The sequence below is a fragment of the Peromyscus californicus genome, unplaced genomic scaffold (assembly GCF_007827085.1).
Source record: "Peromyscus californicus insignis strain IS unplaced genomic scaffold, ASM782708v3 Scaffold_6__1_contigs__length_162567912, whole genome shotgun sequence".
Lineage (NCBI taxonomy): Eukaryota > Metazoa > Chordata > Mammalia > Rodentia > Cricetidae > Peromyscus > Peromyscus californicus.
The window spans coordinates 127,957,076-129,091,996 of NW_026294584.1; the positions used below are offsets into that span (position 1 = coordinate 127,957,076).

Genomic DNA, 1,134,921 nt, shown 5'->3' on the forward strand with positions numbered 1-1,134,921 from the left:
TCCGCCTGGCTCTGCCTCCCGAGTGCTGGGATTAAAGGCGTGCGCCACCACCGCCCGGCAGCTTGTTTGCTTTAATAGAAGAATGTCAGGACACATGAGCTATTCCGACATGTTAGAATTAAAAGACCAGAATGTGAGGCCAAACTCTGCCACATGTGAGCTGTGCAGCTCAGAAGACAAACTCTGCCACATGTGAGCTGTGTAGCTCAGAAGACAAACACCCCATTTTCAGGGGAGGGGATGTGTGAGAGGAGGGCTGAGACAAGTAGCCCAGGTTGGTCTTGAACTCACTCTGATCCTCCTGCCTCAGCCTCACAAATGCTAGAATTACAGGTGTGCATCCCTCCCCAGGCTTTTTGGTGGTGGTGATGGTGTTGTTTTGAGGCAGCCCTGGCAGGCCTCCAACTGTAGCAATTCTCCTGCTTCGGCTCCTCAAGTTCTGATGCTACTCTTGAGAGTCTTATTTTCTTCATTTGTAAAGTAGAGAAAAACACACTTCCTCCTCACAGATGCTGGGAGGATTAAAAGAGATAATGGATAGAAAAGAGCTTTGTAAGTGGAAAAGGGGCTATAAATATAAGTGATTATCATTAAATTTTAATAATAAATGACGTCTCCAAAGAAGAGATACAGCAGGAGCCTTGGAGATGCACTTGCTGAGCTGTGAGGAGCGGAGACAGGATGTGTCCCCATTTTAAAGGCAAGCTTGGAGTAGTTGCAGAAAGAAAATGTGAGCTCTGTTCACAGGAAGAGCATCTTGTTGAGACCAGTAAGGGGCCAGACGCGGCGTGACAGATCCTAATGGAAGCCAGAAAGCCGGACACGTGGTGCACACTTGTAACCCCAATGCTCCCAAGGCTGAGGTAGGAGGATGACAAGCTCAGGAGCAGCATGACAAAAGCCTCACTATTTATAAGGCTGGGGGTGTAGCTCAATGGCATGTTCTCCTGGTGTTCGTGAGACCCCGGGTTCCACCCCCAGTAGATAAGGGAGAGGTACATACTGTGTGTGGGGTACATGTGTTTAATCCTAGCACTTGGGAGATGAAGGCAAAGGATCAGGAGGTCAAGTTTATCCTGAACTACATAGCAAGCCCCAAGCTGGACTATGTGAGACATTAAAAAATTAAAAATAAGTTTAAAAAAAAGGAGACGATTGGAGAGATGGCTCAGCTGGTGAAGAGCTTGCCAAGCAGGTGTGAGGACCGGAGTTCAGCAGCCCTGTTTAAAAAAACAAAACCAGACAAACAGCAGCAGCCGCAACAACAAAAGCCTCAGCGGTCTTAGCAGTATATGGACAAGGGTGGGGCTGGGGAGGTAGAGGCAGGAGGATTCCTAGGGCTCACTGGCCAACCAGTCAAGCAGAATCATCGAGCTCAACAGCAAGGTCCAAAGACAGTCTACATAGATTCTGACCACCACATGCTTGTGCCTCCTCATGTCCATGCGCGCACGCAAACACACACACACACACACACACACACACACACACACACACACACACACACACACACACACGAAGAAAGGAAATGAGGAAAGAAAAAAATCAAGTCAAGTCAAGAGACCATATATAAAGCACGGACCATGCTGGGCGAACACCTAGAACAGAAGATGCAATTAGACTTGTTACCATCCTTGTGTCCCCATCCTGTGCACATACTGTACCATTTAACCTCTACAATAACCCCTTGACATAGTCTGATGAGCTGAATTGCGTCTGTTACACTGTACCTATGCTAGCATCCTAACTTCAGCATTTCGACTGCATTTGGAGACAGAGGTCTTGAAGAGACAAGGAAAAGTGAGCTGTACTGTGTGGACACCTGATGACTGATGTCCTTACAAGAAGTTAGGACACACACAGTACTTAGACCAGTGGTTCTCAACCTTCCGAATGTTGCGATCCTTTAATACAGTTCCTCATGTTGTGATCCCCAACCATAAAATTATTTTTGTTGCTTCTTCAAAACTGTAATTTTGCTACTATTATAAATCATAATGTAAATAACTGTTTTCCAATGGCCTTAGGCAACCCCTGGGAGATTTGATGTCCTTAAGGGGGTCATGACCCATAGGTTGAGAACCATTGACTTAGACTGAGACAAGCACGTGAGGACATAATAAGGAGTCAGCCATCAACAGACTAAGGAAGCAGAGAGCCTCAGGAAAAAAAAATCACCCGCAAGAAAGTTGATTTCTGCTTAAGATATACGGTACAACTGGATGTGGTGGCACATGCCTTTAATCCCAGCACTCAGCAGGCAGAGGCAGGTAGATGTTCTGTGAGGGTTTTTTGTTTGTTTGGTTGATTGGTTGGTTGATTTTTTGAGACCGGGTTTCTCTGTGTAACAGTCATGGCTGTCTTGGAACTCATTTTATAGACCAAGCTGGTCTTGAACTCACAGAGATCCGCCTGCCTCTGCCTCCTTAGTGCTGGGATTAAAGGCGTGCGCCACTGCTGCCCAGCTTAAGAGCTTCCTTTTTGCCTACCTGCTTTTCCACTGCTATGGAGTCCATCTACCCTGCTGCTGCCGCCACTGCTTCCGTCACTGCCATTCTTCAGTGACATCAGAACTCGGCTTCTTCAGCCTTCCCATGTGAACTGAAGACCAGGGGCTCTCCAGTAATCCTCCAGCATCAACACCAGATTGGGACTGCTAAAGCATTCAACCTCATGGACTGAACAACCACTATGATGTCAACCTCTCTAGTAAAGGCAGCCATTGATGAACTACCCAAACAGTAAGCCAATCTAATAAATCCTGCTTTGATATAGATCCATTCTATCAGTTCTGTTCCTCTGGAGAACCCTGACTAACACATTGTCTTAGAGTTCTATTGCTGTGAAGAGCACTCAATTGGGAGCTTGCTTACAGTTTAGAGGGTTCAATCATCATCATGGCAGAAAGCAGACAGGCATGGTGCTGTAATGGAATTTTCCCAAGGGCCTGCCCTGAGAAAATCCCTCCCAGGGTCCTGGGGAAGACGCCACATCCAGCGGGGGTTATCTGAGGGAAAAGAATCTATGTACACCATACTCTTTTGTCCATTTACTTTATTTCTCTAAGACAAAATTCTATCTTATACAGCTTCAGTTCTGTCCTGAAACCCAGTCCTTTTGTCCCTTCTTTTTCTGTCCCCTCATAGCCTAATAGTAACTAAGCTCTTATGCCTTCAATCTCATCTTGGTCCTCTGTTCCTACATCCTCTATCTTTCCTCCCTCTTCTCCTCTCCTGACCTGATACAAATCCACCTACAGTCTACAAAAAACTTTTCCTTGCATCTCACTCCTCGGCCTAAGCCATTCCCTACAAAAGATCTGCCTTACCATATGTAGAATCTCTGCCTCTCTCTTCTCTCTGGTCATGCGGCTCTGTCTCCTATCTACAGAAACTGCCTTGCTCTTTCAACTCTACTCTGGCCAGGAATCCTGCCCCACCCTTAACTCCACCTGGATATGCAAAAACATCCTTTTTTTCTGAGTCGATTGCTCTGGAATGCCATTTTCCCTGTCTGGGAAAAGGAGGTCTGAACTTCATTTGCACAAGAAACAAAGCTATGCATCTACAGACTGCCTGTCTTCTAGGCCCTGCAGGCATGTTACCTAGTGGATCAGCAGTAGGTCTGAGAAGTTAAACTGTTTGCCATATGGCCTAGTAGTATATCCTTGCACAAGAATTTCATAGCAGAAGACATCTGATATATATATCAGATGCTAAATAACACCAAATATTCCTTGATAAATAGATTCCTCCTTGGTCAGTCAAGGTATAGCTTATTATATACAGCTGAATCTCTATAATATACTCTTGTGGCCTGCTGCAGTGTTGGAGCAGTAACTGAGAGCTTTACATCCTGATATTCAGGCAGCAGAGAGAGAGAGAGAGAGAGAGAGAGAGAGAGAGAGAGACTGGTCCTGGCTTGGGCTTTGGAAACCTCAAAGCATACCTCCACTCACACACCTTCCTCAACAAGGCCACCCCTCTTCCAATAATGCCACACCTCCTAATCCTTCCCAAACAGTTCCACTAACTGGGGAACAACCATTCAAACACATAAGCCTATGGGGGCCATTATCATTTAAACCACCATATACATCTACAAATTAAAATAAACAACAGGCAGGAGAGATGACTCTGTGGTTAAGAGTATATACTACTCTAGCAGAGTGTGCTGGCTGAGTTTAGGTCAACTTGACACAAGCTAGAGTCATTAGAGGGGAGGGAGCCTCAAGAGAGAAAATGCTTCTATAAGATCTGGCTGTAGGCAAGCCTGTAAGGCATTTTCTTAATTAGTAATTGATGTGGGAGGGCCCAGCTCATTGTGGGTGTTGCCTGGGTGGTCCTGGGTTGTATAAGAAAGCAGGTTGAGAAAGCCATGGGAAGCAAAACCAGTAAGCTGATATAGAAATGTAGAATATAGATATATAGGATGAAAGGGTAGATTATTGAATCTACTTTTAAAGAGCAACAACTTGTTTAAAATGTTTTACATTGCTATGGATTTTAGTTTATTGATAGAAATATAAAGTTAATTTTGTTATACTTTATGTATATTTCTACTCTTGTTTAAGGTATTATGTTTGTGCAGCTCATTTGAAATTGTAATGTATGATTAAGAAATGCAGATTAATAATTAGTCATCTACGGTAATCAAACTTACAGTTATGTTAGTTAAGTTTTCTAGGTATACATAGATATATTTCAATTAAGTAGGTAATCTTCAAACATTTCAAAGGCTACAGAATATGGCATTTAAAATGTTTTAAGAATTTAGACTTTTCTAGACAATGAGACACATCTGCTCCTGGCCACACCAATTACTTCAAAGAGGATGATGGGCATCAAAGAAACTCCATATAGAGTTTGCTTTCTTTATGGCAAAAATAGCCATTTGGGCAAGAAACTGCTCTTGCCTGGACTGCTTGATAATATATTGTATAAACTGGACATACAGGACCCTTAGGAAAATGACCACTGAATTTTGCCAAAACTAGGCAAAATGATCCTTCATGTTCCCGCTTTGCAAAGGAGATTGTGTAGTTGTAAATTTTCTCTGGTCCCATCTGGTTCCTGCAGCAAATAAACACACAGAGGCTTATAGTATTTACAAATGATATAGCCTAATGGCTCAGGCTTCTTGCTAGCTAGCTCTTATATCTTAAATTATCCCATTTCTATAAATCTATACTTTGCCACATGGTTTGTGGTTTTCCAGTGCTTTACATCTTATACCGTCTCCTCTGTTTCCTTTCTCCTTCCTCTCTCTCTAGTTAGAATGTCCCACCTAACCTTATTCTGCCTTACCATTGGCCAAACAGTTTCATTTATCAACCAGTTATAGCAACACATATTTACAGCATACAGAATGACATCCCCATCAAGACTGCCAGACATTCTGCAGGACACAAGGAAAAGCAACTGAGACACTCTAGGCCTAAGGGCTGAAGATAGATGCCCCAACAATGCAGAGGAACTTTGGGGGACTGTCCAGGCAGCCAGCTGTCTTTGTCATTCTAGATTTTTGGAAGTTGCTTACAATGCTCTTCCTGTTTACTTATGTAATATTATATCCTTCTGGGGTCTTTGATGTAGTTGAAGACTAGATAGTTATAATTATAATTTTCCTTGGTTATGGTAAAAGAGATTAGATATGAAACTTTGGACTCACAAATATAGGATAGATGATAAACTATTTTCTTTAATTTTGCCAAATACAAATAGACTAGATATTAAAACTGTAATTCTTGCTTGGTAACTGTTCTTTTATATGTAATTTTACTATTTTAAAGTTAAAACCTTCCTTTTTGGTTAGACAGAAAAAGGAGTGCTGTGGGATGGTCTTTCTGTATGCTGTGAATATGTGTTGCTATGATTGGTTGATAAAGAAGCTGCTCTGGCCTATGGCAAGTCAGGTTATAGCCAATCAGGAAATCCAAGAGAGAGACAGGAAGAAGAAAGGAGAGGCTGAAGAGACACGAGCCTACCCAAGGAGCAACATGCAAGCAGACTGGTAATGCCACAGCCATGTGACAAAACATAGATTAATAGAAATAGGTTAATTTAAGATGATAGAGCTAGCTAGCAAGAAACTTAAGCCATTGGCCATACAGTTTGTAATTAGTATAAACCTCTGAGTGATTATTTTATAAGTGGCCGCAGGACCGTGGGGCTGGGTGGGACTGGGTGGGACTGGAGAAAGTTTTCAACTACAGTAAGCAGCAATCTTTCATGGCCTCTGCATCAGCTCCTGTCTCTAGGTTCCTGCCCCTCTTGAGTTCCTGTTCTGATTTCTTTCAATGATTGTCTTAGTCACTGTTTATCACTGTGAAGAGACACCATGACCAAGGCAACTCTTATAAAAGAAAACATTTCATTGGAGGCTTGCTTACAGTTTCAGAGGTTAGTCATGATCATCATGATAGGAAGCATGGTAGCATGTAGGTGAACACTAGAAATAGCTGAGAACTACATCCTGATCCAGAGAGAGAGAGAGAGAGAGAGAGAGAGAGAGAGAGAGAGAGAGAGAGAGGGGGGAGGGAGGGGGAGGGAGGGAGGGGGAGGGAGGGAGGGAGGGAGGGAGGGGGAGAGAGAGAGAGAGAGAGAGAGAGAGAGAGAGAGAGAGAGAGAGAGAGAGAGAGAGATTGGGGCTGTCATGGGCTTTTGAAACCTCAAAGCCCACTCCTGGTGACACACCTCCTCCAACGCAGTGGAGGCAGGAGTGATCTGTGAGCGAAACCTCCACCATGAGTCTCCTCAATAAACCCAAGAGTGAGATGACCCCAGAGGAGCTGCAGAAGCTGGAGGAGGAGGAATTCAACACAGGTCCCCTCTTGGTGCTGACCAGTCAGTCAAGAACAATACGCAGGTGCTCATTAACTGTCGCAACAACAAGAAGCTCCTGGGACGAGTGAAGGCCTTTGACAGGCACTGCAACATGGTGCTGGAGAATGTGAAAGAGATGTGGACTGAGGTCCCCAAGAGCAGCAAGGATAAGAAGAAGTTCAAGCCTGTCAACAAGGACTGCTACATCTCCAAGATGTTCCTGTGTGGGGATTCAGTCATTGTGGTGCTACGGAACCCGCTCATCGCCGGCAAGTAGAGTAGAGGCCTCTTCCCTCTATGAGAGCCTGCTCGTCGCCCTGCTGAGCCTTGCCCAATGGGATGGAAATAAAACCCTGTTGTTTTTTTGTTAACAAAAAAAAAAAAGCATTCAAATATATGAGCTTATGGGGGCCGTTCTTATTCAAACTACCACATTGATGAACAGTAGTGTGTCAGTGTAAGCCAAATAAACCCTTTCTTCCTTTCTTCCCCAAGTTGCTTTTGGTCACTGCGTTTCATCACAGCAGTAGTGACCCTAACTAAGACACAGAGGATCCAAGTACAGTTCCCAGCATATAGGGCAGCTTACCTGTAATTCCAGCTCCAGAGTATCTGATGCCTTCTATTGGACTGTGATCTCTCTCTCTCTCTCTCTCTCTCTCTCTCTCTCTCTCTCTCCCTCCCTCCCTCCCTCCCCCCCCCCCATTTCTCTCTCTCTCTCTTCCTCTCTCTCCTCCCCCCTCACACACACAAACACACACACATGCACGCACACACTAAAAATGAAAACAAAGTAAACAAAATTTCATATTACCTAGACGTTTTAGTTACTAAAGTTGAGAAAACTAAGATGGAATAAAGGAAATGATGAAGTCAAGTCTAGCAGCAGACCAGGTAGGTAGTAGCACAGTGGCAGAAGACACGCTAAGCTTATGTGAGGACCTGGGATATGTCCCCCCAAACCTCTAAAAATACCATTTCAAGGTGATTAGATAAAATAATACAGTCTAAGAAAATAAAAACGAAAATTAAATTTTTTTGTTTGTTTTTAGAGACTGGGTTTCTCTCTGCATAGCCCTGGCTGTCCTAGAACTTGCTCCGTAGACCAGGCTGGCCTCAAACTCACAGAGGTCCACTTACCTCTGTCTTCTAAGTGCTGTGATTAAAGGTGTGTGCTACCATCACCCAGTGAAAATAAATCTTATAAAATAAAAAATAAAAACAATAGCCAGGCGGTAGTGGCACACACTTTTAATCCCAGCACTCTTTTTTTTTTTTTTTTTTTTTTTTTTTTGTTTTTCGAGACAGGGTTTCTCTGTGTAGCTTTGTGCCTTTCCTGGATCTTGCTCTGTAGACCAGGCTGGCCTCGAACTCACAGAGATCCGCCTGGCTCTGCCTCCCGAGTGCTGGGATTAAAGGCGTGCGCCACCAATTCCAGCACTCGAGGCAGAGGCAGGTGGATCTCTATGAGTTAAGGTCAGCTTGGTCTACATAGTGAGTTTCAGGCCAGTCGAGGCTACATGGTGAGCCCCTGCATCAAAAGCAAACAGACACAGCATATAAAGGAATGGGGTTGAAACTTGGAGGTAGAGTGGTTAATTAGCATTTTGTTGGTTGACAGAACATTTCCTGGGGCACACATATACTCACCCCGGATAGGGAACCCCACTACAGACCAAAGTACAGATACCACAAAAGTCCAACATGGCAGACCCATGAATTTTATTGGGGTTGCTTACAGGAAGATGGGTGTTGGGTTTCTTACAGGAGCAGAGATTACTCACAGACAGCTGTATCACCAAAGTCCACCCCAGCATGGGTGACAGCTCACAAAAGCTGGAACCTGGAGCACACGGCAGGCAGCTCAGCAAGTTGGAGAGTGTCCTTTCCAGAGACCTCAGTTGGTCTAGTCCTCTTGCAGGCAGCTCGGCTGGTCTCTGCTCTTCCTGGCAGCCCCTAGGGTTTCAGAGTATTTGTTGTAGCTCAGCGTCCTCTTATCTGAGAAGGATTCTCAGCTTTTATTGCTTACTCTGGCAGAGAGGGGCCTAGTAAACCTGTTCAGTTTCAGGGACGTCCTGAAACTATTTTGTGTTGTCGACCTTCCTGCTCAAGGAGCTTCCTGCAAGATGGAATGTTTCAACCGTGGGAGGGAACCTGTTACCCAACACTTAGTAGGGCCCTGGATCCCAACTTCAAGGCCTGTATTCTTTGGTCTCTATATCCATTCTGTGCCAGTACCAAACGGTTTTGAGTTAAGGAATAGATTTACCTTTTAACTTCTTTTTTTTTTTTTTTTTTTTTTTTTTTTTTGGTTTTTTCGAGACAGGGTTTCTCTGTGTAGCTTTGCGCCTTTCCTGGAACTCGCTTTGGAGACCAGGCTGGCCTCGAACTCACAGAGATCCGCCTGGCTCTGCCTCCTGAGTGCTGGGATTAAAGGCGTGCGCCACCACCGCCCGGCCCCTTTTAACTTCTTAATGTGAATATCACTTGGGAGGTGGAGGTGAGAAGATTAGAAGTTCAAGACCATCCTTGGCTACATATAGTGAGTTTGATGCCAGCCTGGGCTATGGAAGATCTTGTCTGCAAAACACCAATTAGTCAATCAATTAGCCAATCAATTAGTCAATCAATCTTAACACCCTAAAGTGTCACGTGTATACCAGTGTCAAATTGTACTTTGTTCATGTTTTAGGAAATTGGTTTTTTATGTCAATGTGTCTCACTTTGTTAATTTTCTTTAAAAGATATGGATTAAAGCTGGCCCTCGTGGCTCAAGACAGCCTGGGCTACAAAGCAAGAGCCTGGCTCAAACAAAACAACAACAAAGATGGTGGGAACTTGCCACACATGGTCAAACACAGCTGTGATCGCTGCACTTGGGAAGATGACCAGACATTCAAGGCCAGCCTCAGCTGGATCTGAGGATCTGAGGCCAGCTTGAACCCTGTCTCAAAAACAGAGACAATGAGAACCTGGCCTCCTTCTGCTTTTGAGTTCTATAGCAGATTGGTGGTGGTAAGCAAGAGATGCCTGTATTTTATCTCTACCCTTGATTGTTTACCCTTAATTTTTAAACATGCACCGCTAAAAGAATGGCTAAAATAAACTAGGCAGTCTGTACTCTGCCCACACAGAAACAGAGTGGAGAGTGTTTCAGCTTAGAACGATACTATCCCATTTCATTGTTATGGTCGTGTGTGTATTTTTAGTCACATTTCTATCTAAAGTCCTCCAAGCATAATATTTTAAAGTCAGGTTTATTGAGAGTTAGGTACCTAAAACACACATTTTTCAGTATTGACAAAAACATGCATTTGTGCAACCACTACCATAGACACAGAACATTTCCACTGCTCCCAGAATTCCCTGCTGTCCCTTTCATACTGGGTCTTCATTCCACCTCGAGCCCTACACAGCCATTTATTTGCCCCACCCCCACCCCGCCCGCCCACTTGGTGTGTTTTGTCTTTTGCTTTTTATTATATTTACTTATTTGTAGGAGGGGAGCATGTGAGATGGTGCACATGTGGAGACCAGAGGACAACTTCCAGGAGTCAGTGCTCTCCTCTCCCCATGAGGGGACCAGAGGTTTGATTCAGGTCACCAGGCTGGGTGTCAAGTGCCTTTATCTGCTGAGCCATCTCTGTGGCCTCTAAGGTTTTGCTTTTTATTGTTTTTATTATTTTTTTAATATTTACGTGTATATGTGTGCCTGCATGTGTGCATGTGTGTGCCTGCGTGTGTGTGTGTGTGTGTGTGTGTGTGTGTGTGTGTGTGTGTGTGTGTGTGTGTGCGCCCACAGAGTCAGAAGAGGGTGCCAGATTCCCTAAGACTGCAATTGTGAGTCACCATGTGGGTGCTGGGAATTGAACCTGCCTCCTCTGGAAGAGCAGCCAATGCTCTTAACCTCTGAGCCATCCCTCCAGCCCCAATCTCCCCTTTCATACAATTTCACATACTTAGCAAATTCCAGTCTGTGCCCTTTAGAGTCACGGGGAATAGTTGTTTGCAATTCAACACTATTGATTGCATCAGTGGCGGGTCCATTTGACTGCAGATAAGTGACCTATGGTATGGATGAATAGTTTTCTCCATGTGCCATTTGGGCCATTTGGAGTGTCTCCAGTTTGACAATAAAGCTATTGTAAATATCACCGTAGGAGGATTGCCAGACTTTGAGGCCAGCCTGGGCTACTTCGTGAGTCTGAGGTAAAACTTGGCAACATAGCAAGATCCTGTCTTGATTAATCAATCTATCAATCAGTTGATATACAATTCTGTATCCTCATGGGAAACAAAATTCTAGCTGCTCCACATCTTCACTGGTTTTGCGTGTGTGTGTGTGTGTGTGTGTGTGTGTGTGTGTGTGTGTGTGTGTGTGTTTGATTGGTTGGTTGGTTGGTTGGTGGGTTGCTGAAGGGTTTTAAGACAAGGTTTCATGTAGCTCAGGCTAGTCTTGAGCGTTCTATTTAGCTGAGAATGACTTTGAATTCCTAATCCTCTAGCCTCCACTTCCCAAATGCTGGAACTATAAGATACAATGAACAGTGATTTTTTTTTTTTCTTTTTGGCTTTGAATGGTTATCCTTCTGCGGTTTTCATTTAGAAATGTTATCTCTTTTGTTTTGTTTTATTTGTTTATTTGTTTTTGAGACAAAAAATCTCACTGTTTAGCCTGGAACTTACTATGTAGAACAGACTAGCCTCAAAATCACAAAGATCCACCTGCCTCTGCCTCCAAAGTGCTGGGCTAAAACCACACCACCATATCTGGGCCAATTCTCTCTGCACCTTTCTGTGTATATGTGGAGGTAAGAAGCCAAACTTCAGTGTCATTTCTTAGGACCTATCTGCCTTGTTTATGGAGACAGAATCTTCCACTGGGACCTGAGGCTCTACAGAAGTGTAGCCTGGCCAGCCTTGGAGCCCCAAGCATCTGTCTGTCTCTACGTCCCTAGTGCTGGGTTCACAATTATGCACTACCAAGCCCGGTTTCTTAAACATGGATGCTAAGACTCAAACTCAGGCCTCTACTTTGCCAACATCCCCTTCTGTTGGGAGCTCATTGTATTTTATGTGTACATGTCCTTTACTAGATATTTTTTGTAAATCTCGATTCCTAATTTGTGACTAATCTTTTCAGTCTCCTTTTTGGTTGTTTTGTTTTAATTAACCACCACCACCACCACCATCATCATCAGGGACCGTGTGAGCCATGGTACACTCGTAGAGGTCAGAGGGTAACTTTCAGGACTTGGTTCTCCCCTTCCACTGTGGAATCTGGAGGTTGAACTCAGATCATCAATATATGTGGCAAGTGCCTTTACCCATGGAGCCATCTAGCCATCTTACTGGCCCTATTTGTCATTTGAGACTGAGTCTCACAAAATAGCCCAGGCTGGCTGGAAAGTTGTGATCCTCCTGCCTCAGTCTCCTGGGTGTGAGGATTATAGGCATTATGAAACCATGAACTGCTCTATTGCTTAACAGTGTCTTTTGAAAAACAATAGTTCTTAATTTGGATAAAGTCTCATTTGACATATTTTTCTTTTACTGATTACATTTTTAAATATATGATATCTGTCAGTCATGGCAAGGAGCTCTGTCACAAACAGCCTCAGGAGTTCTCATCCTTCTTAGGGACCTCCATTCAGGTAAACTCAGACCCTTGACAATGCTGTTGAAAAGAATTTTAGGAAGAATCAGAGTGAAGCAAACAGTGAGTTCGTTAAGATAAAGGAGAATGAAGGCTTTAGGTTTAAGCAGAGAAAGAGAGAGACAGAGACAGAGAGAGACAGAGACAGAGAGTAAGAGAGACAGAGAGCAAGACAGAGACAGATGCTTCAGAAAATTACAGTACTAATATAAGATGAGTGTGGACTTCTCAAGACAAAGTCATAGGAAGGTGTCTTTACAATAGACAACATATATATGCATACATATTTATATTTATGATTTTATGGATCTACATTGGTCAGAGGATGTACTATTCAACAAGGTTTAAATATTAAACAAATTGCTTGGGCGGTGGTGGCGCACGCCTTTAATCCCAGCACTCGGGAGGCAGAGCCAGGCGGATCTCTGTGAGTTCGAGGCCAGCCTGTTCTACAGAGTGAGATCCAGGACAGGCTCCAAAACTACACAGAGAAACCCTGTCTCAAAAAAAAAATTAACAAATTAAATTTTAAGTCAAGTTTTAAGGTTAGTAAAATCAGATGATCTAGCTCATGTATTTCTCTCTGTGAATTTCCCTCTGTGGTGAGGTTGTGAGTGGTTTTATGGGGTACACTGTTCAGAGTTAGTGATGGAGATCTAACTGTGGGCAAACAAATTGCCCTTGCCTTGATGGCTGACAGTATGCTGGATGCAAAAGAAAGTGACAGCAGAACTTTGCCAAGACAAGGTGAGACAGTCTTCAAAATTCTTGGTTCACAGGAAAGTCTGTCAGACATACTAGGCCTGTAGGCCAGAGTTGGGTGCCCCAATGTTGCAGAGGAACTTTGGGTGACTGTCCAGGTAGCTTGAGGTCCCTGTCATTAGGTAACATTTCACCCTCCTGGGATTTTTGATAGAGTTGAAGACTAAATAGTTATAATTATAGTTTTCCTTAGTTACATCAGAAAGTAGATACAAAAACTAGATACAAAACTTTAGACTCACCAAGATAAGATAGATAATTAAGTATTTTCTCTAAATTTTGCTAAATGCAAATGGATTGGATGTTGTTACTGTAATTCTTACTTAATAGCTATTTTTGTTGTACATAATCTTACAATTTTTTTGATATTTTTTTCTTTTCTTTTTTTATAAATTAATTTAATTTTACATATCAGCCATGGATTCCCCTGTCCTCCCCCCTACCACCCCCTCACCTTCCCCCTAGCCTACCCCCCATTCCCATCTCCTCCAGGGCAAAGACTCCCCTGGGGATTCAGTTTAACCTGGTAGATTCAGTCCAGGCAGGTTCAGTCCCCTCCTCCCAGGCCGAGCGAAGTGTCCCTACATAAGTCCCAGGTTCCAAACAGCCAACTCATGCACTGAGGACAGGTCCCGGTCCCACTGCCTGGGTGCCTTCCAAACAGTTCAAGCTAATCAATTGTCTCACTTATCCAGAGGGCCTGATCCATTTGGGGGCTCCTCAGCTATTGGTTCATAGTTTATGTGTTTCCATTAGTTTGGCTATTTGTCTCTGTGCTTTTTCCAATTTTGTTCTCAACAATTTTCGCTCATACAATCCCTCCTCTTTCTCGCCAATTGGACTCCCAGAGCTCCACCTGGGGCCTGGCCGTGGATCTTTGCATTTGCTTCCCTCAGTCATTGGATGAGATTTCTAGCATGACAGTTAGGGTGTTTGGCCATCCTATCACCAGAGTAGGTCAGTTCGGGCTGTCTCTCGACCATTGCCAGTAGTCTATTGTGGAGGTATCTTTGTGGATTTCTGGGGACCTCTCTAGCACTTTGCTTCTTCCTATTCCCATGTGGTTTTCATTTATCATGGTCTTTTATTCCTTGTTCTCCCTCTCTGTTCTTGATCCAGCTGGGATCTCCCGTTCCCCTAAGCTCTCTTTCCCTCGACCCTTACCCTTCATTACCCCCACTCACATCCATGTTGTTCATGTAGATCTCATCCATTTCTCTGTCATTGGGTGATCCCTGTGTCTTTCTTAGCATCTTGTTTTCTAGGTAGCCACCCTGGAGTTGTGAGTAGCAGTCTAGTCATCTTTGTTTCACATTGAGTATCCTCCTATGAGTGAGTACATACCATGTTTGTCTTTCTGAGTCTGGGTTACCTCACTCAGGATGATTTTTCTAGATCCATCCATTTGCCTGCAAACCTCATGATGTCATTGTTTTTCTCTGCTGAGTAGTACTCCATTGTGTATATGTACCACATTTTATTTATCCATTCTTCAGTTAAAGCTAAAAACCTTCCTTTTTAATTAGACAAAAAGGGGGAAATGCTGTGGAATAATCCTCTTGTACACTATAAAGATTTGTCACTCAAACTGATTTAATAAAACACTGATTGACCAGTAGCCAGAAAGGAAGTATAGACAGGGTGACCAAACTAAGAATCCTAGGAAGAGGAAGGCAGAGTCAGGAGTCACCAACCAGATACTGAGGAGGCAAGACGAGAATGCCGTACTGAGAAAAGGTACCAAGCCATGTGGCTAAACATAGATGAGAATTATGGATTAATTTAAGTGTAAGAGCTAGTTAGTAATAAGCCTGAGCTACCAGCTGAGGATTTACAAGTAATATTAAACCCCTGAGTCAATTATTTGGGAAGCAGCTGCTGGGTATTTGAGAATTCTGGCAGGACAGAAACTTCTGCTTACAGCTAACACAGGAAAGCTCAAGGTCACAGACATCATGGCCCTAAGCAAGCATAATTCAATTGTTGCTTTGAACATTCTTGTTGGAGATATCATTAGGAAAAGAGACCTTCACCTCTGTAATTTTCAGTTGTGTTTTAGTTTCTTGTTTCTCAGTCAGCAGGAGGCAAATTCCATCCCAGTGTGAGGGGCTTCTTTCCCTCTCCTGTCCCCTTACTTTTCCCTGTCTTTCTATTCTGACTCAATACTTAAGAAAATTTTCCCTGATTCATGTTACAACATTTTCTTCTATACTTTCATTCTTCTAGAAATTGTATGTTTTAGTCTGCACATTAACCTTCTTAATACACAGTGAGTTAATTTTTGCTTATGATGAAGTTTAAGAGGCTCTTGAAATCTGACCCTCCTATTTCCACCTCCCGCCTGCTAGAATTAGTGGTGCAGCACCATGCCCAGTTTATTCGGTGCTGGGGATTGAACCTAGGGCTTCAGGAATGATAGGTAAGCACACAACCAACTGAGCTTCACCCCCAGTCCCTCAATAGTCATCTTTTGCTTTTGTGTATATGATTGTCCTGGACCATTTGCTGTAAAGACAATCTTTTTTTGGATGTCCATTGTACCTTTGTCAATAATCAAAGGCCATATGTTTCAGCACACACCCATAACCCCAGAATATAACAGGTGGAGGAAGAAGAATTTCAAGTTTGAGGAAGGCTAGGATGCATCGTGAGAGCCTGTCTCAAAAATGAATAAGTGAGGTCTGAAGAGATTGATCAGCATTTAAAAGCACTTCCTGCTTCTGAAGAGAACCCAAGTTAGGTTTCCAGCACCTACATTGGGCAACTCACAGCTACCTACAACTTCAGCTTCAGGGGATCTGACACATTCTTCTGCCCTCCAAGGGACTTGCATGCATATGGTACACATAAACAGGTGCACAAATATGAAATAAATACATCTTAAATAAATAAACTTTTCTTAATTTTTGCTTATGAGGAAGGTCAAGAGGATTTTGATTTCTGTCTCTACCTCCCTGCATGCTAGAATTATAGTGGTACAGCACCATGCCCAGTTTATCTGGTTGGGCTTGAACCCAGGGCTTTAGGAATGGCAGGCAAACACTCAGCCAACTGAGTTAAAAACTGTCTGCCCCAAACTTCAAGAGTAATTTATACAGCACTATTCATAATATCTCCAAGGTGGGAAAAAGAAATAAATGCCCATCAACCGGTAATCAGATCCATAAAATATAGTGTATATAGTCACGCAAGGGAATATTATTCAAAATAAAAGGAGTAAAATGTTAATACATGCTATGATGTGGAAGGATTGAGAAAACAATGAGTTAAGTGATAGAAGCCAGTCACAAAAGACAGCACTGTATAATGCCACTCCTACGATGTGTCAAGATGAGAAAATCTACAGAGACAGAAAGTGAATGAGAGGTTCCTTAGGGATGAAGTGGGAGACAGGACTTGACTGCTGATGGCTACAAGGCTTCTTCTTGGGTGTTGGGAGTATTCTAACTTAGATTTGGGGATGGTTCCACAACTGTGTGAACATAAAACCATTATAGTAGAGAACTGACTCCCAAAAGATGTCCTCTGACTTCTCCATGAATGCTATGAGTACACACACACACACACACACACACACACACACACACACACACACATGCACGCATGCACACATACTTTTTTTTTACATAACTAAAAATTTAAAAGCCATTTTGGTCATTATAGTTCCTTTTCTTTCATAATTCTTAGAAATCAACTCATTGATTTCTCCCAAAACTCCTGGTGGAATTCTGAATAGATCATATAGATCATCATCTATAGATCAAATTCAGGGAGAGTGCACACCTTAGCCATACCGAACCTTCTAACCCATAAGCATGCTGCAGTTTGCTGTCTGTCTTACTCTGCTTTGATTGTGTGGGTCAATGTTTTGTTCTCTCAGACACCAACTGTACTGGCTGGTTTTGTGTGTCAATTTGACACAAGCTAGAGTCACCAGAGAGGAGGAGCCTCAGTTGAGGAGCCTCAGTCAAGCCTTAGTGATCAATGGGGAGGGTCCAGCTCGTGGTGGGTGGTACCATCCCTGGGCTGGTGGTCCTGAGTTCTATAAGAAAGCAGGCTGAGCAAGCCATGATGGGAAATAAACAGTAAGCAGCGCCCCTCCGTGGCCTCTGCATCTGCTCCTCCTTCCAGGTTCCTGCCTTGTTTGAGTTCCTGTCCTGACTTCCTTTGATGAGGAACAGTGATGTGGAAGTGTAAGCCAAATAAACCCTTTCCTCCCCAACTTGCTTTTTGGTCATGGTGTTCCATCACAGCAATAGAAACCCTAACTAAGACACCAACCTTGCTGGTGTTTGTTAGATTCACATCTGTTTTGTGGTTTTGTTTTGTACTATTGCAAGTGGTACTGCATTTTGCATTGTGATTTCCAGTTGTGCATTGATTGTAATGAAATAAATTGTCTTAAATTGGCTGTGTCTCCTGTGACCTTGTAAAATTACTTATTTAACCTAGTAGGAGCTTTGGTATATTATTTCAAGTTTGAGGGCTTTGTTTTCATTTGGAGAGGTTGTTGGGGTTTTTAATTATTGTTATTATTATTTGTTTTGTTTTGTTCATTTGTGGCGCGGATTTGCCAGGTAGCCCTCATACTGAATATCCATTTGTATTAGCCTCTGAAGTGCTAGGATTAAAGTGTGAGAGAGTGTGTGTGTGTGTGTGTGCGTGCGTGCATGTAGATGGGCTTGCATATCACAGCACATATGTGGAAGTCAAAGGACAACCTTGTGAAGTCTATTCTGTCCTTCCATGTTTATGTGGCTTCTGGGAATTGAGCCCAGGTCCTCAGGCTTCTACAGCAAGCTCCTTTACCCACTCAGCTATCTTGCTGGCCCTGGGGGAGATATTTAAATGTTCCATTATAATGTTGAATCAAAGAGGTAAAAGTAGGTGTCTGCATTTTCCAGGGTATTTTGTTTTTGAGACAGGATCAGGGTATGTAGCCCAGTCTTGCCTCAAACTTATTTCCTTGGCCTCCCAAATACTAGAATTACACCACATCTGGGTAAAGTTTTTCAGTATTTTGCCATTATATATGATGTCACTGGTAGAATATGTGCCTAGCATGTACATGCCTAGTACCACACACACACAAGTCACTTAGATGTAAGGTTTTTTCTTCTCTTTTCTTTTCTTTTTTGGTTTTTTGAGACAGGGTTTCTCTGTGTAGCTTTGCGCCTTTTCCTAGATCTTGCTCTGTAGACCAGGCTGGCCTCGAACTCACAAAGATCCACCTGCCTCTGCCTCCCGAGTGCTGGGATTAAAGGCGTGCGCCACCACCGCCCGGCTTTCTTTTCTTTTTTTGTTTGTTAGTTTTTTCAAGACAAGGTTTCTCTGTCACCTGGCTGTCCTGGAACTCACTTTGAGGACATGGCTGGTCTCAAACTCGATATCTGTCTGTCTCTGCCTCCCGAGCTGCTGGACGGGATTTTTGTTTGTTTTTTTTGTTTTGTTTTTTGTTTGCTTGTTTCTTTTTGTTTTGAGACAGGATTTCTCTGTGTAGCTTTGGAGGCTGTCCTAGAATTTGCTCTGTAGACCAGACTGGCCTCAAACTCACAGAGATTCACCTGCCTCTGCCTCCGAAGTGCTGAGATTAAAGGTGTGGGTGGGCGCAGCTTGTTTGTTTTTCTTTTCTTTTTTTTTTTTTTTTTTGGTTTTTCGAGACAGGGTTTCTCTGTGTAGCTTTGCGCTTTTCCTGGAACTCATTTGGTAGCCCAGGCTGGCCTCGAACTCACAGAGATCCACCTGGCTCTGCCTCCTAAGTGCTGGGATTAAAGGCGTGCGCCACTACTGCCCGGCTTGTTTGTTTTTCTTAATGAAAGTTACATTGTTGTGAATGTTCCTGTGTTCCTAATGCCCTGAGAGTTTTATCAGCAATGTTGGACTTTAACAAGTGTTTTGTTCTTGAGTGTCTTGAGGTGGTCATATAGTTTATTTTCCAAATCTCGATTTTCTTGTTTCTTCCATACCACTGACTCTTTCATCCAGATGGCTGTTTTTCTTGTCTGTTATTTCTTCTGAGGTCCTGGAGAGCAGCTCAGAGTTTCTTCATTTCTAGTCACACAATCAACTGAGTCACATGCCCAGCTCCCTGTTCTATACTTGATATTGCTGTGTTAAAAAGTTTTATTATGTTTATTTATGTGTGTGTGCAAAAGTGTGAAAGTCATGTGTGGAAGTCAGAAGCCACCTTTCAGTTCTCCCCTTTCGTCTGTACCTGGGCTCCTCAGATTGAACTCAGGTCACCAGGCTTGGTGGCAAGCACCTTTCTTTACCTGCTAAGCCATCTTGCTGGCCCTCAGCAGAGATCTTTAAATGATTGGTTCTCTTGACTTTTCCTTCTCCTGCTGTTAATTAGCTTTCCATTACTATAACAAAGCACCTGAGATGATGAAGTTAACTTTTTTAAAAAAGAGGTTTATTTTGGCTCATATCACAAGCCAAGTCATTAGCCCTGCTGCTTTGGGCCTGTGGTGGCACTGTATATTATGATGTGTGTGGACAGGGGGAGCTGATCACTTCCTGCTAACCACAAAGTGAAAGACAAGAAGAAGTGCGCTGTTCCCAAATCTCTTCAAGGGCATTCCACCTACGACCTAGCTTCCTTCTATTAGGCGTTGTGGTAGTTTGGAGGAGAAATGTCCCCCCACAGGCTCAGGTATTTGACGATGCCATCCTCAGCTGGTGGTGCTGTTTGGGGAGGTTATGAAACCTTAGGATGTGCAGCCTTATTGGAGGAAGTCACCAGGGTGGGCTTTAGCCTACTTCCTGTCCTCTGTCCCTCTGTCTCTGTCTCTGTCTCTGTCTCTCTGTCCCTCTGTGTCTCTGTCTTTGTCTCTCTGTCTCTGTCTCTCTCTCTTTTCCAGTGTGTGGATGGAACTGTGATCAACCGTCTTCCTCTTCCCACCATGCATGCCTTCCCTGCCCTGATAGAGTATATCTCTCTGGAACCTTAAGCTAAAATAAATCCTTTCGTCTAAAAGCTGCTTTGGCTCATGACCTTTTATCACAGCAACAGAAAAGTAACTAATATACAGGCCTTGTCTCCTTAAAGTTCCACTACTTTCCAATAGTACCGCAGGCTGAGGACCAATCTTTCAAAACATGGGCCCTGAGGGGCGTCCAAGATGCAACTACAGTACCCAGACCTTTGACTCCCTTTCTAGAACCCTTCCTATATGCTTGCTGAACATTCGCATTCAGTCCTTTACATCCTCTTAACCTCTCACCTACTCCACATTGCTGTGATATGTCCTAGATAACTTGATCAGATCTTGGAATTCATCAGTTCATTGTATTTTACATATGTGTGTGTTATAGCATATGTTATATATGTGTGTGTGTATGTATATATATATGTACATATACTTTCAAATTTATTTATTTATTTGTGAATGTGTGTGTATATGGTTGAGTATACCAGAGTATGAGTGTGGAGGTCAGATGACATTTTGCTGGAGTTTATTCTCTAATTCCATCATGTGGGGTCCTGTGCGCTGAATTCATATAGTCAGGCTGGATGGCTGGCAGGCACTGTAACCCACTGACCCATCCCACTGACCCATCCCACTGGCCCCTCTTGGCTATATTTAATATGTAAAATTTATTCCGTGGTATTTCATTTCACTGATTTGTTGCTGTTGTTAGAATTTTCATTTGTTTCTCTCTTCTACTTGCTTTCTTCATATATACAAATGACTTTTAGAAAACGTCAAAAAAGTTTCTTTGTGTGTGTGTTTTGTGGTGTGTCTCTACATTACAAGTGTGCTTGGTGTCAAAAAGCCAAAAGGACATTAGATTCCCTGAAACTGGAGTTATGGATGGTTGTGAGCTGCCATGTAGGTGCTTGGAATCAAACCCGGGTACTCTGCTCTGAAATGCCGAGCCACCTCTCCATCCCCCGCTTTGGCATCTTTACCGTCTTTACCATGAAGTTGTGTATCAGCCTCATGGTTCCTTTTTCCTTTAACTCGGTAACATTCTAAATAATTTGTCCTAAAGATTTTCCAATTTTAAGGTCAGGAATGGTGGTGCACACCCATAGTCCCAGCACTCAGGATCTAAAGCAAGAGGATTGGGAGTTTGAGAGCAGCTTTAGCCTATGAAGCATGAACCTGTCCCAAAAGAAAAAGAAATTATTTTCTGATCAGAAATTTTTCCTTCTTTTGATAAAAATTGGCTTATTTTTAATATGTTAGATCTGTCCAAAAGTGGTTAGTTTCCATGTGCACCCAACATTTTTGTCCGAGAACTTCAGTTGGAACTCCTTCCTGCAGGATTCATTTGCCTCAGATCACAGAAATAGTCTACAGAAATGGATACGTTTTCTCTAACAGAGGTTACACAGATATCATAAGGTCTAGATCAAATTTTGTTTCGTCTCTTATGGTGTCATGTCACCCTGGCTGATCCTTCCATAATAGGCTCTTGAGTGCTGGGATTACGGCATGCACTGTCACACCAGCTCTAGAGCAATGGTTTACATTATTTCTTTGTTGGGATGTTTATCCTTGTGAGGCGTAATGCGTTCTGACCCTCTTTACCTCTGCCTGGGCAGCAAAGGTATATGATTCTCTACTTACAGGTCTGTGACTCAACAATGACATCAAAGGTGCAGGAATTTGGCTTCTCACTCTGTAATCTAGGTTGCCCTGTAGAGACCCACAGAGGTTTCCTAGTGAGAACTTACTCAGGGTCCAAGAATCTGAGCTTGCTTTACTCAGTAGGGCTGCATACGGGGATGATTTGACCAAGGGAGTGGTTACCAGGTGTTTGGAAGGGTCTACACTTGGCTGTGCAGTGTGCTTTGATCTAGCAAGGGGGAGGTCTTTTGCCCTACCCCTTGGCATTGTTATAAAAAGCTCTTTTGAAGAGGCAGAAGAGACCATGGGTTTTGATCCAAGTCCTCCAGAACTTATCCTGTGTTTCTGTCTTTCTCCTCTTTGCTATGATTCTATCTAAAAGTTTCTTATCCCTCTCTCCTCTTCATAGGAACCCTTTAAAAAGTGGAAGCTAGCCTCCCACAGATGGTGCCAGAAGTAGGAACTTGGTTGCAGAGGAAGTAAGTGGGGGAGGGAGCACCATGGAAGCTGTTTTGGCATGTCCAGTTTTGTATTAAGTTTAAGGCGGTGGTGTTTTATTCTTCAGGAGCAAACACTGTATATAGATAAAGCAGAATAGTTTAAGTTAGGCTGCAGTGAGTATCTTTCTCTGTCTAGATTTCTCTTTCTCTCTCAATTTCTATCCATTAAATTAGGTAAAAATATAGGGCTAGGTGTATGGATATTGTGTAGGCTTAATAGAAAGAAATTTAGGTAAGAGTAGAATTTTCCTAGTGCCAACATGGCACAAAAATCAGCATCCAGGAACAAGCAGCCATGGCAGACTTAGCAGTCTGAGAAAGAAAAGCTGATATGGGGCAGGGAAAGAGTAAACAGATGTTTGTATATTCGCTTGTAGAATGTTTGAAAACTAGGGGAGTTAAGGTAGAACTGCAACAAGAACAGAGGTTTTTGGAGTTCGTAGAGGAGCTGTGTCCTTGGTTCCCTGGCTATGGGACTCTGGACGCAGACTCCTGAGGGAGAATTTGAGTCAAAATGCAACAATATTATGAAGAACATGGGCTGGAAAAGATTCCAGTGGAAGCTTTTGCCTGTGGGCACTAATTCGGGACAGTTTAGATCTAAGTCCCAAGCAGCAGGGGAGAATTTTCCCTGAGGTGAATATGGGCAGAACAAAACCCTCTGTTCCGCTAGAGCTGCCACCAGCTGAGAATGCTTTCACAACATCATTCAATCAGGGTCAGTTATCTCTTGGCCATGAAGCCGAGTTTAATGAAGAGAAGTCTTGGGATGAGACAAGGGAGGAACTGAAGAAGGGCTTGAGAGAATTAGTAATTTATCTTTCCCCAAAACTGGAGGCTCTTCAGGTCTCCCCTTCTCAGAAGGGTACTCCTCTTCTTTCTGTAGGGCTGGAATTAGACTCACTTGGAGGGTCGTCTGTCTGAATGGCAAAGTCTTCCATAATTTCCCTGATGCAAAAACCTCCCAGAACATGGCAAGCCCTTGCTGCTAGTTCTCTGTCTCCCCTTCAAGCCAGTATTAGAGAGGTAGCTAGCAGAGGGGAGGAAGTGCAAGGATTTCAAATGTTCCCCATAATTAAACAGCCAGACACCCAGGGTAATATAGTGTAAGTGAATGTAAATGGAGCCGGGGGTGCAGTGGCCACAACTGGCTGTGGCTGGGTTTCCTCCCAGACCTGGAAAGGCTACTTGAGAACCATAGGTCATAGCAGCAGGGTGGCATTCAGCCATGCAGCATGAGGCCCGGAGATGAGAGACACAGATAGACTGGGATATAAAATAGCTGAATGGAGCCAGCAGCCAAAGTCACACAGTCTCTGTTTGCTGGCTGTGCAGAAAGCTTTCCAAAAGGAGTTCTGTAGCAGCTCAGTTAGCTTGACAACCACCTTCTCCCTGAGACAAGGTTCTTCGGGAAAAACTGCTGTAACTGAGAGTGAAGCTTCAGAGCCACTTGTTTGAACTTAGTTGAATTGTTGCATTCAGGGGAGCTGTAACGAATTTAGGTAAAGGAACCACCCCCTGGCTGGTGACTGGCTTCCACTGGGTGCACTTCCACCACGGTGGTGTACTGTGACTGGCTCTGGGATAGCTGGGAGGGCCCAGTGGGGAAGGTGGCTTGGAGGGGGAAGAAGCAGCATCACCCCAAGTATTACAGCCCCCCACTGTCAGCAACGCTCGCCACATCCAGGGGCTACAGGAGTCAGATACAAAGACTCCAGAGCTGCTGATGAATTAGGCACTGATTTCAAACTTTCAGGGGATGTATAAGACTGTTGTTAGAACTGACTTTTTGGAGCTTTTGCAAACCTCAGAAATGAAACAATTTTGAGTTAACCTACAATTTTAACTGTGGTGACTCACAATTCACTTACCCTCTGTCTTGTTGGAAGAAAATGTAAATAGTTCTGTTAAGAAATCTCTTTTAGACATTTGCTAAAGTTTATAAAGTGTAAATAGTCCTATAGTTTGCTTTTGAATGTAAGTTTGTAAGAATTGTAAATATGTATAGTAATATTCATGCTAGTTGTAAATATGTATAGCGATATTCATACTAGAATTATGTTAATCTGTTGATATTGATGAACCACGGTTTGGTGAAGCTAAGGGAGTCTTTAAGTTTGATAGGGTTGCATCAGGAGTTTATTGATTTATTTGATGCATTTGCATCAAGTGTTTACTGGTTTTAAAAAGGGCTTGGCACAGCTAAGGCTGTTATAGACATCTTAGACCCATTCTAAAAGGACATTCCATCTTGGTCATCCTCTACTGGGGGGTGTGGCAGTCCTAGGGATTGCTGTGGTTTTTCCAGCTACTTGCAAGCTCTTAGTAGGGACCTGAGTCAGAGCTGAGTTAAGCTCTGTACTTTCTCCTGCCAGAGGCTGGTAGTCAGAGATGGGTAAAGTTCTTCTTGCTAGCTGCCAATGTAAGATAGAGTATGCTTGATGGAAAGTGTATCTCCATGGTGGGTAAGGTTGATTAGAGAAGAACAACCTAAGGCAGGCACAGTCTATCTGAGGGGTCTGAGGGGCCCTTTAATACATTAAGAAGGGGGATCTGTAGAGACTCACAGAGGTTTCCTAGTGAGAACTTACTCAGGTCCAAGAATCTGAGCTTGCTTTACCCAGTAGGGCTGCATAAGGGGATAATTTGTCCACAGGCATGGTTACCAGGTGTTTGGAAGGGTCTACACTTGGCTGTGCAGTGTGCTTTGATCTAGCAAGGGGGAGGTCTTTTGCCCTACCCCTTGGCATTATTATAAAAAGCCCCTTTGAAGAGGCAGAAGGGACCATTCGGTTTTGATCCAGGTCCTCCTGAAGCTATCCTGTGTTTCTGTCTTTCTCTTCTTTGCTACCTTTCTATCTAAAAGTTTCTTATCCCTCTCTCCTCCTCATAGGAGCCCCCCCTTTTTTTTAAAGATTTATTTATTTATTATGTATACAGTGTTCTGCCTGCATATATGCCTGCAGGCCAGAAGAGGGCGCCAGATCTCATTACAGATGGTTGTGAGTCACCATGTGGTTGCTGGGAATTGAACTCAGGACCTTTGGAAGGGCAGCAAGTGCTCTTAACCGCTGAGCCATCTCTCCAGCCCAAGGAGCCCTTTTAAAAGGTGGAAGATGGCCTCCCACATTGCCCTAGAACTCACATTCTGCCCCTAATCCCTGTGTATGTAATGTTTATTATAGTGGTCAAGGGATGGCTGGGGAGAGGGGGAGCTCAATCCCACAGAGCTCTGTTACCAAGGAGAAAACCTTTTCTAGAAGTCTCTTTGCAGACTTGAGAGTTGGTTATATCCTATCTCCAAGTTTCAAACCCTGGGACAAATGGCTGAGGTGCTTATTTAACATATCAAAGTGGACCTGGCTGTCAGGTTCTCTCAGTATTCTTCAGTCCCTACCTGTTACAGGGTATAACTCACATACCCTGCCCTCTACCCTGAACTCTCCAGCCCAGGGTTTGGGCTGCCCTTCTCCCAGAGACTTCTCCCTAAATAATCCAGACATTTTGGTTACCCACCCCTTTTCTTACCTTTTACCCTCTTGGCTGCTGCACCTGGTTCCCCTCTCTCCCCTCTCCCTTCCCCTCCCCCCTCTTCCCACATGGCCTGTCTCAGTCTGGTATGTCTACTCTGGACTATCTTAGATGTCCTTGCTTCTAGCTATGCTCTCCCTTTTATCTATAATAAACTTTCTCCTCTGCCATACCTAGGAGCAATCACATCCTTCCTTTTTATAATTCACAAGAGTCTTTGGGAAGGAGACTGGGCATTTCTCAGTCTCTATGGGAAGAGTTGAACTCTCTCAATGATGCAGAAAGGACAGATGAGAATTGAAACTGAGCTTTTAGAACCAAGCACATCTGTAATCCCTTCCCTCAGGAGGTGAGGCAAGAAGACTGCCTTGAGGTGGATGCCAGTCTGGGCTAAATAGTGAGTTCTAGGGAAGCCTGGACTGCAGAGAGAGAACCTGTTTCAAAAAGAAAAACAAACAAAAAAGCCCCAAAACAACAACAACAAGCTGTGTATGGTAGTGCACACCTATAATGTCAGCACTTGGAAGGTGGAGCCAGGAGGATCAGGAGTTCAAGGTCATCCTCAGCTACCTAGGGAGTTCAGGGACAGCCTGGGCTACTCAAAACCTTGTGCTTGGGGGCAGGGAGAGAAACCAATATTGGTAGACATTTTCAAACATTTCTGTGAACATGAGCCAGGAGAAAAACTGTTTAATCATGACTCATGTATTGTACTGACCAAAAGTCATAGGCTGGCCTGTAGCATGCAGCCATTTCCTGCCTCAGCCTCAGTGCTAAGTTCACAGGTGTGCCCCCCACACCCAGCTTGGCTTTTATTCTTAGAATAAAACATGGCTAATTACCCAGCCATCTTCACTACCATTCCAATCATGTCTTTAGAGAGCAGGCACAGCTATATAGAAAGCCTAACTTATTTATTTATGATTATTTTATGTCACAAGGAAAGAGCAAAGGAAATGCTTTTTCTCACTGGGCTTGCATGGGTCTTTGTGGTACTTTTATCACCATTGCTCCTTTCAAAGACCCAGCTGGGTGGGGTGTGGATACATCACTTTCCAAAGGATCGAGCTGAGGCTCAAGGCCACAGTCTGGAAAGCCCACCCACACAGCCAGGTGCGCCTGACTCTGGTCCAATCTCTTTTCTCTAGGTTATCCCGCCTCTTTTCTCCCTGTCTCAGCTTTCTCCTACTGCTGTTTGCCTGTTTGGTTTGTTGGTTGGTTTTGTTGAGACAGTTTGTCATGCAGCCCGGGCTAACCTCCAACTCACTGTGTAGTCGAGGATGACCTTGAGGATGACCTTGAGCTCCTAGGTGCTTGTGGCTCCCTCTCCCAAGTACCGGGATCTCACGGGTGTGCCACCATGACCTGGTTGTCCCTGTTATTTATAAAGGAACTAATTTCCTGGACTTTGCTTGGGCCTCAAACAGTCACCTGGAAGTCAGAAATAACCAGAGTAGGGCTTGGTGTTAAGTACTCCAGCAGAGTCCTTGATTAACATCACAAGCGAAACTGCACCATGCTGTCTCTGGGGAGGCCATTTAGCAACATTCAATTGAAGACATAAATCAGTCTGCCTAGACTCAATTCCCCTTCTGGTTGAGGCAACTGTCCTGAGAGAGATGTCCCCAGGGGAGCTCAGTCTTCTCTGTCACATTTTCTGTGAAGGAGATTCCAGAAGCACCATGAATTCCCACATAGGAGTCCCTCTTCCTCAGCATTCTGTCCTCAGACTTACAGCTCAGCCTCTAAGCCTTGAGCAGCAAAGCCGAGGATCTCACAGCCCTGGATAGTTCTTCTGGGCCCTGCAGAAAGCCTGATCCATATTAGCCCTCCATCCATGCTTTATTAATTAGCCAGTTCGTTAACAAACCATTGGCAATGCCAGCATTCAGTTGTCCCCACATTGTGTTGAATTGTGTGCTCAGAATGTTTAAAGCACCCAAAGGCAAAGTTAGAACCCATGAGAAAATGTATTAGTCTGTTTCCTGTTGCTGGCACAAAACACTTGAATCTGGGTGCTTTATAGAGAAAGTGGTAGCCACACATGGTGACCCATGCTTGTAATCCTAGCACTTGAGAGGCTGAGGCAGGAGGTTTGTTGTGAGTTTGAGGGCACCATAATCTGCATAATGAGTTTTAAGACTGCATAAGAGTTTTAAGTTTAGAGTGAGACCATGTACCAAAGATAAATAGGAGGAGAGGAGGCTAGATAGATGGCTCAACAGTTAAGAGCACTGGCTGTTCATGCAGAGGACCCAGGTTCAATTCCCAGCACCTGCACAGCAGCTTTCAACCATCTGTAATTCCAGTTCCAGGGCATCCAACACCCTCTTCTGGCCTCTGTGGGCACCGGACACACATGTAGTACACTCATAGTCATGTAGGAAAGGACTCATAAAGTAAATAACTCCTTTTAAAAAGAGGTTCTTGCTACCGTAAGAAACTACTGACCCAAGCAACCTAAGGAGAGAAGGTGGCGGTCAAGACGGTTCCTCCAGGAAAGGACTTGTCTCGCAGCCCTGGCGCCCTGCAGGTGCCAAAGACAACAAAGTTGTCCTTGACCTCTGCTTGTGCACTGTGGTACACTGTATGCACTGTACTGTACGTTGTATATACTGTGTGCATACACACATGCACATATACATACAATAAATAAATGTGATTAAAAGTGTTGTAAAAGAAAGAAGAAAGGAGGGCGGGAGGGAGAAAGGAAGAAGGGAGCTAAGAGAAGGAGGGAGGGAGGAGCAACATGAAGTCAGAGGTGACAAGGGCGCCCGCTTTCCTCTGTTACAGCCACCTTTTTCGTTTTGTTATTTTTTGAGACAGGGTCTGATGTAGACCATACTGGCTTCTGACTCTTTCGGTAGCTGAGGCTGGCCTTGAACTTCTGATCTTCATGCTTCCACTCCCTAAGTGCTGGCATTATAGGCCTCAGCCAATATACTAGATCTTTTTTTTTTTTCTGAGGCAAGGTTTCTCTATATAACAGTCCTGGCTGCCCTGGAACTCACTCTGTAGACCAGGCTGGCCTCAGACTCACAGAGATCTGCCTGCCTCTGCCTCCCAAGTGCTGGGATTAAAGGTGTTGTTGTTTGTTGTTGTTTTCTTTAACACAGATTGGCCTTGAAACTTCAACAATCCTCCTTCCTGGGATTACAAGCATGTATCAGCCATCTTTAACTGTCCACTCTTATGACTAACGCCATTTGGTCTCCAGAGAAATGCTTATTTATACCTACAAAGACAACCATGAACTGAAGATGTAACTCAGTCAGAGAGCTTGCCTGGCATGTACAAAGCCATGGATTTGATCCCTGGTATCACATCGAGCTAGGTGTGCTGGGATACGCCCATAACAGCACCTGGGAGGGAGAGAAAAGGAGATCAGAAGCTCAAAGACATCTTTGGTTTTGTGAGACCCTGTCTCAGAAAAAGAAAAGAAAATGTTTAGTGTGGGCAAACAGCTCATCAGGTAAAGGTGCTTGACACCAAGGCTGAAGACATGAGTTCCATCCCTGGGAACTGTTTGTGGAAAGACAGATCTCTTCTGACTTCTATCTACATTCTTACTATGGCTATATGCCCATGTATGTGTGTGTGTGTGTGTGTGTGTGTGTGTGTGTGTGTGTGTGTGTGTGTACACAATACATACACAAAGTAAATAAATAAAAATGTAAGAAAGAGGGGCTGCAGAGATGACTCAGCAATTAAGAGCACTGGCTGCTCTTCCAGAGGACCCAGGTTCAATCCTCAGCACCCACAAGGCAGCTCATAACTCTGTAACCCCAGGGGATCAGACATCCTTATACAGGCACATACAGTTAGTCCAAACACCAATGCACATAAAATATAAACTTTTTAATGTAATAAATATTTAAATAATAAGAACAGCCACAGTTTTTAAATTTTATTTTTTTATGTGTATGAGTATTTACCTACATGTACATATGTGCACTATGTACATGCCTGGTGCCACGGGAGATCAGAAGAGAGGGTTGGATTCCCTGGCACTGGAGTGCTACCAGGTGATGCTGGGAACCAAACCTGAATCTCTGTAAGAGAAGACTGTAATCTTCATTCACCACTGGGCCATCTCTCCTGCCCCAAGATAGGAACATTTAAGTGGTTTTCCATGGGTTGTGTCTCTGTTGACATCCAAGATCAGCATTTCTAACAAGAATTTGTCAAATCCTTCCCTTTAGATAGCAGGGATGTGATGAGTTCTTACACACTTGTCCCCAGTTGTGCCAAGTGTGAGGCACTGGTGGCTTTAGGCAGGCTCACATTTTCAGTTTGTACTTATAAGGGTGGTGGTGGTGCATGCCTTTGAATCCCGGTACTCAGGAGACAGAGGCAGGCAGATCTCTGAGTTTGAGGCCAACTTGATCTACAGAGTGAGTTCCAGGACAGCCAGGGCTACACGGAGAAACTGTGTCTCAAAAAAAAAAAAAAAAAAAAAATGGAGCTGTACCTGTAATTCTCTGCAGGAACATTTTGCAATTGTAACAGCTTTCCTGGTGGGGGAAAAGCATTACATTTATTTATTTATATTTGAGCGCATGATTAGGTGTGTAACAGCATGTGTGGAGGCCAGAGGGCAATTTAGAGGGATCAGATCTTTCCTTCCACCATGTGGGTCCCTGGGGTCAAATTCAAACCATCATGCTTGGTGGCGAGCACCTTGATCTGTCAAGCCATCTCAGCCCTTTTGTGACATCTTTATTTCTCCTAGCATTGCATATATGTTTGTCTAGGAGTGAGCTACGTTCTTTATGCTGGCAGCCACGGCTCTGGCATTGCTACTGAAGTTGCAAAGGTCTTAACTTTAGTGACTGTCAGACTTCTGTCTCTGGGACAAAACACCCAAGAAAACAGCTTAAAGTGGAAGAGTTATTTTGACTGTTTCAGAGGTTTCAGTCCATGGCCTTGTTTCAGCCCATTGTCTCCTGGAGTTGGTGTTTCACAGTGGACAGGTTCCCGAATGTCCACCGCCCTGCGCTTCCTCCTCCTGTTACCATTTTGGTCCATCTGGGTTCCAGAGCAGTCTGCAGAGCAGCCTGCATTCAGGGCAGTCTTCCTCTCGAAGAGACACACCCTGAGATGTGCTTCACCGGTCTCCTGGGAGCCTCTCAACCGGAGCAAGTTGAGAGAGAGATTAACCAGAACAGTGGAAGGATGGCATGCCAGCCATTCCTGCTGTCAGGAGGCTGTGGCAGGAAGATCACAGGTTCCAGGCTGTATAGCAAGACCCTGTCAAACAACAAGAAACAGTCGGAAAACCCAGCCTAGTAGCACACGTCTGTAACCAATCACTTCAAAGGTAGAGACAGGAGGATAACAAGTTCAAGGTCATTCTCCGCTATATAGTGTGTTGAAGTCCACTGGGATGCATGAGACACTATCTATAAATAAACTTATTTATCTATCTATCTATCTATCTATCTATCTATCTATCTATCTATCTATCTATCTATCTGTTTGTTTGTTTGTTTGTTTATTGATTGATTGATTGATTGATTGATTGGTTTTTCGAGACAGGGTTTCTCTGTGTAGCTTTGTGCCTTTCCTGGAACTCACTTGGTAGCCCAGGCTGGCCTCGAACTCACAGAGATCCACCTGACTCTGCCTCCCGAGCACTGGGATTAAAGGCGTGCGCCACCACCGCCCGGCTATTTATATAAAAAATATAAACCTTTTTTTTTTTTTAATGCCAGACGTGGTGGTACGTGCCTATGTGCTTCGCACGGGTGACCGAGGAAGGAAGATTGTGTTAAGTTAAAGGCCAGCCTGGGCTACAGTGTGAGGCCTTGTCTCAAAAAACAAACAAAAGAGGCTAAGCTGGATGCCACAGGCCATGAAATACTAGCACTTTAGGGGCAGAGGCCAGAGGATCTCTGCGAATTCAAGCCTGGTCTACATGGCAAGTTCCAGGCCAGACAGGGCTACACAGTGAGACCCTGTCAAGATCAAAAACAAATTTTAAAAAACCCTAAAGAGCTTGGGAAACAAGACAGGAACATGAATGAGAGTGGCATTGGATTGAGTGAGGAGGAGGGAAGGGGAGAAGACAGCCAGACTCTGAGCCTGCTCCTTGGGGAGCTGAATGTCCCTATTTGCTGTGGTTTGGATACATTTCTCCTAAGGGCTACCCCAAACTTGGTCTTCAGCTTGCACAAATACAAGCAGTGGAGGTTTAGAGAGGTGGGACTAGCTCCAGGTCTTACACCATTGAGGCTGGGTGTAGTCAGAAGGTTTCTCTGGTCCCACTGGATCCCACCCAGCCCTGCAGCCCCGCAGCCCCTTATAAAATGATCACTCAGAGGCTTAACATTATTTATAAACTGTATGGCCTATGGCAGACCTCTTGCTAGCTAGCTCTTATATTTTAAATTAACCCATTTCTATTAATCTATGTTTTGCCATGTATTCTGTGGCTTACCGGTTTGCTGGCATGTTGTTCCTGGGGTGGCAGGCTACTGTCTCCCTAGACTCTGCCTTTCTCCTTGGATTTCCTGCCTATCTCTAAGCTACCTTGCCATAGGCCAAAGCAGCTTATTTATTAACCAATGGGAACAATATATATATATATATATATATATATATATATATATATATATATATATATATATACATATACATACATACATATATATATTCACAGCATACAGAAAGACATCCCCCAGTGGGTGGGTCCTAAAAGGGGCCCATGGGCCACCAGTCTCTTTCTTCTCTGTGTCTGCCAGGAGGTGAGGGCTCCTACCATGTGTTCTCACCATGACATATTGCCTTACCACGGGACCAGAAGCAATGGGCCAAACAACCAAGGACGAGAGCTCTGTACTTGTAAACCCAACAAATCTTTGCTGCTTGTTTTGGTTTCTTTTATAAAGAACTATTTTATTTAATATTCACATATGCACATAACATCATATGAAATCTGTCCCCATTCCCGCCCGTCCAGTTTCTCCCCGTCCCACACTTTTCCCTCCTTTCTTTAATATCCATTGAGTTACTTAGGGGACCAGTATGTGCATGGATATGGAACCATCTACTGGATCATGGATGGCCTATCAGGCCCACCTTCCTGAAAAGAAATGACTGTCCCTCTCCCAGTAGCTATCAGATAGGGATAGGACTTCATGATGCCTTCCCCCACCTGTGCTAGGATTTTGGCTAGCTTGATCTTGTACAAGTCTTGTGTATGGAGTACCACATCTTGGGAGTTCATGTGTAGAACTACACTGTCATCTCCAGCAAATACTGTTTTGCTACAGACATCCATTTGCTCTGGCTCTTACAATCTTTCCACTCCTACGTGATCCTTGAGCCTTGGGGAGAGGGAATGTGATACAGGTGTCCCATTTAGATCTGAGTGCTCCATACTCTTTTATTCTCTGAATGTTGACTAGTTGTGTGTCTTTTAAAAAGGCTTCTATGAGGGTTGGGGATTTAGCTCAGTGGTAGAGTGCTTGCCTAGCAAGTGCAAGGCCTTGGGTTCGATCCTCAGCTAAAAAAAAAAAAGGCTTCTATGAATGGTGAGAGATACAATAACCTGTGGGTATAAAGATAAGAAATAGGGGGAAGTTTGTTACTATCTCTATTTATCAAAATAATAATGCTAGGTTCTCCCCTAGGGCCTATGATCTAGTCAGCCATGAGGTTTTAGTCCAGTTAACAGTACCATGCATGAGGCCCATCTTATAGAGTGAGCTTTAAACCCAATTAGAATGTGGTTGGTTACTCCCATAACATTCCTGCCACTATTGTACCAGTGGATATATATTGCCAGGCCAGTCATTATAGCTTGCAGGACTCACAGCTGGTAAGACTAATGATGGCTTTTCTCTTTCTGTAGCATACATAGAACTTTCCAGCACTATTGTCTTAGTTAGGGTTTCTATTGCTGTGATGAGACACTATGACCACGGCAACTCTTATAAGGGAAAACATTTAATTGTGGCTGACTTACAGGTTCAGAGGTTTAGTCCATTATCATTATGGCAAAACGCATGGCAGTGTGCAGGCAGACATGGTCCTGGAGAAGGAGCTGAGAGTTCTATGTCTGGATTGGCAGGCAGCAGAAAGAGAGAGAGTGACACTGGGCCTGGCTTGAGCAAATCCCACCCCAGTGATAACTTCCTCCAACAAGGCCACACCTCCTATCATGCCAATCCCTATCATTCAAACCACCACAACTATGAAAGCTAATAAGTAGAAATGAAGCTTCCAGGTAGGTACTAGACTTATTTCTCCAAGTCCTATGACTCAGATGTGTGGTGTCTTCAACAGTAGGGTCTTACCGTCAGATTCTGGAGAGCAACCAAGAGCCATGGCAGTAGCCTATGATGTCTGGAGGAGGATCAGTGAGATCCCATTGACCAAGAACTCAAAACCCATACTTGGCACTGGGCATTTTATCTGACAGCCAATGGTGTCTGGGGAAGGCATTATTCCCCCATTACAGGGCAACTCCATTTAAACTATGTATTTTCCTATAGTAGTAGGTTTCCATACAGCATTTTCAAAGGGTTGCCCAAGGCGGGCTAGGCCATCCCACATCAATCATCACGTCCTTCTTCCACCAGACACAGCCACAAGCCAATCGGATTGGTGAATCTGCTCAGTTGAGACATCCTCAGGTGACCCCAGGCCATGTCAAGTTTACAACTGGAACTAACTAGGACAAGACTCAAACACATACCACCCATTTGAAATCTGTCCATTTATAATCATGCTAAAAAAAAATAATAAAGGCTTAACCAGGTGTCGGGGCTCATGGCTGCAATCCCAGTACTCAGAAAGCTGAATCAGGAGGATCACTGTAGGTGTAAGGTCAGTGTAGTTTACATGGTGAGTTCCAGGGCAGCCTGGGCTACAGAGTGAGACCCTTTCTCAACAAAACAAATCGTCCTTGGTTACTGTGATGGATTGAATGAGAATGGCCCTCAAGAGCTCATCTTTTTAATGCTTGGTTCCCAGTAGGTGGACAGTTGGGAAGAATTAGGAGGTGTGATCTTGTTGGAGAAGGTGTGTCATTGGAGGTGGGCTTTGAGGTTTCAAAAGCCTGGAACCATCTCTCTCTCCCTCCCCCACCCCCTCTCTGCTTGCTGCACGCACCCTGATTCAATTCATGTGTGGAGGTAAGAGTACAATTTTGTGGAGATGGTTCTTGCCTCTCTGTCCATCTTTGCTTGGGTTCCAGGGATTAAATGCAGGAAGCCAGGCTTTCCCAGCCCTTTTTACCACTGACCCATCTCATTGCCTCCTCCCACCCCTGCCATAGAGTTGTTCTTTAAAGTTGAATCCTGTTAGTAAACATACAAACATGATATAATTAGAATATCACAATTTTGTGACCTCTCAAGAAGTCATCAATACAGAGGTAGGCTGTGTTAATGACAGTTATTGGGCTGGAGAGATGGCTCAGCAGTTAAGAGCACTTTCTGCTCTTGCAGAGGACCTAAGTTTTGTTCCTAGGACCCATGACAGGGCCTCACCACCACCTGTAACTCAGCTCCAGGGGATGCAGTCCCCTCTTCAGCCTTGAAGTGCACTGCACTCATGTGCACATAGACACACAGAGACATACACAGACACATACTTAAAAATGAAGTAACTCTTGGGAAAAAAGCTGGTAGACACATGAGACAACAGGGGTCAGATAAAAGCAAAGACAGTTTTATGCAGATGCAGAATAGACTGGCATCTTGAAAAATGCAGACCTAGTCACACAGAACCAGCAATTCCACCAAGGGAAGGTGATCTTGGAGCCTTATAACAGCTGCTTTAGCTTGCATTTTGGAGGCAGTTGGGTAAGACTGAGGCAAATCCAGTATTCTGCACATGACCCACAACCAGGTGAGTAGTATTCTGCACCTGACCCACACCAGGTATACAGTATCCTGCACATGACCCACACCAGGTGTAGAGATCCTGCACATGACCCACACCGGGTGTAGAGGGTTCTAGATCCTTGTGCTTACAGATAAGCCTGCACAGTTGTCTCTTCAAGAGATAACCTGTTTTCTGCCCAGAAGGCTGGAAATGGATGTGGCAAATAGCCTGGTAACCTCTGGGCTATCTGTCTGGCCAAGCCACTCCTGACTCCCACAGACTCTTACGTTTATCTCAGTCATTCTCCCTGGACCCTCATCTTGAGCATTATTTCTCAGTCAATAGAACCATCTTTATGGAAGAGGTCACATGTATTTTACAAAGAATTTCTATGTAGTCATGCCTTAAGCTTTATTGTACACACATGGGATTGAGTTAATTATCACCAGGAAACTTCTTCCAAAATTGTGCTGTGCTTTAATGTGCCGAAAAGAAACTGCCCAGTGTTGGGCTCTAGAAGGTTGATCCAATACCAGCTATGAGTCATGTTAACTGGACTTCCTTTTTGCCTCGTGTGGATCAATACTCTGCTGGCCTTGGTCTTTGCAGAGACCCAGATCCCCGCCCCCCCCCCCCACAACCAAGGTGGCTGTAAATTTTATAAATCTATTGGAATGATCGAGTCAAGAGGCAAACTGGGAAATCTAGTTCTTCTCAACCCTTGCAAGATAGTTTAAGATTCCAGAAAATTGTTCCCTCTGGTGAATTCATTTCCCCGGATGATGTCTGTGTAGCAGGTTACTCCTTCCAGGAAAAGTTCTAAGACTATGTTGACCAGTTTGCAACCATTTTGACTTAAAAACAACAACAACTTTTTTCTTCACACATAATAGTGCATGCCTTTAATATCAGCACTGGAAAGGTAAAGGTAAGCAGATCTCTATAGCAGATATTCGAGGCCAGCCTGGTCTACATAGCAAGTTCAAGGACAGCCAGAGATACTCTGTCTCAAAAACAAACAAACCAACAATACATTTTTCCATTAATTTAGTTGTGTGCATGTGGAGGTTAGAGGGCAACTTGTTGAAATTCATTCTCTTCTACTATGTCGGTCCCAGGGATCAAACTCAGGTCATCAGGCTTGGTGACAAGCAACTTTACACGCTGAGCCATCTCGTCAGCCCCATTTTGATTTTTGTATTATTAGTAGTGAGCTAATAATGGAGAACTTCGAAAGGGCTGAGTCAAACTAAGAACACGTGAGTCTTGTGATCAGCATCAGAAATAGAGTGTGAGACAGTGGGCAGATGCATCACACTTGGGAAATCCTGGCCCAGGTCACCATCCTATGTGTTGCCTCTCTAGAGAAAACATTTGCTTTATGGACTCTGCAAAGGCTAGAGAAACATGCAAAATGACATCACAGAATGGAAAGGTCACATACACACAGAAGTAAAGAAAGGAAGGAGGGAGGGAGGGAGGGAGACAAGAAAGGAAGGAGGGAAGGAGTGAACGAAGGAAGGAAGAGGGAAGGAAGGAAAGAAAAAGGGGTTACGGATGCGGTTTATTTAGGAAGTGATTGCCTACCATGCACAGACTCCTGGGCCTGATCCCCAGAAGCACGTAGAAACATGATGGTGCATGTCTATAATTCCAGCACTCAGGAGGTAGAAGCAGACAGGTTGGAAGTTCAAGGTCATTATTGGCTACTTTGGGAGTTGAGTCTAACCTCGGGAACATGAGACTCTGTCTCAAAACAATGAAGCAAAACAAACAAAAACCCCTCAAACTGAAAGAGAAGGAGAATGTTTGGAAATAGGGTTAGAAATTTGGGAGATGCATCAAATGCGAGTTTGAGCCTTGTTTGGATTTTTTTTTTTCCAGACAGTAGCTTGCTATGTAGCCAAGGCTGGCCTGAAACTCTCAACCTTTCTGCCTCAGCCTCATAGAAGCTGGGATTAGAGGAGCACACCATCCCACTCACCTGTGGGTTTTTATTGTTGCATTTTGTTTATTTAAGCTTTGTGCTTTTTTTCTGAAAGAGAAAAAACATTGGTGGCGCACACCTGTAATCCCAGCTCTTGGGAGCCTAAGGCAGTAGAATCAGCTCAAGGCTGAGGCCAACCTGAGCTACACAGTAAGACCATGCCTCTAAATCAATAACAGAAAACAGCGTTTTCTGGATACAGGTTTATTAAGCACAAAATAATCCTAACTCTAGTGTCCAGTCATGTCCATACCTGATGTACCTCTAAATGGCCTAGGCTTTCTTGTCAGCCCTAGGGACACAGTACCCCACCTCCACCCCCAGTAGATGTCTGGAGTTTGCTCTCTTGTGATTCTCCAAGGTCACTGGTTCTCCAAACCTTTGGGCCAGGCCTGTCAATCTTAGAATGGCTTCAGTGCAGGGTAGCAGGAGCAGTATGGAGGCAGGTGGAGGTAGGCTCAGAGATGCTGGCCATGCATTCTCATTGGGAAGGTACCAGTAGACATACCTGCAGATGTACCATTCATTCGTAAAACCTGGAGGCTTGAGAGACTACAAGGTGCTCAAGGCATGAAGGCCACAGTATCCTTGTCTGCACCCCAGGTACAGTGTCCTTCTCAGCTTTCACTCCCCCCTTAAAAGGAAGCTGTGGATGTCAATCTAGCTCTTGCTGGGCACCAATACAGTGCTGAAGCAAAGGGCAAGGCTGAAAAGGAGAGGCTTGTTTAGGAGAGTCTCATTCTGTAGCCCAAGTTGTTCTGAAACTCATTTGTAGCCCAGGCTGGAGTCAAACTCAGAGCAATCCTCCTGCCTTAGTCTCTCAGGGGTTGGAACTATAAGTGAGAGACCATGCACCGGTCCTTGTTTAAATCTTAATGAGAAGAAAGGGCCTATGCAAAGACATTTACTTCCACATGTGATCATTTTAAAAACGGGTCACCCCTGACTTACAACAAAGGGGATACTCTTTCAATAAGTTTCTTTGAATTGATTAGGTGTAGGGGACCAGCCCCCACACTTATTTACCCCAGGAACTCTTGAGGAATGAGGGATAAGAGACTTAGTTGAAAATAAAGAGGGGAGAGAAACAGAGAGAAAACACAGAATAGACTCGGGTGGGCCTGGATCCTAATCCAAACGGGCCCAGAACTTTATTCCAAAGGTCTATATATAACAATGCCAAAGGGTGGAGCAAAAGATACTCCCCCTTGCTAGTTACAGTCAAGTGTAGACCCTTACAAACACCTGGCATTCAGACCCGTGGTCCAATCAACCTCTCCATGCAGACCTGCTGGGTACAGTCACTAGGAAACCCAGTGGGCTATAACAATTAGTTGTTCTTGTAAAAAAAAAAATGTTAAAATAAAACTTCTGATATTGAAGCACCTCTAAAATCAAAGGGCTTATTGAGCTACTTGATATTAGCTACCAAAAGAACCAGCTCCTGGGACAAATTTTTACAACTCACTGTAGTCAGAATAGATAGATATTGGGAAAGGTCCATGGGGATAGGAATGGTGGAGTAACTTGTCCAAAAAAAGGGGGGGGGGGGAGAGAAATTTCCTTTACTTCTACTTTACACTAAGTACAAAACTTCAGGGGCTGTATGTAGCTCCATTGGCAGAGTGCTTGCCTAGCTTGCAGAAAGCCCTGGGTTCCATCCGCAGTATTGCAGAACAGTTATCGTGGTGGAGGCCAGAGAACCAGGCCTCCTGTAACTGTATCCTCAGTTTGATGCCAGCCTGATATACATGGGACCCCCGTTTCAAAAATATTTTATTTATTTATTTATTTATTTGTTTGTTTGTTTGTTTATTTATTTGGTTTTTCGAGACAGGGTTTCTCTGTGTAGTTTTGGTGCCTGTCCTGGATCTCACTCTATAGACCAGGCTGGCCTCGAACTCACAGAGATCCGCCTGGCTCTGCCTCCCGACTACTGGGATTAAAGGCATGCACCACTACTAGCTGTCTTTATTTTATTTTTTTTAAAGATTTATTTATTTTATGTATATGTGAGCACTCTACATGCATGTACATTTCTACACTAGAAAAGGGCATCAGATCCCATTATAGTACCCATGTGGTTGCTGGGAATTGAACTCAAGACCTCTGGAAGAACAGCCAGTGCTCTTAACCTCTGAGCTATCTCTCCAGCCCCCTCAAAAATATTTTTAAGTCAATTTTAGAAAACAGTGGCAAACTAGACACAAAGGCACCTGAACGTTAGCCTGGAACTCCCTGGGTATCCCGGCAGGCCTTATGTAACTCTCTCATCCTCTTGCCTCCGCCTCCTGAATGCCAGAGTGATAGGCATAGGCTAGCCTTGACTACAGAGTGAATTCCAGGCCAATCTGGGATTCCTAGTGAGTCTATGCCCATGATCCCCAAAGAAACAAAAGAAAATATGAAGGGGGTTGGGGAGAAAGAGGAAGAAAGAAAAATGGGCAAAAGGTATTTAGAAGCACCCAAGAGAGAATATTCAAATCAGCAATAAATATGGAAAAGGTGATCAGCTTCATTAATCAGGGATATGTAAATTAAAACCAAAATTAACTCTGCCCAAGAAGCCAGATGCAGGAGAGGACACATTGTCTGATTCCATTTATAGAAACTTCTAGTGACAGAAAGCAAATCAGTGGCCGTCTGGGGGTGGAGATGAGTGAGACTGGCAGAGGATTGGGAGCGCCTTCTGGGGTGATACAAATGCTCAATATCTTAGGGTAAGGATCTTATAATTTGTCAATAGTCCTTACCAGGTACAATGAAAGTGGGTATATTCATGGGTATGTATTCTATATTTTAATAAATAAACTTAATTTTGGGACAGATTCCGTCCTTATCTAGGGACTGAGGCAGGGAGATTCCTAGAGCCCCAAAGTCTATGGCAGTCTGGGTGCTATAGTGAGATTCTGTCACCAAAATTAGAAGAAAAGAGGAGTTGGGGTGGAGCTCAGGCGGGAGTGTCTGCTCATCATGCTCAAGCCTTAGGTTTGATCCACAAAGGTCTCCAGAACTGCAGAGTACATGCTTGTGTCTACTCAAGAGGTAGGTAGAGGCAGAGAAGTTTAAGGTAATCCTCGGCTAATAGGGAGCTTAAGACCATCCTGGGCTACATGAGACTCTGTGGAATGGAAGAAGGGAGGGAAGGGGGAAAGTTTTAAAAGCCCAATAAGATATCACTACATTTTCATCAGAATTGCTAAAAGTAGGGCTGGTGAGATGGAATATATATATTTATATATATATATATATCTCCAAAAATATACCTAACATATGTATGTTTTTACCAAAAATATCTACAAAATAACTCATAGCAACAGATTTTTTTTTGAGACAGAGTCTTACACTGTAGCTCAGCTGGCCTTGAACTTCCACTGTCCTTTTGCCTCAGCTTTCTGAAGACTGCAATCACATATGTATGCCACTGTGACCAGCAAGACGAATCTTAAAGACATTGTTCTAATTAGTTTTTCTGTTGCTACGACAACAAAAATTCTGATCAAAAGCAACTTGAGAAGGATTTTATTAGGCTTACACTTCCATGTCACAGTTCATCGCTGAGGGATATTAGGACAGGAACTCAAGCAAGAACCTGGAAGCAGGAAGTGAAGCAGAGGCCATGGAGAAACACCGCTTACCAGCTTGCTCCGCATGGCTTGCTCACTTTGCTTTCTTACACAACTCAACAATACCTGCCCAAGGTTGGCACCTCCCAACAGTAGGCTAAGCCCTTCTTCATCAATCAGCAATCAATAAAATGCCCCACAGACGTGCCCATAGGCCAATTTGATGGAGGCAATTACCCAATTGAGGGTCCCTTTCCCAAACTGGTAACCAAGAATAACCATCACAATGTAGAAGATGAGTGACTAAAAACTATACGTATTTTGATTCTATTTGACTAAGGTGCCAAAAAGTCAAATCTAATTACAGTATTAGAAGCCAGGATAGAGATTACCTAGTTGAGGGTGAGAGAGACTGACAATCAGCAGGGCTTGTGATTTGTATTTCTCTTAGATTTCTTACAAATCTAAGAAAATGAGTATTTTAATTAAGATACTATGTTAACTAAGTTACTATGTTTTGACAGCATTTCATTTTGAGCTTTTTCTTAGAGCATAAGCTATATCTTAACCAAGTGCCTAGCTGACAGTCACCTTTGACAACTCTGTAACTGATGGCCGAATGGGCAGTTCTACCTCAGACATATAATACTTGATGAGGTCTTAACCCTCTCTCTCCAAAAATTGATAACTGGAGATAGACAGTGCACACATCTCCCAAGACTAACAATTCCAGGGATTTTTGGACTGACATCTGAGATACTCAGCACTGTGAAAGTGGAGGCAGATGAGTCAGGAGTTCAAGGCCAACCTTGGCTACACCACACTTTTTAAAGATTTATTTTATTTTTAATTATACGTATATGTGTGTTCTGCAAATGAGTATGTACGTGGGCAAATGCAGGTATCATTGGAGTTCAGAAAAGTGCATTGGATCCCTTTGGAGCTAGAGTTACAGGATGTTATAAACCAAGCCACATGGATGCTGGGAACTGAACTCAGGTTCTTTGCAAGGACAGTATGCTCTCTTAACTGCTGAGCCATGACTCCAGCCTGGATACAAGCTTGAAGCCAGTCTGGGATACATAAGACCATGTCTCAAAAAACAAACAAACAAACAAAAAGTTTGTTTTACACAAGAATTACAACTGTGAGACTGAGAAAGTGATATGCAAGCTGAGCATTAGGACCATGTTTAGGTGTTAGCTGAGTGATGGTGCATGCCTGTAAACCCTGCATTCAGGAGGCTGAAGCAGGAAGACAAAGTTGAAGGCTACCATCTGGGCCATATAGTGGGTTTCAAGCTAACCTAGACTATAGAGTGAGGATAGAGAGAAAGAAATATACACACGCACAGAGAGATTGTTAGTGATATAAATAGCCTTGCGGTTATTTTCCTTAAAGAAAAAGAAAAATACTGATCTGTTAGAAACAAATAATTATGTATTCACAAATGAAATAATGGCTGATATTTGCTTTAAAATAATTCCCTAGAACAAACAAAATGAACAATAGCAGCAAAAAAGTAAAATAATTCCCCAGACAGGGGAGAATTGAGCAGGAGACCGGCATGTGTTGATTAATGATGGAAGCAGGCAATAGAAAATTGAAGGAAGATTATTCTAATTATCTACATTTTTGCAAACATTTGAAATATCTTTTTTTTTTTTTTTTAGGGTGTAGTCCAGGCTGGTCTCAAACTCGTGATCCTCCTGCCTTATCCTTTGTCGTTTGCCTACTGGCAAGAGCTGGAAAATCCTTTTAAAGAAAAAAAGAATAAGGCAGTTTTCAAACACCTTCCTCAATAAAATAGGATGATGATAGACCGCGCTATATTCGCCGGGACGTCTAGAGGCGCAGTGGAAGACAAGTGCCCTGGAAACGCTGTTTGAATACTTGCAGCTTTTGCCATTCAGGCAGCCAGCACTAAGTGGGGCCTCTGTTGGTTCTTTTCTCTCTCCCCTGCTTCTTTTCAGAGTGGTTCCCGCCGTCCCCCCTCTGGTAGCCGCAATGGTTTAGCCCGGCTTCCCCCGGGGAAACCCCTTGGGCGGAGCGCGGCCCCCGCCATGAGACCACTTGGATCCCTCCGCGTCAGGGGTGGGCCGGGGAACCTGTGGGCCGGGCACAAACCTGGGCTCTGATTGGCCGTGGCAGGAGTAAACATCCGGAGAGGTGGGGCGGGGCCGGAAGTGGAAGAAGAAGGCGGCGGCTGAGGCGGTTCAGGAGCTTTTTAGAGCCGGAGTCCGATCCTCAGGTGCCATGGGCCCGGTGAAGGAGCCCTGAGGGGACGCGAGGTTGGGCATGGCGGGCGCTCGGGCCGCCGCCGCCGCTTCGGCGGGGTCCGCCTCCTCTTCGGGCAACCCGCCGCCTCAGGAGCCGGGGCTTGGGGAGCTGCTGGAGGAATTCTCCCGGACTCAGTACCGGGCCAAGGACGGCGGCGGGACGAGCGGCTCTAAGGTGAGCCCCAGAGGTGCAGCGACCTGGAACTGGTCCCGGGCCTGAGTTACTGAGGGAAGACTGCGGTCAGGGATGGGAGGAGAGCGGGACGGGGACCTCCCTGGGGAGCTGCAGGGGAGAAACTCATCCTGGATGTGGACTCGGAGAGTAAGGGTCCGGCTTAACACCTAAGAGGAGGACCAGGGCTTTCTTTTTTTTTTGGGGGGGTGCTTTAGACAAGGGGTTTGGAGGTCAAGGGTCGGACCTGCGGGCCAGGTGCAAAGGTTAGACAGTATGAAATACTGCTACCCTTCATGAGCCTAGGAGGGGTTGCCAACAGTTTAAAAAAAAACCACTCTAAAATCAAAGGAAAAATGGGGAAGAGATTCCTCTAGACCAGAGATCAGAGTAGGAGCCTGGAGTAGTGGGGCATTATGGAGCCCGGAGAGCAGCTGAGTGCGTCGCCTCCTTATAAGGTGCCAGCATGACTTAGGCCCTTCCCTTTCCTTTCCTGTAGAGCAAGAAAACAACCCACACTCCCTTTCTGTTCCTTTTATCAGAAAGAAGTCTCTGTAGTCCCCCCATCCCCGGAATTTCCCTTTGTTCTAATTACCAGGGGTTGAAAGCTTCTGGTCTGACTGAGGCATACTCACCTCAGCACACTGGTAGACCCTACCCCTTCTCATTCCAATGTGCCAGCTTTAGCATTTCCTTTACTCATTGGGGTTTGTCTGTCCTGGACCATAAACTGGTTTGGCTCCAGAGGTTCCCTAGGGGCTGGGACATGCTGTAGGTGGCATCTTCTATTAGTCTCGGAGGTAACCTAGGAAAGACCAGTAATGATGGGGTATTATCACTCCAGATAACCAAGTACCTTTCAGATTATAATTGGCATCATTTGGGGTACGACTTAAGCACAAAGATTTCTTGGTCCTAGATTCTCTTAAATCACCACTTCTGGGGGTTAGATACTAGAATTTGTAATGTGTGTTTGTTCAGATAGGTCTTAAGTTTGTTATGTATCCAAAACCAAGTTGTACACTCCTGATCCTCCTGTCTCCACTTCCTGAGTGTTGGGTTACAGGTGTGCACCTTTTTGTTTGGTTTATGTGATGCTGGAGATTGAACACAGGTTTTTATGCATGGCAGACAAGCACTCTACCAGCTGAGATACATCACTAATCTTGTCTGTTTTGATACATGGTTTTTCTCTGTGGCCCTGGCTTGGCCTCACACCGTTATGTATCCCAGGATGGCTTGTAACTAATGATCCTCCTGCCTTGGCCTCCCAAGTACTGCTTACAGGTGTGAGCCATTACACCTGACTTCAAGGAGACGCTTTTGAGTGGTTACAAGAGGTACATAATTTTGACGGAGCCCACCTCCCTCTTAACATCTCTGAAGATTAGAGTTTTACAAGTTAAACCTTAAGTTTCACACAGCTGGTCCTAATACTGCTTTAGGCCTCATGGTGTCTTGCAAAGTTGATGTGTTACAGGTTGTAAGCTTTTCTTCTAGTGGGCTTTTCTCTGAACTGTGAACAAAAGGAGTAATTTTAGAGGGAGCCTTGCCTTCAGTTTTGTAAGTAGATGGTATGGAAGGAGGCAGCTGTCTGCAGCTTTTATTTTGCTGACTAGCACTGCTTTATTTTGTAGGAGTTGTTGAGACATGGTCTTTTATTATATATATATATATATATATATATATATATATATATATATATATATATATAAAATCATAGACTGGCTTTGAATTCAGCATCCTCCTGCCTCAGCATCCCATGTACTAGGATTGCAAGTGTGCCCCACCATGCCTGGCTGACAAGAGCTTGCAATATTAGCTTGGGGCTGTAGAACAGGAAAGCGAAAGCATCTAGTGTCAAACAGATTCTCTTAATGTTACTATAGTAACCTAAAGCAAGAGTTATTGTTGCTTTGTTTTTTGAGACGAAGTCTCACTATGTAGCCCAGCTTGGCCTTGAATTCTTAACCCTCCTGCTTCAGCCTTCCAAGTGCTGGGATAACAGGCATGTGCCACTACATCTAAAAAGAATTCTTACATCTTATGAATGGTAGACTCTCTCCAGTGTTGACTACACATTCTGTGTGTGTGTGTGTGTGTGTGTGTGTGTGTGTGTGTGTGTGCGCGCGCGCGCGCGCGTGCGCGCCTACCCGTGTATGTTTTGTTGCTATTTAAGACAGGGTTTCTTTGTGTAGCTTTGGCTGTCTTGGGACTCATTGTGTAGACCAGGCTGGCCTTGAACTCACAGAGATCCGCCTGCCTCTACAGTGCTGGGGTTTAAGGCGTGTGCCACCACCGCCAGGCTGACTACACACAGTTTTACATGCTCTGTGGATTAATGTGGATGATGCGTTTAGGTACCTTTCTGAAGCATACAACATGAGTTAATATAGAAGGGCCTATGGCCCAGCATCATGTTTCTTCCCAACTTGTCACTTCCAGTGGCCTCTTTGTATCATGGGCCATTTAATTCTCATGACCTCAGAACCCAAGAATCTTCTTTATGCTCAAGTCTCCTTCTCTGTGCAGGTTGAACGCATTGAGAAGAGATGTTTGGAGCTATTTGGCCGAGACTACTGTTTCAGCGTGATTCCAAATGTGAATGGTGATATCTGCGGCCACTACCCCCGCCACATCGTATTCCTGGAGTATGAGAGTTCTGAGAAAGAGAAAGACACGTGAGCATCCTGTGACCATAGTGTGCATGTCTGTTAGACCTTAGCTCATCTCCAGGGTCAGGAAACTGGGTAGGGCTTGCTCGCTTTCCCAGGTGGTGTTGAGTTACTAGCATCTTTATTTACTTACAAGTTTGAGTTTTATTGGCAGGGTAGTGCAGCATAGCATGAGAAGTAAAGAGTCAAAGCCTTGGATTTCTTTTACTCCTGTTTGACTTTATTGACCTGAGACAACCGACATAATACTTCTCTGAAACAACCTCAGTGCCATCTTTGTCTTTAGTAGGTATAGTTAGAAGGAATGATGACATATCAAGGTAGACTATTTTATTGATGTAGGGTATCACGTAGCCTGAATTGGCCATGAGTTTATTGTGTAGCCAAAGAAATCTTTAACTTCTGATCGTCCACCACCTAACTGCTGGCATTATAGGCTTATGCCACCATGCCCAGCTTTCAAAACGGCTTATGAGTGTTTGCCATGTGTCTCTCTTAACAACCTAAGGTCTAAAGTCACACTGCTTGAGTTAACATCCTGATTGTCCATTTTCTGACTGTGTAACTAACCCTAGGCAAGTTATTCATCCTTTGTCCTTAGTTTTTCATTGGTAATTCCCAGCTTCATCATAATTAAGGCTTGCAAGGACTAATTAAAATCCTAGAAAAGTGACTAGTGCAGTCCCTGATGATAAATGGTGCTAATACAAACCTGATGTGTTTATTGTAAGAGTTAAAAATAAAAAGGTCTTATACAGACTTGAATGCTTTACGTAGAGTAACAGTTCACAGCAGAGACTTGAAGCACCTGATACAGGACTCTCTCATTAGGTAATCAATAAAGGGTAGTGGTTCTGTGGCACAGTAGTGAGACTCCATGCTTGCTTCTAGTTTTCCACCTCAGTTCCCTGCTTGCTGTTTATCTTAAGGAAGTTCCAAGAGCTGCTATGTAATCTTGGCCCTTTGATGTGTAGGCTCCTGTTGCTCAAAGCAAAGCCATTTGTCTAAGACCTTGGGAGGAGCATGGACTGTAGGGATCCAGAGCCAGAGAGTCAAAAAAATCACAACATACCAAGATGCCTAAGTAATTTGTATGTGTGGTAAGTGTTCAGAAGTGCTACTGTAGGCAAGCTGGAGGGTGGTTAATCCTCCCTGGTGTGTGTTGGAGAGGACTTCATGATGGAGAGCCTGTGCAGCAGGGTTTGGGAAGATGAGTTGTGTTTCCCCAAAGTTCTTGAGGACAACTTCTGAATAGGCCTTTCCTTTCTTTCCCTGCATTTTCCTTCCTCTTTCCTTGCCCTTCCTTCCCTTCACCCCTTTCTCCCTTCCTTTTCTCGCCTTTCCTGTTCGCCGCCTCCTGTTTTGTTTGCTTTGAGACAGGTTTCATGTTGTAGTCCTAGCTGCTGTTTATCTCAGCCCTCTGCCTCAGCCTCCCAAGTGTTGGGATTACAGGTGTGAGCCTCCATGCTTCACTCGTTGTAGCATCTTGATCATCACCAAGGAGACATGTGAGGATGTTAGTGCTTTTCATCAATAACACCTGCACACAAATGAAGAGTACAGATTCTAGGATCCCCTCTTGGGCCTTCTAGATCAGTTTCCACATTCTGCATTCTCAGAGCTCCCTAGATGCCTTATTATTCTGTAGCCAGGATGTGGGGAGAGATGGTTTACAAGCAGAGGAGTTTTAGAATGAAACCTTTGGCTGGGCGGTGGTGGCGCTTGCCTTTAATCCCAGCAGAGGCAGGCAGATCTCTGTGAGTTCGAGGCCAGCTTGTTCTACAGAGCGAGATCCAGGACAGGCTCCAAAGCTACACAGAGAAACCTGGTCGCGGGGGGCGGGGGGGGGGGGGGGGTGGGCTTTGTTTTCCTCCCGTGGGAAGGGGTGTCTAGGAGTTCCCATCTCTTGATGCCATTGAAAAATTACTCTCGTATGAAGACCCCAGAACTGGTATCTCATTCTCCCTGGGCATCTCTAGGTCTGAAGAGCTGTGCTTTGTTACAGTGCCTTTCACAGTTCTTCCCTTCCTAACTTCTCTTCTAAGGGTCGGGAAACTTAGCCTCTTGTAGTCCTTTAATCTGGTCAGTAAGTCTGCATCTGTCTCTCACATGCCCTCTCTGTCTCTTTACTATCAACATTGTCATCTATATAACCAAGACTGGCCTTGAACTCACGAACCTCATCACCCTAGTAGTAGAGTAGAAGTACCCACCACCATGCCTTGCCCAAATTTCTGTTCTGAACAGCTCTTTCTTCTGCCCTTTCCTACTCCTGTCAGTGCTGTCTGGCACTTTACCTCTGTCCTCTCGTAGCATTCAGATGTTAAGCTTAGCTCAACACTTCAGCTTTGTGAGTGAGCCACCAAGGAATCTTTTTACTGCAGGATCTGATTCACTATCTCAGAGGTGGGACAAGATTCAGCATTCTCTAATAAGCTCTCAGGTATGGTTGGTTGGTTGTTCTGAGAGAGACATGTTCAGTGCTTATTTGTTCTAGCATTAAAGAGAAGAATCTCCAGGGGCTGATAGGGGTGAATTGTTAGTACTTGTTTTTAGCATAGATGAAGCCCCATGAGTTCAATCCCTAGCACTATATAAACTGGCCATTGTGGTGCATGCTTGTAATCCCAGGGCTTTGGAGGTGGAGGCAAGGGTATCAGAAGTTCAAGGTCAAGGGTCAGGACTGGTGAGATGGTTCACTGGGAAAAGGGTCTTGCTGCTAAGCCTGAGGACCTGAGTCTTATTCCCAGAACCTACATGGTAGCAGGAGAGAACTGACTACATCATTCTTGACTACAAGGTAAGTCTGAAAGAAGCCTTGACTATATGAGATCCTGTCTTGAGGGGGTAAGAGAGATATTTCTTGATTGCCTATTGATTGTAATGTGTTAGGATTTTACACACCGGCTTATTTAAGTCCTGGAGTCATCTATGAAAAATACAGTATCCCATTCTACAGAGGAAAAAGTTGAAGCACAGAGAGGTGATTTCCCTTTACCCAAGAGCCACTCAGTAAGCAGAATGATTCCCTCTGTCCAACTGTCTGCCCTTTCTTTACTGCCACCTTGTCAATGAGGTCTCACTTTCCAGGAAAAGAACACCTAGAAGTGTTACTGGAATTTGGTTTTGGTACCGTGTGTGTGTGTGTGTGTGTGTGTGTGTGTGTGTGTGTGAGAAGATCAAACCCAGGGCTTTGAACAATTTTTTAAATTGTGTCTGGGAATATGCACTGACGTGCAGGTGCCAGTGAAGGCCAGAGACATTCAGGCCCTGCCAGAGCTGGAGTTTCCATGTGGTTGGGAATTAGGATGGGTGTTGGGAACTGAACTTAGGTCCTCTGGAAGGGCAGTACCTGCTTAGTCATGGATCCATCTTTGCAGCCCCCTTTTTTCTTTTTGAGATGGGATCTTGGCTAAGCTGTTCAGGCTGATCTTGATCTCAGAATCCTGTTACATAGCTGGAATTACAAGCATATGTTCAAGTGCCTATTTTAGAGTTTGTCGTTACTTTTCACTTCTTGCATGGTCAATTCATTATATTGAAGTGACTTTCAGTTGACAGTGACTATTTGTTGAAGGGAAGAGTTGAAATATAATTGGATAGCAAGAAATGACTATATGCTTCTTAAGTACTAATGTGACACTAAAGAGACTGAGTTAAGCATGGTATAACTAGATTCAGGAAGTGGCTTGGTCTAGTTAATGAACCTCCCCAATTTTGCTCATCCTTTGTCCAGGAAGGCCAGAGGGTTTTCTCTGAATGTTTGCTGAGCTGCCTCTGTATGGTGGACCCCAAGAATCCAATAGGTGAAGTCCCATTTGTGAAGTCCTCATCCTCCAGCTTGGTGGGTGTTTTAAGCAATGGCAGTCTACAAAGAGCCTGAGCTCTTAGGGGAAAGTATAGGTGAGGTAGCAGGGAGCAGTGGGTAAAACTGGACTCCAGCTGGGATTACTGGTTCACTGTGGAGGCTGAGACAGGACTGCTTTGAGTTCCAGACCAGCTTGGGGCTGTGTGAGATGGCTGAGCAGATAAAAGAGCACTTCTTGTGCAGTCCTGACAACCTGAATTCAATCCTTTGAACCCATGTCCAAAAGCCGGATGTGGGGACTTAATGTCTGTAATCCTAAAGCTCCTACAGCAAGATAGGAAGTGAAGACAGTTGACCGAAACTCCGTTCTGAAGCATAGCAGCGGAGATAACAAGGCCCTTCCTTAAGAACAAGAGTTAGGAGAGAACCACCTCCTCCAAATTATCCTCTGACCTCCACACACCATGTGTGCCTGCATGTTCATACTCATTCTTCCTCTTCCTCCTCCTTTCCTCCCTCCAGCCCCCACAAATAAACAGTCCTTTACAAGGATTAAACACACACACAACAGCAATTTAAAAAAAAACAAAAACCAGAAAATACCGTTACCACATCAGTTCTGACAAGAAGTGTTCCTAACCCTGTACAGCATTCCTAAACTAGGTTGGTGTTCTCCCATAAACCCAGTCTTCCTGCCTCAGCCTCGAGTAATAACGATTATGGTCATGTATTACCACATCATGCTTTGAAAATAGTTTTGTGAACAAATGATATTCATGAAGACTAAAAACCAGTTAAATAAATACCAATTAAATAATACCAAAGGAAGGGGCTAGAGATTTAGCTCAGAGATAGGCCCTGGGTTCAGTCTCCATCAACAAATAAATAGCAAAGGATATTTCATCACGTGATTGTAGACCTAAGTATGTAAGCATACAGTTCATTCAGGTATGGTCATACGCCAGACACTTAATTCACTGGCAAGTGATAGTGAGATAGAAACAGGAACTAGTGAGAAAGCAGAAACGGAACTGGTTCTTTGGCTAGCAGCCAGGCAGCTAGCCATGATTTAGCCTAATAGGAAATAAATGTCCTTTACTTAGAACTCAGAATCCAGGCATAATCCCAGTCCTTGGGAGCCTGAGGCCAGCCTGGGGTACATAGTGAGACTCTGTCTTGCTAGCAGCAACAAAGCAGTCAATTCAGAGCCCTGAGTTCAGCGGTAAATGCTGGTGCTGTCTCTGTGGTGGTGTGTGTGTGTGGTGGAGGGGTGTTTTTATGACACTGAGTCTCAAACTATTTAGCACAGGCTGGCCTAGAACTCTTCCTTCAGCCTTCTGTGTTGGCCTCTGGGATAACTTGCTGAATGCAAGAACTTAACCTGAGAGAATCAGATGGAAGGTTTTTGTGTATTTGGATTTTGAGACAGAATGTTATATAGCCCAGGTTGGCCTTGAATTGTATATAGAGTCAAGATGACCTTGAATTCCTGACCTTCCTTCCTCTGCCTCCTAAGTACTAGGGTTACAAATGTACACTACCAAATCCAGTTCTGATTTTCTGACCAAAAAAAAAAAATGTGAGTGTAGTATATGGGTGTGGTGTAGGTACAAGTGGGGGTGATGGGGCGCATGTACCTGTGCCCAAGCATGAAGGCCAGAGAACATTGTGTGTTTTCTATCGCATTCTGCCTTATTCCTTTGAAGAAAGGTCTCACCCTGAAGGAAAGTTCTCATTTTCCAACTAGGCTGGCAGCCAGCAAGCCCTATCAATCCCCCTGCCCTGCTCCCAACAATACTGGTGTTACAGTGGCACATAAGATCATGCCCAGCTTGTTAGGGTGTGAGAATCCAAGCTTAAGCCGTCAAAGCTGTGCTATAAGTACTTTTAACCACTAGACAGTCTCTCCACCAATCTGCTTTTCTATTTGTTTTTTGAGATAGGGTCTGATAATTTATCCCAGGCTAACTGTAAACTCAGTGTGGTTAAGGCTGAACTCCTGGTTCACCTGCCTCTGTTTCCCTTATTCTGGGATTAGGTCCAGAGGGGGCTGCTGTGAACTAGCTGAGAGGTCTGTGCAGCAGTGAGTGCTAACAAGGCTGAGAGAAGGGTGTGGTGACCAGGTAGGTGGGAGGCCGGGCACTGGCAGCCGAGCTGTGTGCTCTCCTTGATAGTCCTAGAATTTAGTGATGCACTTGTCTTGGACTAAGTGCCTTTACATATCATAGAGAAACTGAGTCAGGGAGAGAAGCAGCACCCAGCTTCTCAGCTGCAGGATTTGCTGGTGAGTCAGTGCCATCCTGTCTGTGGGTACTTGGTTGAAAAAGGCACCCTAGCTGCATTAACAAAATTTGTATCCTAAATCTGACGTCCCAGAAAGATATACCATGGGGGTGTTAGTCTTCTTAAACCTCTTTGGTTCTTTCGTTTTTCCGCAGAGCAAATGTTGATTTAAATGGAAGTGAGAAGACCAGTAAGAGTGAGAGGGGCTCCATAGGTGTGCTGCACTCCACCCCGGTCTGTTCGTTTCTCATAATCATTAAACTAGCTTTTGTTGGAAGACACACTTCTCCTCCCCCACCTTTAGGTTCTGGGAATTGAAGCTAGGGCCTCACACATGGTGGGTAAATGCCATACCACAGAGCTGTGTTTTTACATTTTATTAACTGCTGTGTGTGTGTGTGTGTGTGTGTGTGTGTGTGTGTGATGTGGGAGGTGGAGCCTTCATGGACAGGTCACAGGCAAGCTTTTCGGAGCCAGTTCTCTCCTCCCTGTGTATATGGGGTCTTGGGATTGGACTCAGGTAGTCAGGCTCACTGGCAAGAACTTCGACCTGCAGAACGATCTCACTAGCCCCTGCCATTTGAAGACTGACTGCTACTAAATTTTGGAGGCTGACCTTGACCTCCCTCAAGCTCAGAACTTGGATTTGTGATCAATCCCCCAGCTTTTCCCACCCCTCTCCCCCGAAACCCCCCATGAAGTAACTGAAATCTCAAGTGTGTGCTTCTAGGCCTGGCATATGACTTTGTAAGATATATTTTAATATATTCTTAGAAATTTTCACAGATGTATACAATGTATTTTAATTGCCCTGCTTCTCCCCATCTCCACCTCTTCCAGACCATGTCCCTATCCCACCTCCCAACCTCATTGCCTTTTTAAAATTGTTTTGACTTTGGGCTGGAGAGATGGCTCAGAGGTTAAGAGCACTGGCTGCTCTTCCAGAGGTCCTGAGTTCAATTCCCAGCAACCACGTGGTGGCTCACAACCATCTATAATGACATCTGATGCCCTCTTCTGGCGTACAGGCAAACATGCAGACAGAACGCTGTAAAATAAATGTTAAGAAAAAATAAAATAAACAACTTTCCTGTAAAATAAATAAATGAATAAATAAAGGAACAGAGTTGAGTGTGTGTGTGTATATATATATATATATATAAAATTGTTTTGACTTCAATTTCCGATGCTTCCACTGGATAGTAATTACAGTCTCGAGCCATGGTTTAGGGGCAGGAGCCTTTATACATTTTCCTACAAATTGAGCAGTAGGAGAGCCAGGCATAGCGTTGCATACCTTTAACTCCAGCCCTTGGGAAGTGGAGGTGGGAGGAGGCTCAGGAGTTTGAGGCCAGCCTGGACTATGAGACCCTGTCTCCCATGGAAGTCAGCTAGGGGTTGTTTTGTTTTGGTTTTTGGTTTTTGTTTTGTTTGTGTGCATGTGTTTTGTGCTTTCTTTTTTGTTTGTTTTAAAATAGTCTCCCTACATAGGTCATGTAGGTCCCTACATTGGCCTCTTAACTTGCTGTGTGGTCCAGCCTGGCCTCAAGCTTGCAATCTTCCTGCTTCCTCCTGAGAGCTAGAAATATAGTTAAGTGCCACCATAGCCCAGTTTGTTTTCAAAACAGCTATGCTTGATTTTTTTGGTGTTGCTTTTTTTATTTTTTTATTTTTGGGGAGGAGTTGAGACAGGGTTTCTGCATCACCCTGGCTGCCCTGGAACTCCCCCTGTAAACCAAGCTAGCCTCAAACTCAGAGCTCCACCTGCCTCTGCCTCCCAAGTGCTGAGATTAAAGGCATGTGCCACCACCCAGCAGGCTTGTTTTATTTGTTTGTTTAAAAGACAGGAGCTTTGTTGACCTTGAACTCAAACTATGTAGATCAGGCTGTCTTTGAACTTCTGGCCATCTTCTTGCCCTTGCCTCCTGAATGCTGAGATGTATATGACCAGCCTCAGACTATACTTGTATTATCTGCATTCCTATTAGAGTTACTTAAAAAGGAACCACAGGACAGGAGAGATAGCTCATTGGTTAAGAGTACTGGCTGCTTGTTCAGAGGTCCTGAGTTCAATTCCTAGCAACCACATGGTTGCTTACAACCATCTGTAATGAGATCTGGTGCCCTCTTCTGGCCTGCAGGCATACATGCAGGCAGAATACTATATGCATAATAAATAAATCTAAAGAAAATCTTCAAAAAAAAAAAAAAAAAAAAGGAACCACAGATCCATGAGTGTCACTAATCTACCCTTCCTGAAACACTGTTCAAGTCCATGTGCTCTGAGGAGCTGTGTAGTAGCAGGAGGATCATCTGAAGGATCAGCACGTGGAGCGGACTGAGCTTTCTGTAAGGCTGGCCCAAAAGCCCAAAGAAGGAAGACCTTTGCCTTCCTTCCAAGTCACTCTATAGCTCTGTCCCGCCTCTTTGTTTCTCTTTGTGATGTATGTATGTGAATGTTTATGTGTGCATGGAAGTGTGTGGAGGCAGAGGTCTTTCCATTTCACATACCACCTTATATTTTGAGGCAGGGTCTCTCTCTAAGCCTGACACTTACCGGGTAGCCTAGTTGGCTAGTGAGCTCCTTCTGTGCACTCACTCAGACACCAGTGCTGTTTCTTTTTTTAGGAGCTCTTGTAGCTTGCTGGAGCTCATTTCTTTTTGTTGTGGGTTTTTTTTATTAATTTATTTTTTTATGTGTATTGGTGTTTTGCCTGCATATGTCTGTATGAGGGTGTCAAGTTCCTTGGAATTCAAGTTACAGACAGTTGTGAGCTGCCATGTGGGTGCTGGGAATTAAACCCAAGTCCTCTGGAAGAGCAACCAGTGTTTTGGTTTTTTTTTTTTTTTTTTTTTTTTTTTTTTGGTTTTTCGAGACAGGGTTTCTCTGTGTAGCTTTGCGCCTTTCCTGGTACTCGCTTTGGAGACCAGGCTGGCCTCGAACTCACAGAGATCCGCCTGCCTCTGCCTCCCGAGTGCTGGGATTAAAGGCGTGCACCACCACCGCCCGGCGCAACCAGTGTTTTTAACTGCTAGCCATCTCCGACCCCCATTTGTTTGGTTTTGATTGGAGGCTTTTTGTGTGTGCTTTTGCTGGGGAAGGAAGGGGTTTGTGTTTTGAGGCAATATCTTTTGTGGCTCAGACTGGCCTGAACTCTTTATGTAGCCCTGGCTAGCTTTGAACTTAAAGCAGTTCTCCTGCCCCAGCCCTGTGCATGACTTTATTGTTTCGTTGAAAAGACTCTCTGAAATCAGGGTGACTTGGATTTTTTTTTTTTTTTAAGATTTATTTATTACGTATACAGCATGTTTGCCTGCAGGCCAGAAGAGGGCATCATTACAGATGGTTGTGAGCTACCATGTAGTTGCTGGGAATTGAACTCAGGACCTCTGGAAGAGCAGTCAGTACTCTTAACCTCTGAGCCATCTCTCCAGCCCATGACTTGGATTTTAATATTTATAATTAACAGATTTTTTCCCTGAAAAACTCAATATATCAGCGATATGAAATTTAGAAATAATAAACATTTGCTAAATTTTCAATGACTAAAACTTGGCATGGTGAAGCATGTCTGTGATTACAGCACTTGGGAGGCTGAGCTAAGAGGCTTGCTACAAATTCAAGGCTAGCTTAGGCTACATAGTTTAAGGCTAGCCTGGGCTACAGTGAATTAAAGGTCTGCCTCAGCTATGTATTGAGAACTTGTCTCAAAAACAGAATTCCAGAGAGTCTTAGACATGTGTAGGTGTCCTTTGCATCTTAGTGAACAACACCTGTGTGAGCGCCCATCCAGAAGCCCAGCTAACCCGCCTCTTCTGCCTGTGTGTTAGGTTCCAGAGCACTGTGCAGGTGAGCAAGCTGCAAGACCTCATCCACCGCAGCAAGATGGCCAGGTGCAGAGGACGGTTTGTCTGCCCGGTGATCCTGTTCAAAGGCAAGGTAAGGCCCACCCACAGCCTCAGTTGCTGTCTCCTGTGCTTGGGGCACTGACTTCATGTAAAATTGAGAGCCTTTTTATTCTCTAACAGCCAAAGGCAGGAGAGTTGCTTGTTGGACACTTGGCACTGTGGAAAACAGGCCAGAGAAATAGACCATGTCTGACTGAAAGAGGACTTTCAGATAGGGAAGGGATGTAGCACCAGAGCCTCTCTACTCCATGCTATAGAGCTAGACTGTCAGGTCAGATCCAGGCACTTACTGCCTGCATGTGACTTCAGTATTCTACAAGCCTACATCATTGGTTTACAGAGTACATTAAATCAGATAATATTCTGCTGTTTGTTCCTTCTTTCAGTCATGTGATTAGCCATCCTGTAAAGCGGAAAAAAGTCCCGATCCTTGCAGGTGATATGCTCAGCAGGACTATTAGGGTAGTTTCATAATGTGATCTCATTTTACCTGTCTTACTGTCTTTTGGTTCAGAGTGGCTAAGTACTTGATCAGGTTTACACAGCAAGAGAAGTAGGATTTGAGGCAGGCATGGCGGTGCACACTTGTAATCCCAATACTTGGAAGGGAGAGGCAGGGGAATGAGCAAGTTCAGGGTACTCTCTAAGCTTCCATTAGAGCTCATCCCCTGCCTCCTCCCCAGGACCATTTTTAGCTTCATGACTAATGAATGTGGCAGGTTGAAATTTAACAGGTAAGACTTTTCAGACCTATCAATGGATTGTGAAACACCAACAAGTAAATTCCCTCTACTTGTCAGGTCTATGAAGCAAGGAGGAAGAAAACTAAAAGCAGTCCTCTACCTCAGCCTCCTAAGTGTTGGGACTACAGGCCTGAGCCACCAAGTTTGGCATTTATTTAATGTCTATGAATGTGTGGCCTGTGTGTGCGCACACAAGTGCTTGGAAGCTAGAGGTCACCATTCTCTCGATCCCTTTTCACCTGCTTTTTTGAGTCGATCTCTCTCATAAACTGGAGTCGCCGCGTTCATGGTGCTTCCTGGCCAGTCAGCTCTAGCCATGTGCTGTCTTCACCTCCTAGCTCTAGGATGTGCGCTGCCACACCTGGCTTTTTCTGTGAGTGCTGGGGATCCACACTCGAGTTCTCACAGTTGCACAACAAGCGCTTTCCCAGCTGATTTTACTTTGAGACAGGATCTCACGTTGTAGCCCAGACTGGCCTTAACCCCCATCCTCCAGTATCCAACTCCAAAGACGGAGATTCCCAAAGATTTCAAGCATATGCTACCATACCCAACAGTTGACAGTTAATCTGATTTTTGGATGCTCTTAGACCCAGAAAGTGTTAGGTAGCCCCCATCATAGTTCATTCTGCTTAGATCAGGAGGAAATTCAGCCCTAGCCCTTCTCCATGGGCTTCTGGGACAGAGTCTACAAGCAGGGATTGACATAAAGATGCTACCCTGAAGCAGTAGTGGTCCACTGGGAGACTGTAAGGTGTTGCTTGGAGCTCAGACACAAGGGAAAGCAGATAATGCAAACAGGCCACATCTCCAGGAACGCACCCAGCTTGTCTCCAGGTGATAACCCAGCTGCTTATGTTTTGCCTGCTCTCTCCCCCAGCAAGAGCCAGACAGTTGACCTATGGGTTCCCATCTGCACCCATTTCATGCAGCAGCCAACTATTTACTTCTGTTATCTTATAGGAAGATGAGGACCCTACAGTAGACAGTATTTTGTAATCTTTCAGAAACCCACTTTATCCTGCCAGATTGTGTCACACATTCAGAAAGTAACTTTAATTGCTCTGTCATCTTACATCTTCCCTTTTCTCTTAATGCAGTGGGGCAATTCTCCCAGCCTTCAGTCAGACTAGATTGGCTTGCTTCCATGTCACTAAACATCTCCCATCCCCACAAAAAACTAATTAAATAATGAAGGTCATAGGCCAGCAGGATGGCTCAGTGGGTAAAGGTGCCCACTGTAGAAGCCTGGCAGCAACCTGAGTTTGGTCTTCGAACTCTCACCAAGGCGGGTGGAGAGAACTAACTGAACAAAGTTGTCCTCTGATACACACTGTGCCTGAGTGCCCACAAACACACACATCCTGCAGATGTGCACATACAGTCTCGTTAAAGAAAGGCACTGTTGCTTGGGCTTTAAAATTCCAGTTCTAAAGTGATCCCTTTTGTGATGAAGAAAGTACAAGAATATTTAAGCAAGGGGGTGGGGATTTAGTTTAGTGGCAGAGCACTATCCTAGCATATACAAGGTCCTGGCTTCATCTCTCATAGCCCTTTTAATAGCTATTATATTTCCTTGATAATTTGGGGGTTTGTTTGGTTTTTTGAGACTGGGTCTCTATGTAGCCCCACCTGTCTTCGAACTTGCTATGTAGACCAGGCTGACTTTGAACTCAGATCCGCCTGCCTGTACCTCCTAAGTGTTGGGATTAAAGTCATGCACCACCTCACTGAGCATTTTTTTTTTTAATTGAGATAGTCTCATGAACCCCAGGCAGGCCTCAGACCCACTATGTGCTGGCCTTGAATTTCTGATGCCTCTGCTCTTAAGTGCTGAGATTATAGCCACATATCATCAAAACGGTTTCAATGATTTCTTCTTAAAAATTAAGATCACAGGTATTTCTCTTCTAATTTCTTCCCTCAGTATAAAAGTTGCCCTCTGATAAAAAGTTCCAAATTAATAAGTAATAGGCCCTTGGAGGTATGTGAGCTTGGGCCAATTCCTAATCTGACCCTTCCTGTGTGACTGTTCACATCCCTTAACCTCCCTGGGCCAGTTTTCTTTCTTCATCCATGAAATGTAGTGGTCATCCCTGCTGTCTGCCATGAGAGTTCAGTGAGAAGATGGTGTCACTTGTCAGTACTATGCCCAGTACCTGATATTTATGTACATCCACTAAGTCTTACTCATCATTGAAAGTAACACTGGTATCTGGAATTTAGGAGAGAGACAGACTCCTTTGGTAGAGTCTGTAGGCTAATAAGCTCTAGGCATCCTTCAGACTGACTGTGGTGATCTGAAGACCACTAGGCATTCCTTAAGCTCTGCATGCTTCAGAAACCGTCTGACCCAAAAATGCTATTTGTCTCCCAGCACATTTGCAGGTCGGCCACACTGGCTGGATGGGGAGAGCTGTATGGACGCTCTGGATACAACTATTTTTTCTCAGGTGACTATTGTAAACAGCCTTTTGTGGGTCTAAGAGTGGAAACCTAGTGGGAGGGACTAGTCCTGCTACAGCCACAGTGGTGTGAGGAGGTGTGATGAAGCAGGGTAAAGATAAGGGCACTCCACTCAGCAGAAACCAGGGATTCACTTCAGAGATAGAGCAGACTGCTACACAGATGGGCATGTGATTCTGATGGAGACATGAGGGCTGAACCTGGGGTAGGGGCAGGTTGGTGCTACCTGCACTTGGCCCTGCAAGGAAGGAAGCTGATGAGAACACCTCTGGGTAGAGCCCATGCTACCAGCCTCAGTGCTGACAGACTGGTTTCTCTGGCAGGGGGAACAGATGATACCTGGGCAGATGTGGATGATGTCACGGAGGAGGACTGTGTTCTTCGGTTAGTGCGGTCACTATGGGTAGGAGTTTGGGTCGGGATGGGTGCCTGGTTGGTGGCAGCCATGCTCTTCTGGCAGTGGGTACTCATCTCTGTTCTGGATAAGTGGATTGGCTCTTTGCCCCTGTCTTCCAATGATATATCCTCAAAATAGCACTGTTGAAGTCCACCCAGTAGCTTCAGCAAAGCACTGTTGGATACCTGAGCAGTTGACAGCCAGGATCACAACACATGATGACCTCAGGGTTCTTGTGCTGCAAGTCTAAAGTCAGCCCTACGTGTCTTTGTTTAGAGCCCTCTACAGTGGCAGTATGCAGCTGGTCTGCTAAGTATGAACCTTCCAGGTGTGCTGTGTGACAGGGTTGGGATAAAGTCCTCTTGTAGCCACTGTATCCCACAATTGCATTGAGTCACACACACCCTTCTTTTTTCTTTGGTGTGTGTGTTTGGGGGTGGGGGCAGCATTTGAGATGGTTTCATAAAATCACAATGGCTGGCTTTGTTTTTGCATTTTGAGACAAGGTCTTGTGTAGTCCAACATGGCTTTGAACGTCTATGTAGCCAAGGATGACCTTGAACTCTTGGTCCTGTCACCGTTTCCCAAGCTCTAGGATTATAGACATGCAGCGCTGAACTGAATTCCTTTAAAAGGAAAAAATGGGCTGGTTCACACTCTACCCCTTTCATACAGTTTTTAATGAACAAGCCTACAAATCTCCTTTGTGTGGTTGCTACCACATGGAAAGTCTTTAGCTGGTATCCAGCATCTCTGGAATGCACATGAGCACTCTAGTCAGATCAGCAGCTCATATTGTGGCTCAGGTACTTTGCTATGCCCAAGTCCTGCAATTGGCATGGAAAGCAGTAGCTCTGGCTTATGCTCAAGAATGTTTGGCTTCCCTTGAGTTCAGGTGACTTCTGCCTTGGCCAGGTCATCTACAGCATACAGTTCTCAGGGAGGCAACTGACTGCTGGCAGTGACCAAGAAGCAGGCATTAAAAACACATTGCAGTGACTATTTACTCTTTCTCCTGGGCCATATCTGCATGGCTGAACAGAAAGTAGCCTCAGAATTTTAAGGCTTTGTTTGTTTGTTTGTAATATTCCTCCTTGCTTTAAAGGCCTAATAAGTAGAAAGAATTTACTTTCCTAGTATTTTACAATAAGTTGGTCAAATAACCCTAAAAAATCTTTATCTGTTGAAGAATTTGTCTGTTATATTTGTAAGGCATATGGCTAAAAATGGTCCTAAATGGAAGGAAAAGAGAGGTTGAGATGAACTCTTAATGGAAGCTTAAAGAGCCTGAGCCACCAGCCCGATGCCTTTTAGAACTGAGATTATCTTGAGTCTTCTGGCTTAATGTCAAGCAGTGCAGAAAGCCCTTTCCCACTCTGGCTGCAAATTGCTCTTCTTTGAAACATGTCCCGAGATAGGGATAATCTCTTAGAAAGTCACCTTCCCTACCCCTCCCTCTGACTTCTGGAGAATCGAACACAGGTTTTCATCCATACTTCCTAAAATAGCTCCCTACTCCATATGCTCTGAGTCAACATGGATCTCAACCCCTTTCTCTGACTATTTATTTCAGAAGTGGTGACACACACCTTTTTGATAAGGTGAGAGGCTATGATATCAGGCTGCTTCGATACCTATCAGTCAAGTACATCTGTGACCTGATGGTGGAGAACAAGAAGGTGAAGTTTGGCATGAAGTGAGTACAGGACATCTGGCAGGAAGCAGGCTCAGGCTGAGTGTCCACGATGTGCAGGGCTGGCCCACAGTGCATGGCCGTTCTGGCATGGTGGGCTGGTGTGAGGGCTGTCTGTGTGCAGCCTCTCACTGCATTTTTGAAACAGTCCTGATGTGCCTTCATACACACATACACATATGTGCTAATGCTCATGGAGGCCAAAGATTTACATTAGATACGTTCCCCAGTCATTCTCCACCTGACTTTTCAAGACAGTCTTTCACTAAACCTGAGGCTGACCAGTTCAGCTGGCCTTGTTGGCTAGAAAGCCAGCGGATCCTCCTCTCTCTCCTTTCACAGCACTGTGATTACAAGTGTTTGCAGGCAGTTACAGCTTTTCCCGTAGATGCTGGGGATCTGAACTCCAGTCCTCATGCAGGCATAGCAAGTACTTTCCCAGCTAAGCATCTTCCTGGCCTCGATTATTTTTTGTATTTTTTGTGGGGGGTTTTATTTTGGTTTTATTTTGCTTTTTGTTTGTTATTTTACTTTATTTTGCTCTTTGTATTTTTGAGATAGTGTCTTGAAATATGCCCCAAGCTGGCCTTGAACTCACTATGTAGCCTACACTGGCCCTAAATTTGTGAGGATCCTCCTGGCTCTGCCTCCCAAATCCTGGGATGACAAGTGTGCAACTACTCTGCTACATGTTCCCATGTTTAGGAGTGGCCTTTGGAGGTAGAGAAGTCCTTCCTACTGTCCGACTGTCCCACCCTCAGGACCAAGAGTGGATGTGCCTCATGCCTCCATGGAGCTGATGATATGGAAGGTTATCCTCCAACCCTGGGTACTGGCTGAGGCCTGCTACTTTGTTAGAGTGAAAAAGACCTCTTATTTGAGTTGTTGAAGTGGGCACAGGGAAGAGTTCTTAATTGGTTGCTGCTGAGGGTGTCATTCCTAAGTCTGAAGGACAGCTTTTTAGCAGAAAGTTCATTGTAAGAAATTGTAACACTCATTCGGGAAACTGTCTTTGTGTGTGTGCGCGTATTGGAGTGCCGTAACACAGTGTGTCCCTGTCTTGTAGTGTAACCTCCTCTGAGAAAGTGGACAAAGCCCAGCGCTATGCAGACTTCACTCTCCTCTCTGTCCCATATCCAGGTAGGAGACCAGGGTCAAACCTCCTGTGCCTAGGTGTCCTGGGAGCTGTTTGGGAGGAGCTGTATCAGGCATCATTGGACATTGGGGCCCCAGGTCACAGCAGTCATACTTGAGGGTCAGGTAGGATCCTGCTGAGTTGTATGTTTCTCCAGGGAGTGGTGGTCAGGGGTGGGACCTGGTCTTGGTATTCATAAGCCAAAACCTCGAGAAAGTTAGTTCTTCTGTGAGCTTCAGGTTCCCTCAAGTATCAGTTAGGACTTGGAAAAGTTTGTCATAAAGGACTAAATCTTGCATATCCATATGGCCTATGCACGTAAGAGGAAATGACATGTTCATTCATGCTGCTTTGGCCCATATGGTGTGTGTCTTCTCGTGTGTGTCAAGAGCTGTTTGTGGATATCACCCTAGACAATGCCATTAGTGGGGCAGAAAAGCAAAACGTGCTCTGTCATCATTAATTGTATAGTGACCTCCCAATATTGCAGAGCACTTTGGTATCCACAGAGCCACTTTGCATCTCTGCCACACAATCATCTGTCTGTGGCCAGGCTGTATTCTCACACTGGAAACTGGAGCTGTGTAGTACTCTAGTTCCCCCACCATCCCTGCCTGGTCACTAAACATCAGTGCCAGGCTTTGTCAATCACAGCAAGGAGTGTCCTCCCTCCTTGAAACCTCTCCCACCTCTAATGACTTCTTTCAGTTTGGGCTTGGACTTTACTTCCTAGTCTAAGCCCCACATAGCCAACAGCAAGAGCAGGCTGCAATAGCCTCTCATAGAACTGCAAGTTCAGCTAGCTCCTTGTGAGAGATGTCTTCATCAGACAAGCTAATGGTCTTCAGATCCACTCTTGATGATCTGGCTTCCTCCGTGTCCTCCATGCAGTCTCATGACACTCTCTTCTGCTAGCTTTGTGTTTGGTGCCCTGGAGGACTAGGAGCCCTGGAACCAGCCCCTCAACTTTTCTGAGCATCATTTTCATCCTTCATAACATAGGAATAATGACACTTGTTTCAGAATAAAGTGAGACCCTGCCCTAATAGACTGTAAATTACAGTTCTAATGAGGAGTTGTGGGAAGAAAGGCTCTGGAAACCTTCTCTTAAAACCTTGCCTAAGAGCAACTCTGGGCTGATGTAGGTTACAAAGATGCCACTGGGCTTGACAATGCTGTATCCACACACTGTGGCAAAGGTTTCTTGTTCTGGAAGCATCCATTCCTCACTTGATGCCCTTGTGTTCTGTGCTAGAGCCATCAGTGGCTCTGCAGATGCTTCAGACCTAGTATCCTCCTCCCAGGAGAGGCCACTAGGGAGCCACAGCCTCAGCTACTCCATGTGATATGATGTGCTCTTTGAGGAGCAGGCATCCATATGCTTGTTGGTCATGCCACAAGTGTCAGTACCATTGCTTCATTCCAGTAGCAGTAGTGCAGGGTCTCTTTGCAGTTTGGCAACTTACCACAGATTCCTCAAATGTTAACATCCTTGTTAACCTGTCATTGGGCCACAGTCCATGTGGCTTAGGGCTGAAGATACTTAGTGTGATGTCTCCCTGTAATAGCAAAATCAAGGGCATAGTCTCATTAACCAGAAGAAGAATTAAGTAAATGATGGTACTTCCATCCATAGAGCAATATATTCCATAGTAGAATAGTGCTCAATACAGTGAGCAGGGGCACATGGTGCAAACAGCTATAATCCTAGCACTTGGGAGGCAGAGGCAGAGTCACTATATATTCAAGGTCAAGCCTGATCTATGTTGTCCCCTCCAGGCCAGCCAGAGTTACCTGGTAAGACCCCGTTTTAACAGAAGGTGAGGAGTAGGGTACAGAATTAATTTAGTTGACAATCCCAGTTGTGTTAAGGAAAAGGTACTTACCAAAACTGAGCAGGAAAGATGGCATAAAATGAGATTAGTCTGAAATTTTCCCCCAAATTTTTATGTACTTCATCTGATGATTTTATGAGTTGGGAGGAGGATGCAAATGACAATCTAAAATAAAGAACCAGACACAGCCATAAGGGGTAAGGGGACAGAAGCACTTTTTATTTACTTACTTATTTTTATTTTTATTTATTTTTTTGGTTTTTCGAGACAGGGTTTCTCTGTGTAGTTTTGCGCCTTTCCTGGATCTCGCTCTGTAGACCTGGCTAGCCTCGAACTCACAAAGATCCGCCTGGCTCTGCCTCCCGAGTGCTAGGATTAAAGGCATGTGCCACCACTGCCCGGCCCAGAAGCACTTTTTAACATGCTTGTATTCTTGAGTTTTTCTTCATGTGTGTATCAGTTTACAAGTTGCTGTTATTGAAAGTCATACCTTTTATGGAAAGTGAAAGAAAAAGGCAGTGTTGGATCAGTGATGACCACTGATGTGATAGATGATTCATGAATCATGACTACAGTTCTTGGAGTCTGAGGTCCACACCAAGAAAGAGAAGTCATGACCTTTAAGGACAGTCCTGTGAGGACTTCAGGGCTCATACAGGGCCTAACGATAGTATCAGTTTAACTTGTCCTGGAGATGGACAGTGCTCCCCACTCTTCTTCAGAGTGTGAGAATAGATGGGGCCGAACTCCACCCACACAAGACGACTGTTTCCTTTAGAGTGAAGTGTCACTGTGCCCTGTCTTTGTCCTTACTATGTTGCCTGCTAGTGGGTTCAGAAACCTGTTATAGTAATGACGTCAGGCACAGCCCTGGGTACCAAGTCTGTTTTAATTTTGTCAGTTCTCACAAAAACAGTATATGCATCATAGACTTCTTCATAACTCAGCCTGGGGCATTTGGAGTTGATCTAGCAAATCAGGATTTTGGAAATCAGAACACTTCATGGTGCCCTAAGAGATAATTGATGTCTCATCTTAGCCCAGTCTCATAAGCTCAAGGCCCTGCCTGATAGTTACAGCTGGTTTTTTTTTTTTGTTTTTGTTTTTTTCCTGGTGAAGCGCCCTAAAATAGGCTCAAGTATTATGGCTGAAGATTATCTCCTGACTTCTCAATCAGTGATGAGCCTGGGGGATTAATATGAAATGAAAGCCAAGGTGGGCACATGTCATGGGTCCCCACTTTCCTCTCCACAAAGACCTCTTTTGCTCTGAGGCAAGCCTAAAGGTTGTTGTAGAGTTCCCTGAGTATTCAGCCTCTGGTCTCACAGAGAATCAAGGGCCCTCATTGGACTTGGTGTACCAAAGCCACGTGCCTGCTAAAGTCTGCACGTGCATTCGCTGAGGAACTCGAAGAAGCTCTTCCCTCCCCATGTGCTTTCCCTGCCCTGTGACTTGTTGCCACAGGAGCCCACTCAGCAAAGTGGGTGTATTCACCCCACAAAGGCAGGCCATAGCCCAGGGGCAAGCCTCATCGCTGACCAAGGCAGCTGGCTGCTGCTGCAGAACAAGAGGATGACTAAGTCTGGCATGGTGGTGCACTTAGGAGGTAGAGGCAGGTATGGATCTCTGTGGATTCAAGGCCAGGATGGTCTGCATAGCCAGTTCCAGGACAGCCAGAGCTATATAGACCCTGCTCAAACAAACAAAAACAAAAAGCATGTTGACTAAGTCAAGTTCCTGTCACAAGAGCAGTATGGTGTCAGATTTGTATTGCCATTTGAATGTCACAGGTACCTGAGCAGCTATGCAACTGACCATACTGTCTCACATGTATTGCTATGTATAAGCCTAAAACAGCCATCCCACAAGTAGGAAAACCGGGGCTTAATGATGTTCACCAACTTATTCCCAATCCCAGGTGTAGGTAAAAACTGTACTTTGAGGGGTTGGGGATTTAGCTCAGTGGTAGAGCGCTTGCCTAGCAAGCACAAGACCCTGGGTTCGGTCCTCAGCTCTGGAAAAAAACAAAAAAAGCCAAAAAACTGTACTTTGAAGTTGGGCCTGCTTCCAAAGGCTCTTCTCTGCACAGTCCTCCCTCTGTTGCCGAGGCCTCATCTGCAGACTTTCTGAGGGAGTTTGAATGATGGAGAAAGTACCCTTTTCCTGCTGGGTTGGCAGTAGTGATGTCCACTGAGTACTTGTTAGCTTTTAGATGCTGTCTGTGTCTCTCTGGATAAGGATATGCAGTCCTCTCTGAAACCTGTAGTTGGGGATTACTAACCCCACTCTTAAAGAAGATGCCTCAACTTCTGTAAGAAAGTGGACTCCTGCTGTAAGCATGGCCTTGATCTGCTGGGATTGATATTAGAAACTTGTAGTGAGGGAGGTGTAACTAGTGACCAGGGAGCATAGATAGTGTGAGAACAGTTAGGGCCTTGTATAGCTGGAAAGAGAGGGATGCCAGGAGCTTGCTCTGGCTCTGGATCTCACCCTTTCAGTCGGCCTCAGCCTGCCCAGGGCCACCAATGTGGAAAGCTTGGTGAGCTCGTGGCTCCCACAGTCTCCCACACCTAGGGCCAAAGGTGGCCGGCCAGGGAGCTGGTGACCAGGACAGGAAATGCCATAACTTTGCCTTCTTTTCCAGGCTGTGAATTCTTCAAGGAATATAAGGACCGGGATTACATGGCTGAAGGGCTTATATTTAACTGGAAGCAGGTATGAGTACCAATATTCAACAATATTCAACCATGTTTCTTTGTAACAGGAGACCACAAAGAGCTAGTCATCTTTTCAGGGAAAGTACACCCTTTTTTTTGTTCTTGCCTGGATTAGTCCGCTATTTCGTTCTCTTCCTCTGCTGCTTGCATGTGTGTGTGTTAATTTCTCACTGCACACCTTTTCCTCTCCCCTTTTCATGGTGGCCTTTCCATAAAGGAAAGTCTTCAAAGCCAGTTAGGGAAGGACCTTCCTTTCTTCTACTCTGTGTGAAGCCTGGAAGCAGTGCCGTTTCCTCAAGCAGCAGATCATGCACAGGGAGCCTCCAGAGGCTGAGTTGTAGTTTTAATTTTCTTGGGTCTGTCCGTGTCGTGTCCCGTCCCCCCCCCCCCCCCCCCCTGCCTCCAGTCCAGACAAATCTCTCACCTGTGGTCCCACAGCCGCCCAGACCCAAGTAAACACACAGAGGCTTGTATTATTCATAAACTGTATGGCCTATGGCAGGCCTCTTGCTAGCTAGCTCTTATATCTTAAATTAACTCATTTCTATTAATCTATGTGTTCTCACATGTTCCATGGCTTATGGGTCTGCTAGCATGTTGCTCCTTGGGTGGCAGGCTGGCATCTCTGCAGACTCTGCCTTTCTCTTTCCTGTCTCTCTCCTTGCATTTTTCGCCTGCCTCTAAGCTGCCTTGCCATAGGCCAAAGCAGCTTATTTATTAACCAGTGGGAACAACATACATTCACAGCAAACAGAAAGATATCCCACAGCACTGAGTATTGCTTGCTCTTGCAGCTTCAAATACTTCAATGTCTGACAGATAAACTCCAGCTTTAGTGACCTGGTCACTTTGCTTTTTAAGCTATCAATTCCAGAGTACCCCAGGCATCTGGCCCAGAGAAGGCGAGTGCTGTGGAGGTCTGTCCTACCTGTGGTGGATACAGCTTCAGGGCTGGGACCTATTGTTGCCACAACTACATCTGCTGCCCAATTATGTCTCAGTGTCATTCTGTCCTCAGGACTACGTTGATGCCCCATTGAACATCCCTGACTTCCTGACTCACTCTCTGAACATTGACTGGAGCCAGTATCAGGTGAGAGCCTGATCATGCAGGCAGCATGAGGGGATGTGTGACCAAGGGACCATGTTGCCCATCCTTTGAGACCTTGGGCAAATGTTACAGTATTCTGACATCCCACAGCCCAGACAAAGAGGAACTGCTTGTCTATTGAACTCTGTCTTTTTTTTTTTTTTGTGTGTGTGTGTGTGTATGTGTGTTTAAACAAGGTCTCACTGTATAGCCCAAGTTAACCTAGAACTCATTATGTAGACTATCAGACCAACCTTGAATTCACAGAGATCCGAATGAGTGCTGGGATTAAAGGTATACACCATCATGTACGGCTTTCCTTATTTACTCTAGACTGAGAGAGTCAGTCTTCCAAATGTAACTCAATGATTTGTGTCCACCAGGGGGATCTGTTTCCAGGGGACCTCACAAAGTCTGCTCTTCCACATCTGGGCTTAGCAGCTTTTCATTTTTCTTTTTAATGGAAGTGCAGAGCCGCCTGACCTCGTTTGACTGCAGAAACCTTTGAGATAGAGCTGGCTCTCCTCCACACTGTGTAGCCCTCACAAGCTGACAGCTGCTGGGAGCCGCCCTTGCTGCTTGCCTCAGACAGGACAAGTAGCCCTTCTGCCACCTTCCCCGTTTCCTGTTCTGTTTGCCTGCCTGCCCCCTTCTCGGCTCCCTCCTGTCTGACTGACAGCTTGTCCTTCAAGATTTGGCTCTGTGTCCACTTCAGGAAGACGTTCCTAATTTGCCTCCTCTCCCCATCCCTGATGACTGGATGCCTGCATCTACCTTCCCATTAACCCCCTGGGTGTCTCTATTGTGGAATTTTCCACTGAGCTGTAGTTACTGGTTTAGAGATCTGCTTCTGTGAGCTCCATGAGGACAGAGGACCCACAGTTTGTGTATCTCCTCCACACCCCCCTGCACAGGAAGCCAGGTGTTGGGATACATGCCTGTCATCCCTTTCTCAGGAGGATCATTGCAAGTTTGAGGCCAGCCTAGGCTACTTAGCAGACCATATCTCAAAACCCACCCATCCCATACCCTGACAAAAAAGAAAAAGAGAGATGGGAACAGCTAAGCCAGTGATTATGAAAAACATCCTGCCTCCCTACCATTTTCATTTGTGCCCTGGATTGAACAACTCCCACACAGCCTTAACGTTTCCTTTTCTCAGACCAGGCCTGCCTTGTAGACAACTGGAGGCCCCACTCTCTTATGTGATACCACGGAAGTTTGTGAAGACAAGGACTGGATTTGTCTGTCAATTCTCTTCTTGCTATGTGGATTCCAGGGAACTGAACTCAGGTCATCAGGCTTGATGGCAAATGCCTCTACCCACCATGCCATCTTGCCAGCATGGGTAATAGCCTTGATCACAGCTTAGATGCTCAGGCCACTGTCTGGGTACATGCAGGAGGGAAATGTCAGGTATTCCCCTACACAGGTGTTTCTAGAAGAGGATCATTAGAGAGGGAAAGCAGGCTGGTGCTCTTCACTGTGATCTGAAGAGTAGGTTTAGGGAGTCCTGTGTTCTTGCTGTGGTTTCACAGGTTAAATAGTCAAGGGGAGCCTGCATGCTCCTCAGTTTGTGTACAGAACTCTCAGGCGGCCTTTACCCTAAGCTGCCCCCCTGTTCTCTCTAGAGCCGCTTGTTTTCCTTAGGCAGGTGGCAGTTGGATCTGATGAAGTACTCACCTAATCAGGGTGACAGGAGGGGGCTGTGGTGCTGGTCCTGCTAAGGCTGTCTCCTCTGGGGAGGAACGAAGAGCTCTGCTGAGGAGCTGAAGATGCTGCAGTTGGGCTCCTTGGCTTTGAGCAGACCTTCCCTTTCCTTGAAAGGGGTTGGCAGCCCTATCCCAGGTCTAATTAGGATCCCTGAGTTGTAAGTGTTCTTGGAGAAGACATGCTGGAGTGCCTTGATGGCAGTGAGAAGCAGACCGCTAGTTAGCTGACTTCAGAGCACGGACACTGATGTGATTCCAGGCATGCTGGTGGCAGGGTGGGTGTGTCAAAGGAATGCTTCTTCACGTCGTCTTCGGCGCCAGGGGTGCACTTGACCCTCTGTGTGTTAACTTTGGGGTCCTGGACTCCCTTATACTGTACCTCATGATCAACTGTTGTTCATTCCTTTTTGCTCTGCTCCTAGAGGCTTTTTCATGGAATGCATGGGGATGAGCATGAGGGGTGGACCTAGGTTTTTAGCACACAGCCAGGCCCGCTCACATTCAGTAGTCTAACGTTTTTGTTTCTTACTCTCCTGTAAATCCTAAGAGTCTGGCGCCAGACCCACCCCTCAGCTCAGCTGTGTGGTTTTGGGTCTTCCTAGTGCAGCCCTCTCCATGGATAACTAGGCCCAACCCTGGGGACGTGCTGTCTCTTCCTGATCAAAGTCTCCTTTAGATCTGCAGTGCTTGGCGCTCTGCAGAGCTGCTATCTTCACTAGCAAGCCTGACCTGAGGCTTCCTGTTACATGGCTCCTGTCCTCACTGCAGAATCTCGGCTCAGGAAATCTCTTGGCAATAGTGTGCCTGACACATTGTGCCAGCTGTGTCGAGAGCCCCTCATGCTCCTGCTGGTAATGGCTTTATTAGCACAATGCTGCAGCAGGTCTCTGGAGCTGCTGAAAGTGGGTCAGAACTCTCTGGGGGTATGGGAGGGTCAGGTAAATGAGTCTGCTTTAAATTCCTGGGAAAACCACTGCAATTACAGGTGCCGTGTTCCCCTCCCCCCGGGAAGTGCTCTCTCGTTGGCATGCGCCACCCTCCCTGCACAGCCCATACGCTGATAGGCAGTTGTGTCCTAAGAGAGCAGAGGCTGTCCCTAGCCAGGGAAAAAGGCTCTGCAGAACTGGGTCAGGCCCCTCCATGGAATTCAGATTGGGAGTGGGCTGCTCTAGAGTGCCTGGTCTAGTCCTCTCACCTGGCTAGAACAGATGCTAGAATAAATGGCAGCATTTATGTATTTCCTGACTCCCACCTAATGAACCTCTTATTAAAAAAAAAGTGTCTGCTAAATACACTGTATGTATATATATATTATCTATCAAAAGACAGTATGAGGCCTGGAGGTGGTGGTACATATGTATAATCCCACCGCTTGGGAGCAGAAGCAGAAAGATAGTTTCAGCCCAACTTAGGCTAATAGAAGGAGACTAACACTAAGAAGGAAAGGGGCAGCCCAGTGGCTCGGTAGGTAAAGGTGGTTGCTGCCAAGCTTGACAACTCAAGTTTGATCCCTGAATCCATGCAGACTGGCCCCCCTAAAGTTCTCCTCTGATCTTTTACACACAAGCCATGGCAGGAGTGCAACTTGTTCTTGTTTTTTAATGTGTATGGGTGTTTAGCCAGCATGCATGTTTGTGCACCACTTGGGTGCAGTACCCATGGAAGTCAGAAGATAACAGATCCCCTGGAAGCCCTTTAGGGACTGAAGTTAGATGTGGGAACAGGAAATTGAACCCTGATCCTCTGTAAGAGCAGGCAGTGCTTTTAACCACTGAGCTGTCTCTTCTACCCCAGGAATGTGTCTCTGTCTCTCTGTCTGTCTGTCTCTCTGTCTCTCTCTGTCTCTCTCTCTGTCTCTCTCTCTCTCTCTCTCTCTCTCTCTCTCTCACACACACACACACACACACACACACACACACACACACACACACTAAACAATGGCAAAAAGATAGCATGCAGTGAGGAGCAGTAAAGGTGAATGAAACGATGATTAAGAAGGTTAGTGTTTGTGTTGTTTTCCGTCATGTGTTATCAGATGAAAGAATGACTTGTAGATGGCTGTTAGGAAACAGTATCTACACTGGGCCCTGGACCTAGAAGCCAGTGGCAGGTGGCTTCTTGAGAGCACCTGCTGGAGACTTTTCTTCCTCGCTCTCCAGCACACTGAGTAAAGGAGGGTGGCTGATGGATGCAAGAGCACTTGGAGCCGAGGAATGAATGTCTCAGGTTATTTGGGGTTTGAGGCCTTTAGCTTAAGACCAAGAGCCTTGTATACTTGCTGCTCCAAAATCATGCTTTGGCTCCATTTGTTAGTTTGAGATAGGGTCTCATATACCAGGCTGGTATAGCTGAACTTGGCCTTGAATTCCTGATCCTCCTGCCTAGGCCTCCTAAGGGCTGGGATTACAAAGGGTATACTATCACACCTGGCAGCATTTTTGTTAGATTTGTGGTGCCAAGATGGAACCTGGCATTTCCTAAATGCAAAAGCATGTGCTCTACCACTGACCTACACCTCAGCTGGCATTTGTATTTGTTTTGGGATTTTTTGAGACTCAGTGTGTAGCCAAGACTGGCCTGAAACCATGTTTCTCTTGCCTCTTAAGTCCTAGTTAATATTTATTTCTCCACCTCTTTCTCTGTTTTGCCCAACAGAGTTGGGACCTGGTGCAACAAACACAAAACTACCTGAAACTGCTGCTTTTCATTGTTAATAGTGATGGTGAGTCCTAGGGTCCCAAGCCTGTGATGCCCTGGTCAGGAATGTGGAATTATTTCTCAGAGAATCCCCTGAACCAAAGAGACTTTTCAGGCTGGATTCCTTCCCAGGTGTATGCCGAGAACTTTAGTCAAGGCTAGTGAGATGTCTGTGTGGGAAAAAGCGCTTGCTGCAGGAGCTTGATAAATTGGGTATGATGCCCAGAACCGTGGTGGAAGAAGAGAACCAGTTTCCACAAGTTATCTGAAACACAATTATAAGAAATAGATTAAAAACAGAACTTCAACTAGAGATGTTAGAAACCAAGAGAGGTGCTCCCACCCAGCCATACCTAGGATGAGATTGGGAATAACCTTGGACAGGTCCCTGGGGAGGAGGATCACTAAGCTGGCCTGGAGGCTTCATCTGCACCAGGCTGAAGGCCTTTTCATCAGCCCTGTCTGGTTCTCTCATTTGGTGTTCCTGTTCTGTAACAGATGACAGCGGACTGCTGGTACACTGTATCTCAGGCTGGGATCGGACCCCTCTCTTCATCTCTCTTCTACGCCTTTCCTTATGGGCTGTGAGTATGAATGGCCTGGGTCAGGGAGTATGCAGAGACCATATTAGGTTCTGCCCTCTGGGGTCTTAATTATTGTCTCCAAGATGCAGAGAAGCTGTGGGGTGAGGACACACTCAGCAGGTGTCATGTTTAACCTTGTTCTTGGTCATCGAGAGTGGTCACCCAGTCTATGATGTGGTTTGCTCTGGGGCAAGGTGGTCTGTACTAGGAAGGCAGCTTTCTGATCTTGCCACTCTTGATATCTCCCAGGATGGGCTAATCCACACCTCCCTGAAGCCTGCAGAGATCCTCTACCTGACTGTGGCCTATGACTGGTTCCTCTTTGGGTAAGTTTTCAAGGAACACCAGCCTTTGAGGTATATGTGCATGGTGTGGCTTTTTTTTTTTTTTTTTTTTTTTTTATTATTAAATGTCTGGGAACAGAGATAAGAAAACAGTTGGCTCCCTTTGGAAAAGATCAAAGAAGTTGGCAGGCTTCACCTGCTGCATTAGAGCCAAAGACTTGGTCTGTCTCTGGTGCACAAGCCTCCCTCAGCCCTGGGTTGTTATTCCCTTTGACTCCTCGCTCTTCTTTTTCAGGCACATGTTGGTAGATCGCCTCAGCAAAGGAGAGGAGGTAGGTCCCCTCATAGACCTCTACCACACCTTAAGACAGAATGACATTCATTCTGGTTGCCATGCTGTAGAGGCAGTTTCTTCTCCACCCAGGATACTTGGATGAGGTCACCATCTTCTTCCCTCAGGCAGGGGTGGGGGTGGGGGTGGGAGAGCAAGAGCACAGAGCCCCCTGTGTGAACCTCAGGCTCCCCTTATACCACAGAAAAAGCTGTGGTCACAGCTGCTGTGATCTTTTCAGGCTAATTTTCTCCCTTTCTGCACTTGCTCTGGAACCAGTGTACAAGGTGCTTTCCATGACATTGTGTTGCTGTCTTCGATCTTGCCACACCCAGAATCCCTTCCTTTCTCCAAGGTGTTCTGTACACTCGGGGTCCTGCCCACTTCTCGTCTGTAGGCTGCCTCTGGGTCCATTTTGTTCATCTTCAGTGTAGTCAAATTCCTCTGCCATCTTTGCCTTGCTTTCTCCATTCTCCCTGCCTCTCTACATCTTTGCCTGCTTGTCATGGTTTCCCCAGCCTCAGCTCTAAAGTTGGGCTTGAGTATGTCCCTACTTGTCCTGCTTATTGCCGAGGTGACCTTGAGCAGCATGCTTAACCTTGAGTCTCATGGTGCCTCACTCAGAGATAGATGCCTATCACAACAGTGTTGGCTCTGTCTCCCCTCATCCCTAACCTCCAGAAGCATCCTTCTTCTCTCCCTCCCTCTCCTGAGCTTGCTTCCTTCTTGGGCATCTTATCTCTAGCTTTCTTTTGTTGCTCCTGCCCAGCTGCTCATCCCCCTTCCAAATCTCTTCTGAGCACTTACGAGTCTTCAGGGCTGCAGAGCTCATAAGCCCATTCCTTAGAGGCCCCGTGAACTCTGCCAGAGGCAGAGCCTTTGGCATTGAAATCTGGGTGGAAGGCCTCTTTGTAGGCTCTTGTTTAGAGATTTTGCTGGTGCTTCAGGACATTCTGTCCTCCACTCCATCTCCCCTCCTCCCTCAGAGCAGGCCAGATGCTCCCTTCAGAGAATCAGGGCAAAGATGAAGCTGAGCTGCCTGGGCTGGGTCCCACCATTCAGTTACTCAGCATATGCAAAGATCTTTGGGACTGGAGGGCTAGTTTTTACCTCCCCAGACTAGACACTTCTGTAAAACAACAAGCTAAAAACAGCTAGTACATGCCTCTTTACCCTGTCTTCTTGTCTTTGAGGTTCCCAGCATATATTAGCACATTAAAGGCTGAAGAGTCTGATGGAACACCTGTGTCATTTTATATAATGCAGCATTCATACTGACCAGATCTGAGCAACCCTCTGCCTTTTTTTGAGGGACTCTTACAGGGCCCTGTGGGAATGTGTGGGTGTTTCCCTGAGTATCTCATGGGTTGCACCTTTGGGGATCTCTGGTGTGTTGTGTAGGCTAAATAGGCCAAAGCCTCTGGACTAGGGCACTGGCTGGGATTTACTCATGGGGATGGGGCTGCTGCTAGTCAGAACCTCCTGCTTGTACCACCTCACGGCAAAGACCTGTGCCTCACGGTACCTGATGAGCACAGCCGGCTCTGAGCCAGACCGTGGCTGCCCTGCACAAGTTCTGATCCCATGTCAGATCATGTGACCCCTCTCCATGGAGTGCCTTTCCTCTTCTGTCCTGCCTTAATCACTAATCCCCTTGCCCAAGATCCTCTCCCTCCCAGCTGTCCTTCCCGTTCAGTGGCTCTCCCTGGGCTCTTAGATGAAAGTGGGGAGCTGCTGTCCCCTCATCTTTAAAGATGAAGAACATCCGTATTGAGCTGAAGATGTGAAAGCTCTACATTGGACCTCTGTGTCCTCAAGAAAGAAGCACATTCCTTCCTTCCTTACCCCAGCCCAGCCCACAGGCACCTGCCCAACCCTGCTGAGCCTCTTTCACCCACATCAGTCATACTCCGAGAAGATCCAGCAGGGTCCCCAAGGCGACCACGCTCCAAAAGAGGAATTAACCAGAGCAGCCAGCATCCCACTTGTGAATGTTCTGCTGTCTCCATCTTTCTACTGGGGAAGGCTAGCTCCTCACTGTGTTCTTTTTCTCACTCCTTTAGATTTTCTTCTTTTGCTTCAATTTTTTGAAGCATATCACCTCCGAAGAGTTCTGCCTGAAGACCCAGAGGTAAGTGGAGGCCAAAGGCACTCAAGGGGTACTCCTCCACAGTAAGGCATTTATCCCAGCCCTGTACACTAGAGCAAATGTCCATGCTGAGGCCCTAAGTGACAAGGGAATGAATGGTTTGATGAAGAAGAGCTGGGATGCTGTAGGAAGAAACAAGCCTATGGACAGGATTTCCCACTCCTCACAGCCTTGAGCTGATGCTCACCGTCCTTGGGTGCTATAGAAGTCCAAATGTGGGTGTGGCTCAGTAGTAGAGTGCCTGCCTACCATGCTCCAGACCCCACTTTCAATCTTTGGTACCATAAAAAAGAAAAACTCAGAATATGACCCCATAGAAACTGAATCATACTCTGCTGGGCATCATGGTGCACACCTTTACCCCCAGCATCTGGCAGGCAGATCCGAGTTCCAAGCTAGCCTGACCATCTGTAGAGTGAAGCAGCAATCTGCTTCCAACCTGAGAAAGTCTTGTATGTCTGGCAGTTGCCCTGGGACTCCAGTGAGAACTTGGGTCCTAAGAGTTGACTTGTCTTCCTCCCCAAACTTGGCACTTGTTGGGCCATAATTGAGTCCCAAGTGGCCACGATGGTGAGGAAAAGCAGGCTGTGTTCACCTTAGTCTAGTGCATGTGACAGGCAAAGCCAAGCTGGTAGATCCCGGAAGTAGGCCTGGTACTTGGCAGGCTCTGTAGGTGGGACCTGTTCCATGAGGCGCCAGTAGTTGGAACTGTCCTGCAGGCTAGGCAAAGTCAAGAGGAGGTGAGAGGGAACTCCAGCTACAGCTTGCTCAGGTTTCCTGCTTGGGGTTGTCATTCTAGGAGGAAGAGTCTGCCAGCTCGGGATGCAGGCTTCACTCTGGAAGACATCTGCATGTTGAGTGAGTGCTGGCCCCTAACAGGCTTTCCTGCTTCACCGTAGCTGAGTACAGACCACATGGGGACCTGTTCTAGAAGCTTATTCATCCAGCCGTGTGGTGTGGAAAAGGCGGGAACTGGTAGTGGGGAAGGTAACATGCTGACTTTGTGGCTGCTTCCAGGACGCAGAGACCGAGGCAGCACGACCAGCCTAGGCAGCGACTTCTCCCTGGTCTTGGAGAACTCACCAGGAGCCGTGGGGAGCTTCACCTATGAGGCTGTGGAACTTGTTCCGGCAGGAGCACCAACTCAGGCAGCTTGGTGAGGGGCCAGACTGAGACAGAGTAAACTCACAGCTGTGGCCCAAGGCCACCAGCCCTAGGGAGCCAGGCTGTAGCCCCAGGAACAAAGGGGGCTCTGACAGAAGGCTTGAGAGCATAGCTTCATCCCCTGCTGTCTGTACTGGGCCTCAGAGCCCAGCCATCTGGTTGGTGAGGGGCACTGCACGGTGGCCCAGGAGCACAAAGGGCTGGTGCTCCCGGTGGGACCAAGAAGCAGCAGTGAGATATGGGGGAGGGAAGAGTGCCCTGTACAGTGTGCCAGAAGGTGGGGGCCAGCTTAGAGACAGGAGACAAAAGGTGGTGGGTACATACGATGGTCAGGGACCTGCTTTGAGGGGCCTCCCATTGAGAATGTGGCAGGATCTAAGGCCTTAATGCCTTCCTCCCTAGACACTTGGCAGTTTGTAGAGCACTTGGAAGGGAGGGAATGGTGGGGCAGTTAGTACACATGAAGAACAATTTTCTAGCATCCTCTCTGAGACTAATGGGCCAGTGCATTTAGAATGCCTTAGTGTCTCTGTTAAAGTCCCAGCCCTTGTTGCCTGTGGCCTTGAACCTGGAAGAGAACCACGTGTTTGTGCCTCCTGTGTATGACATTTTCCCCATAGACAAAGTGGCTCCGAGGCCCAGCTGACAGCCTTGCTCTTCTGCCACAGGAGGAAGAGTCACTCATCCTCCCCACAGAGTATGCTCTGGAACCGGCCACAGCCCTCTGAGGACCGCCTACCTTCCCACCATGGGCTGGCTGAAGCCAAGTCTTCCAGCTCTTCATCCTCAAACCATTCTGACAACTTTTTCAGGATGGGCAGCAGTCCTCTTGAGGTCCCCAAACCCAGGTGAGGAACCTCAAGGTATAAGGAGCCTGCTGGGGAATGTGGCTGGCCTTCTTCCATTAGCAAGGTTGGAAGTGAGGGTCTAACATTTAAGCTTTCCGTATCTTTAGGCTGGGATTCCTTGGTATGTGCCTGATGGGTAGCTCCTTAGGAGCTGAAAGAAATGGATAGCTTAGCAGGCCCACTCTTTGAAGGATTGATTGCTGTTGGGGTACAGAGCCTTCACTGGTTTGTAAAAACGTTTGGAATTGTTTCCTGGAGCTCTGTGCACATGGGTACACAGATGATGTAATGGTTGTTATGTGACTGACAGAGTCAGAACTGCCTCCATGAGTCACCTTTGGAAGATCCCAGCCCTGTAGACTGCCCATTGTTATTCAAAATGGGTCTGGACACTCTGGGTTCATTATGTCTCTCACATTCCTTGTCCACATTGATGGAGAAGCTAAAACAGATAAGGAGCCAGCCTAGACGTGTGGCTGTGGAAAACCACAGCCACTATCTACACCTGAAAAAGCATCAACTCAGCTAGGACAGATGTGCCCATGATGAGGCCAGCACTCTGCCTCCTGGGTAAAGTTAAAACTGAGTGTGCACCAGGGCTGATGAATGAGGGGTGGTCTGGCAATTGGGGAAAGCACTTCCCAGCTGATGGTTCTACTTTTTCCATCTCACATTCCAAGGAAAGACTGTGTGCTTGATTGCTTTCCTGACTAAATCCTGGAGAACTTGTAGCCCTTCTGAAGACAGCAGAGCAATGTGGGGATTAGCAGAACGGGCTCTGGAGTCCCACTTAGACTTGAGCCCAGCTTTACCATGTAATGTCCTTGTTACTCTGTGACTTGGTAGCAGGCCTGTTAAGAGGCAAACTTGCTAAAACTTCTGGTACCCTCCTTCACTCTCTGGACAAGAGGAGACAGTGGAGAAAGAGGAGCCAAAGCATCTTCCTCAGGGAGGCAGAGCAAATGAGTGGTGGGCAAGCATGTGGCCAGAGCACTCCCATGTGCACTCCCTCCAGGAGAGCCCTTCACCTCAGTGTCATCTGCAAGTGTGAGGGTCTGTTTAGTCCAGAGGAGACTTGGTGGCTGTGACTAAACAGAGCCGGGACCAGGCAGGCAGCCCACATTGCCTGTGCCTCTTCACATCCTGCATGTGGGGCTGGCATGGATGTCTGTTGCTGTGACCCTCCTCTGCACTTGGCTGTCCTCAGGGCTACTCTGGTGGTGTCGTGGCACTGTGAGACTCTTGCTGTCTGGGCTGAGGTTCTTGTTCATGGCCTAACCTCCTTTTCTGTGTAGCACTGTTGGTTAACTGGGCAGGAAACCAGAACACTCTACTTACCACCTAGGCCTTGCCCCAACTGTAGACACTCCCATGCTGACTGTCACTTTTCCTCACACCCTTTTTTATTATTCCTGCTGCTTCCCCGGCCAGTTGTCATAGTTTCCTTCAATCTTATGGATGGTTTCTGTTGTTACTGTTTTGGTTTTTACCTTCTTTGAGTGACTCAGACTTCTTTAGCTGGTCCAAGATGGCCATAAAGGTCCTTTCTCTAGGAGATGAGGAGTATTGGGGTATCCAGAAAGCCCTACACCCTGAGGCCAGGCCCAGGCTAGCATGGACCTAAATGGGGATTGGGTAGACAGTGTGTGGGGTAACTGCTGTGAACAGCGTCTTCTGAGAGCACCTGCCCAGAGCCAAGCCCAGCTAGCCAGGCAACACAGTTCTGAATCAGATGTCTGCTGCCAGAGGTTTTGAAAGACTACACTATTCTGATTTGGAGCATTCTAATTATGTATTTCCATTAACATTAAAATTAATTTAGTCTCTTTTATCTTAAAGTGCCTGAGGGATCCTGTCATTAGCTGCTCTGCCTCTTAGGTAACAGTAGCCAATCAGGTCTTTGGTGCTCCAGGCAGATCTGTGTGGAAAGCAGCCCTTTAGGGAAGTTATCCATGACTGCCGAAGTCACTGCTGATGTGTTCTGGGTTTCATGTGCTCCACATTCTCTAACCCTGCCTCTCTTAAAGCAGGACCCCCGTGAGAGGAATCTCGGGCTTTGCTCTAAGTGGGGAGGAAAGCTCTGTGGAGTGTTGATTCTTAACAGGCTGTAATACCACATTTCTCATTGGGAAGACAGTGACTTTTTGGCTTTTTTCACTGCCACTGTATAATTAGCCACAGGACTCTTAAGTGTACATGTCTACTTCAGCCTTACCTAGGAAGTCACCTATTCCACCTTGGCCTGGCCTTAATCTTTGCTCTCATGTCCCCTTAGGAGTGAGGGGTGGGGTTCTGGCACAGTGTTGTCTATGACTGAGGAGGATGGTGCCACCACTGAGCCCAGCTTGATGCCAGGCTGCCTGAAGAGCAGATGAACTTGGCTGAGAGACACCCAACAGCCTGGTTGAATAGCTAAGTAGCAACACAGGAACTAACCTCTGCTGCCCAGTTAGCTGCTCCCCCGGGCACTGCCACCTGCTCACTGTAAAGCTGTGAGCTCTGTCCCGGACGGCCTTACACAGCAGAGAAGCCTGATTGCTCTCTGCAGTACCTAGATTACTGCCCTGCTCCAGAGCTGACATGAGTGCTGATGTACCTAAGGCAGTCCCAGCTTGAGACCTGAAGGAAAAAACTTGGAGACCCCAAGACTTCTCCTTGGGCTGATGTAGGAATGCAGGAGGCCTTGCTGGGCTGACATGCACACATGTAAAAAGTCAAAGGCCAGGCTGGTGAGAGCCCCCTCCCAGGTACTTGGGCAGAGGCCATGGGGCCATCCTTGAGATGCATCCCAGGTTGCCTTAATGATTGGTGTCAAGGGGATAAGTCTGGATCCAGTGACATATAGCCTCCCTCAAAGTCTAAGACTTGGCTCAGATAATCCCTTCATGTCACTCGTCACCTGATGAATGGCTTTCCTTTTTCTAATCTGTAACCAGGAACTTCAGACAGGTAACTGTACTTTCAGACATTCTATGACAGCATGATTATTGAGATGCTTTCAAAATGCAAGGTAACAGGAAGTACATCAGGTAGCCTTCAGGTATAGTCTCACAGGGTCCCAAACCTATATCCCTGTGGTTCCTTTTCCGAGCTGCCTTGCTCCCCAGGCCACCTTTCTCCATCTTGCTGAAGTAGCTCTTGGCAGCTCCTGGGACTCCCCTTTGCTCTTTCTTACACAGAAGGCTCTCATGAAGGCCTCTTCTTCCAATCACACTTCTAAGAGCTCTATGCTGTACTCTCAGGGAAGTCATGTGCCCATTCATGAGCAAGCCCTTCCCACATTGAGAAGGAAAATCAGCCAGCGGTGGTGGTACACACCTTTAATCCCAGCACTTGGGAAGCAGAGGCCGATAGAACTCTGCCTAAAATCAGCCTAGTGTATATAGTGAATTCCAGGCTAGCCAGGGCTACATGGTGATCCTCTGTCTTTTGGATTTCCCCTCTCTTCCCCCTGAGCCCCCCCTCCCCATATTATTTTCTGTGTAACAGCCCTGGAACTTACTCTGTAGACCAGGCTGGCCTCAAACTCGGAGATCCCGCCTGCCTCTGCCTCCCAAGTGCTGGGATTTAAGGTGTACACCCGCATCACCTGGCATCTTTTGGTTTGTTTTTAAGGAAAATTGGCTAGAATGGACTTGGGCCAGACCTGATTTTATTCACAGCTTTGGCCTTCCCAGCTGTGCGACTTGGAGGTGGAATGGAGGGGGAAATCACTTCCCTCTCTCCGAGCTCAGTTTTCAGCCCATTCTTAAGTAGGACTAGTGATCCTGAGTCCTGTAAATAAGGGTGAAATGGTGTACTAAAGTAAGGTATCTGTCATACCTGGCATGCCAGATATTTTTTCTTCCTACAAGTGTTCAGAAAGCGCAGCTGTTTTTTAGGAACTGTTCTTAGCAATCATTTATCTGCCAGCCATGTCAGAGCACTGGGAAGCTACTAAAGCGCCAAGCCTGGTACCCCTCTCAGACCTAGTCTTGCCTGGATTCAGCCAGCACTCCTTGTATCTGTTTTCTTGTGTCTCAGTACAGAAAGTAGTAGCTAGAAGCTCCCTGGCTATAACTGTCCTCAGCTAGGTGTCTGCCAGGAGATGGGGAGACTGGGAGCCACTGAGGAAGAGGGCCTGGGCTGGGGCTAGCTAAGGGAGTAGAGTATTACCAGAAGCCACCATCCTGTACAGAGGCTTAGGTCTTCCAGGCCCCAGGCCTAGGACAAAGCTCCACAGCTCCAGTTTGAGGGCTGCTTGGCTATGTTCTTTCCGGTACTTGAGCAGGCAAGCAGAGGAGACAAAACTCAGACTGCTTTCTTCACAGCTTTGTTGACCCTTGTGTAGGAGCTTAGCGCACTGGGCTGCAGCCTTTCTAATGCTGGTGAGGGTAACCCAAATGCTGAGCTGACTAAGGCTCTCCTTCCTTCTCATAAGCAGGAACAGGTCCCTCCAGGAGGACACTTACCTTTTGTCTCTAGCTGTCCCTCTAGCCTACTCTAATCCAAGTATTTTTGAGTGTCTCTCAATGCAAGAGCTGAATGGTCATTTTACATAACCTATTATTGGACTTAAACGTCAGGTTAGGAAGATCTCATGTTTCATTCTTGAAAAATGTCAGTGTCTCTCAGGCGTGACTGCTCAATGAAAGCTGTTTTCTGTTCCATAGGAGGGGATGCCCTCTTGCTGGCCCTGCTGCCTCATTCACCTGACAGCTACTCTGGTCTGGTGGTGCCTCTGGGAAGCAAAGGGAACTGACTACCCCAGAGGACCAGAGTGCTTAAGGGGAACTAGGCAGAAACAAGTCTACTCTCTGTGATTACCTGGGCTAGCCTATTCCAGGGAATGGGTTTGGGGCTTGAGAAACTTCATGGCATAGAATGCCTATTTCCAACTTTTCTCTGCTCAGGTGCTCTACTCCTACTCCCAAATCTTTGAGTCTTAGAAGCTGTTTCTCCATAAGCTGCTAAAAGTAGAAAAGAGTCTACTCTTCAGATGGGCTATGGAGACTGAGGAGCCAGGCTGTGCCTCTGGAGGATTTGCACTGACTGATGGCCCAGCACAGTCAGAAGAACACCCTGGGCGGGCTTCTCTTGAGAGGCTAGCTGTGATTGACAGGTCTGACGTTTATCTAGAAACCAAGATGCCTGGCCTCATGCACCCTTGGGATTCTATCAGGTAGTAGACCATGTCCTGTTCTCATCCCTGAAGACCTCACACTTTGCCTAGGGTCACCACAATGATGAATGTGGCAAGGCCCAGTGTTGGCAGGCATTCTAGTTCACAGCAGCTTTTAATGTGGAAAGCCGTCTGTTTTCCTTTCTCTCAAGGTGCTGGGCTTCTAGAAGTTCAGAACAAATCTGTAGTCAAACCTGAGTTTAAAAAACTTCTCATAGGGTTGATGAGATGGGTCACCCAGTAAAGGCACTTGGTGCCAAGCCTAATAATCTAAGTTCAGTCCCAAGGACCCACATGTCTTCTGACGTCCACAGTGGCATGCATGCATACACAAACACGCATAAATGTGATATAAAAATGAAACTCTTGTTTCTGGGTATGGGGGCTTATGACGGTCATCCTAGCACTTGGGAAGCTGAGGCAGGATTGCTATGAATTTAAAGCCAGTTTGGACTACATAGTTTGTTGCAGGCCTGTTTGAAACAGATCACCAGAGCTGTGCATAGGTCACGGGTGCTTGACAGTAAGATTGGCCAAACTACTTTGGGGGGGGGGGGGGGGGTGCTGTCACTTCAGGATCCACTGATGCCAGCAGCTAAGTGGGTAGGGTAAGGTATTTTTCACCTGCTTCCTGACCCCACCACTTGTTCCTGCATCCTTGCGAGAGCCTTTCTGCTGTTCTTGAGTTAAATAATAAAAGGTCAATCCTAGTACTTGGGAGGCTAAGGCAGAAGGACTGCTCAAGTTTAAGGGCAGCCTGGGCTATGTAGTAAGTTCCAGGCTTGATGCCAGAGACTGACTTGCAGCCTCTCAGCCGCCCACAGGTCAGCTGCTGTCCAGGACAGAGGAGAGAGCTTAGCTGTTGAAGAGGGAGGAGGTGGCAGCACAGCCTCCCTCCCCAGCTCCCAAATCTCCCTCTGTCAGAAGAGGTCTGATGAAGCTGTCAGTTTGCAGCCTGCTTTGATTCATCCCTCCCTCTGGGCATAGCCATGAGTTTGCTCTGTGGTGCTCTTGAATACAAACTCTGGCTCCTGGAAGGAGCTGCAGAGGATAGGAGACCTCAGGGCTCTATCTGTTCACTCTTCATCTAGGTCACCACCCTCCAGTTTCCAAAAGGCTTGTTCCCCCCTCCCTCCCTCCTTCCCTCCCTCCCTCTCTCCCTCCCTTCTGATAAGATCTCAGTGGCTCTGGGTTCCATGCTGCACAGATGAATGTCACAAAGAGGGTGACTGCTCTTGGGGCCGGCTTCAGCCTAATCTCCTGTCACTTAACTGCATCAGCCATGGAAAGGCACATGGGCCACAGGCTTTGGGTCTGGTTCATCTCTTGTCGCCCTGCTTTGCTCTTGGTCTTTGGCTTCAGTATCTACACAAAGCACTGTCCTCACGGCCCAGCACAGCTTATAGTCTTCTTTCTCAGTCACTCCTTACCCAGCTTTGTTTGCTCTTTTGGAGAAAGTAGTTGGCTTTCAGCTGCTCCATCAGAACCTGTGGCTGTGGCACAGGGCCATTGTGTTGCCCACCCTTCCCCAGGGCACCCCTGTCAGGCATGTGACTGACTGCATCATCTCCCCTCTCTCTCCTCTCTGCCCCAGATCAGTGGACCATTCCCTGCCCGGATCCTCTCTCTCCACAGACTTTGGCAGCTGGCAGATGGTAACGGGCTGTGGCAGTATTCAGGAACGGGCTGTCCTGCACACAGACTCCTCTCTCCCTTTCAGCTTCCCGGATGAGCTCCCTAACAGTTGTCTGTAAGTGTCTTGCTTGAGAAGGCAGGATACTCCCCTGCCCATGTCAAAAGCTGGAGAGCAATCAGGAGTGCTGGTCAGGAGTGAGGCAGAGGCTGACCAGAGGGAGCAGCTTGGGGTCTCGGCCCCTCCCCATTAGTGTGCAGCCTCTGGATCCCCAGGGTGTGAAGGATGCCTGTGGCAGCTCGGGAAGTGCAGTAGGCTTCATGTTCACTCTTCTCAGTTCCAAAAACCCATCCACAGATGTGTTGGGTGTACTCTGAGGGAAAGCTAGCTGGACTATAGAGCATTCTATTTATGTATGAGGCTTTGTCTGACACGAGAATCCTTTGAAAACAGAACAGTTGGGTAGGAAGCTAGGTGTATGTTGAAGACCAGAGCAAAATGGCACTGGGTTAGCCTGGCTCTGAAATCCAAGCAGAGTCAAGAGTTACTTTCTACCCCCACGCTTGCACTTTTGCCTCAGGACAAAAATAAGGACTGGGTGGCACTGCTCGATCACATGCCTCGTCCTCTGGGGAGGCTACATGTCCCCGTACCATCTTTGGTGGCTGGTAGATGGTCAGGCAAGAGAGAACCTCTAGTGCCCTGAGGAGTGAGGCCTGCTCCTCACATGGTAGCTACACAGCAGGCCCTTCAGTAAGTCTTCCTTCTCACCACTACTGGTGACAGTTCACAACATCCACCCAGTTCACAACATCCAACCCTTTGCTGTCTGAATGGAGGCAAGTTATTCTGGAAAGAAGGAAAGAAGAGGGTCCATCTGAAGTCAGGCAGGGGCTAGACAGACACTGGGACACCTGGATAACACTCTCAGGTCCTAGCCCTGAAACTGGGAGGTCACCAGAGGGCTTCCAAATCCATTGTTTAGTCCAGCCTCCCTGGCCGCCAGGCCCCAGTGCACAAAGCTAGATCTTAGATTATTTAATATGTTTTTGAGGCAGGATGTCTGGCCAGGTTGGCCTAGTATATTAGTAGCCAAAGGTCACCTTGAACTTCTGATCATCCAGCTTTTATTTACCTCCTGAATGTTGAGATTACAAGCATGTGCCCCCCCAAGCCTGGTTTATGTGGTGGTCCTGGGGATGGAACTCTGTTTCATCCATGCCAAGCATTCTACCAAACAAGCCACATCCTGAGCCCGTTTTTGAAGGATAAAATAAAAATCCTTAGGTGTTTCTATAAAGAAGTCATCTTCTTCCAGACTGGTGAAAGAATCCTCTGGAGACAACGTGGACCACCCCCTGCCCTGCTTGTCAGCATCCTTCACCTCAGAAACAGGCTGTCCCAGCTCCAGATCATCCTGCCCAGAACCAACTAAGTTCATGCTGTCTCTGAGCTGCTAGCCAGATCCCTGATCTGGGAAGTTCTCAAAGGACAAAAGATTCTGTGATCTCAGAGCCTCCAAAATTGAGTTGGAATCTGTGTATTCCTTGTGAAGACACCCTTGGACTTGGTTAGGAGGAAGCCGTCTAAATCCTAGCTGCTTTGTTCCCCATCTGTGTCTTGGAGTCTCGGCCTTGACGTTCCCAAGCGTAGTGCTAGCCTGCTCTTGAGAGACACTGTTCATTGCTGTACCAGCTCCATTGCCCATTTGTGTCCTGCAAACATCAGTAGCCTGTCTTAGCTGACTTTCTTGTCTCTAAACAGATTGGTCTTGTCCCTTTGCTGCCTGAAGGAGGGCTGTGTGAATACACATGTAGGCCCCCACATAATCCTTATTCCTTGTATTATATGGATACAGAGACATCCTTTTCTTCACTGAAGCCAAAAAGAAGCTGAGATATGCGCATGACCTCCCACCTGAGAAAAGCCTGATTAGAAAGGTTCAAGGACACGTCTCCCCACAGTGCCAGCAGAGACCTCAGGGTTGCTCCTGGGTTACAGGAATTGGCATCACCTCATTTTTCTTGTGCTGCTGTGGGATCGGTTTGACTTCGCTTTGCCCCCTGGTGCTTCTCTCTGCCTCTCACCGACAACTCCCACCAGCCTATTTCCCTAGGGACTTGTCTGTCCTCCCCTGTTGGCCTTAAGACTGTCCTCTGTTCCCAGACTTCAGACTCTCTAGGACCCAGGCTTACTAGGAAGGGGCACATTGCTGTCGCCTCTGACAGTCTTAGAAGGATTCTCCAAGGATGGCTTTCAGAGGGCACAAAGTGCGGATGAGTTAGTGTGGTCCCTGCTAGTCTTCATGCCATGGTGGATGGGCTGTGGAGACTCATCTAGGTCTGTGGCCCTTGAAGAGGCTCTCCAGCCAACCCTCTAGCCAAATGTCTGCATATACCTGACCTTGAGTCCAAAGGATGGGTGCCAGATGATTGCCAAGCCTCTGCTGTTACAAACCTAGGACGTCAGACAACCCCATGTGGAATCCACACATGGATAAACCTGAGTTGTATGTGCTTATTTCCCCCTTTGACCTCTAATTCCAGACAGTGGAGTGAGGTTTTTGGTCTGCCATGATCAGTGCCCTAAAAGGAAGGAGAAAAGTTGGCGCAACACCTTCCCAGCTATTTACCTGGGAGGCTGCAGGACTGAGGTGCAGCTGGAGCCCAGGCTTTGCACTGGGAGATTCTGGTCTCTTTGGGGCAGCTGGGTTTCCTAGGGCCAAAGCTCTTTACAGCCATGGGTGTGTGGTCCTAGCCACAAGAAGGCTACAGCCTGCTAGCAGCTGAGCCCCACTGCTGTATCTTGGAAGTCTCCTTATAGGCAGGCACACGGCTTGTGCCACAGCTTGTTCTTAAAGGGAAAGGGAGCCAACGGGTGTTGAAACAGATCTGCCACTGCTTAGCCCCCCCTTCCCCGTCATCACCAGGAGTGGTGTTTGCCCAGCAGAGAAGTTGTTCTGCACTGGAAGAACAGACTGAGAGCTGCAACTTAATTGCTGTGTAAGGGAGTATGGAGTCTGAGCCACCAGCTAGATGCTGACTTTGTGCAGTTGGAAGTTTGAGGCTAGGCCATGTGGAGTGAGGGTATGGGATCCTGTCCTATGGTAATAAATTCATCTCTCTCCTTCCCTGCAGACTTACAGCCCTGAGTGACCGGGAGACGCGGCTGCAGGAGGTGCGCTCTACCTTCTTGGCTGCGTACAGCAGCACAGTGGGGCTTCGGGCAGTAACCCCCAGTCCCTCTGGTGCCATCGGGGGCCTGCTAGAACAGTTCGCCCGTGGTGTTGGGCTCCGGGGCACAAGCACCAGCGCCTTGTGAAGTGGACAGCACAGCCGTTTCCTGCTCCTGTCTCAGTTGAGCCCTCAGTGGAATCAAGCCATGCCTGGCAAAGGGGCACCTGGAGAGCAGGGGGACGTCTCGCACCTCCTTCTCTAATCACGCACATGGCAGCCCCAAACCTGAGCAGGCCTGAGGATGGAATTTTCTAGCTCCCAGCCTCCTGGCTGGTGACCACTTTGTCACTGCCTCCCACCAGCCCTGGTCTTTGGATTCCTGTCCACTCCCAGAACTGTGTGGGGTTTTCCTAGGGCCTCGGGGAGGCCATAATGTTATAAAAGACCCCATTCTGCAGTTTTTGTTTCCTGGGAAGGAGAGTCACCCGCACTGAAATGAGGCAGTCTCACACCAATCACAAAATAAAATCAAGGTCTTTTTGAATGGCTCTTCTCTGGCATCTCTTCTGGTTGTGACAGTCATAGAGCTGCTCAGAACCTTATGAAGGGTTTGAGACTTTGGGGAGTTGGCAATTCAGAGAATGCTATACCTGGGTTTGCCTTTCTGTTCTTTCTGTGCTAGGGAAAGAAACCAAGGCCTTGTGTATGATAGACCAAATTCCCAGCCCCCATCGGTCAATCCAAGCCATAAAGGGTGGCATATGAATTCATAAGACTGAGGTGGGAGTAGGGGTCAACAGGCCTAAGTGGGCTTGGTGACAGCTGCTATTCATCTGTGCAGGTTCTGGGGCTCCTCACTGGCTCAGGGTGTGGATTTGCATCTTTAGCAGATTCTGAAGCAACAACATCGTGGGATGGAAGATCTGAATTAATAGTAGAGGGACAGGCTTCTGGGCTGTGGAGGCTGCAGTGGCCACACATGGGAGGGGATCTGCTTTATGAGTGTCAAGTTTCAAAGGCATCAAGGGTTTCATAGAATTCACCATTCTCTGATCCCCTCACACCTGTACTGGGACTAGAAACCAGGGCTTTGCATACAGTAGACAAGTGCTGCACAATAAACTATGTCCCCAGACTCCTGATCTGACAGGCCATCAGTGTCAATACCCAGAGGTCACTAAGCCTGTTTAAAATACCCCAGTAGCTGCTAATAGAGCCTTAACCACTAATATTGAGTAACTTGTTCAAGGTCACACAATTATTAAGGGGAAAATGTAGCTTCATATCCAGAGGCGAAGGTGGCCCAGGAAGAGGAAAGGAAGAGATGGTGAGAGCCCCTTAGAATCGGAGTCTACCAACTCCCACCCCAAGTGTTTCAGAACCATGGATAGTGCTGAGGTTTTCAGTGCCCCGGTGGTGGCTCCAGAGGAAGTGTAGGTCAGAGTTGGGGTCTGGATGAGGTTCCCAACCAGCTCCAGGCTGCTCCAATGGGGCGGGGGCCGCCCGCAGGGCCGGGCGGGGCTGTGCTGCCATCTGGAGCCGCTGCTGCCAGCGGCCACTGTCAGGGCGCGAGCAGCGGAGCGCACACAGGGCTGGAGAGCACCGCTGCCTTGGCACATGGGCCGGCCTCGCCGCCGCCCCTAGCTCAGGCGGCCGGGGTCTTGCAGCCCCCCATCGCCCACCACGGCTTTGGCCACTGGACTAGCCATGTCTCTCAGCGGAGCCTCGGAGCGCAGCGTCCCGGCCACCAAGATTGAAATTACTGTGTCGTGCCGGTGAGCGGGCCGCGCTAGGGAGGGTTTAAGTACTGGCAATGCCCCAGCCCCACGCAGCTGCGGGCTCGGGGTGGGCAGGGGGCTAGACCACAGAGGGGACTACCAGAAGCAGGGACAAGAGAACCGAGGCTGAAGGCGGGAGTCATCATTGGCAGGAATGGGAGGGGGGGTCTCCCTGGGCAGCCCCACCCTATAGAAGCGGGCTCAAGCCTACCAATTCAAAAGGTGGGCTGCAGGGATTCCTTAAGAGCTGGGCCACAAGGGGCCAAAGTTCTGGGGCGAGCCGCCTCCTTGGTCCTTGGAGACAGTGTGAGCACATATGGAGCCAATTGGCAGAGATTTCTGGTACCGTCCCGAATGCGGAGTGTGGACCCCTACACTCACTGGGAATAGTAATAGGGAGGGAGTACGATTTGAATCCCATGTCTCTTCCGGGTGCCCAGTTTAGGACTGTCAAGGTGGTGGGCTGCAGAATGAGCTAGCCCTCTGTCCATCTGGTGGTTGCTTTTCTCTAGGAATCTGCTAGACCTGGACACCTTCTCCAAGTCGGACCCCAGTAAGCGGCTCCAGGGCCTGGAGGAAGAACCCGGGGTGCAGGAGCGGGTGGGGCGGTGAGGGGTGCGGGCCGACCTGACGAGCTCCCCTCCCCTGCCCTCACCCGCAGTGGTGGTGCTTCACACGCAGAGCCGAGCCAGCCAGGAGTGGCGGGAGGTGAGTCCCAGAGCCCCAGCCCAGCTCAGGGCCGCTCCCGGGAACCTCCAGCCCGGCTGCCCGCGCTCATCCTCCGTCCCCCCGCCCAGTTCGGACGAACGGAGGTGATTGACAACACACTGAACCCAGACTTCGTGCGCAAATTCGTCCTCGACTATTTTTTTGAAGAAAAGCAAAATCTCCGCTTCGATGTGTGAGGCTCCTAGAATCCTGTCTTGGTCTACCGCCCCTCCTCCCCAACCTGGATCAGCCCGGAATTCTGCCTGGCCCCGCCCCCCCAGGCCTTACCTTCCTACCTGGCTCCTCCCCCAGGCCCAGGACCCTCTCCAAAGGGCATCCCTCTGGTCTTAACCCCACCCCCACCCTCAGGTTGGCTCCGCCTTAGGCAGGATCCGTCCAGTTCCTCCCTGAGCCTGGCCCTATGCACAACCCTGCCATCTAATTTAACTCCACCTTGGCCTCGGGCCCCCTCCCCCACCAATCCTCCACCTTGGCTTCACCCCAGGCATGACCCTCTCGACCCTGACACACGTCCCAAACTAGACTCAGGTTGAATGGGGGTCTGCTGCCCCGTTCTCCACCTATAATTTTAACTAAGACTGAACCTAACCTCTTCCAGACTTCCTCCCACCCAGCCCCACCCCACACCGGTTCCACTCTTTTCCCAGGTACAACGTCGACTCCAAAGCCAACATCTCCAAACCGGTAAGCCAGCAGAGGCTGGCAGGTTGCCTGGGCACAGAGAGAGGCTAACCTGTCAAAGGACTTGTCCCGAACACTCCCCACCTGCCCACCAGCCCTTCTTAGGTTCTGGCCCCTCTGGCCTCCCACCAACCCCCACCCTAGCTCCTCCCTTGGTGTGCTCCAGCCTTATTCACTGTGGTTCTTCCTTCTCTGCCTACCTCCTGGGACCTGCAGAAGGTGAGGATGCTGTGGGCTGCACCGGGAAGAATTGGGTTGGGAGATCATCAAGAAGCAGAGAACACGTGGGGCTGGGCTCTGGCAATGGCCCTCTGTCACCTGCACTTTGGAGTTATCTTGATCAAGAGCAGCAGCAGCAGCACCGGGTGGGTCTGGGGCTCAGTGCCGCTCCCCGTCTGGCTGACTCCCTGTCTTGGCACAGGATTTCCTGGGACAAGCGTTCCTGGCCCTAGGAGAGGTGATTGGAGGCCAGGGCAGCCGTGTGGAACGACCTCTTACGTGAGCTGAAGGGGAAAGGGTCCAGGGGAGGGAGGGTCTCTCTGAGCTCCCCCTCCCCGAAAGGCTGCTGGCAGAATATCTGTAGGGCCTGCAGAGACTGTCCCAATAGGAGCTTTGCCTAGGTCCCTTACTCCTGTAGAAAGTCTGATCTCTGCTGGACCTGTCTCCTCTTCCTTCTTTTCCCAAGTCTGATTCAATCTTTAAGGCTTTCTCCCAAGCCCTACTCCACCGGGAAGCTTCCTGGAACAAAGTCAAATCCTCAGGTCTTGTCACTATACCCACTCACTAGACGGTGCATTAGCCACTTCCCAATGTCTTGCCGGGGTTGAGGACCCCTCGATTCACCTGTTCGACCACTGTACTGGACATGCATCTGTCACCCACTGTTTAATGGGCTAAAATTACAGGTGAGCCAAGCTAGTTGGAGGGAGGAGGTGGAAATTAGTGCAAAACAGACAGTAGAAATAGTAAATGATATACGGAGGGATGCAGAAGAGCAGGTGGGAGAGAGGTTTGCAGGCATTTGGTCAACTGGAAGGCTAGTCACCCTGCAGCAGTAATGGAAGGTGAAGAGTGAGCTTTGCAAACAGACAGAACAACTCTAATCAACCCACATCACAGCAAAGCAGTGTGGGCGGAGCCAAGAGAGGGGCAGGGCAGGAGGCGGAGATTAGGAGTTCCCAGTCAGGGCCTTGTAGCTTTCAGAGATGGGAGTCCGAACGGTTCTGAGCATGAGGGGTGCCACGATCTGACTATGGTGACCACTGGGTTAAGAATAAACCCTGGCTCAAAAAAAAAAAAAAAAAGAAAAGAACAAAAAGAATAAGCCCCGTGTGGACAAAGACAGAAGCAGATGGCAATCAGAAAGCAGTCACTGTAATCCAGGGAGGAAGTATCAGTGGATGGGGAGCTGGTCACATTCTGGAAGTACTCTGAAGGGGAAGTCAACAGATCCTAACCCCATTAAACACAGATGGTAAAGGAAAGAGGCAACTGAAAAGAGGCCAGGGCCTTCATCCCGCCTGAGCAGCAGGAAAGATGAAATTGTGCTACCAACTGAAATGATATATTTCTGGGTTTTGGTTTTATAATGAGCATGCTGCCAGGCATGGTGGCCCACCCCTGTAATCCCAGCACACAGGATGCTGAGGCAGGCAGGTTGCCACAAGTTAGAGACCTGCCTAGGTAACAGAGTGAGCTGCAGGCCAGCCTGTGCTACAGAGTGAAACCTTGTCAGAAAGAGACAGAGGCCGAGAGAAAATATGAGCCGGTTTGGAGGGAGTGATTCCACATGGATTCATGTGTTCTCTTAGATTCCAAGTTTAAGATCAGATTCCCCCACCCTCACATTGCAAGGGGAAAAACCTTTTCTTTTGAAGAAAGGTACTGGAGTGTAACTCAGTGGTAGACTGTATCCTTAGTATATACATGGCCCTGGGTTTGATCCTAACACCATAAAATGAAGGAAGAGGAGGAAGGAGAGGAGAGGGGACCAGCCACCCCTAATGCAGCTGCAGCTCACCTCAAATGAAATGATAATTAGAAATTACCTTTATATCACTGCTGGCTCTGACAGGAAGAGGTGCAGGGCTAGAGAGGTTTAGGAGACGGTGGGAAAGGGACATAGGAGCCCAAGAAAGTTCAAGGAGTTTCTGCTGCAAAGGAAGGAAAGGAGACGTGTATGTGGCAGACCTGGGGTCAGGAATAGGTTTCCAAGGCTGGTGACATGGCTCAGCAGATAAAAGTGTTTGCCACCGTGCCTGATGACCTACATGACAGAAGGAGAAAACCAAATCCCACAAGTCACACACACACACACACACACACACACACACACACACACACACACAATGTAAAATGATACTTACCTAGTAATCCCAGCACTTGGGAAGCTGAGGCAGGTTTTGGAGTTCAAGGTCAGCCTGGGCTACATCATGAGAACCTTTCAAGAGAAGAGACTTATAATATTTAAAATTATGTTTTTAAATTAGCATACAGAGTAATGGGTTTCCTGGTGGCATCTTTGTATCAAATATGTAGGTTTATAATTTTCTAACATAAGAAAAATCATACCACATTTGATGTAATTTGATGTGACTGAGCCAGTAGAAACTGAGATGTTGATGGAATACACGGAAGGGGAAACCAGGCAGGTGTGGTAACTCAGGCCTACAATCCTAGCACTCAAAACAGGACTGCCGTGAGTTTGAGGCCATCCTGGGCTACATCGTGAGTTCCAAGCAATCCTTAGCTATAAAGAATCTCAAAGAAAAAGAAGGGGGAGCATTTCTGGTGTGATGTCCTTGTGCAGACAAGACCGAGAGCGGGTAGTAGCTAGCAGAGGGGTAAAGAGTCACGTGACAGCCCATTTATAGCCGCTGTAGGAAGGCTCAGCCATGTGGGTGAAGATGCTGGCGGCAGGGTAGCATGGCGGTGGGTGGACCATCTCTTCTGGTTGCTTCAGTTCTGTCAGCAAGTGGGAAACCAGGTCACTGGCTGGGAGAGGATGGGAGGAGACTCTGATGCTTTGAGGAGAGAGGAGCGACTATCTGTGTAGCAGAACAGAGAGAGAGGCCATGAGCGCTCCGTAGGGTTACTGGGCAGTGGTCAGGAAGAACCTGAGGTCTGCGGCCATGTGTTTGAAATGGAGACTGGTCAGCTAGATTGTGTGGCCGTGCTCTATGTGTGTGCAGGAAGGGTTAGGTAGAGTTGGGTTTAGGCAGGGCTGAGGGTCTGCAAATGAGCATAGTAAAGTGAGTAGTGCTGGAGAGGGCTTGGGAAAGGAGCCTGCAGTTCACCCTGGGTGAAGAGGGCACGGGGATCATGGAGAGAGTGGGATCAGCGGGTCAACAGCTGGATGCTTCACTGTGCTGGCAACAGCCCCATCCGCAGTACGCACCCTCCTGTTGGCTTACAGGGTCAGGATTTGAAGGAACTAAAAAAGGTAGCTGGGAGGTGGTGGCACACACCTTTAATTCCAGCATTCAGGAGGCAGAGGCAGGTGGATTGCTGAGTTTGAGGCTAGCCTGATCTACAGAGTGATTTCCAGGATGGCCAGGGAAACCCTGTCTCAAAAAACCAAAAAAAAGCAGGGGGGGGGGGGAGGCTGAAAAAGCATTTCTTTTACTTATTTACTATTTTTAATTTTGTTGTTGCTGTTGTTGTTGTTTGAGACAGGGTTTCTCTGTGTAACCGCCCTGCTGTCCTGCAACTCACTCTGTAGACCAGGCTGGTCTTAAACTCAGAGATCCACCTGGCTCTGCCTCCCAGTGCTGGGATTAAAGTCATATACTGCCACGCCCAGCTGAAACAGTTCATTTTATTTTATTTTGATTTGTTTGTTTGTTTCTCTAGTAATCCAGGCTGACCTTGAACTTTCTATGTACAGGAGCCTGGCCTTAATCTCTTATCTTCCTGCCTCAGCCTCCCAAATGCTAAGATTGCAGGCATGCATCACCACATTATTTTTTTTTTTTATGAGACAAGGTTTTTTTGGGGGGTTTTGTTTTTTGTTTTTTGTTTTTATTTCATGTGCAATGGTATGAGGGTGTCAGATCCCCTGGAACTGGAATCATAGACAGTTGTGAGCTGCCATGTGGGTGCTGGGAATTGAACCTGAGTCCTCTGGGACAGCAGCCAGTGCTCTTAACTGCTGAGTCATCTCTCCAGCCTTGAGATGAGGTTTTTTTTTGTTTTGTTTTTTTTTTTTTTTTTTTGGTTTTTCGAGACAGGGTTTCTCTGTGTAGCTTTGCGTCTGTCCTGGAACTCACTTGGTAGCCCAGGCTGGCCTCGAACTCCCAGAGATCCGCCTGGCTCTGCCTCCCGAGTGCTGGGATTAAAGGCGTGCGCCACCACTGCCCGGCGAGATGAGGTTTTTATGTAGCTCTGGCTGGCCTAAAACTTGCTTTGTAGACCAAGTTGGCCTCAAACCCCTAAGATCCCGCTGCTGGCTTCCTGACTACTGGTCCTATAGGTGTGGCCTACCATGCCCCGCTAGGCTCTCTCACTTTAAAGATGGGGGGAAGTCACACAGCAAGTTAGAGCCAGGACTTGAACCCAGGACTCTCCTTTTTCATTTGTAAGGGGGCAGATGCATATGTGCTACAGCACACATGTAGAGGTCAGAGGATGACTTGAGGGAGTTGTTGAGTCCCTCCTTCCACCAGGTATGTCCTTCCCATCTTCAAAAGGCAAAGCAAGGTTTTGCCTTTTGGTGTAAACAGAAATTCCTCTCTCATTCAGAACCGTCCATCACACTCCACTTGTCTATAGTGTCTGGCAGGCCACTCCCCCAGAAGCTCCCTGAGGGTCGAGCCTGGCAGATTTGCAGAGCCCGCTGGCCCCTCCCAGTCCAGCACCTTGCTTGGCCTGGCACAGGCCGTCAGGGCTGTTTGAAGAATGCACCCTTCACATGTACAAGGCTTACAAATCATGTGCCTTCCAGGCACACGCGTTCAGATCCCTTCACAGATGCTCGCCATTCCCATTTCATAGAGAGAAATAATACCCTAAAGGAGGAGTAACTTGCCAGGGTCAAGCAGCTTAAAAACAATAGAATCCACCCTGAGTCCACTGCATACTTTTGTCACACTGCGTTAATGTGACACCCCCAGGCTAGTTTGCACCTTCCTACCAGTGCACCACCCAAGTCAAAGCAGGCCTTTTCCCACCAGAAGCCACTGAGAATAGAAGTAGGGCACACTTAAGGGATTGTCAGCAAATGGAAAACTGAATCCCCTGGCCCACACAAACCCAGAGGGATCACCCAACTCTGCCATTCCCCTCCCCATCTCTCTAAGGGCCCTTTTCTGCTTCCAGGGGTGTGCCAGGCAAGAAGTGTGGGACCATACTGCTGACGGCTGAGGAGCTCAGCAACTGTCGGGTCAGTGAGGGCCACATGCTAGACCACAAACTCCTTCCTTCCCCAGACTCCCCCACTGGACCCGCTGAAGGTTCTGGGCTAGTTGGGTCCCACCAGCCCCACTCTCGATCCTTAGGACATTGCCACTATGCAGCTGTGTGCAAACAAGCTGGACAAAAAGGACTTCTTTGGGAAGTCAGACCCTTTCCTTGTGTTCTACCGGAGCAATGAGGACGGCACGTGAGTCACCCCCATACAGCACTGAGGCCAGGATGTGGTCCATGCTCAATGAGTGGGGGATCGTGGAAACCTCTGTAAGGAGTGGTCTCGGTGCCACTCCAAGGCACTTCCCAGTTTCCTGCCTCCCTCCAGGTTCACCATCTGCCACAAGACAGAGGTTGTGAAAAACACACTGAACCCAGTGTGGCAGCCCTTCAGCATCCCTGTGCGGGCACTGTGCAACGGAGACTATGACAGGTCTGGCTCAACATCAGCTGCTCTTTCAGGGGACCAGGACGTGAGTGAGGCTCCCTCTGAAAAAGATGAGGTTCCTGAGCCCCAGAATGAGGAATAGTAGATGAAAGAGCAGGCGAACAGTGAGTGAGCAGATACAAGGATAGACGGTCAGATGGGCGGGTAAACTGGGGATGGTTGAGTGAGCGTGGAGAAACTGATGTAAGCATAGAAAATGAGACTGGTAGGTATGTCAGCAGATGGAGAGAAGATGGATAATTAACAAATGGAGATGTGATAGATGAGGATGTAAGAGTTGATGAATGATGGGAGAGAGGCAGATACATGAATGAAAAATCAAGTAGACTAGAAAAGGACAGGTAGAATGACAAGTGGATTGATGGCCAGACAGATGAATCATAGATGGATGAATAGATGGTTAGTGGATGGATGAATCGGGTGATGGATGTGTGTAAAGTAGGTGGCTGACCCAAAGGAACTCCTGAGGGGGTGGGTGGAGTGGGAGGACTGAAGGGCACCTGAGTGGATGGTTGTGTAAATGAATGGACGGAAGTTAATATGGTTGGGTATTTAATTGAGTAGGTGAACAGATAGATGGGTACTTGTATGTAGTAGAGTTAGTGAATGATGGGCTGTATAGTTTGATAGGTGAATAAAAGGACTGGCTAATAGGGAATTGTATTGGCATATATGTATATATGTATATATATGTATGTATGTATGTATGTATGTATGTATGTATGAGTAAACGGATGGCTACACAGATAGTTTGATGGGATAAACTTAACAGATATATGAGATAGGGGACAAAGTATTTGGATTCAGGTGTGGTGACACATGTTTGTAATCTCAGGACTCAGGAGGTTGAGGCAAAAGGATCTTGAGTTTAAGGCCAGCCTGGGCTCTATAGCGAGACCGTTGAAGGAAAAAAGGAAGTTCCCAAAGAAGGAAGGGAGGGTAGGTCAAGGTCTTTGGAAACAGAATATCTGGCTTTAAATATCAGCTCAGTCACTTACTAGCTACAAAATCTTAGCCAAGTTGCTTAGATTTCAGGGGTGGGGAGTAGGGGGTGGTATATAGTAACTTTCTTATACAAAAGCACGAGCAATTGTACTTATAGGGAATATTTGTTACATTAAATGAGACAGTCTAAAAGTGCTAAGAACACTGTCTGGAATAAAGTGAGATTCAAATGGCAAGTGTGTGTGTGTGTGTGTGTGTGTGTGTGTGTGTGTGTGTGTGTGTTTCCTAACAGTTGTAACAGGTCAGGTAGGTGCATGAGCTGAATGAAAGGGTGGACAGTTGAAAATGAGCAATGACAGAAGAACGTATCGATGGATGGGGGAGTGGCTGGGGTGCCCTCGGGTTTGGCATGTACACACAGCCCATGTTTGGATTTATCATGTGCATTTCAGAACAGTGAAGATCGACGTGTATGACTGGGACCGGGACGGAAGGTAGATGAATGAGCTCTTTGTCCTGTGCTCACTGGAGCAGTTCCTAGACCATGTGGTACATTCACTAGAACCTCAAAGCAGCTCTGGGAGCCAGAGGGTGATGACAGACACACAGCTCATCTGCTAGATAGCTCTCTAGTCCACTGTCTTCTGCCTCCTCCTTCCCCATCGGGCCCCAGCCCTACTGCCCTGTAGCCCAAGTCAGGAAGCTTAGACAGTAAAAGCTCTAGGATTCTGCTCTGGCTCTACACCATTACCCACCCATGGCCTCATTGCAGCCATGACTTCATTGGCGAGTTCACGACCAGCTACCGGGAGCTGAGCAAGGCCCAGAATCAGTTCACAGTGTATGAGGTGAGGCCATGGCCCTGCCATTTTGCCAGGCACTCTGTCCTAGGCAGCTGGGTGTAACCATCACTGTGACCATCCTCTGCTTAGGTACTTAACCCTCGGAAGAAATGCAAGAAGAAGAAATATACCAACTCGGGGACCGTAAGTATTCTGGACTCTGGCCTCCCCAGATCCTTGTGTGTCTATCAGTGGTGACAGGCATGAGAAGTGGGGGTAGGACAAGGCAGTGGGCACAGGTTATCTAGGACAGTGACGCTGAGGAGAAGGTGACATCGTTGGACTTTTTCTTTGTTTTTGTTCTTTCTCACCCAGGAAAATTTCCTGTTGTTACACTTCTGCAGAATTAAAAAAAATACCCTAAGTTGCATTTCCAAATTTAAAATGCTTTTGGAAATCCCAGGATGCACCTGACAGCTTCTCTCCTTATTCTTACAGAGACTGAGCAGGGTGGGAGAAGCTGGGAAGGAGCGGAAACATGCATGTCCCATCATGCACTTTTCTCCAAAGCTCCACTTGGTTCTCCTCCTCTGCCACCCCAGCTGTGCTTGCAAAAGTGCCAGGGCTGCCTCTTGTGTCCCCAGGTGACGCTCCTTTCCTTTTCGGTGGACTCGGAATTCACTTTCGTTGATTACATCAAGGGAGGGTGAGTCATGGGCCAAGCCAGCAGTAAGTTTTCTCACCTGGGAATGGTCAGGGCCCAGTGAACTTCGCTTCTCTGAATTTCACTTTTCTCCTATGTAAAATAGATGGTTTAGTTATTATTTCAGGACCATAGTGTGACATTAAACTACACACAATACCCTAGTCATGAGACTAATCATTTAATTCTGCTGCCAAAGTGTGACCCATAGGCCGGCAACAGAACCAGTACTTGGTACTTTGGTTCCACCCAGACTGCCTGGATTACAATCTGCAGTTTAACATGAGCCTATGTCTGGGAAATACTGATGTCATAGGTATTGGTCCCTCACTAATCAACGCATCTATTTCTCCACTAGGACACAACTGAACTTCACAGTAGCTATTGACTTCACTGCTTCCAACGGTGAGACATGGGTGAGGTTGTGGGAATGAGCAGAGTCGAAGGGATTCTTTAAAGATTGGCCTAGATTCCTACCTGGGAGAAGACTTTAACTACCCAGGCAGTCTATGCTTAGGTAAAGCCAAGCCAGGACGGCACTTGGACAGGAGTCATGAAGGGAAAGTGCTGGCGGCAAAGGTGGACAGAGGACACAGGCATATGATGGGGGTCCACTCAGATAAGGTGGAAAGGCCAGATTGCTCAATTGGCCAGTGAGGAGGAGATGGACAAGGCAGGAGAAAATGGGGTTACCAGGAGAGGATAAACGGATTGGTGGGTGGGTACTTACAGGGATAAATTAATAGGTAGTAAATGATGACTCAATAAACAAATAATGGATAAATCATGGGGAGAAGGATGGGCGAATGAATGCACTAAGGGGCATGTAGGTATGTACGTGTATGACTGTACAGGCACACAGCTGTTTTTAGTTGAGGAAGCAACAGGTAGGTACATTAGCTAGGAGAATCAGGCAGGGGAGTAGATCCATATGAAAAGAGAATGGAATGGACAGGGATGGCTGAATAGATGGGATATTATAAAGATAACAAGGAAGAGAAATGGCAGGAAATCAGGGGGCTGGCTGCATGGATAGACAGACAGGCAGACAAGATGATACCAAAGTAGATGGATAGAACTGAATAAGTAGGGGCTGGAAAGATGGCTCAGAGGTTAAGAGCACTGACTGCTCTTCCAGAGGTCCTGAGTTCAATTCCCAGCAACCACATGGTGGCTCACAACCATCTGTAATGAGATCTGGTGCCCCCTTCTGACCTGTAGTCATACATGCTGTATACAAAATAAATAAATAAATCTTTAAGAAAAAAAAAAGAAGAAATGAATAAGTAGGTTGAAAACTGCATTTGCCACCTGGCAGATGGGTTGGAGGATATGTGGGTAGACAGGTGACCATGTAACACAATGAACAAGACATAGAGAAGCAAGGGACAGTTTCAAGAAGGTATGTGAACAGATGGGTGAGGGAGTCCAGGGTAGAGGCGGGTAAATGGACTGGGGGGTGGATGCATACAAGGAGAAGCAGGTGACTCTGAGGTCTGCGCTCCTGTGTCTCCCCAGGGAACCCCCTGCAGCCCACCTCGCTGCACTACATGAGTCCCTACCAGCTCAGCGCCTATGCCATGGCCCTCAAGGCAGTGGGAGAGATCATTCAGGACTACGACAGTGACAAGCTCTTCCCAGCCTATGGCTTTGGGGCCAAGCTGCCCCCAGAGGGGCGGATCTCTCACCAGTTCCCCCTGGTACAGTATGGGCCAGAGCCTACACTCAGTGCCCCTCAGTTGATGGATCACTTCTGCTAATGTTTTGTGAAGGGCAAGAAGAGCCAAGAAGGAGCTGTGAGACAGTGACCCACAGGGAGGCGGGCTGTTTGGAGAAGAGCATGAAAGGGTCTAGGGGTGGGAGTGAGCTGGGATCAGAGCACTCCTGGGTGTCCGCTGTGTGGGCTTAGCTTGGCTGCACCTCCTTTTTTGGCAGAACAACAATGATGAGGACCCCAACTGTGCAGGCATTGAGGGCGTGCTGGAGAGTTACTTCCAGAGTCTGCGCACGGTGCAGCTCTATGGACCCACCTACTTTGCTCCTGTCATCAACCAGGTGGCCAGGTAAGGGGACTGGGCGGCCGTGAGAGGGCAAATGACTGGACCCAGCAGACACAGGCAGACCTACTCTGAATGAACTTGGACTTTGGAGAGAAGGGGAAATGTTCAGTGTACCTGTGATAAGTGTTCAGTATACAGTACTCCAGGATCAGGTACCAAGATGGTACTCTGCCTGTGCTTAGACAGAGTGTCAAGAAGCATCAGCTGTGGCCTGGGAGCCATATCCCAGGCCACAAGGTGGCTGTGATGGCCTGGACTTTGCCTAAGAGAGAGAAGAGTCTGTGGGACAATGGTGAAGGCACCAGCTTTGCTACTAGACATGGGTGTGGGCCTGGCACTAACAAGGTGACCTTAAGTAACTAGCTTTTGTTTTTATTTTTATTTTCTTTTCTAAAAAAAAGGGTCACATGTAAGCCAGGCTGTCCTGGAACTTGCTATGTTGGCAAGGCTGCCCTTGAAATCCCGATCCTCCTGCCTCCACCTCCTAAGTGCTGGCATTACAGGTGTGACACTACCATGCCAGCTAGCTTAGCCTCTATCTTAGACACTGTTCTATGGCTGTGAAGAGACACTGTGACCAAGGAAACGCTTATAAAAGAAAGCATTTGATTGAGGGCTTGCTTACAGTTTCAGAGGTCGTCCATTATCATCATGGCAGGGAGCATGGCAGCGTGCAGGTGGACAAGGTACTGGAGAAGTAGCTGAGAACTCTACATCCTAATCCATAGACACAGAGACATGCTTGTCCTGGCGTGGGCTCTTAAAGACTCTAAGCCCATCCCCAGTGACACACTTCCTCCAACAAGGCCACACCTCCTAATCCTTCAAATCCTTCTCAAATAGTGCCTCTCCTTGATGACTAAACATTCAAATGTATAAGCCTATGGGGGCCATTCTTATTCAAACCACCACAGACTCTTTTTTGTTTGTTTTTGTTTTTTGGGGGGGTTGTTGTTGTTTTGAGACAGGGTCTCAGTATGTGGTCCTGGCTATCCTGAAACTCACTCTGTAGACCAGACTGGCCTGGAACTCACAGAGATCCTCCTGCCTCTGCCTTCTGAGTGCTAGGATTAAAAGGATGTGCCACCACTGCCTGGTTCTCTTCCTTCTTTTTGTCTGTCTGTGTTTGAGACAAGATCTCACTATGTAGCCAAGGCTGATCTCTATCCCAGTGATCCACCTGCTTCAGCCTTCCAAGTGCTGCCAGAACAGGCATGTGACACCATGCCCAGTGATATTAACTTACTTGCAGAATTATTGTGAGGCTAGGTAGCAAAAACAAAAAAACAAAAAAAACCCCAAAAAAACAAAAAAACAAAACCCTAGATAATGATTTCAGAGGTACACAGCATAGAAACTCATCCATAGAAGGTACACCAAAGGTGATAGGTTGAAAACTATGCAAAATTTCAGAATAAACATGAGAAACAAAAACCCAGCTTCACCAGCCAGTGGTGTCGCACACCTTTAATCCCAGAACTCCAGAGGCAGAGGCAGGGGAATCTGAGTTTGAAGTCAGCTTGGTCCACATAGTGAATTCCAGGCTAGCTAGGACTACATAGTGAAACCTTCTCTCAAAACAACGAACAAAGGAAAAATAAAAGATGGAACATGTTACAATCAGATCACATATAATTTTTTTTTTTTTTTGGTTTTTCGAGACAGGGTTTCTCTGTTGAGCTTTGCGCCTTTCCTGGAACTCACTTGGTAGCCCAGGCTGGCCTCGAACTCACAGAGATCCGCCTGGCTCTGCCTCCCGAGTGCTGGGATTAAAGGCGTGCGCCACCACCGCCCGGCCACATATAATATTTAACAAACAATTTTTGTCACTAATTTTGAAATCTGATCATTTTTGTTATTGTTATTAAACAGATGACTTAGAGATTATCTTGGGCAACTACACTGATTCATTCACTCATTTATTTAGTAAACATTCATTTAAGGGTAATTCTATCAAAAGTGCAGACTCTGGAGTAGAATTAATACATTAGTTCGTTCTCTCTCTCTCTCTCTCTCTCTCTCTCTCTCTCTCTCTCTCTCTCTCTCTCTCTCAGACAGAATCTCATGTATCCCAGGCTGGCCTTCAACTCACTGTAGCCAAAGATAATATAGACCTTCTGATCCCCCTGCCTCTGCTTCCCTACCTTCCCAGTGTTGGAATTACAGGTGTGGGCCACTATACTCAATTTATGTGGTGCTGGGGATCAAACCCCCAGTCGAGTGTGTCCTAGGCAAGCTACCAACTGAACTATTCGCCCCAATACATTGGCCATACAGTGTCATACGCTGGCTTTGTGGCTTTGGTCAATTCTCTTACCACTCTGTAAAATGAGAATGGGAATGCTAAGAATATTTACATTGCAGGGTTGTTATGAGGACTCGTTAGCATACGTCAAGCACTCACAAGAGGGCTTGCCCTTGGTAAGTGCTGTTAACAGTAGTTATTACTGTTCCCATTATTATCATCATCACTATTCAAAGGGCAGCTGCTGTGTGCTCAGTTCTCTGCTGGGGCACTGGGGACTCACAGATGAATCGGATTTAGTCCTTGCCCTCGGGAGCTCCCGCCTTGGTGCAGGAGACAGAAATATAAATAAATCATCACTTCTGTAGGCCAAAGCTCCCCAGAAATTTCTAGCAAGTTGCCTGGTGGCAAAAGTAAGACACTGCACTCCCTGGAGGTGTTAGGGGGAGATGGAGGGCACAGCCGAAAGCAGTCAGACTGTGAGGGACTTTGAAGTCTAGTGTTTCATCTTACGAACGCACGCAAACTTTCTATTCTTCCCCCATTGTGTCTGGCTTTGCTCTAATTATGTTTTTTAAAAAGGAGCTTTGAGTGCACTTCATCTGCACCCAGGACAATTCATCCCTGGGTCCCCCTCGGTACCCTCAGGGTATGAGGCACCTCTTGGGGAAGCAGAACACCCATCTCAATGACGGGCTGCATCCTACAGGGTAGGAGTACAGGTCACCGGGGAGGGCTGCTCAGCTGGGACTACAGGACGAGCCGGCCTTCATCAGGAGCGGCGCGAGTAGGCCTGGCAGTGCTGACAGCACATGAGAGCACAGAGGCACCGAGCGGCATGTTTGGGAGATGCTGGGTGCCTAGGTGTACCAGGGTCAGGTGAGGCACCTCGAGCAGTGTGCAGGCGCAGGCCAGGGCAGACATGGAGGGACACTGGCTTCTTTGCCCCTGGGGACTCTGCTCAGTGTTTCTGAACTTCAGTTTCCTCATTTTAAAAATAGGATAAGCTGGGTAAGGCATGTGATGGTCTGAGCCTTTAGAGGCAGGTGGATCTCTGTGAGTTCAAGGACAGTCTGCTCTACAAATTGAGTTTCAGGCCAGATGGGGCTACCTGGTGAGCCCCTATCTCACACAACAATACCAAAAAACAAACAAAAAATATATACAGCAAGCAAAATCCTTCCTGAGTGCATGCTCAGCACCAAGCTCTGTGAGCACACAAAGCAGGTTACAGTGGCTATCTGTGAAATGAGCTAGTGATAAAGGATAGACTAGGCCAGGCCTCTGATGAGGATGGGTTGAATGCAGGAGTGCACCGGGCTTCCTCACCCACCCCACTCTGGACCTCAGCACACCATGCCGAACCATCTAACTCTTCGCTGTCACCACGCTTTGCTCAATCTTCTGAGACCAGAGTAAGCTACCAGCACTCAGAAACTACCCCACAGGGATAGAAGTGGACTACAATTATGCTTGCCAATATTGTATTCACCAGAGAGGGAGCCCTTAAAGGTAACTAGAGTGACTAATGAATGCAATTTTTCATTTGGTTTAACTCAGTTGATTTAAATCTTCACATTCACATGTGGCTAGGGCCAATGTACTGGGCAGCACAGATCAGCTGTTTCCAGTCCACTTAGGATGTGAGGCTGAGGTTGGGAGGCCAGGTAAAGTAAGTGGGTAGACCGAGGGATGTCTGAAGTCCTTTTCTGAGGGAAAACTTCTGACTTCAAACATTGACGATGAGAGGAAAGGGGTGCTGATCCACTTGGTGGATCATTACTGTGATCCAGCCCCTGAGAGGTGGAAGCAGGCAGGCGGGTCAGTCAGTGTTTGCTTCAGCTACAAAGAGTGAGACCCTATCTAAAAATCATATAGAGAATGGAGAGATGGCAGGTAAGGGCAGTCAGGTCTGCCAAAGAGTGTGGGATCCAGAAGCCCATATGGTAGCTGCTACTCATATGGTGGATACAGAAGCAGGGTCTGAAATGTGGCCATGGACTCTCTGGTGGCCACTGCATACAGATCTTGGTCTTTCATGTAGGGCTGCAGCCAAGATCTCGGATGGTTCTCAGTACTACGTTCTGCTCATTATCACTGATGGCGTCATCTCCGACATGACACAGACCAAAGAGGCCATTGTCAGTGTGAGTGTGAGGAGGAAGGCCTGGCGGGGGTGGGGGAGGTGGGCCACTGTCCATACAGTGAAGGGGCTGAGATGTTTATTCCGTGTGTATCCTAACAGCTTCACCTGCCAGTTTCAGAGATGCCTACTGGCTGGGGCACAAACAACACTTGCTTTTGACTCTCTAGGTCCCTGCATGATGCCAGATGAACCCACTAAGGAAACCTGAACTTAAGGAATGCTAGTCTTTTTTTTTTTTTTTTTAAGACAGAGTTTCTCTGTGAAACAGTCCTAGCTGTCCTGGAACTTGCTTTGTAGACCAGGCTGGCCTCAAACTCACAGAGATCCACCTGCCTGGGCCTCCCAAGTGCTGGGATTAAAGGTGCGCACCACTACTGCCTGGCAAGAAATGCTAGTCTTTTATAATCAGCAGGGAGCATGCCTGCCATTTGTCCCAGGGGGAAGTCCCTTTTATTTTTTATTTCTTTTCAATTTTATTATTGTTTTGTTTTGTGACAGGGTCTTACTAAATAGACCTGGACCCCCATATAGCCTACACTGGCCTGAATCTTCCTGCCTCGGCTTCCCAAGTACTGAGGCTATAGGTGTGAGCCACCATGCCTTGCTATTTTTGTTTGTTGGTTCATCGGATTATCGGATTTAGAGGGGATTTTGTTGTTGTTGTTGTTGTTGTTTGTTTGTTTGTGAGTCAAGGTCTACGTAGCTCTAGCTGGCCTGGAACTAGTGATATAGACCAGGCTGCATTGAAATCACCTTGATCCTCCTGCCTCTGTCTCCTGAATCTTGGAGAATAGGCATGGCATACCGTGCCTAACATGGCTATTTTGCTTTCATTAGGGTTTCTTTGTTTTTTTGTTTGCTTTTGTCTTTCTTTTGAAGATGGGGTCTTACACTGTAGCTCAGACTGGCCTAGAATTCATTATTTATTCATTATTTAATCCATGCTAGTCTGGAACTTGTGGTGGTCCCCCTGCCTCATGAGTATTAAGATCATAGATGAATGTCACCATGTCTGGCAGGAAAATCTTTTTTAAATGATACTGGAAATATTCGAAGTCAGCCTGAGCTACAGAGTGAGACTTTTGTCTCAAACAAACAAACAAAAAGATAATGGATATAAATCAACTGGCTGAATGTTCCACCAGAAGGCACCTGTTATGCATTCAGAGATAGTCTGGAACAAAAGTAGCAGTATCTCTGCTCACAGGAGCATGTGACATACAATGACACCCCAGTCACTGCCCTGTTACAGCTCCTTACTCAGTCATTCCTCTCCCCACAGGCCTCCTCACTGCCCATGTCTATCATTATTGTTGGTGTCGGACCTGCCATGTTTGAGGGTGAGTAGGATGGTGTGTGCCTGTGAGTGGGACTAGGAACTGGAGAGAACAGGAGGGGTCTAGGCACTCAGGCCCTCCTCACAGACAAGACAGACTGGCACCTTGGTGAAGTCAAACATGTTTCCTCTCCATAACCATGGCTGATGAAATCAACACCTTCCTCTGCCTTCCCAGAAGGGGGTATGCAGGAAGGAAGGCGTAGTAAGGATAGTAGTAACAATTCCACACCACTGTGGAATGCAAGCATCATGTCTCCTCATGAGGACTCTGAAGGACTCTAATGGGGGAGGGACAGAATGTGTTGGAGTTGGAGAGACCCATCCAATGATGCCTGCCTGTCTATTCTGCAGCAATGGAAGAACTGGACGGTGATGATGTACGTGTGTCCTCCAGGGGACGCTATGCGGAGCGGGACATCGTTCAGGTAGCCCTGAGAGTAGTGAAAGCCAAGAGTTAGAGTAAGGGGAAGGAAAAGCTTCCTAGGAGTCACTCTCCTTACCCCTTCCTAGTCATTATCTTTCTCCCCTCACTCTTTCAAACCTTCCTCATTCACAGAGCAAGTTCCTGTTTTGTTTTTTTGTTTTTGTTGTTGTTTTACTTGTGAGACAAGATATTGTTAGGTAGCACAGGCTGGTCTGGAACTCCTGATCCTCCTTGCTCGGCCTCCAAAGTGCTGGATTTACAGTACTGCAACACCACACCAGGCTTTGAAGAGTTCTATTGGGGGGATTAAGCAGGTTGTACAGTATAGGAGGGCTGTTAGAGTCCTCGAGTCATCTGATAAAAGGCCACCATTCACGTATGCAATCAACAAGAGCATTTATTTACTATACCAGCCTATGCAGGTCATTCACCTGTACAAAATGGCAATGACCCTGAGAGAAGTATGCAAGCTCCTTTTAAACACAGCTAAGGGAAGTTTCAGGGACCGTGAGGTCATCTTAAACGTAATTGGTTAAGCAAGCATCAGTTACATTAGTATTTAATTGGCTGAGGTTTTATCTTTGGGCATATTTGTACAAGCTTGGGCAATCCAGACGTGACCCAGAAGAGGGGCTGTAGGACTTGTCCTTGAGATATTGTGGGGCTGACTGTAGGCCTTGTGTTCTCTCCCTTGGCCCTGAATGTAATTTGTTGATAAATGGTCCTTTGTTGGGAGAGACACCTGTTTTCCCCTCTCAGAGAACTGAAACCTAAATTCAGTTGTAAAAACAGGAGAGTTTAACCTCTTAAGGGCCAAGTCCCTGCCCTCTAGTGGAGATGACCAGTATTACACAGACAGCCAAACAAGCAAATGCTGCTGTTGACAGCCAACCATAGTCAGGGAAGGCTTGTGATATTGGTATCAGTTGAAACCTGAGGAAGATATCGGCTTTACAGGCAGAGAAGGAGCATGTAAGACCTGCCAGAGGCTCAGGCCAGGCTGGCAAGACTGTCTGCCATGGTGAATATCTGAGGTTTGATAGTCAGAATGCATTCTCAGTTATTTATCCATCCATGTATTTATTGTTTTCTTTGTTTTTAGACAGAACCTCACTATATAAGGAACTTCCTATGTAGCTGTGGCGAGCCTAGAGTTCATGGCAATCCTACTGCTTCAGCCTCCTAAGTGTTAAGATTATAGATGTGTACCACCATGCCCAGCTCAGACTACATTGTAAAAGGACTTCTCTGGCTGCTGCCCTGTGGTGTGCTGTGGCAGGGCCATGGAAAAGCCAGGAATCCATTAGCAAGCATCAAGGATGACTGGGGACTGGTGGAGACAGAACAGTGGTCATGATCAGAAGCAGCCAATTCAAAAGATGTTACATGGATGGGAGGCAGTTCCATGGGTAGAGGACTTGTCTAGTGTGCATGAGGCCTGGGTTTGATCTCCAGCACTGCCTAAACCCAGCATGTGCCTGCAATCCCAGCACTCTGGAGGTGGAGGCAGAAGGATAAGAAGTCCAAGGTCAGGCCAGTGAGGTGGGTTAAATGTACTTGCTGAGCAAGCCTGATGACGTGAGTTAGATTCCTGGGATCCCATGTTAGGAGAGAACCCTCTCTAAACGTTGTCCTCTGACCTCCACATGTGCACTGTGGCACACTCATGCCTGCATTCACACATGCACATTGAATACATACAGTAATAATAACAATAATAAATAATTTTTTCAAAGTTCAAGGCCATTTTGCTATACAGTGAGTTCAAGGCCAGTGTGGGGCCTATATGAGACCCTGTCTGAAAAAAAGGAAAAAATGTATTAGAGCTGTGCATGGAGGTGTGTGTGTATGTGCGCGCACGCCTGTAATTCCTGTATTCAGAGGCTAAGGTAGGAGGACCGAGAGACCCAGTCCAGCGTAGGCTATCTCAAAAGAATAACAAAACAAAATAAGATACCTAAGAACAAGCTACAAGACTTGATGACTTGTCAAGACAGTGATAGAAAATTGAGTGGCAACTTCAAGGATGAGTCTCAGTTTTCTAGTGAGAGATGTCCCACTGACTGGGTAGGGAGAAGCTAGAGGATGGGAGAGAGCAAGAGGATCTGATATTCAGTTGGTAACACTGGGCTTGGGTGATCTGTGACAACCAAATGAAGAAGTGTTGGCAACTAAACATGTGGTTCTGGGCCAGGGTTAGGCACAGTGGCCACAGCCCTGGCGAGTTAGGAGGCTCACAACACAGTGAGAAATAAATAAAACAACAAGATAAGAAGCCGAGGCTAGAGGGAAATATGGGGCTCTAGGGGGTACTTTTCTTCCTCCTTTTCACTTCTCCCTCCTTTTACCAACCTTCTTTCCCGGGCAAACTGCTCCTTCCCTTTCAATCCCAACAACTTCCCCTCTCTCCCAATTTCCCACACACTCTTTCCTAGCACTCAGGAGGCAAAGGCAGGTGGATCTCTCTGAAGGCCAGCGTAGTCTACATAATGAGTAACTAGAACTACTCTATGATAGCCAGGGCTACATAGAGACACCCTGGAGGGGAGGGAATGGGTTCAGACCACAGGATGACCCAAAGGAATGGGAGTTGAGGTGGAGTACAGCTTCCAGAAAAGGAGAAGAAAAGAGTGTGGTGTCAGGAGCAGGATCTGGGCGGCAGATGTGATTCAATGGTAGAGAGCTTGCCTTGCATACACAAGATCCTGGATTCAATCCCCAGCACCCCACACAAAGAAGTGGGATGTATTCAGAAAGATGACATTCAAGTGTAATAAGGCTAAAGAGATAGTCGGCAAGATGAAGACTGGAAATTACTACCCACTGCACTAACTCAGGACTGCTGACGACATTAGCAAGAGCAATTTCAGTGCTGTGTGAGCCAAGTTAAAGTGAGTTGAGGGTGAACAGAAAGTGGGGGCAGAGGCAGGGAGTGGGTGGGAAAAAAACATGTAGAAAACAGTTCAATATTAAGGGAGAAGAATAGTGATACTTGGAAGAGATGTTAGAGATCGAAGATGAAACCCGAGTGCCACCCACTCGCTTGGCCAGAGCCCTCAACTCCTTTCTTGTCTGTCCCAGTTTGTCCCATTCCGAGATTATGTTGACCGATCGGGGAACCAGGTGCTGAGCATGGCACGACTGGCCAAGGATGTGCTAGCTGAGATCCCCGAGCAGCTGCTGTCCTACATGCGCACCAGGGACATCCAGCCTCGGCCTCCACCCCCCGCCAACCCCAGCACAACCTCAGCCCCAGACCAGCCCTGAGGACTCCCCATATCCAATGCTTAGCAGTCTGCTTACCTGCCCACCCACTGGAAGCTAAAGGCACCTGGAGTTCTGGACCTCACCAGAAGAGCCAGCTAGGTTGATCAGTGCTGGCTGGCAAGCTCTTTGCCCCCTGACTACAGAGAGGCCTGGCATGATCACCAATTACCTGCTTCATGCCAATAATAAAGCTGATCTTATTCCATCTCTGTGTCATGGATGTTGGAAAGGGAGACTAGGGGACCCAGAGTCTGAGGACTCACCTGGAGGGGAGGGAGCAGGGACAGCTTCAGCTAGGTTAGTGTCCATCCTAACACACTGATCCAGTCACTTCTATATAAAATTTCAAATAGCTTTTAAAAACTTGTGTGTGTGTGCGTCTACATTATTTTCCTCAGGAGACCCATAGCTTTCATCAAATTCTCAAGTGGTACAAGCCTGTAATCACAAGTTCAAGGCCAGTGTAGGCAATTTATTCATCCCTTGTCTTAAAAAAAAATTAAAGAAAAAAAAAAAAGATGATGGTGCACATCTTTAGTCCTGGCACTCAGGAGGCAGAGGCAGGCAGATAATCTGAGTTTGAGGCCAGCCTGGTCTACAGAGCAAGTTCCAGGACAGCCAAAGCTACACAGAGAAACCTTGTCTCAAAAGAAAAAGGAAAAAAGCTGTCTGGGTGATAAAGCTCAGTGTAGATCCTTGGCCTTGTATGTGCAAAGTTCTCAGTTCGATGGGGGGGGGGAATCTATATAAACTCTTCTATTCATTTATTTTGGTTGTTTTGTTTAGATAGAGTCTTGTTTTGTAGCCCAGTCTGACCTGGAACTCCTAGCAGTCCAGGCAATCCTACCACAGTCCTCTTGAATGCTGAGATTACTGGCTTATTTTGAATTTTCTGGATGAGTATAGTAGCTAGTATTTTCTTTGCAAATACGAGTCTTATACATTGGACACTGTTAGGCGATTTACAGACCTCATCTGTTTTAATCCTTACCATGACCCCGGGGCAGAGCTACTATATATTATCCCCATTTAATAACGGGGAACCGAGACTCAGCTATACTAAGCCATTTCTTTCATAGAAATCCCGGTTTTACTCCAGACTCCACGATTTAAACAATAAACAAGTTTCTGGAGTGCCGGTTTTATTGACATTTGTTGAGGGAGGGGATGTGATGTATGAAAACGTGCGCTTTAGGGTGCTGAATACCAAGTCTTCATGAAGATAAAACCAAAGTTTTCAGGGACTCTATCACCTTGGAAGACTTTCACACTTTTCAACGACAAAATTGCTAACACTGCTTAACAATGATGACCCCTGACGTCCAAGTTCTCTGAAACCCCCACGAACTGACAGTAGGATTTTCGAGCTCCAGGTTTACAAACAAGGAACCCGAAGAAGAATTCAGCAACTTTCCCACGTTCACACTAAAAGTGTCAGTCATAGTCAATGGGCTGTGTGTTTTGACACCGTTTTGCTGATTGGAAAACCAGCAACCCGAAACCATGTTGTCTAACGCTGCCAATCTAAAATCCTCCGCTTCACCGTAATGCACCGGGAACCTCCCCAAACTCAGTTCCCTCGTCGGGGCCACGCCTTTCCTCGCGGGGTCGCCTTTCCGTCCTACACTACGCCTGCAGCCCCGCCCCTTGCTTCCCTAAGTCCCGCCCTTTCCCGGCAGCTTTGCGGGGGTCCTTTCCCCAGTTGCAGCTTTATCCGGGATTCAGCTCCACCTTCCAAGCTCATCCAAAGCTCCGCCCTTTCTCCCGGGACCCTCAGGCCCACTCTTCCGGCCGCCCTCGGAGCACCTAGGCGCCGCTTTCCGAGGGCTCCGCCTCCCAGCCACAAGCCCCGCCCCCGCCGGCCTATTCTTCCCGGTCGCCCCGCCCCTGCCCATAACTGCGGGCCCCTGCGGCTTCAGCGGCTTCCCTCGGGCTCCGAGCCCTGCCCCCAGCTCCGCCTCTCCCTGCACTCCCGCCCCGTCCCGCCCCGTCGCCTTCCTCAGAGACCAAGGCCAGGTCCCTACCGCAGCCAGCAGGAGGGAGGGAGCAGGAGGCGGCGGCAGAGGGGGAGGGGAGAAGGGCGGGCTCCTCACGCCCAGCCTCGCGCTGCCTGTCCGTGGTCGCAGATTCGCCACAAACGGCCCGAGGACCCCTGCTCCCTACGCTGTGACTTCAGTCTCCTGAAACTCCCCCTCGAACATGGAGGCACACCCTGGACCTATGCGGTGTCCAGATGTCTTTTCCAGGTCCGTGAGATGGTCGCTCGCGCTTCAGCGGACAGGCGGGGAATCGTGGCGAAAGTGCGTCTATGCAGCGCCACGGGGCCACGTTTACTCTGGCGGACGCCGTCGCCGTCTCTGCTGCTGCCGCCGCTGCCACAGCCTTTGCCGCCACGGTCTCTCTGCCGCTGTTCCTGTGCCGCCTCCGGGAGCCCCCTTATTGTCCGGACGGCACCGAGTTCCCAGGCCAGAAGACCCCAAAGCTCGGGAAACGCGAGGGTGCTTGCGGAATTGCGACACTGGGGCGCCGGCGGGACCGGGAGCGGCAGGGGTCAGCGCGGGAAGCCGGGCCAGAGCGTGCGGGGCAGGAGCCGGGGTGGCCAGCTCCGCGTCCCGGAGTTCGGGTTCCCCCTTCCTGGCCCGTCTTTCCCCGCCGGCTTCCCCACGCGGGGTCGGAGCCCCGGCGGGCGCCCCCGGCGATGAGCCCGGACTGGAGGTGGCCGGTGAGTACCGGCCGGGGCCGGGCGGCAGCACCCGCGGAGAAGGGGCCACCCTGGCGAGGCGCGCTGGGCGCCTCCTGGGCCCCCGGGCGGGGAGAACTGACAGGCCATTCGTTCGCGGCGACAGTGTGTGTCCTTTGGGGCTGCCTGGGCCAGCGGCAGGAGGGAAGCCTTGTCTGACTTGGTACCCTTCGATAAAAAGGAAGCGGCGCAGCATCCGGGAGACCGGGCTCCGGCAGCACGGCCCTGGTTCCACCCCCTATCCCCTACCTACTTCCTTCAGCTCCTGGAGTTCCCAGGAGTAGCTTCCTCCAGACCTCTGGGCCCCGGAGCTCTCAGAGCTAAGTTCTGGTCACACCTTTGTGCTTCTGACACCAGGTCCCTGGGGGCACTGTGCCAGTTCGGGAACCAGGCCAGCAAAGCCAGAGCGGCAGCGCTCACCAGGGACCCGGCTTGGAAAGAGTTGAGCTTGTTGTGCCTATAATTGGTTTAGTGTTTAAAGGCACCGCAGCAGGTAGGAAATAGAAGTGAGTTGGAGTTGACTTGGAAGTCAGCGGCTGTCGACAGAGGGACTAGAGCTGCCCACTCTCATGGTTAAGCCTCAGGAGAAGGAGGCTGAGAGTCAGTATTTTTCAGGGTGGTCAGGCAGGCCTTGCATTGGTGGTCCCAAGGATCCTGGTTCAACTCATTCTGAGAGAAATTGGGGCAGTAACTGACTAAGCTGGGCTCTCTGGGGTTTGGTGCCATCTGCTGTCTCTACTCACCCAGGAACAAGGGGGGGGTTAGCCCTTGAGAACCCTGGAACATAATGCTAGATTTTTGTGTTCCTGTTTGTGCCCTCAGGACCAAGCACTTGGTAGGCCCCGGGTTAATGTTGCATGACTCTGTAAATGAGGAAATCAGTGCAGCCTGTGCCTTTTTCCCTGGGTAAATGACCATTTTCACATGGTCTCTCCCTATATCTCCCCACCCAGTTCCAGGGCTAGGCTGAGGATAACCATAAAGACCTTAGCAGTGCACTGATTATGCCGTGGTTTTTGTTGGAATCTAGGACTCAATCGTTGGCCACTCACTCAGGCTTACACATAGGCAACTTATATCCTTAATCTGATCTTCCTCAACTCCCAAACTGGTGGTCTTCTCACTCAGTTATTCATTCAACAGGCTTTTCATTTATTTGCCAAGGCCTGAAAGGCCAGTGCTTGCTAATACCTGGGGATTTAGAAATAGCTAGGTCTGGTGTCTACTAGGAGAAGACAGAACTAGAAAATGCCACACTGGAGGTGAGAATAGAATGCTGTGGAAACAGTTTTTCCATAGGAGAGTCAAAGAAGCCATAATGAAAGTGTCAGTTGAACTAGGTTTTGAAGACTTGATTTGTAGGAGCCCACCAACATTCCTAATAGAGAGAGAGCCTCTGTGCCTTGAGAGGGTGTTACATTCAGGGAATGGTAGGCTGCTGTGTGTGTAGACAACTCTAACTTCTAAGGAGACTCTAGGAAGGAATCCCTTGACTGTTACCCCAAGAAGCTGGGAGCGACGGGAGGCTTTAGTCATGTCATTGGTGTGATCTCTCTTGTCACTTGATGTGAGACTCGGCTGAAAGAACTGAGACATAGGCAGGGTGACCGAGCAATAGGTCTTGAGGACCTGTGCCAAGCCTTGGTAGAGGAGCTGGCACTTGGAGATGCTCTAAAGAGAGGCTGGCCAGGACATGGCGACATGTGAGAAGGAAGACTGGGGAAAGTGGGCTATGGTGCAGGGACTGGAGGCCCTCGTCAGGCCTGTGCTAACTCATCTGTGTATTCTAGATGTGACAGCATGGGGGTGGACTTTGACGTGAAGACCTTCTGCCACAACTTGCGGGCAACTAAGCCACCATATGAATGCCCTGTGGAGACCTGCCGCAAGGTTTACAAGAGTTACAGTGGTATTGAGTACCACCTGTACCACTATGACCACGACAGCCCACCACCCCCACAGCAGACCCCACTGCGCAAGCACAAAAAAAAAGGGCGCCAGTCACGACCAGCCAATAAGCAGTCACCCAGCCCCTCTGAGGTCTCACAGTCACCAGGCCGAGAGGTGATGAGTTATGCTCAGGCCCAGCGCATGGTAGAGGTGGACCTGCATGGCCGTGTCCACCGCATCAGCATCTTTGACAACCTAGATGTGGTATCAGAGGATGAGGAGGCCCCTGAGGAGGCCCCAGAGAACAGCAGCAACAAGGAGAACTCGGAGACACCCGCGGCTACACCTAAGTCAGGCAAGCATAAGAACAAGGAGAAACGCAAGGACTCCAACCACCACCACCACAGCGCCCCCGCCAGTGCTGCTCCCAAACTGCCTGAGGTGGTGTATCGGGAGCTGGAGCAAGACACCCCTGATGCACCGCCCCGGCCCACTTCCTACTACCGGTAAGGCGGCCACCACCTCCTACCTCTAGAAAACTAGTCAAAACCAAGAGAGGTGACAGCCTGATAGGAAACAGCACTAGCCCTGCCCAGGGGGTGTGAACTGTCCCTTAGCGCTATGGCACATGCCAGGTCCTGTGTTTCGTGCTTTGAAGCCATCTCTCCCAGGCCTTTTTTTTTTTTTTTAATTGTTGTTTAATTAAGGTTTGGTTTTGGGTTTTTGTTTTTTTGCAGGGGTTGTTTGTTTGTTTTGATTTTTTGAGACAGGATTTATCTGTGTAACACTCATGGCTGTCCTGGAACTTAACTATGTAGACCAGGCTGGCCTTGAACCAACAGATCCAACTGCCTCTGCCTCCCAAGTGCTGGGATTAAAGGCCTGTGCCACCACTGCCTGGCTTGTTTTTGTTTTGTTGTGGTTTGATGGTTTTGAGACAGTCTCACTGTTTCTCTGACTGGCCTGGAACTCACTGTGTAGCCCAGGCTAACCTTGAACTGACAAGCAAGCCACCTACCTCTTGCCTTCTGAATGTTCTATGACACTGCAATCAGCTATAGCCACCTCTTTGTGAGTCATTAGTCTCATTTCAAAAAGTGCCAGGCTTGTCAAAAGTCATTTGCTAGGAATCCCTGAGCTGAGGTTAAGACCCAAGTCCCCCGAGTGTCAAAGCGACACTGTTCCCCTGCACCCAACATCCCAGCTCTGATTTCTGACCCTTTCTACCTTTTCAATGCATGGCCATGGCCTGGTGTTCTAGAAGCCTCATCTGCAGAGCAGGTGCAGTGTTCCTCCCTAGGGCAGAAGACATTGGCTCCAGAAGGCCAGTGTCTAATTGGCCTAAGACTAAATAAGTCAGTGATGTGATTTCCCTACTGTTCTGTTACTGTAACCTGTCCTTTAACAGCTTTGTAAGCAGTATTTCCATTGCTGACATAGTCCCTTTCTGGATCTTTTATTTATTTCATTTATTTTTTTTTTCTTTGTATTCCATTCCTTCTAAGAGCTAGTCGTAGTGGCTCCTATTGAAGTTGCAGACATTCTTAATTTTAAAAAAAATCTTTTTTACATTTATTTGTGTGTCTGCACATGCGCTTGCATCCTAGCACCTGCGGCAGCTGGAGGCCTCCTTGTCGGGTCAGCTCTGTCTACCGTGCAGGTCCAGGTCCCAGGGTAGGATGTAGCTCATAGGGTTGGTAGCAAGCCCCTTTACCCACTTAACTGGCTGGCTGGCCCTGAAGCCACAGACATAATAAAGCTAATTCCTTTAACATGAGAACAAAAAGATGTATGGTGGATGGGAAAGGTGGAGGTGAACTATATGTAGAGATCTCAGCCACAGGATGTTATCAAAACCAAGTGTAAAAGGGCCTTGGAGTCCTGGCCCCCAAAGCCAGGAGAGCGGTTTGTTCACCTGTCTTTACTGTACAGGCTCTGCGTGGAAAGCAGCTTTTGCCAAAGATGCCGTCCACTTGATAGTACAGCGACTCCCGGGAACACAGTGACACAGTATGGATAGTCCTTTTCTCGCCTTTCGTCTGTGGCAGCCCAGGCCCCCCTCTGGCTTTCTGCTCTTGCTTTTCTCTTAGGATTTACTACCATGCTTCTTCATCCCCAAACAGGCCCCTCTTTGAGCCTTCCTCCTCCAGTGGCTCTTGGCCTGCATCATCTGTCTCACAGGCCGTCCAGCCCAGCTTACTCAGCTCCCCCTCTTCCTCCCCCATAGTCACTGTTCTCCTGGGATCAGCTCTTTTCTCCAGAGGAGCAGTTTTCAGCTGGTGTGCTACAGTCAGTTGGGAGTTATGTTGTTGTAATTATCATAGCTAGCAAAATCCCCCATGTTTTGGGAGTGATTTACTTTTGTAAAAACTTGAGGAGGTCTGAGGTTATCACTCTAATAACACCATTTTCTCTTGCTCAAATTCCAGTTCACTTTTTGAGGGGGAGGGAGGAGGTGGTGTGTCAGCTAGTATGCCAGAAATTGTACATGACACACAGCCCACCTATCTGTGCCACAGTCTGTAATCCGGGAGCCTGTGGGAGTGTGTTATGTGCCATCACATACTGTCATATGTCATGGCAGAGGAAGAGGCAAGACCTTCTGTTTAAGAGAACTAGTGCCAGCCCTAGGACCATCCAGCTGCTGCACATCAGCTCTGATGATACCCTTATTATCGGAGCACAAGTTGAGCTCAGCTTGGGAAAGAGGGTAAGGGCTAAGGTAGAAGCTGCCTCCTACACATATTTTATCTCTCCTCCCTGCCACCCCCAAATGCCTTTCAATTGAACAACACTGAGGACCTATTTCTGTACAGTGAATCAGACATGATCTCGGCCTCTGTCTAGAGAAGGAGTTAGGCACAAACAGCCATAATTCAAGGCACAGTGGGTTAGGGCTATACAAAAGCTAAAAATAAAGTTGACATATATTGAATACTTATTCCATGCGAAACACTATTCTAAGTGTTTCCCTTTATTAACTCATTTCATGTGCACAACAGCAAAATTAGCATTGCTACTCTATTGATAAGGAAACCAAGGCCCAGAGAACTTAAGAGCCGAAGGTCATAACTGCCATGCAGAGACCAGGCAAATGACCCCAGAGCTTCTGTGCACCTAGCCTGCTTGGAGATCCATTTTCCATGTGTCGAGAGGAAGTATCATTCTGCTAGAACATGCTGTGTACCACCTGATTTAGCACCCCACTACCCTTAAATACAGGGTCTCCTGTATCCTAGGCTGGCCTCCAACTCACAGTGTAGTAGCTTTGAACTCTTGATTCTTCCACCTCTACCTCTTGAGTGCTAGGGTTTACAGTTCTGTCATCTCACCTGGTTTTATGGGGTGCCAGGGACTGAACCAGCACTTTATGCCTGCTACCAACTGAGTATATCACCAGCTCCTTAGCCATTCATTTTTGTAATGCTATTCAAAGTTATCATTTACTGAATACAGCCCTCATTGTTTTATCAGGAAAGCTTTGATACAGGGCAGAGCAGTGCTGTCCTGAACATGCAGAGTGGCAAAGTTTAAAATCAGGTGTGTTAAAAGCCAAACTCCTGTTCTTCTCTTGTTCTCTAGAGTTGACAGTGCTATAGTCTAGGTGGGCTAAGGCAGGACAAGGTGGGTGCTTGCTGTGTCACAGCCACCTGGAGCAGCCCTCTGCTCTAGGTCTGCTGGCTCAGAGAGTGCCAAAGTGGATCTGGAAAGGCTGGGGCCAGAGACTGGATGCCACCTCTGTCATTCCCTGGTGATACGACCTATCTGTGATAGGTCACTAACAATTTTTCTCAAAGCTTCACTTTCTTCATCACAAATGCAGATGATAAGAACACTGATCTGCTAGCTGTAATGAGAACAGATGTAATTTGGCCTGGTGCCTGGCCCATAGTAAATGCCCAGTCAGTCGTAGATATTATTATCTTTCAGGGCTATCCAGAGAATAAACACAGTATGTAGCATTTGAGAAACCCCTAGCACCTTCTGAAAGAACCACCATGGTTTCTTTGGTGTTTGTCAGCTTTGCTAAAGCAGGCCTGTATTCATTTGCCAATGCTGTCCTTCCTCTGGCTGTACAGTCCCCCATATTCCCATGATGGGCCCTCACTGTTCCAACATTGCCCTTTTTAGGCATCTAGCTGAGCCTCTATACTTCAAGGAAGACAGCATCATATGACAGCCACAACATGAGGACTAGAGAGATAGGCCAGTGTTTATGACCAAGCTTTAGGGCACTCTTACAAGTAAGTTAACTTCCCCCACATTTAAGCTTCCTTTTCTGCAAGACAGAAATGATTCTGTTATCTATGAATGTAGGGTTAAGGTAGGGCTAGAATGAGACATGTGTATATGGGCAGAGGCTGGGTGCTTTGTCTGGAGGGAAAAGATAACAGCCATGTGATGCCAAACTACCTGTGTACACTTCAGGTACATCGAGAAGTCTGCAGAGGAGCTGGATGAGGAAGTAGAGTATGACATGGATGAGGAGGACTACATCTGGCTAGATATCATGAATGAGCGACGGAAGACCGAGGGTGTGAGTCCCATCCCACAGGAGATCTTTGAGTACCTAATGGACCGGTTGGAGAAGGAGTCCTACTTTGAGAGTCACAATAAAGGTGACCCCAATGCACTAGTGGATGAAGATGCCGTGTGCTGTATCTGCAATGATGGCGAGTGCCAGAACAGCAATGTCATCCTCTTCTGTGACATGTGCAACTTGGCTGTGCACCAAGAGTGCTACGGTGTCCCCTATATCCCTGAGGGCCAGTGGCTGTGCCGCCGTTGCCTGCAGTCACCTTCTCGTGCAGTGGACTGTGCTCTGTGCCCCAATAAGGGTGGTGCCTTTAAGCAGACAGATGATGGCCGCTGGGCCCACGTGGTGTGTGCCTTGTGGATCCCTGAGGTCTGCTTTGCCAACACAGTCTTCCTAGAACCTATTGACAGCATTGAGCACATCCCACCAGCCCGCTGGAAGCTCACCTGCTACATTTGCAAACAGCGGGGCTCTGGAGCCTGCATCCAGTGCCACAAGGCCAACTGCTACACAGCCTTCCATGTGACATGTGCCCAGCAGGCTGGCCTTTACATGAAGATGGAACCTGTGCGGGAGACAGGTGCTAATGGCACCTCCTTTAGCGTCCGCAAGACAGCCTACTGTGACATCCACACACCCCCAGGTTCTGCTCGCCGCCTGCCTGCCCTATCCCACAGTGAGGGTGAGGAGGAGGAGGATGAAGAAGAAGATGAGGGTAAGAGCTGGAGCTCAGAGAAGGTCAAGAAGGCCAAGGCCAAGTCCCGGATTAAGATGAAGAAAGCCCGGAAGATCTTGGCAGAGAAGCGGGCAGCAGCACCTGTGGTGTCTGTGCCCTGCATTCCACCACACAGGTACATGTGCAGCCGTGGGCAGGAAGGGGAGGGGAGAAGCCCTCAGAGGGACTGTGGGGCCTAAGTAGAGTGGCCGGCTTGCCTTCCTGTCAGAGCTGTGTGGGAGTGAAAAAGTAAATTTAAAGAGGTAATCTTAGGTAAGTCACCTACCTGACTTTTGCATTAGGAGCCAGAAACTCTGAACTTTATCTGGCAGACGAAGCATGTATTTAAGCTGCCCTTCTTTTTGATGGTGTGGTTTGTTAAGATGAAAGAGCCACCGAAGAAAAATGGTCTCCCCATGAAAAAAGTCAATGAAAAGTGGGGAGGAGAAGGCTCAGGAAGTCGTGAAGGGACTGGGATGCAGCTCCGTTGTCAAATGTGCTTAGTATCCATAGGGATCTGGGTTCAGTCCCCGGCACAGGAAAGAAAAAGTGCATGACATGTTTAACTTGATCATGCACCAGGAATCAGAAATGCTAGTGTCCTCTATGTTCCTAAGGGCCACCTTCCCATACTGTAGACTGCCCTGTGGAGTGCTGCTCAGTCAGGCTGTGATTGTCAGTTGTTTTCAGCTGCCTTGTGTTGTCTGGTTGACCTCACTATAGGTTTCTCTCCTTGTAATTTATCTTCACTTGATCTTAGCAAAAAGGCCAACAAGGGATGGAATATGTTGTCTTCTCCACAGTCTTAGTCCAAGAGGTCAGAGTCTAACTGTGCCCTGGGCTGCTGTGGCTTAGCAGACTTAGAGGCAGACTAATGCTGTTCTGATTAGTGCTGAGAGCTGGGTTTCTTCTGCTGTGTTGTGCCACTCAAGGCACTGTTGATTATGCCTTAAGCCCAGAATTCCAAGCTGCTCCTTCTCCTCCTCTTCCTCTTTCTTCTTTTCTTTTTGAGATAGAATCTCTTGTAATAGGCTGGGTTTGAATTCCATATAGAGCCCAAGATTACCTCAAGCTTCTGGATCCTTTTGCCTCCACCTTTGGAGTGCTGGGATTACAGGTGTGAGCTACTACTATTCCTGGTTTTCCAGACCTTTTTGATGAGCGTAATAGCCCCCACTGTCCTCATTCAGGAACTCTTACTGGCAGTCAGGACCTAGCAGGTTTTTTCTTTGTTCCCTGGTTCCCAGACTCAGTAAGATCACCAACCGCCTGACCATCCAGAGAAAGAGCCAGTTCATGCAGAGGCTACACAGCTACTGGACTCTGAAACGACAGTCACGGAATGGGGTCCCACTACTCCGGCGTCTGCAGACACACCTTCAGTCTCAGAGGAACTGTGATCAAGTTGGGGGTACCGTGTCCAAATCCCTGTGGGCTGTGGAAACTAGGACCAAAAGGGCAAGGACCAAAATTTGTAGTGATAGCCTCCAGCATCAAAGAGCTTAAGATTTTTTCACCTTTAAATTAGCCCCCAAAGCAGGCTCAGCATGAAATCTATATATTACCAGGTTGGTGGAAAGGCATCGTTCCTGTGTGTTCATTAATTCAACAAACATACCTAGCATTATCTTGGTGCTAGACTCTGGTAACACATAGATGGAGGTGCTACTGATAAATTACTGGGCTTCCTCCTTGGACTTGCCCTACCCTTGGCCTAGGTTTCCTGCACTCCTCTTCTGGACTCTCCTCTGGCTCTCTCACCATCTGATACCCCTTTTACCTCTACAGAGAGATTCTGAAGATAAGAACTGGGCCCTCAAAGAACAGCTCAAGTCCTGGCAGCGGCTCCGGCATGACCTAGAGCGAGCTCGGCTGCTGGTGGAGTTGATACGCAAGCGAGAGAAACTCAAAAGGGAGACGGTGAGTGCTCCTGGGCCAGCCCTGGTCCTCAAAGCAGAGCACTGCTCTGGAGGAGGGAGAGTGTATAGCCCTGGATGGGAAGCACCAAGGCCCATACTGGCATTAAGTGTCCTAGCACTATGTGCTTTTAGGCCTGTGGGAAGCTGCGGATCAAAGGAGACTGCACAGAATCCTTCCCTCTGACCCAGGCAGTTCAGGCCAGGAGTTCAAGGAAGGGGAACCAAAGTAGATAGAGACAGCTTTCTTTCATGGGGTCTGGGTGAGAAAAGCATGTTCCTAAGCCAGCAGGGACCATCTCCTTTGACCTCTGCTGAGAGACTAGCCAGGGCCTGGCTGATGCAGCCTTTTTGTGTGCCAGATCAAGATCCAGCAGATTGCCATGGAAATGCAGCTGACCCCTTTTCTCATCCTCCTCCGAAAAACCTTGGAGCAGCTCCAAGAGAAGGACACAGGCAACATCTTCAGCGAGCCGGTCCCTCTGTCTGAGGTAACCGAATTGGACGAAGTAAGAATCCCTTCCCCTCGCTCCAACTTCTTTCTCTTCTTCTCCCAGTTGGACCCCTGCTGCAGGTCTGGCCCAGGGACTAGGTGGGGACCGTCAAGGGTTCGGTGGCTCTGGGGCAGGATGAACTAGAGCTACATGTATCACCTGGACCCTTGTCTTGTCCTATCACACCCCAAGAACTCAGAATGGGAAGCCATCTGCACTCCTTCCCCAGAGTCTGCCAGATGAGTAATCACAGGCAGGAAGATATTCTCAGGGTGCTCAACCCTGGAATGGAAATTTTGGAAGGCTCAGAATCTAAAGAGCCAGCTCTGAAGCCCTAGGTTCACTTTTCTCTCTGAAAGGTATAAAATGAGACATCTGAGGCAGCAGCCTTACCACAAGCCTTATGATGAGCAAAAATAACAGTAAGAATACAAGGTGGTACAATTTTTAGAGAATTCTCATGGCCTTTTTTTCCCCCTCCATTAAAGCTGCCCATGGTTCCAGGAAATAGATTTGCCTGCATTTTCATCACAATTTTTCAGGAGAGGAAAATAAGGCTCAGAGAGGTTAAGAGACTACCAAGGTCACACAGCTTGTAACTAGTAAAGTCAGGACTAGAACTTCCCTTGTACTACATGCCTGCCTCTTAACTGTGGTGGGAGGCGGTTGCTAGATGCATTTCTTGGGGGGCTGTTAAGAGTAGAGTTTGGGGGAATAAGAACAGATTTCCACTTAGACACTTACCCTGCTTTCCCAGGTACCTGACTACCTAGACCACATCAAAAAGCCTATGGACTTTTTCACCATGAAGCAGAACTTGGAGGCTTATCGCTACTTGAACTTTGATGATTTTGAGGAGGACTTCAATCTCATTGTCAGCAACTGCCTAAAGTATAATGCCAAGGACACCATCTTCTACAGGGCAGCGGTTCGACTCCGTGAGCAGGGTGGTGCTGTGCTCCGTCAGGCCCGGCGCCAGGCAGAAAAAATGGGCATTGACTTTGAGACGGGCATGCATATCCCTCACAACCTAGCCGGAGATGAGGCCCCACGCCATACTGAAGATGGTGGGTGATGAGTCATCTGCATGCGTAGAGGCCAATGCCAGAGATGGACAGCTTTCCAAAAGTCCCTCCCTGGGAACAGGCAGTACAGGCAGCTGGGCTGAGCAGCAGCAGGCTATCCCTAGGAATGTTCCCAAGAAGCCAGACTTGGTGACTGGATAGCTGGGCCACCATTCTACATACTAGGTTGCCATTTTGGAGAAGCCAATGGGAAGAGTGGGTTCCTGCTGCCTGCCCAGGTTCAAGGGGCCCAATGGGCTACCCTGAGCCTGACCTCCCCCCCCCCCCCCCCAACTCTTCCCTGGCAGCAGAGGAAGAGCGGCTGGTCCTGCTGGAGAACCAGAAACACCTGCCAGTAGAAGAGCAGCTGAAGTTGTTGTTGGAGCGGCTGGACGAAGTCAACGCCAGCAAGCAGAGTGTGGGCCGTTCCCGGCGTGCAAAAATGATCAAGAAAGAGATGACGGCACTGCGGCGGAAGCTTGCTCACCAGCGGGAGACTGGCCGGGATGGGCCTGAGCGTCATGGCCCCTCCAGCAGGGGCAGTCTGACACCCCACCCAGCAGCCTGTGACAAGGACGGACAGACAGACAGTGCTGCAGAAGAGAGCAGCAGCCAGGAGACAAGCAAAGGTCTGAACCCCATAGCAAGATGGACCCCAAAGCAAGTCAGACTTTGGCTCTGCAGTACATACACAGCCCTGCTGTTCCCTAGCCAGAGGTCCTTCCTACACAACTAGCTGCTGTACTTTCTCCTTCGTTCCCCAGTCAGGGGCCTCTTAGCTGCCTCTCTAGCTGTTGGTATGAGTCATTCTGAATCCCCAGCCCCCAAGTCCCCCAATTCCAGACAGAGTAATAATCGTATATTCCTAGGGTGTGACCCTGGACATCTACCCTTCCTCCTCACGTCAGGCCCATCACCAACTCTCCTTCTCTCTTTCTCTGCTCCAGGCCTGGGTCCCAACATGTCCTCAACCCCCGCACATGAGGTGGGCAGGAGAACCTCAGTTCTGTTCTCCAAAAAGAACCCGAAGACAGCTGGACCGCCCAAGAGGCCGGGCCGGCCCCCCAAAAACCGGGAGAGCCAGATGACCCCCAGCCACGGAGGCAGTCCTGTGGGGCCCCCCCAGCTCCCCATCATGGGGTCCCTGCGTCAGCGCAAGCGGGGTAGGAGCCCTCGGCCCAGTTCGAGCTCAGACAGCGACAGTGATAAGTCCACAGAAGACCCCCCAATGGGTGAGCCTCCTCATCACCCAGCCCCTGCCCCAAGAGAGTGAGCCGTGCTGCCATCCTTTCTAGTGCACTTGGAGCTCTCCCTTTATTTCTCTATAAAAGACAGCTAGAAGGGCCCTTAGAATCCTTTCATTCCATCCCCTCACCCTTCATTTGTGAAAACCGAGACCCAAGATACTGACCCAGCCAGGTCCCCATGCAAGCCCTCCTCCCTCGTACCACTTCCCTCTTCTCTTCTTCCCTTCCTTGGGGAACTTCCTGCCTTTTCAGTCCTTTGTGTCTTTAGGCCGGGGAAGGGGAAGGTCAGCACAGAGCTTGGCCCACTGCGGTACAACTGCTCAGAGCTATCTCTGCTGGCCAAGGCTGGAGGAACTTTTCAGCCCAGAAAGAGAACCCAGACTCACTCCACCTCACCCCGTGTTGGCTGTGCTCTCCATCTTTCTGACCAGTTGGTTCCTTCCCTCCTCCTTTCCCCTCCAAGACTTACCAGCCAATGGCTTCAGCAGTGGGAACCAGCCAGTGAAGAAGAGTTTCTTGGTGTACCGTAATGACTGCAACCTTCCCCGAAGCAGCTCAGACTCCGAGTCCAGCAGCAGCAGCAGTAGCAGTGCCGCCTCAGACCGGACCAGGTACCGACTAGTCCTGCAGATGGGGGGCAGCCATTTCAGTCCAGAGGAAGGAGTTCACATCCAAGTGTCCTATAAAATAAATGGGATGGGTCAGTCACCCTAACAGAACAGAGGACAGACACTGTCTTAGGTTAAACTAATGCTTTAGAGAAATGCAAACTGGTGCCTTATAGCTGGGGTTTGGCCTTCAGACATACTTTATTTTGGCCACAAAGATGTTTCTAATAACTGAATACAGGGACTGGAGAGATGACTCAGCAGTTAAGAGAACTGGCTGTTCTTCCAGAGGACCCTGGTCCAATTCCCAGCACCCACACAGTGTAGCTCCAGTTCCAGGGGGGTCTGATATCCTCTTCTGGCTTCCACAGGCACTGTATACACATGGTACACAGACATACATGAAGGCAAAATACCCATGCAGATAAATAGAAAGTGGGGGTGTGTGTGGGGGGGAATAGGATTAAATTTATTTAAAAGCAAAAAACTGAGTCCACATAAAATTCTCAGTCTCTGTATTCTCTTTAAAAATCAGAGGATCAAGCTGTGTGGTGGTGGTTCACACATTTAATCCCAGCACTCAGGAGCAGAGGCAGGGGGATCTCTGTGAGTTTAAGGCCAGGCTAGTCTACAGAGTGAGTTCTAGGACAACCATGGCTACACAGAGAAATCCTGTCTCAAAAAAGCAGGGGAAAAAAAAATCATATCAGCTGGGTGTAGTTGCTCACACCTATAACCTCAGCTCTTAGGATGATGAAGTAGGATTTCTGCGAGTTCCAGGCCAGCCATGGCTACATATGTAGCAAGACCCTGTCTCAAGGAATAGGGATGTAGCTCCTTGGTGAAACACTTATCTAGCTTGTGTGAGGCCTAGGATCAATCTCAAGTACTTCAGAACAATAAATTATAATAGAGGATCTGGCAGCTTTGGTTGGTGTTGCTTATAGACAGTCATGTGTTCCGCTCAGGGACTGACGGAGCGCTACATTAGTCTGATTACTAGCCTGATCCCTAAGAGTGCATAAGTTGCAAACTTCATACAGCCTCTGCTTTTCAAAAGTCTAGATTTGGGTGCTTAACAAGGAGAGGACCCCTGCCATGATATTCCCCATTTCCCCCTCTGACTTGCATTCTGATTGGCTTCCTACAGCACAACACCTTCAAAACAAGGCCGGGGCAAGCCCTCCTTTTCTCGGGGCACATTCCCAGAGGACAGCAGTGAAGACACCTCAGGCACTGAGAATGAGGCCTACTCCGTGGGCACTGGCCGCGGCGTGGGCCACAGCAGTAAGTACCCTCACCCAAAGTCAGGGGTGCTGGGAACCCAATTTCAAGGCCTTGCCAGCTCCCCAGCTGCTGACCCGCCCCCTCTCTCCCATTCCTGTGAAGTGGTAAGAAAAAGTCTGGGTCGAGGAGCTGGCTGGCTGTCAGAGGACGAGGACTCTCCATTGGATGCTCTGGACCTTGTGTGGGCCAAATGCCGAGGTTATCCATCATATCCAGCTCTGGTAAGCCTATGGTTTCTCTTGTCCGTACCCCTTGCTTTCCAGCCCTAGGACTGGGATTCCTAAGTGTAGCCTTGCTCCTTTCCTTGCCAAGCTACAGAGCATGGGGCTCCTTAGCAAGTGGACTGATAGAGAGATGTAGCTTGAGTAACCCAGAGAGATCCCAGTCAGTTTCCCACCTCTTCCTATCTCTTCTCTTGCCCCCTAGGCTCTGAAATAACACAGCAAGGTCAACACTACAGTCCCAGTAACATCTTCTTCAGTTATAGTCTTCAGATTGTTAGATGTGCTAGCTTTGGGGTGGAAGTGACCTAAACCAAACTGGGCTTATATTACACCCTCAGATCATTGATCCAAAGATGCCCCGAGAAGGTATGTTCCACCATGGGGTTCCCATCCCTGTACCACCACTGGAGGTTCTAAAACTTGGGGAACAGATGACACAGGAAGCCCGAGAGCATCTCTACCTCGTTCTCTTCTTTGACAACAAACGAACCTGGTAAGGAAAGAGGGGTGCACTTGGTGTGACTTAAAGCCACAGATATAAATACAGCCATCTGTGATGTGGGGGCAGACTGCCAAGAGACACAGTAACAGATTAGGTTATTACAAAGTGTTGGGGGGGGGGGGGGCACACTTAGAATAGCTCTAAGCAAAAGGGTGTGTTTGTCCTGAGTCTGATGGGCTGAGTGGGCATTAGCTGGAAAACAGCTGGAGCTAGAAACCAAAGGACCATCAGCGACTGGCAAATTTAGGGTGGCTCCCTGCCCACACTCAGATGGCTTCTAGACTTATTTTTCCCACTTCTTCCTCTATAGTAACAAGATGGGGGAAAAGCAAGCATAGACCATTTCGGCTTTACACTCAGGAGGCAGCACTTGGAAAGACAGAGGCAGGCGGATCTCTGAGTTTGAGGACAGCCTGGTCTGTAGAGTGAGTTTCAGGACAGCCAGGGCTACACAAGAAAACATGTCTCAAAAAAAAAAAAAATTCAGTTTTAAATCCCTCTTGTCAAATTTTTGTTAATTGCCTGCAGATGATAATCTGTATAGTCTCACTGAAACAGCTGGGACAAGATACCTATTTGAGGTTTTTTTTTTGTTTGTTTTGTTTTTTTGTTTTTTTGTTTTTTTTTTTTTTTTTTTGGTTTTTTCGAGACAGGGTTTCTCTGTGTAGCTTTGCGCCTGTCCTGGAACTCACTTGGTAGCCCAGGCGGGCCTCGAACTCACAGAGATCCGCCTGGCTCTGCCTCCCGAGTGCTGGGATTAAAGGCGTGTGCCACCACCGCCCGGCCCTATTTGAGGTTTTTGTCACCCATAAAATACCTTGTGGTTATGCTGTAGAATTAATATGTCTTCCCAGTGAAAAATCACTCCTCACACCTAAGAAATTAATAAATGAAAGTTTAATAATAGCATGCAACTGGTTCTGGCTAATGCACAAAAGAGAACCAGCCTCAAATGGAACATTTTACCAGCTTCCATAGGCCTTAGGCTTATACAGTCCACATACACTCTCATCCTTAAATCTCTTCCAGGTCATGGCCCCAGGTTACACTTTCAGAAACTTACAGAGAGACGGGACTGCAAGTCTAGCCACTTGAGCAGATGGGAGATTTATACAGCAAAGAATTTGCCATAATTATTTAAGTACACCAGTGTTATTCTTTTCTGAATAGATGTGACCCAGGGTCATCTTGCCCACTTGGCAGAATTATGCTTTTCCTGATAAGAGGTTCCCTAATGGCAGACCAGGATGCCCTTAACAATGGCTGCCTCTTGCACTGCCACCTTAAGATGCCCTTAGGGGAACGTTCTGTGCCATGGAGATGGGCCCGATGGCTACTTTTCCATCAGCGTTGCCTCCTTTTGTTCTGGGAATGGAGATTAAGTGGAGGTCAATCTTGGTGAACAAACATTAGCAGAAACATTTTCTCAACAACCTTCGACTGCCATAATGGTACAAAAGTTTCTTTCCTGCGGTTTCTAATATGCCTGATTAGTCCACTACTCACCTTCCAGACATGTTGGAGACAAAACTCCTTCATCTAACTTCTACTTTGTGTAACTTAAGAATTCCTAAGCAAGTCTTTTAGTAAATCCTTTAGAGCATCAATTTTATTACTTTAGGTTTCTCTTGTATCAGTTATTCCCCCTAGTATTAACTGAGAGTTATTCTCCTACTATAACTGTTGATTGGGCTATTCTCAGTATACTACACAGTCCCTTGAGAGCAGGGTTGCTGAGAATCAGGCATTTCTAAATTTCCACACATGGAGTGTGGAAGGGCTGGTACTTGTTCACCCTGAAATCCGTGCCTCATCTCATCTTTACCTTGTCTGACAGGCAGTGGCTGCCCAGGACTAAACTCGTTCCTCTGGGTGTGAACCAGGATCTAGACAAAGAGAAGATGCTGGAGGGCCGCAAGTCCAACATCCGCAAGTCAGTGCAGATTGCCTACCACAGGGCTCTGCAGCACCGAAGCAAGGTGCAGGGTGAGCAGAGCAGCGAGACCAGCGACAGCGACTGATGCTGTCGGAGCCCAACTACAGTGCTCTGCGACTTCTCCTCCCTTTGCTCACTGTCCTGGAGTGGTGCCGCCCTCTGCACTGATTCATTCCTGGTCTTGGGGCCAGTCTCAGGGGAAGTTGGGTAGGGGAGGTCCCTCCTGCCCTGAGTGCAGCTGGACTGTACACAACACTCCAAGGGCTCATGGCCACTCAGTGCAAGGAGAGGAGAGGTTCCACAGGTCAATAAGAGCTCTAGACCTCATGGCGTTGTAGGGCAGGGTGGTGGGCCATACCACCAACCCTACCTGCTTCTGCCAGGGGAATCCATAACTGCCTAAAGGCCTGAGGCCCTTGCAGGTGGTAAGGTAAGCCAGCATTATCCCAGCCTAGCAGTGGGATTGATGTCTGTCTAGCCTGGAAGAGGGGCACTAGGTGACCCCTCCCCTGCTGTTGTAAATACTGTAATTATTGGAGAATTTAAATTATTCTCATTTGTAACTGCGTTTCCGGGTCGCGCCAGAGTCATTTGGTACTAAAAAGAGAAAAAGAAAAAAAAAAAAGAATGGAGCTTGTCTCTACTCCTTTTCTTTTTCCCATAGAATCCCCTACCTTTCAAACTGGTTTGTATTTATTTCAAAGGAAGAAAATATATTGATTCTTAGAAAATAAAGTCTACTTAGAATTCTTTTTTTCTTGCCTTCTACCAGGGCAAAAGGATTCAGAGGGAGAGATCTGTGCCTCATGGATGACTGTGCCCAAGGGTTTGTTGACATAATGTGCATGCTAGTCATAAGACAACACATCAGCAAGCTGGGTATGGTGGCACAGTCCTGTAATCCCTGGACTTGAGGTGCTGAGGCAGGAGGATTGCCGTGAGCTCAAGGTCAGGCAGAAAGCTCCCATTTCCCATGCACTGAATGTCAGGCACTGCCCTAAGTACCTGTAAATACATAAATGGTTTCTAATCCCTGCAGTCCTATGGGGTGGGCTAACTAATATTAGGCCAGCTACCTCCACATTGACAGGCCGTAGTAAGTACCTTTAGTTAGTCCACTGTTGTATAATCCTCACAGTAACTATGGGGTGGGTTCACAGCAGGTTAGTTATCTCATGCTGAAGTTTAGAAAAATGAACTAACTTGCCAAAGTTCCTACAACTGAGAAGCTGCAGCTGGGAATTAAACTCAGGTCCATTAGTCTGGAAGGCTGGCTCTTCAGCTAGCATGCTAAAACCAGATGGAGATCCAACTGCTGATTTCCTTTGTGGATTCCAAATGCTTCAAGTCCTTTGTTAGGACCATAGCCTAAGCGTTGTTTCCAGCACTACAGGTGGGACCATAATTGGAAACAGTAGGGTTGGACAAGACTGAAACACTTGATGGAGGGAATGCCTTCTAAGTGCCAAGCACCCCTAAGGTGACATGCCTATAGATGAGGTGACCAAAGTAAAATATAGCTGCCTGAGGCCTTGCAGCTACTTGGGAATGAACTGAGACAAAAGACCCCGTTCGTTTGATGTTGATGCTTCCTGTGCTCCAGCAGGTGTGCTGTGCCTTGCTGTACATAGGCTAACACAAAGATGAATCAGCAGCTGACCTTACCCTTGAATTTGTAGTCCAAAAATTTAGATACAACCCCTAAAAATCTCTATGCTAAGTGGAAAATGTCCTAGTGTGTCAGACTAGTATCTCAAGTTCATGTCTCCTAGCCCTCAGCATTTTTTAGTATCTTCGAGAAAACTGTAAGTGATATACTCATTTTGGGGTTAAGGTGGCTGGTGCTGGTAATTAAATTGGTCCGTTAGGCTGTCTGGGGGCCACATATTGGTACTTGGACTCGGTGAACCCCAAAGAAAGCCCATACACAAGCCCTATTCCACGCGGCGTGTGGGCAGAAGATTGGGTATACCGAAGGAACATGCCCAGATGGAAGGGGGTAGCTGCGACCGCAGGATGGGGCCGAGACTGGACTCTGAAGCCTGGGAGGAAGGCCGAGATGGCGCATTCAGGGCCGCACGGCGGGAGGTGGAGGGGACAGCGCTGGCTGACAAGAGGATTCTCTGGGATTCACTCACACTGCCTCAAAAGAGGCTCGGTGGAGAAAGGATGAGGTCCTTTCGGTTTGTTTCTTGAGACAGGATCTCGCCATGTAGCCCAGCCTACTTCAGCCTCGAACGTGCGGCCATCCTCCCGCCTGTGCCTACCGGGTGCTGGGACGCTGTGAGTGTACCACCACGCCCTGCAAGGATGTGGCTCCAGAGCGGGCCGGCCCAAGAAGTCGCAGGCCCTGAGATCACACCGAATGCCCTGAGATGGCAGAGTCCGGCCGCGGGCGGCCAATCGCCAGCAGCGAGGCCGGCAAGCCAACCGCTAAGGCGCCTCAGGCAGGCCCGCCCACTCCGCCACACCCGAGTTCTCATTGGCGCCTCTCACTTTCTCCTCGGATTGGCTACCTCTAGGATCAAATAAGCAGGGGCTAGGATCTACTTCCGGTGACAGTCAGCTGGGACCCGGAAGAACCCCACTGGCGCGACTTTCCAAAAATCTTCCCCCGCTGCTCATGAGGAGGAGGCATGCGCCGGGAGCTCTGGGGGCGGGGCCACATCAGAAGGAAGAGGCGGGGCTTGTTCCAACAGCAAAGCTGAGCGGGCAGGGTAGGACTTTGGTTCCCGGCAGGAGGCTGGCCTACAAGGAGAGGGAGAATCGAATTAAACCGGGACCGGCCTTACACCAGATCTAGAGTGTCTAGGACCCAAGGTGCTACACCCCAAGGGGACGTGGTCCCTTGCGAGCGAGGCCTTTAGGGCTGAGGAAGGTCGGGTTCTGAGTGGACTGGGTCGTGATGTGCAGGAGACTGCCATCTGAATATTATTCGGCTCTTGTCCGCCTGGCAGCATGAGGCATCGCACCCTAACCTCCAGCCCGGCCCTCTGGGCCTCTATACCGTGTCCACGCTCTGAACTGCGTCTAGACCTGGTTTTAGCTTCTGGACAGTCCTTCCGGTGAGTGTCTGCGCTTGGGGGGACCCTTCCCTGGGACGCTGACCCCTCAGAGCTGCCCACCAGGAATGCAACAAAAATGATGGGAGTAAGAACGTTGGGAGTGATGGATGAGGGTGCACTCTGGAGTATGAGCACTGGCGGTGAGCCTGTTACCTCCTTTATGAAGTAGATGTAGTGAGCGTGCAGGGCTGTGAGGACCATGCAGTAAAAATCAGTGGGAAAGCTGAGGGATGTAGCTCAGTGATTAGAGCCCTTGCACAGGACTCTAGGTTCAATCCCCAGTGCCTTTTTTTTTTTAGATGAAAAACACACTACTTTTGCTTTATAACAAATAAGTCGGCTTTGGGGTGGGACATTTGTAAGATAGGAAGGACCTTACAGAGCACGAAATGGATAACTGAGTTCTGGTGCTCAGGTGGAGGGAGCAAAGCCCTGAACACTGGAGTGGCGTGCTGGCAGATCAAGTATGGACACTGACTCAGACCGAGGAGCGGCTCTATTGTACTGTGTACCGAGAAGACAAGAGCCAGGTGGGCAAGCCCACCCTAGAGGAGCTGGACGCCCTGCACAAGTACTGTCAGCTGGATGTCAGCCTGGCTCAGCTGTATAGCCAATGGGCTTCTGTAGATTCCCACTTCCAAAAAGTGGCTCAGAAATTCCAAGGTGAGTACAAGGGGCAGGGATGGTGGCTTTTGTACATTGGTTAAGTTACAGCTCTGTGACTCAGTTTACCTTCTGTAAAATGGAGATAGTAGGCCAGTGAGATGGTTCAGCAGATAAAGGCACTTGCCATGCAAGCCTGATGGCCTTATGTTTAATGCCCAGAACCCATAGTGGAAGGGGCACCAACTACCAAAAGTTGACCTCTAACCTCCACTCAGGAGCCATGGCGCTCATTATGCCCGCACTCACATATCCATGATAATAACAAATAAATAAAGTTTACTTATTAAAGTGATTGGAAACAAGGTGAGATGGTCCTTCAGGTTCCTGCTTTGCAGAGGAGACTGCCAGACATTCTACAGGACACAGGGGAAAGTGACTGAGAGACTCTAGATCTGTAGGCTGAAGATGGAAGCCCCAACAATGCAGAGGAACTTTGGGTGACTGTCCAGGCAGCCAGCTGTCTCTGTCATTCTACATTTTTGGAAGTTGCTTAAAATGTACTTCCTGTTTTCTTAGGTAATATTATATCCTTCTGGGGTCTTTAATGTAGTTAAAGACTAGATAGTTATAATTTTCCTTGGTTATGATAAAAGATAAATTAGATATGAAACTTTACACTCACAAATATAGGATAGATGACAAAATGTTTAATTTTGCCAAATACAAATAGACTAGATATTGTAACTAATTCTTGCTTGATAACTATTTGTTATATACAATTTTACTATATTAAAGCTAAAACCTTCAAAAAAAAAATAAAGTGATTGGACAAGTACTTAGTACATTGCTATTGTTATTATATTAGTTTTTTTTGTTTTGTTTTGTTTTGTTTTGTTTTGTTTTTTCGAGACAGGGTTTCTCTGTGTAGCTTTGCACCTTTCCTGGAACTCACTTGGTAGCCCAGGCTGGCCTCGAACTCACAGAGATTCGCCTGTCTGCCTCCCGAGTGCTGGGATTAAAGGTGTGCGCCACCACCGCCCGGCTGTTATTATATTAGTGATGATGATGATGATCACCACAGTTAAATAAAGATGTGGGGCCTAATCCTGGCTATGTGTCCTGGAGCAGGTGACAGCATTCATTCTGTCATTATATTCAAAAGTGCATTTGCTCTTTGGGGCTATAGGAAGGAAAAAAATGGACACAGAGCCCTGCTCTTATGGTGATTGCATTGTGGATTTTTTTCTCAGTGGAATGGGATGGCCACTCAGACCTCACAGGATGCCATGAGACAGCAGAGATCTAGCACTGATTTCGCTCCCTCATTCTCCTGGAGCCTCTAAATGTAGTATCTGATGTGGAGGGATTGGAGGAAGCCAATCCTAAAACAGGTGTGTCTGCTCCCCCTGCCCTGCTGACTTGTAGGTGTGAGACTGCTGAGACAAGACCCCACAGAATGCCTTTTCTCCTTCATCTGTTCCTCCAACAACAACATTGCTCGAATCACTAGCATGGTAGAACGGCTGTGCCAGGCCTTTGGACCTCGCCTCATTCAGCTTGATGATGTCACTTATCATGGCTTCCCCAGCCTTCAGGCCCTGGCTGGTGAGTCGGTGGGTCCCCTTCAGCATTTGGATAGGAAAACTTTTTCAGTTCTCTCCAAGCTACCAGCTCCTGTCTCAAAACTTACCACCGTCCCAAACACTGTCTCCATCCAGAACCGCCATACTTTGATCAGTCCCAGTTCCAACTCATCCTCAGATCTCATGCCTGAACTATCAGCACTAGTTGGCTATTTGCCAGTATATTCAGTAGTACCTCATTAGAGAATCATCTGTACACAGTGTTCAGTAGTTTAGGGTTAGAGGCATATGATCTGAGACATACTGTCTAGATCTGAATCCTAGCTCAGACACTTGAAAATGTTATTTAGCACGTGTGTGCTTCAGTCTTGAATCTGTGAAATGGAATATAATATTACATATTCTGTCAGAATCGTGAGGCTTGAATAAAGGGAGATACATCCTGCATCCAGCAGTGTTTGGCACACAGGAAATACGTGGAAAACTTAAGCTGCTGTCACTATGGTGAACCCAACTCACTTGTCCTGTAAGGCAAGTACATTGCTTAGCAGATGTGAAGACTTAGCTAGGTGAAGTGCTTAGGGACTAAATAGCAAGGAGCCTGCCTCTGGTACTCTCTCAAACGGGGTGGGTTTTGGTGCTAAGAAGGGTCTTAAGTCTCTGCTCTTGGCTTAACAATTGTAAGTCTTTGCCAGGAGGTGGTGGCACATGTCTTCAGTCCCAGAACTTGGGAGGCAGAGGTAGGTGGATCTCTGAGTTTGAGGCCAAACTGGTCTACAGAGTGAGTTCTAGATAACCAGGGCTACACAGAGAATTCCTGTCTCAAAAAATAATAATCGTAATCATAAGTCTTCAAGGAATGCATTCACCTCTCTAAGCTTGGCTAAACTTATTTATAGGATGGAAATATCAGTTTCTATTTAGAAGGGTTTGGGAGTGAATAAACTGGTGGTGAGGCATTGAAAAGGTATGAGTTTAAGAATGTAAGCACTGCTGTCTCCACCTGAGTGAGAGATCTTATCTCCATCGTGCCCTTTCTTTGTGTTGGAGAGATAGGGAATCAATGGGTGAGTAGGTAGGTAGTGTATGAATGCATGTGTTCCTGGAAGTCAGAGATCAATGTCGGGTATTTTCCTCAGTTGCTCTTAGTTGCTTCGTTTTGATTAAAAAAAAAGTTTATGTTGTATGTATGAGTGTTTTGCCTGCATGTATACATGTATACAGTGTGGACGTGCTGGTGCCCACAGAGGTCAGTAAAAAGTGTCAGGTCCCCTAGAACTGGAGCTACTGGTGGTTGTGAAGCGTCATGTAGATGCTAAGAACTGAAGCCGGATCCTCTGTAAGGGCACCACGTGCTCTTAACTGCTGAGCCATCTCTCCAGCCCACTTCACCCCACCTAAGCCCTTACGTCCTCTCTCTGTAAAATGTGCAGCATAGCGATGCTGTCATTAGGATCCTTAAGTAAGCACAATGTAGTTTGCCATCAGTGTGTGACACACAGCTCTTGCTGTTATTATCATTTCTTTATAAATTATTTTGTGAGTGTGTGTGAGTGCAAGTGCACGTACACACAAGAGATCAGAAAACAGCTTTGCAGAAGTCAGTTCTTTCTTTTGAGGCAAGTCTCTGGTTTCTGTCATTGAGCTGCATGCATATCCAAGCTGGCTGGCCTGTGAGCTTCCAACAGATTCTCCTGTCTCTGCCTCCCGTCTCACCTTAAGAGTGCTGGGATCAGCCGGGCGGTGGTGGCGCACGCCTTTAATCCCAGCACTCGGGAGGCAGAGGCAGGCGGATCTCTGTGAGTTCGAGGCCAGCCTGGTCTACGGCGCGAGATCCAGGAAAGGCGCAAAGCTACACAGAGAAACCCTGTCTCGAAAAACCAAAAAAAAAAAAGAGTGCTGGGATCACAGATGTGAACCTCTCCGTCTGCCTTTTTACGTGGACCCTGAGGATTGGACTCAAAGTCATCAAGCTTATGCAAAAGTGCATTTGCCTGCCGGGCCATCCACCGATCTGTGTCAGGTTTTTAGGCCATGGATGTGAGCGCTTCTTGAATAAAGCTAAAGAACTCAGGTGGGGGGTCCTCCAGAGTAGGAGGCCTCAGCCCCTGCTTCAGAGCCCAACACAGGGGGCGCACCAGGAACATTTATGGGGACAGAGCTCAGGTCTTAACTGTTTCCTTTTCACATCCTACTGTCCACTGGCTCCTAGAGACAGTAAATAAGGAAGAGGTGCCTAGAGAAGCATTGAGGTGGGGTACATTATACACTAGCCTGGGACAGGAACAAAGCAAGGATACCTGACCCCTCCTTTCCTCTCTATCCCCACAGGTCCAGAGGTGGAGGCTCACCTCAGAAAGCTGGGCCTGGGGTACCGGGCCCGCTATGTATGTGCCAGCGCCAAAGCCATCCTGGAAGAGCACGGTGGGCCGGCTTGGCTGCAGCAACTTCGAGCAGCCCCTTATGAAGACGCCCACAAAGCCCTCTACACCCTGCCCGGGGTGGGCACCAAGGTGAGACCGCAGAGAAGTAGGACATGCCCTCTTCACCACACGGCGAGTAGGAGAGGTAGAAACAAGGCAGACCCGAGTGTCCAGGGAAGCCGGACTCTTGGAGGAAGCACAGGAAGGACAAAGGAGTAGCAAATGTTTTATTAGAAACAGAAGCAGAGAGTATAAAAGAGGCTGCACCTGAGCCGGGCAGCGGTGGCACACACCTCTAATCCCAGCACTCGGGAGGCAGAACCAGGTGGATCTCTGTGAGTTCGAGGCCAGCCTGGGCTACAGAGTGAGTTCCAGGACAGGGTCCAAAGCTACACAGAGTAAAACCAAAAAAAAAAAAAAAAAAGAAAGGGCTGCACTTGGGATAAATTCTTAGAAAGGTCCTTTGTGTTGATGCTTTTATGTACATTACTGTATGTATGCAGAAATTTCTGGAGGGAAGAACAGGCAAGTTAATACTGGTTACTTTTGGGAAGACAAATGGAAAGATGTTTCTGTTTTTCATTTTTTCTTTTCTTGAAATTACATGTGCTTACAGAATGTTTTGTTGATGTCAATAGCTTTATCTAGAAGACAATTGGAATTTATAACTTGTCTTTAATCTTTATCCTCCTCTCTTGCTTAAAATGAATTTTCAGGAACTAGATGGATGGTCCAGAGGTTAAGAGCACTTGCTCTTCCAGAGGACCCAAGTTGGATTCCCAGCATCCATGTCAGGTGGCTTTCAATTACTACCTCTCACTCCAGTCCTAGGGGATCTGATACCCTCTTCTGGTCTCCATGGGCACCTGAACACACATGACATACACACACACACAAATAAAATAAAAACAAATCTGTTAAAAATAAAATAAAGCCGGGCGGTGGTGGTGCACGCCTTTAATCCCAGCACTCGGGAGGCAGAGCCAGGCGGATCTCTGTGAGTTCGAGGCCAGCCTGGTCTCCAAAGCGAGTTCCAGGAAAGGCGCAAAGCTACACAGAGAAACCCTGCCTCGAAAAACCAAAAAAAAAAAAATAAATAAATAAAATAAAATAAAATAAAATGAATTTTTGGTACTGGCCACCAAGCCTGACAACATTAGTTCAATCCCTGAGACCCACGTGGTGGAAGGAGAAACTGATTCCCATAGTTGGCCTCTGACCTCCCTTGGACTCCTGCCCCATGAATAGATAACTATGTACAATTTTTAAATTTTAAATGGATTCACTTAACTTTGAAATTAAAAAAAAAAATTCTGTGTATGTGTATTTTGCCTGTATGTATGTTTGTATACCACTTGTATGTATGGCTCGAGGAGGCCAGAAGAGGATGTCAGATCTTCTGGAGTTACAGATGGTTGTGAGCCACTATGTGGGTGTTAAGAATTGAAATCGGGTCTTCTGAAAGAGCAACCAGTGTTCTTAACTGCTGAACCATCTCTTCAACCCCACTGACTTAAAGGATTTTTAATGGAGCCAGGCAGTGATGGCGTGTGCCTTTAGTCCCAGCACTTGGGAGACAGAGGCAGACAGATCTCTGAGTTCAAGGACGGCCTGGTCTACAGAGTGAGTCCCAGGACAGCCAGGGCTACACAGAGAAACCCTGTCTCAACAACAACAACAAAAAAGAAATTAATGGGCTGGCATTAAATCTTGGCACTGCCTAATTTCTGCTGTATGATTTGGGCCAAGGCACCCTTCAAAACCCCAGTTTTCTTCTTTTTTGTTTGTTTGTTTATTTTTTTGAGACAGGGTTTCTCCATATAGCCCAGGTTGTCCTGGAACTCCCTCTGTAGACCAGGTTGGAGAGATCCACCTGCCTCTGCCTCCTGAGTGCTGGGATTAAAGGTGTGCGCCACCCCCACCACCTGGCTGAGCCCGTTTCCTTGTCTCTAAAAAGAGTATGGTCATACCTTCTCCCCAGGTTATATGAGGACATGGCCTGCACAGCTGTTCACTTAGGAACACATCTTCTTGAAGCTGTTTTTAGACGTAATGGGTAATTACTGCATACTGACTGAAAATGCAGAACAGTGCTACCTTAGTGGGAAGAGGAAGCAGATGGCTTTGGATGTGGGCCAGATCCTGCCATTCCTCCACAACAGTTCACTCTTTGTCAAAGGTGGCTGACTGCATCTGCTTAATGGCGCTTGACAAACCCCAGGCTGTGCCTGTGGACGTCCACGTGTGGCAGATCGCCCAGCGTGACTATGGCTGGCACCCTAACACATCCCAGGCCAAGGGCCCGAGCCCCCTGGCCAACAAGGAACTGGGTGAGGAGAGTGTGTGATGCTGGGGCACTGGGCTGAGGTTGGAGGATCTCTGCATCCTTGATCATCTCTCCCACAATCCCCATCTGAGGATGGAGGGCATGTGGGTCAGTTAATGGAGCCTCCTCGCTTCTAACTTAGGAAACTTCTTCCGGAATCTGTGGGGACCTTATGCTGGCTGGGCCCAAGCAGTAAGTATACCTGGCTCAGACCCTAAAGGACTTCCCCTGAGCCCTGCTTGACCCCTGGACTCTTCAACCACCTGTTTGCGTGACTCCCACTCCCACCCCCTCCCCAAGTATTCTCCATTGACCCCAGCCCTGACCTCACATCCCCTCCTCCCCATAGACACTCATTATGTGTCCCTTCCCATAGGTGCTGTTCAGTGCTGATCTGCGCCGATCGAACCAGACTGGGAAGCCACCAGCAAAGCGCAGGAAGGTCTCTAAGAGGCCAGAAGGCTAGGTAGGACCCAGGAGACCAAGGATGTCATTGGTATCTTTCCTTTGCGCTCCACTTGTCTTCTCTATCCCCACCGTGTCGTGTCAAGAAGACTCCCCACTCCTACCTCAGTCGGTTTTTACAGAAGGGGCGAGGGAGCTGTTTGAGAATACAGAGCTGTCTTGTTTTATCTTCCCTTTATTACAAGAAAGAACAATAAAATAGAAACATTTGTATGGAAAATGCAGTGAAGAGTGAGAGGGAAGGGGTGAGGAGGGATGGGGTAAGAAACTCCCCAGTTCTGGGGTGAGAGGAAGCAGGCTGCCCCCAACCCCTCCCATGAAAGAAACCCTGACTTCCTTGGTGCTCAGTCCATGGCCCTAGAGCTGGGGGGTGGTGCAGGGGGCAGTTCCGAGCCTGGCTCCACACAGCAGTCTCGGCAGCAACAGCCAGCTGCTGGCCCTGTGTGGAGAGAAGAGCAGAGGTGGCCGTGGAGCAGGCTCCGGCTCCAGCCTACGTTTCCTCACGGACACCTATCCCCCGCCACATGATCCGGGTCTTACCCCCGCCTGTCGGCGTCAGCAGCTCCCCGTGGCCAGCTGTCTGCCCCTGCCCGTCCTGGCTGGTGCCCAGCTGCAGCCTCCTCATGTGCCGAACCACAGCCGTGGCATTGAAAGCTTGCTGTCGAGAGAGGAGGGGGACTGCTGAAAAGGTGCCTCGAGGGCTAGGGGTCGGCAGCAGGAGTCTGGCAGGGACTCTGCTATCGCCATTCACACGTTACTTAGTGACTCCCTAAATCCTCCCCAGAAAACTGTAAGGCTTTACTAAGTTATATTCAGTCTTACATACAAGCACATGTATGAAATGTGTACAAAGGAATTCATATTCCTCTAACAAACACTTATGTGTCAAGCACAGCTCTGAGTACATTGTATGGTTATTCATTTAATCCTCACACAATTCTGTCATGCAGCCTCCAAAGTGCTGGGATTACAGGCGTATGTATGCTACACACCAGGCCGACGAGCCCTGTTGTTTGTTTGTGACAGGGTCTCACTATGTAGCACTGGCTGTCCTGGAACTCACAGCGATCTGCCTGCCTCAGACTCCCAAGTGCTGAGATTAAAGGTGTTTGCCACTGTACCTGGCTCTGGAAAGCAATATTAACAGCTTTAATTTCTTTCATTTTTTTTTAAAGATGGGTTCTCATGTAGCCCAGGCTATCCTCCAATTCTACCTCTATCTCCTGAGTCCTGGGATTATAGCATGTGCCACCACCATGTCCAGTTTTATATGATACCAATGATCCAACTAGGGTTTCATGCATGCTAGGCAATCACTCTGCCAACTGAGCTGTATACTCACCCACCCCTCCTTTTTGAGGCAAGGTTTCATGTTAGCCCAGGCAGGCTGACTGGGCTGACCTTGAATTCCCGATCCTCCTGCCTCACCCTCCCCAAGTGTTGGAATAGTGTTAATTTCAAAGGAGAAAACTGAAGTGCAGAAAGGTTAAGTGGTTTTCATACTTGTTTCTCTCATTTTATATTCAACTTACTCACCTAGATGTCCTCCGTGTCTCTCAAGTTGACCGTGTACAAAACTAAACCCTCAGCCAGGCGGTGGTGGCGCACGCCTTTAATCCCAGCACTCGGGAGGCAGAGCCAGGCGGATCTCTGTGAGTTCGAGGCCAGCCTGGGCTACCAAGTGAGTTCCAGGAGAGGCACAAAGCTACACAGAGAAACCCTATCTCGAAAAACCAAAAAAAAAAAAAAAAAAAAAAAAAAACTAAACCCTCTCAAGACATGTTTCTGCCGTTAGGATCATTATCGTGGTTATGGTACCACTGTCCACATTGTCCCCTACCAGAAGGTTGGGCCAGCTGTTAACATCTCACTCCCTCAGTATGCCTCCCATCTTTGTTTTCCTGTGAGTCTGCCTCCTGCCTTCAACCATCCTGTGTTCTTGTTGCTTCTGAGTCAAGCCCCGATATCTACTACATCTCTGACATAACCCTATTGGGCCTCCCAGGCTTCCCCCCTTGCCTTCTCTGCATCCTGAAAGCAGATCCTTTCTTCAGGACCAGTTCCTGCTCTCAGTCTTTCTGGGATCATCCTCTACAACAGGTGGGTGCTTGACTGTAGCATCCGGGGATCTCAGTGGCCTTTACCAGCTTCTGCAGCCTGGCTCTAACCTTTAGTTCCTCCAGCCCCTCTAGTCCAGCAGGCTAACACTTGGCCACACTCTCTTACCCTGGCCTCTTTGCACCCCTGTTTGTCTGCCTCAGGCATATCCTCTATGCCTGGTTAATTACTAGTGAACCGACAGACCTATGGCCGCCTTTCTGACCCTTCTTGGGTCCCATGGGCTGCATCATTAAATCCTGCAGAGTAGACTGTCCTTCCAGAGATGGGGCTCAGAGACCCTCTGTGGACTTTAGAGGTCAAGTGGCCTTTGTTGAGTGAACATAGGAGATTCTTTAGAAAACGTCCCTGGGCAGGTCCTGCATGCACCTGGTACTGGGTGCTGTGCAAGTTGAGTCTGGGGAGGACCAAGGATTAGGAGTGTATGCTGACCTTCCACTTGCTCTTGGCAAAGTTCTTCTTGATCTGCTCGCTCACTGACTGGTGAATATTCTTATCCAGAGCTGTATCTCCTGCAATCCTAGGATGGGGGTACATGCAGTTTGTCTGTGAGGCTGGAGGCAGACCTGGGTTCCCCAAGTCCCACCCTAACATGTCGTTTGGAGTGGGAGCTCTCACCATGGGTGCTGCAAGGCCTGCTCACAGGTGAACCTCTTCTCTGGGTCTTTTTCCATCAAGTGCCGTATGAAATCTTTGGCTGAAGCCCCAAGACAGAAGCAAAGATACAGCATGATCATGCCTGTGGACACCCCCCAAAACAGTGCTCACTCCCTCAGATCTCACCCGGCAACAAGACAGTAAGGCCTAGTCTGCTTATGCACCACCCCACACACCCCAGCCTTCTAGTTCCCTCCTTCTTGAGAACATATTTACAGAAGAATCCACTCAGTGCACTCACACTAGTGTGTAAACCACTGTGCAGCCATCATAAGCTAGTCCCTAACTGGGACGTGAAATGGGAGATGGAAATACTTAATGCTGTTTAAGCCTCAGGGAAGTCAGCCTTAGGGGAGGTATTTTTGTAAATACTGGGTTTGAAGACTGAATGCATGCCTACAGATCTGTCAGATTAGAGGCCCAGCAGAGGGAATCTAAGGTGCAGACAGTGGAGACACCTAAGCAGATGAAGGCCCCTGAGCCCAGACAAGAAGGCAAAAGACACAAATACCAGAGTCAGAGATGTCGTCCCAGTAAGGAGAGTCAAACTCGTACTCGGCCTTCAGAATCTGTTCGAAGAGTTTGGCATCATTTTCGTCGTAGAAGGGCGGGTAGCCACAGAGCCTGGGCAGAGGGAAACCACCCAGCTTTACATGTACTCGCTGGCTTGGAAATGGCGCATTGGGGCAGTGCCAAGAACCATATAGAACCTGCAGGAAGTTCTCTTCCTTGCCTTGCTCACTTCCATCTGGCAGTCTGGCCTTCTGTCTTTTGAACCTACTGTCCTAAACACCTCTGTGTTTGACATTCTACCCACACCTAAATTGTCTGGATCCTTTACATCATTCAAAAGCCAATCAGATGTTACCTCCACAGAGAGCCCTTGCCTATCTGAAATGACATCTCTCCCTACTCTGCTTGATTTTTCTTTGCTGATTTTTACCAGGTGACACTGTTTTATAGATTTGTTTGCTCATTGATTCTATGTGTCAACTCTTAAGGGCAGTCACTTGGTTTGGTTTGGTTTCTGCTAAATCCTCAGTGTTTCCCACAGTATTGGAAACATGGCATCTCTTGAATGAAGCCTGTTAGGTTGTTTTGTTTGTGTGTGTGTTTGTATATTGGTATTTGCCTGCATATAAGTCTATTCACCATGCGTATGTACCCACAGAGACAAAAGAAGGCACCAGATCCCCTGGAACTGGAGTTACAGATGGTTGTGAGCTACCGTGTGGGGAATTGAACCTGGGTCCTCTAGAAAAGTACCAAGTGCTCTTAACCACTGAGTCGTCTCTCCATCCCCCTGCCTGTTAGTATTTAGCTGGTAGATATAACTGTATAGAAAGGGAAGGCAACTCTAGTCACGGGCCACCTTGACCGTGCCCCCACTTACAGGATATAGGCAATGACCCCTATGGACCAGCAGTCCACGGCCTTGCTGTAGGGCTTCTGGGCCAGGACCTCAGGGGCTGTGGAGGGAAAGGGACATGGTGGTGACAAGTGTCTGTCCTGCAGCTCCTGGCTCCTTCCTCAACCCAAGCCCCAACCTAGGGCCCTCCGCACCCACGTATCCTGGAGTCCCACAGGCTGTGGAGAGCACACTGCCTGGGTCCTCCATCTTGGAGAGGCCAAAGTCGGAGATCATGATTTTGGAGTCTTCATCCAGGCTGTAGTACAGCAGGTTCTCTGGCTTGGAAGGTAGGAAAGAGGAGAAGGGCAGTCAGAGGTAGCCAGAGGCTAGCAGCCCTGTCTACCTCTCCAAAATCCATTGTGTCTAATCTAGCTAGCTAAATCCATCAGAAGCTAGCTAGGGGGCACAGTTTTGCACGCCTGCTGCCCCAACACCCACCCAGGAGGTGAAAGCAGAAGGATCAAGAGTTCAGTGTGCCGGGCGGTGGTGGCGCACGCCTTTAATCCCAGCACTCGGGAGGCAGAGCCAGGCGGATCTCTGTGAGTTCGAGGCCAGCCTGGGCTACCAAGTGAGTTCCAGGAAAGGCGCAAAGCTACACAGAGAAACCCTGTCTCGAAAAACCAAAAAAAAAAAAAAAAAGAGTTCAGTGTGCCCTCAGCTAATGCTGAGTGCAAAGGCAGCCTGACAGAACAAGTGGCAGACACCTGAATCCTGGCTAATCCAGGTCAGGAGAATGCAAAGTCCAAGGCTTGCCTTGACAACAGTCAGTTCAAGGTCAGCCTGGGCAGTTTAGAGCCTGCCTCCAAATCAAAAGTGAAAAGAAGAAAGGGTCATGGAATATGTGTAAGGAGAAGGCAGAAGGGAGACTCACTGAGGAAGGAAGGGGAGGAGGAGGAGGACATGGGAGAGGAAAGTCCAGTGACACCTGTGTGTGAAGATACCATGATGAAACCCACTGCTTTGTGTGCTCACCTAAAACACTGGTAACCAAGGAAAAGCAATGGGATAGACGAAAGAGGCTTTTAAGGGGGAGGGGCAGTTGGGCATGTAGGTAGACCGCTTGCCTAGCATCATACCTAAGGCCCTAGGCCAATAAGCAGTGCCACAAAAAAAACAAAGCCGAAGGAAATCCTGTAGAAGGCCACAGGTTTCAAAAAGGATTGCAGGAAGGATTCTCCTAGACCTCAGAAACCTCACAGAAATCCCCAGTACTACAAAAATTTTACTTTTTTGCCTCCTATACTGGACCTTAGTAAGTACCTAACTGATTTTAACCGTACCACGTAACCAGCCTGACCAGTCTGAACAAGCCCACTTTACAGATGAGGAAACTAATGCCTTTAGAGGCAGTGATTGACCCAACAGCCAGTTAGGGCATGGCTAGACTTCAGTCTGTTGTGTCCCAGAGCCCCTCCATTCTGGACTGGAGGGTATTTTTTTTTCTTCTCTTTTCTTTCTTTGGTTGGTTTTTTGTTTTGTTTTCTTTTTTTTCTATCTTTTTTTTTTTTTTTTTTGAGACAGGTTTTCTCTGTGTAGCTCTGGCTGTCCTGGAACTCATTCTGTAGACCAGGCTGGCTTCAAACTCAGATCTGCCTGCCTCTGCCTCTGGGATTAAAGGCATGCGCCACCCACACTTGGCTTGGACTGAAGTGTATAGTAAGCCCCTATCCATTTCTCTGAAGCTCTGCTCTCCCATGTGTTCTCTACAAAGAGCAAGTAGGATGTTCCATTATCAGAAAAGGACATGTATGTTAAAATAACAGCCCAGACTACTTATTTTGTCCTGTCTAATCTGGAATAAGAGGAGCTGGTTTAGTGGGTCACAAGAAGTTCGTTTTGCAAATGGGAAGCTGAGGCTCCAGTCCGAGGGGCTGAGAGATGCCCAAGGACAGACAAGGCAGGATTGTCAGGGTGTGTCGTCCGTCGTGGTCGTGTGTGTGTCGTCGTGTCCTTCCCCCCCCCCCCCCCCCCCCCCCGCCGCGCTCCTTTCCCCCGCCGCGCTCCTTTCCCCTGTGCACTATTTACTAGGTCCCTCAATTCTCACCTTGAGATCCCGGTGCACAATGCCCAGGTCATGAAGGTACTTGACAGCATCTAGCACCTGGAAGATGAGGCGGCTGGCATCACCGTTCTGTGTAGAATCCTTTCTCCACAATGCGGTCAAATAGCTCCCCACCTGAAACCCTGCAGCAAGGGACAGGAAAGTCTGGCCCAGAGAGTAGAGCAGCAGGGAGAGGAGTAAGGATGGACAGACAGGCCACTCACAGCTGCATGATGAGGTAGAGGTGGCCCCCACTCTCATAGATGTCATCCAGGGCTACAATGTTGGGGTGCTTAATCCTAAAAGGAAAAATGAGGTGGTTCAGAGCTTAGGATCGCTCGCCCACTCCCCGTCACCTGCATCCAGGGCAGGACACCAAGGTTCTGAAATGCACTGGGAAAAAGCTGATTCTAGAGGGTAAGAACGGAAGAGCCAGTGCTGGGCTCTGGTGTCAAACAGATCTGGGCCCAGGTGCTGCCTCTGCTTAGACACATCTGGAACTAGATCCTGATTCTGCCCAGACAGACCCACACCCAGATCCTGCCTCTGCCTCTGCTTAGACACATCTGGATCTAGATCCTGATTCTGCCCAGACAGACCCACACCCAGATCCTGCCTCTGCCACATGCTGCTTGGAAGCTAGAATTTTCACTTTGCGACTCTGATGGGAATGTGACTTCTAAGTTTCCCATGTTTACAACCTTGCCAGCCTCCCCTACCCAGAGTCACCTCCTCAAGTATAGAGAAGGTCTGATTCAGCTCTATTCTAGCACCAGGTACAGAGCAGTTGCTTGTAACAGTTGTTGAATGTCACCTCTCTGAGCCTGAGTGTCTTCATCTATAAGACAAGTAACGTCCTTGTGAAGGTCACATGACATAAGGCACCACCTGCTACAGTCACTACCCCACAAATGAACCAATGGCGATTGATCTTGGTGGGGAGGAAGACCTGGCTGTCCCACAGACTTGCTGTGTGACTTTGGGCAATTCTCTTGCCCTTGCTGACCTCACTATCCCACCCACCCCAACAAGGGAAATGAAATGACCATCTCCTCTGTCCAGATAGGAAATGGGAGGCGCTGGTAGCAAATGCTTGCTATAAGCTTTGCAGGTTTCCTGTCAGCATGAACATACCAGTTGGCTGCTAATTTAGTCAGCTTTACTGTATGGGAGAAGCTTAGGTGGGTAGAGAGCTATGTGGGTGGTTGATCTTGTGGCCCCATGAACAGATTCACCCAATAAAAACAAGCCCTAGGGGCCTGGAGAGATGGCTCAGAAGTTAAGAGCACTGGCTGCGCTTTCAGAGGTCCTGAGTTCAATTCCCAGCAACCACATGGTGGCTCACAACCATCTATAATGAGATCTGGTGCCCTCTTCTGGCCTGCAGGCATACTGTATACATAATAAATAAATAAATCTTAAAAAAAAAAAAAAAAAAAAAAAAAGCCCTAGCATCTCAGTCTCATCTGGGAGGTTAGCTCTGTGCCAGTCACTCCCTGCCAGAGGTCCCTGTGAGGAGCAGAAGTCAAAGGATTTCTAAAACAGGAACAAAAGGGATGGTCAATGCAGGGCCCACACACTTGTGCAAGACGGCGATCTCGTTCTCCATGCTGCCCTCTTTGCCCTCCAGGGCCTTCTTGGCAATGCATTTGATGGCCACCAGCTTCTGAGTCCTCTTGTCCTCTGCCAGGATTACCTCTGAGAAGGCACCCCTGTGAGATAGAGGTTTGCAAGGTGAGGAGCTAGAATCCCGGCTTCCCTTGCTCTCTCCTCTACAGGTCTGTAGCCCACATGACCACCTATGTCATTCAGCACTCAGCTACCCCGTGGCTCCAGACCTGGTCAGTTGGATGGTCTGTCCCTGCTCAATACCTGGTCAAATACATGCCAGTTTCCTGGCACTCGTGAATGAGGTACTCTCCTAGTGAGCAGGTGGGATGTAAACCTGGAGTAGATGACAGGTATCTGGCACTGTGAATGAGGTACTCTCCTAGTAAGCTGGTGGGATGTAAACCTGGAGTAGATGACAGGTATCTGTCAGTGCTTGGGGAGACCCTGCTTCACACTGAAGCCAACCAGAGGAAGCCAGGCTGGGGAAATAGACAATTTTCTGATAACATGTGAGCCAACTGGGCCTGAACTCTAACCCTGTGATATTTAATTGTGTGTGTGATTGATTGATTCTTTTTCTGTTAAAAGTCAATTTGAATTGTGGGTAATTTAATGCCCTTTAGAACCTCAGAATCAGACCATTACCTGAGAATGTTTTGAAATGCAGAATCTCAGGTCTTACCCACCCCAGACATCCTAAATCAAATGCTGAATTTTAACTAGGTCCATGGGTGATCTGTATGTTCAGTGAGTTTAAGAGGCAGTAGTTTATCCCAGACTCAGCAACAAATACATCCATTCATACTGGCACTCACTGATCAAGGAGGATTTGCTAGGGTATTATTTCTATATCTATTTGCTTTCCCTGGGAGAATAAGAAGTCCTAAGTCAAACTCATCCCTCATGGTAGCATTCTAGTCATTGAGGACAACTAGTGACCGATCACAACATTGGTCTTCATTCTTGGCTCTCCAGTTTGCCCCCACACTATGACTAGTCTTTTTTTTTTTTTTTCTCTTTCTTTTTTCAGATTTATTTACTTTGTGTATGAGGGTTTTGCCTACATGTATGTCTGTACCACATGTATATCTGGGGCCCACAAGGGTCAGAAGAGGGCATCAGAGCCCCTGGATCTGGAGTTACAGGTGCTTGTGAGCCACCATCAGCTCTGAGAACTGAACCTAGTCTTCTGCAAGAGCAGCTAGTGCTCTTAACTGCTGAGCCATCTCTCCAGCACCTGTGGCCAATCTTAAACGCCTTCCTCTGTCCTGAGAAATGACCTCTTGCCTCCTTAGCCTGTTCTCAAGGTTTTGCATTCTCTGCCCCTTTCCATCTGTGGCTGCTTCAACTCCTCCCAGCCCTAAGAGCTCCAGCAGACTCTGCCTCCTCCTAGGCAGCCTGGCCTCTGAGCCTTTGCATGCACTGTTCCCCCTGCCTTGAATTAGCTTCCTTCTTTCTGACAAGCACAAGCCTGTCCATCTTATCTGTCAGCCTCCAGATCTCATGTCTCCTTCAGGAAGTGTTCTCCAGCCAGAAGAGACTACTTGGCTTCTACAGCCTCAGTAAAGATCAAAATATACATCTACCTGTCATTTTGTGTCTGTCTGTCTCTCTGTCTCTCTAGGACCAACTTGTAAAGGGAAGAAACCTGGTTTGAGTTAAATTTGGATTTCCACTATCAAGAACAGCCATGCCCAGCCTCAGTTTCGAAACCTAAGTCAGAAGAGCTGCTCTTGGCAGCAAGGTAGATAAACGGCCCTTTCTTTCTCCTGTACTCTTCTCTTCATAAGGAATCTTGGTTGTACAAGAGAGGCCCCATCTTACCCACTGTTAGCCAAAAACAAAAAGCTGGACTAGTCTACACCATTTCCTACCGACTATAGCCCTGGTCTGTAGGAAAAGGGAAGTGCTGGTCAACTGACCAGAGGAAGCACCACCCCAGACTCAGCCTCTCCAGCCATCCGGCCCAAGAGTGAAGCCCTTCCGGGCGGTGGTGGCACACGCCTTTAATCCCAGCACTCAGGAGGCAGAGACAGACGGATCTCTGTGAGTTTGAGGCCAGCCTAGTCTACAAAGTGAGTTCCAGGAAAGGCACAAAGCTACAAAGAGAAACCTTGTCTCAAACCCCCCCCCCAAAAAAAGAGTGAAGCCCTTCCTAATTCTGTCCCCGGCTCAGACATCGCTCTCCCATTCCACCCCCACCCTGAGACTCACGTGCCCAGAACATCTCGGAAGTCATAGATATCCCTAATGTCTTCTGCCTGCTTCCACCTGGGGCCTTCCACTGCCCCTGGCATGGCCCACTGCCCTCCAGCCACAGCCAGGGCTCCTGGAAGGGAAACGGAGGGAGAGAGTCAGAGGGCTAGCCTCCCTGAGAATCCATGCCATGTCCCGTTACTATTCAGCCAGCACGAGTCCATTCATCCCTTGATCTGCTCATTGACGCAGTCGTTCAGCCTTCACTAGTCATTTGTTCATTCAACATTTGTTCCAAAATTCTTATGCCTAGAGAAACAATTATTCCCGCTGGCAGCAAACTTCTCAGTGTTCATGCATTCCTTCACTTCTTCATTCTCTGTTTTGCCCCAGTCTTTCTCTGAATCCTAACACCCAAGGAAACCCTCCCCTCGAGGGAGATAGCAGATAAAAACCACAGAGCAGCTAGAAGCAGCACCCTGGAGGAACCCTCTGCCCAGAAGCAGTGATGCCCCAGTCTCATCTGGGAAAGGCTGGGGTGTCTCCTCTCCCTCCTCCTTGCCACCCTAGCCTCTTGGAAATCAGGTTTCCGGCAGCCTGGGCTTCCAGCAATATCTCAGCCACGTTTTTAAATAGCTCTTTCTCACTGTTACCAAGGCAACATCAGCCACAGCTGGAACTCCCCAGGCCTAGCCCTCCTGACTCCTGTCTGTGTCCCAGCAGCCTGAAAACTGGTCCCACCCATGCCCTCCTGGGCTGACCTTCTGTATCTTGGACCTTTCCCTAGACTTCTCTGTCTCATCCTACAAGAGAGGGTGGGTTCTCTCCCCATGTATCTGTGGAAACTAGGAAGCTGAGGTTGGAGATGGATAGGGTGAGTCCAAAGTTGCCCAAGAGACACCCAGCCATGGTCCCAGCTAAGCTTGCTGAGGGCAAAGGCTGTCTTCTGTTGGTCCAGTAGAAAACTAGACTGGGGATTATTCAGAAAATAAACTCTCGACTTCCCAGAATCACAGAGGGTGTGGCCAAATAGAGCCCCCCATGCCTCCATAGTTCTGGGAAGATGCCCTCCTCCTGTTTCCTCTGGGAAAGACGAAGGGAAGGCACCCTGGCCAGAACTGTCCACTCCTTGAATGGGACCTCGTTCCCCAAGCATTGGCCATCCAGCTATCCCAGGACCAAAGGCTTCTAGGAAAGGAGCCAATGATGAACTCAAGAAGTAAAGTGGACTCACCTGAGGCCAACACTAATGACTCTCAGTTCCACACGCTGCAGCAGACACTGTACATCAGGACTTACATGAATCCTGAGCCCAAACACCTTCCTTCTAGACCCAGCACACTACACACCATGGCGCCCAATTATATGCATACACCCAGGCATCAACATACGTGTTCATATATATGGTCCCCAGGCACCCTTATGCTCTCACATACCTGTTCGTCCAAACGCCCCTCACCCAGACCCCTTACACTCCAATACTGATTCCATGTACACATGAACAAGGTGGCATCCATTCCCACATACCAGACTTGGCAACTTCAATCCTATCTACACCCTCCAGCCCCTCTGCCCAGTGCCCTACACAGCAAACCAAGCCTTAACTCCTTACCTAACTCTAAACATCTTTAGATCAGAACCAAACCTCCCCCAATTCTGACTTAACTACCTACTCTGCAAGCCAGACATCACATCAGTGTGTGTGTGTGTGTGTGTGTGTGTGTGTGTGTGTGTGTGTGTATCCTTGAACACCATTTATGCAACAAAAAATGAATTCCCAAACACCCTTACACAACTGAAGCACATGCCTGCTTCAGGGAACCCCTCACGTACCCTCCCCCATCACCACTTCCAAATGCCTACGCCCTTCCAGTCCGGCCTAGCACTCGGACATAAGCGCACACAGCCCCCCTCCCCACCCTGTTCTGACACCCAGGCAGTATCCCTGGAGGTCACCTAGCACCTGATGGGCCTGGGACGGAGGTGGGAGAGAAAGGCCCAACCTTATTCAGTCCAGGATCCAGGCGCCCCTCCCACCCTCGGGCTCAAGTACCCTGTGGCTGGGGCTCCCAGCGGCACAGAGCAGGACAGACCCCAGCTGTACCTGCGGCTGCCCCGCGTCGGGGCTGGCTGCGAGGGCCGAGGTGGCTGGTGCGGAGCTCCCGCCGCGTCTGTGCCTAGTCAACCGGCCTGCTCAGTCGCTGGCGCTTGGCTGGGGCTCGGCTCTCTCCGCCCGCCTGCGGCTCTGATGTCAATGGAGGAGGAGCCTGAGGCAGAGGACTGGGAGTCGAGGGGACGCGCGCTCTCGGACTGGAGAAGGGCCCCAATAGTTCTACTACGGCCCTTGCAAAATGCTTCCTTGCCCTTTGTCTTCAGCAGGACTCTTGTCAGCAGAGACAAGTGAGGGCCAGAGATGTCTTGAAATCAGCAGTTGGTCAGTGGCAGATGGTATTCGAACCGACATTTATGAGATGCCAGAGGCTGGCCAGTTTGAGCCTGGAGTTGCTTTCAGAACAGTTCTGGGACCTCCCTTAGGGTTCTTAGGCTTCTATCCCCTCTGTCCCCACCCTGTAGTGGTAAAAGGGAGCTGGACCCTTGGAAAGTTCAGAAGACTAGTAAGGGGCTGGTAAAATGAAGAGCCGCAGTATCCCATTTGATAGGCAGGTAAACTGAAGCTCCAACTCAGTGGAAACAGAGCTAAGGCTCTGATTCCGCACACTTGCAGGTACTGCTCAAAGGGACTAGGGAAGAGAGGTGGGAAGGGGGAGGTGGAGTTAAATCTGGATCCTTAAGGAAGCAGGCCAAAGAGGACCACAGTGCCATGTGACAGACCCGTGGCTGGGAGCCAGGATGGGGAGGGTGGAGCAAATCTGCTCCTGGGGCTGCAGGCTCCAGGCCAAGGGACCTGACCCGGCTTGGTTTAAGCAAGGCTCTTTGGAAATAAATTGAGGTCAAGTTAGAAGGGGAAGCAGCTGGCAGGAATTAGAGGTGGGTCTGCCCTGGAGCCAGGCAAAGGAGGCGCTGGCTCCCAACCTGACCTACCTAGCACAGCCCTCACTCCTGGGTTCAACCTTTCTTTCTCCCAGTTTGGCCGTCATCCTCTGTTCTGGAGTAGTCAGGCCTGGGAAGATTGCTCGAAGGGTTTTGGAATCTGACCACCTTACCACGCTCTACCTTTTGGAGCCTCAGTTTCTTCTCTGAGATATGGGATTATTGACAACCGACTCGGATTCTCGAAAGCTCTGAGTAATGGGTGTGCAGTACATAGGGCACTGTAGTTCAAAACAAGCTGGGTATGATGGCTCACACAATCTTAGCACTTCAGAGGCAGAGATAGGTGTGTGTCAGATGTTCTAAGCAAGCTGTCGAGATTCTCCTACAAGGCAGGAAGGGAGGGAGGGAGGGAGGGAGGGAGGGAGGAAGGAAGGAAGGACAAAACAAGAGGATGTGGAGATGGCTCAGTGGATAAGCTGCTCAGACACACGACCCAAGTTCAAATCCCCAGAACCTATGTAAAAAGCTGGAGGTGGTTGTGTGCTCCTGTAATCCCAGAACTGGGGGAAACATGCTGGAGCATGCTACCAGCCTAGCTCCAGGTTCAGGGGGCAACTGTGTCAAGGGAATGGGGCAGGGAGTGATGGATCAAGACACTTGCCATCCTCCTCTGACATTTCATGGACTTGCACACTCACATACACAAGTACACACACAAAACAATGAGAACAAGATTCAGTACAAACCAGGGCTTGAAGAAAAGACCTGATTTGACCAGGGTCAGGGACTAAGGGGTATTTTCTTCCCTTACATCTCGGTATTTCAGATTCCTAACCCACTTCTGACTCAGACCCAAACCTATATTCTCAACACCCATCCAACATACTATTGAGCTAGAGAGTAGAGTTAGTACACTTTTGTGTTTATGACAACACTACTGGTTGATGATAAGGTGTCCCACTGAGGACTGGTATAACTTGTTTTTAAGATTTATTTACTTTTTCATTCATGTCTATGTTTGTGAGCTTGCCAGTGTATATGTGTACCACACTCATGCAGGAGCCCTTGGAAGCCAGAAGAGGGCATCTGATCATCTGGAACAGGAAGTGGCAGTGAGCCACCATGTGGGTATTTACTTATTTTTATAGATTTTATTTTATGTGTTTTTATTTTATGGGTATGAGTGTTTTGCCTGTATGTAAGTGCACCATGTGTGTTCAGTGCCCTTGGAGGCCAGAAGAGGCCATCATATACCTTGAAACTGTAGTTGCAGTGGATTATTAGCCTCTGTGTGGGTGCTGGGAACTGAACCTGAGTCCTCTGCAAGAGCAGCAAGTGCTCTTAACCTCCAGCCCTGCTATTTATTTTGTTGAGACAGAGTTTCATATAGCCCAGGTTGACCTCAAATTTGCTATGCAGTCTGAGGATGACCTCAGCCTCCTGACCTTCTGCTTCTACCTCCTTAGTGCTACATTCACAGCCTTGAACCTGATGTACCATAGCTGGTACAGAACAAAGCACAGTCACCAAGTACCAGGGAATCAGAGACTGGAACTAGAGATGCTGAGCTCATGGAGTGCCTTCTCTCCTCTCCTGTCTTGATTTCTCTTCCCATGTTGACCTCATTTCCAGTACCGAATAATATGCTTACCTAACGGAGAAGGGTTCTTGAGTCCCTGAATCTCTCTGAGTAATTGAGTGAAGTAGCTACCCTTGGCCTCCAGAATGTTGTCAGGGGAATAAGGCACCATACTGGACAAATATTCTGTGGTGGGTAGCCAGCCACACACAGGAGAGAAGTACCTGACCCAAAGGAAATGGGAGTACGGGGCGGGCAGGAACAAGGAATCCACTTCAGTCTTGTTCCTGTTAGTCACAGGTAACCAGGGTAACTTTTTTTGGTACCTGTTCTTCCAGTGGTTTTTTTTGTTTTGTTTTGTTTTCTTTTCTTTTTTTTTTCTTGGTTTTTCGAGACAGGGTTTCTCTGTGTAGCTTTGCGCCTTTTCCTGGAACTCACTTGGTAGCCCAGGCTGGCCTCGAACTCACAGAGATCCGCCTGGCTCTGCCTCCCGAGTGCTGGGATTAAAGGTGTGTGCCACCACCGCCCGGCTTCTTCCAGTGTTTTGGATACACAGAATAAGCTTAACTCCTGCATCTTCCAATGAGCAGTCAAATATATGCAGAAAAAAGGGGATATGATAATATTTTCTTCCTCTTTCCAAAACCTGGGAAAAGAGATTAGTCTTTCTTTATTCTTTCTCATTCAATTATTTTCTTCCCTTTCTTCTTCCTTCTCTCCCCCTCCCCACCCACCTTGATCCTCTGCTCCTTTCCTGGAGTTGGAGTCTAAGACCTTGTACACATTAGACAAATGTTGTACTACGGAGATACAACCCCAGTTCTCCCATCAATTCTTTAACGCAATGGAGAAAAGAAAAGAAGGGCAAGGTCATTTATAAAAATAAAAAACTTCCACCTGGCTGAGGTGATGCACACCTTTAATCCCAGCAGGAGGTGGAGGCAGGTGGATTTCTGTGAGTTTGAGGCCAGCCTGGTCTACAAAATGAGTTCCAGGATGCCCAGGGCTACACAAGGAAACTCTGTCTTGAAAAATCAAAAATAAATAAACTTTTTTCACTTTTGTTGTTGAGGGGAAAGCGTAATTTACCATACTCCAAATCATGGTTAACAGTGAAAAACAAACTTCAGACTAGAGAAATATTTCCCAAGACATAGCAGTTCACACCTGTGATCCTAGCATTTGGGTACCTAAAACAGGAGAATTGCCACAAGTTGCAGAGTAGCCTGTGCTACAAAATGAGACCTAGTCTCAAAAAAAAAGACAATGGTTTAATATTTTTTTTTTTTTTTTTTTTTTGGTTTTTCGAGACAGGGTTTCTCTGTGTAGCTTTGCGCCTTTCCTGGGACTCACTTGGTAGCCCAGGCTGGCCTCGAACTCACAGAGATCCGCCTGGCTCTGCCTCCCGAGTGCTGGGATTAAAGGCGTGCGCCACCACCGCCCGGCTAATATTTTTATTATACAAACAACACATAAAATTCATACCAACAACCTAATAAATCATCAAGGATGTAGATGAGATGGAGTAAACCTAGGGCATTTTCTGCCTTACTAGTAAGAAAAAGATACAGCAAAAAGGGAGGGCCATTTAATAGCCTTTCACAGCAGAACTTTAAATATCATATTGTGTGTGTGTGTGTGTGTGTGTGTGTGTGTGTGTGTGTGTGTGTGTGTGCCTGTGGAGGCCAGAGATAAACCATGGGTGTTTTCTCTATCACTCTCTACTTTAAGTTTTGAGACAGGCTCTCTCACTGAGCCCAGAACTCACCAATTGACTAGACAGGCTTGCCAACAAGCTTCAGCAGCCATGAACTACTGAGCACAGCCTTTTACGTAGGTATTAGGGATCCAGACTCAGGGCCTCATGCTTATGCAGCAGGCACTTTGCTAAGTGAGCCATCCCTCAGCCCCAAGGAATATTTTTATGACAACAAAATTATTAGGTATAGTTGCTGGGTGGAATAGTTCACAGCTTGTAACTGGTGGCACTATGGCCTATTTATAGAAGGAATACGTTCTTTTGAGGTTAAGCAGGTATGTTGTATGGTAACTTCAAAGTAACATGCAAACCACAAATTTATTCACAGCAGAGTAGAAAAGAACACCACAAATGTTAAGGATAGTTTTTAAAAGTTCTCTCTCTTCGTTTTGTTTATATGTCTGTAATCCCCAGTCTTTTTTTTTGTTGAGTAACACTAGCTTTTTTGTTTTGTTTTGTTTTGTTTTTTTGAGACAAGGTTTCTCTATAGCTTTTGGAACCTGTCCTGCAACTCGATCTGTAGACCAGGCTGGCCTCAAACTTAGAGATTCACGGCGATTAAAGGTGTGTACAACCGCCTGGCATTATTATTATTATTATTATTATTATTATTATTATTATTATTATTATTATTATATTAATCATGGTGTGTATGTGTGGGTTTGTGTGTGGTTGAAAGGGTGCAGCCTGAGTGTGGAGGAGACTTTCCATGAGATCTGGGGATCTATATCATGCCTTCAGGCTTGTATAACAAGCACTTTTACCCACTGAGTGTAGTGGGTAGCTGTTCTAGCTATGACCTTGAAGCACTGTCCCTAGTGAGGCAGCAGGTAACTGTTACACCTGCCTATTACCTTGAAGTACATGCCCCTGGGGCGTGGCCAATGGGGGCGGGGCTTAAGACCTGGGATGCACAATAGAGGCACTCTCTTTGCTCCCTTGTGGTTTTGGATGATGGAGACAGACCAGGCAAAAGGACAGCGTGGGACTGTGCCTCAGCCTTCCAGGACCCTGCAATGATTCCTCTGTTCTGTATAGTGAGTTTTATTTCTCTAATAAATTCCCTTGTCCTTTAAGCAGACTCTGTGGATTGCTAGCAATATCAGGACCCGTTAACTGAGTCCCCTCCACCACCACCCCCCACACACATACTTTTTTCTTTTGATTTTTGAAACAGGCTTTCACTCTGTAGCCCAGTCTATTCTGGAATATCTAGAATTCACTATTGAGCCCAGGGTGGCTTTAGCTTGGGCTAATTATCCTGCCCAGCCTCCTGGATGCTGAGTTTCAGGTGTGAGATAGCACACTTAAATTGAAATTATTTTGATATTTGGTTAAAAAGTTTATAAATAGGCCGGGTGGTGGTGGTGCACGCCTTTAATCACAGCACTCGGGAGCAGAGCCAGGCAGAGCTCTGTGAGTTCTAGGCCAGACTGGTCTTCAGAGTGAGATCTAGGACAGGCACCAAAACTACACAAAGAAACCCTGTCTTGAAACCCCCCCCAAAAAAATAGTGAAAAATTTATAAATAGCTGGACATAGTAGCTCATGCCTGTAATCTCAACACTTGGAGACAGAGGCAGGAGGTCTACCACAAGTTCAAAGTCAGCCTCAGCTACATAGTGCATTCCTGGTGACCAGGACAACATAGTGAGACTCTGTCTCAAAATGCCTAACTCTCAGAAAAGAAAGAGGTAGAAGGGAGAAATTTTCTTTCCTAGACAGCAGCTTTTCTAAGAGAGCTAAGTTTCCAATTATTTTGCCTTTTCTGGAATCCAATGTTTTAGTCATGCTCTGTATTTGGGGGTCCCCCACTACCTTTTTGGTGCCTACTCTCAGTGTATCAGGAACAGCCTGTCTGAGGGAACCAAAGGTCCCTTCAGAGTTTCCGGTCTCATCAGACCTCAGCAGGCCCCTGGCCAGCACAGGCCTCCTCTGTGCCTTCCTTCTGACCCTCCAGCCTCATGCCTGATTTCATTATGTACTCATGCAAGAGGACCCAGAGACAGATGTACACAATGTGCCTTTACAGGTTGGACCCCGCTTACAAAACTGACTTGGTGCTACTATCTGATGTGGCCCTTCCCCTTTCTGAACCCCAGGTTCCTCATCGTAGACAAAGGAGAGCCTTTACTTGCTGTGGTCTTAGGGTGGCCTCCCCGACTTTGTTCTCACTCTCCCTGATGCTCTTCTCCAGGCTTAAATTTATTTATTTATGTGTATGCATGTGTGTGTGAGTGTATGTATTCCCACCACATGTTAACAGGAGCCCACAGATGTCAGAAGAGGGTGTTGGCTCCCCTGGAACTGGAGTTACAGGTAGTTGTGAGCCTCCTGATGTAAGTGCTAGGAACCAAACCTGGGTCCTCTGCGAGAACAGCAAGCATTCCTAACTGGGGAGCCATCTCTGCAGCCCCTCTACACGTTTGGAAGGAAGCTTCTCCCCCCACTTTTTTTATGACTTAGATTTCATCATTGGAAGCAAACTAAATGGGAAGCTTACAATGGAGAGGAGATGCATGGCAGGACTTTTTGTAAACTGAGATGGGACAGACTGGGGGCTGCTCCACAACCCGATCCTTTGCAAACAAAGCTGTCCATCCACAGTGTTCCTGGACCTCTGGCTCAGGAAAGGGGAGAGGGCTGGGTCTGTGCGGTCACCTTGCTCACAGCCCACTCCTAGTCAGCATCTGGAGCACTGCTTTGAGGCTGTGGTCGTCACACTTCTTCTTGTGGCCAGAGACAATGTCATCAATCCACAGAAGCAGAAGTGGAGTCTCCACTGCTATTTTGTACGTTTGTGGCTTCACAGCCAACGGCTCCCATCTACCCAGCTCTCTCGTGTCCACTAAGGTACCAATCTCACCATTCCTACCCCAGGTCTCACAACTCTCCTGTGCTTGCTTGGCCCAAAAGGAGGTAAGTAGACCAAAGGTGCTGGTCCCCTGGTTCAAGGTACAAGAATGACCTCTAAAGCCTGGGCCACAGCTCTATATGGCCATTGTTCCACACCAGTCATGGCCTTAGATTTTCCTGTCAAGGCATGGGCCACAGCCATCTCTGCCACCAGGCACCAGCTGAGGGTCCAGGAGAACATTGTGGCACACTTGTGTGGCATTCTGTAGGTTGGGTTCTACTTCCGAGAGCATCTTCTGGACGGTTCCTCTAAGAAGAATGGTGCACGCCTTTGGGTCTTTGTACTCAGGGATGAATGTGAAGTGCTTATCTCCAATCTTCTTGATTTCCAATAGGCCTGCCCCTGTCCCAACATCTTCTCTTAGTTCCTCTGGTCGGCTCACTATCCATGCCCCACAGGTTCTAGCAATGTGATTATGGTCTGTCTTCCGGACTCTGTGAATGGCTATGACATTGGCCCGCATGAGGTAGTGCTGAGCTAAATCTGAGATGCCCTTTTCTATGATGACTACATCAGGCTTCAGCAGGATAATATCCTCACACAGTTGCTGGATGTACTCTTTTTTTTTTTTTTTTTAAATTATTTATTATGTATACAGTATTCTGCCTGCATGTGTCCCCGCAGGCCAGAAGAGGGCACCAGATCTTGTTACAGATGGTTGTGAGCCACCATGTGGGTGCTGGGGATTGAACTCAGGACCTCTGGAAGAGCAGTCAGTGCTCTTAACCGCTGAGCCATCATCTCTCCAGCCCTGGATGTACTCTTCTTCCATTTGCAGGATTTGGGTGAAGTCCTCCTCCTGTGTAATCTCAATGTTCATCTGGCTTTCTCCTTCCTCATACTCCAGAGAAGAATCCAGTAGCATAATCTTAGGGTTCCTGATATAGTGGGGCATTCGTGGATGGGTCACATCCTTGTTAATCATGACTCCACGTAAGACACATGAGTCTTCAATGATGCTACCAGGGATCTTTCCAACCCTTGCATACTTCTTGACATCAATTTCCTTTTGGCCATTGTCTTCAAACTGTACAGTCTTGACAGCATCGAGGGCAATATTGCACACCAAAGAGGACCACTGACTGATGACTTTTGTCGTAGTAGAGCTATTGATGACGTTCAGCATCATATCACAGTTTGTTGACATCAACAGGGGTACTGATTTTCTTCAGAGTGCTGATCACATCATCCAGTGCCATGTGGTAAGTAAGCACTGATCGCCACTGTTGGGTACGTCGGAGTACTCTGGGAAGTGCTCAGCCACAGACAGCATTTCTCCAGCAAGAATAATTACTGATGTGGTCCCATCTCCAACCCCTTAATCCTGGGTCCTGCTAATTTCAATCATGGGCTTGACTCCTGGATGCTAGAACTGACTCTCTTGAAGAATGGCATTGCCATCATTGGTCATCATGATGCCTCCCATCAGGTCCAAGCATCTTAATCATAGATTTAGGTTCCAAACATGTCTGGATTATGTCTGCTTTTATCTTAGCAGCATTGCTATTTCTGGATTGAATTTTTCTTCTCTATTCATGCTTTGCTTTCTGACTGAGCATGAGCACTGGATGGTGGCCCATCATGGCAGAGGAACCTCTTCTTCCTTTTGAGATCAGATAAGCAGCTTTGGATGTATTTTACCACTTTCTTTCTGATGTTCTCTCTTTCCCATCTTGGGGCCTAATCATAGCCCTGAGGCTTGTCTTAGTCACGGTTCTATTGCTGAGAAGAGACACTATGACCAAGGCAATTCCGATAAAGGAAAGCATTTAATTGGGGGCCTTCTTAGATTTTCAGAGATCCATTATCATCATGGTGGGAGCATGATGGCCTGTGGGAGGGTGCTGAAGCAGTAACTGAGAGCTTCACCCTGATCCATAGGCAAAGAGAGATGCTGGGATTGGCATGGGCTCTTGAAACCTCAAAGCCTAGCCCCAGTGACACACTTCCTCCAAAAGGGCCACACCTCCTAATTCTTCTATTCATTCTCAAATAATGCCCCTCTCTGATGACTAAGCATTCAAATATATGAGCCTATGGGTGTCATTCTTATTCAAACCACCTCAAGGCTCTTTCTCTCAATAAACCTTCTTTCTTTCTTTCTTTCTTTCTTTATTTATTTTTGTTTTTGTTTTTTGGTTTTTGAGACAGGTTTTCTCTGTGTTGTTTTGGTGCCTGTCCTGGATCTGGCTCTGTAGCCCAGGCTGGCCCCAAACTCACAGAGATCCACCTGGCTCTGCCTCCTGAGTGCTGGGATTAAAGGCGTAGGCCACCACCACCTGGCATAAACCTTATTTCTGAAGGGAATTCTGAGTCAGTTGTCTTTCCAGGACCAACTGCACGTACTTTATTATTTTTTCCCTATGGTGATATTTTACAGGTTTTAGGTTGTTGGATCCTTTAATAATGCTGGCCACTTGCAGCAGGGGAAGCTGGAATATGGTGAAGTTGAAGCAGCAAAATAAAAGTTTTAATTTAAATTTATTTATCTGTGTGTGTGCATGTGCACAAGTGTGCACAAATTCCACTATTGCTGTGGGCCGCAGGAATATATTATAAGAACTCAGCTGGTTATGGCAAAGTCACTACCTGGAGGAATCAGGGAATTCCTCCAGAGGAAGCCAAATCCCAAGAAGTTTTTGGTGTTACTTGGCTTGTTATATATCAGCTATATTCTGTTATGAAAGTCATGTGTGCCTTCATGGTTTTCCCAATTGACTTTTCCCCAAGAAGGGCTAACAGTGTGGACTGATCACTCTCTGGACATACACATTCCAGGTATTTGGAGAACAGCCTCAGGAAAGGCTTTTTCTGGAATCAGATATCTCCCTTGGCCACTTTCAAGGACTAGCAGTAATAACAGTCCACATGTAAGTCTCCTGATTTAAGGTAAATTCCACAAGGAGACACCACCTAGGTCAGGTAGACGTTAAGTAATAGCTTTACACAATTCAGCTCAGACCCTCCTTTCTTACAGCCTTACTAACTTTATAGACCGCTAACTCCTTACCTAACCACTTCTAGGAATATTTAGATAACTTTCTGTGCTGACAGCTATGCTCAGCCCAAACCCCAGTTCAAGCCTCCCTGTAATTATCATCATTGGCAGCATCCGGCCAGCTCCATCCCCAGATGGAGGAAAGTACCTTATCAGAGATACCTCTGTACTTTCTAGAACAGACTTAAGCATCCAGGCTACCCATTTGAGAAGGCCTGGCGGATATGCCAATTAAGCTTTACTTCCTCCTTTCCCAAACCTTACCTCTGGTTCCAGATCTCCCTTTAACTATCACCAGAGGCATCTAGCTGTACACAGGTTGCCTAGCGACTGAGCACACTTTCCCCCACCCTGCAGAAAAACGTCAAATAGCTTGGACAGATAGGAGCCACAGGAAAAAAGAAGACAGTTTTATTTTCTCCTGTTGACCTAACAACTTATAGATTTTCTACTAATCACGTTTAAGACTATGGTTGAGCATATAAGATTCCCTCTTTTTAGATATTACCCGAATTTAGCCTTTAGTTAATTCATTTCCCCATTGGTCACTTCCCTTTGGGGTTGCAAATGATAATTAACAGTTATTGGCTCCCTATGTGATTCTTATCACCCCTCCGTTTGACCCTGGAAGCCTGGCTTTATATACCAGGACTTCCAGGGCATGGAGAGACGGAGAAGAGAAAAGAGAATGGAAGAACTAGACGGGAAAGAACTTGAGAGGAACAAACTGAGATGGGGAAGAATTAGATTGAAGGGCTAGAGGAGAGCACCAGAGAAACGAGATGGAAGATGAGGAAGAGCCAGATGGGGAAGTACTAGCTGGGTAAGAACAAGATGAAAAGGACCTAGATGAGGCAGAATTAAGATGAGAGAATTAAGATAGAACTTAGAGGAAGCAGTATATAAATATAGAGAGAAATCAGCCAAGAAAGGAGCTAGACATGAGAACAGAACTGAAGCTGGGTATAAAGGATGTTATACCAGAGGAATTAAAGCAAGTGGACTATAGAGCTCGGTGTGCTGAGATTCTGTTTCCTGAAAATAGTCCTCGCCGTTAGTAGTTCTCTCTCCTGAGCCCCTGGGATGTATAATATTAAGGCTGGTCCCTTTAATATTATACAAGACACTATAATGCATTTGTGGGGAGGTCAACTGGGAGAGTCAGTTCTCTTCTGCCACCATGTGGGTCCGAAGGATCAAACTCAGGCTGTCAGATTTGGTGGCAAGCTCCTTTACCCACTGAACTGTTTCACTGCCCCCATATAGGTTTGTGACGGGCAAATGACCTTGTTTGGGCAAAGTATGGCACTCCCAGTGGTCCTTCATGAAGCGCCTTCCCGGAGTTATGGTTTTTTTTAAAGATTTATTTATTATGTATACAGTGTTCTGTCTCCATGTATGCCTGCACACCCAAAGAGGACACCAGATCTCATTACAGATGGTTGTGAGCCACCATGTGGTAGCTGGGAATTGAACTCAGGACCTCTGGAAGAGCAACCAGTGCTCTTAACTGCTAAGCCAACTCTCCAGCCCCCGGAGTTATGTTTTAATGCTATGCTGAACTTTATCAAAGGGCACAGTGAGAGGGGCTGGGGGGTGGGGCTGGGGAGATGGCTCAGTGAGAAGAACACTTCTGCTGTTGCTGGGTTCCCAGCATTCACGTAGGGGACTCAAAACTGCTGTAACTTTAGTTCGTGGCAGGGGTGGGGTGGGGGATCAGATACTCTCTTCTGGTCGCCTCAGGCACCTGCACGCAGGCAGTCCATATAAACTCACGCAGGGTGCACATACACATACATAAATAAATCTTCTTGTTGTTGTTTTTCGAGACAGGGTTTCTCTGTGTAGCTTTGTGCCTTTCCTGGATCTCGCTCTGTAGACCAGGCTGGCCTCGAACTCACAAAGATCCGCCTGCCTCTGCCTCCCGAGTGCTGGGATTAAAGGCGTGCGCCGCCGCCGCTGCCACCACCACCACCACCCGGCTTTTTTATTATTATTATTTTATTTTATTTTTATTTTTTTCCAGAGCTGAGGACGGAACCCAAGGCCTTGCACTTGCTAGGCAGGCGCTCTACCACTGAACTAAATTCCCAAACCCATGAAATTTTTAAAAGAAATATTTTTTGTTCAAAATAAACCATTTTAAGACACATTTACAGTAAAACAAAGCCACAGGAGAAAAACAAAACTAAACAAAACAAAACAAAAGGCAAGTGACTTAGTGTTCTACTGCTGAGAAAAGACACCATAAGAAAGCATTTTTAATTGGGAGCTTGCTCACAATGTCAGAGGTTTAGTCCATTATCATCATGACAGGAGCATGCAGACCTAGTCCATGACCAGAGCACTAGGCATGCCTACTCATTTATTTTATCTTATTAATTTTTTATCCTTTGTTTATTAATTGTTGACACAGGCCTCTTCATGTTTGTTTTGTTTTGTTTTGACAGGGTTTCTCTGTGTAATAGCTCTGGCTGTCCTAGAACTTGCTCTGTAGACCAGGCTGGCCTTGAACTCACAGAGATCCTCCTGCCTCTGAAAACAAGGTGCTGAGATTAAAGGCATGAGCCACAACCACCCTGCTGAGACAGAATTTCTTTAGGCAGCCCTGGATACCATGGAACTTGCTGTGTAGACAGGGTCTCACTTGGTACCTGTGACTGGCCTGAAACTCTCTGTGTAGACTAGGCTGGCCTCACTCACAGAGATATGCCTGTCTCTGCTTTTCCAGAGGTGGGTATCAAGAATCTTTAAGAAAGGTGGGGTGAGGGGAGAAGGCTGTGGATGTGGCTCAGTTTGTACAGTGTTGCCTGTACAGCCTTGGGTTCAATTCCCAGTCCAAGAAACTGGATGTGATGATACTGCAGGATGCAACCCCAGCATTCAGTAGAGAGGGTCAGCAGGATAAACTCAGGGCCATCCTCAGCTATTGAATTTGAAGGTATGTTGTCTAAGAGAGAGAGGAAGCAGGGGTGGGGGGGGATAATCTCCCCTGAAATCCTGGTTCCATTTTATGTCAGGGGTGCAGAGAGCATTTCAAAGCTTCATTCCGGTTTCTATACAAGAAATGATCCGAGTTTTTGTAGCCAACTGGAAGCTAACTTTTCCTCTACCATCAAACATTCTGAGCCAATTTCATTTTCATCCTTGTGTTGGCCTCTAAGATGATCAGAGCAAACTTTCCTAACTAATGAGAGCAGCCCCATTAAACCTAGTGGGCTCACCTTTATCTTTCTTTATATGCTATTGTAACTCCTTCTGAGGAGATGCAAGGGAGGGAGGAAGGAAGGATGGAAGGAAGGAGGAAGGAAGGGAGGGAGGAGGGAAGGATGGAAGGGAGGAGGAAGAATGGACAGATGGAATGAAGGGAGTGAGGGTAGGAAGAAAGTGAGGAAAGAAGGAAGGATGGAAGGAAGGGAGGGAGTGAAGGGTGGAAGGGAGGAGGAAGAAAGGAGGGAGGAAGGAGAGGGAGGAGGGAGGAAGGACGGACTCCCACAGATTGCTTGGCACAGCCCTTCCCTTGCTCAGGTTTGGTTTCTTTAACAGAGTAATTGTGAGTTAAATGGAGTGTGTAACATCTGGCTGAAAGCATCCCCAGGCTGGGATGATGACTACAAGGTAAGAAAGACCCTGTCTGCCTCTTGTCCTGTGGTTCCTCTGTTGCTATGGTATTATCTTTACCGTGTTTCATCATCCCAGGGAGAAGAGGAACATAGAGAGCATAGACCTTAGAACTCATGGCTTCATTACACAGATCTCTCAACCCATAGCTCACTGGCTAAAGCTTAGTCACATGCTCACACCTAACTTCAAGAGAAGTTGCAGTCTTCAGTCCAGAGTATCAGGGCACCTGTGCATGTGGAGGGGAGTGAGGAGAGGGACGGGGAGATTAGATGACAGATTTGGGAGGTATCTATCACTCTTGTTTTTTGTTTGTGGTTTTCCTTTTTGGAGGGTGGGGTGCTGAGAATAGAACCCAGAGTAAGCGTTCTATCACCAACCTACATCCCAGCACATCAACTTCTGTTTTGTAGTTTGTGTTCCCATCAGCCTGACTTCACTCACCTTCTGTAATCAATCTAGCCCCTGCTCTGCTATGTCAGAATGGTAATATGGCACTGCCCTGCTCCCAAAACTCCCTCAGGTCCCTACTACAAGCAGAAAATACCCCTCAAACGTTACTGTGCACCAGGAATCCCCCCAGGGGTATTTATTTATTATTAATTTGCTTTGGGGTTTTGTTTTGTTTTTGAGGCAGGGCTTCATATAGCCTAGGCTGGCTTCAAACTTGCCCTGTATCCAAAGATAACTTTGAACTCCTCATCCTTTTGTCTCAGATCCCTGAGTTCCGGGGATTATAGACAATGCACCATCACACCTGGTTTTATTTGTTTATATGCATTTATTTGTGTTTATGTGGGATGTGTGCACGTGTGCCTGAACACACATGTGCCATGTGTATGTGCATGTGTGCACTTATGCATGTGGAGAGGAGAGCTGAGGTCAACATGGTTCTTTCCGGATGACTCACCTCCTTTTTTTTTTTCCCTGAGACAGGGTCTTAACTGTGTAGCCCTGGCTGTCCAGGAACTCACTAGTAGACCAGGCTGGTCTTGAATTTACAGAAATCTGCCTGCCTCTGCCTCCTGAGTGCTGGGATTAAAGGCGTGTGCCACCATGACCCATGACCAGTTTACCTGCTTTTTTTTTTTTTTTTAAGGCACAGTTTGCTGGGACCTTAGGACCTCTGTGAACTGACTGATTTTCTTTCCACATTCTTTTCTTCCTGTTTCCATGGCCTTGCAAGCTTCTTCTTCCAGTAATGGATCCTGGCCTTCTCCAGGGTGGCTGTCACTGCCTGGCACTCCAGCCAACCTCATGAGCCACATGCTCTAGGTAAGAAAACTTTCTGGTAGGCGTCAGCCACACAGTTTCGAGGCTGGCAAGGCATGATGCTCTTTTTCTTGTCCTAGGGTGGAGGGATCCTATCGAACACGTAGAGGGGCTGGCCTGGCTTGGTCTTGTGGGGAAGCATGCCACACACAGTGACCCTTCGGCAGCTCAGGCACGGAACATGCCAGGGGCTTCAGGCATGGTTGGTATTCATCTGACTTCGGAGAAACGCCAGGCTCTTTAACTTATCTCTGTAGAAATTGCCAGAAATGTTGACGCAGGCACAGTGTGTGACCACCACTTTCCAGCCCAGCAGAACCTGCTTGGCCACAAAGGCTGCCAGGCAGCCCAGAAGACAGCCTCGGGCTACCCTGCACTAGAATCCCTCTGCCTCTGGGCGCTGGGTGGTGGTGGCTGCAGAGCCAACCTTTAATCTCAGCACTGGGGGAGGGGAGGATGGATGAGAGTGGGGAAGAGGGTGAGTGGGTGATGGCGGTGGGTGTAGAGGCAGGTGGATCTCTGTGAGTTTGAGGCAAGTTCCAGGACAGCCAGGGCTATACCCAGAAACCCTATCTTGAAAAATCAAAGAACAACAACAAAAACTTTTTAAATTAAAAATCAGATTTCCTCCACCATCTTATTTTGTTTTGTGTGCATGTCTGTACGTATGTGTCCCTGTGAGTATATGCAGGCGCCCACAGGAACCAGAAGTCAGGGGATGCCTGGGAGCTGGAGTTACAGCCCTTGTGGTCCCCTGACCTAAGTGCTGAATTCTGAATTGTCCTCTCATCATTGAGCAACAAGTGCTCCTCACTCCTGAGCCACATGTCCAGCTCCGATCTTGACTTATCTGCTTGTTCAACTAGGAGCTCTCACTGATCCTGAAGCCCATCGACACAGCGAGGCTGGCTGGCCAACTTCAAGTGGCCTCTACACCCCTCTCCAAGGCTGAGGTTACAGCAGCAAGACACTTTTTATACGGGTTTTGAGGAATCTGAACTCAGAGTCCTGTGCCTGTGTGGTAGGCCCTTGACCAGTTTTTTGAGATAGGATTTCACACTGTAGCTCAAACTGACATGGAACTCATTGTGTTGCCCAGGCTGGTCCCGACCTCGTGGCATTCCTCCTGCTTTAGCCTCCCAGGAACTAGGTTTACAGATGTGAACTACCACACCCAGTCTGTCTGTCTGTCTGTCTGCCTGCCTGCTTATCTGTCTGATTTTATAGGTAAGGCTATCCTATTTTGTTCAGGCTGCTCCAAACTCCTGAGTTCAAGTGATTCTCAAGTTTCAGCCTTCTTAGTAGCTGGGACTACAGACTTCCACCGCCTAACCTGCCTTGGAGGACATCTTAAAACAGAGATAGAGTCACTATCTCAAAACTAAACAAAAGAGAAACTGAGATAATAGGGCCCCAGCCTCAGAGTTTCCAGTTCTATAAGTCTGTGGGTCTGGGCCTGAGAGTTTTTCCTTTTTCTCAAATTCCCAGGTGATGCTGAGGCACACACATCCAGGGATCACACTTCATTATTATTTTTTATTTTTATTTTATGTGTATGATTATTTGGCTTGTATATATGTCTGCATACTACATGCATGCAAGTGCCCACAGAGGCCATAAGAGGGCATCGAGTCCCCCCTGGAACTGCAGTTACAGTTGGTTGTACTAGGAATAGAACCTGGGTCCCCTGTTCAGTGCTCTTAACCACTGAGCCATCTTTGCAGTCCCTAGGGACTACTTTGAAAACATTCGCCTGGAGAATAAAGCTTGCACTGGTTTTCAGCCTCTCCCAGCCTGCTGCTAGCCTGCTTTGCAATTTCACCCACCCCTCCCCTTCCCTGCACACACCCAGGGCTCCAGTGGAGCCGGAGTTCTCACCTCTCTCAGCAGGCCAGCTGCTCACACCTCTGTGTCTTGTTGTCTGTCTGGGATGCCATCTTCTGCTGAACAACTTCCTGTCTGAGCCTCCCCGAAGCCCCTCTTGGCCCTCTGAGCTTTTGTTGAGTCAGTCTCCGCCCCAAGGTCCCTGGCAGCTTGCTCACACTCTTCTGTGCCTGTACTTATCGCCTGCGCTACCACTGCCTGTCCGTCATCTCCCTGTCACGGGGGCCTTAGTCACTTGCACCTCCATAAACAGCTGCGGAGTAAGGGAGCAAAAGTGTGCTTGAGGAGGTGGAGCAGGTAGATGGAGTCAGTGGTACCCAGACGGAGTACGTCCTACCACAGGCCATTTGGGCCTGCTGCTCTCTGTTGAGCCTGGAGCCCTAGGCCAGGAGGGGACGTCACCAGCTGACCAAAGTTCTCTGACATTCCTCCATGGCATCTTCAACGGTTCTTTCCGGAGCTGGAAGTCTGGGGACCTGCTGTTGTACAAGCTTACCCCTCTGTGCTCACAGAGGCAGCTGGAACTCTGGAAAATACTCTTGAGTGGCAGATGCACCCCTTCTAGGGCCAAGTAAGATGCAGTAGACTTTTGCCCAATTAGTCACACAGTGTTGGGGTGGCCTCAGGTAAAAATTGGTCAGTGGCTGGAATGTATTCCTCCTCTTCCTAGGGATCCCAGTTCCCTCCAAATCCCACAAAGGAGGCCTGATTTGTAAGGCTGGAAATGTAGCTCAGGCCGAGTGTGTTTAGAGGTAATGTTGGAGATGTAGCTCAGGTCAAGTGTGTTTAGAGGTAATGTTGGAGATGTAGCTCAGGCCGAGTGTGTTTAGAGTAATGTTGGAGATGTAGCTCAGGCCGAGTGCGTTTAGAGGTAAGGCTGGAGATGGAGCTCAGGCCGAGTGTGTTTAGAGTAAGGCTGGAGATGTAGCTCAGGCCGAGTGTGTTTAGAGGTAAGGTTGGAGATGTAGCTCAGGCCGAGTGTGTTTAGAGTAAGGCTGGAGATGGAGCTCAGGTCAGTGCTTGCCTATCATGCACAAGCCCTGAGCTCCATCGCTAGCAGAGCATAAACGGCCATGGTGGTGCACGTCTATCATTCCAGCACATGGTCATTCCAAGAGTGAGTTTGAGACCAGACGGGGATCCATAACACTCTGCCTTAAGAGAAAATAAAAATGGGCTGGAGAGATGGCTCGGCAGTTAGGAGCACTTGCTATTCTTCCAGAGAACATGAGTTCAGCTCCCAGCATCCATGTCAGGCCACTCTCGACCCCTGTAACTTTAGCTCCATGAGATCCAATGCCCAATTCTGGCACTAAATTCATGTGCACAGACACATATTTACATGTAATTAAAAATTTTAAATATAGAAAAACAACAAAAGAGCTGCCTGCAGGTGGTACTTCCTGGAAATAGTGACTGCCTGTACCGAGGCTGAGACTCTCTGCACGGCATCACCTCTCTGTGAGCCTCAGTGTCCTCTGCAGCCCAGCCCAGCACCACTTCCCTTAGAGGAGGCAGTGTGCAAGGAACAGTGTCTTATAGAGAGGGCCCAGCCTCTTTGATAGGAAATAATGAACTCTCACAGCTGCTCCTTGAGAGGGAAGGAACTGGGTCCTGTCAGTCCTCAAGCTGCTGCCTTCTATGTACAGCGACTACCTTCCTCCTCTCACGAGTCTACCCAATGTGGGGGCCTTGGATCTCACCTCCTCCACAAAACTCTGTCTGTTCCTGGAACTCTCTACCCATGCCACCTACCATACTTATGGACAGGCCTAATGAATATGGAATGAGTGGTTAGCATAGGGGGTTTGTAAGCAAGGCTGCCGTGTTTGGCTGCACAAAATGGGCTCTGCCCAGCCAAGGGAAGGAAATGCTATTCACACAGAGTGTACTGGGACAGGGGTCCCACTGAATTACATAACATAAGCACTGCTTCCAAGTCATTGGCCAACCACTTGGACCAAGCGAGGTGTGTAACATCCTAAGGCTCCGTTTTCTCATCTGGGAAGAATGGGATATTGTTGGTACCCTACCGTATGCCCCACAGAGGTGAAATCAGCAGCTGGTACTGAGTGCTTCATTTCATTATTATTAGAGTTACTGTCTTTGTTTCATGTGTGGGTGTTTGTTTGTTTTTCTCTCTGAGAAGATAGGAACAGTCTAGGGACAATGAGTCATTACTTGTCCCTGCACCTAGCAGCAGGCCGAGAGCCTGATGTCACTCCCTCAGGCCCTTCCTCCATCTTTCTGTTTGTCCAAATACACTCTTATTAGTCATGCCTTTCTTATTTACAGATGACAAAACTTCAAAACAACCTAGCTGAAGCTAACGGAAGCCTTTCTAGGCTGACATGACTAGTAGTCTGTGTCGGGGAGGTCATGTGGCTCCAGGTGTGGCTCGAGCCAGGACTATCGGCTTCTCCGCTTCCTGTACTGCTGCAGAGCCGGCCTCATTCTCAGGGGATTCTCCACATGGCGGGAAAACAGGTCCCCGGGTGCCTTGGTTTCCCTTTGCTCTCTCTCCTCTATTCTCTTCCTTTTCTTTCCTTTCCCTTGCAACAGACAGGGCCTCATGTGGCCAATGCTATCCTCAGACATGGTATCCAGCCAAGGATGACCCTGGAGTCCTGATTTGGCTTCCACCCCGAGTGCTGGGATTATGGCTGCACCATCATGCTCAACTCCAATTGTTTTGTTTTTGCAATAAGGTCTCAGGTAAGCCAGGCTGTCCTTGATCTCCTGACTTTCTTGCCTCTACTTCCCAAGGGCTAGGAATGTAGGCTCATACAACCATGCCAGACCCCAAAGAGCAATTTTAAGGAAGGCCTGAGTGACCCAGGTTGAGGCAAGTGGTCATTTTCTGGACCAATCATGATTGGTCAAGCTGGGGTAACACGTCCACCCTATTTTGACAGTGATATTCTCACAACAGAAAGAGAGATGATATTCTACCTTTGTTGGTTGGTTGGTTGGTTGGTTTTTTTTGAGACAGGGTTTCTCTGTGTAGTTTTGGTTCCTGTCCTGGATCTTGCTCTGTAGACCAGGCTGACCTCGAACTCACAGAGCTCCACCTGGCTCTGCCTCCCAAGTGCTGGGATTAAAGGCATGTGCCGCTGCCGCCGCCGCCGCCGCCGCCGCCCACCGCCACCACCCTCCACTCCCCGACTCCCACTCTACTTTTTTTTTTTTAGTATTTGTCCTTTTTTAAAAAAAAAATGTGAAAACATTTTATGTATAACTGCAGGAGAAATAATACACAACTTGAACATAAAAACAGGTTATAATTCAAAAGTCCAGAGTTATGTGAAACTGGAAAATATTTTCTTTGTAGAAAAGTAAAAATGATAACATTTCCCAATAAGCCCTTTTAAGCCAAGTAATAGCTGAATGATACATATAAATATTGATTAGATTCTGGGATACCGAAGAAACCTATCTTCGTCTGTTCAGAGAGCTATGTTTTATTTAAGTTGTGTAAGTGAGATACCTATTCATCTTCCCCTTCACTGTTTGATTTACAGCAGACATTTTTCTATAGGCTAATCCATAATCTAAAAAGATTTTCGCCTCCCCTCCTGAAAGTACGGCCAGCATTTTCTTTTATCAGCTTGATACGGTATATATTCTTTTTTAAAAAATATTTATTTATTATGATGTTTGTTTATTATGTTTACAGTGTTCTGTCTGCATGCATGCTTTCATACCGGAAGAGGGTGCCAGATCTCATTACAGATGGTTGTGAGCCACCATGTGGTTGCTGGGAATTGAGCTCAGGACCTCTGAAGAACAGTCAATGCTCTTAACCTCTGAGCCATCTCTCCAGCCTTTGATACGGTATATATTCTTATCCTAATAATGAAATGTTTCACTAAAGCTTGCCTAAAGATTGGGCAAAACCAAAGCTTATTATAAGCCACAGTCATCCTAGGGTCCCCCCTGCTAGGTAGCCTCCCTGGATCTGTGGGTTGCAGTCTGATTGTCCTTTGCTTTATATCTAGTATCCACTTATGAGTGAGTACATACCATGTTTGTCCTTCTGAGTCTGGGTTACCTCACTCAGGATGATATTTTCTAGTTCCATCCATTAGCCTGAAAATTTCATGCTGTCATTGTTTTTCTCTGTTGCGTAGTACTCCATTGTGTATATGTACCATATTTTCTTAATCCATTCTTCAGTTGACAGGCATCTAGGTTGTTTCCAGGTTCTGGCTATTATGAATAATGCTGCTATGAACATAGTTGAGCATGTATCTTTGTGGTATGATTGAGCATTCCTTGGGTATATGCCCAAGAGTGGTATGGCTGGGTCTCGAGGTAGATCAATTCCCAATTTTCTGAGAAACCACCATACTTATTTCCACAGTGGCTATACAAGTTTGTACTCCAACCGGTTGGTGGAGGAGTGTTCCCCTTGCTCCGCATCCTCTCCAACATTGACTGTTATCAGTGTTTTTGATCTTAGCCATTCTGACAGGTGTAAGATGATATCTCAGAGTCGTTTTGATTTGCATTTCTCTGATGACTAAGGATGTTGAGCATTTCCTTAAATGTCTTTCAGCCATTTGAGATTCTTCTTTTGAGAATTCTGTTTAGCTCTGTAACCCATTTTTTAATTGGATTGCTCAGTATTTTGATGTCTAGTTTCTTGAGTTCTTTATATACCTTGGAGGTCAGTCCTCTGTCAGATGTGGGGTTGGTGAAGATCTTTTCCCATTCTGTAGGCTGTCATTTTGTCTTATTGACCATGTCTCTTGCCCTACAAATCTACCTTTGTTTTTTTTTTTTTTTTTTTTTTTTTTGGTTTTTCGAGACAGGGTTTCTCTGGGTAGCTTTGCGCCTCTCCTGGAACTCACTTGGTAGCCCAGGCTGGCCTCGAACTCACAGAGATCCGCCTGCCTCTGCCTCCCGAGTGCTGGGATTAAAGGCGTGCGCCACCACCGCCCGGCTCTACCTTTGTTTTTTAAAGACAGAATCTCACTATATAGCCCAGGCAAGGCTTGAACCTGCAGCCCTCCTACCTCAGCCTTCTGAGTGATGGGATTACAGGCTCTTGCCACTATAAACAGTTCACCTTTCTCTGTGGCCCAGTTCATAGGTCATTTCCTCAGGAAACTGTCTCCTCTCCTTTCCCATAGCAAATTGCCAACACCCTCCGGCTCTAACCCTAGCCTGGGAGAACACACAGGGAAGAGAGCACTCTGTGTGCATTTCTTGGGGTATGGCACAATGTTGGTAGCCCACCCTGCGTTTGCTTTGTTATCTGCCCAGATCTGATGGGTTCTGCCCTCACTGTGGGTAGAACTTTGTGGGGCTGCATGGTTGGAACTCTGAGTAGGCCAGGCATCACCATGGCTCACCTGTAATCCCAGCAGATGAGGCAGAAGCAAAAGGATTGCCACAAGTTTAGAGCCAGCCAGAAGGTCTGTCTCCAAACAAAACCAAAACCAAAACCAAACAAAAACTAAAACGAGATCCCAGTAGACAGTGGTTCTCACCCTTCCTAATGCTGTGACCCTTTAATTCAGTCTCCTGTTGTCATGACCCCCAATCATAATGTAAGTATCAGTGTTTTCCAAGGGATCGCAACCCATAGGTTGAGGACCACTGCAGTAGTTAACCTAACCCTAGAGGCTGTGTCAGAAATAGGTATGATATTGAGAGCCGCTGGTAGCAAAGGAGTATGGGAGTATACAGTAGGTGACAACTAGTGTTCAGGTCAACCTATCAGAACCAAGGGTTCTGTTGGAGGGAACCATATATGCAAGGCATTATGGAATTACTGCCTTTTGAATGAATTGGCTGTCTCGTTGTAAACTTCTTGTGCGATAACAGCTGATTCTCCTCATTTACTGTGCATTTCCATACGTGTACATACTTGTCCCTGAGAGTTTACTTTATAGTTTTTACAACTAGTTGTTAATGAATGGAGATGTGTGTGTGTGTGTGTGTGTATATATATATATATATATATATATATATATATATATATATATATATATATATATATATATATAAAATCTCCGCTAAAGGGCAGAACAAAGGGGGAACAAAGGTGAGAAGGAAGATGGAAAGAACTAGATAGAATAATGAGAGAACAGCAGAAGGGACAGAGAGGAGCCAAGCATGAGAACAGAAAAGATGTGTAGATAGAATTGACTTATAAGAATAAAGTAAATGGGGGTTGGGGATTTAGCTCAGTGGTAGAACTAGCAAGCACAAGGCCCTAGGTTCAGTCCTCAGCTCCGAAAAATAAATAAATAAATAAATAAATAAATAAATAAATAAAGTGAATGGACTAAAGAGCTCGGTGTGCTTAGATTCATTCAATATCCCTAAGTTTAGATCCTCAGCTGGTTGTTAGATTCTTCCACGGACCCTGGAGAAAACAAACAGGCTGGACGACCTCTTGTTTTCATTAGTATGAGAGCCCAGTTTGGGCTTAGATAAGACACAGAGACATCTGGGACAAGGCTTGCTATTTTGGGGGGAGGCCATGGCCTGCTGGCTTTAGGTTCTCTTCAGTAACAGACACAAACGAACCATTTGGCTGCTCCTCCTGCCACCCACAGCTGAGGAGATATCTTGGTGATAGCCGGCACTCTGGAAACACCCGAAGGACCAGGTCCTTGGTAGCTGGCAGTCCTGCCCTAGGAATCCCAGGACCCACCCTCCTGCCACCAGCACCCTCAGAAAAAAGTGCTCAGAAACAAATGTCATAGGTGAGTGGCCACAAGCTGAGAGCCACCAAGCATGCTTTCCTGAACCTTTTCACCTAGCCAAGCCCTTCCCACACCACAAATAATACTCAAAAATTGTAGGTCCTTTTGTAATTTTTTTAGAAAACAAAACAAAACACAGCAGTCATTTATTCTTAAGTTTGTACTTTACAAAACCCCAAGGAAGAAGTCCTTGCGGGAAAGGTGTCGAGGAGATTGTAAGAAGGAAAGGGGACAGCCAGGAACAAGCCCGCTCAGCTGAGGCACCAGGCAGATGCTAGGTCCAGGCCAGTGCGGTAAGGCCTTGCATGCTGGCTGCACACAGCTCAGCTGAGTGGCCTGAGAGTACTTCAGCCCTGAGACTGTTGCCATTTGATGGGCAGCCCCTGGCCAAGGCTTCCAAGGAAGTGGGCCTCTGCCAGGCCAGGGAGGTGGCCAGCAGCAGGTGAGGCTAGCCATCTAGGAGCTTCAGGATGCTCTCCCGTTCCTTCAGGGTCTTCCAGGCCTGGTCCTTTTCCTTCTTCGTGGGGGTGCGCTTCTTCTGCCGGGCAGCCATGATCTTGCGAAAGGCATCCATGACCTCATTGTCTGCCATGCGGACCCGCTGCCTTAGCTCCTGCCGGCTCACCTCCTCCTTTGCCAACCTGTGGGGGCCAAGTGGCATGGTTATCCCCTCTCCAGAGTTTGTGTCCCCCTTCTTCCAGACTGAGCCTCCTCACAATCCCAGCTGAGGCTGGCACTTCTTGGCCTGTTTCATTCATGGCCAATGTGCACAGATGCAGAGCCACATTGAGCTGGAACTGTGTGTGAGGCATTATTTAAGTGCTCCAAAATGTTAACTTAATGCTGCTTATAGTAGGGGCAGCATGTGGGAGCTCAGGAACTATGCAGGAAACCTTTCTGTCAATTTTGCTGTGAACCTAAAAATACTCTAAAAATTTTTTTTTTGAGATAGTCTCACACTATAGCCCAGGCTTACCTGGAAATTACTATATAGCCTAGGCTGGTCCTGAACTTGAGGCAATCCTCTTGCCTCCACCTCTCCATTGCTAAGATAGTAGGTGTGAACCACTATCCCTAGCTTAAGAAATAAACCTAGGAGCTGGAGAGACCAGCTGCTCTTTTAGAAGACCCAGGTTTGGTTTGCAACACTCTCAAGGTAGCTAACAACTAACTCTAGTTCCAGAGGATCCAATGCCCTCTGTAGGCACCAGGCACACACATGGTGCACAGACAAACCTGTAGGCCAAACACCACACATAAAATAAAAAATACATATTTAAAAACCCATAAATAGCCGGGCGGTGGTGGCGCACGCCTTTAATCCCAGCACTCGGGAGGCAGAGCCAGGCGGATCTCTGTGAGTTCGAGGCCAGCCTGGGCTACCAAGTGAGTTCCAGGAAAGGCGCAAAGCTACACAGAGAAACCCTGTCTCGAAAAACCAAAGAAAAAAAAAAAAAAAACAAAAAAAAAAAACCCATAAATACCGGGCAGTGGTGGCGCACACCTTTAATCCCAGCACTCAGGAGGCAGAGGCAGGCTGATCTCTGAGCTGGAGACCAGCCTGGTCTACAGGGTGAGTTCTAGGATAGCCAGGGCTACACAGAGAAACCCTGTCTTAAAAAACAAAACAAAAAAATCCATAAACAACACACACACACGTGCATACAGCCAATTCTCACAATAATCTTTCAAAGTAAGAACCCTTATCCCTATGTTATAATAGTAAAGGAACCGAGGCTCAGGTTGAGCAAGGGTGACTGAAAGATCTAGAAAGACCAGCTTCAGCTGGGCCTCAAGCTCACCCTCTCCTGCCTTAGCCACGTGTGAGAATTACAGCTGTGCCCTGCCGCACCGTTCTTCAACCGTGTGTGGCTCTGACTTAGACCCACTGATGGTGGAGTGGAGGGTCTCTGGGAATCTAGTCCTTGCTGCTTGGGCCTGAAGTGCCTTGTCCACAGCCCTGCAGCTGCAGCACAGCAGGCCCAGGGCTGAGCCCCAGCCTCTGAGAGCCCAGCCATTTCCCCAGCATCCTGTACCTCTGTAACTACACAGCATTCCTTTTTTTCTCATTCACCCTGCCCTTGCCGCCCCCTGCAGTTTTCTCCTTGCCCTTGACAGGGACCGTGAACCAGAAAGAGGCTTGGATTCAGCCTTGCCTCACAGCTCAGCTCAGCTCAGCTCTCGACCGGAGGTGACTTCAACAAGGCTCCACTTGGCTCCGCTTCATTGGCTTCTATCCTTTATCTGGTAAGTGGAGAAAATGCCACCCACTCTCTGGGTTGTCCTTAGATAAAAGAAGGTGCCCAAGACCCTGGCACACAGTGGGCACTAAGCAACACTGGTTTCTTTATCCTCAGCTCCCCTTAAAGCTCAGCCGCAACTGCCTCCTTTGAATGGTGTGTCTCCTATAAACCACCTGAGAGAGCAGGAGTCCATTTCTCTGCCTTCCTCCTGGCCCCAGCGCCAGGTCAGAGATGGGAAGAGGTAATCGAGACCTGCCCTGTCAGGGCTCTGTAAGGAGCCTGGAGTCTTGATGGAGCGCTAACAGAAGGGCGGCTCCTACCAGTGCCCTCACATGTCACCTACACCCTCGTCACCAGTGCAGGGCAGTCAGTCGGGTGGGAGCTGAAATAAAATGAACCGCACTATGACTGACTTCTCTCACACACTAGGAAGTGCGGGTGACGAGCCAAACCCCAGCACAGACAGCCAAGAGAATGTTAGCAACTCTCAGGCCCAAGGAGGAAGCATACTGGTTTTCATTAGTTCCTCTATGATGTTTTTTGTGTGTTATATGTGTACATGTCCATGTTGCATGTGTGAGTATGCATGTGGAGGCCAGAGGTTGATATTGGATATCTCTATCATGCTTTACCTTATTTTTATTATAATCTATGCACTTATGTATTCATTAGGGGTTACATGCCATGGTGTGCATGTGGATGCCAGAGGACAACTTGCAGGAGGTGGTTTTCGATCTGTCATTTGGGTTCTAGGGATTAAAATCAAGTGGCCAGGCTTGGCGGTAAGTGCTTTCTCCACGCTGAGCCATCTTGCGGGTCCTTGGCCTTCTTTTTTGAAGCAGGATCTCTTAATGGGATCCTAGCAGACCTATTCGGCTAGGCTTGCCTCTGCCCATCCAAGCATTGAGGTTACAGATGTGTCCTGCTGTGGCCAGCTTTCATGTGTGTGCTGAAGACTGAACTCGAGAGGCCAGACTAGGTGGCCAGCATTTCCCCCACTGAGCTACCTGCCCAGTGCCTCTGTGGTATTCTGATTAAATAATACCATAAAGAAAAACACAGCCAGGAAGTGGTGGTGCACACCTTTAATCCCAGCACTTGGGAGGCAGAAGCAGGCAGATCTTAGCGAATTCAAGGCCAGCCTGGTCTACAAAGTGAGTTCCAGGACAGCCAGAACAAACTATTGCACAGAGAAAGCCTATCTCGAAAAAAGAAAAGAAAAAGAAAACACACATAAAAAGACAAAAGACAAACAAATGCAACACAGCACTGTAAATATTACTGAACTACACTTATCAATGGAGTCAGGCTGGAGAGATGGCTCTGGTTAAAGTGTGCACTGCTTTTGTAGGGGACTGGGGTTCACTGGGCAGCTAGCAAACACCAGTGAGTCCAGCTGCAGGGCAGCCAACACCACAGACACCTGCACTCATGTGCACAAACCCACATAATAATTCATCCACCTGAGACACAACTTGGGGGAGCAGGGCTGGTCCCTGGCACAGTGCTCACTCACCTCAGCAGGTCATGCTTCTTGGTGCGGTTGTGTGCACTGAGTGCCTTCAGCTCAGCCTGCCGTTTGCGCAGCTCAGCGAGGACCTCATCCTCTGAGTCCTCAGCAGGCCGGTCCTCAGACTCCAGGAGGCCCTGGGCAATCAGCTCCTCCTTGATGCGGCTCTCCAGGGACTTGGTATGTGGCACACTGCAGGCAAGGCCAGCACCTGAGCTCTGAGGGCCAGCTGGAGGACCCCTCAGAGTTTCCTGGGGCCTCCCTTCACCTTGTGAACCCACTATAACCACACATATATGTTTCAGGCCTCGTTATATATGAGTTGCAATCTTTTACGATACATATTTCCAAGATTTTTTTAAAGTATATGTAACACTTAAATATATTTTAAGTACAAATAGGATCACTCCTTTCCCCCCATTTGGTACTCTACTGTTTTAATTCTTCCATGTCGAGTACATTTCTGTAATGATTAACAGTCCCAGTGATTTCATATGTAGTTTTGGCACTTAGCTAGCCCCTCCCTTCAGGTGGGCCCTGGGGTTATCTCCAGGAGGAGCAAAGGTATGGTGATCAAGTCTGTACTAAGTCTGTCCAGAAACCAGGCCAGCACTTCCATCTGAGACGTCTGCGCTTGGTCAAATGGCCTCAACCTCTGTGTGTCCTTAAGAAGACAGAGAGAAGCTGACAGCGAAGCCCAGAGTGCAGGTGGGGTGTCACTCACCTGAAGGGCTTGTTCTGGTTTCGGGGAGAAGTGCTTGCTCCATCAGCCCCTGATTCTTTCCCAGACATGTCAGGAATAGGAGAGTCCTCCATAGGGGAAATAATATTTTCCTAAAGACCAGAGATAGGTTAGAAGGAGAAAGCTGTAGAATCTCCATTTTTCCGCTCCTCTCTGACACACACAGATGGTCTTCACAAGCTAGATAGCAATAGTCTGTCATCTTTTTCATCCCACTCGTGTTAAAAAGCTTCCTCCAAAGCTTTGATCATTCCAGAAATTCCTTTTTTGAGGGGAGGGGCATATCAATAGCAAAAGAAGGGGGCAAAGAGCAGCAGTGACAGGAAATACCCCAACATGCTCTTCCTCCACAGCAGCTGAGCTACACTGCACTTCCCAGGCTCCACTGCGGTCAGATGCGCTCATGGGACAAATTCTCCAGAGGAAAGTGATCCTCTCAGTCACACCCAGAGCGCTTCCTCCACATCCTCCTCCTTACTCCATTTCTGAGGGCCTGGTGCGGTAACCACACCCAGAGTGACCTTGGTCAGGATGAAAAGCCACTATAAACTGGAGTCTCTGCTGGGCTAAGGCAGACTTCGCCTTCCCGTTGCCTCAGTCTACCTGGAATGCATGCCCCAGACTGTTTCCTGAGAGAAAAACTATTGTTAGAGCCAAAAGAGGAAACTGAGGTTCAAGGACATAAAAGCGTGTTTCTAAGGTAGGCAGAGGCACAAAGATGCTCACGCGCTCACAGGTTTTGGTTTTCTCAGATGGTTACGCGCAGCCCTGGAGCTCGAGAGCCTGCTGCCTTTGTGTCCCAGTGTTGCTGGGGTTACCGGCACATGCCGCCACACCTAGCTCATGGTCCCCATCAGACCGAGCGCTGCTCACCTCCACCAGGGCCTGCAGCAAGCGTTGTGTCAAGGCGCCAAAGGGACACCCGTCTTCTGGCTGCTCGTGCTGGGCCTCGGACTTCTTCAGCAGGGCGTCTACATCTACAGTGGACAGGGAGAGGACAGCGGGAGGCCTGAAGCTCTGGGAACTCAGATCCTGGCCTGAGGTGGACAGCAAGCTTAGGGACTTACCTTTTGTGTCCAGTTCAGTCAGCGGTCCCATGAGGCCTTTCTTCTTGTCAGCCACAGCTGCTGCCCGAGCCCCATCCTTCTGCTCCTCCAGCAAATCTTCCTGGGCCCAGCGCTGGGAGTAGTGTTTCCCCAGTGGGGGAATCTGCGGCAAAGAGGCCATTCAATTCCAAGAGGTAAACACTGGCCACTGAGCCTAGAGTGTGGGAGACTCTGCTGGCATGAGACACTGTCAGTAAGCACCCCATTCACTCTGCTTCTTCATTTGTTGCCCATGTCCCTAGCCCAAGGCCACTCGTGGTGGCCATAAAAGGCAGAGAAGATAAAATCTACACTCACACTCTAGCAAGAGAAACAGGTATATTAAGAATGAAAACAGCTGGGCGTGGTGGCACACACCTGTTGTCCCAGGACTCAGGAGGCTAAAGCTGGATGATCCTGAGTCTGAGCCTGGGCTGAGCACCTATCTTGTCTCAAACAAACAAAACAAAGCAGAAATCAAAATACATCTAGAAGCTGATATGCAATAATCAAGATATAAAGTATAAGCCTAGTATCCCTTCATCCCAGCACTCAGGAGGCAGAGGCAGACAGATCTCTGAGTTCAAGGCCAGCCTGGTCTACAGAGCAAGTTCCAGGACAGCCAGAGCTGTTACACAGAAACCTTGTCTCAAAAGAACAAAACAACAACAACAAAAGATATAAAGTATAAAACACTATGTTCATGGATCTTTTTGGTCACAGGCAATTCTTCTAAAGAGCAGGGATGAGAAGGGATTTTTTTTTTTTTTTTGTTTTTTTTTTTTTTTGTGTGTGTGTGTGTGTTGCTTTTTAACTTACTACTGCTGAAATGGATTGCCTTTTCCCTGCTTCTTCTTTCTTTGAGACAGGTTCTTGATGTGTAGGACAACCTGACCTCAAACTCACAGTGAGATTACAGGTTGCTGTAGTTCTTTAGGTCATGATTGAATCTAAGGCCTTGTCCATGCCAAACACTTGCTCTACCACTGAGCTCTATCATTAACTGCATCTCTGGCCTCAGATAAATGTTTTTGTTTTTTGCTTTTTTTTTTTTTTTTTTAAATTCAAGTAAGTGTAATTAAAGCAGCCAAGGGACCACAAAGTCACCAAGTGAGACCACTTCCTTTGCTGTTCTTGGGGAAAGGGCCTCAGACTTGTAAGCCCAGGATGGCCTCAAATTTGCCTCAGCCTCCCAAGTGCAACAGGTGTGAGCCACTGGGCCCAGCTTCCTCTTTCTGCTGAGGAGTCTGGAAAGGCGTCTCTGGTGGCAGTAGCATGAGCCTCGGGCCTTCAAGAGTGAGGCAGTCTGTCAAGCTGAGAAGAGCCTGGGCACAGACCCTGGTGGGACCAGCAGGAAGGAGACATGTCTAGTCTAGCTCATAAATGCAGCAGGAAAGAGGGGTGTGGCCGGGAAACTGCAGTGCCACCTAGCCCCGGGACACTTGGACACTATCCTGTGGCCAGCAGGGGTTAGGAAGGTCCAGATGCAGCACACCTGCGGTGGCAGTTGCTGCCCTGTGGTAGTCACCTCTTCACATACGGTCCACTTTCTTTTATGGAGCATGTCTTATTTTCATCATAAATAAAACTAACTTGCTGGGGACGCATCTCTGCTGTAGAGGGCTTGCCTGGAATGCATAAAGCCCTGCTACATTGCGTCTCAGGACTGTAAAACTGGGCATGGTGGCATATACCCATGATCCCAGCACTAGGGAGTCAGAGGAAGGAGAATCACAAGTTCAGGGTCATCATTAGCTACACAAAGTTCAAGACTGGTCTGGGATATATGAAATCCAGTTTCAAAGAACCAAAGAACTTTAAACCAGCTATAGTGATGGATGTTTGTAGTCCCAGACACCTGGAGACCCGAGAGAGGGAGATGGTGAATCCCAGAGTTTAAGGTCAGCCTGGGCACCAAGTTCTAGTGTCTTAGAAATGAAACAGGAACTTAACTTTTAAATACTAAAGAAAGAAAGAAAGCGGTTGCTGAAGTCTAAAAGCAGGGAGCGTGTGCAGAGGCTCTTAGGATAAAGACAAGCAGACGGGATGACTTTGATGACAGATGCTGAGGTGGGGGTAACAGGGGGAGGCTGGGCCTCAGTGTCTGCAGGGGTAACACAGCAGCAAGGGAGGCTGGGAAGGAAGAAAGTAGATGATGCGGGCTTTGCTGCCTACGACTCAGAGGCACCTCTGAGCCCTCCTGTTCCCTGACTGTACGGCTCAGGGTTTCTACCTTATAATGCTCAGCTTCATCTTCGGGGGGCTTCAGGAGCTCCTCTAGTGTTCGGACCTCCTCACTGGTGATGTCGGCACAGTAGGGCTCCACAGAGGCCCAGAACCTGAAGGGAGAAGCAGACCCTGAGACGCCTGGGCTCCTCTAGCCTTAGCCCTGGGCCTTCCAAGACTCCACCACCAGTCCCTAGGCCCCTCTAGCTCTCTTCTACGTGCTCAGGCTCAGAACCTGTTGGGGGCATCATTCTTGGGGATCCGAGGCACGTCGATTGGGTCATCAGTGAATTCATATTCCTGGATCTTGGGCTGAACGTTTTTGGATTTGGGTCGTCCTGGGCCAGGGCCGGGCCCATGTCCTGCCTTCCCTTCCAGTTTCTGCTTCTTGGGCTTCCCATGTTTTGGGGGAGCACCAAGCTCATGGTCTCGCCCCAGCTTCAGGAACCGTCGGTCACCCTTCTTATCCTGCCAGTCAGTAAGGATCTGAAACACACGAAGACAGTCACTGAGGAGGAGGGCAGAGACAAGCACCTTTTTCCCATTATGGACAACTTGAGATCTAGAAGTTGACGCCATTAAGTAAACTACTTCCCCTTCAAAGCCCGGTTCTTTCTCTGTGACTTTCTCACATGGATTCAAACATAGGTCTACGCTCTGATTCCCCTGTCACCCAAGCTAGCCACAGACTGTTTGGCAGAAAGGTTAAAAAATAAATTAAAAAAGGTTATAGCACTCCTGGTCAAATATGCTGGTGGTGGTTTTTTTGGTGACGGTCAATAAAGACTCCCAGCTAACCATTTCAATCATCAACCCACCTGGGATCCCTGTCTACACAAACAACTGACTGTGTTACAGTGCGTCTCAGAAAGCTCCCAGGGATTCCAAGGACTACAAGTGAACAGAGTTCATCTTCTGAGGTTCAGTTGGATGGCAGCCCTGACCCTTGGGCCCTAACTCTGCTGTCAGTTCCCATTTGGGTCTCTCTTCCCATCCATCCCTTAGCCTCTACAGACAGAGCTAACCTAATGGCCCATCCCATAACTTGACACAATCTGTGTCTAGTGACATCCCCTCTGGTGGAGAATCACCTGGGTTTCAGCTTCCAGTACACGCAGTCGCCGGCTTGCAGAGGACAGCAGGGTCTCCAGCTCCAGTTGCAGGGTGTCCAGCTCCTCAATACCAATGCCATCGTCCTCCGAGCGGGCCAGCACTGCTGTGTACCGGGGACAGACCTTCAGGTGGTCCACAGACTTGAAATCATGGAATTGCAATGGGCAGTCCTTCAGCTCACTCATGGCCCAGAAGACGGGACCCTGTAAAACTAGAGAGGAGAAGTCCATTGGGTGGGAGACAAAGTAGAATGGGAGAGGCCCAACTAAGACATCAGGCTTCAGTACCCTTAGAAGTAAGGATGGTGTCAAAGCTCCCTGTCACACAGCCCCGACTGTACACCATAGGAGCGCTTGCTTCACTGAATTATGGACACAACCTTGGGGGATGGGCTTTACTTGTGTTTTTTTTTTTTTTTTTAACATAAAAGGAAACAAACTCTGAAAGGGTATGCCTAGACTCCTAACTGCAATTCATTGTCTTTTTGTTTGGGTAGCACTTAAGACTGAACCCAGAGTCTCACACACGCTGTATCTTCAGTCCTTTTTTTCTTTTCTTTTCTTTTTTTTTAGACAAAGTCTCTCTATGTAGCCTTGGCTGGCCTGGTACTCATTATACCTGCCTCTACTTCCTAGAGTGCTGGGATAAAGGCATGCACCACCACACCTGGCTTCTAGTCCTCTTTCTTTATTTATTTGCCTTTTTTTTTTTTTTTTTTTTTTGAGACAGGGTCTCATACAGCCCAGGCTGGTCTCAAACTAGCTAAGTAACCAAAGATTTGTTTCCATCTCTCAAGTGATGGAATTCCAGGCATGTAACCACACCTGGCTTATGCAGTGCCAGGGATCCTTGTGCATGCTAGACACAGTCTCCAAACTACATTCAGCCCCCTTTCATGAATTTTTATTGAGACAAGCTCTCATCAAGTTGTCCAGGCAGGCCTTGAACTTATGATATACTTGCTTCAACCTCCCAAGGAGTTAGGTTTACAAACCTGCATGATTAGTGGGCCTGGCCTCCTAGCTGCAATTCGAACCCAAGTAGTCTCAAACCTGCACCACAAGAGAGAGGTATACCAGTGTGCTCTGTCTCCCTATGTCCTGTTTTCCTCTGTTGGGCTGTTTCTAGAATTCTATCTTACAGGGTTGGTCCAGCCTCTCCTTGGCTCACCTTACTCCACCTTCGCACATTCTCTGTGTCCCTAGCAAATTTGGAACACGAGCTGGTCAAGCAGACAGAACTAAGTTCCAGCCCATCTTCTTCTCATGTGCCCTTCTAAACATGTTATTTAACTTGAATCTCAGTTTTTTTCCAGGACAAGAGATGATGCCTCAGTCCGTCTGCCCATTAAAAAGTATAAATCTGTAAAATGGGGGCATCAAGAGTACCTACCTCCCTGGAATGTTCTGAGGATTAAGAGGTGATGCTCGTCAAATGCCCAGTTCAGTGCCTGGCACAGAAGTGGGACTGCTTAATGGCTGGCTCCACCTGTGTGTCGCCCCAAGATCCCGCCTCCAGGGTCCTCGTCCTCTAGGGAGCCCCTAACACAGCCCCCGCCTCTCCTACCTCCTCTCTGCGGCCTCCTACAGGCCCCAGGCCGCAGGAGGGGGCGGGGAGTTCAGGGCTACCAGAGCAACCGCCCCGGAACTGGCTATGGGCGGGCCCCCTGCAGCTGACGCGAGGGCGGGGACACGACCAGCCTACAGTGGCCTGCGGGGGCGTGGGGGTCTAAGGCCACCTACGAACCTCCGACAGGTGGAATGCTAGGCCTGAAGCGTCCCCTAGGAAGCAGCCCGGGGCCAAGGTGGGGCTCAGAGCCGAGATCTCTAGGGACCGGCAGCCCGGCCGGGCCCCAGGGCTGCAGGTAGGAGGAGCCCGGAGAGGATAGGAGAGCACCACCGGAAGAAACGTCAGGCTCCCCCGGCCCGGCCTGTCCTAATTTGGTGCCCAACCTGAGGTCGGGCTGTACTATTGTTACGTGGGGGGAAGATACAACCAAGGCGACAAGAACCAAAGGCTCTGGCCAGAGATGTATGGAGACCCAAGGGGACTCGAGTGCCACTGGGTCCCTCTCCGCCTTCTACAAGTCCCAGAGGTCCCAGTGTGAAATCGTCCCGGAGATCCTGACGTCGTTCGGCTCTTCCTCCCCGGTCCTGCCCGAGATGGTCCCTCCCGGAAGTGCTGGTCGAGACTGCGGCTGCGCCTCTCGCGAAAGGGCAGGCGTCGCGGGGCCGGGCACTTCCGCACTTCCGCTTTCCGGCCCAGACAGCACCCGCGATGGTGAGAGACCTGGGGCTGGGGGCCTCCCTATGTCTTACCTGATGAGGCTGTGGGTCTGGGGGAGATGCTGTTTGCCGCCAGGGCTCGCGGCCGGAGGTCGCCCTGGAAGGAGGGGGCACGATGTGGATGGGGAGGCAGAGGGTGGGGCGAGGGCCGAGGCGAGGAGGAAGGGGCGAGCTGGGGGGCGAGCCTGGCAGGAGCAGGCCCAGAGGCTTCCAAGTTGGGCATCCCCGGAAGGAATGGCCTCTCCCCAATGTTCTGACGAGGCAGGAAGCAGCTTAACTTAGCCTGTGTTGGCGGCTCGCAGCCGAAGTAGGATCGCTGAGGAATGAAGCGGGGCCTCCTCCATCCACGGTAGAGATTAGCTAAGTACACCCCCTTGTCCCCGCCTGCTTTCTTGATCTCACGGTACCCCGAGGCAAGTGTCCACTTCTCCGATCCCCCCCTGGGTCCCCCCAGCCCCTTGCTTCCAGGCCTCAGTGAAGGCTGTGTGGTGTTGCCTCCATTCAGACTCCTTCCTCGGGCGGTACCGTTGTTGACCGTAATGTGTGTAAACGCTGATGACCGCTGGCCTTTCCCTTCCAGGCGGTGCTCGGGTTTGGTATCTGTGGGTGTTCCGTACTGTTGTGTCTCTCTTCCTACTGCTTTCCCCAGTCCTGCTGGCTTGGATGACCTCAGTTCTGAAGACTGGACTGCTTGCCATGCTCCTGTGACTCGACTGTCTCGGGGAGACACCTTGAAATTAGACCCTCTTGTTCAAAAGTCATCCGCTTTCCTAATCTTGGTCATTCTTCTGTGTTCCTCAGCCTGAAAGCCTTTTCCCCTTGACTGAGGAGATAGCTTTTTATTTTAAGCATTTTTTTTTTTTTATTGTACTTGGAAGCATCTATTCACTAAAGGGCAAACATCACAGGGCTAGCTACCTAAAATTCACTATTAGTTTTCTTTCTTTGAATATTGACAAAATAATTAGATAGCCACTACTCCAGTCAAGGTAGAGAACATTCTGCCCTCTTCCGATGGTACCCACTGCCCCAGACAACTACTAATCTCGCCCTTCCGGTTTTGCCTTTTCTTGGTTGCCATCAATGGACTTCTAGTATGTAGACGGAACCACTGACGGGAGTTAGTTGTGTTTTTAGCCTACCCCCTCTGTCTGTCCGTCTGTCCCCTGTGATGCTGTGCTTGCCTCCACTGCTCCAGTCTGTACTCGGGGCCTCTTCTCTGCCGTGAGTCTCACTTCCCTCTCTTCCGTTCTCCAGAGAGCCTCTGTGTAGCTGAAGTCACGTAACTTCCTCCTCAGAAAGTCCCAGTGCTTTCCGCCACGTTGAGAGAAGAGCTAACTCAGTGGACTAGCATTCTAGATTCCTTAGGCTTTTATCCAGCCAGCCATTGCAGCCTGCCCTGTGCAATTAAAAATGTTCATTTGTTCATTCACTCTACAGAAAATTTGTAAGACACTAGGTATAGGAGGTGCTGAGCTACTTGCAGCCTGCACAACTGAATAAAGTTAATTAAGTCTGTTGACCATGTGAATTACAGTCTAGTGAAGGAAAATTCATTCAATAAAATACACGAAGAACGTCTTGCTGTGAATTGTATGTAAAGTGTACATATCCTAAACTGTGGTAAATGCGTTGAGGAAGTCAAAAAGAGCGCTTTGAGGAAGGAAGAAGCCTTCTCAGTAAGCTGAGCTCTGGACTGACCCAAGCAATGAGGAGGAATGAATCCAGGGGAAGGGTCGGCGTGTGATGAGCCCTGAGGGGAGAGAGAACTTGACTGAGATCTAATGTAGCTGATCATTATAGCTGACCTTGTCCACTCTACTGAGAATGTCCACGTTCTACTTTTTCTCATTGTCAATCTTCTGATCCTGTATCTAGTCAAAACTAATTTCCTTAGTATAGATTATTTATAAACCTAGTTATTTTACATTTTGCCCTCCATTAGCCCTTGTGATCCTCACCTGGTTGGTCATGGATCAATACATTTGTCAGTGTAGGAAGCATGTGAAGGACATGGACCCCTCTAGATCAGTATTATTTAGCCTCAGCACTGGTGACTTGGAGCTGAGTAATTCTATTGTGCATCCCAGATGTTGGGACAGCATGGCTTGCCTATGTCCACTTGTCCATAGTCCCTGCCCCACCCCCAGGTCATAACAGTCACTATTTTTCTCCATATTTTGCTAAATACCAAGCAGAATTGTTTGCTGCTGGGAACCACTGCTCTAGACTCCTGACTGAGCTGCATCTTGAAGGCGGGGTGTATTCTGTTCTGTGTGATGATCGTACCTGAAGCCTTCAGTACTGCCTGTTCCATAGGAGCCAGGGGTTGGGTTGGGGGAGGTGGGGGTGTACTGGCTTTGGTGAGGCAGACTCTGGTCCTCTGGTCCCTCCTAATCTTGGGTTTATTTCTGCAGACTGCCACTCTCCGTCCCTACCTTAGTGCCGTGCGGGCCACACTGCAGGCTGCTCTCTGCCTGGAGAACTTCTCCTCCCAGGTTGTGGAACGACACAACAAGCCAGAGGTCGAAGTCAGGTAGGGAAGAAGGTCAGAGTGGAGCTGAGAAGAACAACTCACACGAATGGACGCTGTCCAGGGGGGGCATGAATTTCTGTCCTGGGACCCTCAGGGCACCTTGAGTGACATTTGTCTTGCTGCTGGAGGAATGGTGGTTCCCGATTTGGAATTAAGAAAATAGGATAGTGGGTTGTCAGGCCAAAACCCATGGGAGAGCTACCCCGAAGTGTGGCTTCGTAGAGCAGAACTGTGGAGAAGTGTTTCCAGTAGCATTACAGCCCACTGGCAGCGCCAGAAGAGGTCACAGGATTTAGTTCTCAGAGATGACATCTCTGTATTAATAGTTTATGGACCAGAACTTTTTATTTTTTATCATTAATACTGCCAGACAGCTTAGACCCTCTTACACCAAAATGACTCCATATTTTGGATGCATTTTTCTCTTGTCTGGTTTTCACTGCATAAGTAAATATTCTTCCTCTTTGAAATTTCACCGGGCAAGGAGACGACATGGGAGGCTGAGGCGATAGTAAGAGAACCGCAGGGTCCAGGCTAGCCTCAGCTACACAACAGGTCTTTTCCCAAGAAACCAAAAGAGGCAAAATGGGGAAAATCTGGGATGTACATAGTTGAAATAAGCCGTGTCACCACATAGAAAATAAAGGTGTTTTTGTTACTGGGGATTGAACCCAGGCCCTTGGGCATGCTGGGCACACACTCTACAACTGAGCCATGTCCCCATCCCCGAGGTGATTGCTGTGACTCAGACAGTTCTAATGTTAGGATAGACTGTTGTTACTTGATATGCATCGTTTTCACTCAGCATTTTCAGATGGTGACAGTTCATAGATTACAGATACCTTTACGAATACCTAGAGAGTCAGTGGCATCAGTGTGGTCCTCTGATTTTGTGTTTTTAGGAGTAGCAAAGAACTCCTATTGCAACCTGTTACCATCAGCAGGAATGAGAAGGAAAAGGTTCTGATTGAGGGTTCCATCAATTCTGTCCGGGTCAGCATTGCTGTGAAACAGGTGAGTTTCACCATGAAGGTGTGTGTGTGTGTGTGTGTGTGTGTGTGTGTGTGTGTGTGTGTGTGTGTGTGTGACAGTTAGGAGTGCTCTTCACAGCCAGGGATCCTATCCAAAAGGTTATCGAGCTAGACTCAGAGCCTGATTTCAGGAATTTACTTGGCATGATTGGCCAGAGCAAACTGGCAGAGCCAGGTATGGTGGCACAGGCCTGTAATCTTAGCACCTGAAGTCTGAGACTGAGGATGGAAAGCCCAAAGCCAGCCTGGGCTACTTGGTGAGTCCCTGTGTGAGAAAAACAGAAAGTGGGTCAGTAGGATAAACAGCAGCGACCCTGTCATAGGCCTGCTCTGGATTACAGACACGGAAATGCAGCAGGAAGGACACAGGGCTGCCTGGGTGTCGGGCCAGAGAAGGCTTCTGACAGGTGATGGCTGTGTGCACTTGGAGCAGTACCAACCAGCACTGGTTTGATAGCCATAGCCTCTGAAACCGCCACTTGATTTAAAAATGGATGGTACTTTTAAGCCTGTCACTTTTGTGACATGTAAGAATGCCTTATTTTGTAGTCTAACTTGTTGCTACAGGATCTGAATTTCTGTGGCACAGTTAAGAGAGCTTGAAAAAGGTAAACCCTTGTTGTCAAAGAGGAAAGCCGATGGTGTGTCTGTCATACAATAGGGACCATAACTGCTGTTTACCTTCAGTGGGTATGGCTTTCATGGGATATACAACTAGGTTTTGTGAATCCTTTACATGATAGCATTATCCTTTTATATTTTTTTTCTATAATAAACAAGTGCATAGTTTTCTTCTATGGGGGAATAGAGAGCTTTTTGAAATAATACTGAAACCTCAAAGATTTTGTTGATTCTTCATTTTTGCCTTTGACATGCCTTTGTCTTTATAACATGTATCTTTAAAGTAGTTAAGTTTTTGGGAATATGTAACTAGAACTGTTAGTATTGCTTGTAATGCTTTAGTTAGGGTTAGTATATATATGTACACACCTAAATATAAGCATGTAGATTTGCATTTTGTCTCATAAAATTTCAATAAATTCTTCCTGTAGTAATGGGAAACAAAATCCATAGTTCATATGTCACATGTAGTGTTTCTGTATTTGAAAGTTGCCCAAATATGAGCGTTCTAATTCTAAATTAAACCAGCAGCCTAATTAAAAAAAAAAAATTGACACCACACACATGCACATATGAAGTTCTCATTTTAAAAAAAAAAAAGAGCAGACGGTTCGATTCTAGCTTGTCTTTCAGAATCAGCTGTGCAGGCCAGCAGTGGGTGGGATGACAATCCAAAATCAGGAGAGGAAGATGCCAACCAGAACACTGGCAAAACTCTCGGAACTAAACATCTGTCTGACGGTGATTGCCCAGACAAATGCCATGGCTTTTTCTTCATGTATTTTCTCTAGTAGTTTTATAGTTGGAAGACCTACTTCTAGGTCTTTTATCCATCTTGGGTTAATTTTTGTATATAGTGTAAGATAAGGGTCTAGTTCGATTCTTCCACATGTGAATGTCCAGTTGTTAGCACAATTTGTTGAAGAAATTCTTGCCCGTGTGTGACCTTCTGCTTTGTTGGGAATCAGTTGACTATAAATACTTCAGTTTCTTTCTGAGTTTTCTGTTCTGTTCCAATTCATCTGTGTACAAAATAGAATTTTCATTTCTTACACGTTTCCTTGTCTACTGCATAGGTCTAGGCGTTGCTGTCTTAGTATCACTTGAATGACTATTTAATGGTGGGTTTAAATTTGACCTAGATTCTGCTTCCAGTTTGAAAAGAAACTTTGTATCCTAAGTGAGAAAAACAGTATCATTTGCCCCTCCCCCAGCAAACAGCTCTAAAAATAGCAATTAAAACAATGTTACAAAATTCAGATTAGCGACTTCTTGCCTTTGAAAGCTTTCAGGGTTAAAAGGAAGCACCAGGAGGCTGGTTGGCTCTGCTGGTGTCTGATTGCCCAGATGCAGAAGTAATTGGAAGAGTTGAAAAGGTAGAGACTTCAGGATTGTTGGATTTTAGTAATGTTAAGGCAGACACTCCTTGAAGAAGTCTCTGATACCCAGGTAGTGGGTGCCACCAATGCTGAGAAAGGCCACACTAGTGACTTGAGGAAGGTCAGGCCGCTTCAGACACAGGTGTGGACTCCATTAGAGCTGATGAAAGACTCTAGTTTGCCAGAGTTCCCCCTCATCCCCCCAGGAATGCCCGTTACAGTCGAGTGGCCCTGGCTGGGCCCTCCCTTCAGTTAGCAGCAGGTGCTACAATTCCAAGCTCAGCTGTCCTTGTTCCCACCAAGCCTCAGAAGACCGGGCTCAGGGTGGGGCTGGCTTCACATGGTTACTTGAGAGCCGTCTGTCTTCCTCTTGCTGTCTCCAGGCTGATGAGATTGAGAAGATTTTATGCCATAAGTTCATGCGCTTCATGATGATGCGAGCAGAGAACTTCTTTATCCTTCGAAGGAAACCTGTGGAGGTGAGACCTGTGCTTCCGGTGGTTATAATTCCCAGGACCCTGTCTCTGGGTGGCCTGGGATTGTTTGGTTTTTGCAGTATGGAGGATGGAACCCAAGGTCTTGCACTGCTGGGCAAGTTACTGGGCTATTCCCTGGGTCTGTGGGGTTGTAGGCCAAGGGCAGCTGCTTTTCCAGCTGTAAGGTGTCACTGCCTGGACTGAGTCAGCAGTATGTGGTAGCGGGAAACAGAACCCCAGGAGGAGGTAGGTATGTGCAGTGCCCTCCTTCACAGAGTCTTGGTCCTAGTCACAGACAAAACAGTGATTTCAGAATCCTTCCTGAGCTGGCTGCGGTGGGTATTGTTGTACTCTCAGTGTGGGGAGACTGACCAGAAAATCACGTGTTTGGAGTCAGCCTAGGCTAATTTTGATACGTATCTCCAAAAGAGAGATGGGGGAAGAAGAAAGATAAGAAAAACAACAAAAACCTTCCTAAGCTCTCCCAACTGAAGTCCAGCCTCTCAAAGCCCCAGTAAACAGTGAGATGCTTGCTGCCTGCCTTCGTATTTAAAGGTACTTGAGTCTACTCCATAGGTTCCCTGCCAAGTCTCTCTGGTGACCTACAGCCACCATGTTAGAGCAGCAAAGACCGTCACCCAACATAGCAAATGTATTGCTCAGTTCTTCACCTTGAGCCACCTTGTCTCTGTCCTCTAACCTCCGGGCTACAGAGTAGATGAGCTCGCTCTTCCTCACACATCCTCCTGTAGGAAATGGCTCTAGTTCCATCCTCTTCCCTGTTGGTTCCACTGTGATTTTGACTATTGGATTGGATTCTTTGAAGTAAGATTTGTGGTTCCTTCATTCCCTTAGCTCATTTCCAATACAGGGCTGTTTGTGCCACAGTCTTTCAGGGACATCTGACCTAGCACACGATTTTGAACTGGGTTCAGTTGCTTGGATCCAGCAGACAGACAAAACGCGCACTCATCCCTATGCCCCCCTCCCCAAGCAAGTGGATAGCTCTGGAGAAGATGGTAGCCAGTTGGATGCCTTTGTGTGAGTGTGAAGAAGATATGACAAGCAAGTGTCCCTGGGGGACTAATTTTGTCTTGTGTCTTCTCCTCCTTCCCTACTGGCTTCCCTCCCTAGGGGTATGACATCAGCTTTCTCATCACCAACTTCCACACGGAGCAGATGTACAAACACAAATTGGTGGACTTTGTAATCCATTTCATGGAAGAGATTGACAAGGAGATCAGTGAGATGAAGCTGTCAGTCAATGCCCGGGCCCGCATTGTGGCTGAGGAGTTCCTCAAGAATGTGAGTAGGACTTCCCCTCTCTCTCCATACCAGAGTTTGGAAGAAGCCATGGGTTCTGGGAATGTGGCATTGACAAGATAGTCCTGAGTGAGGCCAGAGGTTTCATCCTTGAGAGCCCCAAGTTGTTTTTCTCTTATTTCTGCAAGTCTGGGAGGCAAGTCTCTGGTGGAACGGTAGGCGTGAATTCTGTATTTCCCAGTTCTACATAGTCTCTACCTGTCCTAGTTCAAACCCCAGAGTGAGGAAGATAAAGTGCCTGTGATTCCTGAGACCATAGGACTCTTAGTCGTGTGTAAGCCCACTTCTCGAGCAGACATAAATATTTTTCTTCAGTGTCTTTCTCAGGCTTACCATTTTGGTTTCTTCAACATGTTTCCCATTACCCGTGGCTTGTGGCCATCAGACTGAAGGACTTCTGTGCTCTGAAGAGGAGGGGTTGTTTACAGGAGGAGCGAGCGGCATAGCTTTGTCTAGAGGTTCAGGACTTGCCTCTCTGCCTTCCAAACAATCTCTGGTTTGTTGATACATTCCACTCAGAGCTGTCTGGTCCCTCCTTGGTAGAGTTAATGTTTGTTCTTACTAGTGCATACAGACCAAGCCCAGGGGAGTTCAGAATCCTAAAAATGGAAATGATACCCACTTCCCCTGGGGTTTAATTATCCTGTGGTTGGCCAGTGCACAAGGCAGTGTTGTTTATACTCACAAATCAGACCCAAGTGTGGGCCTGACTCCTCTGCCTCCCCCAGGCACATCACTGAACTGCTCAACTAAGGCTTGCTCTCCTCAGCTGTTAATTTCCTCTGCTGTTAATGTGCACCTTTCAGGGAGGTTGAACATAGATAGGTAAGATCACATGTGCACCTTTCAGGGAGGTTGAACATAGGTAAGATCACATGTGCACCTTTCAGGGAGGTTGAACATAGGTAAGATCACGTGAGAGTGCTGGGGGGCAGGGGCGGCAGAGGAGAGAGATTGAGAGAGAGATTGATTATGCCCACAGGTTCCAGAACAGGGGATGCAAATCACCTGGGGCTGGAGCTGTAGGAGCTGACTGGTGTGGGTGCTGAGAACTGGGTCTCAGGTTCTCCAGGGGGAGCAGTATTTAATCACTAAGCCCCTAGTACTTAATGTTTATTATCTTTTGTTTTTGAGGCCTGGTCTCACTATGTGGCCTTGGCAGACCTGGAACTCACTAAGTAGATCAGTCTGGACTCAGAAATCTGCCTGTCTCTGCCTTCTGAGTGCTGGGATTAAAGGTGTGTGTCACCACACCCAGCTGCACTTAAATTATTACAGAGGCAGTAAAGTTAAACAGCATAGTGTCAGTTCTCATGACACTCAGAGTAGAGTTACACACTCCCATGCCTGGAGCTTTAGTGTTGTGTGGGTTCTTGTTTGCTTCATTGCTCCTGATGTTTCTGTGCTTCCCCTTCCTTAAATTGGGAGTTTGGTAAGCGGTCTGCCCAGTCAGACGTACAAGGACCTTCTCTGTATGTTAATTAAATATGAACTTCCCAGTTGTATTTCCAAGCTTTACAGGTAAGAAGACTAAAGGACAGGCTAGGGACTGTACTGCAACAATCTCTTCCAGCTGAATCCGAAGTGAAATGCGAGCAGTAACCAGCTCTGTACTTCTCCTGGCCAAGAGGGGCTCAGAACCTGGAATAATAAACCTAGGGGCCCATCCTGCAGGTTTAGTGGATGTTGCTTCCAGGCTGTACCATCCCCTGCCAGACCAGCTGTGAGGGTGTGGGCAAAGACAAAAATACCTGACACCATTGTAGGGGCTAAGGGTGGGGCCAGGTGCTGGACATACAGGACCTGAAGCCCAGTGTGTGTGTGTGTGTGTGTGTGTGTGTGTGTGTGTGTGTGTGTGTGAAGAAGGGAGCAGAAAGCTCTTCTAAGGCCTGTTCTAGTTTGACAGTCACTCAAAGTTTAACATAAAGTACCAGACCTTGTCCCTCTCTCTTGGCTCACTGAGTCCTCTAGCCCTTCACATGTGGGTCTCCGTATCTAAAGCTGCTTCAGTTACACCAGGCAAGCTGTGGGGAAGCCCTCATCACTGAATTGTTTCTTTTTCTGATTTTATGTTTTAGGCAAGTGTCTTCAGATCACTGCTAGTCTGGCCAGATTAAGAGCATGCTCATGGGGCTGTAGAGATGACTTGGTGATTAAGAGCACTTGTTCTCTTTCAGAGGACCTGGGTTTGGATCCCAGTACCCACATGTAGGTTCAAAAAGAAAGAGTATGCTCGTGAAGTACCAAAACCTGATCTGTACTCAGAGACCTGAACAACAGCGGCTCAGAGCCCGCTTACCTGGAATAGACTCATCAGGCAGGATACAGTAGCCCCATTCATTGCCTGTCATTCTCTTTGACAGTTTTAAACCATCTGGCTGGATCTCGCGGCCTTCCCCCTTGGCCTTCCCTGTGTCTCTGCGTGTCTGCGAAGGTGTCCTGGAGTCACTCCCCGGAGCAGCGGTGCGGCGGCAGCGGCAGCAGCAGGAAGCAGGGTTGGGTGGGCATTGGATGCGGGAGGTGGGTGTGGTGTGCTTTCTAGCTGTGCAAAAAGGCAGCAGTGGACCTACCCCAAGGCCACACGTGTCTGGTCAGACTAGCTTCTGATGTTTAGTCCCCTGGGCCGGGACAGACTTTTTTTTTAAACGTCTTGAAACCTAAACTCTGTGCTTGTGGAAGACTGTAACCTTTTTGTCTTTTTTTTTTTTTTTTTTTTTTAAACAACCTCCACCTCCAGTGGCTGTGACTGGCCCCAGTGATTGTACCTTATTGGTCGCTGTGGTCTGGGCGGGCCTGGAGCCAGAAGGCGACTATTTTTCCTGCGCCACCCCAGGTGGGGAGAGAGAAGTTTCAGACTCCAGTTTCTCTTCCTTGCTGTCTTACTCCTTGGGCCCAATAGAGGTGGTAAGGACTCTCTACTAGCCTCCTGAGTTCTGCCTGAAGATGGCCACCGCACTGGTTGGGAACAAGGGCTGAATCTATGATTGCCAGGCAGACCTAGGAGCTGGGGTCCAAAAGCCAGGCAACTTCTGGCTGCAGGGGCCACCTGGAGTCGCCCCCCCAACACCTCCCCAGCTGAGAGGCCCCAAGGCTTGCCTGTCTGGGTCCAGTGCCTGTGCTGGAGGTGCAGAGGTGAGTCCTTGAGTGCCCAGCTGGGCTTCGCCTACTCTGACTCCTCTGCTCCCACGCTCGCTGTCTCTGATTCTGATGAATCCTCCCTTCCCCTAATTAAAGTCTCTTCCTGCCCCTTTGGGGCTGCATGAGGTCTGTGCTCTGTGTATGTGTGGAAGGACAGCTGTTTTTATTCCTTGGAGCCATGTATGGCTGGCACTTGGGTCTGGAGCAGTCCACCATGCAATTTTGTCATTGGTCTCTGCCAAGGGTCCCGACTCCGAGACCTTCACTGCAATCAGGCACCATTACTCTGAAGGTGGTCTCTGCCTGAACAGAGATAATAGTGTTTTCACATCATGCTTCTAGTCTATCTTCAGGTGTCCTCAGAAACCAAGGCCCCACTTTGTAGATAAGGAAACAGGTGCCACAGTCCAAAATAGCTTGCTCCAAATCTCCCATCCTGTGAGCCAGAGGGAGAGATTTCTGCCTGTGCTAGCAGGAATCACTCTACACTATCTCAAGATCTTAGTCCCATTGGTGACTTTGCAGATGTTGGATAGCTACAGGTAACTCAGTACTGAAAGTGCTCAGGAATTCCATCAGACAGTGCCTGTGACTTTGGGTGGCTCCTGAAGTGACCCTTTCTCTTGTCTCCTAATGTAGAGACAGTGGGAGCTGTATCACTACCTGCCATGCAGATGCTGAGTGAACAGTAGTTGATCCTCTACTTGCTGTTCCTCCTGTTTAACCTGTGTGTGCTGGGCATCAGTGCTGACACCCAGTCATACTTTGATAAAAGCAGGCCCAGGACAAGTGAGGTCTGTCAGTAGTCACTTAAGAGTGGTGGTCATGGTTGGACGTGGAGGGGTGGAGGATATGCTCGCAGGAGAGGGGATCGGGGAAAGCTGCAGGAACAGCTGGCCCGGAGCCCGGCATGCTGCCTCACACTTGTAATTCTAGCACTTGGAAATTGGAAACAGGACTTCTGTGAGTTCTAGGCCATCCTTGAACTACAGAAAGATACTTTCTCAAATGAAATAAAAAGGTGTGTGTGAGAAAGAGCTGAGCTTTCTGGATGGCCAAAGGAGTATTTGCTGAGGTTTGGCAGGAATTGTTTCTCAGTGCTGGAATTGAACCCAGGGTCTTCAGCGCAATGTGCAAACCTATCACCAGGCTACATCAATAGCCCCCCCGAGGGGTCTTTTGAAAAGAACTGGTAAGTGTTAAAGGAGGGGTGGGGGCAGCTTGACTAGCTACCATCCCTTTATGACACTACCTCTGTGACCTCCTGCTTTATTGGATTAGTTGGACCCTGTGGTACATGGCACTCTCCTAGCTTTGCAGTGACTATTAAAGGTCTTGGTGAAGCTTACTCATCAGGAGGAAATGGAAGCTGGTCACTCCACCCTCAAAGAACACCCTTTTTCCGGTGAGCCAGTCAAAACTTTGCTATATTGTAGTTATCTCCCAAGGTCCAAAGTCCCTAAAACCAGATTTGCAGGCTGAGAACAGACCAGATTGCTTCCAAGTAGTCAGTCCTCCCTCTTTTCTTGGAAGCCCAGTTCCCAGCCATTTGCGGGGTCGGGGGGGGGGGGGGGGGGGATCTCTGGTTGGGTTTGGCTGGACAGGTAGCTGGGAGACCTTCCTTACAAAGGCAGACTTCCTGGTGACTGACAGCTGGATTGAGTAGACACTGCTGGAGTTGGCCTCTATGATTCCATTTGGTGCTTCTAACCCCAACAGGATGCCCAAGTGTCTGGGCAGGTAGCACAGTTGCTGGACTGCTTTGTCTAGTAGCAGCATGCTTGAAGTCTTGAATTCCATCTGGCACCAGGTGTGGCAGTCCAGATGTTGAAAGTCAGCCTGGAGTACACGAGACCCTGTCTCAAAAAAAGATGTTGGAACCAGACCTCTCTGTACTAGGATTGGCTATGCTGTGTGATTTTGAGACAAGTTATGTACTGTTTTAGACTCTGACTTATTTTCTCTAAAGACTTCTGAAGATAGTGCCTTGCTCACTTACAGATTTGGCCAGAATATGAAGTACTCTGTGTCTTTCCATTTCTTCAGTTGATAAAAATGATTTTACTTTTTCATGTTTGTAGAAGAGGCAGTGTGTGCTCTGAACCTCACGGTGTCACCCCACACGTAGCCCAAAGATCTGTCATCTCCACCCAGGCCCCACTGGATGACCCAGTCTCACCAGCTGCCTTTAATCCCCCTATAGAAATGTTCTCAGCCTCCTCTCCAGGGCAGTTGCTGAGACTTCCACTGCTAGAAGGTGATTTCATCTCTTCCTTTGGTGGTTCCTGACTCCTTTGTATGTACACCATTAGTTCAACCAGTCACCTGAGTGCACACCCCTAACTGCCTTACCATCAGGAAGCCTTCCCAGTTTCAGCTCACTGCTTTTTCCCTGCAATACCTTTTTGTTTCTTCTGCTAACTTTTGGATTTCCACACACTAAGCTCCATAAGATCGGGGACCACTTGGCAGCCCTTATCCCAGAGCCTTAGTGTGTGGGCCAAGGCACAAAAAATAAGGAACTCTAAAGGTCGCCGCAGTGTTTGGTTCTTCCATCCTCAGTACCTGGCTCAGCAAGGGCGTATGGCAAGTGAGGCCCAGAGCCAAAAACACCATGAAAAGTCCTAACTCCACTTTCCTAGGGCGGCTTTCCAGCCGTCTTGAGTCTGATTGTGCCTGGGTAACGGTCTCCTAGGAGACGGGAACAGAGGGCGGAGCCCCAGAGGGCGCCTGGGTAGAGCCGCACACTGGGGTGCCGGGAGTGATCCTGGCGAAAGGCGCATGCAGGCCCTCAGCGCGGCTCTTTTCCTGAACGCGGGGCAGCTTGGGCCTGCAGCCGCCTGTTACGACCAGGAAGGCGGCTCGGAGTGCAGCTGGCACGGGAGGCCGCAGCCACCCGAGCTCTGCACCAATTCCCCTTCCCGGTGGCCCTGGGCACGCAGCAGCTCCGAGTTCCGCCCGCCAAGGAGGCTACAATGGCCTGGGCCCGCCTCCGCCAGGCCCGAGGTGGCGCACTGCGGCGGCAGCCATGGGGATTGCAGTCCATTGCCTGTGCGCCACCTAAGCAGCGCCCACGAGTTCGTGCCGGGTGCCCAGGGCACTGCGAATCCCTACCCCGTCTGCTCCCTGCTCCCCACGACCCTGGATGAGCACCTGCCTGATGTCCCGCCCCCGCCTGATGGTGAGGCGCAGCGCGGGCAGCCAGCCCTGACATCCTGACGACTGCAGGGAGAGGTTGCGAGGGTGGAAGGAATGGGGAGTCTGGAGAGCACCGGATACAGGGTAGGGGCAAGGGATTGCGGGCACCGGGAGTCAGAGAAGTCCTGGGGCCAAACCCTCAGCTTTCTGTGTTCCTGCTCCGCATCTCTCTGCAGATTCCCTTGTCCTCTGGCGAGGATTCTCCAAGGGACCTCACTCCATGGGCCGACTCAGAAACGCCAAAATCCACGTAGAGAGAGCCGTCAAGGTCGGAGGGGATGGGGGGGGGGGGGGGCGGTGGCTACGCTTACTGGTTTCTCATATCCTTAAAAAATAAATCCATAAATGTCAAAGAAAGACTTAATACACGCACACACACACAGACACACACATGCTTGCGCATCTGTAAGTGTCCCTCACCTCTGTCCTCAGCCCCTCTTTAGGCCCAGAGTCTTGACTGAATTGTCTCTACCTAGGGATACGTTCTTCAGCTCTCTCAGCCCTGATTCCCAGCACTTTTATCCCATTCCCATTAGAAATTACTCTCATCTAGGGCTCTGGTATCCAGTAAGGAGCAACGTCCTGCAGCCCCTAACTGCCTTCCTCCTGCTGGGGCACTGTGTCTCACAAACGGGTCCCACACTCCATCCTGGGCTGAATGGCTGGCTCACACTCCTAGTTTCCCTTGCTTACTCCCTGGCCTCTGCCTCTGAAGATTCCCCAGATGTTTGTGATTCCTTGGGTCCCTCTCCACGCACCTCTTCTCTTGAGCTTGGGAGTCCAGGATCACACCGTGTTCTGCACCCCCTTTTCCTGTCTCCAGCCCCCACCCTGGAGATCCAGCCCTCTGTTGGATGTCTCCACCCAAAGAGCTCACCAGCACCTCACACTTGCATTCCAAACCTTACCCCTGTTCCATCTCTAAACCCGTCGTCCTCCCCGGTATCCAGTTTTCCCCATCACTTGTTTTAGAAACCAGAAATCCATTCTTCCAGTTCCATCCATCCATCAGCAAACTCATCCACACCTCCAAAATGAGTCTCAAGCTAGCACCTCCCTCCCAGTTTCCACATTACGACCCTCCTTCTAACTATCACAGTTGTTCAGACCATGGCACCCTCCTAAGGATCTGCCTCTGTGCCCTTCCCCCCAACCCCATTCATTCTCCATGCATTTGCATGCAAACTTATAGAGCCTCCCTTACTTCCTTCCTTACCCTCTTGACTCATTCCTCTCCTTATAAAATACAAATCTAAATGTTAGGGTCCATGGGGCCCTCCACAGTCCAGTCACACTCCGTTATTCTTTTTTTGTTTTGTTTTGTTTTGTTTTGTTTGTTTGGTTTTGGTTTTTCGAGACAGGGTTTCTCTGTGTAGCTTTGTGCCTTTCCTGGAACTCACTTGGTAGCCCAGGCTGGCCTCAAACTCACAGAGATCCGCCTGTCTCTGCCTCCCGAGTGCTGGGATTAAAGGCGTGCGCCACCACCGCCCGGCACACTCCGTTATTCTTGGGAGCTCTCGTTTGTCGTTTGTCAGACTTCTCTCCCTGGCCTCTCAGTTCCTTCTGACTTCTAGCTAGCCTCCAGGCCTTTGCATTTGCTACTCCATCCTGCTTGAACTGCCACTTGTTCAGCTCTGCATTTGTGGCTCCTTCCCAGTTTGCCCAGTTTGAGACTGGGAATATCAGTGTTAGAATGTGTACAAGGCCCTGGGCTTAATTCCCAGCACCAAACAGAAAGGAAGAAGTCTTTGCTCGGTCACTTAACTACCATGTAATTTTGGAGAAACTGTTTAGCCCCTGTGTGCCTTTAATATGTAATTAAAATGCAAATTGTTCTTAGTGGTGCATGTAAGAGCTTACCACATAATAGGTATTCAGTAACTGTTAGCTATTCATGTTTATTTTTCTTCTTGTTTATAAGCTGCCTCCTACTGGGATATAAAAATTCCCTGAAGGCAGAGATCCTGTCTGGTTCACCATTGCCTCCTATATGTCTGATGCTGAAGGAAGTCCCTGCCTCTCACCTTACAGCAGAAGAAGATCTTCATGATTCATGGCCGCTACCCAGTGATCCGGTGTCTATTGCGCCAGAGGGGATGGGTAGAAAAAAAGATGGTCCCTCCCCCAGGCACCACCCTGCCACCACCCCCGAAGGATCTAGACAGTTTGGTGATGGGTGATAGTGATGCCACAGAGGATGGTGAGTAGGTCTCTCCTTGTACACAAGCTGTCCTTCCTGAGACCTTTTCCATTGCTTCCCACTGGTCCAGGGTTGAGACCTTAAAGGGCTGTGGGGCATAGACACAGTTCCATGGAGTCATCCTTCACATCCACAGAGGACGAAGAGGAGAATGAGGAGTTTCGGGAGTCACAGCTGTTGGACTTTGATGGGTTTCTGGAACTTGATGACCTGGATGGGGTACACGCTTTGATGGTGAGGACTCTGGGGGTCAGTACATAACGGGGGCAGGGGGGGGGCTGGCAGGAGGCGTCTGTTCAGAGAAAGACCATCCAACTGGATGTCCTTCCTTCTCTGAACCCCAGCTTCCAGTCTGGAAAATCAGATTGCTTCTCTAAAGATTGACTAGGTCTGCAGAATGGTGAGGGACTCTGTAGGGCTGCTAGGGTGACCACATCCTCTACTCATGGTGGTTTTGATGGCTCTCCCTACTGCATACAGACTACTTTGCTCATCTCCTTCCTTTGCCCTTGGTAAATGAAGGCTGTAAGAAATGGCTTTAAAAGTCAAGAGACAAGCAAAGGTGATGTGTCCTTCAAGTGAGGACCTGAGTTCAAGCCCCAGAGCCCAGGTGTGTCAGCTGAACAGTGGTGGGGCATGCCTTTCATCCCAGCACTCGAGAGGCAGAGGCAGGAGGATCTCTGTGAGTTCGAGACCAGCCTGGTCTACAGAGGGTGTTCCAGGACAGTCAGGGCTACACAGAGAAACTCTGTTTCAAAAAAAATAGGCCAGGCATGGTGGTGGTGGAAAGCTGGTAATCTCCGTGCTGGGGAGGGAGGCAGAGACTGGTGGGGTCCCTAGGGCTTGCTGGCCAACTAGCATAGTGTACCGTACAAGCTCCAGTCCAGTGAGAGACACTTTGGCAAAAACAAGATGGAGGACTGCAAAATGGCTCAGCGGTTAAGAGTACTGGCTGCTCTTACATAGATTTGATTCCCAGCACCCACATGACAGCTCACAACAGTCTGTAACTCAAGTTCCAAGAAATCTGACACCACCTCCTGGCCTCCCTGGGTGCTGCATGAATTTGGTATACTTGCAGACATACTTGCAGGCAAAACACCCATATACAGGAAATAAAAAAAAAAAAAAATACATTCTTAGCCGGGCGGTGGTGGCGCACGCCTTTAATCCCAGCACTCGGGAGGCGAGACAGGCGGATCTCTGTGAGTTCGAGGCCAGCCTGGACTACCAAGTGAGTTCCAGGAAAGGCGCAAAGCTACACAGAGAGACCCTGTCTCAAAAAACAAAAAACAAAAAACAAAAAACAAAAAACAAAAAAAAAAATACATTCTTAAAAAACAAAAAAGCAAGATGGGTGGCTCCTGGTAGGACCCAAGATTGTCCTCTGGCTTACACACACACACACACACACACACACACACACACACACACACACACACACATACACATACACATATTCCTACACACAAAAATACGCACACCAAAACTTGAGAGGCTGGCGTGCTGGTATGAAGGGCATGTGTGATGAGGAGAAGGCACAAGTTCAGAGCTTGACCCCACCCAGACTAAGTGAACTATATGAAACTACCATTTCTTTTTCTCTCTGTGTGTGATTTGTATGTATGTGGATGTAGTGATATTTGCTCTGACCATGACCTTGGGCTGTAGGGCCCAAAGGAGTGGGTGCTTTCTGCCGTTGTATATGACCTCTTATAAGGAGTTGAAGAAGGGCCACATGCCTCCTTCTTCCTCTTTCTTTTTATTTTTATCCTGGTGTGTGACTGGACACCAGACAGCCTGGGGATTGAACCAGGGTCCTCTGGAACATCAGTCAGTGCTCTTAACCACTGATCCATCTCTCTCCTCTACCTCGCTGGCAGGAGCAGGGAGAAGAGGCATGTGATCCTCCTCCAACTTTATAAGAGGTGGTGTACAAAAAAAAAAAAAAGAAGCACCGCCTCCTTTGGGCCCTATAGCCCAAGGTCATGGACAGAGCAAATACCACTGCATGTGGGTGTGGGCCTGCACATGCCACAGGCACAAGTGAAGGTCATGGACAACTTTCTGAAGTTGATTCTCTCATTCCATCACGTGGTCTGGGGATCGGCTCAGGTATTAGGTCTTGGCCACAGGTACCATTATGTGTCATCTGGCTGACTTCAGTGATTTTCTGTTTCTATAATAAAATGCCCTGACAAAAAGCAACTTAGCCTAGAAAATTTAGCTTCTAGTTCCAGGTTATAGTCAGTCATAGCAGAGAAGTCCAGGGAAAGACCTTCAGACAGCGGTCACATCACATCCATAGCCAGGAGACCTTCAGACAGCGGTCACGTCACATCCATAGTCAGGAGCAGAGAACTGAATTCGTGCTTGGCTCTCTACTCAGCTCTCCTCTGCCCATATACTGCCCAGGACCCAAGCTCAAGGAACAGTCGTACCCATCTTGATCTGGGTCTTCCCACATCAATTAGTGTAATCAAGACAGTGCCCCACAGACCAGCCTGATCTAAACAATCCCTCTTTAAGAGTCTCTTCCTGGCCAGGTGGTAGAGGCCCACACCTTTAATCCCAGCACTCAGGAGTTAGAGGCAGGTGGATCTCTGTGAGTTCAAGGCCAGCCTGGTCTACAGAGTGACAAACCAGGGCTACATAGAGAAGAAAGAAAACAAAAGAGGAGAAGAAGAAGAAGAAGAAGAAGAAGAAGAAGAAGAAGAAGAAGAAGAAGAAGAAGAAGAAGAAGAAGAAGAAGAAGAAGAAGAAGAAGAAGAAGAAAACAGAGTTCCACTATAAAGCTGAGGTCTGGCTGACCTTGAACTCAAGTTCTCCTTCCTCAGCCTCCTGAGTGCTAGAGTTGCAGGCAAGCACTATATTCCAGGTGGTGGTGGCTCACTCCTTTAATCCCAGCACTGGGGAGGCAGAGGCAAGTGGATCTCCATGAGTTCAAGGCCAGCCTGGTCTACAAAGAGAGTTCCCAGACAGCCAGAGCTACACACAGAAACCCTGTCTCAGAAAAGCAAAAAACCAAACCAGCAGCAGCCAGGCAAGCACCAGCACACCCCTTTTGAACCTTGTTCTGTTTCTCCTGTGTCGGTTCATTCGTCTTCACTCAAGCCCTCTAAGGGGGGGGGGGGGGTTAAGGGTGTGGCTCGTGCATTCCACAGATGAGACTCAGAGTGACAGATCCCCACAAACAAGGCCACAGAGACAGCAGCTCACCAGAAGAACAATGTGACATTGTCAGCATGAAGCCTTTGCTCGTTCTTTCTTACTCTTTTCCTCTCCAAGACAGGGTTTCTCTGTGTAGCCCTGGATGTCCTGGAGCTCACCCTGTAGACCAGGCTGGCTTTCAACTCAGAGATCTGCCTGCCTCTGCCTTTCGAGTTCTGGGTCTGTGCCACCATGCCTGACCTGAAGCAACCTTTCCCAATACACAGAGGTGGCAGTTTCAAGCTGGGTAGGGTCGTGCACATCTGTAATCTAGCACTTGGGAGGCTGAACAGGAAGACCATGAGTTAGAAGGTAGCCTGGGCTACCTAGTGAGTTTGAGGCTTCCATGGGCTGCATAGCAGGAGCCTGTCTCTAAAAATAGAGTAGAACCTGCTACAGTGTTGTTAGCTAATAACCACCCTGTGTCCCAGAGTTGTAGGGAGAATGGAAAGGTTGGGTTCATAGAGAGCCTCTGTCCATGCTTTGTGCTCGTTGATTGGAGTCACTGTCGTTCCCCTGGGACAATCACTGATGGTCACAGAGCAAGGTGTGGCATCATGGTGTACAGCTTAGTTACTGCCTTGGGACAGGAGGTCCAAGTAGAGGCTGGAAATCTGGCCTGCTGTCTGCTCACTCAGCATACCCCTAGGGCAAATGTCTTCTCATGCCTTTATTCAGAGATGGGGGAGTCCAGACGATACCTTGAACACCTCCTCTCCTCTCTATGCAGCAGGGCAGGGAGAAGCTGTCCCCACTGGCCTCCCCGTCTCCATCACTCCTCTCCTTTACTCTAGTCCCGCATGGTTCGGAATGAGACCCCCTACCTCATCTGGACCACTCGGCGAGATGTGCTGGATTGTCGCTTCCTCTCCAAGGATCAGATGATAAACCACTATGCCCATGCAGGCTCCTTTACTACAAAGGTAGGCATCCCAGGGGATCCAACCCCACCCTTTGGGCTGGCGGCCCTGCTTCCTGCTGTATTTGCCAGTCAAGAGAAGATGCTGCAGAGAACACAAGATAAGATGTTCTTGGGTTCACATCTAGTCCCCAAACTGTACCTGACCTATGTTGATAAGACGATTGTGGGCTGAATTCCATAAAGCCTGAAAACAGAAAAACACCCAGTCAATGACTGTGAGCAAAAGGGGCCCTGGCCTGAGCAGAGCATGTCTGATCCTGGGTTTCTTAGTAAATGACTCCACCTCTCCAAGGCTCCACTTCCTCATCTTTAGATGAGAATACCGACATGTCTGTTGTCTAAGACTGTGTAAAGGATAAAGGGTTTACCAGCATCTGTTATGCCCGTGGTTCTCAACCTGTGGAGTGTGAGCCCTCTGGGGTCACATATCAGACATCCTGCATATTAGATATTTATATTTTGATTCATAACAGTAGCAAAACTACAGTTATGAAGTAGCAACAAAATAACTTTATGGTTGGGGGTCACCACAATCTGAGGAATTGTATTAAAGGGTTGCAGCATTAGGAGGGTTGAGAACCACTGTACTATGTCATCATTCACACTATAGTGTGAACCCTGAAGGCTTCCTGGGTAGAATAGGCTTTTATGGGTGGGAAAGGGTGGGGCCTTCTCAGCTGGGCAAACCTGGAGATGGAAATCAAGTTAGGCCTTGTAAGTGGGTTGGAAGTTCCAGGCAGGGTCTTCCTGGGTGTCTGAACGTATGCTGCATGTGGAGGAGCCCCTAGACACTCTCTGGGTCCTACCCAGCCCCTTCAGCAGCTATCTCCATAGGTGGGCCTGTGTCTCAACCTCCGGAATCTGCCTTGGTTTGACGAGGCTGATGCTGACTCCTTCTTCCCACGATGCTATCGCCTGGGAGCAGAGGATGACAAGAAAGCCTTCATAGGTAAGGGGACTCCAATCCCATGCCTGGCCCCTCGTGCTGCCACAGTGGAAAACAACAGGCCCTCCCCTCTTGCCCTCCTCAGTAGACTTTCTCTGTAACCCGGCCCTTTCTGCCCACTAATGCATCTTCCATCCCTGAGCCTCATGGCTTGGACAACCCTGGCACAGAGAAGCCTAGGGAGCCAGGCTTTTACTCTAGAGCAGGTTCTAGAGGTTGGTGGGTTGGTTCCATTTGGAATCCAGATAAATTGCAGGCTGGACCAGGTTCCATAAAAGGCTGTGGGTCTCTAGGGCAGAGTAGGTTCCAGCTCTGATATGGGTTCTGAATTCAGAATTTGGGTCCAGAGCAGATGGCAGCTTTTAAATTATGTTCTAAACCTGAGATAGAATGTAGGTCACACTGTGATTCAGGTTAGAGTAAGTATCAAAATGGACAAGGAGGGCCAGGGTGGGGGGGTCACACCTAAAATCCCCACACTGGGGAAGCCGAGGCAGGATTGCCACAAATTTGAGACCACCCTTGTATACATAGCGAGTTCCAAGCCAGTCAGCTTGAAACTGCAAGACCCTGTCTCAAAAAAGAAAACGAAAAGAAAGAAAGAGTGGCAACAGGCCCAGAGCGCTCTCAGGAGACAGCCTGTGCCAAGCTGGTTATACCGTGGGTATGACATTCTGTAGCTGGGGTCGAAGCCAGGTGCCAGAGGGAGACAGGCAAATGAGGTTCTGGATCCAAAATGGGGCAAGCCATGGTGAGGTTCCAGAACCAGGAGAGGCCTGGAGCCTGGGGGCTGAGCAGGGTATCCCTGCCTGGGAGCAGAGGACTTCTGGCTGACAGCTGCCCGCAACGTTCTCAAGCTGGTGGTGAAGTCGGAAGCGAAGCCATACTCCACCTCCATCCAGGCAAGAGAGGAAGAGGTCTTAGGTGAGTGCCGTGGTCACCTCCACTCTCGCTGTCATGTGCCCAGTTGTCCACTCATTTGTTCATCCACGTGTTTAAGTCATATGACCAGAGTGCAGCCTTACCACCAACCTGGCCATCTTCCTGCCTGTGAAGATAGTTCACTCCCGTTCACCCAGCCATCCACCTGTCTTCCCAGCCACCGTCCGTTCATTCTCTCCATCACCCTCCCGCCTGGCCACCTCCTGCCGATCACTGTGGTCACTACCACTACCATCCTTTCCATTTTACATCCATCTGTCTACCCCCTTCCTTCCTGTCCTTGCACAGTCCATCTTTCTGTCTTCCCATCCACCTGTCTGTCCTCTGCCTCCCAGCTGTCATCCTGCACTCTACCCTGCATCTACCCCACACCTGTCTACCTGTCAATTTGTTAATTGTCCAGCCCTTGAATAGGCTTGATTGACCACTTTAGAGAGGCAGGCTGAGACCAGATGGCCCATCCCTGCCTGTGATAAACCACTTCAAGTTCTCTGAGAAGACGCAGAGGAACACAGCTATGTACAGATGTTCCCAAGAAACCCTGTGCCTGCACATAAGGAACATCTGGGAAGGGAGGAGACATAGAAACCCTTTGCATGCTGGTCCAACATACTGCTTTCCCTTCCCCTCTGCAATACTGGGGCTCCATGGCCAAGGGACTCTGGGAAGGGGTGGGCAGCTTTACTGGAAGAAGAAAATTCCCTGGCCCTTCCAGAGGAACCCCTACATATACAACTTCAATTGCTGTCACTTGGTACCTTGACCTAGGTGGATCAGGTACCCAAAAGACTGTTGTGTGCCAGGATCTGGGCACAGGAGACCCTGTGTGGCCAGAGACCCTGCACCTAAACTTCTGTGTGCTGAGCTCAAGTATGGGTCAAAGTTGCAGGTGGGCAGTTGAGGGCTTGGTTGTATGTCAGAGTTTTTAAATAGGCAAAGGGCTGAGCCAGGGTCATGAGTGTGCATCAGGTCCTCTCGGGCAGAGGTTGGCATATCACTTCCATATGAATGCTTCCATTTGCACGAGTACATTAGGACTTTTCAGCTTAAGGGCTGTTGATGTCCGTCAGGATTCTGAGAGAAGGGATGCTTCAGGTATCCCATGGGATGTATAGGAAGCTAAGTCAGATCTGGCTTCATGTGTATCTGGGTTCACCTAGGCAAGGCTACCAGGTACACTGTAGGGCTAAGTTGTGTCAAGGGGCCCAGGGAAAGAGAGCTGCTGGTAGATGCTGGGGTAGGCATGCTCTAGAGACCTTTGGGATGTTTAGGCTGGAGCCTTAGTTGAGTAAGAGGTGCCCAGGGACAAAATGCTAGGGTTGCAAGTGAATTTAGAGCAGTTTCAGGTGAGTGAGTGGCACGTCTCAGGGTGGCTGGGGATCAAGTTCACTCTGGGCCTCAGGTGTCTTTAGGATGAGGCCTCAGGTAAGTGATAGGTTTCAGGTCAGCAAAGGACGATGGCATATGTAACATTACCTGCTTCGACATGGGCTATTTACAGGTCCCTTCCATCCCCACAGAAAACCCACTGCCCAAGAAACAGGAAAAAAAGGCAGTGATGGTGTCCCCAGAGTTTGTGGATGAGGCTCTGAGTGCCTGTGAGGAGCACCTTAGCAGCATGGCCCACAAGGACATCGACAAGGACCCGGATGCCCCACTGTACTTGAGCCCTGATGGTTGGTCCTTCTTCCTGCACCGCTACTACCAAGTAGTCCAGTAAGTGCCCTGTAGGCAGAGCTGTGGGCATAGGCACAGGGGTTACGGTCAGACCTTCTCCATCTAGCACAGCCCAAGCCCCCCACTTCCTTTTATCCTGGATGCTCCTGCTCAGGAACCCTCAGAGGCTCCCACTAGCTCCATGAGAGAGTCTAATCCACTTTTCCCACCTTAGCATAGCATGTGCCCAAGGTGGTGGCTTGGGTTGTCAGGAGACTTAAATTCCAGTTTTTTCTTCCCATCTCCTAAGCTCTGTTACCCTGGGAACATCACTGAGCTTCCTAAACAATTTTCTCTTAAATGCAAAATTGATTTAAAAAATAGCATCCACCTTGGAGAATGGTATGTGACAGGCTAATTTGTATTGTGGAGTCAGCACAGGCTTGAGGTGTTCACTCAGAACAGTAATCTAAGGCTTTTAGATTTCATCCTAGAGGCCATTTGTCGCTGTGTGACACAGGATGCCTATTCCCATGGGAAGGAAGTAGACGTCCCAGAAAGGGGCTTTGTGATCTGTCACATTTGGAACTATTGGGTTAAACATAGTGAATTTAACAGGTTTCCTTGATGTAGAACTCAGAACCTTTTAGTGTGAGCAAGAGAGTTGGGGAGGGAGAGAGCAGGGGTGGTTGTTGTTTTAGAAAATATTAGTGCGCTGTCACCTGGCAGAAAGGTCACGAGACACGACAAAAGTCCAGACTTTTTGCTTATTATAAAAAAAGTGGGTGAGCAGAAATAGGGGCGTCATTTCTCCCGGAAAAACTGCTTCCAGCTGACTTGGTGGGCGTCGGTTGACTCTTGGTGGGGGTAGGGAAGGGGGCTTCTGAGGTAGCCAGTTGTCCTGGGGTTGTCTGCTGCTTTTGGGTGCTGTCCAGGTGGATCCAAGCTGGTTCCAGAGCTCGCTGACCTGTCCAGGTGGATTCTCTGGAGCTCAGAAAAAATTTGACCATATTAAGAAACAGCCGGGGGCTGGAGAGATGGCTCAGAGGTTAAGAGCACTGGCTGTTCTTCCAGAGGTCCTGAGTTCAATTCCCAGCACCCACATGGTGGCTCCCAACCATCAATAATGAGATCTGGTGCCATTTTCTGGCCCGCAGGCAGAACATTGTATACATAATTAATAAATAAATAAATATTAAAAAAAAAGGAAGCAGCTATGAGAAAATTAAAGTCTTGGGCTAGTGACCATGACATGACGTTGTACTCTGCTGATATTGGTTAGTGTTAGTGAGAGAGAGAGAGAGAGAGAGAGAGAGAGAGAGAGAGAGAGAGATTGGAACATGGTTTTTTTGTTTTGTTTTTTTGTTTGTTTGTTTTGTTTTGTTTTTTGAGCTGAGGATCAAACCCAGGGCCTTGTGCTTGCTAGGCAAGTGCTCTACCATTGAGCTAAATCCCCAACCCCAGTTTTTTGTTGTTGTTTTGTTTTTCGAGACAGGGTTTCCCTGTGTAGCTTTGCACCTTTCCTAGAACTCACTTGGTAGCCCAGGCTGACCTCGAACTCACAGAGATCCACCTGGTTCTGCCTCCCAAATGCTGAGATTAAAGGCATGTGCCACCACTGCCCGACTGGAACATGTTTTTAATTTTTGCCTGAGATAAGACTTATCAGAGACAGATTATTTTAAGGTACCTGTTTCCTTTATTAGTTTAGCATCCAGGAGACACAGGTGATCAGTTGTTGAGAGCATTTAACAGTAATAGATGGTTATATTAAAGTCTGTTTTTGCAGAGCCCAGACACTTTTGGGTCTGGGGATGTAAATACCTTTTAACTGTTACTGTTCCTTACCACCTGAGTATATAATTGACAGTCCTTGGACTCCAGCTCTATGATGATCCTGTAACAATTAGCTGAGTAGTTAATTAGAAGAGAGAATCAGGAAGAGAAAAGCTTGTGGGGTGAGAACTCATTCTTCTGGGATTGATGACAAGGCAGTGGATCCTAATGTCCTCTGGAACTTGAGAGAGCAGGGCTCTGTCTGTGTCACTGCATGAGAAGCACTATTGACAGGTCTGGAGTGAGGCACATGGAGGGAGCAATGAAATGAAAGCTCCTACCTTAGCTGGAAAATCTTTTCCTATTAAGTAACCCTGAAAGTACAATTAAGTCCGGTGAGGTGGGTAAGGCCGCCCCCTTATATACCCCAACAATAGGGAAATGAGAAAGAGAGGTAGGACCCCCAAACTCCCTCAGGACTGAGTAAGTGGCTCAGTGTCCAACAGGAAGGAAACAGATCGCCCCATGCTGTATCCTGGGTTTCCTGTGAGCCCATGGCCAAACCTAGGAGGTCTGCTGGAGGTCTTAGTTTGATGTTCTCATGCCCCTGGGTGCCGGGGGCAGTCAGCTGACCAGTTATCTCTCTAGGTGGCACTTTGAACAAGGCTCAATTGATGGCCCAGCTGGGCATGCACTAGCCCATGTGGCCTTCTAAAACAGGGACTTGGAAGCCCTTATGCAGCATTTGGCAATTTTGTTCATGGGCTTTCTCATTTCTCCCATGGTACACCTTAAATGCCACAGCTGAAACTTCTGCCTGTGGGGTTAGGAACTTGCTCTTCAGATGCTTAAGTTTAGCCCTAATGTCAGGAGCGCTGGGAGACAAGAGATGGATTTTATTCCGTGTCTTGAATTACTTTTTTTTTTTTTTTTTTTTTGATAGTTTGCTGGTTTGAGGACAGCTTTAGGAAGACCCTCCAGAAGGCAGGTTGTAAACTGATATCTGGCTAGAGAGCCATCAGGATTATTATGATCCCAATGTGGGTCCTGATCATAAACTTATTTGCATGCATCCTAGCCTGCTTCCAGACCTGTCCATGCTTAGCTGCCCACCCAGTACCTGAGAACAGAGTGGAGAACAGATAAGATATGGTTCTTAGCTGGGGGCGGGGGGCGCAGCGGCGCAAGCCTTTAATCCCAGCACTCGGAAGGTAGAGGCAGGCAGATCTCTGTGAGTTCGAGGCCAGCCTGGTCTACAGAGAGAGATCCAGGAAAGGCGCAAAGCTACAAAGAGAAACCCTGTCTCGGAAAAAAAAAAAAAAAAAAGATACGGTTCTTTAGAGTCAGAGATTCTTAGGTTCAGGAACGCAAGTGGGCAGGAGAAAGAGGATCAGGGAGGGTTTGGAGCTTAGGTAAAAGTGTGGGGATAAGGTAACTCTTTTCATTTGCCCATTCGCTGGCAGAAGTTAGATGATTCCCATGAAATACGTGGCGAAATTTACTGGTGTCTGGGGATATTTAAGGAATTTCTCAAAGGAGGCCTGGAATCAAGAGGAGGAAGCCTCCATGTCCCATGACTACAGCCAAGAGAAAAAAAATAAAAAATTAAAATAACAAACGGGATCCCAGGCTCCCATCTCGAGCGTCCCTGAGGATAGGTAATCTGTGGACCAGCATAAATTAGCAACACAAGTTACTTGGAAAGGGGAAACTCACCAATCTGGTTAGCAAGTGTGTTGTGCAGAGCAGTCCTGGCAGCTGGGCAAATGAAAAAAGCCAGTTGTCTAGTTATTATGCCAGGCTCCACAGTGCTTACCATTTTTACAGTGATGGATGGGCTAGAACTCAGGACCTCAGGCATGCTAGGCAAGAGCTTTACTATGTGAGCTATACCCTAGCTCCAAGGCAACCTTTTCTTTTCTTTGTTTTTTGTTTGTTTGTTCTTTTGAGACAGGCTTTCTTTGTGTAACAGGCCTGGCTGTCCTGGAACTGTCTCTGTAGACCAGGCTGGCCTGAAACTCAGAGATCCGCCTGCCTCCGTCTCTGGGATTAAAGGTGTGAGCCACCACTGCCCGGCTCTTTTCTTTTAGATTGGTGTACATGAGATACACAAGTGTTGTGGAGGTCAGAGGGCAATTTTGTAGAATTAGTTTTCTCCTTTTTTTTTTTTTTTTTTTTTTGGTTTTTCGAGACAGGGTTTCTCTGTGTAGCTTTGCGCCTTTCCTGGAACTCACTTGGTAGTCCAGGCTGGCCTCGAACTCACAGAGATCCGCCTGCCTCTGCCTCCCGAGTGCTGGGATTAAAGGCGAGGGCCACCACCGCCCGGCAGTTTTCTCCTATTTTAACATGGACAAAGTGACTGTTCAGGCTCAGCTTTCTTTCCTTTTATTTTTGTTTTTTTTGTTTCTTTGTTTCAACCTCTGTCGACCAGGCTGGCCTCAAGAGGCTCGCCTGCCTCTGCTTCTCACATGCTGGGATTAAAGGAGTATACCACCACACCCAGCTTGGCTCAGCATTCTTAAACTAAGAATCCTTTTGTTTTGTTTTGTTTTTTTGAGACAGGGTTTTCACTGTGTAGCCCTCTCTGTCCTGTCCTGAACTTGCTCTGTAGACCAGGCTGGCCTTGAACTTGAGATTCACCTGCCTCTTAATCCCGAGTGCTTAGGTGAAGCAGTCGGGCTTTTGCACCCTGGCTCAGCCACTCCGCCTGGTGTGTAGCCTTGGGCAGGTCCCTTAACTCTCCCAGCTTCAATTTGCATTTCCCTAAAACTGTCCGAGTAATAATTCCCTAGAGGACTGTTGCCAGGAGTGGGGCGGGGGGTGGGGGGGGGTGGGGGGGGTGAGTCTGGCAGGGAGCCTGGCTTGGTGAGTGCCCCGTCCTTGGGATCTTAGGGAAGAAGGTGTCAGTAGGTAGAGTGTAGAATTGGGGAGGGTTGTGGTCCAGATAGGTTAGAGGTCCTTGGTGATTTGGGAATGGAGAGCAGGAAGACAAATCTAGGTGTCTCAGGGGCAGACATGACCAAAGCAGGTTGGAGCACAGTTGCGGGGCAGGAAGCTGTGTGTCCTGTTGTCCTACCCTCTCATCTGGCCTCAGGCCCCAACCTCCCCAAGTCCCACTGTCTCCACACAGTGAAGGGGCAGAACTCAGACACGTAGAGGCCCAGATCCATCGCTGTGAAGACATCCTACAGCAGCTTCAGGCCGTGGTACCCCAGATTGACATGGAGGGGGATCGAAACATCTGGATTGTGAAGCCAGGAGCCAAGTCCCGTGGCCGAGGTAGGGGAGCAACATCTTCTTCCGGTTTTAGTACCTTTATCTACCACTAGAAATGAAGGAAGTTAATAGCACAGAATGCCCCACTGCCTGGTTTGGATCTCAGCTCTGTTACTAATATGCTGTGTGACCTTGAACAAGTTGATTCACCTCTCTGAACCTGTTTTCTCCATTGTGAAATGGGGATGGTGCGAAGTCTGTCAGGTGACGGCGAAATGCAGCACACACCTGCATGGTGTGCGGTCGGTGGTCCCCCACCGATGTGGCTGCTTTGCCTCTCACTACCCATAAGACCTTTTCTGAGTCTTACCTTCACTGAATCACTTCAGTGGATCTACTGTGTACACGTGAGGGTCCAGCATCAGCCTGGCCTTTAAAGACTATAGAAGGTCTCCCGAGAAATAGACAGAAATTCTATTTTATTTTATTTTTTATTTTTTTTTTTTTTTGGTTTTTCGAGACAGGGTTTCTCTGTGTAGCTTTGCGCCTTTCCTGGAACTCACTTGGTAGCCCAGGCTGGCCTCGAACTCACAGAGATCCGCCTGGCTCTGCCTCCCGAGTGCTGGGATTAAAGACGTGCGCCACCACCGCCCGGCGACAGAAATTTTATAATGATGGTACTCTTTATTGAAAAAGAGCTACATGGCAATGTACAGGTGAGTGGTGTCACAAAGTGACCGCACTGTATCTCTGGTTCCAGGGGATCCAATCCTCTTCTGGCCTCCACAGACCCCAGGCACGCATGTGGCATATGGACATATGTAAAACATTTATACACTTAAGATAAAAGTGAACTTAAAAAAAAACAGAAAAAGGAAAGTGTATCTGTGCCCCGGGCACTAGATTATCATCCAACGTGGAAACCAAAGCAGCGTTCAAGGCAGTAAGCATGAGACCAGCCTGGACTACATGATAACCTGTCACACAATAAATAAAAGGAAGAAAGAAAAGAGAGGGAGAACGAGCTGGGCATGGTGGCACACGCCTTTAAATCCAGCACTCAGGAGGCAGAGGCAGGTGGATCTCTGTGAGTTCCAGGACAGCCTGGTCTACAGAGCTAGTTCCAATCAGAGCTACACGGTGAGACCCTGACTCAGAAAGAAAAAGAGAGAAAGAAGAAGGGAAATGAGAAAAGCAAAAAGGAAAGAAAACGCATGTGTCCTTGGACGTGAGACCTTGTAGCCAGACTTAGTTGTAACAGAGTGAGGTGGCCCAGCTTCATCCCACAGCCTCGCCAAGCTCCATGAGCCTGTGAAAGCAAAGCACAGATCAGTCATGCAACCTGGAAAGCTCTGCATAGGATCTGGGCACAGCAGCTAGCTTCACCCTGGACAAAGTGGGAGGTTTCTGTATGCCTTCAGTTTCCTAGTCTATTCATTGTTGGAGGGAAGCGGTGTATGTTCGTGGTCCACAGTATCTAAATGTGCACAAGAATGTCAGAGGACAACTTACAGGGGTCTGTTCTAAGAACTGAACTCAGGTGATCAACCTTGGTAACAAGTGCCTTTGCCCACTGCCCATCTTGCCCTTATTTAATTTTTTCTAATGTTTATTTACTATTATGTGTATGTGTTTTGCCTGCTTGTATGTATGTGCCCTGTGTGTGTTCCTGCTTCCTATGGAGGCCAGAAGAGGGTGTCTGGTCCCCTGGAACTGGAGTTCTGCCATACAAGTGCTGGGGTCCTCTGCAAGAACAGCAAATGCTCTTAATGTTAACCATCTGTCCAGCCCCCCAGCCCTCGGTTAAATTTTTACCTGTATATAGCAAAACAAAGCTTATTAAACAATTAATTAGAAAAGTACTTAAGTTCTTAGCTTTTCTACAGGAAAGATGGTTCTGACTGGGTTGGGGGCAACCTTGAGGTTCGGCTGGATTCGTGGGGATGGTGGGATACCTGTGGTCCTCTGGTACTTCTCCAAGCCTTTTGGTCCCTGACTACCTGGGTTCCCCCTCAGGTATTATGTGCATGGACCACCTGGAGGAGATGCTGAAGCTGGTGGACTGCAACCCCATGCTCATGAAGGACGGCAAGTGGATTGTGCAGAAGTACATCGAGCGGCCCCTGCTCATCTTCGGCACCAAGTTTGACCTGAGACAGTGGTTCCTGGTGACGGACTGGAACCCACTCACGGTGTGGTTCTACCGAGACAGCTACATCCGCTTCTCCACACAGCCCTTCTCCCTGAAGAACCTGGACAAGTGAGCCTTCCCTCCGCCTCCCCTGACTGCCCAGTCTAGGGGGAAGTTGGCAAGCAGAACTGTGGACTCTGCAGGCAGGGAGGCAGGCTCTTCACCACCACCCATCCTCCACCGCAGGAGCTTGCCAAGAGGGTGTCCTTGGGATACAGAAATGAGCAAAACAAGAACTCCAGCTAATCAAGGGCTTACATCCTAGCAATGAGTTTGAGTAATCACGGCTAACAGACTAGAAGGTGATATGTGTCATGAAGAAAATGTAGGTCTGGGTAATGGCAGACTAAGAGAAACTTGAGAGGGGAAAGGCAGCTTCTGTTTGCTCTTGGGATGAGAGGGAACCTTGATGAGGCCTGGGTTCAAATTCCCTCTCATCCAGGTTGTGTTCCTCTAGAGATGTGAAAAACTATTTAAGCCTCCGTTTCTGTCGGGGCACAGTGGTCCCATCTGTAATCCCAGCACTTGGGAGGCTGAGTCTGAAGGATTTTGAATTTAGAGACATCCTGGGCTATATAATAAGACCTCTCTCAAGACAAAACAAGCCAAATGTGGTAGCTTATGACTGTAATCCTAGAACTTGGGAGGCTAAGGCAGGAGCCAAAATCAAGCCAGGTACAGTAGTGGATGCCTGTGATCCCAGTGCTTGGAAGGTAGAGGCAGGACAATCAGTTCACCGTTATCCTCAGCTCCATGGCAAATTTTCATCTAGCCTGGGTGACATGAGACCATTTCAAAGAAACAGACCAGCCTCAGTCTCCACATCTGAAGACTGGAGCAGCAATACACTCTAGCTGTCTGTCATCAAGCACTCCACATATGATAAGTGCTTCTGCTGGGTGATACCACAGTCATTTCTCAAGCATAAAGAAGTGAGTTATTGCCATTTTAAAGATGAGCGGGGCAAGCAGGTTAAATGATTTGCCTGAGATCTCACAGCTAGTCATTGGTGAAGCTGGGATTTGACCACCCAGGGTCCACCCTCTCCCTGTCTTATTCCCTGCCCCACACATGAAGGGTGAACTGGTTACTGTGGCCTGTCAGCAACACCCGAGTGTTCTGAGAAAGGAATAGCCCTGGTCTTAGGTGAATGGGGGTGGGGGGTGGGGCGGCTTCTGTGCTTCTGTCCTGTTGATCTTCCAGCAGAGGCCCATCTCAGTTGAGCTCACTGGGAGGGCTGTCAGCAGGATTTCTGCCTGCAGCCCTGGACTCCAGGACTGAATTTGTCTGTCTGCTCCGCTCCAGCTCCGTGCACCTGTGTAACAATTCCATCCAGAAACACTTGGAGGCCTCCTGTCACCGGCACCCAATGCTGCCCCCGGACAACATGTGGTCCAGCCAAAGGTTTCAGGCCCACTTGCAGGAGTTGGGCGCCCCAAATGCCTGGGCTAGTGTTATTGTACCTGGCATGAAGGCTGCTGTGATCCATGCCCTGCAGACCTCCCAAGACACTGTGCAGTGCCGGAAGGCCAGCTTTGAGCTCTATGGGGCCGACTTTGTGTTTGGGGAAGACTTCCGGCCCTGGTTGATTGAGATCAATGCCAGCCCCACCATGGCACCATCCACAGCTGTCACCGCCCGCCTCTGTGCAGGTGTGCAAGCAGATACCCTGCGTGTGGTCATCGACCGGCGACTGGATCGCACCTGTGACACAGGAGCCTTTGAGCTCATCTATAAACAGGTGAGATGTTCTAGCACCTTCCACAGGCAACCCCGCAGCAAAGCCCTGGCGTCTGCTGTGAGACACAGTTCAAGGCCTGTGTTCTTGGCCTGACCCCACAGGATGTCTTAACATAGACATGTCCCTCTGGCCTGTCTCCTCATCTGTGGAGGTTACTGTCCTCTGAGAGCCATTAATGCCATGAGTTCGTATTCACGAAAATATTTTCAGAGGTTCTGGGGTCTGTTCAGTTTCCAATTGAAGCCTCTAGGTAATAGCCTCATTCCCTCGTCTGTGAAGTAAGATGGTACCTGGCTCCTCCTTTGTGTGCTGTAAGAATGAAGTAGTTTGATCTTCACACGGGGATTTGCTAGGGTGCCTAGCCGGAGGACACAGGACCGCTTTAGCTAGTACTGTCTCTGCCCAGTAAGGCTGCTGGGAGCTCCATGAGCTGCAAGGCCTATCAAGAGTCAATTAGTAGTGTCTGTTATTGTTGTTATAATAATGATTATTACTGTGTTACTCATCTTCTTCCAAAAGCAGATTGATCTTGCTTGTTTATAATAAGTATAGGATTGTCTATTATTCAGCCAAAAACAATACTTTGGGTGTTTTTTTGTTTTTGTTTTTTTGTTTTTTTTTTTAGTTTTTTGAGACAGGGCTTACTCTGTATAGCCTAGGCTAGCCTAGAACTTATGCTGTTGCCCAGGCTAGCCTGAAACTCATGGCATTCCTCCTGCTTCAAGCCTCCCAAGTGCTAAGATTATAGGTATGAGTCATCACACCCAGCTTGGAAATAAACTGTCTAACCAAGGCCCGTTTTCCCCAGTGCTGCAAACTCCAGCAGTTTATTAGAATTCTGACTGCACCACTGCCTGAAGTCACACATTAGCTCAAAGCCTCGTGGTCTAATTCTCTCTAGAAACACCCTTACGGACACACCAGGGGCATGCTTCACAGAAATCCTAGGTTTCCTCAGTCCAGTCTAGTTGACAACTTAGATTAGCCATCACAGCTGGACATGGGGCTCCCACCTCCCACCCCATAGTATTTGGAAGGCTGATCACTTTGAGTTCAAGGGAAGCTAGGGTTACATAGTGAATTCCAGGCTAGCCTGGGCTTCAGAGTGAGACCCTACTTAAAAAACAACAACCATACAAACAAACAAAACTTTAAAAGAATGTTTTTAAGGGTTTCTGAATTCTGAGAATGATTTTTAAGTAAGAGTCTTGCAGCTAAGATTCACCAAGGTCTAGGATTGCTACAGGAAGGGAAAACACTGACCACATGTTTCTTACAGCTCCTGATCATCTTAGAATAATGTGCTGGCAACAGGGTTCAGTTTTTTCTTTTTTTTTTTTTTTTTTTTTAACAAATCCACTTTTATTTATTTACTTTCATTAGTTTAAATCCGAGAAGGGCACAGCATGACACGGATTCTGTGTCCAATGGCCTTTGCAGGAAGGTTGCTTCGGAATTTGGCACGAACCATGCCACTGTTTCCATGGGCCCGGGTTACCTTTCCCCAGATCACTCTGGTTTTGTTTGGTTTGCCTCCAGGTGTCACTGTGTTGTTTTTTGCTTTATATACATAAGCACATCTCTTGCCCAAGTAGAATTCATCTCGAGCATAAACACCTTCAATTTTAAGAAGAGCTGTGTGCTCTCTCTGGCTCCGGAGATCTCGTTTATAGCCAGCAAAAATGGCCTTGCACCAAAGCCTTCCAGACATATTTGCCTTTTAGAAGTCCTGTTCCCAGCAGGCCTTCACCGGCACCAAGATGGCGGAAAGAGCAGGGTTCAGTTTTGTTAGGGCTATCATCAGTAGGTGTCAGGGATGGACTCCAGGCCTGCGTACTCAGCACGTGCAATACTACTGAGCTACACCTGCAGCTTTAAAAAAGTAAAGCAGGTGTACACATATACCTGTAATCACAGTGCTTGGGCAACAGAGGCAGGAGGATTGTCACAAGTTCACAAGCAGCCTGGTTTATATAGCAAATGTCAGTTCAGCCAGGGCTTTATAATGAGATTCTGTCACAAACAATGTAGTCTTGGGGGCTGGAGAGATGGCTCAGAGGTTAAGAGCACTGACTGCTGGTTGCTCTTCCAGAGGTCCTGAGTTCAATTCCCAGCAACCACATGGTGGCTCACAACCATCTATAATGAGATCTGGTGCCCTCTTTTGGCCTGCAGGCATGCATGCAGGCAGAACACTGTATACATAATAAATAAATACATCTTTAAAAAAAAAAAAACCAATGTAGTCTTGGAAGAGAAGAGGGGAGATGGGAAAGAGGAAGTAATTCGCAGTTTAAAAGAGAGCAAAATTTGCCGGGCGGTGGTGGCGCACGCCTTTAATCCCAGCACTTGGGAGGCAGAGCCAGGTAGATCTCTGTGAGTTCGAGGCCAGCCTGGGCTACCAAGTGAGTTCCAGGAAAGGCGCAAAGCTACACAGAGAAACCCTGTCTCAAAAAACCAAAAAAAAAAAAAAAAAAAAAGAGAGAGCAAAATTTGAACAGGCCATGACAGCACATTCCTGTAATCCCAGCATTTAGGAAGCTGAGGCAGGAGGATCAGGAGTTCAGAGTTATCCTTGGCTATATAGTGAGCTTGAGGCCAACCTGCCTGGGTTACATGAAACCTCATCTCAGAACAAACAAAACTGAATGGCTGGGCACTCTCACTTCTCAAATGTCCTTTGTCCCCGGATATCTTTTATTGCTGATCTGGTGCCTACACTGGTGGCTTGTCTCTCTGACCTCCTTTATCTAGGACAGTTCCGCTGCTTTATTCCGGGCATCCTGACCCTTGGAAGGCAGCAGGCCGGCCTGTAGTACTGTCCCACATTCTGTTTTGTCTGTCTGTCTCCTTGAGTTCTTCAGCTCAGCCTGTTCTCTGAATGTCCAGTAAACTAGAAGATAGATTAACAAGCTGATGAGGTTCAGGGATTTCTGGCACCTCATGTGACTGTCACAAGGCACAAGCAGCAGACTCTCTAATTTCTGATGCCAAATTCGACCTTGGACTGAGTGGCTGCCTCCGGAGATCTCTATTAGAAGTTCTGTTCTCCCTTTGCAGCTTGTTTCGTTTTCCTTATGTTCTTTGTTGTGTTTGAGTTTGTGTAGATGTGTAGTCACATGCCACAGCACACATGTGGAAGTCAGAGGACAATTTGTGGGAGTCACTTCTCTCCTCCTACCCCGCGGGTCCTGGAGCTTGAACTCAGCAAGGACCTGTACTCATTGGGCCATCACAACATCTCTCCCCGGGACGTGTTACTACTTTGGGTATCTGTCGGTTTTCTGTTGCTGTAACATACTACCGCAGACCGTTTGACCAAGAGAACAGGTTGGGGATGCAGAGATGGTTCAGCAGTTAAGAGCACTTGATGCTCTTGTCAAGGACACAAGTTCAGGCCCCAGCACCCACATCAGACAGCTCACAACTGCCTGTAACTTTCCCTTTCCTCAGAAAGCTACTAGGATTTAGGCTGGAGTCCACCCTGAAGCCCTTCTGTACCCTCAGAGGCCCTACCGAGGACAGCAGTTATTGTACCTCCCTCTTTTTTTCTTTTATTTTTTTATGTTCCTTGGTGTTTTGCCTGCATGTATGTCTGTGTGAGGGTGGTGGATCCCCTGGAACTGGAGTCACAGACAGTTGTGAGCTCCCATGTGGGTGCTGGGAATTGAACTTGGGTCCTCTGAAAGAACAGCCAGTGCTCTTAACTGCTGAGCCATCTCTTCAGCCCCATCCCTCTACTTGGTATTCACCCTGGGAATTACATTTCCACACAGGAAACCATGGCTCAATCTATCATCTCTGGCTGCCCATGGCACGAAACCGCTTGCATTCTAACACAGGCCAGAGGTTGCCATGGTGACCAGTGGGGTTGAGTGCTTTGTCCGCATGGCTGAGACTCTCTGCTTCCCTTGTTTCCTGATCCCTAGGGCTCTGTGACTCTAGGTCCTCTAGACCCCTGGATAATTGATGGGGCGTCCTGTTTCTCAGAGGTGCCTCCTGACCAGACACTCCAGAAACTGATTCCATCCCTCTCTGCCTTATGTCACTAGTCACTAGATGGTGTGACTGCCATCTCTAGTGTCTGAGGTGGCCTTGTTTTCTCTCCTGCCCACAGCCTGCTGTGGAGGTGCCCCAGTACGTGGGTATCCGGCTCCTGGTGGAGGGCTCTACCATCAAGAAGCCCATGGCAGTGGGTCATCGGCGGACAGGGGTCCGCTCATCACTCCCTCATCTGCCGACCCAGCAAGGCTCTGGGGAAGGCAAGGACTCAGGATCCCCTACCCACAGGTCAGCTTCTAGGAAAGATGTTGGGGCCAGGAGCCTGGGACACACTGAGAAGCCAGACTCTACTGCCACCACCTCGGTCCCCGGAAAGGGGAAGAAAGGCAAGGCAAAAAGTGCCACAGCCCTGGTCTGCCTCACCCTCCAGAAGTGGGAGCCCCCCGAAATCAGGGTGGGCCACATTTTCAACAGGTCACTGTGTCTGAAACAGCCTGAGGCCTGGGGTAATCCAATGTCCCCCCCAAACCCCAGTGCTCCCAAAGCCACTTCTGCCTCCTCTGCAAGCCCTTCCCAAGCATCTGGGCTTGCCCTCCTGCCAAAAGGCCACCAGTGATAGCGAGTATGAACACTGCTCACCAAATATCTTTAAATATACAACCAAATGATTATTCCAAAGTAGTCACCCTGCCAGGCAGTTAGACCAGAAGATGCCACGGCTTGGTCCTAGAGTGCGCGTCCCTGGACTCCAGACCTTGGCTGCTGCTCTAGCCAGCCTTTGCCCTCACACTTCTCTGGGGAAAGGTGCTACCATCGTGCCCTTCCTGATCCCTAACCAGCCCCCTTAGCCCTCACAACAGCCTAGTGAGATAGGTGCTATTGTCCCCATTTTCCAGCCGAGGTAGCAGGAAGTTTAAGGACGTTGCCCGAGGTTGCACAGCTCAGAAGGGGCAGAGCTGGGATGCAGACCCAGGTCTGTTGGTTCCCCAACCCTGTGTTCTTCCCACTGCCTCTGGAGGAGGAGCTGGGAGGGGCTCCATCTGCCCTCGCCTCCCATCCCCCACCTCTGCATATGCCCTGTGGAACAACTGGTCAGGCTGGGGCCTTCCCCAGACCCTCACGGCTTCCCTTCTCCCACAGCCCCTCCCCACTTCCCTAGTCTCCATTCCAAGGCCTGGCTGCCTTCTCCCTGCGTGCTCCGACCCCAGGGCCAGGTCCTCAGACTGCAGCATGGCCAGCTGGTGGGCTCTAAGGCTCTGTCAACCACAGGCAAGGCCTTGATGACTCTACCTACTGCCAAGGTTCTGGTGTCCTTCCCACCTCACCCTGATCTCAAGCTGGCACCCAGCATGCTGAAGCCAGGACAGGTGGGCCTCGAGCTGGGCCTCACACCCTGGCGGGTAGTGCTGAGCAGTGGGATCGGGGCTGAAGGGCACAGACAGAGGGCATCGCCCAGACAATACAGTGCCCCAGGGAAGGGCTTGTCCTGTCCAGAACCCTGTTCCAAGACAGAGGCCTGATCATCTCTCTCTCCCTCCCCTCCTTTACACCGAGGCTGCTATTCCCCGGCACCTTGGAGGCCCCCACTTTGGAAGTGCCTTGTGGCCAATGCCCTTTGGAGTTGGACCTCTTCCTAGCACCCACAGGAAAGTCAAGGCCAAAGGCAAGTTCAAGGCCAGACTCTGCGACAAACCCAGGGCTGAGGCCTACCCCGAGAAGAGGCTGAGCCTCCCCAAACCCTTGACCCTTATTTTGACATGCCGGAGACGGAGGATCATGGGGGCTAGGAGGCTAGAGAACCCCCTGCTCTGATCTCCACTGCCCCATCCTGGATCCAGCATCAAATTAAAAAAGCAAGTAAAGTTCTCTGGGTTTGGCTTGACTAATGGGAGGCAAGGCTCGTAACAAGAGCTGACCAGCAGGGCCTCCATCAGCAAGGGCCACAGTCCCCACCCAGTGACAGACATTAGCTTCCTCTGCAGGAAGACTGGGGTGCCTGGGGAAAGAGCCTTCACTATACAGATGAGGAAACTGGAAGGTCAGCCATCAGGAGTGCCCCTTCCCAAAGACAAGCTGGGCTGCCAGAAGAGCTTCTGATGGGCACAGAACATTATGACAAGAGATGGGCTTTCCCTAAACCTCAGCCCCTCTCCAGAGAGTATGTCTATTCCTTCCCTCAGCGAGGGATTGGTCAAGCCACCTAAAACTGTAAGACCTAAGACACAAGTCAAGTGTGGCATTTCCCACCTGTAGAGCCCTAGCTGCTGGGCCTCCAAAATCGGTATCTATCTGTAGCCTGTGAATGTGTGCAGGGTGGAGTGGGGAGTGTTGAAATTCAATGACCTGTGTCCTTCAAATTCAGATGAGCTCACGCTTGTACAGTGGTGCCTGCCTGTCCTCCCAGTACTTGGGAGGCAGAGGCAGGTGAATCTCTGAGCTCCAGTCCAGCCAGGGCTACATGGAGAAGCCCAGTCTCAAAAACAAACAAACCTCCTCCTGGCCAGGAGTACGGTAGACACCACCTCCAGACCTGGCCATTGTTCACTTGAGCAGAGAGCACAGTCCCTGGTAAACATTTGCTTTCTCAGAAGATCCTCAAAAGCAGGCTTGTGAGGTAGGACTTTTATTATTTTAAGTCCAGAGAGACATCACCTGCCCAGCGCCGCACAGCAAGCAAGTGGCCTAACTGAGATTTGATCTTAGGACCTTGTGCTCAGCACCAACCCCACTGTCCTTGAGCTGGGTCACAGCCCTTCCTCTTCCGTTTTCCAGTTGGGGTCAAGCACTGTCTGTTGGGAGAGCCGTAGGCACCGCAGGGACCGAGAGAAGTAGGAGGGCAGCGGTGCCAGAAGTTCCCTGGGTGGGTCCCTGGATCTGGGGCCCGGGAGGAGGAGGCGGTGCAGGTGCAGGTGCAGGGGCATCTGGGCCACCTGGGAAGGACGCAGGTGGAGGCGTCTGAGGAGAGCTTCATCCAGGACCTGGGGTGGGAAGACAGCAGCCCATCCCAGTTCCAGCCAGAGGAGCACCCAGCTCTGATGGACCTCCCTGGTGTGTTCAGTGAAGTCATGTGATTAAGCCTCTGGCCAGTGGGATGTGAGGAGAAGCCTCACTTCCAGTCTCCTCTTCCGGCCAGAAAGCCATAGCCCTTGTCTCCAAGTGGAGAGCCAGGCCCACTCCTACCGCACGCCCATTCTCTAACTTAACTCGAAGAAGAAATGATGCACAAACCCGCTCAAAAGGATAGTGGACTTCAGGGCTGTTAGGGGTCAGCTACCTCGCCCCTGCCCTCGAGCTCATGAACAGAAGGAAGCCTGAGGGAGTATGACACTTGCCCAGCCACATGGCACCACAGGGGCACAGGTGGCCCCAAAGGCCAAGCCAGCCCCTCTAACCCTCCAAACATGGAATAAGCATATGGGCCCGAGGACCTACCTGTGTCTGGGGCTTGGTGGTCTCGGCTGGCCACAGAAAGCGCTGGCCCAGGACGGTGCCCACTCGAGCAGCATAGGTATGGTCCCCGAGCACTGGGCAGAGCTGTAGGGCCATGTGCACCTGCAGCTGACTGGGGAACACTGAAAGATGGGTGGGAGGCAGTTGCTCTTCCTGACCATGAAGGACTGTTCCCATTCGTAGAGCCTGGGGATCTGCGAGGTGACCTCTGCCTCCACAGAGAGGCTCATGAGCAGATCAGGACAAGGACGGCTGACAACCCACTTAGCCTGGGGATGAGGATGTGTGCTGGGTGCTAGACCGTGGGTGGACACCTAAAATTGCTGCCTCCCGATGAGCCCACTCACACCCCCTTGGGGTCCACCAAGATGCTCTCTGGATGTTACCAAGCACCATCTTCCACACAGGCTTTATCTCCCCAGCAGGGTACTGTTCAGACCCACCTGTCAGTGGCTGCAGCTGGACCAGGGCACAGCCACAGCCTGTGGCCATCACGTGGAAATGGCTGAGGGTCCTCTTGACACCTTCTAGGATGTCCTTTCGAGATGGCGATGTCACCGGGACTGCCTAGGGTGCCGGTCAAGAATGACTTAGCACACGCCTAGGAGCCCCACCGAGCACCCCTGCTGCCAGCTGACTTAGGACAGGGCCTCAGAACAGGCAGCAGCCACTTGCCTGTTAGGGGACAGGGGAACTAGCCACCCCATGTGCACAGTACAGACTCCTCTGTAAGGCAAAACCTGAAAGGACTCTTCTCTGGTGGCCTCTGACTCACAAGATCAACGCCATCCATGCGTTCCAGCTTCAGAGCCACGTGGACAGTCCCCTCAGAAGGCTCAGGGATGCCATCAGTGATGGCACTGAGAAAGAAAGGGAAAGGAAGTCTCAGAGCCGCCGGCGGGGACTTCCCTGGGCCCTGGGGGTCACCCCGCACCTCTCACCAGTAGGTGGCTGTGGGTCTCCGGGTTCTCCTAGAGTGAACAAAGAACTTCTGCAAGTGGCCAGCAGTCTGGGGACAGCTGGAGAGGAGCACAAGTCCAGAGGCCTCCCTGGAAGAAGGGGACAAGTCACATAAAGCCTCCTGGTCATAAAAATGAGGGCCAGCGGGGCTGGAGAGATGGCTCAGAGGTTAAGAGCACTGACTGCTCTGCCAGAGGTCCTGAGTTCAATTCCCAGCAACCACATGGTGGCTCACAACCATCTGTAACAAGATCTGGTGCCCTCTTCTGGCCTGCAGTCATACATGCTGTATACCTAATAAAATAAATCTTTAAAAAAAAAAAAAATGAGGGCCAGCATTCAGCACCCACATGGTGGGTCACAACTGTAACTACAGTTCCAGGAGACCTGATGCCCCCTTCTGGCCTCTGGGGGCACCAGACATGCACCGAGGGGCACGCAAATACACTCAGGCTAAACACACATTAAAAACAAATCTTGGGCCGGGCGGTGGTGGCGTAGGCCTTTAATCCCAGCACTCGGGAGGCAGAGGCAGGTGGATCTCTGTGAGTTCAAGGCCAGCCTGGTCTACATAGTGAGATCCAGGAAAGGCGCAAAGCTACACAGAGAAACCCTGTCTCGAAAAACCAAAAAAAAAAAACAACCCCAAATCTTGGGTCTTTTTAAAGGAGACCCTCAAGGGGCCGAGAGATGGCTCAGCGGTTAAGAGCACTAGCTGCTCTTCCAGAGGACCTGGGTTCAGTTCCTAGCATCCACATGGTAGCTCACAACTGTAACTCCAGTTCCAGGGGATCTGAGACCCTCACACAGACATACATGCAGGTAAAGCACCAATGCACATAAAGTAAAAAAGTGTATATATAAAAAAAGGAGACCCCCCCCACACACACCTCCCCAAAGGATCACCAGCTTAAAGCCAAACAGCAATGCCAGGGTTACAGTCCGGATCTCCTGAGAAAAAAATCATAAGGCCTTTGGCCCCCAGAGAACTCAGAGCCAAACGCCCTAAGAGTTACTACCAATGCCCGAGTGTCTGCCACGTGCCAGGCACCTGAAAAGGACTTTGATATACAATGGGTGTAAAATGCTCACCGCACTCATCACTTACTTTCCAGGCGCTCTCACAACCTGGAGTTCCCGGTGTCCGAGCCCCAGGGCCCGGCTCAGCTGTGGCAGTACAGAAAGTAACGTCAGATCCCCAGGTCTCCCTGAGAAGTAAGGGGAGAGGGCAAGTTGCCAGAGCACCATCCAACCATTTCCTCCCTGCCAGCCTCTCCCTCCTCGTCCCTGCCCATACCTGTCACGGGCAGACCCTGTGGCTTGTTCAGTGTCACCAGAGGTCCTGAAAGATTCCATGGATGTCAGCAAAAGCAGGGCAGCCTGTGTGCACGCAGCCTCAGGGGTTGTAAGTGCCAAACTGAACTTCCTGCTCCCTGCACCCCAGGGCCTTTGCACCTGCTGTTCTGGGCTCCAACATACCTCAGTATAATGTGTGCTAAAACCGGTTGGCCTCACACTCGCTACATAGCTAAGCCTGGTCTTGAACTCCCGATCCTCCTTGCCTCTACCTCCCAAGTTCTGGAATTACAGGTGTGGTCACCACTCCCAGAAACAGCAGAGACTCATTATTTCTCACATCAGAACGCTTGATCTCTCAAAGCAGGAGCTATATTTATCCCAGTACTGTGTATGTACCCTCCTCATTGCTACATGAACTGAGAGGTTCAGATCAACTGTGATTCCTAAAGGCACACAGCATGCTGCTTACAGACAGACCCCAGTTCTAACAAATCCCAAAGCTTGTTCTGACAGGAAACTAACTTCTGCTACTGCCGTTCATTGTGAAGGTTTCCTATGCCTGTCCCCATGATGCTGAGGCGAGGAGAGGGAATGTGACCGCTGGCTGGGCTCTTGCAGCTACAGCGTCTAACTCCTGGGGTTCAGAGGCTCAGGAGCAGCAGGCTCTCCTCACCTTTCTGATCCACCACAGCTGCCCTCAGCACGTCAGCCAGCTCCTCCGGGCCGAGGTTCTCTGTCCGCAGCAGCCCCGGGAAGGGCTGGTCCTCCACTGGGTTCTTGCGCTTGTTGGAACTTTGAGGTTGAAGCCGACGTCTGAGAAAAATGACAGAAACCGGTACCTCCTCTGCCCATCCTGCCCAGTGCAGCCTTTTCTTACAAAAGCCTCAGAACTCCCGGGCTCAGCTGACAGTTGAGGCCCACATGCCCCCCAAGACTACAGAAGAGGCATCAGACGCTCAGAGCGCCAAGGATGTCGGTCGGGTCCCACAACACAGTTGGGATTAGAACCCATGTCCGGATCTGAATGCCGGACCTCCCCTTGCCCTAGCCTCCTGCCTACACCGAAGTGGAGTGTTAGAATCACCGGGCCTCGGTGCCGAAGCCTGCATCTCTCGGCCGTGCGCCAACCCCCAGCCCGGGACGCCAGGCCCCAGAGACCCAACGCCAAACACGCCAGGAACCCATCACCGGAGCAAAGCACAGACGCATGCGTGTCCACGGGACTGCCTACCACGTGCACCCTCCATGCGCCGATTGGTCAGACAGGCTGTCAATCAGAACACCGAGCAGGCGGAGCTCCGAGGAGGGAAGGAAAAGTGCCAGTTGGGGCCCAGCTTTGGGGAAAACTGAGGCACGAGGCTGGCATGTTTACTCGCGGTAGAGGATGTGTCTTGGACTAGAAAGAGGCGAGCTTGCAGATTGTCGTTTCAGTTCTCGGGACCCTTAATCTGAAAACCTCCCTTGTAAAGCAGAGGGAGGAAGGACACCTGCATAGAAATAGTCTTCAACATAAAATGTCCCAAGACTGTGGCTCAGGTGGTAGAGAGATTTTCGAGGATGCACGAGTTCCTGGGTTCGATCCCCAAGCACCACACGAAGACCAAGATCACAGATTCAGACTGGGTTGGAGACCAACAGAGGAAGGCGGGTTACTGAGGTCCAGGCCTGCCTGTTCCAGGACAGCCGGGGCTACACAGAGACAGAGAGAGGGAGGGAAGAAGGAAGGGGCAAAGACAGGGTTGCAAGATGGTGATTAACTTTTTGAAACAGACATGTTTGGCGTTTCCCGGAATAGGCTGCAAAGACCCATTTGTAGTTAGGCTTACGGGTGAGGCATAGCCCAATCCTTGAGAAACAGAGGTTGAATTATAAACAGGAACGAACCGAGTTTGTCTTTACTATAAGATGGCTTTTAAGCCTACAATCAAGACTGGCTCTTTGTGTCTCAAAACATCACTCATAGGCATAAAATAAAACAAGCTGGAGAGATGGGTCAGTGGTTAAATCGCTTGCTGTTTCCAGCACCCACATCCTTAGGCTCACAATTTCCTGTAACACCTGTCCAGTAACCCCTGTTCAAAGGGATCCAATTCACACACAAACAGACACACACACACACATATATTAAAGGCCCACAGACTGGGCCTTTAATCCCAGCACTGGTCTACACAGTGTGTTGCAGGACAACCAGAGCTACATGACCCTGAAACAACAACAAAAAAAAAAAGCCCCAAAAGAAATAAAATACAAAAAAGTAACAATATGCACATAGTAAAAATAATGAAGTAATATAATTGAAAATAATAAAACTAGTGTCTTTTTTGAAAAAACAGTGGGGCATGGTGGCACATATCTTTAATCCCATCACGTACTAAACTACATCCCCAGGCCTGAAAGGGCTTTGCTGAAAGGATTCCAGCACTAGACTGTTGCTTCTGGCAGAGGAATCAGAGGGATGCAATAATCCCTCTCTCTTCCTCTGTTTAGAGCAGTAGTTCTCAATCTGCTGGTCACGACCCCTTTGGGGGGGGAGTGTCAAATGGTCCTTTCACAGGGGTTGCCTAAGACCATCAGAAAATAGATACTTACATTAAGATTCATAGCTGGCAGGGGTGGGGGGAGCTAGAGAGATGGCTCAGAGGTTAAGAGCATTGACTGTTCTTCCAGAGGTCTTGAGTTCAATTCCCAGCACCCACATGGTGGCTCACAAACATCTGTAATGAGATCTGGCACTCTCTTCTGTATACATAATAAATAAATAAATCTTTAAAAAAAAAAAGATTCATAGCTGGGCGGTGGTGGCGCACACCTTTAATCCCAGCACTTGGGAGGCAGAGCCAGGTAGATCTCTGTGAGTTCGAGGCCAGCCTGGGCTACAAAGTGAGATCCAGGACAGCCAGGGCTGTTATACAGGTAAACCCTGTCTCCAAAAACCAAAAAAAAAAAAAAAAGATTATGAAGGGAGTGCTCCCATGATGGTATTGACAGCTTTCTAAGAAGGAGAGGAGAGCAAAGAGATGTCTCAGCATGAGACAGCTTCTCCATATTGGGGTGCACCCAAAAGTCCCCTGCATGTGCTAAGTAGGTATTGGCTCCATGCTCTTGGACTCTGTAGCCTCAAGAACCATGACCCAGATCAAACTGTGTGTGTGTGTGATTTGCTTTATTTTTGTTTATGTGTAAGTGCCTGTGTGTCTGTGTAAGTGTATACTACATGTGTTGCAGGTGCCCCGAGAGGCCAGAAAAGGGCATCAGATCCTCCAGGGCTGGAGTTTCAGGCAGTTGTGAGCTTCCATGTGGGGCTGGGAACTGAACTCAGGTCCTCTGCAAGAGCAGCAAGTGCTCTCAACCACTGAGCCATCTCTCCAGCACCATATATGTAAACACACTAATTAGCAGCTGTCCCAGTTGTGTGCGGGTTTGTTTTCAGTCCTGCAGATGGATCCCGAGCCCCACACCGGCTCGGCAAGCACTCTCTCACCGAGCTGCACCCTCATCTGGTTTCAGGTGTTTTGTAACAGCAACAGAAAGCAGACGAATGCAGAAGGAGTGAGGCGGGAACCTTGCTTGAGAGAAGGAATACCTAGCCTACCAGCACAGCACATGGCTGGGTGGGTTTATGAGGAGGCTTCCGGGAACAACTGGAACCTAAGAACTCTGACCTAATGAGTGGGTGAACCCTTCAGAATTTGGATGCGCTCTTGGGAGGTGATGGAACTGTGGAAGGTTGGGTCTGCTTGGAGAACTAGGTCATTTGTTGTGGGGGGCTCTCCTTGGAGGCTATGTCTTACATTGGCTCCTTTCTGTTTTGGGTCTATCAACTTCCAGCCTGCAATGCTGTGAGCTACTCTGCTAGAGCCTCCTCACCCAATAGATTGCAGTCTCTGTTAAGACAGGGTCTTACTGTGCAGTCCCGGCTGGCCTGGAACTCACAGAGATCTGCCTCCTCTGCCTCTTTGAGTGCTGGGATAAAAGGCATGCACCACCACCGCCTGGCCCAGAGGACAGCTTTTCAGTCTGTTCTTTCCTATAACATGGATTCTGGGGAACCAAACTCCAGTCATCAGGCTTGGCAGCAAGCACCTTTACCTGATAAGCTCTGTGACCAGACCCTGTATAATTAATCTTTTTATTTATTTTTAATTTTCTGTTCACAAGTGTTTTGTCTGCATACGTCTAGGCATATGATGTTCGAGCTTGAGGCCTAAGGCCAGAAGAGAGCATCAGATCCTCTGGAACTGGAGTTACAGGCGGTTGTGAGCCACTGTGTGGGTGCTGGGGAAGGAACCCAGCTCTCTGGAAGAACCAGTGCCTTTCATTACTGAGCTGCCTCTCCAGCCCCCTGCACGATTCATCTCAGAAGTTTTGGTTCTGTCTTTTTGTTTTTGTTTTTTGAGACAGAGTCACACTACGTAGCCCCAACTGACGTGAAACATGCTATGTAGACCAGGCTGGCCTCAAATGTGTGTTAATCCTTCAGCCTCTGCTTCCTGAGTGCTGGGATTACAGGCATATCCCTAAATCTGTTATTGTTTTCAACACTTATTTTTGAGGGGGTGTTGGTGATGCTGTTGTACATTTGTAGAGATCAAAGGGCAGCGTGTGTGATCCAGTCTCTCCTCTCACCGTGTGGGTTCTAGGGACTGAACTCAGGTTGTCAGTCTGACAGCAAGCACAGTTATCAGCTGTAACACCTCAATCCATGATTTGTTGTTGGGCCCGGAATATAACTCCGTGGTAGTAGAGTGCTTGCCTAGTATGTGTGAGATTCTTGACTCAAAAAAAAAAAAGTCATAGATTTTTTTTTTTAACCAGCTTTTTGTTTTGTTTTGTTTTGGGTTTTTTGAGACAGGGTTTCTCTCTGTAGCTTTGAAGCCTGTCCTGGAACTCACTCTGTAGACCAGGCTGGCCTCGAACTCACAGAGATCTGCCTGTCTCTGCCTCCTGAGTGCCGGGATTCAAGGCATGCATGCGCCACCACTGCCCGGCTAAAAACAACTTTTAAAGAATATATCTGGGCCTGGTGGCACAGGGCATTCATGCTAGCACTCGAGAGGTAGAGGCAGGCAGGGCTCGTGTGACTCTGAGGCCGGCCTGTTCTACGAGTTCCAAGACAGTCAGGACGACAGGACTGTGTTATACGCGCAACACAGGAGGGGCTGGGGACAAACTTGGCAAAAAAGAAAGAAAAAAAGCAAGTGGCTTTACCTTGTCTGTCTCCACCTGGAGTGTGGGACTGCTGCTGTAGACAGGCGGTATTCCTGAAGCCTTCTGGGAGGTCTCCTCGGCATCTCAGACGCAGCTTGAGCAAGGACTCAGGACAGATGAGGCAAAGTGCACGCTCAAATCCCAGCACTGGAGAGGTGGAGGCTGAAGAATCAGTTCACAGTCATCCTTGGCTACATAAAGTCTGAGGCCAGCCTGAGCTACGTGTAACTGTCTAAAATATATACGAGGGTCAGTGAGATGGCTCCGCCAGTAAGGGGGATTGATGCCAGGTCTGACAGCCTGAGTCTGATCCCCAGAATCCACATGGAGGGAGGAGAGAGCCAACTCCTCAAGCTGTCCATTACCCTTTGTGCTACGGCATGTGCATGCCAATACATGTCAAAAAAACAAAACAAAACAAAGACAAAAACAAAATATGTGTTTGGGTTTTTTGTGTATATATGTATGTATGTATGTATGTATGTATGTATTTGTGTGAAAGTAGAAAGGGGGAAAAGGAAGAAAGACAGACAGAGAGAGAGAGAGAGGAGCGAAAGGCTGGTTCATGGCCCACTCAGCTGAGCAGACGTCTCCTCCACCAACAGTGTCTAGCCCCAGGAAAGGCCGTTTCCCCATTTGGACCAGCGCCCGGCCCTCTAGAGGCTATAGTTCCTTTACTCTTGGTCCCCCTCGATGCCCCATGGCAGGCTGCCCTCTCTTGTTCCCTTCCCACAGATAACTACCTTCATTCCAGTGGGCCCCGAGCTCCTGGAAGAAGAGGAGGAGCCAAACTTTGCCCGGGCTCAGGGCTCAGTGCCAGGTGGCAGCCACAGTCAACTGCTGAACTTGTGAAACTCGACCCCAGGAGAAGAGGCCGGGGACAAACACCAGCTTGCATTAGCCCCCTCTGGCTCAGTCACAACTTTGCAGCAGGTGTGGACAGGCGGGCCCTTCAGCAATGGGAAACAGGACTGATGCAAACCAGCCCTCCAGAAGGCCAAGCCCTGGAGCCAGCCTGTACTGAGCCAGCCTCCAACCACATCTATAACTGTGTGAGGGCCCAGAACAGAAAGTGCACTTGACCTGCCCTTGGCTGCTCTTCTCACACTTGGCTCCAGGCATGGGGCAGCTGCCAGCAATGGCTTTCCAGACAAGCTTGAGGAGCTTGGCCCTTTGCTTTAGTGTTTTCTAAATCCAAATAAGCTTTATAGGGAGGGTTGTGAAATTATGTTAGCTTTGGATCTGAGAGCCAGGCTGAAGCCTGACTTCCTGCAGGCCTACTCTTTACCGCTTAGGTCGGTTACCCATCACTAAAAACTGGGGGCCCCTTTTCTGAGCAGCCGCCAAGATGGCTGAAGTGGAGCAGAAGAAAAAATGGACCGTTTGCAAGTTCACCTACTGCAGGGTGGACCTGGACCAACGGCTGGACAGTTGATAAACAGCTGATGCAGCTGTACAGCACCCCAGAGATGGCACCTTCACCATGGCCTGTGGCGGAAGCAGTACTTGATACTCAAGCGTCTGAGAAAGGCCAAGAAGGAGGCGCCACCCTTGGAGAAGGTGAAAACCCACCTGAGGGACATGATCATTCTCCCTGAGATGGTAGGGAGCATGGTGGGCATGTACAACCACAAGACCTTCAACCAGGTGGAAATCTAACCAGAAATGATCGGCCACTACCCGGGCAAGTTCTCCATAACCCACAAGTCCGTGAAGCACAGCCAGCCTGGTATTGGTGTCACCCACTCCTCCAGCTTCATCCCCCTCAAGTAGCTGTGGCCAAAAAAGACTCATGTTTAAAAAAAACTGGGGCTCACTCTGAGAAGACCTGACTACTCCTCCTCCTCCTCAGAGGTCTCTGGTTTGTTTTTGCAGTGCTGGGGTCCCTGTGCTAGAGACCCGCCTTGCCATCCTGAGGGTGGAGATGCTGAGCATAGACAGGGAACTGTGAGCAAGCTGGCACAGGCGTTGATACCGCCCTGTAGACGGACTAGGACCTTCCAACCTGAACACAAGAAAGCTTATCATAAAATACAACAGTCGGGAATCAAGAGTGGTCTGATCCACCTTACAGGCAAATTTCATTCAGAAATGAACACATACAAGGATTACATGGTCTGCCTAAATATCAAATGTGGCAATTCTCAAAAACCAACTGCAGATTTTTATTTTAACATGTATTTATTTGTTGCATCTCACAACATTAAAAAGGAACAGAGCTGGGATGTAGCTCAGTTGGTAGAGCATTTGCCTAGCATTCTGTTAGCCCTGGGTTCTGGGTTCAATCCCCAGTGCCATGTAAGTTGGACGTGGTGGTTCACAGCTGTAATGCTAGCATTTAGGAGGAGGAAGCAAGAGGATCAGAAGTTCAAGGTCCTCCTCCACTACATAACAAATTTGGAGCCAGCCTGGGCTACATGAGACTCTGTATCTAGAAGAACAAACAGGGTCACTGATACAGCTCATCACATCAAAACAATTGCTGTGTAAGGCTGACAACCTGAGCTCAGTCCCTGGAGCCCAGAGTGGAGCAAAAGTGGTCCTCTGACCTCCACACCAGCACCATGGTATTGGTATACCAGCATACACACACACACACACACACACACACACACACACACACACACACACACACACACATACATACACACACATACATACATATACACACATACATAATACACAGACACACACACACCACATACACACATACACACACACACACACACACACACACACACACACACACACCAATAATGATAAGTGTGCTTGTTGTTGGCAATTGGTTTCACACAAAGAACACAGACAAAGATGAGGTATCAGCATAAATAATTTACTTCAGACTCTGATACCATACATTAGTGGGGACTGAGAACAAGAGGAGGAATTGTGTGACTGTCCTGGGGACATAAACTCTATCCATTCACCACAGGAGGGGCACCGATGACAGGCAAAGCCACGATTCATTCCAAGTCCAGCTTGGTGAACCGGTGAGTTTACTAGTTACTTTCAGGAGGGGCCTGGGTGACTCCAAATCATTTGCATTACCCCAAAGTCCCTCCCTCACACAGGTGAGGGCCCCCCAAAATCTGCATCAATGTCACCCTGGCTTTAGTTAACCTACTACCTCTTATACGCTCTAGCATCCCCCAAGATCATGGACAGCTGGGGGGCTGGAGGGAGGAATGACTAGGATTTCAGGAGAGAGGCCCCCCGATCCCCACTCCTTTTCTTCTACTACAAAGTGTTAACTCTTTCCACACCATAACCATAGGCCTTGCTGTCACTGCGGGGTTCATCTTGTGGTCTTTGGTGACGTCAAAGTATTCTGGAGGTCACCACAGCAGTGTCTGCTGCATGGTGAGCATGGTCCAGGTCAAGGCGGGAGGGGACAGCAGAGAGGGAGTGGCACATAGGGGTAGCATGTGAAGACAGAGTGGCAGACTCTGTGCCACAGCCTGCCAGGGACAAATGCTGGTCCCCTAAAGCTACCTGCGACAGGAAGGCAGGAACTGGGCCCGGCCAGGAAGTTCTCCTGTGACAAGCCCACGCTAGGGCTCCAGCCCTTCCTGCGGTTTCCTTGGTGCTGTGAGAGAGGTGCAGGTGGGTGAGACGCTCTCCAGCTGCCAGGCTTGTGGGTGCGTCTAAGCAGAGTGCAGGGTCCCCCGTCACATCCTTGGCTGGGGAAGGCCTCGGAGGACTTAGGTCTTCACTGAAGCATCTTCAGACAGGCGGGGAGGAGGGAGGAGGTCTTGGCCTTGGAAGCCTGTTCTTCCTCAGTGGCATCCAGGAACTGCTGCATGTAACTGGAGGTGCCAAGCAGCATGTGGCCTGTGGCCTGCATGCTAAAGAGGGCCCAGCGGAGCATTTCCCTGGGAGGCAGACAGCAAGGCATGCAGGTCAGACCTAGAGAACACTCCCCACCCTCCCTCCAGCTGTTTTCTCAATTTTTCTATGCTGGACTGAAACAGCTGGCTTCAAGTTAGATTTCTTTCTCTTTCTTTTTATTTATTTATTTGTTTATCTATTTATTTTTGGTTTTTCAAGACAAGGTTTCTCTGTGTAGTTTGGGGCCTGTCCTGGAGCTGGCTCTGTAGACCAGGCTGGGATTAAAGGCGCAGCACTATTATATTCAAAGGACTGGAGACGAAGCTAATTTAGTAGAGTGCTTGCCTTTCATGAACAAAGCCCTGGGTTTGATCCCCAGCGCCGCAAACCCGGTGTGGTAATACAGGACTGTAAACTTAGGACTCCCAGCACTGCTGAGGCAGAAGCAGGTGGACCAGAAGTTCAAAGTCATCCTTGGCTACATAGCAAGTGTGAGGCCAGGCTGGGACACATGAGACCATGTCTCAAAAAAACAACAACAAACAAACAAACAAACAAAAACCCTTTAAACTGCTCTGGTTCTGAGGTTCTGAACTCCAGCTTCAAGACACGTAAAATGGGTTATGAGTTTGAAATAATGTGAAGCACTCAGCATGTGGTCTGATGTACAGAAAATGGGAAATGAAGCCAAGAGCAGCTGGCTGAATGCAAGTTCTCCCACAGCTATTTACGAGGGTTCGGGGAGGCTCACTAGGGGTTACTGGTCTAAGAAACACTGCTGCCTAAGTGTTAACCTTGTCTTCTCAGGGCCATCGAGATGGCTCAGTAAAGATACTTGTGGCTGCCAACCCCAGTAATCTGAGTTCTATCTCAGGGACTCGCATAGTGGAAGAGAACTGCCTCTCAAAATTTGACCTCTGAGGGCCACACTCAGGCCATATGGAAGCTCTGGGCCAGTGAGCTCAGATACACACGGGAACAGACAGACACACACACACACACAAATAAAATAAATGTAATCTTTTAAAGAGAGACAACCTGTCGTCTTATGCCATGGCAGGCATGTGCTCATACACATACATATGTACACATTAAATATATAAATGTTTTTAAATTAACTTCTATTAACCTTTATTCAATATGTGGATTTAAGCTCCAGGTGGGTTCAAGGGGAGTAGACATACACTTAGAACCATAAGCAGCTCACATAAGGCATATTTGAGGGCTGGAGAGGTGGCATGGTGGTTAAAAGCCTGTGCTGCTATAGTAGAGGACTCAGTGGGCTCCTGGCATCCATGACAGAGGCTCACAGCCACCTGTAACACCGGCTCCAGGGGATCAGACGCCTGTGGCCTCAGCAGGCATCTGTATTCACATGCACAAACTCTCCCACAGACAGACAGACAGACAGACACACACACACACAGAGACACATACACAGTAAAAATAAAATATTTAAAAATTGAACTAAAAACCTGGATGTGGTGCTCAACTTTAATCCCAGTGCTTGGGAGGCAGAGGCAGGGAGATCTCTGTGAGTTCAAGGCCAGCCTGGTCTACAAAGCAAATTCCAGGACAGCTCTGATTACATAGTGATACCCTGTCTCAAAAAAACATATATATGTGTGTATGTGTGTGTATGTGTGTGTGTATGTGTGTGTGTATGTGTGTGTGTATGTGTGTGTGTATGTGTGTGTGTATATGTGTGTGTGTGTGTGTGTATGTGTGTGTGTGTGTGTGTGTGTGTATGTGTGTGTGTGTGTGTGTGTGTGTGTGTGTGTGTGTGTGTGTGTGTGTATTTTAATTTAGGGGCCAGAGCTGATGACTCAGTGGGTCTAAAGGGCTCTCCATCCCGCCATGAGGACCTGGGAACCATGTAAAACTGGGTATGGTCACCTGTGTCTGTAACCCTAGCACTCGTCTTGTGATGGGACGCAGAGATAAGGGACGTCCCTGAAGCTTTCAGGCCAGCAAGCCTGGCATACACAGCAGAAAAACCACAAAGAAAGCCTGCTTCAAACAACGTGGAAGAAGAGGCCAACACCTTGGGCTGTCCTCTCATTCCAAATGCATGCTGTGGCACGTGGGTGCCCACACTCTCACACAGGTACAGACAAAGACGGACTGGGTGTGGTGGCACACACTTTAATCCCAGCACCCTGGAGACAGAGGCAGGTGGATCTCTGAGTTCAAGGCCAGCCTGGTCTACAGAGCAAGCTTCAGGACAGTCAGGGCAACACAGAGAAATAAAAAAGAGAAATAAAGATATAAAGACTGAAAAAATGTATTAGGGCCGGAAGTATAACTTAGTGGCATGTGTGCTTGTCTAGTGTGTACGAAGCCCCGGGTTTAATCCCCAGCATTGAAGCGTGCGTGTGTGTGTGTGTGTGTGTGTGTGTGTGTGTGTGTGTGTGTGTGTGTTTCTTTTTGTGGTACTAGGGAATTGGACAGAGGGCCTTAGGCAAGTGCTCTACCATTAAACTATAGCCTTGGCTTTCTTTTCTTTCTTTTTTTTTAAGTTTATTTATTTATTTTTATGTAGATGAGCACTCTATCTGCATGTATTACTTTATGCCAGGAGAGGGCATCAGATCCCATTAGAGATGGTTGTGAGCCACCATGTAGTTGCTGGGAATTGAATCCGGGACCTCTGGAAGAGCAGCCAGTGCTCTTAACCTCTGGGCCGTCTCTCCAGCCCGCTCAGCTTTCTTTTTACTTTCTTATTTTGAGACAACATCTCACTAAGTTGCCCAGGTTAGCCTTGAACTCACCCCGTAGCCCAGGCAAGCCTCTAACTTGCCATCCTCCTATCTCAACCTCCTGAGCAGCTGGGATTTTCAGGCCTGGGCCACCATGTATGGCTTTCCATAGGTGTTTTCCTGCAGTGCCTTCCTTCCGAGTTACTTCTCACATCAGAGCACTGAGGCTTTGAGTCTAGCCAACCAGTCTTCAAAAGGGGTGAAAATAGGGCATGTTCTACAAATGAGTGAACCTGGACAACAGGATTCTTACGGGGAAAGCCAGCCATGACGGGACAAACATTGTTTGATCCCATTTCTATGAGGTGTCTCGGCTACATCAACAGAGGAACAGGCCGGGCGGTGGTGGCGCACGCCTTTAATCCCAGCACTCGGGAGGCAGAGGCAGGCGGATCTTTGTGAGTTCGAGGCCAGCCTGGTCTACAGAGCGAGATCCAGGAACGGCGCAAAGCTACACAGAGAAACCCTGTCTCGAAAAACAAAAACAAAAAACAAAAACAGAGGAACAGAAAGTAGGGAAGAGGTCAGCAGGGTCTCAGGAGAGGACTGAGAACTATTACTTCCTGAGCCCAGCTTCTGCTGCCTGGTGCAAAGGTTCTGGAAACATGACGACGCTTACACAACATGGCCAGTTACTTCATGCTGCCGAGCCAGACACTTAAAGTGAGCACAACAGAAAAAGGCTGGATGTGCAGATTGTAGCACAATTTTTTGGGGGGACGAGGTCTCATTGTATAGCCCTAGCTGGCCTGGAACTTGATATGTACACTAGGCTAGTCTATAATTCAGAAAGATCTACCTACCTCTGCCTCCTGAATGCTGGCTGGGATTAAATGAGTTCGCTATCATACTTGACCGTTAGCACATCAAAAAAAAAAAAAAAAAAAATCACAGTAACAGCACTAAGTCATTCAGCTAACCACAGTTTGACATTACCTTTTATTTTTATTTTTTTGGTTTTTTGAGACAGAGTTTCCTCTGTGTAGCTTTGTGCCTTTCCTGGATCTCGCTCTGTAGACCAGGCTGGCCTCGAACTCACAAAGATCTGCCTGCCTCTGCCTCCCGAGTGCTGGGATTAAAGGCGTGTGCCACCACTGCCCGGCCGGCATCACCTTTTAATTTCTCTGTTTTTCTTTATCTCCTCCCCACCCTCCCAGACAGGGTTTCTCTATATAACAGCTCTAGCTGTCCTGGAACTTGCTCTGTAGACCAGGCTGGCCTTGAACTCACAGAGACCCACCTGCCTTTGCCTCCCAAGTGCTGGGATCAAAGATGTTAGCCACTACCTTATTTTTATTTTTATTTTTCATGTATAGGTATGTGTGGGAGGTGGGGGTTATGTACCTGAGTGCAGTGCCCAGAGAGGTCAGAAGAGGGCGACATAACCCTTGGAGCTGCAGCTACGTGTGGTCGTGAGCTGGCTGCAGTTGGTGCTGGGAACTAAACCTAGGTCCTCTGGGTGAGTGGTACGTACCCTTTCTTCATTTTTGTTTTTGAGACAAGGTCTTATCTGGCCCAGGCTATCCTTGAACTCCTAATCTTCCACCTCCAAAATACTGGGATTATAGTTACATTTTCTTTTCTTTTTTTTGGTGGGGCAGGGATGGTGGTTTTGGGACAGGGTTTCTCTGTATAGCTTTGGAGCCTGTCCTGGAACTCCTCTGTAGACCAGGCTGACCTTGAACTCACAGAGATCCGCCTGGCTCTGCCTCCCAAGTGCTGGGATTAAAGGCGTGTGCCACCACTGCCCGACTACATTTTCACTTATAAAAATACTAGCTGTGGAAATAGCTAAGGATATGAGTGTGTGCGTAGCATGTGTGTGGCCCTGGGTTCTATCTCCAGCACACAAAAGAAAGTTCACTGGGCATTAACTATGTGAAATTTACTTTTGGGGGTGAAAAAAATGTACTTTCAATCTTAAATTACCTTCTGCACACCTAATGTAAATCAAGTCACTTAGATAGGTCCCTTCCTAGATGTGGCTGTCATTCTTTGTTAGCCTAGTGCCAACCCAGCCCCTGAGAGAGTTCAGCTTTGGGCAGACTGCTAGGGCCTCTGCCTTAGCTTCTCTCCCAACGGGTCCCCAGCTGTCCCAATCCACCTACTTCACAATGCGCTTGGCCCTGTAGCAGTGCAGGTCATAGGAAAGCGAGTATGTGTCATAGAGGGTCGCCTTCACGTTCAGGCAGCCGATGAAGTCCTGAGGGTTCAGCTTGTACAGGTCGAAGGTCACCCGGGCCACGTCGATCTTCTTAGTGGGCTTCTGGGAAAGGGATTGCTGGGGTCTCTTCTTGCGCTGCAAGAGGAGCCCGTGTTAGCTCGCCTCTGGGACTCCTCCCACGCTCTCAACACTCACCCCTACCCAGGGAGACTGTCACCTGTTCTGACGGGGGCTTCCACTTCTGTCCCTTCTGCAGGACCATGAATACAGTATCTCTTGCTAGGGCTTGGAAGTATTCTTCAGTCTCAACAACCGTGCCGTCTTCCTCCAGCACCAGGGAGAAGGGCTTGTCTTTAAGCTTCAAGATATCCTGGACCTGGAAGAGAACTTTGGTGACATTTCTGCCATCCCTATGGAGCCACAGCGTTGAGGGGCGAGGACCCCCATTAAAGCACCCCAGCTACCAACCATGCATGCAACCGACTGTTACTGTGGGGGCCCCACTCAGGACCACGTCTTAGCACTTCCCAGTACCAAGAAACAGTGTAGTCTAATAACACGGAACAGGAGTCATATGTGTGGTTTTATTTAGTGAGATATAAGTTACACACCATGAGCTTCACTTTTTGAGGGGGTCGGGGGCAATACTAGGAGTCGAATCTAAGGCCTCAGGCATGCTGGGCAAACTCTGCAACCCTAATCTATATCCCTAGCCTTCTTTGTACTTTGTTTGGAGACAGGGTCTTACTAAGTTGCTTAGGTTGGCCTGGAACTCACTGTGAAGCACAGGCCAGCCTCCTGGTTAGATCTTCCTGCCTCAGTCTCCTAAGTAACTTGGGTTACAGGCCTATACCACCAGCCAGTTGGACTTTACTTTGGTGGGGATGGTGTTTTTGTTGTTGTTGTTGTTTGTTTGTTTTGTTTTGTTTTAAGACAAGGTCTCACTATGTAGCCATGGCTGTCCTGGAACCTGCTATGTAGACCAGGCTGGCCTCAAACTCACAGAGATCTACCTGCCTCTGTTTCCCAAGTGTTGGGATTAAAGGCATGCACTACCATGCCTGGCGACTATTTTTAAATTCTATTTATTTATTTATTTATTTATTTATTTATTTATTTATTTATTTATTTATTTATTCAGAGCTAAGGACCGAACCCAGGGCCTTGCGCTTGCTAGGCAATCGCTCTACCACTGAGCTAAATCCCCAACCCCTAAAATTTTATTTTTAATTATGCGTATATGCATGTATGTAGGTGGGACTGTACACCTGCCCACAGTTCTATGCTATGCCCCGGAGTTAGAGTTACAGGTGATTGTGAGCAGCCCAGTGTGGGTGCTGGGAACTGAACCTGGGTCCTTTACAGGAGCAATGCATGCTCTTAACATCTAGGTGGTGACCTGTCTAGCCCCAACCTGCACTATTTAAAAGAATACAGTTCAGTCAATTTTGATGGATGGTGTACACTGGTAATCCTAGTATTCAGAAGGCAGAGACAGGGGGATTTCAGCAAGCTCAAGGCTAGCCTGGTCTGTACATAGAGACAGAGGCCAGCCAGGACTGTACACCGAGACCCTCTCTCCAGGAAAAGTGGGGGGAGGGTGGAGAAAGAAATAAAAAAGTATCCAATTCAATGTTGAGTTGAAGCCTGTCCCCCTGACTGAGTCTGGGGTAATTTGAACAACAATAAACAATCTGTTATTATCATTTTATACCATTAAATGTCTGGTGTTCTGGGGTGGTGGCACACGACTTTAGTACCAGCACTTGGGAGATAGAGGCAGGCAGGTCTACAGAGTGAGTTCCAGGAGGACAGCTAGGGCTACACAGAGAAACTCTGTCTCAAAAACACTCCCCAAAATATAATGTCTTTTTGTATCAATAAATTAGTAAATTTAAAGCCTGAGGCAGAATTGTATGTTTGCTTGGTATAGAAAACAGTTAATATAAGGAGAATAAAAAATTAAAGTTAAAAACAGTTAACCCACTGAGAAAAATAAAAATATTACACAGGGAAGCCCAACTGTGCAAATCTATTCAGATAATCAAGTTAAATGAAACAAGAGAATAAAAGGTATATATGTTTGTAAGCATAATTCTTTATCTTCTTTCTTTCTGTGTTTATTTGTGGTGTGAGGGATTGAGCCGAGGTTTGTGCTAGGAAAAATATTCTTCTGACTAAGCTACATCCCCAGGTGTCAACTTTATATATATATATATAAAATTTGGTTTTTCAAGACAGCGTTTTTCTGTGTAGCTTTGGAGCCTGTCCTGGAACTTGCTCTGTAGACCAGGCTGGCCTCAAACTCAGAGATCCCCCTGCCTCTGCCTACCGAGTGCTGGGATTAAAGGCTTAAAAAATATTTTTTAAGCATTTATTTTATATGTATTAGTGTTTTGTCTGCATGTATGTGTGCGCACCACATGCATTCAGTGCCCTTGGAGGCCAAAGAGGGCATCAGATCCCCTGAAACCAGGCCATGTGAGAGCTGGGAACTGAACCTCTGTCCTCTGGAAGTGCTTTTAACCACTGAGCCATGTCTCTAGCCCCAACAACTTCTTTGTAATCTTGTTCCTGCCAAAGCTATATAGCATGAACGGAAGAAACGGTCTTTCAAAACTGAGGGACAGGGAATAAAATTACTGTCCTAGCTGTCGCCATCTTCAAGAGCCAGCTGGAGGGCTCAGCAGGGAAGGGTGCGTGCAGTGCACACTTTAGCATTTGAGTTCAATGCCTGGAGGCCACAGTAGGAGAAAGCTGACTCCTGAAAGTTGCCCTCTGACCTCTACGTGTACCCTGTGACATGGGCATGCCAGTACTCATGCACACATCATACACTTGCAGTAATAGTTTTAAAATATCAAGTAAAACTGTCCAGATTTGGGGGACAATCAGCAGTGCTCCAATGGGTCTCACAAGCTGAGCTTTGCTGGTGTTACATTGTTTTCTCATTTTGGTGGCTGAGGAACATTAAGAGAATATAAGTAGATAATCACCACAAAAAAACTAAAATTTAAACACCTCCAAGGCTTTCTCTTACTCTCTGAAATGAACTGTTACTTGGCAACCACATCTATATTCTCCCCTCCACACCTTTGTGCTGCCAGATGTGGAGTCAAAGTCCAGAAACCTCACCTCGAAGGCTAAGTCAGCAGACGTCCTTAAGCCCTGGCAGGAAGAGTCCCTTCTGACAGTATTGCAGAGATGGAGTCTCTCTGTTGCTCCCTGTATCCCCTGGCAACAGAACCCTGACTAGAAGTTTCTACAATTCTACAACTCAAAGGCTCTCCTGAAGCACCCACTGAAAAGGAGAGCCCCCAGCCTGAGCCATGACCCAGTCTCTGGGGATGGGGATGAGGGGCGTGAAGTGTCGGAATTGGTTATAAGAACACCCTAAAGATGGAAGTGGTCCCCAGAGCTCAGAGCAAAGAGGGGACCAGTCCTTTTGATTCAAGGCAGACTCAGCCAGAGACCTCCCAGGAGACAACAACCCAACTCCTAGGAAGAACAGAGCTCATTCACAGGAATGAGATGGAACCCCCACCAGCGAAGGTTAAGTCCGCTATGCTCTCTGCCTGCTAAATTGACTCTGACACCTGAAAACCTAATCCAAATGCTTGACTTGTGTGGGGTACCTGGACCCACAGGTGCAGGGGTTCCAGCCCCATGCAGCTGATACTAATGGGCCAGAGAGGCCTGAGCCCACAGGACAGATAGAAGCAAAATTAGAAGAGGCTGTAGAAGGGGGCGGGGGAGGAAGGATGAGAACTGGGTCCTGCTCTTAGTACTCCGCGCTTCTGTTAGTACAGGAGCTGGCTGCCCTGGGTTTCCACTCATGGGAGCGTACTAATTTTCCAAACAAAAGCTTTTCCTGGAAGTTCCAGCCTGGGAGACACATACAGGAAGACTTGAGTGGGGGCGGTTAGGAGATGCAGACCGGAAGCACTGAAATCCTGTTTCCTCAATTTCTGAAACATCTACAAGGTTGTTTTTATGTTGTTTAGTTTTATTGTGTGTATGTGTGTGTGGGGGGGCGGTGTTTAAGTCTGGGTCTTGTTATATAGCCCTAGCTGGGCAGGAACTCCGTATGTAGAGACCAGGCTGACCTCAAACTCGTGGTCCTCCGGCTTCTCCTCCGTGCACCGCCATACTCAGCCTTGGTTTTAATTTCTTTTGAGACGTATTCTTTGTATAGCTCAGAGTATCCTGGAACTCACTTATGTAGCCCAGGCTGGCCTCAAACCTGAGCTCTTCCAACTCCAGTCTCCCAAGTCCTGGACTCCCGGGAAGGAGCCTGGCTCATTTCTCCAACTATAAGAGATATTGACTGGGTAAAGGGAAGGAAGGGCCTTTCAGCAAGAAAATAACCGCCCACCCACTGTTAGTGTGTAAGATGGCAATGTCCTGCTCTCCTTCTGTCGCCTGACCATGTCACGTAACCAACCACACACACAGCTCTCCAGGCAGGCAATGCCAACCCTCCAGCTCTGACACCACAAACAACGTTTCACCGCTTAAAAACGTCTCGTGCACGCGCATGCGCACAGAATTCCAGCTCGGGGCCCTGGAAGACGGAGGCAGCTGGCAGGGTCAACTCTCAGCCAAGGCCTGGAGAGAGTCTTTGCAGGGTACAGGCAGATGCCTTACCTTGCCCAGGAGGTCCTCCAGGCTGTGAGCCATGATGCCTTTGCGAACCTTCCGATCTGCTGTGCTAACTCGACAGGGCCTCGCCCTGGGGGCTTTCCGGCTGGGCTTAGACACCAGCTGTTGGGTGACCACGGCAGTGCTCACTGCCACATGCCTGGGGACATCAGTGTGAACATCAGATGACCTGCCTGCAGCCACCAGGTCCACCCACACCTGTCTGCTGAGTTCACGGCTGACCCTTCCAACCCATCATGGCTGCTCCAGGTGGCCTTCACAACGCCCGTCAGAAGATTCATCTCCGATTTGGATGGGCAGGAAAATCAGCGGGGATCTTGCTTAAATCAGACCCACTTCCGTGCCTCTGAGTGGAGCCTAAGGGATTGCGTGTCTAACAAGTCCCCAAGCCGGGTCAGTGTGGCTTGGACCAGCCGCATTCCCCTGTGGATGGCTCTGCTTTTGTGACCTTGTTCACCTTGCCTGTCAACTGGGGTGAAATGGAGGGGTGGTGGCAGCCTACTGAGTATTTGGGGGACTCTAAAGTACACAGTGTAAAAAGAAAGGAGTGGAGGGAATCTGGGTCTGGGATTCTCTGGGCTCCAATTCAAAGTTTGTCTCTGCTACAGATTTGCTAGGTGACAGAATACCCAGCCCGTGACTCAGTTTCCTCATCTATTGACTTGGCATAATGGCCCCCACTTCCCAGAGTACTAGTGAGGCTCCTGGGAGATCAGGAATAAAAGCACCCAGTGCCAAGTCTGGCCCTTTCTACTCCAGATGTGATGGGAACTGTGGCAGTGGTGGCAGAGAGAGTAAGATGGGGCCTCGTCCAGACGGCAAGATCTTGGGTGCCACTCTAGGCCTCCTGAGTCAGATCTGTGGGGCTTATTGTAGGATTTTGTTTGTTTTGTTTTAATGGGGTCTTTGCTTATTTATTTTTGAGATAGCATCTCAATATGTAGCCCTGGAACTAACTTTTTTCCTCTCCTCTTCTCTCCTCTTCTCTTCTCTCTCCTCCTCCTCCTCCTCCTCCTCCTCCTCCTCTTCTTCTTCTTCTTTCTTCTCTCTCTCTCTCTCTCTCTCTCTCTCTCTCTCTCTCTCTCTCTCTCTCTCTCTCTCTCTTTCTCTCTCTCCCTCTCTCTCTCTCCCTCCCTCTCTCTCTGGACCTGGAACTTTCTATGCAGACCAGACTGTCCTCAAACTCACATGCCTCTGCTCCCCAAGTGCCAGGATTCAAACTGTGTGTCACCATGCCTGGCCATATCTGTGTTTCAGATAGAGACGACATGATTTTTTTTTAATCTTTTTTAGATAGGATGGCCTATGTAGCTCTGACTGACTTGGAACTTGCTGTGTCCACTACAGTCTAGCCTTGAACTCACCAGGGTCTGCCTGCCTCTGCCTCCTGAGTGCTGGGATTAAAAGCATGTACCACCACATCCAGCCCCTATATGGTTTTTATACCTAGTAAAGTTTTCAAAGTTCTAACAGATGGCTCCCCAGGTTCCCCCTTCATTTCTATCCCCGGCTGTCCTTACCTGGACAGTGACTTGGGGTACAGAAGGCTGAGAGACTTCATGGCATAGTCCATCCTTGTCAGTTGGATTGTGTTGGACCTGGATGGGAGGCAGAAACCTATCTGGTTAGAGTGTGAAGGGAGGGAGTGGTCCCTCTCTCTCTTTCTTTCTTTGGCCCGATGCACCCCACCCCCACATAACAGCCCTCTGCCCCAGTCTTTCATCCTACCCCCATTTCCCCAAATCCATACCGACTACAGCTGAGCCAGCGTCTACCACCCCCACCTATTCCGCAGCTGCTCCCAGCCCCAGCACAACTCACTCCATGTTTCTCTGCCCCAAGCTCTGGCGACACTGAGCTGAGGAGCCCAGCTCAGGGCTGAAGAGGCCCTCACTGATTTGCTTCTGTCCCTGGGGACAGAGTCCACGTTGTGTTGGCAGGAGGTGAGTCACACTACCTCATGCTGTGAGAGATCTGAAAGTCACCTATTGTCCAGAAACTCCACAGGCAGCCAGACCTTGGAGAGCCTGCTCTAACTATGGGCCCTTGAGCAATAAAGCCCTCCTGAGGCTTAGCGCCGGCCAAGAGAACTTGTTAAAGGCAGCCTAGGTTTGTGCCCGCCAATACCGTAGTTGTCACCCACCCAGAGCCCTTGGCGCCGTGACTAGTGTGACAGAGGAGCTGACGTTGCACTTCTATGGAACCTTAACTAATGTAGTTAGATAACTCCTCTGGTTCGTGACACCGAGTACCCACGATGGGCATCACAGCTCTAAAGGGTGGTACTGGGCTCATGTGCCTCTGCTTTTCCTCCTGTATGGCTTTCTCTGGTTCTTGCCTGCTGAGCTGCAAATCCCCCGCACAGACAATCCCTTCTACCTGCAATGCTTGTCTCAAACTCAGAGCTCAACATAAGCCACCTAGAAGCCCCAGCTTCCCGCTGCTAACTCAGGAAAGCCTTTTCTGGTTGCTCACAGAATGACCCATCCACCCTGCCCTTCTCTGTCCATTTGTGCTGTCATCCCTCCTGGGTCCCTGCTGTCCCTATTTTCAGCCCTTAGCACAGGGAGTGGGTCTGAACACCAGGACTGGGCAGGCATGGAGAACTACCTCCTCAGTCAGGTAAAATCATTCTTCCCTTCTGATAACTCGGGCTCTCCCCAGGTCAGCCCGACAGAGCTAGAGTCCCCCTCACCCCCACTTAATGCTACCCAAGCACTCTTGTTTCAACCCTGTTTCTTATACCCCACCCCTCACATAGCTCCACCAAATCCACCACACCTGCTCTCTAGTAGCCAAATACCCCAGTTCCTCTCCTCCCCCTCACCTCCTAGCCTCCTGGCAATACCGCGTGGCCAGGCACAGCCCAGGCCTCCCTCCATTTTATGTCCATCTCCTGTGAAGCCACTCCCCTGGCCCCCAGCCCCAGCTGGGAAAAAGAGCATAGGGAGTGAGTTTGAAACTCTTCCCTAGGGATTTCAAGCCAGACTCACTTCCAGAAAGCCCCGAAAGGGGCAAGAAGGCATGTTTCGAAAGCGCTAGAAGGAAGAGTTACTGCCCAGGACATGGTACCAGGCAAGAGGGCACAGAAAGTAACAGATGTGGGCTGTGGTCTGAGCTCCACCCCCCCACAGGCTGCTTGTGCTCACACGAGTGAGTTGCCTTCGGTCAGCCCTGGATTTTCCTCTCTGCATAAGGAATAATGCTCCTGTTGAAGCCACCCTATGGTGACTCAGAGCTGTTATCTCAGCACTCCATAGATGGAGGCATAAAGAGGGCCATGAGGACTGGAGAGATGGTTCAGTGGTTAAGAGCACTTGACTGCTCTTCCAGAGGTCCTGAGTTCCATTCCAACAAACGCACATTAGCTCACGACCATCTGTAATGGGATCAGATTCCTTCTTCTGGTGTATACATAAAATACAAGAATAAATCTTTTTTTTTTTTTTTTTTAAAGCACTGGCTGCTAAAAAAGGGGGGTGGCGCTGGGCGGTGGTGGTACACGTCTTTAATTCCAGTACTTGGGAGGCAAAGCCAGGCGGATCTCTGTGAGTTCAAGGCCAGCCTGGTCTACAGAGTGAGGACAGGCACCAAAACTACACAGAGAAACCCTGTCTCGAAAAAAAAAAACAAAAAACAAAAAACAAAAAACAAAAAGGGGGGGGGGAGGGCCATGAGTAAGGTCCTGTCTCAAAAACAAAAATATATACATAATGAAAACTTTTGCAACTTAGGCACTCAATAGAATTGATTGATATTGATAAAATATTATATGTAGTAATAGAAGCAGAGATTAGGACAAAGTGAAATATATAATATTAAAATAAAATATCTTGCCAGGAGTGGTAGGTCATGCCTATAATGCCTACAATCCCACCCAGCGCATGAGAAGCCAAGGCAGGAAGACTGCTGTGAATGAGCCCAGCCTGGGCTACAGGGAGTTTATAGACCTGCCTGGCCTACAGGAAGTTTATAGACCAGCCTGGCCTACAGGGAGCATATGGACCAGCCTGGGCTACAGGGAGCTTATGGACCAGCCTGGCCTACAGGGAGCATATGGACCAGCCTGGGCTACAGGGAGCTTATGGACCAGCCTGGGCTACAGGGAGCATATGGACCAGCCTGGGCTATAGGGAGTTTATTGACCAGTCTGGGCTATAGGGAGTTTATGGACCAGCCTGGGCTATAGGGAGTTTATAGACCAGCCTGGGCTATAGGGAGTTTATAGACCAGCCTGGGCTATAGGGAGTTTATGGACCAGCCTGGGCTATAGGGAGTTTATAGACCAGCCTGGGCTCCAGGGAGCATATGGACCAGCCTGGGCTCCAGGGAGCATATGGACCAGCCTGGGCTCCAGGGAGCATATGGACCAGCCTGGGCTCCAGGGAGCATGTTGTTAGAGTTTTTCTGCCTGGCCCACAGTCAGGACAAATCTCTCTCACCCGCCAGTCCCAAGCTGCTCAAACCCGATCAAGTAAACACAGAGACTTATATTGGTTACAAACTGTATGGCCGTGGCAGGCTTCTTGCTAACTGTTCTTACAGCTTAAATTAATCCATTTCTATTAATCTATACCTTGCCACGTGGCTTGTGGCTTACCGGTACTTTACATCTTCCTTATCCTGATGGCGGCTGGCAGTGTCTCCCTCTCTCAGCTTTCCACTTCCCAGCTCTATTCTCCTCCTTGTCCCGCCTATACTTCCTGCCTGGCCACGGGCCAATCAGTGATTTATTCATTGACCAATCAGCAACACATTTGACATACAGACCATCCCACAGCACCTCCCCTTTTCTTTTCTTAAAAAGGAAGGTTTTAACCTTTACACATCTCCAAAGTCAGCTTGGTATATTTGGGAATTTAGGCGTAGCTTCTCTTACTACTTCCTGCTGGAGGGGGGCGCTGTATCTTCTGGGGAAACAGAAAATTTTAGGATCAACGAGTAGTCCGTGAGGCTGTATCGTTTGAGCCAGTTGCCTTGAGACGGTTCTGGATGTTGGATCATCTGGGCCATGGTGTCATCGGAGACCTTTCAGGTGGTCTTGGCTGGTCAAACCTGATGTATCTTACTCTGGAACAAATCCATAGCCTCTTGCTTTCTGTGGAAACAAAAGAGACTCTTTTCCAAAGCAACATATCCTTACATCCAAATTTTGAAGTCAAAGTATCTTTAAAATATACATACTGGTTTAACTCAGCTTCCTTTACAATCAAATATCTCTCTGTAGTTAAGAATCCCAAAGACAACACAATCCAGACTCTCTGTGTAATAGTCATCTCTATGTGGCTTATTTTTTATATTAATTTTACTGTCTCTTTAAAGACTTTATTTTTTAAAACCATGTATTTGTTTCTATACTGTATATATCACCTTTTTTTTTTCTCTTTCAAGCCTACGTATATTTTACACACATTTTAAACTATTACATCTGAATCTGTCTTATTGTGAATCTATTGCTTTAAGCTGCAGCAGCTGTGGCTGCTGGCTCTGCCCACCTCAGCTTCCCAACATGGCGTGGTACTTTACCACCAGCTCTGGGAGCTATCGTGGGTCTATGCTTTTATCCAAGCAGCGTGTAGCCCAGAAACCTCTTTTTTTGTTTTGTACTAGCAAAGGCTAAATCCACAATGTAGCTTAATGTGCCACTTGCAGAGGCCTCATTCCCGCCATACTGCAGGTCGAGCGCGCACGCCAGCAACCTGCCAGTAGCTCAAACCGGCAGCTGCCGCTCATTTGAGAGAGACAATTAGGAAGCTGTTTTTAGCTCCGTTTTAGAATCTTTTTTCTCAGGTTTTAGGTGGAAACTCTTGCCACCACGTTGGACGCCATTTGTTGTTAGAGTTTTTCTGCCTGGCCCACAGTCAGGACAAATCTCTCTCACCCGCCAGTCCCAAGCTGCTCAAACCCGATCAAGTAAACACAGAGACTTATATTGGTTACAAACTGTATGGCCGTGGCAGGCTTCTTGCTAACTGTTCTTACAGCTTAAATTAATCCATTTCTATTAATCTATACCTTGCCACGTGGCTTGTGGCTTACCGGTACTTTACATCTTCCTTATCCTGATGGCGGCTGGCAGTGTCTCCCTCTCTCAGCTTTCCACTTCCCAGCTCTATTCTCCTCCTTGTCCCGCCTATACTTCCTGCCTGGCCACGGGCCAATCAGTGATTTATTCATTGACCAATCAGCAACACATTTGACATACAGACCATCCCACAGCAGGAGCATATGGACCAGCCTGGGCTACAGCGAGCTTATGGACCAGCCTGGGCTACAGGGTGGGAAATCACAAATCTTGGGTCTAGTGAAGTACAGGCCTCAAGAGACAGTGGCAGGAGGATCATCTGCAATTCAAGACAAGCCTGAGCTATAGAGTCTCAAAAAAAAAAAATTAAGAGTATAAGATCTATGATCTATTGCTATAAACACTACAACTAAACAATAAAATAAAAAGCCCAGCAAGATGACCCAGTGAGTAAGATCACTTACTGTCAACCCTGACAGCCTGAAGTTGGTCCCCAGGACCCACATGGTAGAAAGAGAGAACTGAGTCCCACTGGTTGTCCTTGCATGAACCAACACACCAACACACACACACACACACACACACACACACACACACACACACACACACACACACACAAATGTCCACATCAAAACCTCTACAAAAACCATTCACATTATGTCTAGCATTGGAGAGATGTCCCAGTGGTCAAGAGCACTGGCTTCTCTTCCAGAGGATCCAGGTTTTATTTCCAGCACCCATATGGAAATTCGCAGTGGTTTACAACTCTAGTTCCCGGGGATCTGGCGCTCTCTTCAGGCCTCCGTGAGCACTGCATGCAGGTGGTACAAAGACTTACATGCAAGCAAAACACTATGTATGTAAAAATAAATCTTCAAAAAGTCTGACATTCAGAGAGGCAGAAAGGGAAAAATTTTCAGTGTGGCCACACCAGGAAAAGTGAGAGGAGCAACCTCTTCAGCACTGTTTTTGGGGTGTGGATGGTAGCTCTAGGATTTCACAGAACAACAACAACAACAACAAAACTGGACAACGGGAGACGGTGGCACATGACTTTAATCCCAGTGCTTGGGAGGCAGAGGCAGGGGAATCTCTGTGAGTTCGATGCCAGCCAGAATGACATGGTGGATTCCAGGCTAACCAAAGCTACAAAATAAGACACTATCTCAAAAATTAAAATAAAATTGAGGGACAATAAATATGCATAGCCAAGCAGTCTTGCTCAAACAATTGTAATCGACTGCTACTTCTAGTCTGGGGTATAGGTCCTGCAGAATTGCCTCCCAGACTGTTCCTGGCTCTTTCGACAAGCTGAAAAGGAGAACTGGCTCAGAAGGAGATCAGAGAAGAGGGGCCGAATCAGAATGAGGATTGTGTCTTCAGGTTTAGGGCAACCACTGGAGACTTGTAGGCACTGCTATGGTGGTTTGGAACAGGATGCGGCAAAAGCTTATTGCTGGCAATCTGTAATGTCCCTTTAAATCCTTTTTCTATCTATTTATTTTATCTTTTAAAAGAATTTTTATTTTGTGTATAAATACGTGTGTATATGTATGTGCACCACATGCATGCAGTGCCTGTGGAGGCCAGAAGAGGGCGATAGATCCCCTGGAACCAGAACTGCTGTATGGTGCTGAGAACTGAGCTTCCTTGCTCTATAAGAGCAGCACACGGCCAGGCGGTGGTGGCGCACGCCTTTAATCCCAGCACTCGGGAGGCAGAGCCAGGCGGATCTCTGAGTTTGAGGCCAGCCTGGGCTACAAAGTGAGTTCCAGGAAAGGCACAAAGCTACACAGAGAAACCCTGTCTCGAAAAAACCAAAAAAGAAGTGCTGCTCACCACTGAGCCGTCTCTCCAGAACCCCCCCCCCCCCCGCCCCTTTTATGTGTGTATGTATGTGTGTGTGTGTGTGGGCATGTGAGCATGTGTGGAGGTCAGAGGACAGTTTCTGGAGTTGCTTCTCTCCTTCCACTCTGTGGGTCCTAGGGATAAAAGCCAGGCTGGTGGGCTGGAGAGATGGCTCAGCAGTTAAGAGCACTGACTGCTCTTCCAGAGGTCCTGAGTTCAATTCCCAGCACCCACATGGCATGGTGGCTCACAACATCTATAGTGGGATCTGATGCCCTCTTCTGGTATGCAGGTATACATGCAGAGCACTCATACATAAACTATAAATAAATTAAAAAATGTTTAAAAAACAAAACAAAACAAAACCCAGGCTGGTAGCATGTCCCTGGACGTAGATCCATAGAGCTGTCTCCTGGGCTTTATCCCAATAAACCTTGAAAATGTCTTACTTATTGCTGGTCTCTTCATCCTTAAAGGGGAAGGACAGAGCTCCAGGTACAATGAGTGAAAATTGGTCTTTTATTATCAGTCTTTGAGATGAGTACTTAAATTTTTTTTCAGATTTTTTTTTTAAGGCAGGGTTTCTTTGTGTAGCCTAGGTTGTTCTGGAACTTGATTTGTAGACCAGGCTGGCTTAGAACCCCACCTGCCTCTGCCTCCCAGAGTGCTGGGACCAAAGGCATGTGCCACCATGCCTGACTAAGACGAGTACTTTTAAAATGCCTAAGACATCTACAGGCACAGTCGGTTGGGAAGCTGATTCAGACCTTAAGATAGCCAAGGGGTAGAGATGTCCATGCAACATGAAGACAGAGATGCCCAGCTTTTCTCCATCCTTTAGTCATGTGGCCGGCCTCTGCAGGTCCAAGTGAGGAGTCACTGGCTCTCACGGTATGGCATTCTTTAGAGCTAAGCCAATCCCTGCAAGAGGCAACACTCATCACATTTGCGGTGTGTCACCCTGGGGGCTGATAACACAGCAGAAAGCAAGACAGCTTCAGGCCACCTGGAGGAGCTGGACCAGAGACCAGCTGGAGGCAGAGTGCTGATGTACACCTCTCATCCTGAGCCCCTGGAGGCTGTCAGCCTGGGCCACATAGTCAGAGATCCTGCCTCAAAAAAACTTTTTTTTTTTTTTTTTTTTGGCTGCCTGTTGGTGGTGGCACACGCACTTTAGTCCTAGTACTCAGGAGGCAGGGCCAGCCTGGTCTAAGGGTAGGTTCCAGGACAGCCAATGCTGCACAGGGAGACCCTGTCTTGAGAAAGGGTCTCACAAAAACAAAACAACAACAGAAAAGTTTTTTGTTTGTTGTTTCATTTTGTTAGTTTTCTAATAATGTACTGGGAAGAAAACAAAAAATAAAGCAATGCTGTTGGGTGTGGTGCCTTGGGCCTGGGATCCCAGCACTTGAGAGAGGCAGAGGCTGGCCGATTGCTTTGAGTTTAAGGGCCTTCTGCCCTGCACAGTGAGTTGCAGGTCAGTGTGGACTGCAGAGTAAGACCTTGACTTTCAAAAGCACAAGGGCCCTCAAAATGGCTCACTGGGTACTCGCAAACTTGATGGCCTGAATTCAATCCTTGGGACCTACATAATGAAAGAACTGACCCCGAGTCATGTTCTAACCTTCACACATACCGTGTGTGTGTGTGTGTGTGTGTGTGTGTGTGTGTGTGTGTGTGTGTCTGTATCACACACTTAATAGTATAAAAGATTTAAAAAAACCCACAAGCAAGAAGAAAACCAGTGTGGTATGATAACCAATGTCTGGAGAGCTAACAGGTCTGTGGACCTAGAGAGGTAGAGAAGATAATGCAATGTCCTAAGAGGAATCAGGGAACCCATCAGAGCATAAAGAAAGCTACATAGGCCTGTTATTCCTTCACTTGGGTGGTGGTGGAGGCAGGAGGATCAGGGTCCTGTTCAAGGTCATCTCATCTACATAGTAAGTGAGTTCAGGTCTAGCCTGGGTTAGATGAGACCCTGTCTCAAAAAAAAAAGAAAGAAAGAAAGAAAGAAAGAAAAAGAAAAGGAAACGTGGTGTAACAGGTTTGAGACTGAAACACAAAAATAACTCAACCTTCGGGCAGACAGCAGAACCAGGGGAAAAGTCCAAGGAAGCAGTTCCGCAAGGAAGTTCTAGGGGAAAGGTCAGGCCCCTTCCTTCTACAGTCACGCCCCTAACATTTAGTAAACATTCCATGTGTACTTGATGTTTCTGGATAGCTAGGCCCGTGGATGACTCATGGAGACTGACACACTAAGTTTATCACAGGAAGCAAGGGAGAAAAAGCAGGAAAAACAGGCCTAATGCAATGGAATGCCTGTCTCAGGGGGTTCTTCACAGTGCTTTGGAGAAGACCCTCTGGGTCTCACTGAAATTCATCTCTCAGGAAACACTCCTCAGATGTTTGCACACTGTCAGGCACTTTGAGCTGCAGGGACACCGAGGACTCAGTTCTGGTCCCTGCCTCTGGATTCACATTTGGAGGAAGGAAGCAACACCCGGGTAGGGCTCTCAAGTCACGCACTGTGTGAGAATCTCCCAAGATGCCTTGGAGTAGAGACACACTGTGGGGATGACTGAAAACTGCAGGGGCAAAGATGAAATAGAAGCTTGAAAAGAGTCCTTAATCCCAGCACTTGGAAGACAGAGGCAGGCAATTTCTGTGAGTTCGAGGCCAGCCTGGTCTACATAATAAGTAAATAAGTATCAGGCCACCAACCATGGTTATGTAGAGAGCTGTCTCTCTGAAAAAAAAAAGAGAAAGAAAGAAAAGAAAGAAAGAAAGAAAGAAAGAAAGAAAGAAAGAAAGAAAGAAAGAAAGAAAGAAAGAAAAAAGCTCAACAGGGGCTGGAGAGACACCTCAGCAGTTAGAACACTGTTGCTTCACAGAACACCTGGGTTTGTTTCCCAGAACCTGTATGGTGGTTCACAACCATCTGTAATTCCAGTTCCAGGGGGTCCAATGTCCTCTTAGGGCACCAGGCACCCACATGGCACACATACATTCATGCAGGCAAAACACTCATAAACAAAAAAAATTTTTTTTAAGAGACAGGGTTTTTCTCTGTAGCCCTGACTGTCCTAGAACTCACGGATCTACCTGACGCAGCCCCCTGACTGCTGGGACTAAAGGGCTGTACCACCACCACCTGGCTTAATAAATGCTTTTTTAAAAAAGCTTGATACATTCAACTATTCTTCATGGGGGTAGGAGAGATGGCTAAGCAATTGTTACTCTTCCAAAGAACTGGAGTTAGACTCTCAGCACCCACTTAAGGAGGCTCATGACCATTTGTAACTCCAGCTCAACCTCTTCTGGCTTCCACAGGTACCCACACACATGTCCCCATACACATACACTCCTCACACATGTCTGTTCTTCATTCTAACATTGTGACACTCTGAGCAAAATCAGAGACACAAGAGTCAGGCCCAGTGGCACATGCCTTAGTCCCGACTTTGAGAGGCTAAAGAGAATCAAACAGGAATTGGACATTTGGACAGCATCAAGAGAAATCGTCCTTGAACATATGAAATGATCGCATCACAGAAACAGAATTGCAATTTAAACCAGGTATGTGACCCCCCCCCAAAAAAAAAATAGAGGGCTGGAGAAATGGCTCAGTGGTTAAGAGCACCTGCTGGTTTTGCAAAGGACCTAGGTTATTTTGTTTTGTTGAGACAGGGTAGCTCTGGCTGTCCTGGAATTCATTGTGTAGACCAGGCTAGCCCGGCATGTATGTCTGTGCACCAGATGCATGCCGGGCATTAGAGGCTGCCAGAAGAGGGTGTCAAATCCTCTGGAACTGGAGTTATAGGTGGTTGTGAGCTGCCATGTGGGTGATGGGAATTGTACTTGGTCCTCTGGAAAAACAGCCAGTGCTCTTAACTGCTGGTCCATCTCTCTAGCCCCTGATACCTGCTTTTAAGGAATTTGCATTTTTGTTTTGAGTTAATACATGTCGGAGAAATTTTCCAGATCGGTAAGAAACACCAACCTTACTATTTCTTCCTGCAGCTTCTCAGCAATATTTTAACTCAAAGATCTTCCTCATCCAGCTCTCAAGCCGCTGGATTGTTTCTTGCTTCTGCTACTGACATAGCTTTCATCTTGATCTCCTTCTCCAGCCCGTTCTCCATACAGCAACTAGATATGTGTGCATAAATGACAGGCAGATAGATGAGAGATAGATGGTGGATGACCGATTGATAGGCAGATAAATAGATAGATGAGAGATAGATGGTAGATGATGACAGATTGATAGACAGATAAATAGATAGATGAGAGATAGATGGTAGATGATAGATTGATAGATAGATAAATAGATGAGAGATGATGACAGATATCTCACTTTGTTGCCTAGGCTGACCTCAAACTCACGCTTCAGCTTCCCAAATTATGTGATTACAGGCAAGTGCTATTAGGCCCAGCACAACAATTTATTTGCCTTTTAAAAATTTTAATTACTCTTTTTCTCTTTTTTTTTGGCTTTTCGAGACAGAGTTTCTATGCATAACTTTACACCTTTCCTGGAACTCACTCTGTAGCCCAGGCTGGCCTCGAACTCACAGAGATCCGCCTGCCTCTGCCTCCTGAGTGCTGGGATTAAAGGTGTGTGCCACCACTGTCCGGCTATTAATTTTTTTTTGTGTGTGGGTGTTTGGCCTGTCTGTAGGTTTGTGCACTATATATGTGCAGTACTCACCTAGGCCAGAAGAAGGTGCCAGAGACTCTGGAATTGGAGTTTCAGTTCACTGTGAGCTGCCATGTGGGTGTTAAGAGCCAAACCCCAGAGGGCTGGAGAAGGATCAGTGGTTAAGAGTGAGTCTTCTTGCAGAGGACCCAGTTTCGGTTCCCAAAACCCACATGGTAGCTCAGAATAAGAACTCCAGCTCCAGAGGATTTGACACCCTCTCCTAGCCTCCTCTGGTACCAGGCATGCATCTGGTGCAGAGACATATATACACGATCTACATGGTGACAAGTACTCTGTGAGTTCAAGGCTGGCCTACACAGGGAATTCCAAGACATAGTGAGACCCTGTCTCAACCAAACAATCAAGGTCCTTTGCAAGAACAGCAGGTGCTTTTAACCACTGAGCCATCTCTCCGGTCCTTTTTTTTTTTTTTTTTTTTTTTTTTTTTTTTTTTTTTTTTTAGCAAAGTCCCACATAGCTCAGGCTGGCCTCCTAACTCACTATGTAACCAAGGATGAACTCCTCATCCTCCTGCCTCTACCTTTTTTTTTTAATTTTGCTTATCATGATGATGTCCAGTTCCATTCATTTTCCAAAAAAAAGACAAAATTTTTGTTCTTCTTTGTAGCTGAATAAAACTCTGCTCTCTCTCTCTCTCTCTCTCTCTCTCTCTCTCTCTCTCTCTCTCTCTCTCTCTCTGTGTGTGTGTGTGTGTGTGTGTGTGTGTGTGTGTGTGTGTGTGTGTGTGTACCACACTGTCTTTACTCACACATCTGTTGATGGACATCCAGGTTGACTTTATATATTGGCTGCTGGGAACAGAGCACAGTAAACATGGACATCCCAGTGTCTCTGTGGTGTCTAACTTGTATTCTTTCAGGTATTTCCTCAAGAGGTATGGCAGGATGACACAGAGGTTCTCCATTTAGTTTCTGGTAGAACCTCCATACTTTCATCTACCCTGGCCTAGTTAACCAGCTAGCCCTGTACGTGGGTACTGTATCACTCGGGTACTCTCCTCAGCATCTGTTGCCCGTTTTTCCTTTGTTGGTAGCCAATCTGACTGGGGCGAGGTGGAATCTGAATCCTGCCTCTACCTTTCAAGTGACGAGATTACAAACGTTCGCCATCTTTGTTCCAGTTAGCCCTCAAGGTCCCAGTGTTTCAGTTTAGATCCCGCCGCTATGGATTTTGCAGTGGGGAAGAGATGCATCTTTGCTGCATCAGCCTTGGGGTGCGTCCTCTCGGTACCCGCACTTTCAGGAGCATAAAGTCTTTTTGCTCCGGACCCTAACCCTAAGGTTATGTGGAGTTGCAAGAAGTTAAGTGTGCAACCACCCACTGGGCAATTGGTCAAAGATGCCAAGTCTAGATAGGCATGGAGTTTAAGACTATATAATCATAGCCGGGCGGTGGTGGTGCACGCCTTTAATCCCAGCACTCGGGAGGCAGAGGCAGGCCGATCTTCGTGGGTTTGAGGCCAGCCTGGTCTACAGAGTGAGATCCAGGAAAGGTGCAAAGCTACACATAGAAACCCTGTCTTGAAAAACCAAAAATAAATAAATAAATAAATTGTAATCACGCCTTGGGAGACTGAAGCAAAAAGGCCGTCAAGAGTTCGAGGCCATCCTGAAATACACGAGACCCTGTCTCAGGAATAAGAATTTAGGGTCTAGTCTAGAGAGATGGCTCAGCGGTTAAGAGCCCAGAAGACCTGGGTTGGAATTAATCCTAGCACTCACATTGTAGCCAACAATAGTTTATCTTACATCCTCTCCCAGGCTCTCCTTGCATAAGAAACACACAAGGTGCACGACAAAACACCCATACACAGAGAAATAAGTAATTTAAAAAATGTTTTACAATCAAGTAAAAGTGCTAATTCTAGGGACTAAATTAACTCCTCAGAAGCCCTACTCCGGGAGAGACAAGGCTGGCTAGAAAGACGAAGAACGCATGCGCGGAGGAGAAACCACAGAGTCGGCCCTCCCGGGATAGAGAGGCCGGAAGTTCTCCCGGAGCTGCACGCCGGGTAGTGGAAGCGTACCGAGGAGGCAAGAAAGGGGTTCGCTGGGGGAATTGGCTGGGTCGGTGAGCCAGAGGGTTGGCGTGAGCGGCCTGGAGTTCGGTTCTGCACGATGGCATCTCGGGCAGGCCCGCGAGCGGCCGGCACCGACGGCAGCGACTTTCAGCACCGGGAGCGCGTCGCCATGCACTACCAGATGAGGTATGAGGTGAGCCAGGAGCACCGGGGCCTTTCCCGGGAGGAGCCTGCGGGACGCACGGCGTCGCTCCCCTAGCCAGCTGTCATGTACCACCGGGTCTCCTGCTCCGGCGACCGCCTCGGGTCTGTTTACGGGCCGGGGAAGCCTCTGGCCCGCCTTGGCCTGCCTTGTGCTTTGAGGGGATCCAGCCTGCACAGGCTCATGGATCGATGCTGGCCCCTCCGAGTGACCTTGGGAACGTCATTTTTCTTTTTCAAATCGAAGCCCCACAGTGTAGAGCGCAGACTGGCCTCGAACTCATGGCCTTCCCTCCTCACCCTCGCGAGTGTTCTGTGTGCGTGTGCGTGTGTGTGTGTGCATGTGAATTTGTGCATACGAGAGCAGGTGCTTGCAGAATCCAGTAGAGGGTGTCCACAACTCAGAAGTGATTTTGTGAGATAGCGTCTTGGTATGTGGTCCAGGCCAGCCTCCAGGAGCAGCAAGTGCATCTTTCCAGTCCCCAGGCAGGTTATTTCTAATGGAGCCTCAGTTCCTTCATCTTCAGAGGGAGAAAAAAAACCTCATACTTTTTAGGTTTTAGTGAGGAATTAGCAAATCATTTGTGTAAAGGTGTAGCATAATACCACATGGTAGCTGCTAAATTGTGGGGCTGTTTGGGTGGTTGTGGGTGGTAAAAAGTGTCCCTCTCCAACCAGAGGTTTAGGAGATGTCCCTGTAAGGAGGTCTTTCTACATCCCTTTATTGGTTTGATAAATCCTTACTGGCCATCTACCCATCCTGCATTGTTGTTGTTTTTTGTTTTTTGGAGCTGAGGATCGAATCCAGGGCCTTGCGCTTGCTAGGCGAACTCTCTACCCCTGAGTTAAATCCCCAACCCCCCATCCTGCATTGTATTAGGCACTGAGGACATAACAGTGAGCAAAAACAGACCTGGTATTTGCTTTCAGGTTATACTTTCAATAAAGGTTTTGGTTTTAGGTTTGAGTTTTATTTTATTTTTAAGGATTAGGGGACCTGGAATGTTAAACACATAGAGTTGTCTTTTCAGAGGGAGAGATGTATAACCTGTTTTCCACCCAGTAGTCTGCGAGCATGCATGGTTAATAGTCTGGTAACCTTTGGACTGTGTGGCTAAGACCATACCAGATCCTCCTCTAGACCTTTATCATGAGCTTGTCAATCTATAGACCCCATCTTTGTTTGGTTGTTTATTTCTGGTTTTTCAAGACAGGGTTTTTTTTTCCTCCCGCAGACAGGGTTTCTTTGTGTGCCCCTGGCTGTCCTGGAGCTCACTCTGTAGACCAGGCTGGCCTCAAACTCAGAGATCCATCTGCCTCTGCCTCCCAAGTGCTGGGATTAAAGGTGTGCATCACCACCGCCCTATAGACCTTGTCTTTATGGAAGATGTCACATGTACTTTACAAAGAATTTCGATGTAGTCATGTCTTAAGCTTTATTGTGAACACGAGATTAAGTTAATTATCACCAGGAAAATTTTCATCAAATTGTGCTGTGCTTAAATATGCCCTAAAGTAAACTACTCAGGGTCAGACTCCTGAAGGTATTGAGTTGTGTTGAACCCAGCTGCTTCCTTGCCTCCTGCGGAGTGTTAACTCTGCTGGCTGTGGTGGTCGAAGAGACCCCCACATTGGCTCAGCTGTTGAGAGCACTTGCGGTTCTTGCAGAGGATCTAAATTCAGTTCCCCACACCCACATCAGGAGGCTACAGCCAGCCCCTGTAACTCCAGTTCAAGGCTTCTGATGCACTCACTGGCCTCCCGACTGCACAGGTGTGCATGTGGTGCACATACACAGACATAAGGTGAATCTTTAGAAGGAAAGAAAAGCCAAACCGGATCCTGCCTTCAAGGAGCTTGAATAACAGAAGTGATTTTTTTTTTTCCTTTTCTCCCTACCTCCCACATTTCCTATAATGAATTAATTTTTTCCTGAAATCCACTGATTTCTTCAGGTGGTTCTTTGCCTCCTTCTGCACAGAAGGATGACAGCTCTTTGGACCCTCCTTTCTCAGCTTTAGGCCCCTGCCTAACGGGTGCCTCATAACCCACGCTCTTGTTTTCATGCTCTTGAAGATAGGAAAAGGATAACAATTGAGACCCCAGAGGATTAAGACTAAGACACGTGCTTCCTTCACATGGGAACTATAGCTGGAGAAATATCGGGAGCCTGAACTGTGGTCCTTGTTGCTGTACTTTCACTCCTGGCCTTGGTTTCTGTGATGAGAAGCCATCTTTCTAACCACAGCTCAGAATTCATGTCATGGCTTGGTGAGATAGTGTCTTAGTATGTAGTCCAGGCCAACCTCCAATTTGAGATCCTCCTGCCTCAGCCTCCCAGGTGCCATTACTGTTCTTCAGTCTTAAAGTCTATACATTCACAGTCTTTGTAACTATCTGTTACTACCTCTCCCGTGTGTCTTGCCCCTTGATTTCTTGAAACACAAATACTTAAATGCTTATGCCTTTGTGCCTGCATATTTTTGCCTTTGCATAGACTATATGCCCACCTCCACTCATCTCAGAACCTCAGCTTGAAATAGCTCTCTCCTCTACATAGCCTTCTCTGGCATTCCAGCTCATGCTAAATTGGTTCCTCCCTGGGATATCTTGGGCTTATATGTATTTACTTGAGCTTTATACTTCGTTTTGCCCAGCCCCTATCAGAGGCTGTGTCATTCAAGTTGTATCCATGTGTTCAGTACAGGTGCCTGGAATATAGTTGGCAGTTGTAGCAATTTGAATGAAAATTGCTTTTCCCTCTGCTCTGCCTTACAGTGTGACGCTCAAGTATGAAATCAAGAAGCTGATCTACGTCCATCTGGTCATATGGCTGCTGTTGGTTGCCAAGATGAGTGTGGGACACCTGAGGCTCTTGTCACATGATCAGGTGGCCATGCCCTATCAGTGGGAATATCCATATTTGTTGAGCATTGTGCCGTCTCTCTTGGGCCTTCTCTCCTTCCCTCGAAACAACATCAGCTACCTGGTGCTCTCCATGATCAGCATGGGGCTCTTCTCCATCGCTCCCCTCATTTATGGTAGCATGGAGATGTTCCCTGCAGCACAGCAACTCTACCGCCATGGCAAGGCCTACCGCTTCCTGTTTGGTTTTTCTGCTGTCTCCGTCATGTACCTGGTGTTGGTCCTGGCAGTCCAAGTTCATGCCTGGCAACTGTACTACAGCAAGAAACTCTTAGACTCTTGGTTCACCAGCACACAGGAGAAGAAACGGAAATGAAGCCTACCTGATGGACTTTTGAGGGGTGAAACCTGGGTCTCCCATTGAGCAGCTGAAGGGAGCTGTTCAGAATCTCCACAGACTGCAGCATCTGTGATGGTGGTACCTAGTGCACACTAGGTGCATTCTGGCCTGGAGTTCTCTGTTTCCATCCGCTGAGATGACAGAGCTGTAGTATTTAATTTATTCTTGACCAACTGCAACTGGTGACCAGTAGCTGTGGAACGCTTCAGCTGGGTGAAGTTGAGGCCTCCAGGGTTTGGTTTTTCCAGACTGAGCCTTATCCTTGCCTTCTCTGGGTCATATTCCCTACTTTCTTCATTCATCACCTCTTCACCACCAATACTAAAAGAGATCTGGAATGAATCAGTACATGAAGTTCTCCTTCAATCTGTAGGTCATGGGGCAGGCAACATTTGGGAAGTTGCTCCCCCTACAGGCTTCTCTGTTTACTGCAAACCATTTTAATTAAAAAAGAACCTCAATAAAGTTAAGACTGTCCTGTGCCTTGGGTTTGAGATTTGAGTGAGTTTCCGAGTTGTGTTGCCTTAGAGGCATTAGACATTATGAAAAGAATAGATGTTTCCTGAGGAACATGGACTGGCACTTTCCTGAGGACAGACTGGGGAGTCTAAGTCAGCTGCAGCCCTCTAGCTCTGGTGAGAACAACCCTGGGATGGGGGTCATTGGAGGAATGGCTGCTCTTACAGAGGACACAGGTTCAGTTCTCAGCACCCACATGGTGGCTTAAAACCATTTGTAACTGCTGTCCCAGGGGATTGATGCCCTCTCCTTGCCTCTGGAGCACTGGGCAGGCATGAGGTACAAAGACAAGCGTGCAGGCAAAACACTGATACACAGAAAATAGGGGTTGGGTTTGGTTTGGGTTTTTGTTTTTGTTTTTGTTTTTCGAGACAGGGTTTGTCAGTGTAGCCTTGGCTGCCCTGGAACTCCTCTAGACCAGGCTGGCCTCGAACTTACAGAGATCCACCTGCCTTTGCCAGCTGAGATTAAAGGTGTGTGCTACCACCGCTCAGCTAAGGGTTTTGTTTTTTTTGTTTTTTTTGTTTTTTTTTTTTTGGTTTTTTCGAGGCAGGGTTTCGCTGTGTAGCTTTGCTCCTTTCCTGGAACTCACTTGGTAGTCCAGGCTGGCCTCGAACTCACAGAGATCCGCCTGCCTCTGCCTCCTGAGTGCTGGGATTAAAGGTGTGTGCCACCACCACCCGGCAGGGTTTTGTTTTTAAGACATGGTCTCTCAATGTAGCCCTGGATATCCTGGAACTCACTATGTAGACCAGACTGGGCTCAAACTCAACAGAGATCCATCTTTGCCTACCAAGTACAGGGATTAAAGGTGTGTGTCGCCACACCCATATATATATCCAGATGTTTACTCTCCACCCTTAAAGCGGATCATTTGGCTTGGGTTATGAGCCCCCCCCCCTTTTTTTTTTTTTTTTTTTGCTGTTTTTCAAACAGAGTTTCTCTGTATCTCTGGCTGTCCTAGAACTCGCTTTGTAGACCAGGCTGGCATCAAACTCAGACCCACCTGCCTCTGCCTCCCAAGTGCTGGGACTAAAGGTATGCGTCACCACTGCCCAGCTGGGTTATGAACTTTCTATTTGGTTATTTATGTTTATCAGTCTTTTATGTGTCTAAAACTGCATAATAGTATCCAAAAGAAATTTTTTTTTTTTTTTTTTTGGTTTTTCGAGACAGGGTTTCTCTGTGTAGCTTTGCGCCTTTCCTGGAACTCGCTTTGGAGACCAGGCTGGCCTCGAACTCACAGAGATCCCCCTGGCTCTGCCTCCCGAGTGCTGGGATTAAAGGCGTGCGCCACCACCGCCCGGCTCCAAAAGAATTTTTAAGACTGCTTGTTTGGGACTGTAGTTTTCCACTAGCTGACAAATAACCTGAAGCAAAGTAAGAAAGGGGTTTGGGCCGGGCGGTGGTGGCGCACGCCTTTAATCCCAGCACTCGGGAGGCAGAGCCAGGTGGATCTCTGTGAGTTCGAGGCCAGCCTGGACTACCAAGTGAGTTCCAGGAAAGGCGCAAAGCTACACAGAGAAACCCTGTCTCAAAAAACCAAAAAAAAAAAAAAAAAAAAAAAGAAAGGGGTTTGGGTTCTTTTTACCTTTTAGTTTTCTGTCCATGGTTCCTTGGCCTGCTTGTTTGGGGAATGTGCAAAAGAAGCCAGAAAAAGAAGGTGACATTGCAGTATTGCCACTAGGGCCATACCACCAGTAACCTAACTTCCTTCTGATCAGGTCCTCCTAAAGCTTCCTCCACCTCCGAAAAAAATGCCAAGGACTGGTAACCAATACATGGGCCTTTGGGGAAAAATAGCAAGGATCTTCCAGTCTTGTGGGAATGTGCAGTGAACATAACATCTAATTGTGTGAGAGATCCACAGCTGAGATACAGTTAACAGTTACACCTAGAAGTCTAACAGTAAATAGGGTAGGAAAAGTGTGTGTCCCTTTACCCTGCACATTATTATGCCTAGATGATGCTCAGATCTATAACTGCAGAGATCTGGCCTCTACAGGTGTAATTCTTTTGTTCTGGACACTTGTTGCTTGTATGGCTTACAGAGCTAATTCCTCCAGATGTCCTGCTTATTTTCTGTGTTCCTTCCTTCCTTCCTTCCTTCCTTCCTTCCTTCCTTCCTTCCTTCCTTCCTCCCTCCCTCCTTCCCTTCCTTCTTTCTTTCTTGTTTGGAGGGGGTTTGTTCAAGACAGGGTTTGTGGGCTGTCCTGGAACTCAGAGATCTGCCTGCTGAGTGCTGGGACTAAAGGCATGTGCCACCATGCCTGGCTCCTCCTGATCACTTCAAAGATAACTTCTTGGTTCTGCCTCAAGCCTGTTGCTGTTCCTAGGTCCTGTGTTGACATGAGCACACTCTGGATCATCATCCACCCCTCAAGCGTGAAGCCCTCCCTGCACTCCGTGGACACGCTTCTATTCAGTGAACCTTCTTCTTAGACACTTAAAACTTTCTCTACTTAAGGGGAGGCCTCTCAGTGGTAAAGTGCTCCTTGAGCTTGGACCAAGGCCCTGGGTTTGATTCCCTAGCAACAATTTAAAACAAAACAAAACAAAAAAAACTTTTCTATTCTTACATTCCTTTATCAATCTTTAAGATGCCACTTATATGAAAATTCTGGAGTCTTCCAATTCCTCAAGTTGAAGAACAACTTTAATTTGGTTGTTTTTACTTTATTCCTTTATTATTGTTTTTTTAATGAGACATAGCCCAGCATGACCTCAAACTATATAGCTGAGGATGACTTTGAACTCCTGATACTTTTGTCTCTACTTTCTAAGTGCAGGGGATTACAGGCACGTCCCATCATGCCTGGCTTATATTGCTTGTTTCATTGACAGAATTGCTAGTTTGCGTGTCTTCGGTTCCCTTACTCGTTAGTGTTCACTCAGCTTAATGAATTACCTCGTCCTTTTGTGGACCAAAGTCTGTACTTCCCAGAGAACAGAACTGGACTGAAGCAGGAAGTGGAAGCCCACGGACAAGGGAGTTTGCCGTGAGCTCAGCTGAGGCACACATTGCTGATTTTCTAACAACTGATGCAAACATTTATTAAAAGGGGTGCAAATTATTAGTCAAAGAGCTAAAAACTATTTTTGGTCATTAGAATAGTATTTTACATACAGTCTTTGAATACCTTGAAAACTCATTATGAAACTAGTCAACAGTTTTAAAACACTGTCATGCCAACATCAGCTTATGTTAGCTTTGTGCTTGGAATTCTGCTTTCCTAGCCTTTTCCCGTCACTTTTTTCTGCCTCATGGTTGTGGTGTTCACAAATGCGTCCTCCTCTTGATTTGGTGGAAAGAATGCTGTCTGGGTTAGAAAATTCAGCTGGGTATGGTGGCGCGTGTCTGGAATCCCAACCTTCGGGAGGATGAAGAGTACTGAGTGTGCGGCCAGCCTGACATATATATATATATATCACGAAGCCCTATCTCAAAAAACAGGATTGGAGTTAAAGGACCAATCGAAGAGCTAAGATCAACCCTGCCTGTTTCACAGGTTGCTTTAAAGCTCCAATAGACAAAGTATTGTGAAGGCATTCCAAGTTTTTTCATTTTGTTTTTGTTTTGTTTTTGGAGACACAGTTTCTCTGTGTAACAGCCCTGACTGTCCTGGAACTCATTCTAGACCAGGCTGGCCTCAAACTCACAGAGATCCACCTACCTCTGCCTCCCAAGTGCTGGGATTAAAGGTGTGTGCCACCATGCCCTGTGTAAATTAATTTTTTAAATTAATTTTTCTATACATAGGTGTTTTGCCAGCATGTATGTTTGCGCACCACATGTGAACCTGGTGCCTAAAAAGGCCAGAAGAGAGCCGGGCGGTGGTGGCGCACGCCTTTAATCCCAGCACTCGGGAGGCAGAGCCAGGCGGATCTCCGTGAGTTCAAGTCCAGCCTGGGCTACCAAGTGAGTTCCAGGAAAGGCGCAAAGCTACAGAGAGAAACCCTGTCTCGAAAAACCAAAAAAAAAAAAAAAAAAAAAGGCCAGAAGAGGGCATCTGATCCCCTGGGAGTGGAGTTACAAATGGTTGTGAACTGCCATGTAGGTGCTGAGAATTAAACCCAAATCTTCTAGGAGAGCAGCCAGTGCTCTAAACCACTGCAGCGTCCCTCTGGCCCGTGCGAAGGCATTTTATGGACTCTGTAACACCATATGGATGTCAAAAGTGGTGGTGGTCCCTGGTCTTTACGGCAAGACAGAGTGAAGGCTTTGGAGAGAGCCTTGAGAGATGGTCTAGACTCCAAGAAAGGTTTGTGTGCTGTGAGCAATGATTATTAGGCTGAGATTCTAACCAGGGAATTTACTGTCTTTTGTTTGTTACATTTAATTGCCATCCTAGGAATTACGTAGGGCCTCACCCTTACTTAGGCCAGTGTTCCCTCAGCTGAGCCATCTCCTTATATCCTCCCCACTTTCTGATGCTCTCTGTAGCTCAGCTTGTCCTTGAACTCAGCAATCCTCCTGCCTCCGAAGTGCTGGGATTATGGGTGTTTCTACTCCCCAGCTGAGCCTGTTTTTTTATGTGATGCATGGGCATTGTAGGTCTCTCCCATTGCTATGAGGCTGAAATAAATATGTATGAACTCTCTAGTACATAGAGGTCTATATATCAAGATGCCTTTCCTTAGTAAACAGTGTTGTGCTTGCCTCCTAAATTGAGAATGTCTACCTGTTTTAGGAATAATTCTCTTTCCTCTTTTCCTCCTCTCTCCTCCTTCTGACAGGGTCTCTTTATAGAATCCTGCTTCTGTCTCCCAAATGCGATGTAAGTGTACATCACCATGCCTAGCTAGGAATGATGTCTCAGAATGCCAGAGGTTGGTCCCTTCTAGAAGAGCACTAGAGATACTTCACAGTCTTGGTCCACATTATTCTGACTGGTATGTTCAAGGTGCCCTGACAGGGAGTGCAGACCCAGCAGACCTTAGGAACCGAGCATTATAGGAAACTCCTGTAGCTGCTACTCATAGCCGGTCCAGAGTCCATGCCTAGAAAGGACTGTGACACGAAAAGTGGCGGCCAGGGGCCCCAGTAGTATACTCTCACTAAGCATGCATGCTTCAGGGCTTGCCAAAACTTCCTGAGCCCCTGGCTTGGCCCCCGAATAAAGGTCGTTAGAGCCTGAAGTCTTGGTCAGCTGATTCAGACACCTTGCAAGAGCACAAGGCTTTTGTGCTGATGCCTCTGTTGCCTCACCCTGTTACCTCCTATTCCAGCCTTCTAAGCTCTTACTCTCCCTGTTGACAGTTGCCAATCTCTTTCTCCTAAACTAGGCCCACCCATCACTCACTGTGCTAAGACCCTTTTCCTCTTCTTTGTTCTTTCCTGGTCTGCCTGCTTGCTCCCTCTCTCCCTCCCCTACCTCTCCCTTTCCATGTTCTCATGAAAACTTGGACCGGTCTCAGACTCACCATGAGCTCCCAATCCTCCTGCCTCCACCTCCCTAATACTGGGATTACGAGCTTATGCCACCACATTCCACTTTCTAATTTCCTTCCTTACATCTTCACTCCATCTGCTTTATCACTGCTAAATCTAAAACTTTATGTGCAAAATGGGATCCAGAAATCTTCAGACTCCACATAATATGACAAAAAAAAAAACAGAGGACATGATGTGTTGTCCTGCCTCTCCATTTCTTTGCTGTGTGTGTTTTTTGGACAGGTCAGTCTTCCTGAGTGTTCCCTTTCTAAAACTGGTCATTAGCCTGACCTCAAGGGTTGTAATGCTAATAACAAGCTAAAAAAAGCAATGGGCATGATCCGGGTAGTTTCAAATATTGATCTCATCCCTTCCCTTTTTGGAACAGGCTCCAACCACACCAAATACGGAAGCCGGCGAGACAATAAACTACATACTTCCTTTCCCACTTTCTGCTTTGTCTTTTATTTGTTAGTTGTTTATTTGTGTGTTTGACAAGGTCTCACCATGTAGCCCTGGCTGCCCTGTAACTCTCTATGTAGGCCAGGCTGGCCTCAGACTCAGATTCACAGAGATGTACCTGCCTCTGCGTCTGGAGTGCTGGGATCAAAGATGTGCGCCACCGTGATGCCTGGCCTCCCTAATCCCTTGTCTTCCAGTCTTCTCTTCTTGTCCCCTCCCACTCTCTTCCCCTCCCTTTATCTGTATGGTTTTTTTTTTTTTTTTTTTTGGTTTTTTTTTTTTTGGTTTTTCGAGACAGGGTTTCTCTGTGTAGCTTTGCGCCTTTCCTGGAACTCACTTGGTAGCCCAGGCTGGCCTCGAACTCACAGAGATCCGCCTGGCTCTGCCTCCCGAGTGCTGGGATTAAAGGCGTGCGCCACCACCGCCCAGCTTATCTGTATGTTTTTACTGTCACCATTTCTTTTCTGCTTTTCCGACCATACTTTAGCCACCATCAGGAAGCAACTGACCAAATATTCTCATCTTGAGAGTCCGGCCAGAAGAGCCAGGAGTCAAGAAAGGCAAGTGTAGAACAGAGCTCACATGCCAAGCCTCAGAAAACTCGTGGTGGCACTGAGAGATGGCTCAGGGGATAAGAACACCTGGTTCTCTTGGAGAGGACCCGGGTTTGATTCCAGCACCCCCATGGTGGCTCATAACCATCTGTACCTCCAGTTCCAGACACTCTATACCTTTCTGATCTCTAAGGGCACCCAGCACATACATGATGCACATACCTACATGCCCTAGAACATCCATATACATTAGAAAAAATAATAAGACTTAAAAAAAGGTTTAATGTGTGTCGGGCCTCCATGAGGTAGAATTGGAGGAAGACCCTTGACGCCATGCTTAGTCTGGCTAGACCACCTTTTCTGCTCTCTGGATCTCACTGACTTGAGGTTGGCTCTGCACGAGGCAGCATTGGCAGCTGACCCTGTTGGTTCAAAGAGGCAGGTGAAGGAAGCCCAGAGACTACAGGATGACAGCAGATTGGGAGGGCCCGCTCAAGTGCAGCTCAAGTGCAGCTTCCTGGGCGATAGACTTTGACCTTGACCAAACCACTTTCCCTTCTGTTTCCTTAGTTCTCTCCTGATGAAATTAAATAGTTCTCACTTATCTGCCTCACAAGGTGTTTAGAGGGATCAAATATTGCTGTTGCTTTGTGAACTGGAAGTAGATAAGCTACTTAGATGAGATGTATCATATGAGATTGATGCTCACTCAGCCGAGGAGCACCTGCTCCCTGTCACTGCAAGAACACGGGGATTGAACCCACGGCCTTACGTACACTAAGCAAGTGCTCTGCCACTGAGTCTATCCCCAGCCCTCTTTTTATTTCCTTTTAAAAATATTGTTTATTATACTGGGTGGTAGTGGCTCACATCTTTAATCCCAGCACTTGGGAGGCAGAGGCAGGTAGGTGGATCTCTGTGAGTTCGAGGCCAGCCTGGTCTGTAGCATGAGTTCCAGGATGACCAAGGCTACACAGTGAAACCCTGCCTCAAAAAACAAACAAAAACCCAAAAACAACAACAAAAAGTGTATGAATGCAAAAGCAAGAGGGTCATAGGTAGATTGGGGACTTCAGATGTGGCCCAAAAGATTTAGGAGTGGCCCAAAGAAGGCTGCAGTCATGTTTCTGAAGGGTGGTCTAGATTGAATCTCAGAAGGACAGAATGTTGGAGTTAGGATGTAGCTTTGTTGGTAGTGTGCCTGCCTAGCACGAAACCCTGGATTCAGTCTCCAGCACGGAAGAAACTGGACGTGGTGGTTCATGCCAGGAATCTCAGCACTTGGGAAGTGGAGGCAGGAGGATCAGAAGTTCAAGGACATCCTTAGGCTACATAGAGAACATGAGAGCCTGTCTTGATGATAATAATAATAACGGGACTGGACAGATGTGAAATGCTTGCTGCGTAAGCATTAGAACCTGAGTTCTGGGCTACAGCACCCACATAATGCCAGACCGTAGCAAAATATACCTGTAGCTTCAGCAATGAGTAGAAGAGACAGGTGGATCCTAGGGGCTTGCTGCCCCAGCAGCCTTAGCTGAAACAGCAAGCTCGAGGTTCAGAGAAAGATCCTGTCTCAAAACAAGGCAGAGACAAATCAGGAAGACACCCTGGTGTCAGCCTCTGGCCTCTACATAAGCCTGCATGGGCAAGTGCGCATGCCCACCTATGCATACAACACACACACACACACACACACACACACACACACACACACACACACACACACACACACAGAGCTAATTTTTTAAAATTAATTTAAAAAGGAGAGACAATAGCAATACCAAGATGCGTTGACCCAGTGGACAGGCCCCAAACCTGGGCATTGCCAAGGTGGGGGCTGAGGTAGCTCAAGTGCTCCATGAGTGGAAGGAAGCTGTGAGATGATGGGGAGGGTCCCCACAAAGCCTGGAGCCTTGTCAGCTTTTTCCTGCACCGGAAACCACAGGAAACCAGGTCAGTGCGTGGGGCTGCTCCCTCTGCTCCAGAGCTCAGCTGTCAGTTCTGGGGCTTCCTGAACAAGCTGTATTACTCAGTTGGTCCCTGAAGCTGGAGACCACTCTGACCTGGAATTGAGAAGAGTTGGAAGGGACTAATGAGCTAAAGAAAGCTGGGCCTTCCTTGAAAGCCAGCCAGGTGGGGAGCCAGAGTGCATATGGGGCACACAGAGGCTTATTTGTGTTATGTAATGTTTACTTACATTTGGCCTGACTTTAAATGATGCACCAGTCACTTCTTTATCTTCAGCATTCGGTGTAGACAAGTGCAGAATAGCTGTTAGTTCTCAAAATGAAAGATGGGTAACTGTCTAGGGCAGATCCAAGTTCTAGAGCAGACTAATAGACGCGTCAGATCTGCAGTGTTTTAGGAGCAGGAGGGGTTAAGAGTGGGTGCACCTCCACAACAGGGTGCTGGTCCCTTTCCTGTTAACTCTCCACCACACCAAGAGCCCCCTGTGACGTGAGAGCAGTAAGGGTTTCTACCAAACAGGCAGGCGAACAAGTGAACAAGCCTTCCTCAGTGCCCTGGCTCAGGAGAAGGAATGTGACCTAGCCTGCTGGTTAGGATAGAGGAGGAGCTTCGGGGCAGGGTGGATCCTGGGCAGGGCTAGGTGAGAGTGCCTGCTGGTACTGTGTGTTCCTCACAGCTCCAGGGCCAGACCCTGCTGCCCTGCTGCAGACAACAAAGCCATGGTCTCTGTGCCCTGATCCTGCAGAAGCTCATGGGGAGCTCCAGATTGGCACCCTTGCTCCTGCCTCTCCTCCTGCTCTTTAGCCGATCTGTGTCTGCTGAGGTTGGCTGTCCCTACCTGCCACACTGGACCAGCCGCTGTCTACTGGCCTCCTATGTGGTAAGGTCCTGCTGCTAGGTGGGGGGACACTTGCTTGGCACAGACTAGAACTCCCCATTCTCCTGCCTGCCCTTTCCTACCTCTGAAGTCCCTGTGCTCTACTGGTGGCCCCGCTGTGTCCACTATGTGGTCTTGAAGGGATTGATAAGGGTCTGGTATGCTGAGGTCCTTGGCAGGGTGGAACCGAAGAAAACAGCTGGAGTGGATGGACAGCTGTGGGTCCAGAACTGGATGATTGATACAGAGTTCAGGGAGAATGCTCCTTACGCAAGTCCCTTCTAATGATGCCTCTCTCCTTTCTTTTCCCTCCTGGGCCCTGTACCTTCAGGATAAGAGTTTCGCTGGTGAGTCTTATTTCTTGTTCTGCTTCTCTTCCCCATGCTCCCCCGAGCTCAGGTCCCAGTGAGCCGTCCATGGCAATTTTGGTTCCCAACCCGAGGAGTAGTCTAGTATCATCGAGAAAGTGGAGGGCAAGTCTAGATTTGCACTGTAATACAGACTCTCTGACTACTCGGGCAATGTTCTTCGCTCTCCCCTCTGACCCTGGGCTTCTGAGCACAGGAGCAGAGGAGAAATGGTTGTGATGAGGCCGGTGCTGCTCCCCCCGTGGGGAGGGTAGATTGAGCACGTGGCTAATCTCCAGGTACTCTGTACGGTTGGCGGTCTACCACTGCCCTTCACTTGATCAGGAACAGTATTCGCTCATACTTCATGGTGCATTCTACTTCACCAAGCTCTCTCCCCATGCACTGAGTTACTTGGTCCTTATGACACCCCCACTTGATGGATGAGCAGTCTGGCACCTGTCCAGTAACTTATCCAAGATTGTACTAAAGAGGTATGTCAGAGCCCAACCTTAAATCCAGTTTGAAGGAGGTAGGTGGGACCTCCTTAGACCCTACCATTTTTCTTTATTCATCTTTTGTTTTTGTTTTGAGACAGGGTCTCACTATGTAACACCAAAGCCTCCATTATTTATTTGTTTGTTTGTTTGTTTATGGTTTTTCGAGACAGGGTTTCTCTGTATATTCCTGTCTGTCCTAGAACTCACACTGTAGACCAGGCTGGCCTCGAACTCACAGAGATCCACCTGCCTCTGCCTACTGAGTGTGGGGATCAAAGGCGTGCGCCACCACTGCCCATCGCAGCCTCCCAAGGAATGGCTTACACCTGTGTGTTACTGTGCCGACTTTCTATTTGACACAGGAAGTTCTGCTCAGACTCCCTGCCCTACCCTCCTGGCCACAAAGCCCTGGCACTGGCCCTGCTGTTTGTGCCTGCGTCTGGTGTCACGTCCTTCAGGTAGGAAAAGCAGGCTTTGAGCCATTCTCACTGGAGGTCTGCTAGGGCCAGCTGAAGAATCGGTACCTCGGCTGAGTGTCAGTTGTCATACTGGAACACACTTTTGTCCTGTTAACCTCAGCAGGGACTTCGAGCATCTAGAATAGCAAGCACATCACGACAAACACTCCTGGGACATCTGCATCTTTGTGGGGGTACCACCTTTCATCTGGTACCAATCCCTAAAATCCGTGTGTCCTATGGACTTGCTATCGTTACTTTGCATCTGTAAAATGGAATTGTCACTCTGCTGTTTCATTGACTCACTTGGTATACACTGAACACACACTTGAAAACTAGCAGTTATAGGGGATGGAAAGACAGCTCAGCAGTCAAGAGGACTAAATGCTCTTGCAGAGGACCTGAGCTCTATTCCCATGTCAGGAAGCTTACATCTGTCTGCAACCCCAACTCCAAGGAATCTGATGTTTCTGATCTCTTAAGCACCTGCACTCATTTGTATGTACCTATACATATACCTATACATGCACATATAAACATAAAACATAAAGTGAAATCACAACAATTTAGTTTAAAATTTTTTACCATTAGAAATCATGCTATAGCTGGGCGGTGGTGGCACATGCCTTTAATCCCCGCATTTGGGAGGCAGAGGCAGGTGGATCTCTGAGTTCTAGGACAACCTGGTCTACAGAGTGAGTTCCAGGACAGCCAGGGCTACACAGAGAAACCCTGTCTCAAAAAAACCAAACAAAACCCCCAAAAAGCAAAGGAGAAAGACATCATGCTAGAATTAACACTTATCTTGTGGGAGGTGTGTGTGTGTGTGTGTGTGTGTGTGTGTGTGTGTGTGTGTGTGTGTGTGTGTTTCTCTATTTACGAAACTCTTATTTGTTTTATTTAGTTTTAGATATATCTTGTTAGAGGTAGAGAGATGACTCAATTAGTAAGAACACTTGCTGCTCTTCCAGAGGATCAGTATTTGATTCCCAGCACCCACACAGTGGCTCACAATTATCTGTAACTCTAGTTCCAGGAAATCCAGTACCTTCTTCTGATCTCAGCAGGCACCAGGCATGCACATGGTACACACACACACACACACACACACACACACACACACACACACACACACACACACATATCAGGCAAACACTCATACACATAAAAGAAAATAAATGAGCCTAAAGATTTTAAAAACAAATAAAACATCTTGTATTTATTATTTGACAATCTCATACATACATACAATCTATTTTTTTTTTTCGAGACAGGATTTCTCTGTGTAGTTTTGGTGCCTGTCCTGGATCTCGCTCTGTAGACCAGGCTGGCCTTGAACTCACAGAGATCTGCCTGGCTCTGCCTCCCGAGTGCATACAATCTATCTTGATCAAACCCACCCACAATTCCTCTCTCCCCACTTCCCCTTGGAGAACTCCCAATACATCATTGTCCCACATTTGTGTCTTTTTTTTTTAAGATTTATATTATGTGTCTGAGTGTTTTGCTTGCATGTATATGTGTGTATTACATCCATGTAGTACCCATGGAAGCATCAAATCCCGGTAGCACTGGAGTTATAGATGGTTGTGAGCCACCATGTGGGTGCGAGGAACCAATCCTGGTTCCTTTAAGAACAGCAAGTGCTCTGAACTGCTGACCCATCTGTCCACACACACAGAGCCCTCAGCTTTCTGAGACAGAGGCTCACTGTGTAGTCCTGGCTCACCTGAACTTGCGAAATAGACTAGGCTGGCCTCAAAATCAAGAGATCTGCCTGCCTCTGCCTCTCAATACAGGTATAAAACCATGCCTTGCTCTGTTTGTCTGTAACTCACTGAGTCCAGTTAGTGAGTCTGCCTGCTGAAATGTGGACTGCGCTCGTTGGCTTGACCTTGTGCAGATCTTGTGCAGGTAACCACCGCTGCAGTGGGATCATGAACACAACAGCCATGCCACGTCTAGAAGGGCTTCACAGCACTCCTCCACATCTTCTGGTTCTCACATTCTTTCTGCCCTCTCTTCTGTGTGCACTGAGCCATGAAGGGTCTTCATTAGTTTTTACTGAATCATAATTTTTGCCACCTAAGAAGCTCGATAGCATTGTTGTCCTTGATTTCTATTGACTTTCTACCCAACATTTGGTCACATCACAGGTAGGACAGGGGCCAAGAATGCCCAGGTAAGGAGTGTGTCTCCCTCCTACAGGCCTTCAGTGGGGCTGGTTCCCTCTCTTGGTGAAGAAATCTAAAAGGCCTCATAAGTTTGAATTCTACTGGAGACGCCGGACACCAGCATCCTCCCAGGTACCCTGTCACTTGCAGCTCTACCCTATGGCCCGCAACCCCTTTCTTTTTTGCCCCTTATTTTGTTCTCCAGCTACAAGAGGGAGTTTGAAAGTGTGGAGATTATACAGTGAGGGGAAACTGAGGCCCAAAGAACTTGAACGCTTTGCCTGTGGTCTCTCCAGTTTCAAAGGCAGAACTAGAAAGCGGGCTTCCTGGATCCTGGCTTGACCCCACTTTGTTCTCGGCTTGCAGAGGAAGCTGCTAGGCAGCCTTTCCCCATCTCTGGAAGGCCAACACATTTCCAACCCCTTCCCAGCTATCTCTCGCAAAGAGCCACGCTCCAAAAGGACCCAGCCGCCTTCAGATGCAGAAGGCGTAGCGCATCTTCCTGGAGCAGGTTCACAAAAGTGTGGAGGTAGGCGGGGTGAGTGGCAGCAGATGGTTTCAGCTTTACCTGAGCCGGGGTCACTGAATCTCCCTTCTCCCTAGGACCTGAATTCTCCTTTGATTTGCTGCCCGAGGCACAGGCTATTCGGGTGACTATTCCCCCAGGCCCAGAGGCTAGTGTGCGTCTTTGTTACCAGTGGGGGCACTGGAATGTGAAGACATGAGCAGTCCCTTTGATACCCAGGTATGGAGTTCCACGCCCTGTAGGAGACACATTACTCACATTTTCAGCGAATGGCGGTGGGATCTGGGGCCCAGACAAGGAAAGTAGTTGTCCAAAACTTCCTTATAAAATGAGGTAGGTAGCATTAAGACTAGGCAGAAAAGGTGGTGGGCTATGTTACTTGAGAGACCAGAAAGAAATGAGTATGGTAGGACCAGACTACTGGGATGGTTAGGAAACTGGTACTGGCTAGGCTAGGGAGAGGACCCTTGGTGTGATTTGGCTCGAATTAAGAGACCTTTGCGAGGGCTGGAGACAGCTCAGTTGGTAGAGTTCTTGCCCAGCATGCTTGATCTCTGGCATTGTACAAATGGGGTTGGGGGGGGGTGGAAGCAGGAGGCTCAGAAATGCAAGGTCTTCCTTGGATATATAATGAGTCTGAGGTCAGTTCGGGGTACGTGAGTCTTAAGAAAAACAACGACAAAAGCTTTGTTATTTCCTCAAGAGGCCGTTCCCTGATAATTTGACAAACTGTCACGCATGTCTTGCTGTTCTCCTTCTCACACCTTTTGTCTAATCCTCCGAAAATGGCACCCCCCATCTCACAGTCCAGGCCCTAGCAGCCCACTTCAACCTCCACTCATCACAGATGCCTCTGCACGTGGCTGGGTATCATGTGCAGAGACTGATGCTATGCTCTGGAGTCCCTCGGCTCACTTCATGTCTGTAATGACTGTACCCTCTAACGTCATGGTGATGCTAGCCTTTAGCAGAGTTGATGCTTCTGACACCTTGCATGGCATACAACTGGAGCTCAAGAAATGTATAGTCTTTTCCCTACCCCTGCTCCTTGTCGAGTACCTCAAGCAAATGGCCAGTGTAGAGATCTATACTATGAGAGGGAGAAATAAGTTTCATGGAGTAGGAAAGTAAGGTGTATTGTCCAAGGTTCCAGCTTCCTCCTGCCTTGTCCATAGTGTCCATGCTTTTTCTTAGGTGTCTCTTTTTCTCTCCCTTTGTGGTTTTATCAACAGAAAATTGTGCCTGGGGGCCACACTGCAGACCTGCCCTATGAATTCCTCCTGCCCTGCATGTGCATAGAGGTGAGCACAGGGAAACGTGGGTTAACCATGGCTCCTTGTCCAACTGAATCTCCAGTAAGTCAACTTGCAAAGGACTAGGGAAGGACAGAGATGACTGGGTGATAGAGCAAGCCATACAGCATTAAAGACAGACTCCAAAAGGACCAGACTTCTGGGATGCTTAGGAAACTGGTGCTGGCTAGACCACATGTGTTCAGAGGCAGAAGGATCCTAGGCAGTCCCACCTCAGCCAGTTCCACCTCAGCCCTGCCTGGATGCTGCCTTCCCTGGCCCAGACTTGGCTTCAGCTCACAGACACAGAATAAACAGCCATCATCACTGTGTTCTTGAGAGCCAAGGTTGCATATTCCTCCCAAAGTCACGTCCTTTCCAGCCCTCCATTGGAGTCCTCCATCTCTCCTTGTAAGTCTGAAGATAAAGATGCTTTGGACATTTTTAGGGGGAAGACAGGAACTAACAGGAGGGTGTAGACAGGGACCTGGGAAAAAAGAAACTGCCAGAGGAGACAGCCGGTGACTCTTAGGGAATCAGAATGAGGAGTCCACACAGGGTGCTGGGTACCTTGAGAAAGTCCAGAATGGAGGTCAGAAAGCCTGAAATGGGCAGATGTGACCCTCAGGACTCCTTCGCTGCTGGGATAGTTCTTTGGGGACAGGAGGCGTCAGGCCCTCGTTTGCTGCTCCCTCCTGTGCTCTGGAGCCCTAACCCTTGCCCATGCTCCACATGGCTCCCTGATTAGTGCCCTACAGCTCAAGTTGCTTCATTGCAGTAAGCTAGATCCAGAATGATGATTTCAGAAAAGCCATTTCCTTGATTTTCTCTATGCTCACCAGGCCTCCTACCTGCAAGAGGACACTGTGAGGCGCAAAAAGTGTCCCTTCCAGAGCTGGCCTGAAACCTGTGAGTGCTGTTTGTATTAATCCTGATGCACATTCATACCCCCCCCCTCTCTGTGTGTGTGTGTGTGTGTGTGTGTGTGTGTGTGTGTGTGTGTGTGTGATGGAGGAAGACCCCAGATGGCACGAGAACCTTTTTTTTCTGTAGCCAGGGGGAAAGGGCCACAGTGTCTAGCTGTTAATCTGCAGAGGAGCTCCTGAGTGCTGAACATGATGAGTGGAAGAGGGCCACCCGGGGAGTGATGTGTGAGAGGACCAACCAGAGACCTAGGCTCCCTTTTCAGCTCTGCTGTGGATTACCCCAGAGCCCCTTCCCTCATCTATAAAACCAAAACTGTTTATGAGGCTTGAATGAAATATTTTCGGGGAAAGAGGCTGGTGTTGTCTGGATGTTGTATGCACAGTGGTGACCTTGAGAAGAGAGGACACTCAGGTACAAGTAACACAAAGCTACGTACACAGGCAGGTCATCATCAAGGGCTGTCTGCAGGGCACCAACTCAGGAGAGGAGAAGCCCAGGGACACTGTTGTGAGCAGAGAGGGTCTCAGAGGAGCTGGCCCCTGAGCTCAGGAAATGGACGAGATTTAGAAAGAAGAGGCAGGGGAGCAGACATTCAGATTCTGACAGGAGCCTACACAGATTTTGAGTACGGGGGTACTGTAAGGGGTGTTCAGTGTGGAGGCCCAGGATGGAAAGGTAAAGCCAAGAATGCTGGGTAGAAAGGGAGGAAGGGAAAAAGGGAGGGAGGGGAGAGGGAAGGAAGGACGGGGCTGCGGGGGGGGGGGGGGGGGGGGGGGGGGGAGTGCTCTCCTGCTGAGCTCCTGTGAAGCCTGGAATTGTGCTGGTCCTTTGGTATTTTCTCCTGGTGCCCTGGGGTGGGGGGTAGGGAGATGGAGTTACAGCTGGGCTGTGGCCTCATCCTTGGACCTGCCACCTGCCCAGATGGCTCGGACTTCTGGAAGTCAGTCCACTTCACTGACTATAGTCGGCACGATCAGATGGTCATGGCTCTGACACTGCGCTGCCCGCTGAAACTGGAGGCTTCCCTCTGCCAGAGACAGGACCCGCTCATGCCCTGTGAAACCCTCCCCAATGCCACAGCACAGGAATCAGAAGGAGTAAGGACATCCCCTCCCTCCAGGACTGAGGTGGGCCGGGTTGGGGCCCAGAGACCTTTTCCCTGATGAGCTCCCCTCTCTTTAACAGTGGTATGTCCTGGAGAATGTGGATCTGCACCCCCAGCTCTGCTTTAAGGTACAACCAGGGGCAGGGGCTGGCAGTGGGAGGAGGAAGGAAGGGACTGAATCCCGCTGACTGGACACTCGTGTGTTTCTTTCTCAGTTTTCTTTTGAAAACAGCAGCCATATTGAATGTCCCCACCAGAGCGGTGAGTCAATAAGGAATCTCTTCTTGCACACCTCACCCTCACTCGCCTGTGACCTCCAGGCCCAGCACGACCCAGCCCTGATCACCTTCCACAAACAGGGTCTCTCCCGTCCTGGACTGTGAGCATGACTACCCAGGGCCAACAACTGACCCTGCACTTTTCCTCGGGGACGTATGCTACCTTCAGCGCTGCCTGGAGTACCCCAGGCTTGGAGCTGGATACCCTGATGCCTACTGTGTACAGCGTCAGCCAGGTACGGCCTAGCTGGGGTTTGCTTCCCACCAGGTTGGCCAATGCATATCCCTAACCTCCCTGTTACTTCAGTGAGGCAGACCCCCTGCATCCTATCACGCGCCCTGGATTATTTACTCGATCAGTCTTGGACCGCTGGTCCTCTGTCAATCCGTGGGGTCCTTCATGAGGGAGTTCCTGAGCTTTCAGTTCCTCAGTTACAAAGAGAATAGAGCCCAGGCGCTGGCACTGCCACCTTCAGCCACCCTCTAGCCCACCGAAGCTGCTGCCACATTGTATGTGTGGTGTAGCCTATGTGTGTAGATATGCACGCCTACAGGAGTCCAGAGGTCCTCTATTCATTTCCACCTTACTCCTTTGAGACAAGGTCTCTCACTGAACCTGGAGCTGACTTCAGCTATGGTGGAAGCCCAGTGAGATATTGGGATTCACCTGTCTCTGATCCCCAGTGCTGGGGTTGCATGAATATACAGCCACACCTGGCTTTTTTTTTTTTTTTTGGTTTTTCGAGACAGGGTTTCTCTGTGTAGCTTTGCGCCTTTCCTGGAACTCACTTGGCAGCCCAGGCTGGCCTTGAACTCACAGAGATCTGCCTGTCTCTGCCTCCCGAGTGCTGGGATTAAAGGCGTGCGCCACCACTGCCCGGCCACACCTGGCTTTTTTTTGCCTCCCCCAGACAGGGTTTCTACTCACACTGTAGACAGGCTGCTCTCAAAATGAGAGATCCACCTGCCTCTGCTTTCTGAGTGCTGGGGTTAAAGGCATGTGTCACCACCACCAGGCAGGCGCTCTCTCTCTCTCTCTCTCTCTCTCTCTTAAATCTGGATGGTTGGGATTTGAACTCAGATGCTTCTGCTTGCACAGACAGTACAGTTACTGAGTCATTTCCTCAGCCCTACATTGTATAGTGGTGCTACCCTCACCCCAACTGTCCTCTCCCAGCTCTCATGCTTCCACAAGGCACTAGTATAAAGGTTCATTGTCTTAGGGTTTCTATTGCTGTGAATAGACACCATGACCACAGCAATGCTTGTAAAGGAAAGCTTTTCTCGGGGAGGGGGGCAGGTGGTGTTTTGAGACAGGGTCTCTCTGTGTATCCCTGGCTGTCCTGGAACTCGCTATGTAGACCAGACTGGCCTCAAGTTCACAGAGATCCTCCTGCCTCTGTCTCCTGAGTGCTGGGATTAAAGGCATGTGCCACCACCACCCAGCAGGAAAACTTTTAATTGGGGCTGGCTTACAGTTTAGAGGTTTAGTCCATTATCGTCATGGTGGGAAGCATAGCAGCATGCGGGCAGACATGGTGCTGGAGAGGGAGCTGGGAGTTCTACATTGTGATCCAGAGGCAGCAGAGGTGAAAAAGTGCCACACACTAGACCTGGCTCGAGCATCTGAGACCTCAAAGGCTAGCCCCTAGTGACACCTCCTCCAACAAGGCCACACCTCCTAAAAGTGCCGCTCCCTATGGGCCTATGGGGGCTGTTTTTTATTTTAAAAAAAAAAATCACATTCACCAACTCTCAAGAGACCCCTAGAAGCCGAAGGGCTCACTGTACAGTACTCCTCTGGTGTAACTCCATCATGCGGACTGAGAACAGGATGACTAGCCGACTTTGTTCTGTGCTTCTGATTTTAAAACCACAGTTGCAAAACCACAGCCCTAAGCTGAGCCAGCATCCTGTGCTCTCTACAGTCCTCCCTCAAAGGCTCCCTTGCAGCTGGAGTTCCCTGGGCTCCCACACAGGGGTAGCAAATGTTTGAGACCTGAGGGTATCTAGTGCTTGACAGTGGCCTCGAGAGTGGAGCCAGGCAGGCGAGGGGTACAGAGGAGAAGGTGGTCGGTGCTACGACAGGTTACAGGTTGGCCAGGGTAGAGATGACTGGCCAACCCGTAACTAACATGTCTCTTCTGTAGACAGTTCTCCTCAAGTACTGCTCTGGGCCCACCCTGTGCTATGCACCAGGAGGCCTAAGAAGAGCACACAATACAGGCTTCGTCCCCCGTTTCTTAGCCTAATAACAGCTGCTTCTAACATCAGTTTATTAGAATCATCCATATGCATATTTCCATTTAATGCTTCCAGTAACCCACTGAAGATTATTGGCCCTCATATGCCAATAAAGAATCTGAGACCGGGGAGGGAGGAGATATCACTCAAATCCACGGAAAGGTCACAAACCCAGGATCTAGAAAGACGATAGTGAAGACTCGAGCTAGGCCACCAGCCTTTACAGCTCATTCTTCCCAGTGGACAAGACGCCTCCTCAGTTGTTCAGGGAAGTGAAGAGACACACACATGTGCAGGACCAAGACAACGGCTGTGCCCACCTTCTTCCTCATGGCAGCACTCCTGTGTGTGTGTGTGTGTGTGTGTGTGTGTGTGTGTGTGTGTGTGTGTGATGTTAGTTCAGCTGCAGTAGTTAATATCTGGGGAGAGTCAGTGGTGGCTGGGGAGGTCTTCTGGAGGTGGCACTGGGCCCTTTACCTAGGTAGGATGGGGTGGGTGAGACTATCAGATTTGCCTGTATGGGGACAACCATTCTATCCTTTGTCCCTACAGACCCAGGGCTCAGTCCCAGCGACTTTAGATCTCATCATTCCCTTCTTGAGGCCGGGGAGCTGCATCCTGGTAAGAAATCCTACCCTCACTCCTCACAGAGCCCCTGGCACAAAGCCCATAAATGTATTTGGTTTGGCCAAGTGTTTTAAATTGGAATTAGTGGTCACTCGTTACATGTTATCTTCAAAACAAAACAAACAAAACACTGATATTTTGCCTTCCCACAAAAAATGAGAAAACCCAGTGCTGTGTGTCTACAAGGCATGGTGACAAGGCCTAGCGCTCAGTGGTGGCTGACTAATTCAGCTGGTCTGTGCTCTTCAACCCAGGCCAACTGTGGGAGCCTCTGTGGTCTCACTGGCATTTGCCACCTTGACCTGGTCTGTGTCTGTCCAGGGGATTGTACCGGACACAAAACTGGAGGCCAGTGGGGACTCCTTCCCTGGGAGGAAAGGGGTGCTCTAGCTCACATGAGTGGGGCCCTGTGTCCTCAGGTGTGGAGGTCAGATGTCCAGTTTGCCTGGAAGCACCTTTTGTGTCCTGATGGTGAGTTCTTGGATGAGAGGAGAGGGAGCTTGGGCACTGAAGAGATGGCTTGGCTTCACCCTGCTTGATTCAGTCTCCCATAGGCACCTGGGACTCTTGATCCTGGCACTGCTGGGCCTCGCCACTCTCCTGGGCATAGTTCTGAGCCTCCTCTGTCGGCGCTTACTGCCTGGTAAGCTCACCTCGGGTAGCCAGAGATTCAGACATTCCTAGCACCTTTTGACCGAGCTGGGGACAAAGCACAGACCGCTAGCCTTAGGCCCCCTAGTGGGCAGGAATGGTTAAGGCAGGGCAAGCGGCTCATGGGTGCAGATTGTATCTGTACCACCAAGCTGGCAAGAGACGAGGCTAGGGGTCGGGGTAGGAGGGTGTTTACAATCCAGCCTGCTGTGCACTGGAAGCCGCACGTTTTCCTCAGTAGCCTATAAGCACCAGAGAGGCTCAGCAGTGTGCGGGGACTGACTCCCAGAACGGATCAAGGACGCAGGGTGCCCTAGAGTGTAGGCCAGAGGCCTCAAGGAGAGGGCTGGGCTGTCTTTCCCCCAGGCCCTCACCCTGACTCAGCTGTTACTCGGGTCCCCAGGCCCAGGCCAGGCGCGGCCAATTTTACTACTGCATGCAGCCGACTCAGAGGCACAGCGGCGTCTGGTGGGAGCGTTGGCCGAACTGCTGCGGACCGCGCTGGGCGGCGGGCGCGACGTCATCGTGGATCTCTGGGAGGGGACGCATGTGGCACGCATTGGACCACTGCCGTGGCTGTGGGCGGCGCGGGAGCGCGTGGCGCGGGAGCAAGGCACGGTGCTGCTGCTGTGGAACTGTGCAGGCCCCAGCCCGGCCGGCAGCAGCGGCGACCCACACACCGCGTCCCTTCGCACCCTGTTCTGCGCTGCCCCAAGCCGGCTGCTGCTTGCCTACTTCAGTCGCCTCTGCGCCAAAGGCGACATCCCCCGGCCTCTGCGCACTCTGCCACGCTACCCGCCTGCTTCGCGACCTGCCGCGCCTGCTGAGGGCTCTGGATGCTCGGCCTGCCACCCTAGCCACCAGCTGGAGTCACCTTGGGGCTAAGCGGTGCTTGAAAAACCGCCTGGAGCTGTGTCACCGGCTGGAACTCGCCGCCAAAGTTGACCACCAAGGCTCAGCCGATCATCCCTGCGGTTCCAGTTGTCTGTAGCCTCAGCCTGTGGAGCAACAGCTGGAACTCCAGAATGGGGCCTCAGGCTTGTACTGTTGGGGTGCTTCTTGCCCCCACCAAACTGTAAGACTCACCCTAGGCCCCAAACTTGGCCCACCTTTCCTCTCACACATGCTTCCTCTCAGAGTCCCTGGGAGAAAATTGGGCTTTCTTGATAGCTCCTCAGCCCTTCCTGAGGAGGAGGGGCCGCTTTTCCATTTCTTTTTGGAAACTGCAAAGACAGTCACCTGCACCATGCATTCTTGTCCAGGCTGGAGAGAGCTGGGCAACAGGCTCTGTCTGTCAAGGTCTTGAAGGTGGTTCTGCTCAGCAGAGTTGAGAGAAACCCCTTGTAAGCAAGGTTTCAGTCACCCTTTCCCAGAGGGAGGCCCTCTCCAGAGGTAGTTTCATTTTTTGTTTGATTTTGTGTTTGTTTGTTTGAGATACACACTGTGTAGCCCTGGATCGCCTGGGACAAAGAGAGAGCTCCCTGTCTCTGCCTCCTGAGTGCTGGGATTAAAGGCCTGAGCCACCACAATTGGTGAGAGAGAGGGTTTGCGCTCATCCAGAAAGGTGAATAAAAGCGAACCTAGTAGATAAATTAAGGAACACCGTGTGCTGCTCTTGTGTGCCTGGGCCTGCCCTAGGCTTGTTCTAGGACAGCTCATCAGCTCAAGTCTTCTCACTCAGAATGTCACCTGTGGCCTCATTCCCACAAGCCGTGCCTGTGGAAGGCAAGGAGGACCCAGTACCTCCTGGATCCTTTCCTCGATGTGATTCTTCTGAGAGCAAAGGAAAACCCAAAGCTCAGCTAGGCACCATGTGTCTCCCCACTCCCCGAGTCCCAACCACAGCACGGCAGACCCTCTGCTGAGTTCTGGGTCTCCCAGGCCCTGCCTGCCCCTCCATCCCCTTGAACCTAGGCCAGGCAGTGGGGAGAAGCCCACTTCAGAGCTGCTGTTTCCCGAGGGTCTAGTCACTGAGGTCCAGGGAAGTGTATGAAGATCCTGGTAAAGGGACCCAGTGGGCCAGTGGATCCCTGGGTCATACAGGAAGTGGAAACGCCCGAGATGCTACAAGCCGGGGGTCTTCTCAATCATAGTCTCTGTTTTGGGTGAGATCTGGGGTAAGAGTTACCTTACTCAGCAAGACTCCCTCTGTGCCGCCTGCCCAGGGCTCCTCCCAGCCAGGTGTCAGCCAAGGAGGAGGCGGAGAGGCCACCACCCCAGTCCAAAGCTGCAGGCTCCTAAGCCTGGAGTTGGTAGGAGGGACGGGACAGGGTGGGGCGGGAACAGCGACTGCCTGCTGGGAGTCAAAACGAAAGCACTCCAGCTGAAACTGGGCCCGGAGTCGGGGCTCCGAGTGGGAAAGCATGGCTGGAGAGGAATTCTAGCCCTTGTTCTCTCCCGGGGGACACAGGGCTGATTGGCAGCAGGGGTGGGGTGTCTGCCCCCCCTCGGGGGGGCAGGACAGGGCCTCAGGCCTGGGTGCTGTCTAGCACCTGGAAGATGCCTATGTCCTGGTTCCTGCTGTCCTTGGCACTGGGCCGGAGCCCTGCGGTGGTTTCTCTGGAGAGGCTCGTGGATCCTCATGACACTGCACGCTGCTCTCTAGTGAGTCTGGGGCCCTGGGAAGTTGGGGAAGGCTGAGGGTTCAGTCTGTGCCTCTTCAAAGCCCTAATCTGACTCCCGTCACTGCCTCTGTCAGAACCGCCCTGTCTGGTCTGTCTGGTGCTGACGGGAGAGAGCAGAGGGACAGGGGACAAGAATTAGTCTTGTCTTCAGGGGAGGGCTTAGGATGGGGAGCCCCAGAAGGAGGTAGGCAGCGGTAGGAGTTGTCAAGCAAGGGAAGGTGCTGAGATTCGGGGATGTCACTGACTTTTCCCTCCTTCCCAGGGTCTTTCCTGCCACCTCTGGGGTAAGTATCGCTACTTTGACAGAGAGAACTTCGAGGCTAGCTGAAGAGAAGGCGGCGGTTCACCCTCAGCCCCGAGAGGCCAAGCTAGCTCCCCTGCCCTCGGGAGCTATCAGAAGCCAAACCGGGCTCTGAGCAGTTTTGGCTCCCCTCCACCCTTCACACCCAGATGGTGACATGCTCTGCCTGCCTGGAAGCATCGAGCCTGCCTCAGGTCCTGTGCTGGTGCCCACCCGCCTGCAGACGGAGCTGGTGCTGAGGTGTCCACAGGAGACCGACTGCGCCCTCTGCGTCCGTGTGGTTGTGCACTTGGCTGTCCATGGTGAGTGGGGAATCCTGAGACTGTGTGTGCACATTTGAGTGTCTGGGAAGGGCACGAGGGTTGCAGACTCCGTGAGCATCTGCAATGTTTAAGACACTGCCCAAGCACCCCTAGGCCAGCCTGCTCTCCCAGGCCTCTGCTTACCAGTCGTGGCATTCCTGGAAGGGAATCGAAGCCTGGACCAGCCCAGGGCAGCTGTCTGACTTGGGCTTTACTCTCTTCTCTTCCTTTCAGGGGACTGGGAAGAGCCTGAAGAAAAGTCTGACTGGGAACTCCAGGAGCCTAGAAACGGTGAGGAGCCAGTTGGCCGAACCGCTGCTTCCCGTCAGGGTCTTGCCCATGGCCCATGGCCTGGCTGACCTGTGTGTCGCCCACAGCGTCTCTCCTGGCCCAGGTGGTGCTCTCCTTCCAGGCCTACCCCACTACCCGCTGTGCGCTGCTGGAGGTACAGGTGCCTGCCGCCCTGGTGCTGCCTGGCCAGTCTGTGGTATGTGACATGCTTCTCCTGCTGAGCCACCTCCTGAATCCGACGCTCCCCGCCACACTCTCCCGCAGTGTTTCTTTAGATCCGGGATCTGAGCTGAGCAGTGAGCCCTCTCAGCCTTTAGTGGTGGTTTTTCTGTCTATAAAATGAGGGTGAGGACACTCCTGCCCCCCGCCGTGTTTGACTTGGTGAGAAGGCACTAAGCAGTTATCTGGGACAATTTTTATTTCATACGCTCACCAGCAGCAAATAGGGCTTCCAATTGCTTCCATCTTCGCCAGCACTTGGCATCTTAAAATTTCTTTCTTTCTTTTTTTTCTTTTTTCTGGAGCTGAGGACTGAACCCAGGGCCTTGCGCTTGTTAGGCAAGCACTCTACCACTGAGCTAAATCCCCAACCCAGCATCTTAAAATTTCAATGTTAGCCATTCTGCTATGTGTGTCGTGGTTTATAACTGGGGATTTGTGTGTGCATGTGTGGTGGTAGTGTTTATATTTCTGAATTGTATTTGTTGTGTATGTATGTATGTATCCTGGGGGCTTCATATGGAAGGCAGAGGACAACTTAGAGTCTGTTTTCTTCTTTTTACCAAAAGGGTCCTGGGGATTGAACTCAGGTTGCCAAGCTTGGTAGCATCTAGACAGTCCAGGGCTTGTGTTTTTGTTGTTGAATTCTGTGTATGAATGTGGAGGAGGGGCATGCTGAGGATGAATCAAAGGCTTTGTATATGCTAAGCAACAGTCTATTGCTGAGCTACACCCTCAGCCCTTGTTTTTATTAGACAGAATCTTGCTGTATAGGCTAGACTGAAATCCTCCTGCCTCACTCTCCTAAGTGTGCTAGGACTACAGGAACATGCCACTGAGTTTGGTATTCATTACAGCTTTAATTTGTATACCCCTGATGACTGAGAAAGTTAAACACTGTTTACAAGTTTATTGGCTGTTTATAACTTCCTCCATGAAATGTCCTTTCAAGCTCTTGGTGACTTTCTAAAATAAGAATAAAAGCCACTGGGAATGTGGCTCAGTGGTAGAACTCTTGCCTAATATGCTCAAGGTCCCGGGTTTGATTCCCAGCAAAACCCACACACAGGAGAGTAAAAAACAAGTCATAGCTCCTTTGCCTGTTGAGCAAATTAAATAAGTTGGTGCCTGTAAAACACTTCAGGTTATGCCCAGCAATGAAGAGTATTAGTAAATTAATTTCCTTTTCTTTTGTCGTTTTGAAATCTCCCATAAGCTATGCATTTCTAGCTGGAGAAACTGAGGCCCAGAGAGGTGTGGTTGATGGGCTGCCTTCACTGGACTCTCAGACTAAGAAAAGAATCATGCTAGACCATGGTGTGTGCACCAGGACAGGTGTTGGGACTCCTCCCAGGGCCCACCTGGCTGAAAGTCTAACTCTCCTGGGACAGAACCACTCCCACTACTCCCGCTTCTGGTCCCCAGCTTGGAAACCATGGACTGGGAAAACTGCTTGGGGGACCAGCAAGATGGCTTAGTGCATAAAAAAGCAATTGCCACCAAGTCTGATAACCTGAGTTCAGTTCCTGGGACCCACATGGTGGAAGGAGAGAACCGACTCCAAGTTGTCCTCTAACTCCACATGTGTGCCATGGCACATGCAAACACACGCACACACACACACACACACACACACACACACACACACTTGTTTTTTTTTAATCAGCTCAGTTTACTTCACAGTGCAGCCATGAGCATCACTGAGGGGCTTGCACTAGTGTGTCTAATAAGTCTCCCTCTAGCCAAGTGGCCCACGACAGCAGGTGTAGGCAGCAACTCAGACAGCCTGGCTAATCCCAAACCTGCCAATACAGCTACAGAAGATACCTGCTTTAGAATGGGGGACCTGTTCAAAAAAGGAAACTTAGCTGGGTGGTGGTGGCACATGCCTTTAATCCCAGCACTTGGGAGGCAGAGGGAGGTGGAGCTTTGTGAGTTCAAGGCCAGCCTGGTCTACAGAGCAAATTCCCTGGACAGTTAGGGCTACACAGAGAAACTCTGTCCTGGGGGAGGGGAGAGCCAATGAGTGAACAGAGTGGTCCACCCACATGAGCCCAAGATCTTGGCCTGGGTTCTGAACCCTCCATCTCCAGCCCTCTACCACCTTCTCCTCATAGGGCTCTGCAGTGTTTGACTGTTTTGAGGCTGGTCTTGGGGCTGAGGTGCGAATCTGGTCCTACACACAGCCCAGGTACCAGAAAGAACTCAACGTCACACAGCAGCTGCCTGGTAAGTGACCCGAAGCCCTGGTCCCCTAGTCTGTGGTCCCTCTGGTCACTCCCCCTCTTCCTAGTCCCATCACTTTCAGGCAGGGATCTGAGCTGGTACCCTCCTTAGTCAGTTCCCTGTGCTTCTGGGATGGGTGCTCTTACTGTGTAAATGTGGGTGGTCTTCAGGGCACAGGCAGCCCCTCTCAGTAGCTCCCCAAGTAGCTGGGTGGTGGTGGCCTTGGTACGTGGGTTGCCTCCCTTCTTTCCCTGGTCCTCAGCCCCACTGGAGGTTTTTCTGTGATCTCTCCCCAGACTGCAGGGGTCTTGAAGTCCGGGACAGCATCCAGAGCTGCTGGGGTAGGGGCTAGGGACAGCGGGCTGGGTGGAGGGAGGAGAAAGGTCTGGAGTTCACACAATGCATACGTGGTGCTGACTTCAGCTCTGGGATGCCAGATTCCAGAGGCACAGGACACGTTCCATCATTCATTCATCCATTCCACTGTAGTAGTTACGTCATCTGTGCCAGACATTGGAAATATAAAAATGAATCTTTTTCTTGTAAAAATGTTCACTGGGAACATATAGTGGGCCAAAGCACTGTCAAGATTATGGTGCCTTCTTCATAGATCAAAATGGAAACCATATTAAACCTGAAATAGGAACCCAGAAAGTCAAGATTTTGATGTGTTTTTTTTTTTTTTTTTTGCTTTTCAAGACAGGGTTTCTCCTGGTTGTCCTCTGTAGACTAGCCCAGGCTGGCCTTGAACTCACAGAGATCTGCCTGCCTCTGTCTCCTGAGTGCTGGGACTAAAGTCGTGCGCCGCCACCACCACCCAGCTTAATGTTACTTTAGTTTTACATTTTCTTTTAAAGAAAATTTATCATGCATATATAGCATATACAAAAAAAGTTTTATGTGCAATGATTTTTTGTTTTCTTTTTGAGACAAGGTCTCACTGTGTAGCTCTTGGTAGCCTGGAACTCACTCTACAGACCAGGCAGGTCTCATGTTCCCACAGATCTACCTGCCTCTGCCTTCCAAGTGCTAGGACTGAATGTGGCCATTGTGTCCAGCCAAGTGCACTGGTTTTAATGTCTATTTCAGTGAAATGGCTGTGTAGTTAGGTTGTTTTGGTTTTGACAGGATCTTGTAGGTTGTCTACATGAGACTTGAACTTGCAATCCTGCTGCCTTAGCTTTCCAATTAGTGGAGGTTGCAGGTGTGCGTCATCACATCTGGCCAGTTGTGTTAGTGTTTACATGTGTATAGACTTCAACAACTAGCACAAGACAAGATGAAGGCATAAATTCTGTGGCAGTGTTTAAACTATGGAATCTTCTCCTCCTCTTTCTTCTTTTCAACTCCGTTTTCTTTTTGGCCTTCCTCTTTGGCACTCCATGAAGATCTGCAGGCACCAGAGTTTTGAAAACAGAACACATCAGGCATCTCATCTTGTCACTCAGTGGTGATTGCTTTCCTTATTCAACAACTATTGTCTGGATAATTACTCTGTACAAGACATAGTTATAGAGTAAATTAATAAGCAAACTTGATAAAAACCTCCATCCTTCTGGAGCTGGGAATTGGGGTTTGAGGAGGGTTGAGGAAAGATCCAATAAATCTTTGTAGATGTAAAGTATACTGTAAGGTAGATGGAGACTAGAGTTATGGAGAAAATTCAAGGGAGAGGGATGGGAAGGTTGAGAGTTGCAGTAGTGAGAGCCTCACGGTAGTGAGGGATGTGAAGGAGGAGCCCTGTATTTGAGAGACAAGAGAGATCCATAGGGAGAGCACAGCCCGTGCGAAGGCCCTGGAGCAAGAGCAAGGTCCAGTGTGCTTAAGGAATACGAAGGAGCCTCATATGTTTGCAGCCAAGTGTTCAAGACACAAGTACTAACAGATGAGGTTAGAGAGGTCAGAAACTAGGTGGGTTAAGGTCTTGCAAGCTGTTGCAAGAACTTTTTTTTTTTTTTCAAATGCCGAATGCCATTTATTGAATGAGGAAGGAGGTCTTAAATACAGGCTTACAGCACAATGGGAGAACCCCGGAGGGCAGAAGTTCGCTACCGATGTTTTATAATCTTGTTGCAAGGACTTTCACTGGCATTACTACATGGAACATAAGTGGAGTCTAGGGAAAGTATTGGCATTAAGGAGGTAGCAGAATTCTACTGGCTGCAGAGAAAGAAGAGTTGTCCAAGCTGGAGCCTCTGTGGGTTTGGCTTTGGGCTTGTGGCTGGGGACAAAGCCTGGTATGAGATGGGGATACAGTCTGTCCTCCAAGGGCCTCCTAGTCTGAGGGTTTGATGGAATTTCCAGTGGGACAGTTGGTGAGTATGGCCCAGGCTTGGCTGTGTAGAAGGGGTAAAGGGAGTCTGAACTTCTCTCCTCTCTGCTCCCGCTAGCCCTGCCCTGGCTCAATGTGTCTGCAGATGGTGACAATGTTCGCTTGGTACTGGACGTCTCTGAGGAGCAGGACTTTGGCCTCTTACTGTACTGGGATCAGGTTCAGGGTCCTCTCAAATCCTGGAAGCAAAAAAACCTGGTGAGGCTTCTCCTCCAGGTCCATGCTCACCCTGTGTTCATGCCTGTGTTAAGGATGCCTGCAAACTGTTAAAGGGACACACCCAAAGCAGAGGGCCTTGGTGGGGTGCAGGGAGGGGGGTTATCTGCCTGGTTCCCTCAGCTTCCCTGATTTCTCTTCCTTATCTTCTCATAACTCACTTCGGTCTGCTCATCCCACAGACTGGACCACAGACTATTACTTTAAACCACACAGACTTGGTTCCCTGCCTCTGCATTCAGGTAGGAGCAGAATCCACCTGCACATGGGGATAGGGAGGTTCAGACGGATGGCCTCAAATCTTCTAGGGTCACTGTTCTCCCTACTCTGAGGTAGAGACTATGGCCCCTTTGGGTGGCTGGCTGTCCCTTTACTCTTGCTGTCCTGTGCCTTCTGCTTGTTATGTGTCCAGAATGCTCCTGGGGTCCTTTATCCACAGGACTGTTCCTCTTGGTGTTCCTATGAAGGGTAAGACATACGCTATGTACTTAAAGAACTTGAATCCTTCTTGCCATTTACTGGCTGTATGACCTTGGACAAGCCACTGCCTTTCTGAGTCTGCTTCCTATCTGCAATCTGGATAAACTATACCATTATAGGGCTGTTGTAAAGAAGGGTGCCACATCTAGGTTTAAATATGTTGACTGCAGCCACTCCCTCTGATTGCACATTGAATTATTCATCAAGTCCCATTCATTCACTTGACCTCTTGCTTGTTCTTCCTCCTTCCTCTTCATCCTCAGCTCATCTGGGGCCTCTATAATCTCTCCTGTAGTCTGTCAATAGCCTCTACCCCCACCTCCCCTTCCAGTGCCTCTTTGGCATTCTGGGCTCCCTAGTTTTCCCTCAACTGAACCTTTCCCAGCAGACTTTCTTCCAAGTTCTCCTTTATGAGAAGTTTGTTATATCCAGCAGAGCTGCTGACCAAGACTCACCCAACCTGCCTTTGCTCAGGCAGTTTCCACTACTGCTTCCACGTAACTGAATCTTCCCAGCTCACATCACCTCTTTCCCAAAGCTTCTCCAGTATTCTGGCCTTTCCTAGTTCCCAATCCCCCTTGTCCTTTTGGCTTCTCGTCTCCATGTGTCACTTCCTCTAACATTTGGGCTTCTGTCTAATTTCTTTTTGTATATATAAGATGCTCAGTAAATATTTGGAAGTGGGTGAGTGACTAATATTTCCATATTTTATCCTTACTATAACTATGAGTCTGTGACTTCCTTGAAGGCAAGCAAAGCATATCTTTATTCAAATACAGTAACTTTGCCAGAGTAACTTTGGACAGGGCCTGGCATACAGTGGGTGCTAATTATTGATGGTATAGATGAATAAATAAATCCCCACTGCCAAACACAATGGTAAGATACATGGCAGGTGTTCAGGAAATGTTTGCTGTGATTTAACTGTCTGCTTTGCTATGTCCAATGCCCATCACTCAGTAGGTATTCCCAATTAAACATTTGATGAATAAATTAATGTATTTTCTCACAGCATAGTGTTAAACACATAGAAGGTACTCTTAAAAACCTAGCACAGTATTTGATACATAGTAGATATTCACACATGGTTGTGAAGTGAATCAAGGTTAATAATCTAAGGCTCTGTGTATACCATACTGCTAAGATACATAGTAGGCACTCAGTGAAAGTTGAGTGAAAAGCCAGGGATGATGGTGCATGCTTTTAATCCCAGCCCTCAGGAGGCAAAGGCAGGTGGATCTCTGTGAGCTCCAGGCCAGACAGGGATATGTAGTGAGACCCTGTCTCAAAATAGAAAAACAAAAACAACCCCCTCCAAAAGTTGAGAGAAGATGTTCTAAGTGCACATGGCAGTGTTTACTCAGAGAATCCACATTCCCATCTCTAGAGCTCTGTAAGGGGTGAGAAACCTGGTGAGTGCTTGTGAAACCTGCCTCAGTGAATGTGTCCTAGTACCCAGCAGGGTCTGACACGTGATCATGGATGGTTGGCTGGGTTGAATTGACTTAGTAGAGCCCCCATTTTCTTCCCAGGTGTGGCCCCTGGAGCCAGATTCTGTTAGGACCAGTTTCTGCCCCTTCCGGGAAGGTGAGCGAATCCCCTATGGCAGGGCAGGGGGCTGTGTGGAAGGCTGATTTGTGTTTAGTAACCCTGGCCCTCTGCTTTAGATCCCCGAGCACACTGGAACCTTTGGCACATAGCCAGTCTGCGGCTGCTGTCCTCAGGGAGATGGCAGCTAGATGCACCATGCTCTCTGCGGGCCAAGATGGCACTGTGCTGGCAGGCACCAGACCAGGGTCCCTGCCAGCCACTTGTGCCACCGATGCTCCAGGAGAATGTCACTGTGAATGTGAGGTCAAAGGCAGACCCAGGGTGGAAAGAGAAAGGGGACCCCAGGGTCTCCCTTCGTGACCTCACTCCTTCCCTGCCTTCCACAGAAGCCTCATGAGTTCCCGTTGCTGAGAAGCCACCCCAACCTCTGCGTCCAGGTCAGGATGGTGATCAAAAGCACTGGGCTGAGGGTGGGACTCTGCACCAATTCTCCTCCCAAGCTACAGCCTCCACACGCACTACTGGGAACTCATGCCCCCAAGCACATACATCATACACAGACACATTAATAATAATAAAAAAATAAAGTAAGTTTTAAATTAAAAAATAAAAGCACTCATTCAAGATTTCGCTGGGCATGGTGGCTCATGCCTATATTCCTAGCACTTGGGAGGCTGAGGCAGGAGGATGTGATGCCTGGAGTTTGAGGCCACCCTGGCCTGAGCTGTGTAGTGAATACCAGGCCAGCCTCGGCTGAAGACTGAGAATGCTTTAAAACAAAACAGATTTATTGACTATCTGTATGTGCCAGCCACTCTTGAGACAGACTTGTCCGTGAACAAAACCAACAACTGTCGCTGTCATCCCAGAACCTATTTCTAATGAAGGCAGGTGAAGAATATGTGTAACTGAACGTGTTCAAGTGACATCCGTGCTGTGGCGAAAGGCGAAGGAATGGGGAAGGGCGGAGGTTGTGATCTCCAGTGGGTGACTGGGTGAGGCTGGATGAATCTCCTCTGAGGTGTCAGATGAGGGGGAATGGGTGTTTTAAGTGCTAACTCAAGACAGAAAGAGCTGTAAGGTTGTGAGCTCCGTTAGCACAGGTGTTCTCACAAGGCCTGCTCTGAGAAAGATGGGTGACTCCTAATCCTGCCACCTGAACCCAGATGTGCCTAACCTCAGGTCCAGAGTGCAGAGCCGGCCTGATGGGCTTCCTCTTGCCTGTTCCCTTCCTTGTGGACTTCCTGGCCCTGGCTCTGGCTTTGACTAGCGCTCCTAACTCTGGCTCCTTCTAAGCAGGTGAGCAGCTGGGAGAAGGTCCAGCTCCAAGAGTGCTTGTGGGCTGGTGAGTGGGGCTCGAGGGTGGCTGGGACAGGGCCCCTTGCAATGGGGTGAACCATGGAGGAGCTGCTCCCGGGGCTGAAGGTTGGGGGTGGGAGGAAGGCAGGTGGCAACTCCCGGGTGGGTCTTACTAGAACGGCCTCTCACTCCTCCCAGACTCCTTGGGGCCCTTCAAAGATGATATGCTGTTAGTGGAGATGAGAACTGGCCCAAACAACACATCAGTCTGTGCCTTGGAAGCCAGTGGCTGTACAGCATTGCCCAGCAATGCCTCCACGGTGAGGACCAGGGAACCTTCCTCCAGACCTTTCCAGCTCCGTCTCAACCGTGGCCTCATGTTCTCATTCCATCCCACTTCCTCTACTCTGCCATTGCTCTGCCAGGCCCAGTACTCTCTCTGGGAATTGTGTGTGTGTGTGTGTGTGTGTGTGTGTGTGTGTGTGTGTGTGTGTCTGTCCGTCCCTTCTCTATGGCTTCTCAAGCCTCCCAGCTCCTCTTGACAGACACTTCTGCTCCACTGCAACACCTCGCACGCTGCCCCAGGTGACAATCCCCCTTCCCTTGACTTGGCAGAGAGCCGCTCACCTTGGAGAGCAGTTGCTGCACGACTTCCGGACACAGCAGTGTGTGCAGGTGAGCTGGTGACAGAGCTTGTGTCTACAGGCAAGGTCCTTCCACCTGGCATGGGCCTACCTGTTCTGCCTGCTTTGCGTCTAGCCCAGGGTAGGTAAAGGGTAGGAGCATATAGTTCCTGTCCCTCGGGTGCTCACTTCTGGCTAGAGATCAGCAAAGCGATACACACCCCCAGGAAGTGTTAGGTTCTGAGGAAGACTGTGTCTTCCAAGGCCCCACTTGGCACAGAGCTCAGCGCAGGCACAGCTGGAGCAAAAGCACAGTGCTTACAGGAGCCTGCGCTGGGCAGGGCAGTATGCATGGCTGGGGCTGGGAATTGGAAGCCGCCGCCGCCGAGCAGACGTTATGAGGTGTTGAACACCAAGCAGGGGACTGTGGTTGTGTCTTACAGCTGTGGAATGATGATGACCTGGGAGCGCTATGGGCCTGCCCCATGGACAAGTGTGAGTATGACAGGAACTCTTTCCGTGTACCGGGAGCTGATTCTGCTGACAGGGACTACACATCACATATGTGAGGCTTTGCCTGGCTCAAATAGATCACAGCGGCATTCCTGTATTCACTCAGAAACCACAAAGAGGCAGAAAGGTGGTTCAGCTGGTAAAGGCACTTGCCACCAAACCTGAGAACCTGAATTCCCTGGGACCCATGTGAACTGACTGCCTTGATTTGTCCTCTGACCTCCACACATGCGTTATGGCACATGGAGGGACAGAGACACATAGAGACCGAGAACACACTTTCAGGGATCCCAGCCCTCACCAGCACAAGTCTAAAAGGACATAGCCGAGCACACCCAGTAAGTCTGAGCTGTTGAATGTTTGCAAGTGTGATCTTTTTTTTTTTTTTTTTTTTTTTTTTTTTTTTTTTTGGTTTTTTGAGACAGGGTTTCTCTGTGTAGCTTTGCGCCTTTCCTGGAACTCACTTGGTAGTCCAGGCTGGCCTCGAACTCACAGAGATCCGCCTGGCTCTGCCTCCCGAGTGCTGGGATTAAAGGCGTGCGCCACCACCGCCCGGCTGCAAGTGTGATCTTAACCATCGTGCGAGGTATCGAAGCACTAAGCAGTGTAAAGGGTTCTGTGCAGTGACTGAGCACAGTGGGGACCTGGTCTAGGTGGGATGAAGGGTTCGGGAGGAAAGGTCCAATACTCAGAATGAATGGACTGAAGTCAGAAAGGTGGGGGCCTCGTCAGGAGGCTATTGCAGTCATGCAAGACAGCAAGGTTAAGGGCCTGCCACCTGCTTACAGGATATCAGCTGGCATTTAAACATTTACAAGGCCTGGCACCGTTATGTATTTTACGTGCAACCCTATATGCACTTGGTACCATTATCCCAAATTTACAGGCACGAGAATTGAGGGAGGTCACCCAGATAGATGGAGCTCTTTCAGTGCATAGGCTCTGACACTGTGATTTTGGGGCAATTCACTTCAAGTCTATAGGCCTCAGTTTCCCTCCTCCGTGAAGCAGAGTGAGAGTTGTAAGGGTTCTAACTAGCCCATTCTTCCCTGTCTATCCCAGACATCCATAAGCGCTGGGTCCTGGTGTGGCTGGTCTGCCTACTCTTGGTCGCTGCGCTTTTCTTCCTTCTCCTTCTAAAAAAGGACCGCGTGAAAGGTGAGCACTTCCCTGTCCCGGTTTCCCAGGGACAGCCTCAAAGGGTGACGCTGGGCTCCAGCGGGTGGAGGGGAGGCAGGTCCAGGCTCACCCTCACGGGCTCTGCTTTCCCGACAGCGGCCCCCAGGGCGCGCAAAGCCTTGCTCCTTCACTCCGCCGACGGAGCGGGCTACGAGCGTCTGGTGGGCGCGCTGGCGTCAGCGTTGAGCAAGCTGCCGCTGCGCGTGGCCGTGGACCTGTGGAGCCGCCGCGAGCTGAGCGCGCACGGGGCCCTGGCCTGGTTCCACGGGCAGCGGCACCGGACCCTGCAGGAGGATGGCGTAGTGGTCCTGCTCTTCTCGCCCGCGGCGGCGGCACAGTGCCAGCAGTGGCTCCAACATCAGACGGTGGAGCCAGGGCCGCACGACGCCCTCGCCTCCTGGCTCAGCTGCGTGCTGCCCGATTTCTTGCAAGGCCGTGTGGACGGCCGCTACGTCGGGGTCTACTTCGACGGGCTGCTGCACCCCGACGCCGTGCCCGCCCCGTTCCGCGCTGCGCCGCTCTTCTCCCTGCCCTCGCAGCTGCCTGGCTTCCTGGATGTCCTGCAGGGAAGCGGCGCCCCGCGCCCTGGGCGGCTCGCGGACAGGGCGGAGCAAGTGGCCCAGGCCCTGCGGGCCGCCCTGGACAGCTGCACCTCGCATTCGGGAGCCCCGGGCTGCGGCGAAGCATGGGACCCGGGACCCTACCCTGCACTCGAATAAAGACCGACGCAGTTAGCCTAACCGAGTAGCCCTGGCGTGTATGTCGTAATTTTCAGCTAGCAGAGCCTTTAACCCCGCGGCCCTTTAAAGCCGGGACAGGTGCAGCCCGGCGCCGCTTCTGGTTGGTTGGCATGGGGTGACGCAATGGCACATGGCCGTTCCTCATTGGCTGTGAGAAGGCCCCGCCCTCCTGACTGCGGCGTTGGAGAAGGTGGTACTTTACGGAGGCAGTAGCGTTTAGCAGACTCGGCCCACAACTCCCGGGGCGGGGGCGGGGACTTTTTTTTCTCCTTGTAGTCTAGCCGGGTCTGGATCCTTCCCGGCCTGTTGCAGGCCTTGTCTCCGTCTTCCAAAGAGGCTCTGAATTTGACCCCTTCTCTTCATATCCGGATCCGGGCTCCTCCCCCAGGACCGCCCATCCGGCTTTCTCTCGAAATATTTGGGATCTGACCCTTTCTAATTCTGGCTCCTAATAACTCACTGAGACCCTAAAACCATGGGCTGACGCCTAGCCTTTTGCCAACGATCCCGGCCACCTGCCCCTACGGTAACGGAGACATAATTTCTCTTCGGGAATTGTAGATTAGGCTCCATTCCCCTCCCAGCGCCTCAGCCTCCAGTACCCCAGTTCGTCCTCGTTTGTAATTACATAGGTCTGTCTGGGGCTTTCAGCCCCAAGGCACCTCAGAACCAAACCCTCCCTCTCTTTCCTCCTTACAGCCTGGCTTCTCCAGTGAACCCTCCCCTTGACCTGTATCTGCACGTCCCTGGGAAAAGATGGCCCCACAGCCCCTAAGGGGCCTGGTCCCATCTCTGCTCTGTGGCCTGAGCCTGTTTCTGAGTCTCCCGGGACCTGTCTGGCTCCAGCCCTCTCCTCCTCCCCTTTCTTCTCCCCGAGCTGAGCCCCATCCATGTCATACCTGCCGAGCACTGGTGGACAGCTTCAACAAGGTGGGTGCCTCGAGGGATGGGCCCATTAAGCAGAGAGCAGGGAGCTCTCAGTGCAAATCTGAGCGGACTCTAGTCCCAATATGGGATGCCTGCTTTAACTGTATGGCCTTTGGGAAAGGTGCTTCACAGTGCCTCAGTTTCCTGATCAATAACATAAAGTAGTGGGATGTTAGAATGTTAGCCCGGGCGGTGGTGGCACATGCTTTTAGTCCCAGCACTCGGGAGGCAGAGGCAGGTGGATCTCTGAGTTCGAGGCCAGCCTGGTCTACAGAGTAAGTGCCAGGACAGCCAGGCCTACACAGAGAAACCCTGTCTCCAAAAACAAAAAGAATGTGTGTCAGGCGCTGTACTTCAGCATTCCTAATTTCTTCCCTCTGCAGGGTCTGGAGAGAACCATCCGGGACAACTTTGGTGGTGGAAACACTGCCTGGGAGGAGGAGAAGCTGTCCAAATACAAAGACAGGTAAGAAGGTGGTGGGGAGGTGTCCGCCCCCAACCCCTGGTCTCTGCTGATTGGCTGGAATAGATTCTCTTGGGAAGCATTCATTCTGCAGATCCTGGACATTAGCTGAACAGCAGTAAACAAGGAAACCAAGCCCTATCTTTGTGAAACTTGCATTTTAGTAGAGTAGACAAGCAGTACATATTACCTGTCAGGGGAAGAACAGAAATTCGGGGTTGGAGGGTGGGTGGGAGGTGTTCAGGATGATGGTCCATTGGAACAGACACCTCACTGAAGTAGCAGGGCCGGCCTTAGTTTCTCTCAAAAGTGGCTGGAGTAGAGTAAGCAAAAGACGACATACAGAAAGGAGTTTAGATTTTATCCTGAATGTGAGGCCAGAAGAGGGCACTGGATTTCCTGAAACTGGGGTTACAGGCAGTTCTGAGCCACCATGTTGATGCTGGTAATTGAACCCAGGTCCTCTGCAAGAGCAGCCGATGTTCCTAACTGCTGAGCCATCTTTCCAGCCTCTGGTCTTAAATGAAGAGGTCACTCACACTTAAAGTACAGGAAGCCAGGGCAGCATGGAGGGAGTAGGGAGAGCAGCTGGGGCTGGCTGGTGGGTAAGCTTCTGCAGTCTACATATAAAGGCAGCATGAGCTAGCAAGACATCCAGTGGTGGATACAGTGAGAACTAGTGCTCACTAGTTGAAATCTGAGCATATTTTGGAGATCATCAGTTGACATGATGGATTCCTTATGGGGCACAGAGAAAGTAATATAGACATCTGGCAACGTGCAGGTATTTTCTGAGGAAGTAAGACTGCAGAGAGAGTATGGGCAGGGGTGGGGTCAGAACATGTGCTGAGATGGCCTCTGAACACCCAGGAAGCTTCCATCGCATCCCAGAGTTCAGGAGAGAGGTAAGACTAGAAGCAGGAATTTGAGAGGCCCTCCAGCTTTTCAAAGTATCATTGAAAGGAGGGGCCGGCAAAGTGTCGGAGTTCGGCCTGCTTGTTGGATCTTTCTGTTTCTACTCTTCTGGAGAGCCTCCCTGCCTGTTCTTGGTTCTGTGGTAAAGGGTTAAACCATGGTTCCCACTAGGAAGGAAAGGGTTTGTTTTTCTGTAACTCTGGCCATTTCCTCATTTAGGAAGGCGCTGATACCAAGGGCACTTCTGGCTTTATAATGGCTCTGGGTTCTTTTTCTTTAAACGGTTTTGTTTTATTCTATTATGTATTTTTTCATGTTTTAAATAATTTTTTTTTTTAATTTTATGTGCACTGGTGTTTTGCCTGCATGTATATCTGTGTGAAGTGTTGGATTTCCTGGAACTGGAGTTGCAGTCAGTTGTGAGCCACCATGTGGGTGCTGGGAATTGAACCTGGATCCTCTGGAAGAGCAGCCATTGCTCTTAACCACTGAGCCATCCCTCCAGCCCTATTTTCTTTTTCTTTCTTTTTTTCCACTTTTGATACAAGATCTCACCAATATAGTCATGGCTGGCCTTGAATTCACAGAGATCTGTCTTCCTGGGTTCTTTTTAAATTATCATTTATTTATTTATTTATTTATTTATTATTTATTTATTTAGTGTGTGTGTGTGTGTCTGTGTGTGTACATGTGCACAGCTTCAGGAGTCAGTTCTTTCCTTCCACCACTTGGCTCCTAGGGATTAGACTCAGGTCCTCTGTCTTGGTGGCAGTTGATAGCAGGTGCCGTTACCTCTTGAGCCGTCTTAGCAGCTCCCAATTTCTTCTCTTTCCTCCTCCTGTCTTACTAAATTACCCTCTCTAGTATGCCGTGTGTCAGACCCTTTCAGTACATGACATAATACATCATGTTTGTTTATTTTTAATTCCTTTTTTTGAGAAGGTAGTATAATTAATTTTTATGTTGTGTATTTGTGTGTATACATGGTTGTGTGTGTTCACATATATATGTGCACAGTATGTTGACTTCAAGTGTTCATTTTATTTATTTTATTTTACGTATATGAATGTTTTACCTGCGTGTCTGTAGACCACATGCATACAGTGCCTATGGAAGCCAGAAGGAGTCAGATCTCCTGGAACTGGAGTTACAGGTAGTTGTGAGACACCATGTGGGTGCTGGGAATTGAACTTGGGTTCTTTGGAAGAGCATCCAGTGCCCTTAACTGCTGAACTCTCTCCATCATCCCATATTATTATTATTATTATTATTATTATTATTAATCATTATTATTTTTCGAGACAGTTTTCTCTCTGTAGCCATGACTGTCCTGGAACTTGATCTATAGACCAGGCTGGTCTCGAACTCAGAGATCCAGAAATCCCTCTGTCTGAGTGCTGGGACTAAAGGCATGCGCCACCATGTCTGGTTGCCCCACATTATTTTTTGAAACAGGTTCTCTCACTGAACCTGGAGCTCACTAACTTGATTATTCTGCTATATTGGAGACAGGGATCTGCCTATCTTTGGCCCCTCTCTACCCAGTGCTGAGTTTACAGACACCATGCTACACTTGGCTTTTACCTGGGTGCTGGGAGTCTAAACTCAGGTTCTCACGCTTGGTGGGAGACACTTTACCAAGTGAGTCATCTCCCCAGGCCCCACGTCGTATTTTACATAATAAAAATTCTGTTTTTGTAATATGGGCTCATGTAGACCAGGCAGCCCTCCAGCTTACTGTATAGTTGAGGATGACCTTGAACTCCTGATCTTCCTGCCTCTTCCTCCCAAGTGGTGGGATTACAGGGGTGAGCCACCACACCTGGTTTGCATATTCATTTTTTAAATTGTAAAATAAACATAAAAGAACTTACCAGTCTGGGAATGTAGCCAAGCTGTCAGAGTGCTTGTCTCCCATGCACAGTACCCTGGGTTCCTTCCCTAGCACCTCATAGAACCAGGCGTGGTGGTGCATGCCTGTAATTCTAGCAGTGGGGAGATGGAAGCAGAAGGTTAAGGTTGGACCTAGCTACATAGCAAGTTCAGGGCCGGTCTAGGCTACATGGCAAACCAAATAAACAAACAAACAAGCAAAAAAACCACCAATAGGGACACTTAGTACATTCTCACTGCTATATAACTATCACTGTCTACTTCCAGAACTTTCTCACTTTTAATTTTTTTTGTTGTGGCACAGTTTCCCTATATAGTTCAGGCTGGCCTCTAACTCGGTGACTCCTGCTTTAGCCTCCAGAGTGCTGGTGTATGCCACCACATTTGACTTTAAAACATATTCGTCACCCAAAAAGAAATCTTGTACCCATTAAGTATCTCTTCCTCATCGCTCCTTCCCGCACGCTCCTGGGAGCTGCTAATATGCTCTCATCATGCAGAAGCCCGTGTGGATTTTCTGATTCCTTTGAAGTCTTACATCATGTGGCCTTTGGTGTCAGGCTCCTTCCACTTAGCACAATGTTTCCGTAGCTCGTCCTTATTGTACGATATGGGCAGCACATTACTTCATTCCTTTTAGGGCTGATCATATCCAACTGAGTGGACACTCTGCATTTTCTTTCATTGGTTGATGGGCAGTTGGGTTGTTGTCTACCTTTTGCCCACTGTGAACATTGTGGCTGTGCGCATATGTGCACAAGTGTGTGTTTGAACAGCTGTTCTCCATTCTTCTGGGTGTGTGCCCAGGAGAGGACTGCTGAGTCACGGTGGCTCCACTTAACTGATTGTACCATCTTGCGTCCCCACTTACAGCGCAGAAGGGCTTCTGGTTTCTCTACACCCTTGCCAGTGCTTGGTAGATCGGATATTTGCAGGAGGGGTGGGGGTCTCCCCCTTGTTAAAATTCTATCCTGACCCCTAGAAACCTGCCCCTTGGAGTCCTGCAAAGTCTCCTTTAAAAATACCATAATGTGATTTTAGTGCTGTCTCCCCAGCATGGCTGTCCCAGGTCAGATTCGGGAAGGGGGGACTCGGGATTTACCAGCAGAGGTGTTATTGTTTCTGTTTGACAGACGAAAACAAAAAGGAGTGTGCCCCAACATGGTGGTGGGACGTAGAGGCAGGAGAGTTCTAGGCCATCCTGGGTGACATAATGACAGCCTGATTAAAGCTGTGGGGGCCAGAGGTGAGAAACGAAAACAAAAATCTCACATCTAGCTTCTGACCTGGGTCTGTCTGATTCCCAGAGCCAGTAGCCCTTCTGTTAGTAATGCCCCATGGCCTCTTCCTTGATATTGTCATAGTGTGAGGGAAAGTGGAGGGAGCTGAGGGGCAGGTGGGTGGAGTGGAGTATGTTCCTAACACCCCGGTCCTGTCTGGTCAGTGAAACCCGCCTGGTGGAGGTCCTGGAGGGCGTGTGCAGCAAGTCAGACTTTGAGTGCCATCGTCTGCTGGAGCTGAGTGAGGAGCTGGTGGAGGCCTGGTGGTTTCACAAGTGAGAGGCCTGGGGGGGCTTCCCCGTGGGTGGGTTACAGACAGGCCCTGGTGACACGTTTTTTACTGCCAAGAAATGGTTGCATGCCAGCTTAGTTTGGAGCCTTCCAAACCTAGATCTAAGGACTTGGTGTGGGTACCAGGCCCCCATTCTGGGCCTATTTATCCCTCTGCCAAGTGGGAAAGGGGCCTTGGTCATGTGGTGTCTGGGACACGTGCCCACGTTGGGCTGAATTACAGATTCAGTAAGAGGTAGGAGTAGGCGGCCGCTCTGACACTCTCAGCTCCCTCTCTCCCCTTCACCTCATCTGCCCCTGCTTTAGGCAGCAAGAAGCTCCAGACCTCTTCCAGTGGCTCTGTTCCGACTCCCTGAAGCTCTGCTGCCCCTCGGGCACCTTTGGGCCCTCCTGCTTGCGTGAGTCTTTCGTGGTCCTCTTTGGGGGTAGGGGGAGACTGCTGAGGCCAGGGAGCCAGGCCGGGCTGGGTGAGAGCAGGGTTACTCGGGTAACATCTCCAGTCCTGTGCTCTGGCCTGTCTCTCAGGCCTGAAATGCACAAATTGGGTCAGGCTGGGAAGTGAAGCACAGGGCTAGCCTGGTGCAATGTGGCTGGTATCAGGCATTAAATAAATGTTACCCCACCCTGCCTCCTTCCTTCTCATGTCTGGTCAGACTGTACCTAGGGAGAGGCAGGCACCTGCCCTGAAGCCCCCATTGTTGCTGCCTGTTCCTCTACAGACCCAAGGCAAGAGCTGAACTTAGTATAGTCCTGTCTTATTATTTATTACTGGTTTTGTTTTTGTTTGAGGTGACAGGGTTTTATCTGTGTGCCCAGGCTTTGAACTTGTAATAATCCTGACTGAGCCTTCTAGGTGCTAGAATTGCAGGCACACGCTATCATGCCAGGCTCCTAGCCCTCTTTAGAACTACTCCTGTAAATAGATAAAGGGCTAGGTACTGGAATGACCAATTCAGCCGTTAGGAAAGATTTATCAGATGTGGCGGTGCGTGCCTGGAATGCTGGTATTTAAGAAGATGTTCAAAGTCTATTCAGATAAATCATCTGGACTTCCTGAGGAGTCCATCTCCAATACAGACATAAACACGTGTGTGTGTGTGTGTGTGTGTGTGTGTGTGTGTGTGTGTGTGAAGAATATTTGAGTTTGAGGCCACCCTGGCCTACATAGTGAGTTCTAGATCAACTAGGGCTACAGGAGTGAGAACTTCTCTCAAAAAAAAAAAAAAAAAAAGGTAAATAAAAATAAAAGTAAATGAAAAGTTTACCGAATTGTTTTGCAATAGGCTATTTTATATAGCTTATGACAGAATAAGTGAATATTAAAATTAATTTTCCTTTCCAAGAAATATTTAGGACCATGTAGAAAATTATGTTCTTTTGGATGACAGTGTTGCATCTAAGAGCTCACTCAATTGATGTCTGCCCACAGCATGTCCTGGGGGCACAGAGAGGCCCTGCGGTGGCTACGGGCAGTGTGAAGGGGAAGGGACTCGAGGGGGCAGCGGGCACTGTGACTGCCAAGTCGGCTATGGGGGCGAGGCCTGTGGCCAGTGTGGCCTTGGCTACTTTGAGGCGGAGCGCAACAGCAGCCATCTGGTATGTTCGGGTAGGTAGCCAAAAGGTGTGGTGTGGGGCAGGGATAGCCAGGATACCTGTCTGCCCATCCTCATACTGTCTGCTTTTTACCCAGCGTGTTTTGGTCCCTGTGCCCGCTGCACGGGACCTGAGGAATCCCACTGTCTACAGTGCAAGAAAGGCTGGGCCCTGCATCATCTCAAGTGTGTAGGTAAGTGGGGAATGCTGGCGGGGCCTGGACTTTACTCCCTGGCCTACACCGGTACCATCCCATTCACATGGAACCCTCAGCCTGGCTGGAAAGGCAGCAAGCCACGGCTTTACAGTACAGAATGACCTGTGTGCCGTGGAAGATGCATGTCCAGACCCAGCTTAGCGCAGGGCAGTGACAGATCAGGAAGGCCTTCTTGGAAGAGGTGCTACTTTGGCCAAGTCTTTTTTTTCCCCCTCCGGTTTCTTGAGACAAGGTTTCTATGTGTAGCCCTGGCTGTCCTGGAACTTGCTTTGTAGACCAGGCTGGCCTCGAACTCTGAGAACCACCTGCCTCTGCCTCCTGAGTGCTGGGATTGAAGGCGTGCACCACCCTGCCTAGCTCACCAAATCTTACAAAAACACACCAATAACAACAACAAAAATCTAGAGTGGGCTCAGCAGTGAGATGACTCAGCAGTTAAAGGTGCTTGTTGCCAAACTGAAGACCAGAGTTCAATCCCCGGAACACACTTGGTGAAAGGAGAAAGCCAAGTCCAGCAAGATGTCTTCCGATTTCCACATGTGTGCTGTGGCGGGAATGCACCCACACACATACACATACGCATATATGCAGGAAAATGAGAAATAACTGTTTTGTTTTGTTTTGTTTTTTCCTTAAAGAATGATGAGAATTTAAAGCCAGCTATGGTAATGCATGTCTTGGATTTAGCACTGGTGTGGTAAGAGGCAGGAAGATTAGGAGTTAAAAGTCATCCTTGGAGGCATAGTAGTTTCAGGCCAGCTTGGGCTACAGTTAAAATTTTTTTTCTCGTATAACAGTCCTGACGTGAGTGGTTCAGGTTAGCAGTGAAGCTCTGTCTTGTCCGTCGCTCAGGGACCCAGGTCCCCTCTATCTGTGGTCATCCCCTTGGATATAAACTGCATGGATGATGCTGAGTCATGTCTGCCTCCTGCTTCCCATCTCAGCACTCAGGAAGTGAGAAGGGGCTGATTGTTTTAAGGCTAAGGTAGAAGGGAGTATGTCACTCCCGTCTCCATCCCCATCCGAGGGCAGTGCTTAGCTGCAGGGCAGACAGACTTGAGTCTCTGGCTGGGCGTTGCTCGTCCGGCTGCATGATTACTTCAGAGCTGGTTGTCAGCTTGCAGCTGCTACCACGCGCGTGAGCAGAGGCAAGTCCACTCCTGACAGTCCTGCCCTAGTTTCTCTGCTGGTCCTGCAAAGTGACACTCCCAACCTTTGCCCTGTCCACAGACATCGATGAGTGTGGTACAGAGCAAGCCACCTGTGGAGCCGACCAGTTCTGTGTGAACACCGAAGGCTCCTATGCATGCCGAGGTCAGTGTCTGCTGCTGAAGGGAGAGGCTGGGATGGAGGAGAGGGACAGGAGATGTCGCTTCCTCCAAACTGCTGCCATCTCTGGCTCCAGAGCCCTCAGCTCCCTGAGGTCACCTTTGCCTCCCCTTCCCTCCCCTCCCCCCTTTCCTCTTCAGATTGTGCAAAAGCCTGCCTGGGCTGCATGGGAGCAGGGCCAGGCCGCTGCAAAAAATGCAGCCGTGGCTACCAGCAGGTGGGCTCCAAGTGCCTAGGTGAGTCTCGTGCCAGTGGGGGCTGGAGTGTGGGAGAAGCAAGGGAAGGAGGGGTGCCACATGAGTCCGGGTGGGAGTGAAATGCAATCTGGTGTGCTGAGTGGGGAGTCATGGCAGTCAACACTGACTCCTTCCTCTCTTCTGTCCCCTTCCCGGCCGCAGATGTGGATGAGTGTGAGACAGTGGTGTGTCCGGGAGAGAATGAGCAATGTGAGAACACGGAGGGTAGCTACCGCTGTGTCTGTGCTGAGGGCTACAGAAAGGAGGAGGGTGTCTGCATGAAGGAACAGATCCCAGGTAAGCAGGGAGGGTGGGAGGCTGGGCTGGGCTGGGCCGGTCCATAGGGAGAGCAGACAAGCACCTCCTCCAGGCTCCCCTTCACTTCCTCCCAAAGAGACCGCCCAAATAGGCTTCAATGAGCCCTGGTCCCTGTGTCTGTTCTCAAGGTTGGCTTTTGAGACTGCATTCCCTCAAATCCCAGGCAGAAAGAGAACCAGATTTGGCACCAAAGCACTCCGCCTCCCTGAGCATGTTTTCTCCTGTCCAGTGGGACCAGCCCTCTGCAAAGCCTTGGGCAGCCCCTCCACCTCTCAGCTTCCTTCAAGCTTAGGGTGGCGGGGTCTCAGCCTCCCCTGCAGAGGCTTTCTGAATAGAGAATGGTGCTGTGTGCTTGGTGATGGGTGTGTGGGGGTTGTGGGCAGCTCCGGGAACTGCCAGGAATAAGGCACTGACATGTCACACCTCCTCTGCAGAGCCGGCGGGCTTCTTCGCCGAGATGACGGAGGATGAGATGGTGGTCCTGCAGCAGATGTTCTTTGGTGTCATCATCTGCGCCCTGGCCACACTGGCTGCTAAGGGGGACTTGGTGTTCACTGCCATCTTCATTGGTGCCGTGGCAGCCATGACCGGGTACTGGTTGTCAGAGCGAAGCGACCGTGTGCTGGAGGGCTTCATCAAGGGTAGATAATCCCTGCCACCACTTATGGGATTTCCTCCCACCCAGGATGCCCCCAGAGGTCATATCCCTCTCCTGCTGGACACCTGGGGCAGTGGGGTTCCTCTTTGAGACTGGGGTAAACACCCTTTTACCTGCCTTACTGAGCAGCCAAGGACCCCATTAGCCCCGGGGGTTAAAAAGAAGCCCTGAAGCTGATGCCACGAGAACCTTGCCTAGAGGCCCGGCAGGCATTACAGTGCGTGACGTTCAAAAGACAGTTTCTCCTTAGGGAGGTTGCGGGCTTCGGCCCCCACCCAGGACAAGAGGTGTCCCCTCAGGGGTGGGGCCACCATAGCCTCTGCCAGGTGCATGCTGACAGCTCCTGTGTGTATTCACCTCCCACACCCCAGCCACTGACTTATTTATTCATCTCAGGAAATAAAGGAAGGTCTTGAAAACGGGAAAAGCTTCAGTTCTAACTACTCATCACTACCACCTCAGTAAAGTTTTCCACACCCCTGACAATTTAAGGGCTGCCATGATAGAGAAGTGGTGGGAAGGGGCTAGAGAGCTGGGTCACTTGTTAAGAGCACGTGTTGCCCTTGCGGAGGATCCAGGTTCAATTCCCAGCACCCATGTGGTGGCTCACAACCATCCATCCTGCAGTTCCAAGGGATCGGACTCACTCATTCTTCTGACCTCCTTGGGTATCAGGCACACACGTGGTACACATATATATGCAGGCAAAACATTCATACACATAAATCTACAGACTTTTTTAAAATTAAAAAACAGAAGTAGAGAGAAGAAGAAAGATTACAGAGGAACCAGCTTAGGAATTGATCTTTCTGGGTTGAATACCAGCTGTCATTGCAGGACCCAAAATAATGCAGGACACCTCCAAACTTCACTTTCTCATTTTTGAAGTGGGCAGAATGCTTTCCGGTTAGGCCTAATGTGGGGATTACAGGAGGTGGGACTCCACCACAGCAGACAGGTTTTTAGTGAGATAGTGGTGCTGTTCCTACCAAAGCCAGAGGCAGCCTTCCTCAGAAAGGCTCTTGGTTCCTGTGGGGAAGGGCTTCCTGTCTCTCCTGTAAGGGTACAGGATCCTGGCCTGACCATCGGAAGAGGCATGAGCCTAATTGGAAGGGTTTATGTCTTTGGCACAAAGAGGGCAGTCAGTCTGGACAAGTGAGGTGCATCTCTCCATTTTGGGGAATCAGGAGTACCTGGTCCCTACTCCCCATGATCAAATCATGCACGTCCACCCTGTATTCCGTATAACTCACAGCCTCTGTGCAAAATATCTGCTGAAAAAAAGGATAGAAATATTCAAAACAAAACAAAAAAACGAGTCTGATGAATTCAAGCCTGTCTGTCCCCGGGAGCTGCATCAAGTGCAGGCCCCAGAAGGCCAATTTTTCAAATGCTCAACTGTTTTGGCTCGGCAACTTCATGTGGACATTGAGGGGAGCGTCCAGGTCCTCCCTGGCAGCCGCTCAGAGCTCTATAGTGTCACTGGATGCACTGCGAGATTCGCAGGGCTTGCTGCGCTGCTGGCTCTCGCTCTGAGGCTCCCCGGCCCGGGCAGGCGCAGGGGCTGGAGTAGGCGCTGGCAACAGCTGCACCGTGCTGGGCAGCTCATCTAGGGGCAGGCTGTCCACGGACGACACCCCGTGACGCCACGGGTTCCAGCTGATCTTCAGCGAGCCCTTGGAGAAGCTGTCCAGGGAGCTGCCCGAAGTCCCCGCGGCCGCCGCGCTCACGGGCGGGTCCACCACGTGCTGCGGGAGCGGCGTGCGCAAGCACACCTCACTGAGCGAGCGGCAGCGGCCTCGGAGCAGCGAGGCGCCCGCGCCGTCGAGCTCAGCGTCCGGCTGGCTGCCGCGGCGAGGCCGCAAGGCGCCCCCTGGCGGCGACGAGGCCAGGCCACGGAGGCCACAGCGGTGGAACACACTGTCTCTAACCAGATGCTCCCGGAAGAGGGCGGCGTCGATGCTGCGGCTCAAATTGATGGGCGAGGGTGGCCGCAGATCCAACTCGCTCAGCGACGGCGCAGGCCCCACACTGCAGCGGGACATCCCCGGGCCACCTGGGCGACCGCGACCCAACGATGCAGCCGAACCCCAGGGTCCGGAACCAGGCGTGGCAGGAAGCCCACCTTCCGCAGCGTTGCGAATGAGGCTTTTGCTGATGTCCAGGCCGCCTGTGGCCAGGCCACTGGGCCCCGCATAGCAGTTATTTGGTCTCTCGGGTACCTCGCTTTTGCCGGTGGGCGCGGGACACGCCAGGCGTAGCAGCTTAGCCCAGCAAGCGTGCTCTGTGGGCGGCCTCGGACGGGTGGCAGCCAGGGCGGCCAGCGCCAGAGCCAGTGCCCAGGTCAGCTCCAGCAGGCGCAACCAGAAGTGCACACCCCACCAGGCCCAGGAAAAGCGACCCTCCCGGCCGGGTCCTGGGTACAGCCAGAGTGAGGCTGCCAACTGCAGACCACTGGCCAGCAGCCCCAGCGAGCCCGCCACAGCCAGCAGCCGTGGGCCTGGACTGGCATCCCAGCCCCGAGGACCTTCCAGCAGGCGGCGACGGCAGAGGCAGAGTGTGCCCAGAGCCACAGATGCGCCCCAGGCGCAAGACAAGCCTTGTGTCAGGAGGTTGAGCACAGGCCTGGTGGAGAACAGGTCTGTGGCCAGCAAACCCGCGGCATGCACTGGTGCCACAGCACCCAGCAGGAGTGGCTTCTGCAGAGGCTGTGGCAGCCCGGCACCCAGGCCTAGAAGGGTGAGCGCTGCCAGTGCAGTGAGCAGCAAGGGGAAGGGCAGGTTGTATAGCACCAGGCCGGCACGTACTCCCAGCCGTGCCTGAGAGCCATAAGGATCGGTGAGCATGTAGGCAGATCGCAGCCCTGAAGCTACCAACACCAGCACTGCTGCCACTAGTGCCAATCGGGGTCCCGCCAGGGCAGCTGCCAGTGTGACCAGTGCCAATAATGCTGGAAGCAGGAAAAGCACCCCCACCCCATAGACATGAAGCTCCCAGGAAAAACTCAGCACCCGCCGCAGGGGTCCCCAACGCAGGGGAGGTGCGGTGGCATTGGCTGGGGGGCTAGAAGCTGGGTCTGGAGCCATGGAGCTGGCTGAGGGCTCCGGAGCGAGTGGCTGGCCCAGGGCTCTCTGTGTGGTGACTCTAATAAGGCCACGCCGAGATGTCGAGGGGGCCTGGACAGGGGGTGCTGGAGGGTGGCTTTGTGGGCGACCCGGCCATTCCTCGGCTTCATCTGCAATAATAACAATATTAAAAGGGTTCCTTGGGAAGTGCTGTTGAGAGCGGGGTGTGGAGGCCCATGCTTGTAATAGGAGGCAGGGGCAGGAGGATCAAGACTCTAAAGCCATCTTCAGCTACATAGTGAGTTCAAGGACAGTCTAGGCTACTTGAGACCCCCATCTCAAGCAAACAAACAAACAAACAAACAAAGAAACAACAACAAAAGGACCCCAAACAGACACAAAGTGCTTTTGATTTTTCCGTATTCAAAACTGTAGTTAGTAAATTAATTATCCAAGGACATCTGTCAGATGAAGACAACAGCACCTGCCACAGTCATGACCAGGGCACAATGTCTAGTTTGGTTCCCACCGGCTGGCAAAGACAAGACAGATGTAAACTTCCTTCCTTTTTTTTTTTTTTGGTGGTGCTGGGAATTGAACCCAAGACCTTCATATGCCAGGCAATAAGTCTACCACTAAGCTGCATCTCCAAGCCCTTTGCATTTTTTGATTTTGAAACAGTCTCACTGAGCCTTGAACTCAATATGTAGTTCAGGCAGGTCTCAAACTTGAGATCCTCTTGTCTCAGCATCCAGAGTGCTGGGGTTCCAGGTGGGCTGGAGAATGGCCACACACGATACGTCCGTGTTGCACAGAAGAGCATCCTAGCTCAGAAGGGCCAGTGTCTTCTCCTGGAGTCCCCAGTGAGCACGGGTTTATTTTCCTCAGCCACTCAGAGGAGGTTCTAGCCGATTCCTTTAGGCAGGTAAATGCTTTTCTCCATTTAGCCCCTCTGCCCCATCACTAAGCACAGGTTCTAGGTTGCCCTCCCTCACCCCTGGCCATGGCCTCACCTGGCTGCAGGGCCCTCACAGGGCTTTCTGTTCCATTTGCAGCTGGAGCAGAGTTTGGGAGATCAGGGACGAAGGACTTGGGGGTTCCTGGAGCCTCCATTGCTCCTCGCACTCGCTGTGGGGAGATGGGGTCGGCCCCATTCATCGAGGCTATTGCTGAAATGGCAAGAACAGTCACCACCTCTCTGACTCTCCAGTGTTCCCCCAAACCCAGTCCCTCAGGAGGAAGGCACCACCACCCTAATTGGTCAGAAGGAGGAAACGACCCCCAGAGTTACACCTAGCTGCCTTGGACCACTGGTCCTCACAACCCCACTCAGCCCCGTCATGGTGGTACCTACCTGGTCTGAGCTGCCCATCAGAAGTGTCTGAGGCTGAGGGTGGTATAGGCTGGGGTGCTGGGGAGTCTTGTCCTCCAAGGTGGTCAGTCTGCTCAGGTTGGGGTCCCAAAGAGCTGACTTCCCAGGTATCTCCAGCTCCAGCCTTTTTGGGGGGCTCAGCTGGCAGACCCTCAGGAAGAGGAAGGCTTCTGGCCAATGCCAGGTCTAGCTGGGCTCCAGGCTCCTGAGTGGATGCCACCTCAGCTGGGGATGCTGAGCCAACCTCAGGGGCTACTGGATCCTGCTGGGTGAGTAGGGGGCCCTGGACAGCCTCCTGGAAGCCCTCTTCCTGCCCACTCTGCTTTCCCAGCACAAGCCTCCTCGCAGCACCTGTTTCAGGTACCAGCGTCGGGGGAGAGCCCTGGTAGTCCCAGGGGGAAGCCTGTGTGATGGGGGTCTTGGCTTTGGCCACGAGACCCTCATTCCTAGCTGGCTGTTGTCCTGCTGGGCCTCCAGGCTTCTGTGGGGCAGTGGCAAGTGTGGCTATCCTGAGTTGAGGGCTGGGAGTTGTAGCAATGAAAGTGAGATGGGGTGTCCCCACTGGGTGGGGGGCTGGTGCTTCTGGCTCTGGAAGCTCCTGTGAGTCATGAGGTCCTGTCCAGCCTTGGGAGGTAAGCCCTCGGGCCAGCTGGAGGTCATCAGTTACTAGGAGTCTTTCACCCTGGACCCCGGGCACTGCTTTGGGTCCACGCAGGGCTGGTCCTGGGGGAGAGTCTGCAGGCCTCTTGGGGCCATCAGCAGGGGCCTGGGGGATGCCACTGTGCCAGGAACTCTCATTTCTCAGCTTCTCCCAGAAGAGGTCAAAGGTCTGCGGCTCTGAGGGGATCAAGTGGGGTTCTGAGTCCTCAAGTGGTCTGGGAAGGCCTCTGCCCAAGGCAGGGCCAGCCCCCAGGCAGGGCAACAGCAGAAGGAGACAGCATAGAGAGCCTCGTGAGCTAGGGGCCATGGTTTCATTCGGTGCCTGAGTGTAGAGCCCTTGATGTCTAGACCTCACCGGATAAGCCTACAAAAGGGGAGAGAAAAGATAAATCAAAGAGAGATGGAGTGTGAGGGTTGAGGGGGTCCCTTGAATTACTTCTTCAAGGGGCTGATGGGAAATAAGAGAAGCATTGGCAACAGCGTCACCCCTGCTTTCAAAGTTTTAAAAAACTGGGTCTCTGCTCACATCATTTGTTTTGCTTTCAAAACTTTTTGACTCCCCATTGCTCTTGGAAGGGAAGACAAGTTCTATTCCTGGCCTTCCAAGGCTGTGGCCATGCCAAGTGGCTCAGCCACTGTCCAGCACTCAGTGGGCCATCCTGACACTCAGCTCCCTGGTTCTGCTCCCTCAGCATGGAATGCCTTCTCCTTCACGAGATGAAATTGAAGTTTTTCTTTAAGATTTCATTTTTTTAGACAGGGCCTACATAGCCCTGGCTGACCTGGAACTCACTCTGTAGACCAGGCTGGCCTTAACCTCACAGAGCTCTGCTTGCCTCTGCCTTCGGAGTGCTGGGATTAAAGGTGTGTGCCACCAGGCCCAGCCTTCTGAATATTTCTTTTTTTTTTTTAATTAATTAATTTATTTTGTATACAGAAGAGGGTGCCAGATCTCATTACAGATGGTTGTGAGCCACCATGTGGTTGCTGGGAATTGAACTCAGGACCTCTGGAAGAGCAGTCAGTGCTCTTAACCTCTGAGCCATCTCTCCAGCCCCTGAATATTTCTTAAATTATAATTACATATAATTATAAATAATAATTACATACACAATACTATATATAATATATAATAATTACATATATAATTTGATGGGGATGGTTGAAGATATTAAGTGCAGTGTCTGTGAAAGCCAGAGGAGACTGACTGGCGGATTGCCTGGAGCCGAGTTAGACACATCTGTGAGCCACCACCTCAGTGCTGGGTACTCTACAAGACCAGTACTACTTGCTCTGACCGGCTAAGCCATCTCTCCAGTCCCTGAAATCAGGTTTTATTTTTTCCATTGATGCATTTAATGAAGGGGGATATCTGCCACAGCCAGTTGTGGAGAGCAGGACTTGTGGGAGTCAGTTCTCCCCTTCCACATAGGTCCCAGGGGTCAAACTCAGGTGGCTTGGCAGCAAGCCTCTTTACCAGCTGAGCCTGCTTGCCTGCCCTGATATTAGATTTGTCAAGGCCCACCTCTGATAAAAGAGAAAGAGGAAGCCCCGGGCGGTGGTGACGCACACCTTTAATCCCAGCATTCGGAAGGCAGAGCCAGGCGGATCTCTGTGAGTTCGAGGTCAGCAGCACTGTTGTGCAAAGAAACTCGTTCTTGAAAAAACCAAAAACCAAAACCAAAACAAAACCCAAAGCCAAAAAACAAAAAGAGGAATGTGCCCCTGCCTTTGAGGAGGGACCTGAGCTGGAATCCTAGCATCGTGTCTCCTGGGTGAGTTGCTTTGCTTCTCCGGCATTGTGGCTCTCTTATCTGTAAATGAAGCTAACGAGAGTGTCTGCCTCAATGAATTCATAGGAAGCATAAATAATGAGACACACGAGAGTCAGACCCACAGTAGGAGCTCCATAGTAGGGCCCTATCTCCTTCACCTTTGTCTAGAAAGCCTCCTCCCCCATACTCCCTTCACTAGTTCAACAAATAAACTGAACAGACCCTGGGGATAAAACAGTGAACAAGATTGAATAGACGGCCTTCTCCCCAATGTGGAGAGACCATTCTAGATAAGATAACAAGAAACGATTTTAAAGTTAGGGGCCAGTGAGACGGCTCAATGGATAAGGGTGCTTGCTGCCAAGCCTGATGATCTGAGTTCGATCCTTGATCAGGACCCACATGGCAGAAAGAGAAAACGATTCCCTTGGGTGGTTTTCTGACCTCCACATATGCACACACACACACACACACACACACACACACACACACACACACACGCACACACGTGCGCGCGCGCGCGCGCACACACACACGGTAAATATAATTTTTTAAAATGTTAAAGTTCAGCTCTTGAGGCAGAGACAGGAGGATCTCTGTGAGTTCAAAGTCAGCCTGGTCTTCATAGCAAGTTGCAGGCCTGCTACATAGTGAGACTCTAAAATAAATGAAGTTCAGCTTTGAAGAAAATAGTTTGATAAAAATAAGAAGGATGAGAGTCACCACAGCGGGGGCCAGTAGAGCCCCTCTGAAGCGGCAAACTAAACGCCAAATGGTGAGATGATAGAGCCAAGCATCCGAAGATCTGAAGGAAAAGCATTTGGCAGAGGGAACAGCCTATGCTGTTCCTGGCCGTAGGGCAGGGATGAGCTTCGTGAGCTCAAGACACATTATCCTACTGGGCGGTTGGTGGTCAGCAGGCGGGGGCTGGACTGCCTGGGCCTTTGTAGATCATCACAAGGACTGGGAAGCTTGGAGGTAACGAGGTCTAAGTAGAAGTGTTTTTAAAGAGAAAGAGGTCCGCACTCATGCCCAGGGAAGACAGGAAGCTGGCTTGCATCAGCATAGACACTGCTCACTAGGGAAGCCTTCTGTTCCTGGCCCTCCCTACTCCAAGGGCAACACCCCCTCTATACCATCTCCTGTTTGCCACCAGCCTGGGGCTCCTGTCTCTTTCATTTCACACCTCCAGCCCCTGTACAGTCCTGGTCCCCGTTCCTGAGTCCATCCTTAAGTAGGCCAGGGAGGTAGGAGGGGCCAGCAGTGGCCAGCCAGCTGAGGGCCAGCTGTGTTAGGACAAGTGTGTGTTCTTTTCCTCCTGGATACAGCCACCTTTGGTGGCTCAGACACTCGGAGAAGCCAGTTGGTAACTCCAGATACCCTTCCTATGAATGCCCCAGGCTCATCGGAGGTCATGGGCAGTTTCAGGGGATTCAACGGACCTCTTGGGTCCAGCCAGCTCCAGCTTTGATTCAGACTGCCTTTAAGCCTTGGTAAGGTCTCTCTCAAACATCAACTAAGCTCAGGTTCTGCTCATGGCCCAGACGAGGGGCTGGGGACCCATAAAGTCCTCACTCAGTTCTGAGGCTGGGACTGAGGTGTGCTCGGGAAGGCCTTGGGGCCCCTGCGGTGGGCGTAGGTGGATAATAATGCTCTGTGTCGAACTGTTTGCTCACTTAGACTCCTGTTCTAAACCTAAGTACCCATACAATACTTCCCATACAAGGTGCAAGCACCCATTAGACAGGAAAGGAAAGAGGGCAACCAAGAGTCAGAGAGGTTGAGCAACTTGCCCAAGGTTGCACAGCCTGACGAGTACATGTACTAGAGATACTGAAACACAGAGGGCTCATCTTGCCCAGGAGCTCTGTAAGCTTTGCAGAGGAGGAGATGGCTGAGCTGCTGGGCCTTCAGTGAATAACATGCCATCTGCCTACCACCCCCGATGCAAGAGATGTGGGCACCTGCAGTCCAGGCAGGAGCTCGCCCAGCGTTGGGGTCCCATGGTTGGACAGGTCTGAGGGGAGGTGAAATCAATCAGCGGCAGAGACTAGGTGAGAAAGGAGGGGGAGGGGAGGCAGGGTGAGGGCCTCCGCAGGACAGTCTGCAGGAGCTGGTCCATCTCGGGTTACCTCTCTTCCTCCTCCTCCAGCTCCATTCCCCCTGGCTCCACGCCTTCCCGCAGTGTCCGGGGTCGGGGTAGGTACCGTGCAGGCCTGGCCAACCATGCCCGCGAAGGGGGCTGTAGGCCTTGCTCCTTGCCTTCTTGGGTCCCGCCATCGCCCCCTCCCTCGGCCAGCTCCTCACCTGCGCGCTGCACCCGCAGCCCCGCGTTCACCTTGCGCGCGTCCCTGCAGCCTCTCCCGCCGCCGCATCCTCGGAGATGCTCAGGCTCGGCCAGCAGAGCCCAGCGCTGCCGATCTCGTCGCCGAGCCCGCCCACAGGAGCGCGGGATAGTTAACCCTTTCCTTTGGGGATGGACTCTGCCCACTGTTCTCACCGCCCCTCTCTCACACACTGCGCGGCCCGTGTCAGAACCCCGTGGGAAACCCTGCAGCGTCCCTCCTTGCTAGAGCCGGCTTTATTTGCATAACCTCCTGGACAAGGAACTCATTTCCTCTGGATTCCTACAGGCATAGGTAGATCCTGCCTGCAGCCTGGCGCATCTTCCAGGCCTTTCCCAGGGCATATTAAATAAAAATGAGTCTACACTTTACTAACTGCTCTTATAACTTGCCTTTCCCCCTATAATTTCACAGTATAGTCTGGCACATTTTCCAAGTAATTGTCCCTGGATCCAGTTCTTCCTTCCTTCCTTCCTTCCTTCCTTCCTTCCTTCCTTCCTTTCTTTAATTTTTTTTAGTGTGTGTGTATGTGTGTGTGTGTGGGGGGGCTCCTGCATACCATATCACATCTGTGGAGTCAGTTTTCTCCTTCAGCCATATGGGTCCTGGGGATCGAACTCAGGTCTTCAGGATTGGAGGCAAGCTTCTTTACTTCCTGAGCCAGCTTGCCTGCCCTAGATCTCCTTCATTCTTGTCTTTGCTGTGGTGATTTACAGCATGTGGTCAGCTGATCACGTAAATTTCTTCTGGCCTTTGTGGTTGGATACTACACTGTCTTGGTCACTGTTCTTTTGCTGTGAAGAGACACCACGACGACGGGGGCAACTCTTATAAGAGAAAGCATTTCATTGGGTGCTTGCTTACAGTTTCAAAGATTTAGTCTGTTATCTTCGTGGCAGGGAGGATGGCAGCGTGCAGGCAGATCCGAAGGCAAAGAGAGAGAGAGACTCTGGGCTTGGCATAGGTTTTTGAAACCTCAAAGCTCACCTCAAATGACATACTTCCTCCAACAAGGCCACACTTCCTAATCCTTTCAAAGAGAGTCACACCCTATTCTTTCTTTCTTTCATTCTTTCTTTCTTTCTTTCTTTCTTTCTTTCTTTCTTTCTTTCTTTCTTTCTTTCTTTCTTTTTTAAGATTTATTTATTTATTATGTATACAGTTCTGTCTGCACGTGTCCCTGTCCAGCAGAAGAGGGCACCAGATCTCATTATAGATGGTTGTGAGTCACCATATGGTTGCTGGGAATTGAACCTCTGGAAGAGCAGTCAGTGCTCTTAACTTCTGAGCCATCTCTCCAGCCCTAGGAGCCCTTCTTATTCAAACTGTCACAGATATCTTGTTTATCTTCAGCCTCTGTCACTAGCAGAAGAAATGCAACACTTGCATCCCACATGGAACATATGTGGGAATCTAGCAGAGACATGGTTAGAGCCGGGGTTCTGCACATTTTCAGGTCTCAGAGACACTACCAAGTGCTCCAGGCCCTTCTGTGCATAATTCCTTAATTCCTAATACTCATGACTGTTGGCATTCTGGCCCGTCCCTTGGGGACCTGCCCTGCATCCTGAAGTCCCCTTTAAAAAAAGATAACTCGGGCTGGAGAGATGGCTCAGTGGTTAAGAGCACCGACCGCTCTTCCAGAGGTCTTGAGTTCAATTCTCAGCAACCACATGGTGGCTCACAACCACTTGTAATGAGATCTGGTGCCCTCTTCTGGCCTGCAGGGACACATGCAGGCATACTGTATACATAATAAATAAAAATAAATGTTTAAAAAAAAAAGCTTTAAAAAATAAATAAATAAAAATAAAAAAGATAACTCCCCCTCCCCTTCTCTCTTTCCATTCCCACGAGGTGTGCACCCTCACCCCCTCACTCACTTTCTGTCTTTCCCCCTTCCCTCTCTCTTCCCCACACCAAATGAAACTATTCACTGAGCACTGCCTTCACGTCTCTGTCTCTCACTCTCCGTGGGGCATGTTAGCTCCAAACTCGCCAAAGCGCCCCCCGCCCCCCGCCACTCTGCATGCCTATCATTACAATGACTATTTTCTCTTTTTCCTCCCTCAATGTTGGGAATTGAACTCAAGGCCTCATGAATGCTAGTCAAGCACTGTACCATCGACCTCTATCCCAGCCCTTCAAATGGCCACCATTACACTGAATTCACTCAGGGAAAGCCGCATAAAGAATGCCTGTGGTCACCAGAAATGGTGAGGAGACATTTTCTGTGGATTGTTATTCACTAAAATGTTGGCCATGTAAACTGTAAAAACAGTATGGACTGATTGTTTTTTGAGACAGGAGTTTTCTTTGTTGCCCTGGCTGTCCTGGAACTCTGTAGATCAGGCTGTCCTTGAACTCACAGAGATCCATTTGCCTCTGTGTCCCTTATATTACTATTTAAATATTTTATATTGCAAAAGAATTTTGTTCCACAAATTAGAACTACTGTTCTAGTTAGGAAAACTTTTCTGAGAATTAAGAGTGCTAGAATTGGGGCTGGAGAGATGGCTCAGAGGTTAAGAGCACCGACTGCTCTTCTAGAGGTCCTGAGTTCAATTCCCAGCACCCACATGGTGGCTCACAACCATCTGTAATGAGATCTGGAACCCTCTTCTGTATACATAATAAAAAAAAAATCTAAAAAAAAAGAGTGCTAGAATTAAAGGCGTGTGCCACCACTACCTGGCTGGACACACTGATATTTATTTAGTCATTCTCCATATTCCTGCTGACTGATAAGTAATCAACCAGGTGGCTTAACAGCCATTTTCCCTTCTGGGCACAGTACTAAAATGAACATTCCAATTCATGGAGGCTCTGAGTTGTTGACGATAGATCCTGGATGATCTGATTTGGGTCCACCCATCCATCCACCCATCTATCCATCCATCCATCCATCCATCCATCCATCCATCCACCCTCCTACCCACCCATCCACCCACTCATCCATTCATCCATCATCCACCCATCTACCCACCCACCCACCCATCTATCCATCCATTCATCCATCCACCCTCCCACCCATCCATCCACCCACCCATCCATCCATCCATCACAAAAAAGTTCAGCCCTCGGTTGTACCTGACATGTAACTTTTAAAACATTCAGGTCACCAGGTGGTGGTGGCACAGGTCTTTAATCCCAGCTCTTGGGAGGCAGAGGCAGGCAGATCTCCGAGTTTGAGGCCAGCCTGGTCTACAGAGGGAGTTCCAGGACAGCCAGGGCTACACAGAGAAACTCTGTCTTGTAAAACCAAAAATAAGTAGATAAATAATAAAAATGAGTTAGAACTGAAGTGTTCCTAAAGGCCTGTGCTAATTTTGTTCAGCAGCCTGGGGAACTTTGGGGAGACAGTCAAGCCTTTTAGAAGTGGGCCCCAGTGGAAGGCAGTTGAGTCACTGAGGTGGTGCCCTTGAAGGGGCTATTAGGGCCCCAGCTGCTTCTTCTCTTTCTCTTTGCTTCCTGGCCACTCTGAGGTGAACAGGCCTCCTCTGCCATGTGCTCCTGCCGTGATAGACTGCACCACCACAGGCCCAAAGCAACAGGCTGGGTGATCAAGTGCTGGTGGAGTGAAACTCCGAGACACAAGCCCAGTGAAAGCCGCCCCCCAGCCCCGACAGTGCAGTTTCAGTCTTAGGGTGCTTGGTTTCCACTGAAAGCTGAGTCACCCCTGGCTTCCAGCTGAAGTGCCTGGCTGCCACATCTTCCTGTCATTCGGTGTGGATCTCCTGGGTTTTCCACAGGGCTGGTGTATGTACCTACACACACACACACACACACACACACACACACACACACACACACACACACACACACACATACACACATACACACACACATACACACATACACACACACACACATACACACCATGCAACAGGGCTGGTGTATGTACCTACACACACACACACACACACACACACACACACACACACACCATGCAGCATCCAGCCTGTTTGCTGTCAGATGGAGACAGCTGTTCTAGTCTTGCTGGATGTTATCTAGATCTAGTTATTTGGATCTAGTTATCTAGATCTTGGTTCTCTATATCGCAGTTAATTGGCATTTTGGGGGCCATCTAGATCTAGTCTCTTTCCTTACCTCCTCCCCCTAGTTTCCTTTGGGGGAATCCTGTGGGCAGTCTATGTGGGTGTTAGGGTCCTCTTGCAGGGGCAGCCAATGCTTTAACTACTGAGCCATCTCTCTAGGCCCAATGTCACCCTTATTTGAGACAGAGTTTCTCAGTGGTCTGAGACCTGCTAATGAAACAAGACTGGGTGAGCAGTGAACCCGGGAGATCCACCTATCTCTGCCTCCCCAGGGTGGGCATTATAGGCAAACTGCTACCATGCCTGCATTTTTACATGGTTTCTACAACTCAGACTCAGATCCGAGTGTTTATGTGGGATGCACTTTACCGACTGAACTATCTCCCCAACTCTGGTGGGCCTTTTGAAATGTTACCGCCCCTTGAGTAGACACAGTACTCGGTGCTGGCCTGGCTCCCCTCCTCAGGCTGTGGTTTGCCCTGCCCCCCTCTACAGCACTGTCCACTGGCTGCCCTCTTTGGAGTGAGTGGGGAGCTTGATCCCATGAGGTTTCTAAGCTTGAGACTCCAGACAAAGACAGGATGTTCTGATCCCTTTGGCCTGAGGCCAAGATGAAAGCTGACCACTGGAGAGAAAGAGGAGACCTGAGGCCCAGAGGCAGGTGTCCGTGGGGAACACTGGCTGCCAGGTGCACACTGGGAGGGTCTCAGTCTAGAAACCATCCTGGAGATCTTGGGGGTGGGGGACACTGCTGATGCCATGCACGTAGTCTGTGACAAATGTGCCACACAACCTAGCTGCACCATTTTTTCAGTCTCACAGCAGTTCTTTGTATCTCTATGCTCCTCATTTGGAAGCTGGTAAGCAGATGCTCAGAGAGGTAAAGGAACTTGTTAAAGGTCACACAGCAACTACCAAGTCACAAGACTGCCTTCAGAGCCAGGCTCTCATAATATCCTGTCCTCCGGAGGAGAAAGGAACACAGCAGGCCTTCCATGTGAGCCCTGGTCCTTTCAACTGGGGTATCTGTTAAAAAGGCTGCAGACCATCACCTAGGGGAGCTTTTGGGGAGCGGTGCACTGGAAGCTTTCAAACAGGGCAGGAGAAGGCCGAGGAGGTGTGGCTGGCAGGGATGATGCCTCCCAGAGTGCACAATGCCGGGAACCATGGGCTGACATCTTCACTCTGGCTGGCTGCTCTGTCAGAGCAACACCAACAAAGGGCAGAACAGGTGGGAGCTGGGGCAGGCTGGGGAGCCTGTTCGGTGCCCTGCCAGCTGTCCTCAGCTCCGAGGGCATGCTGCTCATCCACTAACCTGGCTGCAGCCTGAGCCCATTCTCAGATTTCAGCTTCCCCCGCAGTACCAACTCAACAACTCTGATCCTTTAAGACAGTCAGTGGTTGTTGAGTCCAGCGTTTTGTTTTTTGTTTTTTAAAGATTTATTTATTTATTACGTACACAGAAGAGGGTGCCAGATTTCATTACAGATGTTTGTAAGCCACCATGTGGGTGCTGGGATTTGAACTCAGGACCTCTGGGAGAGCAGTTGGTGCTCTTAACCTCTGAGCCATCTCTCCAGCCCGAGTCCAGCATTTTAAAACCGAAGTTTCCCAGCCCCGTTCCTTCTCACCCTCGATTCCCGTTCCCTAGACCCAACTGTTTTCAACTGTCTGCTGGTTCTGTCTTTTTCTTCCGGCATCTGTAGCTGTTTCATAAGTATTAGACTTTGGCTGCTTGTGGAAGTTGTTTTAGTTTTAGATACTCTTTTCTGGGGGGAGGTGGTTTCAAGACAGGGTTTCTCTGTGTAGCGCTGGCTAGCTTGGAACTCACAGAGCTCCACCTGTCTCTGCCTCCCGAGTGCTGGGGTTAAAGGCGTGCGCCACCACACCTGGTGATACTGCTCATTTTTTTTGTTACTTTTATCTGCATTTACTTTATGCTGAATGTATTCCCGTGTCGTAAGTTTTTGTTTCTTCAGTTTCTTCTGGGATATCTTTTTCTTCTGTGCAACCTCCTCTTCCGGCTTTGGAACAATTTATTCCCTTTCAGTGAGAATCATCTCCACGAGGCAGGGGAAGCGCATGGACCGGTTAATCGGGCGCGTCTCAGGTGCTTCATTCACAGGATGTGCTCAATGACTAGAGAAGCTACATCTAACCCTCCAGTTCAGCATCACTTGCTGCCTTTTTAAACAGGTGCAGCAAAAATTCAGCACTCTTTTTTGGCCTCCGACCCTGTGTCCAGCCCCACTTTTGGCCTGGATGCACCTACCGACTCCACCATCATACCGCCGGAATGGCACACATTGCTTCTTTAAAGTGACATCTTTCAGATACTTGGTGGCTTTTCAGATTTGCATACTCTTGATGGCCTGGGCAGTTTCAGTGAACCTGAAGACTTGAACATCTTGATTTGCATGATTTTTTTTTTTTTTTTTTTTTTTTAGGATTTTCTGAGTCAAGAGAGTAGGGAACCATCTTCACAGGTCACCTCAGGTGAAGAGGCCTAACTTAACATTAGTGCAGCCATGACAGGCTGAAGACTAACAATGCTGGGACTAGGCCTCACCATTACAATAACCAGGAAATGCCATAAACTGCATCTTGCGGGAGGCCAATCAGAATTGAGACAAACAGGTACTAGATGCTCCAGAACATTAAGGATAGCTTACATCACTTGTATACAGGTTACCAATTTCCTTGCAGCAACGCCAGTACCAAGCCCTGTTTGACAAGGCTTTTGTTACTTTAATCCTGCCCAATTAGGAGTTCAACCCCCATCTGAATCAATCCCCATCCTTTACTCCTTAAAAACCCTGCCTGGGGCTGGAGAGATAGCTCAGAGGTTAAGAGCACCCACTGCTCTTTCAGAGGTTTTGAGTTCAATTCCCAGCAATCACATGGTGGCTCACAATCATCTATAATGAGATCTGGCGCCCTCTTCTGGTGTACAGGCATATATGCAGACAGAACACTGTATACATAATAAATAAATCTTTAAAATAAAATAAAATAAAAACCCTACCTCAACTGAGCTTGATGCTCTCCCTGATCCAACTGCTATGTCGGAACAGACGGGAAGCCCAAGCTCAAGCTTGCAATAAAGGCTCTTTGCTTTTGCATACAAACTCAGACTCCTCGTGGTCTCTGGGGGGCTTATGACGCAGGCACAACACAGGCTGCTAACAGGAAGAGGAAGCACAAGGGTTACGGGGCACTATTGCTCACTTTTAAACTTTGATTTATTCTTCTTTTGTTGAGAAAGGGTCTCTTACGTAGCCCAGGCTGGTTTTGACTTTCTCTACCTGCCTCTACTTCCCAAGTGCTGTGATTATAGGTGTGGATCACCATGCTCAGCTATTATTCATTCTTTATATATTTATATTATTTTTTGAGGCAGGGTCTCATATAGCATAGGCTGTCCTGAAACTTGCCATGTAGCAGAGGCTGGCCCTGAGCTCCTCATCCTCCTGCCTCTACCTGAGTGCTGGAATTACAGACATTTGCTAGATATTACCCATGGAGTGTGTCAGAGACCACGTAACATTTAGCTTTTTTTCTATTCATGGCCACCTTTTCCTGTCCTGATTTTGTGGTGGTGACAGGTCTCCAAACTGATTCAGAAGTGGCTAGTGAGCTGGGCAGCAGTGGTACATGCTTTTAATCCCAGCACTCAAGAGGCAAAGCCAGGCGGATCTCTGTGAGTTTGAGGCTAGCCTGGTCTATAGATTGAGATCCAGGACAGGCACCAAAGTTACACAGAGAAACCCTGTCTCGGAAAAACAAAACAAACAAACAAAAAAAACCAGAAGTGGCTGGTGATTACAGTCTCTCCCCTGAACACTTGGTTTTCCTGGGGAGTCATGACTTGGTGCTTTCCCTTTCCTTAGTCATCTGTGCATCTCTCATCAATTCATTCCGGTAAAAAGCAGTCTCGAGATTTATTTCCCACTGGGCTCAGTGGCTCACATCTATAACCCCATCACTCAGGAATCTGAGGCAGGATTATTGTGAGGGCCAACCTGGGCTACAGAGCAAGACTTTTGTCCCCCCAAAACAAAACACTACCCCAAAATCTAAAAAGAAGAACAGGAGGTGGGGGAGGGGGAAAGATACATGTAGTTTTGAAAGAGTCACAACGTTTTACAGAGTACAAATAACATGGTTTATTTACCAAGTGACTGACTTGAAAACAACCTTGAGAGTTCAGGGGAGGGGAGTAAGCCGTTATAAAAGGGGATCCAATGCTTTGTTCTGGCCTCTGCAGGCACCAGATACACGTGGGACTCATAGATATGTTCAGGCAAACATACACATGAAATTTTAAAAAAAATCTTAAAATAAAGATGATGAAGGAGCATCCGAACATATTTATGAATAAGCATGCTGGGCCAGGTGTGGTGACACTCCCCTGTAATCCCAGTACTTGGAAATAGAGGAAGAAATATCAAAAGTTTCAGGAAAGCCTTGGCTATATAAACCTGACTCAAAAACAAAAACAAAAATATAAATATTCTTTACCTGTTGGAGATGCTTACAAGAATGTGTGTGAAATGATCTACTCAGGATCTAATTACTGTGGTACTAGAGAGTGAATCTAGAGCCTTGCACATGCTAGGTAAATGCTCCACAGCTGAACTATCATATCTTCAGCAACACTCCTCCCCCCATTTAAAGATAGGGTTTCATGGAGCTTTGGCTGGCTTCAACCTTACGACATAGCAAAGTCTGGCTTTGAACTTCCAGCCCTCCTGCTTCTGCTTCCCAAGTGTTGGGTTACAAGTGCTGGTTCCCCCACCTCCCAGCCAGCTGGCCCCCTGCCCTTTTTGTATCTTTACTTACTTTTGAGACAGTGTCTCACTAAATTGCCCAGGCTGGCTTTGAACTTGCAATCCCACCTTACCTGCCCTTCCGATGGGATTTACTTTTAAAACAAAAGCCCTGACTCCCTAAAAAAAAAAAAAGTAGGCTTGAGAGATACACACGAGGTTGGCAAAATATTGATAATTATCAAAACACAATAGATATATGGAAATTCATTAGTCCTTCTGCTCTTGTGTGTTTCAGATTACATTAAAGATGAAAAGGATTCAAAAGAAGCAGGAGAAAAAGGAGGGGGGCGAGGCAGGGTAGGTATGGCTGGTTCAGTCATCATTTGGCTTGAGCAGGTTGAAGACACGATTGGCTGGGGATGTGGTGGGGGTGACTGAGCATGTGTAGTATGTGTGAGGTCTTAGGTTCAGTTCACAGCATGCGTGTGTGTACAGAGGTGGACACACACACATGCATGGCATGAAACCCTGAAACACTTTATTAAGGATAACTCATAGTTTTTGTCAATTTGACACAAACCTAGATATAACTGGAAAGAGGCCATGTCAGTCGAGAAACTGCCTCCATCATGCTGGCCTGTGGGATTTCCCAATCGCTAATTGGTGTGCGAGGGCCCAGCCCACTGCTGTCCCTGGGCAGGTGGGCCTGGGTTGTATAAGAAAGCAAGACACGGGGAGCAAGCTAGTAAGCAGCATTTCTCCATGGTCTCTGCTTCAGTTCCTGCCTTAGCTTTCCCCTATGATGTACCCTGTAAACCCCATAATCCCTTCCTTCCTTGTATTAGCCAGGGCTCTCTTGAGGAACATTCATTTTATATATAGAATGAACATTTATATAACACGTACATAAAGGGCTGTGTTATATATGTAAAACATATACATATAACATACATTATGCTATATACAACAGAAAGTCCAAAAATCCAGTAGTTGTTCAGTCCAGGAGGCTGGATGTTTCAGCTGGTCTTCAGTATATGCCAGAATCCTCATGAAGTGGGCTCTAATGCCAGTAAAGAAAGGGACTTGCCAGCCAGTGTGAGCATGTCTTTATATAGGCTGCCACCAGAAGGTGTGACCCAAGATTAAAGGTGGATCTTCCCTCCTCAAAAGATCTGGATTGAAGGTGTGTCTTCTCACTTCAAAGATCCAGATTAGAAGTGGGTCTTCCCAACTGAAATGATTTTTTTTTTTCTTTTCGAGACAGGATTTCTCTGTGTAACAGAGAAAACTCGCTTATAGACCAGCCTGTCCTTGAATTCAGAGATCAGCCTGCCTCCCGAGTGCTGGGATTAAAGGCGTGTGTCACTGCCGCCCAGCCTGAAATTATTTAATGAGGAAAAAAAAAACCTCTTACAGATGTACCCAACTGCTTGGGTTTTTGTTTTTCAAGACAGGGTTTCTCTGTGTAGCTTTGGAGCCTGTCCTGGAACTCACTCTGTGGACCAGGCTGGCCTTGAACTCAAAGTAACCCACCTGCCTCTGCCTCCCAAGTGCTGAGATTAAAGGCGTGCGCCACCACTGCCCGCTGCCTACAGCCTAATTTTATGGAGGCATTTTCTCAATGAGGTTCCCTCCTCTCAGAGGATTATAGCTTGTGCCAAGTTTACATAAAACTAGCCAGCACACCAGGGTTGAGAACTAATCCACACAAATCTACTCAATTTACTTAAGACAGCGCCTCATGTAGCCCAGGCTGGCTTTGAACACAGTATGTAGCTAAGGATGGCCTTGAACTTCTGATCATCCTTCCTCCTTGAATGCTAAGATTACAGGGGTGCACCATCATGCCTGATTTAGGTGGTCCTAGGATTGAACCCAGGGCCCTCCTGTATTAGACAAGCACTTTACAAACCAAGCTACATCTATAGTCCTAAATTACCCAAGTGTGTCATTGTCAACCCCATGTGCTGTAACCTGGTTTCGGGACTGTCCCTGCTGCACGGAGCCATTGTTCTTCTTGAATGGGATAAAGCCACATGCATTCTAGATAAGTCCACAGGGTGTACCTGCAGCTCCTGTCACATCCAGCTTTAGAACACTTACTTTATCACTCTGTAGTTTGGATTTGGAGTTTCTCCAAAGGTCCATGGTTGGTCCCCAGTTTGTGCCACTACTGTGAGGTGATGTAACTTTTAAGATGAAGGACTTCGCGGGAGAAAGCTAGGTTAGCGGGGCATGCCCTTCAAAACGTCAAGACCCCCCCCCCCCCTGCACTCTGTGCTTCCTGGCAGCTGTTCTCTGAGCAGCTCTTCCTCAGCCCTCCCTCCCTCCCCACGGGTCCGGAAGCCAGAGACAACCAACCAGAGTGAATCCTCTGAAAAATAACCCTTTTCTCCTTTAAGTTGATTTCCTGAGGCATTTTATCATCTAACAGATTACACTGTGTTATTTCCCATGCTCCTTTCCCCATCTCTGACAACCAGCACCCCACCTTTATCTATATGGGCTGGCTAATTCTGGATGGAGGTTGCATTAAAATATGGGAAGGGCTGCGAGTTGAGTGTGGTGGCACACATCTTTAATCTTAGCACTCAGGAGGCAGAGGCAGGTGGATCTCTGAATTCAAGGCCAGGTATATTACACAGTGAATTCCAAGCCCACCAAGGCTACACAATAAGGCCCCCAAACAAGACAAACAAAAAACCAAGACCAAAACCAAAAAAAGAAAAAAAAAATTGGCAGGGCCAGGCACACAGCTCAGTGGTGGAGCACTTGATTAGTGTACATGCGGTCCTGGGTTCTATCCTCAGCACACACAAAAAGGGAGAGGGCATTGACTGAGACCGGATTCTGTTTCAGAGATCAGCTGTGCTGGAGTGACAGTACTTTGTTCCTTTTTTTGCTTAGTATTCTACAAAGAGACCATACTTTATTCAGTTGATAGACAGCTGTGTGAAGTATTCTATTCTATGAACAGACCATACTTTATTCAGTTGACAGACAGCTGTGTGACCGCCCACATTGTGACTAACTGCTGCTGCTGCAACCATGTGTAAGTCTGCAGACATGTCATTTGCCTTTCCTAACTCTCACGGATATGCAGTCACCTGTCTGCCTTTCTGCAAAAGCGTTTAGCCGTTAGAGGACTACAGACTTTCCGCGTGGCTGCACTAGCTCATCCTCTTTGGCTAAAGGAGACAGAAGCCCAGGAAGAGGAAGTGTCTTCTGCAGAGGCAGGCACGAGGGTACAGGAACCAACTACGAACATCAACTCCACGAACATCAACTCCACGCTGCTCTTTCCACTCACCCAGCATTCACCACCGCAGTTTCTCGCCTCACTCCCGCCCCAGCAGCAGCTCCCGTCTGTCAATCCCTTGCCACCACTGTCAGGATCAAGTTTGCTTCTGAGATGGCTCACAAGGACCCCCTTTTGACCCTCAGATTCACAGAGGTTCAATGACCTCAGAAATACCTTTCTTGGGGTTGCAAGATGGCTCAGTGGTTAAGGTCACTGGCTGTTCTTGTGGAGGACCTGGGTTTGATCCCCAACACCCACATGGGGGCTCACAACTGGATACAACTCCAGTTCCAGGGGATCCATCTCCCTCTTCTGGCTTCTGCAGGCACCACACACATGTGGTACACACATGTAGATACAGGCCAAACACTCATACAGATAAAAGAAAATAAGCAGGTTTCTTTCACATGAGGTCTGTGTGTGTGTGTGTGTTGGGGATAATGTACACTAAGTGACATACTACCACTGTAGACCTTCTTTATGAGTTCTTTGAGGGCAAAGCTCACATCTCTTTCACCTTGAGCCCTCCAGCCCTGTTCTAAGACAGGCACTTCTGCTGGCAGGAAGCTCCTAGGACCCACAGAGCAACACTTCCACAGGCAAAGAGAAAACAGGGCTGTTTAATTCGTCAAGAGTCGCTTGTTCTTGGCTACAGTGCTTAACATGCAATCACATCCACCTGTTGGTACAGAAACGGCACCCTGTCACTTCCCTGGACAGAGGACTCCTGGGCACCTTCATCTACCTATCCACCAGAAGCTGCCCTCTTGCCCTGACAGTGGTAAGTTCTCTCCTGCCCAGAGGAACTGGGAAATGAGGTCACTCGTTCAACTGAGTAACCACTTACAGTGCAGCACCATTGACCGGCCAATGGAGTTGGTATTGTCTCAAGTTCCACTCAAGAACTTGCATTATGTAACCCGTCTCTGATGAGCCCAAAGGCACTTGAGAGTCTGGCTGTGCCTCAGGGTCACCTGTTTTCCCTGGACTAAAGATGGAGGGACATGGAGAGGTTGCTGAGTCGGCCCCGGCCCTGCAAACCCACTCCGGAAAGAGTTTATTTCAGTAAGGTTGGGACACCCAGCTCTCTGCGTCATTCTGTAGGCTCACAGGAACAGTGCAGGGAGCTCTATGCCGCTCAGCCATAGCCTCTAAGTTTTGGTAGAGAGAAAATGTAAATTACTTGTGTAAAGAAAGTTAAAAAATACGAACAAGAAATTAAAGGTAAAATGCAGGGTGTTTGGATCCTAAGAAAACAGGAGTTTACTGTGGCTGAAGTCAGGCTGACTGAACATAGTAACTGGCTATTATAACTGACAATTCTCCTTACAAACATGGAGTTTTTACTACGTTTTGAGATATTCTCAGTAGCTTGGGATATTCCCCTTTCTCTGACATCCTTACTAGAGTCACCTGAAGAAAGCTTACAACCTTTGAAGACAGCAGTCATCTGGAACTCCTATTCCTCTAGTTTCCAACATAAAGGGGAACCCAGCTCAGACAAGAACGAGCCTCGCTATGCACCCGCCAGCCCCTGCACCCTCCTTTTTATTCTCAGAGGCTCCAGCTCCACAGAAGTTACAAGGTTAAGCGCTACTGCAGGTCCTTGACACAGCGGCCCCTGCTCGTGGTTAGAAGATGGATGTCTGCAGTTCCTTCTTGAACATGCCTTCAAAGTGGAGGTCTCTGGCCATGAGTTCTTCTTCTACGTCCTCGAGTGCCCACTGGTGATCTGTCAGTTCCAAAGCTTCCCACTCTGTCTGCACAGGAAGAGAAGACAGGGCTGGGAGGGGAGCTTGCCACTGAGCTGACAGCTGGGGACAGCACCGCTCTTACCACAGCTGAGCAAGGCCAGCTCTGTGCATAAGCTCACTGGATCCTGTGAGGCAGGAACCCAGGTGCCTCCCAGCTGTATGAACTTCCATGAAGCAATTTTTTTCTTTTTAGACAGGGTTTCTCTGTGTAGTCCTGGCTGTCCTGGAACTCACTCTGTAGACTGGGTTGGCCTCACACTCACAGATCCTCCTGCCTCTGCCTCCCAAGTGCCTTGATTCATAAAGCAATCTTTAAAAGCTCGATGAGGCCAGGCTTGGTGGAACATGCCTGCAATCCCAACACTTGGGAAGCAGAGGCAGGAGACTGTCTCAAAAAGCCAAAAACCATGGGGAGAAGACTCATCAGTTAAGACATACATACAGACATATACGAAATACCCATATACATAAAATTAAAAAAAAAAATCCAAACTAAAACAAGATACTGCCTGATCCAAGGTTACAAAGATATATGCCCCATGTTTTAATTTTTTTTTTACATCCATGTCTATGTTTAGGATCTTGTCGTTTTATTCTGTTCTTTGAGGTAAGGTCTCATGTAGTACAGGCTGGCTTTAAACTCAGTTCTCAAGCCTCAGCCTCTTAAGGGCATGCACCACCACACTTGGCCCATCCATTTTCATTTCAAATATTTATTTCTTTGAAACAAGGTCTCACTATGTAGCTCTGGCTGGTTTGGAACCTGCTTGTACACCAGGCTGGCCTTAAGTGACAGAGGTCTGCATGCTTCTGCCTCCCGCCCGAGTGCTGGGACTGAAGGTGTGGGCTGCCAGGCCTGGATGAGTTCTAAGAGTTCTTTCTATATCCCTTTGAACTAGAATGAAGAAGCCCCTCTTATTTTACTTTGTTTGTTTGTTTGTTTTTCAAGACAGGGTTTCTCTGTGTAGCCCTGGCTGTCCTGGAACTCACTCTGTAGACCAGGCTGGTCTCGAACTCAGAGATCGGCTTGCCTCTGTTGAGATTAAAGGTGTATGCCACCACACTAGGCTTATTTTTACTTTTTGTCAAGAAAAAAAAAAATCAAGTAGGATTTTGCTGTATAAAAATTATACAGAGGGGGCAGGAGGAATGGCTCTGTGGTTAAGAGCACTGACTGACTGCTCTTGCAGAGGACCTGGGTTCAGTTCCCTGAACCCACATGGCGGCTCACAACTGCCTATAATGCAAATAAGTGCTAGGGTATGCAATGCTTCTTTTGACCTCTACAGGCTCCTGCATGCATGTGGTGCACAGACATACACCAATTCAGGCACATAAACATGCACATAAAATAAAATTTCAAAACTAGAACAAGAGTATACAGTAATAAAAGTAATGTGAAGATGGTTTCTCTTCTCAACTGTCATAAGGTGGATAACATATATGGCGTGGATACACTGGACAAAGTGATTTATGTCCTGCATAGGATGGGGCAGGACAACACATTTCATCATACTCCTCATTTTGGACTGCACTTGAATGTGGGCAACAAACCAGAGAATGTGCAACTGTGGCTAAGGGCGGACTGGTGTAAGACTGTGATATCCCTGCAGTTCTGAAGTGAGTGGCGCATACCTTGAAAGCTTTGTTGGTATCTGCAGGCATGGCCATGGCTGCTCCTGTCATCTGCTCCTGCATCATTCGTGACTGGTCAGCAGCTGCAGCACAGACAAGCCCAGTGAGTCCCAAGGCTCCCCACCACCCAGCACCCTTGGGTAAGAATGAGCATGCCAAAGCTCGTAGCTGCTTGGTGGTGGGTTTGAAAACCGGACAGCTAACTGCCCGTCACACCTGGTATGGGACTCTGGGAAAGTCCAGGAAAATGGACAAACTAAAAGGTGCTCTAAACTTTATTTTAAATGTCAACATGACAACAGACACCAATTACTGAGCAATGCTATATGTCCAGGTACTTCACTGCTTTATCCTTTGTCTGCTCTTAACCCCACAGGGCAACTATTAAGACTATACTTTATAGAAAAGCAGACACTGGTTAGAGTATCTGAGTCCTCACCACTGACCAAGAGCCACGTTTAGCACTGGAGAGGAATCTGCTCAATAAGTGAACTGATCCAGCCAGGCCTTTCCTTAGACTTCAGGTTCACAGGCTTAACGGAGTGCTGGGTCCTTACACAAGGTGTCAGACTCTGAGCAACCAAGTACTGCTTGGCAATTGCTGGGAGAAATGCCCATGTTCATGAGCTTTGGAACTAGTAAGACTATGCTCAGAAACTCACAGAAGGAAGCACTGTGTGGGGCAATGCTAACCAAGAAGAGCGAGAACCATGTGACTGCTGCGCCGTGACAGGAAGCAGCTGCTCACTAACCCACTCTGCTTCTTACCATTATCCTGGCCCAGGATTAGAGAGTAAATGCTCCGGAGCCCAAACACGTTGAGGAAGTACCAGGATGCAGAACTCACCCTAGCAAAGCAAGGGGGAGAGTGGGACGGTTACTAGGGAGATGAACAGAGCTCATACCTGCAGCACCCATAGCTGCTCATCCTAAAGAAATGATACACTAACAGGTAAGGCTGTCTTCTGTCACAGCACAGCAGGTGACACAGAGGCCACCCACCTGAACCACATCCTCTAAGGAAGTCAAACGGTGATGCGTTTGTGTGTTCCCCACTTAGCAGAGAGGACCAGGGGTGACTTTGGGAAAGCATTTGCAATGCTGAGGGTGTTGGCTACTGGGGAAGCAGTCCAAGTCTGGAACTTAATCATTTAGCTCTTGTCTCAGGTTTCTCACCCAACCTGGGACCCATAAATGTGCTTGCATAACAGAAACCAAAGGGTGAATGAAAACGCTATCCACACGGGGAAACTGACACGTCATCGGACACGTTCTGGCTATTGCAGTAGACCGTAGGTAAGTACACGATCTGCCCCGCAATGCAGATGATCTGTCTGCAACAGTAATTTAGTGCATGTGCTACTGAAGCTCCACTGTACATGTTGCCTCGCTCCCTTCTGTTCATCCAAGTATGTGGAATGCATACCTGTCCCAACACTGAGAAAAGATAGCTAAGCTTTTCTCCACCCATGACATTTCGGCTTAGCCTAAATGAGCCTGGCAGGGAAAAGTTTAATGGAGTCACACAGCTCAAGTGCGGATTTCTTCTCCCACGTAGCAGGGCAAGGCCAAGGCTCCTCTATCTGCTCTGCCCTGGGCTCACACACCAGAGGTGGATCTGCTCAAACCAGAGAAGTCAAAATTGCTAGCAGACCCTCCACCTTTTCTTGACTGCGTTTGTTTCAGGCCAGTCCTTGAGAAGTCACAGACAGAACAGTCTGGAAGGACCACACGAGTCTGTGTTACTGTACTGCAAGTACTAGACCTGTGTTCCCAAAAGGGTTTAGATTCTGGCTACTCGTTCTGCTATAAATCTATGGAGTGGACACAGGTGCTGAGTACTAGTTATGGAGAGGGTGTGTGTGGTCCTACAGTCATTTTTCACAGACCTCACAGGGTTGCTATGAGGATAATGTAACATATGGAAAACACCTAGCATGGTGACTGGAACTAAGGAAAATGATACACAAACATTTCTATAATTTGGATCTGGAATGTTCTTTTAAAAAGCCCATGTGTGGGCCGGGTGGTGGTGGCGCACGCCTTTAATCCCAGCACTCGGGAGGCAGAGCCAGGCGGATCTCTGTGAGTTCGAGGCCAGCCTGGGCTACCAAGTGAGTTCCAAGAAAGGCGCAAAGCTACACAGAGAAACCCTGTCTCGAAAAACCAAAAAAAAAAAAAAAAAAAAAAAAAAAGCCCATGTGTTAGCCGGATATGGTGGTACATGCCTTTAATCCCAGCACTAGGAAGTCATAGCAGAGGCAATCGGACTGCTGAGTTTGAGTAGCCCGGTCCACATAGTGAGTTCCAAGACAGTCAGGACTATGTAGAGAGACCCTGTCTCACAAAGCAAAACAAGCATACACATAAACAAGCTCATGGATTAAAGGTTTGGGCTCCAGTCTGTGGTACTAATGGAAGGTGGAGAGCCTTTAGGAGATGGAGACCTAGTAGGTAATTTTAGGTCACTGGGGGCTTGTTCTTGGGAGGAGACTGTGGGGTCTGGACTCATCTCCTCTTCTGTGTTCTCGTCACAAAGTGAGCGCCTAAGCTTCACTACTTGCCACCGCCATCTCTAGCCTACCACAGATCCAAAGTAATGAGGCTAGAAGGGCATGAACAAGCCTCCAAAACAGTGAGCCAAAACACGCCTCTCCTCTGTACAAGCTGGACCTCTCAGTATTTGTTATGGTAACAGAAAGGAATATAAACCTCAGGGCACTGCTAAAAAGCTTTGCTTGGCCGGACTACCTTTCCATTTTTTTGGGGGGGAGGGAGTCAATACCTTCACTCCTGGGTTCCTAAGATCTAAGAAGAAAGGCTGACAAACAGTCTCTTTTGGCAAGATGCCTGCAAAACTGTTTTAGTCCTGCATTGGCATTTTTGTTATTTTGTCTTTTTTTTTTTTTTTTCTTCCCCCTGAGCTGAGGACTGAATGCAGGGCCTTGCACTTACTAGGCAAGTATTCAATCACTGAGCTAAATCCCCAACCTCATGCATTGGCATTTTAAAATAGAGCTTTCATTAAAAATAATAATAATAATAATAATAATAATAATAAAAAATAGAGAAAGCAAAACCTCTCACACTGAAACAACCTCATTCTAGTGAAAGGACAACTGGGACTCTGTGGGGTCTTGGCTGTGGTCTACTACCAGCAGGCTTACCAGGATGCATCCAGGGTGAGCAGCTCTATTCCTTGCTGGAGCATAGGCTTGAAGCGAAGAGTCAATGGAAACGGGACCTTAGCTGCAGGCAAAAAGAAAAATACCACATTTTTGCTTCAAGAAAGTTCCTAGGCACCCAAGCCAGCCAAAGTGTGAACACACACATTCCTTCCCCGAGGAGGTGGGAACTCTGTGCCATTCAGCTTCTGGAAGAAGGAAACAGGTGGCAGCCTCTGAGGCAGAACAGCCAAAATGTCACTCTGCTCTCATTCTCCTGAGGGATTCCAGTTTCTAGACTGTGTGGGAAGCAGGTGCTCAGGATGAACCATGACCCAACATTTGGGACAAGTGTGCACTGAAGCCCGGGTGAAAAATATACACAACTAAAGCCAGTCTCTTTTAGTTACACAGTATCCACACTGGGAACTTTGGATTAGCTTGAACTAAAGATTTTGTTCAAAGAATGTTGTTTTTACAAGAAAACGCACTGCTCATACTGTGACATTAGGTTCTCAGTGGCGCTGGGGAAGGGACACATATGGAGGAAGCAGGAGGTCTCCTAGACCTGAAACTTACTTGTGACAAAGCCTGAAAACGTCATGTTGATCCATCCGCCGATAAGAATCATCGGGAGGACGTTTGTTACATTCCCTTTCATCATGTCTGTGAGCATGGTGGGATCTGAGACAGAGGCAGAAGAGAACACCAGGTCCTTTTGTTGGTAGAGACTTCCCAAATTTAAGCCAGACAGGTTTGTTGTTGTTGTTGTTGTTGTTTTAAATAGGGTCTCATTACATAGACCAGCCTGGCCTTGAACTCGCAGAGGTCTGACTATCTCTGCTTTCTGAGTGCTGGGATGAAAGGCCCGTGCCGCCACACTGCGACAGCCACAGGTTTACTGTAGAAGTTCAAATGATCTAAGAACATAGATGTAGACAGCTGTTCTCCACCCACTCTCTCTAGATCCGTAGAGCTTTCTGCTGCATACTCTGCTACCTTTCAGTCTGCCTTCCAAAATTCAATACTTTCACGAAGAAAGCCAAAGATGTGGCTCAGGGGCAGAACACTGTCCACCATGCCGGAGGATGTGGAGCAGTCTTCAACATAAAAAAATTTTTTCTTTTGATGAAATTTCTACATTGTCATGGTACCAGCATCTCAATATGTATGAATGTGTGGGTGCTTTGCCTGCATAAATATCTGTGCATCCATGGCCCCTCAAAGAGGCCAGAAGAAGGCATCAGATTCCTTGGAACTGGAGTTCTAGACAGGTGTGAGCTGCCATGTGGGAGCTGGGAACTGAACCTGGGTCCTCTGCTGAGTCATCTCTCCAGCCCCATCTCTCCAATATCAACCTCTTCTGTCAGGAAATGCTGCTGCTACCTTATAATAGGTAATAGACCAATCTGCGTATTTATGTGTTTCTGAGTAGTAGTAATTCTTGGGTAAAATGGTTTATACATTTCAAATTAAACGGTATTAGGGCTGGGGTGTAGTTTAGTGCTGGGATGATAATGTAGCATGCCCAAGGCCCTGGGCTCCATATCCAGAGATGGGGCAGACTGCGGATGGTGGTGGTGGGGAGAAAGGGGTGTGTGAGACTGTCCATCAACAAGACCCCATCATTGGGTATTCTTATCAATGGAACAGGACCTAGCTTGTTATGACATTGACAATCATGGCTTTGGACACTCTTATTTTTGTCAGTTTAACAAACTGAAAAGATATCTTGCTAGGTTATTATCTTTTCGTATGTATGCTGGCCATCTAATGCTCTTAAGTGTTAACACTACTATCTTCTGTATGGGTCAAAAGAACTGGTTATCTCACCTAGAATGAGACTAAAAAGAGGGGAATGTCAACACGGAACAGCAAACTGCTTTGGTTCACTTTACATGTTGTAGTTATCACAAAATAGGGATGGTAGGAGTCAGAAGTCAGGTCAGGAACTGTAAGTTGGTATGGGCGATCAAGAACAACTGCTCTTGGGAAGGAAGGAGCTCATCATTCAGGCAGAAGATGTAGGGTACCATCTGTCAGCAACAGATCTAGACGCTGGTAGGAACTGGTCCCGAGGAAGCACCTAACAGAGACCAGAAACAACGGCCCTGACCTCCCCCAACATCAGCTGAGACCTTTCTAAAATCCACCTCCATACTAGGATTCATGGATATATTGGGAAAAAGAGGGCTCCACTTTCAAAGACCCGTATATTAGGGGCTGGGGATGCAGCTCAGTGGGAGAGTACTCACCTAGCATGTCAGAAGCCTTGGCTTCCATCCTAGACACTGCGAGAACCTCAAAAGAGCAACACTCTCCCATACCCCACGGATAACTAGATGGTTCTGAAGTCCTTTCCATCACTATCCCCTGTGACTTAATGTTTAAATAAAACCACCTAAAACATACCTGTCATAGGAGAAGGTGGCACAACCTTCCTTTTAGTTTTTTTGAAAAATCCATCCTCTGGGTTGTTGAAGTAATATTTTCGTGTCAGGAAAGACTAGTAGAAAAAAGAAAATCTTTTTAAACGAGAATCGTGACACAGTTAATTGTCAACTTGTCCCCCAGGGGACTGACTGAAGACCCTTGGAATACACTGCTACACTCTGAGCTGGCAGCCTCCTTGGCAGCCAATCTGATAGTTTGGCTGAGTCACATTTAAAAACAATTTCCTAAGAAGGGTGAGGGCACAGTGACAGACAGCAAACACCACCAGACTGTAGCTTAATAATTGGGTCGTCACCTCCAGTTTTCTCCAGAGTCTTCTTGGGAAACATTTAGGTTTCTACTGCCCTCAGAGGTGAATGGTGGAGCTTTTTAATAAAAGATAAGCAAGTACCTGCTTGGGAATGTATTTTCCATTTTCCCTGAGGACTCTGCTTCGAATTAGGACTTGGCTGAAAAACACAAGACAAAGGGATGTTAAAATGTGAAACGCTAGAAGAGAATGAGAGAGTAAAGTAGAAGACCCGTCGAAACATAAGAGAGGACCTGTTTGGCAAGAGCTGGGTGTGGAAACTTTCCAAAACTCCTAAAAATCAATGTAACATATTCAACTTGCCACTCAGCTTTTCACAAAAGGAGTCTTCCAGAGTGACTGTGTTTTGAACAAAGAAAGGTTTCTGAGGAAGGCAATCTGGGACGTTGCACTTGGCCTTTCTGGATTCAACAAGAGCCACAAAGGAATGTTCCTTGCAAGAAAAGAATAGATGGATTTGGAGGCAGGAGGCGGGAGAAAGGTGAGGGCAAAGGAACTTCTTCATCCACCCGGAGAAATGAGGACAGGCCTTGGTTCAAGAAGGCTGTTACCTGAAATTCCACTGAGGACTCAGAACAACTTCCTTCAAACTCTTCAACAGTTACTGAATACATTATTGGTGATTTTTAGAGCAAATAATATTCAACAGAAGTAAAAATACCACCTTTTCCCCTAAATTTTCAAAAGTTGGTTGGGGCAGGGGGCTTAAGTCAATGGAAATTCTTGAAAATTGAGAAAACTAAATGTGTAGGCAGAAATGCATACAAGAAAACCACGCTCAGCTTTCTGGTTCCTGCTCAGCACAAGCCACATGCTTCAAGCAGTCAGAGCCAGCGGGGTCGGCTTGCCACCTTCCACATGCCCAGCTGCTCCGTGTGCTGGGAATGCTCTGCTGCCAGCTTCATCTGCTGCCAGTTTTGCTGTATCATGCCTCAGCTCCTTCCTTGAGCTCATCTTCCACAAAAACCTTCCCAAAGTGGCACCTGGTAGAACTCCACCTGCCTTCCCTCCTCTTGGCCTTATGATAGTCCACACTTGTCTGTCTTACACACAGGCCTACAGAAGACATGTGTGAACTGTTCTGTCCTCTTGGAGCTGGCTACAGATGCTCCAAGTATGGACTATGTGCTAATGCTATTCTGTGCAAAGCTAAGTTCAGTCAGAGAGTAAGAACTGAGACTTGGGGCTGGTTAAGAACTCTGGCTGGTCTTCTGGAGGGCCTGAGCTGAAGTCCGCAAACTGACAGGGCAGCTCCCAACTATCTCTAACTACAGTTCCACAGAATCCAATGCTCTTTTATGGACTCCTTGGACAGTGCGCGCACATGGTACATAGACACACATGTAGGCAAAACACCTATACACATAAACTAATCATAAAAATGTAAAAAAAAAAAAAAAGAATTTGGAGACTTTTATAATCTCTTGTCCTAATTCAGACCCTGACTCTTTTTTTTTCTTTTTTTCCTGAGACAGGGTTTCTCTGTGTAGTTTTGGAGCCTGTCCTGGATCTCGATCTGTAGACCAGGCTGGCCTTGAACTCAGAGATTCACCTGGCTCTGCCTCCTGAATGCTGGGATTAAAGGCGTGCGCTACCACCGCCGGCCCTGACTCTAATTTTTATACAGTCTTAATAGTAAGACTTAAAAGTAAGTGCACCACCTGGCCGGCCTCAAATTCACAGAAATTTGCCTGCTCTGCCTCCCATATACTGGGAGCAAAAGTGTGTGCCACCACCCCTGGCCTTCTGTGACTTATAAACTGTGATCTTGGGCAAGTCATGTCAATTTTCTAAACTGCCACTTACATTTTATACAAGCACAGATTCAGACTTTTACTGCACACATATTTCTTAAATTTGTAAGTGCCAGATACCAGCCAGCCGGGTCTACAGAGTAAGTTCCAGGATAGCCAGGGCTGTTTCACAGAGAAACCCTGCTGTCTCGAAAAACAAACAAAACCCCCCCAAACAAGTCAATACTCTGACTCTGAGGACAGGCCATACACAAGAAGAAATGAGCAAGAAGAGGGGGGCTAGAGAGATGGCTCAGTGCTTCAGAGCACTGTAGCAGTAACACTTTTTTTTTTAGTTTTTTGAGACAGAGTTTCTCTGTGTAGTTTTGGTACCTGTCCTGGATCTCGCTCTGTAGACCAGGCTGGCTTCGAACTCACAGAGATCTGCCTGGCTCTGCCTCCTGAGTGCTGTGATTAAAGGCGTGCACCACCACTGCCTGGCCCCCTTTGTCTACTTTAACACTTGGACTGAAACTCTATGAGAGCAGGTTTGACACTGTCCCGTTGTTTATTTCCACAGGGAGTGGGGTACAGCCCTGTCCACCTGTAACAGCTTCTTCACTGTGTGGTAAGTCAGAGCTTTCCCAGACACTCTGATGGCAGAACCCCAGCTAAGCTCTTGTACTGAAACTACTGAGGGACTCTGCAGAGTTGAGGCTGAGGATGGTGATCAAGGCAAGCGCAGAGTTGAGGCTGAGGATGGTGATCAAGGCAAGCGTGACTGAGCCTGGATATTCTCAATGCTCAAGTTCTAAAGCTGAGATCCATTGCTATATTCCCCATAGTGTAAAAATTCTTCAAAACACTAGTTTTACATTTTCATTTCCATAAATATCTAAAAATAGGTTCTTGTACTGGGTAGCATTGGTAATTTGAAATTAAAAGACATTTTCTTAGAATATACACACATATACACACACCAACCACTGTGTAGTACTGGCCTTTTTTTTTTTTTTTTTTTTTTTTGATAGTGTTTCATATAGCCTAGGCTGGCCTTAAAGTTTCAATTATCTTGCCTCATCCTCTCAAGGGCTGGAATGATAGGTGTATACCACTGTACCTGGCTATTTTGAGGGAAAGGGTTGATCTGAGACAATGTCTTACTCTATAGCCTAGGCTAGCCCCAAACACATGGTGATTCTCCTACCTCAGCTTTCCCCCTCTAAGATTCTAGGTGTGAAACTCCCTGTCTGGCATATGTAGACCTTTTTTGGTTGTCACAATAATAGTGTGGAGGAGAAATGGCACATAACTGTCATTTCTCATTGACTCAGAGATGTTATGATATCATCAATGCTGGGGACAGTTATGTAACAGAGAACTGTCCTATGTCCTACACTACTTCTGGATTCCTCATCAAACTGCTGTTCTAGTTTATCTAAGGCACAAAACCAATTCCAGTGTGGAAGAAGCTCAGGCTTTTTATTTACTAAGTTTATAGACAGGCAATCACCAAACAGGGAAAAATCAAACTTGGTTCTGTATAGACTTCTATGCCAAGTAGCATACCATTCACAGACAATCCTGCCTCTGTGACATACATCTGCTTTAGCCTACAACTGACCTGCCCCAGTTGTGATTTTACAGTTAGATAAGCATGTGCATATGACATCTGGTAGGACAGTTGTGCACAAATAAGCACTTATGAAATGCAAATCATCTTACTATTCTTTCCTTTATTTCAACTGATTATTAGGAGAGCATTATGTTACTTTAAAAAAGTTCTTGATTAATCCCAGCACTTGGGAGGCAGAGGCAGGCGGATTTCTGTGAGTTCAGGGCCAGTCTGGTCTATAGAGTAAGTTCCAGGACAGCCAGGGCTACACAGAGAAACCCTATCTCGAAGAAACAACAACAACAACAACAACAACAACAACAACAAAGTTCTCATATATACATTGAGCCAAGTGTGAATTTTATCCGGAAAACAGAAAAAGAGCTGTGGGTCTGATGTCATTCAGAACCATTGCTGTAAAATCGTAAGGTGAAGCAGGGTAGAAAAATTATGATCAATCTGGATTAGTGTACATATACAATACTCTAACCCTAATAACTGCTGTGAAATTTCTCTGGTTTTCCTTTTCTTTAATTATAAAAGGAGGTTTAGGATAACATGTTGTATTATGAGGATAAAACGAGAATTAATTTATAGGCATCAGAAAATGCTGAATGAAGGTGGAGAGATGGCTCAGTGGTTAATGCATTTGCTATTCTTTTTTTTAATTAATTTTTAAATTTTATGTGCATTGGTGTTTGGCCTGCATGTCTGTCTGTCTGTCTGAGGGTGTCAGATCCCCTGGAACTGGAGTTATAGACAGTTGTGAGCTGCCAGGTAGGTGCTGGGAATTGAACCCAGGTCCTCTGGAACAGCAGTCAGTCCTCTTAATCCCTGCACCATCTCTCCAGTCCTCACTTTGTGTTCTTTTTTTTTTTTTCCTTGAGACAGGATTTCTCTGTGCAGTTTTGGTGCCTGTCCTGGATCTTGCTCTGTAGACCAGACTGGCCTTGAACTCACAGAGATCCACCTGGCTCTGCTTCCTGAATGCTGGGATTAAAGGTGTTCGCCGCCCCGGCTCACTTCCTGTTCTTGCAGAGGTTTCTGGTTCAGTTCCTAGCTCCCACATGGGAGCTCACAACTATGTGGAACTTCAGCTCCATTGGATCCATCACCCTCTTCTGGCCTCCCACAGGCACAACACACATAAGCAAACAGTAACAGAACAAAACAAAAATAGTTTTTTTTTTTTCCTTTTTCTGTTTTTTTTTTTGAGAAAGAATCTCTCTATTATGTAGCTCCGGTTGCCTGGAACTCAATATGTAGATCAGGCTGTCCTGTAACTCCCAAAGATCTACCTGCCTCTGCCTCCTGAACGATGGGATTAAAGGCATGTGCCACCATGCCTGGCAAAAAGTACATATTTTAAAAAAATAAATAAAATTTAAATGGCTGAGCTCTCTCCATTTCCCATCTTTTATAGTTTTCATGTTGGTACTAGCCTAACTTCCTAAGATTAGCTTCAGAGGGCTGTCTCTAGATAGCTCTGAAACTAATGCCACACAAAAATAATCACAGCGGCCACTGTTGGGGAATGGAAACAGCCTAGGCTTGGGAAGCACAATATTTGTCTTAAAGTCCTGACTGTCATCATACAGCTCTATTATAGAACTTCTTTCAAGTTTCAATGTTCTCATGTAGTCCAGGCTGACCATCTAACCACAGGTAGTCTGAGCTTCTGCTCTTCCTGCTCCAGCTGAGTCCTGGAGTTATAGGCTCACACTACTACAACTGGCTCCTACCAGGGTGGGGAATCCAAGCCTGGGCTTCATGTCCGTCATGCAATTGCTCTAACAACTGAATTACATTACCATCTCACTGCTTAAGTGTTTTTTTATTTAAGGTGAATCAGCTAGCCTCGAACTCACAGAGATCCGCCTGCCTCTGCCTCCTGAGTGCTGGGATTAAAGGCGTGTGCCACCACCGCACTGCTGAAAGTAACCTTTAAATACAATAAAATAGTTTTTGTTTTTCACTGTTCTCTGCAGAAACGTCTGAACCTGACACTCTTTGTTACAGTAAGTGATTCCTAAGTGATCTGGACATGTTAAGGAAATAAGCAATGCTTTCTTCAGATAGTCTCTGAAAAAAAGTGACTGAAAACTGTTATTTATTTTAATGTGGAGTGGCATGTATCTGTACTGCCTGAAGTTATGTGTCAAAGTTCTGTCTCCATAGAAAAACACTGTAAGAAAGCATGCGAGGAAAGAGGCTGCCTCCACTTTAGGAGGTGAAACGATCATTACAACTCCTTATATCTCTCTGTGGCAGTCTTACAGCTTTCAAGGCACTTTATTTCTTAGCATCTAAGCAGACCATTACAGTTGTATGGTAGAATGTAGATTAGGAAATCCACTTGACTTGATGTTAGCAGGAGTAAAGGCAATAATGTGTCTGGTTTTCGGTAGGCACTCTTAACAAAGGAATGGAGCAGGATAGTTCAGATAACCTCAGTGACGGTTGGCCGTTAGCCTAACAATATTAACAACGTTTACTTGAACACTTAGTACGTTCCAGGCCCTGTGCTAAAGGCTTTTCAGATATCATCTAATTTAATCCACATGCCTGTTCTACCTGTTACATAGGTACTGCTATTAGTTAGCCCCATTTTACAGACAAGCGAAACACAGATAACCGCCAAGGTCAGCCTACCAGTAAGGCGCGCGAGGTAAACTCCAGTAAAGTGATAAAATCCTTGTATTTTCTTGACCAAGGTCACCTGGGAGTGAGGTCGGCAGGATAGGGGGAGGGTACTGACCTGTCAGACACTTGTTCTTGGGTGAGCTTCTTGTCGCTCTGCAGCAGGATTGATACGTAGTGGCGGATCATGCCCACGAAGAAAGTGATGATAACGATGGGCAGGACCACCCAGAGGCGGATGTTGGAGTCGAGCAGAAGCTCGGGCCCCGCCATCTTCGCTGAAGAGTTGGCTGGAGTTGGGCTCCTCTCGGATTTCGGCTCGGGGCCTTCACCCGCCCCTCAGACTGTCTGGTACGGTATCTGGGACAAGCTCGCTTTCTCGACGGACTGTTCCCAGCTGCGCCGCCGGGCCGCCAACTTCCGGCGCGGAGGAGTGACGTCACGCAGCGGCGCGGCTTCGATGGCGTCAGGACGGCGATCCGTCAAGCGGGAAAGTCGAAAGCTAAGGGAGGCTACTGGCGGGAGGTGAGTGGCGTCGCGCCCCTGCGGGCTACTGTTCAAGTCCAGGCCTTGCGCTGCCTGACCCTCGGGCCCCGCGGCTCAGCCTCGGCCTCTTCATCCGCTCTGATGCAGGATAGCCCCTCAGGTACCTTGCGTGGGTACCATGACCAAGTGAGCAAGGCTTTTACCCCAAATTCTTTGCAAGGCTTGGTGTTTGCGGGAGCAGCTTCAAGGCCTTTTAGGCTTTCCTGGAAGCTGGTCGGTGCCTTTTCGAAGTCAGACGGCCCTGACTTGGCTAGTGTTTCCACCTGAACAATGGCTGTCAGGGGTTACATGTAGTGGGTAATACAAAATAAGAAATTTTAACTTCTTTTAGGTGTTAACATTTTTTCAGTAAGATTTATTTAATGTGTATGTATGTTTTGTCCTCGTGTGTTTATGTGCACCACATGCATACAGGAACCCGAGGGGGCGCAGGATCTCCTGGAAATGGAGTTAGAGGCAGTTATGAGCAACTTAAACGGGTGGGCACTGAACCTGGGTTCTCTGAAAGAGCAGCAAGCAGCCCTGGGACGTTAACTCTTAATAGAAATCATAATTAAATCATAATATCGTCATAATTAAGAATTAAGGTCTGATGGTAGAAGCACAATGCTAATTGGGCGTGGTGGCCCATGCCTATAATCACAGCTTTCCGGAGCTGGAGGCAGGAGGACCAGTTGGTAATTGCCATTGGATATATATGAGTTCCAGACCATACAGGGCTGCTACACAGGACCCTAACAATTGAAAATGATTAAAACAAAGAGCACAGATTCTGGGTTACATGAGGACCTGTCTAAGAATTGAAAATAAATTAATGAATAAAACAAGGAGTGCAGATTCTGGAGCCAGACTACCAGAATTAGAATCCCAGCACTTCCCCTGACTAGGAGAGTAATAATGGTACCTGTCTGAAGTCAGCATGTGAGGAATAATTGGATTATAATTAAAGCACTTAAGACAGGGTTTTGTTTTGTTTGTTTAAAAGATTTATTTATTTATTATGTATACAGTATTTTGCCTGCATGTGTCCCTGCAGGCCAGAAGAGGGCACCAGATCCCATTATAAGTGGTTGTGAGCCACCATGTGGTTGCTGGGAATTGAACTCAGGACCTCTGGAAGAGCAGTCGGTGCTCTTAACCACTGAGCCATCTCTCCAGCCCAAGACAGGGTTTTTGTTTTGTTTCTGAGACAGGGTCTCACTGTATCTCTGTAGCTGGCCTGGAATGTAACTGGTCACTATGAAGACCAGCCAGTCCAACTTATTTGGTAAGACCTTGTCTTAAAAATACCGCCGGGCTTGGTGGCACACGCCTTTAATCCCAGCACTCGGGAGGCAGAGGCAGGCAGATCTCTGTGAGTTCGTGGCCAGCCTGGTCTATAAAGCGAGTTCCGGGACAGCCAGGGCTGTTACACAGAGAAACTCTGTCTCAAAAAACCTAAGAACAAACAAACAAATAGGTGCTGGGGAAATAGCTCAGTGATTAAGAGCACTTCTTGCTCTGCAGAGAACGTGGTTTGTTTCCTAGCACCCACAGAGTGGCTCACAACTATCTGTAATGTCATTTCCAGGGGATCTATTGCTCTTTTTCTGGCCTGTGTGGGCATCACGTATGCACATGGTCCACATATACAGTCAAATATTCATACACATAAAAGTCTAATATTTTGAAAGTAAAAAAAATGAAAATTACTGTCTCTGGCAGGAGAACTCTTGCCAGCATTCACAAGGCTATGACACTGAAAGGAATAAAACGTGTTCAGGGAAATCGCCCCTGCTTTTCCTCATCAGTCCGGCTATTGCTTGACTCACTGGCCTCCTAAGCCCTCAGTGTATCCTCATTTGCAGGGATACTCTTGGTGTAGCATTGCAGTTAGACAAATGTACTTAAATACATTAAGACCTTGTTATGCTGTAAACTTGCCAAGAGCAGGGATGAAGTCTGTCTTGTTTGCAAGCACTGCCATGCTTAGTCCCACCCCTGACATGGTACTGAGGTAAGCAGTTAGAGAGCAAGTGGATGAGGCTGTGTCATGGCCTTGAGTCTCAGTTGAAGAGCTATGGCTTTTCTCCTTGAGGCACCGAGAAGCAACCTGGTGAAAGAAGCAGCCACGTCAATTGTAACGAGTCTTTCTCATTCTGCCGCATGTCTCGGGGTTGTTACCTCTCCTCCTGCACATCCTGCTTGTTCTGAGTCTCCTGGCATCTCTGCCCTTCTTCTTCCCAGAGTTCCCTCTAGCCCCAGAAGTACCACCTATCCCTCCTGCCTACCTATTGACCATTCAGCTCTTTATCACACCAATCACATCAATACATCTTCACATAGCGTACAAATATCCCACAACAGTCAATATGTCTTGAAGAGATGTAAGCTGTAGAGTTGAAATGTGCTCAGCATTTAGATTTAGACAGCATTAATGTGAAAACTTAAACCCTCTGGTTATGGATAGAACAGTTTTAGAATGACTTCTAGTCTCTGGTTATTAGTTCTTTTGGTGTTTGGGGTAAGCAGTGTGCCACTGAGCTAAATGTCCAACCCCTGGATCTTTTTTTTTCCTTAAGGAAGTAATATAAGTATTGAAGACATTGGTCAATATGGTTTCCAAAAGAAGACGGTTAGACTCTGAGGATCAAGAAACCGTGACAGAAGATGACCCCAGTAAGTATCTAATCTTTCAGTGTTACATGTGTATCACAGATGTGTGAGACAGGAAAAGATGCAGAATTCTTACTTTTCGGAGTGCTGATGTCTGTCAAGGATTATTGGAGAGAACACAGAGATTCTCGGAGATTAAGGATTGAGTTTCTACCTCAATTCTTACTTTTCAGAGTGCTGATGTCTGTCAAGGATTATTGGAGAGAACACAGAGATTCTAGGAGATTAAGGATTGAGTTTCTACCTCAATTGCCACTTAAGTTTTGGATAACTGAGCCTCACTCTCTACCTTCATAAAAAGAATTATTATGTATAAGCTGGGTAGGTGACTCAGTGGTTAAGAGCACGTGCTGCTCTTGCAGGGGACTCAGGTTTGATTCCCAGCACCCACATGGCACCCCACAACCATTCAATGCCCTCTTCTGGCCTCAGAGGACACCATACATTCATGTGGTACATTTAGGTTCAGGCAGACATACAGTCATACACATAAAGTAAAAATAAATCTTTATAAGAATTGTTACAGAAACATTATCTAGATCCTAGTACACAAAGATAAGAAATCTTCACCCTTTAGAAAAGTAGCTGGTCCGGGCATGGTGAGACATGCCTTTAATCCCAGCACTTGGGAGGCAGAAGCAGGAGGATTGCTGTGAGACTGAAGCCAGCCTGGTCTATATATTGAGCTCCAAAACTTGTCTCTTTTTAACCCTAAAAATGTTGTGCTTATTGGTGATATATAAAGAAAAGTCATAGCCAAGCAGTGGTGGCGCACACCTTTAATCCAAGAACTTGGGAGGCAGAGGCAGATGGATCTCTGTGAAGTTTGAGGCCAGCCTGGTCTACAGAGTGAGTTCCAGGACAGCCAGAACTGTTACACAGAGAAATCCTGTCTCAAAAAAACTAAAAAAAGAAAAGTCATATCAAAGCAAAGCAAGCCACCAGCCAAGAAACAGTGCATCATTTGACCAAGTGACAGTTGAGTTGACAAAGATCCTAAGAGTTCTGAAAGGGAGGCTGTAGGATGGTTCGGTTAGTGAAGAGCTGGGCAAGCCCGAGGACTTGGGTGTGACCCCCAGAATCCCTGTAAAAATGCTGCGTGTGATGGTTGCATGTGTAATCCTAGTGCTGAGGTGGTGGAGTCAGGAGGCTTCCTATGGTTTGCTGGCCGGGCAGCTTCGTGTACTCAGCTAGCCCCAGTGAAAGACTATTCAGAAATCCAGGTGAGGTAAAGGCACTTGTTGTGCAGGCCTGGCAACCTGAGTTCAGGCAGGAAAGAACTTACTCCAAAGTTGTCCTCTGAGCTCACTCTCATGCCATAGCAAGTGTCTGCACATGTTTTAGAAAAATATATCTAAATGAATACGAATTTTTAGAAGTCAAATTGGAGGGCTGGAGAGATGGCTCAGAGGTTAAGAGCACTGACTGCTCTTCCAGAGGTCCTGAGTTCAATTCCCAGCACCCACATGGTGGCTCACAACCACCTATAATGAGATCTGTTGGCATCTTCTGGCCTGCAGGGACACATGCAAGCAGGATACTGTATGCATAATAAATAAATAAATCTTTAAAAAAAAAAGTCAAATTGGATACCTCCTGAGGAACACTTGATGTTGATCTCTGGTCTAGACACACACACACACACACACACACACACACACACACACACACACACACACAATGTACATGCAAAAATAGTTCTAACTTGCATTTTGCATTTGTTTGGAGGCCTTCTAGGTTGGTTTTGTTTTTCAGGTAGGGTCTCATACAGCCTATGCGGGCCTTCAACTCACTTCCTGAGTGCTGGGATTACAGGCATGCACCACTACACTTGACCACACCTGACCTATACTGTCCTGTCTGCTAGCTTCCCACTCAATATTCTGTGAAGCAATATTCCGAATTATTCAAACTCAAGGTTGAAACCCCTTTTTCTTCTTCAGCACTAGGGATTGAACTTAGGACCTCAAACATGCTAGGTAAGTGCTTTACCACTGAGCTACTATCCTAGCCTTCTTTTTGTTTTGTATTTTTGCCACTAAGTTTCTTACTCTGACCTTGAACTCAATTTTGTAGCCCAAACATACCTTGAACTTTCTATCCTTTTGTCTTGGCCTCCTGAGTAGCTGGGATTATAGACCTACACCAAGTAGGAAAAGCTTGATTTAGAAAAAGAAATTTTAAGTTTCTAGAAATCTCTTAGTAAAGGGATTGAAGAATATGAAAAATTGGTAGAAAATTTGAGACTGAAAAAAAAAAGTAATTTAGAAAATGGGTAAACAAGCCAGGCATGGTGGCATGTGCTTTTAATCCCAGCACACAGGAAGCAGAGGCAGGCCTATCTCTGTGAGTTCCAGGCCAGTTTGGTCTGTGTAGTGGGTTTCAGGTTAGCCAGGGCTGCATAGTGAAACCTTGTCTCAAAACAAAAGCAGAAGCCCCAGAAAATGGGTGACTATATAGAAATGCCAGTTTCCAAAGAGAAACCGCTTCTGATGTATGATGAGGGGCTGGAGGTTCGGCTCAGTTGGCAGAGTGCGTGCCTGGTATATCTGGTTCAATCCATGGTACTAGGAAAAGGAGAGAAAAGTTGATGCGGAGGGCCTTGGGTTTTGTGCTCTCAGTAAGTAATGGTCAAACTGAGTTTCTCCTTCTGGTTTTCACTACGTAGAAAGAGTCAGAATCACATCATAGGGGGCATAAGTAGATTTATTTTTTGGATTCAAGTCCCTGTCTTGTTGTTTATTATGTGTTGAAAGCCTTGAGATGAAACGAACCTGAGCTGTGTACTGCAAGATGTGGTTCAGAGGAGCCTGTCCTAGTCTGTCTGCTTTTGTGAACAGATCATCAGTGCTCAAATTTGGCACGAATAAAGACTGTTAGCAGAAGAGTTTGTCAAAGCGTCAGACTCCAGGGACCATTCTCAGAATTGTGGCTGTAGCTCTGGAGTGCAGTCCTACATTATAGGATTGTGCATTAGAATAAAGCTATTCAGTGACTGCAGTGGACACGTGAGAGGCAATCACTACTTTAGATTTTAGGTGGAAAATGTTTCCATGGTTATTTTTGTTACAAGTGACACATTTTGTTTTCTTTATTGACAACTCATTTGATGAATGTTATTTTATTTGGTGGTTGCTTTGTTTGTGGGGAAGCCACTGTTGCTGCCCACCATCGGAGATGGTTTATGTTCCTGTAGAATCAGTGTGATTCTTCAGGAACATAACAGAATTTCCTCTCAGAACGTTTAGTCCTCGGTTCGCGTTTTTTTTTTTTTTTTTTTTTTTTTTTTTGGTTTTTCGAGACAGGGTTTCTCTGTGTAGCTTTGCGCCTTTCCTGGATCTCACTCTGTAGACCAGGCTGACCTCGAACTCACAGTGATCCGCCTGCCTCTGCCTCCCCAGTGCTGGGATTAAAGGCGTGCGCCACCACCGCCCGGCTCGGTTCGCGTTTTAATCTTTGCATTCTTCTTATTCTTGTGGTCCTATTCTTGAAGATTTTATGTTTGTTTTCCCAGAAATCATGAAACAACCCTTTTCCAAACTGACAAAGAAATCTCATGATCCTTGTGAAGTTGAAGAAAATGGCAGTGTCTTTGTAAGGCTTCTTAAAACATCAGGACTCACTCTTAAAACTGGAGAAAATCAAAATCAACTAGGTAATATTCAAAATAGACTTTTGAATTCAGTGAAAGTACTCAGGACTAGATCATGGATTTCCAGAATAGAGAGGCTGATGGAGGATGGGAAGGTCTTCTCTCTTGAGAGAAGAAGGAGATGATTGCTTTTAGAGAATGTATGTATGATCTTTTTGTTTGTTTGTTTTTGTTTTTTTGGGGGGGATTTTTTTTGGTGTGGGTTTTTCTTTTTTTTTTTTTTTGAGACAGGGTTTCCTCTGTGTAGCCCTGATCATCCTGGGACCCAGGCTCAAACTCAGAGATTTACCTGCCTCTGTCTCCCAAGTGCTGGGCTTAAAGGTAGGTGCCACCATCATTTAGCTATGTTTAGTCTTTTTTTTTTTTTTTTTTTCTGTGCTTATGATCTTAATCTTCATGTTTTAAGGCCTGATAAATAACTGTTAGATAATTGATCCTCTTTTTTTTTTTTTAGAAAAATCATTTGTATATTACTAGTAGTCCTTTGGGCTACACACACATTTGTGTGTGTTTGTGTGTGTGTGTGTGTGTGTGTGTGTGTGTGTATGTACACACCCAGGAAGCAAGTAGATTTGTGTCAGAAGAAAATATGTTGAGCCACATAAGGCTGGAAACATGATTCTAGGGCACAGATATGCTGTCCTACGCAGTGTGTGACAGGTTATTTGTAGAACACTTGCTGTCTAACACCTACCAGGTTAAGTCTTTTACTCTAGATCTACAAGTTTGGCCGAAAGTATTCTTTGTAGAACTGGAGAGATAGCTAAGTCGTTCAGAGTATATACTGTTCTTCCAGAGGACCAGAGTGAGATTCCCAGCAACCACATCAGGTATCTGGAACTCTAGCTCGAGGCCAGAGCCTCTGAGTATTTCACATAAAAATAGTCTAAAAGAGAAAAAAAAGAAAGCGTTCTTGGTGCATCCTCAGCTGTGAAGCTGTCTTTAAGGAAGGAGGCTGTGGTAGACGGTACACGTCATGTTGAACACTTGTCCTTCCCTCCTCCCAGGTGTGGATCAGATAATCTTCCAGAGGAAGCTCTTTCAGGCCTTGAGGAAACATCCTTCTTACCCCAAAGTATGTATCCTCTCTGTGGTACTTTGCGTTTGCCGGAAGTACTGTGGAGTTAGGCTGTAAAGACTTGCCTGGCACACAGTGGGGTGGCTGGTAACAGTCAACCGCAGAGCTCACCTTCTCTCGTCTTAGTTGTCCCATCTCGTTTAGGTACTAGAAGAATTTGTTCACGGCCTGGAGTCCTACACTGAAGACTGTGAAAGTCTCAGGAACTGCCTGTTGTCTTGTGAGCGTCTGCAGGATGAGGAAGCAAGGTGTGGAGAAGAGGCTGTCTTCCAGAAGTTCAGTCTGGCAGTAACTGGACTGGGCATGGGAAATGCAATTTTCTTTGTTTTATAATTTTTTCTTTTTATTTATTTATTTATTTATTTATTTATTTATTATGTATACAGAACAGGGCGCCAGATCTCATTACAGATGGTTGTGAGCCACCATGTGGGTGCTGGGAATTGAACTCAGGACCTCTGGAAGAGCAGTCGGTGCTCCTAACCTCTAAGCCATCTCTCCAGCCCTGTTTTATAATTTTATTTTTGGTTTGTAACTCTTTTTTACTCAGAGTTCACATGTAACCTTAAGATTATTTAATTTGAGGCTAGAGGGCAAAGAACTAGAATGCTTATTTTGAAGCAGGGTCTCACTGTGCAGCCCCGTCTGTACTAGAACTCCCTATGCAGACCAGGCTAGCTCACAGAGGCTAACTTACAGTGGGATGCCTCCTCTGAATGCAGGGCCTAAGGCCACTGCTTTCAGTTCAAGCCTGACTTTGAGCCTGATCTTGACGGGCTGTGTATTTAACCAGTTTTATAGAAAAGGTAGTAAAACATTAAAACAAAGTAAACAAAATAGGAGCCAAATACCTCTCTATTTTACAGCACAGGCGCATTTTACTCCAAGAGTCTCATCAAACTGCTTCTGGGGATTGACATTTTGCAGGTGAGACTGCACCACCTTTCCTGAGAACGGGATGGATGTGATTGGGTAACTAGTAGAGTAGGGTTAGTGGTGTTTGCAGCAGCTGGTCTATCTGTAAGTCATGTCTGTGTCATGGATTGTTATCAGGCTGACTGATCTCGCAGCCATATTCATTTCCTCGGCATATGATTCTTGTTTATTTAAAAAATATTTTAAATGATGTGTATGAGTGTGCCAGTGCCAGCACACACTCCTAACAGTTGAGCCACCTTGCCAGCCCTGGTTCCCTTTTCTTATAGCTGTGTGCTCTGAGAATTGTGTGATTATTGCTGTATTTTCTCATCTGCACCATCACTTATATAACTCGACTTTGCCCTTTATTTACTCTTTTTCTATCTCACATTTTAAAAAACTGGTGTATGTCTGGCAGGAGTGAGTAGGGGTATGTGCTTGTGAGTGCAGGTGGTGAAGGTGCCTGTAGAGACCAGAGGTGTTGGAGCCCCTGGAACTGAAGTTACAGGCAGTTGTGAACTGCAGGACATGGGTTCTGGGAATCAAACTTGGGTCCTCTGGAAGAGCAGTAAGCACTCTTTTTTATTTTATTTTATGTGCATTGGAGTTTTGACTGCATGTATGTCTGTGTAAGGGTATTTATTGGATCCTCTGGAACTGGAGTTACAGACAGTTGTGAGCTGCCATGTGGGTGCTGGGAATTGAACCTGGGTCCTCTGGGTTAAGAGCAGTCAGTGCTCTTAACCACTGAGCCATCTTTCCAGCCCCCTCCTCTTTTTAATCTATTGAGTAGCCATTACCTTGACATGTTTTAATGTTTCAAATTGAAGAAAGCTGTATAATGAAACATCTTTTCCCACCTGTCCTCCCTTTTCCCCTTCCTTAGTTTCTTCTTAATATACTTTTCAATCTCTTATTTTTTCTTGGAAATTTTGAATATAATTTAGTTAGCTCATATCAAAGAGCTCCATTTTTATCTGAAGAGAAGACCTTCTTTGAAAACATCTTTTCAAGTCTGCATTTCATGGACTAACAGTATATTTAATAATGTCTGATTATTCTAATTTTCCTTAACAGTCATTCTTTAATATTTTAGAATGCAAATTACTGATGGCTTTGTTTGTATTCCAGCATTTTATATTAAAAATACAGACAGTATCTGTGTGAACATTCTTAGAAGAGGGTTCCAGTCATATCATGATGGTTCCTCAAGAGTGCTGGTGGCAGAGACTTCTGACTTATTATATATCTCCCTCAATTGATTATTATTATAGATAATAAAGTAAGCCATCTACTGATGAAATAATTCTTGGGTTTAACTAGTTCCATAAAAATGCGTTGAGAACAGGTATGTCCACAAATCTCAACTACATGATTACCTCTTTGCTAACTTTGCTCTTTTTCTCAGAGGATTCAAGGTAGAATTTGTCCTTTGTGTTTTGTCCAGTCCTCTCAGGCAAAATCTGATGCTTCGTGGTTAGGGGTAGTGCTGTCTTAATTAGAAGTAGCTATTGTTATAAACCTCTCAAGAAGCCTTCTGACTTCCTTTACATTGCCTCTGTATGATATCTTCTCCGTTAAACCCAGCTTACTGAATTCCTCAGCATTGTAGTAGCATTTTAGCGTCATCCAGCCACTGGCCTGAAGCTGCACCAGCAGGCCTGCTTGCCATTTTGACCTAATAACTAATGTAGTTCTGTTGAATATTTTGAGACCATCTCCTGACTATGCATGTCCTCTCTTTTAGCCTGCCGTTATCAAAATGTTATTTGAAAAAGTGCCACAGTTTCTTTTTGAAAAGTAAGTGGAATTATTCTGAAACATTAAGTGTACACTGATGCTTTTAGGAATCTCTGGAAAGTTTCATCTGAAATGTCCTATGGTCATGTTTAACATGCCAGGTTCCTGAGTGAGTGCTAATATTTCATCTATTCATAAATGCTAAGTTTATTGTTAAAATAAATATCACACATGCTGGTATGTATGATTTTTCTTCCTAGAAGGGTACATAGTAATCTGGTAGTAGTGGCCATTTCCTCGGAGGGAGCCAGTTGACAGAGTTTTTGCCATTTATTTATTTAGGATTTCTTTTATTTATTATGTACACAGGCCAGTTGATAAAGTCTTTGCATTTATTTATTTAGTTATTTAGGATTTATTTTATTTATTATGTACACAGCCCAGAAGAGGGTGCCAGATCTCATTACAGATGTTGTGAGCCACCATGTGGTTGCTGGGAATTGAACTCAGAACATCTGGAAGAACAGCCAGTGCTCTTAACTGCTGAGCCATCTCTCCAGCCCTTTGCCTTTTATTTTTAAAATATATGTACTGCTTATATTTTAAAATTACTGTAGTGGGGCTGGAGAGATGGCTTAGTGGTTAAGAGTACTGGCTGCTCTTGTAGAATACTGGAGTTGGATTTCCAGCACAATATAGGGCAGCTTACCATTTCTGACTCCTGCTCTAGGGGATCTGCTGCCCTCTTCTGGCCTCCGAGGGCACTGCATACACATGGTGCTCAGACACCCATGCAGGTAAAATACCCATATACATAAAATAATGAGTAAATATTTTTTTTTTTAAGAAAGTGTCAGGAGGGAAAATGACCAGCTTAATTAAAAAGGACATAAACATAAAATCTCAAGTATAGGAACATCAAAGATGTAAATGTTCAATTTCATTAGCAAAGTCAGAAATTTAAAATAAAAAATGGGGCTGGGTGTGGTTGCACCACCTTTAATCCCAGCACTAGGGAAGCAGAGGCAGGTGGATCTGTGATTTCAAGACCACAATGGTCTACAGAACAAGTTCCAGGATAGTCAAGGCTACACAGAGAAACCCTGTCTTGAAAAAACAAATAAATAAATTTAATTCACTTTAAAAAAGAATGCCATGCAAACTGGGTGTGTAGTTCAGTTGGTAGAATCCTTGCCTAGCCTGGAGACCTGAGTTTGATTCCCATGACCACAGGAATCTCAGCACTCCTTAAATGAAGGCAGGAGAATCAGAAACTCAAAGTCATCCTGTTACATAGTAAGTTTGAGTCTAGCCCAAGACACATAAGACCCTGTCTCCAAAAGGAAAGAAAGATAAAAGGATAAAATATCAAGTGCATTTCCCCTACACCCAAAGAGTCTTTGTTAAGTATAATGAACATTTACTGGCATATGTTGTAAATGAGCATAAATCAATCATTGCGAAAAGCAAGTAAGTTGTATGTCTCAAAACCTTAGATTTATGTCTGGTGGCTAGACATGGTGGCCCATGCTTAAAATCCCAGCACTTAGGAAGAGGAGGCAGGAAGATGAAGGATTCAAGGTCATCCTTAGATACATAGTTCCAGGCTAGTCTGGCCTATGCAGTGAGATCCTGTCTCACAGTAACAAAAAACAATCAGTCTTTAACTCCAGCACTTGGGAGGCAGAGGCAGAGGCAGGTGGATCTCTGAGTGCTCAAAGCTGGCCAGATCTACAAAATGAATTCACGTCTCAAAAACAACAAAAGAGCCGGGCGGTGGTGGCGCACGCCTTTAATCCCAGCACTCGGGAGGCAGAGCCAGGCGGATCTCTGTGAGTTCGAGGCCAGCCTGGGCTACCAAGTGAGTTCCAGGAAAAGGCGCAAAGCTACACAGAGAAACCCTGTCTCGAAAAAAAAAAAAAAAAAACAACAAAAGAACCGCTCTTTTCTCTCTCTCTCTCTCTCTCTCTCTCTCTCTCTCTCTCTCTCTCTCTTTTTCTCAAGACAGGGTTTCTCTGTGTAGTTTTGGAGCCTGTCCTGGATCTTGCTCTGTAGACTAGGCTGGCCTTGAACTCACAGAGATCCACCTCGCTCTGCCTCCCGAGTGCTGGGATTAAAGGCGTGTGTCCCCACTGCCCGGCTGCTCTTTTCTTATTAAAAGTTTACAAACTCAATTTATTTTGCTTTTTTGTTTGTTTGAGACAGCTGTTATGTAGTCCACACTGGCCTACGACCTGCTATCTGTTCCAGATTGACCTTGCACTCATGATCCGCTTCTGTCTCCCCAGTGTCGAGACGGCAGGGTTTGCCATTTTGTCTGAGAAATTTGTTAACTTTTTTTTCCTCAAAAATGGTTTCTCTGTGTAGCTCTTACTGTCCTGGAACTCATTCTGTAGACCAGGCTGGCCTCGAACTCAGAGATCTGTCTGCCTCTGCCTCCCGAGTGCTGGATTAAAGGGCATATGCTACCACTGCCTGGTAATTTATTATCTTTTTAAAAAGTCACTTTTACTTAGCATGATGGCATATGGCTGTAATTCCAGTGCTCAGGAGAGAGAGAGGGACAGATCTCTTGAGTTCAAGGCCAGCCTGGTCTACAGCAAGTTCTACGTTAGCCAGGGCTCTATAATGACACCCTAATCTCAAACAAACAGAAGTCACTAGTGTAGCTGGGTAAGTAACCTTGCTGTGCAAACCTGAGGACCTGAATTTGACCCCTAAAATGCATGTTAAGAAACTGGACATGACAGTGTGATCCTCTAATCCCAGCACTGGCAAGGCAGAGTAGTCTAGCTGAATTGGCGAGCTCCAGGTTCCAGGAGAGACTCTTGCTCCAAAATATGATGGAGTGATGTAAGAAGATACCTGGTGTTGACCTCCGGCTGCCATGTGTACATGTGTTCACGCATTTGTGTTTACATGTGTACACACACACACACTAAAAGTCACATTATTTTTAAGAGATAAATATTATCCCTTCTCACTAGCTTTAGCCACTATTTTAATCACTTTTTTTTTTTTTTTTTTTTTTTTTCTCGAGACAGGGTTTCTCTGTGTAGCTTTGCGCCTTTCCTGGAACTCACTTGGTAGTCCAGGCTGGCCTCGAACTCACAGAGATCCACCTGGCTCTGCCTCCCGAGTGCTGGGATTAAAGGTGTGCGCCACCACCGCCCGGCTCAATCACTTTTTTACAAAGCACTATGACCAAGGCAACTTAGAGAAGAGTTTATTTGTGCCTTACAGTTTAATGAGTTCATAACCATCATGGTGGGGAGCATGACAGCTGGTAGGCAGGCCAGGCGTTGGAGCGGGTAGCAGAGAGCTTACATCCTTATCTGAAGGTTGGAGACAGAGGAGAGCTAACTGGGAATGGCATGGACTTTTGAAATCTCAGAGCCCACTCTCAATGACAACTACTCCAACAAGGACAAACCTGATCCTTCCCAGACTGTTCCACCAACTGGGAACCAAGCATTCAAGTGTGTGAGCCCGTTAGGACCTTTGTCATTCAGACCACCACAGCCACTGTTACCAGTGTCGTCTTCTAGTCGTCTTGTTCATCAAACAGAAGCATGTCTGGGTTATTTATTCACTCATTTTATGTGTTTGGTTATTTTGCCCACATGTATGTCTGTGCACCACAGCATGCCTGGCACCTGTGGAGGCCAGAAGAGGGTGCCACATTCCCTGGGACTGGAGTTACAGATGGTTGTGAGCCACCATGTGGATTGCTGGGAATTGAACCTGGGTCATTTGGAAGAGCAGCCAGTGCTCTTAACTGCCAAGCTGTCTTTCTAGTCCCTCTTTTGTTTTGAACAATCATTTGTGTCTAGCACTGTGCCCCTTAACTAGTAACTGCGTGGTGGTGTTCAGTGACTGGCTGACGTATTTTGTACAGTAAAACAGTTTTCTGTTGCATCATTAGGAGTTGGGAATGCAGCTCAGTAGGAGAGTACCTGGTCAGCATTTGTGAGTCCCTAGAACCAAACAAAGAAGAAAAATGGGCACGGGGAGAGGGACAGAGGGAGGGGGAGAAACAAACAACTAAATCCCTTTTCGTTCTGACATTTCAGCGAGAGCAGTGATGGGATCAACATGTGCCGACTCATTATCAATCAGCTAAAGTGGCTGGATAGAATCGTGGATAGCAAGGTAGGTTTGGGCTTTATCGATTGTTGAAATACTTTTTTTTTTTTTTTGGTTTTTCGAGACAGGGTTTCTCTGTAGTTTTGCGCCTTTCCTGGAACTCACTTCGTAGACCAGGCTGGCCTCGAACTCACAGAGATCCGCCTGGCTCTGCCTCCCGAGTGCTGGGATTAAAGGCGTGCGCCACCACCGCCCGGCCTTGTTGAAATACTTTTACAGTTGGGCACAGTAGCGCATGCCTATAATGCCAGTACTCAGGAGACAGAGGCAGGCTGATATCTGTGAGTTCTAGACCACCCTGGTCTGTATAGTGAGTGCCGGGACAGCCTGAACTACATATTGAGACCCTGTCTCGACAACAAGCAAAAATTTTAGTTAGGGATGGTGGTACATGCCAGTAATCTGAGCATTTAGAGAACAGAGCTAGGAAGATGGAAGTGAACTTGAGCCAGCCTGGGCTATATAGTGATACCCAAAGAGTAAAACAAGTTTTTGTATGATTGACCAAATGTTTTTGATTTTTAGGATTTTTGTCCTTTGTAAAAATTTCATTTTCTTATCAATACATTATCTTTATTCAGCCCTCCTAATTTGAGAATCTTGAGTATTTGACTCTTTAAAGAATTTATTTCAGGGCTGGAGAGATGGCTCAAAGGTTAAGAGCACCGACTGCTCTTCCAGATGTCCTGAGTTCAATTCTCAGTACCCACATGGTGGCTCACAACCATCTGTAATGAGATCTGGCGCCCTCTTCTGTGTACATAATAAATAAATAAATCTAAAAAAAAAAAGAATTTATTTCAAAAGAAGCTTAGGCTACATGAAGTGGTGTGGGCCTGTAATCCCAGCACTTGGGGATGAGGCAGGAAGACAGAAAGTCTGAAGGCAGGAGAGGGGCCATATAGGGAGGCCCTCTTCTGATTTAGAAAGGGACTGTGAGAATCAGTGGGTAGAGTGCTTGATCTGTGAACCTGAAGACTGATTTGATCCCTGGAACCCACTTAAAAGTCTAAGCAAAGAACTGGCTCCACAAAGCTTTCCTCCGCAGGGACGTGCCCCGTATGCACAGTGTACACGCATTAGTAAATAATTTTTAAAAGACAAACTTCCTCTGTTATAAAGATAAGTATAGTTTATTATATGTTAAATACTTGGTAAGGGGCTAGAGCAGTGGTACTCAACCTGTGGGTCATGACCCCTTTGGGAGTAGAACAACCTTTTAACAGGGTCACCTAAGACCATCAGAAATATCAGATATCTACATTATGATTCATAACAGTAGCAAGATTACAGTTATGAAGTAGAAACGAAAATAATTTTATGATTGGGGGTCACCACAACATGAGGAATTGGGACACAGCATTAAAAGGTTGAGAACCACTGGGCTGGGAGCTAAAGAGATGGCTCAGTGGTTAAGAGCACTGGCTGCTATTCCAGAAGACCCGGGTTCAATTCCCAGCACCCACATGGCAGCTCACAACTGTCTGTAATTCCTGTTCCAGGGGACCTGACACAGACATACATGCAGGCAAAACACCACTGTACATAAAATACAGATAAATAAATTATTATAAAAAAAAAAGAACCACTGGGCTAGAGAGCTGACTCAGGTTAAGAGTGCTTGTTGCTCTTGCAGAAGACCCAGGTTCAATTTCCAGCACTTGTATGGTGGTTCATAACTGTCTGTAACCCCAGTTGTAGGAGATCCAGCAAGCACACACATATATATGTACATGCAGGTAAAACGTTTGTACCCCACAAAGTGTAAAATATTTTTTTGAACATTGGGAAGAGAGCTGGTCATGGTCGTGTGCACTTTTCATCCCAGCACTTGGGAGGCAGAGCCAGGCGGATCTCTGTGTTTGAGGCCACCCTCATCTACAGAATGATTTCTAGGACAACCTGGGGTACACAGAGAAACCTTGGCTCAAAAAAACAAAATAAAAATGGGAGGATGGAAGGGGGGGTATTTATTTGTGTTTCAAAAATCTCAAGATTTCTTTTCTTTCTTTCTTTTCTTTTCTTTTATTTTTTGGAGACAAGGTTTCTCTGTGTAGCCTGACTGTACTGGAACCTACTCTATAGACCAGGCTGGTCTTGAACTCAGAGATCCACCTGCCTCTGCCTCCTGAGTGTTGGGATTAAAGGTGTGGGCCACCACTGCCTGGCTCAAAGATTACTTTTTATTTCTGAAAAGTGATGAGATCCCAAGCCATCTTATTTCACTACAAATGCTTTAATTTGATTACATATCGAAGAAAACTTTAGGTAGTTTTTGCAAATATGTGATTTACATAAGTGCCTTAGTAAAGTTGGTCTTACTTCTTTCCAGATGCCTTGTTTGTTTGGGAGTTTTGGGGTTTTTGTTGTTGATAGTTTTTACAGGATCTCACTAACTGGCTGGCCTGGAATTAGCCATGTAGACCAGGCTAGCCTGGAATTTTGATTCTCCTGCCTCTGCCTCTCAAGTCCTCAGATTGTCAGTGTGCACTACCATGTCTATCATCTTTTCAATGGTTCTTAAAATTATTCTTCTAGTTTTTGACAGACACTCCAAACTAAATCTTTATTTAGAAAAACAGGGATTTTAGAGTCTCATATGGGCTGAATTTGGGGTCTGTACTCAACTTGAATGTGTTCATTCATTGGGTATGTGATCATGGACAGGGACATGTGTGTGTTTGTGAGTGTTGTGAGTGTGTGTTTGTTTGTGTGAGTGTCTGGAGGTTATTCCTCAGGCAACAGCCACTTTTTTGTTTTTTTGGGAAACAGTCCTTCAGTAGCCTGAGACTTGCCAAGTAGCCTAATATAGGCTGGCTGGCCAATGCACCCCAGGAGTCTACCTGCCTGGGATTATAAGTACATGATACTGTGCCTGGCTTATTTTACATGGATTCTGGGTATTGAATTTAGGTCCTCATTCTTGTTTTGGTTTTTTTTTTTAAAAAAGGCCAGACAGTGGTGGCGCATGCCTTTAAAGATATCTGTGAGTTCAAGGCCATCCTGGTATACAGAATGAGATCCAGGACAGGCTCAAAACTACAGAGAGACCCTGTCTCGAAAAACCAAAAAAAAAAAGGACTTTATTATTGAGTATATTCTCTCCCCAGCTCCCATTTGCCTCTTAATTTAAATTTTGAGCTTGAGTCTATCATGGTCATGTTGTATACATGATGATTTCAGGTCTGTATTTCATGAATAAGTAGTGCTTATTTTGAGTAATGTGCTGCAATGTAATCATTTCTCCCTGTAGGACCTCACAACCCAGATGATGCAGTTGATCAGTGTTGCTCCAGTGAACTTACAGCATGACTTCATCACTAGTCTTCCTGAGATCCTAGGGGATTCCCAGCATGCTAATGTGGGGAAAGAACTTAGGTGGGTAAGCACTGTGGTACTGTCTCATGGAGTCTCCACCAGGGTAACTTGTTAATTGCCGTATGAAAAGAGCTAAGTTTAAGGCTAGTGAGGTAACTCGGTGGCTAAGGGTCCTTGCCTGTCATCTCTGATGACATAAATTTGATCCTGGAACCCACATAGTAGAAGAGAACTGACTCATACAAGTTTTCCTCTGACTTCTATATATGCACCGTGGCACACATTGGTGTGTGTGTGCGTGCACACACATACACATGCTTTTGGGACATAAAGGCTGGAACACAGGTGTTTAAGTTCATCCTCAGTGTGTAGCAAGTTCAAAGCCAGTCTGGGATACTTGAGACTTAAAACCACACACAGAAAGTGGTTGGGTATATAACTCAGTTGATAGAGTGCTTGTCTGACATGTACAAAATGTGTTAATTTCCTAGCACTACACAAACTAGATATGGTGGCAGAAGGCAGAGGCAGGAGGATCAGATTCAAGGTCATCCTTGGCTACATTTACGAGTTTGAGGCCAGCCTAGGATACACGAAATCCTGCCTCAAGATGTAAAAATGACAAAGTATGGTGCATGTAACTTACATGAGTAGGGAGGGTATGGGGTTTGACTTGGTTTTCTAGTTGGTGCATATATTTGTGTGGTCCCATTTACTTTCCCCTCCCCTCACCCCCTTTTTAAGATGGGGTCTCATATAGTCCAGACTGGTTTCAAGTTCCCTCTGTAGCTAAGTATGACCTTGAACTTCTCATCCTCAAGTCTTGATCTGGGATTACAAGTATGTCCCATTACGTTCGCCTTCCACATATTTTATTTCTTTTTTGTTTATTTTGCTGTGTGACTAGGGATAGTGCACACATGCACCTCTGTGTGTGGAGGTCAGAGGACAACTTTCTGGAGTTGATTCTTTCCTTCCATATTTTACATTCCCAGAATCAAGCTCAGATCTTCAGGCTTGACAGCCAATGCCCTCATCTGTTGAGCCACCCCACTGGCCCCCATCTATGTTCATTCACATGATGAACCTGCTAGGAAAATAACTGGTTTAGGATTAGGCTTTATTTGCATACTACAGTCTCTTTGTTGCATTTCCTCTAAGGGTTTCTTAAGCTTGACTGCACATCAAAATCATTTGTGGAGCTCTTAAATATCTACATGTTTGGGTGCCGAGATGACCCATTACTGTGCATATCCATGCACAGGACCTACTGCTGAGATCCATTGCTAGCTGCCACTAATGTAAAAATAGTTCTGTAATTAGAGGGTAGTAATTAACAAGAGGGGAACCATATCCCTAGGATACAGTTTCTGTCCTTGTTTTCCTCAGGGCTGGGAAGTGAAGTCACAGCCTCATATATCCTAAGCAAGTGCACACTAGTTTTATGGGCTCTATATTTTCTTTTTTCTTTTTGGTTTTTCGAGACCAGGTTTCTCTGTGTAGTTTTGGTGCTTGTCCTGGATCTCGCCCTGTAGCCCAGGCTGGCCTCGAACTCAAAGAGATCCACCTGCCTCTGCCTCCCAAGTGCTGGGATTAAAGGCGTGCGCCACCACCACCCGACTAAGTTAATTCTTCTAAATCTACAGCTTCTTTTAGACATTTCTCTGTTGTTCTCTCTTTGTTCTATCTTAGTTCTACTTCAAGTCTCTGAAGTTTTCGGTTTTCAGACACATACAATCAGCAATTCTCTGGCCAAAGCAAGATCATAAGGCTTGAATTCTTTCAGGGTCATAAAAGCGGATGAGAGTTTACACCAGGCAGTGACTCAAGGAGGGGGTGACTTGTAGAAGCCTCAGTGAACTCTTAAAGGGAACGGGTCAAATGAGAGGGAGAGAGACCGTAAATCGATTAGGGAAAGCTAAGAAGGGAAAAGGGGGAATCTGTGTGTAACACTGCATTCCTAAGTGTGGTTAGGGAATAAGCTGATTAGTAAACCAAGGTGAAAGTACAGGAGTTAAGAATTTGTTAGTGCAAGGTTAGCTTGGGCAGCACTTTCCTATCTGCAGGCGGAGTGAGGCCAGGGCACACTTGTTCCCTGTCTATCTAAAGGCTGTGAATCAACAAATTCAGACCTGTTGTAATTCTGTGTCCTTGGATGTCCGAGAATGTCTCAAATGAGATACTTTTGCTTGGACATTTATTATTGACCAAATGCCTGCCAGTGAAGATAATTACAGGAAGGCAGACCTCTAAGATTACACTGGAGAAAGGAACAAAGACCTGGTTGTGGAAACAGGTTTTGACTGTGGGATTGTTTTCACATATAGGTGGGGGATGTTATCCAAATACCCCAAATGTGTAGGGGGAGTTGTGCCCAATAAGTGATCAGTCATACTGTTAGAAGATCTGGGGAAAAGAATCAAATGGGAAAGCTACAATAGCACACAGGAAAGTCACTGCAGGAAACAGCTAATACATTCAAAAGCCAGTACCACCAAGACTCCTTGAGTTTTGGCTTCGACCTCATCAGAGCCCCTGGCTCTGATGGGTCAGCCTTGTCAGTGCCAGCCGAGTTCCTACTACATAGGAGCTTCTGCCTCTGCCTCCTGAGTGTTGGCCTTAAAGGTGTGCACCAGAATGCAGTCATTTATTCAGAACTAATACAGTTGGTTTTCTTTTCTTGTTTTGTTTGTTTGTTTTTTGAGACAGGGTCCCTCTGTGTAGCCCTGGCTGTCCTGGAATTCACTTTGTAAAGGAGACTAGTCTTGAACTCACAGAGATCCACCTGCCTCTGCCTCCCAAGTGCTGGGATTAAAGGCAAGCATCACCACCAACTGGCTACAGCTGGTTTTCTTATCAGTGGGTTCCATTCTCAAGTTCAAGCAACTACAGATTAAAAATCTTCCAAAAAATAAAAATTACACATGCACTGACATGCTGATATAATTTATAATATATTACAGTATAGTATGGCAACTATTTGCATAGCTTTTACATTGCATCAGGTATTGTAAGTATCCTAGAAGTAATTGACAGTATGTAGGAGGATGGACAGGTTATGTTCTAATAACCACACCATTTTATAGAAGGAACTTGAGCATCCTAGAATTTTGTTGCCATGGGTAACCTAGGAACCAATCCACTGCAGGTACCAAGAGATAACTGGATATCCTGTCTTTCCCCACTCTAGTGAGTGGCTTTCTCAGGTTGTTTCTGCCCAGTTCCATTCAGACTATTACCCGGCTTTTCCTTCTTTTCTATTAACAGAGAGCTACTGATGCAGAATACTTCATTGACTGTTCCAATTTTGGATGTCTTTTCCAGTCTCCGACTTGACTCAAACTTCCTGTCTGAGGTAGGGAAGATCCTGCTTTCCAAAAATAGGGAGAAATCATGTGCAATAAAAGAAAATAGCACTTTGAAACTATGCTTACAAACAAGTATTATGTAGTGCACACACATACACACACACACACACACACACACACACACACACACACACACACACCACTGTGATGGGGATCATCACAGGTATCAAAACCAGGGCCTGCTATAACACTAAGCCAGAAAACAGCACTTTTACTTTTTTTTTAAATTTAATTCAGATGGTCTGACCAGGTAGCCCAGAATGGCCTCATACTCAAAATCTTTCTGCCTTAGCCTCCCCAGTGTTGGGATAATACATATGTGCCCCAGGCCTGGCTTAAGCAATGCAATTGAGTTGGGTTTTGTTTTGTTTTGTTACTATGCTATTAATCAAACCCAGTGTCCCACATATGCTAGGCAAACATTTCACCGGTGAATCACACCCTCATCTCTTAAGTTATAAGCTTGTGTGTGTTTGTGTGTATATGCATGCATGTGGAAGCCAGAGGAAAGTCCCAGGTGTTCTTTAGTCTGTCCACTTAAAAATTTTTTGAGACAGTGTCTCTCGCTGCATGGAGCTTACTACCAAGCTTCTGAGATCTGCTTGTCTCCAAAGCACCAATGCTGGGATTGCAAGCACTTACAGCCATGCCTGGCTATTTTTATGTGAGTTTTGAGGGTCAAACTAGGGTGTCATGTGATGGCTGGGAATACAGCTTAGTTGTAAAGTACTTGCCTAGGATGTATAAAGCTTTGATCCCCTGCACCACATACACCTGATATCGTGGCATACACATAAATAAGAAGTAGAGACTGGAGGAAGAGAAGTTCAAGACCATCGGAAGCTACATAGTGAGCTCAAGGCCAGCCTGGGATGCTAAAACCCTTAAGGAAAATAGCAGCAACACGTTTTTACTGCTTTTGTAACTTTTAAAATACAAATATTCCTGAATTTACCTGGTTTTTATTTGGTAGTTATTTCTCTGGGCCTCAGTTCCCTTCTAAATAACATAGTCTTATTCTGGAAGAGAGGTAGCTTTTCATCATTCTGTCTGAATAACAACCAAAGACAAACCCTCTGGGAACAGGTCCATAAACCCAGTGGTCATTCACGGTCCAAAGTAAGTTCACCGCAGTCAGTGGTGAGGGCGGCAGGGGAGAGGGACACTTAATTTTCCTCTTCTGTTGTCAGTTGTGACCACAGACTCTGAAATGTGAGACTAATGATGTTTGACTTTTATCACTTGTCTGGCTAGAAAAATCTTTGACATTTATAATTCTGAGTTTGCAATTTGGGGGCAAATAATGTTTTTCTTCCTAAATTACAAGTAGGAAAATCAAATGAGAAAAGAATTTTCTAATTTTATCTAATAAGTATGTATTGGGTTAGAGTGGTGAAGGGCTTTGTGCTTTTTTTATTTAGATCCGCCAGTTGGTGATGGGCAGGCTGTCATCTGTCCGACTGGAGGATTTACCTGTGATCATAAAGTTCCTTCTTCATTCTGTAACAGATTCCACTTCACTTGAGGTACGCTACTATTTCCTATCAAGCCTACATTAAGATACATGGGTCAACTATTTAAATAAGTAGTTCAAGTTGCTATTTTCTGGTCGTAGACTAATTGATACTGATTGCTCCGGATAGCTGTTGGAAGAGAACACAGCCTAGTTTGGTTGATTACTCAGCATAAGCTGCTGCAGAATGACATTTGATATCTCTGTGAAGAAGCACGTCAAATGAATGAAGGGTTTAGGGTGTAGCATTCTATATGTGCTTGAACTGTTCTCATCCAGTCTGCTGATGTGCCTTTTGTTAGAAGTCAAGTGTTTCCATCAGTATTTGGGGATGTTAAGGTTCCATTGAGAGAATGAACTGTGCCTGTCCACTAAGGGTGAGCAGATACATGGCTAAACACTGACTTTCCACAGGTGATTTCTGAGCTTCGGGAGAAGTTAAATGTGCAGCATTTTATTTTGCCGTCACGGGTTCAGGCTTCCCAAAGCAAGTTGAAAAGTAAAGGACTAGCAAGGTATGGAGTCATTTGCAATTGCCATTCTTTTTCTTGCATAATCATAGGTTTCTCACTTTTATCTTGAAGGTAGGATAGTGATTAGATCTTAATAAATACTGGCATTAAGATTACATTCACATCATAGCATGACAGCAGTTTTCAAATTGTTTGTGTGTGTGCTTTCCTAGCCATTCAGATCAATTCCACATAGTCTATAGTACAAGTTTTTCAGTACTCTACAGATGAGGTTGAGGCTTCCGAACAATCAGAAACTTAAATTTATAAGGTCTTCTCTGGGAGCTGGTGAGATAGCTGAGTGAGAGCACTGGCTGCTCCTCCAGAGGACCCGGGTTCAGTTCCCAGCACTTACGTGCCAGCTCACACCTGTCTATAACTCCAGTTCCAGGGCTTCTGACACCTTCACACAGGCATACAGACAGGAAAAACATTAACGAACACAAAATAAAAATAAATTACGTATAAAATTTTTTTTTCAAAGATCTTTGCTGATAAGTAGAAAAAAAATGTTTCTTGCTTTGCTGTTTGTAGCTCTTCAGGAAATCAAGAAAACAGTGATAAAGACTGTGTTATTCTCGTCTTTGATGTAATAAAGTCAGCCATTAGATATGAAAAAACCATTTCAGAAGCCTGGATTAAGGTGAGTAAGATCCTTGCAACTTTGAGGGTCAAGTTGGTCCATGAGTATCAGTGATAGATGTGTGACCTGAGATGAAATGAAAGTCTTAAATTTGTCAATTAAGTATAAATGATAATGATGAGCAGATGAACAGGATGTGTGGAATGAAGCATAAATAACATGCTCCACTGATATGTTTTAATATCGTGGTCCTTATTTTTCTAGGCAATTGAACGCATTGAGTCAGCGGCTGAACATAAGGTAATAAATAGACCTGTGCTTTGAACTTAAAGTAGTTTGCATTGGCCATCGTGCTGTCCTGCTTTCTTTCTGTCTTTCCTGCAGTTATCCCGTAGCTGCTCTGATAATGGTTGTGTGGAGAAGACACCTGAGAGGGATGACTTGCTAGTCTGCTCTTACCTACTGATTCTGGAAATGAATTTAGCCTACAGTATTCAACAGGGAATAGGAGGTTGTTCCACCCACATGAAGTTACAGTCAAAGAAGCAGTACTACACCGGGGTCATGAGTTCAGGTCCCCGTGCCTATGGCTGGCTTTCCTCCCACCAGGCCAAATTGTCAAGATAAGGGCGTTCTCTGTTTGATTTTACTTTGCCCATGTAGTCCTGACCTGAATAGTTAGTCTTTCCACTGTAAGGCTGGCAGTGGTCCTGTATCTATCACCCCCACCTCCACCCCGACTCTCCGTCTCTGTCTCTCTGTATTTGTCTCTGCGTCTGTGTGTGTCTCTGTGTCTGGGTCACACTCTGCAGTTCATGATGGCCTAGAACTCACTGTGTTAAACTCAGGATGGTTCTCCTGCCTCAGCTTCCATGTACTGGGAACACAAACATAAGCCACCACGCCCAACTTATCTTTTAGTCCTGGAGATCTGGATGTGAAGAAGCTGGATGTCTCTGCTTCTGTGTACTGGTTGTTCCTTCTGAAGGTTTTGCTTAGGTTGGAATCTTTTGTCTTGAGGGAGTTTTGTTAGTTGGGTGTCCAGTTAATAGATAACAGTCTTAAAAGTTTCTATGATACAGAATAAATGATGAAAATAATCAAGTTTTTTGAGACAAGGTCTCATCTAGGTGTTTTCACACTCAATGAAGTTGACCTTGAACTCCTACCTCTGCTCCAAAGTACTGGGATGACAGCATTTGCTACCATGATTAGCTTGAAAATAATTGTTGGGGGGGTGGATAATAATCACATTTTAACCCAATTGTTTGACTTTTTTGTTTTGTTTTGTTGTTTTTCAAAACAGGGTTTCTCTGTGTAACCCTGGCTGTCAGGAACTCACTCTGTAGACCAGGCTGGCCTGAACTCAGAGATCTGCCTGCCTCAGCCTCCCAAGTGCGGAATTAAAGGTGTGCGCCACCACGCCAGCCCATTTCTTTTGATAGTCTTCTGTGGGTTGGCTATAGCTTTGCATTCTGATTTGATTCTCTATACATTTCCCCTGTTGTCATAAACATTTTGCATACTTTGTTTATTTACTTATAGATAATACATGCTAATAAGTTGGAAAACATATAGAAATTACATATGTGGCTGGGTGGTTGTGCAGGCCTTTAGTCTCAGCACTTGGGAGGTAGAGGCAGGCGGATCTCTGTGAGTTCGAGACCAGCCTGGTCTACAAAGAGAAACCCTGTCTTGAGAAAACAAAACAAAACAAATAAAATTGCGTATGTGAAAAAACAAAAACATTCCTTATAGATATTTTTCATTTTTTTTTTTTTTTGGTTTTTTTTCGAGACAGGGTTTCTCTGTGTAGCTTTGAGCCTTTTCCTGGAACTCACTTGGTAGCCCAGGCTGGCCTCGAACTCACAGAGATCCGCCTGGCTCTGCCTCCCGAGTGCTGGGATTAAAGGCGTGCGCCACCACCGCCCGGCGATATTTTTCATTTTTAAAAAATGTTTTTTAAATTTTATTTGTGTGTGCGTGTGTGTGCTTACGCACATGTGTCCAGGTGTCTGGAGGCAAGAAGAGTGCATTGGGTCTCTGGAGGTGGCTCTGAGCCACCACATGGGGGTTGTGAACCGAGCCCTGTTCCCTAGAGCAGCAGAGATGCTTCTAACCACCGAGCTGGCTCTTTGTCCCCTTTGTAAATGTTTTATCTTTTTGTATAAGTTGTATGTGTATGCAAGCACAGGTATGCTCCTGTACTAACAGATATGTGCACATGCATGTGTATATAGTTTTTATATGCTGTCTTTATGACATTGGATCCTACTGTGGTTAGTGTTTTGCAGGTTGCTTGTTTTTCACTTCACTGTGTGTCACCATGTATCAGAAATGACTTCCTCTGTCAAAAAAAATGGGTTAGCTGAGCCGGTTGGTGGTGGCACAAGCCTTTAATCCCAGCACTCTAGAGGCAGAGACAAGTGTGTCTCTTAAGTTTGAGGACAGCCTGTTCTACAAAGTGAGTTCCAGGACAGCCAGGGGGACACAAAGAAACTCAGTTTTGAAAAACAAACAAAAAATGGGTTATCCTATATAGGTTTTTGTGGCTCTGTTACACTTCAAAAACAATTATCATAATTTATTTAATCTTCTTATATTGATAACATAGTCTTTGTAACTTTTCATAAAGCAATTTTCCTAATTATGAAAGTTTATAATTTAGTTGGCAAGTGATTTCATCTATTTTTTTAACAAATGTAAAGATGTTCAAAGTTCTATTTTAATATTACCTCTCTTAATGTTCTGATATTTTCTTGTGAAATACCAAAGGATAATAGTTGTGGCACTTTATTTCTCTGAAGAGAATTTCTGGGTTTTGTCACAATGTGTGAGCTATGTGGGTGTAGAATGAGGAAGCCAGAGCCACCACTGTGTTTTAGTAGAAGCCAGTTGGCTGCAGCTCTTCCTGTTGCTGCTCCCTGACAGGCTTTGGATGTGGCGATGCTGCTCATCATCTACAGCACCAGTACCCAGACAAAGAAGGGCATTGAAAAGGTGTTGAGAAACAAGATCCAGTCGGGCTGCATTCAAGAACAGCTGCTCGACAGTATGTTCTCTACACATCACTTGGTAAGTGTGAGATGAACAGGTAGAAGGTGCAGGTGGAGAGATGCTGAGAGGAGATGTTTTGGTCATTTTCTGTCCTGTGTAGAAATCCCATAACACCTTTCCCAGTATTGATCTCTGATAGGGAGCTCAGCATATGCAGAGCAGTGAAGTAATTGCTTTGTTGGATTGAGATGATGATATTAATAAGCCAACCTAACACTGACTTTCACCCTTTCAAGAAGTTAACAAAGCTGGTTTTTCTTGAGCTTCTCTGACTCAAACTCCTTATTCTTTTGGATTTTTAAAAAACGATTTATTTTAATTTTTGTCTGTGTTTGTGTCCCTGTGTGTATATGCCATGTGCGTGCAGGTGCTCTTGGAGGCCAGAAGAGGGCATTAGATCCTCTGGAACTAGAATTACAGGTGACTGTGAAATGGGTGCTGGAAACCAAACTTGTTGGAAGAATAGCAAGTACTCTTAACTGCTGAGCTACCTGTCTAGCCTCAATATAATTTTTTAATGTATTTTGATTTTTTGTTTTTTTGAGAGTGTCTCACTATGTAGTCTTGGCTGGCCTGAAACTTGATGTGTAGGTGAGGCTGACCCTGTACTCATAGAGAACCACCTGCTTCTGCCTCCACAGTACACTTCTGCACCTGTGTGTTTTGTAAAGAAGATGGAAATACTAACATTATTTACTTTTGGTCCCTTCAGATCTGTCTCTATTGCATTATTGGTAGGACCTGGTCTTTTTTCTTCCTATAACAGTTCTTCTTATTCAAAGAACTTAGTTTGGGAGCTTGGGAGGTAACTGAATTGACAGTGTTTGCCACACAATCATGAAGACCTGAATTCTATCCCTAGCACCTACAAAAAAAAAAAAAAAAAAAGCTGAGCATGGCCACCCACATTTGTAATCACAGTACTGGGGAGGTGGAAATAGGCAGGTCCCTGGGATTCACTGGTCAGCCAATATTGTATTTGTTGAGCCCCAGATCCAAGAGAGGGGCCCTGTCACAAAAAAAACAAAAAACAAGATGGATGGCTCCTGGAATCAACTCCTGAGGCTGCCCTCTGCCCTTCACACGCACTGGCATGAATGTTTACCTGCACACATTTGGACCTGCACTTACATGAACATGCACACACACATATCTACAGAACTCAATTTGGGTAGCATTGAATGTTACAGACTGAGCTTAAACCATAGAATACAGCAGGTAACAGGAGGCATATGAGTGAGTGAAGACACTGGAATCTCTTTAGTCTGGTCTGTAGTTCTAAATTGAACAAATAGAACTGGATATTAAGCTTATCATTTAATTTTTTTGAATTTTAAGGTCAGTTGTTACCCATTTATGGAATCTGGTCGTGAGAGAAAAATCAGAATGGTGAAGGATTATTTGGGGTATAATTAAGATTAAGTTTCCTTAAAATTGCTGTATGTGGGCACTCAGACTAGCGTTTAGAATGTGGAAAGCAGAAAGGTCAGAATCCAAGTCCATCTTGTAACTACAGCATTTGAGGCCATCTGCAGTACCCACCAAAGGAAAGTTTTGTTGTTATTTAAGCTAAAGTGAGAGTTGGGGTTGGAGATGGAATGCAGTGGTAGAGTGTTGTCCAGCATGTTCCAGGCGCTGGGATTGATCAGTGCTTAGCACTAAAGACGGAAGGCAGAGGATGAGAACAGGAGTTCTGTGTGTCAGGAGATGACCTGAGGGCCCAAACAAGGTCTTTGGTGACGGTAGTGGATGTTAGCACATTTGGTTCTGTGACACCATTTCCCTAGGCTTTTTTCTCTCTTCCTCTTCCAGGTTCTTAAGGATATTTGCCCATCCATTCTTTTACTGGCTCAGACTTTGTTTCACTCTCAGGACCAGAGGATAATTTTGTTTGGCAGTCTCCTATACAAATATGCTTTTAAGTTTTTCGATACTTACTGCCAACAGGTATGTTGAAACATTTATTTGGGTAAGGAAGAAGCAAGAATATGGAAAGGTATAATTTCAAATGAATTGGATGTGGTTTGAGGTATATTCTGAGTAATTAGATGACATTGAGGGGGAAGTAACTTTGACCAGCAGCTTAGAAAACTCACTTCTAAGCCAGCCACAGTGATACACACCTGTAATCAGTTCTCAGGAAACAGGAAGGAGGATAAGCAAAAGTTTGAGGCTACAGACCAGGCTATAGAGCAGAACCTTGTTTCATAAGCAAAGAAAATATTCAGTTCTAGTTTCTGTCCTGAATGATAAGATTGGCTTGGAGGATCTAAGTGTGAGAGATGAAATTTGGTGTAAAATCATTAAGGTCCTACTCATATGTAGTACTTCAAACAACTTGACTTAGATTTTATTTTGTTTTATTTTTTGAATAATTTATTATTCTAACAAAAGTTTAAAGTATGGAAAATTAGTGTATCTGAATCATTTCAGAAAGTAGAGAAAGTTTCCTCCTAGCAGACTTCGTTTTTTAGCACCTTTGAAAAGAGATAGTTAAGACAAGTGGTACTGCCAGCCTCAGGTGACCGGTGGCTGCTCATCTGTCTGACATCGTGCGGTCCCTATATGCATGTGTGTGGGTTTTTGCACCCAAGGAGGCCATATTTTCCTGAGATTATACCAGCCTGACCTGTACTCTAGTCATAAAATTTATAAGAAACTCCAGCTCCTTAAGTACAGTCTTTTGAAGAAATTTCAGCACATACTAAGTCCAGTTTAACTCATAGATAAAAATTCATGCAGCTACACCAAGGAGCAAAATCAGGGTGTTATGTTACCCACTGATATGTTACCAAAAGTAGGTCAAGACTGGTTGTTCCTCCTGTGATCTAGTACTTGAGAGACAGGAGATTTACAAGTTGGAGGCTAGCCTGGAATAGGGAGTAAGGTCCAGGGAGCCAGGATGGTAGTGTCGTCATGCTGGTGTGATTATAGATCTCCTGAAGCCAATGCTCATGGCAGTTAGATAAAAAATAGTAAGGTAGAAGTCAGAAAGGCCTCAGGTGGGGGCTGGAGAGATGGCTCAGTGGGTAAGAGTACCAGCTGCTCTTCCAGAGGACCTGGGTTCAATTCCTAGCACCCACATTGCAGCTCACAACTGTCTGTAGCTCCAGTTCTAGGGGATCCGACACCCTTATACAGATATACATGCAGGCAAAACAACAATATACATGAAATAAAAATAAATAGTGCATGAACTGACTTTTTGGAGCCCATTGCCTATGGTGGGACACCTTGCACAGCCTTGATGCAGGGGGAGGGGCTTGGACCTGCCTCAGCTAAATGTGCAGGGCTTGGCTGACTCCCCATGGGAGGCCTTACCTTTTCGGAGGGAGGGAAGGGGGGTTGGGCTGTGGGGGAAGGCTGTGGGGGAGCAAGAGGAGGCATGAGGAAGAGATCTGTGGTTGGTATGTGGAATGAATAAAAAATTTCATTAATAAAAATAAATTAAATAGTTAAAAAAAATTTTAAAGAAAGGCCTCAGGCATGACCCCTTTAGAATGGCCATGACATATTTTATTTCACACTGTCCTGTTGACCTCCCTGTATAGGAAGTGGTTGGTGCCCTAGTAACCCACATCTGCAGTGGGAATGAGGCTGAAGTTGATACTGCATTGGATGTCCTCCTTGAGCTGATTGTACTAAACCCCTCTGCTATGAGGCTGAATGCTGTTTTTATTAAGGTATTGTCTGTACTGCCAAATACTGAATCATTTTTCTGTTTCATGTATCTCAGAGTTACTGCTCCCTGTTAGTTATCGAAAACTTGTTTCGTATGCTTTAGATACTGAGCACTGTAAATGTGGGAGGGATGTGTAGAAAGGTGGATAGTAGGTAAGTTATAAATGTATGCATATAGATGTAAAGATGTATCATATTTGTGTATTAATTTATTCAGAAACACTTCTCTATACTTATGTGCCAAACCGTGTTTAAGTGCTATGGTAGGAAGGTTGGTCTTTGCCTTTGATGCTAAGAGTGTAAGAAGTACAAGCAAATCATCTGTACACACATGGTCACCACCGAGAGAAACTTGCAGTATTTGTCTGATACCAACTTAATCCATTTAATATAATGATCACTTCCATGTGTATCCATTTTCCTGCAAACAACAGAACTTCGTTCTTCCTTATGGCTGAAAAAAAATCCATTATATGTGCACCACATTTCTCACTGTTGATGAACACCTAGGTTATTTATAACACTTAGCTATTGTGTATGTGATGCAGTAAACATGTGTATATGATGGATAGCTATGTGTATGTGATGTGCAGATATCTTGGTCATGTGTTGACTTGGAATCCTGGAAAAATACCAGTAGTGGAATAGCTGGGTAATTGTTCTGTTTAAAATGGGGGTGGGAGGAGTGGGGCTGGAGAGATGGCTCAGTAGTTAAAAGTAGAGGCTCTGAGTTGGATTCCCAGCACCTACATATTGGGTCACAATGATCCATAACTCTAGTTCCAGGGAATCCGATGCCGTTCTCTAACTTCTTTGGGCACCAACAATGCATGTAGTGCATTACATACATACATACAGGCAAAACACACTTTTAAAAAGTTTAAAAAAAGGAGAGAGAATATTAGCTGATGAACTCATTTTGGGCATTTTTCCCCCTCCTAGGGAATTTTAGATTATTTGGAGAATATGTCCCCTCAGCAAATACGAAAAATCTTCTGTATTCTCAGCACACTAGCATTTAGCCAACAGCCTGGAACCAGCAACCATATCCAGGTAAGAGGCCATGTTTTGAGAAAGAATGTTTTAAACCTCTTTATTTGGAATTTGCCATACTAAGTTACTCCAGCCTGTGGAGTAGTAGAAACAGCACCTGCTCTACCTACCAAGTTCTAGGACAGCCACAGTACAAAATAGACCCTGTCTTGAAATTAAAAAATAAAAATAAAAGTATCATTAATGCCAAGCCAGTCTTGGCTACTTAGCTAGTTCCAGGTCAGTTCCTAAAGAGACCCTGCGTAATAAAAAACAAAACAAAACAAAAACAAAAACAACAGCCAGACATGGTGGTTCATGTCTTTAATCCCAGCACTCGGGCCAACAGAAGCAGGATTTCCACAAGTTTGAGTCAGCCTAGTCTGTAAAAAATAAAAGCAGTGAAGAAATCTCAGTCTGTTGGAATAGAGCTGGGTCTGAGCCTGTAATCAGCCGCTGTGAGATGTCTTTCAGGTTCTGTTTGGAGTACTGTGGAGTCACGGTGTCTAGGCTAAGCTTCACCTAGGCCTGCCTTCATTATGGTCACTGATTACTGAAGAGAGCTAACCAAGGGAGTGAAGTAGGAACAAAACTCATCGGGTGGGATCATAACTCATACCTCTTGTAGCTGTAGTGCCACCTTGTGGCACTAATTCATCCTGGGTTGTGGCCTCGGACAACCTGCACCTTGTTTTAGTTTAAAATGTGTTTAGCTAGGTGATGACACACACGTACAGAATCCATAGTGTGTAGAGAGGTGTGCAGTGAACAATAACTCCTCGCTGCTCTAGGCGTCTGGCCTGCCTCCTGAGGCCACCAGAGTCAGTAGTTATGAGCTGTCAGTAGGGCTCTCCATTCTGCTTTCCTTTCTGATGCTGTGCCCTGCTTCATCAGTAACACAAAGTCATTTCATTATTCTGTTTTTGAACTGTGGTAAAAAATAAAATTTAACATTTCCATTTTCTTTTCTTTTTTTGTGGTTTTTTTGAGACAGGGTTTCTCTGGATAGCCCTGGATGGCTATCCCAGAACTCACTCTGTAGACCAGGCTGGCCACGAACTCCAGAGACCCACCTGCCTCTGCCTCCTGAGTGCTGGGATTAAAGGTGTGTGCCACCACTGCCCGGCCATTTTCATTTTTTTTTTTTTTTTTTGGTTTTTCGAGACAGGGTTTCTCTGTGTAGCTTTGCGCCTTTCCTGGAACTCACTTGGTAGCCCAGGCTGGCCTCGAACTCACAAAGATCCGCCTGGCTCTGCCTCCCGAGTGCTGGGATTAAAGGCGTGCGCCACCACCGCCCGGCTCATTTTCATTATTTTTAAATATATCAGTGGCATTGGGAATATTCACATTGTGCAAATATAACCACTGTCCATTTTCAGAATTGCTTCATTATTCTGAGCAGAAAGGTACTCAATGAGGCAATAATCCCTTGCTTCTCCACTATCCTGGGCTGGTAATCTCCAGTCTCTTTTCCTTTTCTAGGTACTGACATATGTAGAATCATCTAGTATGTGTCTGTCTGTTTTCACTCAGTGTTACAGGATGTGTAGAAACATCCTGTTCCTTCATTCTTATTGAGCCTGAATAGTCCATTTTCTGTGTATCTCACTTTTGTTCTTTTATTTATCCAAGGATGAACACAAGTTGTTTTTACCTTCAGCTGTTTGAACAATGCTGTGATGAGCATTTGTGTGCTGGTCCTTATTTGAGCCTCAGTTTCAGCTATAGAGTGTGTACTTAGAGATAGCATTGCTGAGTTATTTGGTGATTCTATTTAACAATTTGAGGAGCCACCAAAATTTTTCAGAGCAGCTACACCATTTTACATTCTTACTTTGAAAGTCTGACATTTCCTATTCCTGCAAAAAAAAAAAAAAAAAAAAAAAAATGTTGCTACAATTTTGATAGGGATTGCATTAAATCCCTGAATAACATTGTCTTCTGTAGTCGAACTTTCTTTGGACTGCCAGCTCCCAAATAATGACATGGAGACTTCTTATTAATTATGAAAGCTTGGCCTTAGCTTAGGCTTGTTCCCAACTAGCTCTTATAACTTAAATTAGCCCGTTTATATTAATTTACGTTCTGCCATGTTGCCTGTTACCTCTCCTCCATACTGTATGTCTGACTTCCTCCATGTCTTGCTGGTGAAATCCCGCCTCTCTTTTTTACCAGAGTTCATGTCTGCCTAGAAGTCCCACCTATCCTCTCCTGCTACTGGGTGTTCAGCTCTTTATTAAACCAGTCAGAGGGCGCCTTGACAGAGACAATTTTTCATGGTGTATATCAAATTCTCTAATGCAAGAACATGGGATATCTTTTCATTATTTAGTCCATTCGTTTCTTTCAGCAATATTTTTCTGTATGTAGCCAAGGCTGGCTTCAAACTCAAGTTCTGTTTTTAGAATTATGCCCCATGCCCAGCAGTGTCTTATAGATTTTAACGTGTAAATATTTTGCTTCCCTGATTAAATTTATTTCTAAATGGTTTGTTGTGGTCCACCAAGATTGCTTAGTGGGTAATGTAACTTGCTGCCGAGTGTGACAACCTAAGTTTGATCATGTACCCACTCCTAAAAATTGTCCTTTGACTTCCATACCCCTACCCTGCACACGAGGTGTACCCCCCCCCCCCCCCCCCCCGCACACACACACAAAATCAACATATTTAAAAATAGGTTATTGTATCTTGCTGTAGCTGTGCAGCCACACCACAGTGATTCTCATGTCCTAGAGCAGCTGCCATGGCAGGACTAACAGCTGCTGCTGGATGTGTGTGCCTTGTTCTGGGAGCTTTGTATAATTGGTCTCTGAACTTTAAAACCGTTTCCCATCTTCTACCTGAGACTTAGAGAATGGAATGTAGCTCCAGTAGTGGTATGTCACTCCAGCCTCTTCTTTCTCTGTCCTGAATACATTGCAGGATGAAATGCACCTGGTGATACGAAAGCAGCTCTCTAGCACTGTGTTCAAGTACAAGCTCATCGGGATCATTGGTGCAGTCACCATGGCCGGCATCATGGCGGAAGACAGGTACTCACAGAGTCTGCTTTCTGTACCTCAGCATCAGTCAGGCAGGGTGGTGCCTTACAAGCACGTATGCAGCCATTATCCTAATTGGGACATTCTCTGTGTGAGAAGAAGTAAACGTGTCTTGCTTCTTCTCCATGTTCTCTTCTAATCTTTTTTAGGATTTATTTTTGTTATTTTTAATTATGTTTTTGTAGACTGGTATATGCACATGAGTGCAGGTACCTCTGGAGACTAAAGGTGTCAGATCATCCTGGAGCTGGAGTTACAGGCAGATGGTAGCTGACTGATGGGGGTGCTGGGAATTGAACTCAGGTCCTCTGCAGGAGCAACCCACACATTCTTAACTGCTGGCCCATTTCTGCAACCCACTCTCTTCCCCCTTTTTGTGTGGTTTTTGGGTTTTTTTGTTGGTTGGTTGGTTGATTTTTTGTGGGGGTTTTTTTTTTTGGTTTTTTGGTTTTGTTTTGTTTTTTGAGACAGGGTTTCTCTGTGTAACAGCTCTGGCTGTCCTGGAACTCACTTTGTAGGCCAGGCTGGCCTTGAACTCACAGAAATCCACCTGTCTCGGCCTCCCAAGTACTAGGGTTAAAGGTGTGGGCCACCGCTGCCTAGCCCATTCTCTTCTAATCTTGACTGTGTATATCATGTACAGTTTTTATAGAGTTACATCATAGTTATTAATTATAGTGTTTCCTAGAGGTATGGTGCTGGAAATCTTTCCACAGAGGCTAAACTTGGTCCTGAAATTCATTGTTTAGAATCTGCTTCTGACCTAGGCTCTCTATTGCTGTATTAATCCTGTCTGGAGCTTCATGTTTGGTACAAATACAATTACTTTGTGGATTCCCTCCTTACGTGCTCTTAGATGCTTCAGTTATAGCATCTAAAAAGTACCAGCTGGGGCTTCATGGTATGTCATTTTAAACTGACAGTACAGTTCAGTTCATGCTTCTTGGAAATGATTTGTCAGGAATTCCTAAGAGCTCAGGAAATGTCCTTAGAATCAGCCTAATACCTAGAAAAAGGGAAGAAGAGCAGTCTGAAGAGGCTGCTGTGGGTTGGTTAACAATATTCACTGACCATACTGCTTGTCTGGCTCCAGTCCTGGCTCCATTATTAGCTAAATGACCTTGGGCGACTTATTCTGCTTCTGCCTGTGTAGTTTCACGACTGTGAAATGCTAATTGTATTTACTTTGTAGAGTTATTAAGAGTATTCATTGGTTTGGACAATGCCCAGAGAGTTCTACATACTGAAGAAATGTTTTATTTAGCTGGGCACATGGAATGAAGCTCACTTGATGCCAGGAGTGAGCATGGCTTGGGCAACATGGTCAGGTTACCATCTCAAAAAAAAAAAAAAAATTCTCTTATCGTTACTAATTTAGTGTGCCCCTTTAAAATTCATAGAGGTTGGTCTGTCTTGTTTACAAAATCCTCAGAATTCAGGTGCTAGGGCAGAGTGATCACTTGCATACAGGAGTCTGACATAAGCCTGGCCGCCTAGTATGACCCTGTCTCAAAAAAGGGGGGTGATCATATTTCACTGTAACCTACATTTTTTTTTTTTTTTTTTTTTTTTTTTTGGTTTTTCGAGACAGGGTTTCTCTGTGTAGCATTGCGCCTTTCCTGGAACTCGCTTTGGAGACCAGGCTGGCCTCGAACTCACAGAGATCCGCCTGGCTCTGCCTCCCGAGTGCTGGGATTAAAGGCGTGCGCCACCACCGCCCGGCTTGTAACCTACATTTTATATGAAGAAAATAAATAGTTCTTCATGCCTTCATGAAATTTTGTGTCTGTTCTTTTCTTTTTAAATGAGGAATCCTTATGTATTTCAAATTTTCATTAAATATCCACATTTTAAATTAGACCTTTGATAAATTTTATCAATGCAAGAATATTACATTATGTATCTTCTAATTTTACCTACACATGGTTGGAAATCTATCATTAAAGAAGATTATTTACATGTAAATGAGTGCTACAGTCTGTGAAAGGGAAGAAAGCAAAGTCTCAGTAGTTTCGGGTGTTTAAATTTCAGTGTTTAGAGAGAAACACGAAAATAAATAAAACTTGTGCCATTGGAATATCACTTGTGTCTATTCTTGTCTGAAAGAACACAGGACTCTTAAACTTACTGCCAATTATTATAAAATATTACAAAAATGAAGTTAAAATTACTTGTTTCTAGAACTGTGCCATCTAATTCAACCCAGAGGAGAGCTGACCTGAGCACTGAAGAGTGTACACAGGTAAGTTTCTATAACATAGTCAGATTTTTTTTTTTTTGCCAGTTTTTTTTGTTTGCCAGTTCTCAGAGCTTGCTGCTTGTCACTGCGGTTTTACCAGAAGTAGTGTGGGTTTTTTTTTTTTTTTTTTTTCTCTTACAATGCTGGATGGATTACGGGGCCCTGTGTATACTAGGCAAACACTACCACTGAGCTACGTCTGTGGCTGGAGTATTTTGTATATTTCCTTTAAAAAATATCTTCAAGTAACTATTTATTTTTAAAGATAAGGTCTTGTTATGTAGCTCTAGGGCTGGAATTAACTGTGTAGACTAGGCTGGTCTTAAACTTGCTGGGTTCCTCCTGTCTCTGCCTCCTAACTGCTAGGATTATAGGCATGGGATACCATGCCCTCCTTCTCATTCTAGGACACATCCAGTGTTCTTCGTCTTACTTGTCTCTCTCCCTCCATACTTACTGTCCATACCTCAGTCTGTCACTCCAGCCTCGTTTTGGCTTTGGATATGAAGTATGCTTGGAAAGAGACAGACTGCAGAAGAGGCTCAGGAGTGCCTTGCTGAGTTTTGGCCGTGAGATTGGAGAGAACTTACTATGGAGTGCAGAGACAAATTTAGGAAGGGTGGGTAGCCCAGGAGTCACAGCCCTTCTCTCCACCGACTGCAGGTGACTTCATTGCTACAACTGGTTCATTCTTGCACTGAGCGTTCTCCTTGGGCCTCTTCTCTTTATCATGATGAATTTGCCAACCTGATCCAAGAAAGAAAGTTGGCTCCAAAAACCCTGGTAAGAACAGTGTCTTGCTTTGGGGGTGACAAGTGGGAGCTAGTTCTTGAGACAAGGTCTCACTGTGTAGCCCTGGTTAACTAGAACTTTTATAAAGACCAGGCTGCCCTTGAACCAGCTGTAGTCCTACATCTTCATCCCCAGTTTTGGAATGACTGGTGTGAGCATCCAAGTGTCTTTTCTTTTTTATTTTATATGCATTAGTGTTTTTCCATGGACTTCAGGTCCCCTGGAACTGGAGTTACAGACAGTTGTGAGCTGCCATGTGGGTCCTGGGAATTGAACCCAAGTCCTTGGAAGAGCGGTCAGTGCTCCTAACCGCTCAGCCCCCAAGTGTCTTTTCTTAAAGCAACAAAGCATCAGAGCTTCTTTGTGATACATTAAGTCTTTCTCTCTGTTGCAGTGTGAGCTCTTGCATTCTAGCTGGGAGGCTGTTCCACTCCACCCACCTCAGGGCTCTCCTGAGCCTCCTCCACATAATGATGATGTAACTGTAAAATGACAAGAAGGTTGTTGGTGATTGGCACCATTTGTTTGACAGCCCTGTTCTGTGCCAGGCACCGGGGGAAGCACTTTTTGTACATTATCTCCTTTACAGTATTGGAGGTCTGTTACTATTTCCTTTTTAGAAATGAGGAGCCTGAGGTTTAGAAAGGTTAGTGGTAGTTTATCTAGGGTTATAGTAGCAAATGTGCCCCTCACTGCACCATTCTTGTTTGCACCCGGAAGGAATGGGTTGGGCAGACCATCTTTAATGATTTCCAAGATGCCTTTGTGGTGGACTTCTGTGCTGTTCCAGAAGGGTAAGTACTGTTTACCTCCTGGGTTGGCTCTACTGGTGAAGAAGTTGTATCAGTTCAGTGGCTAATACAAACTCCACACTACTTTTGCCCTCGAGTCAAGTCTGCCCCTATAGCTTACCCGCCCCAGCCCTAACACCCTGTACCCAGCTGTAGAACTGCCGAGAAGGTCCCCACTTGTTCTCTGTTTATGGCTTCTTCCCATACTTGTCTTTGCTTGAAGTTGGTTTGTTCCAGCGATTTCCCCCATAGCCTTGTTCTCTTCCCAGTTGGGACATCAGATTTTGGGTTCTCTTCACAGTGACTTTCCATTTCCTGTGAAAGCTCTCTATGGACTGGAAGAATACAGCACTCAGGATGGTATTGTCATCAACCTCCTACCACTCTTCCTTCGGGAATTTGCAGAAGATGGAAGTCAAGTGACTTCACAAGAATCAAGCCAAAAGTTAGTGCTTTTTCATTCTGTTGGTATTTTGAATGTTCATGGGGAATCCTATTGTTTTAAAAAAAGTCTCTTAATATTAATGAATGGATGAATTTATTTATTTAAGTGTGTGCCTAAGTGCATATATCTGCACCACATGCATGTAGGAGCCCATGGAGGTTAAAAGAATATGTTGGCTCCCCCAGAGCTAGAGTGATAGGTGGCTGTGAACCACCATGTAGGTTTTGGGAACTGCGCCTGGGTTCTCTGCAAGAGCAGTAGGCACTCTTAGCCCTGAGCCATCTCAGCAGCCCCATTTCATAGTTCTTTTAATGTGTGGAGTCCTTGCATCAAAGTGTTTCTTCTGAGAAAGGTTGTATCTGGAGTTATTAGAGGGACTCAGTCAGATTCCTTTCTTCTTGGTCCCTGGGACTGAGGTTTGTATTGCCCTGACAGTCAGCACACACCACACTAGGCTGTTTGCTGTGCCTTGCCCTTTTCTTTCTTCCCATGAACATCCTTTGCTGCCTCTGCCTCCCTCCTTCCTACTTCTGCCTCATACCCACCACTCATACCCTTTGCCTTCTTGCACTTTAGGCCATTGTTTCCTGAGCATTCATTGAGTGCTTGCTGTTTATCTTTAATTATAAAAATGGCTCCTGTAGATTTGGATTAATATGACTGTGGTACTAAGTGGAGTGGATTTTTCCTTCCTAGATCAATGTCTCCTTTGTGCCTGGCTTCCCATTTTCGGCTGCTGAGACTTTGTGTGGCAAGACAACATAATGGAAACTTGGATGAGATTGATGGTCTCTTAGGTATGGGGTGCAGTTCTCAGATCCTTTCATTGTGGTCTTTTGGTAAAAGTAGGCAAGGGCCTACTTGTATATGTGAGGTGGAATTTTCTAACTTCATAGATGAGAATTGCAGTAATAATGGAATTTCAGTCAAAAGAGCTTACGTGGAACCAGTCATTCTCTTTGTAATGGTTGCTGAATGCTGTATGGTAAACTTTTTCTTTTCCCCATTCTTTTCTTCTTTACTTTTTTTTCTCTCTTTTCTTTTGGTCTCCCACTTGTATGTGTTTACTTTTCATTAGTTTAAATCTGAGAGGGGTACAGCATCATCACACAGTACAGCATCATCACACAGTTTGTGACCATTGGCCTTTACAGGAAGACTGCTTAGGAATTTGTCGTGAACCATGACACTGTTTCCACAGGCCCGAGTTTCCTTTCCCTAGATTACTCACCTCCAGGAGTCACTATGTTGGTTTTTGCTTTGTATACATAAGCACATAGTAGAATTCTGTTTCATCTCGGACATAAACACCTTAAGTCTTAAGAAGAGCTATATGCTCTCTGTTGTCTAGAGACCTAGTTATAGCCAGCAAAAATGGCCTTACCCCATAGCCTTCCAGACATATTTACCTTTCAGAAGTGCTGTTTCCAGCAGACCTCCATAGGGTAAAGGTATTCGTTTGACACTAACGTGGAAGGATTTTTGAGACAAAACAAAGCTTGGCCCTCAAATAGGAGCTTAAGGGGCAAGCAGGTAGCTGTGGGGGCAGGACCCATGTTCTTCTTCCTTGAACTAAAGGAAGGTGGGACATTTGTTCTTTCTCAGATTGTCCTCTGTTCCTCCCCGACCTGGAACCTGGAGAGAAACTGGAGTCCATGTCTGCTAAAGAGCGTTCACTTATGTGTTCACTCACGTTCCTTACTTTCAACTGGTTCAGAGAGGTGAGCAGAATTACTGCAATGTTTCACTATACTATCTGTAGTTTCTCTCTCTCTCTCTCTTTTTTTTTTTCCTGGATCTCGCTCTGTAGACCAGGCTGGCCTCAAACTCACAGAGATCTGCCTGCCTCTGCCTCCCGAGTGCTGGGATTAAAGGCGTGCGCCACCACCCCTTAAAAGAAAACTCTTTTCTTGGCTCTTACAAACTCCCTAAAAGTCCCCCTGAAGCACCACTGCCTGTGCTTCTCTGGCAGACGTATCCCACCCCTGCTGACCATCTGTACTTCCTGATGTTCCCAGTCAGAATACTTAGAACACTCACTGTGTAGCTGGCTTTCCAGGCCGCCTGCGTTCCCACTTCTCCATAGCATGGCCTCTGTGCTGGGAAGTCCTGTTCCTATTGCCCGGGCCTCTGTTCACTCTCTGGACTCAGTTTCCTTTTCAGAGGGTGTTTGTGGACGTTGGTAACGGCGGCGTTTCATTGCTGCCTCTGCCTTTTGGTTATATTGTACTTCATATCTGTGCAACAGCTCCCGCTTTATGGGCAAAGACAGAAGAGCTTAGAAAGGTTACCGACCCCACCAAAGGGACATGGGAAGTAGATAGAGTAAGACTTGATTTGCTGAAGTGCATGCTGTCTGATCGTCTACCTGATTGCATAACAAGTAGAACATAGAAGTAGGGTTAAAATCAGGTTTCTTGCATTTTGGCCCAGGGAGAACACTGCTGTATTACAGTCTATGTTAGCTTGTTTCCCGTCACTGAGTCATAATTTCCAAATGGGATTGTAGAAAGTAGGATTTTATTGTCATTTTATCCTTTGAAATTCTGTGGGACTGGAGTGAGAGCTCAGCAGCTGAGATCGCTGTGCTACTCTTCTGGAGGACCAGAGTTTGATTCCTTGTGCCTGCACTTGGAGGCTCAACTGAGGGCAGCTCCAGCTCCAGGCTCTTCTGGTCTTCAAGGTCGCCCATATGCATGTGCACATTAAAATAGACACACACACACACAAATAAAAATTTAAAAATCTTTTTAAAAATAATTTTTTCTTTATTAGTTCAGATTTTCCTCCTAAACTTTGTCTTTCTGAATTTAGATCAACTTTTAAATAGTTTCTAAACAAGTGCTTCAGGAAGAAATGCTCTCCTTTTTCTGTTAACAAAGGCACATCTTAGACTTCTTGCATACTTTGTTATTATTTCTTACAGTTTCATTTACATATGCTCATTAAAGTTTTATCCATCTGTATCTTTTCTTTTATGGAGACTGCTAGAATACAGACAGCTGTGAGTTGTCTGTTATACACTAATGCATGAAGCCCTAGCTTCTATCCCCAGCACCACATAACCGTGTGTGGTGACAGATCCCTGTCTCTAGCTCCCACACTTGGGAAGTTGTGGCAGGAGGATCAGGAGTTGAAGGTCATCCTCAGCCACATACTGAGTTTAAAACCAGTCTGGTCTGTGAGACTTTTTCATTTTCTTGCAGATTAGCACATTTTATGATACACTATTTCATACACAGATATATCTGCTTCCTTGTATGTTTTTTTGATTGAGACGGTCTTAGTGACTGGTCTGCATCTCTCTATGTAGACTAGACTGGCCTCAAATTCATGGTGATGCTCCTGCCTCAGTGTCCCAACTACTGGGATTGTAGATATAAGCCACCATACCAGGCTCATATGCTTTATACTAAAAAAAAATATTTAGTGTAGTAAAAGAACATTTCATCCCCAGCAAAGTAAAGCAAATGAGGTTGATGTCCACGTATGAACAGAATTTGTGCCTTGCAGGTTGTGAATGCCTTCTGCCAACAGACATCTCCTGAGATGAAGGGCAAAGTCCTTAGTCGGCTAAAGGACCTTGTGGAACTTCAGGAAATCCTAGAGAAGTACTTGGCAGGTAAGAAGGACTGTGCCCTAAGCCTCAGTTATCAGCGTACCTTTATGTATTTGTTTTGTTTTGTTTTTGCTTTTTGAGACAGAGTTTCTCTGTATAACATTCCTAGCTGTCCTGGAACTCAATGAGTAGACCAGGCTGACCTCGAACTCACAGAGATCTACCTGCCTCTTCCTCCCAAGTGCTGAGATTAAAGGCATGCGCCACCACTGCCTGGCCATTTATTTAGTTTTTTGAGATAGAGTGTCTCTATGTAGCCCTGGCTATCCTAGAACTTGAATTGTAGACCTGGCAGGCCTCTAGCTCATAGACATCTACCTGTTTCTGCCTCCACAGCCAGCTAACCTTTGCTTTATTAAATATAGTCACAAACCAGCAGTAAAGATGAATGTCTTCTTATTCCTTCTGACTCTTAACTGGTTGATTTAAAATGCTAGCTTCTAGCACTAGCTGAGAGATGGCTCAGCAGTTGAGAGCACTGGCTGCTCTTCTAGAAGAGTTTGATTTGAAGTACCCACAAGGCAGCTCAGAGCTGTCTATAACTCCATTTCCACAGGATTCAACATCATCTTCTGGCCCTTGTGAGTACCAGGCATGTATGTAGAGCACAGATATACACATAGGCAAAGTACTCATATACATTAATAACAAAATTTTTTTTGTGCCAGCTTAGGGCTGAGTGTAATGTCACACAATTTTAATCTCAGCACTCTGGAGGCAGATGCAGGCAGATCTCTATGAGTTCAATACCATCCAGGGCTACATAGTGAGACCCTATCTTATAGAGACAGGTAGGCAGTGGTGGCGCATGCCTTTAATCCCAGCACTCGAGAGGCAGAGGCAGGTGAATCTTTGTGAGTTTGAGTCCAGCCTGGTCTACAGAGCAAGTTCCAGGACAGCCAGAGCTACACAGAGAAACCGTCTGTCTCGGGGGAAAAAAAATAGAGACAGACAGGCACAAAAACAAAATGAAAAAATGCCAGCTTAATTCTCTAGGGAGAATAGGCCTTCTTCAGGCCCTCATCTTAAACAACGGTATGTAAAACAAAAAGTTATGTCATCAAATCTTAATATCTTTGGATTTCTAAGTGATTTATTTTTAGTTTCTTTTTGTTTGGTTGGCTATTTCATGTTCTTTTTGAAAATGGTTTTGTATTAATTGATCATAATCAGTTATTATAATATAATATTCTTCTAAGTTCCATTTCACTGTGCCCAAACCACATCAGATGACTGGCATTAGCTGCTGCAGTGGTGATTTTGGAAGCCTATTTCTAGGTGTTCAGATAATTGGATCCCTGTACTTGGTATTCATTACTCCTGCTCTGTTTCAGTCATCCCAGACTATGTTCCACCTTTCGCAAACATTGACTTGGATACTTTAGATAAGATACCTTGGAGCAGTTCTGCTATTTCAACAAAAAACAGAAACAAAGGAAAAATGGGTGAGTACATTCCTATCTTGTCCCTATCTGAGCCACATTGGCTTATATGTATCATGACATTAGTATTTAAAAAGATCAGGGGCTGGAGAGATAGCTCAGAGGTTAAGCGCATTGGCTACTCTTCCAAAGGTCCTGAGTTCAATTCCCAGCCACCACATGGTGGCTTACAACCATCTGTAATGAGAACTAGTGCCCTCTTCTGGTGTGCAGGCGTATATACAGACAGAGCATTGTATACATAATACATAAATAATCTTTAAAAAAAAAAAAAAGGAGAAAGTTAAAAAAAAAAAAATTCAGCGTGCCAGTGGCACAGTTGGTTGATGAGCGGTGCTTATACAGTAATTAGAAAAATCGTGCCATCAAACCTTTCATTGGAAGGTGTGTAATGTTGTGTAGCTTGAATCATAAAATTTCTTCCTCCCTTCTTGGGGAGTTCTATTTGGCAAAACGCACTTGCTGATTACTTAAGTCATTTTTCTCTTTTGCACTATAGGGGGGAGGAAACAAAAAGCTGATAGCAAAGCATCCTCCACTGAAACACTTCTAACAGAAGATACTTCGGAATATGACATGGTGCCATCTGGTAGAAGCCAAGTAGATAAGGTATGGGAAATGTGACAGAGGTTTGTGACTGCTCAGTGCGAATAAGGCTGGCCTTACTCTTCGTATGTTTTGTAGGGAAGAAATGGGGAGAGAGGCAAATGAATGACCTTCAACTAGAAGAGTTTGCACTGTTCTCTAAATCCTTGGTTGTTGTGTCCCACTAGAAACCATGTACAGTCCCTTGGAAGAGGCAGTCTCAGTTGACAGGTTGCTCAGATCAGATTGGCCTGTGACAGTGTCTCTGAGAGATTGTCTGGATTGATGATTGATGGGGAAGGAGCTAGTCCACTATGGGTGGCACCATCCTTAGGCAGGTAGGGCTGGGTTGTTTAAGAAAGCTAGCTGAGCATGAACAGAAGCAAGCTAGAGAGCAAGCTGGCAAGCATTGCTCCTCCATGGTTTCTGCTTTGGTTCCTGCCCTGATTTTTCTCAGTGGTGGAGTATGACTGGAAGGGTAAGCCAAATAAGCCCTTTCCCCTCCCAGTTACTTTTGATGAGAGTGTTTTCTCATAGCCACAGAAGTCAAAGTAGAACAGTCTTATTTCTGCTGCACAGATGGCTGCTTTTTCTAACTATCTTCTGCATATTTTACATCTGTGTTTTGCTCCCCTGTGGTACTTTGAATTCTGATTTATAGTAGTTGTCACATTATGTCTTATAATACACTGCCCTGTGCCTTGGGTTTTTCAGACAGGGTCTCACTACGTAGTCCAGGGTGATCTCAAACGCGTGGTCCTTCTGCCTTAGTGTCCTGTGTGTTGGGATTGCAGTCATGTACTTCCATGCCTAGCATGATATTCTTTTATACATTCTTCTTGTGGCCTTTCTCCTTTTTTCCCCAGACCATAAACTTAGTTACCTGGGTGTGGTGGTGCATGCCTATAATCTCAGCAGGGAGAGAGGGAGGGAGGCTGTGGCGGGAAAATGATCATACATTTGAGGCCATCTGAGCTACATGCAAGGCCTTGTCTCAAAAAAACAAAACGAAATATAGTTAGCAAGATGGCCAAACGGTAAAGGCACCTGCTGTCACACCTGATGACCTAAATTCAATCCCCAGAACTCACACTGTGGAAGGAGAGAACCAATTCCCACAAATTGTTCTTTGACCTCCATATGTACGTGGCATGCAAACAAACACAGAAAATAAGTAAAATGTCATAAAAGTTGTTAAGCCACAAAAGACATACACTTGAGCTAAGGTTTGAAACCAGATCATCCTAGCCTTTAAGCTCACCGCCTTCTGTACCATCTCACATTCTTTGATTTACCTAGCAGTTCATCCTTAAGTAGAAACAACCGAAGATGTTGGCTTCTATTGCTATACTCTAGCAAGTGCCTTGGCTTAGGGGGTAGTTAGAGAATTTGGGGACAGGAATGTGATGACGTAAAGAAATTATAACTTTATCAAACATGAATGTGTATTGTACTTTAGCATGTTAATTAAAATTAAATTTGGCTGGATGAGGAGATGATCACTCAATGGTTAAAAGTACTTACTGCTCTTTCAGACAGTTTCTAGCACCTACATTTGGTAACTTCCAACCACCAGTAGCTCCAGCTTCAGTGGGTTCCAGAGCCTCTGCACTCACATGTGTATATCCCACCCACCTACCCACACAATTAAAAAAAATTAGATTAAAATATTTGTAATTAGGTTGATATCTGAGACTTTAGTACTTTTGTTTGCTCCACCCTTTCCCGCAGGAGTCCACGGGGAAGGAAGGAAAGACATTTGTGTCGCTGCAGAATTACCGTGCTTTTTTCCGAGAGCTGGACATTGAGGTCTTCTCTATTCTACATTCTGGACTTGTGACCAAGTTCATCTTAGACACTGAAATGCACACTGAAGTAAGTGACAGTCTAGGATCCCAGAACTTAGCCTTTTAGGTTCATATTTCAAGAACACAGATACTTAAAGTAGTTGGCCCAAGTGTCATGGCACGTGACTTTAAACCTAGCACTGGGGAGGCAGAGGCAGGCAGATACGAGGCCAGCCTGGTGAGTTCCAGGACAGCCAGGGCTAACATAGAGACACTCTGTCTCAACAAAACAGCAAAAAATGAAGTTAAAATCTGGGAATACTGTTCAATGGCAGAGTACTCGCCCAGCAGTGTGAGGCCCTCTGTGAGAGGAGTGACAGACGAAAGGGGAAGACAGAAAAGGAAAGGTTGGTTTCTGACTTCAGAGGCCTTGATACGAGTGCAGTGGTGAGTAGTCATCCTTGTCCTCTTGCTCACAAGTCACAGGTTTTCTCAGCGTGTCAGAGGTTATAAAACACAGAACTGGTTCTGGGATCCTTACTGGCAGGTTACCAGGTAGTACTCTTAGGACTTAAAGAATCACTGTTGTTTTCCGTTTTCACAACATCTGTTCAGCATCAAGTAGATACTAATAGAGGCTGTTTTTATGTTGACTGCTGACCTAGACACACTGGCAGGACAGTAGTACACACAGTATGCTGCTTGCCTTCAGTCAGTGAGGTGGAATAGAGGATGTAGAGATGAGTGCTCCACACTGTATTCACATCTGAACTTCAGCAAGAGAGTGTTCTTCCTAGTAAAGTTGACAATAGAGATTATTTTCACAGAAGGTAACTTTTGATAAGGATTTCCATTAGAGAATGGGATTTTTCCAGACTAAAATATTTTAAATGGTGTGAATTTTTACCTTTTTAAGTTTTTCTTCATCAATCTGCTCATAGAAGATTCTCCGTAAGTAGGTATTGAATGAGCAATCTAGGTGGGACATTTCACCCATTCCGTCTCTTGCCATGTACTTACAGAATGATTCTCCACAGTGAATAGTAGTGAAAAAGTGGAAGGAGATGTAGCCTCTGAGGACTCTGGGAGATGGCTGAGTGGGCGAAGTCCTTGCCACCTGTGTAAACAGGCGCCGGGGATCTGAACTCTTGTCCTTGTGCTTGTGTGGCAGGTGCTTTGTCCACTCAGCCTGCTGTCTAGCCCCCTGTTTCCTTCTTTTAATTAAAGGTCAAATTCAGTTCTTCACAGTGGGAGGGATGAACAAGAGAACCCCAAAAGGATTGGGAATAGGGCGTGATTGAAGCTAGTCTTCGTCTTCTATGGTACAGGCCACAGAAGTTGTACAGCTTGGGCCCGCCGAGCTGCTTTTCTTGCTGGAAGATCTTTCCCAGAAGCTAGAGAATGTACTGACGCCTTCTTTTGCCAAGAGAATCTGCTTCCTCAAGGTTAGTAGAGATAGGGCTTAGAAAACTTGGAAACAAGTAGATGCTAGTGCTGAGTATCCTGGTGTTATGTTTAATTTCCTAGGTAACTTGATGGCATTTCTATTACCAGATTGAAGTTGCTTTGCCCTACACAGGCTGGGCTGTAGTGTAGTCTAATATACTTAAAGGTTGAGGCTGGATCCTTCACACTGTGTGTGTGTGTGTGTGTGTGTGTGTGTGTGTGTGTGTGTGTGTGTGTGTGTGTGTCTGTGTGTGTCTGTGTGTCTGTGTCTGTGTGTTTAAAACAGAAAATTGAAGAGACTCCCTAAACATGAAATTTATTTCTAAATGTCCTAAACATTTTGAATCGTGACCTTTCTCAGGTCTCCCCTCATTTCTCTGCAGTACTGAGGCTCAGACCCAGAACTTTATTAGACTACCATTGAGCTATACCTGTAGCCTCAGGTTTGGTAGCCTTCCAATCTAAGCATGTATAAAATTCAGTATAGAACTTGGCTGCCAGAGAGGCCAGAGCCTCAGATATGTATAGAAAGAACAAAAGCACCTAGCATTGGGGAAGCCCTTGGGTTGTACGGATGGTAAAATATGGATATGTGTGTTATTTGTTCTCTATACATGAGCTCAAACTCATTAGTTATGATGGTCTACTGAGACACTCTTCTTATAGCCCAAGGCTGTACTTGAATTTCCTATGTAGCAGAGAATTGCCTGGAAGTCCTGATCCTCCTGCCTCTAACACCGTCCAGAGATTAAAGGCATACATCACCTGATGCCTGGCAAGTCTATACTTTTTAAAAAGATTTTTTGATTTATTTTTATTTTAAGTGTATGAGTATTTTTCCTGTGTGTGTGTGTGTGTGTTCCACGTGCTTATCGTAACCACAGAGATCAGAAGTGGGTGTCACATCCCCCTGGAACCACCCTAAGGGTGCTAGGAAACAAACCAGGGTCCTCTTCAAGCGCAGCAAGTACTCTTAACTGCTGAGCTGTCTCTCCAGCCCCATGTTTATACTTTTGAATCGAACTCTGTTCTGTCTCTACAAAATCCATTCTCTCAGAGATTTAAAACGAAGTGAAGTTTCTTTTTTTCTTTTGCTATCATTTTTATCCCTTTGTTATAATATTATCTTAGGCAAGTAAATTACCTCTTCTATCTGCTTCTATCTGGAATCACAACTTTAAACACTTAAATGATGATTAATTTTAAAGAATTTATCCAGTTCCCCCTTATAACTCTGAGATTTATTGTAGAATAAAGGAAGCCGTAATATTGGATTCTCACATCTTCATCAGAGATCTGTCCAGGACATTGTTCATTGTGTTGTTCAACTGCTAACCCCAATGTGTAACCATCTGGAGAACATTCACAACTACTTCCAGGTCAGAAGACTGTCTTATTATAAGACAAGAAACCATGTAAGCACAGGCAGGCAAGCTCCCGTGTGTAGGTAGCTCTGGGAGGAGAAGCAGGAGGAAAGAGGTAAGAGGAAGAGAGAGAGTTATACCCTCTGAGTTAGAGGCCAGGGGAGCAAGCAGGCAGACTCAGCAGTAGAAGTCTATGAACAGCTGCATAGGCTGAGCGTGGTCTTCAGAGAGGGTGCAAGAATGTCCAGAGTGGCTGGACAGGCAGGCTTTGAAGCTTTTGAGGCAGGGGAGGAGAAAGGAAGAGGAGAAAAAAAAATGAAAAGTTTCCAGGTGGTGGTGGCACATGCCTTTGATCTCAGCACTCAGGCAGAGGCAGGCGAATCTCCATGAGTTTGAGGACAGCCTGGTCTACAGAGCAAGTTCCAGGACAGGCTCCAAAGCTACACAGAGAAACCCTGTCTCAAAAAACCAAAAAAAGAAAAGAACAAATGAACTTACAGGCAGGCTTAGCTTTGTGGGTCTGTAAGTAATTGCCAAGAGTCCTTTCTAACTGAGAAATACTGAAGAGGAGTGAGAACAGTCATGGGAGGGACCAGACTGAAGGCTTTACTCTTCAGTGCTCAGGTGCTGAAGATCTCCGTGTGGACGACAAGCCAAGAGTGAACGCTCAGGAGCATCACACCATGTCTTCCTGCTACCAGAGGCTGCTGCAGATCCTTCATGCTCTCTTTGCTTGGTGGGTAGGAAGTGCCCAAGGGGGAAGTGTGTGTGTGCTTGCTCCCACTTGTGATTATCCCCTGAGAGAAGAAGGGAGGGAAACGAGTCCAGCCCTCCTTACTGTGGCCCTTTGTTCTTTTCCATTTGATCTTGTACACCCACTGAGTCGTATGGAGCCAGTGTTATAGGCAGTTCGATAAATTAGGTGGTGTACTGATGACCTGATATGACAAGTCTCAACCTCTTACTCTGGTTTCTTGTAGCAAGCATTCTGTAGGAACTAGAGGAGCCAGCCTGTGGTACATGTCTGTAATCCAGCTACTGGGAAGGCTGAAGCCGAAGGATCACCTGAGCTCACGTGGGGGTTTGAGACCAGACTGAATAGCAGAGGCACACACCCCACCTAAAAATTCAAATAATTTTTATTACTTAATAAAAAGAGAAACTGTTAGCTGAATGGCGCACACCTTTAATCCCAGCACTTGGGAGGCAGAGGCAGGCGGACCTCTGAATTCCAGGCCAACCTGGGCTACAAAAATGAGTTACAGGATGACCAGGGCTACTTGGAGAATCCCTATTTCGGAGAAAAAGCGAGAGAGAGAGAGAGAGAGAGAGAGAGAGAGAGAGAGAGAGAGAGAGAGAGAGAGAGAGAGAGAGCGCGAGCGATTGTTAATTTGTTAAAGTACCTTAAGTGATTGTAAGGAAGTCTCAGATGATGTGGTGAAAGAGTGAGCACTGTGAAGCTGAAATCCTGGTTATCTGGGGAACCAGGGAGGCAGTGGCACTTGATGGGCTTTTTAAAGCAGCAGCTCACATGTTGGCCTTGAACTTGCTCTGTAGCTGAGCCTGGTCTTAACTTTTCATCATCTTTCCTCTTCTCCTGAGTGCTAGATTACAGGCCTGTGCCACCTACCTGGTTTTTATATGGTGCTGGGGATGAAACCCAGGACTTTATGCATGATAGGCAAGCACTCTACCAACTGAGTTACATCCCCACTCTTGATTGGGTCTCTAAAGAAACAATGTTTTTTTTTTATATTTTTTTTTTACATTTTTAAAATTATGTGTATATGTATTTGTGTCCTCAAAGGCCAGAAGTGGGTATTGGCTCTCCTGGAGCTGGAGTTGCATGTGGTTGTGAGCAGCCTGATGTGGGTGTGGGAACCACATCAGGCTGTCTGCAAGAGCAGCACATGCTCTTAACCACTGAGCATCTCTCCAGCCCCACCTCTGTTTCTTTTTAAAATAAGGACAGAAATACATTATAACACAATGTGTTTACATTTTATTGTTGTGTGTGCACGTGCACACACTAGCGTATTCTCCTCCCACCAAGCGGGTCCAAGGCATCAAAGTCAGGTTGTGTCAGGCTTGGCATCCCACTGGCCCCACCCCGCCCTCCAGGAGTTGGTTTTTAGGGAGGTGAAGAGTTAGAGGCATAGCATGGGTGAAAGCAGAAATAAAGGCATGCCCCTAATATTTTTGTTCCTTAAGTCATGCCTCATCCCATCTGTCCTCTTTGAACAGGTTTTCTGGAGAATTTTGCCCAAGCTTAAATTTATGCTGAATGTTATCTTCCAAGCCATTGGCAAGCTTGTATCCAACTGCCTACTCAACACCCCCTTAGATGTGTCGTTGACACCTCAGACTCATGACATCCAGATCGGAGCAGAATATCACTGTTCCTCCAGCTTTGCCTCACTTGGAAATGGCATGATTGGTTTTTTGTGCCAAAACCCAAGAGTTATTCTTTTGCCTCCTACTTTCTACTCCTTCCCACATGTAACTCTAAATTCTATTGATTGCATCATCTAGATAGACATCTCCTTCTGCTTCCAGCCTTCCGTCATATCTGACCTGTTTTCACAATCGGCCTTTCCAGCCCTCTCCAGATGTCCTGCCTCAGTCCTTTCTTAACACAAGAGTCCCCGCAGTCTTCCCTACTCAAACCTAACCCGATCCTGTCCCAGTTGTGACCTCTGGTGGCTGTTAGTCTTTCCTGACTGTAACCCTTTGGCCTGGCTTTACCTCGACCCCGTTGTCTCACATTCTGCCCACAGGTAGACTGAGTTCATTCGGCACCCTCCTTTGCTTTCACCTGACAACCTTCAAATATGCATCCTTCTACAGGATCCCTGGCTGGTTGATCTGTACCCTCTTCTTACTGAATCTCTTCAGCTTCTGAGTATTTTCTCTGACCTTACTAGGTAAACCTCTCCCCTGGCCCTCAGCTCCCTTCTGACACTTTAGCATTCTCTTCTGGTAAAACATCATACATTTTGTTAAAATTGTTTGTTTTTCTTCCCTGTTAGACTCTAATACTCTCTAAAAGGGCAGATGTCAGTCATTTTGATATCGTCAGTACTTAAAAAGCAATGCCTGATAAAAGATTTGCACTGGGGGCTGGAGAGATGGCTCAGAGGTTAAGAGCACTGCTTGCTCTTTCAAAGGTCCTGAGTTCAATTCCCAGCAACCACATGGTGACTCACAACCATCTGTAATGAGATCTGGCGCCCTCTTCTGGCCTTCAGGGATACGTACAGACAGAACACTGTATATAGAATAAATAAATAAATCTTTTAAAAAAGATTTGCATTGACAGTTCATCAAGAAGATTTTGTTTTGTTTTTGTTTTTTGTTTTGTTTTGTTTTGGTTTTTTGAGACAGGGTTTCTCTGTGTAACTTTGCGCCTCTCCTGGAACTCACTTGGTAGCCCAGGCTGGCCTCAAACTCACAGAGATCCGCCTGGCTCTGCCTCCCAAGTGCTGGGATTAAAGGTGTGCGCCACCACCGCCCGGCTTGTTTTGTTTTTTGTTTTGTTTTGAGACAGAGTTTCTCTGTGTAGTTTTGGTGCCTGTTCTGGATCTCGTTCTGTAGACCAGGCTGGCCTCGAACTCACAGAGATCTGCGTGGCTCTGCCTCTCGAGTGCTGGAATTAAAGGCGTGTGCCACCACTGCCTGGACAAGTTGTGGGGTTTTTTTTTTGGTTTTTTTTGGTTTTTTTTGTAAACACAAAAAAGAGTATTCATTACTAAGGAAATGCACGCACGCGCGCGCGCGCGCACACACACGCGCACACACACACACACACACACACACACACACACGAACACAAAAATATATGAAAGGAGAAGGAAGATGTTGCTAGAGAAGACATAGGGATCAGATTATGCAGATTCTTCAAAGTCAGGAGAAGATTTTAACTTTATAAAATTACGTTTGTCTTTGTTTTGTTTTTTTAGTTGTTAGTGTTAATTTTGTTTGCACACCTGTATATGTGTGAGTGCCCTAGTGTCTGTCTATGTAGAATGAGCATTCCGGAGCCTAGGGAGTGGGAAGAGAGCACAGAAACTGGAGTCCCGTGGCCAGAGCCACCTTGTAGTACTGGGGACTCAACCAGGTCTTGACCACTGAGCCAACTCTGCAACTTCTAACTTTTTTAGGAAAGCAGTTTTGGTATCATAGTCATGATAATAATGAAAATTTCTTTTAAGGAAAATCTTTTTGGCAGTAGTCTGCCTGATAGTTTGGGAAAGGAAATGAACAAACAAAAAAATAGTCAAAATTATTGCATGCTCTGCAGATGTAATGATAAGGGCCTGACCTGGTTAGGAAGGAATGGGCAACAATAAGATAATTCTGAGATAGATTCCTCAAGATTTGGCTTATTAATGCCAAGAGGAAATTTCCTTATTGATGAATCCTGTGAGGCTGGACACCAACTCAGTAATGTGACAAAGTTAGCCCTGCATTTTAGAAAAGACTGAGATGCACAGACTAAAGAAAGCCCAGTTGCCCTTGCAGAATAAGCCTGTGAGCATCGATAGATCCATAAGAAAGTGCAATTAGGGGTGCGAGTCGACTCGCACCCTTTGTGTTTTGTTTTGTTTTTGTGTTTTATTTTGTGTTATTTTTTGGTTTTTGTTTTGTTTTGTTTTGGTTGGTTGTTTTTTTGTTTTTGAGATAGAGTTTCTCTGTGTATCCCTGGCTGTCCTGGAACTCTCTCTGTAGACCAGGTTAGCCTCAAACTCGGAGGTTTGCCTGCCTCTACCTCCTGAGTGCTGGGACTAAAGGCGTGCACCACCACCACCACCACCACCACCACCACCACCACCACCACCACCACCTGGCTTCAGTTTCCTTTTGTTGTTTTGAGACAGAATATTACTAAATCCCTCAGCCTGGAACTCACTAGGTAGCTACATACAGTCCTCCTGCTCCCGTCTCCCAAGTGTCGGTATTACTGGCGTGTGCTACCACACCCACCTACACTTCAGTTTCTAGTCTGATGCTTAGATCTATGACTGAATTTCATACTTAAGAACTTGAAATTCCATTTTCAAACTGTTGAATCACTGGCCTAGGTAGAGGGTCAGGACCCTTAGGTACTACCCAAGTAATCTTCCTGAGACAAGCTGAACCACGTTTTCTGACTTGACTTTAGGAAAGGATTTACTCACCGTTCAAACCATCACCTGCTACACTCTGCCCTGGAGGTCCTCGCAAGCCGACTAAAGCAGACAGAACAGGAACAGCCCTTGGAGGAACTTGTCAGGTGGGTCAGACTGTGCATTCTAGTTTATCGGCAGAATTTCCTTTGGAAAACATTCACTGTTAGTTGTGAACAAAGTCTATACTTATCTGTCACTTTCCCTTAACATAGGTGTTTTTTCATGTTTTAAAGATTTTTTTTTTTTTTTTTTTTTTTTTTTTGAGATTGGGTTTCATTATATAACTCTATTGGCCTGGAACTCATGATATAGGCTGGACTGTCCTCAAACTCACAGTACTCAGGAGCCTCTGCCTACTGAGTGCTGGAATTGATGGCACGCAATATCGAACCCAGCCCTATTTACTTGTGTGTGTGTGTGTGTGTGTGTGTGTGTGTGTATGTCCGTCCTTTGGAAGAGCAGTAAGTGGTCTTAACTGCTTAGTCATCTCTCCAAACCTTTGTTTTGATTTTTTTAAAGCAGGGTTATGCTATGTATCCTAGACTGGCCTCAAATTCACCATTCTCCTGTCTTAGTCTCTTAACTGTTGGAATTACTCCCTATTCTTAGGCAACTCTGGATTATTTAAGGACCTACTCTGTCTTCTAGCAGTGTTGGGTATGTAGGGAGCAACTAGTTGACACTAATTCCCAGTCTTTCCAGTCCCATCCCATCCCATCCTGTCCTTTCGTCCCCCATTACATCACATCACATCATTTTGGTGAGTTCAAAGCCAGCCTGGTCTTCATGATATTTTCCTCACCCCTCCATAACATCCCAAAATAGCAAATAATCGATGCAGGGTTTCATGTGGTATCCTGATGCTTGGACTTCTTGGTGTAAGTGACCACCTTTAGGCCAAAATTTTGTTAGTGTAGCTTTTTTCTGTCCAACTTTTTCTGTTAAGATTCTTGAATGAATCTGAGTACTCCGCCAGCTGTGATGCCACACATCTTCACAGCATTCAAGAGGCCGAGACAGACTGAGCTCTGTAAATCTGAGGCCAGCTTGGTCTACAGTGCAAATTCCGGCCAGGCAGAGCTACATAATAAGACCCTGTCTTTAAAAAAAGAAGGTGGTGGTGCTAAAGTTCCTGAAAGTGAGGAGAATTGTTTGTGATTAGGCCGTTGACTACTTACATTTTTATGTGTGTATATGAGGACAGTTTGCAGGAGTTGGCTTTCTCCTTCTCCCATTTAATTTCCTGGGATTGAACTCAAGTTAGCAGGCTTATCAGAAGGCCTTTACGTGACGAGCCGTATTGCTGCCCCTGTAAACTACTTGGAGAAGACTCAGGTGACTTGTGTGCGTGTCAGGACATCTTTAGTGCACATGATGTAATGCCTGTATCTGTTTTTGTTTCTTGCTTCTTTACAGCCAGAGCTTCAGTTATCTGCAAAATTTCCATCACTACATTCCCAGTTTCCAGTGTGGTCTTTATCTTCTCAGACTTCTGATGGCTCTGCTGGAGAAATCTGCAGTACCTACCCAGAAGAAAGAAAAACTTGGTGATGAGCCCAGATCCCTTTTAGGGGAGGGAGGATGGGAATAGGATTAATATCTTACACGTGTAAATCTAGTGTTTCCTAGAACTTTGAGCATTTTTACATGTAAATCCCACAAAATCATGGGCATGCCCTCTTGCTTCACCATGAGACCATTTTCTCAGAAAGGACTCTGTCACTGCTTTGTGTAACTTTGGTCAGATTAATTGATTGTACACTTTTATTCCTTTTTTTAATAAGATGTATTTATTTTATGTGTATGAGTGTTTCACCTGCATGGGTGTCATATGTATGAGAGACCAAAAGTAGGCATTAGATGCCCTAGAATTGGAGTTACAGGCAGTTGTGAGCTGCCTAGTGGGTACTGGGAAACAAGCCCAGGTCCTCTGGAAGACTAGCAAGTGCTCTTAACCACTGACCCATCTCTCCAGCCCCAAATTTTCTTCTTTTTTGTACTAGAGATTAAACCCAGTACTAAACTATTAGGCTCCAGCCACCATCCTTGATAATTTACTATCTAATTTTCTGTTTATCTTTAGCCTTTTTTCCTCAGTCCTTGGTAATTTTGTTTGTCTTTAGACTTGTTTGTTTTAGAGACAGGGTTTCTCTGTGTAGTCCTGGCTGTTGTGGAACTCACTCTGTAGACCAGGCTGGTCTACTCAGAGATCCGCCTGTCTCTGCCCACCAAGTGCAGGGATTAAAGGCGTGCGCCACCAACACCTCAGCCTCCTCACCTTTTTTTTTTTTTTCTTTTTTTTCTGGTTTTTCGAGACAGGGTTTCTCTGTATAGTTTTGGTACCTGTCCTGGATCTCACTCTGTAGAGCAGGCTGGCCTGGAACTCACAGATATCCACCTGGCTCTTCTTCCAGAGTGCTGGGATTAAAGGCATGCACCACCACCACCTGGCTCCTCCTGACCTTTTTTAAAGCATGTGTTCATTGTGGCGTTTTCATACTTTTATATCATCTACTGACCTTTTTTCCCCTCTTTCGCGTTCCCTTTCTCTCTCCATCCCTCTTGCCCTCTCCCCATCTCTGAGGAGAGCTTACTATGTAGCCAGTTTGGCTTTGAACTCCAGATCCTCCTGCCTTGGCCTCCCCAGTTCTGGGAGTACAGGTGTGTGCCATTATGCCTCTCTAGGGCCTGTAACTTAGGACCTTCTCTCTAAGTATCCTTTATCATAGCTCTTGGAATGCATATCACTGATTATATTTCCCAACTATGGCACAATAGAAAGCAAGATTAAAATGTGAAAGAAATCTTTTTCCTTATATTAATAATATGAGTAGGGTTTCATCTAAAACAGGTGGCCATGTGTTTGTGCTTTAGGACAGGGTCATTAAGTAGGTTGGGCTCAGTCTTAGACAAATGGTTTTATTTATGGCAGTTGGGTTAATGGAACAGGAACAAGTTGGCTTTTTAAACAGTTGCTTGCTAGGTCAGGGCTGGTGCTATCTGCCTATAGTCCCAGTGCCCAGGAGGCTGAAGGAGAATTGTGAGTTTGAGACTAGCCTGCACTATACAATGAGACTGTCTTTTTTTTTTTTTTTTTAGAAAGGGTCTCTTGAAGCCGGGCGGTGGTGGCGCACGCCTTTAATCCCAGCACTCGGGAGGCAGAGCCAGGTGGATCTCTGTGAGTTCGAGGCCAGCCTGGTCTCCAAAGCGAGTACCAGGAAAGGCGCAAAGCTACACAGAGAAACCCTGTCTCGAAAAACCAAAAAAAAAAAAAAAAAAAGAAAGGGTCTCTTGAAGCTCGGGCTGGCTCAGACTTGCTGTGATCATGTTAAAGATGACCTTAAACTTCTGATCCTCCCAGCCCTGTTTCCTGAGTGCTGGTATTATAGGCACATGCTGCCTAGCCTGGTTTTATATGGTCCTGGGGATAGAACCTAGAGCTTTATACATACTAGACAAGCACTTAAACACTGAGTTACCCACACAAGACACCTTCCCTGAAAACAAAATTGCCTGCTAGGCCAAAAACTTAAAGTTAAAATAATAACCTGGGGCTGAGATGGCTCAGCGGTTAAGAATACTTGCTGTTGTCACCAAGGACTTGAATTCAATTCTCAGCCTCCACTTCAGGCAGCTCACAGATGCATGTCACTCCAGCTTCAGAGATCCAGTGGCCTTTTCTCGCCTCTGCAAGCACCTGCACTCAGATGCATACACCCACACACAGATACACGCACATACACAAAATTCTTTTAAAAAACCTTTTTTTTTTTTTTTTTTTTTTCTGTTTTTTTTTTTTTTTTTTTTGAGACAGGGTTTCTCTGTGTAGCTTTGCACCTTTCCTGGAACTCACTTGGTAGTCCAGGCTGGCCTTAACCTCACAGAGATCCGCCTGGCTCTGCCTCCCAAGTGCTGGGATTAAAGGCGTGCGCCACCACCGCCCGGCTTAAAAAACCTTTTTAAAATACACCTTGAAATATTTTTTTAAATGCAGCTGGGCGGTGGTGGCACACACCTTTAATCCAAGCGCTTGGGAGGCAGAGGCAGGAGAATCTCTGTTTGAGGCCTGCCTGGTCTACAGAGTGAGTTCCAGAACAAGCTCCAAAGTTATACCAGAGAAACCCTGTCTCAAAAAACCAAAAAAAAAAAAAATTTTTTTTTAAATAAAAAATCCTTTTGATCAATAATCTTCCTCTACCATCTGAAAGATAAAAGAGTACCCAATCGTTAAACACTACACATATGCTGCCATGTCATCCTATACCCTGTTCATGTAATTATGTCAGCGAATTTGGAAGAGATTATTGGCAGTGTCGTCTCTGCACCCCCAATAGTTTTCCCACCTCCGTCTCACAAGTGCTGGGATTGTAGGTGTGATCAGTTACACTCAGCTAACAATTGTGGTTTTAAAGGTAGTTTCTAAAAGAAGGAGGGTTGGCTCAGTGGTTAAGAGCACTTGTTCTGGGGGGCTGGAGAGATGGCTCAGAGGTTAAGAGCACTGGCTGCTCTTTCAGAGGTCCTGAGTTCAGTTCCCAGCAACCACATAGTGGCTCACAACCACCTGTAATGAGATCTATGCAGGCTGCATACATAATAAATAAATAAATCTTAAAAAAAAAAAGAGCACTTGTTCTTGCGAAGGACCTGGGTTCAATTCCCAGCAGCCATATGGAGTCTACCACTTCCTCAGTCATCCGACATAACATGTACATGCAGGCACACCTGCAGGCAAAGCACTCACATGGATAAAATAAATCTGAAAAAAACATTTATTTAAAAAAAAAATAAGAATGAGGTTGATTTATCATGAATGAAATGCTTTTTGTCTTCTTTTCCAACAGCCTCCCTGGCCAAACAACTCCTCTGTCGTGCATGGCCTCATGGAGAAAGAGAGAAGAACACCAATTTTAATGACCACCTGCATGATTTGCTTTGGTAAGGTGTTTGCTTTCTTCTGGGGAGCCAGATTGCATTTTTCCATTTTGCTGTTGTTGGGATCCCTCATCTAGTCAGGGACTGAGTCATGGTCTCTGTTAGGGGAACTTGAGAGCAAATGATGGTATAAATGAACATAGCTTGGAGTTTGGATCCTAAGATGCTTTCCTTCTGCCAGCTGCTGTCAGCTGATCCCTTACTGACATGACAGCCCCCTTAGAGAGCAGAGAAGTCTTCGTTGTGTCGTCAGATACACTTATTGCCCACCATGTCTAAGATACATCCATTACTTTCAGGGTGTCTAAGTGTATTTCTTTCTGCATTTATTTGTCTGTATTATTTATTTTGGCTTGTTGAAGTGAACTCACCGTGTAGCTGAGGATAGCCTTGAACTTGCGTTCCTTCGGCCTATGCAGGTGCACTATCCATCTGACTCTTTGTGTTTCCATTTTATTATTATATGGGTGTTTTGCCTGCATGTCTGTGCACCAAGTGTATGCACTGCCCTCAAAGGTCAGAAAAGGTCATCATATCCTCTGGAACTAGAACTTCAGATGTTTGTAAGCCATTAAGTGCTGGGAATTGAACCTGAGTCCTATGGAAGAGCAGCCAGTGTTCTTAACTGCTGAGCTATCTCTCCAGCCCTTAACTGTGTTTTTAATTGAAACTTTATTTACTCTTAGTTCTTGACAAGCGTTTGGAATCTTTGTTATTATTACAAGTGAATGTCATGCAGGGAGGCAGTGGCAGGCAGATCTCTGTGAGTTTGAGGCCAGCCTGACTACAGGGCAAGTTCCAGGACAGTCAGGGCTACACCAAGAAATTCTGTCTTGAAAAACAAAAACAAAGTGAATGTCAGCAGTTGTCGGCAGTACACCCAGAGCTACATGGAGAGAGAAACCCTTTCTCTAAAAAAAGTGAATGTCAGAAATTATTTGAAAACCTAATACACAGTAGCATCTCATTTAAAAAAAAATTTGGCTTTAGAAAAGTTTATTATTGGGACTGGAGGGATGGCTCAACAGTTAAGAGCACTGACTGCTCTTCCAGAGGACCCGGGTTCAATTCCCAGCACATACATGGAATTCGCAACTGTCTGTGACTCCAGTTCCAGGGGATCTGGCATTTTCACATACACTTACACATAGGCAAAACACAAATGCACATAAAATAAAAATAAACCTTTAAAGGAGAGAAAGTTTATTATTGTTGGTGATGTGTATTTACTAGCACTCGTGTTCTAATATACTAACAGTACTGTACCTGAGTTCCTGTAGCATATCTTGAATTTCTTTTTCTCTTTCTTTGTGTGTATGTGAGAGAGACAGAGACAGAGACACTGGGAGGTTGCCCAGGTTCACCTTGAACTCATTCTGTATCCCAAGCTGGCTTTGAACTTGGGATCCTCCTGTCTCCAACTGCCCAAGTGACTGAGAGTACAGGCCTGTGCCACCAGACTTGGCTCCATGTCTTGAATTTCTGCAACTTTGTCACATGTTTATTGGGAACTGACCACTCCCAATCTGACAATGGTTCTAACAACAGGCTATTGCTGGTTGTCTTTTCGTTCCTTCCTTCACGGGTTTCCGTAGAGTACTTGTAGATACTGACTGTAGTTGCACGTGGTCGCTGTGTTAGTCAGCTTTCCACCACTGACAAGATGCCTGAGAAAATGAGCTTAAAAGAGGGGAGATTTGTTTGGGTTCCTGGTCATTTGCCTCCATTGTCTATGCATCATGATGGGGAGAGGCAGGACCCAGGGATGGGGGCTAGTGTCAAAGCAAACTTTCTCACACGGTAATCAGGAAGCAGGGCAGATGGGAATTCTATATTGTGTGACCCTGCTCTTCTGACACTTTGTAAAGCATCTACCTGGAGCACACAGACAATGTCCTGAAGGCCATAGAGGAGATTGCTGGTGTTGGTGTCCCAGAACTGGTCAATGCTCCCAAAGATGCATCTTCCTCTACGTTCCCTACATTGAGCAGGTAAGAGAGTTTTTGCTCCACTGTCCTCCATCTAATTCTGACCTAGAGGGTAAACTCACCCACTCCTCTGGCAGCAGAAGTCTTGCTGTGTATTCTTTCCAAGAGCTCTCGGTCCAAGTGTATTCGTTACATTTCCTATCACTCTGATAAAATACCTGACAGAACAATCTGAAGGGAAAGGATTTATTTTAGGTCACAGTTCCAGTCTGTTGTGGCAGCTAAGTATGGTGTCAGGATCTGCTCCGTTCTCAGTGGCAAGAGCGTGAGGATGCAGCTTGTTCACGTGACTCAAAACAGGAACTAGTGAACAGGCCAGAATCAGGATCAGGTGCTACCTTCAAAAGCCTCCCCACTCCACCAGCCAGGCCAACTTCGCAGAGGCTCTACACAGCCTTCACAATAGTTCTGTGGGCTAGCTAGGGCCCTGCTCAAATCATGAACCTGTCAGGATTTGAGGATTAAAGCATTCACGGTGTGTAAAAGGATCTCACAAGGGAATGTAGTATCACTACCAGTTTCCACAGACAAGGAAGAACTGTTTGTGCTTTTTTAATCCTTTAAAGTTAAGACTCGTGGGGTTGGGGATTTAGCTCAGTGGTAGAGCACTTGCCTAGCAAGCACAAGGCCCTGGGTTCGGTCCCCACTCTGGAAAAAAATAAAAATAAAAAAAATAAAAAATAAAGTTAAGACTTGTGCTGAGGTTGTAGCCCACTGATAGCATGTGGGAGGCCTGGGTTTAGCTCCCAACACACCAAAATTGATAGAAATGAAGACTGACTCCCGACCATCCTTCTACTACACTTCTGCCTGGAGAAGCAGTTGACTTTGGACCTGATGGTTTGTCTCCTAGTGCCGACAGTTACCTTCTGCTTGTATAGTCAGTCCAGTTTATCAGACACCTTCCCCTTGTTTGATCTTAACTCCTGGGAGGTACAGGTATCATCACCACTGTTTACTCTTGAGCAAAATGGAGGTTAGAAAGAATTTCTCCCGCTTACAATCAGTGAAGGGAACACAGAACCCCAGCTTACACTTGGCTTCCCCTTCCATACCACCGCTGCTTCCTGCATCATGGGCTCACTTTTCCAAGCTCATTTCACGGTCTCATAGGCCATTTGCTTCGGCTGGTGCTTCTGTGTGTGCTCTCTCCTCTCCTTTCCTCCCCTCCCCTCCCCTCCCCTCCCCCTCCTCTCCCCTCCTCCCCTCCCCTCCCCCTCCTCTCCCCTCTCCTCTCTCATCTTGTCTAGTCTAGGCTGGCCTCCAGCTCGCTGTGTAGTTGAGGATGCCCTTGAACTTCCAGTTCTCCTGCCTTCACTTTCTCCTTAGTGCTTGGATTGCGGGCATGCACCGCCGTGTCCACCTCATGTATGCTGAACCCAGTGCATGGTAGGCAACCACTCTTACCTGCTGAACAACATCCCAGCCCCTGGGCTCATTTTTAATTCTTTCCATTTGCCTCTTTCAGTGAAAAAACATTCAGAGACAGGGGCGTAAATGACTGTTGCTCTTCTGGCTTCTTCCTACAGGGAACTTCCTAGAAGCTTCTTGTAGACAGTGCATCATGTGGGTCTTCATGCCTTTCCTCCTTATAGGCACACCTTTGTCATTTTCTTCCGTGTGATGATGGCTGAACTCGAGAAGACAGTGAGAGGTCTTCAGGCTGGCACAGCAGCGGACTCACGGCAGGTGGTTCAGGCATTCCCCTCAAAAAGAAAAGGCCTTTGGTTCCATGGGCAGTGTTGATTCTTTTATCTCTTGGGTGTAGAGTTTCTCCTAAGCTGTTTCCTTTCAGTTACCAAAAGCTAGGAGTTCTTTCAAAAGGCTTCTGGTTTGGTTTCTTTTCCCTCTGGGTGGAAGTGAGAACTGAGCTGTCTCCCTGCTTCTGCTGGGTTTGCCACTTCCCACCTGGCGTAAAGAGCGCCACGCTGTCTGAGATGCTGGGGGTCGTGGCAGCCTCCCAGTCAGAGCTGAGGTAGATGGGCATCTCAGAAGCCAGAGATGTGATGGCCAGCAGAAGCGTTTACCTCCTTAGAAGTAACTGATTCTGTGAGGCGCTCTGATGCCGTCACAGTGTATGTGAACCTGCTGATGAGTACACTGGTTGCCACATCTCCTCAGAAGGGAAAATGGACAAACTCTATTAGTGGGGGGGCAGTAAAAGTGTTTGGCTGTGACTCAGAGGCCTGTGTTTGGCTGTCCCCCAGGTTCATGAAGAGAAACTTCTCTATTGGAACATGGCTGTTCGAGACTTCAGTATCCTCATCAATCTGATGAAAGTATGGGGCCTTGACCTTCCTCTCCAGCCAACCCTGACCTGCCTCTCCAGCCAACCCTGACCTGCCTCCCTAGTTAATCCTGACCTGCCTCACTAGCTAACCCTGATCTACCTAACCAGCCAACCCTGACCTGCCTCCCTAGTTAACCCTGACCTTCCTCTCCAGCCAACCCTGACCTTCCTCACCAGCCAACCCTGACCTGCCTCTCCAGCCAACCCTGACCTTCCTCACCAGTCAACCCTGACCTTCCTCACCAGCCAACCCTGACAGGAGGGCTCTGCTTTCCAGAATTACCTACTTGCTGTTTTCACCCTTCCTTGGGTATTTCCTCCCTTCCGTGACCCTCTACTCATCCAGGGTAACTCCTTCTTCTGGCCACTATGGTTCTCCCCCGCTTTTCTTTTTGCCTGTATCACAATATTTTCTACCTGTCATTGCCCCATTTTCTCCCATCTTGCCTTGGATCCTCTGATCTGAGTCACTTCCGACGCTGATTACCTTTATTGTCCTTCAAGCACAGTGCTCTCTACTGTTGGATTATGCACAGGCTGCTCTATAGGCTGTAAATGTTATTCCCTCTTCTCTCCATCTCATACGGTCATTCTGAAGGTTGCAGATCAAAGGGCCAGCCTCTAATAATGCCCTTTGCAGCATCCTCGGTTTGAGTCAGTGTCTTGATCTTTTGCTCCTTTCTTGCTTTTCTTGGACTTAAGTTATGAGAGTTTCTTTATTCTGTAATTGCTTTTCTATTACACTGTTGACAAGCCTTCTTCATTTTAGAATTTCCTGCATCACTCAGGGCTATGCTGTACTTAATGGGAAAAGCTGGAATACTCAAAGGAGACAATCTCAGTTTCGGTCTCTTGTCTTTCTCCTGTCTAGGTATTTGACAGTTACCCTGTTCTGCATGTGTGTTTAAAGGTAAGAGATTTCATAGGCTCTGTTCAATGTATTTCCTTCCTGTGGGTCATTTCAGAGGGGCCTCAGCTGAATAGAATTGCCTTATACGTCTTTTACATGCCAGAGTCTGTGCTAACAGGTTGTAGTTCAAGGAAGACATTGGATAACATTTCCTACAGTAGTTGGAGGCAATTTTCAACTGAAGGCAACTTTCTCATGAGTTGGAGAATTGTTGGTCAAAACATTAGAACTCGGTTGAATGCCTCCCGAGCAACTGAGTTTAAGAGCAGTGTTCATGGTGGGCCTGGTGGTGTACACCTTTAATCCCAGCACTTGAGAGGCAGAGGCAGGCAGATCTCTGTGAGCCTGAGGTCAGCCTGGTCTCCACCGGGAGTTTCAGGTCAGCTAGGGCTGCATAGTGAGACCCTGCCTCAGACCAGCCACAGACCAGCCAACCAACAAAAAGAGCAGTGCTCACCCTCACCCTGCCACCAGTGCTTCTGGGTAGTGGAGGACGAGGTACGGATGGTTTCCCTTTTTAAAGTCGTACAAGGACCAGGGCTATGGGTGTTGCTTACTTGTAGACAATCTGCTTAGTATGTGCGAGGCCCCAAGTTCAGTCCTTTGCATCACAAGACAAGTGAAAAGGAGTCTTTGGGGTGGTTTGAATGTGGGAATTGATACTCTGACAATTGTATAACCCTTCTCTTCTCCTATGGGGATTTCCCTGCCTGGCCCTAGATTTGATGGTAAACCCAAAAGGAATGTTATGGAGAAAATGCTTCTTCTGTACTCTTGGTGTCTTGGTACCCCATTCTTGGTATCTTGTGGCCTTCCCTCTTTTTCACTCTCTCTACTCTGGTACAGTGTAGGAGATGAGCAGATTGGAGGAGTGATTTGATTGGAAATGGGCCAATGTTCCCTTGGTCCTCTCAGAATTTCTCATTTTGAGAATGAATTATCCTTGTGGATGGAGTTCAGCCGCTGCTCTGTGTTCTTAGAGCTGAACAAGCGTTCTGGCCATTGTCTGTGTCTGAGTCCAAGAGTCTACCTAATTCTGGAACTTCTTTATATAGCAGGCCTATGTACTTTTCAACTTCAGTTTTATCCTCCAAAGTAACTTTTTGGACCACTCCCAATTTATTTTGAATGTACACAAGTTAGTGGCCTATGCTGCCTCCTCTGAGGGCTTTTCACATAAAAATCCCAGCCAGAGTTCAGCACTGTCTCTCTCCTCAGTATGGACGTCACTTTGTGGAAGCATTTCTGAAGCAGTGCATGCCGCTCCTTGACTTCAGCTTTAGAAAACACCGGGTAAGAGCTGAGAGCAGAGCGTTGCCTGCCAGGGCTTGCTGTGGGTATTTCTGAGTTGGGCTGGGGTACAGCAGACTGTTGCCTACGCTCTGAGCAGCAATTTACGTGACACCATGCCAGTTATGGCGAAGTGCCCAGGTAAGCTGAGCCTCTCAGATCACTGTTGAGACCCACCTCCACGCTTCTCCCCAGTCTTTGCTTGTTGCCTTTAACTGTGCTTCACGGTGCTGCTGTGATCCACCAGGCTCTCCTGCGGCGGTGTCTCTGCAAACACTCTGCAAGCCACTTGGACTATAAAATAGGCTTGATAGACTCTTAGAGCCAGTTGGCACTCAGGATTCAGCATTCCTCTCTGAGGGCCAGACTCAGTTGATTATTAGCATAGGCAAGGACCTGCAGAATTTATCCTCCCTGGAGGCCTTGCTGCAAGAACATCTTGCATCTGAAGTAATATTAGAATGTTATACCAGAACATTTATAAATTTTGTTGTTGTTAGGAAGATGTCCTGAGCTTGCTGGAAACCCTTCAGCTGAACACAAGGCTACTTCATCACCTTTGCGGACATTCCAAGGTAAGAGAGGACCAGGGCTCACGACGAAGCATAACCAGCCATGTCCTGAAACTCAGTCTTCCTGCTGAGATTACAGGCATGGACCACCAAACCTAGTTTTCAACCCTGTGTCCAAACACAGTGTAGAGTCAGCAAATCCTTTGTTGCCAGATGAGCCTGGCAGTTGTCTAAAGGGAAAGTTTTGTGTTTGGACTCAAATTCTATAGCTGTTTCCTCTAGAAGTGCTCCCGAGGACCCAAGTGTAGTTGTGCACACGTATAATCCCTGCACTTAATTAGAGTCTGGCTGGCCTAGGCTACGTGGAAGACACTGTCTCAGAACAAACCAACAAACCAGAGTCCACTTCTGGGGAAGAGAGCATAGAGCGCTCCTAGATGAGTTCCTGTTATAAAGTGTCCTAGAGTTGGGGGTTCTGTTGCTGTGATGAAACACCATGACCAAAAGCAACTCAGGGAGGAAAGAGTTTATTTGGCTTACATATCCTTTGAAGCCAAGTCAGGAACTCAGTGGGCAGGTACCTGGAGTCAGGAGCTGATATAGAAGCCCTGCTTACTGACCTACTCCTTGTGGCTTTCTCAGCCTGCTTTTTAATAGAACCCAAGACCACCAGTCCAGGGGTGGCCCCACCCATAATGGGCTGAACCCTCCTACATCAATTAATAATTAATAAAATGTGCTACAGACTTCCTACAACCCAGTCTTGTGGAGGCATTTTCTCATTTGAGGATCCCTTCTCCCAGGTGACCCTAGCTATGTCAAGTTGACATAAAACTAGCCAGCACACAAAGACCTGCAGATGGGAGGACTGTTGGGTGGTAACTGCTGGAGCCTGGAAGTATTCCCAGCCAGCCATCTTAGAGCTTTTCAGCTATAGGACTTGGTTGTCTCTTGTGAGAACATTTGAGTATTAAAAGTCTTCTGTAGGCGGGGTGGTGGTGGCGCACACCTTTAACCCAGTACTTGGGAGGCAGAGACAGGTGGATCTCAGTGAGTTTGAGGCCAGCCTGGTCAAAGCAAGTTCCAGGACAGACAGCCAGGACTGTTACAGAGAGAAACCCTGCCTTGAAAAACCAAAAAAAAAAAAAAAGTCTTCTCTAAGCCAGGTGACATGGCACATGCCTTTATTCCCAGCTCTTGGGAAGCAGAAGCAGGTGAATCTTTGTAATTTCAAGGCCAGCCTGATCTACAGAGTGAGTTTCCAAGGCAGCCAGAGCTACATAGTGAGGTTGGGGGATACAACAGCAACATATCCCTCCAGTTGAAGCTCTTGAACCATTGTCACACTTGAAGGAACATAGAAACAGTGGTTGCTTTTTTTGGTCCCTGGCAGACCAAGTGATTTTTTGAGCCATTTCTTGCCACTCATTTCTTCCCTGGTTTTATGTTTAGAAGAAACTGAGCTGGAATTTCAGGGGCTTAAAGCTGACCAGAGCTAATTTTTGTGTTTCATATCATTAAACACACCTTGGGGTAATTTGCTGACGATTAGTCAACAGAGCTTATACCAGGCAGCTAGAGGTGGTGGTGGTGTGTCTTTGAATCCTGAGTTTTTAGCTGACAGTCTTTTTGGAGTGCTTATCAAACTATCACTGTTTGATGGACCATGTCCCTGGGCCGTATTCACCAGACATGTCCTCTTATTCTTCGGGTATGACACATTCAGACATTTCTGTAAAAGAAATGTGAAGCATGATGATAAAGCTGGATGCTTTCTTTCTCTTCAGATTCACCAAGACACAAGACTCACCAAACATGTGCCTTTGCTCAAAAAGTCACTGGAGCTGTTAGTTTGCAGAGTCAAAGCCATGCTTGTCCTCAATAATTGTAGAGAGGCTTTCTGGTTGGGTACTCTCAAAAACCGAGACTTACAGGTAAGCCCAAAGTTTAGACCATCAGTTATGAGCTCCTAAGCCCATTTGTGAGAGCATCAGAAGAAATATGAGACATCACCTAGGCCCTGTTCTCCTAATAAGACTGCTTTTAGCCAGGCCTGGTGGCACAGGCTTGTAACCCAACTACCTGGGAGGCTGAGGCAGAAGGATCATAAATTCAAGGTTTGCCCAGCTACAGAGTGATTTCAAGACCAGCCTGGGCAATTTAGCAAAGCTGTCAACAAAATTAAAAGTAAATAGAGGGCTTAGGGATAGAATACTTATCTGGCTTGTATATATAAGGAACTAGATGCAATCCCCATTAGTGGGAAAAGAGACTACTGTTATCATGTCTGTGGTTGTTTAAGATTATAAGACGCCGGGCGGTGGTGGCGCACGCCTTTAATCCCAGCACTCGGGAGGCAGAGTCAGGCGGATCTCTGTGAGTTCGAGGCCAGCCTGGGCTACCAAGTGAGTTCCAGGAAAGGCGCAAAGCTACACAGAGAAACCCTGTCTCGAAAAACCAAAAAAAAAAAAAAAAAAAAAAAAAAAAAAAGATTATAAGACTAGCTAGGTGGTGGTGGTGACGCACGCCTTTAATGCCAGTGCTTGGGAAGCAGAGCCAGGAGGATCTCTGTGAGTTCCAGGCCAGCCTCGTCTACAGAGAGAGATATCCAGGACAGGCACCAAAACTACACAGAGAAACCTTGTCTCAAAAAACAAACAAACAACAACAACAAAAAGATTATAAGACTAAAGAGACATGGGCTGGAGAGATGGCTTAGTGGTTAAGAGCACTGACTGCTCTTCCAGAGGACCCTGGTTCAATTCCCAGCACCCACATGGCAGCTCACAACTGTCTGTAACTCCAGTTCCTGAGACCCAACACCCATGGCAAAAACACCAATGACCGTGAAATAAAAATAAATAAATTAAAAAAAAAAAAGACTAAAGAGACAGCTCAACAGTTAAGAGCACTGGCCACTCTTTCAGAGGGCTCAGGTTCAATTCCCAGCACTTACTTGGTGGTTTACAACTATCTGTAACTCTAGTTCAGGGGTCCAACTCCCTCTACTTGCCTCCATGGGCCTGCATGCATGTGGTACACAGACACACATGCAGGTAGAACAATAATAGATGTAAAAATAAAGGTTAAAAAATTTCAAAATACTATTTAGCGTGGCAGTGGTGATGCATACCTTTAATCCCAGTACTCAGGAGGCAGAGGCAGGCAGATCTCTGTGGGTTTGAAGCCAGCCTGGTCTACAGAGTGAGTATATAAAATGAAGAATATAAATGAATAAATGAGAATATAAAAAATGAAGCTTGTATAGAATTATGTATCAGTTCCATGGGCATCTCAGAAACCTGGAATTGAACAGCGTTTCCCTAAATGATAGATCAGAAGTTGTTATGTTTTTGTTTTTATAATATTCTTATGAAAACTTTTCTTTTTTAAAAAAGTTATATGTATACAATGTTCTGCCTGTGTGTATGCCTGCATGCCAGATGAGGCCACCAGGTCTCATTATAGGTGGATGTGAGCCACCATGTGGTTGCTGGGAATTGAACTCAAGACCTCTGGAAGAGCAGCTAGTGCTCTTAACCTCTGAACCATCTCTCCAGCCCAGTTGATATATTTTGAATGGCTAGAATATTTCTTCTCTAATACTTAGAAACTTGGCCTTTCTCAAAACCATAAATGTGCTCATTACAACCCCCCATTTCTTCTTCTGCTTCTACATTTAGGGTGAAGAAATTGTTTCCCAATATCCCTCTTCCCCAGAGAGCACTTCAGAAGACAGTGAGGATGGCATAACATCCCATGTCTCCAGGAGCAGAGCAACAAAGGTATCTGCACAGGCTAGTATGGTATTAGTAGAGCATTTTATTAAGTATTCTTTGTTAGCACAAAGTAGAGAATTTTCTCTGTGTATGTCTATTGTTAAATACTTCTGTGCCCATCTCCATTCCCTACAAAAAGCTTATATGAATGCTTTGGGATCCATAAAATACAATTGCATTATCTGAGGCTCCCTCAAGTATCTCTCAAGGTGTGTTGAAAATTTGTTTACAACTTAAGGGGAATTATATCTCAGTGGTAGAGCATGTACTTAGCATGTACATATTTGTGCATTCAATCATCTGTACCAAAAACAAAGTGTAGATGTTTTTCTCCCAGTATATAGTGCCCTGTTTTCCATGATCTTGTATGTAAATGTGTTTTAGAAGGGAGAAAAGACCAGCATGTTCTGTGTTAAAAATGAATTTAAACCATTTCAACTTTTTTTGGCAGGCCTGGCTGGCCTAGAACTTACTATGTAAACCAGGCTAGCTTTGAATTTGCAGAGATATGCCTGTCTGTGCCTCCCAAGTGTTGAGATTAAAGGCATGCACCACCATGCCTGGCCATTTCAGCTTTTTTTTTATATATGTATGTGTATTTTTTTGCACGTGTTTTTCTTTGCATCATATGTGGGGTGCCTGTGGGTGCCAGAAGGGCCTGTTGAACCCACCCTCACACCCTTCCAGGAATGAAATTAGAGTTGTGAGCTACCATGTAGGTGCTGGGAGTTGAACCTGGGTCCTCTGTAAGAGCATCCAGTGCCCTTAACACTGATCCATCTCTCCAACCCCTCACCTTGTTTTTACAAAATTAAAATAAATCAGAAGCCTAGAGTCAAGCTGCCACTACAGAGGAATAAAATAATACAGGTCCTCGTTTTCTGTGGACAGATGCTTGTGTGAATTTAATATAAGCTAAATAAAAATAGGTGCATAAAGTTTTGCTCAGTTCACTTTTCTGGATACCAGGCAGTTTAGCTAAAAGCTGTGCACAGAAAGACTGTGCATTATGAAGTCTGTAGGCTCTATTTTAGTCCATAATAGATCTCTTCTTGCTCTTATAAGGAATCCAAGGTGGTCAGTATGCTATGCTTCCAGTACAAAAACATGTCCTTGTAGAGGAGCAAACCGGTTTCATGCTGGACTCCTGTTGATATATCCCAGTACTTGTAATAACCATTGCTTTACACACACAATACATATACAATTTTGCTTGTTTATTTGTTCCTTTTGTGTATGCAGAGCCTTGCTATGTAGCCCAGACTGCCTTTGAACTCACAATCCTCCTGCCTTAATCTCCTGAATCTTGGGACTACAGAGTTGTACCATACTAAGCCTTGCTCTATATTGAATTGATAGTGTGACTTTGTTTCTGTGTTTTGTGCCTGAAGAGCAGCTGGAAAGCTCTGGCTTATTTAAAGATCATGCAGATTTAGTTCATTTTTAAATAATTCAGTATCAAAATGACCTCTCAGGCTGAATGTGGTGGTTCACATCTTTTTTTTTTTTTTGAGCTGAGGATCGAACCCAGGGCCTTGTGCTTGCTAGGCAAGCGCTCTACCACTGAGCTAAATCCCCAGCCCTGGTGGTTCACATCTTTAATCATAGCACTATGGATAGAGGCAGATGGATCTCTGTTAGTTCAAGGCCAGCCTGGTCCACATAGCAAGTTTTGAGCCAGATAGGGCTGCACAGTAAGACCCTGTCTCAACGAAACAAAAACCTTTCTCTATGGCTTATAGTTCATGGCAAGAATTATAGGGGAGCCGAGCACATGCCTTTAGTCCTAGCACTTAGGAGGCAGAAGGAGGTTGGTCTCCTGAGCTTGAGTCTAGCCAAGGGCTACATAATGAGACCCCATCTCAGAAAACAAAGAAAAAAAGAGCTGAGCATGGTTGAATGTGCCTGTAATCCCAACACTTGTGAGGTGGAGGAGGCTCACAAGCTCAAGGTCCTTCTTGGCAACATAATGAGTTTGAGATGATTTTGAGCTACATGAGATCTTTTCTCAAAACAAACAAACAAAGAAAAACAAAACAGGAGGGGACTTCTGCTTTAGCTTACAAAGGTTTTTAAATTTTCATTGCTTTTAAGAACAGAAATGGCTGGGTGGTGGTGGCACACCTTTTTTTTTGTTTGTTTGTTTGTTTTTTGAGACAGGGTTTCTCTGTGTAGCTTTGGAGCCTTTCCTGGAACTCACTCTGTAGCCCAGGCTGGCCTCGAACTCACAGCGATCCGCCTGCCTCTGCTTCCCAAGTGCCAGGATCAAAGGTGTGCACCACCACACCACCACCACCACCACCACCACCACCACCACCACCACCACCCAGCAAGTGGCACTCACCTTTAATCCTGGCACTCAGAAGGTAGCGGCTAGCCTGGTCTACATAGAGAGTTTCACAACAGCCAGGGTTATTACACAGAGAAACCCTTGTCTTGAAAAAACAAACTAAAAAAAAAAAGAAAGAAAAGAAAATGGTGTTGTGTACATCTGTGAGAGCTGTGTTGCAAAAACTGGGCTCAAGTACTTTTTTTTCTCTTCATCCTTTAGGATGGGGAAGATGAAGCAAGTGATGGACAAAAGGACCAAGATAGTGATGAAAGTGAGGACAGCTCTGATTAGACCCCGGGGACACAACTGCCCCTTCCTCGTCTCTGCAGTCTCTTACCCTTTTCTTTGGGGGATGGAAGTCTGCTCTCTGCCTTTTCAACCATAGCTTCCTGTTTCTCCTTCAAGAAGGGGTTTTTGTTTAACTGAGCAGTGGACTTCACAGATTGTCCAATATCCAGGTCCTGGCTCAGGATTCCAATGTAGCATCCGCCAGTGGTTTGGATAAATATGGCCATGCTGCTTCTGCAGAGTAAATGCTCTGGCTAGCCTTCAGGGGCTAATTTTAAAACTTAGGAAATAAATTCTTTTCTGAGTTTTGCCCTGGGGCAAGACCTTCCTCCTCACTTTAGATGTGTCTCGTTACTCAAGGTTGTGCAATCATACTGGTGCAAACAGCATTAAAAAGTATTGTTTCCTTTGGGAGGAGTGACTTGAGCCTTGTGTCAGTGACCCAGAAAGTCAGAAAGAACATCGCAACTACCTTTGAATTGGGTTTTTGTTGGGTTTTTATTTTGTTTTGTGACAGGGTCTCTCTGTACCCTGGCTGGCTATTGTGGTATTTGTTCTGTTGGCCAGAAGGGTCTTGAACACCACTTTGATTTTTTTTTTTTTTTGGACAAGGTTTCTCTGTGTAACAGCCTAGCTGTCGTCCTGGAACTCACTCTGTAGACCAGGCTGGCCTCAAACTCGCAGAGGTTCGCCTGCCTTTGCCTCCCAAGTGATGGGATTAAAGGTGTGTGCCACCACTGCCCGGCTCCTTTTGAATTTTTAAACATTTTTTTGTGTGTGTAGGCACATGTGCGCTATGGTGCACATGTGGAGCACAGAGGACAACTGCTGGAAGTGGGTTCTCTCTCCAACTCGTGGCTTCCAGGAATCAGAATTCCAGACCTTTACCTGCTTAGCCCCCTGCTGTGGGATGTTCTGTATGGCAAATGTGTTGCTGTGATTGGTCAATAAATAAATCACTGATTGGCCAGTGGCCAGGCAGGAAGTATGGGCAGGACAAGGAGGAGAATAAAGCTGAGAAGTGGAAGGCTGAGAGAGACACTGCCAGCCGCCACGATGACAAACAGCATGTGAAGATGCCGGTAAGCCACGAGCCATGTGGCAAGGTATAGATTAATGGAAATGGATTAATTTAAGCGGTAAGAACAGTTAGCAAGAAGTCTGCCACGGTCATACAGTTTGTAACCAATATAAGTCTCTGTTTACTTGGTCGGGTCTGAGTGGCTGTGGGACTGGCAGGTGAGAGAGATTTGCCCTGACTGTGGGCCAGGCAGGAAAGCTCTAGCTACAGCCCCCACACCAGCTTGCTTTGAAATTTTTTGGTTATTAGTATAAAACAAAGGAAGAAAAGACATCATCAAACATCTGCTGGCATTGTGTATATATATATATAGTATTTATTTCCACATTATTCTGAATTATGCCTAGAATCTAGTTGTAAGAATCATACAAAATAATTAGAGTTTATTAGAAACAGAACATCGGGAGCTAAAACAGGGGATTCTCTTGTCTTCTGCCAGAAAACCCAGTCTCAAGGCTGCTGTCAAGCTCTTCCTTGCCGTGCTATTACGATTATTTAGTATTTGTTATTCTTTTTACCCATACTGGTATTAAAGTTATGTCTTGTTGTTGACATTTGTTTGAGGAGGGAAAGCTGTTTTTAAGTTAGTCCTTAAACCACACACAGATTTTTGACCCCTTCTTCCTCTGGTACCCAGACATCCACACTTGTCTTTTCTTGGCATCCCTTTTCTTTGCCAGTTCACGGCTGTCTTTGGCATTTGAGTGTGTTCACACTAGGCTGGCTTGTTTGTATGGTAGCTTAATCATTATCACATCTATGTGTCAGTATTAGGCTGACTGAATGGCCATTCAGCTGTACAGTGGAAATGTTCTTCCTTGCTCAGTATCATTGGTTGGTCCTGTTTCTGAAGAGAAAGGGAGGAGGAATACTTGTCCCAGCTTGACTGAGAGACGATACAGCTGGCATGATGTTACGGTGTAAGCTTTGGTCCATACCAGAGAGCATGGGGTGGAGCACAGGGGTCAGATGGAGACCCTCTACTTGGAGTGCTGCAGGGCAAAGGTGCACTTCTTGTACGTCGAGTAGAGCAGGAGGATGGAGCGGAGCATCTGTTTGCACATAGTCACTGTCATCTGGATCTGAGGCTCCTTGAGTCCAGTGGGCCACTGGTGTTCCCTGCTGATAATTTTGCAGAAGGCTGACTTGTCTGAAACTCTGAAGGTTCCAGTCCACTTGGGTGGCTGGGCTGTGATGACTCTACCGAAAACAGAATCTACTCCCTTGAGACGGACTGGCTGGGGCTTCCTCACAAGTCCTTTCTTGTTAGTCACTGCTCGGAGCTCTGAGGTGTGACGGGGTAACCTGGGGCTCTCTCCAGGTGCCACAAGTGGGCTGTCTAGGACGAGAGTGACTTCTTGAAAGCACAACTGCACCTCAAGGTCAGAAGGGGTGTGTGGGAAGCAAGGAGAGGCCCTAAAAGGGTGTTTGGAGCAAGGGGTAGGTGTTGTATGCCGCAGCCATTGGAAGCTCTCATCCAGTGGGGTCCATGGTGACCAGAGCTGGTATCCTGCCATTGACAGTCCTAAAGGAAAGGAATCAGACATGGAATTTCCCTGCTGTGCTTTGTGGGAGGGGAGAGGCGTGGCTGTTCAAATTCACATTGTCTCATTACTGACTTAAAACTTAGTGGTCCCCACTGAACAGATGCCAGTACGTGGCAGGAGGGGTCAATAGATCTGTAAAGGGCAAAAGATACTGACTGTGGCCACTGCTGCACACACTGAAACTTCCCCTGTAAGAAAGTTCATCCATGCTACAGATGACATGGATTTGTCTGAAATGCAGTATCTCAGTCAGTGCCTCTGGTGGGCACAAGCAGCTGGACTTCATGATGAGACATTATTTGATGAGAGGAAACTCAGCCCATGTCTTACACGCATTTGTCCTTGGTATAACCCTTAAACTAGCAGTTTTAACTTCATTATGGATTTGGTAGAAATGCAAGCTCTTGGGGCCCCGTCTCAGACCTACTGAATTAGAAATGTGTTTACATGTATGTAAACCCTTCAAAGGTTCTGTTGCACCTCACAGTTTGCAGACTACTTACAGTGTGGCTTTTAGGAATCTCCCGTTTTCACTCTTCCTTATGGAGTCATCCGAGAAAAACAGTACCTGGCTTGGTGGCTTATGCCTTACTATAATCTTAATGCTTGGAAGGTAGAGGTGGGGGGGGGGGTCATCACAAGTAGGTGGCCAGACTGTTTACATAGTGAGTTCCAGGCTAGCCAGAGCTACATACGTAGTGAGTGGGGGGGAAAGTACTGGAGAGATGGTTCAACAGTTCAGAGTACTTGCTACTTGCTCAGGGGACCTGAGTGTGGTTCTCAGCTCCCATGTCAGGCATCTTACAGCTCCCTGTAACTACAGCTCCAGGGGATCTAACAGGGGGATCTTCTGTTTTCTACCAGTACCTGAACGTACAGATGTAAACATATAAATCTTTGAAAAAAAAATCCCATCACTTCAGAAGGCAGAGGCAGGTGATCTGTGAACTCAAGGACAGCCTGGTCTATATAGTGATTCCAAGACAGCTGGGGCTACATAAGCAGACCCTGTCTTCAAAAAAATTGAAAAAATAAAAATAAAAAGACGACAATGGCAGAAAAACCCAACCCCAAAACAAAAATATTGCTGGGACAGTCTCCTCTTGGCCCTAAAAGCATTCTGATCAAGAGATCATTACAGAACGCTGGGTTTGATCTCATACAGCACCTTGGAAGAGGTACATCCTGTGAAGGAGAGTTTTCAAGGGCCAGCCTTTAAAATTTGTTCATTCCCCTCCCCCATACATATGGGTATATATATTTTCATGTGTAAGGTACTGGATAATACCTTGAATACCACAAGAGGAAGTGCTGGGAGGATATTAACTCAAAATTTATTCCAAGTAAAATTTTGATTTTCTGTCATTCTGCTTCCAAATTGACAGTGCCTCCTGAATTCAGGAGGAACTATCATTTTTTCAGCACCTTCCTCTTCTGTGAAAGGTCATTACAGGTCCCATTGAATCACTGGGTCCTGCAGGTGAGAAGCCCTGTCTCAAAAAACCAAAAAATTAAATAAATAAAATTAAAAAATCAAGGCGGGCGGTGGTGGCACATGCCTTTAATCCCAGCACTCAGGAGGCAGAGGCAGGAGGATCCCTGTGAGTTCCAGACCGGTCTGGTCTACAGAGAGAGTTCCAGGACAGCCAGGGCTGTTACATAGAGAAACCCTGTCTCAAAAAAAAACAAAACAACAACAACAAAATCAAAAACAAAAAACAGCTGGAAACATTCCAAAAGTGCCCTTTGGAGTGATTAGGACAAAGGGAATTTGCGGATTTCCCCCAGTTGATAGCGTTTCTCCCCTATGCAGTGCCCTTGCAAGTTGTTACGTTTCAAATATCTGGGCTGCCTTAGGATGAGAAACTGACACCAAAGGGCAGCTATCTGTTCCAAGCTGAAAGGCTTCCAGTGCTGGGTATCTTGAATTTAAGAGCACATTGCCAGTGCTGGTCATCTCAACACTTGAGAGGCTGAAGCAGGAGGATTGCTATGAGTTCATTAATGGACTAGGCTACATAAGGTAAGATCCTGTCTGGAAAAAAAAAAAAAAAAAAAAAGACAAAAAACATCCAAGAGGAGGCCTTCTGGTATACCACCATGGCAAGGTGGATGCAGGGTGTCTGAACAAGTTGCTGTACTAGCCCCACATGGGAAACACCTGATTCTCCTGTCCAAAAGACTTCCTTTTTATAGGCGCCTTCCTTCTGAGGAACCCAGATCCTCAATTTCCCCACCTGGGAAAGGGGAAGGCAGCGCCAAAGTGCCCCTGAAGTCCTTGGGGACTGTGAAAAGATCCCGAGCAGCTGGAGTGCTTGGAGAACAGGTTTGTCTCCCTGCAAGTCCCTCCCCCGAAGCGGGAGCCACACGGCCCTGCCTGAGGCCAGGACAGCGGTGGGAGCCCGGGCCCGGACCCACCATCACCATCCGGGCCGGGAGCTCACCTACTGAACTCCACACGGATTGCACGCTCCAGAGTAGTGGCCGCATCTTTTTCCCACCCGGCACCTGGCAACCGCCTTTGTGACTCAGGACCGCGGGGGCGGGGCAGGGGCTGGAGGTGCTCTTCTAGGATGCTGGACAGCTCCAGACCCACCCCTTCGGTTCCTTCCCACCCTATCACACTTGTGTGCATTTCACAAGGGCACAGAGGACAAATTCTCCATGTCAAAGGCTGTGGTCAAGTACGGAACTTCCAAGACCGGAAGTTAGTGTTAAAAGTCAACCTTTATTCGTTGTTCCCTGGCTCACACTGCGCCAGTGTCTGGAAAGGTTTTTTATTAATGTACTGGAAGGGCTCCAGTGCAAACAGAATTATGAATGTTTACCTGTTGAGAAAAAAGACATTTTTCCTTAACTTTCTGACTGAAAAACTTGTCCTCTTGAACTTCAAAATATTATTTTTAAGTTTATGTTTGTCTGTATGGGCTTATGTGCAACATGTCTGTGCAGGAGACCTTGGTGCTAGAAGAAGGCTATCTGAAACTAGGTCCTCCTTTGCAAGAACATACTCTCAACTGCTAAGCCATCTCTCCAGCCCTATACTTCTTTATGTTCTCTGTTAAACCCTAGCCGACTTCTGCCTCATGTCCAAAGCTGAGAAACAGGTGTTTCACCATTCCAAAGGTCAGTGCTGTGAGGAGCACCTCCCTTAGCTTGAATGACAGTGGGAAGCAGGAGTCCCCACTCCCCACCCAATGATTTCAGTCTTGTAAGTATACAAGTGCCTGGAGGAAGGATTGAACAGATGAATTAACAACTTGTATGCTCTTTTCTTAAACACAGAATTAGCCCTGAGTTTCCTCTACTGTAGAACTCATTGTTTAATTTAAAACAAAAAAATGGTTGGACAAGCTGGGCATTTTGGTACACACTTGTAATCTCAGCACTCATGAGACTAAGACAGAAGGCCTGGCTTGAGTGTAAGACTAGCTGGAATGCACAGCAAGACACAATGGGAAAAACACTTTCACCATAAAGATGGATCTTAAGGTAATGCTTGCTGAGACTAAGGGACCCAAGGATTGGGGTCAGGCAGAGATCTGGGTTTGAAAGACCTCCAGAATCTTGAGGCATTTGTCCAGTGCCCAGTGTCTATACGTGCACTCCCCACTACAGAAGGGGGGCTGGGACAAAAAAGAATTTGGATGGGAATCAGAAACCAGAGAGCTGAAAATAATGACCCTTGGGAAAGAGGGAAGTGCTTTTGAATTACAACTGTTTTTAGTCTATTTTATCTTCCTCCTGATTAAGAGACACCTGCTAGGGGCTGGAGAGATGGCTCTGTGGTTAAGAGCACTGACTTCTCTTCCAGAGGACCTAGGTTCAATTCCCAGCACCCACATGGCAGCTCACAACTGTCTGTAACTCCAGTTCCAGGGCTTCTGACACCCTCACACAGACATACATGCAGGCAAAACACCAATGCACATAAACATAAAAGAGACACCTACTATTTAAAAGGCAAATAAAGCTGTCATTACTTCACAGAATTTTTTTAAAATATGAAAGTCCCCAAAGTCAAGATCAGATGCTTAGACTTGTTGGATGAAGAGGGATTCATACTGTTATGACAATCTATACACAGTCCACTGTGTAGTCTGCCCAGATCTAAGGGACATGTTCTGGGAGGTACTATTTGCTATTATCTCCAACTGGTATCCGGCAAAATCAGAGTCTCCTTATATTAATCAATTGCAGTGAAATGTCTGAGCCAGCCTTCTTAGGAAGGAAACAAACACCACAAAACAAAACGCTGGCCCTGGCAAATGGCAATAACATGTGAGGAGAAATAAATCATATAGAGAATAAGAAGCAGAAAGAACTGGGCTGCTAAGTTCAGGCTTGTGTAACAACTGGCTCTGGAGAACCCACTCCAGGAACTGGCATTCTAGGAGCTAGCATTCCCACCTCAAGGTGCTGTCTCCAAGACATGCATAAGTTGAAATTTTTAAAAACTTGTATTTTGGTGCCAGGTGGTGGTGGCACATGCCCTTTATCCCAGCACTCGGGAGGCAGAGGCAGGTGGAGCTATTGAATTCGAGGACAGCCTGGTCTACACAGTGAGTTCCAGGACAGCCAGGACTACACAGAGAAACTGTGCCTCAAAAAACCAAAATAAAGAAATAAAGATTTATATTGTATTTTTCTCTCCTAGTGTAGCACGCCCTTTCATATTGCCATGTATTTAATTAGCATCTAAAGATCGCTTAATAAAGTTGCGCCATGGGTTAGCTAAACCATTGTTTGGCCTTACCTCAATTATTATCACAAACATTACCTCAAAGTCCATCCTTATGGTTAAAGTGTTTTTCCCATTGTGTCTTGCTGTGTCTTTCAGCTGGCCTTACACTCAGGCCAGCCCTCCTGTCTTAATCTCTCGGGTGCTGAGATTATAAGTGTGCACCATAATGACCAGTTCAACGATTTTTTAAAAAAAGATTTAATAATTTGTTTGTTTTTATTTATTATGTATACAGTATTTTGCCTGCATGTATGCCTGCACACCAGAAGAGGACACTGGATCTCTTTATAGATGGTTGTGAGCCACCATGTGGTTGCTGGGAATTGAACTCAGGACCTCTTTGAGATTGTTTTGCAGCTTTTTTTCTCCCTGAGACAGAGTTTTTCTGTGTAGCCTTGGCTGTCCTGGAACTCACTCTGTAGACCAGGCTGGCCTCGAACTCAGAGATCCCTCTTCCTTGGCCTCCAAAGTGCTAGGATTAAAGGTATGCATCACTACCGCCCGGCTTGTTTTGCAGCTCTTGATATAATTGCTTTAGTTTACACCGTGACTAACTATGGCCTTACCATTTTGCTTCTGCAAAATACACACACACACACACACACACACACACACACACATATATATATATATTTTTTTTTTTGCTCGTTTGGTAAACGTGAGGTAGCCTATCATACCGAGTTGTTGAAAGACAATTTAATTATGAAGGTCTCAGCGAATAAAGGCACTTGCCACCAAGCCTGATGACCTGAGTTTGACCTCACAAGGTGGAAGGTGAGGAACTCACTCCTGCAAGTTGTTCTCTGATTTCCACCCGAGTGCCGTGCCACGTTGGCGCCCACACACATACACGCACACACACAAATACGAATAAAATAATTTTAAAAAAGAAAATGAGAATGAGCAGTTGTGACCCAAGCATGAAAAGCAATTTTAAAAAACAAGGTTCGCCAGGCGTGGTGGGGCACGGCTGTAATCCCAGCACTCTGGAGGCCCAGGCAAGAGGGTTTGAGGCCAGCCTGGTCTACAAAGGGAGTTCCAGGACAACTGGGCCTGTTACACAGAGAAACCCCATCTCGAAAAACCAACAAAACGGGATTCGTGGACTGTGCTCATCTCTGCTGACACGGTGTCAAGAGAGCTCGGCAACCCAAGGCCGAGGCAGGGGCGTGTGGTCGCCCCCTAAGGACACGAACCGCTAGTGATGGGCATGGGCATGCGGCCCGGGGCTAAGTCTTGGTCTCTGCCTTGCTAGCAGAGGATTCTTGTTTTCCCCAGTGTGGGAACCGAGCGAGAGGGCGGGGCGAATCTCTGCGCATGCGCGCCACTCTGCTGGGCTTTTCTTGGGCCCGGAACACTGGGGTCCTGGATGTCGGCGCAGGCGCGCTGGCGGCCCGTGGAGGTCGCGGCGCCTGCGCAGTCATTCTTCCTCAGGTGGCAGCCATGGCTGGACAAGAGGATCCGGTGCAGCGGGAGATTCACCAGGACTGGGCGAATCGGGAGTACATTGAGATCATCACCAGCAGCATCAAGAAAATCTCGGACTTTCTCAACTCTTTCGGTCAGCGGGCGAGCAGGGGAGACTGGGAGGAGGGAGGCGTCGGAGGCGGCCGGCGGCGCCGAGGAGAGGCGCGCCGTCCCGGCTGCTGCCTTCCTCTTCCGCGCTCCGCCGGCCCCAGTCCCCTCACCCTGAGCCTCACTAGGCGGTCTCCGTGGGTCTACCCTGCCCATTGCCAGGCCCCGCTTGCGCGCGTCAGCACGCCCACTGCCCAGCCTCCTAGGCCCATCCATCACCTTCCTGATCTGCGCTGCGCTTCCACGCCAGTCTCCGCTTGGCACGCAGTGCGCAGCCGTGTCACGGTCACGTTTACAGTTAGAGACTCCTGATAGTTCTCCATCTCTTTCAGGATCGAGTCCGAAAGCCCTTAGTGCCATGCCTTCTATTGCTCCCGCTCGACCATTTCCTCCCGGTGCCGTTCATTCCTCCCCGGCTCCCTTCGGTGCTAGTGCTGAAGGTAGTAATGAAGTCAGAGGGAGGGCTCGGGCCCCCTCGGGCCTTGGAAATGCCTTTTGTAGCCCTGTCTCTGCTTCATGATAGGTGTTCTGGATGCTTCTGTCTGGTTCCTGAGATCTAACAGGGTAGATACTTTCAGCAGAGTCTACTTTTCCAAAATCATTCCTAGGTGTGGCCGGCTGGTGACAGCCTTCATTTCTTTCTGCGTTTGTTTCTAGCCTTCTGGACTGAAAACCTGTCACAGACTCCTCATGTTCCCGGAGAGGCGTCCTTCAGAGGCTTTCTTACACAAGATGTGCAGATGGCACCGAGTGATCTTTTTCAACTGGGGCACTTTGCTTCTACTAATTAGCAATTTTCAGCAGTTTAGACTAAATGGGAGAGAGTGCTATGAATAGATTATTTTCTAGCTAGGGAACTGATGAGTCCTAAGTAGTATAAAGGAAGGAGGCAGAGCAACAGCTTCGATTATGGGGTGCAGCTGAGAGGTAGGGCACTTGGGTAGCATGCCCGGGACCCATCCCCCCATCCTTAAAAAGGGAAGAGTTTTGTTTTGTTTTTTTTTTTGGTTTTTCGAGACAGGGTTTCTCTGTGTAGCTTTGCGCCTGTCCTGGAACTCACTTGGTAGCCCAGGCTGGCCTCGAACTCACAGAGATCCGCCTGGCTCTGCCTCCCGAGTGCTGGGATTAAAGGCGTGCGCCACCACCGCCCGGCTTTTTTATAATTTTTTTTTTTTTTTTTTTTTTGGTTTTTCGAGACAGGGTTTCTCTGTGTAGCTTTGCGCCTTTCCTGGAACTCACTTGGTAACCCAGGCTGGCCTCGAACTCACAGAGATCCGCCTGGCTCTGCCTCCCGAGTGCTGGGATTAAAGGCGTGCGCCACCACCGCCCGGCTGAGTTTTGTTTTTTTTTAAGGAGAACAAAAGCAAAAGTGGAAAAGCTTCATTAAGGGGCTGAGGATGCCCAGTGGGTAGCGTGTTGGCCTAGCATGCACCAGGCCTCTAGTAGCAATACTCAGGAAGCAGAGACAGGAGGACCAAAGCAAAAATCAGCAGTGTAACCTCTTCTTCCACAGGCCTGATGGCAGTGAGGAACATGATAAGAAGTCTTTCTTGCTGTCTTTGGCACTTGGGAAACGGAGGCAGGAGTGCCATGAGCTTGAGGCTAGCCAAATCAAAACAGCCACAAAAAATATGAACCATTTTCTGCATTCAAAGGAGTTCTCTCAGGCCAGTGAGATGGCTTAGTAGATAAAGGTCACCAAGTCTGGCAACCTGAGTACAATCCTCAGGACCCACAGATGAAAGGAGAAAACCAGCTTCCACAAGTTGTCCTCTGACCCAATAGTGGTGCCATGGCACATGCTCACACCCACCCACACACTCAGTGAAAGTGAGATAGATAGAGCGATCTTAATCTGTTCCCCCATTCCATGTCCCCTAACCCATTTTGTTTTGAGTCTTGGTAAATTGCTGGAACTGTTGATTGTCCTGCCTTAACACCACCACCACCACCCCCAGATAGTGTTTATCACTCTGTGCCTTCCTGGAACTCTATAGGTCAGATGGCCTCTAACTTGTGACAGCTCTCATGGGCCTTCCTCCTCAGTGCTGGGATTAGAGGTGTAGACCACCACACCTGACCAGAAACTTTTTTTAAATTGTACTTACAAAGTATAGAGGATTAGACTCTTAAATGGATTTCCTAACAGGGAATAGAGGTTAAAGATACCAGTTCATGAGAGACTAGCATAAATGGATATGTCAGTGGTATAGCTTCACACCCATAAGTAGCTGTGGAGGTTAGGAGGTTATAGTAGAGGACTGTAGTCAATAAAAGAGAGTTCATGTATCCCCCCACCCCAGAAGAGTTTATTAGAGGAATGTAAATGAAGGAAGTATGATTCTGTGGAGACCTGAAGACATTAGACTGCTTTTTAGTAGACTTAAATGTTTTTGAAGTTCTGATCATTTGCCCTGCCACCCATAGTCTAGTGTTCCTTGGGAGGTTTTGGTTTTCGCAGTGCTAAGAGTTGAACTCCGGACCTTGTGAATGCTGGGGTGGAACCTAGGGCTTTAAACATGTGATGTGGCTCTCTGCCCTTGGGCTATACCCCAGCCTATGAACTAAATTCATTTTTAACTTCAAGCGTATTGGACATTTTGTCTTCCTCAACATTGTTGATCCACATAGGCCAGTTCCAGAGTATCATTCTGTATTGATTTACCAGATTGACAGGTGGACCAGCACAGCTGTCTAGGGGTGACAGGTGGACCGGCACAGCTGTCTAGGGGTGACAGGTAGACCGGCACAGCTGTCTAGGGGTGACAGGTAGACTGGCACAGCTGTCTAGGGGTGACAGGTGGACCGGCACAGCTCTCCCTGCATCTCTCCTCCCATCATTTTTTGTGTGTGTCTTTTCTCATGGGAAATACAAGTGTCAGAGATACTATTTATTTGCTTTTGAGCTTCCAAACACCATACTAACTGGAAGTCGGCCTGTTGGATAGTCCCGACAGAAGTGGTAGTTGAGCTGGTGAAATGACTCTGTGGGTTAAGGTACTTGCTACTTGCTGTTAAGCCTGATGACCTGAGTTCAGTCTCCAGGATCTTCATAGTTGAAGGAGAGAATCACTCCCAAAAGTTGCCCTTTGATCTCTACATATGTGCACACATACACAAAAATGTAAAATAAATGTTTGTAAAGTGGCAGTGTTTCTAGGAAAAGTGAGGTTGCTAGGGTGGTCATGTGTAAGCTAGACCTGGGAACTAGAGGAGGTAGCAATAGCAGACAGTAAGATTTAAAAAGAAGAGACCAGCAGACATTGTGTTGTGCACCTGTAATCCTGGTACTCGGGAAGTGGAAGCCAGAGGATCAGAAGTTTAAGGCCACCTTCAGCTGCATAGTGAGGAGGAGGCCATCCCAGGCTACCTAAGACAAAAGGAAAAAAAAAAAAATTAAAAAGGGTGGAGAGCCAAACACAGTGGCACACTCCTACCTCCAGCACTTGGGAGGCAGAAGCAAGAGGAGTGCTCTGAGTTCCAGGTAGTGAGCGTCAGGCCAGTGAAGAAACACCCTGCCTCAGCAGAAAAATAGCACAAACGTTTGGAGACAGAGCTAAGTGATAGTGCTTTCTGTGGGGGCCCAAGACTCCTCACTACCAAAGGGAAGAGAGAGAGGAAAATGACCAGAACACACCAGTCAGTTGGCCCAGTAGTGGTTTCCAGGGATGGGGAAGCAGAATGGGGAATAAAGTACTAAGTAGAGTTTCCCTTGGAGACAGTGAGATTTCTGTAAAAAGATTATGGTAATGGGTGCCCAACTCTGCAGGTGAGCTGGTGGCCATGACACCTATACTTTATATAGGTGAATGTGTGGTGTGTGAGTGAGACTGAGTTTGAAAAAGGATTATGAATAGTAATGAGAATGCGTGAATGTGAGAAAGAATGCATGAAACCAAAAGGGAAAATGCAAAGAATTCGAGAGATTGGGTGGTGAGCAAATGCTGATGTATGAGACCAAACTATGACACCAGTAGTCAGTCCCCTGGACACCTGTGCTTTATCAAACCATCCCTCTCTCTGTGGGCCACTTGTTTATGGTATTTATACAGAAGGAACAGAAATAGACTTCCTTATTTTACACACACACCATTTTTCATGTGCATCCGTGGTTGTGGGTATGTGTATGCTTTTTTTCCTTTTTTTTTTTTTTTTTTTTTTTTGCCTGTGAGCACATGTGTGTAGGTGCTACATGTACAAGGGAATCATCATGGCTCTTCCACCTTACTCATTGAGGCAGGGTCTCAGTCAAATCCAGAGCTCACTGGTAGGATGGCTACTCTTGCTAGCTAGCTTGCTCTGAGGGGGATCCTGTCAGCCTGAGGCTGGCCTTGCAGCAGGCTGCCGTGCCCACCCGGCACTGATGTGAGCTGCTGGGTGTCTGCACTCCTGCCTCGTGTAGGTGCTTGACCCACCGAGGCGTCTCCTCAGCCTGTTCGCCTCTTGTTCGCCCCTAGTTTATTTATTTTTTTAACTATTCATCCAAAATGGGGAGCCAGAGACCCAAGTACACAAGTAACTTAAGAATGAGAAGTTCATCCTTAAGAATTTGAATACATTCAGAAGAAGGTTGTGTTTTGCTGGTAAGATCGCTCAGAGGCAAATTTTTAGCCAAGTCTCAGTGAAGAAGAATGGTTAGATAGGCAAGATGATGATGATGAAAGTTGAGGCCGGACCAGAGCGTAGAAGGATTTGTCAAAGTGAATGCTGAAATGCTTTTGCAGAGCCAGCCAAAGAAGAGATGAAAAGGAATGTTGGTACTCGCTGTTGAATCATTGCGTGGGAGACTGTTCAGAGCACTCACAGCTATTTTAGACCTAAACATAAAGGTTATGGAGATAGAAATGTGGGTTGGAGGAGGTAGTAGGAAGTAGCCGCCATGTTGGTCTCTGTTCTCCTGTGTTAAGGACAGGTGAGAAGGGATCTCATAGTTTTGGATAGAGGAGTCAGCAGGAAGAAGTATTTTAGGGGAGTCTAGGTTGTATTCTGGCTGAGGTGGAGGAAAGGGAAGAGGAAAGAGTCCAGGCTGCTTTTCACAGATGGAGTCTTGCTTCCAGTATGTGCTTGATGGTGATTGAGTTTTCTCAGTTTAAAAACACCTCTTTCTGGTATTTGGGTATTGTTGAAGCAGTGTCTTCCAGTGGTAGTAACTGAAGCTTCCAGAGCTCAGGTGATGAGATACTGTCTTAGTTACTTTTCAGTTGCTGTGATAAAATGCCATGACCAAAGCAACTTATAAAAGAGAGCATTTAATTTGGAGTTCACTTGGGGCTCAGAGTTCCGAAGGATTAGTCCATGACCATTATGGTGGGGAACCTGCCCACCATAATGCAGGCAGGTGTGGTGTGGGAGCAGTTGAGCCACAAGCATGAGGGAGAGAGGGAGGGAGGGAGGGAGGGATGGAGTGAGAGAGAGAGAAGAGAGAGCGAGCGCTAACAAAGTTCACCCCAGTGACACTTCCTAATCCTTCCCGAACAGTTCCACCAACTGGGGGCCATTCCCATTCAAACCATCACATTCCATTCCCTGACCCCCATTAGGCTTGTGACCATATCATAATGCAGAAATGCATTTAGTCTAACTTTAAAAATCTCCATAGTCTGAGCTGTAGTGGCATGTGCCTTTAATCCCAACACTTAAGAGGCAGAGGCAGGCAGATCTCTGTGTTTGGGGCCAGCCTGGTCTATGTATAGAGTTCCAGGACAGCCATGCCTACACAGGGAGACCCTGTCTCAAAGAAAAAAGAAGAAAGAAAAAGAAATGTCTCCATAGTCTTTTAACAGTTTCAGTATAGTTTAAAAGTCCAAAGTTCTGATAGGTGGTGGTAGCACATGCCTTTAATCCCAGCACTCGGGAGGCAGAGCCAGGTGGATCTCTGTGAGTTCAAGGCCAGCCTGGGCTACAGAGTGAGTTCCAGGAAAGGCTCCAAAGCTACACAGAGAAACCCTGTTTCAAAAACCAAAAAAAAAAAAAGTCCAAAGTTCCTTCTGAGATTCAAGGCAATCTCCTAATTGTAACTCCCATAAAAAAATCAAAAAGCCAATTACATACTTCCAGCATATGGTGGCACAGAATAGGCATTGCCATCCCAACTGGGAGGAATAGTGGCATAGTGAGGGAATGCTGGACCAAGCAAGACAGAAACCCAGCAGGGCAGACTCCACATCCCGTGTCTGCGTCTGACATCAAGGGTCTTGTATGGTTCTTCCCTTACAGCTTTGCTGACTGCAACATACCACCCCCACCCCCCACCCTCTCTCTCTCTCTCTCTCTCTCTCTCTCTCTCTCTCTCGCTCGCTCGCTCTCGCTCTCTCTCGCTGTTTCTACTCCTTGTCTGCAGCTTTCTCCAGCAGATACCTCACCGCTCTAGCACATCCTAGGATTGCCAGTGCAATCCAGGCTTCACCTTCACAGCTGCACACAATGGCAGCCCTGGGCTACCACAAGGACTCCCTACCACACATCTGGCCTCAGCAGCTCTCCTCAATTGTGGAGGAAGAGTTCACAACTCATTTTCTCATGTATCCTTCATGATTCTATATAGCCAGAACCACATGACCAATACTACCAAGTTCTGCTGCCTGTTGGGCATGGAGCCTGGTCCCTACATTATTATGAAATTTGATTTGTTGTTGCCTTTTTTTTGTTGTTGTTGTTTTTTTTGTTTTTTTGAGACAGGGTTTCTCTGTGTAGCTTTGAGCCTTTCCTGGAACTCACTTGGTAGTCCAGGCTGGCCTCGAACTCACAGAGATCCGCCTGGCTCTGCCTCCCGAGTGCTGGGATTAAAGGCGTGCGCCACCACCGCCCGGCTGTTGTTGCCTTTTAGGAGCAGAAAATTCCTTACACCCCTTTTCCCATAAATTGCAGGATTAATTTGGTAGGGTCTTGCCCCGAGGGTATCCGTTCCTTTTATTCCATTTCTCATCAGGCTTCTTATCTCTTTCAGCACAAGCCTTGGCTCCAACTTTAAATTTCCTAGTGATCTTTTTCTCCCCAAACTATATTTTGAATTCTTTTTGCCCTGGTTGTTCTTTTTCATTGTAGACCTGCAGAAGAGCAATTACTAATAACCACACCACCAAGTTGCTACTAGGCTGTCTTGAAATCTCCTCTGCCAAAGAAATTAGTCGAAAACTTTTCAATTTAACCTCAAGCAGATTTTTAGGACAAGGATAAAAAGCAGCCACATGCTTTACAAAAATATCACAAGAATGGTCTCTACCCCAGGCACTGTTATTACCCTCTGAAACCTCCATGGTCTAGTGGTCATCCAGGCTCTTATTAGGATGCTTCAGTGCATTGAGTGTTATGATCCCATTAAGACCTGCTTATAATGTTCAGCCACTTTTCTATCCCAAAGTCTTCCACATTTCTCCAAAGAGCAGCATGGTCAGGCCTGTCACATGATAACCCACTCCTTGAGGCCAATTTGTATCTTTTCAATTGCTGTGACAAAACCCCGTGACCAAGGCAACTTATGAAAGAATTTATTTTGGGGCTCACAGTTCCAGAGCTTGAGTGTATGACCATGATGATGGGGAGCATGGTAACAGACTGGTAGGCAGGCAGGAATGGCACTAAAGCAGTAGCTGAGAGCTTATGACCTTATGCATGAGCGTGAGGCAGAGAGGGATAGACACCAGGAAGGGCATGGGCTCTGCCCCTCACCTCCTCCCTCCCTCCTGTCCCTCATTTCCTGCTGTATCCTTTGGCCTCTCTCCCTTGCTGCTGCAGCGCTGGACATTGAACTTGGAGTAATCTAGGACAAGCCTCCTCAACTGATCTGCAACCCCAGCCTAAAACCACTCAGGATTTGAGTTTTAGTGTCTTTCCAGGCTAGTGATGTGTGGTGCCTGTGATGCCAGGGAACAGAGGCACCCAGCTCCCACTCATCCCTGTGGGCTCAAGAGACAGATGGTGCTCTTGCGTGTGGTGATTCAGTGCATAGCCCTACTTTAACTTCCCGTGGGTTTATTGCGATACACCCTGCCTTAGGTTAGAGAGCTTTGTGTTTAGTCCCTTCTCTGGAAACTCTTCAGTTTGCTTCTTGACAGACGGACGCCCTCTGTATCATCCTTTGCATGTTAGTTCTTATGCTACTGCTTTAACAGTTTTTCATAAATTTAGGTTGAGACAGGAGGATCCCTGCAAGTTCAAGACCAGCCTTGGTTATGAGGCAAGACACAGGTCTCCCTTGGTGATGGCTCTTCTCTGCCATTTGTGGAACTCAGGTGTTCCACAGACTCTGAGTAGTTGATTCTAATATGCTTCTTGCCATATCCCCAGTCCCCATGTATACTTGGAACGATAAATTTCCTCTTCGGTCCAGATGGTTTGTGTGGGTGTGGGCGTTTGGAGTGACATTAATCCTGAACATCAGTCTCCTTTTACCAGATATGTCTTGTCGTTCAAGACTCGCAACACTAAATGAGAAATTGACAGCCCTTGAACGGAGAATAGAGTACATTGAAGCGAGGGTGAGTATGGTCACAGGCTACCCCAGAGGGAATACACATTTCTACTTAGAAACGGAACAGGCGTACAGAAGTTAATGCTCTGCCTGGATATAGGTGTCTGGGACTCCGGAGCTGCCTTTGCTACCATTCCTCACTGCATAGGACCCAAAATAGGACTTTTTAAAAAACGGTTTTAGTCCCTTTGCGTTTTATCTAAATGTCAGTTTTTCATTCACAGGTGACAAAGGGTGAGACTCTCACCTAGAGCTGTGCCATGCTGCTGCTGGGAAGTCGCTGTACAGAACACTGGCCATGTGGGAAAGGCCCAGCAGCCTTCTGCGCCTCCCCCTCTCCTTACAGAGCAACTGGGCTTTTTCTTGTTTTTCTTTTTTCCAAAGTGGCCTTTGGGCTCTGCCGTGTGCCCTTGGGATGTGATGTGGCATGGGGAAGAAGTCCAGGGCACCTCTTGGAAACAGCATTAGGCATTTCCCCTTTTCAGTAACATTGTTTGGAACTACTTGTCAATGTATTTGAGGTGTTGAGGCAAAGGCCGGGACTCTGTTAAGGTCCTCCCCACCTCAGTCTCTTTCTCTCAGACTTTCCCTACAGCTCCCATGGCCTCTGCACTGATTGTGTCAACAGTCCGTCTTCTCTCCGCCTGTGACAGGAGGTGGGGGCAGTCCTGGCTGAGACTCGTGCCCTGCAGTGTGGTTGCCAGAAAATGTTGTTGCTAACCCACCAGTTTCTTGTTCTGGGAGGTCCAAGTCAGGCCCCCAGCTGGCTTAAAGGGACATTTCAGTTTTCTTTCTGTCACTTGGGGTATCTCGTGCTTCCCTAATAAACTCGACTTTACCTGACTGCTGTGATTGTGGTGGCCCAGGAGCTAGAGGCGGTTTCCTTTTCCCAGCCGTGTGCTGCGTAGGAGTGTTCTCTACAGCCCTGCAGACATAGCTGTTTGATTCAAAGCTAGGCAGCTCTCTGTCAGTGCTTATGTCTGGACACGAACTAATTCATCCCGGAATCATTCGGTCATCCAGCAGATACTACTGAGGATTTTTACTATATAGGTGTGTTAGACTCCAATAAAGATACAGTATTGAATCAGACCTGATGTTTATGATCTGTTGAAGCATCTTCCCAGTTTAACTGCACCCAGGGTAGACTACTAGTTTTTATAAGCTACAAGCTAAACACACTTCTTGTGAAAGCAAATACGGAGGTTTGTGAGGTGGCTCAACAGGTAGGCTGCTTGCCTCTACACCTGAGCCCTGAGTTCTGTCTCTAGGACCCACACGGTGGAAGGAGAGAACCTACTCTTGCCGCCTCTCTATCCTCTGATCTCTCCATACATGCTGTGGTTTTCCTGTGCCTGAGTGTGCACATGTACAAAGTGTAAAAACCATTTTCTCAAGCAAGTACCGCCATTTAAACAGAAGAATCGAAGACTTCCTATGCTTATTTCCAAAGCTTCCTATAACCTTAGGCCAACCTACTGTTTAGGTGAGGCTTTAGTCCCTTTGCGTTTTATCTAAATGCAGAAGGCTTTAGGGCTTTTCCCCCCAGAGGGCCTCCCTTGAGTAGGGGAGAATTTATCATGCTCTGTGAACACTGATTTTTCCCTCTTCAGGCCCTATTTGACATTCAAAGTCTAGCTCAGGTCAAAATTCCCCAGTTGTCCCAGATGAGCACATTCAGTACTGCCCTCTTTTTCGAGCTTCCTGGCTTGCTGCCCTCACACCAGAGTTCATCCTGGATTAACTGGATCATTTTCAGAGTATAATTTGCAACCTAAAAAGCCTGAGCCCCCTTCCCTGGACTAACCCAGCTGGATGCTTTGAGGAAGGCATGTTGCTATGGATACTGATAAAACAGACCAGAAGTGTTCAAGCTGTGTTGTATTCATATGTTTTCAGAAAACCTGCTTACACCTGAAACATTTTAAGTAGTACTGGCTGAGTATCCTTGATTAAAGTTCTTAAAATCCAAAGCTTTCTGTATGGTGACAGTACAGGTGAGCCTTTTCACACCTGACTTGTATGGTTGTTACCTGAGCTATTACGGTCAGAGCCTGGGCCCTGGCAGCCCTGACAAGCTAGGTTACCCTGTCCTAATAAGCTAGTTAAGTGATAGTGAAAAGTAGGAAAAGATTGACTCAAATGTCGCCACACTGGAAAGAGGAGCTAATGGTCAGTGGCACACCCTGCCTAGTCCCATCTTTGGGATTCTGAAATGAGGTTCAGGTTTAAATAGTCAAGAGGTATACCTTGGCTGGGTGTGGTGGTACACACCTTTAATTCCAGCACTGGGGAGGCAAATGTTGGTGGATCTCTGAGTTCCAGGCTACCTGTTCTAAATAGAGTTCCAGGACAGCCTGGGCTACACAGAAAGACTGTCTCAAAGGGGAAAAACGCCAGGCGGTGGTGGCGCACGCCTTTAATCCCAGCACTCGGGAGGCAGAGGCAGGCAGATCTCTGTGAGTTCGAGGCCAGCCTGGGCTACAGAGTGAGTTCTAGGACAGGCTCCAAAGCTACACAGAGAAACCCTGTCTCGAAAAACCAAAAAAAAAAAGGTATATGTAACAGTTCCAACAGGTTCCTGCTGGTTATTCTCTTGGGCTTTGGTCTCTTGCAAGGTGGTCTGCTACTCCCAGGAGGCAAGTTCCCCTGCTGGCTGACACACCAGGACTCCATTCTTTTCCCTTTCCCAGCTGAGACTTCTTGGAGAAACTTGAGTTCTTTGGAGTCCATTGCTCAAAGGGAAGGGACATGGTAAGTTGCAGTCAAAACAGGCAGCCTAAAAGTCTGTATAAAGGAGCTGGGAAGATGCTCTGTTGGTAAAATACATGCTGTGCAAACAAGGAGACCTGAGTTGGATCCTCAGCATCCACATAAAACCCAGGCAAGGAGCAGAGGAGGCACAGGCAGGAGGATCCCTGGGGCTTGCCTGCCTGTCAGTTGAGCTGAATCACAGCTCCAGTTCAATGACAGACCGTCACAAAGAACAAGTTAAAGAATGAGAGGAAGATAACAAAGGTCCACTCTGACCTGCACACATGCACATGCACAAATAACTGTAAATAACTTAAGGTTGTTGATAAGGTATATGAAATGTTTAAACCTGGGTCCCATCTAATCTCAGGCATTTTGCCTAAGGCATCCTGAAGCAGTGTTTTGTAGCATGAATCTTAGAGAGTCTTATTAATAAAATCAAACCCGAGGCCAGTTATTGGGGTCAATGCTGGCAGATCAGAGAGACAAAACAAGCCACAGCTATCTCACCTCTCCGGATCCTCAGCTGGTCTTGTCTCCTCAGACTGGAGGCCTCTGAGTCCTCATCCAGAATGGGTCTCAGCTGAATTGCTGCTCAAAAGCCTGAATGCTTAACCAGCCAAATGCCTCTAGTTTCTCGTCCTCATGCCTTATATATCTTTCTGCCTTCTACCACCACTCCCTGGGATTAAAGGCTCGCTTTCTGGGATTAAAGGTGTGTGTCACCATGCCTGGCCGTTTCCACCGTGGCCTTGAACTCACAGAGATCCAGAGGGATTTCTACCTCTGGAGTGCTAGGATTAAAGGTATGAGTGCCACCATTTTCTAGCCTCTGTATCTAGTGGCTGTCTGTTCTCTGACCCCAGATAAATTTATTAGGGTGCACAATATTTTGGGGAACACAATACCACCACAGTGTTTTCCTTTAAAAATAGCATCTTATTATAATGGAACCACCTGATGTCCTCGTGGATATTCTTTCTAGTATTCAATATGAGGTTATCATTGTTGAGTGCCTTTAACAGACTCTCAAGTCCATTATCTGCATTTCACTATTTGTTGTTTTTGCTCTTTTGAGGGGCCCACCACCCAGCTCCCAAATAAATTACATACTGAGGCTTATTCTTAATTGTGATTGCCTGGCCTTAGCTTGGATTAGTTTCTTCCCAGCTTTCCTTATCTTAAATTATCCTGTCTACCTTTTCCTCTGGGCTTTTCCTGTTCTTTTACTTCTATAAATCTTACTCTCTTACTCTGTGGTTTGCTGTGTAGCTGGGAGGCTGGCCCCTGGAGTCCTCCTCCTCCTCTGGCTCCTAGATCTCTCCCATCTCTTTTCTTTTATATATACTCTGCCTGCCAGCCCCGCCTATCCTTTCTCCTGCCTTGCTATTGGCCAGTTCTTTATTAGACGATCAGGTGTTTTAGACAGGCACAGTAACATAGCCTCACAGAATTAAATGCAACACAAACAAAAGTAATATTCTACATTTCCCCCTGGATGAAGGAACACTTCTAGAGCTGTGTTAGTTACCTGGTGTTCTGCAGTTGGTTTAATAGCCGGTGGTTCCTACTGTGCGCAGGGACTGTACCACAAGATGTTAAGAAGGCAAAACGATGGTCTAGGAGGGCAAGAAAAAGCTCCTGATGAGATCATATGTGAATACTCAATGTTTTATTTATCTTTTTAAACTTTGTTTTTGGAAACAGGGTTTCTGCATAGTGTAGTCAGAGGATTTCTCCTGTCCTGCCCGGCACGGATAAAATAATAATTCAGAGGCTTAATAATAATTATCAATTGAATGGCCTAATAGTTCAGGCTTCTCGCTAGCTAGCTCTTATATCTTAAATTAACCCATTTCTTTTAATCTGTGCTTTGCCACGTGTTTTGTGGCTTTACCAGTCTGCTGGCATCATGCTCCTTGGGCAGCTGGCTGGCTGGCATCTCTCCTCTGCCTTTCTTCTTCCTGTCTCTCTCTTCAATTTCCTGCCTAGCTATAACCTGACTTGCCATAAGCCAAATTTATCAACCAATGAGAGCAACACATATTCACAGCGCACAGAAAGACATCCCACAGCAGCGTATGTAGCCCTTGCTGTCCTGTAAATTGGTCTGTAGACCAGGCCTCAAACTCACAGAGATTCGCCTGCCTCTAACCCCCAAGTGCTGGAATTAAAGGTGTACACAACCACCACCTTGCTAATTGTAAGCATATTTAAACAGTATAATTTGGGGAAAAAAGCTTCCTGATGTAACAATTCCCAATGCACAAGAAGGCATAATTATATGGAAACTCAACTAAGTACATGTGACCTTTACCATGAAGATGGGTTCTCTAGCTTAAGGATCTGGGATCTGGTGTGGTCTCTGAACAAGACAGCATAGAGATCATCAGGCTATAAAGTACAGTGATGCCGGGCGGTGGTGGCGCACGCCTTTAATCCCAGCACTCGGGAGGCAGAGCCAGGCGGATCTCTGTAAGTTCGAGGCCAGCCTGATCTACAGAGCGATAATTTAAATTTAAATTTAAATTATCTAGCAAAATTTAAATTTACAGGGCTTAGGCAACCCCTGTGAAAGAGTCCTTTGACTTCTAGGTTGAGAACCACTGCTCTACAGAGCGAGTTCCAGGAAAGGCACAAAGCTACACAGAGAAACCCTGTCTCAAAAAACCTAAAAAAAAAAAAAAAAAAAGTACAGTGACATCTCCCCTAAAGATGGGTTCTATTGACTGAGAAACAATCTAAAGATAAAGGCCTAGGAAGGGAGAATCTGGGTTAAATGTTCTGGGGGGTTTGGATGAGGTCCAGCTCTACAGCAGTGGTTCTCAACCTTCCTAATGCTGCGATCCTTTAATACAATTCCTCGTGTTGTGGTGACCCCAACCATAACATTATTTTTGTTGCTACTTCATAAATGTAATTTGCTATTGTTAGGAATTGTAATGTAAATATCTGTATTTTCTGATGGGCTTAGGCAACCCCTGTGAAAGAGTCCTTTGACTTCTAGGTTGAGAACCACTGCTCTACAGATAGAGAAGGTCACTAGGTCATTAACAACATCCACTCCCAGCTTTCTGAATGGAAAACAAGTATTTATTTAGGAGACACCCAGGCATGATTAACATTCCTGTTTCTCCAGTGTTTATCTGTGAGCATGAGGACTGAGTGCCCTCTACAAAGTGTGTGTGACAGAGAGAGAGGCAGAGAGAGAAGGTGCATGCCACAGTGTGTATATAAGAGGTCAGAAGACAATCTTCAAGAATCAGTTCTCTCATTCCACCAAGTGGTTTCAGGGACTGAACACTGGTGCTCAGGTGTTTGTGAGGAGGCAAGTGCTTTTATCTACTAAGCCTCTGTGGCTCTAGCAAAATTTAAAAATAACAGCAGTTTTGGTCTTCAGGGGACTTCATTGCTTTATTAGGGTGTATATGTGGGGGTTGTGCATGTTATGGGGGTACATATATACACGAGCCAGATGTTGATATCAGATGTCTTCCTTAATTGCTCTCCACCTTTTATTTTGACATTTGTTTTTGTGTGTTTTGGTTGTGTGATGCCTTGTGAGTGCTGGGAACCAAACCAGAGTCTTCTGCAAGAGCAGCCATTGCCCTTAACTGAGGAGCCAACTCTCCAGCCCTATTTTTATTTTTAAATCATGTATGTTTGTTTGTGCCTGGGCAAGGGGGCCGTGCACATGTCTGTGGAGGCCGGACGGAAGAGGGCATTGGATCCTCTAGATCCGGAGCTGTGAGTAACTGTGAGCCACCTGATGTGGGTGCTGAGACCTGAACTAGTTCCTCAGAACAGTCTGACACACTCCTAACCACTAGCCATTTCTCCAGCCCATAATAACGCATTTTCAACACCCAAGCCCCCAGAAGTGTGAGCAATAAATTTCTACTGCTCATGGTGATTAACTAGTCAAAATTATTTTAACACAGCAGCCTAACTGGACTCCAGAGACCCTGCTTGATTTTTATGGCTCATCTGGTCACCTTTCACATTCTTTGTTATGACCAACATCACACTGCTCCATGTTGTCCTATGTGCTTCCACAGTAGCCTTTCAGCATTCTGAAGGCAGAGACTGGGTTTATAATAACAATATGGTGTTTGTTCAGTAGGTGTGTGCTGGGCCATGAACACTGCATCCGCTCTTATGTTAATACTTAAATAAAATGCTAATGTTGGTCTAGGCATTGTAGCTCAGAGATAGGTTGCTTGCCTGTCATACATAAAGCTCTGGGTAATTTCTCAATACTGAAAAGAAAGAACCTACTTCACGTCTTTATTCCCAGCTCAAGGCCAGCTTGGTTTACAAAGCAAGTTCCAGAACAGTCAGAGCTGTTACACAGAAAAACTTGTCTCAAAAAAACCGAGAGACAGAGACAGACAGACAGACAGAATTTGGAGGCTAGAGATCTGACTTGGTGGTTAAGAGCACTGGTTGCTCTTACAGAGGACCCAGGTTCTATACCCAACACCCACAACAGACTTCCTCTTCTGTTGTTCACTGGCACCTGGACAACTCCATGTGTACACACATGTACATGCTTGCCTGCGTGCACGCGCACACACTATATTTAAAAAAAATAAAAGCTCATCAAAGAATCTGACACTATACAGGTGGGATTCCAACTGTGACACTTGCCATCTGTCAACAGCACTCAGGTAATTCAGGAGAAACATTGAATTTTGGATGTTTTTGGATCAGTCAGCCTCTAATATAGACAGTGGATAAAATACAATACCTGCTGTTGTTCTTGACATTTACTTCCACCATAAATGTCTATGGAAAATGGTAATGAACATTCATTGATGATAGTTTTATGCTAATTCTTAGAACCAGGCATGGTTGCACATACCTATAATGCCATCACTTGGGAGGCAGAGGTAGGAGGATTGCCACTAATTTGAGGCTAGCATAGGTTACATGTTGAGCTCCAAGCCAATGGGAGCTATGCAATTAGTCTCTGTCTAAAAAGAAAAAGATAAAATATTTTAAAATTCTATTCACGTGCATAAGAACTTTTGAAAGGAAACAAAAACTGGTAATAGCATATTCTGAGAATTCTAAATTGATGGGAAACAAGGGGAAGTTTTGCATTTTTTTGTACTCTGCCTGACAATTTAAATTTTGTAGACTATTTTGTAGTAAATTTGTCAAAACAGACAAACTCTCCAGTGAGAAAAAACTTCAAATAATAGTAGAGGGGGAAATATGGCAAACCTGTGGAGATCTGAAATTTAAGTAAACTCAAAAAACTATGGCGAGGTCAGGCGTGGTGGCTCAAGCCTGTAATCCCACCACTCTGGAGGCAGAGGCAGGAGGATGACTCTAACTTCGAGTCAGAGGCAGGTAAGATTTTTGAGTTCGAGACCAGCCGGGTCTACATAGTGAGTTCCAGGGCTACAGAGTAAGACCCTACCTTTAAGAAAAAGAAGCAAACCGAAGGAACAAACCCCCAGAAAACCAACTCTGGGAAGCAGAATTTATTACTACAACTCGGGCCTCCTCCGTGGCCCCGCCCCTCCTCCTGGCCCCGCCCCCCCCGCCCCTGCGGCCCCGCCCCCCCTCGGCTTCAGAACTCAAGGCCGCCATTTCCGCGCTTCAAGCCCGACGGAGCGCGTCTAGAGCCCACAGGTCTGCTCCGGAGCGCGTAAGCCCACACGCACGCGCCGCCCACGTCCAGCTTGCCAATCCGGAGGCGATCAGTTCCAATAATGCCCCGGAAGGCAGCCAGTGAAGAGGAAGCGGCCGGGGAGCCGGGCCCTGAGGAGATGGAGGCTGGGCGGCCGCGGCCGGTGCTGCGCTCGGTGAACTCGCGCGAGCCCTCTCAGGTCATCTTCTGCAACCGCAGCCCACGCGTCGTGCTGCCCTTGTGGCTCAACTTCGACGGCGAGCCTCAGCCCTACCCGACGCTGCCACCGGGCACCGGGCGCCGCATCCACAGCTACCGAGGTACGAACCGCGCGCTAGGCCGCAGGTGCTGTAACAGGCCCGGCGCGTTCTTTCCAACCCCGAGCACTTTGTTCCTACCCACGACATCTACCCCGAGAAATGCCCGGTGTCCCCAGGTCCCGGGCCGGTTCTGCATCCGAAGCCTTGACTTCGTGGTGACAACCTGGAGGGGCACAGACAAATGCATGAACAGACAAGAGCCAGCCGCTGTCATAATTGCTGCGCTAGGAACCGGGTTCAGAGGGTTGTGAAAGCGTGGGCAGAGTGCGGGGTGCATCCAGGTAAGGAGCACACCTCCTAGAAGAAAGGGAGTAGAATAAAAGTCAGCCCAGGGAGTGGACAGTTGTAGTTGGGAGATGCCTATGCGGACTGGAGTCTTGGCCCAAGACTAGCGAACCTGGAATATTGGGTTGAATTCCTGATCCTGCTGCCTGTGCCACTGAATGCTGGGATTTCAGGTTTGTAGGAAGCCTGACAGTGTGAGCTTTCCACTGACAGCGCGTTCTTTCCAACCCCGAGCACTTTGTTCTACCACCATCAGTGGAGAAAAGTAATATCAAGGCCCTGCCTAGATGGTTATGAAGAGAAATCGAAGCTGCTCTCGTGTGTAAAATCCCAAGACTCAGGCGGCTGAGGCAACTTCCCCATGCCCTTATGTTTGCTTGCTGAATAGGGGGAGAAAAAGTTTAAAAGGTTACATTAGCCCTAGAGAAATAGGGCTGTTTGACATTGCCATATTTATATAGTGAAAAACATACCGAAATCTGGGTGTGGTAGCCCAAGATTCAGGAGGCCGAGACAGGAGGATTTCAGTGAGTTTGAGGCCTTTGCAGCAAGATTGCATCTGAAACAACAACAAAAAAAAACATAGCCTAGTATGGTGTGGAATTTGTAGACCAGGCTGGCCTCTCACTTAGAGAGATCCGACTTCCTCTGCCTTCTGAGTTCTGGGATTCAAGTAAAGACCTTTGTCACCAAGCCGAGCTCATCCTGCTCTTGCAGAGCTTGGTTCCCAGCATCTCCGTCAGGCAACTCAGGAGTTCCTGTAACTCCAGCTCCAGGGATCCAATGTTGTGGATGCCTGCACTCACTCAAAAAAAGAAAACATAATTCTGACCAAGCAGACTGTAGTGGTTTGAATAGAAATAGCCCCCATGGGCTCGTGTATTTGAATGCTTGGGGGGGAAGTAAGTCACTGGGGGTGGGCTTTGAGGTTTCAGAAGCCAAAGCTAGGCCCAGAATCTGTCTCTCTGCCTGCTGCCTATGGATCTGGATGTAGAACTCTCAGCAGCTACTACTCCAGCAGCATGTCTGCCTGGATGCCAGCATGCTTCCCGACAAGTTGGTAATGGACTAAACCTCTGAAACTGTAAGCCAGTCCCAATTAAACGTTTTCTTTTACAAGAGTCACTGTGGTCTTGGTATTTCTTCACAGCGGTAGGACATTGACTGAGACACAAACAAAACACTGGGGCATTCCTCTTGCCTCAGCCTCCTGAGTCCTGGGATTATACATGTGAACAGAACCATTTACTTTTCATAACTATCCAGGGATGCTCTTGAGAGAACTTTTCTCCTGATGGTGGTACATTTAATGAGCTCATACAGATAGGCATGGTGCTACAAACTTGTAACTTGGAGAACAAGGTGGAGGCAGGATGATCAGGAATTCAAGCCAGTCTGGGCAACATGATACCCTGATTTAACAAAAACAATAAGATGAAATAAACTAATGCTTCACAAATTATTTTTTTTGATATATAGAGGAGAAAAGAAATTTCTTAGATGTTTGGAGATGTAGCACATTTTTTTTTTTTTTCAGTGCTAATGATGGAACCCAGGGCTTTCACATGCTAGGCAAGCATTCTGTCAAGCTCTGTCTGGTCTGTCTTTTTTTTCCCCTATGTGTATAGGTGTTTCCCTTGAGGGTGTGTACCCTGTGTATGATGTGCCTACAGAGGCCAGACAAAGGGCTCTAATCCCCAGAAACTGTAGGTACAAAGGGTAGACACTATGTGGGTGCTGGGAACCAAAGCTGGGTCCTCTGCAAGAACAAGTGCTCTTAACCGCTGAGCATCACCTCTCCAGCCCCTCCTTTCATTTATTCATTGGCTTGAAACAGGCCTCAGCATGTAGCGGTCTGTCCTTTACACCAAACTTCTGATGTCCGATGAGGTAGAGCACAACAGGAATCAAAATGTCTGTAGTCTCCTCTTTTACATAAAAACGTGAGTTAATTCTGTATTCTCCAAGATTTATCTTTGCCTGATTTTTACTTTTTTTTTTTTTTTTTTTAAATTTTGGTTTGGTGACTGCTAGGAATTGAACCTAGGACCGCACTCATGCTAGGCAAGTACTCTACCATTGTGCAGTGTTTCTAATCCTGTGCCTCATTTTATATAAAAAGAATTAAGGCAGGCATGATGATGCATGCCTATAATGCCAGTGTTAGTGAGGCTGAGGCAGTAGGTTTGGGACCAGCCTGAGCTACATAGTGAGACCCTGTCTCAAGAAAGTTTTTATCGGTTTTGAGCTGGGTTTCTAGTTAGTACTAAGGCCCTTCCTGTCAGGTGGGAGGCCTGGGGTTCAGTGCCCAGCAAAACAAAACACTAAGTCTTCAAGGAGGTTTGTGTCCCGTGAAAGATTGCTGTATTCTGAGGGAGTCCCTCTCTGAGGTTTGCCTCCTTTCCTTTGCTGACTCTGTTTCCTCTTTCTAAAAATGAAGGTGTAATCTACACTTGAGGGTGCAGAGCTCCTGGGCTTTGAGAGTTTTTGGCAGTTTACAGCAACACCTAGGTGAACTGAGAACTTTTCCGTCACTGCATGAGGATCCTTCCTGCCCCTTCTCACTGAACCCCTTCCCTCCCAGAGTCAAGCTCTTGTCCACTTTTCACACTGTACATCAGTTTGCCTGTTCTTACCCATGAGTCCTTCTATGGCTTTTTGGTTTTTTGTTTTTTCGAGACAGGGTTTCCCTGTTCAGCTCTGGCTGTCCTGAAACTCGATCTGTAGGCCAGGCTGGCCTTGAACTCACAGAGATCTGCCTGGCTGTGCCTCCTGAGTGCTGGGATTAAAGGTGTGCGCACCCTACCCCCACCCCACCCCTTCTATGGCCTCCTAATATCAACATTCTGATTTTACACCTCCTGGGCTGGAGACCCGGTGGCGCTTCCTTGACCTAAATGTCGTCCTTTCCTGCCGTGGTTGCAGAGCCCAGGCATGCTCTTTCTGCTTTCTGTCTTTCGCTTCCAGCATGCCATCTCCCTTCAGCCCTGCTTTCTCATGAGTAGGAATCGTTGGTGAGGAGTGTTGTTGCACGCTCCTCTTCTAGAAGGGCTTGGTTAGGACATTAAGCAGAGTAACAGGCAAGTGTTTGGTGTGGCTTGGGGTAATAAACAGGTGCCTTACTCAGACCAGTTACTCAGACTCTTAACATCCTCTGCTTGTGTTGACAGGTCATCTTTGGCTCTTCAGGGATGCGGGGACCCATGATGGACTCCTGGTTAACCAAACGGAATTGTTTGTGCCGTCCCTCAATGTGGATGGACAGCCTATTTTTGCCAACATCACACTGCCAGGTTGATATTCAATCTTACATTTTTTTTTCTTTTGAAATAGAATCTAGCTTTCTAACCCAGGTTTCTCTGGAACTTTGTAGCTCATGCTGACTTTGAATTTAGAGAAATCTTCTTGCCTCAGTTTCTTAAGTGCTAGGATTTGCAGGTCTGAGTCACCTTATGGGCTCCATCTTTAAAAAAGATATTGGTGAGCATTGTAATGAGTAGAAGATAGATCACTGGAGGGTGCTGGAGGTAGGCAGGGTATCTAGCCTTTTTTTTGAGGGGGGGGGGTGTTGGTTTTTCAAGACAAAGTTTCTCTGTCTTGAAAAACCAACAGCCCTGGCTATCCTGGAACTTGCTTTGTTTTTTGTTTTTTGTTTTTTTTTTTTTTTGAGCTGAGGATCGAACCCAGGGCCTTGCGCTTGCTAGGCAAGTGCTCTACCACTGAGCTAAATCTCCAACCTGGAATTTGCTTTGTAGACCAGGTTAGCTTCAAACTCACAGAGATTAGCCTGCCTTTCCCTCCCTACTGTTGGAATATGCCACCACGCCCAACTGGTATCTAGCCTTTTAGTCTTGTCCTCTACCATAAATGAAATGGAAGTATTTTATTTTTCAGTCCTGTGTTGAACAAAGACAGTGGGTCTCAGAAGCACCCCAGGCTCCTAAGAAGTTGGCGGAGCCAAGGTATCTCTTTGTACAATTGTGATACCCATTGGTTCCTTGGTCTAGTAACAGGCTTGTGCCCTGGAACCCAGAACAAAGGGAGAGTCCTAGAGCCCTGTGATCCCAGCTACTCAGGAGGTGGGGGCAAGAGGATCACAGGTTCAAGACTAGCCTACAGAGCAAATTTAAGGCCACTCTGAACAACTTTCTGAGACCCTTTCTCTAAGTGGAAAGTAAAAAGAATGCTGGGGCTGGCTGGGCATAGTGACCATGCCCTTAATCCCAGCACTTGAGAGGCAGAGGCAGGTAGATCTCAGTTCCAGGCCAACCTGGTCTACATTAGAGAGTTCCAGGACAGCCAGGGCTACATGGTGAGATCCTTACTCAGGGCAAAAACCCAACAAAAATAAACAACAGTGTAATCAGAAAAGAGATTTGAGGAGTTCAATTTTGCCTTATATGGCAATGACTGGTGACTTTATTACTTTTCTTATTATTTTGGTCCTTTTTTTGGGGGGGGCAGGAATCTCATGTTTCCCAGGCTGACCTCAAACTCAATATGTAGCTAAGGATGCCCTTGAACCCCTAATCCTCCTGCAGGAATTACAGGCATATGCCCCCATGCCTGGTTTTATGTCGTGCTGGGGATCAAACTTAGAGGTTTGTGCACTCTTCCGGCTGGGCTAGATCTCTTGGTCCATTGTGAATGTACTTGCTTGTGCAGGTCTATCATACATTATGGGTGTAGAGGGCAGAGGTCAGCCTCAGGTGTTATTTAAAAATTGTCTACCTTAATTTTTGAGACAGGGACTTTGAGTGGCCTGGGACTCACTGACTAGGCTGGAGTGGCTGGCCAGTGAGTCCCTGGGATCCCCTTCCTGCTGCCCCAGCACTGGGGTTGTAAGCATGTGCCACCATTCCTGGCTTTGAACGTGGGTTTAAGGAATCCCACTCAGGCCCTCGAGCTTGCACAGTGAGCACTTTACCGACTGAGCTATTTCCCTCCGAGGCAGTGTCTCACTGCAGCCACAGCCGTCCTGGCACCTACAGAGATCCCCTGTGTCTGCCTCCTGAGTGCTTGCATTGCAGGTGTCTGCTTGGTCTGTTTTGGTTTATTGAGAAAGGTTTTGCTCTGTAGCACCGGCAGAACTGGAACTCTATGTATAGACCAAACTTCCACCATTTTTCCTGTCTCTGTTTCCTGAGTGCTGGGATTATAGACTTGTACCATCACGCCTGATTTATTATGTTATTTTAATTTTTGTTTGTTTGTTTGTTTATTTATTATTTATTTTTTGAGACAAGGTCTTTATTGCCCTGGCTTGCCTGGAACTTATGTTTAGAAGGTTAGCCTTGAATTTAGAGAGATTTTGCCCCAACCTCCTGAGTGCTGTGGTTACATGTATGAGCCACTCTGCCCAGTGAGTTCAAATAGCAGTGGTTGCCCTGTATCCAGGCATACACTGTTGGTTATCTGTTGCCATGCGACACTCACTCCCAAACTAACAAGACCATTATATCTGTTAAATCCTCCAGTCTGGCTGAGCTTGGCTAGGTGGTGGTTTTGCTTACTGTTAGGACCTGATGCAGCTGTCTCCTGTTGGTAGTTGCCTAAAGCTGGGTCTCCTGAATGACATCTTAAGGCCTTGTCCCTCTCGGTGTGGTCTCTCCAGCAGGGTAGCCCAGAGCTCCTAAGAATGGACAAACAGACATTGCTGGACCTGCTGAAGGCTTAGGCCCTGAGTTACCAAGGTCACTTCACATTTGGTTAGTTGAAAAAAGGTCAGGCCAAGGCCCAGCGCTGTGAGAGCTGCTGCAGTGACACTGTCACATGTGCTCCTCTTTGTAGTTTTCCCTGAAGTGAGAGTCACAAGTCCGTGTCATTGTGGTTGGTGGTGTCTGGCTCCCCACGTGTCTGAGTCTGCCTCAAAGGACTTGGTTTCCTACCTTGCAGTGTATACCCTGAAAGAGCGGTGCCTTCAGGTTGTGCGAAGCCTGGTCAAGCCCGAGAACTACAGGAGGCTGGACATCGTCAGGTCGCTCTATGAAGATTTGGAAGACCACCCAAATGTGCAGAAGGACATACAGCGGCTGACCCAAGAGCACTTTGAAAATCAGCCCCTGGGAGAGGAGCCTGAAGGAGTCCATTGAGATTAGTGGTCCTGAACTCCAGCTTTGATGGTTCTGAGTCTTAATCCACACATAGGACAGGTCACTTTCTTTCCATGTTAAAATGTTTCATTCTCGGAGTAAAATACACTCCATTGTGTAAAAGAAAGTTAACTAATGTCACTGGGCCTTGTGGTGCTTAAGGATAAGCATCACAAAATGCCACTGAATCTGCCCTTTCTAGAAGCACTCATCAGAAGGCGTTTTTTATTTTGCTTCCTGGTAAGTCGGGAAGTTCTGTGTAAGGATATTTGTGTAAGTTCTTCAGCTGGGGTTGCAGTGTGTCCTTTAATGTGGAAATGCAGCAGCATGTGAACAGAGGGCATCTGCCTCCTACTTTTGGAAGGCTGAGAAGGCCCCAAGGCAGGGATGGACATTCTTCGAGGCCCAGTGCCTAATGTGACAGGAGTCTTCAGTCTGGAATGTTGGCCGAACAAACCGTCAGGTGCTTGGTGGGAGAGTTTGGAGGGTCTGTCTCTCTGAGAAAAGCCTTAAGTGTACAAGTAAAGGAACAGCTTAGCATCTTGTGTTTAGAAAGAACTTTTTTCTGATTTCCCAGGCCTCAGCACTTTGTTTCTACCTTTTGTTTTGTTTTTTGAGACAGGGTTTCCCTGTGTAGTATTGGTGCCTGTCCTGGATCTCGCTTTGTAGATCAGGCTGGCTTCGAACTCACAGAGATGCGCCTGGCTCTGCCTCCTGAGTACTGGGATTAAAGGCGTGCTCCACTGCCGCCTGGCTATTTCTACCTTTTTTCTTGCTGTTGTTTATTTTATTTTTTTGAGACAGTGTGTCGTGTAGCCCAGACCAACCTCAGTCACTCAGTAGGTGGTGCTAGCATTGATCCTCCTGTGTCCCCTGCCCCAGTGTTGGGAGCACATGCGTGCACCATGGCCTGCTCTGTCCTTTTCTTGTTTTGAGACAGGGTCTCATACTGTAGCCCTGCCTCCTGATCCATCTGGCAGCACTCTTGGTTTTAACCAGGTGGGCTGTCCACAGTCACTGTCACGAGTGTTTTTGTAACTTGCATCCACACAGACACAGAGAAGAGCAGCCTTGTGTTTAATTCTGGTTTTGAAGAGCTGTCTGGAGTAAGCCGCTGCCAGGAGTGGAAGTTTAGGTTGCTCTGTCGATCCCTGGCATTCGAGCAGGGCTCTGCATCTTCTATTGGCAGGACCTGGTCACACTGATTGGGGGTGGGAGGGGTGGGGAGGAGGGGGGCTGTTTTTGAAGCTCCACTCAGCCACACCCTCCCAACAATGGCTCACAAAGCAATGCAAAGTACACAGTAGTTTTATGGATGGTCACATCGTTTCTTACATATTCAAATATTCATATTACTTCTGTCAGACATTTCTATAAGACATAATTTTTGTTCCTTTTTCATTCATTCCTCTAGTAGAGAAAAACTAGAGAAAGCTGGGTATGGCTGCACACACCAGAAAAGACAGTCCAACTGAAGGGAAGAAGAAAGACCATGGGTACTCAGCTTCATGTAACCACTAGAATGGGTGCTCTCTTTGGAGGGCATATTTTGATTGGTTGAAGCTGTTTGTCGTAGCTGAGGTCATAGGGTATGTACTGTTTTGTATCCTGATTTTTCATTTGACTTCATTTTTTTCTCTCCTTTTTGTTTGTTTTTCTTTTTTTCTTTTTTTTTTTTTTTTTTTTTTTTTGGTTTTTCGAGACAGGGTTTCTCTGTGTAGCTTTGCGCCTTTCCTGGTACTCGCTTTGGAGACCAGGCTGGCCTCGAACTCACAGAGATCCGCCTGGCTCTGCCTCCCGAGTGCTGGGATTAAAGGCGTGCGCCACCACCGCCCGGCTCTTTTTTTTTTTTTTTTTTTTTTGAGACAGGGTTTCTCTGTGTAGACCTGGCTGTCCTGGAACTTGATTTACCAGGCTAACCTCGAATTCAGAGACCGCCTGCCTCTACCACCCGAGTGCTGGGATTAAAGGCGTGCACTAGCATGCCTGGCCTTCATTTAATGTCCTAATTTAACTTTTCCCCTGTTCCTACAAGCACTATGTAAACACCAGTGTGCTATGCTCTTCCTTTGAGGATGACTGTGGAGTGTTTGCCAGCATCCTGGTCTCCTTGATGCTCTAAGATCAGCAAGTGACTCAAGGTTTCCCACCAGCCTTTCTGTGTCACGCCTTAGCCTACAACATTCCGTGAGCGAAGTGGCCACATGCCCGTGTAGAGGGTGCCTGTGTTTGGGAAGTCAGCAGGCACCGACTGCAGTATTGCAACATTGGTTTTATGTTTTTAAACCTCTTTGTTTCAAAAATCTTACGTTTGTCTTATTAAACTGGAAGTTTGAATACTGTTCTCTGTGTTGTCCAAAGAGTGGAGACCTGTGGCTTGAGTCACGTGCTCTTCCTTTGGTGTCCTGTAAATGTGTTCTTCAGACTTCATGTTTTCTACCTTGAGTAGAAAAGGCTGACCTTTAGTACAATAAACGGTGCTAAGTGAAGGAAGCAGGTGTGTTGTGTTACTTTTAACAGGGCTCTTCCCTGTGGGAACTGAGATGTTTGCTGAATGGTGTGGGGGTTGGGGCAAGAAGCAAGGCCTCAGTTGTTTTTTTTAATTTACCATTGTTTCTTATAGCTTCATTTTCCTTAAAAGAATGAAGTATCTCTGTAAAGCATTTAAACACTGAAGAAGATGGTGGTGAGATGCTCAGGTAGGTGTGGTGGCTCACTCTTGAGATTCTAGAGCTCTGGAAGTGGAGCATTTGGATCAGGAGCTGGAGGTCTTCCTCTGTTCCACAGTGAGAGTTCCAGGCTAAGCTGAGCTTTTAAAGACCTGCTCTAGAAGGAACAGTTGGGTTGGAGAGATGGCTCAGCAGTTAAGAGCACTCACTTTCAGGAGACCAGAGTTTGATTCTCAGCACCTAAGTCGGGTGGCTCACAGCTGTTGTAACTTAAGTTCCAGGGAGTCTAATGTCTCTTGCCTCCAGGGTCACCTGCAGTCTCATACACATACCCACATGCAGACACACACAGCTATTTAAAATAATTCATATTGAAAACATTTTCTTTCTTTCTTTTTTTTTTTTTTTTTTGTTTTTTGAGACAGGTTTCTATGTGTAGCTTTGGAGCCTGTCCTGGAATTCACTCTGTAGCCCAGGCTGGCCTCGAACTCATAGAGATCCACCACCTGCCTCAGCCTCCCGAGTGCTGAGATTTAAGGCTTGCACCACCACCACCTGACTGAGGACAGATTTTTAACCTATGAAACAACCAAAAAAAGTAAGTGATCAACATTTTCACAGGTAGTCAACACTGATAACCTGGCAGAGGGCACGGAGATGTGCACTTGCCTATCTGTCAGAGGCCTGGGTGTGATCCCCAGCACCCTCCCCCCACCCCACACACTTTTTTTAGCACTTCAGTCCAGTTTTGTGCTGGTCACTGACCTGCCTGAAACTCCAGTATTACCCCTGAGCTGCTGGCTTCAATACTTGCCTTCGTCAGCCCTCACCACACACTTGATAATTCATTGGCAGATATGCTGGCTAGTTTTATTTTTCCGTTTGTTTATGTTTTTTCAATACAGGGTTTCTCTGTTTAACAGTCCTGGCTGTCCTGGAACTTGCCTTGTAGACCAGGCTGACCTCGAACAGATACCTTGGGACTACAAGTGTGTTCACCATGCTAGACCTGAGATGTATGTCTGTCAGTCCCTTTTTTTTTTTCCCTCGAGACAGGGTTTCTCTGTATAGTTTTGGTACCTGTCCTGGATCTCGCTCTATAGACCAGACTGGCCTCAAACTCATAGAGATCCGCCTGGCTCTGCCTCCTGAGTGCTGGGGTCAAAGGTGTGGGCCACCACCGCCCAGCCAGTCCCAATTCTTACTCTTCTTTTCAGCTTTAAACAGACATTGCTCAGTGGTTTTTTTTTTTTTTTTTTGGTTTTTCGAGACAGGGTTTCTCTGTGTAGCTTTGCGCCTTTCCTGGAACTCACTTGGTAGACCAGGCTGGCCTCGAACTCACAGAGATCTGCCTGGCTCTGCCTCCCAAGTGCTGGGATTAAAGGCGTGCGCCACCACCGCCCGGCTGTTTTTTTTTTTTTTTTTAAGTTTTAGGTTAACTATCAATTTTGTGTTGTTTGTTTTTTAAATTTATATATAAATTTATATATATATATATATATATATATATATATATATATATATATATTTTACATGCATTGGTGTTTTGCCTGCATGTATGTATGTGTGAGGGTGGTGGATCCTCTGGAACTGGAGTTACAGACAGTTGTGAGCTGCCATGTGGGTCCTGGGAATTGGCCTCTGAGCCATCTCTCCAGCCCCCTTGTTTTGTTTTTTTAAACACTGGTGAACTGTGAACCCTATGATCAAAAGCCACATGTATACTGGTCCATAAATTTTTACTTGAATTGGGAAGGTGGACAAATTTTGTGCCTGAGGGAGAAGTGAAGAGGACCCACGGGCATCATGCATGGAGACTAGCGAGTATGCAGTGACAGTCTTCCTGGAGGGCAGTGGGTAGGATCCGTCACAGTGTGAGATGGGCTCTTTTTTACTACACAAAATCTAGTGTCAGGAACTTAGGAGGATAAGCTGAGCAATGGAACACTTGCCTAGCATGCCAAGCACCTGGCCTTGATCCCAGCATGGCAGAGAAATAAGGTTCAAAACAATGAACTGAAGATTGGCATGGTGGTATATGCCTTTCATCCCATCACTGGGAAGGCAGAGCCAGGTAGATCTCTGAATTCTAGGATAGCCTGGTCTACAGAGTGAGTACCAGGACAGCCAGGGCTCCAAAGAGAAACTGTCTCAAAAAGCAAATAAATTTAAATGAACTTCAAGTTTTTATATTTTATTTCATGTGTACAAGTGTTTTGACTACATGTATGTATGTGCACCATGTGCATGCCTAGTACCCAAGGACAACAAGAGGGCATCAGATCCCTTGGAACTGAAGATAGGAATGATTGTGAGCTGCCCGATAGGTACTAGGAACTGCTGCAGTAAAGGCTCTTAGCCTCTGAGCCACTTCTCCAGACAGACTTTCTCTGTAGCTTTGGAGCCTGTCCTGGATCTCGCTCTACAGACCAGGCTGACCTCGAACTCACAGAGATTCATTCACCTGTCTCTGCCTTCCAAGTGCTGGGATTAAAGGTGTACGCCACCATTGCCCAGCTTACTTTTCAATTAAAAAAAATATTTTTTGAGACATGGTCTCACTTTGTAGACCAGACTGACCTGCCCTGGAACTCAGTGTGTGTTACCTGACTGGCTTTGAACTTGTCCATCAGCCCCAGCCACCTGACAATGGCATGTGACACCGTGCCCTGTGCACTTTTAAATCGTTTAGCACATTGTGTAATTCATTCTTTCTCCCAACACTGAAGGCAAAAATCTCTGGATTTTCTTCGCTTAAACCTCACCAACACCCATTAGGTGAATGTATTCCAGGTGGCCATGGAGGTAAAGTTGGCCAGCTTCAGGGACTGACTGCCTTGGAACTTGGGACTCCCCGCCCTGGTCTAGGTCGGGCAACATGTGCTATCGAATGCAACCACTAGGGGGCGCTGGCCTGCCCGCTTTCGGCCTTGGTGGATGGCGCGTGCTGCCGCACTTGGGCACTTGGGGGCGCTCGCTCGCCGGCCCAGAGCGGCCGCGGGCAGCGCCGCCCCTCACTAGGGAAGCCGCGGCCCTCCGCCGTGGGCTCAGTCGCCGCGAAGTCTCGCCATGGCTTGCTACATCTATCAGCTACCGTCCCGAGTGCTGGACGACCTGTGCCGCAACATCGACACGCTCAGCGAATGGGACTGGATGCAGTTCGGTGAGTGTGTCGCCTACATTCGACTGGGACCGCGCCCATCCGTGTTACCCGAGGCCGGGGGGTGCCTGTTTAGGACGCTGCTGCTTCGCTTTAGTTTCCAGACCGACTTGAAGCTGCCTGTGAAGCGTGGGTGGGACTCGGACCCAGGCTCCTGCTCGACTCCCACTGTAGCCGCTTGCTGTGTTTTGCCTGTTTGTGTCTTGATCGATCGTGGAGCTGTAGTAGGTTGTCTGCGCAGTTGCGCTCTTGCCCAGGCTGTGTGCGTTCCGGTCTCAACACTTTGCAGCTTGTATCTGGGGCCACTCTCTTTACTTCCCTGAAATTTGTCCTAATCTGTAAACAGCAGGTGACAATTATAGCCTCATTATACAGGTGTGAGAATAAAAGTTATGGCAAGAAGGCTCCTTCCTACCTTAGTGTTGTTGTTAGGTGGTTGATTTTCCAATTCTTTCTGTTTTGAGACGGTCACACTGTGTAGCCCTGGCTGCCCTGGAGCTTACTGTGTAGAACAGGCTGACCTGGAACTCACAGAGATCCACCTGCCTTACAAATGCTGGGATTAAAGGTGTGCACCGCTATGCCTGGTGATTGATTGATTGATTGATTGACTGATTGATTGATTGATTGATGGCAGTGAAGGAGCTGATCCTAGGGACTTGTGCCTGCTAGGCAAGCATCCTACACTGAATCATATCCAAGGAGATTTTTTTTTTTTTTTTTGGTCTTTTGAGACATGGATGGTTTCCTTACTTAGCCCAGGTTGTCTTAAAACTTGCCATCCTCTTATCTCAGCTCCTGAATGTGGGATTACAGATTTGAGCCATTGTGCCTTGGTTTTTTTTCCTCTTCTTTATTTTTTTGGATAGGGACTCATGTAGAATATCCGGGAGCTTGCTATGTAGCCAAGGATGCCCTTGAACTTCTGATCCTCCCACTTCCACTTTGGAATTGGGATTACAGGCTTGGTGTATGTGGTGCTGGAGATGGATCCCAGCAGAGCACTATACCAACTGAGCGACAACCCCTCCCCTTATTCTTGTAGTTCAAAAAGACATGGTTAACAGTTGTCATGCTTAGTTTTAAGTCAGTGTAACTTTGTCACTTAATTTCCTAAATGACGTAATATATATGTTCCATTGTTACTGTTTGCTTATTTTTTATTTTTTATTATTATTTTTTAGATGTGGTCTTGTGTAGCCCAGGCTAGCCTAGAACTCATTATATTACTAACGATAACTTTGAATTTCTGTTCTTTCTACTGACACCTCTCAAGTGCTGGGATTATGGGGATGTGCCACCTTGCCTGAATTCAGTAATATATATATAATTTAAAATTTACTAAATATATTGTATATATATTTACATTACTGGAGGCTTGGCAAGATTGCTCAATGGGTAAAGGCTCTCAATCTCAAGCCTGTGGTCCTGAGTTCAATCCCTGGAGCCCACGTCAAGGTGGAAGGAGAGAACTAACTCCACATGAACCATGGCATGAGCACCCACACAAATCATGCATAAATACACAGCAAATTGTTTTACACTTTTGAAAGGTGGTTTTCACGCCTGTAGATGACACCCAGGAGTGACTGTTAACATGTTTTCTTTGATGTTTATTGTTGAACCGAAAAGTCTGTGAATCCTAAAATTAAAAAAAAAATGTTTTACATTTTGTTAGATGTGGTATAGTAGACATCTATAATGCCACACTGGGGACATGGAGGCAGGGGGATCAGGAGCCCAAGGTCAGGTGCAGGTACTTAGGGAATTTGAAGTAGCTGGGCAAGTGAAACCTTATCTCAAAACAGAAAGGATAAAACTATCACTCCCCAATTTTTTACATCATAAAGAATAGTGCTAATTAAAAAGAGTATATAAAATAGGTATGCTTGACACAATAATAAAATGAGTGTGTACGTGTCCCTCCAGTTTGAACATATAACATGCATGTTAGGGTTCAGGTGTACCTCAGTGGTAGAACACTCAGTTCACATGTGGGAGGCCCTGGGATCTGTCCCTAGCCCTGCAAACGAAACAGAAAATAAGAAGGAAGAAAAGAAATCATAAGTAGTTTAAGGTAGTGGTCCTCAATGTAGGATTCCCTTTTTCCATAAGTAACAATTGCCAACATCTAGAGACATGTCTACTTGACAGACCTTGGTGGATGTGGTAGGTGAACTTCAGGGCTACTGTAAGACACCCAGTAGGGCAGACCCTCAGCACAAAGCACAGCTACCCCGAGAGTCAGCAGGGATGGGGTTCAGGGACCCTTTGACCGAGGGAGACAAGAAGAGAGAGAGAGAGAGAGAGAGAGAGAGAGAGAGAGAGAGAGAGAGAGAGAGAGAGAGAGAGAAAAGGAGAGAGAGAGAGAGAAAGGGAGGGAGGGAGGGAGGGAGGGAGGGAGGGAGGGAGGAAGAAATACTGTAGGAGTTGAGAGCAGAAAGATGAGCCCAGTTCTCCACAGGGATGAGCATGCGTAGCCTCCGAGAGCCCATTGTAGCACCCATTGCTGCTCATGTTGCTAACTCCTTGACCTTGCAGCCCCACAGTGCTCAGGACTGTGCCTTCTGCTCTTCTTCTCAGATGCACTGAAGTGTAGATATGTATGTCAACCATCCTGTCATTTTTGTACACCAGTCACACATGACAGATAGCCTGCCTTTTTTTTTTTTTAATTTCATATGCATTGGTGTTTTGCCTGCATGTCTGTGTGAGGATGTGGGATCCCCTGGAACTGGAGTTACAGACAGTTGTGAGCTGCCATGTGGGTGTTGGGAACTGAACCTGGGTCCTCTGGAAGAGTAGCCAGCGCTTTTAACTGCTGGGCCATCTCTCCAGCATCCCCCCCCCCCAACCTGCCTTTTTTCTCTTAAAATACATCATAGGCATTTCACTTTGATAGACATCCTCCGCCATGGTCTATTGTGTCCTTACACTGGCCTCAGACTGGCTGTCCTCCTGCTCTAGCTTCTCTGAATACACCATACCTGGCAATGTATTCTTTGGATTTTCTCTTGAGTGTGCATTTTCATTCTGCATCACTATTGGAGAACTGGGAGGCTGGGGTTGGTAACGTCTGGGATGAAGGGAAGTGGCTGTCTTCTCTTGTGCCCTCAGCCTTAGTCTTGGGGTGCCTGTGAGGATGTCTTGTAGCTGGAGAGTTTTCTCTCCGTTTGTGGCTGGAGGTTTTTCTCCGGGTCCTGCCAAGCCCCGGCAGTCCCTTAGCCCACTTATAAAATAAACATACAGATGCTTATATTATTTAAACTGTTTGGCCATTAGCTCAGGCCTATCATTGTCTAGCTCTTACTCTTATATTTAGCCCATTTGTATTAATCTATACTTTGCCACGTGGTTCGTAGCTTGCTGGTACCTTACATCTTCCTTGTCCTGGCGTTGGCTCCAGGCACTCTCTCCCTCTGCCTTTCTGTTCCCTCAATTTTTCTCTCTGTTAGTCCCACCTATACTTCCTGGCTACTGGTCAATCAGTGTTTTATTTGTATAGAGCGATATCCACAGCAATGTCTGTTACCACCTGATTGTCCAGGGGACTCTGTGTCCCAATACTTGGATGCCCTATGGTGATTTGGAATATTTCCTGGGCAGTGACCAGCTCTGTGTGTGTGTGTGTGTGGGGGGGGGGGGTGTCTTTAATTTTTTTCCCATTTCAGCCCAGGCCTGAACTGCCCGGAGCAGGATACCTTCTGTTCTTAGAATATTAGTGTAAGAGACACACTTATGGCTTATGACTTTTTGGAAAAAAGCTTTATTAAGATATAATTTATGGGCTGGGTGGTGGTGGCATGCATCTTTAATCCTAGCACTTGGGAGGCAGAGGCAGGCAGATCTCTGTGAATTTAAGGCCAGCCTGGTCTACAGAGTGGGTTCCAGGCTACACAGAGAAACCCTGTGTCAAAAAAACCCAAAAAATAAAAAATAAAATAAAAAAGATACAATCCATGAGGTTGAGGTGTGGCTCAGTGGTCAAGTGTGTGCTTACCCTGCCTAAGGCCCTGGGTTCAACTGCTGGAATGAAATAACAGAGGATGGAGGGAAAGAGAGGAGGGGATGGGAAGGAAGAAGAGGAGGAGGAGGAGGAGGGAGAAGGGGTGGTATTGTGGTGCCACAGATGTGCAATCTGAGCACTGAGGAAGCTGAGGTAGGAGGAGCAGGTGTTCAAGGTCAGTCTCCAGTATGTAGTGAATTCCAGACCAGCCTGGGTTACCTGAGGGCCTGTCTCAAAAAGCACAAGCAGACAAGCAAGCAAATGATAAAACAAACAAAAATACAAACAAGCAGGGAAGCCATAATCAACAATCATATAATCCACATATTTAAATCAATGATCACATAGAGCACATATTTAAATCAATGATCATACAGTGCACATATTTAAATCAGCGATCATGCAGTGCACATATTTAAAGAGCACCTCGGTGGCTCTTAGCACATTCATAGGGTTGTGATTTTATTTTTATTACTCCAGATGGAAGCCTGTCCCCCTTCAGTGCCACTCCTCACCCCTTCGCCCGCACTCCCTTGGCTCCAGGTGTTTCCTGTCGTAGTGTTTCATGTGAGTGGGACCATCCAGTGTTCGCAGCCCTTCACAGTAGGCTTCACTTAGCAGCTCTTAAAGGTCCATCCCTGTGGTAGCAGATGTGAGCCCCGAATTGCTTTCCTTCTCTTCCTCTGTCCCCTTCTCAGGCCTCTCTTACACCCTGTTTCCCCATTACTCTCCTACCCCCTCGTTTCTTTCTTTCTCTCTCTCCTTTCTTTTCCAGTGTTGGAAATGGAACCCAGGGCCTCTCACATGCTGGACAAGCACACCATTAACGAGCCATACCCCTTGTCCCAGTTTCTTTTTATACTCAAATAACATTCCAGTATATGGACGTCTCACATTTTGCTTTTCTATTTTCCATTGATGGCTATGTGGGCTCTTCTCATTCCTGGGCAGGCATGATAATGCCACGGTGGACATTTGTGTTCTAGCGTCAGTGTGTCAGTGTGGATGAATGCTTTCATTCCCCTTGGGTGTACACACATAGGCATGGGGTAGAGAGTCGGGAGTGCACTCTGTACTGCTTGTTAGAGGGACACACTGCCAGTTGTTTCCCAGACGGACTGCCCTGGCTCACACCCCCACTATCCATATAGGAGGGCTACTGTTTGTCTTGCCAAAGCCTGGCCTGGTCTCTCTTTTCGACTCTTGCTTGTTGGCCATTTGCACACTCTTTTCCAAGAACTGCTCCGAATTTGCAAGTCCTAGAGATGGCAGAATTACCCACAGTCCTCTGAGGCATCACTGATAGAGGATATCAAGGGAATCACTTTGCGAGCCTGCCAGCTTCGGCCCTCTCGCCTCCAGCTCCTACACCTCACCTCACTCTCCCTGCCTCAGCCTCCCTGGCCTCCTTTGGGCTTTAGATCTTTGTATCTGCGGTTCCCTCCGCCTGAGTTACTGTTCCTCCTGCCTGGCTTTGTAGTCTGTACTAGTTTCTCTTGCTGCTGTAACAAAAAATCACAAATTGAGTGGCGATTTCAAGCAGCACAGACTTCTGACCTCACACACCTGGAAGCTGTTCCCTTGGCCGACGGCCCCTCCCTCCATCTTCAAGGCGGCAGCACAGACTCTTCCTAAGCCTGACCTGTGTTTCTCTCACCTCCCCTTTTTCATTCTCTCCTCCCCTCCCAACAGGGTCTCAAAGCTGCCATCCCCAGCTCTTTGCCCTCCTTTTAGAAGGACTCTGGAAATGATAGGGCTGATCCAGGCAGCCTGGGAAGCTCCCTTCCCTCTCCGTTCTTATCTAGTCCCATTTGCACAGTCTCTATGGCCTCCTAAGACAATGTATTCAAGGGTCTTGGGGCTTAGGGACCAGATGCTTTTGTGGGTAGATATTGGTCTGTCTGCCATAGTTCTGCCTCTTGAAGGCACCCATCTGTCCCTGCCCCAGCTTCTCAGCCCATCACAGGTTTCACCTCAGTTCTCCTGAACATGCTCACCCTTCCCTTGTTCCTGCTTTGGCTAGTCCATCTCTCCCTGTAGTACATAAGCCATGTGTGTGGGGACTGATCCTGCCTCTTTCCCAGCGTCTGTGGAGTCAAGGACAGTGCTGGGCAAGTGGGTAGGTGCTCGGCATTCACCCTGGAGAATGACTCATAGGTGGGTGCATCTTCTCACCCTGGAAGCTGCTCTGAGCCCCAGGCTGGGCCTCCCTTGAGGGTCAGGGTCACTGGGCCTGGAGCTGGCTAGGCAGCTGCCAGCTGGTCTCAGGACTTTGGTTTTCTGTGCCCCAAAGGAGGAAGAACTTGGATGATTGTCCCTCTACTTTTTATTCTCGGCTGCTGAGTTACTCTAGAAAAGGGTGATCTTGAGCTGTGGTCCTGGGAGGGAGGGTGTGGGAAGATCTAAAGTGGTTTAGAAAACCCACAGCCACAAATATGCATGCTCTTGGATCTAGCCCAGTGGGTAGCCTGTCCCTCGACTGTTTCTCTGCAGTCACAGCTGCACTCTGTCTGGACCTGTGTAGATGGGGTTCTTACCGGTTCATCCACCTGGGAGTGTGCAGAGGGCCCCTGCAGGAGCCCCTTAGCTGGACCACTCTTCTTGCTCATCAGTGCAGAGCAGCAACCTTTGTGCACTGCCTGGCTGTGTGACTTCAGGCAAGTGACTGCGTGTCTCTGAGCCTTTCATCTGCAAGAGGCTGAGGGAACACAATGGAGTTTGGCTTGTCAGGAGAGGGGCATTTGACCTTGGGGCTGGTCATTTCAGGATGCAGGGCTGCCCCTGCTCTGGAGGACTGTAAGGATGGGTAGGCTTTTCCCAGGATTCAGCAATTAACACGGAACAATGGCTCTAACCCATTTATGTCCCCATTACTGAGTGCCAAGTGTTCTCCCAAGTGTCCCAGTGTATAGAGTTCTCTGGTCCTTGTAGCCACCTCGGAGGCTCTGGGAGAGGTGGCAGACCTTCCCCAGTGTACAGCAGGGAAGTGCCCGGGAGGGTTTGAACCAGGGCTGCTGTGTTAGTCAGCTCTCACTGTGGCAAAACTCCTGAGGGAGTCGCCTTAGAAAGAGGGAAGGTTTGATTCACAGTGTGAGAGATTGCAGTCCGTGATCTTTTGATTCTGCTTTGGCCTGTGGCAAGGTCTCATGGTCAGGCAAAAGCACCTCATGGAAGGCGCTGGACTCCTATAGCCCCCTTGAGAGCACATCTCTGAAGGCTCGGAAGACTCCCCCTGGGACCTGTGCCTTAAAGCTCCTACCTCTCCCGGTACCAAGCTGGGGACCAAGCCTTTAGCCAGGGACTCTTGGTGGGACACCAGATCTGAAGGGTAGCGTTCACACATATGGGGAAAGTCTGGGAGATGAGCTGCAGGGAGGCAGCCAGTGGTTTCCTTGGGTCTCCCAGGTAGGAAGATGAGGAGGACTTTTCTCTAACAGCCATAGCCTAGCGGGGGCCCTTAGCAGTGACCAAGTTCCCGCCTGCCTCTCTGCCTGCCCTGCTCCTGGGTGCAGTATTAATGGATCAGTACCTTAAGAGACATCAATTTCACAGGACTGAACTCTCCCTTAGAGAAGGCACCCTGGGGTTCACTTCCTGTTTCTCCTGGGAGGAAATGGAAATTCACAGAGGGTCAAGGCTCTGGCAGGCCAAGCCCCACTCCACAAGCATCTTTACTAGGCTGGCTTTTCATGACATAACTCCTTCCTCTTTGCCCCCTGTGAACAGTGGGAAGGGGACTCTGGGCTGTTACATCACTTCCCGCTGGCTAGGAATCTGGTTTGGAGTTTCCAGTGACTAAAACTGCAACTCTGGAACTTTCCATTCCTACAGGGCACTTCTCCCGGAGGCTTTCTCTGTAGGAGAGTGTCGTGGTCCTTCCTCATTTATCTAGTGACAGGTCCTTTGTGTTTATCCTGGCTCTGATGTCTTCCATGGTCTGAGCTTTATCTCTGGCCTCCCCGTCCCCTGCGCGACACGCCTCCAAGCTCATATTCCAAACAGAAAAGCTCATGGAGTTTTGGTTTCGCCTGCCCTCTTTAGAGCTCATCTAGGTTTCCAGTATGCTTAATGACATTTTTCTTTGGTGGTGCTAGGGCTGAACCCGAGCCTCATGCGTGACAGACAAGTACTGTTCCAACCAAGTACACCACAGTCCCCAACACACTCGGCTTTGTGTTCACATAAATTCCCGCTCGGTGATTTTTGAACTCTTGGCACCAAAGCTTGGTTTTGTTGTTGCTGTTGTTTGTTTGTTTGTTTTTTGTTTGTTTGTTTTTCAAGACAGGGTTACTCTGTGTAACAGCCCTGGCTGTTCTGGAACTGGCTTTGGAGACCAGGCTGGCCTCGAACTCACAGAGATCCGCCTGCCTCTGCCTCCCGAGTGCTGGGATTAAAGGCGTGCACCACCACCGCCCAGCTAATTCCTCATTTTTGTTTGGTTTTGTTTTGCAGTACTGGGGTGGAGCCTGGGGTCCCCTGCATGTGCTAGCAGGTGTTTTTCCATCGTGCTACACCTCCCCAGGCTGTTGCAGTCTCAATTTTTGTTTGTTTGTTTCTTTTAAATGCTTCCCTTATGTCAATAGATTCAGTGGCAGGGCTGGGATTGGTGGCTCATGCCATTAATCCTAGCAGATCTGTGAGTTCAAAGCCAGCTGGTTCTGCATAGTGAGACCCTATCTTAAAAACAAAACAAAACAAAAAAAAAAAACAGTGGGATACTATGTCACAAATAAGGGCTGGAAGTGTGGCTCAATGGTTTAGCTGCCCTCCACTCATCTGCAACCTAGACAGCTGCCCTGAGTTTTTCCATTTGGGGATGTGTCTGTGATGGAGACAGATGACACTCCCTGCCTGCAGGGGGCTTCTGTTTTAGATGAAGTGGGTACAGTTCTTCTTCCCACTGAGGCTTTTGCTTTCTCATCCCAAGCAAAGACACTGCTGATACCCAAGGCTCCCAGGCTCCTGTCCCGTGGTCTTCCTCCTGCGGGGGGGCGGGGGGGGGGGGCGCGAGTAGCCATGGTGACACCTGGGAGGAGCAGCGGGGCAGGAAGGGCCTCTCCCTGGGAGGCCGCACCTCCAGCTCTAAGAGGAATCCTCTCCTGCCTTCCAGCCTCCTACGTGATCACGGACCTGACGCAGCTAAGGAAGATCAAATCCATGGAGCGGGTGCAGGGTGTGAGCATCACCCGGGAGCTGCTGTGGTGGTGGGCCATGCGACAGGCCACCGTCCAGCAGCTGGTGGACCTCCTGTGTCACCTGGAACTCTACCGAGCTGCCCAGATTGTCCTGAGCTGTGAGTAACCATCTGTCCCCAAGGGGGGGTCTCAGCAAGGGCTGTGTGTCTGTCTGAAGATGCTGTCCATCTTTTGTCAGTGCAGGGGGAGGAACCAACTTGGGCGAGATGAGCTCTCTGCCACTGAGCTGCACCTAGCCCTGGGACCCTTCTTCTTCCCAGGCTAAAATTCACACCCCAACTCCGTTATTTGTCAGCTGTTATCTGCAGGCCTGCTGTGAACTCTACTGGGCTGACTAGCCAGAGACCTATAGCCTTTTATTTTTGTAATTAAAACAACATTGGAGCCGGGGGGTGGGGATGGGGTGGGGTGGCGGCGCACACTTTTTTTTTTTTTTAAAGATTTATTTATTTATTATGTACACAGAAGAGGGCGCCAGATCTCATTACAGATGGTTGTGAGCCACCATGTGGGTGCTGGGAATTGAACTCAGGACCTCTGGAGGAATAGTTGGTGTTCTTAACCTCTGGGCCATCTCTCCAGCCCCGCAGCGCACACTTTTAATTCCAGTACTCTGAAGGCATAGGCAAATGGAGCTCTGTGAGTTTGAGGCCAACCTGGTCTACAGAGCGAGTTCCAAGACAGCCAGGGCTACAAGGGAGACCCTGTCTCGAAAACAAAACAAACAAACAAGCAACAACAATAACAACAACAACATGGAGGCCAGGGAGATGGGTAAGGGCACTTGTTGTCCAGGCTCATGCCTGCGTTTGATGTCTGGGACCCACATGGTGGAAAGAGGGACTCCTAAAAGTTGTCCTCCGACCTCCCCAAACATGCCGTGGCAGCTGTGCCTCTCTCCACAAACATGCACAAGTAAATACATTTTAAAAATACAAATACTGGAGAGCCTCTTACGAGGCAGTAGCAGGAAACTGTGGGCTTTGACGGGAATGGCTGCCTGCTGCGCCAGAGACCCAGACAGATCCGGCACTTGCCTGGACGATCGGAAGCCTTCTTTGAGAGAAGGGTGAAGGTTAGAGCCCTCCAGCCTCGGGGCTGCAGCACACGTGGGTTTTCAGGGCCACCCTGGGACTGCGTCCACGCTTCAGCTGCTGGGTAACTCCCTGGGATGTAGTGTGTGTGGGAATCCGAGGTTTTCACACGCGATGACTTTCCCTTTGGGGCTTAAATAGGAGGTTCCTGTTCCAGCAGGAGAGACTCCAGCCAGGCTTACTTCTGCATTCCCAGAAATTGTCCCATAAACCAAGCCCCTGCCTATTGGCTATGTTTTTTCCCAGGCTCTGTCTCTGTCCTCTTCCCTACCTGGTCTCCTTCCATGTCCACCTTCCCTCAGACTGGACAGGCTAGCCTGCTTGGCTCACAGCCCTTTAGAACCAGCTGGAACCCATCCTGTCCTGTTCTGAGCTGTGCCAGACCACTATTCCTGATCTCCATTCCCCAAGGACCAGCCAGAGAGGCCTGGGCTGAGTGAATCCTGGGAGACGCTCCTCTTCTCAGGCTCTCAGATCCCCCTGCCCTCCCCGACCCCCATTGTCCTGTGAAGGCACCAGCCTGGAGGCCAAGCAGAGCCCTCTCGGGGATTCTTGGAGCCTTGGTCCTCATGATCGCTAGAACCAAAAGGCATTTCATTTGATCATGTGATCAGCCCCTGACGATTGTGATCTCAATTCTGGCTTCTGTATATTCTTAGAAAACTGAAATGTGACAGATGCTGAGAAGTGATAATGTTTAAACTGGTGTGGTGGCAAATACCTGAAATTCATCACTTGGGAGGCAGAGATAGGAGGACCAAGAACTCAAAGCCAGGGGGCTGGAGAAAAGACTCAGCGGTTAAGAGCACTGGCTGTTCCTCTAGGGAACCGGGTTCAATTCCCAGCACCCACATGGCAGCTCACAACTGTCTGTGACTCCAGTTCCTAGGGATCTGACACCTTCACACCAGTGCACATAAAATAAAGTTTATTAATAATATAAAAAAGAATTCAACGCCAGCTTTGGTCGTATGATAAGTTCAGGGCTAGCTTGGACTACACGAGACCTTGTTTCAAAAAATTTCTCCTTGTATTTTGAAAGAATTAATTATAAGCTCCTAATGACTCCAAAGGAGGTGAGGGAGGGTCCCCAGGGGTAGGAAGAGCTGCCAGCTCATATGTGGTCACAGTGGGCTCGCTGCTGGTCCACTTGGGGAGGCAATTGGCCAGGTCAGACAAAACCCCGAGACTGACAATGGCGTCCCATCAGGATGTGTGATAGCAGAGGAGGAGCCCCAGAGGTTAAGAAACTGTGCTTCCTGCCACATTCCCTGGCCGTTGACGGTAGAGGCCATTGACTAATCTAGGAAAAATCTTTACCATTCCAGGTCAACAAAGACTGTGACACCAGATTTAAAGAAATACACTCATGCCAGGCACAGTAGTGCACACTTTTAATTCCAGCACTTGGTAGGCAGAGACAGGCAGACCTCTCTGAGTTCTGGGTCAGCTGGGGCTACATAGAGAGACCCTGTCTCAAAAGCAAACAAACAACAAACAACCAAACAGCAAAAGAATGAGTAGTGGCCTGAGGTCCCAAGGTCCGAGGTCCACCGGGTCTCACCTGGATCCACCGACTGTGGGCTCTCTGGGCCCGCAGGAAGCACCACCCCCTGGCCTTTGGCTGCTTAGAGCCCTTCTCCGACCATGCCCTCCTCTTCTGCCTCTTACTCCCCCAGCCCCCCAAACACAGCTTCCGTTTTCCTCGGTCCTGCTGGCTGAAGCCACCCAGGGTCAGTCCCCACTCCCCTGTCCCCTGGCTGTCCCTGTGAGGTTCTGGCATGGGCCCACCACTGCATCAAGTCCCCAGGCAGCACACTTCCCCTTTCTGCCTCTGGCTGTTTTTCATTCGAGAATAGAAAGTTGCCTGCCCCTTCTTCTGGAGGTGAGCCCCCAGGATGTGTGTGCAGGCACTCAAGTTCCTGTATTAGCAATGCTCAGAGCCCCCTTTCTAGCCGCGATATTTAATCTTAGTTTGCATTTACCTGCTTAATTATTAACTTGCCCAGCTGCAGTTCACTTGAAAAATTGACTTCTGCCCAAGTGAACTTAGGACCTCATAAATGCTAGACAATTGTTCTACCAGTAAACTACACCTTTACCCCCCCAAATGTGTGTGTGTGTATGTGTGTGTGTGTGTGTGTGTGTGTGTGTGTGTGTGTGTGTGTATGGTGTGACACAGGTTCTTTTTGTGTTGCCTGGCTGGCATGGAACTCACTGTATAGACAAGGCTGGCCTTGAACTCACAGAGATCTGCCTGCCTCTGCCTCCTGAATGCTGGGATTAAAGACGTGTGCTACCATGTTTGGCTCCTACACATGCCATTCTCTCATTCTTTTTTATGTGTATGAATGTTCTTCCTGAATTTATACATGTGCACTACATGTGTGCACTGTAGTTCAGTATTTCAGAAGAGGGCACCAGAACCCTGGAACTGGAATTAGGGGTAGTTGTGAGCCACTGCATGGGTGCTGAGAATCAAACCCTGATCCTCTTCAAGACCAGCCAGTGCTCTTAACTGCTGAGCCATCCCCAGACCCCTAAACTCTTCTCTTTTTTCCCCCTGAGACAGGGTTTCTCTGTGAAGCAGCCCTGCCTATCCTGGAACTCACTCTGTAGATCAGGCTGGCCTCGAACTCACAGAGATCCACCTGCCTCTGCCTCCTGAGTGCTGGGATTAAAGGTGTGCGCTGCCACTACCCGGCCCTGCCTGACACTTCTTAAAGATCTATTTGAAGGTAGCTGTATTCAACAGATATCTTGTATGAGTATAGCACTTGTCTAGGCAAGGACCTGGGCTCTCAGCACCAAAACCCCAACCATCCAGAAGCTTCCATAGAGCTGAGGGGAGTCTCAGTAAATGCACGCTGCTGTGGTGGCGCATGCCTTTAATCCCAGCACTCGGGAGGCAGAGGCAGGCGGATCTCTGTGAGTTCGAGGCCAGCCTGGTCTACAAAGCGAGATCCAGGAAAGGCGCAAAGCCACACAGAGAAACCCTGTCTCGAAAAACCAAAAAAAAAAAAAAAAAAGAAAGAAAAAAAAAAAAAAAGCACGCTGCAGTAAACAGTGGCCTTGTGACCATTATGTATGCGCCAAAGGCCAATTCAGGCACACAGGTGCTGGACTTGCATTGTCTTGAAACCAAAGCCTTTGAGGGGATGGGCCTGTGGGTTTCTGTTCCTTCACTTCTTCTCAGCTTTAATTGCCAAGGTCGTTATTTAACTGATAGACATGAACTGTGACAAGAATTAGAATAAATGAGAACAGAGGGCACATGAGAGGAAGCAGCTCCCGCCAGCACATCTTTTCCCATCCATTCTTGGTAGTCTCATGGCAGACTCCAGGCTCTGTTCACACAATGTGGGCTGCACAGGCTTAAAGAGCCCAGCTTTTTGAGGCACGGTGGAACATGTCTGTTAACCCTAGCACTGGACAAAGTGAGGCAGGAGGCTAGCCTGGGCTACATAATGAGACCGTGTCTCAAATAAACAATCAATCAAACTAAACTGGGAGGCGGCTCAGTGGGTGAGCTCTCTTACTGTGTAAACATGGAGACTGAAGTTCAGCTGTCTAGAACCCAAGTAAAATCTGGGTGTGGCCACAGGTGCCTATAAACTCAGAGCTGGCTGGGTGGAGATAAGCTGATCCCTGGGGCTTGTTGGCCTAGCCCCCAAAACAGTGAGCTTCAGGATCAGTGAGAGACTTTAAGGCAGTGGTTCTCAACCTGCAGGTCGTGACCCCTTTGGGTGTCGAACAACCCATTCACAGGAGTTGCCCAAGGCCATCGGAAAACACAGATATTTACATTACAATTTATAACAGTAGCAAAATTACAGTTATGAAGTGGCAACAAAAATAAATTTTATGGTTGGGGGGTCACCAGTGTTAGGGGGGTTGAGAACCACTGCTTTAAGAGAATAAGATAGAAAGTGGCACCTGATGTAAGGCTGTTTGGAGTGGGTAAAGCAGTTCCCTCATGTCCTGGTGTCAGGGGATGCCTGGGACACATGGCTTTGGTTTTTATGTAAGGTGACAAGAAGGAAAGGTGGGTGTGCTCGTGTCCGAAGGGCATGACCAGGAAGTTGCATGTCCAACATCCCCTCAGAAACATTGGCCAGAACTGGGTCCCATGATGGACCTGGTTGCAAGGGAGACTGGGAAATGCAGGTGGAGGGTGTACGTAGCTAAAGCATCTTGTTCCTCTGGAGGAGAAGTACCTCTTCTAGGGACAGTTAACATTTCTGACACACACACACCTTCCCACTTGGCCACTTGGATGTCTTCCCACATGTGCCCTGTCCTAAAGGGAGACAGGCCTGCTATCTACCAGTCATTTTCTTTAGATCAGTCCACCATCTGATGCAATCTGTGGCTCTCTCTTATCAGCTTCTAATGACCCAGTGGGCCTCAAACAGAAGGAGGTTATCTGTACCCCCCTTCCTGCCAGTACACCCACAGTTCATTGCTGGGATGGAACAGGAAGCCACAGGCTATGTAGCTGTTTGCTTATAGCAGTTAGTGATTCCATCAGGACCTCTCCATAGCCTGCTGGTGTGGCGGCCCTGGCCAGCCTATCTGGCAGTCCCTGGTTCCGAGTACATCTTTGATTGTCATGTACTGGGGCATCTGTTTCACTGGAACGTTGATTGAGTAGCTCAGATGGGGCTTAGTGGCAGAGGGTTTGATTGCATGCGTAAGCCTGGGTCTCATGGTGCTTTTGTATCGTGGAGTGGATAGATAGTAATGATCTGAACACAGGTACACACAGCCAGGAGCAGCACATGCACTCAGAGACTCATGCTGTGGGTGGGGAGGACGACTGGGAGAGGGAGATGGGAGAAATCAGTCTCGTCCAGGGTGTGAGTTGAACTTGACTTTCCAACTGAGGACTAGCAGGCAGCTGAAGGGAGGGCCTGCTCATTTCTAAGCAGAGGGTATAGCATGTTCACAGAAACTGTGGTGGCCAGGAGACATGTTTGAGGGCCGAGAGAGGCCTTTGAAGTCCTGATCCTCCTGCCTCAACCTCTCAGATTCTGGGATCACAGGTGTGCACCACCACACCCAGATGATGACACTCTGGGGATCAAACCCAGGCAGGGCCTAGTGCATGCTGGGCAAGCATGGTCCCTCCTTCTGACTTGAAAAGAGAAACCTGCTCTTCGGTGTTGCTGGTGTTCCTGGCTTCTTCAAGACTGTCTCTGTTGATAGAACAAACCTACGCTGTTCAGGCCTTGGAACAGGCCTGCTGTTTGTTTTTAAAGAAGAGATCTCAAATGAGATTTTATTTTAATGATTGATTTTATTTTTAATCCCGTGTGTGTGTGTGTGTGTGTGTGTGTGTTTGTGTGTGTGTGTGTGTGTGTGTGTGTGTGTGTGTGTGTGTAGTTGCCCAGGAAGGCCAGAGACATCCAATCTCTTGGAGCTGGAGTTCACAGGGGCTTGTGAGCTGCCTAACATGGGTGCTGGGAATAGAACTCAGGCAGATCCTCTGGAAGAGTAATACACACTCTTAACTGTTGAGACAGCCTTCCAGCCCCCAAAGTCTGTTTTATGCAGTGGAATATTGCTTGATTCTAATGGAAAATAAAGGCAATTAAGGGTGCTTGTTTGTTTGTTTACCAGATGTGGTGGCACATGTCTGTAATCCCAGCTCCTGGGAGGCTGGAGACAGGTTGCTGAGAGGTCAAGGCCAGCCAGGGCCCTCTTTGGAAGACTGTCTTTTTTTCCCCCACCCCCTGGAAGACTATCTTAAGAAACAAACAAACAAACAACAACAATAAAATGAGTTTGAGCCTAGCCTGGTCTACAGAGTGAATTCCAGGATAGCCAAGACTACACAGAGAAGCCCTGTCTCAAAAAACATAACAAAAAATGTTTGGTTTTTTTTTCCTTTTAAAAACAGTTTGCTTTTTTTCCCCCTAGGAAAATAGTGGAGAACTTTTACTTTGGGGAACACTCCAGTATTCTATGGAATGGGGGCGTTGAGGTTGTATGAACAGTTTTTCTCAGTGCTGTAACAAGATCCCCAGAAAAGCAGCTGATGGAAGGAAGGAAGAAAGGAAGGGAGGGAGGGAGTTAGGGAGGGAGGGGGGAGGGAGGGAGGGAGTTAGGGAGGAAGGGAGGGAGGAAGGAAGGACTTATTTGGCTCTGAGTTTGAGGGCACAGTCCATCATGGCGGGAAGGTGTGGCACCAGGACCTGGGACTGGCCACACTGCACCCACAGCCAGGAAGTGTGAGAGCTGGTGCTCAGCTCCTTTTTGTGCCGTCCAGGACCCCAGCCCCACGGGACGGTGCTGCCCGCATTCTGGATGGGTCTTTGCATCCCAGTCAGTCTAAACCAGAACCCCCCCACAGATGCACCCAGGGAAAGGTTTGCCTCCATGGTGACTCTTAGATCCTGCCAATTTGATAAGATCAACTGTCAAATGTATCTTATAAAAATGTATTGGTCCATGTGGCTGTGTGGTTCTGGGTGTCAACTGAGTAGGGGGAGACCCCTGGGGATCTGAAGGGATGTGGGAGGTGACTAAACCTTCCTCTCCCATCAGCCACTGCCATCTTCTTGTGACTTGTGGGTGCTGGGATGGGACCCTCACACTCTAGGGAAGAGCTGTGTGGCTGACTTCTAACTCCAGCTAGAATTGTCTGGCTAAGTTTTGCAGTCTTTTGGAAGCTGTGCTTGAGCAACTCCAGCCACTCAGACTTTGGCTTTGGTATGTGGTCCAGAGTCACTTCATTTCTGGATCGGGACTCTGTGGACAGGGTACTGTGGGCAGCTGTCGAGCAGAGAAGTGTGTCCCCTCCCTCTTCGTAGAGGCCAGGCTGCACACACACTGGCAACAGAGCTCCCATGTATATGCAGAGTTTCTGTGTGTGTCCTCTCTAAGGTTTTCACAACCTCAGGAGCAACAGAACGTGGGTCAGCTTCATTCCCTGGACCACTGGGGATCTGTCCTTGGAGCTGGCACTGTCTGGCGGAGACATCAGTCCCAGAGTCCCAGCCTGTAGACCCAGAATCAACCAGACTTATCACCTACCATGTCCCAGTTAGCACCTTTCCTCATGACTTTAGTTGCTCCCATTTTATAGATGTGGAAACTGAGGCTCAGAAACTTGCCCAAAGTCACTTAACTTGTAAGTAGCCAAGATGCAAATGGAGGCCAGCTTGGCCTTAATCTGAATTTGGGTAAGTTGTTAGGTCAAGTCTCAGTTTCCCCTTCAGAGAAATGGGCATCTTCAGGTATGGTGGCACTTGAGAGGTGGAGGAAGGAAAATGAGAAGTTCAAGGCTAGTCTTTGCTACATTGAGGTCATCCTGGGCTACATGAGACCCTGTCACAAACCGTCAAACAAGTGTGTAAGCACACCCCTGTTTACTTTGCTTTCAAAGCGGGAAGCTTCAAGGGAGGTCACATTTTTTTCTAAGGTGCTGAGGCCTAGTGTGGGGCAGGTGACCTGATTTCCTTCCCTGAACTGATTCTTCGGTCACTGTGGGTTTTGAGAGTGCTGGAAGAGTGAGTAGAGGGCCACGTGCTGCACAATTAAACTGGGGCGCAGCGAGGTGCGTCTGTCAAACCCTGGCTGTGAACTCTGCTGTGGTCACCGGGCTCCTCTGAGTGTGAGGTTAAACCCTCCTCAGAGGATGCGTGAGTCAGTGTCAGCTATGTCACGCTGCATAACGTAAACCCTGAGATGAGCTGTAACACGGCAAAGGAGAGCGCCTGTGTTACTGAAGCTGGGTTGGGGACACGTCGCTTCCAGGGTCACCGTGACTCGGGAGGCAATGGAAGAGACTCACTGGCTTTTTGTTCCTGATCAGCCAGCCCAGCCACTAGGGCCTTCCGTCATTTGATGAAACTTATCAAAATATTGTCTGCCTCAGGACCTTTGGTATGTTGTGCCCTGGAGCTCTGGTCTTTCCCAAACTTCCCTGTATTCTTCCAGAGGCCGGTCCTCCTCATCACTCATCCTTTGGGTCTCTGCTTCAAGGGACTCTCCCCACAGAAGCTCATGGGGTCCTTCCCTCAAGTTTCTTGTCTGCACAGGAGTCCTCCCACTTTGTAACTTGGTTGGCACCCCCACCCCCACCCCTGCCGGTGCTGGGAACTGACTCAGCCTTTGTACTGAGTTTTGTCTCAAGCAGAGACCCTGTCTCTGACATTGTAAGTGAATGCGTCACAGCGAGTCTTTGAAACCCGGGGTAGGCACGGACTCTCTGGGAATCTAGGGACGGAAGCTGTTAGGAGGTGAGTCAGGTGTGGTGGCATATACCTTTAATCCCAGCAGTTGGGAGGCAGAGACAGGCCGGGTCTGAGTTAGAGGCCAGCATGGTCTACAGAGTTCATTCCAGGACAGCCAGGGCTACATAGGGAAACCTTGTCTCAGAACATTACAACAAAAGTATTTATGTTTATTTATATGTACGAGCGTTTTGCCTGCACATGTCTGTGTGCCATGTGTGTGCAGTACCCACAGAGGTCAGAAGAGGGCACCAGATTCACTGGAGCTGGAGTTATAGACAGTTGTGAGCTTCCATGTGGGTGCTGGGAACTAAACTCAGGTCCTCTGGAAGAACAGCAAGTGCTCTTAACAGCTCACCCATCTCTCCAGCCCTGTGTTCGCGCGCGCGCGCGCGCGCGCACACACACACACACACACACACACACACACACACACCCCATACTCCCGCTGTTAAACCACAGATCACAGATGCAGAGACCAGGCCTGGGAGATTAGTAGGAAAGGTTGAAGCCAGGGCCTAAGTGAGCCATTTGCTCTTGTGGTGGGTGCCTGCCCCAGAGTCCTTTAGTTTGTGGCTAATCACTTTAGATTGTTTATCAGGAATCCATTCCAGCTACAAGCCAACTTAGAATTAAAAAACAAATACTTAAGTATTGCATTATTGTTTGCCTTGAGAGGGTAAAGGGCAGGATTTCCAGAATGTGTTCGTAGACTGAGGACCTTGCTGGCAGCTCATGAGTCCCCTCTGTCCCAATGAGCAGTGCTGAGGTTTGCCACTGTGTTATATGTCCCCAGGTGGCAGGGGAGGAGGCCCAGGCCTCCCAGGGGTCAGCCAAGGCGTCAGCACAGTAAACTGAAGGAAGTGGAGCAGAAACAAAGGACTCCAGAGAAAACAAGTGTTTCCGCTTTCATTTTCTTCAGGGTAACAGAGATTGCAGTTGGACCTGCGTGTGAGTGTGTGTGGGCTGGTGTGCTAGTGTGGGTGTGTGCATGTGTGGGTGCCCATGGGTGCTCACATGTGTGAGGGCCTGAGGTCAGTGACTTCCTCAGTCCTTCTGCGCTTGGGTCTCTCACTAAACCTGGAACTCAACTGGCTGGCCAGGGAGCTTTGGGGATCTGCCTGTCCAGCTGTCCTGCGCTTTTGTTACAGGAATGTGCCCCCCTCCCGGCCTTTCACATGGGTTCTGGGGATCTGAACTCAGGCCCTAAGGCTTGTACAGCAGACACTTTACCTTCTCCTTAGCGCCTTTGTTTCTTTTGGAAGGGTCTCACTGTGTAGCCCAGGCTGGCCTAGAACTCATTGTGTATTCCAGGTTGATCTCAAACTCCAGGTGGCCTTCCTTTAGCATTCTGGGGTTACAAATGAGTCACCATACCAGGCTATAGTTGAACCTATGTCCCAGACCTGCGTTAGATGTCCCCATAGTGGTAGTCATTGTTCAGACGGAGCCACCTGGTAACAGTGGAAGTACCAGTCAATGGCTCACATATAAGAAAAAAGATTTCAGTTTATGTATGTGTGCCCTTGGAGGCCAGAGGGGGATTATAATTCCTTTGAGTTGCGGGCATTTGGGAGCCACCTGAGGTTGGAGCTGGGATCCAAACTCAGGTCCTCCGATAGAGCAGTAAGTGTATTAACCTCTGAGCCGGCTCTTCAGCCCCAATGGCTTGCATCCCTTGATTCCCCACCCCCACCCCCCCCACCCCCCCCACCCCCCGGCTCATTTGTGAGCCAGCTTGTCAGTGAGCCTACTGTGAGCACTTAGCTGGTGGGAGGTTGGCCAGAGTGTCCGGTTGCTGGCGAGCTTGCCGTAAATGATTCTTGCTCATAGAGAGAGCTGTACACGGTGACAGTACTCAGCAAAGAGAGAAGGAAATCACACTCCCCTCATACACCGGCCTGGCAACCATGGCTTGGACAGTACTGTACCCCACCCTCTGCCATTTTGTTGTCCAAGGCTCCGTCCTGGTCCACTCTGGGTTGGGCCCAGCTTGAGGAAACTCCCAGACTCCAAGAACCCACATGCTACCAGAGCTGTAGATACAGGACACCAACATCCCTTTTCTTCCTGGGGTGGGGGGAATGCCAGGAGAGTGAACTCCAAGCTGCTCATCGTCCGTATGATGAGGCTGTCAGTGAACCCTCAGGGAGAGGAGAATGAGTCCCCGTTTCTCCCACCGTCCACCTCCAGGGCTGTTTGGTCCTGCACCCACTGAGTCACCCCTTACCCGCTCTTACTTTCTGGGAGTGTTTCAAATATGTGTATAGACGCTGTCCAATGTAGCTCGATTGGTAATGTTTGCCTAACATGCACAAAGCCTCGGTTGGTCCTCAGCACCCCATAAACTAGGTATGGTGGGCCACAACTGGAATTCCAGCTCTCAGGAGGTAGAGGCAGGAGAATCAGGAAGGTTTTGTTTGTTTGTTTGCCTGTCTGTCTATTTTTGTTTTGTTTTGAGACAGGGTCTTCTATGTAGCTCTGGCTGTCCTGGAACTCACTTTGTAGACCAGGCTGGCCTCAAACTCACAGGCATATCTGCCTGTTTCTGCCTCCTGAGTGCTGGGATTAGAAGTGTGTGCCACTGTGCCCAGCCCAGGATTAGGCATAGTGAGTTTCAGGCCAGTCAGGGCTACATGAGACCCTGCCTCAAAAACACAAAACCCGCCGGGTGGTGGTGACGCACGCCTTTAATTCCAGCGCCTGGGAGGCAGAGCCAGGCAGATCTCTGAGTTCGAGGCCAGCCTGGTCTACAGCGCGAGATCCAGGACAAGCACCAAAACTACACAGAGAAACCCTGTCTCGAAAAACAAAACAAACAAACAAACAAAAAACCCAGTTGAGAATAGCTTTATATTTCAAATGCTTTCTCACAGACCCTCACTGGAACTCAGAGGTTCTTTTGTTTTATTTAGTCAAGCTATTTATTCTTTTGAAGTAGAGTCTTGGTTTGTTGCCCAAGCTGGACTAGAACTTCTGGGTCTAATGATTGTCCAGGCTCAGCCTCTGAAGTAGGTTTTGTTTGTTTGTTTTTTGAGACAGGGTTTCTCTGTGTAACCCCGACTGTCCTAGAATTTGCTCTGTAGACCAGGCTGGCTTTGAACTCACAGAGATCCGCCTGCCTCTGCCTTCCGAGTGCTGGGATTAAAGGCGTGTGCCACCACTGCCCGGCTTCTGAAGTAGTTTGATGACAGGTTAGCTGTGCCTGGCCCAGAGGTAAAAAAAAAAAAAAAAAAAAAGTTTTATTTTGACATTCATACATGTGTATCAGTATACTTAGCATATATTTGCACATCACCCAGCCCCCCTCTGCTGGTTCCTTTACTGTCCCCAAATTGTCCCCCTTTTGCTTTCTCATGTATATGTATGTATGTGTGTGCATATGTATATGTGTGCATATGTATATGTATGCATATGTATACGTATGTGTGTGAATATATATGTATTTAAATATGGGTTCTGCACATGAGAGAGAGCAGCTGCTTTGTCTCTCCGATTCCCTCTCTTGCTCCCCATCCCCACAGCGCCCTTCCTTCCCCTTCACAGTCCTCTGTCTATTTTTCTGTCTCTCTATATTTAACTCTAGAATCTGCTTAAAGCAGAAAGCATGTGATGTTTGTCTTCCTGTGTGGCTCCTAGAGGTTTATTTTGTTTGAGACAGGGCCTGTTAGTTACTCTTCTGTTGCTGGGCTCAAACACTGTGACCAAAACAACTTAAAGAAGAAAGAGTTTATCCAGAGGGCTGAGAATCTGTCACGGTGGGGAGGCATGGCACCAGGCAGGCATGGTGCCGGGAGCAGGAAGCTGAGGGCTCCTGGGTCGAACCCCTGACAGAAGCAGAGAGAACAAACTGAAAAGGCGTGAGTCTTCAAAGTTTCAAAGCCCACCTTTGGTGACGTTACTTCCTTTAACAAGGCCGTACGTACCTCCTAAGCCTCCCCCAAAAGTACCAACAACTGGGACCAAGTGTTCAAATACCCCAGACTATGGGGGGTAATTCTCACTCAAAACTGCCACACCAGGGCTCCTGTAGCCCAGGCTGACCTCTCAAACTCACTGTGTAGCAGAGGCTGGCTGAGAACATCGGAATCTCTTGTCTTCGCCTCCTGATTGCTGGGAGTGCGAGCGTGCATTGCATGGTGTGTGGGTGCCGGCCAGCTACTGTGTGTTTCTCACCTCATCTCACCGAGCCCAGGCATGCTCTCAAAGCTCTGGGGATTACTATTATTCCGTGTAGGGTGAAGGAGCCCTAGAGGATGGAGACCCTGCCCTGGGTACCAGCTGACTGGGGAGGCTGAATCTGCTTCCCCCAGGTCTACCACCCTCTGCCTTGGATTTTGTGACTCTGACTCAGTGCGTGTGCCTGATGCCTTTGAGAATTTAACCCCCAAGGGGAAGAAGAGTAATGTCCCAAGCACTGGGAGGCTGTCCAGGGGAATTCTGTTACCAGCTTGCACTGGAGTCAGGTAGAACACTCACCCCTTGCTCTTGACCTCTGGGCCTGTGGTGTTCTATTTTCAGCTCTCCAGCATCTGTCTTCCGGGTTGGGTGGTGGAGGCGGTTTGCAGGTTGAGCCAGGTTCCTGGCTGGGAACAGAAATGGAGGCCGCATTTTCTCCCATTTGGTTTACACAGTGGGAAAAAACAAGCAACTGAGAAGCACAAATTAGGATGGTTAAAGTCTGTCTGTCTGTCTTTTTTTTTTTTTTAACATTTTATTCATTTACTTGTTTTGGTGTTGGGGTTGTGGGGGGGCCTGGGGACTCATACTTACTTGGCAAGCACTGGACCTCTGAGATGTGTCCCAGGGACTCATGCTTACTTGGCAAGCACTGGACCTCTGAGATGTGTCCCTGTCCAGACACTTGGACCTCACATGTGGTATTTATCATTTGCATGTGGAAAGCTTGATTTAACCCAAAGCTCACCCTGCCCGGGGATTTTTCAGGAAGCTGATGGGGCCTGACGTAGAGAGCCTGACCTGGGGCTGTCAGCTGACCTCTGTGGCTGGGCATGGCCCTCCAAGTGTCACTAGGTGCCCTTGTGTGGTTGAGGGGGTGTTAACCCCTCCCACCCCCACCCTGAAAGCCTCCGTGACACACTGCCAGGCACACGCTGTGGCCTGTCATTGCAGAAAGAACAGGAAAGAGAAAAGCTAGACTCTCCTGGGAGTGAAAACAGTAAATGAAGCTTTTTTTTTTCTTTTTCTCTCTTTTTTTTTTTTGTTTTTGTTTTTGTTTTTCGAGACAGGGTTTCTCTGTGAAACAGTCCTGGCTGTCCTGGAACTCACTCTGTAGACCAGGCTGGCCTAGAACTCACAAAGATCCGCATGGCTCTGCCTCTCAAGTGCTAGGATTAAAGGTGTGCGCCACCACCACTGGGCAGTAAATGAAACTTTTATAAGCCTCCTGGGTGGAGCTTGCAAAGGTCAGCCATGAACCCCGGGACCCTTGATGTCCACACCAAATATGCCTGCACAGAGAGACACAGATTTGTGCTAAACAAAAAAAAAGTCATAGGGACTGGGCTGTGACTCAGTGGCTTAGTGCCAGGCCCTGGTTTCATTCCCAGCAACAGAGGAAAGAACAAAGCCACCAGGAATAGGACCCAGAGGTTAAGTCAGGATGAAATGACCCTTGACCTCCATGTTATTAATGAAGAAACTGAGGCTCAGCCAGGCTACAGTCAAGAAAATACCTCTAGCTGGGGAGATGGTTCAGTGTATAAAAGCACTTCTTTGCAAGCCTGAGGACCTGAGTTCAAATCCCCAGAACCTGTGTAAAAGCCACTGGTACCAGTGTCTATATTTCCAGTTCTCCCAAGGGAGATGGGAGATGAAGAATTCTTCGAGGCCCTTGGGCTAGCTAGTCTGGTATACACAATAAAATAACAACAAAAAGACTCAGTCTCGAACTCTATACATGCTCATGTCCATATTCACACACACACGCACGCACGCACGCGCACATACACAAATGCTGCTATATGCACATTGTGTACATACACATTGATAAATACAAAATGTAAAAGAAAAGATGCATTGTGTGCTGGGCCCAAGAGCAATGTGGGGACCGGTGGTCTTTGGGTATCATTTCCCACTGTTGTGGGCATGGCTTCCGCCCCAAGTCACAGTTAAGGGTTCTTTACCATGGAGACACCTCTGTCCTTCTGCTTCACATGCTGCTCTTCAGGTGCTGCTGGTATGCCCTCTGAGGACAGTGGGATCTCCACTCTAGGCTGTCTGGGGAAGGAGAAACAACACAAGACATACAGTAGCAGAGAGTGGAGGCTGGGTAAGGGCCTGGGGGGCAGCCTGCCCCAGGGGATGCCTGCCTCTGGGGGATGCCTGCCTGGGGGGGGGGGGGATGGGCTCAGTATCTGATTGTGCCTGGTTAGTGGTAGGCTTGCTCATGAATTGGCAGTTACCTCAGCAAATGGGTTTTGTTGACATGTTGTTACAAAAGACTGTCTGTTCCCCTCCTGGGCTTCAAGGCTAGACTGGTCTACAGACTAGGCACAGACTAGGCTGCTGTGGGGAAGTGGCTGACTTAGGGACTGGGTTCGTTCCAGGTGGCATGACCCACAAATGCTGCTCCTTAATCCCAGCACTTGGGGTGGAGGCATAAAGATTGGGAGTTCACTCTCAGCGTGTGCTTGGTGTGAGGCCAACCAACCTGGGTTACAAGAGACCCTTTCTCAACGAACAAACAAATAAAGGGAGAAACAAAAACTCTGATCCAAATAACAACATGATAACCAAAACAAAACACATTTTCTAAATGACCAGGACAGGAAGGAACAGTGCCAGGTTCTGGACAGAGTGAAAAAAGAAACCATTCAGACTGGAATGTGGCGATTGGCAAAATGGGCAGGTTTTCAGTATAATGGCACTTTTCTCTTCTGAGCTGTGCTTGACCCAGGGTCCCAAGGTCCCACTCATCAAAGGTTGACCCGAGACAGTGGCTTGAGATGAGGATGAAAGATTATGATGTGCTCCTTCCTAGGCTGCCCACTCAGCTTGAGGGGGTCGAAACTCCCTTCTGTCCACCTCTGACTCTGACTTGGTTAATTTTTTATTTTTTTATTTTATTATTTATTTATCTATTATCTTTCTATCTATTTTTTTGTTTTGTTTTTCGAGACAGGGTTTCTCTGTGTAGCTTTGTGCCTTTCCTGGATCTCGCTCTGTAGACCAGGCTGGCCTCGAACTCACAGAGATTCACCTGCCTCTGCTCCCAGAGTGCTATCCTTAAAGGCATGTGCCACCATGTCTAGTTAATTCATGTGTCTTTTAAATAAGTTTTTACACTTATTTATTGTGTATGTGTGTGTACATGTATGTCTTTGTGCATGCATGTGTAGCACAAAACGTAACAGGTCTTATTAATAAAATCAAACCTGAAGCCAGATATTGGGGTGAATGCTGGAAGATCAGAGAAGCCGAACAAGCCACAGCTTCCTCACCTCGACAGTTCCTCAGCTGATCCTGTTTCCTCAGACTGGAAGCCTCTGAGTCCTCATAATCTGAATGGATCTCAGCTGAACTGCTGCTCCAAAGCCTAAAAGCTTAACCAGCTCTAGTTCCTGGTTTTCACACCTTATATACCTTTCTGCTTCCTGCCATCACTTCCTGGGATTAAAGGTGTGAGTCACCATGCCTGGCTGTTTCCAGTGTGGCTTTGAACTCACAGAGATCCGCATCAATCTCTGTTTCCCAAGTGATAGGATTAAAGGTGTGAGTGCCACCATTTTCTGGCCTCTATGTCTGTCTAGTGGCTGTTCTGTCCTCTGACTCCAGATAAGCTTATTAGTATGCACAATATATTGGGGGACATAATATATCACCACATGCATGTTTCATTGTTTCATGGGATGTATAGAAAGACAGAGGACAACTTGCTGGAGTCTGTCTCACCTTTTGCCATGTGGGCCCAGGGATTGAACTCAGGTTTGGTTTGACTGCAGGTGTCTTTATCCCTTGAGCCATCTTATCAGCCTCAAGTCATATATCTATTGGCCATAAAGATTAAAAAAAATGTTAAGCAGGGTGTGGTGGCACAGGCCTTTAATCCCAGCACTCTGTGGGCAGAGGCAGGTAGATCTCTGTGAGTTCCAGGACAGCCAGGGCTGTTACACAGAGAAACCCTGTCTTGAAAAACCAAACAAAAGGAAAAATTGTTAAAAAGTTTTAAAGACGATTCAGAACAGAGTTCAGTGAAAGCTAAGGGCGTCTACCCTCCTTTCCCCAACTCAGTTTGGGAGCTGAACATTCTATAGGATTTTGTTGTTGTTTAAAACAGGGTCTCACTATGTGGCCCTGGCTGTCTTGGAACTTGCTATGTAGACCAGGCTGGCAGAGATCCACCTGCCTTTGCCTCCCGAGTGCTGGCATTAAAGTGAGCCACTATGCCTGGAAGTTATTTGAGGGAAGGAATTTACACTGTCTCTGTCTCTTGCCTCCTCTTATTCATTCCCCCCGCCACCCGCCCGGTCAGTCTCATCATCATGCTGTGCTTGGGATGAACCAGGGCATCAGACACTGAGGCAAATACTTACACTGTTGCACTAGATCTCCAACCTCCCCACTCTTTTTTTTTTTTTTTTAAGGCAGGATCTCACTGTATAGCTCAGGCTAGCTTAGAACTGCTGGTTGTCCTCCTGCCTCTTGATGCTAGGCTCACAGGCCTGCTGTACCACAATACCCAGCTTCCTCCATCCTCTGGGAAGTGGTCCAGAGTGATCTCAACTGGGACAGGATGGAGCTGGTGCTTGCTTCTGCTTTCGAAAGACAAGCTTTTTATTTATTTATTTTATTTTTTGCTTTTTGAGACAGGGTCTCTCTATGTAGTCCTGGAACTTGCTATTTAGACCAGGCTGGCCTCCCAAATGCTGGAATTAAAGGCATGTGCCATCATGCCAGGCCTAAGACAAGCTTATTTAAAAGAGGAATGTGGGCCAGTGAACTGTTCATAATGTGGGTAAGGGTGCTTGTTGCCACCTAATGACTTAAGTGTGGTCCCTGGAACTCATATAGTATAAGGATTCCCAATTCCCAAAAGTTGTCCTCTGACCTCCACACATGTGCACACATGGCCAAGTAAGTAAATATAATTTAAAAAATATTAATAGAGGAATGTGTCATGTACGATACAGGAAACTCAGGGAAAAGTCACTGTGATTCCCATTCAGCCTTTGTTTTCCCAATTTCCTAGAACTTCCCAGTGACCTCATTGTACTTTTGTTCCTAATTGTGCAGGGACCTCCCTTCTCTGATGGAACTCGGACTGGAGTGGGGTCACAGACGGTGGTAGTTTTGAGTATTAGAGATTGAGTCCAGGGCCCCACACCTTCTAGGCAAGCACTCGCCCAGAGTTATCTCCCTAGATTGCCACCCTCCCCCTCTTATTTTGAAACAAGCTCACTAAATTGCTCAGGCTGGATTTGAACTCTGAATCTCTGAATTCGCCCTCCCAAGTGCTGGGGGTACAGTGGGAGCCAACACGCTTGGCTTATAGAGATGATTAAAGTTTGTGGGCTAGCACTGGGGTATAGCTCAGCGACAGAGGGCTTGCCCAGTGTATTTGAGGTCTTGGCTTCCCTCCTCAGCTCCACCAATAGATATTTTAAAAAGTAAATGCATGCATGCAGGTAATTCTGTTGACTGCCAGAGACTCTGTGGCAGTTAAGTATGTCTGCCAGCATTCATGAAAGCGTAGTACCAGATGAATTTAGATGTTATCTGTTGTGATACCAAAGCTTGGGTTTGCAAAACGACTTCCACAGCAATGCTTTGTTTGGAGAGACTCCGTTTATCACTTGGAACAAATGACGCTGGGATCCTTTTGCTTCAGCTCGGCCTGATGCTGCCGAGAGATCGAATAACTGGGCAGCTGCCGCTGGGCCATCGTGTGTGTGTGTGTGTGTGTGTGTGTGTGTGTGTGTGTGTGTGTGTGTGTGTGTTTGTCTGTTCAGGTGCCCTCAGAGGCCAGAGATGTTGGATCTCTGTAGCTTGAGTTACACACACAAAACACTAAAATAAGCCAGGCATGGTTGCATTCGTCTTTAATGCCAGCGCTGGAAAAGCAGAGGATCTCTATGAGTTCTAGGCCAGCCAGGGCTACATCATGATACCTTGTCCCAAAAGAAACAAGAAGAAATCTTGGGAGCTGGAAAGACGGCTCGGTAGAAGAGAGTGTGAGGACCAGAATTAAGGTTACCAGCACTCATATCAGGTGGCTCACAAGTGTATGCAACTCAAGCTACAGAGATCCGATATCTATGGCCTCTGAGAGCACTGCACACACACACACACACACACACACACACACACACACACGCACGCACGCACGCACACACACACACACACACACACACACACACACACGCACGCACGCGCCCAATGACAGCTGCCCAGTTATTTGATCTTGGTAGCATCAGGCCGAGCTGAAGTGCTCTACCGCCTCTGAGTTAAGTCCACAGCCCTTATGGTTTTATCTGAGGGAGTAATATTGAAGAATCCAGACTAAGGAATTTAGACGTTATCCAGGCGCTGAGAAACCGTAGTGCTTCCCTTTAAGTAGTGGGATGTGATGGGGCCGGAGTGACCTATATTTCAGTCTTGCTGCCTGGTGACAAAGGAAGGGCACCTGAGCTGGAGCGGTGCAGGCTGGAAGGGTAAGCCTGGGCACTAGTGGAGCAGAGGAGAAAGCTGTTGGACAGACTCACTTTGAGAATCTGAATGTGAGCTGGCACGTGCAAGACCTCCCAACGTCTTTGGAGTTTCCCAAACTCATGCTAAGTAGAAGTGGGGACTCATAGGAGGGCAGGTGACTTCTGCAGCCAGCCCCATAAGCCTGGGCTGTGTGAGCCTCAGCAAATCCCTGAAGCTGTATAGAGATGAGCTGTTGAGTTGTGTGTGTGCTGGGTGGGGCTAGCCCAGGGGCTCTCTCTAGATAGAGCTGCTGTGGAGGATTCGCACATAGGAAGAGGGAAGTGAGACTGCAGGACAGTCAGGACTCTGTACCTGTGGCTCCTGGAACTCAGGGTCTTGTGAGTTAGCATATGCTAGGCACGTGCTCTCCCACTGAGTCACACCCAGTTCCTAGATGGATGTCTGCGACTTGTTGACACATTCGGTAAACTGTACAGCCCTTTCCAAAGCCTTTTCGCACCCGGGCTCTCATTCTCTGTTCACAGCAGCCCTGGGAAGGAGGCAAACAGGTGTTATCTTCATGGTCTCTATTTGTTTTTGATTTATTTATTTTTAAAGATGTATTTATTTGTATTTTATATGTATGAGTGTTTTGCCTACATATATGTATGTATACCACCTGCATGCATGGTGCCTGCAGAGGCCAGAAGAGGATGTTGGAAATACAGTTACAGACATTTTTGAACCATCATGTGGGTGCTGGGAATCAAACTTGAGTCTTCTGGAAGATTCCCAGTGCTCTTAACCACTGAGCCATCTCTCCAGTCCCTATTTATTTTATATATATGAGTGTTTACCTGCATGTATGTGCACCATGTGCATGTCTGGTGCTCATGGGGGTCAGAAGAGGATGTTGGATCCCCTGGAACTGGAGTTACAGAGAGTTGTGAGCTGTTGTGGGGGGCGGTGCTGAGAACAGAACCCAGGTCCTCTGTAAGAGTAGTAAGTGCTCTCACCTGCTGAACCATCTCTCTGGTCCCATTGGTCTCCATCTTATAGGAGGCTCACAGATGGAAAGAGACTTTTCTGAAGTTACATAACTAGCCCAGTCAGAAGCTAGGGGTGTGTGTGTGTGTGTGTGTGTGTATGTGTGTGTGTGTGTGTGTGTGTGTGATTCAGAATGTCAGAGACAAACCACATGGCATTATCACAGCCCATCGTCCCAGTGGACAGATGGGCAGGCCATGGCCCAGAGAGAAAACCTCATGAGGCACAATGACATTTTGTGCTGGAGGCAGGACTAGACCCCAAGTCCCCAACTTCCAGCCCTGCCTCTCCATAGCTCCCCTGGTCATGGAAAGTAACAATGTCTTCTGTGCGTTGTTCCAGGGAAGCCTGTTCCTGAGAGCATGTCTCCTCTTCCAGCCTTCCCAGAGGCGGTGAAGCCAGGGCCTGTGGCTGCTTCTGGAAGAAACCTCAAGGATGAACAGGAAAAGGGCCAGCTTGTGAAGCCGGGCTGCTTTCTGGACTCAGGTGCTCTCTCTTCTCTTCCCCCTCCTCTTCTGAGTTTTAGATTTATTTGTTTTTGTTTTATGTGTATGGGTGTTTCACCTGAACATATGTACATGGACGACTTGTGTACAGTGCCCATGGAGGCCAGGGGAGGGGGTACAGTGAGTTAGAAAGAGGAAACATCTAGGTGTGGTGGTATATGCCTGTAATCCCAGCTATTTGAGAGTCTGGGGCAGGAGGATCGTGAGTTCAACCCTGTTCTGGGCTAGATAGCTGGATGGGTAGCACATACCTGTAATCCGGCTTTACTCAGGGGCCTGAGGGTAGGGAGCCCTGTGGTCCATGGCAGAGCATCTGCTTGCCATGCACAGGGCCTGGCTTCAATCCTCAGCACCAAAAAATCCCAATCCCTAAATATGTTAAGTAAATAAATACCATTTTTTTGGAGGGGGGAGGGGAGAGCTGAGGATGGAACCCTGGGCTTTAGGCATGCAAGCTTTACCACTGAGCTACACTCCAGCCCCTGACCCTTATCATTTTCATCAGAAGAAAAAGTAAGGATCTGTTCAAGGTGACGTGAGTCCTGGGATCTGAGCACTCCTGTCTCTCATACTGCATACACTGCTGTCCCGGAGCCTTGCAGGGCACATTATATGTGCGTCCAGCTTCTTGTGCCCATGCTAGAGCCGAGGGACAGACTGCCAGATGATAGGAGGACAGCCAGCGATGACTTCTCCAGGGCTCGCTTCTCCTCTCCTGTAGCCTGTGGCCTGCAAGCTTAAGATCCCAGACCTATGGAATGCAGTTCACTGAGGGGCCTGAAGCCAGCCAACCCTGCTTGGAGAAGCCACTCTTGGGTGCTTGGGCCTGAGGCCGACCCCCCTGTGCTTGAATTCCCACTCAGCCTCCTCTTTCCTCAGTTCCTCCATCTGTAAAATGGGAAGAACAGAGTCCATTACATCTTAGTACAGAGAATCAGGCACCTTAGCTGGGGGTGGCCATGTCTGCCTCCGTCCCAGCCCTGGGGAGGCAAAGGCTGGAGGATGAATGCAAATTCCAGGCCAACCTGGTTTCTTGTGTGTGTATGTGGAGGGGTGGGGGGGGTTGGTCTCTGCAAACACCAAAGCTGGCCGAGTAACATCTGCACTAGGTAGGAGGGAAGTCCAGTTAACACGACTCAGTAGCCAGTGTTGGTTCAAACTTCTGGAGTCCGACCCTGGACAGTTTATTTTAGACATATTTATATATTTATCTTTACATTTTAATGATTTATTTTTTTATTTTATGTACATTGGTGTTTTGCCTGCATATGTGCCTGTGTGAGGGAGTCAGACCCCCTATAACTGGAGTTACAGACAGTTGTGTGCTGCCATATGGGTGCTGGGAATTGAACCTGGGTCCTCTGGAAGAATAGCCAGTGCTCTTAACCACTGAGCCATCTCTACAGCCCCTAGACATATTTAAATACAGTACAACTCTGGAAAAAAGTTTCCTGGTGATAATTATCACACTAAAGCTTGAAGTGTGACTCTACTGAAACTCTTGTGCAAAGTACATGGGACCTCTTCCATAAGAGTGGATTTGTGTCAGCATTCGAGTACACTGGGAGACACCAGAGACTTAGACTCAAGTCAGATTTAGATTAAGTGAATTTATTCTTACCGGTAGCAAAAGGACGACAGTCTTAGAGTCAATACAGCATGCTGTCCAGAAGGTGGGGTAAGGCAGACATCACAAAGATGTGTATTACAACTATCCATGGAATCCACAGCGGGGCAGGAAAATTGTTTTACTTCCCTTGGGTATTTTTTCTTTCCTGCTATATAGTAATAAAAGACCATTTCATCCCTTTCCCATAGTGATAGTGAGTTTTATAGAAACAAAGGTAGCTGTTAATACCTCACAGCCCATTATCTTATTCTTTTTTAAAAAATAATTAATTTTATTTTATTTTATATGCATTGGTGTGAGGGTGTCAGATTCCCTGGAACTGAGTTACAGACAGGTGTGAGCTGTCATGTGGGTGCTAGGAATCGAACCCAGGTCCATCTTAACCACTGAGCCAACTCTCCAGCCCCCCACTCCTCCCCATTATCCTTTCTTATCTCATCTGCAGGCCACTGGGACATTCCAGAGCAAAAGGTCAATGGCTCCATATTATGTTTCTTTAGTTATCACAGGGACCTGTGTAAATTATTACTCAGGTCTGAGCACTCTAATGGCTGAGATAGAGCAGTTCATTTGTGTGTAGGCAAAAAAACACAGTGCCATCAGGTTAGGGCTGGCTGTCACATCCCTACAGATTCTAGCTGGGTGGGGGTGGCGTATGCCTTTAATCCCAACACTCTCGAGGCAGAGGCGGGCAGATCTCCTAGTTCAAGGTCAGCTTGATCTCCAGAGTGAGGACAGCCAGGACAGCCAGGGCTACACAGAGAAACCCTGTCTCAAAAACCAAAACAAAGAAACAAACAAACAGAATGAATTCTATAGCTTAAGGACCTAGAGGAAGATCTAGTGTGGTCTAGGTCACACAGGTTGGGGAGTGGGGGGCAGACTGTGAACACAAGGACCTAGTGCCCACTACAGTTCTTATGTCCAGTTCCAGGCCAGGGCTGCACAGTGAGACCCTGTCTCAAAGAGAGAGAGAGAGAGAGAGAGAGAGAGAGAGAGAGAGAGAGAGAGAGAGAGAGAGAGAGAGAACATGAGAGGGGGGAAGGGGGACATGGACCACACTGGACGGGACTGGACAGGACAGGACAGGACACAGTTAACTTTAGGCCAAGGAGTCTGGACTATGTCTTGTGACTGAAGATATTGAAAGAAGGGGAAAAACGTGCTGACCTATGAACTCCAATTAACGGATCCTTAGTCCCAGGCCATACTGTTCTTCCTTTGCCAAAGGGAGAAAGCCAGTCAGAGGGGAGGTGGGGGAGACAGGAGAGGTCACAGATGCCCCTCTGTACCTTCACCATCAGCCTTTGTATGGCTCACTTTCCTGAGTGGCCCTGGGGAGCAGGTGTGCCTGGGTCACTGGGCCTGTCCCTGCGGTCCCTCCCACAGAGAAGGAAGTTACTCTTCTGTTTTTGTAGTTGGAAACAGGAGGAGTCATTCTTTCCATGTATCACTGATGCCTGCCAGCCCTGGGAAAGCCCCAGATTCCAGGCTCATGTACTGCCCAGGGAAGCTAGTGTTTGAGGAAGTTTTTATTTTAGAAGAAAAGTTTAGACACTCGGGGTTGTGTTTTGGAGGCTTTTATGTAGAGATGAATGGACCCTACAATGTGTCCCTGTCCTTTCACGAACCTGTGAAGCATTCAGCTGACTGAAAGTGACTCACTAGACACTCTGTGAGTCATCTGTGGCGACAGTGTGTGTGGTGTTTGTGGTGCAGCGTGGGTATGTGTGGGGGGAGGGGGTGTGGTGTGTGGGTGTCTATGTGTATGGTGTACGTTGTGTGTGTGGTATAGTGTGGATTGTGTGTAGGATGTGTGGGGTGTGGTGTGGTCTGTGTGTGTGGTGTGCATGAGTATGGTGTATGTTGTGTGTGTGTTGTGGTATGGTATCTAGTGTAGTGTGTGTAATTTCTCGTCAAGGATTTGCAGTGCCAAGCTGGTGGCTCACGCCTTTAATCCTAGCGCTCTGGAGGTGGATCTCTGTGAGTTCGAGGCCAGCCTGGGCTACAGCTCGAGTTCCAGGACAGCCAGAGCTGTTACACAGAGAAACCCTGTCTCGAAAATCAGATCAAATCAAATCAAAACAACAACAACAACAAAGGACCTGCAGTGTCTATACAGACAGTGAAAGCAGTGTGCTGAAGGCCCAGGTGGCGTACATGGCCCGTGGCTACTTCATCTGCCGTGTGGCTGTGCCTTGCTGTGTCTGGGGAAACCTTAGGCAATTCTTTTAAAACATTGAAAAGCAAGAGATCCGTGCCAGGCAGTGGTAACTCACACCTTTAATCCCAGCACTCAGTGGGGCAGAGCCAGCCTGGTCCACAGAGTGAGATCCCAAACAGCCAGGACTACACAGAGAAACCCTGTCTCGAAAAACCAAAAAAAAAAAAAAAAAAAAAAAAAAAGGAGAAATCCCAAATGCATAAAACTAGAGTGCTCATGCTGCCATTGGCCAGCTTTGGTGATGGTCAGACTTCTGATCACCAAGGGGCCCCTGAGCGGCTGGTTCAGGACCCCTGTGGGCACCACAGTCTATGGATACTCATTCCCTTCTGTAAAGTAGCGCATTTGCATGAGTCACCCTTGGTTACTGGTGCCCACAGGATGGAGGTATTTGCTAACTAACTGTGCCGAGTATTTACTGAGTGATGCTGGGCCTTCCCCTCTTCTCCCGCAGTACCCTCAGCTCCCCAGTCCTTGGCCCGGGTGGAGTGTTCCTTGTCTCCCAGCCTGTGTTGCCCCTTCTGCTCCCAGCCTTACTTTCCGCAGGGCTCCCTGTTGGGGCGCCACAGTGGAGGTTTCTCTGTGTCCTCAGCCATTCATGGCCAGGCCCTGGGACAGCCCAGGAGCGTCCCCAGCTGCTGGCTTCCCTGTCTCCTCCCGTCATTAGAGATGATAAATTGCACCTGTTGTAAGATGTCACCCGGCTTAAAAGAACTGACACCCAAGGAGCCTGGCAGCTGGCACATGGTGTCAGAAGGAGACAGCACCGATTGAGAGAGAAGCTTGCTTTGGGATGAGTCCCAGGCAGAGTGCTGACCCTGTCTGTCATCCTTTCCAGGGACCACTGTGGCTGGGGCCCAGCAGCAAGCCTCCCACCAGCTTCCATGCAAGGAGGATGCCCCTTGTTCCTTGAAAACTGACCAACCTGACATTTCCCAGTCTAAGGTAAACCCACCCTTGGCTTCTGTCCCAGCTGTGTCCTGGCTTCTGGTTTTCTCTCAGAAACAGTTTCTTCATTCCCTGAGATTAGTGTGGGGGTAGGGAGGACAAGGGAGATGCATTGTCTCTGCAAGCTTCTGAGACTAAGTATAGTCTTCAGTGAGATGAGGGGTTTCTGCTGCACTGAGCAGGGGGAGCGTGGTGGGTTTGTTTCTTTGGGGTGTAATTCAGGGCCTAATGAAACTCCCTAGCGCCGAGTCCCAGCGTAAGCCAGGATTCATGTTTGCCACATTGGGGATTTGAACCCAGGGCTCTCTGCATTCAACCACAGCCGGTTTTGTTTTGTTTTGTTTTGTTTTGAGATGGGCTCTTACTAAGGTTCACAGACAGGCCTTGAACTTGTGATCTCCCTGTCTCAGCCTCTGGAGGAGCAGCCTGGAGGACAGGCCTGCACTGCCAAGCACCATAGGACCTTTGTTTACAATGGACCTTTGTAAGCAGGAGCTGGGCTGGTACCGCCTACAAGTGCAGTTACCGGAACTGGTTTACAACAGCCTTTCCCACTTTCTTGTTGAGTTGAGCAACAGTCAGAGTGGTTGACTTTGTTCCTGTGGGTCCTTTCACGCTAATTTGGTAGTGCTCCCAGATAGCCTTGCGACCATATTGGTAGTAAGATGCCTGTAATTCACACTGGGTTAGAAATGAAAGCTTTGGGCCAGGGTGCAGCTCAGTGTTATAGCCCTGGGTTCTACCCCAGCCAAGGGAAAAAATACAGAGGAAACAGTTTTTTACTCTTTCTGAGACAGGGTTCCATGTAGCTCAGGCTGGCTTCAAACTCACTGTGTAGCTGAGAATAACCTGGAACTACTGCCTCCACCTCCCAGGTTATTGGATAACAGGCATGTGCCACCAGACCTAGCTTATGTGTGCTAAGAATGGAGCTCAGGGCCTGTGCATGGGGCAAGCACTCTGCCAACTGAGCTGCATCCTCAGCCAGTATTTATCTGTGAGACAAGGTCTCTCTGTGTAGCTCAGTCTGGATTTGAATTTGTGATCCCCCTACTCAGTGTTCCAAATGCTGTGATTGTAGGCATGTACTACCATGCCCAGATTTTTCTTCTGATCGGAAAAGATCATTAAAGCCAGGCGTGGTGACCCTTACCTTTAATCCCAGTACTTGGGAGGCAGAGGCAACTGGATCTCTGTGAGTTTGAGGCTAGCCTGGTATACATAGTCAGTTCCAGGCCAACCAGAGCTACATAGTGAAACCCGTTTTTTGTTTTTTGTTTTTTTTTTAAAATGCCTGGTGGTGGTGGTGTACTAATTCCAGCACTTGGGAAGCAGAGGCAGGCGGATCTCTGTGAGTTCGAGGCCAGACTGGTCTACAGAGCAAGATCCAGGACTGTTATATAGAGAAACCTTGCCTCAGAAAAAAAATAAAAGTTTTCGTACTGTTGAGAAGTTATGGGTTTGGGCTTGGTCCCTGGGCCAGAGAGTGGTTGTTCCCGGGGCTAGTTAATGACCGTCTTCTGTGATTTAGCTAATCATTTTCAGAGATGGTTGAATCATTGAGGACTTTCAATCCCAGCACTTGGAGGAAAGGCAGGCAGGTCTCTGAACGTTTGAGGCCAGCCTGGTCTACATAGTGTGTTCCAGGCCAGCCAGGGCTACATGGTAAAACTTTGTCTCAAAAAAAAGAAAAAGTTTCTATTAACATTTGGTTTTCTTTTCTTTTTATTTTTGCACATCATCTTTAACATTTTATCCTACATTTATTTATTTTATATGTAGGTATGTATATGTATGTGTGAGGGCATATACATGCCATGGCACACATGTGGAGTTAGAGGACAACTTTCAGGAGTTAATCACTTATGTCCTGGGGATGGAACTCAGGTCACCAGGCTTCTCAAGAGCTTTTCCCTAATGAGACATCTTGCTGGCCCCATTCTCATTTTGTGATAGATAAATCCTAGTGTATCTAACCAGCAGGAGACACATTCATCTTTAATAGCTTCCAATTCCCGAGAACTATTGATAAGGATATATGTAACTTCAAAAATATAAATTTCTGTGCACCTGTGTTTGAAAAGGGGAGTCACAGAAGCCAGACTTCTGTTTCTGGTCTTCCATATGCACCAGGCTTAGATTCCCTAGCTCTGCTTACAGAATTGTGTGGTTATTTGAACATTCACATTGCTTGCCAGAACTCTGGAGAAGGAGGTAGCCGGTGTAAGGGCAGGTCTATGGTGTCTTTGTTACCACTTGTAACGAGATGAAAGCCCCTTGGTATTCCAGGGTTCCCTCTGGGGAGCAGGGAAGGCCAGCTCCCATGGTCATCACTGTAGTTTTTTTTTTAACCTTTGGGGGCCCACTATCCAGCTCCCAAATAAATACACGAATACTTATTGTTACTTACGAATGCCCGGCATTAGCTTGGCTTGTTTCTAGCCAACTTTTCTTCCCTAACTTAAATTATCCTGTTTCTCTTCTTCTGTTTTTTCCTTCTCTGCTTTTTACCTCTCTTTATTCTATATATCTTTCTTTCCTTCTTACTCTGTGGGTGGCTGGGTGGCTGGGTGGCTGGCTCCTGGCATCCTCCTCTTCATCTCCTTTCCTCATTCCTCCTTCTCTTTATGAGCCTAGATTTCTCCTCCTATGTATTCTCACTGCCTGTCAGCCCCGCCTATCCTTTCTCCTGCCATGCTATTGGCTGTTCAGCTCTTTATTAGATCAATCAGGTGTTTTAGGCAAACAAAGTAATGCAGCTTTACAGAGTTAAACAAATCCAACATAAAAGAATGCAACGCATCTTTGCACCATTAAACTGATATTCCACAGCATGTCAACCCACTCTTCTCGTTCAATCCCTAGGACTGCAGCACTTCCACATCTGTCCCCAAGCAGGAAAAGCTTCTGAGTTTGCCCGGAGACAGGCTTTTCTGGAGTGAGGCAGATGTCGTCCAAGCAACTGAGGACTTTAACCAAAGCCACCGAATCAGTGAGGGGACCTTTGCCGATATCTACTGGGGGCAAAGGCATGGTGTGGCCTTTGCTTTCAAGAAGCTCAGGGAGGTGAGCTGAGGGTATCTGTAGGGAGGGTGGGGGCCTGGGGCTAAAGCTGGATGGATCTCCAGGGGTTGTGTCTTTTCCCACAGATGTCTGGCTCCAGTCCAGGGTCCATGGACAGATTCCTGCAGGCAGAGATGCAGCTTTGCCTTAGGTAAGTTTCCCGTGCAGAGCCCCTGGTCTGATGATGATACAGGCAGTAGAGTGCCTCTAGTGTGCCAGGCAGGTGGTTAGCACTGCCGTTATAGGGCTGGACTGTGACTGGGAGAAGGACGTGGAAAGCTGGTGTAACCGTGCGTGGCGATTCATGAGGCAAGAAGTTTCTGGGAGGCAGAAGATAAGTGTCCTTGGCCCAGATAGACATGTGGATAATTCACATGTGGAGCGTGAGATGTGGCTGGGGTCATGAGGAAAGCCAAGAGGAGAAAGGTGACTCAGACAGTGGGAGTCCCCAAGAGAAACCAACCTGAGGCGGGTGTGGTGGCCTCTAGCACGTTCTTCATCCTTAAGCCTGTTCCCAGAAGTGGGGTGGGGATGGTGCCAGGCTGCATAGCCAGGAGGTAGGGTGAGGCTCTCAGGGATCAGAGCCGTGGCACCTGGGAGGTGGCTGGTGGCCTGGGGTGGGAAGGGAGTGTCTGCCTTTGGTTCTTGCTGTCTGATGCCTGACTGTCCCCTGGTGCTGGGTTCAGATGCTGCCACCCCAATGTCCTACCTCTGCTGGGCTTCTGCACTGGAAGACGGTTCCACAGCCTCATCTACCCCTACATGGCAAATGGCTCTCTGCAGGACAGACTCCAGGTTAAGGTAAACAACTGGGTCATGGGTTGTAATAAAAAATGGAGCAGATGGCTCCTGCCTAGGGGTCGTAAGGACTTAGAAGAATGTGAACTTTCTTGAAAGCTTATAAAATTCTCAATACAGACAGCAATGTATCCTTTATTTCATTTTTATTTATGATTTTTTTTTTTGAGATAGGGTCACCAGTAGCCAGGCTAGCCTCAAACTTGCTATATGGCAATGCATGACCTTGAACTCATGCCTTTACATTCTGAGTGCTAGGATTACAAATGCTTCCATGCCTGGTTTATGCAGTGCTGGGGAATCAAACCCAGGGCCTTGTGGATGGTAGCAGACGGTCTATAACTGAACTCCATCCCCAGCCGTGTTCCTCCTCCTCTTCCTCCCCTTTTGGTGCCAAGATCAAATCTCAGACATTGTACATACAAGACAAGTGTTCCACCACTGAGCCTCTCCAACCCTACATTTCCATTCCATACCTGAGGAAGCTGAGGCTCGGAGGCCTCGTGTTTCTTTCCCAAAGTCATACAGCTCACCAGTGTGTGCATATGGATTTGCAAGTAGATCTGTCTGACACAAATACCATCATTTCAAGCCAGTGCATCACACTGTCCGAGCCCTGTGACCAAGGACAGATTCAAAGGCTATAAAGATTTTAAGGACGCTGCAGGAGTAACCCTTTCTTCCTTCTCTTTCTCTTAGGGTGACTCAGACCTGCTGCCCTGGCCCCAGCGTGCCAGCATCTGCTCAGGGCTGCTTCTCGCTGTCGAATACCTGCATAGCCTGGACATCATCCATAGCAATGTCAAGAGGTGAGAGGGCCAGAGAGGGCCAGATGAGCTGGGCCCGCCCAAAGTCCTGGCTTTAAGAATGAGACCAATCTCTGTTCTTGTTTCCTATCTCTTCTCTCTCTCTCTCTCTCTGTCTCTCTCTCTGTCTCTGTCTCTGTCTCTCTCTCTCTCTCTCTCTCTCTCTCCCCTCCTCCTCTGCCTGCCCTCCCTTGGGGGACCTTAGCTCTCTCCATAGGCCCAGCTCACAATCCAGTATTTCTGAGGTATGCGCTCTGTTCACACCCGGCATGCAAAGCTGTCACGATGTCCTCGGTCTTTCTGAGCCAGTTTTCCTGCAGGCCACGGCACTCTAAACGTCTGACTGTCCATCCGTTCAGGAGTCAGTCTACGCTCCAACTGGGATCTCTGCCCAGCCTCAGGATTTGAGCCCCCTGTTTAAGGTTTTCTCAGGCCCTGCCTTGCGTGTGTCTGTCGGCAATGGATCTTGTCAGGGAGGCTTCTTGTCCCCAGCATCTTAGTGCTGGATGTCCAAGAGCAAGTGGTGTGGGAGAGATTCCAGGTGAGGCCAAAACATTTAGCAGAACTGGCCCCATGACCACAGGCCTTGCGGTTCCCCGAGGTGCCTCCCACGTAGCGCATGCCAGCTCAGAGGCGCTTTCCTCTTTCCTGAGTTTCATTTGATGGCACTAGTACCTGTGCTGAGAAGGGCAGGAGAGCGGGCCACTGCCCCACTGCCCAGCCTAGCGGGTCTGCTGACTGCTGGCTTTTGTTTCCTGTGTGTGTATGTGGATTGGAGGATGGCACTCAGTATTGAACGTGCCGGACGTGCTCTGCCACCAAGCTGCATCCTGACTCAGTTTCAATTTCTCGCTTTCCTCCCACACAGCTCCTCACCCCTAGGAGGTTTCCTGGCTCCCAGTTCCTCATCTACTTTCCACCCTTCTTTGATCATGGGAGCCATCTCCCCAGGTTGCAAGGCATCATGGTTTGTCATGATTTCTTAGTCTTGCAGTGAAGCGGCTTGCCCATGTTTACTTAGGTGCTCCCAATAGTAGATATTGAAGTTGCGGGCTACTATGAAAAGAATTTTTTTTTTTTTTTTTTAGTTTTTCGAGACAGGGTTTCTCTGTAGCTTTGGAGCCTGTCCTAGAACTCACTCTGTAGATCAGGCTGACCTTGAACTCACAGACATCCCCTGCCTCGGCCTCCTGAGTGCTGGGATTAAAGGCATGTGCCACCACTGCCCAGCTAAAAGGAATTTTTAAACATCTTTTTGGTTTATTGAGACAACATCTTGCTGCAGAGCAGAACTGGCCTGTAACTCATTGTGTAGCCCAGGCTGGCCTGACACTCACTATGTAGCCTAGGCTGGCCTTGAACTTGTAGCAGTCTTCCTATCTCAGTTTCCTGAGCACTGGGTTCAGAGGTAAACTACCACTGTGCTTGGTCTCGTATCTTCTTTTTCAAATACTGTTTGGTGGGCCAGTGAGATGGCTCAGTGGTAAAGATGCTTGCTGCCAAGCCCGATGGCCAGAATTTGGTCCCTTGACCCTATATGATGGAAGGAGAGAACCAACTCCTGCAAATTGTCCCTCTGAGTTCCCCTCGAAAGACAGAGTGCATGCTTCCTCCCGCTAAGTAAATGTAGTAAAGTCCTGCTAAGGTTAGTTCTGTACATGAAGCTTAACTTTTTGTTCCCACTCCCTGAGGAACCCTTTCTCTGAGTTAATTCCCTCCAAGTAGGACTGGGTCAAAGGACATTTTCACTTCTCTTTTTGAAATTTCAAAAATGCGCCCTTTTCCCTACAACCTGGGCAAACTGAGCTGTAAAGGATGCCAGTGTTCGGATTTGCACTGGTGAGGCCCGAACTTTGTAGTGGGAACAGCTTTGGAAGAGTCTAGGCCAGCACAAGCAGTGGGCTTGGCCTGCTCTGCTGGCCAGAGCTGATGTCTGTGGGGGGTGGGACTCTGCATCTCTCTGGCCACATTCTTGGGGCAATTTTCAACTCCATTTAGTGGAGTGAGAGGGAGGCCCTGCCCATTTATTGCTGGCTATTTTTGTTTTGTTTTGTTTTGTTTTTTCTTTTTCCAGACAGGGTTTCTCTGTGTAGCTTTGAGCCTTTCCTGGAACTCACTCTGTAGCCCAGGCTGACCTCGAACTCACAGAGATCTGCCTGGCTCTGCCTCCCGAGTGCTGGGATTAAAGGTGTGCGCCACCACTGCCCGGCTGGCTTATTGCTGGCTATTTTATATTGAGGATCTTCTGTGATTTCCCCCACTACTGCACACATTTTCAGGGCTGACACTGCCCACTGATAAATTGTTTGGCCAAAGTGTCTCCATGGCAACCTCTTCCCAGAATTCAAAGGTTTTCTTCACTTGCTTTCCTGCAGTGCCAACGTTTTGCTGGACCAGCATCTTAGCCCTAAGCTGGCTCATCCAGTGGCTCATCCCTGTCCTGCCGATAAAAAGACCAAATACACCGTAATGAAGACCCACCTGTTCCAGGCCTCAGCTGCATATCTGCCTGAAAACTTCATCAGGGTCGGGCAACTGACTAAGCAAGTGGACATCTTCAGCTGTGGAATTGTAAGAGTTACCTTCTCTGCCTGGGGCTTGCTTGGAGGTATAGCCAAGGCAGCCAGACTGTGGCCTATAGGCCAGATCGGAGACAAAGCCTATTGTGGCATCATTTTTAATCTTTCATTTTATTTGTTCTTAGTTTATGGGTGTGCAGATGTGTGTGGGGAGGGGTGAGGTATAGGGGTGTGGGGCTATAGGTCAGGTGTCATTCCTAGGTACTGTCTCCCTCCCTTGGGACTGGATCTTTCATTGGCCTGTAGCTCAGCAGTTAGGCTAGACAGTGGCCCGTGAATCCCAGGGATTCTCCTGTCTTTGTCTTCTCCAGTGCAGGGATTACAAGTGCGTGCCCCACACCTGACGTTTTGATATGGTTTCTCAGGATCCGAACTCAGGTTATGTGTGCAGAGTGACCATTTCACTGACTGAGCTATGTCCCCAGTTTGCCACCCCCCGCTTTGTGGTGCTGGAGATAATACTCAGCATGCTCTAACACTGAGCCATATTTCTTGAAAGTTATTTTTGGTTTTTTTTATTGCAGTGAAGTCTCACTCTGTAGCCCAGGCTAGCTACCAGCTTATAATCCTCCTGCCTTAGCCTTTCGAGTAGCTGGAACTGTAGGTGTGTGCCACCGTGGTCCATTTTGTACGGCTTCTGACTTAGGAGTGATTTTCATGGTTGTAAAGGTTTACATAGCTGGGTGAGGGGGTGCATGCCTGTAGTCCCAGCACTTAGGGGGGTTGAGGCAGGAAGATTGCTTCTAGTTTCAGGCCAGTCTGGGCTACATGATCAACTTGACCTTGTCTGAAAAACTCTTCAAAAAAAAAAGGTAAAAAGGTCTAGACGGAATCTGTCTATGGTTGGTGATTCTAGTGGGCTGCAGATATGATCTCTCAACTTCCAGATTCCCAGCCACACTGTCAGCCTACCCAGCCACTTCTCTGTCATGTCAGAGATCCACCTGGCTCTGCTTCCCCGAGTGCTGGGATTAAAGGCGTGCATGCACCACCACCACCACCACCACCACCACCACCACCACCACCACCATCACCACCACCACCACCACCACCACCACCACCACCACCACCACCACCACCGCCTGGCTCCACCCACCTTTTCAACACCCTTTTATCATTCCCATCACAGCCACTTCCCCAGTCCGTGGCCATCCACCTCTCCTGTGTACTTCCTGCTTCATGACCCGCTCCCAGGTGCTCAGGGCTTCCTGACTGAGCCTGATGTCAGATCTGCTCAGTCCATCTTTAGGACACACTGCCTCCTTTCCGTGTCTGCAGGATGGGACTGTTAAAAGGCCTTAGTGGACAGATAGCTTTGGAAGATACCGTTCAGCAAAGCCAAGCAGGGTTTTCATTATAGTTAATAGGAGCTTTTAACAGGATGATGACCCTCTGACCCGGGCGCTGTGAACTCACCAGAGAAGCCGTGCTGGCTTTCCCAGCCTCACTTGAAGGTAGAACCTTGTTTTCTTGGTCTGCCTGCCTTGGTGTTCCACAGAACCTGCTTGGGAAATGCTGCCTGCGAAGCCCAGTCTTTTTCCTTCGGCCAAACTCAGGCCTCCGCACGCAGGCCCTTGCCTCTGTCTTCCTCCTAGTCTTGAACTTTGTACTTCCTCTCTGTGACCGCAGTCTCCCATCTGTCCACATCTGCCTCTGAAGTTTATTGAGCCACCTTCGGCCCTCAGCTGGACCTCTGTGGATCAGATTCAGCTTCCTTCTGGCCCTGGCTGGTCATGCTGATGATCCCCACCCTCCCCACAACCCCCCACAATTCCCTGTGAGTGCTTCAGTGAGGCCAAGCAGCCCTACTTGGAGAACCAGTGGCCCTCTGGTCGGGGAGACAGAGGAAGTTCCAAGAGAACCTAGGCGATTTAGGAAGACTGTCTCACAAAACGGACAAAACAGAATTTAAAAAAGGGAAGGAAAAAAAAAAGTCAAAACAAACCAGTAGAGCAGACTTTCTAACCACCAGGCAGTATGGCCTAGTCCAGTAAAGTTACTCCAGCCGTGTAACACCTGGCTGCCCCATGTCTGGGCCTCAGTTTTGCCTTCTGTAAAATGGGGTGAGCGGTGCTTATAGAGAGTAATGGGGCTGGGTGTGGTGGCACACACCTTTAATCTCAGCACTTAGGAGGCAGAGGCCGTTGATCTTCGTGAGTTAAAGGCCAACCTGGTTTACAAAGTGAGTTCCAGGGCAGCCAGGGCTGTGTAGAGAGACTGTCTCAAATAAATAAATGAATGAAATTTAAAAAAGAGTAATGGGGAATGGGATGCTGTGTATAAATGGGTACTGTAGTACTGGTGTGTGTGTGTGTGTGTGTGTGTGTGTGTGTGTGTGTGTGTGTGTGCGCGCGCGCGCGCGCGCACATGCCACAGTGCGTGATGGGTCAGAGAACAACTATCTGGAGCTCTTGCTTCTCCTCTGCCACCTTGTGGGACCAAACTCAAGTGATCTGGCCTGCATGCAACTGCCTCACCTTGCCCACTCTGTTTCAGTAGTTTTTGTTTTTTTTTTTTTTTGCGGGGGCGGGGTTGTTTGTTTGTTTGTTTGTGACAGGGTTTCTTTGGGTAGCCTTGGCTGTCCTGGAACTCCCTCTGTAGACCAGGCTGGCCTGGATGTCTTAGTGTTTTTATGCCCACTAAGTGACCCTTGTCAGGGACTTGTCTGTTCCAGAACCACATGGCTAAGACAGAGGAGACATCTATTGAATTGTTTACCCTGTTTCTCCCTTCCTGCAAGGACCCGTTGGTTGGTTGTGGTGCCCTGTGCTGCCCCCTCCTGGCCACCGCCAGTGTGCTCCTCCTTACCCTAAGAGCAGGGTCACCTCAGTGGCCAGTGTCTGCTCTGACCTGCTGCAGGAGGGTGTGGGAGAAACTTGACATAAGGATAGCTGTTCCTTCGGCAGTACAGCTGCTCTACCACACGTGACAAGGTGCAGAGTCGGGGACCCAGGTTTCAGTTCCCAGCCCTGAGCTCACTTCTTGTGCAGGGTGGGACTGGGAACCCAGGCCTCTGTTTCTGGATCCCCGCCCCCCCCCCCCCCCCCCAAATACTGAGAATCCTGTGAAGGGCAGGCTTGCTCTTCACACAGACGTGGATCACAGTCTCCCACGTGGGTGTTGGCATACACCTGCTCAGGGCTGTGCTCCTTTGTGAGTGAATTAAGTAGGGAATGAATCGCATTGTTGCGGCCGGAGGATTAGAAACTCAGGATCATCCTCAGCTACAAAGGAAGTTCTGGCCAGCCTGGGCTACAAAAGACCCTGTCTCTTAAACAAAAACTGGGTCAGGATGCCTGAGTGGATAAAGGCACTTGCCGCCAAGCCTGACACCTGAGTTCTAGCCCTGGGACCCACACCGTGGGAGGAGAGAACCGACTCCCACAAGCTGCTCTCTAACTCTACACAATAGCCATGGCACCTGAAAACCAGCACACACACACACACACACACGCACACACACACACACACACACACGCGCGCGCGCGCGCGCGCGAGTTAATAAATTAATGTAATAATAATAATAATAATAATAATTGTAAAACAAAAAAGGTGAAGCCTCTGCCGTTGCCTAAATCATTTGCTGACTGTGGGCATATCAAAATCACACTAACTCTATGTTCTGGCCTATCCAGGTATTAGCTGAGGTCCTCACTGGCATCCCTGCGATGGACAAGGACCGCAGCCCGGTTTACCTGGTAAGAGATCCAATCATTTCTGGTCGGTTGGCTGGTAGCCTTGGGCACATGTCCATGTGTGCAGGGAGGGCCTTGCCCATTGCGTGCAGAGTTCTCAGACCTCAGCCCAGAGCTCTCTGTGTTTACCACACCCACCCACACTGCCCCTACGTGAGTGCAGCTGCTGAGCCACATTCTATTCCTAGCTTTGTTCTTTTTTCTTTCTTTCCCTTCTTCTTCTTCTTCTTCTTCTTCTTCTTCTTCTTCTTCTTCTTCTTCTTCTTCTTCTTCTTCTTCTTCTCTTCTTTCTCTTTTCAGGGTTGGAGGAGGTCTTAGCCTAGGCTGTCTTTGAATTCTTGGTGATCCTCCTGCCTCAGCCTTCTCTCAGTTCTGGGATTACAGGCATGTGCCACACACTCCACTGCAGCTCTCCTAGTGAGCTCCTCTCCCTGTCACATCTTGCCTTCCTTTTCTTCGGTGAGTCCTTGCATGCATTAGTAAAGTAGGACAGTCATCCCATGCTGACTGTGTGATGTTTTGGTTTGGCTGATTTCACTCACTGGTTCTTCTAGTTTTCCTTCGAATTTCCTGGGAGTTGGCACTTGAGACTTGCCTGGGTTCATGGTTTATTCTGCCAAGAACGCTTTGTCAGGGCTTCCCATGCTGTGCAGTCACTGCTGTTCTCAGCTTCTCTCACTGATGGCTCCAGATAAGATCTCTCTTCCCTGCAGGGTCATGAGGTGAGGCTCCATGAACAGCTTCTGGGTCCCTTCTCTTTGGTGGTAACTTGTCTCTCTCTGTAAGCCGCTCACGTGCTTCGACTGTGACGTGCCAATTTCCCCTTCCTTGAATGTCGTTACATTTCCCCAAAGATAAATAGTTAAAAGGTCATGCTTACACAAGGAACTGTGTGAGTGTCTGAAGTGCCATGCTGGCCCTGGTGGGCTCTACTTCCAGGTTTGAATCTCTGATGGTGTCGGCCATGTTGTGTACAGATCCTGAAACCACCTACTTGCTGGCTGAGGAAATGAGGCACAGTGGGGCCGACTCTTTTCTCTCTCTGAGATAAAATCTTGTTCTGTTGCCCAGATTGGCTTTCAGCTCCTGGGCTCAAGCAGTCCTCCTGCATGGCTGGAACCACAGGCCTGTGATACCATACCTGCTTAGTTTTTCAAATCTGTGGTTCTGGGAATCAAACTCTAGGCAAGGGCTTGACCCCTTAGCCACACTCCTAGCCCTTGCTTTGCCTTTGAAGCAAACATCACATCCCATGGCTGATAATCATTCAGGATTGTTTTCTCCAAATTTGTATAAAGTGGCAAGTTAAATTTACATAGAATATATACATCACTTGTATTAAAAAGTCTACAAACAGCCGGGCGGCGGTGGCGCACGCCTTTAATCCCAGCACTCGGGAGGCAGAGCCAGGCGGATCTCTGTGAGTTCGAGGCCAGCCTGGTCTCCAAAGCGAGTTCCAGGAAAGGCGCAAAGCTACACAGAGAAACCCTGTCTCGAAAAACCAAAAAAAAAAAAAAAAAAAAAAAGTCTACAAACAGCTACCTTCAATCCCAGCACTTGGGAGGCAGGCAGGTCTCTGTGAGTTCGAGGACAGTTTGGTTTACATAGCAAGTTCCAGAACCTTGAGAGCTACATACATAAAGAAACCCTGTCTTAAAAAACAAAACAAGGGGCTGGAGAGATGGCTCAGAAGTTAAGAACACTGGCTGCTCTTCCAGAGGACCCAGGTTCAATTCCCAACACTCACATGGCAGCTCACAACTATTTGTAACTCCAGTTCCAGGGTATCTGGTACCCTCCCACAGACGTGCATGCAGTCAAAACACCAATGCACACTAAATAAATAAATCTTAAAAATAAATAAATAGATTTCAAAACAAAACAAAACAGAAGTGTACAAATAAGGGAAGGTATACAGATAGTTAAAAAAAAAGTCAATATGTTCAATTGTGAAAACCCTTGAGATGCTTACAGTCCCAGGCACTGGCGGAGGTGCAGAGGATGGAAGTGGGAGAAGGGGAGTCTCCCTGGGAGGGCCGCCTGTCAAGTGGAGAGAGAAGACACTGACTCTAGGCAGTAGACTGCAGAGTAGAGAAATAAGAAGGAGAGCTAAGAGACAGAGGGAAGGAGTAGGGACTGCCTGGCTGCCTCGGGGGAGGCCCCGTGGAGGAGGGGATGGTTGTGTGAGTGACTAGAATGGACCAAGGGACAGAGACTAGGTAAGGAGTGTGTTTTAGGCAGTGAAAACAAAGCCTCGCTATGTAGCTCAGGCTGGCCCTGAATTTACAGATCTCTTCCTCAGGCTGTATAGAGTGCTGGGATTACAGGTGTGTGTCATCACACCCAGCTTTAGAATGCTGTGTGTCTTATAATATGTAATTATACATGTGTACATATGGAACAGTGCTATGTACACTGACAATAAATAAGCATACACTAATGTAGAGGTTGGCTTTGAACTCCTGATTCTTCTGCCTCTGCTTCCTGTGTGTTTGAATTAAAGGCACACACCACCATTCCCGCTTTATCTGGCTTTGTACATGCTGTGTAAGCAGTGTACCAGCTGAGCTACAGCCCTGGCCCCGTAAATGAGCTTGCATTCTCACGCTGACTCTTCCTCCTGCTTCATTTGGAGGTGATGTAATTCCTGGCTCTCTTTACTGTTAGTCCTGAACAATGGTCTCACGTAGTTTCTTTTTTTGTTTTGTTTTGTTTTGTTTTTTTGTTTTTTCCTTGTCACATTCTTGGCAAGATGTCTTAAATGCCTTTTGAAAAAGGCACCTCTGAGCCTCTTATGATCCTGCTCTGCTCCTGGGGATGCTTACAGCTCCTCCACCTGGGCCTCCAGTTCTTCCCTTCATTTTGTTTCTCTTGGAGAAGCTGCTTCCAATTGGTGGTGCTCCAATTGACTGTGACTCCAATTTCCACAGTCAAGGGTGACCTTCAGGGCCTGCAGTTTTCTGTCTCCTTTCACTGTAAGATTGATCACAGGTACCGTGGTACTAGCAGAAGCAGAAAGGGCCTCTGTACATGTTAATGTTAATGAGATTAGTTTATGAGGCTGTAGAGATAATTGCAGTTAAGAGCACTGGCTGCTCTTCCAGAGGACCCGAGTTCAGATCCCAGCACCCATGTCAGGTGGCTCCCAGCCATCTGTAACTCCAGCTGCAGGGGATCTGATGCCCTCTTTTGGCCTCTGTAGGCACACGCGCACACACACACACACACACACACACACACACACACACACACACACACACAAATAAAAATAAAAACAAATCTTAAAAAAATAAGATTAAATTGGGGCTGGAGAGATGGCTCAGTGCTTAATACTTGCAGAGAACCTGAGTTTGGTTCCTAGAACCCACATCCAGTGGCTTATAACCTTTACCCTGTAACTGGAGCTCCAGAGGATCTGACACCCTTATCTGGCCTCTGAGGGCATATGTACTCACACATACACACCCCCATACAAACATAGACACACATACCTACAAGTAAATAAAAAATAAAATATTTTTTTTGCAGGGGGTTTTGAGACAAGATTTCTCTGTGTAGCCCTGGCTGTCCTGGAATTCACTCTGTAGACCAGGCTGGCTTCAAACTCAGAGATCCTCCTGCCTCTGCCTCCTGAGTGCTAGGATTAAAGGAATGTGCTACTACTGGCCAGCAAAGAATGAAATCTTTTTAAAAAATATTAAATTATAAGTGCTGGGCATGTGGTAAGTGCTATGCAAATATTGGCTATTAGTATTCACTGTGCATATATTATGCAAATGACGACATTTATTGGAAATGGGCTATTGAATTTTTTTTCTGCCAGGTGTCATACTTTGTGCTTTAGGTCCATTATTGGATTTGTGTTGTGTTACATTCAGGAATAGGCATTTCATGTTTTCTTTTTCTGATGGAGCCACTGAATCTGAACAGGTTAGGCTACTTCAGATGAGCTGTAAATGTCATAGGGAATGAATGCCCTGTGTACAAAGCAAGTCCCATGATTCTCAAGTGCTTGGGTGCTGGACTTGTTTGGGGACATTGCATTTGTTTTTAAGACATCTTGCCACACCCAGCATCTCACCTGGATTTTCTCATTCTCCTCCCAACAGAAGGATTTGCTTCTTAGTGAGATTCCTAGCAGTACTTCCTCGCTCTACTCCAGGAAGACAGGCCTGGGGAAGGTGGTGGCGAAAGAGATCTGCCAGAAGCACATGGAGAGGAGGGCAGGGCTGCTGCCCGAGGCCTGTGCTGAAACCTGGGCCACCGCTGTGTGTCTCTGCCTGCGGAAGCGCAATGCCGGCTTGGAGGAGGTGAGCTCTCTGCTGCCCGCCGCCTTACCTAGGGAGACTCCCACACTGGGGATGTAATAAGCCGCATTTAGCCTTGGTTGTCTGCAGCAGAACCTGCTGGGGCCCCGTCAGCAATCAGGGTTGCTGTGTGGGTCATGGGAGACCCTGAGAGTGGGTGTCTGACTGGGCTGCAAGGGGAGCAGGACAGGGCCTCTCTTGGGGGCCAGTCTCTTCTTGTCTTCTCTCAGCCTGCTTTCTCTCCTGGTCTGTCACTGGTCCTGTGGCTTTTCCTCCACCTTCTTGGAGAGGCCCAAGTGTTCCTAAGCTGGGCTGTAATAAGCGCCCAAAGGCCTCTCACTAACTATAGAGGACCTGTCCATTGGAGCAAGCCATCGCTGTCCTGCTGTCCTGGTGTTCCTGGTCTTTGCATGGGAGTTGGCTGTGTGGTGAGCACCAGGATGGTGTATGACAGGACTCACTGTGTTGAGCCTGGCCAGGAACTGATGCTTAAGCTCATAATGAACAGTCCGAGAAAAAGGCCTGAGCTGAGGGAGAGGCTGTCACATGCTTAGGTCTGGGAAGGAAGTCCAAGTGGTTGAGGCATAAATTCTCTGGGGCAGAGTGGCTTGTCATGGGGTTGGTGAGGAGAAGAGCGCAGTTGGAGTTTTCAGGGCACTGAGGAGGTCAGGAGGAGCAGTATATAATCAGATGTATTGTAAGCAGGTCTCCCCTTCAACCGCTCACTTTCAAACCTTCAGTTATTCATCCCATCAGTGTTCCGGCCAAGGCTCGGGTGAAGTGGCTGTAATGAGGTGGCAAATAGGTTGGTTTAAGCAAGGTGGATGTTTGCCACCTGTGAGTTGACGGCTTGGGTGCAGGTAGCCAGCACTGAAGTGACAGTACCATAGTACTAGCGTTGTGCTAGTCACATAGCTTCCACTTCAGGGTTCAAGATGGTAACCGTCGCTCAGTCTGTTGCTCAGTCCATTTTTACCATATGGGTCCTGGGGGCTCGAACTCAGACTGTCCGCCTTGGCAGCAAGCACATTTGCCTACTGAGCCATCTCACCACCCTGATTTTTTTGCAAGGCACTGAGGAAATGAAATTTTCTTATGAAGGGTGTGCATAGTGAGCTGTAGTGTGGGTCTGTAATCCCAACTACTTGGGATGCTGAAGCAGAAGAACCACAAGTTTAAGACCACCTTGGGCTACAGAGCGAGTTCAAGGTGTGGAGGCAATTTACTGAGCTAGATCAAGACGTAAGAAGACAAACTTGAAGGCCCAGGATGTAGCTCCATGTAGTGTGTTTGTCTAGCATGCACCCCGAGGTTCTGCATTCAACTCAAGGTCTTAGAGACACACACAAACAGACACCTGCCCACGCCTGACCCAGTCATCGTGATTAGAAGAATGGGATGCAGTAATTGGACCACCTGGGCTCCCACGCTCATCTGTGGCTCTGGGTGCTGGGGTCAAGTTCAGATCTCTTTAAAGCAGGATGCTATTCTTCCCATCGCAACAGGCATTTGATTATAACTCCCAGGGGACCAGGTGCTGCCTCTGGCTTTAATTCCAGTCCCTGTCTTGTCTGTCTCCTTCCCCAAGGTACGAGTCTCCATGGCTGGGGTAGAGGAGCAACTCCGAGGTCAGCCATCCCTCCCTTGGAGCAGGGTTTCTGAGGGCACAGGCCTGTCTTCCAATACCCCAGAGGAAACAGATGATGTTGACAATTCCAGCCTCAGTGTCTCCTCTTCTGTGATGGTGGCGTCGTGTACAAGGGTTGCTTCCTCTCCACTCTCCAGGGAAAATGAAATAGCACAGCCATCAACCAGTGGAGGACTGGAGGCTGACTCCTCCTTAGAGGCCTGCACAGGCCCACAGCCACCCCACGATGGTAAGCTTGGAAGGGTGAGGTGCTGTGCATGATCATTCTTGTGACCTTAACTTAGGCCATCCATCTTGTCTTCTAATTTGTGGCTTTCCTTAGTTATTCAGGCATTCACAGCTCAGTGGTTACACAAAGAGGAAGCCCAGTTCACCAGTGACCGTTTATTTCTGTCTACTCACTTGCCTCTTGAATCTTTCACATCTCTGTCCCTATAATGTACACTGGTCACAGCTACTGCATGTCTGCTAGGACAGCTGTGTGGCATCCTCATCCTTGATCCACTCTTGCCTCTGGCTTACTAGTCCTTCCTCCAGGATCCAGAGAGAGTGATATTTATTTTTTAAATTTAAAATATTATGTGTATGGATGTTCTGTCTCTGTGTATGTCTGTGTAGTACACACACACACACACACAGAAATGCCTGATGGGTGCTTGAAAATACAGATGAGAACATAAGCCAATTTCTCTGTTGAGGATGTACATAGAAGAAACAAGAAGACAGAGCACCCTCTGATGGCCTTCGATTTAGTGCCAGGCCTTCTATTCCCAGGTCTGCACCTTCCAAGTGCTGTGATCACAGGGCTGGTGAGATGGCCAGCAGGTAAAAGCACTCACTTCAAAGCCTGACCACCTGAATATGATCCCAGTTCATCACATGGTAGAAGGAGAATGGGCCTGCAAAGTTGCCTTCTGACCTCCACAAAAATACCTTGTCATGCATGCACATGGCTATATAGGCATCACACACACACACACACACAATAAAAAATATTAAATAGAGACAGAGTTTCACCTGGGCTATCTAGTGAAACCCTGTCTCAATTTATTTATCTTGGGATTGCAGGTATGTGCCACCATGCCCTGCTAGAGTGGTCTACAAGAACACAGTGTATGGCTCGTACCCATTGCACTTAAAAACACTTCCTTGGGACCAGCAGGGCCTGGTTGGTCCCTCCTGCCTGCCTCTTCCTTGTCAATCACTTCTAAATATACCTTCCATCACTTGCACTTGGATCCAAATATGCCAGGCTTCCTGGTGAAATAAAAGTTGAAGCCTTTTCAATGAAGGGTCACCATGCCTTATATACACATGACTCAGTGGTAGTCTAGGTACTTTTTTGGGGAAGATGGAGAATTTAGAAACAGCTGTCAGTGTTGTTGACTATACACTTCTCCCCTATCTGTGGAGGGATGTGGGAGAGTCTTGTGGCAAGGGCGGGTGTGTGTGGTGGGGGTGGGGGTGTTGGGGTATGTATGGTGTGTGTTCAGACCTCCCTGCAAAGGCAGAAGCCATGGCATGCTGCTTGCATTTGGGGCCTGATTCACAAACTTGACATGAACATGATCAAGGCTGACTCCAAGAATGTGAATAGTAGCACTTGTTGAAGCTGTGCCTTTTCTGCTTTCTGTTGACCATCAGCTCCAGAGACTTCATGGAAAATTGAGATCAATGAGGCCAAAAGGAAACTGATGGAGAACATCCTACTCTACAAAGAGGAGAAACTGGACAGCATTGAGCTTTTTGGACCCTGATGACCAGAGCCCAGCTGAGGACCCTTATCCTCAACTGGATAGACAACTGTCCAGTCAAGGAAGACATCTTTGGCAGCCCAAGTTCTGTCAAGATGCATACAACCTAAATACCAGCCTGGAACAGAAGGAAACCTGTTAATCAGAGTTGAGTTGTAGGGGGAGGGGGCAGGGGACCTCAACTTTCACAGACACCAAACTCCAGGAAACGCTCTTCCTTTCTGAGACTCCTTAGAGGACCATGAAGTGGAAACGCCTGGTATTCGACCCACGGATTTGGGTGGTTTTGTGGTTCCAGGGAGCTCATCCACAATAGGTGCTGTTGCTCCAGCAGCTCTTACTCCTCCACAACTGACAAGAGCAATCCTGCCGCACCCATGGTGTTTTCCAGAGTTATCGCCTGTCAGTCATATTTGTCGACAGCTTTCTGCAAACTTCCATTTCCTAAAAGACTGCCAGCTGGTGTCTCAGTGCAATTCTTGACTCATCTCTCAAGTTCAAGATTACAAAAGCAAGGCACTTGGCGAAGGACTTCGTAGGCATTCTGCTTCTTCTGTTGACAATTTTGTAAGCCACTGGTGTTTGTGAACGGCTTGCTCTGCACCTTCATCCTCCCTTCACACCAATGTCCAATTTTTTTTTTTTTATGGAGACTCCAAGATTATGTGTTATTTATAGCTGGGTGAAGAATCATGAGAACTAGTCTCATGTTTGATTCTGCTGCTAGTTAAGTCAATCACTCGGTGTGTGGGAACTCCGTATCCTTGTAAGGTCTCCCTGCTCTGTTCTCCCTGCCTCAGCTCTTGGGAGGAAAGGGGCAGTGGCTATAGAAGCACTTTGAAAAATGCATCTGTCCTGTTTTATAAAACAAATGAAAGGTATTAAGTTCACGTTTCTGCCATGTAGAAAATGTTTATGCAGTGAGTGTATTTTTGAAAAGTCATGTTGCCAACCTTTTTGTAAAACAAAGCTATTTCTAATTCACTATTTAAAACAGTTCCCATTATCATGACCCTCTTGTAAAATAAAATGTTTGTAATCTATAATATGTCTTATAACTGCTTTTGTGTCTGGGCAATTTGTTTACAGAATGTGCTTGACTCAAGGACTCTTGCTTTTCTGTATTTTTTGCTTGTATAATGTGTGTGTGCATATTTATGTGTGTGAATGTGGTGTACATACTACCATGTGCTTGTGGAGCTCGAGGATGACTTAGCTGTCAATCCTTCTTCCACAAGGTTTGTTATTTTTCTGCTTCTTACACAAGGCTAGCTGGCCCATCTCTGTGCAGGAGTGCTTCAATTATCTAGACCCTTGCCACATACCCAGCTTTTATGTGGGTCCTGGTATTTGAACTCAAGACCTCATGGTGTGGCAAGTGCTTTAACCCACACAGTAGACTTAGGACATTGTCACTTCAGGATGGATTCCATCATCAGTGCCTCCACTGTAGTGGGGATGAGGCATTTGTACACCCTTCCGTGGATATTAAAGTTGCTTTCATTTTTATTGTTACAAATAGAGATGGCTTTCTGGGATGGTTAGCCTTCACTGTCAACTTGGGTTTACAATCACCTAGGAGATAGATGTGCTTCTGGTTGTGACTATGAGGGTGTTTATAGAGACGATTAACTGTGGACAGAAGACTCGTTCTGCGTATGGGAGGCACTATTCCATGGGCTGGGGTCCTGCATTGAATAATTAAAAAAAAAGAGTGAAAGCCAGCTGAGTTCCTGCCACCAAAGCTGTGAGCTGTCCTGGAATGTTGGACTGTACCTTAAATAGTAAGACAAACCCTTTCTCCCTTAGCTTTTCTTTACTTTTTTTGGTTGGGAGTGGAGTGTCTTATGTATTCCAGGCTGGTCTGGAATTCCTGATCCTCCCCTCACACCTCTAGGACTCTGGGATTACAGGCTTGCATGACACCTGGTTTGTTCGGTGATAGGGATCAAAATCTTTCTTCTCCTGTAAGTGATCTGCTATTGAGCCACAACCATTGCCTTTTCTGGAGGTGGTGGGGGGAGGTTTGAGACAGGGCCTTGAACTGGATCCACTGGACTCTGCCTCCCTAGATATGTGATTGTAGGTTGTCACTACATTTTTTTTTCTTTTTCCGAGACGATTTCTCAGTGTAGCCTTGCCTGTCCTGGAACTCGCTCTGTAGACCAGGCTGGCCTCGAACTCACAGAGGTCCGCCTGGCTCTGCCTCCCGAGGGCTGAGAGCCGAGATTAAAGGCGTACACCGCCACTGCCCGGCGCTGGCACTATTTCTAGAGGTGGTCTCACTCCCTAGCCTAGGTTGACCCGGAACTCATTAGATATCCCAAACTGGCTTCCAACTCCCAGTAGTTCCCCAGCCTCAGCAACCCAAATGGAATTACAGATGTGAGCCACCATCAATGCTTCATGCTCCTCCCTGCTCCGTTTAAGTTTTTTTTTTATTTGTAGGCAGTGTTTAGGTTGTCTAAGCTGGCCTTGAATTTGGCAATCCTCTTGGCGCGCGCGCGTATGTGTGTGTCTTGTGCCTTCTAACCCCAATTCCGTCACTTTCTGGGTGTGTCGCTTGGTTTCACCGAACCACAGTTTCCTGCTTTGTAAAAAGGATGACAACGCCTAGCCCGCAGGAATCCGGTACCCAGGCGCCGGCGCAGTTTTCAGCTGCGAGACTTCCCCCACGTGAGAGGCCCCACCCTCACGTCGTTCCCAACCAACCAGAAGGCTTCGCGAGGCGTAAGGACACGCCCTAGAACTCCCGTCCAATACGCGCTCTCCGTCTTGCGCGGAGTAACGCCCCTCTTCCGTTGGGGCAATGAGCGCTGTCCCCGGAGCAGGCTCCGCCCCCGCCGCACGCCGCACGCCGCACGCCAGCCGCCGGTCAGGTTCAGCGGGGCCGACGCCGAGGCTGCGGAGTAGGCGGCGGGGCGGAGGCCTTGGGTGAGGGCGCGGCGAGGCGCTGGGCCGGGTCTGCTGGGCGGGCTGAGGTGACTTCCGGCGCGCGGCTCCGGAGGCCAGTGGCTCCCCTCAGGCCCGGGGCGGGGCGGGGCGGCGGGAGCCGAGCGGCCACCCCGCCCGCGGCCCGCCCTTGGCGTCCGGGGCCTGCGGGCGCGAGCAGCCCAAAGGGCGGCTGCCGCGCGCGCGCTCGGACCCCCGCGAGGGGCTTCGGAAGGTGGACCGCTGCGCCGCGCCGGAAGCTCCTTGGCGGCTCGGGAGTGGCGCGGTGTTGTTGATCGTGGCGCTCGGCCCACGGCACCACGGCAGTGCGTCGTGGGGCTCGGCGCTCGGCCCGTGGGCGCGTCTCGGAGCGCTGTGGCGTCCCTGAAACCCGCAGCACTGGGATGGGCAGACGACAGGAACGGGAAAGGTCAGTGGGGCCGGACCCCGCCGCTGCTCTGGCGGCTTCCCGGTGGTGTGAGGCGAGCAGCCGCGAAGGCTGCTGCTGCAATCCTCGTCCCCTCTGTCCCCGGCAGGTGCCCATGGCGTCGGAGCGGCGCAAGGTCAAGTACCACTGGGGCAGCACGTCGGAAGGGTGTCCCAGCAAGCGCAGCCGCCCCCGGGAGCCCCGCAATGTGGCCCCCTCCAGCCGGCCAGCTCGCAGCTGTGCGTCGCGTCCCCGAGGGGCCAGCAGCCCCCAGCGTCTGAAAGGCCGGCGGGGCAACGATGTGGCGGCCCGCACGGCCCGGAGCTCAGCCCGCCGCCGCACCTCCTCTTCCTCCTCGTCGTCCTCCCTCTCCTCGGGCTCAGGTGCGGGCGGGGCCGCCTCCCCTGGCTTCCTGATCGCGAGCCCTCGCAGGTTCCTTACGACCAAGGGGTCCCGACCTCTGCACCCCGCCCACTCCTCCCTAGAAGAAATGGCTTCTCTTCGGAAGGAAGCTTGTAGCGTTAAGGTAGGTGGCGGCGACATCTAGCAAATGGTGAAGTCTCTTGCACGTGGCTGGAGAGGTGGGGAGGAGAAATTTGGTGGGAGGAGACTACGAATTAGATCTTTTTGTGTAGGGCCTGGGTGTGTATGGGGGCGCGGGGGGGGGGGGCGGGGGCTCGATGTAGAGGGAGTTTTCAAACTTGGTGGCATTTGGAACTACTGGAAAGCTTTATAGTGCTTGTGACCTGTCATCCCCCAGAGAGCGATTAAAGAGGGCTTAGGGAAACTGCAGCTTCTGGTGATTGTAAATGAACAGTGGGACTGGAGAATCACCACAGTAGAAGGTGGAAGAGGGTTGTAGATTTTGGTCAGTTTAAAGAATTTGCCTTTGGGGCTGGAGAGATGACACATCCTGGTCTTGCAGAGGACCCGAGTTCTGAGCCCAGGTCGGATGGCTCACAACCACTAATTCCAGCTTCCAGGGATCCCGTTCCTCTGACCTCCATGGGCATCTACATGTGCGCATACCACACACATACACTTCGTTAAAAGTAAAATTTAAAAAGTGTCTTTGTACTTAGAACACCTATGAATCTCAGCTAAGGAATTGGACCCTTAGTCCAGTTTTTGGCCTTTCACCAAAGTTGTGGATTCCGGCATGTTGACGTTCTCTTTGGTGGTTACAAGGTTTTTTTTTTTTTTTTTTTTTGAGACCGGGTCTCTTTATGTAGACCGAGCTGTCCTGGAACCCACAGATACCTGCCTGCCTCTTCCAGGTTTAAAGGCACATGCCACTGCACCAGGCTTGGGTGGTTTTTTTAGTTTGTTGGTAGTTACCCTTGGAAGTTTACTCAAGTCTGTTTCCCCAGTGGAAGTACACAAGTGGGGTTTCTCAGTTTTTGGAGCAGACTGAGGAGTGCTTCGAAGAGTAGATCCAGTTCAGGTTTTGAGTAGATTTACTGAGGGCCTGTTTTGTGTCAGGCAGTGTTTTAGGAGTGTGGGAAATTTTTTTTTTTTTTTTTTTTTTTTTTTTTGTGGAGACAGGGTTTCTCTGTGTAACAGGCTGTCCTTGAACACACAGAGATCCACTTGCCTCTGCCTGGGATTAAAGCCCCCCCCCCCCCCCCCCCAGGTTTTTCTGTAGCTTTGGTGCCTTTCCTGGAGCTCACTCTGTAGCCCAGGCTGGCCTCAAACTCACAGAGATCCACCTGCCTCTGCCTCTCGAGTGCTGGGATTAAAGGTGGCGCACATCACCCAGCTGCTTGGGATTCTTAAGTAACTGTAAAACAAAGATCTCTGTTCTTCTACTCTTCTACTGATATTACATTGTAGGTTTTGGAGCTCTGGTCGTCTTAAAAAGTGGGCTGGCATTGTGTATGTAGAAGAGTGTGTAGGGAAAGTCTCATTTGTGGGGAGATGGTCTGCCTCTAGACAAAGCAGTGAAGACAGTCTGTAAGGAAAGAGAGTTTAAAGCCTGAATCCTGATTTTTTTTTTAAAGATGGGCTCATTTAGAGATTGAACTCTATATGTAGCCAAGGATGACCTTGAACTCCCAATCCTCCCGTCTCCAGAGTGTTGGAGGAACAGGTTGTGTCACTACATTTGACTTTCTTGGTGGTTTCATAAGTGCAGCTTGGGTGTTCAACTCGGGGAGCTCTTCTTTCTTTTATTAAAATTTATTTGTTGTTATTCCTATGCATTGGTAAACACATGCCTGCATGTGTGTCTGTGTGAAAGGGTGTCAGATCCCCTGGAACTGGAGTACAGACGGTTGTGAGCTGCCATGTGAGTGCTGGGAATTGATTGAACCTGAGTCCTCTGGAAGACCAACCAGTGCTCATAACTGCTGAGCCATCTCTCCAACCCCAAGTGTTTTCTTTCTTTTTTTTTTAAATTTATTTTTATTTTATGTGCATTGGTGTTTTGTTTGCAGATATATCTGTGTGATGGTGTTGGAGCAACTGGAACTGGAGTTACAGATGGTTGTGAACTACCATGTAGGTGCTGGGAATTGAACCCAGGTCCTCTGGAAGAGCAGCCAATGTATAATTGTTGAGCCATCTCTCCAGCCCAAGTGTTTGTTTTCTAATCACATGCTCTAACAGCTGAGTTTCATCTCCAGCCCATGCCTTATGTTTTCTCAATGTAGACCTTGTAGCCTGACCTCTGGAGGGCAAGTGGCATTTTTCTTTAAGTTCACAAATAATGGTGAATTGAAAAGTTGTCTTTGCCAGAACCATACTGAATATGGTTCAGATGCAAGTCAGGTAAATATGAGCCTTTGCTCATACAATTTAATTGCGTTACTAGTCCATCCACGTGGGCTTTGGACAGTATCAGTGTTAGATGATTGCATTCAGTGTCACTGACAGAGTGAACCCCCGAGTCAGGGACAGGAATTTTCAGTCTCAAGTTATGTTGCTGATTGCTGATTAATTGAGGGTATGGCCTCTAATCTGCTTGAGTCTAATCCTAGCCTGGTTCTATCTTTCATGAAGGCCACTGGGTTCTCCTTTGATAGTTACAATCAGTACTTCGTATGCCAAGCATTCTTTTAGGTCATGGGGCTAGTTTCTAAGGCACTGTGTGGTGAGAGTGCTGGGGAGATGGTTCCAAGACCTCAGGAAGTGTAGGCCTCTCTTTTGCTTAGCAGATATGTGACCTTGTTTGAGTCTCAGGTGTGAGCTGGCACAGCTGAGGAGCATTGATGAAAACATTTTCCCAGGGCCATCTCACCAGCTCTGCCTACTTTCACTTCCACAGATGCACACTTGGCTTCTCGTGTCCCACACTTTTCAGCTCAGAGCTCAGTGTCAGGAAACAGCATTGTTCAAGAGGGAAGATGTTTGACCATTTTATTTTGTCTATTCCCTGCTGAGATTGCCTTAGGACCTCGAAATGCTCTGCCACTGAGATGTTTCCCCAGCTCCTGGCTAATAGTCCTCATGTCCACCTCACTTTATTCTTTTGTTCTCAAGTCTGAAGTTGACGTTTAGTTGTTGGGTTTTTTTTTTTTTTTTTTTTTTTTGGTTTTTCGAGATAGGTTTCTCTGTGTAGCTTTGCGCCTTTCCTGGAACTCACTCTGTAGTCCAGGCTGGCCTCGAACTCACAGAGATCCTCCTGCCTTTGCCTTCCGAGTGCTGGGATTAAAGGCGTGCACCCCCATTGCCTGGTTTTGTTTTGGTTTTTTGGGGGAGGGTTTTTCCGGCTGAGTTTGGCTTTGAACTCCTGATCCTCCTGTCTATACTTCCTGAGTGCTGGAATTAGAGGCATGTGCCCACCATCATGCCTGACATCTTTTTTTCCCCCTTCTTCCAGAGTTGTTCCTTTTTAAAAATAACAAAACAATGTTTATTGGGCTTGAAGAGATGGCTGAGTGGTTAAGAGCACTGACTGTTCTTCCAGAGGACACAGGTTCAATTCCCATCACCCACATGGCAGCTAACATCTTTTTGTAACTCCTCAAGATAGGGCTTCTTTTGTAACAGCCTAGCTGTCTTGATCTGTAGACCAGGTTGGCCTTGAACTCACAGCGATCTGCCTGCTTCTGCCTCTGGTGGGATTAAAGGCATGTGCCGCCGCCGCCGCCGCCACCACCGCCACCACCGCCACCACCACCACCACCACCCAGCTGAAAAGTCCTCTTGTTACTGCCCAGCTTGCTGCCCTCTGCAGTGTGCTTATTAAGTCCTGTTTAGTTTTAGTTTTATTTGTATGTGTATGTCCATGCCACAGTGTTTGAATGGGGGTCAGAAGACAACTTTTGGGAGTGGTTCTCCCACCATATGGATTGTGGGGATTGAACTAAGGTTGTAAGCCTTGGCAGCAAGTGTTTTTGCCTGTTGATCTTTCTTTCTGCCTCAATAATCTTCTTTTCTTTTTTAATAGTAGTGCCTCTGTTACACTAGTGGGCATATCTTGTTTGACAGATCAAGAATGTGCAGCATTCAGGGTCCACAGAATATTAAGACCGTTGATGACAATCTCTCCCAACAGCATGAGTATCCCCTTCTGGCATTATGAAAACTAGCCAGCAGGGAGAGGACTTCTAGCTTCATTTCTCTGTGTCATGCAACCAGAGCATGTGGTGGTTATGCAGTGTGGACTTCCTTTTCTGAGCTTATTTAAATTGCAGTTGTTTTGTGTGTGTATGCATGTGTATGGCATATGGGGAAGTCAAAGGGCAATTAATAGGAATTGAGTTTTTTCCTTACACCATGTGGGTACTGGGAATTGAACTAAGATCATTAGGCTTAGTGGGAAGTAACTTTATGTTGGTGAACCATCTCACTTGTTCTGTTTTTTATTTCTATTTTAGGATACCAATTATTTTTTGGGTAGGGGGACGTTGAGGCAGGGTTTCTCTTTGTAGCTTTGGAGCCTGTCCTGGAACTCACTTTGTAGACCAGGCTGGCCTCGAACTCACAGAGATCTATCTGGCTCTGCCTCCCGAGTGCTGGGATTAAAGGTGTGCGCCACCGCCGCCTGGACACCAAGTTTTAATATATAACTCAGACTTACCTGGAACTCAATATGTAGCCCAGGCTGACTCAGATTCACAGTGATCCTCCTAACTTAGCCAAGTGCTGTGATTGTAGGTGTGTGCCACTATAATTCTGGCCTGAGTGAGTATATTTACTTTGAGAGGAACTGAATATAAATATGCGTGCTACAGTGGCTGTAGAATGCTCTAGGGTCACGTGTGTTATGTTTTACAGGTGGGGAGGTTTGCTATTCCTTTCCTTTTGGGAGGGCTCCAGTTTTTTTTTTTTAAAGATTTATTTATTATATATACAGTGTAATGTCTGTATATATCCTTGCAGGCCAGAAGAGGGCGCCAGATCTCATTACAGATGGTTGTGAGCCACCATGTGGTTGCTGGGAATTGAACTCAGGGCCTCTGGAAGAACAGCCAGTGTTCTTAACCGCTGAGCCATCTCTCCAGCCCCAGTTTTCCTTTTTTGAGATAGAGTCTCACTATGTAGCCCTGGCTGTTCTGGAACTCACTGTTTGTTTGTTTTTTTTTTTCTTTTTCCGAGACAGGGTTTCTCTGTGTAGCTTTGCGCCTTTCCTGGAACTCACTCTGTAGCCCATTGTTGGCCTTGAACTCACAGAGATCTGCCTGGCTCTGCCTCCTGAGTGCTGGGATTAAAGGCGTGCTCCACCACCGCCTGGCGGCTCCAGTTTTTCTATCATGCTGGGCTAAGAGTGGACCTGAGTGTTAACATAAACTAATAGTCTAGCTTATCCCCTGTGGACTCTTGCAGTGAGTGGATACAGAAGAAGAGAATGGGGCTGAGGTATTACTACCTATGTTTCAGGAGATGGAGAATGACTCGGTACATTCTTAATGTCATTTTTGGGAAAGTATCCTCCTAACAACAGGGTTACAGTTTGGGAAAAGATTTATTACAAGATTTGAAGGAAGATTAGGCCATCGGGGCAGAACTTACTTAGGACTGGGGGGACTTGGGTACCTTGAACCAGCCCTCCCCCTTGCTGGGGTCTTAGGTTTCCTGATTCTTGTAGTGGACTGGGCTAGTTCCAGTGGGAAAACATTGAATTGTTATTTTAGCTCTTATGAAGTGTGTCATTGCTTCTCATCTCTCAGTGTAGTGCAACTATACTGTTACGTTCCCTGTCCACTGGTAAGAAGATGCCATGATGCACTTTGGAAGTGAATTTTAAATAAATGACTAAAGCATTACTATGTTAGCTTTCCACAGTGCAATAGGGAGAAGCTACTGTCTGGGCGAATCTTACTTTTGTCACATTCGCTTTCCCTTGGGCTGATGGAGTCGCTAGTGACTTGTCATTAGCTGATAGGAAATTGCTCTTAAAACAAACCTTTGAAAGTTTCTTTTTAAATTCCAGGTTAATTCTAAAGATAGTACTCGTCACTCTGTGAACTCTGAATTTGCAACTGAAGCTGAGGGTCAGAGTGATGCTATGGAGGAACCCAGCAAGTTCCAGAAAAGGAAGGACAGGCTTCGAGACCAGGGCTCAACAGTGATCTACTTGAAGGCCATCCAGGGCATCCTGGGGAAGTCAATGCCCAAGAGGAAGGGAGAGGCTGCCACCACTCGGGGGAAGGCAAGCTTGGGAGAGTATCCAAGCCGGGAAGGACCAACCAGGAATGTGGAAGGACCAACCAGGAATGTGGAAGGACCAGCCAGGAGCAGGGAAGGACCGTCCAGGAGCAGGGAAGGACCGTCCAGGAGCAGGGAAGGACCGTCCAGGAGCAGAGAAGGACCGTCCAGGAGCATTGAAGGACTGTCCAGGAGCATTGAAGGACTGTCCAGGAGCATTGAAGGACCAGCCAGGACTACTGAAGGACCATCCAGGAGTGTGGAAGGACCAGCCAAGAGCCGGGAAGAACTGGTTAAGAGTGTTGAAAGACCAGCCGGAAAGGTTACAGTCACTGTACCTCAGAAGGAAGAGTCACCTACAAAGGTCAGAGTGGAGAAGGAAGAGTCTGTGCTAGACAGGAGTAGCGTCTGTAACAGAAGAGTGGTCACTGTGAAGAAGACTAGTGAGGAGCTGCTTGGTGACCAAAGGACAGTCATTGACAAACCTTCTCCAGCCCTAGAATTTTTTGATAACTCTGACTCTCATGCAGATAGTCAAAAGGTAAATGAGCACACACCAGACATCTGGGTTTTGGATTCTCTTGATTAGGTATATTTGGCATTTAGTCTTTCTAGTTTGATCGAAGTTTTAGATACTATTCTTGGTGTCATCCTCCCTCCTGACTGTGTCCACCACCGTGCTGAGGCTCAGACTCAGGACCCTAGGCATACTAGGCAAGAGTTTTATCCCTGACCCTAACTCTTAGCTCCCAGAGGATAGTAATTAAAAGCAACATTTGATTTAACATGAACTCCAGGAAATTAGTGCCTCTCTTCCATCATTCCTTTCAGTTATTAATAAACTTTGATTGACTTTTTAAGAAATTCTTCAAAAATTGTATTACATGTGGTAGGGTATAGCTTTGTTTTCATTGAAAAAGACCAGTATGGGGCATAGAGAGATGGCTCAGAGGTTAAGAGCACTGGCTGCTCTTCCAGAGGTCCTGAGTTCAAGTCCCAGCAACCTCATGGTGGCTTACAGCCACCTATAAAAAGATCTGGTGCCCTCTTCTGACATGCAGGCAAAACACTGTATACATAATAAATAAATGTTTAAAAAAAAAAAGAAAAAAACCAGTATGATAGTGGTTTAAACAAAACAGAATTTTGGCTTAGTAAGGATGAGATCTTGGTGCCTTGCTAAATATAGTATCCACCTTATAGCCTGAGGTGGGGATGGTGATTTTGTTACATTGGCCAATAGAAAGCAGATGAGAAAAAAAGAAATACACTTTTTTCTCTTAAGAACTTGGTTCAGAAATTGTACATGTTGAATATTCTCATACCTATTTAGATGCACCTGGAAACCCAGTTACCGTCTAGCTTCAAGAGAGTCTGAGAAAAGGTCTGAGAAATTCACCTTGAGCCCCCAGTGTTCAAATATCAGGTTCCACATTGATGTCTTTATCTGAATCTAATTGCATTGCAAAAGCCTTGCTTCTAAACGTAGTTAAGTTTATACCCTCTGGTGTAACCTCAGAGTGGGATTAAGGTCAGTGTGAATTCTGGAGGGGAGAGACCATTCTGGAACCATAGCATTGGATGAGAGAGGCATTTCCCATAGGAGGGCTAACTTGTTGCTTTTCTTCTCTGCAGCACACAAACAGAGAGGTGGTGATTGAGCATCCCTCTTCAGGGAGTGACTGGTCAGATGTGGATGAGCTGGCCACTGTGAGGTTCTCCCAAGAGGAGCCTGTCTTGCTGAAATACTCAGCAGTTCCGGAATCATCTTCCTTCCCCACTGACTATGTTATGTACCCTCCTCATCTGTATAGTAGCCCATGGTGTGACTATGCCAGCTACTGGACTAGCAGCCAGAAGACTCCTGGTTATCCATTGGGGGGATCCAGCAGCCATGACTTAGCACAGGCTGGGAAGAGCAGCCAGGACCTTTCGAGTGTTCATTCCTCCAAGTCCACAGTGAGCACCCAGAGCATCTCCAAAGACCTGGACGTTGCCCAGGAAGGCAGGTCCCAGAATTCCCATTCACTTCAATCCTCCAGAAACACAGAGGAGGAGAAGGAGGAGGTGAAGGGGAAAAGGACATTCCGAGAGGAGACACCACCTCGCCACACCAGAGAACATACATCCAGCTCCTTGCCAAGGAGCCACCGGGAGATGAACCTAGAGGAGGGTTTCATCGATACCCACTGTCACCTGGACATGCTTTACTCCAAGCTATCTTTCAAGGGGACATTTTCAAAGTTCAGAAAGATTTATAGCAGCTCCTTCCCTAAGGAGTTTCAGGGCTGCATCTCTGACTTCTGTGATCCAAGGACATTGACTGATGGCCTATGGGAGGAACTCCTGAAAGAAGATCTGGTTTGGGGGGCCTTTGGCTGTCACCCTCATTTTGCACGCTACTATAATGAGAATCAAGAAAGAAAGCTTTTGCATGCCTTACGGCACCCCAAGGCTGTGGCATTTGGAGAGATGGGCCTGGACTACTCTCACAAGTGCACCACACCAGTTCCTGAGCAGCACCAGGTACTGCCTCTCTAGTCTGCTTTTCCTCATACATTTCCTTGAGTGGCTGAACCTACCAGTAAGGACTATTCTGCACTTAGAACTCCTTGAATGCCATTCTTCAACTGTTTTTCAAAACTTTTTTTTCTTTTGAGACAAGGTTTCTTTGCATAGCCCTGACTGTCTTCGTTCTGTAGACCAGGGTGGCCTGGAACTCAAGAGATCCGCTTGCCTCTGCCTCCCAAGTGCTGAGATTAAAAGTGTGTGTCACCACTGCCTGGCCTTTTTTTTTTTTTTTTTTTTTAAATGTGGGATTTGCCACCATGTCAAACTGGCCTTGAAATTACAATCGTTTTGCCTCAGCCTCCCCAGTGCTGGGAGTATAAACCCTTGTTACCATGCCTAGTTGACAAATCTTTTAGTGTAGGGTTTTGTTTTTGTTAGTTTAGTTTGGTTTGGGAATTTGCATTGTTGAGGATTAAATCCAAGACCTTTGCAAATGCTGGGAATGTGCTCTGCCAGAGACACACCCACTAGCATTTTGTTTGTCTCCTTTTGTAATCCTAGCTAGCCTGGAATTTGCTATGTATGCCAGGCCAGCCTGGAACTCAGATGTCTTTTGCCTCAACTTCCCGAGTGATAATGATTAAAGGCATGTATCACCACATCTGACTACTACTACTACTACTACTTCTTCTTCTTCTTCTTCTTCTTCTTCTTCTTCTTCTTCTTCTTCTTCTTCTTCTTCTTCCTCCTCTTCCTCCTCCTCCTCCTCCTCCTCTTCTTCCTCTTCTTCTTCTTCTTCTGTTTCATTTCGTTTTGTTTTTGGAGACAGGGTTCTCTGTGTAGCTGTGGCTGTCCTGAGACTCATTCTTTTTTTTTTTTTTTTGGTTTTTCGAGACAGGGTTTCTCTGTGTAGCTTTGCGCCTTTTCTGGAACTCACTTGGTAGCCCAGGCTGGCCTCGAACTCACAGAGATCCGCCTGGCTCTGCCTCCCAGTGCTGGGATTAAAGGCGTGTGCCACCACCGCCCGGCCCTGAGACTCATTCTTATAGACCAGGCTGCCTTAGAACTAGCTATGTAGCTGGGGATGACCTTTAACTCTTGATCTTGTGTCTACCTCTCTAGTGTTGAAATTATAACACTACCACACTGGCTTGTTTTGGTTTTATAAGATGAAATATGCCTGTTACAGAATATTTTAAAAAGTACAAAAATATACAAAAAAGTTATATCTCATTCAGTCTGAGATAATGACTGTTATCCATCATAACATTTTTTTTCCCTCAGTATATTTGAACTTGGCATTTAGGCAGGGGAAGAATCCTTGTAGCCTTCCAGTGGACATCTCTGATGGAGAATAGGAGGCAAAGGCCCTCCCACTCATCCTTTCCTGGTTCCCAGGTGGTGTTTGTGGTGGAACATGTATGCTGAGCTCCTAGAACAGCTAGGAGGCCTGTGAGGCCTTATGCTGTGTGTCCTATAGGCTGCAGGCCTTGGGGCTAGTGTGTTGGGGTCCTGATTGCGGAATTTGGCTTGCTGGCTTTCCTCTGGCTTGAGGTGGTAATGTGTTAGCCATGTGACGCGTGTATAAAGTAACTACATCTGAACACATGGAGGAAAATAGAGTCTTAGGATAGTGAGACACAGTGCTCTGCTTTTCCAATTGGTCTCTGTCTTACTAAGGGTTTCTATTGCTGTGATAAATATGATGACCAAAAAGAAGCCAAGAGTAGAAGCCTGGAGGCAGGAACTGAAGCAGAGGCCATGGAGGAATGCTGCAGACTGGCTTGCTGATCCTCCTTTCTTCTACCCCCTAGATTGCCAGCCTAGGGATAGTGGTACCCACAGTGGTCTGAGCCTCCTCAAATCAACTATCAATCACGGAAATAACCCACAGGCCAATATGGTGGGGGGCATTTTCTCAAGGTTTACTCTTTCCAAATGACTCTAGCTTGTGTCAGATTGACAAAACTAAGCAGGATAGTCCCTGTGGCACAGGTTAGGTATGCCAGGGAAAGAGGAGCAGTTCAGGGAGCTCCTCCTTGCATTGCCACACAGTATAGCTGATCCGTTCACTGGATGCTTGCCAGGAACTCTGCTAAAAGGACTTGACAGTACCTAAGTCCTTGTTAGATTATGAGGGGCTCAGATCACATGTACAGTCCCAGAGTCACTCTGTTCAAGCTGAACTTGGGTAGTGTTCTAGCAGTCACTTGCTTTGGTGAGATGAGACTCAGGAAGGAGAGATGAGACTCAGGAAGGAGAAGGGCAGAACACATACCTGAATGTGAAGCACTTACCATCTTAGATGTTTCTGTCAACATGGAGGACTCTAAGATAGAGAGGGGAAGTGGCTACTGTGGTTTTTTTTTTTTTTTTTTTTTTTTTTTTTACATAAATCTTAAATTAGATGCCTGGTAAAGTGAATAGTGACCAGCAAGCAACTTGTTTGCACCGGCTGAAAGACTTACTGTAGGAGAACAACCACCCAGGGAAGAATTATGTCTGTCTGGCAGTATTGGGAGTGGTCATACCTGACAGTGCAAATGCTTGAGCACTTAGCATGGGTCATGCTTGAGTTCTGGGTTTGATGCACAGTACATACAAGAGGTGGGTAGCCAGAGGGAGGGGGAATGAAGCTTATTTTTGTTACTTGATACTTCCATACTTCTAAAAGATTGAGAAAATAGAGGGGAAAAATGAGGAAAAATGGGTTGAGTAGTCAGTCCTCCTTAAGTCTTGTTTTTATCTATGTGGTCACAGATTTAACTACTTCCAAGGATTAGACCCTAGATATTTCCTGAATACATTGCACAGATCAATGATTAAGAGGATCATAATCCTTTGAATGAAAAGCCAAGAAGACTGGAGTCTGTCCCCACCCACCTCATTGAACCCTGGGTATCTGTGCCTCTATTTGTTTTTGCCTGGAATTAATTATTGAGTTAATACGGATGCAAGACAGGCTTGGTTCCCCTGGGAGAGCCGGGTTAAGTCCGCAGTCCCTGGAAATGGTGTGTCAGCCGAGGACCAGATCATAGGTAGATGGGGGAGAATGCTAGGGTGAATAGCATAGGTGTACATTCTTTATTGTTGTTCTGTTGAGCCCTGCTTGCTAGGGAGTTTTTTTCTCTTACTGTTTTTTTGTTTTTGTAATTTGGATGTGTGTGTCAAACTATTGTATATTTATTGTTAGGCCTCTTGGTAAGTTGCAAGGGATAGTGGCTTGTCTTAAAATTACCTATCAGAGATTCAAGAAAATATGTGTTGTGTGTAGGTAGGTACACCTGTCCCACCCTTCTCATGCAGGAGATAGACTCTAGGGCCTTGAGCAGATGTGCTGCAACAATGTAAAAACTGCCTTGCAACAGTTTTAACAAAAGAAAATAGAAGGGTCAGGAGATAGCTGAGTGGGTAAGAAGATTTGCTGTGCAAGCATGAGGACCCGAGTTTGGATTCCAACACCCATGTAAAAATCATTTGATTTGTGTCTGGTCATTATCCTGCGCTTAACACTTAAGGGTGCCCATGAGATGGCTCAGTGGGTAAGGCAATGTCATAAAGCCTGATGACCTGAGTTTTACCTTCTGGACTCCTAAGAGTTGATTCTCACTTCCCTCACCCCAAATAAATAATAAAGATGTAATACTTTTTTAAAAAGTTAAAAGCTATATCAGAATTGATACTGTGCCCCCCTTTTGAGATGATTTGGCACACGCTTTAGACTTGTAAACGTCACTCCTAAGTGGATATTACCAAAAGTGTATTGTTACTGGTACTGAAGATGCAAACGTGAGCTGTGTTGCACAGCTAAAATAATTGCTTATGGAAGTGCCATATGTCAGGTAAGGCAACTTGCTGAATAATTCTAGTGCTGTTTAATTCTAAACCTGGCCATGGTGGAGGAAAGAGAGATGTAACTCTACTTGTTTGCTTATGTTATTAACTATGGATTTTACCAATTCTCCAGAATGAAGTGGATCCACAGGCACTTAACTTAGAAGGACATTCAGGAATTGTGAATCCTAAGACCTAGGCAGTTTGCTGGAGGTGTGTGTGAGTGTACAACTCTTGCATAGAGACAGGCCTAGAAGTTGGTTGACGACTCGGCAGTGTAGGAAGTACCAGTAGATGGTAGCTTTGTTTACGATTCTGTTGTATAGTTTAGAAGCAAAAAATGAGAGACAGCTGCAGAGGTAACAGACTGAAGGGCCACTAATCCTGCTGTCACTTTGCTTTCTCTCAGGTGTTTGAGAGGCAGCTGCAGCTGGCTGTGTCTCTGAAGAAGCCCTTGGTCATCCACTGCCGTGAAGCTGATGAAGATCTGTTGGACATCATGAAAAGATTTGTGCCCTTTGACTACAAGATCCATAGGTTAGGAGCTGCAGCTTCAGTGGGCACCTGGGCACTCCTGTACTAACTGCAGATGAAACTCAAGGAAGCAATCATGCTGTTAGGATGGTTTTTGAGGTCTTTTGTAATCTGGACCCTTGTTGCTTTTTTTTTTTAAAGATTTATTTATTTATTTATTATACAGTGTTCTGTCTGCATGTGTCCTTGCAGGCCAGAGGAGGGCACTAGATCTCATTACAGATGGTTGTGAGCCACCATGTGGTTGCTGGGAATTGAACTCGGGACCTCTGGAAGAGCAGTCAGTGCTCTTAACCACTGAGCCATCTCTCCAGCCCCCCTTGTTGCATTTTTAAAGTAACTTAAATTTTTTTTTTTTTTTAAGATTTTCATACATCAGTACTTTATTTACATCATTTCTACCTTTTCTGCCATATTACATTTAAGAAAAATTTGGGAGTTTTGAGACAGGGTCTTGAAAGTCTAGGTTAGCCTGAAACTCGTGGATATCCCCTTGCTTCAACCTCTAGAGTTCTGGGATTACAAGGTGCCACCACACCTGGCTTCCTAATGTGTTTTTAAGCATCTTTTCAAAAGAATTAAACATTAAGTAGAATCACATGAAACTTCTGGTACTTGACCAGTCTTTCCTTATACAGCCATGACTTTTTAACAGTTTAAATCAATACTTTTAATCACAAATGAGCTAGAAGGGGCTTCCTGGTCTCAAATGTGGGAGAGGCTGCTTTAGGGTACAGTAGCTCAGTGTACAGACCCTTCCAAGGTTTCTGAAAAGGTACTTCTTATACTTCTTTTCCTTACTTGAACTTGAAAGCTTTTTTTGTTTGTTTTGTGATAGGGTTTCACTTTAGCCCAGGCCAGACTTCAGATATATAGCAGAAGATTACCTTGAATTCCTGATCCTCTTGCCTCTTGTCTCCCCTCTGCTGGGATTATAGGTATGCACCATCATACCTGACTGAAAACTCCATTTATCCCAGTTAGCATTAAAGGTTCTGGTTGTGTTTTACCTCAGTGGCAACCATAGTCTTAGTCTAGGAAACTCCTTTGCATTCCTACATTGCATTCCTGCATCCCCTATGGAGATGCCATGGAGGAGCTGTCGAAGCTAGACAAAGACCACTGCTGGCATCAGTATGTGGAGTGTGAGACTGAGGTGGACATGGATATAGAGGGAGCTCAGGTAGGGCCCTTTACTCTGACTAGAGGTCAGGAGTTGATGCCTGAGTGAGTAGTTTTGCTGGGCAGAGGAATGAATAGAACTTAGGGGGGTTGGAAGCAAATCTAGGTCTTTTCAGATGGCAAGAGGGAGTGGGCTTTCAGCCACTGTGCTGTCACCCCGTCTACTAAAGCAGTGGCGGAGGTGCAGTTAGGAATGGTGGTTGGGTTTGCAGGGCTTTGACAATGGCTGTCTTTAAAGGGACAGCTGGACCAAAGCTAATGGCTGCAGGAAGCCCAGAGTTCCAGATGAGTTGACAGTATTCGTTACCCAAGAACATGAACTGCCATCACATTTAAGCAGAAAATTCTTATTTTTAGTACTTGAAAAGCAGAGGCAGATGGATCTCTGTGAGTTCCAGGCCAGCCTGGTCTACATAGTTAATTCTGTGTAGAGAGACCCTGTCTCAAGAAATCAGGGGGAAAAAAATTCTTCCTTTTCACCTGTGACCCATTCCCCATGATTTTCATTTGGCCATTTTTTTTTAGTGCATCTAACAGCACAGGCATGATTTTTCCATGTGTAGTTGTAACCTTGGGAGGGCTGGTCTTTATTTCTTCTGTCTCCTTCTCCCACACTACTCCAGCCTGTGCCATGGCTGTGGTTGTGTCAGATGGCTGCCCAGGTTGTGGGGTAGAGGTGGGACTGGTGTTGCTCAGTATCTGAACCTCATGCCAGCTTGGTTCTGCTGTACTTGTCCTGGCTTCCTTCTCGGCTTGCTCTGGAGTCTGCTTGGGTGCAAGCTTTTCTTTTCTAGGGTCCACTAATGGGTTCTGCAGGCCTGGAGGCAGCTAGGGGCTGCTGCTGCGGCCTGGGAGCAAGCCCTGAACCATACTCTCCCACAGGCACTGCTTCACTGGCAGCTACTCAGTCATTGAGCCTTTGTTGAAGTACTTCCCTAACATGTCGGTGGGCTTCACAGCAGTACTGACCTACTCCTCCGCCTGGGAGGCCCGGGATGCCCTTAGACAGATCCCGTTGGACAGGATCATTGTGGAAACAGATGCACCCTACTTCCTCCCTCGCCAGGTAGGACTGTCTTCAGACCGACTTGAGGCACTGAGGCGAGTGGGTGGGAGGCTGGCTGGGCCCAAGTCCCAGTGACCTCCTGGTGGCACCCTGTGCGGTATAGGTGTCTCCCTGTTGTTACTCTGTAGAACCAAAAGTCCTGGGGGCTGAGAAGCTGAAGGGTAACCACTCTCTTCCAGGCAGTGCAAAGCCCTACCCTGTAGAGGGTAGTCCATGGAAGCGTGGGACCCCGCTCACCCAGAGCCCCCCATGACTAGGACTCTTCCTGCACCTGCAGGTAAAGGGGTCTCTACAGGGCAGCCCCAAAGAGGTCCTTGCTGGGGATGGGATGGGGGATACTCTATGTGACATATGTTCAGAAGGCACAGCGATGATGTGAATGCTTGCTGTCTTCCAGGTGCCGAGAAGTCTTTGCCAGTATGCCCATCCAGGCCTGGCCTTGCACACAGTTCGAGAGATTGCCAGAGTCAAAGAGGAGTCACTTTCCCGTACTCTGGCGGTCCTCCGAGAGAACACCAGTCGCCTCTACAGTCTTTGAGCAGGCAGCATGAGCAGACATCTTCTGGCAAAGGTCATAAGAGCCACATGTTTCTTAGCAGTCAGCCATGAGAGTCTTTGGCTGTTTTTTGGGGGCTGTTCTGGTGTAAACTACTAACTGGCATGTCCAGCCTGTAGCCTGCAGCCAAGGAAAGTTAGGAATACAGTTGAATGGAAGTCTATAAGCTTACTTAAACTTTGAGATTTATATATTTTGTAACTAGCTTGCCTGCTTCTTACATGTGATCCTTCTAGATAACCATGTTACATTATGGTGTTAAAGGTTGGACACACCTGGCAGAGAAAGTAAATCAAAGGCCAGTAAGATGGCTCAGTGGGTAAAGGCACTTACTGTACAAGCCTGGTGACCTGAGTCTGATCCCTGGAACCTGAATAAAGGTGGAAAGAGAGCCAACTCCATAGAGTTGTCTTCTAACCTTCACTCCTGCTGTGGCAGCATGCCACCCTAGTTATGTATATTCACAATAATAGTGATTTTTTAAAAAAAGAATGTAAGTTTAGGGTTGGTATTAAGCCTGGTTTGTTGAGCTTGAACTTGGAACCTCCTTTTCTTTTTTAAACCCTCTAGGATGACCAGTGGCCTGATAGTATAGGATGGCCTCCATCTGCTTGTGTCCAAGGTGAAGAATGTGTTGGAGATCCTGTCAAAACTCAGCAAACCAGGATGGGATGTTACTCTTGGAACCTCATCACAAGGCTTCACCTGCTGGTTGGTGGGTGGGTACTATGGAGTGGATTTGGGGAGAGGGGTAGTTTTGCCTCCTGGCCACATGGCTCCAGGGTAATCATTGAGCAAAAACATTTATGGCACAGAGTACAATGAGTTGGCCAGTCTGGATCCCTGCCCAGTGGCCTGGGTTTCCCAGCAGTCTGAATAAAGTCACTTCTTTGTCTTAGCACATGTGGATGTGTAATCTGGTCCCTGCTTCATCATGAAAGGAGCTTCCTTGGGGAGGTCTTTGTGGTTCCTTGTAAAGTTGGGGTCACTACAGACCCTGGAGGTGGTACTGACCCAGGCTTTACTGGAGGAGAACCCTGTTCTTGGTCCCGAAGGATTAGGTTGTATAGTCCAGCACTTAACAGGGTTCTTCTAGGTGGCTTTGTCTTTGAAAAATGGTCTTGAACTTTGTGAGGTAAAATAGGTGCGTTGATTATTGCCTGTCTGGACTTTCCACCTAACCCTGGGACTCAGTATCAGGTCTGGGAAATAGCTTTCATCTCTGTCCACCCCTCTTGGGTCAGCTGTGTTTTGTCTGTGCTTCACATTTGTCACTGTGGGAAGAACAGGGGACTTGGCCTCCTGTTTGGAAGACTTGGGGTCTGCTCAGTCTGCCACATTACTTTGTTACTCAGACAAGCTGTTCTGTAGCCATTTCCTCTGTAGCAGGCCCTTGGTATCTCTGAAGGCACTACTGGCCTCACCTAAGGGCATTACTGTTGACCACTACACCAAATTGGAGGCAACTGCCTTGCCCAGATGCCTTTTTGTCTCTCCCTGGCTTTGGCCTTCTCTCTAAACGTAAAGGGAGGGGTCCTTAATCCACCTCCCCATCCTATGCTGACCTTGTGTCTCTTGATTGGCTGAGTGATGCAGGAGGCTAGTCCAGTCAGCTTGGTAACATGATTCCCCCCCCACCGTTTCTCTGTGTAGTTTTGGTGCCTGTCCTGGATCTCACTCTAGACCAGACTGGCCTCGAACTCACAGAGATTCACCTGGCTCTGCCTCCCGAGTGCTGGGATTACAGGTGTGCGCCACCACTGCCTGGCGGTGACATGGTGTTCTATGTATTGCTTTCTATTGGTGTGATAGAACCCTGACCAAAAACAACCTAGGGAGGAAAGAGTTTCTTTCACCTGGCAGATTACGATCCATCATCAAGGGAGTCAGGGCAGGAACTCAGGAACTGAAGCAGAGGCCATGGAAGAACGCTGCTTAGTGGCTTCCCATGACTTTCTTAGTTTGTCTCCTTATACAACTTGGGACCACTTGCTCAGGTGTGGCACCACCCTCCATGTGCTGGACACTCCCATATCGATCATGATTCAAGAAAGTAACCCATAGGCTTGCCTACATGCCAATCTCATGGGAGTATTTTCTCCATTGAGGTTCCCTTTTCCCAGGTAACTTGGCTTGTATCAAGTTGACAAACTAACCAATGTACGTGGGAATGTCTGGAGGTATTGTCAACTTACTGTAAGATTCAAGTGACTGTCAGAACACAGTCCTGTCTGAAAAGTCAGCTGCCTTGGAATGAGACATCTATTTCACTTTCCTGCAGACTTGGGTGTGCTATAGCTGTTTAGTCTTTGGGGAGTACATAGTTCAGCAGAAGAAAGCAGTGTTACACATGGAGGTGTTGATGAGTCAGTTGTAGTGTGGGTTTTGGGCTCTGAACTCTGTCTCCAGGTAAACTGGGGGGAACTGTCTATTTGCAGTAAGTCATCTTATTTTATGGTATTTAAGATTTTTTATTTTATCTGTATGGGTGTTTTGCCTGCATGTATCCTTGTGTACCACGTGTGTGCCTGGTGCCCATGAAGGCCAGAAGAGGGTGTTGGATCTCCTGGGACTCAGCTGCCATGTTGGTGCTGGAAATTGAACCAGGTCCTGTGGAAGTGCAGCCAGTGCACTTAACCACTAAATTGTATCTTCAGCCCCTATTAAGTAAGGTATTTTTTTTTGTGGGGCTTTTCTGGGTTTGTGGTGCCGGGGATTGACCCAGATCCTTCCTTGCTTGGGCTAATAAGCAAGTTCTCTACCATGGAACTGCGCCCTACCCTTTTGTTTAAGCTGGAAATAAAGGTGATATGTGAGAGAGGCAGGCTCCCTTCCCCCTGTGTCTGCACACATGGTCAGGTGATTGTCATGGATTATTGATCACAAACTTGTAGCAGGTTCCCTGACTTCATCTTCTTTCCTGTCTGATTCTGGTAGTTGTCCCTTTCTTCTGCGGCTCTTCTGGTGTTTCCATCATTTTGCATTGATTTGGGGGCTTGATACTTGACCATTTAATCTCAGCACTTCCGTTTTGTTTTATAAGGGCAACTGGCCACTGGCATATTTCAAGACAAACTGTCAGGGATGATAATTGGTATTGGCTGGCTCCACTTGGTCCCTTTGGCTGTTTGTCTCTGCTGTTTGAGTGTTCATCAGATTTAGGGAGGGGGATGCTATTGTGTATGTTTGGCTTCTCCTTTGGTGCTTGTTAAGACTTTTTGAGCATGTAGGTTTAAGTATATAGTAAGTGAGATAGATACGTGTGCTGTTATGCTAATTGTAAAACAGTTTTCTCTTACAGGAGATTTTTTTCCTCTTGAAAATGCCTCGTTCCCTACTCCAGGGACCCTTAAGTTAGTGGAATCATTAAGTAATGCATGAAGGAGTGGGCTCAAGAAAACTGACACAGCACTCAGGAGGCAGAGGCAGGCGGATCTCTGAGTTCGAGGCCAGCCTGGTCTACAGAGTGAGTTCGAGGACAGCCAGAGCTACCCAGAGAAACCCTGTCTTAAAACCCACCTCCCCAAAAAGAGAAAATTGACATAGGGCCCTAGGCACCATGGTCCCAGCATTTGGGAGGCAGAGGCTGGAGGGTTGACAGTTCAAAGCCACCAGCCATAGGTGACTTAGCAAGGAAACAAAACAACCATGAACAAAGAAAAAAAAAGAAAACTGCTGCAGGAACATGTTTAGAAAGATGTATTTTCTTGGTACTGTGTACCCTAATCATGTGCTTGGATACATTGTATTTCTGCCAGTTGTTAACTTGAAATTGTCCTTTCCACATTAGGTTCACTTGATGAATTGTCAAGGACAGTGAAAAACAAAAGGAGGGGCATAGCTCCCTGGTAGAGTGCTTGTTTAGCATACACAGGCCCTGCCTGGGTTTACCCCGGCACTGAAAACACTTATGAAGTCCTGGATCCTTGGCAATTGGGCCAATGGAGCAGAGTTAAGATGGAAAAACCACATGCCTCATGTGTGAGGCTCTGATTATGAGTCTTCAGGTGTTGTGTGACTTTGGGAGAGTTACTTCATTTCTGTGAATTCTCTCATAAGTAGACTTGCTATGAAAATGAACAGAAATTAAACTCATCTGTTTGAATGTACACAGTAGGATCATGGAGTAGTAGCTGTTAGGATAACTGTGTGCCTGTTCTCTAGGCACCCTTGTGCCAGATGCTGGGTTAAGTTTTGCAGTGACCTTGGCAAGGAGGAGCCAGGGAAGTGCAGGGTCTTGATGTGGATTGTACAGCTGGTATTCATAGTCACCCCGCACCCACACTGAACCACCTGGTAAGTAGAGTGGCCAGAGTGTGCTCAGCATCTGCTCCTTGAAGGAATGACAGCAGGGCACTGGCAGGAGAAAGAGAAGTAAGTATTCATTTTTGCGGAGGGAAGCATCTTGTGAGCAACTGTTCCACTCAAGTTCTTTCCCTCCATTTGCTAAGTCTTTTCCTTCATTTCTGCTCTCCAGTATGTTACAGTGGTTACTTGTGACAAAAATCTTACTGCTTGTGCTGTTCTGAGGTCTAGAGACAGGTGCTGTTGGTAGAAAGGTCAGCAAGACGTTGGTGCTGGTGCATGTCTTAGGGCTCCACCTAATTGATACCAGTGAGCACTGCAAAGATGGGAGGGAAAATGAGAGAAGCTGAATGCATTAGTTTTTCTATTGCTAGGATAAAACACCTTGACCAAAAGCAACTTGAGGGGAGAGGGGAGGTTTCTTTTCTTTTCTTTTTTCTTTTTTCTTTTTTTTGGTTTTTCGAGACAGGGTTTCTCTGTGTAGCTTTGCGCCTTTCCTGGGACTCACTTGGTAGCCCAAGCTGGCCTCGAACTCACAGAGATCCGCCTGGCTCTGCCTCCCGAGTGCTGGGATTAAAGGCGTGTGCCACCACCGCCCGGCCTCTTTTCTTTTCTTTTAGCTCACAGGTTACAGTCAATCGCTGAGAGAAGGCAGGACAGGAACTCAGAGACATGGAGGAATACTGCTTACTGGCTTGTTTCTTCCTGCTTGTTCAGCCTGCTTTCTTATAACCCAGGACCACCTGCCTAGAGGTGGCACTGCTCGAGGTGGGCTAAGCCTTCCCACATTAATCATTAACCAAGAAAATGTCCCACAGACTTGCTTAACAAGAAATCTGATGGAGGCATTTTCTCAGTTGAGGTCCTTCTTCCCAGATGATTAATAGCTTTGTCAGGTTGAAAAAAACTGAGCAGCACAGTGGACATCTGTGTATCTTCTTGTTTCCAGTTTTGCAAAGGACCCCATAGCTACCTGGCTCTGTGTGCTGTGTTGTTTGAACAGGATCCTGGGACTTCTAAGCAAGTCATAGCTTGGGTTTTGTTTTTTGTTTTTTTGTTTTTGTTGTTTGGTTTTTCGAGACAGGGTTTCCCTGTGTAACATCCCTGGCTGTCCTGGAACCAGTCTGGCCTCAAACTCAAGAGATCTGCCTGCCTCTGCCTCCTGAGTGCTGGGGTTAAAGGTGTGCACCACCATGCCCGACTCCTTGGAGGCTTTGTTAAAGGATTCTCTGGAGAAGGCCTGGAGTGAGGCTGAGCATTCATTTGTAAGGAGTTCCCATATGGTAATGTCGAGGAGCATCACAGCTCCTTGGCAGGGATGCGTTTAGATTTCACAGTGCCTGTTAAGTGTGCCAATCCCTGGTCATCTCGTGCCTTGGGTTCTGGGTGGCCAAGGCTTCCCTTGAGGAGGTACATGGTTCCTGCTGTAGCAATGTTGCCTTGGCAACATTGTTCTCTGGGCAACATAAGTGCTCACTGGGCTGCACAAGGAATTTGGAGAACTTATCTCTGAGCTCTTGCTTTAGTTATAGGTCTCTCTAATATCATTGGGCTTTGGGACATGGTCTAAAGATTTTCACTAAGGTGTCTCAACTGGTATACAGCGGTAGGACTTGGGGATCAAGGCTCATGAGCTGTGAGCTGGAATTTGGGAAATATTTTGGGACATCTACCTGGTATCAGGTGGTGGCCAGCCTTGAGCACATGGGACATTTACTTTGCCAGATTTGTCCAGGAGTTGAAGAGTGGAGAATGTGGTTATCACGCAGGGCTCTGTGTGGTATGGTTCGAGAGCCATTGCCAAGCACCCATTCTGATCACCCCAGAAAGGTCTTGAGTGTGTTGCTTCTGATACTGTCAACTGGCATCTTTATGAATGCAGCCATTGGTGGCTCTTTGGAAACTCCTAGTGTAGCTCTTAATTACTCAGGAAGCTCTGCTATGAAATAAACTGTGTCTGTGGCCTCTAGCCCCCACCTTTAGAACCTTCTGTCTTACATGCCTCCTGCTGTTTTACTGCTGGAATGAGTAAGGTTTCCTTTGGGTTTCAAGCATGCTCCTGCCTTGCTAGCTTTGTTTTTCTTTTCTCATGGGTCATAAACTTAAAGCATTTTTTCATTTCATTGTTTCAATAATTTTTAAGTAAAATGTGAACTTTACCATGTCGATGAAAAAAATTACTTTGAACATTTGACACACAGCTTGAGCATTTATTCTCAGGGCAGTAGGAGAGTGCGGGGAGTTGCAGAGGAGGCTAAGGCTGGATGTGAGTTCTTGCTCAGGAGGAAATCACAGTGAACCAGTCCTGTCAATAGTCACTTGTCAGCTGGTACTTCTGAAAAACCAAGAGGTCAAGTCAGTCTTCAGGTTCGCCATCTTGCTTGTGTCATCAAATTTGCTTTCCTTAATCCTGTATGCTGGGAGCAAGTGTGTAGGGATGGGGGTGGGGATCACTGGCCTTGGACTTGGAAGATGGTATTTGAGTGTGGACTATGTACTCTTGGGTAAGTGTCCTTATATCCCCAAATCTTGCTTTCCTCATCTGTATGGTGAGGTACGTATGATTGCCATATTTGTGAGGAAGTGCTTAGAGAAAGAATGTAGCTTGTTCTTGAAATTTTTGTTTTCCTCAGGCGTGGAAAAGCTGCGTATTTATTTCACAAAGTAAGGGGATACTGAAAACCAGAGATGCAGCTCAGTGATAGTGTGCTTATATTTCATCCCATCACTACACAAAAAACATAAGGTATAGCCGGGCGTGTTAGCGCACACCTTTAATCCCAGCACTTGGGAGACTAAGGCAGGAGGATCTCTGTATTTTCCAGGCCAGTCTCGTCTACAAAGAGTTCCAGGACAGCCAGGGTTGTTACAAAGAGAAACCCTGTCTCAAAAAAACAAAAAATAAACCAAAAACAAAGCTTAAGATATGTGTCTGCTAGCATTTTCAGTACCATTGTGGCAGATTCCCTTCATGACGTTGCACTGTAAAGATATTTCAAAGCCAGATAATCTGAAATGCAGGCAATAGGTATATCAGCCCTACCTCACAGTTAAAAGATCTGAGCCTCAGATGGGACCTAGCAGCTAGCTAACACACTAGTATCTAGAACACAGCTGTTGAAGATGGACCTGGTGCTCCAGCCCTCCTGGGCTACCCACACATACCAGCTCAGCACCCTTTCCCACAGGTAGTGAGGAAGATTAGAAACTCAAAAAAAAAAAAAAAAAAAAAAAAAAGATTTGAAGCTCGAGAGTGGGTTGGGGAAGAAAATTTATGTCACTCATAAAATAGAGTAAGCTCCATTTCAGATTGACTCACCTTTGACCTCTTCCCAGAGGATATCCTGAAGAAACTTCCCCAGGGCCCGGCCATGCTGCTGGTACTGAGCTCCTGACAGCTTGATACCAACGTCGAAGGGAGCGTTGAACTAGGAAGTAGGATTGGGAGGTTCTGAGGCCTCATTCTGCCTGCCTTGCCCAAAACACCACCTCTCCCCAGGGAGGCCTGGCTATATTGGCCATCTGAGTGGTCTGTGAATGTAATTTTAGAGCCAGAGGGGAGTGCTAACTGGTCTGGTACTCTCCCTGTCTTCAGGGCAGAAGTGAGTCTGGATGACCTCCCTGTGTCACAGATAGAGGTGATAGCCAAGGATTTAGAAAGCAGGACTCAGAAATCTGCTTAGTCCCAAGTCCTTGCTTGGCGTGGGCACAGGCTCTATCAGGCTGCTAGGCACCAGGTGGATGGTAGCCCATTCCTTACTTTGTTTCAGCCTCAGGAAATATGAATAGGTAGCAGCATAGATGGGGAGTGCTGTGACTTTTAGGGACCTGGGGCCCTTCTAGCCTTATCTTCAGCAAATGCTAAATTTTCTTCTCACCTAACCATCAAGGAAGAAAACCACACGTCCATTAGGGGTCCTGCCGGAGCTGACACCCTAGGACTGAATGGTCGGGGCATGTGAGAGGTGGCAGCATTTGGTTCTCACACAACTTGGAAAAGCCTCTTTTTTCTTGATTCATGATCCATCTGTTTAGTGTGGTAGAGGTAGTTGGTGTTCTGTCTACAGATCTGATTTTGGGGAGAAAACCTTTTCGGAGAGATGGAGCCCCAAATGGGAGGGTAGGCAGTTGTCATACTCTGTGCCTAGCATGCTACAGGCCTCTCCATCTGTTTGTGCCTAGTACTTGCTATGTAGCCAGATGTCTGGCTCCTGTTGAGGATCATAGGAACTAGGAAATGTTAATCCTGGCCCTGTGCTAAGATTTCTTCCCTATAAGAACTAAGTGCAGGGCTCTTGTGGCTGGGGTAGTCACCTGCCCAGTGTGGACCTGGTTGTCTCAAGACTGTGTCCATGCCATGTTAGTGAAGGAACCTTGAGGAGGCTTAAGGGTCACACTTCCTGTGAAGCAAGGGTTTGAGAAGACACTCAGACTCCAGAGAGGGTCAGAGACCAGGAGTTTGGTGATCTTGGCATTGGCATTTGCCCTTGATCAGAGAGGAAGATGGAGGAAGGAAACCCTGACCTGATAGCCTTGGGTAAGTGAGTTCACCTTTCAACTTGTGTTTCTTATCTACAAAGTTGAGCAAAGGATGCCAGCCTCGCTTATCTTACAGGGTTTTGTAGAGAGTAAATGGTCCATGATAACAGTGGAACAGGCTGTGGATGGGACCCTTGGCAGGGCACAGGCCTAGCATTTGTGAAGCCCTAGGTTGTGCCCCTGCTGCCCAGTTAATCATGCCGTGTTTGAAGAGGAAGTTGCATGTAGACACACAGTATAGGGACTGACATTGCCAAATGCTATTTACAGTTCTCAGGGGAATCCTAAGGTGAGTTGCTGAGAGGCATCTCTGGGTTCCTTTATTCCCCTCTCCCAATCCTTGAGCTGTTTGTGGTTTTTCCTCACCCTGTGCAAAATTTTTCAGAGCAAAACTGACTCATTTGGCCACAGGTGTGAGCAGGCCACTCACCTCTCCATAACCAGGGCAGGCCTGAGAGGCCCCTGGGATAGACAAAGGCTTTTTTCTGTCTCTGTCTCTCTGTTTGTGCTTCCTGGCTCTTTGTGACACCCCACCTCCCGGAGTCTGCTGACATCTTTGCTGCTCGTGGCTCTTCCCTCGCTACCCTTGCAGCACAGTTAACCTATGGACATTTTGCTCTTGGGCCAGAGACCCTGAACCCTTTTTAGAGCTGTCGTTGCTGGACTCCAATTCTTGAGTAGCTTGAAAAGCCCTGCATTTAGCTTACATTCCACGCCCCCCCCCCCCCAAAAAAAAAAAAAAAAAACCAACCAAAAAAACCCTCCTTTTACTGCTATAAGAACATAATGGTGCCTGGGTACCAACCCTGATCTCCAGTTCCTCCTCTGTCCCTTCTGCCTGTCCTCTGCCCTCTGGGTGGAGCCAGCCTTCCAGAGATCGTGGCTGCAGTTTGGCTGGTGGCTTCTTGGATTCCTTTCTCTGCTAGAAAAGAGAAGAGGGTCACTTTTTCTTTTTCTTTTTTTTCCCGAGACAGGGTTTCTCTGTGTAGCTTTGTGCCTTTCCTGGATCTCGCTCTGCAGACCAGGCTGGCCTCGAACTCACAAAGATCCGCCTGCCTCTGCCTCCAGAGTGCTGGGATTAAAAGCGTGCACCACCACCGCCCGGCTAAATATGTAGCCCAGGCTGGCCTGGAACTCGTGATCCTCCTGCCTCCGCCTCCTTCAGCAAATCCTACCAGCATGCGCCACCACAACTGGCTTATTTTTCTTAAAATTTAAAATTAGTTTTAGTTTTTTTGAGATAGAGTCTCACTATGTGGCCCAGGTTGGGCTTGAATTTGAGGCTCATCTGCCTTCATCTACCAGTGTTGGGATTACAGTGTGCACTACCATGCTTGGATGAGGTTTTCTCTTTAGGGTCTCAAATCTGCGTATTATTCCAAAAGCAGAATTGGGTCACATCCAGAGGCTTCCTTTATGCTGTGAGAAGGCTTGAAGCCCAGAAAGATGGAGCCACTGCTGCTGGTCATGGGGCTGGAACAGACCCCAGGTCAGGATGGATGTGGGGCTTGTGGAGATGGACTTACCTGGGCTTTCTGATGCTCTGGGCTTAGGAAGCTGGAGCCTGTCATGGCCACATCCATCCAGAGCACGCTCAGGAGTAGCAGACTGCAGATGGTCCCTGAAGACAGCATGGCCTTGATGGTGGTGACAGATGGCCCTGGGGAGAGAAGGTCTTCTGGTAGCATACCTCATCTCCATGTCTTAGAGTTTGCTCAGGTTGGAACCTAGCAAACTTCTTGAAGGAAGGGTAGGACTGCTGAGTGAAGCAAGGCTCTCTTGTAAGAAAGTAAGTGAATGGCTAGTAGTGAGTAATTTAGACCCCTGTGAACACACACAGTTATGCATACGCATACACACATATACAAACACACAGCAGAGAGAGCCTACCTGGAATGCCTGGGGATGTGGTGCCTGCTGCTTGGCTGCTCCTTATATAGGAAGCCTTGTGTTTGTTCGGATCTGACAGCCTCACCTCTGAGCTGTCTACTTTGCGTGGGCAGTATTGCATTCCTTGGGAACTAAGTACTCTTTTCCTCCCCACTGTTGAAGAACAACAGTGGCAGTCAGGTGCCCTGAGAGGTATCCAGTTGGCTTCTGGTGGGGCATCAGCTCCTGATGTCTCTGTAATACCCGTGTAGGCTTGGCCCTGGTAGAGGGTTGGCAGGTGAGGAGCTCTGGCATCTGGCTTAGTTGTGGTATGACCTTGGCTTGCCCCCTTCCATGTGAGATGGTGTTGCCACCAGGAGAGCTTTAAGATTTTGTTCAGCTGTGTCTCTGACTTCCACACACTGATCACATAGACACCTGCTTCTAGGGTGTTCCCAAAGATGGGCTGAACTGTCCTCCCTAGGGAGCAAGTGTGGGGGAACGCTCATGGTTTATTGGCCTTCTGTGTGGTAAAAGGTGATTGTTTGGTCTTACTGATTATTTTTGTTTTTGTTTTGGACTGTTGGGCATAATTCCCAGGGCCTTGTACTTGGTAGGCATTTTCCACTGAGCCATACACCAGCCCAGGCTGGTGTTTGCTAACCTGACAGCTTGCCTCTCTGTCCTCTGGCAGGTATCACGGCCCTAGGACAAGGGGTGCCCATTGTGGAAGAGCAGATGAGATGGACTTGGTGTTGGGAGCCCTGCAGCGTAACTTTGACAGGGGGCAGTTCTTGGAAACCTTGCCACAAAGATCCACTCCCCTTGCCTGCTAGTTCTTTGAGGACTGAGGGACAGGGTAGGAGTGGGACCAGCTGTGTTGAACCCTGCCCATGGTTGTGACACGAGTATGCCAAATTCCATTGGCCCTAGGACTTGCCACTTCTAGAGGGCTTCGTGTAGTTGGAGACTCTTCTATAATGCTCTTAAGAAAAAATAGGGCTGGGTGGTGGTTGGTGCATGCCTTTCATTCCAGCATTTGGCAGGCAGATTTCTGAATTTGAGGCCAGCTTGATTTATAGAGTGAGTGTGACAGCCAGGGCTACACAGAGAAACTTAGTCTTGAGGGGGCGGGGGGAAGAAAGAAAGAAAAACAGGATGGCCTGAGGGCTGGGGCTTAGAGATGTCTACCTGGGGCAGTGCAGGCTTCTGACTCCTGAAGCACTGCTTTCTGACCTGTCCCTGCTGCCACAGTGATAGTGACATTGCATCAACAGGGCCACTCTGGATGTCCAGTTGTGGGGCAGTGATAGCAGAACAAATGATTCAGGGCCCCTGACATCCTGACCTACTAGGTAGTTTTGGAAGAGATTGGGCCCTTGTCAGAACTCTAGGGACAGGTGAGGCATGGGCTGGGTTGCCCTTCCTCTGAGAAAAAGACCATCTGGCAGGGGTAGCTGAAATGTTTAGTCCGAGCCCAACATAACTATATTACCAGGCACCTTCATAGCCCTGTCACCCACCTGAACTTAGAAACCATTTGGCCTTGGAGCCCAGAGGGGCTGAAGATAGAGGTGGTGAGGAAATACCTGAATGCATGGTGATCAGGCATTAGCTGAGATATGAGGCTTGTCCACTGGGCCCCTGGAAGCTTCTGGAGGCAGGAGGTGCTGGTGTTGATCTTAGATAAGGCCACAAGTAAGCAAACACACAAGTTGCTGGCTATCTAGGGGCAGAGCTGGCACCCTCTAGTAACATACCTTGGCATCCAGAGTGTGGGTTAGCCAGGAAGAAGGTCTGGTGATGTGGAAGAAGTGTGGAGGGAGAAGGCACTAGAAAATGCCTAACTATCCACCCACAGTTGTGGAAGAGGGCAGGGGCTGGGAAGTGCACCTTCCCCGAGCTTGGGGAAGACTGTATAACTCCAGGAAGGACAGGTGGTTTCTGCACAACACCCTTCCCCCTTTTAAAGATTTATTTATGTATATGGGTATTTTGTCTGCTTGTATGTCTGCACACCAGAAAAGGTCATCAGATGTCATAGGACTACAGTTATTAACAGTTGTGAACTAACATGTGGGTGCTGGGAATTGAACTCAAGACCTCTGCAAGAACAGCCAGTGCTCTTAACTGCTGAGCCATTATTCCAGCCCTTTCTCTACTTTTGATTGTTGTGACCAAAATCAGTGTGGCAGCTCCGAGAATGGGAGCCAGGCTGTTCTCTCCTGGGAGCAGGTGTCCCAGTATTCCCTGCACACCCAATGTAGTGATGCCTCCATATGAGGACCACAGGCTGTGGGAAGGGAAGCTGGGGAACAAAGACCTATTAGCTTGTCACTGTGACATCCTCCATACTGGTGTGTTTTGTATTTTTAATCAACATGGCTAAATCTTAGTCTCAGGCTGAATGGGGATAGGGGAAGAAAGGTCAGACATGATGGCTCACATCATACCTGTAGTCTAGGGGCTGAGACAGGAGGGCTGACACAAGTTTGAGGCCTGCCTGGCCTACACTGTGAGATCCTGTCTCAATAAACAAAGGCAAAACCAAACTAGATGGACTCAATTTTAATGTGTGTTGTATTAGTCAGCGTTCTCCAGAGAAGCAGAACTGATAGAATGAACTTATGTATAGTAATACTTCCCAGGGGCTCAGGAGAGAAACTACGAACGGCAAGGACTATTTTTGGGAAATAGAATCTCAGCACACCGAGCTCTATAGTCCACTTGCTTTAATTCCTCTGGCATAACATCCTATTTGCACAGCTTCAGTTCTGTTCTTGTGCCTAGCTCCTTTCTTGCCTGATTTCTCTCTATATTTATCTACTGCTCCCTCTAAGTTCTATCTTAATTCTCTTGTCTTAATTCTGCCTCATCTAGGTCCTTTTCATCTTGTTCTTGTTTTTTTTTTTTTTTTTTTTTTTTTTGGTTTTTCGAGACAGGGTTTCTCTGTGTAGCTTTGAGCCTTTCCTGGAACTCACTTGGTAGTCCAGGCTGGCCTCGAACTCACAGAGATCCGCCTGGCTCTGCCTCCCGAGTGCTGGGATTAAAAGCGTGCGCCACCACCGCCCGGCTCATCTTGTTCTTACCCAGCTGGTACTTCCCCATCTGACTCTTCCTCATCTTCCATCTTGTCCACACATTCTCTCTGGTCAAAATCCTTCTTATCCCTCTCTGTTCTCCGTCTCTAAGTTCTCTACATTCCCTCTAAGCCTCCCAGGAATCCAATTATAAACCCAAGCAATAGCAAGCCCCTGGTTGAGCAAGGTCACCAGGCTTGAATTCTACAGGGTCATAAAGGTAGGTAAGAATTTTTTTTTTTTTTTTTTCCGAGACAGGGTTTCTCTGTGTAGCTTTGGAGCCTGTCCTGGAACTCACTCTGTAGCCCAGGCTGGCCTCAAACTCACAGAGATCTGCCTGCCTCTGCCTCCCGAGTGCTGGGATAGGTAGGTAAGAATTTTCCACCAGGCTTTCTTTTACGACCTGAAAATGGGAGTGGTAAAAGATGAGGTCAACTGAGTGCTAATGACCGGTTAGAAAAGGAGGTCTATGGTGCTCAGTCTACATTCCTAGAAGTGGTTAGGTAAGAAGTTAGGGGTCTATTAGTAAGGTTGTATAAAAAAGGAGGGTCTCACCTTAAATTGCACAAGAAATAAAGCTATCCACCTGACCTAGGAGACAGGTGTTATTTTTGTTTGGCCTTGGATGCTTGATAAGCATTTTAGATAAATACACTGTTAGGAGTTCTTGGAAGCACACAAGAAAATCATTTTAGGAACCAGCTAATATATATACAAAAGCTAAAATATCACCAAGACTTCTTAAGCCATGGCTTGACCTTTGGAGAAGTCCTTGACTTTTCCAAGTAGTAGCTTTTGTGATAGCTGAATTTCTATTCAGTTTTCCTACGGCTTGCAGCATATTAAAGGGGATTTATTAGAGTGATTACAGACTATGGTCGGGCTAGTTCAACAATGACTGTCTCCTAACAGAAAAGCCAAGAATCCATTAGTTGTTCAGTCACAATGTGGGATGTCTCCGCTGATTTTCAGTCTACATTCCAATCCAGAAGTAGGCTCTAATACCAGTGAGGGAGGAATGCTTTACTGCGGGATGCATGACGTTGCCGTGAGAATGAGGGCAAGCAGGCAAAAAGCAAGCTTCCTTTTTTCTCTGTTCTTTTATATGGGCTGCCACAGGTGTGGCCTAGATTTAGGGTGGGTCTTCCACCTACAGGATCCAGTCTAGAAAAATCCCTCACAGGTATGCCATCTTCACAGATCTGGTCCTTTCCCTTTCCTGGGATCCTAGTCCTTTCTGGGCACTGGTACTTGGTACGGCCACTTGCCCCTCTGCCATTATTCTTAAACATTCTGAGTTGCTGGTACTCTAGCCCCAGGGTCTAAGTGCTAGGTGAGAACTGCAGGGCCCTGGTCTCAATTGCTAGTGCCAATTTGGGCTATAGCATGCGGAGTTTTGGAGAGTGCTCATAAGCATAAGGTTTTCAGGTCTCATCCTTGGACCTGACACCAAAAGGTCTTGAGTGCAGCTCTGGAAACTAGTTCAACAAGTGTCCTCAGTAATTCTTTTCTGGTTATAAAATAACAGTTTTTTCCTTTTTAGATTTTATTTTTAATTATGTGAGTGTGGGTGTGGGTCTGTGGACATGTGGAAGCTGGAGGTATTAGATTCCCTTAGAGCTAGAGTTACAGGCAGTTGTGAACCACCTGATATGTGTGCTGGGAACTTGAACTCTTGTCCTTTGCAAGAGCTATATGATCTTAACCTTAACCAGTAAGCTGCCTCTCCAACCCTCTTTTTGTGATGTTTTAAGAACAAGATTTACCTATAGGCTCCAATGGTGTCACTGAACATTGTTCAGGTTCCCCAAGACTTTGTACTGAATAGATGTAACTACCACAGATAACCGCCTAGTGCAGACTTAAAGTAGTTATGGCCTTCTGAGTGCACTTGCAAGTATTTATTGCCGGCATATGCAGTTTGCACAGGGAAGGCAAGATCATTACTTGGGTTTCTATTTCTTTACTCATTTTCAGAGTTTGGGTTTGACTCGTGTTTTCTAACATGAACTCACAAATTATTTTACATGGTGGCTTTTCAGCTTATTTATTGATTTCTACCCAATGGTTTTTCAACTGACTTGCTATGGTTAGGGTTAGGCTTTCGAAATGGCCCCAGTTGAAAATAGCTTTCTGTTCCACTGAGATCCCTCAAATAAATTATGTGCATTTCCTCCTCAGACCCGAAATCAAACATGTGCCTAAAAAGCATTGGCTTCCATTAGTGGGAATTGTGTGTGCATGCAAGCGTGCACACACCTTTACATGCACTGTGTACTCATGCTGGTGGAGGTCAGAGGTTAACATTAGGCGTCTTCCTCAATTGCTCTCTAAGAGTTAATTTTCTGAGGCAGTCTCTCTCACTGAATTGAGAACTTGCCAATTCAGTTTGTCTAGCTGGCCAGCTTGTCAGGGGTCCTCTAGCCCCACATACTGGGCTTTAGGATTTCAGGTGGGCTGCCACTCCGGCTCAGCTTTTATGGAACCACTGGGATCCACACTGAGGTCCTCAGGCCTTTCTCCATCCCTCCCCACCCCCACTCCCCCCACTAACAGTCTGCTACTTGGGAACCAGTTTTGAGACTGTATCTGGTGTATTGTTCTGGGGCTTCCCTCAGTACTGAGATTAGTTATTCAAGATTTTAAAATACATTTTTGTGTGTATGTGTATCTGTTTGGGCATACACATGCTGCAGCATGTAGAGGTCAGAGGACAGTCGCATATGAGAGTCAGTTCTCTCCTTTCACTGACGGTGAGACCCAGGGATCAAACTCATGTTGTAAGATTTGGCAGCAAGTGCCATAACCTGCTGATCCATCTTGCAAGCCCAGAAAAATGCCTACTTTTACAAGGAAAAATATTAGGCTGGAGAGATAGTTCATGGTTAAGAATGTGTAATGCTCTTGCTGAGGACCTGAATTCAGTTCCCAGAATCCATATTGAGTGGCTCACAACCATCTCTGTAACTCGAGCTCCAGGGAATCCAGTGCCCTTTCTGGCCTCTGCCAGCACTTGCACTCATGGGCACATACCCAAACACAGACAGATATATATACATGTAATTTTTTTTTTTTTTTTTTGAGACAGGGTTTCTCTGTGTAGCTTTTGGAGCCTGTCCTGGAACTCACTCTGTAGACCAGGCTGGCCTCGAACTCACAGAGATCCACCTGCCTCTGCCTCCTGAGTGCTGGGATTAAAGGTGTGTGCCACCACCGCCTGGCCATATACATGTAATTTAAAAATAAAACAAAAATCTTAGAAAAGGAAAAAAAAAAGGTAAACTTATGTCATATATTTATATTGTTATGGAGTCTCCTTTTGCAGTTTCACTTTGCATAGGTTGAATTAGGGTTGACTATGATCTGGAAATAGTATATGGAAAAGTCTAGAAATAAGCAATTCATATGTATGGTTATTTTACATTTTTTCCCCCTCCTTTTGAGGTAAGGCTTGGCTGTGCTGTATGTAGGCTAGCTTCAAATTCTTGGGTTAAAGTGATGTTCCTGCCTCATACTCTAGGGAATGTGCGGCTAGATACATGGCAGAGACCTGGCTCACATATTTCAAGTAAGTTTTATTACAGTTTATTGTTAAAATTGTTCTTTTGTGTATGGTGCACTTGAGTTTGTAGGTCTGAGCTCTATGTGCATGTGTGGGGGCCATAGCAGAATGTTGGGTGTCTTCTATCACTTCCTGCCTTACTGCCTTGAGACAGGGTCTCATTGAACTGAGAGCTTGCCATGAGCTAAGCTAGCTGTAGAGGAAGAGCTATGAAAAGCTGTTTTATGAGCTGGGTGGTGGTGGTGCAGTTGGGAGGCAGAGGCAGGGGGATCTCTGAGTTCAAGGCTAACATGGTCTACAGAGCAATTCCAGGACAGCCAGGGCTACACAGAGGAACCCTTTTTGGGAAGGATGTGTTTCCTTTTGTCAATGTCAGCATACCACAGCTGTGGTTCCCTGTCTAAGACCACAGAGAGGTGGGCTAGTAAGCTGGGGGTGAGGGATCCAGAATACAGAAGAGCCCTGTAACTTGCTCTTGGGTGAATGTGTGGGTTCACAGGTGTTCATTGTTTTAATTTAACTTGATTAAAAACTTATTTTTATGTGTATGGGTGTTTTGTATGTGTCTGTTTGTCATATTATGTGCAGTGCCTACAGAGGCCAGAAAAGTTGTGAGCCACCATGTGGGTATGGGAATCAAACCTAGGTCCTTTCGAAGAGCAATCAGTGCTCTTAGACCCTAAGTCACTGTCAGTCCCAACAAATGAGTAAAGGCCATTATCCAGATTCTTTGGTCAAATTAAGCTAGCTTTATTTTCTGTCAGACAGGGCTATCTCCTTGAAGTGGGGTTTATGAAAATGGCATCGAACACAGGAGAAGGAAGGCTTTATATTAGACCCAAAACTGCAAGGCTAGAGGTGTTTCAAGGGTTTTTGGTTATGTGGGAACTTGGTAGAACATTTCAAAATTATTTGGCAGAACATCAGGGTGGAGATTAGGGTATAGGGTGTGGAACATGTCAAATTTCAGGAAATAGGTTAAGACATGGTCAAACCCAAGTTTTACAGACAACAGGAATGAATTTATTTTGACCCTGTAATAAGATGGCTTCTAATCTAAGATGGAGTCGGGCTGGTCCATCACCATCTCTTCAGTCCCTCCCCCCTCCCCATTATTTTAATTTAAATAAAGTAGTGCTTGTTTAAAAATATTCTTCCTAGAGATTACACTGAGACTCATTTCAGATAAAACATCCTTTAACTTAGCTGGCCACATGTAGTGGGAAAAGCTGGGATGGGAGATCCAACACCAACCCTCTGAGTTTAATTTTTATATGTGTTGGGGTTTCAGGTCCATACGTTGTTTTGTTTGATGAGTATTGTAGGAGCAAATGAATGCACTGAAGCATTGCTGGGTAGAATGTTCTGTATGTCAGGTCAAGTACAAGAATGGTTCACGTGTTCTGTACTAAGTTCTAAGAGCTTTGTTCTGCTACTGAATGAGGATTGAAATGTCAGACTGAAATTGGAGCTGGTTTCTTTGTAGTTGTTCCTGCTCCAAGTGTCTGGAAGTTTCTATTAAGTGCAGACAATTTTGGATTGTTAGGCCTTCTCAAATTGACCCTTTTATCATATTCTGGTGTCTCTGATGGCATTCTCCTTCTAGTGCCTGTTTTATTTGACAGAAACAGATACTTGATTCTTCCCTTTTGATTGGTATCTAATATCTGTTTTCAGCATTTTTATTATTTCCTCCCTTTGTGTTTAAAGTGGAACTAATAAAGTCTGGTCTTACTGATTTAGAGATTGGTCTCATTATATAGCCTTGTAGTCTTCCTGCCTTTGCCAGGATTCTAGCCTATGCCACTATTGGGTTGTTTCCTCCTCCTCCTCCTCCTCCTCCTCCTCCTTTCTCCACTTCCCTTCTCCTTCTTGCTTCCGTTCTCCTCTTCTTGTTTTGGGTGGGGAGACAAGGACAATTTCTTGCTCTTTTCTTCAGACTGGATTGAACTCCTGGACTCATTAGATCCTGAGGCCTCAGTCTCCTGAGTAGCTGTGATTATTAGATGTGTGTCACTATACCCAGCTATGTGGTTTGATATTTTGTGTGTATGTGGGTAGTGCAGGTATGTATACAGACTAGAGACTGGCATCAGGTGCTTTCCACATTTGTACTTCATCCGCCATCCTCACAATTTTATCTCTTATCATGTGTATGTATATCTGTGTGGGCTTGTGCACATGTGTGCAGGTACCTGTAGAGGCCAGAAGAGGGTGTTAATCCCTGATGCTAGAATTACAGGAGTTATAAGCTGCCTGATGTTTGATGTTGGTGCTGATAAGAGAACTCTGGTCCTCTGCAAGAGCAATGTGTGCTGTTAACCACTGAGCTATCTATCACTCCACCTTTTTTTTTCTTCGAGACAGGGTTTCTCTGTGTAGCTTTGCGCCTTTCCTGGAACTCACTCTGTAGACCAGGCTGGCCTTGAACTCGCAGAGATCCACCTGGCTCTGCCTCCTGAGTGCTGGGATTAAAGGCGTGCATGAGCCACCACCGCCTGGCCCACCTTATTTTTTGACAGGAGGTCTCTCACTGCATCTGCAGCCTGCCCGTTTGGCTAGATTGGCTGCCTAGTATGCTCTTAGGATACTCTTGTCTCCACCTCTCCAGCTTTATTATGTGGATTCTCTCTAGCCCCTGCCTATTATTAAGAGAGTATCTCACTGCAGTTGAACTTGCTGTGTAGCTGAGACTGGCCTTGGACTCTTGGATCTTCCTGCCTCTATCTCCTGAGTGCTGAAATTACAAGTATGTGCCACCATACCAAGCTAGAACATTATCATGTTCAGATCTTAAATGTTTGCTAAAGGCTGCTTTTGCCAACCAGTAGTACTGGTGAGAGGTGTGGTATAATGGAAGAAAATTAAGGTAGTGAGGGCATATGTCCTTGAAGAGGATATTGGGGTCCTGGTCCTTTTCTCTTCTTGCTTCTCCCTGCCATGATGAGGTGAATAGGCTTCTTCCTTTGCAATAAGTGTCCACCATGATGTAGTAAATAAACCACAAGCCAAAGGAATAGACCCAACAAACCATGGACCAAAGATCCTGAAACTGTGAGCTGAGGTAAATCTTTTTATTTAAGGCATTTTGTTATAGTAACAGAAAGCTAACATCTTTATTTTAAAGATATTTTTATTTTAGCAGGTATGGAATTCTATGAGTTTTCTTTTGTCAGAGATTTTGTGTAATTTCTGATGAAAAGTTGGCTCCTATTTTATGTGTTCTTGTGACTATAGTATGTATGTCTCTAAAGTGCTGCTGTCCCTGAATGTGCCCAATTGGAGGATTAGTGTTTTAATTTTTTCTTTCTTTTTTTTTTTTTTTTAATTGAGACATGGTTTCTCTGTGTAACAGCCCTGGCTGTCTGGAACTTACTTCGTAGACCAGACTGTCCTGGAACTAAGAGATCCACCTGCCTCTGCCTTCCAAGTACTGGGATTAAAAGCAATTTGCCACCATGCCCAGCTAGGATTTTAATTTTAATTGTGGAAAAATATTTGGTGGTCTCTTCAAATTTCTTCCCCTACTTTTCACTTTCTTGCCTTCTTCCCTCAGGAATCTAACTATACACAGGTTGGACCACATGGTATTGCCCCACAGGTCACATCATTGGTTTATTTTCTCGATCTCCTTTTCCTGTACTTACTTGGTTCCTTCTAATAAGTGTTAAAATTCATATGTTTCTGTGTTGTCTAATCTGTGTACTTCCAGAGTATATTCTAGAAATTCCACTTACTGAGTTTTTAGGTATTTTTCTCATTATGTTCATTTTCCTTTACATTCTTAAAAATGTAATAGCTGTTTTTAAAGTTCTTAGCCGCTAATTCCATGGTCTAGTGGGGTTTTTTTTTGTTTTTTGTTTTTTCCCCCCAGACAGTGTTTCTTTGTGTAGTTTTGGTACCTGTCCTGGATCTCACTCTGTAGACCAGGCTGGCCTCGAACCTGGAACTCAAAGAGATCTGCCTGGCTCAGCCTCCCGAATGCTGGATTTAAAGGCATGCCGCCATCGCCCGGCTGTTTTTTTTTTTTTTTTTTTTAATTTTTTTTATTTTTTAAATGGTATTGCTATATAGTATAGGCTAGCCTGGAACTCAAGTCTCCTGCCTTACATACACTCCCCAACCCTGCCTCTTTTCACCCTGTATCTGAGTATGGAACCCAAGTCTTCACAAATTCTGGGCAAGCATTTTAGCACTGAACCAAGACTCCGGCCATGTATCTTTTCCACTCTTGGTTGAGCCATATTTTTGTACACCTGTTAGTTTTGATCTGGAAGCAGGATATTCTGGTATTTGAGTTGTCAAGTTCTGCACTTTGTTATATTCCTTTAAAGCAGTGGTTCTCAACTTGTGGGTTATGACCCCTTGGGGTTGCATATCAGATATTTACATTATGATAACAGTAGCACAATTATACTTATGAAATAGCAATTAAATAGTTTGATTTGCTACTTACTAGTTGTGGGGTCACTACAACATGAACTGTATCAAAGGGTTGCAGCATTAGGAAGGTTGAGAACCACTGCTTTACAGAGTGTTAGGCTTTCTCACACAGTGAAACCACTACAGATTACTTTGGCCTCTGTCAAGGCTGCTTGGCTTCAAGAACAAACCTTAATCTGGGCATGGTGGTACAAGCCAATAATCCCAATACTCACCAGAAAGAGGCAGGAGGCTGAGTTCAAGGCCATCCTCAGCTATGTATCTATCCAGGTCCAGGACAGCCAGGACTACATAGAGAGACCCTATCTCAAAACAAAGAAAGCAGACCTTAAAGTTAATTGAAGGGATACTGGTAAGGTGTAATAGCTGGGTGTTTGAGACAAGATTGCAATATGTAGCTCTGCCTGCCCTGGAATTCACTATTGCAGACAAGGCTGGCCTTGAATTTGTGGCAATTCTCCTGCCTCTGCCTCCCAAGTGCTGTCATTATAAGTGTGCCTACCATGTCTGACTGTCTTTCCTGGAACTTTCCCCAGTGTAGTACTATGAATGTGTTCCATTGACTACCCTCTTGTGTGGACACCAGAGATTGTTTGAACTATTGTTTAGGCCACATAGAGCTATTCTTCCAATCCTAAGCTCTTAGGATCATAATTTTACTGAATGCAGCCCCATACCATTTCAACTGATCCTCAAAGGCATAAGCTACAAAGAGCCCCTGGCTGCTGTGTCATGCGTCATAGTATCACTCTCACTGTCTCCGTTGAGAGCAGCAAGCAGCATAGGAAGCCAGGCTTGTCCTTAGGCTGACAGACTCCCATGCATTCTCTGTAAGTTGAGCAGCACAAGAAAGGTCCTTTCCAGTCTTGTTCTCATGCCTATCATGGAAGAAAGGAAGCTGGTTTTTATGCAATTTTCAGAAGGTTCGCGGGTTCTATGGAGTGACTTAGGAGGCCATGTGCCTACTCCTGAATGTGTTATGGCAAACAACAGGTTTGGCTTATGAAAAGTAAAAGGATAGATGGGGCTCTGCAGTTCTCCTGAGGTGACTGGATAGAGCAGCTGCCTTGGTATCTATGTAAAGGTTTGATGTGAACATATTTTGGCTGAGGACTAACAACACCCCCTCTTTGGTTCTACAGTGGATAAGTTTGGGGTGAGGTGGGCTGGAACTCTAATCCTGGCTTTCTCCTTAGCAAGTGGGTAAGCCTATCTCCTCTGCCATATTGCTTACCTGAAATACAGTGTGAAGGCTACTCAAGCAGTAGATGGTAGACAGTAGCTACTGTTTTGACTGCTGGTTCAGGTGAAGGTTTCAGGACCTCTGCTGGGAGGTGGTACCTGGCTCAAGGTTGTTTAGGACCAGAACCGTGGTTTCCCACCATAGCCTTATATTTGAATGCTCTGGGTTAACATTCCTTGCCTGACATATGGATGTGTTGGCATCTCATACCCATTCTTTAGGGCAGAAGTCATCAATCCCATCCCATGGAGTAAGTGTACCCAGAGGGGGCTACTGCCCTTGCAGGCCCAGCCTGGAATATAGCTTACACAGGTGCTCACAGCAGCCCAATTTGGGCAGATAGATAGACTGTGTGGGATGACACAGCATAGTTTCTATGCAATATGATTTTATTAGCTTGGAAACAGCCTGAACCAAAAGATAGTTAAAAATGGCCAAAAATATTTAAAAATAATAGTCATTTGTTCCTAACATGAATACTCTCAGCTGGACATTAAATTACTAAACATATGGAATCCCAGTAAGGCAGGTGAGCACCCAGTTTCCATCTGTGGGCACTCCTTGGGTATGGAATCTTGGTAGCGTTGGGACCCTTCTTCCCAGTTATTTGGACGTTGTTCCAGAATAGGCAGTCCTGGAAACAAGAAGACCAGGCCGCCTGTGTTGTCACTGCTCATTCTGTTGGCCCTCTGTGATGGAGGTTGACACAGAACCCTGGCCTTTGTTGACATCACTGATGCACACCCACTGTCCATCCACCGACTCTTTCCACAGGGTCACCTGCAAGTTAGCATACAAAGTCACAGGTCTGCACCTGTTTCTGCTGCTTTCCAGCCTCATCCTCAATGTGACACAGGCTGTGGAAAAAGCATGTACCTCCCACTACACTTGCTCAAAATGCAGGGGAAGGACTAACTCATGTTACAGAGCACAGTAGGAACAGCCCACATGGGATGCTGCTCTAAATAGAGTGACAATGAGAGAGGACGTGTGTGGCTAAGAGCAGGCCAGGGTTGGGCTGCTTGTCTTTAACAGCACAAGTTAGACAAGACGTAACTATTATATGAGGTACCCTTGCAGAGAAACAGCTGAAAAGGTCTGTCCCTGGAGAAAAGTTGAGTGACTGTTCTGACAACACTGTTCTATGGCTCCTCAGAAGTACATCGCCTTGTGCAGCTCACCTACACCTGACACAGAAATAGGATCTTTATTTCACACACAGGGTGAGGAACGGCCTTAGAAGACAGGCAGATAAGCCAGCTGTAAAATGCCTCAGGAATGCCAATTTAAACACCAGGTCCTGACTCTGGTAGGTAGAAGTAAAGCTATCCTTTGAGATGGGGCCTGCAAGTCTGTTCTGGAACTACTACAGAGCAGAAAAGGCTACCTGTAGAGGTGTGGAAAAAAAATGTTTCTTCACTCATACTCTTAACAATAAAGAATGTTGTTTATGTATTAGCTTTATAAAGGGGAGCCATTATGCTAAATGAAATAAGCCAGTCATGAAAGGACAGAAAGTGGAGTAGGTAGTGAATGGAGCTAGTTAATAGGTACTGAGCTTGTTTTACAAGCTTAAGAGTTCTGGAGATCAATTGCATAGTGTCGACACACGGCACTTAAAAGTCATTACAATAGTTAAAAAAAAATACATATTTTACCACAGTTACAGAAAGTATGGAAGTGCTCCTAACCTCTACAGAGAAGCTATGCTTTAAGGCAGAAGGTGTTCCCTACTTTCCTTATCTCTGCCCAGTGTTGGTCTTTCCAGTGGCCACTTGGCTCAAAGCAAAAGCAAGAGGTAGAGACACAGGAGGTAGTAAAAGCCCCTGCGGTCTATCCTGATTCTTAGGAAAGAGGCCCATCAACATCCTGGACAGCTCAATGCTCTCCTTGCAGAGCTCCGGCTGCACTGTAGCTATGCAAACCCTACACATCACCTCCTTTTCCGTGTACACAGTACCCCAAAAGGTTGAGAGACTGAAATGTAATTTAGATCCACCTCTGACTAGGTGGGACCACTTAGTATACATGCCAGCAAGTGAAAAATCATATAAATAAATTATAGCCTGTATGCTCACTGCCTAGGAAATAGGCTATACCTTATTGTCTCCACCCGACACGGCCAGGATGTTTGCTGTGATGGACCAGCTCACATGCCACACAACGTCATTGAATTTGTGCAGGAGTTTGGGTGACCACATATTGCCTGAAGCATCATCACAGGTCCAAATAAACACTCGACCGTCCTAGGGAAAGACACATCAGGAGATGGAGGATTAAGCATTCTCCCCAGGGACAGCCATCTGGGCCTGCAGACAGGCAGCTAAACAGTCTGTTCCACTGTCCTGCTTCTTAATCTGTTTACTTATCTGTTTACACATCTCACAATAGACCAGGGGCACTGAATTCTGTGGTTTTATGGATGAACAGGTCATTGCTACGGATATTTTTCTCCCTGCCTGGCTAGTCTTTCTCATCTGAACAGGGACAGCCATCTTTTAAACCAAGCTCAGAAACAGGGGATGTGTGAAACAAACAAGAAGAACTTCCAATAAAAACACTCTAATGGGCCTAAAAGGTCTTGCCTCTTATCTTTCATCCCAGTGGTTGACAAGAAATAAGAGCTGGTGGTATCTGGGAAGGGTGACTAGATATATGAACCCAAGGCACTAAGTTTGGGCACCTCCATCCCTCCTACATGAGGGTCAGGAGGGACCTGAACTTGGCTCCAAGTTTGGGATTAGTTCTCAAGCTACTTCTGACCCATCTCACTGTACACTAGTCCTACATGCTCCTGGTCTCTGCCCAGGTCTAAAGATACCTGCTGCCCTCCCTCCTCCCTCTGAAGGACTTTCCCCTCTTTTGACATTGGAAGGACTCAAGGCTGAGGACATGGGCTGCTCTCATGATGTCGGGGCTGACCTGAGAGCAGCTGGCAATGGTGCTGGTGGGCAAGCCAATGGAGGGGGCCCAGGCAACGTCTCGAACCCAGTCGCTGTGTGCTTCTAGCTTCTGCTCCTCCTTCCACTGGCCATCTTCTTCCTCCCTACAGAGGAAACCAGAGCAGGGAATGCAGTGGCAAGCAAGCATCTCCACCCTGGGTGGATAGTCCACCTTTCATGTTCTCTTCCATGAGAATAATGAGTGGAATTCTACTTAGCTCACTAAGTTGTCCATCAAGTCCCCAGAAAATGCCCTTTCCACCATAGCTCCAAAGGTTGGGGAATACTAAAAGTGCTTAGAAAAAGAGAAAGGTGTTTGTTTTAAAAAGGATGTCCTAACAGACCGAAAACAGTGTATTGTTACTGACAGGGAGAAAGGTGACCTTGCTGCTTATAGAGTGTGGCTGAGCAATGGCAGGCAGAGCAGAAGTGCTCCAGGAGATGTCCACACAACTCACTGACCTCCACAGCTTGATGAGGTTGTCACAGCCACCTGATGCAAACTTCTTGATGTAATTGGGCTTCTGTCCTGATGGTTGGTCTATGAGGCTTCCAGGCACAACAGCAGGAGCCCAACTGACAGCGTTACAGCCAATCTGCGGAGGGAACCTGTGGTGAGGCTGCACTCTTGCACAGCAATGGGAGTATCCCATGGACTCCTGGTGATTTCCCTCTTCTGGTTGTCAGGACTTGGATTACAGCACACAAATAATGTGATGAACAAGAATTAGGCACTGACATGTTCTTGTAATACCAGCATGGGAGGCAGGATAAGGGGACACGAGTCAGGCAGATTCCTTAAGGTCACTAGCCAACTAGCCCAGCCAAATCCATGCATTTCAGATTCATTAAGAGATCCTGTCTCAAATAAAATGTGAAGAGCAATATGGAAAGACACCTGATGCCAACCCTGGGCCTATATATAAACCTGCACAAGATATTACTAACCAGACATACACTCAAAGTAGGGATTAGCCCTAAAGGCAAACTATGAGACCAACAGATTTCTCAGCAAAAACCCTAAGGGCCAAGAGGGCATAGGATGGCGTTTCAAGTCCTCAAAGAAAATTACATTACAGTGCAGACTCAAAGGAGAAACGAAGAGCTTCTGCTAAGAGCATAATCCAAGGGAATTGGTCATAACACTAGCCTTATGAACGGTGTGGGGAGAGTCCTGTACCACAGAGGGAAGAAAGATTACTCTCAGAGCATATGGAAAAATAAATCCTATTAGAAAAGTACACATGCAAATAAGAAACAGCAAAAAAACAAAAACCAAAATAAAACAAAACATTAATACAAAGATGAGCTAGAGACAGCACCATCAAAGAGGAGTCAAAACAACTAGATGACCAAATAATGACTTCTTATGGTAACTCTGATCCTGGCTTACATATGTAATTTCTTTTTTGTTGTTTGTTTGGTAGCAGGGTCCTAGCTATGGAGCCTAGGCTGGCCTTGAGCTTCCTTCCTTTCTACCTCAGTTTCCCAATGTAAATTATCTCAATTCACCAGTAAAAAGACACAGACTAGGTCTGGGAAGATGGTTCAGTACGTAACGTACTTGCCACAAAGAATAAAAACCTGATTTGGACCCCTAGAACACACATTTAAAAACAGGCATGGGCTGGCATGGTGGCGCATGTCTTTAATCCCAGCACTCCGGAGGCAGCGGCAGGGGGATCTCTGAGTTTGAGGTCTACAGAGCGAGTTCCAGGACAGCCAGGGCTATATAGAGAAATCCTGTCTTAAAAAACCTAAAACAAGCTGGGTGGTGGTGGTGCACGCCTTTAATCCCAGCACTTGGGAGGCAGAAGCAGGCGGATCTTTGTGAGTTCGAGGCCAGCCTGGGCTACAGAGTGAGTTCCAGGAAAGGCACAAAGCTACACAGAGAAACCCTGTCTTGAAAAAACAAACCCCCCCCCCCAAAAAAAAAACAAACCTGAAACAACAATAAAACAGATATGATGTGCACTTGCACACTTGTAGCACTGGGGGGTGGGGGGGGCAGAGACAGGAAGATCCCTGACACTGGCTAGATAGTCTAGCCAAATTAGTGAGCTTTGGGTCCAGTGAGAGACTGTCTCAACAAATAAGGTGGACAGTGATGGAGGAAGACATCAGACATTGACCTCCTGTCTTCACATGTATATGACCATGTACACATGCATATATTACATTACACAAACACAAAGAAACAGACTGACTTAGAACAAGAACCAACAATATGCTGGATGTAACTCACCTCAGCAGCAGAGACAAACACATTAAAAACGAAAGGCTGAGAAACTAAGCAAACAGAATCGAAACCAGGCGGTAACAGTGTACCTGACAAAACAGACTTGACAAAGATTTACTGTTTTGCAGACAAAATAATAAGATACAATGACAGTCACATGATCAGTTGATATGAAGATAACGGTTGTCAATATATATGCACTGAGTTTAAGAGTATACAGTTGTAAGACAAATATTAAAAAGAGCCCCAGATACATAGTGTTAGTAAATTCAAAGTCTGAAATAATAAGTTGCATATTTCTGATCAAAATAGAACAAAAATGGAAGTCAGCAGCAAGAGAAACTGCAGAGATTATACAAACACATGAAGACTAGAATGGTTAACCTTCACTATCAACTTGATTGGATTTAGAATCGCCTAGGAAGCAAACAACTGCATGTCTGTGAGGACACATCCAGAACATTCAACTGAATGTAGGCAGCACCATCCCAAGGGCTTAGGATCCTGGACTGAACACCAGCATTCATCTGTCTCTGCTTTCTGACTGTGGATGTACTGTGACAAACTGCTTCACCAGCTGCCTCTTGCTGCCCTGCCTTCCCCTATCATGACAGGCTACCACCAGACTGTAAGCCAAAAATAAACCTTTCCTTTCTTGAGTTGCATTGGTCAGGGTTTTGCCACAGAAAGGAGAAATATTCCTGATACAGAGATTATACATAGTTTTGAACAATAAGTCATTGAAGGAATTAAGTGGGAAATAGAAAATTTCTTTTTGGGGGGGAGGGATTTCCTGTGTGTAGCCCTAGCTGTCACTCTGTAGACCAGGCTGACCTCACACTTGGAGATCTACCTGCCACTTTCCAAATGCTGGAATTAAATACATGCACCACCACCACCTGGCTTGAGAAAATTTCTTAAATAAATGTCAATGGAAACATACCAAAAGCATACAAAGCTTAACTAGTACACAGATGGAAGAAATAGAAAAAGCAGTATAAAGAGGGACTTTACAGTACCGAGTGAGACCCCGCATCCAAACAAAACACAACTCTAGTTCCGGGGAACCAGTGACTCCGTCCTCCAAAGGCACCGTACTCACTTATGTGTGTATACACACTAAAATCAATCTTTAAAAAAAAATAGAGCTCAACCTAATGATCTCTCCCAAGGTGTTAGAAAAGTAAAACAAAACAAAAACAAATAGTATGATAAATATAAGGAAAAGACCAGAGCAAACCAGGTGGTGGCGGCACACACCTTTAATCCCAGTGCTGGAAAGGCAGAGGAAGGATTTCTGAGAGTTCCAGGCCAGCCTGGTCTACAGAGGGAGTTCCAGGGCTACACCGAGAAACCCTGTCTCGAGGAAAAAAAAAAAAAAGACCAGAGCAGAAAAAAATAAAATTGAGACTGAAAGGATCAATGAAACAGTTGGTTCTTTGAAAAATAAACACAACTGACAAACCTTTAGCCAGACCAACCAAAAAGAAGAATTTAAATGAATACTTGACCAGTCCAGGTTCAGCACCAGTCTCAAGAGTAGAGACTCCATCTGACCCCTTCCTCCATCTGGCAGACTCAAGTCTTAGGGGCCCCAGAAGTTGCTGCAATACTTAATATTTTACTCTTTGTCTATACTGTTGACTTTGACTATTGTTTTTTATTCCTCTTTCTACATTTATCCAATTTTATTTAAACATTTGTTGTAAATTTTTTAAAAACCTGTTGCTCTTCTTTCTCGCTCTTCCTATTGTTCCTCTCCATTTTTCATTTATTTTTTATTGCATGCATGTGCCATGGCACATATGTGGAGGTCAAAGGACAACTTTGTGAAGTCAGTTCTCTCTGTCCACCTTCATATGGATTTCAGAATTGAACTCGGGTTCCAGGCTTGCTTAGTGCCCATATCTGCTGAGCCACCCTCAGCCTTCTTTTTCTTTAACCTTGCTTCTCACTCCCTCCATCTAGTACCCCCTTTCTTTATTGCACACACTTAATATTTTCACTTTTGTCCTAAATAATTTTTGACTTCACACTTCACATTATTTTGCCATTTTCTGTCATACAGCCATTGGTGTATTAACTGACATTAATTGATTTTAAGTATTTGTAAATCTTGTTTGATTTGGCAGTTTCACTGTTTAATCTTATGTTTTCTCTGAGTAGTACTGGAGCCTGAACTCTCAAGAACCCTTGCTTAGCGACAAGATGAACAAAACTGGAAGAGATGTCCAAACAGAAACAAAAGAAACATAATAAAAAAACAAGCAATACAATGCCTCAGAAAGACCCCAACTACTCAAATACCAAACCAAAAGACGCTGAAATGCCAAAGAATTCAAGTCTACTTGTAAAAGTGATCAATGACTTCAACGAGAAAAAAAATGAACAGATAACTGAAATAAGAAAATCACTTTAAGACATGGATAAGAAATTCAGCAACACCAAGAAGAAACTCTGCAATATAGGTAGAGATTCTGCAAGGAAACACATTTAAAAAAACAAAACAAAACAAGTGGTGAATATGAAGAACCAATAAATAAAAATATAAAAATATAAGAAAGTGGAAAGCAGACCAGCTCAAACAGATATCAATAAAGAAAAATTAAGTGTAACCACAACTTTCATGAATTCTGGAACATGATCAAGAGATTAAATCTAAGAATTCATGGGGTAGGAGTTAAGATCAAAACTAAAGGCAGTAAAACATATCCAATGTAATCACAGCAAAAAAATTGACTAATTCCAAAAAAAGCAATGGATAAATGAGTAAGATAGCTGGGCGGTGGTGTTGTACGCCTTTAATCCCAGCACTCGGGAGGCAGAGCCAGGTGGATCTCTGAGTTCGAGCCCAGCCTGGTCTATAGAGCGAGATCCAGGACAGGCACCAAAACTACACAGAGAAACCCTGTCTCGAGAACAAAACAACAAAAAAGTGTAAGATGGATCTAAACTGCAAGTAGGAATGACAGCAGAAGAAACTTTCCCTGACTAGGGAAAATGCCAAGGTGACAAAACAGTAATAATATTTAAAGCTGTGCAAGGGGTGGGGGATGGCTTAGTGGATAAGAGCACTTGCTGTAAAAGATTCAAATAATTCAATCAACAAATGGCAGATAAACTGAGCAGTTCTCAAAATAATCAGTATAAATGCCAATAATACATGAAATAATGTTTGTCTAGTTACTCAAGAAATATAAATAAATACACACTGACTCCACATCTCCTTAGGCAAAGCAGCCATCAAGAAAACAGCAAACTCCAGGGTGCATGAGGTGGGAGAAAGAATGCTTACACAGTGCTAGCAGCAATGGTGAGGGCGGTGGGGGTGTATGGAAATTAGTGCAACCACTACAGAAAACTAACAGGCTCCTGCTCTCACTACTTCTGGGTGTGTACCTGAAGGACTCTGAGTCAGCACAGCACAGAATAACTCAGCTATCCATGTTTATTGCTGCACTATTGAGAGCAGCTCAGACCTGGAGCCAGCCCTGTGTATAACACCAGAGAAACTAAACTGATCAAAGAAAATGGGGCCTAGATATACAACGGAGCTTCATTCTGCCATGGAAGAATGAAATTATTTCATTTGCAGGAAAATGAGTGGAACTAGAGATCAGGTTAAGTGGAATAAGCTTAACTCAGAAAGACAACTACCACATATTTTCTCTCATATGTGGAATAAAGACATAAAACAAAACCCAAGACAGCTGGGCAGTGGTGGCGCATGCCTTTAGTCTTGGCACTGGAGGAAGAGGCAGATGGATCTCTGAGGTTAAGGCCAGCCTGGTCTATAGAGCAAGTTCTAGGACAGCCAGCGCTACACAGAGAAGCCCTGTCTTGAAAAAAAAAAATAAATAAAAAATGAATAAACCAAGACATGATAATAGACAAGGTATTATTTGGGAAGAGGAAGTGGACCATTGGGAGAAGAGAGGGTAACAAGGTGAATATGATCAAACTATATGGTATGCATGTATGAAAATGTCCAAACTTGTAATTTTACATAATGAATATACACTAATAGAAAAAGCAAAAAGGTAAACATGAAATTGCCAGATGACCCAGCTATTTCAGACATATATATATATATATATATATATATATATATATATATATATATGGGAATTAGAAACAGAGATACAAAAACATACCCATAAACGTTCATAGCAACATTTACTAATTAAAAACTGAAAATGCCCATTATCAGACAGGAAAATGAATGAGGGTTTGACACATGCTATGGTACACAAACCCTGAAAATGAATATTGCTAGTTTGTTCTTTCATGTGCAAATGTTTTTGAGAATTATAAGACAACCTGTTAGGGGCTCAAGGAATGTGAGTTTCCACTTCTCACAATGCTTTCTGGACTATTTCAACCTTAAGGTCCAAGGACGAGAAAGCACAGGGAACTTGATCTCTAGGCCATTCTTTGAAACACCACCATTGGGAGCCCCCAGTGCATGTCGGCCTGAGGCTTCCATGGCAAGGTTAAGTATGCCCGCACACTTCTGTCCCCAACCTGAGGGCTTGCTAGGGAAAGTCAGTGCCACCACTGCCTTGGACTGAGAAGGCTGGCCAGCTGCTGTCCCTCAGAGTAAAGAGGCTCCAGCAGTCTCTCACCTATAACCCCTCCCAGCCACTGCTCAGCAGGGTCACTCAGTCTCCTCCTGGGAGCACGGAAGACTTCCACACAGAAACTGATTTCTCCTCCATGCAGAAAGCAGGGGCTGGACTCACCGTGTGAGCGTTGTTAATCTTCTTCACTTCCCACTGGCCTTCCCCTGTATAGGTCAGTAGGGAGATGGCCCCATCCGAGCTCCCACAAGCCAAAATCAGGCCATAGTCGTGAGGGGCCCAGCATACAGAGTTCACTGTGGAAAGGGAGGCAGAGTGAGCATGCTGTCATCATACATCTACTATTTCGCTAAATTCTTAGAAAACCCACAGGGATTGCCAGTTGACATTTGGCCAAATAAGGAAAAATTGACACCTAACAGCATTTCCTAACCCTGTCTTCACAAATGAGGAGGGGCACCCTGAGATTCAAGGCTATCTTGGGAAGCCTCACTGTTCTTGATAAAGCTTTCTCTGGACTGGCTTTAGTCTTGGGGACTGACCTCAGCTGTGGACAGACTAGTGGAAAAGCCACCAGTATCCAAAGGATGGACAACAGCAAGGGAAGGGAGCCTAGGAGGAGTCCAGAACAGAGGCCCCTCCTCACCTGCTAACTCCACATACCTGAGGAGTCATGTCCTGAGTGCTCATGAGTCTTCTCCCAAGTGCCATTTTCCTCCTTCCAGATAATGACTTTCCGGTCATAGGAACAGGAAGCCAGGATATTGCCATACATGGGGTGGGCCCAGGCTACTTGCCATACTGGTCCCTCATGTCTGCAAAGGGAAGGGGTCAGAAGCTGCTCAGAGGGTCAGGGGACCCACAGTGCCACCTCCCTCTGGAGAGACAGCAGTATGTTCCTGCTGTCTTAGTTTTTTGAGTCGGGGTCTTCTCTTCTGAAAGGGACCAAACAAACCATACTGAGCTGGTTGTTCCAGACCCTTCTTCATGCACTCCTTCCAGTCCTGTTCTGTGAATGGGTACAGGAGGTAAAACTGACTTAGCTGTCCTCTGCCTCCTAAATGCTAAGAAAAAAGTATGTGCCACCATACCTAAATTTGGTCTGCATTCTACTAAGTTTAAAATAAAAACTCCATATCTTGGAATGAGTTACTAAAACACCAAATTGCCTCTTTGCCAAAACCAAGTACCAAGTGGTAGGTCTAACAATCTCTATAATTTCAAAGTCATAATGAGCACAAATGGTATTCTTAGACAGCTACATGTAAGATGAAAACAGACTTTTCTTGGTGACAAAGTGACAGGAACTGTAATCATTACTGGAGTTTGCAGTTACATCCAAAATAGAAGGAAATGGTAAATTCAGAGTCATGCTAACAATTTAATTGTTTTCCCTGTCCCAGTTGGCCAAACCTTGGGTTCAATTTGCAGAACGCTTGCAGAACCAGGTACCCTAGGTTAGGAACCTACACTATGTGAAAGGCTCTGATGGAAAGCAGAGATATGAGCATGAAAGTGAGCCAAGACCTCAAGGGTTAGTAGGAGCGAGAAGAGCAAACACCTGTCATACTCCCTGGCCATCTGCCACGGACAAACAGGCAGAACAACAGGGTGAATTAAGTCTGTCATACGGGCCCAGTGGGATGGCCCAGTCAGTAAAGCACTTGCTGTGTGAGCCCGAACACCTTGAGTTCAGTCCCCAGAACCCGTCTGTAGGAGAGAACTCCACAAAGTTGTTCCCTGACTGCTACCTATGAGCCTGCACATGTGCCCCAAGTCCGTTTATCTCGTGATCATACTTACCAAATGATACTTCAGGTCAAATGGCTAAATATGGATAGGATGGTAGTAGTGTTCATTAGTTCTGAACATGGCAGTGTTGCCCATATCACAAATATACTGAAGATGGGCCCTGGATGGAGACAGGGCCCATCCTCAGTATATGATTAAGCGGAGGAAGGCTCCAAGACGCAAAGTGCCTCACTTGCCCAGGTCTCCTGGTGGTAGAGCTAGGGCTCATACCTGAATGCACCTGTGCCCTTACCTGCACCTCTGCTAAGGGTACAGGGGTCTGGGCTCTAAGCATCCTCATTGCTGGACGCACTCTGGGACTGCCCTGGATTTGTGCTTTCATCCTTCCCCCCAGGCCTGAGATTCCAGCTACCCTGAGACCTTCTCCAGGCTTGTTTACACTTACCCTCTGAGGTCTGCAATGAGGATCTGCCCTCCATTTCGCACATCAAAGATTTTGACGGACCTGTCCGAGGAGCAGGTTGCTAGGCGGGTGCCATAATAGTCCATCTGGGCATCATGCTGCAAGGGAGGACAATGGGGGAAGCCTGCAGGATGGGTGGGTGAAGCCCCAGCCAGACCTAGTATAGACCAGAATCTACCCAAACTCCTATCTGTGCATCATGTTGCAAGGGGAGGGCAGCTGAGAAGCCTATAGGACAGGTAGGTGAACCAGTCAAGACCTAGTATACACCAGAATCTACTCAAACTCAGTCTCAAAGAATCATCACCTCATGGACAAGAAGCTAGAATGTTGGTATTATCAGTTCCCTGCCATATTGAGCTGGTTGTTCCAGATTCTTCATGCACTCCTTTTAGCCCTGTTCTGTGAGTGAGTACAGAAGGAAAAACTGACTTAGCTGTCCTCTGCCTCCTTTCAGGCCCTGTCCTGATCACAGGGCTATTGGGGAAGACAACTTGAGGCTCTGCTTAGCCCCAGACCCCAAGACTAATGATTGAGAGCAGGCCTCAGAATACTCCAGGCACCATGCAGCACCTCTCTGAGGCACTGTGGGCCTGGATACAGGGTTCCATACAGACATGTGGTCCTCTCACTGCACCAAAGTCCTGGATAGTCTGGGGACCTTTTTCCTAACAGTGTGTCTAGTACTCCAGATTCTACACCCATGGGTGTAGAATGCCTTAATGTATCATTGCTCCCACTGCTCAGGAACCAACTTCGACACTGACTGGATACCTGGAATTAGGGCTGACTGCCGCCCCAGTTCTGGGCCTATTTCTGCAGCATGTTGTATGGTCTCCTTCCACACCAGTCCCCTGTTGGCTGGCTCACCTATCCAAGTGGTCGCTACTTTCCTATCTGTCCCACCCTGCAGGTTTCAGCAATAGTCAGCTGTTACCTGGAGCAGTTATAACCTTTCAAAGAAGGTGCTATATGGAACTGCCTACTCAAGGAAAACGATTCCTCTGGAAGGTCATCTTTCTACTGTGTTAGGCTTTGCTCTACTGGTAGGCAAGCTGCAGGTCCATTTCAAAGCCTTTTCAGCAGAGTTCTATCATACTGGGAAGGAAGGCATAGTACCTGGGGTGAAAGTTCTTTCTTTAGCTTATCTGTTGTACAAACTTTGAAAAATTAGCTTTAACCTTTAACCTTCTGTTTCCTTATCTTTCAAAGGGGCTAAGGAGTGTGCTGGCTTCAAGGGTCCTTGAAGACTTAACAAGGTCCTGAATGAAAATACTCAGGGTCTGATGACAAACTTCATGAGCATGTAAATATTTTAATTACTATACTACCTCATCTGGTCCCCAGGAGGAAACCAAGGTGGGACACTGGCAAGTGTGTCTAGACTGGATCTTCTTGCCCTTGGGCTCATGCCAGCTCCAGCCATGTATGTGGTCTCACAGCTAGACTGCTCATGACCAAAACAAGTAACACGCACAATTTTGCAACAGAATCCCCCAACAAGTGTCAGTAGTCAGGCTGGGAGGTCAGGAACTTCACAGAAAAGGCTGAGACCACCAGGCCCAGGCCCCACTCGAAGGCTGCCTGCATTGTTTGGTTTCAGGAAGCAGGCTGGATTTTTCTGTCTGAGACTTTAACCTCTGGACCTTCCCCAGCAGCACTACACTGTACCCTGTGTTGGCCTCTCAAGAAACGCCCTGAGTAATGACTTCAGGCCCAAGTGTCTGGTGTGGCCTACTCTCTGGGGTAGAGGCCCATCTGTCTCTGCCCTAGGCTTTCACGGTGGCTGCCACTGACTTCCTACTCTCGCTCATTTAACTCCCTTTCAGTGGAGCTGAGAAGTGGCCTGGAAGGAAGACGGGTGGGAAGATGATGGTCAAACCTCTGCCCCTAACTCAGCCTTACTCTCAGAGCAGGGTACTGTGTTGGAGGGCCTGAGCTGCACAACAGAACCAGTTTCTCATAGCAAAGACAAGCCACTGTCAAAGCCCTGCCAACTCAGAGGTCACGTGGGAGAACAATGAAACCTTGGAGTCTATGGCCTGCTGTGAACTACTACCCGGTCTGAACTCCCATGGAGGAGAATGCCCAAGTCCAGGCCCAGGAGAAGGGATGAATGGATACTTACAATCATGTCCTCATGAGAGGTGTCCACGGTGTTGATTACTGACACCTAGAACCAAAGACATTCTGTGAATTCACTGACAGCAGCCACAACAGTCATCTCAGCAAAGCACCAGGTGCCTCTAAAGTTCTTAGGGGGATTTGTTCACTCATTCATTCACTGACACACTCATTCTGTAAACACTTTCTTTTTCTGGCTCTCATTACGTAATTCTGTCTGGTCTTGAACTCAGGCTCCTCTTGCCTCAGCCTCCTAAATGCCAGGATAACATATGTGCATTTCCAGCTAAGGGCCTTCTTTAAATTGAGTACCATGTGAAGGACTGTGAACCGACAGGAGTGTGAATGGCAGATCTTGCCTCAGAGAAGCTCGAAATAATCTGCAGTAGGCCAGATCAGCCATACTGTGTGTGGTTTGTGTGGACAGGAGGAGCCCATGATGAGGGGGACATACAGCTGCCTTAAGTGATGAGAACCAGGGAGAAGATATAATCCAAGCAGAAAAGGATCCCATGGGCAAAGACAGTCTGAGAACTTGAGGTCAGTGAGTCTGGAAAGCAGGCCTGGCAGCTCTCAAAGGTGAGGTGGGACCAAGCAGGAACAGAGTTCACATTCCCTTTCTGCATTACAGAGCTTCGGATGGTCCAGAAAGTTTCAGACCAGGACCTGATTTGAGTTGCTTCTGAGGTTACTCTCTGGTCTGCCTAGACTTTGACCTTAGTGGGACCCAGGTTTGATCGTCTGTAGAGGCAGAAAACAGCCATGATGTGCATCGATGATTCCCCCCCCCCTTTTTTTTAACCAGCCTCCCTTGATCCCCAACTAGCTAGACTCATATATATATACATATGTATAGATATGTATACATATATTTATGTATATATATGTACACACACACACACACAAAAGCCTTGAACAGCTACAGTACTTTATACTGCTTCTCTGCTGGAGAATGTAGGCTCCAACCATCTATAGCTTTGACACATTCTCTATTTGTCTTAATACATAGTTCTAGATGGCCTGGAACTCACTCTGTAGAACAGGCTGGCCACAAACTAAGATTCATCTGCCTCTGCCTCCTGAGTGCTGGGATTAAAGGCACGTGCCATTATATCCCTCAGTTTTGAATTTCTTTAAAATTTTTTAGCACAATGTTTTACAGACAGAAGAAACTCAGTAACTTTCCATTGAATTAATAAATGAACAAAAATACACATTTTTTTTTGGCTCAACCACTATTTAATTCTTGGGAGAGAAAAGGAAACTAAAAAGGTGGCTATCATTTGAGATTGACATTTCTCACCATTTCCCTCATCACCGTTTCCAGTGCAAACTTTGCAGTTACAAAGCCTGACTCTTCACGGCAGGGTGTTGTGGTGCAGGACCTTAAAACTCAGGAGGCTCAGGAAGGTGGAGCAAGAATTCTAGGCTAGCTTGGGCTACTTTTCAGAAAGGTAGGCCTTGAGAGAGCATGACAGCAAGGCATTCAGTAAGGCACACAGAGTAAGTACAGGTTTTCTTGAGAATTCGAAGTGCTTTAAAAAGTGCACTTGAGGGTTTGTTTGCAAAGACTAGAGGAAGAGGAATTGCACCTGCTTGCAGACGCTGACATTTTCCCTTGGCATTGAGAGGCACCAGGAGCAGTCAATTACAGCCAATAAAGACTAAACAACTTAAGAGCCAGTGAAGAGAAAACCCTTGCCAAAACCACACTGCTGGGAATAAACCCTATCTACGAACCTCAAACACTCAGCCTATACTATACTACCAGACCTGGCCCCCACACCCTCCACCCCTGCCCCAACACACATCAATACAAGGTGGGTGGTGTTCTCAAGAATCCCCACAATCCAGACTGGCCGAGGGAGAAGTAATTTGATGTTGGTGACCCAAAGCACCTTTGAGAGCTGGCGTTTCTTTCTGACCATTCTCACTCAGCAGCCATGGGTTGTGATCCACACTTCGGGATGCTATGTGTTAAAAAGTTCTCTGCAGCACCCAGCACTTAGGGGGTTACTGGAACACAGTAAGAAACAGCACTCAAAACAATTCAGCTCATCAGAATCACACCAGTTACACATTTAGAATGAGTTCCATAACTTAAGAGTCTCCAACTCAGCAACAGAAGAGTCAAAGGCCAACAGAAGAGGGAGGAAGCTCCTTGCATCACTGTGCCAACCAAGTCTAAGACTTTCAGCGACTGATTCTCATTCATTCACTCAGTGACTCAGGGGCACTGAAGATACACTGCAGATACCTCGGAAGTTTAAAAAAAAAAAAAATCCGAGACGATGTCCTAGACTAGAGCCATTCAGCTAGGCCTCTCGTCAGTTTCCCGAAAGGCCTATCACACCTGGGGGCCCTGTGTCTAAACAACTGGTCCCGCCACCACTTTTGCTGAGGTGGTAAGTGGCAGGACCGAACAGTTAGGAGGATTTGGACCTCAGCTTTGCTACGCCCAGCTCAAATGTTGATGATAGCAGCACCGGCTCCGCAGGCTACCTTCAGGCAGAGGATGTGAGCAATGGTGGGAACGCACTAAGGGCTCGGTAGACAGCAGCTCCTACGATAGCTTTGGCTTTTTTTTTTTTTTTTTCCAGTTACGGAGGACAAGGCACGAGATGGGCAGGAGATGCCACAGCAGCCCGGGCCTCTGAGTTCCGGAAGGCCTGGCGGCCTTGCCATAAACTCCCACTCTGAAACCCACAGAAGCAAGACACGCAAATCTTGAAGAGGTGGAGGGGGGCTGGGCAGCCCGAAGGTCACGACTGCCGCCGGGACCGCAACACTCACCATAGCTGTTGCAGCGGCGACTCACAGCCTCGGACGTGGCAGCTCAAAACGCTTCACTTCCGGCGCCGGCCCACAGCCGGCAGGCCGTCACCCAGGAGCTTCCGGTTAGCAACACATTCGACTCACACAAAGGTTCCGCCTCTTCTGGAACTCGCGTCCCGCCCTCCCTCGGCTCCGCCCTTATTTTGGCCGTTCGTGGGGCTCTGGTTGCTATGGCGACCCTAATCACGGGATTTTATAATCTAAAACTGTCACTAGCGGATTTTCTACCTAGACCAAGCTTTCCTGGTTCCCGAAATGCATAAATGATTAGTGATTACAGCTTCAACCTCCTATTCTGTGGGTTCTAGGTACCTCTGGATTTTATCACGAACATTGTAGTGATTAATTTCGCGAGTAGACTGGGTTAGTACTTTGTTAGGTCTTCCGCAGGACGGCCCTGCTATAGGACCGATGACTTAAGAGACCCCAGACTTCCGGAGGGATCCCCTGGGATCCTGTGAGTCTGGCCCATGAGGAACCCTGGAAGTCCTGTCGGGAGTCCAGGACGCGTCCCCTCCCCGCCCCAAATCTCCAGTGTCCCCCAACCGTTAGTGCACCGACTTTCTTCAGGGATAGCAAACCAGAGTCTCTAATCCCTGAGACTGACTGCTCCGAGAGACGTCAACTTGAGACCCCCAACCCCTTCCCCCAGCTTTTGGTTTTCTACACAAGCACTGTAAGGAGGATGCTGAGCTGAAGGACAGCTCCTCTAACGCATATGGTCCCATCCTCCCACCCACTTCAGATCTTAAGAAGCCAAGTGGTCCAGGGTGGAACCTCCACGCCCCCACCCCTACCCCAGCTAAGTCAAAATCCCTTCTGGTCCTATGTTGAAACTGGGATTAAAAACCCTGGTTGGAGATAGTTACCAGCAAATGCCAAAACTCAAGGAGTGTGAAGGGGTTTTGGAGAGGGGCCAGGAGAGTGGCAGCCTTATATCCCTGCCCTCCCACCACGGTGCCTTTGAGATCTTTCTTCTCCAATGGAGAAGTTGTCACAGGGATGTGAAGAAGCAGTACTTAGAGTAAAACAGAAAACAAATTTGAGGGGCCAGTTTAGCCTTCTGTTCTCCAGGGCACAGGCCCCTCTGTAGCTGCACCACCATTCCTTCAATTGATGAGGCCAAGTTAGTTTTCTCTGAGCCTTTTCTCCAGTTGAAAATGGTGACAATGGGCATCTTAAATGTAAATATAATGCAGGAGGTGTCATTGTTATTGAGGGAATTTCCTGGTATAAGTCCTAAAACAGAAGACGTTGAGGGTCTTGGATAAGCGACAGCAACTGAAGACATTTGCAAGTAGACTGGAAGGCATGGTGTTACAAAGCTTTAGAGTGCCAACTCTGGCTAAAGATGGAGAGTCATCAGAACCTCATCTCCTATTTCTGAAGGCCTATTCTTCGCCTCTTCTCTGCTAAGTGGGAAGCACAGTACAAGTGAAGTATCTCTTCTCTTGGGACCCATTTCATTTTGATTTTGTGAACATTTGCATGACCATGAGATATCCTGGGATGGGATCCAAATCTGATTACAAGCATGTAATATTTTATGTACTCTTACGAACATAGTTGGAATGTGTGTGTGTGTGTGTGTGTTTCTGTTTCGAGACAGGGTTTCTCCATGTAATTTTGGTGCGTGTCCTGAACCTCACTCTGTAGACCAGGCTGGCCTAGAACTCACAGAGATCCACCTGGCTCTGCCTCCCGAGTGCTGGGATTAAAGGTGTGCGCCACCACCGCCTGGCGGCATTTTTATGTTTTTGGTAATTTTGTGCCCAAAGCAAACGTTGGTGGTGTGGGGTCTCCTACTTGTGGTGTCATGTTGGCACTCAGAAAGTTCCAGATTTTCAGGATCAGAATGCTCAGCCTGTAATACCTACTCTGAAAGTTAATGTTGGATTAAATTAACCTTGGAACTGAAACAGTGCTCAGAAGTTAGATGAGGCCACCGATGCTAGATCTGGGGGCCAGTTCAGCTTGTGAAGAGCTGGGATTTTGTGTATATAACTTGGTGCTTGTTTCTCAGTCTGGTATATTTTCTTTCCGGTGAGAGGTTTGCTAAATTCAGATTCCTAGGTGTGCTGGTTAGGTGCTTTTTGTTTGTTTGTTTTGTTGTTGTGGTTTTGGTTTTGCCAATCTGACACAAGCCAGGGTCATCTGACAAATGGGGATTTCATTGAGTAGTTGCATCCATCCAGTTGGCCCATGGGCAAGTCTGTTGGGGGCATTTTCTTGATTAATGACTGATGTGGGAAGGCTCTGCCCACTGTGGTTGGCACCGTCCCTAGGTTGGTGGTTCTGGGAAGTATAAGAAAGCAGGCCTATGAGGAACAAGCCAATAAGCTGTGTTCCTCCACATTTTATGCTTCAGTTCCTGTCTCCAGATTCCTGCCCTGCTTGAGTTTCTGCCTTGACTTCCTTCAGTGATGGACTGTGATTAGGATATGTAAGCCAAGCACATCTGTCCTCCTCAAGTTTCTTTGGGCCACCGTGTTTTATCACAGCACTAGAATACAAACTAAAACTCTAGGGCACCAGGTTCCTCCTTGCTTCCCTCCTCCTCAGCTGGGGATGACATTTATAATCTGTGTCCACATTTTCCACCGTCTTCCTCTAGTTTTTCCCAGACCACAGTCAGGCCATCCACAGTTTCCTCCAGTTGCTTCCCTTCACCCCCTGCCACTTTGCCTCTGAGTTAGTTACTCTTCTCTTCCTGAGACCCCTTCTCCCAAGCCTCTTTTTGAGATGGGTTAATGGCTCATGACAGGTCCCTCCGATGGTGGAGCTCAAAGATGTAATAATCTAGGTCAAAATGTCTTTCCCCACCAGAGACTCAACTTCCCCAAGTTCAAATCCATAGAGAATGGGGACTCAGCTGTCCTGCGGAAAAAGGCCTTGGGATGGTTACCATGCCTGCGTTTCCACGTGTGCATTTATTGTTATTGCTTAGTATAGTGTTGAAAAGGCAGACAAATCCCGTTAGTTACAAAGAGCACAAGCCAGAGATACAGAGAAATAAAGAGTGTACAATAAGAGCACAGTCACTTCCCAGCCCCGATTGTCCCAGAGCCCCCCAGAGCCCAGGCAGCTTGTGGAAGCTGGAGGCGGCACCATTCCCTCGCTACTCTGTTATAAAAGATGTGCGCACGAGAGTTAGCAAAGTGTGGTGACCCCCAAGAGGAAGGGCCCTGGAGGGAGAGCACCACAGACATTACAAAACAGACCACGGGCCTGGAAGGTGGCCCCAAGTAGCCTCAAACCTTTTGTTTTGGGAGGAGGGGATGATGGTAGCTGCCCAGGGCCTAGGGTCCCATGCCTTGGGTGGGCTGGATCTATATGTTAAATCAGAGGGCTTCATTTGGACCTTGGAAGATATTTGGAGACTCCTAGGGTCTCAGTGGGGCCTTGGTGCTTCAAGAAGTATCCTCGCTCCTAGGGTTCTCTAAGGGTGGGGCTTCAGATACTCGAGCAGGAAAGAGTTGGTTGGAAATCTTGTCAGTGTGTGGTTCAGTAGCCTCTTATAGCTACAGCAAGCAGGGAGGGGACCAGGAGTGCCAAGATATCCAGGCAAGATATGTTTGTATCCCAAAGGTGCTAAAACTCTGAATTAATAAGAGATGACCCCAGTAACCCAAATAAAATAACCAAAAGCCAGTTTAGAAAAGGCAGACAGGCAGTGTCTCCATGCAGAGTGGTTCTGATGAGGCTGAATGTTCTTTTAGTACTGGGTCTGAAAGAGGTCCTTCTTTCCTGTCCAGACAAGGGGCACATGGGGACCTGCCCTGGCATAACCACAGGAGGTGATTTGTTGGGTGGGGCTTGATGACCTCTCCTGACAATTCTAGCGCTTAGGGGACAGGTAAGTTGACGGCTTCCCAGAACTCAGGATGCTGCTTTGTCTGTCCTGAGAGGACATTCTGCATACAGAGGCTCTGAGTGGACAGTGATTACAGAGGGGGTGGGAGTGGTTCCCAGACTGACAGGGGCCAGTGTGAGAGGTAAGAGGAGGGCAGAAGGAAGAGAGGCTAGCAGAATTTTAACATTTCTTCAGAAGAACACTTATAGGGGGAAATATTGTGTAGAGGGATGGGGACTCACCTCCTGTTACATACTAAAACATTTGTGAGGGACAATAATTAAAACATGTGGCTGGTGCCAGAGGGGACAGCAGATGAAGGGATGGAAGAGAAATTCCAGAATTGGGCTTGTCTATATAAGACATCAGGAGGTGGCAAAAGGTGGCTTTTGAACAGGCATGGGGACATAGTGGCTCTTAATTAACCAGAGGACCCAGGATAGGGTGGGTTCTGGCTTGGGAGTGGTCAGTGCCATATCCACTTTCCGAAGTAGGGCGCCTCCCTCCAGTCAGCTCTGTGCTATGGTTGGGGTGAGGGTGGGGAAATGGAGGCTGCTCCTGACTCCTGGAAAGCTGTGAGCAGCAAGTGGAGCCTTCCTCCCCTCCTCCACAGATATCCAGAGCCATAGTGCAGGCCCTCTGCTGGGCCCTCACCTATCCAAGGGGGTGGGAGTTGATGTACTTACACAGGACAGGAAAGAAGGGGGCAGGTCCAACACTAGAAAAGAATAGGTTTCCTATGTTCTGCTTGATTTCTTCTTTTAAATACCATAGACACACCAGAAACACCTTTGTAAGTCAGAAGAGTCAGCCATGGAAAGCATAACCATTGCATAGTAGTAAATGAGCAGAGACGGTGAATTCTTTATTTACAATTATTGTCTAGATAAAAAAATTCATAAAAACAGATGAATGGTCATAAATTATTGACCCCCTAGTGGGGTGAACTGCCAAACGTACCCCATGCTGCTAGATATAGGACGCGGAAGTGCAAGCTTTGTGTACTACAGTGAGTTCTGACAAACCAACCATCTCCTGTGTAGGTGTGTGTGTGTGTGTGTGTGTGTGTGTGTGTGTGTGTGTGTGTGTGTGTGTTGATGAGAGTGAATGTGTGAGGGTAAGGGGTTGGGGCATAGGACTGTCCCTCATTCCTGACACCGGGAAGCCAATGCTAATGTCTGGCCTCCTTGTTAGTCTCCTCTGCTCCCTGCCCACGAAACTGGCTCTGAGAACCTCTTCCTGTTTGCCCTTGAGGCCTGGTTCCAGAGCCCAAGGACCCTGGTTTGTAAGCACAACCCTGGTGGCATGGAATGAGGTCATAGATGCATGACTGAATGGAGGGCAGGATGAAAAATGTGATAAAGAAATCCCCCCCAAAAAAACCCCAAACCAACCAAACAACAACAACAACAACAAACTCCAAAACAAAAACCTATCCTGTTCCAAGGCTGCCCCAGGTTTCCTTTCCCTCCTTGGAGGGGTGCTGTGGACTGGCTCTGATGGTGTCTGTCAGCACATCTAGGGCTGGTCCACCACAGCGGGAGAGGCAGCTCTCTCTGCTGGATACATTCAGATTCCTTCAAGATACTCTTCCTTACAGAAAGATTGAGGCCAGGTGGGATGGGCGGACTTTGAACCCCAAACCAAAACTCAAGTTTTTCCACAGCCATCCAGACGTGGGCCCTCCCAGCTGACTATGGCTCTTTTCCCAAGTGGCTGTCATCTTGTTTAGTGAAGAGGTCTCTGGGCCTGGAGGAGGGCTGGGGGCCAGGCTGAGGAGCGAGGAGCAATTGTGGGAAGGGAGGGAGCGAAGGATGGAGTTCACAAGTGAGGCGGAAAGTGTTTGGTTCTCCTCGAAGCACGGGACATCATCGATCATGGTATTCAAAATGTCTTTTGCACTGTACAAGTTTATGGAAAAAGATTGTATGCTGAAAAGTCTCAAAGCAAACTTTGTATTAAATACAAAAGTTCTTTTATGAAAAAAAGCTGAGACCCACAAAGTGCTTAGCAGTTAAGAGGCTGACAGACAAGCTCTTATTAAGTGGGACTACTAGTGCTGTTATTGTTGTGGGAGGGATAGCCACCTTTTCTCACCTGTGATATGGGAAGATATCAGAATGGCTTTCTGTGTGGGGAAGCAGGACTTGCTGTTAAAAGGCTACAGTATATATTGTGACTACAGGAAGACAATTTGGTTTAAAAATCACACTGAATACATCTCAATGTACACATCATAAGGTTCATTCGGATCTAAATAGTGCAGAGAAAAAAGGCTATTCTTCTTCAAAAAGAAAAAAAAGCAGCAAGCCGTACCGACCCTCATCCAATATGTCGGCAGTGCCTATGCTGCCATTTATAAGGAAAGAAACATCTAAATTACTAACTAAAAAAAAAAAAAAAATCAACACAATAGCATTTGTAATATCTGAACACTACCTCGAGTCACAGACAGTGCCAAAGACAACTCAGTTCTGAAATGCTCTCTGTAAACTCAAGTGAGTTTCATTGAGAGAAAAGCCTTCTACCGGCGCACTACAGACGCTGGCGTCATGGGACCTGGATGGTCAGTCGCGTTGCGAACCCGGCAAGCCTTCTCTCCTCTTCTCCCTTGTCTACGGTGGAGCGCGTTGCTTAGCTCCGCAGGATGGATCCTTGGGAGCCGCTGGCCTTCTGCCTGAGCTTCCCACAGTAGTGACATTATTGAAACAGAAAAGCAGGCAGAAATCAGAGCATGGCTATTGTAAAACTTCAAGGATGCAATCCAGGGGATGTGTCTGTTGGGCCGAGCTGTTCATAAGCATCTTAGCCACCAGGGTCCTTAAACCACACAAATATCCAAAGACATTATCTACAGGTTTGTAAACAAATTACATTCTTCTTTTAGGACATAAGTTAAAATAGAGCAATTTAAGCAGAAACAAGGCAACATGCCGGCAAAGGAACTTTATATATCCATGTATATATATGTATATATATATATATAATATCTACCTATCTATATACACGTATACAGTCTCCAAGAAGTATACGTTGATATAGATACAAAGAAACGGATATAACCTCATGAGTGTCTGTGGAGTTCTTGGGTTCCATTGGTGCAAACCTACTCTGTGATTTCAAAAAGTTATTAAATTAATCTAGACATCTGAGACCATGCTGGGCAAGCATTTGAAACCTCACAGACCAGTGACCTGAATGAACAGCAGTCTGTTTGCAGTTCCTGTTTGCAGTTCCCGCCTAAGAAAACAAACAAAAATCTTTCCTCCCCAACCCTCCAAGAATCAAATGAGAGAGGGGACTGAAAGTGTCCAGGTACATTCATGCTGGGGACGCAGTGGCCGGCGGGTGCATGGCTGGTCCGTGTCTGGGCTGGAGCCTCGAAGGGCTCTTTTTTTTTTTTTTTAAATTAATTAATTTTTTTTTTTGAAAAACAAAAACAAAACAAAACCCACGCCACTCTCTGCTCCAGATGACGCCAGGGCAACCCTGCCCATGACCTAGGAGTGAAAAAGAGTTCAAACAGCATGGCAGCCAGAGAAAGGGTCTGTGGGTGGAAACGGGTTCTCTTTCTGCTGTGTGGGTTCCACCGAGTGCTCCTTGCTGCATCGGGAGTCGGTGCCTGGAAGGGTGTGCGCCCGGAGGCGGGTGGCGGCGGGTCCATGAGGGTGGCCAGGCGACAGGGGCCTCAGCTAAAGCGACGTCTCCAGGCTGTGGATGGGGCTCCCTGGACTTGAAGAGGTAGCTGATTTGCTCGTGTCGGTCGTCAGGTTGATCCCGCTGTCGATGGCGCTATTGTTCTTGTTGAGCGAGGACGGCGGGCTCGAGTTCTGCTTGAGCGCGGCATCTTCTTCCAGGTCGGTGTCATCGATGAGGGGGATGTGAGGCTGGGAATCTTCGATCCGGAATTCAGGATGAGCCATGAAGTTATGAATGGAGGTTCGAGACTCGGGTTTTTCTAACCCTTCATAGAGAGAGCTACGGAACGCCTTCACGACGCGGATCTGCAAGGGAAACACAAAGGTCAGGAGGGGGCTGGGCCCTTCTGGGGACTTGGAGGAGGGTTGGGGGAGGGGAGGGCACGCAGGTGGCTGGGATCCACAGTCGCTGGTATTATGAGCATCGATGTGGACGGATGGCAGAGGGCTTGGGGGATGCATCCATGAGTTGGTTTTTAAGTGACTTTGGTTTGGGTCAGAACTATGGTATTAGTGGGGACTGTAAGCACCATCACAGAGATGCTTGGGCAGTTGTAAACGGGAGCATGGTCCACTCCGGAGGGCACTCGACCTAGTGAGAGACTGAGCCTTGTTAATGTCACAGCAGAGTTTGACCATGCAGGGGGGGTTGGGGGTTGGGGGAAAGTAGTAAAGAGGAGAATCTATTTGTTAAGAAAGTCAGTCTTCAAAAACCACACACAGTTAAGAAACCAAACCACATGGAACAGGTTACAGGTCACACAGCGAAGGAACAGGAAGGAGAGACGGTCGGATGAGGTGGGATGAGAGGACACACGAGGGCCAAACAGAGAAGGGGACATCAAGCCGAGGCAGCAGAGCAAAGCAAAGCCAGGGAAGGCTTTCTGAGGTGCAGGGCTGCAGCAGCCAGGAAGCACAGAGGAGCCGCACACAGGACACTGGGAGCAGGGAGCATGCCACAGGGGTCAGGGGCCACACACACACACCGACACACAGCTACACTTGGAAGCCTGCACAATGTGAACAAAGTTGTTTGTGCCCAGCGCCTCTTTCCTTCATGCATTTGGGAGGTAAACACTCGAGTATGGGCTCAAAGCCCTGGCCAGCCATTGCAGCTCACTAAGGGGCTCCCTTGTTTCCTGGGGTTTGGGGTTTATTGCTTTGTTTGTGTTCTGGAAACACAAAACCAAAAAGAAGAGAAATAGAAAAAAGAAAAAGAAAAAAACCCCAAAACCAAAAGACGCAGGCCAGAAGTGGACAGTCAACCCCCAGACCCCCTTCGGGTTTTGGGGAGTGGGGTAGGGTAGAGAGGTTTGGCACTGCACCGGAGTGAGGATGCCAGGAACTTCAGGTCCTTAGGCCTCTATTCTCTCCTCTGAAGAATGGGAGGAGCCTGGCCTCTGATCTCCAAGGCGAGTGAAAAGAACCCTGGCTTTGGATTCCGAAGGGCAGGTTGAAGTTCTGGCTTGGCCATTCCTCATTCCTTGGCTGTAGAGAGCCACACCACCTATCTGGTTGTGTTCCAAATTGCCTTACAGGGTGCAGAGGGACAGGAACATGTCTTGTGTCACAAGGGACTATGGGACTTGGGATAAAGATGTCTCTTGCTCTCTTCCCAATGTTGGCTCAGAGTAGGGCAAAGGAGAAAACACAAGATGGCCCAATGCCACTGACAGCTGAGGGTCACATGACCTTGGCCATGGGGGCAGGAGGCCTGCCAGAGACATTCGCGGGGAGGTGTTTGGAGTCCCAGATCAGAGCTCAGTTAAACCAGGGAGCTCCTCTGTGGGCCATGGTTAGGGAGATCCCTGTTCTCAGAAGAAACTTCTAGATGGCTCTGACTGCTGAGTCTGTGTCACAGCTGAGGGATGGCTTTCTGTTTCACAGCTAAGTCAGACTGCAGCCATGAGAATTCAACTTGGCAATGACCAGTTGCCCAGTTGGGCCATGTTGTCCGACTCTTCCTTCCCGGTCACCTCTCCTCCTCCGCCATCAGCCTTCTCCTAGCGACAACCTCTGCTTGCTTTCTGCAGAGTGCTCTGCCTGCCCTGTCTCCTCCCTATACACTAGCGACCCCGGAGAACTCTGCTTGCTGGAACCCAGGCAAGCTGTCAAGCCGGAGCTAGTGCAGCCAGGCCAGCTGAGGGCTGGTGTTCTATGATACTCTGAATTATCTTTGTCTCTGGATTCCCTATGCAGCTTCTGTAGATTTTTTTTTTATTTTACGATCTGATAAGCAGGCCATTGCACCCTTGAAAATAATAATAATAATAATAATAATAATAATAATGGCATAGCCTTAGTTTGCTCATCTTTTCTTTCTTTGTTGTTTGCTTTAAGAGAAGGTCTCATAAGACCCAGGCTGGCCTCAGGAGTGACTTTGAACTTCTGACTCTCTTCACCTCCACTTCTTGACTGGTTTCTTAGGAACTAAGGATCTAGTCCAAGACCTTCTGTATGCTAGGCAAACAAACACTAGGCAAAACTCAGCTGCTGGCTTCCTCATCTGCAAAATGGGAGTGCAAATGTCCCGTCCCGGGATCTGTCCAGCTGGTGCGCAGCCTTCTGAGGCTGACTTGCCGTAAGACGCTGGCTGGCTGGAATGCCTAGTATTTGAAGGGAGTCAGGGGACAGTGGCAGGTCCTTGTCATGTGACTGACAACGTAAAGGGGACAACACACAATGAGATGAGGCCCCTCCACCCTCCCCCTGGCATGGAGACAACAGAGAGAATGAACTGCTCTGGACAGGACTGTGGGGACAAGACTTTTCGGGACACCCCGACATGGCCATCTCAAGACTCCACTTCGGTTCTCTCTGCAGCTGAAATGGAAAAAAAAAAAAATAGGGGAAGAAAAAACAAAAGCAAAAGCAAAAATCTCTTCCATCTCCCCTGCCTGCCTGCTCTCAAGAGGGGTTTCAGGACAGAAGACTCATGGACTCATGGGAATGTGGGGGCCGGGAACAAGGCGGGGCCAGTGGGTGGGATTATGGATGTTTGCCCTCAACAGCCTGAGGGACCTGGAGCTCTTGACCACTGGGGTCTCTGGGGAGGCAGAAGCCTTGTTCTGAGGTGGGCTCCGCATACTCGAATGTTTACCCGGCTTCAAGGAAGCCAAGAGTCTGGCATTGCTTCACATTCATTTCAGGCTCAAGGTTAAAGACTCACAACCTCTTTTAATTTCACTCTCTCTTGCTGAACTCTGTGTCCAGTGTTCTCTAGCCCTCTAGGAAACAAAGACATGGAATATTCAGACAGTGGAGAGCTCTAGGGTCCCCCCAGAAGCAAGCCAGTTCCTTGCCAACCCAAGCTTGCACCAAATCAGTTACCAGAATGCTAAGGAGAAACCCAGCTTTCCTCTTTGCCAAGTCCGCATTGCTCCTCACCACAAATGCCACACACTGGCAGTTCTCGAAACCCAAGTCTAAAGGGGACATGCAGGCACTTGGGACTGTGCGTGCGTGCGTGCGTGCGTGTGTGTGTGTGTGTGTGTGTGTGTGTGTGTGTAGAGTCTTGCCCTTGGCATAGTGAGGCTGAAGTGTTCAATGTGGAGCCCCTTCAGACTTGCTAAGGACAGAGATGACTTGAGATGGGTGAGGGACCCGAGGGGATGAGAAGGGGAGGCTGACCTGGGTGAATGAGCCTGGTGCCATCCTAGATGACTATTGGAAGCACTGCTTCTGTGTCTCTGTGAGCTAGAGGAACAGCAGTGGATATACCTTCCCTGCTCTCCACACCTAGGGTGATGGAAGGGGTGCTCCCTCTCCTCTGGAAGACTGTGGGTACCAGCACTGGCTCCCAGATCTAAGGCCACCCTCTGTGCTCCCAGGGTCAAGCCTGTTTGGAAAGTGGTGTGGAGTGGAGTGTGAGGGGCTTCAGAACACACTCCCGCTGTTCCCCTTGCTGTGTGGTCTTGGCCAAGTAGTGTCTCTGGCTACCCTGGGAAACTCTCCTCTCCTCATGGTAAGATGGACATGAAGCAAAGGAAGCAGAACTGTTGGGCAGGGCTCAAGTGTACGGCATTAGTGGTGTGTCCTTGAACCTTGGGGGAGGGGGGAAACCAAGTTCAATTTTGAGTCAGGATGAGAAAAGCTTGCAATTCCCCTGGGTTCTCTCCTGAGTGCTCTGGTCCCGTCCCCCAACCGACCATGTCTCCCCATGTGTAGTGTCTGCCTGGGGCCATCTAACAGCTGTGCTGTGGAGGGGTGCACAGTGAGTCCCCCAATAGAAGCTTCCCCATCCTAGCTCTTTGTGATCTACTCTTAATGACGTCAAGGAAAGAAATCTGTCTCCCTTTGGGGCACACAGACTCTAGGTATTTGCTCCAGCAGGCATGCGGCCAGTCCTCTGCTGGGGAGATCCTGCAGAGAGTCTGATGGTCCAGTTCCCCGGCCCTTTCTGTCCGCCTGTCATACCTTCCTATGGGAAGAAAGCATTTCCTCTTTGCCAAGTCCGCATTGCTCCTCACCACAAATGCCACACACTGGCAGTTCTCGAAACCCAAGTCTAAAGGGGACATGCAGGCACTTGGGACTGTGCGTGCGTGCGTGCGTGTGTGTGTGTGTGTGTGTGTGTGTGTGTGTGTGTGTGTGTGTAGAGTCTTGCCCTTGGCATAGTGAGGCTGAAGTGTTCAATGTGGAGCCCCTTCAGACTTGCTAAGGACAGAGATGGACCCTAAAAGGACCTTGTGTAGTATCTAGAGGGTCCTCAGAGTCCCAGGAGAGCAGAAGAGGTGATGTTACAGAAACCACCCAAGCAGAGGACAAGGGGCTGTCTACCTGACATCCCAGTTGTGTTCTTGGTGATCCAAATGCATCTTTAAACTGGTGGCTGTCCTCCTAAGAGCCAGTGCACCCTGCTAAGGGACGGTCAGGTTGTTTCTGAGACCTCACATCCAACGAAGGGCCCAAAGAGACTAAGAATCACAAACTGGAATTTAGAGCCGAGGGAACAAGTGGGAGACGGTGGTGGAGGCCGGGTGAGGGAGTTTGCTTTTGGCCTCTCTCTCTCTCTCTCTCTCTCTCTCTCTCTCTCTCTCCCTCAGCCCTGAGAGGGAATGAAGGTTCATGGACCAGGATGGTAGATGAGTTCTGGTACAACCCCAGCTAGCCTTTCTTCCCATGACTGCTCCAAAGTTAGGGTCACATGGAACGCAGGAGGGATTGGTCCGTCTGGAAGCAAGAAGAGAATGGGGGCACACCGGCATGTCCGTCTGCAGAAATGTGTCAGGAACAGCCTCCTTGATGGCTTTATGGTGGTGCAGAAGGAAGGCAGAGAAGGCTGCCGGGAAGAGAGGGGAGCTTTTTGTTCTAGAATATGAGTGCTAAGCTGAGGGGCTGACTCGAGGATGACCTTCAGGGATGCATGGGTGCTTGGGAATGCCACATGACCTCTGTTGTGGTTAGGGTAAAGTACTATGCTTAAGGAAAGAGGTGAACCAGGATGAATAAAGCATTGAGCTTGTTGGCCGGGCAGTGGAGGTGTACACCTTTAATCCCAGCACTCAGGAGGCAGGGGCAGGAGGATCTCTGTGAGTTCCAGGCCAGCCTGGTCTACAGAGTTAAGTTCTAGGACAGTCAGGGCTACACAGTGAAACCCTGTCTCGAAAAACAAACAAGCAAAAACAAACAAACAAACAAAGAAAAAAAAGAATTGAGCTTGTGCCCTGGAGCTGGAATCCTAGTAGTTAGAACTCAGGGCAACACAGGAGTCACCAACAGGGCTATCTCCATAGGGGCACTTGGTGACTATACCTCAAGATGGGAGGTGCCAAGCAAGACCAGAGTTGGGTTGAAAGGACAGGGAGGAAAGAAAGGTCAGATGAGCATGGATCACTCACAAAGGCGAGGAAGGCTGTTTGCTCTGAAGGGAAAACCTGGCCACGATTTGTCAATGATTCAGACACCATCTGCTCACTTGTGCCTCTGCCTCAGCTGGGCTCATTTTGTGCCAATGAGAGAACACTATTCAGCCTCCTTGTCATCCTGTACACCAGGGAGGGCAGCACCATGGACGGTCATGGGACACCAGCATGGACTATCAACAGACTCCCAGAGATCTGTACCTCCTGCTGGAGGGCTCCAGCAGAAGAACCCTGGGCCTGTACACAGATTCTCCCTGCTCAGGGGCAGGGGGGTATGAGGCTGGGTGTTCTTGTTTGGGATAGGGGTGGGGCCCTTTCTAATGCATCAAGAGATGGCGTCTGCTTCTCATCAAGAAACCTAAAGGCTGGCTGGGGCAGCACACAGGTTGTGTCTACTTAAAAGGCCTGAACTGGCTGGGTGATGGTGGTGCACGCCTTTAATCCCAGCTCTCAGGAGGCAGAGCCAGGAGGATCTCTGTGAGTTCGAGGCCAACCTGGTCTACAGAGTGAGATCCAGGACAGGCACCACAACTACACGGAGAAACTCTGTCTTGAAAAAAAACCAAACCAAACCAAGAAAAAAAAAAAAAAAGGCCGGAACTGATGTCGTGTACTTTGGGAAGGTTTGAATGGAGGTACCTGAGGCCCTGGAGAGGTCCAGCAAAGATCTATACAAAGCCAGAGATGAGGAGCCCTAGGTCAGAGGTGGTGGTATGGGCGGATGTGCTGGGCAGAGGGGGAATGAAGAGGAGGTCAGAGTCCCAGGCTACCTCTCAGTAAGAAGAAAATGATCGGGGTAGACTAGCTCTTTCGGGACCAGCTGGTGCCCTGGTAGGGTATATGTGCCCCGCCATTTTCTACTTGAGATCAGATGGATGGAACAGGAACCTTGTCTCTTTCAGGAAGGGGTCAGGACTTCAACATGCTCCACACACTGTGGGAAGGGTTGGTCAGGCAGCTGGTGTGCTCAGTGGACAAGGGAGGGACATGGTGATCCCGAAGCGCTGTGGTTTCCTTGGTGGTCTGTCATTCCTGTCTGTGACGTTTGACCTGTGGTGATTGCTTGGCTCTTGTGTTGAGTCCCCACTGTGACTGTGACCCCTGAGAGGCTTCTACACTTGACCCACATTAACCCTTTGACTGACTGCAAGACCTCAGTCAGAGAACTCCGTTTCCTGACCAGGTAAGACACTGGAGTGAGGGGTGCTCTGTGCCTCTCTTGGTGACTGGTGCCTTCTGGCCTCGGGTGCTGAGGGGGACTGGGACCCTAGGGCTCTAGAACCTTCTTGACTACGTTGTGACCCTTTGACAGGCTCAGACCTGTTGACTGCTTTTAATCCTAACGGCCCACTGCTAGTTACAATCCTTGACACCCAGCTAACCCCACGACTGCCTGAGAACTCTTGACCAATGAAACTGTCTTCAGTGGCTGTGGCCGTTTCAGCCCCTGGGCCTCACAGTGACCCCTGTCCCCCCATGTCCTCTGGAATCCCGGCCCCTGCCCGCCTGCCCGCCCAGGAGCTGGCGTTGGTGGCACCAGCGGAGGCGGTAAGGAGTCACACTCACGCCCAGCTGCAGCAGGAGGAAGGCTGGTCGGAGAGGAAAGAGCATTGGATAACGACACGCGACTAGGGCTAGAGAGACTGGCTACGTCCTGGCTCTGGCTGGTGACGGAGGACTGTCTCCGCAGGGCCCCCTGGAAGGAGGCCCCGCTCTTGAAAGTATTGACTACTTCAATCTGCAACGGAGGAGAGAACGAGACAAGTTGCGAGAAGAAACGAACACCACAGCTACACAACTGACGGGCTCAACGTTCACACAACAGCCGCAGCCACGGCGACAAGGACGACACCACTTAGAACAGAAATACCAGACACACTCCGAGGCTCGGAAAGACATCTGCTCAGCTCCGGGCCCATCTGGAGGCCCCGGGGGTCCCAAGCAGGGGTGGGAGGGAGGTAGGGGGAGCGGGGTGTGACCTCTTCCCTCCGTAGTGGCCCAGGGGCTGGGGCGGAGGTGTCGGAATGGAAGTGCGGCTTCAGGCATAGAGCCAGAGCGATGGAGTGAGACCCTGGGCCGAGGTCTCGCTCTCCTGATTTACTAGCTAGGTGACCTTGGGAAAGTCCTGTTTCTTCTTCTTAAGGAAGGGCAATGCCATCCAGCTGGCAGAGCTGTAAGTGGCATAGGCCCACAACAGAGTTCGGGGAAGGCAGACTAGAGTGACTCACACCCACTCAGGACTATAATCATCAGGGGACTGTAGTGCCCTCTTGCTCCTGAGGTGTGAGGCCTGTGGGGCAGTGTACCTGGGAGTGCAGCCTCCCAGGAAATAGGGGCTGCCAGGGTCCTGGTCACAGCAGGAGAGCCCGGGCCTATATGAGGCAGTTGTGAGTCTAAAACCCACCCTCCTAAATTCCAGCTGGGCAGTGCAAGGGCTGCAGGGTCTAACGAGTCCCCGTGCGGTGTAAGGCACCCCAGTAGAGCTGTTAGCTGAAGTCCATGGAAACAGTGATTGGTCCACGCATCACTTGCCGGGATTGCTCGGGTGAGGGATCAGAGGGCGATGTCTTTCTGGGCAAGAGATCTCTTTCTTGGTTTCCCACAGCACGTTCATAAACTACACCTGCCCCAGGCACGGGGGCTTTGGGAGAACATGGAATGTGCATGTGTGTAGCCTTCCTGCACCATCGTGTACCACACAGTGGCCACGGAGCTTTTGTTCTGAGGCAGTCGCCTGCTTCTGGCTGGGCAGGCACTGTGCTCATGTTCCCATGTGTAAGCTTGGCTTGCATGTATACCTCTGTATATGGGGATTGTAACCTTTGTTCCACATCTAGGTGGAGTCAAGGGCAGTGCTTAAAGACCCTCACAGAGGCAGAGGGTGTGTGCATGTCTGTAAAGTTCCCTGGCTGGCAGTTTCCCTCCAGTATTGTCTGCCTCTCCTGGTTGTCATCCAGCCACAATAGAACCCTCACTCACCTCAGCCTTCATAGCCACCCCCATTCTCTCAGGGGCTCCCTCTAGAAAACCATGGTGGGTGAGACTCGTGTCAAACCCTGGCTAGTCTGAGAAGGCAATAATCTTCCTGAGGCTGTACTCTGCTTGTATAGCAGAAGTGATGTGTGTGCGTGCACTCATGGCTGGAGGAATAGTGAGGGCTCTTCTGAGGCCATATGACAGACATGGCTCCTCTGGCCACCCTCCCTCACATCTAGTGTGAGGGTGCAATGGGACACACTGGCCACACCCTCAAGTCTGGCCCAGCCCTAGGAGTTCCCCGCACCTGTGTCTGGATCCGATTCAGGCCCCGGAACCACAGGATCTGGCCACGGCGAAGCTCCCGCTCTGCGTGGTCTATTTCCTCCACGTCTTCATTTAACTCCTCCTCAGGAATCTCCTCCTTCTGTGTGAGCCGCCCCGCCTCCTTCAGAAACTTCAGTCTGCTGGTAGGGATGGTGGCAATGACCTGCAAGGGATGTACGCAGCAAAGGGTCAGGACTGAGTACTCTCTTTCCAGTCCCTAAGTCCCATTCCCTCCTTTTCTGCTTATCTGTTACCTAGTCACACGATAAGCTCCCTTTTTAACCTGCCTCCCATTCTAACTTTATTGTTTCTTATTAATGGCCTTTATACTCCACTTATTGAACACAGAGGACAGAATGGAACAACTTGGCCTTGAGGAACTGGCCACTGTGACTCAGAGTACCCCAGGAATACCTGGGTCATGTGACACAAGGCAAGTCAAGTTCCCCTGCTGAGCTCTGGACTCCTATTGGTAGCTTAGGAGTTGTGAGGACCCAGGCAGGTACTATGGACATGCTGTCGAGCCACTTTTGTGGATGTCCTTCAGTGAGCACAAGGCATCCTGGACCTGAAGGCAGGACGTGTGGGGGACACACTGATTCTTATTTTCCCCGAAGGGCTTGTTCCCCAGACTGAGGCCTGAGAGTCGGACATCGGAGGCCCCTTACACCTGTGAGGGCAGGCAAGGCTGGACCACTACACACTCAGGTTCTCTGGAAGTGCAGGGTCAGTGCTGGCTACTGGCATCAGCCTTAGTGCTCATGAGTTTATTCCCCTAGATGTTGAGGGACCCCTCAGGATGCAGGCCTCCAGGTGCCCAGGAAATAGGGGGAGGATCCTAATCAAATTTAGTGGAGTTTTTGTTGTTGTTGTTTGTTTTTAGAGACAGGGTTTCTGTGTAGCCCTGGTTGTCCTGGAACTCATACTGTAGACCAGGCTGGCCTCGAACTCACAGAGATCTGCCTGCCTGCCTCTGCCTCCTCCCCCCCCCCCCCCCCCCCCCGAGACAGGGTTTCTCTGTGTAGCTTTGCACCTTTCCTGGAACTCGCTTTGGAGACCAAGCTGGCCTCGAACTCACAAAGATCCGCCTGCCTCTGCCTCCCGAGTGCTGGGATTAAAGTCGTGCGCCACCACCGCCCGGCCCAAACTTAGTTTTTAATGCTCCAAAGATGTGCTACAGGCCATTTTGAATGGATCTGAACTTTATCTTTGAGTTAACATTGGCCACTGTAATTTCTAAACTTAATCTTAGCCAAAAGTCTGGGAGGTGGATCCCATTATATTCTCTGTCTCCCTGGGTTTTTGAGACAGGGTTTTACCATGTAGACCAGGCTGGCATCAAAGCAGTGGAGATCCTCTACCTCAACCTCCCACGTGCTGGGATTACAGGCATGAACCACAACACAAGCCGCCGCTGTATCACCACCTCCTCTTCCTTTTGTTTTGATTCTTTGCGATGGGGTCTGGATATGTAGCCCACATTGCCTTCAAATATGCAATCCTCCTGCCTCAACCTCCCGAGTGCTAAGATTACGAATGTGTGCTACCATATCTGGCTCACCGCTGTGGTTTCTTACTCTAGCCTAGAGAAAACTTGAAGAAGAAAATCATCTTAGGCCTATGATGAGTCCACTGCCTGGGCACCTTGGGAATAAAGTCCTTTTATCTCAGTTTACGGACAAAGACACTTCTCCCATGTAGTATCCTGGGTCAGGAGACTGAGATTCAAGCTATCAGCAGTGTGATGGTGTGTGTATACTTGTACGTGCATGCACAGGTGTGTGTATGCCGAGAACTTGGGCAGACAGAGAGAATGAAGCAGGTGGAAGAATGTTCTAGGATCAGAGGTGGAGTGGCCATCAGAGCGCCACAGGCCTACCCCAAGTCACACTGTAACATGGCAGGACATGTCCCTGCTCGGTGCCATCAGGTCACTACCCTTAGGATACCACTAGATGATCCCCCTTTTAGCACGTTGGTTTCAGGTTCTGAGCTGTGGCAGGCCCAAGCACCGAGGCAGCCTTGGTGCCTTAGCATCATGTTCCTTATATTAAATTTTCCATAAGCTTTGGTTTATGGCAAGTCACGCCAGTAATCCAACATTGCCTTTGGACATATATTTATGTTACATCAAACCGCTACAATTTAAAAAAGAAAACACCAGCAGCAGCAGCAGCAGCGAGAGACAGATAAGAGGTCAAAATCAGAGTGCTGGTACCCACGTGGCCTGCATTTGGAGCCTTGGACCAACTTGCTATGATGCTCTGTGTTGGGGATGGCTTTCCCGGGTAGGGACATGTCACAGCCAAGACCAATCCTGTTGCTCTTCCTCTTCCCTTGCTTTCAAGGCCCCCTCTGTCCACCCGCCCCACCCCCCTCCCCACACACCGACCTGGCCCCAGACCAGCTCTCCCAGGCCGATGAAGATGCACCACATCCACTGGTCCAGCTGGAGCGGGGAACAACTGAAGGGCTTCCCGCCAAACTGCACGATCACTATCTGCAGGTCAGAGATCGGAGGGACAGACACGGAGATGGCACGGAGGGCTGGGGGGCCGCCGCCTTGCCCAGCCCAGGTTAGGTGGGGGCTGGGTACCTGGATGGCAAACGTGCCCAGAACGATGGTGCAGAAGATAGGGTTCCGGAAGATTCCGTCAAAGACGTTGCGCTCGCCGTGGATCTTGCGGGCGTTGATCTCGTTGAAAAGCTGCATCATGACGAAGGTGTTGAAGATGATGGTGTAGTGCTCTGAGGGTGGTGAGTGCAGCGGCGCGTTCCTCCCACTGTCAATCTGGAACATCTTCTCACCTACAAAGGCAGAGAGTGGGGCCAGGCTGAGGCAGGGAATGGGGCGTGGCCTGTGGTGACTGCTCAGTAAGCCGATCCTGTCTCAACCTGTGGGTCATGACCTCTTTTTTTTTTGGTTTTTCGAGACAGGGTTTCTCTGTGTAACTTTGTGCCTTTCCTGGATCTCACTCTGTAGCCCAGGTTGGACTTAAACTCACAGAGATCCGCCTGGCTCTGCCTCCCGAGTGCTGGGACTAAAGGCGTGTGCCACCACCACCACTCAGCGGGTCATGACCTCTTTGGGGGTCAAACAACCCTTTCACAGGTGTCAGATATCAGACGTCCTGCATACTAGATATTTACATTACAATTCATAATAGTAGCAAAATTGCAGTTATGAAGTAGCAATGAAAATAATGTTATGGTTGGGGGTCCCCACAACATGAGGAACTGTATTAGAGGCTCGCAGCAGTAGGAAGGTTGAGAACCGCTGCTCTGGAGGATAAATGGCCACCTGCATTAAAAAGTGACGTTTGTTATAAATGTACCGGAGGACACAAATCCTTGAGGTAAGCCACTATAGCTCAAGCAAGCACGGCCTGGAGACCCATGTATTTGACCTGGTGCCCAGACTACGGTGTTCTGGGGAGGTAATAGAACCAGGGTCTCACGGGGCCCAAACTGCCCTTGAACTCATGATGTAGCCAAGGATAATCTTAGACTTCTGATGCTCCTGCCTCTGCTTCCTGAGTGCTGGAGTCACAGGCAGGCACCGCCACACCCTGCTCGTGGTGCTTAGGATGGAACCAAGGGCTTGATACAAACTGAGCAAAGACCCTACCACATTCCCAGCCATAAGGGAGGAGGGGAGCCTCTATGAGGTGGAGCCTGGTGGGTGGTTTCAGGCCATTAGGACCTGGGCCCACACCCCTCTCTGCTTCCTGGCCATGGGGTGAGGAATTTTTCTTCACTGTGTGTTGCTGTCTTGTTACTGGTTCCCAAAATGGAGTCACCTGGATGTGACCTCCTAGACCGAGAGTCCACATGATCTCAGGGACTTTATTTCAATGAAGGAAAGCTGACTAAGGCGCAGACTCTCTGAGTGGCTGGAGGAGCTGAGGAAGGAGTCGACAGCCCAGCAGGCTGCATGTCCCTCCCTAGGAAAGTCTCCATGAAGACATCTTCCTGGGGTAAGGAGTCGCTAGAAGGGGTCAGGGAAGAGCCAGGTGGCTTGGCCCAGGGCCTGGCTCTCAGGGACTAACAAGACTTTCATCAGTCCTGCCCAGGGCAGGGCATGGGGCTCCCTGTGTGCTGCAATCTACATTTTTCTCTTATGCCTCAGTTTCCCCATGAGCAAAACAGGATGGCATGTGTAAAGCCAGATGCTGGATGTGGGCCATGGTATATCCAAGAAGTTGGTGACCTGGCCACAGAGGGGTGAGGGTTGGGGTGCTCACCCACGAAGAGCAGGGTGAAGATGAGGGTGAGCTGGTAAACGGCGTGGCCCAGGATGTTCTTCATCATGGTCCGGGAGATGAGCGGCTTGTTGCGGCCGTAAGGTTTCCTCAGGAGCAGCGTCTCGGTGGGCGGCTCTGTGGCCAGTGCCAGGGAGGCAAACGTGTCCATGATGAGGTTCACCCAAAGCATCTGCACGGCCTTGAGGGGGGAGTCCTACGACAGAGGCAGGGAGAGGACCGTCACACAGTGAGCCACCACGGTGTGAGTACAGGATGGGCACGCTGCAGGGTCTCAGCAGTTTCCCACTACAGGGTGTAGGCTGCCCCAGCTTGGGTGCTCCGAGCATGTGTGTGGCAGGTTCTTGAAGCTTCTGCGGAGAATGGTATGAACTGCCCACCTCTGTCCTGGGCCCACAGGCTCAGTGGCCACAGCTCCCTGACTTCTGGTAGACTCAGCCACATCCTTGCCTACTCCCCTCCTGTTGGAAACCGCCACTCACCCTCTTAACTCCCCACTGCCTCAGCCCTTCAGTCTCAGGGGCTCAAGTCTCTCCTGTCCTGGAGATAGTGTTCTTGACCTCTGCTACCAATTCCACTTTACTTCTCACCCTCTTGAATTGGTTTTTATAACTATGACTCCAAAAGAAATGTACTATCATGATGGGAAGTCTGTCAAGTAAGAAAACCGGAAAGCTAACACAGAGGTGATCGCCACAACCATGCTGGTGTGGACACTGTCAGATTTACTCTGCTGAAACCAGGCTGGACAGAACATCCCCAGTGTACACTGACTGAATGAGCTGGTCCCTTCACTCCTCACAACTACAGGCCTTGCCCACAGCAGCCAGAGCTGGCCTCATCTTCACCCCATACCTTTCCCTAAACTCATATGTGACTTAAAATTTTTTTCTTTATTTATTTTATGTACATTGGTGTTTTGCCTGCATGCATGTCTGTGTGATGGTATCGGATCCCCTAGAACTGGAGTTACAGACAGTTATGAACTGCCATGTGGGTGCTGGGAATTGAACTTGGGTCCTCTGGAAGAGCAGCCAGTGCTCTTAACCACTGAGCCGTCTCTCCAGCCCCCATCTGTGACTTTTTTTTTAATTAATTATTTATTTTTTTTATTCTTTTTTTTTTTTAATTTATTTTGCAATACAATTCAGTTCTACATATCAGCCACGGATTCCCTTGTTCTCCCCACTCCCGTCCCCCTCATCTTCCCCCCAACCCCCCCCCCCCCCCCCCCCCCCCCCGCCCGCCATTCCCATCTCCTCCAGGGCAAAGCCTTCCCCACAGACTGAGGTCAACCTGGTAGACTCAGTCCAGGTAGGTCTAGTCCCCTCCTCCCAGGCCGAGCCAAACAATCCTGCATAGGCCCCAGGTTTCAAACAGCCAACTCATGCAATGAGCACAAGATCTGGTCCCACTGCCTGGATGCCTCCCAAACAGATCAAGCCAATCAACTGTCTCACCCATTCGGAGGGCCTGATCCAGTGGGGACCCCTCAGCCATTGGTTCATAGTTCATGTGTTTCCATTCATTTGGCTATTTGTCCCTGTGCTTTATCCAACCTTGGTCTCAACAATTCTCGCTCATATAAACCCTCCTCATTCTCGCTTATTGGACTCCCAGAGATCCACCCGGGGCCTAGTCATGGATCTCTGCATCCAGATCCCTCAGTAGTTGGATGGGGTTTCTAGCACGACAATTAGGGTGTTTGGCCATCCCATCACCAGAGTAGGTCAGTTTGGGCTGTATCTCGACCATTGCCAGCAGTCTGTTGTGGGGGTATCTTTGTGGATTTCTGTGGGCCTCTCTAGCATTTTGCTTCTTCCTATTCCCATGTGGTCTTCATTTACCATGGTCTCCAATTCCTTGTTCTCCCTCTCTGTTGTTGATCCAGCTGGGATCTCCCGCTCCCCCAAGCTCTCTTTCCCTCAACCCTCGCCCTTCATTACCCCCACTCATGTCCAGGCTGTTCATGTAGATCTCATTCCATTTCTCTGTCATTGGGCGATCCCTGTGTCTTTCTTGGGGTCCTGTTTTCCAGGTAGCCTCCCTGGTGATGTGAGTAGCAGACAAGTCATCCTTGTTCGGCACACTGAGGGACCTCTCCTCCAGTCTCTCTTGGCCCCAGCCTCCTAGTCACTCTCTTCCTTTTACATCTGTCTTCTTGGCCCCATGCATACCTGCCACCTGTCGGGGACAAACCTCTCCCACACCTGGCCTCCTTCTATCCAGAGCCCTCTGTCCCTTGCCATTGGCTCTACCCTTGACTGTCTTGTGGCCTGTGGACACCCCTCCAGGAAGCTCTTCCATTCTGAAAGCTTAACTGCTTCTTGCCTGTCTGCCTTCCCCGTGTTTCCCCTGCTGCTCCTGCTGCCTCACCCCTGCCCGGTAGGGCTGCGGCTCTGGGCTTTCTCCTGCCCTTCCACGTTATCTGATACAAGAACCTCAGGGTCAGGTGTGCGGTTTTTCTCACCAAAGCCTGCATGGCCCTGCTCAGTCAGGGACCTCGGGCCAACTGATCCTTGTCTCTGAATCTGCTTTCTTACTGGCATCAATCCAGGCTCCAGGAGGCTGTCATGGCAATGTCTCCAAGATACCACTAGAGGGAGCTTTTCACCCACAGACCAGGAGAGAGGCCCTTTGAGCAGAATGGGAACCCTCAACCCAACTCTCAGGGCTTGGGTGGCATCACCATGGTGAGGGTTACAGCAAAGGGGAGCCTATGGGGCACGTGGCCATGTGGCCCTTGGGGATGGCTGCACATTGGATTCTGGGTTGCCCTGTGGGTAGGAGCTTGTGTACCCAGGTGGTGACTGGGAGTAGTCAGCGCTCTGAGACTCCCTTAGAACTGAAGTCACTCTCCTTCCCCATGCCAGAAAGCCAGCTCCTGGGAGATGCGGTCTGATTATAATGTCAGGAGATGCCAGGAGCCAGGCTGAATGTCTGGCCTCTCTCTCCTCTGAGCCTGTTTCCCCCCTCTGTGAAATGGTACTCACTCCACATGGCTCCACCTGCCTCAGTGAGCAGCCTGTTGAGGACCTAGTAGCAGTGATCTAGACAGACAGAACCCCATTGCCTCCTCCACCCAACCCCACCTCTCCTAATCCACTCCACTCTGGAGCGAAGGCCCCACAGAGCCTGGCTGGATCTGGGTCCTCAGTTGGCAAAACTGATGTCTCTTGGGCCTGCACTGCCTCTGCCCACATTTCTGCCAGCTCCTGGAGCAAGGGTCAGGCTGCTGCAGGTGGCCAGATGGGCATGAGGTCTCATGCATCTCATTTCTGGGGCCACCCGAATCACACTACCTCTCCATGCCTCATTTCTAAACTGCAGAGGGCTGGTGGCGTCATGGAAGACTATGATGGAGTCCTGTTCTTGTGAGGCACATGCCACAACATGCGTCCATCCCCAGCGTTGCGATTCCAACAGCCTAGGATGTCCTGGAGGCTGCCCCTTCCCAGCCTTGGGTATGATGCTCCTGGGACCCACCTGTGTGATGCAGGCACCTGTGAAGGCCACAATCACGGCCACCACGTTGACAGTCAGCTGGAACTGCAGGAATTTGGATATGCTATCGTAGACATTACGGCCCCACATCACTGCCTTGACGATGCTGCTGAAGTTGTCGTCTGTCAGGATGATGTCAGAGGCCTCCTTAGCCACATCTGTGCCTGCAATTCCCTGTGGGGACAGGGACAGAAGCCTGGTGGGGCAGCCGGGGGGGTGAGTGGCTCTATATGGCCATTCTTACCTTACACAGCTTTAGTCCTGTGCACCTCACCCCTGACCTAAAGGAACCAGATCATTCAGACCACACAGAAGCACACATGCATATATGCGTGTACATGTGTACATGCATACAAACATTTACACATATATACACATGTGCACACAGCCACCACTCTGAGGCCAGCTTTCTCCCCAAGGAAGCCTGGCCTTGCCGCATTCCTCCTTGACCTCTAAGCACCCAGCACCTAGCAAGGCACTGCCTGCACCCTTCAGGAAAACCTCTGAGGCTAGGCGGGGGCTCAAAAGCTTTGGTTGAGTACAAGGTGGATGGCGAGGGTGATTGTGAAGTGTGTGCACGGAGTCTCACAAGCCGGTGTGAAGCTGTGGAGTCCAAGCCCTGCCATCCTCGCCTTTGAGACCCAATCAGACCGGAAGCCTCTCTCTGAGCTCCTCTTACCATTGCGAAGCCCACATCTGCCTTCTTGAGAGCCGGTCCGTCGTTGGTCCCATCCCCCGTCACAGCCACCACCTGCCGCTGCTCAGTGTGTGTGCTGTCAATGATGCCTAGGGGGCAAGAGGGTGTGCTCAGGGCCCCAGGGCCAGCCCTGGGCCTCAGCATGGCCTTCTGTCCTGTCTGTCCAGCCAGCCCCTCCCATCACTGCTCTTCCCAGTACTTTCAGAGGTACCAGGCTCCTCATTAGCCCAGGTTGGCTTGGGGCTGCCCGTCCTCCAGCCCTGTCTTTGCTCTCCAAGTCCTTGGCCGTCCTACCTAGAAACACAATCCCCTAGCTATTCCGCCCAGACCCAGGAGTTCTGTGCACCTTCAGGGACTCCACATCTGCTTTTCCAGTACCTTCTACCCGGGAACTCCAGTCACACACAGGGAGGCCATGGCCATGCCCTTTGCTAGTGATCCTGCCCCACTGGTTTTGACCTCTCTCTGCACATACATCGTCAATGAAATAATTGGTGGAAACCAGATTGAACACAGCCCCTCATGTCATCACTGTGGCTGTTGGCTTCCTTGACCATGTGCAGGCATTGCCCTGTCTGTGCCAGGCAAACAGCGGCAGCCTGCGGAGGCAGGAGACAAGTTCCCAGGTTTGGGACACCGTTCCCTCTATCCCACCCAAAGCCCAGCCTCCATGCCTGGTCCCTTGGGAGTCATCCCGGCTATTCCCACTGGCTGGCAGCCAGGGCAAATCCCACTCTCCCAGGCTCAGCCTGTTTGGACTCCTATCCCTGAAGCTGGCAGGTCAATCTTTGACTCTCCTGGGTCCTTGGCCAGCATTGGGCTCCTCCAAGGCAAGGAACTCACCAGGGCCTACACTGCATGGTTCCTCAGGGCCTCCCTGTGGTCATATCTCTATCCTGTGTCTCCTGGCCTCTCAGCAGGTGGTCCCACAGTGGACCACGCTCTTTTCTGTAGGCTTCCCTCCTGTCTTCCTAGTACCTCTCACCCCTGGGTATCCCTCCTCCACCTGTCTCTCTGGTCTCTAATGGTCTTGATTTTTTTTTTTTTTGTTTTGAGACAGGTTTTCTCTGTGTATCCCTGGCTGCCCTGGAACTCGCTCTGTAGCCCAGGCTGGCCTCAAACTCAGAGATCCACCTGCCTCTGCCTCCTGAGTACTAGGATTAAAGGTGTGTGCTACCTTCGCCCAGCATCTAATGGTCTTATTTCTACCAACACATAGATGGGTGCCCTGGGTTCTTCTTCTTCTGAGGCTTCCCTGCCCCCCATGTGCCCATCACCCCACAGGGCTCTAGCTTAGGCTCACATTGTCCTGGCTCAATGGCTGTCTGTCACAGATGGTACTACTAGAATGTCAGAGGCCCTGACTCAGAAGTCTTACATTAAATGTTAGCATCTCCCCAGGTCTGTCATGCCTGACACCCAGGTAAGGGGTGTGGGCCTGTAAACAGGGTCTGTACAGGAGCACCCTATGGGATTCCCTGCTGTTTCTCTCCACATCAGATCCACACATAACCTACTTGGATTCATCTACCCACAAAGACTGCACCGCACCACCCAATCATACTGTAGCTGCTGCCTTTGGAACATCCCAGTGACCCCTCTGCCTTCAGGTCACTCTCCTAAAGCAGATTGAGCTTCCTATACATCATTCTTCCTTTCTTGGCCTTCCTATGTACTCCCCCTCCCCCCCGCCGGGTGACAGTGCCACCAGCCCATGGTGGCCAAGGTCAATCTCCCTTGGTCTCCTCTTGTTCTCTCCCAAATGACACCAGGGACTCTGCACAGTGTAGTTCCCTGTGCTGTCTGGGACACAGAGCTGCCCCCTGCCCCACCCCACCCCCGGGGTTTCACATCCTCTCCAGCCTGAGCAGGAGTTCAGTGGCTGGAGGACAACTTTTGCATTGTGCAGTGATATGGCTTAGTGCCTGTCTTGTGGAACCTGTCCTGTGGAACCTGTGCTGTGGAACCTGTCCTGTGGAACCTGTGCTGGGGAACCCATGCTGTGGGACCTGTGCTGTGGGACCTGTGCTGTGGAACCTGTCCTGGGGAAACTGTGCTGGGGAACCTGTCCTGTGGGACCCGTGCTGTGGGACCTGTTCTGTGGGACCCATGTTGTGGGACCTGTGCTGTGGAACCTGTCCTGGGGAAACTGTGCTGTGGGACCTGTGCTGTGGAACCTGTGCTGTGGGACCTGTGCTGTAGAACCTGTGCTGTGGAACCTGTCCTGTGGAACCTGTGCTGTGGAACCTGTGCTGTGGAACCTGTGCTGTGGGACCTGTGCTGTGGGACCTGTGCTGTGGAACCTGTGCTGTGGAACCTGTGCTGTGGAACCTGTGCTGTGGAAACTGTGCTGTGGGACCTGTGCTGTGGAAACTGTGCTGTGGAACCTGTCCTGGGGAACCTGTGCTGTGGGACCTGTGCTGTGGAACCTGTGCTGTGGAACCTGTGCTGTGGGACCTGTGCTGTGGAACCTGTGCTGTGGGACCTGTGCTGTGGAACCTGTGCTGTGGGACCTGTGCTGTGGAACCTGTGCTGTGGGACCTGTGCTGTAGAACCTGTGCTGTGGAACCTGTGCTGTGGAACCTGTCCTGGGGAAACTGTGCTGTGGAACCTGTGCTGTGGAGCCCGTCCTGTGGAAACTGTGCTGTGGAATCCGTCCTGTGGAACCCGTCCTGTAGAACCTGTGCTGTGGAACTTGTGCTGTGGAATCCATGCTGTGGAACCTGTGCTGTGGAATCAGTCCTGTGGAATCCATCCTGTGGAAACTGTGCTGTGGAACCTGTCCTGTGGAACCTGTCCTGTGGAACCTGTGCTGTGGAACCTGTTCTGTGGAACTCATCCTGTGGAACCTGGGCTGTCCATAGTGAAGGACCAGCTAGAGCACACAGTAGTTCTTCCATAAATGCTCAGTGACAGAATCAGGGAGTGAATTGATGAGTTAGTGAGGTGTGAGGGTGAGCTAGAGTCCTCTGCTGCAGAGTCTGTGAGTGAGGGAGGAGGGTGAGCTAGAGTCCTCTGCTGCAGAGTCTGTGAGTGAGGGAGGAGGGTGAGCTAGAGTCCTCTGCTGCAGAGTCTGTGAGTGAGGGATGAGGGTGAGCTAGAGTTCTCTGTTGTCTGTTGTCCTGGGGTTCCGTGCTATCCATAGGCCACATCTGCTTCCACCTTTAAGACACATGAATCTAAGATGCCTAGGGGTGATCCCAGGCAGAAGTAAGAAACCCACCCTCTGGACAGTTTACAGATGGGGAAACTGAGACCCAGAGTGGACAGACTTGCCAAGGCCTCAGAGAGGGTAGTAGGAGTCCTGTGAACCAGGGCTGTGACTACAGGAATGCTGGTTGGTGTTGCTGAGGCTCTGTGCGTGGTCATGGCAGGCAGAAAGGTTCTAGCCTTCCGCTATTCCCAAGGCTTCTCATCCTCTGGGTCTGTTCACAAGGCATGGTCAGTCTGGGAGCTGACTGAGGAGGAAGGTGGGCTGCCTTTCAGATGACAAGGAACAGCAAATACTGCTAAGGCATGAAAGAGCTGGACGGTTTCTGAAGGTCGGCATAAGAGGCTTTACGCACATGGACTAGAACACTCCTTAGCCCAGGCAGCCCTCCTGCCAGGTGATCTGAGGCCCCAGGCACAGGCCCACTGCTACTGAGAGGAAGGTGGAGGATCGGAAGAGAGTCTCACAGTCTCCCATGCCCCCTTCCCCCAGGGGACCTGTCCTCATGTGAGGAGAATCCCTGGTGCGCCCTCTTCCTTTTTTCGGGGAAGCTGCAATGCCATGCAAAATGGGGCTTGGCTCAGGCCGGGTTGGCTCTGGGCTCAGAATTACCGGCGTCACCTCAGTCTTACCTTTGACCAGTGTGTGCTTATCCGTGGGCGAGGATCGAGCCAGCACCCTCAGCTTTGGCCAGATCTTGTCAATCCGCTCCTGCTCAATCTGGAGAGGGGTGTGGTATGTCGGTGGGGTCAGAGAGAGAAATTGAGCCCCATGCAGTCACTGGGCTCTTCGGGGTGGGGCACACCAGCTGGCTTCTGTGCAAGCATGCAGTGCCCATGCCTCCCGGCCCCCTCTTGAGCTTGGCCAGCTGCACAGCCTTGGCAGTGGCCGAGTGAGTGCGTACCTCCCCCTTCTCATTGCGGATCCTCCGGTTGAATTCTTTGCCCTCCAGGCACAGGAAATCCTCCCCAGGGTGGATAATGCCACACTTGATGGCGATGGCCCGGGCTGTGTTGATATTGTCACCAGTGACCATGCGGACTGTGATACCTGCCCGCTGGCACTTGCGGATGGCTTCTGGGACCTGTACGAGAGGGTAAGAGCCATGCGGGTAGACCTTCCTTGTCTTTAAGGAGTCCAGGGTTATCTCTTCTCCCAGGCAACCTCCCTAGGTAACTAACCAGAAGCTGATGGTGCCTATGGCCTCTCTTCTATGCCTGTGACAGGTACTACCAATTGGTCACAGCCTCCTCTGATTAAATCTGGTAGGGTCTTGGAGTTCGCAGACTCCAGAGTCCCAGATAGCCACTACCTATTGACTGTGATAGTCTATCCTGACATGAAACCTATGGCTTCTGACCTGGATAAAAAGCATTGGAAAGACCCTAAAAACACTACTCCTTAAGTCTGGCCTCAGGCAAGAGTGCAGAGTGGTGGGCTAACCACATTTGAACTTGTTCAGCTTCATCTACAGGCTCCTTGATCAGTTCCTTTGTGTATTTTCAATGTTTCGGGGGAGAGACTTGGGCATTCAAGGCCACTTTATTTACCTTGATTTAGAATAAACGCAAAGGGTGCTTCTTTGTGCTAAACAGGACTGAGAGGGTTAAAGCATCTGGCCTTTGCCGACTGAAATGACATACTGACATCTGAGCCAATCAGGTCAGCCAGTCAGAAGGTGACAGGGCCGACTCCTCTCAGTGGTTAGGATGTGGAACACAGCTGAGAGCCAATGCCAGTGTTCATATAGGACACAGATGACTGAGTAAGTGTGACCCAAGACAGTGACAGACAGAGACATAGTTAGGGGGCATCTGCTGCAAAGCATCTTTGTGAACATGCCACAGTGTACTGAGACCTAGAGCATGCTAAAATCTTGGGCCTGTCAGGCAAGCCTGACACCTAACTTTTCTTGCACACAGTGGAACTGAGAGCTTACCCTGTCCCTAATCTACCACAAAGAGTCTGAACTAAACCTTCTAGGATCGTCTGAGCTATTGCTCTATCTATGACAAGACTGTGGTAGTTTGAATGTAACTGGCATTCATAATCTCATCAGGAGTGGCACTATTAGGAGGTGTGGCTTTGTTGGAGTGGGTATGGCCTTGTTGGAGGAAGTGTGTCACTGTGGGGGCGGGCTTTGAGGTTTCCTATGCTCAGGATACCACCCAGTATCTCAGTCCACTTCCTGTTGCCTGCAAGATGTAGGAATCTCAACTACTCCCCAGCACCACGTCTGTCTGCATACCACCATGCTCCTTGTTATGATGATAATGGACTGAACCTCTGAAACTACAAGTGAGCCACCCCAATTAAATGTTTTCATTTATAAGAGTTGCTGTGGTCATGGTGTCTTTATACAGCAATAAAAACCCCAACTAAGACAAAGACCTTCCTGGGAGAAAGTATCTTTGGGTTGCTCAAGGTGAGGTGTGGTCATGACTAGCATCCTCGTAGAGAGGGAGATTAGGATATAGAGATGTACACATGAAGGGGTGCACACGATGGTGAAGGCAGAAGATGCTGGGCATGTGTCTACAGCCAGGGGATGGAATCAATCACCATGGTCCTGGTCTGAATGCAAACCATCTCTTAGGCTCCTAGGCTTGAACACCAGGTCCCCAGCTGGTGGGGCTGTACTGGCAGGTCGTGAACTCTCAGGAGGTGGGGCTGGTTGCCAGGGGAAGGTCTTTGAGGGTTACAGCCCAGCCCTGGTTGTAGACCCACTCTGCCTCCTGTCACATGGTCTTGCTGCCAGGCCTTCCCCGCCAGGTCAAACCAGAACCCCACTGAAACCGTGAGCCCAAACAAAGCTTTCTCTCTTAGGTGGCTTCTGTCAGACGTTTTCTCAAGGTGGTGAGAAAAGTTCCTTCTAGAGCTAGCAACTCCCTAGAGGCTGCAAGGCAGGCCCGAGGCAGACTCTCCCCTCCCCTCGGGGTCCTGGGGTCGAGTGGGTCCTGCCCTTCTCAGGGTCAACAGTGTACCGTGTCTGGTATCTCTAGCCCACAGGAGACTCAGAGGCATGGTTATCATACGCTTTTGGGTCTTCATGAGGTCAGAGGACCTGAGACCGACTCGTCCTAAGATAGGGAACACTCGCGCTTGGTTTGGGCAGGGATAGAAAACTAACACAGACATTCAGTTCAGAGTCTTACGTGGACAGTTCTTGCCCTTGGTCCCGTCCCAGCTCAGGAACTGCAAGGAAGGAAGGAAGCGGGACCCTTCCTGGGTCTGTCCCACCTTACCCTTTCACTTCTGGGTACAGGATCTGTTTTACATAATTTAGTTCGCCCTCAGGGCTCAGTGTGTGTGTGTGTGTGTGTATGTGTGTGTGTGTAACTCTGTGTATAACTGTGTGTGTGACTGTATGTATGCATGTATATGATGTATGTGTGTATGTGTATGATGTATGTGTATGTGACTGCATGTGTGCATGATGTATGTGTGTATGATGCTTGTGTGTGTGGCTGTATGCATGTGTGTGTATGTGTGACATATGTACATGTGATGTATGGGTACGTGACATATGTATGCATGATGTATGTGTGTATGATGTATGTGTGTATGATGCTTGTGTGTGTGGCTGTATGCATGTGTGTGTGTGTGTGTGTGTGAGATATGTGCATGTGATGTATGGTTATGTGACTATATGTATGCATGTGTGTATAAAATGCTTGTATGTATGTGTGTGTATGGTGTGTGTATGTGTGTGTGTGTGTGTGTGTGTGTGTGTGTGTGTGTGTGTAGACAGCACACTTACCTTCAGCCCCTGAGCTGCTGTTCTAGAAACCTGCACTTTGTCTGGCTTCTGTCCCTAAAGAGGGATTCAAGTTGTGTTTCGAAGGTCGGAGACGGGAGGGGCTTTGCACCATCTGACTCTGACGCCCTGCTCATTGCCGAGAACTGCCCCAGACATCCCCAGCAGATGACTGGCCCAGTCTCTGCTTGCATACCCCTGGTGACGGTGGGGGGGGGGGCTGCCTCTCTCTGAGGTCTCCTGCTCCACAGTGAAGCCAGTCGATTTAGCTTGTTCTTTCAAAAACCTTCCTTTTCCCCAGATGGAGTGTTGCTCTATCATACCCGAACTCTCCTGCAGAGACGGGGTCTTCAGGGCAGCCTGAGACTAAGAGCTCTGGAAAGCACAGTGGAAGGTGAGTGAAGGGTGAGGGAGAGGAGGGTGAGTGGAGGGTGAGGGAGAGGAGGGTGAGTGGAGGGTGAGGGAGAGGAGGGTGAGTGGAGGGTGAGGGAGAGGAGGGTGAGTGGAGGGTGAGGGAGAGGAGGGTGAGTGGAGGGAAAACCTCTGAGAGCTTCCTGGAGGAAGGAGTGTTTGAGCTGGTTCTTTCCTGTCAAAACAGCTGAGGCTCTGGTGTAGGGCAGCTGTAGGGCTCAGGCCATGCAGATAGCACACAGCAGTCCTGTCTACATTCTTGACTTCAGGTATACAGACAGAGAAGCTCCAGGTGTGAGGAGTCTGTGCTGTGCTGTAGGCTATCAGAGGGACGCCAAGGAAGGTGTGGGATGAGAGTTGGTGGCTGTGAAGGAAACTTCTGAGGAAGCTGAGGTGTGTGTGGGGTGTGTGGGGTGGGGATGGGGCTTGCTCCAGTAGGCACCAGTCCTGCACTAGAGACAAGGTGGTTTGTGTGTAGTTTAGGACTCATGCTTTGTTTTGTCTTAGACAGAGTCTCACGCTGTAGACCAGGCTGGCCTTGAACTCACAGAGATCCACCTGCCTCTGCCTCATGAGTACTGGGATTAAAGGTGTGTGCCACTACACCTGGCCCAGGACTCAGACTTCGCAGACTGCCTCACAGGATGGAGCTGACCACATTCTAGGCTCTGCCAAGCAAACCAGGCCGGAGAGAAGAACAAGGCTTTCCTCTCACAAATGTAATAAGGGTTTTCACAAGGGCCCATGTGTAGCACCTGTGGTTAAGTTTTGACCGGAGTGTTCTCTGAGGGCCTATATACTGGAGTCTCGGTCCCCAGGGTGGCGCTGTCAGGAGGTACTAGGACCTTTAAGAGATGGGAGTGTGTGATGTGTCTTGGAAGGGGACTGGGGCACCTCGGTCTCTTCTGTCCTTTGCCTCCCACACTGACGTTAACTGTGGCTTTACTCTGGGCTCCCATCAGCACGTTGCTGCCTTGCCACAGGCCCCAAAGCAGTGGCGCCCACTGCCCATAAACTGTTACCTGACGTCGTGGGCCAGCAGAACCTTTCCTTCTACGAGCTGACTATGCCCATTATTTTATTACACCAGTGGGAAGCTATGTTTTTCCTTCTCTTTTCCCACTCTGCCCCTGCTGCCCGGGACACCCTGTTCCCCTCAGCCTCTATATGTGAGCTTTCACTTGCCTCCTGTGCTCAATGCTCTCTACCCATGAAGCGTCTAGATCCCTCCAACCCAGAGGGACCTTTCCTTGAACACCATGGTCTCGGGTTTTCTTTGGTCACTCACTCATTCACTCAACAAACAGCAGTGGAAGATTCGGTTGCTCTGAGCTCCGAGGACCAAGGAGATGGTTAGAACTCCAATCTCAGGAGCATGGTTCTGGTTGAAATATGCTTTCCATATAAATAAAACCAGCATTAACTATTTTAAAAAGTGGCTTCCTCTGCTAAAATTATCCTCGATATTCTCACTGAGGAAAAACAGCCAGGAAATGGGCGCTTCCTGTTGTCATTACATAAAGGCTTTTAAACATCTGCTGTTTCGGGTGACAGCTGGTGTCTGTGACTCCAAGGGCTCTGAACACCCCCGGGGTAACCCCCAGCGTGTCCTAGACCGATGCTCTACTAACAGCTTCCTCCATGCTCTCGTCTGTCAGCTTTGGGATTGTCTTGAGTGGGAACTTCAGTGAACGTTTGATGCTGCTTGGCCTGTGGTGGGCCTGAGGGAGGAAACTGAGGTAGGTGGAGAGTGTTCACCTGCAGCTGAAGAGTGAGCCTGGGGAGGCCTGGGGGACCCACTGCAGAGCTCCCTCTTCCTGGGTCTCACTATGCTGGAGCCTAGTACAGGGTGCTCACTGTGAGACTCCAGGAACCATAGGCTGGGTAAAGGGAAGGAGGACAGAGCCACAGAGGCCTGCATGAGACAGCTGACATGGGGGTGGGGGATGGGACAATGTGGGAAAGTCACTTACAAAAGTGGTGACAGGGGCTGCCTGTGAGGTGGGAACTGGGGTCTGGGTGTGGTGGGGACTCACTGTGAGGTGGGAATTGGGGCCTGGGTGTGGTGGGGACTCACTGTGAGGTGGGAACTGGGGCCTGGGTGTGGTGGGGACTCACTGTGAGGTGGGAACTGGGGCCTGGGTGTGGTGGGGACTCACTGTGAGGTGGGAACTGGGGCCTGGGTGTGGTGGGGACTCACTGTGAGGTGGGAACTGGGGCCTGGGTGTGGTGGGGACTCATTGTGGGGTGCAATTGGAGGCCTTGTCAGAATGAGGCTCTAGGTTCAGGTCTCAGCAGGAGAAGGAAGACCCCAGCCCACCCCATCCCACAGCTCTGCTGGTTTAACTTGAAGATTCATACGGTCCACCCTTCTCATTCCCAGACAGGGAAACTGAAGCCCAGGAGGAGATGTTTCACCTGAGGCACGTGTGAGGTTTTATATCGACTGCCATTGACAGCATCTGCAATCATCTTGAGGTGAACTCTCTGGCCATGTCTGTGAGGGATTTTCCAGATTAGGTTAATGGGAATGGGGAAATCCACCCTAATGATGGGCAGTTTCTGTCCATGGGCTGGGGTCCTAGACTGAATGACGAGGAGAAAGCAAGCTGAGCGCCAGCATCCATCTCTCTCAGCCTCCTGCCTGCAGATGCCATGTGGCCAGTGCCTCACACTCCCGCCATCATGCCTTCCCTTCCAAAAGATGAGCTCAGATAAACCCTTCCTCCTTAAGCTGTTCTGGTCAGGTGTTTTGTTTCAGTGATGAGAAAGGAACCGATGAGAATATCAGAGGGGCATGTTAGAGCTGGTGTCCCAACTACGCTGTCAGTCAAGGAAGCTCCAGCTCCCATCCGCAGCGTACAATTCTTTAGAAATGAAACTAAATAATAATAATTATTGTGTGTGTATGCCTGATTTTTTTCATGCCACAGTGCATGTGTGGAAGTCAGAGGACAACTCTGTAGAGCTGGCCCTCTCTTTCCACTTTCCTCAGAATTCTAGAGGTTAAACTAGAGTCATCTGGCTTGCGCAGTAAACTCTTTGACCCACTGAGCCAAGCCATCTTGCTGGCATCATAGCATGCATTTCTGAATACACATCCCAGTGGGCCGTGGGGGAGATGGGGTCCAGGCTGGATGACTGAAAGGCGCTGGGCAGGATGTGGACTGATGGAAGGCCTAGTGGGTGTAGCTGTGAGGCTTCTAGCAGCTGCCTCTGGTCTAAAGATGACAGATACGGGACGGAAAGGGCCCCTGAGTTGACACCCATTCTATAGATAGAAGATAAAGATCTCAAGGAAGCAGGTGGCTTGTTGGGAGCAAAGCTTAGACTTGGGTCTAGCTGCCCCTTGCGGTTTCTGTGTTTGAAGCAAGAACTCTAGATGACAATACTGTCATTAAAAAGTACCGGGGCTTAGCCCTGCACCAAGGTCCTGGGCATGGAGCTCTATGGCACCTAGGTCCAGGCCCAGAACACCAGGTCTACTCTGGATCCGTTTAGCCACTTACAGCAAGACTTTGGGACCATCCCAGTCTCTCGGGGCCCAGTCAGTGTGCATCTATAAACTGATGAGCAGGAAGGGGGCCTCAATGAGACCAAAGTTCAAACCTCAATGAACAGCATTCAAAATGGAAGAGGACACTTGTGGCATTTTTGACTTCACGTACGTCTAAGTTGGTGAAGTGTGTTACTAAGTCACAAGGATGGGCCATAGCTAAAACCCTTAGCACCTCATGCAGGTTTGTTATCATCCTCTGGAAGGATGTTTCTAAAGCTGGTTGGGGAGAGGTCACTCTGGAGTTGGAGGAGGTTGTACAGAGGGAGCACCTGGGAAGAGGTTGGGCAGGGCCTGGGCAGGTGGCCTGACACTCACCGTGACAAACCACTGCGGCCTGTACCCAGTGATTTCTAGGAAGGAGATAATAGATAAACCCATCTCTGGGAGGCCTGAGCCTGCTAGCTGCTGGTGACAAGCAGCTGTCCTGGGAGGCTGAAAACCACCTTCAGGGACTAGGAGTTGACAGATCCCTGATAGGCAGACAGACAGGAAGAGGGCTACAAACAGATAATACAGAAGCAAACCTTCTGCTCTCTCTCTGTCTCCCTCTGTGTGTGTATGGGGTGTGGGGGAGCAGCAAGAACAGCGCTGGAGGACTGGGATCAAGTCCATTCATTTCCATTCATTCATTCCACAAGCTCCTGCTTATTCTGAAGGCTAGGCTGTTGCCAATACAGGATCCTGAGAAAATGACTCAGCTGGGGAGGCCATTAGGTCTCCTCATTTTTGGGCCACTGACCTATATGCTGGTCTTGGTGTTCATAGGTGTGTAGTCTGCTCCCTTTACACTATCTCATGGGCATGTGTGGGCATGGAGGAAGATACTGTTATACCCAGGCTACTGAAATGGCTCAGAGAGGTTATGTAATTGGTTCAATGCTACACAGCTCAGCAATGCTCGCACATGGGGATCCAGGTCTGTCTGATACCTGTGCTCACACTCCGATGCCTCTCGTAGCTGCCGAGGTGTCAAAGTCCATGTTTGTGACCTGGGTTCACCTGTTCTTTGGAAGACAGACTTCTACAGCACCAGGCAGGAGCCCAGAAGACAGCTCTCTACCTGTCTCCACTTTGAAAAAGGGACCACCGGGGCTCTGACAGAGCAGGGAGTGTCCAGAGGCCCAAAGAGAACACCATAAAGGCAGGACGCGGAATCTGCCATTGTTGGAGGAAGGTAGTCCCTCTGGGTATCAACACCAAATCTCACAGCCGAGGCCTACATGGATCCCCTGCTCTCCTGGCCTCCTGGGTAAGGTAAATGCTTGGCCTGCCCATAGCACTGACTTCTTTCCATGAAGCCTAATCCTCCATGGGTAGACACGGACCACACAGCCCTTCTGCGATCATGACAGGCCTCCTCTCTGGACTCAGATTCAGTTAACACAGCATGGAGCTACACTGTGCACCCAGCACCCCATGAAGAACACGTCACATATATCATTTTCATCCTCATCCCGTGGATGAAGTCACCTGTGCCTTCTGCTGGAAATGTGACTGGCCATTGACTTGGGAGTATTGCCTCCCAGATGCATGCTGAAGACAGATAGTGGCTGTATTAGCAGGCTGGCCAGGGCACCCTGTTACTAAGCCACCTCTGGGCAGAGAGAGACTGAGACACTCACAGAACACTATGCTCTGGGTTCTCCTGGGAGGATGACCTGTGCACCCAGCTGTAATGGAGGCTTGGAATTCAGAACATGACAATAGTTACATCCTATAGAATTAGAGGCTTCTGGAGCTAGGCATGCCCTACAGCTGTCCCTAGGGAGACAGGAGGGAAATGCCCTTAGTGGCTGTGCGTGGGTGGGTGGGGGTATGAAACTGTTCTCACTCAGAGCAGCACCTGCTTGTGGGCTGGGGGGAGTGGTCCTTCCCAGGTCTTTCTGAGTAGACAGTTGCTAAATATGTCTACACTAGCTACAGAGTGAAATTGCTTGAGAGCAGGAAGGATCCTGGTCCTGTTGCATGGGGACCTGAAGCTCAGAGAGCTGAGCAGACAGAGTTCCCAGGTCACTCACTGGCCTGGCTCTAGCCCTGCCCCCTTCTCCCGAGCTCACTGGCATCAGGGCCTACCTCAGGTCGCACTGGGTCTTCAATGCCCACCACGCAGATGCACGTGAGTTCACTGAGAATGTCATTCTCATTGTCCCAGTCAGGCTCAGGGCTGCTGGGGAAGTCACGGTAGGCCACACAGATGGTACGGAGCCCATCACAGGCCATGGGCTCGATCACCTTCTTCACCATCTCATCTCTGTCCCGGGGCCGGAAGACACGGGGTTCACCCGCCCCACTAAGGATCTTGCAGCACCTGGGGAAGGGAAGGGAAGGAGATGAATGAAGCCCATCTACCTTAGCCATTGGATACCAACCTGATCCGCTTCCCATAATGCATCAGTACATGCAGCAGGCCTGGGCATCACAGACAGGGGTGCAGCTAGGTGGCCTTTTTACAATATGTGCATCAGGTTCCTGAGCTGTCTGCTGCATGCTGTGTTTGGGAGGTTCCAATCGGGGGGTGGAGAGTGGTACCTCAGCTGAGAGGGCTTGGGAAGCCCTAAACCTAGGCTAGAGGTTCTCCACCTTGCTAGGGTATGAGGCTCACCTGAGGAGCATCTAATAAAACAGAGGTGTAGGCCAGCCTCCATGGTTCCAGTGGGAGTTGTCTGGGGGTAAGACAGCAACAATGGTTTGTCTTTCTTTCCTTTCTTCCCTTGCATCCTTCTTGCTTTCTCTTTGAGAGAGGGTCTCAATGTAGACCAGGCTGGCCTTGAACTCAGAGATTCTCCTGCCTGCCCCCTGAGTGCTGGGATTAACGTGTGCACCACCATGCCCAGCTTCTTTCCTTTTATTTTCACCGAGGTGATTCTAATGTACTACAAGTCAGGGCTGAGAATCTCTGGGATTGACCAACGTACAAACGGGGAAACTGAGCCACAGAGGGAAACTAACTTGCTTAGGTCCAGCCTGCATAGAGATGGTGATGTGTGATCCAGACATTCACAGCTGTGCTGGGAGGCTTACTTTTTGAGCACGATCTCTGAGGCACCCTTGCTGTACATGCGGAAGCTCTCATCGGGCATCTTGATGACAGTGCTCATGGACTTGCGCACGGAGTTGAAGGTGTACACCTTATACAGCTTCTCTTCCGGCATCTGGCTGCGCACTGGCTCGTAGTCCTGCTTCAAGTCCAGCACGAAGCCCAGCAGGCCACACTCAGTCTTGTTGCCCACCTGCCGGGGCAGGGCACCCTCCTTTTCCGGGGGCTGTGGAGACAAGTGGTGTGGCTTGTGCAGGGCAGGACCTGCCACAGAGGAATCCTTGCGCTGGCTATCATTTTGACCCTGATGCTGCTGTATGGCTGAGCCCCCAGGGGTCCAGGACCACTGGCAGCTAGGATGTGGTCTCTGAGACACTCTAGGTCTCTGAGACACTCTGGGCTAGTCCTGATTCTGGGGCAGGTCATTTAGCAGAATTCTCTTTTTTAAAAAATTATGTATGAAATTCTGTTCTAATTTGCTTTCTATTGTGATAAAACACTCTGACTAAAAGCCACTTGGGGAGGAAATGGTGTATTTCAGCTTACATGTCCTGATCATAGTCCATCATTAAGAGAAGTCAGGGCAGGAACTCAAGGCAGGAACCTGGAGGCAGGAACTGAAGCAGAAGCCACGGAGGAACATTGTTTACTGGCTTGCACCTCATGGCTTGCTCAGTCTGCTTTCTTACATAACTCAAGACCATCTGCCCAGGGATGACACCTCCCACAGTGGTCTGGGCTCTGTCACATTAGTCACTAGTCAAGAACACGCCCCAACATACTGTCTACAGGCCAGTCTGATGGGGGCCTTTTCTCAGTTGAGGTTCCGCTGCCTAGATGACTCAAGCTGGTGTCAGACTGCGTCATAACTGCTTCAAATTCTTTTCATGTTTGCTTGTTTTGAGACAGGGTCTGTCTCATGTAGCTCAGGCTGAATTTGAATTTGCCACACAGTCGAACACAGTCTAAAACTCCCGATCCTCTTGCCTCTAGCTCCTAAGAGCTGGGATGACAAGCGTGTGCCACCAAGTCTGGCTAGATTTTTCGTTTTTTGAAAAGTAAAACACGTGGGTTAAAGTTGAACCCCTCTGTCTATTTCTTCTTGCCTGCCAAACTCATCATTTGACCCAGAACTGGTCTCGATGCTCAATTTGTTTCTGATCATCCCTGGGTGTGTGCTGTGGCGTTTTATTTTAAGATGACTGTTGGTGAAAACTAACACAGAAGGTCCTCGACACTCTCCTCCCAGCCTCCCCCAGTGTTAGCCTCCCACATCACCATAGCAACAAGAGCACAACAAGGTGGAGATGCAGACACAGTCCACACAACCCCATTCAGGCCCCACGTGCATGCATGTGTGTTTGGTTCTTTATCAAGGCATGACAGCGATTCCTGGGAGCACGGCGATGTCTAAACAGGACACTTTATCATGCATCCCTGCTTCACTCTTGGACGGCCACAGTCGGCCCTCTCTCTGCCTCTGGCCACCAGCTTCCACCCCTCTGCTTTCCTCCTTTCTCTTTTTCTTTCAGTGCTGTGCTGGAGATCAAATACAGATCCTTGTACATGCTGAGTGCTTGGCCTCGTGCTTTAACCACTGAGCTACATCCCCAGCCCATGTCAATCATGTCAAGCATGGTACATACGTGAAATCATACAGGATGTCATTGGTGGCGACTGGCTTTCTCACTCAGCCTAAGCCCCTTGAGACCAGGTGTCCCATGTCTCATGCCTTTCAGTAGCATGTCCACAGTGTAGGTGGACCATCCTCTTGGTTTTGATTTAGGTTAGAACATACAGAACAACTATTTCTGTTACATTAAAAAAAAAATTGGCCAAACAGGGCTGGAGAGATGGCTTAACCATATAGTGCCTGCCAGACAAGCATGAAGCCCTGAGTCTGGGCTCCCAGTACCCACATGAAAACCTGGGAGTGGCAGTGTGTACTTGTAATCCCAGTGCTGGGGAGGCAGAGATGGCGAGATCCCTGGAGCTCACTGGCCAGATAGCCAAGCAAAATTGGTGAGAGACTGTCCCAAAAATTAAGGTGGATCCAGGCATGGTGGAGCACACCTTTAATCCCAGCACTCAGGAGGCAGAGGCAGGTGGATCTCTGTAAGTTCGAGGCCAGCCTGGGCTATAGAGTGAGATGCTGTCTCAACAAAACAAAACCAACCAACCAACCAACCAAACAAACAAACAGAAAACAAAGTGGAAAGGGATTGAGGAGATACTTGATATTGACCTCTGGCTGATACACACCCACACACCCACATGCACATCCACACCTCCACCCCCCCATACACACCCACACATCCACATGCACATCCACACCCCCACCCTCCATACACACCCCCACACACCTAAACAGGAGCTTTTTCAAGAGGCCTAGCCCAATGTCTGAGTGGGTATGTAGCTCTGTCTTGCTTGTTAATAGCATCCAACCAGGAGGTTGAACCTCTGCTGCCACTCAGCCCCTCCACAATCCCTTTGTGAAGCCGGTTTGTGTTTCCCACTCCAGGGTGTTTTTTTTTTTTAAACTACTCAACAAATGCCTCGCTACAAGTAAGCACAATTGACTCATCCTTTCTCCCGCTTCTTCTCTCTTTTCTTTCTCTCCACCTGCTGGTCCTCTGGCAGCATCTCTTGTCCTGGAGGCTTAGAAAAACACGGGCTGCTCCTGCAGAATCCCTTTCTCTTTGCTGGTGGGCAAAGTCCTTCTCTTCCTTAAGGACATACTCAAATATCACTCAAATATCAAATATGGACCTGTGTGGGTCCATCTCTTATCTTCTAATTCCCTCCAAGTTCCCAGGGCAGTCATGGACCCAACACAGAGTAGGTGCTTACCTACTATTTGCTGATGGCTCAAGGTGAACTAGCTGGCTGGGAAAGATGTAGGACATTAGGTCAGTACAAGATGCTTGCACATGAGCAGTAGGGGTGGGGTTGGGACAGGTGCACAAGTGGCTGCTGGGAACACAGTTCTGCAAGTGTCCACACTCCCTCCTGCACCCCCTTCCCTAGACACACACCCACTCATCTCACTGAAAATTACTGTGTAGCTACTTGGGTGGTGGGTCTTCCGGAACAGTAATGGCTGCTGGAGATAACTGTAGGCCTGGAGAGATTTTGAAGAGGAACAAATAGCAATGGTCATGTCTGTGCTTCTTCTACCTCAGAAGTGGCTTTGCCTGGGTCTCAGACCAGTCTTGCAAAAGGGGGCTATCTGAATTTCCATCCTTATCCTCCTCGATCTTGCCCAAGAGAGCATCTGTGGCAAGGAGGCGGATTCAAAATGCCAGTTTGGGGGCTGGAGAGATGAGCTCAGCAGTTACAAGCACTCGCTGTTCAACCATGAGGCCAGAGCTTGGATCCCAGAGTCCATCCTGGACAGCTCACAAATGCCTATAACACCAGCTCCAAGGGAGCTGATCCCCTCTCTGGCTGCTGCAGGCACCTGCATGCATATGTATATCTACACCCACACGGACACATATACATGCCACCCACACATGCACAGAAATAAAACACAATAAAACTTAATTACAAAAACAGACGTCAGCCTGTACCAGAGGCTCAGGGCTGGGGTGAGCCCTCCATCATCATCTGGCTTACTTTCCGCTCTTGAAGCTCTGTCTCAGGCCTGGGGACAGATGTCTATATGTGGGGAAATAGACATTGACAGGCAGTGGCCCCAAGACCTATGGATTCTGGGAAGGAAAGAACATTTCTAACACACTCACAGGTTTCCTCATCTGGAATGGAGGGACTGGAGCAGAGGAAAAAACGTCAACCCTGTTTCCATATCAGTAGGATGTGGTGAGGGATGGTGGAGGAGGACTGGGTGGCAGGTTCCTCAGCGGGTGATCTAGTGCCTAGGACAGGCATGCGGCTCAGAATATCTCCTGGCTCCCTCAGCCTGGCTAACCTGAGACTCAGCGTCAAGTGCCTTGGAGGGCGCCCCATGCAGGTCACCGCGAAACACTGGCATCTCTCAGATAACTTCCTATAATTTTTTTTTTTTTTGAGAAAATAAATTCTAAGAGCTTCCCTTTGGCTCACTAAATGTAGCTACGTTGTACTTTAAAAACTACTTTTCTAACTAACTTTGTGGTGATTTCGGAGTTTCGTGTGTTTTCCACAACAGCATTCCACCCCTCCGCTAATGAAAGAAAATGGCGACACAGAGGCCTTAAATAAAAATACCTAATTACTTATTTGCCCAAGAGAGCTGAGCAGTCATGCCTGCCAAGCACCCGGCATTTTATTACCCTCCGTGAAATATTTTAATTTTCCTCTAAAAGGATTTCAAACAATCCAGTGTTGCAAACGGCAGAGCTGCCTCCTCCGTAATTCAATTTGTTTCTCTGAACTTGCGCTCTGAACTCGCCTACGTGCGTTACTAAGAAGCGGTTGGTTGCTCTTCCCCCTCCGCTCTTGACTGTTTTCATCCTGACGAGCTCGGAGGTTTTGCCCCTGTGCTCCAGCTGCAGAAGGCGTCTTCTCTCTGGGGCTCCTCTCCCGTTCTGTGGCTAGGGCTGTGCCTGCTTAGAGGGAGGGGCCCCAGCTCCCCTCCCCCACCTCAGGAGAAGGGAAGAAGGAAGCTGCTCTTGCTACACAGTTGCTGAAGCCAGGCCTGGGGCTGCCGCAAGTGTCCTGAATCCCCCCTAGAGCTCCCACCCTTACTTGGTTATTACGACCCTGAGCAGCCTAGCACCCGGTGTAGCCACGGGCCTATCGTATAGCGGGGCCAATTGATGCCTCTGTCTTTTGGTGCTGAGGGATGATGGCAGTGAAATCAATACATGACTTGAAGAGCTATAAACAACAAATTCAGTTAGAAAAAAAAAAATGGGATTAAGGGCTCAGTGGGTAAAGGCGCCTGCTGCCAAGCCAAAGACCTGAGTTCAAGTCCTGGAAGCCACGGGGTTGAAGGCGAGAGCTGACTCCACAAAGCTGCCCTCTGACCTCCACAAGTGTGCCACGGCATGTGCAGACCTATACTCACATACATCCCACACACCCACACACCCGCAAATATAAAAAAATTAAAACCAAATTCCCAGCATACATCACCTCACACCCATTATGATGTTGCTATTAAATAACGAAAGGCTTCATGAAATAACAAATGTTTGCAAGAACACCGAGTACCCGGAACACTTGGATGCTGTTAGTAGGAATGTAAAACGATGCGGATACTGCAAAACACGGGAGGCCCCCCCCCCCGAAACACTTAATGGAGAGAAGCTGTGTCACACAATAAAGGGTACTTCTGGGTATCTTCTCAAAACAACGACCAACAGGGACTCAAAGAGACGTTAGTGCACTCACATTCACGGCAGTTACGCTGTGGAAGCAACTGATGGATGAATGGAGACACAAACTGTGGTCTACACACACGATGGAATATTACTGAGTCTTAAAGAGGGAAGACATTCTGACATCTGCTGTTACATGGGAGAAGTCGAGGACATTATGCTAGGAAAAATTAGCCGAGAGGTATCAACTCATAGAGATGGAGGGCTGAGCGGCCGCTGCCAGGAGCTCAGGGAGGGGCGTGGGCGGTTGGTGCTAATGTAGCCGGAGGTTCAGTTCTGCAAGATGACAAGTGTATGGATGGGTTGCAGCCATGGAATGCACATAATCCTACTAACCCATGTGTTTAAAGACGGTTGAAAGGGTCAAGATGGCTAAAATGGTCAGACCTCATGGTACATGTGTTTTATTACAATAAAGGAAAACATCCAAACAAACTCCATGGTAACCGCTGCTTTGAGTATTCAATATCTTCTAAGGGTCAAAATGTCTTAGAGACTGACACCATTAGGAGGTGGCAGAGTCTTTAAGAGGAAGGCAGAATAGGGGGTGTCTTAGAGTCCCTCTGGGACTGCAGTCTCGTCCTCTTTGGCTTTCTGGCACCATGGTGACTGGCTTTCTCTGCCGCATGCATCCACCATGATATCTGGTCTCACCATAGCCCCAAAGCCTTTGCCCCACTGATCACAGACTGAAACCAACCAAAAGGACCTATCCCTTGTTCGAAGCTGGTTTCTCTTGGACATCTCTTACAGACACAGGGCTGCTGATAAAGTGTGATTTGGTGATTGTCCACAGGACTGGCTTTCTGGGACTAAACACCATCCTCAAGGACAGACAGTGGCAATGAAAGCCCCCCACATGCCTGGATTAGTCACCAGACACGACCATTTCTCTCCGAGTTGACTCTGCTTCCTGCTGAAGCCCTTGCTCACATGCCCCTCAGGCTGCATCCTCATGGCTCCCTGGAGATGGGGCTGCTGTTCCCATTTTACAGCTGTGTGCTCTGAGGCCCCAGGAGGAGAGGTGGCATTACTCAGATGCAGCTGGGCCAGGACCGGTCCCTGGATCTGCACTCACAGCAACTGCTGGTGCCTCCTGCCTCCCTCAGGAACACTGCAGACCCTTCGGAGTTCACAGAGTGACACAGTGGGAGGCCTGCATAACAGGCTCGTCTCTGCCTCCAGCACTGGGGACCAGCCAACAGCGGACGATCCAGTTGATGGATAAATCTTCTGTCTACATAGCCTGCTGCCAATGGGACCCCAGATGGAGTGAATTTTGGCAGAATTTGTCCCCCACAATTGTCACCTGAGGGTCTGCCTCCCTAGAGCTTCTCAAGAACTAGGTTTCTTGAAGAGAGCAAGGTGACCAAGTCATCAGTGAGCCACACTAGTGAGCCATGAGAGCTTTCTGAGAGGCTGGGGAGCAGGAGGATGGATGGGTGCCCAGGACACAGGAGTCCCTGTGACATGGGAAGCAAAATCCTTGGGGGACCTTCCCAAGCTCTCTATGCTGTATATTGACTGCTCATATGGACTGAGATCTGCTGTGTGTAGAGTATGCAGTGTTTTGATGGCATATGCTATGTGTGCATGGTGTATGCAGTGGCTGGGAGGGGTGTGTTATATATTACAAGTGGGTAGCATGCATGTATTGTGGTATATAGTATGTATATGCTATGGAGTGTGTGTGCGTTGTATGTTGTATGTGGTGGGTGATGGTATGTAAGCTGCGTGTGCATATACAGTACATTGTACCATGTGCTCTGTGTGCTGTGATGTGTAGTGTGAATGGCATGAGGGTACAGTGTGGTAATATTTTATCTGTGTACCCCAATAAAGCTTATCTGAGGATCAGAGGACAAAGCCAGCCACTACAGTAAACACAGAGGTCAGGCAATGGTAGCACATGCCTTTAATCCTAGCATTCGGAAGGCAGAGATCCAGATGGCAGAGATCCATCTGGATCTCTGTGAGTTCAAGGCCACACTGGGAACAGAGCCAGGCGTGGTGGAGTTAAATTCCAACACTAACCATAGAGGTCTGGAGGTCTGTACAGTCAGACAGGAAGTGACAGAGCTGGGCAGAAAGAGGAAGTGATGTAGCTGGGCAGAGAGAGGAAGTAAGAGGGCAGGGACAGAAAGGTATATAGGCGTGAGTATACAGGAAGTAGCTCTCTCTGGAGGCTGAGGAGTTGGTGAGGTGAGGTTGGCTCTCGCTTGTCCTATTCCTCTGATCTCTCAGTTTTCACCCCAATATCTGGCTCCGGGCTCTTTTTTTTTTTTAAATTAATAAGGCCATTTAGCAATTCATCTTACAGTATAGAGTATATGGAGTATATTCTATGTATGCTGTTCTTTGTGATGTGTTATGAGGAGTCGTGTGAAAAGTGTGTTATGTATTGTATGGTATTTGCTGTATGTGCTGTGCTATAAGGTATGTATGTGATATGTATTACATGCTGTGGTATCCTATGTTACATGTAATGCGTAGCAACATGTAGTGTGTGTTGGCATGAGAGTGTGTGCTGGTGTGAGAATTCGTACTGATGTGAGGTATGTGCTAGTGTGAGGTGTGTCCTGGTGTGAAGGTGTGTGCTGGTGTGAGGGTGTATGCTGGTGTGAGGGTGTGTCCTGGTGTGAGGGTGTGTCCTGGTGTGAAGGTGTGTGCTGGTGTGAGGGTGTATGCTGGTGTGAGGGTGTGTGCTGGTGTGAGGGTGTGTGCTAGTGTGAGGGAATGTGCTTGTGTGAGGGAGTGTGCTGGTGTGAGGGTGTGTGCTGGTGTGAGGGAGTGTGCTGGTGTGAGGGTGTGTGCTGGTGTGAGGGTGTGTGCTGGTGTGAGGGAGTGTGCTGGTGTGAGGGTGTGTCCTGGTGTGAGGGTGTGTACTGGTGTGAGGGTGTGCAGGTGGAGTGTAGGGCACAGGGTGGGATGCTGCTATTAATAACTCAATCAGAACTAGAATTCCCATCTGGGGTCCCTTACTCTAGACATCTTCACCAGAGATCCTGTTTGTAAAAGGTGAAAATCAGGATTGTCACTGAGTTACATGGTAGTTCCTGTCATCTTACATACCCAAGCCACCATCTACTTCATGCCTTCAAAGTCCCTTCTGGGTTTCTCCATATTCCTTGGTTTTCCGATCTTGGCCAGAGTCTAGCTACAGGTGCTGTCTGACTAGGAGTCACTGAGACTCACTGCAGCTAGACTGGACCCTGGGTTTGAAGCCAGGACCTGATTCCAAGGCATGTCTACTTCCCACAACCATTTGAGTCTCCCTTGGCCTCCCGTCATCAGCCTGGTTCCATGAGTCACAGGGATACAACCTGGCTCCACGAGTCACAGGGATACAATCAGTAGATCCTTTCTACTGTTTGGGAATTCCTCAGGCTCCCTGGTCAGGGGGCACTGTAGTCACCTTGGGTACAGGCTCTCTGGGACCCCGGGGCTTCTAACAAGGCACAACTGGGCTCATCTGTTCAGAAACTACCTTGTCAGGGCCTTGTTCCTTCTGATCCAGGTCTGGCTTCAGGGAGACCCATTCTCTCTCCGTAGTTCATGTTTTCAGAAACGTCCTCTGTAGGCTCTCCCATGGCTTCCGCTCCACACACAGCCATCCTCCATTTAACAGTCAAATGTTAAGTACCAGGCCTGCCTGCTTTTAAGAGCCCATGTCTGCACAGGAGCACCCACTAGGCAAGAATGAATGTGGGTGGAAGAGCATGTCTTCCCAAGAAGGCAGAGAATCGTTTGACTCTGAGGCAAGCCATTTCCATTGGAACAATTTTCTCTGAGAAGGACAGGGTGACAAGAAGCCAGAAGTCTTGAGATTCAAAGAGCTGGAGACTACAAAGACAAAGGCGTGTGTACAAAGAGCTGGCGGGAGGATGTCTGAGGCAGGAAAGCAATTTGTGAAAAAAAAGATGACTCACACAGCTTTGGAGGTCAAGTGTAGTTCGTAACCATGCACAGTAGGAGTGGAAAGAAAAACGCTCCTGCTCTCCGAAGAGTGGTGCTTAGGTTTGAGGCTGGACCGCAGGGCTTTCCCCAGTCTCCCTGTCTGCCACCTCAGCCCTTGTAGGGTGCTCCATCCATGCTTTGATGGGTCTCCTGAGGCCTGGGGGCTGGGGGCCATCAGAGGCTCATCTGTGGCCTAAACCCTCTCGGCCCCCAAGCTTCATCTCTCATCCCCATGTTTCCAGAATGAGTTGAGTATCTCTAGGTTTGTGGGTCTCTGTGCGGCTATATCTGCCTGGAATGCCACTGTCCCTCTGCCTTTTGAGAGCTCATCTGGAATTCTCTGAGGCCCTCTGCCATGTTGTGACCAGGAGCCACCCTAAACTTCTGACCCTTGTCTTACTACCTTCTGGAGTTCTGGGACTATATGTGGGAACCATCACATGTGATTTATGCAGGGCTGAGGATTGAATACAGAGCTTTGTGAGTGCTAGGGGAGCATTCTACCAAATGAGCTACACCCCAGCTCTGTTTGTTTGGTTTCTGAAGAATAAAAGGTACAAGCAAATCAAGAGGTCTCTGGATCACTGAATGCAGCCTTTGTAGCCAAGGGTGGTTTGGGAAGAGTCCAGCTCAGCAATATGGAGGCAGCAACTGAGTACTGGTGCTGCCATGGTCTGGGTCTGGAGTCAATGTCTACCTCTTGTTGCCATGGAAAGAGGTATAGGGATGTTCCTAAGACTCCTACTAACTCATTCTCATTGACTTATAGCCATCTATCTACCTACAGTTATCTATCCACTCACCCATGCTCATCCATCCATCCATTCTTTTACATTCACACATCCTCATCCATATATTCATCCATGCATCCATATATTCACCCACCGGCATCCATATAGTAACCCATGCTTCTCCATCCATTTACCCACATACATCCATCTACCTACCTAACCACTCACATCCATTCAACCACCTATGCACTTAGAGTGACCCATATCCATCCATCTATCCATATCATCCATCCATCCATCCATCCATCCATCCATCCATCCATCCATCCACCCACCCACCCACCCACCCACCTATCTATCTATTTATCTATCTATCTATCTACCTATCTACATACATCTATCTATCCAACAGTCCATCCATCCACCCCACCATCACCATATCCATCCATTCATACCCCACTCATCCATCCAAATCCATGCATCCCTCATCTGTCTACTCACAACCTTCCATTCATCCACGTACTCACAGGATCACTCTCTCTCCCTCTTTCCCTTCCTTCCTCTCCTTCATCATGGATAATATATCTATTTACCTATAAAATCACCTACCCCACCTCCATCCAGCATTTCTCAGAAGTCTATTCCAGTGGACCAGAGGTGACTTAATTGCTGCTCACTGTCAAAGAGCATACAGGCTTCAGGAGACACTAAGAACACAAGAACAGTTTCTCACATGGAGGGTTAAACAGCATGTAGGAGTCATGCCCTGTCCAGAGCCCTGTGTCCGTGGCCAAACTCTTGTCCCAGCCCCAGTGGAAAGACATTGTATCTTTGCTGCTATTTCCTCTTGCATGTTTCAGGCTGTCCTTCAGTTTGGAGCTCCAAACTTGGCTTGCAGGGTAGATGGACGTGCTGGCTAGTTTTACTTGACATGCACAGATAGTCATTTGGGAAGAGAAACTTGTCTGTTTTTAAGAGACAGGGTTTCTCTGTCTCTTAAAATAGCCCTGGCTGTCCTGGAACTCTCTGTAGACCAGGCTAGCCTTGGTCTCAGAGAGATCCACCTGCCTCTGCCTCATGAGGGCTAGATTTAAAGGCATGTGCCACCACACCTGGCTTGAGAAGAGGGACTTTCAATTGAAAAAATGCTTCCATAAGGTTGGCCTATAGGCATATATGTATTGCATTTTCTAAATGATTGATGTGAGAAGGCCCAATGCATGGTGGGTGGGGCCACCATTGGGACTGGTGGTTCTCGGTGCTGAAAGAAAGCAAGATGAGCAGCCATGAGTGAGTAATCCAGTAAGCAGCATCCTTTCACGGCCTCTGCATCAGTTCCTGCCTCTAGGTTCCTGCCCTGACTTTCCTCAGTGATGGGCTGTTACCTGGAAGTGTAAGACAAAATAAATCCTTTCCTTCCCAGGTTGCCTCTGGTCATGGTGTATCATCATAGCAACAGAAACCAACAAAGACAATGGACTTCTGCCCCAGTCCCTTCTCAGGCTTTACCTGGACCAGGAAAGGAACTCCCAAGATCCCCTTAGCCCTTTGTGGCTGGAAGGGCCTGGGTGTGAAGCTGACCCTCTGGACTCCAGGCCTTTCCCAAGCCCAGTACAGGGGGATGTGGTGGTTGGTTCTGAAAATCAGAACCTGATCTGGGCCTTCTGATGGAGTAGGTATCTTTGGGGCTCTGGTTGCCTGGCTTTGCCTCTGGCTGCCTGTCAGGCTTTGGAAAAGACCCCCTTCCTACCCAGAACAATGTCCCATTCTCTGATGATTTTCCAGATTCTGTTTTCCTGCCGATAGAGTCCTCTCAGAGGGGCGGTTCACTGATGAGTGAAAACAGCAGTTCTATCCCGTGCCAACCACACACCAGGCCTTGAGCTGGCACCTGCCACTCACAAACTCACTCCATTCTACCACAATCCAATCTTTTCCCCTGAGAAACAGAATACAGAGGTCGAGTAACTTCTTTCATTCACACAGCTAGGGAGCGGTTTGAAGCCAGGCCAGCACAAGTGTCGAACAACTTCCCTCCTTATCCCACCAGATCCTAGGCTAAGGGATGTTAGCCCACAGCAAAGAGAACTGCATGCCAGAGCATTTCCAGAAAGACCCAGAAAGACAGGCACAGGAGTCCTAGGGTGACAAGCTTTGAGACACAGCAAGGGAACCTGTTGCCCGAGAAGTGAGTGACCTCCTGACTTGGGTTACAAATCAGTGCCCCAGGTCCTGGGTCCCGGAAAGGATGAAGGTATTCTAAAGGGACACATGTGTGCCTCCCTTTGGCTTATCAGACTCCTGAAAGAACAGATGCCGAGAACCCGGCAGTTTCCCCAGGAATCTTAGACTGTGAGAAGGAAAAAGCTGAAGACTGGTGCTAGCCAGAGGGGAGCTAGTCTCCTGACGAAGATCTCACATGGTTCTGACTTGTCAGACCATCACGCAGGACAGCCTGGAGCCCAGACGATGGGTCAGGGATGGGTGGGACCACATCCTGACCAGGGCGGTTTAGTTATGAATACCCCTGGCCTTCTGTTTAAATAAACCTCGTGTCAGGACTTGGGGTAAGAGCAGGTCTCTAGACCCTTTTGTTCCTCCGGGGCTACATTGGGTAAACCTTCCTTTTCCTGCTTTTCTCTATTAATTTTGTCTTTCATTGGACTACCAAGGATGAGTGGCCAAGCCTGGCATGTAAGGAGGCTGTCAGTGCCCAGGCTGACCCTACCTAACTCTAGTTAACATGGCTCCTCCCCAGCCTCCCCAGCTGCACCCTCACCTCGGGCAGACTGCTGACCTCTGACCTTGATGCCACCTAGACACAGCTTCAGCCCATCTGAAGACACCACCCGAGTTTCCCGCCAGCCTCCAAAGCGAGGCTCCATGGAGACTTCCCACTGTGCAGCCCTCTTGACAGACCCCAAGAACTCCCTCTGACTGTAAAGGACTCATAGGCATCTCAATCCAAGCCCTTCCCATGGGGCTGTGCCCACATGGCCACCCCCGCCACCCTGCTCTGGAACTGCCTGCTCCTCTCTGCCAAATCTGCAGGACAAAATCATTAACAGTGTCTCGGTTATTTTCGGGAAGCTTGGGAAGGATAAAGCTCTGCTGATCTCCCTTGCTTCCGAATTGGGGTAAAGGAGACAGGACTGTTGTCATTTCTGGCATCCTCCCCCCACCCCCCAGGGCTCTATCACACATGTTCTCCGACCTACTTTCCCCCTTCGTCACTTTGCTTCCCTTAGCCTGCCGCCCCAGAGTGGCAGGGACGGCTGCTCAGCTGGTGGAGGGTACAGAAGCTGCCTCCTCCCTGCCTCACCAGCCCTGGCCCCACAGTGGCTGATTCACAGGCTCCTCAATAATGCAGCACTTCCGCTGGCTCCTTACAGAGCCACGCTGATGCACTCCAGGGTTACGGCGGACAGGAGGGAAGGCCAGGACTCCTGCACATTTGGAGGGTTGCTCAGCTGCATAGAACAGCTGGGCAGCAGGGAACATCTGGATGGGAGAGGTCTGGTTCATTTATCAAGAGGCCACCAGAGCTTCTCAACCAAGCAGGGGGCATAGGCCAGTTAGCTGAGAAAGGGAGTTACATCTCATTCAGGGGGACGTTTCTGTAATACCAGCATCCTCTGAGAGACACACCTTGTGAAGTTGTGCACCCTGATTCCCCTCTCTGAAACCAGGCTCTTCCCAGCACTTCCCCGTGAGAGGAGGCATCAGCTATCCCACTTGAGCAAATCTCCTGATGTGTATATATTGACCGATACAGCATGACAAAGTGATATAGTGGCAGTTCCTAGCTCAGGTCTCCAGAGTACCAGCACAGCCTCTGTTCTCTTAAAACCAGCTTGTCTCCCTGTGGACACACCCAGACTAGCCTGGCAGAGGAGGCGACAGCCTGCTGAGCAGAGCGGAACCAGCCTGGCCCTAGTGCTGCCCCTCCTCCATCAGCACAGCTGTCCATCTGAGCTGAGAGGCATGAGGGAGGCCAGGAGAGGTGGGATGAGGCTCAGCTTGAATGCTCAGTATCCACCCACAGGGCCCTGGTCATGGATTCCCACTGAAGTCCGAAGATGCTCAAGTTCCTCTGATAAAATGGTGCTGTAGAACCCATGCATAGCCCACTTCAATTCATCTCTTGATGGCTTAGACCCAGCGTAATGTAAATACTAAGAAACGGTTGTTTTTTCTGCATTGTTTGGTAGTAAGAACAAGGCACATAGCCCACAAACCGTCAATGTCCGTGCAACTCAGTATTGGACTGTTTGGTTATGCATACCCTCTACACAACAAACCCCGTGTCAGGACCCCGAGGATGGACTTGGGGCGAAGTTTCTAGACCTCTTTGTTCTTCCTAATGTGACCACACAGAATGAAGCTCCCCCTTTGCTGCTTTTCTCTGTTTGTCTTCAACTGGACTACTGGGGACAAGACGCAAACGTGCCTTGTAAGGGAGGCTGTCAAGGCCCAGGCTCTGATGTATGTGTTTGTGTGTCTGGGCGTTGGTTTCTGTGTGTAGACGTGAGCGCATGAGTGCAGATGTGCACACACATATGGGTGACAGCTGGGGGACATCAGGCATTTTCCTCAGGAGCCTTCCAGCATGCTACTTGTTAATAGGCTAGGCTGGCCAGCCACTGAGCCCCAGAGGTCCACTTACATCCAGTTCTCCAGTGCTGGGATTGGGAGCGTGCTCACCTACACCTAGCCCAGGTATGCTAGGACCCACATGAGGAGGTCAGAGGATAACTCTGTTTGTGGGGACTTGATTCTCTCCTTTTACCATGAGTCCTGGAGATTGAACACTGCTGGTTGGACCCAGCAGCAAGCCCTCCTTCAGCTCAATGAACCACCCAACTGGTCCCTATACATAGCTGGCTTTTTAAAAAGTGAGTCTGAGTATTGAACTCAGGTCCTTGTTTTTGCAAGGCAGTCGCTCCACCTGTGCTGGTTCCCCAATCCTCTTCTGCATATTTCCGAGCCAGTGTTGATTGAATCAGTGGGGGCCTGGAGTGTGTCCACACAGAATGCCTACTGTATACAGCTGCTCTGAGCTCTGACTTGGAGTAGTTGGATGTGTGGCAAAAGCTAACCAATTATGGCTGGATGTGGTGGCGCACACCTTTAATCCTAGCACTCAGGAAGCAGAGGCAGGTGAATCTCTGTGTCCCAGGCTAGAGCTACAGAGTGAAACCTTGTCTTGAAAAAAAGTGTTTATTTAAAATGTGTGAATGTGTGTGTGTGTGTGTGTGTGTGTGTGTGTGTGTGTGTGTGTGTGTGTGTGTTGGGGGTTCAATGGCAGGAATTAAAAATAAATATCTGAATCACAGCAATCACCAGTCATAACTAGCAGTGATAGTTTCTTTTGGTTTCACAAACATCGCAGCCATATTAGTAGAAAGTTAAGAGCCGAGCTGCCCATTTTGTGAGCCTCAGACTCAGCAGCTGAATCAGGTGCTCCGCTATGGAGGATGCTCCCACGCTCGCTTACCAGGATCTTGGTGGTGTAGGCGCTATTGATGGCGATGGCGTTGACCAGCAGCTCCATGGTTTTGGCATTGATGGAGCTGGGATCAGGGATCTCCTTGTAGTGGACATCGCCGACGTAGGCCTGCACCACGGTCATTCGGTTGGTGGTCAGCGTGCCTGTCTTGTCTGAGCAGATGGCCGTGGCGTTGCCCATGGTCTCACAGGCATCCAGGTGGCGGACCAAGTTGTTGTCCTTCATCATTTTCTAGAGAATGGGTAAGAAAGGGAAACTGAGGAAGAGAGGATGCTGGGAATTTCCTGGGCCCCAGCCTCCCCTTAATCTTCTGCACGTGTAAGTAACCTCCAGGCTTCTTTAGCGCCACATGTGGGTCTCCTTTTTATTAATCATTTGGACTATTTAAAATTTGATAATTGAATTTACTAATTTTTATCACAGAAGTCACTGACATCTGCTTTGGGAACAAGGTCCCATGCAGCACAGGCTGGCCTGGAACTAGCAATCCAGCCAAGGATAACCTTGAACTCATGATCTTCCCATCTCTGTCTCCCAGTGCTGGGATTACAGGTGTGCTCAACCACACCCTGCTTCATCTATATTCTTTTTTTGTGTGTGTGGTTTTTTTTTTCTTTTTTTGAGACAGGGTTTCTCTGTGTAGCTCTGGCTGTCCTGGAACTCACTCTGTAGACCAGGCTGCCCTTGAACTCACAGAGATGCACCTGCCTCTGCCTCCTGAGTGCTGGGATTAAAGGTGTGTGTTACCACCCCCTGGCCATCTATATTCTTAAAAATTTTTTCCTTTTAGATTTATTTAGTTTATGTGTATGAATGTTTGCCTGCAAAAATGTATGTGCGTCATGTATGTGCCTGATGCCCACAGAGGTCAGAAGAGGGCATCAGAACCCCTGGGACTGGAATTACAGATGGTTGTAACTACCATGTGGGTGCTGGGAACTGAACCTGGGTCCTCTGGAAGAGCAACAAGTGCTCTTAACCTCCGAGCCACTTCTCCAGCCTCCTCACCTACATTCTTTACAGAAAAAAAGAGTAGGAAAAATTTTAAAAATGAAGGCTGGTTCATCACTGATTATTCCTATTAATGTAAGTAACTGCTCCTCATTTGGTTCTGAATTTCTCAAATGCTTTCCTGGTGCCTGGTGAGAGACCCATCAATTTCACCCTAAGTGGATACATTTAGAATGCATTTGTGCTTACAGATACAGTAAAGTATCTGTAAAAATAGGAAAACAATAATGTCACTATCAAGCCTGGTGGTGGTGGCACATTCCTTTAATCCCAGCACTCAGGAGGGAGAGGCAGGCAGATCTCTGTGAGTTCAAGGCTAGCCTGGTCTACAGAGTGATATCCAGGACAGGCACCAAAACTACACAGAGAAACCCTGTCTCCAAAAACAAAAACAACAATAATGTCACTATCACAAGGTGATAGAATTGTAGAACAGTATTGGCTCCCTCAAGTCTATAAATCACCTTTTCTATTATGGGCATTTATCATAGCATGCATAATAAAAACTACATGTGTGTGTGTGCACACACATATGTGTATGTGTGAGACAGCCAAAGGAGCATGTTTAGTGTTCTCCTTGGTGGCTTTCTGCCTTATCCACTTGAGACAGTCTCTCACTGAACCTGGGGCTCTTTGCATGTTGGCGAGTCTGACTGGCCAGTCAGCCCCAGCTGCCACCCTGTCTCTGCCAGCCCAAAGCCCTGCGGACACAGGCACACACAGCCGGACCCAGCTTTTTACACAGGCCCTGAGAGTCTGAACTCAGGTCTGCAGGCTCACACAGTAAACACTTACACACTGTGCCATCTCCCTAGCCCCCAAAACACACACACACACACACACACACACAGACACACACACACACACACACACACACACACACACACACACACACACACACACACACAATGTATATAGAAGAAAATGCACATAGGTTACTACCTATGACATGTTTCATTTATCAACATCCTTCTTTTTAAATTTATAGCACTACCCTACTGAACCTAGTAATATTTGTTTCCCTCTGTGGACTTTCTTTCTGATCCAGTTCTATATCCCTAACTTCTCCTAGATTCTCCCACAAGTAATGGAAATGACATAATTCTCAGGCAGGCCCTGCTGACCTGCTGACCCCATGTGGCAAGGGGAGTTTGTGAAGTTACCAGCAGCAAAATCAAGCGGAGTCTGTGCCTAGGGATTTGATTTCATTCATTCCTGTTCCCCACAGTAACTCTTCACTACGAGGTTAAAAGGAGTGAAAATGGATGATTTAAATAGGGATTTCTTTTACTGAGAATGAATATTGGTAGGATAAAATGCTACTGTGTTTCCCGTTCTTATAACCTGAGATAATAGCACCAGTAAGTGTACAGTGAGTGTCTGATCGATGGCAATCTGAGCTTGCAACATGCTTTACAGTCTATTTTCTGGTGCTGTCCTGTGAGGTTCCTGGGAGATCTGGGAGGAGGCTGGAAATCCACTTCTCAGTTGACAAATTCTAGGCAAAGTGAGCTGATCAAGATCACACATGCAGTGAAATAAAGTCTGGAGTTTGAACCCAGCTCCTCCTGACCTGCCAGCTCCTCCTGACCTGCCAGCTCCTCCTGACCTGCCAGCTCCTCCTGACCTGCCAGCTCCTCCTGACCTGCCAGCTCCTCTTGACCTTCCAGCTTCTCCTGACCCCCCAGCTCCTCCTGACCTGCCAGCTCCTCCTAACCTGCCAGCTCCTCCTGACCTCCCAGTTCCTCCTGACCTGCCAGCTCCTCCTGACCTCCCAGCTCCTCCTGACCTCCCAGCTCCCCTAGCCTGGCAGTCTACTTCATTCCATCACATTCCAGTGCACCTGTCCTCACTGAAGGAGCCTTGGCTCTTTGCTTTAAGAATCTCTTGTTGGAAGCCAGATACAGTGACACATTCCAGCACTTGGGAGATAGAGGCAGGGGGAATGTTGTAAGTGCAAGGCCACCCTGGGCTGCACAGTGAAACCCCATGACAAACAAAACAAAACCCAAAACAAAATGCACAAAAATCTCTCATCTTGACTGTCCAACATGGTAGCTGCTGAGGGGTGAAGACACTTGAAATGTGGCCCGAAGTATACAAAATATGCTAGATTTAAAGACATTATGAAAACAGATGTACAAAGGAAGCATTTCTTTTGTGATGATTACATGTTGGACTGTTGATAATTTAGACATGTTTGAGTAAATTTTTTTTTTTTTTGGTTTTTCGAGACAGGGTTTCTCTGAGTAGTTTTGGTGCCTGTCCTCACTCCGTAGACCAGGCTGGACTCAAACTCAGAGATAAGCCTGGCTCTGCCTCCTGAGTGCTGGGATTAAAGGCATGTGCCACTGCTGCCTGGCTTAAATTTATATTATTAAGGTTAATGCTACTGGACTTTTTTCTTTTTTCTTTTTGAGATAGAGTCTCATGTATTTCAGGCTGATCTTGAACTTCTAAACCTCCTGCTTCGCTTCACAATCATTGGGATCACAGCTGTGCATTACTGTGCCTGGTTTATGTGATGCTGGGGATCAAATCCAGAGCCACATGTGTGCTAGGCAAGTGCTCTATCACTGAGCTCCATCCCCAGTCACATTTTTTTTTTTCCAAGACAGGGTTTCTCTGTGTAGCTTTGCACCTTTCCTGGAACTCTGTAGCCCAGGCTGGCCTTGAACTCACGGAGATCCGCCTGGCTCTGCCTCCTGAGTGCTGGGATTAAAGGTGTGCACCACTGCCGCCCAGCCCCCAGTCACATTTTATACCCCTTTCATATGTATATTTGTCCATTCAGGTGCATGTGGAGGCTGGCGATTGACACTGGGGGATCCTCTCTGTCTTATTTTGTGAGACAGGGTTTCTCACTGAACCTGGAGCTGGTCATGTCAGCTATGTCTGCTGGTCAGCATGCCCCTTCAGGACCTGTCTGTGTGGGTTCCCCCAGGGCTGGGGTCACAGGTTCATGCTAGCAGGCCTGACTTTTATGTGGGTGCAGGGATCTGACCTTGGGTTTTCACACTTGGCACAGCAAGCACTTTCCATGTTGAGACAGTCCCCCAGCTCTAACTTTAAAAAGGCAGTTACCGGGACATTTAAAATGATGTGCCTGGATTGTGTGGTGCTCCTGTTAAGAGGTGCTAACCCAAGAGCTCGCCATTGTGCTCTTGATGGTGGCCCCAAGGGCAAGCTCAAAGGGGGAGATGTTAGCCTCACTGTTCATCATGTGGTTTTGCCAGTCACAGGCCAGAGAGAAAAACTTCAGAAGATGCTCAGGCCTAAAACTGTCTGCTCATGATGCCCCCAAACCAGCTCTACCAAGCTTCACAGAGTCCCTGAGCTCAGTGGTGCGGCAGTGGGAACCTCCTTACGCCATGCAACAGTTACCCTTGCCAGGCACCGGGCCCTTGAGGAGCACTGTGCTGTCACCTGTTTGGGCTTTGGTTTGTGGGAGGGGGTTTCTTTGAGAACTGCAAGAGAGGGAGCTGATAAGCACTGTATCCCTTACACGGAGTTGCCACTTGCTGGCTCTTGCAGGGAGATCACTCTCTATATGAAATTACACCGCAGAGCGCCGTCCAAATTCCGGCTTGGAAACTGACGCTCGCCTTGCCCTCGGGCTGAGCTGCCAATGTCTCAGAGCAAAAGCCTTCTCAGCAACGTCTTGGTGTTGGGACCCTGGGAAAAAGGAGTCTGTGTCCCTGCCCAACAAGATGGGGGAAATCCCAAGGAAAAGGAAGGACACGAGCAGACAGGACAATCTGGTAGTGGCACCGTGGGCCTGGTTTGTGGCCCGTGGGCTCTTTGGTGGCCACTGCTTCAGCAGGTACATGGGCGCTTAGGGAAAGCCCTAGATTCCCACTTGGCCAGCAAGCATCCAGGTGGGACATTGCTTAACTGCTTGTAAAGCCTCCTGTATTTCCGGCAACCCCTGCCTGAGGGGTAGGGGCTTCCTGTGTGACTTTGCTCGACTTTTCCACGTCTTAGGGCCTGACCTGTTTGGTTTGGTGGAAAGGGGCTGTGTTCTGGCTTGCCCAGTCACGTCTGCATTTGACAGTTTGCAGTGCTGTGGCCTGGGGCTTGCCAGTGAAGTCATTTGTCACTGAGCCATATCGCAGCCCCGTTTTATGTTGTAAGTCTGAGTTGGTTGTCAATACGGATCAGGACAGTTTATATTAAGTATGGATTTTTCCTTCTTTTTGAGGAAAATTCTGAAGGCCTGGCCAGCCTGGGTTGCATCCCCAAAAAGCCATGCTTGGCTGGGCTGAATAATGGGGGCTCCTGTGGCCAGGGCCTAACTCTTGGTTTGCATTATGCTTCTGAAGGTGTCTGAGTTTGGGGGACCTGCCCACATACTCTCTCTAAGTTCTTGTTGCAGTCACACACTTCTTAGCTCATCTTTGAGGTCTAGCTGCGCCCTCCCTGGCTCCCTGACAGAACCCCAGCTGGGACTGCCTCAGCCACCTAACACTGCTCTCCTTTCTTACCTTCACGGAATAGGCCAGAGAGATGGTGACAGCCAGAGGGAGGCCCTCGGGCACGGCGACCACCAGCACCGTCACCCCGATGATGAAGAACTTGACGAAGTACTGTACGTAGACAGGTGTGCACTCTGTCAGCCATGGCTTCTTGTTGACCACGAAGGTGTCCACGGTGAAGTAGAGCACCAGGATGATGACTGTGATGGCTGACATCACCAGGCCTGTGACATGAGGGACATGTGCTCAGAGGGCTCCGGGGGAGGGGCGAGGTGGGCACTAAACCCCTTCTGGAGGCCTCTTGGGCAGACCTCAGCTCATCTCCTAGTTGTAATTCCTTGCTTTGTGGCCGAGAGCAAGTCCTTGAGCCTCAAGGAGCCTCAGCTGCCCCTTCTGTATGGGGCATGGGGGCTGATTTCCTGCCTGTAGTTTTGTAAAGCTCACGTGGAAATGCAGGTAAAGTGCCGAGCTTGGCGCCCACATGACATTCGGCCTCACTATAAACATGTGTCAAGGGAACACATGAGTATATCAACAAAAGCCACCTGCATACAACTGTCACACAATAATGAGATAAGGTTGGACTCTTCCTCATTCACTCCACAGACGCCTTTGAACATCTGCGATAAGCCAGGTGCACGGTGCTTCCTCATCTAGGACACAGAGACTGGGCAGTAACAAGTGTGGACACCCTGCCCAGGCAGAGGTAGGTAAGAAACCAACAGAGAAATACAAAGCAAGGGTGTCGGGATTATAGGGGTGTGTGTGTGTGTGTGTGTGTGTGTGTGTGTGTGTGTGTGTGTGTGTGTGTGCTACCATGCTTGGCTATAGTAAAGTCATTATAGACATGGGTTGATGCTGTGAAGAAAGATACCAGGAAGATGTGGCTGAAGAGGATGGTGTGCTACCGAGTGACTGATGTAGTTAGCATGACCAGGGATGGTGTTTTGGAGGAGATGGTACTCCAGGAGATATCAGGATATGTGGTGGTCTTGGGGAGAGTGTCCAGGTGGAGGGAATAGATGGCCATTGTTTAGATGAGCAAACAGAGGCTCACATAGGGGAAGTGACTAGCTGACGGCCACAGACTAGGTAATGCTGTAGCTGATCCTTGGGGTCCCCCCGCGTCAGATCAGTGCGCCTTTCTCTGACCCGCTGCGGATACCATACACATCCTGTGGGGACTGTGCCTATTTGCTTTCTCTGATGGAGGAGAGCTGATGATAACAGCCTGTGGATGCAACTACACCACACAGATGCCATGACCCCCTGGCTGGTGTACGGGTTTCAAGCTCAGGCAACTCTGCATGGTGGGTGTGCTCCGTCATGTAGCTTGTGGTCTAGAGGTCCCATGGGTGAAGCAAAGCCTAGGAATTCTGCACAGATCTCAGGATTCTCTGGCTTTCCACCCTCTCTGATATGCATTTCTTACTTAGCAGACTCAGCATGGAAAACCCATCCATAAATCCGTGGCCACCAGGGGTTCATCCCCAGAGGGAGGTGGTGGGAGGCTGGGAGCGCAGGATGCTTGGCTGCGAACTTTATCCCTGGCAGGATGGCGTGAGTGGAGACTGAGGTCTTCAGAGGCCAGGAGGTTGTCATCATTTAGTTTCTTGGTCCCTTAGTGCCACACACTACTGTGGAGTCACCTGCCCGTGACAGCCATGGCAGTGAAGGAGGAAATCCCTAGGCCCATATCTCCCCACCCCAGCTCCAGCTGCAGAGCATCAGAGCCTAGCTTTATCCTTGCCTGACAGCCGCAGGGGCGGGAAGCCAAGCTCCCGGCAGCCAAGAGAGCTGTCACCAGGTTTAAATATAGACCACTGAGCCTATAATTTGCATCTGTCCCCTGCTGTGCTGTCTATAATTAGAAATGGAGACAGCCACAGAGGCCTCAGTAACCAGGTGGGAGGCCTTGCCATTCATACATCCTCAGCACAAGGGGAGGTCAAGGCTGTGCTGGAGGGCTGGGGCTCACCTTGCAGCTGCGCTTGGCTTCCTGGGCCAGGAGACTGCCACGGCTATCACCTGCAGCTAACATCTCAGTTGGAGGACCTGGGTTGCTCTTTGGGGGCTCAGACAAGTCCTTCTGCGTGGACTCCTGGCTCTGCAGTTAACCCCTTCAGTCCAATTCTGCGCTCTGGCTAGGGAGGTCGTTATCAAGTCCAAATCCATTCTGGTTCTCCCTTGCTGTTACCTCTTCCTGTCTTCAGGCTAAAGTCTTTGTTGTCTGCAATGCGAGGCCCTACAGGGTCTGTCGCCACTATGTAAGTTACAAGGCTAGGCCCCCTGTCTACACAGTCACCTTTAATTCTCAAAATATCCTATCATACTGGGACAAGAATTATCCCCATTCACAGAGGAGAAGGCAGGGACTCAAAGCTGGGGGAAGCTGCCTGCCCAGATCCTCAGAGCCGTGGCTGTGGCAGTTTGATGGCAGAACAGGGCTTCTTATATCTGGAGCAGGGCAGGCCTTGAGGACCACTGGGATCAAGAGCCTTCCTTTACAGGTGGGGTGAAAGAGGGCAGAGCAGGGCAGGGCTTGGCAAGGAGGTCCCTGCTGAGAACTCACCTGCCTTGCCGATCTGCACAGCCAGCTTGGTGAGCTTGCCCTGAAGCACCGACTTCTCCTTCTTGTGCATGTTGGCTTTCTTCTTGTCATCCGCATCACCGCCCTCTGCACTCTTCAGGGGCTGCATCTCCATAGCAGCCGCCCCGTCCTGCTGCTTGGCTGTAAGGGCAGAGCACGAATGTGCACACAGACACACACATGCAGGTCAGCCGACAGGCCGGCATCCTTAGCACCCGCCCTGCCTGCCCGGGAAAAATGCTGAGGGCCCCATCTGGGCCCTTCATGGCTGGCAAAGAAGCCTCGGATGGGACTTGCCCCTTCCAGCTGTGGTCTCCGGGTCCCAGTAGTACCTGGGATCTGGGATCAGAGACGTATTTGGGACTTTACAGGACAGGACTCTACCCTGGATTCCCAGCAGGACGGGGCTGAGCCAAGCTCACAGACCCCACCCTAATGGGCCCTTGACCCTCTCCCAATCAGACAGAAAGAGAAGGGCTCCCCTTCCCCCTCCCCGGGTGTTCTTGAGGCCAAGTTGTTGGGATGCTAGGGAGCTAGAATTGGAAGGACACAAAGCACGGATTAAAATAGAAAGTAAGGTGTCCCGGGCACAAATGCCAAGCCCTCATATCCAGCCAAGGGATCCTCTTCAGTGTGGGATGGACAGAAGGACCTGTCACTCTTTTGGACAGAGGCCTAGCCAAACCACCTGTAAGAGTCTCTAAGAGGCAACTTCCAGTCCCCAGCTGATGGGTAGGCTTGGGAGACCCTGGCCCTGGTGTACCCCGTCACCTCACTCTAACACCTGTTCATCTCCCCCAGTATTATGAGAATCACAACCACACCCCCAAAGATGCCAGAGCGCCCCACGGGGTGTGCGTGTGTTCGCCCCTGTCCCCAGTGAGTCCCTGTCTCTGTGTGACTCCAGCCCCACGGCTGCGGTTACCTTTGCTCTGGCTGCTGTCGGCACTGCCATCCTGCATTTTACCTACACAACAGAGAATGTCAACAGACAACAGGCAGCACAGGTCATCACGGGGACACAACAGGCCACAGACACTCATGTCACAGACAGGAAGGGCCAAGCTGCCCAGGGATGCTGAGAAGGCCTAGAACGAAGGCCAGCCTGGCCGTCATGTTAGCCACAGGGGCTGTGGGGCCAGAAGGCTCTGGATTGTCTTTGGGGCTGGATGTGGGCGGGGGAGTGTTTCTGTTGGGATAACTTTGGCCCTGAGTGTTTTATAGGTGAAAAGAATGAGCTGGAAAGTAAAAGGGACCAAAGTCCTGCACAGGAAGCAGAGGGAGGCTCCCAGACTTCCAGACTGAGCCTGGCAGGATGCTTATGGTTGAAAGGAGGAGAAGAGAAACTTTCAAATCTTTCCTCCCTGCCTCCATTCCTTCTCTCCTCCCTCCCTTCCCTTTGTGGTTCTGAGGATTTGAACCTAAGGCTTTGCGTATACCAGGCAGGTACTCCTCCACTGTGATCTGCCCCCAGCCCTTTATGTTTTATTTTTGAGACACTTGCTAAGTGTCTTAGGCTGGCCTGAAATTCATGACCCTCCTGCCTCACCCTCTAGCTACATCATTTTTATTTTCCCCAAAATGAGGAGAGAGAGAGAGAGAGAGAGATGAGAGAGAGAGAGAGAGAGAGAGAGAGAGAGAGAGAGAGAGAGAGAGAGGAGAGAGAGGAGAGAGAGAGAGAGAGAGAGAGAGAGAGAGAGCGAGAGAGAGAGAGAGAGAGAGAGAGAGAGAGAGAGAGAGAGAGGAGAGAGAGAGAGAGAGAGAGAGAGAGAGAGAGAGAGAGAGAGAGAGAGATCTCAATGATCAGTCTTGTAGAATGGAGAAGAATGGAGAGGGATGAAGGTCAACAACACATCTCTTATTTTGGGCTGGGCAGGGAAAACGATTCTTTCTCCTAATCTCTCGGAAGGATGTGATGTCGAACACCAAGGTTACGCATGCCTAAAGTCCTGTAGTGTTTACAGGACAGAAGGTGAGAAGGTTCCCCAGGGTGTCTGAAGGTCTGTGGGAAACGTCTTGGTCCTAGGAGGAAGAGATCTTAAGGAATCGTTCCAGCTTCATGACAGCCTAACAAGAGCCAGTGGCCCCAGCGGGTGCTACCGTCGATGCCAGGGCCTGATGCTGCCAGGTGTGGGGGAAGGGCTGGGTGTGGGGCTTTTTACCTGCCACCAGTGCTGCCTGGGAACCCTTGTCACAGCCTGGGCCACTGCGGGCCGGGGTGGAGGCTGCTGGTTCTTGCCCGAGACACTTGCTTTCAGCTGTGCCTTTCTGTCCACTAGGCCTGCGCCACCCACTGAAACCGTTCCTATAGCTCTGGTCCCTCAGGAGGGGTGGGAGAAGGCTGTGTAGCTATGGGATCTGCTGCCAAGACCACTAGTCTCTGAGTTCACACGGCCTCCATGCTTTCATCTAGACCAGTGGTTCTCAACCTTCCTAAGGCTGCGGCCCATTAATACAGTTCCTCGTGTTGTGGTGACCCCCCCAACCATAAAATTGTTTTCATTGCTGCTTCTTAGCCATAATTTCACTACTGTTATGAATCATAATGTAAATATCTGATGCAACCCTCAAAGGGGTCACGACCCACAGGTCGAGAAACGTGGATCTAGTGCTTGTCACTGTTTATTCTGAGAAGGATGCTTGTGTTGGATCCTCATCTACTGAGGAGAAACTGAGGCTCAGAGAGGGAGGTAGCTGCTTAGGCAGAGAGCTTGCCTGGGAGTGTGAATGTTTCTATTCTGTGATTCCCATTGCCAAGACTCGTCTGAGCCCAGGACAGGGGGCTCACGGTGGCACTGTGAGGGGTTCCTGAGAATCTTGTCTTCACACTGACCAGCTGTGGCTTTGCCGCTCAAAGCCTGTTTCCACCTTGGCACAGTGGGGTGATGTATCCAAACCCTGAGAGCACCTGGGGGCTTACATTCATAACAACTACTTCCACAGGCCAGCCTTCAGCTGACTGAAGACATTTCTGCAAGTATCATCTCTTGTCAGGCCCTGCAAGATCAGGTGGGAGGGACTGTCAGCCTTGTCATTTTATAGACGAGAAAACTGAGGCCGAGGGATGTCCAGAGGCAGCTTATCCTCACACAACACCTCCAGAATAACCCTGGAGCTTTGGCATTAGCTTGCTGCCGTCACTGTGGACACTTGATGGGTGGCTCAGACCCCAGCTCACTAACGCCATCCATAACTCCCAGCAGAGGGCCAGTGTCCACCCTGGGGCTTGAAGATAAAGACCCTTTTTGTTCTGCTGTAAAATGCATTCCTTTGGATTAAAAACAATAGGAGAGAAAACTTTTTTTTAAGAGAAAAGAATAATGGGCCACAATTATTTTTTGCTTCTCATAATAATTTCACTAACTAGGCTAAGGGGTGCCAAAGGACCCGGCTTCCAGAAGCACCTTTAGAATGCTGGAAAGGCTTGTTTTGCCTCATATTATCAGATGTCCTAGCTGCTGCGTGTACCCATTAAGCCCAGCAATTCTCTTTTATTGCCATAGGCGATTACATGGCCAGACAAATAATCAGCAATGTACATGCTGGGGGAAGGGAGCCGTATCTGGGCTTCGCCGCAGATGGCCTGGTTTGTTAGAAGCAAGGGACTTATTTGAGCCTCTTATTAAACTGGTGCCCACCTGGCCCTGCATTGTATTGCAGCAGCCAGCCTGTCACCACACGGGACCAGGAAGATGGGCCCAAGGATGAGAGAGGGGGACCCAGGATAGGGGGCAAGTGGGGGTCTCAGGAGACTCTGCTCTGCGTATATTCTAGATGAACCCATATTGAACCTTGAAGATCCCTGGACAGGTGACGATAAAGAAGCTTTGGTGGGGACAGGTCACAGGCCAGGAGACCTTGGAAAGGTTACTTCTTTTCCCTTCTCTGTGAAATGGGCTCATGGTAACCAAAGACATGTTTAGGAAAGCACCTGCCGAGGGCTGCAAAGAGGCCAGGAAGCCACGTGGATCCGTCATCTGCCTTGATTGACAGTGAGATGTGTGTGAGTGTAAAAGAAAATGAAATTAAAAACAGTGATGGGGATCCCTCCGGATGAGCGGACACCCCACCTTTCAGATGTGGAATTGGGGGGGGAGTCACAGCTAGGGAGCAGCCACCACCACCATTTTTGTTGTTGTTTTCTTTCCTATATCACCAAGGTTTGGCTCGGAGAAAGGAGGTGAGATGATAGCTCGCTCCCTCTCATTGCCCCGGCCGCAGCCACCAGCTCTCCATGCTTGCTTCTGGAGTCTGAACAGAACTACAACTCATATTCTCACTTGTTGGCCTGGAGTGGGGTCTTGATGGCTTGCCCCCTCTTTTTTAAAACAATTTTCCAGGTGATACCTAGACTCAGGGTCCTCCGATCATATTGTCAGAACACAGTTTCCAGAGACTACCACAGATCCTTGTCTATGCTAAGCAAGTGTCCGACCACTGAGCTAGGTCTTCAGCCTTTGAGATCTTTCACACGGGGGCTTCACTCTGTAGCCCAGGCTGGCCTCACATTCACGAACCTTCAGCCTAGTCTCCTGAGTTCTGGGATTACAGGTGCATGTCACCGCATCCAGATCTCATTTTTTTTTCCCCTGGGAAAACCTCTTTATTTTAATAGAAACTCTATAAGATGTACTTCATCGTGGAATCCTGGATTGCCTGGAGGAAGACATACCTCAGAGATAAGCAGGTCTGGGTTCTGGATTTACATTTTCGTTCTGCTACTTACTTTTTATTTTTTTAAATTTTATTTTATATGTGTAAGTGTTTATATATATAAGTCTACATGGATGTCTGTGTATCGCAAGCGCCTGGTGCCTGCGGAGGTCAGAAGAGGGAGTCAGGTTCTCTGGGACTGGAGCTACAGGCAGTGAGGAGCAGCCCTGTGGGTGAAAAGCTATTGTTGTTGTTGTTTTGAAACGGGGTCTTTCTGTGTAGCCTTGGCTGTTCTGGATCTCACTCTGTAGATCAGGCTGGCCTTGGGCTCACAGAGATCCACCTGTCTCTGCCTCCCGAGTGCTGGGATTGAAGGGTGTGCTACCATGCTGGGATTGGGCTTGATTTCCTTGAGTCTCAGTCTCTCCATCTTTCATATTTGGACAGTGAAACTGGTGTCACAGGGCCTTCATGAAGATGAGAGATGGAGAACATGAAACACTAATAGCAGCGTTGGTCTAGAAACTAAAGCTCCTCATCTTCCCTGTGGGTTCTGCCTGCAGCCTGAAAGGGGAACTCCCCTTTTCTTCTAGAACTGGCTGATGTGGATGATGCCTGAATGCCAGTCTCCGAGGGAAAGTGGGTTCCCAGTTCCTTCTCCTCAGCTGTGGGTTTGCCCATGCTGGCTCTTTCTGTCACCCCTCAGCCACCCCTCCCTGTGGCTTGACACCACCCACAGCCCCAGCTGTCTCCCTTCCTCCTCCTGGGCTTGAAATAGACCCACACTAGAATTAGCAACTGCTTGCAGAGGTGCCTTGTGCGGCCCCTGACATCTTCCAGGTGGGTCTGTTGGGCGCTTTGAAGGCAGGTGGGGTTGGCGAGAGGTGTAGGGTGGGAGGACGGGGTGAGACAGGGTCTCCACACTCTGTGGGAGGGGTGGGGCATGAAACTACAGAATGGAGAAGAATGTCCGGCACTCAGTGATGCTTCTGTCCCCTGCCTCAGCTTCTCTGGTAGTATTTTCACGGCTAAAATGCTAATGCTCCTGAGCATCCAGATGCAGCCTGGGTGGCTATCATGGGACCTAATGAGGACAAGGGTGGTATCTGAGGATGATGGACAGTGGAGACCCCTGGAGCAAGTAGTTATAATCCTCCATGTCTGTGTGTGAGGAGAAGATGATGGGGACACAGGCAGCCACCCCCACCGGCCACCCTGGGGAAGTAAGAGTGTAGAGACCCATAGATGCTCCAGCCCAGGCACCAGACACCAGTCCACCCTAGAGGGACAGACTAGATCCAAGCCCCACAAGCCTGAGCGCCTGCTGGTTTTGCAAGAGAGAAGAGAAAAAGACGGAGGAAGAAATGTCTACCTGTGGCTCAGCCATGCTGTGGATGGGGTTAGAGAGCTGAAACTCCAGCCCGCGTCTCCGCCTCTGGGGAGTTTTAGAGGAGGCTTGGAGTCTTTGCTAGGCTTCTGTTTAGTTCTTGACCCCAAGCCACTTTCCAAAACCAGAGCCAGAACCGTGCTTGGGGTGGGCCATCCTGGGTGGCATTGCTGCTTTTCGTGGGGCCAGATCTGAAGCCAAGGTCATGTGGAGCTGACGTCTTGGGTTGTGGCTCTGCTTTTAAGTACTTGGCCCATTTGGGAGGGAGAGTGTTCTGGTGTGGCCATGTGTGTCAGAGGTCTGTGGGACCCAGGACAGGGAAAGCCTCGAGTAGAGGGGGTAGAGAAGAAGAAACCCAGCAACCCAGCCCGAGAGCTCGCTGTGGAGACGTACCATTGACTAGGCTGGCATTTGTGCTACCTGCAGCGTTTGCAGGTGCTGCGCCGTCGGCTGCTGTGGGGTGGGAGGGATGGAAAATGCAATGTCACAATGGAGAAGGCGACGACAGAGACATGAACCTACTGGGGGATAATCACACAGCTTATTCTTAAAAAAAAAAAAAAACTCTGCTGGAAGTGAGGAACTCAAATTGGGGAGGTGAAATGTTCCTATGGAGATGTCACAGGGGTGGGGTGGGGTGGGGTGGGTACTGAGACTCAGACACAGAGGGCCTGTGAAGGAGTGGGGTCAGGTGCTCAGGTGGGATGGCACTTTATTATTTATTTTATTTTGAGACAGGGTCTCATTGTGTATCTCTGCCTGGCCTGGAGCTGGCTTTATAGACTAAGCTGGCCTTGAACTCACAGACATCCGCTTGCCTCTGCCTCTTGAGTGCTGGGATTAAAGGTGTGCTCCACAGGCTCGGCTGTGATGGCATGTCTATGGTGACATCTAGACTGTGTTGACTCAGCTGGTCAGGTGGGAACCCCATGGGATAATGAAGTTCTGTCCAGGGACCCATGACCAAGAGTCAATTCAAAATACTCAGTGAGTAGTGCTGCGTGCCCTAGACACTTAGAAGGCCTTCCCCGTGACCACCGTTGTTGTGTCTCTGAAGAACTGCTGTCTGTCAGTGGTGATGACTTAGGATCAGACCACTGCCCACCACTACCTTCTCCTTCCCTGACTAGCTCACTGAAGAGTACTATAATAACCCTGATGTGAGATATCTCACCAGAGAGGGGCTTCTAGATGTCTCCTTTTATATCAGGGAGATCTTAACTAAGAAATTAACAATGGGAGGGGACGGCCAAGTTCACCCCATGGAGTTCTTTCTTGGGGTGGGGATACAGTTACATGGGAATCAGGAAGAAGGGACACTGGTGAGTGGGGTGGGCACACTGTGTGCTTGGAGACAGGAGCTGAGCTGGTGGGGGGGGGGTGCAGGGGGCCGTGATGACAAGAGAGGTACTGAATGCTAGTGTGTGTGGCTTCGATGGAGGTGCCATTTGGCCTTGGGCATAAGGACAAGAGGGCAGAGTGGGTTTGTTTCTTGTCCTGATGGACTGGCACAGAGATCACAGAGGGCTGTCTAGTAGGCATGGGGTCTCCTCCAACTATGTGCTGCTAATACAGAGGCAAGGCCTAGGGGCCCACAGCTGCAGCTATTCCTAGAAGCCCGACTTCCCTGAGGGTTGTCTTACTGTACCTGGTAGCTGAAGGCCATCCCCCTTCTTCACACCTGTGTGATGATTTTTGAGACATGTTAATGAAGGAGAAGCACATACAGCCTCATGCGTACACCATACCTCACCAGACACACCACACACACACACACACACACACACACACACACACACACACACACACCCTGCACACGAGACCATTCTGGACTCTGAGCTGTGCCTCAGGCCGACATGATGGGATGGGAAGACCAAGGGTCCAGTTCTGGTTCTTCAGTCACAAGCCCTTCATACTCCGCCTTGACTCCCACACAGAACTGAAACCTCTGTCTCTCTGTATGCTGGTTCAGATCTGGCAAAGGACCTTGAATGGTACCCAAGGGGTCCCTGAGGCCCGATTTCCTCATGGCATTGTCAGATGTAGGGCTGGCCTACAGGAGCTTCTGGGTGTCTGTTCTGAGCTAGGCCCCACAGAGACTGGAACACGGGTACAAACTACTGTATTCCACCAACTTCTTAGCTCTGCCATACTGCACTCAGTCTATTCAGGCTACAGGTCCTCACTCATACATGAAACCCTGTCTCGATACCTGCTGGGACTCTCAGCCTGGACTTTGCTCCATTCTGAACTCAGCCCCACTTTGCTCTCTCCAGCCTCTTGATTTCCCAGATAACAGCTCAGCTTCACTGCTCATGCTGGGCATTGAAGGGATGGCTGTGACCATAGGGGACACACTGGAAAGGAGTCCTTCACTCAGTTATCATCTGCCTTCAGCCCCAACGCAGGTTTTGTGTTCCAGTGGCCTCTGTGGGCAGCATGCATGTCTGAACTTGGTTAGGAAGGGCCATCTGTCCACTTATCAACCTACCCCAGACTCCCCCAAAGGTCTGAATGTTGGGGATGCTATTCTAGAGCTTAGGGAATTAGATGAAAGACTGACAGTCTGAAAGGGGGCTGTGCCTGAAACTGAGTGTAGATAACAGGTAAGATGCTGACTGTTCTGGGCTTTGGGTTCAGATCTTTTTGTGTGAGTATCTCTCCTCTGTTGTGAAATGTATTAGTATTTCAGATGGCTACTCAATGCACTGAGGGACACCTGGTGGTAAGGACTGTTACTTTGAAAGGGGAAGTGGAACCAGGACTTTGGTAATGTGTTAGCTCCTGGGGAATCAGAGCAGAAAGCATGGGACTGGATTTCAATCACCTTCCCAAGAGTCTCTTGCTCATGCCTGGCACTGGTCTATGCTGAATGGATTGACAGCTCTGCTGGCAGAATTGACCTATGTCAGAAGGAACATTTCTGGATGAGGACTTCTGCTCAATACTGAGGTGAGGGGGAGCCAGCTCCTCAACTGCTGGAGTTTGGCCTGAGGCTGGCCTAGAGGGGAAGGGGAGGCCTCTGTGACATGACTGGACAAGACAGAGACTGAGGCAGATGGAACAGACATCACCTACCCAATCCAGCAGGCCCTGAGGACAAAGGAGGTGACTGTTGGTGTAGCAGGCACTCTATATTTGTGGAGTGAACAGATAAATGGAAAATGTGGCCTTAAAAGCTCCTTTCCTGGAGTGTGTGTGTGTATCTTACCTTTTTTGTCTTTCTTCTCTTCTTCTTCACCTCCAGCTCCCAGCAGGGTAAATATGATGCCAGTCTGAGAGTTCACACCCACAGCAGTCACTACCATCCGTCCTGAGCCCTCCATCACATGGGTCCCTGGGGAAGGTATAAGCTTCATTACTACCACATGGCCAAAGCCTCCTCCCCAAATGAACAGGAAGTACAAGTGTCCATCAGCTTCTAGTACCTTGCCCACAGAGATTATGTAGGTGGCACCTTCAGTTAGGGCCATATCATGGACATGCTAGGACATTTGCTGATGATGCTGCCTCATGGGAAGCTGAGATGAACTTGGGACAGTATCATAAAAGATTGCTCTCAGTTCTCTGTTCCACAGAAGATCCAGACCCAGCACCTTCTATCCTTGCCTGGAGGTTTACTTCCTGCTTGTTTCTATCTCCCACTTCTTTTCCCACCATTATAGTTCAAGCGGGGAACATTCTCTTCTTATGGATAGTATTTAGAATCAGACCTCATTCTGAAACCAGGAAGAAATGGGAATGAAGGCCCAGAGAGGACTGATGAGAACTAGGCCACCTAATGGAGAACTCAGGGTCTATGAACTGAGATGGAAAAACCTCATATATATGTTTTCACAGACCTCAAAGTGAAATTCAGTGTTTCTCCCATTATGAATGTACATAACGAACGGGACCTTTCACTAATAACATCATGCACAGTTGTAGATACATTATAAAGACTCCAGGTTTTTTCAATGTGATTTACAGCTGTGGTGGATATTGACTATCATCCCTCTGATGGTGGACCAGTAGTTAGTCTTCTTGCTGGATCTTGTTTAGAGTGCTAATATAGAAACACAGACATTACTATGCTACACACTTTAAAACTACTTTATCTCAATATCACTGGTTTCTGTAAGTCATCCTGTGCATTTTATGTTATGGCCTTCCATGTTTTATGCTGAGGAGGTGGGTACACAGTGACATCAGACTCTCTGGGGCATCTGTGCTACAAGAAAACGTCAGGCCCTTTCCCTAGAAAGTTACTACTACTGTTATTGTTGTTGTCACGGTTATGAATTGAGGTACTAGGGATTAAATCTAGGCCTTGTGCACTGGAAGCTAGTGCTCTACCATAGAGTGTCTTCCCCAGTCATTTCTGAGACAGGTTTTCATGTATCCCAGGCTGGCCTTGAACTTGCTGTGCCACTGTGGATGATCTTAAACTACTGATCCGATGCCTCTGCCTTCCAAATGTTGGGACTACAGACATACTCCACCATGCCTTGTTTATATGGTGCTAATGACAGAACCCAGAGCTCTGTGCATGCTAGGCAAACACTCTACCAGCCCAGCTACATCTTACCCTTTTTGCATTATTAAATTTTGAGACACCATCTCACTAGATTGCCCAAGTTGGCCTTGAACTCACTCTAGACCAGGTAGGTCTTGAACTGTGATGCTCCTGCCTCAGCTACCTGTGTAGTTGTGATTGCAGGTCTGTGTTACTACATCCAGCTCGTTTCTTAGAATCTTAAGTTTCTCAAAATGAGTTCCAGAAAGCCCTGGAATTCTTAGGGGTCTGGAAAACACTGTTGAGTGAGGCAGTTCTATGTTTATTCATCTTTGTTATTTTTTAAAATTTATTTATTTTTGTTTCATGTATATACATGTTTTGCCTGCATGTATCTTATACCACATGTGTGCAGTACTCCAAAACACCAGAAGAGGGCACCAGATTCCCTAGAACTATAATTACTGGAGGTTGTGAGCCACCTGTGGGTCCTGGGAACCAAACCCGGGTTCTTTGCAAGAGCAGCAAGTGCTCTTGACTGCTCAGCCATCTCTCCAGCCCCCATCTTTGGGGCTTTTGAATCAGCAAGTCTTGTTTTTTTGGAAGGCAGGCCTCTATGATGCAGGCTCAGAGAGGGCTGTCTTAGACACCATAGAGAACTTGTGGGAGAGTGACAAAGATGGGAAGGTCTGATGTGGTGACACGTTTGCCATCCCTGTTCTTGGCAGGTAGAAGGGGCAGGAGGATCAGGAGTTCAAGATTATCCTCTGTTAAAGGTCAGCCTTAGCTACATAGTGAGTTTGAGGGCAGCCTAGGCTACATGACACCCTGTCCTTTTATTTTTTAAAAATTTTTTTCAAGACAGGATTTCTCTGTGTAGCTTTGGAGCCTGTCCTAGAACTCACTCTGTAGCCCAGGCTGCCCTCGAACTCACAGAGCTCCACCTGCCTCTGCCTCCCAAGTGCTGGGATTAAAGGCGTGCGCCACCACCGCCCGATGACACCCTGTCTTAAGAAACAAGACAAAGCAAAGGTGGGGAAAGGTGCCCTCTCTACCTCTCGCACACAGGACTGTTAACCTTCAGGAGATGGCGGTGCTGACACAGGCTGAGACATGAATGAGCCCTGGCGACACTAAGCTAACTGGAATCCACCTGCCCTAAGTTCCACAAGCTTCCAAATCCAGAGACAGAAAGTAGAGTGGGGCTGCTGGGGGGTGTCTGAGAAGCTGGAGTTTCATGAGATCAGACAGCGTTGGCTGGGGAACATGGGAAGTCCCTGCAGGCGGATGGTGTCTGCATAACAGGATGGTGCTAAATGCTACGGAATCTGACGGCGGCTGCCTGGGAAGCAGACAGCAAGCCATGCTCACCAACCAGTCTATCCACAGGGACGTGCAGGGTGGCCTCTACCTCCTGTCCCTCAGCCTGATCTGGCATATCCAGAAGCCATTCCTGCTCTATGAGACTGTCCAGCAGGGCTAAGCTGACCTGCCACTCAGCGCTCTGGGTACCAGCTCTGCTCCTGTCCTGACTGTCCTGCCAGACAGATGAGGAAACGGAAGGCCCAGGAAAGCTCTGGAACACCTACTATATATACAAAGGAAATGTTTGGAACACCTACTGTGTGCTGGCATCGTGCCGCACCCCACCCTCACCCTACAAACAGTAATCTCAGCTCTCACACCAGGGCAAACTGAGGCCAGAAGGGTGAGGTAGGCTGCTCCAGGCCCCACACAGGTGAAGGGCAGTGACAGGCTTTAAACTCTCTGTTTTACAGTCTAGGTTCTTGGACATAGCTCACTTCCCCACAAGGGAAAGGCCCCCACAGCTAGCTCTAAAATCCTGGTGAGAGGAGGCTGGCTGGGAGATGACTGTATTGGTCCTTGGGTCCGGAGGCCACAGGAAGGCTGTTTCCACCTGCCTAGCAGAGGAGGGATGGAAAAAGATGTGGGGGCCAATTTCCACCCAAGATAAGCAGGCCTCAAATCACCTTCTAATCTAATCACACCCATCACCACCCGGGGCTGGCAGCTCCTGTAACCTGTGCAGGCAGATAGGGGACAGAGGAGGGGGGCAGGACAAAGAGCTCACCAGGTCTGGGGAACCCCCAGGGGTCTTCAGGCCTATCACTGGATAGAAGCAGTAGCTTTCGGGAACACAGGCCTGTATGGCAGTCTGACGATGTCCCCCAGTACAGACTGCTCCTAAATCAGTGGTTCTCAACCTTCCTATTGCCATGACCCTTTAATATAGTTCCTCATGCTGCCGTGACCCCCCCAACCATAAAATTATTTTTGTTGCTACTTCATAACCGTAATTTTGCTATTGTTAGGAACTGTAATATAAATATCTGATATGTGACTTCTGTGAAAGGGTCATTAGACACCCAGAGGGGTCAAGACTCACAGGTTGAGAACCACTGTCCCAAGGGCTTGGCTGGCTCCCTTAGGCCCCAGTGATGCAATCAGAACCCCCAGATCAGATCCCAGCCTTCTTGTGCTCTGCTCCTTGTCCTGTGACCTCTGGCCCATACTGACCCTGGGGCATGTGAAGCCTTTCTGGAAGTTTGAGATGGCCTTAAGCAAACTGACCCAGGCCAGTGTTCATATTCCGGGGTCTATCTAATGTCACTCACCTCTCAGGGACTTGTGAAATACTGGAATTTCTGGCCAATGTGCAAACATTGGAAGATGGTTTGGTCTGGAAAATCCCAGAATTCCAGCTGCTGCAGGGGGATTGCCGGAAGAGCATTGTGGTTGGTGCCTCCCCGGGTGATTATAGAGCAACTGCAGCCTTGCTCTGGTGTCTGGGAACCCTGCAGCCACAGACCTGGGCTTCTGGATTTCTTAGCCTTCTTATCCGCCCATTCTGGTGTGTCATAGTTTGGTGTCTGTCTACCTACCCATCCTGGGGGACAGGGTGTGTGGATGCCTACAACCTAGTCTGCTGCTTCTGCATAGGGGATCTTTCTAGATTCTTTCCCTCGGTTCTGGGGATGAACCTGGGGTTTAGTGAATGCTGAGCCAGAACTCACTTTCCCTGTCTTTCCTCACCTTGGCTGTGCTTGAAAGTGAGCGCAGGCTTGTGGTCCCCACAACACACTACCAGTCCCCCCTCCATGTGGACACAAGCTCCTAGGGGCCCAGGGTCCTTCTAGGACCCTAGCTGAGCATGGCTGGGACAAATAGAACTTAACTCTTCTTTGCCTTCTTTGACGTCAGATTGTTATGTGCCAGGAGGGGACTCTGAATGGTCTCCAATGACACCATGGCCCAGATGATCCAACATCCAGATCGGATTCAAGGCAACTGGCTCAGATGATACACCCTCATGGACTACTCCATAATCCTAAAATTTTCTTTGTGTCCCCATAAGATACAGCGCCCCCCTCCAGCAGGAAGTAGTAAGAGAAGCTACGCCCAAATTCCCAAATATACCAAGCTGACTTTGGAGATGGAATTGGCTCATTCCTTCTCTAAACCCAGGCATATTGCTTAAAAAAATGGTTAAGAGATTCTTGTGTCCCAAATCAGAAGAGCCCTCTGGTGTGGGACAGAGAAAAACCAGTATTTTTATTTAAATCAGGTTGGTTATAAATGCGATCTCTTTCTAAAGAAGAAAAGGGGATATGATATAGATATGATAGGATGAAAGGGTAGATTATTGAATCTACTTTTAAAGAGCAACTTGTTTAAAATGTTTTACATTGGTATAGATTTTAGTTTATTGATACAAACTTAAAGTTGATTTTGTTATACTGTGTGTATATTTCTACTCTTGTTTAAGGTGTTATGTTTATGTAACTCATTTAGATTGTAATGGATAATTAAGAAATAGATTAATAATTAGTCATCTATGATAATCATACTTGTAGCCATGTTAGTTAAGTCTTCTAGGTATACATAGATATATTTCAGATAGATAGGTAATCTTCAAATACTTCAAAGACCTACAGAATATGACATTTAAAATATTTTAAAAATTTAGACTTTCTGGACAGTGAGACATGTCTGCTCCTAGCAGCACCGGATTTACTTCAGAGAGGAGAATGGGCATCAAAGACACTCGTATGGAGTTTATCTTCACCTTGGCAAAAATAGCCATTTGGGCAAGAAACTGTTCTTGCCTGGACTGCTTGATCAACTGGACATACAAGACACATAAAAAGGTGACCACTGAACTTTGCTTGACAAAATGGTCCTTCAGGTTCCTGCTTTGCAGAGAAAACTGCCAGACATTCTACAGGACACTAAAAAAAGTGACTGAGAGACTCTAGGCCTGTGGGCTAAAGATAGATGCCCCAACTTTACAAGAGAATTTTGGATGACTGTCTAGGCTGCCAGCTGTCTCTGTCTACCCTACAAGACACCTGAAAGTTGCTTGCATCCTTCTCCCATTTCTCAGGTAATAGTATATCCTTCTGAGGGCTTTGATGTAGTTAAAGCTAGATAGTTACAATTTTCCTTAGTTATGATAAAAGATAAGTTAGATATAAAACCTTAGACTCACAAATATAAGATAGATAAGATATCTTCTTTAATTTTACCAAATAAACTAGTTATTATACATAGACTAGATATTATAACTGTAATTCTTGCTTGATAATTGTTTTGTTATCTGTAATTTTACTATGTGAAAGTTAAAACCTTCCTTTTAAAAAAAGAAAAAAGAAAAGGGGAAGTGCTGTGGATATCATTCTGTATAAATAAAACACTGATTGGCCAGTGGTCAGGCAGGAAGTGTAGGCGGGACAAGGAGAGAGGAGAATTCTGGGAAGTGGAAGGCTGAGTGGGAGACACTGCCATCCGCCGCCATGACAAGCAACATGTAAAGATGCCGGTAAGCCACGAGCCACGTGGCAAGGTATAGATTTATAGAAATGAATTAATTTAAGATATAAGAACAGTTAACAAGAAGCCTGCCATGGCCACACAGTTTTTAAATAATATAAGCATCTGTGTGTTTATTTTATAAGTGGGCTGTCGGACTGCCGGGGCTTGGCAGGACCCGGAGAAAAAACTCCAGCTACAGCCTGTGGGCAGTGTCTGTCTGTGGGCAGTGTCTGCTGCGGGCAGTGTCTGTCTGTGGACAGTGTCTGCTGCGGGCAGTGTCTGTCTGTGGGCAGTGTCCGCTGTGGGCAGTGTCCGCTATGGGCAGGCCCCTCAATGAGAGACCAGTTAGATTTGGTCTGGAGGGAACACTGTCAGTTCTGTTTTCTTCCTTCCTTCCTTCCTTCCTTCCTTCCTTCCTTCCTTCCTTCCTTCCTTCCTTCCTTCCTTCCTTCCTTTGGTTTTTCTAAACCAAAGAAAGGAAGGAAGGAAGGAAGGAAGCCCTGGTTGTCCTGCAACTCCCTCTGTGGACCAGGCTGGCTTTGAACTCACAGAGTTCTGCCTCCCTCTGCCTCCTGAGTGCTGGGATTAAAGGTATGTACCACCACTACAACCTGCCTTTTTTTTTTTTTTGCTTTTCTTTATTTTTGATGGTTTGCACAGTGCAAAACTCATCAACATTGCAAAGTAGTACCCAGTGTGACAACAGGAGTAGCTGTGGAGGACACTGGTGGTCATGGGGACCTTTCTAGTGAGGTGGATCCTGAGCAGATGAGGCAAAGAGGAAGCAGGATGGGTATTGAGAGGAGGGTTCATCTGTCCTCAGTGGCTGGAGAGAACAAATCTCATGGGTCTGTAGTGAGGTCCTGGGGGCAGGAGGTGAAACTGTGACTCTCAGAGTCGAGAGGGCATCAGATGTAGTGCCCTGCCAGCAGGCCGCCTGATCCGTCCAGGTTCTGCTCATGTAGCCAGCGACAGGAACACACTATCTGTTTATTCTTCATGCTTGTTCTGTTCCCTACTGCTGACCACACCTGTCCATGCTCTGCCACCCCCTCCCCCACCCACCTGGGCTTCAGTGTGTGGCTGGCTTCTTCCTCATCCACTTAGTTTCTCATGTGCTGGGGGCTGTCTTCGTGGATCTCAACCCCAACTCTCCTTTTTCTCCCCTCCCTGTGAACAGGCCCTTGCAAGCCAAGAGGTGTGTTTTCTGGAGCCTTCCACCAGCCCTGAAAGGTCAGCACAGCCTAAGGAAATCTCTGGTCCAGACATCCTCTACATCTTGCCTTCAAGGGTGTTCCTTGGACCTTGATATCTGGAGGGCAAAGCAAATCCACTTCTCTGGCTCCACGTGGCCTTGGGGACCTGTGGTGGCTTCTGTAGATTTCCCTTGCTTGTCTTGGTCCTCACGTGCTCCTGATCCTGACCTGATGATCAGCCCAGGCTTCAAGGACCCACTTGACTCCTGATGACAACCTAGAGTGTCCTCGCTGTCACCAGCTCCATCTTAGCCCATCTGGGGTGTGTTCCCTATCCCATCTCAAAGGACCTCAGGCCTCCATTCTCTTCTGGCGTTTGAGATGTCCCCAGCTCGACATCTCTGAGAGAGGAAAGGGACAGGAACTGTAGAAGTACTGGCTGTGCTCCCCAAATGTCTTCTCATGGCTCCCCTCCTGCCTTTTCCTAGGAACAGCCTCCTGGCTTTGCCTTCACCTTCAGCTTGGTTTCATTTCCAGCATCCCATTTCCCTCTGGGCCCCTTGCCTCTGTGAGAGACCTGAGACCCCATGATTCACCCTAAACCAGTGGCAGCAAGCTTCCCAAGCATCTCTGTCATTCTGGAATCTCTCTCTGTCCTGGAGTCCTCCCTGGTTGGTTTGTGACACTGTGAGCCAGGGACTCTGAAGGCTGTCTCCACCAGGTTCCTGCTGGCTTCCTCCCTCCAACTCCTTCTCCATGCTCTCTGGGGACTGTCGCCATCTACCCTGGACTCCCATAGAAACCAATGCACACTTCCCCCAAGGACAGCTACCTGCCTGCTGACTCCTGCAGCTCAGAGGCCAGAACCAGGGCTGATGGGGCCGGGACTGTCTTCTGATCTCTCGCATGGCTGTGTGCTCCCAAAGGGAACTAGAGACCTTCCATGATCCCTTACTCAGAGCCCAGGGCTTTTGCACTTGCTGTTTCTTGGCCACGAATCAGTTTCTCAATGTTCGGACTTTAGCTCTAAGGTAACCTCCCAAGTCAGGCATTCCCTGGCCTGCTGAGATGCTTCCTGATCTCAGGGCCCCTTCTCAATGCAATCTTGTGTCTTTGATGGACTTGCTGTCCTGGAAATCACCTTACTATTTGCTTGTGTGTTTCTTCCTTGACTGCCACCCCTCACCAGATTCTAAATTCCAGCATGGCGCAGACCTTGTCCGTCCCATTAGCCACTGGCGTACAGTAGGCATTTAATAGATAGAGGGGATGAGGCCAGCCTGGTCTACAAAGCAAAAAAAAGATAGGGATGTGTTGGCTAATTTCATGTCAACTTGACACAGGCTAGAGTCATCTGAGAGGAGGGACTGCTAATTGAGAAAATGCCTTCATGAGATCCACCTGTAGGGCATTTTCTTCATTATCGATAAATGAGGGGAGGGCCCAGACTTTGTTGTGGGTGGGGCCATCCCTGGGCTGGCGGTCCTGGGTTCTAAAAGAAAGCAGGCTGAGCAAACTACGAGGAGCAGGCCAGTCAGCAGCCCCCCTCCGTGGCCTCGGCATTGACTCCTGCCTCAAGGTTCCTGCCCTGCTTGAGTTCCCAACTGCTTCTGCTGATGAATTATTATATGGAACTGTGAGTGAAATAATCCCTTTCCTCCCCAAGTGGCTTTTGGTCATGGTGTTACACCACAGCAGTAGTAACCCGGACTAAGACAAGCCGTGAATACATTCTAGATAAATAAATACTTCAGCCTTTCCATTACCTGAAAGACTTGTGGACTTCCTTTTGTATCACCAGGGTATCCCACCCACCCATAGGGGAATGGACCAGGCGAGCTCCTATTCACCCTCTAGACCCCAGCTCCATATACCCTCCTCTGGCCTCTCTGCTCCCCTCCTGGCTTTTGCGTACCGTTTTATATCTCTGTTATGGGGTTAGCTGTTTGAGGGGGGCTGGAGACCCCAACAGCATGGTCAGGCAATGAGGCCCCTTGGTTATCTCTTCAGGGAAGGGTTTCATGGAGGTGTTCCACCCCACACGGCCTCCCCAGCCTGTCTCTTGCCCCATGGTAGCCAGAAAAACTCAAATATAAATAAATAAATAAATAAATAAATAAATAAATAAATGGCCAGTGTCGTTATGCAACTCCATCTGGGCAATCCCATTCTACTCAGAACAGTGTCCTGATTCCTCACTACAGTTCAGGATCCAAGCATCTATATCCTGCTGTCCTTGGCCTCAGTGCGTTCCTGCCTCTGGGCTTTTGCATTTTTTTTTCCTTCCTGCCCTGTGAGTTCTTCCCCAGGAATGGCCAGGCTGGCTCCCTCCAATGCCACCCCTAGCCCTGTCACAGGGCCTGGTGCATAGTGGGTGTCCAGAAAGACTGTCGCTTTGCAGAAAACCATGCCACTAGAACCTACGTTGCAGGGGTAAGACACTATGGGGTGTTTGCAGTAGTAGTGCCAGGGCCAGGCTGTGGCTCCGCGTGGCAGACACAATGTGAGCTTGCTTGGGAAAGGGGTGGTGTGCACACAGGGGTCTGATCCTGCCATAGACCCCAGAGCCAGGGCCCACAGCAGCCTCCCCGTGGTGGGTGGGACCGGCCGGCCGCAGGGGCACTGTGAGCCGCAGCTTACCTGACAGCAGCATAGGGTCCTTATCCACAGACTTGCGCACCTGGTCAGACTCCCCCGTGAGCGAGCTTTCGTCGATCTTGAGGTCATTGCCCTGGATGAAGAGGCCATCGGCAGGAAGGAGGTCACCTGATTGGAGGAGAACAGGGGGTCAGCAGAGCCAGGTGGCCAGAGAAGCTGGGGCAGCCATAGGGGAGGTGCCTATTAGGCCCCAGTCTGCAGAACCAAGATGGTACCTGCAGGTACCAATGGGCAGCTAGAGTGACATCCTTGGGGCCTGACGCAGAGCCACTCTGGCCCATGCAGGCATGCCCTTCATAATGTACATACATCCTTTGAGCTGATGTGTCCCTGGGTCCAGGGTGCTCTGTGGTTCATTTTCCTGTAGTTTTTTCACGGCTTAGAGAAGGTCTTTCATGACAGATCAGGCTATTTTGGGTAGACTTAAGACACTCCTATCAAGTGAACCACTAGGACTGAGTGAGGAGGGCCACTCCAAACTCCCCAGCCAGTGTCTGTTGACCCAGGACATACGTTATCTAAACCCCCTCTGGAGCCAGCCTACCTGCTTTTTCATTAGCCATATGACTGGCTTGGGATACTCACCTACCTACTCGGACTCTTGCTAACTTCCACCACCCTGGAAAGATCTATCTGAAGTCAATTCAGGGATGAGAAATGGATTTTGTCTCATAAACCCACTCTGAGTATTAGTGATGCTATGCTGGGAAGCCTTCTGAGACTGTATTCAGACCATGTGCAGGGATTGATTAGTCATGTCTGCTACAGATGGAAGCTGGAGTGCAGTGGTATGCGTGCTACAAATCTGACATTTCTGATTTAATTAGATATGGGAAACCTGTCTCCTCTGGGACCCTCAGGGCCTCAGAATACATCCTGCCACAACCATTCCCTAGGTTAGGCTCTTTTTATCTGCCTGTCCTGTCCCACCTCTACCCAGACTCCAGCTCTAGAATCATGGCCAGGAAGACTTACCATACTTGATTTGGGCAATATCCCCGACCACGATCTCGGCCACAGGGATCTGGACCACTTGGCCAGCCCGGACTACGGTAAACTTCTGCTCCTGCTCGATGCGGCTCTGCAGACCCCGGAACTGTTTCTCCTTACTCCAATCATTGAAGGCTGTGACCAGGACCACGCAGATGACCGACAGCAGGATGGCAGCCCCCTCAATCCAGCCTGCTTCTGCCTCACCTTCATCCTCTGCCCCACCCTGGGCTGTGGCACATCCTGTAGAGAGACAAGGAAACAGTGGATCCCCAGGCCACCAGACAGGAACTTTCCTATAGCGTAGCTATACCAAGTAATCACTGATCATCAGATGACCGCCTCAGTGTGCGTCTGTGTGCTGTGCTCTGGGCAAAGGGTGCCTCCAGTCACTTTATAGGGCCTCTGCTGTATGCCTTTCACTGATGGGGATGCTAAGGTTTCTCAGGGAGGTCTGCTAACTTCCCAAACTAGGAAGGGCGGGCGGAAAGTGAGAACACCATTCCAGGCAGCATGACTTCAAAGCCACCAACTGAACCATACTGGCCCTACAATTGTTCTAGCTGTGAGACCTCAAATAAATGACTCTCTGAGTATAGGTTTTCTCATGAGACAGGATTTCATGTAGCCCAGGCTGGCCTCAAACAGACTATGTAGCTGAGATGATCTTGGAATCATGATCCTCCTGCATCTAATCCTGAGTGCTAGGATTATACCATGCCTGCCTTTATGTGATACCATGGAAGTGTGTGTGTGTGTGTATGTGTGTGTGCTGGCAGCATTTCTGACAACACCTCCTGGAGCTTGGGGACAGGAAAAAGGCAACTCCTGGCCACACTTAGCATGTATCCAGTTCTCTCCAACTCAGGCCACAGCAAGGACAATGGGACTCAAGACACAGGCTGCTACCTGACCCAGAGGGACCCTGTACCTCACACTTGGCACTACTGAGTCCCCAGTGTGGGCCTACAACTCTCAAGGTTGGCCAGGTCCATGGAGTGATGAGAAATGGAAAAATACCAATATGCCCAACATGGAGGCTCAGACCAAAGGTCCACAATGCCAGGCTGTGAAGAGCCTATGACTCTCCAAACTCTCCCTGCTCCCCACAGGGGTCCTGAAAGCAAGAGGCATCTGACATTTCTGAATGCAGAACCCGAGGCTCTGAGTGGCCAGGGGTCACATCCTGGGTGAGACCTGGGTGCTCGACTAATGGTTTACATCCTAGGAGCTGTGTCTGTCCATCTACCTTGGTCAACTCAGAGGGCACCTTCCACAGGGGCTAGGCTGGCAGGGCGCTGGGCAAGCCTCAAGCATCCACCCTCATCCTCCAGATGGCCAAAGAAAGGAAAGAGACTCAGAGATGGGCAGTGACTCAGCTGGAGTCACACAGCAGATCTAGAGTTTGAATCCAGGTCTGGAATCTGAGCCCAGACTTGTTGTGCCCTGAGCTTCTGAGCCTCTGAGCCCATGGAAGGTGGCAAAGACTCAACCTGACCATCTGGGCATCCAGTCTGATTCCAAGGAATAGAGAAGAGCAGTTTCAAGAGACCCCAACAGAAACTTCTGGAAACCCAGGGGTCAGAAGCAAAAGACAAGAAGGTCAGGGAATGTGTGGGAAGGTAAGGGATCACTGTGGCCGGGAACATGTACCGCTGGAAGGTTTCAGGCCTCTGGCTGAATCAGTACTCCCTGAAGGCCAGTGAACTCCTGAAGGGCTTTTGAGGCTGTTTGTCCCCTTGGAAGTTTTGAATTTTCTTATTAACCTAAGAGTGTTCTGCCAGACCACTGTTTGATGGTAACGGCTGTTACATTGGTACCACTGAGAACTGCCTCGTGCCCCCTGAGTTCAGGTCTCCGCTGCAGACCGCTACGTAGTTATTTCACCACGGTGCCTCAATGATCTCATCAGCAGAATGGGGTGACCATGGGTGGACCCCTCCTCAGGTGGCCACAGGGTGAACGGGGTCCTCCTTGTGAAGTACCCACCATGGGGTCCCATGGGCTCAAGCTTTGAGCACATGGCACAGAGCAGGGACCAGTTGGAATCCAGTCACCTGAGATGAGGAAACTAAGGGACTGTGAACGACACCCACAGAGATAGAACCCCCTACCCCAAGGACGGGCAGAACAGGGAACCTTAGAGATGGAATCCTCATGCTGTCATCCCGTAGTGTCCTAGAATTCAGTCTCCTGGCCTCTGACTGACCACAGATGGGAAATGATAAGCAGGGAGACACTGCAGCTGCACTGAGCATGCCCAGGCCTCTCTCGTCATTACCCCCTAAGTAACATGGTGTCCCAGCTGTTCACACAGCTGTCACGCTGGATGTCATCAGACATCCAGAGAGGACTTCTAGTACACAGAAGGCAGTAAATAATACCCAAGGTGTCCACAGGAGGTTCCAGCAGGACCCGGGGGATGGGTGTATACACTCTGAGACACCAGGATGGGAAAGGGAGGACTTGAATCCAGAGCCTGATACTTCATTTTGTAGGATTTTGGTTGTCTCCAATTCTTGCCACATGCTCTGTAAAGGAGACGCTTTTCTCCCCTTGCATGCTTCCACAGAGCCTTGTGTATGTGTGTGTGTGTGTGTGTGTGTGTGTGTGTGTGTGTGTGTGTGTGTGTGTAGTGGGGGAGGGCATTATTGGAGTACTGGGACACTTAGAGACAAGTCAGTATATCACACTGAGATTCTAGACTTGGAAAGACCCGGATTCAAAGTCCAGGCCCTGCTATGCAGCCCCAGGTAAGTGACTCAGCCTCTTGGAGCTCCCAACAAGCACCTTGCACATGCCCAGGTACTCTTCCCCCTCTTCCTGAGTGCCCCACAGATCCTTCTCAGGGCCCTGCTGCTCTGTGTCCCAGGATCTGTGTCCCTTCTGCAGATCAGAAGGCAAGGCTGCAGGAGCCCATCCCTTGCCAGAGTTTGGTATAACTGGATTTGAGCCCATGCCCCCTAGGGTCTTCTACTTGCATGACATCTGACTATGACATGGGGCCCAGATGTGAGTCTCTGATACAGGCTTGTTGTCTGCAGCAAAGGCAGCCTAAGGTCTGATTTGGGGCTACAGCCCATGTGTCTGAGACCAATCCTATGCAACTGTCTTCTCCTCCCAGCCTAGTACTTTCGCTTGTTCAGTAGAATGCAGACCACACACCAGCCGGATAAGAACTCTGCCAGCTGAGACACTGGCTCTTGGGTGCTCAGGATAAGGGCAGGTGAGTAACACAGCAGGCAGACTCCCATGTGGGGCTGCATACAAGATGCTTAGCAAGGTGGTAGAAAGGGTTCCACCTCTCCTCGGGGACTAGGATGCTGTGGAATATTATTTTAAGATGTGTTACATTTGTTTATACTCTGGAACATTTGTTTAATGATGCAAAGACGTGTTGCATTCTTTTATGTTGCACTTGTTTAACTCTGTGAAGCTGTGTTACTGTGCCTGTCTAAAACACCTGATTGATCTAATGAAGAGCTGAGTGGCCAGTAGACAAGTAGGAGAAAGGATAGGCAGGGCTGGCAGGCAGAGAGAATAAACAGGAGGAGAAATCTGGGAGGAAAAGAAGAAACAGCAAGAGAACAAGGAGAGGAGGATGCTAGGGGCCAGCCACGGAGTAAGAAGTAAAGAAAGGTATACAGAAATAGAGAAAGATAAAAAATTCCCAGAGGCAAAACATAGATGGGAAAATTTAAGAAAAGCTGGTTTAGAAACAAGCCAAGCTAAGGCCGGCATTCATAAGTAAGAATAAGACTCTGTGTGATTTATTTGGGAGCTGGGTGGTGGGCCCCCCCAAAGAGCAAAAGAGTCAGAGTAAACAACAACAACAACCAGACAAACAACTACGCTAGGTTGTGAGGAACCTGTCCTCCCTCCCTCCACTGCTTTGCTAGTGGGACACAGTGTAGACACCGCCTTCCACTCAAGTGTGGCCGGACCAGCAGCAATGAGGTGCAGCAGGGGCAGAAAGAACCAGGCTATCTTGGGCCACACTCCAGCCACCAAGGCATGATCCCTGGGCCCTGGGTTTGTGTACCCCAGAGATGTGCACGGCAGCACTCATCTGTCTGGAGCCATGGGGTCTCTCTTGGCACATCTCAGGAGCTCTGTTGTCCTATCTTGGCCTCTGCCAGCTGCCCTCATCTCACCTTGCTCAGCAAGGCCACGGGAGGCCACTGATGCGGGTGACTCAGCCCCAGCCTGCTTCCTGGAGCTGGATGTTTTTGCCAGAGCCACAGAGTTTCAGCCCCTTGGTAGGTGACCTTGGCACATCCTCCACAGGCTCGGGGGCTCATAAGAATAGCATCTAGCTCCTCCTGGGTCTAGCCTGATGAGTGTACTTTTCAACCCCTCACCAATGAGAACATCTCTTTGCAAACAGACGGAGACCATTATAGAAAACACAACCAATCAAAATGCAGAGTTGTGGAGCCCAGTCCCACTGAATCATCTATAAACATTTCTACATCTAAGGGTCAGGGAACGTTTAGGAAAAAGGGCAGAAAGATTATAGGAGCCAGAGGATCGGGGCTTTGCTGTGAAATTGTGTCTCTAAGTAACATCCATAAAGTTTTATCAACACAGGTGCCCAAACGTGAACTGAACAAGGATGACTCCAATGAACATGCCGAACTGCACAGGGAAAAAGCCCATGAGACCCCCTCAACCTTACACAAAGAACTACAGATAACTGAGTAAAACTGGGAGGGGGAGAGGTGGCTCTCCCCAGGGAAGAGGACACCAACTGGCTGTCCAGTGCCAAATGGTCACCCCTGAAAACACACACACAATTCATATTATATGGACTCAATAGGATATATTTGGGAACATATATGTATATACAAATACATATATGCATGCAATAACAATTGATTAAAAAAGAAACTTGGAGAGCTGAGGATGTGAGAGGGTTTGGAGGGAGAGATAAAGGACTGGAGAAATGTAATTAAACTGTAGTCTCCAAAACAAAGAAAGAATAGTGTCTGTCTGTACAATTACTGTGTGGCTTAACTGAGGAGGCAATGGGCTTCTGCCACAACAGCTCCCAATTTGGGGTAGATCTAGAAACTGTAGGACATATATATGTCAGTCTTACCATCTGAAGTCTTCTACACTGGCTGAAACCTTAAGGAAGGCTGTCCACAGTACATCCCTCTCACTATACTATGGGAACGTCCATCCCAGGATCCACTGTCAGGACATCTCACCTTCTTTCTTGTTGATAACTTGGTCTATGAAAATCATCCACTTTCCCTTTCTGCCCTGGCTGCTAGGAAGCTCAAGTCAAACTTAAATCTGAGTCACAGTAGCAATAACTGCTTTATTGGCTCCCACCGTTTTCTGCCTGTTTTTTATTTGCCTTCCCTTCTGTCCTCTATGGGAAGAAATCACTTTGGAAAAAAAAAAAAAAAGGTCAGGGCCAGTTAGATGGCGCAGTGGGTGGGGTGCTGGCTGCCAAGCCTGATGACCTGAATTCAATCCCCAGAACCCATATGGCAGAAGGAGAGAACTGACTCCTGCTCCCGTGGTCTGGTGACAGAAAGAAATGGCCTTGGAAGGAGCCTGGCAGCATGCTGTAACACGCTCCACAGCCAACTCGAGGCCTCTCTCCTGGGTGGGCACTGTGGTCCCATGCTGGACATTTAATTTCCAGGCCCCCATATAGGCGGTCTTTGGGGACGGGGCCTTGGTGAAGTAACACGGATGAGATGAAGTCATAGGGTGTGCCCATCCCGGGGCAAGGACATAGCTGAGGTAGCATGCATGCCTGGCTTTACCATGCAACGGCCTCCGCCATGCTATAGTGCAGCTCAAGCCCCTCACCCGATGCACCACTTTGCTGATGGGCTTGGGGAGTCTCCAGAACAAGTGACATGTCTCTGTAAATCACAGAGCCTGTGCTATTTTGTGAGAATAAACAAACAAACAAAAACAAAAAAACCAAACTTCAATGTCCTTCTCCATTACCCCAGTTTCCGCATCTTTAAAGGAGGCACAAGCCCAGAGCTGGACATACTGGAGGTGCCTATTAAATGTCCGCCTTAGCTATTACCACTGTTGGTCTAGCCTTGCACTCACAGGTGGGCTGACTGGGGCCTTGGGCATGTACTGCTCTCTGTGGCCCGAGTCCCAGCAAGCTCCCCCGCTCTGTGCAGCTGTGGACACTGCACATACATGAACGTTCCCACATGCCCCGTGTTTCAGGAGTGCCCAGGGGACCCTACCTTCATTGCTTTCTCCGGGTGGGTGGTAGAAGGACAGTCCCAGGGAGATGATGGCCGCGATCTCCAGGATGATGAGCGTCACATCCTGCAGTGCTTCCCATACCAGCTGCAGGAAGGTTTTTGGCTTCTTTGGAGGTATGAAGTTTTGCCCAAAAATCTGTTTCCTCTTTTCCAGATCTGGAGCGGTGCCTGGCAAACCTGTGGACAGAGGGCAGGTGAGTTGGGCAGGGGTCAGGAGAAGCACACCTGTCTTTGGGAGGTAAGGAGGGAGCAGGCAAACATGGCTGGAACCTTCCAGACATTTGGCCTAGGAGCCCAGTGTTCTAAGCGATTCATGTCGGGGGTGGGGGCCCTGCTAAGTGAATGGAGGAACCTAGAAACACGGATGCTTCCAGACCCATGGTGGTATCCATCCCCATGAACATACATGCCAGAGAACGTCTCACACACCTGACTCTGGACATCATAGCTCAGCCCAGCCCAAGCCACTACAGCTCAGCAGAGTCAAACCACACAAAGCCTCCTTCATACTTAGGTGTTGAACATCTTCTATGATTTGTTGAGTATGGACGGAAGGTGACCACCACAATGGCTGGATGGGTATGCTGTCATCCAATCATAAGGCTGAACGATTCTTAGCCAGACCGTTGTAAGCTGAGGAATCTGAATATCCAGGCCTAACTCCCAGGACCTGGGTCAGTGACCTGCCTTGGAAAACACTCTCTGGAGATTTGACTGAGGCCAGAGCATCTTAGATGCCAGGTGTCCCTCTGTGTCCTTATGGGTGACACTGACCCCGGCAGTAAGACAGCTGTGCAATGTTGCTGGAGAATTTCTCTCCAGCTCCCGCTGCCAAGTCCCGCCAGTCCCAGAGCCCACTTATAAAATAAACACACAGACTCTTACATTATTTAAACTGCTTGGCCATTAGCTCAGGCCTATCATTGTCTAGCTCTTACTCTTATATTTAGTCCATTTCTATTAATCTTTACTTTGCCACGTGGCTCGTGGCTTACTGGCATCTTCACATGCTGCTTGTCATGGCGACTGGCAGTGTCTCCCTCCGCCTTCCTGTTCTCTCCTTTCTCCTCTCTGTTAGTCCTGCCTACACTTCCTGCCTGGCCACTGGCCAATCAGTGTTTTATTTATTGACCATTCAGAGCAACACATTTGACATACAGACCATCCCACAGCAGTGCAAGATGGACAGAGACTGGAAGGACATGGCTACAACCAAGGACGCCACAGAGTCACCAGCTTCTGAAAGAAGTTGACAATGGCCTCTCCTGATGGGTCTAGGGCAGAGTCTGGCTAACATTCTGGCTTTGGACTTGGGGCTTCAGAGATGTGAGAGAAGCCACTCCTGGTTCAAGGCCACCCAGTGTGGGATAGCCTGCTCCAGTGAGCCTGGGGGCAACCATGCAGCCTGCTTCTTTCCTGGTCTGAGTTCCCACTTCTTAAACACGGCAGAGCTTGGGGTGTCTTCATTTTCCATAATGTGCCTTCTCTGGGCTTTGAATCCAGCCTGACCCTCAGTTTCCCCTTCTGCTGTGGTGATGGCGGCAGGGAGGGCACCCAACTCACAGGCTTGTGTGTTGCTTGAGTCAGCAAGCGTTTCTTGTGCGCATGTGCCATGTGCAGCCCTGCAGCAGATCCTGGGGCAGAGCTGGGACTGGGACGGCGCAGCACCAGCCGGCAGCCAACCTCCCGTGGACGCACATATGCATTACTGTGAGATCCGTCTTGAGGGCAGCAGGCGATCGGGTGGTTCTGGCTGTGGCTCCCAGACCAGGGCAGTAAGGACAGCCTTGACATGCACCTGTTGGAGCAGTGGGGTCCACTGACAGCCCATCTGCTCTCTGTGTCTAGATAATTCTGTAGCATCATGCACCTGACCTCTGACCTTGCAACACTGGAAGTTTCTCATTATTTCCAGATTGAAGTCACATGTTCCATCCTGCTGCATTGCTTCCCATCTGACTTCTAGGCTAGAGCTGAGGTCTCCTCTTTCACTCCCTGCCTCCATCCCAGACCACCTGGGGCCATCCTTGGCTGGCCTCTGACTCCCTCTGCCCCCACATGCCCATGCTGAGCCCTCCACATGGCCTTCTTCTGTGTGTCTGTATTTATCTGCACAAAGACATAGATGACGGAGGACTAGTGAGCCCCTCAGTGAGCGTGCAGAGATTGGTGTGATGAGCACTAGTAGGGGGATAAGGTGTGTGGCAGATACTTGGGCCACAGCAGTGTCCTGTTCTGGCCTGTGCTTCTTGTTAACTTATTATTATTCTTGTGTGTGGATGTGTGTGATATATGTGGGCACATGTGTGTCACAGCATGTGTTCAGAGACCAGAGGAAAACTGTGGAGTGAGTGCTTTTCTTCCTTCTTCATGGGAGTTCTGAGACTCCGGTCGTCAGGCTTGCCTAGCACGCACCTCGGCCGCTGGAGTCATCTTGCCAGGATCTGGCTTGTGCTCTTTCTGTGCCAAGGACAGCCTCCTTGCTCCTACACAACACACCCACTGTCTCAGAGGGGCAAGATGCAGCCTTGTTATTGCTGGCTCAGTCCTGGCCGCTATGGGTTATGGGTTTGTGGGATGCATCCTCTCTCACTCAGCTTTGTGCTCTGGGGCAAAGGCTGGTCTCAGGCCTGTTCCTCAGGCTGGCACGGGAGGCCTTAGATGCTTCTCACTCAAGGCTGCAGCTCATATATCTGAATGTAGTGAGACCCATGCATGAACGGCTAGACCCCTCCAGACTCACTTGTTTTAACAGGGCAGCTAGGGTGGGTGGAGTCAGGGAGGGGTGCCCCTTTCAAAAAAACTCAGCCCTTTAGTACTTTCCTGGGAAGGCAGAAGCCCAAGGCATACTGGGATGGGAACTGAGGATTCAGCTATTTTATTTTCTGGGAGACTGAACTAGTTACCAGGCTTGGTAGCAAGAGCCTTTACCCACAGGACCAGCTTGCTTTTGGGTTATGCCTTAGTCCTCTGTGGGAGTGTCCACGCATTCATTCTTTCAGTCCATAGTTTTTGAGCCTCTGAGGAACCTGGAGAGAGTGGTGTGCAGGCAATAGGTTTGTGACTCATGGCTGTAAGCACTCAGGGGCCTGCAATCCAGGCCTGGACTTCAGGGGAAACAGGGAGAAAGGTCATAAGACCACCATCAAGATCCACAGGGAGGGAGCATGGCTTACTTGCTACCCAGGGTCCTGCAGAGCCTCTCCAGGAGGTGAAGGAAGCCCTGGGTAGCCCAGCTCTCATCTATATAGTAAGAAGGAGGAGTCACGGTCAGTTGGGCCATTTACTTTATGGAGGATGGGGACTTTCAGGAGGTCCTGTGAGCCCTGTGTTTAGCATGTGGAAGCACTGTCCTGTGCTGGGCTTCCCACTTGGGATGTCCACACACTGAGAAAACAAACCCAGCCTACTGTGGCCTGGGGGCTTCAGAGGCCATGCAGCGTCCTTGCTGCCTGGCATCTCAGAGGCCCTGGGCTTTACTTTTTTAACCAACATCTCGAGTTTTCTGGACTCCCTGGAGGGAGGTGCACTCCTTACTCATGCACACCAAGTATGGATGAGCTTTAGGCTTTCTTCTAGGAGTGGGTGCTATTGAGAGTGGGGGACCTGTGAGGATGGGGCTCTCGCTGAGATTTGCCGGGCCTCTGGCTATTCAGTCCCTTTTCTGAGTCTGTTTTCCCATCCAGATACCGAGGGCCTTCCCTAAGACAGGGTTCCCCGAGGGTCCTGAGGTTCCCGAGCGGCTGTGCTGGGGGTCTGTTTTCGCATGCGCACCTTCTTGCAGCTTGGCATGCAAGTAAAGAAGCCGGGCACATACAGTGAGGGCTAAGCCAGGGCCCGATTGAATCTTGGATCCCTCTGGGTTTCTAGTGATCTGACATCTACCTACAGGACAAATGGTGGACAATGTGGGAGTCAGTTCCAGGGGACGGGTCAGGCCGAGCTGTGAGGTTCTGTGATGCTGGGGACCCACAGGCCAGACCCTAAGAACCTGGACCCTGTGTCAGTGAAGGGAGGGCCACAACGGAAGGCCAATGGGTGAAGGGGGCAGGAGGGAGGCAATCAGGAGCAGTGGAGACTGAGGAGCATGCTGTCCTTTGAGGGGGATGTGGGATCCAGTGGAGAACTCTTCCAAGCTTTCACAAATCAGAAGGCTGAAATCTAACCTAAGATCTCCCCACTGGAGATGTTTCAGGGCCACATTTATGTCCCTGTAGGCTGAGTTCAGCCCCTAGTTGCCAATGTGAGCTGTCCAAAGCCACGTGAGTAGTAACTGGGGGCTATACACTGCCACATTACCACGGCCACTACTACCACAAACAACCACATACCCACCGCTGCCACTGACTGCCATGTCTCCACAGCCACCACCCTTTCTGCTGTCCTGTGCCTGGAATGTTGGGCAATTTTTTTTCTTGCCATACTAGAGATGGGACCCAGCACCTTGTATGTATTGTGAAAAACAATTTACCATGGAGCCATACGCCAGCCCTGGATACTTCAGTCTGTGTGTACCTGTCTTGGGTGTCAATACCCCACCAGAGTATCAGCACCCCTCAACCTGGGTCAGGGGACTTGGCTGGGACCTGTCTTTCCTTGCCGTATGACCCCGAGTAGATTTTACACTCTCTGGGTGGGGGATGGGTGGGGCCCCAGGGATCACTGTGCTTGAGGATCCCCGAACCACAGCGCTGATAGAACTTTGTACACAGTCAAGCTCCTGGGCCATGCTGTACAGACCTGCACACTAAGGCATAGGGTCCTGCTATGGCAAAGGCCAGTGAGACAAGCCCAGCAGCCACCCGACTCTCTCCAGCCTGCTGTGATCAGGGGCAGGCTGAGGAAGCTTCTGCGCAGAGCCCACAGCGCCTGCACCCGGTGACGGGTCCACAGCAGCCTAGGCCTCCAGCCCCCAGATGTCTGGGGAATTGAAACCATGCAGGTAGCTTCAGGGCCCGTGACTTACATTCAGTAGAACAACAGTGGTTCAAACTAGACCATGTCCAAGAGGCGTCAGATGACAGCCGTGGGACCCGGCATGAGCAGGGGACTGTGGGTGCCTGCACAGGTGCTCAATGGTGTGGTTGGGCCGGGACCCTGTTACCCCTTGGAGGTGATTCAGCGAAAACAACAGCGCTAACAACTGGGCTGGTGGGCAGGGTGGGCATCTTTTTTTTCGAGACAGGGTTTCTCTGTGTAGTTTTGGTGCCTGTCCTGGATCTCACTCTGTAGTCCAGGCTGGCCTCGAACTCACAGAGATCTGCCTGCCTCTGCCTCCCGAGTGCTGGGATTAAAGGTGTGCACCACCACCATCTGGCTCAGGGTGGGCATTGTCAGCCCTGTGGTGTGGCTGTGGGGGAGTCTGTGGGCTCTGTCCCTTGTCATAGGTTAGCCCAATGGGCAGCTCCCAGGAAACTACTACCAGGGACTTGCAGCAACTGGCTGAAACGGTGAGATAGGATAAGATGCCCGAACTTCTCCTGGCCCTGTGCCCTCGGGTGGCCTCTCCTCTTTGGGCCATTCCATACTCTGTCAGCCTCATAGATGACACTTCGTTCAGCCTGCCTCTTGGTGTCTTGTCCCTGCCCCATGGAAAAACAGAGGCCCCAAAGCTGCCTTCATGGACCATACGACCCTCCACAGGAAGTGCTTCCACACAAAAGCATTGCAAGCAGCGCTTCCCCACTGCCCCAGGAGGGGGCGCCCTGCTCATTGGACAGTAGGCCGGTGGGTGCCTCTCTCTGAACCTCCATTCCCTAAAAACAGGGCCTAGGGACAACCCAGCTCTACATGTTGGAGAGAAGAAAGGGTGAAATGTGGTTCGCTTTAGGTACACCATGGGTGTCTAGAACCTGGACAGGACGCCCTTTCCTCCCTTTGAGTTCTGATGCTAACCACACGGAATCGGCAGCACGGCAGCCTGCCTTTTCACAGCATTGACACATAGCTGAAGCCCAGACCACAGAGGCTCCGTGACTGCTCTTCCCATGCCTGCTAGCTGCCTTCGACCCGGACCCAGTGTCCAAGGCAAGATCTCTGCCTCTCTCCTGCTGTTCTGAAGACAGCCTCACGTTCTACACAGAGCCTTGGCTGTGGACAAGCACTGGCTCGAAGGCACCTGAATGGGATTTGGAAAACACAGTCACCAGGCTGGGTGTTGCTAAATATTTGCGCTGTCAGTGTGATGTGGGTTCTTCCATTAGCATAAATAAAAGCCTTATATTTCGAGGGGGGGAAATCCCTACAAGCTCTTTAAAAGCTACATTTATAGAAAAATGAGTTTCTGTCTTTGGAAACTGAGTGGGCTAAATAAACTGTAGCTCATGTAGCCCACAATATACTACACGGCAGTTCGGAACAAATGAGCTCGGCTTCTGTTCACTAGCCTAGGAGGAGAACTGGTGAGTGAGAGCAAGCATCATCGGAACAACATGTGCCCTTCAACTCCGTTTGTGAAAAACAGGATGCTCCATTTCTATGGATGTGCGCGCGTGCACACACACACACACATATATATATATATATATATATATATACACACACACACACACACAAGCATGTGGGGAGAGGTGTGCAAGGATCGGACCCAAACTCACAAAGGTGGCACTCACTCTTGGAAGAGGCAGCGGGACTGGTTGTGGTAGTCGGCTCTGACTGAAATATGTGAATTTTAATCAGGAGATCATGTTTTATCTGAATAATTCAAACTTTATTTTTTTTTAAATCAACACTGAAGAAAATGAAGTTTTTTTTCTATAGAACTTTTAGAGGAAATGGACCTGGAGATAAATATTCCTGAGTTAGTACCTTCGCCTCCATCTGTGAACTGTGTGTCCCTGACTGGATTATTTCAGCTTCTCCATGTCATGGGCAGGATGGTTCCGAGCTCATAGCCTGGTCACAGAGATGAAAACAAGGCCCGAGAAGCCGGACACACAGAAGCTGCTCCACAGACACGCCCGCCATCTCCCCTCCCCTTTGTATTTGTCTACAGTGACCCTTCAGGTCTGTTCCCACCTCTTTTTTATTTTTTAAGGGGTGTGTGTAGGGGGTGGGGTTTCACTATGTAGACTAGGTGGACCCTGAACTCTCAGAGATCTGCCTGCCGGGTGCTGGGATTAGAAGTGTGTGCCACCATTATGCTAGGGTATGCCAGGCCCCCTTCTGTCTCTTAACCCTGTTGCACATACCTAGCAAAACCATCCGAAGGAAAACTCATCTCTGGCTGGACTTTTCCTGCCTGATTTCCACAGTCAGTCAGGTCGCCATCAATGCTGCCCTGGATAGCTTCACTAACTGGTCTCTCTGCTCTCGCCCTCAGTCTGTGTTTTCGGAGCGTAAAGTGCATTGTGTTCGTGTTAAATTCTTATCTACTACACTCTAGTGGCTAAAGTCACATAAAGCTAAAAGTCACAATCCTTCCCAAGCCCCAAGTCCTGGTCCCTGCCGTCCTCTGCTGCCTCTGCCCCATGTCCTCCATTATACTCCAGTGACACCAGCCTCCTTCTTGAGGTGTCAACACAGTTCCCTCTTGCTTCAGAACCTTTGCACATGCTGTTTCCTCTGCCGAGCCTCTTTTGGTGAGGGTGGACTCCATTTCTAATGCTCTTCTAGTCCCCAAGAATCCCTTCCATCCAAATCATTAATAACACAAGTTTCAGCTTGGGAGTGGTGGTGCACGCCTTTAATCCCAGCACTCAGAAGAAGAGGCAGGCGGATCTCTATGAGTTCGAGGCCAGCCTGGTCTACAGAGTGAGTTCCAGGACAGCCAGGGCCACACAGAGAAACCTTATCTCGAAAAACCAAAAAAAAAAAAAAAAGTTTTTTTTTCTTATACTTGGCTCCCTTGCTAAGTGTCAGCTCCATGAGGGCAGAGACAGTGTGGCATATATTGTTCTGAACTACAGTAGATGCTCAGTAAGCACATGGCCTTTCCTAGACACACATGCCTAGGAAGAGCAGAGGTTTGGGGCAATGCTTGACTCCACAGTGACATCTTCTCTAAGATGTTTGTGAAAGGGACTGAAGTTTGGGGGGGCACCCAGGGTCTCCTCTGGTCATCCCCCCTATGCCCAAGCTCAAGCTCAGTGGCTTGGCATTCTTGCTGACAGTTGGGGTAGGAAAGCCTCCAGGCACACCCTCAGGGTCACGGAGGCCAGGGGCAGGCTTGGTGAGGACACGCGAATCGGCAGCCTGAGCCTTGACCTGGATGCCTGTGACCTTTCCATCCTGATGTTACTCTCGGGAAAACTTCAGGACACCGGGTCCTTTCTGTTCTTACAAGTGGGCGCTTGAGGACTAGGCCAGGAGGCATGCTGTAGAAATGGGTGCTCTCTCACAATGAAAGAATTCTGGGGGCCTTAGGGGAATGAGTGGGAGATGTAGGGAGCCAGATGTGAAGTCGACTCAGCTCAGCCAGCTGAGAGTGAGTCCTTATGGGGGGTGGTGTAGAAGCTGGGCCTGTCCCTAGTCTCCTGAGGGTCCTCCCAGGTCCACAGGGAGACTGTGGGCCAGGCAGGTAGAGGAGAGAACCGAACACTGGGACAATGGTCACAGTGTCGCCACTGTTCACCCTGTGTGGGCACTGCACCATTTACTACTCATGGCTTCCCTGTGACCTCATTTTGTGAACTGCTTTACGGACAGAGAAACTGAGGCATGGATTTGTAAAGACAACCTCCTTTGGGTTTCACCTGGGTTGGCCTGGATTTAAAGTACAGGCTCTAATCTCCAGGAACATGAACACTAGTTTAGACCTTTCTGGATGGATAAAACTTCACGAAGGAGGCTGCGAACGAATGGGGATTATTCCACATTCTGAGTGAAGAAACCGAGGCCCGGAAGAAGGGGGAAAGTGGATGGGCATGATGACTCACACCTGCAAATTCCAGCACTTGGCAGGTCAAAGCAGGAGAATTGCCAAGTGAGTTTTGGGCCAGCCTGGGCTACATAGTGAGTTCAAGGACAGGATGAACTAGATAGCAAGACTCTACTTCAAAAATGAGAGAGATAGATGAGTCACGAAGGCAAATCACTGATGTGCCTGGATGGACAGCCTGAACTGCTCAAAGAAGCCCACCACCACCTTTGTTGCTTCATTTTGTTTTCCTTGAGACAGGGTCTCATGCAGCCCAGGCTAGCCTTGAACTTGATAAATAGCTGAGGATGCCCTTAAACTTCTGATCCTCCTGCCTCCACCTCTGAAGTGCTGGGGGGTACAAGTGTGCACCCCCACACCCTGTTTATCTGGTACTGGGGATTGCACTCAGGGCTTGTGTACTCCAGGCAAATACTCTACCAACTTAGCCACACCCCAGATCTCCAATGCGGCTGCTTTAAGAGGCAACTTTGAGGGCTTTGAACCTTGCATGCCCCTTTTCATCACTGCTACAGGCTCTGGAGGGGCCTGAGTTAGAACCTGAGCTCTGCCAACTTCTAGATGTATGAACTTCAACAAGTTCCAGTAGTGTGGATATTGTTTTCCTTGTGTGGAAAGCTGAGCCCAGGGCACTAACAAAGAGTGTGCAGAATGTCCTTGCAGGGTAATGTCTCCCCTGCAACCCCTCTTCACTTGCCCACTCACCTAGTTGTGACTGTGTTTTTTGTTGTAAGGGGTCACATGCCAGTGAGCAGAAGCACTGGGGACCATCTCCCTTGGTTTTCTGCACTCAATTGGAAGCCTGGTGAGGCACTGCTGTGACTACATGATGGGCAGAGTCTTATGGAAGCAGTTGGGTCAGGCACAGGTAGAACACAGCATCCTTTTTTTTTTGTCCTCAGGCCTTTGAGTGGCATGTCACAGCACCTAATGACTGGCCTTTCTGCTTGCCAGCTGTGTGGTGTGAGGGACAGTCACTCACCCTCTCTGGGCCTCTCAGGACATAAAGTGAGGAGGCTCCAGAGAGCAAGGACAGGGCTGTGTGAGGGAGTGTGGGGCACCCAGTGCTCCACACAGAGTGACATTTGGTAAATAGTAGTGCCACTCCACAGAGAGGGAGCTGTACAGGCTCAGGTAGCTGTCAGGTTCTCCATGGTCTCAATACTCTGCATTGCTGGCTGTTGGAATCTCTTGGGCATGGGTCAGCATTTGCAAGGCATGTTATTCCTGGTGATGCTTCATCGGGCATCATGGGGATCCTGTTAGCAATCAAAATGCCCATTGCATTTCCCCAATGGGCCCTCAAAGGTCTCCCTGTTGCCCTCACCACAGCCCAGGACTGCCCTCTTCACTTTGGGTGCCCGGGTCTGCAGTCCAGTGTGGCAGAAATCCAATAACTTCCCTTCCTTTGGGGCTGGCGTGAGGTGCAGCACAGGGGCTCTGTGAAGTCCTGGGCTATGCAAATACAGGAGCCACAGTGGCTGAGGGGAAACAGCATGGGGCGGAGCTGGGCCCATCACCACCAAGTCTGCCTCCTCACAAATACCAAAACTCAAGGCCTCTATGGGGAACTGGCCACAGTCTTTTCATGTAGTTTAGTAGCTGGTATGATGTGGCAATAGATGCCTCTGCCTGCACTCAGGTCCACTGCTTGGCTTTCTTGAATCACCAGAACAGGTGCTTCTAGATTTAGAACACCAGGGCCCTGACTGGCCCACAGGCCTCTGGTTACATCTTGATGACATTCCTGTTGGATGTGAGGTGGCCTCTTTTGGCAGATAAGGGACAGAGTCTGTCCTGCTGGGTTGAGAGACAGGGCTTGGGGTTCCAGCTGCAAGGAGGCCTAGATCACGGGCTCTTACAAGAGATTGGCAGGGTCTAGAGCCCAGGGCAGGAGAAGCAGTCTCCCTGATACTGGCCTGCCTTCTCAGTCTTCTCAGATGGTGGCCTGCCATCTGTGATGGGGCTTGACACTGGGATTGATTAGTGATGTCTGTCACAGCTGGGGGTTAAGAAAAGAAGGACTGGAAATGTCTTTCAATCTGTCTGTTTTCATTTTCTTTTCAGTACCCGGGACAGAATCACATAGTGCATAAAAGGAGTGCCTTTTGTTGTGGTTTTGGACATGTCTGCCAACCAAACTCATCGTTCCTTGCACATCTGTTTCTTCTCTGGTTGACCATGTAGATCAGCCTCCTTTGTGTTTGTGGATTCGACCTTCCTTTGCTCTTGAGGTCACACTCAAATTCAGACTCTAAACCTTTCTCTCTTGTCTATCTCTGCAACGGCCCCTCAGTGAGGATCCTTCCTCCTGCCCCACTTCTGATTCACCGTGTAGTCTGGGCTCACTGCCCCAAGGGACCACGACACTTCCTCTTCCCCACTCCTTCCTTCCTCCCACTCCCTCCCTCCCACTTTCCGTTCTTCTTTGCTCACATATTCAAGTAAACCTTTCATAGCTGCCGCATCCAGAGTGTTAGGTGTGTCCTGGCTCCAAGGGCCACAGAGACCCATCACACCCAACTGCTTAGAGGCGCTAAGTCTTAAATGGTGAGTTGGTGGTGAGCTGTTCTTGATTTCTTCTTACCTTCTCTCTACTTTTCCAAGCCTGGATCTGTTTCCTCCCCTTGACACTCACCTCCACCCCCCATTTTCAGCTTCCTTCTCTTTATTTCATGGTACCTGTTACCATCCATATAAGGTCTGCTGGCCCTTGGCCCCTTTCCACCAACCTCAGCTCTTTGCTAATAAGATGTGAATCAATTAATCTAGTTCCAGTTTTGAGGAGAACCGCCAGGGGTCTTTATTTCTCTTCACTGGTCTTCAGCCCATTCCTCAGACTTGCCTTGTGTCCATTGGTCCTGATGCTGTGCTTAGGGCTGCAATGCCTGGCCCTGTTGTGCACAGGCTGGGCATATTAACCTCCATGGTGCCTTGTTTTTCACGTCTGCAAAGTGAGATTTGAACAGTACCACTCCCACAGGGCTATTATGAGACAAAGATGCACCCATCACATATGTGAACCTCCTGGGAACAGTGTTGGGTGCCTGACCAAAGACATGGGCCATCATGATGGCCATGAAAACTTTTCCTATTCTTTTTGAAGGAGACCCTTGGCTCAATTTTCCTCTGGGGCAGAAGCTGTTCTGTTAGATTTGAACTCTTTGCCTTTTTGACTTGCGTCCATTTTGCCCCCAAGAGTTTCCCCTGCCTGTCTGGGAGGGGTTGTATCTTGAGGCACATAGACAGAGAAGGGCGGGTGCCTAGGGTGAGTCATCCCCCATCTCCAACCCCCTGCACTGGGTTGCACCTGGCTGCCTAGCAACCAAGAATGTAGCTACTTGCAATTGTATGGGAGACATGATGTTCTGAACGAATCCTCAAATCACATTCTGCCGGGTTCTGTGCAGCCCGAGGCCCATCCATGAAGACAAAGTGACAGAAGAGAGCACCGAGACACTCAGGTTTAGAGCACGATGCTGGAGGCCTAGACCCAGGGACATCCTTTAGTGGGCAGACAACAGTGGGTAGGCGGGGTGAGCAGCTTAGCTCAGGTCTCTGTTAAAATAGTGGCCCTGTTGCGGCCTCACTGGGTAAGCCACTGTCCTTATGCCCCAGCTCTTCCTTCCCCGTGTGACTGAGGGCTTAGAACCCACTTTGTAGGCTTTGGGCCCAAATTAAGCAAGAGTACGCAGCTGCCCCACTCCCTAAAATGTCCCACATTTTAGAGGACTGACCCTCGTCCCTCCACAGCCTCTACTCCCTCCCTGTCCACTGCCCTCCGGTCACATCCCCTGGACCCTACCACTCAGCCTTGGCCTGCCCTCTCCTGTCCATCCTCAAGTTCCTACTGCCTTCCTTTCCCAGGGCTCAGACATCCTGCTCTGCTCTTTCCCAATGCAGCGTCTCGGAGCCTCTAGAACCCTGGGCAAGCTCCCGCACCGCTCTGTTCCTTGGTCTTTCCCTGTCATCCACGCTCACATGCAAGTCCCGTGAACACAGAAACATGGATGATTTTGTTAATTACTGTTTATATCTCTGGGCCTGGAGCTGTGATTAGCACACAATAGGTTCTCAAGAAACACGTGGATGAGCTTTAAAAGTTTTGGGGGACTAAACCTCATCGGTAGATATGCATACCAGGGCCACTACCTTCGGCACCAAGGTCAGCTTCTGAACACCTGGCCCTTAATAGATGTCCATGGGCTTCAGCTCCCTTGTTGCATCTTGTGTTTGTTTCTTTCCACAAAGGAGCCAGGCCAATGCCCTTACACCCCATGCTGATGGGTCCAGCATCTACTAGAGGTGATTCTTTTTCAGACACTCATCGCATCATTAGACCTTTCATGACTGGAAAGCATGTTAACAGAAGGCCGCCATGGCTGGCAAGTTCAGGGACAAGGCGGTAAGTTCAGGACTGAGGTGGCATGTTTTCCCAGTGGCCTTGAAGAGCCCTATGAACTGGAGAGCTGAGTGAACAGAGTTGGAGCCAGCAGGCTCAGGTCCCTGACTTCTGCCACTTGTGACCTGACACACAGTACCTTATCAGTGAGATGCTGATGATACAGAAAGCAGCAGCCGGAGTAAAGGCCCTCCCTTCCCCAGGCTGTCTAGCTCCACCCAGCGGAGGCCTCTATCAGGCCCTAAACATCTGTATGTTCTTCATTAGTGACCTGAAGCCTGGCTGCTCTCATGGTGCTCGTTAGCGTGCTTTGGACAAGCCTGGGTGGGTGTGGAACAATAGAGAAGCTCCAACTTCAGGATCCACCAGCCATCAGACCCAGAGTAGGAACATGAGAGAGACAGATTTGCAGCCCGGCCCTGCAGCATCCATACCCACTCCCTTGTTCAGTCCTCTGCCTGGGTAATTAAAGTTCCTGCCTCCTTGCTTTAAGAGGAAGCCTTCTGCCTCCTACCAAAGCCAAGCCCAGATCTCACTCAGCCTCCCTCTGTGGCCCAAGGCTAACAAGGGGCAGCTGGGGTGCATCTCTGCCAGCTCAGAGGGCCCCGGGCTTGGGGATCTCTCCTAGGACTTGAGGGTCAGTGGGATCAAAGAGACAGAGCTTTCCTCATCAGGGATAGGGAGACCCCTTGTGGATGTGAGCAAGGAGGTTGTGGGGTGGAGACAGTGGAAGTGGGACTGGGCTGTGGGTGTTCCCAGGGCGGGGTAGAAGGGAGCCCTCAATGTGCACACACACACACACACACACACACACACACACACACACACACACACACACTCGCTTTCTAGGTGTTGAGTTTCAGAGGGAATGAACTCACCCTTGCCTTCAAGAGGTGTGAGTCCCCACACCCAGGTCTGTGTCTCTGCTCAAGAGATGCTCGAGCTGCCCCTCTCTAGGGGAAGGGAGACAGACCCTCAGGCCTTTATGACCTGAGAGGAAGTTTGGGGACATCAAAACCATGCATGGTGCTTAGCAGCATACATTTGCAGGGACATTTCTTTCTCTACCCCAGGCCACATCCAGCACACAGGTCACAATACTGGATACCTCTCGGATCCAGCATCAAGAGCCCTCTTTTTGACCACTGTACACTCCTCAGGTGCTCCCAGCAAAAAGGGTGGTGAGGAAAAGCCAGGGGACCAGAAGGGCTGGGCACCCAAAGAAAGCCTAAGATTACCCACTGGCCCTGGGCGGTTACTCCCAGAGAATCCACTTCTTTTCTCTACAATAGGAGGTTAAAGAGCTTATTCTCCAGAGCCTCTGTTCAAAGGCCACAGGATTACTGGGCTCATAGAGTGACTGACAGACCCAAGAAGTAGACCCAGGGTCCTGAAAACAGCCATGTGCACTGTCAGCATCCACAGACAGCTCTTTTAGGCACCCAGCAATGGGTGCGGCATAGGATAAGTGGCGCCCCAGTCTCATTGGCAGACCACAAGTCCGTCAGCCCTGCCCACCTGCTCATATTTGGCCCCGAGCACCAGCGTGTTTAGGAGAAAGTGAAAAGTCTCAGGTTGGTGAGCCAGATCCTCACACCTCCAAGGTTGGCAGAGTCCTGTGGATGCCCCTCATCTCCCATGACAGAGGATCAAGACCATGGGTTCTCACTTATCCAGGCCAGGTTTTCTTCCCATGGCCATGTGACTTGGGCAAGTCAGACAATCTCTCTGGGCCTCAGTTTCCTCATCTACCCAAAGAGGGTGAGGGATGTAGGGGGTGTCTCCCCCTACAGGTATGAGCTGCTGGTAAGAGGCCAGTGTCTGCTCAGTTGTTCCTGGAGGATGGGCAGTGAGTGCCTTCTCCCTACAGGTTCCCCTCCTATTCAGGGGTGGCTGCCTTCTGTCTACCACATGGTCTCAAGTAAGAGGCGGCAGATGTTTGCAGGTGGACTCCTTACTCTGGTGTATCAGTGGGCTCTTGATATGTCATGATGAACCGGGCCCAGCATGGCCACCGGCCCATGTGTTGAGAGAGAAGAAAGTCTGGAGAACAACTATTCCAGTCTCCAGCCACTGAAGAGCCTCCAGGGTCCCTTCACCTCACCTGTTCCTCATGGGGTCTGCTACAGGATGCTTGTCACCTTTGGGTGTCTGTTCTCTAGGGGGTCTCCAGGAGAAGACATCCAGACAGGGGCAGGTGTTGAGGGGGATGCTTAGCTCGGTCGTTTCTGCCCCTGGAGAAGATGAGGGCTGGGTGGGGTCTAGCACGGCTACTCAGAGACCTGTCCCTATCTGACTGGTCCTTCCACTTGCCCTTCTTAGTCTTGTATCCTTTAAAATTCCCTGGGAGTTTGTGCAATTGTGAGTTAGAAAGGAAAGAGAGAGAGAAAGGGGCAGGAAGGGGAGGGGAGAGAGGAAGAAGGGAGAGAAGGAAATGGAAGTAAAGTTGAAAGGCAAAAATAGGAGGAAAGAAAAAATACAACTGGAAAAATACATCTTAAAGAAAGGATGAGGAAGCAAACAAAACACACGCTAGGTTTGGCTTGGATGAAGTTCTCTTTCCTTCAGGACACAAGGACTCCCCACAGGGAAGAGTTTTGAGAGCGGTCAGTCAAGATACACCTGGCCTGAGGGTGAGCATGTGAACAAAGATGCCCTTTACTGGCTGGGGTGGCTCATACCTGCTTGTTAAGCTGTCATTGGAATTCTGAGATATAAACTCATAACTGTATAAACTGCCTTTTGAAAGGCGACTGAGACACTGGAGATGGTTCGGTGGTCAAGAGTGCTGGCTGCCCTTCCAGAGGGCCTGGGTTTGATTCCCAGCTCCTACAGGGTGACTTAGAACTGTCTGAAATTCCAGTCCCAGGGAATCTGGAGCCCTCTTCTGGCCTCCATGGGCACTGCACATACATGGTGCACAAGCATCCATGCAGGGGAAACATCCATTCAAAAAATACTTTAAATACTTAAAAGGCATGGATACCCCAAAGTCATCATTTCCTACTTCTTTGAGCATGCCTCCCGAGGTCTCTCTCCTGCAGGAGTCTGTGTGGTGAGGGCACAGTGCTGCCCACTCTTTCCAACTCCTTGTTCACTACTGTCCCTACAGTAAAGCAGTGGTAGTATTTATACCATAGGAAGTGACCCACACTGCACAAGAGTCTCCTGCTGTGGAGAGCTGAGTGCTACACACTTCCCCCAACAGCTCTGCTCAGAATCCTTCATGATTTGAGGACTCGACTGCTCCTAAACTCCTCCCTCAACCTCCGAACTCTCCAAAAGACACTTGTTCTGTCAGACCTGCCGCTGAATGGTACACATTTCAGTTTCAAACCTTGTGGAATATTCAGCCTGGGTTCCCAGTTTGCTTCTATTCCAGGAGCTGACAGCCACTCCACGCCTGTTAGTTAATGCCCTTAGGTTCCTCCTGTGGCTCACAACCTGCAACCAAAGCTGACAACGCTCTTGGAATGACATGGCCAAGAGAAGAAAGAGCATTCCTGCTATCCCAACACCAGGCACCTTCTAGATGCTTCTTTCAGCTTTTTCCTCTTGCACCTATTTGCATGGAGTTGGGATGCACAAGGCAACTCCCCCCCCCCCCCCCCGCGTTGTGTGTGTGTATATCCGTAAGGCAGAAGTTGATGTGAGCCTTCCTATATCACGGGCTGCCTTATATCTGAAGCTGGGTTTTTCACTGAGTCAGCTGGACTAGCCAGCCAGCCCCAGGGACCCTCCTGTCCCCACCTCTCTGGTGTTTTGGTGCCGACAATCATCCTGCTCACAGACAGCCTTGTACGGGTGTGCCGGGGACCCAAAAAAGCACGTTACCAACTGAGCTATCTCCCCAGCCCTTAGCCTCTTTCTCTTTTAAAATGCTGTTTTGCAAGGCTCATCTTTGTTGTTTTATGTTCTCTATGACAACTGTTTTCCAGAATGTTCCAAATAGCTTTGTGGAGAAGCAGAAAGGGACTTCACTGCAGGCCTTATGTTGGCATTTAAGAGTCACATGTCATCCCCTGCTCCTGACATCACACAGGGAAGAGCTGAGACCCTGGAGGTGCCCTGGCTCTCATTTGGATTTCTGCCAGATGCCCAGTGAGCTCGGGATTGCCTCAGCCTCTTTTCAGCCCAAGCTTTTTATTTCAACATCTGTATCTCTTCCTATTCTTACTAAAACATTTAAAGTGTGTTTTACTTTTTGTGTGTGTGTGTGTGTGTGTGTACATATGTGTGTGTATGAATACATGTGTGCCGCATATGTATAGAGATCAGAGGACACCTTGTGGGAGTCAGTTCTCTCTTCTACCACTTGGGTCCCAGGGATTGAACTCAGGCCATCAGGCTTGGCAGCAAGAGCCTTTACTGCTGAGCCATCTTGCCCCTCTTCTGGCTTTCAGCCTTGGCCCTGGAGTTTCCAGCCTATCTTGAATCTCCATTCATCTCTGTATATTATCTGTGTGACCCTAAGTAGGTGATTTAACTTCCTTGTGCCTCAGTTTCCCTCTTTATAAAAATGGGATGCTTTCACTTCATTGTACAGGGTTACCGTGAGGATTCAACGAGACAGTGAGCTCTGTCAGGCTCCCAGGCCACACAGAACACCTTGCTCGCTCAGTCAGAATGATGGCAACTTCTCTTTCCTGGCCCAAGCCCCAGGCAAACCCATTTTGTATTCCTTTCTTCCTCACTGCTGTGACTCTGTCCGTGCTGGAGCACCTTTCTCTACGGCAACTGTTTAGATACTGCCTCTTCCATGCAGTCCTCCTGGATCCTCCAGCCAGAAATGCCAGCTCTTGCCTCTTAACCCTATGGGGAGTGTCCAAAGTTGCATCACAGAAGGGACAGGTCTTCTGCTCATCAAACCTTTTGGGACTACCTGGGTAGACCACAGGGATTTGTAGGGGACTCTTTTTGAGACAGAGGCAAATGTCATCTGGGTACTAGAGAGCCACAGGCCTGGGTGCTCATTTCCATGGGCTATAAATAACTGTCTGAAACCATGGCAGGGGCCAGGACTGCATTAAGTGGAGTTAGGTAACCACTGAGAGGTGAGGGGCCTGTGTGGGTAACTCATCTGCTCTCCTTAGGCTTCTCAGGTGACAGGTGCCTGGAGAGGGAGACAGTTTCGGCTGTCCTGAGCCACACCTGGCCCCATGGGACCCAGGCTGGTCTTAGAACTGAAATACCACTAATATTAGAACCGGCCCAAACACTAAGCAATATTTCTTGTCCCTTAGTCCATTTGACAGATGGGGAAACTGAGACCCAGGGGGAGGGAGTAATTGAAAATTAGGGCTCAGGTCCTTGGACTTTCAGGAACCAAGGAACTCTTGCCAGGGGACACCCATGTGCTGGTTCACGACCAGCTAGGGCAGGGCCATGCTCTGGTTTGAATTCTCAATGTGTGCCACATTGGAAACCCATCATCCCACATGGCAGTGATCTTTGAAAGGCACCTTTGAAAGGTTCCCTGAGTTCCGCCGTCATGAATAGAGCAACAGAATTGTGGTGGTTCTGGCTAGCTGCAGCAGACAGGGTTAGTAACCGTGGGTATGGGCTAGTCAGTGCAGGGGAGAGTTCCGAGAAAAGGATGGGCTGGGCCTTTCTTCCTCTCTCTGTCCCTTTTCCCAGCTCTCATTCCTTCTGCCATCGTCCCCAGAACACCGAGCCTCTCCAGATGTGGGGCCCTGACCCTGACTTTTAGCCTCTAGAACTATTAGAAATACATTTTGTAAGATGTCACTCAGGAGATATCACTACACAAGACAGGTAAGGATGCAGGGGCTTGGGTGGAATGGGAAGCCCCGAGTCCAAGGCACTTGCTATCCTCCTGTTTTCTGGGTACTTCCAGGGATCCCTGGAGCACTAGAGAACCTGGTATGAGAACCACTTCCCTGAATTCTCATTTCTTTGGCTCCTCCAGCCCCTGCAGATGGGCTTGCGGAGGACTCCACCCTCAGGGAGCTTGCAGTCCTCTTCATACTCACACAGGCAGGGCAGATCTAAGAAGTACCCCCCAAGTGATGGTTTGAACACAGTACAAACAAACCAACTGTATTAGTTGTTATTTCTTTGCTGCAACAAAATATCCCGACAAAAGCAACTTAAGGGAGAAAGGGTTTGTTGGCTTATAGTTTGAGGAGGATGCAGGCCATCATGGAGGGGAATGGGGAGTTACAGTAGGAAAAAATTGGTTACATTGCAACCAGTCAAGAAGCAGAGAGTAATGAAAACCTGTGCTCAGCTCGCTTTCTCTTTTATTACAGTCCAGGATCCCAGCCCAGGGAATGGTGCCACCCACAGTGGGCAGGTCTCCCTTAATAAATATATGTCTTAATTAATTAATATATATATTGTTTATTACATATATTATATATTTATTATATTAAATTATATATATAAACATATATTAAACAAGATAACCTCCCATGGGCATGCCTAGAAGTCTGTCTCCTCGGTGCTTCTGGATCTTATCAAGTTGACAATTGAGATTCACCACCACATCAGTTAAACTCAGACTTTACAAAGCCATCTACAACCCATGGCTGGAGACCCCTGCTCTTTGAGGGCTTCTCTAGGGACTTCTCACGTCTCACACTCACCCTGGTCCTTACCGCGGGTTCTTGCTGTTCTCCACTGAGATGATACTTTCTTCCTATGGTTGGGCAGCCAATGCCTCCTGTCCTTAGAGCCTAGCTCAGAGGGAGCCTCTCCCGATTCTGACCCTCCCTAGGCAGCATCGGTGCTTCTCTGACCTCCAGTACAGTCCCTCTCATTGCAATCATTCCTGTCTGTCACATTCAGAAGCCTGGGAGCATCAGAGATTCATGTTAATGGAGAGGCTCCAAGCCTCGGTTTCCTCCTCTGTCAGCTGGGAGGGAAACAGCTCCTGGTTCCCAAGGCTGACGGGAAGACAGTGGGACACAAATCCGTGTAGGTTGTTGGCACCTTGCAGGTAAGCGTGCTCTAACTAGTCCATGGTGTTACAGCTGCGGTCAGTTCCCTGCTGGGAAGAGAACTGCTCCTGGAGAGTGATGGGGCAAGCATAGCTTACAGCCCACTTGTGGCTCCCTTCGGGATCTTTAGAAGGTTGGGGGAAGGATGTCTGGGAGGGATTCTGCCTCCCCTGCATCCTCCCCACTGGCTGGACTGAAGGCCTGGCTGCCTGTGGCTTACAGACTGGCTACAAACTCTTACTCTAGCTTCTGGCTCAATTACCCTGACCTTGGACCAGAAGTGGGTGTCCATGAAGGCTGTCTGGTCCTCAGAATCCCAGGTGCTGTCATGTGACACAATCATTGTTCTGTGCCCTAGGGAACATTTGGAAGCTATCTCAGATTTCTTTACAGAAGAGGAGGTGTGGTCCAAACCTGCACATAGTAAATATGCAACATATAATAAGACTCAAAGCCAATGTTCTTCTCATTCATCCTCTTTTTTGAGCATAAAGTATGTGCTTACTGTTTAGTGCTTATCTGTTCTGTAAAATGATGACGGCTTTGTTGTGAGAATAAGGTGACCCTTCCTCTCCACACTTCCATTTTCTGTTGAGGCTGCTTGGCGCCTGAGCTGAAAGCATTTGACCTGGACACATCTGTCCAGTCAGTGACAGCTGCCCCGCAGCTTTCAGCTTTAGCATTTCCCCTCAGTGAGTCTGCCTAGAGCAAAGCCCCCTCCTGAAAATACTCCCTCTCTGACTGTGCCTCAAAGCCTGGCTGTGCAGAGCATTGCTGAATGGCTGTCAGGGCCACCCATCCTGCTGAGATCACCCCAGAGCCTTCTGGTCAACTGCCCCCTGCTCCCCCCGTCCCCTCTGTAGAGCAGTGTACCCAGGACAATCCTCAGCATGCGCTGATGGGCTCCTGGCTTTATCCTATTGATGACTCAGATGCCGTGGGTGCCACTCTGGAGAGCTGCTCCTGATCAACTCGATTTGAAAGGACTTTCTCGGGGGTGTTTCAGGGAGGGTGTGTCTGCACTCCAAAGCAAATAGCAGGCATTTTTTTTTAACCCACAGACTCCTGTGTGTTGTGCAAGCTCACTGATCTGCCAGGATTGGGTGCTGGTCCCTCACCACTAATTCAAGCCCAACATGTCCCCTTAAGTCCCATGGTCATCGCCAGAGAAGAATGACAGCAGCCTAACGCTGAGGTCACAGCCGCCTTGTGTCTGGCTCAAATCACATTGTAGGGATTTCTTTACTTCCTACAATGCCATGAAAGCTACACAGTCTCATTCCATGTTGCAGATGAGGAAACTGAGGCCCGGAGAAGTAGATTACTGCACCAGTGACCCACAGCTGGACAGGACTCCTGCCACCTCCTCACTGCTGTGACACTTGTCACAGGCTGGAACATGCTGGCTACTGCAATGTTTCCCTGGTTCTCCAGGTGTGATTATAATGGAGCTGAGTTGGGGTGTAACTGGTGTTCTGGGACCTTCCACGTCCCTTAGCTGCCTCCATATCGTCTTCCTATGCAGGCTGAGCACTTCTCAGGAGCAAAGTGCCTGTGTTTCCTCTCCCTGGTCATGTGTGCAGCTGGCCTAGGGGCACCTGTGGTTCTGTCTCTAGTCCCTCTCTGACCTCTATTGGCAGTTTGAGAGTGGTCATGTGACTACAGATGGCCCAGCGAGAATCTCTTCTGGGATATAAAGGGGTGTAGTTATGAGGAAAGTGATGCCTTTTGCTTCTGGGGAGACTGGTAATGGGAGGGCCTTGGCCTGAGTCTTCTGGGGTCCCCAATAGGCACTCTGAAGTAAAGCCAACACAAGGACAGCAGAAGTTAAGCAGAACAGAAGGCATGGACAGCTATCCAGACGGCACTGGAAGCCCTGGAGCCAGCCATGCCTGGGGCTGATGTGTCTGTGTGCAGACAGGAAATTCCGTCTGTGGCAGAAGCCTACATGACATGTGAGATGATTGCCCATCAATAGTAACTAATTAATCATACAAGGAGATTCTATTGCTTTTTCATTGAGACATTGTCTCATGTAGCCCAGGCTGGCCTTGAACTTCCTATGCAGCCAAGGATGACTTTGAACTTCTGATTCTCCTGTCTCCACCTACAGAGTGCAGGATTACATAGGTGTGCACTGCCACACCTTATTTATTTGGGTCTGGGGACACAACTCAGGCCTTGTGCTAGTCAGGCGAACACTACCAACTGAGTCACACTCGCAGCCCCAAAAGATGATTTTTTAAAAAAAGTCCTAAAAATGTTTTGAGTTGCTGTCTCCCAGAGGCAGAGGGAAGGGGACACAAACAGTATTTCACAGAAGAAAACCAAATCTGCAAAGGTCTCAAGCCCCCTTAGCAGGAGGCCTGAGATGGGGACTGACCTCTACCCCTAGTCTTTTCCTCTTGTCCTGGTGACAAGGTGACTAAATTTCTCAGCCTTAGGGATATCTGTGAGCCCTTCTGTTCTGAGCCTCATACCATACAGGGTTAAGAGCCCCACATTTTCTTAGCAATCCTTCTAGAAAGACCTCCAGGGAGCAGGGAGGCCTTGTCACCTGTCTCCGGTCTGCGGAGGTGTCCCCACATGGAATCTGCATCCCAGAATACCCTGTCTCACCTTGCCTGGGATGCTGCTACATCTCTGGCTACCTTGGTTTCCCAGCTGACCCTGCAGGAGCTCAGTGTCCTACAGGGAGACACAGACCATGAGAATAGAGAGACAGAAGGCTCCACTCACTGTCCCACCCCTTCTGGCACATCCATTGATGTTCTGGCTCTAAAACACAAGAGCCATTTTCCATCCCAGTTCCTATGCACAAGGCACACTCCGTCTCCCACGAATTGCTCCTCATCCTTTGTCCCTTGCCCCATGGTGTAGGCTGGCTTGGGAGTCATCTAAAATTAACCGCAGGCTCCCCTTTACAACAGCAGCATGGTGTCGAGTTCACAGAGCTGGCCTGGTCCCTTTGTCTCCCCACCAAGAGACACTCAGTGTTAAACATCCAACAGGAACCTATCCCAGGCACCCTTCCTGTGGGGCCAGGGAGGGAAAGGTGAAGGCCACAGAGCCTCAGGTAGCTCAGGGCCATGCTGGGCTACCTGTCTTACAAGTGATACAAAGTATTCCATGTCCTTTCTCCACATCCCAGCTCCATCCCTTGCAGGGAGGGGCACCGGGGCATGCTAGCCTCTCCCTCACCCCTTCTGTGCACTGTACCAGGTCTGGGGACACCCTAGGAAACAGTGCAGGCCTGGGCCCCCAACATTGGTTCCCCTCCCCACTGTCTACCTCCTTAGAGGTATATATTCTTCCCTGGGGTCTTATCTGCTCCCTTAACTCTGTCACATGGCCAGAGACATGTGTGCTGCTCTTAAAAGCATTCCGTATGGTGATCACAAAGGTGACCTGCATCCCCTTGACTGCCTCAATGGCTTATGGAATCAAATGGCCACCAGGTGCTGCTGTCACCCCTAGCCACAGAGCAGGCATCAGGAGCTTCACTTAACTCTCTGAGTGTCCCTTGAAGAGAAAGCTACACAGGATAGAAACACTACCATCCCAGGCTGGAAGAGTGTGGAATGAGAAGGATCAGCAGGCGAACACGGGAGGGCATTTGCCAGCAGTGGACACAGAAAGGAACTGAGTATGGAGGGATGGAGGGTGCACTGGCCTCTCATGGCATGTCTCTAAAGTCAGGCCTCTGGGTGGACAACCCAGTACTGCTGGCCACAGGAGCTGAGCCCATGCCCTTTGGGGCAGAAAGTGGTGCTGTAGGCAGAGTCACACTGTTGGAGGTCTCAGACCCCACCTGTCTGTCACTCAGAGAGCTTTCTGCCTTCATTTAGCTGGATGAGTGGAGACTGCTGTATGTGGGGCCAGAGCAGTTTCCTGCACCAGCTCTCTGGTATCCACAGGAGATGAATGGCGGTGGAGGCGGGGGGGGGGGGTTGTCCGAATGGTCAGTGTGAGTCTCCAGACCACCTGGCTACTGTACTAGAGACTGGGGCTGAGGGTGCTAAGTATGCCTTTAAATCACAAGTTCCAACACAGCAGGATAGATGCTGAACCTGAGATAGCACGGAGAGAGTATTAGGGAGCCCAGTCACTCATACTTATGCCTGGCCCACCAGGGGGTGCCCTGGGTGTGATATTGCACCCATCTGAGTGGTAGTGGTGGCCTCCACATGTCTGCAGAATGGGCTAATTGCTTTCAGGAACACACGTATGGGGGCACCACAGAATACTAGCTACGGATCCAAAGAATCATACATCACCCTGTAGGGAGAATGTGACTACTTCTTCCATAATGCCAAGAACAACAAAAGCCATCGCTGCTGGGTACCTAGACGCTAGGTACTTGGTTTGTGTCATTCAGTGTGACTGGAATGTCTAGTGTCTTCTGAGCTACTTGACATTATCCTCACTACAAGCCTAGAAGGTCACTGCTATCATTAGCTCCACCATGGAAACAAGGAAACAGGCAGAGCGGTCGAATAACATGCCCAGAGCCCCACAGCTGGAGAATGGCAGACCTGGGATTTGAACCCAGACCCTCCACATCTAGAGATTTGCAGCCATCTGCCCCTTAGTCTCTCTCCATATTTCCATCTCTCCTACCACCCTAGAAGAACTTTCTAGAAACCAATGCAGCAGGATTGGTTAGTCCAATGGTGGGGTTCTCTCCTCGGAGCTCTTTCTTCCTAGAGATCTCAAGTCCAGAGAAGCAAAGGCCCGGAGGCACAGGGCTGGCTGGGCAACAGATGGAGGAATACAGTCTCTCATTTACACCTGGAGTTTAACTTCTCACCCCGTGCTGTGTCGGGACTTTTGCAAGAAGCAGCATTCTGTGCCCTGTTACACATGTTTCTGTCTCTTGCCTCCATAGCCAAACCCAAACATCTCCTCCAGGAAGCCTTCCAGATCCTCCCTGTCCTCCTGCCACATCACTCCTGGGAGCCGTCAGCTCTCCCTGTACTCACTCTCAGTTATCTGTCATGTGGACACTCAGTTGTTGAGAGGGCTCCCTGTGGGATGGGGATTCAGTGGACACGTCTCAGGGGGTCATCAGGCAGCTGTTTAGCCTTCTTTGGTGGCAGGCACCAGGCTGGATGCTGGGTGCACAGAGAAAGGAGACCGAGTCCCTCTCCTCAGGTTCACACTCACTTCCCTTACAGTAGTGCAGAACAGAGGGCTGTTTGGAAATGGTTCTGTCAGTGCTAGAGCTTGTGCAAGCATGGCCCCATGCCCTAGAGTGCAGAGAACCTGACTGGTGGCCGTAGGGTTGTTAATCTGGGGTTCACACCTGCCGGAGACCCGGAAGCAGCGAGCCACATCTGTTTTCAACATCAGCTTTTTGCCTGGGGAGAGGGTCACAGCTTCCATCAGCTCCTGCTTAGAACGAGGGTCCACTGACATTCAAAGCAACATCCTGGTCCCCCATTTAAAGGCAAAAGCCACTCAGGCATCTCTGCCTCCTGGCAGGCCAGGTACCAGCTGGATGGCAGGTGAACATGGTCCATTGTGCCAGAAATTGACTGGTAGGAACACAGGGGTGGGATGCAGTATCCCCAAGCAGAATCCTCACCCTTCTTAGGGCCCCACATGGCTGTTTTCAAGCCTAGAGTCAGAATAGATGTTTCCCAATTGAATCAGACTTCGGGCTCAGCGGAAGTGCAAGGTATCAGTGAGGACAGGCAAAATGAGAAGAATCAGCCTTCCTCAGCTCCTCCTTCTGGCCCAGGAGGGAAGACCAGAGATACCCAGTAGACACTGGGAAACATCGAGGTACTAATATGTGACCACCGGCCTATCATGAGCTCTCCAAAGCAGCTTCAGCACCAATGGCCCATGGATGATGTCAAGTAGTGTCCAGCTATGGGCATAGGACTTGGGGGACAGATTTCTCCAAACCTAGTTGCCACCCATGTCCCAGACTGCATTCTTTACTTGAGGTAGTAACAGCTATCTAATTAGAAAAATCATATTTCCACTTATTGAGTGACTACTGCATGCCCAAGTCTGCACTAAGCTCTGCACAGGGAGCACTGGCTTCATATTCCAGAGGAAGAAGCCAAGGCTCAGGGCAGCCATTGTTCTAGATCACAGGCCTGGGAGAGTCAGGGCAGAGACACCTGCCTGTTCCTCTGGCTTTGTGTAGGGAAAGCTTCCCACACGGCTGCAGCGCAGCGGGTACCTAGCAGCAGACAGAGCAGGAATGGAACCCCAGGAGGGCCGGGTTTTCTACTTTGCCTCTTGGAAAATGCCCCATCTCTGGCTGCCTCTGGAAAGACAGGAGCAGCAGAGTGCTTCTCACTAGAAGCCCCAGGCCTGTTCACTTTGTGAACTTGTAAGACAGCCACACTCCTTCTCTTCAGCACAGAACCTACAAAGACATCCACCGTGGCCTGTAATTGGCTCCCCAGCTCACTCCCCTGCTCCCCACCCCCCAGGCTCTGAATAGATCTGAAGATCACTGGGGACTGGGATTAAGAGCTGGAGGCGGGGCATGCTGTGACAACTGGAATTGGCTGCCTGTCTGCAGTACTGTGGGTCTATGCCTCAGCCAACCAGCTGGAGGGCACTGGGCATGGTAGGCAGATGTGGGCTAGAGGTTGGACTCGGAGGTACAACCACAGCATGGAGCCCACCCTGCATCTAGACATAGGTGATCAGGACATGGCTCTTGGTTGCATCCCCTCCAGTTATCCTACTGCCCCACCTCAAAGCCAGCTGTCACACAGAGGTGGCAGTGATTCCCCCTTCAGGCTGACTTGTCACCTTCTTTCCAGAGTACAGCCTTCACTCAACTGTCTTACTGCAGGTAGCATAGGTCAGATGTGACCTGTGATGAGATTCAACCTCCTTGCTAGAACGCAGCTAGAATCCGAAGACATTGGTGTTTCAGCCCACTTCAGAGACATTCCCACTGTTAGATTTCATGGACAAAGGCCCTGGCACCAACTCCGTGGCAGCCTGGGTTTAAGCCTCCTGCACCTACCTTCAACAGGAGAGGTTTTGAGGCGCCGGCAGATGGCTTCAGTGTCCCCATATGTCTCCTTGATCTTGACCACGGCCTCAGTTCCCCGCAGCTCCATGAGGGAGCGCAGCTCTTCCATGGTGCACCCGAACTCGCCTCCATGGCTCGACTCATTTCTTTGGTTTTTGGAGTAAAAGTCGCTGTTGGTCATATCACCCATGTTTGCTGAAGTCTCTGCTCGGGCTGGGCCCGAGGGTCAGCACTGGAAAGGGGACTTCTAGGTGATGGCTGTGTGTGGCTGTCCTCAGCACACCCTCACGAGAGGGTGGTAGCTTGAGGCGGCCAACTCTGAGTCCCAGGAGGTGGTGATGGCTGAGGTGGGCTGGCAACAGCACTGGCAAGCTCTGAGGAGTGTCCCCAGGAGTGGGGTGAGGTCCAGGGGCCGGAGAAGCTCAGGGCTGCTGACCCAGGAGTCTCCATTCATTGGGGCCCATGCTGCTCCCTGGGGCTGGCATCTACATGGTCGAGAAAGCTCCTGTGGAGACAATCACAGAGTGGGTGATGAGGATCAGACATGGAAGTCCCATAGGACAGGTGCTTAAGAGGGTCAAGGAACAGGTGTTGACATACCACCTCAGTAATCATTGAATATACACCCATGTACTCTACCACACATGTCTGGCTCAATGCCCCCTCAATACACCCACACACCACTAATCCAATGGTTACAATGCATTCCAGTCCTAAAGTATAGCCTGGGAATACTTCAGGACATACCTTAACCCCACATGACACACTGACCTCCCACACATATCCTGTGGTGCAAATGTCCTCTTGACAAACACGGCCCAGATGCTATACAACACATCGACTTGTCTCTTTGTACCTATTCCACTGCCAAACACATACCAGCATAGGGCTCCATTTCATGTCTCCCCGATGGAGACACTTTCCATGTATGCTGTCACATCTCTAGACATACATAACTGAATGTCCCCTCATAGACACACAGCAGACCCTGTTTCCCTTTCTCTGACAGGCCCTATATATTTACAAATGCTGTTGGCCCACACAATCTTGGACACAACTCATCTCCCCACAAGTTCCTGACACCTCCCCTACAACACTCCCTCTCACAGGCCCCATATCCACCCACAGTCCCCCACCACAGCCCACCAGGCACTCAGACTGGTGCCAGAGTAGCCACCACATATATTCACGAGGCTGCCCTTGAGCCCAGAGCTTTGGTTCCCAGCTCTGAGCTGGGATCCACAGAGCCCTCACCTGGAGCCCCCACCAGTCAGCACCAAGGACAGCAGACAGCGGCCCACAGATCCCTCTGGAAGCAAGGAGGAGGGAGTTACTTCTCCCTGCTGTCCAGGCCACCTGTGCAGGAGTGCAGTGGCTGTGGGCTGCCAGGAAGAGAATCCAATCCGCCAGGACACCCAACACCAGCAGCCGAGGCCCCAGCAAGCGTTGGGTGACAAAGGGCCCCAGCTGAGCTCGGTTGAGCCTGGCATGGAGATCAGCCCCTCCCATCAACCATAGCGAGCTGACCATCCTGAGTGGGCAGTGAAGAGCATGGGACAAAAGGAGGAAGAAAGGCCTGAGCATGACTCCACGCTCCACCCGTCCAACCTTTCTCCTTCACGGGCCTCTTCCCCCACATTTTAGAGGCACCAGTATCAGGTTGGTGTGTTTCATGTTCTCAGTGGGGAACCCCAGAGAGGGAAAGGAGCTTGTCCAGAGCCACGGAGAGCAAGAGGGTGGAGGAGGCCAGAGGGCATGATGTCCTTCCTCCTCCTTCCTTGGGGAAGTTCTCTCAGAAGTACTGGGCAGGGTGGACCATGCAGGCAAACACTGGCAGGAAACCCGTGTCAGAGTTAACAGGGTGGGGTGGGGTGGGGTGGGGTGTGGTGTGGTGGGGTGTGGGGTGAGGAGGTGGGTGTGGAGAGTGCTCTCCTGTATCCTGGCTGAGGTATCCTGTGCCATCCTCTGGGAGGCACTACTTATGGGGATTGGAAGTGCACCATGGCTTATGGTCCTTGGGACCAACAGGTACCCTATAGAGCATGGTGTGGACATGATGCCCCAAGAGGAGACCTGGGCACTAGAGAAACAGTGCATGTCTGGAGCTTCCCTCCAGTGCAGAGGTGGCCCTGCAATGGCACCATCCCCAGAGCTCATGAGGTCTGGCTCACCTCAGCAGCAGGTGAGGTGGAGGCCAACTCTGCGCAGGAAGAGAAACAATAATCCCTTCTCCCTCATGTCTTTGATACAGAATATCCTCAGACTTGCTATGTGGCTGAGGATGGCCTTGACCTTGAACTCTGGATCCTCCTACCTCGACCTTGAAAGTGCTGGGGTTACATGTGGGCACTAGCACCCAAGGCCTTTCCCTTAAACAAGTATCATACATCAGATGCCATGCTAAGAGGTCTCTGTACATATAGTATCACATATGAGGGCCATGTATGCAGGTCAGCAATAGAGTGCTTACCTCACATGCTGGGGTCCATCCCCAGTAAAACACACACACACACACACACACACACACACACACACACACACACACACACACACACTTCATACAGTATCATCTGCTAGGATCTAGGTTCTAAGGATGCAGACAATGTATTTCATGCATTATTAGGGCTAGAATTGTATCTTAGTATCCATCCTGGAAACTATGGATAAATGAGTGAATAAAAAGCAAGGAATGTCTCATTGAGGCATTTTTTTTGAGACAGTATTTCTTATAGGCTGTCCTCCAGTGACCTTGAACTCCTGATCCTCTAGTCTCTATCTCCCAGATGCTGGCAGTACAGGCATGCTCCACCATGCCCAGCTTCCCATTGGGTCTTTACAACCCCATGGGGTGGATATTATAATTAAGCCCATTTTACTGACAAAAAGAGTGAACCTCATGGGACTGAAGAAATTTATCCAAGGTCACACAGCAGGAGGTATATTAGGGAATTTTAAAGTTTGGACTGTGGCCCACCACCCCACAGGAAGGGCCTGGCTGAGCATGTTCTAGGGTGCTGAGCCTCTTTGGGAATCTGAGACTCAGGCTTACTATTCTTTCCAAGGCTACAAGAGATTGCAGGTCCTCAGCAGGATCCTGTACCCAGCATACACCAGCTGTAAGAGGTGTGGGGAGCTCTCTCAGGGCACAAGGCTGGATGAGGCCTGGGCCCAACACAGGGAGGACACAGGGGCTTGTGTGTTGAGCAGAACACTTCTGACTGCAGACTGTGTCTTGTGGAAGTCCAAGAAAATAGGAGCAAAACAAAACAAAACAAAACAACAACAAAACCCTAAACCAAACAGCGGGAAAAGATCATGACCAAATAAGCCAGCGTGATTTGTGAGTAAGATGAAGATAAATGAGGTGGCGTATTTTGGACCCTTGCTGGTGTCTATAAATGTAAGGTGGTCTGAGTTTGGGGTAGGTGGACCTCTTGCTGGAGGGAGAGGGTGATTGGAAACCAGCAGGCTTCGCTTTCTCAAGGATAAGAGGTGTCCTGATGACATACACACTTTGTATTTGCAACCTGGGAGACCTTGGTCCTCAATACCTAGGCAGTAGTGTGGGTAGGAGAAGGCAGAGGCAGAGGCGAGCGCATCTTTGTGACCTCTGGCCTGCCTGATGCTTAGTGGCAGAAAGAGCCCCATGGGATGAGTTCTTCTGTAATTTACATGTGATACCACACCATGGAAAGGCATTTACTGGGCGTTCACTAGGTGCTAGGTGCCTTAGTATGTTACAGGGACATCATCTCAGAGACAACGTGAAGTCTAAAGAGCAGTGGTTCTGGAAGCTTCCAAGCATTGGCTCAGACTTTGGCTTTTTCACATCCCAGCATTGGTTTTATCATCTTACAAAAGAGGTAGGGACATAAGAGCATCTCCCTCAGGGTACTCCTCTGCCTTGGTGAGTTATTGCATATGCTATACTGAGGTGCTCAGGGCATGGGGAAGCACCAGGAAGTGATCGTTAGTTAGTATGGACCACTTATGACCAAAGCTACCCGGACATCACCATAGAACCTATGTGGAACTGAGGCTGAGGAAGGTGACTAAACTACTCAGGCTCCTGTGGGTTGGCAGCAATGGATCTGGAATTTGAACCTGGGAGGCATGGGTAGAGAGACTCGCTTATTCCAGGGATCCAGGGCCTTGCCTTGTGATACTCCCTCATGGAGTTCTCACCAGGCCTAAACCAAGCACCATATGGGAAGCAAAGTGGCTTGCAAACCACAAGAGGCTTTTAAACCCAAGGTGCTGTTTTCTCTCCTTCCCTTGGTACCTGTGGCATGGCTTACAGGCACTGATAATTACTTCTGCTACAGCACAAGCCAGGAGAAGCGTTAGCGGCAATTATCTCTGTGATCACAATAGCAGGCACAAGCTAATGGGCAGCTATTGATATTAAGGACGATGGCTTAAGACAAGCTGACTTTCAACCCTATCCACCTGATCACTCACCCATCTGCCCATTCACCATCTTTCTTACTTTCTTCCCTCTACCTACCTACCCATCAGTCCATCCATCCATCTATCTATCCACCCACGCACTATCTTTCTTTGCTTCCCTCCACTTATCTATCCATCCATTCACTTATCCACCCACACATCTGTCTTTGCATCATCTTTCTATTCATCCATCCATCCATCCATCCATCCATCCATCCATCCATCCTTCAGTACATCCATCTACCCATCCACCCTTACACCATCCAACCCACCCATCCATCCTCTCCATCATCCTTCTACCACCTATCAGTCCATTCATCATCCATCCATCATTCATCCACCCATGACCCCCTCTCCCTCCCTCTTTCCCTCCCTTCCTCCTCCACCTCGCCCCTTCCCTTCCTCTCATCTTCTTTCTACCCATCTATCAATTCACTACTTGTGCATCTACCTTTCTACTCACCCACCATCTTTTCAATGACAGTATTGTGGGGATGGGATGCTTTTGGTACCAGGCAATGATTAATCAAGCTCTAGTCCCTTCCATCTAAGAACTGACAGTGAAAATGATGACTTCCATGACTCGATGTGCTTGCCACCATGGAGAGTCCTGGGTGCTACAGACACCCTGAGTAGGTGATACCTTTTCTTGCATGTAAAAAGAAGCTGCCTCAGAAAAAATCAGAAATGCATACTGGCTGTCAGTAGAGGTTTGGGGGGGCTGTGTGAGAAAGTACAGAGGAATGCAAATCTGGGGTGACTCTTCTTTTCTCCTTCTGATGCTGCTCATCCCCTATGTCCACATCTCACACGCACCTTTACAAGTCACCCCCAAGCTGGGTGCCTTGCTTTTTATTTTTAAATTGCACAGCTTACTTTGGGACTTGCTTTGCCTGGGAGAGATGATCAATTAAAAATCATGGGGTTCCTAGCCACAGAAGCACTTGGTAGAACTCCAGTGATCTCAGGCAGAGAGAAGGAACCGGTGACTCAATGGTGTGTGCCACCAAGTTCCAAGAACCTTGCAGCAGCCACATCTGCAGCACTTGTCCCTACCCAGGCCTTGGCCTTCCAAGTAGCTGATGTCCTCCTTGGCTTCAAGTATCCTCTTCTCAAAAGTGTCTCTTGGCCATCCAGACTAAATATGTGCCCCTGGCTCGGTGCACAAGTTACACTTTATTGCTCAGGCCTGGTGAACTGTCTGTCTCCTTTGCATGAGGGCTGGAGAGCCACACATGGACAGGAGCCATGCCTCCTGTGGAGCCAGCCTAGTATGTGTTCCATAAATGTTTAGTGAATGAATGAAGCCCCAGGTCAGTCCTCAGGCTATGAGATGGATGGATATATTAATAGGTACGTGGAAGGATGTCGATAGATGGATGTGTAGTGGGTAGATGGATGGATGAGTGGGTAGGTAGATGAACGAATAGATTGGAAGGGTGAAGGAAGGAAAGATGGATGTGTGCCTGCACGGATGGATGGGTAGGTATGCGGATGGGGTGGAGGGAGGGAGGGGAAGGTAGGCTGAGTAACAGAGCAGGTCACACAGCTCAGTGGACTTTCCTCCCTGCATACCCAGCATCTGTGGTGTGACCTTGATCAAGCCCCTTTCTTCTCTGGGCCTCAGTTTCCCATGCAGCAAGGGAAGAGAGTGGACTAGCCTTCTCCACGCTCCCTTCAGGCTCTGAAGTTTCATGCCATTCAGAAACCAGAACACTGTGGCAACGCTGGATTTCTGAATTTGGTTTCATCGAAGCATTTAAATGAGTCTGTCGTTAGATTTCAGTGAGTGGAGACTAGGTCAGGGGGCTTTGGAAAAGGTCTTCTCAGGAGAGATACCGGCAGAGGAAGGACATTTTACACACATGAGTTAATTCATATATTATATATAAATTTATAAATTACATACATGCAAGCTAATTTAACAAGGAATCTATATTTCAAAGGAAAGATTAAAAAAAGCAATCCTAGCTCACACCAACAGCTTTTCAGCTCTGAGCTGAAGCCTGCCTGGTAGCTGGGACTGTCGCAAATGAACTGCCTGCTGAAAATAGCTTCTGGATGCCAAATCCTTCTGTTTTAAGAGGTGCCGAATTTAAATGCCACCTGAATATGTATTTTTAAAGTCACCACTTTCTTTGAATCATCCCCGGCAGCGAGAGCTGATTTGGGGACACAAGTCCAGTGTGCAGGTTCCTGGTCAACCAGTCTCTGGCAGGACTTTTAATCTCTGTGCCTTGGTCTCCCCCCCCCATAGAAACCTTCCAATTAGCCTTGGAGGGCTTTGTAAGAGTTAACTGAGACAGAGAATGGCACATTCCCCAGCTCTAAGGAAGTATTTGTTACTTGGTGAATGGTCATTTCACTCACCTTCCACTTATAACTGGCTAAACTGGACTGTCCCCTGAGTACTACCTTAAAACAAAGCCCAAAGTGGACTTTGCTGGCTAAACTGGACTGTCCCCTGAGTACTACCTTAAAACAAAGCCCAAAGTGGACTTTGTTGTCCATTGAAGAGCCCTTATTCCTGCTTGGGTGCCATCCAGGTAGCTCAGCACATTGGAGTTGTCCCCTCTGCTCTGGTCTAAATGAACTAATGATCTCTCCCTTGGGACAGTACATTTTCTTTCCTCTCCTACCTACATGAATGGCAGTACAGGAGAGCTGGGTAGGGAGGTCAGAGAAGCAGGAAGCTCAGCTCAACAGGCAGGGATAGAGGGACAGAATTCTTGGACATCTCTTTTGGGAAGAGGTAATTTTCTCAGCACATGTATGCTGAAAAGGAAAGAGGCTGATGGCCTTGGGTAAGCATGGGTGTGGGTATGAGTATGGAGTTTGGCTCAGCAGGTGTGTATTATGCTGGGGTGTGTTAGTGTCTATGGGACAAGTCATGGATGTGAGAGAGGGGGAGGTCTGGTCCTCAGAGTGTGTCAAATGTGTGCTTGGTGTGAGGGACCCCAAAGGAAGACAGGAGCCACACAGGCCACTGGATATGTCCACAGGAGTGTAGGAACACTATTGAGCCAGAGAGATCTGTGCTACCCCCATCTGAAGGCTTGAGCCCTGCAGTGCATGTATGCATGAAGATTCGTCAAAGCGGGTGCTGACAGCCTCGGCTCTGTATCCTCATATCTAAGGAATGAGAACAGGGAAAGAGGAACTGAAAATGAATACCTCAGAAGCAGCAAAGTTACTGCTATTTTTAGGCAACTCCTATTCTGTTAACCAGAAAAGGAAACTAAAAAAAAATTCCCACAGAGAGAGCCTTGAAAGCCTTGCAGACACAGGTTGCAGAAGTAGGGTGGGCAGTTAGGGACCTGGGGCTTCTTCATAGTGCCTCCCTTAGTGTCAACTCTCTCCATTGTCCCTGATCTCCAGAGGAGCTGCCAATGGTAGGTGGTGGGGACAAACAACCATCTCTGGTTCTCCAGGTTCCTCATACACATACTCATGTATCGATCCAACTATCTACCCGACTGCTTATCATTCATCCACCTATCTTAACCATCTGTCAATGTACCTACCTACCCATCTAATCATCCATCTATATACATCCACCTACCACCTAACCATCCATCTCCCACCCACCTAACTATATACCCACCCACTCATTTAAGCATCTTCTAGTGTATCCATCCATCCACCTAATTATCCATCCATATACCCACCTACCACCTATTATCTATCAACCTACCTACCCACCCATCTATTCATACTCATATACCACCTAATCAGCCATCTACACACCCACTCACCTAACCAACCACCTGTCTATCCATCCACCTAAATATTCATCAACCTACCAACCCCCACCCACCTAATCACCCATACACCTACCCCCATCCATCCATTCACTATCTACCTCCCATCCTCCCATCCAGCCATCTACCCAACCACCCACTCATCACTCACCACCTGGCCACCCATCAATCTACATGCCCATCCACCCACCTACCAACCACCACCTAACTATTCATCTAGTCACTACGACCCACCACCTAACCATCCGTCCACCCATCACTCATCACCTAGCTATCCATCTGTTACCTACCACCTAGCCATCCATCTACCTACCATGACCTGGCCATCTATTCCTCCATCCATTCACCTACCCAACCATACACCCAACAAGGTACATCTCAGGTCCTATCCAGGACACTGGGCTCATAGGGAGGGAAGTGAAATCCTCAGATCTTTCTTCCTCTGCATAGGATCTGATCATCATGTCACACAGCCCTCACATGACATGCAGGTCAGGATCTGGAGGCTGAGTTAGGAAATTACCATACAAATTTTGGTGTAGTGTTTTTAAGGATATATCTAAAATATCCCTTGCCTTGGCATCATATCCTCTGAGTTGCAACCATGGCTTGACCATTACTGCCAACAGCAATTGCATAGCAGGGGCCCTCCATGCTTGTTTCTAATTTCCAGGAAAGGAGGCTATGGATCCAAGATGCAACAATGGTCAAGGTCGTAGGGTGGAATTTGAAACAGTGAGACAGGTCTGCTATGGCCACGAGCCTTTGTTTATCTGTGTCCTGCAGCCCTTTAACAAGCATGTCCTCCAACAGTGCTACCTCTCTCCTGCCTCCGTTTCTTCTTCTGTAAAGTGAGGCTATGTGTTGGACAGACACTCAACTTGAAGGGCCGTTTTAGTGACACCCTTAAGAATTCTTCTGCCCCTTAATACTGGTTTCTTACAAACACACAATTTCCTCCTGGGCTTTTTTTTTTATTGCTACTGGTCTTCAGCAGGAAGGACTATCCCAGCTGCAGGCCAAGTCCTGATTGGCTGGAGGAAGAAGGAAGGAGAAATGCCCAAAATCAGATGCATGTGCTGGTTATAATTCACCTGCTGTCTGTGATGTCCACAGCTTCCCACTGAGGTCTCTGCATAGCAATGTCTGCCTCACAGGGTGCTTGCTTTGTATGTTTCAGGCTTAAAGGTCTTCCCATTGAAGAAATCTATGAGTTTCCTGAGCAAGCTAAAATAGTCAAGTCGTTAGCAGGTGGACACAAGAAGGGCTCAGTGCAGCAAACAGAGATTTATTCTGGGTTTCAGGAGAGGGATGTGTAGTGAGAAGACTAGGGATAGTGTCGTATCTGAGCTGGGCTGGGTGATTTGGACATTATTCTCTGAGTCCAGACACACACCTCAGTCACCTCTCAGATTCATTTCCTGTCCACTTGCAGCATGGAACTTCATTAGGTCCTCTGCAGTCCTGAGAGCTCTGAGCTCTGAGACCCCACAGTGACCCTGTCCCTTTCTGGCATTGCTCCCTCAGCTCTCCCCAGTTTCCTGCTCTGTCCTTACAAAGCTACAAGCAGAGCCCTGAAGAAAGGAAGACTAACCACAGTCGTGGAGTTGAGGCCCCTGCTATGATGTAATCTCCACAGCTCTGGCATCTCTCTAGCAGCTCAGGACCCTTGCACTTCCCTTTGGTCTCTAGTGAAGCAAGGCTTTGGTGGACAGAATCTATCACAGACAGGCTCTGGCTGACTGATGGAAGGTGACTGTGGAAGACTGGGACACAGGGAGTAGTCTCTGGAGATGAAGTGTTGATCAGTTACTGGAGGAGGGCTGGGACGGACTGAGTGTCAGGGAACCCGATAACATCAGCCCTCTGCCACCCCCTGCAAGCTAACCAGCAGACGCTGGCATATGAGCTGTCCACACGGTCCTGGTGCTGAAACAGGCTGACTCCTTAAATCTTACACCCCCAAGAAGACACCACGGTAATAAGCTTCACTTGGAGCTGTCCTCAAGGCCGAGGTGCTGATCTGGAGGGGGCAGGGACTAGAGGAGGGCCTGATAGAGAGCTGTCCACAGGTTCTGGTGCTGATAAGACAAAGTTTTGTGAATGCCCCTGAAGCTCTCTAGGACAGCAATGCTGGCTGTCAAGCTGAGGGGTTGAGAAGTAAGTGTTAAAATGTCTGGATCTGGGATACAATGTGTGGGTTCTGGGAAGGGCACTGCGTCTTTTCATGAGTTCCTGAGCAGGCACAGAGAGGTTATTCCTCACATCCAACAGTGATGCTCCAAGGGTGTTTCTCAGGAAATAGAGGCTGTTGAAGCAGACACACCCAGGTAGAAAGATAACAGTCTGCAAAAGATCACTCGGTGCTACTTAAGTGCATGGGCAGAGAACCCATCAGTACATCGCTGTCACTTGCCCCCAACTCCAGAAGTGCTAGCTACCACTAGTGGTCTATTCTTTGTTTCTGTGCACAGTCCTTGGGCCTTGCTTCCTACCAGGACTGAAGGCACACACTTAGTTAGGTTTTGGGAATTCCCTCACTGAACTTAATAAGTTATTTCCTCCATGGAGAAGAGGAGGAAAACCCATATCTAGAGGTACCAGGGAGAAGCCTACGTTGGGAGATTGTTTTAAAATAGTTCAATGAGTCCTTTGGTATCTAGACCAAAGAGGCAGAGAGAAAATGCTTCTGTGTAGCCAGAGTTTGCAGAAGTCTGTAGGACTGTGGGGGATAGAAAAGACAAAGTAGGACTTTTAGGTCACAAGAGTGGAGGAGCAGAGTGATCCTGCGGCATGTGGCATCCTTCAGCATAAGCCAGCCATTGCTCTTTCTCTTCTATGCTTCAGCTGAGGGGTCCCTAGCTTGGTGGCTGTGTACATAGTGTTGCCATGCCCAAGTCCAAGTTATCTCCATGAAGAGACTCCTTGGAGGACAGCCAGCCATCTCCGTGACACCTTTAACTTGGTATTAGATTTAGAGGAAGGGCATCAAAGGCCAGGAAGCCACAGTAGCTGTGGTTGGTACCTGGGCTCACTCCCCCATCTTAAAAGTGTTATTTCCTTTATTCTATAATGGCATCTCCAGTGGGGCTTGAGGTCCCCAGAACAGAGCTGCTCAGAGATGGTTTGTTGAGGGCTGCTTGTGTTGGCATCCCTAAGGGGCTGATTATAACAGAGGTGTGCAGCCCCACCCTTTATGGATGGATAAAGTGTTTGAAGGTGTAGGCTAGTAGTTTAAAGAAGTCTCTGGTATCTCATGATTGATATTTCTTTGCTACATAACTGTTCTGGTTGTCTATTTCTAATTTATTAAGTGCCACTTCTTGATGGGCCAGGCCCTCAGGTGGTTTTAGAAATGGTTGAAAGCAGCCAACTCCAGGGACTTCCAGTCTCTAGATCCTTGCCTGTGATGGCTGTCCCCTCCCATCCTCCTTCTTCCTGCTTCTTAAGGGTTTTCCTGACCACACATGTCCTGGATTCTCTGAGGCTTGCTATGGTCCTGCCCTTGGCACTTGTAAAACCTCTACACCCCTTGGCAATGCTACCTACTTGGCACCAGCTTGCTTCCCAACATAGGTGTTTTCATCTGTCTTCTCCCCCAGGCTCTATGACTGACCTCACTATGGCTGCCAAGTGTCCCTGTGGTGATGTCCTGGGCCTTCAGACTTGCTCAGATGTGTTTATCCTTCTGTAGGACCTGTGATCCTTGTGGATTCTAAAGTTCTTCCCAGTAACACTTCCCTCTTCCACAGCCAATCAGGTGTCCAGACCTGGACAGCGCCCTTCTCCTCCCCTCCTGCACTCTGGTCCAGCCAACTCACTCACACCCTAGGGCTCCTAGGCTCTCTCCCTGCCCCACACCCTCCTTCCTTTCCTTGCAGCAAGGTTGGTGGCAACAGCCATGTACAAAAGGCCCCTATGAGGCAGGAGATACAGTGTGTTCTGTAAACCTTATCCTACAACAGTGCACAGAGAAGAATATTTGATCCCCCTTTTGCAGATGAAGAAATTGAGGCTTACAAATGTAAAATAACAGCTTCCCCAAGAACATAGAGTTGACGAGTGGCACTGCCCAGGGTAGAGCTGAGATGTGACTCTGTGCCCACATGGTGCATCACCTTCTGGCTGGGAAGATGATGCAGTGAGTAAGTGTTGTCTACACGAACATGAGGGCCTGGATTCTGATCCCTAGACCCATGTGAACCTGGGTATGGTTGCTTGTAGTCACAGTGCCATGGGTCAGAGCCAGGTGGATCCTGGGAGCTCACTGGGTAATCATCCAGCCAAACAGTGAGCTTCCAGTATTAGAGACCTTGCCTCAAGGCAATAAGGAGAGAGACAGAAGAAATTCAGCTTCCTGCTCTGGCTTCTGTGTGTACTTATAGGGAAATAAGCACAATACACTCATGTGCATGCATTACACCCCCCACAACCCTCAGCCCCCCACAATACACATATAACACACACACATACACCGCACCACACTACACTCACACACCACACCCACAAACTACACCATACACATATGACACACACACACACACTACACAGACCCCATACCATATACATACACACAAACCCATACCAAACACAAACACACCACACCATACCACATATATACATACACACCACACTGTACCATATATATATATATATATACACACACACATACACACCACATATATCACACACACACCACATACCATACCACATACGCCACATGCATCCCTCTCACATCCTACCACACAAAATACACCATACACATACACCACATGCCCATACTAACACACCACACATACACAATCACACATACACATGTATCACATACACCCCAACATACATTACACACACACACATACACACACACCACATCACACATACATTCACACACCATAAATATATACCATACCCATATACCATGCATCCACACACACCGCACACTCACAGTCACATTACCGCCTATCACATACACTCTAAAAGCTTTCAATAGCTCCCTGGTGGCTGCTTTAAAGAAACCTATTCAGGGCCTGGCCTTCAGGATCCTGTCCAGCTGGCTCTACACCAGCCCCCGGGGCTCTGGCCTAATGGCACCATCTGTCATTTCTGATCTAATTCATGCTCCTGCCTCCCACCTCCGCACAGGTCCCCTCTTCCAGAAGGTCCAGGCACTAGGTGTCTGTTAACCACAACTCTACCTCCAAGACAAGCCCTAAGGCCAACTTCTCTGTAAAGTTCTCCATGCCCTGCTCCACTGCAAGGTCCCACATCTCCCTGCTGCCAGCACCTCCATAAGCTCCTGCCTCAACACCACAGCCCTGGGGTGGTGTTTGCCAGCTCACACTCTACCCCATACACTCTGAAAACACAGTCCTCAGCCAAACTGGACTCCACCACTGCTGTCTGTGCTAGTGATGGAGGGCACCCAGGACAAAAGTCTCATGGTGAAGTCTACATCTCCCAGCTGAAGTTGGTGGCCTTCCTTAGGTTGTCAAGAGTCCCCCCCTCTGGAGGGGCTTCAAGGCCTCCGGCTCCCCAAGAGGTTCTCACCCTTCTGGGAGTTCTGTGCTTTTTGTTGCAGGAACAGCTCAACCTCTCACCAAGGATAGTTACTGTGCCCTGCATGCAGGTATGGCTTCTGGTAGTCTGGTTCCAATCCTGTGGCACAGCAGCTACCAGGACCTGACTTCCTACCCGAGAGAGCAGAGACTTGGCAAGCTGAGGAAGTTGGCTGGGGTCACTGATAGTGGGATCTGAAGTCCAGAGGACAGTTGTCCAGGACTCAGCTCCAAATCACCAGTATGGCTGGGTGTGGTGGCTCACGTCTTTTGCCCTGGTGGTGGGACACACAGCTGGGAATCAAGTGGAGAAGTGTCCTAGCCCTTCCAGTCCAATGGGGTCAGGCCCACATGTTCACCATACCCACTGTTAGGTCCTACAGGGGTACATAAGTCTGCCCCCCAATCTTCTCCCTTAGTCTCTCCCTTGGTCACCTCAATCCTGGAGATCAGAGCCAAGACACTCAGAATCTACAAAAGAGATGGCCAGGCCATACAGGGAGTGTGGAGGCCTCTGATACCTCCAATCCTAGGCTTGTCCTCTGAATCGTCTGTCTACTCTCTGGTCCCCAGAATCACATGCCCTGCAGGCTTTGGGCTGGTAGGCTGGTCAGTGACTATCCTAGCTAGAAGCAACTGAGGGGGACCCAGTTCACTCTGCAACCCTCCCCTGACTTGGCACGGCTGTCCCCGGCCATTGCGGAGACACGCAGAATCCACTTGGTACGTTGAACAGATGGTGCCACCTCTAAAAATAACTATGCTGTACCACACTCCCCGGCACAGCCGAGGCCTACGACAGAAGGGGGTCCGGGTAGGGGTGGGGGCTGCTAGATGCTCTCACCAGCCATCTGTGAGGGGACAGATGCGATTGCAGCCTCCTGGGGAACATGGGCCCAGAGGACCCTAGCCTTGTTAAAGCTATGCAGAGCCACGGGCTTCATGCCCAGGCTCCAAGATGGAGGTAAAAGTCAGTCAGGATGGCTAGGCATGACCAAATTCCTCCTCTGAACTCTTTCTTCCATCTGTGACCCTCACAGCAACCTCACCCCAGTGGCCCACATGGAGCTCTGAGATCACACCTGCAGCATCCTCCCTCCCTCTGCCTGCCTGCCTGCCTGTCACCTCCCACCCTGTTGCTGCTAAGGCCCACAGTTTCCAGTAACGGCTCTTCCAGACAGCTTCTCCAGCCCCGGGTGCACGTCATCCTGTAGATCCCTTAAGCATGGGCCATTTCCCTTGCAAGTGACTAGGACCGGAGCTCCTTTGCTCAGTGCCGGATGGGGCTCAGTTAGACACCCCCTCTCTGCCTCTGCTGAGTAGCCATGGTGCAGCTGGGTCACCTACCCCTCCCTTCCAAGTGGGGTTGGGAGGTCATTGATAGTCCACATTGACCAAGAATAGCAGATTTCTAGAAGGGAAGTGGAAGGTGCTGGCCCAGAGCCACGGAGCAGCTGTTGGTGGAGCTGGACACAGGCCCAAGGCCCGTCAGAGGTGTTACCCTTCTGAGCCACCAACCTCCTTCTACTTCCCAATGCTCCAAGGGTGCACCCACCTTCATCCTGGGCATGGTTCTCCTTGAGTGCCAGTCCCTCCCAGATTGACCTGGCAGGCTTAACGGAGCCAGAATGCACTGTCCTCACTTCCTGCCAAGAACCAGCCTAAAGATCCTGAGCCCTCTTATAAATTCAAACCTCAAACCTGAAGGTACCTCCCTCGACTTCTCAGCTCCATCTCCCTGCCCTGAAGTCCCCTTCCCCATGGCTTCCATGGCAGTCTGTGCCGCTACACTGGTTCCAGAGTCCTCTGCGATAAGTGGTCTTCCCTTTCCTAACCATCTGTGTTGTTATCTAGGTTCCTAGCGGGTCTGATGTGTTCTCACCACTGTACAGGACATCACCACTTCTCCACTACATAGTGGATCTGAATGTGCCAGGCAGAAAAAAAACAGCACAGTTGTGCAAGCAGGTGCACTTGCACAGATTGAATCTGTGTGTTAGAGCAGGGAAAAGTGCAAGTGTATGTGCATGAACATTCATATGTGCACAGCAATGTGTTTCTGGGTGCGTCACGCAGGACCAAATAGTTACCTATAGGTTTGTCTGAGTGGGTGTGTTCTGAGGTGGGAAGACAGTGTATAAGACTCTGGGATCTGTATGTATATGTATGTATGTGCATTTGCATACATGCACGTAAGTGTGCCTGTGTGTTTGTGTGTTCATGTGTTTGTGTGTGTACACATATGTGCGCATGTATATGTATACATGTGTATGTGGACATGCATACATGTGTATAGGTGTGTGCACACATGAGTGTTGTGTACATGAGTATATATACGTGTGTGTTAGGGGATATGTTAAGCCAAGAAAGACAACAGAGCCTCCCTAGTGTGAAGCAGGTAAGTAGTGGTCAGGGCCATTTTTAAGGGCTCTGGGCAAGAAAGAAGGCTGTTCTACAGCTTACACCTTGCCACCATCTCTGTGACTGTCACAGATGGTCAGCCCTGAAGCCTTCAACCCTGGAGGCCTCAAATCATGCCAGTGGGAGACTGGTTTCCAGGGAAATCTGCCATCAAGGTTGACCATGAGCAAAATGCAACAGCATCCAGCACTTGAAGTGAGTGCTGCTCATTAATAGCTTTTAGTTTGACGTTTCAAAAGACGTACTTGTTATTTCCATCTCACAGGTGAGGGACCTGAGCTTAGAAGGATTCAGGGGCTTGTGGTGGGTGCCACATACAGCAACACCTGCAGGTGTGACCTCAAGGATCATGGCCACGCATGGAGTACACACTTCTATGGCCATCATTGCAGACCATGGCAGGGAGACCCACAGTTAGCTGTCCCTGCTCCACCTTCTTCTCTCTTTGGGACTCAGTTTCCCCATCTTTCCCACAGGGAAGTCAGGCTATATGGTTCCAATAGTTCCACCTGACTCCCATTAGGCCTTTCACATAGAAAAACAGGCTCCCTGGCTCACACAGTGGGCATGTGTGTACTGCCGAATAGTCACAGTTACATCTGCTGGCTGCTCAAACATCCATGTGTGGAGAGTTACTCATTTAATAAAATGATAAAAATCAACTCAGAGATGCCTTGTGGTTGATCCACTATGCATTAGCATATGCTGGCCCACTGCTTCTGCTTCTTAGCCTCGTACACTCCTAGCGAGACCAACTCGACAGACTCTTCCTCAGTAAATCATATGCTAAACTCCATTCTCCAGGCAGAGTCAACTGAACGCTCCTTGAGACTTGGGCACTTGTGCCCGCTAAGGGCTCATATATCTCCAGGTGTCCTGTACAGACCTGACAGGCACACATGGCACACACTGCAAGTGGACACACAGAGAAGCACTGTAAGTCTCAGACATGCTCACTTCGCAACACTTGTGTTAAAACAGAAAGGCAGAGCAAGCACTGAGCACCTGCTGTATGCCTTACCCTGACCCCAGCGAGGGTCAAAACTGAGGTGGACACGGAGGTCAGGAGGGTCACCTTTCTGGCAAGGAGCTGTCCAGATGAATAATGCCACCTGAGAGAGCAGCAACAGACTTAAAAGTGACGAGGAGCCACCACGTGCTGTCACCCCTAGAACTTCTCCCTGTACTCCCCTTTTTCTGCGCATGTCTCGATGACGTACACAGAAGTCCCTGGATAGATGCCCTGACCTCCTTTATTTTAAAGATGGAGAAACTGAGGTTCACTGAGGTGGAGTGACTGGTCAAGGTCACGCAGATGGGTGCAGCCTGAGCATCAAGCCTATAACTTGACCTTGGTGCACAATGGACTCCTGGGCTTGAACTTGGGGCACATGGAGTTGCCCTGTGGAATGTAAGATGGAGTTCTGAAGCAGAGGAAAGACCAAGGCTGTCTTCTCCCTCCTCCCAACCAGAGGGGAGGCATGCAGCTATGGAAGACTCCAGCACTCTAAGAAACCCCTGAGGGAATTCTCTTCCTGGACTCTGTGGACAGGTGTGAGGCCAGGTCTAGAGCAGGAACGGGTGAGGGGCTTTGGCTGACCTGCGGCTGGGTTGGAGGGGGTGGTAAGCAGATGGCAGCCCCTTACTGTGCTTGAAGAAGTCAAGCGGGGAACGTGGGAACTGCCAGGCTGGCCCTATCACCTGCTGTTAGAAACAGCCCTGGGCTGGAGGGCTGGCAGCCACCCAGTATGGATTTGCTGACGAATGGCAGGCCCTGGGGAGGCTCAGCCACCAGCCTGGCCCTGTTCCATGGCTGCTCCGTTACCTCATTATAAATAAGGACTGTCACTTGAAGGGACTCTACATCTAACCTCCTGGGTCTGTAACCATGGAGCATGGAGCAAAGCAGCCACTGCACAGATGAGGAGACTGAGGATCCAAGAGGGACAGTGATACGCTTGACAAGGTCACTCAGGCTCTGTGCTTGGACCAGAGCAAGGCCTGGAGACCCTTGAGGCGCCAAGGGCGGGACATGCAAGGAGACGCTGCTGGCGCTCGGGTTCTTTGCGGTGCCAGCTCCCGCTCCACTGCCATCTGTCTGCTGGGCTATTTCCGTCAGCCCAAAGCACCCAGGGGCCCGCTCTAGCCCTATCCAGCCCAGGGCAGAGAGCAAAGCCTACAGAGACTGTAAGCATTCTTCGGGTCTCTTTGTGGGTGACACAGCTTCAGGAGAGCAGAGCAATACTGGAGTCATAGAGCAGAGCAATACTGCAGTCATAAATGATGTTTAATGAGAGTGTGGTTGGTGCCTAGTTCCGGCAGCAATGGCTGATGTCAGGGGCAATGCACATTTCTACTCATCTGGGAAACACTTGCAGGGGCAGAGTTTACCCACAGGCAGTCTGTGCCCTGAGGCAGGATTTAACTGTTCTTAAACAGTCGGGTGTGGTTCCCTCCCTGCTCAGCACAGGGCATGCACACATACTGTAGCAGTTTAGTAAAACAAATGGGAGGGAAGAGCCAGGGAACGTTTTTGTATATGCCAAGCCCTGTACTCACTACTCCAAAGGAGTCAACCCCTTTGATTCACCCCAGAGCAATCACTGTCCAAATTGACAGATAAGAAAACCAAGGCAAAACAAAACAACCAAAAAAAGCAAAACCACAAAACAAACAAACAAACAAAAAGGTCAGTGACCCGCTAAGGCCGCTTGGATGGAGAACAGAGCTGTGGGCATTGGTAGAGGAATAAGAATGGGAGAGACCCGGTGGAGAGGCTGAGGCTATGAGGGTGATGTGATGGGTTCCGTGCAGTACCCTGGGAGCTAGCATCAGGCTTTCAAAAGGGGGTCAGGAAGTCCTTTATGTGTGGGGGCAAGCTTGCATTGTGGGTGGTAGAGACAGCCACTATGTCAGCAGGCAGCCAAAGGGGGGTCAAGTTTCTCTGAGGCCAGCCATGTGTTCCACCTATAAAGCTACCCAGGGTAAAGGACCCCTCTACAGGCAGTCTTGTGCAGCCACGGGAGACAGGGAAGAGTATCCCCCTGAGACTGGCCCTGGCATCTCTTCCTTGTGCCTCCTGGAAGGGTGCTGCCACCACTGGACACCTTGACACCCAAGCCTCTCTGGCTCACACTTCAGTTTCTAGGCAACCAGGCAGGCCATCCTTCTCCTTCATCCAGCTTGAGTTTCCAGAGGCAGGCTCCTGGGTGTGATATAATAGCAACTGCCTAGCCAGTTTGGGGAAAACGCTAACACACATCTTAGACCCGGGCAGTGGTCCTGTGGTCACTGTGTGGATGGGAAGTCTTAGACCCAGGAGCAAAAGTGAGTAACCTGAAGTCACCCAGAAAGTGAAGTGAGGACCATGAGGCTGTCTCCAACCTGGCAGCTGAAGCAGAAATAACAGCTTACAATGCGATAAATACCACGTCATTTGGGGGCTGACTACATGCCTTCACTATGGCGACCCATCTCACCTGTAAAGCAACATAGCAGGGGGCAGACAGTGTTCTCTTGGCCATTTCACAGATGGAGAAACTGAGGGTTTGAAAAACTGCATCACCTCTGTGAGGTCCCGCCCAGGTCACGGAACATTAAAAGGCCAGATAGATCCAAACCCAGGTCAAGCTGACTGAAACTTGCAGGCATTATCAAGGTCCCCAAGGACTCAGTGGCCTGCCTGCCAGCTGTCTGAAGCAAGGATGAAGGGTTTGAACTCATGGCTCTGGCTTGGAGGCTTGAGTCTGGCCCACTGTGCCCAGGCTACCAGCAGAGCCTGCTGCCAGGCCCAGGAGCCTCCTAGCCTCAGGAATACCAGCTCATTTTCTCTAAGCCTGGAGAGGTCTCCAGGGGGGGAAAAAGACCCAAAACTTCTGCCCTGATCAGAGCCAGCACTCCCTAAGTGATGACCCTTGATTCCATAACTGGACCTGTTCCTCACTCTCCTTCACCTCCTGAAACCTGAGCCTGGGCTAGACAGGGACACCCCTGCTACCATGGCAACAGTACATTGGATACTGACCTGGGGACCCACTGGCATGCAGGGGAGGGACAGTCTTCACCCTAGAGGGATGACTGGAGTGGTAGAGAGCAGGAGCCTCCAGCATCGCATTGCAGGAGCCTGCTTGCCTAGGCTGGGTAAATGCTGCTATTTACAAGTCTATTGAGCTGGCCCAATGACTCGCTGGGCAGGCCTACCTGCCCCAGATGCCCAGCAACAGCCCCCATGAGAGAATGGGTTCAGAAACAACCTTTTATCCAGCACAGCACTCCCTACACCCACCTCTGTACTCAGTTGGCCTTTGTCCCTGAGTCCTGGTAGCCAGGGAGGTGGGAGCTTGGGCTCTAGTCTTAGAGGGGTTTCAGCTGGATTGTGGTTATGACTGTGTGAACACGTGTGTAAGTTTTCTAGGAATTTTATTACTAGACAGAGGAGAGGAGGGAGGGGAGGGAGAGAGAAAGGTAAGATGGAGGTTGAGAGGCTGGGTGGGACAAGAAGGGAGGCAAACAGACATGCTCTAGAGAAAAAGAGACAGGAAGAGAGAGAGACAGAGACAGAGACAGAGAGAGACAGAGACAGAGAAAGACAGAGAGACAGAGACAGAGAGACAGAGAGAGATAGAGAGATAGAGACATCGGTCTGTGGGACATGAACCAGAGACTCAGACCAAGGTGGATTGGTTCTCCAGGGGAGCCCTGGTGGCCAAGGCCCTGGCTGGCCAGGTAGAGGGGGCAACACCCCGGGGTTCAGTGCAGTGGTAGGAGGAGAGAGGGTCTTACCCTGCCTTCTGTACTGAACACTCGGGCCCTGGGCCAGTTCCATCCCTGGCACCATTCCTCTGCCCCGCCTGCCTGGGAAACAGGGCAAAGATTGTTCCAAGGTCACCAGAAGCCACTGGGAAGCTCTCAGCTCCCGTGGCTTGCTGGGCTGTCCGCCCTCAGATCTGGGTTATTTTGGGAACTGCGCAGCCAGAACACACCCCTCCTCCCTGTTCAGGGGCCAGTGGTTGCTGACGATGACATTCTCTCAAGGAATCGTCTCACTGATGTCTCTGCTTCTGGGAACCTCCCCCAACTGTCTCCGAGTGAGTTGTCTGGGTTGTGCCTTCTGCACTGTGGGTGTCTGGTCCAGGGAGCCCCTGCAGAGGCCAATCTGCCATCCCCACCCTCATCAACTGTGGTTTTCCCAATGGCGGGGGTGGTTGAGGTTCCTGAACACTGTTCACATCAAGTGTGGTACTGTTGGCTGAGCACTGAGGACAGCCCAAGAACCCAGCATGCAGCTCCACTGAGCGCCTCAGAGGCCAGGCGTTCGAGCTTCGTCAGTACCCATGTATTTCAAAGGAGGACACTGAGGTCCTGATGATGTTGTAGGGTGGAGAGTACTGAGCAAAGATCCTACCCAAGGCAACACAATTTCAGAGTCCACTCGGTCATCAGGCATATCACCCCCCCCTCTTTCATGAACACTGTCACGTCCGTGTCTCTTCTCAAGAGCCCTCTTTGGCTCCTTAGGGTTTCCTAAGATCAAAACCAATTGTTTGTTCTGGTGCTAGAAACTTTCCCCTATTCACCTTATCCTTCCAGGTCTCATTCACTTTCCTTTTGATTACTTCTAGCCCCTTCGACTTATTGATTATATGCTCACGAAACGAGCACCTACTGTGTATGCTTCTCTTGAGGCAGACAGACTGCAAAAGTACCATGAGGGAAGATGATGTCACTGTTGAGAAGGGCAAGACCAGTTCTGCAGAGTGGATGTCAATAAGCCAGACGGTGAGCCAAGGTGGAGGGGCCAGCCAGGGGTGGGGAGGAGCCAGCCACAGGGGTGGGGAGGGGCCAGTCAGAGTGGGGAGGGGCCAACCAGGGATGAGGGCTAGCCAGGGTGGGGAGGGGCCAACCAGGGATGAGGGCCAGCCAGAGTGGGGAGGGGCCAGCCAGGGATGAGGGCCAGCCAGGGGTGGGGAGGGGCCAGCTAGGGTGGGGAAGGGTCAGCCAGAGGTGGGGAGGGGCCAGCTAGGGATGGCGAGGGGCCAGCCAGGGGTGGGGAGGGGCCAGCTAGGGATGGGGAGGGGCCAGCCAGCATGGGGAGGGGCCAGTCAGGGTGGGGAAGGGTCAGCCAGGGGTGGGGAGGGGCTAACCAAAGGTAGGTACAGGCCAGCCAGGGGTGTAGAGGGGCAGTGTTGCTTTTAATAAACCACAGGAGCAAAACAGGGCATGGGTGGTGTCAGAGCTATGCCTGGAGCCTGGGTTCACTCGAGAACCAGAGGGATACCTCTGACAACTCCTTGTGTTTTTAAGATGTGCCACCACTATCAGGGGTGTGATCAAGAGCAGAGGAACTGAGGAGGCTCCTGAGTCACAGAGGCGAATGGGAACAAGGTGGCAGCTGCGGAAGAGGTGGGGACCAAGTGTTAGGAGGTGGGAGCCACAGGACGGGCTGAGAAGAGGAAACTGGAAGAGCTGGGAATGGGGTGGGGAGGCTCAGGTCAAACAGCCAAGTGTCTGGTTTGGGACCTCGTGACACCGAGAGGCTTGGGAGACACCCAGGAAGACGTGGAGTGGGCAGCTTAGGAGAGAGTCCGGGCTACAGACAGAAATGTGGGCATCAGCAGCTCATGGCCGGGGCTTACAGGGCTGGGACAGGGTGAGATCATCGCAGGAAAGAGCCTGAACAGCTGGGAGGAGGCTCAGGGCTGAGGCCTGGCCTTGAAGGTCAAGAAGAGGACAAAGAGCCACACTTCACATTGGCAGCCCCCATCAGGTGACTCCCCCTGCCTCAGGAACCTTCCACGGCGGCTCCCTACTGTACACAGAACAAGCTCTAAAATCCTTAGGTAAATACATCACTTCTGCTTTGTCTATACAGGCTGACGGTCTTCTGTTTCAAGCCTAGGCTGCCAGCAGGAAGGTCAAGAGTAGGAAGTGGCAAAGAGGACCAGGGGTGGGGCGTGCTGAAAGTGTGTGCTGAAAGAGAGAGAGAGAGAGAGAGAGAGAGAGAGAGAGAGAGAGAGAGAGAGAGAGAGAGAGAGAGAGCGCAGCCCAGCAATCAAGTCCATCCTCCTTCATTACCGCCCTGAGCTCAAGACCAGAGACTTTATTATGTAGGAAAGAGTGAGCGTGGTGTCCAGGGTCTTGTCCCAGGGAAAACTCAAAGCGCGCTGTCCCTGGCTGCTCTTCTGTTCCCTGTTCTGTATCACCACCAGCAGGGACTGGCAGAAAGCTATCTAGCAGGGAGGGCCTGGGAGGGAGGGGGGCAGGCGGCACATTGAGTAGACACTTGCCATGTCGCTGCGACTCAGGGCACAGCACGGATGGGTCCGCTGACGCGGGCTCTGATCTTGGCTCCCAGGACCAAGCAGCTGCCATGCTCCATCTGGGTCTCATTTTATGCATCTCTAAGATGGGGCTATTCATACTCACCTGCCTTGAACCATCACAGGGGCCCCCAGAAGAGGCTTCTCAAGACAGGCCTGTGTAAGGCTAGGGGACCTCCAGGGAGATTGTGTGCTCTGAAGTAATCTTTAGTGGGACACAGCTACTTAGTGCTTTCAAATGAGTACCACAGTCATGAAAGGCACAGAATAGCAGGGGCCAGAGATAGTCGGGGAGCAGGGACAGTGGGGGAATAGGGTTCAAGACTGGGCTAACCCAGAGAGTCCAGCACCGTACTGAGACTATCCTGGGAATGGAGTCTCTACAGCTTGTCTAGAACTACAGTGAACTGTTGTAATCCTCTGGAATAGCATGGCAGTTAGGACCAGGCATGGTTTCTCAAGGAACAAGCCAAACTCTGGCCCTCTGCTGTCTGTGGTCTCCATTGGCCTCCCAGCTGATCCCATCGTCCGTGGGTCCATCTGTTGACTGATCCTCATTTCATAGAACAATAGGGAGTGACTGAGGTCCAGCAGATGGACCTGGGTAAACAGAGAAGGTTCTTGGGGGTGTGGCCTTGGGTGTACCTCCTCCCTGCATCTTTCATGTTCCATCCTCTGCCTCCTGACCACTCTGAGACAAGCAGCTCTGCTGTCTTAAACTCACATAGGCCAGACACGCTAACGGGGCGCTGAGGACCGGATCCTCTGGGACCTGCACCAAAATACAGTTTCTTCCTTTAGCTGATTTCCTCAGGTATTTGTCGCCACAGCAATAAGAAGCAGAAACACCCCGAGTGCAGCTTTGCAGCTCAAAACATAACTTGGTCACAGACTTCCCTCAGCTCAGGTCTTCCCCTGAGGGACCGGCACCAGCACCCTGCTGGCTTCTCCACTCAGACGTCTCCTCAGAACATGCCCAACAGCTTTCAAGCACACTGCATCCATTTTCCCCCTTTTATGGCATTTTCTGTCTTTTTGAGACATTATCTCCTCTTCCTCGCTGGTGAAAACATTCTGCTATTTCCTTCTAGAAGGTTCATAGTCGTAATTCTCTAGTTAGGCCCACGATCTCTTTGATGTATCACTTTCATCTATTTTTCTTTTTACTGTGGTAAAATTTGCATGAAATGAACCCACCATTTTAACTATCTTTAATGCTCTTCTCGGGGTGGTAAGCACATTCTTAATGCCATACAGTGGTCATTGCCTTCTTATTTTTTATTTTGAGACATGTAGAGCAGGCTGGCCTTGAACTCCCTATGAACTCAAGCTTCTGATCCTCCTGCCTCTACCTCCACAGCACTGGGATCACGGGTGTGCATGCCTGTGCTTAGTTCATGGGGTGCTGGACTTCATGCCCAGACGCTCTAGAACCTTTGCATTCTCCCAAATGAATCTCTGTCTCCATCAACACTAATCCCGTATTATCCCTCATCCTGACACCGACTGTGCTCTCCTTCACATTGCTATGAACTTGACCACTCTAGGAACCTCATATGAGTGAAACTGTATGGTCCTTTTCCTTTTATGGCTGATTTATTTTAATTAGCTTGTTCACAGGGTTCACCATGCGGTAGCATGAATCAGAATGTCCTTTTTAAGGCTGAGTAATATTCCATCCCAAACATTTAGTTTATCCACTTAGCCACAGACAGACATTCAGGCTGTTGCCATCTTTTAGCTACTTGTCAGCAAGCATAATCCCTGCTTTCAGGGTTTTTTTGCATGTGGACCCCCTTGTGGAGTTGCAGATCCTGAGGTAATTGTGTTCTTACTGTTTTGAAGACCTGTCACACTTTCGCTGCAGTCCCCAGCCCATTTTATTCTCCCATCAGCAATGCACAGGGTATAAGCTCCCCCGCACTCTGGTCAACACTGTTCCATAGTAGCTGACACAGGGTATGCAGTGGTGTCACCGAGGCTTGGCTTCACTTTGCTTCTCTGACGACTAGCATGTTGAGAGTCTCTTCTGTGTGACTGGCCATTTTTGTGTCTTCTTTCCATAAACATCTGCTCAAGTCTGTTTGAACTCCTTGCTTTTCTTTTTTGTTACTGAACAGTGGTGGTTCTTTACATATTGTGGATACAAATCCCTTCTCAGGCACATGGCTTGCAGGCATTTTCTCCTGTGTATGGCTTCACTCCCATACTTTGTGAGAACATTTTTTGATGTACAAAAACTTTCATTTTTTTCATTTATTATCTGTATCTTTGGCGTCATAGCTAAGAAATTGCTGTCAAATTCAGTGTCATGAAGCACCCCCATGTTTTCTTCCATCTTGGTTTAATTTTCTATGTAGTGTGAGGTAAGGATTACACTGCTCATCTGAAGTGTAATCTCCAACCCTCCCTCCTGAGCTTATGCTCCTGGGGCTCACTGTGACATCTGTCTTCATCTTCTCTCCATGTCACTACTTAAGACACCAAGAGCGGCCCTTGCCACACTCTCTCCTGAGCTCTACCTCTTTACTGCATTTCCTCCAAGTCAGATCTCCCAGCCCCCAGTGTCACCTGAGTTCTTGTCTCTGCTCAGAAGACGATGGTAGTTCTTTAGTGGCCTCCCTGGTTGCATTGCAACCTCGCCTGCTCATCGTGCTCTTAGGCTAAAGACAACGCCTTAGTGCGATTCCAATTGCTGCGGGGCCACTGCTCCTTAGTGAGCCCAGCACCCCTTTCTCCTCATCCCTCAGTTCCAGCCACATTGCTTCCTCCTTGTGCATGACCTCTGTTCTGTTCCCTCTGCCTGGAATGCTGTTCCTTTCCCATCACCATCTACTGATTCTCCTGCTCGCTCTCAGCTTAACTGTGCTTCCTGCAGGGGGCCTCACTGAGGTCCCGATCCCGTTGTATTTATGCGTATTCTTGTGACTACTGAGTTAACGTTTGACTCCAGATCACTGAGAACAAGGCCTGTGTTTTGTCTGACCACCACTCCTGGGGTCTTAGCATGGCACATAGAGGGTCCCCGGTAACTAATTCAAGAGACAAGGAAGGGAGAGAGGCCGGAGAGAAGGAAAGACATCTGCTCAGAGCCAGACAGATTTCCTTTCTATAGCAGGCACACTCAGGTCCCCTGAAGGTACACAGCTCAGTACATGGCCTCTGCAGGGATGGGGCAGGAGGGGTGATCTTGACTTTCTATGAATTCGGGAACCATGTGACAAACGTCACCCAGGCCCTTTCTCAGCCTCAGTTTCCTCCTCAGTAAGGTAGGAATAACACCACCACCCTGCAAGGTTACAGTGTTAGAAAAGGTGTGTGGGAAAATACTGACCCCCAAAAGGCGCTCCATCAATGTTGTTGAGTGGAGGTAGACCCTTCAATGCCAGACTCTCCCTTGGACTCTATGTCTTAGCCTCCTTTCCTCAGCTGCTACCCTGGGGCCTGGGCACACCACCCCCCAAAAGCAAGGAGACCCAAGCCTCTTCTAAAGGAAGCTTTGAGATGCTCCAGATGTCTGTCTCAAAACCATTAACTCAGCTGCACCCAGCCCCAGCCACTCCTGGAGCCCGATTCCCAGTTGAAGCAGGAACTATGGAAAACTAAAACATCCCTTCTGCTTGATGGATTCCAACAGGGGGTGGAACTGTCTAGTCCAGCTTGGCGGGTCACGGGTGGGATGCCCTGCAGTGGGGCTGCTGTCTACAGCATGCCTTGACCCTGGCAAATTCTTCTCTTGCAGGTGGCTCTAGCACATGTCATAGGTGGCTTTCAGGGGACAGGGAGCTCCTTTGGCTGCCTCCAGTAGTTGACACCTAATTGAAAGCCAGGCTGGATGCTGGAAAGCATTGGGACCAGTCAGGAGTCTGCTCTTAGGGAGTAGGGCCTGCCCTGGACCCAGGACTAGAGGAAGAAACGAAGCAAGAGGCACCCTCTACTCTGCTGTCTTCCTCTGCTCACCACAGCAGGACTCCAGGCCCACGATAAACCTGCCACTAACCAGGAGTCAATGAAGGGCCCCCAGGCTTCCTGGGCTCCCAATATGTCCATGGCATACAGCTCCCTCCCAGCCATTCCCCCCCCTCGTCTGAGGTCTTGTTGAGCTCTGATTAGCTACCCTATCTGGACTCAGGTTCAGCCAGATTTTTCCTTAGGTTCCTCACACACTGGTCACTTTATTCCATCTTTCTTTTTCTCCATGTATGCGTGCTAACCAATGGAACCAGCTCCTCACCAATGTCCGTGCTGTCCTTTCAGCCCTGTTGCCCTTTTCCATCCAGCAGCCAGAGGACATAAACCAATGGTGTCACCTTCCTGCTTAAACCCTCCCGGCAGAGCTGGGGATGCAAGCTCCATGGGAGAGTGCTTGCCTAGCATGTATGAGACTCCAAGTTCAACCTCCAAGGCTGTAAAAAATCAGTCCAACCAACTAAACAAAGTAGTTCAAAACCTGCCAGTGGTTCTCAGAGACATGCAGAGCTATGCTTGGCATCCTTGCTGGATCTGCAGGGCTTTGGGGGTCCCTGGCTCTATCTGGCTTCCCACTGCTCCATCTTATTCACTGCTCAACCACACTGGATTCCAGTTTGTCACACCGGCCATACCTGCGCCTTGGGACGGAGTGACCAACTCTGTGCTTGCTTACAGACAGGTGTGAGCTGTGCCTGGTGAGGCTGGACGTTCCTGAGAATAAAGACAAACTGTATACAGCAAGAACAGAGAGGCAGGAGTACAGCCATGCCTGAAGCCACGCCCCTCCAAATTTCCCCTGAGTCAGCCCCCTACAGCATTATTTCCCTTCAGTTGCCTGGAACTGGTATAGACACCACTCGGCAGCCCTCCTCATCACAGCCTCCGTGGCTGCCTCCAGCAGGCCAGTGCCTTTCCACATCTGGTTTTGTGGGTATTTTTCCCTCTGCCTAGATGTCCATGTGTCTCCTTCCCTCACTTCATGAGGTCTCTGTCCATCTGTCACCTCCTTGCAGATGTCTGTCCTGACTTCCCCATGGTGAGCAGCAGGCCTGTCTCTCTCTCTCTCCTCTCTGGTTGGTGTTTTGGTTTTCAGCACAGTTGTAGTCCCTGTGTAGGTGACACATCTACTTGCCCGTCTCCCATCAAGAGGGCAGAGAACGTACTGGGGTGCCCACTGCCCAGGTTTGTTTGGGACTAGGGGCTTCTTGGCAAGTGGGAATGCCCTGGACATATGGCATGTGGATCCTTCCATGCTGCTCTGTGTACATATCGCAGGTACCTGGTCCAAAGGGGAGTAGGTGACTAAGGATGAGTTTCTGACCAGGCAGTCTAGCCTGAGCTACAGCATCCACACAACTAGCCTGAAGGGGGCACTCTTGATGCCCCATTTTACAAGGAGATGAAGTTTGCCTGGCCACACAGAAAGGCCAGGACAGAACCAGCTCTCCTATCCCTAGGGCCAGATCCTAGCTGCCTTGCAGGCCATGCCTCTCTGTCCTTGCCATCTCTGCTTACACCACCAGTCTTTGTCCTATCACCCACAGTCACCCACGGGCCAAGAGCAGCCAACAGCTAACCACACCCCACAAGGTGCATGGGCACTGATGTGCAGCACCTTGTCTGTGGTCAGGTGGAGCTGAGGGAGAGCGTGGCAGAGTGCATGCAGCGTTGGCTCTCTGAGTGTGGTGGCCACACCTCTACTCTTGTCAGTCACCCAAAGGCCTCTGAGCTCTCCCAGCCCTGTCTTTGGGCCTGCTGTACATGCTTGGCCTTGGTACCTGCCCCCTGGGTCAGATAAGGGGCCCAAAAGGAGAGAGAAACAACTTTCCTTCTCCCTATTTTGCGGATGAGGAAACTGAGACCCAGGGTGGTGAGGTCCCTCGCCCAAGGTGATACAGCGCATGTAGGGCAAGACTAGGGTTCTGAGGGGGATTCTGGTTTGTCTCCTGAGGTTATTTGACTTCTGCCACACCCTGTGTCCTTGGAAAGGTGATGTTGGGGTGACAAAATATGTGGCATCCACACGCTCCCCCTCCCTTCTTTTCTCTACCCCTCCTTCCTTTTTTCTTTCCTGGGTCTTAATATAGCTCAGGCTGGCCTCAAGCTAACTATGTAGCTGAGGATGCCCTTGAACTTCTGATTCTCCTGCTTCTTTATACTCCTGGGAGCACACACTGCGGCCCACACCTACTTTGTGGCGTCCTGGGGATCAAATCCAGGCTTTGGTACAAGCTAGGCAAGCACGCTACCAACTGAGTCACATTCTTTCTGTCAGAGCTCCTGGTGTGTGCTGGGTGTAACTGTCCCCATTTTTCAGATGAGAAGGTTGGACGGCAGAGGAGCTGTCTGGTTACCCCCCCCCCAATTTCAGGCGCTCTTCCCAGTGTGCCCTGCCCCCTACAGTGCCTCTTGCAATCTACCTACTTCCTTGACAACTAACCAACATATTTTCCAGCATCAATGACGTCAATGACATGTGGGGCTGAGCTGCGCCCACTCTGCCCCTGCACCATCAGCAGGGGAGACCCCGTAGCTGCCCTGATTCCCTTCCTGCCAGGCACCAGCTTGTAGGCCAGGCTCCCTCCAACACCCCTGGGTCTGATTAGCCATGTACCCTGGAGCAGCTCACAGGGAATTCTCTGTAGGTTTAACTGTAGGATCTCAGCTGCTCTGTCCCCTGCCAGGCCACCAAGGAGGTGTTTTTCATAACAACGTGGGTGGAAGAAGGGCCCTGTGAGCTTGTCAGGATTCCATTGTTGGGAATTTCCATGGTGGTGGAAAAGGCCCGCTGGCCAGCCTCCAGCTGCCTTCCTGAAGAAAACCATCCAAAATGGAACTGGCTGGCCAGCCCACTGTAGCCTGGTCACCGGAGACACCCACAGGAGGGTCAGGGCCTGAATATAGACACCAGCCTTTCCTTTCTACATTCCAATACCATACAGAGATTGACAGCTGAGGGTCATGGGTCAAGCATGGGGACCTCCTTCTCCTCCAAGGGAAGTGATGAAGAATGAAGAAGGATACTGTCCGGGGGTGTCAGCCTGGAGCCCATGCTGCCGCGCTGGCTCACTCTGTGCCCTTGAAGGCACCAGGGCATCTTGAGCCCAGCTCCTGCCTGGGAGGGATATGGTTGGCTGTGCTGTCTGATCTTAAGTCTCCCAAGTTCCTGAGCCCAAAGCCAAGAGGACTGTGGGGAAACTGAGTCACTGGAACTTTGAAGGAACTGTAGGGCAGAGACTCCTGAGAGGAGAAGGGGGATGAATGCATCCTTTAGTGGGACTCAGAGGGTCTCAACTTGGGGAGCAGGTGGTCTCTCACTGTGATTTGGGAGGATATGGGACTCCCCCAGGTCCCCACAGGGACAGTCTGAGTATCTGCTGGATGGTGAGGCTCCCAAGGAGACCCTCCACATCCTCCCTTCTTTCATGCTGGCCATACTGTTGTGTTCCACCACATTCTAACTGTCTCTCGGCTCCCACCTGTGTGTTCTTCCTCCCAGACCCCAGGTCTGCACTGCCCAGCACCCCGACATATGGGAGGCAGACTGGGGTCTTGGGCCATACATCAGCTCTTCCCCCTGCCCCCAAGCTCTCTACACTGGTGGGAAGGTACCTTCCATATGTGGCTCACCTAAGAGCCCCAAGGAACCAACAGTCAAGGTATGGTCCCTGCAGGCAGAAGGAGGCGGCCCTGTGCAGATCTGCAGCTGAGCTCTGGGCACTGAGGTGGATTCTTCTACTCTGCTGATCCCTGTGCTCTGGGATGTGATGTGAGCATAAGGCTGCCTCCTCACACTGTAGGACTAGGATACCAAAAGGCTGAGATCGAGTCCCCTGGGCACAAAGCCTAGCCAGGGATAGACCATAGGAGAACCGACCTTAGCCTTTTCAGAAAGGGGTTGGATGAGGGGTCAGGTTCAAGTCCGCTGCCACTTCCATGGGATAGGCAGGAAGGTGTAACAGGGGAGGGGAGGCTGGCTGGTCAGTGTCTTCATCACTGTCATCCAAAGTGCATTTGCTCTTGAGTTCTGGGGATAGAATTCAGGGCCTTTCATACGCGAGGTGAACATGGAATCCAGCACCTTGCACACGCTAGATGAGCATTTACCATTGAGCTATACCCAGACCCTTAACAATTTCTTTTTATTTAAAGACATGATCTTACTAAATTGCCCAGGCACACTTCATCATTGCAATCCTCCTGCCTCAGCCTCTCAAGTAGCTGGAATTACAGGTTTGCACCACTAAATCCAGCCTACCATCTGCCTTCGAAAGCGAGTGCATATCATATACAAGGTGTCGAGGGAAGGCATTCTAGTTTCATCTCCATTGCTATGATAAAACACTCTGACCAAAAGCAAATTGGGGAGGAAAGTGTTTATTTGGCTTACACTTTCGGGTCAAAGTCCATCACTGAGGGATGTCGGGTCAGGAGCTCAAACAGAAGCATGAAGCAGAAACGTGGAGGAATGATGCTTTCTCTCTCCCTTACTCACAGGCTCATGCTTCACCAGATTTCTCATACAGCGAGGACCACCTGCCTAGGGTTGGTGCCGCCCAAAGTGGGCCAGGCCCTCTTGCATCAAAGGATAAGACAACCTCCCACAGACATACCCACAGGGCAATCCAATCTAGGTAATTCCTCAGCTGAGGTTTTCCTCTCAGGTGACTCCAAGCTGTGTCAAGGTGACAGTTAATGATAACTAGGACAGCAAGGTTCTGGAGGCTTCCTCCCTTAAAGCCTGGCCTCCTCATTTCACAGCTATAGAGACTAGACTCTGTGAGGTGAGGTTACTCACCTGGGTGTCACAGGGCAAGGAAGGGTCTTTGCCCCTGAGCTCTGGGCTGGGTGAGGGAACAGGAGGGGATAGGTGGTGGGTAGCTCAAGGAATGAGAGTGGCTGGACTCATACCCTGGTGGGGGCTGAAAGCAAGTAAGGGCACACCCTGGCATGGCTGGCTTTAGCCAGGCACACTAGGCAGGCTGCCCTCCTGCATCTATATCTTCTGCTTTGGGTCATCCCTCCCACAGCTGCACAGCAGGCCACAGGGACCTCAGTAGTAGAACCCAATCTATGCTGCCCATCTCGGGTGGGGAGCCTGGCCCAGGCCACCTGCTCACTTCTGCACAAATCATACCCTACAACCTGGGCCTGGGGACAGGCTGCCTGGGAGCAGCCACCCTGAGGAGGATATGAGGTGCCAATGGCAAGGGGACATTCTGCAGAAGTTTCTGGAATAGTCTTGTGAGATCCACGCTCCCTGCATTCACCTCTCAATGGCCCTGAGCTAACCCTGTGCCAGGGCACTAGGGACACAGTCAGAAGCTGAGTGGCTGTGAGGGGCAGAAGGCCACAGGCCATATACAGAGGTGGCCAGCAGGAGGGGCGGGGCGTGGGCATGGCCCTGCACCCACCATCTGCACTCTCATGTACTTGCTAGCTGGGAGCCTGCAGAGGTGCCACGGGTCAAGCTGTGCACAGACCTTGCTATGTTACTCAGTAGCCATGGGGTCCAGTTTCCCTGTCTGTAGAATGGAGGTGTCACCGTCCGCTGCACCAGCCTGAGGATCGAGTAGGGGACAAGGTTTTCCACGTGACGGTCACAGGGGGTGTGTACACCTCTGAATGAAGATCTTCCAATGTCAAGATAAAATGTAAGCTCCGTATTATCACCTACAAAACCCCACATGGTCTGAGCCCTTTGCCTCCTCATTTCTCCACCTTCTGCCCTTTCCTCAGCCACCGTGGCCTGGGATCTTTGCATATGCTTCGCTTGTTCCCACCCCAGGGCCTTTGCAGAGGCCCCATTCCTTCCCACCTACGGGCCTCTGAACATGCCTCGCTTGTTCCCACCCCAGGGCCTTGCACAAGCCTCGTTCCTTCCTACACACAGGCCGTTGAACATGCCTAGCTTGTTCTCCTTTGTTGAGACAGCTGTTCCACAGATGGTGGCAAGGTCAGGGCCTCCTCATCCTCTTCAGTGCCATCTCCTCAGTGAGGATCTTCCTGACTGTCCTACCTGAACTATCCTGGGAGGACCCATCAATGTCCCCATCAGATGTCTTTATAACAATCACTAGTGACTGGAATTTTATATTTTTACTGATGACACCTCCTATGTTTGTCCACACTGTGTCCCCACTGTCACAAACATGATGACCCAGAACAGAAGCTTAAGATTATTTATTAAATCACAGATAAGCATTCACAGAGTGCAGAATTCAGTGGTTATGAAGTGCACATCAGCACAGCCACCTTCCACTCCATATGCAAATACACACACACACACACACACACACACACACACACACACACACATGCACGCACGCATGCACGTACGCGCGCACACACATACACACAACCATACCACAAATCTCCAGGTAAACAAAGTGCTTCCTCTCCCACCCACATAAGTAAACTCTGTGGCAGAGGTGATGTTGGAGTCTTCAGGTCAAGGCCAGCTCTCAGAAACTCCTGGTTTACCCCGCACCTCTATGGAGGCTGTGGGAAACCAAGTTCCCTGAAAAGGGCAGAGAGACCTAGAGGGCCTAGAGTCTCTGGTTCTGTGGCCCTGCCAGGGGCTGCAGAATGTGCTCTGTGGGCAGGAACTGTGCCTGGTTTATTCACACATGTCCCCAGTGCCCCCAGACCTCAGCTCAGGCTAAGCACTGCCCCAGAACCTAATCAATAAATGAGGTGGTGGTCAAGCAGAAGGAAAGAGAGAGGACTAGCAGCATGTCCCTGGGAGACTGTGGCTTGGGATGCATGCCAGAAGCCATCCAATGCTTCTGTAAGTACGCCTTACAGCAGTACGCCTCCTGTCATACCACTGCTCAAGAGCATGCAGGGCTCCCACTGCTTCTGAAAAAACTTTAGACTTCTTAGTCTGGTATCCACAGAATGCTTGCTTTCTGCCTCTTTTCCCTCTATCTGTCTTTCTACCCACCTTCCCAATTATCCATACACCTGCTCACCATCCATCCATCCATCCATCCATCCATCCATCCATCCATCCATCCACTCATTCACCGATCTACCCACCCATTCATCCTTCCACCTGCTCACCCATCTACTTACTTCTCTACCTACCTACCCATCAACTTGCTCACTCCACCTGTTTTTCCATCTCTGCATCCATCCATTAATCCATTATTTGCCCTCTCACCCATACATTCATCTACCCACTCATCCACCCATCCACTTATCCACTTACCCTCCCACCCACTCATCCATCCATCCACCCATCCACCCATCCATCCATCCATCCATCCACTCATGCATCTATCCATACATCCACTACCCACCAAAGCACACATTCACCCACCCACTTGTCCAACTGTCTGACCACCTATCCACAACCCATCTATCATCCATCTATCTGTCCATCCATCCTCCTCCACCCCTATTCATCCTTTCTCCCAGTATTACCACGTACTTCCCATCTTCTAAATAATCTCCTTGGTTCAGTTCCATAACCACAGTCTCATCCAGTGTCATCCATAAATGCCTGTATTATTCTCAGGCACATTCAGAATTCGAGTACATCTTACAGCCTCCATGTCCAGCCTGATCCATGCCACTGCCATATCTCACCAGGCAGCTGCAGAGGATCCCTGGTCCCTGCTCTCCCCCAGGCAGCTCTCCACACACATCAGAGTCACATCAAGTCCCTCTTCCACTGAAGCCACTCCTCTCAGGAAAACAAAGAGTCCCCATGGTGGCCTGCAGGTCACTGTGTGATCTTGACCACCTCTGAACTTCTCTGAGTTCATTTAGCCCTGCCTTGATTACTCTGCTCCACAGTGAGTCTGCTCACTGTTCCTTGGACCCACTGGACAAGGCCTTAACACTGGCTGAGTCTGATCCCCAGATGGCCACACAGCAACTTTAAGTACCTGCCCCAAATGCCACCTCCCTGAGTCCTCAGCTTTATTATCCATGTCCCTAGGGTCCCTGGGCAGGCCACCAGCTTGTATCCTGGGCTGTCATCTATCTCCACCAACTCAAACACAAGCTTGCAAAGAGAAAACAGCCTTTTCTCATTCTGGTGTTCTCTAGACCTGGCACACAGTAGGACCTTAACTAATGTCTGTGGAATGAATACATTCTCCCACCCTTTCAGCTATGGGTAGTCTCCTCCACTCCACAAAGGGCCTGCACATTCTCTTGACTGTGGCCCTTAGAAGGAAGTGTCTGGATGACAAGCCGGAAGTCCTTCTCGGGATGGGATGCATGGTTCCTCCAGCCCATTGCCCTACACACAGTCCAGGTCTTCTAAGTAAACAGCAGGACTATGGCCAAAGCCCAGAGTGGCCTCTGTGGTCCCGAGGCCCAGATGGTCCATCTCTCTTCTCCTATTTGAGGGACCTGCCAGCACTCAGCCTCTAGCTACCCTCTGCACAGAGGATCTCCAGCTCCCTCTTGCCTATTCATCCATATGCGGGCCATGAAATCACCCTAAAAGGCTGAAATGGAATCTGGTGACATCATCTACAGCTGGGATGGGGCCAGTGGGTGGCTTGGAACCTGGGCTGGCAGCAGTAGGGCAAGATTACCAACAAGCCTCAGTTTCCTCTGGTGGAATGTACAGAACATAAGGAGCAGGGCTGGGACCCAGCAGCCAATATTGCACACAGGCTGCAACCCACAGGTGCATGGTTGCCCAGGCCTCTTGCACCCATCGGGGGCCGTGGGGTGTGTGTGGCACATTACCTTGTCCTTTCTGTGACTTCCTTCTTACTAAGAGCTACCTATTTTTTTTTTCTGTTGGTATTTCAAAAGCACAGCTTGTTTGCTTTGGGGTGAGGGGAGAGTCTTTGCACCCATGCTTTCTGCTATTTGGCTTTCTTCTTTGACCTCTGAGCCGTGCTCTGATGTTGCCTCCTGCTCCCGTTTGTGCTTTTAGCTGACTTTTGGCATGATGAGCTCAGACTCCCTGCTACGGCAACGGGTGTCACAGAGAACTGGTTGTAGCGGGGGTAGTGACATGTCCTAATGATGGCAAGGTGGTGAGCTCTGAGCCTGGGCATCATGGCTCTATGTGTCTTCACTCCTAATCTGGTCACTGGATAAAGAGTGGGTGCACACTCTGGGCAATGCATAACAGCATGGGGGAGGGGCTTAAGCCTCCTGCCTTCATGCTGTACTCTACAGCTTCTGGTTCAAAGCCTGCCAAGCCCCAGGATGGATAACACATCACACAATAAAGTGACCAACAGTCATGGCTACACATAAAGTGAGGCTGGTTACAAAGGAGGGTGGGGAGATGGCTCAGTCTGAAAAGTGCTTGCAATGCAACACAAGGACCTGAGTCCATCCTCAGCACTCACAAAGACGGGTGTGGTGGGACGCACTTATACCCCCTGTGTTGGAGAGGTAGAGACAGGGAGATCCCTGCGACTTGGTGACTAGCCAGTCTAGCCTAATTGAGAGACCCTGTCTCCTAAAAGCAATGCGGATAACTTCTAAGGCATGACGCCTGAGATTGATCTCATACACATATGCATGTCCCCTTGAGCACACATGTGTGCCTGCACACACACAAACATAAACACATATTTATATACACCCACACCTCCATGGTAAAATAGAATAATAATAAGTAAAAGAAACAGAAGTCCTTGGAACCTGTGTCTGTCAGGGTGTGAAAGGACAAGCAGGCAGGGATGCAGCCTGTGGCCGCATCACCACTGGGAGGCTGGATTTTTTTTTTATTTTTTTTTTTGTTTTTCGAGACAGGATTTCTCTGTGTAGCTTTGCACCTTTCCTGGAACTCACTTTGTAGCCCAGGCTGGCCTTGAACTCACAGAGATCCGCCTGGCTCTGCCTCCCGAGTGCTGGGATTAAAGGCGTGCGCCACCACCGCCCAGCTTGGAGGCTGGATTTTAATAGCATCCATGGTGACATATCCTACTGAGAGGGAAGGGCTTCCCATAGACCTGGAGATCTGTAGAGAGCTGTTACCCCCACGCCCTCCACACTTCACAGGCTTTCTCTTTGGAATTCAAATGGTTGTGGTTTTAAAAAGGAAAGTAGGGTTTCCAGATGGTTCTGCGGGCTATTTGCTGGCCACCCCATGGGTTTTGAACTGCGACTGACAGCTTTGGGGGTGTGGTCTGCAGGGAGAGAAGGCTGGAGATGGGAGGAGGCAGGTAAGTGTCTGGTGACAGACACTAGGCTCTTTTGTGTGGGTCTCATCAGCAGGAATGTCACTTAATGAAGGCGTGGTCCCCACACCCACCATTAAGGGCTCCTTTGAGTCCAAAAGTCCACTGTGGTGCCATAGACAATGAGACAAAATACAAACTGGCCAAAGAACAGGATGCAGAGAGCTCCTCTTCCCTGGGGACACCTGCCCTGGCCCCAGCCACAACAGTTCCTCCCCACACTTAGACTCCACGGATGCGCTTATTTCTGTAGTACCCTCCCAGCTCACCTCTGCCCCCCCCCCCCATGGCTGCAGCTTCCATCCCCTCTGCCCTTCCTTCTCCCCCTCCCTTCCAGGGGTTCCACAGGAGGCAGGTGGCTCCTACAGTCACTTCCTGTCTTGGATGTGTGTATTTGATTGTGACCCTGAGGACTCTTGCTCCTTTCACAGTTATACAGGAGGTACCAGACAGAACTTAAGCTTGGCAGAGGCTACAGCCCCAAACAGCTCTCAGAGCCCATTTTCTGGGAGGGTCCAGAATTTTCTGAGAAGAGACATCAGTGTCCTGGAGCCATTTGGTGCCACCTCTGCTGATCCACAGCTCATTCATTCATTCATTCATTCATTCATTCATTCATTCCACAAATGCTTACACAGACCTGCCTCCTCAAACACAAGAGTGAATCAGACAGCCTCTTTCCCTCAAATGTTTGCTTATCAGATGACAAATGAGGGAATAAAAACAGAAACAAATGTCCACAGTGATGAATGTTAGTGACAGGGTGCAGTGGCAGAGAATACCAGCAGGGCTGAGGGACACTCTTGTACACAGACCAGAGAGTTGGTCTTTAATAGGAGACATCACTTCATTCCACGAGAACAAGCCTGTCATATACATCGAAGGGAAAACTGGGCTTTCCATGGGGAGGCAGCATGTGCAAAGGGCCTGAGGCAGGAAAGAGGCAAGTGAGTTTGAGGAAAGAAAAGGATGAAAGTAGGAGAGAGAAGGGTGGTGAGTGGGTGGGGTGAGGACCAAACCCAGAAGAGACTCTAGGCTGTGAAGAGGAGTCTGGTTTTGAGCCTGTGCATCATGGGAGAATTGTAGGGTGTGCAGCAGAGGCACAAGAACCTGATTTCTGTTGCTGATAAGGTGTCTGGATGGTGAGGGGACTGTAAAGGAGGATTGTCCCTTTCCAGTATGCTCCTTCAGTGGTATTCTGGTGAAGTCTCCAAAAATCAACAGAAAGCAACCAGAATATGGGGTTGGAGGCTAGTTCTAGAGGCCCTCGGCCTGCCCTCGGGAGGCCGACTGAGGAAGGTGCCCAGCAAGGGACTGGAGATGGGTGAGGGGTGCCCACTGAGGAGCACAATGACAGCAAAGGCTGGGAACAGGGGAAAGGCTGGCATGAATGGACACTGTCCTCCACCCTCACTCTAATGGCTCAACTCCTGACTGGGATGCATGAACAGTTGATGGATGGGGTGCAAAGGTGAGGTGTGGGGAGGGGGCTAGGAGGGTGGGCAGGGGCTGTGGAATCTCAAATGCATGGGTACGAGAAAGACTACTGGTCTCCCCTGTCTGCTTGGTAGAGGAGCGTCACGAAGACCAAACAAAGCGATGGGCCAGATGGGCATTGAGTGATGCTCACCCCAGTGGCATGGGGGTTGTCAAGGAGAGTGGGGGACAGATTTGGGGAGGGACTTAGGGTCTCACTCTCCCTGGCATTCTGACCCCCCCCATTAATAACATAGCAACAGCAGCGACTGTGTGGAGAGCCCTCTCGGTGAGGCACTGGTCTAGGCTGTTTCATTTCTGAGGAAATCAGCACTTCTGTTTACCTCCATCCTTCCCAAGTGAGGAAGTTGAGGCACAGAGAGACTGAGTCACCTGTTCAAGGTCACATAGCAAGGACATGTTGGAGAATCCAGCCTAGACCCTTGGGCTCAGGGATGCTCTTAATCCTTGTCCTGTGCTGGGTCCCCCACTTCCACTGGCAGGGAAAGTCCTCTCTGATGGTGCCCAGCTGCCCTCTGAAGTCCCAGAAACACCGCAGTGCTCTTTACAGGGCACAGCACCCACCTAAGCTCTACCATCTCCCTGCCACACAGTGGGAGCAAGTCCTGCAGCCTCCCTGGGTTCTGCAAAGCAAGGACACCTGCTGCCAGCTGTGGTGACAGGTCTCATAGCTACGGGGCACAGGACAGGGCCAGGCACAGCCATCTCCTTGCCTTCAGACACCCCCCATGGTGGTCACAGTCATGAAGCAGTCACCCATGCAGGGGACACTATTTGTCTGTGGTGATGCTGGGATTCCCTCAACAGTGGCTAACTGATGCCTACACTGTAAAGACTCCATCCCCAAAGCTGGACTCTGCTCCTCGGTGGGGAAAGGACAAAGATCAGGGCTGCCTTTGGTTCTTGGGTGTATTCAGCTTCAAGGACACCCTGACCTTGTCTGTGTCCTGGAGAAGGAATCATCCTACCCCGTCTCTCTGGTCTGGTCTGTCTAGGGCTCAGAGTTAGTGACTGGGTACCATGGACAGCGCCCAGCCCTCCAGCCTCTGCTCTGGGCCTGAACTCCTCTGATTCTGTTCTGGAAGGGTGAGAGCAACAGGGATCCGGCTTGGGGGATGCCTGGGTTCCCAACTCTGTTCTTCTTGGCTGTGACAGCCTAGCTCAGATGTCCCCTTTCTGCCAGACCATGCCTCTGTATCTGTATGGGGTCCAGTCACTGAGGCCTCTCTTGGAAGGCATACTCATGATGCATAGGGTTCCCTGAGGCTTCAGGATATGTGGAGGTGACCATGCCCGCAGTCCCCCTTCAGAGAATGGGGGGCCCCAGGGACAAGGATGCCAACATTTTCACTCAGCTTAGAATCCCCTTCCTCAGAAGCCATCAGAGAACCAGGTCTCCAGGGAACAAGAAAGACCCAGAAACAGCTGTGGAACCTAGTGCCAGCCACATTCCACAGCATTCCTGGTGCAGGAACACAGGAGCAGTCTAGGCTGGAGGCTCTGCACTACCCTGGCCTGCTGTACAGATGACAAAATGGAGGCCTTGGAGGACCCAACAAATCAGTCAGGCTAAGTCTGAGTCCTGTAACTTGCTCAGGGCCAGAGTCCCATCTGGGCACCTGTTATCAGTGGCCACCTGGATGCAGCCAGTCCCTAGCAAGAGAGTTGGCACACCCAAGTGCTCAGCTAGTGTTTGTTTCTAGCCCTGTGGTCCCTCCCTTCTCCAAGATGCTCCAAGCTCAGAAGCCAGGGCTGGGGCGGCATGAGAAGGGACTCACTTCCATCTGAAGTGAGTCACTGAAGTTGATAAATTTAGAAGTGGCCTAAAGAGCTCTTAATATCCTGCCTTCAGACACTTGGGAGGAGACTGCAACCCGGCAGCCTGGGCTCCAGATACACATGGGAGAGCGGACAGTGTGGAGTACCAGCAGACCCCTTCAGCAGCGGGGGCTTCTCTGCAGCAGCCCCCGACCCACAGGAGTCCCAGCTGCCTTTTCTATGCACACGGATGCCTGAACTGGGGCAAAGAACCCCTCCAGTGGGTGCTCACACTTTACATCTTGATGCTCAGAGAGCATCCACAGCCACAACTGTTCCCGTATAGGACACCAAGGGCCACTGTACTAGCCACGGGTCTGGAGACATCCTGGAGTACAGGCTATGTTCCGGAGCCTCCCAAGGATGAGGCTGAGGTTCAAGCTAAAGGCACATACTGTTGTAGTCACAGCTGCTGCCCTGCCCTGCCCCATACCCCCCTTTGGCCCCTTTCTCCTGAGTAATGTCTGCAGCTAAGTCCCATGAGAGGGACATAGTGATGGACATGCCTTCCCTGCACAGATGCCAGCTCATTCCCTCCCACCTGCCCCTTCCCATGACCTTGACTCTCAGAAACATCTGAGCGACTTTGAACTTGAGAATTTTGAAGTCATTTGAGCCCAAGTCTTTGTTCCAAAAATGAGAAACTAATATCTAGATAAGGACTTGTCCAGAGTTGCCTGGAGTGTCCATCAATGCCAGGCTAGTCCATTCCCAGGTCTCTGCAGCATCCCCCTCCCCCAACCCCTTGGTGGCTCATCCCTGCCTGGTAGCTAGATAGGCTGCCCCAGGGCTTCTGATCTCTTCAGGAGAGAGTTCTGTCACTCTGCAGCAGCTGCTAGCAGCCTCCACAAGGCCAGGAGCCCGCTGGGAAATGACAGGGTGGTCAGCAGTCTCTGCTGACCTGGGGCAGGGTGTGCAGCCCAGGTCTGCTGCTTCCCCTGGTGTGGAGGACAGGCAGGGAAACCCTGTCTGATGAGAGCCCTCCTTGTCCAGTGCAATCTGAACCAACAGTGCCTCCCCTTCTCCCAAACTCCTTCCTCTATAAGACTCACAGAACCCCAGACCCACATCACAAAGAGTCCACACTGGCCGGTGCCTGGACGGGGAGAGTCAGCTACATAACCCCAGCAAAGCAACATCTGAGACCTTAGGGATTCCTGATGGCTGTTACTTAACAGTGTTTATTTTTGCTATTATTTATGGGGTTAGAAGGAACTCATTAGATGCTCATGACGTAACAGCTGCTGGCATCTCTACCTAATTACTTTTATTTGATTAATCCTCATTTTTTGAATTGGAGACTTCTGTTATCCCTATTTCAAAGACAGGAGAGCTAAGGCAGAGAGAAGTTATGGAACTTGTAGCAGATCACACAGGAGACAGAGGGGCAGGCATTGGAATCTCAGAGAGCATGCTTTACAGTCCTCCCCGGACTGTGGTGTTTGTTGTTTTGAGCTGGCATTTATTAAGCACCAACTGCATGAAGGCATTCTAACAGCAGCTCTGAGGGGTGAGCACTCTTGAGCTTTAGGGGGAGACAGGGGCTCCTGGGGAATGGTAGATAGAGGCTCCTTAGTTCCAACATCTAATGGCCCCCTGCTAAGACTTTCTTCTTGTTCCCTGGATTTTGTTGACTCTAAACTGTATCAAGACTAAGCTGTACAGGTGTTTAATAAAGCTAAAGTGCCTAAGTGAGCTACCCCCATCCCATGTGCCGAAATGTCAGAGTGACATCTTAGAGATCATCCGTCTGTATGGACATGACTCCATGGCACAGTAGACACTTTACTGCCCAGGTCACAGTTGTGGGAACTCAGAAACAGAGATGGAGGCCAATGTGGCCAAGCCCAGATTTGACCTCAAGCAGCCTGGGCCTGGCTTTTATCTCTAACCACGGTGCCATCTACTAGCCTGATGAAAGCTTGAGAAGGCCCAGGAAGGCTGGATGCTCCTCAGGATCGCCAGCAGATCCCTCTGCCCTCCACAGCTCGACAGCTCAGCTCTGCAGGTCACCCTTGAGTTCTGGCCCAAAGTGTCCTTGAGAGCCAGGTGGGGCAGCTAGACAGCCCCTAGACTGGTACCAACGGTGGGGACAAGCCCTCCTATAAATCCTGCCTCCTAAGGCGGCACGGGGGTGGGGTGTGGGGGGACACCTGCTTCCTCCTTCGGAGACTGGTGCTGCTTCACCCAAAATGGGGTCATTCACTTGTGGTTCCTCCTACAGGCTCTGCCACCCCACCGCACCTCCCCACAGCACAGGAGGCGGGGCTGTGCAGGCTTCTCCCCTCCTTGGGCTAGAACTCCCCTTCTGGGGTCACCGTCAGAGTACCCAGGCATGAGCAGGACCCCATTCAGACACATTCCTAGTTGATATCTGAAATCAATCCCACTTTCATAGGACAGAATGCTGAGTTCAGAGAAGCCAAGCTCCTGGCCCAAGGCCACACAGCAGTCAATACTGGGTTGGGGTTTATATTTAAAGCTCTCTGGTGCCATGGAAACTCAGCAGAGTGCTTCCCTACAGCACCTCACCACACCCTCACACAACAAAGGAGGAACTGTGCAACCTTGAAAACTTGAGGTTCTGGGCCTCAGGAAGCCCCTGCAAACCCGCGATCTCCAGAGGCTCAGGTCTTCCCATAGCACCACGGTATTTGCGTATGATTCAGGAGCATCCTCTCACAGATCTTTTTTGGTTGTGGCTGTCATTTGTTTGCTGAGACGGGGTCACATGTAGTCCAAGGTACACAGCAAAGGATGACCTTAAACCCCCAATCCTCTTGCCTCCACCTCCTCAGTGCTGGGATCACAGGCAAGTGTCGGCTGTCTGGTTTTTATACTTCCATAAACTTAAAATCATCTCCAGGGGACTTAGAATATCCAGTCCCTCACAGACAGGTCTGAAACTGTATTATTCTGAAGAAACATAAGAAAACTGTCTGGGATATTCAGTGCAGATATAAGATTTTTCTTGAATATTTTCTGTGTGTGCATATAACGTGTGGTGTGTGCGTGTGTATCACGTGTGTGTGCAGGAGTGTGCACTTGTCTACACGCATATGGGAGCTGGGTGTCAACATTGGGAATCTTACGCCGTTTATCTTTTGAGACAGGGTCGCTCACTGAACCCGAGTCACCCATTGGCTAGACTGGCCAGGCAGCAAGCCCCTAGGATCAGCTTGTCTCTGCTTCCCTGGCACTCAGGGGTCAGCTGTGAGCACCCATAACTGACTTTTATGAGGGTGGTGGAGATACGAACTCAGGTCCTCGTGTACAGCAGGCATTTTACCAACTGAGCTGTCCCCCAAGCCCACTGTGTATTTCTTAGGCTGCTGTTGTGAACCCACAGATGGGGAAACCCACGTCCCCAGAGGACCAGCTGCAGCAAGGAAACCATGATAGACTATTTGACGGGCGTGGAATGCATTGCTCCACCAGGACCGTGCCACGGTGAGCATTTGACTTGAGCCCCCTTGCCCCTCACAGCCACCCCTGCCACAAGGAAGATGAGCACTAGTATCGTGCCCACTTTACAGAGGTGCAAATTGAGGATAAGCCACTAGTGCCACTACACGCAGCTGAACGGTACAGCCAACTCCCTAAGATGTGACTTGCAAGAAGCAATCCCCTCCCACGCAGCAAATGGAAGAAACATTTACCAAACACTGAGTACACAGCACAGCTCCTCATAAGGGAGCCAATCAGTGTGTTGGTTCATGACCATGATCCCACAAGGATGAGGACATGGGGGCAGGTGGGGCTTCTTAGGAAGGGACTGTGGCTCCCAACATACTGCCACATGCCAGTCTCTTGTGGCCAAGGCAGGTCCCTCTTCCCTTTGTGTGCAGCACCCCTTTCTGGGGCCCAGGAGCCCCTGTCCTTTGGAATTCTGGCTTTGGTGCCCAGCAGAACTATGGAAATGTGTAGAAGAGAAGATGTGGGTTCAAAGCCCAGTTCTCTGTCACTTGCTGTGTGACTTGCGGACCATCCTAACCTCTCCATCCTTGCCTCTTTTAGCTGTAAAGTGGCTGAGAATGATGGAGAAGCTTAGTAGCTGTAAACATTCAATAAACACCCAGGTCCAGCTGGACCCTCAGAACGTAACAGGGCCTCTACATAGCGTTTGTTATAACTCTTGGTACCTAAACACAGGGCAAGCATCTTCACAGGAGAAGACACCAGGCATGGAGAAGGGGCCTGAAGACAGAGGCAGGGACCAACCACATGCCTCCAAGCTAGGGGATAAGTGGGGACAGATTCTCCCTGGCCACCTCCAGGAGGCACCAACTGGGCAAATCTCACATCAGACTCCTGCCCTCCAGGCCATAGCAATACCTTTCTGTTGTTTAAGCCATACAGCTTGTAGAAATTTGTGATAGCCGCTAAGAAAGAGCTACAGTTGTGACAGCCACTGTGGCCTCCACCATCAATCCTGAAGACCACTTGACACAGCTTGGCCCTGTCCCCTGGTGGCCTTTCACAAGGGATCAGCTTGAGACCACTAGACACCAGCCTAAGGAAAGACACTGAAGTTCACTGCCACCATGGAACAGGGCCCAGTGGCTAGGGAATCCCAGCTCATCTGACTCACAGGCCAAGACCTCCTCTTCGTCTTAGGGGACCTCTGTCCTGCCCATGACTTGCTCTCTTGCCTTGCCACTCTCCCCACCATGTCCTTGGCCATGTCTGCAGCTCTCTAGCCCTGCAGATTCTCAGCTCATGAGTGATGCTCTTGAGGCCTTAAAACTCTGCCATCTCAGGGCTCCCTACGGTACACCAGGGGTGGCCTCAGGACTCTCGCCAGGGCAGGTCCTCAGCTTGTTAAATGTATCCGTTCTTATTACGATCACACAGCAGTCCTGGACAGGGCACAGGTGTGCACAAGTCACACTGACACAAAGCTGCTAGCCCAAGGCAACTCCCGAGTAGTGCTGGCAGTGGTGGTAGGGTCCTCCCATCCACACTCTGTGATTCCACCTTCATCCATTCTCATGATGCCTGGGCAGTACCACGCTCCCACCCAGGTCCTTGTGTCCCTTTAGTGTCCCTCACGTGAGCCTGATAAGTGGGTACTGTCCTTCCTCTGTTGTCAGTTAGGGACCCGAGGCTCTGTCCTCCTGCCTGAAACCCAGCAGCACCTGCTGACTCCCTTTCCTTGTCCCTGCCCAGGGGCCTCTGTCCTTAACAACTCCCTCATCTAAGGATCCCAGAAGGAAAAAGAAGAAAGAAGAAAGGAGGAGGAGGAGGAGAAGGAGGAGGAGGAGGAGGAGGAGGAGGAGGAGGAGGAGGAGGAGGAGGAGGAGGAGGAGGAGGAGGAGGAAGAAGAAGAAGAAGAAGAAGAAGAAGAAGAAGAAGAAGAAGAAGAAGAAGAAGAAGAAGAAGAAGACGACGAAGAAGAAGAAACTTTTACAGGTTCAAGATACTGTTCTCAAGGAAGAGCAGGCCAGGTACCCAGATTCTAAGCTGGAGAGGCACCCTGCCTCCCACAGTGATCTGGGTGCTCTAGGTAAGGGTAGGGGAATCTGACCATCTCCATGCCATTCGTGTATGTGACACTCAGCTGGGAGCTGAGGACGATGGGAGGGGCCTCATTCTGCATTTTCAGGTTCCCAACCTTGACTCTATATATCCTATAGGCTGGCCACATAGTTAAAAATCCCCTATAGTTCACTTTAACCCCTACCCCACCTCCAATTATAGAGAAACAAGATTTAAGACAGGAGCCATTTTCCCAAGACCTATTTTCAGCGTGTCGTCCAGGCCTACCTAGCTTCCCAAGCCTTCTCCGGGTCCCCTTGAGCTCCTGGGGTACAGGTGAAAGGATCAGATTCTGAAGCACTTGGAACAGTAGCCCAGACCTCCTGAATCATGAAGAAAGGGGACAGACATGGGACCTCCCCCACCCTACCTCTGGCCATCAAGGCAAGAGACCCTTCCGTCCCTACTCTCCCTTCCTCCCTTTCTTTCTTCTTCTGACCTTGGACTTGGCCCTTATCCTGCCTGCAGATCCTGATGCCAACTGTTTCTTTGCACGCAGCCTGTGACAGCGCCCCAGCTCTCACAGAGCTGCAGGATGGGGGGGGGGGGTGCAGGAAACCTGGCCACAGGTGAGGAGACTCAGGGCAGAGAGCTGCAGGAGCAGAGCCAAGGTCACACAGGTGGCCAGGAGCAGAGTCTCAGGTACTCTTCCTTTCGACCTGGAGGCAACACATGGGGACACTCAGGGTCCACATGGGCCACTGCTGCTTCCCAGCAGAGCCTTCCAGGCTCTTGATACAGCAGAGACAAAAAGCCACCCATGCTGGGGACAGCCTGCCTATCACCTCTCAGGTTCTGTCCTGTGGTACTCCAACTGGGCCTGACCTCATACTAGAGGGGCTAGATAGCTCACAAGGAAGTGTCAGTAGTAGTTCCAGCTGTGTGACCTTGGGTGGTGGCTTCTTGTTTCTCACCTGAGACACAGAGATACTAGGATAGTTGCACAAAAGTGATGTATATGGGGCAAAGAGCTCTGTGGATGCCAGCTGGTGTGACATTCGCTAGGGTGCCCATTAAGGCTGAGTGAGGGGAGTGGGGGGCAGGCTGTGAGGGGTGGGTGTCTTAGACTCTGCACACTGAATCATAGGCAGCTTTTGTGCCCTCAACTGAAGAGGACTTGGAGGCCACTGAAGGAATCCCTGGGACCCAGCTCTCAGAGGCCACATACCAATGGGCTGGCTTCCTGGTTCCAGAAAGGCCTGGTGGGCTTTCTGGGCTGCTGATGGTCTGACCAATGGGCAGCGGCTGCACCCACCCCCTCCTCTGATTCCTTTCCAACTCCAGGCAGCCTTCTCTGCAGACCATCAATCACCACTGATGGCCTTGTTCAGCCCAATCACAGCTCCCCAGGAACGTGGGCTGACCCGCCCCTTGGGCCTTCAGGAAGCTTAGGTGGCCACTCAGGATCCAGTGTCCTGCTGGCCTCACTGTCAGTCCCCCAGGGGCCTCTGGGAGAGCTCATAGGGCCACTTTTCCTTCTTGAAGCTGAGAGCATGCCCAGCGTCTGCAGAGGTGCAGCCGCTGTGTCCGCTGCCGTCTGAACGTGTGTCACTGGCATTCACCTGTGGGCACATGCCAGGGTGCTGTGTTGACAGTGCATCTGGCACCTACACCCCTGGGGCAGCCCTCACACGGGTACATAGTACATTATGGTAGCTGCTGCAGGTCCCTGTGTGTGCAAGGGCTGCATGCATGTGGGGGCAGGCTACACTGGCTGGGGTGTTCATACTGCGTTCAGCCCGGGGGTCCTAGGAAGCCAGGGATGTGTGCTGTGTGTGCAGGGGCTACGGTGCATCGGTTAGTGCAGGCATTGTGTGTTTACATGTATGATCTGAGCATGTATGACGCACTACTTAGGGGTTCTATATTGGCCCATGCACACTGGAGGGAATCTGTGCACATGCATGCACCCTCACGCAAATGGACTGGGTTGTGAAGGTGGCTAAATGGGAGGCCATCAGCCTCCTCCCCGGGTCGGTGCCCCCCTCCTGCGGACTCCCTAAACCGCAGCCCCCTCCTGGTCACTGCTCCTTCAAGGAAGTTACCAGGCGGAAGCCCCAAGCTCCGAGGCCTGCGCTCCAAGCCCCCTCCTACTGCACACGTCAAAAGAGAATTTCTCCGGATGGCAACCACTGCTCTGGGAAATGCCCCAAACGTCAGCTCTGCCTCCTCCTAGTGATGTGGAGAGCCATGCCCAGTGGAGGGGAGCCTCTTCCACACTGCTGGGACTCAGCGTCGCAATGAGACCCTCGACCCTCAGCAATGCTGGTCGCTGGCCTGCTCACTTACCCTTCTGAAGGTCGAGCCAGGCTCAGCCTCTAAGGGGGGCTCCCCTGATGGGGGTCGGCCAGCTGCAGGGTCCCCTCACTACTCAGTATGCGGAGCAGAGGTCAGCTACTTGGCTTAAAGGGGGTGGCTGTCAACACCTGCCCACCCTAGAAAGTCCAGATCCTTTAGGGAGGCAGGGAGGAGCCCCAGGTGTCTCAGTACTCAGAGGGGCCACCTAGGCTAGCAGGCTAGTGAGGAGCTGGGCTTCCGGGCTGAAAGTGCCAACTCCACCTTCCAGCTAGCATGACTGCTGCAAAATGGCCTGCCCACCCACTCCTGCCCCTGTCTGCCATCCAGGGGGCTTGGGACACATCCCTGCCACCCCATGCCTAGCTCTCCTCATCCAGTGGATCCCTGTACACAGCAGCCCACCATCAAAGGGACCATCCATAAGGACTTCCCTCCCCTCGCCTCTTTCCTGGGACACCTTCCAGTACTCTCTGTCTTCCAGGGACCAGGATCAAGAGGAGACTGGTGTTCCCGCTGACCGGCTGCCACCACTAGCCCTTGCATAACATCCTGGGGGCATCTGCCGTCTGGAGGCCACCAGCATCCACCTGAGACCCCGCATCCCCTTCTGCGGGGCTCCCTGCTCCTGTCTTCGGCCCCCACCCAGCCCCTCACCCTGGACTGCCCCTCAGCCCGGGATCCCAAGCATCCCCAGCTGCCTCCAGATAAACAAGCCAAGCTCCTACCACCCCCCCTCTTCCCGCCGCCACCATCAGCACTAGGGGAAAAAAAAAAAAAAACGGCAAATGCAATCAAATCAAATCAAATAGGTGAGGGAGGAAGGGGAGAGCGGAGCCGGGCGCTTTTATTTTTTATTTTCTCATGCTTGGGTGAGGGGAGAGATGCCGGTTACTTACTTGGCTAAGGCAATCGCCAGCGATCGGCTCGGGTTCCAGGCGGGCAGCCCGTAATCGCGGTGCGGCAGCTGGCGCCGCGCGGAGCCCAGCCCGCGCGCCGGTCCCTGCGCAGACTGTACCATCGCGCCCGAGGCTGGGGGGGCGCGGCCGCCGGGGGAGGGGCGCGAGCGCGGACCGAACCACCCCGCGCCCCGGGAGCGCGGCGCTGGGCATCGCTCCCGTGGGACGCATCGGCGGCCGCCCGCAGAGCCCCGGGGAGAGGCCCGCTCCCCTCGCACAGGAGGCCGTGTCAAGGGCACGCGGAGGGGGAGGTCAGGGCCCAGCCCCGGACGAGCAGGGGGGTGGTGAGAGCAAACGAGGAGGCACTGCTTTCATATGCCTTCCCCAAGTCACTTCCTACTTTGTTAGAGAGGGTGGGGGTTCCAGCCTCCCCAGATGCTGACAGAATGCCTCTATACCTGGGGGCAAAGACTGCCCAAGGGGGCATACCTAAATGCGCCTAGGGTGACAGGCTCTGTGGAGCGGACTCCCCAGCCAGCGCTGCTACCTACACCCCTCTGCAGCCCCACACCCTGGCTGGATGTGCCCACCTGCCCCAGGGTGGGGATGGGCCCAGTCAGGAGAACTCTTGAAGAGGCCATTTCTCTGCTGGAGTGTTAGCACATTCTTTCCACTCCCTGCCAGGGTATCTGTGATGAGCTGGGGGTGACCGCACTGGAGGCTAACCACTTCTAGGGACTCCAGAGTGATTCCATTTTGGAGTCTGCAGGGATGGACTCCCCCATCCGCTGCTCACTTCCTCCTGCTTCATCTCCTCACAGGGTAGGCAGACCTGTGGACTCTTAATTCCATACAGAACCTGGACTCTAATTCCAGGGACCGGGGCCCTAGCAGCCAGGTGAGGGGGTCTCATTGGATGAGGAGTTTTCACTTTCCCCACTGGCTGAGGTAGCACCCTCACTCTCCCCCACACCCCATGATCATGCCTCTGCATACCCCAGGAGTGGCATCCTGCTTGGAAGAGGGCATGGCCTATAGAAGGACCTTCAAGGCCAGTGTGTTGGAGCACATACCTGAATGGGTGCAGGAGGGGCAGGACAAGGGCAGGGGGTGCCCCTAGAGCCAGTTCCAGGCAAAAGCTGCCTCCTCCCCCTTCCCCCACCTCTGCCCACCTAGGAGCTGCCCGCCTTTCTGAGAGTCCTGTTGCTGCTCCATCCCTGGCTGGCACGGAATATCAATTTGTCTCGTTAAAGCTGAAAGTCTGCACTGCACCAAAATCAGAACCCTCCACGCAGAGGGGCTGAGGAGGGAGAGCCAGAGCAGAGCCCAAGGCAGGGCCCCAGAGCAAGGTCACCCCACACTACTCTTCAACCCCCTCCAGACTGATCATAGGGTGCTATCTACCCTGGCCAAGCAGAGATCTGCGTGTGTGTGTGTGTGTGTGTGTGTGTGTGTGTGTGTGTGTGTGTGCATACAGAGGTGGGGGTGCTCAGATGCTAAGGATGCCCAGGCCTGGTGACCGTCCATGGAACAAGAATGCGACTCAGGGATGACCCCTTCCTGGGGTTCACACTGGACAGCCTGGAGCCCCATCAGAGGGACTCTTGCCTCATGTCAATAGGCCAGGGCTGGGACCCCTCAAAACAGCCTCATCTCTGCTTTCTCCTTAACCTTACCCTTCCTGGGGGCATTCTACTGGTCACACCTTGGGTAAACTCCCAAGTCAGCACTGTCCCTGTGTATCCTCACTTCAGGACCCAGGGCCAGGCTGGGAGGCTAGAGGCCACCCTGCCCCCACCAGGGCCTAGAGAACACATTGGGTCTTGGCTCAGGGAGGTGGGCCCAGAGGGCAGCAGGTGAGAAGCCTCTGCCAGCTCACTGTGTGTCTGCTCTCATGCCTCTCTGTCTCTGGGGTAAGTCACTTTCCCCGGTGAACAAACAGAGGACCTGAGGGTGGGGGTTGGGAGCCACCCATTTCCCCACTATGTCCCTTCCTGTGTCAGGTACAGAGTCACCTGCAGATCAGGAAACCACAGGTCCTTGCACCCTGGGGGCTACTGTGAACACTGAGAGGAGAAGGCTGGGTGTGGCCGTCAGGGCGAACCTCCACAGCTGTCTGGATAAACTGCCCCTGTGACTGAGGTCCGTAGGCCCAAGCCCAGGCTGCTTATAGGTAATAGATAGTGGGTGTGCCTGCCAGGGCCCCCAGTACTCATCCAGCCTGCCCGGTGACCCCCATGGAGACATATTGGCTTCACTCACAGATACCAAGAGCTCCAACTCTCAATCAGTTACAGATTTTGCTTCTTTGAGTCTAAGACCAGCATCCAACAGAAATGGACCTCCTCCTTGGCAAGCCTGGCCCTGCATCCTTCTGTGTCTGAGTCTGCATCCCAGTGACTTCTAGGCCCATGAACTTCGGCTCATCCTGCAAAGCCATACTCATCTTCCCCTTTGACAGACAATCCTACCTACTTCCACATACTCAGTTAGCTCATCTCAGTCTCATCTTTGACCATAGCATGCTGTGACAGTCTACAGGTCTGTGCCTCTCACTGGGCTGTGTCTGCATCAGATGGCTCCCCAGGGCCCCATATGCTAGGTGCCAGCATGTTATAGATGCAATAAAGGCCTGCCTGAATCACTGCTGTGTGATTTTGACCCACCAAATACCAGACCCAGCAAGACCCTTGGGAACTGGACCTCCCACAGCACAGTGGCACAGGTTGGGCTCCAAGGGAAAAACTATAAATGCTTTGCCTAATGATGCCCTTGAGGGTGGGAGGTAGCCACAGACATCTGCCTGTCCCAGCCCTGGACCTTGGGCCTCCTTTCCTGGCTGTGGCTACTTCTAGGTCACTGTGTTGCCCTTCCAGGATGCATTAGGGGTCAGGGGTCTGGGCAAGTTGGGGCATTGGGCAATCAGACAAACAAGGCACTTATGTTGCAACCCTGGAGAGGTTGGACGTGACAGATCAGGGCCACCCACAGGGAATAGGGCACATAGGTAGGTGGCCAGCTGGGGGTGTCACCAACAGGTTTTCATCTAGCCTAAGTTGGCTTATGGTGGACCTGGTCTGAGGGTCAGGGACAGGGCAGGGGTGCGGAGTAGGAAGGACAGGAAAACAGCAGATGACTCCTGGCTTTGGTGAGCTACACTGGGGAGGGACCCAGGGCCAGGGCAAGGGCTGAACCGAGAGAGCCACTTTGTCAAGATCAGTCTGCTGGAGTCAGAAGCCAGTGGTCTCCTGCCTGGGTCACTGGCTTTCCGTGGAGAGATAGGGGTACCCTTGAGGCACATGGCCATTGTCACCAAGAGCATCTGTCTGTATCCTAGGAGAGAAGTTCCTTCCCAAGCCCTTTCCCTGCCGGTGTCTGACCTCTACAACTACGTGTAGGTCCCTTCCCATTTTACAGAAGAGGAAATGGAGCCCTGGGGATCTGGGGACCCAATATTAGAAGTAGAGGCAGAAAACGGAGCCAAGCCAGAACCCACATGTGTCCCACTGGGGTCCTAGGCCTTGCCCTCTGACCCTACCAGAGGCCTCTTAAGTCTGAGTCAACAGCCAGGGACTCTGCAGTTGATGCCTCTGAGTGGATCAGAGTGTGTATCCCAAGATTCCACGTGACTTGGTTCTTCCAAGATCTCCTCAGCTGCACCGGCACCCACACCCACTCTGTACCCCCATCACTGGCCCCAGACCCCTGCAGCCATCTGTCTCTGGAGCTGGGCTTCATGTCCTCCAGACCTAAGTTTCAAAACTAGCTCACTCTTTTGTCTTTGAGGTGACCTCGGGCAAGCAACTCAACCTTCCTGGGTCTCAGCTGGCTTATCGACAGAGTAGCGCTAGCTACAGGGCAGTGGTGTCAGTCAAGGGGAGAATGATAGATGCTAGTAAGAGACTGAAAACATAGGGCTTGGAGTTCTCTGAAAAATACCCTATAAAAATGTGACATGCTGGGTCTCTTACAGCCCCCTCTCCCGGCAGAGGACATTCTAAGACACTTCTGCAGGAGGAAGCTGGGCTCCCTCCTGAACCCCCAGTTCCTGACTTTTGCTTTTAGATCCCTCCATGGGAAGGTATAGGTCTTGCTGCTGGTGATCCCCAGTGACTGCCACGCGTGGCTATTGACAACCTCTTCACCATCAGGCCTTCGGTGCAACACCCTTGCTGTGAAACCCAGGGAGGCGGGCCCTCCCTGTAGTTCTAATTTACAGACAACGAAACTGAGGCAGAGTGGGCTAGATCAATGAGTGAAAATCACAGAGACGGGGACCCTGGGACCCAAAGAGTACTGCCCAGGCAAGCCCAACCTGGGGACTTCAACCAAGGTGGGTATGGGAAGGGAACTGGGTTTTCCTTCTGGTCACAGGGCAGAAGCTGTCAGCCCTGCCTCTTACATCAGTGGCAGATGTGTGCCTGTGACCCGCCTGACCTCTGAGAGGGGAATCCCAGACCTCCTGGGCTTGGAGCTCACAAAGCAATGGATCCAAGGTCAGAGGAGCGAGTATTGCAGAGCTGAGGATAGAGGACCCCGAAGATTACATGGATGAAGCGTCTCAGGCCAGAAACAATCTCCTTCATGCTCCCCTCAGGTCGGCACCTTGTCAGTGTGCACAGTCACGTCCCCACCATCCACCCTGCCTTATGACCTTGATGACCTTGCTCTCTGCCTGCTTTCCTGAAAACTCTACCTGTCCAGCCCACCCCTGAAGCCCTGCCCCAACACTCCCATTTATCCTCTGACTCCACACCCCATCTCTCTGCTCCCCAAACTCATCCTTCCCACCCCCTGCCTGGAGAACTCCTACTCATCCTTCAGAGCCTTCCCCAGCAGTCCCTCCTTCATGAGGCCTTCCCAGATTTTTCCTTCCCCATCAGCCGATCTTCCTATGCACGTGTGTTCATCATGCTGATGGACTCCTGGGGATGGGAACCTAGATCTCATTTGCCCGTGGCATTCCTGGCAATGGACACAAAGCCTCAACATATATTGATTGAATCAGGGAGTGCAAGTTTGTTAAATGCAGTCCCTGGAAGAGGCCTGATGTTTGCCTTTTTTGGTGGCTCTGGAAATGGTCTTTGGACTGGGGCTTCTAGTGTAGGAAGATGGCCGATGAGCGGGCCTCCCTCGGCATGCCGAGTTTGGAAGGGATAACGGGGAACCCCCCAACTTCACTGGAGTGCCCCTGTCTAGAGATGCCTTAACTGGGACAGGAAGCTGGAGCTGTTGTCCCTGAAAGTCCCATCAGCCACATGCCACACATCACCAAGTCATTTATTTCTCTGCGTGGTTCAGCCAATCAAGCCTTCAGTTCTCACTGAATGGAAGGCTCTGTGCCAGGGTCTCTGGTTACTCGAGTGTGTGTGGACTTTAGTCCTCCTGAGGGGAGAAGAGCAGGGAGGTGGGGACAGACAGGGTGGAGGTGATGAGTCCTGGGATGGCAGGAGGAGGAGGAGAGGAGCCGGCGTGTGTCAGGCCCCTCCTGGTTGGCTTGCAGCACAGGAGTTGTCATTTATTACTCATCACCATCCCGGAAGCATTGGGTACTATCACTCCTCACCCTGGAGGGGAGGAGACAAGCCCAGGGAGGGTGTGTGGCTTGCTCAGAGGCACACAGCTGTGTGGCACAGAGTGGAGGATTAGAACACAGCCCTGCCTTCCTCGTCTGGGATCACTCTGCTCTCCCACACTGTGGAGGCTGTGGAACCTGGGAGGGACTGGGGTTCCCTGGAGAGAACAAGGCAGAGGGGTAGCAGGTGAGATGGGAGGAGCCAACTTCTGAGTGTCGCGGACCCACAGGTGCAAAGGGCAGCCCCTCGGGTGTCTGGTTGGATGATGGTTGCATAGTGACCTCTCTCTGGCACTTTCCTGAGTGCTAATGTGCATGCTTCCACACATACTTACACAGACATACGTACACACATGTGCTTACACACATATGTGCACATGTGCATGCACACACATGCACACACAATACACACAATACACACACACACACACACACATACACACACACCAGCCCCTGTGTATAGAGTACTGCCTCATTTTACTGATAGAGAAGCAGGGTGGAGTGTGGGGACTCCAAGCCCAGGGTTCCATAGGTGGAACCAGAACCAGAAATTAGACCCTTCCTGGAGTCTTCCATCCTATAGCTGGGTCCACAGGCTCACTCTGGGGCTGCCCCAGCCATTACAGCCCTCCCCTGCCACTCAGATCTTCTCGGGACTTCTAGGGAGCGCGTTTGTCTCTCAGACCTCCGGTACCCTAAGATGACCAGGGAGCTCAAGTGGGCACTAGAGCACAGGGCTGGAACTGACCTGGCCCAGAGCTCCTGGAGGGCTGTTTGGCTCTGGACAAGCCCTCCACCTCTCTGGTCTCAGGTTTCTTTCCAAATGACAAGTACACTTCCACACAGTTCCCATTTCTCCATCAGCTCATGGACTCAGTATCCATCAGCATCTGCTTCCCAGATGCTGGACATTTGCCTGGTGTGGAGAACACAGGAGGTTGGAGAGCCTTGGGGTGCGCTCATGGGAGGGTGAGACAGGACATAGAGTGTTCACACAGCATCAGACCTCTTAGTGAGGGCAGAAGGACTCAGGGGCTTCCCAGCAGGGCTGTGACTAAGCAGGATCTGGAGGCTGAGCTGGGGGCTGGGTGTACCTGGCAACAGGAGCAGCCTGTGCAAAGGCCCTGAGGCTGGAGAGCACCATGCAATTCTGAGGAATGGGAAAGGAGGGCTGGAGGGGAGAGGAATGGCATGGGGCAGCCTTGTGACCACTCTACCGATGCCTGTCCTTATCCTGGGAAGGCTCCCAGAGAAAAATGAGGCTGGGGTCTGCACTGCTGTGGGCAACCTGCTGTATTCCCCGGCAACCTCCTCATGTTCAACCCTGCTAGCTTCTCAGTGAGTGAAAGGGGTCCGTGGAGAACATTGGAAACACCAGCGACCATGCCCAGAATGTGAAGGAGGGTAGACTGTGGGAGACCTGAATAGGTGGTAGGAATTGAGTTGTGAGTAGGACTCGCTAGTCAGGGCACAATGTCCCCTAACAGGGTCTGGACTGGCCTCTGCGGTGGCCCTGCTGATACCAGTCTCAGGGAAGCCAGGACAGTTGCTTAGTGTGACTGAGAGACGGCCTGGTGGGAAGCATCACTGTCCACCCAGGTTACTCTAGGACCTTCTCACACGAGGATGCATTGAAAGCTTCCCTGGGCCCTTCAAGGCAGTGTGAGTGCCACCCCCATTTTACAGATGATCAGACAGAGGTTCAGAGAGCACTAGCGTGGAGCTGCCCAGCTGGTAGGCATAGATGGGATGTGGGCTGAGTGACTCCTGACTCATCTTCCTGTTATAGGTCTGGGGAAGGTTTGGTTCTTGCTGGGGGCCTCGGCAGGTGGCCTTGGGGAGTAGGGAGGAGCGAGAAAGAGGCAGGGAGAGGGTCAGGGCTGGGCCTCATAAACTGGCTGCCCTTGGGAGCTATTCTGGTTGATATTGATGGAGCTGGCAGGTTCTTTATGCTGTCCCTACCAGGCCTTATACACCCTTCCCAGAGGCTGCTGGGTATTCCTGTGAGAGCTGTCTTGACACACTACCCTACCCTTCACCCAGCCCAGTCTTTCCCTCTTACATCCTGGGAGTCTGAGGCCAAGCAGGGGCCTTGAGACAGGTACCACAAAGCCAGGGATGGGGTGTAGGGTCTACTCCAGGGCAGCCCTTCTGACCCATGAAGAAACCCAATCACCCTGTGAGGGCACCTTGCTTGGAGCTCATCTTTACTAGCTGTGGCTCTCCTAGGAGATCAGCACCAGTGAGGCCATGACATTCTACCTGAGTGCAGGCCACTGTCACCACCAGCCCACAGCAGGCAGCCCAGGCAGCAGGAAAGAACACTGGACCAGCATTCAGCAGGATGGGACAGACTTGGGAACATCTATGGCATTCTGACTTCATCCCCCAGTCCCCAGTCCTGGCATCTCTGTGACAAAGATCCAATGCAAGGAGAACATGGAAGGGTCTTTCCAATAGGGATGGCTGCCTCAAGACACTGTGCCTTTCTTGGGGACACAGAGGAGCGGGGTTTAGGGGTCATGGGGATTGGGGCTGAACCCTACCTCTGCTTCTTAGGTCTGAGTGGCTGAGAGATGGTTGCTGAGCTAGTTTGAATCTCAGTTCTTACATCAGTTGAGCGACAGGAAAATCCACCTTAGAGTCTACCCTGGGAATGAACTGAGACAAGGTCTAGAATATCATCCTTGTTTGGTGTGGCAAACACAAATTTCTTTGAGAAATTACCCACAACTCCCTTCTCTGGGGTACAAACCCCTGTGCCTTTCATGACGTAACTTGGAGGCAGCCTTGCCCACTGGAGCCCTGGACTTGCTTGCAGTGACTGCCTGTGACCTCACTGGCAACTTAGGCCCTGTCCAGGTGAGAGCGAACCCTACAAGGATGACATCTACTTTCCCAAGAGTTGCCTGCACACAGGCACCAGCAGTGTGTGACAGCTGGGGCTGACCATCTTCTAGACTGTTCCCTTCCATTTGCCCCAGCCTTGGGCTCTGATGGCAGCTGGAGGACCTGCCGCTTTGCTTCCTGATGGTTGCCACTCTGTCCAAGGATTCCAGGCAACATCAGTGAGGGATCATCCTACATTGGCCAGTGAAGGCCTCCCTCTCTCTCTCCTCTCTCCCCTTTCCTTGTTTTGGCCCTGGGCCCAAAGCCTCTGCCCCAGCCCTCTCTGCCTCTGGAGCACTGAGGGTCCCTTCTCTAAATTCCCCAGTGTTCCCACTACATGAGACACTCACTGTCTTAGTCTCTCCTTGCCTCGGTCCCTTTCCTACGGTCCACAAGCCTGCTGGCCCTGGAATGAGCTCTGATCTGGAGCCTTCCTATGTGATACTGGCTGAAGGCTGCCTCTCAGAGCAGGGGTGTAACAGGGAGATGACACTATCTATGGAGCAGGGGTGTAACAGGGAAATGGAGCTACCCATGGAGCAGGGGTGTAACAGGGAAATGGAGCTACCCATGGGGTAGGGGTGTAACGGAGATGGCACTATCCACGGAGTAGGGGTGTAACAGGGAAATGGAGCTACCCATGGGGTAGGGGTGTAACAGGAGATGGCACTATCCACGGAGTAGGGGTGTAACAGGGAAATGGAGCTACCCATGGGGTAGGGGTGTAACAGGAGATGGAGCTACCCATGGGGCAGGGATGTAACAGGGAGATAGAGCTACCCATGGAGCAGGGGTGTAACAGGAGATGGCACTATCCATGGAGCAGGGGTGTAACAGGGAGATGGAGCTACCCATGGAGCAGGGGTGTAACAGGAGATGGCACTATCCATGGAGCAGGGGTGTAACAGGGAGATGGCACTACCCATGGAACAGGGGTGTAACAGGGAGATGGAGCTATCCATGGGGCAGGGGTGTAACAGGGAGATGGAGCTATCCATGGGCTCTTGTGAGTTCTGTGCACAGGCCTCACTTCTCCTGACCACTGTCTTTGTCTGTTTCATCATCTGCAAAACGGAGGTGAGGGGCTGGCTAGATGGCTGAATGATGAAGGCACTTGCTGCTAAACATGATGTTGAATGTGAGTTTAATCCCTGGGAACCACATGGAAGGAATCGACTCCTGCAAGTTGTCCTTGGCCTACACACACACACACACACACACACACACACACACACACACACACACACACACACACACTCTCTCTCTCTCTCTCACACACACACACAATACATACACACACACACACACACACACACACACACACACACACACATATATGTATATATACACACACACGTACATACATACATACATACATACATACACGGTAATATCTGAAATGTGGGTGAGGAGTCCTCATCTTGTAGAACCGCACAGATCTCCCCTTGAGAGATCTGACAGCTTGGCCTGGGATGGAGGTCACTCCAGAGCGCTGCTGGGCTACTTTGAAGGGCAAGGCTGGATTCTACAGACAATTTAAGATGTTTGGGGAAACACACCACCACCACCACCACCACCACCACCACCACCACCACCACCACCACCACCACCACCACCATCACCACTACCATCGGAATGTCATTTATAGTCAGCTCCCGTGTAGGGTTCTGTTGCTCCTTGCCTGCCTTGCTAAAAATAGCAATTGACAAAGGGCATGCCTGCTCTGCCTACCTGAGGCAGTTACAGGGGCCAGGATTGCATCTTCCTCAGTGAAGCCAGACCTCCCACTCACCTCCTTCACATGGCCGGCAGCCTTGGCTTTCCTCACCCTGGCTATGGTTACGGCCATGGAGGAGTTGAGGAAGGCTAGGGAGAAACCCAGGCTGCAACCCTGGGGCTTACACTATGAATGTCCCTTGCACCCTGATAATAACAATGGTGCAGATGAAGGTGACACTCAGAGCCACTATCTGTGGAGTACTGGTGACAGCTTGGAATGCATCAGGTGGAGGGAACTCAAGACCAGCAGGGAAGAGATTACTGTCCATCTGAGACAGGGATGATGAGCCACATGGTTCCAGAGTATACACAGGGTGTCCCCTCCCAGCCTGCTTTTGGCTCCAAGTAGGGCCCACTAGGCAGGACACAGAGGGCTCCGAGTCTTGCTTTGCAATGTGGCAGTTGAGTGGGGGTAGAGGGGCAGGTCACTATCATAGCTAGGCTGTGTGTGGCTCAGTGAGAGAGTGCTGATAAAGCGTGCAGGGCCCCGGGTTCTATCCCCAGCTTTCTTTTGCTGATTGCAGGATCAAAAAAAAAAGCAAGAGCAAACCCACTAACTAAGCAAAGCCCCACGGTGGGTGATGTCATGGGGCGGTGCACACTGGAAGAGGGGAAGGCATGACCAGCAGCAGCCACGAGAAGAAGGAAGGGATGTGGGGTTGGGGTGGCATCCACAGAAGACACCTAGAGAGGGCACCACCCCACAGCAGAATGCCCCCAAACATCAGTAGTGACGTTTTGCATCCTACAGGTCATTTAGCCTTGTGATAGTTCATGGCCCCAAATGCTTGGTTTCCAGGGTGCCACTACTGGGTGGTGGCAGACCACTCAGAAAGTAGGGGCTTGTGGGAGGTCCTTGAGGGAGCGCCCTTGGAGGGGATGTGCCCCTCCCCACTTCCTTTGGCTGACTGGCACTGAAGATTGTGTTTAGCTATCACAGGCTCTCGCAGAAATCTGCCATCTCACCAGGGACAGGCCTGAAGCAAATGATCGTTCCAACATAGGTTGACACCCCCAAAACCATGAGCCCCAAACTTTGTTGCCTCCTAAAGCGATTGTATGAAGTATTTGGTTGTAGGGGCAGAAAGCTGACTAACATAGTGTATGGTTTAACGTTTGTCTTTGAAACAATTCCTTTATCAAAAGTAAGTGTGGCTGGCCTTCGGGATCCTCGGATCCACACACCTCAGTGATTGGACACCAAATGTGATTGGAAATAGCTTAAGAAATGCATCTGCGCTGGGAATTATTTACACGACAGATGGATGTCTTGGGTGTTATAAGTCGTAATAGAATCCATCTGAAGCATGTGGGGAGGGTGTGTGTAGGTTCCATGAGGCTGCTATCACTTGCACAATGTTCACCATGGTTTCAGCAGCCTTGGGGGCCCCAGGGTCCACCCCTCTCAGATCTCGGGGGGATGACTGTCTTAGAATAAGCCTTGCCCGCCTAGCATGGCACAGTAAGCACACCGTTATTAAAACAGGACAGATACACTGTTCACGGATCGGATGACATCCTGTCTGTCCCTTGGGAACCTTGGTTGAGACCCTGGCTGGAGAGTGGGTTTCCCGGAGCTGATCTGGGCTGTGGAGAGATTTTTCAGAGGCCAGAAGGGGCAGGAGGCTCTCCTAAGGGCTGCCGGTATAGAGGGGATGGCTCTGGGTGTGAGGGCAGTATGGGGTCACCCTGACACAGTCCCCCTCCCCAGCCTCAGGTCTTGGCTACCTCTGCACCCAAGGATAGCAGCTCCCTATAAGCCTTTTCTAACCAAGCACCACCACAGCGTCCTGACCTCAATGACTAACACACATTCTTGGCCTAGTTAGAAAGCCCCTCGCCTCTCATATTTATAGCACCTCCCCATACCACTTATGCCTCAGAGGAGGCTCAGCCCTGCTCTGGAACCCGCCCCTCTCAGACAGGGTCCTTCCACGTAGCCCAGGCTGACCCTGAATTCAGGCCCCTCCTGCTTTTCCCTTCCAAGTGCTGGGATCACAGACGTGTACCCTCACACCCGACCAAAGAACTCTTCCCATCATGCCTTCGTGACCTGAACCACTCTCTCCTGAAGGTGTTGTGAGACCCTTCTCGTTGGGGACAGGAATGGAGCAGGGATGTCACTGTGTGACATGGACAAGCAGCAACCCCATCCTCAAATTGGAATGGTTGGGGTTTGAGATCACCAGCTGTGCACGGGGCCTGGTTCAAAGAACATGGCCCAAGTAAGCTTGTCTTTTCTCTGCAATGGCCATTCAGGCAAAGAAGGAGACTGAAGCACAGAAAGGTTAAGTCACTTGCCCGAGGTCACACAGCCAGATGAGTTTTGAACCTAACTCCAGAGTCAATTCCCTGGGTCCTGGGCTGAACTTGGCACACAGACCAGTTCCTCTGCCGAGTGGGACTCCCCTTATTCATTTCTGCCTTTAGGAGCTGTTACATCTGTAACTGAGTGGTGGGGATGGGAAAGGATGACGGTGGCTACTCATGGTTCCAGCCTGGTGGGCACATGAGATCTCACTTTACAGATGAACATCACAATGACATCCCTGCTCCATCCCTGTCCCCAAAGAGGAGGGTCTAGCTCCTAATGCCTAGACCCCTTAAGGAAGTCCCCAGGGATGTGGCTGATGTGGGCGCAGAGCGGGGCAAGGTGTTCGTCACAACTGGGGCACAGGCACCCTCTTTACAAAGAGAACATAGAGGCCCAGGAAAGGGCATCATCTAGTGTCTGTAGGTGAGTGACAGTGGGGAGGGGGCATGGTGGGGGGATGGTGGGGGGCATTCCTTGCTCCACTCTGATTGCTCTCATACCAAATATTTCTTTTCTTTTTCTTTGAAACTTCTTTTAGATTTATTATTATTATTATTATTATTATTATTATTATTATTATTATTATTATTTTGAGACAGGGTTTCTCTGTGTAGCTTTGGAGCCTTTCCTGAAACTCACCCTGTAGACCAGGCTGGCCTTGAACTCACAGAGATCTGCCTGCCTCTGCCTCCCGAGTGCTAGGATTAAAGACGTGCGCCACCACCGCCGGGCTAGATTTATTGAGTGTGTGTGAGTGTTTGCCCGGATCTATGCACGACATGCATGCAGTGCCTGTGGAGCCCAGAAGGGGGCATTATATTCTCTGAAACTCTAGTTACTCTCTGAAACTCTAGGTTGTGGGTGCTGCTATGTGGGTGCTGGGAACTGAACCTGGGTCCTCTGGAAAAGCAGCCAGTGCTCTTAGCCACCGAGTCGTCTCTCCACCCCCACCCCCTGTGCTTGTTGAGGATTTCAAGCCGCCTGTCTCATGACCACTTCCAGTTCCAAAGGACGGCAAAAGGGACACTGGCCTGCTAGTGTCTGGAGTTTCGCTCTGTGTAACTCTGTGGAAGGCATGGTACAGTCACTTGTTCGTTCAACAGCTGTGGGCTCCTCACCTGCTCCATGCCAGCCAAGAGCAGCCTCTTTGTAAGTCAGGGGTCCTGGCCTGGAGCATTCTGCTTGGGCACAAAAAGGCTGGTACTGAAGGCAGGGGTCTATGCTGGCAGAATGTGGGGGCACCCTCTCTGGTATTTGTCACCCACTTCCTCTCTTTACATTCACCCTCCGTCTACACAGATCCAGCCGCAGCTCTGTCTAGGGCTACCGTCTACACCAGCACCCTGACACAGTGTACAAGAGCAATTTGAACACTGTCTTGTCTTTCTGCTCTTTTTAACTAAGGCCTGGGAGCTAAACCCTCACCTCAATCTCAGAGGAAGCTACAGGCCAGCCACTTTTGGCATCCCAGAACAAAGAAGAGAGGTGTCAAGCTGTGGGCTGTGTGTCCTTAGCCAGGAAATTGATGGGCGACCCTGATTTAATTAGCTTTTCCTTGCGATGATTTAGAGAAGGCTGTAATTAGCTTGGGGGCCCAGAGGGAGAGGCCTGGGTGGTGGAGCCATGGAGGAGCAGGTGGCAAAGGAGGATGTGGGCTGGATTGAAGATAGAACCCCTGTTTTTCCAGGCAATGCAGGCCAAAGAACCTGGCTACTCAGGGGAAGTGAGTCCTCAGCAGAGATGACCTGGCTGGGGAAACTGTGGGCTCTTGGCTGGCTTTTGTGGGTTTTTTTTTTTTTTTTTGGTTCATATTGAATTGCTACATGTTTGTAGCCTTCTCGGGTCACACAGCATAGCATGGTTGTCTGGAGGGTGGCATTTAGGCTATGCCATGGTAGATAAGCCTTGGGAGGACCTTGTAGACGCCTGAGGACACTCCCATTGACACCAAGCTAATAAAAGGGGGGGTCTCTGTTTCTGGTTTGCAGGAGAAAGCTCCCAGAACAAGCTCTGCACTGCATGTGTGGTTGGTAGACATTAGCCAAAGTGGCTGAGGGTTTGCCCAAGACCCTAGCCAGCGTGAGCCTATGAGGCAGAGCCCAGGTGGGTGGAGCTGTGGTTTGGGGATGCCTTGTTCCTGCTCCTGGGGAGGGCGGGTTCACACAATGTGGCAAGTGGGACCTAATGGGAAGTGGTTGGTTGCAGGAGTGGAGTTCCAGAGTAAACTCCAGTGTCAGGGTGGTCCACCTACAGCACTGTCACTCTGTCACCGGAGGGCCGAAGTCAACCTGAGCATCAGCCCCAGAAAGCCAGCCTTGTTTGCCACAGCAATATTTGTGTGCCAGAGACCCCTTGTCACCCTGCCTCCCTCAGCATCCCCACAGGAAGCAGTTCAGCCCATTCATAGAAGAAACTGAGGGCAGGCTGACTGGATTTGAACCAAGGTGTGGCTGGCAGCAGACCCCCTGTTTCCCACATGTCTCTGAGGGTGAAAGATGAGGAGGACTAGGGGGTGGACAGAACAGAGAATGTGGATGCAGGCTGTGCGGCCGCTGTGAGCCAGGCCTCCCAGATGCAGAGCCCTTGCCTGCCCCCAGCCACGTACGCTCCAGGCACAGATCTTCCGTGGGTCTCCCTGTCCAGTTCTCTCTTCCTGGGTTCCTCAGCCGAGCTGCTCTCCAGAGTCCCTTCCTAGGCTTCCATCTTGCCCCTGCCCGCCTCCAGGTCTACAGCTCAGCCTCAGACCTGGTCCTGTTCTCACAGATGCCATGCACATCCAGGCTTCATTTCCCAACTGCTTATACCTCTCGTCATAACAACCCTCTCCATGAGGCTCAGAGAGGTTATATAGTTGGCTCAAGGTCACACAGCTGGGACATAAAGACCCCAAATTTATCCTGCATCCCTTAAGTTTCCAGCCCGAGGTCCTCCCTGAGAGCCCGCCACCCTGTGACTCTCATGCCTGCAAAAGTCCCTTTTGTCTCATGCTCATCATGCTGCAAGGCTCTCGCTTTGTGGTGGCCCCTGCTGAAGACGGCACTGCACTCACTGGCATTGGGGAGGAGATCATTCTGGAAACCGTCCAAGAAAAAGATGTGAATACTTTAGTTCCACAGCTCTTGCTTGCAAAACACACTGAACCCCAAACAGAAGTGAGCCTGAGAAGGTCTCAACCCAACACTGTCTATTGGTCCACTAACAGCTCCACAGAACCACATAGCAGCCTGCGTGGGCTTCCTCCCACAGAGAGATCAAGGCCAGAGTCACATGTGGGGTAACCTCAGGTATATCCTATCCCTTCTAGACCTCTGTCTCTTCATCTGCAAAGGTGCTGCTACTGGGTCCAGGCTTGCTCTGAGGGCAAGGACGATGTGGAAAGGTCTAGAATAGAACCCTCCACATGAGAGGTGTTCCCCCAGATGGAAGATGAACCCAAATTTTCAAGGTGAAGGTTATGAGCATGCGTGAAAGGGGGCAGGTAAAAAGGGCAGCACGGAGATTCTCAAAAGGGCTGGTGCAATGGCAGCCGCCGGGGACCACACAGGCTGAGTTCCGTCATCTTGTCCCCTGCCTATGTTATGTTATATTATCTTCCTCCCAAAGTAAGGACTCTTTCAGTGCCCATTTCACAGGTTAAGAAAGTGAAAGAGCCAGCAGGTTAAATGGGAACCAAATAGCAGTTTTTCAATGAAAGGAAAAAGCAGCTGGAGGGTTGCCTAGGACCTACCTGTCAATTAACTGGCTCCCCAACTTCTGCCTCTTCTTCGCTCTGTTGCCTTAGCCAAACTTCACAGTTCTTCCCTGGCAGGCTACCTTGGCCATCCTTGATTGTGGCATATGTAAGATCCAGGGACCCCCTGGAATTCTGGTTGCTAACTTGCCACCCCAGGGCTGTGGCTTTGCAATCTCTGCTAGGATTCTAAAAGGGGTGGATGTCCCTTCTCTCCACCTCGCACTCCATACCTGTTGCACCTTTCATTGGGTGCCATGACATCATTCTTCAGAACTCTGGGCCAAGGGGAAAATTCCACTGTCCTCTCTCCTTCTCAACTGGGTGGTTTCGTAAAGGGGAAACTTGTGTGACCTAGGATGGGGCAGAGGGGACAAGGGGACTTTCTGCTGACTCCCCAGAGCTGTCACACGTAGTGAGGTGCAGACATTACTCTCTGAGCCTCAGTTTCCATTTTCTCTCTGCCACAACATTAAAATGAAAGAAAGCGAATTGGCAAGGCCAGGCTGGAGTAGAAACCACAAATGGCCCATTTGCAAAAGCAGCTTAAAATACATTTGTTTGTTTTGCTTGGAGCTTAAAATAAAATTGAATTAAATGCCAATGCTGAAAAATTGGAGGACCGTGCCTAGGAATTCAGAGCACTGGCTTCTTCTAGGATGCTGAGGCTGTCCACCCTGGAAGCTGGCTGGAGTAGAAGGAGGCCACAGAGATGGACGGCTGGTATCCTGGGTCCCCTCCAACCTTACTTCTGGCAGAGCAGCTACCTGGACAAGAGATGTGGGGAGCTGACACTGCTTGGACCTGTCTCTCCTGATCATAGGCGCCCCTGCCCACCTGCACAACAAACACCCACCCTAGCCAGGGCTTCTTCTAGAAGCAGCAGGCAGAACTAGGCAGCGTGCACCTACCAACCCACCACGTGATTCCTGGGCCCTGGTGAAGTGAGCGCCCTGGGTATTATACTGGGTTCACTGATGGGGACACTAAGGGACAGGAGGCTAACTCACTTGCCAAGGTCACATGATCAGCAAGTGGGAGGATTAGGATGTGGACACCAGCAGACTGCCTCCCTCAAATACGTGTCACACCAAAGAACAGAGGTGTCCCCAGCCCCCTTCTCTAAGGTGGGCACTCCCATGGCTCTGCCCACATTTTTGCCTCTCCATGGCCCCCAACTGTCACCCTCCCCTTCTCTCCCTCCTTCCTCAGCTGTGTTCCCCCCACCCCCACGCCCATCGATGCTCGATGGCTTCTCTGCAGCCAAGGAAGGTGCAGGAGACTACCACCCCCATCTGAGGGTGAAGAAACTCAAGTACAGAGAGCTTTGAAGTGACTTGTCCATGTAGAGCCAGGCTGGAAGCCTGGATACCTAGCACTGGAGACTGTGCTCCTGGCAGCCTGGAGTGCCTGTGTGCCCTTAGCCACGCAGCTAGCACCCTCCCTCATCCACCCATCCAACACTCAGGTGTGTCCGTGGCTACTCTGCACCGGGGACAGGGTGACACAGAGACACCTCTAGTGGCTCCTGGGTGCAACTGCATGGGAACACAGCTGGAGTGGAAGGTGACACATAGCTCCAGAACACGCTTTGTGGGTCTGGGGCCAGTGAGAGAACTGGTTTCCAAGCCACTGCCCTGGGGAGTCCAGGAGGCCGAGGCAGAGGGAAGCGGGTGTGCCTGGCCATTTGTTTCAGGGGGGACATGGGAGTCACCCGTGGCTCAGGAGACCCCTGCCCCATTCTATCCTCCGAAACTACAGCAAGTACCAGCTTTCTGGCCTGCAGTCTTGAGCAAGTGCTCCCTCTGCCTGTGCCCCAGTTTCTCTGTAAAAAGAAGAGGTTACATCAGCAGAGGATGCAAACTGGCAGCCCTAAGGCCTCGTTCATACTTGGGGCATGTTTATCTATTGAAGAAGATATATTTGTATGTGTGTGTGTGTGTGTGTGTGTGTGTGTGTGTGTGTGTGTGTGTGTGTGTGTTTGGGGGTGGTGGTCTGTGTATGGGATGTGCATGTGAGTTGGGCTGGTAAAGGCCCAGAAGAGGCCGTTGAAGCCTCTGGAACTGGAGTTAGAAGATGATGTGAGCTGTCATGTGGGTTCTAGGAACCTAAGCTTGGTCCCCTGTAAGAGCAGCAAGTGCTGTTAACCACTGAGCCGTCTTGTCAGGCCCTGCAGGGCATATTTCTACACACACCTTTGTTGTTATTGTAGAACAATGTTAAATTTGCCCAAATACCATGAAGATGACATGGAGGTGCTGGCCCCAACCCCACTTCCCCTCGTGATCCATGTCTCCCAGTAGCAAGGCAAAGATCTCACAAGGTGTCCATATGTTAATATCCATGACATTCCACACTCCGTCTAAATTGCTTTCTTTTTCCTACTAATGCCAGGCTCTGCTCCCGGGCTCCCTACTGCCCTATATTTAGTCTCTTTAGCTTCTTAGGCTCCTCATAGCTGTGGCAGTTGCACAGAATATTTAAAAATTAAATTAAGATATTTCAGATGGGAGGCACCAGCTACCAGAAACAGGAGGAATCTCATGCTGATTTCATAGACAGTAAGCTCCGGTCAGAGATTAGCATGTTTACTCACTAAACACATACATGCGTGTCACGGCTCTAAAGAGTCCCATGACTGGATCTCCAGTTTGCCGCCATCCCCAGAACTCCCTATTGTCACCACCCAGTCACCAGCATCATCCTGTGTCACTGGCTTGGCACCTGGAGTCTCCCTACTGCACACAGACAGGCCTCCTCTGTTTACCCATCTGTGAAATGGGCATCATACTACCTTCTATCAGATCAGCTGAGGTTGAAATGAACTGAGATAGGCACAGAAGGTTCCTAGCAGGGTGCTGGGGGCATTCAAGCCCAGGGACCATTCTCTTGTTGCTGGTGTGTTATGGACAGATGTTTAAAGCTCCTTCTTCCTGAAGCAAACCTAGCCCTTCTTCCTTGCTTCCTCCGCCTGCTCTGTGTCCCTGTCCCGATCTGCCAGGTGAGGCCAGTGTGGGAGAGACAGAGACAAGCTGGCTAAGGTAGGTCCTACCTATCTATGAGTAGACCCACAGATCCCTAAGGAAGACCCCAGACCTGGTGTCAAACCCAGGATGGGGGCAAAGCCAACCCCCAACCTGGGCTCTGCAGGTCCAGACTCCAGGGGGAGTGCCATCTTCCTCTGCATGGCACTCCTAGATTGGAATCCAGAAATAAGGAGGTTGTGAGGGACTTCTGTCCAAGGGTTCATTTCTTGTTACGGTTACACTAAGTGTTTTGCAGGACAAACAGCTATCTGAAACAGGCAACCAGAGACGGGACAAGACCATCAAGGGCTGAGAACAGAGCCTAGGGCAGGGCTGTACCCCGCCTGCTCTCTGGATGTATGATCCCAGGCAAGCCCTTGCCTCTCTCTCAGTCTCCCTTTCCTAATAACGGTAGCAAGGGTCAAGAGTGACAAAAAGGGATGGTGGTGGCCGTGACAACAGTAGCTCTCCGCTGACCCAAGGTGCAGGATCAGCCCTTTATGTACACAACCACTTCATACATATAAGTACCCTAGAGACCGTCCTATCCACATGACAATTTCACACGCGAGGAGGACAGGATTGGGGGCTGGGAACTAATCTGAGACATGCTAGCTAGAAGATTCAAATCCCCTGATTTGGGGTGTGAGACCGCACCTGAGGCCTCTTCTGCAGCCACCCATGAAGGCAAAAGAAGCCTTGCAAGTGTGTGAACAGCTTCTGCTGTGGACTTGCTGCCCCTCGGGCTGAATCCACATGTGCAGAGGGAGCAGACTTGCTGGCATACACCTGTGCTGAGGGGACACACCTGCTGGGTCATTTGAGTCTCCTGGTGGTCACGTCACTTATGTACCCACTATTATGCTTCTCTCTCTCTCTCTCTCTCTCTCTCTCTCTCTCTCTCTCTCTCTCTCTCTCTCTCTCTCCAGTTTACAGGACAGGAAATGGAGTCACAGAGACCTGAAATAAATGTCGTAAGTAACTCAAGGGTGTCAGCACGGGAGGCAGTCTGGCTTTCTGCCCATTCACACATACTTTAGCAGCCTTCTGGAGGGCCTGCTGTGGGAAGCCAGGGACTGTCCCCCTGAGTCCCTTGTCAGCATTCACTGAGCTTATCCATCCTTCCAGCCTCCCTCTGGTCCAAGACTCCAACTTCCCAGTTGTCTCTCTTAACGCTGGGCATTTCCACCTGACCAACTGCCTTCCCCAGGCTCCCTGGGGTACTGGTAGCACATGAACCCAACCTCTCATACCTGATCCAGAGATGATGAGGGATCCTGTTTGGGGTCCCTTCTAAGTTCCAGGCCTCCCAATACAAACTCCCACTCTGATCTCCGGGTATCAGCTGGTAATCCAGTTGTCTGCAGCCTTGTGGCCCCGGCCTTCGAGGAAGCCTCAGCAGGTGAGGCAGGCGGTGCCCCTGATACCTAGCTGCTTCTCTTTCTGGTCTACGAACTGGCAAGGAGGGGGAAGCCAGGCTGGTAAGGGGCGGGGAGCATGACTGGGCACCAGAGGTTGAGGCCTGGCCTCTTCCATTCCTTGACAAAACACGGGACTTTGCCAAAAGCAGTATGGGTGGCAGACATGGCTGGGCTTCCTCCACAGCCCCCGATCCTATCAGCAGCAGCATGGCTGAAGGCCAGCTACCTGGAAATTCCTTTCTTTTGAGGACAGCCTGTACAACTGGCCGGGGAAGAGCTGCATTGGGAACTGAAGGGAGGCTGGCCAGGAGGACTCCAGCTGCCCTGCCCAAGGAGGCTTCTGATGGATGACCATGTGACTGTGAGAGGCTAGTGGAGGTCAGCCCACGAGGGGCCTGAGTCAAGCAGCCAGGGCGTGGGATGTGCCTCCTCCAGGAAGCCTCTCTGGGCTTAGGGGAAAAAAGGTAACAGATCCTGGCAGCCATCCATCTCTTGGCCCAGACATTTCTTGCTTGTTCCATGAGAACACACCCTGCCACTCTGGTTTATCAAGAACAAAAAGAAAACATTCATTGTTTCCCAGGGAGTATCTTGTCCAACTTTCCAGCATCCCAAGGAAGCAGCCCCTTTCCACGTGAGCAGGTTTCTAGGTTCCTGTCACCTCCTGCTCTGCATGGATGCCATTTTAAGCATTTTGAGTGTCGGGAGCTCACCCCTGCTGATTCCATCTCTCATTTTCCTTTACTTGCCAGCCCTTAGTTAGAATTGTGGTTGAAGCTGAGACTGTGTGAACCCTTTCTGGATGAAGGCTGCCAGTCTAGGGTCTGTGAGTGATGGCGCCCCCAGTGGCAGGTGGAGGGTCTGCAGTGCTGGGCATGTGTGATCTGCTCTCCTCACACAATGACCCACCAGAGTGCTTTTAGTTAAGTATGGAGTGGGGGGCACATCTCCACTGCTGCTCTGAAGATGTGCTGCACCATGTGGGGCGTCTAGCAGCAAACACTTTGTACCACAACTGCATAGTTTAATGCACCCAACAGCTTCTTAATTTTTAAAATTACATTTATTTATTTAGGAGTGTGTGTGCGCCATAGGGAGAGCATGGGGGTCAGAAGACATTACAAAAGTCGGTTCTCTCCGTCCACCATGTGGGTCCCAAGGTGGCCTAGTTAGCTTTCTGTTGCTGTGATAAACACCATGACCAAAGGCAACTTGGAGAGGAGAGGGTTCATTTCACACTGTATAACTTACAGCGTCATGACGGGAAGTCAGGGCTAGAACTCAAGGAGGCAACCCGGAGGCAGGAACTGCACCAGAGGCTATGGAGGAGTGCTGCTTACTGGCTTGTTCCTTGCGGCTTCCTCTGCCTGTTTTCTTATACAACCCCAAACCACCTGCCCAAGGAGGGATAGCCCCACGTATCAAGAAGATGCCCCCCTCCCCAGACTTGCCTACAGGACAATCTGATGGAGACTTTTCTTAATGGAGGTTCCTTCTTCTCAGATGGCCCTAGCTGTGCCAAATCAAACTGACAAAGCCAGCCAGCACCCAGGGATTGAACTTAGGTCCTTAGGTTTGGCAGCAATCACCTTCACCTGCCCAGCCACTTCACCAGCCCCTCAACAGCCTCTTTGTGCTCCCTTTCCTCAGCAAGTACCAAGCACCCGCTGTACCTCCGGGACTATGGTCACAGAGACAAGTGAGTCCTGGACCCTGTGCTCGGGGAGGCAGCAACTCCCAAATTCATTTTTGCTTGTGCTCAGAGAGGTGAGACTCATTCTGGGCCACGCAGCTGGGAGGAAAGAGGTGAGCCAATCCAACTCAGACCTCTCTGAGGCTAACACCCAGCCCCTCCAGGCCCTCCATGCCTCCTTGGAGAGTTCACAGCCCTCTGGAAGGGTGCTCGCCACCACGCCTGAGGATCTAAGTTCATTCCCTGTGTGCTGGCTGGTTTTTGTCGACTTGGCTTGACACGGGGGGGGGCGGGGGGCGTTAAGGAAGAGGGAATCTCTCAATTGAGAAAAAGCCCCATTAGGTTGACTTGTAGACAAGTCTCTGAGCGAAATGTCACAGAGGGATGTCTGGAAAACTGTGGGGCAGAGAAAGATGGAGGGATGGCTTTTCATAGGGTGCAAATGATCTGGAGCATGTTCCCAGGGAAGAGAGCATGTGGAACCCAAGCAAGGCATGGCACAGAGAGCAGGCGTCATGACAGCCAGAGAGAGGTGCACTGGGGGTGATTTAACCAGAAAACACCTGAACTGTGAACTGCCTCTGCCCTTGGAAAGGAAGTCAGTCCTGGCAGTTGACCTGGAGAACATTGAAAAATGGCCATGAAAAATGGCCAGCTTCTAGCACTGGGTGGGGCTGTGGAGGAGCCCTTGGTTCTTTCTCATGGTAAGACCTACAAATTGGATGACTCTCAGCTAGGAGAGAAATTCCAAGTCTGCTTTTGGTTCTCCTACTGATGCTGAGCAGCGGTGGGGGTAGATGTGGGATGAGGAGCCTGAAGTCCCCGAGCAGCAACATGTGGCTGTGATGGCCAATACTGTCCACCTGGAGCCAGCCCTGTGGGTGTGCCTGTGAGGGAGCTCTGAGACTGGGTTACCCGGGTGGGAAGACCCACCCTAAGTGTGAGATGGCGCCATTCCACGGGTTCAGGGCCTAGACTGAATGAAGAGAGAAAGCGAGCTGAGCCCTGGCATTCACTACATCTTGACTGCATTCACTCTGCATCTTGACTGCACACACCTGGACCAACTGCTTTATGCTCCAGCTGCCGTGAATTCCCCACCATGATGAGCTGTGCTACAGAATTAGGAGATCAAACAAAACCTCCCTTGGGCTTTTGTTAGCCCAAGGCCAGTGCTGTGTTTCCTCTGGCACACCCTTGTGTATAAGATGTCTGCCCAGCACCCAGCAACTCCTGAGGTAGAAGATGCTGTGCCCAGGCTGCAGAGGGATCAAGGGAGGCCCTGAGAGGGTGCCACAGCCAGTATCTGTGCGACATCATGTCTCTCTATAGCCCCTACCACCACCACCAAAGACATATGAACAGGAGGGAAGAGCTCAGGTGACCTTTCTGTGGTGTCCTCAGATCGGCTACCTGGCCAGGCTGCCTGCATGATGCCAGGGCCCGAGCGAGGGGGCAAGGCCTGTGATATGGTGAGCTGGTGCTGCCATGGCAAGAAGCAGAAGTAGGATAGGGAAGGCACATGGACTGTGGTCTGTCCATCAACCTGTGATGCTGTCAGACTACACATTAGTCAACCACAGAGGGAATGCCCAGTGGTCTGGGTCACCCAGCAGAGCCAGGTTTGAACTTCCCATTTATGCTTTCTCTACTACCTGGCATGCCCACTCTACTCTTTGTGTGTTTTCTTGTTTCCACCTCTTCCTGACTCAGAATATTCAACAGATACTGGTAAGGAGTGAACAGCAGCCCTCTGGGCTGGAGGTTGGGCCTCACCTAGGACAAGAATGGCAGAGGAAGAGGGTTCTGGGTGCGAGCAGAAGCTAGTTGCTCAGGGAGCCTTTCCTCCCACTGTGGCTGTTCTTATAAACAAAAGGGTACTAAAGTCTCAGAGCCCGGGAACCAACGGAATGAGGAGCTGGGATTGAAGGTGCCTGGTGAGGTACAGGGGTCTTTATGGCTGGCTCCTGGGCTAGAGGCTATGGGTATCTCCTCCCAGGCCATGAGGGGAGCGGGTACCCTGACCACATGCAAGCTTACATGGCACAGCCCTGCTGTAGCCTCTTTGGGTAGTAGATAGAGACACTGGACTCCCCAGGAGTCAGGTATAGCTGGCTGAACCCGTGTATCCTCTTACTTGTTGGCAGGGAGGAAACTAAGGACCAGAGAGAGGACAGTGCCTGCAGTGTGCTCAGCCCTGCCCAAGGCTCTTTATAGACATCCCTCATTTGGGAGATAGGAACCAGGTCTGTTTGGCCACTGATAAACTGGGGTTGGGGAAGTACCAAGATTCACCAGTACTTTTGGTACTAGATTCGAATTCAGAATCCTGGACTGCTTCTATCTTGGCCTAATGCACCCTGACCAGTTCACAGGGTCAGTGACTCCTGGTGCTGGCATCAAATGGCCGGTTCACAGGGTCGGTGACTCCCAGTACTGGAATCAGATGGGAATATAGACAGACAGCTTTCAGCTGGAGCACTGGGCGGGGGGGGGGGGCACTAGTATTGGTGTTGGGATAACATTTCACCCTCACCCCCAGACCCTGAGAGGCCAGGAGAGGATAAACATTAAGGAACTGCCAAGAGCACAGGGGTCTACCCCACCCATTCAGCTCAGTTGGGCAGTGGGCTTGGGGTCTTCTTGTGGGCATTCCACTTCTTGTGGTCATGCTCAGTGTACGTGGACACCAGGGACAGGTTGAGCCCTCAAGGGTCTCAGGGCATCCAGTGGGAAGGACCTTGGTGGCATGGCCTTCCCACCCACATTCCTACCTGTGACTGTCCCACAGACGGGGGCCCTGGCTTGTCATGCCATCCTGGTGTTCAGAGGCCAGTTGTGCTGAGAAAGAACAGCCTCAAATCCTATTCTTCATGGGAGGATTTGACCCAGGGGACCCAGATGGACCCCATGAGGCCAGGAGCTAGTGGGACAGCCCCTGGGAGCCAAGGAAGGGGCAGTAATTTTGAGAGTAACATTGTCCTCTTAGAAAATGATGTAAATGTTCTTTGAATCTTTGAGATTCCCAAAGTTATAGATGAATTAATTCATGGCCACTGGAGATCAACTACACGCGGTTATAAATGCAATTGGGGATTGAATTGTGTCTTCCCTACCATCCATGTTGGAGTCCTAAACCTCAGGATCTATGGATATGGCCTCACTGGGAAGTATGGTCTTGACAGAGTTAATGGAGTTAAAATGAGGCCGTAAGGCAGCCCTGACCTGATGTGACTGAGCATTCTCATAAGATGGGGTCTTCGGACACAGAGACAGGTGCACAAGTGGGAAGAGGGGTGTGGAGGTCAGAGGTCAACTCTGTGGGTTCTGGGTATGAACTCAGGTCGCCAGGGTTGCATCACAAGCATTTTACCTGCTGCGCCATCTCGCTGGCCCCAGCATTTTTTTTTTTTTTAAATTGCATCTCTACTGAACAGATACAGGCTTTCCCCTTGTTATTCCCTGAACTACGCAACAGCGATTACGCGGTGCCAATGCTGCACTAGGCTTTGGAAGTCAGAGAAAAATGGCTTAAGTGTGTGGGAAGATGCAGTTGGGCTATGAGCCAATGCCGCACCGCGTTAGGTTAGGGACTGGAGCATCCACTGGTCCCTCGTGGATGCTGAGGGGACGATGCATTGTTGATACCTTAAGGAGAACTGAATTCTCTCTGTTTGATTTTTTGACATGAGGTAGCTCAGGATGGCCTCCTGAATATCAGGATTACAGCTGTGGGCCTCCACACCTGGCTAATATGTGCTTGAATCTGGTTTTGACTCCTTACGGCTGTCATTTTAATTTTGAGTCATTGCATGCATCCTTAGTTCCTGCTCCTACTTTTCTGCTAATTTGGGGCATGTTGCATTTTGAGAATCATTCCATATGATCAGCTTAATACACTGTTTGGATGTGGAAGATCTGTCAATTAAATGTTTTTATGTGGAAGGAAGCACCTGTGGTTTCTACTGTGATCAGTCGTGGTGATTCCAGTAATGTTCCTGCACAGGCTTAGATGGTTCAGCTCTCCAACTCTCTCTCTCTCTCTGGATGTTCCTCTTGGCAGGGGTGGGATTTGTGGCTCCCATACGGGAGGACACAGGACGCTGCTCTTTTCAGGCAGCTCCAGTGTAGGATCCTTCTGGGGCTGCTGGAGGGCCTGCCTTTGGGGGAGGGGCCCCTTGGCTCTGGTCCCGAGCAGTAAGGAGGCTCATGGGAGGATGGATCAGCCCTCTCCACTTCCCCAGCTCCCAGGGCTTCTGAGGAGGGAGCTCTGGAGCCTCCTGGAACATGATTCTGAGTGTCTAGCCCATGCCTGGCCCAGGGCACTGTGAGGATGCTGGGTAGACTGGTGAAGGTTTTGACACAGACTTAGACTAGGCCAGACTGATAGTTCCCAACTCCACTCCAAAGCTAGACTCGATCCTACTGCCAACTATGAGCATGGGAGGCCTGTGACACACTAGGGACCATGTCATCTCTCTCTGTGGATGGCCCATCAATGGCTATCTGACCACTTTCCTCACCCATGCCTACACCTGAAACTGCTGGGTTCAGATGCTGCTCATGTATCTGTTGTGACTTATCAGTTGCTTGGTATTTAAGAGATGGCATTAAACAAATATGTGAGCAATTGCAGAATATATTTGGAAATACTCTGGTTAGTTCCCAAGTACTTGGACAAGAAACCAAATTTCAAGAGTATGATGCTGAAGACAGGAGAGAGGGCACACAAGTGATGCCCACTCTGACAGGAAGTTCAGGGGCGGTGACTGGGCTCAGCAGAGGATGCTGGCATGGAGCAGAAGACAGGTCTGAGGCCAGAGGATGAGCAGCACCAGCTCTTGGCGTACATGCATGAACCGCAAGGTCTATACATTATCCATGGATGTAGTAAAGCAAAAACAGGGACCCAAAGGAGGGCTTGCAGAGCACAGAAGAGGCATGGTCACCCCGGGAACCCCCAAAGAGCTTCTGTTGTACTGGCTTTGCCTTGTGGGCCCCTGAGCTCAGAGAGTGGGCTTTCTCTCTAATGGGCATAGATTAGGCACTTGGCATGACCGTACACTCGACATGTGGTCCTGAGTCCCATCTACTTCACCCAGTACTGTACAGGAACACATTTTCCTGACTGTCACAAGTAGCCCCTGCTGTCCCCACATTACAAATGGAGGGACTGAGACCCAGAGAGGCAGCCCCAGTGGCTGAACCAATGCTCTGAATCCAGACCTGAGTCCATGCCCCACACACGCCATTGCCACCTGGCTGGATGGTCCTGTCCCCTCTCAGCTCTCAGCACCTGTCACAGAAAGTCTGTCTGAGCCTCACCTCTAACTCTCCATGTCAGCCCAACTGGTAGAAAAGGAGCCAGGGCAGCTGTCTGTCTGTCCTCCCAAGGCAGAGGCAGTGTTGGATCTGCACAGATCACCAGCACCAGGAACGGCAAGAACAGACCCAGGGTTGAGACCAGGTCAGTCAGGTGACAGACATGAAGCTGGTCTGCAATCTCTACTACACCCCTACTCAATGCCAAAGAGAGTCTGGGAATGATAACTGATACGCGTGTCCCCAACCGGGTAGCAGAGGAAGGTGATTGTTTCAAAACACACTTCATTCCTGCCTAGTGGACCCTCCACTAGTACCTTCTACCGATGCAGATGCGCGCACACATGCACACACAGCATCTTTCTTCTCACACTGCCCATTACCCCCCCCCCCCCAAAAAAGACCTCGGTCTTCAACTCACCCCTCCACGTCTTCTGGTCACATCAGGGGTGTCAGGAGTTGTACAATGGGGCCCATGTCTTGCTGGCTCTGGGGACTGTGTGACCAAGTTCAGCTCTGAAAAAGGGGAAAAATGGTCATGGTTAGAATTAGGTGACCAATGTTGGGTAGAGATAGGGGTGGAAGCAGGTTGCTCCTCCTCTCCCTTGGCTAGCCCAGACACATCAGGTCATCTACTCTTCAAAGCTGCCTTGTGGATCTCACCCTTCCCAGGTTCCAAGCTCATTGCAGAAAAGCAAGCCCATCAGTTGGCAGTGATTGAAGGATGTCCCCTCATCTGTGGCTGGCATGGGCTATGAGGGTGTGTGGTGGAATGGTTATGGTGTGTGCTCTGGAGAGAGGATAGAGAAGGGATGGGAGAGGGGAGAAGGGAGAGAGGAGAGAGAGAGAGGCAGAGAGACAGAGACAGAGAGACAGAGAGAGACCTTCCCTGCACAAGGAGCACAACCTTTACCAGTTTCTGTCTCTCCATCCATCACACACCCATCATCTATATATCCATTTATTCACCACTTTTTACGTTGATCTAGTCATCACATAGAAGGAAGTTACAAAGAAATACACAGAGAGGCCCTGTGCCTCTTCCCCCAAGCCACACTCTTGATAACCACAGCTTGCCATCAAGACCAGGTGAGCAACCTTAGACACTTCTTAAAGTCCATTCTCATGGCAGTAGCTGCACACGTGCCTTATGTATGAATTCATGTCATCAACACCACAGTCAAGACATGAAACTGCCCCATACCACAAGGCCTCCTTAGTTCTGCCTGGACAGTCATCCCATTCCCTCCCCACCTTACCCTGCCCTCTGGCTGGAGAATACTGCTCATCAGTGATGTCAGAGACATGAAGCCAGGCGCTAGGTGAACTTTCTCCTACTAACCTTTTTGTTTCACTCAGGATAATTCACTGGAGACTGAATTAGATTTTTTATTTTATGTATGCATTTTGTATGTGGCGTGTGTGTGTGTGTGTGTGTGTGTGTGTGTGTGTGTGTGTGTGTGTGTGTGTGTGTGCGCGCACGTGCGTGCAGAGACTGGAGAAGAATGTCTGGTTCTATCACTTTCTGCCTTGATCCCCTGACACAGAGTCTCTCACTGAATCTGGAGCTGGGCTGGTGGCCCCAGCTCTTGTTCTGTCTCCACTTTCCTCAGGGCTGAGTTTCAGGTAAGCATGGAACCATGCTTGGTTTTTAGTGTGGGCACAGGGGATTTGAACTTGGGTCCTCATGCTTGCACAATAAGTACTCTTCCCACTGACCCAGCCTCTCCCTTGCTCTGTGGTCTGGGCTTTAGATGGTTCCGTGGTCGACTGTGAATGGATGCACCACAGTTTAACCATTTACTGATTAATGCTATCTGGGTTATAATTCCACATTGGAGAAATCGTTCTGAATAGTAACACACTACTATGAAAAGCTGTGTAAGGTGTTTTGTGTGCCAGCCAACACACATTTCCATTCATTTGTGATAAATGTTCCAAAGTATGATTGGTGGATCAGATAGATGGTGGAGGTGCAGTTTTGAATGCAATCTCTAAACCATCTGTTGTACATCACATTCCTGAGTGGCTGTCGGGGGACCATCCCGAGTGGCTGTCCGAGGGACCCGGTCTTTAGGCATTCTCATCAGTGTCTACCGGTGCCATCATCATCCACGTCAGCCATCCTGATGGAGGGTGCTGCCATCAGCGGAAGTTTTCACATGCATTTGCCTAGTGACCAGCTATGCTGGGCACCTTCTCATGTGCACTTTGCTGACTGAACATCATCTCCAGTGTCTCCATGCATTTTGTTCAGTATCTAATTGACTTGTTTGATTTTTTAAAAAAAATACTACATTTATTTTGTGTGTTGAGTGCCATGTGAAGGTCCTAGGGCAACTTGAGGGAGACAATTGGATCCTAAAGATCAAACTTAGGTCCCTCAGGGTTGACATCTTTCCCTGCTGGAGTCATCTTTCTGACCCTGATTTTTTTGAACTATTAAGTTCTGTGTTTGTGCTAGGCATTAGTACCTCATCCCACTCAATCATGGATCCTATTTTTCTCCCACTGCTTCAGTAGCATCTAAATTTAATTTTTAGTTTTCAGTAGTTTATGTGCTGCTTAGAGTAGATTGCTTTAGGGTCACACTACTCAATATTTGTTATGATTCTTGGTTCTTCAGAGGTGTGTTTGTGTGTGTGTGTGTGTGTGCCAATTTAGGGGCATTTTTAGTCATTATTTTATTCAAATACTAATACTTTGCAGGAGCCTTGTTAATTGTCCCACAAGGCCCTAAGGCTCTGTTGACAATTTTCCTGACATTTTCTTTTTGTTATTTAAATCAGGTCATTTCCATCATTCTATGTTCCAGTTTAATGATTCTTTCTTCAACCCTTTCTAGTCTGCTATAAAGCACATCCACTGAGGGTGGGTTTTTTTTCAGGAGCACTTTTCAGTTCTAAAATTTCCATTTGATTTCTATTCTTTTTTTGATAATTTAAAAGTTCGATTCCAATGGTCAGAGCAGTTCCCTGAACTGTTTATACTGGCTTCCGTGAAATCCGTGTCAGCTGTCTCTGGTATCTCTGCCATCTAGGTTGGCATTTGTTGATGGCCCTTTTCCACCGAGCCAGACTTCTTCCTGGTGTTTCTGATATGAATGATTTTCCCTGGAAACCTGTCACGTCATGAGACTCATTTAAACCTTCCATTTCAGCTGGCTTTCTCTGCCCTATTCCAGCAGATGCAGGGGAGTGTCTGCTTGCTAATTTTACACAGGGGACCACATCCACTTTTCCCAGTTAGCCTCTACTGGTGGGGGGTCCTTGATCCTGGTGAGTGGGGTTAGGGATCCCTCTAGTTGGAAAGTTGGGATTCCCGTGAGCTTTCCTTTGGTGTCATGGGAACTGGAGAGGGGTTTTGTGTTGTTTCCTTCCACCCCAACCATGGAGTTGACAGTCCTTGTCACTGCCTTTTCTGACACCACCCCGAGTGAGTGTGTGTGTGTGTGTGTGTGTGTGTGTGTGTGTGTGTGTGTGTGTGAGAGAGAGAGAGAGAGAGAGAGAGAGAGATTTTGGCCTTCCTCATTACAGGCAACTGATGGTGGAGGTCCCATCCCCCACTCTGTATTTCTTGGTGATCAGCTGGGGGCAGAGTAGCCAGCGTCTGGAGTGTGTGCGTGAGCTTTGCATTTTCTAGGGTGAGCAGGCTGTTGGGTGGCTATCACCAAGGCCTCAATTCTAGCTTCTTCAGTTCTGACTCTGGGATGAATTTTGCCATGGAAAGACCCAGAGCTTCCATTGTGGGATCTTGGGGTCTCGTCCACTCCTGGCCAGCATGTGCTCCCCCTTTACCTGGCAGTCTTCTAGCCGTTCTGAATGGCAGGCCCTTTCTGCCGTCCTTAGCAAGAGGATTGTGAATAGTGACTCTACTCCAGCCTGGAAGCAGAAGCCTTTAAACACAGCTTCCATTTGCCTAAAGTTTCTAGAATTCTCTTCATGTTCCTTGTGTGTGTTTTTCCCCCTCTAGCATGGACTCACCTAGAATTCTCTATGAAGTAGAGGTTGGACTTGAACTCATGGCAGTCCATCTGCCTCAGCCTCTCCAGTGCTGAGATTACAGGCATGTGCCTCACACTCCAGCTCATCTTAACACTGTTAATCAAATCTTATGTTCAGGAATGCCTGCCACCTTCATGGGCCCCCAGCTTTCCACCTGGCTCAGGAAGGCTTTCCTTTCAGTCAGGAGACAAGAGAAACTGGGGCCTCTGAGGCATTTTTATTTAGAGTTGTTGACATGATGCTTGGTGGCTTGGAGCAAACCCACGAAGTTGCAGACTTGCTGAATACTAGAAACCCAGATTGGAATATTTTTCAGGGTCTCAAGCCCTAGCCCTGCTAGGTCTCTGTAGGGAACCTGGGGATGGGACAGAGCTGATCTCACAAATGGCGTGAATCAAGAAGTGAATGCTCCCAATGCCTTTCTGCTCTGGCAGCTGCTGCCTCACTGAGCATGCGTCAGCGTGGGTACTCATGCCTGCCTTCCTTCCCTCCACAGCCCTGAGGGGCAGAAGTGCCCACAATTCTTTACCCACCACCAACTGTCTGCCAACAGTTCCCATGCTAGCCTCTGGGTCCTCAAAGTGGTGCTGCTGGGAAGAAGTGGGACCTTTAAGAGGTGGGGCCAAGAGGGAGGTGGGCAGGCCACCGGGGATGCTGCCCTCAAAGTAACACACACACAGAGATCTCCTGGGAACCTGTTGTTCTCATCAGAGTGAGGTGTTAGCAGAGCAAGACTCTCTTGTCTGGCTTCCTGTCCAGTCACATGCTGCTGCCCCCCACCCCCATCTTGCACAGTAAGGCCACTCTTTACAAAAGTCCTTGCAGGAGCTCAGCCAGTGCTGTGCCCTGGGCCTAAAACTGTGAGCTAGACAAACCCTTCTTTACATCTTACCAGTTCCAACAGAAAACAGACCCCATGCCCAGGCCATGCAGTTCCCTACTGGCCACATGCAGATCATGTGACTTCAGTCCTACACATTTCTAGGGTTCTACACCCAAGATCTGCTCCATGTTCCCTCTGTATTTTTCCCTAAGTCCATGTGATGCTTAACTTCCACTGCCAGCTTGCCTAGATTTAGAACCACCTGGGGATAGAACCCTGGGGCTGTCTGTAGGGCTTTCCCATAAAGGTCTAATGGAAGAAACAGCAAGTCCCATCCTGAGTGTGGACGGCACCATCCCATGGCTAGGGTCCCAAACTGAATACAAAGGAGAAAGTGAGCTGAGCACCAGCGATCATCTCTCTGCTCCTGACTTCGGGTGCAATGTGACCGGCTGCCTCTCTTGCTGTCACACCCGGCCCCCACGGTGGACTCTAAACTGTGAGCCAAAGCATAACTTTCCTTCTTTAGTCGCCTTGGTCAGGCATTTCATCACAGCAACAGGAAGGTAACTGGTATGGCTGCTGATTCTCAAAGTGTGTTTATCATGTCCCGAGAGAGCTCCCAAAGCCTTTTGGAAGTCTCAGACAAAACAATTCCCAGACTGACTGTCTCAGTTAGGGGTTCTAGTGCTGCAAAGAAACACCATGACTAAAAAGCAAGTTGAGGAGGAAAGGGTTTATTTGGCTTATACATCCACATTGCTGTTCATCACTGAAGGAAGTCAGGACAGGAACTCAAACAAAGCAGGATCCTGGAGGCAGGAGCTGATGCAGAGGCCATGGAGGAATGCTGCTTACTGCCTTGCTGTCCATGGCTTGCTCAGCCTGCTTTCTTATAGAACCCAGGACCACCAGCCCAGGGATGGCACCACCCACAACAGGCTGGGCCCTCCCCCATCAGTCACTAATTGAGAAAATGATGTATAGCTGGATCTCATGGAGGCATTTCCTCAACTGAGGCTCTATCCTCTCTGAAGGCTCCAGCTTGTGTCAAGTTGACACATAACACCAGCCAGGACAGTGACACAAACACACTGTGTGGCATTTTTCACAGACAATAGTTGAACAGTAATGTTGAATGAAGGCCCTAGAGGTTGAGCACAAAGCCAGAGTGGGCAGTGTGTATTAGGGTCACTGTATTTGTCACTGTCACATACTTGTGGCTGTGCTAGTCCACACGTGTGAGTGTCCTGGACACAGCGGCGAGAATGGTTGTTTTTATGAACTTTCCGCACTTGAGAACACAGTAGGTGGCATTGAGTACTTGCCTCTGGAGGCTGTGGGATGAAATCATATGTTTAGTGCTTCACATTGCTGGCTGATGTAGCAGCTGATTTCATGGGAGACCATTTGAATGCAAATAATTGGCAAGTTAAGGAGCTAAGATGGCTATTTAACTTGGGTGTGTGGCAGGCAGTTTCTTCACAATGTGCCCAGTGTGCTCATCTCTCCAAGGAAAGCAATGGGCAGCATGTGTTATCCAAGACAAGAATCTGAACTTCCAAAATGAAAAACTTTGGGAAAACTTGCACCTGCCACTCTGGGCTTGATGGCTGTCCAGCCCTGAAGATGATTTTCTTCGGAGGTCAGTGGTCAGGCAACAGGCATGATTTTTTAAAATTGAGACCACATGATAAAATGTATGAACACTTGGGGGTATACAACTCAATGAACTGTGTGATGTTACAAAACTGAGCATGGCCAAAGGGGTCATCAGGTAATGATGAGTCATCTGGTGAGATGGCTCAGTGGGTAAAGACACTTGGTGCTGAGTCTGGTGACCTGGGTTTGACCCTTGGAGTCTACATAGAGGGCGAAGGAGAGAAACGATTTCACAAAACTATCCTTTAATTTCCACATGTGTGTGGACTCACATGCCCACATACCACACTCACATGAGGTGTATGCTCATTAACACATACTAAAAAAGGATTCATTAAGAGGTAAGACAAATGGGTGGCTCACAGTAACCTGTAACTCCAGCTCTAGGGGATCTAATGCCCTCTTCTGGCCTCTGTAGGCACTATATTCATGTGCATAAACTCACACACAGATACACACATAATTAAAAGTAAAAAAGAAATCCTTAAAGCCAGTGTCTACCTGAAAAACCTGAAACCCAAAATGTTCTCTAAATAGAAACAACTGTTAGGTCTGCCCCCCAATTTTTTTAGATTTTTGAGTTTATGATGTTCATATTGAGGTGCTCAGCCAGTATAGGCTATGTGCATTCTGAAGCCGGGAAAGCTCTGACCTTGGAGAAGAGGTGTTCAGTGTGCATGGCGGCCTCAGCTCCTTCCCTGTGCCTCTCTTTGACGATGCTGTCTCCTGGGCAGGGGACTGAATCATATCCCTCCCAGATGCAGATGAGCACAAACACCAAGACCTCAGAATATGGTTATATTAGGAAAATGGTTTTTGAAAAATATTTACTTATTTTTATTTGTGTTTGAGTGTCTGATGAGTGAGTGCGAGCCTGTGAGAAACACAACACACGTGAGGAGGTCAGAGGGCAACTTCTGAGGAGTCGGCTCTCATCTTCTATAGTGTCTTTGAGTCAGGGTCTCTTTGCTGTTCTACTGCATACATAGCCTATTCTCCTATCTTCATTCACTCCCACCTCATCATAGGAATGCTGGGACCACAGGACCACACCAGCACTTCTTATACTCCAGGCATTGACCACAGGAACACACCAGCACCTCTTATACTCCAGGTACTGACCAAAGGTACATATTAGTGATTCTTATGCTCTGGGCATTAACCTCAGGCAGTCAGGCCTGTGTGAGTGGCACCTTTACCTGATGAACTATTTCTCTGGCCCTGGGTTTGATATCTGAACCATGGTCTCACTATGTGGCTAAGTCTAGCCTTGAACCCACCACCTTCCTACCTCAACTTGCTGAGATTACAAGCATGTGCATGCAGTGGGTGCAACGATGCTCTTAGACAATTAGGCACAACGAGAGGCAAGCTAACTGGTGTCCTAATGAGATGGGTGAAGTTAAGTAAATTATTCATCAGCCATAGGAGTAAATTATTATGCATCTATCAAAACACAGTGTTTTCAAATAAATTTAACAACCCAGGCAAATATCTGAAACTCAAGCAAAAAATGTAGAAAATAAAAATAAGTAGAATTTCAGCTTATCAGACTTGTAACACTTATTGTGTGCATTGTCTAGAAAGAAGAAATGGTGCTAAAAAAAATAGGGTCCCTCTGGATGCCAACTGGCAAGGCAAAGGTTTGGTTATTATAATACTGCCTCTAATTCCCTATGTTCTGTAGTAAACATAACATATAGGAAAACTCACTTGCACACAGTACTTTTGTGCTGGGAGACAAGATATGCAGCCCTTGCCCTATGAATGGGCTCTCTTCCTTGCCCACATCCTATTTACCACGAAGTGCCTGGGAGCTGAGGTTCAGGATCTAGCAGGAGGATGCACCCTCCCCTATCCTGTCCCAGAGCATACTCCCTGGGACCTTCCCCTCTCAGGCTGAGACCTCAGGTGGAAGCAAGGAGTTAGCTGGGTCTCAGGCCCCAGTCTAGTGGCTGTCAGCCACCAGCCTCGCCGCCTGCTGGGCCCACTTGGGCACAGTAACTTATGTACCTTGGACAGTTCCATTCCGCAGACCCAGAGACCTTCCCATTTCAGAAAGAGCTGCTCTCTCAAAGCCCCCACTGCACCTGCCTCTTCTCCCCGAGGCCCACTTGCCCAGGCAGATGATGCCAAAGTTCTACTAATGGCCTGCCTGTCCTAGTCTATGAGTGGGGAAACTGAGGCCCTTCAGAAGGCCACATATCCCACAGTGCACAGAGAGACCCAATCCAGGACAGGAACTGAGGCTATGGGTTCCTACACTAGGCAACGTATGCTGGCCCGAGCTCCAGACCCACTGCCCCCATCTGTGAGCCCTATCCTCTTGTGAAACGTCCTCTCTTGAGTTGAAAATAGCCCCTGAGCCATCTGCTGCACACCAACTCAGAGGCGGAAATGGTGCCGGCTGTGGGGATTGAACACCCCAGCACTCCGCACGGCTGGGGCTGGCTGATCTACATGTGGGAGAGGAGAGAGGCTAGGCTCCGTGGTGGGGGCTGAGCATCCTGGGCACAGCTCTCAGAGCAGATGTCAGAAAACAGCAGATGTTGGGAACCCGTAGCCTTGGGTCCCGGGGATGACTGCTGCTAAGCTTCCCAACCTTGGGCAAGACCTCATTTTCCCTAACATAAGATTTAGAAGCCTCTGAGTACTTTCAGATCTGCTGAGGTCGCATTGTATGGCTGTGTGTCATGGGGGTGGAGGAGCTGCCCGAGCATTCCTGGGAACTTCGGGGTTTGACAACTTCATGGGAAGAAAGAAGTCATAAAACTAGGCTGTCGTGGGGTCACCCCACTCCCAATGCCCCACCATCACTAAGGAGAACACTATTTCATTATCAGTGAGACCTGGAGATACAGACCTTTCTAAGCATTCTTGGCCCGCTACTTCCCTCATTTTACAGATAAAAAAGCCTCAGAAGGGAATGTGAGCTGTGCTCCCAATCAACTGTTAGATGGAACTTTTGAATTCTTGTTCACAAGGAATCTACAGACATGGACTTTACACATGCCTCCCAGGGGAGCTAGGCAAAACCATCGTGTGCTAGAGCTGGAAAAGAATCAGCCCAGGAAACACATTCAGGTGAGGCATTTGCCGAGTGTGTTCCCAACACTATGAAATGAACTGAGCACCTTAGCAGCAAGGCTGGGAAAGTTAGTGTCCTCAACGTGTCTGACTTCTGCTTTAAAAGGAGGCTGGTCCTAGAGCCAGCTACCCTGCAGCCATGTGTCCTGGGACCAACGGCCCCTTTCTATAAAGTGATGGGATTGAACAAGGCAGCCCCCATTGTCCTCAGTGCTCCAGCCCTGCTCCATGTGCCTGGAGGGACCATGCAAGCTGGATACCCAGGATCCCATTCCTTGTATCTCGGTATGACCACGCTACCCTGCAGATAGTGAGGGAACTCCAAGGAGCTGGTTCCATGGGTGCCTATTCTGTATCACACATGGGGTGCTGGGCAAAGACTCCACAGGGCACCAAACATCAAGTGCTTACTGCACACCAAGGACAGCTCTCCAAGGCTGTGCAGCTTAGGGAGGTGGCTCAGGCTACGAAGTGCTGGCCATGCAGGCATGAAGATCAGGGTTTGTTCCCCAGAATGCACATTTTAAAAAAGCCTGGCCTGGCAGTGTGTATCTGTAAAGTTACTGCTGAAGATGCAGGGACAGGAGAATCCTGGAGCTTGCTGACCTGTCTATCTAAATCAGCAAGTTCCAGACTCAGCAAGAGACCCTGTCTCAAAAATAAAGATGGAGAATAATCGAGAAAGACACCTGACATCAATATGTGACTCCCCTATTACATACATATGTATGTACACACACACACACACACACACACACACACACACACACACACACACACAGCAGCAGCAGCAGCAGCAGCAGCAGCAGCAGCATGGAGCTGTGGCAGAAACCAGAGATGTATGTGATCATAGTGCGGCAGGCAGGGTCCACTGCATATCCACATTTCCATCTTTCCTAGCAGGTACTACGCCCTAGCTCATCCCTCCACCAGTGGTGGGTGGTGTTGGGAGCTGGTACATAAATGGTTCGGCTTCCTTGCCTTGGATGGGAACACCATGTGCTACGGGCTTATACTGGTGTCTCAGTTAGGGTTTCTATTGCTGTGAAGAGACACCATGACCACAACAACTCTTATAAGGGAAAACATTCAATTGTGGTGGCTCCCTTACAGTTCAGAGGTTTAGTCCATTATCATCATGGTGGGACATGGCACCATGCAGGCAGACATGATGCTGGAGAAGTAGCTGAGGGTTCTACATCTTGTGCTGGCAACAGGAAGTGATCTGTCTCACTGGGTGTGGCTTGAGCATATATGAGACCTCAAAGCCCACCTCCACACTGACACATTTCCTCCAACAAGGGCCATTCCCTTTGGAAGCCATTTTCTTTCAAACCATCACAACTAGCTCTCAGTGTGCCAAGCTCCAATGGGCCACAGTGGTTAGGAACTGTTTGGTGACACATTTGTCCCTGTGTGGCCTTACTTCCCATCCCCTTCTAGCCTTCCTTGGCCTTGCCCATGAGTCCTAATGTCAAGATTGCTTTCCACAAAAAAATAGGCTGAAGACAAGACCAAAGCTGGCTTCCGAGAGAGCTTGGCCTGAGACAAGGAGGCGTTCAGACTGTCCTTGTAGTAGATCAGAAGTGACTAATGACCAGAAGGCTGGACTTGACTCCAGTCCCACTTCACCTCAGAGGCTTTGCGCCAGTTCTTATGCTAGGAAGTAAGAACTAAGGGCAAATGGGAGGGCTTAGGAGCAATGATCATGGAGGAATATGAACCAGTCCATCCATCCATCCATCCATCCATCCATCCATCCATCCATCCATTCATCCATCCATCCATTCTTCATTCACTCACTCAGTCAAAGTCTTTTAAAAAGTTTTATTTGAGTTTTTAATCATGTGCCTGTGTGTCTGTGTCTGCATGGAGGTATGTGCATTTGAGGACAGATACCCATGGAGGTCAGAAAAGTGTGTCTAGACTTCTCCTGTGGACCATGACAGTCACCTAAGTGGAGGATCAGGCAGTGCTTTCTGAGAAGGCTTTAGGGACAATAAACAGACTTACAAATACATATGGTGCCTAATCTGTGTGATCTACACCATGGCAAATGCAGAGCTGGATGTGAGAGCATGATAAGCAGGGGCAAAGCTGTCATGTTTGGTGTGTCATATTACTTAGGCCAGAGGTAAATAACTGTGGGGTGCAGAGCGATTATAATTTATATTCCAGTTCACTCCCTCTCCTTTTCCCTTCTTGCCTCTCCACCTCCCCTTCTTGCTAGGTCCTACGCAGTGCTCTTAAGATACACAAGTGATGTAGATTCTGCTCTTGGAGCCTGGGAGTGACAGATAAATGAAAAGCACAAGACAGCGTGGAGAAGCAATTCCAGCTCAGTGGTAAGGGACCACAGCAGCAGCTGATCCTGCTCAACCATCTGGAACTGAGAAAGGGAGCCACATGGTCCCACCAGGGGAAGCCACCAGCTCAAGGCACAGCCCAGCTTTTCCCAAGTTGAGTCAAGTAGCTCAGTAAGAAAATGGTCAGGCTGCAAATTTTGTATGTGTTTCTAATATCCTGATAGGGTGTCTGTCACACAGTGTTAAAAGCCTCCAGACCTTGATGACAATCACCTACACCCTAAGAGAAGTCTTGAGAAGCCAGCCTGAGTGAGTCTTATGATTGGCCAGTCACAGGAAAGAGAGGCCCAGAAGACTGTGGACAGAGAGACCAGATACCAGAGAATAATAAAAGGCAAAAGATGTCCATTCTAACAGGAGGCCACGAGACATGCTTACATCTGAAGCCTGCACTGAGCTCTGCAGCAGACATGTAGGTACACACCTTGCTAGGGAGTCAAGACCATGCTAGAACATAAAATGTTTCACTTTACTGTGAAATATATGTTTTCAATGTTCCGTGAGGAGAAATTAACTGTTACTTCTTCTATTTTTTTCTATTTAACACAGAAACAAACAGGATCCTAAATTTATAGACCATTTACCTTTTCAGAAAGCACATTTTTCTCCATGCAATAATTTATGGAGAAAGATCCAGTGTGATCTGGGGCATGAAGGTCTCTTATCTTTTGATGATAAACACTTGCCCCTTCCATAACACACACTCTTCCATTCCCATGGAATTAACAAGAGCATGCTTCTAAGTAAGTCCAACTTCACAAAACCCACATTCAGACTTGGCATGTCCCTTTCAGGTTCCTTGGCTTCCTGGCTGCTAGCATTGTATGTTCCTCTGGTCACAGAAAGAGGCATTGCCACTCCCAGATCTACAGAGTCAGTAGTAGAAGTTTCAATAGTAGGAGGCCACACTGGTGAGGTCACTGTGCCATCTCAGGGGGACTTTCACAGCTGCTTAGGAGACAGGTGCTGCAAGTCTCAGTCAGCAAGGTCTAGCCGTCAGCAGACTGAGGTAGGCTGGCTTGTTGGTAGGACATGACAGGTCCACTGTCCCTGTGGCTGATGGGTACAGCCTGCTCAGTCATGACAGGGCTGTGCAGGCTGCCCCTCTCTACCCTCCTTTGCTAATCATGTGAACTTCACACTGTCACCCAAATGACTGTGGAGCTTTGCTGTTCCCTGCATGCAGCCACTCTAGACCCTGATTCTTGAGCCATGGAGCAGTGAGTGGCTGGGGAAAGACAGAACCCTCGGCAAAGCAGGCAGCTTGGTTTCCGGTGTGGCCAGTCATTGGTACACACCTGTGACAGCTTTGGCACACATGATGGGTGCAGTAGAGAAAGGGACAGAGGTGTCGGGCTCAGCATCCGCCTTCCTGAAGACTGCCCTCAGCTGCAGTCCCTTTCTCCTTGGCCCCGAGTTCCAGGGCTTCATGTCCTTGGAGAACAATTCAGTTTCATGTAAAGACGTTTTCCCAGGGCGGGGAGGTAGCTCAGCAGCTAAAGGCACTTGCTGACAAGCCAGAAGACCCAAGCTCCATCCCCTGGATATACATGTGGAAGGAGATGAACCCATCCCCGCACGTTGTCCTCCAAATGCACACTGTGGCATGTGAACACCCCGCCCTCATGAATGCTCACGGGCACTAAATCAGCCAGTCAAATAAAAGATCTTGTGATAAACACACTTTCCTGTTTGACACTAATAAACTTAGACATAAACTTCCCTTTCTTTAAAAAAATTCTTTTTATTATTAGTGTGCGTGTGTCATGGAGCACACATGGGAGGTCAGAGGACAACTTGTAGCATCCAATTCTCCCTCCCTATGTGGGTCCCGGGGATCAAACTCAGGCCATCAGGCTTGGTGGCACATGGCTTTACCCACTAAGACAGCTCCTTAGTCCTGTTTTCTGTTTCACACATCAGAGTTCAGCCCTCCCACCTGCCATTAGCTAAGAGCTACTCATGACTATTTCATTCAAGGAAAGAATCAAATGTAACAAATTTACCCGTTCTGTTTCTTTTCAACTCCCAATAGTGCCTGGGCTGGCCAGTGGAGAGCTGGGTGCAGAGCTGCCCCAGACGATTGTCAGGGTCATGCCACCCCAAACAAGCCTTATTTCCCTCACCTGTTCAAAGCTGGCTCTAACCTCTGCTGGAGCTGCTGGGAGCAGAACAGGAGGTCTGGCCGGGCCAGATGTCTGAGGCCCTGGGCAAATGGAAGTTGTTAACATGTATTGCTTTTTAACAATGGTAAAGGTTACATAAGAAAATGTAGCTGTGCCTACTGCAGCCTGGGTCCCGGCTTTTCTGTAGAAATGATTTTGAACAATGTCAGAAGTTGCATAAGGCCCCTCCCGGCACCTGCCACGGGCTGGGTTTTCTGGCTTTCTGGGAGCTTGCCTGCAGCGGTAGCTCTGCAGCAGAGGAAGGAACACCCTTCCCACAGTCCGCCTCGGTGCCAGTGCCGGGTGACTCAGCTCATGGCACGGGCGTGGGTGGGAAACCACTTAGGAGGCACCAGGGTATCTGACAGCTTTGCCCCATGGAGTTTGGTAAAGCATGGGTGAGGGGCGCCCTGCTCCCCCTGTATGGTGATCTGGCCTTCAGTAAACAGCTTCATCAGCTGAGGCCCTCAAAGGGGATGTGGTTAGATGGCAAGCTTGGGGAAGGTGGCTGTTTTAGTTAGCTCTCTGTTGCTGTGATAAACACCATGACCAAAAGCAAGAGTTCATTTCATTGTATAACTTACAGCATCATGATGGGAAGTCAGGGCAGGGTCTCGAGGCAGGAATTGAAGCAGAGACCATGGAGGGATGATGCTTACAGGTCTGTTCCCTTTGGTTTGCTCAGCTTCTTTCTAACGCCACCAGGACCATCCACCCAGGGGTGGTACCACCCAGAATGGACTGCTTGGTACTATATCAATCATTAATCAAGAAAATGCTGCCTACAGGCCAATATAATAGAATCATTTTCTCAATTTAGATTCCTTCTTCCCAGATGACTCTAACCTGTGTCAAGTTGGAAAAACAACAATAACAACAAACAACAACTAACCAGCACAGAAGCCTTGTTGGGCTTTTCACTAAAGTGGGTTCTGTTCAGACTGAGGGGCCGCCTGTCCATTCCTTCCCACAATCAGATCCCAACGCCAACATCCGGCAGAGCCTCCTGCCCAGCCAGGTCTGCTGTCTGTGTGCAGACTATGAGACAGGGTCCCACGTATGCCAGGCTAGCCTCAAATTCCATATAGAGTCAAGGGCGACTTTGAACCTTTGATTTTCCTGCTTCCACCCAAATAATCCTGAGGTGTCAGGCTTGGAACACCATACTAATTTATGTGGTGCTGGGAATCAATCCCAGGGCTTTTAGCAAACTAGGTAAATACTGTCCAGTTAAGTCACACTCCCAGCCCAGTCCAGCTGAGTCCAGAACACTGCTTTTCTGTTTTGTTTCACTCCATCCTCAGAACAATTCAGACTTAGCCCACTTTACAGATGGAGAAGCTGAGGTTGGGGGTTGCTAAGGCTATGCAGCAGAGCTGGGGTCTCAGCCCAGAGGTGTTTCCTGAATTCTAAAATGGGTCAGGAAGCTCCTCTGTGGGGTCTGAGGACAAGTCTGAATGTGTATACTCAGGAGGTTGCTGGGGTCATGCACAGCTTGGCTGAGGGGCTAGTGTTGGACAGCTGCCATTGTTTAAAGGAGGTTCTGAGTGCTGCTGGTCTCCTTTGTAGATAGATGGTCCTGAGAGGCAGGCATTAACATGGTATTCAAGCTTGCAGGAAAGGAAGGAGGAAGTGGAGGCCGAGCTGGTTCCCAAGGCCACATCTCTCCAGGTCCTGTGACCTTCAGCTCCAGTCTGTGCAATGGGGACATATTAGAATCTCACCCTCAGATGACGTCAGGGTTAAATGAGGTAACACAAGGGAAGTGTTTTAGAGACTGCAAAATGCCACCAGCATACTGAGGAGTATTATTACGGACTAAAATAGCTTGGTGGGGACGAGCAGGGGAGGTTCTGGATTCCATCCTAGACGTCTGCAGAGTGCTTAGGCACTTTCTTCCCAGAATCTGGAGCTTCAGAAAGAAAGGACCAGGTCTGGCTGGCCTCAGTTTCCTCAGTGCCTAGCTCCAGGTATGACCTAGAGAAGAGCTCCCAAAATATTGGGGTTATTTTAAATTAATTCAGGACCAAGGAAGAGGATGGAGGGAAGGATAATGGGACCAAAGGCTGGCAGTGGCCTCGTGGGTGGGTGATTCTCTCACTGGGGAGCCTTGAGAATGGTAAGGACACTTTTAAGGTTCTAGATAAACAAGGGGCATATAGTCACACTATTTAGTGCTCTTTATGGCTGACACCCACTGAGTGGGTGAAACTGAGGCCTGGAGAGGTGTTCAAAGATGGGATGAGTCTTGGGCTCATTTCCCTGCGTAGGCTTGCTCAGAAAAAGGGTCTGCAACTCTAAGTGGGTGTGGCTTCTTGCAAGTGCCCTGGAGAAGGAATTGGGCATTTATCAAGATAAGGGAAACTTTCCATTGGGTAAATATCAACACTTCTGGGCCCCGTTACTAAGGGCTTGAGTGGTTGCTAGGCTGCCAGCTGACCTCATGAAGGGCCATTGTTTGGTGCTCAATAAGCAGCCTTGAGTGACATTCTCCAGTTCCCAAATCCCAGGGGCCCCTGGGGTTCTGTGAAAAGAAGTAAGAGATTATAACTTAGCAGAGCGCTTGGTTGACAGAACCATGCTCCTTCCTGGGGTACTGTGGGGGTGGGGCATAGCTTTTCAGAGCAAAGTACATAACGACTGCCAGCAAGAGGGTGAGCATCATGGCCACTGGTGACATGGGTCCCCTGGGAATAAAGAATTCACCTGAAATCCAGCACCTGGCCTTTTGTAAGCCCCTTGGACACATGTCAACTCACCACTTTCAAAGGGGCCAGGAGAGGTGATTGATGGTCACCATGACCTTCTCACTTCACAGTGGGAGATGTTGAGGTCTACAGGGACCAGCTTGCCCAAGGCCTTAAGACATTTTTGACTTCTGGGTGTGGCAGGCAGAAATGAAGCTGCCCCAATATAGACAAATCCCATAACCAGGAACCCACCACACTTAATCAGAGCTGACTTCTAATGACAGGCAGATGGATGAGGTCATGGAGTCTGCACAGGGAAACAGGGAAAGGGATGCTCAGGTTAGGTCTCGAGTGCCCCAAGCCCGTATGTTAGAGACTTGATCCCTGGGGAGGAGGCACTATTGGGGAGTGGTGAGAATTTAAAAGATGAGGCTGTACAGGAGGCCTTAGGTCAATGGGGTGCACCCTTGAAAGGGGCCACGGAACCCTGGTCTCTTCCTCTCTCTGCTTCTGGCTAGGTGTTGAGCTGTTTTTCTCTGCCACATGCTCCCAACAGCATGCACTGAAACCCCACCCCACCCCACCCCCAGGCCCCAAGGAAACTCAGTTAAGCTGGACCATCTGAGAACATGAGTCCAGAAGGATCCCTTTCTCTCCCAGGTGTTTGATTGGCAGATGTAGGTGAGAATGTGCGGAGGAGTGCAGGGGCCCTTGGAGCTGGAAATGGCTTCTCTCCAGTTTTCATAAGAAAGAACCCTGTTCTGAGGGTGGCTTGCAATAACTTCAGACCTGGACCCGCTGAGGCCGAGCCACTTGGCTGTGGTCATTTCCGTTAGCCACCATGGGAAATGGAGGTGCCGTGATTAGAAGTGTGTAAACCATCATCTCTCAGCTCCTAGAACTAAAGGAACAGGAGTTTGGGAGACAAACTGATTGTCTCGAGGCCATAAAGCAAGTGACACAGACTGGGAAAGACCTCTGGGGTTGGGGTTGGGAGAGGCTGCTAAGATGGCTGCCTGCCTGCAAAGGAGGGGGACCTTGGAGGCCACTTCTCTGTCCATCCTTCCTCACCCAGTCTCTTCAGGCCTGGCCCTGACCTGGCTTCTCTCATGGGTTGTGGCAGGTAGAGGCCCATTGCATGGCAAGCAGGAGGGTCTTCTATGTTCCCCCACTAAGCAGCCCTGAGTCATGGCCTTGGACCTGCTTTCCTTGCGGAATGATGGGCACAGCGTGGGAGCACACACTGGATACACCAACCCTGTCCCCCTTTCTCTAAGCTGGGCCAGGTGCTGACTTCTGCCTCAGCTTTCTCTGTTTCCAAGAGCCTTGTGCCTAGAAAAGCCTTGCCATGTGGAATGTGCATGGAAAATGCCTGCTGAGGGGCTGCAGGACCTCTCCCCGATCTGCTGTGCCTCCCTCTTTCTGTAAAAGGTGTCTCCTCGGCATTCCTGAGGGCCCAGACCCGAGTCTGTCTCCTCTAGGGAGCCCAAAGCTGGCTGTGCAGGGTATGGGGACTCATGTGGGGTGACTACACATCAGATAGGAATAAGACCCTCAGGAGGAGATTTCTCTAGGTAGCTGTGATGGTTAATATTAATTTTAAACTTGGTAGAATCTAGAGCAGCGGTTCTCAACCTTCTTAATGCTGCAACCCTTTAATACAGTTCTTCATGTTGTAGGGACCCCCAACCATAAAATTATTTTGTTGCTACTTCATAACAATAATTCTATAAAACTGTATTCTGCTACTGTTACGAATCATAATGTAAACATTCAACATGCAGGATATAGGATATGCTCCCCTAAAGGGTCGAAACCCACAGGTTGAGAACTGCTGATCTAGAATGATGTAGGAGACACAGCTCTGGGCAAGCCTGTGAGGGTGTTTTCAGAGAGCTCTAACTGCAGATGGAAGACCCGGGCTGAGGAGGAGGTGAGCTGGGCACCAGCATTTATCTCCCCACTTCCTGACTACAGATGCAATGTGACCAGCCATCCCACGCTCCTGCCGCCACGCCTTCCCACCATGGTGGACCGTAGCCTGGAACTGTGAGCCACAGTGGACCCTTCCATCAAGTATTTACTGCAGCCATGAGACAAGAAACTAACCCAGACACAGGGTGGCAGAGCTGTGTGGGAGCAGCCAGCGTGGTCTCTGTGTTAGAGGAGGGGATGCGGCAGTGTCTCTGAGCATGGCTTTTCGGGGCAGACTGGAGTAAACCCCAAGATCAAGGAGGAAGTTTTCAGGGGAGAGGCAGCGAGGGTGGACCTCTCAGGCTGCGCTGTGCCGCAGCATGATCAAGAGACTGCAGGGAACACATAGTAGGTGCTCAGAAAACTATAAGGAACTGAAGTGTCATCCTGTTATTTCCATCACTTCACAAAATACGTATTGCTATCCCTACAGATTTGCTCTTTCCTATTTTACTAACAAGAATTTCTCATTCACTGACCCTCTCCCATAGAGGAGGCTCGGTATATTTACGGTGACCCTTCCGGGGAGAGTTCAACTGCCCCACCCCCACCTCCATTGCAGAGGAACAAAACTGAGGCCCAAAGAGGTGAAACACTTTGCCTGTGGTCACACAGCTGGAGGGGGCAAGATTTAAAGGACCGTGTGACGTGTTAGGCCTTGCTTTTTCTACCAGGGCTCTAGGCTGCGGAGTTGCTCACGGGCCCGACTTGGCTCCTGTCGTCCCATCACGAATCATGGCTGGCCCTCGGGGAGGATTGGGGCACTCCAGGCCTGGCTACTCCTGGCAGCCTCTTAGCCTACGTCTGTGTTCTGAGGTGCAGAGTAAGTGTGTGACTTAGGCTCAGGGTGGCCACTGCGGGCTCTGGAAGGCACAGTTTTAGAGGCACAGAGATGTCACCTGTGTAGCAGGTAAGTCAGAGATGCTGCGCAGAGCTAGGGACTCCCGAAGACTTGGGAGGTGGAGCTGGGCTCCCAGCAGAAGGCCAGGAGGAGGCACAGCTAACACAGAGGGAGGGGGCGCACAGAGGACCCCCAGGCTTAGCTGGGGATTCTGGAGATATAGTTCCCTGTGTTGGGTATCTGGTGGGGTAGTGCTGGGGGACACAGGGGCAAGGGCTGTGTCCCCAGGAGGAAAGGGGGATTGGCAGGACTCACGGGAAGGGCATATGCCACAGAGGAACATTCTAGAAACGTTACTCTTGTTGGATGGTTCATTGTGGGAAGAGGAATGTCAGGACTGGAACCCAGAGCAGAGTAACTCTGCTATCCTTATTGTTCCCATGTGGTGAGTGGGCCATTTTGGGGGGGAGGCGGAGAGTGTGGAGGAGAAACCAGCTAGTCGGAGCGCTAGAGGTGAGCCACCTCTTGGCTGCAGGTAGTAGCGACTTGACAGATACTGGTTAAAAATGAGACAGTAATAGGAAGGTCAGGATAAGATCCCAATGAGGTATCAAAGAGATGGGGCACTGTGGGCTCTTGTGGGTGCCTGTGGGGCCCCAGGTAGCCTCTGGCTCCTTCTCCATGGCAGTGCATTCTCACTGCATAGCTCAGGTGGGCTGATCCCAGTTGGGGCTCCTAGGATGAAACTGAGCCCCTTGCTATGACTAAAAAGAGCTTTACAGTCCCCAGCCAGCGGCTGGTTTGTGGCTGGGCACATGGCCTGGGAGTCACATCGGCCTCAAGTCTGACTGGAACCACAGGGAACTGAGTGCTTGCTTGCTCTTCCTGCTGGTGTGGCTGCAGTAGGAAAGGGGAGCCCCGAGGCTGGAGGAGGCACCTTTGCGCCTGCACAGGAGGTGAGAGAGGGAGAGACTCGGTGTTGATGACATTGTGCCACCGCTGGATCCAGCCATGCCTGAAGTCCATCCCAATAAAGTCCAGTTGCCCAGGCCAGTCAATTCCCTTTTGTGTTTAAGCCAGACTGATTGACTTGGACAGAAAGAATCCTGGCTTGAGAAACTCAGAGCCTTCTTGGGCCAACAATAGAAATGGGCATAGAAATTCCCTTGGGGTGGGGAAGAGAAAGATGGTTGTTAAGGGGAGAGGTTACAACAGGGAAGGAAGCTAGAAGAAGGGAGGGGAGAGATGGGGAGAGAAGAGTACAGAATGCGGCCAACTGAGGAGAGTAGCAGAAGGTGGCCCCGCACACTGCAGGAGTGAGGCCAGCTGCTCCTGTCACCTCCTCTGCTATTTATAAACCCAGGGCTCACAACGTCACACCTGTTAATCTCTGCCCTTCAAACACAGATTTGTTTCCCAACATGTTCCAGATGAGATACTCTTCCTCGCTGAGAAGCGCTGCCTGCTCCCCTGGCGTCCTTAGTTATGTAGTGCGAATCCTAGGGTGAACGACATTAACTAGGGTGGGTGCGATGTGTTCCTAGATACAGCAGAAACAGCTGACACTGAGTGGCAGGAGACAGGGGAGGACTCCAGCATCCATCTGCAGAGACAAGCTACAGCACAGGGAGATGAACCTGTGGAGCTGGGTTTGCGTCAAGTCCCTGTGAGGGGTTGGAGCATTTGGAGAAGATGTGCAGAGCCCACAGGGGCCTTGCAATTCATCTTGGCTTGATGGCTAAGGAACAGCCAGGGCTGGAGATGTGGCTCAGTGGTAGAGTGCTTGCCTAGCATTCACGAAGCCCTGGGTTCAATCTCTAGCACCGCACAAACCAATTGTGATGTCACATGCTTGTGTGCTTAGCACTTAGGCAGAGGCAGGAGGATCAGAGATTCAAGGTCAAAGAGAATTTGAGGCCAGCTTGGGCTGGAGACTCTGACTATGGGCTTTTAAATAAAAAGAATAAAGGAATATTCAAGGGACCTGAAGTCCATGCAGGAGTGGGGGCTGATTCTCCATAGGGACCTAGGCCTGCACCCTGGGTGTTCACTTCCCGTAGAGTTCCGTTTAGGCATGCAGCAGGCAGCTTGCACTTGTGAGCTGCTCAACAAGATTCCTTTCAAGTTCCCACACTGAGCAATTTGGTTTCCATTTTGGGAGGAGTCAAGTGGTTCCAGTGTTAAGGAGAACCACGCTGGCCTCACGCAATCTTTGATCAGGGTGCGTTTAACTCTAACTCCCTAAACCTGAGCAGCTGGCTGAGACCCTTTCAAATACAGCAGGCAATTAAGTCTTCACAAAAAAAGTAGAGACTCCTGGGATAATGAGATGGGAGCGGCTCAAAGGCAGTCACTGAGCTGCAGAGAAGCCAGTGAGAGCCAGAGAACCACAGGGTAGTGGACATCTTCAATAATGAGGCGTCACTGCCAATCACGATGGAGCCCTCAGGAGCCAGGGCTCTGCAAAGGCAATATATGTCCCCAAATTCTCAGGATGCCTGGGATGAGGACAGGACTGGTCTCAGGGGTAAGAGGAACAGAGCTGGGCAGGTGGTTAAGAAGAGGCATGTATGCCACCTGGGTCAGCTCTGTGTGGTTCTAGTTCTGATGTAACTGGAAAGCCAAAGAACATTCTAAGGGTTTCTACTCTTTTATCCCTTGGTCCTAGCTGGATCCCTGGCCCTAGCTAGTCAGTATCTCTTTCCTTTTCTCATCATTAATGTGGTTCTTACAGCCTGTAGGCTGCTGGGTGCCTCCCTTCACCCCCATGCTGTAGTCTACCAGGGCATGGTGTGGCCCATTGTCCCATGCCCCAGCCCATCACCCCATGCACACACTGTTGCCAATTGCTTATCGACAGGTCCTGTGGATGAGTCACTTGACATTAATCCTGTCTCTCTTCCATCACTGCTACCATCTCCGGCTTGAAGGAGGTGGCACCTTCCATCTGTCCCCTGATGCCTCACTGAAGCTTTGTCCCCTGTGTCTCTTTATCAGTGAGGATGCCATTCCAAATTCATGTGTCTCCTGCAGTCAGTACGGCCCTCCTCACTGTACCACCTCTGAGTCCACCAGGCACACAATTCTTTCCTACCCCAGGAACTTCTTAAGTACAGTTCCTTCTGTCTGCAGTGCTCCTGTTCTGCTTTCTTTCTAGTAAATCCCTCTGATTACCCAGTCACTGCTGCAGGAAGACCTTCCCTGACCTGTTGTGGGATATTTTGATCACACCCCTGAGACTGCTAATAAAGTTTACCTTGAATCAGAGGGTGGAGCTAGCTACTAGCTGACCAGAATTAGCCATAGAGGTTTTGGAAAATGTTGCAGAATATTTCTTTACACTGTGTGAAGATGTGTCACTGTGACTGGCTTAATAAAGAACTGAATGGCCAATAGCTAGGCGGGAAGAGGTTAGGCAGTACTTCCAAGGACAAGGAGGACTCTGGGAAGAAGAAAGGTAGAGACACCAGCAGACTCAGAGCAAGTCAGACGTGCCATACTGAGGGGAGGTAACCGAGCCATGTTGCAGAATGTAGATTAAATTCATGGGTTAATTAAGTTATAAGAACTAGTTAGAAAAAAAGCCTAAGCTAAGGCCAAGCTTTCATAATTAACAAGAAGTCTTTGTGTCGTTATTTGCGGGCTGGTGGTCCTGTCAAGAAAGCTTTCTACAAGAGGACCTGGGACATAAAAAGAGACACAGGAAGTAGTAGAGAGGGGCTTAGAAAGACTTGTGTGCCTTTAGGATGGAAGAAGGAAAGAGAGAGGAGGTCACTGGCTGTTTATCCACCACTTCTCTGATTAATCGGGTTTTTACCCCAGTATCTGACTCCCGAGTTTTATTTAAAAATAGAACAAAATAAGTAATTGCTTCACTGACCCCTCAGGGAACTGTCCCATGATGTTTGCACAGTACCCTGTGCCCTACTGACAGAACTTCACCTGGAACAGCCCCATACCTGTATGGTAGTTTTATTCCCATCTCCACACTGGCCCCAGAGCAGAGTTTTCTGTGTGTGGCTACATCCTCCTGGCCTAATGCTGTATGATCTCGAATACATGAGGCCCTCAAATGACTCAGTGACAGGGAGAACGGTGGTCTAGGAATGCCTTGTCAGAGGGGGCAGAGTGTTGTCATGTTCTAAGAATCATGTTAGCACAGCCCCTCACTCCCTGGCACCCTGACATTCATCTGCAGGTCCTGACACACAGGTGTGACTCTCACTTTACAGATGGAGAAACTGAGCCTCAGAGAGGTGAACCGGTTTACTCAAGGCCTCACAGCTTCAAGAAGCAGAGTCAGACCGTGAATCCAGTCCACCGCTGAATTGCAACCTCGGAGCACCTGCTAAGTTGTAAACATCTTGAATGTCACCCAGCAGGAATTAAGTTACATTGTCTCCATTCACATATTCTATGATAACAATGACGTAGAAGGTCCATTGCAACTGTGCCTGTGTTTGGTTACTTTGGTTTCCTTCTTTGCTTTGCCCGCTAGGGAACTCAAAACCAAACTGAAAGCAGCCATGCTGTGATGGAGATTCTGCACACTCTCATTGTCCTGTCTCCCAGTTGTCTTCTGATTTCACGCTTCGTTCCTTTTGGTGTCACATTGAGTGGAAAGAGCCTTTGCTGCCAGGCTTCCATCCGCGATGTGACCAGGCACTGGCAGCTTGGGGTCAGCCTTGTACAGTCTAGAAACCAGTGCCTCCTTGTACCTGATCCTCCAGACGCTGAGAACCTGGGCTCTGCCCACCCTTCCGTCAGCTAGACTCAGACAGGGAGGGACTGGGGTTACTGCTCTTGAGTCTCAGTATCACACAGCCCTGGCTTCCCTAAAAAGACATGAAGTAAACCAGGCCACTGTGTCAAACATCTTTTAGATAATGACCCTGAACCCCTGCAAACACCTCTCCAAGGCCATCCTCCTTTGCAAAAGAGGAAAGTGGACCTCTGAGAGGCTCAGCAACTTGTCCAAGGACACACAGCTCTTAAGCAGCACAGTTTGGTTTAGAAGCAAATTGGATCCTGCTTTAACATCCACCTATGGAGACCAGGTCCACCCATCATTGCCCCAGCAGGTAACCTAACCCATACAGAGATCAGACTGGCCTGCTGATGTTGGGTATTGATTGGTCTCTTTGTGCTCACAGGACATGGGATGTGGTGAGGTGTGGTGAGGAGAAGGTGGCAGAGGCAGGAATGGAGAAGGGGCATGAGCAGCAGTTGGGTAAAATTAAAGAATCAATCACACACACACGCACACACACACACACATGTATGCACGCACGCACGCACGCATGCACGCACGCACGCGCATGCGCATGTGTGAGTGCCCCCATTGTCAGACCTGAGCATAGCCATGGGAGAGATTAGAGGGAGATGGTGGCTCCTCCCAGGACTGCCAACCTGTTTTTCTTTTTTTTTCCTTGACATTTTACAGTGAGGACTGAATGTATATATTTGTAGAAATGCACATGTCTTCAAATGCAGTTTGAATGGTGCAGTTATCAATATGGGTAAGACTGCTGTGTTGGCATCTCAGGTACCATGGGTAATGCTGTTGGCTGCAGTCTTGAAAATGGTGCCATTTAGTGAAACCCTCAACAGCACCAAACTTAGCTCTCCACTGACCTCCAGACAGTGGCATCCTCGAAACCTTAGGATATATCAGTGGGTTAAGATGTCATGGGCTCTGGGCTCAGCTTCATCCAAATGGGATTCTTATTGATGGCCGCATCACAGGTGGTATTCCACATGGACACTTCAGGGCCTCTCTGAGACATGCCAGGGAGTCCTAAAACCCCTAGCTGCTGTGACAGTCTGGATGCTCTGCCCATGTTCAGACCAGCCCTCTCCCCACAGTTAGTCCTTCCCTACAGAACCTGACAGGGTCAAGGACCTCATTACAGTCATAGCAATCAAACCCCTCCACAGGAGCAAAGGCACTTTTGGAGTTTAGGAGAAGTGACGTCAGGTTTGTGACCTGAAATCCTGAAATCACAGCATCCTATGAGTGACCTCGGGGAAGTCTCCTGACCTCTCTGGCCTCCATTTCTGAGAATGCCAAGCGGGAAGAATGGCTTCTCCTGAGTCAGAGGTGTTCAGATCAATCCAGCATTGCTGACTTCGACTTTGGTTCATGACCACTGGAGAGAGGCTTAGAGGCTGGAGGAGGTACAGGAGACTGCCTCTCAGTCTCTGGAACCTGAAGGTCCCGCTTATCAGCTGTGTGGCCTCAGGAAAGCTGTACAGCCTCCCTAAGTGTGTTTTCTCACCTGCCAACTGTTGGCGATTGCAAGGTAGCCACATAGGCTCGTAGGAACAAGTGCTTCACGGAGGAGCCGCAGCAGAGGGGACCCTGAGAGGTGCCACTGCTCAGACGGCTCCTGGGTCTGTTAATTAATAATTAGGGAACAGGAGGTGTGATGCTGGGCTCGAGGACCTGGGTGTGACGAAAGGAAGCCATGGAAGACACAATTCCCTCAGAGACTGAAATGTAATGGCCCTGGTCTGGTGCCAGCACCCTCCTGGAGGCGCACAGGACAGGGGTGGGCGGCTGCTGGGTTCCTGCTGAACACCAGCGAATGACTTCCTGCCTTGTAGGGCTAAGGACAGAGGCTGGGGCAGGGTGAAGGAGCAGGGATGTCCTATTGGCTGAGGCCAGAGTAGTCTCTATACCTAAGAAAGTGAGGACAAAGCAGGCAGGCTGTGGCTTCCCTGGACCCTGTCTCATGAGCCCAGTGACCTTCTTCCCAGAATGACATCTTCACGTTCTTTCCAACAACTGGGACCCATGAGAGTTTCCCTCTCCTTGGCACCTGGCAGGCTCAAGAGGAGGGTCACTGAGGTATGAATAGCCACACACCTGACCTTCAAGGGCAGAAGAGGCTCTTTCCAAGAGGTTCCACAGAGAACCCCATGTCTCTGACATGTAAAGGGACTTGGGGCTCAGGGGTAGGAGCTAAAGAGGGACCCCACATCCCACACCTCAGTTCTAACTAGGATCCTTCAGTCCATTACTGGATATTTGGAGTCCTTCTGAAAGCAAGCTGCTGGGGCTGTGGCCTTGTTTGGATTGGCAAGCATGTGGGACTTCCCTGAGAAGACCAGTCACTCTGCTGTCACCGTGCAAACGATTCTCCAGATTTGTTGCTTTGCCACTCCTGTGGTTCCCCTCCTCAGCTTGTGGACCATTGCTCTGGTTATTACAAAACCTCATTTTTCCATTCCCCCCATCTGGCTTTTGTTTGAACAAGAGGTAGGCAAAATTCAAACCTACCCATTGCTACCAACTGGAAAGAAAACAAAACAAAACAGCAACCTGATCAGTTCAACAGAACCACTGCAGAACTGTCTACAGATCCTTCAGTGGCTCCAACGAGCCTCCTGCTAACTCAGAAGCAAGCTTGCACTGCCCTCTCTTATAGAGGAGGAAGCAGAGCCTTAGGGAGGAGACACATCACAAGGGACATCGGAGCCACGTGCCAACATCTCGTGTGACCCCAAGGTACCTCCCACTCTAGGTAGCAGTGACTAAAACAGCCAGGAAAGCAGGCACCACTGTGCAGCAAGCACCCACATTGTTCTGGCTGTGAAGGTGACAAACTGAAAACCTCACTGTCAAAGTGCTTGCTCCAGGTCCCATCATGAGGATCTTGTAGAAATGGGATGTTTGTGAAGCCATCTCCCTCCTCCCAGTGTGGTGCCAGTGCTCCTGGGCAGCACCCAGCACCCAACAGATTTTGAAAGGCTTAGTAGTTTAGTAGTTACAGAGTATTTTCATGAAACACACACACACACACACACACACACACACACACACACACACACACACACACACACACACCTCAACTGGAATGTAAACGAGCTCACAGAGGCTGTCCCTAGGACAAAGCTGCAGATGGGGTTCGGGGAGGGGAGGTCAAGGAAGAACACAAAGCCTTATTAACTGGAGCCTCCTGGAGTGTTGGAACTAGAAAGGGTCTGAGTTCAATACCCTGGGGTTCTGGTGGAGGGGTGGGGTCTCCAGAAGTGTAGCAATCTGCCAGGGCAGCAGGGCTCCAAGGCTTACCAACACAGGGCTGCAGAAGGTAGTTGAGTCCCATCTGCCTGCACCTGCAGATGCCACTGCCCAAACACAGCCCTGGACAGCTTGGGCAGCCAGAGGATTCACCAGAGTTTCTAAGAGTGGGAAGACAGGGAATGAAATGGGATGCTAAGCTGGAAGCCTCACCTGGGCTGCTTTAATGGTGTCCATAGACAGAGGATGGATGCTTAAATGTGGCGTTCCACATTGTGCCCAGGACACTTGTCCCATACCCTGGATGTGGGGAGTCAGAACTTTCTCTGTCTCTCTAACTTAGAGTCCACCTTCCCATTCAGGAGACTGAAATGACTGCACCCGACTCTCCCTCCCTGGGACAGGACACAGGAGCTGTAGATTCCAGGCAGTGAGTTTGAATAAAGAATTCCCCTTAGAATCCTTCTACAATGAAGGCTGAGGCCTTGACTGTGGGTAAACAGCCCCAATCTCAACTCCCAATCCATGTTCAGAGTTCCTCCACGGCCTGGTGGGTTTTTCTGTAATTCTAGGATTCCAATTTACAGCTCCAGTTTATAGTAGAGTTTAGCTTCCACCTAGAGAAAGTTCACTCATCAGGGACAGGCAGGAGGATAAGGATGGGTGGACAGACATTCGCCTGAGCCACTCCAGCTGTGAGAGCTGCTGGGTCAACTGTGTATCACAGAATTAAGAGGCTTCAGTCCTCATACGATAGCTCTGGAAGGGCAGCGCTGGCCTCACTGGGCCAAAGGCACACAATCAGAGAGATCACAATTTCTCGGAGCTCTGAGAGAACCTACTTGCTGACCTTTTCTACACTGTCTGCCGTCCTGGCTCATGTGCCCTCCTCCATGTCTGCAGAGCTAGCAAAGCCACACCTCCCTGACCCCTTTGCTGTGGTCCCAGCTCCTGGCCACAGTTGGGGAAGCTTCCCCACACTGAAGATGCAGGAGCTTTGGCCAGCCTCTTTTCCCACATCAGCTTCTTCAACCTTCGTCATCCTGTGAAATCCCCTTTGGCACCTAGACTCATGGGTTCCCAGGATTAGAGTGCTGACGTCTTTGGGAGCTGGCAGTCTACATCCTCCGTCACGTTTCCTTTGCTCCCGTTTTCTTCTCGATGAAATGGGGACAGCCAGGCCCCTCTGAGTTTGGGAGTGAAAACCGACGGGATGCTTATCACAAATACATCGATCGTATTAGCTGCTTTTCTGTTCCTGTACCGTGACCAAGAAGTTTTATAGACTAGTTTATTTGGGCTATGGTTCTAGAGTGTTAGGGTTCATGCTGGTGGAGGCAAGGCCTGGTGGCAGGAGCAGGAAGCTGAGGTCATACATCCTGAACTGCAAGCACAAAGCATGAACTGGGGATGGTGGGAAGCTCTGAAACCTTGAAGGCCAACTCCAGTGATGGACTTCCTCCAGGATGGCCACGCCTCTTAAATCTACCCGACAGAACCACCAACTAGGAACCATGTGTTCAAATGCCTGTGACTATGGAGGTGGGGGCGTGACACATTCTCATTCAAACCATCACACATAGGGTTTCAGGCCATACCTGGACTCGGGAGCAAAGTGTGCATTTGTAAGGAAATCCCCGGAGACAGAGGTGCACAGTGCAGATTGGGACCCAAAGGTGATGAGGACCTCACATTGGGATTGAGGATCTAGGCATCTGGACTGTTATCTCAACTCTGCCACTACTCATTGTAGAGTCAGAGCTGCCTGGGCATTTTCTGATCTGATGGCTAAGGTGATAATGGGGATATTCTGGCACTCCCAAGTCGTATTAGCGAGAGGACTCTACATTCCCATGGCCATAATGAATGCCTGGCTCATTAGCTCTGGTTTTAAAAACCATACCCGCAGCAGGTTGGGCTGGGCCCTCCTAGGATTGATTTGTTGCTCCCCAAACAATGAAGTCACTATGAATACCTTTACTGATTTCCCTCTGTTAAGGGTGGGTCTAGAACACAGATGCTTTGCTTTCTTTGGAGAAATGGCCCAAGCACATGGCTCACTTCTTAGCAGAAAGAGTGGCATGGAAATTCCCCTGGAGTGTTGAGCAATGAGTTGGAAGGGGCAGGTCCCTGCTAGAGCCCAACCCAAGACCCCTGGCCTGGAATCAGGAGCTTCTGGCTCCTGTTGTTGCTTAAACACAGCCTTAGCCTCTCCTGTGCCATTGAGATCCAGGCATGAGCAGCCTTGATCCCCAACATACAGAGAGATGAACCTTGTCCTTGAGCCCTGCTCCCCAACCCATCACCGAGATAAATTCCACCATAACTAAAGCCTGTACGGAGAGCTTGGCTTAACTCCACATTCTGTACCAGTGAGTTGGCCATTTTCTTCTCCATATGCTCCCCCCACCTCCAAGGTCTGAAAATAAAAGGGAGAAGTCACTCCATTTTTGTTATTCTAAGAGCCCACACTGGACTCAGGTATTGGGGAGGGGAAGGTGTTCTAGAAGTTTCCTTCTGCTATGGCCATCTCACCACATCTGTTTTCAATATGAATGTGCTGTCTGTAGGTCAATGCCACTACTTGGGTCTCCAGCTCCCCAAGGTGGGCAAAAGTTGGAGATTGTCCTTGCCTGGTATGGCAGTGAAGGGTCCTTCAGCAAGGATGCTGGGGCCTGTGAGTACAGTGTGTGGAGCCCAGGGGCATCTACAGTGGCAGATGTCTTGGAACAGGGTCTTCTGCCCTGGGTGCAGATGCCTGAGATGTGGTGGGAGCAAGGCAGGGACAGGGTGTTTGGCAGAAGGCTAGTAAGAGCCCTAGACCATCAGGAAAGTCGCCCAGAGAGGCCCAGGACCTCAGCAGCTCTGAAAGAATGCCAAGTGGAGGCTCTGGAGAGTTCTACCATGCAGGAAAGGTGGATACCATGTTGTAGTGGGAAGGAGCTCTGGGAAATTTTGGTCTTTCCTAAGGATGCATCCCAGATAGGTCCTCACAAAGGAAGTCAGCATGGCCGGGATCCTCTGTACATGGTGGCATCTTGTGACTTCTGGCAGCATCTCAGCTAATGCTTTCAAGCAGTTTTTGAGGCTGGAATTATTGACCCCTAGTAAGTAGTTCTAGAAGACTGTAACGTTGACCCCCATGCTTATGCCTTCCCAGAGTCCACCTGCTGGGTGATGGCAGCTGCTCCCTTCAGAGCGCTGTCCCTTGCTTTGTGATCTGCTTTCCCTAATGGAATGAGAGTACCAGCTAGAATGTGGACCTCCGATGGTCAGGTGGGGGCAGGGTCTGCCTGTCCCTATGCTTGGGCCTCACCGTGAGTACTGCTCCAGACCGAACCTGCTGACCCAAAGCAGAGGCTTGAGGGTGAAGGAGGCCAGCCTGGACCAGTTGATCCCAGCCATCCGCAGACCCATGAGCAGAGCTACTGAAGAAGCTGGGGGTGGTGACTCATGCCTGTCATCCTAGCACTTGGGGGGTTGTATTACGAATAACTCTTCTAATCAAACCTCTTATCGCAAAGGACAATCTGTCCCAGTGTCTCCCTTGAGCCTCAACATTGGCTCAAACACTGGCTTCCATACTTAGAAATGGCCTAAGTGTGAAATTTTAAGTTATGTTTCTTTAACCATAATTAAAAAAAAAGATCACTTAGCGCAAAGAGCTTGATAAGTGTTAGCAGTGGCCGGGTGGCTAGCAGAGTGTGGGGCACCTCATATGAGTAAAGGGGAGGGCTGGGCTGTCTCCCACTTCTCAGAGGAAGGGGTGCTTGTCCACACTGGTGGGCAGAAGGGCAGGGCCACTGTGATAAGAGAATTACGTCTGAGTTAGAGGTCTTTGGGCAGTGTTTAGTTTCAATCCCCTCACTGTGGGAAACTGAGGCTCAGAGGCAACCTAAGGTCACTCTGTAACCTGGTGATTGATTTAAAAAGTGGAGTGAACCCTGGCCTCCTGACCACATGTACTTTCTATTCTACCACAGACAGGGATGGCATATTTCATTCAGTCACGGATGGTGGAGGCTAGACCCCAGGAGGCATGTGAAGACAGCTTTGGGGACTCTGAGCACAATCAAGACACACACACACACACACACACACACACACACACACACACACACACACACACACACGGAGAGACAGACAGACAGACAGACACGCACGCACGCACGCACGCACGCGCTCATGGTAGGTCCTGCCTGTGGGTGTCTCTGACACAAAGATAATGAGGAATCAACTCCCAGCTGACATCCTACGTCCTTCTCCTTTTAAAAAGTTAAGTCAAATACATTGCTGCATGGAATCTTCAGTTTGGGCTAGGGTTAATTAAAAGAAAAAATACATATTAAAAGGCCAATTTGATTACTGCTGCACATCAGTGAGGCCATGAATAATTGATGGAACATCTATGTTAATTGCTTCCTGAATTCGTGATTTTGCTGCTGAATATCGAAGAGTGATTTTGAAATTAGTAATGATTTCCTTGCACCTGCATGGCCCACCCTGGCTTGCCTCTGTAAGAATACCATCCCATGGGTTTCAAAGCCACCTCTGCTCCCTGTCTATTCCCCTGCTCCTGACAGCTGGCAGCTTCCCCCTTGGCCAGGGTCTCTCAGGTTATCTTGTGTCAAACTCCCCAGAGTTTTCAGGAATACATGCTCCTGTCTCTACTCGGACCTGGCAGGCCCAGGTGCCTGGCTCCACACTCCAAGGCCAATGCCTCCTACTCCCTGGGTTTCAGTTGATGGTGTCACGGCTCGGATGGGTTCTAGTCCTAGGCAGACTGTTCCTCTGGGCTGTTCTAGAGCACACATCACTTAAACGATCCCATTGCTTTCTTCTGCACCCCGCCAGCCCAGCAAACATGGCCTCGGCCTGGCCCTCTTTGCTCAAAGCGACTCCTCCCTAAAATAGCCACCAGGAGCCACATTTGCCAGCTCCAGTTCTGAACCCTACCAAGGGTCCTTTCTGTGACTTTCAAATGTTTCTTTCCAAGAGCTCTTCATGTACTCACAAGGGGCCTCTTACTGCTCTGCTGTTTCCTGGATGGAGCAGCGCTTGGAGGTATTAGCTCATTACCCTGGCATTTAGAACTTAGAGTGTGCCTCTTGCACGGGCTCTATTTTCTCCTAGCTTCTTTTTTTGTCTGTTTTGGTCCCCACGTCCCTCAGACAAGGGCACAGGCTTCTGCTAGGCCTGCGTGTCGCCTGGCTTGGAATTTGCAGGATCCTGGCACCAAAGGCTGCTAGGCTTCTGCTGAACGGGGTGCAGCTTTGCTTTGGGTGGCCCTGGCAGTGACCATGGGTGTTTCTTTGGGCCTTCCTAGGGATCTGCCTGGCCACTCCCCACCCCATCCCACCCCAGAGCACGCCAGGTAAGGCTTTCCTCGTAATGACCTCTCCTGACCTCTCTCCATCTCAGTCTACCTGTTTTGAATAATGCAAAGTTTATGGTTCATTTAAAGGTAAGCAGGAATCAGCAGGTGGAGGGGGGAGTGGATCACCAGGGATCACGAAGGATCGACTTGGGGGTGGTCCAAGGAGGAGAAGGGCTGAGGTGGGATTCTCAGGTTTGCCTGGCTCTGCTGCTATAGGGTGGGGAGAACCAGCACACGGTTAGGCTATACTCAATCCTCCAGGCAACAAGCCCGGAATAAATCCTCCATGGAGTCACCTGCTCTGGGCTTGCTGCCTGAGATCACAGTACAACTGCTTCTCCCTGGGAGGACCCTGGAAGGAAGCGATAGGATGGGGTTGGGGAATCTTTTAGGATCTGGCATCAGGCAAAGCCACCCATTTCACACAAGACAAAACTGAGGCTAGCATGACAGAAACGGAGACTAGTGAAGGGAAGCTCAAATGAAGCAATGGCTGGAAAGACCCCTGGGAAGAGCGGAAGGCATGGAGCCCATAGTAGATAGGATGTACCGCTGGTGGCAGCTGGAGCCCGGACACATGCCGGTGTCCACAGCACACACAGGTTATGGTTGCTCAGAACAAACAACAGCATATATCCGTGTATGTGGGAGGCAGAAGTCAAAGGGAGCACCTGTAGCCGTTGGAGAAGTAGAGGCAGGGGCATGATAAGGATAGGCCCCGTAAAACTGGCAGCGGAAAAGAGGCCCTTTTCACATGAAGGAAGAGGGACTGTCCTAGCAGAGTCTGTCAATGGCAATCAGGGGAGTCTTTCTGTTGGACTAGGTTGAGGGGTGTGCAGACCATGTCTAGGCCTCCAGAGGGTCCCAAGGCCTTCTGCTACTCACCTAGTGTCAGACAACAGAGGGATGGCGGGGAAGGGAACTTCTCAGTCTAGTCTTCCCCTGAGTTCTGCCTTCCCAGCTGCTGGGGTGAGCATGGCATGAAAGGCTGGGGAGCCTTTAGGAGATGGGGCCCGGCTGGTGGAAGTGGGTCCTGGGGTGCGTCTTTGATGTCACACCCACTGCTGGTGCCAGTCTTGTGTCCTCTGCTTCCTGCCTGCAGCCTTGTGAACCAGCTATACCTCCCGATCCCGCCACTGGGGTCATGACCTCTACTTGTAGCCCCTTCCTTGGTGGGGTGATAGCCCCTGAGCTATAACTGTGAGCCCAAAATACCTTCTACGTTTGTGTGTAAATGTGTGCTTGGCGTGCATGCAAGTGAGCTATCTCCCCAGCTCCCCTTCCTGCTTTGCCAATTCTTTTTTTATTTGTTTATTTTTTTTTTTGAGACAGGATAGAGCCCAGGTTGGCCTCAAAATCACCGTGTAGCCTAGGATGACCTTGAATTCCTAGTCTTCCAGTCTCTTCCTCCCAAGTGCTGGGATTACAAGCACAGGCCACCACACCAAGTGACCCATTACCTTTCCTTCCTCAGCTTCTTTCAGGCATTGGTTAGAATGATACAAACATGGGTGTTGCTCACACAGGGTGGGAGCTCTGAGCCCTGCCCGGGTACCCTGGATGACCACAGGCCAGTTGCAGCCCTGTCTGCTGGGAGCATTATTGGAATCTGGGACTCCAGACACTGCTCACAAAGCTGATGTTTATAGAACAGACTTGTGCAAGAATCAGATTGTGGTGGCCAGGATGGGGTAAGCGGGTGGGGTGGCAATCCCACTGCCATACCACAGAAACTCAAGTGATGCCCAGGGGCCCCAGACAATGCCCGCTTTTTCTCTCTAGGTCATCGGTAATGACCAGGCTTTGGGGTGGGGTGGGGGTGGGGGTGGGTGGGACAATGCCCCTAGTGTAACTCTGGGGCACAGTGGAGAGCAGGTCCCAGTTACTGATTTCTGGTGTCTCCTGTCCCAGGCTAAATCCTTTGGGCCCAGCTAAAAGACCTAGGACTAGGGAAGCCTGAGACTGGTCCACAGCCAGGTCTGTGTCCCCCAGAACTCCAGTGCCTTCTTCTTCTCTGACCTCAGAACAGGCTGTTTCCCTCGGGAGCTTCCTCAGGTCTGGGCACTCTGAGAAGACCCTGGCTGTGCAGTGTCTGTTCTGACAGCTCAAGAAAGAAAAGTCTCTCCTGCAGGCCCAGAGACATGTACTGGCAGGTAAGGGCAGGGCGGGCCTGCGAATCTGGACCTCCCTTCTGATACTGAGCCGTAGGGGAGGGTGCCCCAAACTGAGGGCCACTCATGACTTCCAACCTTCAGCCATCCACTTCAGGCTCAGAGGACGTTCACAGAGGTGCCTTGTATCCTGATCTCCGCTCCTTCCATGGTTACGACAGTGCCGGGACCCAGAATTCCTAGGTCTGAGCCTGTGTTGTCGTCGAAAGCTGTGTGACCTAGGGTGATGGGCACAGCCTCTCTGAGCCGGTTTTTGTGTTTGTTTGTTTGTTTGTTGTTTTTCACGACTGTGAATCGAATACCATCAAACACCTGCCAGAGCGGCTATATTGAAAACGACCCATTGTGCCAAGACCGATGAGGATATGGGATTACAAAAAGCCCACGAATCCCAGCCCAAGAAAGAGCAAGGAAAAACATGTCTGCACCACTGAGACGTGTACCGAAGGTGCTGAAGACCACAGAGTGCTTCCCTGACAGGCGCCTGGGGTGCTGTCAGCCCCGCCACTCCTGATCAGGCTCCCTAGGGCACTGGGATCCATGCTTCCTTCCTGTGACCCCAGCTCACAACACAGGATGTGGCACACTGTATTGCTTAGCAAATGAGTGTCACAGAGGGAGTCACGGACTGTGTTGCCGAATTCAGGCTCATCAAGAGCAGGGTGATCTAAAGGATGCTTCTCAGGCCCCCTCCTAACACAGCTCCAGAGAGTGTTCTGGCTGCCCTCCACTGCCTCCTGTCTCCTCCTCCTCCCCCTGTAACTACACCTACTCCTCAGCCTCTCTCCTCCTCCTCTTTGCCAGTTTCCTGTCCCCACTCTCTTCTTCTCCCCGACCCCCCCTGTTTCCTTGTCTTCTTGTTCCCCGTCCTTCTACTCTCTCTCTCTGTCCCCTCCCTGTCCCTCTATTCTCTCTCTGTCCCCTCCCTGTCCCTCGTATTCTCTCTCTGTCCCCTCCCTGTCCCTCTGTTCTCTCTCTGTCCCCTCCCTGCCCCTCTATTCTCTCTCTGTCCCCTCCCTGTCCCTCTGTTCTCTCTCTGTCCCTCTCACTTTCCCTCTGTTCTCTCTCTGTCCCCTCCCCGTCCCTCTGTTCTCTCTCTGTCCCCTCATTGTCCCTCTGTCTCTCTCTCTGTCCCCTCCCTGTCCCTCTATTCTCTCTCTGTCCCTCTATTCTCTCTCTGTCCCCTCCCTGTCCCCTCTATTCTCTCTCTGTCCCCTCCCTGTCCCTCTATTCTCTCTCTGTCCCCTCCCTGTCCCTCTATTCTCTCTCTGTCCCCTCTCCCTGTCCCCTCCTCTAGCCCCCCTATTCCATGTTGTGGGTCAGTGCAGGAATGTTCACGCCAGGCTGAGACAAGAACTTTCTCTTTCCTGATCTTTCTTAGCATTTCTAAGAGGCTAAAACTCCAGGCTTTTCCTGGTGCACAAGGACTACAGAGCCAGCTGCCCTCAGCCTTTCTGAAGGAAGTCTGCATGGTCACAGTGTGTGTGTTCTTTAGATGTGCTTCTGTGCTCCTGCATCTAGCGTTGGTCTAAAGCACTCACTTTCCTGATCTTCTACAGGAAAAGCGTCCTGACCCCAGTCTCACACCAAGTGTGGACTGAGAGCCCCCACCCTCCTGTGGAGAGCCCTATAAGAGCTCTGCACGTGCTTCTGTGCTCATGTCCTGGATGTGTACACTGAGGCTCCAAGGTGCTGGCGCTTGCCCAAGGTCATGCTACCAGCAGCCAGCAGCAGGCCTTGTGGCCCAGAGCCAACTCCAGCTGCAAACCCAAGGTGAACACAGTCATGCAGCTGGCAGCAGCCACAGCACAGGGGTATCTTGGGAGGAAATGAAATGGGGCTCCTGAACCAGGTGGAATCTGAGCTGAGTCCCTTAGGAACAGATATCCAGCTGGGTGGGCGGGACCCGGGAGTTGGGATGACAGGTGCCTGGGTTACTAGGGCAGGGCAGGAGAGCCAGCTGTGATGGTTGCCCACAACTGGGGACCCAGAAACTGCAGATGGACACTCTGAAAGTGACATTTGTGGGCCACAAAAGACTGCCCATAAGGATATGCATGGGAGATTCTTCTCTGGCACCTCCAGGAGTCAAAATATTTCCACAAAGGACCCATGTTCCTCGTTATGTGGGGAAGTGTGGGCAGGGTTGATTGAGGTATTTGCTGTAGCCAAAATGCCACTAAAACTTCCCTTTAAGGGCACTAGCCATCGGAATCCGGCCATCCCATTGAACTTTGGCCCTAGACTTCCTGAGCTCTGAAATGGGGAAGGTGCACAGGGCTGCATGCTGGGAAAGGCTTTGATATTTGCAGAGTCTGCATGGAGCAGTTCTAGGGTGGGGTTTGCAGGGTAAATACTGAACGACCTCAGCAAATATCAGCTCCAACTTTTTCACCCCGAATGATTCACACGTTGCTCGGAATTCGCTGGGCGCACGATGTGGTTAATTTAAACACTGCGGCGGCAGGCGAACCTGAGCGGCATCTCAATGCGCACAGACCTTATTTTTAACAAGACATACTTTGGCACTTGCAAGAACATTTAAAAATACCTTCTCCATTCTGAGGCAGCAGTGTGCCGTCCAGGGGGAGGAATCCTCAGTTTGAGGTCACTGCTTTCCCTGAGACCTGAACTTGGAGGGTGTTGACCAGAGCTGTTGCAGAGGCTACCATGAGCTTCCAGAGCTAGGAAGTAGAGAGATAGCAGGTATGGACCCAGAGGCAGGATTGACAGCCACGACTGTGTCTTAGCCTCTTCACAGAGGGGTCTCAGGAGGGAGTGGGTACCTCTGTCAGCCACCACACAGGGCTATCTGTTTCTGTTCTGTGCTGTGAGTGTGATGGAAGGGCCACTGCTCCTAGGGAACATGTCCCCACAAGGAGACAATGAACATGGAGTTGAATAGCTAGCTGCCTGCTCTGAGGTCACTGCTCAGTTTTTAGACACTTTGCAGAAAAGAATACAAGTGGGTCGGAGGGCTGCCCAGCTGAGGAGGACTGGGGAAAGAAGTCTCTGATTTGACAGAGGAATGGGTACATGAGCCAGTCATACAAATTCGGGGAGCATGTTGGTGATTGGAGGAACAGCAATTACAAAGCCTGGGAAGGAGGCAGAGCCTGGTGACTTCTAGAAAGGCCTGTGGTACAGTGTGATAGAAGAGGACCGGGCTGAGACGCAGTGCGAGAAAGAGACAGGCACAACCCTACAAGCCAGACCCATGTGGAGGTTCTGGGTGGCCTTTGTGGTGGTATGGGGCAGAGGCACAGAGAACAGAGGGGACACCAGGTGACATAGTTGTGCTGGCGCCATCCACAGGGGAATGGTGTCCCTCAGATTGCTGAATGGTGTCTAGCCCTGGAGCCTTGCTCAGCCTGCAGCAGGTGCTTAGTAAGTGTTAAATGATTGCATACAAAGTCCAGCAGCTGTACCTTCTTCCAACAGACATCTGGGGACACTGGCCACAGTTGGCACTACAGATCTAGGGATGGGCAGAGTCAGGGTCCTCATTCCCAGTGCTGCACCCAGCAAGCTCACATCTCCACAAACCAAGCACGTGCTTCTCACACCTTCCTTCTTCCCCATGGCTCTCTTGCACGCATTCTCAAAACCCAGTCGGCTGAACACTGGGCGAAAGAGTGCACAGTGTGACAGACACTTGAGGCCCTGGCAAGAAGGTTCAGTCCTTGCCCCAACATGGCTGGGAGGGTTGAATTTGGGGCTGTGCTTAGAGTAGCAGTGGCTGATGGCTGAGCATTAAAGATGGGATAATCAGGCCGGGCGGTGGTGGCGCACGCCTTTAATCCCAGCACTCGGGAGGCAGAGCCAGGCGGATCTCTGTGAGTTCGAGGCCAGCCTGGACTACCAAGTGAGTTCCAGGAAAGGCGCAAAGCTACACAGAGAAACCCTGTCTCGAAAAACCAAAAAAAAAAAAAAAAGATGGGATAATCAAAGAAGGGTTTCTAATGAAGGGTTTCTCTCGGAACTTTCCATAACATTCAGCCAGGTGTCTAGGGAGCCCTTGACCTTCCTAGCAATAGATTCAAATGATGCATGGGAAAGACAAAGCGTATTCCTCTATCCCAGGCCCTGCTTCCCCCAGGCCAGACCAGTTATTCATGGTGAGAGTAATGGCATTGGGGGTATTCCAGCTACACCCCACATTCCACTTTGGAATTTGGTATTCCAAGTGGCTGACTCCAAGCAACACACCCTCCTGGCAGTGGCAGTATAAGTCTGTGCTTTGGTTCACTTAAGGTGCTTCCTAACACCCACATGATGGGAAAAGAAATGAGGCCCTATTAATAGAGAAGAAAGCAAGGCCTGGGGCAGTTCAGGGAGGGGACCACCTGAGGGGAAAACTATAGTTATATGGGACTAGAGGACAGTGTACAGGGCAGGGACCCAGATCATCAACAAGGCCTTGACAGACACAGGCTGGAGACCACAGTGCCACCTTGTTCAAAGACAACCCTGCAGGATGTGCCAGTCTGCCACTGCTGGCCATGTGCCTGCTGCCTGCTGGGCTCTGGGAACACTGTGGCAAGATAGACAGGTGCAGCTACTGCCCTCTGCAAGGGGTAATGTGAACAGGTAGAGGCTGTGACGCCAAAGGACCTAGCTAGGCAGTGAGCTCTCAGCTGGGACTACTGTGCAAAGCTGGGTCTGTACAGGTGGAGTCTGGAAGGGGCCAAGAAGGCCCAGGGAGCTGGAGAGGGCAAAGAATTTGAGGGAGAGATGCCAGCCACCTGGGAGGGTAGAATGAGGATAGGCAGGGAATGTGGTCACTGCTGTCCGATGGGAGGAATGGGTATATGGTGCCCAGGTCACCCCTGGACTGTGAGATTGGAATTTAGATTGCTTTCTTGTTACTTCTGTGAGTACAATGGATACTCAAGCCCTTAGAGACTCTATGAGGGGCATGCTGATCTCCCTAGGTGCTTCCTAACACACACAGGACCGTGACACAGACTACCTGCATGGACTCAAGAAGGACAGGCTATGTTTCATCTCACTGTGCAGAGTCAGGCTGGCCACTCTCTAGACACAGGGCATTTGCCGGAAGCTGAGAGTCACCAAATTGTCATTCCCACATCTCTGTTGAGCCTCTGTGTGCTCTGTCTTCCTGCCTTACCTCACTGCACTCACTCCATCCACACTGTGACATGATGGATAACAAGCAGACTTCCCAAAGTGTCAGGATTCCTCCCTCTCCACCTATGCAAATAGCCACCACCCTCTAGCTGCCTAGGCCTCTGCTTCTAAATTGCCAGGTTAGAACACTTCTAAACACAGGTTAGAAACCACTGCATGAAGCAGTGTTCCTCCATGGTCTCTGCTTCAGTTCCTGCCTTGAGAGCCTGCCTTGATTTCCCTTCATAGACTGTAACATGGAGTTGTAAGCAAAAAAACTCTTCTTCCCCAAGTCACTTTTGATCAGTGTTTCATCACAGGAACAGAAAGCAAGCTAGAGCACCATGCCTGGGTCTGCCCCATATCGAGGCGCTATCTAGTCCCAAACATGTTCTGGTCAGAGCCAAGAAACCTACTCCAGCCTAGTATCTCAGGAAGGACACATGCTGGGCACAGCAGCTGGAAGACAATGAACACGTGACTGGTGATAGTCCAATGAATGATTGACTGGTACATCTGCATCTGTGGATAAGTGAGGTCTGGAGGGTTTGGGCCTGGATGCACCCTGGTACCATGGGGTTGATGCAGCTTCTAGTCTTCTCTGTTTATGCTTAGACTGCTGTTTTTAAATGCCCTGCTACTGGGGCTGGAGAGTTGGTTCCATGGTTAAGCGCACTGGCTGTTCTTCCTGAGGACCCATGTTTGAGTCTCAGTACACACATGGCAGCTCATGATGGTCTGTAACTCCAGTTCCAGGGGACCTGACACCCTCTTCTGGAGCATGCACCACATAGTACATGCACAAACATTCAAGCAAGCACCCATACATATAAAATAAAATAAATAAATTCTTTTTAATATCCTGCTATCATATAACAAAGCCTATAACTATGGGAAGCAAATCCTAATAATGTTAGGAAGACACAAAAATGTACACGTTAAATATCTGCATGCTTATACATGATATAATACTGACTCACCTCACCAGTGTTGACTGGCTGCTTGCCTGTATACCAGGCATGGTACTAGGCAGTTGGAGACGTTAAAGAGTGAGATACAGAGAGAGGAAAGAATAGAGAAGAAAGAGGGGCAGAGGTGACTCTGTGGGTAAAAGCGTTGTTGTGCAAGCATGAAGACCTGACTTCCGATCCCAGCACCCACATAAAAAGCCAGATATGGTGGAGCATATGTAACCTCGGCACTGTGAAGGGCAGAGACTGGGGCTTGATGGCCCTCTTCCCACCTCACCCAACACCCCAGTCTCTGCCTTTTTCCTTTGAGACAAGTTCTCCCACTGAACCTGGAGTTAGGCTGGTGGCTAAGGACTGTGGCCCCATGATCCCCCGCTGGACTGACTGTTCAGGAAGTAGGCCTGGCTTTCCTGCATGGCCAAGGAGAAAGTAGAACAGCGCTCAGGGCCTCTCAGCACCTTGTCATGTGGGGAATCCCTAGTGGCTAGCAGGGCTGTGGTATCCCAGGTTTGTGAGTTCTGCTCACAGCTCCAGGTACCTCTGCTATATAACCACAGCCCCTTCAGGGAAGGAAGTGGCTGAATCTATACCACTGGTGAGGAGTCTGAAGTGTGCACCCTGCAACTGTCTTTTAGTCTCAGAAGACCAGCTAGCTCCTGGGGTCCATGACCTCTTGGTCCCAATACATCACAAGCCAGAGAGCAGTGACCCCTGGCATTGAGGCTGTCTTGCAGAGGGATGAGAGTATCTGAACGTTCAGCATAGGCAGGTGAGGTGGGAGTGTGTCAAGACAGGAGCCTTTCAGCCACACTGGGCACCTACACCTGTGGCCAGCCTACTGCCACCCCTAGTTGATCCCTCACTGTGCTTGGAAATGCTTAAGAGTTGATGTTGAGGGTTTGGGGAGAAGACTTAGTGCTGGCTGTGGGATATTACTTTAAAATGTGTTACATTCATTCATGCTGTGGAATATTTGCCTAATGGTGCAAAGATGTGCTGCGTTCTTTCATGTTGCATTTGTTTAACTCTGTGAAGCTGTGTTACTGTGCCTGTCTAGAACACCTGATGGTCTAATAAAGATCTGAATGGCCAATAGTAAGGCAGGAGAAAGGATAGGTGGGGCTGGCAGGCAGAGAGAATAAATAGGAGGAGAAGAAGAAGAAGAAGAAGAAGAAGAAGAAGAAGAAGAAGAAGAAGAAGAAGAAGAAGAAACACGGAGGAGTGGGAGAGGAGAAGGAGAGGAGGATGCCAGGTGCCAGCCACCCAGCTACACAGCCAGCTACAGAGTAAGAAGTAAAGAGAGGGATATAGAACAGAGAAAGAAAAAAGCCCAGAGTCAAAAAGTAGAGAAGATAATTTAAGTTAAGAAAAGCTGGCTAAAAACAAGCCAAGCTAAGGCCAGGCATTCACAAGTAAGAGTAAGTCTCTGTGTGCTTATTTGGGAGTTGGGTGGTGGGTCCCCAAAGAACAAGAGTGAAAAAGATTCAACTACAACCTAGTCAGTGAAGCTTTTGCTGTGTGAGCACAAGGTCCTGAGGCTGACCTACAGAACCCATGCGAAAAAGTGACGCATGGTGGCACATGCTGCTGCAATCCCATCATCAGGGAAGCTGGGGCAGGTGCATCCTCAAGACTCATTGGCCAGCTAGCCTAGTTTACTTGGAAAGTTCCAGGCCAGTCAAAAAAAAATAACCAGAATGAACATCAACTGAAGAATGGAACCTGAGGTTGTCCTCTGGCTTCCTATGTATGTACACTTACACACACACACACACACACACACACACACACACACACACACGCATGCATGACAATGTTGAAACTTTACTGCTGAGCACAGGACTCAAGATGCTCCCTGAGCTAAAATACACACCAATCTGAAGCTCATGAGGAGAAAGGGATCACAAGCTATTTCATTCTATTTTTTATACATTATATGCAGAGATGCTGTTTTGGGTGTAATTGGCTGGCCTGGGATACTGACCTTAGCAATACATGGAGGCTCCCTCTAGCATTCTGGGCTTTTCTGGTAAAATATTCTAGGCACCTAAAGGCCCACGACTCCATCCCTTTTCCTTCTGAATATAGAAACCTGAGGACCAAATATCACTGGTCTTTCTTCTACCATACTCTAGAGCCTCAGCCATTCTGAGAATAGCTCTCTGGTTGGACTCATAACCATGGCCAGGGACCCTGAAGTCCACGAGCACCAGCCATGTAAAGAACATGTACATGTGCCTGCATTAGCTCCTCAGTGCTTATTAACCCACACAGTGGGAAAATGAGATCACCACCCCCATTTAGAGATGATCAGATGGAGGCATTGGGGACCAGATCTTAAACTTGGGTCAGAGTTGTCTCCAATACCATCCTTCTACATACCCATGCTCCCTCCAGCTGTGGCAATCACAGTCAGTTCTATAGCCAAAGGACTGAGCCACAGGGTTCCTGTACCCTCTCTACTCCAGGAACCTGGACCGGTCAGGACCCTGGAGAGCTCTAGGCCACTTAAATAGTGATTGGCTCCAGGATGCTGACCTCAGCACTCTGTGCAGGGTTCTCCTAGCTTGAAGAGCTCTCATCTTGTTATCCGGTCCTTTAGCTGCCTGGCATTGTCAAGTATCTGGGTGCCCTCTGGGAAAAGAGGCGAGCAGGAGACCCTTAAGCCAAGAGGCAGAGTGTTGGTTACTAAAGCAGACGCTGAGGCTCTTCAAGAATGGTGAGATGGCTCAGAGGCTAAGAGCATTGGCTGCTTATAGACCCTGGTTCAATTCCTAGCACCCACAGGGTGGCTGTCAACTGCAATGCCAGTTCCAAGGGATCCAGTGCCCTCTTCTGGCCTCTTCAGGCACTGCCTGCCCAAAATATACATGTATAGGCAAAACACCCGTAAGTATAAAATAAATTTCTCTTAAAAAATAATGATTCCATGTTACTTATTTATTTATTTACTTTATGTATGTGTGTACATGTGGATGCATGTTTATATGGGGGCACATGGGGCATGCGCGCGCGCGCGTGTGTGTGTGTGTGTGTGTGTGTGTGTGTGTGTGTGTGTGTGTGTGTGTGTAGAGGCCACCTAAAGAGATGTCATTCTTCAGGAGATATCCATCTTGTTTTTTGAGACATGGTCTCTCACTGGGATCTGAAGCTCGCCAAGTAGTCTAGGCTGGTTTGCCAGTGAGCTTGAGGGATCCACGTGTCTCTCCCTTCCCAGTGTTGGGATTACGTTTGTGGATTTTTATGTGGCTCCTGTGGATCAATCTCAGGTCCTCATGTTTATGTGGCCAGCACCTTATTGAGTGAGTCATCTCCCCAGCCGGCCTGCCTCTCTCCCTCCCTCATCCTCTCTCCTTTTCAATCTTCTTCCTTCTTCCTTCTCTGCCTCCCTTCCTCCCCTCCCCTTTCTGATGATCATCTCTGGGCCTCTCCTCCCTGCATGCGATGGAATTCTTATTAGCAGGGCATGACTCAGTGGTGAGTTCTCATGGAAGCCATGGCTGCACATGGTTTGTCTGAATACACAATACCTCATTGTGACATTGTCCTGTTCTAACCTTGAAAGGCTTGGGTTCAGGCAAATAAAGGACTCACACGGAACAGATGACCCTCCCAAGGTCACACAGGTAAGTCATCTCAGTGCTAAAACTTGAACCCAGGTCATCACCGCATCAAGTCTCTGAGATACATTTGAAGAGACCATGTGCCTTTCTATGAAGGCAACACTTAGAACTGTCAACCTGGTGTGGGGGAATTTTTCTTTGGGAGAAAAGCATTGAGCTCAACCATAACGTACACTGTGTTCCTACGTGAGTTGTTGGTCACCAGGACTACAGTCTGCTTAGCAAAATAAAAGCCCGTATCTTCCCAGGGATGGTGAGGCTCCTTGTAAAGGGACCCCTGCCTAGTCTCTGCCTTAGTCCCTTCTCTGCTGTCCCCTTTGAGCACCAACCACGGGACAGTCTGGGAGCTGGGTCTGTCATTTAAGCTCCTTAGCGTGGGCTTGTTCTCCTCTTCAGCTCTGCCTCCCACAATCCAGTCCCCAGGCTTCTCTCAAGCTCCTGCTGCTCCCCAGTGGCTTCCTCAGCTCCCATCCTCTCCTCTCCCCCAGGGAGACTCCAGCACACCCTCCTCAGCGATGTCTGCATGCTAAGGAGCTCTGCTCCACCTCTGAACTCCTTCAGTTCCCCCGGAAGCTGGGTCTCACTGAGCTGTGGTTTCATGTCTATTCTCCTGGGGACCAGGGACATCTGACATACTGGTGTCACCCCTATGCCCTCAGTACTACCCAGTTTGGGGACTGCATAGACAAGCATCACCCAGGGAGGCTCTGAACACTGGGTAAGTTCCCAAATCAGAATTAGCATGACATGAAGTTTGTTTCTCCTTAGTGTTGAGAGTGGAGCTCAGGTTTTTGTTGCCTTCTAGGCATGCATTCTACCACTGAGCCACACCTCCAGTCAGGTCACATTTTAGGTGGAGTCTCTGTCACCAGGTACTATAAAAGTATTTAATCCCACCATGTCTGGGGACATGATCTGAGCCAGACACAAAGAAGATGGAGTCTGTGTCCTCAAGTGACATATGTCACACATGGGGGACAGGTGGTCTGTAAGAATCCAGATAATTACAGATCATTCTAGAGCAGTATGCACAGTACAGTGTTGGATGGGAGGCGACAAGATGGATTTCAAAGGGCTTCTCACCCTTTGTGTCTCAAAACCACAGACTCCAGGGCAAAGTCAGATGGGTAGGGTGGTATTGCCTCCCACAGGCCTCTGGGTTTTGAGATCTGTCTGCTCTGCTTGGCTAAGTGGTGTTTGGGTTCTGTACAGGGAAGCAGGAAGTGGCTGGCAAAGAGGCTGGTCCCTGCCAGCAGAGGGGCCAGGGCCGTGGGGAGCCCATAGATGCCTGGCTTGGGGTTGAGCAGAGAAGCTCTCCCTAGCATAGCACCCACCCATCAGAGTCTCTGCTGGGTTAGTGAAGTGTCAGGATAAACATCCCCATCCCCCACCCCACCCCTGCCAGGTGTAACTTCCCAGGCTCTGGGCAACCTCATGCTCTGCAGGAGCCTGACATAGTCCCCCAGTCTAAGTCAGAGGACCAGGAGGTGTGCTCAGCCCCAGCACTCCAGTCAATTAAAAAGGAATCAAAGCGCGCATTCCGGATCAGGAGTAAAACAAGAGGCCCTTTCACAGCAGGAATTGGCCCCCTTCACAGCCTTGCAGTGGATTTATTCTCAAGCCTCTGGTTACAGACTCCCAGGTTCAGGGCAGATTGGGTTCCCCATCAGTTGGCTCTGTTGCTGCCCCTTTCCTCCTGCCCTGGCAACAATAGTTCTGGTTTATAGGAAGAAACTCTGTCTTCTGTCCCTCTGTGTGAGGGCACAGGGTTAGGGTGGGGGCTGGGATAAAGAGCTGGAGTGACCATGGGGAGCAGAGTTAGGTTAGATGAAGTGTGCTTGCCTGGGAAGCCCCAGGAGAGAGGAGGGAGCTGCAGGGTGGCTCACCCTACAGCAGAGGATCTCAGATCTCCACCCTGCACTCAAGCAACGCCTCCCGACTCCCAGCCCCACAAAAGCTTGGAGATGTTTTGAAGGAGGGAACACCAATGCCACAGAGAAGCTGTCAGTGCAAGTCCCCTCGTGGGCACCATGTACCCACTGGGCACCAGGCATGGGCACTGGGACCTGTGCAGATGACTTCTAAGACTCTCTGATGTGGTGGGGACCAAGCACCAAGTCTGGAAGAGGGCAGGGGAAATGACCACCATAGTGGGTTGGTGTCCCCAGAGGCCAAGGCCAGGAGCTGATTTACATGGGAGCAGTCAGAACCAGCACAGACAGTTCATGGGAGGGGGGGGGGGGGGCTATGACCAGGAACCCTTCCCTACGGGGCTGCTTTCTAGCCCAGGCTCTGATGCTCAGGTTGAGCACTGAACAAGAACTCTGAGAGGAGGCCTAATGGGGGGAGGGGGCCTGAGAGCTGTGCCCCACACCTGCTGTGAGACCTAACTGGAGGTCACTGCAGCCATGGCTAAGAATGACATTGAACCAGAAGGTCTTCAAGAGCCTCTCAAGGAAATGTCTACTTTGTCATTAAGAATAAATCTTGCCCCTTCACTAGTGCCCTGTTAGGGTCATGGCCCACCAAAGCCCGTTGGGATGGCTCCCTCACAGCGGAGGGGGACATCTGCAGACTGTATCTACCTCCATAGCTCATGTAGGACAGTGGGGAAGCCCCTGACTGTCTCGTCCTCTGACCCTGGAGTTTGAGCAGGGCCTAGGTAGGAGGGGCCACCCGAGCTCCCTCCAGCCATACCTTCCTTTCAGAGAGAAGGGAACTGCTGCATTTCTCCCCAGCTAAGCCTGCTCATGGGCATGTAACTCATTAATATGGGATTAAAGGGATTCCAGGCCCAGGCGCTGCTCCCTAAAGTGCCCAGGGCTAACCCGAGGTCAAGTCCTGCGGGCAGGCTGATGGGTACTGGAGTGAAGGACTCCTCTGACACCCGTTCTTTCCCACCACCTCTGCTGGTCTGGGTCTGCCTCCTGCTCTCCCCAAGGGCAGCACCAGAGACATTCTCAGTTCTTGGGTCCTGAAGGAGACGAGACCCGTTCTAGAATCCAGCCCACAGCCTCCTTCCTTCCATCCTGTGATGGGATTACGACGCTACTGCTGGCATGCTTCCTACGGAGCCTGATTCTGCACGGAGTGTGCTGAGAGGTGCCTCGGGAGGTGCTCTCTTATCTCTGCAACTGCATTTCTAAAACCCTCCAATAAGCTCCTAGCTTATTGTGTCTTACTGAGATACTGACCCACATGTGGAACCTGACTCCAGGAGGGGAAGGGGCTCAGGGAACGGGTACCCCCAGAACCTCCTGCACTGACTGGCCCTCCCCTGGAAGCCAGAGGCAGAGCAGGTGGCAGGTGGAGCTGACTCCTAGGATTCTCTTTTCTTCCTTAGTCTTGGTTGTGTTGTGTGGCTTCTGTTTATGATAAGAAGCATAATGAAGAGCTAAAGAGATGCCAAACGTGGTAATACATGCCAAACGTGGTAATACAAGCCAAGGCAGGGGGATCACCATGAGAGAGTTTGAGGCCAACTCAAACCTGGATCCTGCCTCAAAAGACTAAAAAAAAAAAAAACAAAAACAAACAAACAAACAATAGTTTCAAAAAATAGAATCAGGTACAATGGAAAACTGATGAAAACACAAACATCAGGCTGAGTCGGCTGTGCGGCCGAGTGGTAATCCACTTGAGCACAATGTGTGAGGCCCTGGGTTCACCCTCAGTACTGCAAAAGATAAAAACATGAATAATCAACTGGGACCCAGTATAGGAGGTCTGCAGACATGGTATAAAACAGTCTGTGACACTTGGAGGAACTGGTGCCTCTGTGAGCTGGCGAAGATGTCACCTAGGTGCTATCGGCAAAGCTGGGAGGGGACCCAGGTCACACCCAGCGGGCACCACCCCACTACACTGCCTTCTTCCCCTGCTGTGAAGACTATAGGGCTTGCCTTCTCTCTGACCTCGTCTTCATTGTCGCACCCCTCACCTCTCTTTTTCCCAGTCTCCCCTCAGGTCCTTGTGTCCTATTTCAAGGTCAAGGGGTGGAGACCCACCTCAGTGAGGCCCTCCATAAGATATGCTGCAGAGAGCTACCCTGGGCACCACCAGGGTCTCTGCCCTGACTCTCCACAGCGGCTTCCTTTTTCTGGACCCACCTTCTTTCTTCTGTAACAATGTGACAGGTTGTTGGGATGCAGCTCAATTTGTAGAAAGATTGTCTAGCATGCATGAAGCCCTGGGGTTGGTCCCCAGCACTTTGTGAATGGTGCCTCCAAGAGCTAGACATCAGGGCACCTTGAGCAACATGAGCATTGACTGCTGTTTCTAATGGAGTCCTGGGTTCAAATTCAGTTTTTGCCACTCTTCGGCTTTTCAAGCCTCAATTTCCTCTTCCATAAAACTGGGGATGATGGACCTACTTCCACAGTGAATGTTGTGTGAGAAGATAACAGTGAAACTACCAGCCTGTGCTTAACATTTTGTGGTGGTGACTTGTGGAGCCTTAAGCACATACTTGCACACATTCACAAGCATCCTCTGCTCTCCCATCCATCTTTGTTTTAACAAACAATTCCGTGACTCGAGTATAAATAATGTTATACTATTTTTAATATCTGCTATTCAACATTCCCCCACATGTCACCCTGGCTTTGTAGTGTGTGGAAACGAGAAAGAGACCAGACTCCTGGGCAGAGACCTGGCGTAGTCAGACCCTGGCTGTGTAACTTTGATTGAGGGGGGCTCACATTTCTGATTGCCTGTGGGATCACTGAATAGGCCTGGTGGAAGAAGCCAACAGAATTCTGCAAAAGGGGGCGGGGTATTTTGGTTTGCTTCATACCTCTGGGGATCCCCACAAAGCTAGCATCTCAGGCCCTCAGTACTGTAACCCCAACCCTAAGTCTTTTCCAAAGCCCAGGAAAAGCCTGATACGCTGAGGGAAGGAACCGAGGTGGCTGACCCATGCTAGACCAGCCAGCCTAGGTGAGTCTCCTGCCCTCCTGCTACCCTGCCAGGGTCTTTGGTGCCTGTTGGGACTTGAGGTCTTCCTCACTGAGTGGTGCTTGACATAGGTCCTATGCTGCCAGCCGCCACCACATGCCTACTCACCACTCAGAGACCCCTGCCATCTGGACACAGTGCCCTCGTGCGTGTCTGCTCCTCTACTCTTCACGCCCTGGCAGTGATGTGGGGTGCCATCTTACTGCGGCTGGGGGCTGACACAGCCTGTTTGGTGACTGCATGGGAGACACATGAGGGCTCTGGAAGCAGGCAGATGGCAGCCTTATATTGACCAGCAAGCCCAGCGATGTGCCACAGAGTCCATGAAGATAAGGCACCGTGGGGACTTTCATTATGCTGCCGTTTATAGGCCATGCCCCCTGATGGGGCCATACCCAGCCTTTCCACCTCCAAACCCCAACCTGTTTCCCCCTACTATTCTGGAGAAGCCCCTAACCAACCAGAGACCCACTGTTCACCGAGACTGTCTAGACTCTTCCCTTCCACTCACCAATCACCCTCATCACACTCACTCAGGCAGGGCAGCGTCGCCTGTCCCGTCACCTTCTGACACGGTTGCCCGAAACCCTCATGAAGGTGGACTTACAGGCTTCCCTCTAGGGAGGGGTCTCCTCCCTCTGTCTTAATCCCCTCCCACAGCAGTTTCTATGACCCACAGGCCAAGCGCACAAATCAGATGCTGTATTATCTGCCTCTGAGTGCCCACTAGTGCCCAAACATCTGGCATCAGACACCCTTTGTGATGCCACTCTGCAGCCTGCTCAGGTGTACCCAGCTAGCCTCCAAACACTGTCACATTCTGTATGTCCAAGTATTTCTATGCCACATCTACAATGTCTTGGCTTCCTACTGTTCCCCGCTAACAAACTCCTACTCATCCCTCACGACTCAACTGGAATGGCCCCTCCTCTATAAATCTCTAGCACTCTGCAGCCCAGCTCGCCTCTTACGGGCCCCCTTCTATCACACTTCACACAGAGCACGATGGTTATTTAAGCAACCATCCTCCCAGGAAGATGAGAGGCTGCTCCAGGCCCAGGCCATGTGCTGATCTTTCTTGAATCCCCAGACACACTGCAGAAAGCCTGGCATGTCTTAGCACCTCAGTACACATCTGGCAAAGAATGAGGGAAGGAACTCAGAACTTTCAGGGAAGCCCTATAATGGCCTTGCTTTGGGCACAAGCCAAGAACAATCTTCCTTCCCCAGAACTCTGGGCACCTTGTGTTTGGATAGAGCCAAGTCCTGGGCCGCTTCACAGAATCACCAGGAACAGACTATTTCCCCCTTCAGTCCCACACAGCAGGAGCCCTCACACCAACAGCCATATTGGCTGCTTCTCAGGAAGTCTTAGAGCCAGTGTGGCCTCCGTATCCCTCACTTACCCTCCACAGTGTGCCCCAGGTGAGCTCTGCCAGGCCAGTCAACCCCCTGTCTGTGTGGCTCCAGCCCAGGGGTCTGCAGGACCCAGAGCAGTGAGCTCTGGCTGCTGGTGGCAGAGGCATTCAGAGCTGCTGCAGAGCCCACGGCCGCCCCCACCTGGGACTGCGGCTGTGGCTGCTGCCAGGAGCCTCGCCTCCCTCCCTGCATCCATCAGTTCAGCTCGGTCCTGCCTCCTGCAGCCTCCCTGATAGCCAGACTGCCATGGAGCTTTCCAAATGCATGAGAAGAAAAAGCTAGCAAAGACTCTTAAAGACACCACGCATATCACCACCAGCTGAAGTGCCCACAGAGGGGGTGGGACATGGTGGCAGAGGATCAGCCCCCAAAGGCAGGCCCTCTACCAAGCAGGACATGGGTCATACTCTTACAGGGGTGGCACACCTCGCCAGGACCTTGGCATCTTTTAGTGGGTAGTTCAGGGCTCCAAGAGGCTTGGAGGACTCTGCAGCAGCTTCCACGGATTTGCAGGTGACTTACTGTTTAACCTGACATGAAAGGATCCCATCCCGTGACGTTTCAGCCCCCATCACAATGGACCACCTTTGATGTCACCTCATGATCTGAATGTCACTCAGTGGGCTTGCCACAGTTCTTGAAAAACCGAGGACTCAGTCAGCTACCCTGACCAGTCTCCTGACCCTTCCCTTTTTTTCCTGAGTCTCTCATGCATATACAGTAATGGAAATACACATACTATATATGTGTGCATGTGTGCGTGTGTGCATGCGTGCACGCGCGCGTGTGTGTGTGTGTGTGTGTGTGTGTGTGTGTGTGTGTGTGTGTACACATTTCCTCCACCCCATTCCAGCATTGGACACCATTTGTCAGTCATGTTTCCTGAGCCTAGGACATATATGCCTTCACTGGACCAATATTCAGTTCTGACACTGGCATTCACTTGGCTCATTTGGGGGGCATTTCCAGGACCTTTTGGTGCTTTCTAGTGTTTGAGGTCAAGGGATTCCCAAAGTGAGGCAGACATGTTGTTGTCGGGACACCCAGACCTAATTTCCTCTTTCCGCATGGCCCTGGCTTTTGAAGAACTGACCCTACAGCTATCGGGTGAGGGTGGAAAGAGGGATGCACGTCACCTGACCACTGAGCTCCCCATTTGCAGCCCACAGGCACTGCCAGGCTCAGCATAGATTTTGAACTCCTCAAAGCATGTGGGCAGATATGGCAGACTATGGTGCCCTGGTCCTTCTAGATTCTTCTCCTCGTCCACATTGACTGACTCCTGACCTGTGACGGAAGCACTGCATGCTCACCGTGTGAGGAGAGGGAAATGACTGATCAGGAACTCCCAGGTTCAGCAACTGGCCTGATGTGCCCCCCACTGAGAATGCCCCAGGCCTTGCTCACTTTGAACATTTTGTGGGGCTAGAATTCTTAATAGGTTTTGTAAAGAAAGGCTAGCCTCTGTCCTCATTGTCCTGGGTCTCACCCCTCTTCCAATACTTTTCTTCCTTCTTCTCTCCCTCTCTGCTCTAGATAGCTTTAATTGTTAACTTGACAGAGCCTAGAGTCACTTAAGAAGAGAGTCTCATTTGGGAAATTGCCTAGACTGCCCGATGGGTTTTTCTAGGGGGATTGTCCTGATTGTTAATGGACATAGGAGGGCCCAGTCCACTGTGGGTGGTACCATTCTCTAGGCAGGTGGTCCTGGGCTATACAAGAAAGCTAGTTGAGCAGGAGCCAGTGAGCAAGCCAGAAACCATCATTCCTATGGTTTTGTTTTGTTTTGTTTTATTTTACTCCATGGTTTTAACTTCATGTTCCTACTTGAGTTCCTGCCCTGACTTGCCCAAATGATAAACCATGATCTGGAAGTGTAAGGCAAATAAAACCTTTCTTCCCTCAGATGCTTTTGGTCAGAGTATTGTATCACAGGAACATAAAGCAAACTAGAACACCCCTCCCCTCCCTTCACCCTTCTATGCTTTCACAGTATAGGAAAGAAATAAGGGCTGCTAGGAGGAACCTTGGGCTGATCTCCTTCCCTGGGCCTTGGTTTCTCCTCTGTGAAATGGGTGGCATGGGGGCCTGGTAGCCTGGCTCTGCCTCACGTCTGTATTTGGCTTAGCTGACTGGACATCCTTTCAGAAGACACCCTTAACCAGTAGCTCAGGACTTGCTACCCATTACCTGCAGTGGCACTCTCTGTAGCCACCAGACTGGTCGCAACAGCACCTGTGTGAGTCCTCCTGAGGACACAGTCCCACAGGAGTCCCTGTTCTCTGCCTCATCAACCATTCTCACTTTGGTCCCTTCCCCTCCTCCAAAGCTGCTCAGCTGAAGGTTACTGTGACCCCAATGAGCCACATCCAGGAGCCCCTGCTTGGCCCTTTCATGCAGTGCTTGGTAGAGGAGCTCTCCACCTACCTATTTCCCCCCAACCACCCCAAGCATGGCCACCTGCTCCTCTCTCTCCTCAGCCATATCACTCCCAGAGGCATGGCACCCAGGGCACGCTTTCTGTGTGCTCTGGTCTCAGTTGTTCCCTGAGCTCTGACTCATCTATTCACCTGCCCCACCACCCCTGTATCTGCCCCACCACCCCTGTATCTAATGTATCACCAAAGCCCAGAAGTTCCCATGTCTCTGACTGTCCCTCACTTTTCCCTGCCAGACTCAGCTTCTCCCTTTTGAGGCATCTGTCCCTGCCACCCAGAAAAGAAACAAACTTGTCTCTGTCCCAAGTTCCTGGGAGGGAAGACGAAGGTCCTGAATTTTCCCCAGTGATGAGAATGTCCTTGCTGTCACAAGCCTCATAGATAACAGGTGGGTTTATGCTGAGAGACAGGAGACTTGTGATGGGAACTGAGTATAGAAAGATACATGTGGGCAGAAGGTGTGAGCTTGAGTTGGCCAGGCTCACGGGGAGGGCTGGTGATGGAGCTGCATCTCAGGGCTGGTGGTTTGACATCAAGCTGGCATTGATACCTTCCTGAAAACCCAGGAGAGGAGAACTCAGCAGGGTCCTGGCTACAGAGCACACCCATGTTCCAGGATGTGGAGAGATGCCTGACTGCATGGGCATGGGCCATGCCTTCAGTACACACGTGGACCTCGCCCTGGATGTGTGTCAGCACCCGACTGGCCTGACTTGTCTCTGAAAACTGCACTACAGTGTGAGGGCTCTTCCCTGTGTTCTGTGAGATGTCCCACCAAGGTACCTTGCCAAAAGAAGTGTGGGACCCTGAATTCATCCCAAGTGCAGTAATCTGCGGAGAGGCACCTGAATGGAGCCTGTCTCACTGGGGATTTAATAAACCTTGAACTTGGGGGATCTATGTTAGCTCCTAGTGGGCAATCCTAGAAGGGGAGTGCAGGACACCATCTGGTGTCTGAGGACCTCAAGTCACCCTTGTCCTCCCCCTTCCCTCCTCTCTTAATCCAAGTATCACAGCACGAGTCATCAGCTCAACCTCCCCCGGGGCTGAAAACACGGCTCTATCCACCTCCTGTGCCCTGGTCCTGCCTCATTCTTCCTCAGGGGTTTGTCAGAAATGCCCATTTGTGGTCTCCTGCTTCCACCCTGAGCCCTACAATATACTCGACAAACAGCCCTGGGTGGATGTCTTCCCGATAGGCCCTAGCAGCCCATTCTGATCCTTGCTTACCCAGAACCCTCCAGTCTCACTTTCAACTGCCACCCCCGAGCCTGCCCCTTTAGCATTCTGGCTTCCCGAAGTCTCTAGACATCCCTTGCTTCAGCCTGCCAAGGGTTCGCTATTTCCTTTAGCCTAAGTGTTTTTCTGGTTCCTCGCAATGCTCATTTTGGCCCCAAAGGCAAGAAAGCCCATCTGGCCACCGTACACAAAAAAGCCTCTTCCCCAATTCTATCAGTTCCCTGTCCTTCGGCTCTCCTCTCGCTGTCTGCCTTCTTCAGGATGGTCCTGGCGTCTGACACATGTGGGTTCATTTGCTCAGGGTCCATCTCCCTCCAATAGAAAACCTGCTCCCCAAGGACAGGGACCTCCCTGGGGACACCTCTGCCTCACCACCCCCATGCTTCCCTTGTGGCTTGTTGTGCATCCTATCCAACAAATGCCTTTCCTAGAAGCTGCCAGCAAACGTGACTCCTGAGTGACCTCTTACCCTGCACAACGCTTTTATTTTCCTACCACTTTAATAAAGATTTATTCACACAGATGTGGAAGGAGCCACAGAAGGCCTGGGCAGTTTCTAGCAGTCTGTGCTAAAGCAAAGAATGTTTTATGATTAGGTGACACATAAAAGCTGCAGCAGTGTACCACACATGACATTTGCTGTGACATTCACTGTGACATTCGGTTAGGGACTCAAGGTGGAATAAATGAATGGCCACCTTCACCCTAACTGCAGGATCAAAAGTTCACTATTAAGAGGAGGGTTTGAACTGAAACCCAAACATGCCCTTTTTCTCTATAAAGTATACAGCCTCAGATATTTTGTTACAGCAACAGAGAATGACTAATACAACTGCCCTATTCTTTGTACCCTTGGTTTTATAAATCAATCACTTTTGAGTTGACATGGAGAAACAATGACTTTTTAAGGTCTGAGTTTTAACATTCAGACCCCACTGTAAGTGTTTAATGTCTTTAATGTCAATGCTTCTTACATCTAAGTGCTTCAGAATTTTGTAACTGAATGAATTTGTCCACAATGAGTGGTTTTTTGTAGCTCTCAGAAACCTGCCTCTGGTGATGGGCGTAGTTGGGGACAGTCAGTCACATTGCTGTCTCTGCTCTTGCTAGATAAGTTGAGGTCAGCCACGTGCAGGGTCAACAGGAGGCCTGTGTCATATCTCACAACAGTTTCTCAGAGAGGACAATGGATGACCTCCCCATCTACATTCACCCCCCTCCCGTCCCTGCTACAAACTCAGGTGGCTTTGCCAAATAAATGGCCATTGTCACCAGGACATGCCACCTTTGCTGTGGACTGAATGTTTCTGCCTGGTTTACTTGCCGAAGCCCCAAGCCCCTGCTCTCTAGAACCTGTGTACAGAAAGTCTCTCATCATCTCCTAAGATGATGTGAATTAGATTTTCCTCTTTACTGTGCTTCTGGCTTTGAACTTGGACCTGTTCCTGAGGTACCCCAGGGTGGCACAGTCTCTGGTCATGCTAGTCAAGTCACTTAGTCACAGTACTCTGTGATCAGCGAGGAAGCCATGACCCTATGCAGCATGAATGCTGGGCTGTGAACTATGATGCTCAGTGGGTGAGGTACACTGGCCGATGCTCAGTATCGACGTTTCCATCAGTTGGTGAGTCTATCAGGATGGAACCCCACTGTAAATAATCTCATTTAGAGACAGAGGGATCTGAATAAAAATGAGGTGGTAAGTGTGGACCCTCATCCTATCCAATCAGTCTTTACAAGAAAAAAGCAAGATGCCAGCCTCACCAAGAAAGACCCTGGGAGAGGGCAGCAGTACAGGATCCTCAGAAGAAACTACACTTGACACACCTTGAACTTGAATTCTGAGCCTCTGGAATTACAAGAAAATAAACTCCTGCTGTTAAGCCACATCTTCCCTGGTGCAGCCCAGCAAACTCACTCTCCAAGACAGTGACCAAGGGTGGGATGGAGACCACAGGAACGTATTGGCTTTGGGGTGGGTAGCTGGAGGGATGGCTCAGTGGTTAAGAGCGCTAGCTACTCTCCCAGAGGACCTGGGCTCTGTTCCCAGCACCTGCATGGCAGCTCACAATTGTCTGTAACTCCAGTTCCAGGGCTCTGTCCTCTTTTGGCCTCTGAGGGCATTGCACACACACACACACACACACACACACACACACACACACACACACACACACACACACACACACACACGTGCAGCCCAAACACTCATATACATGAATTAAAATAAGCACATCTTTTAAAAAGGTGTTGAGAAAAGAAACTCTAGAAGGAAGAGCATCAGACTAACCATTCATTTTATAGAACAGATTGTAAAATGCCCACCGACTCCTGTAGGTGGGGTGGACAATGGCTGAACTGTAACTGCTCTGTGAATATGTACACAGTGAACAAATCACCATGGGAAACCGAGGGATCACTGAGAAGCCCAAGGAGGAGAACGAGCCTCTATTCCCCTGCAAAGTTGTATATGGGTTTCTTCAGTCCTCCTTCCCTCCCCTCTCCCCTCCCTCCCTCCCTCTCTCCCTCCTTCCCTCCCTCCCGGGCTCTTCTGTCTGCCCTATGTGTTCTTTTCCATGTATTTACAGAAACATCATTTTGGCAAGCTGCCTTTTCTCCTAACTCTGAAATATGAAGGTGTTCCCTACATTAGTAAAGGTTCTTCTCAAGCAGTTTTCGATGGCTGCCTTCCAGAATCTTCCATATCTGCAGGTGGCTCAGTAGAGGCTGCAATCTGCCCCACTCGGGCATGCACTTGTTTCTATTTTTAACTAATATAAACACGCCCCGATAAACATCCTCCTGAATGCATCTTTGTACACATCTCAGGCAGCTTCCTCGGGGCGGGCTTCCTGGAAGTGGGATTACTGGTTAGGGATTACTGACATTCTGAGAGAGGAAACGTTAAAGCTTTCTAGCCATTATTGTGCTTTGCAGGGCGATGGTGCAACTTTTTCCTACGGTCTGTGACACAATTTTAAACATTTCCAAAGAGAAAAGGAAAAGAAACCTGGGTCATTCATGTCATTGTCAACACAAGAAAGTGGCTCCCATCACTGGCTGAAATGAAGGTGTCCTTTAAGTGAGAAGGCCAGGGAAAGGACAGGGGAAGACAGGAGGCAAAGGGAAAGGGGTGGTCTGGCTGTTTTTCTGACACTGTGGAGTGGAGAGCCTTTTTACAGATGGAAAGGGAGCAGTCTGAGTGCCTGGTATTCAGTTCTGCATGGCTTGAAAGACCAGGGGCTCACATGTTACCCACAATGCCCCAGGGCAGGATCCATGTGTACTGGGGTCTACTCTGGCCCCAGGATCTAAGCAGGACGCATCTAGGAGGCTCTGAAGGCCATCATGGTACCTGTTTTGCCTTCTTACTTACAGGGAGGGCACGCTCTGGTGTGCCAGGCTGGAGAATGGGGGCCGCCCTTTCTGTGGAGGTTGGGCCAGGGTCCTGGTGGGGACTTGTAATGGTCAACATGCTCATTTGCTCTTCTGGCTACGTTAACTCCACTACTGTGGGGACAGCTGTGTGACAGCCAGAGGAGGGAGCACTGACTAGACATGTCACATAGATAAAGGCAGGAGGCACACAAAACACCCATCAGCATACTCCTGGAGAGAAAGGAGTAAAACTGGGAGGCATGTTCTATCTGTCATCTCCAGGAAGGGTGGTGATGTGTGGGCCTGGGGTCCACTCCTTCCTCCTTGGTGTGACCTGACCTCAGGTTTGTGCCTCAGTCTCCTCCCACCTTGTCCTCAGGTTGAGCTGATAAAGAGACTCCTTTTACATCCTCATGGGAAGAAACCAGAAAACCAGAAGCCCCTTATTTAGATGCCTGCCATGTCCTCAGACCTCAGCCTAAGTGCCAAACCAGGTCCTTTCAGCATCCAGAGACCTGCTCAAGTGACTACCAAATCAGAGCAGGGGGGCCAGCTCCTCCACTCTCACCTGCCAGCAGTACCGAACCCAGCTCCCAAAGCCCTGACCCCTGCAGGTGCCAATCTAATCAGACCATTTCTACAGCAAATGGTGTCCGCTTCCTAGACTGGTGCAGATGACATTTGGAAAGAAACAGTAGCTTCATGCAAGTCGATTACATGGATCATGGTACCCAGAAGCAGTCTGTGTCCTTCTGGTCATGTTTAAGAATTGTCTCACAGCTACCCCACGGGTGATCGGATGGGAGTTTCTAGGCTTCTTCCCCATTCCCCACAGAGTGTGCCACAGAGGACTGATTTAAGCCCCACTAGTCAGCCAGGTAGCTGGAGAAGGCTGCCCTCCTATCAAACACCCTCTGGGAGGAGAGCCAGTTCCACACACACCTACCAGGCGAGGGAGAACCAGCTACACTCCCACGGTGGCCCCCAGGCAGAGGCACTGTGTCTCCAGTTCTTTGTTTGTAAACAAGTACCGTGGAGCCTCAGATATCTTTCACAGAGGGAGAAAGGCCCAGGCTAGCCCACAGAGCTCTCATCTTGCCCAGGACAGAGGCCACAAATGCCTAGAGCAGCCAGTGGGCTCCAGAGAATTTCATGCGCAGTGCTTTGCTTTCTCAAATTCCAGAGGCCCCCCCCCACCTTCGCTTTAAAAAAACCCCTCGGTGTGCTGACCCCAATGAGATGATAATAGAAAATGAATCTGAAATGGATTCATTTTAAAAATGCAGTGAAAAGATATGACAGTGTGAATGATGGATAAAATGGCCACATATCCACAAAAGCATATTGCTCTTCGTCTGAGAGACATGTCCCAGGGGCTCCGGAACTCCAGCCAAAGTAAAGAGTCAGAACACCAGCCCCTACTGTAGCTTTCCCACCTCTTTCTCAGGTTCCCTCTCTCTGTGTGGGGAAAGGAGATGGGTATCTGGGTGGTAGGCTGCACACATAGGGGTCTGCAATTCTCAGTCGAGGCCATCATCAGAGCTGGCATATGTGCACAGGTGAAAGCCACACTAACTCACCTGTCCCCTTGGCTGCCGTCAGTCCACACTCTGAGGGTGGCGAACCCCTGCAGGAAGACAAAACCAGAAACACACATTAGGGAGCCTGGCAGCCGGGGGCTCAGATTGGAATATTTTAATTTAAATTAAAAAACTAGCATTCTTTATGTTGTGTATGTACGGTTGTCTTAGTTAGGGTCTCTATTGCTGTGTAAAACTTCATGACCAAAAGGGAAGTCAAGGGTTTGTTTCAGCTTACAACTCTCAGGTCTTACTTTATCACTCAGGGAAGTCCGGGCGGGAAGCGAAGCAGAGGCAATAGAGGGGCTGCTGACACACTTGTTCCTCATGACTTCCTCAGCCTGCTCTCTTATGCAGCTCTGGCCCACACGCCTAGGAGTAGCACCCCCCCATGGACCCACCCATGTCAGTCATTAATCAAGAAAACACAAATGTGATGGAGGCATTTTCTCAACTGAGGTTCCTTTACCCAGAGGACTCCGGCTTGTGTCAAGTTGAGAACTAACCAGCCGGGACAATGATGTATGTGTGTGGGATCACACATGCCACCGCGTACAAGTACAGGTCAGATGACAACTCTCCGGAGGCCTTCTCTCCTTTCACTATATGATCCTGGAGGGATGGATCTAGCTACATCTGGCAACTCAGATTTCGGGATGGAGAGGGCTAGACCTGTCCCTTGGGAGGTGAGGGGGTCAAAGGGCCAGTGCCACGATGTACATAGCCTGCTCTGGGAGCCAGGGGACTGAGCCAATCAGGGTCCTGGGGCCACCACGTCGTCTAGGGAGGGCTGAGTAGTAGTGGCGCTGATGTAGACAGGAGCAGGGAAGCCGCCCGGGATGGGGCTGCTCAGCAGCACAGGCAGGCCAGGTGGGGATTCCCCTCCTGGTGTCCCTGGTTTGGATGGGGTGGGGGAGGGGTCCACAAGGAGGCCCAGGAAGGGTAGTGAGGAAAGACAGCTGCTGCTGGACAAACAACAGGTCCCAGATGATCCCAAGAGAAGGAACAGACTGCAGACTTTAGTGTCCCTCCACCCACACATGCCCTTCGTTCTCTCGAGAGCTCTTTACTGGCCAGACCTAGCAGGAAGAAGAACAGGACTGGAGTCCGTGACGCAGCCCATCAGGACACTTCCAGGGCACATGACCAGGCTGAGAAGGGCAAGGAGCAAATACCCAACATCTGGCCCCATGCCCCTGTGCCCCTGTGCCCCTGTTCCTCCCCACAGAGCCCACTCTCTCCACACCCTTCAGTCCCAAGCCTGGGGTAACCAGACCCTACAATCCCTGGGTTCCACCCTGTGACTGTACATCAGCACTGGGCACGTGGACACGCTTGCCTCTGCTTGGTGGCCTCAGCCTGCACTGTTGGCTTTGTTCGCCACCCCTCCCCCACCCAGGGTCCCGCCCTTGAATCTGCCCTGGCACCTCACACCTGTTCCCTGCCATGACACCCCTTCCTGTTCCTCTTAAACCGGAGCTGGGCCTTCCCTTTCCTGGAAAAGCATCCTGGCCCGAGTTTACAGAGACCCAGGTGCACAGTCACGGGGAACATCAGGCCTCTGACAGCAAGGCAGTCACAGGCCAGAGCAGGCAGTCTGAAACATCCTCCTTAGATCTTTCTGGGCAAAAGATGAGCAGATGTCCGGGAACCACCTCCAGGCCTCCAGAACCAGACTCCAGAGGAAAGCCAAGTGTTTCCCAAGCACGTGACTTTCACAGCTGGGGAAACTGAGGACAAGGGCAGGGATTGCGATGGCCAGGAAGTGGCTGTGCCAGGGATCTGTCCTTCCCTACTGGCTGTGGCCACTGACTTTCATGGTTCCAAAGCCATTCCTCCAGCAAGACCCCTAGGCTGAGCCGGAGTCTCTCTTGATCCTTAGGCAAACACTGCTGATCTTATAATACAGAGGGGGAGTCCCAGAGAAGCTGTGGAACATGTGCAGACAGGGCAGGTCAGCCCTAGGGCAACAGAGCATGGCCAGTAGGCAGCTGCCGCCGTCAAGTCTGTCCTGCACTGCACAGGGGTCTGGCTCACATGCGGTGCCCACTGAGATCCACACACAGAAGTGCTAACCACATGGCTATGGTGATGCTTCCGGACACTTGCTCTGTACAGACCAACTGTAGACATTTGTGGCGTGCAGTGTCATACTTCAATACAGGACTATCATGTGTGTTGATCTGATGGGGTCACTGCCGTTCCATCAGCTTAGGCATTCATCATCTCTGTGTTAAGAACACTCACCATCCTCTCTGCTAGTCATATCATAATACATACTATGTGGTTGTCAGTCAACTTTCTGAAGACGTTGGCAGATGCTCTCACCCATTAGTACCCTGTGCCATCAAGTCTCCTTCCCCCACCTCCTCCAGGCTCTGGTAACTACTACTATCTTACTCTAGTCTGCTGGATCAATTTTTTAAGCTCAGAACAAACAGCATTTGTCTCTCTGTTCCTGATTTATTTCACTCAACCTAATGTTCTCCTATTGCTCAGTGATGGGAATCTCACTCTTTTTTATGGCTGAGTAATATTCTAGCCACATACTCCTTTTGTGACCCTCTTCTATAGCAAGCAGAAAGTGTGGAATTGGCCACCGGTCCTGCCTAGTGCCCTTTCTGGGAAGCCATACAGACTTCCTCTCCACCTAAGGCTCTGAGCTCATGGAGATAGGGGTATTGTCCCCAGGCTGTAGGCAGCAAGGTCTGGTTCACAGTGGTGCCCCATCCCCCCCAGCAAGGACTAGAATGAAAGATTGATGAGTTATCTGCCTTGGCTGGTGAATTTTTCATTATGGAGGAAAGGAGACCCCATCCCTCGGCCCAGGAGGGCAGTTATTGGGTATCATCTCTGCTAAGGTTTTGTCCTAGCTGACCATGGCTACGGACCTGCAACCACATTTTTCTATCCATGAATAATGACAAAGGCTGGGAGAGAACAAAAGCTGCTGTTGGGAGCCACTTCCCCACCTTTTAGCATGGAAGATTCTGGAGTGGCCCAAGGGATGACCTGAGGAACAGAGTCGGGTCCCAGCATGGGGAAGTAGGGATGAGAGCCAGAGGTTGTCACAACCGTCAATCAGCTCATACTCCATGCCCTTCTGAACTGCAAGTGAACCCTTATCGCCTGGATCCCCTTACAGTCAGCTGACTGAGGGGGGCAGCAGCCTTGGAGCACAGTTGAATCTCAAGCCTTGACCCCAGCCTGTGGTGACCAGACCTCAGGAGAGCTGAGTTAGCGCTACAGAGAAGTAGGGCCCCTGTGATATCAGCCAGAATGCAGGGGACCAATGTCACAAGTGAGCTGGAAGCGAAAACAGGACAGGACTGGGGGCCTGGCACCATCATTTAAGGCCTCGTTCCTAGGCCTCCCTTCCACAGCCACAGGTCTCTCCTCCATGCACTGGGGCAGTGGTGGCACTGCTGAAGCTGGGGATACTGGCAGACTTGGGCATGAGGTTTAACCCTTCCCACTCTGCAGCAGCCACAGGGGGTCTCATAGAGGCTAACAAAAAGCCTGTAGGGAAGAGTAAAGGCAAAAGTCACTGAAGAGCAGCCAGCCACTTGGATTCCTGGGTAGGTGAAGTAGGAAGGCAGTGTGGTGCCAATCAGGAGGCTTCTTGGAGATAAACTTTAAAGAGAAATCACCCTTTGCGAGTCCACAGGGACTAACTTTGGGGAACCCTGAGCTCCCCTTCTGGGCAGACAGGGGGGAAATGAGGTTCCAGCATGCACCTGGCTTTTTGTTGGCTGGTCCATAAAGTCATGGGGCATTGACTCATGTTCAGTGGTTCTTCAGCAGGATTCCTGCCTCCTCCAGGATTACTTCAGCTAATGTGAGTCCCAAGACCCAATGCACATACCCCAAACAAGTTGTTTCTTGGAGCCTCGGCCTGTCATCTCAGGGCAGGCCTCTGCTTCTGGTAGGATGCTGGGAAAATGGCAGCCTGTCTCTGGCTTGAGTGTCCCTGTTTGGGGCTTGGGGTTTGGCCTACATTCAAATCACCAGAACGAATTTTGGGAAACACCAATCCTTAGCATTCTCTAAATCGGATGCCACAAGTGGAAGTCCCAAAGGACTGTCTCATGTTGGGCCCCTTTTGTTGATTCCACAAGAGAACGCATACATCGGCGTTCTCACAAGCCCTGTCTGATGGATACCAGCTTCGGTTTGCTCAACCCAGCCTTTCCCAAACTTGATCTCAGGATCTCTTCTGGAGTCACCTAGCATTCCTCAGGACATGCTCTGAAGAGAGGCGGCCCTACTGATGTCTCAGGCACCTTGCCCACTCTGCCAACAGGAATCTGGGGTGTGGAATTTCACCCTCTCCGGGTAACCTCTGCACAATATTCCTGTTTCATTTCTGGCCAAGACAGGAGGATGCCCCCTCCCCGCTCTCATTCTCCCCATCTTCCAAATCTCTGTATTCCACTAGCAGGTATATTTTCTCTGCAGCAGCAGGCCATGTGATCCAGAGGAGGAACAACTGGGGGACACTACTTCAACATGTTTAGAACATGTGACTAGGGCTGCATTGGCTCTGGTGAGTGCTGAGCTCCAAGCAGCTCCCAGCGTTCTCGCAGCCTTGCGTGTCAAACACCAGCCATGACTGAATGGAACAATGAAGAACAGACTGAGATGTGTACCATGCCGCAGCTGTTAGCCCTTGCCCGTCTACCCCTCCTTCTTTAACTGGGTTGTTCTGATTGGGACAGGGACTGGGCAGGGATAACCCTCCCAGTGGCTGGCACCTGGCAGGAGCCAAGACCACAGAAGAAAGTGGGCCTCTTTGTGTGTGCACAGAGCCAGTGGCAGTTCTCAGATCCTAAATACCCTTCTGAAATTGGAGTCCATCCTGGGGCATTTTTTTCAGATAAGGGACACAATTGATACTGGCTTTGCTGCTCCAGGGGAGGGTGATGGGACATGCAGGGGTGCTGGAGCCCAGCCCAGGCCTGGGGCTTCTGGTTCCACAGACACATGTTACCAGAGGAGGGGAAGGTCTGTGTGGGTCATTGGTCAGTGGCAGGGCTGAATGAAGTGTCTCTCTCTCTCTGCTTCAACTTGGCTGTATGTGAGGCATTCGGAAAGGCCACATCTGGGGGCCTGATACTGTCTGGGCTTTAGGGACTGGGGTGTCATGGCCAGGGTCAAGGTCTTTGGGAGGGAGGGTTACACCTGACACCTGCTAGGCTTGGGTTCCGCTTTATGTATTGGTTTTCCTCAGAGGTCAGGGCCTGACGCACACCCACCAGGTTGGGTTACAGAATCCATTCCACTTCCTGACCTCAGTCTCCTGGAGGTCTCGGGGTGGCCAGTTCAAGAGTATCCACAGAAGACAGTGATCAGGGCGGCACTCAGGGCTCTGCCTATGGTGGGAATGGCCCCATGGCTCTCAGGGTGACCCAACTCCTTTGTCCCCTAGTGACAGGTGGTGTACACAGAACTTAAGGAGAGGTGTCGGCTCAGTGTGGGCCAGCTCCTTGGGGAGCATTCTGAAGGAGGGAGCGTGGCCTCCTACAGACCAGAAGTGCTGTTCACCCTTAATCTAAGGACCCTAGCAGCCAGCCTTCTTCAATTGTTTATTTTGTTTTTGAGTCAGGGCCTTATGTAGCCCAGGCTGGCCTCATGTAGCCCAGGCTGGCCTCAAACTCACTTTGTAGCAGACTAACCTTTGACTCTTGATCCTCCATCTCCCAAATCCTAGATTACAGGCTCTTCTTCAAATTTCCTAATTGCTATTTTCTATTTATGATTGCTGCTTTGTTCATTTATGGTAGCACTGAAGTTTCATTCTAAAATAAGTTTATTTTGGTAACAATGACAACTACGACAACAAACTAAGCTTATCTAAATAAAAATAAAACCAGGAAGGAATTTCATCATAGGCAGTCTGATTGGCAGCTATGGGGGGAGGGCTGCGAAAGACTGAGCTCTGGGAATCTGCCACAGTTCACACAGGTACTCATCCAGGAGTCAGGATCCTTGATAGGAACCGCAGCCAATGTTCACAAGAGTTGAGACAAAGCCCTCAGGGCTGGTGACTGTACACTTCTGTTTGGTTGTCCCTTGTGAGGTCAAGAGTAGACCCCTCCATTAGTGCAGCCATCTCAGCTCAGGGGAAATGCAGGCTTCTGGCCCAGCACCGCCAGCATCCTGCAAGCTCTGAGGAGGCTGCAAATGAGCCTGCTCATCTCCCAGGAAGTCAGTCACAGAGTCAGAACTCAGTGACAACCACAGAAAGGTGCAGTCGGATGCCTGGATAGAAGACAGATAAACAATGGAGAGAAAAGAGGGCAGGTGGGTGGGTAGATGGGTGAGTGGGGGGTGATACAAGGGAGGGGTGAGTGGATGGGTGGATGAGTGGATGGGTGGATGAATAGATGATGAGAGGATGGGTGGATGAGTGGATAGGTAGATAAATGGATGATGGATGAGTGGATGGGAGGATTGATAGCTAATATGTGGATGATCAGATTAGAAGGATGGATGGTAGATAGAGACAGATAGAGAGAGAAGGGGGTGGACAGATGGCAGATGATAGATGGATGAGTGGATAACTACAACATCTCTGGTCACTTAGGATCACCTGCCCCACTTCACCTGTCCACACATGTTTCCATTCTTTACAGAAGTAGAAGGAAGTTCTCTGAGATGAGAGAATTAGTGGTGACATTTCTGATCCCATGGCAGACAGGGCCTTGGCTTTTCCTTTGTTTTTGATATAAATTCTCTGACCCAGTGATGGACCTCAGTTTCCCCCTGTCTAACACAGGAGGCTAGGTCAAATACATTTCTCTGTCTCAGTGTTGCATGGCTGAGAGAAGCCAAGGCTGTGCAGCGAGGCTGGGCCTGCCAGCAGACTGGCTGCTCTATGTGGAGAGCTCCTTTTGTAGGAGTGTGCAAAGGCCCTGCAGACAGCCCCGCTCCAGCTTGCTCAGCTTTTGGAGTCAGTTCCTATAAAGGGAGAAGAGGCAGGGAGAGTGGTGAAGTCGGATGCTGAGGCCCTGACTGCAGACAGCAGTGTGGAGTTGACAGACAGACAGAAGGAAAGCATGAGGCAGAGGAAGCAGGGAGGAGCCTGGAGCCCAGTTCCGCGTCAGTCAAGTCAGGGCTCTAGTTCGGGCCCAACCCTTGCTGGCTGTGTGCTCTAACTGTTCCTGCAAGCCTCCTTGCTTCCAGGAGCGAAGCTTCACTTCTGTGACAAGGTTGTGACAGGGCCAGGAGATCTGTTCTGTCTGGTAACTGCATGGCTGGGCTGGGACATTACTCATTAGGATTCTCCCCAAGGTGCAGCAGGGGCAGGTGTCTTCTCACCCGTGAAGTGTCTGTTGAGTGCCCCCAGGGTGCCAGGCCCACTGTGCGCTCTGGGGACACAGTGGTGTTAGGCAGCCCCAGAGTCTGGCCTTACAGAGCTTATGGTCAGATGCCTATTTATTAAATAGTCACGCAAATAAATGAGAAAGGTTACCAGTCACAGGTCATGTGAGGAGGAGGGGAAATAGGAGCTACACTGAGGGTACACTTTTTCTTGGGGGCAGTAACATCAGGGAAGCCACATAGTGGGGCTCAAGGTTAGACAGATGGAGCAGGCACAGGTGTGGCAAGATGAGTGGGTTCGGGAACAAGAGTAGGCTTGACACGTGCAAAGGCCCTGTGGTAGATCGGGTACAGTATGTTGGTGGACTTAACTGATCATCATGTAAAGTCAAGAATGAGGGGCCACATGGTATTTGTCAAGAATGGAGATGTGGGTAGGGATCTGCACCCAGGGCCCCACAGGGTGCACCTGAGAAAGATGGGGGGCTATGAGAGGAAGGGAAGTAGAAAAGGGGGGCTGGCTATAGCATCATGGAGGAAAGTGGACACAGGAAACCAGTGTGAAGTAACCATCCATTGGGCAGCAGGACATAATGTTGGCCACAGAAGGACTGCAGTCAGAAGTGGTTATTATCCAGGCGGCTATTATACGGAAGTGAGGCCTGGAAGCCATCTAGTACCCACCCTAGCCCCAGGCCTAGAGTTCTACTGTAACCTCTTAGACTGTGACAGCTGTGGTTGGGGACATTCATGAACAAGATAGTGGCATTAACAGTGCCGGGCACAGACTTCATAGGCTACACCCTCCCTTCACTGTCTTTCTGAAAGTACTCAAAGTAACTGTCAAAACATGAAAGTCCCAACTCTATTCTGATACTCCACACCCCCAACCAGGGTCTTATGTAGCCCAGGCTGGCCTCGAACTCAGTATGTAACAGAGAATGGCCCTGGACTCCTGATCCTCCTGCCTCCACCTCCCACATGCTGGGATTATAGGTGCGCATCAACACAGCTGGCCTAACTCCCTTTAGAAACATGAAACTATTTAAGGCCAGCATGGTGGTGTAGGCAACCAGCCTGGTCTACAATAGTGAGTTTCAGGCCAGCCAGGGCTACAGAGTGAAACCCCCATCACAAAAACAAAAGAAAAGCAAACAAATCCAAACAACAAAACAGTGGCCATAGAAACTCTCCTGGTACTCTGAGTTCTCTGATTCAAGGAAGCCCTGTCCTCTGAAGTCACTGGGAACAGAAGTAGTGAGTTTGGGACCATTGTTCTCAGGCAAGCACAGGGTTAGGCCCCTTCGATGCCCCTGAATAGACATTTATCTTGCACCGTTTGCTGTTTAAATGCACAGTATTTACTGGTGTTGAAGTTGGTCCCCAAGTCCTGCACTGTTGAGGGCTGGTGAGACCTTTAGGAGCTGGGGTCAGGTGTAGGAAAGCCACATTGCAGATGTGCCCTGGAAGGTCATTTTGGGTCCCTGACACGTCCTTCCCATCTCTTTGATGGCTTGCCCTCGATGGGGTGAGCATCCCTCTTCTGTCCCTTGCCCCTCCCACTATGATGTGTTGAGCTACCACAGGCATAAAGCAGTCAGGTACTGAGAGATGTGAGCGAAAGCAAACCTCTTGTTGGTTTTTTGAGACAGGTTTCCTTATGTAACCCTGGCTGGCATGGAACTCACTATGTAGAACAGGCTGGCCTTGAACTCAACAGATCCCTGCCTGCCTATGCCTCCCTAGTGCTGGGATTAGAGGAGTATAACACCACAGTCAACCAAAACTTTGTGAGTTTCTTTTTTTTTTTTGGCCCCTCAAATTTTATTTGTGTGGATGGGCACTGTGCACATGCATGCAGTGCCTTTGGAGGCCAGAAGAGGGTGCCAGATTCCCGGGATCTGGAGTTACAGGAGGCTCTGAGCTACAGGGTAGGTGCTTGGAGCCAAACTCGGGTCTTCTGCAAGAGCAGTAAACACCCTTAACTGCTGTGCCATCTCTCCAATCTAAAGCAAACATTTTGTAGTAGTTATGTTTCTGCTGCTGTGATGAAATGCAATGACCAAGATAACTCAAGGGAGAGTCCATGTGGTCTAGACGTCCATGATGGTGGGTGAGGCATGGTGGCAGGAGCAGGAAGCCGAGAACTCACATCTGGACCATACACAGGAAGCCCAGAGCTCAAACTAGAAGTGGGACAATACTATAAATTCAAAGTATAACCCCCTCCTCTCCAATGGTATACTTCTTCCAGCAAGGCTCCCCTCCTATAACTTCTGTTATCTCTCCAAATAGTGCTCCCAACCAGGAAGCAAGTGTTCGAACACATGAGCCTACCCGGAGCCGTTTTCCTTCAGACCACCATACCTTTCTGGATCATTTCAGAAATTTTATTACAGGTATAGGGAATATATTCATTGGCCTTGAACTAATAGCAGCGAACTCTCTAACTTCTGCACGAACACAGCCCGCCTCCTACACACTTTTTCTGTTTTCTTGAGCCATAGAACACAGCATGATCAATAGTTTGTGTGGGAGCCATCGTAAACAGCCACACCATCCCCATGAAGCACAGAATGAGAAAACTGTGGCCTTGCAGAGACCACCAGAAGCATACTTGTTCACAGCAGGAGAGCTGACCCTGGAAGGCAGAGTGTGACCCTGTTCGCTTCAGGTGGGAGCATGCTTGTCAGGTGACTCATTTTTCACTCGGCCTGTGACCACAAATGGCAAGGAGAGCACCCTGTCACTGGTCTGGGATTACAAACCATGCCCACCAAGTGGGTGAGTTTGCAAATTCAGATTCTGTGAGGCCTGGATGACTGTCCTAGCAGGCATCTCTTTTTCACAGTGGACTTTCCATGGGGGTACATACAGTTCCCAGCTGCAATTGCTACAGATGTTCTGTGAATGTCATTTGAACACACAGGACACCCTGCCCCCACTGCGTGCATCATGTCGTCTTCCCGTTCCCTCTGATGAGTTGTTGCCAGAGAGTTGAGGACCCTACAGCTGAGAAGTTGTCAAGCAGGAATAGGACCCAGGACGCTTCTGGGCATTCTGGCGCCACACCCTAAGCCTTAACCTGCGCATGCTCGTTCTAAAAGCTGTTACTGCACACATCAACTTTCTTCAAGCTCTGTTTATTTTCTACCTCCTACCAAGCAGGCAGCTCAGCTCCCAAACTCTATTAATCCCTGGCTTCGATTCATTGAAACAAAATGTTGCCAAGCAGCAATCCTTTTACAACCCACATGGGTGGGGGCGGGATGCACAGAGGGTGCTCAGCTCAGCGCCTCTCTGTAAACACACCCACGTCTGCCTGCCAAGACCGCAGGCCAGGCCAGAGGGAATGCCACTGGATGCCATCAGGTGCCCAGCGAGCTCCCACCCCAGGGACCAACCAGGCATTCTCACAACTACATGTGGGGCACTGCCCTGTGCTGGTTTGAGCCAGACTCTCCAGTGCTCATTGGCAACACTTCCGGGCTTTAACTGCAACAGTTTCTCAATCCTGACTACTGAACTTCCAAGGCCTGATTTCCTCAGCTCAGGGGACATGATTGCTGTGAAAATTGCGGTTTGTTTAGTACTTAAAAGCATTGCCACACTTCTTGTGGACTCCATTTCCTGTCATTGATTAGCAGGTGAGAGGTCAGCCCTCTGCAGAGGTGAAGGAAGGCGGCTGCGATTGGAATCTATGCCTCCCTGCTCTCCTCTTCCTCTGAGCACATGGTTCCAAACTGAACCCATGCTTCAGAGTAAATGGAGCAGAAAGGGGGGGCAAAGGTGGTTCTGAGCCGAGACAGTTCCCAGCTTGATTTTCAGACAGCTGCATGTCTGGTATGGTGGCAAGGAACATCATCCCTACCACCTTGGTGCCTCAGCTTCCTCAAACGGTTTTCCAGCTCAGGGTGGGGGCAGGGATCAAATGAGTCTGTATCTGCTAGGTGCTCAGTGCGGGGGGGGGGGGGCTGGCTCCTGGTGGGCATTGCTTAGTGTTCCTTCAAATCTTAAAAGAGTTAAAGCAGGGATCATGCAGAACAAGGTATTTGTAGAACCTGGTGCTATTCCATTCTTCCTGTTTCTTAACTGGCTGAGCTACACACTGTTGTGTTATTATTAACGATATTATATTATATTGTATTATATTATAAACAGCTTAGGTAGCAGGTAGATACAAACTCTATAGGTTTTTATCATCAGCCCATTTCACAGATGAGGACTCTCGAGGCTCAGAGAGGTGAAGGGATCTGCCCTAAGTTACACAGCTGGCAAGGGGGAGAGCCAGGACTCACACCCAGCTCTACCCAATGCTAAGAGCGCTTCACTCCTCTGCCACCTGTCTAATCAAGGACACCTCAGTACCTGCCACTCAGGACAGGCCCCTGGAGATCCAGGCTTTGAGGAAGATGGGCATTCAGAAGGGCTGCTGTGGGCACAGAGAGGACCCCTGCCCAGGGGGTCCTGCACTGGCCCTGCAGCTGGGTGGATCAGAGCTGGGGGCACCATGCATGGCATGCTCTGCCAGCTGTAGGAGGAGACACGGGACCCTCTTCATGTGACCCTCTTGAGCAAGAGCTAAAACTGCATGTGGGACATAGTCAGGAGTGACTTGGGCCTTCAGTGTCTGGAAAGTGTTGCAATGTTAATATTCGGGTTTCTTTCTTTCTTTCTTTCTTTCTTTTAACTTTTTTATATTTATTGTACTTTATATGTAATGAATGTTTTGCCTACATGTATGTTTGTGCACCATGTGAGTGCCTGGTGCCTACCCATAGAGGTCAGAAGAGCGTGTTAGAACCCTTGGAACTGGAAGGTCACTGTGAGCAGCCATATGGGTGCCGGGAACCGAACCCAGGTGCTATGGAAGAGCAGTCAGTTCTCTTAACCATTGAGCCATCTCTCTAGCCCCTTCCAGTTTGCCTTTTGACAGATGAAGGGTTATGGGGGCTAGCACACCAGGAGAGATGCCCTGAGATACCCTAAGAAGGGAGGGGACCCAGCGCTGAATGGGCTAGGAGGACTGGGCTGAGCCAGCCGACAGGTCCCAGGTCTGGCACGGCCTCTATCTTCTCAGTGGCTTCTGGAAAATTCTTCTCTGTACCTCTGGGCAATAGGTGGGGCACATGATTTGTTGTTGTTAGCTTGAATGGTTTTGAATATATATCAAAAAATTCACAGAAAACTGCAGATTTCTGTATTTTCTTAAAAATAGGGACACATGGCCCTTGGATCTCACATCTTCATGAGGCTATTACAGCCAGGCACTGAGTGTGGCTGGTCTCTTAGAGGGGCCACAGTCCCCACCACTCCCCACTGCTGACCCCTTCTTCACAACCTGGGCTGGGGACATCTGTATTTGCCACTGGAGGAGATCACTCTACTCTGAGGTGTTAAGAGGGTCCTTACACATTTTCCTCTCCCCACTTGGAAGCTCATTTGGGACAGGGACCTACCTGCCCTTGTTCACCTTGTTATCTAGGCTTGGCACATGGCAGTTTTATAAACTCTGTTTTGTGAGTCTCATATAGCCCAAGCTGGCCTCGAACTTGCTGACCTTGAACCTCCCAACACTCCTGCCTCTGCTGGAGTTGCAGGTGTGCACCTCTCTCTCTCTCTCTCTCTCTCTCTCTCTCTCTCTCTCTCTCTCTCTCTCTTCTTTCTGATGTGCTTGGTGGGCACTCTCTTGGTGAGTTCAACAATCTATTGATGAAATGCTCCAAGGCAAAGCCAACTGCTTCAGAGAGTGACGTCAGCATAGGATGAGATGAGGGGACAGGCCACCTGGATTTGGGTTCTGGTCCTGTCTGTCACAGTGGAATTCAGGGCACCAACTGGTCCCTCCTAGGTCTCCCTCAGCTTTCACGTGTGGAAAGAGAACTAACCAGCTTGCTGCAGACCCTGCAAGTGATCCGGATGACTCTGCCCTGTAAAGGCCACGCTAGGCAGGGCCTGACTTGGTCCCTACTGTCCCTGGGTCCCCTGGGTTGTGACAGCTTGGGAGGTGTCCTGCTCATCTCCACTATCTAGCACTCTTCCCCTCTGGGCTTACAGGCTGGGGGTTATCTGAGGTCATGACATGCAGGGTCTCTATGTGACTCCTGATCACACCCAGAGTCAGAACCGCAAAATGTCACAAAAGGAAGAGGATGAAAAACATGTCCAAGCAGGGGCTAGCCTCGACCAGTGGAATTGTTGCTCCGCCACGTCCTCACTGTATGACACTGGATGAGTGACTTAGCCTCGCTGAGCTTTTCTTTCCCCATTTCCGAAGCAGAAGTGCTCACAGCCACCTTCACAGGACCGCCAGGGGAATGGGCACACTGATGTCATCACACTCTTGGGAGGCTTCCAGGCCAGGCTGATGCCACTGAGGATTGCAGACACGAATCCCTCCAGGCTAGACTTCCCCAGCCTCCCAGACGTGATCTATTTCTCCTACTCAGGTCGCATCCTGCTGGAATTAGGCTGGAAGCAGTTCCTTCTTTGACGTGAATGAGCCCTCACTTGTAAATAAACCCGAGCCAGGAAGGGAACCTGTCAGTCACTAACACTGTGGTATGAATTTGTTCAAAATCAAGTACATTCTTCTTTGATGATAAGAGGGCTTTTGTTGTTGCTATTTTTTGTCTTTTGTTTTTTATTTTTTGTTTTTTTCTTCATTGCTGGGGTATGAATCCAGACACTCTATCACTGACCAATATCCCCACCCCTGTCCTTACATTTTATTTTGAAACATCTCCCTAAAGTTTTCCAGGCCTCAAACTTTCTCTGTAGCCCAGGCAACCTTTGACCTTACAATCCTCCTCCTCAGCTTTTTTGAGTCACTGAGATCATAGTCTGTGACACCAAATCTGGCCTGGAAATAAGGACTTTAATGAAAAGGCACATTTTGGGGATTACTGGTATGGTCAAGAAAAACCAGGTCTCCCAGAAGAGGAGACTAGCTAAACCTTTACTATTCTTGCTTTTGAAATAACAACCCTGAGCGAGGAAGCCAAGACAGTGTGTGTGCCCCAGCATCCGACATGCGTCTGTGAGCTCCGTGGGCCAGTCTCCCTTCCACAGTGAGCCAGAGCTGTGGCTACTGGTAGTCGCTTCTCTCCTCCCTGTTCCACGGTACTCACTTTCTAAACCCGTAGCCAAGATGCTTGCCTGGCCTGCGTCAGCCTGCAGGGCTTCTGCCACGAGGAAGCTGGACGAGTTTGCCTTTCCCATTATGCTCAACTGTAACCTTTGTAACAGTAGGCCATATGCTCTCGAGTGTCACATAAAGTGACTGTCCTGGTCTGGCTCAGAAATGTTCTCCACTGTCTCTTGTGTTAAAGCCTTGGACCCCAGCTGGTGGGTCCAGTTACAGAGGGGATGAGGTCAGGAGGGCTCTGCCCTAATCAGTGGATCGAGATTCAGCCATTGCTGGAGCCATAATCCAACGGCATTCCTGGGAAATGAGGAACGTTGGGAGGTGCCGGGTTGGAGGAACCAGGCCACTGGGGTGTATTGTTGGGGCTTTATCTGCCCTGGGCCCCTCTCTATGTTCTTTCTGGCCACCATGAGGTGGGCCGCTGTGCTCCATGACTCCCTTTCTGCTGGGTGGCACTACCTCACAGGCCCACAGCAATGGAGCCAGCCGACCACAGATAGAGACCTCCGAAACGGGAGGCAAAGCAAAGCTTTCCTTTTTCTAAGGGTACTCCCCAGGGCAGGAGTGACGGCTCAGCAGTTAGCAGTACTTGCTGTTCCCGGAAAGGACCTGTGTTTGGTTCCTAGCACCCATGTCTGGTGACACAAAACTGCTTGGAATTCCAGCGCCAGAGGATGCAAGGCCTCTGGCCTCTGTGGGCACCTGCACTCCTGTGTGCCCACCACATACAGACGCATAAATAAAATTTATAAAAATAAATCTTTTTTTTAAAAAGGTGCTCCTTCAAGTACTTGCCACAGTGATCAGAAGCTGACCTATAGAGCCACTGAGGCCACGTGACCAGTTTACAGCCAAGTCACTGGTTGGTGGGAGCTGCACAGTGAGGCATTGACTCCCAGGATCCCAACATCTGTCACAGCGTAGCTGTGATCCCATCTACCTCAGCTAGGTGTCATCCAAAAGGTGGCCACGCAACTCTTGCCCTCAAAACATGGCTCCCAAGGCCTCTCACAGGTACCCCAGGCCATCTACAACTCTTTCAGGAGAGCAGTCTTCCCAAGACAAAGACAAGGCCCAGGATCTTCCCTCGCCTAATGGGAACATGGCTTTTGGGGGTCACTGGAGAGGAACCTCTTACCCCAGCACTAGAAGACTGGGATCCCAGTACTGGCCATCTGGGTCACTACTGCTTCCATATGGTGACTTGTTTCCTCTGAAGAAGAGGAGAATACAGAGGCTGTCTGCACCCCGATAGCATGCTTTATTCCCGGGAAGGATCCCTGGGAGCCTCCTGACCCTAAAACCTCATTGATGGGCGGCATGTTTTCAGCCTATAACTTTGTCCACTGCTAGCATGCCAGCCTCTCTGGTCTTCCTGACAATGACCCTGGGATGACATTCTGGGGTCAGGGAAATGAGACTGGGGGGATAGATCAGTACAGAAACCCTACCCCATGTATACCCAGAGTCTTTGGGGGTGCATTAGTAAGGCATCATGTACAGTTAGTGCCATGCTTTTCATGTGGTTTTGGGCCCTGCAGTGGAAATCAGAGGGGGTTGGTCCTGTCTGAGAGAATATAGCACTTTGCAGCACTCAAGAGTCTCAGAGTTGATGCCCCTGTGACCTTGAGGGTAGCAGGAGTCAGGCAGGTGGCTGTAGTCATCTCTATGCAGAGGTCATGGGGAGTGGTAAGTGGGGACTGTAAGGACATGGTAAGCACCTGGTCAGCTTAGGCTACCTGGCTTCTACTTTTCATGAGAGTGGGAAACGATGTGGCATCTTCCTACCAGCAAAGGATGGTACCTGCTCCAGTTTTAAACCTTGGGTAGAAACTCCCCTGCTACATACACAATGAAACATTTTGCCACAAGAACAACCTTGAAGGCCCCAAATAAACTTCAGAATCTTTGCATTCAGAAGAATCACACAAGCATGAACCCATATGAATCTATCCCACGCCACTGAGGACAGCCTGAGGACACCCAGGTTATACGACTGCTTAGCTCAAAGGTAACTACAGGGCAAAGGGAAGTGCTCCATCTTGCCTGGAGCTAAAAGCTCTGCTGTGTAGCCTGCTCCCTGGTACTCTGAGAACCAGGACCCAGGAGACAGAGGGAATGGTCTAGGATGCTCTGCCAAGTTTGGTCTGGCCTTGGTGAACTTCCCAGGCAGCATTATTCCTACAGAAGTCCCTCCTCACAGTTCTGCTTCTATTCTCACAGCATGACATCATTAGTCATGTTCATCAGTCCTACCAGATATACAATGACCAGGTGGGCAACCACCACCAAAAGTTTCCTTGAGGTCTGAGGTATCATGGGTATCTTGGGCACTGCTTAGTGATTCCATCAGTGAGGGTTGGAATGAGTGAAGACACAAGCATGGCTCCCAAACTTTCCTTCTCAGCCTTAGGGACAGGGTGAGAAGGAACAGAGGAGCTGCGGCATCACCAGTGTGACAAACATATGCGTTCTGTCCCTCAGCAGCCAGGGAACACACATCTGAAGATGGGCATTGTCTTAGTTAGGGTTTCTATTGCTGTGAAGAGACACCATGACCACGGCAACTCTTATAAAGGAAGACATTTCATTGGGGCTGGCTTACAGTTTCAGAGGTTTAGTCCATTATTGTCATGGAGAGAAGCATGACAGCGTATAGGCAGACATGGTGCTGGAGAAGAAGCTGAGAGTTCTGAATCTTGGTCTGCAGGCAGCAGAAAGAAACTGTGTGCCACACTAGGCAAAACTTGAATATATGAGACCTCAAATCCCACCTCCACAGTGACACATTTCTTCCAACAAGGCCATGCCTACTCCATCAGGGCCATACCTACTAATAGTGCCAATCCCTACAGGCCAAGCATTCAAACACATGAGTCTATGGGGCCATCCCTATTCAAACCACCACAGGGGTATCTTTCCTACTGACTACACAGGGGTCAGGGAGGAGATCAGCCTGGCCGTGGCATCCCATCCTAGTCCTTAGGCCCATGTCTGTAGCCCACACCTGCCTCTCAGCCTCATTTCTAGCTCTTAAAATAGCTTGCCCCTCACTCAAGATCTCCTGACGGTGGGAACCAGGGACCCAAACGCAGGAATGTGAGATGGCAACAGGGGAGCCTGGGCAGTGGGTAGGAGCCATCCAGCTCCTCATCTCAGGACTGGTGGGGAAGGGCTGGCTTCAGGCCTAAACAACCCTTCTACATGCAGAACCTGGGGGACTCAGCTCACTACAGCCTAGGGGCTCAGATGTTGAAGGCCACATGAGACCAAAAAATCTTCTATTAACAAAGATTGCCCAAAAAGATAAAGTTGGTTCATTGATTTTCTTACTCCAACAACTCATGGAATTTTCACACTACCCAACAGATGTCACCCACAAAAAACTAAGGATAAGCAAAATACACAAATGAAAGTTAGATTGCAGGACTCTGGGCATTGAACAATATGGTCACTGGAAACAGGAGGGACAAGACCAGTGCCTGTCTAGAACACTAGAGGTGGTGGTGTTGATGGGGAGAACTATCTAGCCCTCTAGACACCTTTAGCAGGTGTATATATCCTGTGCCATTATATGTTGGAAGTGTGTGATCTGCTTTATGATTTTGATTTTACAGGGGATTACAGGTAAGAGATTACATGAATCTCAGAAGAGACTTTGAACTTTAGACTTTTAGATAAATTTGAGACTGTGATAGACTATGGGGACTTTTGAAGTTGAACTGAATGGATTTATTTATTTATTTATTTATTTATTTATTTACTTACTTACTTACTTACTTACTTACTTATTTATTTAATGTGTATGAGTGCTCTATTGACTTTTTGCCAGAAAAGGTATCAGATCTCATTATAGATGATTGTGAGCCAGCATGTGGGTGCTGGGAATTGAACTCAGGACCTCTGGAAGAGCAGCCAGTGCTCTCCTCTGAGCCATCTCTCCAGCCCCAACACTTTTTTTTTGCATTATGATATGGCTATAAGCCTTTGGGTGTCAGGGAGTGGAATGGGGTGGTTTGAAAGAAAATGACTCCCAAAGGGAGTGGCACTAATAGGAGGTGTGACCTTGTTGGAGTAGGTATGGCTTTCCTGGAGGAAGTGTGTCGCTGTGGAGGTAGGCTTTGAAGTCTCATATATGCTTGAGCCAAGCCCAGTGTCACAGACCACTTCCTGTTGCCTGCAAGCCAAGATGTAGGACACTCAGCTACTTCTCCAGCACCATGTCTGCCTGCATGCCACCATGTCCCACCAAGATGATAATGGACTAAACCTCTGAAAATGTTAGCCACCCCAATGAAATGTTTTTCCTTTATAAGAGTTGCTGTGGTCATGGTGTCTCTTCACAGCAATAGAAACCCTAACTAAGACAGAGGCCAAGGGTGCTCAGGCACCTTTTATAAAATGCTGAGGTATTTGAGGTATTTTCAGAGATCCTGTGTAATCTCCTCCTGTGCCTCAAATTGCCTCTATACTTAGAACACCTAACTGTTAGTGTTCTCTTTGGCCAGGGTTCTAGCTTCATTTCCATTGATGTGATAAAATATCCTGACAAAAAGACCAGGGAAGAAAGGGTTGATTTGGCTTACAATTCCAGATTAGAGTCCACTGTGGGCAGGGGAAGTCAAGGCAGGAACTCAAGAGCTAATCACATATCACATCCTCAGTCAAGGGCGGAGAGACATGAATACATGTAGTCCTATTTGGTTGACTCAGCTAGCTTTCTCCCCTGTGATGATGTTTAGGACACCATATCTAGGGAATGGTGCCACCCATAATGGTCTGGGTCTTTCTACATCACTTAGCAACCAAAATAATCTCCCATGACATGTTCCCAGGTCAAGCTGTAGCAGATGATCTCTCATTAAGATTCTTCCCAAGGGATTCTAGGCAGTGTTGAGCTGACAGTTAAAACAAGTCAGCAACACTAGAAATTCTCTCTCTCACACTTACGTGTTGGCCCTAAGTCAACAGTGCAGAGCATTCATATAGATTTTGGGGAAATGACTGGATCGTGGGTGCTCTGACCTCACCTTTCATTAGTCCATTGATGGACTCATAATCTGATGACATTGCTGAGAGATTGGAGGAAATGGGCTATAGATCCTAGCTGGAGAAAGAATGTCACTTGAAGGGTATACTTTGTCTCCTGTCCCCTCCTCTTACTGTGCCACCAAGTGAGAATCTTTGCTCGATTCACCTTGAGCCCAAAGCAGTAGGTCCAACTGCGCATGGATTGATCCCTCACAAACTATGAGTCAAGTAAGTCCTTCCTCCCTTAAAGTGGTTACCTCAGCTGTCTTGTGAGTCAGGGAAAGCCCAATAGAGACATTGGTACCAAGAGTGGGGTTGTGACTGTGATTATCCAGCAATGTGGTCCAGAAGCCCTTGGGTCGGTTTGCAGAAGGAATTTAGAAAATTATGGAGGAGATGACTAGAAAGTCATTTAGGCTTAAGGGATGGTTTGAGTGGGATTTCAGAAGACCAGAATGCTGACAGGAGTTCAGTTAAGTTCTTAAGAGGTTTCCAATGAAAACAGGTGTCAATCTGACTAAAAGCCTCTCCTGTTACATTCTCTAAAGGAACTTGTGCACACTTCCTCCATGTCCTGAGATTTTGTAGGAAGCTGAGTTTAAAGGCAACACAGTAACCTGATGTAGGAAATTTCAAGGATTTGGAATGGTTGTTGTTGGTTGATTTTAGCCAGATTTATAGTGGGAGTCAGGAGCAAAGAGCAGAGAAGAAGGATTAAAAACCCTGGTCTTTGCCAGAAAGGAAGAAGTTTAAGTTTAGGCCCAAGAAAAGTGTGGCTGCTGGAGAGACTAGAACCATTGAAAAGAAGCCAAGTACTGAAAATCAGGACAACTTGAAATATACCATGAGGCCATTTCAGAAGCCAACAAGATTCTACCCACCATAGGCTCATGGATGTCAATGAGTAAAGTCCTTTGAAAAGCTGCTTTGAGATGAGAGCATACAGCACCTCACTCTCACAGTTCAGGTCACTATTTCTCCAGAATTCATTTCTCAGCTGACCAAGAACTCAACAACTTCTGCAGGAAGCCTGGTTACTGTTCATGCTGGCAGTGGATCCTGGAGTCACAGCATGATGCTGGCTTTGTGTGTATGCAGAGTACAAGAGTTACAGGGTCACGGGACCTTCCACCAAGGTTTCAGAAGGTTGGAGAGGCTGAGCAGTGTGTGACAAGGTCAGGATATGAACAGGGAGCTCCTGAGAGGGCAATCATAACATTGCAACGGGATGCTGAAGACACATTGAGACCCAGGAAGCAGAGGAGCTTGACACTTGGAACATCTGCCAAGGAAAGCAGCAGAAAACAAGCAGAGCCAGCCTGGGAGGGTGGCTGCATGGGCTGCAGCTGCATGGGCTGCAGCTGCATGGGCTGCAGCTGCATGGGCTGCAGCTGCATGGGCTGCAGAGGTGAAGATTATCAAGCCTTTGGAGTTTATGCCACACAACATGAGTCACTGAGACCATACATGGAGCTACAGGATTTAATGTTAGTCTTGTTGGGTTTCAGTCTTGCTTTGTTTTGGTCTTCTTACAGGATTCTTAGTCCTCTCTTCTAGAACAGACATACTCTATGTACTATATCTTGGAAGTATATCATTTATGTTTAAAAGTATTTTAAAGGTTTATTTATTTTATTTTCTGTGTATGAATGTTTTCCCTGCATGCATGTGCATGCCTGGTGCCTGTAGAAGTCTGAGGAGAGTGTTGGATCCCTTGAAACTGGAGTTATAGATGGTGAATGTGGATGCTAGAAACCAAACCCAGCTCCTCTGTAATAGCAGTCAAGCTGAGCATTGTAGTACACAAGTTTAATTCCAGCACTTGGAACGTATAGACATGTGCATCTCTGAATTTGAGGCCAGCCTGCTCTACATAAAGAGTTCTAGGACAGCCAGAGCTACGTAGGGAGGCTTTATCTCAAAAACAATTTTAAAAATTAAAAAAGAGGGAGAGAGCAGTATGTGTTCCTAACTGCTGAGCCATCTCTCCAGCCCCTTACAACTTATTTTTCACTATTAGAGAGGCTCACAGCTGAGAGTCAGCTATGAATCTCAGAGGACATGTAGACTTAGGCTTCTAGGAAGCTCTGGAACTGTTCAGATTTTAGGTGTCTGTGGTGGTACTAAATGCGTTTTGCATTATATGACCCAGAGATTTTGGGGCCAGGGATGGACTGCTGTGGTGTTGCTATTCAGAGACCCCTATAAGGCTCATTTATTGAAGGTTTGGTTCCCAGCTGGTGGTACAATTAAGAGCTGATTAGATCCAGAGTACTAACCTCATCAGTGGGTGTGCCTTTGAAGGGCAGTATAGCTAGTGTACCCCTAGATGCTCTGTTTTCTAGCTGCCAAGAGGTGATCAGCTCTCTTTCTCCCTGATAACCTTCCATCATGAAGTTCTTACCTCACCACAGGCCTGAAAGCAAAGGAGCCATCTGACCAGACTGGAGCCTCTGGCCTAAATAAACCTTTTCACAATTCAATTGTTTCCCTGGGGCATTTTATTACAGCAGTGGGAAGTTGAATGGCACAGTAAAACAGTGTACATAGCTGTTACTCTATCGTTTATGGAATAGTAACAACACACAGCAGGAGTTAAACATAGACACAATAAGAATTTAAGAAAAATAAATCTGTGGTTGGCATACACACACGCATACACACATACACGCACACACATCATATACACATGCAAAAAATATTTAAAAGAAAATAACTGTTTAAACAAAATGGATAACAAAGCAATATAGTATTTAAAATAGATGAAAAAATTAGGGCTGGACTTAAAAATTAGGGCTCAATGGTAAAGAATACTTGTTACTGTTCCAGAGGACCCAGGTTCAATTCCTAGCACCCACATGCTCACTAACAAACATTGTAACTCTAGTTCCAGGGGATCTGATGCCCTCTTCTGTCTGCCATGGGCACTGCACGCATGTGGTTCACAGACATGCAAGCAAAATGCCCAAATACATAAAATAAAAATAAATAAATCCTGAAAAAAAAAAACAACCCTGGAAAAATTAAATAGAGGACAATCATGGCTCAAAGGGCAGGAAAAGAAGCAAACAGATATATATGCACTGCTAGAGAGCACTTGCATGTGAAGTGGGGAACTATCCCCTGAAGATGGACCACAGTGAGTAAGAGCTACAGATCCTAAAAACACAACCATGCAAGGAAAAAGAAAAACTAGCGCTAATAAGCCATCAAAATAAAACAGAATCACAAAAGGTACTCAGCTAGGGGCTAGAGAGGTGTCTCAATCATTAAGAGTACACAGTGCTCTTGCAGAGGACCTAAAGGACCTCAGTTCAGTTCCCAGAACCAGTGTCAGGTAGTTCACCACCTCCTGTAACTCTGGCTTCAGATGATACAACACCATCTTCTGGCCTCTGTGGGCACTGCACTCATCACACACACACACACACACACACACACACACACATACACACTTAAAAAATAAATCCTAATAAAAATATATTTAATTAATCTAAATGCCAACAGGAAAAGAGAAAAATGGAAAGGATAGTGGCACAAAATAGCAAAATTTGACAGATCTAGATAGAGTTAGAGAGGGATTTAAAGCTAACTATACCAGTGATTGCAATAAATGTAATTAGTTTATACTCCAATTAAAAGGCAGAGACCATCAGACTGAGTAAATAATCAAGGTATATATTATATAAGAAATTTATTTAAAATACAAAGAGACATAGTAGATGTACAGGGTACATCTGTGTTGTACAAGAAATGTATTTCAAATATAAAGCGATATATAGATAGATATCAAAAATACAATGGCAGAAAAAGATACTATGCCACACAGTCAAATGCTGTGGTGTCGACAGGAAGGTATCATAGTTCAGGTATGGTGGTTTAAATAAGAATGGTCTCCATAGACTCTTGTATTGGAATGCTTAGTCACCAGGGAGTAGAACCATCTAGTTCTACTAAGGATTAGAAGGATTAGGAAGTGTGGCCTTGTTGGAGGAAGTGAGTCGCTGGGGGTGACCTTTGAGGTTTCAAAGCTCACACCAGGCCCAGGCTCTCTCTCTCTCCCTCTCTCTCTCTCAATCAATCAGGATATAGGTCTCAACTACTTCTCCAGCACAATGCCTGCATGCCTGCTGCCATGCTCCCCACGGTGATAATAATGGACTAACCCTCTGAAACTGTAAGCAAGCCCCAGTAAAACATTTTCTTTTATAAGAGTTGCCTTGGCCATGGTGCATTTTCACAGCAACAGAACAGTGACTAAGACAGAAGTTGGTACCAGGAGTGGGATATTGCTATGCCAGGTCTGACCATGCTGTTTGTTTGCAGAATGTGGACTTTGGATTAGGAAAGCAGTGAACACTTTAAGTGGGGCCTAATGAGCCTTCTAATGAGCATGGAGGACATTGTGCTGAGAACAATATGGGCCCAGCTTATGAGGTTTTTTAAGGGGGGACACAAATATTATTAAGAAGCCTAGAGACCATTCATGTGATATTTTGGCAAAGAATGTAGCTGCTTTTTGCCCTTGTCCTAAAAATCTGTTGGAGGCTAAATTGAAGCATTTTGGGCTAATGGCGCTAGCATGGGAAATTTCGAGATAACCCAGGATGGACTGTGTCACATGGTTATTAGTAATCAATCTTATGCAGATCTATAATGAAAAGGAGCAAGCTAGACAAGGAAAAGTGCAAAATGTACAGTTTGGTTAGAAAAAGAACACCAGGAAATGGAGCCAAGTCCTGTGTTCAAGGATAAAAAGTTTAAGGAAGAGCCTGATGTTAAATGGATAAAGGGAGTGGTGGCCTTAGGGTAAGGCCCCACCCAGCTAAGCTTCCAACTTGTGAAAAGGAGTTAAAGGAAAGCACAAGCAGGGAAGGGAACCATCAACAACAGAAAGCTGATGCCACTCCAGCAAGTAGAAGAACTTGGTAGCTTCAGCCACATGGCTTTACCAAGGAACATACAAGAAAGGGGTCCTGCTGCCATGCTCCCCATTTCTGCCTCTTTGGTTAACTCTAGCCACATACAAGAGTCCTTTTGTTCTTGAACATTCCCAAGCTCCTTGTGTGATGGAAATGTATCACACTGGGAATGGGTGTGGTGGGCTGGAGCATCTTCTTGCTGCTGTTTGTGGCATCATGGTGCTCACAGCATAGTTCATGTGTTTCCCAGGATGACCTGGAGACTCTTGGTGGGAACCCTGCTGCAGCCATACGAAACACAAAATTCTGCTAGGTTGGCAGAAGACACAGGCATCGCTCAGTACTCATGGGGGACTGTTGCTATGACCTCCTGATGCTTTCAAACTTGAGGATGCTGAAGTCCTTTACATAAAACTATGCAGTTCTTCAACAGAGCCTACTCAATCCTGTTCGACACATTATTGTTGTTGTTATTATTAGAGTGTACATGCTCATGTGTGTGTTCATATGTATGTGTAGGCTCACATGGAAGTGTATACACAGGCATATGGAGGACAGAGGTCCATGTTGAGTGTCTTCTTTTATTGCTCTCCACACTATTTGTTGAGATGGGGGTCTTTCCGTGAACCTGGTGCTCACTGGCTTTGCTAGACTGGCTGGACAGCAAGTCCTAAGGATTGTCCTGTTTCCTCCTCCCAAGTGCTGGGATTATGAATGCACACTGCCACACCTGGCTTTTTTTTTGTTTGTTTGTTTGTTTTTTTTTTTTTTTCGAGACAGGGTTTCTCTGTGTAGCTTTGCGCCTCTCCTGAAACTCACTTGGTAGCCCAGGCTGGCCTCGAACTCACAGAGATCCGCCTGGCTCTGCCTCCCGAGTGCTGGGATTAAAGGCGTGCGCCACCACCGCCCGGCCACACCTGGCTTTTTATGCCACTGCCGGAGAGCCAAACCCAGTGCCCCTGGTCCAGCAAGAATTTCACCCACTGAGCCATCTCTTCGGCCCCCTGCCATGTACTTCAAATAACTTCTGATTTTATTACGATGTTTACAAGTAGAAGGATCATTTATAATTTGCATATACTTGGTAAATGCCTTATAAATAGTGGTAATGCTTAGGGAGTCGTGACAAGAGGGGAGTCTGCTTGTGCTGAAAACAGTCATGGCTTCCATTCAAACAGTCTCTCTTGGGCTGTCAAGATGGCTCAGTGGATAAAGGAACTTGCCACCAAGCCTGAAGAACTGAGTTCAATTCCCAGGACCCACTTGGAGGAAAGAGAAGACTGATTCCCACCAGTTGTCCCTGACCTTTACCTACATGCTGTCACACACATACACACACACACACACACACACACACAAATAAATAAATAAAATACAAGAAATATACAAATATTTCACTTCCTAGTAGAGTAGGGTGGACCAGCAGATTCAGAATGATGCCAAGCATACCTTCTTCACAGGTGACTAGGATCCTCAGCAGATGGCCTTTCTACAGACAACACGGAATTCCGTCTCTTTGCCTCTCTGGTTTCAGTGACAGGAAGGGAGCAGAGGGGCTGGTATCTGAGAGTTTACATTTAGGATCTGGGCAAATTGCCTACTTAGGGACAATGACAACCCAATTGAGATCAATAGGCTTCTGCAGATCAGGGTGGCTTTGGACCTTTCCCTCCGTCCTGGAGCTACCTGAGAAGACACGGAGACGACAATGGTCCTGACCTCTGAATTGCTTTGCTCCTTAAATGCTCCCTGCCTGAAACCTCTTTGTGTCTTTTTATTTCACCCCAAATCTATCTCCCTGGAGACCCACTCAAAGTTTTTCCATCATCCAAGGTCAGCCTCCACGCCTGGAGCTACAAGGCACCCCACTTCTACAGGGCCCTGTCACGTTTGCCAGCTCTTAGATTTCATCCATCATCTCAGGCACGCCACGTGTCTGATCATTTCCTGAGCATGCAGGACCCTGCAGGGGGCAGGCCCCTCTGCATCCCCCAGATACCACCCACCTGGAGGACTCAGTGCCCTCTTGGACTAAATCGAAGGAACCAGATGAGTAAGATAATCAGAACAATCTGAAGAAAGGTTTCCTGACAGCATAATAAAGGATGGGCTGGAGGAAAACCAGCAGCCACCCCATCCATCATCACTCCAGGATCAAGCTTCTCATGTATGCAGAGCCCTGCTCAGGGCTGGTGAGGCACCCTGCCTCCTCCTCCTCCTCCTGAACTAATCGGCATCGAGACAACATACACCTTGCACAATAGCACCAGGCACGAAGCACCCTCCTGCACAACATCAGAGGCACGGCAGGATGTGCTTAATTGCCAGGTGAGGGAAGCACTGACTACAAAGGAGAATGATTCCATGCCAGGATGCAGGAAAGAGTGGGGGTCTGGGTGCGGAAGGAGCCTTCTGAGAGCAAGGATGCAGGAAGGGAAAGAATGTAGAATTATATCTGGCCCAAGGGAAGGGTGGTACCTAACTTTCTGAGAGCAAGGATACTGGATGCAGGGGGGAGAAAGGCTACCCCAGGCCGACAAGGGAGATGCTTTGGCAGCAGGGGAAATAGACTCAGGTGTGCTCAGGGCCTTCGGCAGGTGAGTGTGGAAGAGGACACAGAGGTGTGAGGCTGGCAAGTGGGGTAGCAAACAGGAGCTCTGATTTCTCACAGTGTTTCCTCTTTGTCTGTGATCACCTATGTTCAAAACTTGCCATTTTCATAGATTGAGTCTCAGAGGCCAGAAAGAAAAGGATGGATGGATGGATGGATGGATGGATGGATGGATGGCACCACCCCTTCCTCTGCCATGTCACATCAGCAGCTATGAGGCAGCAAGGAAGTTGGATGTGAAGAGGGCACTAGGTTGTCCCTAGAGGAGATGTAGGCTCAGCTAAAGTTTCAGAGGATGAGCAAGGGGCAGGCATGGTTATAGAAGCCCCCTGTGGAGTAGCCAGATGGGAAGGCAAGGATGGGCCAGGGGCAGTGAAGGTGACATCTTTTCATGTAGTCTGAGAGGAGATGACAGGAGGTCATCAGGATTGAATAGAAGGGGGGCAGTTGGAAAAATAGGACTCTAGGGAACATATATGGGCAGAAGGGAGGGGAAGCTGACCATTACAGAGAGGGTGGGCTGCCTCTGTCCAGGTGCTAGGATGAAGGACAGATGGCAAATTCACAAGCATTGGTCTGCATCTCCTGTTTTAGGATGCTCCGACTTGGCTACATGATGCATCCTGAAAGATGTGTGCATGGAAACATGGGGGAGAGAAGAGGGGATGATGCGTTTGGGAGCATCTGGAAATGCAAATTGCAAGGAGAGAGCTGAAAGCAGCCTGGCTAGCAAGGACATCAGCATGGGGACTGTTAGCTCAGCAGAGTTTCAGAGGCCAGTCTGGTATCTGGGTGAATAGGGTGATACTTCTTCTCGTAAATCTGGACCAATTGAGGGAGGGCTTTTGGTGTATGTGGCAGGCACTCTTGCAGGGCATTTCATGGTCTATGTCTTGCTGGCTGGTTAATCTGTCTTACCTTTCTCTGTTGCTGTGTTAAAACACTCTAATAAAAGCAACTTAAGACAGAAAGGATTTATTTTGGCTCAGTTTGAAGATACAGTCCACCATGGTGGAGAAGTCACAGCTGTGGGAGCCTAAGGCAACTGGACACACGGCATCTACAGCCTTTTTGTTTTTACACAGTCCAGGATCCCAGCCCAGGGAATGGTCACACCCACAGTGGGCAGGTCTTTCCACCTCAATTTAACAGAATCAAGATAATCCCACAGGCATGCCTCTTTAGTGATTGTAGATCTCATCAATTAATGATTAGATCAGCCCTCTCACCATCTTCAGGCAGAAAAAACAACCACCTGTGTGTTCTTAAACATGTGTTTGAAAGCCCTGTGAGAGGCTCTGTCTGTCCACGACACCCAGCCATTCCAGGGAACTGTGATGCATCACCTGGTCCACACAACCACTGAGGAGCCACCGTGCACACAGCATGACCCCACCTTGGGGAAAGCTGGCTGGTTTGGGGGTAAGCATCTGACACAAACTAGACTGTGGTGGTTTGAACGAGGATGGCTGCCATAGGCTCATATATTTGGATACTTGGGTCCCGGTTGGTGGAAGTGTTTTGGAAGGGTTAGGAGGTGTGGCCTTTTTGGAGGAGGTGTGTCACTGTGGGGTGGACTTTGAGGTTTCAGAAGACTTGCACCATTCCCAGTTAACTCTGTGTCATGGTTGTGTCTCAAGATGTGAGCTCTCAGCTGCTGCTCCAGCAGCACCATATCTGCCTTCCTGCCGCTGTGCTCCCTGCCAGGATGGTCACGGATTCTGACCTTCTGAAACTGTAAGCCTCACATTAAATGCTTTCTTTCACTGCCTTGGTCATGGTGTTTTAGCTAAGATAGACTGATTAGATTCTTTCTAGAACTCGAATTAAGAAGTAAATGGTAACTTTTCTCTTGTGGCCTAAACAGGCAAGTAGTAAACTCAGGAGTTAGGGGTGGCCGGAATGAGAAACACTAAAGGGTACTTGGTGGGAAGGCAACCAAATGGCCCTGCTGGCTGTCCTTCACGGCCCCAGAAGGTGCTGTGCAGGCTGTGGGGAGAGGTGACTAGCAGCCTTACTCAAGTGAAACCCTGTACGCAATGCTATCAACTGGCCAAGCAAGACGCACCCCCGGGCACAGTGCTGGCATGTCTGTCACAGAGTGACCAGCTGTTTTCTAATAGGACCTGAGATCCCTTCCGTAGGAGGGAAGTGATGTCCGCTCCTGTGAATCTGCTCGAAAGCTGGTGGCTGGGATGATCACAGCCCTTAGAGGGGAAGATACTGCTGTTTTTGTTTTTGTTCTTCTTAATGGACATGATGTGCCTCAAGCTGTCATAGAGTGAGTTGCATTTATGTCCATACGTTGGTGCTGAGGTCAGCCAGGGTCAGAGAAGCTTTGTTTTGCAGCAGGAGTGTTAACTACAGAGACTTAAAGCTGGTCAAAATAGAAGAGTAAATGACTCTGGAGTTCATGACCATAAAAAGGACGTCTGCATCAACCCCTCCAAGGCTCAATGAACAACACAGAAGAAGGACAGAGAGACTGTAAGGGCCAGAGGACAGAGGAGAGCGAGACTCCCGTCCCAGGGGATCTGACGCCCTCTTCTGGCCTCCATGTGCACTGCACACAAGTGGTGCCTATACATACATACAGGCAAACACCCTTATACATAAAATGAAATAAAAAATTCAAACGTCATAATGACTGCCTTGAGGTGAGGTGAGCCACTCTGCTTGACCATGGCCCTTCACCTCAGGCCTGGAAACAAGGAATCTGGGTCACTTCAGGCTGAAGCCTCTGGACTTATGAGAGAGAATAAGTCCTTCTTCCGTTAAGTTGGCTCTCTCAGTCATAAAGACGGAAACATGGACTAACACAGTCACTGTAACAGCCTCACCTTTCTCCACCAGCATCCGAGTGGTGGGTGCTGGGGCCTGGCCTCTCTCCAGACTTCCATCCAGGCTGTAATTTCAAGGTCTCTTTGTCCATTGTCATGGGTGATGAGCAGGTCTCCCCCATCGGACCTTTACTTTTCTCTGAACCCCAGTTTTGTCATTGACACACCCCCTCAGATGCCATCCTATTCAGTGGAACCCAATCCACCTCAAACAGGGTCCCTCAGGACTCAATGCCTCACCTCTCTGCCCCAGTGTGCCAGCCAGACCAGGGGACAAGAGAGCTCAATGCCCTCCCCTTGCTGTGTCTTGCTGATTTTCCACAATGTCTGTTTGAGTGTGAAGCGTCCCCTTCAGGCTCACATTCTTGAACACTTGGTCTCCAGCTGGGGACACTGTGCCGGAAGGTTGTGGAACTTTCAGGAAGTGGAGCTTCACTGGAGGAAGTGAGCCACTGGGTAAGGGCCTTGAGGTTTCATGGCCTAGCTTCACTTCCTGTCTATTCTCTACTTCCTGTTCCTCCAAGATAGAAGAAGCTGTACGTGCGCACTCTGGCTGCCTGGAGCTGCCTGCCGCTATGCCTTTCCTCCATGATGGACTGCGTCTCTCTGAACTGTATCAGAATGAGACTTTTTTCCCTGTTGCTTCTTCTCAGGCATTCAGTCACAGAGCTGTGGCCTATGGTGAGGAACTCCTTCAGCCTGATGCCAGTCCACATTCCTCCATCTTGATTCAGGTCACCCTCTGGTGTCCATCCAGCCTCTGAGGCAGGCAAAAAAGGTTTCTGAATGGGGTGATGGCGGCTCCTCTGTAAGTCAACACAGAGGTCTCCTTTCTGATTTGGTCTCCTGGGCAGCCTGAGGCTTGAAGGGTGAGTATACTGGCTCACACAATGGGTCCATTCTTCTTGTTGAAAGAAAACAAGAGGGTCTTCTTCTGTCCCCAGAGAATGTCTAGCTGGAGAGAACCAGGCTCAGTGGGCCAAGGACCTCATTCTGCACAGAGGGAGACTTTGAGCCTTAGCAAAGGGGCTGAGCTGTGCTCCTCTCCAGGAGAGATGCTTCTGCCTCCCGTGACACCCACTGCTCACCCATCCCCACAGCAGGAAAACAGCTCAGGGCCTAGATGCCCTCAGAAGCCAAAAATGGGCATGGCTATAAGGGTTCCACTGGCCTCTGCAAACCAGACTACAGGTGTAACTTCTAACTTTGAGTGGACCCTGTGCTACCATGCACACTGTTGCCGGTGGCCCTACACAGGGCAGTCTCGGCTCTGTTGAAAGCATGTCTCTAACATAGCCACTGTGGGAGACAGCAGGAAGTCCTGGAAAATCTATGGAATTGTCACCTGACCCACTGGACTCTTATACCCAAAGGACAGAAAGCTAGCACTCGAACAGATAGCAATAAAATTTTATTTTAGTCCAGACCTATCTTCAAACTTGGGATCCTTCTGTCTCATCCTTTCCAATGCTGAGGTTTCAGGCATACACACCTTCTCGGAGAAGCTTTATTCATAATAGTCCAAAGTCAGGAACAACTTGTTTTTATGTATAACGCCCCCGCAATGTGGGGTACAGCTATATAATGGAATATTAGTCAACCATAAAAAGTTTTTGACACACACTACTACATAGATGAACCTTGAGGATCTGAGGCAAAGACACAGTGAAGCACTGTAGGATCCCAGTTCTATGGGTCCCAAGAGGCGTCAGCTCCACAGTAATAGAAAAGGCAGATGGCCAGTGGTATTGGATGGTGACTGAGTTTTGGTGTTTTAGATATGATGGCTACACAGTGTGCATGTGTTTCATGCCATTGAACCTAATGACTAAAATGGCTAAGATGATACATTTTATGTTCTGTACATTTTACCACAATTAATGAAAATCAAAGCCAAAAAACCTTACAGGGACGTTCTTTTGAAGTTTTTCAAGGGGATTTTCTCATGAAGCACTTCTCAGCCCAGCACCCATTGCAACAGGCTAGCTATGAGTACTCCCTGGGCTTGTAACCAGCTACTCAGGCAGGTCACTGCTGACCTTTGCCTAGTAGGCGTGTGTTAAGGTCAGGAGGCAGTTTCTGTCACAGGGCTGGGAACCCCTGTCAGCCCTGCTGAGGACATTCTGTCTGAAATGTACAAGGCCTGGTCTTTACCAGCTGAGGTGGAAGAGTGTAAGTATCTTCACCACACATGATAGAGACAGGGCTGGAAGGGGAAGGGTGTCCCAGCCTGGTCATGGGGGTTGGGAACAAGACAGAGCTAGTATGCGGCTAGTCACACTCTTCTTAACCCCATGTGGCTTATTCAGCTGCCTTCCCGGCTATTCTCAAGGAAGTTCCCAGAATGCTTTGCTAAGAGCAGGACCCCTGGAACTAAGTTAAGTACTAGCAATGGCTTCCCAGCATCAGCAACAACCCCAGCTGCCTCCAGCTCAGCTTAGATGTGTGTTTTCTATTTGGTCTTCTGTTCCCACAAGGGCAGGAAACAGAGGCTGCAGCACCCAGACTTCCTGTAGTCTCCACCCTCTGACTTCTCAGTATATCCTGATGGCATCCCTTCCTCCTTTGCTTCTGGCCTGTGCCTAGGCTGTTCATGCTGCCTAGTACACCCTTCCTACCTCTTCTCTGCACAAGGGGTATTTTCTTGGCCGGAGCATCTTGGCCACTTTGGGTGGGATAGGAGCCTCTCCTCTCCTAAGGCTTCAGCACACAGCATCAACCCTGCCATGCCATGTCTGAGTATCTCTACATCAGAGCCTGGAATGAACTATATACATTGCCTGGTGCCTCATTCATCTCTCATTCCAACCCTCAGGACCAGCGTTAGTACCATCCCCAGTTTACAAATGGGGGTACCAATGCACAGAGAGGTGAGAAACAGCCTACCCAAGGTCACATAGACATTGAGGGCAGGGCTAGAATTCAGATCCTGGCAGCCAGCTGCCAAAGTCCCACCAGGAGTTTTTGATACTGGTATCTGCCAGTCTCTCTCTCTCTCTCTCTCTCTCTCTCTCTCTCTCTCTCTCTCTCTCTCTCTCTCTCTCAGTGTGTTGAGTATCTTTGGGGGCAGTGTGCTATCTGTCCAATAACTCAGTATCTAATTAGAACCACACCTATAGGAGGTGTGATTGTTAATCTTAATTGTCAACTTGAGATCTAGAAGAATTGCCTGCAAGATAGGTCTCTGGGTATGCCCGTAGGGGATGATCTCGATCAGGTTGAGATGGGAAGACCTGCCCACTGTGGGTGGCATCATCCCCTCGGCTGGGGTCCTGGACGGCATAAAAAAGAGAAAGTGAGCTGAGCACAGGCTTTCGTCTCTCTCTGCTTCCAGACTGTGAATACAAAGTGACCATCTGCCTCATGCTCCTGCTGCTGCTACTTTTCCCAGCACTGTGAACTGTATGTAGCCTTGACCCATGGGCCACAATAAACCGATTCTCTCTCAAGTTGCTTTTGTTAGAGTATTTTATTACAGCAACATAGAAGTAACTAGTAGAAAGCTCTTGGTAAATATTTGCTCAATGACTGAGTGACTTCAGCAGAGGTGGCAATGCCATTTGAGGATCTTGCAGAATAACACAAGGATTCAGAGGAGACTGAACAAACCCCACAGGGGAGAGATGGTCAGGAGGCTGCTTGTGGGAGGCAGGTCCTAAAAGGGGGTCTCAGCAGGATGTTACTAGGGTGAGAACCGGGAAGATATTCCCAAGAGGACAGAAGCTCAGGGGAGACTCCATGGACTCTGCTTCCTGCTGTGTATATTTATCTTATGCCATCTGGGGCAGAAATTTCTAGAAGAAAGGTGGTAAATGGGTGCCAGGAATCTTGCAGCAGGGTTCCATAGTCCCCATGGCATATTAGAATCCCCCAGGAAGCTGGTTAAAAAACATTTTTTTTTTTTAAAAAAAAAAAAGCATACTCTGCCATACCCTGGAGACCCAAGGCTGGGCCAGGGAATCTGCATTTTCACACCTTGGAAGGGGCCTGACAAAGCCATGAAGACAGAGAAACGTGGCCACAGAGACTGTGGTGTGGTTCCCGTTCTAGGTGTGGTTACACAGTCAAACAGAAGGAGGGTAGCTCACAGGGAGAGAGCTTCCAGAATGACCCGAGGCTGGGTCCATGCCACCCTTCCATACATCAGTCTTTGTGGTTAGGAGCAGCCAGGGCGAAGTGACACCTCATTTAGGATGGAGAGCCCACTGACACGGCCCTTGCCATGCAGAACATCCTGCCACGTTTGCTCTCTCTTCCTCTTCCCTCCTTGCAACAAGCTGAGGTGATGACCTCACCCATTAGCTTCCTGTTTATTCAAAGGATGAGGTCCAAATGCCTGACCTTGGTGCTCAAGGTCTCCTGCCACCTCGCTCCTACCCAGTCTCTGATCCCTCCACACATGCACCAGTAAAGGACAGTCATGTTCACAAGCATGAGCTGTCACCAGACGCTGCTAGAGGCACCTGGGATAGAAGGGAGAAGGACAAGGTTCTAATCCTTAGGTCACTCACATGACAGGAAAATGAGGCGGACAACAGAATAAGGAATATGTGGGAATGGAGTTGTCACACGGGATTAAAAGGAACAATCTATCTGCACCATGTCCTGGGTGTGACTTCTAGGACACGTGGCATCAACTGAGATCCCCAAGGACAAGAGGCTGGCACTGTGGATGTGAAGGAGCCACTCTGAGTACAATGGCCCTGGGCAGGGATGAGCTTCTGCTCTAGGTGGCTGGAGGGAGGGAAGGGAACAGGACAGAGGTCACCCAGGATGTTGTTTTCTTCAAGTAGAAGAGGAAATAATGGAAAAAATGACTTTGGCTGCTCCTGCAGTGTAGACAGAGCTGGGCTTTTGAGACCAGCCACCCTAGGTACAAGGCTCAACTCAGGTCAGTGGGTCCTACAGTGGGGTGCCCTAGAGAGTAGCTAGAAATGGGGAGCTCACTTTCTACAGTTCCTCCAGGCCACTAGGTTGTGACCTGACCCCCCACCTCCTGCCATGGGAGCTCTACCAGGGGAGGTTAGATAAAGTGGGGAGGTCTTGGGACAAGCCCATGACAGCCTAGGGCTCCACTGGGGAGGGAGTCTTGGTAGGGGCTCATGGAGGCTCCAGTGAACCCCCTGATGCATGCTCTGCACAGTGGGGGAGTGGAGAGCAGTCTCCTTCTTGGTGCATTTCTTACGCTGACCATAGAAGGCCATGGCCAAATGAGGGAAAGCCTCTACTTATTTTGGGGTGCACCAACTTACCCCAAAGCCCATAATTTGGGGAGACCTACAGTATCTCACACCAGGTTGTGAACCTTTGCATGGGACCTCAGGGGCCAGACACCCCTGTACATTTTACAGACAGGGAGTTGAGCACAAGGCCGGGGGTGGGGCTCGGCTTCACCCTCTCTTCCCCGTGAGGAGCTCACAGCACCTTTCCTATGGGGGGAGCACAGCTTGTCCTCAATATAGGAGCTCTGAAGTCCACACAGAGACACACACCCCACAGCTCTTCCATCAGCGCAAAGCCCCATCTCTGGCCAAGTCTGGACCACTGAGCTAGTCACAGAGGCCAGGCTCAGCTGTTCCAGTAACACCAGGAGTCCCCCAGCACCTCTGTCTCCAGACTCCTTGATCATGGGACTTGGCTTGTAGGCAGGTTGAACTCTGCCAGCCCCTGCGGCTTTGCTGGAACTTAAGGGCTAATCCTTGGTCACCAAAACACATGTGAGCCTGGAGCTCAGGGCTGGGTTTTATCAAGCTTGTTCTCAGAGAGGCAATCAGACTGCAGGAAACATGTGCGTGGAGGCACTGGCTCCCCGTGGAAGGAGGAAGCAGCAGGGACCCTCAAGTGGTGTGGGAAAGAAGTGGGTCTCTTCCCTTCTACAAACCTCCTGATCCTTTCCCACCCTTCCGCATTTCAGGAGGCGGCACGAACATGCACGCAGGTGATGGAAACAGGACCCTGGAGATGTCTGAGCAGTCCCTCTGCCCACTCTGCATCCCCAGCACCCAAGCTGCCCTCACCCTCAGCCCTTTCTTTGTCCCCTATTCCTGCTGTCCCCCCGCCTCTTACCCAACCACTGGTGCTTCTCTCCTGGGCTTGCCATCCAATCTTTCAACAACACAAATCCATCACCTCCTATACCTGTCCCTCAAAACTCCCTTTGCAGTTGAGAGTGAAAAGAGAAACCCTAAATCTGGTTCCCATCCACTCTACCCAATGCTCTGACCACTGCTGGGCTGGACTTCTGTCCTCTCTGTCAGAGAAACCCAGAGAGGGTTCATGAGGATGGACGTGACCACCCAGAGCTGTTTGAAGGGTCTCCTCTATCCCATTTCAAAGAGAAAGACAGCAAAATCAGAGAACTTTAAAGATTTGCTTTGTGTTTTTACAAGTCTAGCTGGCAGTTGCTTACAGTTTTCCTGCTGGACACAGCAGTCCTGGCTGCCCCCCTTAGTCCTTGGGTGCCGGGTTTCCAAAGGCATTTACAGTTGTCCCACATACTGATGGCCTGGTATCTGTGTAGAAGCTAAGCACAACCCCCACCCCCACCCCACCCCTACCAAGTACTTTATGTCTACCTAATATTATGTAAAGGGTCTGTAGGTTGTTGGACTATAAGAATAGCAAGGGAAAAGCCTGTCCATGTTCAGTACGGACCTCTTTTGTTTCAATTTTATTCTGTCTGAGCTTGGCTAGATCTGCATATGTGGGGGAGGACTGTAGCCGGTGCTGAGGGGCGAGAGGTGGGGGTTCAGATGCTCCCTCTTCCTCTGCGCCCTCTCTAGTCAGTGCTAAAAGCAGAGATTCTGGGGAAGACAGCCAGAGGGCTGCAGCTACCACTGTGAGGAGAGCCTGAGGCCTTCACTAGACTCTGCCGAGCACCCCAGTGCCTGCTACCGGCTCCCTATCCGGCACCCCAATGTCATCCATAGACCTCTGTCTCACTTCCTGACAAGCCTCCCAGCCCTGTCTGCTGCCCTGTCCATTACACAGGTTCAATGCCACTTCCTGAAGGAACCCAAAGTGAGTTGAACATCCCTTACCTACATACACACACACACACACACACACACACACACACACACACACACACACACACACACACAGAGTCATGGTTGGCATGAGGGGCCTCTCCTCCTTACAGAAGAACCCAGTTTTGCACACACCACTCTCTGAGTTTTAAGCTCCCACCACATAAGCAGCTTCAAGTCGGGCTTCTGGGCTTCCTCTGTTGTGGGTTTACCAGGAAATGACGCTTCCGTCAATCTTTTTTAAAGGTCGAGTGGCCTCTCCATGCTTCTAGAGGCTCAGAACCCAGGAGACCCAGGGGACACAGCAGGGCTTCTCAACCCTGTATGTTGGTGAATGGATCCATTACCCTTCTGAGCCTCAGTTTCCCCCCTCTAGAAAATGAAGGGACTAGGCAGGACCAACTCAGAGATGGTCTCTACCAATACCACTCTGTTGGGGGCAGTCCAGACACTGTTACTGTTATGGTTGAAATTTGAAATGCCCCCCCATGGGCTCATGTTTTGAATGCTTAGTCCTTGGTTGTTAACACTATTTTGGGGACAATGTAGAAACCTTGGGAGGGGACCTAGCTAGAGGAAGTGGGTCACTGGAGGTGGGTCCTGGGATATAGTACCCACAGATAGTTCTGTTTTCTCTCAATGCATAATGGAACTTCTCTGCTCCACCTTGCCCTCCGCCGTGATGGAATCAGATGTCTAAAACAATAAACCAGAATCAATCTTTCTTTCCTTAAATTGTCATTTCCGTCACAGCAAATGTGAATGTAACTCGAACACTCACTGCGGTCAGAGATTGCCCCCATTTTGCAGATGAGGAAACAAGGTGGGGACACGGAGTCACAGCCGTGGAGCTGGTGAGTGTCAGGCAGGGCCTTCATCCTGGGCACCTTGAATTCAGATGCCGCAGGATGCCACAGAGGATGCCAGACATCATTGGGTGGAGGGTGGCAGATGGGTCCCTGAAGCCGCATGCTCTGAGTGTAAATGTCCCCCAAATAAGTAGAGGTCAGCTGGCTTGAGAGTGGCTTTGCTGCCATGCCTATTCGGACTGTTCTGCCTCAGGGAGTCCCACCAGTGTGTTGCACCATGGGGATGCTCAGCCCATGCCGTGGCCAGAGCTTCGTTCACACACAGTCTCTGACCCTCCCACACATCTCAGAGCTCAGCACCATCCTCAGTGGGGAGAATGAGTCCCTGGGGCAGGGCAGGGAGGTCCAGAGGGCGAGGAGCTTCCTGGTTTCTTCATAACAAAATTGCTGGCCTGGGATATTTGGGGTAAGGTGGACTGGGTAGGAGACCTCCCCATTTTCTGGCCTCTTGTGGCCATGTGACCTTGGGCATGGGGCTGCATTGTTGGGATGAAGGGTTCTAGACCGTTAAATGGGAGAGCCATGCTGGGGGCTCAGAGCAGGTCAGCAGTTCCTGTACTTCTGGTCACCTCCATGCTCCAGTACATTCTATCTCTATGATAAACCTGAACTGCAAGACTCAGTGTTACTGCTGTTGGAGGTTCAGAGAGGCTGAGTGATTTGGCTGTGACCACACAGCTTAAGAACTACAATGTTAGGGTTTGAATCCTGCTTGAATTAGCTCCTGAATTGTACCCTGGCTGCCCCATGCTTCCAAACTGGAATTCTAGGACGCTGCTTGGAATAACTATACTAATTAATAAGGATAATGATGCCAATGGTAAGCAGTTGACCTCTGACCTCCAGGCTGGCCCTGCTTCAGGGTCTTTGCACTTGCTTCCCCATTCCCCAGAGACTCCTCCCCACATGTCCCCATCTCTCCCTGAGCCTCCTTCTAGTCTTTGCTTGGCTATCCTTCGATAGAGAGCCCAGGAGCAGGAGCTACCAGCCCGCTGCTTTTCTCCTCTGAAAAAGGACTGACTTTGAGACCCCAGGAGGACACTAATGACATTTGGGACTCAGGTCCCATTCTTGTGGGTATAGCAAGGACAGGCTACAGACTTAACAAAGCAGAACAGGGACACAGCCTAGTGAAGGCTTCTGGCCCCCCGCCAACCCCTGAAGTCCTTCTTTTGAGGGTGCAGGGCCTGCCTACGTCCCATCTCCTCTGCCCAGCCCTGGTTCCTGAGGCCGGGACTCGCCTCCCCGCTCTGCCCTCATCCCTTCAGCCATAGCTTCACATTCAGAAGCAAGGCCTACAGACTTTGTCAGACAGTTGGAGGCTCTGGTGCCTGCGCCCTTCATGAACTCTAAGACAATTTTAATTGGGTGCTCCACAGCCTCCCTGGATCTCAGGCCTTGACCTCTGTCTCTGTCTCTGTTTACCTCTGTGCCTGGGGGTGAGCTCTCACTCCACAGTCTGCTGTCAACCCCCCACGCCGAGAGACAGGACACACTAGGCTGGGTTTGCCCTTCCTCTGGACCCGACTTGCAGTAGGTACTCAACGAATCCCAGAGGGACCACTGAAGCCAGCCCAGCTGGGTGAGAGGGCTCTGGGGGTGGAAATGTGACCAATAGAATCCTCCCATTGGCCGTCAGAGAGAAAAAATAATTAAATTCAAGGATTGATGAAAGTTGAGTATCTGGACTTGGGAAGTTAAGTATAAACTGGGCTGTTTGTGTGTGGGTGGGTGGTGGGGGGGGGGGAGGATTTGCCTAGAGTCGTTCCTGTGAGAAAGACCAGAATCCGAGAGGCATACTTCACAGGTTAAGATGAGCTAAAAATGATACTGGAAAAAAGAGCCAGATCAGATCTAGGCTGTACTGTACGAGGCGGGGCACTCAGTGAGGGGGTGATCATAACCCTCTTCATCTCCCTGTCACTATAGGCTTGCAAGCAGAGATGGGGGACAGAATGTGGGGGTGCTGAAAGGGTTTTTGGCATTAGATGGGGGGCTACCAATCAAAGGACCTCCAAGTTCCCTCCCCCTAAGGTGCCAGGGTGGGTGAGCCTGGGATGGGTTATTTCTGGTGTGAGCACAGTGGCCTCTTTGGGCAGCCAGCAAGGTCAACAGGCTGCCTAGGGATACCCAAGAATTCGGGGTTGATCCTGTTCTGGGAGCCATGGACTGTCTCAGAAAGCTACATGGGAATGTGAAGGAGGAAGGCAGAGTCCAGCCTCCTGAGAACAGGCTCCATCCAGCTGCTGGCCTGCTCTGTGGTTGAGAGCCTTGTCTGTACCTCAGTTTCCAAATTCCACAGTGAGGGAGGGGAGACGAGGCAGAAGCTTCTTCAACTCCCAGGAACCCCTCATTCTCCAGGACCCTGCGGAACCCAAGTACAGGCTCAGGCCTGCTATTCATTTCAGTTTGAGCACCAAAGCCCTAGTCCAGGACCATCTCTGCGGCTTTCTGCCCTGCCAGCCCTAGACTGCTTGGTGAGCTCCAGGTCAGTGAGAGACAGGGTCTCAAAAAACAAAAACAAACAAACAAACAAAAAACCAAGGTAAATGGTGTCTGAAGAACGACACTCAAGGTTGTCTCCTGGCTTCTCACATTCTTACACGAACCGCCACCCACCACACACAATATGTAAAGTAAAAATTGAAGCCTCCTCTTCCCACCAGAGACCTGGGCCAGACATGATCCAGAGGTCACTTGGCTTCTTTGCCTCCTGTTTCCATCCCAGAGGCAATGGTGGGCATACCCGCAGGTCTAGGAGTCTCTGACTCTGGCCCAGGGCTCAGCTGCGGTCAGGCTCCCTTTACTGCCTGTATAGGTATGAAAGCAATGATGCTTCCCCGGGCTTGTGGCTAGGATCCCCAACCAGCAGCCTGCGTCACAGGCCCAGCTCCTCTCTCAGCAACAGCGGGTAGTTCGGATTAATCATTACCAGGTCATTGACATCCCTGGGAGCCACCCCTGGCGAGGACCCAGGCTGCTGTCCCTGTGCTGCAAAGGCCGGCAGATGACCGGCTGGTGAGTGGTAATCTGAGCAGGGTGTGCGGAACAAGATTACTAGGGTCATACATTTTTATTAAAGGCCACTAACAGATTTACAGGGAGCGCTGTAAAACGACACTTGTTTTTATTGGCACTGGTTCCTCCCACTTGACAGAAGTCCTTGGGCTGGAGCAGAGTTCCTGGGCTTCCTCTGACAAACAGAGCAGCCTTTGACTGCAGTTCTTATAACCTGGGGATTTGCACCTGGATCCTCAGGCTTCTCAGGAACCTCGAGACCCCAGCTGTTTGTTGTCTGCACACGGGGGCTTGGCCACCTGCTACTGGGTGACCTCAGAGCCCTTTCTCCTCCAAGAGCCTCAATTTCCTTCTCTAAAAACTGGCTTGGGAATGGCTTCCCTGGGGACCATGGGATGGTCCAGATGTGTGCTGTGGGATGCTCTGTATGGCAAATGTGTTGCTGATTAGTCAATAAATAAAACACTGACTGGTCATTGGCTAGGCAGGAAGTATAGGCGGGACAAGGAGGAGAATAAAGCTGGGAAGTGGAAGGCTGAGTCAGAGAGACACTGCCAGCCGCCATGATGAGAAACAGCACGTGAAGATGCCGGTAAGCCACGAGCCATGTGGCAAGGTATAGATTAATGGAAATGGATTAATTTAAGCTGTAAGAACAGTTAGCAAGAAGCCTGCCACGGCCATACAGTTTGTAACCAATACAAGTCTCTGTGTTTACTTCGTTGGGTCTGAGTGGCTGTGGGACTGGCAGGTGAGAGAGATTTGTCCTGACTGTGGGCCAGGCAGGAAAACTCAAGCTACAGATGTGAGAGCGGATAGGAGTGTCTGGAATACAAGGGACTTCTCTGCCAATTCTGTCGCTGGGCTTTTCTTCCTCCAAGGATGTGTCAGCTATGGGATAGTTCTGGTTTGCCACATGGGAAAGGGTTAGTCTAAGCTCAGGTATCTCTGGGACTTTTGGATGTTCCCAGATGGGATGTAGCCAGGTGGCTGAGGGCATCTTGAGGGGCCTCATAAGAACATTTAATTTCAATGTTCCAGGAAGGAATGGAGGAAGAGACATACCTATGCAGGTGAGAAAGAACATATAAAAATGAGGGTGTCTGGTGGAGGTCAGCATTTTTTTTCCTTCTAGAAGTCCTCATAAGAGAAGGGGTTCTATAAAAAGAGCCTGCCTCAGCAACCCAGATTCAAATCCCATCAGAGCTGTCCTTCGCTCCTCATAAAGCCTTAGACAGGCTGCACAGTCCAGAGTTCCTGCAGCACCAAGGAAATAAGGCCATGGGCCTCTTGGTCACATCCTGGTGCAGGGTGACCTTCCAGCATCTGCTTGCCCTCCTTTGGGGACTCTTCCCTCTGAATGGTTGGCCCTGAGAAGCATCTAAAACCCAGGAGAAGAGCATGAACCAGAAAGAGTGGGGCTGGGAAGCAGAGGAGAGAAAATGGGTCGCCTATTTTGGTCCTAGATCAAGCCTGACCTGAAGTGTGTTGCTTCTGGCTTGTTTCAGATATGATGGCCCATAAAATGGCTGCTTCCATTATTTGACTGGATTTTTATTATTTGCAAAACTTTAACTAGCTTATAAGATTATCATAATATATATTAAATGTCTAATATAACAAAACACACAGTCATAACAGGATGGGTGTTTTTTTAATTGAAAATAGAAAATATTATGGCTTTTCTTTCTCAAATTTTTATCATAAAAAATTTCAATCCTGTAGGTTTCCAAGAAGGTTCGGTGGATGCTCATAAACTACACACCCTTCAGCTACAGTCGCTGGTTACTAACATTTACTTACTGGGTCCTCTCTTCCCCTCCCCTCTCCTCCCCTCTCCTCCCCTCTCCTCCCCTCCCCTCTCCTCTCCTGTTCCCCTCTTTTTTCTTCTCTTCTTCCCCTCCCCTCCCTCCTCCTCCCCTCTCCTCCCCTCCCCTCTCCTCCCCTCCCCTCTCCCTCTTCCCCTTCCCTCCCCTCCCCCTCCCCTCCCCTCCTCCTCCCTTCCCCTCTCCCCTTCTTCTTTGCTGCCCTTGGATCACCTGAGACATTAGTCCATTTTCACGGGTCCCCTTGAACTTCAGAACCCACACAGCCTCCTGCACTGCCACAGCCACCTTCTCAACCCGGAGGCCCACCCTGACAGCAACCTCCACTCAGCCCTCACAGCCTCTTTCTCACTAGGATCACGTGCTGTGCTTGGCTGCCACGCAACTCCTCATGATCCACTTGCTAGAGTGATTCTCAGCTTCTCACAGTGTGGACATCTGAGTAAAACCCTTTTTCTAGGTTTACCTAATTGTTTTCTTACATGCACCATCTTCTGAAACACGTGGCATTGTGGGAGACATGGTTAGCTGCTGAGAACTTTAATAGAACTGTCATAAATACACACGAGGGTGACCAGACTTGTCCCTGGCCTGCAGTTTCTCAGGTCAGATCAGCTCTGACCTCAACCCTGGCAGGATCCAAATCACCACGCTCTGGATTTGCTGACTGAAACTAAGAGGCCTTAGTGAGGCCACCTCTGTCTTCATTCACTGCTTCTCTCCTGGTGCACACCCTCAGGGCCTTTATACACCCTGCATTAGCTGCCAGACAGCCTTCCCTCCCTCACTGCTTCCTAGCGGACTCCTGTTCATGTTTCAGGCTTCAGCACAAGTGTCGCTCCCTCTAAGAGACTGTCCCCAAAGCCTGAGTCACCCGCAACCCAGCAGCACAGACTGGCCCTTTGTGATCTGACCACGCATACAACGATATTTGAAGTTTAGGTATTTCTGTCTGTCCAGCTCTCCTGCCTGCTTTAGGAGCACAGAGGCTTAGGAGGTACCCTTGGCACAGGGTCCTCCATGTTCTAAGGTCAGTGAAGGACAGCGGTTGGGGAGAGCAGAGAGAAAGGAGAGAAAGTCCCGGGAGTCAGGATCCAGTCTCTGTATCTTTTCTGGCTGTGGGTCATCACCATTCCCACTATGGGACTGAGGTGCCATATGCCCCGAGAGACCCTGTGGCTGTCCCAGTGGTGGCCTGAACCCTTCCATGAGTGACACCATGGCAGGTGACTGGTGTGAGACATTCATATGCCAAAAACCCCCTGTCTCCCTCACTCATCCATTACATGTCATGTTTAGAAAATGGCCCTGTGGGGTGGGGGTGTGAGGTGAGGACAGAACCCCACTCCCTCCAGGTGGGGATAGAACTGGCACCCTGAGGGCACCCTCTGGCCCGAGTTGGAACAGTGAGACTAGTGGTGTGCTGAGAGGACATGCAAAGACATCCCCAGTGAGCTCGATAGCTCTTGGGCCCCCCACTCTTTCCAGAAAGCTGTTCAAAAGGAAACAAAACCAAGGATGCAGGTCATGCACAGAGGTCTTGTCACAGGGTCACTCTCACTAAAGTCACCCATAAAAGCAACACAATGAAAATTCACCTAGGTCCAAACAAAGACTGGCTAAATAAACTGCATACAAAGTGACTCTGACCTTTGATCCTATAACACGATCCACATGAGGGCGTGAGTCCAGAACTCTGACCCCACCAAACGCTGGCGAGGAGGTGGGTGACGGAGACTCGTAGGCATTGCTAGTGGAAAGACACTGTCCTAGGACAACCATGGGACTGTTTCCTGCAGAATTAAACATCCATGCATCAAACAGTCCAGCAATCAAGTTCTTGGCCATTTTTACAAGGGAGCTGAGGACTTAGATCCACACAAACTGTAGCCTGCGGGTATGAACAGAAGCTCTGGTCTTAATGGGCAGAATATGAAAACCATTGAGACCCCTTTCAACAAACAAGTGGATAAATATACTAGGATACACATAGACAAGGGAATATCACTCCAGACCGAAAAGGGATAAACTATTAAGCCAAGCCATGAGGAGACACAGAAGAACTAAGTACTTATTATTAAGTGAAGTAGCAAGCCTAAGGGGGCTGCACTCTGCGTGATTCCAGCCATAGGGCATTCTGGAAAAGGTACAGCTATGGTAGCAGAAAGATCCATGGTTGCTAGGGGATTAGAGGAAGGGATGATTGGCAGAACGTGCAGCCTTTCAAGGCAGTGATGTTCTGTGCACTACTTTGGTGACAGAGATCATGACACAGCCACCCAAACACAAAGACTGTGCAGCACCAAGAGTGAGCCCTGACTTAACACCTGTGGACTGTGGATGACAGTGACCTAGCCACGTGGCTTCAACCATAGTGACAACCCCTCTGGCAGGTGATGTTGAAGGTGGAGAATATGGGTGGTAGGTGGTGCCTATGGCCACTGTCTGTGCCTTCCTCTAAGTTTTTCTGGGAATTTAAAAACTGCTGTAAAAAGATAAGACAGGACCAGCAAGATGGCTCACTGGGTAAAGGTGCTGGCTGCCAAGCCTGATGACCTGAACCCTGGGATCTCACATAGTGGAAAGAGGGACCAGACATATACACATTGTCATCTGGCTTGCATGCTGTGGTACATACACATAAACAGACACACATACATACTATATGAATAGATATAAAAATTACTTAATGAGATAAACATTTCCATGTTGCAGATGGATACTTACTGGCAAGGACATACAAGTGCTGTGAAGAAAGGCTGCATAGAACATGACCCCCTTTTATCAAAATGGTGCTGATCAAGAATCCCCACAACGCCACTGACTGCCAGGAACCATTCCAAAGCTCCCTAGCCTGCTCACTGCCCCCACAGCCCTCCACGGCAGATGCCAACGATGCACACATTTTACAGATGAGGGAACTGAGGCACGTGGTGGTTAGAAAAGAGACCAGGACCTCAGGAAAACAGAAAACACACTCAGGGTCTGTGGCCCCATGTGAGTTTCTCATTGCAGGGACAGGCTGCCAGATGTACTGAGGGACAACAGAGTCTCAGGACATGGGACAGCACTTGGGACCTTAAGAAGTTTAAATTATGACTGACTTTTCCCATCCATGCATCCTGCATCTGTAGATTCTACCAAACATAGATTGAAAATATTTTTTGAGGGGTACCCCTCACCTGCACAGGCTGTACAGATGTTTCTGTCACTGTTCTTTGGTCAGTGCAGTATACCAGCTGCAGACCCAGTGCTGACAAGACATTAGGTGGGTGTCATAGGTCACTGAAGAGAAGGATATGTGCAGGTCCCAGGCCAAGCCTGCACTATTCCAAATAGGGGCTTGCACATCTGTGGGTTTGGGTTTCCATGAAAGTGTAAAAACCAGTCCTTCATGATGTCTATAGAAGGGACAGATCAGAGAGGTGGTGGCATGAAGAACCTCTGGCTTGGGGGACAAGCAGAAGGGGACATTCTGAGGCTGTGGACAGATGTGGATGAGCAGAAGGGGACATTCTGAGGTTGTGGACAGATGTGGATGAGCAGAGGGGACATTCTGAGGCTGTGGACAGATGTGGATGAGCAGAAGGGGACATTCTGAGGCTGTGGACAGATGTGGATGAGCAGAGGGGACATTCTGAGGTTGTGGACAGATGTGGATGATCAGAAGGGGACATTCTGAGGCTGAGGACAGATGTGGATGAGCAGAAGGGGACATTGCGGAGGTTGTGGACAGATGTGGATGGGAATGTTCACTGGACTCTGTGGTGATATTTTATTTGTGCTGAAATGTGGTGATATTTTATTTGTAAGTTAATAAATAAAGCATGCCTGGAGATCAAGGGGAAAAGGCCAGCCATTTTTAAGTAAACATATAAGTCAGGCAGTGGCAGCACACGCCCTTAATCCGACCACTTGGCAGGCAGGGTCTCTCTCTCTCTCTCTCTCTCTCTCTCTCTCTCTCTCTCTCTCTCTCTCTCTCTCTCTCTCTCTCTGTGTGTGTGTGTGTGTGTGTGTGTGTGTGTGTGTGTGTGTGTGTGTATGTGTTGTTCAAGGTCATACTAGGGAACAGAGTCAAGCATGGTGACATGCCAGTACCAACCATAGAGACCTGGAGGTCTGTACAGACAGACAGTGACAAGGAAGTGAGGTAGCTGGGCTAAGAGCCAATGAGAGGACAGAAGAGCAAGGCCATAAAAGCCTGGATGACAGGAAGTCATGGCATTTTGGAAGCTGCGGCGTGGTGAGGTAAGGTTGGTAGATGGCTCTCACTATTTCCCTGATCTCTAAGGCTTTCACCCCTATATTTGGCTCCATGTTCTTTATTTAATAAGACCGCTTACAAATTCATCCACAGGACTCTGCCATGGTTAAGTGGCAGTGGAAGGGATGAGCACACCCTCCTGTGTCTGTACCATACCACAGTCATGTGCAACCAACCAGAGCCTCCCAGGGCTGTGTGAGAGCATCCCCAAACAGCAGTGAGTGCAGGAATATCCACGTACACATGACATGGAGAGTTTTAACTACCCGACGTGTGGCAAGAGCATGTCCAGGTAGGTAAGAAGCAATGGAATAGGAAGAAGATTCAATGATTTTCCACTTTTGTTGTTGTTGTTTTTTGTTTTGTTTTTGGTTTTTTTTTTCAAGACAGGGTCTCCTATAGCCCAGGCAAACCTCAAATTCTGTATCTAGTTGAGGAGGACCCTGAACTTTTGATCCTCCTGCCTTCACTTCCTAAGTACTGGGATGACAGACAAACACCACCGCACCAGTTTATAAGATGCTGTCCATGGAACCCAGGGCTTCCCATAGGCTGACAAGCATTCTGCCCATGGAGCCACATCTCCAGCCCATAATATGATAAAGTTAATGGCACATTAGCCCCCATGAGAGCTTTGTTTAGCTTACTCCTGGAACCCTAGCATATTAAAAAAAAAAAGGCCTGGGAAAGAGTTGGGGGCTCAATAAACATTATTCAAATGAATGGTGTTGGTTCCGCCATTCTCTGCAAAATCCTGACATGGGGAGGAGTTCAGGGAACCCTGCCTTCTGGTCATGAGCTGCGCAAAAGCGAGACCATCAACTTTTTATCACGGGTGTGTGGGGGGACCAAGAGGCCCTGCCCTCTCTGAGGAGTGACAAGCAGCTAACGGATGTTATTGGGAATGGGAAGGTCATATCCCTCAGAGGTGTAGGCACTGGCAGGTTCTCCTTATTCAAATTTATAGCCTCCCCCTCCCAGGCTTGTGCAAAAAAGCTTAATGAAATGTACTGGACCACAAAACAAAAATGTAAGTGGGGGGACTTCATGGGGAAAAGGGGTTTGTGGAAGCTGGTGGTCGGATGAGGGAAAATACTACTGGGGTGGGGGCATGGAATATGATTAAAGCACATTTTATACATACACATATTTAAAATTCTGGAAAGACAAAACTTTTAAAAATCAAAATATACTGACAGCACTTAAAAAGAAAATCTCAAAGATCTTGTCACTGTGGTGTCCCAGCCCTGGCCACCAACTTGCTCCAGGCCCAGAGGAAACTCTTCCCCTTCTCAGTGGTTCCACTTTCTCATCTGAAAAGTGTTTTGGGGGTAGGGGTGCAAGGCTGATCTTTCTCCCCCTGCTGGAAGTCTGTAGCTCTGGAGGATCCTAGAAGCCCCAGGGACAGGTGAGACCACAGGATAGTCGCAAGGTGTCACAGATGATGGCCTTTATTGAGCCTTATGGGATTTCCTCACAGGACTGAGTTTGCAAGGAGCATGGCAGCAAGAGTCAGGTCGGATCTCAGGGTGCGACCCGAGGCAGGTTAACTACCTGATGCCTCGGTGCTCTCAGGCAAAAACGAGGACCGTCACTCATCTTCAGCACACCAGAGAGGTGCTGTGACCTTGTGGCATTGGGTCTCCTTGCATGTCACCCACATGCGAGGACGAGAGAAGGGTACTCAGTCTTCCCTCACTGACAGGCACACAGTCGAGGTTGGCAGGCTCACGGGTGTCTATGGATAGAGCTGCTTTCATAGTCCTCTCTCCTGAGCTAGCCTCCTGTGGGCTGCATGTCCCTCTGGCAGATTCCCACGCCCTCCCAACCTTCCACACCCTCCCTGAATGACCACATTGCCCCACAGCCCCATGCTGGCCCCAGGCCATTGTCACCAGAGGCAAAAAATGATTTAGATCTTTTCTAAATGTGCTGGCCACCTCCGGGTTTCTAAGGTACAGCATGTCCCTTAATTCTCACAGCAAGCTGGGAGTCAGATGAATATGTCCCCACTGCATATATGAGGAGGTTTACATAGGGAGCCACCTGTTCACACAAATCCTCACAGGACACCTATGGATGCAAACACTGCAGATAAGGTACAATCATACAAAGCAAGGCTTGGAACCACCAGGGATGTGTACTGAGCATAAGCTACCTGGCAGGCTTGCTGGATGCCTGACACATTGCGACCAGTAATTCCTGAACTGTGCACTATGAGACCCATTTATCAACCTCTCCATCTGTCCCCAAAGCCCCCAAATGGAACTATTCTGCTCACCTTGGCTGTGGCTATGAGAACCTGCAGTTTGACAGATAGAATTGATGACGTGCAGGCACACAGTGGTACCCCAAAGGGGCTAGTAGATGAATAGATGCCAGGCAGTATGTGCAATGGGAGATACCTGAGGCAGTCAGAGATGGCTCCCTTGAGAATTAAACATTGGAACTGGGCTATGACAGATGAATAGGAGTTTGTGAGACAAAGCAACAGGCACCTAAACCAGGACTCCACATCCTGATCTCTCATCCTCTCAACAAGCCACACCGACCACACAATGGTCACAGGCTGAGGGAGAGAACCTCAAGGGCACAGCTCCCATCTGCCTCTCGGGGTCAGCCTTTCCATCTTCTCCACCATCAGCTCTGAAATGCTTTGACCTGCACCTCATGGCAGGTTTGGGCCAGCCTGGAGGTGCTCTACCTCTCATGGGAGCATTCAGAAGAGGTATGGTACCACGCTGTTCAGATCGTCCCATCTGCCTCCGTCCCCTGTCATACACATGAGGACATGGGTCACACAGAGCCAACAGAGGTCTTTTTTAGTCATCACTGCCCAGGCCTTCCTGCTTGGAAGGAAGATTTCCACCCTAATTCATTCGTCCATTTTCCTTCCATTTCTTCCTGTGCTCTTTACCCTCACCCAGCCCAGGGACACAAGCAAAGTCCTCAGTCCTACAGATTCTGGGTTCCATCCCCAGCTCTGTCACTTAGTCTTTAAATCCAGCTTTTCGTTTGCAAAATGGAACTAGTACTAACTAGTACCTTTTGGGTGGAAGGGCTGTGAAGGTCAGAGAAGGGACTGGGTACAGCATACAGTAAATGCACAATGTGGCCCATGGAGCTGTTGCTAGGGACCACACACACTGGAGCCATCATCTCAGAAGCTCTTGCAGAGAGGGCTGGCACATACATGGCACTCTAGCATCTACGATGGGTGGCTGTCCATCAAGGCTCTCACTTCCCACTGCACTATCCGCTCCCTCTGGCTGTGCCTCTGAAAATATAACTGCAAAGCCATTTGCAGGATCAGTGACAAAGCACTCGAGAAGACATGTCTTTGTGTTCTATTTATCTCATTTGACCCAAATCTTTATTGCTTGACTTACAATCCTTTAAAATTTTTAAAATGTGTGTGTGTGTGTGTGTGTGTGTGTGTGTGTGTGTGTCCTCTCCCAGATCTGGAGTTACAGACAATTGTGAACTGTCCAACATAGGTGCTGGGAACTGAACCCAGGTCCTTGGCAAGAGCACCACAGGCTTTGAACCACTGAGCCATCTCTCCAACACGACTGAATTGCAATCTTCAGTTACCAAACTGTTCTGAAGACTCCCTGCTCTTTCTAGAAGCCTCATCTACCCTGACAGTGAGCACCACCACTGGAGATAACTAGCAGCTCCTATCTTGGGGAAAGCTGTCAATCACACCTCCCTGTGTTTAGCTCTGGAGATGGGAAGTGATGTCCACCTGGGAGGCCATGACAGTCCATCCCTTTTTCCCCAGTGAGAAAGAGGAGATCACATGGACCGGTCTGGACCAACCCCAGTCCCTCCACGAACTTCACAGACGAGGGAAGAGAAGACTGAAGACTAGAAGGCTAGTTGAGCCAGTTGTAAGAAGCAAGAGGAAAGGATGTCTGAGGACAAAGTCAATACGGAGAACAGGGTGGTCCCCCCCCCCCCCAGCTTTGCTTAGTGTGAGCCAACACAGACATATTTGCTTAAGCTCCTTTGTGTGTGACCCAGTCCCAGGGACAGAAAGTGCTCCATTAAATATGACCCTTACAGGACTTACCAGTAACTGGATAACTGACCCATTCAAGCCCCATGTGGGAATGGCCCTGATAAGCGACTGCCTTGTGGAGGGTATCAGGCAGGACTATCATTTGGTGGAGTCTTTGGGGCAAGGAGGCAGACCCGGGCTCTGAAGACCATTTCTAAACAGGGAGGTCCCAGCTTTCAGGAACATGCTTGAAAGGAATGCTGGGAGCAGGGTACCAATCAGAGAGCATTTGGGTTTTGGTTGTGTGCACTCATGATGAAAGGTAGCTGGTGAGAAATGGAAACTGAGCTTTACAGTGTCCATTTGGACCACCACCCAAAGGCTCATGTTTTGAACTCTTGGTCTCCAGTGTGTGGTGTGACTCTGCTAGTGGTGGAGTGTTGAGAAGGGGCAGATGCTGAGGTTAATACTCTCCAGTGGTTCTGTTCTGCTCTCTCTGCGTGCCAGTGAACAAGTGGCCACTTCACACTCCCATGGCCATGGATGAAGCCTCTCCACTCTACCTCCCCTGCCACTGGAACTGTGAGACAGCTCATGCTTGCCAGGGAATCCATTAGGAACTGACCTGAGCTGCAGAGTCACCCTGCAGCAGGTGACAGGTGACAGAGTCCATAGCCAGGCCCCCCCCCCCCAAGCTCTGTGGGACCCTCTTGCCCAGTGGACATGCTAAGACCTCCCTGTCAGGATGCTTGGAGGAGATCAGGTTTGTTGTCTAGCACAAGCAGGGATCTGACTGGAGGAAAATCATTCTCCAGAGTCAACGCAACAAGTGAGCTCCCAGGGAGCAGATGGGTCGTGAAGAGGCCCGGAACAAAACAGATTATCTTCAAGACGGCGCTGAACAAGCAGAGCGAAGCTGTGGGTTTTACAGAAAGGACTCTTGGAAAGTAAATGCTCCTGGCACCCTGTGGGGACTCAGGCTGTGGCTTTACCTCACTGTGAGAAGACAGAGCTCAGAGCTCCGCTTGCAGCCCGAGGAAAGGATGTGTTCTCTCTCTCTCTCTCTCTCTCTCTCTCTCTCTCTCTCTCTCTCTCTCTCTCTCTCTCCCTCTCCTCTCCTCTCCCTGCCCCCCATGTGTATGGGGGAGGTGGAGGGGGACATGCACACAGCCCTGCAGGGCCAGCTCACTCTCCACTTCCCAGAGTGCATTGGGGTCACTTCTGCCCAGAGGGGTGTATTGTCCTAATGTACCCCCAGAATGTCCTGTGGTCTAGCTTTGGACATGCATGCACATCCCCTCCCCCAATATCATATGAGCCCATGTGTGTGGAAGCACAGTGGGAAATGAGGTGGTAACCTGTAAGACTGACCTCTGATGAGCAGAATTTTCAAGTCCCTCACTGATCCCTTCTTTAAGCCCCAAGGAGACGCTCCCTATTTCTAAAATCCAATTGCCTTTAAGATGTCACCTGGAGGATCTGCCTTCAGTCACAGGAACTCACCTGGAGCAGGATGACTTTCAGTGAACTATGACTTCTCTCCACAGGCTTGTCTTCCTCCCCTCCATTCTGATCCCACAGTTGGGGCCATGGTTGCCCCCAACAGAGGCAGAGAGGAGTGGACTTCGGGATGCTAAGGACTGTTGGATCAAAGGCAGAGTCCTGCTTCTCCTGTGCCCAAGGGAAAGCTCTGTAGAGACTCCTCCAAGGGACAGCAGCTCACAGGAGGGGGAGACAGTGCCTTGGCAACCCTTTGAGGATAGAGGACAAGTGTCCCTACAGGATGACACCATTTCAGTTTCGTAAAGTGAGTGGTTCCTATCACTCTGCTCAGGGCACTGTGCTAGGGGAGTCTACTTTCAGCGAATCCCCCCCCCCCCAACTCTATTTCACAGACAGAAACTGAGATAGCCAGTATTTCTACCCCTCTTGATGAATGCAGCTAAGAAAACATGAAGGAGGGTCCACTTCAGTCAAACAACCAGCTCTGAGATATTGGGCTGAGGGTGTGCTACAGAGCCTCCCATTACAGCTTGGTTTACTATGAAGAGCACTCCCAGAATCCTCATGTGTTGAGGCTAGGTCCCCAGGGCAATGTTGTCAGGTGGGGCTTTGGGAAGTGACCATCTCCTGAGGCTCTGCCTGCATTTACTGATGGACTCAGGGTTAAATGGGCCTTTGGGTGATGTAGAGCCTGATTGGAGCAGTGAGTTGGTGGAGGGTAGGCCCCCGAAAGGTGTGTTTTGTCCCTGGCCTCTTCCTCTGTCTGTCCCTCTGCTTCCTGGCTGCCATGAGGTGAGAAGCCTCATCCCTCACATCTTCCCTCTCTCTGCCATGACACTCAGACTCACCACAGACCCACTGCTGTGGAGCCAGCCTACTGTGAATGATGCCTCCAAAACCGTGAGTCAAAATAAATCGTTGTTCCTTTAGGTTGGTGTTTTATTTTGCTCTATGTGCCTGTGATAAGCCCCATGACCAAAGGGTTTGGATGGATTTAGTTCAGTGTACAGGTTACAGTCCATCATTGAGGGAAGTCAGGGCAGGAACTCAAGTAGGAACAGAGGCAGGAACCATGGAGGAAGCTCATTACTGGCTTGCTTCCCCTGACTTCCTCATCTACCTTTCTTGAGCAGCCCAGGCATACCTGCCTAGGGATAGCATCGCCCACAATGGGCTTGGTCCTCCCACATCAATTAGTAATCAAGAAAATGCCTCACCGATGTGCCCACAGGCCAATCTGAGACCATGCCCCAGTTGAGACTTCCAAATACCTGTGGAGTGTGTTGATAACTGAAGCTAACTAGGAGAGCGGATTCTATCAGATTTTTTTGTTTGTTTTTATTTGTGTGTATGTGAGTGAGAGATAGATAGATAGATGGATGGATAGATGGATGGATAGATAGATAGATAGATAGATAGGAGAGGAGAGAGAGAGAAAAAGAGAGAGAACAACAAGAAACTGTCTTAGTATATCAACTAACACACCCATTTTACAAATGAGGATACTGAGGCCAGAGGAGCTTGGAATGTTAGAGAGGCAGGGATAGGGAGCTGGAACGCTGGCTTCTGAATGCTCAGAGTACCAAGAAAGCAGTCTGGGCCTGACACGTGTGTCCCATGACCGAAAGATGCGTATGGAGAAGCTGAACTGGTGCCAAGGACCCCAGTCCCTTCATCTGGAGATGAAAGGACACAGGTCCCTCCTCTTGCTGCTGTGAGGAGCCGCCTTGTCTTTCTGTACCCCAGATTTCCCCCATGGAAGAGGGGGACACCTTTGTCAAAGTGTTGTTGTGAAGGTTAAGTGAGTGACTCTTCACAGGAGCTGAGAGCGAATGGGGGAATTTGGTAATAAACCAGGAATAAAAAGGGCCACTGGGGCTTACAGAAGCCTCCAGTTATCATTTGGGTGACATCAGGAATAACCACAGGCAGTAGCCAACATTAGTGAATGCATCCCACAAACCAAGTACTTGTTTTGATTATATATATTACATTAAATCGTAATGAATATCTTACATATTCATTACATTATATATTAAACATTAATTGATATATTTAATATATTCATTACAAAATTAAAATAGTTCATTGAATAATTAATATTATATGGAGTCATTTTATTCATGTATATATATGTATATATTCACTAAATTCTCACCATGACCCCTGAGAGGGAGGTATTAAGTGCCATTTCCATTTTGTGGCTAAGGGAATTGGGGTTTTGCTTCGGTTTATCACCTTTCTCAGTTTCTCTAGCCTTAGTTTTTTTTCTGATTGTGAAGGAGGCTAGTCCATGCCTACTGACCCAGTGGGTTCACGAAATACCCAGAAGATGATGCATGAAGACAGTGTATGTGGACTTGCCCCTCAAACATGAACAGAGCCCCCAAGTGGGTAGATACTGCCATTCCTGGGAGAGATCCGATCCCTAAGGTGCCTGCAGCTTCTCTCAAGCTACTATATCATCTAGGGCACATCTTCCTCATCACCCTTCATCCCACTATTCAAACAGCAGGGCAAATGGAGCTGGGGTGTGTCTCTGTTGGTGGGGTGCTTACCCAGAACGCGTGAAGCTCTGGGGTTGATTTCTTCAGCACCCCATAAACTGGGCATGGTGGCACCTGCCTAGAACCCCAACACTTGGGAGGCAGAGGCAGGATGATTGGAGTTCAAGATCATTCCTTGGCTACATAAGGGATCTGAAGCAAACCTGAGACACACAAAACTCGATCTAAAAAATATATAAACATGAAAGAAATAATTTCATCCATGTTAGTTACAGATCTGTCTCTGTGGGTTTGTGCCAAAAGACCCAGATGCCAGAGACAGAGAACTCGCTCTCAGATTAGAGATGTCAACACAAACAACCCTCCAGAAGGGGTGTCCTGTCCCTCCCAAACCACCTCTGGACCCCGGATCACAGTAGTCACTTCACAAAGCCCCCAACTGCCAACTTACTGAGACTGTTAACGTCCCCGACACCAGACTGGCTGGACAGACGCCTGGATGGGCGGACACACAATGAAGACCTAATGGAGCACTGCCCCAAAGCATCAGTGTGGCCTGCAGTTGCAAAGGGCCAAGAGAGCAGCTGTGGCCTTTCTCCTCACCACACTGATGGGGGAACCAACAGCGTGGTGACTACACTGTTGGCCGTGAGTCTGGGAGAGCAGGTTGTGACCCATGAGGATCCAGCATGCCCCATGTAAGGCTTTGTTCAACACAACTGAAAGCTCTTGTGTCTTCCTGTGAAACAAACCCTTGGGCTGATGAGACACAGCTCAGTGTATTGTGTATGGTCCACCCAGAGCCTCTATCAGCAGCCTGAGGTTGAGGGCAGATGAAGACTTAGACCTGAGTTGGAAAAGAGGTTTGAGACCCACCTTTGCCTCTGTGGAGTTTTGGAGGGTGGGCGGCACCCTCTCAGCACTTCAAGGGTCTCAGTTGTGTGGTGGTAATGACAATGTTTACCTTGTGGAACCATTGGTCAAATTAAATAAAATCACCATTCTCCCAAAATATGGTAACTTGATTTTCCCAACACTTAGAGATGTACAGGCTCAGTAAAATTGAAAAAAAAAAACCCGAAGAAAATATGGGGTGAGTCAAACTAATGCTGTCAAATGAGGCATTTTTAAAAGAAGAGAAAAGGAGCTTCTAGCTTCAATATCATAGAAGGATGCTTTAACACAGACAGAGCAGGAAGGCGGAGACACAGGAGAAAAGGGGGCTCTTGATCTCAGCTTCACGGAACAGTCCCCAGCAGTCCTGGGGGAACTCTTCCTCTGCTTCTAGCCTTGGACCAGTTCTCCAGCCATGGGCCAGCGTCCCACTGGTTTGGCTTGGTTGCTGAGCAACCGCTAAGATGCTATGCTTTGACACATGGAGAGCCTTGTGGATATTGGTCTGCTACCCTGCTTGCCTCTGCACACACTTTCCCAGCCATGGGCTTTGTGGGCAGAACCCACAGCAGGTGTTCAATGAGGGAACAAGCCAGAGGAGGAAGAACATTCCAGATGAAGCCAAGCCCGTCAAGAAGATCTTGCAGAGATCAAAATGGAAAGGAAAGGTATGCTACTAACCATTCCCTGTACTGCCACCTCCCTCCCCCAGAAAATTTTGTAGCTAAATGGCAGTGCAGACCTGAAGACTGGGGCTTGGGCAGTCATACCCCAACAACAACATTCACATCAAAAGAATACTATGTTCCTGTCAATCATAAAGAGGCAATAAGGGGTGCAAGTCCTAGTCTCTTGATGAAAGGAGGTCTCCAAGATCAAGAACACAGTATTCAACCCACAGTATCCTTCCAGCTGCTGCTTCCTCGGCATGCGCACCTACTGGAAGGGCCTGAGTGACTGAGTGAGAGGCAGGTGGAAGAAAAGAGATGCAGGCATGACTCTCCACATCTCCAGTGTGCCCTGCAAAAGCAGCTACTAACCATTTCACAGAAGAGCAAACTGAAGCTGCTTGTCTTTGCCCTAGCCACTCACTCACAGAAGAGCTACAGTGACTCTGTGATCTCTGATGATTAAAGGGTGGGAAGTTGGTGCCCACCTGTTCCTGGAGATAGACGGTGGCTTCGGCGGACGCAGGGCCTGCCTGAATGACCAAGTGCTGAACAGTAGGACAAGAAAGGAAGTAAAATTTGGCCCCTAGATGAACAGTATTCACCTATGGGCAGGACATGTTGCCTGGTTATGCAATTAAAAAAAAAAAAAAAAAAACCCGCCGGGCGGTGGTGGCGCACGCCTTTAATCCCAGCACTCGGGAGGCAGAGCCAGGTGGATCTCTATGAGTTCGAGGCCAGCCTGGGCTACCAAGTGAGTCCCAGGAAAGGCACAAAGCTACACAGAGAAACCCTGTCTCGAAAAACCAAAAAAAAAAAAAATAAAATAAAAAAAATAAAAATAAAAAAAAACCCAAGAATGAGAACAAGTAACAAACCCAACCAACCAATCAACCAACTAATCAATCAATCAATCAATCAATCAATCAATCAAACAAGCAAACAAACAAAAATCCCACAACAAAACAAAACCCAAAATCCCAAACTCCAAAATGTTCTTGGGCACCAACATGATGTTCAAAAGGTTTGGATTTCAGAGCATTTTGGATTTTGAGTTTTTAGATTAGGGATGATTAACCAATAAATTCTATGCAACCATTTCTATATTTTAAAAAAGGAAGAAAGAGAAAGAGAAAAAGAAAGAAAGAAAGAAAGGAAGAAAGGAAGGAAGGAAGGAAGGAAGGAAGGAAGGAAGGAAGGAAGGAAGGAAGGAAGAAGGAAAGAAAGAAAAGCCCACACATCAGTTGCCATGTGGGAGCCCAAGACTGATGTCCAGTGTTTTCCTTCCTAGGTCTCCACTTTATTACTGAGGCAGGGTCTCTCACTAAGCCCAGAACTTGCCAATTCAGCTACTCTAGTTGGCCAGCCTGCCTCAGAGATCCCCAACTTCCCCTGATCACCACTGGGATCACAGGTGACTGCCACGCCCATTTGGCTTTTATGTAGGTGCTGGGGATGTGAACTCAAGCCCTGACATTAATCAGCAAACACTTTATCCACTGAGCCATGTCCCAAGGCCCTGCCCTTTATCCCTCTCCCTCTCCCCCCCTTCCCCTCTCTCCCTCTCTTCCTCCTCTCTTCCCCCTCTTTCAGATAGAATCTAGGTATATAGCCCAGGTCCTAGGCTATATACCTAGGACCCGGGAACTGTAGCAATCCTTCTGCCTCTGTGGGCACACACCACCATACCTAGCTGGAATACATCTTTTTAGAACACACATGTTAACACAAGCTGTGGGGAACTCCTGACCTAGACATTTGTTTGTTGTGTGGCTTCCAGAAGTTTTTTGGTGTTCTGGAACCCCAGGAGTCTCATTTGCAATATGGGGTGGGGGAAATTCTTCCTGCCTTATTTCCAGAGTGACAGTTATAATGACCACACAGATGGTCATGCCACAGAAGAAGGATTCCAGGTCACAAGTCCCATGTAGTGGGTCCCCAGGACTACCATGTTAGGCTCCTCCTTTTGCTGGTTTCTAGACTGTGTGGTCCAGTAGCTGGGGCCGGGAAGCAAAACAGGATGCCTGTGTGTCTAGGAGAGGGCCTGAGCCCCGCAGCTATTCCAGCAGTGGTCCTCAGTGCCCACCAGCTCCACCCTCAGGGTCTCCTCCCAGCCTGCTTTGCTATCACCCCATGAGAGACACTTCTGTCCCAATACAAGCTCCACTGTTCCTGCAGCACCCCAGGAAGGGCGAAACTTAGGTTGCTCATGAAGACAAAACGGCTGCTTTCAAAACACACACCACACTGAACATGGGCCAAGTTCACACCACTTGGGCTCAGTATCGAGGGCCTGCAGAAGTCCCCAGGGTCACTACGTGCCTGTAGTGGGGAGCTTCCAGGAGAAGCTGATAACCAGAGAATGTTTTGGTTTTATTGTTTGGCTCCAAACATGGACACTGAGTCAGAGGATGGTGATTTCAACCTCTTGCACCTCAAACCAGTGAGTCAGAGTAGGGAGCACCCCCCCCCCCCTCCCCAGGTCATACAGTAACTCACTCCTGAAGCTCTGTGCCTGGACACTCTGCTCAAAAATAAGATTCTTTCAGGGTGTTGCATGTGTGGATGCATGTGAATGTGTGTGTGTGTGTGTGTGTGTGTGTGTGTGTGTGTGTGTGTGTGTGTGTGTGTGTGAATGTTGTTTGCTCTTTCATAAGGAATCTACCATCAACTGAAGGAGTAGGGCATTCTCTATACAGATCCCTGCTCAACCTAAAACTGCTACCATCCAATCTCTGCTTTACAGCTGAGAAAGCTGAAGAGTAGAGACCAAGTTAATAGCTAGCTAGCAGATAGACCAAGATTTGAACCCTGTTCATACAACCTTACCGTATGTTACTAGCTGGCTCCGAGAGTAAGGCTTGGATGCATCCTATTTTGAGAGATGGGGGGCATTGATCTCTATGGTGTTTATTAATTAAAAATATGCATATTTTTATAAGACACAAAGCCTCAAGTTGGCAAGCAAACAAAACCCGAGCAGACGAGATTCTGCTTTCCGCTCTAAGGGTGGGCAGAGTTGGCTTGCCGATGCCGGTGTTGGGTGCTGCCTTGGCAGAGTGTGGACAATAGCTGCCGTCTTATTCCCTGCTTCTTTCCCAAGCATCATTCATTAATTTCTGATCTGTGGGCACAGGAGATCGCCTGCTGCAGGGAAGTCATCTGGCCCTGCAGCCTTTTTTTTCTGTAGCAGGCTAAAAAATGTTCATAAGGACTCGGTGAGAAACAGATGATGGGGCATGTCAAGGTCATGATCACAGCTACTGGCCGTGCTCTCCCTGGGGGATCCCCAGGTCTGTAATAATTCTCTTTATAAACCCCAGAACATCTTCCAGTGCCATTGTCTTGTCTGGCTTGTGTGAATCCTGGGATACAGGTTCCTGCCCCATGCCCCAGCAACACTGGGAAAATTGCTCTTCTTACCCACCTGCAGCAGGCTCACCAAATGCTCAGGATCAATCACAGGCATGATTAATGAATGAATGCATGAAGGAATGAGTGAGTGAATGAGCTATGTTGAATCTTTTAAAACATGTATTTACTTTAAGAAGTATGGGTGTTTTGCCTGCATGTATGTCTGTGCACCACATGCATGACTAGTGCAGAGAGACACCAGAAGAGGGCGCTGGATCCCTTGGAACTGCAGTTACAGAGGGTTACAACCCACCACGTGGGTGTTGGGAATTGGCTCCAGGAACTCTACTGAGGCATCTCTCCAGCCCCCGGCTTCATCAGAACAGGGCCAGCAAGGAGGCTCAGTGGGTAGCGATCTGAGGACTTGAGTCTCTTCCTAGAACCCCCATGGCAGAAAGAGAACTGACTCCCACAAGTTACCCTCTGACCTCTACAGGTGCACCATGCACAAAATAAATAATCAAATAAACGTAAAATAATGAAAATATATTATTATCAAGTCTACGTTTTTTTTCTTTTCTTTTGGCTTCCCCACCCCCAAACACGAGGAGCTGGACAAAGACGGGAGAGAACAGGTGTGGGTCTTTCAAAGGAGAGTCACTAAGCTGGGAGGATCCTTAACATCCTGCCTAAGTTTTATCACCACCACCACCACCACCCCCGCCCCTGCCAAGAAAATCAACTCATGCTGGTTTAATGGCAATGGTCACACTTGCTCCTTGCAGCTCAAATGCCAAGTGCTGCACAAGTGCTCTTAGGACTGGGAAGGCAACACTTACCATCACAAAAACCAAAAAACCAACCAAACCCAAACCCCTTCTGCTCACGTTAGCTCTGCAGTGGTTCTGAGGATCCGTCCTGGGCTGTGACGATTGTGAGACTGTTTGACACCACAGAAAGGGGCAGAAGGCACTCTCGCCCGAGGACAAGGCATATGGTGGGGAAGGAGGGGCCCAGCAGAGGCGGAGAGATGTGAAGTCACCTACCAGCCTCCAAAGGCTTCCTTGTGTGCCTGGGAATTTCTCTATGGGTGGCTGAGTGGCTACCTCTAACTGGTCCTTTCTTGTGACCCTGTGACCCCAAACAGACTCAGGCTTTCATGTATCTGTCAATGTGTGGCCGCAGACTTGCAGGAGGGGCTGGGCATGGACCTGAACTCCAGTCTGCTTTAATAACTTAGTAAGGCATTCTTAATGATAAGCCATCTCTCTAGCCCCAAACACAAAATTTTCAGATCTGGGATGGGAAATATGCTCCTGGAGTCAAAGTATCTGGTATCCTCAAGGACACGAGCATCCAAGTGACATTTCACAACCCTTTACAGTAGCAAACCATGCTGTCCCTGCAAAGGACCGCATGCCAATCTGTAAACTGGGTTGGTGCACCCTCCCCCAGTGGGTATCTGACTGTCTCCCACGTGCCTGGCTTGCTCCAATGTAAGGGTACCACAGGGACAGAATGGACAGAGCTCTTCACCCTGGGAAACTTCCATCCTAATGAAGAAAGCCAACTTAATGGCTGGCCAGGTACATGCCAAAGTTTAGCTTTCCCTTTAGTTCACTCTGACCTTTTGTTCATTTTTAAGCAAATCATGTCCCAGATGCCAGGTTCGGCTTCTTGTGCTTTCCCCATGGGAACGCAACCTCCAGGTGAAACCCTATTAATGGTGAGATACAGACTGATGCCTATCGTTTTTTGCCCGTGGAATTTCTCTGGGAGCTGCTGGGTAGAACCAGCTCCTTCTCGTGGGACAGTTATTAGGACACAAACTCTACAAGGCCAGGGCTGTGCTATGTGCTGCCCATGGCTGCACCTCCAGAGCCTGGCACAGCAACTAGCACACAGTAGGTACTCAGCAAGTGCTCCTTAGGTGAATGAACATGTTCAGGTTGTTCTCAGCGCTACCCAATGGCCACCTGCACGAGATTCCCAGTTCTCTGCCACAGACACAGCCCGGTGCACCGGCTAGGCCACGGCACATGTGCATTTATTTTTAAGCTTTTATTTGGTGATAATTATAGATTCATAGGGGCTGCAAGGAAATGAACAGAGAAGACCGTGCATTCTGCCCCTGGCATCTCCCAAAGTTAGTATCTCGCTGAGGGTGAAGCATCAAAACCGGAAACTGCTGTGGCCACAGGTAATGTCACTGCTGCCCAGGCCCCTGCTCCCTGCATCTGTCAGAGCACGTGTACCTATAGCTCAGTGCAGTGTTATCATGTCACCTGTGCTAACCACCATCAAGGTACCACACTACCATTATGAGATTCTCTTCTGCCAGTCCTTAGAGCCAAATGTCCCTCTGCCCAGTTCCCAGCCTTGGCAATCACCACATCTATTCTTGTGACATCTGGCTAGCACTAACAAAAAACGAAATCTAACAGTAGGGAATAGTTTGGGCTCTTTTTACTCTTTGAGATTCATCTAGGTTGAAGTGCATATCAATAGTCTGTTCCTTTCATTACTGGCTAGTATTCTATTAAATAGGCATGCCACTGTTGTTTAATTCACATCTGGTGTTAATCCAAGTAGATACTGCCTATTTGTCCCTGCATAATGATCCTTAGTGTGGAAACTGCTCAGCACAGTATACAGTCAGTGCCTAACTCTCTCTCTCTCTCTCTCTCTCTCTCTCTCTCTCTCTCTCTCTCTCTCTCTCTCTCTCTCTTTTCTCTCTCTCACACACACACACACACACACACACACACCAAAACCAAAACCAAAACCCAAACACCCCAATGAGAAAAGCTGTCTTCCCTTTAGATTCTTCTGAAGAACTCTGCACAGCCAGAGACCTGTGGGCACAACCAAGACTTTAAGGGGGTGGCTTCCATACCAACATCCCCTGAGGCCAGGGACAATGTTCAATGTTGACAGTTGTGGGACTGAAAGCATCCATGGCCTTCAGTATTCACACCCTGTCCGGTGGGGCTTTGGGGCAACTTCTCTTGCCCGTTCCTTGAATGTTCAGATGGCATGGCTTGCTGAGGGTGCACTAAGATTTGATGTGGCACCAGTGCTGAGCCTGGGACTCAACTGTCCTGGAGTGTTCACTCTCAACTCTGCTGCCACTACACAAAGGAGCTCAGGCTAGTTCCTGAGGGATGAGACCCTGCACGGAGCAGAGATGAGCGGTCCTAGCTAAGGTCACCCTAACCTGGCCTGGAGCTGGCACATTCTCACCACACTGGATATCACCAGGCTATGCAGAATGGTCCTCACAGCCTCAGCAGACCAAAAACCAGGGAGAGAGACATCTAAGACCAGGAAGGCCCTTGGTGGTGTGCTGACCTGTAGACTACAAATTCATAGGTAATAATGGACATGCACACACGCTGGTCTGATGCGTGTTAATGACTGGTCGGTCGTGCAGAGCCAGAAGGGAACACCCAGGGAGGCTCTCAGGACTGATCTGCAGATCGGGTTCCAGCATACTAGACTTGAAGACATGTTCCCTGTTTCCACCCCTGATCCTGCTACCCACTCTGAGCAAAGAGCTCCTGCAACTTCTGTCAAAGACAGTTTGCATCTTAACTCGACGGTGGGTGAGACAGTCAGGGCGGGAATCAGCCTCCTCCTGGCCTCATCCTCCGTGGCTCCGTGTTTGCAGATAAAAATACCCTTCCCTCCTCTCTACTGTGGAAGCTGTCCAGGGTCAGCCGCCCACATACTTCCATGCGATTTCTGACTCTGGTTATAAAACCTTGGCCCCAGAAATAGAACAAAAGGGGATTTCATGGGCATGTGCTCCAGTATAGCCTCCACCATTCCTGAAAAACTTTGGGGAAATTCACTTTCAGGCTTTGAACACGATCTTCAAAGTCCTATCCACACCAGGCATCAAACATCTATGAGGCACCGTGATTTTCGTTCTTTCATATTCTCTCTCTGTCTCTCTCTCTCTCTGTCTCTCTCTCTCTCTCTCTGTCTCTCTCTCTGTCTCTCTCTCTCTGTCTCTCTCTCTCTCCTCCCTCCCTCCCTCTCTCTCTCTCTCTCTCTCTCTCTCTCTCTCTCTCTCTCTCTCTCTCTCTCTCCTCCCTCTCTCTCAGCAGGTGCCTCTGTTCTCAAGTCTTTCCAGCCCCTCTGGTGTCTGTTGATCATCTCTGGACCCTTCCGGTTTTCCCGGCCCTGGTCATCACTGCCTGGTCCTAGCCAGAGCTCAGCTTGCTCTGTCCTCTGGCTGCTCTCCAGTCCACCCTCATCCCTGCCCTTACATTTAGTTCCTTCAAAGGTGTCCCAGGTACCTTCCTGCACATTCCATTCTGAGCTCCTCACTCATGGTAGCCTTTCCTTCCCAGCTGATACAGCATGGACCCCAGAGCAGAGGGCACTGCCAGCAAACCTCCAGACCAACTCTCCTATCATTGGTAAGACTAGAAAGTCAACCCAGGAGGAATGGAGCCAAGGTGGTGAAGGTGGTGATAACCAAGACTGAAAAGGGAGACCAGGACCCTGGCACAAGGAGTTCCCATTACCAAGTTCTAAACCAGCAGTCTTGGAGGATGATAACAATTACTCCATTTCTTAAATCTGTAGAACATGCTGGGCCCTGAGCACATGTTTAAGCATGATCCTCCTAGAGATGACAAGAGTGGGCACAGAGAAGAGCCACATCCAGTCTAGGGTCACAGAGCTAGTTGGCACAGCAAGGATTTGAAGTGAGGTTCAGTTCCAATGACCACAGCTCCTCAAGCCTACCTTGAATCCTGCTGTTGGCGCGCCTCTCCCATCAGGCTTTTTACCAAATCAAGCATTTTCTAGGCCCTCCTGACAGTGTCCAGGCTCCCCTTTGCCCACTCACAGTCCACCACCCACTGGCCTTGAGTGGGCCCACCATGCTCATCCCTCCCCACAACTAACTTTCCAGAACAGAGCCATATTCTAAACTAGAACTCGCCTCTTCCTGCCTTTGATGATGGGCAAGTCACCTCACTCACTCAGCATCAGCTTCTTTATCTACCACTTGAGAGTGGAAGATGCCACGGCACAGACATGGGAAAGCGGATGGAGCAGTGGAACTGTGATGGTGCCCTGGACACTGCAAACCCTCAAGAGATGAGAGCTCCCTCCCGACTCTGGCACCCTTACAGCCTCTCTGTGAGGACTAGGCTGTCCTTGTCCACCACACAGCTCTGCTGCTGTACCTGTGGGCCGCCGCCATTGTCTCTGGCACCTATGGATGTGGCTTCTTCCCAGGAGACCCTGCCGGCTTTAGAGTCAAGCCCTGTGCCACGCCCTTCAGACACCCTCGTATTGCAGCATCTCAGCAGTCAACCCTGTGTCTACGGTCTCTTCAAGCCCTGAGCTAACTCTCTCCAGTTGGCAGAGCACCAACACCTCTGGTGCCCAGAGACTCCTGAATACCAGAGTTAGAAGGAATAATAGGTACTGATTCATTTAACCAATTCCTCGACCAACTAACTAACCAACCAATCACCATCCATAGTTTACTCATGGGCCCTGGCTTTGTGCTAGTCTTTGAAGACCACAAGAATCCTTCTCTCCACACCACTTCTGGCCAAGTGAGTGCACAGTAGACAGTTTCTGGGCAATACCCCCTCAGCAGCTGCCCCCTGTACCCTTCTGGTTGGCAGAGCCCTAATGGTTCAGAGTGTGGCCCTGTGGCCACGGAGTCAGACATTGGGCCTGGTCTATTTAGGCCTTGCTGATCCATTCTCTTGGTGGTGACTGGTTTAGGCACGTGACCCAGTATCTGAGGAATTGACTTGATGGTGTGGGAGAATTTGACAAAAGAAGGGGATGCTTTCTGTCCTTTGTTTCAGGGACTCCTCTGTAGAACGGGATAGAGGAGGCCTCCTTTGCAGAGTAGTAGAAAGGCTCAAAGGAGGCCACATATGAGAAGGTTTGTGTGACTGCCTGGGTGCCCAGAGAGTACAGCTGTCACCACACCCACTTTGCCTGTGGGGTGTCTCATCTGAAACAGCACTGGGGCTCTAAACCCAGTTCTTGGCTCCTCCAACTCTCCAGGGTCTATACCCAGCCATGATCTCCTTCCATCTCCCCTTCCTACAGACCTTCATGAGTGGCCCCTAAGCCAGAGGTGATTTCTCTACCTAGTCATCCTGTGGTGTTCTTCTCTTCTTGTGCCCTAAACATGTCTGGAAGATTCGCCGACTGCACTTCTGTGAATGGGTCCTTAGGATGCCTGGACCTGTGCCCAGGGGTCCATGAGATTCCCATCACAATGTCACTTGTGATAGCGAAGCCTGTGCATAACCTAAGTGCCCACTATAAGAGAGAGAGCAAACAAGTCATGGCTGAGCCACTCATAAAGACGAGGCAGAGATGTATCTTCTTCTATCGATAGAAGATAGAAGTAGAATTGAATGTCAATATCTGTGGACATTCAAGCTCTATGACTGAGAGAGAGAGAAAGACTCCAAAAATAGAGTATTCATCTACATGCTTAACAGTCATGGAGAATCTTCTGGAAGGACATTTAACAGAATGTTAGCAGAAGCGAGCTTTGTTTCACTACATTTCATCTGGGTTTTACTTTCTTCTTTATACTTTGTGATACCATTTGAATTTTACATAATCCTTACATAACATCTCTATAGCCAGGGGGAGACAGAACTACTTTTATTTTGAAAAGAGGAAAAAATACATATAGAATCACAGCCAGGATCCACCTTCTTCGGGCATGATTCCCTAGTCACGTGAGACAAGATTTGGGGTTTACTGTACTCTTTCCAGCCCGGATACCCAACCCCCATGCCTCTGCCTCTCTCTGCCTAGAGCTCTCTGGTTTGGTAAACTCAGAAACAGCGAGGCAACCAGAGGCCAAACATCTGGAGGGAAAACACGGGGCTGGGGTGGGGGAGCTCAGACTGAGATGCTTGCAAGATGATGCAGAGGGACCCAAGAGAGAGCAGAAGACACTGGCTATGGAGATATAGACAAAGTCATAGAGAAGCCACATCTATTGTGACTTTGCATGCAGAAAAACTATCCATGGACACCTTCTGTGCATACTGCTCACTGAGCTGACTCACTTCCCAGTAGCATAACATAAAGACATAAATGTGCATGAATGTCTGCTTCTGTCAGTGCAGAGACACCCTAACCTGACCTGTTCTGCATTGGCCATGTCCAGCCACCTCCACAGTCACTTTATCAAGCTGAGCCTGCTGTAAGGAATGGTCATTTCTTAAGTGCGTTTTTTTTTCTTTTCGTGTGTGTGTGTGTGTGTGTGTGTGTGTGTGTGTGTGTGTGTGTGTGTGTGTGTGTGTTTTCCTATGTGTGAACATGTGGGAGTCAGCAGTTAACATCTTGTGTTTTTTTTCTATTGCTCTGCACTTCAGGGCTTGAGACAGGGTCTCTTCACTGACCCTGAGCTCACTGTCTCAATTAGATTGGCTGCCACTGAACGGCGTGGGTGGTGGGTGGTGGGGTTTACCTGTCTCTGCTCCTCAGCACTGGAGTTACAGATGTGCACCACCGTGCTGCCATTCACGTGGGTGCTGGGATCTGAACTTGGGCCCTTGGACTTGTATTACAAACATTTTTACCCACTGTGCCGCCTCTCCAGCCTTGGTCAGTTCCACTTTGGATATTTGAAGAAGGACGTGTGGGTCAGTCTCTTGAACCCTGCCTAGATGATAGGCAGCCTGGGCTGGGGCAAGGAGGGAAGCTCATTTTTAGTGCCTCCCCACCACCATGCCTTCCTTCTGCTTCCTGTTTCTTGAGTCAACAGCCCTCTGAGACTGTCAGGAAAGCTATGGGCGCCCTAGCCTTACACTTCTCAAGACACCTGGCCTGGCATGACACTGTGTTTGAGCTAAAGAAAGGGTTCACAGGTGAGCACAAACATACCTGCTCCTTGGTCACTCCCCAAGGGACCCTTATTTGTAAAGAAACTCCGCAGCAGCGCCCTCTGACCTTTCCTACCCCTTTCCTTGGCCCGCCCTATGGAAGCAGAGTCTTCCCTTATTGGTCCTTGAGAAGGAGTCTGTCTCAGAAAGCTCATCCTGGCCGCCCCTCTGCCTGTCCCAGGTCGGCCCTCTAACTCGACTTCTATGCCATCAGGAAGGAAAACTGCACAGTTGTCCTTTGGTATCCAGGACAGTTCACCATGTGGAAATCTGCAGATGCCCAAGGCCCTTATGTAACGCTGTGTAGTATCTGCACAGACACCCTCACCCCCACCCCACACCCCCTCCTGTTCCCTTCAGATTTCTCCACCTGTAATACCTCCTGGTATGCAAATAATATGTAAATAGTTGTCACTCTGTACTGTCTAGGGAGTAATGACAAGAAGAAAAGCCTGTGCAACTTCGGTACAGATGTATTTTTTTTTCCTGAATATTTCTCATCTGAGGCTGGCTGAAGTCAGGAATGTTAACCTGGAGATCTGGAGCATGTAGTTGGGGGTGGGGCGGGGGCTCTGTTTCTGTCTTCTCTCATTCCTCAAACTGTTGTAAGAGTGGGGAAGAAAGATGATATTCTCCAAGTCTCTGTTTCCATATCTGTCTTTATGGATTCTAGTGTTTCTGTATTTTATGTTCCTGACCTCTTTGGGCCTTGTTGAGCCTGGAGAGACTGTCCTTGCCAGGGGTGGTCAATTCCTAGAGACAGCAAACGAGCCAGTTCAGAGCCTGGATGCCCAGTCACCTCCTTCATGGAACTCTGCTCTCTGGGCCAGGACTCTCTTGCCCTAGTCAGCCCGGGGCCAGGTGCCAGAGAACTTAGTAACAACCCTTATGCCTACTGAAATGGCCTAACTGGACAATCCTAAGCCCATCTTGTCTTCGCAGGCAGGCCACGGCAAAGCTCTGGCCCATCCCCCACTGACATGCTCTACTGCCTGGCCAGTGATCCTTCTCTGGGTGGTCCTGCCTGGCACAGGTTCCCACCTCTCAGGACCTCGAGCTAGAAACTCTACTAACAGCCTTCTCCTTACCAGTTGGCTTACCACACCTGGATAGAGTTCAACCAGGAACAGTGTCACCTGCTCCATGGTGTCACTGGGAAGATATAACAGATTAACAGGAGAAACCGTCTCACACAGCTGTGGGCACCTGTCAGGGGCTTTCACTGAACCTTACATTTGATTTGTGTGTGTGTGTGTGTGTGTGTGTGTGTGTGTGTGTGTGTGTGTGTGGTGTTGGTGCGGGAGCCCAGGGCCTCAGATATGCCGAGGACATGTTCTACCTCTGAGCTTCCCCCTCGGTTCTAACACGGCTTTAAAAACATTCCTTTGTTTTTCTTTCTCTTATCTGTCTTTCCCTCTCTTTCTACCTCCCATTTATCCCAAACTCCTGTCCGGGATCAGCTACATAATTTTTGGATCCAATTCAAAGCAAAACGGTGGGCCTCTGCAGTTGATAAGAATTGTAGGACTGGCTGAGATGGCTTATCAGGTCACACACACACACACACACACACACACACACACACACACACACACACCACAGTCCCACCCCTCAACCCCCCTACCTGCCCCTGCCTTCCTCTATATCAGATTCTCCCTTGCCTCCAACATCTTTTATTCTGATTTTCTAACCTTAAGTCCCCAGTGACCCCAACCCTCTGCTTGGTTCTTGATGACCATATTCACTTAGCTGGAGAGCGGGGGACAGAGGCAAACCAGAACTCTTGAAGCGTCCATGAAATAAGTTATTATTAAATGCATTTTGTTAGTCTCAGATTCATATGGCAACTGAGGTTAACACAAAGCTGAGGAGTTAAAGTGGTTTGGATGGGATTTAACAAATGGGCAAGACAATTTATAGTGCTCAGATTTCTTATTTTCGAAGTATACTGCTAAAAGCCCTGGGCCTCTGCTAGGTTAGTATTTCTCTTCTTGGCGGTCAGTGTGCTTGGGGGAGGCCTCTGCGCTGCTACTGATACAGGCCCTTTTCATCTGCAGAGGTTCTGTATCACCCACTGACTGCGCGACCTTGCAGGCAGGCCATGGTATGGATCTGGAGAAAGAAAAGCCTTGCTGGATGAAAACCCCGTTGAAATGATCTTCTCTCTCTGCTCCCCCAATACAGCATCTTCTCCACCCCCACCTCTCTTTGTTTCCCAAATACAGCAAAATTGGGCCTTTGCAAGTTCTTTTGAAATTCAGAACGTGTCACCAGCCATTGCACACCATGCTGAGACGGAACCTCTGATAGCCTCTGCTATTCCAGATCTGATCCTTGTCCTGGGCCTACTTTGGGAGTGATGTCTCTAAATAGTCTGCATACCCTTCAGTTTCAGCTTAGCAATCTGGGTCTGAAACGCCTCCTCTACAACTCCCCACCAGCTCCCACAGTCTGTCAAGCTCCTAACTCACACATCAAGGTCCTGTTCAAAGGTCCCCTCCTCCAAGAAGCTGCCTCTGATTTCTCTAGGCAGAAGCAACATACCACACCTCACCTCCCCCCAACCCCAGGCCAGCTTGCTTTTTTACTTTATATCCACCACATCCTTTGTGCCATTGGCTGGCAGCCAATTGATGGATGTGAGCACCCCAGGCTCTGATATCCTCCATCTCTGGGGGGTAGCAGAACAGAGCAGTTAAAGATTAAAAGGGTCTCAATTCCACTTCTAACTGGCTTCGTATATATGCTAATACCAACCTTGTGGCTTTATGAGGGATAAATCAGATGATGACCCAAAGTCTTTAGCCCAGAGCCCAGCAAAAGGCAAATGCTGAGAAGAATATTAACAGCTCTCTCCAGACACTGGCATGTGAACACCACAGGCTGGATAGCCCATATCCCAGTGTGGCTGGGCTTCTTGGTTTATGCCTGGCCCTGGTGCTATTATGACTTACTCTCCAGAGTCTCAGTTCAGATGAGAAGCTATGTACCCGGTCTGGGACCAGGTCTATTTCATTCACCAATGTGCCCCCCACCCCACGCACTAAGGAGTGCTTAGCGTGTAGTTAATAAAGTCAAATGAATGAATGTGTCTCCAGGTCTGAGAGGTGCTTGGCATCTGGCAGGGATTGCCTTGCTGGAAGCTGTGAGCGACTTCAGCTATGTCTTAGGCAGGAATCAAGGCTGTTTACACGCGTGGGAGAGTGAGCCCCAGTTCCTACCCTCCCAGCTCTTGCTGCCAGCGCCTCTAGGGAGGGAGGAAGAGCCTCTAACTGAGGTGAAGAAAGAGTAGGAGAGGTGGGGGGTGATCCCGTGCTCACTAGAGGGGAGCAGGGGTCTGTTTCTCCTGTCAGAGCTGTACCCAACCGCCTGTCCCAGTTGGGACTCAGTATTGATTTCTCCTTGGAGGCTGCAGGAAACCACAGCACTGTTGAGCTGCCCAGTGGGTACAGAGGCTCCCGAGGATGCTGGGTTTTCATTTTTACTGAAGAGGATATGTAGAGACACAAGTCCAGCAGGCGCTGTCCCCACCAGCCCACAGTGACATGAGGGAGATCCCACCTCTGCCAGAAGTGGAAGGAGGGAACCGGGCTGACAGGCTTTTTTTATTCCCAGTTAAGACACAGAACAGAGCCATACCAAGGGTGGGTTGGGTGGGTGGGTTGGTTGGTCACAGACCATGATCTAAGCATTGTGGCAAAAAAAAAAAAAAAAAAAAAAACAAAAACAAAAAACCGAAGACTATTGGCTCAGTTAGCTGTCAAATAGCCCTAATGAGATAGCTGTTACCATTTTACATATAAAGAAACTGGAGAGAGAGAGAGAGAGAGAGAGAGAGAGAGAGAGAGAGAGAGAGAGAGAGAGAGAGAGAGAGAGAGAGAGAGAGATTTGTCAGAGTCCCAGGGCTAGTAAGAAGCAGGGCATCCTAGATCCAGAACCTTCTTTCATAGGAACCAAATAAATCCTGAAAAGAAAGCCTAGTTCTCCATCTTCTCTTGGCTGTGTGACCTTGAGGCTGGCTCACCCTCTCTGGGCCTCATGTCCCCTTTCCAAGGGTAATGATTTAGGAGGCTGTGTTTCTAGCGCAAGGGCACCCCCTATGGCCAAAATATCCTTTCCTCTGGAGTGACCAGGCCCTCTAGGGTGACCAGGCCGGGGTGAACCCAGGTGTCCAGAAACACTGTGGTCCACCGTGAGGGCCCGAGGCAAACCTGCACAAGGCCACTTTTCATTTACAGCTTGTGCGGTGGAGCTGAAAACCCAAACTGCAGCTCTAGTGACGAACGAACGGCTGGGGCTTCCGAGCTTTGGAGCTCTTCTGTCACCAGGTGGGGGACCCATGCGAGCTTGGGGAAGAGCTGTGGGCAGATGGAGGACGCCCAGAAAAGGTGAGGCCCAAGATGCACAGAGCACAAGGCAGAGAGCCCTCCCGCACACCGGGAAGCCACTTTTGGGGAGAGAAACCCCCAGCTCCGGTCCACAGCTCAGAAAGCATCCCCGGCACGGGGACACCGGGCTGCGGGGGCACAGCCCCCCGATACTGAACGGAAACCAGGTGCAGGAGTCCGGGAATATCTGGAGCAGGCTGATGGGGGTCCCCGCGCTCTGGACGCCCCCAGCTCCGGAAAGTTTGCGCGCCCCCTCCCCGCGCCGCGCCCGCCGCCGGGTGCCCGCTCAAGGTCACCGCTGACACCGCGGACACCCGCCCCCCCCCCAACCCCGGCCGAGCTCCGGCTGCAGCCGAGGCCGCGGGGTCCCCCGGGCGACAGGGAAGAAGCCGCGGGAAAGGAGGCAGAGCCCGTGCAGGCAACGGGGAAGAGAGGCCCTGGCCCGGTCCCGCCGACCCTCACCTGCGCCCGCTCCGGGGCGACGATGCCGCCGCCGCCGCCGCCGCTGCCGCTGCCGCTGCCGCCGCCCCTGCTGCGCGCCCGGCCCGGCCCGGCCCTGCGTCCCCGCCGCCGCCGCCGCCTCTGCGCCCCGCGCCCGCCCGAGCTCCCGCCGCCGCCGCTGCACTGCGCTCCGCCCGCCGCTCCCTCCTCCCGCTCCCTCCTCCCCCGCTCCCCTCTAGCCCTCCCCGAACTCGGCTCGGACAGCGCTTCCCCCCCCCCCCGCCGCCCCCCCTCCCCCAGCGCACCGGGCCACTCACGCGGGTGGGCCATGAAGATGCTCTCCCTCCCGAGGTACCAGTTCCATCTCTGTCTGCTGCCCGCAGCCCCTTCCCCAGACACCCCACAGAGAGCCCCTAAACACTCGCCTTTCCCCTCTTCCCCCCTCCCCGGGGTCAGAGAGCCCCCTAAGGAAATCCGTGGGTGATGTGGGTGAGAGGGTGGAACAGGTCTGTGCGGAGGCTAGCTTTGGAGGGGATTGTCGGGGTCAACCTTGGGGGTTTTAGTCCTGGGCTCTCTGACACTCCTAGAAGGGACAATGGTTGGCCCTGAGCCTCTGTAGTGGCCCCGTTAGGGCCTGGAAGAGTCCAGGACAAGGGGCCCTGCCTGGGAAGCAAGTTGAAAACCCCAGGCACCCCGGGAAACAACCTCCTCAGTTAAGCTTCCCCTCCTTGGCGCAGGCCCCAAGTCTCAGAAAAGCTGAATTCCTGCAGAAGCCAGGCCTCCGACTCCCAGCGCCTGGGTCTGCGCCATGCCATCAATTAATCATGCCCACTTGTTTACTTATTTATTGGCTTTATAAAAAGCCAAATGCACTCCTCACAGGAGGCAGGCAAAGAGAAGACGGGCCCCTACCCGCTGGACCCACAAGGGTAACTGACTTCCCCCTGGCTGGCCTCCCCGGGTAAGGGAGGATCACTGTAAGGAGACCCTGCAGTTATGTCTGGACACCTGCTTCCAGGGGACACTCTAGACCTTGACACCATCTGTGGGCCCAAATTCCCCAGGGCTGAGCTCTGCAGCCCTGGGGAGAAGTACCAGTTACTTCTGTGCAGGGCTGAAGCTGGAAAGGAAAGGAGAGGGGGCTGGGAGCCAGCCACCAGGTGGAGAGCCCTTAGGTGTGACAGGAGGTGTCCCCAGGCTGGGCTTGGCTCAAGAATGGGTTCTCACTGATCCACACTCAGCTTGGCAGGTGACACCTGTATCTTCTGCACCATTCCCGGGCACAAAGAGGACATCCCTTCACTACTGCCACATACATACCTGTCTCTCCCTGCCTCCCCCATCCCTGCTTCCGAGGTGGTCCCTCAGCAGGTGGTCCCACTCACCTGTCAGCAGAGCCCTCTGGAGAGTCCTCAGAATCTGTTCTTAGCTCTTGCAGGGCCCCACAATGGCTTTGACTTCTGCTATTAATTGAAGCCAGGCATTGATCAGGTTAGTACTGTTCCAAAGCCTTGCATAACGCCCGAGTACCCTCATGTGCTGAATAGTTTTATGTCAACTTGACACAAGCTAGAGTCATCAGAGAGGAGGGATCCTCAACTGAGAAAATGCCTCTATAAGATCAGGCTGTAGGCAAGCCTGTAGGGCATTTTCTTAGTGAAGGACGTGGGAGTGCCCAGCTCATATGGGTGGGGCCATCCCTGGGTTGGTGGTCCTGGGTCCTATAAGAAAGCAGGTTGAGCAAGTCATGGGGAACAAGCCAGTAAGTAGCACCCCTCCATGGCCTCTTCATCAGCTCCTGCCTCCAGGTTCCTGCCCTGTTTGAGTTCCTATCCTGACTTCTTTCGATGATGAACAGTGAAATGGATGTATAATCCAAATAAACCCTTTCCTCCTCAAGTTGCTTTTGGTCATGGTGTTTATTCACAGTAACCCTAATGAAGACAGCCTTGAAGGCCTCCAGCCTCAGGTCTCCATTTGACATGCTCCCACTCCCTTCCGTTAGGTCTCAATGCCCCTCTCCACATATATCTAGTTCTGTGCCATGCTGTCCTTCTATGAAAATGACTTGTCCTCTCCTGAGCAGTCTCTCCCTAGGCAGAGTGTCAAAGTGTGGGCTTAGCAACGGTCTCTCGTACAATCTTCAGGAACCAGCAGGCAAGTTGGAAAGAGGCAAAGAGTGAACTCACATCTGTAATCCCAGCACTTGGGAAGCTGAGGCAGAAGGACTGCTATGAGTTGGAAGCCAGCCCAGGCTACAAAGTTTCATGCTAGCCTGGGCTACATAGTGAGACTCAGTCTCTGGAAACAAAAGTCAGGAAGCAAGGGGCAGCAGGGTGACTTATGTATGACCTGGGTGAGACCTCAGCCTCAATCCACTGGTTCATCTGTTAAGACAATGACACATTCCGTGGCCTTATCTGAGGAGCATTTAGCCACAGCTTCTCCTGAGCCCCAACTGTGTATTAAAGTGCTGGAATTTTCCAAGATGATCTGGGAGTTCCAATGGAAACAGGGAGAGCAGCCTCAAATGTCTGTGAGGAGCAGGTGATGCCCAGTGGGGTGGGCTCACTGGGGTTTAAGGCTCTCTGTTCTGGACTCTGCTGCCTGCAAGGTGACAAACAGCAGCAGATGCTGGCTGCAGGGAGGCCATCAGGCACACTGAAGACTGTGGCATCTGGGGATGGGCACCACACAGCTCCACTTGACCGTGGCCAAGCATGGGTAGGAACCTAGACAGTGAGCATTCTGTTTACAAGAGAAGCAGGACGTTTGATTTTTTTATATGCGCATTCTTGATCTTTAAATGTCATCAACACATTTTTAAAATGTAGAACTCTAAGGTCACCAAATAGCACAGCTGTGGTAAGTGTTGGGCCACCGGGCTGCAGCTTGTAGCCCTGATGAAGAGGCAGATCAATGCTGGGTACTAATGTAGTAGACACACCCTGTCTCTCCTCTCTGGTAGGCTGTGGTCCTGCCCATTTCAAAGGATCATGTGAGTGGCAGAAAGGAGACATCTCAGTCCCTTCATAGACAGCAACCAGCTGAGGGTCTGGGGTGAGACTCAGGTGGGCAGGCCTGGTTCCTTCCTCACCCCCTGTGGCACTGGAGTGCAAGTAGTCAGTGGTCCTCATTGAGCCTCAGTTTCCCCATCTGGGACTGGGCTGGTGCTGGGCGGGCAGGGTGAGGCTGCAGAGCTGTCAAAGGTTACGTGAGGTGACCACAGTGGGAACTGAGGACGAAGGAGGCTCCGCAGTTGCCTCAGCCCATCTGGTAAAGAGGAAGTGCGCCAATCTGGACACCCCGCAGAAGTCTCACTCCACTAAAAATAGGGCCCTGACAGACTCCTCAAAGTTGGAGACTTCTTGGGAAATGTAACTGGAAGGCAAGGAGGGAAATGGTTGTTCCTGTCTGCAGAACTAGGAGGAGGAGAGGATAAAGTGTGCTCAGGTGAGCCAGGGTGTCCAGCATCCCTGACTTCCTAAGGAGGAGAGGACGATGGTCCCGGAACTTGTGTGCTGGAGAGAAATATGCTCGTAGCTGGAAAGCTCTCCCTTGTTATGCTAGAATTAAAGCTGCCTTTAAAGGTTCCCGAGCCGCCTCAATGACCACATGTTACTGTTTCAGTCATGTGAAATTAGTAACGGCATCGGCACAAATTAATAATCCTACTAGAGGCCTGGGGAGAAAGCTCTGTGGGGAAAGCACTTGCCGTGCAATCACAAGGACCTGAGTTTGAATCCTTAGAACCTGTTTAAAGCCAGGTGCAGTATCATACATCTGTACTCCCAAAGGGACTCTCAGATGCCAGCTAGCCTGGCATATGCAGTGGCAGATAACAATGAGAGAGAGAGAGAGGAAGGGAGGGAGGGAGAGAGAGAGACTTTCAACAAGGTGGAAAGTAAAGAAAGACACTGAAATTGTTCTGACTCCCACACGTGGGCATATGCACACACACACACACACACACACACACACACACACACACACACACACACACAAATGCACACACAAACATGCACATATAAACAAATATGCACACATACACATGCACACACACTTACAAATTACCCTATTAAGCAAAAAGCAGAGGTACCCTAATGAATGGGTGTCAGATACTCAGTGAATGGAGCTCGCCTTTCACAGCATGTTCCAAGATGCGTTTTCGTGTCACTTACCTGGAGAACTTGCCACCAGGACACACTGGTAAAGAGAGTCCTAGACCCATGGCTGGGCTCCTGACTGGGACTCTCTGGGAGGAGGAGACTAGAAAGGCGCACCCCACACCTTGCCCTGTCATGTAGAACCCGAGGCAGTCTGGCTTGTGGGCTAAGTGGGCATTTCTTGAGTCGGGGTAAGAGAATTTACAAAGCAGGTCCTGCCCTTTAAAGGATGCTCAGGGCAGAAAAAAAAGTCACACAAATATAAGGCAGGATGACACATTCACAGTACCAAATGCCACTAGAAAGAAGGAACAGAGAGAGGGACACTCCCATGTACGTTTCAGAGCTGGGAGAATCTTCTATGGGGACGGTGTTTGCTCAGTTCACTTGTGTGTATGTAGAACACACACGGAAAACAACAATACACACCCAGTGATGAGGAAGCCAAGGAATTCTGAAGACCGATTAATGCTGCTGAAGAAGATGTCAGGTGGGCTGCTGGCTGGGTGTCCAAGACAGACTGGAAACATTTCAGTGACCACCTGCGTCAGCTACTTTTCTGTTGCTGTGATAAAACACTGAGACCAGCACAAATGACCGAAGAAACGGGTTGTCAGCCTATGGTTCCAGGAGGGTAAGGGTCCATGATGGTGGAGCGGAGGCACAGTGGTAGGGACTGGAAGCTGAAAGCTCGGCTCTTGAACCAAGAGCAGGCAGCAGACAAAGAGACCTCTAACTACCAGAGCCCAGCCCAGGGGTCACACTTGCTCCAACAAGGCTGCACCTCCTAACCCTCCCCCAACAGCACCACCAACTAGGGACAAGTGTTCAAATACCTGAGAGAGACAATGGGGGACAATTCTCATTCAAACCACTACACCACCCTCAGTATTTTTTTTCTCCAAAATTCCAGGGCCTTGAACATGGTAGGCATGCACTATATGACCAAGCTATACTCCAGCCCTCCCCTTAGTGTTTAAATGCATAGGCTGATCTCATCCACCCAGCAATTCTACAAGGCAGGGTCCACCTGTCTTCTATCCACTGGGCAGGCTCCCCCAGACCTGGCTCCAGGGCACTGGCTTCTCTCATCTACACCCTCTCCAGAGGACCTTGGCTTTAGCTGATGGGAACCAGTAGGAGGCAATAAACTGGAGTGTACTCCACAGCCAGTGCACACCAAAGTGTCAGACTACACCGGTTTCTAACCCCCCCACACCCCGTGCCCCCAAAAGCTCCTCTCCTCATGGGTTTCTCTAGAGAGTACTCCCCCCATAAATTTCACATACAAGAGGGAACAGAAAGAAATGGGATAAAGTCTTTGCCAGTTATTCATCTAACAGGGGATTAGTAGCCACAATATAGAAAGAACTCAAAGACTTAACAAGATTCTTGTAATAATCCAATTAGTAAGTAGGCAGATACAATGAACAGCTACAGCTCAAACCAAGAGGTAAAAACACATGAAAAAAACTTAGTATCCTTAAGCCACCAGAGGAAGGCAAATCAAAATAGCATTGAAAATCCCGTGAGAAAAGACAAGGAACAAATGCTGTGACTCCATGGAGAAAGTGAACCCTTGCACGTTATTGGTGGAGATGTAAATTACTGTAGCTGCCATGAAAGTCAGTAGGGACCTTCCTCAAAAAACTAAAAATAGAACTACTGTATTACACAGCCATGCCCCTCCCGGGAATATAACTGAAGGAAATGAGGTCGGCATACAAAGGAGCTATCAGATATCGGCATATGCATGTTCATTATAGTTCGATTTGCAACCGCCTAGATACTGGGTCAGCCTACGTGTCCACAAACGGAAGAATGGATAAGGAAAATAAAGTGTGTGTGTGTGTGTGTGTGTGTGTGTGTGTGTGTGTGTGTGTGTGTATTCGTGAGGGGGATGATTTATTGAGTCATAAAGAATATTGATATTCTGTCCCGTGCAGCCACGTGGATGCAATGGAAGTCATCATGTTCTGGAAAACAGGACAGACACAGAAAGACAGAACCATGTGTTTTCTCCCATCTGTGGAGAATAAAAACTGAAATAGAGGAGAGGCTGGCATGTGGCAAGTGCCTGCAATCCCAACGCTTGGGATGCAGAGGCAGGAGGATCACCATGAGCTCGAGTCCAGTCTGGGATGCCTGGTAAGATCAAGGCCGGCTTAGGCTGTGTGAGGTCACGTTCTAAGTTGTGAAACCCTGTTTCCTTTATTAAAAAAAAAAAAGGTAAAAGCGAAGCTGAAGCAGAGGATGAGAAGTAGGGGAGGGAGGGAGATGAGGGAGGAGGAGGAAGTGGGGAGCAGAAAACAAAGGAGCAAATGAAGCCTAGAAGAGGAACTGTCAGGCCTGGGAAGATGGCTGGTATGGGAGGGGCTGGAGAGGCCAAGAGCATATGCCAAGAGCGTGACCAAAACTTGTTATATATACATATGGAAATGCCACTGTGAAACTTGTTCATTTCATACAATTAACGTGTTAATCCTTACAATAATGACAATAAAACAGTCCCTAAGTCAGACCATGCTTCTAGAGAGACAGAGAACCAGTCGTCATTCACCCCCATTTTGCAGTTTTACAGGCAAAGTCTCTGCTCTGAACAAGGAGCCAGCTGACTGTTAGTCACCCCAGAGTGGATTTTATGGGAGGGCAAAGTAGCAGGAGCAAGGAATGGATCGACCAGAGGCAACACGTGAGAGAGGAGAAAGTGTGTAAGGGGAGACTCTGGGAGAGGGGAAGGAAGGTGACTAGGTGGCCACTGTAGCTGGAGAATTTCTCTCCAGGTCCCACCAAGCCCCGCAGTCCCACAACCCATGTATAAAATAATCACTCAGACACTTATATTACTTATAAACTGTATGGCCGTGGCAGGCTTCTTGTTATCTACTTCTTTTATCTTAAATTAACCCATTTCTATTAATCTATAAGTTTCCACGTGGCTTGTGGCTTACCGGTACCTTACATCTTTCTTGTCATGGCGGTGGCTGGCAGGTCTCTCCCTCTCAGCCTTCCACTTCCCAGAATTCTCCTCTCTCCTTGTCCCGCCTATATTTCCTGCCTGGCCACTGGCCATCAGTGTTTTATTTATATAGAGCGATATCCACAGCAGGCCACAGCTGTGGGACCCTGGGCTGAGGGTGCACCCATCTGTTTACTTTCCACGTGTGCGTGTCCTTCCATGGTGAGTGGGCCCTTGCACGTGGACAGGACTCAAAGATGCGTGGGCACAGTGTGGTTCCCTCAAGGTGGGACTCAGGAAACAAAAGGAAGGAGACAGTCCCACATGGCTCAGGGTTGCACCAAAGTCAAATGCTTAGGAAAGCAGGCCCAGGGCATTGTAGGAAGAGTCCACACAAGAGAACTCAGAGAATGAAAGAGGGAAATGGGGAACATGCATCCAACATAGCTGTCCACGGGGGAGAGTTAGTTATCTGTGGAAGAATGATTCCAGGCTCCAAAGACTCTTCCCTTAGAGAGACTGTGTGCATGGAGGTAAGGTTAAACAAGGTCAAAGAGCATCCTGCACTGTAGTTCAGAGGATGTGGTCCCTCTACTTCAGATGGGGCAATCTCACGGCACTCAAGAGTCACACCCTAGATAGGGAACACTGGGGACTCAGGCTGTGGTTCTGTTTGCCAGGCTAGCAGTAGGAATAGTGAAAGCAGCTGTAGGCAGGAAATGCTGTCACTTCAGGGACTGCTAAAATGCTGGGGACAGGAGACAGTTTCTAAGTCATTGCGGGGCCAGTTGTGACTGTGGGGCAAGAGATGGCTGAACGGGGCCACTCACCTAGGATCAGCCTGAAGCTCCCAAGAACATGGCCTTGCCAGGACTTTGCCCTCAGTGGCTCTGCTGGCTGAGAAGGTGTGTGTGTGTGGGGGGGGGGGGGGGGCAAGTTCTGAGTTGAGGGAGGAAAGGTTGAGGGGATGAGGCAGTGTCACCTTCCCTGTTGAATGAGGGTAGCCATGAAGCTCCCTGTGGCTGTGGCCAAGCAGGGATAGAGGCTTGGGCTGCCAATCTTTTCCTGTTGTTGGAGAAGCTGGACATTTGGAGTTTTGTGTGACCACTTTGGTGTTTAAATGTCATCAACCAGTTTAAAACTTTCACACTTGGAGAAGTCTAAATGCAACCGAGCTGTGGCAAGCCTGGACCAGACCAGATCTAGCATGTGGATGAAGATGAGCCTCGAAGAACCTTAAGTCACAAGGAGTGTGAGGAGGTGGGTGGGGTGTGGGGGTGGAGGGCTGCCAAGAGGAAAAGGTTTCTCTCTAGTACGTATATGACCTTTAAATGTCATCTTGGTGAGGATGCAGCAGCTTCTGGGAGTGCGACTGTGTGGCATCCCAAAACAGTCCCTCTGTGTCCTCTTGGCAGAAGCGCAACAGTTCTTTGATGGAGGCCTTTCGTCTGAGTGTGTCATCCCCAGACAATGCTGAGGGCAGGCCAAAGCAGACCTTCAGAGAGTTGGTACCCCATGAACAACCCTCCTGGTGACCTATGGAGCGAGTGTGTGTATCTGTAGCCCCCACCCTCATGGCAATGCTGAGACGGGGTTATCCATTGGTTCCCACTGTCCTTGCCTCGTTTCCCCCTCTTCTGTGGAATCTCCTGGAATCATCTACCAAATAAACTCATTGCATCTCCTCTCAGTTTTCTGGGGAAAATCCAACCCAGGGAATTGGCTCAGTTAAGAGCTTGGGCTTAGGGGTGAAGGCTCAGGCTCAAGGCCCAGGTCTGTAGTATGAATCTTAACAGGTCTTATTAATAAAATCAAACCTGGAGCTGGGTATTGGGGTGAATGCTGGAAGATCAGACAAGCAGAACAAGCCACAGACACCTCACCTTGCCAATTCCTCAGCTGATCCTGTTTCCTTAGACTGGAAGCCTCTCAGTTGAACTGTGCTGTTCAAAAGCCTAAAAGCTTAACCAGCCTATAGTTCCTCGTCCTCGCTGCCTCCTGCCATTACTTTCTGGGATTAAAGGCGTGAGTTGCCATGCTTGGCTATTTCCAGTGTGGTTTTGAACTCACAGAGATTCCAGGAGGATCTCTGCCTCTGGAATGCTAGGATTAAAGGCGTGTGCTACCACTGCCTAACCTCTAATTTTAATATTGTGGCTGTTCTGTTCTCTGACCCCAGATAAGTTCATTAGAGTGCACAATATTTTGGAGAACACAATACCACCACACAGGTCCATCCTTAACCTTGGCCCAGTTTCTCCAACTTTCAGTTTCCTCTGACTATGTATGGCTTGCATCTGCAGGGTTTCTGAGGCCCAGGCACTACAGACTTGGTCCCAGGCTGTGGTGCTACTGGGATGTGGTGGAGCCTCTCAGGATGAAGTTAGGCCATTAGGGAAGTAAGAGGATACCATGGATGGGCAGAAGTAGGCAGGGATAGACTATCCCAGGACATTATTGTTTTTACTGGGTGCCAGTCATTGCCTCTCTTTCTTTTGAGCTCTTTGTACCTCTCGTGAAATCCTCAGCTCTTCTTTCTCCGCTCGTCAGCTCCTCCGTTCCCCAGGACTTGAAGGCAAGGCCCTATTGCTTAAGATGCCGCGCACTTCAGAAAAAGTATTGGGAGGAATCGAGCTGGAACTGCCCTAGAAGCCTTCTCCCTGAGGACTGGCTCTCATACTATCTGGAGGAGCTGTACAAGCTGCCAAGTGAGAAAAGCAATCAAAAGTTCTACCCAGATGTAAAGACTATAAACCACAGCAATGACCACCACGGAAAAATGGCCCCAAGGGTGTAATAAGAGCATTCACATCTTGGAGGCAACCAACATCATCTAATTGGACTTAAGGCCCTCTCAATAGGAGGGAAATCAGACTGTAAGCCCAGCCAACTACCAGCAGCTCGTGAGGTCATGGATCTCAGAGGAGAACCTACTAAGGCCACTTTCCTAGACCAGCATAATCTCTCATTGTATCCTTCTAACTGCAGAGAAGTGCAGCTCTCAGTCCTCACGGAGGAAGCTCTACTGTACAGAAGACAGAGACCATCACAGAAATCTACAGCTGGTCAAAAATTCAGAGAACAAACGACCACGGGGTGCTACACCCCAACTGATACGTCTATAATACAGCTAACTACTACACAAGGTTCAGGGAATGGCTTGGAAGAGTAGGCAGAAAGACTGTGGGAGCCAGAGGTCCAGAGCATCTGCTGCAAGATCTTATCTTTACTATATGACAGGGAAGCTGCTCCCATGGAATGTCAACAATATGGTCACCTCAAGGAGACCTGAACAATGGTAACAACAGCTAGTACACCAGTATGGATGCAGGAATTCACACAAGACCACACCCATGGATGAAAAGCTATAGGCAACTAAAGGCTACTGAGAAAGGGAGAATCAGTTTTCTCTAGGGATGAACTCCCTGGTAGTTATCCAGTCCCAAGTGATCAGCCGTAAACACATACACATATGAGAACACTAAACGGGCTCAGTAGATTGTGTTTATGCATACATACTGTGGTGGTTTGAAAGAAAATGGCCCCCAAAGGAAGTGGCACTACTAGGAGGTGTGGCCTCTTTGGAGGAAGGGTGTCACCATGGAGGCTGGCTTTGAGGTCTCATATATGCTCAAGCCATGCCCAGTGAGACAGACCACTTCTTGTTGCTTGTGAGTCAAGATGTAAGAACTTCTCTAGCACCATGTCTGCCTGCATGCTGCCTTGCTTCCTGCCATGATGATAATGGACTAAACCTCTGAACTGTAAGCAAGCTACTACAATTAAGTGTTATCCTTTATAAGAGTTGCTGTGGTCAGGTGTCTCTTCACAGCAGTAGAAATCCTAACTAAGACACATACTAGGCTGGCTAGTTTTATGTCAAGTTGACACAAGCTAGAGTAAATGGAGAGGAGCCTCAACTGAGAAAATGTCTCTATAGGATCAGGCTCTAGGCAGGCCTGTAGGGCATTTTCTTAATTAATGATTGATGGGAGAGGGCCCAGCCCATTGTGGGTGGTGTCATACCTGGGCAGTTGGTCCTGAGTTCTATTTAAAAAAAAAAAAAAAGCATGTTGAGCAAGCCAGGGGAGTAAGCCAGTATGCAGCTCTCCTTCATGGACTCTGCATCAGCTCCAGCCTCCAGGTTCCTGCTCTGCTTGAGTTCCTGCCCTCACTGCTTTTGATGATGAACCATCAGATGGAACTGTGAGTGAAATGAACCCTTTCTTCCACAAGTTGCTTTGGTCACCGTGTTTCCCCACAGCACTAGTGACCCTGACTAAGACATGCATACATACATATGTAACATAGTAATTGAAGGGGAGAGCAATGGTCTCAGAGAGAGTGGGAGAAGGGAAGAAGCTGGAAGGGGAGAGGGAGGGTGGAAATTTTTTTTTTAAGTTACAAAGTAGCTACACAGACCTCACTTCTGCCTTGTGATAATTCATCCATTTATGCATTTCTTCCTCCCATCACTGAGCACCGCTGATGTTCCAGGCATTGGTTTCCTCCCTAGAGCGGATAGAGAGGGGAGAAGATAAGAGTTCCAAGTCTCTACATTTACACAAACGAGGAATCAGACACAAAATAAACATGTAATATCAGTCAGGGATGAAAAGCTGGGAGAAAGCATAAAGCTGGATGAAGAAGGACTTCAGCAGGTTAAATGAGATGGTGCATACCCACGGCGTTCAATAAGGGCTCAGTAAATTCCAGTCAAATACCCCTGTCCTCATTGATCCCCCTCTCTCCACCTCCTTCCCTGCCATTTGTTTACTGAGTCCGTTAACAAACACTCAATGGTTTCGTCTCAAGGCCAAGCTCTTTGCTAGGTGCTAGGAATGCTTTGATGGGCAAAGCACGTGCATTTTTGATGTTCATGGACTCACAGTGGAGAGAGGGAGTAAAAATACAGCTGCTGTGTTAGACATTTGTATCCCGAAATGATTCTCCATGAAAAAAAGCTAAAACACACATAGCACTATGAGAGGAAACCCCTGCAGGTCTGTGTGTGGCCAACGGAGGCTTCTCTGATAAAGGAGACAAAACAATGTGTGGGCTAAAGTCTAAAGAGTAAATAGAGGTAACAAGGTTCAGGCATAAGGAACTCCCAGGAAAGGGAGGGGATGGACGTAATGTGCAAAGGTCCTGGGGTGAGGGAGGAACACAAGGAAAAAATGGGAGACAATCAGTGTGACTGGTGCAGAGAGCAAAGAAAACTGCGGACAGGAAACAGCAGGCAGTGGCGAGACCGTCCAGCTCACTATTATCTGTTGAGTATCTAGGCTAGACCATTACAAGCTATTGTTACTCATTGAGCGCCGATCATATGGCAGTCTCTTTTTTGAGAACTTTGTATTATCTCATATAAGCCTCAAAAGAGTCTTCATGGGTAGTGCCTTTATTATACATTTTATATTATACATTTTACATTTTACATTCAAAGAAACTGGAGCTCTGAAAAGCAATATAAGTTGCCAAGCTCCTTGATCTGCAGTCAGGATTTGAACTGAGATCTCTGGATCCAAGTCAGAACCACAATAGCATCCACTACCTTTATCCCCAAGGTAACAGAGAACTGTGCTGCACAACATTGCCACTGGGAGAACAGGGAGGAGGTGCCCAGGGCTTCGACACTGTACTTAAAGCTATAGTTCTTCCTAAATAAAGCTTGCAGGGATAATAAGAAAAGAGCAGTGGGGATCCACTAAGAGTTGAAAAGATCCCATGGGCTTTTCTGGGGACCAGATGGGACAGTGGCATGATGCAGGGGAGAGAGGATGCTGGTCTGGGCCCGGATGGCTGGTTGGGCTGGTTGGAGGGAGAGGCAGGAGACAACAGGTATGCTGGTGGATGGGCTCAGAGGCCAGCCTCGCTGGGGCCTTGAGTACCTTGACCTCCTAAGAGTCAGTGTGGTGGCTGGGAAAATGGGCGGGGGGGAGGGTTGTTGACTCACCAGGCTAGAGTCACCCTGTTGGAGAGTACCACAGGGCACCCCCTATTCTCTCTCCAAGAGGGAGAACAGGGGTCTAGAAAGGACCAGAGAGGATACCCCACGGAATGAGCTGCCACAGTGTGGGGTTTTAAATTTGTTTATAAATACTCAATACTGGACAGATCTAAGCCATCTTGGTGTCATCTGCTCAGGGGACAGACACTTGTGGTGCAGCCCTTCAAGAAGCACAGTGCAGTCTAAATGACACGGTAGCCACAGTCTGCTAAGATGTCTCTGGGGTCGGTGGAGGAGCCTTTCCACTGTGGCATCTTCGGTGAGGCATGGCCATCCACAGCAGGGCCAGGTGCCCTTGTCACAGTGATGGGACAAGGAGCAAGCTGACGCCAGCGCTGCTTCCCGCAGAGCAAATCTGGTGGAACCAGATGGGCTTAGCCTCCAAGAGACAGGGGCAGTGGCCCCTGAGAGCTCTGGAGGGTCCTGGGTCTCAAGAGTAACCCCAGCACTGGCAAAATGCTGAAGTTCCCTACAGAGACACCTCCAGGTCTGAACCATCTGGGACACTGAGTGATGGGAAGGAAGAAGGCCATCTAGGGATGTCTGGAAAGATTTCACTCTAAATGCTTAATAATCAAATCAGCTGGTCTCAGAAACTGAAGAGACAGGCACACAGAAGTGAACAGGCAGAAATAGGTTCTAATCCACAGGAAGTGGGTGTAAGATAAAGGCAAGGCCTCAAATCAGTGGGTCCCAAAAGGAATTGTTAACGAACAGCGCTGAGCTGGAAAGATGGCTCATCAGTTAAGAGCACTGGCTGCTCTTGCAGAGGATCCAGGTTCGGTTCCCAGGGCCCACATGGTGGCTCACCACCACACCTCCAGGTCCAGAGCATCTGACACCTTCTTCTGACACAGGCACACACGTGGTACCCATACGTACATACATACATACTAGCAAAGCACTCATACACATAAAATAACGATAAATATGTCTATCATTTTCAAATGTACAGTACTGAGACAAGGGGGAGCCTCTGAGAGAAAGAATGGATCCCATGGATCCCATGGTTTTTTTTTTTGTTTGTTTTTTTGGTTTTTTTTTGGTTTTTCGAGACAGGGTTTCTCTGTGTAGCTTTGCGCCTTTCCTGGGACTCACTTGGTAGCCCAGGCTGGCCTCGAACTCACAGAGATCCGCCTGGCTCTGCCTCCCAAGTGCTGGGATTAAAGGCGTGCGCCACCACCGCCCGGCGGATCCCATGTTTTAATCTAAAGACAAAAACAAAAACCCACAGAGCACAGGGGATCTCCTTTCAGCCTGTGCGTTGGGTGAGGTCTTTTTCTCACTGGAAATCTAAAAGGCAGGGGGAGGAAAAGATAGATGAATTCAGTACAATGTAAGAAAACCTCTTAATATTCTGTGTGGCTCTCGAAACAAAAGAGAACACCAAAAACAAATCAGCTGAGACGAATGTCAGACTGGGGTGGGGTCACAAAGGTTTGACCCTGGAGTTACAGTTGCTGTTCTAGAAGACTAGATGGAAAAGATGAGGCACCTAACAGAAAGTGGCAAAGGACATGAGCAGGCAGGTCCCCAAATACAGATCCACGTGGCAGCTACTGTGCCTCACTGATGACAGAGGCACATTCAGATTCTGCCCTTGCTTTGGTTTGTTGATGAAGGGCCTTGGTATGCATCCTAGGACAGTCTCAAGCTTGCAGCAATCCTCCTGTCTCAGCTTCCCACGTTTTGGGGATCACAGTGGGCATCACCGTGCCCAGCTGAGAGAAGCGTATTTAAAGGCACATTGATACACCAGTGAGGCCTGGGAAGCCCACGCCCACAGGCAGCTGCAGAAGTATGGAAGTCAGCATGGCCCACAGAACAAGCTTTGGGATGACTGTTAGAAGTCACAGGACCACTACTCTGACCCAGCAGGCCTACCTGGAAAGATCTATGCTAAAATACTATTGTCTGCAACAGCCGAGGGCTGGGAATCATCCCCGAGTGTCCATCGGCGGGGGACACAGTAAATCAAGGTTGGTGAATTCACATAATGGAATATTCTGGAGCTGTGGAGAGAATGAGTGCAGTCTGGAGCAGTGATTAGAAAAGAGCAGCAGGCTAGACCATGAAACAGGCTAGACCATGAAATGAAAGAGGGTGAAACAGTGTACACGCATGCAGGTGTGCGGCGCTACCTTTCCCCCTCCCCCCCACACACCCCGTTCCTGTGTGTTTATGCATTTCTCCCCACACATGCGGGCACGTATGCCTGAGGTTGAAGTCAGCCACTCTTCACCTTATACACTGAGGCAGGGTCTCTCCGTCAAATCCAGATTTTCCTAGCCAACTTGCTCTGGGGAGCCCTGCCTCTGCCTTCCAAAGCTGGAATCACGGGTGGGTCACCATGCCAACTTGGCATTTACAGGGCTTCCTGGGGATCCAAACTCCAACCCTCATGCTTGTGGGACAAAGACTTTATCAGCTGAGCCGTTTGCCCACCCCTGGCTGCCTTGTGCGTTAATGAATTTATTGAAGCACAACTTACATCGGTAATACAGTAGTTACTCACTTTGAATGGTGAATCAAAGCTTTTAGAGTATTTAGAGTTGTAACCCTAACCTAATCTTGTAATATCCCCACCCTGCCCAAAGAAAGCTCAGTTGTAAGAAAGGGCGGAATGCCACACGGATGCACATTCACACAGGCACATACACAGGAGCATGTCCATATGTACACATGCTCATATAAGAAACTACGAGGGAATGTGAGACAAAGATGTTGGGGATTCTCAGGCGTGTAGAGCAGCCGCACTGACAGTATAAGGGAAGGACAGCTGGTAAATGAGCCAGGCCAGGAGAGCCCAGGTCACTTGAGGCCTTCCATACCTGGCAAAGACTTTAAATTTACCCCCACAGAGTCCTAAGCTGTCCATAGAAACTTCTGTGGCAAAAGACTATCCCATACCTCTGCTGTCCAGTAGGTAGCTCAGGCCGAGTGTCCACTGAGATGTGGCTCATACAGCCAAGGAACTGTATTTTAGATCTTACTCAGCTACTGGATCTGCCTTTAAGCAGCCAGGTGGTTAGTGGCTACTGTCCTGGACGGCACAGCACCCACTGGCTACAGAGCACTAGGCAAGGTTTCGGAGGAGGCGGGAGTGACACAGCCAGGTTTTAGTTTAAGGAGCTTGAGAGAACTGGCATAAGGCCACAGGAGAGGTGATAACAGCGATGTCACCTGGGGCACTGACTTCATGATGGGCCCCTAACTGCCTCAGGCTGTGGAGGTTTTGGAGGGCACGAAGATAACAGGACATGCCGATGACGAGGGTGGAGCAGGGGTGACTCAGCAGTTCTAGTTCCAAAAGCTTGGCGTTTGGGCAGAGGGGTCCCAAGGGCCAGTGAGAAGCTCCTGGAAGCTACTCAGCTCCTGGGGTGCGAGGACAAGTCCTCGGGGCATCCACAGTTATGACTGAGAGTCTCCATTCCCATTGCTTACATCCCCAGCCCCACCAGCTCCTGCACTGGCCTCCCCTCTGTTCCCCTAACTCGCCAAGCTTGTTCTACATGGAATGCCCTTCCCCGGTCTTCACATGGCTGACCTCTTCTCTTTCTCAGGAGCTCAGCTCAAATCTCATCCCAGAACAGCCATCCCACCTGCCTTTTCTAAAGCCACCTCCGATCTTACCCGCCTTTGCTTACTTACATGTGTATTGATTGGGTTGGTTTCTGTTGTCAACACGGCAGGATCTAGAATCACCTTGAGAAACCGTCTGGGCATGTGAGATATATATATATATATGGTGCTGTATGTGTGTGTATGTGAGTGATTGTGTGCATATATGCATATTTGAGTACATGTGAGTGCATACATGAATATGTGCCATACATTTGCATGTACTGTACACATATTTATCTGTTTATGTACATGTGTGCACACATGTACTATGGTGTGTCTGTATTTGCATACATGTGCTCATGTTTGCTGGTGGATGTTTGTGCACATGTGTAGGTGTGCATGTATGTTCCTTTGTGCTTCAGTACATTTGCATGTGTGTGTCTCTCTGTTGGTTCATGCGCATGTCTGTTTGTGATCGTGTATGTAAAAGCAGGCATGTATGCATATACATGCATGTTTGTGTTCATTGTATGAGTGCATGTTTTCAGGTGCGTGAATGTGTGTACATGCCTGTGAATGTGTTTGTGTGTATGTATGTGTACACAGATATGTGTGCACAGGTATCCTGTGTTTTGTATGTGCTTGTGTGTGTGCTCACTTTCAGGAAGCACATGTGAGTTCATGTGTCTCAGTCCATGTTGGCTGCTGGAACAAAACAGTCCAGTCCAGGCAGCTTACAAACAACAGGGATTTGCTGCCCACACTTCTGGAGGCTGGGGGTCCAAGGTCAAGGCACCGGCATGCTCAGTATCTGGAGGCCCCACTTCCTGGTTCATGATCAATGCTCTGCTTCGTTCTCACAAGGCAGAAGAGGCAAGGGACCCTCTGGAGCCTCTGTCCTAAGGGTGCCCATCCCACCGGTGAGGGCTCCTCCCCCATGACGTGTCACCTCCCCAGAGCTCCACCTTCGCCGCCTTCATCTTGGGCATGAGGATTTTAAGAAGGAATTGAGGGCATTACCGTCTGCCCTATAGTTCTATAGTATTGCGTGTGGAGGAGCATGTGTGCATGCATGCGTGCATGCATGTGTGCATGCATGTGTGCATGCAAGTGTGCCTGGCGAATGAAGTGGGAGGGAAGGTGAGCTTGGTGGCAGTCATGGAGGAGCAATGCAGCGAGGTGGGAAGGGAGGGGACGTGGAGGGGACAGAGGCATTTCTGCCTCTGAAGCTTGAATGAGCAATAGAGGCCAGAACACCACAGACCTTGGAGTTCACGTGGTGGTTGGGTCCATCACGCAGGTGACAGGAAGCCATGGGCGGGCTCCGAGTAATCAGAATGGCAGGGATGTCTTTCTGGGAGAGCTTAGGCAATGCTGCACCCCTCTGCAAGGCAGACCCAGGGTCTTGCACTCAAGTGCTGTCCTCCGGCTTCCCACACCCCCCCACCCCCACCCCAGGTGGCTGCCACCTACGACCTGATGCAGCAAGCAGGCTTGATGCTCAGAGCTCCGGGTTCTGCGAGACAAATCTGTGACCTACTTTTCATGTGCTGAGTGGGAAATGTGATCAAACAAGTGCCCCGTGGATTGTCCCAGGGAGGGAAATGGGGCAGAATTAGGGCAAAGGGGGGCCAGGGCCACAGCCATGCAGTGTTGCACAGAAGTCAGCGTCCTCATGGGCAGAAGATCCTGGTGGCTGGTGTCTCTCCTTGACCCCTTGTCTAGGCAAACTCTCCTACAGACCCTGTGAAGGCAGCTGCTCCCCTGGGGCCACTGTCCAGTCCTTCCCCATTTGCTGGGCTGGTTTGTTGACAGTTTGCTTTTTACTTCCTCCTCTTTGCTGGGCTCCTCATGGCATGTACACATTTATTATCCCCTCTAGGATTCAACTCTGCTAAAAAAGAAGATGATGGGGGGAAAAAGAGCTCTGAATAATGAGTTCTCTGCGGGGTGGAGAAAATATTCATTTCAAAAATAACCCGAGAACTCGGGGGTGGGCTTTGGGGGAGTCCTCATCTCTCCAAGAGGAGGCTAACCCAAGTGACTTGATGCAGGGTCCAGGGGCTCGTGCAGCAAGTAGCCAATACTTCAAGTCACGGTGTGCACGTGTGCGTGGATGATTGTACTTTGTGCACATGTATGGATGTTTGTATATGTGTGTTTGCACTGCTGGGGCTGAACCCAGGGCCTGGCACGTTCTAGGCACACATTCCTTTGCTGAGCTACAGATCTGGCTCCATTACTAATTTGTCTCCACGCTTCACCTCTGATCACCTCAGCTGCGGTCTCTCCCAGCACAGTGAGTCCTTCCTTTGAAGATGGCGGGCACAGGGCTTCCTCTGGCCACTGCCAGCCTGTGACCCTTTCCCCCTTCTGTCCCTACCCTCCCGTCTCTGCACAGTGCCAGGCCCCACCCCTTCCCTGACAAAAGCAACTTCAGCTCTCTGGAGCTCTGTGTGAGGGGGTTGTTGGTGAGAGAAAACAGGCCTTCTCTTCAGGCTTGCCTTTGCTGCTGCTGGCCCTGTGAAAGTAGGCAAGGGGTCATCCACACTGAGCCTCAGTTTACTTGCCTGCTCCCTAGAGTTATTATTTATTTTCGTATTAATGCACAGGCACATGTTTGTGTGTGTGAAGCTGCACAAGTGTGTGAAAGTGAACAAGTGCACAAATGTGTGTGAAAGTGAATGTGTGTGAAAGCACACAGATGTGTGTGGAAGTACACAAGTGTGTGAGAGTGCACAAGTGTGTGTGTGTGTGTGTGTGTGTGTGTGTGTGTGTGTGTGTGTGTGTGTGTGTGTGTGTGTTGTAGAGGTGGGAAGACAGTCTTGGGCATCATCCTTAGAAACAGTGTCCACCTCGTTTGCAATAGGGTCTCTTGGTGGCTTGTAGCTCCCCAGTCAGACTAGACTGCCTGGCCAGCGAGCTCCATGGACTCTTCTGTCTGCCTCCCCAGGGCTGGGATTCTGAGAGTTCGCCACCATGCTTGGCATTTTCGTGTGGGTTCTCAGGTCCTCATGCTTGTGAGGTGAGCACCTACTGACTGCACCTTCTTCCTGGCCTATGGGATTTACATCCCACCTCTCTGAAGTGTGGGGAAAGACACATAAGGGAACCTTGCAAAGTCTGGGTGGGTGGATGCTCGGTGGGTCCCAGCGGACTCTATAGGTCTGTATCCTAGTCTAGTCCTAATCAAATGGGTAGGGTAGCTCCTGGGGAGCTATATGTAGCCCTCCACATGTCTAGCCTGAAGTTAGTCATCTGACTAGATCTGGCTTGCAGACTGTGAGCCAAGGGTGCGTGTGTGTGTCATTTCCAAGCTAATGCAGAGAAAAGCCAACATGCCACCTCCACTGAGTGATGATGACAGACTCAGAAAGTGCCCGAGCCACCAAACAGAAGAGTCTTTGTAAAAACCAAGAAAGACATCTTTTGTATACACAACTATGGGGCTTCTAAGCTACATCTGCTTCTTAATGAATGCACAAGGTAAACCAAGACACAAGCACTTAGGGAGCTGCTGCTGCACATGCAGTCACGCCTCACTAAACACCGGGGGCATTATCAGGCGATTCTCCCACTGTGCAGAAATCACTGAGAGTGCATTTACACAACCCTAGTAGGTCCATCTCATTGCACGCACATACACATGTGTGTGTGCACAGGAACATACTCTACAGCTGTGCTTAGGGAACTGATGGAGTAAACAGCCCCAGATTAAATAGAGCACAAGAAAAAGTGACACATCCAAGTCAGGCATCAAACACGGGACACGTGAGGCTGCAGGTAGCAGAGAACAGCTCACTACAGTCAACTCTGATAATTAGGAGGAAATGCTGAAACCACAGTGTGCGTAAATCCACAGCACAGTCACCCGTAACCCTCAGCACTGTGTGCCTGACGTCACTGTACGTCCCCTGCTGTCACAGAGCTGGCACAGATTTGTGAGCACATTATGATTAAAGACATGTCAGTCACTTGTCATGAGGCTATGGCAGCTACGATGTCACTAGGAAATGGACTTCTCAGCTCTGTTACAATCTGATGGGACCATCACATGAACATCATGGCGTGGTGTGTAACTTAGGGCCGCCAAACTCTGTCCCGGATGCCAAGGACACGACAGTGATCCAGATGGATGCCCTATAGTGCAGGGGGAGACAGGCTCTGAGAGGGCCAGGAGGTAAAGACAGGGTTGTCAGCCTTCCCCTTGAAGATGCTCTATGCTGCAGAGGCTTGGTGAGTAGGGCATCGTGGGTGTTATTTTTGGGTCCAGCCAGGTCTGGCATACTAGGGGAACAGAGAGAAAAGTCTATGTTTGGGATCCTGGTGGCTCACAGTCTTCAGGTTAACACATGTATTCCTAATGGCAGAGAAAGATCCAGAGCTTTTTACCTGGTGTGGGTTCTAACATGAAGACATCACGGACTTTGCTCCCCTCACAGGTTTCTGTGTAGTTCACGTCACAGGTGGAAACTAGGGTGAAACAACCCAGAAGCAGACATCTAAACATGTCATCGCAGTAAGACTGCAGACCCTCGTCGCTGTTTTCATGGGACCACAGCCTGGTGGCTACCGCCAGGCAAAATAAGGTAGAGGGTGTGTTTCCCTCCAGTTCACCCTCCTCGTGGGGCTGGCTGGCTGACCTGGTCTGTGCTAGTTTAGAGGTGACCTCGTGTCCTCAGCAAGAAGCTTCTGAGAGCTGCCCAGGGTGCTCAGGGGCAAAGCAAAGATGTTGGTGATGGAGCTGACAGATACCTTGGCCCACGTCAAGTCTGAAAGCTACTGCAGGCTTCCTGTCATGGCTCTTCAGGCTACAGAGTCCAGTGGCAAATCCCGAGCTTCGAGCCTGCCCAGCACTTGCTTTTGAGACTGCTCATCCGTGTCTTATGAGTGGGAACGGGGAAGGCAGAGGTTCACCAGCCGTGTGAGAGAATGCTGTGAGTCAAAGATGCATTTCACTCCCACCCCAGGCTTGCTTACTGAGAGATAAGCAAAGCTTCAGAGTCCAGAGGAGAGAGAAGCGAGCTCTGCCCTGCTCCTGAAGAGCCCTGTTCTACCCAGGAGTGGCTAGACCTAACTTCAGCACACAGGACCCCATCTTGCCTCAGCACTGCGGTCCAGAGTGCTAAGGGAACTGTATCCCTCCCCAGGCATCCTAAGGCACTGGAGCCTAAGGTACTATTTGTAACCCGGCCCATGAATCATTTAGAGCTGAGAGCCAGTTTGCAGAGTGGCTGGGCGTCCACTCATCCATCCTCAAAAAGCACACTCCAGACTGGTGCTCGCCTCAGAGCCAAAATGGGAAACACAGCCAGTCTCACAGGGCAGGCCATTACGTGGAGTGGTAGAAAGATCCTGAGATGGCGGGCTCTGCCCCAGGCATGGCCCTCGGGATGGTGATGTCTATAATAGACAGGAGTGTCCCGGATGTACAATGGCTGTGGTGTTCCTTCAAGCCCGTCATCTGCAGAATCCTCCTGCAGCCTTAGGAGAGGGGGACACCAGAAGTCTCATCTGAAGGTTCCATGAGACTGGGGCTCAGTCACAGAGCAGTAACAGGCAACTCTTTAGCTCCCACTGACTGCTCTTGCCTCTGATCTATGCTGCTGTGGCCTTTGGGTTTCTCTTCCTGGCACCCGTGACCCCCAGCTCTTACCCATGGTCAGCCGTGGCACTAACCTTTTTTTCCTGCCCCTTTGCTCTGGGCAGGGGGTGGGTGATGATGCTTGGGAGGAGGTGGCTATACGAGCCGTGTGTTGGGAAGTCTCTCCTGGCCATGCAGGACTGGATCAGAGGGGGCAAGATTGAAAGCAACAGGGAGGGGCAGTGAGAGATGGGCGGTGGACTGATGGTGTACTTAGAGATGAGTCACATGGGGAAAGTGGCAGCAGCTAGAGAGAGTGCTGGGACAGAGCTGGCCCTGAAGGGCGTCGGGACTGAACGTGATGAAGAAGCTGTGCACTATGCAGTTCTCAGTCCCAGGAAGGAGGAGGGAAACCACGTGAACAAAAACTCATGTTTATTAAGCATCTATTCCATGTCAGTCTCAGTGGTTCTGACCTTAAAGCATAAAACTAGAGATCAAACCTGTCATCACATCATCACCGAGTTCAAAGAGGGGAAAGGCTGAACTGGGAATCACAAGTAGAGTTCCAGACTCAGTCCAAAGCCCTCACCTGCTGCCTGGGTTCCTTGCTCTGGGCCTGTCTGCTAGAACCCAGTTGGATTTCTGGAGGCATCACATCCAGCCCAAAGGGCTCGTTTTCAGCAGCTAAGCAAAGCTCCTGTGTTCACAGGCCAGTTGAGAGTCGTCACTCAGCTTCCCGGTGCAGGGCAGCTTTGTAGGGGACTTTCCAGAGCATCAATCCCCTCACAGCAGATGCCCACCCCTGGTCCTTGTTGATACTTTTGCCCCCTCCCCACACCATCCTGACTCTCCTCATTCTTCTCTTGGATCTGGGACCACACTGACTCGTCAACTCATGGATAACCTTCATGGGCCTTTCTTGTGAACCAATGACTCAGGAAAAATAAATAAATAAAAGGAAGGAGGGGGGGGCGAACTAGGCTCTTCCCCGACCCAGCAAGGTGAGCTCAACCAGATCACATCCCCCAGGCCTCAGACAGTTTTCAACACCCCGAATTTAGTGAGACAATGTGGCCCTTCCCACCAGTGAATGCTTTTCTCAACATAGTTTTAAGTGTTTTAATTGAAAACCCAGTTTTCACAGACATTTATGGTGCAGTATAACAGAGCCCTGATTTGCCAGGATCTGCTTTATCTACTGTTAAGTACCCAACACTAATTAACTTCTCGGTAGAGAAAGCACTCAGAAAACAGCTGCTGGGAAGGATGGATGGGCAGATGGTTATATGAGTGATAGGGTGTGTGTGTGTGTGTGTGTGTGTGTGTGTGTGTGTGTGTGTGTGTGTGTGTGTGTGCACTTGGGATGAGTAGGTGGGTAGGTCCATGGATGAATGGGTGGATGGATAGATGGATAGTGAGTGGTAAGATAGGCAGATATGAGTGGTTAGGTGGGTGGGGTAGATAGATGGGTAGGTCTATGTGGATGTATGGATGATTGGGCAGATGGATGTAGAGATGGATGGGTAGGAAATGAATGGATGGATGAGTGGGTGGGTAACGCGTGAATAGATGGATGGGAAGATGTGCAGCAAGACAGATGAGTGGATGGATGGGAAGATACATGGATGAATATATGAATGGGTAGGTGAGTGGGTAGACAGATGAATGTATAGATGGGTAGGCGGATGGGGTGGACAGATGCATGACATGTATGAAATGATCTGTCTAGTTACATGGATAACAAGTGGCACTGCCAGACCTTGCCCTGGGGTCTGCCTGGAATCCTGCACCCTTTCTACTCCACTCTATGGGGCCTTTGATTTTGCACCAGATGGCATTCTCCAGATCTTAGTAACAGCGGACGGAGCCTTGGCTCCCTGAGAAGCCATCTGAGGCCTGTCTCTGACATGAGTGAGTTTCCTGGTTTAGCATGGCTAAATCCTCAGCAGAACCTACAGGAACGGTGCTGATAGATTCTGCATTACCTTAGGAAACGCGCCCCCGGGTGGTGCTGGGAGAGGTCCTGTGGCTGGACAGCAGCATAGAAGCCCCCCCCTCAGTAGGAAGCTGTTTAGAGGTCCACTATTGGACCAAGCATGTGGAGACCAGAGCTGACACCCACTTACCTCAGCTCAGAGTGCAGGCAAAGTGTCCCGGAATGTGCTGCTCAAAAGCACAGCCCACATAGAAGCAGACAGAAGGCAAGTCTGCTCATCTTGACCCTGCTACCAGATGACAAGACATGAGACAGTCCTAAGAATTGAGACTAACACGGTCCCCCAAACCACAAGTGGAAAATTGAATTAACGAAGTCCAGGTTTGGCACTGCTCCACCAGACTGCAGAAGCAAACAGATCTATTCTGGAAGAAATCTGGCTTTATTGTAGACTTCAAAGAATGCGCAGAAATAAAGTTATAAGGAAAACAGACACTTCAGAGTAAAAATCACAAACTATACCAGAAACCAACTATCACAGGCAAGAGTCAGAAAAACTAACAGGCCAGACACAGACACACACAGACACACAGACACACAGACACACAGACATATACACATACACGCATACATGTGTACAAACACATAGATACACACACATATATGTGTGCACACACATAAACATACACATACACACATATGTACATACACCACACACACACACAAACATTTGTGATCTGGGGAGATGGACTAGTTGATAAAGTCCTTGCTCACAGCATGAAGAGCCAAGTTCAATCCTCAGCACTACACAGAAGGTCTGTGAAGTGGCCGTACCTGTAACCCCAACCTGGGGAGGCAGAGATGGACAGATCTTGGGGCTCACGGGCCAGACAGTTTAGCTCGGTCAGTGGGCTCTGGACTAGTGACAGACTGTCTCAAAAGATGAGTGATGGGCCTGAGGAACTACATCCAAGTTGGCAAATACACACACACACACACACACACACACAATCACACACACATATACACACACATCACACACACACACCCACACACATACACATACACACACACCACACACACACACCACACACCACACACATGCACACACATATCACACACATGCCACACACACCACACATACACCACACACACACACACACACACCACACACACACACACACACACAACTTGGGGGATTAGGTTCATCAGGGACAGTGTAAATACTACTTGCAGAAATGGGGGGGACATGATAAAAATAGCCAACTAGAACTTCCAGAAAATAAAATTACCATGTATTTTTGAAAACTTTTACTTGAAGCAATTATATGTTCACAGGAAAATAGAGTGGTCTGTGCACACATCTCACTCTGTCAGTCAATGGTAACATATTACACATACTTCACCTCGGGGCAGTGGCGAACCCTTGGGAGAAAGGGAGAGCACTGGCGTGTATCCCCACCTGGAGGGAAATCACAATCTTGGTTTTTTGTTTTTGTTTTGGTTTTGTTTTGTTTTGTTTTAAACCACATAAAATTCTTCAAGATGGAAAAGAATCAACTTCAATTAATTTGATATCAGAAAATAGCACTGTGATAGCTGTGGGAAAGACCTCATATGTGGAAGAGAAAGACCTGGGGTCCCCACATGCTCACAAGCTAAGTCGAGAGTGATGTGCTGCCCTCCTGAATGGTCCTCCTTACTTCATCCTCTCCCTGAGCACTAACGAATTTCATCCACTTACTCTAGAACCACAAACCTTCCCTCGGCCCAGTCCTCCTGGCCTGGTCCACACGCACGGCTCCCACAATCTGCCCCTCACACCTCTGTGGTTGCGATTTATTAGATTTCTCTATAGATCCCATTGGTATAGTCAAAATCATCCTGAGCATGTCCCCCAAGTTTGCTGTGACAGGCCAGTTTGCAAAGATGGATGCAAGAAAGCCCCTCACCCAACAGCCTCCTTTGTTTGGCGTGTATATGGTGTATGGTCACGTGTACATGTGTTCACATATGTGTACATGTGTAGTGTGTGGGTACACATTGGCACATGCGTATGGAAGACAGAGGTTAACGTCCAGTGTCTTGCTGATTGTTTTCCATTGTGTTACTGTAGCAGGGTCTCTCACAGAATGCAGGGCTTTCTGATTTGGCTTCTCCCGGGGATCTCCTGTCTTCATCTCCTAAATGCCAAGATTATAGGCAAGCCACCATGTCTGCTTTACTTTAAAAACTTGCTATCGTGTGTGCGCATAATCGAAGGGGGCAGTTCCCATGCCATGGAACATGTGTGGAGATCTAAGGACAGCATTGTGGAGTTGGTTCTCTTCTTCAGTCTTTACATGTGTTCTGGGGATCAAATTCAGGTAACTGGGCTTGAATCTCAGGTGCCCTTACCTGCTGAGCCCCCACCCCGGCTCTTATGAGGATGCCGGGGCCCCAAACTTCAGTCTTCACGCCTGCTTTGGGTAACTGTTTCATGTGCTGATCCATCTCCCTAGCCCTCTACACACGCTGTTAGTATGACTGCATCTTCCTCCTGTTGGGAGGCGGTGTCCATGTCTCCTCCCCCGAAACTAGGAGGGCTTTTCTGTTTCCACCTACACAGACCAGCAGCAGGGACATTATTTGACTTCTACGGTTAAACCATAAAAGGCAATTTCGTCTCCCCTGGGGCTCTTCAGATGCTCTCCTTCAAACCCGGAAGCCACCATGGCCATCAGTGTTCCAGCTGCCGGGCTGTGAGAACTTCCAAATAGGTCTCTGCAGAAAGGCCACATAGGATAGATCTCACACAGAATTGTGTAGCTGAGGCTTCTGTGAGGTCCCTGACCCACAAAACCACAAGAGAGTAAAGTCACTATTTTAAGGCACTAAAATTTGAGAGCAATTAATTTTTCGTCTTTAATAGTTGCAAAGCGACCTCTAGTAACAGCTCCCCCCCCCAAACCACATACTGGGTAGTAACTGAGTTTCCAGGCAATATATTCACAGCTCAGAACATATTTTATTACTTCAGTGTGTGTGTGTGCGTGTGTGTATGTGTGTGTGTGTGTGTGTGTGTGTGTGTGTGTGTGTGTGTGTGTGTGTGTGTATGTGTGTGTGTGTGCATGTGCATACGGAAGCCAAAGGGTCAACATGGGAGTCTTCCATAGCCCTCCACCTTACCTTTGGAGGCTCTCTTACTGCATCTGGAGCTTACAGATTTGGCATGATTAGCTGGTCGGTGAGCCTCAGCTCACTGTCTTGACTCTGAATTTGCCACTGCCAGTTCTGAGATTACTAGTGTGTGTCACTGTGCCCAGCCTGGGGACCCAAACTCAGGTCCTTCACACTCACATGACAATCAATTTACCCATCGAGCCCTCTCTCCAGTCTTTATATTTTTATTTAAGAGAAAAAAACAAATTAAAAACCAACAAAACAAGAGCTGAAGACTGGAGAGGTGGCTCAGCAGTTAAGAGCACTGCCTACTCTTCCAGAGGACCCAGGTTCGATTCCCAGAACCCACACGACAGCTCACAACCATCCCTAACTCTAGTTCTGGGAATCTGATTCCCTCTCCAGCTTCTGTGGGCACCAGGCACACAGACAGTGCAAAGATATACATTAGGACAAAATATTCATACACATAAAAATAAAATAAATGTAACAGAACCCCAAGAACTCTTAGGGATGGAGAGGTGGCTTAGGGCTAAAGTACTAGTCACACAATCATGAACACCAGAGTTCAGATCCCCATCACACATGTAAAAGCTAGGATGGCTCCACACCACAGCCCTGGAGGGGGTGGAGACAGGCCAATTCCCCAGGCCTGCTGGCCAGCCACTGTAACCAATCTGTGGGCTCTAGGTCAACCAATGAGAAACTATCTCAAAAGGTAGAAAGGGATGAAGGACACACAGTGGAGATGTCTGGCTTCCACAGATGCATGCACGGGTGAGCATACCTCACACATATGCATGCATCCTCCCACAAACATACATAAAAAGCAAGTGCTTGTTCCAACTTAGCAAGCTCATAGCAACTAACAGTGGCAGTGTGGCTGCCTCCCTTGAGGAAGCTTGAGACAACCCAGCAATCCCTGAAGAAGCCCCCTGCCAAGCAGATTTCTCCAGTTTCCCATGCACAAGATGGGATTCTGCTCATTCTAGTTCAGGAAACTTTTTGCAAGGTGTTTTATTGATTGCACTGATTTGACAGAACTCAGCGAAGAGAAGCAGAAGATAAACAAGGCAGAAATCCCTATGCGGAAAGAGGGAAGCCCTGGTCACCACTTCTCAAGAACTCACAGTTTTGTTTTATTCTGACAGAGAAAAGCAACTTTTGATCCTGCATGAAGAAACTCAGCCATTGGGTCAACGGGTAGCTTAGTGGCTAGAAGAACTTGCTATGCAAGCTTGATGGCCTGAATTCCATCCCTGGAATACACACTGGAAGGAGAGAACAGATTCCTGAAAGTTGTCCACTGACCTCCACTCGGGTACCTTGACATGTGTGCTTGCACACATCAAATACCCTCACCAGCCAACACACACCCCAAGTGAATTACAAAATTTAAAAAGAAATTCAGCCATAGGTTTGGAGTCTGAACCTCAAGTCCCCATGCAGTATAACCACCTATTCATCCATCTTTCTGTCCATCCATCCATCCATCCATCCGTCCACCCATCCATACAACCACCTATCCATCTACCTGTGTGTCTATCCATCCATCTACACAAACACTTATCCATCCATCCATCCATCCATCCATCCATCCATCCATCCATCCATCCATCCAGGCGTTCATCAAGCATTTAGAGCTGCTCTGGGGAAGGCTGTTTTGGGAGTATGGGAATTAGTAAAACAAGAAGGGATTTGTCCTGTAGACACTTTGTTCTTGTGGACTTTAGTGACTCAATGGCATGATGGTAAGTGTCAAGATAAGGTTAGCACAGCTGGTGATGCTATTTTGAGGATTGGTAGAAACATCAGAGGTATACCTCACTAGGGAAGGGGATCCATGGGGTGTGACTTTGAAGGCTGTCCCTGGCCTTCCACCCCATCTCTGGGGTATAACTTTGAAGGCTGTCCCTGGCCTTCCACCCCCTCTCTGGGGTATGACTTTGAAGGCTGTCCCTGCACTTCCACCTCGTCTCTGGGGTGTGACTTTGAAGGCTGTACCTGCCCCTCCTACCTGCTCTCTGCTTCCTGGCCACCATGATGCCCCGATTCACCAAAGCCTAGAAAAGTGGATTTGGAAGGCCATCCTCTGAAACCACAGCCAAAAGAAATGGTTCTTCCTATGTCTTGCTGGTGCTCATCACAGCAATTGGGAGTCTCTATTTGTATATATTTGAAGAAAAACTTTAACCTTGGTAGTGTGGGGACAAACCAAGAATTCAAAACCACGAGAAGCCAATTTCCCTACTGATGTACTCAGTAACAAATAATAGAGACTTCTGCTCCTGGTGACAGGAACCAGATTATACACAACAATACCACCACCACCACCACCGCTGTTGCCAACAACAACAACAACAACAACACTACCACCTCCACCCCCAACACCACCAGCACCACTGTCACCCCGCCAACAACAACAGCACCACCAATATCACAATCAGCATCATAACCATCAGCAACAACAATAATAAAAACAACACACCATCACCAAAACCAGCAGCAGCACCACCACCAATACCCCAACCAGCAATACCAGTATCACACCTACTGAAAAGAAAAGACAAAACTACATGAAATAATGGTTCTCAGCTCTGAGGCAGCAGGAACATGCTGTTGCAATTCTGAGGGAGCTCTTGATGTCGGGCTTCCTTTTTGGTGGAAGTTTCTTGGCCACAGAAAATGCAGACCGGTGGTTCAGTCTCCTGAGCCGAGGAGGCAGAAAGGAGACCTCAGGGCTTGAGGAGGATAGTGCTGGCTGGCAGAAAACCAGAGGACTGAACAGTCACTCCAGAGTTAGAGACACCCTTCCAATCCTGAGCCAGCTGCTGGTTAGCGCAGCATGTGAGGTAACTTCCCAAGGCTTGGGGAAGAACCTCTGGGAAGGGATAGATGGTACCAGCTCCCCAGCCTCAGAGCCTGTCATGGTTGATAGTCTCACCAGCCAGAGGGAAAGGACCTCCACACACACAGGACATTGAATAGCCTGTTCAGCGGCCATTGCTTCCCCAGGTACCAAATCAGGTCCATATTTACTGGTAAGTAAACAAAGAGAAACTGTGCTGTGCCTACAGGTATGGTCTCATCATGAAGTCTGAGCTGGCCTTGAACTCACAATCCTCTTGCATAAGCCTCCGAAGTGTCGGGACTACAGCTGTGCACTACCATCCCTGGATCGTTTTTGTGATATTCCTTCTGAAAAAGCAAGCAACCCGAATCTAGTAAGGCAGAAACAGCAGCCAACCTACAGTTCAAGAACATCCTCTACCATGTGCAGCCCTGTAGTCTTTAGAAGGGCAGTTCCTTGGAAAATGGAGGTGTTCCAGGGTGAAGGACTCTTGAGTGAAAAAAATGGAGAAGCAAATGAATATATGAAAAAAAGAATGAAGGTTTGTATGGATTGGCTGGCCCGAGGAACGTGGGCTGGAGATCTGCCTTTGTCTTGGAAACATTTTGACTGCACCAAACTGCACCTCCTCTTGAGACATGAGAGCTAAATGCAGTGTGTGGACCAGGACAGGATCCTGGCCCCGAGGACATCACTGGGGAAGGCGCTAAAAAAGAAACATGCTCTGAGGACTGGACAATTACATCTCAGCCTGGGCACTTATGCCATGCACTGGACTCCCATGTTTGTAAGAAATACATACGAAGGCTGGAATGATGGCGCAGTGGTGAAGAGCACTTGCTGTTCCTGCAGAAGAACCAGGTTCAGTTCCCAGCACCCATGCCTGGTGGCTCACAACTGCCTGAAACTCTAGCTCCAAAGGAATCTGGTGTCCTCTCTGGCTTCAGTAGGAACCTACGCATGTGTGGTGCACACACAGAGAAACACACATACATATACACATAAATAAAGAGCAATTCATAAAAAAGAAAAACACAAGAGATAGGAGGGGATGCTGAGGCATCATTTTAAGTTCTCAAGTGGTACAGCATCTGTGGCCCTCTGCACATTTGGAAGGCTTCAAAAGAAAAGAAGATGACTCCCAAAATGGGGTAGATGGGCCTTGTTTGCTGAGCTTTCACAGCTACTGTCTCCTGATGCAGGGGGATGAGGAGGACAGCAAATGCCCTTCCTCTTTCCAGGCAGTGGCAGCTTGGACCCGGAGGGCTGCTCTTACTACGAAGAAAGGATTTCGTTGCTTAGTCAACCCAATGTGAGCCACACACATCTCAGGAAAGGTCCTTGGATGAGTTCCGGAGCTCAGCAAGGCTCAGCTCCACACTGCTGCTGTGAGCTACTGCCACTACCAGCAAGCCCCTCTGATAACTTGGAGGCAAGAGAAACAGGCCCATGCCCTTGAAGAACCAGGTCTTCTTTTCTTCAGTCCCTGCATGCAGGGCTTTATGATGATGGTGGCGCCACCTTGTGTCCAGATGGGAGGTGTAGTTTGGGTGCAGTCAAGAGGCTTCCAAGGTCTGGGGTACCTTGCCTCCAAGTCCAGCTCGTTTCTTCTTGGATTAGTCAGTGAATCAACTCTCACTCACTTAAGAATTCCCTCGCCAGGCTGTGGTGGAGCACACCTTTAATCCCAGCACTCGGGAGGCAGAGCCAGGTGGATCTCTGTAAGTTCAAGGCCAGCCTGGTCTACAGAGCGAGATCCAGGACAGGTATCAAAACTACATGGAGAAACCCTGTCTTGAAAAAAAACCAAAAAAAAAAAAAATCCCTCTTTGTTACATTCACTCATTTTTTTTTCCTTTTAAGTACCCCGCTGCACACCCTGACATTGACCCCAAAGGTATAAGGACGGACCATTTCCAGGCTTCAGCATCCAGGGGCATTCACTATGACAGAGGAACAGGCAATCATACCACGGTCAGGATTTGTGCCCCCTTAAAGTTAGTGCAAGGAGCCTTCATAAAAACCTAGGAAGGCTTTTGGGAAGAGGTGGCCGTAACTCATCTCCTTTCTGCCCCAGGCCAGCATTTTCCAAAGCTCTGCTACTCTCTTCTGGGCTGATGCCTTGTTGGTCCCTCCTGCTTCTGACCTGTTTAAGGTTACATCAAAGGGACCTGTAGCTGACCACACAGGCATCACCACTCAGGGCATCCCTCAAGCAGTCCTGAGACATCACTCCCTGCCCACAAGTGTCAATGACAACGGTGAGAACCATAACAGCAGCAACCATTTAGCGATGGCTTAGCGTCTGCCAGGCACTATGCGAAGGGGCTGGAGCGATGGCTCTGGGAGCGAGGGGCTTGCTGTGTGAGCCTGAGGTCCTGTGTTTGAATCCTCAGCACCATGTAAAAAGCCAGCTGTGATGACACATGCTTGTAATTCCAGACCTGGGAAATTGGAGAGAGAAGGATTCCTAGGGCTTGTTGGCCCCCATTCTAGCATGTCAGTAAACTTCTGGTTCGATGGCTGGGCCTGTCTCAAAATAAAGGGGGGAGAGCAACTGAGGAAGCTATCGGACATTGCCACTCTATATGCGCACACACAAGAGCCCCCCACCCCTGCTAATCCTTACATCTGTCCTCAGACAAGGATGGCTATCTTACCCATTGTACGGGGACGGGGTGAACCAAGGCTTGGTGAAGAGAGAGAGGAAAGAATGTGGCCAGTCACTCAGTCGATGGCTGCTTGTGATCCACACCAAATTCCCAGCCTCCCACTGATCACCTAAGGTCCTGATTTGTTCCAGAGGCTAGACCCCATACATGTCTGCTACAGTGGACATTGGTTGTAACAGAACACCCTAGACTGAGTAATTTGTAAACCGTGGAGGTTCATCTGGCTCCCGGGTTTGGAGGCTGAGAAGGCCCTGATCACGGAAGCTAGTGGGGCTTTGCGCGCCGCCATCGTCTCAGGGGAGAAGGCAGCAGACAGGTGAGGGGATGAAGCAGTGAAGCCAGGGGGCTTCTATCAGGAGGTCACACCTGCAAGCACAGTGTCCTTCCATTCATGGCACAGGACCCTCAGAGCCATCACGTTTTAATGACCCTACCCTACTACCTCTTGATCCTGCCCCTATGGCAACTGAATTTTCAAATGGGTTTGAGAGAGACATTCACACCAGAGCAGCAATCCCATCTCCCTTCAGTGAAGACGGCTGTGTTTGGGAGCCAGGGATTCCCTAAGCCATGAAGCTGGTAACTGTAGACCTGGTTGTATCCCAAGGATGAGGGTCACCCCTCTACTCTCATCCCCCAAGGGCCCCATCCCGAGATCATGCTCAGTTGCCCTATGTCACCTCCTTTCGCAATACCTGACCTAATAATGTCTCACAGCTGCCCTTCCAGAGCCCAGACTGGTTTTGGTTTTGATGGATGGCTGGGATTGTGTCATTACCCCAAGGGACACTGGAGCTGTCACTGGAGACAGTGGTGAACATTATCTCAGGGTGGACTCTACCTGACCTGGAAAGGTAGAGTCAGCCAGCTCTCCCACCTCACTTCCCACACACCACATACGCACCACCTCCTCCAGGCTTGCGTGCTGTCCCTCCCATTTCCTGAGCTAGTGCCTTCTCACCTCTTGCGACCACCTTCATTGCCTTCAACAGAGCAAGGCCCCTTCGTCCTTCCTACCCTTCCTGAGGGCAGGGGCTCGGACACCCCATCGCCCTTGTTCCCAGTGTCCAGAACAGAATCTGGGCTGGGGAGACGGCTCAGCGGTTAAAAGCACTTGCTGATGCTTGCAGAGGACCTGAATTTCCCAGCACCCACTCTGGGTAGCTCACAACCAGAGAGTCTGACATTGTCTTTTGGCCCGAGAGGGCACATGCATACACATGTGCAAGCACACACATATGTACATAAATAAAAATTAAATTTAATTAAAAAATAGAAGAGAGCAGAGTACCCAAGAGTGGGTCATTTATCAAAAGCAAAACAAAACGAACAAAGAAGAACCCTTTACCTGGTAGTTTTGGAGGCTGGGGTGCCCAGGGTAAAGAAAGGGACTGCAAATGACAAGGGCCTTCTGTAAGATCCAGAGGTGACCCAGAGCACTGCATGGTAGGGCAGCAAGTGTGCCCAACAGGGCTCGCTCTCATTACAAAGTCATTCCTGGGTGACCCACAAGCCTATCACTCCCTGAGGGCTGAGCCCTTCGGACCCATTAGTCTCCCAGAGGCCTCATTCCAAACACCATGAATATGTGACCTTCCAAGATGTGAATCTAGGGACCAAACATTCAAGTCACATAACAGGAGCTTGGCAAATGTTTGCGGAATGAGTTAGCTCGCTTTCTGGCCCTGACCACCCCGCTGACCCTGCCTCTTTCCCATCTCCTCCTCACCCTCCTGAGCGCTATCATGCTGGCTGTTGCTGTGGTCCTGAGATCTGCAGCAATCACCACCTAGAGCTCCACGGCTCCTAAAGGGAACCCCTTCATGACAGGAGCCCCATCGGAGTGGCTCCCAACCTTCACCTTCTATCGCTGTCATCTACAGAGCATGGCTTTCATGGGCACCATACCTGGCCACAGGGCGCACGCAAAAGCACAAAGGACTGGGCTGCACTCCAGTGTCTCTGGGGGAGGGGCCTGAGGATGGGCATTTCTAGAATGTTCCTCGGGCAGGCTATTGCTGCTGGCCTCACAGTCACAAAAACCACTGGCCTAGAAAAATATACAGCACAGGCACGGAGAGAACTTAGTCTATTGTCTTGGGAGTTTGCTGACCTCCTGTCACCTCTGTGCAGGCTTTGGGGACAGGAGAGACAGTCACCTTCTGCGATGTGAGCCAGCACGGCGCTTGCCGAAGAGTGCAGCGGGGCTCCATCCAGTGAGTGCCTCATCTCTCCCCTTCGCAAATTCCACTCTTTCTGATACAGTTAATTATCTGACCTTGAAGCATCCGGTAGCTGACCCTCCCCGGGATGGCCTTACAACACACATGGTAAACAGAGGCCCAGAGCGATTTCTCTGGGAGGTTTTGTGTCCGTATTTTAATAACCGTTGAGCGGCACCATGGGAGCCAATTAGAAAACTAGGGCATTTTTTTTCCCTTCTGAACCGCTCAGTTCCCAACTCTGAAAAGTTGTGGGCGGCTAATACTGACAGGTCCGGAAGGATTCTGACACAGTTTCCCCCAAGCAAGAGCAGTGCCTACGATTTGTAACTTTATCCCAACAAGACAGAGGCCACGGTGCCCCTGAATCCTATCGTCCTCTTTAACCAGGTTCCCCCGCGAAGACTGAGTTACTCCAGGAGTCAAAGCATGGTGACCACAGGCCACCAGTGCTGCTAACTTCCACGCTCTCTGCAGATCCAGGGTGGCATCTGCTGTTCTGCTAGGCTGCGGGGGACAGGGCCTGAGGTCAAAGTCTGAGAAAGTGTTCCCTCTATGAACTTCTTGGGGATGGTCTTAGCTTCTGGCTTTCCCAGCCCCATTCCAGATGCATACCCCAAACACACAGGCCTGTATCCTGCTGAAATCATGATACGGCATCTCTGGTGGCCAGATACAGCCACCACTGACCCCAACACCAGGCCACTCGTATGAGACTTTAAAACTGTGAATCAGCCAGTGTTCTGACATGCTTGCTGTACACGTGGATTATATCAAATGGAAGGCTGGTCCAGCCTTGGACTTTGCCCACCATTGTGTCCCCATAGAACATGTTCAATATACAATGAATGAATGAATGAATGAATGAATGAATGAATGAATGAATGAAAGCTCCCTTTTATGGCAGAGACAGTATTAACTAGTTAGGAACATTGGCACTGTCCTCCTGCCCCCTGTAGGAGGGGGCCACTGACTATTTTTCTATGTCAAGATGACGTACCTGGGAGAAGACTGTCTTGTTCCAGGCCACACAGGGGTGGGGTCTGGAGCAGGAACTCTAGTCTGTATGAGTCCAGGCCTACGGGGAGGGTCATCTGCTGACAGCTCAGACCCAAATCACTGCAGAGAGCAGGATCCTGGGAAGTAAATCATTCATGGTGATGGCGTCTGCTAGGCAGCCTGGACTTGAGGGTCAGGCAGTACAGGGTGTTTATTGAAAGAGGCCTCAGCCTCTCTAGAGGGAGATAAAGGGTCCTAGGCTGACCTTGGGGAAAGACTAGGAGAAAGTGCTTAGCTTCCAGAGTTGGGGAGGAGCCCTGAGAGACTGTGGACAGAGCTGGCCAGGAAGCACAGTCTTCAATGACCCCCACTAGGGCTTATGGACCTGGTGGCTGCCTTAGTCCTGATGCTGGGACAGGCTGGGCAAGGCAAGAGCAGCTGTGGCAGGATCCCAAGGGGTGGAAGGCATCTGCAGAGCCTGCTGGAAAGCCCTGGGCACTCTGACTCTAGTGGACTCCAAGGGCTGGTACAAGGGTGGGTGGTGAGTCTGCATTCCAGGTAACCGGGGTCACCCTGAGACAGCCAAGGGTGTGGGAAGATACAGGGGCACTCAGCCAGAAGTGCCTCCTCCACAATTCAGGAACTTGGTGTTCTTAAAACCAGGACAAGCCTGCCACCCAGTGCTGTGTTGGATCACCACAGCAGCCTGCAGTGTGTCCGCCACACTGTGCCAGGCCTGGGAGTACAGCCATGCACTGAAGACTCTGTGATGACCTAGAGTTACCTGCCATTCCCTCTCCAGAGCATGTCCATCAGCTCAGAGCTATCCTAAATGAGAAAGACATTTCAACCCGGTCCGCCATCCCTAGAGGCAGGTGGCATTTTCACTAGTTGGATTGTGCCTGATAAGACTTGAAGCTGTTATTCTTATGGTTACTATGTGTTCTAGAATGCTGTGTAAGATACATTTTGTAAGTGTTTCTTTTATTGTTTCATTTTTTTGTTGTTGAGTAGGGTCTTGGTAAGCAGTCTGGGCTGGCCTTAAACTCACAGTCCTTCTGTTTCAGCATCCCACATGCTTGGATTACAGGTATGCCTGGTTTATTCTGGCATATATATATTTATTAATATATTAATTATATATTTCTCAATATTTTATTATATTTATGACATATTGTATAATATATTAATATATTTATTAATATAGTACATTTGATGTATTATATATTATTTATACTATAGTAATAGCTGAGCATAAAAATATGATAAAATAAACATGGCCATGTCTTGCATAACAATGATTCTATAAATGGGGGGCCACATAGGTGGCAGTGCCTCCATGACACTGTATCACCACCTAATGACGTCACACACATCTTAGTTTGCACATGTATATTCCAGGATGTTTTCATAATGCATGTCTTAAAGTGTATTCATTACTTTCATGGAGCCATGTGACTGTGATGAAGACAAAATCTTCACACAGCCTCATGACCTAGGAACCCCCATCACCCTACCTCACAGATGACATCCTTGGGCCAGGGTCAGAGCGGGACCAGTTAGAGCTGGGATCTGCATTTAGGTCCCAGGCAGACAGAAGTCCCTGGGCCCAGCTCCCAAGCTGCTCTGTCATGGACACTCCCTGTCAACCAGCAGAAAGCCTCTGAAAGAGTCTTGAGGAAGGAGGGTGAGTAAGGACCCCAGGAGACAAGCCCATGCCCTCACCCCTGTGGTCACACTTCATAACAAACTTTGTATTTAAAAAGAGAGAGAACTCATCTCCACCACGACTAGTTCACACTGTGACTCTCATCATTAAAGGTTTTTTTTTAATGGTGTGTGTGTACGTGTGTGTGTGTGTGTGTGTGTACGTGTGTGTGTGTGTGTGTGTGTGTGTGTGTGTGTGTGTGTGTGTGTGTAGGTACCTGCAGAGGCCAGAACAAAGTGTCAGATCCCCTGGAGACAGAGTTATAGTTAGTTGTGAGTCACTAAACATGTGTTCTGGGTTTGAACCCAGGACTTCAGCAAGAACAGCAAGTGCTCTTAACCACTGAACCATCTCTGAAACCACCTTTAACCTCTGCTACCCACTTGCTCCTTCACAGCATCCTCTTCCCATTGCCGTGGTTTGGATCTGCAGTGCCCCCTAGAGGCCTGTGCGTTAAAGGCCTGGTTCCCAGGATGGGGCTACTGGAAAGAGATGGAACCCTTAACAGGTGGATGAGGATGGTAAAACCTCATCGAGCATGTGCCTGTGAAGGGGACTGTGGGACCCTGGGTCCTCTGCCTCTTTTACTTCCCAATCATAATGTGAACTATTTAACTTCCTATACATTCCCATAATTGCCATCTGGAGTCCCCAAATGAGGCCTGAAAGCCACAGGAGTGCCTGGCACAGACTGAGACCCTCAACCACGGGCCAAGAGAACGATTCTTTGAAAGTTATGGCTAGTGGGAGCCCAGTGCACTTGTCCTCAGCTTGACTCCCAAACGTCTAAAGTTTCCTCTCATAGAAAGTCACGGTGCATCTAAAGGTGCTTCAGGCACCGAGGCTTGACTGGCAGGGTCGCAGGGAACTGGATCAAACAGGATGGAGGCAGGAGGGGCCAGTGGAAAGAGGAGAGCGAGCAAGAGAGGGAGGAGAGAGGGGGGAGTGGGAGGAGAGGGGAGGGGGCTGGTGCTCATGATGGACCTGACCGAGGACCCTCAGCACCACCTGTGGGTGGACATCGTGTCCCTGACTTGAAGCAGGAGGTGACAGGGACTCATCCTATACCAACCAGGTAGAAAGTGGCATAGCCGGGGTTTGAAGGGAGCGCCAACAGACCCTTCGTTCTCTGTGTGGAGTCACTGTGCTCCCTCAGTCCCTAGAGGCGGCCAGATGAACTTGCCCTGCTCCTGGCCTCAAGTCCAATGAGGCTCATGTAACTAGCCTCCTGGCTCAGCCTGGGCCAAGCCTGGCTTTTGGACCGTAGGACTATTACAAAGCCAACGACAGGGATCAAGAACTTTCTTGTTTAAAGTGAGAAGTGACGTTTGCAGTGACTCTGCCCTGCTCAGCGGTGTGACCTCAGGCCTGTGGCTGAATTTCTCTGGGTTTCAGCTTTCCCATCTGTGAAACAGGCAAATGTCTTGCAAGGCTCCAGCGGGATGTGAAATATCCGAGGCTGTGCACACATTTGCAAAGAGTGAAAACAGTTTCTTGGACCAACGGCCTCTGAACAATGATCTAAGGTGAGCAAGGCTCAACCTTGTGGCTGGACTTGACAACAAAAACCAGTTCTGATCACAGCTGACTCTCCTGGAAATTCAGAAGCAGGGGAGAGGGAACACACCACCATTCCTGTCCCCTAATCACCATCATTAAACTACTAGTGCTTGGCTTGGGGGATAGCTCAGTCAGTAAAGCCAGGGCTGAGGTCAATCCTTAGCACTCATGTAACACCAGGTGTAGGGAAGTGGAGAAAGGCGGATCCCTGGGCTGGACCGGGTTGGGCAGCCAGCCTAGCCTAATTGGCAAGTTCTAGGCCAGTGAGAGACGCTATCACAGAAAACAAGGTGCACAGCATTCCTGGGGAATAACCCAAGACTGACATCTGACCTCCACATGTGCACACACATATTTTCATACACACACATGAAGCAAACAAACAAAAACAAACAAACAAAGCCAAAAAACAAACAAATCAGCTTTCATGGAGGCTGAACATGTCTAAGGCCTTGGTTTATAAGTTACAGGGTCTGGACTCTCCAGATTCTGTCATTTTCTCTATCTGCCCCTCTCCCATTCTGATGGGGGACAAAAGATGAGGCTGTGACTTGGCATAAAAAACATCAGCCCAGCAATCTAGGACCCTGATCCCGAGGAGCAGAGACCTCATTAACACAGTCAGACTCCCAAGAAAAGTTAATTGGAGTGAACAAAATCTCAGAGAATTTAGCTCTCCATTTGAGAGACTATTTTTGGCCGAACTAAGACGGAAAGACAAAGAAAGCACATCCAACTAAAGAGAAACTAATTTGGAAGCCGTAATGGAGGACAAACTCCTAGATTTCCTCAGAACCCTGGAGACACGATTAGTCAAGAAATAATTAGGTGCTCACTGTCCTGGGGGTAACGGAAGCTAAAAACGAAGAGGAGAGACATTGAGAGCCGTCAGAAAGGTCACTGGCTGCTCTCGATAATTTTGCTTTTCCAGATTCGAAGATTCAAGGATTATTTTGCAAAAGGCCCATAAAGGCCCCAACTACTCAGAAGATCTTGGAGTGGGAGGAGCCACAGGGCTCACTCCTGTGTTGTAGAGGGTTCCTGTGGGAAAATGTGTCTTGGGGCCCCAGAGAGTAGGCAGTCCCTTTGGTGGCCAGAGCATGTCCCCTGCCAAGGTTAGGCCAACATTGTCCTTGGGGCTGGTTGAGTGTTTCCTGCACAGGCCTGGATAGTGAACAGTCTCTGTAGAAACTGTTCTTTCCTATGGCTGTGGGGTGATGGACATTATGTAAATGAGGGGGCGTGGCTCTACTCAAACAAAACTTTATACAAACAAGGATGCCACAGCTTCTTCTGTCCTCCTACCTGCCCCCCCCCCCGGCCTGGATTTTCCATTTGCAGCATTTGCAGCCACACCCTGCAAGCACCTGCTCTCAAGAGAGTCTGGGAAAGCCGAGGAATGAGCCACAGACATGATTTTAGAGCGGTGGTTCTCAATCTTCCTAATGCTGTGACTCTTTAATACAGTTCCGCATGCTGTGGTGATCCCTAACTATAAAATTATTTTGTTCCTACTTCATAACTAATTGTGGTACTGTTATGAATCGTTATGTAAATATCTGATATGCAGGATATCTGACATGTGACCCCTGTAAAAGGGTCATTAGATCCCCCAAAGAGGTCACGACCCATAGTTTGAGAACCACTGTTTTAGACAACAATGTCCAAAATGTTCACTGAAGAAAAGACAGCCTCGTCCACCAAAGACCCTCAGCAGCCGCACACCAGAGGGACTGGAACACATGAAGAACACATGAAGAACACATAAAGAACACATGAAGAACACATGAAGAACTCCAGATGCCAGGAGCAACCCAGTCCAACAACAGTGAAACAAGCAAGAAGGGGCCAAGAAACCTGCGGGAAGGTCTGAGGTCAGCAGCCGCCACGCGAGTGACCCCACCTGAGAGCAGCTGGCACCAAAAGAACACGGACGTCAAGAGGGAGGCTCCTCCCCAACATACAACCACATACAACCTCTCCTGTGCACTCTGAGAGCACCCCAGGTCCACACTCAGGAGTCACTTGCATGCCCACACTGACCGCAGCACCTGTGGAAACAGCAGAATCAGCATCAGCCGGGTCCATCAACCCAGGAGCAGACAAATGGGGCTCATTCCCACGACAGTCTGTCCAGTGGCAGAGAATGAATCCATTTTCCAAGAAGATTAATCCAGTGAAAATTATTGAGTAAAATAAGCCAGATGGACAGACAGCACATCCTCTCTCGTTTGTTGATTTAGAGTATGCAGATAGAAAAAGACATGCATGTAAATATGTGCACAGGTGCATATGTGTATGTGTGTGAGTGCATGCATGCGTTTGTGTGTATATTTGTGTGAGTGCATGCATGTATTTGTGTGGATATGTGAATATATGTGTGTCTGTGTATGTCCCTGTGTATGCATTTGTGTGTATGTGTGAATGTATGTGCGTCTATGTGTCTGCATCCCTATGTATGTATTTGTGTACATGTGTGTGTATGTGTGAATGCATGTGTGTCTGTGCATCCCTGCACATGTATTTGTGGGAGTATATGCATTCGTATATGCATGAGTGTGTCTGTATGTGTATATGTATGTATTTGTGTGCCTGTGTATGTGAATGTGTGTGAACATGTGTGCACATGTGTTTCTGTATGTGTGTCCACATGCAAATATGTCATGAAAGGAGAAGGAGTAGTTGAAGATGAAAGGAGCCCAATGGGAGGAAGAAGAGAGAGGAAGCTGGACATGGGAGGTACATGGTGTACATGGGAGGTACATGGTGTGCATGGGAGATACATGGTGTACATGGGAGATACATGGTGTACATGGGAGGTACATGGTGCACATGACAGCGACACCTTTATGAAGCTGTCATTATGGACAGTGCAGACACCCAAAGAGAAGTTTTGGATTAAAGGCTAAAATCAGGGTGCAACCCAGATCCATGTAGCAACAGCCAATCACCAAGGTCCAGCATGACAGCTGTGGAGCCCACACGTGGCACTTAGCATGTGCTGAGTGAGGTTCTTATTGATCTTGGAACATCTACCATTGCAATAGCCTTTGGGGGAAGGTACACATTTATAGATGGGAAACAAGGCCCAGAGAGGTAAAGTGTCTTCCCAGATACCACACAGCCACGAGTGTCTGAGGCAGGATTTGAACACTCAGTGTGGCTCCAGGGTCCTCAGTTTACACTTCTATGTTACTTTTTTCTCACATTCTTTGCCTTTGCTGCCTCAGGTCAAGGGCTCCAAATTCCTCACCAGCTTCCCACAGCTCACAGGATCATGTCTGAATTCCTCTACTCAGCATACACGGCTGCTCACCTCTCCAACCTCACCATCTTCTATGCCTCAGCCCAGCCCTGGGCACCCAGAATTCCCAGAAGAGCCCAGAATCTGCACCCTAGTTCACACCATTCCTTACCTGGGGTTGCCTCTCCTAGGTTTCCTCTCTTGGGATTCCCTCTCCTGGGTTCCCTCTCCTGGGGTTTTATCTTCTGGGTTCCCTCTCCTGGGTTCCCTCTTCTTCACTCACACCTATCCTCCCTTCCAGACTCAGCCATGGTGTCATCCCCACTGAGCAGCCATCCATGACCCACTGCCTGGTCCACCATGATCAAGCCACCCCCCTTGTCAGGATTAATTTCTGTTGCTGTGAACTGATGAGGGCGGTGGATGGCCACAGTGACCACCTAACCTGATGAGGCGGTGGATGGCCATGGTGATCACCTAACCTGATGAGGCAGTGGAATGGCCACAGTGACCACCTAACCTGATGAGGGTGATGCAATGGCCGATTCCACAGTGACCACCTAACATGATTAGCCTGTGAGACTCACCTGACTGCTCAATTTGGCGTGACAGCACATCCCTGTAATCTCAGCACTGGAGATACTACTTGATTTAGGAGTTCTAAGCTAGCCTGGGCTACATAGTGAGACCCTGTCTCAAATAACCAAAATCTAAGTTTTGCTGCCGGGGGGTCCAGCCTCCGGCAGTGCAGGGCTCAAAGGGAATCCAGAGAGTTCACTCGTACTAGGAATTTTTATCTAAGGGGTTAGAGAAAAGACACTTACACACTGTCTTGATGGCTTCTCTCAGACCTTTTCTTTATTCCTCTTTTGCATTCTCTATTCTTTATTTTCCTGGTGATTTTTTCTCTCATTCTTGATATTTTCTTTCTACCTCTCATTTTAACTCTCTCTTTATTCTTTCCCTTACAGCTTATATACCCCAGCAAAATCTTTCAGGCAATATGAAAATTACAATGTGATTACATTCTGTTTTTCAAGTGAATGATTTCAATGAATACAAGTAAAAAACAGCATGTTTTCCATATCCTTTACATGATTAAACATTTTACATATTACAGATTAAAAAACAAATTATCCCAAGACCCACATACATTCATATCCAAGCAACTTGTTATAGATCAACAGTGTGTAAGCAAGCAAGATATCCTTTTGCTGGCAGGCTGTATTTTGTGGTTACAAAGAAAGGACCAATCACTTTATTACTTATCGTGATCTTGTAAGGAATCTTAAAGGAGTTACAAATGTAAATTTTTATATATGAAAAAGAATCAGTCAGCTCTACTTTAAATCTTTAGGGTACATACACAATTATTAATTGTTTTTTACATCAGGAGATTGAGGACAGAAATAGGTAAAAGGAATTAATCATCACCTTTGGTCATCGACCAGTCCTAGCAAGAAAGGCACGTCAGCTAATGATAATTGGGCTGCTTTGTTCTTGTTCCCTGACCTTAATGAGTTCCTCACTCAACTATGTGCCTTTCTAAAACTTTAGATTGTCTTCTTGGGTTTTCCACCTCAAAGCTACTTGACAAAAACATCTAGTCTCACTTTAAGTTATTTTCAAAGCTTTGTTCAGCTGTGACGCACTCTGAAACCTGTGAACACATCTCCCAACACTAAGATCAGAAGAACTTAAGCTAGCTGGGCTCCGGGACTCAACTATTTTTCTTAATTATTAACCTAAGCCACAGTCTACATGGCTCCTCAATAGAAACTCATGGGGTCTAGCTGTGTGACACTTCCTTGTTTTATTTTTTATCATCAAAACTCTATTTAAACTAACATTATCATTATCAATTAGACAGTACAGCTTAAGAAGAAATCATTTTCATAATAGTCCTCAGGTAAAAGTGCCCAGTAGGACGGACTGTTTCCATGAGACAAACACACTACATTACAGGCAGTGGGGGTCTCCCCACACCCATTCACAACATGTCAGATACCAGAGGAAGATGGCAGCAGCAAACATATGAAGGTACAGAAGAAGCAAAAGACATTCTGTGGTCTGTGGTCTCAGGACCTTGCCTATCCAAGAGTCACCCATCTGGGATTTGCTCCTGGTGAGCTGACACCCTGAAGTCAACTGCCATCTGCTGCTCCTCTGACATGGCCACTGGCATCTGAATATAAACAACCTCTCTCCCTGGCACATTTTGCCAGGTTCAACTTAAGGAGAGAAACCTGAGCCCAGATTCACCAACACTAAAAACATTTCCAGCCCCACATTTTCCAATGGAAGAGAGCTGCACCTGGGTTGGGTAGTCATGTTCCCAAGCTCCTCCAAGCAGAAGCCCCTTAGTGAGTAACAGTGCCATCTCAGTTACTTTGGAGGCTGAAGAAGGAGAACTGTAAGTTTGAGCCCAGGCTGGGCAACTTAGCAAAATCATGCCTCACAATAAAAGTTAAAGAGGACTGGGGATGTAGCCTAGTGGCGGAGTGCTAGCCTGTGGTATGCACAAGCCCCTGGCTCCCTTCTCTATAACCAATAACCAAAACAATAAATAAATAATAAAGTGTGTGCCCAAAATACATTAGGGCTTAGCACCCTGTTTGTTGAACAACTGAACATCTCAACAAACCCCCTTCCATTTTACCCATGGGATGGGTTGTTACAGTTGAGATATAGAGTGTCCTCCAATGCCTGTGTACTAAAGGCTAAAGTCATGCCTCAAGATTAGAGTTAAGGTGGGAGAGCTGAAAGTTAAGCACACACACACACACACGAGGAGGAGCCAGGGCTGGAGAGATAGATTAGTGGTTAACAGCACAGGCCCTAGGTTTGATTCTTAGCACACACAGGGCAGCTCACAATCCTTTGTAACTCCACTGTCAGGAGAACTGATGCCCCCTTCTAGGGTCCAGGAGCACTTCATGCATTTGGTACACAGGCATACATGTAGGCAAACACTCAAAAACATAAAATAATTACATAATTAAAAAAAGATGTAGGGACTAGGGAGAGGTCTTTAGGTCACTGGTAATGTATCCTTAAAGGGGGAGAGTGGGGCCGTGGCCCTTCATGATCACTCTTCGATTGCTGGCCATGGCTTTGCTCTGCTGTCTTCTCTCTGCTCCCTGCCATAATAGCCATAGTAGGCAAGACCCTCTACCACCATGAGTCAAAGCAATCTCCCTCCCTCCCTCCCCCTCTCTCTTTCTCTTTCTTTGTCTCCCTCTCCCTCCCTCCTCTCTCTCCCTCCCTCCTCTCTCTCTCCCTTTCCCACCCTCCCTCTTCTCCCTTTCTCTCATAGTTAGAATGAAAAGTCCCCCATAGACTCATGCATCTGAACACTTGGTCTCCTGTAGGTGGCGCTGTTTGGGGGAGATTGTGGACCTTTGGGATGTGGAGCTTTGTGGGAGGAAGTATAGCATGGGGGGGCTGGGGAGTTTATGGCTTCACCCCACTTCCAGTTCTCTCTCTGCTTCCCGCATGTGGATGGAGACATGGTCTCTCAGCTTCTTACTCCTGCTTTCCTCTGCCATGATGGACCCCCCCCCTTCTGAAACCGTCAGGCCAAATAAATGCTTCCTTCTATAAGCTGCTTTTGGTTTTGGTGTTTTATCACAGTAACAGAAAAGCAACTAATGCTCTCCTTTTCAAATGCCAATTTATTTATGTTTGTGTGTATACGTGCTTATGAATGTGAGCGCACATGTGTACAGAGGTGGACATGTGGAGGTCAGGGGACAATTTGTGGGAGGCGGTTCTCTTCTTTGTGGAGGTCAGGGGACAATTTGTGGGAGGCGGTTCTCTTCTTTTACTATGTAGGTTCCAGGGATTGAACTCAGGAGATCAGGCTTGGTGGCAAGCCCCTTTACCCACTGAACCATCTCACCAGCCCAGTCTTTTTAAGCTGATTATCTCAGGTGTTTGTTATATTAACAGGAAGCTGATTGACAAGGGATGGGGGGGCTTCAAATCAAAATTTCTGCTTCAACACATGAGAAAAAAAAAGTGGCTAACAGTGTGGCAGGTTATGGACGGGGATGTTTTCTGCCCTAGAGGACAGCAGGAGTATTCCAGCTCAGATTCAGAATGTGAATAAAGCAGTCAATGAGAATCATTACTTCCAAAACCTAATTAGAACATGTAACTTTCATCCCCTGGAGGAAGGAGGGATAGAAAGAGAGGAGGAGGGAGAGAAAATAGAGAAGGAAGAGGGAAAGAAAGGAGAGAGGTGAAAGGGAGAGGAGAAAGATAAGGGGGGGGGGGGACACATGGCCTGAAGGATAAAAACAGCTACAGAAGGGAAGAAACTTTCCAAATGTGGTTGAAGCTATTTGTCCAATAAATCATTGACAGCATGGGTGTGTGTGTGTGTGTGTGTGTGTGTGTGTGTGTGTGTGTGTGTGTGTGTGTGTGTGTGTGTGTGTGTGTGTGTGTAGGAGCTGACTTCAAAGCATACCAGAAATAGATTTTGAGGTGTTTTCCAGGGTGAGGTATCTATGAAGCTGTCCTGACCCCTAGGTGCTCCCTGAGTGCTCTCTAGGTACTCCCTAGGTGCTCCCTGCGTGCTCCCTAGATGCTCCCTGGGTGCTCCCTGGGGATGTTACTCAGAAGTTGGCTCTAGGGAAGACAGGGCTGGGACCAGGGTGGGGGATGCTGGAGACAATGAAGCCAGGAGAGGTTCAGCACCCTGGAGAGTTCCCAGGCAGCTCCGCTTGCCAGCCTGGCCAGCCAATGGTTACTTTCCTGACTTTTAAAGGGCCGGAGCTTGAATTTTACCCTAAAGATGTTCTAAGAGGCGTGAGAATGTGGCTTCCGGCCAGCAAGTGACCCCCACCCCCACCAGCACAGTGAAGTCAGAAAACCCAGCCTTGCAGGTGACAGGCTTGCTTTGGTTAGGACTCCCAACGCTGGAGATTGTGCAGGTCATTCCCAGCTGTTCCTGGTAATGAGGCTTGACCAGGTCCCTCCTCTCCCAGCCTCACACCCACAGCTGCCTCTCCTCTAACCGCCCTCAGTCATTTCTCTAGTGCTGCCGCAGTGTGTACTCATCATCTGTCAGGGTGGCTCCTGCCTTCTCTTGGGCTGCATGTTAATTAGAAAGGGGCGGGGGACCTAAGTCCTGCAGTGCCAAAGCCAAAGCCCAGATCACTGCTTCTCATTGGGATCTCAGGGAGAGAAAGGACTCCTCAATTTCTTCATTTCCCAAGCTCACACCACTGTAACAGGTACAGAGTCACAGCCCCACTGGCCAGACCAGCACGGCCCTTTGGACCAGTGTCCTCGCCACAGGAAGCTTCTCCTGGGAGAAAGGAACTGATGGCCAGTAGAAAAGAGACAGAGGTGTGAATAGCACTAACCTAGGGATGTGCCACAATGGGTCCTGAGAGGCGGTGGCTAAGCAACCCCAAACCGCACTTGTGATGGCAGGACCCAGAAGCACAAAATAGAACACAGCAGGGTTCTTAATACCTACCTGCTGGCCATGTAGGCACACTTGGTGTGCAGTCAGTTCCCACAGCAGAGTCCCCAAGGGTCTCAGTGACCCAGGTGGAGGTCCTCAGACTCACTATTATCTGTGCAGAAGGCTGATGGGTAGACACAAGCCAGCCAAAGCCTGCCTGGGAACACGGTGGTCACAAACCAGCATTCTCTGCCTTGATGGGTGTTTGTGTATGTATATGTTCAAATGTGTATGTATATTTGTGCACACATGCATTCATGTGTACATGAATATGAATGTGCATGTGAGCGTGCATGTATGAATAGTGTGGGTTCATCTCTGACCTCAGCAATGGCCTGGCCCGGGTACAGACCTGTGGGGTCACTGAAACCCTCTACTCCTATACCTGGATACTTGAACCCATGCCATTGGGGGGAGGGGTCCTTGGAGCTTCAGAAACTCCAGGTTTGAGCTGGCCCTGTAGAATTGAAACTTGCATTTCAGTCATGCATGGACCCACCTGCAGGAAGCCACCTGCACACTCAAAGTCTGTGGTGCCCTTTAAAGTCACCATACACATGCATGCCACTTTCCCTCCCCACAGCCCAGCTGGCCCTGTGCAGTTCCCAGATCTGCCCAAGAGGAAAAGCCCTGCCTTTCAAGCCTGCAAGGTCAGCTTAGGGAAATTGGTCCATTGCCAGGTTCCCTTCAGTGGAGGCTCAACATCACATAAGACAGTGTTACCTTGTGCTGGTGGCCCTGCATCAGTCGGGGACCAGGAGGGCACACCTGTTACTATCTGTTCTACCCAACACATGAAGTAAGATCTGTGGTTGGTGCCATCTTGAGAGGAGTCAGTATGAAGAAGTCATTGGTGCTCAGAACACCAGCAGTGGCATGGTGCCCGGCACCCACCTGCAGCAGCCGCCCCTCAATTCACTTATGCTCTGTCTGCTGTGTGCATAACCTTCATGGTACAGACGGTCTGTACCCCCATTTTACAGGTGAGAAACTGAGTCAGGTATCTTTTTCAAAGTCACTTAGGTTGAAGAGGCAGGGACAAGACTCTGGTTCAGGAATCTGACTTCAAGATTGCACTGTCCTCTCTCACCTTGCTCCTCTGAGGGAGCTGGCTCCTCTGAACACACTTGGCTTTCAGAGAGACACATACACTTGTTGGAGGGGAGTAATCTCTGTATGTGCTTTGTCCTCAGGCAGCCATTCATGTGTATATAGAGTGCCATCATTCCCTTTGCTACATGGAGGCAAGGCTCAGATGCAGGATGACGTTCCCCACCATCACATAGCTATGCTCAGCAGAATGTAAAGTATGTGATAATAGTTATCCCAAGGTGTCTCGGGGATACAGTGACCACAGGATGGCACAAGGTCCTCAGCCTCCGTTTCAGAGTGAGGATTGTGTCCTTTTCGCCAAACCCGGAGTCCTCAGTTTTCTGCATAACTTGGATGCCCCTATCCTTCTGCTTCCTCACCCAAGAATCACACTCTTCACGTGACATGCTCACTTAGATGATCATGGAGGAGTAACTGGCAATGGGGGGCATCCATGCTAGTCACTTCTGCATCTCAGGGAAGCTGTAGGGATGCGGGGATATCACACACCATACAATGTTAGTTAGCGCAGAGAAGGAAGAGTTTTGAGCACAACCAACACCTGAATAATGGGCAGCAGGAAGCCTCTGATCCCAGGACACTCTAGACCCAGCCCAGATTGTAGTATCTGAGCTCGTCCCATAAGTGCAATGCTAGTGTTGGCCACCTGGGGGCAGCACATACCCACACATCACTTGGTTTCGTGTTTCAGCTGCAGGCATGGGGGCAGAATTGTATGAGGACCCAGAGCCTCACTACCCACCCTTAGCATGGCTGTATGGTTGCTGCTCCCCCTGTCCATCCAGCCTGCTTCTCTGTGCACCTCCAGGTAAACTGTCTCTGCAGCTCTGACCCATGTCATCACCGGCAGGTCAGGATTTATTTCAAAGGTAAAACAGACCTTCCATGAAAGCCATGGCTCTTAAGTGAGCTACCAAATGAGTTTTAACAAACACCATGCTACCAGATTAATCAAGACTGGAAATGTTGCTAGCTGTCTGGTTAGCTCAGGAACTTCAGTCTGATTATTTAACGCTTGTAGTTTGGTTCTCTTCTCAAGTTTTGTTTTCTGTTTTTTAATATAATAAAGTGGTTAAGTAAATGAAATGAGATAATACATACAGATTCCTGGAGCACAGTAGATGCAAGGGTCATATAGTCAGCCTGCCTTGAATGACATTCTCACTACCCATTCCTGTGCCCTAAACAGACATTAATAGTGGATCTCTAAGCCAACGCTGTGGCTGCTGGGCAGTTTCCTCCCTTGAACGAAGTTGTAAATTTTACTTTTACCCTGACTGACCATAGAAATCACTTGCAAAGCTTTGGAACCTTCCTGGGAATTTCTGGGATTAAGAATGTGTAAATAGACTTCCTGATGGGAGAGTGACTGGAACTGGAAGAGGTGGGCTCAGGCAACAGGCTGCAGACTGAGCAGATAGAGGCGATGCATCCCTGAAGGACTGGATGATGCTCAGGAGCAGGACAGTTGCCTAGTGTGTGTGGGACCCTGGGCTCCATTTTCATCATTGAAGAAAAACAACAACAACAACAAAACTTTAAAAAGAGATCATTTGAGCACTCAGGGCCCATCTTTCAAATGGCTGTACCTGGGACTTGTGATGTGCAGGTGGCTGCAGGGTGAGAGGAGGCTGAGGATACTGAGTTTCCACCCTGACACTATTTAGGAACTATGAGGCCAGACAGCACCCTCCAAATCTTAATTTGATAGAATTCATCATTTTCAAGAAGGGAAACAAAGCAGAGCATGAATCAAGCATAGGGACAACTGACCCTGCCCCATTATGCCTCAGACCCAGGTTGGGAGGTGACCCTCATGAGACTTCTTCCTCTCTCTTACCTCCTCAGCTGCGTCTAGACATGCCAGTCTCCTTCCCAGCTTGTCTTTTTAATGTAATTAAGAACTTACTATAAATGCTATGTTTTCTACTACGTAGAGATAAATAAAATAAAATTCATATCACATGTACCTTTACTACCCATCCCGATGCCCTACACAGACATTGATAATGGATTGTTGAACTTTTCTCATTGAATTCATGGCTTTGTTAGATGGCTGACTCAGCCTGGGCAAAATAGACCTTCTGAGCTCAGTGTCTTCATCTATGTAACAGACTGGCAGGCTGCCTCTCTTAGGAGAGATGCACAGAGGTTCCCTGAGCCTGTGCTGGTATTGCAGCTCCAGGAGGTGTCTGACCAACAGCAAGTGCCACAACCTCCTGTGTGGCATTAGCATGTTTATTGGGCAGGACAATAAGAGCCAAATCTTTGAAATAATGTCAGAGCCTTTCACTGCAGCCTAACACCGGATGAAAAAGAGTCATGGGCGCCTAAGACACCAGGGTGCATGACCAGCTCTTGTCACTCTGTGGTGTCAAATACAGGGGTTTGTCACTGCAGAGGGGAGATTTCTGGGACAGAGCTGGACTGATAAATGCTCGGCTGACATTCTATCTGGAGAGCAACTGGGTACCTGGGAAGGAAGTAGGGATCCTGCTATATGCACCTCGCCAGTGCCGGTCTGTGAGTGATGGGGAAGAAGGCGAGCCTAGCTGGTGGGATTGGCTGCCACCGTGTAAGATCTGACAAGCAAGCGTTGGGGGGTTTCAGCAATCTTTTTTTTAGGGTGCCAGTGAGGTTGGAGGAAGGTCTATGGGTATGAGGAACACATCTATCTGGCAGTAGGGTCAGGCAGGTTGGGAGTGAACCGTTGGGACCCACTGATGGTGAGGGTAAGACAGAAGATTCCAGACTTGGATCAAGAGAGAGAGGCACCCAGAAGAGGTCTGGGTCTGATAATGAAGCTTCCTATGTCTTAGCAGCCAAAGAAAATGCAAGGTCAGAGAGCTGGGTCAGCTGAGCCCTGGAACCCAAAGTCATCTGGAGGGGCACGCACCCCTCCCGTGCTGCCCTAGTGGGTCTCTTGGTACAGTGCTCACCAGGCTCTCCAGAGGTCCCCCCTGCCCAGCAGGGCTGAATGAACATCACTGGCCTCTCCCTGTCAGCAGCTGTCAGGGCGCATTTGTGACAGCAGCATTCACTCATGCTTCAGGAAGCCACGGGGAAGGTTGGGGGCCGGGGGGAGGGGGATAGCTGGATTTGGTGAGGCCTGATGTCTGCAGAGGACATCAGCGGGGCTGGCTCTCTCCTTCACCCAGGAAGCAGAAGATAGTAGTGGAGGAAACAAAACAGAAAACAGAAGGAGGAATGTGCCCGTATGCCAATACCTCGTTCACAGTGGGACTTCTGCCCTCTGCCTCCTTCTCACTGGTATTGAGTGGCTGACGGTGGTGGGATTTGACACTAGCCCCTCACCTTTAAAATCAAGACAGTCACATCCACCCTGGCCAACGGAGTGAACACGAGGCTCTGGTGAGAGCTGGCTTTGAGAGAGCATGACGTCAAGGCCAGGGTGCAGTGTCCTCTGGGATGTTGGCTCTGCTGGCAGATTCTGCATCATCTATGTGGAGGACTCTGATGCCAGAGGAGCTAGTGTGCTAACTAGCTGTGGCCAGGCGGGTGCAGGACTCAATGGCGCCTCCTACTACTATACATTGGCCATTTATGCTCTAAGGCAGTGGTTCTCAACCTTCCTAATGCTGCGACCCTCTAATACGGCTCCTCATGTGTGGTGACCCCAACCATAACATTGTTCTTGTTGCTTCTTCATAACTGTACTTTTGCTACTGTTATCAATTGTAATATAAATACTTTTGGAGATAGAGGCTTGCCAAGGGGTCTTGACCCACAGGTTGAGAACTTCTGACCACTGTTCTAAGTTGTTATTGCTGCCGCCGCTGTGTCTTTAGGACCCCTCCTCCCCCAGTCTCATTCTGGGACTTTGCTGTGAGCCTCACTCATCCTTTCTCCCCTCCCTCCATCCCTCCTTCCTTCTATTTTCTTCTTCTTTTCTAGGTGCACAGCCAGGTAAGGAGGATTCAGGTCAGACTGCAGAACCAGAGTTAAAAAGTCAGCCTTGAAGGGTGGGAGGAACCTGGAGTTGAGGCACAGAGGACAACCCTCTGGGGCGTAGAGACAGCTGTGGAGAGGCAGCTGTGGGCACACATCCTTCGGGGGATGCTTGGCTTCGGTGCTGCATCTTCCAGGCCTCCACTCAGCTTGGCGAGCTTCAGGACGCAATGCCCACAGCAGTTCCTCTGGGAAGCCTGCCTGACACTTCCTACCCCAGTGTAGGAAGCACAGCGCAGAGTGAGGGGTGGAGAAACCAGGAAAGTCAATCACTCGGGCCTAGTCTCTTCAAAGGAAGGAAATGAATAACTAGCACCTGGTCACCTGGAAATGCCCGAGAGAGGGAGTGGTTAACCTGGTGATTCTTTGCTGTTCTATTAGGAGCCAGCCTCCACCTCAGTCCCCACAATATCCTGAGCATTGTTTAGGTCCTAATCCTGAGCTTTGTCTCTCAGCGAACAGAACCCAGCTCTATGAAAGAGGCCCCATGTGTTTTGCATCCTTCATCACTAGAATTTGTCCTTATCACAGATCCTTCCTCTAGGACCTTACCCTGAGCTCTGTTTGTCAGCCAATAGAACTCGTTCTTATTGTGGAGGGCACAGGTGCTCTGCTACCTTGCTAGGGAGTTTCTATGTAGCTATGCGTAAGCTTTCTTGTGATAATTGTCACGTGGGAACTCCTTCCCAAAGTTTTACTATGCTTAAATGTGTAAGAAGAGCAAACCATGAGGTCAGTCTCTGGCAGTTTTTGACCTAGTGCCTGCAAAGATCTCCCCACTGGCTGTGAGGTTTGTGGGCTACCAAACACCCCAGGAGTACATTTGGAAAGCTATGTGAGAATGAAATGTGTGTGAACAAGCTGACTAGGCATGATGCGTGCATCCATAAGCGCGGTATGCAGGTGCTCAGCTAACGGGGGGGGGGGGGGGGGGGGGGGGGGGGGGGGGGGGGGGGGGGGGGGGACCTGGAGCCGCTTGCCTTCACCTCACTATGTCGGGTGTGGCCAAATCTCTGGTTTTTGGAACTCAACTCTAGCCCTCCACTCTGGCAGAGCATCTCCCCCAGGCTCCCCAGCCAGGAGGTAAAGGCTTCAGGCAGCTTCTGCCTCCATGATGCTCTGCCTGTGTTGGGGGTGTGGCCACGGGGGGGCTGTGGTCACAGGGGAGCCAACCAAGAGCACCAAGGCCGCCCATTGCCATGGAGACGGGCCCATGGGCCAACCAGGCCCAGGCTGGTCAGTGAATGAATAAACGTGGCCCATTTTTCTGCCTTTGTCCTGAGGCTCCCCGCGGCTTCCTGCTGTCAGCCCCAGCTGTGGGGAAGGCGGAATGTGCCTGACTGATATCGCCGGGCCGCCGCCGGGCAGCGCCAAGCCTGGCCTGGCTGCCCCACGCCAAGATTCATGCCCGGCAAACAAGCCACACTTTGTTCCTGTGGGAAAGTCCGGCCTCTCAGGAAAGAGCCTCTCTCCGCCGGGCCCTGGGCTGGGGACGCGCAAGTTGAACAAAGCCTCATCCGCTGGCCACAATTCATGGGCCCAAGGTCCACCTCCGCCCCGGAGAGGAGAGGACGGGTCTGCCCAGGGGGTGGAACTCCGGGCCATCCCTTTGTCCCCCTCCTCCGGAAGTCCCTGTTATTAGGTCTCCCTCACCTGCCCTTTGCTGGTTCCTGCCCTGCCTCTCACAGCAAAGGGGGAGCTGGGTAGGAAGCAGGTGGTCCTGGGCTGGATAGCAACATGAATGGAGTACAGTAGGGACCCTGAGGACCCACCGGGTTGGCAGCTCCTGCTCCCTGCAGCTAAGGTCCAGGGTACCGGCTTCCACTTCCACCTACACCCAGGGCTGGGCCTGGACCAGTCCTGACTATGCCACTCAGAAGGGGGCCTGGCCTCACTGTGGTCCCCTGTCAACCTCCCAGATGCTGGGTCCACTGCCTGGAGGGCAGGGGAGAAGCAATCATCCACATCAGAAATCAGGGGGAGCTGCTGAGTTCTGGTCACATGCAAGGCTCGCAGTCAGGGGCCTCCTGTGGATCACCTCAAAGGATTCCTGAGCAGGGAGAGAGAGAGAGAGAGAGAGAGAGAGAGAGAGAGAGAGAGAGAGAGAGAGAGAGAGAGAGAGAGAGAGAGAGAGAGAGAGAGAGGTGACCTCAGCTGGGAGGGCTAGGTGGGCACTTACTCTCCAATCTTAAGTGTTTTGTAGACATCATGCATTCCTCTCCGGGATGCATGACACAGAACCCCTAACAAATTACTTAAAGACTGTATGGGAACCAGGTAATGCCATCTACCGACACTTGGTTCCCAGGCTACCTGTCTGTAGCATCAGGCCTGTGACCCAAGTAACATCAGAGAAACTAAGACTTTCAGGGTCAAATACCTATCCAAGGTCACAAAGCTCTCACCCATTGCTGGACACGGGTCCTCCCAGAAGCAAGGACTGAAACAGGGGTTTGAGGAGAAAGAGGGGAGGGAAGCAAGCCAAGAAAGAGAATGGGCCCGCCCACATGAGGCATGTTACAAGCGTAGTGCTCAGGGGTCTCCAGAGACACAGAGGACAGGTACCCAAATAGAGGCAGGAAAGGATGCTGCTGGGCGGGGCCATCGGCTCTTGTGATCATGAAGGCTGAGAAGGCTGAGAGGCTGCCTGAATGCCAGAGAGCCTGGGGTGCTAGCATGCAGACCAGTGTAAGCCCTGAGCCCCAGCATCTCTGTACAAGGTAGAGCGAGCACCCAAGGTGCTGGTGTAAGCACTGAAGTCCAAAGGCCAGAAAACCTGGAGCTACGGTGAACAGGGAAGCCTCCACTGAGAGTTCAACGTACTTCCCTGATGGTCTCTTCCACTCGGGGCCTTAGCTGATTGATTAGTGCTGTCTGTCTGGAGTAGAGATGCTCCCCACCTGTTTAGTCCTAAGTAAGTCTCCCCACGAACCACTTCCACAGACCACCGAGAAATGTCTTTAGCAACTGTGTGGATATCCTAACTTCATCCCATTGGGCAGGCACCTATACTTAAATATCACAGCATGTGAGGAGGTCCTGTAGGCAATTACAACTGCATCCTGATGGGGACACTGTGGGGAGGGGGGACATGGGCCAGTTCTGCCTGATTGTTCCTGAGCAGTCCCCATTACCTTAAAGCAACTGAGCAAAAGCCCGGCATAGCATCAGGGAAGGTCTAGACCATGATGTCTGTCTGCAGCCCAGCCGCATAGGTGCTCGAGACAGAGAGGGAGAGAGAGAGAGAGAGAGAGAGAGAGAGAGAGAGAGAGAGAGAGAGAGAGCATTTCAGGTTGCTGCCACACTCAGCATCCTTCCTTCCCTGTCTTTGTCCTTCCTATGCCCTGGGCCATAGCTCCCTCAAGCTGCTCCATCATGTCTGAGGAAGAACAGGCCCCGGAAAGGCAAGGGTTACAGGAAAAAGTGGTTTACAGCAATTTCAGACACAAGGGATTTTAGAAACTGCCCAAATTGAGGGCCTCTGAAATTACTTACTTATCTCTTCTTGGCCTCAAAATGGCATCTTTTAAATTGAGATAATGGAAATGTTTCTCCCACCAGGAGGCATAAAGGAAACCAATTCCGTTCTGTAATCCAAAAGGTAAGTTTTAATTTTCTCTTTCTTCAGTAGCCCCAGTAAAGCAGACACTCGGTACCCGTGCCAACATCCCTGACCTCATCTTGGGTATTGAGGGAATCTGAAAGCTACCTTGCTTCCACACCCTGGCAGACAGGAGGGGAAGCTGAAACCTGGAAGCGACTAGGGTCGGGTGTGCCTGGGAACGTAGCTGCGCTCTGCACTCTGACGTTAAGTACCTGCCACATGCCTGCTCAACAGTGAGTCACAGGGATGCCAAGGTGAGGGAACACTGGCCCCAGCTTTTGGGGGACAGATGGAGCTATAGATCATTCTCTACCCTATGGTAAGGGGGGACAATATGTGCAGCTATGACCCTGGCTGTTGTACCCAGTGACACAGGCACCAGGCTCTCCTTTCCTAAGGAACCAGTCAGGAGCCCCCTCCCCATGTCTTCCAAAACCCATCGAAGACCCCTAAGAGAAAAGTCTGGGTCAGTTCCTAAGAACTTCTGTGCTCTGGGGGGCTACCAGGGCATTTGGGTATGCTGTAGAGATGCCCATCAAAATTTCAAAGTTGTTTCAAATGTAACATTCTGCTATGTGACAAGAAGATCCCTGGCCACAGCAGGGGGCAGTGGAAAGTATCTTCAGACCAGGGCCATGGCTTTACTCAGCATTGGTCTCTTTCTTGATGTGGGGGTGAAGAATGCCTTAGCTAAGTGTGATACTCGGCTCTCATGGCAGGTCTGAGCACAGGGCCTGAAGAACAATGAATTTGGGAAAGAGAATCCATTTGCGGAGGCAAAGGGGTCTGAGGAATAGCTATCTTAGACGCTATTTAGGAAAAAGTCCATGGTGTGAAAAATCTGAGAACCAGCCCGTTCCTCAAGAGCCCCAGAAGGATGCAGAAGAGAATGAGACACCCTAATGCTAGCAAGCAAGCAAAGGAGCAGAAGTTTGATAAAGGCCAAGGCCACATACACAGAAACGGGCCCCTTTGTTTTGGCATTAAGTGATAAGTCTGATGGAAGCACAGTGCACACCCCTGGTGGGGCTCCGGCCTCCAGCACACAGTCCTCACAAAGACAGGGCATCATTGTGTTAGCACCTACATGGCACTTCTGCCAGCATCAGAACATTGGCTCCTCCCATACTGGGGAGGGGACATGTTCCACAGTCCAACAGCACTGTCCTGGGCATTCTGCTGGCATCTTGCCAGGGGGATAGGTGTGGGGAAAGGCTGCCAACTGACCCCAGTCCTTTCCTGAGAGTCAACTGTTATAATCTAGGAACAAGCCTGCAAGAAGACCCAGATTTATCAGCTCCCAGCAGTGGTCCCCAAACCCGGCTACCTGTTGGAACAATCAGATAAGCTGTCTTAACATCACCCTCAACGATGCTAAAGTATTGGCCTACTAGCCTGAGAATCCGGATTTTTAAAAATGGTCCCTGAGTGACTTTAATGCTTGTTTAAAATTATGAGCACTGACCTGAAAGGTCAAGGAAGTGGCCCAGAGAACCACCTCTTTCTTTTACATGTGTGTGGTACACATATATGTGTGTTTACAAATGCAAAGGTGTCCTCATGGGTATGGATGCATCGGTATGTGTGCCCAGATGTTGGTGGAGATCACAAGTTGATGTTAGGTGTCCTTCTCAATCACTGTCCATTTATTTCTGTGTGTATGTTGATGGGGTGCACGTGTGCCTTGGCACACAGAGCATGGCTTTTAAGAGTTGATTCCCTCCTTCTACCATGTGTGTCCCCATGACCAAATTCAGCTCGTCAGGCTTGGCAGCAAGTGCCTTCACTCGCTGAGCCATTCAACTGGCCTGTTTCCATTTTATCACGAGGCGGCAACATTCCACATGCCTGCTCAGTAGCCTGGATCCCAGAATGAAGCAATGTGCCTGGGAGAAGTCACATACAGCAGACAAACAAGACTAGTGAAAAAGAATCCGTGTGGTTGCAAGGCATTGAGATGGAGGGGCCACTTGTTACCTCAGCACAACTCACCTTGCTGACTGATGTAGCTGGTGGGAACGCATGTGTTACAAATTGCTACTCACAAACACATGTGCCGCCAACTGCTACTAACACATGTGCTACAAATTGCTACTAACACATGTGTTACAAATTGCTACTAACACATGTGCTACAAACTGCTAAGCTGAACATGCAGGCTGTGTATTCCAGCTCTCCACTTGTATTTGGATTTTTCCTCTTGTGTTTCGCTTTCCTTTCAGCCGTCTTTAGGCATGTTTGAAGCTCGTCCTTTGCACATGAGTTCTTCCTTCCGCTCCAGCTGGCAGGGCCCATCGGAAGCTGTAAGTGCATCCATTTTTGCTCAGGCAAGACAACCAGCTGCCTTTCCTGGAGGAGACACCTAACCTTTAAACCATCGTCTCGGAACTTGGATGCACAACGGAAATGCTCTGGGGGTTGTGACTCGGACATCCGTGCATGTTATTTTTGGTCTGTGCCCAACACACATATGCGCTGGGTCACCCACCTGAAGGCAAAAGAGCTCAGTCAAAATGTCACAGCCATAGCTTCCATGAGATCTTTCTATCCCTAGTCTGGGGACAATTCGACAGCAGAGTCACATGTGTCCAGCCTCAGAGGAGGTGTTCCACAATGGCCGGAGCAAAAGCCATCTGGACTCCCTGGTTTGACCCCTGATGAAGAACATCATCTATCAACTGTCACCATGCCTGTGAAACCCCCATTGAACTGGTTTCCTGGAGCCTTCTGCCACACCCTCCCCCTGGGTGCTAAGACGACACTGTGCCAAGAGGGATCCGTGAGAAATGAGGTGGCCTGCTGCCTTGGAAACAGAAACGTGAGATTGATCTCAGGTTTGAGGATGTAAAGGGTGACATTACGGGATGAAAGTGACCCTGGGAAGCCAGCAAACATGGTTGCTGTGGACTCAGGCAAAGATGAGGTGTAATGCGTGAGTGGACGATGTGGCCTTGCTCAGGGCTGGGCACAGGTGCGACTGGCCTTCAGGGCTCTGGCACCTGCAGTAACCGTGTGGCACTAGTTGCTTGGGGAGGGCCACAGCTTTCCTGGGGAAACCCTGGTCAGAAGGACAGGTGTGACGGCTCTCACCTCATTCTCCCAAGACTCCCGTCTATCCAGAAGCCACAGGGAATGGAACCACATGAGCAATGTGTATCTTAAAGTGACTTTAAAATCAGCTGCAAGCAAGGACCTCAAGAATAGAACCCAGGCAGGGAAGGGAGTCAAAAGTGACAAAGTGACACGTACGGAGTGGTAAAGGGGCCAGGGACAAACTTTGACATCTTTTCCATGCCAGAGGAGCCAAGCACACTCTTGTTGCAGTTAAGCGGCTGGGAGGATTGAGTCTCTCACATGCTCATATGTGGTGGGCTTCCTTCACGTCCAGAGCTCCCAAAGTACTCAAGGTGAAATGCCTTAGTGGGCAGTGTGGGGCCTTCAAAAATACCTTAAATAGGGTGTCCATCATATACAAGGAGCATCTATGCACCAATAAAAGGAGAGGTGGCCCCAAGGTGCCTAGGTAATAGACTTGAACAGGTGCTTGGCAGTGACAATGTCTACATGACCATTAGATCTATAAAAGGAGGTCCAACCTCACCACAGGCAGGGAAAGGCCAGTCAGAACCATCACCCTGACAAAGGGCACAAGCCAGACACAAACACATGCTGTAGGACACATTCATTTCCAGATAGTTCATATCTGCATTCAAGTTGCCGGAGACCACCCTTGCCCTGCTCTAACCTTTTCCAGATTCCCAGGACCTCCCGACTCCTTCCCTCCTTCCTTTCTCCATGAAAGGCTGCACCACTCTGTGGTGTGAACCCATCTCCCTCTGAACCTCACTGATCTCATTCAAAAGACGGGACGTTCAGTCTAGAAAGCTTTGTGGTCCCATTCGTGTTCATATTCAAAAGTTTCTCAGACTCCACTGGGAGCCATGCTCCCCCCATCATGACACAAGGTGGGGCTGAGTCTTCCTTGGGTCTCGGAAGGATTCCTGAGGTTGACCCTCCCCACAACCTCAATCAAATGTATCTCAGTGGGTGCCTCTGCAAGCATTTTCTAAAGTTTGGGTGTTTTTCGCTCGTTCATGGGTACTGTGAGTGTTTATGAAAGGATGTGGTTCTCCGGGATTCTTAGGGAGATTGCTCTTGTCGAACCAGGGTGTTCAGCAAGTCCACTGTATACGTACGTCCTAGTGACTGTGGCAGTGTCCATTTCACAACAGCTAGAACGGAGGCTTTTGAGGAGCCATCGGGGAGCTGGGGATATGGCTCAGTCAGTAACTCGCTTGCTGTACAAGAACGAGGACCCAATTCTGCCTCACCAGTGCCCATTGTAAACAACTGGCATGGGAGCACATGCCTGCAATCCCAGTCCTGGGGAGGCAGAGACAAGAGGGCACCTGGGGCTCACTGGCCATCGGCCTTGTCCAAACAGCAAGCTCTAGTTTAGTGAGAGACCCTGTCTTCACCAAGTAAGGGAAAGAGTGACTGAGGATAACATCAGACGTTGACCGCTGACCTCCACACATGCATGTGTAGGCACATGTACTTATACACACAGGTACACACATACAAATGTGTGCACATAACACATGCATGTGTATGCATTTGCACACACACACACACACACACACACACACACACACACACACACACACACACAAGGGTAGATTTTGAGTGGCAATCAGTATTTTTAGACACCTCCCAGGAGACTCTGATGTATCAAGGTATGAGGAACATTGGCTCCTGCTGAGACCATTTCTGCCAACCCATGCTCTATAAAGGGGATCCAGGTCTGCCAATTGAATGGGCCTCCATTTCTTTATAGCTAAATTGGCATCATGGCTTCATGCAACCTTTGGAGCCTGAGGCAGAGTGCTCGATCTCAGGCCCTCCATGGAGGATTCCAGGCCCTGTGGCTCCTGGACAAGGCAGGGGTGGGAGCAGCCCAGCTCAGCCCACCTAATAAATCACAGGCCAGGAAACGCAGGGTGGGTGCCCTGAGCCAATGTGTACCACATTAACTGCTTCATTGGTGCCCCACAAGTGAGCTTTGTGCTGCACAGTGCAGGGAAGAGGGTGGGCAGTTACCAGAGGCAAACCTGGGCCAGCGCACCCCCAGGGTCTCCGGCTCCCCAAGTCTCCTCACGCAGGGGCCAGAAACACGGCTTTTTTTATTTTTCAGAAGGTGGGGGGCATTTGGCTCTGAGCTTGAGGGCACACAAAAGGCCCTCAAAAGGGAGACAGAAATCTATTGCCCGCCTGGCCAGAAATTGCGCTGGGGGGAGCTGGGCTAGAGCCAAGGGCCGAGAAGCCATCCCAGGGGGACCTCAGAGAGGCCACTTCAAGGGGAGCAGGGCTGGTCAGCTACAGGAAAGTATCACAAGGGGGTGCATTCCCTTCTGAAAATCTCAGGATAGTGAGTTTCACTTCAAGCTCTGACAGCAGAGGGACCAGAGGACAAATGGAAGGTGATACGGATGAGGCATCCTTATCAGTAACTGGTTGTGTGAACCACATGGAAGGTTCAGGCGAGACATATACACCCACCAGAGAGGGTGCCTTTGCTTCACCCATCTGCTAGAAGGGTTAGACTTTGCTACCTGAAACAAAGGCTCTTAGAGAAGCAGGAAGCCTTGGCCAAAATGCCAGGAGCAGATTTGCCCCAGGGGAGGAAGGAGACTGAGCACAGAGGACCAGCGTAGGTTCAGACCAGGAAGTGGGGCTAACAGCATCTGCTCCCTGCTTGTCATTCTGGGCCCAGGGATGTGGGGAGGGCTGATGTCAGTGGGCAGGCTGCTTCTGCAGTCTATCCTGGGTGGACTTAGAGACTGGGCAATCCTGGGTGGCGGTGGTGGGGCAGCTAAGGGTTATAATATTGGAAGGGAAACAAGGAAATGTGTCCTAAGATGAGCAAGGCTTGAAGAGCCCAGCATTCCCAGAGTGCCTGCCATGAGAACTCACTCACCCATGCTGCCTCTGAATCTCTGTGTGATCCTCATCTCCATCCACACTGTCTCCCTCCTACCTCAACTCAGCAGGAATTGGAAGATACCAGCAGCCATTAGGATGGGTGAGCAGGGCAGCCAGGTGTCCAGGCTCACTCCTTTCAAGACAAGCAGGGGGCCCTCAGAGGTCTTTTCTCTCCTATTTCACACGGTTCTGTGGTGGATTCAGCCAGAACGAATGCTCAATTAAATACATTTAAAGGCAATGAAGTGTAATTTCTCCTCCGGAAATAACTAGGGAACAGAGCCATACTTCCAGCCAGCTCTCAGGGCCCCAGATTTGTGACCAGGGAGTTTTGTAGAGCTAGTGGGAGTGGGTGAAGATGGTGGGCATGGGCCTGGCACAAACACACCCAGAAAGTTCCTAGGGAGTACCAGGGGATGTTCTACAGGCAGGAAGTACGGGCTGACACCCAGCAGGGACAGAACTGAAGCCCCTTAGCCTGTCTAGAGTGACTAAGGGGAAAAGGACACTAGGCTGGAGGGTCAGCTTGGAAAGCCCTGAGAAAGCATCACAAGGAGATGCGTTCCCCTCAGGAAATGCTGATGAGCAACTGAGCACTGGACCAGACATGACAAGTCAAATCCCTGGTTCGTCACTCACAAGTTATCCGACATTGACTAAAGGGTTGGCCCGGCCTCTTCAGCCTCAGTTTCCCTATTTGCAGGAGAGAAAGGAGTGATAGTTTGGTGGGCAGCAGAGTACATGGGGGATGCTACAGAGAGCACTTGAAGCGTAGTGGACACTCACCATTAGTGACTAAGGAAGACGAATGATTGGCGTGGTTTAAAACCCACACAGGTTACAGGGTCTGCAGCAGGCAGATGCTGCCAAGAGCTCCCCCAGCATTTGCTAGTTTTCTCAAGAGGCAGCTCAGATGGAGGCTCAGTGGACACTAGACCAGCTGTTCAACAACACAGGGGGCTCAATAGAGGACAACCATCCTGAGGCACTGGGGCTGTGGTACGGCGGCAAGGATCTGTGTCAGAGGAAGCCAGTTCTGTGGGTGGGACAGTAGGCCCAGGCCAACGTGTCCAGCAGGTAGTGAACATGGCTTGATGGGGTTGTTGAATGTGTGGCTTGGATGCTACCATTCTAGTCCTTTGCTTCTGGCTGATGTGCCCCAGCCATCACCGCTGTCCTCAGTAAGAGCTGCCAGTGAAGTTAAGCGAATGTGCTGCCTTTGTGTTCCTGGTTGACGCACCAGAAGAGGGGCAGGTGGAAATGGAAGTCCTTCCCCTGAAAGTGTGATATGGGTGGAGAGGGAAAATACAGACGTTAGACCAAGTGCAGCCTCCATATTCCAGTGAGAGTCAGCGCTTTGCACACCCAATCCTACGCTGCCCCGTGTGTCAGTATTGGTCACTAAAGGTGGAGTTTGCCCATTTGGAACATGAACTAAACAGCCTTCCTAAAGGCAATGTGGCCAGCTCTGCTGCAAGGATCCGTGGCAAATTGCTCACAGGTGAGTGTAGTCCCCAAGGTGCTTCACCTGGCAAGAAGCAAGAGTCAGGGTTGGAAGCCCCAAAGTCTGAGAGTCAGCTCTGTCAGGCCCATGTGGCTCTTCTGAGCCCCCTACCCCCGATCATGCCCCCTAGCCTCCTCCAAGAGTGACTGTTTATTTTAGATGTTCCTTGATTCCATCATTCAATTAACAAGTCAGCAGGTGACTCCACCTCCCACCACCATCAGCAAGACGTAGGGAGAACCAGAAACTTCCAGACTGGCACTACTGTTTCATGCTCTGCTGGTTTCTCCCCTTACGTCACCACATGGGTCATTTGTGTCTTTCCCTTTGTCTCCTCTGAGCCACCTCAGCACAGGGAGGTGGGATACAATCATGGCCCACGGCTCTTCTGAACTCCGAGGGCATTGTGCCGGTCTTGTGTGTTGCTGCCTTCCTGTGGACTTGTCACTGAATGAGTGTGACTATACCTGGAGGTTCAGAAATGGGAAGAAGCATAGATCAGGTGCAGTTGTGGTAAAGCTGGAAGAACCAGAGTCAGCAGGGCAGAGGAGAGGGGTTTGGCAGGCTGCAGCCATAAAAAAAAAAAAAAATGGAGAGGGTAGAGATCAAGGTCCAGGAGGAAGGAATATTCAGCAGAGGTTGATGCAGGGTCCGAGACCAGTCATCGATTGCTAATGCCAGACTGGGCTCCACACTGACAGCTTACAGAGGCCAAAACTCACCATGGGCCTCTACAGCGGGATACTTACACAGGTGTTTTGAGTGTAAAACCCATTCCTAGGACAAGAAATCATGGCCTGTCGTGTTATAATCTTTTCCTGTGCAGGTTTCAGCTCCTGTGCTAGACTGTAATGTGGGGGCAGTAGGGCTAAGCACAGGGATGGCCGACTGGATTTGAGCCCCAGCCTTACGACTGATGGCTGTGACTTGGGGCAAGGAACCAAACTTCTCTGCACCCCTTGGGCTCCCAAGCACTGCTGCTCTTAGGACTGAATGAGGCTGTCTGTAAGCCAGAAGGTACCTGATGCACAGACCTTTTAACTGGCACATGTACACCGCCTGCCTCCCCTCTTCTCCCTCCCTCCATTCCTTCACCCCTCTTCTTCCCTCCACTCTCATTCTCTCCCTCTGTTTTTGCGGTACTGGGGATCGAACCTGGGACTTCCTTCCTCCACATGCTCTACCACTGAGCTCTATCCCCAGCTACCAAATGCTTTTCTTGAATGAATGGATTATCTTCAACATTCAGGGTTCAAGGGAATGGTAAATGTTCTCAACCTCCAGGTCACTTTTTTTTTGGTGTAAAAATGAAATTCAGAAAAAAAAAATGAAATTCAGGAAGTAGGAAGTGAACAGTGGCCCTGCATGCTTAGTTCCAACCTTCTTCCAAGACTCCTGTGAACCTCCGCATATGCAAGCCACCCGTGCCTCTGTGTTCTTGCTCAGCAGTAATAACATCTATCTGAATGCCTGTGGATCTCTTTCCAATCCCTGCCCTGCCCTGCTCCCTTAGCACAGGAAGAGACATAGCTCCAACCCCATCACACCCAGGTGGGTGGCCTTGGCTACCTTACACAAACACATTACAGTTTTAAAGCCACTCTAAGGATATGTATATGTCAGGGGTGAAATCAGACTCACATTCAGTGTCCTCCCTCAGCTCTGTGTCCACAGCAGTAAGTACCTGGGATGCCTGGCAACCCTCTGTCACCAAAGACAGATGCAGAGGACATGGGTGTGATGGGGCAACCCATTTCTCACCCTATCTACCACAGATGACAATGCAGATGTTGAAGGAAGTCACTTCTTTCTCAGCATGTCAAAATACCCATTTCAGAGGGAGACTGGGGGAGTGATAGATCATGTCCGTGAGCAAAGGCCAGGAGAACTAATCAATATAGAGGGGGCAGAGGGGGACAGGGGAGTCACAGCAGAGAACCCTCATTGGAGCAAGGGCAGACCAGAGAGGATTCTGCACTGGGGGAGTTCTAGGAAGGAGCCTCCTCCGGCATCCCGGATTCCACATTTCATCTAACCGATTCTTAGGCAATACTACTTAGTTGTGGAATTAAAAATGACTAACATTGGAAATGAATAGCTAATAGACCACCCCTGCTCCCAAACACATACACAGATGACAAGACAGATTCCGAGAGATTGCGTGGATACGTGAGCGGCACAAGATTCCAACTGCTGGGGCTGAGGAGATGGCTCAGCAGTTGAGAGCACTGTGTGCTCTTCCAGAGAGCCTGGGTTTGGTTCCCAGCACCCACATGGTGGCTCACAACTATTAGTAACTCCAGTTCCAGAGAGATCTGACGCCCTCTTCTGGCCTCTGGAGGCACCAAGCACACACGTGGTACACCCGACACACTCAGGCACCACATTCATACACGTAAAATAAAACACATATAAAACAATTTTTTATTTAAAAAATTTCAACCTGCTTCCTTTGGCTGAGATGAGTGGTGGTGTCTGTGCCCCTCTCACTGCATGTCCCATGTACACAAACCCCCCGCTTAACAAAATTAAGGTATCACAGCTTTCCACACCGGGTTGAAAGTGTGTTCATACGTCACTGTTTTTTCACCACCATTCTGTAAGCTGCCCAGCTCTCCACTGTTTTACTTTGGAGTACGCTTGGTCATACACTCTCACAGTAGGCTACTGTCAGCATCCTGAGAATGCTGAAGGTAGCTGGGCTAAGCTGACTGTCCAGTAGGCTAAGTATATTAAACAATTCTAGGACTCAGATATTTTCAGCTTGTGATGGGTTTACATGGATCAACCCTGAACATTATCAAGGACCATGTATATGTGCTATTGTTTGTGTGGCATCCCCCAGGGGGGCTCCTTTGGTGCCCAATGTAACACCTCCTTTGTTAGTTATCCCTACCACATGCTCAGCTTCATGCCCACCTTGGCCCCAATGATGCCCACTATATTTATTACCCTGAAGTCAGATTCAGACACCCAGAACCACCTAGATACTTCTGCCACATGACTCACAGGCAGGACATACCTGATGTGGTCAATATATAAGTCAGCATTTCCTCTTAGTGTCAGCCTTCTTCTGGATTACTAGCTCAGGAATGGTGACCAGGATGTGAATGCCAACCTGCATGGCTCTTTCCCCCACTCACCATGTCAGCCCACTCACATGGTTCTCTGGGTGACTCTTTCACTGCACCTGTACCTGTTACCAGGACAACAGCCCCCTTCCTTGGTGCCCTTCCCTCCATCCAAATCTTGGCCCAGAGAGATGGCTTGGTGTTTCAGAGGACCTGGGTTCAGTTCCCAGCACCATCCCTGTTCCTAGTTCATAACCACCTGTAAATTCAATTCCAGGGTTTCTGAAACTCTAGTTTCCAAGGACACCTGCATACTTGTGGTGCACATAAACACACACACACACACACACACACACACACACACACACACACACGGGGTGGTGGGAAGAGACAGAGACAGACAGACATAGAATAAATAAATCTTCTAAAAAGTAAATTCAGTCATTCTCCAGCTTTTTCAAGTTCAAGTTGACTGGATGATGGATCACATGAGAGCTGAGACCTCTTTATAGTTTTCAGGGTTGCAGCCTAGAAGGAGACAGATAGTTCACAGGCCACTCTGGATACTGAGGACCTTGTGAAAGACACTGGCAATGAAGGGACACAGGGATTTCAAGGAGGGTGTCTTAGCTACTGTTTTATTTCTGTGAAGAGACATCATGACCAAAGCAACTCTTATAAAAGAAAGTATTTAATTAGGGGCTTGCTTACAGTTTCAGAAGGCTAGTCCATGATCATCATAGTGGGAGCAGTAGTATGGCACTGGAGCAGTAGCTGAGAGCTTTACATCCTGACACACAGGCAGCAGGCAGAGAGAGACACTGGGCCTCTTGTGGGCTTTCAAAACCTCTAAATCTGCCCTCAGTTGACACACCTCCTGCAACAAGGCCCCACCTCCTAATCCTTCCCAAACAGTCCACCAACTGATGACTAAGCATTCATATGAATATGGGCCTGTGGGGTCATTTTCATTCAAACCAGCTCCTGGGATGAGAGACAGTGGAAGACACAGCCAGCCTGGTTTGGCAGGTCAGGAGAGGAAGAGGTGTCCTCAATCCTGAGAAAGGCATGGAGATCCAGCCTCTGCTAGTTATGGGGACAGACCTCTCCTTTGCCTTTGGTCTTTCTGGGGCCTCCATTTCCCCATGCTGTCCAAGAGCCAGTGGTATGGTGCCTACATCTACAGTCAGTCTACAGGGTCAGTGTTCTGAGCCCAGAGCAAAGCAGAAGAAGATGATGGGCAGGAAGGAGCCAATGGAAGTTCTGGGCAGACTACTGCATTCCTGGCCCCAGGGCAACCTCTTAGCCAAAAGAAGCAACAAATCAGTGTTTCCATATACACATGAAGAAGGTGGCATTGTGACGCTATGCCCTGTCACTTCAAGTTCCCATGAATTAAACTCCCTTTCTACATGCACAATGCCCAATGTCTGGCTGTGATGCCAAGATACTGTTTTCTCCTTCTAAGACCCAGTTCAAATGACACCTCAGCTGGGGAGCTGCCCTTTGCTCCCCAACAAAGACAGCCACTCTGTTCCCAAGGGCCTGAAGTATTTCCTGGCCTGATTTTAACTTCCTATTGTCTTTTCTTTCTCATTTCTCCCCCTATCCTTAGGCAAACCATCAGACTTCAATAATCCCAGTTTGGAGCACATGTTAGTTACCTGGTAAAACATGAACTGGTAAGCAAATTAAAAGTGACAGGACAGAATTATGAACTGTGACCATTCCTGATGCTTGTGTTGATGGCAATGGGTTTTCCTGTCACTTGCCAACAATGGTGTGAGTTTTTATACCTGATGGTGTTTAGGAAAAGATGTAATACCTTACAGACTCAAAATCCAAAGCTGATTTAATTTGTTGATGCACCAACATAAAGACCTTCAATTCAGACCTAAGCAAAGTAAAGCACAGGGCAGCTGCCATCCAGGGAAAAGTCTCCGTCATGACAGTGGTGAGTGCCAGCTTGCAATTCCTGCCTTGGCGTCTTAGGCATCGTAAACGGATGGCACTGAAAGGCGATGTTTGGAAGCAAAGTTTACAGTCCACTTACCAGTGGAGAGGCATTTATGGACATGGGCTATGAACTTGTTTTCATTTTGATGGTTTGTGAAATCTAATTTCCATGCAAATAGGAAAGGGAGTGTCTCAGAGTGCCGACTGGGAGGACTGTTGGAGCATCAGCTGTGTGACTAATATTTGGGAGGCTGGACAGTGTCCAAGGACACTTAAGGAATTTTGGTATCACAAAGGAAGGCCAATGTGCTGTGATGAGACAATTTGGTGTCCAGGCAAACAAACAAGCTGGCTCAGAGGAAGAGACAGTCTGAGCTGCCCAGTGGCTTTGCAGCAATTCTGTTCCCAGAAGTCTGTGGTCTTGGAGAAAACTTGCTATTGACTCATCTGTTAAAGTTTCATCTAGCCAAGTGCTCTTAATATTTTAAACATTCAGAGGGAAACGCAAATTTTTAGGCCTAAGGTAAAGATCTTGGTAATAGAATTTAAAAAAAAATCATACTTGTTAGTGTGTATGTGTATGATGTCTATAAGTACCCAGTATGTGGAGATGAGCAGGTTACTTTCAGAACTTAATTTCTCCTTCTATGGTGGGCTACAATCATTAAACTTAGATCATCAAGTTTGTGGGTCAAGCATCTTTACCTAATGAACTATCACACTGGCCCACTAATAAAAGTTTTTTCTTTTTATGTTTATTTATCTTGGTTTTTGAGACAGGGTTTCTCTGTGTAACCGCTCTGGTTGTACTGGAACTAGCTCTGTAGAATAGGTTGGCCTCAAACTCACAGGGATCCACCTGACTCTGTCTCCCAAGTGCTAGGATTAAAGGTGTGAGCCACCACCGCCCGGCGTAATATTTATTTTTATGTTATGTGTGTAAGTGTTTTGACTTATGCATTTAAGTGCACTGTGTATCTGCCTGGTACCTGTGAAGGTCAGAAGAAGGCATCAGATCCTCTGGCACTGGAGTTATATATGGTTGTGAGCTGCCATGTGGGTGCTGGGAACTGACCCTAGATCCTCTGCAAGAGCAGTAATTGCTTTTAACCAGTAAGGCATCTCTTCAGCCCCCTTGGATAATAGAGTTTTAATGAATGATTCTGCCTCTATGCTGTGAGTAACACCAATGGTGAGCCTGAAGTTTAAAACCAGTAAAGGAAGGAGGTGCCATTCTGATGACTGGAGAAAAATGCTGTAAAAACAGAACAGTTGAGACAGTGACACCCGCCTTTAATCTTAGCACTTGAGAGGCAGAGGTATGAATATCTGAGTCTGAGGCCAGCCTAGTCTATATAATGAGGTCTAGGCCAGCCAGGGCTACAGGGTGAGACCATTAAGAAAAAAAAATAAGACATCTATATCACACCCTTCTCCAAGGCTCAGAGACCATCCCAGGAGGGTGGGTGGTAAGATTGTGAGAGCCAGAAGTTGGGCAGGACCAGAGGATGTGACAGGACTCACAGCAGCTGTGGTCACCCACAAAAATCAAGCCAGTCAACATTCTAGCATAGAGTGGGAAGGGGTTCATGAGCCCATACCCCAGCTGAGGACCCATGGGATTCTAGGGGAGGGAGATTTGGTTTTTGGTAGGTTGATCACTCTCCAGTGGCTGGCCCAATCCTAAAAGTACGTGGAAAGCACAACGCCTGTAGTCAATGGGTTATTTAAGAGAGAGAGAGAGAGAGAGAGAGAGAGAGAGAGAGAGAGAGAGAGAGAGACAGAGAGAGACAGAGAGAGAGACAGAGAGAGAGAGAGAGAGAGAGAGAGAGAGAGAGAGAGAGAGAGAGAGAGAGAGGACAAGAAGTAGGGGAGGGCAGAGAGGTGGAGTATATATGAGAGGAATAAGAAGGGGAATTGGGAATGAGTACTGTAAATGAGAATGGCATGAAAGAAGCTATGTCTAGCCAGGCAGTGGTGGCACTCACCTTTAATCCCAGCACTCGGAAGGCAGAGGCAGGCAGATCACTGAGTTCTAGGCCAGCTGGTCTACAAAGCAAGTTCCAGGACAGTCAGGGCTACACAGAGAAATCCTGTCTCAAAAAAACAAAAGAAGAGGAAGAGGAAGAGGAGGAGGAGGAGGAAGAGGAAGAGGAAGAGGAAGAGGAAGAGGAAGAGGAAGAGGAGGAGGAGGAGGAGGAGGAGGAGGAGGAGGAGGAGGAAGAAGAAGAAGAAGAAGAAGAAGAAGAAGAAGAAGAAGAAGAAGAAGAAGAAGAAGAAGAAGAAGAAGAAATAAGGAGAAGGTGAAGGAGAAGGAGAAGAAGTGTATCTGTAGAGACTGATTGATTGGTACAGCAGTACTCTGGAAAGGTTGGAATGTTGCAGATCCAACAGTTAATTACCTTATCTCGGGCTAGTTCTAGCCCTCAGGAACAGTCATCACTTGCCCATATCTGTGTTTGAACTAACATTCTGTGAGTAATAGATAGAAACTTTTAGAAATCTATTAACGTAACAGACCACTAGTGTCTACCAACCCCAAGGCTAAGAATGTAACAGGTAACATCTTAGGCCCATAGAGAAACTTCCAACATCTTGCTGGAATGGGCTCCATGATGTACCTACTGATGCATTTCAAACCTGCCTTGATTTACAACTTCTCTTTGTTATGTAAAGCTATAAAACTTCATGAACTGCTCCCATGTTGGAGCAAGGAATTTGGCGTGACCTAAATCTGTGTTCCTAGTGTATGGTCACTCAAAATGGCTGCAGAATAAACTATCCCTGACTCCCTTTCATATTAGAGCTGTGGTTTTTACATAGACAACATGATAAAAATGCATTGTGTTAAAGGCTCAAAGAAGGAAGAAAAGTGTGTTCTCTAAATTAAAGTGGTACCCGTGAGATGGCTCGGAGTAAAGGTGACTGCTACCATGCCAGAGAAGTTGTGTGTATGTGGAAGCCAGAAGTCAATCTTGGGTATCATTCTTCACCTTTTTTTTTTTTTTTTTTTTGGTTTTTCCGAGACAGGGTTTCTCTGTGTAGCTTTGCGCCTTTCCTGGAACTCACTTGGTAGTCCAGGCTGGCCTCGAACTCATAGAGATCCGCCTGGCTCTGCCTCCCGAGGGCTGGGATTAAAGGTGTGCGCCACCACCGCCCGGCCATTCTTCACCTTTTTAAAACCTAAATTTTACTTATTTGTCTGTGTATGTGGGAGTGGCCATGTGTGTGCCACAGTATAGGTGTGAAGGTCAGAGAACATCCTCTAGGAGTTGGTCCTCTCTTTCCATGCACACATGTGCACACACACACACACACACACACACACACACACACACACATATACACACACACAATGTTTTGAAGTCTGTGTAGCCTCAGCTGGCTCATAATCCCCTATGTCATCCTCTGGCTAGCTGGGATTCCAGGCCTGTGCCTCACTATACAGCTCACATTCTTGTATTTGAATAGGGGAGAGGTTGTTAGCATGGGAAGTTCAAATATATATATATATATATATATATATATATATATATATATATATATATATATATATATATATATATTCTGAAAAGGGCAGTTAGTTATTTCATTTTGTCTGCTAATAGCAAATAAGTGAAAAGCTCTAAAGGAACCAGTTTGAAGTCCCTCAGAGAAGCAGGCACCAGAGCCAGGAACTCAGGAGGCTGTGAAGGCAACATCTCTTCCTATCATTACCAGAGGGGCAAACCTGGTGTGTAGTACAGAGCCCAGCAAAATCTGAGGGAAGATGTAAGGGGAGCTGGGGTCCCCATTATTCTATCTGAATCTGGAGGCAAGGGCTTGATTTTGGAGTAGCTGAATGATAGTCACTATTGCTTTGGTGAAGCATTCCTAAAAGGAAGAAAAATCTGCCGTCTGTCTATCTATCTACTTACCTACCTACCTATCTATCTAATCTATTATAATCTATTATGTATCTATCAATACATAACACACACACACACACACACACACACACACACACACACACACACACAGTCTTTTTTTTTTTTTTAGCCACCTTTAGCTACCCCAAATGCTCTGCTTCCCCCAGTGGCCATCTCTGTAATTGCAGGCCTGCATCCCACATTGTAGATTGCGCTTGGCAAAGGTATCTGGTAAGTTTACTATGCACAAAGGCAATTTCAGGACTTTTCCTGCTTAAGCTGTGTGGACACAGACCCTTGGTCATTTCTTCCAAGATCAGAAGGGCTGCCTTTACCTGAAGGGTCTGGTTTGGCATCTACTAGTCTGTTTCAGTTCTGTCTCTGCTTCCAAAACTCAGGATTCCCATTTCTGTGGCTGTTTCACCCCAGCATCCTGGCAACCTCCTCCAAGGTCCTGCTGCCTGACAAGAAAGGACACTAGAGGAGTGGGGGGGGGGTCTGGAGTGGCTGGGGATCAGAAGAGACATCAGAATAGGAGAGTAAGGAAGAGAGTGAGAGAGAGGGGAAGGGGAGGGGAAGGGAGAGGATGGGGAAGGGGAGGGGAAGGGGAGGGGAAGGAGGGGGAAGGGAGAGGATGGGGAAGGGGAGGGGAAGGACAGGGGAAGGAGAGGGGAAGGAGGGGGAAGGGAGAGAATGGGGAAGGGGAGGGGAAGGAGAGGGGAAGGAGGGGGGAGGGAGAGGGGAAGGAGAGGAGAGCGGAAGGGGAGGGGAAGGGGAGAGGAAGGGGAGGGGAAGGGGAGGGGAATGGGAGAGGAAGGGGAGAGGAAGGAGAGGGGAAGGGAGAGAATGGGGAAGGAGGGATGGTGAGAGAAGAGAGCAGAGGAGGCTGAAATGAAGAGAGGAAGAAAAAGGAAATACGAGATGGAGGAATGGCAGGCGTGAAAGACATAGCCTGTGTCCCTTAGGCTAGGAGTCACCCATCAGATCCCCAAGACCAGTGAGTGTCTAGAGTTAAAATCCCATGAGACATTTGCCTCATCCCAGCCCGAGGTGGCCCACCTACTGTCCTGAGTAGCAAGGGTTGCTCTGATTGCCCCCCTGGAGCAACAGCCAGGCAGGGTGCCGCTCAGGGCATGAAGCATCCTCCCCTAGGAGATGGCTTTAGTTCAGGGACTCAGGGACTGGCCTTCTTGTGTTTGATTTTGATGTTGCTAGTTCCTCATCTAGATTCTTGGGATATCCTCTGGGTTCTGAGTCATACTCTATTTCCACTGTTCTCAGGTTCCAGAAAGTTCTTGGTTTGAGGGTTTTTTTTTTGGGGGGGGGGGGAAGATCATAGTAATTTCCAGGGAGATATCTTAACTGCCAGTCGGTCCCAGCACTATGAATCGAATAGTGACAACGTGCATGGTAGCTCCCTCTGGCTGTTGGGAGATATCAGGAAAACTTTATTTCCAACCCAATTTAATCCAAATATGGGCTTTTAGCCAAAGAATGCTGCAGGCGGGCACTCTAGCCCACACCCCACCTCACGCATACCCAGCAATGTTAATGGCATGCATGCATAGCAAGTAAAAGGCCAATATATATTTGTAATATTTTCCCCATAAACTATCAAGATACCTTCCTGGCCTTGCCTGATGTCCACAGTGGGATAAAATAAGCCTGGTTCAGAAGACTCAGCGTGGTGGCTACCATGCACAGCCACTCTGAATGGGGAATTTGGGTTCGACCTTCCCTATAAAAACCAACTTGACAAAACTGAAGTAAAATGAAACAGAAAACCCAGAAAGTCCTATAGTTTTTAAAGAAAAAAAGGCAGCTTTTCTCCTGTATGTCAGAAAAAAGCCATTATGACCCAGTTACCCCACTTCTGGGTAATTATCCAGGGGAACCTAAACCAATACGTCAAAGGGACATCTCCCACGCTCCCTAAACCACCACCATTCACAACACCCAAGACAAGAACTCAACTTCATCCCCATCAAAGAATGAATTAATCTTAAAAGCATTCATGTATATAAGGGAATAGTATTCAGCCACAACAAATGAAGAAATGCATCATTCCCAAAAACATGGATGGACTGGAGGACATTATGCTAAGTTAAATTCACTAGGCATGGAAAGACAAATGATACTGTCTTCACTTATATATGTAATTAAAAAGAAGATTTTCTCACAGAAGTAGAGCTTAGCTGTGGTTCTCAACCTTCCTAAGGCTGCAACCCTTTAATACAGTTCCTAGTGTTGTGATAACCCCAAAACATACAATTATTTTTGTTGCTACTTCATAACTGTAATTTTGCTGCTGTTATGAATCGTAATGTAAATATCCTGATATGCAGGATATCTTATGTGCAACCCCTGTGAAAGGGTCATAACACATAGGTTGAGACTACTGGATTAGAGCTATGGCTAGCAGAAGTTGGAGAGAGGTGAGCATAAGAAGGGAGGGAGTGGAGAATTGTCAGTCAAAGGATACAAAGTTTCAAACAGACTAAGACTGAGCATCTGCTGGACCACTGAGTGGCAACATAGAGCAAGGCCTTTCACAGCAAATGAGAGTTAATTTACAGTGTTGCATTATGAAAAGGGCAGAGGAGCCACTGGGTACAAATTAACATGTGCTAACCAGCTTGGCTTTATCCTTCTACATTAGCAAATCTAGCAAATACCATGCATTACTCCACCGATGTGTATGGTTATGATTTGTTGATTAAAGATGTTTGAAAGGGATGCTCCCTGATTGTGATGAGAGCTGTGGGACCCCAAACCACAAACTGACAGGAATATTACAAGCAAAGAACATGAAAAACTAGTAACACTCTGCTGTGGGATAATCCTCCTGAAAGCTGTAAATACGTATTACTCTCATTGGTTAATAATAAAGCTGATTGGCCTATAGCAAGGCAGGATAAAGTTATGAGGACAATCAAACTGAGGACTGGGATGAAGAAGGGTGGAGTCAGGGGAGACGCCAGGGAGCTGCCTAAGAAGCAAGATGATAGAAGACACGTAAAAGCCACAAGCTACGTGGCAATACATAGATGAATAGAAATGGGTTAATTTAAATGTAAGAGCTAGTTAGTAATAAGCCTAAGCTATGGACTGAGCATTCTGTAATTAATATAAGCTTTTGTGTGTTTATTTGGGACCAGGTGGTTGGGACAGGAAAACTCCACTGCTGTTTACAACACTTGGGGAAACTGACACAAAATTCCTGAACAAAACATTAGCAGACAACAAAATGAGTGTTTAAGTAAGGCTTAATTTCAAAATGTGCCTTTTAACATCCAAAAAATCAACCAATACCACTGACTATGTTAACAGAAAATATCTCAATATATTAATAGAAAAATTCAATACAACCAATACTTAGTCATAAGAAAAATCAGCATTAAGAGTAGAAGGGACTTCTTGGTTCTGGGGGTGTGACTCAGTTGGTAGAGTGCTTGCCCAGCATGCAGGAAGCCCGGGATTCCACTCCAAGCACTGCATAAATTCACACATGGTGATAGATACTTGTGATCCCAGCACTGTAAAGGTGGAGCAGGAGGATCGCTGTAAGTTCAAGGTTCACCTGGTCCACAGAGCAAGCTCTATGTCAGTCAGTCAGTCAAGGTTACATAGTGAGACTCTGTCTTAATTTCGTCCTTCCTACAAAACAAAGGAATATAAGGAACTTCTTTAGGCAGGTGACTGTTAAAAACCCATAGCTAATGGCCCAGTTCATGGTGAAATGACACACTTATCCCACAGTCTAGGAACAAGATAAAGTGCCTGCAACCTACCTCCCAACCTAAGAGCCAAAGCAAACAATGAAAAAATACAAGAGAGTCAAATCACTCGATACAGGATGAGCACCAACATAAAGTCAATAAATGTAAACACATTTAAGTAATATAAACTATGTTCTTAAATTACAATAAAACTAAATTAGAAGTTAATAAAAGTGAGATGCTTGGAAACTCTCAAGTATTAATTAGGGAATGAAAGGATGGGTCTATATTTAACCTGTGGATCAAAGGAGAGATTATAAAGGTTAAAAAATACATTATGAACTGAATGGAAATGAACAAACAGCATGCCAGAATTTATGAGCAGCAGCTGTGCCAGCCTTTACAGGAGAGCAAACACTGATAGAAGCTGCCATTAGAAAAGAATAAAGGGCCAGTGAGATGGCTCAGAGGTTAAGACCATTTGCTGCTCTTCCAGAGGACCTGAGTTCAGTTCCCAGCAACTGCATCAAGTGGCTAACAAGCCACCTGTAACTCCAGCTCCAGGGGATCTGACACCTCTTCTCTACTCCACAGGCACCTGGACACTGGCATACATACACTCACACAAGCATTCACATATACACCTATGTGTATAAATAAATAAATAATAATAAAAATCAAACAAACAAATAAATAAATAAAGGCCAGTGATGTGACTCAGTGGGTAATGGTGCTTGGCAATAATCCTGAGCACCTGAGTTTGATCCCCAGAATCCACATGGTGCAAAGAGAGGCCCAATTTCTTCAAGTTGTCTTCTGACTTACATAGAGTTTCTCTCTCTCTCTCTAATACCAGAGAATGAAGATTTTATGTCTTGAATTTTAAACTTCAAAACCTAGAATAAGAACAGAAAACTTAAATAATAATAAACAGAAAAAAATCAGTAAGAGAAAAAATAGGAAAAAATTATGAAAACTTTATGTTGGATCTTTAAAGATTATCAATAAATCAAAACCTCAAGCCAGACTAATTGAGAAAACAAAAAGAAAGAAGATATAGATTATCAATATGGATAAGTGAGTGCCTGTCAGACAGAGTCTATATGCAGTCAACAGCCAGCAAGGAATATTAATACAATGATAAATTCAATACTTAGGTGTAATAGAAAAATACTCTTTGCAAGAAATTAATTATCAAAGATTGTGCAACAATAAATATGTACCCATAATAATCATAAAGCAAATACATTGAATTTGTAGCCAAAATCCTCCCCCATGAAGAAGACACTAAGCTCAGATGTCTTTACTGGAAAATCCAATAACACGTTAAGAAAGATAATACCAATTTTATGCAAAACTCAGAAAACCAAAGAACGAGTGCCTCTCAACCAATTCTACAAGTCAAGCATTAACCTGAGAGCAAAATCAAAGGTATTTTGAAAACAGCAATAACAAAAGCATCTAGGCAAATGTCTTTCGTAGGCATTGATATAAAAACACAACATTTTAGTAACTTACAACTACATCCTATAAAAAGATTGTGACCAGGCAGAGCCTGTTCCAGGAATGCAAAGTTGCTTCTACAGCTAAAAATATCATTAAATTCACTATATGTGTAGATAAAAAAAAAAGTGAACATGCATAACCCCATCAATACACATTTACGCTAAAAGAAGCATTTGCAGAATCCATTGGTCATTTGTGGCAGAAACTCTAGGTAAGCTAGAAATAGAAAGTGTGCCCTCTATTTGCTAAGTTTGTATAGAAACCTCACAGTCATCATGGCAGTCAGGAGAGAAAGGCTGGATTGCTTTCCCCTAAGGTAAGGCTAGAAAAGGAAAGAAGAGGCAGACCGCTTCAAAGGAGCACAGGGTTTGAGAACTGACTTCATTAGCAGGCAGCATTAGTCTACATAGACTTATATAACTCTTATAACTATAACCAAAAAAATAATATAAAATAAAAGGCCCAGGAACTAACAAGCAAATTTAGAAAGGTTACAGGATGCATTAATATCCAAGAACACTAGGGCTGGAGAGATGGCACAGCAGTTAAGAATGCTTGCTGCTCTTGCAGGCGCCTGGGTTTGGTTCCCAGTGCCCACATCAGGAGGCTCCTCTATCACTCCAGCTCCATGGATCTGACTCCCTCGTCTAACTTCCATGGGCACCTGCACACACATGCACATACCCACACATAGACACATAGACACTAAAAATAAAAAGGAATTAACAAAAAAGAAATAATTGTATTTTTATAGATCAGCAAAAAGAAATGGAAATTGGAAAAAAACATAAAAAATCTTAATTGTGATATATTTGGGGGTAAAAGTCTTAAAAGACATCTTCATTATTTGTGTGCATAAGTGTGCATGTATGTATGTATGTGTGTGAATGTGTGTGTGTTTGTGTTTGTGTGTGTGTGTGTGTGTGTGTGTGTGTGTGTGTGTGTGTGTGCATATGGAGGCCAGAGAACAAGCTCAGGTGTTGTTCCTCAGGGGGGTCCACTGTGTTATGGGTCCCTTGCAGGCCTGAAGTGCAAGAAGCAAGTTAAGAGGGTTGCCAGTGAGCCCCAGGGATGCGCTTGTCTCTGCCTCCCCAGTGCTGGGATTATGTGTTGGTACAATCATAATGAGCTTTTTAATGTGGATTCTGGGGCTTGAACCCAGGTCTCTGTACGTTCACAGAAAGCTCTTTACTGTCTGAGGTATGCTTCCCAAGGATAACACTTTAAAGACATGAGGGTTTGGCCCATGGAGCCAGGCTGCTTTCAGTTGCACCTGAACCACTTGCTCTGTGTGGTCCTGGGTACCTTCCTTAGCTTCTTTGGGCTTCCTGTTTTTTCTATGGAGCGTGAAGATAAAGACACACCCACATCACAGGGGTGCGGTAACTGGCATTGTGGAGCTGCCAAGCAGAAGTCTGCTTCTCACTCATGTTGCCACTCCCTCCATGCCAAGCCAGCGCCTTCACTAAGGATCCATGAGAGCACCTATCTCATTCCCATCCTTCTAGAATCTTGTAATGCATTGGTAAAGGCCTGTGAAAGGACGGATGCAAGAGGAACTTTCTCCTCTGTGTGAACAATAAGCAATAATGAAGGACAGGACATTGTGGATAAAGGTATGTCCAGTTTATGCCCCATGGTGGGTACAGCCTAATGGGGAAGGCAGACTGACCCACAAGCCAGACTCTGGGACAAAGGGCCACATGTGGGAGATGATTTGCATCCACCAGAGCCCTACAGTACAGCAAAGGAAACCATTGGCAAAACAGAAAAACAACCCATGGTATAGAATCAACTACAGGCCCTGCATCCACATCTAATAAAATGTTTCTATTTCAGATATACAGAGAACTCAACCATGCAAGGTAGTGCAAGCCTGGAATTCCAAGAGCTGGGTGACAGATGCCAGCCTGGTCTACACAGCAAGTTCCTGGCTAGCCAGGGCTCTAGAGAAAGACCCTGTCTCAAAAATCTCCTACAACTTAGCAGTCCAAAATCAAACTAACCCAACCTAGCTTTTTTTAAAAAGTGAGCAGAGGAGCAGAACAGACATTTATCCAAATAAACAAACAGACACGAAAGAGCTCACCATGACTAATCTTTGGAGACATACAAAGCAAACCCAGTTAAGGCCATTATTAGCAAAGAGCGATGTGTGTTGTTAAGGACATGGAAATGGAGCCATGTGTGCTGTGTATGGGCATGTGAACTGGATCGCTGCTCTGGAAAACAATACAAAGATGTCTCAAAAACTACAACTACAACTACCATACAATCCAGCAATCTCATTTCAGGTTACAGATCCAAGGAACTGAAACCAGGATCTTGATTATTTATCTACACTCCTGCCACAGTTTTATTTATGACAGTGGAGACATAGGAAGAAAGCAACTATCTATCAATGAACAAAGGGATAAAGGAAAAAAATGTAGTATATTCATGAAATGGAATATCACCCAACCTTCAAAAAAAATCCTCCTATTTGTGACAACTTGAATGAACCTGGAGGATATTGTGTAAGATGAAACAGACCAGATGCATGGGGCGAATATGAAATGATATGCACATTAGGAACCTATAAGTAGTTATACTCACAGATGGAGAGGAAGAAACAGCAGCTACTCAAGTTGGAATGTGATTGTACCTCACGTGCATGAACACCTGGTCCCCAGCTAGCCACACTTTGGAAGACTAAAACGTTTGGGGCAGGAGGCATCACTAGTGAAATGGGTCAGGGAGGCAATTAGGATCACAGCCTGATCCCACTTCTAATCCAAACTCTCTGCTTCCTTTTACTGTCAAGTGAGAAACCACCCTATCCTTCTGTTACCATAGAGCTACCAGGACATTCCTACCATGCTATTCCTACTGGGTCTTCCATATGGGCCATCCCCACCATGTCTTCCCAATGGACCATCCCCACCATGTCTTCCCAATGGACCATCCCCACCATGTCTTCCCCAATGGACCATCCCCACCATGTCTTCCCCAATGGACCATCCCCACCATGTCTTCCCAATGGACCATCCCCACCATGTCTTCCCCAATGGACCATCCCCACCATGTCTTCCCCAATGGACCATCCTCACCATGTCTTCCCCAATGGACCATCCTCACCATGTCTTCCCCAATGGGCCATCCCCACCATGTCTTCCCCAATGGACCATCCCCACCATGTCTTCCCAATGGACCATCCCCACCATGTCTTCCCAATGGACCATCCCCACCATGTCTTCCCCAATGGACCATCCTCACCATGTCTTCCCCAATGGACCATCCCCACCATGTCTTCCCAATGGACCATCCCCACCATGTCTTCCCCAATGGACCATCCCCACCATGTCTTCCTCAGTGAGCCATCTTCACCATGTCTTCCCAATGGGCCATCCCCACCATGTCTTCCCCAATGGACCATCCCCACCATGTCTTCCCAATGGACCATCCCCACCATGTCTTCCCAATGGACCATCCCCACCATGTCTTCCAATGGACCATCCCCACCATGTCTTCCCCAATGGACTATCCTCACCATATCTTCCCCAATGGACCATCCCCACCATGTCTTTCCAATGGGCCATCCTTACCATGTCTTCCCAATGGGCCATCCTTACCATGTCTTCCCAATGGGCCATCCCCACTGTACCAGTCCCATAGTGCCTTTCCCTCCATGATACCCTACAGGGAGGGTACCCCTGCCATGCCTTCCCTTCCATGCCATCCCGCCAAGCCTTCCTTGCTACGATGGACTCAACATCTAGAACCATGACCAAAATAAATCCTTCCTTCTTCATGCTGCTTCTGTCAGGAATTTTGTCACAATAGTGAGAAAGGTGTTAGTCAAAGGTAAGTTTCAGTTCCGCAAGATGAATAAACTCTAGAGATGCACAATACAGAGCCCACAGCCAGCACTGCTGCTGAGCATGAGACTCAGAAATCTGCTGAGGATAAATGTTACATTGAATGTTTTTAGTCACCACCATCATCATCACCACTACCACCATCCTTACCATCATTATCACCACCATCATTACCACTACCACCACCTTCATCACTACTACCACCATCCTTTTCTCCATTATCACCACAACCACTACTACTATAACCACTACCATCATTGTCATTAGTACCACCACTACCACTATCATTCATTGCCACTGCCACTGTCATCATTCACCATCACCAGTACCACTATCATTCACCATCACTAATCATCATCACCATCACCATCAGGCAAGTGGTGGCATGTTTGTGGTGAGGACTCATGGGTGTATACTCTTCTCCAAACTCATCAGGTTATATAAGTAAGTATGTATTGATTGTCTGTCATACCCCAGTAAAGAAGCTTTAAAGTGAGTGGAGAAGAGGCTTCCCAAAGGACAGAGAAGATGGCAAACGGGAAAGGACCAGCCCACTCATCAGATGCTGCCACCCATGGCAGCCTACCATGGAGCCCAAAGAAATTCATTTTTAGAAAAATCAATAAAGCAATTACTTTCTCAATCAGAAGAAAACCCCAAGGTCAGTGGAAGGTCTGGAATCTTTGGTTTCTCATCTGTATCCTTGGCTACACAGAAACTTCTTGGTGGCAGCTGTGCGTGGGGGGGTGGGGGTTCAATTCTATATGCTCAGCACTCAGCAGCCCTGGGAAAGAGCAGTTGTTCACATTGGGGTTTTGGATGAATATACCCACAGTAATCACTGGTTTTCAGAAATGTTAGCAGGTGCTTGAAATACCTGAGTATCTCAAGATGCAGGTCCTTCCTGCAAGCCCAGGATGGGGCCTCAGATTCTGCATCTCTAACAAGCTCTTTGCTACTAGTGGTGGTGGTGTGACCCCCATTTCGAGTAGGCAATCTGTCTACTGAGGGAGAGTTTGTGGGAACCTGTGCAAAGAGGTGACATGAAGAGGAGCTGAGAAGAGTTCTCAGTAAGAAGACGGGAGGGGTGAAGGGACCTGAGTTCCTGTATCATCTAGGAGACAGTGGACACAGAGGTTTCTGTGCCTCTCTGAGTTCTGATGTGAGCTGTGAGGTCATGAGTCCTTTCTTGTGCTGTCCTCTCAGTGTGTGAGCTGCCAGAGCAAGAGCTGGGGCTGGGAGGGACAGCAGGAAAGGGCAGCCTGGGCGTCACAGCCTCGGATAAGCCTGGGGACATTACACATGAAAATGAAAGGAAGACTTAGGCCCAGGCTCAACATCTGCCACTAAGCGCTGACCTCAGATTTTCTATTTAATCTCACTTGGTGAATTTTCTAGCTTTCATTTCTCTAAGATGCTGTCTTAGGGTTTCTATTGCCGTTATCAAACACCATGACATCAGGGACTTGAGAGGAAAAGGTGCATTTCAGCTTACCGTTGCAGTCAGTCATTCAGGGAAATCAGGGCAGGAATTCAATCAGGCACCTGGAGGCCATGGAGAAGTGGTGCTTACTGACTTGCCACTCATGGCTTGCTCAGCCTGCTTTCTTACACAACTCAGGATCACGTGCCCAGGGATAACATCACCCACAGTGGGCTGGACCCTCCCACACCAGTCATTAATCAAGAAAATGCCCTATAGATGCCTACAGGCCAACCTTACGAGGCGTTTTCTCAATTAAGATTCCTTCTTCCCCGTTAGGTTTGTGTCAGCTTGACAAAGAACAATCAGTACAGATGTCTGTTTCTAACCAGCTGGAAACTCCTTCTTCACCCCCAACTGCTGGGGATGGAATCCGGAGCCTTCTGCTACCCCTGCACTGCACCCAGCTGCACCCCTCTCTTTAAGAAGGGCTTCTGCTCCCCTGCACTGCACCTAGCTGCACCCCTCTTTTTAAGAAGGGTCTTCTGATCTCTGCTTGTGCCTGATTTTCTCCAAAGACAGGGCCATCAAAGACAAGCTCATGCTTTTACGAGTTTGTCACAAGTAAAAATGACAGCTTGACATTTATTAAGCACCATTTGTGTGCCACCCCTGGATTAGATTGCTGTTTTCCAAAACACAGGAAATGTCAATCAGAGCATGCAGCACACAGACAGGTGCTACCTCGACACAGTCTGCAATGCCTGCTGCCAGGAGTGGTTTGGATTTGAGATAGAGATAGAGATAGAGATAGAGATAGAGATAGAGATAGAGAGAGAGAGAGAGAGAGAGAGAGAGAGAGACAGAGACAGAGACAGAGACAGAGACAGAGACAGACTGACTGACTTAGGGCTACTCCTGCTGTGATGAAACACCATGACCAAAAGCAAGCTGGGGAGAAAAGGATTTATTTGGCTTAGGCTTCCACATCACAGTTCATCATCAAAGGAAGTCAGGCTGTGAACTCAAACAGGGAAGAAACCTGGAGGCAGGAGCTGATGCTGAGGCCACTGGAAAGAGTTGGGTGGGAGAGGCTGTGTGCACCACCACTCTAGTCAAGCAAATGCTCAGAATACATGAAACCACAAAGGCAGAAGATAGAGGAGTCCTGGGCTGGAGGGAGGTGTCAGGAGTGACGGCCCAAAGGAACAGCATTCTTTATCCTCTGGGAGGTAACAGACTCTGGAGTGTTTGGGAGCTGCTTATGCTCATGGTTGGCCATCTATCTTGTCCACTTTCAATGGGTGGGCTGCAAAGTCTGTGAAATAAATATCAATAGAGCTGATATAAAATACATGCAGAAAATACTGGATATGACTACAGTTGGTACATGAAATTAAAAAAAATATTCAAGGAGCTAGTTAGGACAAATGTGTAAGACACTCAATCAGCAATCAATCAATCTAATAACCTCCAGAGAGTGTTAACGTTTTTCCTGCTGCCAAAGCAGCTAGCCTCCAGGAATAAGCTCCCCACGGGCAGAGGATTCTAAGCGTTTTCAACCTTAGGCAGCTAGCTGCAAAACCAGGGCTCCGAAGAGACCGGCTACACTGCTTCAGAGGGCCCTTTCCCAGACTCTGCACTTGACATGGGCTTGATTCAGCCCCTGGCTGTACTTTATGTGGAGGTAAGGAAGCTGAGACAAGAGAGAGCTGCATTGGAGGATGACTACAGGGGTAGGGACTGAAGTCTGGGTCACAGGGGTAGTCATCAACACCACTAAAATTCCTAGAGGGAGCGCTATGGCCACCAAAGATCTTCCCTTCCTCATGGGAAGAGCTTCCCCTGAAGGGCGACATTGATGAAATGCTTGTCCACCTGTACTTACACCCCCAATTCCCTTGTAATGTGCTGCAGGATAGCCTAACAAAAGGTTCACATCTGAATTTACTGCCTCCTACTGGGAACCTGCGAACCTGGGAGTGATACTTTGTTGCTGCATCGCACTTAACAGTCAGTCCATTCTTGGTGATACTTTGTTGCTGCATCGCACTGAACAGTCAGTCCATTCTTGGTGATACTTTGTTGCTGCATAGCACTCAACAGTCAGTCCATTCTTGGTTCTCACTGCTCTCTAAGAAATATTTGAGCACCTGGATACACAGGGTCCCCGTTATTGGTCCAATTGCTTTCCATTGTTCCAGTTATCTACAGTCAACCATAGTCTGATAATATTAAATGGAAAATTTCGGAAATAAGTTCTAAATTTTATCTACTTATTTATCGAGACGGGGTTCACTTTGTAGACCAGGCTGGCCTTGAACTTCAGAGATCCACCTACCTCCTGAGGGCTGGGATTAAAGGAGTGCACCACCATGGCTGGCTTATAAATTCTAAGTTTTAAATAGTTTTTCTTGCAGTTGTAACTCTGATTTCATTATTTTATTATTGTTCATTTCTTCCAGGGCCTACTTTATAAATTAAATTTTATTTATGGTATAAAAAAAACAAACTAGATGTAGGGCTCAGAACTGTCTGTGGCTTCAGACATTGAACAGGGCACAGCTACAAGGCACCGCATATCTGGGCCCACAGGACATGTCATCATCAGGAAGTACATGAACAAATTTGACAAGAGGAAACACGGCATTTTGCCAACTAAAACCTGGGGTCAGATATGACCGGTCCTAAGGGGCTCAGGGTCATCCTGTGGTGTAATTTCAGTGGTCACTGCAGAGAGACTCTGCAAAATTATTATGGTCCAGCCTTAATAATCTTCTTTCCAGGGGCCCAGAAGAGAAGCTATGAACGGCGGGAAGGATTTTTGGGGAAAAGAATCTAAGTACACCGAGCTCTTAGTCCGTCTACTTTATTCCTCTGGCATAAAATCCTATCTACACAGCTTCAGCTCTGTCCTCATGCCTAGCTCCTTTCGTGCCTGACTTCTCTCTACATTTATCTCTTGTTCCCTCTAAGTTCTATCTTAATTCTCTTATCTTAGTTCTTGGTCTTTCTCATCTCGTTCTTCCCCATCTGGCTCTTCCTCATCTTCCATCTCGTTTTTCTCGCTCTCCATCTAGTTCTCTCTAGTCAAAATCCTCTCTAAGTGTCTGAGGTTTACAGTTACATATCCATGCAATAGTAGTGCTCTAGCTAAAGCAAGGACACCGGACTTAAATTCTTACAGGGTCATAAAGGCAGACAAGAGTTTTCCTCAGGCAGTGACTGTCAGGCTTTCTTTTACAACCCAAAGGGGGAGAGGTAAAGGAGGAGGTCAACTAAGAGCTAAAATGGGTTAATATATCAGAAAAAGGGAATTTATGTGCTCAAACTACATTCCTAGAGGTGGTTAGGTAAATGTTAGGAGTCTATGTTAGTATAAATATCACTAAGGCTGTATAAGCAAGGAGGGTCTGAGCTTAATTCAGGAGATGGTTTGGCCTTGGATACCAAAGACCACCAGCCCAGGTGTGACACTGCCCAACAGTGGTTCAGGCCTTCCCACATCTATCAGTGAAGAAAATGTACCATAGGCTTGTCCACAGTGCATTCTGATGGTGGCATCTTCTCAGCTGAAGCTCCCTCTTCCCAGACGACCATCCAGCTGACAGAACACAGATAGCAGAGATGGGTGTGCAGTCAGACCTTCCCCTGAGCACCCTGCAGGATCTCAGCTTTCTAACACCTGACAGAGGGTATGGCAACCACCAGCATTTAGTTGGGTGGTTCTAGTTCAAGGCCTGGGAAAGAGCAGATCAGAACAGACAACCAGGGCTGCAGGGCGGGGGGTGGGTGGGGGTGGGTGGGGGGGGTGGCGGGGGGGGGGGTGAGGAATGGGCAGCAAAGACCAGGTGAGTGGGAACTTCAGGGAGGGAGGGAGGTATACAAAGCCACTAGAATTCAGTCAGACTGTGGATGGAGGAGCCTACGAACCAGTATGAGCAAGACTGGGGATTTGCAGCCTGGTCCTCAGAGGATAACCCTAGTACTCCATTTATTCTTTCAAGAAATGCTGTAAACCAGGAAGGAGGGGATCTAGGTTGAGCCTGAGGGCCACAAGGCAGGGAACTCAGGAGCCCTGGGACTGGAGGGACCTAGGACGACACAGGGAATCTGCTCTGAGGGTGTGCAAGAAGCATGGACCTGCCTAAATCCACAGGCCCGGTCACAACAGCCTCTTCTTCCCCTGTCAGACAGCTTTTCAGGACTGTAACAAATAGCTCAGAGAACCAGCTTACAACGGGATCAGGCACTGGGCTTCTAGAGGCTCCTGTACTTTGGAGTCAGGCTGCAGCAATGTGTCACAGGGGCAGTGAAGGGGCAGCAGGAGGCTCACCTCAGGATGACAGGAGAGATGAACCTGAGAATGGTGGGCTCTCACATTGCCAGCAAGCACACGCTCTCAATAACCTGGAGACCCTCCTGGAAGGCCCCCTCTTAAAGGTTCCACTGACAGTCAACAGCACCACAGGCAGGGGACCAGGCTGTCAACCTACCAATGTCACCCGAACCAAAGCACCTCCACTTCTATCCACCCTCCCCCTTCTGCTTGGTCCTGGCGTGAATTTCAGAGCTCCACACCTGCTTAGCAAGTACCGTTCTACTACACCCCTACCTTCTATCTGCAAATATTCTAAGCACATGTTGTGTAGCATGTCATGCTAAGTTCTCTGCTATTGACACAGGATAGTGTCTACTACTGTTTGTGCAACCGATTGGAGGGACACGTTGAACAGGATGTACACATCTAGATACTGCATAGTGACAATAACCGCTAATGATTATTGACAATTTCTACTGTAGGAGTACTTTATCAGCATCATGTCATTAACTTTTCACCAAAACAAACAACAAACAAACAAACCACAACAAACAAACAAACAAACAAACCTCAGAAGGCATTGTTGGAAACACCATTTGCAGACCAGGAAACAGGAATAGGCAGTTAGGAGACTGACCAAAGTTGCATGACTCGTATCGGTGAAGCAAGACATTCAACTTAGATTTGCCTGCTCCTGTCCCTGGATGTCACTACTCAACGCCACACCTTTGTGACTCACCTGTGTGTAGAGCAGGGGCCATGGGTGGAATGAGACCTCCAGGGTAGGGGCCGAGTGGAGGGTGGGCCTTAAGACCCAGCGCCATCAACATCATCTGGGAGCTTACAAAGTACTTCCCATCTCATGAACTGTCCCTGCCCCAACTAGGCCCCTGCAATGGAACCTGACCAACACAGATGTTGGCCCTTCAAAAGTTAGCGCTGCCCATCCACCTCTGAGCAGAGATGGGAAAACTGAGGCTCAAGCTTTGAAAGGTCACAGAGAGGGGGCAGAACTTCAAGTATCATATTCACAGGCCACTTAGGCTTAGCTAGAGGACTCCACTGATAGAGGCCAGTGAGTGAGGTTGCAGGGCAAACCTGTGCTCTGATAAGCCAGGTTCGTGCAAGGTCAGGGGTTGAGTGCATGCAAAGTACTGGGCGCGCAAGGTCTAGGTGCTGGGCACGCAAGGTCAAGTCACCAGACTTGCAGCATCCCTCCCACCCCGAGATTCAGGCAGGCCAGGAGGTGGCCTGGGTACCGCGTCCCTGTCCCGGGCGGCCGGTCTGCTCCCTCGGCTCCACCCCCGGCTCCCCCGCCCGCCGCCGCTCGAGCCTCTCAAAAGCCCGGGCGCCCGGGGCGGCGGCGCAGAGCCGGGGCCGGCGCACGAGGCGGCAGGGCGGCCATGACTGCGGAGCAGGCGCTGCCCCTGGGCAACGGGAAGGCGGCAGAGGAGGCGCGGGGGTCCGAGGCGCTGGGCGGCGGCGGCGGGGGCGCGGCGGCGACGCGCGAGGCGCGCGACAAGGCGGTCCACGAGCGCGGCCACTGGAACAACAAGGTGGAGTTCGTGCTGAGCGTAGCGGGCGAGATCATCGGGCTAGGCAACGTGTGGCGCTTCCCCTACCTGTGCTACAAGAACGGTGGAGGTGAGCGCGGCGGGGGATGCGGGGCGACACCTAGGAGGGGACATCCCTCATGCACGGCCCGATCCCCCCTTCCCAGTCCCCGTGAGCTGAGGGGCTGCGCGGGGGCCCACCTGTTCCTCTGCGCCTGCGTGCACGGATCCGCTTCGCACCTGAGCGCGCCACCACCTGCCACCTGCCACGGGGCCCAGAGCAGCGTCTGTCACCTGCGTGAGGGACCGACATGGCCCAGGAGCTCAGCTTTCAGGCAACTGGCTGGCGTTTTAGGCAGAAGTCCTTTAATTTAGCCTCGGAGGCTCAGCTGTCCTCACTGGAAAAGACTGATCTGAGCAGTCTTTTGGAGAGGTCACTGAAGTGCCAGGAGCAGGGGCCCAGCTTTAGCTGTGTCTTCATACTTTTTTTTCCCTCCCTTTGGCCTCACAGTCGCCTTGGAAGGCAGTGCTTTTACTGATCTCAAAGACGATGAGGCTAAGGGTCCAAGAAACACTCTGTTTTACTACTGGCAAGGGTGGGATTCTGACCCCAAAGGTCTCGTTTTTCATGCAGGGTTGAGCTGACTCCAGGAACAACTTTCGGAAAGGCTTTGCTGTGTGCTCTTCTCTGTGGTTTTTTAAATTTGCTCTTCAGGCCATTTCTAGGGAAAGTATTTTAGGCCTCTCTGGAGGAAAAACTGGCACTAAGCAGTTTCTTTTGCTGGGCTCAGACTCACCCACAACAATGGCAACCACGCTGACTTGGTATGTGTAAGATGCTTAGAGACTGGGGAAGGAGACCAGAGCCCCTTCCAGCAGCGGAGGCATCTCAGAGTGCCACTGGGGAGAGTGGAAGCTGTGGTCCCCAGCACTCCCAGCTGAGAGCATGGCTCAGATGCAGCCCCCCGTCCCCCAGTATTGCAGCAGTAGGGTGGCAGAGTAGCAAGGGATCCCATTAAAACGTTCAGTGGTGGCACAGTTCCTTTCAGGAAAGGCCTGTCTTGGCATTTTCTCACCTCTGTGTGGTATCCCAATCTTCAAGAAAATCTCCAAACTCTAAAAAGGTAGTGCAGTTGGTTGGCACAGACAGCGCAGGGCTTCCTGTGCAAACAGTTTAGGAGCCCGTGAAACATACTTCCTGGTCCAGGCCCTTTTTTGGGGTCATTTACTCCAAGGCACAGGCTGCTCCAGGCCTGCCCTGCACTGGTAATGAAGTGGCCAATAGTGCCTGTGGCTTGGCAAGGCGAGAAAGCAGGCCCGGACTTGGAGACCCAAAATGTACCCTGTACCTTCAGGCAGGCCCTGCCTCCCCGTGCAAACTGAGCCTTTAGAAGCCACTGTGTCAGCTTAGAAAGCTGTGGGAGCCCTTTAGGGTAATATGAGGCAGAAACTATTGTAGCATCTTTATTCATCTAGGAAATGTTAGGCTTAACCAAGAAGCATTCTGCAAAGTAGAAAATGGAGATAAATTGGGCTAATCACAAATTCTGCTACAAATTGTTTTTAAGGTTGTAGTGAGTAAAGTTGAAAAATGACTCATTGTTGATTTTTTCCTCTCTCTCTTTTTTCCTCTCTTTGATTTGCCAAGAGCCTCCATCCGTGCAGACACCCCGGTTTGGTTGTTGGTTATTTTAAGAATTACAGTACTAGCTTTGTGAGTACACAGGCCAGCTGGCTTTCACCCAGTGTCATCTGTTGGGTTTTCGGAGACTCACAGGTGAATTACGGGGTCTTAAGGGAGCCACTTCAGCTTTTTAATCAAATAGATTTGGATTCAGGCCTCAGATACCATTTACCCTGTTACACAAGTTCCTGCCTTCAATCTAGCTGGGCTGTGGTTTCCTTTCAAAATAATTTGTCCACAGGCAGGACTCGCAGATTCCCCACAGTAACTGAAAGTATCTTGTTCACAGGGTGAAATCTTAAATTAGTCTCTTGCCCAGAAAAGGCTAAGCCCCTTTCAAAGCCCAGTAGATAGGTCCACAGTATCGGGATTAATCAAGGTTGTTGCTGTTAATCCAGTGGTTAAAGAGGCTTCATTTAGCAAAAGCAATTTCAGCTAAAGCCTCCATTCTTGACATCAGATGAAGAATACTGTGTTTTCATGCTTCGTTATTAGATGGGAGAAAGAAAATGGGGGATTTAGGGGGGTGTCCCCATCTGTGCCTAGGAGCTCAGGCTCACTTCATTCATTTCATTTATTTTGAAGCGAGGCCCAGGCCATGGATATTGTGTTTAGGGTGGTCCTTACCCAGGCTAACCCTACACCATTTCAGTGGGATCCTTGCTACAAATTCCTTAGGGCTCCCCTCCATACCTGGGTCATATATGCAGGGGCATTTAACCCTTTGAAGCCTGGTGCTTCTCACTGTATGATTTCCTGAGAATGTTTTTTTTTTTCTTTATGAGAAAAATCTTTTAGGGGGCTCTATAATGAAATAATAAGGGGTGGTCTCCTTCAGCCATCCTCTTGAGATTAGAATTAAGAGGAGAACAACACATAGGCTAAGAATGAGCTTAATCTGTGCTGGAGAGTGGAGCAGGTGGGATGGGAGCTGGGGACCTGGCTGGGTCGGTCAAGTGCTTTCTCTTCAGGCATGAAGATTGGGTTGGAATCCCCAACACCCATATACAAATGCAGACATGGTAACACACATCTGTCATTCTAGGACTGGGAAGGTAGAGACAGGAGAGTACCTGGAGCTCACTGGCCAGCCAGTCTAGCTGGATGGGAGACCCTATATCAAAAATGGGGTCAGAATTATAGAAGAAGGCACTTGACAATGACCTCTGGCTTCTGTATACACACAGTCACAGAAAGTAAATCACACAAAGAATTGATCAAACAAAGCAATTTTTTAACATTCCCATTTCAGCCATGCAACCATCCTGAGAAATGGTCAGCGGCAGATATTATTAAAGCCCATTTTATAGCTGGAGAAGTGGAGGTTCAGAGATGTGAGGTAGAATTGCGTAAGGTCAAAGGTGGCAGAGGGCCCAACCCCCTTCCATGTTTTCTGGCTCCAGCCCCTCACACTAGCCAGGTTGGAAGTGCAGCTGAAGGAGCACTGTGTGTTGTCCTGTGGTAAATGGCCACTGACGGGCATTGGTGCCGAAGGGGAACCAGCAGGCCAGTTTCCATGCCATCCCTCTGCTCTCTCACAGGGGCATTCCTGATTCCCTACGTGGTGTTCTTCATCTGCTGTGGAATTCCTGTCTTCTTCCTGGAAACGGCTCTGGGGCAGTTCACAAGTGAAGGAGGCATTACGTGCTGGAGGAAAGTCTGCCCTCTATTTGAAGGTAAGTGTTGGTTTCATGAGCAAAGAAAACTTTGCCTCATTGATGACAAGTTTTCAGGAGCCAATGAAGGCTGTTTCAAAGGACAGAGACCCTAGCCACTCTTTTTCCTTGGTCCTCACAGGCATTGGCTATGCAACACAGGTGATCGAGGCACATCTCAATGTGTATTACATCATCATCCTGGCATGGGCCATCTTCTACCTAAGCAATTGCTTCACCACCGAGCTCCCCTGGGCCACCTGTGGGCACGAGTGGAACACAGGTATGGTCTCCAGGCTGGGTCTCTCCTGGTCCTGTGGAGGGATTTGGGGGTTGGTGGTGCATCCCAAGCTGGAACTTGAAAGTCAGAAGACATTGCGTGGAAATCTGATTTTTCAACTTCTCTCTTTTTAAAGATTTACTTAATCTTATTTTATGTGTATGAGTGTGTGTCTGCTTGTATGTATGTGGTCATATGTATGCAGTACCCATGGAGGCCAGAAGAGGGTATCAGATCCCCTAGGATTGGAGTTACAGATGCTTATGAGCCACCATGTGGATGCTAGGAATCGAACCTGAGTCCTCTGGAAGAGCAGTCAGTGCTCCTAACTGCTGAGCCAACTCTTCAGGCCCCAACTTCTCTGGCAACCTCCCTATTTGACAGCAACAGTCACAACCATGACTGGGGAGCAGCTGCAGCTAATGGATGACATAGTGCCATCATCACACCCAAGTTACTTGGTTTGCTTTACTTGTTCAAACCAGCTAAACATCTGAAGACAACACCCCCTCTCCATCCCAAACAGTGGGGAGTCTTGTAGGTCATCTTTGACTTTGATACACTATTTGCTTTTAGTCTGTCATCCCATCAGACCTTCTTTGGCAATCTTGAAGAGGAAAAGAATACCTGTCCAACCCCTTTTGAGATTGTTGTGCTCGGAGCAGGCATCAGTAATGGATTGTAGAACTCTTCCTTTCTGAGACAAGCTTGGCCTCAGAGCTCTCCTCTGAGGTGCTTCCTTTTGTCTGGAATTGGGACACATACTTTGACCTATCCATTTTTGTTATCACCTATGGTTATATTATGTCTAGGAGAGGCCTATCACCCTGAAAGCTGAGAAACAGTGATCCTAGGTCCTGTATGGTGCTAAGAGGAGCAACTACAGGTGTTAGGTCAAGAAAGCACCACAGTCTGGTTTCTAGGCTCTGTGACTTTGTCTTACCTGCCTTCCAGTCGCTTCTGTGGCAGTTGTTGCCAGTTCTCTTCAGGCCCAGGGTTCAGTCAGCCCCTCTTTGGCAAGGAACCTCATGGAGATGTTTAAAATTCAGAGACACATTCTTAGATTCCTGACAGTTAGTGTGCTAAGGAAACTACAAACCTGTGCATGTCCTGAATCTCCACCCCAGCCACTGCAGTCGAGGGCCCTTGGGAGAGTCCATTGCTTGAGTCTGTGTTTGTAATTTCTCAGGATTTAATTTTGAAATCGTGTATCAACAAGACATATGTGGCTCAGTGGCTGAACAATTGGCCTAGCATGCACAAGGGCCTGGGTTCCATTCCCAGCATTGGAAAAGGAAGAAAGGATAAAAGGAAGGAAGGGAGGAAGGACGGAAGGAAGGAAGGAAGGATAAAGACACATTGTTATAAGGCATGCTGTGAGGAGGAAGGTCTTGCAGAAGGGTGGGCTGAGGAAATATGGGGGGATATGCAGCAGCCTCTTTGCTGTCGGGTCTGCTTTTCTATTAGGAAAGCAGTTTATAGTCACCAATTAGAATTATTCTGTGCATCCTGGGAGGGTATGGTATTGCTTTGTATTGTATCAGTTCCCAAGTTTAGTTGGTATTTCATTTATACAATTAATCCATCTATAAGATAGAGTCTCATGTAGCCCAGGGTGGACCTGGAGTTCCTGGTCCTCTTGCCTTTCCTGCCCAGGTGCTGGGAGTACAGATGTATGCAGGGTGGCTTTAACTTGTGTTATATATGATCTTAGACCAAAGACCGAGAAGCAACTGACTTACTACAGTTTTAATTTTGCATATCTAGCTGTGAGAGTATGCATGCAGGTTTATAACCATTGTTTATTTGTACATAATAAATATTAATACAAATGACACAACAGTTTTGAATGTCTGGGGAAGTGTGTGGTGTGTGTGTCTGTGCCTGTCTGTCTGTCTGCCTGCTTTTTTTTTTTTTTTTATTCTGCTTGAGTTTAGTTTTTTTAGTTTTAAGACAGGGACTCTCTCTGTAGCCCAAGCTGGCCTTAAACTCACAGAGGTCCCTCAGCTGAGTCTTCAGGAATGAATTACCACACCCAGTTTCTTTTTACTCTTAGGAAAAATATTTAGGCAGCACCATTTTGGAGTCTAATAAAAGCCAAGGACACTGTCATTGCAGAAACAGGCAGGGGTCTATGCAGTCAGTTTGATGACAGTGTTGGGTTCTAGGCTCCACTATAAACTCCCTGGGGTGCCCAACCCCGCCTGCTTTCAGCATAATAGCCAAGAGAATGAAGCAGAGAGCCGGGCCATTTATCCCCAGTGGAGCACAGACCCCCAGCTTGTGATCCCTTTTCTCCAAAGCCCGGAACATGCACGCCTGCTGCACCTGAGATGCTCCTGCCCATGTGGCAGGTGTAACTGGGGTTCGTCTGTGAGAAGGTGGCGCCGCCTAATGTTGCAGCACCCACTCTTCACTGTCCCCTGAGCAGGATGGATGCCTGGGCCCTAAAGAAGCTGGTGCAGGAGGCTCTGCCCCAGAAAGCCTGCAGCCCAGTGGCCCAGGCAGCTGTGTCCACAGATGCAGGGTCTATGGTAGCTGACAGGTTCCAAATCAACCACAGCCAGCAGTGGAGTCCTGGCTGGAGTTGTTCTTGGTTCTGTCTTTAGCAGGCTGTAGGATTTGCAGAGGGAGGGGGAGGCTGTACCTGGGCTATTCCTTGGATTCTTTTTCTTCATAGGGAAGACTTAGAAAAGGTGATTCCTTGGAGGGTCTTGGGGTTCTTATTTACTTAGAATTCAGGAGAGGGAGGTCAGGGAAGGCTTCCTGGAGGAGGAGGAGAAGGAGGAGGAGAAGGAGAAGGAGAAGGAGGAGGAGGAGGAAAAGGAGGAGGAGGAGACAGCTCAGGATTGTTCTGGACCTGGACACTGGGATGGTTCTGCTGCAGAGTTCCTTGGAGATCAAATTTCTGAGAAGAGTTGTTCAATAACTAACTTTTAGACTTACCAGAGTGGGTGAGGGGATGAAGGAACCAAGGACCGCTTGGGTGTGTGGTTCCTGCCAGTTCATCCAGGCTTCAGCCCTTCATAAGACTTACAGTAGTCACCTCTTTCTATGCGAATTGGAACCCCAGCTCCATCAGAGCCCCTGGGGATGATTGGTCTGTTTTGTTCATTCTGGCAAGGGCCCCTGGGCAACAGAGACCAGGACCGTGGACAGGGCTAAGCAGAGAAAGAGAAGAAAGTCCAGAAGATGTTGTGGGTGTGAGGCCAGGGGCAGCATGTGGTAAGATTCTGGGCAGAACCAGAGTCCGGCCCTGCTCTTCCCACTTCTTCCGTTAGAACCAGACCAGGCCATCAGGGAAACTGTTGTCAAATCTTGGATTCTCTTGTGCTCTGGCCCCTGTTTGCCAACACCACCTGCTTGTACTATCAGCGCCTTGTACGCCCCAGGGTCAGCCCCATGAAGCTTAATTTTCTTGTGTGTTTTGTCTTGTTCTCACTCAGAGAAATGTGTGGAGTTCCAGAAGCTGAACGTCAGCAACTACAGCCATGTGTCCCTGCAGAACGCCACCTCCCCGGTCATGGAATTTTGGGAGTAAGTGAAGGATCGGCTGGCCTTGTCATCATCCCTGCCCCCCCATCCCCTCCCACCCTCCACCTCCTCCTGGAAAAGCATAGCCCGACTCCCTCCATTCCACACTTCTTGGCTCCTGTGGCCATCTGATGATGGAGAAGCGAGTATATGTGGGGGTTCTTCCGGGGCATCCCATAGGAGCAGCTGAGAAGAACTCGTTCTGGTTCTCTGAAAACATGTCAGCATGCCTAGTGCTTATTAGGGCGGGAAGTGCTTGGTAAAAAGACAGTTTAAAAATTCATTCCGAACAGCGGAGAAGCTAGTGCTCAGTTGCCGTAAGCAAAGCCAGGAGTATATTTAGCCTTAGAAAGCTGAAGTCTCGGGGGGCGGGAGGGAGGCTATCTTGCTCTCAGTACCTGAAGTAGTGTGTGGAAAAGTAGATCCACTTCAGTGGAGAGAGGGTGTGGAGAGGCAGGTTTCAAATGTATTTAAGAAGGATGTGAGATTGAATGGACCCGGAAGGTTGTGAGTACCCTTTATCCTAGAAGCAGGCACAATTTTATCCGAGTTCTAAAGCACTGTGATCCTCACAAGGCTGAGGGATACAGTTGTGTAAGCTGTATGCACACCTGGGGAGCATCATTCTGAGGTGCCTTGTGAAACGTGCACTGTAGAAGTTTGTGGTGCACAACCTGCAGGATGTATACGGTCGCCCTGACTTCTGCTGCAAGACAGTCCTTCCGCCCAGGCGTAGATAGGTGGTTTCTGTACATGTTGAAAGCTAAACCAAATGCTCCCTGAGGTCTCTCAGTCTGTGGAGGCCTGACTTCATGGACAAAGTCTCCCCTACTTTATGGCTAATTAGAAGTAGTAACATGGGCCGGGCGGTGGTGGCACACGCCTTTAATCCCAGCACTCGGGAGGCAGAGGCAGGCGGATCTCTGTGAGTTTGAGGCCAGCCTGGGCTACAGAGTGAAATCCAGGACAGCTACACAGAGAAACCCTGTCTTGGAAAAAAACAAAAAAAAAGAAAAGAAAAGAAATAGTAACATGGGGATGAATGGTGGGGTTTTGAGCGATTTTAATATGTGTGCCGGATACCATTTGTTTCCTTCCCTTTAGAAGTCTGGCTGAATTTAGATTCATCATTCTCCTGTCTTTGCGTTTGTTCTGCTTACATGTGTGCCTGGAATAGAACAGAGGCCCCTTACTTACTGTAATCATTTCCAGGACTAGTACCCAAGCCTTACATTTTGTTTCAACTTTCTTTCTTTTCTCAGCAGTTGTTTCAATATAAGTCTATATTGATACAAGGATTCTGGCTTCTTTACACACACACCCTTAATGGTGTTGCTCTGTGTGAATGATTACCTTGTATTTACAAGTCTTCTTGATGGGGTTAGACTGTTAGCCATGCCACAGTGGTTAAACTAACTGTGCTTTCTTGGCGGTTTCTAATCTGCAAGCCCATCTTAGTCTGTTTTATATTACTGTTGCAAAATACCCAGGACTGGGTGACTTATAAAGAACAGAGGTTTATTTCCTATATTTGTAGAGTTTTGAAGTCCAGGGTGGACAGACTAGTGCTTGGCAAGAGTTGGCTCCTGCACCATCCCATGGTGGAAGGCAGAAAGGCAAGCGAGGAACCAGGGGTCCAAATCCAGCTTTTCCTTAGGAATCTCTGTTGGGCCCATGGGAACAATTCAGATCCATCCCCATAAGCCACCTTTCAGTGCTGTTGCATTGGGGTTTCACCCTCTAACCCATACTGTAAGGGAATGCATCTAAATCATGCGTCAGAGTGTGACTGCTGGGATGTGGGCCACGCATGGCACCTGTTCTATCAGATACTGTGGAGATTGCTCTTATGTGCATCCTAAATATCAGTTTGTAAGAATTTTGCTGCTCTCCTTTTTTTTCCAGTGATGCTTTTTTTTTGTAAGATTATTTTATTTTGTGTGTAGGTACTTTGCTTATTTGTATGTCTGTGCACCTCATGCATGCAGTGCCTGCAGAGGCCAGAAGGTGGCGTCAGATCCCCTGGAGCTGGAGTTACAGATCATTATGACCTGCCATGTGGGTCCTGGGAATTGAACCCAGGTCCTCTACAAGAGCAGTAAGTGCTCTTAACCACTGAGTCATCTCTCCAGCCCCAAGTGAATGTTCTACTTTCTGTGCAGCACTTAATCTGAGCAAGTGGTTTAGGCTCTCTTCATTTTGTTTTTTTCAGGCAGGGTCTTGCTGTATAAACCTGGTTGGTCTGAAACTTGCTATGTAGACCACGTTGCACTTGAACTTGCAGCAACCCCCCCCCCCCCCCCCGCGCGCTTCTGCCTCTCCAGTCAGGTTTTATTTCTACTGGGTAATGAGTGTAAAATGGCATTTCACTATTTTAAACTTGCATTTCTCAATTACTGGTGAGGTGAACATATTTTCATAATTTTGATGTATCACCCATAAACTTCAGGCTCCTGTCTTTCTCTGAGTTGTGTTTTCTTACAGACAAACATTCTTTATGCTTTTAAAATACGGTTTTCTTTGCTATAGGATCTTTTCTCAGTGTGTGGGTCTTCTTTCTTATGGTGTACCGAATTTTCCATTGTACTGACATTGTATGTACCAGCTTCTCCTTTGGGGCTGGGACAGTTGACCCCTTATTTAGGATGATTTTTCTCCCCCAAAGTTGAACAGTTTCTGTATTTTCTCCCAGGAGTTTTAAAGTTTCGGTTTTATCACATTTAGGAACACCATGTGTGGTATAAGGTGGAAATGGAGCTTTGTTGCTATGTGAATACTGGATTTCTTCAGCAGTTACCCATCCATCACCCCTTCTCGGCCAATGTGCAGTGTCTTCCCCATGAGACATAATTTCCTAAGAGCACTTTTCTTTGCTATGTAGTTGGTCTTTTTGTCTCTGTATAGATGTTTCCCCCGGTGTTGATATGACCTTAACCTGGTCATACTTTGTTCATTTCCAAAATGGTCTTACTGTTCCAGATGAATTTTAGAATCAGCTTGTTTCACCTAAGCAACAAGAACTAAATGAAAACAACTTTGTGGGGTTTGGGGTGAAAGTCTGTTGACCTGTTAGCTTAATTTGGAGAAAGTCACCCCTTGTGTATTGAGCTTTCGGTCCGTGAACATACTTCAACCAACTCTTCATTTATTTGGGTCTTTTTAATGCCTTTTAATTGTGGCCTTTGGAGCAGTTAGCATCTGAACCAATGACATCTGCCTAGTCAGTCAGTCTCAAAAAGGAGCCTCTGAAAGGTATGTGCTAGGGAGGAGGCTTTGGTTCTGGGTGAGACAGGAGGGTTTTCCCCAACCACGCTGGGCTGGGGTTCCCTGGAAAAGTATACAGGGGCTTGTGTTGGACACAAACAGTTAAAGGTCTATGAAAAAAAAATTTTTGTAATTTTTAGTGAACTCAGCCTGAAACAAGACATGATATCTGTGTAAGGCCCTGTGTGTTTTCCCCATATATTCATTCCTTTTGTAACTTGTGTGTAATCCCTAGTTTTCCTTGTATTAATATTCATTTTTAAGGGAATACATGCATGATACAGTTGCATGTGTGGAGGTCAGAGGACAATTTTTGGGAATTAGTTCTCTCTTTCCACCATGTGGGTCTTAGAGATTGAATTCATGTCTTCAGGCCTGCTGGCAGGTGCCTTTACCCACGGAGCCACCTTGCCGGCCCAAGTCGCTGTGTGTGCAGTGTGTTTGCCCATGGTCTGTGCTTCTCAGTCAATGTGACCACTGCCAGGCTTGGGAAGGCTCTCAGTGAGGATCAAGAGGATGAGTAGGAAGGCAGGCAGTTGGTACAGTAGAGCAAACCCTACATGAGAAGGGGCAAGAGGCCCTGAAGGAGCCCACCCTTCACTGAGCTTCCTGTCCATCAGCCTCACCCATCACTTCCAGCACCACTGTGTGATGTCTTCACTACACACCAGAACACCAACCTTTCCCAGTTCCCTGGTCACTCCAGGTGAATGGCCATGAGAGACAGCATCTCTTCAGTGTGTCTGTATTGTCTACACATTTCTGATTGCTGGGTACTGACAGTACTTCCTCAGGTACCTCTGGTCACACCCCTAACAATTCATCTTCTCATAAGAGAGCTTGGAGCACCCAGAGACTGGGTGAGGTTCACATCATCCTGTGAAGATCTGAGAAAAGCCAACAAATTTGAGGAGAGCTGATGGCTGTGCCATTTGATGGACCATCCGTGTACCTTTGATCAACCCAGATTCCCAACCATCTTGTATTCACTGGAATCATTTAGACTCCTCTCCACAGTGTACCCTGGATGTCATGAACATTCCACTGAACCAATGCTGGAGAATGCTCTGATGGTTCTTTCTTGCTTTGAGCTGATAGTTGTTCCCGGGGTTCCGGGAAGAACCATCTAGTTCTTCACCTGGCGGTCCTTGCATATTGGGTCAATTTCCCCAGAGCTATCACTCCACCATGCTTCCTGGCCTCTTTCTTTTGTGGCCCATTCAGTTTCCTGACTTGTTCTCAGGTCCCCAGTGTGTCCCTGTTCTTCACACCAGGGCCACCAGGCTTGGTCAAAGCATTGGCTTGGGCTGCCTGCTGGTTCATTCACTCTACAAATGCCTGTTTCTTGCCACATGGAAGAAAAATACTGTATCTGGGGGAGGGCAGAGATGACGGATGCCAATCTCTAATACACAAGTGAAACAACCCACAGATGACCATCAAATCCACAAAAAGTAGCTGCTTCCCTGCTCATAACTGGAATGGCTCCATATTGCTGAGGGCTTCTAGCCCAACCCACATCAAGCCCATTTTAAAAATTTCCTTTTCCTTTTCAGAATGTATTTGAAATGACTCACTGAGCCAACAAGACAAGCCAGACCCTACATCTGTCCTGGTTCTGACTCTGGCAGGGGCTTGTAGGGTGGGACAGCTTGTCTCTCTAATGTCACATTTCAAAATCGGGCCATGGTGGTTTCCCTTAGTAACCATTATGCATCAAGTCCGTGTGCTTATCTAAATATGTCTGCATTTCTAATCTTGAGCCTGCGTCCTCTGGTGGGATTGAGCTTGACAACATTAGATGGGCCTTGTGTTCACTTCTCTGTCTCAATCCCTTTATTCTCCCTAGTCCCTGGGTTTTAGGAGCAACCTCAGACTCACCTTGGGTATAATTACAATCACTCTTCCCATGTGAGGAACATGTCCTAGCACATGCTTGGTGCTGGGCTGGAGTTAGGCTCTGAAGGTTTGCAGCTCTGTTTCTTTATTCAGGACCCAGTCTTGTCTTTCTGGATTATCTTTACTGCAGGTGTGTTTTCTTTGTGTTTTGAAAAGCCCCACAGATATCTTAATTCTTCATCTTTGGGTAGAAATCAAGGCTCAGAGGAGCAAAACCTGTTCTTACTGTGAGACTGGGCATCTCCCTTGCTGCTTCACTGCCCCCCCTCAGTATTCTCCTCCTCTTCCTCAGTATCCTCCTCCTCCTCCCTCCCCCTGCTGGCCTCCCTCCCCTCCTTCTATTTTCTTTTCTCTTCCTTTCTCCTTCCTCCTCTCTCCCCCAACTCACTGGCCTCTCTCCATCATCTTCCTCTTCCTTCTCTCCTCCTTCTGTGGCTGGCTTTTGTCCCGGCCTGTCCATATGTGCCCTGGCCTGTACCAGGGTCACTCACTCTCCCAGCTTTTGCCCCCCCTTTGCCTGTGTCTGGCTCTGTGTTTTCACAGAGTCTTAATTCAGATGTCAACTCCCTCTTGAGTGGCACAGCGGAACGAGTTCCCTCAGCTTTCTCTCTGTGTAGCTCTTTTCTGAGCTCCTGCATCTGCGAACTGGCTCATTCCTCTCGGTCTTCAGGGTAGGTAAGCTCCATGCTGGCTCAGCCTGTGTTCCTTGTTCATGGTTGTTTGCCAGCACATTTGAGGTGCTTAGAAAGCATTGTCAACATCAGTGAATGCAATAGTGAGCAAATGGGTGTGTGCATGCCGCATAGCCCCTTCCATTCCAGCTGGAAGTTGGAAGTGGGTAACTCCACCTGGCCATGTTGGAGGCCATGACACCTCCCCTACATGGAGCTGTGTGGACAGGTCTGCTGCACAGATGGAATGTTTGTGAGTGGCTCTTCCACCTGTGAAATGGGGACCTGAGCTAGTCAGCATTCCTCGATGTGACAAAACACCCCAGGTAAAGAGCTTCACAGAGGGGGAAGGTCTATTTCTGCTCATGGTTTCACAAGTTTCAGTCTTGTTCAGTTGGTCCTATTTGGGCCCATGATGGCGTAGTGCATCATGGGAGCAAGTGACAGAGGAGGTGGCCCACCTCATGGCAGCTGGGAAGTGGACAGGAAGGGGGCGAGGTTACAGTGTGAGCTTCACAGGCGCACACTCGGTGTTGTTCTGACCACCTTCCCCTCGTAGGCTCACCTTCCGAAGGCTCCCATGACCTCCCCAGTGCCATTACTGGGTGTTAAGCCTTTACAGGGGCATTGAAGATCCAAGCCATCATGGGGATTCTCCTGGTTCCTTGTCTCACTGTCTAGGTGGCTGTGAGGATACTTAAGAGAGTGGGACGTGAGACCCTGGGTGGGCTGTAAGCAGACACACTGTTTAGCTCTTGTTTATTCGGTGTCCTGGTTAGGGCTATTATTGCTATGATGAAACATCATGATCAAAAGCACGTTCCGGAGGGAGGCATTTATTTGGCATTTATTTGGCTGACACTTCTACATCATAGTCCATCATCGAAACCAGTCAGGATGGGCACTCAAACAGGGCAGGAACCTAGAGGAAAGAACTGATGCGGAGGCCATGGTGGAGTGCTGCTCACTGCCTTGTTCCTTATGACTTGCTCAGCCTGCTTTCTTATAGAACTTACTTACACTGGACTGGGCCCTCCCATGTCAATCACTAATTAAGGAAATGCCCTATAGGCTTGCCTGCAGTCTGATCTTACGGAAGCATTTTATCAGTTGAGGCTCCCAAGTCCCAAATGACTGGCACACTGAGCCATAGTGCTCCTTTTGGCCACCTCTGCTGGGGCAGACTAGTGGCTGGAGCTGCAAACACCTCTGCAGCCAGCCTATGGCCTGAATTAGCCTTTATATCATACCCCTGCTTCAGGGACAGAAGGATCCCAGACCGTATCCCTAGGTCAGAACTGAACACTGTGGTACCATCTGCTTCCTGACCCTGTTCCACCCCCACCCATCGCCCTGCCCTGCCTGCGGCTGCAGTATAAATCTCAGTGGGTAGGTGCTGTGACCCACCTGGAGTCACTGCTTTCTCTTCCCACAACGGGCGTGCCCCTGGGCGACTTGTGTGGCCTCTGGAAGCCTGTGTGTTCCTTTGAACACAGCGGAATGTATCACGTTCGCATCAAATGAGACAATGTTTACAGAGCACCTACCATGTGGTCCACACTCAATAAACAGCTTTAACATTTTCCAAACTTCTCCAGGGTATGCTTACCACATCTGTACCCAGAGACATGAGAAGCACCCAACCTAGAGGAGGAAGCCAGGAAGTGAGATGGGTTGGAGTTTCTGAGTACGTGAAAATGATCTGTGGGATGCTGGCACAGAGCCAGGGACAGGGAGCTTGCCTATCCAGCTGTGGGACTGGCTTCCTGAAGGTGCTGGTACAGCTGACCAAAGCTGGGCGTTGAAGGGTGATGAGGAGTCCAGTGGCTGACTGGGGAGTAGGAGGAGGGCGTGACACAGACGGGTGCACAGATACTGAGGTCTCACGGAGGGGCTTGTGGACGTCAGGTGCAATGCTACAGTACGTGTGAGGAGAGGCTGAGGACGGCGGGGCATCAGCTCTCCTCTAGTAGTTACCTCCTTCCCTGTGTGAGGAGAGGCTGAGGACGGCGGGGCATCAGCTCTCCTCTAGTAGTTACCTCCTTCCCTGTGCAGCCCATCGGAAATATCAAATGGGAAATTCCAGAAACAAATTAATTCATGTTCATGTGTTTTCAATTTCATACTGTCTGAGTAGTAAGAGAAATCTTTTTTTTTTGAGTGATAATATCTTTTTTATTAAACTTTTTTCATTTATTTTATATACTGACCACAGTTTCCCCTCCCTCCTCTCCTCCCGTCCCCTCCCCCTCCTATCTATGCCACCCACCTCCCCCATCCACTTCTCTGTCTCTGTTTAGAATGGGGCAGGCCTCCCAAGGGCATGAACAAAGCATGGCACATCAAGTTGAGGCAGGACCAAGCTCCTCCCTTGTGTCAAGGCTGGGTGAGGCAACCCAGCATGGGGAATGGGTTCCCAAAAGTCAGTTCAAGTGCCAGGGACAGGTCCTGATCCAATTGCTAGGAGCCCCACAAACAGACCAAGCTACACAATGTTACCCACATGCAGAGGGTCTAGGTTGGTCCCATGCAGGCTCCTTAGCTGTCGGTCTAGAGTTCATAAGCTCCCACCAGCTCAGGTCAGCTGTCTCTGGGTTCCTCTGTCATGACCTTGACCCCCCTGGCTTGTACAATCCCTCCTCCCTCACTTTAACAGGACTCCAGGAGCTTGGCCCAGTGCTTGGCTGTGGATCTCTGCATCTGCTTCCATCAGTTACTGGATGGAGGTTCTATGATGACAATTAGGTTAGTCACCAATCTGATTACAGGAGATGGCCAGTTCAGGCACCCTCTCTACTGTTACTAGGAGTCTTAGCTGGGGTCATCCTTATGGATTCCTGCAAGTTTCCCTGGCACTGGATTTCTCCCTAATCCCGTAATGCTGCCCCCTATCAAGACAGTAAGATGAAATCTTGTACTGCTTCTTCTGGCTGAGATGTCCTTTGTCTTGGGGTGGAGGGGGGTGAGGGAGGGAGAGAGAGATTGACTGGTTGATTGATTGATGATTGATTGATTGCAGAGGTGTCGTCCTCGGTCAGTTCCCACTGTCTCTCTCTCTTCCTGGTGTGTCCATGCTGTATACGCTGCCAGCCTGTCAGTCACTCATGACATCTTGGTCAGATGCTGTGGTGATGTGAAGGTGCTCGTGTTCAGGTGACTTTTATTTTATTTGATAATGGCCCAAGCACGAAGGAGTGATGCTGGAGTTTTAGATATGCTGAAGTGGAGTCAGTAAATGCTTTATTTACAGAAAAAGTAAATCAACTCCTCCACCTGGGGTGTGTGTGTGTGTGTGTGTGTGTGTGTGTGTGTGTGTGTGTGTGTGTGTGTGTGTTGGGGAGAAGTTTCTCTCTTTAGCCTAGGCTGGCCTCAAATTTCTAATTTGTTGGAATTTGTTGATTTCCAAGTTGACTTGGAATTCACAATCCTGCACCAGCCTCCCAAGGGACAACATGTCCACTCAGGTGGTCAGGACCTTTGCAGTCTCTCCCTGTGCCGCTTTATAAATGTGACTTCATTGTACATTTAGATGTATGGGGAAAGTATGGTGTATATAAAGGATTCGCTACTGTGTGTTTTCAGGCAACCACTGGGGATCTCGAAACATCTGTTCTCTGGATAAGGGGAAGCTGCCACGCATGTCTTCAGAGAAAGCTTGCTCTATACCCGATGTCAGTGGAGGTCCTGGGGTACATCTTGAACAAAACCAAATGAAAAGTGCCCCAGTTAAGTCATGGAAAATACCAGCAGGCTAAAGGAATTGCGAGAGTCAGTGTCAGGGTGGGGCCCTTGGTGTGGGTGGCATTTGAGCAGGGACCTGAAGGAAGTGGAATGACAGCCTTAGATGTCAGGACAAGTTCTGAGGCCAGAGGAGGAGCACAGGATGGGGCCCCACTGTGAAGGACATGGTGTATTCTGAGACTGACCCAAAGACCTCACATGCAAGACAGACCTTTCCCGATAGACCCCAAGAGAGGCCCTGCCATAGTCTGCTTCCTGTTGCTATAATAAAGACCATGGCTGAAAACTACTTGGTGGGAAAGGGTTTGTTTAGACCATGTGTCCTGAGCACAGTCCATCAATGAGGGAAGTCGGGGCAGGTCCTCAAGGAGGAAGCGAGGCCAGGCCATGGAGGAGTGTGGCTTACTGGCCTGTTTTCATGGCTTGCTCAGTCTTTTTCATACAACCCAGGACCACCTGCCCACCCATGGTGAGCTGGGCCCTCCTACATCAACGGTTCATCAAGAAAATGCCCCCACAGACTCCCCTACAGGCCAAATGATGGGGGCATTTTCTCAATTGAGGCTCCCACTTCTCCAGTGACTCTAGCTTGTGTCAAGTTGACAAAATGCCTGCCCAGCACAGGCCCTGAGTTTGTCTGGACCTAGTCCCTTTATGAATGGTTGGAAATTATTCTGTAGATTGTCCTGAGAGAGCCCACCTTGTGGCTCTGGGAATAAGACAGAGCTCTGCCCTGCATCCTGGAGGTGCTGGGTGTGGCCTGGGTGCAGGAAGCTGACTTCTGCCCAGGCAGAAGGAGGCCGGGGTAGGACTGTCCTCAGCTGTTGAGAAAACAGTAACAGAAGCCATCTTGGAGTGTGGTGGTTTATTCTGCTCAGCTGTGCTGCTTCCTGATATAAATGACAGGCCTGTGCTCCTGACTTACTAAGGCTCCACCAGTGCTGCCCCATGCTGTCAGATGTCTTCTGACCTCACCCATCACATCCTGGGTGGGTCTTTCCCAATAGAGACTCATGGGAGGCTCCAAATTATCCAGGACTCAGGATTTGTTTCTTTTGTTTGACAGCACCAGGAGCCAGTTCTTACAGGTACCAGAGCTTTGGGGCTGTACAAATGCTTTGTCCCATTTCGGAAAGCCTTTTCTGGGGTATGCCCACACTAGTTACACGTAGCCCAAGCGTGCCCATGGGAGCACCATTTGTGATGGTTAAAAAAAAAAGAAAGATTACAAAACCACATGTGAAATGTCCCATGAGTGAAATTATGCAGCAGCTATAAAGAGCGAGGCAGGAAAGGTGTTGGCACAGGGGAGCTGCTGTTGGGGTGAGGAGGGGTGAGGTGTGGAGAGCGAGAGGCATATGCAGGCTGAAGAGTTGTCATCTGAAATGGTCCCCCTCTTCCTTGGCTTCTGGAGTCTCTGGATAACCATATTGACTAGTAATGGGACCAGAGTCTAAATATGAAATTATTTATTATGAAGATGTACTCAATACCCAACCTAAAGGTAGTTTGGTGATGTTGTTTGGGGTGCTGGCCTTTCAATTGCAAGTTGTCATATAAGGTCTACTGTGGAATGCTGGTGTTCAGAAAGTTTCATATGGGCCTAGGGTGATAGCTCAGTGCATCAAATGCTGAGGACCTTAGCTTCAAGGTACATAAAAGATGGGTGGACATATATACTCTTAACACTTGGGAAGTTGAGGAAGGGGATTCCTGGGCAAGCAGGGTGGCTACATTCAATTGGTTAGCTCTGAGTTCAGCCAGAGACCCTGTCTAATTTTAAAAAAAAATGGAAAATGATCAAGGAAGATACCAGACATCAACCTATGGCTGCCACATACATGCAAACATATATTCATGAGTACCTGCACACATATATGCAAACACACATATGCCCCCCGAACTCACGAGCATTGCATATACTCATGTGCTTATGTACACACACACACACACACACACACACACACACACACACACACGTACCTGCATGAAGAGCAAGAGAGAGAGAGTTTAAGATTTAAGACCATTTCATATATCAATTTTTCAGATTGGGGGTGCTTCACCTGTGTTCATGTATGCTTGAAGATACACACACCCTTATCCCCATAGACATGTCTGGGAGGGTACACAAGACGTCATTTACCTGCAGACCACCCAGAAGTAGAACATGGGGAAAGGGAGTAGATAGTAACAGAGTTTTGCTTTTCTGATCTCTGCTCTTTCATAGTATTTGAATTTTCCAGTTACAACTAGCAGCATAGTTATCTTATAATAAAAGCAGGACTCATGATACTGGTGAATAAGCTGTCAGTTATGATTCTCTTTGCTTGTGTGACAGTCCCACTTAGAGCCCTAACCCCATCGTGCTAATATTTACTTATTATCTCATTCTTGTTAATATTAACTCATTTAATTCTGCAGTCAGGCCCAAGAGGTAGGCAGAAGATAAGTCTCTATCTTCCCATTAACCAACACTGGGGCTTTGCCCCAACTCATGGACCTGAACCCCAAAGTTGGTCCATCATTGGCTCCCACCTGTGAGCACCTGCTCTCTGCTGCTACAGGCCCTGTGTATGCAGAAGACCTCATCTGTCCCAGGAAGGAGCCTGCTTGTCATTGTCCCCAGTGAGGCACTGGGGACCTTTGAATACAGCCGAGGAGAACAGGGAAGGAGAACCCATCTTTTATGTACCTTGAAGTCAAGACACTTGCCAACTCAAACCAAAGTGGTTCTTCATTGTTACAACAGGTTGTGGCCTCTTTATTCAAACTATTGAATATTTAACTGGTTACAACAATGGTGAATGGAGTTTTTAGCAACTAAAATACAGTAGGTCTATGTTTCAATCGTAGATTGTAAATCACATTATTGCTCGCCAGCCCCTAGAGATCACACCACTAACAATTCACTCTCTTCCTGCCCCGGGTTCTTGTGCTGCTGAAGGTGGAAGATTCTTGTCAAAATCTACTGTTCTGGCTTCCTCATGTCCAACAGAACCTCCCTGCTGGCCCCCACAAATCTCCAAGTGGAGCCAGGCCTCCATTCTACTGCCAGTGGCGTTTGAGGTGCAGAGAAGGACCGAGGGGAACTTCTGTTTGCTCTTGTACATCATATGAAGCTATGTGTCCTAAGCCATCCCCACCGGAGCTATCTCCTGACCTGGAGCCCCATCTCAGGAAGGACCAATTTGTGTTCTGACATCGTCTGAGCCCCACACTGAAAGCCCCACTGAGTGTCAGACATTGCTTGTACAGAGAGCTGTGAAAAGCTGTTTAATGCCATGGTGTGATATGGGGATCCAGAGACTTGGGCCTCAGGGCTAGCAGCAGGACTCATCGTGTTGTTGCCTTGGGCTTGCTAGTTAGAGCTGCTGGCCCAGCCTTTGTGCAGCAGCAGCAGAAACCAGCCTTGATAAACTCTGCATAGTTTACATTTATGACCATTCTGACAAAAAATACATCTGAAGTTAGCCAGGAGGCCACTGGCGATTTTAACTAACACACACATAATGGGAAGGAGCCAGCTGCTGCATAGGCCCCCTTTTACATTCTGGTGGCTACAGTAATGAAAGGGGGTCACTTCCAGGTAGCCCCAACTGTGTACCCTGCTACCACACAGAGCTATCTAACCCTGTCCCTTCCTTCTACCCACCTGCTCAGAGAATGACTGCAAGACTGACATCTGCCATGCATGTCACAGGGACCAGAGAGGTCAGAGACTGAGGGGCTTGTCTGCGGTACCTCTCAGGGTGAGCCAGAGCCTCTGATCCCCACCTGCATCCTCCTGCGACTGTTCACTCTTCCCCTCTGCACCTGAGACATCGTCAGCTTCCCGCTGTATCTCAGGCACAGTGGTATGTGCCTCCCACATAGAGTCTGTAGCTAGAGTTTTCCTGCCTGGCCCATAGTCAGGACAAACTCTCTCACCTGCCAGTCCCACAGCCGCTCAGACCCGACCAAGTAAACACAGAGACTTATATTGGTTACAAACTGTATGGCCATGGCAGGCTTCTTGCTAACTATTCCTATAGCTCAAATTAATCCATCTCCATTAATCTATACCTTGCCACGTGGCTCATGGCTTACCGGCATCTTCACATGCTGTTTGTCATCGTGGCGGCTGGCAGTGTCTCTCTGACTCAGCCTTCCACTTCCCAGCTTTATTCTCCTCCTTGTCCCGCCTACATTTCTTGCCTAGCCAATGGCCAATCAGTGTTTTATTTATTGACTAATCAGCAACACATTTGCCATACAGAACATCCCACAGCAGAGTCCCACAGCAGCCCTGTGCCAATAGCCCTGGGAGATTTTCATTAGACAGGGCATGTTCCTGATAGGCAAGGGAGAAGGAGGTGGGGCTGCAGGAGACTCACAGAAGGTTCCAGCATCTGTACTGAACAAACACACCTGGTGTTTGTGGTTCGTCTTTCTTGTATTCTAAGAGGCTCCTTTAGGAAGTGACTTGAGCTTTGTTTTGGAAAGAGCACCCCAGTGTCTAACTGGGCCAGGTGTGGGGTGTGAAAGTGGTCCTCAGTGTTACCTGCTGGGAAGATGGGAACTGGCGGATTGATGCTGGCTCCTCTATGCTCTTTGTGACCCTCTCACTGGTGGCAGGAAGCATCAGTGAACAAATGACTTCATGCAGGGTCAGGAGCAGAGGGGCTCAGACGGCTGTTCCATCATGACTCCAGATGGTTTTTTGACAGAGTTATAAGAGCATATTGCACTATCAAGATTTGCATGTGTACACACACACACACACACACACACACACACACACACACACACACACATGCAAACACTCACACAGACACACAGAGATACACACACACACAGACACACAGACACAGACACAGACACACACACACAGACACACACACACAGACACACACACACACACACACCTACCTCTGTTCCCCTATGCTCTACAGTCTTCCCATTGAGTGAGCAGATGAATGATGTCCAAAATAGGGAGGGGTCCCCAGAGCTGGAACAACCCAAGGCTCCTTCATGGACCTAGAGGAAGTAAATCCAGATCCTTGGGCTCTTCCTCCAAAGCATGGTGTCTGTGTAGACACGCTGACTTCATGATTGTTTCACTTACCATGCTCAGCTTCACAGGATGTGGAAATAGTGAACATTCATAAACTGTGCTTTGACTTGGGGACTGATGTTTGTTCCCACGTTAGAGATGTGTGGCTTATCTTGTCTCTACACTGGGCAGGGCAGGGGACACAGCTTGAAGTCAGCCTGTAGTCTCAGGGGTGAATGACCAGCACTCACAGTGTGCTGTGTTGCAGCTCCAGGACGCTCAGTAACTGTGCCTAGCCCTTCTTTCCCTCTGGGTGTTCCTGATTGTCAGTGGCTTTATCAGATGCAGCCCGTTGTCCAGGGAACAGTGTTTCTAAACCTTACTTTGAGCTGTATTCAATGAGTTTTGGATGCTATCTCTGGGCCATGATGGCTCCTCTTGGTTCATCTGCTCCTGTCACTCCCAGCAGCCTTCACATACTCACTTTCTGTTTAGCTGTCAAAGGCATGAAGGAACAGGACAGAGGTGGCCTCTGGCAGACCCCAACTGTGGCTCTTATGCAGCCTCTGTGTAAAGCACCCCCCCCCATGGGTGAGTGGGGCACAGGAGGCTGAGTATCCCTGAACTTACAGTTGCTCACTAGTGCAGAGCAATTATAGGCATGGCTATGGCTTGGACAGTGCCTCTGGGCTCCCCCAGTCCCGCTGAGAAGGTGGGAGAAGGATCCCGGCTCCAGACAAACAACTCTGAGGTCCCGTGAGTGAGAACAGAGTGTGTTGTGAGGCTGCAGTGAGACCCCAGAATCTCCGCAGTCCTCTGCTTCTCCATCTTCCCTGGGTGTACTTGTCTCTGGCCTGTAGAACTCTGTCCACTCCTCCCAAGGAGGAGCAGGATTTGAGGGCCTGTCTCTGTGTCCTTGCTGTCTCCAATGTGCCCACTTCTAGACTGTCCCCATCTCCTTTCCCTCCTGCTCCTCTGGTCACACCATACAACTGTACGCAGTGCAGCAGAAGAGGCATCGAACTGATGTTTGGGAGACTGGAGTTCAAAGTTAGACCGTGCCACCCATCAGCTTTGTGATCGTGGGCAAGTGCGTTAGTTAATTTCCTGTTGCTGTGATAAAGTACTGCGGCCAAGGCAACTTACTGAAGGAAGAGTTCACTGGGAGTTAGGATTCCAGAGGGTCAGAGTCCACCAGGGACGGGACGGATGCCAGCAAGTGTCACAGTGACTAGAACTGGAAGCAGAGAGCAAACGGGGAATGGAGTGGGTTTTTAAACCCTCAAAGCCCACTCCCAGTAGCGTAATTCCTTCAAAGAGGCTACACTTCCCAAACTTCCCCAAATAGTGACAACCACTAGGGACCAAATATTCAAACCCATGAGTCTATGGGCAACATTCTCATTCAAACCACCACAGCAAGTTAAACATGTGTGTGGCACCTGTACTTCTTCTGAATGACGATTGTAAAACAAAATGACAAGTGTAAGTTTCCGGGGTTCTGTCCATGTTGTGCCCAATGCTAGAATTAAAGTATCTCCCTTATTCTTGAAAGACATGCTCTAAACCACAGAGATCCAAAACCACAGGAAAGTTGAACCCTACAGATACAATGTTTTTTTTCCTACACACCCGTGATAAAGTTTAATCGATAATTTTGGAATGGTAATTAACAGCAGTAATTAATAGTAACATCAAATAATAACACCATAACAAAGCCACCAAATCCCAATTCTTGCACTTTGTAAGGAAAATAAGGGTAGCTTCTAAGGTGGGTAGCATATAGACTGTGGATACGTTGATCAAAGGGGCAGTTCATGTCTTGGACAGGATAGTAGCAGTACAGTGAGAGATTTTGTCATGTTACTCAGAATGACATACCATTTAAGACTTAGAAATTGTTTATTTCTGGGATTTCCCATTTAATATTTTCAGAATATGGCAACCATAGATAACTGAAACCTCAGACAGTTGGGGACAACCTCAGACAGTTCGGGACAGCCTTGGAAAAGTAGAAACACTGTGGGAGTGTACTTCCTCCTGAAGAGCTGTTTAGTAGATTTATTGAGGTTAGAACTTACATGCTATAAGATGAGACCATTCTGAGCACACTGTTCAGTTGGATTGAGTAAACTTACAGAGGGCAACATCGTAACATAGGCTTAGACCATTCCCACCTCCCAGATTAGTTGCTGATGTCGACTGGGTCTCTACTCCTGCCTCCAAGTGACTTCTCATCAGCTTTGTCTCCCTGGACTTGCCTCGTCTAGACAGAGTATATAAATGGAATTGGGTCTTTGGTAATTAGCTTCTTGCAAGGGTCATCTGTGGCACTACATCCTGACTCAGTGCAGGAGGGATGTCCTTAATCTGCACTGCTTAGGACCTGAAGTGTTTCAAACTTTGGATTTTTTCCCTAGCTTTTTGAATGTCTACACCAAGTTAAACACAAAATCATGTATGTTTAATACTCAGCTCATACAGGCAGAGTGAAGGTAACTTGATACAACACTCCCAGTGTGTCTGGACTTTACTGTGACCTGCTTCTGTAAGGCCAGGTGTGGAGTTTTCTATGTACAGTGTCAAATTGCCACACTAAAGTTTTCTGATTTTGGAGCACTTTGGGTTTGGGGTAGGAAATCCTTACTCTACACCTCATTTTTTTTTAAGTGATAAAACCTATGTCATATGAACATGGTACATTTTGTTGGTGTCCATGAGTTGATGGATGTTTGAGTGGCTTCTCCTTGGGGCTGTGAGGACTAAATGCTGTCAGGAACATTAATGTGTGGGTTTGGGGTTGAACATATCTATGTTTTCTACTTCTGGACAATACGTACTCAGGAGCAGAATTACCAGGTGGATTCTTTTTAATTTAAATCTAGTTCTTACTCTGTGTGTGTGTGTGTGTGTGTGTGTGTGTGTGTGTGTGTGTGTGTGTGTGTGAGAGAGAGAGAGAGAGAGAGAGAGAGAGAGAGAGAGAGAGAGAGAGAGAGAGAGAGAGAGAGAGAGAGAGTATGAGCATGTATGTTGGGAGGCAGAGAACAGCTTTCAAAAGTCAGTTCTTTCCACAGCATGGTTCCAGAGATTGAACTCAGGCCATCAGGCTTGCGTAGCAAGTGCCTTTACCTGCTGAACCAACTTGTTAGCCTGAATCGTTAGGTTCTTGTGTCTAACGTCATTTAAAGTGCCAGGCTGCTTCCCGGGGCCGCTGACCTAGGCGACACGGCTATGATTTATGAGGCTCTGTTGCTTCTGCTGTCTTTTGCATTGCAGCCAATCTGCTGGCTGGGGCGTGGGTGTTACTATGGTTTTGTCCTAATCTCCTTGAAGGATGCCTTTAAAGGCATCTGGGGAGCTCCAGGTCAGACAGTGTGATTGGGGTGTTTATTTCAGGCCTTCTAAGAGAATCCCTAGGGATGTCTGGAGTGGGCAGTGTTTTCCTGAATGAGGTTCCACTGTGGGCTGAGAACTCAAAGTGTCTTGGAGAAGCCACACGGGTCAGCAAACTACTGGCCAAGTCCCTGTTTCTGTAAATAAAGTTTTATTGGAAGAGAGCCCACACTCACTCATTTGCAGATTGCCCCTGGCAGCACTCACACTGCGGGGACAGAGCTGGTGGCTAGAAGGGAGATAGATGCCTTATGAAGACAGATGCCTTGCAAAGTCTGGAGCATTTGCCCTCTGACCCTGCATAGAGCTGTGTACACTCCTGGCGCACAGTGATACGTCAGCACCATGTGTGGACGGGCCTGCTGTGGGGATGGGAGCAAGGAGGCATGGAGAGTGGTCTGTTCTGTCTGACTGGAGTGTGTGGGGTGGGTAAAACATTGTGGGTGTGAGGGGATGGAGGAGGAGGTTCCCTGGAGAAGAAACAGGAGAGTGGAGACAAGCAGGGAGCTGATGGGAGACTTGCTTAGCTGTCAGGGACATTCTCTGGAGACAGAAGAAACTCGAGGCAGCCCCAGGTACTCCACACCAAGTTCTTCCTATGATTGTTCACTTTTCCTTGGATTCTGGGGGTTCTAACACCACCCACCAGGTGTGCTTCTGATCTGGCTGCCCCCAAGACAAGGCATTCACGTGGAGGAAGGGTCTCACTCTCCATTCCAGCTTGGTTGGTGGGGGCGGGGGCTGCACTGTGGACATGGTAGGAGCCCCCCAGGCATGGGAAGAGGGGGTGCCTGAGTTCATTCCCGGAAGAATGTGAGTAGAATCTGGGCAGTAGAATCTAGAAGGCAGCCCTGACTCCCCAGAAGGGCCAGGGAAGCACACTTGTTTTGGTGATAGGCCTTTTTTTGTTGTTGTAGTTGGTTGCTTCGGGAGACCAGCACAGCTATTTATAGCCTAGCCCCTCTGCGCCAGCTTTTAGGGCGGTCTCCATGTCCCTGCCAGCACTTTCCCACATGGCAGGTTAAAGAAAGGTGATCTGTTCCCAGGCTCCGTGCACGACATGAAGATGAGGCATCCCAGTGGAGGGTGGGAGCTGCCCCTTGCAAGGCCTCGCTCGGGCTCTAATGGAGGAAGGGACAGAAGGAGAGAAGGGGCCAGTGCTGGTCTCCAATTCTGTAGCCTTTGTTCAGAGCCACCTCATCCTGAGAAGCTGTTGCCTTCTGGCCAGAGCCAGCACACAAGGTGGACCACCTAGAGGTACAAAAGAGGGGTGCTGCAGGAACCCACTGGGGATTTCGGATGCTTCCTTGAGGTCCTCAGAGACAGAAGTTTGAAGTCCAAGACACCCTCCCCTTGGTAGGTCTCCACCAGGCAGCTGGTGTCAGCCAAAGAACTTGGCTCCAATCCTGTAATCCCCCCCCCCCCCCGGGCAATGGCTTCACCAGCCTGGGCCCCAGTTTTACCATTCATGAATGCACAGTCAGTACTTAATACCTGGGTTCTGAATTTCACAAGTGCAGACTGAAGATACTCAGAAACAAAGAACTGCGTCTGTCCTGAATGCATTGCGTTTTCTCCTGGTCATTAGTCCCTAAACAGCACAGATCAGCTGTTTGAAGAGCACTGTGCCCTACGAGGTGTTTGTTATCAGTACTTGAGAGATGGTTTAGACCATGCAGCAGGCTGCACTGGGTTCCATGCAAATCCTTTACCACGCTTTATAGAAAGAAGGGCCTGGCATCTGCAGGGTCAAGACTCGATGCTCCGTGGACAGAGAGGTTGGTGGAACTAACTCTCTGGCAGCAGTTGTTTGCTATGAACATGAACTGAAGTGAGATGGGTGCCCTATCCATAACACCTGTCCCAGCCCTCTCCCCTGTCAGCTCCTCCCATTCCTTCCTCAGCTTTTTAATAGGGAAGCACATTGGACCAAGCTCCGGGCTTGTTCCTATCACCTCCTCGTTCTCTCTCTCTCTCTCTCTCTCTCTCTCTCTCTCTCTCTCTCTCTCTCTCTCTCTCTCTCTCTGCTGTGGAGAGGTCCTTCCGATCCCTCCTCTCATGCTCGTCCTCCTGTGTCTGTAACTCTTCCCTCCCTCATGGCCTTTTTTCTGACAGCTCTTATGCTCTGTGTCTCATTAGCCCCCTCACGCCTCTACCCCAAGAGCTTCACTCCCTGAGAGAGCCACCTCACTGAGGTCTCTGCTCCCACCCATTCCCCCTAGGTCTCCACTGCAGAGTGAGGCTCTCCGTCTTGATGGTGGCTAGGTCGGCCCCTTGCCCCTGTATTCCCTCTGCTGTCTTGGAGGTGGCCTTCCCCATGCTGCCCAGTCTCTCCGTCTTGTCTGTGCCTCCCTGAGGGGTTTTCCCTTCCTTCTGTGCCCTGGACTTGGGGTTCTGGGGACTAGTCACAGACCGTCTCTCTTTTCCAGTTCTCTCAGAAAGCCCCAGGTTTCAGGTATGACCCTTTTCCCTGCCTCTGTTTTCCAAGCTTTGGATCCAGAGACCCAGTGGCCTCCGGGCTTTTCCGTTACCGAGGGTCCTACCTTGAGCCATCTGAGTCTAGTTTGTTTTTGTTAACTTGACACAGTCTAGAGTTATCTGAGAAAATGACCCCATCAACTGGCCCGAAGGCAATTTCTGTGGGACCTCTTCTTGACTGATGATTAATGGGGGCGGGCCCAGCACGTTGTGGGTGGTACCAACCCTGGACAGGTGGATAAGAAACCAGGCTGGGCAAGCCATGAAGAGCAAGCCAGAAAGCAGCATTTCTCCGGGGGCCCTGCTTCAGTTCCTGCCTCTGGGGTCCTACTCTGTCTTCCCTCTGTGGTGGACTACAAGCTGTCGGATTAAATAAACCCTTTCCTCTCCAGGTTGCTTTTGGCCATAGTGTTTTGTCACAGAACTAGAAAGCTCACTAGGACACCATCTTGTCTTAAAGAATGGCAGCCACCTGCCGCTTTCCCCTCTGTACTTGTCCCACTGCTGTTCCTCTGGACCTTCCCTCCTCATCCATGGTCCTCTTACTCCAGGCAGTCACCTTCTGCCTCTGCCACTTTTAAACTCATCCGCCCCTCACCCCTGACACATCCTACCTTGGTCCCAACCCTCCCTATTGACTGTCCTAACTAAGGTGAAGCACCCCACGTTACCCCACCTTTATAATCCATTCTTCCTGATACAGCTGAAGCTGGGTTTCCAGAAGCACCTCTCTGACCTAACAAGGTATCAGCCCTCTTTAGAGTCTTCTCAGTCCCCCACACTGCAAGGCGCATGCTCTGCCTCACCTACACCTCTGCTTCTGCACTGGCCCCTCAGGCCTCACTGCACCCTCCCTGGCCTCCAGCTTTTGCTCTGGCCTGACTTTCTGTCCCCAAGGCCTCTCTCTGCCTTCTTTGCTAACTTTCTTCCTACCTTTTGGCACCCCCACCCACCCCCACATTCCGACACTGGTGTTGACTCTAGTGGCAGTGTCTCACTGTGCCTTGAGGCTTCACTGTTCTCTCCAGGACCGGCCATTTCCTTATCTCCCTTTTCCACTGGGTCTTGAGCTCTTATGGGACCTCTAGACTTGGCACAGCATCCACCATCCCAGCGGTGCTCAGTAAGCGCTTGGATACAGCGATCCTCGCAATAGCTCTGGATTAGAGCTGGAGTTAGTGAGCTGGAAGGAATGCAGAGTTGATGTTGGGGTTCGGGGAGACCCAAGGGCTAGCACGGAGGCTGCCAAGTTCCTACCCAAGCTCCATCACTTGCTGATGTAACTCTAGCCAAGTTCCTTAACTTGGCTGTACCTCAGTTTCCCCATCCTTGAAGCAATAATAATGTGTTCCTGTCTCAAGGCTCATGGGATGGGTTAGATGCTTTCGTGCCTGGTCAGCCTTTGGAGGGAGGTCCCATTAATACCTTTTTACAGGTGAGAAAGCTGAGGCCCAGAGAGGTGATGTTCCCCAACCAAGGAGGAGCACCTGGAGGAAAACAGAGCTGGACTTGAACCCAGCTGTTTGGTGTGTGCCAAGGGCTGGAGACACCTGGCCCTATCCCTCCAGGCTGAGATCTCAGCCTCCAGGTAGAAGTCTCCAGAAATATGCTAAAAAGGTGCTCTCTCTCTCTCTCTCTCTCTCTCTCTCTCTCTCTCTCTCTCTCTCTCTCGATCTGCTCCAATGCCATCGCATAGTGCTCAGTTAGTGTGACTTGCATGCAGTCATTTCCCCAAAGAGCTCTAGCTAGTCCTGAGTGCTGAGTGCGTCCGCTCCGGGCACAGTGTCCAGAGGTCCGGTCCTGGGTCCTTGCCGGCCAGCATGTTGGCAGCAAGCTCTTCCCCATTCAGCCACCTCTTGTGCTCCAGTGCTTTATGGGGGAGGGTCATTAAGAAAGCTTTTTCCCAGGAAGAGCTGTGCCTTCACCGAGTCTCTGCTGTGGAGTGCCCAGCCCCCACACTGTCAAAAGCTGCCCTTGTAGGTTTCAAAACTAGACCACAGCCCAGCAAGCTGAGAACCCCGTCCACTGAACTTGCTTTTCTCCAGAACCTGCTGGGTGATAATCGGCACTGGTTGAACATAAAGAAAACAGTTTGAAGATGTTTTCAAATCGAGTCTGATGGAACAAAAGAGCAGTTCATCCGCTGTGGCTTTTTGTGTGCTGCTTCCCAATTGGGAAATGAGGTTGTTCAGTTAAGTGAGGGGGCGCCAGAGGCCGCTGAGGCTTGCAGCTTCCACAATGTGAAGAGGGGCATGCAGCCAGCTCACTCCTAGCAGGCCTGCTCCCTTCTTCCTTTCTCTGTCCCTGTGTGTTTTCAGACTTCAGATCCCCAATTCATCAGACAAGTCCACCAGTAAGAAAACACACATACACACCCCTACCTGCTGAGTAACCTGTGTGTATTTTCATGAGCTGTCCCAAACCTAGACTAGACAGATGCAGAGCATGCCATGTCCATGCACGGGGACCTAAGGTCATTACTCCTCTCCGATCAATGGGCTGTCCTTTGAGGGGTAGCAATTTGTATGACAATAGATGTACATCTGCTACTGGGTTCCCAACATGCAGACAGGAGAGGCATTGGGCACCCTGAAATTTCATGCACGATTTAGGGAATGATGATATTTCTAGCAAGAAATTCTATCCCTGCAGTAACTCTCAAAGAGCAAGAAAAGAATATAGTTGCTGTCTACCTTTGAGGTCTTTTGGGGGACGCTTGTTACTGTGGCAAAACTGGATCCATCCTGACTGCTACAGAAACCCCCAAAAACTTCCTGTAAGAAATTATAGATAAGGCATACTTTGAAGTGTGAGTAGAACTGAGCCAGGAGAGGAAGGGAGAGGAGATTTCATCCCCCCAATTCCTGTCAAGAAAATGGCAAAGTTAAAAACGACTCAGGTGGCAATTGTCACGCTCTTCTCCACTACTAGGGTCCTGCTTCTGGGAGTCCAAACTTTTTTCATGTGGTAAGAAATTCATATAAGACATGGCCCACTGCTTCCAGGGATCTACTGGGCAAGGAATTTAAGGTCTTTACAGACTCGTAAGGTCTTTGTGAGGTGTGAGATCCTCCAATGAATTCAAGCCGAAGACTGCTAAAGCAGGAACTGTGGCTGTTGTTGGGCCTGGCCAGCTGACTCCTTCCTTCTTACTGCAGTCCTCTTTTGCCCAGCTTCGCCTTGTTGAACATACTGACCTTTTATTCTCGGAACCTAAGGTAGTGCCCAGCACATAGTAGCCCCCTAGGAGATATGTACTTAGGGTGGTTGCTCCCGTTTTCTTCCAGCCGTGAGCTGGTTTCTAGTAACCCTGTGGCTGCCCACAGTCTGATTCTGTTTGGGGGCCTGCCTGATTTCTCCAGCAGGGGCTGGGGCTGCAGGGAGCCTGCCGACCAGTGCTAATTGGTGTCATTGAGTAATTAATGCAGAATCAGGCCCGAGCTGATTCCCAGGGAGACAGACACTGAGGGTGGCTTTCATGCTTGGTGGGATGGGAGTTCCTTTCTCCGGGGACATTCTCAGAGCACCAAAGGCGACTGGCACCGTCTGGTGGGGGTGGCTTGGCAGTCAGAATGGGGTTCGTGGAGCAAGTGTAGAGGGGGTTTGTGCTGGTGCCACGGTTGGACACAATATGGAGCGTGGCAAGTTTGACTTTAAAGAAACACAACCCCAGGGTGGGCTCTGGGAGCCAGGCATGCGTCAGCTCTGAAGAATTGATGGGCCCTTGGAGAAGGCCATGGGAGACATTTATGGCATAGCTGGTGTCCTCACTACTCTATGGCCTGGGTCCTCTTGGTATGGGCACACCTCTGCCTTAGCATGGGTCCCCTTTCTACTCCTCCCACCATTTCGTCTGCCCTCTGTCCCCCAAATGCACCACACTCTTGTATCTAGAGGTTTAAAGGTTTCACTTAACCTAGAAGAGTCTCCTTCCTTCAGAGTGTAGATCCTACACTCCTCCCAGGAGGCTTCTGGGGGCTCCCTGCAGCAGCGAAGATTGGTTGAGGTATGTTGCAGTAACAAACCAGAGATCCGAGTGATGCAAACCACAGTCTTTATTTATGCTGGCCCTGTGTCTTGGGCAGTCCCGTAGGAATGGGGCTACTAGAAGCCTCACCTTGACACTCTTCCATAGTCACAGCAAAGGGAGAAAAGGGAGCTGGAGAGCCATGACACCTAGCTCTGGAAGCTTCTCTCTGATTCGACACCTGTTCTAGAGTCCTGTGGTCACCCTTGAGTTCAGCAGGGCAGCAATGTGTAATCTCCTCTTAAGAACACAGACTATTTACAAAGCATTCTCCTAGATACGCCAGACTCAACGGGGTGATTCCTGAGTCCATTGTGCCACATGTTTTTTTTTACTTTTTGACTAGAACATGGTTCTACAAAGTCACAGACTGGGTCTTGTCCTTCTCAGAGGTCTCCTGCCCAGCCCAGTGTCTCACAGTTAATGAATGATGGACGATGGTGGATGGGAGTATTGGAGAGCAGCCCATCCTTGTTCCTCTATTGCTCTATCTCTGCCACAGGTAGGGACACAATGGGACACCTTCGGTCCAGTGACTCCCACCCTCTCTCCACAGGCGCCGGGTCTTGGCTATATCTGATGGTATTGAGCATATTGGGAACCTCCGTTGGGAGTTGGCGTTGTGTCTCTTGGCGGCCTGGACCATCTGCTACTTCTGCATCTGGAAGGGTACCAAGTCGACCGGAAAGGTAAGAGTTAACTGTTGAGCAGCTAGCCACAACCGGAGATGGTTTTTGCACACGCTAACAAGTGACCTATAGATCACCGAGAAGCTCATGTTGGACATACCAGCTCTGGACAAGGAGTCTGCTTGGGAGCGAAGAGCCAGCTCCTTCACGTAGCTGCCGCACACTTCAGGGCTATTCTGCTTTGCTTGAAGCTTTGGATTTCTCCTCTGTGAAATACCAAAGCCTTATCCCACCTCTTTGGGTGAGTCAAGAGTCACACAAGGTAAGGCAGGATAAGATGTATTGAAAACTGGAATATGCCCAACAGCTGGGGCCATAATTCTTCTGCTGCTGAGCCTGACTCCAGTTACGTACCAGGGCAGACAATGCTGACCTCCCCACTAACCATCCTAGGTGTCTCTGTGTCTCACGTTCCTGCAGTGTGGAGGAGGGAGCAAGGACTTCCGTCTTACAGCCTTGCCATGCTAGCTGTACCAGGTGGTCTCCAGGGTCCTAGGGGAAGAGAGAGGGAAGACGGTGGCCAGCTCTGAACTGCCTTGGAACTGTATGAGTCTATTCCACTGGAAGGCTGCTGGTCAGAACCTGGGCCTCTTCCAACCACAGGGGGCCTTGGGTCAGAGCACAACATAGACTGTCCACCTCAAGATTGACATTTGTGGCCATGTTCAGCTCGGTTGTGTGGTGTACAAAAAGAAGGAACTGAAGGAAAAGAGTTAATTCACTGGCAATGTCGAGAACTCAGGTGTTCTGGTTGGCCACCATCCCCCACTGAGCCCGGCTGCTCCTACTCCTGTGGCTGAGGATCGAGACCATCAGTCTCCTGTCTGTGACGCATTCCATTTGCTTATGAGAAATGGGAGCCTCCCCAACTCCACTACTCTTCATGGTGACACGAGCAGTTGCTGGTCACCTGTGTTTTAAGTTCTTGACTGGGACGAGAGCTAGAGGGGAAGCCTCCAAGCACTGAGGGATCAGCAACTCTGAGTCCCTTTGTGAAAGCTGCTCCCCTGAGGCCACTCAGGGGTGGCTGTGAAATGAAGAAATTGCTGAGTGTGGGAGGCAGGGCGGCCTGCAGGAGGGAAGCTGGGAAGACACAGACACAGGAGAATGACACATGAGCAAGGCAGTGTATGCCGAAAGGCTGTCATGGAGGTTCCTGGGAACCCCAGCAGTAGAACAAGGACATTTGTGTCCCTCCAGCCATGCTGATCAGCTGGCCTTTGCCTTCTGTGGGTTACGATGCCGTAAAGGCGATATGATCCCTCTGTTTTTGCAAATAAGGAGTGCTTATCTTTTTGCTCCACTTTAGGCTGTCACCTTGCTCTCCCTGTGTCTCTCCTTGCTGCCTTCTCTAGCTGAAGAAGAGGATAACTGGATGGTTAAGAGCCAGCCTCAGTGGCTGTGGAGCTGGCTCAGCAGTTAAGTGTGCTTAGAGCTCTTCCAGGGGACCTGAGTTCAGCTACCAGCGCCCATGTTAGGTGGTTCACAGCCTCCTGTAACTACAGCTACATAGAATCTGGTGCCTCTGGCCTCTGCAGGCCCCTGTGTTCACACATGTGCGTGCGCGTGCGCGCGAGCACACACACACACACACACACACACACACACACACACACACACACACACACACACACTTTTAAAAATAAATCTTAAGGATAACAACAACAAAAATCAAGACTCGATCACCATGAATAAATCACCTGGAATCAGTACTCAGTCACCATGTCTGTCGTTCACTGGCTATGTTGTAGAGTGCCCAGATTAACATCTCTGAGCCTCAGTTTCCCTTCTATAGAATGAGATACATGAGCTGGCTGCATGATGAGACAAAGGGTGTGAGGTTGCATGTTAGGGCTGAACAGTGTGAGGAGTTCACAGGAAGTACTGAGTGAATGGAGGTGTTCAATAATCTTGTATAAAGATAAACTATAATTTAAGGGGTGGTTTCTGAGCTGGGAGTGGTGGTGCACCCCTGTACCTCAGTGTTCGGGAGGCTGGGTGGGAGGACTGAGTTCAGTCTTCCTGGGCTGCACAGCAAGACCCTATTTAAGAGAAGGAGGAGGAAGAACAGGAAGCGAGGGGGGAGAAGAAGAAGAAAAACATTAAAAATGGTTTCTGAGTCCTGCTGTGGACGGGCATAATCCAGTGGGTTTCGAATTCCTACTATATTTTTACTTTCGTGTGTATGTGTTGGGGGAGGGGGTGTCAGAGGACAGCTTACAGGAGTCTCTTTCAACCGTGTGGTCTGAGGGAATCAAACACTGTCAGCCTCGGCAGCAAGTGCTTTCCCTCCTGAGGCCTCTTAGCAGCCCTCAATAGGTTTCTAAAAGTGAGGGAAACGCACCCTGCACCCTTCCCAGTAGGTCGGTGGGCATGCCTCAGGAAACTGAGGGGAAGAGTCACCAATACTACCTCTTGGAGGCTGTGCCTAGATCAGTGGGCTTGCCTGGGCCGCAGTGATGTGTGGCACAAGGAGAGACAACTGGGGTTTATGTACGGGAGCTGTCCATGAGCCTGGCATGAGACCACAGCAAGACACGTTTACACTTAACCTGTGCACGGACAATGTGCGGTTGTCCGGGGTGGGGCGGTGGGCAGCCCTGTTGCAGGACTGGGCTCTAGGAAGGGCAGGTGCAGCCTGGGGGATTTTAGATGAAGCTGCCAAGGAAGAGGAGAAGCAGGCACGTCTTTAGCCATGTTGTCCCTTCTGGCCCTTCACTTGGCGGGGGATGGTAATTCCCCCCTTTGTGGGGAATTAGTGTTCTGTTTCACAAGTGGAGAGCCAGCGACTGAGTGACCAACCAGCCTGGTTACAGGTGTCTTGTGACTGTGCCTCAGCCTCACCTCAGGCACTCTTGGACTCTTGGTTTTTATAACCTTGAACTTGCTGTATAGTTGAAGATGACCTTAAACTCTTGATCCTCCTGCCTCCGCCTCCTGAGTGTCGGGATTACAGACATGTGCCACCACACCCATTGGCATACCCTTGACTAACAGGTAGACCATTGTGATATCGTGAGGGGCACACCTTCCCTGGCCCCCTTTGTCACAGCTTTAGAAGCGACAACCACAGCTGCAGTCATAACCGGAGTTCACTGTGCGGAGTCTGGTGGTGGTGGTTCACACTCAGGTCTTGGAACATCCCTGCAAGGTGGGAGCTCAGTAGCCCTGTTTGCAGAGGCAGCAGATGAAACAACTAACTCAGTCACCCTCAAGCAGGCAGCAGCAGATGGGGCTGAAATCCAAGCACTGGTGACTGCATAGCCCGTGGTCTGCATAAGGGCACAGTCACACCACCTGCAGCATCCTGAGGACGGTCATGGCTTTCTTGTGACCTAATTAGGAAGAAGTTAAAGAGACTGCTTAGTACGTAGTAGGTACACGGGGTGGTTGCATATGTCTGAACAAATGCTTTTCAAGGCAGTACTGACTGATGCTGGATCTGGTGAGCTGATGGGTCATACTCTTGCAGGCTGGTGTCTATAGGATGCTCCCCATGTCCCCAAGGCCACAGTGACATGCAGGGTGAGGGCCATTTTGCCAGAACTAAAACTCCTTAGGCTAGGGCATCAAGCCCACACCACCCTGACTTTATGCATGAAAAAAAAAACTGAGGCATGGAGTCAAAAAAGGGACTTTTCCAGTGTCACAGAGCAAGTGTGTCAGGCCAGGCCCTCAGCTTTTCATCAATGGTGGGGTTCCAAGGTCACACCTAGCAACTTATGAAGAACAAGAGGCCACAAACTGTCGGGTGCACTCAGTGGGGGTTGGGTGCGTGGGGTATATGGCATGGGCTAGCTTCTGCCTTTTACCCACTGCATCTTGGATATGAGTCCGGAACCTAGAAGTCTCTTGGGCTCTGTACAAAAACACCTGAAAATAAAACATGGGGTCATCTGAGATGTCCTGTGTAGGCAGTGGTTACCCCTGGTCCCAGAATAGGAACCCCGGCAAGAGCTGTTTGCATGGCATTCCTCAAGGAAGGAGGCATCCATCGTCTCTGGACTGTCCAGGTCTCTGGATGTGTTGGCGTCCTCCTCTTCATTACCTTCCTGAAGATCCAGCATGCCTCCCAGAGTCAGAGCTCATCAGACATGTCTAGTTGACATGTTCATTAGTGTGAGAAAAGTTCCTGGTCCCTCCTATCTCCAAGCTAAAATACTGCTTCTGACTTTAGCACAATTTGCTCAGTTCTTCCCATGATCAGGGAGGCAAGCACTGCTGGCATGACCTCATAATCAATGGATCTGGGAACAGATCACCAACATACAGATCCCAGGGGAAGCTGTGACAAACCACAGGTGAAGTCCCATAGCACTATATAACAGAGATGGTGTTCAAAATGGCTATGATGGGCCACAAGGCTTTTCTGGCATTGGTATCTCCCCCAGAAGACATCTGACACCACAAAGGCCAGCACTCAGTACCTTCTGGGGTCTAATGAGCAACCCCAACCCCAGAAGATGCTTCTTCAAGAGGAAGGGATACACGAAAGGACTCTGCCACCCACTTGTTGCTTCCTAAGCCTGGTGGAGTGCACAGATGCCACTCTGTGCCAGTGAAGACAGTGGACAGTGTGGTCCTTGATGAGTTCGCAGTGTGCAGCCCTCAAGGGTACGTAATATGCAGCTGGTGAGAGTGGGCATGCTAATATAAGCAGTTGTAATTGAGTGCCCGGATGTTGCTCCTCAGTAATGCAGCAGCTGAACAAGTCAGATCCTGAGAGCTTCCAGAGCCTCTACAGTGTGTTCGCCCCTGGGGCATCTTTGTTTTTAAACTCTTACAAGTCATGGATGACTGTAAGTTGGCCCAAGGCTGCCCATTGACCACGAGCATCACTAACATTCAAATTCATGTCTTTGCCTGTTCTGTGCCCTTGGTAAGGAACAGTGTGCAGATTCAAGGACAAGACCTTGGTTGTTGTTCTGAGTCCACGGGAGCTGCCCATTCATCACTTTCTTCTCCTGCCTCAAAAAAATTGTGGATATTTCCATGCTGTTTCTTCTCTCTAGATACTGTGGAAGCTCCCGAAGTTTCCAATGGATTAAAAAGGGACCTGAATAGTTAATCATATTGTAAGTCCTGAATGAACAAGGCTCATTACCTTCCAGGTGATAAAGTGTCACTGTGGAGGACTGAGACTGGGGACCCAGATCATTGATGTGACTGATTTTCCTTTGTCCATACATCTACCAAAGTCACCATGCTTGCCTCTGCTCTCAGCTCCCCTTGCACAAAGCCACTAAGTCATTTTGGTCAATGCCACTAACCTCTTGCCCAGTTATTGGCCAAGTCCGCTGACGACCTTTGTACAGACAAAAACACTTTTGCGCGTAGACCAACACATTCAAGTGCCGCGTGTCGATGAAGCACAAATTGCAAGTGACGTCTCAAAGCCCTTCTCTCACACCATCCGCGTGGAACACTGCACGCGTGTTGATGCTATGGTTTGCTGTTCCCTCACGTGAAGCTCTGTGAATTTCAAAGCTTTTTGTCTGCATTCTCCTGTGGTGGCTTTGCTAAGCCTTCATCTAACCCAGCAGTTGGCCAACCGCTGTTTCAGCAGACCTGACCCACTGCCTGTGTCTTTAAGCTGCACCTCTTCACCCCAGTGTCGGCCAGCTACTGCACATGGCGGGACTGAGGAACTGCAGGGGCCTTGTGGCCCACAAAGATGTTGAGCATCCCTTATCCAAAAACCCGAAATCCAAAGCTTTCCGAGGACTGATGTAACACCTGAAGAAATCCCATATTTTGAAACTTTGTTTCATATACAAATTTACGAAGATATATAAAATTATCTTTCGGCTGTGTATTTAAGATGCTTAAGAGCATAGTTGAATTTTGTGTTTAGTCTTGGACCCATACCCAATCTCAATGTGTACAATATGTATAAACATCCCAAATATGTACAAGTAGCCCAACTTAAAAACCTGAAATCACAAACAGTCCTGGTTACAAACATTTTAGGTAGCTTTGATAAGGAGTTCAATAGGATAGTCCAATCTTCTAAACTGGTGATCTGAATGTTTCCCTTTTAATAAGAGATGACTAAAAACTGCTGTCACCTAGTGCATGGGCCATTTCAACCACTGGGAAACAACAGTGACTATTTGTGAAGGATCCTTCACACATACATGTGGCTGCCAGATGTATACACACACCACATGAAAAAACATATACATACATACATATGGACATATACCCAAATTCACATATACATACACATGCACACAAATACACAGATACATGCAGGTGTATACATACACATGCATGGACATACAGACACATACAGACAAATGCCTGCCCACACACATATAAACCCATATACATGTATGTACGTATATACACAGAAACATGCATGCATGCACATACACATACATACATGCATATATATACATACCCGTATACATGCATATATACACACATAATCATACATATATGCACATGTGCATACACACATACCCATGCACATGTGTGCACATACACATACATACACATAAACATGTATACAAATGTATATACATACAGACACAACTATATACACATGCACATATACACACAGACATACCTATATCCATATGCACATATACACACAGACACATACACACATGCACACATAGATACAATCATACATGTACATGCACACACATATACACACACATATAAACACACACACACACCCATGTGCCCACACATGCACTCACAAACACACATTGCTTGTTCTTGCTCCTCATACATATCTCCCATGTCCAGATGTTCTTCAGTTGAGGTTTAGTTTGTTATTTTGGTCATGCTGGGGTGCAGCCCAGGGCCTTAGGCGTGGTAGGCAAGCTACTCTACCACTGAGCTCCTATCCCAGCCCAGCGCTTATTGTTTAGGGGGTCTGATCTTTCTGTTCATACCAACCCCCAGTGAGTGTTGGCCATGCACCCACTGCGCACTGCACACAGGTGGGGGCTCTTTGCAGTGACGAGTGGCACAGCACATGGAGCCTTTGATTTCCTGCTGAGGGAGGGGAGTAAACAACAAATGCTGTTTGAGGAGTGATGGGTCTGGCAGAAGGATGCAGAAGGGGCTCCTCAGAGACAGCGTGGAACCACAGCTGAGGGTCAAGCCACAAGTTGCAATTCCCAGGTGGGGAGGCCCTGATGAAGTCAGGAGCCTTGCAAAGTCAGGGCGAGAGTTGATGATTGACAGACAGGGAGATGAGCAGAGACATGAATCGGGCCTCCTGCATTGTGCAAAGGGGAGGGACGCTTTTCTAAGGATGAGGAGACTTGTGGAGCAGATGAACATGGCTGACTTTCTGCCTGTTGTTAAGGGGTTGGTGGAGGAGAGACTGAGGTCATCACTGCTCAAATATGGCCAGGGAGGCGATGGCAGAGGCACGGGGCACATAGATTACACCCTAAACCCCTTTAGGGTGGCATTCTTGCTCTGCATGCATAGGACACTGAGCCCTTGCTGTCTCCCACCTTCTGAGCAGGGGTGGCCAGCCTGGCTTCTGGCTTAGACACTTGGCTTTCAGCAGAGAGCTGTCCCACCCAGCTGATACAATGTACCCTCAGGCTGTCCCGATGCCTCCTCTTCAGCTGGCATCCTGTCTTTCCCCGTTCCTTCTGTCCTTCACCGTGGATGATTTATGGATTTTTCCCCCTCATTTCCTGGTCTCCAGGAGCAGTGGTTGGGAGGGGAGGACCTATAAAAACAATTCTGGGCCCTCCGCACCTCCCCCTGCTGCCCCTTCAGAGGAAGCTGCAGGATTAGCCGGGATTTGAAGAAGAATCCTGTCTTTTCACTGCTCTGGGGCTCTGTTGTTATTCTTTTCAAAGCTCCAGGACACCAAGGCAGGGGGAAAAAAGTTAACACCAAAAAAGAAGCCACACACACACACACACACACACACACACACACACACACACACATACACACTCACACACACACACACACTCACCCAGAAACAGCTGCAAACAGCCTTGAATTGAGTCTGTTTTCTTTTCCCCATTCACCCACAAGGACAGGAACTGGAGGTAATACAAGGACTCCCAAACAGACCGTGTCGTCTCGTCTGGACGTTAGAAACAGGGAGGCAGATGACTGAGCGGCGCCTCCTTCACCCAAACCCTTAACCCATTCTGTCCTCACACAAACAAGCCTGTGAGGAAGGTGCGGCCATTGTCCACTTTCTGTAAATTAGAAGACAGAGTTTCCCAGCCTTCAGGTCCTGGGGGATGCTGCCAGAGTCCAGGGGGGTCTGGGAGGAGGTGGCATGTGGAGGCCTGCAGGTTCAGGTTTTGTAGATGGAGCTGCAGATAGAGACCCCCTTAGGGGCTCAGAGGACTCGCCCTCCTTCCCACCACTGAAGGAGAGCTGACAGCAGAGACATGGAGTCCCACACGAGTGAGCTATGCATCAGGAACACCCTGTAAAGTGCCTAATAGGGTTAGTGAGGCATGAAGGCAGGGTGAAGGGGGAGGGGGAGTTAAGGAGAGAGAAATGTAAGACAGCAGAGGACAGGCCCAGAAACAGACCGGGGCAGCCCTGCCTCGCAGCCCTCAAGCAGCCTTGGTGGTGAGGCTTCCCCAGTGGCGGGCAATGTCTGCTTTCAGAGAGGAAACTGGAGCGATCATGAGAGGCATGCAGAGCACCCCAGCCGCTGCCATGTGAAGATCCCAGCCAGGGCCCCCCAAACTCGAGGGTACGGAAGCCACACCACCATGTCGGGGTGCTACTCACACTGCTGCAGTTTGGGAGAGGGGTAGATTGTGACATTAAGTCCAAAGAGTCCAGCATCCAATTCAGCCCTTTCTCTGGTGTTGAATAGCTGGGCTTCACCTTTAGCAGGACGCTGGCAGCAAGGAGACTTGGAAGGGAGGAAGCTTTGCTACTCAGTAATACCGTCTTTATTAAAGCACAAAGGCCCCCCAAAGTCCGAGTGATTGCTGGGGGGGATGTTCTGCAGGCCCAGCCAGCTCTGGAGAAAGCCCTGCAGGAGCTCAAGTGGGGCCTGAGGGGAGGGAGGCACTGTTAACCCTTTCCAATCCTCCCCTGGCACTGGGCACTGTGTGGAGCCTCAGCCCTATGTGGGTTGGTGGGTCTCCTGGGGGCACCGGGCACCATCACCCTGCAAGGCGGACACAGAATAACCAGGGAGACTTCTCCCAGCAGAGACAGGCTCTGCGCTGTTGGGAAACCAAGGCAGGAATGAAGGGAGCTCTGGCTCTGCACCCACGCGATGTTAGCACTGTCGGAGGCCCAGGTGGTTGTAGAGGCGACAGTCTCCATGCGGCAAGCAGGTGTCAGCTTTCAAGCATGTTGTCACCCCAGCCTCAGCGTCCTGTTCTGTCAAGGTGAGTGTAACAAGTGCAGAGCCATGGACGATGTGTTCTAGTGTGTAGGACAGCGTGAGAGGACACTGTGTGTTACCATGTGTGCAAGACTCAGGCTTGGGTGGCCTGTGGGCCAGTTCTGTGGATGTGGCAGAACCACAGTAAGGCAATGTCATGGGGGCACTTGGGTGAGTCGAGATGTTTCCTAGGGAGCTAACAGATGGTGGCCAAGTCCACATCTGTCATGTTGTCGGTGTCCCCGCACACCGTCCCCTGCAGACCATTGGCCAGCTTGCTCTGTGGTGAGTGGGACCTGCTCCAGTCCCTTAGGAATGACCACATCCCCCTGATTCAGCATCACTGTGTTGCCTCCAGGATTAGCCTGCACCCACTCAGAGAACGGAGCTGTGCGCTGCACGTTGATGCTTTGGTCCATGAGGAGCCACACAACAGTGGTAACTGAAGATTAACGGTGACCTGGAAGGTTCCTGTCGGTTATATCAGAGGCACTGTGATGTCACAGCACAGGGGATCCTACCATGCTGGTACTGATGCTGGTGGGACACAGTGGTTGCCCTAGCTGCTTGAAGTATAGCAGGCAGCTAGCTGACCATGGTGCGCTAGTGGTGAGGATGTACATGACTGCTTTACGGTTTCCTATACTGCACTTCTGATAGTGACTTTACAGTGTAGTCCTGTTCATGGAACCAGGCTAACTGTAAGACAGCCTTCCTCTTCTTTATAGACAGTGAGCAAGGTCCACTCCATGCAGGTCAGGGATGCTGACTGATTGAGTGGTCCAAAGAGCATGTGATGCCTATTGTGTGCAAAGACCTGCTGGATTGAGGTGACAAGCCACAGCATTTCCTGGACAGTCACACACCAGTCCTTCTTCCCTCCCACCCCCCCTTACCCACAGTGCCTCAGGAAACAGTTGTGGGAAATGCTATCTTGTGGAAGAAGATAAATGTGGGCAAAAATGTGGAGTGGGTAAAAATGTTTGTGACTCCAAGTGTGTGAGACCCTTGTCTGAGAACCAGTTTTAGAAGGAGGGTGACCATTGAATGAGGGAGAAACAGGCGTGCCACAGAACCCATCTGACGCTATCAGACAGTCCCAGGCTCCAGGTTCAGGCCCTCCCCACAGAGCTGGGAGCAGCATTGTAGATACCTACCATGTTCCTGACATGGAAGCTTGACACTGCTGTCATGGTGTGATACGGCCTTCACAGCAGGTGTTCATGTGAGTGTAGGCAAACCCACTTTAGGAATGGCACTAAGGTCCAGAGAGGTAAGTGACCTGCAGTCATACAGTCAGCAGATGAGCCAGGGTACAACCCGGCTGCCACAGCGCCTGGCTAGCCAGTGTGCCCAAATCCCTTTGCTCGTCAGCACCTGGAGGAAAGCAGAAGCCAAGTACTCTGCCCTGGCCCCTGGCAGATGTGGTTTTGGATGTAGCTCTGCTCTCCAGGGTGACCACTGGCCTTTCTGTGCCTCTTGAGATGTAAGGAAACCTACCTTGTCATGAGGTTTCTAGAAGGTGCTGCATGTAAAAAACGCTCTAGATTTGTGTGTAGCAGGCACAGTGGCTAGCTGTGAAGTCTTTGGCTAGCTTCACTGGGACTTTGAAGTCTCTCTGCCTTGCTGGGCTCATTTCCTGGCTCAATGTAGGTGGGTAAGCTTGAGCCCCTCACCTGCAAATATTCACAGAACCCCTTAGCAAACAGTAGTTGATGATGGCACTTAAGCAGAAAAGTGTTTTTGGACAGTGGCGTTGGCATGGACAGGCTCACCCTGTGCCCTGTGCTGTGACAGCAGCTGTCCTCCCTCCTGTTTGACAACCTCAGGCATGTAGTGAATGAGAGCCCCCAGGGAGAACCCCGGGGCAGATGACAGTTCACTCTCCAGAAGCCAGTGAAGTCTTTCTCCCAATTGTGTTTGGCCCTGTGTGTGGCCATAGCGCTGGGAAGCACTTGCTCCATGCCAGCCGGGTCCAGGTGCTTAGGGCTCCTTCACCCACTCACAGCTGCAGTGCCTCCTGCTTGTAACAGGGGCTTCATAACACCTGGACCAGCCTGAGATGCCAGTCACACATAGCCAGCCTGCTCAGATCAATTCCCGAAAACCTAGCTGCATTACAGGAAAAGCTAAAAGACAGACAGCACATCTATAAAGATGTAAACATTCTTGAGTGGGTAAGACAATGAGGCTTACAGGAAGTGACTCCAACCGTGAGGAGTATGTATAGAAGCGAGGCAAGATGGCAGCCCAGATTATTCAGGACTATTGCTCTGGATTTTCCATCTTGGAAGAAGAGCTCCGAGTAAGCACAAATATTAGCTCAGAGCTGTACAGGAGTGGTACCTTGGTCAGGAGGGTTATGGGGATATTGATTTTGCAACGTGATTTATCTGAAAGGAGGTATGATAGTTAGATGACCTGCCTCACCTCACCTTGAGTGGTGGCTCCATTTGTGGAAAACTTGGTTTTAATTAAAATGAGAAAGAAAGGAAGAAAGGAAGAGAGAGAGAGAGAGAGAGAGAGAGAGAGAGAGAGAGAGAGAGAGAGAGAGAGAGAGAGAAGGGAGGGAGGAAGGAAGGAAGGAAGGAAGGAAGGAAAGAAGGAAGGAAGGAAGAAAGAGAGAGAAAGAAAACAACAAAGGAACCAAAAATCTTGGCTGTGTGAGGCCCTGGAGTCAACCATTAGCAGCTCCAAATGAAACCTTTCAGTTCCATATAAAACAAACTTTAAGCTCAGTGGTTAGCACTTCTCCACCTGCATGGTTGCTGGGCCATTTGGAAACCTTGGGAAGCAGAGCCAATGTCGTGGTTTGGTGTGCACTGGAGGGTCCCCTAGTCCTTGGATTTTAATTCAGTGCTGAGGTCTCTGGTTTGGCCCTTCGGAGGCAGGGCCAACGTTACTGTAACCACCGGCTTGCACTGCCCCACTGAACCTTCCTAAGAATGCTTTAGCATTTGTAGATGTGCACACCCTTGTGTAATGAGGTGCCAGCAGGAAGACTCGGTATGGTATTGCATCATTGTTTTACGCAGCTGACCATCTGGATGCAGAGCCAATCAACAGTGTTGAACACCTGTTTAGACCTTGAGATGGCGAATGGGTGGGCAAGCCTGGAGAGAAGTTGGGAATGCAGCCAGTCACTGAAGGGCCTTTTGACATTGTGACACAGTGTTGTCTTCTACAAACACATTGGGCCACATTCCTAGCTATCCTAGGACTCATGTGGCCCTAATAACCCAGCTTGGACATGTCTAGAAGCTAAGGGGTGCCTCTGGAGTTATGGCAGTATGAGTCAGTATAGGTAGTCATGGAGGGAGTGCTGGTCAGAGACAGTAGGTGCCTTGAGGTGGACAGAGGAGGGTGGGGTTAGGAAGTGCCTGGAGTGTGAACCCTCGCATCTGTTAGTGGTGGGCTTGGAAGACAGAGAAGTTGATGATGAAACCTGGGCTGCAAGCTAGATGCTCAGAGGCAGGTGTGGTGCCACTGGAGAAAAGGAGTGGAGGCTGGAGGGGACAGTTCCCTCTGCCGAGGTCCTGTCAAGATGGCACTTGCCCATGAGAATATACAGGGAGACGTCTGGGGTGTCACTGAGGTATCTGGACTCAGAAGAGGCATGTGGAGTGGAATTGCTTCATACATGGGTGATTCTTTATCCAGGGCCTGTAGAGGCATCGGGGCTCCCATGAGTCCCTAGGAGTTCTATAAAAATCATGGGGTTATTTGGGTATGTGCACTTTTCTACACTCAGGGTTCATAGATGTCGTCTGGTTTTTATTTTGTGCCCCACTCCTAAAAGGGGAAATGGTTGACTGAAATATTTGACCTGAACTAAGTCATGCCATTATTCCATGTACTAAAAAGTGCACTGTGCCTCCCATCAAGATGGAACAGAGGTCGAGAAGGTGCTGCATCTTGGTTGGTGCCATGCCATGTGATGTTAGGTCGCACATCGATGTGGACACTTGCTGCTGTGAATGGCAATGTGTGTGCTTAGGCCACGGTAACAGAGCATGTCACAGCCTCCTCTGCTGTGGATATCTTCTTTTCTTGGACCAGTAAAGTACTGGGTTGCCTCAGGAAAATGTGGAATTTAAAAAAAAACATACTCAAGATCATATTTCTAAAGTTGGCTTTTCAACATCAAATTCCACCAACCTACTTTGATACCTTTCTGAAGGAAAAAAAATAGTGCCATCTTTTTAAAGACATTTTAAGTATTTTATCATAAATTTAGTGTGTGATGTGCCATGTCTTGTATGTGGAGGTCAGAGAACAATTTAAGGAAATCTGCTCTCTCTTTCCATTAATGGCTTCTGGGGATTGGACTCAGGTCCTCAGGTTTGGCAGCCAGTGCTTTTATCCACTGAGCCATCTCCCTGGCTACAGACATTCTAAATGTTAAATAGGTGGTCTGAAATATTTTAAACTATTTTAACCAGGGGCTGGACAGATGGATCACTAATTATGAGCACTGGCTGCTCTTCCCAGAGGACTCAGGTTGGGTTCCCAGCACCCCCATGGTGGCTCACAACCACCTGTAACTCCAGTACCAGGAGATCTAATGTCCTCTTCTGACCTCTAGGCATGCACATGGTAGACAGACATATGTACATGTAGGGAAAACATTGATATACATAAAATTTAAAAATTTAGCTTTTTTAATCAATAAAGTGTGTGGCTCATGTCTAGTTATAGGGATGGCAATGATCTTGGTGCCTTACATCCTATCAGGTTGATAGTGGCATACGTGCCCTGCGGTGATGTCATGAGGGTGTTGACCAGGGTTGAGCTGATGCAAGTTCCATTGCACTTGTATCTCCCAAACTGCTACCTAAATAAGCCTCTTCTCTTTGTAAAGTTAGCTGTGTCCAGTGTTTGATGATAGTAACAGAGAATGGACAAATGCAGCGATTCAAAAGCGTGTGTTCTAGGAGATGGGATGGAAGTGATGTGAGCGAAAGATTGCTCAGGAAGAGAAGACAGGAGAAGGTGGAGGAGCAGTGTGAGCCTTGGGAAGCACCAATGTTTCAAAGATTTGGAGGAGAAGGAGAGTGAGGCCCAGAAGACCAAGGTGTGAGTGTGCACTGGGCTGGCCAGCCTGGGCAAGAACAAGAGTGTGGCATACTGGAATTTCTGGAAAAAGCAGGTTGTTTTTCGCCCATTTCCAAAGTGTAATTCAAGCTAAGGGGGGAGAAAAGGAAGCTACAGTCAAAGGAGACACATGAGGCCAGATCCTGGTGGAGACCATAGTCCAGGGAGAAGATGGAAGGTTTGGGGGAGAAGGTGAGGACTGCTGCTTTGAACATACAGATCTGTAGATCCATGTGGAGTTGTGGGAAATCCAGGCAGACGTAATCATAAAGGAATAGAAAATGTGGGTCTTAAACTCTGGGTCTCCTACCAGTTGGTGAGTGGGATTAGGAGGCACTAGTCCATCCACAGCCTCAGAGACCATAGGAGGAGAAAGGCCTGGAGAGTGTGGCTCAGGGGAAGAGTGCTTGCCTAGTGTGAGTAAGGATTTGGTTTAATTCACTCACTCACTCTCTCTCTCTCTCTCTCTCTCTCTCTCTCTCTCTCTCTCTCTCTCACACACACACACACACACACACACACACACACACTGGGTATAGTGGCACACACCTTTAATCCCAGCACTCCAGAGACATAAGGAGGTGGAACTCTGTGAGTTCAAGGCCAGCCTGGTTTACATAGAGAGTTCCATTCTCTCCAGGGCTACCAGGAAGGAGTGCAGGGAGAGAGGAAAGTGGAGTATCTTAGTCTGTTTTCCATGGCTATAATTAAATATCTGAGGCTGTCATTTACTTATTTATTTGTCTTTATTTGTGAGGATGTTCATGTATGTGGGTGCACATGTGTGCATGTGTGTGTAGATGCCAGAGGTAAGTCTCGTGTGTTTCTCCTTAGGAGCCATCCGCCTTTCTGAGTCAGGGTCTCTCTTTGGCCTGATGCTTCATGTTTTGATGGTAGGATGGTTGGCCAGCAAGCCTCAGTGATCTGCTTGTCTCCACTTTCCTTGTTCTTGGATTAGAAGGGGCCACCACTGTGCCAGCCTTTTCCATGGGTTCTGGGGATCGAACTCAGGTCTCATGTTTGCACCTAAGTACTTTAATGATGATTTTGCTCCTCAGAGTTGGTCAATTGGTCCATTGAGTATTTAGTTGATTAAGAGAATACATTCCAAAACCAAGTGGGGCAAGAGGCTTTTCAAAAGGGAGAAGACAGGAACCGAAGTGTAATGAGGAAAGTTTCAAGTCTGTCAAGACAGAATAAAGATCAGGACTAAGAGACTGTCAGGCTGGACTTCCAAAGGTGAGCCCGGCGTCTTCTGAGACACGAGCTGAGTGGCAGGGACTCAGAAGACCAGCTGAGGCAAGAGTGGGGTGTGAGCCGAGCTGCTTCTCTGCCATGGATCTGGTTACTCTGAGATAAAGGCTGTTTTCAGGAACCTGGCAGCAGCCGTGGCCCCTGACCAGCCTTTGCTGCTCTCCATATCTCTATCTTTACTCAAGAGAGCCAGGACACATGGGGTGATGCACACAGAGACAGACGGACAGACAGGCAGACATGCACACGCGCACATGCACACACACACACACACACACACACACACACACACACACACACACACACTGGTGAATCCACTCCAGGAAATGTGTGCTTTCTTGCTGCACTTGGTTGCTATGGTGACAGAAGCCTTCTAGTCCAAGAAGATGGATAGGGCTTAAATCATTATTAGTCAAGGTACTAGGCATGTTTTTCAGGCAGTAAGCAATAGCTCTTAATGCCAGAGTAAGCTTGGCTGGGCCCAGCATGGAATATTTATGTCACTCAAGCTTGTTTTGAGATTGTTTCCATTTCTGTGGCCTTTATGGTGGAGATGTAAAAATCAATAACATTGACTCTCTAGCTAATCTTAATTCACCGTGAAATAGGCTTAAACCCTTGCCTCCTGAATCTGGTCATCTTTCGATACCCTGTGGACAAGGATTTCAAGTGGGCTCAGTCATCCTAATGAGCATGCAAAACTGCCTGCTGTTTTGGGACCATGTCACCCAGCATGCAGGGCTGGCTTCTGTCCCTGGAGGTGACATTTTCCCAGGCTGACACATTCTGCCTTGCAGGATTTGCTCTCACAGTGGTTTCTAGATCGGGATTGGAGGCCCGGGGGCTTCCTGTGCCCCTCGAAGCCCACCTCCAACAGCCCTGAACCACCCTCCCACAGTGCCATGGGTCTCCCATAACTACCCTCCCTACATGGCTGTGTCTGTTCTAGAGTCTCTCAAGGATAGGGACCCAGCTCATTCATCAGCCTCAGCCTGTTCTCATAAGCAAGCACAGGGCCTGGCCACAGTGTGCCCAGCAAATCCGACTGTCTGCAGGTGGAATTCTGTAGAAAGATCTAAGTGGCAGAGTGGAGCAGCCGCAGTCCCACACCAAAGGCCCGCTACAGACTTGTGTGGTTATGTGTGTGGTGCTCACCTGTCCTGAGTCAAGATCTGAATTTCATATTTGTCTAGTATTTACAGTGTGCAAACGACTTAGCAAGACCAGCTTCAGAGCCTGTGAGGATGCAGGCAGCCCTTAGCCTTGAGCAGCTGAGTAAAGGCACGGCCAGCTGCATCAGCAGCTGCTACAGTTTAGACCTTAAGTGGCCCCCAAAGACCTGCATGTTTAAGGCTCAGTTTTCAGCTGTGGCATGGTAGGGACATGGTGGAGCCTTTAGTAAGTGGGGCCTAGTGGGAGGAAGTTTGGTTATTGGGGGTGTGTCTTTGAAAATGATTTTGGAATCCAGACTCCTCCTCCCTTCTTTTTGCATCCTGCATTCATTTCCCTTCTCTTCACTCTCTTTCTCCTCTTCCTTTCTCTCTCCTCCTCCTCCTCCTCCTTTCCCCATCCCTGACCACAATGATGATGTCCATGGGTCTCCTCCTCCTCCTCCTCCTCCTCCTCCTCCTCCTCCTCCTCCTCCTCCTCTTCCTCTCACCATGATGTCTCTGCAGACCCCAAATAACCAGACCAAGTCACCACAGGCCAAGCCTTCTGACCCCAGACGTCCAAGTCAGCCTTCCCACCTCTGATCTGTTTGTCTTGGGTATTATGTCATGGAGGTGGAAAGCTGACTCACACATCGGCTAACCATGTCGCTTTCTGGCTGTGCAAGTGTGTTTCCTTCTGGACATGGTTATAGGTTTGTTTTTTAATGGAATTAGACAACATAGGAACAATGTAGATAGAGTGGATGAGGAAGTTAAGGCCATCATTAGTGGCATCTCCTGAACTCAGCACATACCCCTCTCAATCCTCTACTTCTATCAAGGATGGCCGTGGTTGCTGGATAATAGATGCAGGGAGCTCAGGGTTAAAATGAATCATGGGTGGAGGTGATCTTCATGGTCCCAGCCCTCATGAAGAAGACAGCATTCCCAAAACTTCTAATGGCTTGGGCTTCTTCTCCCAGGCCCTGAGATTCTGCCCATAGCCCTGTCACCTGCCATGGCTGAAATTGGGACTCCCAGATGATTCTCACTGGCAGGGGCTTGGGTTGGTTCCTTGCAGAGTCTGGGAGTGATGGCTATGCATGGGTCTCTATGCCATGGGTCATCTTCTCTCCTGGTCCTTTGCCCCCAGGTTTCCCCAGCCAGTGAATTAGCTCCTCTTAACACCAGCTTTCCAGTCCCACCCCGAGTCCATTAGTAAGGTGGTCTCCTAAGGATTGTCCAGAACCACTGCCCTGACCCCCTCACAGCTGAAATGGGACTAATGCAGCCTCTGCCTGAAGTCTAGAGCCCCTGCTACATTGTTCCCTACACACAAAGACTACTCATTTGCTAAGATGAGAGGCCACTTCAGCCTTTCTCATGACTGAGTGATGGTGACCTCTGATATACCTTCATCATTTGTGTGGGAACTGACCTCTCCTCACAAACCAAGAAGATGTGTGCTCAGAGAACCATGTAAGCACCTAGTGCATGGTGATGCACCCTACGTGCAGATCCCCATCCACACTGTTCTTGAATCATTTCAGGGAAGCTTGAAGCTTTCATTTTATAGCTTAGGCCTTCCTATTTGTTGATGTTCCTGACTGACTCCAGAGGTAGCAGATGGTCACTCTCCATGGCCGACTTCTGGGATTCTCGGGTCATCTTCAACATCTCTGTGTGTCTGTGGAAGGGAAGTATGGATCTTCTTAGCTGGTACCTTCATTTAACAACAAAAGACCAAGACCCAGAGTGACAACAGCAGTGCCTACCCAAGGTCAGAGAGGCAGCTGGTGGCTAGTCATATTCTGTATTGGACTAAGGCTCATCCCTTCCCTCTCACCGATGGGCCTGGCTATCCTAGGGTATTGCCCACAGTTTCATGAGATCTTCATTTTAGCCCAATGCAGAGGCAAAATGGAAGGGTAGGATCTAGCCCTTCCCTTCACAGGCATGACCTGGAAGTAGTACACAGCACCTTCATTTGAGTCTTATTGGCCAGCTGTCATCACATGGCCACCTAGCTGTGAGGGAGGTTGGGATCAGGCAGCCATGGGTTCTGTTAAAAATGAGGCTGGGGAGATTTTTCAGTCAATGAAGAGTTTGGATCCAAGCACCCACATGAAAATCTTGGTGTAGCAATTTATGCCACAATTCCTGCAGCAGGAAGGTAGAAAAGGGTGTCTGAGGCTTGCTGGCCAGCCAGGCTAGCCAGATCACTGGTCTTTGTAGTGAGTGACCCTATCTTAAAAAATAAGGTGAACAGTGATTGAGGAAGACATTTTTCAGTACCCACCCCTCACATGCACACACACTTCAAAGAGAGGTCTCGTTACTGCAGAAGAGGGAGTAGATATTAGCGGTCCCTCGTGGTGTTGAAATGAGCGCCAAGGTTCGCTACACTCAGCTGGGCCCTTCTCTGCTGCTGTCCTACAGCACCTTCCCGTCTTCCTCCTTAAGCCAGTCCAGGGATGCCAGTGTGAAGCATGCATCCTGAAGTGGCCTAGGGTTTAGTGACAGTCATGCAGTCTCTGCCATTATTGAAACGCCACCAGTTGGTTGTTGCTTAACAATGGTCTCTTCAGCTGCCCAAGGAAACACCACTGTCTTGTTAAAATACCATTTCCTCCATGGAGAGATACCCTTATTGTCTTGTGAAAACATGACATGATTTCAGACTTAGTTACTTGGAAGTATGTTTTCCTCCAACATGTACAATTTTGTTAGAATATTCTTGGGAAACAACTCTAAAAGTAGTTTTTTCAATGTGGGAAGCCAGCTTTGTCTATGGCAGCCTCCACTCTTCAGATTTGTATCTTCTTTACTTTTTCTCAAAGTCCTCCTTAGTGGAGGGTATGTCTGACTGTTTGGTGACTGTTAGACTACTCTTCCCTGGGAATTCTGGGAGTGGTTCCTAGAAATCCAGGTAGGAGTAGCAGGGATCTAGTAATAGTCAAAAGAATAGTCTAATAACTGGCTGTTTAGTGCTGTGCTTTCTAGCCCACGGGACAGGCAGATGTGCTGGAATGACCATCTGGAAAGGGAAACGGGCGGGGGCATAGCATAGGCTTTCCCTGGCCAGAGGAAGTGGGCAATGATGAGTTTCTGTCAAAATCCAGTCAAGCCCGAGGCTCTAGGATTAAGGACGAGCATGGAAATCATGCAGAATCTGCAGCATGGGGGTTAAGGACAAGCATGGAAAGCATGCAGAAGCTGCAGCATGGGGGTTAAGGACAGGCACTCAAAGCATGCAGAAGCTGCAGCATAGGGGTTAATGACAATCATGGAAAGCATACAGAATCTGCAGTATGGAGAGGTCAAACTTCTGAATGACCTTCCAGCTGTGTCCCAGGACAATTCAACTCCCTAATCTTTGAGGGTTTCAGTCTGCAAAGTATAGAGAAAAACCCATATAAGCGGTGTTGAAGGCAGGTTAGAGATGACAGTGTGGGCCATCTCTGGCACCCTGCAGATGCTCCTCTAACTGGAGGCATTGCCCGTGGTAAATGAGCAACCCAAATCAGCGTCAGGACCCTGGAGAGCGCCAGGGAGTCCTGGTCCTTTGGGAAGGCTCACACTTGACAAAAATGCTGGAGACCTGGGGAGACCTCACATCGCATCCATCTGGTCTCTCACTACAAATATGGAAGGAACTCTACTGATGGTGAGCCTCAAAATGATCTTATCTGCATGAAACACAAATAAGAGCATCCAGCCACATTGCGAGATAGTCGCTTCCTTGGCAGAATCCAGGGAGGGGCTGAAATAAAGTTAGTGTCTCTCTAGCCTGCTTCTCTTTCTTTAGACACAGACTGAGCACCCCAAGACAGCCTTGGGCCAGAGTTTACTCTCATCTTATTTCACCACATTTAATTGTATAGTTACCCTCCCCTTGGGCTCAGAGACGGTTTGCCCATCTATGGCAGCAGTTCACGGTTCCCTTGTCACATTTGGTAACGTAAGAGGCATACTGACTCTTAGAGGATGCAGGTAAACAACAAAGATTAGCACACATATGTGAGTTCAGTTGTTCAATACAGTGTAGGAGTGACTGAAGCTCGAATAACTTGTCCCCCTCTTCTCTGTATCATACCTTTCCCTCCGTGCAGAACGGAAGCCCCGCCCGCACTCTGCATCTGCTGACCCTGGGGTCTGGTCCTCTGTCCCCACATCAGTTTACTTTCCAAATGCCTTTTGAACAGCACTCCACTTTATAAACCACCCCATTGTCCTGAAAAAAGCCTAGGGAGGGGAGGCCCTTGTGTAAACTCTATGGCATGCCCAGTGACCAGACAGTCTCCCTGCTATGGAATAAATAGCTGTGTCCTGGAAGTAGGGGGAAAGGCACCCCAGGATCCCAGTATTGGGATGCAAATGAGCAATTAGAGTCAATTAAGACAGGATACAGTGTAATTACCACAATTATGCGACCTTTCTGTGCAGAAGGAGGTGACCTGATGCAAAGGGATTAAATAATAGTGAAACTCTTCATTAACCCAGGGGTGTGCTTGGGGCAGGGAGACCTCATAGCCTGGGCCTAAGGAGGCTGACAAATGGGACCCTCCCTCCCTCTCCCCCACCTCCCTGGGTCTGAGCCACTGCTGGCAACAACCAGGAACAGCCTGGCTGGGTGCTATCTTGTCAAAGAACTTACTGTGCCTGTCTCAGACACCCCATCTAGCACAGGCCCAGGTGCTGTGACCACCTCCTGCCTCTTCCAGTCATATCCCGGGTCCCCAGATGTCTCCTTGCCAGGGAGCACCTTGATCATGAGATCTCTGACTCTCAGTGTCTGATCTTTGGGGTCTGTTACAAGGGAATCCATTGTAATCACCTTCCCTGTAAACACACCTCCTAAAATCCATCACTCACCAAACCTAGTTCATGTGGCTCCAGCATTTCACATGGACCTGCTGCAAAAACCATATTCTAAATGAGCAGCATTCTAGCCTAAGTTTGTGTTTCTGCTTACAGCCAACAAATGGCAACTGTGCCCATCTCACACACCCTCTATACTCTGGACCTGTGGCTGTAGCAGAAGTCAAACCCAAAAGTCCATTCTTCCATTTTAGAAATCATGAGCTTGTCAGACAAGGCAACCAGAGTATTTGGTGCTAGAGAAAGCTGAGATAGTTCAAGTGATGGGTGACAGCTGTTGAGTAGGAGTGAGGACATGGCAGTCCTTATAACAACATCTGGGCTGGCCGTTTTGTTTGTGTGGTAAGAGGTCACTTCTGAGGTGAGCAAGGTTTATTTTAAGTCAACTGCTGTGATTGTCTGCTTCCAGAGCTGTGAGATTGGACAAGCACATTCTGGTGGAGGGGCAGAACATGTGACCTGGAGGAAACTCAGCCAGCTGTGTGGGGACTCAGACACACAGGGTGAACACTGTGGGTGGCCTTGAGCTGGCGATGGACTCTGTAGACAAAGGGAGGCTGGGAAAAGGCAGGGGACTTGGAGGAGCCTGGCATGCTCCCTAGCAGTGAGGAACTGGCGGTGGGGATTGGTGAAGACCTGCCAAGTCACACAGCAAGAAGCAGGATTGGATGCTCACACTTGCCACCAAGACTTGACCCTTTCACTGCACCCCACCTTGAGTATGGTCTGCTGGCTGAGACTCACGGGACAGAGATGAACCAGATCTTTGTTTTTGAACCTAGGCAGCAGTGTGGACAGCACCGGGCTGCCACAGTGACCCAGAAGAGAGGGAGGGAGGGAGCCTTGCTGTGAGCTCAGAATACAGTGAGTGAGTCAAATGGTAGGAATGGACTGTAATGGCGTGTGGGGACAGTTGAGGAAAGAGAGCAACCTTCCCATCACCCTAGTTCCTACCTAGAAGCTTCTAGTTGTTCAGAAGGTATATTCTGTGCCTATCCCATATCCTTGGCCTCTGCCATTCCTACTTACCCAGGGATGCCCAGCTCCAAATTACTTTTACAAATCCATCTCAGAGATCTGGGAAGTGCTGTCTCAGCAGCCTTCTTTTCCTGTTTGATCCTGCTGCGCTGCATCAGGACCCCAGGGACTCAAACCTGTATGCACAAAAATCTTCCCTTAAGGACTAGACCTAGGTCTTATACATCCATGGACTTACAGGAAACTGGAAATGCATGTGTGAGACAGAGTAGTTCAGGCATAACAGATGGATTGCGTCACAGCTGGAGTTCTGCATGGGTGGCTCTGAGGCTGCAGGCAGGCTCAGCTGCAAGGAATGCTGTGATTGATTAGTAGTGTCTGACCAGAGCACAAGATGAGTGGGTGCCAGCACATGTTGTTTGTGGGCAATCTCTTGACTGCCAGATCTATAGCTAACAGTCAACAGTTGATCTCCGGGTGTGCGGGAATCAAAGAAAACACAAATACCTGGAGTAGCCAAAAATAGAAACACATCAGAAAGGATTTGGGGAGACATTACATTTTCAACTTTGACCCCACTCATATATTGTGTATATTATGCAATGATGCTCCCAAACCATCTTTTGTATCCCTATTGATGCTCTCAAACTTTGGCTTATGAGTGAATCTTGGGTAACACATGCCAGCTAGTGGTTTCATTCTGGCAGTAAACTTGCCTGCTTGTGGTCTGTGGGCAGCTCATTTGCACATTATTTTTCCTTTATGGTTTTATTAAAAGTGCCATCACCCCAGCCCTAACAAACAATATTTTAGAGAATATGCAATGCTGAATGTCTAGAAAGCTCCGTGGAAGAGGAGGTTTTTACAGCAATCAGCTCCCTGGCCAGCAACCGGCTACCCTTGTTGGTTGATGACTGACCTTTTTCTCATTGTTAATATCGACTGCCCACTGCAATTGTATGTCTGACTTGCATATTCTCTCTCTGGGTTGCAATATGTGCCATTGTGTATGACAGTAAGAGAATGCATCAGTCACTTGACATGCCTAGGAGCCCATGGTTCATTTGGTAGCCATGATGTAGGCATTGGTGGGCTGGGGGCTGAGTGGGCTACAGGCAGCACTATCATTGAAGAGATAGCACCCACATAAAATGATCCGACCTTCCAGGTGTGTCCATAAGATGTGTTGTCCCCACCCCCTGCTGATCCTCGTGTTCTCCTGCTTGAGAGCTGTGTTTAAATCTGTGCTGTGTGCTAACCAAACGGCTGAGCTTCTCTCAGAAGGGAGAATTAATAGGGCACTTTTAGGAATGTCATGATGATCTCTTGTGTGGTGGGAAGTTCGAATGGGTGACCTTGGGAGCAAGCTGACTTTGTTTGAATCCATACTGACCACGATTCTTTAGCTGGGTGATTTGGACAGGCTACTGAGTACTCTATCCTTTCTCATATATATAAAAGATGATAACTCCCCCTACCCAGAGCACTCCCTGCACTTGCCCAGTGTGTAGACATGTGGGATGAGCAAAGCCAGTACCACTATCGTATGCATGTATGTGCGTATAGTATATGTGCAGGCATGAGTGTTGTGTGTATATGTGTGTATGCATCTGTGCAGGTATGTGCATGTATATTGCATTCATGTATATTTGCATATGTGCATGTTTGTACATGTGTGCCTATGTGTGCATGCACCTGCTTTTGTGTGTATATATGTGTGTGCCATGCATGCCTGACATGCAGTAGAAATTCCATTTCTCTTTTCCATCCCTGATTTCCATATCTTGTGCTCCTACTCCTTTAGGATCCAATGTCTGGGTCACCTTCTTGGAGAAGCTCCCCCTTGACTGCTCATATCATGGCTGCTGTCTCTCTGTGCCCACCACTGAATATATTGTCTGTCTCTGTATCTGTCCTTCCCACCAGTTGGAAGCCTTAGAGCAGAGAGATCCATTGGGTGAGTCTTCCTCACCTGGGCATAGCTCAGTACTGACTGCACAGGAATGGCTTTAGTGTTGAGTGAGTGCCTGGGTAATGAGTAAATGAGGAAGCAAATAAGGGAATGATATGGAGCCCTGGCCAAAGCAGGCCCAGCTTGAACAGGGTGAGAGGTGGTAGCAGAGGCATCCTGCTCAGAGTGCACACTCTTCCTGTGATATCTGAGTCCCAGTCATCGGCAAGTGTGTCTTGTATCTGTGTGCACTGAGAGCTATGCGAAGCTAAACTGGAATCTAAGGATGTCCCTGGGCCTTGGATGGTGAAAACTCCCTTCTAAACGGGAATGGGGAGGTCCCAACAAGGGGCAGTGCCAGTGATCAGAGAAGAGAAAATGATAAAGGAGAAAAGGGTCTAACCTGGCAGGACACTGAGCCCTGCAGGGTCCTCCAGTGGGAGGCATGGCTAGCACCTCTGTGGGGGCGCAGGACTGGGGTCTGGAGTGTGTAGTGAGTTGGCCATCTCTCATGAGCAGTATTCAGGACATGGGGCTCCAGGAGGGCTGTGTGTCCTTGAGTGTACTCTCTTTATTCCTACAGGGATCTATGGCTCAGTCTCTCTCAGCTTCTCTGGATACAGGCATCTGCCTCCAAGCAGACCAGGCCCAGGGAGTTCCAAACCAGTGCTGGATCCTTCCCACCCTCTCAGCTTCCCACGCCTCCCCCCCATACTACCACCCCCGCCATGTCCCCAGTCTATCTTCAATTATAAAAAAAATATTTTTTATTGAGAGCAGTTCTTTTTAGAATTGTGGATCTTGACTCATTAATGAGTTGTGAAATAGATTTAAAGAGTTCTGGCCAGGTTTTAAAAGATGAAATAGAGGACTGTAGCAGGAATCTTAAAAGTTCTTATTAATAAAAGCAAATCTGGAAGCCAGGTATTGGGGTGAATGCTGGAAGATCAGAGAAGTAGAACAAGCCACAGCCACCTCACCTTGCCAGTTTCTCAGCTGATCCTGTTTCCTCAGACTGGAAACCTCTGTGTCCTCATCTGGAATGAATCTCAGCTGAACTGTGCTGCTCAAAGCCTAAAAGCTTAACCAGCCAAATGCTTCTAGTTCCTGGTCTTCACACCTTATATACCTTTCTGCTTTCTGCCATCACTCCCTGGGATTAAAGGCTCACTTCTTGGGATTAAAGGCGTGTGTCACCATGCCTGGCTGTTTCCAGTGGCCTTGACCTCACAGAGATCCAGAGGGATTTCTGCCTCTGGAATGCTGGGATTAAAGGTGTGAGTGCCACCATTTTCTAGCCTCTGTATCTAGTGGCTGTTCTGTGTCTGACCCCAGATAAGTTTATTAGGGTGCACAATATTTTGGGGAACACAGTACCACCCCAGAGGACCAGCAACGATGGCTCAGCAGAAAGGGTGCCTGCCACCCAGCCTGACAGCCTGCATTCGATCCCTGGGACCCACGTGGCAAACAGAGAACACCGACGCCTGAAAATTTCCCTCTGACCTCCTCCACACATGGGCCATGCTATGCACACGGCCCCTACACAATGTGCACATCAATTTCAGACTGAGGAAAGTCTGATAGACAACATTAGTAGGTGTCCCACATGGAAGTGATTCGGGAATCTTCCTTTCCAGAGTTCCATGAACGGGGTTGTGATTCCTGTTTCTTTCTGTGGGTTTGGCACCCACTGCCATCAAACTCCTCACGTGCCCTGGGTGTGCACTCCCCTGAGGAGTAGGTGGAGGGAGACAAACAGGGGTATGTGTGGGTTAGGGGCCCCTCTCCCCTTGGCTCCAGGTGATGCCCACCACTGTCACCCCTTCCCTTTCTAATTCTATTTATTGCAGTAAGAATCCTAACATGTAACCTCCCCTCTCAGTAATGTTCTAATTCAGGACACATTGTTGCCGACCATGTACAACCTTGGACGATGCATCTCTTTCTCATGCTCCTCTTGATTGACAGGAATGTTACACCCGACATGACAGAGATGACAAGGGAGGCGCCATTATCCCACTCTTTGCTTCTATGACTCTACTTTAGGTACTTCCTGTCAGTAAAGTCACATAGGAGCCACATCTGTGAATTCAAAGAAACTCAAGACAATATTGAATGGAGGTTTGCATGGAAACTGAATGTGTAGACATTTTCCTTGTCATTGTTTCCTAGATAATGCAGAGTGCTGATTGCATGGTGCTTGCATTGTACCAGAGATTGTCAGTCATCAAGAGATGACTTGCTATACACAAAGGATTGTGGGGCTTTCTGCAAACACGCTGTCATTTGATGTGAGAGACATGAGCATCTGTAGGCATTGGCAGCTGTAGCAACAAGACCCTGTAGATGCTCAAAGTCAACTGTCTTTCTCAGCCTGGGCTGCGTAGATGGATACAGAGAACGTGGTCCACGCATCTAGTCAATTTCAGGGCAGCCTTCATAAAGGACAGTCTGCAGCGTGCAGCTGCATGGAGAGGGAACTGTGCTGAGTGAACTGAGACCATCATTGCTACCCTTGCCTAACTCTTTTCTCTCTCCCCCTGGGCAGGTCGTGTATGTCACGGCAACTTTCCCCTACATCATGCTGCTCATCCTCCTGATCCGAGGCGTCACCCTGCCAGGCGCCTCTGAAGGCGTCAAGTTCTATCTGTACCCTGACCTCTCCCGGCTCTCTGACCCACAGGTAAGGGTTGCATCTCAAAGCACAGTGTCCCACACCGGCCACTGAAGCTTAGTGGCCAGGGAAGTAGGTAGATGCCTGTGGCCTCCTCCCGACAATAATTGTTAACGCATCAATGAAACACACAGAAAAGCAAATGTAGTAAAATACAACTGGAGAGCATTTAAAGGTAACTGTGTGGCCTGGTGACATAGACATTTCTTGCTTAGTGCCTTCAACATACCATCCCATGCAGGACCGAGAGCTGCAAGCAGAGTTGCCTTTACCTGGAATGCTTAGAATCAGACATTTCAAATTGGAGATTTTTCTGAATTTGGGAATATTCATATATATTTGATGAGCTTCTTGAAGACAGTGCCCAGCTGTAAGCATGAAATTTATTTGTTTCATGTATATCTTACATATGTATTTTAGTTGTTTTGTATGTGAAATAAAATCTCTTGCCATGAACTTTCCTAATTATGATATGTTGACATTCTGGAAGTTTCAGAGTTTGGTTTTGAGGATCAGGGATGCTCATCCAGTACCATGATTTCAAAGCAGCATTTATCATGGATATTTTATTTCTTATTTATTTGTTTTTAATTTTTAATTAATTTATTTTTAATCATATGTATGTGTATATATGCTACATACCTGTGGGTGTTGGAAGAGGCCAGAGGTGTCAGATCTCCTGGAAGCTAGAAGTAGAGGTGGTTGTGGGCTGTCTGATGTGGATGCTGGGAATTGAATTCTGGTCTCTGGAAGAGCAGTATGTGCTCTTAACCACTAAGCCAGATACCTGTCTCCCTACCCATCACCATAGACATTTTAGCTAGTCATACCACCATAGTATCTAGGCTTTTCTTCATGAGGGGTCTGTGGTTTGTTGACAGCACTTATGGTCACAAATAAAGGACATGCTAAACTTCAGTTAGGAATTAGTTAAAATTACAAACTTATTTTTCCCTGCCTGATGTCATAGACCTGCCACAGGGGATCTTGGTGAGAAGGTGAGTCCTTACTGTAATTAACTTTCTTTGTAGAAGAGTTCACATCAAACCCACCCCCACACCCACACAAAGAATTAGAGAAGTTGCCTCATCTACCCGTAGTCTTTAGTCAGGCCTGGTTTATTCTTGTCATGAGTAACAAGTGCCTGGGAGTGTGTTAAACAGAGACCCCCTCATCTAACCAATCCCTCAATCTCTACTCCATGCCAGAAGCCGTCAGGGAGATTCCTAGACTCTAGCCCAGACCTCTCTCCACTGAGCCCAGGTCCACGGTAATTTCAATGTAAGAAGCTACTTGCTCAGGGTTGACTGTTTCCACCAGGAAGTGCCCACTTTATATAGAAACAAACACATGAATCACATAGAATTAGTGTCTAACTTCCAGTCAGAGTTTGTACTTCTGAAAGATTCCAAGCCTGTGGCTTTGGATCCCTCTGTCTGGGCAGTGTGGACGGAAGGATTTGCAAAGCACTGGTTGTTTAGTGCAACTCAGAGGTGTCTGTGAGAGTGAGTGATGAGCCCGGTGGAGTGGGACACATGCTCATCTTTGCCAGTTTGTTATGCCTTGGGGTGCTACTGGCCACCTGTATCACATCCCAAACCACAGGCAGGATCCCCAGGAAGAAGGGAATTGGCTCTGACTGGTCAACTCTAACTCTGATAGGAGGGGCTCTACCTAAGCAGCAGTTTGGGCTACACATATCCCATCATGGGTCCATCTTCTATTGATACACTCTGGTATCAATAGAAGACGGGTTCTGTCTCCTCTGACCAACCTCTTCTTCCTCCCTGGGCCTTAAGGTCCAGTGAAGAGACCATGAGCATCCTTTATAGTATCTAGATCTTGACAATCATCAGGGTGCCTGCAGCTTGGTAAAGACAGGCTCCAGGGGGTCACTTTCAGAGGGTCTGGGATGGCTACAGGACAGCCAGGTAGTTAAGGAGCCTCAGAGGTGACTCTGATAGCCAGAAAGGTTGGGGAAGTCCAGTTGTCACTTTCTCAGAGCCCTACATTCACACACAGATACACACATAGCGACATACATATACATACACATATGCATACATACACACAGACGTACGTACACAAACACAAACACACAGAGACATACAGACACAGAGAAAAACACACATGCACACAGATATAAATGCACATGAGTACACATGCCCATACAGATACGTAAGTGCACACACATGCACACAGATATAAATGCACATGAGTACACATGCCCATACAGATACATAAGTGCACACACATGCACACTGAGGAAACAAACGCACCTATACACAGAGAGAAACACATGCAGGTGCACACACTTGTATGCAGATGGACATGGACACACACATGCACACAGATGAGCACACATGGACACATAGTCTGAGAACACAGATGAACCAGAGGTCTAGGAATCCATTCAGTTCTTCCCTGACCATCTCAGGTTCCTACTGTCTTCCGAGGTCTCCTTCTGAGCCTCAGCTTCTCCACCAATGACCTGAAAGGCTAAGTTGTACTCCTGCAGCCAAGAGCCAATAAAGGATTACTCCATAGTTATCCACCTCTGAGAGCCAGGGAAGAGACACCAGGAGGGAGGAGATCCTAGAGCTCCAGGGTATTGTCAGGTCCCGTCAAGTCTCCAGCCTCTGAGCCCTTGGCCCCAGGCTGTCTGTCCATCCAGAACCTTGGGGTGTGGGAGCTGGGCTATTAGGTGCAATGGTCAGCAGATGGGGGTGTCTTTCCTGATTGTGAATCATGCATGACAGTCCCATGAGCAGATGAATGACTGCTGAGAGTTCTCCCATAGAGGCTGCAGGCCTGTGCCCAGCACTGTGCATTGTGCTAGATCCTGGTCCCTGGAGTCCTCAGCCTGGGGGAGAGGATAGTCAGGCCACTCCCCCACCCAGGTCTCCCTCTGAGAAGAACACAACAGGCTAGGGTGAGATCAGAGGTCCGTGTCCCTCCGTAGGGTCCACCACCTGCAGCGGAGAGAGAGCCACCAGACAGTCTGGTCTGGAGGGGTCTCCGTGGGGCTGCTCACTTTCGCTCCTTCCTTTCCAGGGCCAAAGCTGCAGGCTGTTCTCATTGCCGCTCCCCTCCCCCATCTGGAGCTCCAGGGCAGGTCTGCTGCTCCCTTTTCACGCAGGGTGGGGGTGCGCTACTCTGCACTCCCTCTTTGGAACCTTGGGACCATTTCAGTTTCATCATCAGTAAAATGGGGCTAATTCCTTTTTTTGTGGACAGAAAAAGCTACGGAAGTTGTTTTAAAAATCTAAGGGTGTGCCAGCAGCTAGTATAGTCACCAGGGGTCCCTGAATTTATGGCTGCACCGTGTCCTTCCCAATACCCATCTCTTGTCAGTCCTCAGGTCCCTTTTCCCGCCATCGCTGACATCTCAAAGGCTGCCCAGTTGTTGCTGCTCTTCTTGCTCTAGTGGAGACTCAGGCAGGGAATGTACCTGTTATGTTCACCGTTTGCTCGCCAGCCCCTGGCACAGCCTGTAGTGAGGTAAACTGACCAGCGACTGTTTCTTGGGAGGAAGAGAGCTGCCCCAAAGTGTGTTCACTGCCTGTGTCCTGGCGCTCCAATCTTTCAGCACTTATGAGTATGTTCTTCAAGAAGTAGTGGCTTTACAATACTTAATCTGCTGCTGCTGTGTGGCTGTGTGCCTTCCACACTGTGTCTTTCCCTTTCTGGGCTCACAGTTCTTACCTGTCTAGTAGGATAGGAATGTTTGCCTGCCATGAAGGGATGCCGCAAGGCACAGGTAGGTACACATGCGTGCCCGAGCCCTTGCATTTCTCACCTCTGTTGCCCAGCCCCAGGCCTGGCACCTAGTAGGACCCTGGGTCATGTTGGCCTATGTCTGGCTCTGAGAAGGACAACTCGGAACCTCACAGCCCAAGAGGAGGGTAGCTTTGAACTAGGAACGGGGCTTTTATTGTGGATCCAGTAAATTAAGTTTCTTGTGAAGAGCTTGAAGGGATGCAGCAGCTCGCCCACTTTGTGCCTGTGATTTGCATTTCATGGTCAGAACGTTTAAACATCTGTTTGTCTTCACTGTCGGCCCAGTGTTTTCTCTGAAGTGTGAAGTGCTCCGGCTCCATTTTTACCCCCTCAGATTTTCACTTTCTGTCTTTGGAGAGCCAAGGGGATCTTGCAAGAAATCACATTGTCCCTGCCCCAGATTTCTGCTGCTCTCGCTTGTCATTGTGTTTCGAGTGTGTGTTTTCAGGGCGAGAACAGAAAGGCTTGTCACAGATCCAACTCACGGGTCTGCTTTCCCAGGCAAAGTACTGATACACCACTTTCCTGGGCTTCCTCCTCTGTAGAGGGAACAGAACCTGAGGATGAGGTGTCCAAGGTGCTGGACCTGCAGACAAGGCGTCTCTCCTGCGGCCCCATCCCACAGGACAAATCAGAACACAGGAGCAAGACAAGACCCTGGCTGGAAATCTTCTGAACCCTGAAGAAGATTCCATGAGATTACTGCCACCTGGTGGCCGTGTTCTCTGATTCCATGCCAGGACCCAAAATAAGAAATGGCCTCTAGCCTGAAACACTTTCAAACCAAAATATCCATGTCTCCACTGACTTAGAGATAGCAGACACATTTTTTACATGAAACATTACTGATGTGGAGGCCACTCCCCGAGACCGGAAGTCCCCCAAAGTTTCCTTTGAATACATTTGGTTCTGTATTAAGAGTTTCTGTAGTACCGTGGGTTTGTTGTCTTCTCTCAGGCTAGCCATCCCACTGCACACGGCTCTTTGTCTTCAAGGAGGTTCCCATCTCTTGGGAAAGGCATGATTAGGTCAGTAATAATGATGGTGGAGACAGTACTGGGGGTTGGAATTGCCCTACAGGCGTAGATCTTACCTAACCTCTTGTCCAAAGACAGCAAATCTCCTTCTTCTCTTGGCTCATGGAGTCAGAATTGCTGGGCTCCTCCTTGGGGTTCTGTGCACCACAGAGATACTGTTAAAGTGTTGGAACTCAGGATGAAGTTCTGTGGTCTCTTAGCTGTTTCAGCAGTGTTGGGGTAGGAGAGCGGCTGGCATGGCCATCCAAGTCATGACACTGGATGCTGGAGCATGGCCCAATCACATAGCGCAGCTTAGCTTGCCATCTAAAAAGTAACTACTGGTGGTTATCTACTGATGGCTGACACTCTACCAGTCACCACAGCTATCTTGTCTCTCCAAGTCACTCAGCCTCCAAATGATTACTGAAAACCATCGTGCTCTGTGTATGGCCAAAGTTCTCACAGGATGTAAGCTTAAAATCCGATTTCACAAATGAAGGAGCTAAGGCTAGAGGCCTAAAGTTTACACATCTATCTCTGAGCCCAGTGGCTTGTGACCCAGCTGAGCAAAGGGCACAACGCCAAAGCCACCATGTCCACCATCTGGATTCTCTGTCTGCCCAGTCCCAGCTGCCCTTCCTGATTCTGAAGTCACTGTGTGGCATTTTGCTAGGATCCTAGATGCTGCACATCAGGTGGGTTTTGTTCCCACCCAGAAACCACTTCCCGTCCTGTGCCAGGAGGCTCCTCACCTCCAATTTGGAATAACTTTCCAGTCACTCACTTCTCAATGTTCAAATATACATGCATACATACAGACACACAGACAGACCAATCTGTCTTCTCTCCTCCCTCCCTCCCTCCCTCCCTCCCTTCCTTCCTTCCTTCCTTCCTTCCATTATCTTTTGGCTTTGCTACTCTGATTTGTCAGTGTTCTACTTTGAGAATATGCATTAGGCGGATTTAAGTTCAGCCTGAACCGCGGAGACCAAGCCATCTCAACAATGGGCTCCTGCTTCTTATCACTTACCACCTTCCCTCACTGGCCCTGCTGCCTTCCTGCAGCATTCTCAAGGAGCTTGGTGGGGAACTGAGACTCCTGCATGGGTGCTTTGAATGTGTTCTTTAGTTCTCTGACTGTATCTAGGGACACTGAAGTCTGGTAAATGCCAAGCCTCTGGCCTAGAGGAAACCCCGTGTTTTCTAGTCTGCTTGTGCTGCTGGTAGGTTTTGATTGAATACTATGTGCTACAGAATTGGTGTGAACACTGGATTCTGTTATCCTCCTTTGAAGAGTGCTGGCTTTTGTCTTAATGTGCATTTTATTCCAGGTATTGACAGTTAGCTGCCTTGTGTGGGTGCAGCCTCACATTTTCTCAGTTCAGATCTATGGAAGCCCTATGCTGACCCCAAAAGACACTCTGATATCATAGGACTCAGTAGGAGGTGATGGGCTTCTGAGTTATGGTCCTCCTATGGGTCCCCTCAAGGCTTGGCTTTAAGCTTGGAGAAGGTGAGTGTAGAGATCTCCTTGTTCTAAAGCTGTGCTGTTTAGCTGGGAATTCTACTTCCCAGGAGACATTTGGCAGTATCTGCAAATATATTCAATCACCACATTGGGCCTGGTCCTATCTCACCTGGCCCTCATTCCTGGGTCACAGTGGGCCTGGTTCCAGCTGCCAGGGCCCCACCACCCCAGATTCTGTCTCTGTTATTTTTTTACATCATCCCATGGCTGGCCCCCTTACATGCTACTGGTCATTCTGCTCCTGTGTCAGGACCCAGTCAACCCCATGACCTGAACAAAACCCTGTTGTTGTTTTAATTCATGGAGCTGATGGCTGCCTGGCATAATCTCATGTTTAATAATCAATATGTTTATGGTTAGTATTATCAGTTAGAATTTCAGCTCTACATAAGCAAAGAATGTTTGTGTGCTATCCACTTTGGACTCCTTGGTACGTACCTGAGACAGAGTCTGGGGCATGAGAAGATCCTAGTTACTGTGAGATGGTGAATAGATGGGCAGATGGTTAGATGGACAGACAGATGGATAGATAAATGGATGAGTGGATGGATAAATGGATGAGTGGATGGGTTGTAGACGGTGGCGTTAGATGACTATGGATGATCAATAGTTGAGAAGATGAATGAATGGGTGGTAGATGAGTAGGAAGATGAATGATGGGTAGTTGATCAGATAGATGGATAGACTGGCGGATGTAGAAGGGGCAGTTAGATGGATGGATTGTGGGTGGGTAGATGGCCACATGGATGAATGGTAAATGGATGGATAGGTGGTTGAGTGCTTGGATGGGTGGATAGATGAGTAGATAGATGGATAAACAGATTAATAGATGGGTGGTAGGTACATGGTGGTTGGATAAATGGTGTTTGGGTAGACAGATGAGTAGATGGCTAGTGGGAGGGTGAGCAGATGAAACAATGGATGACTGGGTGGGTAGGTGAGTGGATGGATGGATAGATGGATGGATGAATAGGCAGTGGGTACGTGGATAGGTGGACAGATGGGAGGATGGGTGTATAGAAGCAGATGAATGATTGCCATATGGTGGTGTATCTTAAGGAATATCAATAATCAGAGGTGAAATAAAAAAATTATTTCTGACTGTCTGTCCTAGAGACTTCAGGGAGTTTGAGTTGCTGTTTGAAGGAAGAGGAAAGAAAGGTTGTTTGAAAACAAGCATGGATGAAAAGAATGAATGTCTGCATACATACAGGAAGTGGTCAGAGAGCCATGATTACATGCAGGAGGAGTTGGTGACCAGCAGCCATATGTAACATGGCTTTAAAGAAGGAAAGGCATGTTACCCTCTCCAGAAACCGTGTCTGTCAAACTGAAGAATCCAGACTTCCTTTGGTGGTCTGTGGGTGGTTGTGGAATGTTCCCGAGTGAGAGGTTGATTGGCGAGAAAAAAGCTGTAATTTCAGAAGGCAGTCCAGCTCAGAGCAGGCTGAGTGAAGCCAGGCAGAGTGTATTAGGCACTCAGCTGCTTTTGAATCTGCTCTTTGCTTTTTCTGTGTGGCTATGGCTTGGAAACTTGCCCTCTGACCTTCAAGATGTCCCCTAGTGTGTTCCTAGAGGGTAGGGACCCACTTTTACTTGCCTCCTGTCCCCATGTGAATATCGTCAGGCTAGATGAGACAGATAGCGTGAGCCTCTTCCAGTGTCTAGAAAGGATGGGAGGACAGTGAGGAGGGAAAGAGGGAGAGGCGGAGCCACATATCCAATGAATTGTTGGGCTTTAGCAGAGCAGGCATCGACCAGGTAGTGGGGTCACTTCCAGAAGACACCCAAAGCCCCATATGACATGTGCTCTGTGGTGGAGCTGACAAGATGAGCTATACCAAGAGAAGCACACCAGCCCTAGGCTGGCCTAGACCCCAGACTGGCCTAGACCCCAGACTGGCCCTTCGGTTGGATCCCTCCTGAGCTTATTTGTCCAGAACATATTTATGGAGGCTTGTCCCTGGCTCTGCTTTCATAGACCAAGTGACCACTCCTGCTAGCCACTGGCTGGCCACTGTGGGAGTGGGTGGAGGAGCAGGTGGGTAGATATAGTTTCTGTTTTCTGGGACAGTGGCTTTTAATTGGGGAGGGTCTTTGATTAATATATTTTACTTTTTGAGTGTCAAGCTTATAGAAGTAGAAAATAGAATCTAAAGGACCCCCAGGTTTTCTGTCACCGTTAGGGTGGTCTATCACCAAGAATTACAGAGTCAGTATTGATGCCTTACATTCACTGAAGCCCATTATTATGTATGTGTAACTTTATTTGTGTGTGTGTGTGTGTGTGTGTGTGTGTGTGTGTGTGTGTGTGTGTGTGTGTGTACGCACATGCACCACAGCACTCCTGTGGAAGTCAGAGGACCACTCATGGCTGTCAGTTCTCTCTTTCCATCGTGTGGGTCCTGGGATCAAACCCAGGCCATCGTGCTTAGCAGCATGTGCCTGCATCCTCTGTGTTGGGCATTCTATGGGTTTAGACAACTGTGTAATGACATGTACCCAACATCACAGTATCATACAAGTATCATAAAGTAAGACCATTACCCTAAAATTCCTGTATTCTGCCTGTTCACACCCACCCTCCTTCTGACATTTTCCCTGTATCCACAGTTTTGTCTTTTCCAGAACGGTCTGGAGTTGAATGGTGCAAACATAGGCTCCTCGTACTGGCTTCTTTTGCTCAAACCTTACTACACAAACTTCTTTTTGGCCAGTCACACAGCCTGTCTCCAGAAGCTTGTCAGATGTGCTGACACTCGGGCTCCATTATGAGCCTGTCCCCTCTGAGCCTGCATTTCAGCAATGCCCTTAAGTGACTGGCACACAGGTAGAAGTTTGAAACAGTCTGGTCTAAGAGAACATTCCAGGTAGGTGAGACCTGTCAGATAAATCAGGAAGGGCTTGTGTCTGATTAGGTCATGGTCCTGGGGACAGGTAACCCAAGCAAGGATCTCTTGGAGCCTTCTTGCCCACTCTAGGGTAGGAGGAGGTAGAGGAGCACTCCAGGCTTCCTGGAGGTGGAATGCAATGTGCCTTTGGGGGACTATACTCCTAATGCTGTGCTGTCTGGTAAAGTAGCCACAAACCATGTCTGTTTCAATTGACTGAAATTAAATCACACACAGTTAGGTGCCTCAGTTTCTCTAAACAGTTTCAGATCATTAACAGCCATGTGTGACCAATGGTCACTAAAGTGGGGAGTTTATTGATAAGGGTTCTGTAGAGTAACAGAATTAAAAGAAGGACTATGTGTTAAAAATGGGACTTATTAGGTTGGTTTACAGGATGCAGTCAGCATAGTCCAATAATGGCTGTCTCACACCAGAGAGGCCAGCAGCCTGATAGTTATTCAGCCCATGATGCTGGATGTCTCGGCAGTCCTAATCTGGTGCTGATGGCCCTGAGGAGTCCTGAAGAGCTTCTGGTCTTTGTCTGTTATAAATGAGGAATCGGCATTCTTAGAAGTGCCAGGGAGGGAATTGCCAGCAATCGTGAAGGCATGCAGAAAAATGCAAAACTTCTTTCTGTTTTTATCTGTGCTTTCAGCAGAAGGTGCTGCCCAAATTTAGGGTGGGGCTTCCCATTTCAAATAATTTCATCAAGAATATTCCACATAGGGGGCTGGAGAGATGTCTCAGCGATTAAGAACACTGGCTGCTCTTCCAGAGGTCTTGAGTTCAATTCCCAGCAGCCACATGGTGGTTCACAACCATCTATAATGGGATCTGATGCCCTCTTCTGGTGTGCAGATGTTATGTTAATAATAAATAAATAAATCTAAGAAAGAAAGAAAGAAAGAAAGAAAGAAAGAAAGAAAGAAAGAAAGAAGAAAGAAAGAAAGAAAGAAAGAAGAAGAAACAAAGCAAAGAATATTCCACATAGGGATGCCCAGTGGCTTGCCTTTTATTCAATTCTGGATCCAGGCAAGTTGATAACCATGATTAGCTATCACAAAGATCATGGCTATGGAAGGTTTTTTGTCTTTGTAGAAATGTCTGTTGGGCAGTAATAATGTTTAGGGCTGACTGAAGACCTCAGAGCAGGAGAGTCTGTAGAAACTGGCACTCAGGTTTCCCTGGGGACTTGAACATGGACCTGTCATCTTGCCTTCCTGAAGCCATGCTGTCAACTCTTCCATGACAACATCCTTGATCATCAATATTTGTCTCTTTTTACCTGCTGGTCTTAAATCTGGCATACTAATTCTTTGAGCCGCAAATGAGTATGTAGCGAATACTCATTAATTCCAACATGACTAAGAAAAAGTCTTATTTCTTGGTTGATGATTTCCTAAAAACACATTTTCCTAAAAAACATATTTTGACTGTCAATTCACTTCTTATACAGAATGCAATTATATTTATTAAGGTGTGTGATCAGGAATGCAGTGCAGTTAACTTCTTTCCTACATTAGCATGCTAGGGAAGTAGCATCTGGGACCAACTACTTCCTTGATGGGGAATGCCTGAGTCCCAGGGAGAGGATGTAGCTTACCTAAGACCAGAGTTGGTAGAGAACTGAATTAGGACATAGGACCCCAAATGAAACATCACTTTTCCAGCTTTCTGAATCTGTCTCCTCACCTGTGAAATAATGAGTCTAGACTGACATGGAATCAAGTCCTGACTCACGAGCTTTGTGACCTCAGACAAGGGGGTTGATATCTCGGGACTTCCATATTAATTGCCCCTGTCCTTTCTACTCCTGTTGGTGGTAGAGAATATCAGATATACTGGCAGGCTCGCATGGAGGAAAGTGCCCTGAGATTTGCAGAGGTCAGAGGGAGGGAGGCAGAGGAGGCCCTCACCAACCCCACAGTTCCAATGAGCACCTCCTGGACGCGGTGACTTCTGATGATTTCTGACCCAGCACAGCTTTGTAAGGGAGTGAGGTCTCTTTTGCCCATGAGCAGCAAGATGATGGAGCGTTGATAGGTCTTGGGTGACTGGAATTATGACAGTTGATGGCCTTCTCTATGCAAACTCACTGGTGTGTGAACTCCCTGTCCCATTTCTTTCACTTCTCATCCTCAAGCTGAGCTGGAGCACCCACGGGGCAAGCACCGCCCTGCTTTTGCTCACAAAGAGCTCAAGCCTGGCTCCTCTCCTTGATTAGAATCTTAGTGACATTCTGCCAGGCACAGGCCAGGGAACACAGCTCCTCCTCCAGCCTTACAGAGGCATATGGCATTGTCTTGCACACTTCACCTAAGGAGGCAGTGCTACATGGTGTTCGGACACTCCCCACTCAGACTCTGGGGACCCAGCACTGTCACTGACCTTAAACAAGCCACTGTCTCTCCCAGTGCCAGAATTCCCTCAGCTAGAAAAGAAGGCTATGGAGTCAAATTGCTGGCTTTTATCTTTTCACCAGCAATAGAGGCCTTTAATTGTCCACTTCTGACTCTCCCACTCGGGCTGTGGCTTCATGCCAAGTGGAAATTCCTCTTAACAGCCCCAAGTGTCTGAGTCATAAAAGTGAAAACCAAAACAAAACAAACAAAAAACAAAAACAAAAACAAAAAAACCCTGGCAAAGTCCAGGAATAGATTTTCAAGGTGTCTCCTGGGGGGAAACAAGGCCCAGAGAAGAGAGATGATTTATCTGTGGTCCTATGAGTGTGTTTACTTTACATTGCATCGAAAGGAACAGATGAGCCGGGTGGTGGTGCGCCTTTAATCCCAGCACTCAGGAGGCAGAGGCAGGCAGCTCTTTGTGAGATTGAGGCCAGCCTGGTCTACAGAGTGAAATCCAGGAAAGGCACAAAGCTATACAGAGAAACCCTGTCTCAAAAAGCCAAAAAAAAAAAAAAAGGAAAGAAAGAAAGAATGAATGTTGGTCTAAGAGCACATGATTAAACCAGGTTCCGCTCAGCTACTGCCCACATGAGCAAACATTCCCAACATGTGGACAACATCTTACTCAACTCTCCTCTTGAGATGGCTTGTGTGCTGCCCAGCACATAGTAGGTATTCACTGAATGCTTTTTGCAGAATCTCAAAATTATGCTCTTGCCTGGAATAGTGGGTACCGTGACATTCATTTAGACCTCTGTGACAGAGTGACAGAGCTTGTGGAAAAGTCAGAGTGGAAAAGAAATAAGGATTTCCCTCTGGCCAGGACATGGTCTTTGTACATGTCAACACCTGTGGTTATCTGCTCAAGATCAAGTCAGTCAGAACAATCCAGCAGGAATGTGGGAGGGGCCTGAGGACCTGCCTTCAAGTCAGTCAAAACAATCCAGCAGGAATGTGGGAGGGGCCTGAGGACCTGCCTTCAGCAGAAGAGTTAGCACCCTCTGATGGCCCTGAGGGAAAGAGTGTCACTCTTCTTTGGGGGTGTGGCTGGTAACCTGTGCCTTGGCGGATGGCCCCACAGGCATGTGCATGTGGAAAGCACTTAGCAGACTCAGGATTATTAATAACATAAAAGGAAGACATGGAGTTGGGAGGCTAGTGGGGACACTGGAGAGCTGGGGGCAGAGAGTAGTGGATGAATATGGTCTAAATATATTGGATAAATGTATGCAATTGTATGTATGTATACAACTTTCCACAGATGAAGAAAACATTTTTTCAAAAGGCGGAGCGGGGAGGGGGTCCCTAAGAAAACCAGATGGGGAAATAACAACAGCCTCGAGCTTCTTCAGTGACTGTGTCCCAAACATAGGGCAAAATGGAACCAGGCAAACAAATCATACTTGCACTTGGTCTGTCTTTCTCTTCCTCCGGATCCCTGGGGGCTGCACCACCTCATTCAGGAGGGATGTGCGGCTGCAAGTGAGGAGTCAGAACCACCCAGACAGACGCATGGCTTGCAGATGGATGATATTAGGTCATTAATTGACGTGTCATTAGCCTGTGAGGTGATGATGTCAAGGCAGAGATGGCCGAGTCCCTGAACTCTTTGATTTTCTGGTCACAGACTAAACACTGATCTTTGTTCTTACCATTGCCAAAAGGAGCAGAGAGTTACGCATTTTTCTGCCATTGGTGCAAGCACAGTGTTGCTTGGCTTTTCCCAGTTGAGATGTGAACAAATGTTCATCCCAGATAAGGCACTGACCACAGACTAAAAGACATGGTCTCACCCAAACCTTGTTTTGTGAACCAACGAGTTTACCGGTGTGACTCCAAGGCAGATGTGTCACTAAGAAGTCATGGGTGATGACTCACTTCATCTTACCCGCAGCTCTACCAAAATGTCCTTTGCTCCAATTGTTCTTTGCTTATACAGCATGGGTCTTTGTGAGTCTTGTAATCCTCGGTGCTTTTCTGAACCTTATGAGTGTCCCTAGCTTCCTGAGTCCTTTGAGCCTCCCTTCTCCCTCTAGGAGAGAATGCTTCATTTTAGAGGCAATAGCTACAAGACAGTCCACCCCTTCCTCTGGCTCTCCCATCTTCTGAGCTGTTTCCTGAGACTGGAGTGGGTGGTTATTGTCTTACATTTATGCCTGAGCACTGAGCCCCTGCACCACAGCAATAGTTACTCTCAGCAGCTTGGATGGTTAGGAATTGTCAATCCACACTGCAAAAAAAAAAAAAAAAAAAAAAAAAAAAAAAAAAAAAAAGGTTCTTTCTGTGACTCAGCGTAGCAGCAGCAGTATTCCATGGCAAAACCAAACATGTTTAAAAGCAACTTGACAGATACATTACATCCATTTAACAAAACAATAGAAGTTCCTTCCTCATGGGAGCCTTTGACGGTCCCAGCTATGAGCTTTGCTCTGGCCTATAGTACTAGACTTAAGTTCCCATCTAGGGAGTGGGACTTTTATTGGAAATCAGTTGGTTGTACCCTGAACAGTCTTAGCTCTTCTGTGAACATAATCCTAGCAGGCCAGTGAGCTGGGCATGTGTACGAGAAAGCACATCTTACCTGCATGTTGTTAATGCAACATGTAGGGTCCATATCTGAACAGTACTGTCAGCAACAATTCTCCCTGCCATAGCCTGCCTAGTCCCTTCAGCACTACACAAGCCAGCCGACAGAGAAGGGGCTTTCAGCTTGGCCCCAGCTTGATTTCTCCATGTCCTAGATATAGCATTTTCAGCAATAGGGTCTTACCATCTAGTTCTGACATACAACCAAGAGCAGTGGTAACAGCCTGAATTGGGCTGGGGTAGCTATGGAGGGGGCCCCCTGGCCAGTAACTCGTAAAGTGGTGGCCCATTGCTGACACTGAGACTTTTACCCAACAACTTTAAGGCTCCTGGGAGCATCTTCTCCCTCCTAGTCAGGGCGTCTTCATTCAAACTCTTTAACTGCTGCTGCTTGCTGTTCTTGCGGATGCTTTTGTAACTGTGTAAGGCCCTCAAGGGTTAGCATCCTTTATGAAACACTTACACAGAGGGTGGGCAGGATCCCTGAGGGCCAACTGCCTTCCAGGCCCAGTTGGGCTTGTAACGCAGCAACTAGGAGGATATGAAAAAGAAAAAAGAAATGTGTCCGCAAGGTCAAATCCAGCATGGAAAGATGACATCACTGTAGCAATTGTTCTGTCAAGAGAACAATGGGAGGCACAGCAGCCTGGATGCGGGCACTACCTTAACTCTCTCTAATCCACAGTCCTCCTCCATGAATGTCCAGCTCCCTCATGCTGATGGGAAGCTTCTGTGGGTCTCTCTGCCTGCCATAGGCTTGGTGGGGCCAGATACGGCTTCTTACATGGTAGGGAGCCCAGCAAGCCAGGCCATGCTGCCCTATTGTGCATGCTGCTGCTGGAACTGATTCTGGGATCAGATAGGCTCCATGTTGGTGCAGTAGCTCTTGCCTCTCTGGTGGTCACACTTGCCTATAGGAAGGGCCCTGGGCTGGGTGAAAGACCTCTACCCAAGTCTACTTTCTTTCAGGGGAGAAATGCACATCACAAACTCAGAAGATATAGCTGCCCACACTAGAGCAAGCTTGATCTTTGTCTCCTGGACTATTTTATCATTTATGTCTTCTGTGAACATTTTCTCGGGCTTTAAAAGCATCCAGGTGTCCACCAGTTAAGTATTTAGCTGTCAGGATGTTTCCCCCACCTGGGAAGACTAGCTTGATATAAATCTTGCCACAGTCACCTTTGAGCGACCCAGACGTGGCCCTCTGTTTTCCATTCTGTCATCTCTTGATTGCTTTAGCACTTTGTAAACCCAATTTACATGCCGGTCTAAATCACAGGTGTGCAAGAACCTCTTCTGAGCCTTCCAAAGATCGAACTTCACCATGTACCAGCAAAGCCACTGAAGCCCCATGACAGCCCCAAGGTCCCTGCTGAAGTAGCCTCCTTCTTAGCTCTTCTGTGAACACTAGCAAGCTGGTGAGCTGGGCATCAGGCACCACCTTGCTCATGCCCAATTCTCTCAGCAATGTCTGTCCTTCCTCTGTTCTCTTTCAGCCCTGGTATTCTTGGGGAAGTTAGCTGACAATGGCCAAGTGTCACACGTGGCTCTATGAGTCAGTGCGTCTGGAACTGATTTCCTTTGTGTTGTGCCAGATTCTGCAGCCTTGGTGTCCAGGGAGGATGGGTAGTTATGTTACACAGTCTTTCCATGTCCGCAGTGCTCAGCCTGACCCCATATTCCCACATCCTACAACCTCACAATCTGGGCTGTGAGAGCTCTTCTGGTTCTTGTTTCAAAGTCTTTCCCAATCCAAGCAGTTCAGATGAACGCTTCCTGATTATCCGTGTCCTATACGAGCCATTATTAAGGGGTTTTCCTTTCTTCTGTGTTGAAGATCAGACCTGCAGATTCTCTTCTATCACGCCTGCCTCACTCTCTTCTCCCCACACAATCTGATTCTTCTCATGATTGCTGGGTGTCTGTGTCACAGTAAAGAATCTTCAGCGGATTTCACTGTACTCTCTTTTCCCTATACCAGCTGTAAGAAAGGGCAAGCCAGCACCTCCACCTCTCCCCTCCTTACACACACACACACACACACACACACACACACACACACACACACACACACACACTTTTCCGGCCAATCAAGACAGTAATGTAGAAGGATAGCATCCATGTCTTCCTATTGTAATTCCTCTTGCTCAGGCAGGTTCTTTCTGGACAGACAGTTGAGCCTCGATTGTGTGTCTTATGACCCATAGCAAAGGCCACTCAACAGCCACTATAGACTGTGTGTGATCCTAGCCTGTAATTCTACTTTTAGGGCTGGCAATATATTCTCTAGTCCTGGCATGAGGGTATCCTCATGTTCATGAAGTAGATGCCCCTCCTCAAGGAGGCCTGTCACTTAAGATGTCTGAGATGTTCATTGACAACTTAGAAGGATCTGGAATCTCATAGGAGGCAAGCCTCCAGGAACTCCTGTCTGGGAGTATTTGGGCTCCTGGCATGCCTCTGAGAGATTATCTTGATGACGCTAATTGATCAGGAAGCCATCTTAACAGTGGATTGGACCATTCCCTAGGCTGATGTCAGAAATGAATTGTCTCTTTACCCTGATGGGGCACAGTAGGAGATCAGGAGACAGCACACCTCAGTCTAGGTGATAAACCAGTGAGTCAGGAGCAGCAGCATCTACAAAATGCCCCCCACAGCCTGAGTGATGGTCAGGAAAGCTGCCTCCTTGGAGCTTCACTGAAGTCCTTCTCCCTCGGTACCTCCTTGGGTAGCTTCGGGAGTGGCCTTGTGAGTCTTGTAACATTTCCAAGCTCCCAGAGTGTTATTTGCCTCCTTTCTCCTGGACTGCATGTTTCCACTCAGAGGGGGCGGCTACACAGCGGTGTTGCTGAGCAGGAGTCACATCTCCTCTCCAGAATGTCCCGAGGAGTGTCTCTCCCTTTCTTTTGTAGTCTTGTCCTGTCTCTTCCAGGGAATGCCATCACGATGCGTAGCACCCAACCCCCAGATTCTGTCATTGGCATTTGCTGTGTTCGCCGCAGCCTGGACCTCTGCAGCCCTCCCTCCATCCAATTTATCTCCTATGCATTTTAAAGTGAGTTGTAGACATGTGTGCCCTTCTCCCAGGACATGTCAGCCTTATCTCTTGATTTATCTTCTTAATGATCATTCTTAGTTTTGCTGTTCGAGATACAGCCCTGGGAACTCACCTACGGGGCAGGAACAGGGGTGAGGGTGGGGGGCATGAGTAGGACCTTGGCTCACTCCCTGAGCCTTTGCCCCAAGGCCTGGGACACTGTTGCAGAGGATCTTTTGGGAGGGTGAGTAGCCAGAGCTGCCATATCTCCTATTCGTCTTCCTGAGGAAGCCTGCTCTCCTACATGCTTGCCTCCAGACATTGCAGTGACTGGGAGCAGAGCTCCTCCCCCAGGGCTCTGAGCCAAAGCAGCCAGTGGGGCTGTCATTCCCAGCCACCCAAAGGCTGCATCCTCAACCCTGTGCATGCCTCCTGGGCTGCCATGTCAGTCAGACTCCCAGGTGTCCAGAGCTTTTTAAAACTGTCACCTCTTCTCATCAGATGAGCCAGGGAGGGACAGGCCATGTGAGCAGTGGCAAGGTGGCCTTTCAATTTGGCAAGGATTCTGAAAGCTGAAAGATTGCTAAACCAGTCTTGGTCCAATAAACAAAACTGCGTCTTCACTGAGCGTGAAGACCCTCTCTCCCTTATTGCTCTCCTCTAACAACATACAGCAACTCTCCCATGGGATTCGAGTCGCTGACAGACAAGATAATGTGTAGGAGGCGTACTATTTAATTTAAGGCTGAGCATCCTGACATTTTGGTATAGGGGGAAGGTCCTGGTACTAGTCTTCAGTAAAATCCAAGGGATGGAATACTTGAAAAACACAGAGAGTAGATTAAAGTGTTCTTACCTCAGGCCTCACAGTGTGTGAGGGAATGTGTGTGTTAATTAGTTTGATCTGGCCATTCATACTCCTAAGAGCAGCCTGCTGCCTGAGAGACGCAGCTCCAGGGGGCCCCAGGGACCCTGAGGGAAGCCTTAGAAGTGACTCTCTGGGAAGTGTTGACCGCCCTTGGGAGGAGAGATATTGGTCCCTAAAGAAAGCAGGGCAGGGATGGTTGTTGAGAGTGGGGTAGTTCCGAACCAGAATGAGGAAGCCAGGCCTCCTTCCCTGGTTGAAGCCTTCATGGCTAGGGCTGGGGAACAGGGCTTAGAACACACTGTCTTCTGCTTCTCCAGCTCAAGATTGCACACTAGGGCCTGGGCCCTTCAAAAATCCTTTTTAAAGATACATAGTCATGACTTTTTCTGGCTACTCAGTGTTTCCTGTGAACACTTCATGTGATCAGTGCTGTGAACCGAGGGCAGCCTGACGGTTCCCTGCTGTGCTGTTACACCCACAGGGAAACGGAGGCTTCAAGAACCGACCTCTCCAAAGTCTCCCAGAAGAGCTGAGGTTCCACCCAGTCTAAGTGACCCTGTGTCCTCCAGGCCGGGTACTTGCCTGAGTTCTTTTCCAATTGAATACCTGCTAGGTTGCAGGCTCCCGAGCAGCGGGTCTTGGGGGTCTGACTACTTCTGAATGCTTATATCTGGAAGCTACGTAGATAATGGTCAGACAACGTGGCTGAGAAAGTCTCTGCAGCCATTCCACTTCTCAATAGCAGAGAAGCTCAGAGATCTTCTGCCCAGACTTGAAGGGAGGCGTGGAGACCTGTCAACTGCTTCCTCATCATCCCCAGCCACGCGAGGCTCATCCTGGGCTAGACTCTCAGCCAGGGAGGAGCTCATTGGCTCCTGTGACTATCTGAAGTTCCCAGCCAACATGAGTCGCCTTTAGGAGGTTCCTTAGGGACTTGGGTGTGTTCTCAGGCAATATCAGAAATCTGTTCATCACAGGAGTGAGAAGTCTCTTCCTGTGGCCTCCCTGTGAGTCCCATGGGCACAATCCTGCTTGGTAACTTTGAACAACTTCCAACCAAATGCATTAGTAAATTGGTACCTGCTCCATGGGCTCTGGGAGGCCCATCCAACCCCACACTCTGCCCCTTGCTTGGAAGTGCCCCTACTGGGCAACTCCAGTCCCATTCTAGCTTTCTTAACCTCTGGGCCTTTGCATCTTTGTCATCTTGCTTCCTTCTAGCCTCCCAGGCCAATGCATGCACCAGTGACACACTAAAAATGTGTATTTCTGTGAGCATACCATTGTTTCTGTAATGGCCCCAACTAGTCCTGAAATCTATCAATCACTTCCTTGCCTGAGACGTCAGGGCTGGATGATCATCTCCCAGGTTTTACTCCATTGCCAGTTCTAGCTAGTAGTAAACACTTCTGACTATAGCCAGACTAAGGATAGAAGAGAGTGTGATTGATTAGTAATGTCTGCCATAGGCAGCAGTGAGAGTGATATGCATGTCACATACTGACCATCTTCATTTTTGTCTAGTTTCTGCATTTTGTGGATTAGGAAACCAAGGCTAAGGAGGGAAAAAGAGCTTTAGGAGAATACACAAGAACTTCGGGGACTATCTGGAATGGAACCAAGATACCCTGCCTTTTCAGTCCAACAGGTTCCCCACTTGGCTTGATAGTTAGGATTCTGCCTGAACCTCAAGGACTGTGTTCCTGTGTGCTGAGTCTCACGCAGTGGTGGCCACTGTTCTTGAAAACTTGCCAGGCAGGGCACCAAGGGCTGGGTGCTCTCACAGAGCCCCATCCTTGCTAAGGTGGACAGACAATGTCGCAGAGAAAACAAAGGCATGCTGGGAGGTCTCTGTTCTGTGTGCAGGCAGACCTTGTGAAGTGGCCTCTCTTCTACTGGATAGCTGTATTCTGTCTCTCCTCCAACCCCAAGAGAGCCTTTTCTGTTGACTAGACCTCATACTGCCCATGGCCCTCAGAGGGCACAAAGCATCCCTGACTTTGAATCAACTCCACAGTTATTAGAGGAAAGTATGTGGTCATGGGGGAGGGGCTAAAATTTCATCCCCGAGCCAGCTTGGCTGACACAAAAGAGCATGCCAGCTCAGGGCTGGACTTGGGAGCTAGAGTTTGGCTTGGTCCAGGGCACACTGGCCTTGTGCTGTCTGTGGATGAGGGCTACTGCTGCCAGCCCAGACCCCTGCCAAGGCAAGGCTGGACCTTTGATCCAGGTCATTTAGAATGAGATAGGTCATCAGTTTGGTGTTCACAGTGGTATGGGGCACCTATAGCTCTTGAAGTCAGTGGGGCTTATGTATGTATACCAAGTCCTGTGTGGGGAATACACTGTCTTCGGTGCCGGGAATGGTCCCCTGAAGAAGTCCTAATAGGGGAGGTCTTGGCTTAACGGGACCTCTGAGTCCACGGACAGACCTAGGGGGAGGCCCAAGCTGAGAAGGGGTCCTGGCTCTGGACCTCCTCTGCTGATGCCTTGAAAAATGGGGCTCAGTACTTCACATGATAAGTTGGGGAAGGTGTGCATAGGCCCCTGGATTTTACTACATAAGACACCAAAGGTCACTGCCACATACCTGGTTCCATCCACCACCCATCCACTCCCTCTGCTTTCTGTGCCTCAGACACAACCGCTCAGCATCCTGGGCAGAGGTCCAGCCACAATGACCCCTGTTCACCACTGCACACACACGGGCCACCAGGGTCAGCCTACACACCCAAACTCCCCACACACAGAGCCAGCCAGCTCCTCACTGCCCACGGCTCAGTCGCTCAGCCTGCTGACACTTTACTGGCAGGTCCTGAGGTGACCAAGGCCAGCTGCCCAGGGAAGGGCTTGGCACCCACTCGAGAAGCAACAGAACATGTTTCCAGTGGGGTTTCCAAGCCAAGATCCCCTGTCCCTTCCCACCACCACCATCCTGCCGGCTCCACCGGCCAGCAAGCCCAGCACATTAGCATTTAAATATAGCCAAAGTCAGCTCCCCCAAACCCTCTTCCCCATCGAAGCCACCAGGGAGGAGCATTTGAATCCTTCTCCTGGACTCCAGGCCCCTCATAATGGCCATACTGTATTCACTTGCTTCTGTATGTGGCATTAGCAGAGAGAAGGAGCAAGGGTGCCTAGCAACCTGGAGGAGGCTGAGAAAGAGGTGGGAAGGAAGCGATTCTCATGTAATTATTCACTTCCACAAAAGCCGTTGTCAGGTACACACTGGAAACACAGCTGTTTCATTCTTCTCCTAACCTACTTTTAATCCTTTCAGAGGCCTTCCCAATAGAGAAGGTGGAAAGAAAGACCTTGATTCAGCCCTTTTCTGCCAGGCTATATATGAGTTACGTTTTTGCTTCAATTGAGGGTTCCACTTTTTTAAGTTTGTGTGTGTGTGTGCGTGTGTGTGTGTGTGTGTGTGTGTGTGTGTGTGTGTGTGTGTGTGTCTGTCTGTCTGTCAAGGAAATGTTCAAGAAAGGTTGTGGGTTACCAAGCCCTGTCCTGACTCCCAGACTCCCAGATCCAAAAGTCAGAGGCCTCATGCGCTGTTGGGTCTGGCAGTTTCCACATATCTTTGCCAGGCTCTGGGACGGTAGGGAGCCTGGGAACAGAGGTTGGCTCTTCCTACCCGTCACTGATTCCTGCACTCATGGCCAAAGGACACAGGTGTATCTGTGCAGTGTTGATGTGTCTCAGAAACCTGAGCAGTGTGGAGGGAGGTTGGATGTTGGAAAAGGCGTGAAGAGTTTGTTTCCTTACCGTAGTTGATAAAAACATCAGCGCAAGGGGCAGGTGCCCAGTACCCCATTACATACCTTCTATTCTTCTGTCGTCTATGAATGATAAGCCTGAGGCTCAGAGAGATGAAGGAACTCACCTGGGGTCACACAGAAGGACAGCAGAAGAGTGAGAGCCCAACTCGCACCTGCCCACCCACAGCTTTTGCCCTGTCCGCAAATCCCTGTGAGGCTCAGAGCGAGGCACCTGATGGAAGCTCCTCACCACGTTTTGTTCCCAAATCCCAAGTGTCTGTACATGTGCTAGGGTCCCTCTCCCCAAAACGGAGTGGGTGGAGCTCCTCCCTCTAGCCGCTTGCTGCTGGCTTGCCTGTGAAGAACACCAATGCTGGTGGTGAAATTGAAGGGCAGCTGAGCTGCACCGTGTAACTCACCTAGCCCTTGGTGTCCGAGGCTCTGATACAGCTGCTTGGAACCACTGTGGTGACCAGAGTCACCGTCAGCATACACCTGTTCTTACTGGTGCCTTCGTAAAGTCCACTCAGAGACCCCAGACATTGGCTCTGACCAGCATGGGCTCTTTGCTGACCTGGAGGTACAGTCTAGCTGGGGTTTCTCTGTGGTGATCCACACCGCCTGGGATGCCTTCAAAGAGCACACCTCTTCCAGCTCACTCTTGGCTCCCTCACCTGCCTGTCTCTGCCAAATGGTGTTCCTTCTCCATCTTTGTCTCGACTGGGAGGAGCTTGGTGAACTGTGGTCCAGACTACGGTCCTCGCTCTCAGAGCTCAGCCGATGCATCCATGTTGCAGGAGAAGGAATACAATGAGAGCCCTCACCCTGACCCCTGTCTCTCTCTGCCCTGGATATTTGGACAGGGCCTGTCCTGGGGAAGAGTGAAGTTCACTGGGCCCCTTGGCTCATTTAACACTATAACTAGACTGTGATGTCCCCTATGGGTGCCACTCCTGGCTCCCCAGGCATGGACCCTGATTCCATCCTTTGTGTGTGACAGAAAAAAAAGACCTGGCCCCTACCTATTCACAATGCCCTGTACCCCGAGAGCCCTGGGCTAATTGTCCCACTCTGAGAGGCACTGAAAAGACACAAAACTTTGGTCCCCATATGTGGATAAAATCAGACATTCCATGGGTAAGCTCAGAGCAGGGATATGGGGAGAGGCTGAGCTAAGCATCCACTTAGCCATATCTCTAACTTTGGGATGGCTGCCAGCCCCAGGGGCAGGTACAAGACTCACAGTGAAGTAGTGTGAACTGTGGAGTGCTGTCCCTGACGACTAGGACACCCGTTGTGGCAATGTGACCTCTGAGAATTTGTCCTCATGCCTGCAGCTGCCATTCCTGAATCCCAAGGGTCCCGCCGGGCAGGCAGGTAGCATGCTGACCCATGTGCCGGGCCTCCTTGGAACCAATTGTCCCGAAAGCTGTGAAGGGGCTTTTCCTGTTCCCACACAAATCTGCCCTAAAATCTCTGAATGTGGGCTGCCCTTGCTGCAGGGCCAGCACGCCCCCCATTCATCCCACAGAACATGGGGAGGATCCTCTCCTCCACTGACCCGACTTCCTTAGGGCTTGTTTAGTGAGACTGTTTTCCCTTCATGTTGGTTAGGGGGCAGGGATAGGAAGCCATTTCTCCTAGGAGCCTCCACCTCTGCGGGGCTCTGGGAAAATGCAAGCAGAGGGGCTGAGGTGTGTGGTCCCCATTTGTTTTGTGGAACTCGGGGATGCCGGGTGCATGCTGAAGACCAGGCGCTCTCCTGCCTTTCTCTGAAACATAGACCCAGAAAGCCACAGGCTCAGACCTGAGTCTCCTTTAAGAGTTGTCTGACCTTCGATGGGTCCATTTTCTCATCGGAGAAAGCAGAGATGCCAGAACTTACCCAGTGAGAACATCATGCAAATCCTGAATTTGTACATGGAAGACTGGAGAGCTTGGTCTGCTTTGACCAAGGTTAAGAAATCTCTTCCCAAAGGGTCCATCAGCTCCATGGAGGGGTTGGGAATGTTCATTCCCCCTGTTTTCTTTTCTTTGTCAAGTCCTTCCGTGGCCACCATGCTTTTATTCCTTCCTTCCTTCCATATATATAAATTTCCTAGTAGCATAAGAAATATGGGCATGATGTAATGCCTTAGAGATAATTTGATGTGGCCCCCTAGCTATTTATCCCTTCTTGGGAATACTTCCCAGACTCTCTTGCCTTTATGTTGGAACCTCATGGCCTGGCCCTGGACATGGTATGTGGGCAAAAGTGATAGAAACCAGTCCCCAAGGCCCCAGAAAGTTTCTTGAGGAAACTTCTGGGTCTTTGCTTCTCTGTCTGTAGACTGTGTAGGAAGCTGCTATTGAGGTGGCAGGAAAGACTTGGGTCACCATGTCATGGGTAGAAGAAAGCCCCTGCACGGGCTACAGCTGGCTTTGTGGGGGTGACAACTAGGCTGGTATCTAGCTGAACCCCAGATGGCAGGGCTTCTGTGTGGTCCAGCAGTCCTCACCAGGACAGCTGCAGCAGCTCACTGAGAAGCTCATTAGCTCCTGTCTACACAGAGTGGCCAGGCTGGCAGCCAGGCACAATAGATCTTCTTAGCCACAGGCTTATCTGCTGTACCCATTTATTGAGGTGAAGAACCTCCCAGGCTCCATGTGAAGACATGCCATGGCTCTCCACGGGACACTCTCAAGAAACCTGGCCTGGGCTCTGTGATGCCCAAGATGCATGTGTCTTTAGTAGAAAGGTTGACATCAGGGCTGTAGAGATGGCCAGTTAAGAGCATTGGCTTTACTTACATGGAACCTGGGTTTGGTTCCCAGCACTCGAATCAGGTGGTTCATATCCACCTGTAACTATAGTTCCAGGTCCAGCACCCTCTTCTTGCCTCCATGAGTGCTGCATGCACATGATGTGCATACAGACAAGCAGGTACACACATAATACATAAATAAAAAATGTAAGCATTAAGGAAAACATTTTAATTTTCTAGAATGGTTAACATCAACATGCGTTTTCCAAATGTGGGAGCTGGGGAGACCAATGGGGAGGTTTGGGATTCAGAGTCCAGAGTGTTAAGTTACTACAGAGATCCCAGGGACTTTTCAGCTCTGCACCTTCAGCTCAGTCTTCTGTGTTTAGCCCCAGACTTTACAACTGTCTCCCGAGCATCTCCTGATGTCTCAATCTTGCTTTTCCAAATGAGCACTTTACCCATCACCCCAGGAAGCACCACCACCCTTAAAAGAGAACCATGTTGACCTCAGGTGTTGCACTGTTCCTGCTGCCTGCTCAAATCTGCATGCTGTTCTCCAGCCTCCACTTTCAAATCTATGTTCTAAAGATGATCCTGAGAACCAAGAAGACAAGATAGCAAAAGGAAACAAATCAAAGCACACATTGTGATGTTTGCCAGAGTCTCTAAAGCCAACAGAGAAGCCAGGAAAGTATGAGAGAAAGCAATCGGCACCATCTCCTGGTCAATGAGGTGGTTCTGCCAGCCACAACAGCAACAGCATGGGGATTCTGTGAGCTGGGGAGAAGATGAAGGGCAAGCAGCAGGCTGAACACCAGGAATCCCATAGAACTTTCAAATGCTTGCCCTGAGGAGAGGACCATGCTAGGGCAGATGAGTGTTGGCGTATCAAAGGATATCAGATCAACCCAAGAGGGTCCATGTGGGATGCAGGTCCCTGGGGATAGGGGAGGGTGATGGGGGTGGGGCAGCTGAGATCCCATGGCAAGAGACAGGACCTTAAGGAGAACCCCGTCTGAGCAGGCAGAGACACTGTGGAGAAGAGTGGGTGCTAGGGGTAAGGGAAAATGGCTTCAGAAAGCATCAATAGCGCCACCATCATTTTAAAGACTGCGATAGTCACTGAAGAGGAAACTCTAGGACTGCCAAGGCTAGAAAGTAGACCCTGGCCATCGCCATCCCTCTACAGAGCATCGTCCCCTCTCCGCTACAGCAGAAGAGGACTGTAGTCCGATCCCATACATGGCTGTAATAAGAAACCGTAAGAATAGGGTTCCCATGGGTATGTAGACAGAGCCCCAGGACAGCCCAACCCTGCAGTATCCAAAGTCAACTGAAAGAGACAATGATTCTGGAAGAGCTCACCAGGAAGGGTTGGCCACTCACAATAGGAAAATTACTAAATAAAATGAAAGAAACTGAGTGTGGCCATGATAGTGTAAACAGAGGCCAGTGAGGAGAAAAATAAAGACCAAGTCATAGAAATAGATACTTTAAAATGCAAGAAATGTCTGGCAAGATGGCTTAGTAGGGAAAGTTACTTGCCACCAAACCTGACAACCATTGTTTGATCCCCAGGACTCACATGGAAAGAAGAGAGTATAGAATCTCTCCAAGATATATGTGTGTGTGTGTGTGTGTGTGTGTGTGTGTGTGTGTGTGTGTGTGTGTGTACGTGTATAGCACTCCCACAAGTTGTTTCCTAACCACAGGCACACAATGCACACAAGTACCCCCGCACACATGCATACACACAACAAATAATACATAGACCAACAAATAATTGTAATTTTTTTAATGTGAGAAAAATCAATAAATATAAATAATATACAATAAGGCCCTACATAAATACAGGTCCCTAAAGAGACACATCTAAAGTGCTAATGAAGGGACTGTTTTCTACTAGAATGGAAGACTTGAACTTACATCTTGTTAAATTTATTTCCACCTGGAAGTAGGAACGTGGCTCAACTGGGAAAGTGCTTACCTAAAATGCATGAAGCCACTGCGTTGACTGGGTAACTGTAATCCCAGCACTTGGAAGGTGGAGGCAGGAAGATTATGGGTTGGAACTCATCCTCTGCTCAATAGGGATGACGGCCTGACTGGGCTACATGAGACACTATCTCAAAATTAAAATGAGTTTTTAAAACTGATACATAAAGTGTAAAAATTGCATATACTGATGGGGATTATATATATTATGTATGGGATACTATATAATTCAATGTATATATAAAAATCAGGTCAAACATCTCTATCTCCTCAAAAAGATTTATCATTTCTTTATGGTAAAAACTTTCAAATTCCTCTCTTCTGGCTTTGTTTGTTTTGTGTTTGCAGTGCTGGGGACTAAACCCTGAGCCTTGTGCACTCTAGGCAGACTTCTCACTACTGGGAGCACCTTTCTCTTTATTCCAATGCAGACCTGGCCTCTCCTTAATGGCTCCCATCTCAGCAATCACAGCCCATCTTCCAACACATGCCTTGGCTGTCACATCAAGCCTGCCAGGGTCCTTTTCCTTTCCATATTGTATTTTTTTTCCTACCCCATTGGCTTTTTTTCACTGTAACTTGCATATGAGTAATATGCAGAATCAATATTAATAACCACATGACAGAGTCAGTATTAAGCTTTCTTTAAATCTTCCTTCCAAGAAATTAGCCCAATTCTTTTAAATTTAGCCTCAGGCAAGTTCTTAGGACAAAGGCAGAAAAAAAAGCAGGTGTTTTATTTTTGTTTTGTTTTTGCCAAAATATTATAAAAATGGTCTCTAGCTCGGATGCTAATAGTGTTCCCCCATGAACCCTCTTGAACCTCCATAGTCCACATAGCTCTGGCACTACTGTCTTCTAGGTATCTCATAGCATGGCCCATTAAGCACTGCTTACAGCATCCAACTGCTTTTCTAGTCCAGAGTTTCAAAGTCTTTCACATTCCTGTACACATCAGCATGGTCAGGTTTGTGATATGGGTCCACCTTGAGTTGGGAAGGAGTAGGTTCCCGAAGAGAATCCAAAGTCCAGCTACTCAAGAGGAAGAGATGGGTGCTGAACTTCCAGAAAACTTGCCTGCAAGTAAAAATCCATGCATGGGTTTTGGGGTGCACATCATTGGAGTGTGTGGACGAGAAATTCTGTGAGCTTTTCTAACTCAGAGTTGAGGACTGTGGTGAGGTTCTGTAGAATCATGGTTGAACAGACTTTTCCACCAGGCTGGGGGCTTCAACCCCTCTGGCCTGTGGGAGGTTGAGCTTGCAGGACCATTAGCCACAGGTGTGAGTCCCTTGTGAACAGTCACAGGGATCAGTCAGCCACCAAGCATCTCACAGGACACCACTGGGAGTGGGCATTCCATCCATGAGTCAGCATCTGGGACACGTTCTGCCTCTCACTGTGGCCTGCTTGCTTTTCTGTGTAGAAAGGAATTCACCACAGAGAGACTGGCACACGAGGAACCCAACACAGGATGCAGCACTTAACAATATATTCATCTCTCTCCTCGGTCTTCAGCAATTTTTATTCTGCCAACACATAGGCACCCTCAAGCTCCTGCTGCTCTGAAAACCTTTCTTGGGGTTTGATTTTCCTTTTCCCCACCACTCTCTCTGACTCCCCATTCACAACCGTGATTCTTGAGCTTTGTGGGGGGTTATCATTTTTAATATATTTTTATTCTTTGAGAACTTCATACAATGCGTTTTAATCATATTCACCCTGCTTCCCGCAACCTCCACTGTGTGTTTTGTTTTTTAGAAGACACTATCTCACAGCAAAGGTCCTGGTCCTCTGGTTCTAACATCTTCCCACGTCCTCTTCCTGAGCCTTAGGTGCAGGGATGTGTTGTAGATGTATCCCCTGGGGCTAGGCACCCATGAGCAGTTGCTCGCATTTTGACCAGTTGTGGTTTTCTGTGATGGTCTCTGCTGCAAAAAGAAGTGTCTTTGATGACAGGTGAAAGCTGCACTTTTGTAGGTTGAAGGATAAGTATTTTGAGGGGAGTTGGGGATCATACTGCTTACAGTGACTGTAGTGGGGTCTCACCAGCCATGGGTAGCTGGTGAGGTTTACAGTGCCAGGCACAAATTCTCTCCTCTTGAGCGAGCCTTAAGTTCAATAAGATGCTGTTGATTACCCCCGGATATGTATGTCATTATTGCATCTTTCAGAATATCTTGTCGTTCTTATCATTGTTTGGGTCCATTGGTGTTACAGCTGGGTATGACTATTGATTACTTTTCTCCTAGGCAGTTTGTGTGGCTCCTTCTGATACTGCAAGAGCTAGTCCTTATGGAAGAGGCTTCCAGGTCAAATCCAGATGGATTCCTCCTGTGTCCAAATTATGTGCTGTCCTTAGTAATGATGTCTTACCTTCTTTTTCTAGAAGGTACCAAGAGCTATGGCAATAGTCTATATTTGGGAGGAGTTTCTTGGACTCATCTGACCAGCTCAAAAGGAGGTTTCCCATGCCTGGCATTGGGTTGTTATTAGATAGTTTATGGCTATTGAAGGGTTACCCCAAGTGGCATAACTTTAATTAAACACTCTGTGTTTGTAATTTTAAGTAAACACAAAATAATATGATTCTTATGTGTGGTTTTTTTTTCAAACATTCTTGGTTTCTCTCTATTTCCAAATACCCATGTCTTAGCACACCCTGATCTACCAGCACTACATGTGTGTGCGAGCGCACATGCACGCACACACCCACATGCACACACCCACCATAAATGTGCTCATGGTGTTTCTCCTTAGTGACACTCTAAAGCCAGCCATCCTGGCTTAGGAGAGGTTAACAGACACTCCTGTCAGGGTCAGAAGCACTTCTCATATGTTACCATTGGGTATTTTCACAAACATGAGCACACCCACACAGGGTGGCCTGTTTCATGTGAGCAAATCCTCGAGAAGGGATCGTACCTGGAATGGGGATGTTTTGGGGGTCAGAAGGTTATGGGGCAGTACTGCTAAGTGCAAGAGAAAGCTATGATGGTCTGACAGACCCAGAATCAAACACCAAGAAAGGAGAGTTCTCACTTTAAGAAATGACTTACCAGTCACAGGTGTCTAAAGAAGAAAGACACATGTCACTCCCTATCAATGACAGCAGTCAGGCAGATGTCCATCAGAAGGACTTGGAAGAGAGTCCCATTCTGAGGTAGAGATGAAGCACCAGGATGCAGGGGCTGGTTCTGAACCTGCATGGGGGCTGAAGCTGTATCTCTAGAAGTGGGTCTGTGTGCGTTTCCGCCTATCACGTCCCAGGTGCGTGGTCTTGGGCAGGTTACTTGCCCTTTTTGTTCCTTGGCTCTAGGAGTAGGTTAAGAGCACCCTCTCTCTGCCTTGGGCTGCCTAGGAGTGCTGACATTCCAGGGCACAGCAAGGTGCCTCGCATACCAAAAGTGCCTAATAAAGGCTGCTCCTGTCTGTGTTCAGTGCTGAGTCTCGTCTCCAGGTGGCGCTGGATGCTCAGCCCAAAACCAGCTTGAGTTTCAGCTGTGGCTTTTCTTGGTGACTTCTAGGTGCTGAGTTTTGAGCCTGGGGGCGGGGGGGTGGGTGGAGGGTGGGGGAGGGGGGGGAGTGTACTTGAAAAGTCGGTGTGATTGCCACAGTGTAGGTCACGCTGTCCAGAGGAGTTTTTGTCAGAGGGGACATTGGTGACTAAGAAGCTGCTGGCTGGCTGCACCCCAGGGAAACTGGCATTAGGGAATCTGTTTTGTAAGCTAGCGGACTCACACACATGCACAGATGTGTGGGCACATACACCTCTAGTCTGTACTTGGGGCAGCTTGTGTCAACATCTTCTCTGCACAGACATGAGACACTGTCTTCATGGTGATTTCAATCACCAGGAAAAGGGAGTGTTTTTGGACTTAGGTGTGATGTGGAAAGAAGCAGGACCCGTGCCCAGGGCTCACACTCCTGGTACATTCATCCTCGCTGCGGGCCTGACAGGGTTCTTCCTTTCCTACTTGGCAGATGAGGAAACTAAGCCTTGGGGATATTAAGTTACTTTTCCAAAGTCATACAGCTGGAGCCAGCCAGGGCCCTTAATATCCAAATACCATTTTTTTCATTTGTTTGTCCTTTTTTTGAGACGAGGTCTCACTATGTAGCTCTGGCTGTCCTGGAACTCACTCTGTAGACCAGGCTAGCCTTGAACTCAGGGATTTGCCTGTCCCTGCTTCCCAAGTGCTGGGATTAAAGGTGTGCACCACCACACCTGGTTTTATTTACTTATTTATTTTTTGGAGACAAGGTCTTGCTATGTAACTCTGGCCAACCTAGTTACTTAGACAGGCTGGCCTTGAACTTGCAGAAATCTTCCTGCTCAGCTTTCTTAGTGCTAGGCTTACAGGCTTGTGCCCACAGACTCACTATCTAAATTCTTGTTATGTAGTGGATTACTTTCCACAACCTTTGGAAAAATCTAGACTCTATAAAGGAAATTTCTTTTTAATGAGGTGGTCCCAGGTATATAAATGTTTTCACAGGTGTTCCCAAGAAAGTTAGGAAGTTTGATATTCCTGTCCTAGAATTTCCTTTGGAGAGTGTCCATGGAGCAAGCTCCCTCCTCCCACATCTAATTCTCACTCTTCTTCCATTGGATGCTTCCACCTCCTGCATCTGACTCTCAATGCCCACATTTTTGTGCCCTCCTCCAGGTGTGGGTGGATGCTGGGACGCAGATCTTCTTCTCCTACGCCATCTGTCTGGGCTGCCTTACCGCTCTGGGAAGTTACAACAATTATAACAACAACTGCTACAGGTGAGCCCAACTGACAGCCACAGCTTCCAAAGCCTCACAGCTGTCCACAGTGCAGGGCCCAGAACACAGAGAGCTGCTGTCAGCCCTGCCCCACCCCCAGGATCACAGGGACAGAGCTGGGAAATTACCACCCGCAAGCAGAGTCTGCCCTGGATGTAAATCCAGCAAATCCACCCTACAGCCTCAGTCAGGACCCAATGCCAGCATGTGCAGCATAGGTATATAGACAATAAGTTGCGCATGGTCACACAGTGAATAAGGAACCAAACTGGCTCAACCCAAGTGTTTCCACACCAAGGACCTTGTTTCTGCCTCCTGGGTCTATGGGGCCCTCTCTTGACCCATCTGGAGTGGCTGGGCCCTCCTGGGCCCACAGTCCTCTTGACCTCCTGGCCACATAGGGTCCAGGTAGAGAGGTGATCAAGGCCGTGGAGCCTCGCAGGCCTGCAGCCTGAGTGCCACCATGAGGCTGAGGCCCACAGAAGATCAGGGACACTCAACACACCATGAGACTGAGGCCCATGGAGAGCCAGAGACACTCAGCAGTGTTGGGAGGCACAGAGACGGGCCAGGGAATAAGCTCACTCTGGGGTCCCTGGCTGCAATGACAGTGTTGAAGTCCTTGCACCTAAGAGCCCAGTACTTAGCAAACATAGGTGGATACCTGCTGGTGGATGGACAGAGCATCATCACACTGTGGGAGCCTGGGAGCTCCCTGCACAGGAAGGAGACTTTGGAGTTGTGATGAGCACAGCCAGTTGAGAAGGGACACCCGACCTGTGCCCACCCTATATACCAGTCAGCCACAAAAAGAAACTACCCTAAAGGAAGGAATGCTGATTTGGGGATGTGAAAAGACGGTAGAAAGCTAAAGTGGAGGCCATGGAGAAGGGAGTACTTGTGGGTCCATGTGAAAATCTGCACCATCTCACACTTCTGGAAGGAAAGAGAAAACTATGAAAAATATCATATTAAGAACCTGATTTCTCCTCTTTTGATTCCTATACATCGAAGGTATCTTTGTTTACTGTGGGTACATGTTGCTTTTATGATTAAAAAGAAAACAGAGTCAGGAGAGTTGAGCATATTAGCACACAACACTAGCACGCTGAAGCAGGATTGCTGTGAGTTTCAGGCTAGCCTGGTCTACATAATGAGTCCCAGGCCAGCCTAAGATACAGTGAGACCCTGTCCTAACCCCAGGCCCATCCCAGCAAGGAAATCAAATTAGTGCAGATATCATCTATGTATTATTTAACCCCAAATCAAATATACAAATTATTTATTAAATTAGAAGTCATAATAGTGACGTGTAATATGTTCGGGGGCTTAGACCATATATGTAAGGTTGAATGTGGGTGATTTTTTTTCAACCAGCGACCTAGCAGTGACCTGAAAATGAAGAGCATTCAGCGCGGGTGTGGGGTCGGAGAGGGGCCTGTCCCAACCCACCGCTGGCAGGGACTCAGCAGGCAGGATTTTCCCTCCTCTCCTGGTCGCTCAGTGGAACAAAGCAGATGCCTGCAAAAATCTGTTTCCAGATTGTTCTGCAAACAGGTCTGCCCAGCAGTCAATTAATCCCCTCTCCTGACAGCTTAGTCACCTCTGGAGCTCATGCAAGCCCAGCTCAGCCCCTGCTGACTTCAAAGCCCCAGTTACATAAGCCTTCCCCAGAGGTTGCCGGGAGCTGTCAGGGAAGGACTTGAGAGGGATGGAACAGCCCAGCCAGGCAGGGCCAGCCTCGTGGGGCTGAGTGTGCTCACAGGTGGAGGCTGGCATCCACACACAGAGCTGAAGGGGCCAGACGTCCCTGAGAACTCAAACACAAGAAAGTGATCTGAGAGGCCTATGGGAGAGATTTGCAGAGAGGGACGTTTGCCATCCCCAGCCATATGGTGGCTGAAGGTAACTGCCCACAGTCAGGCCCTGGAAGCCTTGATTCTTAGGAAGTGTCATTTAGCCTCCAGAAAGGGCATCTGAGAGGAGTGACTGATTCCCAACTGTAGTTTCACTGACAATGGGCCCTCACCTCCAGTCTTGGGATTCGGAGGACCAAACACAGGGCTGGCACACCATGGCACCTTAAACATGATGGGAGAAATCCAGAAGGTAGAGAGCATGGAGTAATGCTTTCCTCTCCAGACCCTTCCATCCCTGCAGCTGGATACGTTAGGACGGTTTGGGCTTTGGAGAGGATACAAAGGGCACCTGTGACTGGATTTTGGACAGTAAGATACTAGCTAACGTGTAAGTGAGTCCCTGCTGCCTCAGGAATAATGTGGTCCTTTCCTGGCTTAGGCTGAGTTTCCTCCATAGTAGAGGCAAACGGGGCTTTAGGTAGTAGTCAGGGTTAGCAGTTCAGTTGGCATTCACACTGTCAGAAGAGGTCTTTAAAGGGACCTGTACCACTCATCTGCTGCCGTGGTAGTTAGTGTTCATGACAAGTAGCCCTGGCTCCAGGGACTGAGCATTTGTGTTCATACTCCTGGGCTGAGGTTAGCTAGGGAAACTGTCCTGGCTGTAAGTGGGTGGGTTTGGCCTCAGGTCAGGCTCAAAGCTGTTCTTTGTGTGTGCATCCTGCAGTCCAGGCTTGAAGGGGCTGCCATTCCCTTGGGAGTTCTTCCTGTGGGGGGAAAAAATCACAAGAATGATAGAAGACAAGTCCAGTTAAGAGGACACTAATCAAATGTCTGCATCATGTCAGCTAATGCCCTTACTGTCTGAAAGTAGGTCACATAGCTAAGCCCAAACCAGTGGACCCGGGTTTCCATTCTGCCCCTAGGTGGGGGGATTAGAAACAGCCCATGACAGCTAGCCATGGTAGCACTTGCCTTTAATCCTAGCGTTCAGGAGGCAGAGGCAGGTGGATTTCTGTGAGTTCGAGGTGAGCCTGGTCTACAGAGTGAGTTCCAGGACAGCCAGGACTACACAGAGAAACCCTGTTTTTTGAAAGAAAAAAAATCCATCCCATGAGGCCCTGCTACCAAATGCTTTCTATCAAGGTCAGTCACAAAGAGAAGACCTGCAGGGAGAATCACAGCCCCAGGCTCCTGACTCCTTGTCTAGTGCTCTCTCCACTGTGCCCTCATTACCAGGGTCGTTGCTGCCTTGTCCCCAACACTGCTGTTACCTTTGGTTCTCTTACAAAAAGCACAATGCACGAAGAAGAGAGGAAAGTTCTCAGTCCTGCACACAATAGCTGCAGAGCTTCTGGGTAAGCCAGAGTGTACTACAGATGGGGGGCAGGCTGAAGGGGTGGTAAGAGAACCAGGGTGCTAGCTGAGAGAGGTGCTCTGAGCCTCACCCTCCAGACCACCCCAGCCTCAAGCCCCGCCCCAGCCTGTTGGATGGCCAAGGCAGATTTTTGTCCAATGGAATACAAGAAGATGCTCTGTGCTGTCGGCAGGAGGCTCCATCCAGTAGGAAGGGGTCTTTTAAGCTCCAGCTCCTGGGCCAGGAGCTAAGGCCACAATGTCAGTCCACTCTGGGACACTATTTATTGGTCAGGACCACCCAAGTGCACCTCCCGCACAGAGCAAGGCGCTGACATGCACAGTGATCTGAGTTGTGAGCCCACACTACAGAGGCTGAATTCTAGAGCCTGTGGTAGGGTGGGCCAAGACTCTGGGCCATTACCCTCATCTTCAGAAAACTCCATCACTTGTTGTCTGTTTTCCCCTTGGTTGGGGCTTTACGTTGGTGCTTCCTTGCTGGTGAGCAGCTCTCCTGAGCAGGTCAAAGCAACAGCTCTGGTCGGTCTCCTCCATGAGCTGGCCACTGAACAGAACCTGAGTAGAGCAGAAAGCAGGGCATTGCTTGGAAATGAGCTCAGCCAGGATAGGTGCCACCACAAAACCTCTCCCCTGCTCAGCCAGGAAGGTGCCACCACAACACCTCTCCCCTGCTCAGCCAGGATGGGAGTCACCGCAAAATCTCTCCCCAGGAAGCTGCTGGAGCTGCAAGTCTATGGTCCTTAGTCACTCACCTGGCTTCTCACATGAAAGCTTCTCTCACTCTCTGAGCTTTGTGCCTTGGGAGCATGGTCCCCTCCTGCTGTTTGGGGCTTTCTCTCCTTAATCAGATCAGCATTTGTCTTCCAGATCTTCCCTCTCTTGGAGTACAAAACCAGGCCCCTTTCTTTCTGTCACACCCCTCTCCCTGCGACCTACCTTGTCTTCTAGCAATGCAGGGAAAGCTGTGTGACTGTGAGCCAGCTACCCCCGCCCCCCCTCTGAACCACAAATACTTCATATGGAAAGCTGAGGCTGTCAGTGTCCGTGCTTCTCTGCCTGCCCCACAGTGTGCCCTGGTCTCAGATGGGGAAAGTTCCAGCAGCTACCTCTTCTGCCTGCACTGATTCAGGCCCCTCTTACTGCTTCCCCACAGGGACTGTATCATGCTCTGCTGTCTGAACAGTGGCACCAGCTTCGTGGCTGGGTTTGCCATCTTCTCGGTTCTGGGCTTCATGGCATATGAGCAGGGAGTGCCCATTGCTGAGGTGGCGGAGTCAGGTAAGTCTGCAGAGGTGGGTGTGGAAAGCCCAAGGGGTGAGGATAATGTGGCCACTGCGGTCTTCCTGTCCTGGGTTTGTTTCTCAGGATGTGGCCACTCTCTTCATCCACAGTCTATCACCTGCAGGGGAAGCCCTGGCCTTCCTCATTAGGGAGTCAAAGCCTTCATTTACTTCCCAAGTTACTCTGTTTCCTGCTCCCCGACCCCCCCGCCCCCATTACCACTCACTTTGGACATGCTCCATTCTGCACTCAACCCCAAGGTGTCATGTTTACAAAGCAGCCTCTAAGCACAGCCTGAACAGCCCCAGGAGGCTGGAGCCACACCACCCACTTGTCTACCACTGGCCCTCAGTGGTCTCTCTCACTTCTGCACCATATTCCACCCCAGGCCCTTTACACATGCTGCACCTTAGAGAACCTACCTCCCCTCTGCTCCTCCACTCCATTATACATATGGAATCATTACATATGTCACAGCCTAAAGTTGAGGTATTTGAATCAAATATACTATGATCAGGGTGATGGTTCACCATGATGACTCCTTCTTGACTTAGATGGTACATGGATTCTGAAAAAATAGACTGTAATGAAAAGGTGCTATGGGTCCTGAGTATTGAAGGTAGAGATGGTCCTCAATGAGGTTGGGCCAGAGTCAAAGTAGATGACATCAGAGGTGAGCACTGCCTTACACACCCCCTCATACTGTGCTTAGCTCCTCAGCCCATTGAAGGGGCACTCATATACCTTTGCACCAAACAACCTCAGAGAAAAATTCTCTTCAAGTAAACATGAAATGTTTACCATAATAGGTAGCATACTGGGACACAAATTAAATCCAAGATAAGTAGGACCAGGGAAATAATAAAGAGAATTCCTACAATTAATAGAGAATATTTTAAAGGCCAAAAGCTCTATTAGATAAGATGAACAAAAGCCATAATTCCTTGGCAAAACTAACAAGGAAAAAAATTAAAATACAAATTATTAATGTATTACTGACTTTTATGTTGCTACAATAAAATGCCATAACTATAGCAACTTACAGAAGAGTTTATTTGGCTTATAGTTTCAGGGGATAGAAAGTCCATCATGGCAGGAAGGCATGGCATGGTATCAGGAGCAGGAAGCTAAGAGATCACATTTCAACCACATTCAGAAAGCAGAGAAAGCCAGCAGAAAGTGGGGCAAGGCTGTATACTCTTAGATCCCGCCCCCAGTGATGTACTTCCTCTAGCAAGGCTGTACCTCCTAAAAGTTTCACAGCCTCCCCAAACAGCACCACCAACTGTTCAAATGCCCATGGGGGACATTTGTCATTCAGATCAATCCAACTAATATCAACAATGAAAGGGGGCCAGTGCTGTGGAATAATCCTTTTGTACATTGTGAAGAGGTGTTGCTCTCACTGTTTTAATAAAGAGCCAACTGGCCAGTAACTAGGCAGGAAGAGGTTGGGTGGAAAAAACAAACTGAGAGAACACTGGGATGAAAGAGGGTGATGTCGCCAGGAGACACAGAGAGAAGGAAGATGAACATATTGTGTTAAAGAAAGGTATCAAGCCACATAGTAGAACATGGATAAGAAATATGGGTAAATTTAAGTTGTAAGAGCTAGTTAGTAACAAGCCTAGGCTATTGGCTGACCATTTATAATTAATAATAAGTCTCTGTGTGGTTATTTGGGAGCTGGCTGGCAGGATAGAAACTTCCACTTATACATGGTGGCCAAAGTCCAGGGCCACGTACATTCACATAAAGCCTGAGAAAGTATTAAAAAAAAAAAGTGGGAAGCTTTTGCCCTTACATGGTACTCATAAATTTAAGCAGGCAAACACATACACATTATATATATATGTGTGTGTGTGTGTGTGTGTGTGTGTGTGTGTGTGTGTGTGTGTGATGTGTACATATTTTGTATATATATATTTATATTTATATATACATACACACACACACACACACACACACACATATATATATATAGAGAGAGAGAGAGAGAGAGGAAGAGAGAGAGAGGAAGAGAGAAAAGAAGGGCTATACACCACTACTACAACAGTTAGGAGCAGGAATTTCCCACAAACTGGTAAAGAACCGTGCTCCTCCACAGATCAGCAGTGAAACACAAAAAAACTTTCAAGGCCACACTCTCCAGTTGTTGCCATTTTCTTCTCCTATAACAGAAACCTAAGATTAGATAAGTTCTAAAGATGTGGTTTTTTTTTTAAGCTGATAGTTTCTGGAGAAAGGAAGATCTGGTGGCTGCATTATGTGTTTGGGTATCTTATGCAGCACCATCACATGATGTAGGCATCACATGATGTAGGTATCACATGATGGAGGCATCACATGGCAGAAGCCATGTGGCAGTGGGATAGGTGCACAGAAAGAGGGTGGGTCCCACGGAGTGGATCCTCTCTAACAGTCCACCCATGAGAACCACTCCATTCTCAAAAGCACTAATCCAGTCCCCTGAAACACACATTAATCCCTCTTGACCTGGTCACCTTTAAAGACTTAATTGCCTCTAAAAACCCACCTTCCAACACTGCTACCCTGACAAACACATTTGAATATGAAAGCTGGTCATGGTGGTGCCTGGCACTGAACCAGAAGAAGATACAAGATGACGAGGATAGAGACAAACTAACAGAGAAAGCTCACTGTGGTAAACACTGTGGGGAAACATGGAAATAAACTGATTTATGTGTCTGGACCAAGAAGAACCATTGCAGGAATAATGCAAGGTTGGTTTACTGTTAGGAACTCCATTATAGTAGGCACTGTATTCACAGATTAACAAAAAACCTAGTATCTCCATGGATATGGAAAAAAAAGATGTTGACAACATGTAACACCATGTATGTATATTAAAAATTGTCAGAAGGGGATGGAGAGGTGGCTCAGAAGTTATGAATGTTTGCCATTCTTGCAGAGGATCCAGGTTTGGTTCCCAGCACCCACATCGGACAGCTCATAACCACCTGTAACAGCAGCTCCAGGGGATCTGATGCCCTCTTCTGGCCTCCATGAGCACTGAACTCATGTGGTACACATAAACTCACACAGGCAGGGTGCGCACATGCATGTGCACATGTGCGTGGGCAAGCGTGTGGACACACACACACACAAATAAAAAACAATCTTAAATTTTTTAAAAAAGTAATGAAGAAAATATCAATTATAAAGGATATTTTTAAAGTGATATATGTAGAGAGCTGGTCATGGTGGTGTACCCTTAGAAGCCTGAGGCAGAAGGAAGGTGATGCCAGCCTGAGCTACACAGTGAGACTTTGCCCAAAAAAAAGTATGTATTTAAAAGTTAAAAAAGTGAAAAGGTCCTCTATATCCCTCATGGGAGAAAGACAAGAGATGAAAGAAAATACGTGTGGTCAACTGTGCAAAAAAGGTACAGAGAGGCCTGGAAATTAGAGAGAATGGCTACTGTCATGAAGGGCAGAAAAGGGAGGGGGAAGGGACAAGGGTGGGGAGGGGGAAGGAAGGGACAGTACTTCCCAGAGTGTCTTCCTTATTAGCCTTGACCCTGGGTGATGTCTCATATCCCATCCAAAGTGGAGTGGGACCCAAAATGGAATACAAGCTAGGAACAGTGACCTCACTGTGTTGTGGAATGTCAGTGAGTCCTGTAGCCACACTGGGTACTAAGGATCACAGAACTAACAGAGAACAGACAGATGTGATGTGCTGAGTGGGTACTGGAGGCTGAAGAAGAAAAAAGAAAACAATAACTGTAGTGTATTTGTGTCAGAACAGGACTCTGAACTAGAGAGTCTGTTGAATGGAACATGCATGGTGGGTGGACTAAATTGGTAAATGTATATAGAACCTGAGGCCACTGTTGTCCTCTGAGGAGCAGGTACTAGAATGTACTGTATTGGAAGTCACGGGATATGTGTGCTTGGACTCCTGGTTTCCCTGTGTGGGCAGAAACATGTAGACATGCACAAGAGGGATAAATGTGTTGGGGGAGCCACCTGCAGTGACACCCCCAGTTACCACACACCCCCTCATGTCCAGACTTGAGCTTCTAAACATCACTGTCTGCAGCCAGGGCCCCTTGAAGAGGCAATCGGGTCCAGGGCTGGACCAGGACACAGTGAAGCCAGAAGATAAAGCTGTGCTCCAGAGAAGCCTGGGGACACATCAGAAGGATGTAGAACCAACCTGCAGGAGCCCCCAATGGCCTGTGCTGGGACAATTTGAACAGCAAAGTAAATAATGATCATTACTGGATCACAACCCAGAGAAAAGACTGAACACTGAGGAGCCCACAAGGGCATGAACACATCACCTAGTGAGTGGCCTTGCGGACTCCTGATGAATGGGTGTGGAAGGAAGGAGAAAGACCCATCCTCAGGCGAACACCGTCCTAACAATGGCTATGGGAGCAAAGCTCCAGTGGAGGCTGAGATCACAGGAGAGGCCTGAGAAGAGCAGAGTCCTATGTAACCTCCAAGTTCTGCTCCCCGGGAGAGGAAAACCATGCTTCACCATGGAGATGATGCCGACACCAGCCTAGCCAAGGGATGGGGTCACAGCAGCAGCCTACCCTGGTGTTTCTCTGAGAAGGACTTAGGACAATTCCATGGTTTTATCTCATGAGAATTGCTGTATTTCACTAAGATCAAGCATAAAAGATTATAAACACAAACACCTCAGTTTTTATATGCTAGCAACATGTAGTTTGGAAAAATTAAATACTTCAAAGCATTAAAGACAAAAGGGCTGGAGAGGGAGCACAATGGTTAGGAGCACTGGCTGCTCCTTCACAGGACCCAAATTAAATTCCTGGCACCCACATGGTTGATCATAACCTTGTGTAACTCCAGTTCAAGAGGATCCATTGCCTGGATCCATCCCTCTACTGGCCCTGTAGGCACTGCACACAGACATGAATGCAGGCAAAACATTCATACACAGAAAAAATAAATATTCTTTAAAAATAAGATGGGCCAGGAGATGTTCATAATGCCTACATTCCTGTCAGCTAAAAAATGCTCCAATGCAATAAAAAGGAAATGGGCCAATAAAGGGGGGCATTGTGTGAATAGTAAGCACTGAAGGCACCCCAAAACACAGATTAAAAACCAAAGTTATTGAACAATGCACAGTCACTGTAAGGACTAAACCTGAAATAATAACAGTATCAAATGTTGGCAAAAACATGGAGCCTCAAACGTAAAATGACAGAACTGCATGACTGCATTTGAAATCAGTATGTCATAGGTGAAGTGTGTGATTTTCACTGCCCCCCCCCCGCAATTTCATCTTAAATAGTACAAGCAACTTTAATCTAAAATTTAAAACAAAACAAAAAAAAAAAAACTGGAGAGGTGGCTCAGAGGTTAGGGATATGTTCTGTTCTTCAGGTAACAAAATTGCCTGTGACTCAAGATCTAGGGTATCTAGCACCCTCTGCTGGCCTCCATGGGCACTGCACTCAGATGCACACACACAAAACACACACACACACACACACACACACACACACACACACACACACACACAACTTCAAATTAATCTTGTAAATAATAAATGAAAAAATCCTAGCACTAGTTGCCCAGGATGCTGATGAAGGAGGATGTGAAGGTGGTAGGCAGCTAGAGATAACAGGAATACTGTGTATCTTGATGGTGGTTGTGGTGTGAACATGTTTTCAGAATCTACTGGGATGCACATTACACTGGACTCTTATGGTATATGGGTTGTACTATAATAAATTCTTCTACTGCGCACTCCTTGTTTGGTGGCATCTCACTATCCTAAGAACCATTTGAGATAGATTATTCCATTCTTGCTTAGACTCAGCTGATGTCCAGTCCTGGTGAGAATATTTGGACAATATGAAAGCAGGTGGATACAGAGGAAGATCTGTGGGTCAGACATTCCTGGCTTGAACCTTGACCTTTCCAGGCCCTCTGCACAGTGACATACTTTTCTGAAGGTCCATGTTAACACAGCACTGTCGGCAGGGTAGGGACAGGGGATCGGAGTGGGACCTGGGTCCAGTGGCCTGCACCGCTACATCCCTGCAGATGGAAACACTGAGAGTGACCTCTCTCCCTCCCCTCCAGGCCCTGGACTGGCTTTCATCGCCTACCCCAAGGCTGTCACTATGATGCCCCTCTCCCCATTGTGGGCCACCTTGTTCTTCATGATGCTCATCTTCCTGGGTCTGGACAGCCAGGTGAGGGGCAGGAAGAGGGAAAGGGATGGCAGGGGAGGGGACATCTAGGTAATGAGTGGGGGAGGGGAGGGGAGGGGAGAGGCAGGTCAGGTGATGGGGAAGGGACAGGAAGGGAAGAACAGGGACTAGACAGGCCAGGTGCTGCAGCTTCTAGTCCCCAGAACCCTCTCCTAGTCATCGGACCACCAAGCAGCCCTGCCACCTTCTTGGTAGTCATCAATCACAGACATATCTATTTGGTGTCCCGCCCTCTTGTTTACTTCACCACAAATTCCCAATTTAAGTGTTTTGGGTTTTGTTTTGTTTTTAGCTTTGTTTTATTTTTATTTATTTATTTATTTATTTATTTATTTATTTATTTATTTATTTATTTATTTATTTATGTGTGTGTACACACCTGCTATAGTATACATATGGAGTTCAGAGGACAACTTGCAGAGATTACTTCTCTCCATCAACCATGTGGGGATGGAATTTAAGTCCCCAGATCCCAATTCAATTTTTTTTCAAGACAGGGTTTCTCTGTGTAGCTCTGGCTTTTCTGGAACTCGCTATGTAGACCAGGCTGGCCTCAAACTCATGTTGATCTGTCTGTCTCTGCCTCCAGAGTGCTGGAACTAAAGGTGTGCACCACCACTTATGGCCCCCAATTAAACTTTTGAAATGATATCTTAAGTCCTTCCATTCTGACAATTGACTCGCAGCCAGAGGTTCCTGGAAAAGCAGAAACAAGTCCTAAAGAGGGTGGGCTGTGGCTAATAGTAACCGAGGGTCCCCTTGTCCCCATGCCTACCAAACCATGGAACGCTTGGGACACAGGAGAGGCAGTTTCCTTCCTCTGGGCCTGTGACGAGGACTCCATGACATGTTCTTGGCATCCTCTTGGTGCCTTAGCACCTGCATCCAACAGCTGTATGCCCACTAGTCCCTGTGGACTTCTGTCCCTCCCTCTCTCCCTCCCTCCCTCCCTCCCTCCCTTTCTCCCTCCCTCCCTCCCTCTGCAACTGTTGCCCTTGGAGCAGGTCCATTTGCTCTAGGAGTAAGCTGCATGCCCCGTTCCCTCATCCCTCTACACCAGCTTGCACTCCCTCCCTGCTCTCCATGCCCACTCTCATCCTCCCCATGGCCTCCTAGCTTGAAGCCTATGGCCTCTCTCTGCCCCATAGGCCTGGAATACAGCCCCTGCCTGCTGCTGAGCACAGCTGGCTGTCTAGAGCCCAGAGAGCTGCATCCAGCCATGATGGTGGCTGTCAGTTAGGTGTCCTGACAAGTCTATGCTTGAGGCCTATGCAGAAGAGAACCGCTGCTTGACCAGAGAAGCAGTCCTGATCCTCTGGCTTTAGGGGGAAGGAAAGTGCCCAAGTTAGCCCGATGAGCACTGCTTCCGCTCATGACCTTGCGAGAGTCACTGCACACACAAGCCCTGGCTGGTGTGTCTGTCAATCCAGACACGTTCAATTTCTCTCCGGAGCCAGAATCCTTCCCCAGAAACCACTAAGCTGTGCTGCAGACACGCCGGCTGTTTCTGCTGATAACTTTCCCTTCCATTGTTGTCGGCAAAGCCTTTCGGAAATCAGGGCTCTGCAGCTGGTGTGTGACAGGCAGAGGCTCCTGCCTGACGCGGGAGATGGGACTGAGGCATGGACTCTGCTCATGCCCCACTGAGCGGAGCTCACTGGCTCTTCTGCCATGTTCCTGGGCCGTTCAGCCCACCCTCTGATAGTCACATGAACGAGGACCCCTGTTCGTTGTCTGGGTTTGAAAGTAGAAGTCATGGTTGAGAGCTGCTGAGAGGCTTGCTGGGGCAGATACTGGACTGCTTGCCTCTTACCTGTACATGTCCACACCCCATACCATTAGCTTCCTGGGTAAGCAGCCCTCTTTGAGTCCCATCTCCCTCCCACAAGACCCCGGGGAAAGGGTGCCAGTACCAGTCCCTGTTGTGGAGGCAGTGACGAGGACCAGAGTTGAGCATCAGTTCTCAACAGCACCCAGCTGTGTGACTTTGAGAGCATCACTACCCCTCTCTGGGTCGTAACTCTTTTTGTATAACGCAAACGCCTTGTCTGGGAAGATAGATGTGAATCAGACGATTAGGGGTGCGGAGTCTCCCAACACGGTGACTAGCAAGCTCATACTCCATTGCAGCACAAAGGTGGGAGACCACCTCAGAAGCAGGTGGTTCACAGCTGGGCTCTGCCACCAAACACCTGGATGACAGAGCTGGGTGTGGCTTTCCACCTGTCATAGGGCAGGGGACAGCCACAGTCCTAGAAGTCAAAGACAATGGCTGAACCTGCTGCCAGCAGATTATCAAGCTCCCAGGACAGTTCTGAGACTCCTGCCTTGCCTCAAGGGCCAAGGCTGGGTCTGCTGTAACCCACAAACCCCAGAACAAGAAGTGGCATCGATGAGGGAGGAGGAGCCATCAGTCTGGAGGGCAGGCATGCCGAGTGACCCTGGGCAGTAGCTTCCCTTCTCTCAGCATCTTTTTCTGGGTCCATTCAATGGATATACTGGAGCTAGTTGGTGCTGGGCTTGCTCTCATGACTGTGGAATGGAGTGTGAAGGTGGAGGGCAGGCCAGCGAGAAGGAAGCCCCTGGGACATGGACCTAGGGTGCCAAGACTGGCCTTTTCCTGGGATTTACTTACTCCTGTGTCTCTCCCTCTAGTTTGTGTGTGTGGAGAGCCTTGTGACTGCCGTGGTAGACATGTACCCCAAGGTCTTCCGGCGGGGCTACCGGCGAGAACTGCTCATCCTGGCCCTGTCCATCATCTCCTATTTTCTAGGCCTGGTGATGTTGACAGAGGTAAGTGATGTTACCAGTGCTCCATCACACTCCAGCTCCAAGACCTCAGACCTTGTGGCCTTCTCTGCTACGAGTGCTACTGGGGTACCTGCTTTACCTTTGGGGATACTGTGAGAGTGGACACAGACAAGTACAAGGTCTCTGCCCCCCCCCCCCGCGCCCCTCTCCCATCATGTCGGTGCTAAAGGTGACTGTTGCTAGACCAGACAACTCACATGGGGACTTGTCAGGCCAGACAGTGATTCCCTAGTCATCCCTTGACTAGGTGACCCTCCAGTGAAGAGAACAATGTCAGCTCTCAGGCTCAGAACTAGCTCCTTGTCACGATGGCTTCAAGTTCAATAGTGGCTTTTCTGGAACGTCTCTCGGAATAGGCTGTGTGTTCCAGCCTCAGCCTCCCGTGTGTTCCTCCTTCTTCCTGTCCCTGCAGGTGAGGTGGGCTTCTCCCTGACCCCGAATTGAGGAGGTCTTCATGTGCTCACTCCACCCCACAGCCATTCTGTCCCTGTCCTGTGACAGGTATCTTTGGAAGGTGAGATTAGGTGTCTTTCTCCCCATAATGCACAAAGATAATGAATGCAGGGAAAGGGGGATGGGGAGATCCGTTGCTGAGAGACACGGAGGTTGTGTGAGAAATGGGGAGAAGAAGTGGGGAACTGGAATCCATCAGGCAGATGGGGTGAAACAGGGGCCAGCCATCTCCAGAGGCCTCTTCCTCACCTCCCTCCCAGGCCCCAGTCTCAGGGAAGTTCCTGTCCCATCAGGCTGTCATCTCCCCACCTGGGCCACTGTGTTCCCAGCTCACGCCCTGTCCCTCTGGCTGTTGTAAAGATCCCTGATCAGCCTTTCACCTGGCCCTGGTCCTCTGGCTGTTGTAAAGATCCCTGATCAGCCTTTCAGCTGGCCCTGGCCCTCTGGCTGTTGTAAAGATCCCTGATCAGCCTTTCACCTGTCCTGTCGTCCCTCAGGCCCAAAGGTCCAGGAGAACAGGAACCTACCCTGTTCAGCTGGAGGCAGCTCAGGTCTTGTGTTGGGTGTGAGTGACTGAGTGATTGCTGTTCTTACTCACTGTCACATTAATGAGAGTGACAGTCACTGTTTGAGCAAATGAGTGGGGGAGGGTCCAGTTCCTGCTCTCCCTGCAGTGGTTCTGTCTTGTGTTTCTTCATGTAGGGAGGCTGGGCTACAGTGAGTAGGACCTCATTAAGCACTGGTTAATTACACAGAATGCAGTCATTTGTCACATACAAATTGGGAAGGAGGTTAACCTGATGCCTTGAAAAAGCTGATGGGAAGGTGTTGCTGTGGGTATTGCTGACCCCCACCACAGCCTGCCCTGGGTTGCCCCAAGTGCACAGAGCTCTCTTCTAGGGTGCATGGTGACTCCCGGGGGGTGGGGGGCATCAGGGTGCCAGCGCTCCAGCCAACTGAGACTATTAATCAGCAGGAATTTGGGCAGCCTCCCATGTCAGCCCTCCACCCTCACAGAGGGTTATCTTCAAGCCACTGTGCTGAAGAAGTTCACAGTGGGCCCAGTGAGCCATGCCAGCCTCAGTCGTCATGGTAATTGCCTGCCAGAGCCTCTCTTTCATTTACACTTGGTTAAAGCTTGGCTCTAAGGAAATTCCAGGTTACTTGCTTCTTATCTTCCACCACAGCAGCGTGACTAGCGGCTAAGACTGTGGGCCCTGCCACTCAGTTCTCCGTCCCTTCACTCAGCTCCGTGACATCCTGCTGCAAGTGGCCTTGCCTCTTGGTGCCTCAGTTTCCCTGTAGGGACACAGTCATGCCTGTCATCAAATTGCCGGAGGAGGGGAGAAACAATACGTACATTGAGACGTGGAAAAGTTATATCCAATCTAGCCATCGATCCTTTAACGGAGCTGTGTTCTGAGGACTATGTCACCAAGCGATGGCATATGGACATCAGAGCAGGAATTCTTAAGCATTGCTACACACAGCCCCCTTTCACTCAAGAAATTTGTATGTGGCCCTGGAAATATAGGCATATAAAATCGATATACAGGGTCTGGAGAGATGGCCCAGTGAGTAAGAGCACTGGCTGCTCTTGCAGAGGACCTGGGTTTGATTCTCAGGACCCATGTGGCAGCTCACAGCCATCTGTAGCTTCAGTCGCATGTGATCCAATGCCAGCTTCTGGCCTCCACAGGCATTTCACACATGTGGTGCACAGATATACATACAGGCAAAACTACTCATATACATAAAAATAATAATAAATAAGTATACAAAACAAACATTTGTTGATAATAGATTATAAAGAAATTTCTTTGAAAACAGTTCTTTGGTGTACATATAATTTTATCATTTATTAAAGCAAAGGCAAAATTGTGTACTAATGAGGTAGATGTGCTTACATAAAGAATCAAATCTTGGCTGAATATTTGATACTACAGGATGTGGAATGTCTTTAATAGTTGTCAGAGTTGATCAATATTTTGATTTTATGATCATCAATACTGAGAACCCTGGTTGCATAAATATATAGTTCATAACTTCAGAAGCATGTTCAGGGTACTTTCAGAAATTTATTCTGTCCTAATTCCAAAACAAATTTATTGAATTATCTTTTATGCAACTTAAACAGCAGTTTTTAAGACCAAACACTCTGAGGCTGGCAAGATGGCTCAGTGAGTAAAGATGCCACCAAGGTGGCCAACCTAAGCTTGGTCCAGAACCCACACGGTAGGAGAGAACTGACTCCTCCTACAAGTTGTACTCTGGCTTGCACACATGAACCAAAGCACAGTTCACATGCATATATATGCACACACACACACACACACACACACACACACACACACACACACACATGCATTTTTATTAAGTATAAAAAGAAATATCAAACATTCTAATAATATAATGCAAAGATATCCTAACTTGATACACACTGAGGAATGACTGAGAAAATGCAAAAAGTCTTTATAAGTCACTTGGCCTTTTTCCTTAGCTGCCCTTAATATTCTTTCTTTATTCTGTATGTTTAGTTGTTTAATTATTATGTGGCGAGGGGACTTTTTTAGGCAAATCCATCAGAATAACACCCGATTTCTCAGTGGAGACTTTGAAAGCCAGAAGGTCCTAGACAGATGTAATGCAGACACTAAGAGACCAGGGATGCCAGCCTAGACTAATATACCCAGCAAAACTTTCAATCATCATAGACAGCGTGAACAAGACATTCCAAGACAAAGTCAGATTTAAGCAATACTTATCCACAAACCCAGCCCTACAGAAAGCACTAGAAGGAAAATTCCAACCTAAGGAAGTCAGATACACCCTTGAAAACACAGGCAATAGATAAAGCCACAGCAGTAAACCCCAAAGAAGAGAAGTACACACACACACTACCACCAAAAAAAATAACAGGAATGAAAATGCAAAAAGTCTTTGTTTTCCATAATTAAACCATTATGTTTCTGGAAGAGCAGATGCCTTTATATGTACAGTAAAAACACTGCAGTTTGTAACATGCAGTCTCGAATCTGAAATGTTTCAGGCAGTATGCGTTGGCGCAGAGTGTCATGTACTCAGAACCGTGGCTCTGGTGAGGCCACGTGGTGCAACACCGGTGAGCACTGCCAGAAAACACCTCTGACGTCTTACAGATTTGATTTTGAATTGATTTTCAGTCGTGGTACAGTCAGAATCCTTTAGCCTTTGCCAAGTTTTTTACACCCTGTACATTCATGTATATGACCTGCACAGCTTAAGAAGCTGGGCCATAGCCAGGCATGGTGGTGTGTGCCCTTAATTCCAGCACTGGGGAGGCAGAGGAAGGTAGGTCTCTGAGTTCAAGGCCAGCCTGGTCTATAGAGGAGTCCTGACAACCAGGGCTACAAAGGGAAACCCTCTGTCTTGAAGAAAAAAAAAGAAAGAAAGAAAAGAAAATGGGCCATAGACCATAGAGCACCCTTGCACAAGCTGAGCCAGACCCCAGGTCACTAGGGGACCTAGACTCAGCAAATGTCTTGCTTTGTGTCCTTTTCAGTGCTGATGCTGGACTGAACTTACCTCACTCATGCTAGGCAAGAGCTCCACCCCTGAGCTATACCCCTACCCCTTTTTTTTACCTTTTATTTAGATGGTCTCACTAAATTGAGTAGGCTAGATGTGAACTAGCTCTGTGGGGGGGCGGGGGGGGGGGGCAAGCCTTGAACTTGTGATTCTCCCACCTCAGCCTCCTGAGTGTCTGTAATGACGGGCCTGGCGAGACTCAGAAGTTGTCTTTGGTACATGCAACCTGTGGCTGAGCAGAAATCAATGTGTGACCTGAAGCATTCCTGGGAAGTTCATGGAAAGCTACTTAGTTCTTTTTTAATGATATCTGGGCAGTTAGGAGGGGCATCTTGAGTTTGAACTCAGAAAGCCAAACTCACTGCTAGTCAGGTGCCTCAGACCCACGCAGGGAGCTGACAGACTCTAACATCCACTGTTGCTATCACAGGCGGCCTCCCATCAGACAGGGCCTGGGGATTGTTTAGCCCCACCCTCCCTGTGTTCTTCAAAACATGAAGATATCACCAATAATGTTAAAAAGAGATTTTTTTCCTGTAAAAATCTTGACTTCTGGTACATTCCAGAAAATCTACACATCAGGCCTCACACCCATGCCCCCTAACAACCATCAGCCAGAACCGTGTGTCCAGATGGTGCATGGGCCTTGCAGTTAGCCACAGTCTCCACACGCCCTGCACACTCAACCCTCTCTTCACACTGGTGCTGTGTGTGGCCCTGTCTTCCTTACGACGTTACCTCAGTCTTCGGAGGAGACAGATGAGGGAACACGTGGTCTCGAGCTATGGAATACGCATGGTAGAAGACAGCCCAAGGGATGTGACTGGGGGACTTGTGTTCCCAGTGAGACCCCTTGGCAGACACAAGAGGCCCTGAAACCGCACTCTGGCTTTGTAGCCCACTGCCTCGACTTCCCCGACTTCCCCAACCTGACCCTTCCAAGCTCTTTCATGTTGATTTCCCTGCATCTGTGCTCTTCATGGACCAGGAAGATTTTCCTTACAGATGTTGTTTCTGCCCAAATCCAGACCTGGCCTCTCCTCCCCCTCCCTCCCCCTCCCTCCCCCTCCCATGCTCTCTCCACCCCCACATCCTCATGTGGAGAGGCTTCACTGAACTTCATCTTCAGACTTGCTCAGACGGTTATCCCGTCACACCAGAAGCCCCATGAACAACAAATCTGCAGATTCCTGGGTCCCTCTTATTTTCCTAGGACCAGTCATCTCTGGTTTTTTCATAATGCCTAACATCATATAAACAGTATGTGAAGAGCTACATTGTACTGTTTTGGGGGGCATGGCAAGAGGTCTGTTAGGGCTCTCTAAGGGAACAGAGTATAAAAAGGGGTTTAGGATGGCTGACATGGTTGTGGCTGCTCCTTGGAAAGAAGAATCTGGTAGCTACTCAGCCCATGAAGCTGGATACCCCAGTGGTTGTAAACTGGGGCTGGAGGCCCAGGAAGATCACTTGGAAGTTTAGCATTGTGTCTGTGTTGGAAGGATGGAGAAGCTGGGGTCCATGGTGGTGGAGGCCACAGTAGAAGCACTAGGTAAAGACACGTTTTTTTTCCTCACATCTCTTTCTATCGGGGCCCTCTGTTGGAAGATGCTGCCCACTCTGAGGCCAGGTTTCTTCACTTTGGTCAATGAAGGCCAGCCATCAAGGGGCCGACCATGTGTTACAGAGTCAGCCCACAGGCAACCCTTCATCGGTAATTCATCCCAGAGATGAGCTGTGCACTTACTATGTGTCCATTTCTGAGCTCTGGGCAAGTCAGACAGTAGCACGTCACAGAACCCATGCTCTAGGTGATTCTACTGACATCTTTTAGGGAACCTACTGTTGGCTGGAGGGACAGTAAGGACCAAGGTGTGGGGGCTTCCCGGGCAGAGCTCAGAGCTCTCAGCTGCTGACAGGGTACTTTTAGGATTAAATTGTGAGTTCGGACAATGAAGTCTAGAAACCCGAAGAAAGAGTGAGGCTGAGGAGGGAGAACTTCTCAGAGGAAGTGACGTTTTGGCTGAGCTTTGAAAGAACGTAACCAAATGCAAAGTGAGGCCACTTGGCTGAGAATGGGTGCTAGGGCAGGTTGGAGGGAGCCAAGGGTAATTTTAAGCCTATGAAAAGATAGGAGAGGGCAAGAGTAGCAGCAGTAAGGCCTGCCTGGAGGCTGCTGGAGCTGACCCTCTCAGGGAGAGGTGTTGAAGCCGTCTCCCCCCCCCACTCTGGTTTGAGTGGCGCCTCTGATGCCACGGACCACCTACAACCCCCGACATCTCTACAGATCCGGGCCTGGCGACACCCAGCTGCAGAGAGTGCAGCACTCGAACTAGAGATGAGCAGATCACTGGCTGGCAGCTGCCAAAGCAGAGAGAGGATGCCATGGAGGCTGCCTACTGACCCTGTTTTCCCACGTGTCTGTCTGTGTGTCTGTCCTCTTACCTGCAGGGAGGCATGTACATCTTCCAGCTTTTTGACTCATACGCCGCCAGTGGCATGTGCCTGCTCTTCGTGGCCATCTTTGAGTGTGTCTGCATTGGCTGGGTGTATGGTAAGTGGAGGCTTGGCCCCGCCCCTGGGACCTGGCAAGCTATATCTATCTGGGCACTTTCCCTGGGGACTCAGGTTCCTTCCTACTGTCACCTTCCTGTTTTTACGCTGGCATAGGCTGTTCAGGACCCAGACACCCCGATCTCTGGCCAGTCCTACTCTGAGGCTCAGTTTCCCCATTTGTGTCCCAGAGCGAGATTTGAGGCAGAGACACTCGCATGAGCCACGCCCTCATTCCTTTTACCTTCTGGTCCTCACACAAATCAGGATGAGACCTGCTGTCTCAAGGAGAAACAGAATGTAGCTTGGGAGCAATAACCACTAGTCATACTAACCACTAGCCATACAGGCAGCCCAGAAGGCCCTCGCCTCCAGAGCCCCAAACCCTGTGAATCACCCATGTGTCCACCTCACCTTGCCCGTCGTGTTTCTTGGCTTTGCACCACTGCAAAGGAATTCCCAACGTGGGCTACTTAAGAAGCAGAGGGCTAGCAGAACTCATGGTTCTGGAGTTCAAGTCTAAGACTGAGTGGTTTCATTGCTTCTGGTCCTGGTGAAGGCCTCTCATGGTGGGAGTATGTATTGGAGAAAACCATCACATTTCTAGCAGGGAACAGGGAGCCGCACCTCCACCATTGACCTAAGGACCTCTGTAGGGCCCTCCTTCCCAGAGCACAGTAAGGCTTCGTACTTTTCACACCTAATAATGCCACCCAAGGGACCCAGATTTCCATGCAGGCACTCAACACTCAAGTCCAAGCACTCCAAGTCCCATGCTGGGGAAGGTGGCCCTCCCCTCTCCCCCACCTCCCCCCCCCCCCCACTTTACCTCTGCTCTGAGACACCTATGCTTGTCTGCTTTCCTCCGGATAGGAAGCAACCGGTTCTATGACAACATCGAGGACATGATTGGCTACCGGCCACTGTCACTCATCAAGTGGTGCTGGAAAGTTGTGACCCCTGGGATCTGTGCGGTAAGGCCTGCAGAAAGCCATTTCCAGTCCCTTCGTTTGCTAGCCAGCCACTCTTCAGCTCCAGCCAGCTCAGCTGAGGCTGGCCCTGAGGAGGGTCAAGGTTTAGGCTCTGTCCCTGGAACCAGGCCCCGGGCCAGCGTTGGTGAGAGGAGGCTTCACAGAAAAATGGTCTCATGATTCTTTGCCCTCTCTCTGGCTCTGGGGGCATCAGAGCTTATCTTCCCAATTGAAGGGGTCAGAATAACAGATTCAAGAGGGCCCTAAGATAAACTCTGAGTGGGAAGAAGCTGAGAAAGAGGATCCTGGGGGAGGGGACAAACATCGCAGCCCTGGAGAGGTCCCAAGCCCCTGTGTTCTGACCATCGATCGGACCAGCTTCCCTCCGTAGATCTACCTCAGGCTCACTGTGGACATTTGAGATACCTGGACCTTTGGAGTAGGTCAGGGCTGAAGGACACCACCAAGAACCTCTGTCTGCCTCCCCACAGGGCATCTTCATCTTCTTTCTGGTCAAGTACAAGCCCCTCAAGTACAACAACGTGTACACATACCCAGCTTGGGGCTATGGCATTGGCTGGCTCATGGCTCTGTCCTCCATGCTATGTATTCCACTCTGGATCTTCATCAAGGTGTGGAAGACAGAGGGCACCCTGCCCGAGGTGAGCAGTTGGTGGAGGAAGCAGGGGGAGGGGGCTGGGCTGGATGGAAGGGGAATTGTGGCAGGCTCCTCTTTGGCAGGTGTTCCTCCTTAAAATGTACCAGCAGCACCTCTGTGGGACTTCTGGGTTAAAGCCTCCCCACCTGCCGAACAGGCAGACAGCACCCCTCAATTGATAGAGGGTGTATGAGATCTGGGGATTCCTACAGGGAAAGCATTTGAATCAGGATCTGAACTGAGGCTTGGCCAAATGTCAGCTCTGACAGGCCATAGGGAGACATAAGTGCCATCTAAAATGCTCCCTCCTGGGCTCCAGCGGAGGCAGATGGATGGAGAAGGTCCCTTTTGTTGCTTACAGGAGGTGTTGGTCAAGGGCAGTTGGTTAATTGATAATCATCCAGAGGGAACTGACCTGGGACCCCTGGCTCAACCCCCCAGCAGCCTCCTGGTAGTTATGAGCCCTTTCCTGGCTTCTTCCTGTCACCCTAGCTCATACCCTGCCCACCCAGGCAGCAGGGCTTGTTACAGAGTGAGCCTCTGATCTAGCCCAGCTTCAGGCCTTGAGACCTGTCCATTCACATCCTGAGCCTGGCACACAGGAGGCACGGTTAATCAGCTCCCATGAGTCTGAGTGTTAATCCTATCTAGGCGGCGTGGCTTTTACCTAAAAGAGGAGGCCCAACCTTGTCCCCGAGTACTAAGTCACTCCAAAGTCCTTGCAGCGTTTTTTCAGGTAAGGGCCCATGCTCAGGAGGGCTTCCTGAGTCCTGGTCCAAGGACGTGCAGATGGTGCTGAGGTGGGGCCCATGCTCGAGATGCATTCTGAGAGGTTGAGGCTATGAGTGGAAGCTGAATTAGGGATGACGCCTGCCTCTAGGCATAGCTTGAGGAGCTCAGTACATGGAGCTTCCCCTGTACTGCAGTGGCATGGTGACAAGCCCAGGGTAGGGTAGGACTCTGATTAACCAACGTTTACATCAGTAGCCCTGGAAGTCTCTGAGCCTCTGGACAGCCAGCGCCTGCCATCCTGGCCCACAGATAGAGGGATGCAGCCAGAGGTCAGCAGACTGGCTGGCACAACCATCAGGCCACTTCAAAGCTCAGCTCCCCCTGCTGCCAAGGCAGGAATGGAGTGGCAGGCCCTGAATCTGACTCTCTAGTCTTGGTCCCTTTCTACAGTCATGATGCAGGGACTAAGTGTCTCTGTCTCCTTATTTCTCACCTACTGCCCGGAGTGGGACCTCAGCCATCCCCATTTCTGGTGGTGGGAACTCAAGGAGGTAATGCCTCACCCCGAAGTGAGGAGCAAGGCAAAGCCAGGGCCTGGCCCTCAGTCAAGGAACATCTGTGCAGCTGGGGAGGCAGAAGTGGACAGACCCTGGGCCCCGGCAGTGTTGCTCACACAGCCTTCTCCTCTCCAACCATCTAGAAATTACAGAAGTTGACAGTCCCCAGCGCTGATCTGAAAATGCGGGGCAAGCTTGGGGCCAGCCCACGGACGGTGACCGTTAATGACTGTGAGGCCAAGGTCAAGGGCGACGGTACCATCTCTGCCATCACAGAGAAGGAGACGCACTTCTGAGTCCCACCAGCCACTCGGATCCTTCTCCCCCCGTTCCTTCCCTGCTTGTAAATGAATCCTGAACCTTGTACTTCACCTAATGTTAGGGGCTTGCTCATCTGCACAGGACTATTAACAAGTTAACTCCCAGCCGGCCACTGTGTGCCCTGGACCCTCGCCTCACTCCCGTGATCATGGGCATATCCACCTTACCAAGATAATTCTGTACAGTGATTAGCAGATCCTGGCCTAGGGTGGCTCAACCCACGTTTTCTAGAGTCCTTGTATTATACTGTCAACTTTTATGCTGTGGGCGAGTGGAGTGAGGGAGCAGAGCCCATGCGCCTCTGGTTTTCAGTCATTCCTGACCTTGTCTCGGACCTTCTCTGCCCACCCTCCTCGGTACCCTAGGGACAGTTTGTTCTGTTTTGTTGTTTTCTTTTGGTCTTCCCCTTTTCCAATGACAGGACCTTCCACATGTCAAAGTTGCAAGACAGTGAAGAAAGCATCCCACCATCCACAGGGCTCCTGAGAAATCAGGAGTTGATGACTGTCCCATTCAGTGACTGCGGCTACTTCCTTCCCTCCCTGGTCCTCAGTTTCTCCATCTCCCAGATTGAGGGAGGGGATAGAATGGAGTCTTCCCCTTGAAGTGGGGAAAGATTCCCTGCCTCACTGACTCACAGGGCTGCTTTGACCTTGACCTGCAGAGACTTGCAGGCCTCTTCTCCATCCTTCTTTCCTAGGACCCCTCCCCACCTCAACCTTAAGTCAAACCTATCACAAACTATGTTGGGGAAGTGTGTTTCCCTAACACCTGGAGTTTTAGTGTAGCCCTGATCCCTGGAGACCAGCACATCCCCAGCCCGTGTGACAGGGGGTCCTGCCATCTCTTCAACCTTCTTGGCCATCAGTCTGTCCCTCCTTCCTTGGTAGGGATGGACAGAGAGCAACCACCTCTTCTTGCAGCTGCCTGGCCAGGATCTATGGCCATCCCTGCAGGGGAGCTAGTGAGGCCCGGGGCTGGATTCCACCCACGGGCCCCTTCTTTATACCACCTCTCCCCGCTCTTGTGCCCTGCCCTCTTCTCTACCTTCCTGCCACTCCTGCAGATCCTGTGGGCAGACATCTTCTGGAGTCATTCCACCTGCCCAGGTGTGAGGAGCCTTCACTCACACTTACCAGAGAAAGGAACTGGGCATCCATCTCTCAGGCTCTTCCTTGGAAATAGAGAGCAGACGTGGTCCCCAGGAGGAGGCTGGCACTGTGCCCTCCCACCTGGCTCAGACCTCTTGGACTGACCTCTCTCTTCCTCATCCGCTGGGTTTTCCAGCTGCATTGTCTGCCCAGCTATTGGGGGATGGGAGGTGGGAGAGGGGCGTCCTTTCTCTCTTCCTGTAATTGCCTAGATTCATCTGTTGGAAAGGTGATATTTCTTCACACTAAGGCTCCCGTGTCCTGTCAAAGACCTGAATGCTCTATTTCCCCAAAGCTTCTGGACTCTGAGCTGTTCTGCCCAGCCACACCCCCCAACCCCCTCCCCTGCCCCAACCTAAAGCCTGAGATGGCTGAGCCAAATGCCCAGCGCTCCCCAGCTAATTGTACACTTGTCCAGGGCATGCCCCTGACCCAGCTGCTCACAAACAGGCCACACATTGCTTCTGGGAAGGCCAACGTCATTCTGAAGATGACCTATGGAGCTGGTCCTCAACTGCTGTCCCCACCACCCCTGAGGAGGGAGGTTGCCCATTGCTGCTATTGCTCCTCACCACCAACTCCCTCATGGACAGACAGACAGATCCCTAACGTCTGTCATCACAGACACACGTGTTGTACATGTGGCCCTTAACACTTGACACTCATAACATTACTCATGGGGCAGGGTAGAGGGAGGCTTGTGGTTGGGGGTTGTTTTTTTGTCTTGTTTTGTTTTGTAATTTCATACTAGTATTTGGGTAACTGTAGGGAGGAGGGGAGGGTAAGAGGGAGCAAGGGGACATGTCTTTGTGTCAACTTTTTTGATATTCATTAGAAATGATACAATATATCCTTTCTGAGATATTTACAGTATTATTAAAAATGAAAAGGGTTGGACGGTTTTGCATAACAAACTTTTTATTGGCAACCCAAAGAGCATAAGATTGTCTGCTCCTTTTAAAAAATTAAAAGATGTGGATCGACTCCCACGTGGCTGTTCCCAGCAGGTGGTCTTTATTGGGTTCCCTCCCGTCTTCGAGTATCCACAGGATGCACCTTCATGACCATCTTGGTTCTGTAATTAAAGGCTGTGGTCTCAGCTCAGCATTACAGACCAGAGGGCATGGCGAGAGGTGGTGTTTCAGGCCCCGCCTCCTTGGATGCCTTTGCCGTTCCTGCAGTCACTGTATTACGTACAGTACATGGCGGCTGCTTCACAGAGGCTTCCTGTGAACTGAATGTTGAACAGATCTCTCTCTCTCTTTAATTCACACAACCACCTGCCCGTTTTACAGATAAGGAAGACTGAAGCACAGAGAATCAAGTGACTTGCCTCCTAGTCACACAGCTTAGAAACCACAGAATCTGCCCCTTGTCACTCTCCTTGCAGAGTCAGATGAGTCTCTGAGCTCAGGGCCCTTCTGTCGCTGACTGCCTGAATATTCGCTTAGTCAGGCGTCAGCAGCAAGTCAGTAAGAGGCTGCTGTAAAAATGTGTGTCTCCTTCCTTCTCAAGAAACTTGAGCTGCAGACAAGAATTAATTTGCCTGGCACACCAGCAGGCAGCTGTGTGTGCTAGTGACCCCTGCTGGCCAAGTGTGGCTCTGCAGCCTAGCTCTGTGAGACACTACCAATAACCAGAATCTGGGAGGGAAGGTCTGAAGGTGAAGCCAAAGACCCAAGAAGTTTCTTGTGGGTGGTGGAGGGGTCCAATCATCAGAGCAAGTGATCTGCTGACGTCTAGTCTCATCAGATCTTTCCACGCACCCAGTAGGCAGTCTCTGAACACCTGAAATGTTCCTGTTCTTAGTCAAAAAGAGTGGTGTCCACAGCCTCCTGGATGGGGATTACCTGTGGAGGAGCTGCCTCCCTGACCTCTCCAGCAGGACTGTGCTGCGCAATCAGTGAGTCTGCCCACTTCCTTAGGCAGCACTCACCTCCACTATCTGTAGCGGCGTAGCAATGAGACCAGAGAGAACATGCAGCTAGCCCACACTTCCCCATGTAGACTTTCTTGCAGCCCCAGGGTGGAGCAAAGCTGTTAGTAGACAGGTAAGCCATCAGTTCAGCCACTCATCACTCAGCAGGGAGAGGGGAGCCTTTCCCTTCCCTGTTGAGAAAGGGCTGCTCTGTAGGGAACGCTAGAGGCACAACAGAGCATCTGCCATCTGTGAGCTAGAGACCCAGAAAAGCTGCTGGAGTAGCCCCATCCCAGCAGAAGAGCCTGAGAGAAAGAAGTTCTCAGCCCCAGCAGAGAGTGTGCAAGTCCACGCCGCCTCCACCTTGCTCTTCTCTCCAGGCCCTCTACAGAGGGCATGGTGCCCACTCACCCAGGTGAGGGCTGCCACCCTCACAGGCACCCACAGGCAAGCGATGTTTCACCAGCTACCTGGGCTCCTTCTTAGCCCAGTCAAGTTCACACATGAAATTGACCTTTGGGAGCTCCGGAAAACTGCCACAGCCACCAGAGCCACTGGATCACCCAAGAGCATGCTGGGTCACCAAAAGCATATAGATGGCAGAAGTTGGAACTTACTCGGTAACATGATGCATCTTTCAAAGCCTCACACTCCCCCAAATGATGGAAAGCCACTAGAACTTATTGGGAGGGATGGGGATATTGGAGGCTGCCAAGAGACACTGAAGGTAGATGTCACTGGGACTCCCCCCTCCCCCATCCCCAAGACCTGAAAAGAGACATCAGGGTTTCCTGGTGGATGGTTGAATCATTGAGTCATGAGGGAGGGAGGGAGCATTGAGAGTGGGAGGGGCAGGGGACTCTGGGAATAGGAGTGGTTGGGGGCCAGCAGAGTTTGAAAAGTCAGGATTCAGGGGCATTACTGGGTATTGTAGCCACCCACAGGGCCCACAGAAAGACATGGGCTGACCCCCAAGGAGCAAACCACAGGATGTGGCCTTAAGGAAGGGGAGGAATGGGGAGGTCCCTCCCCTTATTGCCCTCCCGTCCCTTCTAGGCCAGGTGCCAGCAAACCAGCCACTACTAACCGCAGGCCGTGGAGGTGGGGCCTGGAGCTGGGACTTGCACCAGAGACTGAATGGACTGTGGGGATGGCCCAGGATCTTATCTAGGAACCCAGTTGCAGGGGTTGGGGATTTGGCTCAGTGGTAGAGCGCTTGCCTAGCAAGCACAAGGCCCTGAGTTCGGTCCTTAGCTCTGAAAAAAGGAACCCAGTTGCAGGAACAGAAAGGAGAAAGACTACCCTTGGTTAAAAAAGTATAATTCATCCTCCTCTGGCTCCACCCCCACCTTGACAGCAGTCACCTTCTCCCCTGACTGTGTGACCTCGGGCGAGTGACTTGACTTGTCTCTTTACTTGTCTCGTTCAGTTTCCAGAACTACGCAAAAGGGCTGAGTGCAGGTGTCTGACCCACCTCGAGTCCTTCTATTTGGCGGTCTTCAGAAGGACCTAGTTGCTGTCACAGACCTGGTTTCCTCATTCCCGAATGTGCTATGCCTTGGACAACGTCACGTTGCCCCTCTGGACAAAGCTCATGCAGACCTTAGCTATCTGGCATTTGTTTTAAAACAGGAAGGGTGAATGCTGAAAATCTTCTGAAAGAACTTTGGGCAAGTTGTGGGGGGATGGCTAGGGCAGTGATGAGTAGGCTGAGGGGCCCGGGATGGCGTGTGGTTCTCTTCACACTGCACCACACACTAGCCTTGCCACACACCTGCTGGCCAGCCTTACTCCATCTGCCCTGAAGTCGGGCCCCCATCCCACCTGGACAAGGAGGTTAACAGAACAACCACAGAGGGAGGACTGGAATGGGGGTGGGGCGGGACACGGAATAAGGATGATGAAAGTTTCTGGGGAGGAGATTTAGGCCAATTTCTCTTTTTTGCTTTCTTTTCTGTACCATCTAATTATTTTTTTTTCTAAACAAAGCTCATCTATTGCTTTTTTATTCCAAAACACGAAATCAATGACGCTATTTTTAAAAATCCTCCCTTGGCTACTGAGAAGTTGGTTACAAATGCACGTTCTGAGGAAAAGAAAAATGATAGACATGTAGTTAGAAGAGATGGCAAGAGGAAGCAGAGAGAGAGAGCCAGGAGGGAGGCTGCCCACCCTCACCAAATTCATCAGCCAGGAGTTCAGCTCTGCCCTGACATGCTGGGGAACTAGCAACTGAGCAGGACCTGGGCTTTGTACCACAGGCAGGACCCTTCCTCTGGCGATAGCATTTATGGGCATTGTAGCTGTTTCTAGATTGTGGCTTTTCACAGCTGATGAAGAGAGGGAAGAAGCCTTCATCAATGACTTGCCCAGTCCTGATGACCTTCCTGTCTCATCTTCAAATGAAGCCAACGTTCCCCCACCCTGGTACCCACTGAGTATGGAATCACTAGCCCAGTGAATAGATGGGTAAACTGAGGTTTGGGCCTGCACCACTGACTGCCCTGCAGTCATATTCTCTTATGTGTTTTTCCAATTCATTTCTCAGGTGAATTCAACCCTTGCAGTCTCTGCTCCACCCAGTCTGTTCCTCTCCATCTCAGATTCACCATCCAGCTGCTACCCGCATCCAACAAATATCAGTTTTGTGCCCACTGTGTTACACAGCTTCATCCGGGTAGACAGGGATAGGACCATGGGCATCACACAAGGTACAATAAAGAGAGGGGTAGAAGCAAGTGATTGGCATGAGACTCAAGTGGGGAAGAGGCATAGGAAGGCCAAAGGGCATGGAAGGGGTTAAGCATGGGGACGGGGCTAGAACCTAAATAGGCCATCCAGGGAGGGTCTTCTTGAGAGGGTGAGGGAGACAGCATCATGACCATATAGGAAAGAACATTACTGGAAGAGTGAGCAACATATGCAAAGGCCCTGTGGTAGAAACTTGTACGTAGTATTCCCAGGATTACAAGGAGGCCAGAGCAGCCAAAGCAAAGTGCTTAGGGGACAGTGGTGAGTGACAAGCTGTGAGAGGTGGTGAGTAGAGAGGGGAAGCCTAGCAGAATAGTGTAAATGTGAAATGAGGGAGCCCAGAACCATGGGAAAGTTGAGCAGAAAAAGTACTGATTTCTGTTTGTGATACGTATGTATGCATATATGTATGAATTAATTAATTTATTTTTATTTACTTTATTTATTTGCTTTTATATGTGTATGTAATGGGGGCACATGTGTTCCCCAGTGTGTGTGTGTGTGTGTGTGTGTGTGTGTGTGTGTGTGTGTGTGTGTGTGTATGTGTAGGTCAGAGGGCAACTTGCAGGAGCTGGTTCTCTCTTTCCTGGTTCTGAGGATCAAACTCAGGTCTTCAGACTTGGTGGCAAACGCCTTTACCTGCTGAACCATCTCATAGGCTCTGGCTAATGCTTAAATACAACCTTCCAGCGGCTGTGTGTTGGGGGGACGGGTGGGGCTCAGGTAAGGTGGCTGCTAGAACCAGAAGAGGAAAAAAAAAAAGGATGGAGTCAGCGTGGGAGCTGTGAAGGGAACACAGATTCTGGGTGTGGTTTGGAAGTGGACTAGGATCTCTTGGTGTTTGAAAGTGAGGCATCTAAGATGGTCAGTTGGGATAGGGGCAGCTGAGCCATTCTCAGGCCTCACAGCCCACAGGGAGCAGGCCTTCTTGATGGCATGAGCTAGACCTTAGAAGGTCAGTATCCAGTGACTTCACACACAATGGCTGGAGTCAAACTCTTGAGCAAATCCCCTCACCTCTTGGGGCCTCACTCTGCCACATCTGCAATCTGGAAACTGCTGTTCTCAGCCCTCAGTTTCTCAAGGCCTAGGTGTCCCATTAACATGGTCTCCTAGAGACGGAGGGACCCCAGTACAGGTGTCAGACAGACAGGATCCTGCCCTAGCTAAATGACCTTGGACCAGACACCCACCTCTTCCATCTCCATCAGATCCTCTGAAAAAGGGAACCCACTTCACACAAGACAGCTGTCCATGCTCCCAGCACACAGTAGGACTTCCACCAAGGTGCAGTAGAAGAACATGGACTCTGCCATGGTGCAGCTGGACCCATGTTCCCATACCCACTCCTGGCCAGGGCAGCTGCAGCCCCAATGGGGGCATTTTTATCTCCAAGACTGCAGCAGGCTCCACAGCAGCACTGTGGCTCGGCTGAGTCCCTGCGTGTGTGGGCAAAGCTGCTGTTCCCGAGGATCTAAAATTGCCTCCCTCTGATTGCTGCTATACAAGCCGAGACGCTGCTCGCTTCCCCCATCCAGTTGGGTCTATTTCAAGAACACATTGATGAGCGCTGATTGAGCCTTGATTACTGCAAGCCGAGCAAGCGAGCTAGTGCTCGGGCCAGCCCCCTCCCCAGCCTCAGTGGGATGTGCTGGCTCCCACTCTGCCACCGTGGCCCACTGCCACCCGAGGGCCACCTGAAGAAGCAAGGAAGGGACATAGCATATAGTATAGGGCACCTCACCCACAACTACCTCCTAAGATACCTTATCAGCTGGCCTCTCTCCAGAACCACTCCCCCTCTGCCAAAGCCTCTGGATTCCAGAGCAGGAGCATGGGGAACAGAGAGATTTGCATGTTGAGTTTTTAAGACCTGGGGAGCTATTGGCCAGGGGAAAAGGATCTTCCATCCATCGTCTCTGTCACACACACACGTGTGCAGTCACACTCGTCCATGCCCATATCTGATTGTGCTTGAGGCCACCTGGCTCATTGGGCTGGACTTTAAACATCTCTCCTTCCCTCTGCCGAACAATGGCACAGACCTCAAGTACATGGTCACTTTTGTATGTGCACACGTGAATGCACATGTTTCTGTGTTGGGTGGGGGCACATGAGTACAATCATGCGTGCATGTGTGTGTGTGGAAGCTACAGATCAACCTCTTCCTTCGCTGCTCTCTATCCAGTCTTTGAGACCGGTCTCTCACTAGGACCTGGATCCACCTGTTTCCACCTCCCATTGCTGAACCCCAGGCGCACACTACCACACACAATCAAAGCACTCCACAAGCACTTTACTGACTGAGCAGTCTCCCCAGAGTCAGGTTTTCAGATACATTTGTGCCCACTTTGCAGGTGATGACACTGAGGCTGGTGGAGCTGGTTTGGGGTTGCCCCAAACCTAGATCTTTGGTGTGTATGCTAGTTCTTGACAAACCCTGGCGCATGATTTTAAAAGCAGCCTCTGGCTCTTTCCTTAGCGATTTGGTGTCAACAGGTCTTGGCTGTGGCCAGGTCTGCATTGTAAAGTACTATCTGGGTGATAGAGTGGCAGCGGGGGGCGGGGGGGACAATTACTGGCCCCCTCTCCTGCTTGGCAGGGCCTGTGGCTTGTGGAACACACAGATACCCTCTCTCCTCCCCCTCTCCTTGCCCCGTCCTCTTCCCTCCTTTCCTCTTCAGCAGTTCACATCTTTCCCAGCCCTCTCTCTCCTTCCATCCTCTGTCCACTCCCCACAGTCTTCTCTCCCTCCCCATCCAACCCTCTTCCTCTTGGCAGTCATCACTCCCAAGGGCAGACCCTGTGGGGTTTGCTGCAAACGACTGCAACTCAGCTCCACCTGGGGACAGGATGCACACCACGGTTCTAGGCTGTGACTCAGGCTTTTCAGAACCCCTAACATGCCTGGACTATCTTGAGGAACAAGAGAGGGACACCAAGGAGCCCTCCCCTAATATCCTGAAACAGAACCTAGTGGCCATGGCCAAGAGCCCTGGGTAGCCCTCATCAGCCTGGTCCCTTTCTACTGTGTAACCACCACGTTTTCTTTCTTCCTCCTGCTACAACAAGGGCTCCACATCTGACACCTTGCTGTCCCTCAAATTTCTGTCCCAGGTATGGAGCTGCTGGCTTTCTATGCATTGGGGTACACTTACACACACGTACGCATGCACACATGCATGCACACCTATGCACCCATGAATGCACACACACACACCCATGAATGCACACACACATGCACACATACATACATACATACAGACAGACAGACAGACAGACAGACAGACACACACACACACACACACACACACACACACACACACACACACTAAATTTTTCAAGTAGGAACCTGGGAGATGCGCTGTAAAGTTCAGGGTCTGGTGTCACACAGGAGGTCTGGTTTACAGATCTTGACTCTGATCCATCCTGGCTGTGTAACGTTGGACAGGTCACCCAACCTCTATCGTTCTCAGTTCCTTCTTCCCAGGGTTAAGTATTTAAGGAGTGAAAGCATACAAAGTGCTTAATTTCCAGCCGAAAACCAGTTTTCATGCCAGGGACTAGCCTTGCACCAGATCTCAGTCTAAGGGTATAGAGTGGACTTCTGAACCATCTCCCTTGTTTTTAGGTGGGCCCTTGATGGGAGGAGGGGGCTCCTAGGTCAAGGCTCTCAGGAACCTCTGGATCTATTATCCTCACATCCTTCCCCATTCATGAGCCTGGTAAGATACACAGTGCCCCGCTGCACACAGAAAGCAGTGACCAGAAGCCAGACTGGATCTTACTGCACTCCAGCAAGGCCAGGCACAACCCCCTCCATTTCCCGGCACTGGGCTTCAGGTCTGTGGTTGGCACACTGTCACATGCCTGGGATATGGGATTCAGGCAGGAGGTTTACACAGATCCTGGGATTCTGTAGACCCCTTACCCTGTACTTCTGTTGCTAGGCAACAGCTGCTCATTGCTGAGGGTACCAGCGGAGAATGAGCGGAGGGAGGCTGCAGCAGCTGGCTTTGTTCTTCACTAAGAGGCCTGGGGAAGCGATCCCCAAGTCAGACACAGCAAGAATCACAGTCTCTCTGATAAGTAGAGACTTGCCCAAGATCACCAGAGCCATGAGTGAACACGTCCTAACTCTGCCGTGTCAGAGCTGACAGACTCCCGGGAGAACCTCGTTAGGACTTTCAATTCCTGAGCCCAGGAAGACATTGCTACACTTGCAGTGGAGCAGAGCCCACACGGCTGTGTGGTTGCAGGCAAGCCCCTTCACCCTTCTGAGCCTGGCCCCACTGAGTAGGAATGGTTTGATGTCAGCATGTCCTTCCCTGAAGTAAAGTGTGTGTGTGTGTGTGTGTGTGTGTGTGTGTGTATGTGTGTGTGTGTGTGTATGTAGCCCTCCTAGACACTAGGCATAGAGTGCATGGGCAATGGTTTTATCTGTGAGGGTTCTCAGATGCAGAATTCACAGGGCTCTTGATAGGATGAAGAAGAAAAGGGAAAATATGTGGCCTGAAGGGTGGGATCGAGCTAGAGGATAGATAATTGCCTAACAACAGCTGGGGTCTGCTGCTGATTGTAGGGAGGGTTGAAGTCAGCAATTTTCTCTTCCCCTCAACTTCCTTCCCTTTCATTTCCCTGACGCAGACCCTAGACCAGCTCCAGCAGAACTAACAAGGGCTCCCCCTGCATATACACACCCCCATTTGTGAGTGTTGGCTTAGCCCCACAAAACAGGGAGACTCAAGGCCCTGGAGCCAGACTTACCTGGCCTCAGGTACCCTATGCAGAGTACCTGGAGCACCATCTTGCCTCTACTCTAGACACTGACCCTGCAGGTTCCCCTGGATGGCTACCCTCATCAATACCTACAGTAAACCAAGGCTCTCTAGACGCAGGACCTCAGCTTGGAGACTCTGTCCATCCAAAATGTGCTCCCCCAAAGTGCCCAGAGCTAGTCTCAGGGGGACTGCTGTGAGTGCATGGGTAAATGGCAGAAAGGAATGGATACACCATGGCCTGGTGCTGTGTGGGTCACCGGAAGGTGGACCAAGGACACCCAGTAACGAACCTAGTCATTACTGGATTCCACCTAAGGAGCCCTTCTCTAACTACACAGCCTAGGAAGTGGGGGATCCCCAGCCATCACCATCCCCAGCCTCAGTTTCCTTGTCTGTCAAGTTGGGAGCTGAGAGCAGATGCCCAAGGCCTCACCTCAGTGACTGTGAACATGACCTGATTCGCCAAGAATGGGTATGGAAGCCCCTGATATGAGCGTGGGGGCAGAGACAGCTCTGAACTTCTTGGGTCCCACTGGAGACTTGCTAGAGACAGGTCCTCTGCCTGGGTCAGAAGGATGCTGTGGCGTTTTCTGACCTGTGTCATAGGAGATGAGTGTGGAGGGGCTGCCAGGAGGGAGGAGGATGGTGTGAGAGAACTTACCACAGACTCTGCCTGAAAAGGAAGTTGGGATGTAGAATGTGTGCAAGAATTGGCATATGTGTACATGTTAGATGTATGTATACATGTGCACACATATGTATGTATACATTTGCACAGGCATGCATGCACACATACGACAGACTTGTTTGCTATGTATATACATACTGGTTTTCTTGCACAGCCTTGAGTCTCATTCTGGCCATGAAATCTTGCTGTGGAGTGTCTTTCTGGATGCTGTGAATATGTGTTGCTCCCACTGGCTAATAAATAAGCTGCTTTGGCCTATGGCAAGGCAGCTTAGAGGCAGGTGGGAATCCACACAGATATACAGAGAGAAGAAAGGAGAGGAGAGGAGAGGAGAGAGAGAGGCCAGCAGACCTGTAATGCCATGGCCAGGTGGCAAAACACAGATTAATAGAAGTGGGTTAATTTAAGATGAAAGAGCTAGCTAGCGAGAAGCCTGCCATAGGCCATACAGTTTGTAAATAATATTAAGCCTCTGAATGATTATTTTATAAGTGGCTGCAGGACCACGGGGCCAGGCAGAACCACAGGGCCAGGAGGGGGACAGGGGCCGGGGGACTGGAGAAATCTTCTGGCTACAAAATCTTTCTTTCCATTGTCTTGTTTTCCCCATGGAAAATGGAAGGTGTTGTCACTCCCAACCCAGCTAAAGAATGCAGGTGCTTCATAGTGAACCCGAGAACCAGGCCTCTGAGGGGACCTAGGGACAGTGCAAGTACCTGGGGGTGGCAGCCGCTGGGTGCTCAGGAGCAGATGCCAGGTGCCAGCCATGGTTGATTCCCCAGGCCCAGTCCAGTCTGCAAAGAGGGCCTGCAGCTTTGCCGGGTGCACCAGGGGCCTCATGGCCTGACCTTGGGCAGCTCTATCCTCAGCCTCTCTCTCTCTGGCTTCTTGGACAAAGGTGTTCCCGTGTGTGTGTGTGTGTGTGTGTGTGTGTGTGTGTGTGTGTGTGTGGCTGGGGCTGGGGCTGGGGCGGTGGCTGGGAGCTGTCACCAGGACAACCGTCTATCACTTCTCCACAGTCTTTCAAGCTGTCACCACCAGACTGTCCCTTTCCATCATCCATGTCAATGGCCCCAGCAATGGTAGTGTGCCAGGACTGGGCATGAGGACCCAGCAGGAAGCATGGGTTTGAGATCATTTCAAACTCTCCAGCAACTCACAGAACACAATCTCATGAAGGGCCCATTCACTCAGCCACCACACTACAAACCAGCCTCTGGCCCTGTGGAGTTCAAGCACACAGATGGGCGAGGCAATGAGATGAGCCCATTGATGTGTGCAGGGAGCCATGACAAGGAGGTGTCTTGGGACTGAAGTAGTGAGTTGAGCCCCATCTTCCTGGAGGAAGGGCAGAGGCAGACCAAGCCCTGCTGGAGCACAGCAAGGCCATGGAGAGCAAGAATGGGCTGTGGGCATGAGGGAGAAAAGGTGCTGCAGGCATCCAGCAGACACTCGGGACCTGAGCAGGAGGGAACGTCAAGGAGAAGCTGGTTTCTGCCTTGGGCAACAGGACGGTCCAGCAATGCAACCAAGAGTCAGAACGCAGCAGACTGCCGATGTCACCAAGCTCCCAGGAGGGTGGTGTAGGGAGACCTTGGCCAGAAATCCTGGCCCCAGGCCTGAGTCTCTCAGATAGCTGTGGGAATATCTCCTTCTTCCTCCCTAAGCACACGGCACAGCCAGGATGTCATCTCTAGAGTGTTCTTCAAGGTGCCTAGGGTCTCCAGGACACAATCATTCCCTTGGGTTTCAGGACGTCTACCATTCTGCCCCCAGCCTGGGGAATACATCACCACCTCCTCCAAGGTCAGAAAGACACCTAACCCCGTTACTAAGGATCCCTCCCCTGGAATTCACCTTCCACCTGCAGAATGTGGCTTCTTAAAAGAAGGCTCCCACCAGAAACCTCAAAAAAAAAATCTTGGCTGACCTGCCACTGGTTCAGATCTTCCAGGGAATTCCTCATCATCTTCTTTAGTCTGGGGACCACCACTTCAGAAGAGATTGAGCCTCTCTCTAAGACAAAGCAAGGAACCAGTTCCCAGAAGCAGAAAGTCTGGATTTAGAGCCCTGAAGACTCACTGTGTGACCTTGACCAAGTCCCTTAAGTTCTCTGAACCTTGTATTTTATGGGGATATTAAATGTAACTCCAACCCCTCTGGCCATTACAATAGAGAACAGGTTCCTGGTCATAGCAAGTATTTAACCAATGGCAGGTGTGCTGTCTCTGTCTTGGAGGTATGTAACCAATGGCAGGTGTGCTGTCACTGTCTTGGAGGTATGTAACCAATGGCAGGTGTGCTGTCACTGTCTTGGAGGTCTTTAACCAATGGCAGGTGTGCTGTCATTGTCTTGGAGGTATTTAACCAATGGCAGGTGTGCTGTCACTGTCTTGGAGGTCTTTAATCAATGGCAGGTGTGCTGTCACTGTCTTGGAGGTCTTTAATCAATGGCAGATGTGCTGTCTCTGTCTTGGAGGTATGTAACCAATGGCAGGTGTGCTGTCATTGTTTTGGAGGTCTTTAACCAATGGCAGGTGTGCTATCATTGTCTTGGAGGTATTTAACCAATGGCAGGTGTGCTGTCACTGTCTTGGAGGTCTTTAACCAATGGCAGGTGTGTTGTCACGGTCTTGGAGGTATGTAACCAATGGCAGGTGTGCTGTCTCTGTCTTGGAGGTATTTAACCAATGGCAGGTGTGCTGTCGCTGTCTTGGAGGTATGTAACCAATGGCAGGTGTGCTGTCACTGTCTTGGAGGTATGTAACCAATGGCAGGTGTGTTGTCTCTGTCTTGGAGGTCTTTAACCAATGGCAGGTGTGCTATCATTGTCTTGGAGGTCTTTAACCAATGGCAGGTGTGCTATCATTATCTTGGAGGTCTTTAACCAATGGCAGGTGTGCTGTCACTGTCTTGGAGGTATTTAACCAATGGCAGGTGTGCTGACATTGTCTTGGAAGGTATTTAACCAATGGCGGGTGTGCTGTCTTGGAGGTATGTCCTTCTGGGTATTTAAACAACAACAACAAAACACTGGCTTGTCATTGGCCCCTCATCATCCCCAGTGGCTGGCAGAGTGGCTCCTTGTCCCTGCTCAGACAGGCATGCTGGAATCTCTCAGGCAGGTCTCTTTGTCACAGCTGAGGAGACCAGGCACGTGCTTCCCTGCTAGCAGAGGCAGAAAGAGACAGGACTGCCACTGTCCTCAGCTCCTCTGTGAGAGGGGGATGGGACACACAAGCCCCTCAACCAGGTCCATGTGGGAAGTGGGAGGAGCCTGAGGAAGACTCAGACAGGGAAGGAGCACTAAAGTGGGTCATCACTGCCCTGGACGCCAACCCACTTCCAGTCCCTGCTGCCCACAGGCCTGCGGCCACAGGATGTCATCTCGAATTCTCTCTGCCCCTGCTTGCCCCGTTTATTCTGAGGTCTCTTGCCAGTGTGGGCGGAGGGAGGTTGGTGAGGCCTGTGGGGCTGCAGAGAAAGCCATTACAGCATACCACTGTTTGAGCAGGCTTATCCCCACCCCCATCCTGGCTTCATTTGGTGTGGGGACTAGACACAGTGCAGGGTAAAATAAAAAGCAGGTTTGGGGGAAGCAGGACGTGTCCCTCCACTCTGGGTTGTGTGGCTTCTGGACTGATGTCATTTCTTCTGAGCCTCCTTGTTCACGATATGGGCTATTACGAAGTCTATAAAGACTTTCACCTGTGCTTACTGAGGGCCACTAGAAACTGCCATATTTTTCTGGGTAATTGCTTCAGAGTCAGCCAGACCTCCCTAGGATCCTGGCTCTGGTCCTCCTAGACGTGTGATAGAGGCACAAGTGACTGAACTTCTCATCTGAGAGAGAGAGAGAGAGAGAGAGAGAGAGAGAGAGAGAGAGAGAGAGAGAGAGAGTCACCTTCTGGGCTTATTGGTCCTCAGCACTTGTAGGTTTATCGTGAAGCATCATGGGAGAGCTCTCAGACATTGATCGCCATTAGGACAGCATGGGAAGTCACCCACTGTGTATCAGCTGAGTGCTTGAGTGACTGCGGGCCCTAGGGGTTAGCAGGGAAGACACTTCTTGGGCTCCAGACTCCAGGAGAGCTTACCAACAGGAGACAGATAACCCCATGATAGGTCAGAACTGAACTCTGTGCAGGGACCCTGCATGGAGATGCCTGGCCCAGTCCAGTCATTCTGTCCCTGAGGGGTCTGAAAGAGGACACTAAACCCTGAGTACCCCAAGCTAGGGAGGGTGTCAGGTGCTGCTGTGTGAGCAGCTGAAAACACCCTGCACCTGCCAGGCACCCTAGCCTGGATACTGTCCTGAGAGAGTGGCATGTATGTGTGTAGTTACCTGTGCATTTGTAAGGAGGCTAGAGGTTGGCAATGGCTGTCTTCCTGACTGCTCTCCACCTTATATTCCTTATGACACAGGCTTTCATTTGAACCAAGGGCTTGCCCATTCGAGTAGTCTAGCTAACTGGCTTGCTCTAAGGATCCCTGGTCTTTGCCATGCCCACCTACCATTTACATGGGTGCTAGGGATCCAGACTCTGGTCCTTACTCACACTGTACAGCAAACACTTTACTACTGAGCCATCTTCCTGGACCCACTTGATAGACAAGACAGTGGAGAGAAGATTGAGTTCATGGAGTCGCTGAAGCTCAAGGCCAGGTCTGTTACCCACAAACTTGAGAAAGGGACCTGAGGTCTCCACATCTTGGTCTCATCACCTCCAAAGTAGAATAGTGATTCCCTCTCATGGGGACTCTGCAGATGTCAAAGGACATTGAAAGCTGAATATTTTCAGCCAAGTCCTCAGCATAGAGAATCTGGTTCCAAACAAATTACTGCTATGACTGAGATGGAGTCCAGAGACACAGGGCCACCAAGACTCCTGCCTCCCTTCCTTGCTGTCCTTCAAGTGGACTGCAATCTGCTCTCTGTGCTTGGCTCTATGAGGTGGAAGGCAGCCTCCCAGGGGCATCTCCCACAACCTGCTCCACATGTACCCCCCACTCACCGCAGATAATTGAGGAAGGCCCCTCCCAGCCCCTCAAAGACAGAAATAGAGGGTATGCCTGTCAGTTATAGGCACGTGAACTCCTCTGTGGGTTATTAATGTCACAGGCATAACTATTTGGTGACAGTATGAAAAAGAGAAAGATACTTGTCAAGAGTTAAGCTATTTTGCCAACCATGGTGGTGCATGCCTGTAATCCCAGGACTCAGGAGGCAGAGGCAGGAAGATTGGGAGTGCAAGGGCAGCCTGGGCTACCTTATGTCAGAAAGAAGTAGGACAGGGAGAAAGAGGAGGGAGGTGTTTACATCTAACAGGACAGAAACGGTCTATAATTGTGGAGATATTGAGCCTTGAGGGTCCAGGAACCAAGCAAAGGGGAAAGATGGCTTCTGGGTGTGCTATACTTCAGAACTGCAGGAGCAACATGGGTAGAGTAGTGAGGTCTACCAGCATGGTGGCTAGCCTTGGCCTAGGCGCCACTTTCCTAGGGACCAATCGGGGAGTGCCATGACGTCCTCAGAGATTGCAGTCTTCTACCTCCATGGCCCTCTGATTTCCAGGGTAGCAGTCACAGCTGCTGCACTCTCCTGTGACCTTCTGCTCAAACTGTAGCACCCAGAGCCTGTGCAGACGGCAACCTCGGCTCCCCCAGTGATTCCTGCTCACTGTGGAGGTCGCTAAGCCCCCCTCCCTGTCACCTCTTGTCCCCACACAGCAAAACGCTAGGACACAGCCTGAAGACAGTAATTGTCTTTCTGGAGCAATTCAGGTGACTAATAGCACTGTGGTACTGGCAGCTGTGACTGCTAATGATGTTAGAAACTGTCAAATTGAAGGTAATAATTGTCTCCTTTAAACAAAAAAAAAAGCCTAGATAATTAGCATAATCAGAAAGTAAATGGGCCAAGATTTCTAACCCAATGTGGGGGTTGGGGTGAACATCAACTGTGATACAAAGCTGGGAAGTCGGGGTCACCAGGTCAGAGGAAGAAAGGAGCACAGGAAATGTGTGTGTTTGGGGGGCCCCTGTTGTGAGAGCTCGGGACTTGCTATTCTGTGTAAAATGCACCATTGGCATTTTTCCAATCTGGCCCTTTGATGTGTATTTACTGAACACCTGCTGGGAAGACAGCCCTGGAGTCAGTCATTCTTGGCCAAAGGAGGGGGTTGGACTTGAAGTTCTCGGAGAGTGCCCCTCCCCATCCAGCCCCCTCAGCCTTCTTCCCATTCTCAAAGAGGTCGGCTGCCTGGCTTGTCGAAGTAAGAAGAGACCTCAATTCTAAGTCACATGTGTCTGGCACGTGGCCAGAGGGCTCTAGGAATTGGTAAGAATCATCCATCACACCTTTCCATGTCACCACTCAGATCCAAGCAGGCTGTCGGATTCATGCTCTATGAGATGGATACAAAGGTAGGCTTTCCACACTCACACTAAAGAGAACCCTGTCTCGGCGTAAGCAGGAGAGTTCTGGTTGATGAAGCCGCAGTGAAGAGAGGGTCCCAAGAGAGGAGGCTCTGGGCTTAGGAACCGAAACCTCATCCACCTAACCAAGGCACCAAGAACATGGAGCCAGCAGGGGCAGACACAAAACCAGCCTAGCTTTGAGGCAGGCACTTCACTGTTCTGGGTTCATGTCCTGCCTGCACCATATGATGGGGTTGGGAGTTAGTCCTGGGCAATGACTAAGTCTTGGTTTCCCTGGAAATTGTCCCTAAAAACAAATGATCAAGTTTCAACAGTATTTTTGGAAGCAACTCCAGGAAACACAGATAGCGGAGTGAATTTATTACCTTCTGTACAACAAATTACCCCTACTACTTATCAACCCATTAACTAATCATTTCTGAGGACCAGGAGCCAGCAAGTGGCTTGGCTGGTGGTTGCTGTTGAGTATGTCTCTTAATGTGTCAGGGAGTTCCAAGAGCCGGAACATGGCCCACAGCTATGCCAATAAAGGGTCTGAGAAGCCTGGGAGATTGCTCATCTGAGCCCTGCCTGTGGGTGGAGGGCTGGCTGCTCATGAAGGCATGAACTGTAGGTTTCTCAGATGCCATTTACCCTCAGCCTGTTGATTTCTAGATTGACCTAATGACAGTGTAATTGTGGAGTGTCTCCTCCAGTGCTCAATGGAGCCTGTGTGAACATGGCTAAGGGGTCACTGTGGTGGATGGTCTTGGGGTAAGCTGACAGACGCACCATCCTCGGTAGGTCTTTGTAGCTAGGCTGTCCTCAGCACATTCCTACAACTCCAGAGCTCAGACTGTCCTGCTCAGACCATCACTAAGGAAGGAGACAGATGGTGTCAAATGTCCTTACTCACTTCAGCATGTGTGAGACTCAAAATTTGGAGAGCACAATGGAGGATCAACACTTCAGACAAACCCCAACATGGGCCATAGCTGGAGCCAGCCTCACCTTGCTTCCGCCATTGTTGGTTGTGTTGAGTCTGTTTTGCTTGAACTTAATGTGACGGATATGAGGTCCCACAGTGACAAAGGGCAGGCTGGGCTCAGGTGTATGAGACTTTGGTGAGACGCCTGATTCTCTGCTCCATCCCTCAGTTTCCCCATCTGTGTCTTGGGAGCCAGCCAGCCCCAAGGGTGTGTGACAAGCAATCTCTATTCTTTTCTTGAAATTCCTAATGGTTTTGTTGTTGTTGTTTAATTTATCTTTATTAGTGTTATGGCCTGTATGTATGTTTGTGTGAGGGTGTTGGATCCTGGAATTACAGACAGTTGTGAGCTGCCATGTGGGTGCTGGGAATTGAACCTGGGTCCTCTGGAAAACCAGTCAGTGCTCTAAACTGCTGAGCCACCTCTCCAGCCCCTCTTAATGGTTTCTGACAAAAGGCTGGCATTTTCATTTTTCATGTTCCCTGGATCTTCAGATCCAGCCATTCAGATAATAGAAACATTTCAGTCAAGACTTGAAGAGGTTGAGGGAACACCTTCTCCCTTCCAAGAGTCTCCGTGGACTGTGGCTCAGGAAGCTGGTAAGAGCCATACCTTCAGGTTCCCTTGTCCTTTCACATGTACAACTAGGCTTAGCCAGTGGGGCCCCGGCAAGAGTCAGGAGGCTGAGAGAAGAATGATGCCCAAGTCCAAAGCCATCTACCCATCGAGCTGCAGTCCCCATCCCAGGGGCCCAAACACCTGAATGTTGGTCCCATCTTTATGGAGACCCCAGCTCTGTTGGGTTTGACATCGGCTCTTCCGGCTTCCAAATCTACACCCATCTCTACCATATTCTGGTTGTGTCATCTCCTTCCCTGGGTCATTAAGATCACTGTTGCCAGCCTCAGATGTGTGCCCCACTTCACTGATTTCCCCAGCCATCTTTAAATGCTCCTCCATTCTACCACCCGAGTGCCTTTTGTCCCCACCAGGAACTGCCTGGCCTGCTTTCTCACAGAACTCTAGGGAAGATTAAGTAAAATCCCAGAAGTAACTCACTCCCTGGAGCACAGTGTGTACCCAGTCCAAGTGCCCTGTTCCCCTGGCTTATCTGCATCCAAACAGGGCTCTTAGGTATGGCCCAGCACCACACTTCAGGCTTCGCTTGCTGCTGCATAGACAACTAGACAAACTGTAGCTGGGAGCTTCTGGCTTTGACAGTGAAACCTAGAATTTAAATCGTCCCTAAAGACCTCTTGTTTCCAATCCAAGGACTCCGAGCTGCTCTCTGATTCTTGCTATGGGAATTTGTCTCCCTCTCCATCTCTCTCTCCATCTGGTTTATTCCCCCTCCTATATGCCCTCCCTCTAAAGAGATCCAGCTCGGAGGCCACTCTGTCCCCTAAGGCTCAGATACCTCAGCCTTGACCCTCTCTGGGAGCTAGAGGCTCTCCATGACAAGGCACAGATTCACACATGGCCTCTCTCAACTCTACAGCCTCAACCACAGGGCAACTGGGAGACCCCGGAGGGTCTAAAAAGGCCTCTATAGTGTGACCAAGATAGCACTGCCACCAACCAAAGGTACCAAACTGTACCCAGTGCTGACCCCACTTGGAGCAGTGCTAGGGACTCTCAGGGAAGGTTGACCAGAAGCCTTAACCCAATAGGTTCCTAACTCCACAGAGCCCCAGTTCCTGAGACTGCTGTAGCCTGTGGATGCCTTAACGTCCCAAGGTCACATCTGTGTCATTGCCTACTGTGCCCTTGAATCCTGACACAGGGATGAGGCCCCTTAAAGTGTGATGAACGGAGGGGTTGAACATTCATGTCTAGAAGCTACTGCGGGACTGGCAGGGCTCTTTCTGATCCGTTGTATTAAGGTATCCAAACATGGGGTTCTATACAAGGCCCATTCAAAAATACACAGAAGCCATGTCTTCTGAAGGCAACTTGATCATGTGATACACACCCTGATGCAGCACAATTCTGTTTGGAGGGCAGAAAAGCCTACATCACTACTTCAGTTCATTCTTCTTTTCCCATACCATCCCAGGTGGTAGGGTGAGGCAGAAGTAGAATTTTAAAGGAGTGCTCTGAGGACAGTGCCCTGAGGACCACAGGGAGAGTGGTTGGGAGGGAAAGGCATGGCTGGACTGGGAAGGAGGAGGTGCTGATATTCCCTAGGAAGACTCCACTCCAAGAGTCCATCTCCCTCAGGTTGTGTCATCCCAGAAACAGCCTGAAATGGCGAAGTGAAGGCAAGCAACATTTTTGGGAGGAGACTCCCAGAAGCTCTCGTCAGGGCTGGGGGAAAGTGAAAAAGGAAGCCGAGAATCACAGTAACCAGTCCAGGGCTAAGTGGGTGAGTGTGTGGAGAACTAGGTCTGGATCCCAGAAGCATGGAGCAGGCTCTGTTGCTACCACACAGAGAGCTGTAGAGCTGAGAATTGATCCTTCAACTCCTGTTCCATATGGGCCATGCCTTGTTTTCGGGGTGGGGGGTGTCTCCAAAATATTCACCTGATCCCAGAGTCAGGAGTAAGCCCATGCATGGAGCCACAAGTGCTCAGTCTGAGCACTCTGTTAGTTACTTGAACCCAGCTTGGAGCTTTGGGTAACACACTTTGTTGGTCATGGCCATGTCTGTGAGCCACACTGCCAGCAAGCAGCGCTCCCACACAGCCTTCAGGAGAGCCTGGGAGGTTGTGCATTTTACAGACTGGGAGACTGAGGCTCAGAGATTATGTAGCATGGTACACACCTTTAATGCCGGCACTTGGGAGGCAGAGGTAGGAGGATCTCTGTGAGTTCAAGGCCAGCCTGGTCTTCATATTGAAATCCAGGTCAGCCAGGGCTACACAGTGAGACCTGTCTTTAAAATAAAGGGTGACGCATGATAGGGAGGGAGGAAAGTAAAGGCAGACAGCGTGCTGGAAATGTGAAGGGGCACAATCCAACAGGGGTCAGAAAAGGGACACCAGACATGGCAGCATTTATGTCTATACTTAGGGGAGATGAGACAGGAGGGAACTGTGTGTGGACTGGGGGAACTGAATTCCATCTGGTGGGAACCAGGTAAGAAGAGGAGAAAGTAATGTATGGATGAATGAATGAAGGCATGAGTGACTGGATGGATGAATGCATGAGTGAGTGAATGACGATGAAGGGTGCAAATGAGGGAGAGTGTGAAGAAATGAATGTGTGAATGAGGGAATGAATGAATGAGAGCGAGTGAGTGGATGAAGAAAGGAATTAATGAGCTAATGAGGTGTGAATGAATGGATGAGGAAATTGAAGAATGAGGGAGTGAATGAATGGATGAATAGATGGATGGAGAACCTCTTTACTGCTTTCACAGACAAGTCTTAACCATTTACATTCATAGGGGTGTCAGGAGCAGGAGCAGGGAACAGGCCGGTGGGACCCAGGGACCCAGCACACAGTCGTCTGGGCCCGGTAGAAAACTGAAGGTCTCAGCCACCCCCTTCCCCTCCCCTCATGCTCCCAGCATGGCCAGAATAGCCCAGGAGAGCTTGTGTAATCACAGACTTGAAAGGCCAGGCAGGTGGGGAGTCCGGTCAGGGCCAGTGACACTGCTTTTGCAGAGTGTGGCTTCAAGAGGCCTGAGCATCTCGGAGGCCCTCTCATCTTCCTCCAGCCCACAGCAGTGGGCCAGGCCTCCTGCTCTGACCAGCAGGAAAGAGAGCAAGAAGCTGAAACAACATGTCATGAGGGAGCTCTTCCCCAGCTCCAAAGGGGACCAGAGACCACGGGACGCTGCAGATGCCTGAAAACAACTTTCGCTCCCTGACCCAGAACCGCGCAGACACAACACTCCCAAGGGGAAAGTGAAGGGGGGCAGGAGCACAGGAAGGAAGGTGCTTGGACCAGTTTTCCATTCACATAACCCACCATTGCCCTAGAAGTGGGTTCTGTCAGTAGCGTCTCTTTGCAGATGTAGACGTGATACTCACAGAAGGTCTGCTGCCTGCCCCTGGGCAACTATGGTGGATATGGCCTTTGAGGGGTTCTCAGGCAGAGTAGAGGTGGATGGGCTTGGTGGATGTGTGCCCCCAGTAGATCCAGAAGAGGCAATAAACATTTGGAGGAAGTATTTTCAGGACTGAGTGGAATACAAAAGGGCTGGTTAAAGAACTAAGAGTGGGCATTGGGCTGGGCTTTGAAGCATAATTAGGAGTTTGCTCCAACTAAGAGAGGCCTGGACATTCCTGGAAGGGAATGGTTGGGCAAAATCCCAGAAAAGGGGGTGTCACAGTGTGTCCAGGGAGGTGCCAGGAGACCGGGGCAGGAAGAACAGACAGGATGTACCCTAATCTCTGTCCCTCTCCTTCCCCAACTCCCTTGAGGTGACCACTTCCCTTTGGCATCCCCATGACCCCACAAGTCCCTCTTTCCCTGGGTTCTGGAGAAGACACTATGGTGTTACCTGCACACAGACCCTGCTTAGGCTTTGCAGACTAGGAAGGGACCCACAGGCATCTGCTGAGGGGACCTTAGAGCATATGCACCTTCAGCAGTTGTGACTGGACACTCAATGTGGATGTGCAGCCAGCACGGTCCCCAAGCCATAGTCTTTCAAACTGTTGTTGAAGAATATTATTTTAAGATGTGTTACATTCATTTATGCTGTGGAATATCTATTTAATGATGCAAAGATGTGTTGCATTCTTTTATGTTGCATTTGTTTAACTCTGTGAGGCTGTGTTACTTTGCCTGTCTAAGACACCTGATTGGTTTAATAAAGAGCTGAACAACCAATAGCAAGGCAGGAGAAAAGATAGGCAGGGCTGGCAGGCAGAGAAAATAAATAGAAGGAGAAATCTGGGAGAAGATAAAGGGATCAAGGAACAAGAGAACAAGGAGAGGAGGACTCCAGGAGCCAGCCAGCCAGCCAGCCAGCCAGCCACACAGCCACACAGCCACACAGCCACACAGCCACACAGCCACACAGCCACACAGCCAGTCACAGAGTAAAAGTAAAAGTAAGATCACAGAAACAAGAAAAGGAAAACATCCAGAGGCAAAAGATAGATGGGATAGTTTAAACTAAGGAAAGCTGGCTAGAAATAAGCCAAGCTAAGGCCAGGCATTTATAAGTAATAATAAGTCTCTGTGTGTATTTATTTGGGAGCTGGGTGGCAGGCCCCCAAAGAACAATGAGCCGAAAGAGTAAGAGTGAAAAAAGAAAACAACCAACAGCAAACTGTCCTCCATACGTGACCAGTCAACCTTCCTAAATTTAAAGCCATTCTTGTCCCCGGAGTGGATAAATGGAAGATGTCACACAGCTACACAGCTTCCTGACTCTGAACTCAGACTCAGCCACTCCCCTTGGCCTTAGAGCATGCCTATCCAGTCAAGGTTGAGGGCTGAGGCCTTGACAATGAACAGCTGCCATGAAACCATACCACTGGAGCACCATGGAGTGAACACAGCTGTGTCCCTTCCTCCTGTGTCCCTACCAGCCAGGTCCTTATCAAAAGAGCCCCCACCAATCACACTAGCGTGAAATGCGCATCAGTGAGTGTGCATAGCTGATGTGCAGGTGTGAGGTTTCAAAGAGGCTGACTTGTGTGGAGTGAGCTGATGGGGTGGTAACTGTTCTGTATCTGTCAACTATGGCTGGGTTCTGCTGCAGTAACAAACAGCCCCCTGCTCAGAGATGCTCAGCAGCTGAGACTGAATCCTTGCTGTCCACCAGTGAATGTACAAGTCTTCTAAGACTCTACTTGCAGAGTACCCTTGGGACACAGAGCCAATGGGTGAACCCTTCCAAAGGTCACCACAGTAGAGGGCGAAGAGCATGTGGCAGAGCAGGCTCTTAACAGCTCCAGCCACCTGCAGATGGGGAAGTATGATCCTCCTCGGTGACCCAGAGGAGGCTCTGAACAAGTTTGGAGTACACCACCCAGCTTACAGTAGGTCAGACACCAATCAAACATGAGCATCGATGGGAGAGAAAGCCAGGCTCCTTGCACACTGTTGTGAGAGGAAATCTTTCAAGGGGAGTGGGAGCATGTCCTCCAGAAGTGGACATGTGGGCTGGCCTTTCCTGGATGTGTGTGTGTGTGAAAGTGTGGGAGAGCCTGAGGATGGACAGACTTGAGTGCAGGCGTGACAAGGCACAGAGGGTCCTGTGGAAATGTGTACGTGCAGTCGCAAAGGGCACACGCTCCAGCACAGCCCAGGCCCAACTGCACAGGCCCTTCCATGGGGAAGAAGGCACCTCACAGATGGGAAGCAGGACAGTCACTCCCAGTGGGCCACTTAGCAGTGCATTCGCCCCTCATTTGGGGCCATCTGTCTCCTTCCACACTTCTCTGGCTCCACCTGGCCTTGAGCTGTGGCTGTGGAGCATTATGTCTTTGACTGCCGACTCCAGTATGGGCCCTGTCTAGGCCTCAGAAGTGACCCTGTGGGAGATGCTCTGAGGGAGAAGACTCCAGCAGGGAGGAGGCTCTAAGGGAGCAGAAGGTAGGTCTACTCCAGAAAAGACTTGGGGATTCTCCAGATGCTCTGAACTCCTCCAAACCACCAGCAGCTTTTCCTTCTTCTTGGTCTGTGTCTCACCGATACATCCATGTCTCACTGAATCACCGTCAAACCCATTAGCAGTTTTTCCTGTGGGCAGGTGAGGAGACTGTAGTCTGCTTACATAGGAGGGGCCTGAGGCTGGGACCAGGCCACGTAGGTGCCCTGTTTGAGAAACCTCTCCACACACAGCCTGGGAGGGCCAGGCCTGGGGCCACAGCAAGACAGTCATTCCAAGGGCTCTGGGGAGGCATCACAGAGAATCCAGATTATTTGTCGTCCTCCCTAGCCTCTGGGGGAGAGGCCTATGCCTGGAGCAGGGCTCTCACAGGCCTCACCTTCCAACCCTGACGCATCTCCAAAACTGGCCTCCGAAACTAGTTGGTTGTCATGATTTACACACACACACACACACACACACACACACACACACACACACACACACACACACACTTTTAGCTCCAAGCCCACTACTTGAGAGGCCCCTAGTCTGGTGCTCCCCACTCTCCACACCCCTGCCTCAGTTTCCTGGCACTCACCACTCACCCTTTTGAACCTTTTTTGTAAACTGAGTTACCTACCAGAACCCCTCCCCTTCCCATGTTCCTGGTTCACTCCTGTCCACCTGACCTTGTCTTCTGGAAAGCTTCCCACCTCAAGCCCTCAGTGAGACTCCTGTCTGTGGCCTCTAGAGTCACTAAACTACCAACCCCAAAAGAGTGGCCTTCACATCACAGGGATTCTTCTCTTTCCTGCTGAACTATAGTTCCCCACTAAGACGACATAGATTGCTACTCCATTGCTCCTCTAGAAGTCGGCCATGGTGGGGGAGAATGACTGGGGTTGGTTGGCAGTTTTATGAAAGGGGAGCAGAGAGGCCAAGGACAAGAGTGCTGAGTTCTGAACAATGAGGAGGGATCTGCTGGAGTGAGGGGTGCCTATGCAAAGGTCCTGAGGTAGGAACAGGTTGGGCATGCCTAGGACCTGAAGTAAGAAAGTTGGGGAAGGGGAATCCATGATATGACAAAGGAGGGTTTATGGGCATTTATTTCACCTTGAACCCCCAACCCTGCCTCCTCCTCTGACATCCACCCCTTCAGAGATGGGATCCTTTTCCAGTCTCAGAACTGTGCTCCCTAGGAGGATGCCCTCAACTCCTATCTCTCCTGCCTCAGGCCCTCTTGGCCCCTTTGGAGAGGTCTCCAAACCCCTGCTCTGTCCTACTCAGAGATGGAGTGAGCATTTTGCAGCTGGGCCTCCCTCCAGTGCTCAATTCTGCGGCCAGCGGCCATCTGTGAGGTTTGGCTAGAGTCCCAGGCTGGACACTTGTCTCCATATCAGCTCTGGCTCCATCTCTGCTTAGCAGGTCCTCGGGGAGCTCAGACTGGACTGGTTGTCTGGTATTCACAGATTCTAATTTCCCTGGAGCTTCATGGTAAGACCTCAGCAAAGATTCGTCCAGAGCTCCAGAGAGAGAGAGGTACGTGCAGGCGGATCAAGCACCCTGGCAGTCAGTCCCGGGGGGCCTTTCAGGACAGGGTCTGAGGGGCGGGAGAGATGACCCTAGGTGTGTCAGATGTTTCCAGAGAGATCAGCTAAGGTGGGACAATCATATCATCCACAGATTGGGGACCAGAATGGAATAAAGGAGGAAGAAGAAACCCAAGTGCAGGCACCTCTCTCTCTCTTTCTCTCTCTCTCTCTCTCTCTCTCTCTCTCTCTCTCTCTCTCTCTCTCTCTCTCTCTCTCTCCTTCCTGGTCACAAGGATGCAAGTTGCTTTGCCACGCCCTTCCCACCATCATGGACTGAAGCCTCTGGAACTGTGAACCAAAGCACGTGATTCCCGTGTTGGTGACTTTTCTTAGTGTGGAGACAACACATCCTACAGACGCTATCTGAGGACTAAGGGGCTTGTGGTTTGAGGGTACAACAACCATGGTGGGGAGGCACAGCAGTGTGAGTGTGGAGCAGCTGGTCACATTGCATTCACACGTAGGAAGGAGAGAGATGAACGCTGGTGCTCAGCACACTGTGTTCTTCTCGTTCAGCAGTATACCCCAGCTCATGGGATGGTGCAACCCATATACAGGTGGACTTTTTTCCCTCCTTAGTTAAGCCTCTCTGGAAATTCCCTCATAGGACTTCCCTGTCTCCTAGGTGACTCCCAGTCCTGTCAAGTTGACCAAGAAGATAAACTATCCCATCCTTTCTTAAGTTGGAACCTTTCTGTTTCTAGGAATATAGATATATGTGCGAATGGAAAGAACATTCTAGAAGGGCCTTCAGTGAGCTGTTCCTGGTGATTATCTGTGGGAAGAGAATGGGGGGACAAAGGATTAATTGTGATGACTGAAAGGATGGGCCACAGGAAGAAAATGCTTAGGGCTACAGGGGGACAGATCAGCAGGGAAAGTGCTGCTAAGCAAGTATAGGAACCTGAGTTCAGATCCCCAGCACCTACGGAGAAGTGGGGTGTGGTGGCATGAGTCTTTAACTCTGTTGCTGAGTGCAGGCAGAGACAGGAAGATCCTCAGAGCTCACTGACCAGTCAGTGAGCTCCAGGTTCAGTGAGAGACCCTGCCTCAAAAAAAAAAAGTGTATGTGTGGGGGGGGGGACGATAGAGGAAGACACAGTACAGCAACCTCTGTTCTCCACATGTGCACGCACGTGCGTGTGCACACTTAGACCACACAAACATACACAGAGAAGCAATGTCTGTCTTAAACACTGTACTCCTATCTAAGTAATAAATAACTGAGACATCTAAAGAGGGAAGAGGAAGGAGAAGGGAAGAGGAAAGAGAAGGGAAGAGGGCCAGGAAGAGGGAAAGGAAAAGGAAGTTCAAGAGCTCTGGAGAGGGAACAAGGGTGTGGGGGGAGAGAGGAAACAGCAACAATGTAGGGGGATGGACAGGTGCAAGGCTCCTCCTCCCCCAGGGCTCCTGCACCCCCACCTCCATCTGCCAACACCTCTCCAGCCCCATCCCTCTAAAATCTGGGATGCTGTGGTCTCCTCCACAAACACGGCTGCTCCTCTTTTGGTGCCGCCCCAACCCGGATCCTTTATCCCCCTACCAGAAGGCCCATGTGACTGGCTCCAGCCCTGTTGATTGCCCATTGTTTCCAAAGGCTCCATTAACCGTGGGCTTTCCCTCTCAGGAGTTATTCTAGGACTGTCAATAGCTTCCGTTTTGAAGAAATATGCTGAATGCATGGTTTATCTCATAAATAAGGAGGCTGTGATTAGCTGTCACTCTAATGGCTAATGAAAACGGGAAGTGCTGGCTGCCTCCGGACTTCCTGAGATATAGAAGTTAGGGGCCACATCCCTGGTTGCCACCCGCTTCATGCCAGGTTTCCACCTGTCACCAACTCACCTGGGCAGTCATGACAGTGTCTGTGTTGACAGAGTGAGGCCTGCAGGCCCCTTTTAGAAGGCCCTGGAACAAACCTGACTCCCAAGTCAGAATTCTCAACCCAGGGCACCACAGCCTACTACTCCAGGCAGGCAGAGCTGGTAGAAAGCAAGCAAACAATGCCGAGGTGCCCAGGTGCCGCAGGCCCCACCCACTCACTCCTCAGCTGCCTTTGTGCTCACGTGCAGTAGTTGGGATCCACTGCATTCTAAAGCTGGGTCTCCAGCTGGGTGATTTGTGGAGGCTTTAAGAAGACCTCTATGAGAGGGTCTTTCATACCCTGGGGCAGAGCATGCCCTGGGAAAGGATCATTGGATGGTTTACTAGCTCTCCCCTCCCCTCCCTTTCCTTTCCCTTTCCTCCCCCCCTTTCCCTTTCCTCCCCTCCCTTCCTCTCCCCCTCCCCTCCCCTCTCCTTCCCTTCCCTCCTCTCCCTTTTCCTCCCTTTCCCCTCCCTTCCCTTCCCTCCCCTTCTCTTCCCTCCTCCCCTCCCCTTTCCTGGAAGTTGCTATCTCAGATACTATCACACTGACTCGCTGAGTAGCACGCAGGCTAGTCCCCACTGGCAAGGACAGCATATCAGGACCTGGGCCTGACCTGTCCTAGGTGGTTTGGCCTGCCTTCCCCAACCATTATTGTCATCTGGGTATCTGGGAATGTTTCCATGTTCCCCAAAGCCTACAGTCCTTGGCCAGACTCTTTAGAAGGGCTGCACAAATGCCCAAGTGCCTCTTGGGACCTGCCTCTCTCCAGCTTCCAGGGCTGGGGTCATGGGCAGATGAAGCCAAACTCCTTTTTGCTGTTGTTTTCATGGGGGTCCTCACGCTTACAGACATTCTCACCCCCCGAGCCATCTCTCCAGCGCAGAATGTCTGGTTTTGAAACTGCCGTTTGAGTTGCTGCCTTGAGTCTCAGAAAAATCTGGCTCAGTGACTTTGGGCTTGAGATCGAAACAGAATTCTCAATGATTTCAGAAACAGCCTTAAACACACTTCTGCCTTTTAAACTGTTTCTCTGCTAGGGCATTCTCAGCAGTTTCAATTATTCAGACAAGATTGAATCTTTATGAGAAAAATAAACAAATTCATCTCTTTAGCATGCAGACTTGCTTTTGCCTTATGTATAACAAAGAGCTGTTTTAACATACATTTCTTTATGGTTTGTTTGATTTGCACATCTATTTTATATGCCTTGGACTGCAGAGAGAGTTTAAGAAGCCCGCTGTCCACAGTAGCAGCAAGGGGCACCTCTCAGTCCTGTGTGGGTTGAATGCATTTGTACCCACAGGTGATTGGGTGCAATCCTGGGCTTTCAATTCAGGTGTGTGGGTATGACAGTTAACATTGATTGTCAATTTGACAGGATCTTGGATGAAAAAGAGACAAGCCTCTAGCACATCTGTGAGATGATCTAGATTAGATTAACTCAATGTGGCTGTACCATTCCACGGGGTCAACCAGGTGACCAGCTGCTTTACGTTCTTGCCACCTTGACATCCTTGTACCCCCAGACTGCAAGCTAAAATAAACCTTCCCCTCCCTCCATTGCCTTGGTGTGTATTCTGTCACAGCCACAGAAGTACTACAGTGGCCAAGAGTATGAATATAATAAAA

At 48.8% G+C, this 1,134,921-nt stretch overlaps 26 protein-coding genes, 2 long non-coding RNA genes, 1 other non-coding gene and 5 pseudogenes across 81 annotated transcripts; 20 read left to right on the forward strand and 14 right to left on the reverse strand.

The window, feature by feature from the left end:
- Positions 1 to 6,690: 6,690 nt before the first annotated feature.
- LOC128099917 (small nuclear ribonucleoprotein Sm D2-like) lies at positions 6,691 to 7,129 on the forward strand (annotated as a pseudogene).
- A 36,272-nt stretch (positions 7,130 to 43,401) lies between these two features.
- On the forward strand, positions 43,402 to 88,724 carry Mtmr14 (myotubularin related protein 14). 11 transcript variants are annotated; one of them, XM_052720159.1, is made up of 19 exons: positions 43,406 to 43,693; positions 46,223 to 46,371; positions 56,288 to 56,396; positions 59,486 to 59,561; positions 59,898 to 59,958; positions 61,545 to 61,667; positions 62,731 to 62,804; positions 67,279 to 67,349; positions 68,370 to 68,444; positions 72,809 to 72,875; positions 73,349 to 73,434; positions 73,684 to 73,760; positions 74,014 to 74,050; positions 76,113 to 76,180; positions 76,998 to 77,056; positions 77,216 to 77,354; positions 78,031 to 78,210; positions 85,007 to 85,121; positions 88,142 to 88,256. In XM_052720159.1, exons 1-18 carry the CDS (start codon positions 43,538 to 43,540, stop codon positions 85,101 to 85,103), a joined length of 1,704 nt encoding a protein of 567 aa, XP_052576119.1. In that variant the 5' UTR covers positions 43,406 to 43,537; the 3' UTR covers positions 85,104 to 85,121; positions 88,142 to 88,256. The 11 variants fall into 11 exon arrangements, with proteins under 11 accessions (XP_052576121.1, XP_052576118.1, XP_052576119.1 ...); XM_052720156.1 differs by having other exon boundaries at positions 43,407 to 43,693; positions 84,966 to 85,121; positions 88,142 to 88,724; XM_052720157.1 differs by lacking the exon at positions 85,007 to 85,121 and having other exon boundaries at positions 43,408 to 43,693; positions 88,142 to 88,724.
- On the forward strand, positions 65,157 to 65,230 carry LOC128100207 (small nucleolar RNA SNORD113/SNORD114 family). Its single transcript, XR_008214721.1, has one exon. It is a non-coding gene; the product is annotated as a small nucleolar RNA SNORD113/SNORD114 family (small nucleolar RNA).
- Positions 88,725 to 89,551: 827 nt separating the features above from the next.
- Positions 89,552 to 111,335, forward strand: Cpne9 (copine family member 9). Of its 2 annotated transcripts, XM_052720168.1 has the most exons (20): positions 89,552 to 89,955; positions 90,471 to 90,511; positions 90,620 to 90,666; positions 90,756 to 90,859; positions 91,335 to 91,371; positions 91,790 to 91,866; positions 96,685 to 96,748; positions 96,864 to 96,967; positions 97,100 to 97,204; positions 98,617 to 98,658; positions 98,937 to 99,012; positions 99,097 to 99,150; positions 99,591 to 99,652; positions 100,008 to 100,054; positions 101,168 to 101,349; positions 101,585 to 101,712; positions 105,999 to 106,101; positions 107,383 to 107,440; positions 107,791 to 107,864; positions 110,945 to 111,335. In XM_052720168.1, exons 1-20 carry the CDS (start codon positions 89,888 to 89,890, stop codon positions 111,128 to 111,130), a joined length of 1,659 nt encoding a protein of 552 aa, XP_052576128.1. In that variant the 5' UTR covers positions 89,552 to 89,887; the 3' UTR covers positions 111,131 to 111,335. The 2 variants fall into 2 exon arrangements, with proteins under 2 accessions (XP_052576128.1, XP_052576129.1); XM_052720169.1 differs by lacking the exons at positions 89,552 to 89,955; positions 90,471 to 90,511; positions 90,620 to 90,666; positions 90,756 to 90,859; positions 91,335 to 91,371 and adding an exon at positions 91,435 to 91,587.
- A 2,402-nt stretch (positions 111,336 to 113,737) lies between these two features.
- On the forward strand, positions 113,738 to 131,042 carry Brpf1 (bromodomain and PHD finger containing 1). 5 transcript variants are annotated; one of them, XM_052720152.1, is made up of 14 exons: positions 113,738 to 113,852; positions 115,661 to 116,266; positions 120,189 to 121,148; positions 122,260 to 122,421; positions 122,800 to 122,932; positions 123,291 to 123,437; positions 124,180 to 124,489; positions 124,795 to 125,115; positions 125,434 to 125,718; positions 126,197 to 126,344; positions 127,492 to 127,628; positions 127,731 to 127,849; positions 128,191 to 128,345; positions 130,192 to 131,042. In XM_052720152.1, exons 2-14 carry the CDS (start codon positions 115,671 to 115,673, stop codon positions 130,373 to 130,375), a joined length of 3,657 nt encoding a protein of 1,218 aa, XP_052576112.1. In that variant the 5' UTR covers positions 113,738 to 113,852; positions 115,661 to 115,670; the 3' UTR covers positions 130,376 to 131,042. The 5 variants fall into 5 exon arrangements, with proteins under 5 accessions (XP_052576112.1, XP_052576113.1, XP_052576114.1 ...); XM_052720153.1 differs by having other exon boundaries at positions 124,798 to 125,115; XM_052720154.1 differs by having other exon boundaries at positions 123,291 to 123,419.
- A 1,952-nt stretch (positions 131,043 to 132,994) lies between these two features.
- Ogg1 (8-oxoguanine DNA glycosylase) lies at positions 132,995 to 140,978 on the forward strand. Of its 9 annotated transcripts, none has more exons than XM_052720179.1 (7): positions 132,997 to 133,355; positions 133,771 to 134,018; positions 135,387 to 135,566; positions 137,876 to 138,057; positions 140,147 to 140,297; positions 140,436 to 140,490; positions 140,658 to 140,978. In XM_052720179.1, exons 1-7 carry the CDS (start codon positions 133,249 to 133,251, stop codon positions 140,761 to 140,763), a joined length of 1,029 nt encoding a protein of 342 aa, XP_052576139.1. In that variant the 5' UTR covers positions 132,997 to 133,248; the 3' UTR covers positions 140,764 to 140,978. The 9 variants fall into 9 exon arrangements, with proteins under 9 accessions (XP_052576134.1, XP_052576138.1, XP_052576139.1 ...); XM_052720171.1 differs by having other exon boundaries at positions 132,999 to 133,355; positions 140,436 to 140,485; positions 140,670 to 140,978; XM_052720174.1 differs by lacking the exon at positions 140,147 to 140,297 and having other exon boundaries at positions 132,995 to 133,355; positions 135,387 to 135,574; positions 140,436 to 140,485; positions 140,670 to 140,978.
- On the reverse strand, positions 140,916 to 153,028 carry Camk1 (calcium/calmodulin dependent protein kinase I). The gene is given in 13 exon segments (XM_052720170.1): positions 140,916 to 141,197; positions 141,299 to 141,416; positions 143,309 to 143,396; positions 143,495 to 143,573; positions 144,045 to 144,157; positions 144,927 to 145,002; positions 145,097 to 145,223; positions 146,989 to 147,069; positions 147,071 to 147,128; positions 147,210 to 147,284; positions 148,566 to 148,697; positions 150,811 to 150,925; positions 152,897 to 153,028. Coding segments are annotated over 12 exon segments (1,125 nt in total). The 5' UTR covers positions 150,894 to 150,925; positions 152,897 to 153,028; the 3' UTR covers positions 140,916 to 141,102.
- Positions 153,029 to 159,803: 6,775 nt separating this feature from the next.
- On the reverse strand, positions 159,804 to 162,029 carry LOC128099733 (T-complex protein 1 subunit gamma-like; annotated as a pseudogene).
- A 5,741-nt stretch (positions 162,030 to 167,770) lies between these two features.
- Positions 167,771 to 168,759, reverse strand: LOC128099734 (60S ribosomal protein L13a-like; annotated as a pseudogene).
- Positions 168,760 to 170,750: 1,991 nt separating this feature from the next.
- On the forward strand, positions 170,751 to 180,287 carry LOC128099979 (uncharacterized). The gene is made up of 3 exons (XR_008214629.1): positions 170,751 to 172,531; positions 173,493 to 173,650; positions 178,654 to 180,287. It is a non-coding gene; the product is annotated as an uncharacterized LOC128099979 (long non-coding RNA).
- Positions 176,636 to 187,471, reverse strand: Tada3 (transcriptional adaptor 3). 2 transcript variants are annotated; one of them, XM_052721937.1, is made up of 10 exons: positions 187,201 to 187,359; positions 186,847 to 186,904; positions 185,433 to 185,665; positions 184,577 to 184,827; positions 184,349 to 184,454; positions 182,098 to 182,239; positions 181,904 to 182,007; positions 181,013 to 181,122; positions 180,295 to 180,480; positions 176,636 to 177,176 (listed from the first exon to the last, which is right to left on the reverse strand). In XM_052721937.1, exons 3-10 carry the CDS (start codon positions 185,637 to 185,639, stop codon positions 176,984 to 176,986), a joined length of 1,299 nt encoding a protein of 432 aa, XP_052577897.1. In that variant the 5' UTR covers positions 185,640 to 185,665; positions 186,847 to 186,904; positions 187,201 to 187,359; the 3' UTR covers positions 176,636 to 176,983. The 2 variants fall into 2 exon arrangements, with proteins under 2 accessions (XP_052577897.1, XP_052577895.1); XM_052721935.1 differs by lacking the exon at positions 186,847 to 186,904 and having other exon boundaries at positions 187,201 to 187,471.
- Positions 187,460 to 198,381, forward strand: Arpc4 (actin related protein 2/3 complex subunit 4). The gene is made up of 6 exons (XM_052721938.1): positions 187,460 to 187,734; positions 190,157 to 190,275; positions 191,178 to 191,289; positions 193,690 to 193,785; positions 194,917 to 195,087; positions 197,469 to 198,381. Exons 1-6 carry the CDS (start codon positions 187,732 to 187,734, stop codon positions 197,472 to 197,474), a joined length of 507 nt encoding a protein of 168 aa, XP_052577898.1. The 5' UTR covers positions 187,460 to 187,731; the 3' UTR covers positions 197,475 to 198,381.
- Positions 198,382 to 200,955: 2,574 nt separating this feature from the next.
- Positions 200,956 to 226,109, forward strand: Ttll3 (tubulin tyrosine ligase like 3). Its single transcript, XM_052721940.1, is given in 15 exon segments — positions 200,956 to 201,424; positions 201,618 to 201,709; positions 203,473 to 203,641; positions 203,778 to 203,875; positions 207,646 to 207,774; positions 208,608 to 208,722; positions 209,539 to 209,643; positions 211,182 to 211,377; positions 216,224 to 216,372; positions 218,326 to 218,569; positions 219,806 to 220,241; positions 224,359 to 224,503; positions 225,384 to 225,643; positions 225,823 to 225,924; positions 225,927 to 226,109. Coding segments are annotated over 15 exon segments (2,769 nt in total). The 5' UTR covers positions 200,956 to 201,024; the 3' UTR covers positions 226,056 to 226,109.
- On the reverse strand, positions 221,597 to 222,327 carry LOC128099977 (60S ribosomal protein L35a-like). Its single transcript, XM_052721939.1, has one exon. It carries the CDS (start codon positions 221,950 to 221,952, stop codon positions 221,626 to 221,628), a length of 327 nt encoding a protein of 108 aa, XP_052577899.1. The 5' UTR covers positions 221,953 to 222,327; the 3' UTR covers positions 221,597 to 221,625.
- Positions 226,110 to 226,850: 741 nt separating the features above from the next.
- Rpusd3 (RNA pseudouridine synthase D3) lies at positions 226,851 to 231,638 on the reverse strand. Of its 2 annotated transcripts, XM_052721933.1 has the most exons (9): positions 231,037 to 231,638; positions 230,626 to 230,765; positions 229,951 to 229,995; positions 229,762 to 229,861; positions 228,635 to 228,742; positions 228,469 to 228,553; positions 228,137 to 228,260; positions 227,676 to 227,815; positions 226,851 to 227,221 (listed from the first exon to the last, which is right to left on the reverse strand). In XM_052721933.1, exons 1-9 carry the CDS (start codon positions 231,159 to 231,161, stop codon positions 226,988 to 226,990), a joined length of 1,101 nt encoding a protein of 366 aa, XP_052577893.1. In that variant the 5' UTR covers positions 231,162 to 231,638; the 3' UTR covers positions 226,851 to 226,987. The 2 variants fall into 2 exon arrangements, with proteins under 2 accessions (XP_052577893.1, XP_052577894.1); XM_052721934.1 differs by lacking the exons at positions 226,851 to 227,221; positions 227,676 to 227,815 and adding an exon at positions 227,822 to 227,962 and having other exon boundaries at positions 231,037 to 231,616.
- Positions 231,639 to 236,508: 4,870 nt separating this feature from the next.
- Positions 236,509 to 236,933, forward strand: LOC128100082 (40S ribosomal protein S15-like; annotated as a pseudogene).
- Positions 236,934 to 238,314: 1,381 nt separating this feature from the next.
- Positions 238,315 to 250,164, reverse strand: Cidec (cell death inducing DFFA like effector c). Of its 3 annotated transcripts, none has more exons than XM_052721771.1 (5): positions 250,094 to 250,164; positions 248,559 to 248,712; positions 244,129 to 244,287; positions 243,856 to 244,046; positions 238,315 to 239,032 (listed from the first exon to the last, which is right to left on the reverse strand). In XM_052721771.1, the coding sequence occupies exons 1-5, from the start codon at positions 250,144 to 250,146 to the stop codon at positions 238,870 to 238,872; spliced, it is 720 nt and encodes a 239-aa protein (XP_052577731.1). In that variant the 5' UTR covers positions 250,147 to 250,164; the 3' UTR covers positions 238,315 to 238,869. The 3 variants fall into 3 exon arrangements, with proteins under 3 accessions (XP_052577731.1, XP_052577732.1, XP_052577730.1); XM_052721772.1 differs by having other exon boundaries at positions 243,856 to 244,037; positions 244,123 to 244,287; XM_052721770.1 differs by having other exon boundaries at positions 243,856 to 244,037; positions 244,123 to 244,312; positions 248,554 to 248,712; positions 250,094 to 250,146.
- A 12,990-nt stretch (positions 250,165 to 263,154) lies between these two features.
- Jagn1 (jagunal homolog 1) lies at positions 263,155 to 267,137 on the forward strand. Of its 2 annotated transcripts, none has more exons than XM_052719857.1 (2): positions 263,155 to 263,375; positions 266,169 to 267,137. In XM_052719857.1, the coding sequence occupies exons 1-2, from the start codon at positions 263,287 to 263,289 to the stop codon at positions 266,629 to 266,631; spliced, it is 552 nt and encodes a 183-aa protein (XP_052575817.1). In that variant the 5' UTR covers positions 263,155 to 263,286; the 3' UTR covers positions 266,632 to 267,137. The 2 variants fall into 2 exon arrangements, with proteins under 2 accessions (XP_052575817.1, XP_052575819.1); XM_052719859.1 differs by having other exon boundaries at positions 263,159 to 263,382.
- A 9,116-nt stretch (positions 267,138 to 276,253) lies between these two features.
- Il17re (interleukin 17 receptor E) lies at positions 276,254 to 288,597 on the forward strand. The gene is given in 17 exon segments (XM_052719547.1): positions 276,254 to 276,475; positions 276,804 to 276,819; positions 279,986 to 280,083; positions 280,318 to 280,480; positions 280,555 to 280,652; positions 280,655 to 280,696; positions 281,710 to 281,778; positions 282,612 to 282,678; positions 283,618 to 283,793; positions 283,882 to 283,929; positions 284,017 to 284,062; positions 284,161 to 284,315; positions 286,876 to 286,944; positions 287,370 to 287,421; positions 287,495 to 287,593; positions 288,005 to 288,396; positions 288,398 to 288,597. Coding segments are annotated over 17 exon segments (1,914 nt in total). The 5' UTR covers positions 276,254 to 276,346; the 3' UTR covers positions 288,593 to 288,597.
- Positions 288,598 to 289,947: 1,350 nt separating this feature from the next.
- Il17rc (interleukin 17 receptor C) lies at positions 289,948 to 302,504 on the forward strand. Of its 5 annotated transcripts, XM_052719544.1 has the most exons (18): positions 289,948 to 290,205; positions 290,488 to 290,509; positions 290,676 to 290,828; positions 291,063 to 291,119; positions 291,206 to 291,315; positions 293,456 to 293,567; positions 293,861 to 293,905; positions 295,955 to 296,094; positions 296,295 to 296,354; positions 298,125 to 298,179; positions 298,260 to 298,441; positions 298,530 to 298,580; positions 299,443 to 299,488; positions 299,641 to 299,762; positions 300,058 to 300,117; positions 300,509 to 300,560; positions 301,641 to 301,736; positions 301,854 to 302,504. In XM_052719544.1, exons 1-18 carry the CDS (start codon positions 290,101 to 290,103, stop codon positions 302,474 to 302,476), a joined length of 2,091 nt encoding a protein of 696 aa, XP_052575504.1. In that variant the 5' UTR covers positions 289,948 to 290,100; the 3' UTR covers positions 302,477 to 302,504. The 5 variants fall into 5 exon arrangements, with proteins under 5 accessions (XP_052575504.1, XP_052575501.1, XP_052575502.1 ...); XM_052719541.1 differs by having other exon boundaries at positions 301,641 to 302,504; XM_052719546.1 differs by lacking the exon at positions 293,861 to 293,905 and having other exon boundaries at positions 289,949 to 290,205.
- Creld1 (cysteine rich with EGF like domains 1) lies at positions 302,421 to 313,044 on the forward strand. Of its 2 annotated transcripts, none has more exons than XM_052719549.1 (11): positions 302,421 to 302,514; positions 303,197 to 303,427; positions 303,808 to 303,890; positions 308,140 to 308,250; positions 308,573 to 308,664; positions 309,696 to 309,872; positions 309,957 to 310,052; positions 311,307 to 311,390; positions 311,546 to 311,641; positions 311,804 to 311,938; positions 312,394 to 313,044. In XM_052719549.1, exons 2-11 carry the CDS (start codon positions 303,254 to 303,256, stop codon positions 312,606 to 312,608), a joined length of 1,263 nt encoding a protein of 420 aa, XP_052575509.1. In that variant the 5' UTR covers positions 302,421 to 302,514; positions 303,197 to 303,253; the 3' UTR covers positions 312,609 to 313,044. The 2 variants fall into 2 exon arrangements, with proteins under 2 accessions (XP_052575509.1, XP_052575508.1); XM_052719548.1 differs by lacking the exon at positions 302,421 to 302,514 and adding an exon at positions 302,722 to 303,023.
- A 295-nt stretch (positions 313,045 to 313,339) lies between these two features.
- Positions 313,340 to 322,139, reverse strand: Prrt3 (proline rich transmembrane protein 3). Of its 2 annotated transcripts, none has more exons than XM_052719540.1 (4): positions 321,797 to 322,139; positions 317,037 to 318,078; positions 316,696 to 316,851; positions 313,340 to 315,852 (listed from the first exon to the last, which is right to left on the reverse strand). In XM_052719540.1, exons 2-4 carry the CDS (start codon positions 318,019 to 318,021, stop codon positions 314,081 to 314,083), a joined length of 2,913 nt encoding a protein of 970 aa, XP_052575500.1. In that variant the 5' UTR covers positions 318,022 to 318,078; positions 321,797 to 322,139; the 3' UTR covers positions 313,340 to 314,080. The 2 variants fall into 2 exon arrangements, with proteins under 2 accessions (XP_052575500.1, XP_052575499.1); XM_052719539.1 differs by lacking the exon at positions 321,797 to 322,139 and adding an exon at positions 321,622 to 321,778.
- A 12,427-nt stretch (positions 322,140 to 334,566) lies between these two features.
- Positions 334,567 to 349,694, reverse strand: Emc3 (ER membrane protein complex subunit 3). Its single transcript, XM_052720436.1, has 8 exons — positions 349,389 to 349,694; positions 343,364 to 343,421; positions 342,931 to 343,024; positions 341,098 to 341,202; positions 340,522 to 340,603; positions 338,123 to 338,202; positions 337,355 to 337,437; positions 334,567 to 335,725 (listed from the first exon to the last, which is right to left on the reverse strand). The coding sequence occupies exons 1-8, from the start codon at positions 349,541 to 349,543 to the stop codon at positions 335,597 to 335,599; spliced, it is 786 nt and encodes a 261-aa protein (XP_052576396.1). The 5' UTR covers positions 349,544 to 349,694; the 3' UTR covers positions 334,567 to 335,596.
- A 2,681-nt stretch (positions 349,695 to 352,375) lies between these two features.
- Positions 352,376 to 422,521, forward strand: Fancd2 (FA complementation group D2). The gene is made up of 43 exons (XM_052721240.1): positions 352,376 to 352,474; positions 355,986 to 356,126; positions 357,131 to 357,198; positions 357,346 to 357,449; positions 358,068 to 358,128; positions 359,867 to 359,919; positions 363,933 to 364,011; positions 367,259 to 367,383; positions 370,591 to 370,678; positions 372,113 to 372,217; positions 372,619 to 372,719; positions 373,251 to 373,359; positions 373,564 to 373,599; positions 376,231 to 376,374; positions 378,169 to 378,303; positions 379,908 to 380,039; positions 380,980 to 381,090; positions 383,993 to 384,102; positions 386,293 to 386,353; positions 387,014 to 387,133; positions 387,863 to 387,936; positions 388,235 to 388,378; positions 389,075 to 389,175; positions 389,984 to 390,099; positions 391,892 to 392,000; positions 393,332 to 393,442; positions 393,939 to 394,048; positions 395,756 to 395,899; positions 397,140 to 397,256; positions 398,508 to 398,636; positions 399,239 to 399,357; positions 403,783 to 403,893; positions 405,206 to 405,336; positions 408,631 to 408,724; positions 410,590 to 410,712; positions 412,305 to 412,398; positions 412,917 to 412,988; positions 413,871 to 413,909; positions 415,128 to 415,202; positions 415,700 to 415,774; positions 417,499 to 417,645; positions 419,395 to 419,496; positions 422,042 to 422,521. The coding sequence occupies exons 1-43, from the start codon at positions 352,411 to 352,413 to the stop codon at positions 422,111 to 422,113; spliced, it is 4,356 nt and encodes a 1,451-aa protein (XP_052577200.1). The 5' UTR covers positions 352,376 to 352,410; the 3' UTR covers positions 422,114 to 422,521.
- Positions 371,654 to 371,960, reverse strand: LOC128098629 (NADH dehydrogenase [ubiquinone] 1 beta subcomplex subunit 1-like; annotated as a pseudogene).
- A 986-nt stretch (positions 422,522 to 423,507) lies between the features above and the next one.
- Fancd2os (FANCD2 opposite strand) lies at positions 423,508 to 424,765 on the reverse strand. Its single transcript, XM_052721241.1, has one exon. The coding sequence runs from the start codon at positions 424,736 to 424,738 to the stop codon at positions 424,172 to 424,174; it is 567 nt and encodes a 188-aa protein (XP_052577201.1). The 5' UTR covers positions 424,739 to 424,765; the 3' UTR covers positions 423,508 to 424,171.
- A 6,093-nt stretch (positions 424,766 to 430,858) lies between these two features.
- Brk1 (BRICK1 subunit of SCAR/WAVE actin nucleating complex) lies at positions 430,859 to 440,370 on the forward strand. The gene is made up of 3 exons (XM_052719573.1): positions 430,859 to 431,043; positions 439,452 to 439,534; positions 439,752 to 440,370. The coding sequence occupies exons 1-3, from the start codon at positions 430,926 to 430,928 to the stop codon at positions 439,776 to 439,778; spliced, it is 228 nt and encodes a 75-aa protein (XP_052575533.1). The 5' UTR covers positions 430,859 to 430,925; the 3' UTR covers positions 439,779 to 440,370.
- A 7,477-nt stretch (positions 440,371 to 447,847) lies between these two features.
- Positions 447,848 to 455,197, forward strand: Vhl (von Hippel-Lindau tumor suppressor). Its single transcript, XM_052719572.1, has 3 exons — positions 447,848 to 448,242; positions 451,698 to 451,820; positions 454,423 to 455,197. Exons 1-3 carry the CDS (start codon positions 448,005 to 448,007, stop codon positions 454,617 to 454,619), a joined length of 558 nt encoding a protein of 185 aa, XP_052575532.1. The 5' UTR covers positions 447,848 to 448,004; the 3' UTR covers positions 454,620 to 455,197.
- Positions 455,198 to 460,269: 5,072 nt separating this feature from the next.
- Irak2 (interleukin 1 receptor associated kinase 2) lies at positions 460,270 to 515,697 on the forward strand. Of its 2 annotated transcripts, none has more exons than XM_052720574.1 (13): positions 460,270 to 460,451; positions 469,565 to 469,747; positions 491,059 to 491,166; positions 495,879 to 495,985; positions 498,854 to 499,054; positions 499,138 to 499,202; positions 499,738 to 499,852; positions 500,549 to 500,658; positions 503,031 to 503,226; positions 506,870 to 506,932; positions 511,039 to 511,239; positions 512,825 to 513,113; positions 514,529 to 515,697. In XM_052720574.1, exons 1-13 carry the CDS (start codon positions 460,358 to 460,360, stop codon positions 514,639 to 514,641), a joined length of 1,845 nt encoding a protein of 614 aa, XP_052576534.1. In that variant the 5' UTR covers positions 460,270 to 460,357; the 3' UTR covers positions 514,642 to 515,697. The 2 variants fall into 2 exon arrangements, with proteins under 2 accessions (XP_052576534.1, XP_052576533.1); XM_052720573.1 differs by having other exon boundaries at positions 460,271 to 460,451; positions 491,023 to 491,166.
- Positions 515,698 to 517,886: 2,189 nt separating this feature from the next.
- Tatdn2 (TatD DNase domain containing 2) lies at positions 517,887 to 535,173 on the forward strand. 2 transcript variants are annotated; one of them, XR_008214562.1, is made up of 8 exons: positions 517,887 to 517,999; positions 518,106 to 518,522; positions 524,373 to 525,128; positions 526,223 to 527,113; positions 531,342 to 531,469; positions 533,531 to 533,714; positions 533,894 to 533,991; positions 534,112 to 534,223. XR_008214562.1 is itself a non-coding variant. In XM_052721649.1 (8 exons), the coding sequence occupies exons 2-7, from the start codon at positions 518,112 to 518,114 to the stop codon at positions 534,250 to 534,252; spliced, it is 2,511 nt and encodes an 836-aa protein (XP_052577609.1). In that variant the 5' UTR covers positions 517,887 to 517,999; positions 518,106 to 518,111; the 3' UTR covers positions 534,253 to 534,285; positions 534,841 to 535,173. The 2 variants fall into 2 exon arrangements, 1 of the variants encoding a protein (XP_052577609.1); XM_052721649.1 differs by lacking the exon at positions 533,894 to 533,991 and adding an exon at positions 534,841 to 535,173 and having other exon boundaries at positions 534,112 to 534,285.
- A 2,781-nt stretch (positions 535,174 to 537,954) lies between these two features.
- LOC128099828 (protein SEC13 homolog) lies at positions 537,955 to 574,293 on the reverse strand. Of its 7 annotated transcripts, none has more exons than XM_052721652.1 (15): positions 574,205 to 574,293; positions 571,416 to 571,460; positions 569,270 to 569,385; positions 567,736 to 567,887; positions 567,235 to 567,368; positions 560,716 to 560,849; positions 560,234 to 560,357; positions 559,411 to 559,557; positions 556,284 to 556,374; positions 545,005 to 545,157; positions 544,641 to 544,774; positions 543,920 to 544,033; positions 541,895 to 542,003; positions 540,736 to 540,910; positions 537,955 to 538,891 (listed from the first exon to the last, which is right to left on the reverse strand). In XM_052721652.1, exons 1-14 carry the CDS (start codon positions 574,205 to 574,207, stop codon positions 540,891 to 540,893), a joined length of 1,476 nt encoding a protein of 491 aa, XP_052577612.1. In that variant the 5' UTR covers positions 574,208 to 574,293; the 3' UTR covers positions 537,955 to 538,891; positions 540,736 to 540,890. The 7 variants fall into 7 exon arrangements, with proteins under 7 accessions (XP_052577612.1, XP_052577610.1, XP_052577614.1 ...); XM_052721650.1 differs by having other exon boundaries at positions 543,920 to 544,036; XM_052721654.1 differs by lacking the exon at positions 545,005 to 545,157 and having other exon boundaries at positions 543,920 to 544,036.
- A 4,640-nt stretch (positions 574,294 to 578,933) lies between these two features.
- On the reverse strand, positions 578,934 to 900,711 carry Atp2b2 (ATPase plasma membrane Ca2+ transporting 2). Of its 10 annotated transcripts, XM_052721643.1 has the most exons (27): positions 900,623 to 900,711; positions 828,070 to 828,116; positions 768,574 to 768,668; positions 690,705 to 691,218; positions 663,442 to 663,639; positions 657,197 to 657,454; positions 656,204 to 656,329; positions 646,251 to 646,376; positions 644,688 to 644,720; positions 643,433 to 643,492; positions 637,925 to 637,966; positions 636,982 to 637,140; positions 634,419 to 634,633; positions 628,912 to 629,154; positions 613,387 to 613,628; positions 612,439 to 612,673; positions 603,543 to 603,722; positions 603,271 to 603,358; positions 599,410 to 599,516; positions 598,713 to 598,904; positions 595,209 to 595,422; positions 593,561 to 593,772; positions 593,357 to 593,464; positions 590,945 to 591,127; positions 589,228 to 589,399; positions 584,970 to 585,024; positions 581,992 to 582,103 (listed from the first exon to the last, which is right to left on the reverse strand). In XM_052721643.1, exons 4-26 carry the CDS (start codon positions 690,901 to 690,903, stop codon positions 585,017 to 585,019), a joined length of 3,600 nt encoding a protein of 1,199 aa, XP_052577603.1. In that variant the 5' UTR covers positions 690,904 to 691,218; positions 768,574 to 768,668; positions 828,070 to 828,116; positions 900,623 to 900,711; the 3' UTR covers positions 581,992 to 582,103; positions 584,970 to 585,016. The 10 variants fall into 10 exon arrangements, with proteins under 10 accessions (XP_052577598.1, XP_052577607.1, XP_052577600.1 ...); XM_052721642.1 differs by lacking the exon at positions 584,970 to 585,024 and having other exon boundaries at positions 581,955 to 582,103; XM_052721638.1 differs by lacking the exons at positions 584,970 to 585,024; positions 589,228 to 589,399 and having other exon boundaries at positions 578,934 to 582,103.
- Positions 900,712 to 985,287: 84,576 nt separating this feature from the next.
- On the reverse strand, positions 985,288 to 989,916 carry LOC128098260 (uncharacterized). Of its 2 annotated transcripts, none has more exons than XR_008214188.1 (3): positions 989,390 to 989,916; positions 987,858 to 987,933; positions 985,288 to 985,647 (listed from the first exon to the last, which is right to left on the reverse strand). It is a non-coding gene; the product is annotated as an uncharacterized LOC128098260 (long non-coding RNA). The 2 variants fall into 2 exon arrangements; XR_008214187.1 differs by having other exon boundaries at positions 988,263 to 989,916.
- Positions 989,917 to 990,038: 122 nt separating this feature from the next.
- Slc6a11 (solute carrier family 6 member 11) lies at positions 990,039 to 1,106,779 on the forward strand. The gene is made up of 14 exons (XM_052719144.1): positions 990,039 to 990,294; positions 993,429 to 993,563; positions 993,685 to 993,825; positions 997,269 to 997,359; positions 1,022,418 to 1,022,550; positions 1,049,760 to 1,049,894; positions 1,081,179 to 1,081,282; positions 1,085,669 to 1,085,793; positions 1,091,889 to 1,092,001; positions 1,094,675 to 1,094,812; positions 1,101,299 to 1,101,401; positions 1,102,274 to 1,102,374; positions 1,102,863 to 1,103,033; positions 1,104,462 to 1,106,779. Exons 1-14 carry the CDS (start codon positions 990,054 to 990,056, stop codon positions 1,104,612 to 1,104,614), a joined length of 1,884 nt encoding a protein of 627 aa, XP_052575104.1. The 5' UTR covers positions 990,039 to 990,053; the 3' UTR covers positions 1,104,615 to 1,106,779.
- Positions 1,106,780 to 1,134,921: the final 28,142 nt, after the last annotated feature.

Bases quoted from the DNA above. Each gene is read 5' to 3' on its own strand.
- Rpusd3 (XM_052721933.1), bottom strand. From the start codon at position 231,161: ATGCGTCTGTGCTTTGCTCCGGTGATGGGTTCCTGGCGTGTTTGGCGT. The intron at 228,554-228,634 runs GTGAGAGGTGCG...TTTCTTTCTCAG, and splicing joins AGACCCACAGCCACCTACTG to TGCCATCACTGATGGCATCC. The intron at 227,222-227,675 runs GTAGGTCCTCGG...TTCCCACCCCAG, and splicing joins CCACCAAGCCCCAGACACAG to GTCCTGGATGAAGCTCTCCT.
- Creld1 (XM_052719549.1), top strand. From the start codon at position 303,254: ATGGCCCCACAGCCCCTAAGGGGCCTGGTCCCATCTCTGCTCTGTGGC. The intron at 303,891-308,139 runs GTAAGAAGGTGG...CTGTCTGGTCAG, and splicing joins CTGTCCAAATACAAAGACAG to TGAAACCCGCCTGGTGGAGG. The intron at 311,642-311,803 runs GTGAGTCTCGTG...TCCCGGCCGCAG, and splicing joins GGTGGGCTCCAAGTGCCTAG to ATGTGGATGAGTGTGAGACA.
- Tatdn2 (XM_052721649.1), top strand. From the start codon at position 518,112: ATGGCGTCGGAGCGGCGCAAGGTCAAGTACCACTGGGGCAGCACGTCG. The intron at 518,523-524,372 runs GTAGGTGGCGGC...TTTAAATTCCAG, and splicing joins AGGAAGCTTGTAGCGTTAAG to GTTAATTCTAAAGATAGTAC. The intron at 527,114-531,341 runs GTACTGCCTCTC...GCTTTCTCTCAG, and splicing joins CAGTTCCTGAGCAGCACCAG to GTGTTTGAGAGGCAGCTGCA.
- Irak2 (XM_052720573.1), top strand. From the start codon at position 460,358: ATGGCTTGCTACATCTATCAGCTACCGTCCCGAGTGCTGGACGACCTG. The intron at 499,203-499,737 runs GTAAGTTTCCCG...TGCTGGGTTCAG, and splicing joins GAGATGCAGCTTTGCCTTAG to ATGCTGCCACCCCAATGTCC. The intron at 500,659-503,030 runs GTGAGAGGGCCA...GCTTTCCTGCAG, and splicing joins ATCCATAGCAATGTCAAGAG to TGCCAACGTTTTGCTGGACC.
- Brpf1 (XM_052720151.1), top strand. From the start codon at position 115,671: ATGGGGGTGGACTTTGACGTGAAGACCTTCTGCCACAACTTGCGGGCA. The intron at 122,422-122,799 runs GGGTACCGTGTC...TTTACCTCTACA, and splicing joins AGGAACTGTGATCAAGTTGG to GAGAGATTCTGAAGATAAGA. The intron at 124,490-124,794 runs GTGGGTGATGAG...CTTCCCTGGCAG, and splicing joins CCCACGCCATACTGAAGATG to CAGAGGAAGAGCGGCTGGTC.
- Jagn1 (XM_052719857.1), top strand. From the start codon at position 263,287: ATGGCATCTCGGGCAGGCCCGCGAGCGGCCGGCACCGACGGCAGCGAC. The intron at 263,376-266,168 runs GTATGAGGTGAG...TCTGCCTTACAG, and splicing joins GCCATGCACTACCAGATGAG to TGTGACGCTCAAGTATGAAA.
- Il17rc (XM_052719541.1), top strand. From the start codon at position 290,101: ATGCCTATGTCCTGGTTCCTGCTGTCCTTGGCACTGGGCCGGAGCCCT. The intron at 296,355-298,124 runs GTAGGAGCAGAA...TTTTCTTCCCAG, and splicing joins TTCCCTGCCTCTGCATTCAG to GTGTGGCCCCTGGAGCCAGA. The intron at 298,180-298,259 runs GTGAGCGAATCC...CCTCTGCTTTAG, and splicing joins TTTCTGCCCCTTCCGGGAAG to ATCCCCGAGCACACTGGAAC.
- Atp2b2 (XM_052721647.1), bottom strand. From the start codon at position 690,903: ATGGGTGATATGACCAACAGCGACTTTTACTCCAAAAACCAAAGAAAT. The intron at 663,640-690,704 runs GTAGGTGCAGGA...CTCTGTCCACAG, and splicing joins CAAAACCTCTCCTGTTGAAG to GTTTGCCAGGCACCGCTCCA. The intron at 593,465-593,560 runs GTACCCAGCCCC...TCTGACCTGCAG, and splicing joins TGGGCACGTTTGCCATCCAG to ATAGTGATCGTGCAGTTTGG.
- Vhl (XM_052719572.1), top strand. From the start codon at position 448,005: ATGCCCCGGAAGGCAGCCAGTGAAGAGGAAGCGGCCGGGGAGCCGGGC. The intron at 448,243-451,697 runs GTACGAACCGCG...TTGTGTTGACAG, and splicing joins CCGCATCCACAGCTACCGAG to GTCATCTTTGGCTCTTCAGG. The intron at 451,821-454,422 runs GTTGATATTCAA...CCTACCTTGCAG, and splicing joins TGCCAACATCACACTGCCAG to TGTATACCCTGAAAGAGCGG.
- Tada3 (XM_052721935.1), bottom strand. From the start codon at position 185,639: ATGAGTGAGCTGAAGGACTGCCCATTGCAATTCCATGATTTCAAGTCT. The intron at 182,240-184,348 runs GTAGAAACCCTG...TCTTTGCCGCAG, and splicing joins ATGAAGCTGAGCATTATAAG to ATTCCCCCACTGGGGAAACA. The intron at 182,008-182,097 runs GTAAGTCCCTAA...TGTCCACTGTAG, and splicing joins GACTGAACTGGACACAAAAG to ATGTAGACGCCCTGCTGAAG.
- Brk1 (XM_052719573.1), top strand. From the start codon at position 430,926: ATGGCTGGACAAGAGGATCCGGTGCAGCGGGAGATTCACCAGGACTGG. The intron at 431,044-439,451 runs GTCAGCGGGCGA...TCCTTTTACCAG, and splicing joins GGACTTTCTCAACTCTTTCG to ATATGTCTTGTCGTTCAAGA. The intron at 439,535-439,751 runs GTGAGTATGGTC...TTTCATTCACAG, and splicing joins TAGAGTACATTGAAGCGAGG to GTGACAAAGGGTGAGACTCT.
- Emc3 (XM_052720436.1), bottom strand. From the start codon at position 349,543: ATGGCGGGGCCCGAGCTTCTGCTCGACTCCAACATCCGCCTCTGGGTG. The intron at 343,422-349,388 runs GTCAGTACCCTC...TGTGTTTTTCAG, and splicing joins CAAGAACAAGTGTCTGACAG to CCAAGTCCTAATTCGAAGCA. The intron at 335,726-337,354 runs GTATGCGCCACT...CTTCCTGTGCAG, and splicing joins ATACCAACAAAGCTTTCAAG to ACAGAGTGGGAAGCTTTGGA.
- Cidec (XM_052721770.1), bottom strand. From the start codon at position 250,146: ATGGACTATGCCATGAAGTCTCTCAGCCTTCTGTACCCCAAGTCACTG. The intron at 248,713-250,093 runs GTAAGGACAGCC...TGATGTCCCCAG, and splicing joins TACCCCAAGTCACTGTCCAG to GCATGTGGCAGTGAGCACTG. The intron at 244,038-244,122 runs GTCTCCCTGGGT...CAGCGCAAGAAG, and splicing joins CCCCGTCAGAACAGGTGACA to AGACCCCAGCAATCCCTTTC.
- Mtmr14 (XM_052720156.1), top strand. From the start codon at position 43,538: ATGGCGGGCGCTCGGGCCGCCGCCGCCGCTTCGGCGGGGTCCGCCTCC. The intron at 43,694-46,222 runs GTGAGCCCCAGA...TTCTCTGTGCAG, and splicing joins GCGGGACGAGCGGCTCTAAG to GTTGAACGCATTGAGAAGAG. The intron at 76,181-76,997 runs GTAAGTGGAGGC...TTGTCATTCTAG, and splicing joins TTCTGCCTGAAGACCCAGAG to GAGGAAGAGTCTGCCAGCTC.
- Slc6a11 (XM_052719144.1), top strand. From the start codon at position 990,054: ATGACTGCGGAGCAGGCGCTGCCCCTGGGCAACGGGAAGGCGGCAGAG. The intron at 1,022,551-1,049,759 runs GTAAGAGTTAAC...CCCCCTGGGCAG, and splicing joins GTACCAAGTCGACCGGAAAG to GTCGTGTATGTCACGGCAAC. The intron at 1,102,375-1,102,862 runs GTAAGGCCTGCA...GCCTCCCCACAG, and splicing joins TGACCCCTGGGATCTGTGCG to GGCATCTTCATCTTCTTTCT.
- Fancd2 (XM_052721240.1), top strand. From the start codon at position 352,411: ATGGTTTCCAAAAGAAGACGGTTAGACTCTGAGGATCAAGAAACCGTG. The intron at 389,176-389,983 runs GTATGGGGTGCA...GTTCTTTCTCAG, and splicing joins TGAGATTGATGGTCTCTTAG to ATTGTCCTCTGTTCCTCCCC. The intron at 394,049-395,755 runs GTATGGGAAATG...CCTTTCCCGCAG, and splicing joins GTAGAAGCCAAGTAGATAAG to GAGTCCACGGGGAAGGAAGG.
- Prrt3 (XM_052719539.1), bottom strand. From the start codon at position 321,717: ATGGTTGGCCAGGCCTGCACGGTACCTACCCCGACCCCGGACACTGCG. The intron at 318,079-321,621 runs GTAACCCGAGAT...CCCCTTTTGTAG, and splicing joins CTGGAGGAGGAGGAAGAGAG to GCTTATCCGGTGAGGTCTAG. The intron at 315,853-316,695 runs GTGAGGCCATGG...TTATTATTGCAG, and splicing joins TGTGAGGGCCCTGCAGCCAG to ATGAAGCCGAGGAATGGCCG.
- Ogg1 (XM_052720179.1), top strand. From the start codon at position 133,249: ATGAGGCATCGCACCCTAACCTCCAGCCCGGCCCTCTGGGCCTCTATA. The intron at 133,356-133,770 runs GTGAGTGTCTGC...TCTGGTGCTCAG, and splicing joins GCTTCTGGACAGTCCTTCCG to GTGGAGGGAGCAAAGCCCTG. The intron at 140,491-140,657 runs TATACCTGGCTC...CTCATTATGTGT, and splicing joins GGCTGGGCCCAAGCAGTAAG to CCCTTCCCATAGGTGCTGTT.
- LOC128099977 (XM_052721939.1), bottom strand. From the start codon at position 221,952: ATGTCTGGAAGGCTTTGGTGCAAGGCCATTTTTGCTGGCTATAAACGA.
- LOC128099828 (XM_052721651.1), bottom strand. The intron at 560,850-567,234 runs GTGAGTCCAGCC...TTCCCTCCGCAG, and splicing joins AGATTAACAACGCTCACACG to ATTGGCTGTAACGCTGTCAG. The intron at 544,775-545,004 runs GTAGGCTCTCTC...TTCTCTCCCCAG, and splicing joins CACATCCCCAGGCATTCCAG to GGCCATCTGTCACCACCATC.
- Cpne9 (XM_052720168.1), top strand. From the start codon at position 89,888: ATGTCTCTCAGCGGAGCCTCGGAGCGCAGCGTCCCGGCCACCAAGATT. The intron at 91,372-91,789 runs GTAAGCCAGCAG...GTCTTGGCACAG, and splicing joins AAGCCAACATCTCCAAACCG to GATTTCCTGGGACAAGCGTT. The intron at 107,441-107,790 runs GTGAGTAGGATG...TCTATTCTGCAG, and splicing joins CGGACCTGCCATGTTTGAGG to CAATGGAAGAACTGGACGGT.
- Fancd2os (XM_052721241.1), bottom strand. From the start codon at position 424,738: ATGTCTGATTCCTTTCCTTTAGGACTGTCAATGGCAGGATACCAGCTC.
- Arpc4 (XM_052721938.1), top strand. The intron at 191,290-193,689 runs GTGAGTTTCACC...TGCTGTCTCCAG, and splicing joins TCAGCATTGCTGTGAAACAG to GCTGATGAGATTGAGAAGAT. The intron at 193,786-194,916 runs GTGAGACCTGTG...TTCCCTCCCTAG, and splicing joins TTCGAAGGAAACCTGTGGAG to GGGTATGACATCAGCTTTCT.